We start from the raw sequence: 1,146,020 nt of genomic DNA on the forward strand, positions 1-1,146,020 counted from the left end.
AAATGATGGAAGTCAACAGTCACGGCAATTGGACACACAGGATATCTTTATTCTATGACTCTGAGTCAGTCTTCTCAGTGGATTACTAAACACATTCCAGAAATCTCATAAGTTACTACTGGTTTAAAAATGGATATAATTAAATATGAGTAAACCTACCGCAGAGCTTGATGTAATCCTTAGGCTAATTAACACAAACTATTTACAACAGACTTTTATTCCACTTTTTTAAAGATTGCTTATATGTTACTACAAGTTCATAGACCTTCCCATCACAAAAGTGACCACCTCCCCAACATATTCATACAAAGAGAGGAGATACCTGCATTGTAACCAGTCTAGGTGAGGTAGATCCAGTAACTATGGTTGTAAACTTTAACCAGAGTCAACCTAAGATCTGGGAATCTTTAATGAATTTCATTATTTTGAAGGTTTACCAGTAGATACCTCCGGGTTTAGAAGTACTGTGATTTAGAGCAATAACTTCCAATTCTTAAGATCTGATTGCCTCAACTAGGTTGTTTTTTAAAAATTGCGGTATTACCAGCTGTTCTCCATGGTGAGGGAAGAGATAATTCATTCCCCAAATTGTTTTTCATTTCAGGTCTGACAGAGTGTTACTAAATTCTTTAAAATAAGGCTCCTTTTCTTGCTGTCTCCAAACTTGCTCTTAACTCAGACACTAACTTTCTGTATTAAGACTTTCCCCCCGCCATGCTATGTGAACTACATAGAAGACCTATGAAAGAATAGGACATTTCTGGATAATTTGTTCTATCTTTGCATTCATATTCAGTACCAGGTACCGTACTGAGTGCTTTCATCTTCTCTCTTCAATTCTCATGACAATGGCATGTGTATGAGTAATTTCGTCTCTTTTAGGTTGAAGAGACTGAGATTGAATAATTATATAAATTCCCATGGTTCACAAGGCAAAGCTCATATTCAATTATTCTCCTGTCTTTTAGTTCAATATTAGAAGAATGGTTATTAATTACTAAGTTTTAGTTTATACAGTATGTTCATCTTTGATATGTACATTCATAGTATGTTACATAGTTCAAAACCTAAATTTTTCCTCCTCTATTGAGAGAGATATGAGAGTGCTCTAGGTTTAGAAAAGAAGAGCAAATGGTCAGATCTAAGTTTGGTTCACTGAGCCAAAACAAGAAAAGTGTATGAATTTATGTGCTGGTATAAACAAATGTTGCACCAAGCACTGAGGAATTACTTGACCAAATGAGAGGTTGGTTACGGAATTCAGATATTGAGGTGACCTGCTTTAGTCATCCTATACTTCTAGAGGTGCCCGCCGATGTTTGGTATTTTTAATGCTTCTTACTTGTCCATTCTGATCTTTGAAAAATAACACAGAATTTTTTCCCATAGTTACACCTAGAGTTATGCCTGGTGTACTTCCATATTAGGGATTAAAATCAACTTTGATGATTTTTTTTTTTTTCTTGGCATCAGAGATTCAGAAAACAAATTTCAGAAATCAGTTGTCAGTAAACCCAGGATCCAAATTCTGTCTTCGAGATACCTTAGGGTCATTATAATTTGAGCTGATAGTAGTTTAGGAGTGGTTGAGAATATTTCCCTTTTTCTTACCTGTCAAGATGCAGTTGATACATCACAGATCCCTAAGCTATGTAGGGAACTCTCCCCTTAATTCCATCCACTTCATTTCTAAGCATCTGTAATAGTCACAGCTGGGTTCAGTGAGAGTTCTGCTTGCTAGAAGTGTGAGATCATGCCCTAAGTAATTACAGTGAGCATGCAGTGAAAATATGTGGTGAATATAATGTCAGGAAATCATGCAAATTTTATTATCATCAGTGAAGTGGTGGCTGGTGGAGAACTTGTCAGTAGTTGCAACTTGAAGCCTCTAATTACCTTGATTTACTTGTAGTACCATTCATAACCTTGCTTCCGTGCTGTTCCTGACAGCACTTTTGCATTTTACAAGAAAGGAATAATGCCATGTAAATAATTTAAAAACAATAAATCATTTAGAGTGGCTTTAAACCAAAACCTAATGCAGTAGCTGGCTGAGTATTTGCTCCACTTGACAGGTAGCTGGCATGCAAGGATTCATCTGTGTCTAAGAGGTACTTACTTTTAAATTCAGAAATCCAAAACAGGCAGGCTGAAGAAAAATGAGACCTAAGCCTTCTCCATGCTGAATAGTCCATTTCACCTCACTGAGGCGAAATGGGAAACAGGGAAATTAAATTCTACATGGGATAATTCTACTTCAAACCCAGATTTGCTGAGTTATGCTAGGTAAATGACTAATTAAGGCTGATTCTAGAGCAGAGCTGGCTGAGTGTTGGAGGAATATACAAACATGCCGGAGGCACCACCCCCACCCACGCAAGAGCTGAGGGAGAGGCTGGAGAGGCTGGGAGCAGGATGAGAGAACAGGGCTAATATATTACCAGTTCAGGGAAGGCGACACTCATTTCTCTCTGGTCATTTCTAATCACACAAGACAAGGCAGATAATGAAAATGAAAAATCCTTTGAAAAACTCCTACTTAACAAAAAAAGGTAGGATGACTTCCTTTAGCCAGAGGGGGAACTGGGGCTGGCAGCTGCCTCCGGACAGTTGCGTTCCATGAGTGCCAAGCATGTTATTATCTCTTTTAATCCTCCCAACAATTCTCTGAGGTAGGCATGATTATTCCCTTTTATACATAAGGACAAAACCTGAGCTAGATTAAGTAATTTGCCTGAGATCACCAGCTAGGAAGTGACTATAAGGATTAAGTCTGAATCTGTCTGACTCAGGCAGCTAGCTCTCCCTGTCTATCCCCTGCTTTGCCCTCTCTTCCAACCCAATTTCTTTCTTAGCTCAATCTATAAATTCACCTACATCGGTGACATATTTTTAAGATAGTCCTGTGAACATTCAGAATGATGGCGTACCTGGGGTGAAAAGGGGTTCTAAAATCACCCAGTTGGGCTATGTCTGAAACATCCCCTCTTTACCTTCCAGAAAGGCTCTCCTAGTTTATTCTGCCTGAATACGCTCATGATAGGGCAGTAGGCACACAGGCAGCGTGTCTGACACAGGTAACAGCTCCATTTCTTCTTCAACATTGCTCCTACCCCCTAGGGTTCTTCTTCCCAAGTTCCCAGGCACCTTATTTCCCTTGGTATGTCTTTCTCTTTCAGGGGAAACCTTGCCAGGTCTGTTAAAACCCCAAAGTGTTTATTTCTTTCTTCCAAAATACCAACATTCACATATGTATGTCCCTGGAGCAGTGGTTCTCCAACTTTCGTCCGCATAAAAATCACCTGAAAGGCTTGTGAAAACACAGATTGCTGTCTTGTGAATTAAAAATTCACAATGTAATGCTTTGGTTCATAGTAGGCAGTCAGTGAATGTTAGTTCATTTTTTAATTGTAAATTTTTAATGATCCACGTATTTTCTTTTTTCTTTTTTTTTTTCCTTTTTTTGAGACAGAGTCTCGCTCTGTCACCCAGGCTGCAGTGCAGTGCCATAATCCTGACTCATTGCAGCCTCCGCCTCCTAGGTTCAATCATTTCTCCTGCCTTAGCCTCCCGAGTAGTTGGGACTACAGGCACATGCCACCATGCCTGGACAATTTTTGTGTTTTTAGTAGGGACACAGTTTCACCATTTTGGTCAGGCTGGTCTTGAACTCCTGGCCTCAAGTGATTTGTCTGCCTTGGCCTCCCAAAGTGCTGGGATTACAGGCGTGAGTCACCGCCCCTGGCCTGATTCACATATTTTCTTGATTTGAGTTTATGCTGGCACTCCCCAGACTTTAGGTTTCAGTTTTCATTTATCAGCAGGAGTTTCCTTGGATTAATGAATTTAGAAGGAGGAAAATTAGGGGAATATTTTATCCGTTTATTTATACTGTGTGAAGAGGCAAAATGTAACATACTTGCTACCCATGTCTACGTGGCATGGACAGGAGACATTGTAGTGTCACCACAGTGGTGCTACATTTATATCTTTAGAAGAGTACTCCTTTCAAACATTATTTGAAATGTTCTGAGGAAAAGAGGGTTATTCTGTAAGAACTAAAAGCAAATGGCAGAGTCTTGCTGGCAAAATCTGCTAGGAGGTTACTCATGCTATTGAGAGGTCAGTACATTTGCTAGCCGTGAGTCACTGATGAGAAAGGAAGTAGTCAGGGACTTGGTAGAGTGAGTTATCAAAGAATTTTGCCTTCCACAGAAAAAAATCATTATAGAGGAAGGAATCCAGTAGGGTTTTATCAACTGCTAAGGGTTCTCAAAGTGTGACCCCAGGACCAGTAGCAACAGCATTACCTGGGGTCTTTGAAATGCAAATTCTCTAGTCTCACCCCAGATCTTCTGAACTTCGGGCATGGGGCCCAGAAATCCGTTTCAGCAATTTCTCCAGTTGATTCTGATGAGCAGGAAAGTTTGAGAACACTTTTTGTTCTCTAACAAACTTTCTAATCTTTTTGTTACTTTCTAATCTTTTTGTTACTTTATTTAGAAAACTGAGAGTTTTCTAAATAAAGTAACAAAAAGATTAGAAAGTGCATTGACCTAACATTTGAGCTGTGAGTCTGGTCTACCATCTCTGGCAGAGTCTTTCATAAGGACAATTAAAACGAGCAGATGCTCAAGAAGAAAGGTCCCGTAGCTCTCCTCTGGAGTGTGGGGATTCTCAGCCCTGATTAGACGTTAAAATCACTTGGGGGCACTTAAAAAGAAATATTATTCTGTTTTTTACAATAATAGTAATAACAATAAAATACTGTTCCAGGCTACCTGCTGGCAATTCTTAGTCCATTGTTGTAAGGTGGTGCCCCTTGTTTCCGTATTTTTGAATTCTTCAGCTAACTCCAATGTGAAGGTCTGAGTTGTGAGTTACTGTGCTAGAGACTTGAGGCTGTGAACATGGCAAAACTTAATACTGTGAGAGAAAGTTAATAATATTTCCTTAAAGCACGATTTAATTAAATACTGGATAATAAACACCTACCATTTAGCTGAGTTATTAAAGCTCATGTCCCAATGAGGAAACTCTACAGAATGCAAACCACTGTCATTGCTTCTAGTATGAACAGGCTGTTCCTAGTATGAGAGGCTGTTATGCAGCCTTTCCAGGGCTCCTGGGCATTAGAAATGTCTACCCTTAAATCAAGCCCACTACCCCCTTTGCGACTATTTTCTGAGGGGAAAATAAAAAAGTTCATGGAAAGAACTTTGGTTTCAGAGTGTGACAATCTGCACTGTGGCACCTGTCTTGCCATTAACAAGCCCCATAATGGCCAGACGTGGTGGCTCGCACCCATCATCTCAGCACTTTGGGAGGCTGAGCAGGGAGGATTGCTTGAGCTAGGAATTTAAGACTAGCCTGGGCAACATGGCAAGACTCCATCTCTCTACAAAATAATAATAATAATAAATAATAAATAAATAAAAAAACACTGGGTATGGTGTTGCCCACCTGTAGTCCCAGCTATTCAGGAGGCTGAGGTGGGAGGATAACGTGAGCCCAGAAGGTTGAGGCTACAGTGAACCGTGTTTGTGCCACTGCACTACAGCCTACATGATGGAGTAAGACCTTGTCTCAAGAAAACCCAAAAAACAAACAAAAACAAACAAACAAACAAAAAAAACTTCACAATAAGGCAAATAACATAAATATTCTGCACCTGTTCCTTTATCTGTCTTGCTCAATAAGTTTCCTCCCAGCTCAGAAATCACAGCTTTGCTTGTAGTTTTGCTTCATAGAAAGTGGCTATTTGTATATTTATGTATTATTAAGAGACCACATAGTCCATTGCATCATAGATCTCAATCCCCAAGTCTTATTCCTTTGGCTTTTTCATTTATTAAAGTTAAACTTTTGCTTTTTGGTAAATAAGACAGATGGTCTAAAGGAAATGTAGAAATTGCCAGAATTATGTTCATACTGGGAACTAAGAGACTCCATGTTATCTCACCCAACTGTAAAATCACAAAAGCCACCAGGAGCAACCCATTAAGTTACCTGTGAAATCAAGTTTTCATGAAAGAAAGGGAGTTGCCCATAGAAAGTAAGAAGCATCTCAGGCTGCATTTTTTTTTTTTAATACACTACTGCTAGATGTGCTTCCGTTTGATTTTGTGATTCTTTCTTATTATGAAGCCAATTTATAAGCTAAGACTGAGAAGGGATTGGATGCAGCACATTCCTTTCCTCTCATAAATGATGGTCGAGGTAGTGTGTGATTCTGATACATATGAAGTGTATCACGCAATTATTATGCTCCATCCATCATGACTGGTTTCAGCTGCTGGGTTTGGCAACCATGCAAGGAACAGATTCTAAATGGAGTACTTAGGAAGGAGACAGATACAGCCTCTGTCTTTATTACCTTGTACTTTATCCCTCTTACATTTAATGTAAATATTCCTTCTGCTGTACCATAAAAGGTATTTTTCTTTTATCATCTCTCTCTCTCCTTCATTTCTTTCTTCCTTCTCTCTTACTCTAATGTATCTTCAACTATTAAACCAGAAAATGTCATTTGAAAGTTTCATGTAAACTTTTATTTTTGTTGAGGCACAGGTAAATCAATAAATGCCAATTTTGATTTACATGATTTTGACAAACTTTGATTCACATGCGTATACACACACACACACACACACACACACACACACATTTGCTGCCTCCTTAGCAAAACCATCTTCCGTTTAACCAAAACATGGCCTTGGAGGTAGTCCCATGACCCAGTGCTAGAGGATGAACCAAGAAGTATTGGACCAGCAGAAATAAGACTTCGTGAGATAAAGATGCACAATACCTTCTAATTAGCATGACAACTGATTGTTACCAGGGAATATGGAAATATATTTATTGGATTTCAAAAAAAATTCTTTATGTAATTAGCAAAGGAGACTTAAAATGGTATTTTAATTCAGTAAGTAAAGCCTACATTATAACTCTCTTATTTGGATCTCTGTAGTTTGTAAGGAATGATTTTTGGTTATAACACCCATTTAAAACAATATTTTGACACATACTGAATTTAGAAATAGCTTTCAATAGTTATACCACAAAGTGTTAGACCAAATCTTTTTAAAAAATAAAATGTTCAATCATATTGGTCTTAATAAAATGTTAATAACATTAGAGAGCAAAATTATTTCAACTATTGATAAGTAGCAATTATTTAAATATAGCAAATTGCATTTTACCCCATCTTTTTCAGTTTCCATCTCTTGTATTTATTACACACATGCTATATATAACATGTATTACATATATAATATATTGACATTTTATATTCATATGGAGGACCGCTTTTCTAGAGGACAATCTATGACAATTGGTAATGAAGAAAGATCCTAAGTAGATGAATGAAGGTAGTGTGACTTCACAAACAGGGAGCTGCAGTGCTTTTATGAAAACTAAACAACCAAACCAAAAACTAAGGAACAAAAACTCCTGTTGAGGGCTTAGTAAGAAGGATATGGCTTTAATTCAGCAAGAGAGATACAAACTATATATCAAGACATGTTCTCCAACTGTGAGTTGTGAGGTATTTCAAATACATAAAAGTTTGTCAAGAAGAGTTACTTTGGTGACATAATTTGTGTGGCAGCTAAGAAGCTTGGGGAATTGGATGCCGAAGAGACGTCTCACGATCTATTTTATGTTCACTAAATATTTTATGATGTTTAGTCATATCTCCTGTATTCTATCATATCTGGATGTAAACAACAAAAATTTGGGGTGAGAGAAGTTTCAAGCTAAAACAAAGATGGATGGATTAATAGTGAGATGGATGGGTAAGTAGATGGATGAGGGCTATTTTAGCATATACAACTCCAGTCCCAAGTCTCTGTATCCTTTTAAATCAACATTACTAGTAAAAAATTGTTTGAGCCCACAACCTGAATTTTTTATATTTATTCAAAAGTTATATATAAGTACCACTGTATCAATACATATTTATCAGCAATACATACAAAAACAATGTAAAATATTTTATACTAGTTTCTAGCATATCTAATGGGAAATTTTTCTTGCAATAGTCAACATTTTAATCTACTTTATCTTCTATCTTTCATCAGGAGATGTAATTCTTGTTCACTGACACTTTTTGAGCTCCTACTATGTTCTAAGTACTGTGTTAAGCTGTCTAGGTGATTGTCATATCTCGTCTACTGTGTGCTTAGTACCTCTGAAAAGGACGCAGCCTACACGTAATAGCAGCTATTAATGTGGATATATGGTTCAATGCGGACTATGGTTGTCATCTTTTTTTCTTCCATCCAGAGAGTACTGCCTTCTTGGAAGTAAAGGAGGCAATAAACTGAATGCTAAGGTAGAGAAGTTTAAAAATCATGTATACACAAATGTATGTGTATATTTTATATACTAAATCTAAAGTATTTCATTAATATCAATAGTAAACATTATAAATGAATGTTATAAATGAGGAATTTATAGTATATTCCTATTAGTCTCAATTATAATTAAAATTAATGTATGTAATGCATGTAAATTATTAGTGTATATTTTTAGGTAAGTAGCCTAAGGACAGGAACAAAATTCAAAGTCCGTTTGAGAACTTACTATGTTCCAAGCACTGTGACACATTTTTCTATGTGCATTTTCTCATTTAACTCTCTCAAACACCTGATAAGCTAGGTACATCTATTATTCCCAGTTTATAAATAAGAGAACAGGCTTAGGAGAGATTTTGTAATTTTCCCAGTATGATATAGCCACAGAAGGGCAGATATAAGATTAAAATCTACATCATCCTGGTGAATAGCTAAGGCTCTGGGATCAATTCTAGATTGATTTTCCTTCCTCTTTATTAATATGGTTGCTTCAGTGCTCCATTGAGATTAAAATCAACAGGATTTAAATACCATTTATAGGGGCATGTTCAGATAAGTCACTTGTAAATAAACATTCTTGTGGTTTTCTTTATTATGAATTAATGATAACTTAGGCTATCAACTCTGCCAGATTTTAATATACATTTGATAACTGTTTTTATAACAGTTAAAACTTGACTTGAAAAAAATGTAGGGGTAGATAATTGCTAAAAATATGAAATACAACCTGCCAGGCTAGGAGACTAATTGCTTCAAGCTTCCTTGTGAGTACATATATTTCCTTCATAGAAGCACGTAATGTAAAATATCTAAGAACAGAGCTGAAGCTGTATTACAGATTAATCTTCTCCTTCTGGTGAAAGAGTTTAACAGTACTCTAAGTGTAGCGTCTTTGTCTCTTTTTGTCTCTCAGTCTCTTTCTTTGTCAGTGTTTCTGTCTCCTGATATATTAAACCACTTAAAAGAGACAATATTTTTGTGGAAAAACTTCATGGTCATACTCGTCGTAACATGTCCTAAGTTCTGGAGGTCACAGCCTAGGATCAAGAGGTTGTCCCTAAACTCAGTCTCCTCTGTGGTAAAACACCAACCTGTCAGCTGAACTATTGAATGAGTGCCTCAGAAACATAATTCTAACGAATGCAACCATATGTGAATGATACATGGATTTTGGACAGAAACAGAGAGACATGCTAAAAGCTTCATAGTGTTCCCAGAACACTATAATTCTTGACTAATTTTTATTAGTTTGGTATCAGCTTTGTGCCAAATGTAGGCAGTTTTTATGTTTTAACCCAATCTGTAGCAAAGTGATTGCAGAAGCAGATTTCTACGTAGAAGGGAAAAAGTAGCCATACATGGTAAGTATTTACATTTTATGATGTGGGGGATACCTACATTAAGAATTTAATTTGTCTTTTGCAGACAGATGTTCTGTTGTATTATTTATATTGCTACAAACTTATTGCCACTTCCTCTCAGTGATGAGACTAATGGTGTTCTATACTTTTGCTATGAAAAATCATGTTATAGAGAAACTTGTCTCATTTTATGAAATCAAAGACGACTGGTCCTGTGATTGGTTAGGTAATGTAATCTTCTCAGAATAAATAGTAATAACATCTTTATTTTAGCAGGAAAGTAAGAGCTTTACTATGTAGAAGTATAGTAGTCAAAGGAAACAATTGTCCAAACAATTTATATTAAAGAAGAGAAAACAAAAAGAAGAAAAAAGAGAATGTTTTCTTAGAGATAATCATATACCTCATGCACTTTGTAACAACATTTCAGACAATGATGGATCACATATACAATGGTGGCCCCGTAAGATTATAATACCACATTTTTACTAAATTTTTTAATATTTAGATATGTTTAGATACAAAAATACTTACCATTGTGCTACAATTGCCTACAGTATTCAGTACAGTAACATGTACAGGTTTGTGGCCCAGGAGCAATAGGCTATACCATAGAGTCTAGGTGTGTAGGAGGCTGGACCATCTAGGTTTGTGGAAGTGCATTCTATGATGTTTGCTCAATGACAAAACCACCTAACAATGCATTTCTCAAAATCTATCCTTGTCGGTAAGCAACATATGACGGTATTAGTGAAAACTAGATTTTCACCAGATGACAAATCCAGATAGCTAAATTCTTATATCTGAATATAGTACCTGCAACTGCTTCATTTAAGGCCAAAACGTTTTAAATAATTATTTTAAAAAGGGATTATTAACAAATACAACTATCTCTATTTGAGATGACATAGTTTTTATATATATATAAAATTCTAAATAATCCGCTAAAAATCTGTGACTAACAGTCTCAACTAGATCGTGACATACGAATCAATATTTAAAAATCAATTACATTTTCGCACTTGCAATGAACAGTCCAAAAATGAAATAGAGTAAACAATTTCATTTACAATAACCTCAAAAGAAATACAATTCTTAGGAATAAATTTGACAAAAGAAGTGTGATACTAATACTCTGAAAACTACAAAACATTATTGAAAGAAATTAAAAATCTAAGTACACAGAAATATATCCTGTATTCATGGATTGGAAGACTTAATATTGCTAAGATGGCATTATTCCCCAAACTAATTTATAGATTCAACACAACCCCCATGGTAATGGAGCTGGCTTCTTTGTAGATCCTACAATGCATACAGAAACTCAAAGAACCTAAAATAGTCAAAGTAATTTTAAAAAAGAAGAACAAAGTGGGAGGAGTTGGACTTCCCAATTTCAAAATTTACTATGAAGCAGTAGTAATCAAGACAATATTGGCATAAGAATATGCATATAGATCCATGGAATAGCATCGAGAGTCCAGAAGGAAACCCATATGTCTGTGGTCAATTGATTTTCACTGAGAGTGCTAAGACCGTTCAATGAGGAGAGAAGAGTTTGTTCAATAAACAGTGCTGAGACAACTGGAAAGTCACAGGAAAAAGAATAAATTTGGGCTACTACCTCATACTCCATATGAAAATCAACTTGAAGTGCATCAATTAAATATGAATGCTGAAACTATAAAACTCTTAGAAGAAAACATAAGGATAAATTTTCATGACCTTGAATTTGGCAATGGTTTTCTAGATACATTACCAAAAGAATGAACATCAAAAGAAAAAATACATTAATTAGACTATCAAAATTGAAACCCTTTGTGCTTCAAAGGATATTATCAAAAAAGTGAAAAGACAACCCTCAGAATGACAGAAATTATTTGCAAAACATATCTGATAGGGAGATCATGTCAAGAATATGGAAATAACGTGTACAATTCAATAATAAAAAGACAACCCAGCTGAAAAATGGTTAAAGAATATGAAAGGACATTTTTTCAACAAAGATACACAAATGGCCAAAAGGCACATGAAGAGATGTTTAATATTTTTAGTCATCAGAAAAATCTAAATCAAAACCACAAATGAGATGCCACTTCACATTCACTTGGTTGGTTATAATCAAAAGTCAGAGAATAACAAGTGTTAACAAGATGTGAAAATTTTGGAACCCTTCTAAACTGCTGGTAGGAATATAAAATAGTGCAGCTAGTTTGGAAGGCAGTGTGGTGGTTCCTCAAAAATTTATACATGGAGTTATCATTTGACCCATCAATTATACTCCTAGGTATACACCCAAGAAAAATGAAAACATATGTCCATGCAAAAATGTGTACATCAATATTTATAATAGCATTATTCATAATAGCCAAGAGATGGAATCAGCCCAAATGATTATCAACTGATGAATGGATAAACAAAATGTGGTATATCTATATAATGGGACATTTTCAACCAGTAATAGATATGAAGTACTGATACATGCTACAAGTTGATAAAATATTATATTAAGAGAAAGAATTCGGTCCAAAAAAAAAACACGTTACATGATTCTATTTATATAAAATGTTCAGAATAGGCAAATCTGTAGAGATGGAATATAAATTTGTGGTTGCCTGGGGCTGGGGGTGGGAGTTTGGGTGTTTTGTGAGATGATAACTGGAGTACAGGGTTTCTTTGGGGGATGTTAAAATGTTCTAAAACTGATTATGTTAATTGAGTGCACAACTCTGTGAATATACTAAAAACTATTGAATTACAGAGTGTAAATTTGTGAATTGTGTGTAATGCGAGCTATATTTCAATGAAGCTTTTGCCAAAACAGTATTACCTCTGAGGCAACAGTTACACAATTTTGGTATTAAGTATTCAGCCCTCTCCACATGGGTTTTTCAGTTGTATGTGTGCAAAATAACCTTAAATTTTAGGCTTTCTTTTTTTTTTTGAAAAGGACTTTATTTGGTCTGGATAAGCAAATGTCCAATGCACTTTCAAAATACATTCATTTAAACTTGGTTTGTGACTTATCAGCATTTTGAAGTTAATGGTTGAAAAGGTCAAGAGATGTGAAATAGGAGAACAAATTCTTTAGACATTTTTCTTTTTAAAACAGGTGCACCCTATCCTGAGAAACAGTTGGTGTAACCCTTATATCCATTTTTGTTGTTGTTGACATCTCAGCAGAAAATACTATTTTCAGAAAGTATTGTTTTGCCAATGAGTTATACATTTACAACCTATCGTTCTTACCCAGCTATGAAAATTATCTTAGGGCCGTGCACCAGAATCCTGAATTGCTGGTGTAAGAGCCGATTCTGTTTGCTTCTTGTCTCTCTTTTTTGCCTGTGCACCTTTCTACTTAATAAATCTGAAAAATGTATTAGTCACAGCGGTTTTGGATTCTGCTTTCCTAAAGCTCTGTTCTAAGTGAGCTGTTGCACTTCTAAATGAAAATTTCCCTGTTCTTTGCCATCTTTCACCCTGTGCTTTTTCAGACCTAAAATGTCCAAGTATCAAGCAGATGAAATTACATTTGGAACATAGGTTTGGTAGGAAATGACTCCATGCTTTCAGCAGATCTGTAGTTTCTTTTTTAAAAAAAAAAACAAACAACAAAAAAAAAAAACACAAGGGACTGTTAATAAAAGATTCATTGAATCCAGTCCTTTTTCTCAAGTAACTCCTGTGTTTAGATAAAATACTTAATGCTGTAAAATAAAAGCAGTGCAGGCTATTTGCTGAGATACCTGAATGGTTATAGTAGACTATATTTTTGTTTAATTATTTAGAGGAGAGGGGTTTTAGGTACACTTGGATATACTTGAATATCTTTGTATGTGTGTGTGGCGGGGGTGGGGAAGGGCATTTGGACTAAAGTGGCTAAAACACTTCTTCTGATCCCGTTTGGCAGAAGGTAAAAACGACTTTCTGTTTGCAAGGATCTTGTGCCTATGGAGCATCAGGCAAGGACATTCTGTTATGCTTCTTAAAAGAACTGGCACTACAGATCCCTCAACTAGAAGTACACAGTCATATGTTTGTGATTGGCAGTATATTCTTTTTTGCCTTTATTTTTGTTTTCCCTCCTCTCTTCATGTATTGGATTGTGGACCTACATGACTCTGATTATGTCTTACTGTGTTGCTGAATATGGCTGGAGAAAATGTTAGAATGAGTGCTGAAAAAACGACTTACCAGAAATCAGGAGTCCTCCTGGCTTCCATCACTGATTCTGCCACACTCTGTGGACTTAGATAAAATTCCCTTCGCTCAACTGATATTTTAAAACACATACCATGTGCAGGGTACTGTCTATATGTCTAGCCTCATTGAATCTCAGTTTTCTCATCTGTAAAATAAAACATGAAATTTAAGCTGTAAACCTGATTGATTATTCTGCCACGATCCAGAGAGCAGAGGTTAACACATTGGACTGTTAGAGTACCTTCCCCACCCCCCCATCAGAATTTTTACTCGTATCTGCAAATTCCATAGTACAATTACTCACTGAGATGTCCCCTATATCCTTAAGTGGCACTAATAAATTCTAGTAAATGTGCTAAACTAAATTGAAAGTCATTTTAAGTGAAAATTGTGTTTGTATATACAGCCTTATAGCAAGGTCACCAGTTGAGCTGTGAAACTGAGCAGCTTATGATAGAGTGTCACAATTCTGAAATGGCTGGAAATTTCTTACAATCTGACTATAAGGGATGTAAGATATTTTCCTATTCTTGAAAGACTGCTAGATTTTATTCCATTAGCTCTTCTATTTTTCTTCTCTTCTTCAAGGAAAAAAAAAATGACCAAATGCACATAGAAAATAATGTGATTGTAGCCTAGTAGTTGTTGACTAAAGTTCTTAGTTTTGGAGACAAACAGAACATGGGCCATGAGCCATTTTAGAAACTGTCCTTTGGCCCTGGTTGTGGATGCTTCAGCCCTGCTCAGGGTCAATATGCTTCCTCATAGTGGGAGATGGAGAGAAGTAGTCCTGCCTGCCCCTCCCCCACAACTGTTTTTTTGAGATGGGTCTCACTCTGTCTTTCAGGCTAGAGTGCAGAGGCATAATCACCATTCTCTACAGCCTCAACCGTCCAGACTCAAGTGATCTTCCCACCTCAGCCTCCCAAGTAGCTGAGATTACAGTGTGTGCCACTACTCCTGGCTAATTTTAAAAATTTTCTTTAGAGTGGAGATTGTAGGGGTGGTCTCACTATGTTGCCCAGGCTGGTCTTGAACTCCTGGGCTCAACCAGTCCTCCAGTCTCAGCCTCCCAAAGTGCTGCATTACAAGCGTGAGCCACCACACACGGCCATCCTTCTATTCTTCTCATTTCTCCCTACCCCAGATCAACATGGATAGGTCTTCATTTGTTCTAAGAAGTGCTGTGCTGTTGTAAGTAGCTTAATTAATCAAACGTATCCTTGATGATCCATTTATTAATTCATGTGTTCTTTCTTCTAGACAGCAAAGGACTGAATTTTGTTAAAACCCACCCTTGCTCAGAAGGCATTTATGAAGAAAACCTCCACAGTGAAACAAAAATTCAGGGGAGATGCGGTGTGAGGTCCGCTCCAGGCCGTGGTGGGTGCTCTTTGGCTTCTCTTCTCTGCTGGGCCTGTGGCCACATGTCCCCCCACCAACCACCGCCACTGCCCCCATGCCCATGAAGGGCTGCTCCCCCATTGCTGCACCCTGCAGTTCCTGAGCCAGGGGGAGGTGGTGTTCAAAGACTTGGCGAAGGTCATGACGGTGAATTACAAAACACATGGGGAGCTGGGTGAGGGCACCAGGAAATCTGTGTTTTCAACATATCTCAGATTCAGTACAAAATCCCATGAATGCAGATCATGATGTTTAAGGACAGGATGCCATCACCCTTCCTGTCTCCACGTCCACCAATACTTACATTCTGGGGAGCAAGTCCTGTTGGATGTGGAGACCAAGAACAATAAGGAGGTTATTGAGTACATCAAAAAATCTTGGGGAAGAATGAGGAAACCCCCAATAAAGAGGAGAAGGAGAAAAGCAGCTGTCTCACCCAGCCCACTTTGGCCCTGGAAAGTACTGCCTGCAGGATTGTATCTGCAAAGTGGAAGGACAGATGCCCTGCCTAGGCCTGATACCCAAGGAGATGATGGGGAATTGCAGAGCCACTGCGAAAGTCAGTGCCCAAGACTAACACCTAAGGCCACTGTGCGCTGGGGCGATTGTGACTGACCAATAGGGAGATTGGTATGGGGTTACCTTGGCCCCAGGCAAGCCCTTGGTTCTGTCCTTGAAAACTCTGGAAATCCTTTTACAATAAAAAGGTTCCCATTTACACACCTGTGTAAAAGGGCATGGGGAGAGGAACATCGGCAGCCGGATATCCCTGCTCCTTGAGTAAACAAAAGACTTTCTAATCACTGCAACAAAACAGCAACAACAGCAACAACAACAACCACAGCAATTCACAACATCCCAGGTTTTAGGCAGCAGAATCATCTGGTGGGACTCAGTCTTGATACTTTCCCATATGTGTCTGCTTGGATTTTTCTCATTTTGGTTACAGTTGTCATCACTTCTATTACCATCCCCCTGTACTTGTACAATCCCTTGCCCTTAGTGAGAAGGCCAACTTCTTAAAATACTTTTTTCTCTTAAATACTAAAGTAGAGTCAAGGGGATATAAACAGATTACAAGAAATACAAAAATCCTGCTTACCAAGCACTGTTCTGCTATCACTGTTGTTGAAATCTTAAGAAACTTTGAGCTTTCAGTGATCATGTAAAAATAAACAATCATTTCAGCAGGAAAAGGTAGGAATAGGGGCTGAAAGTATTCAGATTCAAAATAACAAAGTTATTTTAAGAAGCAACACTAATGATCTTTGGCTGGAATTTCAGGTAGACTGCTAGGGGAGTTTTGGCTGGCAGGCCTGATGCCCTTCAAATCACACCACATTACAGCCTTCACCTGTGGGTGAAGTTGATCCTGCAGGGCACCATTGGCAGACAGAAGAGAAGCAGTGAATGGATCTTGCTGTCTGTCTGGGGAGACTCAGGCAGGAGTGCCACCCACAGGAGGTTGAGCTAAATGCATTACTTAGAGAAAGGTAAAGCAATATACACAGACGAAAAATACATCCTCAAGCCAGAAACAACAGTCAACAACATAGCTAAGAAAGTAGGGTAGAATATGGGGCAGAATAGCAAAATGTTAGACTGTAAATGGAGGAATGACAAACTTCACCAGTGACACAAATGTCAGAAGCTGGTTGGAATGAAGTATATAGATCAGGTGAATTGGTTCTAGACCAAACTCCGGAACAGTGATTGGAAGCTGGCAATTCTCTGATGTCTTAGGTCTAGACCTCATGGATTGAAGAGAGCAACATGACTTAGAAGAAAAAGCAGAAAACCTGGTCTTTGTTTAATGCGGTTCATTTCTCACAGTTAACTTCACTGTTTATGACTTGTAGAAAACTGTAATGTATTATCACTGTTCTTCAATAGAGAAAGTAAGACAAACAAATAAATGGAAGAATTAGAATTGAAACTTGATTTTCTAAAACCTAGATCAGCACTTGGGTATTTGTTGAATGTTGGTTTTTCAAAAATATTGCCTTACTTTTTTCTTGATCAAATCAAAGGATTTAGTACATTTTTATTTGTTAGTATCCACATACCTACACAAAAAGTACATTAGCCTTAAAAAACTACTAATTAGAATTGATTAACATATGGAGGAACAAATTAGTTATGTAACCATGTATATTATAAAGGTCAATAAATTATATAAACCTATAATAGTATGCAAATATTTTATAAACATAAAATTCTTCACTCTTGAATAATTATGCAAGTCAATCTTTTAGAAATCAGTGGGAGTTTTACTTTTATTTCTAATTACTTATATTTTTAGTCTATTTTAAAAGAACAACTAGATTTCCCTCTGTGTATCCATAATTAAATACACAAGTTTTAGGTTAATTAGGATGATTGCCAATAGTCACATTGTTTCTGATAGCTTCCATTGTAATAGTGCTTCATGGTGATTACTGGTTCTTTAACTTGTGTAAGAAACAATACTCCTTTTTGTAAATTTTACTTTAAGTTCCGGGATACTTGTGCAGAACATGCAGGTTTGTTACATAGGTATACATGTGCCATGATGGTTTGCTGCACCCATCAACCCGTCATCTAGGTTTTAGGCCCCACATGCATTAGGCATTTGTCCTAATGCTCTCCCTCCCCTTGCCCCCAATCCCCCAACAGGCCCCGGTGTGTGATGTTCCCCTCCCTGTGTCCACATGAAGAAACAATATTCGTGAACTACATTAAAAACTCAGGAATCAGTTTTATGCTACATGTATGCTTTTCCTGGAATACATAATCTACTGGGAAACATTATGAAAGAACATGGGAGTATAACTGTTTTGCTCTTCAGGGCAGTTATTATCAAGGGCTCTAAAAGTACTCTGCAATCAATTTTTATTGTCAGCCCTTTACAAAATCCTCAAAGTCCAATAATTGGCTCATAAAATTAAATAGTAAAAGGAAAGGGGAAAATTAAGTACGGTACATTATACATGATATCATAAGTGGAAACCTAATCTATTAATGCATTTAGTTATTGATAAGCACGCATCTAAAGTCACATTTTAAACCTTTGGTCCTAATGTTGTCACAGACTCATTGGCAGCCATTTCAGTGGTGTTGCTGCCATTGTCTCCTCTGTCTCGATATTCTGTCATGGAAATCAGGGATACTAACACTGATAAACTCTGAGAGAAAACCATTTACAAAGAAATTTGAAATTCTGAGAATAATCAACAATCTTTTTTAACAAATGTGCTGGCAGTTATATATTGGAGTATCTACATGACAGTAGATGTTCTGAATGGATATGGAACAGGGGAAGTTTTAGGAGGGTGAGGCAAAAAAAGAATCAGAGGCTGGGAGTGGTGGCTCATGACTGTAATCCCAGCACTTTGGGAGGCTGAGAGGGATGGATCACCTGAGGTCAAGAGTTTGAGACCAGCCTGGCCAACATGGCAAAACCCTGTCTCTACTAAAAATATAAAAATTAACTGGGCGTGGTGGCATGCACCTGTAGTCCCAGCTACTCAGGAGGCTGAGGCAGGAGAATTGCTTGAACCTGGGAGACGGAGGTTGCAGTGAGCCAAGATGATGGCACTGCACTCTAGCCTCTGTGACAGACAAGACTCTGTCTCAAAACAAACAAGTAAACAATCAGAAAAATAAAAACATTAATGAAATCCTGGCAAAAAAGGCAACAACTGGGCACCCTTTAATATGGTCACACAGTACATATTTGTGTTATGTCTATTAAATAAGTTTACTTTTAAAGTATTTACTGTTGAAACACAGTAGGTAGCTGGAATTATCTACTCTTGGTTATTGAAATCAATATATTTGTCAACCACATCATTTGGGCAAGTGATAATAGTATCTATTTATAACAACTTTTCATTTTTATTAATAAATACATTCTGAGATATAGGTATATTTACTGTTCAGATTATTTGGCTAGCATTACCCTTAGTTGTGTCTGAACTTTCCTAAAAATAATACCCATCTTATCCGTTTTTGCATTTGAAAATTAAACTGCTGCTGGTAAATAAATTTATTTTCTACAATGACAACAGTTAATGTCCTTCTAAGTTAATATAGGAAAGAGCTTTTCTATCAATAAGTAACATCTTTGGTTCCAAATTAGCCACTTTAATTCCACTGCCACATTGTTTCTTAGATGTCATACCATGTTTTCGGAAAATTTAATTTCACTTACTATGTGACTGGCTGGTCATCCGGGCATGTATTCTAGAGAAAGACTTTTAAAACAAAACCATTCTTAACAGCCAGAATGTAGAAAATAGTCTTATTTTCTAAGTATATATAGATGAAGGAAAGAGTATCTTCTTGTACTATGTTCTAGGGCCCTACACCTGAAGCTGAGTCTTTACAAGAAGATAAAGAAAGTCAGCTGCGGCCCTACTAGCTGAACTGAGTGCAGATACACATTGCTGTAATAACTGTCCAGAAGCTCCTACCCACAGGCTGAAATTTATCCAAGCAATTTTTATAAGATAATCTTATTCAAAAATTATCTTCCTATTTATGACTAGTATTTCCATTTCCCGTTTATTTCAATTAGCTGCATGTAAAGCAGTTCTTTTTGAAACTGTCAATATTAGATCCTGGAAGGTAATTAATTCCATCATCTAGTTGTCCATATCTTCCATCTGTAAGGTGTATATGTTGTGTTCTTGCATGTCTGAATGATGGTTTTGAACTGTATCCTTGCATTTATTTTTGCATCTCTATGGGATTGCGGTGTGTGTGCGCATTGCGCGTGTGTGTGTCTGTGTCCTGTAATACAGCAACCTGTGGTCTGTTCGTGTCAAATCCTTGAAAAGTTTGGAAAAAGAAAATGAAGAATACAGGTGGGAAAAAAAGTGTAATAGGTAAGAGCTGGGAAGTGTATACATATTCAGTATATCTCAGCTATGAATTCACAGATTACTTGGGACTTTATGTTCATTATGCCAGTGTGCTGCATTCTGAGGAGATGGGACATAGTTGCTATAGTGGTGTGATGCTGGGAGAGTGCTTGGGAGCAGAAATGGTGATAATAAGCCATTCATCAAGATTTTTATACTAGAATGGCCAATCACAATAGAAAACACTCTCAGACTATAGCTGGCCTGTGGTTTCTTCTGACTACTTTCTATAGTTTCCTTGAGGCACTAAGTGCTTTCTTATGGGTATCAGTGGACTCAGAGAAGCCTATTAGAAATAAATGTAGGTACAGTTGGTGTTCAGTTTCAACAACATTCTCTGATTTTAAATTCCTTTGGGTAGACTTTTAAAAAATATCAAATGATTAATTTTATAAAACTTTGTTGTCATAATTGTATCTATAATTATAAAATTATATTTTAAATTTTGTGTAGCCTTTTAAAGACTATCAAATGATTGTTATAAAAATTGTTTTCATAATTTCATATATTTGTATTATAAAACTTGCATTTTTTTCATCATTAAATCTTTACTGAGCACCTGGTAGGTTATTGATTCCAGCCATATAGTAGTGATCACCAGGCAGACGATATCTTTACCATATAGAGTGTGCATTCCAGTAAATGAATTTAACCAATATGTGACTAGTATGATGCAGTGGACCATATAATAAGATGTAATGAAGATTAACTTGGTTACTTTGGCCTGGGAGTTTAGTATACGCCGTAAGCTATTCAAACCTTTGGGCAGGGAAGGAAGGATGTCATTCTAGGCCAAGAAAATATGACCAAGCATAATATATTCTGGGAAGAGAAAGAAACCAGCATGACCATCAGGTAGAGTGGGATTGAGGTAGCATGAAGTAAGAGATAAGACCAGAAAACCAGCCAGGGTGAGAAGAAATGTAGGGCTTCATAAACCAAGGGAATGATTTTGGATTTTATTCTAACTGCAGTGGAAATCAATGAGGATTTAAACGGGAGAGCAACATAATCTGATATGCATTTTTAAATGAAATTCTCTGGCTACTGTGTGGAGTCTGGATTAAGGAAGGAAGCAAAAGGGAAAGTAAAGAAGCCATTTAGGAGGCTATTATAGTTGTCTAGGCAAAAAATGATGACTGAGTGCATTGAGATGAAATTAGCAAAATTGGAAAACAGCGAATGGAAAAAATATATATATATATATATATATATATATATATATATATGTTGAGAAAGCTAAACTAGCTAATGGATTAGATGTGTAGTGTGAGGCAAAGGGGAGAGTTTATAAATTAGAAGAGGTGGAATCGGACCAAGATGGCCGAATAGGAACAGCTCCAGTCTCCAACTCCCAGCGCGAGCGACACAGAAGACTGGTGATTTCTGCATTTTCAACTGAGGTGCTGGGTTCATCTCACTAGGGAGTGCTGGACAATCGGTGCTGGTCAGCTGCTGCAGCCCGACCAGCTAGAGCTGAAGCAGGGCGAGGCATCGCCTCACCTGGGAAGCGCAAGGGGAAAGGGAATCCCTTTTCCTAGCCAGGGGAACTGAGACACACAACACCTGGAAAATCGGGTAACTCTCACCCCAATACTGCGCTTTAAGCAAACAGGCACACCAGGAGATTATATCCCACACCTGGCCGGGAGGGTCCCATGCCCACGGAGCCTCCCTCATTGCTAGCACAGCAGTTTGCCATCTCCTGGCAAGGCAGCAGCGAGGCTGGGGGAGGGGCGCCCACCATTGCTGAGGCTTAAGTAGGCAAACAAACCCACTGGGAAGCTGGAACTGGGTGGAGCTCACAGCAGCTCAAGGAAACCTGCCTGTCTCTGTAGACTCCACCTCTGGGGACAGGGCACAGTAAACAAAAGCAGCAGAAACCTCTGCAGACGCAAACAACTCTGTCTGACAGCTTTGAAGAGAGCAGTGGATCTCCCAACACGGAGGTTGAGATCTGAGAAGGGACAGACTGCCTGCTCAAGTGGGTCCCTGACCCCTGAGTAGCCTAACTGGGAGACATCCACCACTAGGGGCAGACTGACACCCCACACCTCACACGGTGGAGTACACCCCTGAGAGGAAGCCTCCAAAGCAAGAATCAGACAGGTACACTTGTGGTTCAGCAATATTCTATCTTCTGCAGCCTCTGCTGCTGACACCCAGGCAAACAGGGTCTGGAGTGGACCTCAAGCAATCTCCAACAGACCTACAGCTGAGAGTCCTGACTGTTAGAAGGAAAACTATCAAACAGGAAGGACACCTACACCAAAACCCCATCAGTATGTCACCACCATCATCAAAGACCAGAGGCAGATAAAACCACAAAGATGGGGAAAAAGCAGGGCAGAAAAGCTGGAAATTCAAAAAATAAGAGCGCATATCCCCCGGTAAAGGAGCACAGCTCATCACCAGCAATGGATCAAAGCTTGACGGAGAATGACTTTGATGAGATGAGAGAATAAGGCTTCAGTCCATCAAACTTTTCAGAGCTAAAGGAGGAATTACGTACCCAGCACAAAGAAACTACAAATCTTGAAAAAAAAAAGTGGAAGAATTGATGGCTAGAGTAATTAATGCAGAGAAGGTCATAAATGAAATGAAAGAGATGAAAACCATGACACAAGAAATACGTGACAAATGCACAAGCTTCAGTAACCGACTCGATCAACTGGAAGAAAGAGTATCAGCGCTTGAGGATCAAATGAACGAAATGAAGCGAGAAGAGAAACCAAAAGAAAAAAGAAGAAAAAGAAATGAACAAAGCCTGCAAGAAGTATGGGATTATGTGAAAAGACCAAATCTACGTCTGATTGGGGTGCCTGAAAGTCAGGGGGAAAATGGAACCAAGTTGGAAAACACTCTTCAGGATATCATCCAGGAGAACTTCCCCAACCTAGTAGGGCAGGCCAACATTCAAATTCAGGAAATACAGAGAACGCCACAAAGATACTCCTCGAGAAGAGCAACTCCAAGACACATAATTGCCAGATTCACCAAAGTTGAAATGAAGGAAAAAATCTTAAGGGCAGCCAGAGAGAAAGGTCGGGTTACCCACAAAGGGAAGCCCATCAGACTTACAGCAGATCTCTCGGCAGAAACTCTACAAGCCAGAAGAGAGTGGGGGCCAATATTCAACATTCTTAAAGAAAAGAATTTTCAACCCAGAATTTCATATCCAGCCAAACTAAGTTTCATCAGTGAAGGAGAAATAAAATCCTTTACAGATAAGCAAATGCTTAGAGATTTTGTCACCACCAGGCCTGCCTTACAAGAGACCCTGAAGGAAGCACTAAACATGGAAAGGAACAACCGGTACCAGCCATTGCAAAAACATGCCAAAATGTAAAGACCATCGAGGCTAGGAAGAAACTGCATCAACTAACGAGCAAAATAACCAGTTAATATCATAATGGCAGGATCAAGTTCACACATAACAATATCAACCTTAAATGTAAATGGACTAAATGCTCCAATTAAAAGACACAGACTGACAAACTGGATAAAGAGTCAAGACCCATCAGTCTGCTGTATTCAGGAGACCCATCTCACACGCAGAGATATACATAGGCTCAAAATAAAGGGATGGAGGAAGATGTACCAAGCAAATGGAGAACAAAAAAAAAGCAGGGGTTGTAATACTAGTCTCTGATAAAACAGACTTTAAACCATCAAAGATCAAAAGAGACAGAGAAGGCCATTACATAATGGTAAAGGGATCAATTCAACAGGAAGAGCTAACTATCCTAAATATATATGCACCCAATACAGGAGCACCCAGATTCATAAAGCAAGTCCTTAGAGACTTACAAAGAGACTTAGACTCCCATGCAATAATAATGGGAGACTTCAACACTCCACTGTCAACATTAGACAGATCAATGAGACAGAAAGTTAACAAGGATATCCAGGAATTGAACTCATCTCTGCAGCAAGCAGACCTAATAGACATCTATAGAACTCTCCACCCCAAATCAACAGAATATACATTCTTCTCAGCACCACATAGCACTTATTCCAAAATTGACCACATAATTGGAAGTAAAGCACTCCTCAGCAAATGTACAAGAACAGAAATTGTAACAAACTGTCTCTCAGACCACAGTGCAATCAAACTAGAACTCAGTACTAAGAAACTCAATCAAAACCGCTCAACTACATGGAAACGGAACAACCTGCTCCTGAATGACTACTGGGTACATAATGAAACGAAGGCAGAAACAAAGATGTTCTTTGAAACCAATGAGAACAAAGATACAACATACCAGAGTCTCTGGGACATATTTAAAGCAGTGTGTAGAGGGAAATTTATAGCACTAAATGCCCACAAGAGAAAGCAGGAAAGATCTAAAATTGACACTCTAACATCACAATTAAAAGAACTAGAGAAGCAAGAGCAAACGCATTCAAAAGCTAGCAGAAGGCAAGAAATAACTAAGATCAGAGCAGAACTGAAGGAGATAGAGACACATAAAACCCTCCAAAAAATCAATGAATCCAGGAGTTGGTTTTTTGAAAAGATCAACAAAATTGACAGACCGCTAGCAAGACTAATAAAGAAGAAAATAGAGAAGAATCGAATAGACGCAATAAAAAATGAAAAAGGGGATATCACCACTGACCCCACAGAAATACAAACTACCATCAGAGAATACTATAAACACCTCTACGCAAATAAACTAGAAAATCTAGAAGAAATGGATAATTTCCTGGACACTTACACTCTCCCAAGACTAAACCAGGAAGAAGTTGAATCCCTGAATAGACCAATAGCAGGCTCTGAAATTGAGGCAATAATTAATAGCCTACCAACCAAAAAAAGTCCAGGACCAGATGGATTCATAGCTGAATTCTACCCGAGGTACAAGGAGGAGCTAGTATCATTTCTTCTGAAACTATTCCAATCAATAGAAAAAGAGGGAATCCTCCCTAACTCATTTTATGAGGCCAACATCATCCTGATACCAAAGCCTGGCAGAGACACAACAAAAAAAGAGAATTTTAGACCAATATCCCTGATGAACATCGATGCAAAAATCCTCAACAAAATACTGGCAAACCGGATTCAGCAGCACATCAAAAAGCTTATCCACCATGATCAAGTGGGCTTCATCCCTGGGATGCAAGGCTGCTTCACCATTCCCAAATCAATAAACATAATCCAGCATATAAACAGAACCAAAGACAAGAACCCCATGATTATCTCAATAGATGCAGAAAAGGCTTTTGACAAAATTCAACAGCCCTTCATGCTAAAAACGCTCAATAAATTCGGTATTGATGGAATGTACCTCAAAATCATAAGAGCTATTTATGACAAACCCACAGCCAATATCATACTGAATGGGCAAAAACTGGAAAAATTCCCTTTGAAAACTGGCACAAGACAGGGATGCCCTCTCTCACCACTCCTATTCAACATAGTGTTGCAAGTTCTGGTTAGGGCAATCAGGCAAGAGAAAGAAATCAAGGGGATTCAGTTAGGAAAAGAAGTAGTCAAATTGTCCCTCTTTGCAAATGACATGATTGTATATTTAGAAAATCCCATTGTCTCAGCCCAAAATCTCCTTAAGCTTATAAGCAACTTCAGCAAAGTCTCAGGATACAAAATTAATGTGCAAAAATCACAAGCATTCTTATACACCAGTAACAGACAAACAGAGAGCCAAATCATGAATGAACTTCCATTCACAATTGCTTCGAAGAGAATAAAATACCTAGGAATCCAACTTACAAGGGATGTAAAGGACCTCTTCAAGGAGAACTACAAACCACTGCTCAGTGAAATCAAAGAGGACACAAACAAATGGAAGAACATACCATGCTCATGGATAGGAAGAATCAATATCGTGAAAATGGCCATACTGCCCAAGGTTATTTATAGATTCAATGCCATCCCCATCAAGGTACCAACGAGTTTCTTCACAGAATTGGAAAAAACTGCTTTAAGGTTCATATGGAACCAAAAAAGAGCCCACATCTCCAAGACAATCCTAAGTCAAAAGAACAAAGCTGGAGGCATCACGCTACCTGACTTCAAACTATACTACAAGGCTACAGTAACCAAAACAGCATGGTACTGGTACCAAAACAGAGATATAGACCAATGAAACAGAACAGAGTCCTCAGAAATAATACCACACATCTACAGCCATCTGATCTTTGACAAACCTGAGAGAAACAAGAAACGGGGAAAGGATTCCCTATTTAATAAATGGTGCTGGGAAAATTGGCCAGCCATAAGTAGAAAACTGAAACTGGATCCTTTCTCTACTCCTTATACGAAAATTAATTCAATATGGATTAGAGACTTAAATGTTCGACCTAATACCATAAAAACCCTAGAGGAAAACCTAGGTAGTACCATTCAGGACATAGGCATGGGCAAAGACTTCATGTCTAAAACACCAAAAGCCAAAATTGACAAATGGGATCTTATTAAACTAAAGAGCTTCTGCACAGCAAAAGAAACTACCATCAGAGTGAACAGGCAACCTACAGAATGGGAAAAATTTTTTCAATCTACTCATCTGACAAAGGGCTAATATCCAGAACCTACAAAGAACTCAAACAAATTTACAAGAAAAAAACAAACAACCCCATCAAAAAGTGGGCAAAGGATATGAACAGACATTTCTCAAAAGAAGACATTCATACAGCCAACAGACACATGAAAAAATGCTCATCATCACTGGCCATCAGAGAAATGCAAATCAAAACCACAATGAGATACCATCTCACACCAGTTAGAATGGCGATCATTCAAAAGTCAGGAAACAACAGGTGCTGGAGAGGATGTGGAGAAATAGGAACACTTTTACACTGTTGGTGGGATTGTAAACTAGTTCAACCATTATGGAAAACAGTATGGCGATCCCTCAAGGATCTAGAACTAGATGTACCATATGACCCAGCCATCCCATTACTGGGTATATACCCAAAGGATTATAAATCATGCTGCTATAAAGACACATGCACACGTATGTTTATTGCGGCACTATTCACAATAGCAAAGACTTGGAATCAACCCAAATGTCCATCAGTGACAGACTGGATTAAGAAAATGTGGCACATATACACCATGGAATACTATGCAGCCATAAAAAAGGATGAGTTTGTGTCCTTTGTAGGGACATGGATGCAGCTGGAAACCATCATTCTTAGCAAACTATCACAAGAACAGAAAACCAAACACCGCATGTTCTCACTCATAGGTGGGAACTGAACAATGAGATCACTTGGACTCGGGAAGGGGAACATCACACACCGGGGCCTATCATGGGGAGGGGGGAGGGGGGAGGGATTGCATTGGGAGTTATACCTGATGTAAATGACGAGTTGATGGGTGCTGACGAGTTGATGGGTGCAGCACAGCAACATGGCACAAGTATACATATGTAACAACCCTGCACGTTATGCACATGTACCCTAGAACTTAAAGTATAATAATAATAATAAATAAATAAATAAAAAGAAAAGAAGAGGTGTGGGCCCAGGATTTAAGCTCTGGAACATCCAAATATGTAGAAGTTTAGCCAAGGTGGTGGAATTAACAAGTTATGCTAATAAGAACAGGTAGTATGAGTGCAGTATGAGTGTGGTATTATGGAAGCTAAGAGAAGAAGGTATTTTATGAATGACCAGCAAGCTGTGCTTAATGCCACGGAAAGGTCAAGTACATTAAAAGTAGAGGCACATCCCTATGATTTGAAAACTACAAAGTAATTGGCAACCTGGAGAAAAACAATCTTAGGTGGTGGGGAAAAATTTTGGTTGAAGAAAGCTTAGAAGAGAAGAGGGAGATGAGAAAGTGGCGATGATAAATACAGACTACTCTTTCAATAAGTTTTTTAATAAGGCAAAAATAAGAATGACAGTAATTGAAACAAAACATGGGGTCAAAGGAGTTCACTTCTTTTAAAGACATGAGATTCTAGGATGTGCTTGTATGCTGTTGCGGTGACCCAGAGTGGGAGAAGTGGATAAAGCTAGGGAGAACGTGACTGACAGCAGGATGAAATCCTTGAGAAGGTGAGAGAGAATGACATCCAGAGAATTGGATGACATAGGTTGCATTTGATAGGAATATTATATTCATCATAACAAAGGACTAGATTAATACCTAAGAAAAAGTGTAGATAGGGTTGTATTGGGTGGTTAGGTAGGGGTGGGGACGGAGTAATGCTGAAAGGAATGAGGAGTAAGAGAGAAGGAAGATGACCATTTTGAATAGGAAAAAAGATGTGAAATAGACTTGAAAAAAAAGAAATTAAACTAGTAAGACAGTATGTTACTATTGCAAAGTATGTTGAGACTTGTGGTCGTGAATTAATTTAGTAAAATTCTGTGCTTTCTTCCAGCAAAATGCATGATATGACAAAATTCCACTATCTTCCTCTCTTCTGAGTGATTTCCTGTAGGCTAAATCTGAACATTTGTTGAAAGTTTAAGTTAGAATATTATCACAGAATTTTGAAGCTAGCTGTGCCCTCAGAGGCCATCCAGTCCTAACTCATTGTTTTCCAGAATACAAAATTATTTCCTATTGATTTCTTAAAACACATCATTCTTGGATTCTATGGTATGTCCTTCACACATAGAATCAATTTTTTTCTCATCTATTTTCCACTCTGTACACCAAACTTGTCAAGCTCATAGCCCGTGTGCCACATGCAGCCCAGGACGGCTTTAAATGCAGTCCAATACACATTTATAAGCTTTCTTAAAACAGTAGTTTTTGCGATTTTTTTTTTTTTTAGCTCGTCAGCCATTGTTAGTGTTAGTATATTTTATGTGTGGCCCAAGATAATTCTTCCAATGTGGCCCAGGGAAGCCAAAAGATTGGATACTCCAGCTGTACACTGTATACATACATACATGTTACCATAGCTTTTGTACATTTTTGTTTTTCTCACTTGATACATTTCATCTCCTTCCCTTCCTTCATTCAGCCAACTACCAGCTCATGTTCTCTTTCTGTCTTCCCTAAATGATAATATCCTTGAAGATTTAAAGAATCAGGTGTTAGTTTTTGGTTGCACTCTCAAAGCCTAGCACAGTTCCTGACTCTCTGGTGACTTTACATTACTGAAGTAATTTACATTACTGGTTACTGAGGTAAATAAGTTTTACTTTTGTTTCAATAAGTGACAGTGAGTAGGAAAGATGGATCAAAACATTTTTATTGTGATTAATGAATCTCCAGCCAAAGAATATTTGATATCCCAGAGAAGTAGAGCTGAGCATGAGTTGAATTAGCTCTTAATGGAATTGGCACCACATCCTTTAATGCTTCTCTTAGAAAGTCTAGTGACTTTTTTTTTTCCTTTCTGTATCTGCTTAGTTGTGACTGGAGTTGTATTATTACCATGGCTGCAGAAATCCTTGAGTACCTGATGAGCTTTGATATTATACTCAGAAGCTAGAAAGGAGATGTTGGTTTAAAATAGATCATGCTCTTAGGAATTCTATAGAGATCATCACATATTTTAGAAGAACTGAATATATTCCTCAGAGAGGCAGCCTATTTCCACCTCGTCTCTGGGGTTTTAATGATGTCTCCTTTTATTTTCTCCAAAGATTTTATCTGAATTTCTTTTTTATCCTCAAGTCAGTGCCTCATTATTTGAGTTTATTATGTACCAGGAAGGCTTCATTAAAAACCAATCATGCCATTGTATTTCTTATTTTGAGCAGGTAAAACTTGATGTAAAATGAAAATCTTCTGACTTTTGCTTCAGGGTAAAAAATGTGCAGTAAACTTGAAATCAGTCTCTGGCTGTAAAATTCTTTCCCCAAAGGTTTCTTAAGTACGTCTCCCCTGCAGCTACTCCCAATTTCAACCTCCCCTTTTTTTCCGTCTCCTCACCTAAGACGTCTTCCTACCTCCCCTCCAGTCATTTATTGCTGTCAGAATAATCTTTAAAACTATAGTTCTGATGATCACTTCTTTGCAAACACTTCTTTTGGCTCTCTTTTGCTTGGAGAGTATGGTTAAAGCATCTTAAATAGACAGACCACAGCCTGGTCTACTTCTAACTTGCCCTTCTATTTTTCTGCCCTCTTGCATATATCCTGCACTCTAAATAAATTTCCCTCATCATCCTTCCCTGAACATACCTCTCATTTTTTCACCTTGAAACTTTAGCACATGAGATTCAGTCACATGGACAATTATTCAGAGCCCCAGCTCCCCATCTCAGTACTTCATATTCAGCACAAAGGCCATGTCATCAAATTTTGCATGACAGCTTCCAGTTGGAAGTAATTTTTCACTCATCTGAATTTGCATAGTGCTTCAAAATATCTCTTTATCAAAAAGAATTCTGACTTGTGCTATTATTACATTGGTGTTGCTAAGTGCCTTTCTAAAATGTAGGTGCTAAAATTTCGGTTGTTTATCTTGATAAATTCCTCATACGGATTGTAGTGCCTTTCACCTTGTTTCCAAAAGGAATGACTGAAATATATAGAAAAAGTGTTTTATTCAGCAGATACTTTTGAGGGATCATTATGTTCCAGGTACTATGTTAGATGCTGAAGATATAGTGGTGAAGAGGGTTAACATAGTCTTTGCCTTTATATGCATAGATTCTAATAAGCAGTGCAGACATTTGTCAAACACTTTACAATAATCAAGATATTGCAACAAATGATAAGGGCATTAGAAAGTGCTCTGGGAACATATAAGACTACTATCTCTCAATCTCTATACTTAGATCTATAATAGGGAGCTAATAGGTAAATGGAAAAAGTGTGTACTGTGAAAGAATGTCCTAGGCAGAGGGAACAGTATGTTTGAGACTCAGCAGCAAAAGAAGTGGAGGCTCCTTTCAAAATTGAAAAAAGTCTGGTGTGGCTGGAACATGTAACGCGTGCAGTAGAGGGTATCAGATGAAGGTCAGGATGTGGAATGTCTTGTAAGCCATGTCAAAAAGACAAAACAAAATTGTATTTTATCCTAAGGGTAATGGGGAGCCAATGAAGGTTTTTAAAAGAGGCCTAATGAGATCCGTGATTTTAAACAAACACTAACTACATTGTGAAGACTGGAATGGAAAGGGGCCAGAAGAGTATAGGAAAACCAGAAAAGATGATATTCTTGGAGTTTAGGTGCCAAACTTTGGCTTAGGCAAGGAAGCAATGTCAATTAGGTTGGAGAGAAATTTAAGCCTTCAAGAGAAGTACTTGAGAGATGGAAATAACAGGCCTTACATTTCTGGGGTGACGGAGAGGTAAGGTTCAAGACTGTCTTCCATGTTTCTCACATGAACAACTAAGAGGAGAGGAATCTGTGTGTTGAAGGAGGGAACACTGGAGTAGGAACAAGATTAGGAGGCACAAAAAGAGGAAAAATTTCATTTATACATGTTATACATCCAAATGGCATCTGCTAGGCAGTAAGATATGTGATTGGAAGAGTGACCTGGTTAATTATATAGATAGAGGAACCATATGCATGTAAGGCAGTAAGTGAAGCAATGAGTGTGGGTGAAAGTTCCAAGTAACAAAAGTGTAGAGTCAGCAAAGGGTCTAGGAGAGAAACCTGAGACTTGCCAACTTTTAAAAGTGAGGTAAGGAAAAAAGGAGCTAGCAAAGAGAACTGAGAAGAAACAGCTAATGGAAAACCAACCAACCAACTAACCAACCAACCAACCAACCAACCAACTAACCAACCAACCGACCGACCGACCAACCTCAGTGCAAAGTAATGTGACAAAAGCTAAGAGAAAGAATTTCGAAGAGAAGGGAGTGGTCACAGGGTGAAATGCTGCTAAATGTCAAGTAGTATGAGGACAAAAAAAATGTCTATTGAGCATAATGGCAAAGATGTCATAATTGACTTTGGTGAAAATAGTGGAGCAGTGAGTGAAAACAGACTAGAAAATGTTGGGCAGAAAGTGGAAGGTAAGGAAATGGAGATAGTGATTGTAGATAGCTCTTTCTAAGAGCTTTGCTGTAAAGGGCAGAAAAGCCTATAGCTAAAGTTGCCTGTGGAGGTGAGGGTGGGTTTTGGGATGATTTGCTTATTTTTAAAATCGGAAAGGAGCTGGGGTGGGGAGGGAGAGGAGAGAGAAATTAACAACAAGAAAGAGAGGGAATAATTAAAATGAGAAACCTTGAGAAGACAGAAGGAGATTGAACCTGTGAGGTGAAGGTACAGGAGGAGGTAAATCTCTTCCTTTATGCAATGGAAGCAGTAAAATATTGATATGAATGTGAATAAGCTTCTATACAGCATTTGACTGAGGGAAATCTATTGTGATAACTTCCTTCTTTTGGGTATAAGAGTTAAGTTTATCTCCTTTGAGAAAGGATGATATAAGATTAAGGAGAGAGGAGAAAGTGGAAAAAGCCATAGTGGAAAACAAGAGTGAATTGAAGAAAAAGATAACATGGTAGATTGTAGGGCAATGCTGGGCACCTGCTTGCGACTGGCAGCTGCACATTTATTGTAGCGGCCATTTATTCACATGTGCTATATTCTGATTGTTTGTCCATTCAGGGGGAGTGGAGTTTTAGGGTAGAGGCTGATTTCCATGTAGCCAAAAATCTTGAGGGAATTTTCAGTGAGGTTGTTGGTAATGCCTTAGAGAGCCACAGAGAGCCCAAGTTTTTCTCCGTTCCAAAATAGTAGTTGTGGTGATCATACCTATCAACTGTCCCATCGCACACTAGTAGTTTTCAATCTTTATCAGCTGCAGACATCTGTCAACCCCAGTCCTGGAAGGAATTCCATCTTATACTTGTATTTCTCTCTTGTGGAATTTTCCCTTCACACTGTCAGTGACAAGGCAGGAGCAAACTACTGGATTATGACACATGAACACATTGTGTCTCCAGGACAGAGAAGCAGTGGAACCAGAACTCCAGCATCCTAGAATAACTGAGACTGTGAGGAAGTCCAGTGATCTCATCACAAGAAATAGCTCAAGTAAATTTAGTGTCACTATTATTACTAAGTGCAAAAAAGCTCTCCTTGGCTGATGATTAAGCAATAGCCCTCATCTGCATTCATAGATACTTAACAAGCAGTTGGGCAACACCAGACACAAATCTCTTGTCCTAATAGAGTAAGTATATATATTTTTTCGTACAATTTGATAACATATTAATAGAACATCTTAACAGAACCTCAAGTTCTTATTAACATAATAAGCAAAACATTCCCTTCCTATCATGTCAACAAACCAAAGTATGTTTTCCTTTCATTTTCTCAACTATCATAGTATATTGCCAAACATTTTGGAATATAAAAGTGTAGAGCTTAATTTGAAACTCTTTTATATACTTCCACCAAGTAAGTACCTTAAATCTGGCATATATTTTGTTGTTCTTACATAACATATGTTTCTGCTCTCTTACATGTTGGAGTTTTATTATGAATACATAATCCTTCTTTGTCCTTTTGCAAAGAATGGAATTTCTGGGATTGGTGCTAAATTCCAGGTTTCAGTCTTTAAAAATGTTGGACTTGAAGTAGGAATGCATGTTATCCAAAATAAAGTATTTCTTGATCATAACAAAGGCCTTGCAATGAAAAGAGAAGCTTGCTGAAACTTACTGATTTCTTGGTTGCCACCCTTTCATGTAATTTCTCAGGCACAGGACTGGAAGTGGTTCTGAAGTTAAATTGAAAGTTTAGAAAAAGACAGTTGAGTTATGCTTACTAGTGATTGTAGCCTTACTGCGAGGAACAAGGATCAGTTTATGAATGTTCTCGATATTAATAGAGAAGCTGATTTGTTGAAAATCAGCCTCCGTGCTTTGAGTTAGAAGACATTTCTAGACTCATTGACTGAAAATAATGTCCTGATTGTTTAAATTTAAATGCTGTAGAGATTACTCCATCAAAGAGATGTTGACCAAATGGCAAATTTAATGAGGTTTCTCTAAAAAATGCACAATCACAATTGATCATAATAGAACAATATATAGCCAAACCATGACCTCACATTTTACTAACATATAGATCCTTTTCATTAAAGTGCTCTATTTTAATAAACCCAAACATTCTCTAGATGCTTTACTGTTTCTTAAAAGTGATGAAATCTTGATACAGGAGGATTCTTCTGCCTCAGCCTCCTGAGTAGCTGGGATTACAGGTGCCTGCCATCACATCTGGCTAATTTTTGTAATTTTAGTTGAGACGGAATTTCACCATGTTGGCCAGTCTCATCTTGAACTCTTGACCTCATGATCCACCCACCTCAGCCTCCCAAAGTGCTGGGATTACAGGCGTGAATCACTGCACCTGGCCTGTTATTACTTTTGATGGGTTACCAGTGTCCAAGGTGTCTCCTTTTAGTTTTCCCAAATTCAATAATTAAATTGCATTCAAAAATAAGGCCCCAAATATCTTTAAAAATATGTCAGAATACATCCATTAAACAAAAAAAAGTTAGTAGCACCCTAAAGATTGTGTATCACTTAAAATTCGCAATTCATGACATCCTAATTTTTAAGATGACCTTTTTAAATTAGGAAAGCTAACTGAAGTATCTTACCAGATGTTTTCATTAAAATTTTGTTAGCAAATCTGTGAAAATCTTCAAGATGAATTAGAAATGTACTTAGAGAGCAACAATTAAAGGCTTAGAATTGTATTATATGCTAATTCCCAAGGATGGTTTGTAAAATATTAAAATCCAAAGATTGGTTCTGAATATATTTTGCCAGCTGCTATGTTGGATTGCTTTAAATTCATATTTTAAGAACACAATACTGTTCTGAAGAAAACCAAAAATCTTCAGTAAAAGACTTTATTTAATAAGATTTCACAGACATTTTATTCTTTAAAAAGGGCAGCTTAAACACAGCACAATTTTTCACTGTGCTAAAATAGTACAATAAGTGAAAGCAAGAAATTGGTGCCAAAAAAAGGTCTCCAAAGATATTTTTTTGATTGAGTTTCTTTCCTTTGGGAATTTCATAAATTGCTTCTTGTACACAAACATTAGCAATAATTTACCTTTGTTATAACTTTAAAAGTAATTTAACAAAATCATTGTTTTATTATTGTCCTTGTGACAACACCATTTTGTTAGACTGGTTTTTGAGATAACTCTTTTTGCAAAATATCTCGGTATTTTTTGAATGCAATTGGGTGCTGATTCCTAATATTTTGTCTAAATATCTAGGCAGTGTCACACTTTTTAACTTTGGATTGCAGTTTTCACCTCTCTGGTTGCTCAACAGTTCAGCGAAGTCTGAGTCGGTGGATGGGTGTCTGACCTGAACTTGGAGTGGGTAATTCCAGAAAGTTTTCTGGAGTGTGGCAGAAGCCAGAAACTTTGCAACAAACCGCCGGGGGGTGGGATTAACGTCCGAAGCTCACACCGGCTTCAACTGATTGGCAGGAATGAAGTGGGTGGAACCTCCTGACCCTGCCCTCCTGCTTCCGTTGCTAGGGACGCCTCGGCCCAGGATACCACCATGGGTCAGGAAGAGGGTCTGAAGGCCTTGGACAATATTGTCACTCAGTTCAACACCTATGAAGATTTCCTGGACTCGCAGATCACTACTGTGGACTTGTACTACCTGGAGGTAAGGGCGGAGCGCGGCAGAGTAGCCGCCGCCCCGCGTCCCTCGGTCCCTCCTCCAGTCCCCGCTTCGTGGGCTGGTCGCCCCCTGGCGCTGGACAGCTCAGCTGTCAGGCTCCGCGGTTTCGGGACGGCGACACTAAAGCCGCTGGCGAGGTGAATTGCCAGGTCCTTACCACCCCGCGCTCCCCCGTCCGGACAGAACTTGGGCCCCTCGAGTCACCCAGCGCAGAAACACGTGCGGGCAACTCACTGGGGGAGCCATGAGTTTGTGCTTCTCGGCGTCCCCTGCCTCCTCCCAGCCCACTCCCCTTCCAAAGCCGCTCTCTGCGAGAAAGGAGGCCTGCTGAGAAGTCTCCGGCTGTGATCTAGGACGGACACCTGTTTCTCCCTGCTTTGCCAATTGGTATATTAAAGAACGGAAGATGGTATCTTTACACCAATTCGGTGTTATATTGGGCGTTTGGGTTCATGAACTTCCACCTCACGCTAATTGATTCTGAAAGTACAGACATATTCCTGGTTCCAGTTTATCGAGTTGATGATCACAACCAAATTTGATAGTAAAAATATACACACAAAAAAGGCGCGAAATTGGACCTAATGGGTTGCTTTCCTCTGCCCAATAGCCAATCTCCCCTCCCCAACTACCCCCGCTGCAGGGTGGTGGGGGACAGAGTGGAGTTCTAGTCCTCTGCCAGGTGAGAACCTGGATGCGCAGGAATTAACAAGCCACCGGTAGTGGGAAGCTGGGAAGTGGACGATGGCTCCCAAAGTCCCTGTATATTCCTAGCCAAACTCCCACCAGGCCCACTAAATGGACACTCACCTGGAGATTCGGCTGTGCTCGCCATAGGGCCCAGAATTGCCCTATCCTTATTTAGGCCAGAGAGAACAAGCGCCACTAAGTGGTGAAATGCCACATCAGTTTGGGAAGGATTTGCATCCTGTCACCAACTCCTCACACTTCTGAACTGTAACAAAGTAACTGCATTTTAATGGATTGACACTTTTGGATTTCAAAGATTGGTTACAGTGGTGTTTCACTTAAATATAGATTACAGGTTTCAAAAGTGTTATTCTTCAGTACACTTAAAATTAAATGTAGATGGTATTTCCAACACAGCTCCTGGCTTCTAAAGCAAAATTTTAAAATATTACACAGATAATATATTTAAAGTCATGAGAGTCAGTTTTGTGCCTTGCATCCAAGACACTGAAAAAGTGATGCTGCTAAACAATGTTTGCATCTAAATTTTAGAATGTTTAAATAAACAAAAAATGAAATATACACAATAAACATCTTGATAGACTAAAATCATCTTTGTAGCATATGTGGAAGATTGGCAAACTTAAACCTAGTATTATTAAGAAATGTTTTAATATTTTTTAAGGCACAATTTTTCATGTGAGTATGGACCTAAAACATTAATATTAATTACAGATGAGAAATTAATGATTTGTGTTTCAACAATCAGATTTTTTTTGTTTTTTTGAGATAGAGTTTCACTCTGTTGTCCAGGCTGGAGTGCAGTGGCCCCATCTTGGCTCACTGCAACCTCTGGTCCCTAGGTTCAAGCGATTCTCTTACCTCAGCCTCCCAAGTAGCTGGGATTACAGGTCTGCACCACCACACCTAGCTAATTTTTGTATTTTTAGCAGACACAGGATTTCACCATGTTGGCCAGGCTGGTCTCGAACTCCTGACCTCAAGTGATGCACCAGCCTCAGCCTCCCAAAGTGCTGGAATTACCAAGGTGTGAGTCACCACACCCAGCCCATCTATCAGAATTCATTAAAGTTTTCCAAAATGGAAGATGGTAATTACGTTTAGGGAAATGACAAAGAAATTTACTTTTACATTTGGCATTGGTTAAGCTTATTTTTGTTGTACTTTCATAAAAAAAAAGATGAAGATTTAGTTGAATAATGATAATTAGACAGGTATATACGTGTGTGTGTGTGTGTGTATATATATGGATTGATTAATGACAACTTTTAAAGTACTGTTATTTCTAGAGACCTACATTCTCAAATACTTTCTGTGGATGCAAGTTCATTGTGGACTTAGGTCACAGAGAAACAAGTAGACTCCTCAACATTGTTTCAGTAGTATAGAAAACATGTTTCATAAATCATAGATCATGCTAAGTGAGCTGATACTTGTGCTTTTCCTATCTCTCTCTCATCATCATCATCAGTAACTGACTTTGATTTGAATGGTACAATTTTTAAAACATTTTATTTTATTTTAACTAACAAAATTATCGATATTTATCATGTACAACATGGTGTTTTAAATTATATATATATATAGTGGAATGGCTAAATCAAGTTACCATATGTATTATCTCACATAATTATCATTTTTTGTGGTGATAACACTTAAAATTTATTTTCTTGACATTTTAAAAGAACACAATATATTGTTATTAACTATAGTCACAATGTTATACAAGAGATCTCTTGAATTTATTTGAGTGAAACAAATTGTAAACTATAAATTAGAGGTAGCATATTTAATTAGAAGAGGTTAGAGTCATGAGACTTTTTTGGTTCTAACTCTGCAATATTGTGTTTTTAATCAACTTGAAATTCCATTTTTTACCTGCAAAATGAAACAGTTGGACTAGTTTACATTCAAGTTTCCTAATGTATATAAAATGTTATGAGTTATCTATACTTTCATCTGATTATCTATGCACCCATGTATTTATCCAGCCACCTTTTTAGTTGATAATCCTTCACCAAGCGCCTGATGTAATAGATATTGCCTACACTGTTAAGAGTTTAAGTAAAAACCTGTTCTAGACTTGACCTCAGAAACCTAAGTATATAATGCTTATAGTCCAGTCTAAGTTTTATTTATTCAGCAAGCATTTTACAAACATTTACTATCTTCCACGTACTCTTGTATTGTGTAGGATATTATTCTGCTCCCAAAAGTTTTCAATTAATCTTCATAAAATGTTAGTACCAATGATTCACATACAAATAATCATATAATCTCTGCCAGATCCATTCTCTACACTTCTCTATCTTTATCTGTGCCCCTGGACAATGATCTTCATGGTCATTAATCAGGAGCTTTTGGCTTTGGGTTGGTTTCAGCCAATAGGAGGTACCAGCTGGAGTTCAAGGAGCTGGAAGGAAGTGGTTAAAGGATTTATTCCCTGTCATCATCCTACTGTCTGTGGTTTAAAAGCAGATACCTTCCTTAAGTTTGGTCATCTTCTCATTCCATTAGCTACAGCACTCTCTCCAGGGTCTGGCAGCACTCCCTGCTCTAGGAATTGCTTCCTTCCGTATCTTCTTTTGTGCCAAATTGTGTTAATGGCTTCCCACAGTTGCTAACCCAGGGATGCTTCACCATCCCATGTTGGTTTCCATTAATTTTGCCCATATCTTTGTAAATAGTGCTTTTATTCTTTTTGGTCATCTGAGTTTGCCAACAATTTGCTGCCATCACCCTGACCACTATATAATCATTTAACATCTCAGATCACAATAAGTACACAAATAGTGTATGAATCTAATAACCACACAACTTTTTGCATAGTCCTTGCTTAGGAAGAAAGGGAAATATGAAAAAAAAGGGAAACTAATGCCAGTTAATTATTTGATGAGCTAGAGAGGAGTAAGGTGGCTCAGAAGACTAAAAGAAGCACTTTATGCTGTGTACACTGTGCTTTGCTTCTTTTACTGAATAGCTTCAAAGCATCAAAAGAAATGCATCACAGGACCAGCAATTAGATTTTGCTCTGCTAATCCAAAGAACAATATTTGTTCTGGGAGTTAGTATTATCTAACCTAATTAACTTAATTCCCTAAATCAATATAGAAATAGTTGAAGAGTTTTGGTAAAATTATTACAATGTAATTTTCCAGGTTCTTTCTTAGTAATTCTTCTATTTAAATAAACACAGGCCCTTTATTTTAATAAAGGTGCCTATGACCACTGGAAAAATAAAAGTCCTAATTAAACTGCTTTTCTCAGGTAAAGGATCAAAGAGTGTTAGAATTATTTAAAATGTCTCTGACTAATGGATAGCAGTAATGGCTAAACTATTTGCAGCGATAAATAACATGGAGTTTCATTTAGGGCATTGTCTTCCCATTATTTATAAAATAGAAATGGGGAGGGGCCAGGATGGCTGATTAGAAGCAACTACATTCCATGGCTGTCATGGAGAGGAATGAAAATGGAGAGTGAATTTGGCATCTTCGACTGAAATGTCCAGGTTTTCACTTTGGGACTCATTAGGCAATCAACTCAACCCATGGAGAATGAAGAAAAGGAGGGTGGGGCGATGGTCCACCCCAGGGGTGGGACAGAGCCAGAGGATCCCTCATCCCCAGCCAAAGGAAGCTGTGAGTGATTGTGCAACCCTGCCTTGGAAACCACACTTCTCCCACAGATCGTTGCAACTCACAGATCAGGAGATCCCCTCGTGAGGTCAAGCTACCAGGGCTTTCTGTCCAATACACAGAACTGGGCAAAGTCTCAGCAGACTAGGCACTCAGGCTCACACAGGGACTCAGGAGTTTTTCAGTCTCCAGCCCTGGGAATCCTGACAAGGTGGGAGTTCCATCCTTACATTCCTCTAGGAGATTCAAGGAGCCAAGCAGTGTTATTCTGCAGGCCCCACTTCCCCTGCACCTCACAAGCTAAGACCCACTCACTTAGAATTCCAGTTGGCCAGTGCAGCAGACTGGAGACTACCTGAAATTCCCGGGGGAACAGGTGGCTGACGTTTTTGCAGATTGGGCAACTCAGTTCTAGCCTTCTGGCTCTGGGGAGTCTAGGTGGCCCTGACAGGAGGAGTCCTTCACCCCTCACAATGCAGCATAGCTGCTGTTCCAGAATGTAGCCATACTGCTCTTTTTTTTTTTTTTTTGGATGGAGTTTCACTCTTGTTGCCCAGGCTGGAGCGCAATGGTGCAATCTTGGCTCACAGCAACCTCCACCTCTCACGTTCGAGCAATTTTCCTGCCCTAGCCCCCAGAGTAACTGGAATTACAGATATGCACCACCATGCCTGGCTAATTTTTGTATTTTTAGTAGAGACAGGGTTTCACCGTGTTGGTCAGGCTGGTCTTGAACTCCTGACCTCAGATGATCCACCCACCTCAGTCTCCCAAAGTGCTGGGATGACAGGTGTGAGCCACTGTGGCTGACCCAGACTGCCTCTTTGAGTTAGACTCTAATCCATTCCTTCTCACTGTACAGGGGCCTCCCTGCAGGAATTTCAATAACTCCAGCCAGGGTTATACAGACAGAACTCTGATCTCTCCCTAGGAAAGAGCCTCTGAGAGGAGAAGCAGCCAATGTCTCTGCAGTTCAGTTGACTCAGCCTTTCTAGCCTGCTGGCTCTGGAGAGTCCAAGCAGTGTCGATGAGGAAGGGTCCCCCAACACAAGACACCTGCTCTACCAAAAAGCAACCGGACTGCTTCTTTCAGTGAGCCCTTTATCCATCCGTCCTGACTGAGGTCTCTCAACAGGGGTCTCCAGACACCTCCTACAGGGGGATCTGGGCCAGCAACAGGTCAGTACTCCACTGGGATGGAGCTCCCAGAGGAAGGTGAAGTCTGCCATCTTTGCTGTTTCATGGCCTTCACTGGTGATACCTTCAGGTAAGGGAAAAACCGAGGCACCTAGGGTCTGCAGTGATCCCCCAACAAGCAGCCCTATGGAAGAATGGCCTGATAGTTAAAAGAAACAGAAAGCAACAACAGCAACAAAGACCCTGTAAAAACTCCATTGAAAGTTCAGCATCTTCAAAAATTGAAGTTAGATAAGCCACAAAAGATGAGAAACAGTCAATGCAAAAATGCTGAAACTCGAAAAGCCAGAGTGCCTTCTTTCCTCAAAATAACTGCAACAGGTCTCCAGCAAGGGCACAGAATTGGGCTGAGACTGAGCTGCCTGAATTGGCAGAGGTAGGCTTCAGAAGTTGGGCAATAATGAGCTTTGCTGAACTAAAGGAGCATGTTGTAACCCAATGAAAAGAAGCTAGAATCATGATAAAACAATACAGGAGCTGATAACAAGAATAGCTGCGTTAGAGAGGAGTGTAACTGACCTGATGAAATGAAAAACAGAACACGAGATATTCACAATGCAATCACAAGTATCCATGGCAGAAGAGACCAACCAGAGGAAAGACTCTCAGAGATTGAAGACTATCTTTCTGAAAGAAGACAGGAGGCAAGAATAGAGAAAAAAGAATGAAGAACAAAAAAAGTCTGAGAAATACAGGACTATGTAAAAAGACTGAACCTACGACTGACTGGGATACCTGAAAGAAACTGGAAGAACAGAACCAAGTTTGAAAACATACTTCAGGATATCATCCAGGAGAACTTCCTGAGCCTAAGAAGATAGGCCAACATTCAGGTTCAGGAAATACAGAGAACTCTAGTAAGATACTCCACAAGAAGATCAACCTCAAGACACATAATTATCAGATTCTCCAAGGTTGAAATGAAAGAAAAAATGTTAAAGGGAGTCAGAGAGGAAGTCCATGTCACCTACAAAGGGAAACCCATTAGATGCACAGTGGACCTCTCAGTGGGAAACTCTACAAGCCAGAAGAGATTGCAAGTCAATGTTCAACATTCTTCAAGAAAAGAATTTCCAGCCCAGAATTTCATTTCCAGCCAAGCTAAGCTTCATAAGCACAGCAGAAATACTATCCTTATCAGACAAGCAAATGCTGAGGAAATTCATCACCACCAGGCCTGCCTTGCAAGAGCTCCTAAAGGAAGCACTAAATATGGATAGGAAAAACCATTTACCAGCCACTACAAAAACACACTGAAGTACACAGTACACCAACTAATGGCACTGTGAAGCAACCACATAAACAAGTCTGCAAAATAACCAGCTAGCATCATGATGATAGGATCCATTTCTCACATAACAATATTAAACTTAAATGTAAATGAGCTAAATGCCCCAATTAAAAGACATGGAATGGCAATCTGGATGAAGAGTCATGATCCATTGCTATGCTGTATTCAAGAGACCCATCTCATGTGCAGTGACACACATAGGCTCAAAATAAAGGGATGGAGAAAAAGTTACCAAGAAAAAAGCATGGGTTGCAATCCTAGTTTCTGACAAAACAGACTTTAAAACAACAAAGATTTAAAAAGACAAAGAAGGGCTGTACATAATGAGAAAGGGTTCAACTCAACAAGAAAAGCTAACTATCTTAAATATGTATGCACTTAATACAGGAGCACCCAGATTCATAAAGCAAGTTCTTAGAGACCTACAAAGAGATTTAGACCTTCACGCAATAATAGTGAGAGACATTAACACCCTATTGACAGTGTTAGACAGATCACTGAGACAGAAAGTTAACAAAGATATTCAGGACCTGAACTCATCTGTGGACCTAGTGGACCTCATAGACATCTACAGAACTCTCCACCCCAAACAACAGAATATACTTTCTTCTCATTGTCACATGGCACTTACCCTAATATTGATCACATATTTGGAAGTAAAACACTCTTCAGCAAATGCAAAAGAACTGAAATAATAGCAAACAGTCTCTCAGACCACAGTGCAATCAAATTGGAACTCAAGACTATGAAATTCACTCAACACCACACAACTAAATGGAAATTGAATAACTTGCGTTTGAATGACTCCTGGGTAAATAATTAAATTAAGACAGAAATCAAGAAGCTATTTGTAACTAATGAGAACAAGGAGACAATGTGCCAGAATCTCTGGGATGCTGCCAAAGCAGTGTGAAGACAGAAATTTATAGCACTAAATGCCTGCATCAAAAGGATAGAAAGATCTCAAGTTAACAATGTGACAACACAACTAAAAGAACCAGAGTACCAAGAGCAAACGAACCCCAAAGCTAGCAGAAGACAGGAAATAACCAAGATCAGAGCTGAACTGAAGGAGATGGAAACATGAACAACTCTTCAAAAAAATGAACAAATCCAGGAGCTAGTTTTTTGAAAAAATTAACAAAATAGATAGACCACTACCTAGACTAGTTAAAGAGAGAGAGAGAGAGAGAGAGAGAGAGAGAGAGAGAGAGAGAGAGAGAAGAATGAAATAGACACAGTCAGAAATGTTAAGGGAGATATTACCACTGACCCCACAAAAATACAACCATCAGATAATATTATGAACACCTCTTTGCACGGAAAATAGAAAACCTAGAAGAATGGATAAATTTCTGGACAAATACACCCTCCCAAGACTGAACCAGGAAGAAATTGAATCCCTGAGTAGAACAATAACAAGTTCTGAAATTGAAGCAATAATAAACAGCCTACCAATCAAAAAAAGCCCTGGACCAGATGAATTTACACCTGAATTCTACCAGAGGTATAAAGAAGAGCTGATATCATTTCTAATGAAACTATTTCAAAAAACTGAAAAAGGGAAACTCCCCCCTAACTCAGTTTATAAGGCCAGTATTATCCAGATACTATAACTTGGCAGATATACAACAAAAAAAGAAAACTTCAGTCCAATATCCCTGATGAATATCAATCCAAAAATCCTCAATAAAATACTGGCAAACTGAATCCAGCAGCACATAAGAAACTTTATCCATCACAGTCAAGCTTGCTTCATCCTTGGGATGCAAGGTTGGTTCAATATAGGCAAATTAATAGATGTAATTCATCACATAAACAGAACTAAAATAAAAAAAAACCCACATGATTATCTCAATAAATGGAGAAAAGACTTTCAATAAAATTCAACATCCCTTTATGTTTAAAACTCTCAGTAAACTAGGTATTGAAGAAACACACCTCAAAATAATAAGAGCAATATATGACAAACCCAGACAATATCATACTGAATGGGCAAAAGCTGGAAGTATTCCCCATGAAAACTGGCACAAGACAAGGATGTCCTCTCTCATCACTCCTATTCAACATAGTATTGAAAGTTCTGACCAGGGCAATCAGGCAAGAGAATAAATGAGGGTTTCCAAATCGTGAGAGAGGAAGACAAATTATGTTTGTTTGCAGATGACATGATCCTATACCTAGAAAATCTCATTGTCCCAGCCCAACAGTTTCTTTTTATTATTATTATTATACTTTAAGTTCTAGGGTACATGTGCACAATGTGCAGGTTTGTTACATAGATATACATGTGCCATATTGGTTTCCTGTACCCATTAACTCGTCATTTACGTGGGTATTTCTCCTAATGCTATCCCTCCCCCAGCTCCCCACCCCATGACAGGCCCCAGTGTGTGATGTTCCCCTCCCTATGTCCAAGTGTTCTCATTGTTAAATTCCCTCCTATGAGTGAGAACATGTAGTGATTGGTTTTCTGTCCTTGTGATCAGTTTGCTCAGAATGATGGTTTCCAGCTTCATCCATGTCCCTGGAAAAGGACATGAACTCATCCTTTTTTATGGCTGCATAGTATTCCATGGTGTATATGTGCCACATTTCCTTATTACAGTCTATCATTGATGGAAATTTGGGTTGGTTTCAAGTCTTTGCTATTGTGAATAGTGCCACAATAAACATACATGTGCATGTGTCTTTATAATAGCATGATTTATAATCCTTTGGGTATGTACCCAGTAATGGGATCATTAGGTCAAATGGTATTTCTAGTTCAGGATCCTTGAGGAATCACCACACTGTCTTCCACAATGGTTGAACTAGTTTACATTCCCACCAACAGTGTAAAGGCATTCCTAGTTCTCACATCCTCTCCAGCATCTGTTATTTCCTGACTTTTTAATGATTGCCACTCTAACTGGTGTGAGATGCTTTCTCATTGTGGTTTTGATTTACATTTTTCTGATGACCAGTGATGATGAGCATTTTTTCATGTGTCTGTTGGCTGCATAAATGTCTTCTTTTGAGAAGTGTCTGTTCATATCCTTTGCCCACTTTTTGATGGGGTTGTTTGATTTTTTCTTGAAAATTTTTCTAAGTTCTTTGTAGATTCTGGATGTTAGCCCTTTGTCAGATGGGTAGATTGCAAAAATTTTCTCACATTCTGTAGGTTGCCTGTTTATTCTGATGGTTGTTTCTTTTGCTTTGCAGAAGCTCTTTAGTTTAATTAGATCCCATTTGTCTATTTTGACTTTTGCTGCCATTGCTTTTGGTGTTTTCATCATGAAGTCCTTGCTCATGCCTATGTCTTGAGTGGTATTGCCTAGGTTTTCTTCTAGGGTTTTTATGGTTTCAGGTCTAACATTTAAGTCTTTAATCCATATTGAATTAGTTTTTGTATAAGGTGTAAGGAAGGGATCCAGTTTTAGCTTTCTACATATGGCTAGCCAGTTTTCCCAGCACCATTTATTAAATAGGGAATCCTTTCCCCATTTCTTGTTTTTGTCAGGTTTGTCGAAGATCAGATGGCTGCATATGTGTGGTGTTATTTCTGAGGCCCCTGTTCTGTTCCATTGGTCTATATATCTGTTTTGATACCAGTATCATGCGGTTTTGGTTACTGTAGCCTCATAGTATAGTTTGAAGTCAGGTAGCATGATGCCTCCAGCTTTGTTCTTTTTGCTTAGGATTGTCTTGGCAATGCGGGCTCTTTTTTGGTTCCATATGAACTTTAAAGTAGTTTTTTCCAATTCTGGGAAGAAAGTCATTGGTAGCTTGATGGGGATGGCATTGAATCTATAAATTACCTTGGGCAGTATGGCCATTTTCATGATATTGATTCTTCCTATCCATGAGCATGGAATGTTCTTCCATTTGTTTGTGTTTTCTTTTATTTCATTGAGCAGTGCTTTGTAGTTCTTCTTGAAGAAATACTTCACATCCCTTGTAAGTTGCATTCCTAGGTATTTTATACTGTTTGTAGCCATTGTGAATGGGAGTTCACTCTCTGTTTGTCTGTTATTGGTGTATAGGAATGCTTGTGATTTTTGCACATTGATTTTGCATCTTGAGACTTTGCTGAGGTTGCTTATCAGCTTAAAGAGATTTTGGGCTGAGACGATGGGATTTTCTAAATATATAGTCATGTCATCTGCAAACAGGGACAATTTGACTTCCTCTTTTCCTAATTGAATACCCCTTATTTCTTTCTCTTGCCTGATTGCCCTGGCCAGAACATCCAACACTATGTTGAACAGGATTGGTGAGAGAGGGCATCCCTGTCTTGTGCCGGTTTTTAAAGGGAATCTTTCCGGCTTTTGCCCGTTTACTACAGCCCAACAGTTTCTTAAGCTGATATGCAACTTCAGCAAAGTCTCAGGATATAAAATCAATGTGCACAATTGCTAACATTCCTATACATCAACAACAGGCAAGCAAAGAGCCAAATTGTGAATGAACTCCCATTTACAATTGCTATAAAAGGAATGAAATACCTAGGAATAGAGCTAATAAGGAAAGTGAAGGACCTCTTCAAGAAGAACTACAAACCTCTGCTCAAGGAAATCAGAGAGGATACAAGCAAATGGAAAAACATTCCATGCTCATGGATAGAAAGAATTAATATTGTAAAAACAGCCATGCTGCCCAAAGTAATTTATAGATACAAAGGTATTCCCATTAAACTATCATTGATATTATTCACAGAATTAGAAGAAACTATTTTAAAAAACATATAGAACCAAAAAAAGCTCACATAAGCTCACATAGAACCAAAAAAAGCCAAGACAATCCTAAGCATAAAGAACAAAGCTGGAGGCATTGTGGTACCTGCCTTCAAACTATAAGGCTACAGTAACCAAAACAGCATGATAATGGTACAAAACCAGACACATAGTGCAACAGAACAGAATAGAGAACTGAGCAATCAATCAGAATAGAGAAGACAGAATTAAGACCACCCACGTGCAACCATCTCATCTTTGACAAACCTGACAGTAGCAATGGGAAAAGGAGTCCCTATTTATAAATGGTGCTGGGAGAACTGGTTAGTTATATGCAGAAAATTGAAACTGGATTCCCTCTGTACACCATAGACAAAAATTAGCTCAAGATTAATTAAAGACTTAAATGTAAAACCCAAAACGATAACAACTCTAAAAGAAAATCTAGGCAATACTACTCAGGACATCAGCATGGGCAAAGATTTCATGATGAAAACGCCAAAAGCAATTGCAACAAAAGCAAAAATTAACAAATGGGATCTCATTAAAGAGCTTTTATATAGCAAAAGAAAATTAGGTGAATAGACAACATACAGAATTGTAGAAAATTTTTGCAATCTATTCATCTGACAAAGGTCTAATATCCAGAATCTATAAGAAACTTAAACAAATTTACAAGAATAAAACAATAAATCTCATTAAAAACTGGGTAAAGGACACTTCTCAAAAGTAGACATTCATGCAGTAAACAAACGTATTAAAAAAAAACTCAACATCACTGATCATTAGGGAAATGCAAATCAAACCACAATGAGATACCATCTCGTGCCGGTCAGAATGGCGTGAGTAAGAACTTGGCCATCTGCAGTTCAAGAAGAAAGTTCTCAGAAAAAGCCCAACCTGCCAATACCTTGCTGTTCGACCTTCAGAACTGTGAGAAAATGTATTTCTGTGATTTGAGCTACCCAATTTGTGGTATTTTCTTGTGGGAGCCCTGGCTCCCATAAGAAACGAACACACATAATTTATTTTATAGAGTTTTGTCCTTGCACAACATGAGAGCTGTTTACACTGTTGATGAAAGCTATGTCTTTGGTGTCTGGTCCTGGAGCCTGAAGTCACACTGAGACCTGCAAGGGTAAGCTGGAATCTGTGAGGACAGACTGAAACCTCTGTCAGGTGCTCATGACCCTGCCAGCCATACAATTGTGATGGTGGGGACATTCTTCAGGAGAAGCTGGCACCTGTAGTCACAAAGCTAACCATGCACTTGACACAGAAGTTGGAGAAGCTTAAGGAAGAGAGCCTCCAAAAGCTAAAATAATATTGCTGCTCCTTCACTTCTCCTTTCTAAATGTATTACAAATGTCTCTTGTGGCTCACCCTAGCATGTAACTATCCAAGGAAGTAAAATTATGGGAAATGAAGTTTCAGCTTAGATAATCTGATGCAATACAAATTTACTACATATGCCATGTTTTAATATTTCACAAGGAGAATATATTTATGTCTGACTTGTATAAATAAAAATTATCACAAATAAAGGATGAGAGTTTCTCAAATTTTATAGGACATGCATGGCCCTGACATAAATTTTTAAAAAGAAAAAAAAAAAAAAAGAAAACTGAAGACTAACTTTACTTATGAACTGAATGAAAGAAATTTTAAATGAATCCAAGAATATATGTCAGAGTGAAAATAGTATGATTTGTTATAGGACTGCAAGGATGAGCTCATGATATTAAATTTTTAAAAACGGTTATTTCTATAGATGAAGAAAAAGCATAGATAAAATTCTAAAGCCACTCTTACTATAACTTGGTAAGGAGTATTTTCAACACTTATAGAAAAATGTCATACTCAGTGTTTAAACACTTGAATGGTTAGCATTAGAATCAGAAACATGATAAAATGGTTGCTACTACTAGTAGTGTTTTATTGGCAGTCTAGCAGTGCAGTGCTGCAACTTAAGGAAAATGTCAAATATTTGAAAAGAGTTGAAATATAATTACATATAGGCAATATGATTATCTACAATGAAAATACAAGAAAAAATAGCTGAACTCTTATAACAAATAAATGAGTTTAGAAAGGAAATTAAAAATTGAGTGAAAACAACTCTGTTCACCAGCAATAAATAAGATAATAACAAAAGACATAAAGAAAAATGAACACAGCCTCAGTAACATGGGGCAATGTCAAACAGTCTAACATACATTTAAATGGAGTCCAAAAGGAACAAAGGGAAGGAAGGAATAAAATATATTTTAAATGGTAATGGCTAAACAGTTTCCAAATTTTATGAAAAGTGCAAACCCACGGAGCCAAAAAGTTCAATGAATTCCAAGCAAAATAAATGCAAAGAAAACTACAACAAGGAATATTTTAATAAAATCACTGAAAACGAGTGATAAAGGGAAAATCTTAAAAACAAAATTAAAAGAGCACATTATAAAGTATACCAAAGACAGCAATGATTGAATATTACTCAGCAATCCCATTACTGGGTATATACCCAAAAGATTATAAATAATTCTTCTATAAAGACACATGCACATATATGTTTATTGCAGCACTATTTACCATAGCAAAGACTTGGAACCGACCAAAATGCCCACCAATGATAGAATGAATAAAGAAAATGTGGCACATGGAATACTATGCAGCCATAAAAAAGAATGAGTTCATGTCCTTTGCAGGGTCATGGATGAAGCTGGAAACCATAATTCTCAGCAAACTAAGACAGGAACAAAAAACCAAACACCACATGTTCTCACTAATAAGTAGGAATTGAACAATGAGAACACATGGACACAGAGAGGGGAACATCACATACCAGGGCCTGATGGGGAATGGGGGGCCAAGGGAGGGAGAGCATTAAGACAAATAGCTAATGCATGTGGGGCTTAAAACCTAGATAATGGGTTGATAGATGCAGGAAACCACCATGGCACATATATACCTATGTAATAAACCTGCACTTTCTGCACATGTGTCCCAGAACTTAAAGTAAAAAATTAAATAAATAAATAAAAAAGAACCAATGCAAGCCATAGAAAAATGAATGGCATCTTTAAAGTGCCGAAAGATTTGAAAAAAGTCAAGCCAGAACACTATATCAGAAGAAAAGAGTAAGGTGAGATAATTTATTTTTTCAGCCAGAATAATTTGTTGTTAGCAGACATATATTATTAGAAATGTTAAGTGAAGTTCTTCAAGTTGAAGGAAAATTATATATCAGCAGGAAACTTGGATCAAAGTGAAAATGAATGAAAAGCACCAGACATGCTATATGTGACTACAAATTTTTTTTTCTCAGTTTTACATTTCTTTAAAGGTTATTGATTATTGAAAGAAAAATAATGACATTGCATTTTGTGGTTTATAACATGAATAGAAATACATATGAAACAGCAATAGCACAAAAGATAGGAGAGGATAATGTTGCAATGGGTTCTTATACTTGAAATGGTATAATATTATTTGAAAGTAGAATTAATAAGCTAGTAATTCTTGTAAATCACAGAGCACCTGCTGAAAAGTAAAGTAGACATGTAATTAAAAATGTAATAGTTGAGACAAAATGGAAATACAAAAGAAACAAAAAATAGAAATAAAAAATAATCAAATATCAAAGCAAATGGGACTAATATAAAAGAAATAACAAGGTAATATATTAAAACCCAACCATGCTGAAAATTACATTAAATGTAAATGATCTGAACACTTCAATTTAAAGGCAGAGATGGTCAGAATAGATAAAAGTTCAAGAGCCATATATGCCATCCCACTTTAAATATAAATAAAACAACTTAATGTAAATGTATTAACATTAATAGATTAATAATGTAAATTATTAAGATTAATATTAATAATGTTATATGTGTATTAACATATTAATAATGTTAAACTAACATTCTATTAATGTTAATACATTTATATTAAATTGTTTTATAATTAATGATTTATTAATCATAAATTATGATTTATAAATAATGTTAATATAATGTTAACTTAATATTATCATTAGTAGATAATTTTAATAGATTAAAAGGATGGAAAATATGTATCATACAAGCATAAAGAAAAGGAGACTTTTAATGTCTATATTAATATCAGGCAAAGTAGACCTCAGAGCAAGAAGTATTTCAGGGAAAAAGGAGGACTTTTTAATATATATAAATGAGTCAATCAATACATTTTAATAAACATTTAGCCTACATGCCTCATACCAGATCCTCAAAATGCATTATGCAAAACTGATAACAACTGAAAGAATAGACGAATTCACAATTATAACTAGAGACATAAACATTCATTTTTCAGTAACTGATAGAACCAGAAGTTAGAATAAGTGTAAGTATGTAAAAGATTTAAAGAGCAGTCAAAGGCCGGATGCAGTAACTCACACCTGTAATCTCAGCACTTTGGGAGGCTGAAGCTAGTGAATCATTTGAGGTCAGGAGTTTAAGACCAACCTGGCCAACATGGTGAAACCCAGTCTCTACTAAAAGTACAGAAATTAGGCGGGGATAGTGGTGCACGCCTATAATCCCAGCTACTTGGGAGGCTGAGGCAGGAGAATCACTTGAATCTGGGAGGCAGAGGTTGCATTGAACCAAGATTGTGCCCCTACACTCCAGGTTGGGAGTGTGAGACTTTGTCTCAAAAAAAAAAAAAAAAAAAAAAAAATTAAATAGAATAAGCTTAGTGCAGGAGCCGTCTCCCAAAAACAGACTTTGGGATGTGGATTTGTGTGCAGAAAATTTACTGCAGAGCACTCTCAGAATTTGCACTTCCAGTGGGGTGAAGAAAGCAGGACTGGGCAGTCAGCAGCTCTGGAGTTGGAATGGTCTCTTAGAGTTCACACGACAGTAGAATACCTATTCTTTTCAAATGCACATGGGACATTTATGAAGAGGGACCATATGCAGGGTCATAAAACAAGTCTCAATACATTTAAAATATTGAAATCATACAAAAGTATGTTCTGTGATCATAACAGAATTAAAACTAGAAATCAGCTACAGAAATATACTCCTCAAATTCCCAAATATTTGGATAATAAACAACATAGTTCTAAGTAACTCAAAGTCAAAAAAGAAATTAAAAGAAAAATTAGAAAAAAAATTTTTGATTTGAATAAAAAAGAAAACAAAACATATAAATGTTTGTTAGATATACATAAAGGAATCTATAGAGGGAACTTTACAGATTTAAAAGTTTATATGGGAAAAGGAGAAAGGTCTAGAAATTAATAATAGTAGCTTCAACTTCAGAAGCTTTAAAACAATACAGATTGAGTCCAAGCAAGTAGACAGAAGGAATAACAGAGAGCAGAAATCAGTGAAGTAGAAAATTGAAAAATAGTAGAGATCAATGCTATCAAAAGTTGCTTTTTTAAAATATCAATAACATTGGCAAACCCCTTACTATGCTGATTGTAGTCACCCTAAACACTCACGTCTTCCAAAGTCATACTCCTTTCTTGAGGTAGTTCTCTTTAAATTACTGCTTATTGTAGATTGTAAAGATGTGGCCACTTCAATCAATTTGGGTCAAATCTAAGAGATCATTCCACCTCCAGAGCTGCTGACTGCCCAGTCCTGCTTTCTTCATCCCACTGGAAGTGCAGATTCTGAGAGTACTCTCCAGTAAATTTTCTGCACACAAATCCACATCCCAAAGTCTGTTTTTGGGAGACGCCTTCTGCAATAAGCTTATTCCAACAATGTCATATTGTTTTAACATTTAAGAAATCTGGTATTATAAATTATCCAGATTGCCAAAATTAGTAAAAGATGGCATTCGAATATGCCATGCTTTCTGACACTCCCAACTCTGACCTTTCTTGAGTAAAGTTGCTGTTCCTGGAAGCAGTTAGCTTGACACAAATGAAGCATGAAATCTGTGGGGGTCAAACAAGTTTGTGGTAGGGCTTTCTCCCTGGGCAGGTTGAGAGGGCAGTATCCAAACTATCTGTGATATGGTTGAGAGGGCAGAGAAACTAATTAATAGTACAGAATGGAAATAGAGAAGTCACTTCTAATATATTTAAGAATTGAGTATACAAAAATGTTAAATTTCAAATCAGTAGAGAAAAGAAGCAATATTTAACAGTTAATGTTTCAACTGTGTCTTTTGGAATAAAAAAACTTTTTGAAAAAGTAAAGGTATTTCTCTTTCAACACCAGGCACCAAAATATATCCTAAATGCTTTGAACATTTTGGGGTAAAAACTATTAAGAGTTTCAGGAAAACAATGATCTGGAAACACTGTTTGTGGATATTTTGCAGACACTTATTTAATATATTTATTACACAAAGTTGTTACTAGTTAGTAATAAATGAACAAAGGGTTCATTTAATCATTTGAAACAATTCAAAAGGAAGAAATGCACATGACTGATAAATGTGTAAACAGATGGTGAATCTCACTAGTAATCAAAGCAATGCAAATCAAATTAGGATTTCATATCATTTTCATTGTCAGAGGAAAGCAGTGAACTGAAGACACAATAGTAAATTATTAATATGTACAATATCTGTCCTTACAAATTGTATGGAATATGTAATCACTAAAGTTTTATTGTATATATATTTAACGGAAAGGTGTTCAAGATGCACTGTTAACTGTTGGAGAAGTAGGTCATGAGAGATTTTACACAGCATGATCCACATATTTTGGTAAATGTTTAAATGATTAAATCTGCAAACTTTTCAATGACCTTTATTTGAACTTTATTAATTACAACATATTTTAATTTTTGAAGCATATATATGACTTTTCTCTTTTTTTCAAGTTTATTTCAAGTTCAGCGTTACATGTACAGGTTTGCTATATAGCTAAAAGTGTCATGGGGATTTGTTGTACAGACTATTTTTTCACCCAGGTATTAAGCTTAATACCCATAGTAATTTTTCCTGATCTTCCTTCTGTCATCCTCCTCCCTCTGATAGGTGCCAGCATGTGTTGCTTCCCTCTATATGTCCATGTGTTCTCACTGTTTAGCTCCTACTTGTAAGTGATAACATGTGATATTTGATTTTCTGTTCCTGTGTTAGTTTGTTAAGAATAATGGCCTCCAGCTCCATCCATTTCCCTGAAAAGGACATGATCTTATTCATTTTATAGCTGCATAGTGTTCTATGGTATATATGTACCACATTTTCTTTATCTAGTAAGTAATTGATGGGCATTTAGATTGATTCACTATTGTGAATAGTGCTGCAATGAACATAGGTGTGCATGTATCTTTGTAATAGAATGATTTACATCCCTTCAGGTATATGCCCACCTGTGATATTTCTGGGACAAATGGTATTTCTGTTTTTAGGTCTTTGAGGAATTGCTGCACTATCTTCTACAATGGTTGAACTAATTTACACTGCCACCAACAATGTGTAAGCATTCCTTTTCCTCCACAAGCTTGCCGGTGTCTGTTATTTTTTGACTTTTTAGTAATAGCCATTCTGACTGGCATGAGATGGTATCTCATTTTGGTTTTGATTTGCATTTGTCTAATAATCAGTGATGTTGAGCTTTTTAAAATGTGATTGTTGGCCATATGTATGTCTTCTTTTAAAAAGTGTTCATGTCCTTTGCTTTCTTTTTTTTTTTGAAACGGAGTCTTGCTCTGTCACCTAGGCTGCAGTGCAGTGGTGCCATCTCAGCTCACTGCAACCTTCGCCTCCCGGGTTCAAGTGATTCTCCTGCTTCAGCCTCCTGAGTAGCTGAGATTACAGGCGCACACCGCCACACCTGGCTAATGTTTTGTATTTTTAGTAAAGATGGGGTTTCACCATGTTGGACAGGCTGGTCTTGAACTTCTGACCTTGTGATCCGTCTGCCTCAGTCTCCCAATGTCCTTTGCTTTTTAATAGAGTTTTTTTTTTTCTTGTAAGTTTACATTCCTTTTAGATGCTGGTTATTATACCTCTCTTGGATACATAATTTGCAAAAATTTTCTCCTAGTCTGCTTAGGCTATCTGTTAGCACTCTGACGATAGTTTTTTCTCCCGTTCTATAGGTTGTCTATTCGCTCTGATGATAGTTTCTTTTGCTGTGCAGAAGCTCTTTTGTTTAATTAAATCCCATTTGTCAATTTTTGCTTTTGTTGCAATTGCTTTTGTGATTTCATCATAAAACCTTTGCTTATGCCTATGTCCTGAATGGTATTGCCTAGATTTTCTTCTAGGGTTGTTACAGTTTTGGGTTTTACATTTAAGTCTTTAATCCATCTTGAGTTAATTTTTGTATATGGTGTAAGCAACGGATCCAGTTTCAATTTTCTGCATATGGCTAGTCTGTTCTCCCAGCGCCATTTGTTAAATAGGGAATCTTTACCCCATTGCTTGTTTTTGTCAGGTTTGTCAAAGATTAGATGGTTGTAGATATGTGGCTTTGTTTCTGAGTTCTCTATTCTGTTCCATTGGTCTATGTACCTGTTTTTGTATCAGTACTATGCTATTTGGGTTACTGTAGCCTTGTAGTTTGAAGTCAGGTACCGTTATACCTCCAGCTTTGTTCTTTTTGCTTAGGATTATCCTGACTATATGAGCCCTTCTTCTTCTTCTTCTTTTTTTTTTTTTGTTCCATATGTATTTTAAAATAGTTTCTTTAATTCGGTGAAAAATTTCAGTGATAATTTAATGGGAATAGCATTGAATCTATAAATTGCTTTGGGCAGTATGGCCATTTTGACGACATTGATTCTTCCTATCCATGAGCATGGAATATTTTTCTGTCTGCTTGCGTCCTCTCTAATTTCCTTGAGTAGTGGTTTGTAGTTCTCCTTGAAGAGGTCCTTCATCTCCCTTGGTAGCTGTATTCCTAGGTGTTTTATTCTTTTTGTGGCAATAGTGAACGGGAATACATACATAATTTTTCTCTCTGCTTGTCTATTGTTGGTGTTTAGGAATGCTTGTGATTTCTGCACATTGATTCCATATCCTAAGACTTTGATGGAGTTGCTTATCAGCTTAAGAAGCTTTTGGGCTAAGTTGATAGGATTTGCTAGATATAAGATCATATAATCTGCAGACAAAGACAGTTTGACTTCCTCTCTTCCGATTTCAATACTCTATTTCTTTCTCTTGCTTGGTTGCCCTGGCCAGAACTTCCAATGCTATGTTAAATAGGAGTGGTCGGAGAGGACATCCTTGTCTTGTGCCAGTTTTCAAGGGGAATGCTTCCAGCTTTTGCCCATTCAGTATGATATTGGCTGTGGGTTTGTCATAAATGGCTCTTATTGTTTTAAGGTATGTTCCTTCAATACCTGGTTTATTGAGAATTTTTAACATGAAGGGATGTTGAATTTTATCAAAGGTCTTTTCTGCATCTATTGAAATAATCGTGTAGTTTTTGTCTTTAGTTCTGTTTATGCGATGAATTATGTTTATTGATTTACATATGTTGAACAAACCTTGTATCCCAAGGATGAAACCAACTTGTTGTGGTGGATAAACTTTTGATATGCTGCTGGATTCGGTTTGTCAGTATTTTATTGAGGATTTTTGCATCAATATGCATCAGGGATATTTGCCTGAAGTTTTCTCTTATTGTGGTATCTCTGCCTGGTTTTGGTATCAGGATGATGCTGGCCTTGTAGGATGAGTTAGGGAGAACTCCCCCTCTTCAATTTTTTTGGAATAGTTTCAGCATGAATGATACGAGCTCTTCTTTGTACATCTGGCAGAATTCAGCTGTGAATTAATCTGATCCTGGGCTTTTTTAGTTGGTAGGCTATTACTGACTCAATTTCAAAATTCATTATTGGTCTGTTCAAGGATTCAAGTTCTTTCTGGTTCAGTCTGGGGAGGGTTTATTTGTCCAATAATTTATCCATTTTGTCTAGATTTTCTAGTTTATGTGCATAGAGGTGTTCATAGTATTCTCTGATGGTTGTTTATATTTCTCTGGGGTTAGTGGTTATATCCCCCTGTTGTTTCTGATTGTGTTTATTTGAACCTTCTCTCTTTTCTTCTTCATTAGTCTAGCTAGTGGCTTATTTTATTATTTTTTTTCAAGAAACCCAGCTTCTGTATTCATTGATCTTTTGAATATTTTTGTGTGTGTCTCAGTCTCCTTCAGTTCAGCTCTAATTTTGGTTATTTCTCGTCTTCTGCTAGCTTGCTTTGGGATTTGTTTTCTCTTGATCCTCTTGTTCTTTTAATTGTAATGTTAGATTGTTAACTTTAGATTTTTCCAACTTTTTGATGTGGGCATTTAGTGCTATAAATTTCCCTCTTGACACTGCCTTAGTTGTGTCCCAGATATTCTAGCATATTGTACCTTTGTTGTCTTTAGTTTTAAAGAGCTTCTTGATGTCTGCCTTAATTTCATTATTTACTGAAAAGTCATTCAGGAGCCAGTTATTCAGTTTTCCTGTAATTTATGGTTTTGATTGAATTTTTAAGTTTTGATTTCTTAAATTTCTTAATTTGATTGTGCTTTGGTACAAGATATTGTTTATTATGATTTCAATTATTTTGCATTTGCTGAGGAGTGTTTTACTTCTGATTATGTGGTCGATTTCAGAATATGTGACAGGTGGCAATGAGGAGAACATACATTCTGTTATTTTGGAGTAGAGAGTAGATATTTATCTGTTCCATTTGATTCAATGCTTAGTTTAGGTCCTGAGTATCTTTGATAATTTTCTGTCTCAATGATCTGTCTAATATTGTCAGTGGGGTGTTAAAGTCTCCCACTATTATTGTGTGGGAGTCTAAGTCTCTTCGAAGGTCTCTGAGAACTTGCTTTGTGAATCTGGGTGCGCCTGTCTTGGGTGCACATATATTTTGGATAGTTAAGTCTTGTTGAATTGAACCCTTTCCCATTATGTAATGCCCTTCTTTGTCTTTTTTTATCTTTGTTGGTTTAAAGTCTGTTTTGTCAGAAACTAGGATTGCAACCCCTGCTTTTTTCTATTTTCCATTTCTTGGTAGATTCATCTCCATTCCTTTATTTTGAGCCTATGTGTGTAATTGCTTGTAAGACTGGTCTTTTGAAGACAGCAATGGGTTTTGGTTCTTTATCCTGCTTGCTACTCTGTGTCTTTTAATTGGGGCTTTTAGCCCATTTACATTCAAAGTTAGTATTGATTTGTGTGGATTTGATCCTGTCACTGTAGTTTTAGCTAGTTATTTTGCAGACTTGTTTATGTGGTTGCTTCTTAGTGTCATTAGTCTATGTACTTCAGTGTGTTTTTGTAGTGGCTGGTAATGGTCTTTCCATATTTAGTGCTTCCTTTAGGAGCTCTTGTAAGTCAGGTCTGGTTGTAACAAATTCCTTCAGCATCTGCTTGTCTGAAAAGGATCTTATTTCTCCTTTGTTTGTGAAGCTTGGTTTGGCCAAATATGAAATTCTGGTTTGGATTTTCTTTCCTTTAAGAATGTTGAGTATTGACCCCCAATCTTTTCTGGCTTGTAGAGTTTCTGCTGAAAGGTCTGCTGTTAGTCTGATAGATTTACTTTTATAGGTGATCTGACGCTTCTCTCTAGCTGCCCTTAACAGTTTTTCTTTCATTTTAATCTTGGAGAATCTGATGATTATGTATCTTGGAGATGATCTTCTTGTGAAGTAACTTTCTGGGGTTCTCTGCATTTTCTGAAATTGAAAATTGCCCCCTCTAGCTAGATTGGAGAAGTTCTTTTGATGATATCCTGAAATACATTTTCCAAGTTGCTTCCATTCTCCCCATCTCTTTCAGGGACACCAGTGAGTCATAGATTCCATCTCTTTACCTAATCCCATATTTCTCAGAGGTTTTGTTAATTCCTTCTCATTCTTTTTTCTCTATTCTTTTCTGACTGTCTTATTTCAGAAAGCCAGTCTTCAAGCTCCGAGATTCTTCCCTCCACTTGGTCTATTCTGCTACTAATACTTGTGATTACATAATGAAATTCTCATATTGTGTTTGTCAGCTCTCTCAGATTAGTTACATTCTTTTCTCTATTGTCTACTTTGTCTGTCAGCACCTGCATTGTTTTATCATGATTTTTAGCTTCTGTGCATTGGGTTTCAATGTACTCCTGTAACCCTATGATCTTTGTTCCTATTCATATTCTGAATTCTGCATCTGTTGTTTCAGCCATCTCAGTCCTGTTCAGAACCCTTGCTGGAGAAGTGATGTGGTCATTTAGAGGAAAGAAGACACCCTGGCTTTTTGAGTTTTCATCATTCTCGTGCTGATTCTTTCTCACCCTTGTGGGCTTATGTACTTTCAATTTTTGAGGTTTCTGACCTTGGGATGAGTTTTTTTTTTTTTTTTTTTTTTTTTCCTTTTATCCTATTTGATGACTTTGAGAGTTTGGTTGTGTTTTAAAATGGATTCAGCTGACTGGCTTTATTTCTGGGAGATTTTAGGGGGCCAGTGCTTAACTGCCAACTCCTGGACTGTGTGTTCTAAGTCTGGGGCACTTGTATTGGGCCCTGACTTTATTCTCTTGCTCTTCGAGGTTTGGAATCCACTGAACTGGGGGAGGAGGACGAGGTGTGGCAACCACAGCAGAGTGGTAGCAGGTGCTGAGGTGCCTGCCTCCCTGCAGGCACTCACTACAGTGACAGAGGCAATGCAGCTGGAGGGGGAGTGAGCCCCTACTGGAGACTGTGCTGGACGTGGTGCTGGTTTGAGGAAGGTGTGCTGGTGGGTACAGGTCTAGGTCCCTTCTCTCTGCCCTGCAAGCAGGAGTCATGATACTATTTTTGTTTAAAGAAATCCAACACACCCACACACGTGTCAGGAGCAAGGATTGACAGGCTGTACCCCAAGATGTCAGTGATTATCTCTGAGTGATAAGATCATAGTGATATATGATGTGGATGATATGTTTGTCCTATATCTCTAGGTTTTCCACAACAATAATGTATTACTATTGTAAATATAAATAGATAAAATGAATTTAGTAGCACTCATTTAGTTGATAGGTAAGTGGCCAGCCACTAGCCTTCTGATTGTTATAGATTTCACATTTCTGAATCCTAGGGCAGATAACGTAAAAAGGATATGCAATTTTTAAAAAACAAACTGTCCAGTGGACCTATAGATTTTATTTTCCAATTCAAGTCTATCTACCTCATATTTGGTGGAAAATTCTTCTGGATTCTGGCAATCTGAGACCTGCCGAGCCTTAGAGTTTGTCACTGAGACTTTGTCTTCTTTGTGTCCCTTAAAGACATTATTTTGGGGGTTGGGAAGAAGCTGTGTTCGAATATACAAGTCAAGATTCCATTTTAAGCCATATCCCCCAAGCAATGCTCAGATTCCTCGGATAACCTTGGGCATTGTACTTCCTTTGGGCTAGTAGCTTTGCTCTTAACTAGGATATTTTGAGACATGCAAGAAATACATTGTCATAATGGACAGATGACTCATGATTCCACCAGTTTAGGGTATGATAATGGTAAGTGAGGCAATCAGTATCGACTTTCAGCTTATTTTCTCAATAGATCATGCCATTTCTTGCAATATCCTTGCAATATAGTTTAGCATTGGTGAGTCCAGAATTATTCAAACGATTTTGTGTTATTCAAATGATTTTGTGTAACCCAGGTAAAGCACACAGGGATACAAAATTCACTCAGTATACAAAATAAATATAGCAAATTGTAAGTAATCTTTATCATACAAAATTCTATGTTTGACCGCAAGGAATTTATATTCCTACAGAAGAGTCCCACAACCTCACTGAGCTGAAAGTCCTTTCTACAAATTCACTTTTAGTAATGTATTTAAGAAAATACTTACTCAAATGATCTCACTTTTGTAAATTAATACCCACATCTGCATTGGTATTTCTATTAAAGATTAATTCCACTAGGTGGAGATATTTGCTCAGTTTTGTGGTTCACACTAAAGCATACAGGAGTAGAGAAATCTATTAAGCAAGGGAATGTCTCAGAAACAAGAATAATAGCCTGGGGCCTTCCAAGACCTGTTGCTTTGCATTGTAATCATTTGGCAAAATGTATACACTTTGCTACGTGGAGTTTAGTGTTTGCTTTTAATGATTATAAAAGAAAAGTGGCAGGTTTCTAGGCTTACAGTATACAATTTTTTATTTTGTTTGAATACTTATAACTTTTAACCACTATGATTTGAATAGACTGTTAACTAGACATCTTAAGTTTTCTCCTTTAACTGTTAGACAGTTCTTGCATTAACAGTGATATAGTAATTAAGTGTTCATAACAATAAAATAGGTTCTGTTTTCACCATGTTTTAGATATTTTATATTTAATTAAAACAATAATGGCCCTTATTAATATATAAATACTGTTGTTTAATACTTTAATATTTATACTAATAACTTTATGAAAAATGGTACCTTGTCAAGTCATAGGGAAGCAATTTTTTTAAGTATAACAAAGATGTATGCGATAATTCTTAAATTAAGAAAAGTGTAAGGCCTAAAATACTAGGAAGTTGTTTGTTCAATTTGAAGTTTTTCTGTGGTGATCTTGGGTTTCTACTTTTCTGTTTTTTATTGGTACCAACATAATATGGAAACAATCTTCATAGTTAAGTAAGAAATTCATCTGCTCCTCTTTATTTTGTATTTGAAGTTATAATATTCTGTGCCATCAGTTAATTGACTTCAAGGAAGTAAGGCTCTGAAACATTGAACTCTCTCAAAGCAGCCTGATTCTTTTTTTTTTTTTTGCCGTTGGTTTTCAAAATGTCTTTTGTGTGTGAGCACCATTGTCTCTAGTTTTGTTGTTTTAAAGATACTCTATTAATTACCTACAGCTGTTCTCATAAATTGATTAAAAACACAACAGACTTTTGTCCTCTAATTCCTTAGAGAAAAGTTAGCAATTGACGTTTTCTTTTTTTTCATCTTAAAGATATGAGAAAGGGAAGACCAAATCAGATGTGTAGAAATGTATTAGAAAAATTCTGGTTTTTAGTATCTAATAGATCATGTCTAGTTTTTGAATAAATTTAATTTTTCATTTAAAGCAATTGCTTGGTATACATTGCAGATGTAAGATGTAAGTAAGTAAGTAAAAGTAATATTTCTCATTTGCCCACTCGTCTAACAACTGATTTTCTCTCTAGGATGAAACCCTGGCCCGCCAGTTGGTGGAGCTAGGCTACCGAGGGACTGGAGAGAGAGTGAAAAGGGAAGACTTCGAAGCAAGGAAAGCAGCTATAGAGATTTCAAGGCTGGCTGAAAGAGCTCAGCAAAAGTGAGTGTCCATGTTCCAAATCCAGATTTTATGTTATATTCTAGACCTCTGGAGTAATTCAATTTCGTTTGCATTGTTTCATTTAGAAGCACTGGCTGGAGCAGGTAAAACTTGGAATATCCTAAGCATGTGTTCTGCAGATGAGGAACTGAAGGAACTGTTATATGCTTGCAATAAAGTCACATGCAATTTCAAGCTACTAATTTAAGAAATATAAATACCAAAATATGGTCATCATACCGATAAAGTCTTGTTAAAAAGTAACTTGATGTTATTGGTTTTATGCATTTATATACAAAAAATATGAGTGACTTTTGCCTTAGAGTTCTTTGTGCTTTGAGGTCTGTAAATCTTTAGTATCATTTGTGTTCTCATATTTTTCTAAGCATTAATTCATTCAACTTTATTAATAATCACTAACTTTTGTTTATGTGCCTAATTTATATGTTAATATATAATATGTGGTTATATTAAACATAAATCTAATGATATACGTTAAAACATATTATGAAAGAGATATATTCCTAAAGTGAACTGCATCAAACTTGTAAGGCAATTTTATAAAGACATAAGTAGTTAACAAAGTAATAATTTATTTCATTTTTAAAAGTGGATCATTAAAGTATAAATGCTGGGGAGAATACTTACTTAGAAATCAATATACTATTATTGGATAACATCTTTAAAATTACCCAGTAATTGTGAGCATAAATTTCCATGTATGCATTATAAACATAACATTTGGTAGTGTAATGTGCTTTGGTCCTGGGACTATTCAATTAGAAGTGACCATTTTAATGGTAATTGTGTTTCAGAACCATAGTATACTGAAGTTTAACATACTGATATTTGGGAATATATTAGTTTTCTATTGCTGCCATAACACATTATTACAAATTTGGTGACTTAAAATAACACATTTATGGCTGGGTGCGGTGGCTCACACCTGTAATCCCAGCACTTTGGGAGGCCAAGGCAGGCGGATCACGAGGTCAGGAGATCGAGACCATCCTGACTAACACGGTGAAACCCTGTCTCTACTGAAAATACAAAAAATTAGCCAGGCGTGGTGGCGGGCACCTGTAGTCCCAGCTGCTTGGGAGGCTGAGGCAGGAGAATGGCGTGAACCCAGGAGGCGGAGCTTGCAGTGAGCCGAGATCGCGCCACTTAACTCCAGCCTGGGCAACAGAGCGAGACTCCATCTCAAGAAAAAAAAAAAACAACAAAAAACAAAAAAACAAAACACACATTTCTTTATTCATTGTTCCGTCCATACAGTGTGGCTCGGCCGGGCCCTCTGCATAGTATATCACAAGGTTAAAATCCTGGCATTGGCTGGATGACATTCTTGTCTAGAGGTTCTGAGGATGAAACTGCCTCCATGTTCAGTTAGGTTGTTGGCCAAATTCAATTCCTTATGATTATAGGGCTGAGTTCCCCACTTCCTTGGTTGTCATTTGGGGGCTGATCTTTGCTCCTAGAGGCTGCTCATGTTTCTTTTTAAGCTTTCCCACTCCCTCCAGCAACAGTGGGTCAAGACCCTTTTACCCTTAAGATTTCTCCAACTTCCTCTTCAGAAGCTTCTTTCCTGACTCTGGTCCAAGAAATATCTCTCCTTTTAAGGACTTATGTGATTACACTGGGTCCATCTAACGATCCAGAATAATCTCCCTGTTTTAAAGTCAATAATATTTGTATCATCAGCAAAGGCCGTTCGTTTGTTATTTCTTCAGTTTTTAAGTTCAGGGTACATGTGCAGGATGTGCAGGTTTGTTATAGGTAAATATGTGCCATGGTGGTTTGTTGCACAGGTCATCCCATCACCTAGGTATTAAGCCCAGCATCTGTTAGCTATTCTTCCTGATGCTTTCACTTCAACCCAGCCCCACTCTGACAGGCCCAGTGTGTATCATTCCCCTCCATGTGTCCTTTCCATGTGTTCTCATCATTCAGCTCCCACTTAGAGGTGAGAACATGCAGTGCTTGGTTTTCTGTTCCTGTGTTAGTTTGCTGAGGAAAACGACTTCCAGCTCCATCCATGTCCCTGCAAAGGACATCATCTAATTCTTTTTATGGCTGCATAGTATTCCATGGTGTATATGTACCACATTTTGTTTATTCAGTCTATCACTGATGAGCATTTGGGTTGATTATGTCTTTGTTATTGTGAACAGTGCTGCAATAACATATACATGCATGTATCTTTATAATAGAATGATTTGTATTCCTTTGGGTATATACTCAGTTTTGGAATTAGTGGGTCAAATGCTATTTCTGTCTCTAGGTCTTTGAAGAATTAGCAAACAATAATTGAATAATTTACACTCCCACCAACAGTGTAAAAGTGTTCCTTTTTCTCCACAGCCTTGCCAATGTCTGGGTTTTTTTTTTTTTTGACTTTTTAATAATCACCATTCTGACTGGCATGAGATGTTATCTCATTGTGGTTTTGATTTGCATTTCTCTAATGATCAGTGATGATGAGCTTTTTCTTATATGTTTGCTGGCCACATGTATGTCTTCTTTTGAAAAGTGTCTGTTCATGTAGCAAAGGACCTTTTGGTATGTAATGCAACATATTCACAGTTCTTCGGATTAGAGAATGGATATCCTTAATCCTACTGATGTGAGAAAGGGGCATTCTGTTTATCACAGGTAATTTATATAAAATCTCAGGAATTTACTGAACATAGTTATTCACTATCAACTTCTATTCTTGGAAAATTGAAACGAGGCTAGTTTTCTGTGTACAATGTAATGTTTGTAATGTGTCTTATGTAAAACATCAGGGAGAGTCTTTTCTTTTTGTGAGAATCAATAAATGTCTATCAGTCAGGAGCAGAAGTGGAAATATTTTTGTGAGATTTTACAAGGAATTCATGTAAATTCACATGCGATTTTATGAGTGATACAAACTAATTCATATCAAGAGTGATTCACGTTTAAAGTCTAAGTTCTATCCACATCACATGTCCATTTTGTGTTTGAGGATCAAAGTAGGTATTTCCTCTATGCAATAGTCTCTTTAACTGGTTAGAGCTGGAAGTCATCAGGCTACTTATGAGCCAGTTTTGGGAGACTAATCCCCATTCAGAGCTGCTAGAATTTGAAGGCCCTTTCATCTGCAGGTCTTCTCTGGTCGCCTTTGGAATAGGATGGGTACCATATGCTGTCTTTTGCCCCATGTGGTAGTCCATTCCCTTCCAGGTTAATTTAGTGTCGTTGACAGCAGGGCCAGCAGATGGTGTCCTAGAGCCAAATATGTCCTGTGCCTGTATTTGTTGGAGGATCACTTTGAAAATATGCATGAACATCTGACTGCCTGCCAGCTGGCAACTTGGAAACACTTGGTTCCACTATCAGATCATCTTACATTAACTTCTTTAATATGCAGGTGAGCAACTCCAAGTAGATCACAATTCTTTGGTCTAGCAATCGTAGAGCACCTATTTCGAGAAGTGCTGGTGTCTAGGAGTATGTTAGTTACTCACAATAGCTTCATAGGGGAAAAAGTCTGGAGAGATGAAAGTTAAAGATATCAGGAAGGTTTATTTTGATTAGGGATGTTCTAGAAGAAGGCAAAAATGTTAAAAATTATTTTGGGCTTCTGTTTAGTCTTTCACAAATATAGACAACCATAGTGTATTAGGCGCTGTCCTGTAGGGTCTGGGAATACAATAGAACACAGACTTAGTTCTCACCCTCAAGAAGCTTGAAGACTAGAGAAATGAAAGGCATTACATTGTTGGTGGGAATGGAAAATGGAGAACAGTTTGGCAGGTCTTCAAAATGTTCAACGTAGAGTTACCATATGACCCAGCAATTCTACCAAACACATATTCAAGGGAATTGAAAACCTAAGTCCACTTAAAAACTCATATACAATTTTCAATAGCAGTATTATTCATAGTAGTTAAAAGGTAGAAATTGTCCAACCCATCAACTGGTTAGTGGATTAAAAGTTTCGTACCTAAGTATAATAAAATATTATTCAGTCATCAAAAGGTGTAAAGTAGTGTTACATGCAACAACATGAAAAACCTTGAACACATTAGGCTAAGCAAAAGATGCTAGAAAAAGGAAGACTACTTATTGCATGATACCATTTATATAAAATGTCCAGAATCAGTAAATCTATGGAGACAAGTAGATTCATGGTTTCCAAGGGTGGGATGGAAGGGAGATTGGATGATGACTACTAATGAATATGAGGTTTCTTCTTGGTGTGATAAAATGTGTAATTAGATATTGGTGATAATTGCATAACTTTGTAAATATACTAAAATCTATTGAATTGTGCACCTTAAAAGGGTGAATTTATAGTATGTGATTTAAATTTCAGTTCAAAAAGACAATTGCAATGGAAGATGGTAAATGCAATCGTAAGTACTGTGGCAACATTTTGAAGTAATACAAAGTTAAGATTTGTGAAGAATAAGAAAAGTTCTTCTTGATGTTTGACCACTAAATTGATTCTTAATGGCTCAATTAGAGTTAATTGGGCAAAGATGGGTGTGAGTGAACACATCCATTTTGCCTCAATCCTACGATAAACTCCCCTTATTCACAAATTATTTTCTTTACTTTTTTTTCTTAATTTGTACCTGTTCCTTCACTAAGCCCCTTTTTTCTGCAAAAACTGTATCAACTAGAGGCACCCATTTCAACTTTTATTGGGTTGATCTCCAAGGTGATGATGTAGGGCAGAGTTGGGGGATAGAGTAGATTCTTCATTCTCCTAGCCTTCTCATCCTTTGCTTCAAAATCATCTCTGCTCCACTATTATATAAACATTTCTGATTTATTCTCCACTGAGATTCATGCCACTGGTTATAGTAGCCATAAGACAGAAGCTATAGAGGTTGGAAGAAAGGATGGGAGTAATTTAGCTGATACCCGTTTGTCAGGACAGGGAATTCTCTCCCCCAGGGACTGGCCATGGTTTTCTTGCATAAGTGCCAGATAATTTCTATTTATAGTGAGAAGTTCAGCTGATTGCCATGTGGTGGAGACATGGAACTTCAATGTTTGTGACACATATTGACTATTGTGTTCCAGGAGCCTAGTTAGTAAGTAGTTATAACTGAGTCATTCCTCAGGCTAGATACTTTGCTGGATGAGCTTGTAAGATCATCAGTCTCTTCACTTTGGGTCACCTTATCTTATTGGGAAATGAATTCAACCCTCTTAAAACTGATTCTGAGATAATGACCTTATTTTGCTAGAGCACAGTACCTGAAATGTGGATGATCAGAGTAAGTGGTAGCCCTGATGGATTGTACAATTTTACTGGTTAGCTATTGCCATCTTCTTGGAAGACTATGAGATGAGTGTTTGGGAATTACTGTAAGGATTCACTTGATAGGAGTCTCAGATGCTGTACATACATGGATCCCTGTGATCTTTTTGTACTTGATGAAGAGGATTTCTATGGTGATTTAGAGTAAGGTTCTTGTGCCCTTTATTCTCAAGTATATCTGGAATAAAATGTAAAAGCTGAATATATCTCCAGCCTTTCTTATGCTATTCAATCTAGTTACTTTAGCATCTGTTAAATTCTACTTTCTGGTATAATTTATAGTTATCTGGAAATGTCTGTTAACTTATAAAATACTTTTAATTTTATGGAGATGAGCACTTTGGGAGGCTGAGATGGGAGAATTGCTTGAGCCCAAGAGTTCAAGACCAGCCTGGGCAACATAGTGAGACCCCAAATCTTAAAAAATAATTATGGCGATGAAGTCGGATAAAATTCCAGTTTGTTTTATATAAGAATGGCTTTATCCTGTCAACCTTGTTTTATTTTTGTATATCATTTTATGATAAAAACTGAATATCATATACTTGAGAATTAAATGAGAAAATTTATATATTTTAAGTGTTTGGTGAAATAATTTTAACTTTTTGCTTACTTTCAAGTATCATATTTTTGAATAGCTATTTTCATGGTTTGTTGCTTTCCAACCAAAACAATACAATTGTGACTTGTTGCAGATTAGCATCTCCAGGAAGCAGACAATGAGAATTAGGAGTGCACAAGGTTTGTTGAGAAAGCAACACCTGTGAAAGGAAAGGTGAGGAAGCAGGAATGAGCAGGATCAGAGCCCTAACCTCAAACTTCCAGAGACACTTTCAGTGCAGTAGAGAGCTGCACAGTACAAGTTATCCCACATGGGATGAAATAGCCACTGTACTCATTGGCTGGGGAACACTAAGAAAAGTTGAGGCTGATCTTGAAAGGGTTAAAAGCTGGAGGCTGTCCGCTCACCAAGCTCCTCACAGCTGGCAGAAATTCCTTTATACAAGGTATATCTGAGTGATGCATATTGTAATCTACAGATCTACTTCATGTGCACATGGAGCAGCTCCTCCAGAGCACAGAGGCCTCTCTTCATGAGAGGAAACTCACAATAAAGTCAATGGGGTGAGCTACAGCCCCTATCATTTTAAAATCTCCCTCTTCCACTATCCATTCTAAATCTCCTGCCTTTGGCTATCATCATTCCAGGATTTTGTGATGTGACCCAAAATCCTTATTCATAATTGGTCTGAGGCCCTTATCATCCTACTCTACTCTGGCCCATGTTGATACATTTGTCATTCTCATTTAAAATTTAGGAAGAGTGTATGAACAGATGCCTAGGTGGTTCACGTGAGTTTGCCATATATTCTTCCCTATCCCTATTCTGTAACTGCAGTCCTTCTTTTTGCTGATGAGCATCAGTTACTCTTTACAAGATCATGTCTCCTCTTCTTGCCTGCTGCTTCCTGGGCACAAGATGCCCAAGGTGCCTAAGTGGCAGCCATAGCTTGTAGTTCAGTGAGACACCTGCTGTTTTCCTTGGTGAGTACCCTAGTGCATGCACGTCAGATTTGAGTAGTATTGCTGCTGAGCTGGAGATTCAGTGGTGCCTTCAGTGACATTCCAGCACTTTTAGCTGACAACTTCTGGATAGTGCGTGCATAATATGACCAGAGGATCCCATGTTCATGAACACTCTCCTGTACCTTTTTGCTATACAATGGGTGTATCAGTTCATTCTTACACTGCTATAAAGAAATATCTGAGACTGGGTAGTTTATAAAGAAAAGAGGTTTAATTAATTCATGATTCTGCAGGCTGTACAGGAAGCATGGCGGCATCTGCTCAGTTTCTAGGGATACCTCAGGAAACTTACAATCATGGCAGAAGGTGAAGGGGAAGCTGGCAGTTCACATGGTCAGAACAGGAGGAATAGAAAGGTGGGGAGGTAGCACACACTTTTAAACAGCCAGATCTCGTGAGAATTCAGTATTGCAAGGAGAGTACCAAGGGGGAAATCTGACCCCATGATCCAATCACATCCCACCAGGCCCCACTTTCAGCACTGGGGATTACAATTCGACATGAGATTTGGTGGGAACACAGATTCAAACCATATTATTCTGTCCCTGGGCTCCCCAAATCTCATGTCCCTCTTACATTGCAAAATACAATCATGCCTTCCCAATAGTCCCCCAAAGTCTTAACTCATTCCACCATTAACCCAAAAGTCCACAGTCCAAAGTTTCATCTGAAACAAGGCTAGTCCCTTCTGCCTATGAGTCTGTAAAATCAAAAACAAGTTAGTCACTTCCAGGATACAATGGGGGATAGGCATTAGGTAAATACTCTTGTTCCAAAATGGAGAAATTGACCAAAAGAAAGGGGCTACAGGCCCCATGCAAGTCTGAAACCCAGCAGGGCAGTCATTAAACCCTAAAGCTCCAAAATAATCTCCCCTGACTCCAAGTTTATATCCAGGGCATGCTGATGCAAGGGGGGCTCCCAAGGCTTTGAGCAACTCCACCCCTGTGGCTTTGCAGATTCACTCTGGCAGCTGCTCTCACATGCTGGCGTTGAGTGCCTGTGGCTTTTCCAGGCGCAAGGTGCAACTTTGGGTGGCTCTACCATTCTGAGGTCTGGAGGATGGTAGCCCTCTTCATACAGCTCCACTAGGCAGAACCCCACTGGGGCCTCTGTGTGAGAGCTCTAACTCCACATTTCCCTTCCTTACTGCCCTAGAAAAGGTTGTCTGTGAGGGTTCCGCCCCTGCAGCAGGCTTTTGCCTGGATATCCAGGTTTTTTCATATATGCTCTGAAATCTGAGTAGAGGTTCCCGAGCCTCAATGTTTTCATTCTGTGCACTTGCAGGCCTAACACCACACTGAAGCTTCTCTTGCATCAAGGTACTATTATGCCCATTGTGCTTAGGTAGCCTAGGTATGCAACAGGGCTTTTCTGCATTCAGCCCTGGAATGCATTGGAGAGCCACCACTGAACTTCTTAATGATTCTGATGCTTCAGTAACCAGCACATTTTTTATTGCTGTTAATGACTGGCTATCTTCTGGGTTCCTCTATAGACCATAATCTTCTGGTGGGTTTTCTGATCTCACACAATATGTTTCTTCTAGGATTGCCATTTTCCTGAACCTTTTAATCTCTTCCTCAAAAGTCTCTCTCTGAAATTTAGGCCTTTGAACTGCACTCAGTGTAGGCCATTGCTTGTTCCAGGTTTCTTGGAGTCACGCTAGCAGAGTTTGCACCATCTTCTGGGGTCCTTACCAGAATACAATGCCCTGTGTTCTGAGAAAGTGTCCTGTCAATAAACTCTGACTTATTTTGTCTTATTTCTGCTTTCTCTGACCTAGAATCCCCAGAATCTAGCCCAATGAGTCCCTTTAGTCTTGTTGGTACAAGTCCTAGGTCTTGCCGTATATTTGGGATAATATTCCTTTTTTTCTTATCAGACCTACCATGTCCCTGTGACTTGACCATATTATCGGCCTGGTGGCCAGAAGTGTAACTCTGATAAGGAAACTGGGGATATCTCCTGAGGCACACACCTGCTTTTATGTGGGAGAAAGGCCTCTATTTTCTTCTTACATTGCTGCTGCTGGTGGTGGGGGTTTGCTAGCTCTTATTGAAGAGCAGTGGGCTCCTTCTTTAGGCTCAGAAGATTTAGAGACCTGAGAAGGTCAAATTTTTCAAAGACATCTACTCAATTGTCCCTATCTCATGTTTCAGGAGCTGAGATTTTCCTAATCAGAGCTCTGATTTTGGTGTAACATACTTGCCCCCGCTGAACATTTGACTGCCTTTGGAACTTAGTCACTGTGACTGTCAAATCCTGGTTTGATCTTCATCTTATTCTGCTTGCCCACTGAATGAAATGAGGGCTTCTTTGTAATCTGGCAAATAGTCTCTGTGCCTCTTGAGACTTTGAATGCCTGAAATATCCTATTGGCTAGGGAATTACCCTTCAGTGGCATGGCATCCCAGCTTAAAGCATATGAATCTTTTATATGTTTGCATATAACTTTGTCCTGGGCCTGTTTGCATATGACTTAACTGCGGGATGTGGCCAGGGATGTGGACCTCATTACATCTTATTTGGCTTGCCCACTTCATGAAATGAGGGCTTCCTTGTAAGCTAGTAAAGAGACTCTGGCAAATTCAGTGCTAGAGTGGCTCCAAGAAACCTGGAACAAGCAATGGCCCACACCAAGTGCAGTTCAAAGGCCTAAATTGCAGAGAGAGACTTTTGAGGAAGAGATTAAAAGACTCAGGAAAATGGCAATGCTGGAAGGTACATATTGTGTGAAACCAGAATACTCACCAGAGGATCATGGTCCATAGAAGAACTCAAAGGATACCCAGTAATTAAGGCCATTAACTTTTGCATTATTAACCTATAGGGCATCAATGCAATTAACAACTACTTCCATTGTTCATATATTCATTACTCTCACACACATTTTGAATGCCTGAAACATCCTATTGGCTAGGGCATTCCCCGTCAATGGAATGGCATCCTAGCTTACTACATCTGAATCTTTTAACAACTGGACCACACCTTGAGTTGGGCCTATCTGCACATGACTTCGCTCCAGGGATGTGGCTGGGGATGTGAACCTCATTACCAGAGAACTCATGGTGAGTGATACAATCCTCAAGCCTCATCTTGCTGTTTCAGGCTGATCCACATGCAATCTGTGACAGACTAGCCTCTCTGAAATAAAGGTAAGAATTCAAAATGTTAATTGAGAAGCATTAAACATAAAAGGAAAAATGTGGAGGCAAGGTTGAACAAGGGCAGCTTTTAGACCTTAATGCCCATGGGCAAAGTCTCTTTCAAACTAATGAAGGGAACGCAAAGCAAAGATTGCCTGCTAGAGGGGCTCCACATTTGGTGGAAATGGTTAGGTTCTTGAACCTCCAGTTTCCTCAGTGCTTTGTGTGAGCTACCCAGAAAACAATATGTCATGAGCTCAATTGCTGAGGCTGACAAAGAAAGAATTAAGAACCAGAAGGTGTCAGCTGACTCGACTACTCCTAGCTAGGTTGCACATCCGTTATTTTTTATAATTCATTTTTGAAAGTTAGATGTATTGATTTTTAAAGTGCTTAATTCAATGAGTTCTGACAAATGTATACAGTAGTGTATACAGTAATATCACTCTCACCACGATCAGGATAACATTTTCATTACCGCAAAAAGTTTCCTCATGCCTGTTTGCATTTACTGTATTCTTTGTAGCCCATGACAAACCAGCCATATGATTTCTGTCCCTATAGTTTTGCCTTTTTTTTAGAATGTCATATGAATGCAATCATAAATTATGTTGTCTTTTTCTCACTAATCATAAAGCTTTTGAGGCTTTTCTATATGGTTGCACGAATGATAAGTTTGCTTTTTTTATTGAGTAATATTGCATTTTCTAGTTGGATAGTAGTTTGTATACTTATCTGTTTTCCAGTTGATGGATAATTGGGTTATTTCTAGTTTTTTCCAAATAAACTTCCCATAAATATTTTACAAAGGTCTTTTTAAGGAAATATATTTTCATATATCTTAAGTATATACCCAGGAATATGATTACGGATTCATGTGGCAGCTGCATGTTTAATTTTATAAGATACTGTTAAATTGTTTGTAAAGTGTCTGTATCAGTTTACTCTCTCCTTAGCAAGGTATTAGAGTGCCAGTGGTCCGCTTCTTTAAGAACACATGGTATTGACAGTTAAAAAAAATTTAGCCAGTATAGCAGGTGTATTTCCCTAATGACTAATGATGCTAAACATCTTTTTTCTTCTTTTTTGTTGAGATGGAGTTTCACTGTTTTCACCCAGGTGACAATGCAATGGCATGATTTCGGCTCACTGCAACCTCTGCTTCCCAGGTTCAAATGATCCTCCTGCCTCAACCTCCTGAGTAGCTGGAATTACAGGTGCCCGCCACCACACCTGACTAATTTTTGTATTTTTAGTAGATACGGGGTTTAACCACGTTGGCCAGCCTGGTCTTGAACTCCTGACCTCAGGGGATACACCCGCCTCGGCCTCCCAAAGTGAGCATCTTTTTATGTGCTTATTTTCCACCCATATCTCTTCTTTGGTGAAATGTTTTATTGATTTTAAGTGTTCTTTATATATTCCAGTTACAACTTTTTCATCAGATATGAATCTTGCAAATATTTTTTCAACATCTGTACCTTGTCTTTTTATTTAATAGTGTCTTTTGTGTGGCACTATTCACAATAGCAAAGACTTGGAACCAACCCAAATGTCCATCAATGATAGACTGGATTAAGAAAATGTGGCACATATAAACTGTGGAATACTCTGCAGCCATAAAAAAGGATGAGTTCATGTCATTTATAGGGACATGGATGCAGCTGGAAGTCATCATTCTGAGCAAACTGTCACAAGGACTGGAAACCAAACACCACATATTCTCACTCATAGGTGGGAATTGAACAATGAGAACACTTGGACACAGGATGGGGAACTTCACATACCGGGGCCTGTCATGGGGTGGAGGGAGCGGGGGGTATAGCATTAGGAGATATACCTAATGTAAATGATGAGTTAATGGGTGGGGCACACCAACATGGCAGATGTATACATATGTAACAAACCTGCACATTGTGCACATGTGCCCTAGAACTTAAAGTTAATTTTAAAAAAGTGTGTTTTGAAGAGTGGATTTAAATTTTGATAAACCCCAGTTTATCAGTTTTTCTTTATGATTCATGCATGTGTGTATTTCTGCATGTCCTGTTTAAGAATTATTTGAATTTCTAGTTACAGGTATCTTTCCTATATTTTCTCTTAAAACTTTAGAGTTCTAGGTTTCACATTTAAGTTTACATTAATAATTTACTTTAAACTAATTTTGTAAATTTTGTTAGGTAAGGGTCAAGGCTTTTTATTTTCTAATTTAAATATCCAATTGTTTCAGCACTATTTATTGAAAAGATGACTCTTTTTCTATTGAATTTTTTAGGTACTTTTGTTGAAAATTCTTTGACTGTATATGTACCTGTCTATTTTTTGTGGATTTCTATTCTATTCCACTGATTTATATGTCTATCTTTATGCCAACATCACATTGCCTTTAAGTTTTAAAATCAGGTAACGTGAGTTCTCAAACTTTTTTTTATTAATTGCTTAAAATTCTGGTTCCTTTGCTTTTCCGTTTGAAGTTTAGAATCACCTAAATTTGTAGAAATCAACTGGTTGATTCCTACAACTAAGCCTGCTAGGATTTTGCTAAAACAGGTATCAATTTAGAGAGAATTACATCTTAACATATTGAGTCTTCTGATCTATGAATGCTATAAATCTCTTCATTTATTTTTGTTTTATTTATTGCTATCATCAATGTTTTGTAGCTGTATTGATCCGTTTTCATGCTGCTAACAAAGACATACTTGAGACTGGGAAGAAAAAGAGGTTTAATTGGACTTACAGTTTCACATGTCTGGGGAGGCCTCAGAATTATGTTGGGAGATGAAAGGCACTTCTCACATGGCAGTGGCAAGACAATACTGAGGAAGAAGCAAAAGTGGAAACCCGTGATAAACCCAACAGATCTCATGAGACTTACTCACTATCACAAGAATAGCATGATTCAATCACGTCCCGTGGGGTCCCTCCCACAACACCTGGGAATTCTGGGAGATACAATTCAAGTTGAGATTTGGGTGGGGGCACAGCCAAACCATATCAGTAGCTTTCAGTATCTTGTAAATATTTTGTTATATCTGTCTCTAGAAATTTCATTTTTTAATGCTCTTGTAAATAGAATTTTTAAAAGTCACTTTCTAATTGATTATTGATAGTATATAGAAATAAAATAGATTTTTCTCTGTTAACCTTGCATCATGCAACTTTCTTAAACTTATCAGTTCTACTAGCTACTTTTTGTGTGATTTTGTATGCAGAAGATCATAAATTAAAACTTTTATTTCTCTATATCTAATTTGTATACTTTTACTATTATTATTTATTTTTCATTCTTTAATGCACTGCATAAAACCTCCAAGATAATGTATAATAGAAGTAGAGAAGGGGATATTATTGTTTTTTTCTCAATTTTAAGAAGAAGAAGGCATTCCCATTATTAAATATGTTAGCTCTAGTGGGTTATTTTTTGTAGATACTCTTTATCAGTTTGAGGATGTCTCCTACTAGTCCTAGTTTACCAAGAGCATTTGACATAAATGGATGTTAAATTTTGTCAGATGATATTTTTCTGTTTATTGAAATAATCTTATGGTTTTTCAGGTTCTTTACTTTCAGTTTGTTGATAAAGTGATTTACATTGATTGATTTTTCAAAGGTTTAACCAATCTTGCATTCCTAGGAGAAACTCAGTTTGCTCATGTTGTGTATGTAATGTTGGATTAAGTTTGCTACTATTTTGTTGAGAATTTTTACATCCACTTAATTAAGTAATTAATATTTTGATGTTCTGGTTATTTTTTTCATTCATTTTATGTATTTGTCTTTAGTCTTTTTGTAAGGCCTTTTCTGATTTTGTTTCAGGGTAATTCTGACTTCAGAAATAATTTAGGATGTTTTACTTGCTCTTCTAACTTTTTGGTAATTTGTAGAGTTGATATTATTTCTTCCTTAATTGACTGGTAGAGTTCACTAGTGAAGCCTTCTACCACTGGAGTTTTCTTTGAGAGAAGGATGATAACTACAAACTCTATTTTTAAAATAGATAATAGGGAAAATCAGGTTCTTTCTTTCTTTCTAAATATGTTTGTAGTTTGTATTGTTCAAGGTATTTGTTCATTTCACCTAATCAATCTATAGGCATAAAGTCATTCTTAATCTCCTGTTATCATTTTAATATATGTAGTAAAATCTGTAGGGATATTCATTTTTTATCCCTGATATTACTAGGTCATTTTTAATCTAACTATCAGTTTTAATGATCTTTTTAAAGAACCAGCTTTTTAACATGAATTGTTTTCTCTACTATTTTGTTGTTTTCTATTTTATTGATTTCTGCTCTTATTTTTATTATTTCTTCCTAGTTGCATTGTGATTAATTTGTTTTTGTTTTCTAGTGCTTTAATGTAGAATATTAGTTTATTGATTTTAAACTATTATTCTGCTATATAAACTTGAAATTCTGTATGTTTTCCTCTATGCACTGATTTAGTTGGATTTCACAAATTTTGATGTTTGGTGTTTGTTTATATTTTCATTTGTATGTTTATTTTAATTTTCACTCAATTCAAAAGACTATAATTTCCTTTATAACTCTTGAAGTATGTTGTTTAACTTCTAAATGTTAGAAAATTTTTCAAAACGTCATTTTGATATTAATTTGTAGTTAAATTCTATTATGGAAGGAGAGTGTTTTATATTCCTTATGATTTAATTCTTTTTACATTTATTGACATTTACTTTATCTCCCAGTATATAGTCTATCTTAGTTGATGTTACAGGTTCACTTGAATGTGTATTCCGTCTTGTAGGTGTATTTTTAGAATTGCTGTTCTGTTTTCAGAATAGCAATTAAGCCAAGTTGCTTGATTGTGTTGTTCAGGCCTTCTGTATCCTTACTGATTTCCTGTCTACTTATTCTAGCTATTACTTAGAGATGAATGTCATTATGTCCAACTATAATTATAGGTTTATCTGTATCTTTTAAATTATTATCTTTTTGATTTGTGTATTTTGATATTCTGATGTTAGATACATATACTTAATGATTTTTTATTTCTTCTTGAAATAAAATTGAGCTATATCATTGTTCAATATCATCTTCACTGTTGGCAAGATTTTTCTGATATTTATGTAGACACTCAAGCTTTCTTTTAAACAGTATTTGCATGATATTTTTTCCATCCTAGCCTCTTTGAGCCTAAAATAAATTTACAAAGCTTAAAATAAATTTACAGAGAAAACTATATAGACAAAATCCAATATTGGTGACAGCTTGCTAGTGATTAAAGAGCAAATAAAATTACATTTAAAAAAATTTTGACCATTTTCTTCAGAATATTATTTAGATTCTCAATTTTTTTTTTTTTTTTGGTAATGGAGTCTCGCTCTGTTGCACAGACTGGAGTGCAGTGGCATGATCTTGGCTCACTGCAACCTCCACCTCCTGGGTTCAAATGATTCTTGTGCCTCAGCCTCCCGAATAGCTGGGGTTACAGAAGCATGCCATCACACCTGGCTAATTTTTTGTATTTTTAATAGAGACAAAGTTTCACCATGTTGGCCAGGCTGGTCTCAAATTGCTGACCTCAGGTGATCCACCCACCTTGGTCTCCCAAAGTGCTGGGATTACAGGTGTGAGCCACCATGCCTGGCCTCATTTTTGTTCTTACTTTAGCTATCTGCTCAAATTTTATTTATGCATTCAGTAATCATCTACAATCTCTTTGTAAGCAAAAAGTTCTCTTCTAAGATTTTGTTCCGCTTTACTTAGCCTCTGCTACTGCTTTTAATGAGAGTTTATGCATTTCTTAAAATGTTCCCTTTCTTTGACCTTTATTACTTCGTAGCCTCTTATTTGTCTTCTAGATGTTTTAATATCTAGTATAATTGTTTTACCATTTCCTTTTCTCTCACTAATTTGGATCTCTCCCAAATGACATTTCTCTCATTTACACCTCTTTTATATTCCACTACGTTAATATGTCACACACTTTTATGTCTTCTATTAACTTCGGTCAGATGTTCAAGCATGTCTGTTCTTCTGGGCTTTTAGCTCCATATCTACTTCTTATTGTTATTTTTTGTCAAACCAATACAAAATGCCTTTTAAAATAGCTCATTATTTTTCTTTCACTGAATTCTACTTCCCATGCCAAAATGCCATTTTTATTATGATAATACAATCTTTTGACCCTATAGATTTTATATTTTAGAGTATCTTCAAAATCTCCTTGATGAAAAATTCTAATTGGTAATGAAAAATGGACTCTTGCTGATTCTTTTATTTATAATCACTCTTAATATATACATTTTTAAAATTATTCTTATAAATTGCTAATCGAGTCAAACCAATTGACTTGTTTTGTTGCAATGCCTTACCTGGTTGTTCAGTCTAAACATTTCATAGTTCTTTATGATCTGCTGCCCGATTATGCTTCTGGGAAATCGTTTCAAAACATTTCCTTCCTCCTGTTCCTTTTTCCTTCTTCTGTCTTCCTTTCTTCTATCAGCTATCTATAGTCTGCATTCCTACAGAAGAATTTGAGGCAATTGACAAGGGAAATGTGTATATCTTATAACAAAAAGATTTTAAAAGATGGACAGAAAGAAAAGGTTGAAGAAATGGAGTGAAGCTGAGGTTGAGGCTAGTGTTCAAAATGTATGCCAGATTTAAAAGAGAAAAATAAGCTAGCCACATGGAACAGATTGAAACTGGACTGGTTCATCACCCCATATTCAAAAATCGCCTCAAGATGGATTAAAGGCTTAAATGTAAAACCAAAAACTATAAAAACTCTGGAAGACAACCTGGGAAACACCATTCTGGATATAGAAATGGGCAAATATTTCATGATGAAGAAAGCAATTGCAATGAAAGCAAAACTGCTTGTCAGTCAGAAACAATTGCAATGAGAGCAAAAACTGACAAATGAGACCTAATTAACTACAGTGTTTCTGCATAACAAAGAAACTATCAATAGAGTAAGCAGACGATCTACAGATTTGGAGAATATTTTTGAAAACTATGCATCTGACAAAGGTCTACTATCCAGTATCTATAAGGAACTTAAACAAATTTACAAGGAAGAAACAATCCCATTAAAAAGTGGGCAAAGGACATGAACAGACACTTTACAAAAGAAGACATACATGCAGCCAACAAGGATATGAAAAAATGCTTGTATCACTAATCCTTAGAGAAATGCAAATCAAAACCACAAATGAGAATATCTCACATAAGTCAGAATGGCTATTACTAAAACGACAAAAAATAACAGGGTGTGGAGAAAAGGGAACACTTATACACTGTTGGGGGGACTGCAAATTAGTTCAACCATTGTGGAAAGCCTCGTGGCAATTCCTCAACAAGCCAAAAACAGAACTACCATCTGACCCAGCAACCCCATTACTGGGTTTATATTTATATTCCCAAAGGAATATAAATCATTTTATCATAAAAGCACTTGCACATGTATGTTCACTGCAGCACTATTCACAATTGTGAAAATATAGAATCAACTTAAATGCCCATCAATGACAAACTAGATAAAGAAAATGTGGTACATATACATCACAGAATACTATGCAGCCATAAAAATAATTGGATTATATTCTTTGCAGGGACATAAATGGATATGGAGGGCATTATCATTAGCAAACTAATGCAGCAATAGAAAACCAAATATTGTATGTTCTCACTTATAAGTGGGAGCTAAATAATCAGAACACACAGACACAAAGAGGGGAATGACAGACACTAGGGCCTACTTGAGGGTAGAGGGTGGGAGGAGGAAGAGGAACAACAACAACAAAATAGCTATTGGATACTAAGCTTAGTACCTGGGTGACAGAATAATCTGTATATTAAAACCCCGTGATATAAGTTTACTTATGGAACAAACCTACCTGTGTACCCCAGAATATAAAATAAAAGTTTAAGAATAAAAAAAGAAAGAGAAATATTTATATCACATAATTCAGTATCCACCCAGAACAAGAAAGTCATTGAGCAGGTGAAGCACAGATATTTCTGACTGTAACATCTAAGATTAATTTTTCTTTCAAGGAATCGTATAGTGAGAACCTAGCATGACAGAGTGAATCATAATTCCCATCAACATTTTAATAGATAATAAAATACCAAGTTTTACGAAAAAAGAGCAACTCTATTTTGACCTGTAGAATCAATAATAAATTTTATAATGTTTGATTGTAATAGTCTTGACATTATCACAATAGTCTTGGATTACCTTCCTTGCTGTTTAAGAAAAAAGCAGCTTTCCTCTTAAAGACCCTATCAAATTTTCTAATTGTATTTATCAAAATGTATCTTTCATTATTATTTGTTAAGCAACTATATTAAACAATTGTCTTAAGTTGACATTAGCCATAAGAGACACTGCTGTTTGTGCTTTTGTTCATTCAAATGGTTTTATCTGTTTTTTATTTTCTTGTTGTTGTTGTTACCTTTCCCTCATTAGAATTTCAGAAGACACTGATTTTCAAGAATTAATATTGTCCTTGTGCTGTTTTCGATGTCCACTTGATTGGGCTCTGATGAGACATTCAATATAACATGGTAGAAGATCTTAGCAAGGTTTCTATAATATAATTAGTTACAAGGCTTAAGACACCATTGAATATGCTTGGCTTTTACTTTCATTCAAAATGTTTTACCTAGATAGGACTCATTCTTCCTCCCAGGATTGTTTTCATTTTTTACATCTTCCTTTAGCCATTCCTTACAATCTCCTGCTGTCCCTACAAATGCACACAAATACATCAAAGATGTGAATCTGTTCTACTACCGAATTGCTCATATTTTCTACTAACCAGAGGATCAGAACTTTTAACTGATATAATGTAAAGGATGATTGGTAGGCATAGGGACATATATTTTTATTTTTTCTGGTAAGGACTATGCTGAGAATTAAAAACAAAATTATTTAGTAGTTTCTATATTACTCATAAATATTTTGAATAATGTTGCTATTAGGAAGCCAATCTTGAGTTTATGAAGAGTCTGGCATTAAGTTAGTAATGTTTCACTTGTAATTTTTGAATGAAACTGTCAAGTTATATCATTGACGTAAAGAACTTATTTTGTCTACATTGTTAACTACTTGTGATCTCCTGGGAGCTGGGGTAAGCTAGAAAGAAATAGACTTGCTGTAGTATCTATTTCAGAGAATGAGAGGAAAAACACCTATCTAATGATCAAATAGGACAAAGAGTTTCATGCATGACTTAGGAGAGGTAAATTGAAGGAAGGAAGGAAATTGTTCAGAAAAATTAGTACATGAACCAAGAATTTTGAAGGATTCATTGTATTTGTTTCAGGAAGCAAAGTTGATATCTACTCCCCCTTCCCACTCCCTTTTTAGTTTAAGCACCTTAGAAACATAGAGTTGAGTAAATGTGCTCCTCATTCTATAGCATTATTACCCTGAGTCCCTGCTGGATTCTTTTTTAATTAAATTTTATTTTAAAATGTTTTCCCTCTTTATCCCCCTTTTATTTATTTATTTAAATCAACACATGAAAAATTATATATATATTTGTATGTATTTAATTTGCTTACATTCGTTTGAAAAATTATATATATTTAGGGTATAAAAAGTGATGTTTTGATATACGTATAGATTGTGGAATGATTAACTCAAGCTATTACATACCCATCATCTCACATCCCTATTATTGTTTATGATGAGAACAATTAATATCCACTCTTTCAGCAATTTTTGAGTATACTACACTTCATTATTAATGAAGCCGCCATGCTGTGCCATACATCTTGAGAACTTATTTCTTCTGTGTGACTGAAACTTTGTATCCTTGACCAATATCTCATTCCCCATCCCTCTCCAATCTCTGGCAACCACTTTCATCTCCATTTCCAATTACGTTTCTTTTTATCCACATATAACTACTCCAGAATATTTATTTTCTTTTGTTTTATTGTTTTCATACATTTATTTAAACATGTGCTTTTCTAGAAAAAAATTGTGATTACATTTATACAGAAATATGAATTACACTACATATTCTTTCTCTCTCTCTCTCTCTCTCTTTCGACAACAACATTTATTGAGTAAGACCCTGGCACATTTCATCAAACTGGATCCCAGGACAACCCTATGAGGTAGTAGTATTGTAAGTCCCATGGTACAGATAAGGAACACGGGGCTCAGAGAGGTGAAGTGACTTGCCCAAAGTCACACAGCAAGTGCTTGACAACTCTTGGATTTGAAGCCAGATCTGTCTCATAGCTAGCCGTGACACTTGAGTGCCTCCTAAAAACCTACATCACAGAGCTGTTGGAGGTCACAGAGCTGTTGGAGGACGCTGTGGAGAACTGTCTGAAAAGTTTCAACAGATAAACTCTGAAGAGTTTATGGCAGACCTTCTGAAGAGCAGCTGACTGGAGCCCACCCAGAGGCAGCGTGGGCAGGACTGCCCTGTCTTCTCTTCCAGGGGTCCAAATACCAGCCTAGACCAGCAGGATGCTGGGCTGCTGAGGCTTCAGCCATTTCTCTGTTGCCATGGCTCTGCCCAGGAACCCTGGGTGGCCCTGCCCCTGACACCAGAATGTTGCAGGACTTTCCAGCAGAAGAGGGGACACAGGAAGGCGGCCATGGGCCAAAGTTTATGAATGACATTCAGAAGGATTTCTGCCAGTGACTCGGTGGCTCGCTTCCACTGGGAAGGATCTCCAGTCTGCCCCCAGGGAACCTGGACCCAAACATGAGCATCAGGCCTGCCCCGGAAATGGACACCCCAGGTCCCTCACTCTGAGGCCTGGATGTAGACGGGCACAGCGAGCATGGCACATGGGCCCTTGGTCCTGGCCTGCAGCTCCACCAGAGCCAGGTTGGAGCCCAGCCCCTGAGCGTGTCCAGGTACCACCAGCTCAGGTTCAGCACCCACCACACCACCCACGACAATGGACAGCACTGCGTCCGGCTCTGCAAAGGGCGGCTTGCCTGGGACCCCCTCGGGCAGCAGGCCAGCCCCTGCGTCCTTCAGCTCCTCCAGTCCCAGCGGGTCAGGCAAGGGGGTCACCACCTTGCGCCCACCACTGCCGCCACTGCGCGGGGCTGCCCTCCTCTGGGGGGCGGGTGGGGCGCCGGGTTTGCAGGTCCTTGTCCTTTTGGTGGCTGAGACGACAGCGGCGATCTTTGAGGTATTTGTGGTGGAAAAAGCCCTTGGCGCAGCCAGCCCAGCGGAACTTGTAGTTGCCGGTGTGGGCGCGCTGGTGCTCGGCGAGGTGGGCACAGCGGCTGAAGGACTTGCTGCACAGGGCACATTTGTGGAGCTTCATGCCGGATTGGGAGAGGGTGTGGGCCTTCAGCTTGTCCGGCCAGTTGAACTCCTTACCGCAGCCTGTGTGCGTCGATAAAGGGTATTTGCATTTCTTGAAAGGCTGGTCCATCAACATGTGTCTCTTCAGTTTGTCCTTGCGGTTGAATGCAGACTCGCACACTGAGCATTTGTAGGGCTTCTCGCCTGAGTGGATGTGAGCGTACAGTCTGAGGTAATGCTCCTGCCGGGAGGACTTCTTGCACACCTGGCACTTGAACCTGCCCCTGCTGCCGTGGGTGGGCAGATGACGCCTCAGGTAGCGTTCACAAGGAAACACCTTCTAGCAGTGTAGGCAGGGGAAGTTGTGGGTGGCGATCTGCAGGTGATGCTCCAGGGCCTCTGTGGTGGGTATTTGATGATACATTTGACACACTTGTCGATGGCACTGTCCCTCTTGGGGCTGTGCTGTGGCAGGAGGCTGTGGGAGTACTGGTGCACGCCCAGGTGGTACAACGAGGAGAAGTCCTTGTCGCAGAGGTGTCAGGGGTAACTCAGCTCCTCCTGGTGGCTCTTGATGTGCTCCAGAAATGTATCGAACTTTGGGAAACAGCTTTTGACCACACATTTGTACACCTGCTTGTTCCTATGCTGGGTCATGTGAGACTTGAGCTGGAGATAGGTGCTGAACTTGCTGGGGCAGAACTGGCACAACATGCTTGGGTTGTGAACACTACATGCTTGGGTTCCGGCTTGGCCCCCTCGCCCTTGCCGGCTGTGGACAAGGCCTGGGGCTGTGGCGCGCTCGGCAGGGGCTGGCCCAACCCTGTGTTTTCCTCATCCTCCTGCCTACTGAGGTTCAGGGCCAAGACCTGTAGGGTCACAGAGTTTCCAGACATGGTGCCACCACTGTGTCCTGGAGGCCATACCTTGTGGGTCTGCATGTGTTTCCTAACATTAGACTTCTGGGCAAAGGCACGGCCACATGCAATTCATGGAAAGGGCGTCTCATGGGTGTGGCTTCAGATGTGCTGCTGCAGGTTGAAGTTTTTGATGAATGACTTGTCACAGTATGGGCACTTGAGTTTCTGAGCCTTTGGCTTCCCTGCAGCTTCCGGGAGTCCCCTGGCACCTTTAGCCCATGGGGTCTTCAGTATTGGTGGAGAGTCAAAGGTGACCACAGTGCCCCCGGTGGCACTGGTCATGGGGCAGCAGGGTTTGGTCCTTTGGGTTTGAATCCCTGTTTGCCAGGGCTGTACACTGCAGGGGTGTGGTATACTAGAGCCTCCACACACTGGTTTGGCACCTCCAGGGGTGGGTAGGTCTGCATCCCCAGCGCCTGGATCTCCACCGTTCCACTCCCAGCCAGGGGTGCAGTAGCACTGTACACCTTCACCGCACCATTCCTATCAGGATTGGGATGTGCAGGGGGGCCCAGGCCCTGGGGTAGAGGTAGCAAGGGCTGAGCTGGTGGCGGTGGGGGCAGTGGTGGAGGAGGCAGAGGAGGGGGTGGAGGCTGGGTGAGGTAGCTGGGCACAGAATGTATGTTCAGGCTGCTCTGCACAGGTCGGGGGCCCTAGGGCATAGGCTGGTCCAGGGATGTGAAGGTTGAAATGACAAACTTGTGTTTGTGTATGTTTAACATGGAAAGTTTCTTTTTATATGCTCTTTAATAAGACAGATGATCTTACCATTTCTTTCTTCTTTATCAAATGTTGAAAGATATTTAAGAAATTTCTAATATGAAATCCTCCTTTTATGCCTGGGACAAGCTCAACTGGATCATTTATTATCTTTATTATTCACTGCTGGCTTGGGTTAGATAATAATTTATCTGGATTCTCTTTTGGATTTTCTACCCAGTATTATCTGTTAATCATTCCTATCTAGTATTGCAATAATGAACAATTTTTCTCTTTAGAGCTTCACTTTCTGATCACCCTACAACCCAACTTATTCCATCTCCGGGTTTGAGTTAGTCTTTCATAAGTCCCATGTTAAGAGTCTAAGGATTTATTAAAACACACTCCAGTATCACAGTTCTGATCCTGCACCTGGGAAACTAAAAATTAAGGCAATTCCCAGCTGTTGAACATTGTAGTCCAAGCAAGAGCCCTGTGCTTAGAGTGGCCAAAGACCAGAGCAGAAATTGAATGGCATTTGAGGAGTGAATAACAAATTGAATATATTTTGTTTTAGTTGCATCAGGGCAACAGGGATAAGTAGAGTGATAACTCTTTAGCCGAAATGTTTATTTGAGGACAAAGGCTTGATTCTGTCACCGAGAAAACAAAATAACTGAATGACTCATATTCTGATACCACATTGGCTGAGTTCATTAGAGGTGTTACTTTGTGCCTTTATTGCTTAACTGATAATAAAAATAGCTAACCTTATTGAGCACATTCAAATATTCAGGCAGTACTAAAATCCTTTTATAAGCATTTACTTATTTAATTCTTTAAACACATTTCATGGATGTTGAATTTGAGGCACAGAAGGTTAAGAAAGTGCCTAAAGTCTTTCAATTAGCATGTAGTAGAGCTGGAATTGAAATTGAAGCATAGTGTCTCCAGAGCCTGTGGTGGTTTCCAGTTTAATAATTGACAACCAGAGTGATTTTTCCAGATTTATTAACAGATTTATTGAGGTATAATTGACAACAATTATACATATTTATGGTATGCAATGTGATGTTTTCAAATACATATACATTAGGAAATGATTATTATAATCAAGCTTATTAACATTTCCATCACAATACCTTTATTTTGTGATGAGAATATTTAAGGTCTTAGCAAATTTCAAGTATACAATATGGTGTTATTAACTCTAGTTGCTATTCCATACATTGTATCTCCAGAACTTACTCATTCTAGATTACTGAAACTGTATACCCTTTGACTGACATCTCCCAATTTCCCCTATCCCCCAACCCCCTGGCAACCATCTGTTCTCTGCTTTTATGAGTTTTACTTTTTATATTCTACATATAAGTGAGATCACACAGTATTTGTCTTTCTGTGCCTGGCTTATTTCTCTTGACATAATGTCCTCCAGGTTCATAGTGATGTTGCAGATCATAGGATTTTCTTCATTTTAAAGGCTGAGTAATTCCCTCCTCTCTCTCTCTCTCTCTCTCTCTCTCTCCCTCCCTCCCTCTCTATTATATATATATATTTAGAGAGAGAGAGAGAGAGAGTATGTGTGTGTATATATATAGAGTGTATATATATACACACACACAAAGAACACACATATATCCTGCATTTTCTTTATCCATTCATCTATTGATGGACACTTAGGCTGATTCTATATCTTGGTTCTTGTGAATAATGCTGCAGTGAATATGGGAGTGCAGATATCTTTTTAACATGCTAATTTCATTTCCTTGTATACTCAGAACTTGGATTGCTGGATTATGTGGTAGTTCTATTTTTAATTTTTTAAGAATCTACATAGTATTTTGCATAATGACTATACCAAGTTGTATTCCTACCAATAGTATGCAAGGATTCCCTTTTCTCCACATACTTGTCAAAGCTTGTTATCTTTTGTCTTTTTGATAATAGCCATTCTAACAGGTGTGAAGTGTTATCTCACTGTGGTTCTGATTTGCTTTCCCTGACGATTAGTGATGTTGAGCACTTTTTCATGACAATCACACACTGTGTAACAACATTTTGGTCAATGACAGACTGATGCAAGGTGGTCCCATATGATTATAATGAACCTGAAAAATTTTTATTTCCTAGTGATGTCATAATGCAATGCATTACTCATGTTTGTGGTGATGCTGGTATAAACAAACTACTGTGCTGCCAGTCATATAAAATTATGTCACAGATGCTGGGTGTGGTGGCTCATGCTTTTAATCCTAGCACTTTGGTAGGTTAAGATGGGTGTATTGCTTGATCCCAGGAATTTGAGACCAGCCTGGGCAATATAGTGAGTCCCCCATCGCTACAAAAATTACAAAATTAGCCAGGCATGGTGGGAATGCCACAGACAGACACTCAATGCCAGTCAGTGTAGAAAGCTGGGAGAGGGTGTGTACCCCAAAAAGTCACAGGGGTGGAGCTACCCAAGGCCATGGGAGCCCACCTGTTGCATCAGTGTGACATGGAGTCAAAGGAGATCATTTTGGACTCCGTGACCTGGATTTGAGACATGGAGTCAAAGGAGGTCATTTTGGAACTTTAAAATATGACTTCCTTATTGGATTTGACTTAGCCCTTTTCGACCTTATAGGCCTTTCTTTGGCCTGTTGCCCTTTCATTTTGGCCAATTTCTTCCATTTGGAATGGGTGTGTTTACTCAATGCCTTTACCTGCCTTGTATCTAAGAAGTAACTAACTTGCTATTGATTTTACAGGTAGGCTCATAGGTGGAAGGGACTTGCTTTGTCTCAGATAAGACTTTGGGCTTGGACTTTTGGGTTAATGCTAGAGTGAGTTAAGACTTTGGGGAACTGTTGGAAGGGCATGATTGTGTTTTGAAATGTGAGGACATGAGATTTGGGAGGGGCCAGGGGCAGAATAATATAGTTCGGCTGTGTCTACACCCAAACCTCAGCTTGAATTGTAATTTGAATTGTAATCCCCGTGTGTTGGGGTGAGATCTTGGGGTAGGTGATTAGATCAAGGGAGTGGTTCCTCCATGCTGTCCTTGTGATAGTGAGTGAGTTCTCACAAGATTTGATGGCTATATTAAGGGGCTTTCCCTGCCTTCACTTGACACTTCTCCTTGCTGCCATCATGTAAAGAAGGACGTGTTTGCTTCCCCTTTTGCCATGATTGTAAGTTACCTGAGGCCTTCCCAGCCATGCTGAACTATGAGTCCATTAAACTTCTTCCTTTTCTAAATTATCCAGTCTTGGGTATATCTTTATTAGCAGTGTGAGAATGGACTAATACAGTCCCTATCTCAAAAATGAAAAAAAGTGTAGCATGTATAATTGTGTATAGTACATACTACTTGATAATATTAACATGATTATTTTACTGGTTTATATATTTACTACACTATCATTATTTTAGAGTGCACTCCTTCTACTTATTTTTAAAAAAGTTAACTGTAAAACAGCCTCAGGCAGGTCCTTCAGGAAATATTCCAGAAGAAGGCATTGTTATCATAGGAGATGACAGCTCTATGGCTGTTACTACCCCTGAAGACGTTCCAGTGGGATAAGACTTGGAGAGGGAAGACAGTGATATTGATGATCCTGACCCCGTGTAGGCTTACGCTAATGTGTGTGTTTATGTCTTAGTTTTTTAACAAAAATGTTTTAACAGCAAAAAATAAAAAACAAATTTTAAAAATAGAAAAATGCTTATAGAATCAGGATATTAAAAAGAAAATATTTTATGCAATTGTACAATGTTTCTCTGTTTTAAGCTAAATGTATTACAAAAGAGACAAAAAAGTAAAAAATTTTAGAAGTTTATAAAGTAAAAAGTTACAGTAAACTAAGGTTAATTTATTATTTAAGAAAGAATAACAATTTTGTATAACTTTAGTGTAGCCTAGTGCCGTGTTTGTAAAGTATACAGTACAGTAATGCCTTAGGCCTTCACATTCACTCACTACTGACTCACTGACTCACTGAAAGCAACTTCCAGTCCTACAACTACCATTCATGATAAGTGCCCTATACATGTATATCATTTTTCTTTTTGTATATATTTTTACAGTACCTTTTATATGTTTGGATATGCAAATACTTATTATTGAGTTCAATTGTCTGCAGTATTCAGTACAGTAACATGCTGTACATGTTTTTAGCCTAGGGGCAATAGACTATACCATATAGTTTAAGCGTGTGGTGGGCTATACCATCTGGGTTTGTGTAAGTACACTCTATGATGTTCAAACAACTACAAAATCACCTAAAGACACATTTCTCAGAATGTATTCCTGTTATTAAGTAACGCATGACTATACCTGTTGACCATTTATACGTTGATATGGTTTGGCTCTGTGTCCCCACCCAAATCTCATCTCAAATTGTAATCCCCACAATCCTCACGTGTCGAGAGAGAGACTTGGTGGGAGGCAATTGGATCATGGGGGCGGCTTCCTCCATTCTGTTCTCCTGATAGTGAGTGAGTTCTCATGAGATCTGGTGGTTTCATAAATGTTTGACAGTTCCTCCTTGACACGCTGTCTTTCCTGTTGCCTTGTGAAGAAGGTTCTTGCTTCTTCTTCACCTTCCTCCATGATTGTAAGTTTCCTGAGGCCTCCCCAAGCATGTGGGACTATGAGACAATGAAACCTCTGCCCTTTATATATTACCCAGTCTCTGGTACTTCTTTATAGTAGTGTGAGAAGGGACTAATACACATGTCTTCTTTTGAAAAATATCCATTCAGATCCTTTGGCTATTTTCTAATAGTGTTGTTTGTTTCCTTGTGATTGAGTGAATTCCTTATACATTTTGGATCTTAACTCTTTTTCAGATGTATGGTTTGTATTTTTTTTTTCTCATTCTGTAGGTTGTTCCTTGGCTGTACAGAATTTTTTTTTTTTTTAATTTGATGAAGTCCCATTTGTCTATTTTTGTTTTTGTTGTCTGTGCTTTTGGGGACATGTCTAAGAATTTATTGTTTCCTTCAATATCAAGAAGCTTTTTACCTATGTTTTTCTCTAGTATTTTTGCAGTTTCAGTTTCTTATGTATAAGTTATTAATCTATTTTGAGTTGGTTTTTATATATATAGGGTGATATAAGGGTCTAATTTCATTCTTCCACACTCAAAGAATCAGTTTTCCAAACAACATTTTTTGAAGAGAATGTCTTTTCCCCAATATGTGTTCTTGGCACTTTCTGCAAGGATCAATTCACCATAAATACGTGCATTTATTTCTGGGCTTTCTGTTCTGGTTCATTGGTTTATATGTCTGTTTTTATGCTGGTATCATGATGTTTTGATGGCTATTGTTTTGTAGCATATTTTGAAATCAGGTGATGTGATACCTCCAGCTTTGTTCTTTTTGCTCAAGATTCCTTTGGCTATTTGGGGTCTTTTGTGATACCATAGAAACTTTGCGATTTTTTTTTTTTTCTATTTCTGTGAAAATTCCATTTGAATTTTGAGAAAGATTATATTGGATTTCTGGATCAAGTTGGAAAATATGCATATTTTTGACAATATTAATTCTTCCAATTCATAAACATGTGATATCTTTTTATTTGTTCCCAAATGTTTTCATCAGTTGTATAGTTTTTAATATATAGATACTAATATTTTATCTCATTGGTTATTTCTGTGTATTTTATTTTCATGCTATTGTAAATTGGATCATTTCCTTAATTTCATTTTTTAGATAGTTTGTTGTTAGAGTGCACAAACATAATTGATTTTTCTATGTGAATTTGGTATCCTGAAAATGTACTAAATTTATTAGTTCTAATATTTTTTGGTAGAGTTTTTAAGAAAATGTCACCTGCAAGGAGAGACAGCTCTACCTTTTATTTTCTGATTGAATGTCTTTTTATTATTATTATTATTATACTTTAAGTTCTAAGGTACATGTGCATAACGTGCAGGTTTGTTACATATGTATACTTGTGCCACGTTGGCGTGCTGCACCCATCAACTCGTCAGCACCCATCAACTCGTCATTTACATCAGGTATAACTCCCAATGCAATCCCTCCCCCCTCCCCCCTCCCCATGATAGGCCCTGGTGTATGATGTTCCCATTCCCGAGTCCAAGTGATCTCATTGTTCAGTTCCCACCTATGAGTGAGAACATGTGGTGTTTGGTTCTCTGTTCTTGCGATAGTTTGCTGAGAATGATGGTTTCCAGCTGCATCCATGTCCCCACAAAGGACACAAACTCATCCTTTTTTATGGCTGCATAGTATTCCATGGTATATATGTGCCACATTTTCTTAATCCAGTCTGTCACTGATGGACATTTGGGTTGATTCCAAGTCTTTGCTATTGTGAATAGTGCCGCAATAAACATATGTGTGCATGTGTCTTTACAGCAACATGATTTGTAGTCCTTTGGGTGTATACCCAGTAATGGGATGGCTGGATCATATGGTACTTCTAGTTCTAGATCCTTGAGGAATCGCCATACTGTTTTCCATAATGGTTGAACTAGTTTACAATCCCACCAACAGTGTAAAAGTGTTCCTATTTCTCCACATCCTCTCCAGCACCTGTTGTTTCCTGACTTTTTAATGATTGCCATTCTAACTGGTGTGAGATGGTATCTCATTGTGGTTTTGATTTGCATTTCTCTGATGGTGAGTGATGATGAGCATTTTTTCATGTGTCTGTTGGCTGTATGAATGTCCTCTTTTGAGAAATGTCTGTTCCTATCCTTTGCCCACTTTTTGATGGGGTAGTTTGTTTTTTTCTTGTAAATTTGTTTGAGTTCTTTGTAGGTTCTGGATATTAGCCCTTTGTCAGATGAGTAGATTGCAAAAATTTTCTCCCATTCTGTAGGTTGCCTGTTCACTCTGATGGTAGTTTCTTTGGCTGTGAAGAAGCTCTTTAGTTTAATTAGATCCCATTTATCAATTTTGGCTTTTGTTGCCGTTGCTTTGGTGTTTTAGACATGAAGTCCTTGCCCATGCCTATGTCCTGAATGGTATTACCTAGGTTTTCTTCTAGGGTTTTTATGGTATTAGGTCTAACATTTAAGTCTCTAATCCATCTTGAATTAATTTTTGTATAAGGATTAAAGAAAGGATCCAGTTTCAACTTTCTACTTATGGCTAGCCAATTTTCCCAGCACCATATATTAAATAGGGAATCCTTTCCCCATTTCTTGTTTTTCTCAGGTTTGTCAAAGATCAGATGGCTGTAGATGTGTGGTATTATTTCTGAGGACTCTGTTCTGTTCCATTGGTCTATATCTCTGTTTTGGTACCAGTACCATGCTGTTTTGGTTACTGTAGCCTTGTAGTTTAGTTTGAAGTCAGGTAGTGTGATGCCTCCAGCTTTGTTCTTTTGACTTAGGATTGTCTTGGCAATGAAGGCTCTTTTTTGGTTCCATATGAACTTTAAAGCAGTTTTTTCCAATTCTGTGAAGAAACTCATTGGTAGCTTGATGGGGATGGCATTGAATCTATAAATTACCTTGGGCAGTATGGCCGTTTTCATGATATTGATTCTTCCTATCCATGAGCATGGTATGTTCTTCCATTTGTTTGTGTCCTCTTTGATTTCACTGAGCAGTGGTTTGTAGTTCTCCTTGAAGAGGTGCTACACATCCCTTGTAAGTTGGATTCCTAGGTGTTTCATTCTCTTTGAAGCAATTGTGAACGGAAGTTCATTTATGAGATGGCTCTCCGTTAGTCTGTTACTGGTGTATAAGAATGCTTGTGATTTTTGCACATTAATTTTGTATCCTGAGATTTTGCTGAAGTTTCTTATCAGCTTAAGGAGATTTTGGGCTGAGACAATGGGGTTTTCTAAATATACAATCATGTCATCTGCAAACAGGGACAATTTGACTTCTTCTTTTCCTAAGTGAATACCCTTGATTTCTTTGTCTTGCCTGATTGCCCTAGCCAGAACTTCCAACACTATGTTGAATAGGAGTGGTGAGAGAGGGCATCCCTGTCTTGTGCCAGTTTTCAAAGGGAATTTTTCCAGTTTTTGCCCATTCAGTATGATATTGGCTGTGGGTTTGTCATAAATAGCTCTTATGATTTTGAGATACGTTCCATCAATACCGAATTTATTGAGCGTTTTTAGCATGAAGGGCTGTTGAATTTTGTCAAAGGCTTTTCTGCATCTATTGAGATAATCATATGGTTTTTGTCTTTGGTTCTGTTTATATGCTGGATTACGTTTATTGATTTGCGTATGTTGAACCAGCCTTGCATCCCAGGGATGAAGCCCACTTGATCATGGTGGATAAGCTTTTGGATGTGCTGCTGGATCCGGTTTGCCAGTATTTTACTGAGGATTTTTGCATCGATGTTCATCAGGGATATTAGTCTAAAATTCTCTTTTTTTGTTGTGTCTCTGCCAGGCTTTGGTATCAGGATGATGTTGGCCTCATAAAATGAGTTAGGGAGGATTCTCTCTTTTTCTATTGATTGGAATAGTTTCAGAAGGAATGGTACCAGCTCCTCCCTGTACCTCTGGTAGAATTCAGCTGTGAATCCATATGGTCCTGGACTTTTTTTGGTTGGTAGGCTATTAATTATTGCCTCAATTTCAGAGCCTGCTTTTGGTCTATTCAGGGATTCAACTTCTTCCTGGTTTAGTCTTGGGAGAGTGTAAGTGTCCAGGAAATTATCTATTTCTTCTAGGTTTTCTAGTTTATTTGCATAGAGGTGTTTATAGTATTCTCTGATGGTAGTTTGTATTTCTGTGGTGTTGGTCGTGATATCCCCTTTTTCATTTTTTATTGCATCTATTTGGTTCTTCTCTCTTTTCTTCTTTATTAGTCTTGCTAGAGGTCTACCCATTTTGTTGATATTTTCAAGAAACCAACTCCTGGATTTATTGATTTTGTGGAGGGTTTTTTGTGTCTCTGTCTCCTTCAGTTCTGCTCTGATCTTAGTTATTTCTTGCCTTCTGCTAGCTTTTAAATGTGTTTGCTCTTGCTTCTCTAGTTATTTTAATTGTGATGTTAGAGTGTCAATTTTAGATCTTTCCTGCTTTCTCTTGTGGGCATTTAGTGCTATAAATTTCCCTCTACACACTGCTTTAAATGTGTCCCAGAGATTCTGGTATGTTGTATCTTTGTTCTCATTGGTTTGAAAGAACATCTTTGTTTCTGCCTTTGTTTCGTTATGTACCCAGTAGTCATTCAGGAGCAGGTTATTCAGTTTCCATATAGTTGAGCGGTTTTGATTGAGTTTCTTAGTCCTGAGTTCTAGTTTGATTGCACTGTGGTCTGAGAGACAGTTTGTTATAATTTCTGTTCTTGTACATTTGCTGAGGAGTGCTTTACTTCCAATTATGTGGTCAATTTTGGAATAAGTGCTATGTGGTGCTGAGAAGAATGTATATTCTGTTGATTTGGGGTGGAGAGTTCTGTAGATGTCTATTAGGTCTGCTTGCTGCAGAGATGAGTTCAATTCCTGGATATCCTTGTTAACTTTCTGTCTCCTTGATCTGTCTAATGTTGACAGTGGAGTGTTGAAGTCTCCCATTATTATTGTATGGGAGTCTAAGTCTCTTTGTAAATCTGTAAGGACTTGCTTTATGAATCTGGGTGCTCCTGTATTGGGTGCATATATATTTAGGATAGTTAGCTCTTCCTGTTGAATTGATCCCTTTACCATTATGTAATGGCCTTCTTTGTCTCTTTTAATCTTTGATGGTTTAAAGTCTGTTTTATCAGAGACTAGTATTGCAACCCTTGCTTTTTTTTGTTCTCCATTTGCTTGGTAGATCTTCCTCCATCCCTTTATTTTGAGTCTATGTATGTCTCTGCATGTGAGATGGGTCTCCTGAATACAGCAGACTGATGGGTCTTGACTCTTTATCCAGTTTGCCAGTCTGTGTCTTTAATTGGAGCATTTAGTCCATTTACATGTAAGGTTAATATTGTTATGTGTGAACTTGATCCTGCCATTATGATATTAAGTGGTTATTTTGCTCGTTAGTTGATGCAGTTTCTTCCTAGCCTCGATGGTCTTTACATTTTGGCATGTTTTTGCAATGGCTGGTACCTGTTGTTCCTTTCCATGTTTAGGGCTTCCTTCAGGGTCTCTTGTAAGGCAGGCCTAGTGGTGACAAAATCTCTAAGCATTTGCTTATCTGTAAAGGATTTTATTTCTCCTTGACTGATGAAACTTAGTTTGGCTGGATATGAAATTCTGGGTTGAAAATTCTTTTCTTTAAGAATGTTGAATATTGGCCCCCACTCTCTTCTGGCTTGTAGAGTTTCTGCTGAGAGATCTGCTGTTAGTCTGATGGGCTTCCCTTTGTGGGTAACCCGACCTTTCTCTCTGGCTGCCCTTAAGATTTTTTCCTTCATTTCAACTTTGGTGAATCTGGCAATTATGTGTCTTGGAGTTGCTCTTCTTGAGGAGTATCTTTGTGGCGTTTCTGTATTTCCTGAATTTGAATGTTGGCGTGCCCTACTAGGTTGGGGAAGTTCTCCTGGAGGATATCCTGAAGAGTATTTTCCAACTTGGTTCCATTTTCCCCCTCACTTTCAGGCACCCCAATCAGACGTAGATTTGGTCTTTTTACATAATCCCATACTTCTGGCAGGCTTTGTTCATTTCTTTTTCTTCTTTTTTCTTTAGGTTTCTCTTCTTGCTTCATTTCATTCATTTGATCCTGAATCGCTGATACTCTTTCTTCCAGTTGATCGAGCCAGTTAGTGAAGCTTGTGCATTTGTCACGTATTTCTCATGTCATGGTTTTCATCTCTGTCAATTCGTTTATGGCCTTCTCTGCATTAATTTTTCTGGTTATCAATTCTTCCACTCTTTTTTCAAGATTTGTAGTTTCTTTGTGCTGCGTATGTAATTCCTGCTTTAGCTCTGAGAAATTTGATGGACTGGCGCCTTCTTCTCTCATCTCATCAAAGTCATTCTCCGTCCAGCTTTGATCCGTTGCTGGCGATGAGCTGCGTTCCTTTGGAGGGGGCAATGTGCTCTTATTTTTTGAATTTCCAGCTTTTCTGCCCTGCTTTTTCCCCATCTTTGTGGTTTTATCTGCCTCTGGTCTTTGATGATGGTGACGTACTGATGGGGTTTTGGTGTGGGCGTCCTTCCTGTTTGTTAGTTTTCCTTCTAACAGTCAGGACCCTCAGCTGTAGGTCTGTTGGAGATTGCTTGAGGTCCACTCCAGACCCTGTTTGCCTGGGTATCAGCAGCAGAGGCTGCAGAAGATAGAATATTGCTGAACAGCGAGTGTACCTGTCTGATTCTTGCTTTGGAAGCTTCCTCTCAGGGGTGTACTCCACCGTGTGAGGTGTGGGGTGTCGGTCTGCCCCTAGTGGGGGATGTCTCCCAGTTAGGCTACTCAGGGGTCAGGGACCCACTTCAGCAGGCAGTCTGTCCCTTCTCAGATCTCAACTTCCGTGTTGGGAGATCCACTGCTCTCTTCAAAGCTGTCAGAGAGAGTCATTTGCCTCTGCAGAGGTTTCAGCTGCTTTTGTTGTTGTTGTTGTTTAGCTGTGCCCTGTCCCAGAGGTGGAGTCGACAGAGACAGGCAGGACTCCTTGAGCTGCTGTGAACTCCACCCAGTTCCAACTTCCCAGCTGCTTTGTTTATCTACTTAAGCCTCAGCAATGGGGGGCTCCCCTCCCCCAGCCTTGGTGCTGCCTTGCCCGGAGATCACAGACTGCTGTGCTAGCAATGAGGGAGGCTCCCTGGGCATGGGACCCTTCTGGCCAGGTGTGGGATATAATCTCCTGTTGTGCCCCTTTGCTAAGATCCTTGGTAGAGCGCAGTATTGGGGTGGGAGTTACCCGATTTTCCAGGTGTTGTGTGTCTCAGTTCCCCTGGCTAGGAAAAGGGATTCCCTTCCCCCTTGCGCTTCCCAAGTGAGGCGATGCCTCGCCCTGCTTCAGCTCTGGCTGGTCGGGCTGCAGCAGCTGACCAGCACCGATTGTCCGGCACTCCCTAGTGAGATGAACCCAGTACCTCAGTTGAAAATGCAGAAATCACCTGTCTTCTGTGTCGCTGGTGCTGGGAGTTGTAGACTGGAGCTGTTCCTATTCGGCCATCTTGCTCTGCCCCCTGAATGTCTTTCTAAATTTTTGTTATTACTTGTTCTTGCCTAATTGCTGTGACTAAAGCTTCCAGAAATATATTGAATAGAAGTGGCAAGAGTGGTCATCCTTTTCTTATTCCTGATATTAGAGGAAAACTTTTTACCATTGGATGTGATGTAGCTGTATTTGAGGTACATTTCTTCTGTACTGAACTTGTTGAGAGATTTTATTATAAAAGTATTTTAAAACATTGTCTAAAGATCAGAGTTTAAGAAAGAAGCGTAAAGATTATGTTTAATGAGTCCTAACTTGATTATTACAAGTTATTAGATGAAATATCTGATTTAAAAATGGTATGATATAAATAAACCTCTGGCAGTTAGCTTCTTGCTATTTTTAACAATTTGTACTGAAGTATTAAAACTAAATTGAAGCCCATGAAACTGCTTGTTTTTAATAAATTCATTGAATCATTTACAAGTATAGTAGTAAGCATTCTTCACAGTGTAATTATCCTTCAGTTACTGTGACTGCATTAATTATAATTTAACAGAAAATAATTGACTAAGCCTAGAAAACCTAAAAAATGGTTTATTTTCTGCACACACACACAAACACACACACAATGTCTTTCTCTCCTTTCTTTTACTCTTCTCTGCCTTTTAATATATTTAGAGCCACTACTGAGGGAAAATAAGTAAACAGAGCAATAGGTGTCTTCCATTGCACTATGTATCACTGCCAAGTTTGTCAGCATTCTCAATTAATTTGCTTAGTTGGTAAATTATTTTTTGTGTTTGTTTTTATTTCTATTTAATGGGAAAATTATTTAAAATATAACTGTGTATTTGGTCTAAGGGAAGGGTGATAAAAACCCACTACAATGATCCTTTACCCCTTTTAGAGTTAGAGATGTTCATTTCCAGCACTCAATAAATAATAGGAAGAAATGTCCAGAGATGCATAAACAGAATTTCTTCCATTTTTTTTTTTTTATGAGCCGGCTCAGTACACCATAAGAGCAAACACCCATGTTTGCCTCAATCATATTTTTGTAAACAATCACTGAGATAATATGTGTAATATATACATTTTATATTTACAATATTCAGTTATTGAGTTCTAAACATTTGTACAGTGCCTTTTATTAGCATTGTTATTACTATTAAGGATGGAGAATATGCAATCAATTCTTTTTAGTGTACATTAACCTGCTAGTAGATTTATTCTAATCATGGTGATTATAAGTGAGCTACATAGTTTGATTTCTTTTTAAAATTTAAATGTTGAGACAGTTTTCAGATGTGGACTTATTTCTTGATTTGGCATAACTTACACATTCTAAACCAGAGGCGTTGTTTGGTGTAAGAGGTTAAAATGATATATATTACATCCTCAAAAGTAATTAATTATAGAAATAGTAGACTTTTCAAATTAAAATGTAATTCCTCTATTTGTTGGATTTTTGCCAACTTGCAATGTTATGACTTTTTAAATGTGTGTTTTATTTACTTTATATATTGTCTGTCTCTTTACGTCTATATGTTGATATAGATGCAATTAGATATATAAAGTTTCATGGAAGTGAATAATTTGACAGTTGACTTATCCGAGTGTATTTTGTATAAAACATAATAGTAGTAGTATTTTAACTATCATTTGCTGATGTGTGTCAGTCACTGGGAAGGAGTTTACATGTTTTAACTTGTTTAATGCTCACAACCATCTTGATAGACATGAAATTTTCTCCATGTCAGAAATGGGGAAACTGAGTTGATATGGCTTGGTTGTGTCCCCACCCAAATCTCAGCTTGACTTGTATCTCCCAGAATTCCCACTGTTGCGGGAGGGACCCAAGGGTAGGCAGTTGAATCATGGGGGCCTGTGTTTCCTTGCTATTCTTGTGATAGTGAATAAATGTCATGAGATCTGATGTGTTTATCAGGGGTTTCTGTTTTTGCTTCTTCCTCATTTTGTCTTGCTGCCACCATGTAAGACGTGCCTTTCACCTCCCACCATGATTCTGAGGCCTCCCCAGTGGAACTGTCAGTCCAATTAAACCTCTTTTTTCTTTCCAGTCGCAGGTATGTCTTCATCAACAGCATGAAAATAAACTAATACAGTAAATTGGTACCAGTCAAGTTGGGCATTGCTGAAAATATACCTGAAAATATAGAAGTGACTTTTGAACTGGGTAACAGGCAGAGGTTGGAACAGTTTGGGGGGCCCAGAAAAAGTCAGGAAAATGTGGAAAAGTTTGGAACTTCCTAGAGACTTGTTGAATGGCTTTGCCCAAAATGCTGACAGTGATATAGATAATAAGGTCCAGGCTGAGATGGTCTTAGACAGAGATGAGCAACTTGTTGACAACTGGAGTAAAGTGACTCTTGTTATGTTTTAGCAAAGAGACTGGTGGCATTTTGCCTCTGCCCTAGAGATTTGTGGAACTTTGAACTTGAGAGAGATGATTTAGGGTATCTTGTGGAAGAAATTTCTAAACATCAAAGCATTCAAGAGGTGACTTGGGTACTATAAAAGGCATTCAGTTTTATAAAGGAAGCAGAGCAGAAAAGTTTGAAACATTTGTAGCCTGACTATGCAATGCAAAAGAAAAACCCATTTTCTGGGGAGAAATTCAAGCCGGCTGCAGGAATTTGCATAAGTAGCAAGGAGCCTAATGTTTATTCCCAACACCATGGGGAAAATGTCTCCAGTCCATGCCAGAGACCCTCACAGCAGCCTCTCCAATCACAGGCCCAGAGGTCCAGGAGGTAAAAATGGTTTAGTGGGCTGGGCCCAAGGTTCTTGTGCTGTGTGCAGACGAGGGACTTGGTGTCCTGTGCCTCAGCTGCTCCAGCCATAGCTGAAAGGGGACAATGTACAGCTTGGACTGTGGCTTCAGAGGGTGGAAGCCCCAAGTCTTGGCAGCTTGCACATGGTGTTGAGTCTGTGAGTATACAGAAGTCAAGAACTGAGGTTTGGGGACCTCTGCCTGGATTTCAGAAGATGTATGAAAATGCCTGAATGCCCAGGCAAAAGTTTGCTGCAGGGGCAGGGCCTTCATGGAGAACCTCTGCTAGGGCAGTATGGAAGGGAAATGTGGGGTCAGAACCCCCACACGGAGTCCCTACTGGGTCACTGCCTAGCGGAGCTGTGAAAAGAGGGCCACCATCTCCAGATCCCAGAATGGTAGATCTGCAGATAGCTTGCACTGTGTACCTGAAAAAGCCATAGACACTCAATGCCAGCTCATGAAAACAGTCAGGAGGGTGGCTGTACCCTGCAAAGCCACAAGGGCAGAGCTGCCAAGACCATGAGAACCCATGTCTTGAATCATTGTGACCTGGATGTGAGAGTTGGAGTCAAAAGAGATCATTTTGGACCTTTAAAATTTGACTGCCCCGCTGGATTTTGGATTTTCATGGGCCCTGTAACCCCTTTGTTTTGGCGAATTTATCCCATTTGGAATGGCAATATTTACCCGATACCTGTACCCCCATTGTATCTAGGAAGTAACTAGCTTGCTTTTGATTTTACAGGCTCATAGGCAGAAAGGACTTGCCTTGTCTCAGATGAGACTTTAGGCTGTGGACTTTTGGATTGATGCTGAACTGAGTTAAGACTTTGGGGGACTGTTAGGAAGGCATGGTTTGTTTTGAAATGTGAGGACATGAGATTTGGAGGAGGCAGGGGTGGAATGATATGGTTTGGCTGTGTCCCCACCTGAATCTCAACTTGAATTGCATCTCGCAGAATTCCCATGTGTTGTGGGAAGGACCTAGTGGGGAGGTAATTCAATCATGGAGGCCGGTCTTTCTCTTGCTATTCTCATGATAGTGAGTAAGTATCATGAGATCTGATGGGTTTATCAGGGATTTCTGCTTTTGCGTCTCTCATTTTCTCTTGCCACCACTATGTAAGAAATGCCCTTCATCTCCCACCATGATTCTGAGGCCTCCCAAGCCATGTGGAAGTGTAAATCCAATTAAACCTCCTTTTCTTCCCAGTCTTGGGTATGTCTTTATCAGCAGCATGAAAACAAACTAATACGTGAGTGCACAGAGTTTATATCCAAGTTTGTACAACCAATAAAAGGTAGAAGCAGGATGAAGACTCTAGCTTTCCGGTATCAGAGCAGACTGCTCTGGATTTCTAACAATATTCTCTTGCCTCATATAACAAAATTGGGCGATATATAATCTATCTTCAGATTGTAGCCTCTTGCTTAGACATCATTCCATGTATTCTCAATCATAGAATTCATAAGACCAAACAATATTAAGGTAAAATTATAAGCACTGAGTGCCACCTGACAATATTAGGTTTGAAAAGGATGTCATGAAATGCAGGTTTGTCTTTATCAGAATTTAAGTAGCATGTTCACTTCACTCTAAATAGGAGATTAGGCAATGGAGCTTTTGGTGACTAAACATCCATGTCCTTAATATGTTTATTTAACACAATATTAAATAAGTTTTCAAAAGGTGCAGGTGTATTTGGGTAGCTTTTCTCTCTAAGTAGTGAATTTGCAATGTTAGCAAAAACGTTTTTACACTTGGATTTGGACAGTGATAACAAACTTTCTCAGCCTAAGAAAAAACTGGAACTCCAACTTAAGATTTTCCTCTGTGATTTCAAAGTGTTTTAACTCTAAGTAGCCTGGGAGAAGCTCACAACGGTAAATAAATCTGTTTATATAAGTGCTGAAAAACATTTCCTTTTAATAGAAATAGTTGCTCAGTAAATAATCTTAAAGCAAAGAAGCTACAGTATAGGAAATAACTTATTTGTGGATTCTGACTGTTATCCCTAAGTTTAAAATGATTTTGCTGTTTTGAATCTTGTTCATCCTTTTTTCCAATACAAACTATTAGCTCTGATTTCAATTCCTCTGTGAACATGAAGACTGTTCCTAACACAGGCTCTTTGTATTTGCTATTCTTTCTGCTTGAAAAGCTCTTCTGTCTGTTCCATCAGTGTATGGCTAGCTCCTTCTTCTCATTCTGATCTTAGTTCATATGTCACCTTTCAATCAGTTCTCCCAACTGTTCATCTAAACCAGTCACCCAGTCACATGCTACAACCTTGCTCTATTTTATTTTTCTCTGAGGTCTCATTACTTTATATATTTTTGTTTGCATTGATTGATTAATATATACAATGTTTTTCTCCTTAACTGCGTTTAAGCTCCATATGAGCAAGTATCTTTTCTCTTTGCTCACCTCTGTCTTATCAGAATCAGTCATAGCACCTGTTAAATATTAGGTTTTCAACTACTAGTAGATAAATCACTTTTTGATTTAAGACTTGAGAGTGCTAGTTTTTGTATGTAATATGAACAAGGTAGCAGTAAGATTATTTGTCATTTATTTTGCAACACTAATGTTTAGCCAGAATTGACAGTGGGGTCCTATGTATGATACCTGTGGCCTAGCCTAAGAAGTAAATGATTTAAATTACGCAGTTTGAACATATATGATTTAAAAAATTACATTACAAAAACCTACACCTACATATGTCCTTTAAAAACTTATTTCAATTGTATAACTATGTGATAAGGAAAATTGCTCCTAAGTGAAATTGCCGGGTCAATGGTGATATAGCAACTGTAGCAATATAAGTATATAATATTATATATACATATACACACACAATATAATTTCTATTTTTTATTTGTGATAAAGTACACATGTAACATTAAATTTACCATCTTAACCGTTTTTAGTGCAGAGTCCAGTGGTGTTCATTATATTCACCTTGTTGTGTGCCCTATCTCTGGAGCTTTTCACCTTGTAAAGCTAAAACTTCATACCCTCATAGGAGTTGTTGTTCCAACAACAACTCTTCATTTGCTTATTCTCCAGTTCCTGGCAACCTTATTCTACTTTCTGTTTCTATGAATCTGATTACTCTAGGTACCTCATCTAAGTGGAATCACACAATATTGCCTTGTTTTGTGACTGGCTTATTTTACTTAATGTCCTCAAGGATTGTCCATGTTGTAGCATCTACCAAAATTTCCTTCATTTTTGAGGCTGAATAATATTCCATTGTATGTACATTTTGTTTATCCATTCATTTATTAATAGACACTTGGGTTGCTTCTATCTTTTGGTCTTTGTGAATGATGCTACTATGGACATAGATGTACAAATATTTCTTTGAGAGCATGCTTTCAGTATTTTGGATATTTGCCTGTTAGTGGGATTGCTGTATCATAGTGTTTTTAGTTTTAGTTTCTTTTAGGAACCATCATACTTTTTTCATTGTAGCTGCACCATTTGACATTTCCACCAACAGCGCACAAGTGTTCCAGTTTCTCTGCATCCAAGTCAATGCTTCTTATTTTCTGATATTTTAATAGTAACGATTCTGATGGATGTGAGGAGTAGCAGTTACATACTGAAATATATCGTCAAACAAATGTCTCTTAGTAGAACCTGGAAATTATACTAGAGTTGTTGCAGGAGGTATGGACAATTGTGGGACATGAGGCTTTGAACATGGCCAGTTTCTATACCTGCTCAATATGCATCTCATTTCTTTGCACCTGAGCTGCAAGAACTTCTGCAGGAAAAAATACCAGACACTGGCCTGTTAGCAGTGTGGCTTCTGTTTTTCTAAGTAGACTGATGCCGTGTCTTGCCTGTAGTAGTGTCAAGAATCAGTGTTTAGATGAGCCTAAGAAGACTCTAGATGTGAATTACAAAACTCTAATACTGTGTGGTGCTAGATCATGACTAAATGCTTTGTTTTCTCTTGACATTTTAAATATAATTTGCAGGAATGTTGTATGCTTTTGATTTTCTCTTTATGAAATGGTAATAATGATACATTTCCCATTAAATCTTTAAATATTCATTAATAACTTTTAGGGTCTGAAATGTATAATTGACTTTATCTCAGAATGTATTTTGCGTGTATAATGCTTATGTTCTCTCATTTTGTAATTTTAAAAAAGGGAAAGAGCAAAAACACATTAAGTGCATATTTGCACAATTAGAATGGAGTATTTCTTACGGTTTTTATATTAGTACATATACTAATATATTTTTTGGTATTATTAGTGTATTAGTATTTAAGCATATCCTTCTGCAAATATCTAAATTAGTAGCAGTGCTTCAAATATCCCAACCAGCATACAATTTATACAAGGAATATGAGTATAAAACTGGAGTTGATTCTAAAACTCACTAGTTGAAATAGATTGTATAATTTTCTGAAGAGTACATGATTTTTCTTCATTTTAGAGTCCCTTTTCAGCTCCTGAAAAGTTAGCTGTTTCTGATATAGTTATTAGATACAGCCCTAACAGTAGTTATTAATGATATCAACTCACACAGTGTTATTATTAATGCATAGAAAATGATAGCATTATGGGTTATATTTTTACTGTACCTACTCCTCAGGATAGATCATGTCATGACTGAATAAAACTCCAAAACAGAACAACAACAAAAAAACCTAATGTCCCACACAAGACCAAAAAGGAATGATTTTTGATAGAAATAAGAATGTTAGTATATTGATTAGGGTATGGTCTGCAGGCAGATTATTTAATAAACCTTGTACAAATTTTGCTTCCAAAGTGTCAAACGAGTATGTAATGGACTTTATACATTTGCTTCAAAATGTCAAAGGCCTAGTTCAACAGAGCCTATGTGGTGTTGGTTGAAGTTTTACATTTCTTAGTGGGTGTCAGATTCATACTGTATCCATTCCTAAGACAAACCTTTTTTAAGTTTAATTTTTATTTTTTGAGGCAAGGCTCACTCTGTCACCCAAGCTAGAGCACAGTGATATAATCATGGTTCACTGCGGGCCCTAAGGAATCCTCCCACCTCAGCCACCAAAGTAGCTGGGACCATAGGCCCATGCCACCACACCCAGATCATTTTGTTTACTTTTTGTAGAGATGAGGTCTCACTCTGTTTCCCAGGCTGATCTCAAACATCTGGGCTTAAGAGATTGTCCCACCTTAGTTAGTCTCCCAAAGTGCTGCGATTATAGGTATGAACCACCGTGCCTGGCCCCTAGTGCAAACTTAATGTTAGATATCATTTACATCTATCAGGTCAAAAAAAATTTCAAAGTCCAATACTAGTGAAACCTTTCACAATATTAATATGCAACTTGTTGATTATCTATTGTGTCAAAGCTATGGATAAGCATCTTATTTGGCTCCCACAACAACCTTGAAAGTTAAGTATGCTCATCTCCATTACATAGGTGATAGTAATGAAGCACAGACAAGATAAGCAACAACTTACCTGAAATCAAACAGTTAGTGGCAGGGCTCTGTATGCTTCCAAAGTCTGGGCAATACCCTATCTACATGTTTTTCTAAACCAAAATAGCAAAATTTTATATTACTCTAGGTTAATATTCTTAAGATATGAGCAATAGTAGGGCAATGAGGTTAAATTAACTGCTGTTATCACTGAGATGGAATAAAACAAAATAAATAAAAATTTTCAAGCAATGTCAATGAATGAAAGTATAGGTTAAAAAAACAAAACAAAACAAAATAAAAAAAAAAAAACACCAGTAGAACACAAAATAATAAAAACAAGCAGAGTATAGCTCTGACTACTTCAACCCAAGGTTTATCAGTTATCTACATTCATGAAAATGCTGCATTAAAACCTACCTCAAAGCTCTGTGCCTTAAAACAACCACCGTTTATTCAGCTCACAAGTGTATGGGTTGGCTGGGCTCAGTACTGCTGCCGTAGAACTGGCTCAGATGATCTTGGCTGGGCTTATTCCGCAGTCTGTGATCAGTTTGTGAGTTGGCTGGGGCTGCCTGGTCTGGAATAGCTTTGGCTGGGATGACTCAAATCTGCTCCATATGACCTCCTAACTTCTTGCTGGCTAGCCTGACATGTTCTTCTGGCAGAGGCAGGGATCTAATGGAGAAAGGCCTGGGATTAGAACTGGAACCCTATTCTTTCTGTATGAGTCTGTTCACCAAAGCAAGTCACAAGGCTAGCCCTGATGCAAAGGGTGAAGAAATAGATTCCACTTCTTTTTAAGATAACTTGAAAATGTATATTGCGAAAGGTGTAGATACAGGGAAATGTGCATGAAAAATTGAGCACATTTTAAAAATAACTGGGGCCATTTTTACCTCCACAAATTAACCAACATTGTGAATTCTGTGTTCATTATCCTCTTACTTTCCTTTTTATAAAATTTATTGTATTTATAAGTGTTCCTAAAAAGTATATTTTAAATTTTAGTTGTTTTGACTTTAAAAGAAATGATAGTACTAGATGTAATCTTTTGTGACTTACTTTTTCATGTAACTTTTAATTACTAAGAATCATTCATATTATTGTGTGTTGCTATTGTTTGTTTGGCTATCTATATAAATTCTATTGAATGTATTACCATGGAGTCTTACATTTTCTTGTTGATGGATATTTGGATTTCTTATAGGTTTTTCCATGGTGAACAGTACTGCCATGTACATGTTCCCTAATGCACATACACAGTAGTTTCTACTGGGCATGTGCTGTACACTGGAATATATCAGTTGTAGAGTATTATATGAATATTTAACCTTATTTTCAAAGTAACTAAACCAATTTCCCCTCCTAACATCAATTAATAAAATATCTTTTGACTCTACATCCTAGTACTTGTCCTAATTTGGTTTATTTTTGCCATTCAACTATTTTAAAAGTACTTTCTCATTGTGCTCTTATTTATCACTAAATATGTTAGATTGAAGATTTCTCAGTCATTTGGTCATTTCTTGGATTATTGATCATTCGTGTTTCTCTTTTGTGAAAAGCATGTTCATGTCCTTTGCCCTTTTTAAAACTCTGTTATTTGTGCTTTTCCTTTTTATTTGGAGGAACATTTTATTTATACTTTTTTTTAACCTATATTTCAAGTAGTTTCTCCCAGTTGTTAATTTGTCTTTTTGTTTTATTTAAGGTGCTTTTGACAGTCAGAATGTGAAATTAACTTGGGCATGAGATTACTGGGAGTCACAGAGTAAGTCAGACATGTGCATACTGGCCTCTTCTCCACACATGCCCTAGGTTATGTACTGCCATTTGAGGAAATGGATGAGAATGGTGGACACCAAGAAGGGCTCTGGTATAAATGGGAGAAGTGGGCAAGAAAATTACTTGCTTTTTTAAAAATTGAATTTTTAGAACGAAAACATAACTTTTGCTGTCTTTTTTCCAAATCATTGTAACATTTCTATTTTTATATCTTTGAGTTTCTGCATTCCTAAGCAATAAAATGGTTAAGTGGTATCTTGAAAAGTTAACCAGGTATCGGTGGTGTATGCTTGTAGTCCCAGCTACTTGGGAGGCTGGGGTGGGAGAATAGCTTAAGTCCAGGAGACAGTAGGATTGTAGTGAGCTGAGATAGCACCACTGCACTCCAGCCTGAAACGAGACTCTTTCTAAAAAAAAAAAAAATGTGTGTGTGTGTGTGTGTGTGTGTATATATATATGTGTGTATGTACACATCTAATAAATATATTTGTTAGGAAACTATATAATTCTGACTTAACTGGTTTGTGAACTGATAATTTGTACATTGTTAGGTGTCTTCATGAAGGTAAACAGAAAAAGAAAAAAATGAGAAATTTTAGCTGGTTCCAAATATTATTATTTATAATAGGTCAAATTAAAATATTTGAGTTATTCGCAACCCTAAAACCCTCAGAAATGTATCACTAGATAAAAACATTCAAGTATTTAAACTAATGCAGGTGTCAGAAAATGTGTAATGTGTAGTATTATAGAGTACAAATTAAAATTATAGAATTCAAAATAGATTAAAATGTACTGGGACTCACCATTTTTACAAATGTATTGATAAAGTTTCCCATACATTTTAGCCTTTTATTTGTTGTTGCTTTTGTTTGGTCATAAAATACTCCTACAAAGTTTGTTAGATTATATCATTCTTGAATTAGACAAAAAATGAATTTCTACATACATATCATGAAGAAAACATGTTTTTAAAATATTGTCAAGATGTATTGGTGGTTATTTCATGGATTTCGTGGATTTTTATTTTGTTTTCACAGCTTTACTGTTTTAACTTCTACAGAAGGTAGAAAAATGCTCTGAAGCAGTGCACTTCCAAATTTGATTATTATTGACAGGAATTATTTGAAGCACCTGAAATCTGATATGAGCCTTGGGCAAAAGTATACCAGATGATAATATACATGAGTACAAAGCAAGACTTAGAAAGCACTATATTTTTGGAAAAAAAGGGAAAGCACACCACTTCACTTGGAATGTTTTATCAAGAGAGGGATACAGAAGTGAAAAGTAATCTCTGTGCTTTATTTGGCATTGTTTCTGTGTTCGATTTTGGTCTTTGAGTTTGGCAAGAGTATGGAGACTCTGGAGAGGGTCCAGCGAAGATCAGCAGAAGTGATGTAAGGAATGGGGACTAGCTCCTAAGGGAGGGCTCAGTGGGATCAGGACTGTTTAAATTGGAGAAGGGAAGACGAACGGGCGATTTAACTGTCTTCAAATATTTGAAAGGTTATTATAGGGAAGATGCAGAACAGATGTTCTTTACTTCCACAGGAGACCAAATAAAAGGAAATGCTTTTGAATTGTAGCAAGAGAAAAAGTTCGGTCGGCCATAAAGATGGACATAAGTATAAAGAAGGGATTAAACACTGAAACAGGTAACCAAGGAATATGGGGAAGTTTAATCCTTAGAGATTTTCAAAAGTAGGACTAGATAGCCATTGTCTCAGATGATTTACATGTCCTCCCACCTCAGTGCAGGGAACTACCCTATATCTCCTTCTGAAACTCTTCCAACTCTGAGATTCTATGCATGTTTTTTTCACCCTGGTGGGAATTACCTAGAAGATCGTCAATTAGTACCATATATCCAAGGATAGAAGCTAGAATTCAGCAGAAGCAGAGATCAAAGGGTTACCTGGTATTTTCATGGGTGTCTCTGATATCCTCCTAACTAAACAGGTATTGGTGACTGGATCAGGGAAGAGAAAATGTTTCTTACCCGTCCATGCGTAGAACTGTATTGCATGTGGCTTTTTTCTCTAAACTTTCTGAATCGGGAGTGATCATTCAAGAAATTATAACAGCTAATATTATATTGAAGATGAAGCATTGCATTAATTATCTCACTTATCACTGGGTGGTGGTGTTTCTTCTTTCACAGATAAAGAAATAGACTAAGACAAATTTAATCATTAGCTTAAGGTCCTTCAACAGGTGAATGCAGAATTCAAAGCTTGGCCTGCTTGCCTTTTTTTTTTTTTTCTAATCTAGGAAGAAGTTGAACATATTTAGAAACATCCTTCCTTAATACTGGCAGCTTTTGTTAATAAGAATTAAGTTGGCTCCAAAAAGTAATCATCTGCATTAGGAGAACATAAAGAAATGTGTGTTAAATGAATGAGGACCAAGACTTAGGATTCGGGTAAAATTCGGTAATACATATGTCATAATTAAGTTGCTCTTCTCCACTAAAGCAGCATTGTATGTAACCAGAGATATGTATTTCCTTTGGCTATTTGACCCATTATTGGGATAATTGAATGCTGGCCTCTTGAATCATAGAAGGTTTACATTTCAAATAAGCCATGGAGTTTGAGCATCTAGATTTTCAAAAGCCATGAGTGACATGGGATATTGAAAATTTCCATAGTGAACTTAAATTTTAGAGGAAATTTGAAGAAACAGCCCTTCATATGTATAAACTGGCACTTAATTCATTAATTCTTACTTGTCCTCAATCGTCCTCAATCATTACTTCATTTAGTTTTATCACTGCCTAAGGTTTCCTTAGAGTCAACTTATTCTGAGTCTTTATATTTCAAGTAAAATATATAGTACTTCTGGGAAAAATCTAGAAGGATGAAAGGAATGTAAACAATCTAAATTTTTTATCGAAAGATTAGACATTTACATGCTCTAGTATTTATTAAGTCTTTAGAAAAATTATATCTTATTTATTTATTTATTTAATAAACAAGTTTTGAGGACCCAAAGCTATATATTATGCACTATTGACTTTCTAGTAAAAACGTGAATTCTTTCACCATTTTTTTGTTACTGTTTTGTTGTTATGATATTTTCTGATTCCTGGAAACTTATGAGACAAATAGGTGTCAAGAGCCCTTGAATGTTGTTTTCTAGGATAAGATTTCTTTTTGCCCATATTCTCTTTTGCATTCAATAATTTAGACTTATTTTACTTCATAATAAAGAGGATGAGAGAACAGATATGTATTAATATAATAGTAATAATCAATAGCATTTATAGAACATTCACTCTCAGTGCCCACAGAGGTCATCATCTATGGTGTATTCTGTGCGGTGGCTTGCCTTCTCTAAGTACTACTCTGAAAGCTTTGCATGTGTTGTCTCTTCAAATCCTCAAGTCATCCAGTGAACTAGGGGCTTGTATTAGGTCCCTTTTATGGAATAAGAAAGTGATTCACAGAGAGGTTAAGTACCTTACGTAGGTCCCTCAGCTAGTAAATAGAGGGGTTAGGATTCATAACCAGGCAATCTAGTGACCATGCTTTTAGTCTTGTACTGTGCTTCCCTTCTATTGGAGACCACTTGCCTATGCAAAATTTCACGGTCATCATTTTAACTATTCCAAGCTTCTGCACTTCATTTCTGATCAATAGTCTGAATACACATATAGACCTTTTTTGGTTTTTGCTTATTAAACACTAAGCATAAAAGCATTATAATTCAAATATATGTGTGCATATTATAAGCTACTACTAAATGAATGTGGTTTCATGATACATTTTGGGGTAAAAAGATAAGCAAGGAAAAGCCCCTTTAATTAAGAAGCTTATGGCTCAGAGAGTAATATCTCATAAACTCAAGTAAATACATTGCTCGAAGTGGAATGTGCTGACATAAACAACATATTCCAGCAGCACAGAGGAGCAAGTGATTCATTCTTATTTGGTGAGTATGGTGCTGTGGACCTTGCCTCGGGGAGAGAAAGCTGAAGGATTTGTATTAAGTAAGATAACTAGGAGACATGGGCATAGACAATGTGCAGTATAGAAAATGAGGACATTTTACCAGCAGCTTTGCTCACTGAGGATGCTGAAGAATGCAGCAGCATGTAGCTACGTGTCTCAGTTATTTGTTGGATTGTTAATATCAAGAAATGATGCCTTGACACACACTTACCTATTCATTCACCTGTCTATTCATTTTTTCCACCAAATCCCTGGTTAAAGTAATCTCAGTTCATTGGGATGGCGAGTATCTTCCTTAATGGGTGTGCATCCTTCAGCCTCAAGAAGATTTAGAATGTAGTATAAAAGTGTTTAAGACTCAGAATTTTAGCATTGATATTTGTGTGTTAGGGAAGACTCTGCTTAGGTTTAGAATTTATTATATATGCATAAAATAAGTAAGAGATTTCAGTCTTTTTGAATGGTAGCCTCATAACTTTAAAATGTGCAATTGAGAAAGTGTTCTCAATTTGTGTGAGAAGAGAGTAGACTTTGTTTGTATCCCAAAGCCACCTGTGCAATAACATCAAAAGTGTGGGTGAAAGTTTAACAGAAGTGGGTTTAACAGAGAATGGAAAGAGTGAAATTGCACACCAAATACAGATCCAAATGTAGATCCAGACATTGCTGTCATTCCTTGAGCATTGACCATGGTGCTGGCTGTGGCTTTGAAGCCTTACCCTTAGGTGATTGTCAAGGCAGCAGGCATCCCAGAGAGGGATCAGAGTGGGAGAAGACAACAAGACTGTATGTGAGCTCACCTGTGACACCTTTCAGGGTGGGGACCCAGGAGCTGGAGATCTTTATAGCTAGGTAGACGGAAACTAACACCTGCAAATTTAGCTTATTATCTTTAATGAAGCCCTATTTGTACCTACAGACTTTAGAAATTAGACTTACTCTACTTGAGTAAAAACAAAAAGGAAAGAAAATCTGGGACAGTGAAGGGACCAAGAAACTGGAGGAACTATAGAGAGTGGATGTATTAGCAATTCCAGATTAAAGAAACAGAAATTCACTTTTCGTCTGTGTCTCACGAGGCACGGGAGTCCAAGACCTCAATGTCGGGAAATAAAGTTGACCCTTCTTCTCCAGAGCCTCATGGCCACTCATTTCTGCATTTGTCTATATGTTTCTGTCATTTTTTTTTTTTTTTTTTTTGCTTTTAACTGCAAACCTGCTTCTCTATTTCTCTGTGTTTATGCCATAAAATGACTGTTGCAGTGTTTTGTCTTTCTGTCCAAGCACTTAGAAATTGATAAAAGTTGTGAGTCATAATTGCAAATTTCTGGGAGAAAAAAATGTGATTGACCCAGTTCAGTCACTTCTGGTTAAGAGAGCAGAATCATCTGGCCCGTGTTTATCTTTATATGCATGAATATAATTTCTGAAAAGAAGACTCAGTTGTCTTCTTGGAGCCGGGTGTGAGAGGCATGCAAGAAATGAATGGGCATTTCTAAGGTAGTGAGACGTGTCTCGAAAACGCAACTAGAGAAAAGTATCATTTCCAATCCAATTTTTAAATAGAAGCCAGTTTAAAACTTTCATTCACTGAGAACATCAAAGGATTTGTACTAGTTGTAAAGTAGTTTCTCATCAAGTTTAAGGAATAAAATGAAGCACAATAATTAGGTCAGTGATTTTCAAAGCGTTTTGTTGTTGTTCCTTCAGCAGAATAGTTTTGCAAATGAAATCTCGCGTGCACCTCCACAAAGTAAAAGAGATTCAAGGGGGGTGCTATGGCTGAAGTATTGTCAAGGGTCATGGAATCCTCCCTGCCCATCCCCTGAAGGACATATATTCTAACAGGCTCCGTTTTGTAGTTCTATTACTAACCCCCTCTGTACCCACAACATCCACATGGAAGTACTCTAGAGTTACCTTAGGGAAATTTCATCTTTCTTGGCATATTTACTTACATACATGTACTCTTCATTTTGACACATGTATTTTATGTGAAAAGATTCATACACATTTGTGTTAAATACCACTAAGGGTGGGACTATTCCCTTTTGGTTCACCATGGTGACCCTACCTATCCAAACCACTACTTGAAACATAGAGGTGCTGAAGCAATAGTTGTACTGAATGAATATATATAAATCAATAAAATTACAAAGATAGGGACAACCTCATCCTTTTAAAAAGAGTCTCCTAACAAAAGTCTAGTGGTTTCGCAATAAATATTTGCTAAATTAATCAACCTAAAAATGAAAATATAACCTCTATCATTTATGTTAACTTGGTAATGTTACAATTGTGGCATGACAACATACCTGACACAATTTTGTCAGGCTTTCTGGGTGAGCTAATGTGTGGGTCAGGCCTAAGAAGTGACTTACAAAGTTAGAAGTTGCTACTAATTTTTTATGTTTCTGAGTATTCCCCCAAATAAGTCTATATTGCAAAGGAGGTCAAATAAAAAATACTCTTGTAAACATTTACCATTTACATGAAAATCATTGCCTCTTGTACAGTATAGTCAAGTACTAATTTGTATATCAATCTATGACAACATATTGAATCTGAATGAAATAAATCTTTGAATTCTGTTTTTCATCTACATTTTTAATCTGGTTGCTAAAATAGCCTAACTGGTAGTTTTATATAATTTTCATATAAAAATTATTAATATATACATGGGAAATACTGGTTTACTTTGAGACATATACATTGTAAAAAAGGTTAATGTATATATTTATGCTATAGACATTTGTTCCCATTATAATATCATCAACAGATATAAATTCAAACCTCAGAAATAGATATTTATAAATTAATTTTTAGTAAAAATAAACTAACATTCCACAGTCCAATTTTTGACTCTTCTGAGGATGTGTTATATTATAGGGACTATCTCTCTGCTGAGAGGATTTGTAGCCGTTGAAGTTGCTGCTTAAATCTCAGAAAAATATTGAAAAACTGTGTTTAAAATCTGACATACATACGTACATACATGGGGTGATTACTATAGGCTGAAATTGATTTGCTTTGTTTGATTTTCGCAAAGCTACAGAGGTATACAGAGCTATACAGAACTGAGCATTACAGCAGGTTAAGTATTAGATTCTATGGACAGGATTAAAGCGGTTATAATTTCTGCTGAAATAAACAGTAAGAAAGCAAATAGGAGAAATTACTCTAAAAGCTTTATGAAGAGCATCCTTTCCTGAAAAGCTGTTGAAAGCAAGCACAAATTGTTATTAGTATACATGCTAGAGGACCAGGTGACACCCATCCTACTGGAAATCTGGCACTGGGGTTGTTAAAATGTAGGCTTATATGGAAAATATCTTGATTGTGGGGTGTGTTTGTGATGGTCAACTTGACTTTGAAATTTAAAATTGTGCTTTTATTATGTAACAAACTTGTTATGAATTCATGTCCTCATCATAATTTACCCTATACATATTTTATATTATTTTTGTTTACATTATTTAATTTTGTTAGATTTTCACAAAAGACCTACTGTCCTTTCCTCAAAGGTTTATAATTTAGAACATGTAGCTGAAAATGCATTAAAAGCAGATAGAGCTAATGCACAATTTTACCATAAGTGTAAATAGCAGGGCTACTTGTCTGATATTGTAAATCTACATATTTTTGCCCATCAGAAATAAAAGAAATACAGCAAGTTTCTCTATGACATTTCAAGATATTTTCATATATTTATCTTATCAGTTATTGATTTGAGTAAAATGAGGGTAACTCTTTAAAAGATGCCATTATAATAAGCTAACCAGATAAAAGATACTTTATACATTGCATTATTGTATTATAACTATTTAGTTAAAGACTCATTTATAAAGATCTCCTTGCATATAAATGTAGCAGCTTGGGGATTTGGTAAGGTTCGTAACACTGACATTCTGAAAAAGGAGGTATGGGGCAGGAGTCTACCACAGCAGCTCACCAACAGTAAAGTGGTCTTATTGTTACTGGAAAAGAGTCCCTATCCAGACTCCAAGAGGGGGTTCTTGGATCTCGTGCAAGAAAGAATTCAGGGTGAGTCCATAGAGTAAAGTGAAAGCAAGTTTATTAAGAAAGTAAAGGAATAAGGAATGGCTACTCCATAGGCAGAGCAGCAGCCTGAGCTGCTGGTTTGCCATGTTAATGGTTATTTCTTGATTATGTGCTAAACAAGGGGTGTATTATTTATGAGGTTTCTGGGAAAGGGGTGGGCAATTTCTGGAACTGAGAGTTTCTCCCCCTTTTAGACCATAAGTAACTTCCTGACATTGCTATGGCATTTGTAAACTGTCATGGCGCTGGTGAGGGTGATTTCTAACATGCTAACGCATTGTAATGAGCAGTGAGGACAATCAGAGGTTACTCTTATCACCATCTTGGTTTTGGTGGGTTTTAGCGGACTTCTTTACCACAACCTGTTTTTTTTTTATTATTATTATTATTATACTTTGAGTTCTAGGGTACATGTGCATAACGTGCAGGTTTGTTACATATGTATACTTGTGCCATGTTGGTGTGCTGCACCCATCAACTCGTCAGCACCCATCAACTCGTCATTTACATCAGGTATATCTCCCAATGCAATCCCTCCCCTCTCCCCCCTCCCCATGATAGGCCCCGGTGTGTGATGTTCCCCTTCCCGAGTCCAAGTGATCTCATTGTTCAGTTCCCACCTACGAGTGAGAACATGCGGTGTTTGGTTTTCTGTTCTTGTGATAGTTTGCTAAGAATGATGGTTTCCAGCTGCAACCTGTTTTATTAGAAGGTCTTTATGATCTGTATCTTGTGCTAACCTCCTATCTCATTGTGTCACTTAGAATGCCTAAGCTCCTGAGAATGCAGCCCAGCAGGTCTCAGCCTTATTTTACCCAGCTCCTATTCAAGATGGAGTTGCCCTGATTCAAACACCTCTGACACTATCCCTGGATGTGAGGTTAAATATGAGTACTCAACGTGGTATTGGTAGCTCTTTCCTTGAAATGGTTACTCTGCGGTTTCCATTTTGATGATAACAAGCCGCTTTTACTGTAACAGATGGATTAGCCCTTTGTTTCACAATTGGGTGTCAATTTGAAATACAATCATATTTCCTGTTCTATTACACTTTATGTTGCATCCCACTCCAGATGAAGGATGATGCATTGCGATTTGGGTAGGTTTTGACAAGGAGTGATTGTAATGCTCCACTATTCTATGGCTTCCACAACTGTCTCTGCTCTTCTGTGGTTATATACATGTATATGTATATGTACATGTGTACATATATGTTTGCTATTTCACCATCCCAGGCCCTTTTTGCCCTTCTGTCTCTTTCACCAAGTGAGGACACAGCATTTCTCCCTTCCAGAGGATACAGTGACAAGGTACCATCCTAGAAGCAGACACAGCCTTCAGCAGACACTAGATCTGCTGGCACCTTGATCTTGAACATCCTAGCCTCCAGAACTGAGCAAATAAATTTCTGTTACTCGTAAATCACGCAGTCTGTGGTATTTTGTTATAGCAGCATAAGTGGACAAAGCCAGATATGTATATACATTTGCCAGGAATAATTTAGAAAACCACTTAGGAAGAGATTCTGGGCCACTGGACAGTCTGGGACAATATTCATGGAAATAACTAACTCTTGAATCACTGTAAATTTTGTGATTCTGGAAGATGTACAACAAGCGCCACCATTCTATGGCTTCCGCACCTGTCTCTGCTCTTCTGTGTATATATACATGTATATGTATATGTACATGTGTATATGTATGTTTGCTATTTCACCTAAAGAATTTCCTTTTTTTCTTTAAAAAAAGTATTATACATTGACAAATGACAGTTGTATATATTTGTAGGATACAAAATAGTGTTATGAACTTTGAGTACAATGTGGAAAGATTTAATTAAGCTAATTAACATATTCATCACCTCAAATGTTTAACATTTGTGAGATGAGAACATTAGAGATGTACTTTTAGTGATATTGAAATGTATAGAATGCGATTATTCTAGTCATCACACTGCAATTGATCTAAAAACAATCAAACTTATCCCTCCTGTCTGAGGTTTTGTATCCTTTGACTATCATTTTTCCATTCCCCCCAATTCCATGGTGGAAGAGCCTCTTGTAACCACCATTCTACTCTCTGCTACTATGAGTTCAATTGCTTTAGATATCCCACAGAAGAGAAAACATGCAATATTTGTCCTTATGTATTCAGCTTATTTTATTTAACATAATGTTCTCCATTTTCATCAATGTTGTCAGAAATGACAGAGTTCCTTCTCTTTTTAAGGCTGAATAGTACTCCATTGTGCATATATGCCACATTTTCTTCATTCATTCATCCCTTCATGGACATCTAGGTTGAGCCTATAACTTGGCCATTGTTAATAGCACTGTGATAAGCATGGGAGTGCAGATATCTCTTTGATATACTGATTTCCCTTCTTTTGGGTGTATATCTGTTATCAGCAGCAAATCTATATCTGTACAGGTCTACAGCAACCTCAATTCTTGCCTCCTCAGAAGAAAGAATTTGACGGAGCACCATAAGGCAGAAGGAGAGACCTAGGCATGTTTTAGAGCAAGAGTGAAAGTTTACTAAAAAGCTTTAGAGCAGAGGTGAAAAGATGTAAGGTACACCTGGAAGAGGGCCAAGGGGGCAACTTGAGAGTTTACGTGTGCTGTTTGAACTTTGACTTGGGGTTTTATATGTTGGCATGCTTCTACGGTCTTGCATTCCTTCTCCCCGATTCTTCCCTTGGGGTGGGCTGTTCACGTGCACAGTGGCCTGCTAGTGCTTGGGAAGGGAGGAATGCATGAGCATTGTGTTTACTGGAATCGTCCACATGCTCACTTGAGGTGTTCTTTCCTCACTAGTCTAGCATTCCTAGAAGAAGTTCATTTAGCAGTGAAACTCTGCCATTTTGCCTCTTAATGCACATGCTTGAGTCCACTCGCCCAACTCCTGAGATCGGGAAGCTTATGATCAACACTTTCAGGTTTTTTCTGTCTATTGGAAGCCTGCCTTTCTCTGATGCTGGCTGTGACCAATTATTATTTTACAGAGACCGTTAACAACTACCTGATCATCACCTGATAGTCTCCTGAGATTCCTGGTGCGGGGTGCCTCTCCTGCCCTGCTCATGCCTGACTACCTAACTACTGTAACATACCTAGTAGTGGGATTGTTGGATAATATGTTAGTACTATTTTAGTTTTAAGTAACCTCTATACTGTTTTCTGTATGATGTACTAATTTACACTCCTAGGAACGAGGGTTTCCTTTTTTCCACAACCTTTTCTTAGGAGGCATGATAAAACTTTACCTTTGCCTTCTGAAAGTTTGCTGGGAAATTAACTGACAACAGACAGATTAGTTGGAGAAATGGCATACAAATTTATTGACATGCACATGGGGGAGAAGCACAAAGTGATTATCACTTCCCATGGGGTTCAGAAGCTTATATACCATTTTGAGGTTGCAGAAAGAGTAGGGGCCTGATCATAGCCAAGCAGGTTATGGTGGCAGAATAGGTCATGGGAGGGGGAGAGGAGCAGGTCTGTCTAGCAAATGTGGTCTTGTGATGTAAATGAAACCTCACAGGTAGCAGCTGTCAGACGGAATAGATGGTAAATGTTTCTTTCAGACCTTTACAGGTGTCAGACTCTCAGTTAATCTTTCCTAGATCTAGACAATGAAAAGTCTCAGAGAAAACCTGTTTCTATCAATGCAGATTCTCTACAGATGCAAATCTCTCCTACAAAAGGCAAGTTTGCAGGGGTGCTTCTGTTTGCAGGCCTTCTGAACAGTCATCTCGAAATATGTCAAGGAAGTATATTTTGGGCGAGATATTTTGATTTTTTCATCACCAACACTTGTTATCTTTTGTCTTTTTGACAACAGTCATTCTAACAAATGTAAAGTGATATTTCTTTGTGTTTTAATTTGCATCTTCCTACATACTGATTAGTGATATTGAGTTTATTTTCATGTGTCTGTTACCCATTTGTATGTCTTCTTTTAAGAAATGTCTATTCAGGTGCTTTGCTCATTTCTGAATCAGATTATTTGTTTTCCTTTTATGGAGTTAAGTTCCTTATATGTTTTGAATATTTATCCCTTATCAGATGTATGGCTTGTCAATATTTTCTCCCAGTCTGAAGGTTGTCTGTTCACTTTGTTAATTGTTTCCTTTGATATGTGTCCTTTGATTCTTATATCTTGTTCTGTTCTCAGTAAAACACAGCTCTGGTTTTGCTACTCTCTATCTCCAATCCCTTTAATAGGGTTCCCTCAACTGTTGCTCCAGCCCAATTCGCACATCAATTTTGCTGCAGCTCCTTTCATATTTACTTTCACCAAAATTGCTCACTGTGCTGCACAAAAGGCCTTGGATTGCTCCCTTCTTGGCCTTTCAATGCTCCTTTGCTTGTTTATTTGTGGAATAACTATATATTGGGGCCTGCTTGGTGCCAGGGACTGGTTTGTTCTTTCCACCAAGAAGGAAATGACCTCTTTCCTTATCTCCTCATATATAATCCTATTCATTATTCATAGCCCAGCTGAAACACTTCATGCAGCCTTCCTTGATATATATGAACAGCCCTTCTCTTGTGGGATCTCATGACCTTTTATTATATGATCTGTATTTTTCTAATATGTCACATTCTGTTTTGCATTCTCATTACTTATGTAAGTGCCTCTATTCGATTACAGTATCCTTGAAGACACAGACTATGTTTTAGTTAGTCCTTCTGCTTCCCCTATCATCTCTAGCATGGGATTTTGTGACTTCTCTTAAGCACTTGTGGAACAAAGAACTAAGACTAGATTTTAAACCAGTTAAATACACACTGATTTCTACATGGAAAAATTAGAAAACCAATAGATTTACTTTACAATGACATCTGGTCTTGGTACAAAACTATTATTTAGAATTATTTAGAATAATTAGCACTTACTTATTACTTGTAGTCAAAACAATTTTTATTTCCCTCTGGCTCTTACTTATTTAAAATGTTTACATAAGAAGGGGAAGGAGGAGAAAAAAAACAACAAGATGAAATAACTTAACGTACACTAAATTAGTTTTTGAAGCTGGGTTTCTCAGACGCCTTAGAAGTAGGACTTCATGAATGAACTTGAGGAGGTCTTGGAACTCCATGAGGTTAGATGCAGATCTTCAGGGTGAGTCCAGTAGTTGTCATCTGATTCTCAAAGAGATCTTTTACGCAAAACCAAAACTAAATAAAACCCCAGTGTTATAATTCATTTTCTTTATCCATTTACTTCTGGCATTTCAAAGAATGTCACTATATATGAAAGGGTTTTTTTTTTTTTTTTCCTTTTTTTTTTATTATTATAATACTTGTAAGTTCTAGGGTACATGTGCATAATGTGCAGGTTTGTTACATATGTATACTTGTGCCATGTTGCTGTGCTGCACCCATCAACTCGTCAGCACCCATCAGCTCGTCATTTACATCAGGTATAACTCCCAATGCAATCCCTCCCCCCTCCCCCCCACCATGATAGGCCCTGGTGTGTGATGTTCCCCTTCCCGAGTCCAAGTGATCTCATTGTTCAGTTCCCACCTATGAGTGAGAACATGCGGTGTTTGGTTTTCTGTTCTTGTGATAGTTTGCTAAGAATGATGGTTTCCAGCCGCATCCATGTCCCTAAAAAGGACACAAACTCATCCTTTTTTATGGCTGCATAGAATTCCATGGTGTATATGTGCCACATTTTCTTAATGCAGTCTGTCACTGATGGACATTTGGGTTGATTCCAAGTCTTTGCTATTGTGAATAGTGCCACAAGAAACATACGTGTGCATGTGTCTTTATAGCAGCATGATTTATAATCCTTTGGGTATATACCCAGTAATGGGATGGCTGGGTCATATGGTACATCTAGTTCTAGATCCTTGAGGAATCGCCGTACTGTTTTCCATAATGGTTGAACTAGTTTACAATCCCACCAACAGTGTAAAAGTGTTCCTATTTCTCCACATCCTCTCCAGCACCTGTTGTTTCCTGACTTTTTAATGATTACCATTCTAACTGGTGTGAGATGGTATCTCATTGTGGTTTTGATTTGCATTTCTCTGATGGCCAGTGATGTTGAGCATTTTTTCATGTGTCTGTTGGCTGTATGAATATCTTCTTTTGAGAAATGTCTGTTCATATCCTTTGCCTACTTTTTGATGGGGTTGTTTGTTTTTTTCTTGTAAATTTGTTTGAGTTCTTTGTAGGTTCTGGATATTAGCCCTTTGTCAGATGAGTAGGTTGCAAAACTTTTCTCCCATTCTGTAGGTTGCCTGTTCACTCTGATGGTAGTTTCTTTTGCTGTGCAGAAGCTCTTTAGTTTAATGAGATCCCATTTGTCAATTTTGGCTTTTGCTGCCGTTGCTTTTGGTGTTTTAGACGTAAAGACTTTGCCCATGCCTATGTCCTGAATGGTACTACCTAGGTTTTCCTCTAGGATTTTTATGGTATTAGGTCTAACATTTAAGTCTCTAATCCATCTTGAATTAATTTGCATATAAGGAGTAAGGAAAGGATCCAGTTTCAGTTTTCTACTTATGGCTAGCCAATTTTCCCAGCACCATTTATTAAATAGGGAATCCTTTCCCCATTTCTTGTTTCTCTCAGGTTTGTCAAAGATCAGATGGCTGTAGATGTGTGGTATTATTTCTGAGGACTCTGTTCTGTTCCATTGGTCTATATCTCTGTTTTGGTACCAGTACCATGCTGTTTTGGTTACTGTAGCCTTGTAGTTTAGTTTGAAGTCAGGTAGTGTGATGCCTCCAGCTTTGTTCTTTTGACTTAGGATTGTCTTGCAGATGCAGGGTCTTTTTTGGTTCCATATGAACTTTAAAGCAGTTTTTTCCAATTCTGTGAAGAAACTCATTGGTAGCTTGATGGGGATGGCATTGAATCTATAAATTACCTTGGGCAGTATGGCCATTTTTACGATATTGATTCTTCCTATCCATGAGCATGGTATGTTCTTCCATTTGTTTGTGTCCTCTTTGATTTCACTGAGCAGTGGTTTGTAGTTCTCCTTGAAGAGGTCCTTTACATCCCTTGTAAGTTGGATTTCTAGATATTTTATTCTCTTTGAAGCAATTGTGAATGGAAGTTCATTCCTGATTTGGCTCTCTGTTTGTCTGTTAGTGGTGTATAAGAATGCTTGTGATTTTTGCACATTAATTTTGTATCCTGAGACTTTGCTGAAGTTGCTTATCAGCTTAAGGAGATTTTGGGCTGAGACAATGGGGTTTTCTAAATATACAATCATGTCATCTGCAAACAGGGACAATTTGACTTCTTCTTTTCCTAACTGAATCCCCTTGATTTCTTTCTCTTGCCTGATTGCCCTAGCCAGAACTTCCAACACTATGTTGAATAGGAGTGGTGAGAGAGGGCATCCCTGTCTTGTGCCAGTTTTCAAAGGGAATTTTTCCAGTTTTTGCCCATTCAGTATGATATTGGCTGTGGGTTTGTCATACATAGCTCTTATTATTTTGAGGTATGTTCCGTCAATACCGAATTTATTGAGCGTTTTTAGCATGAAGGGCTGTTGAATTTTGTCAAAAGCCTTTTCTGCATCTATTGAGATAATGATGTGGTTCTTGTCTTTGGTTCTGTTTATATGCTGGATTATGTTTATTGATTTGCGAATGTTGAACCAGCCTTGCATCCCAGGGATGAAGCCCACTTGATCATGGTGGATAAGCTTTTTGATGTGTTGCCGAATCCGGTTTGCCAGTATTTTATTGAGGATTTTTGCATCGATGTTCATCAGGGATATTGGTCTAAAATTCTCTTTTTTTGTTGTGTCTCTGCCAGGCTTTGGTATCAGGATGATATTGGCCTCATAAAATGAGTTAGGGAGGATTCCCTCTTTTTCTATTGTTTGGAATAGTTTCAGAAGGAATGGTACCAGCTCCTCCTTGTACCTCTGGTAGAATTCGGCTGTGAATCCATCTGGTCCTGGACTTTTTTTGGTTGGTAGGCTATTAATTATTGCCTCAATTTCAGAGCCTGCTATTGGATGAAAGGTTTTTTAATAACTAAGTTCTGTATGTAAATTAATTTTAGAGATTAATATGGTTGTCAGCAAAACTCCATGACAAAGAAACTACTAGGTAGTAAGACAAGTGAATGTCAATGGTAGTTTTGTTTTTTATTTTCCCCCCATCTTCATGGGATAAAGTACATGAATATGAAGTCAACAGACCTAAGGGCTGATGGATAATTATGAAAGACTGTGTGATTTGTTCTCTAAGTACTAAAAGAGATTAAAAAAAATACTATCTTGTTTAATGTCTGCAGACATGATGCTCTCATTCCACCAAGTCTCTACTTACAACTATACACCATTGTCCAGTGTCCTATAAAGTTGTTGCTATAACAAACCAGATGGGAAGCAGACCTCTATAGTTTATAATATAAGTAGCTTTCCCCCCACTAATCTCACAGCATTGGTTTTTCAGTGCTGCTAAAATTAAAAAAAAAAAAAAAAAATTCTTTAGCTCTCCACAAGCGAGTTACTTTTCTAACTGCTTCTGCTACTACGCCCATAGGCCGACCCTTAGTTCCTGACAGATGAGATTACTTGCAGGGTCTTGTACTTTTTCAAGTTTCTGCTTTTTCTCATCCTGTTCTTTATTTTTTACATGGAATTATTGAATTTCATTATTTATTCAATCAGTTGTTATCAAGTATGTTGGGCCAGGACCAAGCACTGTGAGTAAGTATATACTCATAGTGAGTATACTTAAATGCCCTGGCCATGTAAATAAAGTAAAATAAACTATTAGTATATGATCAATATGTTGGTTTGGCATGAAGGTACAGTACAAGAGTTTATGGGTGGCACTGAGGATGAGGCAGCTTCTCAAGGATTATTTAGGCAGAAAAAGTTTCTTTACATTAAAACCTATAGTCATGTCTTGCTTAATGATAAGGAAGCATTCTAAGAAAATCATGGGTAATTTTTGTTCTTGTGCAAACATCACAGAGTATACTTACGTAAACCTAGATGGCATGGAGTACTAGGCACACCTAGGCTATATGGTACAGCCTGTTGCCCCTACAAACCTACACAGCATGTTACTGTACTGAATACTGTAGGTAGTTATGTGACACAATAATGTTTGTGTATCTAAACATATCTAAACTTATAAAAGGCACATCAAACATAGGTATAAAAGATTAAATAGGTACATTTGCATAAGGCAGCTCCATTATAATCTTATGGGACTACCCTCATATATGTGGTCTGTGGTTGACAAGAACCTTGTTATGTGGTCTGTATGACTGCATAAGTTAGGCCTCATAGTCATTTCTACAAACCCAAACTGCCATCTGTATGTGAAGAACAATGGAAGTATAAACATATGCCAAAGTTTAGAAAGTATTATTTTAAGACGTATTTTAGATAACAAAAATTAAACAATTAATAATAGTCCATTTTGGACTACTGGGGGTCCCTGAAATAAGTAAAGTATAATATATCTAGTGTTGCCAGATTTAGCAAGCAAAAATATAAGATGTCCAGCTAAATTTGTTTCCAAAAGCCCTTTTCTCCAAATTTTCTAAGTCCTCATCTTGTTTCTGAACTAGAACCAACTGAGGCTGGTTTTGTTTTCTGGGGCAGCACTGGGCCAAGGTCTCAACTGTGTGGGCTGCAGACCCAGTGACTCCGGCTGGCAGAGCTCTCTGACCCCCCTATTCCATGCACGAAGCTAAACAGATGTCCTCTGTTTAGTTACTGGATACCTGTTTAGTTATTGGATCCTATGGGGTTGCCTCAGCCTGTGGCTGGGCCAGAGTTCCAGGAGGCAGTCTGGTGAGCAGATCTCTCCTCTGACTTGGTGAGTGTTTCTTTCTCTCACTGTGTACAAGATTGGGCTGCCAGAATGGTGCTGAAATATTCATTATGGGTGACTCACCCACTGTATGAAAATGGATAAATTCAAGGCTCTGGGGAGACTGGCTGAGCTTTGAGCTGGAACTGCATGTGGGGGCCCATGAGCTGTCTGTGTGTTCCAAGGGAGAAGGCCACCTTCAGACTACTGCACCTGAGGGACAGAGGATCTTTCACTACTGGCTCCCAAAGCAGTCACTCACCTCTCTGCAGGTGGTCCTTCAGGGTGGCCATGCCCCAGACTCTCCAAGAACTTTAGGGACCATTGCTCTGTAACTCGTAATGGGCCCTCCTCATGGATATCCTCTCTTGTTTCTTTTTTATGCGGATGTGTGTCCTCCTGATCAGTCGTAAGCCATTTCTGAAGAGAAAGGGTAATTTTTGCTTCAGTGGCACTCTTCCTTCTCTGCCTATGGCTCTTCCCTTAACCTTCCCAAGTGGTGGTATGTGGAAGGCAAGGTTGCAGTTTCAACATTAAAAGGGATCACATTCTAGAAATGCAGTGATTGTGACCTAAAAAGTTCAAGAAGAGGCAGGCTAAGTATAATATGACCAGAAAAGGAATTATTGTCTACATTTTTCTACACTGTCTGGGTAAAACTTGCTTTTGTGGTCATCATCAGTAAAATGCAGTGTCATCTTTTGAGGGTCACTGGCAGTCAGCATTTATGGGAGGCACTGAGGATGAGGCAGCTTCTCAAAGAGTATGTAATTAATATGAAATAACTGAAATTAGGGAACTGCAGAGACAAGAAGATCTATATTGTTTCAATACACACAAGTTCCAAAAAAGCATGGCATTATGAGTAATAACTGTGTTGCTACCTTTTTCTTGCTGAGAGAGATAGGAAATTAACCAAGAACAGCATATGACAATAAAGAACATGAAGAGATAGTTTCTGGACCTATTCAGGAAGAGATGATCATTACCTAGACATTAGGAGGAATCTTCACATTCACTGACTGGATGATTCAAAAAAAAAAAAAAAAAATTTAAGAACCTCTTCTCTACCCATTATATTAAACTGTCATCAATCACTAAACATCGCATAGGTTTGTGATTTCTTAATGGATTTAATCAAATTGTTTATGTGGAAGGGGCCCTGCATACTCTCAGGGAGCCCAGCCAGAACCAGCACACAGTCCACGGACAGTATAGAAGAAATGGTGTCCATTTCTTCTCGGAGACTCTTCAGTGCCCATCCACTTGTGGGAGGACATTATCGCTTTTAATGGTCCGAGAATTTACAAGCCCTCTAAGACACAGGGTATGTCTCTTGCTGTGGCTTGAAGGTATCCCCCAAAAAGCATGTGTTATACATTTAATCCCCAATGCAACAGTGTTGGAAGGTGGGACTTAATGAGAGGTGATTAGGCCATGAAGGTAGAGGAAGTAGATTAACTTAGTATTCCTATTTGTTAATATTTTTTTAACCTCTTGCAAGGCCTACCTCATACTCTTTCACATGGTATCTTTTTCTGCACTGTATACCCAGTCCAATGCCTTACATATGAGTAACTGCATAACAAGCCACATGGAACAAATTCTTAACTCTTGCTCCTAGTAACAATTTCTCCACTGGGGAGGATAAAAATTATTTTCCCCTTATCTAAGACATGTATTACTACACATAAATTTCTAAGAATGCAAGTAGCTTTGAGGATACCTTTGTTAGATCAAGAATCATCCTCACCCCTTCCTTTCCCTTGGTGAAGGACTAATTGAGGCTTCTGTGACGATAATGTTCAGTGTTATTTTCTCATTCCATTATCCATCCCTAGGTCTTTTCAGTTAGAATCTTTGTAAATGCAGGTGTATAAATAGCATTGTTTCCCATGAAAGGGAAACTTGCCTTTAGCAAGCCTCCGAACAGTTGTGCTCTGCACCTGCAGTAATAAAATTCGAGAGAGATAATGTACTGAATTTTAATCACATGTTGCCTTGTTACATATTCACTGTTTAAAAACATTTCCTTTTTGTGGAGTTGTTAGTAAAAGGGTGGTGTTGCCAATTAAGCCACCGAATAGCTTAGGGAGTGATTTTACACTGGGGAATGATTATAGTCTTGTGTAAAAATAGCAGACTCTTTGGTTAAAGTGAAAATGTCTAGTAAACAAGCTTGATGAAAGCCCATCTCACCAGAAATGCTTCAAATATGCATATGTATGTGTTTAAATTTATGGATGAAGTTGGGTTTTTGTCCAAGTACACAAAAGAAAGGGATCATTTAGTCAACAGCTATGTATATACAAATTTTGAGCACATCAGTATGTTTAATAAAATTGACCACCAAAGACAGCTTGATAGTTCTCAAAGCTTTTAGTTTTCTTTTTTTTTTAATTTGACTTTAAAAAACAGTCTGACATTTAACATGTTGACTATTTCTATATTTGTCTGAACATATTCATGCTTATTTAATAGACATATTCTCAGTTGTTTTTTGAAGGGAATTATGAAAGGAAAAAGATGTTATATTTAATAGCCATTTATATTTACTATGTATGCTAATATGATCATTACATTATGTTTTACTATGTTTTCTGGAAGGTTTTTGATATAGTTTTTATATTGGAATATGGAGTTTTCTAAGAATTTCTCAAAGGAATGGAAATGAAAGTGTTATCTGTTGTTCTTCATCCTCAAGAAAAAAGTAAATCTACAAGCTAGAATACAGTGAATTTAGGTTATACATACATTAGAATTTCAGAGATTCAGCATTGCCTGGTTTGAGGTCTTCCAAACTTGCCTGTTCATAAGAATCTTCTGCACAGATTTCTTACTAAAACTGATTCTTAGGTCGTCCAGCCCTACCAAACCAGAGTCTCCATGGAGAGGGGCCTAGGACTCTATATCTTCAGCAAGCTCTCCAGGTGATTCTTATGCTCAAATTTAAGAAACACTGGATCGTGGTTAAGAGCAAGTGTTTTGGATTAGAATGCCTGAGTTAGATTGTTTGTTTCACCATTTCTTAACAAGGTACTGTGGGGAAAGTATCAACAGCTTTAAGCCTCGGTTTTCTTCCTGTTACCCATTACTCTGTCCTGACCCTCTTAATCCTTGTAGTTAATTCAAAGAAAAAAGTTTTTGTATGTGAGTATAAAACAATTTTTTTTCTAAATAGTTTTTGAGCAATCTGTCCAGATATATTATTCATCTTTTATGTTGATATCTATGTTTCTTTCAAGAGTAATAAAATGTAGATCTATAGGCTTATGTCCATTCAAAATGAGTATTAGTTAAAGCAATTGATCTTATCAAACTTGTCATCAGTAAAATAATTTCCAACAACAGATGCTTTGAGGAAAAGGGGATATCACAAGCAAAAGAATTTGAGGAAATGCTACAGTAATCTCTCATTTTTCTATATTCATATAACAACAACTCTGAAAAGTTGTATAGTAAGGAAACACCTGCTTAATTTTCTTTAATCCGGCATTTCTCTAGCTTATTTAACCATATAATTCCTTTCCACCAACATATTTTATTTTATTTTATTTCACTTTGTATATCACCCATTAACTTTTTTAGCCTACTGTTATCTTTTAAGATCAATTTTAGGTTTGGAAATATAAATTTATTTAGTGCCTATATGTGTGAAATATTATTACTATGCAATTCTATAACTAATCTTTTATTACCTCTTAAAAGTAATAACAAATCTTTAACTTTACTGTTCTTTCCTATGTGAAGTCTTCTTAACCTGAATCTCACGGACCTTTTCAGGTTTCAATAAATGACATGAATAGTCCCAAAATTGTATGTGGCATTTGGTGTGTGATATGCACATTTCTGTAGAAAGGGCTCATTGTTTTAAAATTAGATCCTCAAAGAGTTATGTTTCCCGTGAAAGATTAATACTCACTCCTATGTAGGAAGTAATTGCCACTGTTAGGTTGTTTTTCCCTTCCCAAATCAAGGAGCTGCATTAAACAGCAATTTAAGTGTCGAAACAAGATAGAAAAATATATTATAATACATTGGTGAAGGCATCCAGGACATTTTATTTTAATTTCAACTGCCTATAATGCTTAGAATTTCTTTATTTTTAGGTATTTAATAGTGATTTAAACTTTATTTTTCATAAAAATGCTTCAGATTTTTGATGTTTATTAATTTTTTTCTATTAATTCACAAATGGTCATTAAATAACTACCATTTGCCACATATTAGATACAGTGAAAAACAAAGAACCATTGGGTGATTGTAAAGAATAGCTCTGAATTTCAACCTTTTTATTTCTCAGAAGACAATAAAGTTAATATGCTAGACAGCAAGCCACTGCAGAAACTAGTGGCTCAATAAAAACAGAACTCAAAGAAATCAGTTTTTGGCAAAGTTTCTGGGGGTGGTTCTACGCCTTACCCCTGTTTTTTTTTTTACCTCTTTTGGTATCTATTCTGATGCTATTATTCCTTGACCGTATATTATAACTCCTCTAATAAATGACTGTGCTTTTGTTTCTAGTTTAATCCTTAATTTGAGCCAAGTTCCTACATTCATTCTGCTACTGTCCCTATTCATTCAATATCTTTTTATAAAAAGCCTATTCTAAATTGGAAACAGGCAGGGAGTATTCTTTATCTGTAGTAATCTGCATGGGAAGGGGGAATGGCTGGGAGAGCGGGATTTGCACCTCCACCTTAGTAGCAACATGTTTTAACCAGCTAAATTACTTTGGGAAAATAATGCATAAACATAGTAACGTATGAAGAAAATGTTTCCTTAGGAGAAAAATGAACTAACTATGGTAAAAATATTTCAGCAGGAATAACATTTTTTGTTTGTTTGTTTTGTTTTTTTGAGACAGAGTCTCTCTCTGTCACCCGGACTGGAGTGCAGTGGTGCCATCTCGGCTCACTGTAACCTCTGCCTCCCAGGTTCAAATGATTCTCCTGCCACAGCCTCACGAGTAGCTGGGATTATAGGCGCCCACCACTATGCCCAGCTATTTTTTTTTTTTTTTTTTTTTAGTAGAGATGGGGGTTTCACCATGTTGGCCGGGCTGGTTTCAAACTCCTGACCTCGTGATTTGCCTGCCTCGGCTTCCCAAAGTGCTGGGATTACAGGTGTGAGCCACCGTGCCAGGCCAACATTGCATTCTTTTAAAACAAAATCATGAATAGAGGTGAACTATTATTTCCAGAATTATTGACACTCTATACACAATGTGTGTGTTTTTCTTGGCCTTCAACATTTTTTTCCAGTAAATCAGATTCATTCTATTTGGCAAGATTTTTAGCAAGAGCATGAGGTTATTTATGGGATGAGCATTTGACAAGTTCACACAATGTACAGTTCAGAGTTCAAAGTTGAAATTACAGTACTGTTTTTCTTGACGAGCTTTCTCTGGCTAATTGCCTATGAAAATTCTGGTAGGTTTCCATACATCCCACCCAGTATTCAACTAATATTATAAAATCACTCATCAGCTGGGACTAATTGCTCTAGAGTTATTTATATTAACTCTTTATTAGCCTTGTTGAAACAATAGTAAAACAATAAGGGCACATTTAATTGAATCAAGTAGTCTTTTGCCTATAAATTGGAGAGAAAATACATATTATACTTGTATCATAAGAAATATTTTAAACAATTATAAAATTGGTAAGATATACCTTATATATCTTAGTGTAAAATCTAACTAGGAACTTTCCAGAAATGTTTCTCCTTCAACTTCATTTAATGACAATTTCTGTTGCATTTCTACTGTGCCATCAACATTCCACACTTGTTAATTTATTTTGGTGGCTGTGGTGCTGAAATTTTATGTCATTTTTAACTGTGAACTCAATTTTATGGAAATTTTATACATCTTTGGATAATGTGGACTGAGCTTGGTTATTATAGCATTATACTGAAATTTGATATTAAGAATACGAGCATGCTATGAAGTGTTGAATAACTATATTATAGTCAATCATAATAACTATATAATAGTTATTCAGGATATTCATAGCTATGATTCTATGTGTTTCTAGTGCAGTTCTTTCGTGTCTTTTAAAAGAGTTAAATGTTGCTTTTTGAAATAAGTTGATTTGGGGTTAAGCACTGTAATTTGTAATATGTCATTGCAAAAACAAAAGAAAAGAAAAATGGCCATATTTGTAAAGGCACAAGGCTTAAGTAAAATAAATAATCTGGATGCTAAAGAGGGCATTAGGAGTAAACAGTTTTATGTTTTATTTCCAAGTTTTTTTTTCTATATACCTTCACTCACTCCGAATTTTGTATTTTCAATTGGTGCTATCTAGAACATGAAGCTTTATAGCAATCTTCTATATTTTTTAATCTAATAAGCATTTTATAACTATACAGTATTTTCCATTATATTTTATTTTGGGTTTTCATATTTTTATTCTTAAATGAGATTCATTATTTTTTACTAAACATGAATTATGTACCAGGTACTGTTCTAGTCCCTGAGAATTTATTAATGAAAAAGACAGGAAAAATTCCTGCCATAATGAAGTTTTCATCACAGTGAGATTGAGGACAATAAACAAAACAAACAAATCCATTGGTCAGTTCTCAGTCCTCATCTTATGTGACTTGTCCGCAGCATTTGACAGTGTTGATCTATTTCTCTGCCTTGCAACACTTTCTTCACTTGGCTTTGGAATTTTCCCAAGTTTTCATCTTTGACTGTTCGTTGTCAATTTCCTTTGCTGGTTCCTCTTTATCCTCTGAATTGCTTTTTATTGTTTTTTAATTTTTTTAATTTATTTTTTTATTATTATTGTATTTTAAGTTCTAGCATACATGTGCATAACGTGCAGGTTTGTTACATATGTATACTTGTGCCATGTTGCTGTGCTGCACCCATCAACTCGTCAGCACCCATCAACTCATCATTTACATCAGGTATAACTCCCAATGCAATCCCTCCCCGCTCCCCCCTCCCCATGATTGGCCCCGGTGTGTGATGTTCCCCTTCCCGAGTCCAAGTGATCTCATTGTTCAGTTCCCACCTATGAGTGAGAACATGCGGTGTTTGGTTTTCTGTTCTTGCGATAGTTTGCTTAGAATGATGGTTTCCAGCTGCATCCGTGTCCCTACTCTGGGGAATCAGTCCTTGAACTTCTCTAGCTTGCCTTCATTGCATATTTGACTTAGGTCACAAGGATGTGTGATTATGTATTCATTAGCAGGGCTTCAAATATACTCTCTTAACAACTTCCTACTTCTTAGTCTTCAATCAGATCTCTCCCCTAAACTCCATTCTCATTATCAGTTTACTCCACTCCTCCTCTTGACTATCTAGTACATAGAGACTCCTGAGCATGCCTTCCAAACCTGCTCATCCTTCAGGTTCCCATTTAGTACATGGCATCCCCACCCAAACATCTAGAAATTATCATTTACTTCTTTCTCTCCCAGCATATCTCTATCTAATCTGTCATCTTTTTACCTCATTAGCTCTAGCTTTCTCCACTCCAGCCATTCTAGCCTCTTTGCTGTTCCTTTGGTCCTCCACATGTTGTCTATCAGGGCCTTTTTTTTTTGTGGGAATCTTTTCTTCCAAATATCCTCATGGCTTAGTCCCTCACATCCTTCAGGTTTGTTTCCCACATTCAATTTTGTGAGACCTCCTCTGACCAGTCCATTTAAAAATTACTCCCTTCTTCCTTCACAGCAGCTGTCTCTTCCTTATCTATATTCCCTGTTAAGGTTTTCTTGGTGGCATTTACCCTGTCTAACAGACTACGTATTGTACTTACTTTGTGGTTATTTCTAGCTCCTTCCCCTACTAGAATGTGAACTCCTTGGGCAGGATGTTTTATCTGTTTTGTTCAGTCACTGGAATGGTATCTGGCATTCAGATACTCAATGCAATGTGGGCCTCTAGTAGCACAGGAACCAAATCTTTGCAGGGATTTTCTTCCTCCTTCCCTCTGTTCTTTTCCTCCCTTCTTTCTTTCCTTTTCCCTCCCTCCCTCTCTGCCCCCTTCCTTCTTTTCTTCCTCCCTCCCTTCCTTTCTTCCTTCCTCCCTCCCTTTTCCCTTCCTCTCTTCCTGTCTTTGCCTCCCTTTTTGCCTCCCTCACTCCTTCCCTTCTTCCCTTTTCCTCTTCCTCCTGTTTCTTCTCTTCTCTCTCCTCCTTCTCTTCTTTCCCTTCCTCTTCTCCTTTTTCTCCTTTTATTTTTCTTAAGAGACTCAGAGAAGCCACTGAGTTAAGGCCAATTTACTATATCTAGCCCTCTTTTGGATTGGCAGCCACTTGGTTATAGGGAAAAGCTGTGTCTAGTCTTCCTGAGGCATTGTCAAACTAGGACATCACAGATAAGCCTCTTCACCTTCTGGTCACTGCCCATTAACCTTATTGTTCAAACTTTGCAGCTGGCAGCTCAGTAGCCATTGAATGCCATTGATATGTAGCTAAAAAAATTATTCTGTTTTGGGAGTGGCTTGTTCTTATAGTGAGTGCTGGGGTTGCAGCATGCCAACATGGTCCTGGATGGCTTTCCCCTACTTCCTGTGATACTGTGCTACATTCACAGAAGAGTTTGTTGTTTTCTATGCCAATTCATTGTAAGCTCTACAAGGATAGGGACATTTTCTGAATAACAAGGACTACCTGGTTCACAAAAAGAGCACAGTAAGTATTTTTTGAATAAGTTAATGTAATAATCTCACTTATAGATAGGAAAATCTAAAAGAAAATCAAAATGGAAACTATTTTATGATTGCAAAATATTAGGAGTCAACACTTAGTTCTTTCTTTCTTTTTCTTTTTGTTTAAATGGAGTCTCGCTCTGTTGCCCAGGCTGGAGTGCAATGGCACCATCTCGGCTCACTGCAACCTCCCCCTCTCGGTTTCAAGTGATTCTCCTACCTCAGCCTCTTGAGTAGCTAAGATTACAGGAGTGTGCCACCATGCCCGGCTAAATTTTGTATTTTTTAGTAGAGATGGGGTTTCACCATGTTGGTCAGACTGGTCTCGAACTCCTGACCTCGTGATCCACTCACCTTGGCCTCCCAAAGTGCTGGGATTACAGGCATGAGCCACCACACCCAGCCCTTTCATTTGTTTTGTTTATGCTATTTTTAAGTCTTTTAGCACAAGTTTTTCAGTTCACATGTACAATTTACACCTTTTTTTTTTTTTTTTTTTTTTTTTTTGAGACACAGTCTTGCTCTGTTGCCCAGGATGGAGTGCAGTGGCACAATCTCGGCTCACTGCAAGCTCCGCCTCCCAGGTTCACTCCTTTCTCCTGCCTCAGTCTCCCAAGTAGCTGGGACTACAGGCTCCCGCCACCATGCCTGGCTAATTTTTTGTATTTTTAGTAGAGACGGGGTTTCACCATGTTAGCCAGGATGGTCTCGATCTCCTGACCTTGCAATCTGCCTTCCTCGACCTCCCAAAGTGCTGGGATTACAGATGTGAGTCACCGCACCCGGCCTACACTCTATTTTTTATATACTTCTGTGCATGGTAATAGGAATCTAGAGTTGGAGGGAAGGGAATAAGTATGCTTAGCTTCCCATCTTTCCCAGAATATTTTCATCAATGTTTATTTTTAATTGAAAATACCTCTCACCTTCTTTACTCATCTTATATTTCTGATAGAGCACTGATTGACTTTGTTCACTCTCAGAGAACAAAGATTTACTCTCATCAAGAAGACTTTAAAAGACACCTGTTCTTGGTGTGGCATTGCAGATATTGAAAAGTTATTTTTCTGAACTCATTATCCTTAATTTATTCTGTTCATCTGTTAGCTCCTACATATGAAAAACCATAGAGGAGAAAAAAAAGATTCATAAAAGGCTGAAGTTATATGATTTATCCTAAGGTGTTATATTTTGGAAACCATGGAGGTACCCTGTACTTGAGTGATTAAAACAAGCACTTTATGTGTATAAATGCTACATTTCTTTTAATTCATAAAACACCTTCTAAATATTTCAATGTGTACAGCTGTGTATTCCTGAACATGATCTGTGGTGATAGCTAAATTTTGCTCTTAAGAATGAAAAAATAAGAAAGAGAAACATCTGTGGGAAAATAGAAAGAATACTTTACCTTAAGAGAAGTAACACTTCAAGTTCTGCTTTTCTCAGTTTCTCAAAACAGTAATTGAATAATTTATTCTTCAAATAAAAGCACAAATGGCTTTAATGTTTGTAAATAAATAGTTCACTTGGTTGTCACTGATTTAAATTACTTAAAAAATCCAATTTTAAGCAAATAACTTTAGGTCACATGTAATTTTTTCACTAAAATCTTAGGTATGGAGTATTTGGCTACCAACTTTGTACAATATAAAATTTTATAAATAAGTAGTCATTAATTTATTTGCTCTCAGAGTAACTTTTTCTTTCAAGCAAGTTAAAAAGAGGATACCCAATTGAAAATTATTGGAAGTTATATTATATTAAGAAAACAATTTAATTTGGAAAAGCTTTATTTTCTCTACACTCATTGGGGATTTTGTAACCAGTATCATCAGGTAAAAATGCTGTCAACCTCTTCTGTTTGAGACCATACGTCATACTTTAAAAGTCTCTTCAATGTGTGACACATTTATAGTGTCACAGCAAGTACTGAATACAATGTTTTTAATTGGTCAGTTCATTATTTCATTCAACAGCTATTTACCAAATGCTTGTTATGTATCAGGCATTTAACACAAAAAATAAGCTGTAAATTTACATTTATTTATGTTAAAATTTATATTTTGGATGTTAAAAATATTCTATAAACATCATTAGAGCAGCAGGTGTTGTTAAAATAATGCTCTAGTCAACTTAATTCTTGTTGTTGTTACAAATATGGGTTCACAATACCCCAACATGTTAGATTAAAATAAGCAAGTCTCTTTCTTAAAATTGTAGAAAAAAAAATACTTTTTGCTGTCTGATATCCATTCTTCCCTTCTCCCTTAATGAAAGGTCTCTTGTTTTGTAGCAGGACCTGTGGCTATGGAGTAAGGACTACATTTCCCAAGCTCCTTTGGAGGTGATTTGGGCAGCTTCCAAACGTATCTTCAAAAAAGAGGAAATGTCTTTTGCTGCCCTTTTCTCATCCTGCTGCTTTAAAAAGTGTTTCTTAAACACTTTTAAACAGAGGTGTTTAAAAGTGGTGATGAGTCATGATACAGCATGTAGATAAGAGCAGTACATTAGAGATGACAAAATTATGTGATTATATAAAGAGCCTGCATCCCCTGTAAGAGCCCTGGACTACCATTTTCAGAATATAAAGAACAAGCACTAAACCTCTGTTTTCTTTATGAACTGTAATTGTGTCTCTGTTACACATTCCAAACCTACATCCTAAGACAGAATTTGGTGCCAGAAGTTGGGTGCATAAAGAGGTATAACCTAGATATGTGATGTATTATATTTAGCATTTGATAGGCGGGAGGAGGAGACATAGATATTGGAGTCAGAAAAGTTGATTGATCCTTGAGGATGCTGAGGCAAAGCACTGGTGTAATTGTTGATTTTAATATCTTAGAAGGCACTCCACAAGCTGAGACCAAACATTAGGGAAAATCATAGGAAAGCAGCAGAATCTCAATGTGTTGACTGCTTCTTGCTCTTTTAGTGAAATCTTCTTTTTGTTGTTGTTGTTGTTGTTGTGACGGAGTCTGGCTCTATCGCCCAGGCTGGAGTGCAGTGGCGCGATCTCGACTCACTGCACACTCTGCCTCCCAGGTTCACGCTATTCTCCTGCCTCAGCCTCCTGAGTAGCTGGGATTACAGGCACCCGCCACCACACCCTGCTAATTTTTCTATTTTTAGTGGAGACGGGGTTTCACCGTGTTAGCCAGAATGGTCTTGATCTCCTGACCTTGTGATCCACCTGCCTTGGCCTCCCAAATTGCTGGGATTACAGGCGTGAACCACCATGCCCGTCCAGTGAAATCTTTTTAGAGATGAAGTTAGTCTAGAGTTAGCTAGTTTGCAAGTAGAGGTGGAAAGGAATACAGTTCTGCTAAGAAAGGCATTTTGTGCTGAGTTAGCAAAATAATTTCACTGAGAGTACTATAATTTGAGGACTTTAAGGTTTGAAAAAAGTAACTTTTCCTGTACTTCAAACCAAAGGAATTATAATTGGTGGCTTCAAAGCCACTGCCTTAGTCGGAGATAAGTTCAATGCCCTGCCAGATTTGGCAGCCAGACCAGAGGCAAAATAAAGTTAAGGATATTGCTTTCCCACCCAAACGAAATGGCTCAGATAGCCTGAATGTGTCTTCCATCCAGAGAGGGGGTGAGCAAGCATACAGGGTAATAAGGAAAGACAAGCATCTTTAGGCTTGAACACTACATTCAAATTAGATCTTTGGCTATAGTTACATATGGAACTAATCCAAAACAAATTGCCTACAAGCTTACTAAGTTTTTGAGGGAATTGTATGGATAAAGAACAACAACATGGCCTGAAAAAGCCTGTAATTGTTCAACCTCTGAGGAAATCTCTGGGCTGCCAAACTTGGACCAGCAAGAACTAGGCTACAAAAACATTGCAATCTCCAAGAAGAATGCTTTCTATAATGTCTACTTGATTCATGGCAAGGGAGGACACATGATAGAAAAGCGCCTTGCAGAGGGTTGAGCAAAGGGCTTTGAATCAGACTTCCAGATGGGCCTAACCAAGGGACTTACTCCATGGTTGATCAGGGAATATTTGTAATTCCTACCTAGTGGGATGTGATTAATGCCACGGTCCAGGGACTGCCATGTGTCTATCAATTCCCCTTTTGCTCATGAGGGGCAGTTTAGATGGCTATATCCAATTTCTTTGTAAGCCTTGAGTATTGTGTATGCTGGGGAAATGTAAACTTTTATTTTAGTTTATAGGTGTCAAACCATGAGGCCCCGTATCTATTTTTAATGCAAAGAGCTACACATCACCAGATTAGAGTGACTTTCAGCTGGGTGCAGTAATCGATGGGACTTGGAAATTTCTTCTCTGTGGAGGTGATAAATATGTTCTATGTAAGTAAGAGAGACTGTGCATAGGTATTTGGGTTGCATCATGAACAGACTGTGGCAAAGAATGTTAAGTGCATTCAAATTTTCAAATTTCCATTCTCTCCTGCTTTCACAGTGATGTAGCTCCTGATTTTTAGCTAAGATTTCCAAAAATATGGTAAGTTGTCTTACTTCCCTTAAAGCAAGGTGTGGCCATGTGACTTACATCTGATAAATGGCTGTGAGGAAACTTGATGGGTACAAAATGTGGGGTGTCTTTTTTTTTTTTTTTGAGATGGAGTCTCGCTCTGCCGCCCAGGCTGGAGTGAAGTGGCATGATCTCGGCTCACTGCAAGCTCTGCCTCCTGGATTCATGCCACTCTCCTGCCTCAGCCTCCTGAGTAGCTGGGTCTATAGGCGCCTGTCACCATGCCCAGCTAATTTTTTTTTTTTTTTGTATTTTTTAGTAGAAACGGGGTTTCACCGTGTTAACCAGGATGGTCTCGATCTCCTGACCTCATGATCCACCCACCTTGGCCTCCCAAAGTGCTGGGATTACAGGTGTGAGCCACCGCGCCCGGCCAAAATGTGGGATGTCTTTAAAAGTAAAGTGTATGGCCTTTCTGCCTCCCTTTCTCCACACTAAATTTTTTGAAACATAGGTAAGGCATTAAGCTCTCTTGGAACAAGAGATAAAGATGATTTGGGGGAAAGAGAGAGAAAAATATAATATGGGTTTTTGTCCTTGGGTAAGTTTGTGCAGCAGAGCTGTCTTTTGTCCCCTGCATTGCCTCCCTCTAGCATCTGACATAAGGGAGAAATAAACTTTTATCACATTGAAGGTGTTGATATTTTGGGTCTTGTAACAGTCAGCTATTGCTTCTGTTTGATAACAATAATTTTAAAATCAAAGTGGCATAAAAAATAAGCATTTATTTTTTACTCATGATATGAAGGACTTGCTTGAACAACTGTTTTGTATTCATGTAGTCTGGTAAGTTCTGCTGCATGTATCCCTCATTTTTCTGCTGGGACATAGGGCTAGCCAGAGTATCGATGCTGCTTGTAGCTAAGAGTTAGATGATAACCAGATAAATGACTACAGTGAATTATCCTACATAAATGTTATGCAACTAAATATCATCTAGATGAAAGGGAATTTGAGGCAATGTTTCTAAGGTGTTATTTGATATTGTATTGAGTGGAGATGAATTACTATACCATTGCTAGTGCTGATGTATGTATACATACAAAGTCCTATTATTTTGCCATTTATTTCTCTAGAACTGGAAAAAGTCTGAGATTTTGACTACTTGTCCACTACTAATAAGCTAGTGTAATGAATGCTGGCAGGAGACCAAGACTCCTGAGTTAGGGATGAAGGTCAATTTATTGTTCACAGAAATAACAGCAGCCAGAGTCTCAACAGCTTTTGTGCCTATTCCCTGAGCCCCAGTTGGCATAAGGGAACCCAATGAGGGCGAGCTGATACCCTGTGCACGTACTGAGTCACATTGCAGGAGAGGAATCCTGAGAGACAGAAAGCCCAAAATTGTAATAAAGGGAAGTAAGCATGTCTGTTCTTTGCTCCAGAGGGGAGACACTGTCTCCATCTACCAAAGTTGTAAGTTACATCTTCCAAGGCTGTTCACTATACAGACATCCTTCAAAAGATAGTCTGGAACAAAAGACAGTATCTCTGCTACTACCCTGTGTAGAAATGCAAGAGACCCATGGAGAATTGCTTCCCAAACTGATCCTGCCAGAGTGATTAGTAATATTGTAATTTTTATTTTAATTGGCACTTTTGTCTACTTATCTAACTAGGCTTCTCTACAGCTTATAGCACTATTGTTGTCCTTTTTTTGGTTTCACACCATTTTCTTGAGGTTTCTTTGTTATTTCTTTGACGTTTTATTCTTTTCTTACTCATAAAATATATTTTGAGCATTTAGTATGTCTTAGGCAGTCTTGTAGGCATCGAGAAGCGAACAAAACAGAAAAAGCATCTTTGCTTTTATGAAGCTTGCTGTCTCGTGGGGGAAGTTAGATGATAAACAAGATAAATAAGTACAATAATATGGAATATATTAGATGGTTTCTAGTGCTAAAGTAGAAAAATTAATGCAAGGAAACAGAATAGAGGAGTGAGATTAGTGTGGGTTGCAATTTGAGACCACAGACCTCACTAAGATAACATTTGAATGAAAACCTGAAGGAAGTGGCAAGTCATGAGGCTGTTTAGTGCAGGGTTGATGAAAGAAGTCCAGGAAAAGCCTTCTGGAAACGTAAGGGCCTTGAGTTTCTAGAGGGCCTAATGTGTCTGAGGAATGGCAGGGAAGCTACTCTTGCTTATCTGTTTCATGTCCAGCTTCCAAATGTCATCCCAACTCTTATAATATAAATTTACTTTTCTTCTACCAATATATGTATACTTACATATTTCATCTATTTGTGAGGATAAGGTTGTCTGATTTTTCTAAGACAATTTGAGTAATCTTTTTCTTTCTCTACTAATTTGAAACATTACTTTTGCCATAAAATAAATTCCCATCTGAACTTGGTTTCATTTTTGACTCTCTCCTATTCTATTCTTCTGTTTGTCTGTTTTTAAAATCCATTTAATAAGCTGATTTAATTATTACAACTTTTATTCTTAGAAATGTCTAGGCTTTTTTCCTATTTTCCCAATTGGAATTTACAATCCTTCTGTATACTTTGAAGCTCTTCTAGGTATTTTAATTTATATTGTACTAGTAAGAGAGAGAAATAAAAATGTATTAAGTCATTCCATACAAGAAAGTGATTTGTCTACTCGTTTCCTTAAATGTTTTATGCTCCTCAGTCGACATTTAAAGCACAATAGTATGTCTTTTTGATTATTAGATTTATATGTAGGTCCTTTTTACAATGGTTATTTAAAATAGAATCATTTTTTAAAATAATTCAACAATGTTCTAAAAAGCTACCTATTTTTGTATATAAATTTTGTAATTTACTAGTATATAGGGTAGTTTTTCAGTCCATTCTTTCGTGTTATCTAGCAAAGAAACTATACTGTTTGCAATTATTTTAAATTTGTCTTCTCCCTTCCTATATTTATCACTTATTTCTATTATCTATTTTTGTTTCAATTAGTAGATTGAGAACAACATTAAGCTATAGTCATGATGGAGGGAATCTTTAGCTTGTTACTCTAAAAAAGCAATTAGGGTTTCAGGGCAGGATGGCCAAATAGGAAGAGCTCCAGTCTGCAGCTCCCAGGGACACCAATGCAGAAGGCCGGTGACTTCTGCATTTCCAACTGAGGTACACAGCTCATCTCATTGGGACTGGTTAGACAGTGGGTGCAGCCCACAGAGGGCTAGCAGAAGCAGGGTAGGGCATCACCTCACCCTGGAAGCTCAAGGGCTTGCGGATCTCCCTCCCCTTGTCAAGGGAAGCTGTGAGGGACTGTGACATGAGGGATGGTTCTATATGGCCCAGATACTATGCTTTTCCCATGGTTTTCCGAACCTACAGAGCAGGAGATTCCCTCGGGTGCCTACAATACCAGGGCCCTGGGTTTCAAGCACAAAACTGGGAGGCCGTTTGGGCAGACACCAAGCTAGCTGCAGGAGTTTTTTCATACCCTGGTGGTGCCTGGAATGCCAGTGAGACAGAACCCTTCATTCCCCTGGAAAGGGGGCTGAAGCCAGGAAGCCAAGTGGTCTTGCTCAGCAGATCCCACTTCCAGGGAGCCCAGCAAGCTAAGATCCACTGATGGGAAATTCTTGCTGCCATCACAGCAGTCTGAAGTCGACCTGGGACACTCGAGCTTGGTAGGCGGAAGGGCATCCACCACTACCGAGGCTTGAGTAACTGATTTTCCCTTCACAGTGTATACAAAGCTGCCGGGAAGTTTGAACTGGGCGGAACCCCCCACAGCTCTGCAAAGCCGCTGTAGTTAAACTGTCTCTAGATTCCTCCTCTCTGGGCAGGGCATCTCTGAAAGAAAGGCAGCAGCCCCCATCAGGGGCTTATAGATAAAACTCCCATCTCCCTGGGACAGAGCACCTGGGAGAAGGGGAGGCTGTGGGCACAGCTTCAGCAGATTAAACGTTCCTGCCTGCCAGCTCTGAAAAGAGCAGCAGATCTCCCAGCACAGCATCCGAGCTCTGCTAAGGGACAGACTGCCTCCTCAAGTAGGTCCCTGACCCCCATGCCTCCTGACAGGGAGACACCTCCCAGCAGGGGTTGACAGACACCTCATACAGGAGAGGTCCGGCTGGCATCTGGCGGGTGTCCCTTGTAGGCAGCAATCTTTGCTACTCTGCAGCCTCCTCTGGTGACACTCAGGTAAACAAGGTCTGGGGTGGACCTCCAGCAAATTCCAGCTCACTTGAAGCAGAGGGACCTGTTAGATGAGGAAAAACCAGAGCAAAAATGCTGAAAATTCCAAAACTCAGAATGTCTCTTATCCTCTAAAGGATCACAACTCCTTGCCAGCAAGGGAACAAAACTGGACAAAGAATGAATTTGACAAATTGACAGAAGTAGTCTTCAGAAGGTGGATAATAACAAACTCCTCCAAGCTAAAGGAGCATATTCTAACCTAGTGCAAGGAAGCTAAGAACGTTGATAAAGGGTTACAGGAATGGCTAACTGGAATAACCAATTCAGAGAAGAACATAATTCACCTGATGGAGCTGAAAAACACAGCACGAGAACTTCGTGAAGCATACGCAAGTATCAATAGCCAAATCAATCAAGCAGAAGAAAGGATATCAGAGATGTAAGATCAACTTAATGAAAATAAAGTGTGAAGACAAGATGAGAGAAAAAAGAATGAAAAGGAATGAACAAAGTCTCCACAAAATATGGGACTATGTTTGATTGGTGTACCAGAAAGTGATGGGGAGAATGGAACGAAGTTGGAAAATACACTTCAGGATATTATCCAGGATAACTTCCCCAACCTAGCAAGACAGGGCAACATTCAAATTTAGGAAATACAGAGAACACCATTAAGATACTCCTTGAGAAGAACAACTCCAAGACACATAATCGTCAGATTCTCCAAGGTTGAAATGAAGGGAAAAATGTTAAGGGTAGCCAGAGAGAAAGGTCAGGTTACCCACAACAAGAAGTCCATTGGACTGCCCGGGCGCAGTGGCTCATGCCTGTAATCCCAGTGGTTTGGGAGGCCGAGGCAGGTGGATCACGAGGTCAGGAGATTGAGACCATCCTGGCTAACATGGTGAAACCCCATCTCTACTAAAAATACAAAAACATTAGCCAGGTGTGGTGGTGGGCACCTGTAGTCCCAGATACTCAGGAGGCTGAGGCAGGAGAATAGTGTGAACCCAGGAGGCAGAGCTTGCAGTGAGCCAAGATCACGCCACTTCACTCCAGCCTGGGTGGCAGAGCAAGACTTTGTCTAAAAAAAAAAAAAAAAAAAAAAAAAAAAAAAAAAAAAAGAAGTCCATTGGACTTACAGCGGATCTTGCAGCAGAAACCCTACAAGCCAGAACAGAGTGGGGACCCATATTCAACATTCTTAAAAAAAAGAATTTTCAACCCAGAATGGCATATCCAGCCAAACTAAGCTTCATAATTGAAGGGGAAATAAAATCCTTTACAGACAAACAAATGCTAAGAGATTTTGTCACCACCAGGCCTGCCTTACCAGAGCTCCTGAAGGATGAACTAAATATGGAAAGGAAAAACCATTACCAGCTACTGCAACAACATACCAAAATGTAAAGACCATTGACTCTATGAAGAAACTACATCAACTAATGCGCAAAATAACCAGCTAGAATCATAATGACAGGGTCAAATTCACACATAATAATATTAACCTTAAATGTAAATGGGCTAAATGCCCCAATTAAAAGACACAGACTGGCAAATTGGATAAAGAGTCAATACCCATCAGTGTGCTGTATTCAGGAGAACCTACTGATGTGCAAAGACATACATAGGCTCAAAATAAAGGGATGGAGGAATATTTACCAAACAAATGGAAAGCAAAGTTGCAGGAGTTGCAATCCTAGTCTCTGATAAAACAGACTTTAAACCAACAGAGATCAAAAGAGACAAAGAAGGTCATTACATAATGGTAAAGGGATCAATGCAACAAGAAGAGCTGATTATCCTAAATATATGTGCACCCAATACAGGAGCACCCAGATTCATAAAGTGAGTTCTTAGAGGCCAACAAAGAGACTGAAACTCCCACACAATAATAGTGGGAGACTTTACCACCGCACTGTCAATATTAGACAGATATTTACAAGATGGAAAATTAACAAGCATATTCAGCACTTGAACTCAGCTCTGGACCAAGTGGACCTAATAGACATCTACAGAACTCTCCACCCCAAATCAACAGAATATGCATTCTTCTTAGCACCACGTAGCCCTTATTCTAAAACTGACCACGTAATTGGAAGTAAAACACTCCTCAGCAAATGCAAAAGAATGGAAATCATGAAAAACAGTCTCTCAGATCACAGTGCAATTAAATTAGAACTCAGGATTAAGAAACTCACTCAAAACTGCACAGCTACGTGGAAACTGAACAACCTACTCCTGAATGACTACTGGGTACATAATGAAATTAAAGCAGAAATAAATAAGTTATTTGAAACCAATGAGAAAAAAGACACAACATAACAGAATATCTGGGACACAGCTAAAGCAGTGTTTAGAGGGAAATTTATAGTACTAAATGTCCACATGAGAAAATCGACACCCTAACATCACAACTAAAAGTCAGCTAGAGAAACAAGAGCAAACAAATTCAAAGACTAGCAGAAGACAAGAAATAACTAAGATCAGAGCAAAACTGAAGGATAGAGACTCAAAAAACCTTTCAAAAAATCAATGAATCCAGGAGTTGGTTTTTTGAAAAGATGAACAAAATGGGTAGACCTCTAGCAAGACTAATAAAGAAGAAAAGAGAGAAGAATCAAATAGATGCAATAAAAAATGAAAAAGGGGATATCACCACCAACCCCACAGAAATACAAACTACCATCAGAGAATACTATAAACACCTCTATGCAAATAAACTAGAAAATCTAGAAGAAAGGATAATTTCCTGGACACTTACACTCTCCCAAGACTAAACCAGGAAGAAACTGAATCCCTAAATAGACCAATAGCAGGCTCTGAAATTGAGGCAATAATTAATAGCCTACCAACCAAAAAAAGTCCAGGACCAGATGGATTCATAGCTGAATTCTACCAGAGGTACAAGGAGGAACTGGTACCATTCCTTCTGAAACTATTCCAATCAAAAGAAAAAGAGAGAATCTTCCCTAACTCATTTTATGAGGCCAACATCATTCTGATACCAAAGCCTGGCAGAGACACAACAAAAAAAGAGAATTTTAGACCAATATCCCTGATGAACATTGATGCAAAAATCCTCAATAAAATACTGGCAAACCGGATCCAGCAGCACATCAAAAAGCTTATCCACCATGATCAAGTGTGAAATAACACCACACATCTACAACCATCTGATCTTTGACAAACCTGACAACAACAAGCAGTGGGGTGGGGGGGGGGGGGGGAAACGGATTTCCTATTTAATAAACCGTGTTGGAAAAACAGGCTAGCCATATGCAGAAAACTGAAACTGAACCCCTATCTTACCATTATACAAAAATTAACGTAAGAGTATTAAAGACTTAAATATAACACCTAAAACCATAAAAACCCTTGAAGAAAACCTAGGCAATACTCTTCAGGACGTAGGCATGGGCAAAGACTTCATGACTAAAACACCAAAAGTAATTGCAGTGAAAGCCAAAATTGACAAATGGGATCTAATTAAACTAAAAAGCTTCTGCACAGCAAAAGAAACTATCATCAGAGTGAACAGGCAACCTACAGATGGGAGAACATTTTTGCAATCTATTCATCTGACAGAGGGCTAATATCCAGAATCTACAAGGAACTTAAACAAATTTACAAGAAAAAAACAACCCCATCAAAACGTGGGTGAAGGATATAAACAGACACTTCTCAAAAGAAGACATTTATGCTGCCAGCAAACATGGAAAAAAGCTCACCATCAGTGGTTATTAGAGAAATGCAAATCAAAACCACAATGAGATACCATCTCATTCCAGTTAGAATGGCGATCCATTAAGAAGTCAGGAAGCAACGGATGCTGAAGAGGATGTGGAGAAATAGGAATGTTTTTACATTGTTGGTGGGAGTGTAAATTAGTTCAACCATTGTGGAAGACAGTGTGGCGATTCCTCAAAGATCTAGAACCAGAAATACCTTTTGACCCAGCAATCCCATTACTGGGTATATACCCAAAGGATTATAAATCATTCTAGAAAGATACATGCACATATATGTTTATTACAGCACTATTTACAATAGCAAAGACTCGGAACCAACCCAAATGCCCGACAATGATAGAGTGGATAAAGAAAATGTGGCACATATACACAATGGAATACTATGCAGCCATAAAAAAGAATTAGCTCATGTCCTTTGCAGGGACATGGATGAAGCTGGAAACCATCATTCTCAGCAAACTAACACAGTAACAGGAAACGGAACACTGCATATTCTCACTCATAAGTGGGAGCTTAACAATGAGAACACATGGACACAGGGAGGAGAACGTCATACACCGAGACTTGTCAGGGGTTTTGGGGAAAGGGGTGGGATAATGTTAGGAGAAATACCTAATGTAGATGACGGGTTGATGGGTGGAGCAAACCACCATGGCACATGTATACCTATGTAACAAACTTGCACATTCTGCACATGTATCCCAGAACTTAAAGTATATTTTTAAAAAGCATTTAAAGTATCATTATTAAGCATAATGTGCTTATTTGTTTTGAGTCATGTATTTTTAGCAGGTTAAGCAAATATGTACTTCTGTGCTACTAAGAGTTTAAACATTGAAGAATAGAAGATGAATTTTGTGATACATGATTTGTTGGCATCTCCTGAGATAATATGATTTTCTTTGACATGGTTAATAAGATTTATTACAGTAATAAACAACTGAGTTGGCATTGTATGCTAAAGATGTGTGTATGTGGTGTTGAGATGATCTCTTTAAAACTTTCAGGTCTTTTATTCTTTCACTCTGCCTGAAAGTTTGAAATGGTGTCTCTCCCTGATGTTTATGTTGCATGCTGGAGTGGCCAGGAGGAAGATTTTGAGATGGAGATTAGCATGCTTGACATGTATTAGGGAGTGCTTCATTTGAGAGCAATGAGGAAGAAGAGAGAGGAAGGATGCAGGACTGGGAAGAGGAAAAGGCATAGGTTTTGTGTCAATCAATGAAGGCCTCAGCCAACCACCTGTGGAACTCTGCAGTTTCCATATTTGTGTGTATAGAGGTTGTACAGGGGAGGGTCAGGGGAAAGTGGCAGCACTTTTTATTCCTGTATCAAGCAATCATTGGATATAGCCATTCAATGCAGGAAGCGGGCAAGAACTCGTACAAGACAGTGCTCTGCAACCAGAGGAAATTCCCAAGAGGCTGACAGTTGAGGACTATCTGTCAAGAGCAATCTCAGAAATGGTTGAAGTCAGTCTTCCATTTCTGTAAGCAAGATCTGGTTGGCACATGACAGCATCCACCACATCTAATTGACTGCTTCTATAATTCTATCCTCTACTTAAGTAATCTTATCCTTTTCACTGTCATTTATTATACTATTTGGGCCTTTAAGCCAATTTTTCCAGCTTAGACCCTTCTTTTGAGTTCTAGATCCAGAAATACAACTGTCTTCTCTCCATTACTTTCTGCATTAGGAACCTCAAACATCACATTATAAGACTGAACTGATTTTCTTCCAAATTTCTGCCATCAACTCTATTACATTTCTTACCTGGTAGCATTACAATCTATTTAGTCACTCAAGATAGAAATTTGAAAGAAAACTTCTATCAATGACTCTTAACCAAGAAATTTAATAATAGTTTCTCAGGAGATCAGTCAACTCATCAAAATGTGGTGTTTTATGTGTGCATTTTTATGGATCATGGCTTTTCAGATTTGCAAAGGGTTTTGCAATTCAATAAAAGATTAAGTAAGCATCATGGTTCAGGAATTTTTTTTACATAACTTCAATCAACAAAACTATTCACCAAGGTCTGTTGATTCTACCTGTAATATTTTTTTACCTACTCCTTCTGTAAGTAGGCATTTACCCTCTCTTATGTGATTAACAATTGTAGTGATTTTTTTTCGTTTTTGTTTTTTGTTTGTTTGTAAGACAGAGTCTTGCTCTGTCACCCAGGCTGGACTGCAATGGCGTGATCTCAGCTCACTGCAACCTCTGCCTCCTGGGTTCAAGCGGTTCCCCTGCCTCAGCCTCCCACATAGTTGGGATTACAGGCATGTGCCACCATGCCCAGGTAATTTTTGTATGTTTAGTAGAGATGAGGTTTCACTATTTTGGCCAGACTGGTCTCAAACTTCTGACCTCAGGTGATCCTCCTGTCTCGGCCTCCCAAAGTGCTAAGACTACAGGTGTGAACTACCATGACTGGTCAACAATTGCAGTTTTACTAAGAGTCTTCTTGCTTTCAATTTTAACATAATCCTCCCACCCTAACCTTTCCCCACTTTCTTAGTCAGTTTTCTATACTCTGGCCAGTTTAATCTTTTAATAGTGCAAATTGTACCAAGATATTTCTCTAATGCAATTGTACCACTGGCTTTTAGAGATAAATTCAAGCTCCTTAGCATGACGCACAAGGCTTTATATGATCTAGCATTTGTGGATCTGTGCAGTCTCACTCACTGGCACTCCCACCATCAGGTTTTAGGTACCAGCAATCTGCACTCTGTAGAATAGATCTGTATGTTGTACGCTGTCAATGTATTCTCTCTGCTCAGATGACCCCACTTTGTGGCAATATTGCAGACTTTATTTCTCCCCAGTCAAATAAAGTGAGTTTTCTTCTGTGCAACCTCTTTATTCACCTTTAGTGCACTCCGTGGTACATGTCAGCAGCTGGGTTGTGTCTGGGGGTGAAAGTGTCAGAAAATCTTAGGAGCTATGTTGTTGACTGCTGATTCAATATTAGCATTTAAGAATGCCTAGTTCCTGCTAGTATTCATCTGATCAGAAACTATAATCATCATTCTATTTATATAGTAGTAAGTTTGAGAAGTTTTCTGAAGGTGTTAAAAATTAATTATATGGTTATTTGAGTCATCTTTAGGATGCTATTTAATAGAATAGTATTTAGTGGTAAATATCCATTTGTATTTTCTTATAAATATGACATTGAAAATGCCACCAACTCTATTATGCCGCTAACTCTATTAAACCTTACATTTTCTTTTAACATAAATGCTTAGAAAAGTTCTGTTTTCTTCTCTTACTAAGAGATCTAGATCCTCTCTGAAAATTGGTACAATCACCAATACTTAAGGCCGAGAGCACAGTTTTCTGCTCTGTTTAGGTGTTAGTGACATTGAACATAATAAAAAAACACACATCTCTGAACTCAGTTGCAACAGGTATAATACTTTATTTTCAGCTTCAAGTAATTCTTAGAATTCAAATTGCAGGGTTTTAAAAACAGAATATCCTAATGAAATTATGACATATGCAGTATAGAAACTTACCAAACATTTTTCTGAATGAAAGTCCTTGGTGCTCCAGATGATGAGGTAGTAATAGATCTTGTGACAGAAACATATCCCAAGTGGCCATCTAATCTCCTACCTCCTCATGGGCAGAACCTAATTAAAAGCATCAGGCAAAGTAGTTAATGTACTTCTTGGAGATTAAGGTCAAGACAGGAGTTCTACATCTTCCTCTGCTGCACTTTACAAATTATACCAAATCCTTTTGCGGATGGTCTTGCATCCCAACAGGTCAAATGCATGTATTGCATGCATTTCTGTATCTCATTTTGGTTTTTAGGTAAAGTTTCAATAATGACATGGAGAGTTTTCCCTCACTTTTCTGCCTCAATGTGACTATTATTTGAATCACCATGTTTACCAAAGAAGTTCTTTGTTTTGTAGATAGAGGTGAAATATTATATCCGTAAGTATAACTAAAAATCTAAAGTTTTTCTTAAAAATTATTTTGCTCTGAATTTTCACATTGATATTATTTCATGTTAAACTTTACTATTAATCACTTATTATTTATAAATAACAGAACTATTTTCTTAATTATCTCAACCTTCATTCTGTCTTTTATTTCTTCATTAACTATTGATATTAACAATTAGTTAAGTCTGATTCTTGATGGAATTTCATATTTTTTTGACTTAAAGGTTTAGAGTGTTTATTTCTAAAACACATAATAGCTGGACATCACTTAACAATTTTGTCAAAGGGAATTATATGCCTTAATACATTCAAGAATTTTGTTTTTTAAAAATGTTTTAAATTATGATTATAAGTTACATTTATATTTTCTCAGTTTTCCAGAATTATAATGAATTGAATAATTTATTAATATTTTCTATTTTACTATCTATATACTTAATTTTTGAATTTTTTATGACTGTCTTATATCATTTCTAAGAATGTCAAAACCTAAAAAGAACATTTTAAGAAATTAATTTTCTGAAGCCAGAAAGGTCCATAATCTCCTTAAGTACTTTATGTTCAATTTTATTTAATATTTATAAATATTATTTTCTCACCAGAATGTACAACTTCTTTCTCAAAGCTGGAAAGTTATCTAATTCACAAGATTAAATTCATTGTCACTAATTGAACTACATAATGGGAAATAGCTCAAGTTGCTTATTTTGTACTCCAGTAATTTCTCTTTTCCTCTGCCTAATTGTCCTATCTTCTTGGAAAAATTTTGCAGTAAGGCAGTGGAGCGAAGTAATCTATCTTGGCACAACATTTTTCCAAACATTATTTTGAGATTGCTTTCAACAGTGTTAAATTGACTTAAAAAACTAAGTGGGGGATTAATGACTAAAGCGAGGGGTAAACCAAACAAAACAAGATACCTCATATTACTGCAAACTGTTAATTTTACCAGTCTATATATGTATTTGAGGCCAAAAAAGGAAAGAGAATTGAAAAGTTCTCCCTTTCAAAAAGTACCATTAATAAATGCATTGACATATGTGCCAAATATAATCGAGGCAACATGAATTCGGAAGATTAATACATCAAAACGTTTTCATTACAGATGGATGACTCCACAGAAGTAATAACTATGCTCACTTAATATCACTTTGTTTAGAATCCCTGAAGAGAAATGCTTGGAAGGATATTATTTGTTCCAAAGAAGGTCTAAATCAGAGTACTAGGAATAAAATATTTAAAGTGGTAAAGGAATACCTGAAACAAATGAAATACTAGGGAAATATTAAAAACACTAAATATCTTTGTGCACTGATGATGAGGTTAGGTTAGGCTGCGGGAAAGCATACAAGATTTACATGAAGAGTTCTTTTTAAACCCTGGAATTCAGAAATACAATATTTCTGAACATTTGAGATGTTCACATATGTCAAAGTTTGTCCATAGATCTATATTTCACATTAAAAGAGATTTTAAAAACTGATGAGTATAATAAAATTCCAGTTGTTAAAATACTATTTTCAACTTAATGAAATAAATATAATCGGAACATTATACTGAAGTACATTCGTTGCTCAAGCAGAGTTAGGCAATAATTTAAAAAACAATGAATTAATACCGTGTGTGTGTGTGTGTGTGTGTGTGAGAGAGAGAGAGAGAGAGAGCATGTGAGTGTGTGAGAGGAGCAGCCTCTCAACAATTCTGTACCCAGCCCAGCAGCTAGCACCCATCCAGCCTGTGATCACATTCAGATAATATCTGTTGAGTGAATAAGGGTGGTATTAGTTTGCTAGGGCTGCAAACAAAATCTCACAGATTGGGTGGCTTAAACAACAGAAATGTATTTTCTTACGGTTTTGGAGGCTGGAAGTCCAAGACCAACGTATCAGCAGGGTTGGTCCCTTTGAGGCCTCTCTCACTGGCTCTCAGATGGCTGACTGCCTCCTTGCTGTGTCCTCAGGTGGTCTTTCCTCTGTGCAGGCACATACTTGATATCTCTTTGTGTGTCCAAATTTTCTCTTGTTATGAGGATACCAGTCAGAGTGGATCAGGGCCCACCCTTATGACTTTATTTAATCTTAATTACTTCTTTGAATGTCCTATCTCCAAGTACAGTCACATTCTGGGGTTAGGACATCAACAAACACATGAATTTTGAGAGGACAGAATTCAGCTCAAAATATAGGGGTCTATCATTGCAATTGAGTACATTATAAGACCTTATTAAAAATTAATAGAGCTTATTTTCTCAATGTAGGAAAGATTTTTTATATTATTCAGTACTGGTAAATGAAACAGTTCTGTTTAATACCTAGTGTGATATTATCTACTGAAAATAACTGCATTCACTTAAGTTTCTTAATGCTTGATTTAAAGTTTCCTTTAAATCTTTTGACAACATAATAGATTGATTTCCTTTCCTCTTTTGGCTGTTTTACACGATTAAATGAAAGTTACAATGATAGATGGGTTAGATTAATTCAGTCTTCTCCTTACCTTCACACATTACTGTAAACAAACTATACTGTTGGCAAGATGGAGTTCAATTTAAAATTGACAACACTGAGCCGATAATTATTCAGTGAAAGCTTAGATTCCATTAAATCTAAAACCTGAGCCTAGTCTGTAGAAAATTGTTCCTGGGAAGCTGACTTTCACTAGGTCCTGTAGTAAACACTACCGTATGTGCTAGGATTGTTACTTTGTAACTTGTAGCTACTGGCGGGTAGGCACATTACTTGAGTTTGGAAGAGTTGATGGGAATGAAAGTATAAATCCACCAGTAGAAATACAAAGGTAATTTCCTGAAGGCTACAGTAGATCTTCACCCCAAAGAGACATTATCCTGATAGTGAATGTTTTATGGGGCCTGGAGGCAGGGAAGCCTGACCTCTGCCTCAGAGTGCTGCCACTTCACATTTGGTGTATGTAGTAAACTACATGTTGCAACCTGAATCTTTTACTTACATTAAAGGAACATGTAGCCTTTGCCTGGCTCTCTGGGTATCTTTCAATCAATTACATCATTCTGTTAAGACCAACAGGCCCTCAGGTATTCATTGCATTCCCTATTTGTTCATCTTGATAGCCACGCAACCAAATAAATTATAGGACATGTGAATCCAAATTAGACTTTTCTGGCTACTGCCATTTCTGAGAAAGAGAAGATTATTACTTTTAGAATCTCTTCTGAGAATTTATTGCTGTCTTAGGTTTGCAAAGGCCATGGGTATCCTGTATAGAACCAGTTAAGTTAGGTTAACATGCTGCTATTTGGGTAAAGACTGTTACAAAATAGTCTGATGGTTGGTTTATTTTAGATGATAGAAATTCAATGCCTTTTGGAGCTAAAGCCACTATTGTTAATAGAGTTAACATTAAAGGGGATGTCAAACCAAGCTGGATGAGAACAATGTGGTACAATAAGTTGAAAACATAATACAATTAAATTATTATATTTTACTCGATTACTTTGTTAAGCAGTAGAAATTGTGGGGGTAGATTATGGGATTTGTTTGAAGGGATATAACACATTTCCCCAAATGAAAACATCCGTCCACATTGATGTTTTCCATTAGTCATCTTCAGAGATGTGAATTTAACTTAAAACAATTCACACTACTCTGATGATGATTACTTTTAAAATGATGTTTGCATTAGTTAAGTCAGAGACATCATGAGAAATGGGAGTAAAAACAGATGGTCATGATGATGCATTTGTACTTTGAATATTTAAAGCAGCCGCTGGTGTTTGCATAGGGATTGAGAGCAGAGTAGAAACTAAAATTGTCACAGGTTATTAACATGCCTGACTTGGAGAGTCAACCTAAACCCTGAGTAAGTCTCATAGAAACTGCAGCATTATCACGTTTCCTATGATTGACATAATGTGCACTCACCTATTATTCTGCAGGGCTGTCGAGTTAGCGATGAGAAATCAATCCCTTTTCTTTATATTTAAGGAAAGGTTTTAGAATCATAAAAAATATTGGAAAATATCATGCTTTTGTTTATTGAGACTTGCATATCACGAGCATTTTGGTTTTTAATAGGCAACAGAGTTTTCTCTGAGTATTCAGGTAGAGATATTTAAAATCCCTTTACGAATACTCAAACTAAGATATGAGTTCTCATTTATCATTCTTTTATTTCTTCTTAAATTTTAGTGTGTATGTATCCTGTCTTGTAAACCCCAATTTAATTAGTAGTGTGGCATGGTAATTTAAATTTTAACAAGCTTCTCAAATGCTTTAAATAATTTAATTTTTTTTCATATACCCATTCTTCAAATTATCCCTCAAAAATAATCTTGTGGCCTGGCACAGTGGCTCACGCCTATAATCCCAGCACTTTGGGAGGCCGAGGTGGGTGGATCATTTGAGGTCAGGAGTTTGAGACCAGCCTGGCCAACATGGTGAAACCCTGTCTGCAGTAAAAATACAAAAATTAGCTAGGCTTATTGGCATGTGACTGTAATCCCAGCTACTCAGAAAGCCGACACAGGAGAATTGCTTGAATCTGGGAGGTGGAGGGTGTGGTGAGCCGAGATCTCACCACTGCACTCCAGTCTGGGTGACAGAATGAGACCCTGTATCAAATAATAATAATAATAATAATAATAATAATCTTGCAAGCATGATTCTCACATTTCCATTTAGTACTTTATTAACATTTTAGCTTTATAGTTGCTTTAAAGGTCTGAGAAGATTATTGGTTCAAGATAGCATGCTGATCACATGTTGTTATGTCCTTCACCATCTCAGACTCCTGAATTTCAAGGTTTAAAAAATATATAAACACTCTATAATGAAGATAATGTGAGGTGACCATTAGTGGTTGACAATTTTTGCAATTTTCTGGCAGGCGGAAAGCAGTTTTGAGAGAGATATTGGAAAGATGCAGGATAGAGTGGCCAGGGTCCGGGCGGAGGTGATCTTCCTTGCTGCCTGGAGAGGCTCAAGACTCAGGAATGCCAGGTATGATGAAAAGCATAAGTGAATCGTGAGTTGAAAAACAAGGACATTAGAAATCTATAGACAGAGGTCACAACAATCCTATGATTCACATGGTGAACAGGATATCTACCAGCGAACATCATTTAGGCAAAATATCGGAGGATTCATGTCTTCAGAAAAAGTGACTGCCTGGATTGAACATGGACAGCTGGTATTGAAGTTGGTTCCCAGGGCAAAGACCTCACATTCTGGAATATAGGAGTCTTTGGGCATGAGGACCAGTTCAACACCAAAAAATCCTACCAGCACTCCGGCACACATGCCCATATAATTAGGTTTTCATTGCCCTGTTCCTAAATATGTCAAGATAACTAAGGTTTGGCAGACATTTGAGGAAACTGAAACATAAGAAAACCTAATATAGACATTAAAAATGCCCATAAATGTACACACAGGTGTAACCACTCAACAGATTTTTCTTGCCTGCTGCCCAGACAGAGCCAGTTTATCAAGACAGGGGAATTGAAAGAGAGAAAGAATTTAAGTCACACAGAGCCGGCTGTATAGGAGACTAGAGTTTTATTGTTACTCAAATCAATCTTTCTGAAAATTGGGAGACTGGGGTTTTAAGAATAACATGGTGGGTAGGGGATTGGGAAGTGGGGAGTGTTGATTGGTCTGGTTGGAGATGAAATCATAGGGACTTGAAACCTCTTGCACTAAGTCAGTTCCTGTGTAGGGGCCACAAGACCAGATGAGCCAGTTTATTGATCTGGGTGGCACCAGCTGATCTGAGTACAGGGTCTGAAAAATATCTTAAGCACCAATTTTAGGTTTTACAATAGGATATTACCCCTAGGAGCAAATAGGGAAGTTTCAAATCTCGAGGGGTCTAGCTGTGCAACTCCTAAGCCATAATTTCTAATCTTGAGGGTAATTTTGTAGGCTTTCAAAGGCAGTCTGGTCCCCAGGCAAGAATGGTGTTTGTTTCATGAAAGGGCTGTTATCATTTTTGTTTCCAAGTTAAACTGTAAACTAAGTTCCTCCCAAAATTAGTTCCTCCTACACCCAGGAATGAACAAGGACAGCTTGGAGGTTAGAAGCAAGATGGAGTCAGTTAGATCAGGTCTCTTTCACTGTCATCATTTTCTCACTGTTATAATTTTAGTCAAGGCAGTTTCACAGGCACAAATGAAACAGAAACCGATACTTGTTCAAATTACATGGGAATTTTTAATACATATTCAAATTATTTAGGGATTTTAATAAACTCCCTCCACTCCACTCCACTCCTTACTTTTACATTTTATTTGATATTCTTAAAAACTAGGATAGAATACTATGCCAAAGCAATACTTTGAGAGCAAAAATGAGCACACGAGGATTTATAAAAAGATAGATGCAATGAACAGATTCAAAAGTAAGAACAGTGAAGTTGAAGATAATTTGTCAGAGTGAAAAAACCAACATATAGAGTGACCTATTTCATTTTGTAGCATGTAGCTTAAGAGACCATGTATCTTCTTAAAATACCTTTAAGGTTTTCAAGTTAATATTTTCAGATAAGAATTTTGGCAGTCACCAGTTTATAATATTCAATGACTCACATGTTAATAAATCATGCTCTTCCCGTTCATTATCTAGTATTGATTGAGCACCTACTATATATCTGTCATTAAGCACCAAGGAATACAGTAGTGATCAAAACATACAAGAAAATCCCTGTATCCACAGAGCTTATGTTTTAGTTGGGGAAAGTAGACAATAAAGAAATAACAAAAAGATATGCTATGATAGATGGTCATAAATTCTTTGACGAAAAATAAAGCAGGAAAAGGAGATAAGGTGATACTAGGGTGGGGTTGTAGTCTTAAAGAGAATGATCAAGAAAGGCCTTATTTAGAAGATGACATTTGAACAAAAAGCTTAATGAACTGAGGTAGCAAGTCATGAGAATAGTTAGGTAAAGCCAAATCCCATGCTTGGACACAGCAAGGAGGAGAGTGTGGCTGGAGTGGGATGATTTAAAGAAAATGAGGCCAGAGAAATAAAAGGAGTGGAGCAGCTTCATGGCAAGACATAATGTACCTTCCACTTTTGGGATACAAAGACATTGGAGGGCTTTGCTTGGAAGAGTGACCAGATATCTGAAATAAAGGGATCTCCCTCTGGCTATAATAAGAATAGTTTGTAGTGAGAATAAGAAGGCAAGCAAGGAGAGCAATGAGAAGCTTTGTAATAAGCCAAGCAAGGGGCAGTTTCGCTTGGGCTAGGTTGATAACAGTGGAGGTGCTGAGGAATGTCTAGGTCCTGGGTATATTTTGAAGATAGAACAGGAAGAATTTTCTGATGATTTGAATATGATTTATGAGGAAGAAGATGACTCAAGGATGACTTTGTTTTACCTGAGTACATAGAGGATGAAATAGACCAGGAAAGAAGGATACATGAAGGATTGGAAACTGGAGTTTGTATTTTAGATGTAGCAAGTTTGAGATACCATGAAGAAATCCAAGTGGAGATGCGGAGGGCAGTTGGATAACCATGTTGGAGTTCAGTGGAGAGGTCTGGGTTGAAGACATTAATCTGTGAGTCATACATGTAATCATGTGAATGAATAAAATAGAAAAGAGTTCCAGGGAATTAATCCTGCAACACTCCAATGCATAGACGTTTGATTGAAGAGGAAGAGCTAACTGGCAGAGCCAGAGATGGTTTAGCTGGGAAGACCAAAGGCTACGGTGTTGTGGATACCAAGAGAGGAAAGTATTTTGAGGAAGAGGAGATCAGTCATTCCAAATGCTTCTTTTTTAATACAGATGTTTTTGTCTGCAAATAGGTAGTAGTAATATTTATATTATTAAAGAGACTATTAGAACATGTAAAAATGGAAGGCTTTTATATCACAAATAGTTTGCATTATGCCAAAATGTAGCCACTTCAAATACAACTTTGAAGCAGGGTATAAATAAACTATTCCATTAACCACCAAATTGAAGAACAAGAATTACAATAATTGATGATCCACAGGCAGCATTTTCCACAACAAAAAATCATATGGGAAGTTGAATAAGTATCTTTGTTATTAGCCTACATCCTAATAGCATCAACCTGAAATTATTATTGAGCCATGTTGGAAAGTTGTTTTTGGTAATTTCCTTAAGTGGGGAAGAGAGTCAAATAGGTTATCATGTTATGGTGTTAAAATACATATTCTTTTGAGTTTTTTATGTAAAATTAAATGGAGTGACAGAAGTTTTACCCACCAAATCCTTTTGCTTGAATGGATTGGTGAAGTATCAGAAATATTCTTTTTTAATATAGTTTTTGTATAACTAGAATGCTATTAATACTTCATTTACTATAAATATATCAATATATGGTAAGTTAATTTGTTTCCTCTATATTCTGCTTGTACCCCAATGTCTCAAGCAGGTATTTAGGTCCCAATGTCTCAAGCAGGTATTTGGGTCCTTTGCCTTTCCTCCCCTCATTTATTTTCCCAGGAATTCTGCTTGGAGTCCTGTAGGAGACAGTTCAACCTTTGAAAGTAAAGAGAGATGTTCTAAGGATACCAATTAAACTGAATCTCCAGAAAGTATTTTCAAAATGGGAGGAAGAGAGTGAATAAAATGAATGCATAATCTCTGGCATGACGGGCATTTGTTATCTAAACAAATCCTTTCAAAATGCTGCAAGTATTCATTATTAACCTCATCTTTTAGAAAAAATAAGGAGAAATCTAGAACAGATTTTCCTCCTGAATCAGAATGAAAGTTGTCGGATCTTCTGAGTAGCAAGGGATCTATCTCTACCCCAGAGCAATATTCTGTGGAGTGGGCCTAGGGAGCCTGTGCCTAAGAATGGAGGGTGAGGCCATGCATCACAGATTCTGTGCTCCTGTGTGGCCCAAGCCTCCCCGATGAGTGCCGCCCCCTGCTCCCTGGCGCTGGGTCCCATCAATCCCCCAGGAGCTGAGGGGTACAGGTGCATGGCACAGGACTGGCAGACAGCTCCACCGGAGGCCCCAGTGCGGGATCCGCTAGGTGAAGCCACCTGGGCTCCTGAGTCTGGTGGGGACTTGGAGAACTTTTATGTCTAGCTAAGGGATTGCAAATACACCAATCAGCACTCTGTGTCTAGCTCAAGGTTTGTAAATACACCAATCAGCACTCTGTGTCTAGCTCAGGGTTTGTAAATACACCAATCAGTACTCTGTATCTAGCTAATCTAGTGGGGACTTGGACCAATTTTATGTCTAGGTAGAGGATTGTAAATGCACCAATTAGCACTCGTGCCTAGCTCAGGGATTGTAAACGCACCAATCAGCACTCTGTCAAAACGGACGAATCAGCTCTCTGTAAAATGGATCAATCAGCTCTGAAAAATGGACCAATCATCAGGATGTGGGTGGGGCCAGATAAGGGAATAAAAGTAGGTTGGTGCGGCCAGCCAGCAGTAACCTGCTACAGTCCCTTTCCACACTATGGAAGCTTTGTTCTTCCGCTTTTTACAATAAATCTTGTTGCTGCCCACTCTTTGGGTCCACGCCGCATTTGTGAGCTGTAACACTCACCGTGAGGGTTTGCAGCTTCACTCCTGAAGCCAGCGAGACCACGAACCCACTGGGAAGCACGAACAGTTCCAGACGCGCTACCTTTAAGAGCTGTAACACTCACCGCAAAAGTCTAGTCAGTGAGACCATGAACCCACTAGAAGGAAGAAACTGCAGACACATCTGAACATCTGAAGGAACAAACTCCGGACTACCATCTTTAGAACTGTAACACTCTACCGCGAGAGTCTGCAGCTTCATTCTTGAAGTCAGCGAGACCAAGAACACCAATTCCGGACACGTCCTGAGCCAACACTATTTTGCCTATTTCTTCTTGACCTTGGAGCATTTTAAGATGTTTTTCAGGACTTCTATAACCACATGCTACTATAGCACTAATTTTTCATGGGATGCTCCATGCATTTCCTTTGCCATAACTGAAACTAGCTCTTCCCCAACCCTCTCTGCCAAGGATACATTTTTTCTAGGAAACATCTACAATAGAGACTACTTATTTACCTATGTTTTGCAGGGCTTGTAGCTCCCTGTTGATTTTCTAAAACATTACTTCTGCATTTTTCTGTAGAAACCTGTATTCTACTTTGAGACTTAACTCCTGACGTCCATTTCCATCCTGTAGTATATAAATCCATCTCTTGTTTTTGTCAAGAACTTTGGCATCTGTAAGTTTTACTTGTCACTCCCAGTGCTGTCATCCTTCACCAGTTTTTTGATACTCACAGCTCTGAATGTGCAGTTTTTAGCCCTTTTATATTCCAGAAAAAACAAAAAAAAAAGAGACTCAGAGAAAAATGGAAAAACAATAGCTCTTCATGGAATGGAAAAGGATCAATAACAAATGGATGCCCCCAAAATTCAAGAGTCATATGAATGTACATTTAAAACAAATAATTCAAACTAATTTTTACAAACGTTTCTTTTTCCTCCTGAGTTAAAAGATTTATATCTCGAAGAGTCTAGTTCTGTGTCTGGGAATGGAACCCAGGCTGCGGTGCATGCCAAATCCTAGCTACTGGACTACAGGTTGGAGTACCTTTTTGCAAATCCTACAGGGGATCCAAGGCAGGTAGTTTGAGTGTACAAAGGTTTTTAAGTTAAAAAAAATTCTTATTTCTTAAAAAATCATTTTCCTGCCTTTTTAAAAAAAATCTCACCAAGGGAGCTTCTAAGGCTCTATTCTTTGTGTATTTTTTATACGTATAAGATAGTTGTTTAAGACAAAAGCTCTCTAAAACGTTTTCTTTTAAATATAACCAATTTATTTGTTTTATTATTAGTGATTCAAGCCAAATAAGACTTCTGCATGGAAAGTCCCAAAGGTAACTTCCCAGGTTTAGAATACTATGGACGTTTAAGTGACATTTTAAAAATGGGCACAGAAGATGTAGCTTTCCCCTCTAAGATATCCCCAAAAATTCAATCCCAGAAATTGGCTAAAATAGCAAGGTTTCAAATGCCACAGATCATTAAGGATGCAGTTTGTTTGTTCCGTGTCTTCAGTATCCCAATAACAGATCTGTTCATCCGTGGCACTGAATAGGCCCTCCTAGGATTGAACTTCCCCAGGACTAAAACCAGGCAGCAAGCCTGGTTGAGACAATGAAGGCTTCCTGTGGATGGGATTCTTTTTTTTTTTTTAATTTTTAAATTTTTAATTAATATATCTTACAGACGGGGTCTTGCTGTATCACTCCAGCTGGAGTGCAGTGGTACACTCACAGCTCGCTGTAACCTCAAACTCCTGGGTGTAATAGATCCTCCCACCTCAGCCTCCCTAGTAGTTAGGACTACAGGTGCATTATCACCATGCCCTGGCTAATTAAAACAATTTTTTTTTTTTTTTTTTTTTTTTTTTGTAGAGATAGGGTCTCCCTATGTTACCCAGGCTGATCTTGAACTCTTGGCCTCAAACAGTCCTCCCACTTAGGCCTCCCAAAGTGTTAGAATTACAGGCATGAGCCACTGCACCCAGCCAGACTTCTTATGAAGACAAACTCTCCCAAGAACTTGGCACATATGAGCAAAGTGTGCTGCTTAATATTTGATGTGTCTCAGTCCTGTCAGACTGGCCACCAGATGCGATCCAAAAATCATGCCCTCTGTATGGTGGAGACCAAGAAAGAGTGCTCCCATTATGTCTCAAGTGAAGCTCTTGAAGACATTAAACAAGATGAGAGAGACTCTATGACAAATAGACATGTCATATCTATTGTCATATCTATCTACATATTATATATATACTATACATCTATACTATCTATGACAGAAATACAGAGACAAAGAAGCAAAATACTATTTCTGAGAGGAAAGGGATTAGACAATCTGAATAATCTTACCAGAAAAAAAACCAGAGTTGCTATAACTAAGACTAGTCCGTATAAATGCCTTTCTCCCATTGATATTGTAATAATAGGTAGCTAGTCAGCCATGAGCAGCACAGGAGAGAGGCTCCTTGTTCACACATGCACCAGGAATGTCAGGCAACCATCTGATGATGGTCAGGCTGTTGTTAACAGTCTCCCTAAAATAATAATTGGTCATAGCCAGTGCCAGGGAAGGACAGCCTCCCAGCAAATAGAAAGCACCCGAAACCGGTTATCGGCAGCTTTTCATGATAAGATCTCAGGATTTGGGTGAGTAAGCTCAAGCATGCACATTAAGAAGCAAAATGGTGGACTTTAACTGGTATATGACCTTCTAGGAACATTTGACTGGTAAGGGAAGAACGCCTCAAGCGAGCGTGCATACAGCTCCAGTAAACACACTTGTATGGTCCCCTCCCCAGCACTACTGCTAGCGACTGCACATGCAGGCAGCCCACCCCAAGGGAAGAATCAGGGGAGAAGGGATGCAAGACCCCGGAAGTATGCCAACATGTAAAACCTCACATCAAAGGTAAAACAGTGCACTTGATGTCTCAAGTCACCCACTTGGCCTCTTCCGAGTGTACTTTACTTCCTTTCATTCCTTCTCTACACATTTTAAATAAACTTTCACTCCTGCTCTACAATTTGCCTTGGTCTCTCCTTCTGCCTTATGCCCCTCAGTCAAATTCTTTGTTCTGACGAGGCGAGGATTCAGGTTGCTGTAGACCTGTACAAATTAACTGCCACTAACAATATTAAACTTGGTAAAGAAGAATAAAACAGACAAACTGATTTTTACCAACAGCTCAACCAGATTCCATAACCAGACATCTGGAAATCCAACTGGTATGAAATTCTTACCCTTCTGCCAGCTTGTCAGGTCCAGAGTTCCCTTGACTGTGGCTTCCACAAGAGCAGGGTGGTTGTGATTGTGTTGCTCACAGCACCAAAACTGTAGAGGCCAAGGAAAAACTTGCCTTTTGCCCTCTAAAGTTGCACTGAAAATCACCTGACAAAAGGCAGGTTAATAGAAAAAGCCATAAAAAAGTTTATTAATATGCACAGGTGTGTACGGGAGTTATACAAAATAGAAAAATTTAAAGAACCAGATGGTTGATGTTTTTATACCATCTTGAGGTTATAGAAAGAATGGGGGCTTGAAGCATGGCAAGACAAGTGATGGGAGAGAGAGGAGAAGAGAGGCCTTAGCTGGCAAAGGCAGTTTTGTTTTGCAGATGAAACCTCACAGATAGCAGCGGTCAGAAAGCATAAGTTTCTGTCAGACCGCTGAAAGTGTCTGACTGTCATTCTCTCTATTCCACAAGCCAATCTTTCCTATATCTAGACACTGGAGTTTGGGGTAGGGGGAGCCGGTATGCCAGGGAAAGCTTGGCTATTTATTTCACCAGTGCAGATTTTTCTCTACAGATGCAAATCTTCACAAAAGGTAACCTTTTAGCTAATCTTGTTTTTAGACTCTGAATAGCTATCTTAAAGTATGTCAAACAAATATTACATATTTTGGGGTGACATTTTTAAAAAGTGATATGTGCTATCAAACTCTGGCCCGACCCTCCACCTTCGCCCCTCATCTGCTGAATGGCATCACTCAAAATGTTCATGAAAGTTGCATGTTGAAGATAGTTAAAGCAAAGCTTCTCTAACTTGGCTTCCTAACTGCCTTCATGGAATCAATCCCATTCCTAATTGATGACCTTTTTTTGAGTAAGAAATAATACTCTGTTTTGTTTAACTGCTGATGTTTCTAAGTTTGTTAGTGTAGCTAGTGTTATTGTAACCAAAGATAAATCCAATTTTTTGCCTTTTCTCTTTCATATTTGGTTTGCCATTGAATATACAGGAGAAATTCATACAATTATGTGGATTTGTCCCAAAATCTACCACCTTCAACTTGCTGAAGTAAAAAGTAAAACTCTGTAAAATATTTGATGAGATTTATTCTGAATCAAATATGAATGACCAATGGCTCATAACACAGCCCCAGGAAATCCTGAAAATGTGTGCCCGAGGTGGTCAGGCTACAGCTTGATTTTTTTTTACATTTTAGGGAGACATATGGCATCAATTAATGCCTGTAAGGTGTACGTTGGTTTGGTCTGGAAAGGTGGGAAGGGCTTCCAGGTCATAGGTAGATTCAAAGATTTTCCGATTCACAATTGGTTGAAAGAGTTATTATCTAAAGACCTGGAATCAATAGAAAGGAATGTCTAGATTAATATAAGGGGCTGTGGAGACCAATATTATCATCTTTTCATGCAGATGAAGCCTCTGGGTAGTAGGCTTTAGAGCTCTTAGTAGAGCTAAAATGATACCAGACTCTTAGTTAATTCTCTCTTGGATCAAAGAAGAGAGCTAGAAAAGGAAGGAGGTTCTCTATAGAATGTAGATTTTCCCCACAAGAGACAGCTTTGCAGGGCCATTTTCAAAATATGTCAAAGATATGTATATATTTTGGGGTAAAATACTTAGATTTCTTTCAGGGCCTGCTGTCTGTCGTGTTGGTATCTTATTGCTAAGGAGTGTTTGGTCAGCCTTAAGGTCTCTGTTTTAGTGTTAATTGCTGGTCATCTGCTCCTGAATTCCCAAGGGAGGAATGTATAATAAGGCATGTCTGAGCACCCATTCCCATTATGACCTGAACTAGTTTTTCAAGTTTACTTTAGAATGCCCTTGGCTAAGGTAGTGGTCCATTCAGTTGGTTGAGGTGTTTAGAATTTTATTTTTGGTTTATAAACTTTAACTGGTTTACCAGTTATATTCAGGGATCATCTTGTATTTCACAATGCTTCCTTTTCTAATTTTCTTCAATTATTATTTTACACTTCACTATGAACTTCCTCACTTGGACATATGGATTTGCATCCTATATCACAGAATTAGAAAAGACCTTGAAGTATGAACTTCCTCAAACTCCTGCCCACTTCCCTCCATCTACAAACATGTCTGTGTTCATCATGACCACTTTACCCCAGTTCCATGGAGGAACTGATTCTCCTCCTTCTTGAGGTTTATGACTCCACTTGGATTTTAATCTCATTTACCAATCTAAAACCTTTGACCATCCTGGGATTCCCACAGGTCAGTAACCATGCTAATGTAATCCAATCTTGGATCCCCAGCATGTAGTGCAGTACAAGACAAACGGGTGTTCAAAACCATTGTCTCAAATGAGAAGATAAATGCATTTTCTCTCTTGTATTTTCAAGATCTTCCTTTTCACTGATACTTAGTATATAGTCAGTCAATTCTCTTCTTATTAAAAAATAAATCAAGTAAATAAACCTCCCTCTACCTTTATACTCATCTAGCTCCTGCTGTATTTATCTTCCTTTCATGAGCAACCTATCTGGCAGAGTAGTCGATAGTACTCTACTTCTCTACCCACCACAGCTAGACTTATGTCCGCATTGCCCCACTAAGCTGTTCTTGCTAAGGTCAACAAAGACTTTGCAGTTAATAAAAAGCTAAACCAGCACTCCCCAGGTCTTTCTCTGACAAATACAATTTTGTTGTCACTCCCCACCTCTACCCCAATATGTTTCTCTGACATATAGTTTGGGTTTTACCTCCCTATCCCTTCCCCACCCCCATCTATTTACCTATTAATTGCCAGTCATACTCATTTGCTTTCATCTCTCTTCATACACTCTAAGTGATCTCATCCCACCCTTGCTTTTCCAGTTTACAACAGCTCAAACCTTTGCCCAGCTTCAGATCTGTTTACCAAACCACATGATCCAGAGATGGGTGATCTGGAGATGCTTCAAATTCAACATGTCCCAAAGGGCCTTCATCAGTCTATTACCCAGCAAAACTTCTTCCTCTTTCAAATTTTTTGTTTTTTCTCAATGAATGACGAAGTCCCAATAATAGCACATAGAGGAAATTTTAGGGGATTTAAAAGTATATCATATTACTTCAGTCTAGAATATTGGAGAATGAAATAGTAAAGGAAGGACAGGAGAAGTTGACCCCTCAGGACAACAGAGCAGGACTAGATGAATACCCAAATGAAACTGGAAGTAGAATGAGAACTGTGAACATCATCTTGTTTTGTAGTTGCAAATATTTGAAAAGAAATTGCCTGCTCCTCCAAAACAGTGAGTGGGACAGAAGAAAACTCTAAAACCTATTTCTTGGCAACATTCAATCTGAATAAAATGACTTTTTAAAAAGTTTAATGTCTTTTTAACACAACACTTATCAAAACTTTTATAAAACAAAGGAAACATCAGCCTAAACACTCAAGAAAAGAAATACTTTAAAAATCACCTATAGAAAATGGTTATTTTAAAAAATACTATCATGAGAATGAGTCAATTAAGAATGAATGCTGCAAAATTATATGAAGAAAGAACATATCACCAAAGGATCATCTGTGAATAATTTTATGAATAAAAAATGACATTAATGTGATTACATATAAATATTTAGTTGACATGATCCTAGGTCCTTCCAGTTCTTCATATATTATGGGTATTAGTCTGTCTGGGTTGCTGCAACAAAATACTACACAGTCTGGGTAACTTAAGTAACAGATTTATTTTTGTACAGTTCTGATGCATAGATGTCCAAGTTCAAGGTGCAGTTAGGGCTCGTTTTTGGTGAGACCTTCTTCTTGGCTTATAGATGGCTGTCTTCTTGCTGTGACTTCATATGGTCTTTTCTAAAATTGGCACTAGTCCTATCAGATTAGAGTCCCAACCTTATGACCTTATTTAAACATAATTTCCTCCCTAAAGGCCCTATCTCTAAATAAAGTCACACTGGTGGTTAGAGCTTCAACCTATGAATTTTGGGGCCCACAATTCAGTCCATAACATTATACTAGACAGAGGGGAAGTTCACTGAAGTCATGTTTTCCTATAAGTAAGAAATATTATTACTCCATGCATAACCTCACATGCGCAAACATGCAAGCTCTGCCAGCTGGACCCACTCTTCATTATCCACAAAAGTCTGCAACATTTCATTTTTAAAGTTAAAACTGATTTTAAATAGAGATGCATAAAAATATCCATATTCAGCCAAAATCATGTTATTTTTGGCTGTCTTTGACTAAATAACAAGAAAACTAATTTTGACTTTATTTTGTAAATTTTTTTTTTAAATGCACTCTCCAATCAAGAACTTCTATGCCAAGTTTAAGCTTGAAACAAATGTTAAGACCAAATTATAACTCCCTAAAAATGTGGAAGTTTGCTAGATCCTTAACATCACTGTACCACCAATTGCTTGCTGCAATATTTACTTACATTACTAGGACTGACGCTAAAGGAAATGGAACCTGGTTGCATAATTCAAGACACGTTAAACTGTATGCTATATTTTCTATGGATTTTACTCTTTTGTGCTTTTACTAAGAAAATGGATGTTTTTACCTGGAAGTAAGAAAAGATGACATTCATTGGCCATTCAAAACATTGAAATGCTAACTGTTATAGCCGTGAGTGTCTTTTAGTTTTCCAGTTTTTAAAACTTTGCTTCTAACATTTCAGAGCTTTGTAGATGGAGTATCTCATCCAGGATTCCAAACTTCAAAGGCTTAAAAAATAAACTGCAAACTAGAAAACTTCTCATTTTTGTTTTACTTCTGTTATTTTTCTAACCTTTCCTTTTAAACACACTCTTTCTTGCACTTGCCATTTGTAGATAAAGTTAGTAGTATTAAAATAATTCATTTTAATAAATTCTAAATGTGTTCAGTTTTCTGTGAGTTGGACAAATGACATACAACCTGTAAACTTCAAAAATTTTATAGCTTCTTGTACCTTGTCATAATATTTTGACATCTAGTGAACTTCATATTTAAAAAGTATCTGGAATATTAATTAATAGAAAAACAAGGATCCTGTGAATTTCAGTGAATATTTTTATGTCTTTTATTTTTAAGTTATTTAATATTCTACTCTGACAGGATTTTTATCCTCTTCTATAAGAATAATACTTTAAGAATGGCATTAAAGTTATACAGTATTTTATAATTCCAGTTAAAATTAACTTTCCATGGCTAACTTGTTTTAAGGAATTAGTCAAATTTTAGTTATAATTTATATAAGGATAAAAGTTATAATTCTTGGGCATGTGTAGAATATAATTCTTGTGTGTGGAAACTAAATAATCCCAATTTTTTTTTAAATTACTACCTTTTTCATTGTATGTATTCAACCTGCTTCCCAGTAGATGAAAGTCAAGAAAAAAGAAAAGTAGGATTTGACATTTCTACTTTATATGATACTGTAATTACTCAAATAAAAATGCTAGAAAACTCATAAGTAAACAAATCAAATAAAAACTTCTGAACAGAACTACAGACTAAGTTGGCAGGAGAGGAGGGTGATGTAAGTGAGGTTCCTTTTGTTCAGGAGTCTCGGTGCCCTGGGATGCCAGAGAAAAGAAGGGCAGGGTTTGTCACCTCACACAAGAGGGAGAAGGTTGCAGAGGGTTGCAGAGGCAGATGCCAAAATGCCCCAGAGATCCCAGGAGCAACCTGCAGTTATGTACTGTGGAGAGTGGTGAGGGACCCATGCATATGCTACAACTTCCTAAATTCTTCACTAGCCCACCATCTTGTGCACATTCTAAAAACTGTTGCTATATTATGAGAAATTAAAATAGGTCCTTGCCGCCCAAACCGTTATGTACCTCATGCCCTGGAAGAGTGAAAGAGAAAAAAACCAAAAGAGAAATAGAATGACATATAATAAAAAACTAAACCAAACAGACCAAACACACAGACATAAGGAATCACAAACTTCCAACACATTTTGGAGCTTGTCCTCAACATGTTAACGCTCTTTAAGCTGTTCTTTCATTGAACCTACGTGAGCTGGGTTTCTAAAGCAGACGGTCCTAAAGAAAACAATAAGAAAAGGAATGCCGAAGGAATAAACACTACATGTGATTAACATTCACAACCCAGAGGATTGCAGCTGGACAACCCCAAGCTGTATTTCACACGCGGAGAAATGTAAACTCTTCTTTCATTTGGTAGCCATAACTTCTGGGAAGAAAGAGATCTTCACAGAAGTCCGGAGAAGTGCAGCCATTTCTAGGTTTCCAGGCTCCTGGTTGAAGTTTTTACATTTAAATCAGGATACCTGAAAATAATTCAGGTACCCTTAGAAAACAAAATTATTTTCTGATTTTGCATATGAGTTAATAATCAAGGACAAAATAGCTTTGATGTGATGTCACCTTCGACCTGAATGGCATCTACTTAAATGTAAAAAATGGCATAAAGTACAAGTTAAATGCCCTTTTTGAGCCCAGATCTTTCTAGAACCTTTTTATAAAAAGGAAATATAAGTCATGGAAATAACGCTATAAGTATTCATTGTTACTTTTTTTTTTTTAATCAAAAGAACTGATTATTTTAAGGTTCTAAAAATTCTATTGGAATTACTTATAAATGTTTGATGAAAGGAAGAGTTATGAAGGTTTCCCTCAAAATTGTTTTTTTTAAAACAAATATCCTTGGCTATCTAAAATAAGTGCAAAGTATCTTGAGCCATATTTCAAAACATTTAACCTGAGGGCTTAGTTTTGAGGTGCAGTCCTTTTCTGGACTATTTACTAGCACTAAAACGACGGTAAAAATGGCCATGGAAGCCTTCCACACTTGGAGGAATTGTTTTGCTTCTAGTCTCATCGAAGCCAACTTTAGCCTACTCCAAACCACAGAGTCAGCAAAAGCATATTCTTCATCCCTCAGTCCCTGAATCCTGTTTTCCTTAATCTGCCCAGGGCATAGGCACTGCCCCTGACTTCAAGTAATCATTTCCACCATATCAATGCCCTCCCACCCCATGCTTTTGCAATCTTGCATCCTGTCAGGCCCTTGCACTGCCGTACATAGTGTCAGAGGAAGCAGAGATGTATGCCAGTACCAAAAGGTAGAAAACTGTGTGCCAAAGTTTTGTTGAGAAACTTGATGAAAGGTAATCTCATGCCTCTCTGTCAATTACAAGGGAGAGATGGCTCTCAATTTTACATAGTAGAATTTAAAATTCAACAGTTTAGCTGAAGGCTATGGAGCTATGGTCTTGAACCTGCGTTTAAATAGAAAGCCTGTTGTTTTTTGTTTTAGGTTGTATTTTCATTTAAGGTGGGTTTGGAGCAGTAGTGTGTTGGAGCCAGCATTCGCAAGCCTGAAAGTCAATTGAGCACGACACTTCTCAGATTTGTCATCTGCTGGCAGCCTGAAATTGGCCAAGGTGAAAGTATTTACACCACTGATATTGGCAAATGCTATCAATCATGACCTTCCCACTCCTGCCCTCTCTAGGTTTGGGCTGATTGATGGTGATTGAAGCAGAGCAGCCAAAGCTGTTCTAAGTCTATACCTTGATGTACCATTCTTATAACTTCCTAAAAGGCAAAGTTTGTCAATCATTATTTCCCTTTTTCACTCATCTTCATTTTGCTCTAGACTTTCTCTGCAGATGAATACTCCCTTCCTCTTTTGAATATTCCCCACTCTACCTTTATTGTAAACTCACCTGCATCTTCAATCTTTTCACAGAAAGAATTCTCTAATTCCTTGCCTTGCCCCAATCTGGCAGGCTTCTAAGGTCACAACTTCACCTGGGTCCCTCTTGTTCAATATGAAGAAGAATATTTTAATGTGCTCTTCAAGTCTGGAATATGTAATATAAATTAAATAATGTAGATATGAATGCTAAGTGCTATGATATAGGTGTGGATGTGTTAGTCCACTTTCACACTGCTATAAAGAAATACCTAAGGCTGGGTAATTTTTAAGGGAAAGAGGTTTAAATGACTCAGTTCCACATGGCTGGGGAGACCTCAGGAAACTTAAAATTATGGTGGAAGGCAAAGGGGAAACAAGGACATTCTTGATGACTGGAGAAGAGCAAATAGGGAAGAGGGCCTTATAAAGCCATCAGATCTCATGAGAACTCACTCATTATCACAAGAACATCATGGGGAAAACTGTCCCCATAATCCAATCAACTCTTACCAAGTCCCTATCTTGACATGTGGGGATTATGGGATTACAATTCAAGATGAGATTTGGGTGGGAACACAGAGCCAAACCATCCATATCAGTGGATGAAAGTAAATTTATAGAAAGTAAGTTTTGATACCTACATAGGTATAATCTTGCTTGTTTTGTTTTAGCCCTTAAATGTAATCTGGATTTTTTGCTTATAGAATAAGATTGAGCAAAGAAAATATTAAAATATGTCAAAGTTATATATATATATATTTTAAATTAAAAAAATTATATATATATATATATATATATATATATATATATATTTGAGACAGAGTCTTGCTCTGTCACCCAGGCTAGAGTGCACTGGCTGGCCTGATCTTGGCTCATTGCAACCTCTGCCTCCTGGGTTCAAGCGATTCTCCAGTCTCAGCCTCCCGAGTAGCTGGGATTACAGGTGCCCACCACCACACATGGCTAAGTTTTGTACTTTTAGTAGAGACGGGGTTTTCCCATGTTGCCCAGGCTGGTCTCAACTCCTGAGCTTAAAGTGTTCAACCCACCTTGGCCTCCCAAAGTGCTGGGAATCCAGGCATGAACCACTGCGCCCGGCCTATAATGTTGTTTTAGTAAAAGGCAGTGAGGCTGGGCATGGTGACTAACGCCTGTAATCCCAGCATTTTGGGGGGCCAAAGTGGGTGGATCACTTGAAGTCAGGAGTTCAAGACCAGCCTAACCAATAATGGTGAAACCCCATCTCTACTAAAAATACAAAAATTAGCCGGGCGTGCTGGCGTGTGCCTGTAATCCCAGCTACTAGAGAGGCTGAGGCAGAAGAATCACTTGAACCCAGGAGGCGGAGGTTGCAGTGAGCTGAGATCACACATTGCACTCCAGCCTGGGTGACAGAGCGAGACTTTGTCTCAAAAAACCAAAGTGAGAATTAGTTATTAGTTTTAGAAAACTCATTTGCAAATGTGATTTTAGAAGAGATAGTATTTCTAGGGGTCTCCTGGCTCCTCCTCTTTCATTATTATTTTTCTTAGTAACTGGACCTACGCTGAGACCTATATTGCCAAATAAATCTGAGAAAAAAAAGCAATCAGCAAAAATACTCTACTAAATGTGCTATATACTTAGAAGCTTTACTGTTCCAGGTCAGTGGTTCTTAATATGTGGTCCTTAATCAGCAGCATCAACATCATCTGGGAATTTGTTAAAAATGTAATTTCTTGGGGCACACCTTAGATTTACTGAAACAGAAACTCTGATGGAGGATCCCTGAGATATGTTTTCAGAGGTCCTCCAGGTGACTCTGATGTCTGCTTACATTTAACAACCATTGTTCTGGGCTTTGGCCATGGAGTTGACTGCCAGCACCGAGCAGTGTATTTATCTGAAAGTGAAAGTGGGTTTAGGAGTAACAAAGGATACATAGTTATTTAGTATTGACTATTTATGTGACCCTGGGCAAGCTACTAAATTTTCATATTTGTCTTAAGTTTTCTCATCTGTTAAGGGGGGATATTAACAGTATGTAATTCAAATGATACTTTGTGTGAAAACATAAAATTATGCATTAGTATGAATATAATATTAATTATTATAGTATTGACAAAACCTAACAATTTACAGAAGGATGTCAGGTTGGGATGCTAGGAAAGGGCATCATTTAATATTATCTGTGGGTATCCAATTGAAAAGACCAGGTGAGAAATTTCTTTAAGAGCGTAATGCCAGAATAAATGTCTTAGAGCTCAAGAAAAAGGTATCCTTGTTCATTTTTATTAATGAGAATTATAATTTATCATGTTGTTATTTTTGCTTTGGCTGCTAAGATTCTCGAGCCCGAATTTGACACTCATTCTTATTAATTTCGTAAGTCTTTTTGTATATTTACCTGCTCCTTTCCTTGGTTCTTTTCATCCTTTTTCTTAAAAAAAAATTACCTTATGAGTCCTTAAAAACAAGCTCCTCATACTTTTTTTGTCTTAGTAAAAAAATAAAATTGAGCAAGAAACAATCTAGACATATCATTTGATTGAGTAAAAGAACTCTGCTTAAGAATACTAGAAAAGTTTCCATTTGCACTGAAGGAATATCTTTGTGTCATCTCTGTGGTCATCAGCTTCTCATTCCCTACCTCTCTTTTGCCTAATGAAAAATGCTTCTCTAGTACCACAGAGTAGTGAAAAAAGGCACTAGACAGTATTCAGGAAAACCAAGAATCAGCCTCTGCCACCTTGGACGTGTTGCTAAATGTCTTATGTTCAGATCCCTCACGATGGATTGTGAAAGTGTATATAAAAATGCTTGGTAAACAACAAAGCACTAGGCAAGTTAAAGCTGATGTATACAAAATTTTGATTGCCTAGATGTCATTTGTTGAAAAAGTGCATAAATGAATTCTCAGTCTACCTTCTCGTTTTCTTTCTTATGTTGTATATGACTGTACTAGCTTTCAAAATACACTCTAGGGCAATATTTTAATAAATCAAATTCATGTTGTCATTACAAACACGGTGTCATTACAAACATGGTGTCATTTTTTGTAAGGATCACCTTGCCTGGAAATGTGTTACTTTTAAACACCTTATGCAAATGTAACTGTTTTATGTATCCATTACTGAGTCACTAGATGTCACTCAATGGCCCACATTTGTTTTTATTTTCTTCAATTGGGGATATGACAGTTTTGTCAATTTTATGAGATTGTGTTGACTTAAAATTTGTCACTTAGTTTTTGAATCAGGACTAATAGCATGGTATACTATTCATGAAATTCGAGGGTGCATTTCAGAAGGGTTTTTTTTTGTTTTACTCAAATGCCATCTTTCGTCCAGCAGAAAATTGCCTCAAGAAAATCTTCAAAACTGAGAAAATAGGATAGGGTAGGGTTGACATATGTATCAGCAGAAAAATTAATTACAAATATGTTTATTTTTGCATTTTATTGTCAATTATACAATCAAGTAGTTTGAAAACCATATCAAATAAAGTTTAAATGAAATAAGCTGATCCTAATTATAAAGAGATAAGGACAGTAATAATTATTTTGCACTATTACCAGGCACTGTATGAAATGCTTTTGTGTATTGAGTCATGTAATTATCCACAGAATAACCTCATACAGGTTATCCCTATTTGATAATTACTGTTATCCCTATTTTACAAAGGAAAATCTGAGACTTGAGGAGTTACATAAATTGCTCAAGCCTCATAGTAGTAGACTGTCAGCTAAATTATGAACCCAGATTCTCTGCCTTCAGAACCTGTGTTCATAACCATTGACTACCCTGAAGGTTATTGTATACTATTTTAACTGGTTGGATAACAACAGATGTATCAGAAAATGAAATTAACTCCCCTCAAAAGGATAACAACTACCAAAAAAGCAACATCCTAAAAATGAAAAATGTTCTCCAAACCCAAACCAATTAACAAACATTATTGCTATTGGTATATTTACTGATAATGTTTGTCATATTCATTATATATTATGCCTTAAAATGGTAATGCTACACCATTTAAAAGACTTTGGCAAGAAAAATCTGGTGGCATTAATTCTGTGCAACCATAAAAAGAATCTTTGCTAAATGCCAGCAAATGAGGTGGTAATAACTTCAGACTATTTTGCTCAGCAGGGAGAGACTCAGCCGGGCAGGGCGGGGTGCGGGGGGAGGGGGTTAAGGGGTTGGCTGGGGGTGGGAATGTACGAAGATCTACTTTCAAATCTCTTAATTTTGCAATTGAAAACAATAATATAAGGTTCAGGTGTGCCTTGTGAACCATTTAAATTGAGGATGTATTAACATGTGAAATAAGGTGTATCAATTTTACAAAAATGATATATTTTTGAAATGTAGCATTCAGACTCCACAGTGTGACTGCCAGGGTTTCTGGAACTGCGAGATGGGAGAGCGCCTGTACTCCTTCCCACACACCTGTGTTTACACTGAGGCCTTGGCAGCACTGACCCGCGGCCATCCTTCACTCGCAGCTTTCGGTTTGCTTTCAGCCATGGCAAGCCACACTGCCCCTGCGCTTTCACTAGCTTGCACTGTTAGAATATTGACTTAGGAGTCCTAAGCTTGGAATTTAATAGAAATCGGTTTGTTGAATCTCACTCATTTTAGAATGTTACACAGATATTTCCTTCAATCCTCAACTAGAATTGATTATGTCTTGTAAATACTGTTGAACTTTTAGAAAGGGGGCAGGAGAGGGAGTTGTTTTCATGTAACTTTTGCTTCTATACAGACTTAAGATATTCCCCCCCATTTGTGTCTCTTGGAAAGTAGGGATTACAGACTTAAAATGAGTAAGTTATTTAGCAAAGTAGATAGCGGGGAGGAGAGTAATGGTTTTTCAAGGTTTCTTAGGTTTCAGATACATATATTAGAGTGAAAGATCTCTATAATATAACACATTTGCAATGGCAGTTAATGTTTTGGGATGCTACCTTTTTAATAAAAACTTTGATGCATAATTAATCATTTCCCCCTGCCCCCCAAAAAGCCATGCTATTGCTGTCAGAACCCAATGGATGAAAGAGGGGACTGCATTGGCTTCTTGATTTCTATATTCTGGTATAGTGAGTGTGAATGAGGTGATGCCGTGTTGGGTCCCTATTGACTTCAATAGGGATAACACCATGTTTGTGAGGACCAAGAAGAGACCCAGAGCCAGTGAATGAGACATAGGATTTATTGAGGGAACTTACACAGTCCAGTGGCAGCAGCCTGGACAGGAGAACCATAACCACTTATTAAAAGCATGCAGTTTATATAGCATTTTCACTTAGTACCCTCCCTCTAGTAACCTCCACCTGGCAACCTGCATTTAACCCAAAAGAAAGGCGAGCCTCAATTCCCTGTATGGCCCATGTTCCACAGGATGGGGGTAATTCAGATGTTCCTCATAGATAATCATGAATCTCCAGGTTGGCTACTCCTGGATTCCTTAGCGCAGAACTCTGAACACACATTCTTCTTCTTAAGTTATAGCCTACAGATGGATCTGCCATACTGGTGATTAATTGGTACTCAATTAATCAAATCATGATGAAAATGATTACAGGCTCTGTAGTAGGGACTTTGTGACAGATGCATTGGTGAAGAAGATAATCAGCTTCTTCCCTCAAGGGGCTTAAGATTTCTTAGGGGTTATAGACAAGCAAGTAGATCATTACAATGTCAATATTACATAAACAGAAGAAAGCAAATTCAGAGTGCCCTGGGAACTCAGAGGAGGCAACCCAACTCAGGTGTTGTGGGGCCAGGAAAGCCTGCATAGAGGGAGATACAGCCAAGCTGAGACCTCACAGGTGAGTAGGGATCAGTCAGGCGAGCATCAGGGAAAAGAATATCCTAGGCACAAGAGTATGTGTGAATTCCCAAAGCCAATAACTTATTTCTTCAAGACAAACTAAGTAAAATAAGTTCAAGGGCAAGTATCGTTATTCCTTCCCAAGTGGTTCTGAAGTTTAATTTTAACTTTTATAGCTTTTTATCTGTTTAAATGGTCTCCTGCTTAAAAAAAATAATGTGTAAACGTTTTAGTGAGATGAGCTCTCCCTCATGAAGCATGTCTTTTATTTACAGATTTTGTGCCCTTTCTGTGTAAAATAGGAAGAGCCCAGCCTTATTAAAAAAATAGATTTTTTTTTGAGACAGGATCTCACCTTGTTGCCCAAGCTGGAGTACAGTGGTGCGATCACAGCTCACCACAGCCTCAACCTCCCAAGCTCAAGCCTTCCTCCCGCCTCAGCTTCTTGATTAGCTGTAACTACAGGTGTGCACCACCACACCTGGCTAATTGTTATTTATTTATTTATTTATTTATTTATTTATTTAACTTTTTGTAGAGACATGCTCTCACTATGTTTTCTAGGCTGGTCTCAAACTCCTGGGCTCAAGCAATCCTCCCACCTTGACCTCCCAAAATGTTGGGATTACAGGCATGAGCCACCATTGATTATAACTACATTAAAACAAATATCTTTTGGCTACCTAAAAATTTGTACTATTAAAAATGTTTACTGTCACATAATTCTTTTTGGTATTTAAAATATATTTTGACTACTTAAAAATGATGATTTTAAAATTGAAGTTTAAATCAGTTTAATTATTTCATGTTAGGTTTATGTCTCAAGGTCCTCCAATATTATATTAGCATCTTCATTAGGCAGAGGAATATGTTAAGTAATGAGAATAAGAAAAATAATGTTTGTATTTGGACACTTATGTTTGAACAAAATTTTATCTAATAAATGTGATTTTATATATACTTTTAGCCTATTTATGAATCTTTTTAAAGGACTAAGAAGTTGGATTACTGACATCACAAATAGTATTTCTTATTTTAAAAATGGAAATAAAGTAATTTATAATTGGATCTGGCTTTTCTGCCTGAAATTTTTCTGGATGGGGCAATATATTTAAAGATAGTTTCTGAACATTTAAACGTAAATAATGTATTAAATGACTGCCATGCTCATCTATCAAAAACAAACCATCTGAGATAAATTCATTTTTATTTGAAAATTTTAAAATGTCTAAAAATTCATTTGAACATTAGTATTCCCCATCCCACCCCACGTGGAACTTTAAGATGATTTTCCACATCTCACCATTCAGATACTATGATAAACAATTTAGGTAAGTATGGTTTTATATCATATAATAGAATGTGGGAGATGGGTAAGGTTAGAAATATTTTGGGCAAAGAAGAATACAATTGAGTTGTATAAATCCGAAGTTGAAATTCAGTGTTTTACAGTAATACAAATAATGAAAATGTAAAGAATGTATTTATGCATTGACTATCAATTTATTCAACAATATTTGTTGGTAGAAGTATTCTAGGTTCTGGGAATACGGTGGTGAGAAAGACATGGTACCTGTGTTCTTGGGGCTTATATTCTAGTGAGGAAGACAGATCATAAACAAGTAATGATATCAATTCAAAATGTAATCTCAAGTAATAATTGGTACTGTGAAGAAAATAAAGCCAGAAAAGGTGACTGGGTGACGTGAGGTGAAGGACATTATTTTATACAGTGTATTTAGGGAAAGCCCCAGCAGAGGTTTGCCAGCTGAGAGAGTGAGCCCTGCAAAGATTCAGGAATATCCAGACAGAGGAAATAATGACTTTGAAGGGGAGTAAGTGTGGCATGTTGGGGGGTAGTGAGAAGGCCATGTCGCTGGGGCAGAGGGAGAGAGGAGTGGAGGCCAGACCAGTAGGCAGGTTCCAGTGTGGTATGGAAGTTGAAGGCCATGTAAAGATTTAGCTTAAAATGTTTAAAACAGGGCAGTAGATATGGACACATTTGCATTTGAAAAGATCCCTCTGGCTGTAGTGCGATGTGCAGGTTATGGGGAGAAATAGAAGCAGGCAGACAAGTTAATGGATACTGTAGTGCCCAGGCAAGAAATGGTAGCGGCTTGGTCCAGCGAGGTGGTGGAGGAAGTGGTTTGTGACAGGATGAGGAATGATTTTTTTGGAAATAGAGTGGCAGGATATACTGATGGTTTAGTTATGCAGAGTGAAAGAAAGAGAAGGATTAACTGAGACATCCAAGTTATTTTTGGCCTGAGCAACTGGGTAAATTGTAGTGTCATTAACTGATGCTGGAAGATGAGGACAGCTGAGGGAGGAATGGGCTCTTCTGGGGACTTGGAGGGAGGGGATTAAGAATATCTTTTCTATATGTTAAAATTGAGATAGCTTATGTCATCTAAGTGAAGATGGTGGTCCGCTGTTGACATCTGAGTTTGAAACTCAAGATAAAGTCAGGGTTAGGGTTGTACGTTCAGAAATAGATGAGCATCACAAATATTTGGTTTTTGAAACTATTTAAGAACCCCTAAGGAGAGAGGTTGGATTAGAGGGCGAAGAACACAGTCCTAGAATGTTCCTAAATTTAGAGATCAGTTGAAGAGGATGACCTAGGGAAGGGACTGAGAAAAAGAGTCAATGAGGGTGAGTGAAAGCCAGGAGAATGTGACAGCCAGACGCCAGTAAAGAACGATGTTGCTCAACTCTTTGTAGTTTCCAGTGAGGCCAAGTAGTCTATCCTTTTAATAAGTTGTATAAAACACGATTCACATGGTGCTGTAATAATGCTGTCTCTCCTGCAACTCTACAGCGTCATTGGCAAGAGTTAAAAAGGAGTTCTTGAACTCTCCAAACTCAAGGAAAAATCTCGCTCACCCCTCACTCTATTCTCTTGACCCGCCTTAACACTCACAGCTTCACTATCACTCCCAGCCTTGACAGTGTTGGGAGGGAAACTTGTTCTCTTTCAACTTGGGTCCAGTATTTGGGACCTACAAATTAACTGACACTAGACAGATTAACAGGAGAAAAGACAAGGTTAATCTGTGTGTTCACAGTGTACACACGGGAATACTTAGTGATGAGTGAGGTTATATGCCAAATTCAACAGTGGCAGCAGTGGGGAGAGACTTCAGGCTTCAGTGGGAAGGTATGGAAGGTTCATTTGGACTTTTTGATACTAACAGAAACAGGCAGTCCATCTCGATGGCAGCAGAATTCCAGGGAAGCTTTCTGGGAGAGGAGTTAATGGCTGCTGCATTTTCTGGAGGGCTGTTTTGGAAAGGTTCAGATAAGATTTCTTTCTGCATCCTCTTTGGCTCAGATGTTTACACTTTATAATAATTTTTATACCAACTCTGGGGGTCTGAATGGGTCCCCGCGATTAATCTCATTGTGTTCTTCATCATTATTTGTGTCAGTAACACAGAAACTCAGCATTTCCAGGGTTTTTATCCCCTGGAATTTCATTCCATTCGTGCATCTCCTTTTGTGACTGTATCTCCAATCCAATTTCTGGATCCCCTCCACTGTGGTCTCTGGAGCTCTATTCTAGTTACCCCTTCACTGTCAGATGGCTCTTCCTTAAGGATACTGTCTCCCCAGTATGATGGTGGATTTTACACTTTCATATCCCTGGAGCCTGCTTTTCTCAGGCATTTTGTGTGCGTGTGTGTGTGTGTATGTGTGTGTGTGTGTGTGTGTGTGTCTTCCCCAACTTTCCTCCCAGCTTTGAAAAATCATGTCTTTAGATTATATCTTCTACCATCTCTGCTTCTTTTTGTTGTTGTTGTTGTTTTGTTTGTTTGTTTTTTTGTGAGAGAGAGCCTCATTCTGTTGCCTAGCAGGTTAGAGTGAGGAGGTGCAATCACAGCTTGCTGCAGCCTTGCAGCCTCCACCTCCTAAGCTCAAGCGATTCTCCCACCTCAGCCCCCAAGTAGCTGGGACTAAAGGCATGTGCCACTGTGCCCAGCTAACTTTTGTATTTTATTAGAGAGAGGGTTTCTGTATGTTGCCTAGGCTGGTCTTGAACTCCTGAGCTCAAACAATTTGCCCACCTCAGGCTCCCTAGTGTTGGGATTACCGGCATGAGCCACCACATCCAATCCCACCTCTGCTTCTTGATGTTATCTGTAGGCTCCTTTGCTTTCTGTCACTCTCTTTATCCCTATGCCTGTCACAACTCTTGGTGATTCAGTATTCTTGGATATAAGCTTTCCATTTTTGCCACTCAGCCTTTGGCCCTCCTTTCTTTCATTGAGCTTGTTCACCACCACGCACATCCATCTTATCCCATGATCACACCTTAGATCTTGAATTACTAATATCTGTAAGCCTTCCGTAATCTCAACTTCAAGCATTCTACTTTCTCACCATAATACTAAACTTTCCATAATTCTCCCCTTAGTTCTCTAGATTTATTTGTTGACTCCATGAGACCTAGCACCTACTGTTCCTACCACCTTTTAAAACTCTCTCATAGTCTCCATTCTCCCATTTGTCTCCCCTACTTAATTTAGATTCTATGGTCCATCATTATAATTGCTCCCTGGCAGATATTATCAACTCACGTGCTCCTATATTTTGCTTTATTATTGTTGCCTGGAAAACCCCAGCTCTTTTCTCCCTCCACACCTATGCTTACGGAGATGAAAATGGCTAGAGAAAAACCTGCAAATGGAACTGGTCTCACTTTGAATTCATGATCACTAACCAGTATGCACCTTCGTGATCCTGCAATCCTATTTCATTTCCCTGGAGCAGTTATTTACTCTCCCGCTGTCCTAAACTCAATCATTATTGCTCATTTACTCCCCACAAAAATTTTCAAAAACTATCTCCTTATATATTATTTAAATTTACATATAATATTTTTGCCATAATTTAAATTGTGATAAAGGATGTCATACCTGATGTATTGTATGTGAACTTTTAAAATGTATCCAGTGGAGGCTAAAATACCACAAATGATGTCCACTATTTTCCATATAGAAACACAGAAAAGCTCCTCTGTAACTGTTGAAGCTGTTCATCATGCATGTTTCTTCTTGACTCTATTTCCATTCCATTTACCCCATGGAATTTTCTTTTATAATATATTTTTTTTTTGTTTGATAGCCTTTTTTCATACTTATATATAACAAAAGACATATAAATTGAAATTTAAGAATTCTTTTTTGTTTTGTGAGCAAAGGCCTCTAGCAGTTAAAGCAGTTAATGAATTATCATTATAGTTATTTTTAATTAGCAATTTGTCAAATAAATGTCTGTTACACATTTTTAAAAACAATATTAATCCTAAATTAAAGAAAAAATTACAGAAAATTCAAAATCAAAAAGGGCCTGACATAATTTTTCAGTTTTAATAAATGTGTATACCCAGTGAAACCATTTTGTTTCTGCACATAAATGGTAGCTGGGTATGAGTTGATTCTATTTCCTTACATATTTCTTATGGGAAAGTTTGGCTCTTTGTCTTAATAAAAAAATAAAATTTAAAGTACTTTGCTTTGAAAGACATTGTTATAGTGGAGTTTTTTTTTTTTTTTTTTTTTTTAAAGTCATATTTGGAGTGGGGAGGGAGGTGGTGTTCAAATGACGGGTTGGCATAAATTTTAAATAATTTTATCTTAACAAAGGAATGTGAAGCAATCTCAGACAAGTCTAAATGTTTAAAGGAACTTCTGATAGATGGGGTGTAATACATTGATTAGACTGATAGGCCTAGTGTTGAGTATCACAATTCAAGATGATTATAGTTATTTTTTAAAAGATTAGTTCCATAAGAATTATCGCATAGGTATAAATTGTGATTTATATAAAAATAATAGTAGGGCTTTGGTCTATTTATTCTAGCAAAGTGAAACCTAAGAGATGACATAACTATTTTACAATGCCAAGCACAATATCTTAGTGAATATTTACTGCATTGCAGTTGGATTATATAAAAGTTGAAGTTAAGGTTGCTAGTTTACCATATCCTCTATTAAAAAAGAAAACAATAATAATGAGACATAGGGACTTAAAATACAAAAATATGGATTGAAGATTTTGAAAACAATTAAGAATTAGAAATGAAGTTTACAAAGAAAATTTGGAGGTATCTCTTTCATCCCAAGGCTTTTAAAGTATTTTCTCCTTGAGATTTATAGCTTTTATGGCATATAAGGATTCCATAGTCAAATAGCTTTGGGAAATGATTGGTTAAAGACAATCAAATTGATTTCTTTATTGAAACATGCCAATATGCATACAAAAAGTAGGTAAAATACTTTTTATATTATGTGAATACACTGGGGAAAAACACCAAATGTTTCTATTATTAATTTCAATTGTTAGGTAAAATGAGGACGTATTTCTGGTCAAAAGTGCAAACATTTGCAACAGACTGATAATTTGTAATGAAAACTGATCTGTTTCAAAGAAGAGAGAACACTGTGAAAAATCCATTAATTAGTTTCACACTAGATATTTAAATTTTAAGTAATTCTGTAAAATGCTTATTATAACATTATGCAGAGCTACATTACTTTTGTCCAATAAACTTATTTAGTTCAATAAAGTTAGCCTAAATCTTGGAATTTTAGATAGAAAAAAAATCTTTATATTGGTCCTGAATTCAGTGGACACCTGGAACATTAACACATTTTGGGAAGTCTTAAGAGACCAAGTGACAAAAAGCTCACAGCCTATTACCATAAAGCTAAAACATATGTTCTGATTTACACAAGCCAAGTGTCTGCTAATGGTTGTATTCAGGTTTAGTTTTTTTTTTTTTTTTTAATAGTTATATGCAGCTGTAGCAATTTAATGTGGGCCTGGGCAATACCTAGTTAATATATTCTTTTCCTTATGTACCAGTGCATTGAAAAAAACATAAAACAAATTGGTTTAAAAACCTTTTATTGTGTACTTTCTTCAAAAATTCTCCTTACGGATACTTTCTCATGGGTTACAGAGTACTCCAAAGATTTTACATAAAAATGTTAGGTGGAAAATGTGAAGACACTGCTGGTTATTGTTGATGGTGTTAAAAGGTAAACTGAGGCATAATAAAATTTTTAAAGAGTATATTTGAGCAAATAGTGATTCATGAATCAGGTAGCCCCAAACCAGAAGTGGTTCAGGAGCTCCACAGAGGGTACACAAAGAGGGGGGCTTTTATAGGATGAACAAGGAAGCAAAGCAAATAAAATATTTGCTTGGTTACAGTTATACAGTTATACAATTGTCTTATTTGGTCTATCCTGTTGGAAAGTCCCTAGTTATATAACTATGTTAGTTGACTACTTCTGATTGGTTGAGTTTAAATTCTGTTTTTCTCTAATTCAAGCATTTACAAGAAACGGTCCAAGTTAAGTTCCACTTAGGTTTGCAATTTAAGCAGGGTTAAGCTTATTTTCAAGGCCTAATTAGTTTTGTCTGTTCAGAGATTTTTTAGGCCTAGTCTCCATTTTAATTTACTCATAACAACTGGATAAACTGTTTCAAAAGATTATATACCCAGGATACTATCAAAATGAATTTTCAATGTTAGTATGTGTTGAAAAATTCCTGAAGTTCTGGTACTTGATTTTTTTCTGATCATTTGCAATTTCACCCAGTCTACAAACAGTTTGCTGTATAAAAACCTATTTGCTCATAAAATATTTAAAAAATTATTCTGTATTAATTTAGCTCATAAATTAGCTAAATAATTAAGTGCTACCCTTGAAGAGTAACTAATATCCAAAAAGGTGTTTATTATTCCTGAAAAACTGTCAAAGCTGGGTATTATTTTATATTCATATAATGTTTTATACCATTTATCGCTGTAAGCCATTTAAGCAGAAATCATATCACATGTGGCAACTGGTCAAGCATAGTCATAGACACTTCTAAGAAGAGACAATACTATGTTGAAAAAAACTTAGTAGAGGCAGCCAACAGACTTTCTATGGATTTTAGGTCTGAGCAGTCAAGGCCAATAGTTCAGACAAGGATGCTAATGCTCTATTGACAATGAGAATGCTGTTGTGAAGTTCATAGTTGGTCATTTCTGGGAATTTTTCATATGCCACAAAAACAAAATAATGTGCCAAAATTGTCAACCGCTACCAGTAAAATCTCCCTAAATGCATAGCAAATAATGCAGTATTTTAAAATCTATTTATATTAGTGAGCTATTGATTTTTAAAAGGAATAGAATTGAAACTCATTGCCATTTGTGGTACTCAGCCAAAGGCATACTTTTAAACTCTATGGAAAGAGTAAATTCATCTATTTTACTGGCTTTTTAAAGCACATATGAAGTAATTTTGATAATGTGAAATTCTTTTCTTGCGAGAATTTGGATTACTCACTGTAGCCACCAAATGCTGATAAAATTTTAAAACTAGAAGGGAACTTGGAGACCTAGTCTTTATTTCCTTATTTTACAGATTGAGGAAACCACGCATGACCCTGAGGGCCTAAAATTGACTAGTTTAAAAATTACATACTAATTAGAGGCAGAGCTGGGGCTAAAAGTCAGCTATCCCTACTTCTAATCCTGGAAATAGAACATACATTGGAGCTGTTATATGTATTAATTATTACTAGTTAATATATGATGATAGTAGTGCTACCATATTTTTTTTCCCATTTATTCTGTCTAAGAATTTTCCAATGTGAGCCTCGTTTAAATTTAGGACCTGGTACATGGCTAATATTCAATATCAAATATTTAAGAGCTTTTGTCAAGTGAAGAGAGAATATTTTTGTGTTTTTGTATATGTAGAAGATATGGAAATGCACATGATTTGCATGATTATATGAGAAACGATTACTATCTAAAACTGGAGAGTAATATTAAAAGTGGAAGAGTCAGAAAATCTTGTAAAGTGGCTCCATAACTGCACAGGTGGCAATTCTATCTGGGAATATAGAATATAAGGAAAGATTTTATTACGTTTGAAATTCTTTTACCAGAAATGTATACTAGATCAATAAGAAAGTGCACATTAAACTTTTTACATTGAAATCAGTACTGACTCTGACTGCCTTTTCTCTTTTCTGTGACCATGAACAGATATTAGAGGATGAGAAAAATTCAGAGTGAAATACTGTCACTTTTGTCTATCATTTATTTAATAACCTCACCCATAAAGTATTCTTTTTGGAAAGATTGAAATACCATTCAAGATTATAATTCTCCTAAGAAAGCTCTTAAGTTATCCAAGAAATGAGAACATTTTAGCACATAAACTTGATAAAATATCTTGGCACGCAGGCTATAATAACTTATGCATTTTAGAAATTGTTCAAGTTACAGCAATAAAAAACAAAGCAGTAGAGAATAGATGAAGGAAAACAGTCTTCTCTGGGCAGAAATTAGAGGAGGTAGCGTTACTATATTGTTTTCAGTGATCAAATAATATTAGCTGGCATTGGAAGACTTACTATACTAAGTCAGGCATGATGATTATGCTCTTACCCAATTTACCTTTGTCCTCACAACAATTCTGCAAAGCATTATTGTCCCCATTTCTTAGATAATTTCAAAAATATGCTCCATCCAATAGACATTAAATACCGAAGCTAAAATTAGAATCAGATCTCTTGCTGAATGCTAGGTCTCAGTGAATTGTAATGTTACCTCAACGTTTGTCTTTTCAATATATTTAGTAGTGTATATGTAAATTCCAAAGCAGGTGCTTTAAACAGAACTGAGATGTGGTAGACAGAACAATACCTTCCCTTCCCCAAGATGTTCATATCCTAATCCCTAGAACCTGTGATTATGTTACCTTACATATCAAAGAGGAACTAAGGTTGTAGATAGATTAAGCTTACTAGGCAGCTGGTCTTAAAGTAGGGATAGTAGCTTGGATTACACAGGTGCATTCAATGTAATCACAAAGTTCTTAAAGGTGGAGGAGGGAGGCAGAAGAAGAGGTCAGGGTGGTGTGATGTGAGAAGGATTCGACCTGCCATTGCTCGCTTTGAGGGCTGAAGGGAGCCACAGGCCACGGAATGCTGGTGACCTCTAGAAGGTAGAAAACGCAATTGATTTTCTCACAGGATCTTAACCTGTAGAACTACAAGAAATTTATGTTGCTTTACACCACTAAGTTTGTGGTAATTTATTATAATAGCAGGAGAAAACTGATAACACCAAATGTAATTTTATCATTCTCTTTCTTTCTAATTACATTTTATATGAATTGCATTGGTGATTTCTTATTTTTCATTCTTATCATTGGATTATGATTAAAATATAAATCATCTTGTCATCATTCTCAATTTTGTTTTCTTTATAACCAATATATCCATAATCTTATATAATGTGTGTTTAAAGCAAGAATAAAATATAAGTTATAACCAGAGGAAGTATGAGGTCTATATTTTTTTAATCTGAATGAAAATATTTAAGAAAAGCTCAGGACTTGATTGTAACAGCCAGTTCTAAAGAGTATACATCAAGTGTTGAAAATATTTTAAAAGTAATGTTCTTACAACTTTTTCCATGCCTTTTTCTTTTTATTCCAAATGCATACCCTTGAGAATCAGAGACTCAGACCTTTCAATTTTTGTTGTTTTTAATTATTTAAGGAAATGTTGAATCTCTTGTGAAAACATTTTCTTTTACACTTAATACTTAAAACATGTAAACTTTCGAATTGCTATTTTGTTCAGTGCCAATTGTAACATTTGAATTTTTAGCAGTAGTATTGAAAGCATTAATTTTTATAACTGTCTCAGAAGTTTATTTATAGTTACAAGGCATACTTGAATGAATTCTTAATGCAAAACATATAAAAAAAGTTTTATTTAAATACCGAAGAAGTATTAGTATAGCATAGTGATTATAAAAATAGTAGGTGATTTGCTTTTAGTTTGTGTTTGTTTATCTTATTATTTTCCTTTTTTCCCCTAAAGAGTTGGTGAAATAACCAGTGAGGCAATTATACCTTTTGGCAGTATTTACAGGAAGTTAGTATGGAATGATACTTGATTAACCAATAGTGTATTGCAAGTACTTTTAATATTATTTTTCTGGCCTTGAATTAGCATATAATTTTTGAAAATTATTTTATTTCATGAATAAAGATTTTCTGGAAGTTTTTTGGAACATTTTCCTGATGACAAAAAAAAATAAAATAAAATATTTTCCCCATATACTTGTATAACCTGTAGGTTAACAATTTAGAAGTGCTGACTTTACATTCCCTAATTAACTTCTATCAAAGAAAATGAAATGTTTAATGACCTATTGCTATATCTTATCGATCCTTTGCAGAGATTATTCCTTACTCCTTAACAAACTTTGTCTACTAAATATTGTTAACTTCAGTTTCTCTGTGACTGTAATGCCATAATACAATGAATAGTTGAATAGATCATATATAAGCATTGATTTCTTTGTACTAAAAACATCTAAATCATATTCAGTAAAGTTAACTGTTCCAGATGCATTGTTGTATTGAAAATATATTTTATAAATGTAAGCTAAGAATAGTACATTTATCTTATTGGCATAAATGAGTATTTATGGCAGAAATTGTTTCATTATAGAAAATTTTAAATAAGAACTTAGTACAGATGTCGGCATCTACAAACACAGCCACTTTTTAATTTTTATATAGCTGTGATAGAGGAAAAGAAATATTTTTCGTGTGTGTCCTATGTGAACTATGTGTTTCAGGGTAGAAATGGCCCTAGATGATGAGAGAACATCCCTTACAGAAAAACTGCAGCTATAAAATATGGAAGGAATGACAGCATTAGCAAATTGCATTTTGAAATTCTATTGAATAATTGAATGAGTCATTAGCATCAATGAATGTTAAGGCCATTAAGAGAAAGACTGGCAAGAAACTATATAATGGAAGGACCAGGCTTTCCTCAGCTAGGCTTAGCGTCACTACATGGAGACTAGTCATTATGTGTCTCCTGATATGATGCTTTATGTATTTCACAGCACCACCAATGAAGTATTTTTACTAAGAAGCTGAACTTGACCCTAGCAGAGCCTTTAGCTCTAACTACAATTTTCATTCTATATATGTATATATACATATATGTATAAATATAATAAAATACATATGAAATGTTTTATATGTTTATATATAAAACAAATTGAACTATAAAAGAAGAAATAATAAGAAAAATTCAGAATGTGAAGTATTCTCAGGACAACCAACCCAATTTTTCTGAGTCCATGGTTTGCATAAGTGACTGGGTGGATGGGAAAGGGGGTTCTTCTTGACTAAAAGAGAATTCTAGAAATGAAAATACATGTGTGGACTTTGTTATGATGCCATCTTTAATACATCAACCATAAAAAGCCATTTCTGAAGATAATTGGGAGAAATTTGAATAACATTTGATATTAAATAATACTAATGGAATGTTACTAATTTTTTTAGGTGTGTTAATTTTAATTATGTAACAAAATGTATTTTTGTCATACTATATAAATGTTTAAAGGAAAAATGGCATTATTTGTAGGATTTGCTTTAATAGAGAGCTAAAGAGAAAAAGGAAAGAAAAAAGGATAGATGAAGCAAATATGTCAATGCTAACTAAAAACATTGTCTTTATCCTAATATATTTTAATGCATCAAAATTATGCATTTTCACATATATAGTAAAGGCACTTTTAATTTCATTCTTTATAATGCATTTTTTGCTCTCTACTACAATGCCTTAGACACTAATACTCTAGATTTAATTTTCATTATGAAGCATTATAGCCCATGTAATTTAAACCTAGTCACTAAATTCCGTTTTACTTTTTACTATATATTTTTTTAGAGATGGGATTTGGCTGTGTTGCTCAGGCTGAACTCAAACTTGTGGGCTCAAGTGATTCTCCCTCCTTAGCCTCCCAAGTAGCTGGGTGTACAGGAACATGCCATCACACCCAGCTGAAATTGTAACCTAGTCACATTAATTACTATTAAGTTCTGCTTGCTTGGTCTTAAGTAATATTTGGTTACTTGGTGTCCATAAGTTTATTAGTGGAAATGGAGACAATGTGTGAAGCTGCATTTCTGGAAAGGCACTAAGTGCCTCTCACTACTCTTGTTTTCTAGAGAAAGCCTTCAAATGCCAGTGGTTTCTACACCCAGGGCTGCCTGCCTAGGGGTTAAATTCTAGCTGTGTTTTCTGAAACATGCTTCTGAGAGGCAAATTCCAAAGAGTGGGGGTTCTACTTAGCCCTTGCTCACCAAACCCAGGATATAGAGAAGTTCTTGTTCAGGTTTGGCTGCTAAAGGAAAAAGTCCTAGCCCTAATACTGAGTTTTAGGATTTTTAGGATCTCTAGGTGACTTGTCTTTGGTTGCCAGAAAAATAGCCCAAACATTCTTCTCTTGGGGAAAAAGACATTAATTTGATTGATCTGTGAGTATGCAATGCAGTAAGAAAACAAAATGTGCCTTTTCTCACTCCGTTAGGGTTCTTGTGCTTTCTAGAGACAAATATCCCAGGCCTCAGCACCGTGTATCTCTGTCAGCACACCCTACCTGACAGTTGACTACATTTTGACTACCAGAAGGCATATATATGACCAGTGCCTCTGCCTGGGTAGCCCTAAAAGTTTTTGAGTCTCAGTTTCTATAGCCTCTGTAGGCGGCAGCTTTGATTCACAGATCCATTAAAAAAACCCACCTGCATGTAGTCTACTGGCCAGCATTGTCTGGGGCCCTCATTAGTTGTGTTTGGGTTTCTACACAATGTCCCAGGGTAGCCGGGAGATTAAATGTCAGTAATGCACAGTGGTGTGACTCAAAGTGGGAGAAGACGTTTTGTGCTTGGAGCCAGCCAGCTTCTCTGAGAGTAGTGCTTGAGTTCACATTATCTGGGTTCACAACCTCTTCACCTCCTGGAGACCACTGTGAATTTAGTTAGAATCAAGGCCTACATGTTATATTTAAAATACCTTAACAATGAAGTAAAATTGATTCAACTCCTTTAACCTTTCCAGAAACTTGCATAAAATAACTCAACTCCCTTTAACAAGAATTTCTATGGGACAATTTTATATACACAGTTTCTAATGAGAACTCCCGTTAAGTCTTTGAAATTGCTTTTCTTAATTTACTGGTGAATGTAAAATGCAAAATGGTCTTACTCTCCAAGTATGTAACATTATATCACTTCTCAGGAGGTATTTTAATTCTTAAAAATAATGTTATCTGTGGGATTTTAATTTACAGAGGCTACCAGTTTTCACTACTAGGCAAGACTGAGGAGCAGATCATCAATCTCTTTCTAGTATATTGTGCCATAGTTTTTGTTAGACTCTCCACAAAGGCAACTTGGGGAGAAAGAGGAAAGGGATGGATGCCCATTCACAATGGTTAAGTTACTTCCTTGGAGTCTAGAAGGCAGAGAGGGGTCTGATTTAGCCCTCTTTAGCTAAGCATTTTGGTTATTAACATTAGCAAGGATGATTCAAGAGGTTTAGGGAGATCAAGCTGTGTGTGCACCACAGGGACGAAAAAAGAGGGTTAAGTATGGAAGCTCAGTGGATCGACTATGAATTTCTGTTTTGTTCATAGTCAATACTCACATGATTTTCCTGCATTGCAACTATTAAGACTCTAAGTTATTACATACTTAGGCCTAAAATGACTTACAGTAACAGAAGGGAGATGGCCAGCAAAGAGCCATATGTTCATGATTCAATATTTCTCTCACATTGTTCTGCTAATTAGTCATCTATAGGAATATGTGATAAATGGAAAAGTAATGATGATTCAGTACCCTGTCTGTTTTCTATATTTCTAATAGAAAATGGTATTAACATATAGCACCTCCAAATTCTTATGCATGCTAATTTTTAAAACATCATGACCACCAGTAGACTTGATACCAAAAGTTAATAATCTTGGACAAAATACTAATATAAATAAAATGTAGAATAATGATTTTGGGCAAAGTACGATTGCCTATTGGTATAAAAATTAATCTGTGAAGAGATCTCTAGGAATGTTAAAATACATTAAGCTTTCATATGTTTAAATAGTAAAATGGACACAAACACAACAGCCCCCCCAACAGAAGTAATGCAAGAAAATGGGGTATGGAGGAATTCTCAGAGTTTTTGGAAATACACAAAGATTCCAATTAAGAGTCCTGAAACATTGTCTCAGGTGAGACTGAACTGTGATTGCAACTGAGAAATTTTAGGCGTCATCAACTTAATTTATTCATTAGTGATTAGTGAATATTTCATACTATGTGTCAGCCTCTGTAATCGGTAAAGAAGAAAACAACAAAATAGCATAGTATCCACAGTTTTTTTTTTTTTTTTTTTTTGAGATGGAGTCTCGCTCTGTCACCGAGGCTGGAGTGCAGTGACATGATCTCAGCTCACTGCAAGCTTCCCCTCCCGGGTTCACGCCATTCTCCTGCCTTAGCCTCCCGAGTAGCTGGGACTACAGACACCCACCACCACACCTGGCAACTTTTTAAAAAATTTTTTTAATTTTTTTTATTTTTAGTAGAGACGGGGTTTCACCATGTTAGCCAGGGTGGTCTCAATCTCCTGACCTCGTGATCCAACCGCCTTGGCCTCCCAAAGTGCTGGGATTACAGGCGTGAGCCACCACACCCAGCCAGTAAGCACTCCTAACTGAATAGGTTGTATCTTCTCCAAAAGAAGAACTCTGTTGAAAGAATGATGGTTCAGCATGGAATCTGGAGTTGGATGGCACAAAAACGTTTCTGTGTCTCCCAGCAGTAATCAGAGGAGTGGGTACTATAACACGTGCTCTTTCTGGTGGCCTTCCTAGATGCTTCTGTATACAAGATCTTCTGCCTGGATCCTTTGTACTGATTCACCTTTAGGGTTGTCTGAAACAAAAGAAATTACTCCATATTCCTTTTCGTTAAAGAGAAATGAGATTTATTTAGACTTAATAGAAAGGGTCAGCTGGAACCAAGGTTGTTGTGTCCTCTCTGAATTTTTTTTTTTTCCTACTTCTTGTGTGTTCTTCCGAAGACACGTCTAGCAATGACTAGGTCTTTGCTAGTTGGACAATGTGGACCTTAATTTTCCAACAAGATGTCTCTGAAGGTATTTTTACTAATAGTAAAAATTTCAAACAATTTCATCTTGTGGTTTTGAATTGGAAGCTGCCGTTGAAATAGCTGCAGCTTCTCACTCATTGCCTGATCTTGGTAAGCCCTAAAGTTGGCAATTTTCTTTAATTGCCAACCAGGGAAGGAGGTGGTGGTGAATGTACCAGAAATTCCATTTACGGCAGCATGGAAATTCAGAGAGTTTGTTACTGAATGAAGTTTTAACTTTGGTTAGGATCGCAGAAGACAAGAGCTAATATTGAAAACAACAAATGCAAGTTTAGAAAACAAGCATAGCCCTTCCTCTATCTGGGCTACATCAAAGAGTGCCTAGGGAAAGAAGTGTGATGAGCCAAGGTTACATATAATGATCCACTTTAATTCAGACAGCTGACCACCTCATCTCTTGTGCAAAAATCAGAGTTCATTTCTCTGCTTCTGGTACTTACCTAACAGTGATAGGTTACTGCTTTTGTGTAATAAATTTTGAAATAAGTTTCTCTGACTATTGTACCATAGCACTTAAACTTACCAGTCTACCTGACACATACATATTGTTATGATCTAGCAGACTACTAATTGTAATTTTGTTTTTGTTGACCATTAAGATTATTCGTCTACTTCTGTTAGCACCATGGCCATTGAAGCAACTTTCTGATTTTAAATTTGCGTCCTTCATAGAATTTCCTGTTTTGAAGAAACAAGGTGATTATTAGCTGATGCAAATTTACTGGTTTACTTGACAGTTATAACTCCTGTGTCAAATTAGGTATCTGACTTACATTAGTCTCTTGGGGATTGGTTAGCAGAAATTAGTATCTCCTGAGCCTGATCACCTGTGACAACTCACCTAAGAGACCAGCCAACTGCTTCAGACATTAATTGTCCTCCTAATTGTAGCTTGACTTTATATTTATCAAAATCCATATTACCTCTTATATGTTATAAAATTCTAGTAAGAAAAACTTTCTTTTTATATACCAGTTCTCAAGTGGTTTTTAGACACTTTTGGCCTCTCTTCTCCATTTCTAGGTGCTGCTTTAGTGCAGTGATTTTTCAATTATGCAGAATACTTTGAAAAAAATGTATGTCACCAAAAAATGCAAAATAATCAATTTGGTAATTTCAAGCTATTCTTTAAATAATACCTGCCTATGCTTGCCTCTCTTATTGATCCTCCTAACTTCCACAAATTACCACACACTTTTGACTTGATGTTTTCAACATCCATCCCATAGAATATGAGATCTGTGAGTACAGAAAGCTCCTCTGTCTTGTTCACTGTGAATCTCTCATACCAGAAGAGGTCCCACATTATAATCTATCAGTGAATAAATGCTGAACCAATAGGGTTTACATCTTATTATTATTGTAGAAATAGTATAACTTACATATTCTTATAGAAATAGTATAACTTACATTCTTAACATTTACCAAGCTTTTATGAATATAATTTTTTTCACTTAAATTTTAAATCACTTTACAAAACACATGTATTTGACTTTTAAAAAAATCTCAGTTTGAGGCCGGGTGCGGTGGCTCAACTGAGACGAGCGGATCACGAGGTCAGGAGATCGAGACCATCCTGGCTAACGCGGTGAAACCCTGTCTCTACTAAAATACAAAAAAAACTAGCCAGGCATGGTGGTGGGCGCCTGTAATCCCAGCTGCTCAGGAGGCTGAGGCAGGAGAATGGCGTGAACCCGGGAGGCGGAGCTTGCAGTGAGCTGAGATTGCGCCACTGCACTCCAGCCTGGGCGACAGAGCGAGATTCCCTCTCAAAACAAACGAACAAACAAACAAAACCACTCAGTTTGAAATTCAATGCATTAAGTAGTGAATAAGTATGAGACTTAAGGTATTGTAACAATTCAATAACTCAGTAAAATTTTTCTGCAGAAGGGATTACTGTCTTTTCAAAGACATAATTCACCCATTACTTTTTATTATATAAATTTTGATTTCTATAGTATTTCTCAGGAGTGTGTGTGTGTGAGAGACAGAGAGAGATTAATCCATCTTATTTACCACTCCATTTTAGCAAAGACGAATAATTAGTTTCAACAGTGCTCAAGTCATTTGTCATTCTCCTTGAGAAAAAATTAACATTTTACAACGTTTGCCAAAAGTAAAAATATTCTAACACAAAATACTTTAATATGTTTAAAATATAGATATCATTCAGCTTGAATCAAAATTATTTAACTGTAATAAAAATAACTAATATGCTTTTTAGAAAAGACCCACATTTTATGTAATGATTATTTTACTAAGCAAGACTTAAAAAAAATTATAGGGATAGTTTTAGGGTTTAAAAATAGAATTAATAGAGATTAAACACCAGATTTTCTATAAGTTTTAAATGTTCATAAAATAAATGTAGTAAATTAAACTTAGAATTCTGAATCCCAGTTGATAAAAGCATTTCAGCAATAGTGAGTTTTGATCAGGCTTTAAAAAAATTCTTTTCTGGAAAACATGTTATGTAAGAGCAACATATATGCATATATATCCAAATACAATTGTCCACGTTCATAAATAGGACTTAAGGATAATATAGCCATTTTCTTTCTCTATTTAAAGGATTTTTTTTTTTTTTTTTTGTATTCAGATAAACACAGTATTACGCAGCTCATATATTTCTATAGTAACTTTGGGAAACTTTCTGTTCTCACCAAATTTTATAGGTTAATGTTGAAGACTAAATCCCGTTTTTTGGTTTTTTTTTCTTGCCCAAATTCCTGTCTAAGGGGTCTGGGGAGTTATGCCCTATAAATCATAAATTCTCATCAGATGGGTTTTATTTAACCCTATATATCATGCTTTACTTTCCAACCTGACTCTGGCCATAACATTATGAGACAAAAAGGAAAATCAAAATAGTTTACCCCAAAACATGTCTCTTTGCCATATTTGAAGTGACCCTGCAAAGCTGTTCTTTGTGAGAGAAAATCTGCATCTGTAAAGAATCTCTATTAACATAGCTAGATCTTTTTCTTCCAGTCCCTCCCCATCCTAAAGAGATTAACTAAGATCTGAATAGGAAACTTTTGTCACCTATTGTCTTTAAGCGCAGACACTATAAGACTTCAAAAGAACTTTGGTCTCCACAATCTTTATCTTAACCTGAACATTCCCTTTTTGTCTATCCCAGGTCTTTAGACAAACTCAACCAATTGTCAACCAGAAAATATTTAAATTCACCTATAACCTGGAAGCTTCCTGACTGAATTTTTCCACCTTTCTGGACCAAACCAATGCATTTCTTAAATGTATTTGATTGATGTCTCATGCCTCTCTAAAGTGTATAAAACCAAGCTGTGCCCCAACTACCTTGGGCACACATTCTCAGGACTGACTTCCTGACGGCTATGTCGTGGGCCTTGGTCACTTATAGTTGGCTCAGAATAAATGTCTTCAAATATTTTACAGATTTCGACTCTTTTCATCAACAGTGTCTGTCAATGCAGTGTCAGAAAGAATTAATGATAGGAATGTTTGTGAGAGTAAAACATAGGACGGCTCATCATGATAAGTTAGTGGTTTCGAGGATTCAGATAAAATAGATGGGACTATTCTACTTTTCAAAGCAGAGATTTTATGTAAGAGAAAATATAGGGACTTGGGAAGTATATGTATAGAGTCAGAGAAATACAACTTGGTATAGTATGATACCTAATTTTTTAATAACACTAGAATTTTCAAGAGACATTTTCATGCATCTAAAATGCGTTCCTAGGAGGAAGGATTTTCTCCTGGGCAAAGGCCTTTATTATGGTTTCTACAGGAAAGGCAAAGCAAGTCTGAGTAAGCAGGTTTAGGATTGGCTACTTTGAATAATTTCAGCAGGCCCTGGGGTGATGGAGACTGTGGGATGGTGGCCTGGAGTGCGAGCTCAGTGAGATCCTGGAAAAGGAGGCTGTTAGGAGGGTTGTGGCCTTTTAGTGGCTTGGTTTGCATATACAAGGTACACAGTCAGGTGAGTTATCTCCTATCTCCAGGAAGGGGTCAGCCCTAGGAGGGGCAGCCTCTGTAGAGTCAACAAGACTCCCAGACATTGAAGCATTGGAACAAAAAGACATGCTTGACACAGTCCTTTGCTAATCATTAAGGTGAATATAATATAGTTATCCTCTTTAACTGCACATATTATGCATTCCCATTGTTTATAAATAAAATTTCAGTGCTGCAAAAGAAATAGCACTCGAATATAGAAATTTTCTTTTTAATTATCAGCAAGGCAAGGTAATTCTATAGAAAGGTGTGCTCTCACCAATGGAGCAATGGTGGGTGCACATTTGGACAAGGGAGGGGAAGCGGTTCTTATCCTGATGTACGTGGTTCCTGCTGCTGTGTCGCTCCCCTATTGGCTAGGATTAGACTGCACAGGCTAAACTAATCCCAACTGGCTAATATAAAGAGGATGACAGGGGTGAATGCTTTGGTGGCAGTCAGGGCAGAGCAGGTAGCAGATAATCAGAATGAGTTATGGTGGAGCAGGTGATCAGAATGAATTAGGGTGGAGCAGGTGATCAGAATGAATTAGGGTGCAGCAGGTGATCAGAATGAATTAGGGTGGAGCAGGTGATCGGAGTGAGTCAGGGTGGAGCAGGTAATCGAAAAAGATTGCTTTACGAGGAAGTTAAGTTTAAAAGTAGAAGGCAAAGAATTGAACATACTGACATATTCTTTGAAGAGAAATTTAGAATTCATATTCAACACCATGGCTCCAGACTACTCATATGCTAGTGACTTAAATTTATATCCAACTCTTCTGGTATATCTGTCTCTTTTCTATCTCATATTCTTAAGCTAGCAGAGTGAGTCCCACCTCCATGCTCTTCTTCCTGTTCTTCCCATCTCGGCATTTCTGAATCAGCTGGTTCTTGTCCAAAAGAGACCCTAGATTCCTTTCTTTGTCACATACCTCATATTTAACGTATCAGCAAGTCCTATTGGTTCTACTTTCAAAATGTATCTCAAGCTCTTCCCATTATCCTCACCATTTTCCCACCAGCTCTTCCCACTGTCCTAGACCAACTCACTGTCAAAGTATGTTAACTATTCCCATTTTTTGCTCTCCTAGATTATTTCACATAATAGGCAGTATACTTTTTTTTTTAAACAACATATATCTGACAAGTTAACTTCCTTGCTTAAAATCTTTCTTGGCTTCCTGTTATATGTAGAGTAAAATCTAAACTCCTTGCACTGGTTATATTATACCCCAGATGATCTGACAGTTGCCTAACTTTCCATCTGTCTCACAGCATTCAATTCTTGCTCACAACCCTCTGGCTATCCTAGCCTCCTTTCAGTTCGTCATACCGAGAGTGTGTTCCGATTTTAACTACACTTTCTTTTCCCTCTGCTTAGATTGTTCTGTGACATATTCTACAGTTATGACTCCTCATCTTCCCCATCTCAGCTTAAAAATCATTTTATGTTAAGTAGTACATTTCAATTATGTTGGATACATTAATATATATCCATTTATTTTACAAATATTGAGTATTTATTCTGATTCAGGTTAGTTATTTCCAAGATACAATGAGGGTATAAACAGCGGGTAAACATTCCCATTCCAAAAGGGAGAAATCAGGCAAAAGAGAGGGCCACAGGCCCCACAAAAGTTCAAATTCTAGCAGATCAGTCATTACATCTTAAATCTCTGAAGTCAAAGTAATTATGGTAATGAAGGGTCTTGAAGAGTCTTACTTCCAGTATCTGAATTTAATTCCAGCACTTTCTCCAACATAGCCTAAGAAAGATGTATAACCATTTCACTACATATGTTTTAAAAGAAATCACAGTTCATATGTTAAGTTTTATTTCATTTTGTTAAGGCATATATAGACAGCCTAAATTTTGTGGATTTGGTGTTTCTCCACAATGCTAAAATGTAGTATTAACTTACATTTTATGATGAAGGTATCAAGAAGAAAGAGAAGGAGAAAAACTACTGAATTTGGTTGAAACTCTAATTTCCTTCCTGAAATGTATACTTATATAGCATACTTTCCTACCAAAAGAGGATATGTAGCAAGAACAAATTTTGCCTATATATTTAAAATAAAATTTTACGAAATCATATAAAGAAACATTCAGACATTTAGCAGCCAATTCTTGGTTTCTGTAAAATTATTAATGTAGGTAAAAAAAGAATGATATGTACCCATTTTCCTTCATTTAGGAAAAAGTTTTTAAAATTTTCTACTTAATTAATTTTACAATTCATATCAAATTTTTATTTTGATAAGTTTATCAGCAGGTGCAGTGGTTCACACCTATGATCTCACTGTGTTGGGACACTGAGGCAGGAAAATAGCTTGAGGCCAGGAGTTTGAGATCAGCCTGGACAACATAGACCCTATCTCTATAAAAATTTGTTTTAAAAATTTGCCAGGTGTATTAGGCTATTCTCACATTGGTATAAAGAAATACCTGAGATGGGACAATTTATAAAGCAAAGAGGCTTAATTGGCTTATGGTTCTGCAGGCTGTACAAAGAAGCATGATACTAGCACCTGCTCAGCTTCTGAGGAGGCCTCAGGAAACATAAAACCTACCATTGCTCATGACCCTCTGGCAACCCAAATAAGCAGTGGCCAAAGGTGTACCTGGGCCCTTTTGAGCCAGGGCTGGAGCTGGAACAGCAGCTGGAACAGTGTCCCAAGGATGTGCAGAGCAGTGGGCCCTGGGCCTGACCCAGGAAACCATGCTGTCCTCTTAGGCCTCAAGGCTTATGATGGGGGGCTGCCTCTTAGATCTCTGAAATGCCTTCAAGGCCTTGCCTTGCCTATTAGCACTTACCTTATTTTAGTTATGCAAATTTCTCTAGCAAGTGGTGGCTGCATATCCTGCTTGAATTCCTCTCCCCAGAAAGTTGTTTCTTCCTCTGCTGCATGGCCAGGCTGCAAATTTTTTAAACTTCTACACTCTGCTTCCCTTTTAAATGTAAGTTCCAACTTTAACTCATTTCTTTACTCCCGCAGGTGAGTAGAGTCTATTAGAAACACCCACGCCACATCTTAAGCACCTTGCTACTTAGAAATTTCCTCTACCAGATACTGTAGGTCATTGTTCTTAGGTTCAAACTTCCACAGATCCCTGGGGCATGAACACAATGCAGGCAAGTTCTTTGCTAAGGTATAACACACGTGACCTTTGCACCAATTCCCAATAAGTTCCTCATTTCCATGTGAGATCTCATCAGCCTGGCCTACATTGTCTATATCACTATGACTATTTTGGTCACAACCATTTAAGCCGTCTCTAAAAAGTTCCAAACTTTCCCTCATCTTCCTGTCTTCTTCTGAGCTCTCTGCACTTTTCCAGCCTCTGCCTGTTACACAGTTCCAAAGCTGCTTTCACATTTTCCGGTATCTTCATGGTAATGCCCCATTTCTTGGTACCAATTTTCTGCATTAGGCTATTCTCACATTCCTATAAAAAAATACCTGAGACTGGGCAATTTATAAAGAAAAGAGGTTTAATTGGCTCACGGTTCCACAGGCTGCACAGGTAGCATAATGCTGGCATCTACTTGGCTTCTGGGGAGGCCTCAGGAAACTTAGAATCCTAAAAGACCGAGGGGGAGTAGGCATATCACATGGTGAAGGCACATGCAAGAGAAATGGGGGGAGGTGCCATACTTTTAAATGATCTTGTCTCATGAGAACTTACTATCACAAAGACGGCACCAAAGGCTATGTTGCTAAACCATACATGAGGTATCTGCTCCCATAATCCAGCCACCTCCCACCAGGCCCCACCTTCAACATTTGCTATTATATTTCAACATGAGATTTGGGCAGGGACACACATGCAAACTATATCAACAGGCATAGTGGCACACACCTGAAATCCTACCTACTGGGGTGGCAGAGGCTGGAGGATTGCTTGAGCCCAGGAGTTCAAGGCTGCAGTGAACTATGATTGCACCACTGCAGTGCAGCCTGAGAGACAGACTATGACATTGTCTCTAAAAACAAACAAGCAAATAAATAAATAAAAGTTTCTCAAAGTGGCAGTGCAATTTTTGGTAACTAGCAAATGACTTTTGTTATTTCCTTGATGTAGATTTCCTTGCTTGGTGTTGATAAATGAGACACTTCCAATAAAATTAAAATATGCTGATTTTAAAGTAGGTTACAAAATAAGGTAAAGTAAGTTCTCACATTCTAAAGGTAGCTTTTTATTAAAAAACTTTTTATGAAAGTGATATATATATGCACACACACATATTATAGAAAAATGAGCAAGCATAGTAAAGATTGCCTGTGATTTTGTTACCATTTGGGTATTTTCGTATCTTTTTTTACCCTTCATTTTTGGCCCCATATATATGCATTTCCTATATTTTATACACTATTTAAGACTTAGATCATACCATTTTGAAGCATATTATACTGTATTAGAATAATGTACCCAGAAAAAAAGAAAAAATAGGTATTTGTTTGAGGGAAAAATGTCATTCAATATTTTTCTCAAACATTATTTTTTTCCATGTAATGATTTAGCTTTAAATATAATGTTTCTAATATTTCAGTGTTACAATACGTATTACTAACATTTGCCTTACATATCTTTTTCATTCCTTTATTTTTTACCTTTCTGTATTTTGATTTAGGCATGTCTCTTATTAACAGCATCTACTTAGATTTTTTTCATGCTCATCTAAGTGGAAAATCTCTGATAGTTAAGGGGAAAGATTTAATTCATTTTCAATATTTTTTGTTTCTATTAATTTTGGATGGGTGGGTGCATGCATATGGAGATTTAGGTACATGAGCTACTTCTGCCATTTTAGTTAGATTTCCTCTTGATATTTTTTTCCTAGGATAAGCACTGAGCATTAAAAACATTTCTTTGATTGAAATACTCACTCTAAAGTATGGTAGCAAAATGTATTTTATATGTCCTCACTAAATTTGCCATTTACATCTCATATTTTATTACATAAATTAGCCATTAATAGCTAGCCTAGCTCTGAGGAATTTAGAAACCTACTTATTTTATTGACTTCATTTTTTTTTTTTTTTTTTTTTTTTTTTTGGTTTGTTTGAATGCCGGACTTTAGCATTTTTGTTTTGAAATAAGTTTAAATTTTATTTTTTGGTGGAGGGACTCTTAGCTAAAATTCTATTTAGTCCACAACCCACAACAGTTTGGATTGAATCCCATCTCAACTAAAATTGCCCTGACTGGCATGAAAAGTGACTTCTAGTTAATTGATCCATTGATTATTTTATCCTGCTATTCTACCTAGTCTCTCTGATCCACTTGGCAACCATTAGAAGAAATTCCCAGAAGACGGTGGGATACCATTAGAGAAAGGCATTTTCATGGGCCTTTTTCTTTGGTGGCATCTGCCATGCCGTGGAAAGATGCTTCATTCAGTGTTCAGTCTTTGGGTCTGTTCTCTTCTGACTTACTAATTTCTCCTTGGGAGAGCTCATTTAAAAGTTGTTTCCCAGTTTTTCACATACAAGAGCCTGATGCATTTTATTAACGTCACATCCTTAAGTTTAAATCTGTGTAGGTTGTACTCTATTAATAAAATTAGGCTATACCAAACTATCAAATTTTAAATTGCAATAATCCTACTGGTTCAATATAATCTTTTCATTTGTTGGAATAACCTACTATTTTGTTGAAACTGCTGTCAAAGCAATAGTAAACTTATTCTAAAATGGTTTAATATTTGTGGTATTTGGCAGTGTATTCAGTCTTTAATTGTATCTGATAGAAATACAAGTTCCATCTGTCTCACACGTGCATCCTACTCAAAGCATGGCACCAGAGCAAGTCTGTTTCCGATGCTCATAAATAAGATACCAACAAACCCACAATATTGGTACAGGCTGTTCTGGGCTAGGTTCTAAAATGTTAACCACAGGAAGTGATTTTAGTTCTTTTTATAAAACCCTTTTTTCCCTTCATCAGCTGCCTACGTGCTCGGTGTGGCACTTTAGATTTCCTGGATCTTGAAAGTATTAAAAATTACTGGAATAACCTGCTGGAAGGTGATCTTATTTACTTAAAAGAAATGTGGACAAGTAACTGCTAAAATCATAGCTATCTAAGCCTGTCTAAAATTGTTCTGATTGTTTTATTGAAAGTGGGTGTTTTACTAAGGCCTACTAAAGTTTATAAAATGTGTGGTCATAGATAATACAGATCAAGGCATTAATAATCAGTATTTCCAGTAATTTACAAGGTAACTTGAGTACTTATAACTCTAGCTTACCTTATCCCTGTTTCTGGTCATTTGTCTTTATAATATAAGATTACTTAGTGAGTTTGAAATTATTTTAAATGATTGGAAACAAAAATAGAATTGGTATATATTATGCTTAATGGTGGACTTAATTTTTCTCAGTAGTTGCTTACTTCTGTAATTAAAGTATATTGTCTATTAACTGAAATTTATATAAATATATAATTATGTATATAAACATAAATATGTAATTTCATATAATTATATAAATTATATTCATATGTATAATTAAAAGTAATTATACATTTTTATTTTTAATGTTTATATAAATGTACATATAAATTCATAAATTTTCATATGGAAATATGTTAAATATAAATATATAATTTATACAGAATATATAAAAATTGCAATGAATTTATTAAAATTAGTTAAAAATTAGAAGATATTTATTCATGTAATTTTGGATAAGCTTCTAAGAATTTTCTGAACAGTTTGAATTTGTCTCCACATTTGTAAACATAGAAAAAAGTTTCTACAGTATTCAAAGATGTCACCATTTTTGATGGAAAATTTGTCACCTTTACTTTTTCTTATAAACAATATAATAGAGAAAACAAAGCATACAAAGTATAGTACTTTTGAAAAGGCTCTTTTTTTAAATTCTTCAGGATGAATTTTAGTCTGATCATTTTGCTAAGACTGTATTTACGTTTCTTGTTTCTGCTCAATTCTTCCCAACTGCCCAATATTTTAGCTCATGGTAAGTAATTGGAAATTCTTTCTTGTTTTGGGTTGTCTATTATTAATTATTCTTAATGATGACTTCTTTTATAAAATGTTGTAATGTAACTCCCCTCCTACTATTTTTATATTATGAAATGCTTAGTGCTGGATAAATGAGTCAAATTTGTGCAGTGTTGGCAAACCACAATTATATTCAAGACCACTGGGGATCAGAATCTAATTTTATTAGAATTTAAAAATTGTTTTGAGATTTTGCAGGTATCTACTTAGCAGATGATTTCTTAAATAAAGGGGAAAATCAAGTATTATGCTTTGTCCTTTGATGATATGAGATAAAAATCACCAATGTAAATGATTTTTATCTTGTATTGAAAATCAATCCAAGCTGTAGGCAGGGCCACTTTGCCCATCAGTTTACATTAATGCCTTGAAGAGCAAGTCAATTTTAAAGTTACTGACTTAAGTTTTGTACCACATACGAACTTATTTAGTGAGTTCAAGTTGCAGATTTCCTTTACTTAGGTGGTCCTTTTCTCTTTTCTAGATAGAAACAGGCAAATAAGAAATGGTAAGTAAGAGTGATTCTGGAAAAAAACGAATCTATTGCTGTTTTTTTCTTCCTCTTACCTGATTTCTGTATAGCATTTGTCACTTAAGACCAACAACATCTCCCTGACGTTATCACAGCTCCTGCCTACCATGTGAACACCTCTTTCCTGGTTTTCTGTCTGCTTCCATGGATTTGGGTTTTTTTTTTTTTTTTTTTTTTTTTTTGGCTATTTCCCTTGGATCTGCTTCTGCCTAAACTCACTGTGATGGTATTCTACTGGTATTTCTCATCCACTTCTTTGTCTTTCACTTGAAATGTTATTCTTGGTTTATCTCATTTATTCCTATGGCTTTCAACTACTGATAACTTCCCATTTTATGTGAAATCAAACTCTTATCTCAGGACTCTGGTTTACCCATGAACAGAATTGCAAGCTGTAATAGATTGCAAAACTCTAGGAGAACTATGAAAATAATGTAAGAAACTAAAAGAGTGAGCCTGAGTAAGTTGGTGAGACATGGTTAGAAAAGACTTCCCTAAGGAACTGATACTTGAAGTGGAAATTGAGGACAGTGGTGGAAATAATGTCATGGAGAGGCAGAAGAGCAAGGAAGGTTCTTGCAGTCTGCCTAAACTGAACTTGTCAAACATCATTCTAATAAAACCAATACTTGATTAAAATCTTTTGGCTCTATCTATCATCTAAAAACAAAACACTTTCACCTAGGATTCAAAACCTTTCACCTGGCCTTAATTTAATTTTTATCTGATTTTTAGCATTCCCTCTGATCTGCTGGTTGGTACCTATTTAGGTACATATATTATTAGTTTATATTTAAGACTTTGATTTATTGTCTTCTATTCTCTTTGCCTGGATTGTCTTCCTCCTTCTCTATTTTTTTTTTTTTAAACTGGTGAGTATCTCTTACCCAATATCCAAAGCCCAGTGAAATATTGTTTTGCTTTTGCAAGTTTCCCACACAGTCAATTTTCATACAACTTTTTATGTGGCTTTATAATGTTCTTATCATTCTCAGGAGAGGCAATGTTGTGTTGATGCTAAGAGGAATGGCTGTGAACACAGATCGACTGGAATCAGAATACTGATTCCTCCATATATAGCCTGTGTGATCCTGTACAAGTTAATGTTAGTGCCTCCATCATAGGGTTGCTGTAAGGGTCAAAGGGCCTAGAACAGTGGCTAACATATATTAAGCAGTCAGTTGTATTAATAGTTGTTGCAGTCACAGTTTAAATTATATATCGTCCACCATTTTCAGGCTACCAGCTCCTTGAGAGCAGAGGATACCTTACTCACCTTTGTGCTTGCCACCAAGTAAATGAAATAATTGATATTTGTAAGGTTGAGTTGAAAGGGATGTTAAAACATTAATGTTCAGTCTTTAGTTAGGTAACAGGGTGGCATTTCCTATTATGCATCAAAACCATTCATTTATCCAGCATGTAATTTATTGAGCATCTATTCTGTACCAGACACAATTGTAAGAGGTAGAGATGAATTTATGAGTGAAGAAACATGATTCATACGTTTGTGAATTTTATAGGATAGTACTTTAAATAATCATGCAAATAGATGTATAATTCAAACTGTGTCTAGTGCTACAATGGAGTGGTATATCACATGTCTCATGCTTATTATGGGGAGGAGATTGGCTTGGTTTGGGAGATTATGAATGGCTTTCCTGAGGGAGTGACCAATGTGCTGAGGGGAGATGTCTAAGAGGATATGAAGTTGGTGATAGAGAGAACCTGGTAATCATGAGGGAAAGATGCCGGTGTGGATATATTCTGTCACCATGAAAGGCTGATAGGTGCTTGCTGGAGCTCATACCCATGGAAAGCCTTAAAAGTACACAAAGTAGACAGCTGCCCATGTGGTGAAAAGGCTTTCTTGCCTGGGATTTTTCTTCAATTTTATTCTTTACTTCTTTTTAACATATGTACTTTACTTTTAATTTTCACTGAAATTTTACTTAAAATCTCACCATTTTATATATATATAAATATATATAAATATATGTATAACGTGTACTTTACTTATTTTCATATATAACATATAAAATATAAATATATATTTACTGAAATTTTGCTTAAAATCTCACCATTTTATATATAAAAATATAAAAAAAATTTATATATATATTTATATATATTTTTTTTCCTTTGAAAGAATGTAATGAATTCTTTTTAAAAATTTCCTCAGAAGACCAAAAATGAAGCTTCCCTTTTAAAATGTGTGCAGTATTGGAGCGGCAACAGATTATACTATTTTAGTTTGTTTATTAAGATCTTGGTTCTAGGATTTGGGGTTTTCTCAGGTTTCAAGAATGGGGAATTAAAAAAAAACACTGTAGAATTGAGCAATTATGTGGCATTTGTAGTGAGGTCAAGGGTACATGGGCTGAGAAGACAGTAGCTGTGGTTACCAAGGCCTAAGAGGAGTGAGAGTGAAATGGAAGATGAAGAAGGAAAATATGTTACATATATATTTTATATATTTAATAAAAACAAGTAGAGTATATGTTCATCCCCCTATTTTATATGTATCATATATATGATATATATATTAATTGATAAATGATATAAATTATAGAACAGATAGTATATGTTCATCCCCCTATTTTATATATATCATATATCAATATATAAAATCATTTTATATATCATTTATATATCAATAAATCATTTATATATCATTTATATATGTCGGTATATATCTATATATGACAGATATAATAGATATCTATATAAAAAGATGGCTGGATGTTGGAAATCTCATATATCGGTATATATATAAATGATATTTATAAAATGTGGATGAACATACACTTTACCTGTTTTACAAATTGTCTGGGGCAGCAATAGATTAGGTACTGATTTGATACTACTTAAGGAATATTGAACTGTACACTAAATTGTTTGTGTAGTGACCAAAACTAAATCCAGTTCTTTTCTGAAAAAGGAACTAACTTGGTACATTTTAAAGTACTGTTCTTTTTTTCCATTAATTTACTTTTTTAGGTGCCAATTGATATAGGAAATGGTGTCTTATTATTACAAGGCAATGACATAAAATTTTATCCCCTTCTCTCATGTCCAGTTGTATTTGTTTTGACAGAGACTAAGAATGACACAGTAAAGTTCCTAAAGTAACAACTGAATAAAGGACTATTGTAAAACATTATAGATGCTATTCTATAAAATGTAAACGTTGTTATGAATACCAATCAAAATAGGTTCAACCACCCTGTATTTTTTCAGGCAAGATACTTGTATACTAAGCAATGCTAGAAAGGTACCCACCAAAGAACTAGCCTGTATAGTTACATGTGTGAACTTAAAATAGCTTCTCTCTAATATGAAATTTTGGAAGAGTCTTTATCCAAAGGGTTGATGTATATAGTATATAATGAAGAATTTTTTAATTGCCTCATAACGAAATCCCATGAGCCCTCCCTTTGTGTTCTTAATAAAAAATGTCTGCCTAGCTAAACAGAGCAGAGTGGTGTGCACCTGTAGACCCCTACTTGGGTGGCTGAGGCAGGAGGATCGCTTGAGTTCAGGAGCTGGAGGCTGTGGTGCTCTATGATTATGGCTATAAATAGCAATTGCAATGTAGTCTGGGCAACACAGAGAAACTCTGTTTCTAATGTGTAAAAAAATATATATGTATACACATGTATACATACACATGTGTATACACATATATATATATATAAAATAACTGGCAATTTATATTCCCAGATTAATTTGAATGTGCTTATTTTGTCCCTTTTTTATGGATTAGTGTGGGAGATGACATTTTGATGTAAGTGATACAAATGATATTTTAATGACTTCCAACTTTAAATGTAAAACACAGTCACTCATAAATCTTCAGACTGAGTTATGTTAGGTATATTTTAGCATCAGTTCTCATTTTAAGAAGTTTTGGTTATAATAAATTCAGATGAAACTATTTGAAACAGATATCTATATAAAAAGATGGCTGGATGTGGGAAATCTTTTATTTTATATTCATATGGTTATCATTGGAAGCAGTGGGAGTTGTGTGCATGCAAAGATTATAATTAGTTGAGATAGTGCATTTGTCGGGGGAAATCTAAATGAAGTTAGACTAGCTACATGAAAGTCTGTGGTTTATTTCTAAGAAATGCTTTGAGCGAAATTTGTGTTACCAACCTTGCTTTAATTTCTACTCATGATTTTTCAGAAAAAGAAAATTTGGGAAATAAGCTTTAATTTTTCTGTCATTTTAATTAGTTGTCCATATGTTGACTGATATATTGATGTAAAGTATCCAGGAAGCCCTTAACTGAATTCTGAGGTAGAAAACATTTGCCTTTGTTCTCCTACTTTTCCATTATTATCCTTCAAAACATCTTCTCAACTCCTAATCTCAGATAGCTAATTCTTTATCCCAATCTCATAAACTTCAACTCTCAATTATCTGAAAAGCAAATTGATGGCAATGGGATAAGAGAATAACAGAGAGATAGGTGTGAATTGTTGTCAGTGTTCTAGTTGTAAGGTTAGTTAAGTTTATGGAGATTCAATATAATATGAATAAAGAAAACAAACAAAAAAGCTGATCATGCATGGTCCATGGTCATTAATTCAGTTCTACGAACTAAAGTCTATCTAACAGTATTTTAAATTTTTACATGTAAAGTATTGTACTTTCCAGGGTTGTTTGCATTTTAGTAGAGAAGTGAATTGACTTCAAGTTTAAAGGAAGCAATATCTTAATCATTTTAAACCCAATTTCAAATTGTTCTATTATTGACAGCCCTAGAAATGCTGATTCTCCTGTTTCTTATATCTGCTCATTCTCTCATGGAGACTTATTTCTTATAGTAAGCATGTAAGAGTTTGCAGGTGGGTGGTTGGGAAAGGGAGCTGTCCATAAAATCTCAATTCATCATATTGCCATAGATGCCTGAAGGCACTGGTAACAATGACATTTCAGAGTGACAAGCTCTGGACGGTAGTGATGAGAGGAACATTCTATGGGTGGCATCACATGGTCTTACTACTTCATCTGTTCCTAGTGTAGGTCCTGATAATACTTATTTTAAACTATTGTTAGTGTATTTGGGTGCCTTTATAAAGATATGAGAGAATATAATATGAAAGAATTGATGCAACTTTTCAAAGTAGTACATTTGGAGTGTCACATTAATTTTATAAGACTAGGTTAGAAGCATTGCTTTCTTGAATCTTTTATAAGTCTTTGGAAGATTCAATTTTAATTGAAATCTAATCTATCATCAAATCATGCTGCTTCCACCTCAAAAAATGATGCCATCTCCATTGACAGCCGCCTGTTTCACAGCCACTGCTGTGGTCTAATTACACCTCCTACCTAGAACACATGGATCTGAGTGCTCTCATTTCTGCTTTCCTTTTCCATAAGCCCCCAGTTTGATGTTCTTATAGCCTGAATACACTACGGCTGCCAGGTGGCAAGGCTCAGGAACCTTGAGGAGGGATGCTTGGATCCTAGAAGGTCCACTCATTGGGGATTTATGTTCTTTCCATCACTTAAAAATAATAAACTATAACTGATTTCTATGTAAAGACAGATGACACAATAACAGTTTTATCTTCATACTATACACTGTAATTAGTCAGACCCAAAATAACTTCAATTATACTAGCTTCATATATTTTTTAAATTGGTCTCAGCTGTTATACAAGAATAATCCATAATTGAGACCTTAAAAAGTATGTCATGTCTACTGTACTCTAGGAGAAAAGCAAAATAAAATAAAAACCTATATTTAGATTTTACTGAAAAGGTGTTATTTCTCTAGGGGAAAGCAGTTAGTATGGATTTAATTCTTTTTCACTCATTTCCTTATCTTCTGAAATCTGCTATGTTTTTGATTTTTAAATTTTAATGTCTAAATAAACTGACCACTCTGCAATAAATTGCTTCACGGAGAGGGTTTGTGAAATTATACTGTTCAATGACAAAATTGAGTTATACAGGATTATTTTCTATAATGTGGTGGAAACAGATAGTTTTCTCTCTCTCTCTCTCTCTTTTTTTTTTTTCCTAATTTACAACTAACTCTGTGGGATGGATTGATCCCATATAAATAATTTTTGTGTTTTGGTTTTCTCTCCAATGTATTAAAATAAGAAAGAAACTTGCTATAAGAAGCATTGAGTTGTATTATCCTCCTAATGCCCTTATCTCTCTTTTAAATTGTTATTATTTTCCTCCTAATGCCCTTATCTCTCTTTTAAATTGTTATTATTTTCAGATTCTCCTCACTTTTTCAACTATAATCAGCCGAACTGATCATCTAAGGTAAACTGAGACAGAGTCTTGATCTGTTGCCCAGGCTGGAGTGCAGTGGTGTGATCATGGCTCACAGTGCCCTTGGCCTTCCAGGCTTAAGTGATTCTCTCAACTTGGCCTCCCCAGTAGCTGGGACTCCAGGAGTGCAGCACTCCTATCTAAGTTTTAAAATTTCTTGCAGATACCAGGTCCCACCATAATGTCCAGACTGGTCTTGAAATCCTAGGCTGAAGCAATTCTCCTTACTTGGCTCCTCAAAGTGCTGGGATTGCAGGCATGAGCCCCACCACCTGGCCTGATCAATGGTTTTAGGTTTATTGTGGAACACAGCTCTCCAGACACCAGAATGGGCCAAATGACAGGCTGCCAACAGAGCAATATGAGATATGATGGAGAGCACTTTTTTGGCTCAGAACTATAGACATGTAGAGCTGAAGATCAGATTTAGAAGTTTAGCCTTTCCTAAATTGAAATCCTAGAGATAACTTCCTGACCCCAGATGTTTCCATGCTGGTCTTGGTTACTAATGAAGGGGCAGAGAGAAGTTTAAACCACAGGATATAGTGTGGTTGAACACAGATGCCTAACTATAACTATTATAAGTTAAATACAGAATTTGAACATACACTGTTAATATGCAAAATTATTTAATTTTAGTTTTAAATACCTTATAAAAATAATACCATGGCAGTCTTTTATTAGCTTACAGCATGCTAAAATATATTGTGAAATCTTTGATTCATGAGGCAATATTTTAGAGCAAACTCGAGTAGAGAAGGTGGAATTAAGTTGTACTCTGCTTACAGAGGAAACAAAATTTTAACATGTATTTTACTATTAAGTGATGTGGACCCAAAGTGAAAGCTAAGTAAATACCAGAATCTTTTGTTAGCTTCATGTGTGAATGTGGCATGTAGTCAAGAATATGTTGTCATATCCATTCATTGTAGTTTTCCTTACTCAGTTCTTGAATCTTGACCTCTGAGTGTGAATATTGAAACTCTATATTGTGCTCTTATAAAATTACTTATTTCTGAAACATAGTAACTAGAAACAGGATTTATCAGATCATAAATAATTTGAAGAAAACTATTCACTAGGGAAATATAATTATTATTTCTTCACTTGACTATTATGGATTTGAACAAATCTACAACAGAAAGTGGCCATACTTTTTGAAGATTGAACATTTTGCTTCATCGACATGAGTGATGAGACATCTAACTTGCCTAGAAAACACCATGGGTTTGTCACAAAACTGATTGCCTGGCCATCTTCTGCACTGCTGCCAGATGTTTTTTTTTTTTTTTTTCTGGCAGATGATTGCAGTTTTTAGTTTTTCTCCTCCAAGATCCTGTGGGTTCTTCACTGTTCACAGATTCTTCACCATCAGTGTCAGCTTCATGGACAAGCAACCTGTGCCATTGCATAGAGTCCTACCCTTGGAAGAGGGCTCCATGCTTGGTTTAATGCTCTGTCACCATCTTGAAATTCTTAATAATTTGAACATGGCACCTGACATTTCCATTTTGCACTGAATCCTCAAAATGACATGGGAATCCTTTTCCAATTGCCTCAGATAGGATTTGTTCTTTCCTCCTCTTTGTTATTATGCTTTTTTAAAATTTGTTTTGCTTGTCTGAATGATGATACCAAATTACACAAGTTAATTGTCATCTATCTATCTCCTTTACAAGAAGGATTTAGTGGATGCTGTTGGTACTTATCCAGATTTCTTTTACCAGTCAGTTTACCCATCTTCTAGCTGCTGTGAGTGCTGGCTGTTCCTGTCCTACAAGTGCTCTTCTCCAGAGAATTGTGGTGTTACAGAGGCACAAAGAGTTTATTCCTTGCCTAAAGATGGGGCAGCTCTGTGGTGCCATATGTCTTCCAACACATCTCATAGTCTTCTTTGAGATCAGACTGAAATGGACTATAACTGAGCTCACATCCCTTCTTGCGTCTTCCTCTGAACCTACCCTACCTCCATCACTGCTTTTCCCCTTCTGAGCATTCCCGCAACAGTACACAAGTACCTGAATCCCTGACCCAGCCTTTGCTTCTAGGCACTCCTGTGTAAGCCAGTCATGAGTTAGTACAGGGATCTTAAAATAACACCAATATATGCCCTTTCCAAATAAGAAGGTTATTCAAGAATCTGTAAATATGATTTGATAATAAACCTGAGGAATCAAAAGCCTTGCAAGTGAACATCACCCCGACTATTTATTCTTTGTAGTATGTACGATGTTAGATTCAAAATGCTGAACGAGCTGTCCTTGGCTACCAGCCTCCTGACATAGTTGGCACTGACTTAGGAAAATGGGTATTCAGTACTTTAGTCTGATGGATAACTGATGACTGTCCAATCTCTGGCTTCTTTTAGCCATCTTCTGAAAATAAATTTGGTGTTTCTCTGAGAGGAAAGTTATTCAGATCCAATAGGAGTTTTTGTTAATACTTTGGTCTAATTTTAATGTTCCTATTTATTGAAGGAACAATATAATGTGGTGATTAAGAGCATGAATGCTCAAGTTGTACATCTGAGTTCAAGTCCTGCTGCTTTCCTTTCTGTGTATGATCTTGAACAATCTTTTTAATTTCTTGTGCCTCTCCTTATCTATATTAAAAGTACCTACCTAGTTCATGCAGTAATTATAAAGATGAACTAAGTATATATGAAAAGATGAGAATGGGGACACACAGACAGCTTTATATAGATGTTGGTAACTGCTATTATTGACATGAAATACAGGAGATACAAATAGCATCTAACAATTTGTTTTTTAGTATAACCCAGTTATATTTAATGTTGATTTGTAAATGAAATTTACTGAAATATAGAAAATGACTACATACTCTAATTTGGCTACTCTTTTATATTAGGAAGTATAAATCACAGTTTAACATAACTATGACATATTGAAGTATTCAAAATGAGTTTTTCATATTTTTTCACTGAAGTGAATTTGAGTGACACTTTAATATTTATTTTTTGTAAGGCAGTAGTTACTAACAATGAAGGTAATGACCATGAATGTGATAATGAAGTTGACCATTATACACACTTAAGATGTGCTTCTTTTCCTTGAATGTTATTAAAGGCCAGAATCTTCAAACAAACCATATAGTGGCATTTTATAAAGCTACTGACCCCGGGGCCATCATATGACCTAAAGGTTGACTAGAGTGAATCTTTATATCTTTTAATGATACAGCCAATAACTATAGTCAAACCAAGCATAAAATAACAGACCCTCTTCTCTTTAAAGTTATATTAACTTAGATATTAACGTAATGCTAAATTATCTTAGGATCATTGTAGAAATTACCACACTAGGAGTGTGGTATTTCATATGAAATACTGAGAGATTCATAGAGACCCAAAAATTAATTTTTAAAAATTCTTGAGTTTTGGAAATTAATCAACTTTTATAAGTTTTTTTTTTCTTTTTTTTTTTTTTTTTTTAAAACAAGGGTCTCCTGGACCCTACCTTAAGTGCTTTCAGTAACTGGGAAAAATTAAATCAAGTCATTCAACTCTTTCACCACTTTTTAACACTTTTATGTGAGCAAAATCAGATTAAAATGCATATTAAGTTCAGTCTTGGAAGAGGAAATAGTGAAAAATCAATTTCACTCATTTTAGGTTGGTAGTGATGGCAGGCACACATATTACATTTTGTGTGTGTGTGTAAAAAACAGTCACATCTTTTCCCATTAACCGTCTCCTTGATTGATTACCTAGAATCCCACTAAGCCGAAGCAAGTAGGAGAAGGTGACAAAGCATCTGATGCTAAGAGTGTCTTGTAAAAGAAAAATTGCACCTAACTTTTACAAAATAACTCATGCTGCAACATGCTTATGAAGCACATATGGAAAACCACTCTAAATGGTAGTAGTCAGTATGAGGACTTATATTTTGGGTTCCACCAAGGATGTGGTCTTCAGGGTTTTTGGTGAATAAGCTATATAATAGGTGTGAGCTGCCTGATAGGACAACTAGAGCCACTTCATAGTGAGGCACTGAAGAAAGGAGTTACATATGAAGCTCAGGAACTCACACTGCCTGGGTTCCAATCGCAGCTCTATTACATACCAGCTGTGGGGCCTTATCTAGCTGAAGAGAAAGTATGTTAGAGCTGTGATGCAAAAAGCGTCTGTGGATGTCAAAAACAAGATGATTAAGGGATAATAATATTGAGGAAAACAGTACTTTGTACTTCCCTCTGCAAGATTAACTTCAATTATATATATTATATGTTGTCCCATATTTGGCATTTTTATAATATCTCTCTTTATATTTCTCTTTCCCTCTTTTTCTTCACATAAATGATTAATGATAATGATTAAAGTAAATTATGTAATAACATGTTTTTAAAGTAATTTAGTTGAAAGCATAGAATAAAATGCAGGTCAGGAATATTTCTAACTGTAACCTAAACTGAATTCACATTTTAACTTTGCAGAATTTCCATTTAAAGAAAAATTTATGGAAGAATTATATATGCTCAGGTCCCCTGATATTAACAAGACCATATGCCTGTGGCTGAGATAGTCCCAGTTTGTCAGTTACCCCAGTATAATAACTCATAACACTCTTTTATTCTCAGAAATATTGTGCTTTGATTGATAAAGCATATGCATATCCTACTTAATATAGGGAATTTACATATGAAGTGTTGTTATACTCAAACAATTCTGAAACAGTTTAGGCAGCAGCTGTGAGCCACAAGTAGTGGTAAAAATTGTGTCCAGTCAGAGCAAGCATCAGCAAACTTCTGGCTGGTCATTCTTACTTGTTTGCTGTATAACACAGTCCTTCAAGTATTTTGTAGCCCATATTCCTTAAAGTAAAAAGAATATTACTTCATGCTAGCGTATTTTATTCAAAGGACAGTCTAAAATGCAAGCCCACATTTTTTCTAATGTATTTCATTCCTGTCAATATTTGAATCTGTGCAATATGTCAGAGTTTTGGTTACTATTCAGTAGAGAAATGAACTTTTGGAAGCTATACATTTGTTAGATAATTTCATCTTCAAGTAAATTCTGGGCTTCAAAAGAGTCCCCTGAATGTAGCACAGTATCTGCTATTCAGTAGGCGCCTAATAGATATGTGTTAAATGAGTAAATGTGTAATGATGGTAAATGGTTTTCTTAACTTTAAAAAAAATGAATTTAAATTTTGTAAGTTAATAGTGCTTTTTTTCCCAATCATCCCAACTACCATGAGAATAAGATTTTTACTCAAGGAATGTCTCATAACTACTATTCATATTTATTAGGTAAAATATAATGTACATACACACTAAGGAAGAATTAATTAAATCATACCATTAAAATATTAAGTGAGAGACCTTAACCCATATATGTTTAAATATGAAGGAGGAAAACAGATAATATGGAGGGAAGAGAACCAAGAGATAATTGAACTTTTTGTCATGGTAAATGGTGTTCCAATGAACTTCAACTATAGAATTTACTGTTGAAAGCTTATCAGTGATCATTCTGGTGTCCCTCAAAAATGTTTTTTTTGTTTGTTTGTTTGTTTTTTTGTTTTTTTTTAAATGTTGTGTTACACATTCCTATCATGGTCAAAGAGATGGTTTATAATTTTAGACTAACATCAATTCAAAAAATAGACCATATTATTGAGGAGAAGAGATTGAAACAACAATTAGTAATGAACTTTTCAGATGGTAATTTGATACCAAAGTTTGAGCACTGCATCTTAAGGGATGGATGCTGCTCTTTGATCATGTTATTAATCTTTCAAGATTTTAATAACACTTAAGGCAATTTTATTATTTAACTAGGAGGTAGCCAATAATTGCAATAAACTTTAAATGTCCATAATAGCATGATGGGAAAAGAGAGGGCCAACAAAAGCGTAGATCTTAAAATAGTTTTAAAAGTTTTTGAACTCTTCCAATTCAATTGGAAAATTATGAGCATAAAAATGAGCTAATTCAGGTTAATTATGAACAGATGACTGGCAAGCCCTTACCAAATAAAAATGATTATTTAAAGCCCACTGGTCCCTTGATGCTGCAATTGTATGACATCAAAGACCAAAACTTCATAGCCTCTTGGTCATTACTAGCACAACTTTGTTTACCTGGTGATTATTTCTCTGCTGTTCTCCCTCTTTTCTCTTGGTTTTACCTGTCTCTTTGAATAGATTCTAGTTGATAAGAAAAAGTATAATTTAATCTCTTTTTTATAAAATATCTAATGGAGAGAAAAGCATGGCCACTTCAATGTTCAATAACTATGTGTTGAAATTGCTGGAATAAGTAAGATAAATAGTAATTTAGTAATCTCAAATTATTTTACAGAAGACTAATCTGTCTTATTTCTAAATTTGATGAAAACAGTTTTTTTAATACAAAGGGTACAAAATATTAATGAGTCACCTCAACCCACCCAGAACAGTGTCTATTCTAATAGAAAGAAACAAATTCCTGGCAATGCAAACTCCTTTGCTTTAATGTCTTTTGATGTAATGCACAAACATTAAAAAAAAAAACAAAAAACTGCATGCAGAAATTTTAGTATCTTAAATTTCTCTACGTTTGTTTAATTTTAACATCCAAAGAAACATTTTTAAACCAAGCATCAATTATTGCCATGTTCCCACCAAGTGATTTTCCATTGAACAAGATTTCTGGAATTATGCAAGCATCTGCTTGAGGAAGACATCTAGAAATACATTTGCACATAGAGGCTATTAAAATATGAAATTACACTAAAGGCTCAGGTTGTTGTTGAAATAAATGTTCTACCTCACTATGTTGTTACAGAAAATATCAACATTATTATACAAGCTGTCTTAAATGATCTGGTTCTCATGCTAAATTGCTATGCTCTCCATTTCATTTTGTCTCTATAGGCACAATCTTTCTTTAAAAATATTGGCAAAAATTTAGCAGCATTCAGAATATCCTAACTCTTTGAAATGTTTGCGTATTTCTATATTGCTTTTCTGATCAGAACATTTATATTTAGTTTACATGCCAACAGTTAAAACACAGATGTTTACATTTATCTCCAGTGAACTTTCCTCTTAGAGTTAAAAGAAAATATGATGTCTCAGGGAGTTAGGATAACAAGCTGTGATAACAATTAATACTTGATTCCAATGCATCATGGAATTATAGAACCCAATAAAACTGCCTTTGTTTTTTGGAGGGTAGCCATAGATTTAATGTAAACCACTTATTTCACATGCATTTATTTATCTGTTCACTTAACAATATTTTAGAAATCTCTTATGTGTAAGACTCTGGGATATAGTTAGACACAAATGGAGCTGATGGTTGTGTAAATAACAAATAATTTACATGTTAACACAAGAAAGAAGATAGAAAGTACATTGCATATGCATTAATTTAGCAGAACAAAATACAATATCTAATAGGATGTGTTAGTCTGTTTCTGTATTTCTTTTCTTTCTTTCTCTCTCTCTTTTTTTTTTTTTTTTTTTTTTTTTTTTTTTTTTTTTTGAGACAGAGTCTTACTCTTGTCGCCCAGGATAGAGTGCAGTGGCACGATCTAGGCTCACTGCAACCTTTGCCTCCCAGGTTCAAGTGATTCTCTTGCCTCAGCCTCCCAAGTAGCTGGGATTACAGGTGCCTGCTCTCATGCCCGGCTACTTTTTGTATTTTTAGTAGAGATATGGAGGGAGTAAGAGGGAAATTGGGGAGGTTTCAGACTCTTTCAAACAACATATCTTAGGTGGACTAATTGAATGAGAACTCATTTATCACCAAGAAGATGATGCTAAACCATTCATGAGAAATCTGACCCCATGATCTAATCACCTTCCACCAGACCCCACTTACAGCACTTGGGATCACATTTCAACATGAGATTTGGAGAGGACAAACATCCAAACCATGTCATAGGAAGACAGGAAATTTGGTTATATCTGACCCTCAAGAAAGTAGTTGCCATCTTAAAGCTTGTGAGGAGCCCTGGCTACAAGATTTAAAAGCCAATTGGGAATGAAGTATAATTATTTTCTTAAGTGTAGGCTACTTATTTAAGAAACACACTTCTCAGTGCATACTCAGCTTATTATCACTGTAACCCTGTAGAAATCATATCCCCAAGGGCAGCAATCTTTTGATTTTTATTTTTTCACAACTCTATCTTCAATGTCTAGTTCAGGGCTTTGATATAACAAAGGCTTAGTAAATATGTATTGAGTGAATGAGTGGATTAAGCTAAGGACAGATGAGCTTCCATTGGGTTTAGCAGCAAGGAGTTCATTAATAACCTTGGTGGGATCTGATTTTTCAGTGAAATGTCTAGTTTCACAGTTTGTTGAAGAGTAAATAGGAGATGTCTAAATATAAGCCAATGTGGAGCAGCACTTTCTAAATTGTAGGGTAGGAAGGAAAGAAATAGGAAATTGTTTAGAATGAATGGACACTGGTTTGAGTAAGAATTTCTGTTTTAGATCAGAAAGAACTGAGCATGTTCAAATGCTGGTCAGAAGCCTCCTAAAGAAAGAGAGGTAGATCCATGAGAAGTTCATATGTTCCAGACTATGGGAAGAGAAATTACCTTTACCTGGGACACTAGACCCTTTCCTGTTGTAACTGGAGAGAAGACTGAAGGCATGCAGGTGGATGCAGCTAAGTTTGTAGATCAAGGGTGGAAAATTGAGGGAATTCTATTGGCTTAATTTTTGTTGTATAATATTAAGGTTACTGTTTTATCTTGAGAAATGATGTGGCCAGAGATTTGAGATAATTATAGACATTTTGAAGTGGCCGCTGGGAAGAATGGAAAGAGATTTCACTAGTGAGACCTAGAAGTATTCCTAGACAGCCATGAGTGAACTGGTGATGTTGCAATCCACAAATCTATAGTTAGACACTGACACACATTACTTACTTCTCTAGCAAGGTTCAGTGGCCAAGGTATAGAAGGCAAACATTCAGTTTAAATCAGTGAGGGTGTAGTAGAGAGATGAGGGAGTTGAGGACATGGTGAGACAGTGATGAACTGCACTATGAATACAAAAGAACATAAAGTGGAGACACAGGTAGGCTCTTTGATAAGAAGAAAGTAGAAGCATTAAGAAATTGGGTGCCTTGCTGAGATCTAAGAACGGATCTAAAATCTGAGTGATAAAGCCAGGATAATGGGCAGCTGTGTTTGTTTGAGTTTGAGTTTTAGAGTGGACCAGTTTTAGGTGATGACAAGGTTGGGGGTATGAACATGTGAGTTGGTTGGTAAAGACGAGCAGAAGTAAGGTTCACTGAGGATGAGAAGGCAGAGAATCTGAGAGATTAACATTGTTCATATGGACTTTGAAGACATACAGGATGATATTAGCAGTTGGTGTACAGGAAATGATGCTTAGAATAAAAGCCTTCAATTAATGTAGTGAAATGACCAAGAGACTCATAGATAAACAACAAAGAGGGATAGAGTGGATAGCCAGAGCACTACATAAGCCATTAAAGATCAAGGGCTCCCAAATAATTCTATAGGCAAAAAGATCTGGGGGCATCATTAAGGATTTAGGACAATGATAGTAACTTGTCCTGACTCTAACATAAACAGAATATGAGAAAGTGAGTGGATTACACTTGTGAGTTCTGTACAGGAGAACCAAGCATGAATTAAGGCAAGAATACAAAGAAAATATACAGTAAAGATGCTCAGAATGCAAGTCAGTTTACTTTTCATGAAAAATGGATGTTTTGCTTTTTAGCACATAGTTTTAAGAGGGCAGAAAGCTCTAAAATGCTTGAGATGCAAGGAATTACAGAAGAGTATGGAAATACATATCTAAGGGAGAAAAATAACTGAACAACCTTCTATACTGGGTGGTAAGCAGGGAAAGATAATAGGATCTTGTCATGTGCTGGCTTTGCTTGGCCATCAGGTATCTCTTTCTGATGAATGGGAGTATGGGGCCCTCAAGTTGCTTAGAATTAGCAATTATTGCTTGCCTGGGTTGGCATTTGAGCTAGCACTTGAAGTAAGTGGAAGTATGGGTGGATATAGCAGGCAGAAGGAAGTACAAACACTGAAGACATACAAATACAAAAGTACTGGCAAGTGAAGTGAATGTTGGAAAGTTAAGTGTGGATAGAGCAACAAGATATGTGGGCTAGAGTAGTAGACCATAAGGATTGACTGTAGAAGAGTCAAAAATTTCATTAACATTGGTGATTAAATAAGAATTAATTTTGTCTGCTTCATCTTTTCAGTTCTATCTCTGCTGCCTACCATAGTTACTAGTACATAGAAAGCACTCTGTTAATATGTGTTTGTGTGTGTACTCTGTTAATGTGTGTATGTGTGTGTGTGTGCTTGTGCATATGTTTTGAGATAGAGTCTTGCTCTGTCGCCCAGGCTGGAGTGCAGTGGCGTGATCTTGGCTCACTGCAATCTCCGTCTCCTGGGTTCAAGTGATCCTTCCACCTCTGCCTCCCAAGTAGCTGGGATTACAAGCATGTGCCACCACACGTGGCTAATTTTGTGTTATTAGAATAGATGGAGTTTCACCATGTTGGCCAAGTTGGTCTGTAACTCCTGATCTCAAGTAATCCGCCCGCCTCAGCCTCCCAAAGTGCTGGGATTAGAGACCTGAGCTACCATGCCTGGCCTCAGTTAGTATTTGTTGAACAAATACAATTGCAGTGACTTAAAGCTTTGAAGAATAATTAATGTGTTTGAATTGAAACCCAAAAATATAATAACAGACTAGGATGAAATTAAGCAATGAGATACAGTTTAATATCAGGACCAATAAAAAATATTAGATCCATGTTCAATAAGTCAGCCACCTAAGTGCAGAAAGCAGGTCTGATGGTCTGATGGTGAGCCAGGCTTAAGAGCCATTCAAGGCTAAATAATGTAGAAATTTCAGTAGACTATGGTCAAATATGTCAACACTATCCTGTTACTGCCCCTAAATCTTGGGTACATAAATGTATGTTGCATACCACAAATAACAAAAGCAAAATGAGCAAGATCCCTGTAACCTATATAGTCAGTCTATACCTGAAGTCTCATTTGGAGCTCTGAACACATAACTTTATGTTTCAAATGGCATCAGAATTGCAGTTAGTGAAGGTCAGGATGGGCCAGGACAAAAAGAGCTATACAAGAGAGGCTTTCAACACCTTCCTTGCCTCCCCCATCTCCATTCTAGGCTAATATTAATTTGGAGTTTCACTTGGAGACAGAGTGAAAAACGCAGGTGATGACTTTTAAAGTTATTTAATTGTCCATTTGTTCTTTATTTATTTAAAAAACTCTGTTTTCAATACCTAATGGGCTAAATTATTATACTATAATATGTAGCACAACTGAACAGAAATAAGCCTGGCTTTCAAACAGTGTTCTGGGAGGGGCATTTCTGAACTCCTTTTATCTCCTCTAAGCATCAAAATATTGACTGTACTAGCTAGGTGGGGTATACCCGGTAGCAGTATCTTAGAGTTCACTGGGTCCTGTTCTCTATCAACATGCTTTCTGTGATAACCTTCTCTGACACAATAGGGAGAGTTATGCTTTATCTTCATTCTCAGAACAATCTACTTGTTTAAGATTCTTTTTTCCTTAAGTCCTCTCCCTCACCTTCAACATGGAAATGTCAAAGCGTTTCTAAGGTGCCATCATTAAACATTTGCCAGAGGCAGTAGCTCAGCTGCAATGCAGCTTCACCAAATCATGTCCCAATAGCACACAAGTTCCCAAGGTACTGAGGCTAGCCTTGCCTGTGAGATGAAACCTTGATTGTCTCTCTCTATTCACGCGTAGTGGGGAGGCAAGAATAAACTCTCAAAATTATACATACTTAAAAATGTGGCTTAAAAGATAGAACCGAGGACAAGTTTTAAAAAATTGAAACTATAGCTATATTTATGCACATTAAACAAGACTTTCTGTTGGCCTTTTAAAACTATAAGTTGTTATATTCTATCTTATTCCACAAATAATTTAAGACAATTTATGGTAAGCAAATGTAAATTAGATGTGAGAAATACAAAGGATTAAAAAATAGAGATCAAATGGGGCTAGGAACATGACCCCCATGAAAATGCACACTGACAGAGTACATGGTGGGGGCACAAATTTGTTTTTTGCAGTGAATGCAAATAGGAAATTACATAAGTAGAGAAAAGAAACAGAGGAAACTTTTGGCATTAGAACAATGACATCAAATACGTAGACAAAAGAAAATCCTAGGAGCACCTGAAAACCTACCATTAGCATAACTAAAATAAGTATTAGGAATTGGAATGATGGAGATTATAGGTCTTTTTTCCTGAGGAATTAAACTGACAAAAAAAATCATTTTTATATATTCTAAGTAAGGCATTTCCCCAAATGAGATCAAATTAGACACAATATTTCCCTAGGCACAATTAACAGGTAATTTTATTCTCATTCTTATATGGCTATCATAATATTGATGTTCACTTGAATATTTGATTGAAATGGCAGTGGTTTCTGTTTCTGTTATGTTAAACTAGTGTTTTTATACTTTATGACATAGTCTTGGCTATGACAAAAATAGGTAAACAGTTATTTTGTTTTAATCATGGAAAAAACTACGTACATGAAATCTATCTGCTTAACAAATTTTAAAGTGTACAGCACAATATTGTTAACTACATGTACACAGTTGTACAGCAGATCTCTAAAACTTTATCATCTTGTATGAATGAAACTATTCCCATTGACAACAGCTCACCACTTCCCCTTTCCTCTAGTCCCTGACAACCACCATTCTACGTTCTGCTTTGATGAATTTGACTGCTTTAGATACTTCAGAGAGTGGTATCATACAATATTGCCCTTCTGTGACTGGCATATTTTACTTAGCAAAAGATCCACAAGGTTAATCCATATTGTATCACGTGACAGGATTCCCTGTTTTTTTTTTTTTTTTTTTGTAAGTTCAAATAATATTCCAATGTATGTATATATCACTTTTCTTTATCCATTCAATCTAAGTATCCAATGGACACCTAGATTGTTTTCACCTCTTGGCTATTGTGAATGATGCTGCTACAAACACGAGGGTGCAAATATCTTTTCCAGATCCTGTTCTCAGTTGTCTTTTGAAAAATACAGTGAGATTGTTGCATCATATGATAGTTCTTTTTTAAATTTTTTGAGGAAACTCCATACTGTTTTCCATAGTGGCTGTACCGTTTTATATAATTCCCATCAAAAACGCATAAGGGTTCCAAGTATTCCACATCTTCACTAACACTTGTTACTTTCTGTTTTGGTTTTTATTTTATTTATTTTTCTTTATTTTAAATATAAGGGCCATTCTAACAGATGTAAGATGCTATTTAATTGTGGTTTTGATTTTCATTTACCTAATGATTAGGGATGTTGAACATCTTTTTATATACTTGTTAATCATTTACATGTCTTCTTTAGAGAAATGTTTCTTTACCCCTTTGCCCATTTTTAAACCAGTTATTTGTTTTTATGCTATTGAGTTGTAGGAGTGCCTTATATATTTTGGATACAAACGCTTATCAGTTAAAGGTTTGGAAATAATTTCTTCCATTTCTGTAGATTGCCCTTTGACTCTGTTGATGGTTCCCTTGGCTGCACAGAAGCTTTTTAATTTGATGTATTCTCACCTGTCTATTTTTTATTTCATTGCCTGTGTTTTGGTGTCATGCAAGAAATCATTGCCAATATCAGTATTTTGAAGTATTTCCCAAATCTTTTCTTCTAGGAGATTTATAGTTTTGGGTCTTATGTTTGTCTTTAATCTATCTTGATATATTTTTTGTGTGTATGATGTAAAATAGGGTTCAATTCATTCTTTTGCATGTGAATGTCCAGTTTTCCCAGCACTATTTGTTGAAGAAGCTATTCTTTCCCAACTGTGTAGCCTTTGCAATCTTGTGAAAGATCATTTGGCCATATATGTATGGGTTTATTTCTCAGCTCTCTATTTTGTTCCATTGGTTTATATGTCTGTCTTTATTCCAATACCATACTATTTTGATTACTGTTGCTATGTAATATTTTTAAAATCATGAAGTATGATACCTCCAGATTTGTTCTTCTTTCTCAAGGTTGTTTGAACTATTGGGAGTTCTTTGTGGTTCCACGTGAATTTTAGGATTGTATTTTTATTTCCACAAAAATGTCATTGGGATTTTGATAGGAATTGCACTTAATTTATACATCACTTTGGATAAAATGAAGATTTTAACAATATTAAGTCTTCCAATCATGAACACAGGATATCTTTATATCTTCTTTGATTTCTTTCAGCAATATCTGTAGTTTTCATTATACAGATCATTTGCCTCCTTGGTTAAGTTTATTCCCAAGTATTTTATTCTTTCTGATGCTATTATAAATGGGACTTTTTTCTTAGTTTCCCTTCTGGATTGTTTGTTGCTACTGTGTAGAACCACAACTGATTTTTGCATGCTGATTTTGTATCCTACAAACCATGGACAGTATTGTAAATTGATCCTAAACTTTTTTTTACTAATTATAAAATGACATAGTGTTTTATTGGGCGAATGATTTAATTGCCCAGTTGTGATGCTTAATTTTATATATCAACTTGATTGGGCTAAGGGATGTCTAGGTAACTGGGTGTGTCTGTGAGGGTGTTTCCAGAAGATCTTAGCATTTAAATCAGTAGACTGAGTAAGGAAGATTGTCCTCACCAATGTGGGTGAAACATCATTCAATCCGTTGAGTTCAAATAGAAAAAAATATGAAGGAAAGGTGAACTTGCTCTTTGTGCATAAGCTAGAACACCCATCTTATCCTGCCTTCAAACATTAACATCCGTATTCTCTGTCTTAGCATTTAGACTATGACTACATCATTGGCTTTCCTGGGCCTATAACTTGCAGATGGCAGATTGTGGGACTTTTCAGCCTCCATGATTGTGGGAAACAATCCCTCATAATAAAATTTTTTCTATATGTTCCATGTGTTCTGTTTCTAGAGAACCCTGACTCTAACACCAGGCATGCTAGTTATAGATTGACATCAACTTGATCTTTTCATAATAATCCAGATAACAAGAGAACATGTTAACAAGAATCAAATCATGCAACATTGAATTTTACAATAGCCAGGCCTTTGGGTTAACACAGGAACACTCACTTCTCTTGAAACAAATTAGTAAATGAGATAATCAAAGGAGAGTATAGCCTGGAAGGGGAAATACTTAGGAGAAACTCTGGAAGTACTCAAACTTTATATAATACAGAACTTTCTCTTCTCCCTTTCTTTAAACCTTATCTATGTTTTCTTTGCAGGTTAAATCTTTATCCAGCCACAAAATATTGACCTTCCTGAAGGATCAATTTTAAGTCATTTTGTGTTTTTATTTTAGGCTTTTTCCTGGATAGTCTAACCAGTGCCCATGGGCTTATACATCACCTACATACAAATTAAGGAGTTTACATAACTAGCCCGGAGTTTCTCAACCTCAGCACTACTGACATTTTGTTTCTAGTGGGAGGCATAGGGACCTGTGCTGCATATTATAGGATGTTTAGCAAAATCCTTGGTTTCTCCCTACTAGATACCAGTAGTAACTTCTGGTTGTAACAACTAAAAGTGTCTGTAGATGTTTTCAAATGATTCTTAAGGAGTAAAATCACCACTAATCTAGCCTATGGCTTCTTTTGAGCTTTAGGCCCATATGTATGACTGACTAATCGACATCTCCTCTTGGGTGTCTTAAGGAATTTCAAATTCAATATACTCAAAGCAAAACTCATGATGGAGCTCCTACCCCAAAACCTGGGTCTTTACCATTGCTTGCTCCCTCGCTGAGACACACCAGAAACGTAGGTATCATCTCCATTACTCTAGAGGTATTCATCGTCTCTTGATATGTAACAAATCACCAAATTTAGCGTCTTAAAATAACTCTCATTTATTTTGTCACGGTTTCTGTTGTCAGGATTCTGGGCACAACTTAGCTGGCTCTCCTGCTGGTTCTCACAAGGCTGCATTCAGGTGTTGGCAGGGCTGTATTCTCATCTGAGGGACTGAGTGGGAAAGAATCTACTTTAAGCTTTGGTTGTTAGTAATATTTATTACCATGTGTCTGTATGACAAGGCCCTGGCTTTTTGTTGGCTGTTAGATAGAGGTCGTCCTCAGATCCGAGAGGCTGCCCACGGTTCCCTGCCATACAGATCTCTCCATAAGCAGTTTACAACATGACGTTTGCTTCTTTAAGACCAGCAAAAGTATCTCTTTTTCTCTATTTTTCTAAGACAGAGTCTCATATCACATAATGTCATGAAGGGCGTGACATCCCATTACCTTTGCCATATTATATTGGTTAGAAGCAAAACACAGGCCTTACCTGCACTCAAGGGAAGAGGATTATACAAAGACATGAATCACTGGTTGTCATTTCAGGATGTATCTGCCACAGTGAAAAATTATTCCATCACCCAGCACCTGTGAATTTCATCTTATCATATTTATCCATATCCATCAGCTTCTGTCTGTTATCTCCTCAACCTTTATTATGAACTTACCCCAACCTATCATGATTTCTTACTTCAACAATTGAAGTATCTTCTTTAATGAGTTTGTTTGTACCTACTCTGGCCATTCTCCACCCTTCAGCCAGAGTTATTTCTTTGAAATGAAAAATATGTTTATTTCCCACTCTTGTTTAAATGTTTCTGAGGCTTTCAAAGCTCTTAGGAGTGGAATAAAACTCTTCAGCAAAGCTTACAACACCTTGCATAATCTGGCCATTTCCTCCCCAGTCTCGGCCCTTGACTATCTCAGCTCCACCCATCTCCGTTTCTTTCCGATCCTTGGCTTCCTTTTGCCACAGGGTCTCTTTATTAATGCTTTTTCTTTCTTACCCCTCAACTTCTTCCAGCTCACTTCTTCACATAACTGTTTTGATATCTCTGAATGTAATCTCTCATTATGCCAAATTCTTCCTCTTTGAATTTACAGTAGTTCCAATCTCTCTATCCTCCACTAGACAATAACCTGTGTGAACACAGGAACATGGAGATCTGGTTTAGACTTAGCATGAAGCAATTTAATTAATTAAGTGCTTTTAATTTTTTAAAAATCTCAGCAAATGAATGTTTTACAAGAGAGTTAATTCACAAAATTGTACTCATATAGGAGACATGGCTCTTTTCAGTTGGATTTTAAATATCAATTGAATCTAAGTGAAAACAGTACATACATGCACTATTTAGCAGTTATGTACCTCACAATTCCTTTCGGCCAGAAGTCTGGTCATAGCTTAGCTAAGTTCTTGCTCTGGTCTCTCAAGGCTGCAAAGAAATACTCAGAAAACTTCAACTGAGATGAATCTCCCTTTTGATCAAGAAGTTAAGAAATTATATTCATTTGGAAAGTAGCTTGAAAAGCTACATTTTGGCATGGAAAGCAGAAAATTCATTATGTAAGAAGGAACACTTCAAAGTGAAAATTAATTCTCTTCCTCAGGGCCTCAGATATTTCCACTACCCAGTTAAAAGAATCTTTCATGCAAATTTTACTAATACATACTAAATCAAAATTATAAACCTCTAGAGTCTAGTGACAGTTTCTACTATTTATGCTAATATATACATATTAAAGAGCAAATTAAATTAAAATATCTAAATAAGTCATCTTCAATATTATTTTTTTCTTAACAGTTAAGGAGTAAAACCTTTTAAATATCCTAATGATTTTTAATGAGTATAGATTTTTTATATCTGTGAAACCCTACATTTTCAAATTTATAACATTAAAATCAAATAAGGTATCTCCATTATTTAATTGGCACTTTTGTTACTGTGTTATTTCAGTGTGTAAGGTTACTGTTTGTAAGGCATATACTTTGATTCTAATTAAAATTAATAAATAAACATAAATTGACCTATATGCATAGCAGAACAGATTCACTTTAGCTCTCGTATTACATTTTATCTTACACACCTTTTAGATCCTGTTCTAACATTATACACATTGTAAGACCCTAATATCTAGTTCTTGAACAAATACATATGTAAGGTTTTATTTTAGGGTGTTACAACAAATTAGGCAACAAACATATTTTGAACTTAAACAGAAAAATCTCTTTCTAGGGCGTAGTGAATGAGAGCAAGACACCAACTGAGACCTTGGGCCAGTTACTTAAATTTTTCAATCTGTATTTTTCTCATCTAATACCTATGTAAGCCATTATTGAAAGGATAAAATTAGATCAGGCACACAAGTGCTTAATAGAATGCCTCCTTCATGCTGAGCATATTCAAGAAATGTTAACAATTGCTCTTTACTCTTCATAGAAACTCATCATCATTTTTCTGAAATGTCCTCCTCAGTACCACAACATGCTTTCTTGCTTGTCATGAAATTACTGGGGGCTTGCTGGCTAGTAGTCTGAATCTTAACAGAAACATTTGTTCTTGTAAAAACAAAACAAAACAAAACAAAAAACACCATAATGGAGGGTTTAAAAAAAAAATAAACTATGTTATGAAAGAACAGGAGGACATTGTAAGAATTTATCTGTGACCTCTTTCTGATAACTGCATTTTTCATCACAAGGTTAGTTTATGTAGGTATTGCCAATGAAGAAGCAAAAGAAGATGGGACCTTATTAATCTTTCTAGGATATCACTTTTATCACACAACTCCCCTTTTCCAAAAGCTCCTAGTAACTTTCTGTTGTTTAGAGGATGGTGAGTAAGCCAGAATTAGAAAGCGAAGGCCCTTCCATAATCAGGCTTCTTCCATTCCTTTCAACTAAATGTCTATTCCCCTCACACACACTGCCCGGCAGAACTGGTCTGCTCTCCATTTCACCAAAACTGCATGACTCTTCTCAGTTTTATACTTCTATTTATGTTTTTCTCCTTGCCTGGCATGACCCCTCTGTTTTCGAATTTATCAGGTCTTTATAGCTTCTTATAATTGCTTTTCTCAACATTGTATGATTGAAAACAAGGGATATTCTATGATGTTGTTATATAAAGAAAAGAATTGATTGAAAAAGGGTAGTTAAATGGGTCTAGTCTCCTCAGACCTTGAAGGGAATGACTGATATTCTCCTGGTTGACAAATGACATGATCTCCACTTTAGGCTTACAAGTGGCGGTAGGTGGATATCACCCCAACGTTTTCCCCTTTGGTCCTGTTTCCTGACTCAGAGCCCCATCCACAATTTGGATGAATGCACTTTGGATGAACAATTCTTGGGATCTGGCAGATCATTGATTAAGCTTATTGATTTCTAGTACAGTTGTAATTTTCCATTTTGTTGTATCTTATAAATTAATGGAATAGGGTAGATCAGAAGGTACTAGATAGATCGTTTTCATCTAACAAACACTGAAGGCTTTTCCATCTGTGTATTTAATTCTAATCCTCAGAATTCTTCTAACCATTTTTTGAGCCCATGAGACCCTCCTTCCTATATTTTCAACCTCGTTCTATTTGCCGAATATTTCCTACACATGCTCATGCCTCTTTGTTTGAAAAGAAAAAAAAGGCAAAGTTTTTTCCTGTGTCTTCCTCTAGCTCATACTTACGGTTCATGTAGCATTCTCTGTCTACTCTCTTAATGTTTCATAATGTGGTAGGTATCGTGGAAAGATGGCTAGATTCTCCTTTAGTTTGAGGCACTAATTCTCCAGCTAACAGGATGATATTGGCTGCTGTCGTCCCACTCCCTGTCCCTGAATTTGCTCTTTTTTTCTTATCTGAAATGCAATATCTGCCCACATTATATTGAAATGCTCATTACTTTCAATACTCTCAAATTGCTACCAATTTCTGTTTCCAAGTATGTGAATTTATACCATCTCTTGTACAACATAGTGTTTTTCTTTTTTAAATAAAATCACCGTGCACTGTAGTACACTGTAATTATCGATTTGCATTCTTGCCTTCTTCACTAGAGTGTGTGTTTGTGGATCTTGAGGGCTGTAATTTATCTTGGTATTCTCAGCTTTTAGAATAGTATGTGGCATGTAATAGATATCAAATGAATGTTCACTGAATGTGTGAATGAATGAATATAGGGGTAGAAGAGCCTGAGAGAAGGGAATAGAATCAGGAGATATTTAGGTATTAGATTTGATAAAGCTTCATAATTGAGGGAGAGAGAGGAGCTATCCAGTAGGAGCACTTGTGTGACAGTCAGGTAGAAATGCTTAGGAGAATCCCAGAAATATGAGACTAAAACTTGTAGAGGAAGAGTGGAACCCAAACACTCAGATTTAGGAGACTTCGATGTATTAGTGCCTTTCTCCTGTGATTGTCTGGCACTTAAATGCTGGAGTTTTTCCTCATTGGAAAATATTTGCTTCATGGCTTTAATTATTTCAGCTAAGATCTGTAATAATTTTTAAAAAATCTATTGGATATCTCCACTTGAACTCATTAAAAAATATATTTATTGAGTACCTATCATGTGCCAATAACTTTGTGAGCAAAGCAGACAATATTTTCATGAATTTTACTTTCCATTAGGAATGTAGGCAATCAACAAATAAATACAGCATAATACAATGTTAAGCAGTGATAAGTATTTCGAAGAATATAAAGGCGTTTGAGTGGTCAGAAAAGGACAGAGTAATAAACTAGATAGGTTCATCAGGGAAGATGTCCCTAATGAAATGACACTGAGCATGAGAGCACGCTCTACAGATAAGAGCGTCTGGTAGCAGGATGTTCCAGGCAGAAGGAGGAGTGTGTACAGAGCCCTGAGATGGGAATGTGCTTGGCTCGTTTGAGGAATGGCAAGGAGGACAGTGAGAGGGGCATAGTTAGAGATGTGATCAGAGAGTTTGAAGTGTAAGTGGAAAACAGAACCTTGGAGGCAATGCAAAAGACACTGGATTTTATTCTCTGTGAGATAGATGGTTATTGAAGGGTTTTGAGCCAATCAGTGACACAATCTGAATTAAGTTAAAAGGATCACTCTGGCTGCAACATTGGGAATCAACTGTAAAGGGACAAGGCAGAAAGCAAGAAGGCCAATTAAGAGACTGTTGCAATAATCCTGAAGAGAGGTGGGTGGTTCGGATTAGGAGAAAAGCAGAGGAAATGCTGAGCAGTGAGGTCAGGTCAGCTCATGGGAATATTTTGTGGTTTGAGTCAATATGGTTTGCTCATAGATTGGGTGAGAAGAGATAATGATCATTTCTGGGTTTTGGTCTTGAATATCCTACAGTAACCTTGAAATCATTATACCCTAAATTAACATCATGTCATTCTCTCCAGATTTCACTCTCCCTCCAATATTTAAATTTCAGTGTACGGCATCACCATCTGCTGCCCAGTGTCTCAAGAAAGAGGCTAATATCTCTACCTTCTTATTTGATCTCTTACCAATTTATTTCTCTTTCTGGGACTAACCAAACACTTCTTAAGGCCTGCTACCTTTACCACCTTGATGATTCCAAATGCATTCAGTTCTATTCATCCACTATTTTATTTCAGGCCATTGAACTATCTTGCCTGGATAAAAAATCCAGCTTCATTACTTGCCTTCAAAATGTCTCCATGTCAGTCCATTATCCGAAGCAATCTTCCCAAAACTCAATGAAGCAGTGCAATGACTTCTAGACCCTCTGTGGTGTGGTAGAAGCTTTCCTGTCTTCTCTCTTGCTAGATCCTTCAAGCCCCAGATAATCACTTGTATCTCTGCCAGCATCATGTTCTCTTACATCCAGTCCTTTCCCTGGGTTTTTTTTCTCTGCCTCATAGGTTCTCTTCCAGTCCTTTCCTGGCAATAAATGTGACTTATCTTTTTGGTGTCGGTTTAGTCATATAAACAGCTGGAAATGCCTTCCTTGGTTTATTTTTACAATATACTGCATCATATACAACAGACTATGTTCTTATTTTCTAAACATTGAGTATCATAGTATGGATTTCCAAAGAAAGTACTGAATGCTATTGTACATATATATTGGATTGTTTATTTTCTCTCAAATCTGTGCTGATAGTTTAGCTCATTTATGGTAAAGTTAGTTGACTGTTTAGATCCTGGTATTGTGGTTTAATCATTGCTGAAATACAGTCATCTGAGTGGCTACCGTAATACACATTTTTAATCCGGAACTTCAAGAGTTATTTTAGAAAGCTGTTGTGAAACTGATGTTTTAATTTCTATTTTATTTTCTATGTATGTAGGAAGAAGCTGAAGATCCCTTGCTCAACTCCACTTGCTAGCTCACTTTTTAGATACGATCCTTTTTTTTTTCTTGGCAAACAAGTGAGGTGCAAGGGAAAGGTAGTCAGAGAGAGGAATACAGCATGTTCTCTCCATACCTAGTAGGTAACACATCAAATCTGCGAGCTCAAGGAAGGAAATGGAATTACACACAAGCAAACTTAATTAAGAGAGAAGATTTTCCATTTTGTAATATGGTACACAATTTTGAAACATTAATCTCTTGTTTTAAAAACAGTATTTAAAGATAGTATGAGAAAAATATATGTAATGTGAGAGAAGAAATTGTGTAAATTAACAACTTGAATTATTTTTTCAGATGATAATTACTAATTTTTAAAATGCATGTGAGTTACCAAAGCTGGTCACTCATTCATTGAAAATATTTCTATGAAGTCCACAAGGGATCTGTACTTCCAGATGTTTGCTTTGGAATGGGATTACACTGACAGCACAAAAATATTGACAATATATCTGGAACTATGATCACAGTGCTTCAAAATTGGAAATGCCAAGTGTAGCAAATATATAGCATTATGTTGATATTTGATATTTCTTTCAAAAATATTATACATTTTATATGTAAGATACAGATATTTCCTGAAATTGTCAAGTGAAACAATTTTAAGTTACTTTAAAATAATATAGGTACTCTCCTGCTATGATGATATTTTCTGGACAGTATCATTTGTAGAGATCTTATGCAAAAAAAGTATGTAGTTGTGCCACAAGCCACTTTTACTTTTTTCTTAACTATAAGACTCTTCATCTAAATAGTAATGTCTATTAAGCCATTCAATAAATATTGAGTATCTCCTATGTAACTGACAATGGTCCAAGCACAAAGATTTACCCATTAACAAAATAAAGTATTTGCTTTTGTGGAGGTTACTCTGTAGAGGGGAAGGAGACAACAAGAGGGAATCAGTCAATGCATTTTGTGTTAGATGATAAATGCAATGGAGAAGAGGGGAGTATGCTATCATTATTTCATAATGCCATCAGGCAAAGCTAATTGATATGATGATAGTTAGAAAGAGATGAAAGGGAAGTGAAGAAGAAAGCAGAGCTGACCTGGCAGAGAACACACTCAAGGCAGAGTGAAAACATGTGCAAAGACTTTGAGGTTGATGTGCTTCAAGGAGTCCTAGCGTGGATAAGCAAGAAAGCTGGTAAGAAATGAGATCCAAGACTGAGCGTGGAAGTCAATGATGGTGCAGACTCTGTAGGGTCTCAAATGTTAATACACAAACTTTGGATTTTATTTAGTTTAAGACTGGAATTTTTAGATGGTTTTAAGCAGAGAAAAAATAATCTGTATTTTAAAAGTATGACTATGGCTGCTGAGTTGAGAGGCAGAGGAGGAAGTAGGAAGATCAATTAAAAGACTAGTTTTATAATCTAGTCCAGATGAGGATGACTTAGACCATGAGTGACAGGAGTGTAGAGATAGCAAGAAGTGGCCATATTGCAGACATATTTTGAAAATAGCATGAAATTTTCTAGTGTATTGGATTTTAAATGCTAGTAAAAGAAAGAAATCATGCATGCTTCAAAATTTTTGCCTTTATACTTCTGGCATTTATATATTTATACATAAATTTCTTTATACATTTTGTGTTAGTGTATAATGCATAATTTTAAGTGTTTCTTAAAGTGTGAAACAAAGTACGTGTTAACTTTGCTAGTTTTCAGTATTTTAGCTTGTGGTTCAAAAATTTGTTTTTCAATTTCACTCCAGGGCACTAGGCACTGATATAATTTTCAACTTACAATTATCTTTCTAAATTTAATTATCTTTTAAAACCTACAGAGGAAAACCCCAAAGATTATCCTAGACTGTAGCAACTGATCGTCAATTATTCAATATCCATTCTGCCCTTTTTTGAAAACAGATTTCTGATTTGGTCAAGGTGGCAATGTTCCTAGCTAAAACTACAAATTTTCCCACCAGCCTCCCTTGCATCTAGGTGTGGCTGTGTGACACATTTCTGACTGATAAGATAGAATTTGTTAATGGGGCTCTAGGAAAGATTTTTTAAGAGTCATGGATGACATGATGCTTCTCCTTATTCCCTTTGCCTCTTCTTGCTACTTAGACTTGAGCCATAGAGAAGCAAAATTCATCTTAACATCTCAAGTGAGTATTTTATGTATTGTAGATTTTGGCTCTTTTGGAAATGACTTATTACAGCTTAATACTTTTTCTATTTTTTAAATAAGACAAATTAGCATGTAGAAGGGTACAGCATTCTTCTAGGTTTTTTACTAAGTATTGGGAAAAAAACTGACTTTTTAAAAAATTTCTTTGCACCATTCTAGCATGTATAACTGGAAAGCCAAAAGTGTCTTGCATTGTTCACTTTCCTATAGTGTCAAGTAGAGTTAGGATTGCCTTCTGCTATTTTGTAATCATTATATGGCCTTGATCCAGTTGACTAATCAAGCTAAGCGTCAGTTTCCTCATTTGCAAAATAAGATTAATAGTTATTTTCTCATGAATTAGTGAGGAGTAAATGACATACTATAGGTAAATTATATAAATCCCATTAAATCCTAGAGTCTATGCCTAGCACATAGTAAGATTCAATTACATGTTAACTACTGTTATTGTGGTTATTATTTCTGTTGATATTTATGAATCTATGTGTTATTTATTAGAGCAGTGAAATGTCTGGGAAATTAAATTTGAGTTGCACACATTGTTCATAAAAACAGGAAGAAAACTCTGCAAAGCTAGTGGTGACTGTAGATCACCGGAGGTGACTGCCATGAAGGTACAAAGGACCTCCCACAAAGAAAAAGCTTGTGGCTAGCTAAGAACTTTCTCTGACCTTTTTGTTCTCATTACTTTAATGTCACCAGGCCACACATCTCAATACTAAAAACATCTTGATAATTTACTGTTTTTTTGTGTGTCTATTTCCCATCTAACAATATCTCAGCCTTACATATACTAAGCTTTATTGAATTCCTTCTAAGTATTGTCTCCATTTGAAAAGATTTTCACCTGCTCTACTGTAATCTGAGTTGAGCAATCTCACATGCATGTCTGCAGAGCGGGGATTTAAGAACTCGTTAGAAATATTAAATCCAGAGGAAAGCACAGGTGCAGGACTTCTGGCTTCAATTTCATTTGCATAATAGTAGCTGGGTAATTGAAGCTGTCAGTGGTTACCTGGCTAAATACAAAAGATAAAAACACTGTATTCAAGCATGTTTCCCTAAAAAGTTGAATGAATGTTGTTAACATTTACTAGTAAACACAGGTGTGGAATTCTAGGATTCCTTTTTATAAATTCTTTTACTGGAATGTTCCAATCTCTTCTTTAAACCTTATTTTTGACTCCTCTAGCTAGAAAAAAGTTTTTGCCACTAAATCCCTTTTTCTTTTCCAGGGTGGGTACCTTTTGCAATTTTAATTATAGAAGAGCCTTAGCTGTTGGCAAAACAAAACTATTTGGTTTCCTGCCTCAGGGAAAGTTTAAAAAAGGATTGCAGAAAATTGTATGCACTAAATATCTAAGATCCAGTTATTTCTCAAAGACATATAATGTTTGAAAAAAAATTACAAAGCCCTGTAACAATAATTTAGCAATACATATCAAAAGTCTTTTAATGCAAATTAATTTTACATCCCTTAGTATACATGCTCCAAGGATGTTCATCAGAGTTATTCATAACAAAAAATACCTGGGAAACCTTCTATCGTGAAATGTAGAATCCCACATATAGCTACATAGTAAGCTGTCCTTTAAAGTAGTGTTGTAAAATAATAAAAAAAAAAGTTTCATGGGAATATGTTCTGGATCTCTTAAGTAAGAAATAAAGACAACAAATACGATAGGTTTTTAATATTATGTACAAATAGTAGGAATATACATAAGCATTGATTGGATCCAGTACCATGCTCAGAGTTATCAGACAACTACTCTGATCATTAGAATAGAACACTGTGATTAATTAATGATATCTACCTCTGTAAAATAAACTAACATCTACAGTGCTACATACTTAAGATTCTTGTAAAAAAACCTGAAAAAGTGATTATTTCTGGGAGGTGGAACTAAAGCAGATTTTGTTTTTCTTATTTTTTGTTTATTTCTATCTTTGATAAAATCAATTTCTTATTTTTATAACATTGAAAAAGAACAACAAAATATTTTTAAAGAATCTTTCCTTAAAAACGTAAGTTATCTACAAACATAATAAACAGAACTCATTTTGTGAAAAAAAATCAACCGAAATTTTCCTATTATATTTTTAAGGTTTGGAAAGTTCAGATAACTTTTCCCACATATTTCTATACAGAGATATTCCATCTCATCTAGCTTTTGACAATTTATGCTGGAATATGCTTAGTTATATGTACTTAGGTACAATGCACAATTAAGCTTGATAACTGGAAACAAAATTCCTTCTTAACATTCTGGTAACTTTTTTAGAGCTGAACAAATTTACTTTTGTTTCATTTATCTACAGAAATGAGAAAATTTAGTGTAGCAGTCAATTGGATATAAAAATAAGATTTTGAATTTTCTACTATATGTTAAAAGTATAAAGACATATGTTTAAAGTATAAAGACATTTTCTTCTTGTTTCAGAAAGTAAATGATAAACCCATATGACACTAGAAATGTCACTAAAATTAATTTTCATTTATTAACACTTGTATAGGACAAATATATTTTATGAGTCACACTGAAATATTATAATGGCATCAGCCAATTTACAGAGTATAAATGAATTGTCTTGTCAGCATTTTTAATTGTACATACATTTTTCCCTTTTTGTAAAATGTAAGAATAATTGAAATGATTGAGCAATAGGAATAATTGAAGATGAATTTATATAATATGAAAGAATCTTCAAGCTTCTAAATTTGATAGAGTGTGTACTTGATTTCTGAATAATAATGGTAATAAAGATTAAGAGACAACAGTCATCCCACCCCTGTGCATGACAGAGAGGAGAGACTCAGAGTTTAGCAATTTGTGTGTGTGCCTACTCCATTAAGAATCATCATCTTCAATCTGGGTAGGACAAGGCACTCACCATAAAAATATAGTAAGATAAGTGGGAAACTAGTTCCCATTTCTCAGACCTAACAACTTACCTGATAGGAGGTTACACAGAATGATCATTTTCTTTTCAGAGTTCTTTAAGAATGGGAAAAATACCATGATACTGAAAGGAGACCCTTCCCTCTGTAGCAGGACTAGCCATAGACAAAACTCCTCAGACACTGAGTTAAAGAAGGAAGGGGTTTATTTGGCCGGGGGCATCAGCAAGACTCCTGTCTCAAGAGCTGAGCTCCCAGAGTGGGCAATTCCTGTCCCTTTTAAGGGCTAACAACTCTAGGGGTGCACGTGAGAGGGTCGTGATCAATTGAGCAAGCAGCGGGTATGTGACTGGAGGCTGCATGCACCGGTAATTAGATCGTAAAAAAACAGGATAGGGATTTTCACAGTGCTTTTCTATACAATGTCTGTAATCTATAGATAACATAACCAATTAGGTCAGGGGTCGATCTTTAGCTACTAGGCCCAGGATGTGGCGCTGGGCTGTCTGCTTGTAGATTTCATTTCTGCCTTTTAGTTTTAACTTCCTCTTTCTTTGGAGGCAGAAATTGGGCATAAGACAATGTGAAGGGTGGTCTCCTCCCTACCTCATTTTCCCAATGGGAAAAAGTATTTAATTTCACACTAGACTGAAGAGCTTCATGTCACTCTCTAGCCGTGTTTCTGGAGGGATAAATAAACAGCTGATTGGTGAACATTTAGTGAGAGAAGATGTTAACACTAAAAGAGAACCTAGATTCTCAGGTACAGAAATCTCAGAAAACTCTCTTCCTGTTTTTGATAAATTTACTAGCTTGGCAGTCACTCATTTGCTTTGTGCTTTAACTGGGTATGACTGAACCTTGCTCATGCCTTGGGCAATTAAGTAAAAATAGCTTTAGGGTTTGTTAAGATCAGTATATACCAATAGCATGGTGTAGTTATTTAGAAGTGTAAAGCGCAAATTATCTTTGTATCCTCAGTTGGCCATCTCTAGAGTATAGTGCTAGAATGTGAAAACTATATTTTGTAGAAAATACACACTAATTGTAGTGTATTCAAAGGAGGGTCATCAAGCTAGGGAGAGATCTAGAACCACTGTGTGTGTTGAAGATGTTAAGGAACTGACAATATTTAGCATAAAGAAGTGAAGACTAAGGAGTTCACATCATAGCTATCCACAAATAGTTGAAGATCTGTGTGATGGTTAACATAATATTGAGGCTTAAGAAAGTAGAAGCAGCACTGGGTGGTAGTTATAGGGTGGATATTTCAACTCAGTGGAGGAACCATTTTATAATAATTAGAACTGCTCAGTAATGGAAGAAAGTGCCTTTAAAACTTCCCTACCATTGAAAATATTTCAGTAGAATCTGAATTACTGCCTTTCAAGAATGTCACTAAGTGGATTCCAGTAGTGGATAGGAACCCTTATATGCTCTGATGTAATAAATCTGTTATTTATCTCTACATCTGTGTAATTACTCCACCGGTAACTCTAAATCAGAGTCTATACGTATTGTTTGAAAACAATCTTGAGCAAAAGGAACAAAGCTGGCAGCGTCACATTACCTGACTTCAAAATCTACTACAAAACTAATAGCCATGAAAGCATCATGACACTACCATAAAAACAGATATAAAAATCCATGGAACAAAATGGAGAGCCCAGAAATAAATCCACACATTTACAGTCAATTGATTTTCAACAAAGGTGCCAAGAACATGAAGTGAGGAAAGGGTAGGTCCCTTCAAAGAATGTTGGTGAGAAAACTGAATATCTACAGAAGAATGAAATTGGACTTTCATCTCACATCATGTAAAAAAAATCAACTCAAAATGAAATAAGACTTAAATTTGAGACCTGTAACTATAAAATGATTCAAAGGAAACATAGATAACAGGCTTCTTTACATTGGTCTGGGCAATGAATTTTTTGTATATGACCCTAAAACACAGGCAGCAACAGCAAAATAGACAAATGGGATTGCAGCTTCAGCACAGCAAAGAAAATCAACATAGTAAAGACACATCCTACAGAATGGGAGAATGGGAGAAAATGATTGCAAACCATACATCTGACAAACAATTAATATAAAAGGAACTCAAACACTTCAATTGCAAGGAAAGGAAATATATACTCTGGTTAAAAAATTAGCAATGGAGCTAAATATTTTTCGAAGGAAGATATATACAAAAGCCAACAGGAAAAAAATGCTCAACATCATTAATCATCAGGCAAATGCAAATTAAAAGGTCAATGCAGTATCACTTCACAAGTCTAGAATGACTGTTTTTGAAAAGACAAGTATTGATGAGGATGTAGAGAAAAAGGGACCCTCATTCACTGTTGATGAGAATATAAATGGGTACAGCCATTATTATCAAAAATAGTGTAGAGTTTCCTCAAAAAAATTAAAGATAGAACTACCATATAATCCAACAGTCCACTTGTGGGTGTACATCCAAAGGAAATGATATAAGTGTCAAAGAAGTGTCTCCATCCCCATGTCTACTGTAGCATTATTCATAATAGCCGAGCTGTGGAATCAACCTGTGTCTACTAGTGCATGAATAAAGTAAGTGTGGTGTGTATATACAACAGATTACTATTTAGCCTTAAAAAAAGAAAATTCTGTCATTTGCAACAGCATGGATGAAGCAGAAGGGCATTATGTTAAGTGAAATAAGCCAGACCCGGAAAGGCAAATACTCTGTCATCTCAGTCATATGTGGAATCTAAAAGAGTTGAGCTTGTAGAACAGAGAGTTGAATGGTGGTTGCCAGACACTGAGGTGGGAGGGATACGGAGATGTTAGTTAGAAGGTACAAAGGTTCAGTTAGGATGAATAAATTCTGGAGATGCATTGTATAACATGGTGACTGTAGTTAATAATGTATTGTAGACATAGACGTTGTTAAGAGATTAGATCTTAAATGTTCTCTCCAAAAAAAAAAAGTTTGTGATGTGATTAATATATTAATTAGATTGATTCAGCCATTTCCCTAAATGTGCATATATCAAAACATCACGTTGTACACTGAAAATGTATAAATTTTTTGTCAGAAATAAAATATTTTAACACTCTGAAATTTGTCATATGAAGACTGCAGTCATGTGCCACATAATCATCTTTCAGTCAATGATGGACTACATAAACCATGGCCCGTAAGATCATAATGGAGCTGAAAAATTTGTCTCCTAAGTGACATCGTAGCTATTGTAACATAGCTATTGCACCATTACTCAGGTGTCTGTAAGTAAGTCTGCAGATGTAACAAACCTGCAGTGCTAGTTATTTCAAAAGTAAAAAGAAAAATTAAATCTTAAAAATACATAAAGTCTTATAGAAAGAAAAATATTTTTATACTTTTGTACAGTGTTTGTCTTTTAAGCTCAGTGTTATTTAAAACGAGTTAAAAAGTTTTAAAAAATAGTTTACAAGTTAAAAAGTTACAGCAAACTAAGGTTAATTTATTATTGAAGAGATAAAATTTTAAAAATAAATCCATTATAGCTTAACTATACAGTATATGTAAGTCTATAGTATTATATAAGAATGTTTCTAGGCATTTACATTCACTTACCACTTACTCACTCACTGACTCACTGAGAGCAACTTCCAGTTCTATAAACTTCATTCATGGTGAGTGCGCTATGCAGGTGTACCATTTTTTATCTTTTATACTGTGTTTTTACCGTACCTTTTGTATGTTTAGATATGTTTAAATACATAGATACTTACCATTGTGTTAAAATTGCCTCCAGTATTTCAGTACAGTAACATGCTGTGGAGGTTTGTCGCCTAGGGGAAATAGGCTATACCCTGTAGTCTAGGTGTGTAGTAGGCTATACCATCTAGGTTTGTGTAAGTGCGTTCTATGATGTTTGCATGATGAACTTGCCTAACTATGCATTTCTAAGAATATATACCCATAAAGTGATGCAAGACTGTATTTCACTAACCAAAATTAGTAAAAGAGTGCTACATCTTCCCCAACTCTCAGATTAAGCTACTTTAAAACTTTATTATTATTATTATTATACTTTAAGTTCTAGGGTACATGTGCACAACGTGCAGGTTTGTTACATATGTATACATGTGCCATGTTGGTGTGCTGCACATTAACTCGTCATTTACATTAGGTATATCTCCTAATGCTATCCCTCCTCCCTGTCCCCTCCTGACAATAGGCTCCAGTGTGTGATATTCCCCTTCCTGTGTCCAAGTGATCTCATTGTTCAATTCCCACCTATGAGTGAGAATATGCGGTGTTTGGTTTTCTATTCTTGCGATAGTTTGCTGAGAATGATGGTTTCCAGCTGCATCCATGTCCCTACAAAGGACACAAACTCATCCTTTTTTATGGCTGCATAGTATTCCATGGTGTATATGTGCCACATTTTCTTAATCCAGTCTGTCACTGATGGACATTTGGGTTGATTCCAAGTCTTTGCTATTGTGAATAGTGCTGCAATAAACATACATGTGCATGTGTCTTTATAGCAGCATGACTTATAATCCTTTGGGTGTATCCCCAGTAATGGGATGGCTGGGTCAAATGGTCTTTCTAGTTCTAGATCCATGAGGAATCACCACACTGTTTTCCACAATGGTTTAACTAGTTTACAGTCCAACCAATAGTTTAAAAGTGTTCTTATTTCTCCACATCCTCTCCAGCACCTGTTCTTTCCTGATTTTTTGATGGTTGCCATTCTAACTGGTGTGAGATGGTATCTCATTGTGGTTTTGATTTGCATTTCTCTGATGGTGAGTGATGATGAGCATTTTTTCATGTGTCTGTTGGCTGCATGAATGTCTCCTTTTGAGAAGTGTCTGTTCATATGCTTTGCCCACTTTTTGATAGGGTTGTTTTTTTCTTCTAAATTTGATTGAGTTCTTTATAGGTTCTGGATATTAGCCCTTTGTCAGATAAGTAGATTGTAAAAGTTTTCTCCCATTTTGTAGGTTGCCTGTTCACTCTGATGGTAGTTTCTTTTGCTGTGCAGAAAGTCTTTAGTTTAATTAGATCCCATTTATCAATTTTGGCTTTTGTTGCCATTGCTTTTGGTGCTTTAGACATGAAGTCCTTGCCCATGCCTATGTCCTGAATGGTATTACCTAGGTTTTCTTCTAGGGTTTTTATGGTTTTAGGTCTAACATTTAAGTCTCTAATCCATCTTGAATTAATTTTCATATAAGGAGTAAGGAAAGGATCCAGTTTCAGCTTTCTACTTATGGCTAGCCAATTTTCCCAGCACCATTTATTAAATAGGGAATGCTGTCCCCATTTCTTGCTTTTGTCAGATTTGTCAAAGATCAGATGGCTGTAGATGTGTGGTATTATTTCTGAGGGCTCTGTTCTGTTCTATTGGTCTATATCTCTGTTTTGGTACCAGTACCATGCTGTTTTGATTACTGTAGCCTTGTAGGATAGTTTGAAGTCAGGTAGCGTGATGCCTCCAACTTTGTTCATTTTGCTTAGGATTGTCTTGTCAATGCGGGGTCTTTTTTGGTTCCATATGAACTTTAAAGCAGTTTTTTTCAATTCTGTGAAGAAACTCATTGGTAGCTTAATGAGGATGGCATCAAATCTATAAATTACCTTGGGCAGTATGGCCATTTTCACAATATTGATTCTTCCTATCCATGAGCATGGTATGTTCTTCCATTTGTTTGTGTCTTCTTTTATTTCACTGAGCAGTGGTTTGTAGTTCTCCTTGAAAAGGTGCTACACATCCCTTGTAAGTTGGATTCCTAGGTATTTTATTCTCTTTGAAGCTATTGTGAATGGAAGTTCATTCATGATTTGGCTCTGTTGGTCTGTTACTGGTGTATAAGAATGCTTGTGATTTTTGCACATTGATTTTGTATTCTGAGACTTTGCTGAAGTTGCTTATCAGCTTAAGGAGATTTTGGGCTGAGACAATGGGGTTTTCTAAATATACAATCATGTCATCTGCAAAGAGGGACAATTTGACTTCTTCTTTTCCTAACTGAATACCCTTTATTTCTTTCTCTTGCTTGATTGCCCTAGCCAGAACTTCCAACACTATGTTGAACAGTAGTGGTGAGAGAGGGCATCCCTGTCTTGTGCCAGTTTTCAAAGAGAATGCTTCCAGTTTTTGCCCATTCAGTATCATATTGGCTGTGGGTTTGTTATAAATAGCTCTTACTATTTTCAGATATGTTCCATCAATACCGAATTCATTGAGAGTTTTTATCATGAAGGGCTGTTGAATTTTGTCAAAGGCCTTTTCTGCATCTATTGAGATAATCATGTGGTTTTTGTCTTTGGTTCTGTTTATATGCTGGATTACATTCATTGATTTGCATATGTTGAACCAGCCTTGCATCCCAGGGATGAAGCCCACTTGATCATGGTGAATAAGCTTTTAGATGTGCTGCTGGATTTTATTGAGGATTTTTGCATCAATGTTCAACAGGGATATCAGTCTAAAATTCTCTTTTTTTGTTGTATCTCTGTCAGGTTTTGGTATCAGGGTGATGTTGGCCTTGTAAAATGAGTTAGGGAGGATTCCCTCTTTTTCTATTGATTGGAATAGTTTCAGAAGAAATGGTACCAAGTCCTCCTTGTACCTCTGGTAAAATTTGGCTCTGAATCCGTCTGGTCTGGACTTTTCTTGGTTGGTAAACTATTAATTATTGCCTCAATTTCAGAGCCTTCTATTGGTCTATTCAGGGATTCAACTTCTTCCTGGTTTAGTCTTGGGAGAGTGTAAGTGTCCAGGAAATTATCCATTTCTTCTAGGTTTTCTAGTTTATTTGCGTTGAGGTGTTTATAGTATTCTCTGTTGGTAGTTTGTATTTCTGTGGGGTCGGTGGTGATATCCCCTTTATCATTTTTTATTGCATCTATTTGATTCTTCTCTCTTTTCTTCTTTATTAGTCTTGCTAGTGGTCTATCAATTTTATTGATCTTTTCCAAAAACTAGCTTCTGGGTTCATTGGTTTTTTGAAGGGTTTTTTTTGTGTCTCTATCTCCTTCAGTTCTGCTCTGATCTTAGTTATTTCTTGCCTTCTGCTAGCTTTTGATTGTGTTTGCTCTTGCTTCTCTAGTTCTTTTAATTGCGATGTTAGGGTGTCAATTTTAGATCTTTCCTGCTTTCTCTTGTGGGCATTTAGTGCTATAAATTTCCCTCTACACACCACTTTAAATGTGTCCCAGAGATTCTGGTATGTTGTATCTTTGTTCTCATTGGTTTCAAAGAACTTCTTTATATCTGCCTTCATTTTGTTATGTATCTAGCAGTCATTCAGGAGCAGGTTATTCAGTTTCCATGTAGTTGAGTGGTTTTGATTGAGTTTCTTAGTCCTGAGTTTTAGTTTGATTGCACTGTGGTCTGAGAGACTGTTTGTTGTTTCTGTTATTTTACGTTTGCTGAGGGGTGCTTTACTTCCAACTATGTGGTCAATTTTGGAATAAGTGTGATGTGGTGCTGAGAAGAATGTATATTCTGTTGATTTGGGGTGGAGAATTCTGTAGATGTCTATTAGGTCCACTTGGTGCAGCGTATAGTTCAATTCCTGGATATCCTTGTTAACTTGCTGTCTCGTTGATCTTTCTAATGTTGACAGTGGGGTGTTAAAGTCTCCCATTATTATTGTATGGGAGTCTAAGTCTCTTTGTAAGTCTCTAAGGACTTGCTTTATGAATCTGGGTGCTCCTGTATTGGGTGCATATATATTTAGGAGAGTTAGCCCTTCCTGATGAATTGATCCTTTTACCATTATGTAATGGCCTTCTTTGTCTCTTTTGTTCTTTGATGGTTTAAAGTCTGTTTTATCAGAGACTAGGATTGCAACCCCTGCTTTTTTTTTGTTTTCCATTTGCTTGGTAGATCTTCCTCCATCCCTTTATTTTGAGCCTATGTGTGTCTCTGCATGTGAGATGGGTCTCCTGAATACAGCAAACTGATGGGTCTTGACTCTTTATCCAATTCGCCAGTCTGTATCTTTTAATTGGACCATCTAGTCCATTTACATTTAAGGTTAATATTGTTATGTGTGAACTTGGTCCTCTCATTATGATTATTAGCTGGTTATTTTGGTTGCTAGTTGATGCAGTTTCTTCCTAGCATTGATGGACTTTACGTTTTGACATGTTTTTGCAATGGCTGGTACCAGTTGTTCCTTTCCATGTTTAGTGCTTCCTTCAGGATCTCTTGTAGGGCAGGCCTGGTGTGACAAAATCTCTAAGCATTTGCTTGTCTGTAAAGGATTTTATTTGTCCTTCACTTATGAAACTTAGTTTGGCTGGATATGAAATTCTGGGTTGCGAATTCTTTTCCTTAAGAATATTGAGTATTGGCCCCCACTCTCTTCTGTCTTGGAGAGTTTCTACTGAGAGATCTGCTGTTAGTCTGATGAGATTCCCTTTGTGGGTAACCTGACCTTTCTCTCTGGCTGCCCTTAACATTTTTTCCTTCGTTTCAACTTTGGTGAATCTGACAATTATGTGTCTTGGAGTTGCTCTTCTCGAGGAGTATCTTTGTGGCGTTCTCTGTATTTCCTGAATTTGAATGTTGGCCTGCCTTACTAGGTTGGGGAATTTCTCCTAGATGACATTCTGCAGAGTGTTTTCCAACTTGGTTCCAGTTTCCCCCTCACTTTCAGGCACAGCAATCAGACGTAGTTTGGTCTTTTCACATAATCCCACATTTCTTGCAGGCTTTTTCATTTCTTTTTATTCTTTTTTCTCTACTCTTCTCTTCTTGCTTCATTTCATTCATCTGATCTTCAATCGCTGATACTCTTTCTTCCAATTGATCGAGTCGGTTACTGAAGCTTGTGCATTTGTCTCGTAGTTCTCGTGTTATGGTTTTCATCTCTATCAGTTCTTTTAAGGTCTTCTCTGCATTGATTATTCTAGTTATCCATTCATCCATTCTTTTTTCAAGGTTTTTAGTTTCTTTGTGCTGGGTACGTAGTTCCTCCTTTAGCTCTGAGAAGTTTGATGGACTGAAGCCTTCTCTCAACTCCTCAAAGTCATTCTCCTTCCAGCTTTGTTCCATTGCTGGTGATGAGCTGCATTCCTTTGAAGGGGGAGATGCACTCTGATTTTTTGAATTTCCAGCTTTTCTGCAGTGCTTTTTCCACATCTTTGTGGTTTTATCTGCCTTTGGTCTTTGATGCTGGTGATGTACTGATGGGGTTTTCGTGTGGGTGTCCTTTCTGTTTATTAGTTTTCCTTCTAACAGTTAGGACCTTCAGTCTGTTGGAGTTTGCTTGTGGTCCACTCAAGACCCTGTTTGCCTGCGTATCAGCAGCGGAGGCTGCAGAAGATACAATATTGCTGAACAGTGAGTGTTGCTGTCTGATTCTCACTCTGGAAGCTTTGTCTCAGGGGTGTACCCTGCCGTGTGAGGTGTGGGTCTGCACCTAGTGGGCGATGTCTCCCAGTTAGGCTACTCAGGTGTCAGGGACCCACCTGAGCAGGCAGTCTGTCTGTTCTTAGATATCACGCTCCATGCTGGGAGATCTGCTCTCTTCAAAAGTGTCAGACAGGGGCATTTACCTCTGCCAAGGTTTCTGCTGCTTTTTGTTTAGCTATGCCCTGTCCCCAGAGGAGGAGTCTACAGAGGCAGATCGGCCTCCTTGAACTGTGTTGGACTCCACCCAATTCGAACTTCCATGTAGCTTTGTTTACCTACTTAAGCCTCAGCAATGGCAGGTGCCTCTCCTCCAGCCTCCTCCAGCCTGGCTGCTGCCTTGCAGTTAGATCTCAGACTGTTGTGCTAGCAACGAGGAGGCTCCGTGGGCCTGGGACCCTCTGGGCCAGGTGTGGGATATAATCTCCTGGTGTGCCATTTGCTAAGACCCTTGGTAAAGTGCAGTATTAGGGTGGGAGTTACCCGATTTTCCAGGTGTTTTGTGTCTCAGTTTCCCTTGGCCAGGAAAAGGAATTCCCTTCCCCCTTGCACTTACCCAGTGAGGCAATGCCTCGCCCTGCTTCAGCTCTCGCTGGTCGGACTGCACTCCCGGAGCAGCGCCAACTGTCCGACATGCCCCAGTGAGATGAACCCGGTACCTCAGTTGAAAGTGCAGAAATCATCCGTCTTCTGTGTTGCTCATGCTGGGAGCTGGAGGCTGGAGCTGTTCCTGTTTGGCCATCTTGGGTGCGCCCCCCTAAAACTTGTTTTATTAACAGTAAAGTTAACATTTCTTGTGAATTTCTTAATAGGTTTTTAGTTGGCTTCCCGGCTTCAAGGTCATCTTCACACTCAAGAGTTAATTCTAAAGATTAATGATGGTTTCCTCAGGGAAGTCTGCTAAATCGGAATTTGTATACAATTTGTCCCACTAAATTAAATTAATTGAAACAGTTTCTACTAGTAAAAGTACCTCATTTACCTAGTAGATATATTAGTCATTTTTCACGTTTGTAGCTATACAACATTTGGAATACTCACCTTATATTTGGAGAGTTCCTCAGGTTATACATCTTGCCTTCCTGTTCTAAAATTTGTACCCTGTAGTTTGTTTTAATCAAGTATAAAACAGTGTCAAACATGGAGACAACTGCCTTTGAAAGAAAAATTAATTACTTACATTTCCCAGGAGAAGGGGACATGTCCTGCCACACAGAACCACATGGGGAAGCACCAGGTTGGTCAGGAGGCAGGAGCATGAGTGAAGGGACAGCATGGTCCAGAGTATTTATTGTGTTTTTCATGGGAAAGTCAAGGCAGGGGAAGAGAAATAGCTTAGGACTGGCTAGTTTGAATAATGCCAATGGGCTCTGGGTTGTAGGGCCTTTAGTTTTCTAGTGCTTGGCTCTGGGTGATTTAGGCTGATTGCGGGCAGAGGTGATATTGGCTTAGTGTGTAAGAGTTAAATACAGGAAGCAGGTTGGTGGTATGGAGTTGGAATTTGTTGGATAATTCGTAATATGATTTTCATATTACTGCTAAAACTGGATAATAGAACAGATGTAAACAACCTTAGCAGTTAGCTTGGCCCTGTAATTAATGTATGCCAAGTAGAAAACTATATAATCTAAGAAAACAGATTTTGAATACCTCCCCAAAGTAGTAAATAAAGGTTATTCTCTTAGCCTGTCTTGCTGCCAGGGCATAAATATATGACTGTAGCATGAATAATCAATGCATTTGCAGGAGATTTGGATTTAGAGTGTCCAAGGTGAGAGAAGCAAGTTGACTGAGAATGCTTCTTTCAGTTAGCAGAGCATTTAGTTCCTGGGGCCAGCAGCAGAGAATCTGAAATCTAGTTTTAGTATTTTGTGTAAAAACTGTGGCATCTGTAAAAGCTGCAGTGTCTCAGCAAAGTGCACAGGCAATTGTGTTTTTGCCAAAGGAATTAATTCAGTAGGCTGAGCATTTTCTAAATGCTGTAGCTTGTGAGTCTGGCTTTCTGGCCTTCTTGGAAGTTTTGTGAGCTCCTTAAGATGTTTCAATAAGTTTCCTTTATGCTTAACCTATTCAGAGTAGATTCTGTTGTTTGCAACTAAGAACACCGAGGTATACAGTGAATTTCTGGAGTCTAATTTTTCCTGAATTTCATTTTAATAAACAGGACACACAATAGGTGAAAATATTCTTTAACCATTTTAGGATTAATAAAATGTCCCCAGTTTGAGAAATCAGTAGCTATTCTATTGTTTGATGAAGTAAAGAAATTGTAAGCAGTTTAAGTAAATAGTGTTACAAGAGTACGTAAATTCAATACCCCAAACAAGGGTAGAAAACAACAGTAGGCAAATTAGCTTGTAAACTACAATGATAAATGTAGAGTTTCATGACTATTCTGATAACACAGAGATTTACAGGAAAATTATTCTTTATAATGAGCCCCTTTAGCTAGAAACCAAAACAAAGTCTATTTGCACATAAAGAGAGGAAAGGCAGAGTTGGTGATCATACGTCAGGATATCCAGTGTGTTTCTACACATGGATAGCAAGTTAAAAAACCTCTCATTCCAACCAGAAGGATGAAGTGTATATATTTTCCATATGTAGGTTTTATTTTCATGATCTAAAGTAAATATTGTATATTTTAAGATGTAGAAATAATAAAGAGCTCTTAATATGTCACAAATGGCACCAAGTATTTATTTCTTATATCTTATAACAAACCTTTGTAGTGATTAGCAGGAACTATCTAACAAACCCTTTCAACTTTTGTGAAACTCTCATCTGTTCCTTTGATGAGGATTTTTTATTCTTGATAATTATCAGAGCCTCTAACCACAAAGAAGGATCAGAGAAGCAGATGACTCAATTCTTACCCCTATCTCTGCGTCTTATTCAAATTAAAACCTTGCTACAAAAAGAGAAATTGCTTCCCCTAAGACAGTTAGTAATGTATTTTTCTTTTTACAAGAAATATAATGGAGATACTATTTTTTGTGATTTAGACATAACATGAACAGAAAATGAATGTTTCATATGACAGTGAAGATAATTGTGAGAAATACCATACATAAAGATTTTTTCTGACTTTCCTTAGACATTGCAGAAATATAATTTCTCTGTTTATGTGCACTCCATATAAACATGATTAAGTTTATTTCAACTCTTTGTTTCCATGTTGCTTCATTGTGGTTGGTAATTCTGATCATTGTATGAATTAAGCATTTCTTCAAAGAAACAGACGGGTTATTTCAATCAAAGTTGTAAGTGTGTTAAAGACCTATATATGCATATACGTAAAACAACCTTAGGATATTTTTGATGCAGTATTATATATCATTTTATATAGGATTATGTGGTACTCAGTGTATATCACAGATTTTACCAAATTCCTTTAATTATCTGTTTGCTGTTTTATCTTCCCCCACTGCATTTGTAGCTCTTTAAGGGGGAGAGCTACATAGTCTCATATTTCTATCTTTAGTCCTATCAGAGTAACTGATGCGGTAGGTACTTCGTCTATTAATCTATTGAGTTCACAGACATTCACTTTGCTACTCATTGGGTATACAGAGTTTAGCAAAATATTCTTGCTCTTAATTAGATTCGGCTTAGTGAGGAGAATAGACATTTAATAATTAAACACAAAGATAAATGTTATAAGCGCTATAAAGAAAAAGAAAAGGATCCTGTGAATTTATGGGAACCGTAAAATAATGTTGTAGCAGTTTCAAGTTGTTTACCTGTTACCATAGTACTAGGCCATTATTGAGCCATTACTGAGCATGAACAAAGGTATCAAGGACAGAAAGCATATTCATAAGAAAAATAAGAAAACCCAAAGTAGTTTGCTTGTTGAGTCTGCTCACTCTCTGTGGTGCCCTGGCACATGCTTGGCTTCTTCTTTTGCCCTTGGATATCAGATTTCAGGTTCTTCAGCCTTTGGACTCTGGGACTTGGACCAGCAGCTTCTCAGGGGCTCTCAGGCCTTCAATCTCTGACTGAGGGCTGTACTATTGGCTTTCCTGGTTTTGAGGTTTTTGGATTTGGACTGAGCCCTGCAACCAGCTTTTTCCTTTACTTAGCTTATATACAGCCTATCGTGGGACATCGCCTTGTAATCATCAGACTTGAGAAAATATGGCCATTTAAACGCAGCCAGGAAGAACTTCTCCCACTGAGACAGACCAGAATATCGAGTAAATTGACGTACTCTTAACAGACCATCTGAGAGAACACACTGAGAGTGGTTAGATAAATGATTCAGATGTTGGTACTGAAGAAGGAGGAAACCAAGAACCCTGCACGGGGTTGCGGAACACCAGAATGCATTCCAGGCCCTGAACAATTCCTAGGGAAAAGAGGTGGCTATGACCTATGTTAGCTGCCAAACCTGGAGAGAACAGGGCTGTCTTTCTCACGGGACCGGGGCAAGTCTGATCTGCACTCCGTGCTCTCTGCCAGTGCCTTCCAGAGTCTCTGCCTGGCTGTGCATTCACACAGTGTAGCCTCATCTACTCTGCCAGAGCACTTGTGCCAGTGGCCATTGGCATAGTTTTTTTTTTTTTTTGCCAGAGGCCACTACCATACCACTGGAGTACTTTTGCTGATAACCTCCTGTCAGAATGTTCGCCTGGTGCTGCCCCTGTGGAGCACATTTGCCCATGGTGCCCCTGATGCTCCACCAGGGTGCTTCTCACCTGCATGCCCTTGCTGCCCCTGCTGGAGCACTTACACCCACAATTAACCATCCCCCACCATCCCCTACAGAGTGCTGTTGCCAGTGGCCTGGGAGTACCTTGAATTCTCCAGCCCAGCCAGGGCTCAACCTCAAGGTACCAGAGGACAAAGTTACAGACCTGGTCCCAGCCACCTAGGGTTGGAGCACACAGTTCACCAGTGCAGAGCTTTGCTTGGAATCTCTGAAAGTATCTAGAAACAGTCATTCAACTATATGCAACTGGCACCGCAGTCAAATGCTCAAGGCAATAGTGATCACAAAAACAAAGCCCTATGGAAAGGACAGCAACTTCAAAGTGTAAAGGAACATCAGCCCTCATAGGTGAGAAAGAACTAGTGCAGGAACTCTGGCAACTCTGAAAGTCAGAATGTTTTCTTACCTCCTAATGATTACACCAGCTCTCCAGCAATGATTCTTAGCCAGATTGAAATGGCTAAACATCAGACATAGAATTCAGAATCTGGACAGCAAGGAAGCCCATTAAGATATGAGGAGGTTGAGACCCAATCCAGGGAAAACAGTAAAATAACCTAAAAGTCAAAAGATGACATAACCATTTTAAGAAAGAACCAAACTGAACTTAGGGAAATGAGAAATTTGACACAGGAATTTCAAAATACAATAGGAAGCATCAACAACAGAATAGAACAAACGGAGGAAAGAATCTCAGATTCTGAAGATCACTCCTTCAAAGCAACACAGGGAGACAACAATAATTTTTTTAAATGAAAAAGCCTTTTAAGAACAAAGGGATTATGTAAAGAGAGGACTCTTATTGTTCCACATTCCTGAAAGAGAAAAGGAGAGAGCAAGTAACTTGGAAATTATATTTGAGGATAAAGTCCATGAAAATTTTCCCAATCTCACTAGAGAGGTTGACATGCAAATTCAAGAAATTCAGAGAATCCATGTGAGATACTGTGCAAAACAACCATCCCCAAGACACATAGTCATCAGTTTTCCAAGGTCAGTGAAAAAGAAAAGAATCTTAAAAGTTCTTAAGACAGCTAGAGAGAAGGGGCAGGTCACATACAAAGGGAACCCCATGAGGCTAACTAACAGAAGATGTTTCAGTGGAAACATTACAAGCTAGAAAAGATTGGGGGCCTAGTTTCAACTCCTTAAAGCGAAGAAATTCCGACCAAGAATTTCATATTCTGCCAAACCAAGCTTCAAAAGCAAAGGAGAAATAAAATCCCTTTCAGACAAGAAAATGCCATAAAGCAACTATACAATCAAGTCTACATAACAACTGGCTAACAGCATGATAACAGAATCAAATCCTCACATATAAATGTCATGTAGCTCTTTACATTTGGAACAAAAACAGGTCAAACGCCCCACTTAAAAGACATTGAGTGGCAAGTTGGATAGAGAAACAATACCCAATTGCCTGCTGTCTTCAAGATAACTTATCTCACAAATATGACACCCTTAGGCTGAAAGTAAAGAAATGGAGAAAGTTCTGTCAGGCAAATGGAAAACAAAAAAGAACAGAGATTGCTATTCTTATGTCAGATAAAACAGAATTTAAACCAACAGTGATCAAAAAGGACAAAGAGCATTATATAACAATAATGGGTTCAATCCAATAGGAAGATATAACTATCCTAAATATATATGCACCCAACATTGGAGCACCCAGCTTCATAAAACAAGTTCTTAAGAGGACTATGAAGAAATGTAGACAACCACACAATAATGTTGGAGGACTTCAACACCTAATGACAGTGTTAGACATTATTGAGGCAGAAAAGTAAGAAAGATATTCTGGATTTACATTCAACAGTTGACCAATTGGACTTCCTAAACATCTATACAACACTCACCCAATAACAACAGAATATACGTTCTTCTTATCTGCACATGGCACATACTCGCCTAAGATCAATCATATGCTTGGCCATAAAGCAAGTCTCAACAAATTAAAAACAAATGAACTCATACCAACCACATTCTTAGACCACAATGCAATAAAAGTAGAAATCAATACCAAGAAGATCTACCAAAACTGTACAATAAACAAAAGTTTAAAAATCTGCTTCTAAATGACTTTTGAGTAAGAAACAAACTTAACACAGAAATCAAGAAATTCTTTGATACTAGTAAAAACCAACGCAACATAAAATAATCTTTAGGACTCAGCTAAAGCAGTGTTAAGAGGAAAGTTTCCAGCACTAAACACCTATGTTAAAAAGTTGGAAAGATCTCAAATTAACAACCTAAAGTTGCACAGAGAGAAACTAGAAAAACAAGAGCAAACCAACTCTAAGGCTAACAGAAGAAAATAAATAACCAAAATCAGAGCTGAATTGAATGAAATTGGGATGGAAAAATTCATACAAAAGATCAATGAAAATAAAGTTGATTTATTACAAACCATCCTACAGAAGAAAAAAAAAAATCCCTCAGAGACTATTACAAACATCTCTGTGCTTACAAATCAGAAAACCTAGAAGAAATTGAAGTCCTAGAAACACGAAGCCTCCCAACATTGAACCAGAAAGAAATTAAAATCCTGAACAGAGCAATAATTTGTTCTGAAATGGAATCAATAATGAAAACCTTATTAACCAAAAAATGTCCTGGACCAGATGGATTCAGTCAAATTCTACCAGACGTAAAAAGAAGAGATAGTACCATTTCTACTAAAAGCACTGCTAAAATTCAAGGAGGAGGGACTCCTCCCTAACTCATCCTCTGAAGCAAGCGTCATTCTGATACCAAAGCCTGACAGAGACACAATGAAAACGAGAAAACTTCTGATCAAAATCTCTAATAAACATAGATGCAAAGATACTCAACAAAATACGATTAATAATGAACTGAATCCAGCAGCACATCATAAAGCTAATCTACCACAGTCAAGCGAGCTTTATTCCTTGGATGCAAGATTGGTTCAGCATACACAAATCAATAAATGTGATTCATCACATAAACAAAATTAACAATATAGATTACATGATTATATCAATTAGACACAGAAAAGACCTTTGGTAAAATTAATCCCTCAGTGAGAAACCCTTAACAATTAGACATCGAAGGAATATACCTCAAATAATAACAGCTATCTCTGACAAGCCCACAGCTGGCATCATACTAAATGGGCAAAAGCTGTAAACATTAATCTTGAGAACTGGAGCATGACACGGATGCCCACTCTCACCACTCCTATTCAAAGTAGTACTGGAAGTCCCTGCATAGACGCTACCAGAAGGCTTCTAGGACTGATAAACAACTTCAGTGAAGTTTCAGGGTACAAAATCAGTGTACAAAAATCAGTAGCATTGCTACACACCAATGCTATTCAACCTCAGAGCCACATCAGCAATGCAATCTCATTTACAATAGCCACAAAAAAAGAATAAGATACCTAGTAATGCTGCTTACCAAGGAGGTGAAAACTCTCTGCAAGCAGAATTGCTAAACATTGTTGAAAGAAAGAAGAGATGACACAAACAAATAGAAAAACATTCCATGTTCATGTATAGTGATGTAGTTTGTGTAGTTTGAATATTTTCCACATCCAAATCTCATGTTGAAATGTAATCCCCAATGTTGAAGGTAGGACCTGGTGGGAGGTATTTGAGTCATGGGGCAAATCCATCATGGCTCAGTGCTGTCCTCATGATAGTGAGTTCTTGTGAGATCTGGTTGTTGTAATGTGTGGCACCTCCCTCCCACTCTCTCTTGCTCCTGCTTTTGCCATGTGAAGTGCTTGCTTCCACTTTGTCTTCCACCGTGAGTAAAAGTTCCCTGAGGCTCTCTCGGAAGCTGGACAGATGACAGCACCATGCTTGTACAGCCTGCAGAACCATGAATCAGTTATACCTCTTTTCTTTGTAAATTACTCAGCTTCATGTGTTTCTTTATAGCAATGCAAGAATGGTCTAATATAGATAGGAAGAACCAATATTGTTAAAATGGCCACATTGCCTGAAGCAATTTATGGATTAAATGCTATTCCAATCGAACTTAAAACTTCATTTTTCACAGAATAATAATAAAAAAAAACTATTCCAGAATTCATATGGAAGCAAAAAGCGCTCGAATCACCAAAGCAATTCTAAGCAAAAAGAACAAAGCCAGAGGCATAACACCACCTGATTTCAAACTGTAATATAAGGCTAACAACCAAAATAGCATGGTACTCATAGAAAAACAGACACATAGACCAATGGAAAAGGATAGGGAGCCAAGAAATAAAGTCACACACCTAGAACCAGCTGATATTTGACAGAGTCAACAATAACAAACAATGAGGAAAGGAATTCTAATTCAATTCGGGTGTTATTCAATAAATGGTAGCCATATGCAGAAGATTGAAACTGGACCCCTTACTTCCACCATATATAAAATTCAACTCAAGATAAATTAAAAATTTAAATGTAAGACCTAAAACAGTTTAAAAAAAGCCCTAGAAGAATACCTAGGAAATACCATTCTGGACATCAGCAAAGAATTTATGACTAAGTCCTCAAAAGCAATTGCAGCAAAAACAAAAATTGACAAGTGTGACCAAATTAAAGAGCTTCTGCATAGCAAAAGAAACATCAACAGAGTAAAAAGACAGCCTACAGAATGAGAGAAAATATTTGCAGATTGCAGTAGCCAGTAGAATCTGTAAGGAACTTAAACAAATCAGCAAGCAAAAAACAACCCCATCAAAAACAGGCAAAGGACATGAACAGACACATCTCAAAAAAAGACAAACAGCTAACAAATACATAAAAAAAAATGCTCAGCATCATTAATCATTAGAGAAATGCAAATTAAAACCACGTAAGATACTATTTCACACCAGTCAGAATACCTATTGTTAAAAAGTCAAAAAGCAAGATTTTGGCAAGGTTGTGAAGAAAAGGGAACACTTAGACTCTACTGGTAAGAATGTAAATTAGTTTAGCCACTGTGGAATACAATTTAGTGATTTCACCAAGAACTTAAGACCGAACTACCATTTGACCCAGCAATCCCAGTATTAGGTATATACCCAAAGGAAAATAAATTGTTCTATCAAAAAGGCACATACCCTTGTGTGTTCATTGCAGCACTACTCACAATGGCAAAGACGTGGAATCCACCAAGATACCTATCAATGGTGAACCGGATAAAGAAAATGTGGTAAATATACACTGTGGAATACTCAGCAGCCATAAAAGAGAATGAGATCATGTCCTTTGCAGCAACATGGATGTATTAATAGCTGGAGGCCATTATCCTAAGTGAACTAATGCAGGAACAGAAAATCAAATACCTCATGTTCTCAAGTATAAGCGGGAGCTAAACATTTTACAGACATGAACCCAAAGATGGAAACAATAGGCACTAGGGACAGCTTGAAGTTGGAGGATGTGAGGCAGGCATAAATTGAAAGTCTACATATCAGGTACTATCCTCACTACCTTGGCAATGGGATTATTCGTATGTCAAGCCTTAGTGACATGCAGTTTACCCATGTAATTGCACATGTACCACCTGAACCTAAAATAAAAGAGAACCCATTGTAAAACATGAAAACTAGGCTTTTAAAATATCTGCCTACATAACAGATATAAGAAGCTCAGGTTCTATGAATGCAGTATGTTTTGGTCTTATTCCAGTGAGGTTACTGAGGCTCCTCCATCCTCCTATCTCCCTGTATGTGTTTGATGTTTTAGGACTCTGATCAGGGTATGATGATTTGCTTAACTCATTTACCCTCTAACATTACTATCTTCTATAATAAAATTTAGTTTTTATATGCTGTATTGTCGGGTTCTATAATTGTCTTTCGTGGAAATTGTATAATGGTATACAGTGCATCCTGATTTAGAATGTAGGCCAGTAAGGGCTCTATGAGGTGTGACATTGAAAGAGAAATTACAGAGAAGCAGGAGTTAGGGAGATTAAAAAAAAATTCCAGGTAGCATTTTCAGCAAAGAAAACAACTTATAGGGAGACCTAAGGTAGGAAAAATCATCACATGTTTTAAGAACTATATGCATAGTCAGTGTGGGAGGAGAGTAGTGAGAGGAAGAAAGTGGCAAGAAACATCTAGCAAAATCTTTTAAGACAGGTTTGTGAGTTTTGTATTTGTTCTAAGCACTATGAGAAATAATTGAAGTGGTTTAATCAAGAAAGTAACACACACACATACACACAATTTTTAAACTATTCTGGCTTCAGTAAGGAAAATTGATTGCAGAGACAAAAAATTTGGAGACACTCGCTAAGATACTGTCACAATATTAAACATAAATGATGATGATGGTTTGGGTTGAGAATAGTGGGAAAAATGATAGAGGAAATCAAAGGGATTGTAGATATATTATAGACGGAAACTTAGCAGGACTTGGTGAAGAGTGAAAAAGTAGGCAGTATCAATTAAACTATTGGAATGTTTACCACAGCTTTTAAAAAGATATATTCTACAGTTTACTTGTTACACCTGTTAACAGATGTTCTCTGAAAAGACAAAAGTGATTCTATGGTTAAGTAAATTTTAGAAATACTGGGTTAAGACAGTTAAAGAGCATCTTCACTATAAAACATTTCGGTGCCTTAAATATGTGCTGTGCATTGTGGATTTTCAACAGGGTAACTATGGACACGTTTTTGATGAAGTTCTTATAGGCCCAGACTTTTACTGCACATACTTTGTGAGTTGCTGCTTAAAGGAGTAAATGATCGCTAATAAAAAAAAGTATTTAATTGTTCATATTAAATACTGTATTTGAATGAATTCTTTTTTTATTCGATTGACCATACTCATGTGTTTTATAAACTAAGAAGGGATTTTTTAAAAATCCAATGCAAAATACAATTTTTGATACCTACATTAAACACAAGAAGTTTATTTATATTTTATAAAATTCACTTTCTCATTGTTGCAAGGTAAAAGGAAAATATGAAAATTTTTCCACACAAATTACTTTGCCAAATTTTTTCTCTGTTCACTAAAAGTTCTTAAATGCTATCAGTTTATAAAATAACATATTAACTTTTATATTAGGTTATGTTATAAATTAAAGTATTAAACTATCCCCCAAATATCTTTATACTTTTAATATTTTAATATTTTATAATTGTGTATGATTATAGGGATGAAAAAATGCAGCCACCTAAATTTTCATACAATACACCTCTAATCTGTCCATTACTATAGATTTTATTTATCAATTCAACAATGATTTATTGAGCTCAAATGTGTACTAGGCATGTGTGGCATATAAAATCGTGAATAAGACATGTGAATTACTAAATACTAAATGGAGAGAAATTGAAAGCCTTTCCTCTGAGATCTGGAATGTGACAAGAATGCACACTGTCACCACTGTTATTCAACATAGTAGTGGAAGTCCTAGCTAGAGCAATCAGAAAAGAAAAAGAAATAAAGGCCATCCCAATTGGAAAGGAAGTCAAATTATACTTGTTTGTAGATGATATAATCTTATATTTGAAAAAACCTCAAGACTTCTCAAAAAAAAAAAAATTCAGTGAAGTTGCAGGATACAAAATCAACATACAAAAGTCAGCAGCCTTCCTATATGCAAACAATGAACAATCTGAAAAAAAATTTAAAAAGTAATCTCATCTACAATAACCACATATAAAATTAAATACCTAGGAATCGGCTTTACCAAAGAAGTGAAAAATCTCTGTTATGAAAACTATAAAACACTGATGAAAGAAATTGAAGAGGACACCAAAAAGTGGAACAATATGCCATGTTCATGGACTGGAAGAATCAATATTGTTAAAATGTTCATATTATTGAATGAAAGGAATCTACAGATTCAATGCAATCTCTGTCAAAATACCAAAGACATTTTTCACAGAAGTAGAAAAACAGTTTGAAAATTTATATGAAACTAGAAAAGACCAAAAATAGCCAAAACTATCTTAAGAAAAAATAACAGGCCAGGTGTGGTGGCTAATGCCTGTAATCCTAGCACATGGGAGGCAAAGGCGGGTGGATCACCTGAGGTAAGGAGTTCAAGACAAGCCTGGCCAACATGGCAAAACTTCGTCTCTACTAAATATACAAAAAATTAGCCTGGCATGGTGGCAGGCGCCAGTAATCCCAGAAACTTGGGAGGCTGAGGCAGGAGAATCACTTGAACCTAGGAGGCAGAAGTTGCAGTGAGCCGAGATCACGCCATTGCACTCCAGCCTGGGCAACAAGAGCAAAACTCAGTCTTAAAAAAAAAAAAAAAAAAAAAAAAAGAGAAAAGAACAAAACTGGAAGACAGTACTTCAAATAATACTACAGATCTATAGTAACTGAAACTTCATAGTACTGGCATAAAAACGGATACACAGACTGAAGGAACAGAATAGAGAACCCAGAAACAAATTCATACAACAACAGTGAACTCATTTTTTTTTTTTTTTTTTTTTTTTTTAATATAGGTGCCAAGAGTATACACTGGAAAAAAGACAGTCTCTTCAATTAATGGTGCTGGGAAAACTAGATTCAAAAGAATGAAACTAGGCCCCTATCTCTTGCTTTATACAAAAATCAAACCAAAATGAATTCAAGACTTAAATCTAAGATCTCAAACTATGAAACTACTAGAAGAAAACACTGGAGAAAATCTCTGGAACATTGATCTGGGCAAGGATTTCTTGAACAATACCCCACAAGCAAAGGCAACCAAAGCAAAAATGGAAAAATGTGATCACATGAAGTCAAAAAGCTTCTGCACAGCAAAGGAAACAATCAACAAAGTAAAGAGACAACCCACAGAATGGGAGAAAACCACCCTTCTGACAAGGGATTAATAACTAGAATATGTAAAGAGTTCAAACAACTCTATAGGCTAAAATCTAATAATCCAATCAAAAAATGGGCCAAAGATTTGAATAAACATATCTCAAAAGAAGTCATACAAATGATAAACAGGCTATGAAAAGGTGCCCAACATCATTGATCATCAGAGAAATGCAAATGAAAACTCCAGTGAGATATTATCTCATCCTAGTTAAAACTGCTTATATCCAAAAGACAGGCAATAACAAATGCTGATGAGGATATGGAGAAAAGGGAAAGCCTGTACACTGTTGGTGGGAATGTAAATTAGTGCAACCCATTATGGAGAACAGTTTGGGGTTTCCTCAAAAAACTAAAAAAATTAGCTACCATATGATCTAGGTATATACCAAAAAGAAAGAAAATCAGTATATCAAAGAGATATCTGCACTCCTATGTTTGTTGCAACCCTGTTTACAGTAGCTAAGATTTGGAAGCAATGTAAGTGTCCATCAACAGGTGAATGGATAAAGAAAATGTGGTACATATACACAATTGAGTACTATTCAGCTATAAAAAAGAATGAGATCCAGTTATTTGCAACAACATGGATGGAACTGGAGATCATTGTTACGTGAAATAAGCCAGTCAGAGACAAACATCACATGTTTCCACTAATTTGTTCAGTCTAAAAATTAAAACAATTGAACTAATGGACATGGGGAGTAGAAAGATGGTTACTAGACACTGGAAAGGGGAGTGGGGGGTTATTGGGGTGGTGGAGAGTGATGGGGATGGTTAATGGGTACAAAAAATAGAATGAATAAGACCTATTTCATAGCACAATAGGGTGACTATTGTCAATAATAACTTAATTGTACCTTGTAAAATAACTTAGAGTGTAATTGTATTATTTGTAATTCAAAGGAAAAATGCTTGAGGGGATGGATACCACATTGCACATGATGTAATTATTTCACATTGTATGCCTGTATCAAAATTTTCATGCACTCCATAAATATATATACCTACCCTATGTACCCACAAAAATTTTAAAAACAATATATGGGATAGAAGATATTTTTGTAGCCATCCTTAGAAACACAAATTATGACATTTATAAATTTAAAATAATACTGGTAAAATAGTCAGTTTTTAGGGTTTTGTATTTTGAAGCTAGACAGTTTAATTATAAAACTCATTTGGTAAAAGCAAAAACTCAAGAATATCCCTGAAAATGTGTTCTTCTTTGTTCACAGTAAGATAAAGATGAAAAGTATACTGAGATACAGTTTCTCACCTATCAGATCAGCAAGAATGTAAGAGCTTTATATTATTTGTTGATCAGGATGTAAAAGCTTGTACTCTTAAAATTGTAAGCAGGACTACAAAATGGCACAATTGCATTAAAGAGGAATTTTATAATATTGAACACAATAAAATATTTATGTAGTCTTTGACCAGAAATCTTACTCCTAGAATTTATTTCAAACATATGCAGGCAAAACCATGAAATGACCTACACACAAAGCAATATGCTCAAGCAGTATTTTTCATAGCAAATAAGAAAAAACATCCCAAATGACTATCAGCAGCTAAGTGACTAACCTATGGTATATTCCTACGATCAAGTACTATGTAACTAAAAATGGAGTGAAAATGTGTGTTACTGCTATGGCATAATCCTCTGAATATAGTGTTAAGTGAAAAAGCAAGGTCAAGGCAAACATGTATAGAATGTTTGCTTTTATTAAAAACAATATGAACAGTTGAAAAGCAATATGACTAATTCTTTTTATTTAAATGATGATCTATGTAGAAGGAAGGGAATAAAAGGGCAGAAAGGACTGTGGGAGATGCAAGCTAAACTTCTGTAAATCTTAAGTTGTAGATTTCTTTGTAGAATTCTGTGAATATTTTATATAATTGAAAAGAATAATTTAAAATATCTTAAACATTGAAAAATAAATGAACCTAAATGTGTATCTAGCTGGTATCATACCTATTTAAAAATGACCTTTTGCAACTGAAGTTACTTTAAAACATAGTAATTTTACCATACATCCATAATGAGATAAAGCCTAAGGAAAAAATAAAGATCCGCAAAAAGCCTTAAACTGTTTTGAATAAGCATGTTATTGATAATAATATTGGCAATTTTTATTTTGAAACTATATTTGTGATAAAGCAAATGAATTATGTTGGGGTTTTTGAACCTTGGGATTTTTGATTTGAATGAAAGGAGACTGTGGTAGAGATGTGAGTGTATCTCATACAGGGAGTGTAACTGACTCAGGGTCTTATCACTTTTTGAAATCCATGATGCATTTGCACCCTCATGACATCTACTATGTGCTGCTTTCCCCCAGTGACTAAGTGTGGCCAGGGTATTAAGGTGAACCCATTTCAGGGAGCCATAACCCTTTATTGGCTGACTTTGGCTCAAGAACTCCTGTATGGCTTTGTTGAACCTTCCATAGAAGTCTAGGATGCTTCCATCCAACTCTGTCACTTTCTCATTCTTTCTCTCTATCACTTGGAGTCAAACTTATGTCCCAGTACTTCAATTTTTATCAAAGGAGTGATATAGGGCATATACAGAGGGTATCATGCAACAAGCATTTCTAATAGTATTTTTTTAAGTATCTTTCTTCCCAAACTGCCCTATCCAAACGCTTCTTTTTTCCTTACAATCCATACCCTATTTGTACACTGCTCTGCTCTGAACACTAAAGAGCCTGCAATTCCTGAAGAATGACAGTCTCTACCACTGTGTACAGTTACTGAGAAATGCAGTACGGGCTTTGCTTTGACTGCTTTCCTCTGGTAAAGCATTGCCCCTATTTTACCAAAGTTTCCAGGTATTTATTTAGAATCTTTCAAAAATTAGAAAAACACAGAGACTAGACATATATAGCATAAGGACCTTCAGCTTTCTAAAGCCTCACTTGCTCATGACCTGCCTCAGCATTCTGCAGAGTAATGACTGCTTCCTACAGATGGAGAGGGACCTGGAGGCAGGTGTACCAAACAAGAGGTTATTTCCTTGCTTTCACTTTTTAAATTGGCTTTCCCTGTTTAAATATAAACAGAAGGTCAGGAAGTACATTCCAAATCAGGATAAAAGATGCAGCTGCCTCCCAGGAGAGAATGAAAGTAAAGTTTTAATGTGTTTTCAGAGTAAAATCAAACACATTCAGACACAAAGAACATCTATTTCCTCTCTAAGCACCTTTATCCTCTGAAAGTGTGAGACTATCTTGACCTACCATATTTAAGAATTAACTATAGAAACTTGCCAGATGTACAAAAATGAGGAGTACAGAGACAATTTCTTACACAGAAGCCAACCCATTTTGTCTCCTTAAAAAAAAAAAAAAAAAAAAAAAAGCAAACGTTTTCATTGAAGAAAGTAAAGTCTGACTGATGTAAGACTCTGCAGATCTGAAGACTCCCACTTGGATCTTCCTCAAAATAGAAAATGAGAAGAAACCACTGTCTAGTGTGCATGTTAACATTTCTGGACTTTCTTCTGTGTGCCTCTAACAATCGAAATCTTGCCCAGAGATGCTGATAGCTTTACTGTACACTTGATAAATTAAAAACTCTTTCACGTAAAAAAAGATGGGGAAAGTGATGTCATTTTCCTACTTAGTGGAAATTTGACCCTCATTTCTTCTCACCAATGAAAATTAATTTCATTTCTCAAGTAATTTTCTCCTTTTCTGAAAGTTATTAAAATATAAATTGATGACCTCTTGGAATTTCCATGGAAATCACTGTATTGTAAAAATTCTTAAACCAAAAATCTCTCCAAATGTAATCCTGACTGACCTGGGTCCTAAAGAATATTGTTTCAGTTAAATTAAAAGTGTAAAGGCAATTAAGAATACTTTACGAAAAAAGGGGAGGAGACTAAAAAAGCACGTATCAGATTTAGCTCTACTGTTCTTTCCCTTGGTCTTTAAAAAATAATCTCTCAGAGATTAAAGATGGGTTGTCCATTGAATTGATGCTCAAAGGAAAGGACCTGAAATTGTTCACTGGTTGCCATTTTCCTTCTATGCAATTTTAACTTAAAAATGCTATTCTAATGTATTTATATATATATCAGTACATATGATTTTGTTGTTTAAATAAAAATGAAAAGTTGTTTAAAGTCTAGGAAACCAAAACATAATTAGAATGATGCTTGAAATTTTCATTTATTTTTGCAACTGTGAAATGTAAGCAATATATATTATTTTAAAAGTTTATATTATATCCTAATACAATGTATATTTTAGTCAATTAAAATGTAATATGCATTATTATTCAATCAATGAAAACCTCTCTTTTAAATAATAATTATTTTTATTTTAATTATAGATTCATTTTCTGCTAATTCAACAAATAACTTCAACAATTTTGAGGAAAAGATGACTGGTGTATAATTTTTAAAAAATAATTATAAAAGTTTGTTTCTAAAATGTTAGAAAAAAATGAGTTAGAAAAACTTTAAGGAAAAAATGAGTGGGTGTTATTCTGATCAATTAATATTACACAAACATATTGAAACTATTTTATATATGTGTATACTTCTAATTGGTCTACATTTTTTATAATCCAATCACATGGAAGCTTCTACATAAAAATTTAAACTTAGAATTGAATAAGTTATGATTAGAATTTAATGATTTAGAAAATAGCAAAATTATGTATCATGTTTCCTTTGCTATTCTCTGAAATATGTGAATACTAGAGTAGTATAAAATTAACCCTAGAAAAATCACAAAGTTTTGTAAATTTAATCAGTTTTCTCTTTACTTTCCAGAAAACTAAAAGAAAAACGATGACAATATCAAAAATAAAAATTGTTGAAAGAGAGATGATAGTCAAGGCTTCCAAGCCTATGTTGTGGTGATCACATTACTTTTCTCTTAAAAGTAGTGAATATAGTAGATTACATTAATTTATGTTATATATTATAGTAACAATTAAAATAAAATTTATTGAGTCTTTACTGCGGACTAAGTTGAAATATAAGGTACTCAGTTTTCCTGGCTTCCTGCATGGAGAGGAGAAAGAGGAAAGGATGGTATGAAGGAAATGGTTTATGGAGCACATGATTTTTGGGCCTCGTATAGAGGTTTTTAGAGAAGAGGGGGAAGAAGGACCTTCTAGACTGAAGGTTGAGGGCTATGAAAGGCACAGGGAACTGTGCAGTGGCTGTAGTGTACCATGCAGTTAGGTTGATGGCAAATCAAAAGATAAGGTTCTGGCCCCAGAGGATAATATCTGTGTACTGTATCCTCAGTAAGTAAATTGTAAGGCAGGAGGAGATAGAGACTGGACCACAATTTTATTGGTGGCCATGTTCTCTACAGATGACCACACTGCCTCTCAGGTAGCCAGCCAGCCAAGCCTCTGTTAGCAACACTCCCTCTTTATCTCCTCAGGTTTTCAGGTAAGAGGATCTTCCTACGCTGTCACTGTGGCTAATTTTTGTGTGTTTCCATCACCCCTTGTGAACATTCTGAATCCCGTTGATATCTCTACTATACTCTCTTCCCTTAAGCCCTTTCAGTGTTTCATTTGTTTTCTGCTGGGACTCTGACTGATAAAGTGAGTACTGGATGTGGACACTGAGGAATAAAATCTCAGACGATTCCATATAGTTTTAGTTTGGCTTGGGTGTTCAGGCAAATGGTGTATAATTGATCATTTATATTGGAAGGGTGTATTAATATATTTCTTTAGAAATGTTCTATAATGTAAAGTTGTTTAAAAATATTCTAGTTAATTTTAACTAGCTTTTTTTCTTTTACTATTATAACATAAGACAGAAGGAGAAAAAGTTTTGGGAAATTTTAGCTTAGTGTCAGATTTGGTTTGTAATTCATAACAAAGATAAAGTGACTAATGAGGAAATTAAAATCTACATGTCAAATTAAAGAGAACTGATGGATGGGAATTAAAATTAGTAGGGAATAATAATGAGAGAGTTTAGCAAAATTGCATGATGCAAAGTAATATACAAATTATATTTTATTTTATATACAATCAACAAGCAGAAAGTGAAAGAAAAAGCTTTCCACATTAACATTAATATCCTGTTGTTAGACATAAATCTAACAAAAGATGTACAAGACTTATTAAGAACAAATACAATAAAACTTTATTGAAAAAGCTGTAAAAATCATAAATAAGTAGTGAGACACACACACTATTCTTAGCTTCATGATTGGAAGCTACAGTATCATAAAGATGTTCATTCTTTACAAATTGGAAATTCAAATAAAAATTCCAAGAGCTTTTTAAAAGTGGAAGTTGACAAATATATTTTTAAAATTTGATAGTGATACAAAGAAGGTCAAAGACATTTTGACAAAGAAAGGATAAGATTTCTTTTTTGGACATCAAAATTTGTCATAAATGCTCAGTCTTTGCTAGTGTGATATTGGCATGAAGGAAGATACATAAAAACTGGAATAAAATAGAGAAGCTAGAAACACATCTATATATATAAATATTTGATACATGACAAAAGAGGCATTGAAGGTTCTTTTCATTAAAGTTTTAAACATTGCATAGGCAATGTAGTGATTACTTCAGGGTAGAGAAAGATTTATTTAAAGTGGAAAAAAGTCTATAACAATGAATAATTTTGATATATTGGTATATATTCAAATTAGATCAATTACAGAAACTCCAATAAGAGCAAAAATACAGGCTATATATAGAATAATATATTTACAGAACATATAATAAAAATCTAAAATCTAGAATATATGAACACTTCTGCAAAACAATACAATGTAAATAACTCAATAAAGTGGACAAAGAACTGGAATGAGCATTTTGCATGAGAGGAAATTACTATGACAAAACATCAATAAAAATAGGAAAATGCAAATTAAAAGCACTCTGAGATTGCTTAACCTTACACTGGATTGCTTATATTAAAAAGTTCTAAATTACTACATGTTGGGAATGATGTGAAGCAAAACGAACTCACACACTCTCATAGTGAAGTGTAAATTTGATCAAGAATTTTGGAAACAAGTGGCTTTATTTTGTAAATTGGAAATTACAAATGTCCTATTACACAGCTCTTCTATTGCTAGCCATAGATATTTGAGAAATATATACTCAGAAATGTACACAAGTACAGGAAATTCTAGCAGCATATTTATAATAGACCCAAAGGAGAAACAACTCTGAGGTCTATACTAAGAGAAAAGACAAATATATGGTTGTATATTCATACATGAGAATACAATGAAAATGAAGTACAGCTGCACACATCAACATATGTGGAACATAGTAAAGAAATGTGAAAAATGCTAAAGAAACAATATATTACAAATATGTACTTTGTGGGTTCATTTATAAAAAGTTCAAAAACAAGTAAAATTACAACACATTGTTTAGGGGTACATACTTAAGTGAAGCAAAGAGGTGATGATTCTAAAATTTGGAGACTGAGATAGAGGAAATGTGAGAGTAAATATCATAAAAGTGAGAAAGTAGTTAGCCATGGTGTAGCAGGTGGGAAGATGGAGTAGTGAGCAAGACAGAGTGATCAGGGGCCTCTATCTAAAGTGTTGTGGTCATTGTTCTTATTTCAGAGTAATCTTATGAGTATATTATTTTAATATAAATTCATATTTAAGATAAGGAAGTTTTTCCATGCTTTTTGCAGCAAGTTCCCATCGTGCTTTTCATTTGGGCCTTTGTGGTTATCTGGCTTGAAATTGTTTCCACTTTGCTAAAGAGAACCGGAGAGAAACAAATAACTGACTTTGGTAACTAAATTCTGCATATTTCAGGAGGTGAAAATGCTCTAATTTAGCTCACATGATGAAAAAAACTTGAAGTAGTTTCAAGTTGTACAAAAGAAGTGATAAGCAAGAAAAAGTATATGTAGAAAAATAAATATATTATAGACAATTATTACATCTTGTTCCAAAATGAGAAACAGCATGTTATGGACTAAACTGTATCCCTCCTCAAAATTTATATGTTGAAATCCTAACCCCAACTATCATGGTATTTGGAGACTGAGAGTTTGGGAGGTCACTAGGTTTAGATGACATCATGAGGGTGGGGCCCTCATGATGGGGTTAGTGCTGTTATTAGAAGAAACTCCAGAGTTTGTTCTTGCTTCCTCTGCCATGTTTGATACGGTAGGGTAGCAATCTGAAAGCCAGAAAGAGGGCCTGTAGCAGAACACAACCATGCTGGCACACTGATCCCTCCCTTTCAGCCTCCAAAACTGTGATAAAATAAATTTCTGTTGTTTACACCACTCAGTGTATGCCATTTTGCTACGGCAGCCCAAACTGCCTAATACAGAGCAAATACACAATGATACATTGAGACAAGGAATGTAAAGATTCAATAGCATTACAGATGCATATGAAACATCTTTAATGTTCTTTTATTCTTTTTTCTTTTTAATTTTTGTGGGTATATAGGGTAGGTATACATATCTATGGGAGTACATGAGATATTTTAATACATGCAGAGTAAATGGGGCATCAACATTATCACCTCAAGCATTTATCCTTTATTTGTGTAATGAACATTACAGTTAAACTATTTTGGTTCTTTTAAATGTACAATAAAGTACTGTTGACTGTAGTCACCCTGTTGTGCTATCAAATACTACATCTCATTCATTCTGGTTTTTTGAACCTGTTAACCATTCCCATTTCCCCAGCCCAGCTATCCTTCCCAGCCTCGGGTAACCGTCATTCTACTATCATCATGAATTCAGTTGTTTTAATTTCTACCATCCACAAATAAGTGAGAACAAGCAAAGTTTGTCTTTCTGTGCCTGGCTTATTTTGCTTAACAAAATTACCTCCAGTTTCATATATGTTATTGCACATGACTGGATCCCAGTCTTTTTTTTTTTTTTTTTTTTTTTTGAGATGAGTCTCACCCTGTCTCCCAGGCTGGAATGTAATGGCGCTATCTCAACTCACTGCAACCTCCGCCTCCCAGGTTCAAGCAATTCTCTGCCTCAGCCTCCCGAGTAGCTGGGATTACAGGCACGCATCACCATGCCTGGCTAATTTTTTGTATGTTTAGCAGAGATGGGGTTTCACCATGTTGGCCAGGCTAGTCTCAAACTCCTGACCTTGTTATCTGCCCACCTGGGTCTCCCAAAGTGCTGGAATTACAGGCTTGAGCCACCATGCCTGGCCCAATCTCAGTTTTTTTATTCCATATGTGTATGTACTACATTTTCTTTATCTATTCATCTGTTGAAGGACACTTAAGTTGCTTACAAATCTTGGCTATTGTGAAAAAATGCTGCAGTAAACATGGGCGTGCAGACATGATATACTGATATACTTTATTTGGGGTATAGGCATAGCAGTGGGATTGCTGGTTCACATGATACCTCTATTTTTAGTTTTCTGAGGAACCTACAAACTGTTCTCCATAGTGGCTGTTCTAATTTACAATGCTATCAACAGTGTATCAGGGTTCTCTTTTCTCCACATCATCACCAGTATTTGTTATTGCCTATCTTTTAGATAAAAGCCATTTTAACTGGAATGAGATGATATCTCATTGTAGTTTTGATTTGCATTTTTCTAGTGATTAATGATGTTGAGTACCTTTGGTATGCCTATTTGTCATTTGTCTTTTCAAATCTTTGGCCCAGTTTTTGATTGGATTATTAGATTTCAGCCTATATAACTGTTTGAACTCTTTGTATATTCTGGTTATTAATCCCTTGTCAGAAAGGTAGTTTTCTCCCATTCTGTGGGTTGTCTCTTTACTCTGTTGATTGATTTCTTTGCTGTGCAGAAGCTTTTTGACTTGATATGATTCCGTATTTCCCCTTTTGCTTTGGTTGCCTGTGCTTATGGGGTATTGTTCAAGAAATCTTTGCCCAGATCAATGTCCCAGAGATTTTCTCCAGTGTTTTCTTGTAGTAGTTTCACAGTTTGAGGCCTTAGATTTAAGTCTTGAATTCACTTTCCTTTGATTTTTGTATATGGTGAGAGATAGGGACCTAGTTTCATTCTTCTGCATATGGATATTCAGTTTTTTTGGCTCCATTTATTGAAAACTCGTTTCCCTAATATATATTCTTTACACCTTTATAAAAATGAGTGCACTGGTGGTGTATGAATTTGTTTCTCAGTTCTCTATTCTGTTCCTTTATGTATCTGTTTTTATGCCAGTACCATGCTGTTTCAGTTACTGCAGCTCCATAGTATAATTTGAAGTCAGGTAATGTGATTCATCTAGTTGTGTTCTTTTTACTTAGGATAACTTTGGTTATTCTGGGTCTTTTGTGGTTCCAAATAAGTTTTAGGATTGTTTTTTCTATTTCTGTGAAAAATGTCACTGGTATTTTTATAGATATTGCATTGAATCCACAGATTTCTTGGGGTAATGTGGACATTTTAACAATATTGTTTCTTCCAATCCATGAACCTGGTATAGTATCTCATTTTTTGGTGTCCCCTTCCATTTATTTTATCATTATTTTATATTTTTTATTGTAGATATTCTTCACTTATTTGGTTAATTCCTAAGTATTTAATTTTATTTGTAGCTATTGTAAATGGGATTAATTTTTTATTTCTTTTTCAGATTATTCACTTTTGATATATGAAAATGCTACTGATTTATCTATATTAATTTTGTATCCTGCAACTTTACTCAATTTGTTTATCAGTGCTAATCGTTTTTCAGTGGAGTCTTTAGGTCTTTCCAAATGTAAGATCATCTCATCTGCAAACAAGGATAATTTGACTTCTTCCTTTGCACCTTTCTAATTGGATGGCCCTTATTTCTTTTTCTTTTCTGATTGCTCTAGCTAGGACTTCCAGTGCTATGTTGAATACAGTGAAGAAAGTGGGCATTCTTGTCTTATTGCAAATCTTAGAGAAAAGACCTTCAAGATTTCCCCATTAAGTATGATACTAGCTGTGGATCTGTCATATTTGGCTTTTATTGTTTGGGGATTATGTTCCTTCTTTCCACAGTTTTTGAGGGTTTTTATCATGAAAGGATGTTAAATTTTATTAAATAATTTCTCAGCATCAATTGCAATGATCATATAGTTTTGGTCCTTTGTTATGTTGATGTGATGTGTCACATTGATTGATTTTCATATGCTAAATGCTCCTTGACTCCCTGGGATAAGTTTCACTTGGTCATGATATATAATCTTTTAATATGTTTTTATTTTGCTGGGGATTTTTGCATCAATGTTCATCAGGGATATTGGCCTGTAGTTTTCTCTTTTTGATGTATCTTTGTGCAGTTTTGGTATCAAAGTAATACTGGCCTTGTAGAATGAGTTTGGAATTACTCTATCCATTTCTGTTTTTCAGAATGGTTTGAGTAGGATTGGTATTAGTTGTTCTTTAAATGTGTGATAAAACTTAGCAGTAAAGTCATTGGGTCTCAGACTTTCATTTCTTGGAAGACTTTTAATTTCAGCTTTAATTTTATTACTTATTATTGATCTGTTTATGTTTTGGTTTTCTTCATGGTTCAATTTTGGTAGATTATACATATCTATACATTTATTCATTTCTTGTGGGTTTTCCAATTTATTGGCATAGTTGCTCATAGTAGCCTCTAATTATCCTTTGAATTTCTGCAGTATCAGTTATAATGTCTCCTTTTTCACGTTTACTAAATTTTTTTTTGTTTGTTTTTTGAGAACATATCTCACTCTGTCTCTCAGGCTGGGGTGCAGTGGCACAATCACACCTCACTGCAGCCTCAACTTCTCAGGCTCATGTGATCTTCCCACCTCATCCTTCTAGGTAGCTGGGACTACAGGCAGGAGCCAGCATGCCCAGCTAATGTCTTCTTTTTCACTCTGATTTTATTTATTTGGGTCTTCTCTCTTTTTTTTTTCTTAGTCTGGATAGAGGTTTGCCAATTTTATCTTTTCAAAAAAACAAATCTTCCCTTTTGCTGAACATTTGTATTGTTTTCTTCATTTCAATTTCATTTATTTCTGATCTTTATTATTTCTTATACCGATTTTAGGTTTGTTTTGTCCTTGCTTTTATAGTGTTTAAAGATGCATCATTAGGTTGTTTATTTTAAATTTTTCTGTTCTTTTGATGTAGGTGCTTATAGCTATAAACCTTTTCAGTACTGCTTTTGCTGAATCCCATAGGCTTTGGTATGTTGTGTTTCCCTTGTCATTTGTTTGAAGATATTTTTAAATCTCTTTCTTTTCTTCATTGACTCACTAGTCATTCAAAAATTATAAATACTTTTATCTGTGAAAAGGTAGAATTATTTTCTCCTTATTTATGTAAAGGACAAAACAGAAAAATGTCATGGTTTCTGGGAAATGTACAAAAATATCATCTCTGATAGACCAATAGGTGCCCCATATCAAAATACAGTAAAATCATCTCTTCCATATTTAACTCTCAAATGAGCTTATATATTATGGTAAATAAAATTATATTTTCTCATCGAGTTTGCAAATAATTTTCCATTTTGGCCTCTAAAAATTAGAATTTAAATTATTTGGGATCATACAAATATAAATATATACAAATAGTTGTGTCAGTAAATTTATCCATGGGAAATAGAACTGTTTCTGTAAACTATGTTTTCATAGATATGTTTGTTTGTTTTTTAAGAATATAACATTATAGATTTTGTATAATACACTTTTACTCAACTACTGTTTTTCACTTTGCTCTTCATTAATTTTTTCCAAACTAAGTATACAACACATTGTAAGGAACTAAGGCACAGAGAGGTTGCATTATATATTCAAACAAGTGTGAAGGAGTTGAATGTAAATTATCTAAATGTGAAATATAGGCTAGATTGGAGTTCTCTGGCTTAAAATATTAAATCTACCTTTAAACAGAACAGTTGATGAGAACTTCAGTCTAGACTGGAGTGATGATAATAGCTGATTAACTTTCCTTGGAGACTGCAAGACCAGCCTACTCTGATTACTCCCAGGGGAAGCCCCAGATAAAGTCTGCATCCCTCACTCCTCCTACTCTCCTACACTCCTACTAATTTATGTTCCTTTTCCCCAGTGAATTCTCATTGGTTTCACAATGTAAAAATATTATGATGTAGTGTTTATGATATGCTGCTTTGATATATTGTGAGGTTTCATTATAGTGAAATAAAGCCTGAGAATTAGTGAATCTAGAGTAAAACTGAATACCAGCTGATTATAGTGAAGTTATAAATATAATTCCCATTAGAGTTTATTTAAAAATAATTAAAATTGTTTGCAAAATGTCTAGCATAGGGACTAGTACAAAGGCAGTGCCCAATAGCTAAAAAGTATTGCTGTTAGAATAGATTTAATCTCAGATTTGAATTAGGGATTTTTAAGAAACTGCTTATTAGAAAACATCATTTTTATTTTTTTTGAGATGGAGTCTTGCTCTGTTGCCAGGCTGGAGTGCAGTGGCATGATCTTGGTTCACTGCAACCTCTGCCTCCCAGGTTCAAGTGATTCTCCTGCCTCAGCCTCCAGAGTAGCTGGGACTATAGGTGTGCGCCACCATGCCCAGCTAATTTTTGTATTTTTAGTAGAGCAGGATTTCAGCATGTTGGCCAGGATGGTCTCCATCTCTTGACCTTGTGATCTGCACGCCTCAGCCTCCCAAAATGCTGGGAATACAGGCATGAGCCGCCATGCCTGGCCTAGAAAACATCTTAATGATTAATCAAACTTTGTTTCTTAGAACACTTCCAGTTATACATTAAAAATCAAAAAAATAATTGATATCACAAATATGTAGTGAAAGAACTTATTTAAAAAATCAACTCTTAAAAAGTAACTCTTGAAAATAAGTTTCTACTTTAATAGTTTTCCAATTTTTTCTTTGTTATTCATTCATTTTGAGTGTTATGCTAATACTGTCAGTTTATGTGATAATGATATACAAACAACACACTTAAATCATAAAACCAGTAACCTAATTGTTGAAGTTAATAATACATTTATAATCATTCAAGTAGGATTATATAAATAGCTTTAGCTATTGATTAAACATGGTTGGTAAAATTTAACTCATCCATGTAACTTTTACCACATTTTGAAAGTGCAGTGGAGTATGAACAATAAAGATGGAGTATTTGCCTTTGTAGAACTTATGACGCTAAGATTTTGAAACAGACCTACTTCAATTCTTGAGGAAGTTATTGCTTTTGTAATATTTATATAAGCAAGGTTTCTCAGGTCACTGGCTGTTAAATAAACCTAGTTAAAAAAGAGTAATGCATGTTAAAGATTTAAGAATTCCTTACCTCACACTCTGCATTAACTTTCATTCTTTTCCAATATTTCCTCTTGCTAAGAAGTTTCAGGTTCTCAACTGTAGCATAATATAAGAATGATTATTATATAATATTTTTTAATCTGCTTCAGATAGCTTTGGAGCCAAAGATCCTTATCTCCTCTGTTCCAAATTTATATAATACTTCTATCTTCCTCATTGAGATTATAAGAAATGATGTAAGTCTATGTATGTGAGACTTGCATAATAATAAAAGAAGAACAATATGAACTTAGGATATTGTCAGAATAATAGTCATTTGCTTGGATTAATTATATATTAATGATGTTTGGTGGTTAATGATACAGTATGATTGCTTTAGACCACAAGTTTTACCTCTGCTATTGAGCCTAGATATTATTTAGCACATCATGAAATCCAGGTTCAGAAAATGTGGTTGTTTGGACTAATCAGTTGATAAGTGAGTAGGAATTAAAGGTTGATATTCCATCTTATATTTTAGTTTAATTTTTATTATCTTGTGCTATTATTTGATAGACTTAACCTATGACTGTCTTAGAAAAATCATTTTAGTTATGTAAGTAATACAGTCTCCTGGGAAATTCTTAGAATATTTCACCTAAGGTTAAATTCCAATTTGATCACCAAGTCAATCACACAAGAGCATCTTTTTTCAGAAAGTGAACAAATTTCAAACAGTCGAGTATCTTTTTGGATTAGGTGGGTTAAAAAGTAACAGAAAAGCCCAGAATAACAGTGGCTGAAACCAAATATAAATTCTTTTCAGTCTCATATTCACACATTCCAGCTGGTGTTACTCACGGCTGTGTGGGTATTCTAAAACATCAGGGACCCTGCCCCTCTTTATTTCTCCATAATAGTGGCCTCCAACTTATGGCCAAGATGGCAGTTGGAGTTTCAGTCATTATATTGCATTCTAGCTACAAGAAAAAAAGTACTCCTCCCTACTTTAAGTATACTCTTAGAAGTCACAAGTCATTTTCACTTGACTCTTAATGTACAAAAGTTAGTGACATGAACATAATTAGCTGCAAAGAGACTAAGAAATGTGGTCTTTATTCCAGGCTGCTACATGCCCAAGTGAAAACTGGGGCTTTCATTGTTATGGAAGAAGGGGGAACAGTGTCTGCCATAGTAAGTGTCCAGGGACAGTAAGAATTCTATTGCCTATTACTTTATTTTCTTGTCCAGCCCAGATATCTGCTGAAAACCTCGGCCATTATCAAGAGAGTCATGCTTAGCAAAATATTAGGAGTCCCATCCTTACTAGTGAATGATGCCTAAAAATCTATTCTTCTGGCATTTTATATCTGATATATCAGGGATAATTTTGATTTTCCTTGGAACTTTCATAAACATCCACTTCAAGGAATAGTTATAACAATAGCAATAAAACAGTAAGTTGCAAAATATGTAATAAAATGAACAACTGACCACATACTATATATATTTTTATGCATATACAAATATATAGATATATTATAGACATATATCTATATATAATTTAAAAAACCTTGAAGGCTATAGGCAAAACTGATAGTGATCATTACCTTTTGTGCTGTGGGATCAGGGTTGATGATCAAATTGGACTTTATCTGTAAAGTTCTAAAAATTTGCAGCAAAATAAGGTATGTTTGGGAAGGTAGCAGGAGTAGAAAGTAGACATATTTTGTGGAAACTCTTAGGAATTCTCTAGTACCCTAACTGTATAGCCATTGTATCAATTACAGGTTTTTATTGTGAGCAATAGAAACCAATTCTAATGAACAAAATCAAAAAGGGAATTGGAAGAGCACTGATTATCATAGATTCAAAGACAAAGTTGAAGAAGACTATGTAGTAGGAAGTAAGGGTAGCCACTATAAATCCAGCTACCTTTCATTCTTGTGTCTCTGTTAAAGATTTACGTCCTCATGAGGTGAAATGACATTGGCAAACCTTGAGGTGTATTCATTAGCTGAGGTTTGGGAGGTTAGAGTTGTAAGTAAGTGGATACCTTGATTCTACAAAGACAAAGAGCATAGAAAAGACTGTTGCCCAAGTAAAAGTTAGGCTTGTGTTGACAGTAAAAAGGGAGAAACAATATTACGAGGCAAAAGCAATAGATGTCTACAACTATCACAGAAGACGAAATCTATTAATTTTTCCTTGCTTTAGCTGTAATTTTTAGGACGCTCTGTGGGTATGTAGGGGAAGGTTCGGTTTTGAAGCTAGAATTAGTGATTTTAATTCTCAAAAGAGCATTTACTCAGTTACACTACAGTGAATCAAGTTAACAAATCTTCTGTACTATCAAGATTTGCTCAGGAATTGTTTTCTTTACTGCTTTTATTTTCTGAGCAATCTAATCTCAACCTTTGTTGGTTATGCTATAGGAAGCCATGAGTGTCTGAGCTACTGTTCACAAATATTTACTACAAATCCCTAGAAAGGATTGTATTTTCTCACACCATTGATTTCAAGGTTGTGCATAGCACTTGCTTTGGCCAAGAAAATATGAGTAGAAGTTATATGTGTTACTTTAAAGCAGAAGCTTTAAGAGACATTGTGTGGCTATGTTCTCTCCTCTGCACAATAACCGAAGATGGTTCAGATAGAAGATGTTTCATCAGTGTCTCAGTCCCCCAAGATGAAGAGCCACAGTAAACCTGCTATTTATGCATATTATTATTGAGAAGTAATCTCTTGCAACTGTAAACCACTGAGATTTGGGCTATTGGTTACTATAGTATAACTTAACCACTGCTGATTTATGTACTTGTAAAATGAATTCTCTGTTCAAATTTCACAGAGAATTTCCAACAAACTGTGGTTTTTAAAACAGACCATAAGCAGGAAATTAGGTAGACACTGAATAAGTGAATATTAGTAGTAGTAGAAATAGCAGTAGTAGTAGAATAGCAGTAGAAAACATGTAGATTTTTCTAAACATTTCTGTTTGAGACATTTAATATTAAAGTAGTACATAGTATATATCATAACATGGAACACTCACTTTTGGACAGAACGGTGCACTAAAGAAATTCTCAAATATCTGATTATCTCCTTTCGTGCTAATTAGTAATTATTTTGCATGTAAATTTAGGTTTTTTATTATTAAGTGATATATATTTTATATCTATATTATATATGTAATATAGATATTTTATATATATATATATGACAAGCTGAGGAACATAAAGCTAGAAAAGCAAAAGCAGATAAGTTATGATCAATTTAAAGAGCTACATTTCTAGATCAATAACATAAACAGTAGGTTGCAATGATTTAACCTAGTAGTAATTGCTCCTTAACTCTTCGCAAAAAACAATCACTAGGTGTATTTTCTCTCTTAAATATTTCCCAAATCTATCCTTTCCTTCCTATCCTTACCATCACTTCTTTAAATCAGATATTCATCATCTCTTTCTAAAGGTTTGTGATAGTCCCTTAATTAATCCCTGCAGTGTTGCTCTCCTCCAGGTTACCTTTTTCAAAGTTCCTGAATACTGTTTCTAAAACACAGATTTGATTATCTGATTTCCTTGCATTAGACCGTTTTGGTTCAACACTTTCTGGTACAACGGCAAGGTCCAACCTCCTTAAGTAGCACACAAGCCTTCCCTGAAAGCGATTGTGAGAATGAGTTGTAAGACCAGACTCTACTATCTGGACTTACTAAATATTTATAACAATATGTTTATTAAAATATTAACCTCTATTAATATTAACTGGTTTCTCCCTCACTTCCTGTGTTTACTCTGTTTTGCCATTACCCGATTGCCTTGCGATTTTACATTTGTATTTCTTTATTCCTTTGTAGTTACTGATAACACTCTCCTTCCGCCCCACAAACTGGTTAATACTACGTCAAGTTTTAACATTAAGTTCAAGAGTAATTGGTTTTAATTTTGAGATTAAGTGAATTTTCATTGAGTAAGACACTTGTTTTATGAACTCCTCTGATACTTGGTCTGTATCTCTGTTATTCCAGTTATCACATGGTATGACATTATGTTTATGTATCTGTTTACCTCTATGAGACCATAGGCAACTTGAGAGCAGGAACTATGTCTTGTGCATGATTGTGCCCTGATACAGTTCCTGGTACATAGCAGACACATGATGAAAAAGTTTGTGTAATATGTAGGAAATTGCTGTATAAAGAAAAGATGATTATTTCACAAATCACTCTTGAACTCACTATTATGTGGTTCGGTTTTGTTTGATTGAGATCTTTGTGATACATTTCTTTTAAAATATATTTCCAGAGAATGTTATTTTTTGAATTCTTGATGCTTCCTTTCATCTAACAAAGATAAGTCAACCTAGTTTCCTTTCCTCCCTTGATTGTCTCTACTCATAGAGCTAAAATTAATGCTCTACTCCAGTAACTACATGAGCATAGGTGTCTAGTATTTTCATTTCCTCAAATTAATAAATAAACTGTACTAAAATTATAGGCAATTTAAAATTTGTATGGGAAGTGAGCAGTACAAGCATGTTGACTTTTCATGATGTATTAAAAAAAGAACAAAATGGGCATATAAATGAAATTATATCTGCCATGAATCTTGATATGGATATATTGTTTAAGGCTTGATTTCAACTATTTATAAATAAAGGCTCTATTACTGTATAAAATTAAATTGATGAATCTAGCAGATCATAATGATTTTACTTATATGGTTTTCATGTTGCAAAGAAGTTGTCACTTTGAATAAAGAAGCATTATTGTTGGCTCCAGAGTGTTGGAAACAGATTTGTTATCTAATATATTACAACTGAAGATCTGCTTTTTACAGGACACTAACAAGTGCTGGTAAAGACCTACAAGATAATTTTCTGATGGCCCTGGCAATGAGAGAAGAAGACAATCGCAATGGAAAACTGAATGTAAGTACATTTCACCTAATAGCTTAAAATGTATACACTAAAGGCACAATTAACATTAAAAATATAACATTAAATATCTTTCTTAAAGTAATTTGTAAGATGTAAAATATGGTTCCTCTTTATTAATTATATATTATAGGAATAAATATAAAAAGTCAAAAATTCTCGTTTACATCTCTAGAAGTAGCCAAATGGTTAAAAAGAAAAAGATTCTAAACATTCATTGCAAGGAAAATGCCTTTGCATGGCAGAATGGTTCTTAAACCTAGGTAAAGCCTCCACCTTCTTTTAAACTTAACCTTTTTACACTCTCTCAAGTTGCATCACCAACTGACCCCAAGTTTTGTCCCCTGATTTTACGTGACTCCTAGAATATAGTACCATAGTCTGCCTTCTAGTCCTACCTTGGAAGATGTGATAGAAATCATATAATAGAAGAATATGTGTTATCATTATTATTTTGAATGATCCAAGGAGAATATGCTTTTAGTTTATGAAAATGTGTGCTATATCAAATATGTAGAGTATGCAAATATTATTTGGAATAAAGATTTACTTTCATGCTTTGTTAATATGATATTTGTGATAACAGTCTGTGTAAGTCTTAACATATTCCAAATAAAATTTAATAGAAAAGGCAAATATTCATGCTAAAAGTGTAGTAAGTGACTGACTTACAGAAAAATAATCAGAAATACTGTGATAAAAAATATTTAGAGCAACAGAACAATACATATATAAGGACATCTATTCTACTAATACTTTCTCAAAAAAAAGTTGGAGTTTTTCTCACTATCAGATCCACTGAAAATATCACATGCAGGCAAAACCCTCAGTGTACTTCAGAGAGAGAAAAAAATCATACCATGTTTAGTTAATAGAATAGAATTAGCCCGGACTTAAAATAAGGGAACATTTCTTGTAGGAAGTAGGTTGACAGAGGTTTTAAAAGGGTGGGGATGGAAACATGGGCAGAGACTAGACTTTGGACAGTCTTAGTAATCACAACAGAAAAGTCTGGAATTTATCTGAGTGTTAGTACAGCAGCTAGAGAGGTTTGAGGAAAGGCAGGAAAAAGTGGTGTCAAAGAACCTGTTAAGGACGTCCAAGAAGGAGCAAATGATTATCAGTGGTCAAACAAGATAAGGACTGAAAAACCATCCATTGTGTTTGCCTGTAGATTATTATTTTCTTTTAATTTGTCAAGAACAAATTCCACCCACAGTAAAGGTAGAAAACAAATTCCGTAAGGTTGAAAAAAATGGTCCACGATTAAATAGTAGGACCAGCAAGCACAGACAGCTTTAGAGACCCAGAGTCTGTGATTTGAACCACAACGATATGCTTCTTTTCAAACACATCTTCATTATCTTGTTCTTCCATTGTTATCTCCTTTGATGATGAGTTACAGCACTAACCACCAACTTACTCAGACCATAAGCATGCCAGTTACAGACTCTTTCTCTCACCCATGTTGAATAAACTACCTACCACGTTCTCTTAAGTATAAGTCAAATCAATTTACTTTAATCATCCTAAGTATCGTTTACCTTGATTCAAGCCATTATTATATCTTAAAGAAATTAAAACAGGCTTCTAAATGATATACCTATATATGTTCTTGCTTAACGTCCATTCATTTTCCAGTCACCCAAAACATATTTCTTGTGCATTTGCACAAGGTTGGAATGGTTCTAGGCATTGGGAGCCTGAGGTGCTGCAGAGTTCATGACCTTAGCGGGTTTATATTTTACAGAGTGGAGATAGAAAGTAAGACAAGATAAAAGTAGAATAATTAAATTCAGCTCTAGATGAATACTATAGAAAATATAATATTAATATTTAAATTAATATGCTCTTCCGTCATCTGTTTAGACAAAACATTGAAATTTATGCGCAATTTATGTACAAAAATATTTTTAAAATATTTTTATTTGTTGTACAGTGCTTCAAATGACAGGGACAATGAATGTTTTTCCCTAGTAATGTAGCTATTTAGCTTTATTTTAAATATGAGCCGTTCATGTATGAAAATGTTTCTACCTCACGCCTCATGTATTTTAGGTTTAAAAATTCTTAAAAGACTAAAATGAATAATTTTATTCTTTCTTTCTCAATTGTATGCAGATCTATTGTTTCCTGAGCAAGTGTAGCTTTCTGATTGCTCATGCTGTGAAGTTTTTCACACTACTACTACTACAGTGAAGCATTTATAAAGTGTATGCTTATGACAAGTGCTTGGCACAGTACATTGTACTGGTCTGTTTTAGGATAGCCAACAACTCACATTAGAGGCAAATGACAGTAATCCAAACAGATGTAAAAAATTCAGAGACCTGAACTCATCGAATAAATATATGAGCTATTACAAATGCATTTTCTCAGAAATATCGTGGAAAATTAATAGAAATTAAATATTTAAATGAGGCTGAAACTAGGACATAATTTAATCTCCAGAATGTTGCAATAGAAATGGTAGAATTACACAGGATGCTTTAATGAAGATGTACATCTTGAGAGCATTTCATGTATATGTTAGAGACTAAGGAACATCTTAGAGGTCAAGATGTGGTAACTGAAAAGTCTAGTTAGAAATTAGAGAGGTAAAATGGATTATTTTGAGACAATAATTTCCAATTTCTTTCAAGACTACTCTGAGGTATTTGCATAGCAGATCAATCTGTTTTATTTCCTTTCTTGTTGTCTATGATATAGTTATCTTACAGTTTTTCTACTTTCTTCTGACTTTTTAACTCAATCTCTTTCTTGGGCTGATCACCTTATACCTCTGGTTGACCTGTATCACTTCTACTATACACATTTTCCCTTAGTGAACCATCGAAACCCATGAGTTCACTGACTATGCTTCTTGCTACAAAAAAACAGAAACCTAGATCTTTTTTGTCTATCTATTAATTATGTTTTTTCAGTTAGTCATTAAACAAATAGTGATAAATGGCTCTATATGAGGCATCGTACTAACTGCTTGGGATACAATAGGTGGCAAGTGCTTATGGAGCTTACAGTTGTTTGGGGCAGAAAATGAATAATCAAATAATCATTATTTGTGTAGAAATAAAAGCAAAAATGCAATGTGACAGGTGCTATGGAGGAAAAACACAAAAAGCTCTGATTGTGTGTAAGTGGATAGAGGATGATCTAATCAGATTTTCAGACAGAAAACATCAGTGTACCTTTAGTATAGGGAATAAATTACAGAAAGGATAAAGCAGATGCCAGCAGATGCATTGCAAAATCAGATGAAAAGAAGAGAAATGATTTGAGAGCTGTTTAGAAGGCAAACTTGGCAGGATGCTGTGATAAGATATAGTTAAGGAAGGGGTAGAAAGAAAGGGGGTGGCCTTTGGAGATAGATAGATGGTGCTGCCACTCTGAGATGTAGTGCACTAAAAGATCAGAAATGGGGGAAAGAGATCGTGTGATTGATTTTGAACATACTGAATTTGAGTTGTTTTTGACAAAAGAATATGTGCAGATGTTAAGAAGCTGGAGAAAAAGATCTGAATTCTACTCCAAAATTTACCTCCATATTGCTATCCCTCAAATGCTCAATATTTACTCTATTACTAAGTTATTTGTTGTTCCTTTTCCACTTATCAGATCTCACATCCATTTGGTCACCAACCCTGGTCAATTTTACTTGGTAAATAATTCTCAAATAAATGTGGGAGAGAAGGCAATGAAGCCAAAGAGATTGGTAACAGACAGGTCTAAGGGCTCTGTTACTGTGCTCAGTAGCAAGGACAGTGTTACTGAGATGAAGGTGATGAATGTCCTTAAAAGAATGTATACACATGGTTAATGTGATCAGACATGCAATTTAAGAGTACACCGGCAGCAGTATATGGGGATAAGTGTGTCTCCATAGAGATGGGGAATGAGATATAAGGCAGGGAGGTCGACTGAGAGGCCATTGTAACAGTTCAGGCAATACATAATAGAAGGCTGAGATAAATAAATGACAAAATGAATGGGAAGAGAAAGATAGATTGAGTGATTACTTAGGAGATAAAATCTGCAAACCATGTGCTTGTTTTTATGTAAGAAATGGTGATTTGTGAGATTCAGTGGAGAGTGAGCAGCTGATGATAATTTTAATAATGGAAAGAAGTATAATCCTGGCTTTAGAGGATTTAGTATAGTTCAGTGATTAAAAAACAGAATTTTGAGGTAGACAGTAAGTAGACTGAAGTTCCAGACTCACTGCCTACCAAGTATTATGGATTGCAAAGGACATTACTGTATTTTCTAAGCCACAATTTCCTTCTCTGTAATGTGGGAATTAAAAGAGTACCTTCATCTTAATATTGATTATTGAAAATATAGATTAAACATTTGTCACACTGTATGATACATGACAACTATTTAATATATAATAAATTTTATAATAAAGGAGTGTTATAACTGCTAAAGCTATAATTGTGAATAAAATAGATATAGAAAATATGCCATACTTTTGCTCATAGTCTTTAAGGAAAACATTGATTAGATTTGAATTTCTCTTTAGAAAAGATAGTTGAAACAGTTCTTGAGACAATCAAGTTGCTTATAGATTTTATTAGAGATGTAAAGATTGCTGGTCATTGTAAGATATTATAGCCATCAGAATATTTTTTAAAGAAACACTGTAGTTTTTTTAGTGTTGTAGGAACCACTCTCCATTTTAACTTATACTCTGTCCAAACCACTTTACTATTTGTCAAAAACAAAGATTTTTGGGAGATAGGTCCTCCCTATAATGCTTCTAATGTAATAGGATTATGTAACTCTTTCTAGTGAACAAGCAACTAGGGGAGGAGATAATTATTTTTCAGATGGTAGTAAACTAAGAATCCCTGATTTGTTGAATGAAAAAAGTAAAAATAAAACATTTCCTTTCTAATCAAAGGCTCTTGAAGATAATAATGAGAGGTCACATGTCACATGCTGTTCTGGGTGGGAAAAGTGAGACCCATTGACACTTATTTTCCCACTGAATGTTGACTGTGTAAACAGTCACATGGGTGACTAGTTTTGACTTTGAAATATGCATTATTGAAACTAGTAAAAAAACATTCCCTACAGCTTTTCCTTTAGAGTCATTCAAAGAAACCACTGTACCTGGGTCAGGAAAACTTATGAATTAGGTGGTTCCTAATATACCCATTTCCTGTGTTGAAATCTCTATGAAACATAAGATTGTGTTGTATATGACCAATAACATTGTGCTGACATGATCTTTTCCCTCCTTGCTATTTTCCAACTTTTATAAAATGTTCCCTTTCAAGAAAATGAAGGTATTATACAGATGTTTATTTATGTTTTTAAAAGAATTCATGCTTGTCTACTAATAAACCCTTATGGAAATTATATGACTCACACAATCTTACCCTCATTTTAAATAGATTACATCAACGTTTGGGGGAAAATGTATATCAACGTTTATTTCACTAGAAAAAGTAGAGCTGGATAGATCTTTAATTTCCTTATTTCCTGGATAAAAATTTGATACAGAGGCAGTGAGAAGTACAGGACAGAGTGAAGGTTATGGAGTCATCTTATCTGAGTTTGAATCTTGAATTTTCTACTTATCACAAACTAAAGACACATTTCTCAACTCAACACAGCCTGAGTTTCCCCACCCAAAGTATGGGGATAATAATTTTCACACTGCTGAGATATTTATAGAATAAAATTATATAATGTGTAAAGTACATCTAAGCCTAAAACTTGGTAGGTGTATTTTTTTTTTTTTTTTCCTTTTCTGAGACAGCGCTTTGCTCTGTTGCCCAGGTTGGAGTGCAGTGGTACCATCATGGCTCACTGCAGCCAAGATTTCCTGGGCTCAAGTACCCTCCCACCTCAGCGTCCTGAAAAGCTGAAACTACTGGCATGTGTTGCCACACCCAGCTATTTTTTAGAGTTATTTGTAGAGACAGGGTTTCCCTATGTTGCCCAGGCTAGTCGTGAACACCTGGGCTCAAGTTACTCTCTTGCTGGGCCTCCTAAAGTGCAAGCTACTGCATTATAGATGTTTAATAAAGCATAAATACCATGTGTTACGTTAGGTCAGATTCCCTAAAAACAGAGCCTAGGATGCCAATTTTAGTGCAAGCGATCTATTGAGAAAGTTCTTTCATCTGAAACCTGTTATGGCATGATGGAAGCACGATACTATAGAGGAAGAAGCTAGGCAGAGATGTGGTTTCAGTGGAAATCTAGTCTCAGTCTGATCTCACAGAAATAATATGTATGAGAGATTGTTCTGTCTGTGGCAAGGGGAATTTGCTTGTATATATTTCCTTCGCTTTTCCTCTCTCCATCAATTAATCATCAGCTGCCACAGAGGTGGGAGATGGAGAAGTATCTCCTGTCAGCTAAGGACAGTCCTTTCAAGGAGGGTGCAGGTGGGAACTATTGGCTTTTAACACCTGCAGCTCTGGAGATGGGTACATCTGTCTGAGAAATGAGATCTAAGAGGGATACTACCAACATCCACTGCAGTGCTCTATAACTACAGATGCTAAAGCTTAGTTCTAGCCATTTTAGAAAAAAGGAGTATGTAATTGTTTCAATAATGTCATCTTATGTAAGCAAAACATAATTTTGTTTAGGTATTTAAAGTTATCAATCATTTTATGTGAAAATTTAATGATATCTTTAGTGTTACATATCTGACATGAGACATAGTCATTTGAATTAAAATAAAAAGTATTTGGTCATTTGCAAATAACCAAAAGCCCAAGCATGATTTGGTGTCCAAAAATTTTACATATGTAAGAAACTTTCCCAGTTAAATCTTGTGTCTGCTAGTACACGTCCCATATATAATTGGTGCTGGGTTTTTCAAACTGACAGAATCAAGACGGCCAATTATACTTCATTAAGACAATTAGATAATAATAATAATGATTATAATTTCAGCAATAGCTAACATATATTAAAAGCTTACCAAGTACTGGGCATTTTTCATAAGTGCTTTATATCCCTGAACTCTTAATATTTACTACATATATGAAATAGGTATTATTTTTATATCTACTTTATAGATGAGAATTCTGAAGCACGAAGAGGTTGAACATCTTATCCAGGTTTACATAACTGATTAGTGAGTGACTTGAAATCAAATCTAAGCAGTCTGGCTCCAGAGTCTGATTTTAACCACTATGCAAATGAACAAAATTGCCCTTCACAGAGCAAGACTTATGAAAACATATTACTTATGACATTGGGTTATTAGCTCAGATGTAGCAGGTAAAACTGATGTTAATAACAACAGTAGATACATTAGTAGCTTGTATTGCATGACTGTCACTCCTCTAAGCACTTTATATGTTAACTCAATCACTCCTGATTTGTATCTTTATTTCTAGGTGACAAAATGAGTCACAGAGAGGTTAAATATTTTGCCCAAAGTTCATGGTAAAACACATGTTTAAACTCAAGCAATCTGGGTCCAGAATCGGGGCTCATTAACCATTGAGCCCCCAAAGAGAGACACTCATCCATGGAAACATGAATATTATTTCCATGTGATTTAATTAAATATGAAAATATGGGAAAAAAATCTCTTTATACCTCCTGGGAAGAATTTATTTAACAAAATGCTAAAATCACAAACCATTAAAATTTAGTAAAACTGATTTCATTAAAACTAAAATCCTTTATTGACAAAAGATAACTAGCAATGTTTAAAGACAAGCCACATATATATGTAATGCATAAAGCTGGCAAAGCATTTGTATCAATAACTTAAGAATTTTTACTAGTTAAAAAAATCCAATCAACAACTGTACAGATTATAAACAGGCAATTCAGGGATGAGGAAGCCAAATAGTTCAATAAATAGGAAAAGACACTCAACTGTACTAATCTGATTGCTAATCAAAGACAAGAGAATTAAAATGAGCTATATTTCACACCCACGAGATCGACAAAAGTTTTAAAAGACCAGTTATTCCAAATGCAGATGAGATGTGAAGTAAGAAACCATGTTCGGTGATGGCAGTAGAGTACATTGTTAGGCAACTTTAGAGAGCAGTTTGACAATATCTAGTAAAGAGAAAGATGTGTATAATCTTTATACTAGTAGATAAATAATTGAGAGAAACTCTCAATCATATAAGCAAGGGGATAATTGCAAGTCTGTAATTATCATGTAAGTGTAATTATAGCATTGCCCATAATAGCAGCATAACCTAAATGTTCATAAACATAAGAACAGGTTGTTGTCCATTCTTACAATGGGACATTATACAGAAATTAATGCAAAAATATAGGCATTCTTTATGTCAGCGTAAGATCATCTCAAAGACATCGAGCTTAGTTAAAAGGAAAAACGGCATGTTTCAGAATGATGTGTACAGAATAACTCTCAGTCACTGATGAGTTCGTTCCTTCTTGGGTTTCAGTTTCCTTATCTGTAAATTGGATTACAAACTGTATTAAATAGAAAGTGTATGAGGATTAAATCAATTTATACAGGTAAAAGTATTTAAAACACTATTTAGAAGACAGAATGAGCTGGACATGGTGGCTCACGCCTGTAATCCCAGCACTTTGGGAGGCTCAGATGGGCAGATCACAAGGTCAGGAGTTCGAGACTAGCCTGACCAACATGGTGAAACCCTGTCTCTACTAAAAATACAAAAAAAAAAAAAAAAAAAAAAAACAAGAAAAAGAAAATAGCCAGGTGTGGTGGCAGGTGCCTATAACTCAGCTACTTGGGAGGCTGAGGCAGGAGAACTGTTTGAACCCAGAAGGCGGAGGTTGCAGTGAGCTGAGATTGAGCCACTGCCCTTCAACCTGGGTGACAGGTGACAGAGTTGAGACTCTGTCTCAAAAAACAAACAAACAAACAAACAAAAAAACAAAAAAACAACCAAATAACCAAATAAAAACAAACAAAAAAAACCCCATACACATAGAATGCTTAATAACTTATTATTTTAAATGTTTATATAAAGTTCAAAAACTGACACAATAATCATTTGTATGGACATACTCATGTTGTAATCATATAAAAACTATATAGTACACACTGAGGAATAATATACCTTAAGTTAGGGAAAAGGGTTACATTGCGCTAGGTAGGAGGAAGTTGGAAAATAAAGGAGGGAGAAGAGTAGGATTAAAGAATAGGCTTTTATATAATGCTTTGTTTCTTTAACATTTATGATTCCAATATGTGAGAATGTTAAGATTTGAGCAAGTTGCTTAGCAGGATGTTGGCTACCTGAGTATTAGATATAATAGTTATGTTAATATTTGTTATATTAATCTTTCTTAACTTACTTTATGTTTGAAATATTTTATAGTCATACACAGAAGCAAGAAACATAGATTATAATACTTTAGGAAAATTTTAAAATGAACAATTATTGGTGAATTTATTATATCTAGTAACTTGTTTACAAAGAAACAAACAAAAAAACCATGCAGCGAAGAGGTAGAACCTTGGGTTGGCACCTCACAATTCTTTCTTCTCTGGAAATGGAATGCAGATCCAGGACAGGTGCCCTAGAGGCCATGGATGTCCTCCCTAATCCCTAACCCTGTCCACCTAGATGATCAATTACTGTTGAGCCAATAGGATTCCCTCTGTTGGAAAGTGACGTTAGAAATGGAGAGACACAGAACCATGGAGTCACTGAGGCTAATCTTTTAAAATGTGTGATCATAATCTCCTGCTGCTGAGGTCCCTAATCTACCCATGTACCTGTCCCTTTGTTTGGAAGGGCCTTCAATGGGATCTTTGAATTTGGGAGATACTGCAGGACCATTTCAGTAAATCCTCCATTTTGCTTAGAGTTCAATTTGTGGTTTACAGCAAAGAGAACACTAACTACGACCTTAAAATTAGTATAGTTTATTTTTAACAAAGAGAGAATAATCATTTAGTATAATCCTTTTGTGGGAACAGATTTCTACTAATTCCATCCAGAAGAAACTTTCAAAAACATTGGTATACTGGAGTCTATGGATTCACACTCTGTATGCAACTAAGAAAGCTATGACTTCTTTTAAACTCAATTTTATGTACTTTTTTCACATATTAAAATACTAATTAAGAGCTATTAAAATTGCTACAAATTTTGGAGAAATAGAATTCAAAATGGGGTGGGTGCAATAAAATGTAAAATTAGTGAATTTGCTGATTGCAGTGATGTACATAAGGGTTTTTACCTTTTAAAACATTTGTGTTACTGAAATTATAAAAGGTGCTATTGTACATAAGTGAGGAAGCATTTACAGATTGTTTTGGATTTGTATATGTGCAATAAAGGATGAATATATCCATGTGACTATTTGATCCTTGATGCAAAATGATAGTAGTCTTTATTTCTTCGGCTCTATAAATTGTTACAAAAAAATTCTAGCTGCCTAATGTTAACAAGTACAATGCCTTTCATATTACAAATGATACAAAACAAGAAGGGAAAAAAATAATTTGCTATGTGAAACATATCATTAGACATGGATAAATTAAATGGCTATTCTGTCAAACAAATAGTTTTACTTCTTAAAATTAAAAGATGGCCTCATAAGAAAGATTTTAATAAAATTCATTTGTCAGGAAAGATGTTGAGTGTGCTCTAATAAATAACAGAGCTAATCTTCAGAGCATTAAGAGGGATATAACCACGACTACTCTCTAAAATTTATGAAAATTACGGCTCAATCTAATTTGCAAAGCATGATGGTGAATTTGGCAGAAAACACTGAAGTAATATGTAACAGTTCTAATTTAGTGTTTTTGCTATTAGGAGTAAATTATGTTGCATAATATTTGAAACATTTTTCTTCTGATTTTCCAGTTGAATATAATTTAATACTTTAAGAGTTTGGTGTGTATAGCACAGTTTGGATCAGAAACAGAAATTTAGCAATCATGCTGACTTCTCTTTTTCTCCTTAACTCTAAGATGTGGTGAATTAATTCAATGCTCTTTACACCCTAACTTTTGAAACAGTATTATATTTATTTAGATGCCATAGCTAAAAAGGGAACACAATTGAGCCTTCCCATTCCTTATTCTCACTATTTTGTCTGGGAGAAGAATATATTTTACAGTTGGGTCTTCACAGGACTGTGGCTGTGCATATATTGGCAGGTGCTATTCTTTGGACCAACTGTAGGTGTCTGACTCCATTGTTGATCTCTATTTATTCATTCTTAGCAGAGGGGAAGATCTAAATCTGAACCAATGTCTTCACTGCAGTTAAGATAGCAAGAATACATGTTTGAATTGGCATGGTGGGTGACTTTTTATAAATATATACTCTGCTTCAGTTTTTGAGATATGGGAGGAAAGTCTCAGAAGAATCAATTTAGCTGTCATTCCTTGTCTAGAGATTGCTACTCCCCTTCCTATCTGACCAGTATATGGCTTTTGCAATGTTTACTATTACAATGATAATTAAGGTAGTTGTCTTTTATTGAATGCTAGCTTCATGTTGGCATTTGTAATTTGTCAAATCTTTTGGCACAAAGTTACTTATAGTATCCCCTTATCATTTTAGTGTCTGTGGGATCTATGGTGATATCCACACTCTCCAGATATTGGGTCTTCTCTTTCTTCCTGAGCAGGCTGGCTAGAGATTTTATCCATCTTCTCAAAGAGCCAGCTATTGGCTTCACTGGCTTTTGTCTATTGATTTTGTGTTGTTAATTTTGTGGATGTCTGATATTTATTATTTCTTTTGTTCTGCTTACTTTGGTTTTTGCTTTTCTTTTTCTAGTTTTTTAGATGAAAGTTTAGGTCATCGATTTGAGATTTTTCTTCTTTTCTAACATAGGTGTTTCAGTGCTATACATTTCCCTCTAAGCACCACTTTTGCACCATCAGATATTTTGATAGGTCGTATTTTCATTTTCATGCAGTCCAAATTTTCTAATCTCCTTTTTAGTTTATTTTTAACCATGAGTTATCCAAAAGTTGTTTTTTAGTTGCCAAATGTTTGGGTATTTTCTAGCTTCTTAAATTTCCCTAGCTTTTCTGAGATTGTTCAGTCTATTAATTTTAAATGCTCATTCCTTTTCTTCCTTTCCTGTTAAGATCTTATTATTTATACATGCTAGGTATATTAGTCCATTTTCACACTGCTGTAAAGAAATATCCAAGACTGGATAATAAGGAAATAAGCTTAATTGACTCAGAGTTCCACATGGCTCAGGTAGACTTCAGGAAACTCACAGTCATGGCAGAAGTGACAGCAGTCACCTTCTTCACAAGGTGGCAGGAAAGATGGAGATTGAAGGAGGAACTTTCCGATCACTTATAAAACCATCAGATCTCACGAGAACTCATTCACTATCATGAGAACAGAATGGGGGAAACTGCCCCCATGATTCAATTATGTTGTGCCAGGGTCCTTCCTCAACACCTGGGGATTATAATTCAAGATGAGACTTGGGTGGGGACACAAAGCCAAACCATATCAATAGGATTGGGCTGAATAGGCATATCACTAGTGTTTTTCATTTTTCTTTCCTCCTTACCCTTTCTAGAACATACCTCATGTTAAAAGCATGAATAATCTTGCTTTATATGTCATTTTCATTTTACAATATTGTATACCATTTTATGTTTTTAATCTTAGTGTTGCATTCTTATGTGATCCCTGAGAAAACTAGAATTGTTGCTTGTTTTGTTTTGCTTTGCTTGTTTTAAAATTTTATTCTATTTCCTGAATTATTTCTATGTCTACCAGGATGAATTTTTCTTTCTGTGTATATTTGTGTCTGTCACATAACAAGATTTTTCCCAAATATCTAGTGATTCTTGGTTATTCATTAACATTTAAGAATAACACGACACAAAAGCTGACTATTACCTCTTTGAATCTAGTTAGGGTCAACTAGTTAGTAATCACTAATAGGTTTTGCATCAACCTATGACTGGAGAGAGAACTTTCTGTTAGTCAATGGCCCTCTTAAATATGGAAGGCCTTGCTCTTTGGCACCAAGTCCCAGGCTATGTGCTCTAATTCTCCCCAGCGACTTGGTTGCATTTCTTCAGTTATTAGTCCTCAATCCTTTGCAAGGGTGTTTGAGAGGCATGACTATCTGGCTATGGATAATTCTTTTCATGTGGGTAGAGTGTATTTTCAATTGACCTCCTTGTTTTAGCCCCAGTTAACCCTTCTTACCTTCCATATTACTGGAATTCCTGAGTCCTGAACCTCTCCAGGGCTCTGCCAAGATTGGTTTCCTTCTTGCATGCAGCCCCCTCCCTTTTCCCCCCTCCCAAAAATAGCACAGATAGATTTCTATTTCAAATTCACAATTATATATTCTTATGTTATCTTCTAAAAGTTTTATTGTTTTAGTGTTGACATTTAGATGTGTATTTCACCTGCAATTACCATTCTTCCTTCTTTTTTCTTCCACAAAATAAGCCCAATTATGCTTGCTTCCCTTTTATTAGTGATACTCACACTGGCTTGTCCAAAATTTTGTATGTATCTGTTGCTTTGCAATAGATGCTACTTAATACGCTAGTTATACACTGACTTCTTGATATAAATGCTCTGTATCTTATTGGATTGGAGTAAAGAGTCACAAAATAAAATGACATCTCAATTGGTTGAGAATTAATATGCTGGAATGAATATATAGTTTAACAAGTTGCTGTTGTTTGAAGGTTTTCTGTGGACCTAAGAAATGAAAGTGTCTTTGACAGAATGCTGCATACCACTTTGACATCTGCACTCCAGTATGAAATATTTATTAAGTTATCAAGCTAGGGAAATTATGGACATATTTTCTGGTGTGTTTTCTGAGGTGGTGAAGTTATCCAAAATACTTGGAAAAATATTTGAGGAGGAGGAACATCCAGTTCCAAAATACTTTCTCCTTTGGGGAGAGTGGATTTGGCAGTGCATGCAATACATAGCAGTCTATATCTGACCCCTGGTGAGGGTTCCCATCATACCTGTCAGTCTTTGTGAGACTCTCTTGAATGAAACAGAATTGACCAAATGAAAGATCTTGTTTTCTATAATTATCTTTTTGGAGTCAGAAGAGGGAAAGAGGGATTGTAGAAGGAGGGAGAGAGGAAGGAAGGGAAGGAGGAAAGCCGAGAGGGACAGATACATGTTTGACACCAATTTCATTTTGAACCGTAGCCTCTTAGAAACGAATGGAGCAGAGTTTATCTTGTTCAGCCTCTGTCTCATTATGGGAATCCTCCTTTGAGCTTCTCTGACAGATGGCTATGCAGTCTTTGCTTAAATAGTTTAAATATTTTCATTGATGATAGGCAGCTCATTCCTTTGTAGGTTGTTATTTGCATTTCAGCAAGTTCTAATAATTAGACTGCAAGGGGCGAAACCTGCCTTCTTTTAGTTATTGGTCTTCTGGAGCAATATAGAATAATACTGCTGTCCCACTGTGATTTTTTAAGATAGCTTTCACATTTTCTGGTAAATATTTAGAGCCTTTTAAGGTTAAGATTTATATTTTCTTCAATCACTCTTTATTTAAGCTCTTGGCATTCTGATTTTTTTTTTTTTTCTGGATACTCCCTATACAGTGTCTCTTTAGAAACTTCTTTTCAAAATTGAGGTTTAGCAAACATATAAAAGCATGCAACTCTTAAATGTGCAGGTTCATAAATTACTACAAAATGAACAAACCATTTGCTGACTACCCAGAATAAGAAAAAGAACATTACTGATACAAAATAAGCCTTATATATGCCCATTTAGTCACAACTCTCCTGTTCTCAATGATAATCCTTATTCTGATTTCTAATGCCATAGAACAATTTTGTCATTTTTAAATGTTATATGAATAGAACCATAGTTTCTGACTTTTTAAACTAAATATTTTGTTTATGAGAACCATCCATGTTGTTATATGTAGTTGTGGTATATACTATTTTATCTCTGTAGTTTTCCATTTTATGATACACAGTTATTTTTCTTTTACTTTTTATGGGCAATGGATTGTCTACAATTTTTGACGGCTATAAATAATGGGGTTACGCTTATGCGTAACTTTGTGTGCATATATGTATATTGGTTTCTATTGGTTATATACCTACAAGTAAAATTGCTAGGTCATAAGACCTATGTATGTTCAGTTTTGTTTACTAGATAATGCCAAATACTTTCCAAAGTGATCAGGCCAATATAAATTCAGAGCTACTCTCTATGAGAGTCCCTGTTGCTTCATGGTCTTGCTAACATTTAGTATTTTAATTTCTGATTTTAAATATTCTAGTAAGTGTATAGCATTATATCATTGTAGTTTAAATTTGCATTTATATGATAATGAGGTCATCCATATGTTTACTGGTCATTTTAATATCCTTTTCTGAGAAGTGTCTGTTCACATTTCTTACCTATTTTTCTACAGTATCTTTTGTCTTTTTCTTATTTAGGCAATTTGTACATATTCTGGATAAAAATTACTTGTTTATATGTGTTGTGAATATATTCTCCTTCTCTATAGATTACTTTTGTGCTTTCTTAATGAAAGTTCCAAATTTTAATGTAGTCCAACTTATTAATCTTTTCCTTTATGGCTAGAGATGTTTCTATGATGTTTAAGGTATCTTTGTTAACTCAAAGTTACAATTATATATTCTTATGTTAAAGTCTAGAAGTTTTATTGTTTTAATGTTTACATTTATATGTATATTTTACCTACAATTACTTAAAACAAACAAACAAAAAAGATGGAGTACTGCTCTGTCACCCAGGCTGGAGTGCAGTGGTACAATCTCGGCTCACAACAACCTCCCGCTTCCAGGTTCAAACAATTCTCCTGCCTCAGCCTCTTGAGTAGCTGAGATTACGGGCATGTGCCACCACTCCTGGCTAATTTTTGTAGTTTTAGTAGATACTGGGTTTCACCATGTTGGCCATACTTATCTTGAACTCCTGACCTCAAGTGATCTGCATGCCTTGGCCTCCCAAAGCGCTTGGATTACAGGCATGAGCCACTGTACCTGTCCTGAAATTACTATTTTACATATAGTATGAAGTTACATCGAGATACCCATTGCACATCCTAGCAAAGATGTCAAGCAGGCATAAATATAAAAATCTGGATTTCAAAGTGCAGGTCTGGGTTGAAATTAAAAGTTTAGAAGTTTTCAGTATACAAATGCCACTATGAATTTAGTTATGCTAAAGAGTTTAGCATAAACAAGAAGCCTGAGGACAGAGCCTAGGAAACTCCAGTGTATCATCCCAAAATAGACTTAGTACTGTGCTACAGGCTAGTGTACAAAACAGTGTACTAGTATGGAACACAGTGTGCTATAGATTCCTACTACTTGGATACTACTTTTAGAAATGTACCTACAATTGTATTGATTTATTACATTGGCTTGTGCCAGTCATATCACAACATAAACTTCAATGTTACAGCAAACCAAAATGTGAGATATTTAAATATGAATTGTTAGCTATTAAGCCATGCCCTTCATTAACCACTACTAGAATTGATTAGTTTGAATATCAAAGCAGCAATTAACATGTTTTCTTGAGCATTTTATAGTGTTTTCATGTTATTCAGATTATTTGTTTAAGCCTATCAGGGTATTTTTGAATCCTAAATAATTAATCCAACATGTTAGCCCTTTCTGCTTTATTCAGGCATTCAACATTGGCAGATATGATAAGAAAGTGACTAAGAGCAAATACCAGATACTATAGGATTATACCCTAAAATCTCTGACTGGTATACTAGAGACCTTCCTCCTCTAGCTGACACTGCTCCTAACTGCAAATCGTGTTTAAACAAAGCTATTCGGTTGTACCTAACATACCGTTTCCTCAGATTTTCAAGCAAAGAAATCATAAGAGAACACACCTTTCTCTGAATCCCCACTTCCTGTGATTTTGAGGTAGGGCACCTAACGCTAGAAACTTGACCACATTCTTAGAGTAAATCACTTCCAGTATAGAGTTATTTCACCTCTGTGAAAAGGAATACCCACAAGATGGTATGATGCATGCCTAAATGTCATACTTTGGCCTCTAGCCACCTCCAACTATGTGAAAGTAAAAGCTTTATGCAAAATAGCTTTTATTTGGCCAAATCCAAGGAGAAAGTCTTTAAGTATGCATTTATTTCAGTTGCAACATTTGCATAGTGCCTGTTTTATGCAGTGCACTATTCTATATATTATTAAGGCATAAAGTGAATTATGGATCTCTGTCCTCCCACTTTATATCTAATCTCTACATCTGTCCTTTACACTGCTGTTGAATCCACAGCTCTATAATCGTCTTCATTTTCTGCATAATTTGTTTATGAAATTACATCCTGTGATAGCACTTTCTTAAGACATCTCCATACGTTGTTGCAAGGTGCTTTCCTAACTTCTTATTAGCAGTGGTGCTAGTTGATCTTTACAGTTATGTGCCTAACATTCATATCCTGTGAACCATCTTTAATTCTCCACTGTTTTATATAGGTTTGGCAATGACAGATAAGAATCCTCAGGCTTATAGAGGTAAAGTCATGTAGTTAGTGACCCGGTGGGTCTAGAAAATTGTTTCTAAAAACTTTTGTCCTATTATTTTTTTTTACTAGTCCACACAGTATAACTTCAAAATTGTAGAGGTATTGAATTTAAGGACCCATATTAACAATGAGTACAATTTCAAAACTCTCTTAGGTTACCTCATGATTGCATTGTTATAAATTTCACACAAAATGAGGACCTGCTTCTCCTGATCTTGCAGGATACTACTGTTACACCCACAGGAAATCTTTAAGGTCTAAAACTTGTGTTTAAGTTGTAAGGGATCATTTATTTTTGAAATATTTGCAGTAATGCTTTTGTAAATCATGTGACCAAATCATAATATGGGCCTTTAGCAATGATGCAATGAAGGTTGTTGATTATCAATGGGAAGCTTAGATGTTATGTACTGGAAATTGGGATACAAAAACAAAACCAAAAGCTGAAATTTATCAGATCTCAAAGGGAAAAATTAGTAATTCATGAATAATAAACAAATAATTTTTAAAGTCAGAGTGTCTGAATGCCTCTGAGATCAGTTTAACATATATGATCTACACTTATAAATAGCAGATCACCAAAATCCAAACTGACATTGGCTACTGTATGAGGGTGATATTTTTGAAAGAATGACTTGTGCTGAAACAGTTTCTGCAATATATTAGGCGCAAATATGCTTTCCTTCCATGTTAGGCACGCAGAACTTTTTCCCACCTGTTGACTTTTCCTTAAACAAACATATTATCTGATATAACTAGTCCAAAGAAAATTTCCTCTTCCTCTACGTGAATGAACTCCCCTTTTACCCTTTTGCTAAATCCTGGAGTTCTGATGTAGTTCAGGATCTTATATTACATCCATGTCACTTTTTGGAATCACTTCAATGGTATGGTGCCTTGAATGATTTTCAAGCATTTAATCAGCTTCTGTTTAGGTCTGTTTTCTCTTTTGACAGTGTATGTTTATTTTCCAAATACAAATATAATACAGATTAGACTCCCTGTGCTGTTGTGAGCTTTTAAATAAAAAACAAGCTTTGTCTTACAGTCTTTAATAGTTACAAAAAGCGGCAAAATTAAGAATGTTTCATCAGTTTGTACTGTAGCTATCATGACAATTATTGCATACTGTGGTTATTTCTTTCTTCTCACTATTGAAAAGGTCAGTTTTTTTGTTATTGTTTCATGGGAATAAACAACTCCTGAGGAATGGTTCTGTGTATCCAAAATACAAGGAAAGTTTCTGGGACATGGATTTAAACTTATTCTGTGGTGAAGATAGTAGGCTCTAGAGTTAGAATTTTAAATTCATAGTTGAATTCTGATACTTACTAGTTGAACCACTTTGGAAAAAGGCTTTGCCCTTTCTGTGACTTAGTTTCATCAGTTGTAGAAAGAGGGTGACTATCGTATCCACCCGATGGATTATAGAATGATTTAAATGAGATGGAACAAGTGATGTGCTTCATATGGTATCTGTATTTATTGAATGCTTAACAAATATTTGTTGTTATTAAGACTTATATATGAGAGTGTTATATAAAGCTGCAACCTTCCCAGATGGTTAGAGAGAAGAATCAATAGGACATAACTTTAAAAGTTTTATAGCTTATTAAATTGAGACTCAAAGAGATGATAACTTATTATATACACCTTAGTTATCTAAGATGGATTAGAGAAGTTTAGTTTTTAATCTCACTATTTTATCGTGTGACATTATTTAAAGTAGAATATTTGTGCTCCTATAACTTAGTTTTGTGCCTAAATTTTGAATGAATCTGACTTAGATACTTCTTAAACTTTTTTATGTGATAAATTTTCCTTGACTACCCATACCATATTTTGTGCATTTTGAGATGTAAGTCATATGAATACATAAATACTGTTAGGGCATTATTTACTATGCCTTCATTATGTCCCACCTACCTTTGCAATTAGTTGAGAGAAAATTCTAAAATGAGATACATAGAATGAAAAAATAATATTAACTCTTAAACAGATAAATCTATACTGGAATGATGGCTTAGAGTGAAAGCAAATGGGCTTGCCATCGTTGTATTTTTTCCCCTTTTTTAGACTTTGGAACAGTCAGACTGAAAGTTTGTTGTGTATAGTGGACAATACCTATGGTCACCACATCACCTCACACTCAGGGCTATTGCTTGATTATCTCCATCCAGGTGAGATAAGCATGGATCACTTTCTCATTCATTTCCACAGGGAAGAGTAAGGGATAGAACAATGTGATTAAAAATTGCAGCACTATCACAATAGCAAAGACATGTAATCAACCTAAATGTCAGTCAATGATAGACTGGATAAAGAAAATGTGGTACATATACACCGTGGAATACTATGCATCCACAAAAAGAATGAAATCATATCCTTTGTTGAAGGCCAATAATGGCAGTAGGCCATTATTATTAGAAAACTAATGCAGGAACAGAAAACCAAATACTGCATGTTCTCATTTTAAGTGAGAGCTAAATGATGAGAACACATGGAGCTTAGAGGGGAACAACACACACTGGGGTCTATCAGAGAGTAGAGAGTAAGAGGAGTGAGAGGATCAGGAAAAATTAACTAATGGGTACTAGGCTAAAATCCTGGGTGATGAAATGATCTGTATAACAAATGCCCATGACACAAATTTACCTACGTAATAAAACTGGACATGTTCCCTGAACTTAAAATAAAAGTAAATAAAATTCAGCAGGTTTCAAATAAATGTAAATGAGGAAAGGCAGTTAAGAGATGCTAGATATGTGCTTTTTAATGCCAGGCTACTTGTCAAGAATGCTTACAATAACTTCAGTTGTACAGGCTTATCCTAGTGGCTCTAACATAAGAAATAACATGATTAAATTAATTTAAAAAATGTATGAACATGGAAAGGAAGAGTCCAAAATATCCATAATGGAAAAGATGTAATTTTTTCCAAAGTTCCAGAGAACTAATTGAAAAATCATTAACACTACTAAGAAAATTCTGAAAGGAGATCAAATAATCGATCTCTGCCTTATACCAGAGAAGAATTCTAGCATAGAAATTAAATATGGAAATTAACCAACTATTAATATAGGTTGATGAGAAACAAGTCTGGTTGGTCCTGGTGGCTAATCTTTCTTTCCTTCCTTGGTTGCTTAGTAGAGAGCTGGCTCAACAAGTCTATTAGTTTAACAGAAGGGCAGCCTGTGGGACCCAGAGGCTCCCACTTTCTAACAAGGCCATCCTGTGAGAAAAAGTCTGCTGCCACTCCAGATCACAAAGCTTCTCCTGCCCTTTGGCCTTATAAATACATGAGGCATTACTGACTCAAGGCCCTTCTCTGCTGGAACATTGACCATGTGCACACAGACCTGGGCAGTGGGTGATGGAGGTGAAGAATGGGGATAGGGTGTGCTGTATTGTTTCTCTGCTTCTCAGTTTTCTCTTGATGCCCCCCATGCTATATTTGCACTATGAGGTGCTGGTGGCTTTTGCTCATGACCCCATACTCCCAAAAGTATAAGCAAATATTTAGATACTCTTAGGATAAAGAAGATCTCTAAGCATGACACCAAACCCAAAAATATCAAAAGCAAGGAATTATGAATTTGACTAAAGAAGACTTTGGCATGTCCCTGTAAGCAAAATGAGAATATGAAAGGTCAAATGTGAAAACTATGTTGGCATATTTTACATATTAATTTTAAAAAGATGTAACATATTTCTTAACAGAAAAATAAGCAGAAGGATGAATGGATATGAAAATGCCCAAATGCCTAGCAATCACTTTAGAAATACACGGTGCAAAATATCTAAATTAAATTAAAACATAGTTAGGTACAATTTTTGATTCTCAATATAATATATATACATATATATGTACATATATGCATACACATATATACATACACACACGCACAACCATACATGTATATTATAATAGCTATTATTGAGTGCTGAGAGTCTGAGGCGATCCCATGATCACATTATACTATTAGTAGGAACATTTTAGCAATATGTGACAATAGGTAGAATAATATGTATATCCTTTAGCCACTTATAAAAATTGTTTCAAAGAAAATATTTATGAATGTGTTTAAGGACTTAGGTATGAAAATATTTGTTTAGCACATTGTTTTTTAATTTAGAAAAGATTGATAGTGAACTCAATTCTAACAGCAATCAGTTGTTCAAGTAATGCATCGTTCATCTATATGATAGAATACTGTACAACTAGTAATAAGATTGAAAACGCATAATGGCTTTAAAATATTGTCAACATGTAATCCAAGAATAAAAAACTCCATCTCTCTTGATGTCTCCATTTAGGAAAGCAAGAAAAACAATCTCTCGAATTATTTCTGAGTGGTAGAATAATGGGAGATTATTTGTTTTTCTGCATGCTGTCTCTTTTAAAAAAATTAATACAACGTGTTAACTCTAGTGGTAACAAAGGCAAAGTGTTCACTTAAAAAATGCATGAATATAAAATTACACATTAGAATAAAATTAAGATTTTAAACCCAGAAGTTTTACTTGTTGAAACCATTATCCTCACCTTTAGGAGATTTAATTCCTTCAGTAGCTTGGCCTAGGGAAGGGAGGACCCAAATCAGAAGAAAAATTTAAAGTCTGATAACAGAAACACTATCTTAAAAGAACTCACCTTTCAAAAGTTGGGTTTTGGGGAGAGGAAATATCTTTTGACTGTCAAAAGCTAAATGTTTGAGGGACTCAGGGCATGTATAGAAAATAATAAAGTAAGGGAAAATGCAAGCTGGTGCACTTTTTTCCTGCCTAATCATCCAAAAAAGTTTGGCCAGCTGTCAGTAAGATAATTGGAAGTGTATGTGACTAAAAGTTAGGCAGTGGTGGGTCCCTGGGCATCAGTCCAGTACTCCACTCTCTAGATACATCTTGATGTCTTCACACAATTGACATCTTGACACAAGCTGACAATTGAAACTCAAGAGGGATCTTCACCTAGCTTTCAAAGTCTTACCTGGATTACAGGCCCCAGTGAAATGCTTCATGTCCAGAATGGTGCCTGGATATTGGCAGTGAATACATGAGGTGCCTCAGCAGGTGGCCTGATGACAGACCCTTAAAGTCAAGTGCATTTAGGCAAACATGAAAAGGTTTACAGTTTATTACTTGGAGGACACAATGAACTGGATAGGACTGGCAACTGGAAAGCAAAGTGAGATGCTTACATTTCAAGGTGAATGCAGGGACAATCAAAAAACAAAGTATGAATTGTACAAAAGTATGAATTGCACGTCACGTCAGAAAGTCAGAATGGATAGATATCAATGACTTTGTATCAGACACTTGTCCTCAGAGGCCAATATAATACCAGAAAAAAAAATATGTAATCCTAGGAAAATGGAAAGGATGATGGAGAGGAGAATTCTGAACTGCCCAAATATTTTCCTCAGAGCTTTTGAGTTTGAGCTAGAGAAAAAGTAACTTAGTTTATTTTACATTGGCAAGATGATATGTTTTGCTACCAGTGAAAATGGGGGCTCACAAGGTAAGGTCAGTTACAGAGAAACATTTTCAAAGCTATATTTTTCATGCCTGAGTCATATAAAATGCATACCTCAGAAGAGAAATGGTTATTTGTAATTCTACTTGAGGTCATGCTGAAATAATTTATTCATATTTTAGAAAGAGGTAGATGATTTTCATTGAAGAGATACTTCTGGTGCAGATACATTTTCTTTTGAACAACATTTAGTTTTCAGCCAAACGCTTATTGAACGTATCTATGATTTTACTTTCCAAAAGTAAAAAGTGGTGTGATGGGAGGGGAAGGAAAATACCAAAATGATTTTTCTAAAGTGTTTTCACTTTTTCTTAAACATAAAAAGACACTAATATATTTTACTCTAAATACAGACCGAAAAACTGAAAACAAGATTATATAGCCAAGAGGAAATGGCATTACAAAATGCTCTTACTGACTTTACTGCATCAGTTTCTAAATAAAAGAAATAGGAACAAATGTCAGGAATGTGTTTTCAAGAATGAGATTTTGCTTGTAGTATTTCACTCTGGCTCTGAATAACCAGCGAACAAAATTAAAAGAAGATATTTATTTGTTTTTATAAGAATAAAACATTTGTATGTCTCCTATTTAATAACACTGCCATGCTAGCTTTTGTTCTTTATTTTTCTTTAAATCTTCCTATTTGGAAATAATTTCAAACTATAGGAAAGATGCAAGAATAACACAAAGAATACCTGTATATGCTTTACTCAGATTTACCTAGTATTGCCTATTATTTTTATTAACACTTAAGATTTTTTTTTTTTTTTTAACATTCTGAGGTTTTTTTTTGAACAGAAGTTAGTCATTCTGCATTGTTTTCTGTTGGTTTATTGGCAGCATCTCTGTCTCCTACAGCTTTGGGGGTAGGATAGCTTCTGCCTGACCATGGAAGTCCTCTTAGGGCAATAGGGGCCAACTTGCCTTTCTTTTGCATTCCCATGAGAGGCCACAACACTTGCTGTGTGAAGAGTCAATGAAGCTCTTAACTATTGTAGCTGATGAATACATTTTTAAAATTAATAAAGGTGTGAGCAAACAAATAAATCAGTGGTGGTATGTATTGTAAAAGTGAAAACCCCATTCCCTAACCATGTGTCCCTTTCTACAGCTAAGAGTATCTTGTAAGTCTTTTCAGAAATACTCTGAGTATAGTACATACAAAGATATATAGCCATAGCTAGCCCAGGGGCAGTGGCTCATGCCTGTAATCCCAGTGCTTTGGAAGGCCAAGGTGGGTGGATCACAAGGTCAGGAGTTTGAGACCAGCCTGGCCAACATGGTGAAACCCCATCTCTACTAAAAATACAAAAGTTTAGCTGGGTGTGGTGGTGGGTGCCTGTAATCCCAGCTACTCTGGAGGCTGAGGCAGGAGAATCACTTGAACCTGGGAAGCAGAGGTTGCAGTGAGCCAAGACCCTGCCATTGCACTCCAGCCTGGGCAACGAAGCAAGACTTTGTTTAAAAAAAAAAAAAAAAGACCATAGCTACAGTAATAGGTATATAGATACAAACAGATGTACATTTGTTTCTTAAAGATATAAATACCGAACTCCTTTTCCATATTTGAAATAATAGTATTAGACTCTGCACGTACTCTTCTATGGTGTGCTCTTTTCTTATAATAATATACCTGGATTATTTTGTGATGTAAGTTCATATAAATGTGCTTCAGTCTTTTTAAAGGTTGAATAATATTTCATTATATGGGTATATCATAATTTTTAAATCTACACTCTAATTGATATGCTTTTTTAAAAAAAAGTTTCACTGATACAAAACTAAGATTTTATTTTTCTTTTGTGAGATATTAACTGTAAGATAAATTTCCAGCAGGTTCAGCTTTACATTTAAATTGGGATAATAACTTTAATAATCATCATTTGACTTTTCTTGTCTTTGGTGCATTCAGTAATGTTTGCAGAAGGAAGGAAGGGATAGAGGAAGGAAGAAGGAAAGAAGAAAGTCAGATAGGCTAGTTTTTTTGGGGATAGTGGTTCCTTACATGAGTGAAAGAGGACAGGGACCTTCTAGTCAAGATTATGATCAAATTTTATTACCAATTTTCTATTGTGAACTTTTTATGTCTTTCAGAGGGCAGCTGGAGGATTACTTTCTCAGGAAGAGTATAGTTAATAGAATATTAAATAATATTTTTATTGTATGGCCCTGTGGTTCCCTAAACTTCTTCATCATACCTGAAATTTTTCTCAGTATCTATCTCCTTAGATGGACAATCAACAAGAAGTACTATAGAGTTTTGTTGGTTCATGTATTCTCTACTTCATAAGGATGTCTAGATACTCTGTCTTTCTTAAGAGCAAAAAGTAGAGGATGGAGAAACAGAGAGGAAGTGGAAGAGAGACATCAGTGAGACAGAGAGAGACCATGAGGAAGAGAAAGTAAGAAAAAGAAAGAGGAATGGAGAAGGGAAGAAATGAGGGAGGCAAGAAGGTGACGATGCCATTAGTTAGAGCTGTCAACATCAGATAATTAGGGAAAAAATGAATAGTAAGTCAGAAGAAAAGAGAAAACACCAAGATATAAGAATTCAACATTTTCCTACTTCAGAAAGCAGAGAAACGTTGTGTTATTTTCCATAAAGTCAAAGAAGTCAACAATGATCGCTCAGCTTCTGACTGCAGACTGAAAGCTACGTGTGTTGGAAGGGCATGATTCAGAATAAAAAGGATTGTTTCGAGGGCTTGTATTATAATTTAAGTTGTGCAAGGAGAACTGGGAAATGTGTCACTGCAAAGGTGAAATACTTGCTTTCCATTTCTTAATGCTGTGGGAACGGAAATTTAATTATGGTCATGAATCTTTCATAGTGGGGTCAGCTTGGAAATTACATTGAACTGGGAGCCTATTGTAACAATGTGAAGGTTACGTGAAATAGTTTTGCTTAAGTTTATTTTAGATTAGAATGTAGTATAGTGAAGACATTTAGAAAGCATTTCATAGCCAAAGTTTCTTTTAAATTTTACTATATTACAATTTTATATACAATTATATGTGTGTATACATACACACATACTTATCTGTACAATTACAATATATGGAGATATTCATGTTAAAGATATGTGCTGTCTTAATTTTTATACCATTCACAAGTGTTGTCGAGCCTAAGTAATTAGGAAATAGATAACTGATTCCAACAGTACCAGAGGGTGGGGTTCAAGCTATACTTTAGGTAGGAGATTGTTAACATGTGGAATACACCTCACTTGGATTTCCCCTCTTAATTTATTTAAGCTAAATCAACAGGAGACTGATGCTGCTCATACCTTGAAGAAGCAACTGGCAGCAAGTACTGCTTACGGAAAAGTTTCCTTTACAAGTTAGAAAAACATTTTGGCTTCATCCTACGTATACACTCCACTCCAAAGTCTATTGCTACTGTTTTCCGAATTACTCACTAGCTTGATGAATGACAGTCACAAGTAGTGCTTTTATTGCAATGTACAGATGTTGATATTTTCCAGAATTTTCTTAGGGTAAATGGAAGACTTTCATTTTGAAAAAAACTCATTGTAGATTTAATGCAGGAACTTAGATTTTCACTTAAAAAATCCATACAACTCTTATATTTTAAAATCTTACTTTTAAAGAAAGTTTGCTTAAAGAACCTGTTGTCTTTGGCATTGATAGAAAGCAGATGTTACCAATGGGATGAAGCCAGGAGGTTTAGTGAGTAATAATAGAGTTAGAAACAGAATAATCATGTTAAGGGTCAGAAATGGGTTAGAATTCTTGTGTAAAACTGGGTAAAGCTTACAGGGCACATGCATATGTGTGTGTGTGCGCGCACAGAGAAGGAGGGGGATGATTAAAAGGAGAAGAAAAAAGAAAATGTTATATGAAAACCTTTCATGATAAAATACAGTTCTAAAAATAACTTGAGATTGGCCCACATTTAACTTTATTTTATTGGGTATTTTATATTCACATAGTGTTTGAGACTGTTAAGTCAGGGGTTATAACTCAATATAAAGGAACATATGAATGAAGTTTTTGGAAAAGTTTCCAAGGGCTATACATATATTTGCTACTTGAGTACTTTCCTGTGTACAGAAATGTAAAACGCTTAAGAAAATAAGTATATATTGGGTTAAATAACATGACTTTGTAAATAAATAGGAATATTGCCTTGTGTGTAATTACGCTAGCAAAACTTGACAGTGAAATCAAAATAATATTCCCAGTTATTAGGAGCTTCTTTCTGTGATATTATTTAGTTATGTTAAAGAATCTTGATAACTATGTCATGCTGCTCCTACAAATATTTCCAAGGTAGGAAACTATGCAGTGAGAGAAGGGAGCTATTTGATAGAAGAAGGATATCCTTTTAGAAATGTTTTAAGCTTGGTTTATAGGGTTTACTTATTAAAATGTAAAGGTTATTTAGATATGTCTCTTTATGTTGGATTTTTATCAACAGAATATTTATTTAATATCATATAATTTTAAGTAGTCCAGAGTAATCAATGTTAATGTTATTTTTTATTTCTTGTTTATATTTATAAAGGGCCAAAGTAATAATGGAACTTGATTTTTTTTCATGGCATAATTAATGTGTACCACTTCTCCTATTTTTTGTTTAACATTTGTGGAATTTCTTATAATTGCCATTTTATGTGTAACTATGTTTTGATAGTTCTCTAGTAATATGTGGTTTGTCTGTATTTGCATGTTTATATTCTATATTCTATAAGTTTTTGTGCTCATATCCCTGTGCTGACTAATGAATTTTGTCCAAGGAAGTAATAATTGTGTTTGAATAGTCTATAAATGACCCTCAAAGTGATTTAGTGAAAAGAAGTTAAAAATTCTAGACTATGTTTGAACAAACCAAATGCACTTTAGTAAGCCTATCCTTATCCAGATTATATCTGGGCATAATTTTACCCACAGGATGTTTTTAAAGACTTTTAAAAAGGCTGAATAATGCTTATTAGTGTCTATAGATTTGCAGAGAATTTGCCTACTTATTTTATTTTTATGCTTTATAAGGTAGGTCTAAGTAATTTATTAATTGAAGAGATTCTGGTTCCTTCTTGTATCTGTTCTTTCTGATCACTTTAACAGTCTTTTTAATTTGGTAGATGCTCTAAAAAAATGACATTAGTGAGGCGTGGACAGAAATAAGAGTCTGCTCTCTGTTGTTAGAAGACAGCACACTGATTTTACTGGAGTGAATATTACTGAACCCAGCAGCACTCTCAGTGTCCCCCAGCCCCTAACCTGGACTTAGTACTGAAGTGGCAAAAATATTCACATTTAAGAAAACAAGAGCAAAATCTAACACAATGGTATGCAAATTTAGTGCCTCCAGAGAAATAGCCACTTCTCGTTTTTGTCTCCCATTCTATCTTCTGTCTTTCCTAGGTCACTGTCACATTCTTTCTCAGGCTATAGTAATTCACACTTTATCTTCTCTCTTTTACAACCTTAATATTCTGAAACTCAGTTTCTTAGCTCAGCACCTTAAAAATAGTAGTACAGAATGTGTATTAGTTTAGTTAGTACCATTTAAAGAACTTTTAAAAAAAAGTTTTCATCAAAATGGACCTAAAGCTAAAACGTCCTTTGAGACGTTATTTCTGATACCATAAAATCTACAAAGTTCCTTTCTAGATGCAGACCTATCGGTTCTATTCAATGATAATAATAAAGGCTTTTCCCACATGGCTATCTCAAATCTTGTTATCAGCCCTCCAACTTAGTTGTAGGAGGGTTTCATCAGTCATGGTTATGTTGCTCTGGGAGGCTGATAACCATTATGCTATTATCAGTTGGGTGATGAGCTGGTCACCTTGTAAGTTTAAGTTGTTCTATCAGCTGTCCAAAAGTAAATGCAAATAAACGGGTTCCAAACCCCTTTAGAGCACACTGTAAATCTTTGTAACTTCATGGCCAAATGGTAAACCGCAGGACCACATGACTCAATTCCCTTGAGACAGTCATGTTATTCCTGTCAGACTTTTCTTCCCTCATTCATCAGCTGGAAGCTTTCATCTCCTTTTAAAGTCATGGCCTTTCAAGTAGGGGTGAAATTACACCTGTCAGTAATAAATGTTCTCAGTGCTCTCTATCATTCTGTCATTTCACAAAAGATATTAAAAGGAAGCATAGCTTATTCCGCATTCAGTTAACACCACTTTTTTTTCTTTCTCTACTTTTAGATACCTTCCTGTTATGTAATTGTTGAGCAAAGTTTTAAAATGTTCACTAAATCAGGGGACATGTGGGAATGCTGGGCAAATTAGCTTCCATGTGAACTATACATTATATTCAATAACTACATTAAACTTATTTGACAGAATGATTTAACTGTATACACAATCTACAACGGCAATCTAAATGTGCCCTTTAGCACACTTGTTCTGTTTATTTTTTTCTAAGTTACACTCTGATAACTTTGTGGTTGCCCATAATACCATGCAGCAGGTGCACCTGTGTAGCCACCATTTTATTTACATAGAGAACAAAGTTAATGTTTTATCAAATCCAGACCACACCTGGGTTGGGACACTTGTAGGAAGCAGGGTTCAAATCAATTGCAACTTGCTTTTAGCCTGATATTTGAACTCCACTGAGCAAACCCTTTTGAGTTCTCTTGGAAGTTTTCAGGATTCGGTCTCTTAACTCCCTGTTAACTGAAGGATGAAATGGGAGCTGGAAGACTGAATATTTTACCTGTAAACCCTGTCACTCACTGTGGTAGGTCTTGACTCAAGAAATAAGAATAACTGAATTGTGTCATTACAGCCCACACCATACACTGTCCCAAGCAGAGAATTCTTCAAGTACAAGTGTATTTGGCTTGATATACCTGAGTATGAGGGCCAATATTTTTGTCAATTTTCTAATGCTGAACCGGATTAATGAATAAATGCTGTGTGAAATTCACAAATCGTCAAAGGTGGTCATGCTCCAAAGCTTTGTAGTTTTGTTTTATTTTATCCCTCATAGGGAAAGTGTGTGCCAATTTTTTGTAAATTAGCGATACCGCAAAGAATCCATGCAAACACATAACCTCCCACAACTATTAGCAAACCATAGTATTTTATTTTTTCCAGAACACAAAAAAAGTGTATAATTTCTCTATTTCTCTACCCTACTTCTTACGTTCTGTCTTTTATTATCTCCTTCCTCTTCAGGAGAAAAACAAAATTGTAAACAGAAAAACAGACCCTAAAACTCAGTGAGAGGGATAGATTGACTCAATTTGTCACTAAACCACTAAAAAACTTATCTCAAAGCACAATGCTGATTTAATTTCTCTGGAAATGATTACACATTTATCATTAGAGTTTTTTTTCTATTAAATAGGTTCTGACATGTTATTAGAGTTTGATGAGACAAAACCTATAGTATCTATTTCAGGCCTAATCAACTAATAACCTCATTTGCAGAAACACCCCATCCATATAGGGGGCTGAAAATGAATTTCTGTTATTTAACATTATGTTTTGTGAAATCTCTGTAACTATATGAAATGATTTGAGAAGTTGAATTATCCCTATTTGTGTACCCAAATTATCCTTACATTAAATAATTTTCTGTGGTTTAAACTATTTCAATAATACTCCCACCTTAAATAGAGATTGAATTTAACACCCTCAACTCCGAATTAAGTACACTGTTTTAAATTAATTAAGTAGTTCAAAATACCTTTGAACTCTGAATTAAGTACATGATTTTAAATTAGTTAAGTAGTTCAAACCCTAATAGTGTGGCCTTGGGCACTCTCTTTCATTTAACATGTAGTTCTTAACAAGCTTGATTGTCTGTTTTAGTCACCTTCTAAAGATAAAAACATCAAACCAAATATAGCAGTAAGAACCAAATATAGCAGTAAGAATTGCAAGACTAACAGCTTAGGACAGAAAGGAAAAGTAACAATGAAGTGCTGGACATGTTATGAGGCTCTTTCACATACATTTACACGTTTGATTCCCCACAATCCTACATGAGATATGCAACTTATTTCACAAATAAGTAAGAAAGGCATGGGAAGCTATGCAATTTCCCCAAGGCTGGTACGTGGTAGATTTGAGATATTAACTCAGGATATTTTATCTTAACTCAGTGGTAAATGTCATAAGTCACCTATACCAGTTTAAATATTTTCTAGTATATTCAGTTTGTGCAGGAAGTAGAAAATTCATTTTAGGAAGAGTCCATAGAAATGCTAAAATATACAGAGCCTTTTTTTATTTTTTTGTTTCTTTTTTTAAATTTTTTTATTTTTTAAAATTTTATTTATTTATTATTATTATTATACTTTAAGTTCTAGGGTACATGTGCATAACGTGCAGGTTTGTTACATATGTATACTTGTGCCACGTTGGTGTGCTGCACCCATCAACTCGTCAGCACCTATCAACTCGTCATTTACATCAGGTATAACTCCCAATGCAATCCCTCCCCCCTCCCCCCTCCCCATGATAGGCCCCTGTGTGTGATGTCCCCCTTCCCGAGTCCAAGTGATCTCATTGTTCAGTTCCCACCTATGAGTGAGAACATGCGGTGTTTGGTTTTCTGTTCTTGTGATAGTTTGCTAAGAATGATGGTTTCCAGCTGCATCCATGTCCCTACAAAGGACACAAACTCATCCTTTTTTATGGCTGCATAGTATTCCATGGTGTATATGTGCCACATTTTCTTAATCCAATCTGTCACGGATGGACATTTGGGTTGATTCCAAGTCTTTGCTATTGTGAATAGTGCCGCAATAAACATACGTGTGCATGTGTCTTTATAGCAGCATAATTTATAATCCTTTGGGTATATACCCAGTAATGGGATGGCTGGGTCATATGGTACTTCTAGTTCTAGATCCTTGAGGAATCGCCATACTGTTTTCCATAATGGTTGAACTAGTTTACAATCCCAACAGTGTAAAAGTGTTCCTATTTCTCCACATCCTCTCCAGCACCTGTTGTTTCCTGACTTTTTAATGATCGCCATTCTAACTGGTGTGAGATGGTATCTCATTGTGGTTTTGATTTGCATTTCTCTGATGACCAGTGATGATGAGCATTTTTTCATGTGTCTGTTGGCTGTATGAATGTCCTCTTTTGAGAAATGTCTGTTCCTATCCTTTGCCCACTTTTTGATGGGGTTGTTTGTTTTTTTCTTGTAAATTTGTTTGAGTTCTTTGTAGGTTCTGGATATTAGCCCTTTGTCAGGAAAAGAAGAAGTCAAATTGTCCCTCTTTGCAGATGACATGATTGTATATTTAGAAAATCCCATTGTCTCAGCCCAAAATCTCCTTAAGCTGATAAGCAACTTCAGCAAAGTCTCAGGATACAAAATTAATGTGCAAAAATCACAAGCATTCTTATACACCAGTAACAGACAAACAGAGAGCCAAATCATAAATGAACTTCCATTCACAATTGCTTCAAAGAGAATAAAATACCTAGGAATCCAACTTACAAGGGATGTAAAGGACCTCTTCAAGGAGAACTACAAACTACTGCTCAGTGAAATAAAAGAGGACACAAACAAATGGAAGAACATACCATGCTCATGGATAAGAAGAATCAATATCGTGAAAATGGCCATACTGCCCAAGGTTATTTATAGATTCAATGCCATCCCCATCAAGCTACCAATGAGTTTCTTCACAGAATTGGAAAAAACTGCTTTAAAGTTCATATGGAACCAAAAAAGAGTCCATATTGCCAAGACAATCCTAAGTCAAAAGAACAAAGCTGGAGGCATCACGCTACCTGACTTCAAACTATACTACAAGGCTACAGTAACCAAAACAGCATGGTACTGGTACCAAAACAGAGATATAGACCAATGGAACAGAACAGAGTCCTCAGAAATAATACCACACATCTACAGCCATCTGATCTTTGACAAACCTGAGAGAAACAAGAAATGGGGAAAGGATTCCCTATTTAATAAATGGTGCTGGGAAAATTGGCTAGCCATAAGCAGGAAGCTGAAACTGGATCCTTTTCTTACTCCTTATACGAAAATTAATTCAAGATGGATTAGAGACTTAAATGTTAGACCTAATACCATAAAAACCCTAGAGGAAAACCTAGGTAGTACCATTCAGGACATAGGCATGGGCAAAGACTTCATGTCTAAAACACCAAAAGCAATGGCAGCAAAAGCCAAAATTGACAAATGGGATCTCATTAAACTAAAAAGCTTCTGCACAGCAAAAGAAACTACCATCAGAGTGAACAGGCAACCTACAGAATGGGAAAATTTTTTTTTTTTTTTTTTTTTTTTTTTTTTTAGATGGAATCTCGCTTTGTCACCCAGGCTAGAGTGCAGTGGCACGATCTCAGCTCACTGCAGCCTCTGCCTCCCAGGTTCAAGCGATTCTCCAGCCTCAGCCTCCCGAGTAGCTGGGAATACAGGCACATGCTACCGCGCCTAGCTAATTTTTGTATTTTTAGTAGAGACGGGGTTTCACTATCTTGGCCAGGCTGGTCTGGAACTCCTGACCTTGTGATCCACCCGCCTTGGCCTCCCAAAGTGCTTGGATTACAGGTTTGAGCCACCGCGCCCGGCCCAGAGCTTTGACACTTGAAGTTATTGGCGTCACATCTTGTGTAGAACCCCTCGTTTTCTAAGGATAATGAATACACTATTTTACTGAATGATTTAACTCTAAAACTGGTTAGCACATATGTTAATTCAAATAGATTTAAATAATTTAACTCAATTTATTATAAACAAAAATTATGTTATTTCTTTCATTAGCTCTTCAAATCTAGGTTACATGCATAATGCCAATTAAGACAAATAGAAACACTTTTTCCTTCCTGAACCTATCTCCTTCACCAACATTTTCAGCTGACTTTAATGCTTTATTGCTATGCATGCATACCACATAGCAGTGTTTTACAGAATGCAGTCCATCTGTCACTTGCATCAGAATCACCTATGTTGATTTTGTAGAAAGCTGACCACTGAATTAGGTCATCTGGTATTCAGGCTTAGGCTCATTAAAGTTTGAAACCCGCTGCCTTTCAGTTTAACATCATTTCTCTGTGCACTTTAAGATGGCCCTGCTCTACAACTGACTGCATTTCACAATTCATCTGTACTTGCGAAGACTTAAATGCTTGACTAAAACACTGTTAGCTGAGACAAAAATGATAGAGAAAACATACATCTCTCTTCAGTTTATAACTGATAACTCTTAACTATTCCTCATACCTTTGCTACAGAAAGGCAGGCAGGCACATGTTTGATTCATTTTCTCCAGTTTATTTAATGTATTATTACTATTTTCCAATTAGTGTAAAGTTGGGTTTTGTTATTTGAAACTGTAGTATGTGAGCATCTGCTTTGTCTGTTAAGGATACTTCTAATTTAGTATTCCACTTTTCATTTCTGTATATATAACAAATCATCTATTTTCAAGTGAAATTTACTCCAGCGGAATGTTGTCTGTTTGCACTGAAATAATGCTATTTTTTTCTATCTTAATGGAAAGAGTTTTGATTAAAATTAACGGCTACTTAGAATATTTTAAGTCTTCAAGGAATAATTCAAAACAAATAGAAAATACGTTCCTGAGAGAAAGTGTCCTAAGAGGTGCATTTGTGTGACTAATAATGACCTTGACCCCCATAGCTGTATGTTTAATGGAGATGATAAGCAGTCCATACTAGTGTTGAGGCACTAACTTTAAACTAAGGCACTTCTATTGAAAAGGAGCTCTTGATCTAATAGGCATCACAGGTACTGTCATTAGAGAAGATGATTTGGATTTGATTTGCAAGGTGGGAAAGCCCCAAAATCAGGCACTCTGGGGGGACAGCAAGTGCGGCGGGTGTAGACAGATGCCTGCCTGCCTCCTAAAAGGTTGGGAGCAAAGTTGATGTAGTTTGGGTGACAGAGAAATTAGAAGACTTGAGACAATGCTTTTTCATTCTTTTCTTTCTTTTGTTTTTTAAGTTGACAGATTAAGTACTAACAATTGCTAGCAATATGGCTCTTTCTGAATGTGGTTACAAGTCTTGTATTTCAATGAATTAATCTCATTTATTAAACATTTTGTAAAAACAATGCTTACACATGTTGTTTAAATGTTGTTTGAAGTTGAAATGTTTTGAAATGGTATCTGATCAGCAGAGAAAAACACAATTTTAATGTCAACATGCAAGGGACACTTTTGGTTGCATTTACACCAAAACATTGTAAATTAGTATAATTATAGCTCCCAGTTTCCCATTTTTTCATAGAAAAATTTAAATGTTTATCAGCTAATTATATGTTAAATACCATGTGATATTATGGATTTCCTTGGTGGTAACATGTTTTAAAACTTCATTCATATTTTAATGATACACTTTATTTGAAAATTTCTATATTTTTATTACATTAACTCTGGCCTTCTATTGCAGCCACTAACTTTTGACTAATATTGAGAACTAAAGCTGCTAATATTTACTAATGTGAGCAATTTAGTTTAGTAGACTTTAGGAACTCTGATTTGAGCTTAGAGAACTGCAAACAATCCAAGTGCAGAATTTAGAAATCACCAGCTATCTACTGGTCAAATATTGTTCATTGGCTAGGTAAACAGTGATATGGAAGCTAACTTGTACAAGTGCAAAGTAAATAACAATGTGTTTACTTTTTCTAATATTTGTGTCTATGTATAAGAAATGGGTTGCTGGAAGTCGTACTTATTTACAAAGTAAAGCTTTAAAAATATTTTAATGCCTTACTGTAGTGTGTCTACTTTGGATTAGAAAGTTTACATCATCGATTCACTCTAAAGTAGGCTTGCAGGCATCTTTCTTTCTTTCTTTCTTTCTTTTTTTTTTAGAAGCAAGGTCTTGCTTTGTCACCCAGGCTGGAGTTCAATGGCATGATCATAGCTCACTGCCGCCTCAAACTCCTCCTGGGTTCAAGTGATCTTCCTTGACTTGGCCTTCCAAGTAGCTGGGACCACAGGTGTGAACCACCATGCCCCGCTTAGGCATACATCTTGATACTTTTAGCAAGATAGTTAAGAAGTAATTTCTAAAATACTTCCAAATAGGATCCTTTGCTATTTAATTCAGCATCCTCTGCAAGCCCTTTCTGCGAAATTGAGGCACTTCTGTTAAAAGTAACCACATTATTGATTGTGGCCCAAGAGTAAAGTGGGCTTCTGGCCCTCAATCCCTCCTTCAAAGTATTGTACCTTGCAGGGGCAGTCACTCTCACCTCCATTTGTTCCTTCAGCTTTTGGGAATTGGTGATTAACACTGCTTTCCTACTATTAGTACTCAGTTACTAACTCACCCTAGGAAAAGAGAACTAGTTCCTCTCACTGGTCAATACAACCTCAGATGTCTGAGCATTAACTTCACCTAAAAATTTAACAAATATTAAATTTGTGCTTCTGTATCTTCCCAACTAAACTGTAAAGTTTCACCTGTGTGTTTATGGCGCCTAGGACTGGAACCAGGCCCATGTGACTCTTCTTTGTGACCCCTGGCCTTCTGTTAGCTCCAAAACACACAAAATAGATAAGTTTTGAAGCTAAATTTATTGGCTGTATATGTTAAAACTTCACATAAAAGACTTAAAAAGAACTATAACGTTTTATATATACATATAAACTTTTATATACATACATGTACTTTTATATATGTAATTTTTAAACATATAAGTATATATTGTGGATTATAAATATGCATATATACATAAATAATACTCCCGAGTGAAAGGGCTATAGAGATCATCTAGTCCCAACTTTATTTTACAGAGAAAAAAAACCAAATTGAGTGACAAAAAGTGACTTTCCCAAGTTCCCAATGCAAGTTAGTAGCTAAGTTGGGGCAGCCAGGACTCCTGATATTCAGACAATGCTCACCCCACTTCATCACATGCTTTCCTGGCGGCCCTAAGAATGTATATTTAGGTTAACCCTCATTATACTTCTCGGAGTTGTATGATGTACTGATGGTCGCAACATACTAGCCAGATAAAAAAATGCAAATATTTTACTGAACACGTATACACCATTCTAATGAGAAAATGAGCAGAAAATAGAACATTCATATAGGGGTATAATTAGACATACATATGTACATACACATATGTACATTTTATACATAATGTACTTATTTTAATAATTCTAAATATTGAATGTTTAATAAATTAACAATGCTAGCAAAGATGCTGAGATGGATTGCTAATGGAATAATACCTCAACATAACATTTTTGGGAAGTTATCTATCTCTATACAACTAAAATGAATGTAACTATAGATCCAGCAATTTCTACTCTTAAAACTATCTATAGAAACAGAATTTTAAAGATACATGAATGAGAGTGCTAGACCACTATTTATAGTGTAAAAAAAGAAAAAGAAAATGAAGAAAAGGCAGGTGATTCATCATTAAAGGAACGGCAATTTTAAAAAGTAATGAAATTGTGAATATTAATTAGACCTTTAGAGATGTAACCGGAGGTTAGTTCTGAATGGGAAAATTTGGGAGTGTTTCTATTTTAGTGGTCATGTTGTTGCTAAGAAACATGTCATATTTACCCAGAGTTGCTCAAAATTGCATTAGATGTTATCATTTATTGAAAAAGAGCCTGGTTTTCGTTGGGCTTGACCACCAGTCCCAGTTTCCTGACTGGCAGATGCCCCCATGCCCTGCCATCAACTTAGCTTTTTGTTCTTTGCAGAGCAAGCAAATGAATGACTTGCTGTGAACTCACCAAATGATCAGTCTGGTTCATGGTACAACCTTGTCCACTTCCCTAGGATCATTTCAGATGGCTCAAGAGGTCTGTAGTCTAGAGGGGACTGTTCTTTTCAAATCCTATTATTAACACTTTACAATAGAAAAAAATTACTTCAAATTACTTCCACTAAGGGTGGCAGATATACATTCCCACCTAATGTTAAAAGACATTCCTACATAAAAGTGCCTGTCATAATGATAACCAAAACTCTGGAAATGAATCCATTTAATAGGGAAGGGCATAGATCAAAGAACTAAGGGATAACAAGTATGCCTTAAAACATATTGAACCTATAGGGTAAGCACTTTGATATGTTTGTTCTTGTGTGGTCAGAACATTACAGAGGAAGGAGCCATTTGCAATTGTCTCACTGCATGTCTTGGCCCACGTGAGTAATTGCAATTTAAAGATCTGCCCAAAGCAATTAAAAATACATACAGTCATGTTTTCTTACTTTCAGAATGGAATACATAGTCATTAAATTAAGAAGGAAAAGAAACTAACCATCAAAATTGGAGGAATACAGGAAAAATTTGTGATATATGGTAGTCTGCATACTGCATAGGTTGTCCTATGCTTGTCGCAAAGAGGAAAGATTGAGATGAAGGGGTAATAATTAAACCCTGATAGCATGTGAAGTATCTTATGGTCATGGTTGTAAGTCAGGTCTGGAAGGAATAAACTTTACTCTTTCAGGTGTTCGAAGAAAAAAATTAAAGGTAGAGCAAAGTATACTTCTTAGAATTAAGAGGTAAGAGGTACAGTATACAGGCAAGCTGTTTTATAGAAAAAAAAATGTTATCTACAATGTGTAAAAATTTTCTCTCAGAGCATGTGAGTAAGGAGAGTAAACAGCTTTTCTCAAACAATGAATAGTACTGAAGGACAACCAGCCAAGTAAGTACTTTGATAATAATGTAATATAATCCTTTCAAGTTTGTTATCAGGTGTTCTTATAGTCAAGTGTCATAGATCCAAAAATTTGATGATGTCTACTGTGTTAGGAAAAAACCGAAGGGATATGCAGAAATAATTTGGAGATAATATGATATGAAGTAAACATCAATGGATTCTTAGAAGACAACATGGAAACATAAGTAAAAATCATATAAAAGATCATATAAAAGTTATGTACAAGTAGTTGAGGCAGAGGGAAGGGAGTTGTCTCTGAAGGATCTTGCAGCCTCATTAGCCACATGAACTCCAATTATTTCCATAACTTTTATTGCTATTAAACTAAATGATACATTAAATTAATTCCTTCCCAATCCAATTGAGGATACGTTGACTAATAATAAGTGGATTTTTACTTAGAATAATAAGGGTAAGTATAATATAATAATATTATAAATAAAATAGACTACTAGTTGTGGGAGCTGAAAAGAAACGCTTTCCAATAATAGAAATAAAATAAAAACTTTGTTTAAGGTACATATGAAAACAGTGCTAAAATTATTCATTAAAAAATAGAGGAGTATGACACCTGTATGTGTAATATTTATTACTTAAGTGAGCTTTGACTTTCCATCACTTTTTGAAGTCATTCAGAAATTAGAGACAATTTTAAGTAGTTGCATATTTTATTTTATTAGATGGTAATTGTTCTGTCTGAACATGTGAAAATACAAACAAAATATAAAAATATTACTTCCCACAGCATTAAAATACAGCTAGAAACAGTTTACTCCCAAAGAAAATATTCAGGAACGATGACCACTTTTAAATTCAAACTTTATTCTGATTTTTTAGGAATATGATGTATTAAAACTATTGAACCAAAATGCCACAAGGTGGCAGTGGTCTGTCCAAGGTGCAGTCAGAGCACTGAAGGACCTTCTCTTCAGCGTTGACATTCTGTTTCCTTCTTATGCTTTTTAAAATAATTAATCTTCCTGATTGAGCCACGTGAAATTTTCTGAATATACCTAGTGTTGAAAAACATTTAGTGACCCATTTCCACAACCTTTATTATTCTCTTCACTACTAAAAGCAGGAAAGAAGAAACCAATAAGAGAAGAAAACATAAATTTATTATATATTGTGTTCAACCACCTAACTAGATGGTTTACATATTATATATCTAGAATATAGTTAAATATTCTTTAGATATTCAATACTACTGAAGGGCTGAATACAGAATACAGTGTTTGCTGTCATCTCCAAACACAGTGCAGTCAATGACTAGGTATTTACTAAGCAGTTACAACCCTCTTTTGATTTCCAGGCACCTATACTGGCTGTGGCAGCTTATTTCATTTACCTATTTAAAATGTGCTTTCACACATATATTTTATTAATAGACATATAATATATTGTGCCTAATAAAGTGATTATGTATTATCTCTTCATTGTAATGGGATAAACTGGGATTGAGAGAATTTATCACAGTGGATTTTGACTGTTTATTTTCCCCTGTGAAAATGATGAAATAATCTTCAAAGTTATAATTTTCTAATTTCTATAGAAACATTTTAATGAAAAATACCATTGATAATCATAAGCATTGAGAGAATAAGATGATGTAGAATTGTGGAAACAATTTTTAAATATATTATATAAAACACAAGGCATTATTTTGCCATTGTTCTCGTTCTCAGACTGAATGCTAAATATTTTCATGAGTTATATGTATGGAAAGTGATGTAAAAATAATCCATCCATCAGCACACACTTGATTCAATACCTGCAAGCTGAACACAGTGGTCAAGGCTGTGAAGTGGATTTATAGACACAACAATCCTCAGGGTTTCAGGGTTGCATGTATGTCACTACCCTTGCTTGTTGGTATACTAAGATAAGTAATACCATTATACCATATATAACTTTTTATGTGTGGCAAATCAGTGAGTGAATCACTCCAGAGAAGAATGAAAAGAGCAATTTGTTGACAAGGGAATGACCATGGAGTTGCCAGAGATGGCATGGTGATGAAGAAGATGTTGCTCTACTTTTAGGGATAGCAGACATGTTCATATAACAGTTTTGAAAGGAATTTAACACATCTTACATTTATATTTTGGATTTTCTGTTTACTCTACAGTTGGGTGAACTTAAACTATGTTTCAGTTGTTTTAGGATGATGGCTTGATTCCTGATGCCATACTGATAAATCCAGGTTAGTCTCTGTATTCTTTTCATCATTCTCATCCCTTGATTTAATGAGTTCTTTGAAGCCATCTTCAATCAACATTACATTACTGATTATCTCTCCTGCCTCTTTTGTCTGCTTAAATCTGTTCCCTACAGAAAGTCAACAGAATACTGACTTTTGAATAAAGCAGACCTGGGTTCAAATTCTGGCATAATCTCTGTCTAGCCATGACATTTTTGGCAATTTAACATCTCTAGGATTGTTCTATACAGTGAGAGAAATAATGTGTGCCTTTTGAAGTTGGTTTATAATGAAAACTAAATAACATAAGTATATAGAGTGCCTCACAGAGAGTGATTATTAAAATAATTGAAGCTGCTATTTCTGTGGTTGCTACTTCCAGGTTCCACACTTACCTAACAGCCTATCTTTTTTTTTTTTTTTTTTTTATCATCAACCAAGTAACCTTTATTAAAGCACTGATACCTTATCACTAATAGATTCGCAGTGGATATTTTCAGTAGAATGTTTCCTTCCTTTAATTATTGCCTTAAGTATTTAGTATGTAACAAAAAATGAATTTTGGGGGGATTCAGTTATAGGCAAGGAGCCACATTCAACTTTAAGATGATTTGAATGTTGGCACCTGAAGATAACTTCTTTCCTTTTCCCAATGGGTAGGCTTGGACTGCTGAACATGTCAAGTAGTTCTATTAGGATAGTTTATGAGTGATTAAATATCAGATTTAAAGAAATTGTTTTGGGATATACCAAGTAAAACTCTCTACCAATAGTTACAGACAAACTTATTGTCTTCCTCAAATATTTTCCTACCTAAAATAAATATTTTGTTATTTTTCATTCTTTTTCATATGGCGGTTTCTAATCTCTCATCCCATTCTTTGCACATTCTTCTGACACAAGATCATTTATTGATTTAATGAATGAATTCTTACAACTAGTTTGGAAGAGGGATATTGTACTGGATTTGAAGCTGGATTATCACAAATATGGAGTGAGTATTTCCATATGCCAAGCACTATTCTAGACACTGAAAATCCTGGGATGAATGAGGCAAAGACTCTAGAAGGTCTTATAGTTATGTTAATTATTTGTTTATAAAAATAATTATAAAAGTAATATGATACAGTAAATGCTTCAACAGATAATTATTACAGCATGATTAAATGCTTCAGATGAGCTGTGAGTCAAATTCTGGGGCATTCAGAAAGAAAGATATTTGTCCTGGGTCTTAAGCAGTAAGAATTTTCCAGGTCTTCAAAGAAGTAGGAATTTGGGGGGTACTGGGGTGAGGACTGCTAAGGGGAGCATATGGAGAAGAAAACAAACTATTGTGGGTAGAGGAGCCAGTTAGAAGAAAAACCAGTAGTGATAGAGTGATGCACTGTGTTGGGAAAGTTTTGGCTGACAGAGAAGGCACTTAAGTGTCAGTTAAACAAGTTGAGATTGTAGTTGGGGTCAGATCATGAAGTGTCAATTCCATACATAGGAAGTTAGGCTCTTTCCTATAAGCACAGGGAAATATTGGACTCTTTAATGCAAAAATTAGCCATTATTTTATTGTTGAAAAATAATTTTTCTGATCATGAGAGAGGAAAAACATAATAGGAGACTACCTGGGAGAGCTTGCAATAGTCCAGGTGAAAGGATGTGAGATAAATGAAGTGAAGGGCGATTGCACTGAACATAAATACAACAGTCTAGAGTTGGTCTGACCTATGCAGAGACATTTTATTTTATTGTTTAAATCAACACAGAGTGATTTTAACTGCACTGCACTATAACCCTACTATCTGGACTGGGTCATCCCCAGCTGAGTTAGATCCACAGAATATTAATTTAGCATTCTGTTTCAAAACTTGATACACCAATATGTTCTTTCTTGACTAAATATATTTTTGTAGGCATCTTTTCTAAAACCATCTTGTTTCATATTACAATTTGACTGGCCTTTATAATTTTTTTATTGTCAATATGTTTCTAATAATAACTTTGCATTTCTGGCTCAGATAGCAAAATGATTTATATTTAAAGTACCATGTCTACACCAAATAATATCAGTGAAAGATAAAAAAATTAAGAAAACCTGTAAGATTTATCTGGGCTCAAAAGCAGCATCAACATTTTATAGGCCAGAAATGCCAAGTTGTGAGTGGATCTACAGCTGCAGTCCACTGGGATGCAACTGCTGACTCACATAGTCTAAAAAAGCTCCATGCAATACTTGAAACTAGAGATAATGAGTTTACTGCTTTATGTCTGGGATGGGAATGACTCTTGCTCAATCAATTTTCTCTCAAGAAAGGAGGTTAGCATTATATTTGTAACTAAGAGCTTGGGGCTATGGCTTTGTAGGATACTGCAGACCAAAGTAAACGAGAGGATCAACATGTCACTTTTTTTAAAAAGTGGAAATTAAATTAGTTTCCTAGTTTCCCACTGGGTTAGTGACTGACCGATCTCATCAGGAAGAAGGGAATATTTTATGTTTCTGGTCTACACTCAATTTATTAGGAGGGTAAGTAGAAACAACTCAACAAGAAATAAGGAAGGCTAATATTGGCAGGAGAGAGAAAGGAGGGGAAAGAGGTATTCCTTTTACTTGAATGAGTCTGCAAATCAAGATTCTAAAGTATATAAGTAAACTAATTGATGTTAAGAAAGACAAGCAACATGCCAGGCAAAATGCACAAGAATATGTCCAAGATAAAATTAATATTAGGGGATAGTCTAATATTAATACTCATGGCAACAAACAAAAATTATGAGACAAAAAAGGCAGAAATGAAACAAAAATAATTAGACATGAATAGGACCAAATGAAGAGATGGGTGAAACAAGATGGCAAAGTAGAACTCTTTGGCAATCATCACTTCACAGGAATATTGATTTGAACAACTCTCCATACACAAAAATATTCTTGTGAGAGCTAAGGAAACAAGTTAATATTAAGATTTCACAGTATCTGGCTGTAGCACAATGCTAAGAAAAGAGGTATTGATAAGGTAGAAAGGACAGTTTTGCATTACCCCGTCATTCCTCCACCAAACCTAGGCAACACAGTCCAGTTAGAGATACCATTTCCTTGGGGAAAAGAGAAGAAAATGAGTATAAAAATTTGCCTTGGACCCCAATACTGACACCAACACAGTGTAACCCAGCATAAGGCAGACCCCCACAGCTCCATACTCCAGATTAGAATCTGGAGACAGAGTCTCTAGAGTCATCCTTGTGGAAGACAGGACCACACAGCCCCAGGTCTCAGGCTTGTGTGGCAGACTTGATTTCTGGTAGCTCTAGACATCCCTTGTGGCAGATAGTTCTCAGTGTACCCCAGGCTTCAGGCAGCAACCCAGTGCCATGCCAGCAGCAGCTGCACTGAACATAACCCAATGCTGTGCCTATTGCAGGTTTTTTCAGAAAAAAGCCAGTCTGCTAAGACTGGAATAAGTACCTACTTCTGCACATATGCAGACATCGATGCATGACTACAAACATCAAGAACAATCAGGAAAACATAACATCACCAAATGGACAAAATAAAGGTACCATCGACTGATCCTAAAATTAGAGATATATGATATATATGACAAAATAACTGTTTTAAGGAAGCTCAGCACACTTCAAAAAAAATACAGAGAAACCATTCAACAAAATGAAGAAAACAATATTTGACCAGAATGATACATTTAATAGACTGAAAAAAATAAGTAAAAAGCAAACAAATCCTGGAGCTTAAAAATACAAGGAATAAAATGAAAAATTCAATAGACTACATCAACAGCAGAAATGATCAAGAAGAAAGGATCTGTGAAACTGAACAGAGATTATTTTTAAAAATACAGAGGAGAAAACAAGAAATATAAATAAATAAAAAAGCATATGGGATTTATGGGGCAGCAACAAAAGAGCAAGCATTTGAGTCATGGAATACAATAAAAAAATATAAAGGGGCAAGAAACTTGTTTAGAGAAATGCTAGCAGAACAATTTTCAAATCTGGAGAAAGACATCAATTTCCAGGTACAACAAGGTCAAATGTCTCTGATCAGATTTAATGCAGATAAGACTAGTTTAAAAATATTATAACCAAACTCAAAATATTATAAAATATTATAACCAAATAATATTATTAATATTATTTATATTATAAAATATTATAACCAAATAAAATCATTGAGGAGAGGATTTTTAAAAAACAGCAAGAGAAAAGAAGAAAATTACATATAAAAATATTTTTAAATGGCTAACAGAAGATTCCTCAGCAGAAACTCTATAGTCCAGGAGAGAAGAGGTTGATAAAATTTAAAGTGCTGAAAACAACGAATACTGTCAATCAAGAATACTGTGCTCAGCAAAGAGGATGTGGAGAAATAGGAACACTTTTACACTGTTGGTGGGATTGTAAACTAGTTCAACCATTATGGAAAACAGTATGGCGATTCCTCAAGGATCTAGAACTAGATGTACCATATGACCCAGCCATCCCATTACTGGGTATATACCCAAAGGATTATAAATCATGCTGCTATAAAGACACATGCACATGTATGTTTATTGCGGCACTATTCACAATAGCAAAGACTTGGAATCAACCCAAATGTCCATCAGTGACAGACTAGATTAAGAAAATCTGGCACATATACACCATGGAATACTATGCAGCCATAAAAAAGGATGAGTTTGTATCCTTTGTAGGGACATGGATGCAGCTGGAAACCATCATTCTTAGCAAACTATCACAAGAGCAGAAAACCAAGCACCGCATGTTCTGACTCATAGGTGGGAACTGAACAATGAGATCACTTGGACTCGGGAAGGGGAACATCACACACCGGGGCCTATCATGGGGAGGGGGGAGGGGGGAGGGATTGCATTGGGAGTTATACTTGATGTAAATGACGAATTGATGGGTGCTGACGAGTTGATGGGTGCAGCACACCAACATGGCACAAGTATACATATGTAACAAACCTGCACGCTATGTACATGTACCCTAGAACTTAAAGTATAATAATAAAAAAAGAAAGAAAACGTTTTGATGTATTAATCTTCCGAATTCATGTTGCCTCGATTCACTTGAGGTCAGGAGTTCAAGACCAGCCTTGCCAACATAGTGAAACCTGGTCTTTACTAAAAATACAACAATTAGCCAGGCATGATGGTGTGCACCTGTAGTCCCAGCTACTTGGGAGGCTGAGGCAGGGGAATTGTTGGAGCCAGGGAGGCAGAGGTTGCAGTGAGCCATGATTGTGCCATTGTGCTTTAGCCTGGAGACTCTAGCTCTGGGAAAAAAAAAAAAAAAAAAAAAAAAAAAAAAAAAAAAAAATATATATATATATATATATATATATATATATATATATATATATAAAATAAAGAATAGAACCAACTGAAAATTTTGTGAATACAGCTATTTTCACTGAAATTTTTAAAACATTTAGGTGGAATAAATTCTTGAGTGAAAATAGTTTAAGAGAAAATTAGTGAACTGATCATAGGACTGAGGATTTTACCCAGAATGCAGCAAAGAAAGGCAAAGAGATAGGAATTATGGAGGAAAAAAGAATCAGCCATGGGATAATGTAATTGAAAGGCTCCAACATACTTTGAACCGACCTTCCAGAAGAGAATAGAATTAATGATACAAAAGCAGTATTTTTGTGTATACTTTTCTTTTCTTGTGGCAGAGAGTAGAAAAGCCATAAACAGTAAATTAACAGTGAAGTAAAATCATTCCAAGGTGAGCTTCATCATTCTATATCTGTGAAAGTTGCATATGCATATTCTGATAACTTTTCTATTATCAGAAAAGTCTTGCCTTTAAAGATGTCTTAAAAGGAGAATTCACATCATGCTTTAAATTTATTCTCTACTTAATAATTAGGTGAATAGCATATACTTAAAAAGTTCTGGGTTATTAGAGTGATGACTACATTAAGAATGGTGTTTTAAAAATAAATTATAAAATGTTGATTTTATGAAACATTTTTAGAATATCTTAGAAAATACTTTCGTGGCAACTAATGCTAATTTTCTATGAACATGGGAATCATTTCAAAGAAAGACAAAGATATGAAGTGTGCAGTATATATGTTTAATTATCAAATACAAGGGATTAAAGTATTTTATTCATGAAATTAATGATCCACATATTATTGAGTAATATATTGACAATAGAAGCATACTATATTTATAAGTACTTAAATGAACTGATTTCATTAATAGCAGATTTTCCATGAAACAAATGCCAAGAATAGACAGACTTGTAAGTTATTTTTGTCTTACACATACATACTTGAGAGTTATGTTAACATATTACTTCAGCGCAAGATGTTTTAGAAATTAATTGGGCTTTAAATGAAAATAGACCCTCACCAATTTCCATTAATGACAGGAAGATGCCATTTAGACTGTTAAAATATTAAAATTAGCACACCAACATGGCACAAGTATACATATGTAACAAACCTGCACGTTATGCACATGTACCCTACAACTTAAAGTATAATAATAAATTTAAAAATAATAATAATAATAAAAAAAGAAAGCATAAAAGAGGTACAATCAATTGCAGGGCTATGCATAAAATATAGTTGTTTCCTTTATTAGAGTAGTATTGTTTAAATTAATTATAAAATAACATTATGTTCACATCAATTGGTCCAGTCTTTAGTATGTTAAGCAGTCATAGTCTCTAGTTGATTTTATAGTTATTATTTATGAAAGTTGCCATTATTCAGTATTTATAAAAGTTGCCAGGTGGTAAATAAGAAAAGTAGTCTTTATCATTATTTTATAGTTTACTTTTATAAGAACCATTTGTGTTGGTATAGCATTATATAATTTGTCATATTAATTTATTTAAATATGTATTTGGTTGATAAATCATATAAATTTAATGAGATTCAGTGCAAATACTTTGAACAGATACCTACATAAACATCAAGTACAAATTATAAAGTATAGAGTAAGTCTAGAAATTGGTAAATATTCAAACTAAATATTAAAAGAAAAAATATATTTTGGGATTCCTGATTGTTTGCCTTTCTTCCTCTTTAATAATTTGCCATTAATCTAGCATTTTTTTTCTTTATGCTTCTTGATAGATTATAATTTTAGCAGCCCCAATATTTAAGGCTGTGTCTTACATTTTGAAAAAGAGAAGGTACTTCATTTTATCTCTTACAGTATTCAAGTACTGTCATAAATTCATTTGTATAAACATATTATTTTCAAGTTAGTCAATTTACTTCAATTTTCTTTCGAATACTATCTCTTTTTAATCTGAGTCATCATGGTTTATGATTGCTTTAGTCACTTGAACAACAGTAAAAGCATTTTGGAAAATCTGATTATTTTCTCTATAGTTTCATGTTATAGTTCATTTTATAGGTTTAGGCTATCGGTCTGAATATTTGTGCCCCCCACAACCAAATTCATATGTTGACATTCTGACATCCAATGTGCTGGTATTAGGCAGTGAGGCATTTGGGGAGGTAACTGGGTCATTCATGAGGCAGATCCCTCGCGAACAAATTTGTGCCCTTATAAAAGAGGCCCCAGAGAGCTGTTTGGCCTCTTCCAACCGTGAAAAAGAGCCTCTCTAGAACCTGACAATGCTGGCACCCTGATCTTAGATTTCTCAACCTCCAGAATTGTGAGAAGCAAATTCCTGTTGGTTATAGTCATCTAGTTTATGGTATTTTTAATAGCAACTCAATTGGATTAGGACAACATTTTTTTCAACATGACATTAACATTTTGTGATACAAATAATTTTCTTGTATCAAAATTATTTTGAAGACAGTTTGGTTTTCCTTTAACAAAGAACAAGCATGGTTTAAACTATTCTTAAAAATTATAATTTCCCCTTGTCTTCATATAACTTAATTTGCTCATTCATTCAATAAATATACATTCAGCATTTATTAAAAATAGTAATTTCCTTTTTTCTTCATATTAGTTAATTTGATCATTCATTCAATGAATCTACATTTATTCAGTATCTATTATATGCCAGACAAGTGCTAGCTACAGGTAATAAAACTCTGGACAATATTGATAAGTCACTTGCCATCATGGAAATTACTACTGAGTGGGAGAAGTGGACCAATACTATGATCGAAATAAAGATAAATAATAATGGCGTGCAGAGGCAGTAACATCTGCCTAGATTAAACTCCTTCAAATTATAAATGATGATGCTCAGATATGTTAAGACATGCCCAAAGTGACACAGCTGGTAGAAAAGTGTTCTAAATCAACATATCTTGGTATCCTATATTTATGACTCGTACAATACCTCTTATAGACTGAGGTGGAGCAGGAGCTGGTAAACAATTGCTCATGGGCCACATCCAGCCTACCTAATGTTTTATTGGTAAACAGCTGTACTCATTCATTTACATATTTTCTATGGCAACTTTTGCACCAGATGGCAAAGTTGACTAATTGTAACAGAAACTGTATGGCCAACAAAACCTAAAATATTTACTTGTTCCTTGTAGAGAAAGTTTGTCCACAACCAGTACAGAAAATTAAGGTATAGGTATATATTAGAAAATAAAAAATTGAAGTTTTTAAAAAAGTATTGCTCGCAAAAATAATAATCATAATTAAAAACAGAAAAAAGTGTCGTTCAATGTGCCTATCAAATAATTGCTTGAAACTCCTCTCTGAATCAATAAATAAAACGAAGACTATGAAACAAAAAAGACTATGGTCATCTATGGATGCTACAAAGAATAGTTATATCATAAATTGCTTTTGTTCATTTTTTTGTAAAGATCAAGAACCTAAGACCCATTATATAATGTTTAATAAAGATAAAGTGTTGCTTTAGAAGGTCTTTAAAAGAAGTATGGATAATATGCCCTAAATTGTATTCCAACAAAATAGGGAAAATGAGAAAAATATGCCATTGTCAGCAAGGTATAATAGATATATAATGTACAGTAAAAGGAGAAGTGATAGACATGCAATTTTTTTTTCCTGTGAAATGCCCTTACTTTGGAAAGAAATGGTTGTCAATGCCTGTGCATTTCCTTGACAGATTATACCAGGCTGCACAATGGCAGCATTTGTCTTTGGTCTGTGGACCTAAGACAGTCGCTATCGGTGGAACCTTTTTCTGTACAGGTAATAACAAGGTGGTCAGTCATGCAACCAAAAGATCGAGTTTAAAGTTAAAATTAAAGAGGAATTCCCAGCACTATAGCATTTCATTTTATGTAAGCCTCTCCACCAGCCAAACTCGTTTACTTGTCATAGCTACCCAAATGAGAATACAAGGTTGACATGAAAGATGCAAACATGTAAGGTAGTCTCATTCCATAGAAAAGGACCTAACAGAAACAGTAGAACAAGCCTATTAGATGACTTAAAAGAATAATAAAAAGAGTAATTAACAAAAGCATATAACCTCTATCATGTCCTTCAAAAACTAACATGTGCAAACAATAGTTCAACTTGAGGTCATGTTGCCTTGCTTCCAAGTCTTCACTAGAGAAGGCTCATTTAAAGTCAGTACAATCTCTGTATTTCTTTTGTCACACAAAGTTAACTATCCTAAAATATTTAGTTTAAAATATCATTGATTTCTAGCAGTAAAGAAAATTATTTTTGATTAACTTTCTACATGAAATTAGCATTTTATGTGAGAAAAAATTTGATGGCTACAGGAAATCTTCAAGTGTTCGGAGTTCAAGGAGATCCAGCTCAGCAAATTCTTTTTTATTGACATGAGAAACTGAGGCTCAGAAAGCCTCATGCCAGAGTCACACAGAGAGTAGGAGCATGGCTGGTAGACCAGAAACAAATAACTTCAACTTCCTGCTGCAGGCACTTTGCACAGTGCCATCCTGATCTCCCTACTTGGAGAACTTTTATTCAGTTTTAGTAATGGAGTGTGGAAGGGAGTTAATTTATGCCAATGGGCTCCAATTTGAGAACATTTTCTTCAACATTTGAAGATTATGAGGCACTTTATCGATATGTGAATTTGTGATCATATAAGCTATGAAGCCTATTTAGCCATACTTCTTGGGTCTATTGATAGGTCTCCCTTGATGAGAATGCGAGGTTGACATGAAAAATACACAGAAGTAATGTAGCCCTATTTCAAAGAAAAGGAACTGGAGATCTCCCAAATCAGAAACACTGGAGCAGGCCTATTCAATGACTTAAAACATGGAGTCCAACACTTGAGCCATGCTTCCCTGAGAATAGAAGGACACAGTTACAGATCACTGTTTCACTGCCTGGATTGTGTCCCTGAGTAGAGTTTCTGGATTATCACAATGATCATATTTTCCAATGACGGAAAGTTCTGTTATTCTCCTTTAGTTTCTGTTAAATTCAAAGTCCAACAACAATGCCAGGCGTGATCCATCATGAGTGCATACAGTCACTCTCACATTCAGTGAATATTTTAGGGCACTCGATATGTATTAGGTTGTCTGCTCATGCTGCCATAACAAAATATGATGGATGGGGCAGCTTAAACAACAGAAATTTATTTTCTCACATTTCCAGAGGCTGAACGTTTGAGATGAGTGAGCGTGGTAGATTTCTGTTGAGAGTTCTTGTCCTAGCTTTCAGACTGCCACCTTCTTCCTGTGCCCTAATGGAGCAGAAAGAGAGAGCAAGAGCAAGCTCTTTGGTGTCTCTTCTTATAAGGGCACTACTCCTATTATGAGGGCCCTGCTCTCATGACCTCCCCTAAACCTAATTACCTCCCAAAGGCCTCATCTCCAAATACCATACATCAGGAGTTAGGGCTGCAACACATGGATTTTGAATTTATTCCATAACCCAGGTGCTGCACCGGGCACAAGTAAGACACAAATAATTCCTCCAGCAAGAAAGACATTTAAAAACAGAGTCACAATGCAATGGGAAGTGAGCCCTCAATGAGTAAAATATAAATACTCTAAGGGGTTTAGGGGCCTGCAGTGTCTGCTCTTCACTTCACAGAGGAGATGCAATTTAGGTGAGGCCAGAAGAACGTGGAGATGTTTTTTGGTATGGAGAAGATACAGGTAAGGGGTTATAAAAATTCACAGCAGGACTAGCTATTTAATTTGTGAGGAATCCCATGCAAAATGAAAATGGAAAGGCCCTTGTTCTGAAATTATTGACAGTTTTAAGACACTGACAAAAAATCATTAAACCACATTTGAGAAAAAGGACAAGTGTTGTGTGAATCCACTAATACAAAGTACCTAGAGTAGTTAAATTCATGGAGACAGAAAATGTAAAGGTGGTTACTGAGTACTAGGGGAGGGAAGAATGCGGAGTTATGTTTTTATTTATTTATTTGTTTTATTTTTGAGATGGAGTTTCGCTTTTGTTGCCCAGGCTGGAGTGCAATGGCACCATCTCGGTTCACTGCAACCTCCACCTCCCGGGTTCAAGGGATTTTCCTGCTTCAGCCACCTGAGTAGCTGGGATTACAGGCATGCACCACCACACCTGGGTAATTTTGTATTTTTAGTAGAGATGGGGTTTAACCATGTTGGTCAGGCTGGTTTCAAACTCTTGACCTCAGGTGAGCCACCGTGCCCAGTCAGGGAATTATGTTTTAATGGGCATGGAGTTTCAGTTCATGATGGTGAGAAAGTTCTGGAGATGAGTGGTGTTGATAGTTGCAATGTGAATTCACTTAATGTCACTGAATTTTACTCTTAAAAATGGTTCAAATGGTAAAGTGTATGTTATATGTATTTTACCACAATAAAAAATAAATAAACTAAGTGTGGGGCTCTTCTGAGTTCATGTTGCTGTGTGACTGCCCAGGAGTTATGGCTATGAAGCTGGCTCTGATTTACAGCATGCTGGGGGAAATGGTAAGTCGTTAGGCCTGGCTAGAATACTGGAGGCATGTATGTGGGTGTATCAGAGCTGGCAATAGGTGAAAACTGGAATAGTAGACTGAGACCAGGTTGTTTTAGCAGATAGCATTGCTTGCCTGCCCAACCAGGCTTACCCCTCTTTCCTCTTAATAAGCCACCTGTTTTGTTTAGGTATATATCCCTCAGGCAAAGTAATCCAATCTCAAGTTCCGAGATTAATGCTGCTTAGTCTATGAAAATAGTGCCATTCCCAGAGTATTCTCCTTGCCAGTGGTTAGATTAGTACCAGCCCCAAATTCCTCTTCATAGGTTTTCTCCATATAATGCTGAGAAATGCATATAATCTTGTTTCAGAATTAGTCCTGGGAATTTCATAATTCCCCCGAAGTGAACTCCAGAAGTCACACTAGATATCACCTATCATATTCATTGTATTTGCTTACATGTAGTCTGTTTTTTCTCTGTGTTTATTTTCTGGTGAATTATTATTTCCCTCCCATGTGCACATTGCTTATATTCTGTGTCTCAGAGGGTTATTCAAGATTAATTAGTGTTCCCCTGGGTATAGAAAGTGACAACTTCTGCAGTTTATCATTGGAGCACATTATCAATTACTTTGCTCTACAAAAATCCAGATGAAAATATTTTACATTTCAGTGAATGTGTTAAAATAATATGCAAACAAATATGCTGTATGCATTAATTAAAATTGGGTAATTGTGTCGCTATAGATACAAAGTTTTAGTGTCTGTTAAATATGACATCAGATGAATTACATGAATTTGAATAACTTCATCTTATGGGATAGCATATTGCAATGTTTATTTCATTGGATCATCAAAGCATATTTTTACAACTGAATATATATATGCAGATACAACATATATCTATATTTTAAAAGTCACTTATTTAAAATTAATATATTCATCATAACATATTTAGCTACATAAACTATTTTTCTTTTTCTTTTTCGAGACAGAGTCTTGCTGTGTCACCCAAGCTGGAGTGCAGTGGCGTGATCTCGGCTCACTGCAACCTCCGACTCCTGGGTTTAAGTGATTCTCCTGACTCAGTCTCCCAAGTAGCTGGGACTACAGGCACACACCACCATGCTGGGCTAAGTTTTGTATTTTTAGTAGAGACAGGGTTTCACTATGTTGGCCAGGCTGGTCTTGAACCCTGACTTGGTGATCCGCCTGCCTCAGCCTCCTAAAGTGCTGGGATTACAAGCATGAGCCATCATGCCCAACCCTATTTTTCTTTTAAATCCATGTTCAAAATGGTATTTAGCTGAAGATTGCAGTACATTTTGTCCTATTTTTCAACTTAGGTTAACAACTTTTAAAGTTAAGTATATATTATGCACAAAATATTAGGTGCTGTACAGAATTTAATCATCAATAAGGAATTGACATACAGCTTGTATTTCATATGGGAGTACAAAGGATAATTAGAAAGACTACACAGGACCTCACATGGATGTGATCTAAGTGAGCATTATTTGGCCACAAAGTGGGATCATTTAGATATCATTCAGCTAAATAGGGATGCTTTTTAAAAAAGTGGCATATGAGATAAACAGATGAGATATGGAAAATCTGTTTAAGGGAAAATCACATGAAGTACAATTTGACAAGTACTTAATGAATGGGTCATTCTGGGTAAAGATAAATCTGTTAAATCAGTGACACTGCTGCATGAATGCATGTACCTACTTCAGGAAAAATGAATGTTTCTGTTTCACAGATATTTAGGAGTCACCATATGAAGGTAATGGGGCAGAAAGGTTCTGCGTTTAGTATGGCCTTAAAGGCCAGTCTGAGGACTCTGTATTTCATCTGTTGCTTTTGGGGAGTTAATAACATTTATCAATTGCAAAATACCATGCTCAGTCTTCTAGTTCAGGGAGGTTAATCTGTTAACAGTGTAAAGCTATGGAAGGATACAGGCCAAGGCATCTGGTTGGAGGGGATATGGTGAACATAAAACCTCATAGGCATTGGCAACTGATTAAATTTGGATTTAAGTGTGCTTCTGAATATCCTAATTGTTTATGGAAATGAATAGTGTCTTATTAATTACACTAGGGAAGTCAGGGTAAATGGTTTGTGAGAGAATAAAATTAATTCTGTTTAGGCATTTCACAAATTAATAAGAACTTTTGTGATCCACAGTGCTAGAATTGCCAGTACCTATCTTGACAATTTAATTAAAAGTAAATAGTTGGCCGGGGGTGGTGGCTCACACTCATAATCCTAGCACTTTGGGAGGCTGAGGCGGGTGGATCAAGAGGTCAAGAGATTGAGACCATACTGGCCAACATGTTGAAACCCCAACTCTACTAAAAATACAAAAATTAGCTGGGTGTGGTGGCACGTGCCTGTAGTCCCAGCTACTCAGGTGACTGAGGCAGGAGAATCACTTGAATCCGGGAGGCACATGTTGCAGTGAACCGAGATCGCACCACTGCACTCCAGCCTGGTGACAGAGCCAGATTCCATCTAAAAAAAAAAAAAAAAAGTTTTTTTCAGCATAGTGTAGATTTGTTTATGGTCTCCTATATGCCACACCCTACTCTAAGTGCTGGAGTATTCAGCAGTTCACAAAACAGACACAAAGAAACAAACAGAAATCTTCTCTTCATAGAGTTTACATTTTAGTTTGAGAGTGGGGTGGGGACAGTAAAGGACACTGAGAAGTAGCCAGTGAAATAGGAGGAAAATCCTGAGAGATGTTAAATTAAAAGAGATGTAGGGCCGGGTGTGGTGGCTCACGCCTATAATGCCAACACTTAGGGAGGCCAAGAAAGGAGGATCACTGAGCCCAGGAGTTCGATACCAGCTTGGGCGACATAACAAGATCCTGTCTCTAAATAAAAAATATACATGAGAGAAGTAAAAGAAATTTTAAGAAAGGAGTGATTGACTAGGTCAAATGCTGCTGGTAGATTAAGAGGAAGACAAGCAAAGGGTGATTACATTTGGCTAGATGAAAGTCCTTGGTGACTTTCTAAAGAACTCTTTTGAGAGAGGGTGGTGATAATGACAGAAATCTGATTAGAGTGGGATCAAGAAATAAGAGAAGAACTGCTAAAAGAGAAGAAGGAATGAATATGGACAACTATGTTACTTATTAGAGGAGTTTGCTATAAAGGATTGTGGATAAATGGGCCAGTGGATCAAGAGGAAATGGGATGTTTGTTTTGAAGTAGATTAAATTGCAGGATATACTTGTATATTGATGGAAAATCAACTGGAGAAGAAAGAATGATGACGAAGTAGATGGTAGAATTTCTAGAGTAATGTCTTTGAGTAGGTGAGGGGCAATGGTATCTAGCACACAAGTTGGAGAGCTTGGCCTTGGATACGAAGATGGGTGACTCATCCTATATGATAAGGGGAAGCAGTATTTATGGGCACAGCTGCAGGGTTTGGTAGATTTGATCATGGGAACTTATGGAGTCTGTTTTTACTGCTTAGTTATCCCTTCACTACAGGGAAGTAAGAATGAAGGAAATTAGCTGCGAATGAGTTTTTTGTATAACTTCCATCAATAATCAGAAATATGTTATTTTATAATGAGCTTAAAAGAGAAAAATCTTTAGAATAAATCCATGTTATAATTTAATATGCTCTTTTCACAGATATTTACAACATGAGGCAGTACAGGATGCTTTAGTATTTATATGAGATATTGATTTCTACATTATGTGAATTCTAAGATGCAAGTTTCAGTACCTCTAATGTCTATCAATAGCAAAGTAGTTGAATGCATCATAGTGTTTCCACACTGGGGAATACTAGTGTAGTTATTAGAAAATAAATTTAAGTTAGATTTATATATGTTATACTTGAGGGATATTCAATATGCTTTTGTCAAATCAGAAAAGCCACTTACAGAGAAATGTGCTTATTGTGATCCGTGGTTTTTTTAAAACAAACAAAACATGTGCTTTGTGTGTGTTTTTGTGTGTCGTGTTATTACTATGAAAAACAATATAAAATGATACAAAGTGTTGGCATTGATGACTGGAAGGGGTGGAGTATGGAAGGGTTATGGAGGGATTAGCAGGTTTATTTTTATAGATCTTTTCATTGTTTTATTGTTTCATTTTCACTCAGGTTAATGAGTACACTTCTTAAAATTCAAGACTAAAAATCAAAAACATCTAGAGACTCTGTGAAACACTCAATATATATTTGGGTAACACACCGAACATTAGAACCTAGACCTAACAATTTCATTCAGTAGTTCTTTCCATTAAAATAATCTGTATTGACACTTAGCACATCTTGGACCTTTTTTTATTACTATCCTATTTGCCTCTTTCTGTGTCCCTGTGGCATTATGGATCAATTAGTAATTTGGGTGAAGACAATATAAGTATTTGTCTAAGTATTCTATGAAGTCTAATTCAGATGAGCAGAATGTTTAGAGAATTCCAACCCCTGTTCCTTGAGTAGATTTTTATGTACTCTTTAGAAGAATTTTATTCCAGGGAAGCTGCTGCCTCTGGAATGGTCCCATGTGTGACTCCAAGTCTACTGCCTGTCCTTACAAGGCAATAATCCTTAGGCTTCAATGTGAAATGAATTAAGTTTTTAAAATGCCCAATTCATACCAAAATATGAGCATTAAAAAAGAATATTAGATGCAAGTTATTTTTCACCTCTACACTTACCTATCTTTCAGTAGTATTAATCATACCCGTCTTCTTGTAAGATTTTATTAACCTACCTTCTATGATGCACTAGCCCCCATCAGAAATCTTACCCAACCCATATTTTTCAGTCCAGACTTCCTCCCTGAGTTTCAGAGTACCTTACTTTACAGGTCCTCTCTACTAGATCAAACATTTCAAACCCAAAGTTTCTCAGGCTAAACTCCTGGTCTTTCCCACCAGTATTTTCCAATGTTTACCCTCTTAATGAATAGTACTATCATCTACTTAGTAGATTACTAAGGTAATCTACTCTTAGTAACTCCCTCTTTCTCATCCCTCATTCTCAGTTTACCATCAGTTCCTGTTGATTTTACTTCCATTTCTGTGTCACTCCCATATCCTCCTAACTAGTCTACCAATCATTTTTTCTGTACCTATCCATTCCCCTCACATTCTTTGGAGTGTAGTTAAATGTTTTGATACTGCTTTGAATTCATGAATGATTTCTCAATGCTCTTAGGATAATATGTCCAATACAAGGCTCTAGGCTATATCTCTATAGTCCTTGCTCTCTTGCTACAGTGTTCTAGCTACATTGACCTTCATTAGTTCATGTTTTGGCAAAGCTCTCTGTTATCCCTGAGCTTTACCACATACAGTTTCTATTGCGGGGTGAGGGAGATGTTTCATTCCCATATTTTTTACCTGGTTACCTCCTATTCAACCTTAAGATATCAGTTCAAGCATTACTTTCTCAGAGGAGCTTACCTGGATTTTTTAGGCTAAGCAAATTTTCATTGTTTCAGTTCTCATTGCACCATATACCTCTCCTTCTTAGTCACTGTCATAATAAAAGTTGACATTTGTTTGTATGATTTGATTAACATCTCTGCATTCTAGCAGAATTTTCAACTGTTTTTTCCAGCATTGTATGTCTAGTATTTAAAACCAAGTATGTTACTGCATAAATATTTGTTCAATAAATAGATGAACTTTCATAAAAATTCAAAAGTTTATCAATATTTCTTAAAATTTATCATTTTTAGCATTGATATTATAAGCATAAGATAAATACACAAACATTGAGATATGTAGAAGGATTAGTGTAAAGATGAGTGCATAATTTGACCTTTACATTTAAGATGAAAAAACTGGTTATTTATTTGTACATATACTTGCCAACTTCCTCCTACTTCCTTGTCATGTCTTCTATTATCTAGACAAAGTAAATACTGGGAATCATCAAAGAATATTATTTTGAAATATTTGGGATCCTCTTTTTAATTTTTTCCTTTTTTTCAGGGTCTGATCTTGGGATACAGTGAAGGCTGGAGGAATTGCTATTAATTAAAAACAATTTTTGCTGACTTTAGGGACTGGAATGGTATAATAAACTCTATATATAATAAAGAGGAATAAAAGTCACGTGAAATACCAGCAGGTCATTTGACAAATTATCTAGATTCTGTGTGTATATCTGTATTTAAGTCAAAACTTGCATGGAGTATAGCGTTGCAGTTGAGAATCATAGGTTTTAGAGGTATACAGCACCAAGCTCTGTCTACCTACCTTCTTTTAGCCTTAGTTTTTTCTTTTTTAAATGGAAAATATTAACCTAATCTACCTCTTGATGTTGGGAGAATAAAAATGTATCTGTTAATACTCTACAATAAAATATCTATATTCACAGATTTAATACATAAATACACACACACATATATATGTGTGTGTATCCATTTGTATCTATGTCAAGTTATCCACACACACACGTACATACACATAAACACACAAATATTTACCTTAGGACAGTAACTAGCACATTCAGTGCTCAAGAAAAGTTGGCTATATTTATAATTTAAGATGCTTATGTTGCATACTATCTAACTTACAATGCAAAATAACTAGGAAAAAAAAGGAAGAACTGATAGAATTTCAGGCAGTTTAAATAGCTTCCTGTCTCTTGGAATATTTTTGAGGTTGGGAAGAAATGTTTGGCCCCTATCATGTGGTGTTCTTTCTCTTACATAGCATATTTTCCAACGTCTTTATGACTTATAAGGTCAAGTGCTTATCGTACCTCTTCTCACAAACAATATCAAGTAAAATTGGGAAAAGTGCTTGGTAGATGTATCTGCAATGAATTTTTGTTTAGAACTTGTGTTTTGCTGTGACTGAATTTCTCTCAGTTTCAAAAATTTGACATTTAGCATAATCTTGAAATATGTGGTTCTTTCCACTGTTAGTTTTTAAGACTTAGCTTTTAAGACACCAGTCACCAAAAAGGCAATATCCTTCCCTTCCCTAAATGTGATAGTATCTTTGAACCACAAGTTAATGGAAATGAACAATTTTAACTGCCAAGCCACAACAGTGTCTCCAGTGTCTGTCATCTTGCTTTGAGCTGGTACAAATGCATGTGTTCTACATCTGTACTAGAGAGTTTAGCCTTGACATTCCTTCATCCTGTGCAATATTTGTTAAATAAAAGAAAAAGAAAGGGGCAGGCATGCTTTGCCCAGATGTGATATTTTGTCAGCCTGGAAATTCTTTGTCTATGGCTTTACTGTCACTGAACAGTATCCACCAGTGCTGGCCTTCTGTATCCAATTTAAATTGATGATTGCTAGAGTCATATTACCCTAATTTCTAATCAGCTAATTACAATGGATCTACTGTGCAGAACAAGAGTACTACAATTAATTCCAATAGAAGCTTTATTCTCAGTTTCATGTTTATAAATTCTGTATTATCTTATATAAGCCAGTTTAATTTTTAAGTATCTTTAAAACGTTAGAATAAAAGCAATCCAAACATTTTTAAAAATTTATCAGAAAACAAGGTCATGTATCACATTCATTCCTAAAAAATGCACAATGATTCTTATTTATAAAATCCATTGTCTTCTCTCAATCCTAGACACGAGAAAACATAAGAAATCTTGAGAAAACATAACAAATCTTGATAGTTTGTTCTTTCCACCTTCCCTTATCTCCCTTCTCCTGTTGCTTCTCTTTCTCTCTACTTTTTTTACTTCTCCTCCCAAAAGATATACCATATTTAGTTATGCTAATAAAGTGATATAAATGTCAAATGGATTAATCAGTTTTAGAACATATTCTTCAATCTGGCAGTGTAGTTTTAAAATATATAAGTTAGAAAAATATGTTTGAAACTAGGTTTGGACTAGGTTTTCCAATTATTTGTGTGTGTGTGCGTGTGTGTGTGTGTGTGTGTGTGTTTTAAATAGATAAATGGATATAGATGTACATATAGATGTATATAGATATAGATATGGATTTAGATATAGATAATCCTCAAGTATTTTTACTAGTAGCAATATGTTTACAAACAGTTTGGAGACTGCCACTCCAAAACATCAGTTCTAGAAAGGAATGAATCTTTTTACCATTATACTCCCAGAACCTAGCACTGGTGGTTACATGTTTTGGGAGTCAATAAATATTTATTAAATTAATTAATGGAAGATTTCAGCATACTTCATGGAGCTCAATCAAACATCAGTCAAGTCTCAGACACATCTGTTTGGTGCATGCTCTTGTCATTGTAGTCATTTAAACAATATCAAGTAATGTTTTAATGGCAAGTAGTAAGGTGATATCCTAAATAGATTTCATAGGCATTCATTTTCTCTGCATTTTGTATTTAAGATGTGGAGTTCAAATATTGCTAAATAATTAGTATAATAGAAAGTCTTTGAATCTGTGCCTGGTGACTCACTAGACAACGAAATGACCCATTTTCACTGAAACCCACTGACTGATGCCTATACTTGAATAAATGCTCACACTTAGTGGGATACTGCTTGCTGCCTATGCACTCTGCCTTTTTAAATTGTGGTGTATGCTAATTAAGAGTCATTCACATTTGTTTCCAAACATGTTTATGCTAGTTGTTATTTTTATTTACTATTAAATTTAATATTTAATTATTCATGTAATTGAATCAAGTATCATAAAAGCTGATGAAATGTGAGAGCAAAAAGAAATATTTCTAGGCTGGGCACAGTGGCTCACGCCTGTAATCCCAGCACTTTGGGAGCCCAAGGTGGGTGGATCACCTGAGATCAGGAGTTTGAGACCAGCCTGCCCAACATGGTGAAACCCCATCTCTACTAAAAATTAGCTGGGCATGGCAGCACACACCTGCAGTTCCAGCTATATGGGAGGCTGAGGCAAGAGAATCACTTGAACCCAGGAGGTGGGGGTTGAAATAAGCTGAGATCGTGCAACTGCACTCTAACCTAGGTGACAGAGTGATACTCTGTCTCAAAAAAGAAAAAAAAAAAAAAACGTTTTCAAGAAAAGTTAATGTTTTGGAAAGTTTTGGCTAAAATTGTGGTTAAATTAGGTGTGGAAAAATAATTGCACATTATTGGAGCGAGAATCATAAACATCTAGATGATTTTCATGAGCAAGTCACTTAAAAAGTACCTTTAGGTCCCTGCTATGCTTTCCAGAAGTTGATACTGTAATTTATAAATGATGCGTTGAAGGTAATTTGTATAAGAAAGATTTTAAGAAACTCTGAGGAGCAGTCACTTGCCCAGAAAAGGCCTTATTTATGGTTTTAAAATGGTAACTACTTGGACATGTGTGTGTTTTACATTAAAAATTATGCTTTGTGTGCTTTGTGTGATCCTCTCTTTAACTGTTCCTTTAACAAACTCACTAATGACAGTCCAGCTGTGTCAGATTAAGAGGATTTCTACTGTAGTTCAACTTTGAGAGTTCATTTCACTCTTCTTTCATGGTTCTGGGACAATGTAATTGAAAAATCCTGATATAAAGGCAAGGTGTTAAAATCAATTACAATTTGCAATTTCCTTGTATGAAACATGATTTTCTTAATATTATACTACCCAAAGAAAATTGAGAAATAAGTAAAAATATACAGCTGATAGATGGGATAGCAAAAGTTACTCAGATTTTCTCATTTCGAATATCTTTCATAACAGCCTCATTATTTTAACTGATTAACAATAATTTAAGTTAGAATTATGACTGCAAGCCCAAACAAAAAATTCGAAAGCATATTTTAATATATTGGGGATCTATAAAAGTTTCCATATGAAAAGTGTTTATCAGAAGATGTTTCAAATTCTTCATTTTAGGATGTACAAAAATGGTTAAAACTCTGTGCAAGCTTTCAAGAAACAACAGTGGACAACATCAAATTGACACAAAGGAGATAGATGGATGATGAGTTTACTTCTCACTAAAAAGATAAGAGAGACTTCACCTAGAAAGTGTGGTTTAAACTGCAGCTTAAAATAAGCAGTTTCTGGTATACAGCTAGAGGGAAAGGTCATTTCAGAGGGAGGAAACTAGACTAACAAAGGGCGATAGGAGGAGCGCAGAAAGTATTACAGAGGGAAGAAACTGGGGGTCAGGATAAGAAGGGAGCTACCCGAAAGCCAAAGTGTTGGAACTTTTAAGTAAGTTGGTTATTTTAGGTACAGATGGTCCTTGAGTCTAGAAATGATAATTTATGGAACATCTGTTAAGATAGGTATAAAATGTTATGGGAGAACCTGTAAAATAATGACTGGTTCTGCTTATTGTGAAGCTTCTTCATAGATGAGATGACACTTCATTTCCATCTGAAGCATACACATGTTGGAGCTACTTAGAGGGCTTTGTTTGAAGTGAGAAGAGACTAGAAGCAGAGATAGCAATACTGAAAGGGTGTAATGCAAAATCACTCATGAACTTAATGAAACAATTTTATTTCATTTTTCTGGCAGTTCTTGTTGATTTTTATTTTTTATTTTTTATTTTTTATTTATTTATTTTTTTATTATACTTTAAGTTCTAGGGTACATGTACATAGCGTGCAGGTTTGTTACATATGTATACTTGTGCCATGTTGGTGTGCTGCACCCATCAACTCGTCAGCACCTATCAATTCGTCATTTACATCAGGTATAACTCCCAATGCAATCCCTCCCTGCTACCCCTTCCCCATGATAGGCCCCTGTGTGTGATGTTCCCCTTCCCGAGTCCAAGTGATCTCATTGTTCAGTTCCCACCTATGAGTCAGAACATGCGGTGCTTGGTTTTCTGTTCTTGTGATACTTTGCTAAGAATGATGGTTTCCAGCTGCATCCATGTCCCTACAAAGGACACAAACTCATCCTTTTTTATGGCTGCATAGTATTCCATGGTGTATATGTGCCACATTTTCTTAATCCAGTCTGTCACTGATGGACATTTGGGTTGATTCCAAGTCTTTGCTATTGTGAATAGTGCCGCAATAAACATACGTGTGCATGTGTCTTTATAGCAGCATGATTTATAATCCTTTGGGTATATACCCAGTAATGGGATGGCTGGGTCATATGGTACATCTAGTTCTAGATCCTTGAGGAATCGCCATACTGTTTTCCATAATGGTTGAACTAGTTTACAATCCCACCAACAGTGTAAAAGAGTAAATTCTAAATTAATAAAATTTAATAAGAAATATTTATTTCCTTTTATTTCATTAGGTGCATTTATTTTCAGAAATTGCATCATTATATTGGTATCTTGAAAGAACTTACCTAAAGTAAAAAAATTAATAAACTTTTAGATCAAACACTGTGTTATTGCTAAATAAAATGAAAGGCAAAATTAAAATTAACTTTTTTGTACATAAAAGAAAATGTTTGCTCAAATTGTTTGTTGTTAAAAGGAAACTAAAATTGGATTTTAAATAATTTTGAAGGATTCCAAATTGTTGTCATGTTTCAGTTTTATGTAACTTTAAGTGAAATGTCTTCTTTAGGTATTAGGGAGTTTTCTTCATAAATCATTAAAGAAAATGTTCTTAAAGTGGACGTTCATTTTTGTACATGATTAATAGGAAGGAGTACCGTTTTATTTTTATTTTTTTCAATGCTCTCCTGGCTTTCAGTTGAGAAGTTAACTTACTTTGTAAATATGCAAAATAGTGACAAAATAGTTTAATCATACAGAAGTGTTTTGTAAAATGCATATAGCCCTAGAAAATATGAATACTGTTTATATGTAGAATTATCTAAAATATGTTAGGAAAGTCAATATTTGTAAGAATTTGCAGAATTCAAACATCCATATTTTGGGAATTATAATTTTTGTGCATTGAGAAACACAATTTTTAAAATGAAATTTTTAAATTAATAAATGTAAAAACATCAATTAAAAATATTTTTTATCCTACTATCCAGAAAGTACTTTGTAGGATATAACTTTTATATGTACAAAAAGACTATGTAAACTACCTTTTACAAACCATAGTCTCATAAAATTATATTGATACATCATTTTTCTTCAGTTCTTTAGCATATCTCTTTAGCATCTTTTAATATTCAAAATTATTTTTCCAGAACACGATCTTAATGACTTACACAAAGGTTATCCTATTTGATGTGTCAGATTTTATTTGACCACAGATGACTGGCACTTAAACTTTTTAAAGAGTCTCTAATGTAACCATGGGGACGAACTACCTGAGACCTAAATGTCTCTACCCATCTCTTAAAAGTATAGTACAGGGCTAGGGTTAAGGTAAGTAAGCCTTATGCATCTTAAAGCTTTTGATTCATAGTATGAATTAGCTTTCCAATTTGTATGCTGCTTTCTCTAAACTTCCCCATCCTGAGTAGTATCTTTGTTTTCTTTTTTGTTATTTTTAAATTATTTGGAGCTAACCTATGAGGATGCAGATGCATAAGAATGACACAGTGGACTTTGGGAGTCGGGGGAAAGGATGGGAAGTCGATGAGGGATATAAGACTACAAACTGGGTGCAGTGTATTCTGCTTAGGTGATAGGTACACCAAAATTTCACAAATCACTACTAAAGAACTTACTCAAGTAACCAAATACCACCTGTTCTCCAATAACCTATGGAAACAAAAAAAATTTAAAAAATATTTTTTAAGGTTTAACATTGTTTACGATTATTAGTGATTTGTATATTTTTGTAAATTTTATATTAATGTATTTTTCTGTTAATTTATACAGGTGCCTTTTGCCATTTAGGTTGCAAATATTTTTCTCTTCCTTACTTGCTTTGATATTTTGTTTATGGGATTTTGAAATGCAGATACTTATACTTCAATGAGCTGAATCTAAGAATCTTTCTTTCTCTCTCTCTCTCTCTCTCTCTTCCTTCCTTCCTTCCTTCCTCTCTTTCTTTCTCTCTCCTTTTCTTTTCTTCTTCCTCTTCTTTTTTTTTTTTTTTTTTTTTTTTTTGAGGCAGAGTATCTCTGTGTCACACAGCCTGGAGTGCAGTGGCACGATTTCAGCTCACTGAAGCCTCGACCTCCTGGGTTTAAATGATCCTCCCATCTAGCCCCTCAAGTAGCTGGGACTAGAGTTGTGCGCCACCACACTTAGCTAATTTTTTGAATTTTGTAGATACAGGGTCTTGCCTTGTTGCCCAGTCTGGTCTTGAATTCCTGAGCACAAATAATCCTCCTGCCTGAGCCTCCCAAAGTGCTGGAATTACAAGAATGAGCCACTGTGCCCGGGCGAATCTCACTTTCTTTTTTCTAAGCTGTTAGGTATGCACATGTGTGTGTGTGTGTATGTGTGTGTGTGTGTGCACGCTCGCGTGTGAGTGCATGTGTGTGTATATATGTTTGTATGTTTGTGGTGGACTATAGTAAATGGCACAGAAGAGACAAAATCACACAAGTAAACTTTGAAATGTCAGTTTACCATATATCATTCTAATCATTTGGGGCAAAGTCAAAGAGCCTATGTGAAGAGTTCACATGTTTATGAATTACAGGAATCATTTGAGTTGCAAGGGTGAGTTGAAAATGTCTTGGGGTTAATTATTTTTTTTTCCAAATGAAGATATTACTTTGACAATCAGGAACCAGGACATACTCTCCTCAAAATGGTGAATTTGGTTGATTTTGAAAATACGAAGAAACAATTCTCAGGAAGATGAAAAGTTAGGCTGCAATTGTCACAACAAAACTTTTATCTGATGAGAACTTGAAGCTGACTACAGGGGTGACAATAAATGTTTCCCATTAGAAGTGACACTGCATATTTTAGATGATGAAATACTATTGTTAGTGGTTGTAGAACTTCAATGTTGCCAGAATATTTCATCAAGCAGAGTCTCTGCATGTGGTAAAATTTCATCAAGTGGCGTCGCTGCATGAGGTAAAATTTCACCAAGTTAAAAATGCTTATGAACACTATTTTATAAAATATGTATTTATATATTTGGCAAAATTATAGAGAAAAGTAAGAAATGAAAAACATAAATTTCAGGGTAGTAGTTACCTCTGGGAAAGAGGGAAGCGGGTGTAATCAGGGAGGGTAAATAGGGGACAACAACTGGACTGGGAATGTCTAAGTCGGTGCTGGTCACACAGGGTTGTTTTACAGTATTCCGTATCTCTTGTATATGCATTGTGAATAGGCTTTGTTTGAATAGGATGTTGAAATATTTTAATAACTAGCTTTAACAATCACAAAAATATTTACAGTGAATACAAGAATGGTCAAAACACATTGAATGCATCATACGAACCCTCAAGTCCTGGTTCCCTTCCTAGTCATTTTCTCACACTGTGTTGACTAATAACTTCTCATGTCTGTGTGCTGCCTCTAGTGCTCCCTCATTCCTCTCTGGTGCTTGGCCCTCCTTGTTTTGGTGTCCAGCGTTTTCTCTGAAGAGATATCCTAGGGAAGTTCTCCCCAGCAGCATACAAATAAACTTGAGTTCCCAAATCTGACTCGCCTCCAGTGCGGAGTTGACTTACCTATGCCCTATTGCCTTGGAATTGCATGTTCATGCTCCATGTTTTCCACGTGGGGAGTCGGGTAGTATAGTAAGCTAATCTATGAAAGTTGTTAATAAAAGAAGTAGAGTCTCTCCTCTTGTATTTCTCCTGTCAATTTAGAGACAATGTGCCCTGCCTTATGTTGTCTGCTTAAAACTGTGAAGTGATAGTTTCCATCCTACATCTCTTTTCTCAGGTCCAAACCTCTGTATTCAGCTGTATGCACACTTGTATATCAGATATACATAAAATTGAATGCATAGATTTTCATACTTATCCAAAACCACCTCTTTCTCTCCCACATTTTGACTAATGGCAGAGCTACTGTCTGCTGGTTCAGGTAAGGCACATAGGAGATATCCTAAAGCCATCTCCTCCTCACCTCTCCATTTTTAGTGATGTTTCCTTTGCCATCGGTCTCCTTTTCTGCATCCCTCTGTTGTAGTTAAGGGCTTCATTTTTACTCAGCTGGATTATGTATGCGGTAAAAAATTTTAAAAATTACAAATGGCCTCCCTACTGATCTATAATGTCGTCCAAGCAAATTTATTCTCTACCCACGGTGAACGCTATAGCACATTCATCTGTCAATGCCATTCTCCTGTTCAAAAATCACAATGTCTTCTCATTGTCCATATCAGTATTCCCCAAATACATACCTCAGAGGGACAGAAAGATGATTCAGTAAAGTGCATGAAAAAAAAAATTAGCACTTCTATTTATATTTGTTTTGAATGTAACACAAGGATACAATGCTTTGTATAATAAAAGGATAGTATCAAGAAAAACTTCATTTTACATTAAAATGTGTTTGAAGCATACAGTGCATTTTAAAAATGTTTTCACCAAAACCATTGTCTATCACTTGAAATACTAAATTCTTATATTGAAAAAAATTTCATAGTCTAAGATGTTATTATTGTTAAACAATAGTGTAGTAGTCTTTTCTTGCTGGACATTTCATATGAGTGTTCTATACAATTATTTACTGCCATCAAGTTTGTGTCCTATTTGTTCATACATCTGTAATGTGTGTTTATATATATGTGGGCATGCATGTGTGTATATATATGTGTATATATATGTATGTATATATGTATGTGTGTATATATGTATGTATATATAAGAGTGTGTGTGTATATATATATGTATACCACACACACAGTGGTGGGAAAGATCTAATGCATTGAGCTGATTTTATTTCAGATGCTTGCTCTGCAGTTATGACATTTGGGTTATACAATCTGCCCAAATTATGGCTAAGCTGTTAAAAAGCTCCATGGCATTGCAGTACTGGGGAATGATGGGCAATTTCTTAAAGCTTAAAGATTAATATGTTCAATAATAGCAATACATTATTGAATTCATGTTTTGAAAATCTTGATGTGTCTTTTTAATTGCCTGTGTTCAAGATAGTTAAAGTGCATTCAGTTATTTTTTTATGCCCTCAGGATAAAGGCACCTGGGATTTTTACTCAGTTAGAGCAGATATTTTGGTGGTATTTATTGGTCAATGAAGATTTCTCATGGAATTTTCTGTAAACTCTGTTGCTCTAATGTCTGGATAGTGTGTTTATGGTTCTTGGGCTTTCTTCCTTCTTCAGTCTTTAGGGTAACTGTGTTTTAGGTTTCATTAATCTACTGTAAAATTTTCTGCTCTAAATGAATGATTATTTGGAGGCAAAATGCAGTCAGAAATTAAGATAAACATATAACTCTAAGCATGTCCACAGATCCACCTTCTATATTGCACTGAGTTAATAATTTGTGCAATTCAATATTCATTATTCTAAGCTTTTTGAGACGAGGGAATGGGTCTGACTCAATTGCTTAGGCTGGAATGCACAGGCCTGATCATAGATCATAGCTTACTGCAATCTCCTGGGCTCAAGGAATCCTTCCACTTCAACCTCCTGAGTAGCTGGGACTATAGGCATGCATGCCATCATGCCTGGCTAATTTTTAACTTTTTTTTTTTTTTTCTTTTTTCTTTTTCTTGTAGAGACGAGATCTCTTTATATGGCTCAGGCACTCCTAGCCTCAAACGATCCTCTTGCCTTGGTCACCCAAAGTGTTGGAATTATAGGTAGGAACCATCAGACCTAGCTATTCTAACATATTATTTTAAAATTAAAATAGGTATTTTCATCTGTTGAAGTAACAAACATCCACACACTTTTATTTCCTAGTCCCTTTAGTCAGACCCACAAAATATAATATTTTAATAAAAGACATTAAGAGTGAATTCTAGGGTGATGCCAGTTAATTAATAATACTTAATCTATTACTTTTATTTATAAATAATTCCCTAGGAGTTTGTGTACTATACAGAATAAATGACAGTCAAAACTTTCAATGAGACTGATTGACTACAATAGGCGTTATCCATTTAATTATCTATAACATATCTCTTGTGCACTTACTATTTCCAGTAATCTAATTTCTGACTAAGCAATCTCTCTAATATTATGGAAAGAAAATATTTAAGATGAGGTAAAGGTAACACTGAAAAATACAAAGATAAGCTATCGTCTATTGGTGCCAGATACAATGTGACTGAAATACTGATTTTAAAATAAACATTCTGGAATCATGACAGGAAATGTATTTTATGTCTTAAACTTGAGTCTATAAAAGCTAGAATGAGTAGACAGAATTGGTATGGTAAGTGGGTTCTGCAGCTGTGTTGGCTCCACAGATGCTTTGCATGTGTTGTTCTTGAAGAGCAAATAAAAGAGAAACCCCCTCATTTTTCAAGAGCATGGGAATATGTCTTTTTTTTTTCATTTTAATAATGGTACCAGATATGATTCTCATTCTATTTTCTTAAAATATTTGAAACAGTGAGTAGACACTTCATCTTGAAGACACAGCTGTTCAGACGATCAGGCACAAAAGAAGCCCAACAATATTCTCAAAGTGAAATTGCAATTGTAATTATGTGAACGTTAGCTACTGGAATTATAAACATGGGGCCCCAAGAGGAAAACTGGGAAGCTGCCAACTTCATTTTCTGAAACTATTCACATATATCACAAAGAAACTTACACTTTTCACCCTTCTCCACTTATTGGCATGCAAACCATCTCCTTGCTCTCTGTTTGAAGAGCTGCTCTTGCTTCTCTTGCTGCTTCTAGTCAAAGGTGGAAGTCAGGTGGCTGCAAGTTGCTTAAATGATTTCCTCTCATCTGCTCATAATGAACAGCTGCAGTAAATTGTTCAACATCATTTTGAATATGCATAACCCAATGCACAGCTCAGATTTTTAAATGTAACTATATTCTTGGCTATTCCACTGTTTGCATTGTTCATTTTAAGGCATTTAAAAATTGATACAAATCAAATTATTGTTGCAGTTTGATACTAAAAAAAGGCTTATTATTACAGGACCATTGAGATATGTTTTTTAAAAATATTATTATACATTAAGTTCTGGGATACATGTGCACAACATGCAGGTTTGTTACATAGGTATACATACACGTGCCATGGTGGTTTGATGCACCCATCAACCCATCATCTACATTAGGTATTTCTCCTAATGCTATCCCTCCCCTAGCCCCACAACCACTGAAAGACCCCTGTGTGTAATGTTCCTCTCCTTGTGTCCATGTGTTCTCATTGTTCAACTCCCACTTATGAATGAGAACATGTGATGTTTAGTTTTCTGTTCCTGTGTTAGTTTGCTGAGAATGATGGTTTCCAGCTTGATTCATGTCCCTGCAAAGGACATGAACTCATCCTTTTTTATGGCTGCATAGTATTCCATGGTGTATATGTGCCACATTTTCTTTATCCAGTCTATCATTGATGGACATTTGGGTTGGTTCCAAGTCTTTGCTATTGTGAACAGTGCTGCAATAAACATACGTGTGCATGTGTCTTTCTAGTAGAATGATTTATAATGCTTTGGGTATATACCTAATAATGGGGTTGCTGGGTCAAATGGTATTTCTGGTTCTAGATCCTCGAGGAATCGCCACACTGTCTTCCACAATGGTTGAACTAATATACACTCCCACCAACAGTGTAAAACTATTCCTATTACTCTATATCCTCTCCAGTATCAGTTGTTTCCTGATTTTTAATGATCACCATTCTATCCGTCGTGAGATGGTATCTCACTGTGGTTTTGATTTGCATTTCTCTAATGACCAGTGATGATGAGCTTTTTTTCATGTTTGTTGGCCACATAAATATCTTCTTTTGGGAAGTGTCTGTTCATATCTTTTGCACACTTTTTGATAAGATTTTTTTTCTTGTAAATTTGTTTATGTTCCTTGTTGATTCTGGATATTAGCCCTTTGCCAGATGGATAGATGCAACAATTTACTCCCATTCTGTAGGTTGCCTGTTCACTCTCATGATAGTTTCTTTTGCTGTGCAGAAGTTCTTTAGTTTAATTAGATCCCATTTGTCAGTTTTGGCTTTTTTTGCAATTGCTTTTCATGTTTTAGTCATGAAGTCTTTGCCCATGCCTAGGTACTGAATGGTATTGCCTAGGTTTTCTTCTAGGGTTTTTATGGTTTTAGGTCTTATGTTTAAGTCTTCAATCCATCTTGAGTTATTTTTTGTATAAGGTGTAAGGAAGGGGTCCAGCTTCAGTTTTCTGCATATGGCTAGCCAGTTATCTCAACACCATTTGCTAAATAGGGAATCCTTTCTCCATTGCTTGTTGTCAGGTTTGTCAAAGATCAGATGGTTGTAGATGTGTGGCATTATTTCTAAGGCCTCTTTTCTGTTCCATTGGTTTATATATCTGTTTTGGTACCAGTACCATGCTGTTTTGATTACTGTAGCCTTGTAATATAGTTTGATGTCAGGTAAAATGATGCCTTCAGCTTTGTCATTTTTGCTTAGGATTGTCTTTGCTATATGGGCTCTTTTTTGGTTGGGCTCTTTTTTGATTCTATATAAAATTTAAAGCAGTTTTTTCTAACTCTGTGAAAAAAGTCAGTGGTAGCTTGATGAGGATATCATTGAATCTATAAATTACATTGGGCAATATAGCCATTTTCATGATATTGATTCTTCCTATCCATGAGCATAGAATGTTTTCCATTTGTTTGCGTCGTCTCAAACAATTTCTTTGAGCTCTGGTTTGTACTTCTCCTTGAAGAGGTCCTTCACATCCTTTGTAAGATGTATTCCTAGGTATTTTATTCTCTTTGCAGCAATTGTGAATGGGAGTTCACTCATGATTTGGCTCTCTGATTGTCTATTATTGGTGTATAGGAATGCTTGTGATTTTTTGCACATTGATTTTATATCCTGAGACTTTGCTGAAACTGCTTATCAGCTTAAGGAGATTTTGGACTGAGATGATGGGTTTCTCTAAATATACAATCATGTCATCTGCAAACAGAGACAATTTTACTTATTCTCTTCCTATTTGAATATGCTTTATTTCTTTCTCTTACCTGATTGCCCTGGCCAGAACTTCAATACTATGTTGAATAGGGGTGATGAGAGAGGACATCCTTGTCTTGCACCGGTTTTCAAAGGGAATGCTTCCAACTTTTGCCCATTTACTATGATACTGCCTGTGGGTTTGTCATAAACAGCTCTTATTATTTTGAGATACATTCCATCAATACCTAGTTTATTGAGAGTTTTTTAGCGTGAAGGGGTGTTGAATTTTATTGAAGGTCTTTTCTGCATCTATTGAGATAATTATCTAGTTTTTGCTATTGGTTCTGTTTATGTTATGGATTACATTTGTTGATTTGTGTGTGTTTTACCAGCCTTTGCATCCTTGGGACATAAATGCTTAAACCAGGAAAAGTGTTCTGGAGGTGAGCAGTGAATTAGAATACTGAAGAACTTGTCCTTTCTCATGACTGTTTTACTTGTGAACTTAGTAAGTGGTTTCCTCTCTATTTCATCCTCTCTCAGATGGTAAGAATAATGCTTGTCATAACCACATCAGTAGGGAATTGTGAAGGACCTTGAAACTGTAACCTACTATCCACTTACAGTTACTTACAAGTGTGTTGAAAATAAAGTACTGAATCTTAAAGACATAGTCAAGATGAAAACTGGTTCAAGACGGAAACTGAATTGAAAAGATCGTCAGTTGGGCAGGGCCCTTTCTATTGCTACATTTCATAATAGCAGCAGCTGTCTATTGACATTTACATTTTCCACAGTAAAAATGAAAGACAAGACTCTAATCATAGAAATAGTGTTTTTCTCTACACAGAATAAAAGACCATGCAAAAAGGTAAAGATATAGCGACTTTAAGAAATATTTAATTTCAAATTTTGGCTTTAGTTCTGAATCAAACCAAGTATGGAACTGCATATACCAAAAGGACTTTTTCCCTTAATAACAACTGCCTAACTACCATATGCTATATGAATACTGGGCAGTTAAAAATATAAGATCAAAAGCAAAAGTATAATATCCTATAAGACAGTATATTTATGACTTCCAAAAAAGATGAAATTTATTCAACAAAATACAAAAGTGCAAACTGCAAACTGCAGAGGTAAAGTTTAAAATACATTAAGATAACTGTCAGAAATTCTGATTTGTAACCATCAAAATCAATGAAAAAAAAGAACAAAAGAAGATCTACACACTGAGAGATGATGTTTTGTAATATGCATAAGAAGCAAAAGATTAATCAATATCCAAAAATAAATACAAAGAATCTTGTAATTTGCAAGAAAAAGAATAACTCGAAATAATAGGGAAAAATTTTAATAGGTACTTCACAGAAAGAAAATCTGAACAGCCAATAAAATATGCCCAGTCTAATAAATAATCAAGTAAATAAAAATTAAAACCACATTGAGAGATCATTTATAACTCACCATAGTGGGAAAAAAACAGTTTGTTAATGTATTGTGTTGTTGAGGTTGAGGGTTAACCAGATCACTTATACAAGACTTCTCATGGATACAAAATAATATAACTACTCTGAAAAATAAATTGGCATAATCTGTACACTCTTTTGTGTTTCTGTCTTTGTATTTCCTATAAATTAAGAAAAATATTTATTTTGTATTTCTGAATGAATTAATTTTAAGGTAACCAAATAAGTGATAAGGAAAAGTTTTGCTATATAGAGGAATTCAAGCTAATAAATTCAGGATAAATGATAGAATTACAGAGTCACCATTTTTCAACCCTTAGAAAAAATATTTAGGTAGCTTTCAATAATAGATGCTAATACCACTGGGTGAAATTTCATGGGAAATCTTGTAATGAAGTAATTAGACCGACACTATCTGAACCTACTGATTGAACTCAGGAGATCTAAAATTGGGGCAATAGGCAGTATAGAGCATCACATATTAAAATTTCTTACTCAGAAAAAAAATTATACTACATTTAGTCAGATCAGTTTACAGGGAATAGAGGAATATGGATAGTAGAACAAACAGCATGATTTTCCTGGATCGGTAAAATCCAGAATGTGAGACATTTCAGGATAATGTTTTTCAGGATCTGGTTTCTCCAACAAATCAGTAGCATAGAAGATAAAAAGAATAATGGGGATTGTTGTAAAGGAAAAAAGATGCAAGAGGTCATATAGTATGACAAAACATAATATCACTTGAATTTTGATTGGTCAAACCAACTATAAAAAATAGACAGTCAATTAAATGTTAATAAAGGTGAAAATAAAATGTGAACTAGGTATTAGATGACATTAAGGAAAGTATTTTGTTAGGTATAATAATGTCATAATGTTTTCTTTAAAAATGTTACAAGATAAGGATCTATGCTGAGTGTTTGCAGGTGAAATGAGATATCTTACATTTGCTTTAACAAAACAAAGCTGCTAAGATAATAGAATTCAGGGTTTTAAATAAATTATTAGTTATAAGGGTGGTGATGAAAAACAAGAGGTCTAGGATAACATCTGGATTTTGCCTTTGGTTTCAAGAGTGGTGCCATTTGCCAAGACAGGTGATACAGAAGCAACAGCAGGCTTCAGAAATTAAAATGACTTTAATTTTGAGCATAAGTTTTAAGATTCACAAAGGGCTTGATTGAGTTTGGAAACTATAAATTATCAGCAGCCTTCCACAGCTTTGTGAAATTTCCTAAAATTTCCTTCAGCAGTACCCAGGGGTGTCGCTACAAGTGCAGTGAAAAAAATGTCTGGATCAATCTGCTTTGGAATGTTAGTAGGTCAGATACAACCAAAGACCAAAGAGACATGAGCAATGGGGATTTTTTTTTTTTTTTAATTTATTTATTATTATTAAACTTCAAGTTGTAGGGTACATGTGCACAATGTGCAGGTTTGCTACATATGTATACTTGTGCCATGTTGGTGTGCTGCACCCATCAACCCATCATTTACATAAGGTATAACTCCCAGTGCAATCCCTCCCCCCTCCCCCCTCCCCATGATAGGCCCCGGTGTGTGATGTTCCCCTTCCCGAGTCCAAGTGATCTCATTGTTCAGTTCCCACCTATGAGTGAGAACATGCGGTGTTTGGTTTTCTGTTCTTGTGATAGTTTGCTAAGAATGATGGTTTCCAGCTGCATCCATGTCCCTACAAAGGACACGAACTCATCCTTTTTTATGGCTGCATAGTATTCCATGGTGTATATGTGCCACATTTTCTTAATCCAATCTGTCACTGATGGACATTTGGGTTGATTCCAAGTCTTTGCTATTGTGAATAGTGCTGCAATAAACATACGTGTGCATGTGTCTTTATAGCAGCATAATTTATAATCCTTTGGGTATATACCTAGTAATGGGATGGCTGGGTCATATGGTACATCTAGTTCTAGATCCTTGAGGAATCGCCATACTGTTTTCCATAATGGTTGAACTAGTTTACAATCCCACCAACAGTGTAAAAGTGTTCCTATTTCTCCACATCCTCTCCAGCACCTGTTGTTTCCTGACTTTTGAATGATCGCCATTCTAACTGGTGTGAGATGGTATCTCATTGTGGTTTTGATTAGGCCAACATTCAAATCCAGGAAATACAGAGAATGCCACAAAGATACTCCTCGAGAAGAGCAACTCCAAGACACATAATTGCCAGATTCACCAAAGTTGAAATGAAGGAAAAAATCTTAAGGGCAGCCAGAGAGAAAGGTCGGGTTACCCACAAAGGGAAGCCCATCAGACTAACAGCAGATCTCTCGGCAGAAACTCTTCAAGCCAGAAGAGAGTGGGGGCCAATATTCAACATTCTTAAAGAAAAGAATTTTAAACCCAGGATTTTATATCCAGCCAAACTAAGTTTCATAAGTGAAGGAGAAATAAAATCCTTTACAGATAAGCAGATGCTTAGGGATTTTGTCACCACTAGGCCTGCCTTACAAGAGACCCTGAAGGAAGCACTAAACATGGAAAGGAACAACCGGTACCAGCCATTGCAAAAACATGCCAAAATGTAAAGACCATCAAGGCTAGGAAGAAACTGCATCAACTAACGAGCAAAATATCCAGTTAATATCATAATGGCAGGATCAAGTTCACACATAACAATCTTAACCTTAAATGTAAATGGACTAAATGCTCCAATTAAAAGACACAGACTGGCAAACTGGATAAAGAGTCAAGACCCATCAGTCTGCTGTATTCAGGAGACCCATCTCACGCGCAGAGACATACATAGGCTCAAAATAAAGGGATGGAGGAAGATTTACCAAGCAAATGGAGAACACAAAAAAGCGGGGGTTGCAATACTAGTCTCTGATAAAACAGACTTTAAACCATCAAAGATCAAAAGAGACAAAGAAGGCCATTACATAATGGTAAAGGGATCAATTCAACAGGAAGAGCTAACTATCCTAAATATATATGCACCCAATACAGGAGCACCCAGATTCATAAAGCAATCCTTAGAGACTTACAAAGAGACTTAGACTCCCATACAATAATCATGGGAGACTTCAACACTCCACTGTCAACATTAGACAGATCAACGAGACAGAAAGTTAACAAGGATATCCAGGAATTGAACTCATCTCTGCAGCAAGCAGACCTAATAGACATCTATAGATCTCTCCACCCCAAATCAACAGAATATACATTCTTCTCAGCACCACATCGTACTTACTCCAAAATTGACCACGTAATTGGAAGTAAAGCACTCCTCAGCAAATGTACAAGAACAGAAATTATAACAAACTGTCTCTCAGACCACAGTGCAATCAAATTAGAACTCAGGACTAAGAAACTCAATCAAAACCACTCAACTACATGGAAACTGAACAACCTGCTCCTGAATGACTACTGGGTACATAACGAAATGAAGGGGATTGTTATAAGAGAGAAGTTAAATGATATGTTATCCTAGGTTGGATAGGAAAGTGCTAAGTCCGTCAAAGTGGTAATGGGAGCCGGGCACGGTGGCTCACACCTGTAATCCTAGTTTGAGACCAACCTGACCAATATGGTGAAACCCCATCTCTATTGAAAATACAAAAATTAATCGGATGTGGTTGTGTGCTCCTGTAGTCCCAGCTACTCAGGAGGCTATGACAGGTGAATTGCTTGAACCCGGGAGATGGAGGTTGCAGTGAGCCCAGATTGCTCCATTGCACTCTAGCCTGGGTGACAGAGCGAGACTCCATCTCAAAAAAAAAAAAAAAAAAAAAAAAAAAAAAGTGTTGATAGGTTAGCAAGTCTTCAGATAATATCAGTAAGGGTGGATAGAGGATAATAGGCATCTCAGAGGAGGTACGTATTGTTATAATCATCAAATAATGATCTGAATACAGCAGTGGAGGGTTAAAGCAAAATGCTGCTACTTGATTTTGGGGTTCTATAGTTAAGTAAGAGGGAATACAAAGTTTTAGCTTGCATGCTATTTAGAAGGGAGTAGAAGAACCCATCTGTGAATAGATTGGCAGTATAGAGTAGATGCTAGGTGATACATAAGTGCTCTAGAATAAAAGGCAAGCGTCAGTAGCAAAAAGAATGCTAGGTGTGAAAGAATGGGTGTCCCGGAATAGGACAGAGATTAGAGAAATGAGGGTGAGCTGGTCAGGGGCCAGCACTTTGGCTGGTGACCAAAGAAAAGTGGAGGAAAACATGTTAGATGAGTGGCTTTTGAGCCTTAGGGGCAGACCAAGTCCCAAGTGCTGCAAAGCCTCATGAGATTAGCAAATTTTAGGCGCTACTTATCATTGAAAAGGAATGTCACTGGGAATTTACTTATGTTGTCTCTGAAGAATCATTTTTCTTAGACTGTTATAGAAAAAAAAAATCAACACATCTATGCTTATTCCTTATTTTAAGATTTAGTTATTTTTACATTAATAATCAGTTGTATCACATTCCTATTATATATACTTTGCTATTTTTTAAATTTTTATTATTTTTAATTATAATTCAAGTTCCAGGATACATGTGCAAAACGTGTATGTTTATTACATAGGTATACATGTGCCATGGTTGTCTGATGCACCCATCAACCCATCATCTACATTACGTAATTCTCCTAAGATTATCCCTCCTTCCTAATCCCCCACCCCCTGACAGGCACAGTATTTGATGTTCCCCTCCCTGTGTCCATGTGTTCTCATTGTTCAACCCCTTATGAGTGAAAACATGCAGTGTTTGGTTTTCTGTTCCTGCGTTAGTTTGCTGAGAATGATGGTTTCCAGCTTCATGCATATCCCTGCAAAGGACATAAACTCATCATTTTTTATGGCTGCATAGTATTCCATGGTATATATGTGCCACATTTTCTTTATCCAGTCTATCACTGATGAACATTTGGGTTGGTTCCAAGTCTTTGATATTGTGAACAGTGCTGCAATAAACATATGTGTACAAGTGTCTTCCTAGTAGAATGATTTATAATCCTTTGGGCATATACCCAGTAATGGGATTGCTGGGCCAAATAGTATTTCTGGTTCTATGTCCTTGAGGAATCGTCACACTGTCTTCCACAATGGTTGAACTAATGTGCACTCCCACCAACAGTGTAAAACCTTTCCTGTTTCTCCACATTTTTTCCAGCATCTGTTATTTCCTGATGTTTTAATGATCACAATTCTATCTGTTGTGAGATGGTAACTCATTGTGGTTTTGATTTGCATTTCTCTAAGGACTTGTAATTATGATTTTTTTTTTCATATGTTCATTGGCCGCATAAATGTCTTGTTTTGAGAAGTGTCTGTTCATATCCTTTACCCACTTTCCGAAAAGTTGTTTGTTTTGTTCTCATAAATTTGTTTAAGTTCCTTGTAGATTCTGGATATTAGCCCTTTGTCAGATGGATAGATTGCACATTTTTTCTCCTATCTGTAGGTTACCTGTTCATGCTGATGACAGTTTCTTTTGCTGTGCAGAAGCTCTTTAGTTTAATTAGATCCCACCACCAGGACCCTGGGTTTCAAGCACAAAATCGGGTGGCCGTTTGGGCAGACACTGAGCTAGCTACAGGAGCTTTTTTTCATACCCACTTGAAGAGGCAGTCTGTCCCTTAGCAGAGCTCGAGCGCTATGCTGAGAGATCCGCTGCTCTCTTCTGAGCTGGCAGGCAGGAACGTTTGAGTCTGCTGAAGCTGCGCCCACAGATGCCCCTTCTCCCTGGTGCTCTGTCCCAGGGAGACGAGATCTTTATCTATAAGCACATGACTGGGGTTGCTGCCTTTCTTTCAGAGATGCCCTACCCAGAGAGGAGGAATCTAGAGAGGCAGTGGCTTTGCTGAGCTGTGGTGGGCTCCACCCAGTTTGAACTTCCTGGCAGCTGTTTTTACATTGTGTGTGTGTGGAAAACTGCCTACTCAAGCCTCAGTAATGGCAGACGCCCCTCTCCCCACCAAGCTCAAGCGTCCCACATCGACTTTAGACTGCTGTGCTGCCAGCAAGAGTTTCAAGCCAGTGGATCTTAACTTGCTGGGCTCCCTGGGGGTAGGATCGGCTGAGCTAGACCACTTGGTTACCTGGTTTCAGCCCCCTTTCCAGAGGAAGGAATGGTTCTGTCTCGCTGATATTCCAGGCAACACTGGGGTATGAAAAAAATTTCCTGCAGTTAGTTCAGTGTCTCCCTAAACGGCCGCCTGGTTTCGTGCTTGAACCCCAGAGCCCTGGTGGTGTAGGCACCCAAGGGAATCTCCTGGTCTGTGCATTGCAAAGACCTTGTGTAATTTCTGGGCCAGAACGCACTGTTCCTCATGGCGTGGTCCCTCACAGCTTCCCTTGGCTAGGGGAGGGAGTTCCCCGATCCCTTGCCCTTCCCTGGTGAGGCAACACTTCATCCTGCTTTGGCTCACCCTCTGTGGGCTGCACACACTGTCCAACCAGTCTCAATGAGATGAGCCAGGTACCTTAGTTGGAAATGTAGAAATCACCTGTCTTCTACATTTATCTTGGTGGAAACTGCAGACCGGAGCTGTTTCTATTTGGCCATCTTGCCAGTCACTGAGATATGTTTTAGTTTATTTTCTGCATATTTTGGAAATTCCTAGCAACCTTTGGCAAAGGCTAGAGAAAATTTTCCTTTCCCAAGTTCCAAAAACATTTTTTTACTCTCTTTTATGATTACTCCTCACAATAATTAATCCCATTTTGGGCTGTTGATGATACTCATTTGCTCTGTTGATGATACTCATTTGCTCTTGTCAAATAATATATTCCTTTTCACATTTTCTTCTCTATTGTTAGGACAGTATTAAACTTTGTAACTTTTGATTAGTTTTCACTTTTTTTACTCAGTTATTCTGTGTGTCCAGCCATACATTTGTGGTATCCTTTAATGTTCTCAAAACATTTTAATTTTTCAAAATTATTAACTCTCTAGGTGTGTCTTATTATTGTCTTAAATTTCCTCCTAAATTCTACTTTATTGCTTTTGGTCTCACTTGATATTTTTTTCATATAATATCTTCAAACAATAGGACAAAATATTGGTTATCATTTGCATTTAAGGTAATATTATTTGGATCTGTGTCCCCACCCAAATTACATGTTAAAATATAATCCCCAGTGTAGGAGGCAGGGCCTAGGATGAAGTGATTAGATTTTGGGGGTAGATTTCTCATGAATGGTTTAGTACCATCCCCTTGGTACTGTTCTCAGAATACTGAGTGAGTCCTTGTGAGATCTGGTGGTTTAAAAGTGTGTGGCACCTCTTGTCTCTCTCGCTTGGTCCTGCTCCTGCCATGTGAAATGCCTGCTCCCTCTTTGCCTCCTGCCATGATTGGAAGTTTCCTGAAGCCTCCACAGAAGCAGAAACCACTATGCTTCCTGTACAGCCTACATAACTCTAAGACAATTAAACTTCTTTTCTTTATAAAATTTCTAGTCTCATATGAGATATGTGAGGTTAGAATTGTCTGCTGTGGCTGAATGCATTGTTCTTTCCCAAAATTTACCTTAATTGGATTACTTCTATAGCATTTGACAGTATTCATCATTTATGTTTTTGCCTTTTTCAAACTCTCCCTCCTACCTTAGGCATACTACTTCTCCATAGAAGCTTCTGTTTCTCTCCTAGCCCCTTAACTATGTCTCAGAGTCTTATTCAGATTTGTGTATATTCCTATATCACTAAGCCTGCTCTACCTCTTCCTTTTTTCCATGTTTTCACCTCACGGTGAAGGCTCACAAGTCTCTATCATTTCTGCTCTCTCCCCTCAACTCCAGAACCATATAGTCAGATTCTACCGGAGATCTCCGCTGGGTTCAGATACCATAACATTAGCTTGTCCAAAACAGGACTTTTTTTTCATTTTCCTTTATCCCTCCCTGATCCCAGCCCATATATCCCCACTACTATTTGAAAAAAGAAAAGAGCCAAGGATGTCATCATTTGGATACCGTCTTCCTTCTCATCTTATGTCTTCCTTCTCATCTTATATCTCACAATACTCATCTAGGTTCATCAAATTTAGCTTTTCAATACCTATAGCAGATTGACTAATTCAACATCGTTTCCAACCCCCTTTCATCTTGCTTTCTTGTATGTTAGAAATTGGAAAATGATAAAACTATATATTTCTAGGCTTTCTTGTAACTAAGTCTCTTCATGTGACCTAGACCTACGTGCCACCAAATAGGGAAAAAAGCAGTAGTCACACTCACTGAATATCATATCTCTTGCCAAAACTTAATGGTGGAGCTGTATGACTTTTTGTGGACTGCTAATGCAAAGTTTCTAGTATCATAAGTCCAAAAGGATAAAGAATGATTAAATATTTCTCCTGAGTTTTCTCGTCCTTGATTTTCTTCAGGCTACATAGCATCCAAACTTGATGCTTTTGTTCACCTAAAGATCCTGTGAACAACTTTCATAATCTTTCTACACCTTTCAGGTTAAACTCACTAGAATAGGTTTTGCTGTTTTTAACTGAAAATCCTGATGAATACAATATATCGCGAATTTATTTGATTTTTCCCATCACAGAATTTCCTTTGTTCAACCATTCTTTATCCCCATAAGAAAAGTCATTGTGTCTGAATTATTTTTTATGTTTTCTTTTCAATTTTGTCTTTCATTGATCTATACTAGATGTACATATTTTAGGGTTTTTGTGATAATTTAATATATTCACATAATTTGTAAAGATCAAATCAGTATAATTGTGATATTCATCATCTTAAATATTTGTCTTTTCTTTATGCTAGAAACTTTTGAATTATTTTCTGCCAGCTACATTGAAATATACAACAGATTATTATAAACTATAGTCACAGTACTGATCTATGAAACTAGGTCTTATTTCTTCCATCAAACTGTGTGTTTCTATCCATTAATCAACCTCTCTTTATTACCCTCGCTTGCCCCTCAACATTTCCTGTCCTCTATTCACCAGCAATCTACTGTCTTCCTTCATGAGACCCACTTTTTTAGCTCCCATATATGAATATGCAATATTTGTCTTTTTGTACTTGGCTTGTATCATGACTTCCAGTTCTATCCATGCTGCTACAAATGACATGATTCATTCTTTTTTTTGAATCATGACAAAGGACATGATTCATTCATTTATTTGGCTGAATAATATTCTATTTGTATATATACATTTTCTTTATCCACTCATCCATTGATGGGCACTTAGGTTGATTCTATATTTTGGCTGTGGTGAATAGTGCTGCAATAAACATAGGAGTGTACATATCTCTTTGATATATTGATTTCCTTTATTTTTGATATATACTCAGTAGTGTAATTGCTGAATCATGTGGAAATTCTTTTTTTAATTTTTTTGAGGAACCTCCATATAGTTTTCCATATTGGCTACATTAATTCACACTCCCACCAACCATGTGCAAGGATTCCTTTTTTTCTGCATTCTTGTCAGCATTCATTGTTCCTGTCTTTTTGATAAAAGCCATTTTTAACTGGGGTGAAATGATATTTTGTTGTGGTTTCATTCTCATTTCTCTGATTATTAGTGACATTGGACTTTTTATCCATTGTCTATCTGTATGGCATCTTTTGAGAAATGTCGATTCAGTTCTTTTGTTTATTTTTAAATCAATTTCTTTTTGTTTTCTTTTTTTTTTTTTTTTTTTTTTTTTTTTTTGCTATTTAATTGTCTAAGCTCCTTGTATAGTCTGGTTATTAATTCCTTGTCAGATGGATAGGTTGTCAATATTTTCTTCCATTCTGTGGATTGTCTCTTCACTATGTCCATGTTTTCCCTGATGTGCAGAAGCTTTTTAGTTTGATATAATCCTATTTGTCTGTTGTTGCCAACTTTGCCTGTGCTTTTAATGTTTTGCACAAAAATTCATTTCCAAGACCAATATCCTGAAGCATTTCCCCAAAGTTTTTTGTTAGTACTTTTACAATTTGAGGTCTTAGACTTCAGTCTGTAATGTATTTTGATTTAATTTTTGTGTTAAAGGTGAAGATCTAGTTTTATTCTTCTGTGCTAATTATCCAGTTTCTCCAGCACCGTTTATTAAAGAGACTGTCCGTTCCCCATTGTTTGTTATTGGAAACTTTGTTGAAAATGAGTTGGCTATAAATATGTGGATTTATTTCTGGGTTATCTATTCTTCTCCTTTAGTATATATGTCTGTTTTTAATGCCAGTATTATGCTTATTTGGTTATTATAGCTTTATAGAATATTTTGAATTCAGATGATGTGATGCTTCCAGCTTTGTTCTTTTTGCTCAGGATTACTTTGCCTCTTTGAAATCTTCTAGGGTTCCATAGAAATTTTAGGATTTTTTTGTGCTTCTGTGAAGCATGACATTGGTTTTTTGATAAGGATTGCATTGAAGCTATAAATTGCTTTGGGTAGAATTGTCATTTTAACAATATTAATTCCTTCAATCCACAAGCATGGATGGAATATCTTTCCAATTTTTTTGTGTCTTCTTCAATTCCTTTCGTCAGTGTTTTGTAGTTCTTGTATAGATCTTCCAATTCTTTGACTAAATCGGTTCCTAGGTATTTTATATTCTTTGTAGCTCTTGTAAATAAAATTACTTACTTAATTTATTTTATTTATTTATTTATTTATTTATTTATTTATTTATTTTTGAGACTAAGTCTCACTCTGTTGGCCAGGCTGGAGTGCAATGGCGTGATCTCAATTCAATGCAACCTCCGCCTCCCAGGTTCAAGTGATTGTCCTATCTCAGCCTCCCAAGTAGCTGGTATGTGCCATGCCTGGCTAATCTTTTGTATTTTTAGTAGAGACAGGGTTTCATCATGTTGGCCAGGCTGGTCTCGAACTCCTGACCTCAAGTAATCCACCTGCTTAGGCCTCCCAAAGTGCTAGGATTAGAGGCATGAGCTACCATGCCCGGCCACTTACTTGATTTTTTCCAGATTGTTTACTATTGGCATATATAGACGTCACTGATTTTTGTTTGTTGATTTTGCGTCTTGAGACTTTACTGAATTCATTTATCAGTTCTAACAGTGTTTTGTTTTGTTTTGTTTTGTTTTTTCTGTTTTTTTTTTTTTTTTTTTTTTTTTTGTAGAGTCTTTAGGTTTTTCTAAGTATAAGATTATGTCATTTGCAAACAGGGCTAATTTGATTTTTTCCCTTTTCAATTAGAATATCCTTCATTTCTTTGTCTTACCTCATGGCTCTGGTGAGAACTTCTAGTATTATGCTGAATAAAAGTGGTGAAAGTGGGCAAACTTATCTTGTTGCTGATCTTAGAGGAAAGGCTTTCCATTTTTGCCTCTTCAGTACAATGTTAGCTGTGAGTTTGTTGCCTTTATTATTTTGAGGCTCATTCCCTCCATTCCCAACTCATTAAGGGTTTTTTTTTTTTTTTTATTATAAAGAATGGTGAATTTTATGGGATTTTTTTTCCTTCTGTTAAATTATACTTTAAGTTCCAGGGTACATGTACACAACATGCGGGTTTGTTACATATGTATACATGTGCCATGTTGATTTGCTGCACCCATTAACTCAGCATTTATATTAGGTATTTCTCCTAATGCTACCCCTCCTTCTGTCTCCCTCCCCATGATGGACTCCCGCAATATGTGATGTTTCCCGCCCTGTTTCCAAGTGTTCTCATTGTTTAATTCCCACCTATGTGTGAGAACATGCAGTGTGTGGTTTTCTATCCTTTTGATAGTGTGCTCAGAATGATGGTTTCCGGCTTCATCCATGTCCCTACAAAGGACATTAACTCATCCTTTTTTATGGCTGCATGATATTCCATGGTGTATATGTGCCACATTTTCTTTATCCAGTCTATCACTGATGGACATTTGGGTTGGTTCCAAGTTTTTGCTATTGTGAATAGTGCCAAAGTAAACATACATGTGCATGTGTCTTTATAGCAGCATGATTTATAATCCTTTGAGTATATACCCAGTAATGGGATGGCTGGGTCAAATGGTATTTCTAGTTCTTTTTTTTTTTTTTTTTAATTTATTTATTATTATTAAACTTCAAGTTGTAGGGTACATGTGCACAACGTGCAGGTTTGCTACATATGTATACTTGTGCCATGTTGGTGTGCTGCACCCATCAACTCGTCATTTACATCAGGTATAACTCCCAATGCAATCCCTCCCCCCTCCCCCCTCCCCATGATAGGCCCCGGTGTGTGATGTTCCCCTTCCCGAGTCCAAGTGATCTCATTGTTCAGTTCCCACCTACGAGTGAGAACATGCGGTGTTTGGTTTTCTGTTCTTGTGATAGTTTGCTAAGAATGATGGTTTCCAGCTGCATCCATGTCCCTACAAAGGACACAGACTCATCTTTTTTTATGGCTATCAGAGGTATTTCTAGTTCTAGATCCTTGAGGTATCATCACACTGTCTTCCACAATGGTTTAACTAGTTTACAGTCCCACCAATAGCGTAAAAGCAGTCCTATTTCTCCACATCCTCTCCAGCATCTATTGTTTCCTGACCTTTTAATGATTGCTATTCTAACTGGTGTGAGATGCTGTCTCATTGTGGTTTTGATGTTCATTTCTCTGATGACCAGTGATAATAAGCATTTTTTCATGTGTCTTTTGGCTGCATAAGTATCTTCTTTTGAGAAGTGTCTGATCCTATTCTTCACTCACATTTGATGGGGTTGGTATTTCTTTTTTTTTTTTTTGTAAATTTGTTTAAGTTCTTTGTGGATTCTGGATATTAGCCCTTTGTCAGATGGGTAGATTGCAGAAATTTTCTCCTATTCTACAGCTTAGCTGTACACTCTAATGGTAGTTTCTTTTGCTGTGCAGAAGCTCTTTAGTTTAATTAGATCCCATTTGTTAATTCTGGCTTTTGTTGCCATTGCTTTTGGTATTTTAGTCATGAAGTCTTTATCCATGCCTATGTCCTTAATGGTATTGCCTAGGTTTTCTTCTAGGGCTTTATGATTTTAGGTCTTACATTTAAGTCTTTAATCCATCTTGAGTTAATTTTTGTACAATGTATAAGATAGGGGTCCAGTATAAGTTTTCTGCATATGGCTTGCCCATTTTCCCAACACCATTTATTAAATAGGGACTCCTTTCCCCATTGCTTCCTTTTTTCAGGTTTGTCAAAGATCAGATGGTTGTAGATGTGTGGTCTTATTTTGGAGGCCTCTGTTCTGTTCCTTTGGTCTATATATCTGTTTTGGTACCAGTACCATGCTGTTTTGGTTAATGTAGCCTTGTAGTATAGTTTGAAGTCAGGGTCAGGTAGTGTGATGCCTCCAGCTTTGTTCTTTTTGCTTAGGATTGTTTTGGCTATATGGGCCCTTTTTGGCTCCATATGAAATTTAAAGTAGTTTTTTCTAATTATATGAAGAAAGTCAATGTATTTTTTAACATATTGAGTGGATATGTTGCCTAAACATTAGAAAAAAGTAGGAACTCTTGTCTGCTGATTTTGTTGATATGTGGATACTTCTATCTGTTTCAAACCCTTGAATTCATCAAAATCCATTTACATTATACTTTTACAATGAGCCAGGACTGATGGTCCTAGACAACAGTGATACATTTCTTCCCCCAAAGACACACTGCTTATTTAGTTTATCATTCTTTTAGTGTGTATGACCTGCTTTGAATTGTTCCTCAACTGCCTTGAATTGTTTATTGCCTTTTATATGAATTAAATATTTCCTTCCAAAATAATTGTGAACTGCTTGGTGGCAAATGATATACATTATGCTTTTTCATATTCCTTTTGTATTTATTATACTGTTCTTCTCATTGTAGGTATTTATGGTATATTTGTTAATTGATCAACAGTATCACATCCTCATCATTATTTTCAGCATCATCGCAAAGCATGTCCTGAGCAAATGACAAGTTGTCTAGAACATTGTCTAGAATGTCCTTAAAAATGCTTATTATGTATTATTCTCCTGTCATACATGGAGAAGGAAATATTGTCTCTTGTTCTGGTGAATTCACGGAACAATTGGAAGCATAAAAAGGCCGTGTGAACAAATATAAATTTCAAGAGACTGAAAGATTTGGCAGGTTTGCTTCCCTCTCTCTCAAGCCTTTAATGGTAGCCTAACTTGAGGCAGGCCATGTCATCTCTGGCCATAACTGTTTTCTCATCTGTAAAACGACCACTATAGCAATTTCTTTCCTGCATACCCTATTGCTAGAATAAGCAAATAGAAGATAATTCACTTTAAAAAGGTAAATTCCTCATAAAAATCAAATTATTATTCATGGTTATCTCAAAGCCACATTCACTGATGAGAATTGTCAAGAGGACCAACTTCTTTGAAAGTCCTGCACTACAAGAGCTCCTGAAGGAAGCACTAAACATGGAAATGAACAACCGGTACCAGCCACTGCAAAAACATGCCAAATTGTAAAGTCCATCAATGCTAGGAAGAAATTGCATCAACTAACTAGCAAAATAATCAACTAACATCATAATGACAGGATTGAATTCATAACAATATTAACCTTAAATGTAAATTGGCTAAATGGTCCAATTAAAAGACACAGACTGGCAAATTGGATAAAGAGTCAAGACCCATCAGTGTGCTGTATTCAGGAGACACATCTCATGTGCAGATACACACATAGCCTCAAAAAAGAGGAATGGAGGAAGATCTACCAAGCAAATGGAAAACTAAAAAAGGCAGTGGTTGCAATCCTAGTCTCTGATAAAACAGACTTTAAACCAACAAAGATCAAAAGAGACAAAGAAGGTCATTACATAATGGTAAAGGGATCAACTCAACAAGAAGAGCTAACTATCCTAAATATATATGCACCAAATACAGGAGCACCCAGGTTCATAAAACAAGTCCTTAGAGACCTACAAAGAGACTTAGACTCCCACACAATAATAATGGGAGATTTTAACACCCCACTGTCAATATTAGACAGATCAACAAGACAGAAAGTTGAGAAGGATATCCAGGAATTGAACTCAGCTCTGCACCAAGTGGATCTAATAGACATCTACAGAACTCTCCACCCCAAATCAACAGAATATACATTCTTCTCAGTAGCACATCACACCTATTGAAAAATTGACCACATCGTTGCAAGTAAAGCACTCCTCAGCAAATGTAAAATAATAGAAATTATAACCAACTGTCTCTCAGACCACAGTGCTATCAAACTAGAACTCAGGATTAAGAAGTTCACTCAAAACCACTCAACTACATGGAAACTGAACAACCTGCTCCTGAATGACTACTGGGTACATAATGAAACGAAGGCAGAAATAAAGATGTTCTTTGAAACCAATGAGAACAAAGACACAACATACCAGAATCTCTGGGACACATTTAAGGCAGTGTGTAGCGGGAAACTTATAGCACTAAATGCCCAAAAGAGAAAGCAGGAAATATCTAAAATTGACACCCTAACATCACAACTAAAAGAACTAGAGAAGCAAGAGCAAACACACTCAAAAGCTAGCAGAAGGCAAGAAATAACTAAGATCAGAGCAGAACTGAAGGGGATAGAGACACAAGAAACCCTTCAAAGAATCCAGTTTTTTTGAAAAGATCAACAAAATTGATAGACCGCTAACAAGACTAATAAAGAAGAAAAGAGAAAAATCAAATAGATGCAATAAAAAATGATAAAGGGGATATCACCACTGATCCCACAGAAACACAAACTACCATCAGAGAATACTCTAAGCACCTCTATGCAAATAAACTAGAAAATCTAGAAGAAATGGATAAATTCCTGGACACACACACTCTCCTAAGACTAAACCAGGAAGAATTTGAATCTCTGAATAGACCAATAACAGGCCCTGCATTTGAGGCAATAATTAATAGCTTACCAACCAAAAAAAGTCCAGGACCAGATGGATTCACAGCTGAATTCTACCAGAGGTACAAGGAGGAACTGGTACCATTCCTTCTGAAATGATTCCAATCAATAGAAAAAGAGGCCAACTCATTTTATGAGGCCAATATCATCCTGATACCAAAGCCTGGCAGGGACACAACAAAAAAAGAGAATTTTAGACCAATATCCCTGATGAACATTGATGCAAAAATCCTCAATAAAATATTGGCAAACTGAATCCAGCAACACATCAAAAAGCCTATCCACCATGATCAAGTGGGCTTCATCCCTGGGATGCAAGTTTGATTCAACATATGCAAATCAATAAACATAATCCAGCGTATAAAGAGAACCAAAGACAAAAACCACATGATTATCTCAATAGATGCAGAAAAGGCCTTTGACAAAATTCAACAGCCTTTCATGCTAAAAATTCTCAATAAATTTGGTATTGATGGGATGTATCTCAAAATAATAAGAACTATTTATGACAGACCCACAGCCAGTATCATACTGAATGGGCAAAAACTGGAAAGATTCCCTTTGAAAACTGGCACAAGACAGGGATGCCCTCTGTCACCACTCCTATTCAACATAGTGTTGGAATTTCTGGCCAGGGCAACCAGGCAGGAGAAAGAAATCAAGGGTATTCAGTTAGGAAAAGAGGAAGTCAAATTGTCCCTGTTTGCTGATGACATGATTGTATATCTAGAAAACCCCATCGTCTCAACCCAAAATCTCCTTAAGCTGATAAGACACTTCAGCAAAGTCTCAGAATACAAAATCAATGTGCAAAAATCACAAGCATTCTTATACACCAGTAACAGACAAACAGAGAGCCAAATCATGAGTGAACTCCCATTCAAAATTGCTACAAAGAGAATAAAATACTTAGGAATCCAACTTACAAGGGATGTGAAGGACCTCTTCAAGGAGAACTACAAACCACTGCTCAACAAAATAAAAGAGGACACAAACAAATGGAAGAACATTCCATGCTCATGGATAGGAATAATCAATATCATGACAATGGCCATACTGCCCAAAGTAATTTATAGATTCAATGCCATCCCCATCAACCTACCAATGACTTTCTTCACAGAAATGGAAAAAAACTGCTTTAAAGTTCATATGGAACCAAAAAAGAGCCCACATTGCCAAGTCAATCCTAATTCAAAAGAACAAAGCTGGAGGCATTACACTACCTGATTTCAAACTATACTACAAGGCTACAGTAACCAAAACAGTATGGTACTGGTACCAAGACAGATATATAGACCAATGGAACAGAACAGAGCCCTCAGAAATAATATCACACATCCATAACCATCTGATCTTTGACAAACCTCACAAAAACAAGAAATGGGGAAAGGATTCCATATTTAATAAATTGTGCTGGGAAAACTGGCTAGCCATATGTAGAAAGCTGAAACTGGATTCCTTCCTTACACCTTATACAAAAATTAATTCAAGATCAATTAAAGGCTTAAATGTTAGAACTAAAATCATAAAAACCCTAGAAGAAAACCCAGGCAATATCATTTAGGACATAGGCATGGGCAAGGACCTCATGTCTAAAACAGCAACAGCAGTGGCAACAAAGCCAAAATTGACAAATGGGATCTAATTAAACTAAAGAACTTCTGCACAACAAAAGAAACTACCATCAGAGTGAACAGGCAAAAATGAGAAACATTTTTTGCAGTCTACTCATCTGACAAAGGGCTAATATCCAGAACCTACAAATAACTCAAACAAATTTACAAGATAAAAACAACCCCATCAAAAAGTGAGTGAAGGATATGAACAGACATTTCTCAAAAGAAGACATTTATGCAGCCAACAGACACATGAAAAAATGCTCATCATCACTGGCCATCAGAGAAATGCAAATCAAAACCACAATGAGATAGCATCTCACACCAGTTAGAATGGCAATCATTAAAAAGTCAGGAAACAATAGATGCTGGAGAGGATGTGGAGAAACAGGAACACTTTTACACTGTTGGTGGGACTGTAAACTAGTTCAACCATTGTGGAAAACAGTGTGGCAATTCCTTAAGGATCTAGAACTAGAAATACCATTTGACCCAGTCATCCCATTACTGGGTATATACCCAAAGGATTATAAATCATGCTGCTATAAAGACACATGCACATGTATTTTTCCTGCGGCACTATTCACAATAACAAAGACTTGGAACCAACCCAAATGTCCATCAATGATAGACTGGATTAACAAAATGTGACACATACACACCATGGAATACTATGCAGCCATAAAAAAGGATGAGTTAATGTCCTTAGTAGGGATATGGATGAAGCTGGAAACCATCATTCTCAGCAAATTATCGCAAGGTAAAAAACCCAAACACCACATGTTCTCACTCATAGGTGGGAATTGAACAATGAGAACACTCGGACACAGAAGGGGGAACATCACACACCAGGGCCTGTTGTGGAGTTGGGGGAGTGGGGAGGGATAGCATCAGGAGAAATACATAATGTAAATGATGAGTTAATGGGTGCAGCACACCACCATGGCACATGTATACCTTTTAACAAACCTACATGTTGTGCACATATACCCTAGAACTTAAAGTTTAATTAAAAAAAAAAAATAGCTATTAAAAAAAAAGCCATCAGACAAATTTTTAAAAGATGCTCTAATCATTTAGAAGTGAGTTTTAAATACACTGTTATGAAAGATTCAGAAACTCGTAGATTTAATTTTAATTTATGAAATAGTACTTTAAAAGTGAAACAAGTTGTCTGTTTGAAAAATGTAATTTTAAAAATTTTTAATATTTTTTCTTCAAACATATGATGGATAGTTTGGGCTATTAAATATGTCCCATCTATTGATCAGATTTCTCAAATTTCTCAGCTACTCTTTTACTTTATTTTATTTTACCTTGATTTATGAACTTAATTAGTGAATATCACAACTTGTCGTTCAAAATGTAGTGGTTTTGACTCCCTTATAGTAACCCTTTTTCATGTGTTTGATGGATAAACCATGTAGATAGAATTGCAATGACTGTATGGTGGAATTATTTTTGGAGAACTGGACAAATAACACAGGTTTGATAGGTTCAGCTTTCTGCTTTGTGTTTTCAGGTTTTATTTTTCTGAAACTTTAGTTTCTGGTAAAAGCAAATATGCTTGAGACAATCAAAGAATCAGCCTTATATTAACAATTTAACAGGCACAACTTTTTATTTCAAATAAAAATGAGAAGACAAGGGAGATCATTGGGATATAGAAGGGTTTAGCAGAAAGTGAAGTATCAGGAAAGCTTAATTATGTAGAATTGACATTTTCTTTCGTTTACCCAAGACTGACTCTGACTTGAAGTTAGCATTTAATGAATTTCTAATGAAGGTCTCAAGTACAAGATTTTGCATAAAATAATTTCTTAATAGTAGGTATTATTAATATCAAGATCATCAAAATGTGGAAATGCTTCAATCTCTTGTCAATAAAATGTTTAATATGAGCTTGAGGCGTTGAAATAAGTCATTCCAATTTCCTATCTTACAGATAATGAAAATTTAACTTCACTAAATTGCTTTATAAATACATGTTCTTTCATTTATTTCTTGTTTTGGGGGGGTTAAAACCCAGACTTAATGCTGAGTTCATGTTTCCACTCTCAAAATTGTGTTTTTTCCTGAAAGGATCCAAAATATTACCAACATTCTATATTCTTAATAGTAATACAATTTTAATGATTGGAAGAGAAACAGTGTGTCCTATTGAACAGCACATTGTACTTGTGATTTTGTTTTACTTTGATAATTTGTCATGTAGTTATAATGATATTTGTTAGGTTCCAATTATCCTCCATAAGATATATTACTAATATACAGCAGCTAAAATTTTTCCAGCCCCTGCTAAGTGCTAAGCAGTGTACATTCTACATGCATACCACATTTTTTTTTTTTTGTAACAACCTTACTCTTACTTCCATCACATAGATAAGGGAACAAATACTTAGAAAGTTAAGTCTCTTTCACCGAAGTCACATTTTTACTGCTTTAGTAGGCTAGATCTTACACCCTTTATTATAAGACCAAAGACAGCTTTAATGCCTATTCCTCTTATATTTCATTTTTCAAGTTTCAGTCTATCATTCTTACCCATTGGCCTCCTAGTCTTGTTTCTGTCATCCCACATATTAAAACTTCTTCCTAGCTCTTGAGACCTGCCATTCGATAATACCTCCGGTGGCATCATCCTGATTATAGATAAAATAGTGAACAGGTTGGTACCCAGCACGGAGCCCTGAGGTCTTTTTCTAGGAAGCTTGCAATTTGCTATATCAATTCATCTTTCAACATTCTATAAGGGACATTGATTAATAGGTCATGTACTACCTCTCATTAATCCCATTTTTCTTCATCTGGTCCACGGATTTTGTTAAGTTCTTTCTGCTTTTCTTCTATAACACCTCTATCTCCAATATAAGAATGAATTTACTATTCCATGGACTGATGTGATGATGATGGTGGGAAGGGGAAAATAATTCTGCAGAATACAATGTAAATGTTAATTCTCTATAAATAATTATTGATTCACAAAGCTTTAAAATGTCTCTGAATGCCTCCCAATATGTTCTCCTCTATACAGGTGAGTTAATTAATTTATTCAGATCTTAAATCTCTAAAGGTTCTTATGCTTCTTGGTAACAAAATCTAGTGCCAGATATGTAAGTTTTCATAATGTCAAAAGTTCTGCATAAGTTCCTTTTGGTTATTTAATCTAATATTTTCTTATTCTGTCGTTTCCAAGGGATGTTTAACAGGGGAGTCTGATATTTATTTTATAACATAAAACTTACAGGTGTACCTGGAAAATCTCTATCTTCTTTCATTAACCTATTATGGATCCATTGATGCCGAATTTAATAAAATATCTCTTGTACATATTTATAATTTTAATTTAACTCTTTAAGTTAATGTGTTCCATATGTTTACTACTTAACTGCTCAAAGTCAGTCTCTGGTAACCCTTTGATAATACTAGTTTTTGAAAATAGGAATAGCACATATCTTGGAAATAAGTAAACTTACACATGTTTTAATGGTGTATGCTTTTTGTGTTTCTGGAGATATAATTGGATTTGAGATATAACAACACTTATGAAATATTTATCAAGTATGTACTATTTACACAGTACCTTATACACAGCAGATGCTTTAAAAATATTTGTTTAAAAATGCTCATGTATTATCAAAGCAATCTAGTGCATTTCATTTTCTCTATTATGAACCTTTGTTGAGTTTGAGTGTACATTTCTTCTAATATCTTATTATTTGGCAGATAATTCCATTTCTAAAACTTTCAGGATTGTATAGATTTCAATTCTGTATATTTAAAGTTGTACTTTCTAAACTGAAGTTCGTGTTGACTCAAGTATAGTTTTACATAAGAGATAAGCCTATTCTTCCCTATTACAGTTGTCCATATCTAAATTTTTGCCAAAGCGTTTATGTTCTTTCTGTTCTATAATAATTAATTGGGATGTAAACTTTCAGGTGTATGTGACCATTGCTCTTTGTTTAAGAACATCTTAAGACTTTTTGTGTTTGTTTTTATTTCTATTATTAACTCTGAGATGACAATTTTTTGTTTGTTTGTTTGTTTTGTTTTGAGACGGAGCCTCACTCTGTCGCCCAGGCTGGAGTGCAGTGGTGCGATCTTGGCTCACTGCAAGCTCTGCCTCCCGGGTTCACGCCATTCTCCTGCCTCAGCCTCCCAAGTAAGTGGGACTACAGGCGCCTGTCGGGACTACAAGCTCACACTACCATTCCCGGCTAATTTTTTGTATTTTTTTTTTTTAGTAGAGACACGGTTTCACCGTGTTAGCCAGGATGGTCTTCATCTCCTGATCTCGTGATCCACCCACCTCGGCCTCCCCAAGTGCTGGGATTACAGGCCTGAGCCGCCGCGCCCGGCCTGAGATGATTGTTTTAAGAAATATTTCTACCTATTAAATACAGGTTTAATGCATTAGACTCAGAAAGTCATTATAGTATCTAAACTAGACCTCATCTGTTCTAAAATCTATTTGTTGTTGTTCATTAGTGAATGGATACAGTTTAACCACTATTTGCCAGGAATACTAATCAATTACATCATTAAAAACTCACACTACAGTCACTGTCATGCTTTTTTTTCCCCAGTAAATTAATGTACATCTTTCTGTATATTCTCAAGCCTACTTACACAGTCTCAAAATGATGTATCTGTTTGTTAAGCCCAGGCACTTCAGTCATGTGTGTATATTATGTTTGTCCCCAATTTAGAGGCTAACAAATTTTTAAAACTTAAGAATGGAAAAATAGTAAACTTCCTATAAATAGTACAATAATGTTGATGTGTATTATTTTGTGTAATTACATATAATTTAAATATATTAGAAAATTGAAAAATTTGGATGTGGATGCTGCTTTATCAAGACAACGAACAGGAAACTTGTTCTTAAAATCAGAATTAAATATGCTATCATCCTTTAACAATTTTCACATAAAAGAGACTCTTGGGCTGGCCCCACACATTCACCTAACATTTCTCTGGAGTTTTCATTACTTATTCTAAGAAGCTCTTGTTCAGTGAATATATTTTTTGGCTGTTACTAAATTTGGGTTACTAGTTTCTCATATTTGGTTTGAGATCTCTGAGGGAAAAATCCAGGGCTTCAACATTAGCTACCCAATGCAGAATGTCTGGTTTCAAAACAATGCACAGGGAAATGTGACCCTGCGCTTGGGAACTGAAACCTTGCCAATTGCACTGAAGTGTTACATTCATTATGTCATACCACACACATCTGATAAGGGAAGACATAATGCTGTTGGATAGGTTCTTGTATACAAAAAATCTATAGGTCAAGTAAAGAGCTGTTTTTCATTTAATAACTGAACTATGCAGGTGCTAATTTAGACCATATGCAGGACAATGCAGAAATATGTTACTCCACAGTGGAATGGTTGTGTGTGGGGTGGGGGGGGCGGGTGAGAAGAGAGCAAATTGGTATTAAGGGGAATTTTTTGATTAATTAAGGTACCTGTGCTCTGGTTAGTTTAAACCAGGGAGTTCAACTGACATAACTTTGTAAAAAAAAAAACTTGCAGAAAACTGTCATAATGCTGAATTTTTTTTTTTCCTGTTCCTTCTCTTCACACACCCTGACTTTTTGAAGCTCCCCATGGACCAGTTCATTTGAGAGAAACATATTGGACACTGGGAAAGGCCAAATTAGGGCTGAGGCAGAAATTGATTCCCTCATTAAATATGCCTGCCATGGGATCTACATAGTGTATCTGGCACAAGTAATACAGAATGATTCAGGTTCTTAATATATTTCATCTTCTTGTGGGAACTAAGTTAGAAAAAGAACCCCAGATGTAAGATGCTAACAACCATTTTCACAGTTTAATTGAAAATTTACACTGACAAAGCAAGTATAGCATACATGTTGAAGATTAAATAAATCCATGGGAACTTTAATGAAAAAAAAATTAATGCTATTAGAATCAAACCCTAAAAGAACTCCTTAGATTTTTGCCCTATTTAGTGAAATATACATTTCATAACCTTCTGCTTATGAGTGGCAATTGCTCATGAGTTCAGTCTGGCCATTCCCACACCAACAAGATGCTATTATTTCTTGACTTATGTCTATGATGAAAAGAGGGCTTTGAGAGCAGAAGAAGGGAGGAGCCTTTGGCTCAGAGTGTCAGGCCCCTTGGTGGATTATGCTTCTCTAGATTTCTGTGCTTTCTTTTACCTCTTTTTTGAGGTTGTTATAAAAATGCTTTCATATGTGTTGCAAGTATTACCATCTGACTTACTCAAAACATCAGGAGAACTAAGCAAACCTTCCATTTATTATATTCATACAGATCCTACTGAATATAGAAATGCTGCCCGAATTCTCATAATTTCATGTGTTTTACTACTATTAATCAACTATGGGGTTCACAGTATAGTGGCAGCACATGAATACAGCACCAAATTCCAAGGAGCCAGATTTTGGTAGAATGTAATTATTAATCTTTCTTTGGTGCCTAACCAGGAGGATGGCCTTTCTTGAGCATAGATTTCTCTTGTGATGTGAAGCAGCTATCTTGCAGAATGAAAATATGGACACATTCCTGCCAAAGATGCGTATGAAAACTACAGCACAGTGATTTGGTGGCATGTGCATGGTATAACATTTCTGTTCCTTCCTTTACACTTCCAACTGAAACCTCCTGATTGATGTTTCTTATATACCTGTTCCTATATTCTTATAGCTTTCAAATTAAATGTATTCCCTCTAATATACCCATATATGCCAGTCTTATAAATTCCAATGATAAATACTTTGCAAATGTTACTATTCTTCCTTAGAAAACACTTTTACCTCTTAAACAAAACCTGAGCCCCAGCTAGACATTCAAGTCATTCCACCATCTGGCCCAACTTACCAGCCAACTTTCTCTCCTACTGATCTCCAATGTGGTACTCCACTCAAGCCAGTCCTTCCCATCACAAGACTTCTTGCCTCTAACCTAAGCTCAGTCAATTCAACTTCCCTGGAATGTGCTTCTCCCTTCTTTCTGTTTATTAAATCCCCATATTTCACACTCCCGTGTCAAACCCCAGCTCTACCACTCATGATCTCCTCAGCCTCAGAACTCTTGAAGTTATTTTTTTATAGTATCTCAGAATTTCATACCTAATAGGAGCTTTGTAAATGATCTATCTTAATGTCCTCATTTTATAAATAAAAAAATTGAGACCTATGGAAGATAAAATTACTAGCTAAAATTGCAATTATAGAAAATTTTAAAGATAAACAGAGGGAGAATTTCAACTGAGGTGAGCCATTGCAGTTGTAAATTCTTTGAGATCAGGGTTTGAGTCTTATATCCAACACAGAGAAAGCAGGTACATGCTTTGTAAATAATTTGTTGATGACATCCTGATCAGATTGACATGATAGAATTTAGTGACCATTTTTATTCATCTGAAGGCTGTCTAAAACATAGAGCATTAGCTTCCATCATTAGAAATTTTGTAATAAAAAGTTGTAAAATATATTCATTAAACTCAGTGGTTATTGCCCTTACGACTTTCATAAAAAGCCAAATTTAGTCATGGAGGAAATCATTCCTATGATTTCCCTATTGTTTATATACAAAGATTGTGAAAGTCTCCTCTTTGAAAAATTATTATGTGTAAAATTGCCACTACCCTAAAACCTTTGGTGTTTCTGGCTTACAATTTAATATTGGAAATACAACAGTTGATTTCTGAAAGTCACACATGCAGTACATTCTTTGGAATCTTCTTTGTTTGATCACCACTGAACAACACACGAAGCTTTGTATTTTTTCACCTGAATAAATAGTACCCTGCATCTCACCCTTTGAGGTCAGTACATACGTCTCACAAGACAGACGTTCATCAGCTCTTTTCCTGCCAATTCTAAAGAAAAGCAAAATCTCAACACCCATGCCACCTGACTGAGAGTAGAGTCTATGTTTTATGTTCTTATTTTGAAAGGCCAAATGCTGGTCATCACTAGTTTATATATGGTAATGTTTCCTCAGTAAGAAAGAACAATGTATATCTATATTATGCTCTTGACTTTGATTACTAACATAGTTTCAAAGAAGATGACTTAACAGATGCTCTGAATATTTAAGCTTCATGATATTATGCAGTAACAGGTATGCAGAAGATTTGCCAATGTCTGTGTGGTGTTTATGAATTCAGTTGTTATTTGCCAGAATAAAATGGTATTTAATTGATATCTTGAATTCTAACTCGGTAATAGCTCTCTTTCAAACGTTTCAGCTGTCAATAGGAATAATTGCATTTAATTATCTTTAAATGTCAATTGTGGGTAGAAGCATATGTTCAATTCTTAGGATGTTTCAAGTTATTTACAGAATGAATTAAGGTGAAATTGGCAGTTTGTTTTGGATGTGTCTTAAATTTTGTGCTTTGAAAAAATTACTGTGATTGAATTGTGCAGAATGAATGCATTATAAATTTGAGAGTTTAAAGCAGAAATAAAAGCCTCATTTACACAGCTTAGATGATTCTCCATAACCTGAACTTTTGTTAGATGCAGGAGCCAGATTTTTTGGGGTAAAGTTGTGCTAGCAGTGACCGAATCATTAGGGTTTTGTAACAAACCCTTTACACTCTGTAGTATTTTGGCATGCCTCATGGTAGCATCGTTTTAAAAAATGAAGTTGGTATGAAAGCCAAGATAATACAGATATATGGATGGTTTCCATATTTGGGGACAGGATAGTATTTATAGTATTTCTATATTAAGTCCACATCTCATCCTTCATTTGGATAAAGATTTGATATGTTGTTAAATGATAGCTAGCATGGACTATTTTGGATGCTTCTAGATATATTAGAAAATCAATTTCATTATCATTATCATGTCTTCCAAGTAAAGCCTGGTGATTATTTATGGACTGCTAAAGCCTTATTGTTTAATTTTGTTTTTGACCACCTAGCTTCTTTCTACTAATCTTATTCCAGAAATAACTTTCTCACATATAGTTCAGTGTAAAGTCTGATTGCCATTCTCAATAGATACCTTCACTACCCAGATGGAACAAAGCTGTGTCCTACTCATCTCCATAGAGAGTAAGACCTGAGTGGATGTGGGCATTTGTGTAAATATTGTTTGTATTGTTTCCCACCATCACATCCTTAAATAAGCCTCTCATTTTGTGTAGCTGTAGTTGACTGTATCAGAAATCAACCAGTGTAGATCACATATGCTCTACTACAGTAGAAAATACTGAGGATCTTATGATCTTATCCTTATAATCTTTTTCTTTTCTTTTTTTTTTTTTTTTTTTTTTTTTTTTTTTGAGACCGGATCTTGCTCTGTTGCCCAGGCTGGAGTGCAGTGGCATGATCATGGCTTACTGCAGACTCAACTTTCTGGGCTCAGATGATCCTCCCACCTCAGCCTACTGGCATACACCAAGACACCAGGCTAATTTTTGTATTTTTTTAAATAGAGATAAGGTTTCACTATGTTGCCCAGGCTTGTCTCAAAACTCCTGGGCTCAATCAGTCTGCTTATCTTGGCCTCCCAAAGTGCTAGGATTATAAGCATGAGCCACAGTGCCCAGCTATTTTCTTAAATACTATAAAATCTTGGGGATAAAGCCTATCATATATAAAAATTTTTTAAAGAGAAGTAGAGGCTGGGTACAGTGGCTCACATCTGTAATCCCAGCACTTTGGGAGGCCGAGGTGGGTGGATCATGAGGTCAGGAGTTTGAGACAAGCCTAGCTAACATGGTGAAATCCCATCTCACTGAAAATACAAAAAATTAGCCTGGTGTGGTGGCACGCATCTGTAATCCCAGCTACTCGGGAGGCTGAGGCAGGAGAATTGCTTGAACCTGGGAGGTGGTGTTTGCAGTGAGCCAGTCACACCACTGCACTCCAACCTGGATGACAGAGCAAGATTCCATCTCAAAAAAAAAAAAAAAAAAGGTAGAATTTGATCTACCATGCCTTAAATATACTAACTTTAAATGAGTCATTTGTTCAGAGAATATACAGGAAAAGAATTTACGTTTATGAAGAATAAGTAGTCTTTCTTCAGCATGGGAGAGGTTAATATCCTTTTAAAAGTTATAGATGGCAATCAAATACCAATAAGAGACAGAAAAATAAACAAATAAAAATAATAAATAAATAAAACAAAAATAAATAGGGTAGCACAACAGTAAAAATACTCTTTTTTACCTAATGTATATTCTTCTAAATGAGACAGACAATAAATACATAAATTTTTTAAAAAGTTAATAATTTCATGTGATCCTTGTAAAAGGAAATAAAAACAGGGTGTGTGATAAAGAGTCAGAGGCAACATTCAAAGGATGGTTATGAAAGGCTTCTCTGAGACAGTGACATTGAGGTGAAGTCTGAGTGGCTAAAGAACAATGGAAAGTACAAAGACCTGGAGGCATAAATGAACTTAAGGTGTGTAAGTCCAGTGTGCTTGGACAGTGATGCATGCTGGGAAAAATAGGATGAAATGAAGTTGGGAAAGTAGCCAGAAGCAAAACATATGTGATCTTTGTGCATAGACAAGCAATTAGCATCATATTCTCTTGTCCATGAAAAAGATGCTCAGTGCACTTGAGACATATAAAGGTCTAATATTATTGTAAAGATTTTAATCAAAGCAGTTAAATCTTTAAAAAGGAATTGTCGTTTCTTAAGAGTTACTTCTGCTGGGAGCAGTGGCTCATGCCTGTAATCCCAGCACTTTGGGAGGCCAAGGCAGGAGGATTGCTTGAACCTAGGAGTACGAGACCAGCCTGGGAAACATAGTGAGACACTGTCTCTACAAAACTTTGAAAAAAAATTCTACCTATCAGAAAACCAATCTGTGTGAAATAACAGAATTAGAGATTCCTGTTAAATAAGGCCTTAAAGGGATTGAATTCCTTTATAGGATAGTGTGAGGTTTAAAGATAATTTTAGAATCAAGTATGTTTGTACAATCCTTGTTTTCGTTGTTTTTTAAATCCCTGCTACTCTTATAACCCTATTGCCTCACCTTTTCTAGTCTATCCATACTGGAGCCACTAATATCCTGATTCCTAAACAAAGAAACAAACTAAACAAACAACAATAACAAAAGACAGAATTAAATGAGAATCAGTTATTCTTAATCTTTTGGACTTGGTGTTCTGGACCTATAAACTTTAGGCTAAGCCTCAGCAGGAGATGGTAGTGGGGAATATTCCCTGGGATGGATAATGGCCATCTCTTAGTTTTTTGAATAGTGGCTTTGGACCATGGTGAAATGTAAGAGTGATCGAGGTTGAGATCTGAGAATGGACAGACTGCCTGCTCAAGTGGGTCCCTGACTCCTGGGTAGCCTAACTGGGGGACATCCGCCACTAGGTGCAGACCCACACCTCACACCTCGCACGGTGGGGTACACCCCTGAGACAAAGCTTCCAAAGCAAGAAGCAGATAGCAGCACTCGCTGTTCAGCAGTATTCTATCTTCTGCAGCCTCCGCTACTGATACCCAGCAAATAGCGTCTGGAGTGGACCTCAAGCAATCTCCAACAGACCTACAGCTGAGGGTCCTGACTGTTAGAAGGAAAACTAACAAACAGAAAGGACACCCACACCAAAACCCCATCAGTACATCACCAGTATCAAAGACCAAAGGCAGATAAAACCACAAATATGGGGAAAAAGCAGGGCAGAAAAACTGGAAATTCAAAAAATCAGAGCACATCTCCCCCTCCAAAGGAATGCAGCTCATCGCCAGCAACAGATCAAAGCTGGATGGAGAATAACTTTGATGAGTTGAGAGAAGAAGGCTTCAGTCGATCAAACTTCTCAGAGCTAAAGGAGGAACAATGTACCCAGTGCAAAGAAATTAAAAATCTTGAAAAAAGAATGGAAGAATGGATAAGTAGAATAATCAATGCAGAGAAGGCCATAAATGAACTGATAGAGATAAAAACCATGACACAAGAAATACGTGACAAATGCACAAGTTTCAGTAACCGACTCAATCAACTGGAAGAAAGAGTATCAATGATTGAAGATCAAATGAATGAAATGAAGCAAGAAGAGAAGTCTAGAGAAAAAAAAAGAAAAAAGAAATGAACAAAGAAACCTCCAAGAAATATGGGATTATGTGAAAAGACCAAATCTACGTCTGATTGGTGTGCCTGAAAGTGAGGGGGAAAATGGAACCAAGTTGGAAAACACTCTTCAGGATATCATCCAGGAGAAATTCCCCAACCTGGTAAGGCAGGCCAACATTCAAATTCAGGAAATACAAAGAATACCACAAAGATAATCCTTGAGAAAAACAACTCCAAGACACATTATTGTCAGATTCACCAGAGTTGAAATGAAGGAAAAAATGTTAAGGGCAGCCAGAAAGAAAGGTCGAATTACCCACAAAGGGAAGCATATCAGACTAACAGCAGATCTCTCGGCAAAACTCTACAAGACAGAAGAGAGTGGGGGCCAATATTCAACATTCTTAAAGAAAAGAATTTTAAACCCAGAATTTCATATCCAGCCAAACTAAGTTTCATAAGTGAAGGAGAAATAAAATCCTTTACAGACAAGCAAATGCTTACAGATTTTGTCACCACCAGGCCTGCCCTACAAGAGATCCTGAAGGAAGCATTAACCATGGAAAGGAACAACCAGTAACAGCCATTGCAAAAACATGCCAAAATGTAAAGACCATTGATGCTAGGAAGAAACTGCATCAACTAATGAGCAAAATAATCAGCTAATATCACAATGACAGGATCAAGTTCACACATAACAATATTAACCTTAAATATAAATGGACTAAATGGTCCAATTAAAAGACACAGACTGGCAAACTGGATAAAGAGTCAAGACCCATCAGTTTGCTGTATTCAGGAGACACATCTCATGTGCAGACACACACATAGCCTCAAAACAAAGGTATAGAGGAAGATCTACCAAGCAAATGGAGAACAAAAAAAAGCAGGGGTTGCAATCCTAGTCTCTGATAAAACAGACTTTAAACCATCAAAGATCAAAGGAGACAAAGAAGGCCATTACATAATGGTAAAGGGATCAATTCAACAGGAAGAGCTAACTATCCTAAATATATATGCACCCAATACAGGAGCACCCAGATTCATAAAGCAAGTCCTTAGAGACTTACAAAGAGACTTAGACTCCCATACAATAATAATGGGAGACTTCAACACTCCACTGTCAACATTAGACAGATCAATGAGACAGAAAGTTAACAAGGATATCCAGGAATTGAACTCAACGCTACACCAAGCAGACCTAATAGATATCTACAGAATTATCCACCCCAAATCAACAGAATATACATTATTCTCAGCAGCACATCACACCTATTGCAAAATTGACCACATAGTTGGAAGTAAAGCACTTCTTACCAAATGTAAAAGAACAGAAATTATAACCAACTGTCTCTCAGACCACAGTGCAATCAAAGTAGAACTCAGGACTAAGAAACTCAATCAAAACCACTCAACTACATGGAAACTGAACAACCTGCTCCTGAATGACTACTGGGTACATAATGAAACGAAGGCAGAAATAAAGATGTTTTTTGAAACCAATGAGAACCAAGATACAACATACCAGAATCTCTGGGACACATTTAAAGCAATGTGTAGAGGGAAATTTATAGCACTAAATGCCCACAGGAGAAAGCTGGAATGATCTAAAATTGACACCCTAATATCACAATTAAAAGAACTAGAGAAGCAAGAGCAAACACATTCAAAAGCTAGCAGAAGGCAAGAAATAACTAAGATCAGAGCAGAACTGAAGGAGATAGAGACACAAAAAACCTTCCAAAAAATCAATGAATCCTGGAACTGGTTTTTTGAAAAGATCAACAAAATTGGTAGACCACTAGCAAGACTAATAAAGAAGAAAAGAGAGAAGAATCAAATAGACGCAATAAAAAATGATAAAGGGACTATCACCACCGACCCCACAGAAATACAAACTACCATCAGAGAATACTATAAACACCTCTATGCAAATAAACTAGAAAATCTAGAAGAAATGGATAATTTCCTGGACACTTACACTCTCCCAAGATTAAACCAGGAAGAAGTTGAATTCCTGAATAGACCAATAGCAGGCTCTGAAATTGAGGCAATAAATAATAGCTTACCAACCAAAAAAAGTCCAGGACCAGATGGATTCACAGCTGAATTCTACCAAAGGTACAAGGAGGAGCTGGTACCACTCCTTCTGAAACTATTGCAATCAATAGAAAAAGAGAGAATCCTCCCTAACTCATTTTATGAGGCCAACATCATCCTGATACCAAAGCCTGGCAGAGACACAACAAAAAAAGAGAATTTTAGACCAATATCCCCGATGAACATCGATGCAAAAATACTCAATAAAATATTTGCAAGCCGGATCCAGAAGCACATCAAAAAGCTTATCCACCATGATCAAGTGGGCTTCATCCCTGGGATGCAAGGCTGGTTCAACATATGCAAATCAATAAATGTAATCCAGCATATAAGCAGAATCAAAGACAAAAACCACATGATTATCTCAATAGATGCAGAAAAGGCCTTTGACAAAATTCAACAGCCCTTCATGCTAAAAATGCTCAATAAATTCGGTATTGGTGGAATGTATCTCAAAATAATAAGAGCTATTTATGACAAACCCACAGCCAATATCATACTGAATGGGCAAAAACTGGAACAATTCCCTTTGAAAACTGGCACAAGACAGGGATGTCCTGTCTCACCACTCCTATTCAACATAGTGTTGGAAGTTCTGACTAGGGCAATCAGGCAAGAGAAAGAAATCAAGGGTATTCAGTTAGGAAAAGGAGAAGTCAAGTTGTCCCTGTTTGCCTATGACATGATTGTATATTTAGAAATCCCCATCATCTCAGCCCAAAATCTCCTTAAGCTGATAAGCAACTTCAGCAAAGTCTCAGGATACAAAATCAATGTGCAAAAATCACAAGCATTCTTATACACCAGTAACAGACAAACAGAGAGCCAAATCATGAATGAACTTCCATTCACAATTGCTTCAAAAAGAATAAAATACCCAGGAATCCAACTTACAAGGGATGTAAAGGATCTCTTCAGGGAGAACTACAAACCACTGCTCAGTGAAATAAAAGAGGACACAAACAAATGGAAGAACATACCATGCTCATGGATAGGAAGAATTGATATCGTGAAAATGGCCATACTGCCCAAGATAATTTATAGATTCAATGTCATTCCCATCAAGCTACCAATGACTTTCTTCACAGAATTGGAAAAACTGCTTTAAAGTTCATATGGAACCAAAAAAGAACCCACATTGCCAAGACAATCCTAAGTCAAAAGTACAAAGCTGGAGGTATCACGCTACCTGACTTCAAACTATACTACAAGGCTACAGTAACCAAAACAGCATGGTACTGGTACCAAACCAGAGATATAGATCAATGGAACAGAACAGAGTCCTCAGAAATAATACCACACATCTACAGCCATCTGATCTTTCACAAACCTGACAAAAACAAGAAATGGGGAAAGGATTCCGTATTTAATAAATGGTACTGGGAAAATTGGCTAGCCATAAGTAGAAAGCTGAAAATGGATTCCTAGGTAATACCATTCAGGACATAGGCATGGGCAAGGACTTCATGTCTAAAACACCAAAAGCATCGGCAACAAAAGCCAAAATTGACAAATGGGATCTCATTAAACTAAAGAGCTTCTGCACAGCAAAAGAAACCACCATCAGAGTGAACAGGAAACCTACAGAATGGGAGAAAATTTTTGCAATCTACTCATCTTACAAAGAGCTAATATCCAGAACCTACAAAGAACTCAAACAAATTTACAAGAAAAAAACAACCCTATCAAAAAGTGGACAAAGGATATGAACAGACATTTCTCAAAAGAAGACATGCATGCAGCCAACAGATACATGAAAAAATGCTCATCATCACTGGCCATCAGAGAAATGCAAATCAAAACCACAATGATATACCATCTCACACCAGTTACAATGGTAATCATTAAAAAGTAAGGAAACAACAGGTGCTGGAGAGGATGTAGAGAAATACGAACACTTTTACACTGTTGGTGGGATTGTAAACTGGTTCAACCATTGTGAAAAACAGTATGGTTATTCCTCAAGGATCTAGAACTAGAAATACTATATGACCCAGCCATCCCATTACTGGGTATATACCCAAAGGATTATAAATCATGCTGCTATAAAGACACATGCACACGTATATTAATTGCGGCACTATTCACAATAGCAAAGACTTGGAATCAACCCAAATATCCATCAGCAACAGACTGGATTAAGAAAATGTGGCACATATACACCATGAAATACTATGCAGCCATAAAAAAGATGAGTTCGTGTCCTTTGTGGGGACATGGATGCAGCTGGAAACCATCATTCTCAGCAAACTATCGCAAGAACAGAAAACCAAACACCACATGTTCTCACTCATAGGTGGGAATCGAACAGTGAGATCACTTGAACTCTGGAAGGGGAGCATCACACACCGGGGCCTATTATGAGGAGGGGAGACGGGGGAGGGATTGCATTGGGAGTTATACCTGATGTAAATGACGAGTTGATGGGTGCTGATGAGTTGATGGTGCAGCACACCAACATGGCACAAGTATACTTATGTAACAAATCTGCACTTTGTGCACATGTGCCTTAGAACTTAAAGTATAATAAAAAGAAAAATAAAGAGTGATCATAACAATTAGATTTAGCATAATCTAACAGTCAAGGGTAAGATTTGTGGCTGCTGTCATCCAGCTTTCAATGTGGTCCTCTAATTTCGTGTGAGCTAACATGGGATAGTATATCCCAAGATGTCTCTAAACAAAGTGACACCCAAGATAATTTGGGGTGGCATGAGGAAAACCTTTTAATTTTAGGTACATGTTTTAATTTTAATGCTTATTATGAAGAAAATAATTTATTAGTCAAACCAAGCATTAATCAGTCAAACCAAGGATATTCATGTTTATGAAAAGCCCAAGCCAATCTGTTTAAACTGAAATAATATCAAACATGACAACAAATTGTCAGTGTCATAGCTGAATGATGGAAAGTTGAGAAATGATAGCATTGACCTAACACAGACGTCAAATTGAAATTTTGGCTTGTAACTTCCTAGATGTATGACTCTGGAAAATCACTTTAATCTCTGAGGGGCTACGTTTTATAAAATGGGGTAAATAATATAAATGAAATAATTCATTTAAAGACACAAGAGTTCCTGTTCCATGGGTAAGTACCCCCAAAGTAGTAGTTGTTATCACTATTTTCTATCACAGTGGGCTCTTTAAGGGCAATAATTGTGCTTTGTACCACTACATTCCCAGAATCAAGCCCAATGCCTAGTAGTCAGTAAATGTTTTTGAATGAATAAAAGACTGGATGAATATATGAATGAGACTACTCTATTTGAACTTATTCATAAGTCAAGTTAATTTGACTTTTTCTCCATTTTTATTAAGTTTAGTCTAGTAAATATTTGAGGTGCCTACTATTTACTAAGTACTGTTGTAGGTTGATGATTGTTGCCTTCAAAGACTTCAGAATATATTCTGCAAAATATTTCCAACACAGACAAAATATATTAGTCTATTCTCACACCACAATTAAGAAATACCCAAAACTGGGTAATTTATAAAGGAAAGAGGTTTAATTGACTCACAGTTCTACATGGCTGGAGAAGCCTCAGGAAACTTACAATCATGGTGGAAGGGAAGGCAGGCACATCTTACATGGCAGCAGGTCAAGAGAGCATGTGAAGGAAGCGAAGCAGGAAGAGCCCCTTATAAAACCATCAGATTTTGTGAGAACTCACTCACTATCATGAGAAAAGCATGGGGAAAACCACCCCCATGATCTAATCACCTCCCACCAGGTCCCCCTTCAACATGTGAGGATTATGGGGATCACAATTCAAGATGAGATTTGGGTGGGGACACAGCAAAACTATATCACAAGGGTTAAAAAAACAGCAAGAAGGTCACGTAAATTTGAAAAATTAGCAAGTGGTTAATATTTCTGGCATAATTTAAATTTCTGTAGTCCCTATAAGCTTGTTGGTACTGAAGAAGTTACTTAAAGTAATATTCTAATTCTGATGCTGCTTCATACCTTATGGTAAGTACCTTAGACCCCCAGACTCTCTAATTGATATGCCCCTTGGCAACCTAGGTATGTCTGAGATTAATCAAGTATTGTCTCAGATGTGCTTATAAGAAACTCTGTTTCAATGGTTCTGCACTTGCTTTATTGGGTGTAGCAGACTCCTCTGATAGACCGTAGGTGGCTTGTCAACATCTCACTGGATGCTATGCCACTGCTGCTTCAACAAATACCATGTTATCTATTGCTGCTTCTCCAAACTCTATAACTCCCAATCAGCTGTCACATTTCTTCCAGCTGCAGAAAGCACAATTACTGTTGCACCAGGCAGTACCAGAAACACCATGAATCCTCATAGAATCCTCATAGTGTTCCAAGTGGAACACATTCTGTGCCAAAATGGGCAATAAAGGTGATTTTCTCTCCTCTGATAAAGAAATATTGTTAGCTAAAGTTTCACAGTTTCTTCAAGTTCAAGAGAACAGTTGAAGAGATGGTGAATGTGTTATATTTGAAATAACTTAGCTCCTATAACTAGGGCATTTTTACTAGATCAAGTCATTTGTGAGCTCACTAGCCCTCTAAATCTTCTGCTCAAGAGACCTTGCTAGGTTATCACACATGCCTGAACTTCTGCCCTGGACACAACCTAGACTTAATTTGGAATTGCTGTTTTCCTGCAACATTATATATGGTAAGAAAAGTGACAAGAGTTGGCTTTGAAGAAGTAGGCAATGGCTGTATCATTCAGCTGATGCTTCTATTGTGAATATCACTGAAGCAGGGAAGTAACTCATCAGGATTCAATATTAGGTACCTCTTTTTGGAAGGATTATGAAAGAGATTTGAAATAACTAGAAGCAAAGAGTATAACCATCATATAAGTGAGAAAATTATAATTTGAAGAGATCTACTTGATAGGTAAATAGTACTTAAAAAAAACAGAATTTGGTACTAACCCAATAAAGGACGTGAAGAAAAATGAGGAGTTAAAGGTGACTGCCATCTTTCTGATCACCATGCTGAAGTCAATGCAGTAAGTTAGTTAAATGTGTAGTTTCCAAAGGTAGAATACTTGCCTTTACTACTTACTAGATGTGTGACCTTGGGTAAGTTACTTACCCTTGTTCTTTATCAAACAGTATTAATAGTAATTACTTCATAGGATTTTTGTGAACATTGAGTTAATATTTGTAACTACTTAGAGCAATTAATGGCACTTAATAAACATTTAGTAAGTTTTAGTTACTGCTGTTGTACTTTGTAATTAATATAATAATACTTATTGTTTCAGTATTATCAGTGGAATGGTGGTGGCACCACTAACTAGAATAGGTAATTGAAGAGGAAAAGAAAGTTGGAAAGCTAAGGTAGTAGTACTTTAATTTTAGATTTAATGAGTCTGAGGGCCACTCATATATCTAAGTAGCGGTGTACAGCAAGCTATATCTGGAGCTCTAGTGTGACACTGGCTAGAAGAAAGTGAGAATGTAAGGCTGCCTTCTAAAAGGGCTGGGGTACCAAGCAGAAGCAAGTGTATTCAGGAATACAGGAAGTGAAACTATGGGGTTAGGATGTTTAGCTTATTCTTTCAAGAAATTGTAGAATGAGATGGCATATAGGTATGACAATAGCCAGAGAAAATGAGATAATTTTAAAATAATTTTTAAAAATTTAAATAAAATGAGATAGATTTAATATCTACAGACAGAATTTATACAAAGCCAGAAGAGGGGTAGGAGAGGAATAAACAAAAAATCACAATGAAAACGAATAAATACTAATGATTTACTAATAGAAAAACATGTTTATTTTGTGCCTGACACTGTTCTGAGCACTTACATGCATTATCTTTATAGATCCTCAGAACCAAGCAAGACTGGTACTAGAAAGCATGAGGTGTAAGAGGCTTAGCTGGAGTGGGTGGCCTTGTACCAAGTACTTTCTGGTACCCAAGCTCATACTTTTAAGCACTGTACTATTTTGCCTTCCATACTTTGAATAAAAAGGTTAATGGATAAGGATCTTAAAAACATTAGTAGGGGTTAGAATTGAGGACATGAATGGAAAAATCAAGACCATGAAATATTGAGTATATGGTTTAAGAATCATTGGGTTGGGTTAGAAAGGAAGACATTGAGTAAGAGGATATAGAAAACAGATTTCTCGTAGCTCTTCTCTTGTGGAAATAAAAAAGACATTATCTGTATTAAAAATATCTGAATTCAAACATTCAATTGCCAAACACCAATCATCAAACAAGTTTAATTACTTACTTTTTCAAAAATAGCTAAACATGTTGGTTTTCTTGAGAAAGTGCTAAGACTTTTGGCAAGGAGTGATATTTAAAAGTAATAATCCTTTGAAAGTGATATTTAAAAGTAATAATCCTTTTTTTTCTTATTCAGAGCCTACTCAGATGTGAGTCCATTTATCTACACTGGTTTTAGGCAGGAAATCCAGTGAGATTTACTGGTGTCTCTATTATTTTTCCCACAAAAGTCTGAGTGTGGTTAATGGTGTAATTGTTAGCAGAAATTTTCTTCTTACAGCGGTGTTGGTGGGCTTTAAAATCTCTTGCACTTATCTTGTTTCCTTCTTGCTTTTAGCTCTGCAGTATTTTCTTGAGGGGAAAAAATCCCTATTGATTCATACCAGGCTTATAAAACGGAATGTGTACTTCTACTTTTTACAGGCAAATGAAATAGAATGATTATAAACAATGAACTTGCCAATGTGATACTGCTAATCAGCTTGTTTAAATAAAACCCAAATCATGTGCCAGATACCTGCCATCTTATGAAGGAACAGTTTATGTTCTTTGTATGTGGCCAGGTTTTATTCCCCAGAGACTTGATGCTATGAGGCTGGAATTCAATTTGTATGTGGTTAGGAATGATATTAAGTCCTAGACACTCTGCCAGAACATATCTTTCCAAACAGGTGGGAAAATGAGGTGAGGTGGAAAGAACTCTACAGTGATGCAGAAGAGATGCATAAATAGATTGATTTTTTAATAATATCCTTTCAAAAATCTCAGCTTTTTTACAATTACTCAACTAGATCTCAAGGTTAGGAAGTTCTCGTTACCTGCTTTAACACAATAGAGAGGACACAGATCAATATTTGTAAACATTAATTTTTATAAACTCTTTTGACATGCATTTCATGAATCTACACAGTTTATTCATTTTGTTTTGTCTCTGTTAAAAAGACATTTATCCTTTAAAGAAACCTATGGCACAGAAATTTCTCTTGGAAAAGCAAGGAAATATATTATCTCTCTGCTTTTACACATGACACTGAGCTGATTCTTAAGTGGAATGGAGATAAATACTTTACCAAATGTCTGAAATGTTGACATCAGTGCAGATCAATCTGCATGTCTGCGGTGAAGATTAGGTCATTCTACAACACTGTGCTTAGATAAGACCATACAACTATTTATATTCATCCCTTTTAAAATTATTACTATTTGGGTAAATTCTGAAATTTTATTGAATACTTTTTTCCTGGCCCTTTTGCCTCACAATATCTGCTAAGTAAAATAATGTCTCTGTAAATATTTCACATTTTGTATTTTTTAAAGTAAGCATATGGGTTCTCAATAAAGTTAGCTTATATTAAGCATTTCATTCTAGTTAATTGCTAGCAAGGTTTAAAACCTTGTATTATGTAACAAATGTCAGAAAAACTCAAAACAATTCCAATCGAATCTGTGTTCTGATTCATGGCGTATTTCTGTAGTACTTGGAAAAGGTGACATAGTGGAAGAAAAAATGCTTAACTTTCTGGAAAGAAATCATGGAAATAAACTGTGCTAATGCCATCCTTCATAGAGATCAACCTCCAACACTTCATATACGCAGCTGTCTCTTTCTTACTTGAGTCTATTTCAACTTCCATGACCCTATCTTGACTTAGTGAGACTGGAGGGGAATTTCCACTTGCCCCTTAACATATACATAGCATATGTCTATTTAACAAATAAGTTAGTGACATCTTGCTTGCTAAATTTTAGCCTCAGGTAACATCTATAGTTTCCTTGTTCACTAAACTGAAATCTCTCTTCATTTGAACCTGGATCTGCTGACCCAACTAGTCTCTGTAACTAAGAATCTGTTACCTCAGCTGAAATGTTGGTGTCTGAAAGGCTGATGAAAAGAATAATATAGCTTGCCTTATATATCTTCTTAAAGACAATTATGTGCTAGTATGGCCCCTAGATTATTGAAATGACACTGATAATAAGCATGTCTTTAGTCCTTTTGTGAAGAATACTAGCATCTTTCTTGTGACCAAGAATCCAAATATTAAGAAATAAGGCTGACCTTATATTAAACTCTGGGAAGGCAAGACCTATATATAACATTGAAATATCTATTGTAACTTATGGAAATATCCATGTCGATGTCTATGAAATTATTTTTTACTTCTGCCTGTCTCTTTGCCCTTCTTTCTTCCACCTAAGATCTCTGACATTTGTTGTTTTTTTGTTTTTTTGTTTGTTTGTTTGTTTTTGAGACAGTCTTGCTGTTGTCGCCCAGACAGGAGTGCAATGGAGCAATCTCAGCTCACTGCAACCCTTGCCTCCCAGGTTCAAGCGATTCTCCTGCCTCAGCCTCCCAAGTAGCTGGGATTACAGGCGCTCACCACCACGCCTGGCTAATTCTTTTGTATTTTTAGTAGAGACATGGTTTCACCACATTGGCCATGTTGGTCTCGAACTCCTGAGCTCCCACCTCAGCCTCCCAAAGTCCTGGGATTACACGTGTGAGGCAGCATACCTGGCCAGTCTCTGACATTTGTGGGGGAAATTTTAGTTTCCTTCTATACCCCATTTGTCCCTCTGGAGTCCCCAGTCCATAATTAATCTTGGCCCTTCTCTACCGTACAGGAAAAAAAAAAAAAAAAAAAAAAAAATGTAGTGTCTGTTTGGTTAATACAGAGCAATGTTGTCTGATTTCTAATCTGACACCAGGTAAACTAACCCAAGTACGTTCGTTATTGGGGAAAAGTATAATATCTCTTTTCTCTGGTCACTTTACCTTAAAGGCTGGCATTTTTGTGAAAGTACTCCTTGCCTTTCCTGACTGCATGAAATATTTTTACTGGATTTAAAATTTAAAACAGTTTGTGTGTAAATGTATATATATGCTTTTGGTGCCTTAAGAATGGCCCAAATGATGCCGTGATAAGAGAATGGACCTGATACCTACATTTTACACTTACTACTTACATGGCCTTTGTTCAAACTCTTGACTTCTCTAGGCCACCTTTTTTTTTTTGTTTTACAAATTTAAAAAGTTAATAAATATAAAGCCTATATAAAAATGTCTGGAACATAGTAAACAATCAATGGGTCAGCTTTTCATTTCCTGCAAGTAGTCATGTACATATTAGATCAGCTATTACATTGCTTCAGCAGGCATCTGAAATGCCATTACACATCATGACTCCAAAAATATCATTATATATCAAAAGCTTGAAAGTGTCAGTGACAATAATATATATTTACCTCCTAAAAGAGCATATCTGTTTGTAAGAGTGAATTAGCATCTCAGGAAGCTCCCTATTATAATCACAGCAACCTTGAGAGAGAATAATATCTCAAAAATCCCACAGGAAATCTTAGAAGTGTTGGTGAGCAGTTATCTCTCATGCTTTTAACCAGAATTTCTTTTATTAATGACTTATTCACACATTCAGATTTGTCTTCACTGTCTGTCATATGTTATGTCAAATACAATATATGTAAATCTTCATTCTGATTATGGCCAATAAAGCTGTGAAGCATATCATAGTGTAATAAGGACATTGATCACTGGATTTGCTTTAAAGGCAGAAGTGTACAGTAACAAGAAGAGACAAGATAAAGCTGATGACTAGCAGGTGGGACTGAGAAAAGTAACTGGGGTCTCTCTCTTACCCATTTTCCTGAATTTAAATTGTTTCTGCTTATAGTTTGGTGGTTTTAAAGATTGTGAAGTATTTTTTTTTTGCTTAAAAATAACTACAATGAAAGCACTGAGTATGCTTTGTAGTTCTTGATATTCAGAGCTCTCTATACAATATCATATTCTACTTTTCCAGCCCTTTCTCCCATTCTTGCCCTGAGAGTACACAATTTTACCATCCAACATAAATATTTTCCTCCAAGCATGTTATCCTTTTACACCATCCTGCCTTTGCTCTTCTATTTCTATGTCTTAGCTCGTCTTCAGCTGACAATTTCCAGTCTACTTCTTTTCAGATTAAGAATAAGAATAATTAAGAAACTAGTGTCTGGGGAAGGGAAGGAAGTAGAAAGTACAGATTTTCTTTTTAAATGTTTGTGAAAAGGAGGAGGAAGATGAGATGACATTGAGAAGCCTTAGGGATGATTTTCTTTCCTTTTTTGTCTTTATGGATATGTAGAATTTAACTTTAGACTAAGAAAAAGAAATTAATAGAAGAGAAGAGAAGATTGTATGTTCTGGGAAAAGGAGGAGGTTTGATAGAAAAAACCTGGAGGAGGCAGCAATACATGGAATCCAGAGTAAGAATGGGTATGTATTTAGAATCCAGGTGGCATATGACAAGGCTGGAAAGATATGATTGAAAGTTTTTCGTATGCTATGGGAAGTATGAGGAATAAATATTTAAATGAAGATAAAGATGGAAGAAAGTCAAAGAATTTGAGCAAACTCATGTATGATGGCCTGCATCATCTCTATAATATCAACTGCTGAGAATGAGAAATGCAGGGTTAGAGGTGGTCACTTAAGAAGAGTAGAAAAGGCCTGGAAGAGCTATCATAGGAAATAAGATAGGTTGTCAGCTGAATTTAAGGAATGCAGAGTTAAACTGAAGACCTACTTAAGATTAGATACATATAGAGATGATGCAAGTTGCATTTAAGAAATCTCATATTTTGTTCATGCCTAAAGATACTATGTGATACATTTTACAGTAACTTTATGGTTAAGTTTATAATAGATATAGCAGATGATGGGCATAATTATAATTATATGTCAGTGTTATCATTGGCAAAAGATCAAACATTCCTGAAATTTGCAGAAACAACATTCCTTTCTTGACATTTAATTATAATAAAATGAATAAATATTGGTTGCCAAAACAATCTAATATAATACCAGCCCTCACTGTTCTAGATAGAACTGTGTCTGCAAATGTAGCAAGCACTTTCAGAGGTTTCAGACAATTCTAATGTATTCTGTTTCATAAATGTTGATATATATGATTTTTGTATTATGTAAGTTGTCAATTTAGAACTAGGCCTCCAGTGTTAAATGGTCAATTTTACCATTTCAGATATGATAATAGAAATTGGATAAGGCTCAGCCACATTTTCTATGGAAAGGATAGCATAGAGATGTTACCCTTAGGCCTTTACAATAGGCTAAAGTAGAAACTGCTGATAACAATAAAGTCAGGAGTAGTGCAGGCATTGGAGAAACAAAAGTGCTAGCAGTTTTTGTCTTGGAAAGGAGAGAAAAACACGACCTTCTCTTTGTCTATATCTCCAATTACATTAAATAATATAATAGTAACTGCTGAAATAAATTCACCCCCAACATTTCTAATTGCTTAAACCACTAGAAATTTATTGTTCACAAAATGCCCCTGAGCAATTCCAGAGTATTGAAAAGTAGGTGATACTATGTTTCACTTAGTCATTTAGGGACCTAGGTTAATGGAATCTGTGCCAACTTTATCACATGGCTGTCAAGGTGGTATAGTTGTTTCCTTCCAATGAAAGAATGAGAAAGATCATGGATGTTGGTGTATGGATATGATTAAATATACGTATAAGCTAGCCTAACAATGTTGCACCCTGCTTAAGCTAACATTCCATTATCCAGAACCCTGTCACGTGGCCAAATCTGATTGTAAGAGAAACTTTAATCTTGTCCTGTGTCCAAGAAAAGAGGAAAAGGAGTTTGGAACAATTCTGTTCCATTATCAGTGCCAGACTAACTGCTGAGTAAGAGGTGTGGTAACAGAACTGGTCTATTGATCTAACAGGGAAAGCCAACTTCTATCTAACCCCATTCTCCACCTAATGGTTGGGAACACTGGACTGCTTTCCTTCTAGTTAGTTGTTGCTTGAATGCAATTTTTAAATTAAAAAATCAGCAATTAACCTAATTACCTAACAATTGGAGACTGATGAATATCTTTAGAATTTACCTACTCAATGGTATTACTATAAATAACCTTTATGATGATAAGGAGGTGACATGGAACATTGTTATGATTAACACAGGACACAAAGTTTTATCTCCACTATGATTGTTAACAGTAAAAATAATGAGTGTGTTTTAACGAGGGAGCATATGATTATTCATTTAATTTAGTGAAATCTTTAATTTTTTTGAATTGTAAAAAATTTATGCTTCTGCTGCAATATTGATTATGCAATAAATCTTGCTTTTTAAATGAGTACAAGCTTCTCAAATGTGTTGAAGTTCATATGTTAAGGTATGGTAATATATCATTAACTAGCTGCTATGGAATGCTCTAAATTCAGATTATACTTCCTTTATTATGGCAATTTGACTTCAAGTGTAGGCTCTTATAAGCAAGTATACCTAGATGCACTCTTGAAAAACTTGACATCATTTTTGGCCTTTGCTACTCTGTGGTTTCTGCTATGTATTAAGCAATGGTTATTTTGCTTAATATTTTGCTAAATATTTTCTTATATTTGAGAGTTGGGTTTATGCAAACATACCCTAAACATTGAAAGTTTTAATTAAAATAAATGAGGATGTTCCAGAACCCCCCTGTATTGTCTAAGTATTAAATGAAAAAAAAAAAAACCCCACTTATATTAAATCTTGGCCTATCCAGCTAGAATAAATTCCAAAGTTTCAAAGAAACCAAAGGAAAGGTTTTTGGGGGGTAAAATATGAATTTAAATCAGATTTAAAATTATTATCCTCTTTACTCCTAATACTTTCCCAACATAAACACATACAAACTCCTGATAATCATAGACATTGATACATGAAATTGTAGCCAGAGTAATTATAAGGAGAAAATTATTAAAATTTTGTAGATACATTAAACTGCTTCCTACTGAGAGACAAAAAGTTATATAGATGTGTGAATATATATGTATATATTTGTATATGTGTGATGTATGTTTTAACATACATATAAAACTGAGTTTTCTAGTTTCACTTTGCCTTGGCGCCAGTTTGTTACACTGATATTTATTGAGTGGGCTTATGGCCATCGGTTTTGACATTTCTATATCTGATTAGATATACATATGGGCTCTTAAGACAGCTGCTCTTGAACTTTAGTATGCAGAAGAATTAACTGGGTCATTTATTAAAAGTTTAGGTTCCTAATGAAATAAAATTGCAGGTAGGCATGAATATACATTTATAAGTACCGTCCGTCTCCCCACAAAGTGCTTGATTCATGGATCACACAATAGGGAACACTGCCTCAAGTTGCTAATAAAGGCTTTGTAGGACTGTTGGGCTCTTGTATCCTCTTACGTCGAGGCTTAAGCAAAGTGCTTTTTCTGAAAATAAGATTTTGTACCTTTCCAGATTTATGTTTAATCTGAATTCTATAGTAACACATGGGGACCCTGACCAGTAACCCAGAACTGTTTTGCCTTTAAGTGCGAAACATCTAAGTTTTAGAACAGAGGCTGGAATATTATGATGACCTGTGGGCCAAATCTGCTTTCTTCTGCTGCCTATTTTTGTAGGGCCCATGAGATGAGACTGGTTTTTAAATTTTGAAATGGTTAAGAAATAATCAAAAGAAGAAAATTTTATGACACATGAAAATTATATTCAAATTTCAGTGTCCATAAATAAAGTTATATTAAAATACAGCCATACTCATCTGTTTATGTATCATCTACGGCTGTTTATGTACTGTAATGACAAAGTTAAGAAACCACCACAGAGACCATATCTGGTGCTTTCATTGCTTCTCAATATTGATAAGTGCCCTATCCATCAAGTGACACAATTATAATTCCACAGTGTTTAAAGTGCCACACATAGTCATAACACAACATAAGCAAAACATATTTATTATTCAGTGACATTTTCATCATGCTAAAATAAAACAGCATATGTCCTCACCACCTAAGCACCTAATATCACTACCTAAGCACTCACCACAGCATTCCAACTTATAAGAAAACAATAATCAGAAAATATTTAAAAATTACAAATGGAGTATCTTATTATAGCAGAATTTCTTCACAAGATTCAAAAATGAAAATGAGTATGTAACCAAAGTTTCTGAATCACTCATTTGTTAGTCAAGCAAAGAAAGACATTTGTCGATGTTGAGTTAATTGACTCATGAGTTTGATTGCAGCAGCTGAAGAAATTGTTCAGATAAAATAATTTTTTTAGACTATTAGTCTTTTTGTGAAAAAATGTTGTCCAAAGAATTGAGAATGTTGACAGCAACAGCAATAGTCAATTGAGGGAACATCACACACCGGGGCCTATCATGGGGAGGGGAGAGAGGGGAGGGATTGCATTGGGAGTTATACCTGATGTACATGACGAGCTGATGGGTGCTGACGAGTTAATGGGTGCAGCACAGCAACATGGCACAAGTATACATATGTAACAAACCTGCACGTTATGCACATGTACCCTAGAACTCAAAGTATAATAAAAAAAAAAAAAAGAAAAACAAGGCAAGTGCTATATAGTGGTTTCTGTGACTCTTGATAAGCCAACAGATGTTACCAGTACCGCTCAGTTGTTTGAAAGGTCAATCCTGAGTGTAAACTGACTAAAGCATTAGTGCCTATAAATAGTCTACATTGAACAATTATAGGCAAGAAAGTTTTAAAGTTGAGGAAGCAGTAATTTGGTACAACCTGAAGTGGAATCAGCCAAGGTGTTACAATGAATAGTGTTGAAAATATGTATACAGCAGAGAAATGATTAGTTTTACAAATTTATAAAACTTATGAAAATGAAAAGATGTTTATTGTTTTTCTCTAGGAATTTTGTAGAAAATATTTGAGTCTGATGGTCCACAAGTGTCAATAGTAAACATTATTCATTCTTGTGCCTTAATCCTCCATAAATTTTTGTCAGAAATAGAATATCATGGATTGCCCTATCATATAGCCATTCTATAGATTAGCAGTGGTCAAGATTTATTATAATTTTTTACACTCATGGATGAGATTGAAATTTTTCTCTACAGGAAGAACAGTCCTCAATTTTTTTAAAAAATACCGAATTATTTTAGAAATCAGCTTTGCTTCAGACTTGATAATGTGTCTTAATGGATTCAACATAAACTCACAAACTAAATAAATAGTGCTTGTATATGAAACTTTTACTGTAGTCAATTCATGTTAACAATTTACAAAATTGTTTAAACCAAATACATCGATCTTTTATTGCTGTGTTTCAAATTACCATAAATATGGCAGCTTAAAATAATACCCATTTATTAGCTCACAGTTCCATATGCTGAAATAAAGGTGTCAGCCAGGCTGAGTTCTCTTTTGGAGGCTCTGAGGAAAAACCCACCCCCAAGTTCATTCTTGTTGGCAGGATTCATTCTTTTTAGTTGTAGGACAGAAAACCAAGTTTCCTTGCTGGCTGTTAGCCAGAAGCCACTCTCAGCATCTAAAAATTGTCCACATTTCTTCCACATGGTCCTCTCCATCTTCAACAAGTCAAATCCTTTTCATGATGAGAATCTCTGATTTTCACCGTCTCTGACCTCTAGACCAAATGTAACATGCTCATGGGGCAAGCTCTAAGCATGGCAGTAAAAGCTATCCTATTTACAGTCTTAGGGACTATATAAAGTGTACATCCTGGGGGTGGAGATCTTGGGAGTCATCTTAGAATTCCACCTGTTACACATAAGTAGGTGAAGGTACTTTATATACTTTCTGTGCAGTAAAAGGTAAAATGAAAGACAAAACATTCATTTCCATTCAAATTCGCCATGGCTACATTTTCAAAATCAAAACTACAGATCCAGGTGGTGCTTTTCAAGCCTCAGTGAAGGAACAAAGGAAATTTCTATACTTAAAAACTTATTTAGCTGTGCATTTGAGAAGGCCCCTCATAACCTTCCATTGGAAATAATTACTCTGCAATGTAATGACAAGCTAAAAGGAAAACATTAAGAGAAGAAGGTAATAGAATTCAATAAGTTCCTTCCAAGAAAAGAAAATGCTCCATTAAAATTATATTCTCATAAATTGATGTATTTGACAATACCTGTGTGAAAAATATTGTCAAATATGAGATATGTAAAATCGCATTTCAGATCAGAATGAGCAGATAAAAATTTGTTATTTATTTTGATGATAGAGGACAATATATTTGAACCCTAATTAAGCAAAATATTATTTTGAAAAAACAATTCCATTCTTGTTATTAGTAGACCTGTATTAGAAAAAATTGAACTCTATAATTATCATTTGAATTTCTTCAATATGAATTTTTATTTCTTCTCTTGTTATATAATTACCTACATAATATCCACAATTTTTGCCTCTTAATCCACTGAACCTAAAATATTTACTATCTGTCCCTTTAAAAGAAAATTTTGCCATCCCCACCACGCTCACTTACTCCTCACTTTAGAATCATGCAATTTTCTATCGGACCGTGATAGTGATAGTCTGTATATTTTGGTACTTGTTTTAGTGTGATGTCATATATAGAACTGGTTACATAGCACCCTCACTATAAATGAATGTCTATATGATTTTCCTGTCTTTGTTATTCTCTTTTAGCCACTGCTTGTCTATATATCTTTAGCCCTTATGTTAGTTAAGTTCAATTATAAATTTTATGCTCCTGAAATTTCAGCACACATAGAATTTTCTATTAATTTCAATTAAAAATTATTTGGTAGTAGATTTAGAAACTATGTAATTTTAAATGTATTTACATATATAGGCCAAAAGTGGGCCTTATAGGAGTGGAATAGGGAATTTGTTGATGAGGGTCCATCAATAAACTATTTTTCTCCTATTTGCAAAATGTTAGGATTGAAAATAAAAGTGGTAGACTATGTGTATTGTAGTTCTGCATTATTATTAAAATTAAACTCTCCTAAGAAAAATTTAACATGACAATATCAAGATATAGCTAGGTATCCTTCAATAAAATAAACCAAAGTACGTGTTGTCTATTCTTCTGATCTCCATTTTGAGAAAGTCAGATAATATAATTCACTCACAGGATTTCAATTTACAAACACTGAAAACTCATATCTACTCTTAAGGAATTTTGAACTCTCTCAAGTGTCACATTCCAAACTTATATGGACTGTCAAGCTTAACATGTCCAAACTGAACTCATTTCTTATTATCTCTAAATAGCTAACAAAACCAACCAAATAGCCCTACTCTTCTCCATGAATTTCCTATTTTAATTTGGCTTCTTCTTCCTTCCTACATCCTCGATTCTCCATTTATTTCCATTCTTTATTTAAATAAATATGTAGCACCTGTTATATGCCAAGCACTGTGTTAGTCACTGTGGGAAGACAGAGGGTGAACAAGAAAGGCTGAGTTCCTGCTTTGATGAGCTCACATTCTGGTTTGGAAGGCAAATAATACAATTAAGTAAATAAAAATAAATGCAAAATACTTATAATTTGTGGTTAATGCTATTCATTCATTCAAAATACTTATTGAATTCCTTTCTCTGGACCACATACTGGACTAGATATTGTAGATATAACAGCGAACAAAATAGGCAAACATTCTTTCCTTATGGAACTTGCAATCTAGTGGGAAGATATATGCAATGAATTGAAAAAGATTATGTGATCAGGGTCTCCATTATATCAAATGCATAGGGAATTCTTTCCTATGGTGAACACAGATGCTGAGATCTAAATGATAAGAAGAGGTATTCATGCAATGAATGGAAGGATGAGTGCTTCAATTAAGGGGAGCAATGTATACAAAGATTCTGAGGCAGGGCAGATTTCATTTACTGCTGTATTCCCAGCATATTTGTTACATTTGTTCAGTAAATATTAGTTAAATTTGTGACATGTAGTATTGTGTATGAGAAAAGAAAATGTTGCAAGATGAGGAGGTAAATAAAGGCTCTCCAGGGCATTGCACAACTTCAAAAGGAAGTCAGATTTACTCTAAGTGTAAGGATAAGCAATTAAAGAGTTTTAGGTAAGGGATGATATCATAGATTTATGTTTGAGAAGGTCATTGACCATATCATTACCACCTACCACCAACCAAGATGGTCCATCTCTTCTACCAGTGGTTTACCCAAACTATACTTTGCTTCACTCTGTAAACATTCAGTGGCCCATCAGCATTCCATTACTGTACATACATGTCCCTGTCCTTGCTACCTAAAAGATTCTTATATTTCCTTTCTCTCTGAAATCTTCCACCCATATTATTTAATACTCACCTTTATTATCAACTATTCTATAAAACTTTTCCTGACTTTCCTAACAGATTTAGTTGCTCCTTCTATAGAAGTTTCCTTATAACTTTGATATTTCTGTACTCCAGCCTATTCCACATTACATGTTTGAATTTGTCTCCAGTGATGTGAACATGAACTTTCAAAATACAGACTTCAAATGTTATTCATGTTAGTATCTCCTACATCTTTCACTGTGCCTGGCACATAGTATTTAAAAAATGTGGACTGAATAAAGAAAACTATAAAATATTTTATTCCCTGATATCAGATTTAGTTGTTATTACTGTTTAATAGAAACCATGATTTCCAGGAGACTCTCTGGTAGATTCGCAAAAATTAATTGCTTTCTCTGTTAGAAGCAATATAGTTTGAATTAGTACATTTGGCTAGAAAAGGAAAATATATTGAGTTTGGATTCTGATTACTAATTCCAATTCAAAAATTATAGATAAGTCCTGCAATTCTTCTGTAAATGAGGAGACGTTTCATAAAGGTCAATGTCTGATGATGGTAAATATGCAATCCATTTTAAAATAAAAACATTATAAAAATGGGTAATATTATTCAATTAAATTCCATATGAAACTGAGAGTTATGAGAAGTAAGTTTGAGTTTCTTTTGATATCTATGTTATTCACATGTCAATGTGGTCTCCATCTTTATTTATTTTATTTTCTATTTTATTTTATTTTGTTTACACAGGTTTGTGGGGAACAGGTGGTACTTGGTTACATAAGTAAGTTCTTTAGCGGTGATTTGTGAGATTTTGGTGGACCCATCGCCTGAGCAGTATGTATTGTACCCAGTTCATAGTCTTTTATCCATCACACCCCTCCCACCCTTTCCTCCAAGTCCTCAAAGTTCATTGTATCCTTCTTATGTCTTTACATCCTCATAGCTTAGCTCCTACTAATGAGTGAGAACATACAGTGTTTGGTTTTCCATTCCTGAGTTACTCCACTTAGACTAATGGTCTCCAATTCCATCCAGGTTGCTGTGAATGCCATTATTTTGTTCCTTTTTTATGGCTGCACTGCATAGTATTCCATGTGTATAAGTGTGTGTATGTATATATATATAATCTCACAATTTCTTTATTTCTAAGACACTTGCCTATTTCTAGCAGGTGATTTAGTGTAATTGAAAAGTAGAAGGGACTCAACATATGTTAAATGGTTAAAGGAAAAGGCAAACGAATGTACATATCTTCCCCAAGAATTTTAATAGCAAACTCATGCATTCTTCTCTTCAACTATTGTTATATTTACTTTAAGTACCTCAACATTATACTAATGACAATCTTAATGTTATCTCACAATGTCTTGTTCTACTTGGCTCTTGTAAGTTTCCCTGTCACACTGTGGCAGTTACTCACTTGCAATGCTGTGCCATGTGTCATTCAGAACTCCTTCAAATTTGTAAAAAAAAGATCAAATTTATATAAAAAAATAAGCTTCTGTATTTTCAACCTCCTCACATTGATAATCATTAATTATGGTTGCTCTTGCTATAGGCAACCTCTGTTTTTTTCTCCCAACTATTTCATTTCTTCATCCTCATTTGTATCTAACTTGTTTTCTTCTCTTAGCCACAATGATTGGTCAGCCATTTTAGCAGTGCTCTCAACTAGCACACCAGGTGCCCTTCATCATATATTTCTATTTTGGCAGTCTTTGTAATTACTGATAATTCACTTTCTTCATCGCTTTGACATTTAGATGGCCTCTACTTTACACCATGCCCTAATTACCATTGGCTTTGACTTTTAATATTGTTTATCATTAGGAAATACACAAACTCATTATTACTGTGGCTCAATACCTCACCTTGCTGAGTATTTTATTATTTCATAATGCTTCTTACTTCTCATTCTTCTGGTCTCAGGTATATAAAATCAATTCTAGTGTACCAAATGTTTCATTCAACTTTATTGAATTTATGCCTCTTCTGTGGGCAGTAATCCCGTTATTTTCAACTTTGAATATTTTAAAACTTCAACGAGTGATTTATACATGTGGCTACATTATAATTATCTGTGTAGCAAACAAAAAATTGGGGTAAATGAGTATTCCATTGTAGTTCAAGAAAGTAGACTTACATATATAACCATTTGTCAAATCAGCTCTAGCTGTGATGAATCAGTAATTCTTTGGAAGCAGGAAAACTCAAGAATCTGATGACGGACTTTCTCAAGGTGCAAGCAACACAAATCAGGAACTTTCCATTCTCAACGATGAGGAACAATTAGTGCAAGCTTGATAGTGAGTTCTAAATCAGAAAATCAGGAGCCAGTATCAATAGAAATCAGGAATCTAGTAACTTCACTAGAATATCCAGGCTGCATCAGTTCAACAGCAAGCTCAACTCTTGGCATGTTTTCAAGTTAAGTTCCTTCATTTGTTTTGATTTTTATAGTTTGACAAGTAGATGGATACATAATGCTTCCCTGATAGACTTCAATCAGTTCTCCCTTTTGGGATGGCTAGTAAAGGACTGATCAATCTATGCTTTACATTCTTACATCTTTGTTTCTTTGCAGACCACCTAGATAAGAGTTTAATCCCAGTAAGAAACAGAGGCATTATTTGTACTTTTGCTCTTTATATAAATGTATTCTAGATTCATTCTGCTTTACTGAATGTAAGTAAAACTGAGTCCAACATTCCATGTGATGCCTGGCATTTTCTTTCTTTGCTTCAATGTATGATTTGCAGTTGAATTATACTCTTCACATACAAATTCAATTGGAAAAGGCTCTTGGTTGGTATTTTTCCTAGAAGGCATGCTAAGATTATATTTTAAGTTAGTGTTAAAATATTTATGAAAAAGTGCCTTTCATGTTAATATTTTTAACATACTGAAAGTGAGTACATATGCATCTGTTCAAACAGCTTTCGATGGAAAGTCACCTGGACAATTTTCAGAGTTGTTATACTATGAGCTCTCTCTGCTTATGATCACTCATACACAAAAGCAATGCAAATAATAATGTAGTTAAGAGGAAATAAAATATAAAGCTGATGCATTATGAAACAAAATGCTCTCAAATGCAAACTTTTAGTTACCAATAAGCAAAAGTACAACATGAAATATTAAAATTGATGACTATAAGCATTGTTTACAAATGTAGAGAACATATTTAAAGATTAATATAGAAAACAAGAGTATGTTTAGTTTGTCATCTGTAGAATATCATCTTAAAAACTGCAAAAGTCACACAAAATAAATATCAGCTGAGTTTTTACTATTACAAATACTGTGGCTATTAACATTTTAACTTTTCTCAATAGTCGGAAAAAGCATGCTAAATCAAAATGAGCTGAATAAATGTTAAAACTAAGACAAATATATTTCTACAGTGAAAACCCTTTTACAATAAGGTATTAGTCAGTAGCTGGAGAAACTCATTTTTCTTTTCAGAGTTTAGCTGTTTTATTCATCCACATGTTTTACATTTGTAAAGGATGTGGCTTCTTTGAAAGACATTTTGGCTGACATCCTTGCTGTTGTATGAATAAATGAAAGCAAATCATGCTGTTGTAAAGTATAAAGACAAAAAAAATTGCCAAGTTTGCAAACAAGTATAAGCCTGTAATACATATAAATAATCTGCATTGAATATCAGGGTTGTCAGAAGCGCAGTTACGAAGTGCTGCTCCCTGCTTGATATAAGTCTTTACTGCTATGTTTAAGGACCTTTATTGAGCACATTTCTTCCTAAGTTTGAGCTGCTTTATCAACCTGAATGAGCCAATGCTTCATCTATTCCCTAGTAGTTCAGATGCTGGACAATCTGATTCAGCAAAGGCTCACACTGTTCTGTCATCCATAGACTAGATAAAATGTAACACCAACACAGATCAGGTCCTTGAGGTCACTAGGCACAGTGTGAAACAGACTGGTTGAACCAGAAGTTTGTTTTGTTAAGTCAACATCTTGCACAGTAATCTTGATTTCACTGATGTTGGCTGCAATGTGCAAACCTGAGGACGTTACTTCAACATTGTGGGAGCACAAAGCATATCTGAGGAAAGAAAGAAGACGGTAAGGGCATTTCAGCCAATGAATAATGGGAACTCTCATTTTCTTTAAAATTCTTTTAACATAATACTTTTTAAAAGGTAATATGAATTTCAAGAGACAGAAGAATGTAATAGCTAAGAGCATTGACTCTAGAGCCAGTTCTAAGTCTTAAAGCTGTGTGATCTTGGGCAAGCTGTTTAATATCTGTATACCTCAATTTATTCATCCATAAAGTGGGAATAATAGTAGCAAATGTAGCTGAAAGAAAAGATGTAGAATTAGGAATTGAGGTCCGAAGGAGGAAGAAAGTTCTGTAACCAGTTGTCTCCAGGATGGAAAGATCAGAAATGTGAACTAGGAAAGGATTTCTTCTGAGCCTTAGTATTTAAAGACCCAGAGTGAAAGCAGGTGAACACATTTGTTTTCTCATTGGCCAGGATGGCAGAGGATAATAGGATCAACTTGGTCCAAGGAAAGCAACATGCAGAAACCAGAAAAGGAAATTAGATTTCTTCCCTAAGAATTCCAGAAAGGATGCCAGAAAAGACAAGTTTGTAATTGAAAGAAGAAAGCTCAAGTAAACATACTAAGAGGGAGATTTGATTTCAACTCTGCCACTAAATGGCTGGGTGATTAGGACAAGTAATAACAGTCTCTCATAACATGCGCTTTATTTTATTTTATTTTATTTTATTATTTTAAAAAGGTAAGTTGGAATATCAAGCATTACAGATTGATGGCCTGGGACAAATTCACATACCAGAAATAAGACTTTTTTTTTTTGTTTTTTTTGTTTGTTTGTTTTTTTCAGTCCATGGTGTTTAAAAGATTTTGAATCAAAAATCCTTAAGAGGAAGTGTGCATTCCCTGATTCCACCAGGGTTCCAACTACATCATCCCTCATCCCCTTTACTGACTTACTTCAGCCCTGACAGCATTTGAGCTTGAATCTCTACAATTCCATCAGACTGTACACATAATGATACAATGAACAGCAATACTGGCTAATTATTGGGCTTCTTTTTTGTGTCTGGCACTTCACCAACAAATCTCTAACCCTCAAAACAACCTTAAAGAGTAGTTTAAGGAACATGGCTGTGCTTTGGTCAAGGATAGGCCCAGGTAAACATCCAGAGTGACTCAGCGAGTTTAGAGGACAGACATATAACTCTACTTGTTATCACAGCCATGTAGCCATAACATGGGAAGGCTCATCATGTGGCGCTAAGCCTCTGTTGTCTGTAAAAGGTATAATTGCCCTGCTGACACTATACAGGTGCACCTGTGCCCAGAAAGAGAGAGAACCGTCAGCAAAGATGGAGAGTGGGGAGCCAGGACACAGCAATGCTCAGCTCATGCCCAGAGAAAGAGTTAAGCTGCTGACCCTGAAAGCAGGGGAGAGCCGGCTGTGCAGCTGTGTGTGGGAGCTGCTGGACTAAACAGCCTAGACAAGGTGAACAGTGTGAGAGAGTTAGTGTGGGTGAGCTTCTCAGAGGAGCCACAGAGCTGGAGCAGACAGCTGAGACAAGGTGGACAGTGTGAGAGAGCTAGTGTAAGTAAGCTGTTGATGAGAGCTGCTGCTGAATAAATTCACCTTTCACCTACCTATAGCCCCCCCGAGTGTTCTTTCAGCTATCTGCTTATCCACCCACTCCCCTCGGACCTCAGTATGGGCTGGAACCTGTACCTAGGCGTGACAACTGGTATAGTCATGGACCCAACAGGTAGATAACATTATATTTATTTTATGGATGAGGAAACGGGTTGAGGGATGTGGAGTGACTTGTCTTAGGGTACATAGCTTGTGAGTACAAGGGCCAGGGTCCTAACTCCCACCTAACTGGAACCAAGACTGACATTCCTTCCACTACACCATGCTTTGTTATGTTATTTTTTACTACTACTATTTTAAAAAATATTTTGCTATCTGGGAGATGTTCTCATCCAGAGTGTCATATTTTCTAATTATGCTGGAGAAATGAGTTGCTTCCTTTCATCAAATGAGGCAACTTCAAGATTAGGCCCTCCAAGTATGCTTAAGAGACAGTTCACCCAAACATTGTGGAATACAAGTTCTGTGAATTGATTCTGCTCTTTTACAACAGATCGAAATGTGCAGCTGGAGTTATCTCAGTGTTTAGAATTGCATCCTTTGCTCGCATTTCTAAAATGGAGTCTCCTGCCTGGTTAATTTCTAATGTTAGCTGCTAGGAGGTAATACTTACCTATCTCATGATGTACTGCCAAGTGCACGTATCTCAAAAGCGTAATTAAGCTAAGCATCTGGTGGGTTTACACATGCTGAGGCCATGGTTATGAGGTAAACTTCTTGAAGGCTAATGGTGCGAGTCACTAACAACATGCTGCATTATGTATTTAAGGCATTTGGTTACTGTCCAACAGCCATCCTCTCCTCAGAACCATTCCTTCTCAGCATCTGCTCCTTAAGTACCATCTGAATTACAATTGGTTAGCACATGGAGAAAAAGAAGTGTTACTATTAATATTACTAAGCCAGTACAGCTGGGATAAAACAGATTAGCTTCATTTTACCTCAAGTTTCAACAAAAACTTCAGATACGTACTAATTTCAGAATCCAAGTTTTATGTGATAACATAAAGCAAGATAAAGACTAACAATGGCAAATTGGCTTAATTTCTTAGCTACTAGCTTGAGCTTGTAGTGCTGGCTGAATGAAAAATCTTGTTTTGACTTGAGCAAATTAAATGTGTAGGTCAACAATGGTGACTAATTGTATAATCCATAATTAAGAATTTTTAATTATTCTTTGCTAAGATGAGTAAACTCTTACAACTCAATATATGATAATGTGTCTAAAGCTTTTGGGAAAAAAACACGTGCAGAAATGAATTCGTATGCTCTTCCCTTCCATAATAACTGGATTAATTCAACTAATCAGTGCATGATATGCCATAAAACGATCTGTTGACTTTTAAATTTCACAAAAATTGTACCATAAGTTCCCATATTTATATATCTGAAGACTGTTTTTCATAATCTGACCAATATTTTGCTTCAAACCTGCAAATGGAGACTTCTTTGTGTCTCCATTTCCTCATCTCTCTTAGTGGAGTGCCCTATTAGTACCCTGTCAAAGAGCTGTCCTTTCGTTCATTCGTTTTTTGAGAGCATGCAGTATGCCAAGCAGTGTGCTGGGTGCTGGGAACAGTGGTGAGCCGATCTTTGAGTTAAGAGGCCAAGAGATGGTGTAAGAACTAACCATTCAAGGGTATGTAGGAGTTAACCTAGTAGACTGGAAATGAGAGGGCATTCCAACAGAGTAGAGAAGCAGAAGCAAAAGTATCTAGGAGAGAGAGAGCACAGGAATCCCTCTCAGGAGGTTAGTGTTAGTGGATCATAAAGTAAAAAGAGGAAAGGGAAAGAGAGTAAGCTGTAGAGTTGGCCAAAGTTGGACTCTATTAACCCAATCGAACCCCTGTAGGAGGCCATTGAAGATCTGCAGTCCAGAGAATTGCACATCCAGCTGTGCAAGAGGCTACTGTGTGCAGTTTTGAGAACTATCAAATTTTACAGTAAGAGGCCAGGCAGTAGACAACAATGGTCTGACCTAAACTGTTCTTATTCCATTATATTCCATAGAAAATAAATTGCTTTCTATAGTGTGGGAGGCTATTAGAAGAATCCCACAGAGGCGTCACCAATAGCAACAACAGTAATATCAGTGGCAACATCAGTAGCCACTAGAATTTATGGAGCACTTATTACACGGCAGGCATTCTGCCAAGCACTTTACATGCTCCAGTGCAACCCTTACTACAACATTGTGAGTTAGGTGCTTTTATTATCCCCATGTTTAGAGAAAGTCACACAACTAAGCAGTGGGTGAGGTAAGACTCAAAGCCAGATCTTCTTTAGAGCTATGGCCTTATTCACCATGCTATGCAACCAAACTTATTTAATTTGTAACTTTAAATTTACATAAAATAATAAAGTCATGGCCTTCAGAATAATGACTGAAAAAAGTCCCTTCTAAAAGAATCAAAGTAGATGCACTTTGTGGCTGCTTTTGCATTTGGTTCATAGAGACATTTAACTTTCTAGTTTATAGTCATTTTAATGAATATTCAAACTCCAGGAAGGAGATTGCTGATACCCAAGTAGAAGCAGGCTACAGAGCAGCCCCTATTAAACTTATGAGATAGTAGAAAAAATATATATATATATCCTCAGCACTTCTTGCTTCTTCACCTTTATTCCTTGTTGAATTTTATCCTTCTGACCATCTGTGACTAAATGCTGTCTTGCTCCTTGAGGGAAGAGTTATTTGAGAAACTGATTTGGAAAGCAATGTTTGTTAGTGACTCTATAGATACTCCTCCTAGAGGATATTTTTATATGAAGTGTGAGCTATAGAGAGTACAGAGGAAAAGAGAGAGAAGCTTCCATAATACCTGGAAAGGGATGCTTTGTGAAAGGACTAACGCTAATTTTTAAACAGTCATATGAGATGATGAATTTAAACATTGAAATCATACAATAAATAGTCCTATTCAACTTCTGATTATACTTTGACTTGCATTGTTGTTAGATTGCCTGGAGAAAACGCTCTGGGTAAAGGACGAAGTACCCAAATGCATGAACAGTTACAGTTCTCAGTGCTAATCCTTAAAATATTATCTGTTTTTATCCATTATAGCTCCATGAACTTTGGTTAATATGAGTCAGTTCCTGAGACAAAAATCCACTTCCAGAATGCCAACAAATCAAATTTCTAAGTCTTGAAACTTTGAGAATAGACCTGGAGTCATGTTGAATTCATCAAGGGAAACGTTCTCCTTTAACATTGACAGTAATTGAGGTTTTTTGTTTTTTTGTTTTTTTCATTATATCCATACCTTGCTATGTGCTCTTTCCCTTTAGAAACTACAGAAGTTGTTCAGAAAGAAAAATTGTAAGCATCCCAGAACTTGGAAAAGAGATGGAGTTTTGAGAAAGCAGAAAGCAGAATTTCTCATTACTTCCAGACCATACCATGCAGGAAAATTGAGCCAGTTTTGGAAATCTACTAATCATACTTCCGACATTGACTATTTTGTATGTTATTCCAGGAAAAAAAATATCAATTCTGACACATGACAATTTCTTATAATTGCATTTAATCAAAGAGTTTATGTTAAAGCTACCTATAGTTCTTACTGCATTCCACAGGGCTGACTGTTGGCAAGTTTAGGAGTACCGATAGTCTTACTAAAACCTCATAATTTTCCAGGTAGTTCCCTGTCTTACCCAATAAATCTTTGTTTCTCTTCTCAAAAGTTATTAGACTTCCTGGGCAGAGTACCAAGTTGGGCAGATATTTTGAAGATGTTCTGATCAATCCAAATTAGGAAATAGGTGTTTGAAGTTCACTATATAAACACAATGATTCTGAAACTTGGCTATGTGATTTGGGTGGAACATAGTAAAGAAACACAAAGCCTTTTGCTGCTTCCATATAACCCAACCTTGTTTAAGAGAGGGGGAAAAAGGACAAGTTGGCTTACCTCAGACATGTTGACTTCCCTATAAATTCTGGCAATGCTTAGGTCTATTTGCTGCTGATAATAACAGATCAAGCAATACTTTCCACAAAAAAGTTTGTTTTGTTTTGTGATGGCAGAAATTTTTTTCTTGTTTCTGATGTGGTAATAGCAAACCTTTTAATTTCCTGAGGGTTGTCATAAATTTTGCACTTCTAAAAGACCAAAATCGGTCTATACTTTGTGTTATCAAAGAAATATATTCAGTTTCTCATCAATTTAGTTAACATTATGGTATGTGCTTTTTAAAAATAAAAAATTATATTCAAAAAACAAAATCTGATTTAAATATATAAAATGTACATTTTTCTATTAAATGCATTTCCTTTTAAATATTGACTATATGAGCAAAGCACAAAGTCTTTTGTGCTATTGGCCATTTGATGGAATTTGCTGATTTTTAAGATAGCTCGCAATTATCACCACCATTTTATAGATGAAAGTTTCAAATTAAGGACTGCAATCCTGATAAATGTAGGGCAGCGTTCAAAAGTCAAGTCCAATATTGTTTTCATCAAACCTTCTTGAATTTGCCTTCATTTTAATGGTAACCATGGAAAAGCAAACTTTCAGTGTAAGCAAGTGTTATTTTTCTGGGAATCCAATTTGATTTTCAATATGCCTAAATCTGAAAAAAAATCCTTAAAACTTACTAGGATAAGGTTGATAGAATTGAAAGAATTCAGGAGTAGTTACCTAAAAGCTATAAACACACAAATAAAGAAGAAAGCAAAACTTGCTCAGTAAAATAAGTACAGGGTAAGAAAATAGGGATAACTGTGTTAACAATCTTTTTAAAATTTTCAAGTGTTATATTATTGCAGTGTGACTTCCATGTGGATATCTTGCTTGCTTTTCCCATGACCCCATGAGAGAAACAAGGCATGTAGTATTTTCACTTTGCAGATGAGAAAAATGAGATGTACATAATCTATTGCCTGACAGTAAGTGAATGTCAATAAGGATAACATTGATATATTCTATATATATGATAGTATATTCTATAAGATATATCCTAATATATTCTATAAGATGGATCAATTTGGGCTTCAATTGAGTTGATTGATGACACATGATACACCCATGGAAAAACACACACAATCAAATTGTGCCTTGCCTCAAAACATTCACTCCCAGTGTGCAAGCTTACATTACATTTGTATGCATCCTTGTTCTTCCATTAACAAGCAAGATGATTTGGCTCTAGCTGTGATATATTTTGTAGCCTACTTCTTTATTTATAATGCAGATGAGCATCCTGCTCCATTAAAGTTTGTACCACTGAGTGAAATTACATCTAAAGCACCTGGCTTTTATCATGGTACATAGGTACTTCTTTACAAACCAGTTTAGTTGAATCTGAATGTGCACATACATAATGTATAGCTATGGATTAGGGAGTCCTAGCTGGTTCCAAAGCAATGCCAATTCAGATGATCTCTGATGGTCTCTGGTGATTGTCAGTGATAGAGAAGTTGCCCAGGAACTGCAACCTATTGAAAACCTTTGAAGCAATGTGTTTTCTAATTTTCTGGTGTCTACTTCAGACACAAGTTCTAGAGCTGTCTCTGGCCCTAAATTTAAACCTGCACAGCTATTGGGAAATGTATTCATTTACCCATTCATTTATTTAATATTTATGAAATAACCAGTATTGCATAAAACAATCTGCTCAGTGCTGGAGCTAGACCAATGAATATGACAGATATGTTTTTCCTTTTTTATGAAGTTCAATATGTCAGGAAGAAATATAACCACACGATAACTATGAAAAAAATGTGATGAATACTGTGATAGGGTAAACTGCGGTGGTGGCATAGGATCACTTAGAGGAGTATCTGGCCTACCCTAAAAGGGATGGTCTCCCTTTGTAAGTGAGCATGTGTAAGCAGAAAACTGAAGGATGAGTTGAGTTTGGCTGTTTTCAAATAAGAGAAGAGAACCAGAACGTCTGGCAATGATTTTCTCTTGTATAGTTCCAGCTTCTCCCATGACATTTGAGATATACAAAGTCATATTTGAAAGCTTTGTTGTGACCGCTGTTACTGGAAATAACAGAGGTCAGCAGAAATCACATATGACTACTAGTCTTTTTTCCAACTACTGGTAGAAAAAACAGCTCAAGTCCTGAATTCTCCCAAAATGTATGCCAGACAGACCTTTAAGTTATTTCTGTCTCAGGATCATTGTTTCAAAAAATTACAAATGTCTTTTTATATAAGAACGAATTAATAATTATGAAAACAAGAACAACTGTATATCCAATACCTGCTATGTGTCAAGAATGTTTTGCGTTCATTAGTTCTAATTTTATCAACAACTGAACAAGGTTGACATTTTTATCACCATTTTGTATAAGTAAAAAAGGCAGGAAAATTAGTCTAATTCTCATTTTATCATCTTAATTGTCAAGTTACACTTTTATAAAATATTAAATATACAGACGTGTGCTCGTTGAAACATTTGACAATCCCCATTTCACAAAGATGTTTTCATTATTAGTGACTGTAATTTTACAATCATTTTTAGTTTTATAATTATAATGTATGTTAACTTTCTGGTATCTATTATTTTTCTCTCACTTCTCCTGTAGTTTTGTAATTAGTAATAGTAATGTCCTACTAACTGTTTGAAGCCAGAGTCTTTGTGGCTCAGAGAAAGGTAGGAAAGGACAGGGGAAGATGAAGATGATACACATTCTTGTTATTAGGGATCATCAGTATAGTTTTCTGAGTAGGCTGTACAGAAATTTTGAGTAATACAATATGGCAACAGTAAGTCTTTAGAACACTGTACTTAAAAAAAATGTGTATACAAAATCATGGAAGATTCTAGCAAAACTCAGTGAAGGAAAAGCATGGGGAGTACCAAGTTCCTTCTGAGTCAAAGACCAGGTCTTTGACCTGGTATCTTTGGTATCTAATTATATTCAATATATTTTTGGCGAACTGAAGAGACTACAGAAATAGAGGAAAGGATCTCTTTGATAAGAAATGTGCTTATCACTATTATTTTCATCAATGCAAACATATGGGAATTGTGTCTCTGTATACTATTTTGGAACAATTGTCAAGAGTAGATAATAGTAGTGGAAGTTTAGAGAGTTTAATAAAAGTAGAGAGAAGATATTTAAAACCTTGGAAGTGAAGACAAACATAAAAATAAAACCTAAAAATATATTACTATTTAAAAGGCTGATAATACATTAGGTCACAAATAAAGCATCAGTAAGTTTCATAAAGTGTTATGACAAGTCTTCAATCACAAAACAATACAATTGGAAATTACTGATCAAATTTTTAAAAAGTCCTTTCACCTGTAAATTAAAAATTAAAAAAAAAAACTTGTTAACTCTCAGGTGAAAAGGGAAAAACAAACTAAAATTAGAAGATTAAAAGACAAATGATAATAAAAATGCTACATTTTAGGACCAATGACATATATTTAAACACTAATTTAAGGAAAGTTCAAAGCACTAATGTGCTTTGAATGTCCACTGATGACATATTGGGTTAAGAAAATGTGGTACATATACACCATGGAATACCATGCAGCCCTAAAAAAGAATAAGATCACGTGCTTTGCAGGAACATGAATGGAGCTTGGGGGCCATTATTCTTAGTAAACTAATGCAGGAACAGAAAACCAAATATCACACGTTCTTACTTATAAGTAGGAGCTAAATGATGAGAACACATGGACAAATAGGAGGAAACAACAGACATTGGGACCCACTTGAGGGTGGAGGGTGGAAGGGAAAGGATCAGAAAAAATACTATCAGATATTAAGCTTAGTACCTGGGTGATGAAATAATCTGTACAAAAAACCCCCATGACATGAGTTAACCTATATAGCAAACTTGTACATGTACCCCTGAACCTACAATAATAGTTTAAGTAAAATAATCTCAGTGACAACATTTTTCTTTTTTTTTATTATTATTATTATACTTTAAGTTCTAGGGTACATGTGCATAACGTGCAGGTTTGTTACATATGTATACTTGTGCCATGTTGCTGTGCTGCACCCATCAACTCGTCAGCACCCATCAACTCGTCATTTACATCAGGTATAACTCCCAATGCAATCCCTCCCCCCTCCCCCCTCCCCATGATAGGCCCCGGTGTGTGATGTTCCCCTTCCCGAGCAAAGTGCATTATTCTATGTTGACATTTTTGTTTCTCTTAATGGTAATTCTATGCTTAACTTTATAGGAAACTACCAAACTGCTTTCCAAAGTGACTGTGACATTTGTATTCTCATTTGCAATGTATGTGAGTTCCACATCCTTGACATTTCTGCATTACCTATAGCCCATAAATTCTGACATGTTGTTTTAATTTTATTAAATTAAAAATATTTTCCATTTTTGAAAAAGAAAGAAAATGCTATATAAACTGCATGCTCTTTGTAAGCAGTTGCAGTTTTCCTGCCTAGGCTGCCATCACTCAGCCATGTGGTTTTGTCCAGCACACCACCACTGCAGTGTAGGTAAGGCCAGTATGTTGTCCACTCTGCCATCGCTGGACTGTTTGTGAGATGTCTTGTCCAGCCCACCATCACTATACCATTTCTCTATGTAAGGCACTTCTGTCCGGCCCACAGCCACTGAACTATCTCCTCTGTTATGTAAGCCCCTAGTAAAACTCCATGTCTTCATAAAAAATAATGAACTGGGTAAAATAACTGTTGTGACATTCCGTGTCAGAAAACAAAGGACACTGGTCCCTGAGAGATGGGAAACAAATAAAATAAGCCCTGTGATTGGCCCAGATTATTGCCTGGATAATGTCTCTAGGATGCAGTCAGGATGGAGGAAACCAGGGAGAGCCCTGAAGTCTCCTTGCATTGAGAAGGTGGAACTTTCAGTATAGGGAAGTCAAGGCATCTATGGTCACTGAGAAGTACACTTGAAAATAGGGAACGTCACAGAGAAAAAGCAGCAGAGATCTGAAGAGGAATCCCCCGCTCAAGAATTGAACTGTCAGTGATACATGTGAACAACTTACCTGGAGCAGGGGAGAATGAATTATCTGAAAGAAGGAGACAGAATAATTGTTAAAGTCAACACAGGGTCACCTACTAGAGTGGAAAATCTCGTAGTTCACAGAACATTACAGTACTCAGAGAGGTTTTGCCTCAGTAGTGGAGAAAATTAACTCTAGACTAACTAAATATTGCTTTAACCCCACCTAAAAAACCTTAAAAGTAAGACCTGAATGGTCTAAGTGGCCTTGCTTTTAAGGTAGGATTAATTATAAGTAATCTTAACCATATCCTTTTAAGGTAGGATTAATTATAATTAATCTTACCATGTTCAAGAATAAAGCTCTCAGGGATATTTAAAGGAATACAAAATTAAGTGCCAGAAATACAAAATTCACAACTATTAGAAGTTGTTGGGAATACAGAGAAATAGGAAAATGCTACCCATAATAAATTCTATTGAATGAGGAAAAAAATCAACCAAATGGAACCTACAGAAAATTGATAAAGATGGGAGAATTAATGGTTCATGATATTAAAATAGTTTTTATACCTATATTCCATATTCAAAAACTTAGATGAAAGTCTAAATGTGGCAAGTAAAGAATTGGAAGGTATTTTTTAAATGACCCAAACTGAAATTCTAGAGATAGAAACTACAATCTTAGAGATGAAAAATATACTGGATATGGCTAATAGTCAGGTAAACATTAAAGAAAAATGATTATTCAAGAATTAGCAGTTAAATCTTCAAAAATTAAACATAGAGATAAAAGAATAAAGAAAATATATACAATATCAGTAAGCTAGGAGATAACTTCAAGCAACCTAATATACATACCATTTGAATCCAGAAAGGAAAGGCAGGAGACAGAATAAAAGAAGAAATAATGACTGAAAATTTTCAAATTTGATTGAAATCCAAGAGGCTCAATAAATGCCAAATGTTAGAAACACAAAGAAAATTATATCAAGGAATATTGTATTCATTTTCAAATGGTGTCATAACAAAATGCCACAGACTACATGGCTTAAAAAAAGAAATTTATTTTCTCATGATTTTGGAAAGCTACATGTCTGAGATTAAGCTGGTAGCTGGTTGATTTTGAGGCTTCTCTCTTTGCCTTGTATCCCGTGTCTTAATATCATCTTCCCTCTGTAGCTTTGTGTGTCCTCATTTCCTCATCTTATAAGGGCACCAGTTATGTTAGATCAGGGCCCATCCTAATGACCTCATTTTAATCTAATTACCTCATTAAGTACTCTATCTCCAAATACAGTCATATTTTTGAGGTACCAAAAGTTAGGACTTCAACATATGAATTTTTGGGGGAACTCAATTCAGCCAATACCTCACATAAATATGAAATTACTTAAAACTAGTGATAAATAGAAAATTTTAGGAGAAATAGGAAAGGGAAGGGAAAATACATTATATATAGAGAAACAAGATTAAGGCAAATTTTGTTAGGAAATTATGCCAGTTAGAAAACTGGAGTTAGAAAACTGGAGCAGCATCTTTAAAGACCAAAAGGAAAAAAAAAAACTGTCAACCTAGAATTCTTTACCCAATAAAATTATCTTTCAAGAAAAAAGATAAAGATTTTATCGATCATACGAAAGTTAAAATACTTCAGCATACCTGCACTACAAAACCTGTTAAAGGTGTCACTCAAGCAAAAGGTAAATTATACCAGATAGAATCCAAATCTAAACAAAGGAATGAAGAATATCAGAAATGGTAACCTCTTTGGTAAACAGAAAGAATTTTAAAAATTATTGAAATATCTGTAATGTATAATGTCCTGTTTGAAGCAAAAATAATTTTACCATACCTAGAAAATAATCCAGCCAGATGCCGTGGCTCATGCCTGTAATCCCAGCACTTTGGGAGGGTGAGGTGGGCAGATTACCTGAGGTCAGGAGTTCAAGACCAGCCTGACCAACATGGTGAAACACCATCTGTACTAAAAATACAAAATTAGTTGAACGTGGTGGTGCATGACTGCAATCCCAGCTACTTGGAAGGCTGAGGCAAGAGAATCGCTTGAACCCAGGAGGCGGAGGTTGCAGTGAGCCGAGATCACGCCATTGCACTCTAGCCTGGGCAACAAGAGTGAAACTCCATCTCAAAAAAAAAAAAAAAAAAAAAAAAAAAAAAAAAAAAAGAAAGAAAGAAAAGAAAAAAAAAAAAAAGAAAAGAAAGAAAATGAGAAAATAATCCATAAAAGAAAACCTGATAAATTGGACTTTATTAAAATTAAGGATGGCTATTCTTCAAAAGATACTCTTAGTAGAATGAAAAGGCAAGCCACAGGCTAGGAAAAAAATACTTTCAAAGCATATATCTTTTAAAATACTTTTAAAACTCTCAAAACTTAATGATTAGAAAACAAAAAAATTCAATAGTAAAAGTAGAACAGATTTGAACAGACACTTTACCAAGGAAGATAGATGGATGGCAAATGAACACTTGAAAAGATACTCAACATGAGTAGTCTTTAAAGAAGTGCAAATTAAAACCACAATGCAATGCTACTACATTTCTATTAAAATGTCTAAAATAAACAAACCTGGCCATACCAACTGTTGGCAAGGATGTGGAAGACCTGGAACTCTTATATACTGCAAATGGGAATGTAAAATGGTACTATCACTGAGGTGAACTTTTTGATAGTTTCTTAAAAGGTTAAACATCAAAAAGTGGGCAAAGGATATGAACAGACATTTCTCAAAAGAAGACATTCATACAGCCAACAGACACATGAAAAAATACTCATCATCACTGGCCATCAGAGAAATGCAAATCAAAACCACAATGAGATACCATCTCACACCAGTTAGAATGGCGATCATTAAAAAGTCAGGAAACAACAGGTACTGGAGAGGATGTGGAGAAATAGGAACACTTTTACACTGTTGGTGGGATTGTAAACTAGTTCAACCATTATGGAAAACAGTATGGCAATTCCTCAAGGATCTAGAACTAGATGTACCATATGACCCAGCCATCCCGTTACTGGGTATATACCCAAAGGATTATAAATTATGCTGCTATAAAGACACATGCACACGTATGTTTATTGCGGCACTATTCACAAAAGCAAAGACTTGGAATCAACCCAAATGTCCATCAGTGACAGATTGGATTAAGAAAATGTGGCACATATACACCATGGAATACTATGCAGCCATAAAAAAGGATGAGTTTGTGTCCTTTGTAGGGACATGGATGCAGCTGGAACCCATCATTCTTAGCAAACTATCACAAGAACAGAAAACCAAACACCGCATGTTCTCACTCATAGGTGGGAACTGAACAATGAGATCACTTGGACTCGGGAAGGGGAACATCACACACCGGGGCCTATCATGGGGAGGCCGGAGGGGGAAGGAATTGCATTGGGAGTTATACCTGATGTAAATGACGAGTTGATGGGTGCTGACGAGTTGATGGGTGCAGCACAGCAACATGGCACAAGTATACATATGTAACAAACCTGCACGTTATGCACATGTACCCTAGAATTTAAAGTATATAAAAAAAAAAAGTACACCTACCATATTACCTAGACATTCTTTCCCTAGTTACACACAAGAAATAAAAATATATGCTCATGCAATGATTTGTACATAAACAGTTATTGGAGCATTATTTGCAATAGCCCCAAACTGGAAACAATACAAATGTACATCAATAGGCTAAAGGATAAAAAAGCAGTAAAATACTATGTAGCAAATAAGAAATGAACTGCTGATACATGTTACAACATGGATGAATCGCGAATGCTGAGTAAAAGAAACCAGATAAATGAGTTCACAGATTATTTCAATAATATAAAATTCTAAAACATGCAAACTAATCTATAAAGAGACTAGATCTGTAGTTGTCTCAGGATACGGGGTTGTGAAGAGGTGGGGAGAAGATATATTACATAGAGAGAAATGAGAACAAGGTAATTCTTAGGGTAATTGATATATTTATTATCTTTATTGTGATAATTTTATGGGTAGAATTTAAGCTATACACTTTAAATATGTGTGAATTTTATTGAATGTCAGTTGCACCTGCTACATTATAAAAATAAAATGAATAAATGAATTAAATATCTATACCAAAATAAAACTAGATAAAAAAGAGAGGAAGTATAAAATGTAAAAGTAAAGATTAGTGAGGTAGACAATAGAAACATAGTCCGCCTAATTAATAATTCAAAATCATTTTGTTATAAAACATTTAATCAAATAAACAGTCAATTTAACCAGCAATAATGGAGACAGGAAGAAAAATTATGCAAGATAAACGATAAGGGAAATATTTAAAACATGAAAGTTGTACTTCACAATAAATTCCAGAAAATATACTGTCCTTGTCTTTGTTTCCTTGGATCCAACTCTGTAGCCTTCTAATGTTTCTATTTTGAATATGACAGTTAGAAATGTCAGTAAAATATATTCATTACAAGTTTCACTATAAATTTGTATTATATTTGGTAAAACTTTCAAAATATTTCTGGATTTAATTATGAATTTGGGGTGAGGGAAATAACGTTAAAAGAAAAAGCAGAACTTGAGTTTATACTTAAAATGAATGAATGTAGCAGAGTGACATGTGTCAGCAGCAAACTGGGCAACTGGGATTTCTTCCAATTAACTTCCATATAAAATTCAGTGTTTATTAGGAGTCATAAAAAATGAATAATTTTTTTAAATGCACGAATTTGGAGCTTGTGTATACATTATTAAAACTCAAAGCAACTGTAGCCTCTGTTTAGAGTTACATGAACTAAAGTTTTTATAGGGAAGACTGTCACTGACATGTCTTTGGAATTGATGGCTCACAATAACAATAAAAAGCAGGCTTTTTAGTTGATTTTATAATTATTTAATTCTCTACCCACAATGTATATCCCCTTATTTCCTGCACCCTCAGAAAGTCACTTCCATTGCCCACCCTTGATACACTACCACCTCCAATAACTTTCTGAATATTTCCTATTGAATATTTCTTCTATTATTTTTAGTAAGTTTCTCCTTGTTCTCTGAATGTTGCTTGCTTGCTGCTTCTTCTTTTTTTTTTTTTTTTTTTTTTTGACAGAGTCTCGCTCGGTTGCCCAGGTTGGAGAGTGGTGTGATCTCAGCTCACTGGAACCTCTGCCTCCCAGGTTCAAGCGATTGTCCTGCCTCAGCCTCCCGAGTAGCTGAGACTACAGGCATGCACCACCATGCCTGGCCAATTTTTTATTTTTAGTGTTTTGTATTTTTAGGAGGGATGGGGTTTCACCATGTTGGCCAGGCCGGTCTCAAACTCCTGACCTCAAGTAATTCACCCACCTCGGCCTCCCAAACTGCTGGGATTATAGGCAAGAGGCACCACACCCGGCCTGCTTTCTTATATTCTAGATGAATGACTTTCTCTTAATACTTTGAGGATATTAATTTTACATATATATGGAGAGATATGTAAAATTTCTATTTTTTTCTTCATTGATTACATTTCCTATGAATTACTTTCTCTTCTTGGCTTTTTTATCATCTTCGTTTCATGTTAGATACTTCCTTCAAATGTCTGGAGATACTTGATTGATTTTAAGAGAAAGTTCTGAGAAGCTAATTGGAGGTCTCTAACCCTGTGGCTGACTTTTTCCAAAGGTGGATCTCACCATGGGGGAATTGAATGGAGAAGCATGTAATTAGTTAGGCAACTACCACTGGAAAAGTCAGATTCTTTCTCTTCACAGGTCAGTTTCGCCAACAAGGACTACTCTATTCTATCCATATTAGGTATAAAAATGGCGCAGGTACAAATCTCATTGCTAGTCTGGAAGCTAGTAGAAAAAGGCGCTGGGGTCTTCTAATTCAGACCTTCCGGTTTGTAGATTTTCCCTTTATGGTCGTGTTTTTAATATGGCGGCTGGTCCTCATGCTTGACTGATATTTGAGTTCCAGGGACTGTGTGCTTTGACTTCATTACACTTTTGTAGTGGTAGAGGACACTTTCTTGTGTACCAAAGCTGAAGAGGGGATGAAAGCCAGTTCTAACTGTTCCTCCTACAGATTTTCAAATAACTTTGATGTCAGCCCCCACTCACTGGCAACTACATGCACCTGGTGCTTCTAATTTTCCTTCACCTCTGTAGAGGACATTTGGACTTCATTTTTTTTTTTCTGCTCTATTAATTAGTGGTCATGGTCAACAATCTGTTTTCTATCTTCCGCAGTTTTGTGGATTTCTTTCCTCTTCACTCACTTCTTCCCTTGTTCCCATTGCCCTTATGAGTTTATACCATCTTTATTCCTTTACTGGTATTTTGTTAGACTTTCCAGAAAGAGTAGAGGTAAATGAATGTGTTCAAGCCGTCATATTTTACCAGAAGCTTAAACTTTTTCTCTATGACACAATTAGAATAATAACATTACAATTTATGTATTAAAGATGCCTATAATTTTCAAGTATGTGAGTTTTGTGGGTTTTGCCTTTTTTTAAAAAAAATACCCTATTAAGTGGTCATTGATATTTGTTAAATTTAATCAGTTAAAAGAAAGAAAAAGATATCTCTTTAAAAGCCTCCAAGTAAATTCATTTTATACTTATTTAAATTTACTTGAATTAAAAGTAAAACAAATATATTTTTACAACCTGTGTTCAAATTTGAATGAATAACCATCAAATAATGGTTAATAATGGAAAGGAAAAGAAAACAAACTGTATCAAGAAGAGATGAACTTTTTTTTTTCCGTACTTCACTGGTGCTGAAATGTGTTATGAGCTATCTGTCTTTGTAATGCTTTTGGCATTTCACATGCAGAGCAAATCGACACTAACGTATGTTCTTTCCCTCATTTTCCATTTCTTCACTAACTTAAACATTGTGGGGACTGACTGTTTTACTCACCAGTGGTGGAATAAAGTAGTTGGCTTGAAATTGATTTAAATTACATCTGATATTTCAAAGATACAAATCATGTTTTTACAGTATTACCACAACACCCATGAGATATTATATAATCAGTTGGATACAGGTATGTGTTTATCAATTGGTATTTTCTCATCTAGGAATACTTTCCATGATTAATGTTTTTCTTTTAGTTCACTAATTTAGTTCAGAAAAAAATCTTCTTAAGATTTCCTCTTTCCACACCCTACTCCACCCCCAGCATTCCAGCAAAAATAAAGTGAAAAATAAATAAAAGAAAATAGATCAGCGGGAGTCAGGGCAATGTCCTATATGTTCCAAGATAACATTTAAATGTTTTAGGAAAAATATTTCCATTCAACGTGAAAGAACGTCTATGTATATTTTCTAGAAAAAATATTTTATTTCAGCTCACTAATGAAATATGACATAGCCCAGAATTCCAGGTCATTTAGTGAAGATATCTATATGTTCCTCATTTCCTTCTGGAATATTTTACTTACTACTTTACTTTACTATTTGTATAATAGCAATATTGCAATATTACTATTATAATACTTTTAAAAAGCTAGAATACCTTCATAAAGTTATTTAACTAGTTTGTACCTCGCTTTACTCTTTCAAAAATGTAGAGTATAGATATAAATTGTATTGATTTACATGCTAAAATCATGTTTTATTGGCTTTAAGGCAGCAAATGTGTGAAAACCATACAAGGGTGGTCAAGAGAAATTAACTCTTGAGCCAGACTAGCTGAATTCAAATCATGATTCCACCACTAACTGTCTTGTGGAGCCATGGCCCTTAGGTTCCTTATTTTTAAAAGAAGGCTGATAATTATACTACCTAGGAATGTTAAGAAGTAATGTAACGCACATTTAAAGCATAAAATACTGTCATTTACTTGTAAGAATTAAATAAATGATATCTATTAACTTTTGTTTTCATAGCTAATTATTATTATTATTATTATTAAGGTTCTCATTTCAGGATGTTGCTCAAATATATTCCGTCATTACATTTGGGACAGAGATTTCTGTCCAGTGACAAGCAAAATATTTTCCAGGAAAGAGTCTAGAGAACAAATATGAACTATTTGGTAATATATATTAGGAAATTATTCATACTATTATGAAGTAATAGTAATATCAATATCTTAAAGTAGGATGTTGACAAATATATTAATGTATAAATTAAAATTGAGATTCCAAATTATTTGTTTTGCAAAGAATATCTCATTTCAGCTATGCATTAAATGAATAACAAAAACATAATTTCTATAGATGTCAGGGTTTTTCCTCTGAAACACTGAAATTTCAAAATTAATAACAAAATGTTTTCCAACAGGGTTGGAAAAGAAATGATCCTCAGTATTTCCATTGTCAAAGCTCAGTAAGTTATCAACTAATATGATTTGTTGCACAATATCCTTTTTCTATTCCTTTATGTTTCAAAATTTATAGAATATTATTTTTAAAAAAATAATTTTAGATCTGTTTTCTTAACTTCCATATCCATAAAACTTTGGTTTAACACTTCTCATATTTTCTAAAGACAAAGAAATAATACACTACAAACTACTGTGGAACAACAACAAAAAAACAGTAGACTGGAGAATGTTATTGTGAATTATATTTTCTTTTTTTTAAAAAAAATACTTTTTCCTGTAGCATAATTTTTATTTAATTCTTTTTTGGTTTTGTTTGTTTGTTTGTTTTTTGTTTTTGACGGTATGAAACTATTCAGGACCACAATTTCTATTTGTTTATTTCTAAGATCCTTTATTTAGAGCTTATGTTTTCTTCTATATTCCCAAAATAATCTTAATATCTAATCCAGAAGCCTGGAAACTAACCTCACCCATCTTTCCTTCCACACACTTTATGTTTAATCAATCACCATGTCCCATGCATTTTCCTTTTAAAAAATCTTTGAATTATATTTTCTCACTGTCTTTCCTGCCTCTGTCTTAGTTCCTGCATTAGTCCCGAAATTGAGGACTTGGTAAGACAGTTATCCTAACCACCACACTCTATCCAACCCAGTCTCTTTCTCCATTGCTGTCAGTGTAGTCTCTATGTCATGGCCTCTTCAGAACTCAGTGTGAGAGAGGAAGCCTATCTTCACTAGTTCGTGCCTATCTCTCTAATATCTTGCTTTACCCTTTGCACCAGTGATATCATCAGTTTTTACAAGATGCAATACATAAAAGCTCCCCACAACCTGCAAACAACAAAAAGAGATCCACTTCTTTCTTTTTTCTTTTTTCCTTTTCCCCTGTGAAGTTGAGTTTACAAAAAAATAAAATGTAGATGCATCTTGCATTTCTACTCTAAGTATGTATCTGTCACTCTGGGTATGTTCAAGAAAGCTTTATAGATTTTCTAGTTATCCACACAATTGAAGCCACCAGTTTGCTCTTTTAGGCAGAGCAGTAGTTAAGGTTCTGTGTGCAAGCTTTGACTTACACAATTGCCAGCTCCACACTCTTTTGGTTGCTAATTCCACAACCTCAACAGTGCTACCTTAACCCATGCCTGAAAATAAATTCACAGGTGTTTGTGATAGGCAGCCTCTAAGATGGCTCTCAATGATCCACACCTCCTACTATTCATGCACTTAGGTCATCCTGTTCCCTTGAGCAGGCTGGACTTTGTGACTCACTTCTAACAAATAAATTACGGGAGAAATAATGGTATGTCACTCTTGAGATTGCATTATAAAAAGACTGTGGCTTCCTTCTTGGGCACTCTTAAGTCACTCACCCTGAGAGAAGTATACTGCCATATTATGAGCAGCCTTTGGAACAGGTTGTGGTCAGTGCTTACAATTTTATGATGCTTCAGCATCTTTTTTTTTTTTTTTTTTTTTTTTTTTTTTTTTTTTTTTTTTTTTTGAGACAAAGTCTTGCTCTGTCGCCCAGGCTGGAGAGCAGTGGCACAATCTTGGCTCACTACAAGCTCCGTCTCCCGGGTTCACGCCATTCTCCTGCCTCAGCCTCCCAAGTAGCTGTGACTACAGGTACCTGCCACCATGCCTGGCTAATTTTTTGTATTTTTGGTAGAGACAGGGTTTCACCATGTTAGCCAGGATGGTCTCGATCTCCTGATCTTGTGATCCACCCGCCTAGGCCTCCCAAAGTGCTGGGATTACAGGCATGAGCCACCGTGCTCAGCCCAGCATCTATTTTTAAATTTAAGTTTGCCTTGACACAGTTTCCAAAACTATACCCCACCTGGATGTCTCCAGCTGGTGGTCAGAAATAAAAACTTAGAGGTGTCTCTCTAAACAGGCTGGACTCTGCTTTTTTGCTGCTTCCTTCAAAGAGACCATTCAGACATTTGCCTGAAAACTTACAGTGACCAGCTCTCAGTCACATTATGACCTCCTGGAATGAGTGCCTGCTTGCTTTAAACCCATAATGCCCTGGACTCAATGGAGGCATTGCTCCACAGCTTTCTCCTCTTTTTTCTCTGCCTGTGCACTCTGGAGGTCTCTCTCTCTCTCTCTCTCTCTCTCTCTCTCTCTCTCTGTCTCTCTCTCTCTCTCTCTGTGTGTGTGTGTGTGTGTGTGTGTGTGTGTGACCTGACCTCCGGGCAGGCAGTGTATCCCCCAGGGTCTGTAAGCACAGAACACTCTTACACTTCCACATTGTGGTTGTGGCATTGAGGCCATGCTTGAAACCCCTACCCTTGAAGGCAAGGCTTCCCCAAAGAGACCTATGCAGGTGAATCCCTTGGTGGAGCTCTTTTGTTAGGGCCTTTAGGGGCTGCTGGGCACAGTGACTACCAGCTAAGTTGATAAGAAAAGAAAGTTTCATTCAAAACAAAGTCCCACTTCAGTGAGCTGTAAAGTGGATTCTTCACTCCCAGTCAAGCCTTAAGATGCCTACAGCCTTTGCCAATGGCTTGACTACAATCTCATTAGAGACCTTGAGACAAAGGTAACCTAAGTAGGGTCCTGACTCACAGAAACTGTCAGATGATAGATGTTTGCTGTTTTAAACTGCTAAATTTTGAGGTAATTTGGGGCAATAAATAACTAATATGTTGTTCTTCACAACCACTGTGCCTCTTTGCAATGCATTGACTACCATTAGCTTAATTATACTGCTAAAATATTGAACTATTTGGAAATTCCCACAGATACCGTTATTTCATTTTATCCCGTCTTTGCACATGCCTTTCTTCTTCCTCTTTAGTCCACCCTCTGAGAAGAATTCCTGAGGTGGTAACTAGCACCTCCTCTGCATTAATGTACTATCTACTATTTTTGCAATATCTTATTATTATACATATTAATTATTCGAGAGACACACTGACTCACAAAATTGATACCTAATTCTATGTGCCTGTTTTCCCTGAGTATATTTTTAAAGATGGAACCTACTTTCCATTTTGGAAAATATAAAGAGAAATCTTTTGAGAGCAGTGGGTGCCTATTTTATTTATTTTATTTTAACTTCTGATGAAAATTTTAAAATGCCATATCAACTCACATACTGAAACTGGTACGAGGGGATTCCATGTTGCTAAAATAAATGTTAACTTAGAATATGTGAGTAAACAAAAACAGGCACAGTAAAATCACCAAATCTTCTGCATTTAAAAAATGCCTCTTGGCAATTTTTCCTTGAAACCTCCACTGACAATAAAAACAGAGGCATGCATGCGGAAATGCCCAAAAATGCCTTGTAAAATAAATTTCAATTTAGAAGGAGTCAAGCATCGGGCCCACTGGCCATTTCAAGCTTTAATGGGTGCAGATGCAGTTGTTTCTTAACATGTTTTTGTTTTCACTTAATCCCCTTATCACTGGCTGTTACCAGTGCAACTCCATCTGCTCACCTCTTCCCCTCTTCTCTCTCTCATTTAGCATGCCATGACAAGCTCAATTTGCCAATGGCAAGAAAAAAAATTTCCTGATTTCACCACAATCAAATAGTATGTGACCTTACATTTTTAAGTTAATTGGCCTAAAACTATGGAAGTCTTTGGCTGGGTTGATTTTTATCAGCTATTCATGCTTTTTCTCAAAATGTCATGATTATTACCTGTTCATTTTCTAGGTACAGAATTCTAGAAAATCCCTGATTTAAAAAAACTCATCAACCCTCAACATGGCCCTTTCCTGATTTGTTTTTATAATTCATAATTTTAAATTTATCACTGTATCATGTGTTTGTTATAAGATACAACTCTTAATTGCCCTGTTACTAAAAGTATCCATAACGTTTTGTCCTTATTATAGACTATTTCTCCTTAAAAGTGCAATGCAAAGGTTTCCCTGCATTCATACACACACATACACACACACACACACACACACACACACACACACAGAGTGTTGTGTGTTTTGAGTGTAGACAATCGAAGCAGGAAAACGACCAATCTGATTGGAAATGTTCCAGAAAGGGTAGAGTATTTGAAGGAAGTGATTCGGTTTCATGGTTTTCCCTCATAAATCTTGCTGTTTATTTGGAGAAAAGCCATAGATACTCTGGAAGTTTGTTTTAAGAATCACACACTTTAAACTACGGGTTCCTGCTTACTCCTTCCGGATGCATAGCATGACTATTGTTCCATTACACATTAACCTTGATTCCTTTCATTTTTAATAATTAGAAATTATCTTAATTTTTGACTGAAAACACAAAAGATACTGCTGTCACATACACGGGTTAGGTAGAAAATGTATCTGAGTTTCCATCTACTTAGAAAAAAGCAGCAACTGGAGAGAAATTCTTTTGAATAGTATAATCTTTAATTCTAATTTTTCTCAATTTGGCTTTTAGAAACTGAAAAGCAATTGTCTCTAATGTTCCTTATCTTTCTCTTCTTTCCATCATAAACTCTTCTCTCTTCAAGATTAGTTATTTCTTCCAGGAACGTCTTGCTTGACACTCTTTCCTGGGTCCTCCACACTAAGTATTAATCACATGGCATTTTTATTTCCTACATTCCTTTCTGTATTTCTCTAAATGTTGGGCTCATCCCCCTATATGTTCCTTATACTAGAAAAAATTCTGTTACATAATAGATCTTCAACCACATTATTTAGGAAAGGAAGCAAAAAGGAAGAACTTCAATATAAATTTTCATTTTCTGCTGAGAATCATGAAAATAAATTTAGCAGTGTTTTCTAACTCTTGATGATATAAGCCTTATTAATGTGCTTGGCATAGATTAGCATCACAACTATCAGGAATATACATGTGGATTACTAAATCAGTATAAATTGTGCTCACACTGATATTGTAACAACTGTTGCTTATCATCTGCATGTGACTATAATTTTGAGATAACAATATAATAAATTCTACTTATAATAATTTTGAGGTCTACATGTACCTACCAGCTTGAATTAAAACTGAAAGCCTATGAATGGATATTGGGTGTAACTTAAAACTGGCAAAAGCATGCAAATAAACTTTTAATGAACTACTAAGTTACTCTTTTACTGTATGCCAATTTTAATGAAAACCTAATATTGTCTCAGCTTAACATAGGACATTAAACAGGAAATAAAGTAAGAGTTATCTAAATAGCATTCTTTGTAATTTTTAATTTTTATGCATTAATAGTTGGTGTATATATTTATGGGATACATGAGATATTTTGGTACAGGTGTGCAATGCATAATAATCACATCATGGAAAATTGGCTATCCATCCCCTCAAGCATTTATCCTTTGGGTTTTAAACAATCCAGTTCTACTTCTTTAGTTTTAAAATGTGCAGTTAAATTATTGACTATAGTCACCTGTTGTGCTGCCAAATACTAGGTCTTACTCATTATTTCTAACTTTTTTTGTATTAAGCTTCCCTACTTTACCCCACTCCCTGCCTCCCACTTCTCTTCCCAGCCTCTGTAACCATCCCTCTAATCTCAATCTCCATGACTTCAATTCTTTTGATTTTTGGATCCCACAAATACATGACACTGAGTGATGTTTGCCTTTCTGTGGCTGGCTTATTTTACTTAATATAATGACCTCCAGTTCCATTTATGTTGTTGCAAATGATAGACTCTTATTACTTTTTATGACTGAATAGTACTCCATTGTGTATAAGCACTACATTTTCTTTATCCATTCATCTGTTGATGGACACTTAGGTTGCTTCCAAATCTTAGCTACTGTGAATAGTGCTGTAACAAACGTAGCAGTACAGGTATCTCTTTGATGTACCAATGTCCTTTCTTTTGGATATATACCAAAGAGTGGGATTGGTAGGTAGTACAATAGTTCTATTTTTAGTTTTTTAAGGAACCTCCATACTGTTCTTCATAGTGGTTGTACTAATTTATATTCCCACCAACAGTGGATGAGGGTTTCCTTTTCTCCACATCCTCACCAGCATTTGCTATTGCCTGACTTTTAGATAAAAGCTATTTTAACTGGGGTAAGATAATATCTCACTGTAGTTTTGATTTGCATTTCTCTGATGATCAGTGATGTTGAACACCTTTTCGTGTGCCTGCTTGCCATTTGTATGACTTCTTTTGAGAAATGCCTATTCAAATATTTTGCTCATTTCTTAATTACATTATTAGATTTTTTTCCTATAAAGTTGTTTGAGCACCTTCTATATTCGCTTATTAATCACTTGTCAGATGGGTAGTTTGCAAATGGGTTCTCTCATTCTGTGTGTTGTCTCTTCACTTTGTTGATTGTTTCCTTTGCTATGCAGAAGGTTTTTAACTTGATTTGATCCCATTTGCCCATTTTTGCTTTGGTTGCCTGTGTTTGTGGAATATTATTCAAGAAATTTTTGCCCAGACCAATATCCTGGAGAGTGTCCCCAGTGTTTTACGTAGTAGTTTCATAGTTTGAGGTCTTAGATTTAAGCCTTTTATCAGTTTTGATTTGATTTTTGTATATGACAAGAGATAGGGATCAAGTTTTAGTATTCTGAATATGGATATCCATTTTTCCCAGCACTGTGCATTGAAGAGACTGTCATTCCCCCATTGTATGTTTTTGGCACTGTTGGTGAAAAGGAGTTCATTGTAGTGTGTGGATTCCTTTCTGGGTTCTCTATTCTGTCCACTGGTCTATGTGTCTGTGTGCCAATACCATGCTGCTTTGGTTACTGTAGCTCTGTAGTATAATTTTAAGCCAGATAATGTGACTTTGTTCTTTGTGCTCAGGATAGCTTTGGCTATTCTGGGTTATTTGTGATTCCATAGAAAGTTTATGATTGCTTTTTCTATTTCTGTGAAAAATGACATTGGTATTTTGATACAAATTGCATTGAATCTATAGATTGCTTTAGGTAGTATGAACACTTTAACAATATTGATTCTTCCAATCCATGAACTGGAATATCTTTTCTTTTTTTGTGTGTCTTCAATTTCTTTCATCAGTGTTTTATAATTTTCATTGTATAGATGCTTCACTTATTTGGTTAATTCCTAAGTATTTAATTTTACTTGTGGCCATTGTAAATGAGATTACTTTATTTCTTTTTCAGATTGTTCACTGTTAGCATTTAGAAAAGCTATTTAATTTCTATGTTGAATTTGTATACTGCAGCATTACTGAGTTTATTAGTTCTAATAGTTTTTTTGGTGGGGTCTTTAGGTTTTTCCAAATGTGAGATCATATCATGAGTAAACAAGGATAATTTGACTTCTTCTTTTCCAATTTGGGTGCTCTTTATTCCTTTCTTTCATCTGATTGCTCTAGCTAGACCTTCCAGTACTGTGTTGAATAACAGTGGTGAAAGTGGGCATCCTTATCTTCTTCCAGATATAAAAGGAAAGGCTCTTAATTTTTGTCTATTCAAAACAATACCAGCTGTGGGTCTATTATATATGGCTTTTATTATACTGTAATATGTTCCTTCTATATCCAGATTTTTTAGGGTTTCTTTCATGAAGGGATGTTGAACTTTATCAAATGCTTTTTCAGCACCAATTGAAATGATCATATGGTTTTTGTCCTTCATTCTGTTGATATGATGTATCACATTGATAGATTTGCATATATTAAAGTATTGTTGCATTCCTGGGATAAATCTCACTTGGTCATCATGAATAGTTCTTTTAATGTATTATTGAATTCAGTTTGCTAGTATTTTGTTGAGGTTTTTTACATAAATATCCATCAGAGATAATGGTCTTTGGTTTTCCTTTTTTGATGTGTCTTTTTCTTTTTTAGGTATCAGGGTAATACCGGCCTCTCAGAATTACCTTGGGAGTATTCCCTTCTCTATTTTTTAGAAGTTTGAGTAAGAATGGTATTATTTCTTCTTTAAATGTGTGGTAGAATTCAGCAGTGAATCCGTTAGGTCTCAGGCTTTTGTTTACTGGGAGACATTTTATTATGGTTTTGATCTCGTTACTTGTTGTTAGTCAGTTCAGGTTTTAGATTTCTTCATGGTTCACTCTTTGTAGGTTTATGTGTCTAGGAATTTATACATTTCTTCTAGATTTTCCACTTACTGGCATTGAGTTGCTCATAGTAGCCACTAATGATAATTTGAATTTCTGTGATATCAGTTGTAATGTCTCCTTTTTCATTTCTAATTTTATTAGTATCCTCTCTCTTTTTTTCTTAGTCTGGCTGAAGGTTTATCAACTTTATCTTTTCAGAAAACCACTTTTTAATCAAACGAAAACGAAAAAAGTTAAAAGGAAGAAAAAATAATAAATTTTAAAACCCAGTTTTTTATTTCAGAGGTCAACAACTTCAGGTTGTTGAAGGTTTATTCTTTTTAAGATTAGACACTTATAGCTATAAACCATCCTCTTAGTAGTGCTTTCACTGTATCCCATAGATTTTGGCATGCTGTGTTTTAATTATCACTTGTTTCCAAAAATTTGTTGATGTCCATTTTAATTTCTTTATTGACTCTTTAGTCATTCAGGAGCATATTGTTTAATTCCAATGTATTCGTATAGTTTTCAAAATTCCGCTTGTTACTCATTTCCAGTTTTATTCTATTGTTTTTAGAGAGGATGCTTGCTATTATTTCAATTTTTTGAATGTTTTAAGACTTATTTTGTGACCTAACATATGGTCTGTCCTGGAGAACAATCCACGTGCTAAGGAGAAGAATGTGTAGAATACACAATGCAGCCATTGGATGAAATGTTCTGTAAATATCTAATAGGTACATTTGTTCTCTAGTAAAGATAGTAAAGTTCAATGTTTCTTTGTTGATTTTCTGTCTGGGAGATCTGTCCAATGCTGAGAGTGGGGTGTTGAAGTCTTCAGATATGATTTATTTGAGTCTGTCTCTCTCTTTAGCTCTAATAATGCTTCCTTTATATATCAGCTTGGACCAATGTTGGGTGTTTATGAATTTAGGATCACTATATCCTCTGGATGAACTGAACCCTTTAACATTCTATAATGACCTTCTTTGTCTCCTCTTACAGTTTTTTTCTTGAAATCTGTTTTGTCTGGTATAAGGATAGCTGCTCCTGCTCTTCTCTGGTTTCCTATGACATAGAATATTTTTTTAGATCCCTTGTTTTCATTCTGTGAACCTTTATAGGTGAATTTTGTTTTTTGTAGGCAGCAAGTCATTGGGTCTTTTTGTTTGTTTGTTTTAAACCCTTTCAACCACTCTATGTCTTTGCTGGAAGAGCTTAGTACATTTATGTAAATTCAATGCTATTTTTGACAAGTAGGAACTTATTCTTGCCATTTTGTTATCTGTTTTCTGGTTGTTTTGGAGTCTTCTCTTCCTTATTTCCTTTCTTCCTGGTATTCCTTTTAGTGAAGGTGATTTTCTCGGGTGTTATACTTTAATTTCTTGGTTTTTAAAATTTGTGTGTGTGTGTATCCATTGTATGTTTTTGGTTTGAGGTTACCATGAGGCTTGCAGGTACTATCTTATAACCCATTATTTTGAACTGATGGCAATTTAACACTAATTGCATAAACAAACAAACAAACATGCAAAAAGAAAGCTGATAAAACTCTATACTTCAGTTTCATCCCCCTGCTTTTTAACTTTTTGTTCTTTCTCTTTATATATTATTGTACTGTCCATGTCTTGAAAAGTTGTTTTAGTTATTTTGATTGCTTTATCCTTTAATCTTTTTACTTAATAATCAAGAGTAGTTTACACACCACAATTACAGTGTTATACTATTCTGTGTTTTCCTATGTGCTTACTATTACCCGTGCATTTTGAATCTTCAGATAATTTCTTCTTGCTCATTAGCATTATTTTCTTTCTGATTTATGAACTCTCTTTAGCCTTTCTTGCACCTCAGGTCTGGTATTGATGAAATCCCTCAGCTATTGTTTATCTTGGATTATTTGTTGATGTTTGATGGATATTTTCACTGGATATACTATTCCAGGGTATAAGTGGTTTTTATTTTTTGTCTGTCTGTTTATGTTTGTTTGTTTGTTTCCTTCAGCATTTTAAATATATCATGCCACTTTCTCTTGGCTTGTAAGATTTCCACTGAAGAGTGTGATGCAAGATAATATTAGAGTTCCATTATACATTATTTGTGTTTTTCTCTTGCTAATTTTAGGATCTTTATTTATCCTAGATCTTTGAAGTTTGATTAAGTTCCTTGAGGTAGTCTTCTTTGGGTTAAATCTGTGTGGTGTTCTATAACCTTCTTGTCCTTGAATGTTGATATCTTTCTCTAGGTTAGGGAAGTTCTGTTATCCTTTTGAAAAAATCTTCCTACCCCATCTCTTTCTCTCCTCATTAAGGACAAGAACTCTTAGATTTGCACTTTTAGATCTTGTAGGCGTGCTTCATTGTTTTTTTATTCTTTTTTATTTTGTCTCCTCTGACTGTGTATTTTTAAATATCCTTTATTCAAGCTATTTCTCTCTTCTGCTTATTCAATTCTGCTATTAAAATACTGACGCATTCTTCATCATGTCAATTGAATTTTTAAACTCTAACATTTCTGCTTTATTCTCTTTATTTAATCTCTTTGTTACATTTATCTAATAGCATTCTTAATCCTTTCTCTGTGTTATCTTGAATTTCTTTAAGTTTCTTCAAGACAGCTATTTTGAATTCTCTGTCTGAAAAGTCTTATAACTCCATTTCTCCAAGATTGTTCCCTGATAGCTTATTTAGTTCATTTGGTGAGGCCATGTGTTTCTGTGTGGTGTTGATACTTGTAAGTGTTTGTTGGTGTCCAGGAATTGAAAAGCCAGGTATTTGTTTTAGTCTTTACTGTCTGAGCTTGTTTGTGTCTGTCCTTCTTAGGAAGGCTTTTCAGGTATTTAAAGGTACTTGGGCTCCAAGCCCAGTAACACTATGGGTTTTGCAGACTCGCAGAGATACAGCTTTGGTGGTCTTGGATAAGATCTGGAAGAATTCTCTGGATTACCAGGCAGAGACTCTTGTTCTTTTCCCTTACTTTTTCCCAAAGGAACAGAATCTCTCTGTGTGTGCTGATTCATCTGGAACTGGGGATGTGATGATGCAAGTACCCTGTGGCCATCACCGCTGGGACTGCACTGGGTCAGACATGAAGTAAGATGAGCACTGGACCTTGCCAAGACCTTGCACTTCAGGATAGTGAGTTCCCACAGGCCCTGGACATGTCCAGAGATGCTCTTTGGGAGCCAGGAATCGAAGTTAAAAATCTTAGCCATTTACCTGCTGTTCTATTCTGCTGTGGCTAGGCTGGCACACAAATGACAATACAAAATCCCTTCTATTCTTTCCTCCCCTTTCCAAAGATAGAGGAGCCTCTCCTGGTGGCCATTACCACCACCAGTCCATGGAGGGTTCTACCAGGCCACCACCGATGTTTACTTAAAGCCAAGAGCTCTTCCATCAGCTTGTGGTGAATGCTGCCAGGCCTGGGACCTACCCTTCAGGGCTGTGAGGTCCCCTCTGGCCTAGTACAGGTCCAAAAATGCTCTGCAAGAGCCTAGACCTGGATTTGGTGACCCCAAGAGCTTGCTTGTTGCTCTACCCGACTATGGCTCAGCTGACATCCAAGGTTCAAGACAAAATCCCCTTTCCTTTTCCCTCTGCTTTTTTCAAACAGAAAAAAGGTTAACATATTTCACTTTCACTGCAGCCACCACACTTTCAAATGTGCTGTTTCACTCCTGAACAGAGCACGTCTCAGGGCCCATGGTCCACAGCATATTCCCTGGGTATCACTGCTGGTTATTCAGGGACAAGGATTTTGTTTTTGTTTTTTGTTTTGTTTTGTTTTTGAGATGGAGTCTTGCTCTGTCACCCAGGCTGGAGTGCAATGGCACAATCTCAGCTCACTGCAACCTCCACCTCCCTGGTTCAAGCGATTCTACTGCCTCAGCCTGCCAGACAAGGGTTCTTTGGTCAGCAGATGATGAATCCTGCAAGGACTGAGTCCCTCTCTTCAAGGTAGTGGGTTCTCATTTGGTCCAAGGTGTATCTTCAAATGCTATCTAGGAGCTAGGGCCTGGAATGGGGGCCTCATGACTCTGCCTGGTGCTGTATCCTACAGTGGCTGAGCTGGTATCCAGGATGCAAGACAAAGTCCTCTTTACTCTTTGCTCTCCTCTTCCTAATCAGAGGAAGGAGTCACTTTAATTGCGTGAGCTATACTGCCCTGGGGTTGCCGGGAGGGATGGTGCAAGTATTCCCTTAGTCATGCCAGCTAATGTCTCCCTGGGTCACGTGCTACCCTAGTCCACTGATTTTCAGCCAGTGTAGCACAAGGAAATGCCTCGAAGTTGTAGTCCTTGTGTCCTAGACTGCCTTTCAAGTTTACCTAAGAGACCAGAGCAATTCAGCCTGTGGCGGTGAGGCTTGCTGAGAAATTCAAGTTCCAACCACTGGGATGGATGATTCCTGTCTGGCCAGGGCTGATCCAAATGCTCCCTCCTTGTACGGGCACTGCCTGAGCCCAGAACAGCTTTTTTCTCTAGTGTGGCAGGGCAGCACTGAGTTCAATGTAAAGCCCCCCATTTGCTGTGCTCTCCATCCCGAAAGTACAGTGATATCTCTCTGCCCTGCATGATTGCTGTGGGAAAGATAGGGGAAGGGTCACTGCAAGGATTCACGACACTCTCTCCTGCCCTCCTCAATGACTCTTTCAGTGATATGCAGTTAAAATCAGGTACTGTTATTGCTCGTGTGATTTTTTTATTCTAGTGATGGTGTTTTTCTGTGTGCAGGTACTTGTTAAAATTTGATATTCCAGCAGGGAATATAAACAGTATAGCCTTCTCTTCCACCATCTTGGTTTATGCTAAGATGTTAAATTTTGATATTCCAGCAGGGAATATAAACAGTATAGCCTTCTATTCCACTGTCTTGGTTTATGCCCCTGTCTCTCACCCCCCACTAAATAGCATTCTTATAGAAAAAATAAGACATTACCTAATAAAAGGCATTACATTTATTGATAGATTTGCTTATTTATTGCACAAATTTTTTTTTAGTTTCTAGTAAGTGTCAGGTACCATGCTAGTATTAGCTATAGCAGAGTATAAAATAAATTCCTTGCCCTCACAGAGGTTACATTCCAATAGTGAAAATAGGCCATAAAAATCTATCATAAATTGATTTAAGGGTGGAGAGATTGATGATAGTGAGGCAGAGAGACAGAATAATGTTAACCTTTAGTAAGTGATGTGAAGAAAGCTGAGGGGTCAAATAATGGATGGGCTAATATGCTAGGTGATAAATGGAGAACTCTTTATGATAATGATAATCAAAAACTGATGTTTTTAAAATAAAAATGAGATAGTTTTAAATATTATGTATGTCTTTAGATGAAAGTGAGATGTGAAAGATCCACTTTGGATGTCCAGGAAAGCCATAAAAGCTCAAAAGTGGAAAGTTGGTCTTAATTCAATAGACATGTAAACACCCCCAGTGTCCTGTTTTTGAAAGCTCAAAAAAAAAAAAAAAAAAAAAAAAACACAAATTTATCTCAGAAGTAGAGGCAATGTTAGATCTTACAGCATATACAACTCACTTCGGCAATCCATTTGTGTCAATACTTCATGTAAGAAAAGGTATTTCAGATATATATGTGGACAGTACCGTGTATGTAAAAAAAATTTATCCTAGAAAGTACCGTATCAGTTACCATGGTTTCTCTAACTACTTTTGCAGTTAACTTGATTGTGCAGCTAATTATTAAGTTGAATATTTATCTTATATGTGATAATATGTAATCAAAAGTTGTACAAGTAAACCGGGTTCAGTAACTCATGCCTGTAATCCCAGTACTTTGGGAGGTCAAGGCAGGTGGATCACCTGAGGTCAGGAGTTTGCGACCAGCATGGCCAACATGGTGAAACCCTGTCTCTACTAAAAATAAACAAAATAAAACAAAACAAAACAAAACACAACTTGTTATTGCTATACAACAAAAATGTAGGAGGAAGAAAAATTTTAAACATCATAGTAAATAAATTTATATTTGCATATATTGTTTTCCATAGATACATATATAGACGTACACATATCAAACAGATAGGTCATATGATTTGTGGTTAGCTTTTGACATCTGATAAAGTAGGAAATACATTTGACGGTGGTGATTAATTATGTGGATAAATGACTATAAAAGTATTACATTGAATCTTAAATGCACAATATAGAATGACTTGGTTTTCACACACTAGTTTCTTGCTTTCTCAGTAGGGCTCTTGAAAAGAGACTGCCATTCAGCTGTTCAGTGGTATTTGAGAATGAGTAGAATTGAAATCTATAAAATACGACTTCATTTGCCACATGTCAGAAGCCATAAAACAATGCATTTATTAGGACAAATACCTAATGCATGTGGGGCTTTAAACCTAGATGACAGGTTGATAGGTGCAGCAAACCACCATGGCACATGTATACGCATGTAACAAACCTGCACATTCTGCACATGTATCCTGTACTTAAAGTAAAATTTAAAAAAAGAAAGAAAATGCATCTGAAGGTCTTTTCTGCCTACATGTATAACACAAGTGGTCTTTTTCATCATTTGTAGTAAATATCATTGTTGCCAGATTATAAATATGGACCCAGGCTGTTCCTTGGGAGATTTACTTTAATGTGTTTGGAACTCTTTACAGATGTGAGTTTTCCACAGATAGTATCTGTGTGCTTTGTTGTAAACTATAGATTAGATTATTTCATTTGTCTTTTAAAGGTATATGATAATATTACTTATGCAATTCATATTAGATGAATGTTCATGATTTTCTATTTTTAAAAAGATAAAAGAGAAAAGGGTAGGAAAATGCTATGGCAGTTTCTTCATAATAGAAACTTGTCTCATTTTCAAGAAAGCAATATAATGAACTTAACAGATGTGCCGCCACTGCCTTTCCATTTCCTGGATGTCTTAGGAAGACTCCAAGGACAGTGTGACTTCATCTCAAATCCTGATCAAGAGACCTGCTGTGCTCTGTACCTTAATTTGCAGCTCTCCTCCAAACCTGATCAGCCAGCCCAGAAGTGTTTTTATGACTCAAAAAAAGAGCTGGGGGTGGGAGGGAGGGAAATGATGGAAAATAAATGGATAGACACTCATCTTCACTTCTGAAAATTTCATGTACACTTTTTATTAATGTAGGTCAGCCCCAAAATTTGCATGTGGAGGGGTGCCTTATTCTCTGTGGGTGAACACCTCCTCTCCCTTACCTTTTATGATTTTCATCTTTTTTTAAAAAACGGCTGATAACTGTGTTAATCCCTACTAATACACAAGCTCTACCCAGCATACAAATTATTATTTAGCAATCATTTAAATAGTTGATAACAAGTACGTTGGTTTGTTAAGAATTTGACCACCTATTATAATAATGACAAGCCTCAATTATTCCTCAGCTTAAGGAAAAGAGTTCTATGACTTAAAAGAACCCAAATCACCTAGATGCACATCACTTTATTTTAAAAGTGTCATGCAAAATGATACTTAACTGGGTGAAGAGGGAGAGTCGGCCACCTTATATATATAACAGCAGATCTTCACACATGGTGGCTGCACATCGCTTTTGTTGTACGAGGTCCATACTCATGTTCTGTGATCCATCCAGATACTATGTGCCTTAGCCCATGTTGCAGTGAAATCTCAAAAAAAATTTCTAACCTACACTGTACGCCCTCTGAAAGTCTTCAGATTTGTTACACATAGAGTAAAAAAGAAAATGGATGTTTCACATGCAAAAAAAAATGATGATGTCTGAACGAGAAAGCAACATATTTTGAGAGCTTACATATGTGAAGATCTTTCTTCACTAGACTTAATACCATTATCTCATTTCATCCTAATCTCAGTCGTGCGAGTTACATATTGTCGTCTCCAGTTTACACATGAGGAAACCAACTGAAACTAGTTAGGGAACTTGTGAAAAGCTATGTCTTGATGAAAGTATGAAACTGATGCCTTAGATTGTGTAAAAATAATGTTACTAAAATGACCAGCAGACCAAATGGGATATGAACCAAACTTAATTAATTTAAGTTGCAGCTTGGAATATTGCACATGGATATGATGCTTCAAATAAAATTGCATAGATTTCAACTAAGTCTTCACCAGAAACATTATATTTAGTTTGAGAATTATGTTTAAAGGTCTTAGTAAAAGGAAATTTCAGAGTAGTATGTTTTTATATTTAAATAAACTTTTTATTTTAGAAAAGGTTTAGATTTGCAGAAAATGTGTGAAGATAGTACAGTTTCCCTATACCACAAATTCAGTTTATATTATTATTAATCTTATGTTAGTATGATACATTTGCCAGAATAATTGAACCAATATGGACTCACTAACTAAAGTGCATACATTATTTAGATTTCTGAATTTTTTACCTGAGGCTGTTTTTCTCTTCCCAGATCCCATCCAGGATACATCATTAAATTTAGTCATCATGTTGCCTTAGACACTCTTCTTGGCTCTCATAGTTTCTCCGACTTTCCTTGCTTTTGAAAACCTTGACAGTTTTAAAGAGTGCTCAAGCCTGTAATCCCAGCACTTTGGGAGGCCGAGACGGGCGGATCACGAGGTCAGGAGATCGAGACCATCCTGGTTAACATGGTGAAACCCCGTCTCTACTAAAAAATACAAAAAACTAGCCGGGCGAGGTGGCGGGTGCCTGTAGTCCCAGCTACTCGGGAGGCTGAGGCAGGAGAATGGCGTGAACCCGGGAGGCGGAGCTTGCAGTGAGCTGAGATCCGGCCACTGCACTCCAGCCTGGGTGACAGAGCGAGACTCCGTCTCAAAAAAAAAAAAAAAAAAAAAAAAAAAAAAAGAGTACAATGAGGAAAGCTGGTCAGAACATCATGCAGTTGGGATTTGATGTTTTCATTTGTCTGATGTGTTTCTTGAGATAAGAAATTCAATTCCTAATTCATTTGTTTCCTATGGTCTTCTGGCTATCAATCCCTTCTGGGTTCGGGTGATCAGGTGTAAAGTCTCCAAGGTACAAACAATATAGGACCTAGGGCTTTTCTGTAGATAAAGAATTGGGAATATCATGAGAGGCAAAAGGGACCTATATTTGAGTCTTGTTTCAACCACGTATTAAATTTCTGGTCATGGGCAAATAAATTAACTACCTAGACCCAGTTTACTCATAAGCCAAGGGCCACCTTCTACTTTAGAGACTGTTGAAAGGATTTAAAGAAATGGAGCATGCAGTACCTTTCCTTGACATAGTAAGCTATTAATCAGTAGTAGCTTTTTAAAACTATTATTAGATACCATACGTAAAGAATTGGGCACAAAATAGACCTTAATACATATCTATTATTAAAAGTCAGTGATTTGAGAAGTAAGCCTACTTAGGTTGTGGAATATTTAATTTTGGAATGTGTGTTATCCGAAGGGAAGTAACATTTTGCATATGGTTTCCCTAGAATGACATGATGACTCTTTCTCTGAGTAAACAGTCTATTCGGTGTTTAGAGCAGTCTCTCCCAGTTTGTTCATCAGATTTAAAGGTTGGTATCAATCAGGCTGACATAACTTTTTTCGGGAGTAGAGATGGGTATTTCCCTTAGTGTCCTAGTTGCACCCTTGAGCAACTGATGATAAAAATGGCATTCACAGTCAAATAATAGTTAATTCCATAGTGAAAATACTTGCGTACAGAAGAAGACAGCTGTTTCCATATATTTCTATTTAAAAGGATAGTGAAAATAGTAAGAGATATTATATAATCTTATTTATAATGTGTTTTTCAGTTAACTTATGAAGAGCAACCTAATCAAGCTCATTCAAAGCTTGTGTGCACAGACTTGTCCATTAGAATAACTAACTAGAAACTAGAAAATGGTCTTCAGAATATGACAAGCTAAATCAGATTGGGCAATCATGATACTAAGGATTGGCCTTTGTATCCATAACTTAAAGTAACCAGAATAGGTTCAATGGAAATTAGGCTCTGAACTCAAGAAGAATTAGGCAAGGAGCCTAAAGGAAATTCAATGTTCTCTGTTCTCCCGTCTGCTTTCTATTTAATTTGGTTTTGTGAGAAGTCTCCATTTATGAGACATTTTAAAATTTATTCTGTATGTGGTCTGTTGTTGACTAAAATGTCATTATGTGACACATGATGGTATAATAAATACATAAACCAGTGGCATAGTACTTTATTATCATTATGAAGTATTATGTACTGTACATAATTGTATGTACTATACTTTTATATGACTGGCAGCACAATAGGTTTGTTTACACCAGTATCACCACAAACGTGAGCAATACAGTACACTACTATGGACATGCTATCACTAGGCAGTAGCAGTATTTTAGCTTCATTATAATCTTGCAAGACCAACATTGTGTATGCAGTTCAATATTGATTGAAATATGTTATGTGGTGCATCAGTGTATAAGAGTGTTATATAGTAGGATTCTGAGAACAATTTTGACTTTCTCTTCCCTGAAGACCTTGTGGTCAGCAATAGACTTTGGTGAGAACAAAGGTCCTGGTTTCCTTATTGTTATTATTTGCATTGTTTACGTTGTGATTCTCCATAATGTCTTGGTAGTACTCCACACACTCGACTACGTAGTAGTTCATTAGTATTGCCCTGATCTTCCCTGACATAGCTAGTGTTTACCTGATTTTCCTGATACTTCTCAGGCTCTTTTTCCAAATGCTATGATATCTGACTTGAAATGGCAAATTTTATAGAGCTGTCTCCCCTAGACTTTTTCTTCTCACTGTTACTTCCTCTCAGGTGTTCTTATCAATATTTATAGCTTTACCTATCATTTATATGCTGATGACTTACCTGTTTGTACTTCCAGATCAAACATCTTTCTGAATTCCTGATTTACTGTTTGTACTTTCAGGTCAAACATCTTTCTGAATTCCTGATTTATAGACCCAATTGGCTAAGTAATATCTCTATTTAGATGTCTTACAAGTACCTGAAATCAAACATGTCAAAAATGAACTCATGAACAACTCTCCAGTGTTCTCTAGCCAGGTACATCACACCACCATATAGCCTCTAGTTTGAGTTAGAGCTAATCATCCTTTATGCCCACCTTTTCTTTAGTATCCTTTATTTATTGTCAGATTTCTCAGAATTTATTCCTGTCATTAAGTAACACATGACTATATTTGTCTTGTTCAAGACTCTAAGTTATAGACAGATTGCATAAATATTCCTCTAATTAGTCCTCTTACTCTTATTCTTCAGCTTTAATTCACATTTAATAGTTATCTATCGAGAATGGAAATATTAGCTTATCATTCCCTTGCTTAAACCCTGAAATAATTTCTCATGTGTTTAGGGTAATAAAAAAATTCCTAATCTCTTAAAGTGGCTTAAATAATCAAACATGACTTAGTCCTTGCAGATTTCTCTAGCTTAATTCTTATCACTTTCCTAGATAAACTTCTATGTTCCCTACTAGATTGCAAACATCATGAGAACATGCTATTTTTATGTTTTTGACACATAATACTAGTTAAAAACATTTTTATTGAATTGATATAATATATCATGGTATTCTTTTTCACTTCTCCATTTACACTGGAATATCACTTTTTTAGTTAGATGAATATCTCCACTAATTGTTTAGGAACTCACTCACATTCATAAAGTCTAGTCTTTATTTATTATTTCTCTAAGGAGATTTCTCCTCATCAATATTATCTCTAAAATTCTGCCACTATTTGCTTATAGGTCTGGGACTGGCTTTGCCCTGACATAAAGATTATTTGTTCTGATCATTTGCCCACGTGTTCAGCCTGTGTATTATTTGCCACACTGTGACAATCGACAGGGTTTATATTTTCTTGGCAAAAAGTTTAGAGTTCGATATTAAAAGTAATCATCTGTCCACACATAATACAACAGTATGAATACCATAGTGCTCTCTATTTAACTACTCTCTGAGCATCGTTTTTTTCTCTGTACAGTGTGATAGGTGTTTTTCTCTTTATCTATTTCACCTTCACTATCATATAGGCAGCATTTCTAGTATATCAGCATATCCTGAGATCTACTGTATGCATCATTAAAGAGAAAGAGAATATTCACCTATATATTTTTAAACTTTTATTGAAGCATTTGAGAATCATGAATGGTAATGCTGCATGCTGTTTGCTATCTGGGAGGCAGTACTGAGTATTAGGCATAAAGCTTTGAAATCGACAGCCTGGATTTGAATCTTCATTATACCACCTAATAGCTATTCCAGCTCCTTGACTTATTTTTGTCTTGGTTTCCTGTGTATAACATAGAATTTTAAAAAATCATCTTATAGGACTATTATGAGGATTAAAAAAGAAAATACTTGTATTAGTCTGGGTTTTCTAGAGGGACAGAACTCATAGGATATATGTACATATGAAAGGAGTTTATTAAGGAGAATTGACTCACATATCACAAGATGAAGTCCCACAATAGGCCGTCTGCAAGTTGAGGAGCAAGGAAGCCAGTAATTGGTCATTCCAAGTCCCAAAACCTCAAAACTAAGGAAGCTGACAGTGCAGCCTTCAGTCTGTGGCCAAAGTGCTAAGAGCCACTGGAAAACCACTAATGTTAAGTCCAAGAGTCCTGAAGCCGAAGAACTGAGAGTCTGATGTTTAAGGGCAGGAAGCATCCAGCACGGGAGAAAGATGAAGGCTGGAAGACTCAGCGAGTCTACTCTCTCCATCTTCTTCTGCCTGCTTTATTCCAGCCACACTGGCAGCTGATTAGATGGTGCCTACACAGATTGAGGGTGGGTCTGCCTCTCCCAATCCACTGACTCAAATGTTAATCTCCTTTGGCAACACCTCACAGACACACCCAAGAACAATACTTTGCATCCTTCAGTCCAGTCAAGTTGACAGTTTTAACCATCACAGTACTTATCATAGTACCTGACACGTGGTAAGTGAATTATAAATCTTAGCAATTATTAAAGTGAAGCTTGGGAAAATAAATCTTTCATTTGAAATTATTACTTGTACTTTAAATATATTCCAAACTATGACACAAGCCAATAATTTATTTTTCTTAATCTATGATTTTTAATATAGTATAGTTTACCCAAATGTATGATAAATCATTCAAACTTTATAAAATGATATTATAATGAAAAGACCACCCCTATAGAATTATCTTTGAAAATAACATGAAAAAATAAAAAATAGCATTTAAAAAAATTTTAACTAATTTGATATATCTACATTATAAATTGCTAAGTGTTTTCTATGCTTAAATAAGAAAATTCTACTTTTAATATTTGTGTCATTGTTAGATCTTGTAACATTCTGATATATCTTATTATATATAATTACCGGGTTTACAGATGAAGTAATGCCATTATTAAGCTCATGACATGCATGGTAACACTGAAATCTATGAATAAGAATCTTATATAATAGGAATCCACCTGTGGCTTTACAGTCTTGGAATCTAGCCATAATGTTTCATTCAACACCATTAAAGGTGCACCTGTCTATCAGATAAGAAAACATAGTGGTCATTAATTATATAATTTATTTCATTATCAACTTGGCTTGAAACCAATCATTTTATTTACAGGACAGGCTTTGGGTTTGATTTAAATCATGTTGAATGCTGCAGCCCAGGTGTGAACTACTCTGTTAATATCCTAGTTTGATCATGTGGTGAAGATATCGGATAAAAAATGTGCTTTGGATTTTGTGAGACTCTACTTAAATTATTCTTCAAGAAAGACAAAATCATAAAGCATGTTGCAAGTTAATATCATGTTTAGAGTTTCAGGAGTTGTGAACTTTTTATTTGTCAACTTGTAACAGAGACCTGAGAAATGAGAGAGGAAAAGGAACATGAGGATTTCCAGGCAACAAGATATACAGTCTATTCAGTAGCATGCTTCAGTTTAGTAAAAGTTGAAGTAAAGAACTTTGTTCAAAATAGAGAGAAATGTCATTCCAACTTTCTATTTTAAAATGTATTCCTTAAAAAATTAGCTTTCACTGAACTTTTACTTTCACTTTTCTTAAAGTATGTCCATTATTCTTCCATTCTGCTTTCTTTAAATATCAGACTTCTTATTTAAACATTTTTATTCACTATTATTTTTGTTTATTAAACTTTATTGAGAGTGAAAGAGGAACCGTGAGATACCAAGAAGAAAAGGAAGAGGAGGATGGACTAGACAAAAAGAAAGAGGAAGAGGTAGGACAAGAGGAAGAAGTGACCTCTGCCCTCCAATACCTCTAGTATCCATAATTTCTCAAGTCCAACTATGACTAGCTCAAGACAGTATGGTGTGTACTGTGTTAGTTTACAAAAGCTGCTATAACAAAGTATCACAGTCTGTGTGGCTTTAAACACAGAAATTTATTTTCTCACAATTCTGGAGGTTACAATCTGAGATTAAGATGTCAGCAGCATTTGTTTCTTCTAAGGCCTGTCTCTGTAGCTTGTATATGACTGTCTTCCTCTGGCATCTTCACATCTTCCTTCCTCTGTGCAAGCCTGTGTTATATTCTGCTCTTTATTACCTCTTTAAAGGCCTCATCTCCATATACTGCCACATTATGTCATCCTGAGAGTTAGGACTTCAGCATAAGAATTTGGGTGGTGAGGACACAATTCAGCACATAACATGTACACTAGCAGAAATTTGAGCAAATCAGAATACAAAAAGAATGGATTCCAGCCAGAGAAATTTGAGAGAGATCCATGGTAAGGGGAGTATATACTCTTAAGTTTACATGTGTTATCACATGATGATAGGCTGTATTTTAGGGCTCTGGACAATTTAAATCACTGATTATGAGTAGAATTAATTTTTCAGGAAGTAAGCTAAGTATAATGTCTTAGCTGCTATTTATGCAGGAGTAACATTAAAATATGCCAAGCTCTCTGCATTGACATTCAATTAAAAATATTTTATACTAAATATTGTTTTACTTATAAACATATACATAAGCTGTTTCACAAAATTATTTCCAAATGTGTATGCCCTAATATATTTTCCTGTGGTTTTACTTATTTGTTATCATTCTGGAATAAGAACTTGAAATAGAAAAGAATTATATAGGTTTAATTTAAAACAAAAAAAAAACCATTTTATTGTATTGTTTTAAAAATTAAATTATAAACTGGGACATGAAAAATTATAAAGATATACAGATATTCTGATTTAAATTTTCTCATTTCTGTTAACTATTAAAACTTTTTTTAAAATAAGAGAATGCTGTTATATTCTTATAAGGTATAATCACACAGGTTTAAGTTCAGCCTACATTTCCATTGCCTGCAACTATTTCTACATGGGCAAATAAAGCATTTTATTTGCCATATAATTACTGTTATGTTTTTGCATTACTCTGTCCTTGCATTGCTGTAAAGAAATACTTGAGATTGGGTAATTTATAAAGAAAGAGGTTTAACTGGCTCATGGTTCTGCGGCCCTTACAGAAAACAGAGTGACATTCGTTTCTGGGGAGGCCTTAGGAAGCTTACAATCATGGTGAAAAGTGAAGGGGAAGCAGATATGTCACATGATGAAAGCAAGAGAAAGACAGAGGGCAGGGAGGTGTTACACACTTTTTAACAACCAGATCTCATAAGAAGGCACTCACTATTGCAAGGACAGCATCAAGTGGATGGTACCAAGACACTCATGAGAAATCTGCCCTCATGATTCAATCACCCCCTACCAGGCCCCACCTTCAAACTTGGGGATTACAATTCAACATGAAATTTGAGCAGGGACACATATCCAAACTATATCATTTTGCCCCTGGCCCCTCCCAAATCTTATGTCCTCACATTTCAAAATATAATCATCCCTTCCCAATGGTACCCCCAAAGTCTTAACTCATTCCAGCATTTACTCAAAAGTTTAAAGTCCAAATCCTCATCTAAGACAAGGCAAGTTTCTGCCACTTGTGAGTTTGTAAAATAAATAAAACAAGTTAGTTACTGCCAAGATACAATGGAGTTATAGGAATTTATAAACATTCTCATTGCAAAAGAGGGAAATCAGCCAAAAGAACAAGGAGCTAAAGACTCCATGCATGTGTGAAACCCAGAAGAAAAAGTCATTAAATCTTAAAACTCCAAAATAATCTCCTTTGACTCCATGTCCCACATCCAGAGTAATATGGTGCAAGAGGTGGGCTCCCAAGATGGTGAGCAACTCTGCCCCTGTGGCTTTGAAGTTTTCAGTCTTGACATCTGCTCTCACAGGCTGGCATTGAGCGCTTGTGGCTTTTCCAGATGCAGCATAAAAACTGTTGGTGGATCTACCATTCTGATGTCTAGAGGATGATGGCTCCTTTCTAACAGCTCCAGTAGGCAGTGTGCCAGTGAGGACTCTGTGTAGGGGCTACACATTTTCCCTCTGTAGTGCCCTAGTAGGGGTTCTCCCTGCAGCTTGCTTCTTTTTGCCTGGACATCCAGGCTTTTTCGCATGTCCTCTGAAATATAGGCAGAGGCTCCCAAGCCTCAACTCTTGCATTCTGTGCACCCACAGACTTAACACCATGTGGAAGCCACCAAGGCTTACAACTTGCAACCCGTCATCTATACCTGGGGGGCCCCTTTGAGCAATGGCTGGAGTAGCTGGGATACCAGAAACAGTGTCCCACAGCTGCACAGGGCAGCAGGGCTCTGAGCATGGTCCAAGAGGTCATTCTGTCCTTCTAGGCCTCTGAGCCTGCAATGGCAGGAGCTGCCTCTTAGATCTCTGAAATACCTTCAAGCTTTTTTCCCATTGTCTGGCCTATCAGCTCTTGGCTTCTTCTTTGTTATGCAAATAACTTTCTAATAAGTGGTATCTCCATACCTTGCTATAATTCCTTTCCCAAAAACAGTCTTTTTTGTCACATGGCTAGGCTGTACATTTTTCAAGTTTTTACAGTCTACTTCCCTTTTAAATATAAGATCCAACTTATTTCTTAGCTCCTGCATCTGAGGATAGGTTGTTAGAAGCAGCTATGCCACAACTTGAACACTTTGCTGCTTAGAAATTTCTTCCACCAGATACCCTAAATCATCACTCTCAATCTCAAACGTTCACATATCCCTAGGACAGGGACACAATCCAGCCAAGTTTTTTGATAAGGCATAACATGTGTGACTTTTTTTCCAGTTACCAGTAAGTTCTTGATTTCCATCTGAGACCTTGTCAGCCTAGACTTCACAGTATGTCACTATCAGCATTTTGGTCACAATCATTTAACCAGTTTCTGAAAAGTTTGAAACTTTCCCTTATCTTCCTGTCTTCTGAGCCCACTACACTCTTCCAATCTGTGCCTGTTACCCAATTCCAAAGCTGCTTCTATATTTCCAGGTATCTTTATAGCAATACCCCAGTCCTGTTACCAATTTTCTGAATCAGTTAATTCTTACATTGCTATAAAGAAATACTTGAGACTGGGTAATTTATTAAGAAAAAGGTTTAACTGGCCCATGGTTTTCCAGGTGGTACAGAAACATAGTGGTATCTGCTTCTAGGGAGGCCTCAGGAAATTTATAATCGTGGCAGAAGGGGAAGGGGAAACAGGCACATCACATGGTGAAAGCAGGAGGAAGACAGAGGGAGAGGGAGGTGCAAGACACTTTTAAATGACCAGATCTCCTGAGAAGTCACCCACTATCATGAAGATGGCACCAAGGGCATGGAACTAAAGCATTTGTGTAAAATTTGCATTCATGAGCCAATCAATCACCTCCTACCTGGCCCCACCTCCAACATTGGGGATTTTAATTCAACATGAGATTTGGATGGAGACACAAAACCAAACTATATCAATTTTCTAGATATTGTTTCAACATGTAAAATTGGATAACAAGAACAATTTCAAAAAGTCTGTAACCAGGAGGGAATAAAAGCCATTTTTTTTATTATTATTACTATACTTTTAGTTCTAGGGTACATGTGCATAACGTGCAGGTTTGTTACATATGTATACTTGTGCCATGTTGCTGTGCTGCATCCATCAACTCGTCAGCACCCATCAACTCGTCATTTACATCAGGTATATCTCCCAATGCAATCCCTCCCCTCTCCCCCCTCCCCATGATAGGCCCCGGTGTGTGATGTTCCCCTTCTCGAGTCCAAGTGATCTCATTGTTCAGTTCCCACCTATGAGTGAGAACATGCGGTGTTTGGTTTTCTGTTCTTGTGATAGTTCGCTAAGAATGATGGTCTCCAGCCACATCCATGTCCCTACAAAGGACACAAACTCATCCTTTTTTATGGCTGCATAGTATTCCATGGTGTATATGTGCCACATTTTCTTAATCCAGTCTGTCACTGATGGACATTTGGGTTGATTCCAAGTCTTTGCTTTTGTGAATAGTGCCGCAATAAACATACGTGTGCATGTGTCTTTATAAGAGCATGATTTATAATCCTTTGGGTATATACCCAGTAATGGGATGGCTGGGTCATATGGTGCTTCTAGTTCTAGATCCTTGAGGAATCGCCATACTGTTTTCCATAATGGTTGAACTAGTTTACAATCCCACCAACAGTGTAAAAGTGTTCCTATTTCTCCACATCCTCTCCAGCACCTGTTGTTTCCTGACTTTTTAATTATTGCCATTCTAACTGGTGTGAGATGGTATCTCATTGTGGTTTTGATTTGCATTTCTCTGATGGCCAGTGATGATGAGCATTTTTTCATGTGTCTGTTGGCTGTATCAATGTCTTCTTTTGAGAAATGTCTGTTCATATCCTTTGCCCACTTTTTGATGGGGTGGTTTGTTTTTTTCTTGTAAATTTGTTTGAGTTCTTTGTAGGTTCTGGATATTAGCCCTTTGTCAGATGAGTAGATTGCAAAAATTTTCTCCCATTCTGTAGGTTGCCTGTTCACTCTGATGGTGCTAGTTTCTTTTGCTGTGCAGAAGCTCTTTAGTTTAATGAGATCCCACTTGTCAATTTTGTCTTTTGTTGCTGTTGCTTTTTGTAAATACAAACTACCATCAGAGAATACTATAAACACCTCTATGCAAATAAACTAGAAAATCTAGAAGAAATTGATAATTTCCTGGATACTTACACTCTCCCAAGACTAAACCAGGAAGAAGTTGAATTCCTGAATAGACCAATAGCAGGCTCTGAAATTGAGGCAATAATTAATAGCCTACCAACCAAAAAACGTCCAGGACCAGATGGATTCACAGCTGAATTCTACCAGAGGTACAAGGAGGAGCTGGTACCATTCCTTCTGAAACTATTCCAATCAATAGAAAAAGAGGGAATCCTCCCTAACTCATTTTATGAGGCCAACATCATCCTGATACCAAAGCCTGGCAGAGACACAACACCAAAAGAGAATTTTAGACCAATATCCCTGATGAACATCGATGCAAAAATCCTCAATAAAATACTGGCAAACCGGAGCCAGCAGCACATCAAAAAGCTTATCCACCATGATCAAGTGGGCTTCATCCCTGGGATGCAAGGCTGGTTCAACATACGCAAATCAATAAACATAATCCAGCATATAAACAGAACCAAAGACAAAAACCACAGGATTATCTCAATAGACGCAGAAAAGGCCTTTGACAAAATTAAATTGCCCTTCATGCTAAAAATGCTCAATAAATTCGGTATTGATGGAACGTATCTCAAAATAAGAAGAGCTATTTATGACAAACCCACAGCCAATATCATACTGAATGGGCAAAAACTGGAAAAATTCCCTTTGAAAACTGGCACAAGACAGGGATGCCCTCTCTCACCACTCCTATTCAATATAGTGTTGCAAGTTCTGGCTAGGGCAATCAGGCATGAGAAAAAAATCAAGGGTATTCAGTTAGGAAAAGAAGAAGTCAAATTGTCCCTGTTTGCAGATGACATGATTGTATATTTAGAAAACCCCATTGTCTCAGCCCAAAATCTCCTTAAGCTGATAAGCAACTTCAGCAAAGTCTCAGGATACAAAATTAATGTGCAAAAATCACAAGCATTCGTATACACCAGTAACAGACAAACAGAGAGCCAAATCATGAATGAACTTCCATTCACAATTGCTTCAAAGAGAATAAAATACGTAGGAATCCAACTTACAAGGGATATAAAGGACCTCTTTAAGGAGAACTACAAACCACTGCTCAGTGAAATAGAAGAGGACACAAACAAATGAAAGAACATACCATGCTCATGGATAGGAAGAATCGATATCGTGAAAATGGCCATACTGCCCAAGGTTATTTATAGATTCAATGCCATCCCCATCAAACTACCAATGAGTTTCTTCACAGAATTGGAAAAAACTGCTTTAAAGTTCATATGAAACCAAAAAAGAGCCCGCATTGTCAAGACAATCCTAAGTCAAAAGAACAAAGCTGGAGGCATCACACTACCTGACTTCAAACTATACTACAAGGCTACAGTAACTAAAACAGCATGGTACTGGTACCAAAACAGAGATATAGACCAATGGAACAGAACAGAGTCCTCAGAAATAATACCACACATCTACAGCCATCTGATCTTTGACAAACCTGAGAAAAACAAGAAATGGGGAAAGGATTCCCTATTTAATAAATGGTGCTGAGAAAATTGGCTAGCCATAAGTAGAAAGCTGAAACTAGATCCTTTCCTTACTCCTTATACGAAAATTAATTCAAGATGGATTAGAGACTTAAATGTTAGACCTAATAACATAAAAACCCTAGAAGAAAACCTAGGTAATACCATTCAGGACATAGGCATGGGCAAGGACTTCATGTCTAAAAGCCATTTCAAACATTGTAAATTGAAAAAATATTGAGAGATAAAACCTAATGCGCTTTTAAAATAACAAGACTGAAATTTCATATAGAGCATTTCATTAAAGACATGATATATTTACTGGTTTATATTGATAATGACAAAGTTCAAGATTGAAACAAGAATGACAATAATAATAATAAAGTTGTAATTTCATTAATCAAAACAATTGAGTAGTTCAAAATTGTCTTTAGTGCCTCTTTATCCCTTCTGGTCCAGAGGAACTAGGCAGCTCTAAGAGTTGGTAAAAACCTAATCTCTAGTACCTGGCTCTATTTTCTTTTACCTTTAAATGTGTTCTCTTTTACTTCTGTTACACTCAACAATAAGAATTCATAGCCCAATTGAAATTGGCATATAATGAAGAAGAAATTTCTAAGAGTGGTACTAATATTAATTTTAGACAAAATGGAAGGCTAACAAGGTGTATATGTAGATCACTAAAATTGATCTTTTATCTCACACAGTTTATATGTACATCAAGCTTGTTATTTTGACTTAATTACTTCTTATTGAAGTATGATCAAACCACTTGGTCATCTAATAGATGATTATTTATAAATCATTTTAGAATGTATATATATATAAAATAATCTGTATTACAACAGACATAAGATTTCAAAATATGTACTTACATACATATAATTTGAAGATTTTGTATATATAATTTGAATATTTTATATATATATAAAATTTGAAATATTATGTCTGTTTTGATACAGATTATAAAATAGATAATCCATGGATGACTTCAAGTATGCTATAGCTTTTATGGTAGGTAAATATGTAGCTGGTAATTTTAAAAATCTTTGTTTAAAACAGAGCTCTTTAGTTTAATTAGATCTCATTTGTCAATTTTGGCTTTTGTTTCAGTTGCTTTGACGTTTTTGTCATGAAGTCTTTGCCCCATGCCTATGTCCTAAATGGTATTGCCTAGGTTTTCTTTAGAGTTTTATGGTTTGGGGTTTTACATTTAAGTCTTTAATCCATCTTGAATTAATTTTTGTATAATGTGTAAGACAGGGTTCCAGTTTCAGTTTTCTGCATATGCCTAGCCAGTTTTCCCAGCACCATTTACTGAATAGGAGATCCTTCCGCATTGTTTGTTTTTGTCAGGTTTGTCAAAATCAGATGGTTGTAGATGTGTGGTGTTATTTCTGAGGTCTCTGTTCTGCTCCATTGGTATACATGTCTGTTTTGGTGCCACTATCATGCTGTTTTTGTTACTGTAGCCTTGTAGTGCAGTTTGAAGTCAGATAGCATGATGCCTCCAGCTTTATTCTTTATGCTTTGGATTATCTTGGCTATACGGGGTTATCTTTGATTCCATATGAAATTTAAAATAGTTTTTTTTTATATTTCTGTGAAAAGTGTCACTGGTCTTTTGATGGAAATAACATTGAATCGATAAATTACTTTGGGCAATATGGCCATTTTCATGATATTGATTCTTCCTATCCATGAGCATGAAATGTTTTTCCATTTATTTGTGTCCTCTCTGATTTCCTTGAGCAGTGGTTTGTAGTTCTCCTTGAAGAAGTCCTTCACATTCCTTGTTAGCTTTATTCTTAAGTATTTTATTCTCTTTGTAGCAGTTGTGAATGGGAGTTCATTCATGATTTGGCTTTCTGCTTGCCTATTGTTGGTGTATAGGAATGCTTGTGATTTTTGCACATTTTGTATCCTGAGATTTTGCTGAAGTTGATTACCAGTTCAGGGAGTTTTGGGGCTGAGATGATGGGGTTTTCTAAATATAAAATCATGTCATCTACAAACAGACAATTTGACTTCTTCTCTTCCTGTTTAAATAAACTTTATTTCTCTTCCCTGATTGCCCTGTCCAGAACTTCCAATACTATGTTGAACAGGAGCGGTGAGAGGGGGCATCCTTGTCTTGTGCCTGTTTTCAAAGAGAAAACAGGCAAAATGCTTCCAGCTTTTGCCCATTTAATATGATATTGCCTGTGGGTTTGTCATAAATATCTCTTATTATTTTGAGATATGTTCCATGAATACCTAGTTTATTGAGAGTTTTTAATATAAAGGGATGTTGAATTTTATCAAAGGCCTTTTCCTCATCTATTGAGATGATCATGTGGCTTCTGTCTTTAGTTCTGTTTATGCGATGAATCATATTTATTGATTTGCATGTGTTTAACCAACCTTACATCCTGGGGATGAAGCAAACTTGATTGTGGCAGATAAGCCTTTTGATGTGCTACTGGATTCAGTTTACCAGTATTTTATTGAGGATTTTTACTTTGATGTTCATGAAGGATATTGGCCTGAAGTTTTCTTTTTTCATTGTCTCTCTGCCAGGTTTTAATGTCAGGATGATGCTGGCCTCATAGAATTAGTTAGGGAGGAGTCTCTCCTTTTTAATTTTTTGGAATAGTTTTAGTAGAAATGGTACCAGGTCTTCTTTGTACCTCTGGTAGAATTCAGCTGTGATTTCATATGGCCCTGGGCTTTGTTTGTTTGTTTGTTTTTGGTTGGTAGGTTATTTATTATTTCCTCAGTTTCAGAACTTGTAATTTCTACTCAGGGATTCAATTTCATCCTGGTTCAGTCTTGGGATAATGTATATGTCCAGAAATTTATCCATTTCTTCTAGATTTTCTAGTTTATGTGCATGGAGGTGTTTGCAGTGTTCACTGATGGTTGTTTGTATTTCTGTGGGGTCAGTGGTGCTATTCCCCTTATCACTTTTAGTTGTGTTTGAGTCTTCCCTCTTTTCTTCTTTATTAGTCTAGTTAACAGTCTATCTATTTCATTAATGTTTTCAAAAAAAAAAAAAAAAAAAAACGCCTCCTGGATTTGTTGATTTTTTGAAGGGTTTTTCATGTCTCTATCTCTTTCAGTTCAGCTCCAATCTTATTCCTTGTCTTATGCTAGCTTTGGGGTTTGTTTGCTCTTGGTTCTATAGTTCTTCTAGTTGAGACATTAGTTTGTTAATTTGAGCTTTTTCTAGCTCTTTGATATGGGCATTTAGTGCTATAACTTTCCCTTTTAACAGTGCTTTAGCTCCATCTTAGAGAGTCTGGTATGCTTTCTTCTTGTTCTCCTTAGTTTCAAAGAACTTCTTGATTTCTATCTTAATATAATTATTTATCCATGAGTCATTCAGGAGAAGGTTGTTGAATTTTCAGTTGTGTGGTTTTGAGGGAATTTCTTAATCTTGAGTTCTAATTTGACTGTGCCATGGTCTGAGAGACTATTTCTCATGATTTCAGTTCTTCTGCATTTGCTAAGGAGTGATTTACTTCCAATTGTGTGATCAATTTTAGAGTAAGTGCCATGTGGTGGCAAGAGGAATGTATATTCTATTGTTTGGGGGTGGAGAGTTCTCTAGATATCTATCAGGTCTACTTGATTCAGAGCTGAATTCAGATCCTGAATATCTTTGCCAATTTTCTGTCTTGATGATCTGTCTAATATTGTTAGTTGGGTGTTAAAATCTCCCACTATTATTGTGAGAGAGTCTAAGTCTCTTTGTAGGTCTCTGAGAACTTGCTTTATGAAACATTTGCTACTGTACTGGGTGAATATACAGTTAGGATTGTTAAGTCTTCTTGTTGAATTCAACCCTTTACCATTATGTAATGCCCTTCTTTGTCTTTTTTGATTTTTTTTGGTTTAGAATCTGTTTTGTCAGAAACTAGGATTGCAACCCCTAATTTTTTTTGTTTTCCATTTGCTCGGTAATTTTCTTCCATCCTTTATTTTGAGCCTATGTCTGTCTTTTCACATGAGATGAGTCACTTGAAGAGAGTATACCAATGAGTCTTGGCTCTTTATCCAGCTTGCCATTCTGCATCTTTTAATTGGGGCACTTAGCCCATTTATATTTAAGGCTAGTATTGTTATGTGTGAATCTGATCCTGTCATCATGATACTAGCTGGTCATTTTGCAGACTTGTTTATGTAGTGGCTTCATAGTGTCACTGGTCTCTGTACTTCAAGGTGTTTTTGTAGTGACTGGTAATGGTTTTTCCTTTCCATATTTAGTGCTCCCTTCAAGAGCTCTTGCAAGGCAGGCCTGGTGATGATGATTTCCCTAAACATTTGCTTATCTGAAAATTATCTTATTTCTTCTTTGCTTATGAAGCTTGGTTTGGCCGGATATAAAATTCTGGGTTGGAAATTCTTTTTAGAATGTTGAATATTGGCCCCTAATCTCTTCTGGGTTTCCACTGAGGGGTCTGCTGTTAGTCCGATGAGATTTTCTTTGTAGGTGACCTGGCCTTTCTCTCTCACCACCCTTAACATTTTTACTTTTATTTTGACCTTGGAGAATCTGATGATTATGTATCTTGGGGTGGGTTTTCTCATGCAGTATCTTCCTGGGGTTCTGTGCATGTCCTGAATTTGAATGTTGACTTGTCTCGCTAGATTGGGAAGGTTCTCCTGGATGATATCCTAAAGTATGTTTTCCAGCTTGGTTCCATTCTCCCCATGTCTTTGAGGTACCCCAGTTAGTCATAGGTTTGGTCTCTACACAATCCCATATTTCTCAGAGGTTTTGTCCATTCCTCTTTATTCTTTTTTCTCTATTCTTGTCTGGCTATCTTGTTTCAGAAAGTCAGTCTTCAAGTTCTGAGATTCTTTCCTCCACTTGGTCTATTCTGCTATATATACATATGATTGCATTGTAGAGCTCTTGTGTTGGGTATTTTAGTTCCATCAAGTCAGTTATGTTTCTCTCTAAACTGGCTATTCTGTCTATCAGCTCCTGGATTGTTTTATCATGATTCTTAGCTTCTTTGTATTGAGTTACAACATGCTCTTTTAGCTCAGTGAATTTCGTTATTACCCACCTTCTGAAACCTACGTCTGTCAATTCAGCCACCTCAGCCTCAGCCCAGTTCTGTGCCCTTGCTGGAGGGGTGTCCTGGTCATCTGGAGGAGACACACTCTGGCTTTCTGAGTTTCCAGCATTTTTGCATTGATTATTAACTTTGTGGGCTTATCTAGCTTTGATCTTTGAGGTTGCTGACCTTTGAATGAGGTTTTCTGGGGTCCTTATTTGTTGATGTGGTTATTGTTCTTGTTTTCTGTTTGTTTGCTTTTCTTGTAACAGTCAGGCCAATTCTACCACAGTGCTGCTGCAGTTTGCTGGGCATTTACTCCAGACCCAGTTGCCTTGTTTTTTCTCCTGTACCTAGAGGTATCACCAGTGAAGGCTGTGAAACAGCAAAGATAGCAGCCAGCAGCTTCTTCTGGAAGCTCTCTCCCAGGGTCTACTGACCTGTTGCCAGTCTGAACACACCTGTAGGAGGAGGCTGGGGACCCCTATTGGGAGGTCTTACTAAGTCAGGAGGAATGGGTTGAGGGACCTGCGTAAAGAAGCAGTCTGGCTAATTTTGGTAGAACAGGTGTGCTATGTTGGGAGGGACCTTTCCTCATGCAGATCCTTTGTATTCTCCAAAGCTGGCAGGCTAGAATGGCTGAGTCAACCCAACTGCAGAGGTGACAACTGCCCCTCCCCCTGGGAGCTCCGTCCCAGGCTAGGGCTCTAATTAGAGTCCTAGCCATAGAACCATAGCGGGAGTGGCTGAAGCCCCCATATCAAGGCTCACTCAGTGAGGAGGAATGGATCCAGATCCCACTTAAAGAAGCAGTCTTGCCAAAATCCAACAAGGCAGCTGTGCTGTTGTGGGGGACTGTTTCTCATCAGGATCATTTGTATTTGCCAAAGCCGGCAGGCTGGAATAACTGAGTCTACTGAACTGAAGAGACTGTGGCCCCCTCCCTGACTCACTGCTCTGGGAACTTAAACCCTGCCTCAGGCAGATTCCAGCCTGTCGTCATTGTCCGGCTGGAATTCCGAGCCAGTGGTTTTTAACTTGTGAGGTGCATTAGAAGTGGGGCCCACAGAATGATGCTACTTGGCTCTCTGGATTCAACCCCTTTCCTAGGGATATAGACAGATGTATTTCCTGCCTTGCAGGGATCCTGGGGCCAGAGTATGTAGAACTCCTGAGTTTCTGTGGGTGCCTGAGCTGCTGCTCTGCTGAGACTCCACACAGCTCTGTGTGTCAGACCCAAGGCCCTGGTGGTGCGGGCTCACAGGGGGATCTCCTGATGCACAGGTTGCAAAGATCTTTGAGAGAAGTGTGGTTTCAATCACTCACTGCTTCCCTTGGCTTTGGGGGTGAGGCTACTTTGGCTCTGTGCCACTCCCCAGTAGGCCATCTCCTGCACCGCCCTCACTTTTCTTCCTTCTCCATGGGTTGAGTTGTTTGGTTAATCAGTCCCAATGCGAGAACCTAGATATTTCCGTGGAAGGTGCTGAATTCACTTGCCCCTTTTCATTCCTCTTCCTGAGTGCCACAGACCACAGTTGCTTCTGACTAGCCATTGTGGAGCCTCCCAGTTTTCTTTTATTGTGTTTCATTGTGCCATATATGTATATATAATACAATATATATATTTCATTAAGTTTTCATGATATGGCCGGGCGCGGTGGCTCAAGCCTGTAATCCCAGCACTTTGGGAGGCCGAGACGGGCGGATCACGAGGTCAGGATATCGAGACCATCCTGGCGAACACGGTGAAACCCCGTCTCTACTAAAAATACAAAAAACTAGCCGGGCGAGGTGGCGGGCGCCTGTAGTCGGAGCTACTTGGGAGGCTGAGGCAGGAGAATGGCGTAAACCCGGGAGGTGGAGCTTGCAGTGAGCTGAGATCCGGCCGCTGCAGTCCAGCCCGGGCTACAGAGCAAGACTCCATCTCAAAAAAAAAAAAAAAAAAAAAAAGGTTTTCATGATATATATTTTTTCTTCCTTTTCCTTTTAATGTATTTATGTCTTTATACTTAAGGTGTGCTTTTTTGTAAACAGCATAGAGTTGGGTTTTGCTTTTTTTATCTGTTTGACAATCTCAGTCTTATAGTGTGATTATATAATTTACACTAATATTATTACTCAGTCTTATAGTGTGATTATATAATTTACACAATATTATTACTCATTTAAATGTGACAAATCTGTGACCTTACTAATTGCTTTTTGTTGTTTCTTTGTACCTCTTCTCTGCCTCCTTTTGTATGAATTAAGTATTTTGTATAATTTTATTTTATCTCTACTATTGGCTTTATATTTAAATGACCCCTTTAAATCTATTCTGTTGATTACACTAGATTTTAAAATATAATATATATTATTAATAAGTTAATGCCTATTTTTAAATAATATGCAACTTTGTCTATAGTGTAAAACCTTACAACAGATTATTTCAAATTCATCCTTATCATTGTGCTATTATTGTCATACATTTTGATTTTACATATGCAATAACATATAATACACTGATACTCTCCTTTAGCACATTTGTATTTTAAAGCAAATGCAAATATAAAAAAATTAATTTTATATATGACTTCCGTTACTCCATTTTCTGTTTTCTTTGTTAATTTGTGTAGGTCTAAGTTTTTGTCTTGGAAAATATTCCTTATGCTTTAAGAACTTTTAAAAATATTTTGTATAGTGAAAGTCTGCTGGCAATGAAATGTTTCTGTTTATTTTTGTCTACAAAAGTATTTATTTTTCCTTAATTTTTATAAATATTTTGGGTGATTTTATAATTCTAGATTGACAGGTTTTTTTTCTATGAGGATTTTAGAGATATTACTTCATCATCTTATGGTTTATATAATTTGTCTTATATAATTCTTCTGTAATTATTATTTCTGCTCCTCTGTATGTAATGTGGCCTTTTTCTCTGGTTGTCATCAAGACTGTCTCTGTTTTTGGCTTTAGTAGTTTGTATATGATATTGGTTTTCTGTTTGTTTGTTTTGTTTTAATCTATCATGCTTGGTGTGCTCTGAGTTTCTTTGTGATTTAGTGTCTGACATTAATTTTGGGAAATTCTCAGCCATTTATTTCTTCAAATATTTCTACTGATTTATTTTCTTCCTCTTCTCCTTTTGCAATTCCTGTTACACATATGTTGGATTCTTTGATAATGCCTGCATGTTTTGGATGCTATGTTTTGTTGTTTATTTTTTCCCTCCTCTTTGCTCTTCAGTTTGGGACATTTCAATTGAATTTTCTTCAAGTTCACTGATTCTTTTTTCTGCTATGTTCAGTCCAACAAGGAACCATTTGAAGGCACTTCTCATCTCCTTTCCCATGTTTATTTGTTTGTTCGTTTTAATTTTAGCATTTCCATTTGATTATTTCTTATGGTTTCCTTCTTCCTGCTAAAATTACTCCCCTAAATCTTCATGCTCTCTACATTTTCCACTAGAATCTTTAACACATTAATCATAGAAATTTTAAATCCACTGTTAGATATTTCAAACAATACTGTTATATCTGAATCTGTTTCTGTTGATTGCTTTGTCTCCAGTCCATGAGTCTTTTTTCTTATTTTTTTGTATGCCTTGCAATCTTGTGGATGTTGTTGTTGTTGTGAACTGAACATACTGTGTGGGATGATAGAGACAAGAGTAAATAAATTTTATGCCTAGAACTGGGCATGCCTTTCCTTCTTCTAGCCCTTTAGTATGGAGAGTTATTAGTGCACCATGTGCTTCAAATTTTTGTAGTATTACCTTGTATTTAGGGTAGGAGCTTGTTTCCTAAAGGGTTTGTTTCAATATCTGCTCCACCTTCATCTTTAGGTCTTTCCTTTGTCCTATGTCTTAGAGTGTTTTCCAACAAGCTTTTATTCCTCTACCTTGAGTAAGACCACTGTTCATTGATGCTTGCTATCTTGCTGTGGGTAGGAGTTAGAAGCATTCTTGATTGTACTGATTAAGCCTTTGTCTTAGGCAGCATTTTGTCAATGAGTATTGAAGTAGAGTCATCTCAGTGTTTTGTACTTCCATTCTTCCCATTGTAGTAGGTTTTCAAGGGGAAAATGAGAAGATGGATCTGCACAGGGTTTTGTGCCTTTTTTTTACAGTGGTTGCTCTTAAACTCCAATAGGTCTGCACATTTTTGGAGGCTTTCTCATGACTTTTATTGGTGTTTTTTGCAAGAACAGCTTGAGAGCTAGTATAAATTATGGCATTTTTTCTTGTGTCTGTGGCTTCCAAGTGTTCTACATTCTCTTGCTATCTCACACCTAGTCTTCAGCAATTTGTTAAAAATGCTCTTCTTCCAAGGATTCATTGCTATCTGCTCCAGGTATGCACGTGCTTGCATTCTGTCTTTAGAGATGCCTCTCTTTTCTTATATTTCATGTTAGTTACTTGGTTTGTGATTTTAACTCTCTAATGAGTTCAGAAAAAGTGTTATGTTTGCATACTGTTCAAGGTTTTGTTGTTGTAAGGGAGGAAACAATGTTCTTTCCTACTTCCTATGTGAGAATAGGTATTAATTTTTAAGTCTTTAATTGTCAAGACACAACAAGAGATCTTGTCCCAGAGATCTGGAGTTAATAAAAGTTCAGTCTGAGGTTTTTCTAGGTGAATATTAATCAAATGAGATAAAATCTATGATACTACAAAGAGGGAACTGGTGGATATAAGGCAGTGATATTATTTCCCTATTATTTTTGTCTGACTATGTTATAGAAATAATCTGAATGTAACAGTATTTGGCCTGCTGCTTGAGAGACATGAGTAGAACCAAGACACATTAGGTTGCACATAAAATTGGCTCCTATGGAGTCAGTTCTAACAATAGCAACAACAAAAAAAGACAAATAAAAAATTATGAGTGAGAAATGTTAAGCTCTTTGTAAGACAGTAAAATTTAGTACTTCCTCTCATTTTATTTGATTGACTTGGGAACTAGTCTTAATGTGCTTTCAATTACAAATTATGACTAAGTAATTTTGGAAAGAAATTAGAGAACCATAAGTCATGTAGAACAAATGCATGGAAGACTTCTTAGAGGATTCTACCATTTGACTATTAAATTCACCCTTTACCCTTCAGGGTAATAAGTGGATAATAAAAGTGATCATTGAACTTGATGGGGAGTAGAAATTCAACATAATCCAATTAATGGTAAATCTCAGATAAATCTTCGTCACTGCTTAAGAAACTCAAATGTTCCCTTTTCTAAGTTGTAATTCCTGTGCAAGGAGCAGTGCAGTTTCATTAGGATTCTGTGGCCAGCAGAAACATCCACCTAATTCATTTTACTAGCAAGTATTTTTACACTTCTTATGAATAAATAAAAGTGATTCTGGCAAAAACAGCACTGTTTCTTTCCTATGGTGCTTTCGGGAACAAAATGCTAGTCTCAGTTAGGGCCATCCTACTATCCTGCCCGGAGTTTTGATCATAAGAAATACTTCAGAGCTATAATATGTGGACTCTGCTTTTTCCATAGTCAAGAAAACATCAGTTACACAGTTCCTTGGACATGAAGGGAATAGTGTGTATACCCTGTTGGACCCCCTCATTTTCCATCAAGATTTAATCTTTTCAATGTCCATCAATATTCCTTTGCTTTACATTTTAGGTAGTTTTAATATAGAAAATAGTGGTGCCCATCTTGAGTCACACAATTCTCCATCAGAAAAACTAATTAGTATAATACTTTACTCTCTTTTTTGCTGATTTTATTTTTAATTTTCTGCACCCTACGTCTTTTCAATTGTTATTTTTTGTGAACTATGTATGGTTTAGATATTTGACTGGTTACCTTTGCACAGTGTCATTGGATTCATTTATCTTTATAAAAACTTACTGTGGTTTTTCTTTCCCTAAGCATGAAAATATATTTAAGCAAATTATTTTTCTATGACTAGGCACCGTCAATGAACTTGAAACTGTCATTCAACAAATGAAATCAGTTGACAGAGTCTTCAATACCCCATATCAGGGGTTGGCAAACTATGGCCCACAAGCCAAATGTGGTCTGCAAGCTAAGAATATTGTTTACATTATTAAGTTTTTGTAGAGACTACAAGCTAACAATGTTTCTTATACTTTTTAGTGTTAAAAAAACACAAAAGAATAATAATATTTTGTGGCACATACAAAATGACATTTAAATTTCAATGTCCATACATAAAGTAGAACAAAGCCACACACTCATTTGTTTATGAGTTATTTATGGATGCTTTCATGCTATAATGACTGAGTTGAGTAGTTGGTTGCCACAGCGCTATATGGCCCACAAAGCCTGAAATATTTATTATCCATTTACAGAAAAAATAATGCTGACCTCTGTCATATATGAAGTATCTAGCTAGATCAAGATTAGAAATATTTTAAGGATGAAATATTGTACTAAAGAGTATGTGATGCAAAGAGGTAAATATTGTAATCATTGTCATAGAATTAATGGCCTCCTAAAATATATTGGGTATTTACAAAATAATGTATTTGACATTCATGATTACATTAAGCTAACATTGATACCTCCCCAAGAATGTGAACACCATGGTTTGGATTTTAACCATTTCATATGAAGAACAGTTTTAGAATAATCAATAAATAAGTGAAAGTTTAGAATAATAAATAAGATCACTCAAGCTTCACATTAGTTAATACTATTTTTATATAATCACAATCTATCAAAGTTTGATTTTTCTTTTGTTCCAGTAAGTCAATTTTTAGGCTATCTTCATTAATTCACATAAGAGAAATTAGATTTCTTTAAAAAAAAACACCAAAATTGTAATTGGAAATAAAATGTAAGATATTTGATAACTACTGAAAGTTCAATTGTTTAAAATTTCTTATTAACAAAAAAATTGTTTAATATTCAAAGTTCAATTAAAAGTAATTTTAAAATTGTTTTTCTCATGATTATGAACAATTAAATTTATAAGAAATTAGGGGACAAATGTTTCAAAGAGGTTATGGTAGGGAATTTCTATTATTTTTACTTATATTTATTTATCCAAAATATTTTCTGATCACTAACATGTTTATACCAAACTTATATTCTTTTATAGTCTTACTAATGTTGAGACAATCTTTCTATCCTGAAGCCTTCTATAGTTTCTTACCAGAGCTAGGATTCCATTATTCGGTCTGTTCATCTAGTGGTATTAGATATTAGCAAGTTAATATTGACATTATTTCATTGTGAAACATTACTGTTTTTAACAAAGTCAGGGGTTTTGTTTGTTTGTTTGTTTGTTTTCATTTAAGCAGTCTCATTTGAACTAAATGGGTACTTCTGAAGTAGGGTATTTCCCTGACCCCTTTGTGGGTGGGAACTGGAATACATGGACTCTGGACCTAGCTGGGTGCTTCAGAGCCACTTGGGGAAAACTCCACTTACTGGAACCCACTGTGTTCTAACCCTCATGGGAGGGGGAGCACAGGTGAGCAGGTGAAGGAACTGGAGCAAGCACCTTTGGAAACCGGCAGGAGCATAACTTTGTGCAGGCCCTGTGGCAGCGACTGGAGCAGGCATGCCTGTGACCCCTGAAGCCCCAGAAGGAATACAGTGCCCGTTTAGCATTGCCTTCTACGGATGGCTTAAGTGTTAACAGCTCAGTGGAAGGTCAGTGTGACAGCCTTTTGCACCCGGACCTGAGTTCTTGTCCAACATCCAGGAGGAATGAGGTCTCATGAATGAATCAAAGGTGGTAAATGTGGGTAATTTTATTGCTGATGAAAGTGGCTTTCAGTGGGCAGGGGAGCTGAAAAGGGGACAGAGAGGGAAGGTAATCTTCTCCTGGAGTCTGGCTGTCCCTGGCCAGATGCCTCTTGAAAGCTATGCCTTCAAGCTGTCCCTCTGAAGTCAAGCTGCTTCTCTCCAATGGTCAGTCATAGGCTCCGACGTACAGCCGCTTCTCCTCTCTCTGCCAGCTGAGTCTGGGTTTTTATGGGCATAGGATGGGGAGAAGGGAGGGCCCTAGGTAGTTTGGGAAAAGGCAACTTTTGAGTGGGAAAACAGCAATATACATTGTCACTTTGGGCCATGGTTCCAGGCTTGAGAGTGGGCTCTCGCCAGGGACCCACTCTCTTCTGCCCAGAATTTCCCTGCCTCCTGTTTCTATCACTTCCTCATAGACCTATGTTCCATAACATATTTATAATAAGAACCATAGAGGACAATAAGGAATGTCTAAATGACAGCATTTTGGACTTAAATGATACTAATACAGATATATCAGCATTTCCCTTCCTAAAATGTTTGTTCATTCGATGGCAAAAAATGCACAGCTGTCATGTAAAGGCATGTTTTCTAAGGCTAGCCAAACAGAGTATTATATGTCAAAGATGACCATAAAGCAGAGGTAAACTTTCTTAAATATGGGTAAAATCAGGACAAATTGTATTGGTAAAAATAAATCCTCTAAATATTAAAATGGCCCAAAAATATTATTGATGTTTCCATACTCATAGATGCTTATTCTTAAGATTAATCCTGGAGAAGAAATACTGAACTTCAAATGATTTCAAAAAATATACACATATTTAAAACATTTCAATATATACATTTAAAAAATAAGTGATGGCCACAAAAAGACATAAAACTTGATTTGTGTAATATTCGTGCCTAAAACTTCTTTTTCCAGCATGGTTCAAATCACTTATTTCACATCTGTTATTCATTTATTTATATGATGAATATCTCTTATGTACTGACACTGTCTATAGACTCTAAAGAGGATACAAAGCTGACCAATATATAGACCTGGTCTTCAAGGCACTCATGGTCCACCAGGGGATATAGAATGTGTATAGAGGCTACATGGCAAAATGTATATTAGGTAAGGTTATAGGAAATAAGACTGAAAGTGATAGTTTGAGGTCTGATTAAAGGGAAAACCTTAAATGCCCTGGTTGTAGTTTGAACTTTATTCTCTAGCCATTACAAACTTTTGAGTGGTGGGCAATTGTCATCATGGTTGTGCTTAAAATCCATGAAAGAAAAATGTGAGCAGTTTTTATTTGTTTTATTTGTTTTATTGTTGTGTTTTTCTCCTTCTGATTACCACTCTCACCTAAGTTAAGAAATGAAGAAAAGATCAAATTAATAATATTGACTATTGTATATCCATGGCAGGTTTGACGCCACCATTATTTTATTTCTTTATAAAATTATTTTGTTGTTCGATTATACAACCTGGAATTACTTGATGCCAGTTTTACAGAGACTTAATAAAAATAAAAATAATTATGACTTTACATAACTTCTATACTGAATTTATTTAGTAGTCTAATAAATTCCAAGACAAATTTCCCTTAACTTTATTCACCTAATAATGACCTATGTCTCCTTAGGCTTTTTTGTAAACCTGTAGATCTCATCATAGCAATTTTGTCTTTAGGATTATGTCATACAGATGTTTGTCCACAGCTGCAAGCAGCCTCATTACAAGTCTTTTTTTCTCTGGCCTTGGAAATGTATCCAGGGCGAGAGAAAAAATGTTACTTAGCTTACCTTGATTTAGCCAATTTTATGCTTTTCATTAACTCTTTATAAAGATAGGCTATCTTTTTAAATTTCTAAATTAATTCAATATTTTTCTGCAATAAAATCAAATAGGAAATCACTAACCTTAATTTTGAATATTTGCATTTTTAACTTCATTTAAAATTTATGAAATAATATGAAAGAGAAAGAAATACTTTAGTGATTATTATTATTTGTGTCAGACAGGATTTGATCAGAAAAGCAAAACTATTATGAAAATAATGGAATAATGGAATTAGACATAATTGTGGAAGAAGCTGAGGTATTGGTGCCTGGAAGGAAGAAGAGCTGGGCACAGAGCAAGAGAGAATAAAGACAAACTGGGAGCCACCACTACCTCTGCATCTTTCCCACCATATGTAACCACAATGACATTGAAAGTGTCATGGCCTTGTGCAAATTTTTCTCATACCTAACTTTAACCAAGAGCTATACAGGGAATGAGATCCTGAGAAACATGGTTTCAGCTTGGCTAAGATGACATAGTACAGAACTACCACACTGCTATTTTTAAAGATCATATGTATATTAATTCATTTATCCTGCAATTATTTAAGAAGAAGTTACTACTTGCAGGCTCTTTGCTAGTTGTTGAAGATACAATTCTAAGCAAGATTGTCTCTTTTCCTCAAAGTTCAAGATTTTTTCAAGAACACAAATATAAGAAACACATAAAGTAAAATTTAGAGAGAATTAAAGGTAAAATTAAGAGAGTAGACGAAGCCCTTGCAATAGAGTCACTAGGGAAGTCTTCCTGAGCAATGGGACATTTGAACTGATAGCTGATGGATGGGTGCAGGCGATGAATGGGGAGGGAAACCAGGGAAAGAAATTCACGTGTGAAATGGCACAGAGTGAGAGACAGCATGTGCTGGGACAAGGGAAAAGCATCAGTATACCTGGAATGCCGAGTCCCGGGAGGAATAGCTAATCATTGATGAACAAATTCCTCTTTATTTTGTAAATTGTTATAAATGGATTTAAATGTTTCCTGCTCCAGGACTCATTTTGATAGCAATTCAGTCATTCAAAAAGGCATGCCGTTTTAAAATTTCCCTGATCCTAAAGTGTGCTTTAATTGGTATTATTGCCTCAAAGCAGATGTTTTAAAAATAATTAAATGTGATGAAAATTTCATTTTATTGTAAATCTCTATTTAAATTTGTCTAAAAGTATAACATAAACAAGAGCATGTGTTTACCAAAACTTTCTTTCCTCCTAGTAACAAGTTCTTTGCTTCTGGGTGGTCACCATTGTTGTATGTGTTTTCAAAGAGAAATATAGGAAGACTCACTTATAAACTAAAAGATAATGGAATTTTGCTTAGAATTACAATGCCAAAGAAACCACAATTATGCATTACTTCATATAGTTATTAATAGCATGGTTGAGCTTTATCTACAATGATATACTGTACTTTTGAAGCTGAAATATTAATATATGTGTATGGAAGGAAGAAATACTTCACCTTAGATTAAAATACACAGGCTATAAAAACTAGAATGTGTATTCAATAAAGTACATGACCGCAAAATATACATAGGAAAAAAGCTAAAGCTTTCACCTACAACTATAATTAACTTTATTTAAAAACTTGTATTATTGCATTAATAAGAACAAATAATTAGACAAGTGACTAATAACCAGACAAAGTCAACAAGAATATGTAGACCTTGAATAATGTAATAAACTCCAATCAAATTTCTCATGGGAGCTTTGTACAATTGAAATGGGATTTTAATATTTGTTTTAAGTAATAACTTGTTATCCTAAGAAAATATTAGGAGAGCATATGAGCACCTTTTATAGTAAAATAAATTATGAATCTACAAACACCAAGTCAATATAATTTTAGTATGGAAATAGACAAGCAGTTAATGGAGACAAATAAAAAAATACAAAAACAGATTTCAGTGTTTAAGTATTTGTGTACATGTTTATACATGTTTGGGATTCAAATATAATGAAAACATAAGTTTAAATCGGTAGGTAACGGATAATTTTATTGCTGAAGCATTTACTCGTGGAGCTAAATTTTATTTTGGTATAAAATAAATGAGAAAAATATATATATATTTTACATCTTATACAATACTGATAACCTCAGGTTATGTTTAAAAAACTGAAAACATATCTTTCCTTTTCTGCACGCTGATGTACTAAAATAACGTGAAAAACTTTCCTATTTCCATAGAAATTCTGACAGAAGGAAATATAAAAACCAAAAATTTGACCTTGTGGATAAAATTACAAGAAAGAAAGGTACCAGAAATAAATAGTATATTTCACATTTTGCCTCAGACAGTCCTATTGTCTGAGTATCATACTTCCAAAAACATCTTGGTTTGGTTGACTCCAATAATTGTAAAGTGGAGCTAGAAGCTCATGAATTATCAGTGTACCTGGTCCTGGTATAGGGAGTGAAGTGTGATGGAAATAAAGTTAGTAATTTTAATTTCAGTAAGTTAGAACATGACTTTAATTCTCATCTGGGAACAGATGAGTTCTAGAGCCGATAGAAGCAGAGGAATTGAGATCCTTGTACTGTGTCTGTTCTGTAGGATTGATATACTGCTATATCCCCTTCCAGGAATAAAAGACTTACTACAGTTATTGGGGGTATGACTGGTGAACAATCTTTTGCTGTCAGCTCCCTGTGGGAACTGTTTCAGCCAAAGAGAATTGTGTCACCAAAACTACGCTATTTTCCCAGGGCAGCCAGCATCCAGTGATGGACTGACAGAGGGGTAAAAAAAGTCCTGACCTTTCCGCAATAGGAAACAGCTATAGAGCCCATACCAACTCCAAAGCTGTACATAGGGTCAGCTGAGGCAGCTGATGTAACTGGATCGCAGCTCAACTTCTTTCTCTTTCAAATCTTATTTTCTTTCTTTTCCTTCCACAGGTGTTAATCCCAAGAACATTCCCTAACAAATGGCTTGAACACTAAACTCTTTATCTGTTTTCCAGCAAACTCAGTCTATGATATGCACCTTCTGTAAAACAGTGAGTTAGAAATAATCTGCCTCGAGCAATCAGGCAAGAGAAAGAAATAAAGTGTATTCAAATAGGAAGAGAGAAAGTCAAATTGTCTCAGTTTGCAGGTGACATGATTGTATATTTAGAAAACCCTCATAAAATGAGTTAGGGAGGATTCCCTCTTTTTCTATTGATTGGAATAGTTTCAGAAGGAATGGTACCAGCTCCTCCTTGTACCTCTGGTAGAATTCAGCTGTGAATCCATCTGGTCCCGGACTCTTTTTGTTTGGTAGGCTATTAATTATTGCCTCAATTTCAGAGCCTGCTATTGGTCTATTCAGGGATTCAACTTCTTCCTGGTTTAGTCTTGGAAGAGTGTAAGTGTCCAGGAAATTATCCATTTCTTCTAGATTTTCTAATTTATTTGCGAAGAAGTGTTTATAGTATTCTCTGATGGTAGTTTGTATTTCTGTGGGGTCGGTGGTGGTGATATCCCCTTTTTCATTTTTTATTGCGTCTATTTGATTCTTCTCTCTTTTCTTCTTTATTAGTCTTGCTAGTGGTCTGTCAATTTTGCTGATCTTTTCAAAAAACCAACTGCTGGATTCATTGATTTTTTGGAGGGTTTTTTGTGTCTCTATCTCCTTCAGTTCTGCTCTGATCTTAGTTACTTCTTGCCTTCTGCTAGCTTTTGAATGTGTTTGCTCTTGCTTCTCTAGTTCTTTTAATTGTGATGTTAGAGTGTCAATTTTAGATCTTTCCTGCTTTCTCTTGTGGGCATTTAGTGCTATAAATTTCCCTCTACACACTGCTTTAAATGTGTCCCAGAGATTCTGGTATGTTGTATCTTTGTTCTCATTGGTTTCAAAGAACATCTTTATTTCTGCCTTCATTTCCTTATGTACCCAGTAGTCATTCAGGAGCAGGTTGTTCAGTTTCCATGTAGTTGAGTGGTTTTGATTGAGTTTCTTAGTCCTGAGTTCTAGTTTGATTGCACTGTTTTCTGACAGATAGTTTGTTATAATTTCTGTTCTTGTACATTTGCTGAGGAGTGCTTTACTTCCAATTATGTGGTCAATTTTGGAATAAGTGCTATGTGGTGCTGAGAAGAATGTATATTCTGTTGATTTGGGGTGGAGAGTTCTATAGATGTCTATTAGGTCTGCTTGCTGCAGAGATGAGTTCAATTCCTGGATATTCTTGTTAACTTTCTGTCTCGTTGATCTGTCTAATGTTGACAGTGGAGTGTTGAAGTCTCCCATTATTATTGTATGGGAGTCTAAGTCTCTTTGTAAGTCTCTAAGGACTTGCTTTATGAATCTGGGTGCTCCTGTATTGGGTGCATATATATTTAGGAGAGTTAGCTCTTCCTGATGAATTGATCCTTTTACCATTATGTAATGGCCTTCTTTGTCTCTTTTGATCTTTGATGGTTTAAAGTCTGTTTTATCAGAGACTAGTATGGCAACCCCTGCTTTTTTTTGTTCTCCATTTGCTTGGTAAATCTTCCTCCATCCCTTTATTTTGAGCCAATGTATGTCTCTGCATGTGAGATGGGTCTCCTGAATACAGCAGACTGATGGGTCTTGACTCTATCCAGTTTGCCAGTCTGTGTCTTTTAATTGGAGCATTTAGTCCATTTACATTTAAGGTTAATATTGTTATGTGTGAACTTGATCCTGCCATAATGATATTAACTGGTTATTTTGCTCGTTAGTTGATGCAGTTTCTTCCTAGCCTAAATGGTCTTTACATTTTGGCATGTTTTTGCAATGGCTAGTCCAGTTGTTCCTTTCCATGTTCATCCTGATACCAAAGCCTGGCAGAGACACAACAAAAAAAGAGAATTTTAGACCAATATCCCTGATGAACATCGATGCAAAAATCCTCAATAAAATACTGGCAAACCGGATTCAGCAGCACATCAAAAAGCTTATCCACCATGATCAAGTGGGCTTCATCCATGGGATGCAAGGCTGGTTCAACATTCGCAAATCAATAAACATAATCCAGCATATTAACAGAACCAAAGACAAGAACCACATGATTATCTCAATAGATGCAGAAAAGGCTTTTGACAAAATTCAACAGCTCTTCATGCTAAAAACGCTCAATAAATTCGTTATTGATGGAACGTACCTCAAAATAATAAGAGCTATTTATGACAAACCCACAGCCAATATCATACTGAATGGGCAAAAACTGGAAAAATTCCCTTTGAAAACTGGTACAAGACAGGGATGCCCTCTCTCACCACTCCTATTCAACATAGTGTTGCAAGTTCTGGCTAGGGCAATCAGGCAAGAGAAAGAAATCAAGGGGATTCAGTTAGGAAAAGAAGAAGTCAAATTGTCCTTCTTTGCAGATAACATGATTGTATATTTAGAAAATCCCATTGTCTCAGCCCAAAATCTCCTTAAGCTGATAAGCAACTTCAGCAAAGTCTCAGGATACAAAATTAATGTGCAAAAATCACAAGCATTCTTATACACCAGTAACAGACAAACAGAGAGCCAAATCATGAATGAACTTCCATTCACAATTGCTTCAAAGAGAATAAAATACCTAGGAATCCAACTTACAAGGGATGTAAAGGACCTCTTCAAGGAGAACTACAAACCACGGCTCAGTGAAATAAAAGAGGACACAAACAAATGGAAGAACATACCATGCTCATGGATAGGAAGAATCAATATCATGAAAATGGCCATACTGCCCAAGGTTATTTATAGATTCAATGCCATCCCCATCAAGCTACCAACGAGTTTCTTCACAGAATTGGAAAAAACTGCTTTAAAGTTCATATGGAACCAAAAAAGAGCCCGCATCTCCAAGACAATCCTAAGTCAAAAGAACAAAGCTGGAGGCATCACGCTACCTGACTTCAAACTATACTACAAGGCTACAGTAACCAAAACAGCATGGTACTGGTACCAAAACAGAGATATAGACCAATGGAACAGAACAGAGTCCTCAGAAATAATACCACACATCTACAGCCATCTGATCTTTGACAAACCTGAGAGAAACAAGAAATGGGGAAAGGATTCCCTATTTAATAAATGGTGCTGGGAAAATTGGCTAGCCATAAGTAGAAAGCTGAAACTGGATCCTTTCCTTACTCCTTATATGAAAATTAATTCAAGATGGATTAGAGACTTAAATGTTAGACCTAATACCATAAAAACCCTAGAGGAAAACCTAGGTAGTACCATTCAGGACATAGGCATGGGCAAAGACTTCATGTCTAAAACACCAAAAGCAACGGCAGCAAAAGCCAAAATTGACAAATGGGATCTCATTAAACTAAAGAGCTTCTGCACAGCAAAGGAAACTACCATCAGAGTGAACAGGCAACCTACAGAATGGGAGAAAATTTTTGCAATCTACTCATCTGACAAAGGGCTAATATCCAGAACCTACAAAGAACTCAAACAAATTTACAAGAAAAAAACAAACAACCCCATCAAAAAGTGGGCAAAGGATATGAACAGACATTTCTCAAAAGAAGACATTCATACAGCCAACAGACACATGAAAAAATGCTCATCATCACTGGCCATCAGAGAAATGCAAATCAAAACCACAATGAGATACCATCTCACACTAGTTAGAATGGCAATCATTAAAATGTCAGGAAACAACAGGTGCTGGAGAGGATGTGGAGAAATAGGAACACTTTTACACTGTTGGTGGGATTGTAAACTAGTTCAACCATTATGGAAAACAGTATGGTGATTCCTCAAGTATCTAGAACTAGAAATACCATATGACCCAGCCATCCCATTACTGGGTATATACCCAAAGGATTATAAATCATGCTGCTATAAAGACACATGCACACGTATGTTTCTTGTGGCACTATTCACAATAGCAAAGACTTGGAATCAACCCAAATGTCCATCAGTGACAGACTGGATTAAGAAAATGTGGCACATATACACCATGGAATACTATGCAGCCATAAAAAAGGATGAGTTTGTGTCCTTTGTAGGGACATGGATGCAGCTGGAGACCATCATTCTTAGCAAACTATCACAAGAACAGAAAACCAAACACCGCATGTTCTCACTCATAGGTGGGAACTGAACAATGAGATCACTTGGACTCGGGAAGGGGAACATCACACACCGGGGCCTATCATGGGGAGGGGGAAGGAGGGAGGGATTGCATTGGGAGTTATACCTGATGTAAATGACGAGTTGATGGGTGCTGACGAGTTGATGGGTGCAGCACACCAACATGGCACAATTATACATATGTAACAAACCTGCATGTTATGCACATGTACCCTAGAACTTAAAGTATAATAATATTAAAAAATAAATAAATAAATAAATACATAAATAAATAAAAAAAAAAAAAAGAAAGAAAACCCGATCGTCTCAGCCCAAAATCTCCTTAAGCTGATTAGCAACTTCAGCAAAGTCTCAGGATGCAAAATCAATGTGCAAAAATCACAAGTATTCCTATATATCAACAACAGACAAACAGAGAGTCAAATCATGAGTGAACTCCCATTCACAATTGCTACAAAGAAAATAAAATATCTAGAAACACAACTTAAAAGGGATGAGAAGGTCCTCTTCAAGGAGAACTACAAACCACTGCCCAAGGAACTAAGAGAGGACACAAACAAATGGAAAAACATTCCATGCTCATGTATAGGAAGAATCAATATGGTGAAAATGGGCATACTGCCCAAAGCAACTTATAGATTCATTGCTATTCCCATCAAGAACACCATTGACTTTCTTCACAGAACTAGAAAAAACTACTTTAAATTTCATATGGAACCAAAAAAGGGCTCATATAGCCAAGACAATCCTAGGCAAAAAGAACAAATCTGGAGGCATCACGCTACCTGACTTCAAACTATAATATAAGGCTGTAGTAACCAAAACAGCATGGTACTAGCACCAAAACAGATACATAGACCAATGAAACAGAACAGAGGCCTCAGAAATAACACCACACATCTGCAACCATCGGATCTTCAACAAACCTGACAAAAACAAGCAATGGGGAAAGGATCCCCTATTTAATAAATGGTGCTGGGAAAACTAGCTAGTCATATGCAGTAAACTGAAACTGGACCCCTTCCTTACACCTTATACAAAAATTAAGTCAAGAAGGATTAAAGACTTAAATATAATACCTAAAACCACAAAAATCCTAGAAAAAAACCTAAGCAATACTATTCAGGACATAGACATGGGTAAATACTTCATGACTAAAACACCAAAAGCAGTTGCAACAAAAGCCAAAATAGACAAATGGGATCTAATTAAACTAAAGAACTTCTGCACAGCAAAAGAAACTATCATCAGAGTGAATAGGCAACCTACAGAATGGGAGAAAAATTTTACAATCTATTCATCTGACAGAGGGCTAATATCCAGAGTCTACAAGGAACTTAAACAAATTTACAAGAAAAAAACAACCGCATCAAAAAGTGGGCAAAGGATATGAACAGACACTTCTCAAACGAATACATTTACGCAGCCAACAAATATGAAAAAAGCTCATCATCACTGGCCATTAGAGAAATGCAAATCAAAACCACAACGAGATACTATCTCATGCCAATTAGAATGGCAGTCATTAAAAAGTCTGGAAACACAGATGCTAGCGAGGATGCAGAGAAACAGGAATGCTTTTACACTGTTCGTGGGAGTACAAATTAATTTAACCATTGTGGAAGACAGTATAGTGATTCCTCAAGAATCTAGAACCAGAAATACCATTTGACCCAGCGATCCCATTACTGGGTATATACCCAAAGTATTATAAATCATGCTACTATAAAGACACATGCACATGTATGTTTATTGCGGCACTGTTCACAATAGCAAAGACTTGGAACCAACCCAAATGCCCATCAATGATAAACAGGATAAAGAAAATGTGGCACATATACACCATGGAATACTATGAAGCCATAAAAAAGTATGAGTTCATGTCCTTTGCAGGGACATGGATGAAGCTGGAAACCATCATTCTCAGCAAAGTAACACAGGAACAGAAAACCAAACACTGAATGTTCTCACTCATAAGTGGGAGTTGAACAATGAGCACGTATGGACACAGGGAGGGGAACAACACACACCAGGGCCTGTGGAGGGGTTGGGGGGGCCAAAGGGAGGGATAGCATAAGGACAAATACCTAATGCATTAAAACCTAGATGACGGGTTAATGGGTGCAGCAAACCACTATGTCACATGTGTACCTATGTAATAAACCTGCACATTCTGCACACATATCCCATAAATTCAAGTATAATAGTAATAAGAAAGAAAAGAAATAATCTGCCTCATGGCACAGGATTAAATTAAGAAAAGCTGTTCATCTGTCTTTTTCAAGGTCCTGCATATGAGGGAAAATAAAAAGACTATCTGAAAAATCAAAACTCTGGACATGGTCCTTGCCCATATTGGGATCTAAAAGGTACTGTAGTCATGTGGTCCAGGAAGCCTCATGCTGAAACATTCTCATGAAGTTGGTCTTTATTCAGAGAAGATATCTGACTTTGCTGGCATGAAAGGTATACTAAGCCTCTTTCAAAAGGTAATTCCACATCCAGGCTGAATGTGATTCCCATAGAAAAAACAGAAACAATGCTACTAAAGATAAGCTCACAATAAAAATGTACAAAACACACCAAGAAATACTGAAGTATCATAGTTTCAAACAGTTAACAAAATTTGATTGAGAATCTAAAAATAATATTTTTAAATGAATAGGTATGAAAACAAAAAGAATTGGACCCTTAGAAATAATAAGATGCTATAAAAATAAATTTAAACAAAAACTAAATGAATTTCTAAAATGAAATAAAAATATTGTATAACAATTAAAGAGGATTTAGTATTTTTTATGTTATTTATCCTATCTCAGTGTGCAAGGTAAATAATATTAAACTAAAAAGATAAATTGTGAATTGAGACTATAGAATTCAATAAATTACCTAGAATGCAATACAGAGAAAAAACTTGGAAATCAGGAAAGAGGTTTTGACATAGAGACAATAAAACCAAAATGTACAACACACATCTCCTATGATTTCACAGAAGAATAGCATACAGAGAATGGCAGTGAGTCATTACTTGAAAAAAATGATAGCTAAATATTTTCTGAATAGATGAAACTCATGAATCTTAAGACTTGAGAAGCACAGTAAGTTAACTGCAGGATAAATGAAAATAAGCCATCACCTAGACACATCTTAGTGAAAATGTTTAACACCAAAGACAAAAAGAAAATCTTTAAAACAACTGGATGAAAAAACTCCAATAACCTATGAAGTTAAAATGTTTGCAGCAGTATAAAGTGTTAACAACAATAGAGATCAAATACTATGAGAAAATAGCTCTAAATTTCATACAGACAATACATTTTACGATAGAATACCGGAGTAAGCCAAACTGTTATTCAGGACTAAGATTGTACTTATACAGATGAAAATAATTTGCTGTTTTTTAACAATTATCTTGTGTTTAGGATAATTAAATTTTATCTGCTTTACACAGCTACAATAAGAAATCATTCATGATGACCAAAGACTAGTGTTGTTTCATTTATGAGATAACTGTGAATAATACAACACTTTAACAACATTTTTATATAGTCTTCAGACACACATACAGACACACAGACTGGAGAGGAATATTATTCCTCTTTTACAGAGAATAACATTGAAGTTCTGAAAAACTTTATGGCTTCTCCAGGCCTTTTGACTCCACTTCCTTTGTTCTCTTTACTATATACCATAGTAGTTCAAAATAACCAGCCAACCAAAACAAACAAAACAAACAAATTAGCATGAATGTTAGGATTTTGTGAGTGCCAGAAAACACTATTTGACTAAAATTTTGTCTGATCTCATCAAATTTGACCTTGCAAATTGCTATGAAACCATTGTCTCATTCTTATTTAACTCCTAAATTTAAGAATCTTAAGTAGAGAGTCAATTTGTTAAACTATATATGTGTATGTGTACATGTATGTATTAAAAGAGTAAATTTCAGTTCTAAGGAGATATGAACTATGTTGCATTTCTGTAAACCCAGGGTAATATAATAAGATCAATACAGCTGTCCTCCCTTATCCAAATGATATATTCCAAGACCCTCGTGAATGCCCGAAGCAGAGAATAGTACTGAACCCTATATGTACTATGTTTTTCCTATACGTACATATGCAAATACATACATATATTTTCCTCTATGTACAATATACAATATACACATGTATCTTCCTATATATATAATAAAGTTTAATTTATAAATTAGACAAAGAGGTAAATAATGGTGACTATTAATAAATAGAACAAGTATAACAATATGCTGTAATAAAAGTTATATGAATACAATCTCTCTTTCTCCTCAAAATTCCTTGTACTATACTCACCGATTTTCAGACCTCAGTTGACCATGGGTAACAGAAATTGCTTAAAGGAAATCACAGATAGTGGGAGACTCTTGTAGCTCATTTAGCAGTGTTTTCAGTATTCAACTCTACCTTTCTTCTAACTTTCATCACCTTACTTATTTATCTATTATTGGATGACTATCTATTATTGGATGACTTCATTCTTTTGAGGAATTTAGGTTGACTCGCTCACTTATTTATCAAACACAACTCTCCTTTATCAAAATAGACTATTTTTTGTTTCACTAGTTATATCCTTTTAATTGCCCAATATACATCTTTTTTAAGAAAATTAATATTAGTGTTGACATTTTAAAAACCAAAGCTGGAATTCCTAGTAAAACACATTATTCCTGGTTGTACACAATTTGTTTGCCTTGGATATAAAAATATATTTGTGCTTCAGTTTTGCAAGTGAGAACATTTTAACAAGTGCAGTCCAGAGTACCGTCAACATTATTGGCATCCATTTGCTTCTCTTCTGGGAGGATGAATCATCAGTAACCAAACATCAGTAATAACACCTAAGATTCTAAAAACAGCTTTTGCAAAGCACATAGGATTTCACAGATGTTCCCAAGCAGTCGCATGTTACACCTCAGAATTAGGATGGTGACAATTACTAGTAAAATGTATCTGTTTATTAATTTGAGTTTAAAGTGGTTACCCTAAAGTCAAAGAGAGATTGTTCAATAACACCAGGAAAAAATCAGTGGGAATATGAAACATCTAATCCATCAAACACATAACGTATTTTTAGATACTTTACAAAACATTTTATTTTTAACTGAACTTTATAAACTATCTGGTTGCTCCATACTGTTAAGTATATACACAGTAGAGTCAAACTGGCAGCAATGTTAAAAATAGATTCATATTTAAAGCATGAAAATAAATGTATTATTAACCATACCTGTTCTTGTTGATTTGCCAAAGAAGGTCTAATATTTAACCATCTAAAAAATATAGAAAAATATTTTTTTTGCCATGGAAAATTGAAAGTGTTGCATGAACTGAATACATTATGCAGAATTCCCTTTTGATGATCTATTTCAATTCAATATATATTGCTTAAGTTTCTACTCTGTAATAGGCGATTGGCAAATTTGAGTGTCAAGGGTCCAAGGCATAGATACAAAAATGAGTACAACTGAGTTAAGATGACAGTCTTCAATTTCAAGACAATTTATACATACAACCAACCAGATACAAGGTAGAATGAAGTGTACCTTAATGATAATGAATAGCATATTCTATGATAGCTCAGAGGATGGACTAACTGATGCTGAGAAGATTCAAGTAAAGCTTTGCGTAAAAAGAAACCTTTGAATTTGCCATGTGAGGTGTAGCAATGCTTTCTAAAAGTAGAGACAAGGCAGGGGAGCGAAGCAGATTAGATTACTTTAGGTTAAATCTTTGAGAGATGCAAATACTGCCATTTGAAAGACAAAAAAAGGCTTTATACTTTTCTTGGAAATAATGATAAATACATTTTGTTTAGTGCTTAGTAGGTGCCTGACATTTTGCTTAGAGCTTAGTAAGAATTATTTTATTCAACATACTCTGGGATGACTTGAGTATTACCCTATTTTACTGATGCAGAAGTTGAGGCTTAGCAAGTGTATTATAAAGCTTTTACTAAAGGTGACATGGCTCATTGGATATATTCATTTTATGTTACTATACAATAAAATACTACAAACTTAATGGCTTATATAATTCCTATTTATTTGTCTTTTTGAGACAGGGTCTCACTCTATTGCCCAGACTACAGTGTATTGGTGTGATCTTGATTCACTGCAGCCTCCACCTCCTGGCTCAGGTGATCCTCCTACCTCAGCCTCCTGAGTAGCTGAGACTACAAGTCATAAGCTACCATGTGTAGCTAATTTTTAATTTTTTTGTAGAAATGAGGTCACACTATGTTGCCTAGGCTGGTATGGAACCTCTGGGCACAAGCAATCCTCCCATCTTGGCCTCCCAAAGTGCTGGGATTACAGGCATGAGCCACCATGTCCAGTCAATTCCTATGTATTATCTCACAGTTCTATATGTCAGAAGTCCATGAATGGGCTAGCTCAGTCCCCTCCTCTGGCCTCAACAAACCGAAATCAAGGTGTTGACCAAGGCTGCAATTCTTATCTGAGGATTGGGGTCCTCTTTCAAGCTTATTTACTGTTGGCATAATTCATTTTCTTGTAGCTGTCACAAAGACCCCTGTCTTCTTGCTCATTATCAGTTATTGATTAGTTTGTCAGGCCTGGGAATTAATCTCTGTGGCTCTCTGTTCTACCATCTAGTCTCTTAGTTCCACCCTCTGAGTCATCCTTTCTTTTTATGAAAAAGTAGCAAACTTTCGGAGCTGAGTAGTTTATTAGGTTGTTTCCTGTCAGAATAATTTTGGGGGTCCAACAAACTTCTTTCTTTGTACTTTCTTGGTCCCTTTCAAGTCAAGTGTGCAGCATTTCAGCTGATATAATGTTCTCAAGGACTTTGTGAGCCTTACATATAGATTTCCATCTATAGATTTTCACTCGATTAGACAAAAGTCATATCTATAAATCTTTTAATCATAACCTCTTCTTTATTTTTTGTTCCTCTTCCTAGAGGCCCTCTGGCTTGATTGAGATGATATGCGGAGCAACTCTTAATCTCTTGAAATAACCTGAATACTCTGGCAATTTACTATAGGCTGCTAGCATCTTTAGCACTTTGCTTGACGGTCTCCTCAACTATATATATATATATATATATATATAAGTTTATGGATTGAAAGCTGTGTTTTCTCCATAACTGCAGGAAACAATTTTGCTAAGCATTCTGCCATTACATAACAGAGATCATCCTTCCTATTTTTAAGTACAAACAAGGTACATTAAAAACCAATTAATATTTCTGCTCTTCCAAACATCCCCTCTAGAGATGTGTGTCCTTTCACAGTGTTTAAAATCTGCTAATATAAATTGATAAAAAATGTGTATACATATTTAAATTTTACTTTCCCTTTCCTTTAAAAACCTGTTTCTTTGAAATCAAGGTGTCAGCCAGCTGCCTCCTCATTTGGAATCCTAACTAAGGAAATATTTGTTCCCAACCTACCTCAGGTAGTTTGCCAAACTCAGTTCTTTTGGTTGTGGGAGTAAGTCCCTGTTGTCTTGTTATTTGTCAGATGGGGCCACTCTCAGCTTCGGGGGGCTGCTTTCAAGTCCTTGCCAGATGGCTCCCTCCGTAGATTCTCCAGCATTTTCAATCTTTCTGACCACAAGCATTCCCATGATTTCTTAAGGGCTCAGCTAATTAGGTCAGACCCACCTAGACTTTTTTTTTTTTTTTTTTTTTTTTTTTACTGAACTTAAACTTTATTGATTAATAACCAATTACGGGATTCTTATTCCATCCTATTCTCAGGATCTGTCTACACTCAAGGGGAGGGTTATCCTAGGCATGCAGAGCAGGGAGTGGGAGTCATGCGGGCCATTTGAGAATTCTGCCTACCACAGTAGCACAGCCACAATCCATTCCAGATCTCCTTTACTCCAAAGCCTCTTCCACTAATATTACTCTATACCCCCATCTCCTAGGGTTATTGTGAAGCATATTCCTTAATATGCTAAAACCAGCATAGATGTTTATACTTTTTCAAAATATCAGGCACAGACCAAATTTATTTACCTCCCACCAGTGCAAAGATAAATCCGTATTTGCTCAGAAACATAGATATTTGGTACAGACAAATTTACATATCAGGATATTAATTACAATGCTCGATGGTACAATTAATGTAGCTAAATATTTTCTCATAATCAATTCAGTTGAATAAAATCATAATATGTTCTCAAATAATGAAAACTCATTAGGCATATTACTGAGTATCTTCTCAGGTTATGTTGTTATTTGGAGTTCCATTCAACTCATAATAAATGGTAAAGTTCCACTGGTTTAAACAAGATAGGCTTTTCTCTCCCTTTTAAGTAACAGGCTGATTATAAGCATCTAGGACTGATATGATGGCCCCTAGGTATTGGGGACCCATAATCCTTTTATGTTATTGCTCAGGCATCTTAAATACATGTCTTCCATCATGTGCTTTAAGGTGGCCCCTCCAGCCCCCTCCATAATTCCAGGTAACATGGACAAGTGGAAGGACAGAGAAGGCATGGTCATTTAAATTAAGATGAATGACTAGAAGTTGCAAGCACTTACATCCCATTTTTATAGAGCTAGTCAAATGTCTACTCCCAGCCACAAAGGAGTCTGTGAATGTTATTCTTTGCTGAACGATGACAGACCCAGCTTAGAATTTTTATTGTTATAGAGAAAATGAAAAATGGATATCAAAGGATGACTAGCCATGACTGCCACGTGTTTTCCAATTGCAGTTCCAAGCTTTGTTGGTCAGTTGAACAGCTCTGACCTATTATTTCTGGCTGAGCAGAGGCAAGAGAATAATAATACAGGATTAAAAAATCTAAATTCTTACTGGCTTGTGGCAGGAAAACACCTTTAAGGTATCAGCCAAGTAAACAGATGATAAAGATTAGTGGTCAATAAGAGATTAGTGAATATCCTTTGCTTTACAAAACGTGATAAACATCAATGTAGCTTGGAGAAAATTGACAAAAAATATGTTGAGAGTTGCCAGACAGAAGTGTGGTGCAGGTCTCTTATCACTTTATGGGCTATAAAGAAAAGGAGACGTGACTGACCATAGAGGACACAGGAACATAATTGCATGGGTACTGAGTAGTATTAATTTCATTTAGGTCTGATTCAGGTGGTAGTTTCATTTCTGGAAACTCACTCTAATCAGCTAAGTTGAATGGAATCTCACATGTAATAAGATTATATATCTATAACCAATTGAGAAAGTATACTTTCCCAATAGGCACTATTTTTTTAAATTTTACTTTAAGTTCTGGGATACGTGTGCATCACGTGCAGATTTGTCACATAGGTATACATGTGCCATGGTGGTTTGCTGCACCTGTCAACCCATCATCTAGGTCTTAAGCGCCACACGCATTAGGTATTTGTCTTAATGCTCTCCCTCCTCTTCTCCCCCACCTCCCGACAGGCCCCGGAGTGTGTTATTCCCCTCCCTGTGTCCATGTATTCTCATTATGCAATTCCCATTTATGAGTGAGAACATCCAGTGTTTGGGAACCAAAAATACCATTTGACCCAGCAATCCCATTATTGGGTATATAGCCAAAGGATTATAAATCATTCTGCTATAAAGACACATGCACACATATGTTTATTATGGCACTATTTACAATAGCAAAGACATGGAACCAACCCAAATGTCCATCAAAGATAAACTGGATAAAGAAAATGTAGTACATAGACACCATGGAATACTATGCAGCCATAAGAAAGAATGAGATCATGTCCTTTGCAGGGACATGGATGAAGCTGGAAACCATCATCCTCAGCAAACACAGGAATACAAATAGGCACTATTTTATCTATTAATGTTATTAGTATGACTAATGATGTAACCACAGAATTGGTAAAATTCTGGGAGATATAAGTAATGTAATCAGATATCATTTAAATATCCATAAGAATTGTGGCCTGACCACACTGTAAGAATATGAAACAATTCATAATAGCATAAAACAGGGACTAGATTAGTTGAATCCTAGTAGGTAGTAAATTCTATAGGGTGTGATGCTATTGACTGAAAATGCCAGAAAATGATCTCTGCTAACGTTTCTTGAGCAGACTAGTCCTAATAGCCTATCCTATTTGGAGGGTATGGATTTGAATAAATGGTTGACATAGTAACTAAAACAAGTGTACCGGCATTTTTTACTTAGTGACAAGGGAAAAACCCATCTGATGTCTGCAGTCCATTTTTAATTTTTCATTCTGCAGAGATGATAACCCCACTTTTCTTTTTTCCATAGTGGATGATTTTCCTTTAAATCCTGGCAGTATTAGAATTGTAAATATAAATGATAGAGTATCAAATATTATCATAGCCTTATTATGTTTTTGTTAAATCTAGAAATGAAATTTTTTGTAATAATTTGGTCAATCCTTTTCATTTGATGTTTGGTTTTAGAGTATTCGGCCAGGTTGTGCTTGATTGCAATTAAATGTACATTTGAGTGATCTTTTAGAAATTGTAATTTCTTAGGTCAAAAGTTATAAATTTTTTTATAATATTAAAGAGTCTTAAGTTACATTTATAGTTTAAAGTTTAATATTAGAGTTACTAAAGTTACTTCAGTACTCTAGCAAATTGCTAACTGGAGTAAATTGAAATACTTCAAAAGAAAGTTACTGGGTTTATACATGAGATGTAGTTGAAAATGTTTGAAATAATTTAATTAAGTTTAATGGTAGAAATTGTTACAAAATTTTAGTTTATGTTCGGCTGATCACATATTAATCAAAAGCTTCCTTGTGAGAGACTTTTAAAATTTTCCCAATTTATGAAAAGAAATAATGAAGAAAATGTCAGATAACTTAAAATTTGAACTTAAAACCTTAAGTAAAATAGGCCTGTGAATTTGTGAAGTTGTTAAATTAATATTAATTTGAAAACTTCAAATAGCTATAACTAAGTTTTTTCAGGCACATAAGTTACCCTGAAGTCACCAAAACTTTGCATACACAAATACTTTTTTTAGGGGAAACATGCTGATACTTCATTTTAAAAAATAATAATAATATTAACTTAAAACAAAGTCACATATAAAAACTAAATAATCTGCACTTTCAAACTCCTTCTTCCCGTGTAGTGTATCAATTTGTATTTTTTACTTGCTGCTAATATAAAAAATGCATATTTATGTATATGTAGTTAAAATTTATTTTCTCTTTTCCTTTAAACCATATTTCTTTGGACAAAGACCTTAAACAATTCACAGAAGAATTAGAAGTGGTCAATAAATATGTAAAAATGCTCAAATTCCCCTTTAATTAATAAGTACATTAAGATAACCACATAATAATATAAATATATATTGTGATAACTACCTATGTCGATTTGGCAATCATTTAATACACACTGTTGGCAAAATTAGTAATGTGAAATCAGCATTCACATACATGGATGATGCCATTGCAGAAAACTCTCATGCAGATAGTTGGCAATATGTCTTTAATAGCTTATTATATCCACAATCTTTGATCTAGTGATTCTGCTTCTAAATATATATGGACACAGATATTCATCACAGTCCCACTTATGAAATTAAAAAATTAGGGCCGGGCACGGTGGCTCACACCTGCAATTCCAGCACTTTGGGAGGCTGAGGCGGGCGGATCATGAGGTCAGGAGATCGAGACCATCCTGGCTAACATGGTGAAACCCCATCTCTACTTTAAAAAAAAAACAAAAAAACAAAAAAATATAGCCAGGCATGGTGGCGGATGCCTGTAGTCCCAGCTACTTGGGAGGCTGAGGCAGGAGAATAGTGTGAACTCGGGAGGTGGAGCTTGCAGTGAACTGAGATCACGCTACTGCACTCCAGACTGGGCAACAGAGGAAGACTCTGTCTCAAAAAAAAAAAAAAAAAAAAAAAAAAAAAAAAAAAAATGTGGATGAATCCAATGTCAAAAGAAAGTACTCATTAAAAAATAGTGTTTACCTTTGGTGAATACTGCTATTAAAAACTATTTTCAAAGAGTAATGGCATAGGGATGGGATATGCTTATTGCAAAACTAAGACATAAACCTATATATAAATCTCTATATATGTAACCCATATATAAACCTAAATAAACATGTTTCTAATTAAATGTCTAACATAGGGATATATTTGTAAGGTATAAAAGAAAACAAGAAAGTATTACAACATAATTGCAATATCTCAGTATGGTGGAATTACTGGCAAAGGTTATTTTTTCTTAAGCTTCTCTTATATCTATGTTTTCTTCAATGAGCATGAATTACTTTCACATATGGATATTTAATTAATTTATTTATACATTGCATTTACTAATTTATGACTAGGTCTCTTTTATCTGTAATGCGCCATATTTATTTTCTTGCTGTTTGGTTGATGTGTTTTTAAATTATATAGTTAATCAGTTTGGGGAGTAAAATAAGAACACACTTTTCAGGTTTCAACAAAGTAGCCTTGCACTAGACTACACTGCAAAGTAGAAATAATTTGAAAGTTTACTAAAAAAAGAATGAGAACACTAAAAGTATGAAAAAAAAATCAATCCAAATATGTTTGTAAAAAGACTTAAAATCTTGGACTTGTGAGAATTTTGGAGAATATTTTTTAAAAACTGACCATCCAAATAAAACATGTTTGTCTGGGATGCAAATTCATAAACAGAATGGTTGTAAGAAGTGAGAAAGACATGAGTCTTTGTTTGCTTTGATATTATTTTTAACACATTGAAATATTCCAGTAAGTGATTTGAATTGCAATTTAGGAACCGAGTCAACAAAATAAATATGACAATTTGATGCCATTTGAGGATATTGGCATTTTATAAAAGAAATTGTCTTGTAGAGCAGATGATGGTTCTGGCTCAGGTTGCATCTCTTTTTCTTCTTTTTCTCCCCCTGGATGTAGATTGTTGCTGCTAGGTTCAAAGCACTCTTGCCAACTCTAACACCATGGCAATAATTAAAAGGTGGAATTAATGAAATACTGCAAGGTAATAGAGGCTTTCAAAACTGTTTAGGACACAAGAAAATGCTTGTACAGGTGATTAGGAGCAGGAACATACAAATATATCATGCTAATTTGGCAATTTTCAGAATTATTTTAGAACCTTGCCAGAAGCTCATCAACCTGTGTTCCCATTTCACTACAGTGTCAGGCCACAGTGGTTGCTCCACTTCTACTTGGGCATTTCTAGCACCAGAGAACTTTCAAACTCGTGGTGGTTCTTAACTTGGGGTCACGAACTCCATAGTAGTACATAAATGAGTGTCAGGAATTAACACCGTGAAACTATATGCAAATATATTTATATGTAGGTTAAGGTCCATGCCTTAATCAGATTCTCAAAAGTGTCTGTGACTTCAAAATAATTAAGATGTTCTCACTCATAAGTGGGAGTTGAACAATGGAACTCGTGAACACACGGAGGGGAACATCACACACCAGGGCCTGTTGGGAGATGAGGGCAAGGGGAGGGAGAGCATTAGGACAAATACCTAATACGTGCGGGGCTTAAAACCTAAATGACGGGTTGATGGGTGCAGCAAACCACCATGGCACATGTATACCTATGTAACAAACCTGCATGTTCTGCACATGTATCCCGAAACTTAAAGTAAAATAAAAAATAAGTAAAATAAAAAAGAATCATTACAGAGCTAGCGAATTATATTTTCAAACAGCTCAAATGATTGAAAAATCAGATAAAATGGTATTACAATAATAATTTCTACCTCTCTATCCTAAAAAAAAAAACCTCTCAACAACACAGTCTTATTATTCAACCTGATTATAACCCTATAAATAAAATAGGTTATATACTCTTGAAATCTCTTCCACTCTAAACACCCCCATTTTCTTAATCGTTTCCTTTTTTGATGACTGGTTGCTCTACTATTATGTCTACTCTTTTTATACATGCTCAAATTTATTGCTTCCTGAAGGATGGCTCCCCAGATTGCAATTTTCAGGTGTGATCTAAACCATGCACACCAAAAAGGACTAAATTTCCCCTATTCTGCACGTTACTCTTATAGAGAAACATTTATGTTTTGGAGGGAGCCATAACAAATGTTTGTTTGTTTGTTTGTTTTTTTTTTTTTTTGAGAAACAGCAGTCTGTTTTAATGAAAATTTCATATTCTCCATCAATAAATCATAAACTAAAGAGAACTCAACATAAGCCACAATATTCCTTGCCTGTCTGTGTAAGGGGTTACTTGGCAGAGGGTTCCACTTGGGAACTGGGAAGATTCTGGAATTCTGCAGGGTCCAAGAGTTCAGGCTGGTGAGGACCAAAGGGGTCCGGCCCCAATGGGAATGCCTCAGCCTCCCGAGTAGCTGGGAATACAGGCTCCCGCCACCACACCCGGCTAATTTTTTGTATTTTTAATAGAGGCGGAGTTTCACCGTGTTAGCCAGGATGGTCTTGATCTCCTGACCTCGTGATCCACCCACCTCGGCCTCCCAAAGTGCTGGGATTACAGGCTTGAGCCACCGCACCCGGCCGGGGTGCTTTTGCTTGATCACCACGCTGTTCTGGTTTCTGAAAGCTGCCTCGCAGGGTGGTGGATCCCTTAGAGGTAAAGTTCATATGGGGCCTCTGTGTTACAAATGTTTATCCTCTTTGAAAGTCAAATGATTTTTGCATGTGTTCAGATACAATATTTGCTACATTCCATAAAGTATACTAAAATTTTGCATCCCCCATTCCTATGCCTGCATCCCACACCTCCTGAATCTACTCATTTCTATGACTGAGACATTGGATTGTTTGACACTCACCCTCTGTTGAAGTAGTCCTGTGCTTGCTTTTGACTTTTCATTCAGGCTAGGCTAGGTTCCCTGTTTAAGTCCTTCAGTGCTAATATAACTAACTCTCCCAAATTTCTCAGTCTGGCATAGAGAGAAATATAAGTCATACAGACGTAAAACACTGATGTTAAAATCTTAGATCTATCACTTCTTACTTCTATGATCTTGGACCATTTAGTCAAGATCTTAAAGGAGGAAGATGAATTATCTTGAAAAGCGTATTAATCAAATGCAATTTTGCAATCTTGCTTGTGTCCTGATTTCAATGAACTAACTCAAAGAAGACATTTATAAAACAATTGGGAAATTTTAGGTGTGACAATCCTATTTTGGATATTTTTAAAGGGCCCTTAACTCTTAGAGATGTATACTAAACTATATGCAGATAATACAACATTTATGATTTCCTTTAATATAATTCAGTGGAACTGTGGCTACATGAGTAGACGAGACAGGATTTACCATGTTGATAAGTTTTGAAGCTGGTCAATAGGTAAGGGAAATTCATTATACTATTTTATCCACATTTGTATTTTAAGACATTTCTACGATAGTAAAGTCCAAATTTTAAAAAGAGAAAAAAATTACTTTTAGCTCTTTGAGTTGAACAAAATTAGCTTACACTTCAATAAAAAAGTCACTAGAATTACTTTATTATTCCTAAATCCCTGGCATTTCCTCAGAGACATGAAAAGTCAGAAAAACAATTCCAGCTTCTAAAGTTTCAATTTCCTTATTGGGTCTCAGGATTTTTTTTAAAGTATCTTCTTTCTTTCAATTTGTGCTATAGACTGGTTCAAGGCTTTCTAGCTGAAGTACAACAGATATTTAGATACTGCCTATGCAGAATATGCTTGTTATACCAACTTGGAGAAGAGCAAGTCTTATTTTATACCTGTTTCAACCCTTAGAGTCCCCTTGTACAAATTAGAAAAAAAGTGGTCTTTCCTCTGATGGAGGCAATTTGTTTGGGCTGCACCGTTTGTTGATCCCTCAACTAGATGTTATTGTGCAGTGAATAAATTAGGTTTTTGTGATAGCCTTGGAATTGTAGAATCATTCCTTTATCTTCCAAATTCTACTGGCAGTTAAACTGAGTTTGTTTTGTTTTGTTTTGTAGAAAATTACTGGTTTACTACACCCTCCTTCTTCACAGATACTGCTGATACAAATTACTTTTAAGCTCTTACTAGATGACTCTTCTATCCATATCACATGCAGTCTTCCTCTTCACGTAAACTAGTGCACTGCAACGTAGCCATTTCTTCCACACATTTGTAAAGGGATAGAGAACAATCTACATCTTTTAAAAACAAAACTTTTTATTTTGAAATAGTTTCACTTACATTTTTTTCCAATGCCAACATCTTACAAAGCTATAGAACAATATTACAACCAGTATATTGACATTGACACAATACACCAAGCTTACTGAGATTGCCCCAGTTTTCCTTGTACTCATTTGTGTATGTGTACTTAGTTCTATGCAATTTTATCACATGTAAATTAACCTACAAATTTTCATCTGTATTATCTTGTAGATACTGTCTTAAACTATTGTAAAATAATAGCTAACATGTATTTACTATTTATTATACACCCAACAGTTTTCTAAGCATTTCACATATATTAACTAACTCAACACTCAGAACAAGCTTAGAAGGCAGACACCATTATCTCTATTTTATAGATAAAAACACCTGATGTACGGAGTTAAGTAGCTCACCCCTGTATCACGTAGCAAACTATGGGCAAATCTAAAGCCTGCATTAAGCAGTCTGATCCATTGTCTGCACTCTTAATCTCTATGTTGTACTCTCTGACAAATAAGTTCATTTTCAGCTCTTCCATGTCTTCAAAATGGACAGTAAGTGAGCATTTTTTGAGTCAATACCTCTACTCAGTACATTATCTAATTCTACCACAGAAAAGCTACTTTTTTCTGTCTCTGACTTCAGGTCATAACCTGGCCGCCCCACCTAGTAATGTATCCTAGTTTGCTAGTGTGGCATGAAAATTAAACGCAAGCAGGCATGTCACCTGTCTAGCACAGTGCTGGAGAGAGAATGAGTTATTTGCCTTCTTTTCCCCTTGCATCTATTATTTTTTCTTCATTTTACCACAGGTAGGTTCTGCCCATGTCACCATATGCCTGAACTCCTATTAGATATTAAATTCAGACATTCAGACACTGTTCATATCCATACTGCAACAGGCTGTGGTCTTCTTAACCTTCCTCCAGCCTCTTCCAGCCCTGTCTCCACTGTCAGTCTCCCATTGGCAGGTATTCTCCTCAAGCACTGGCATACTATTTCCTAAATCTGCACTTTACCACCCCGCAATTGGCACTGTAGTGTCTTCTCAATCGTTGACTATCTACTTTTATTTATTTCCTCACTTACTTATTTGTACATAAAATGGTAGGACCTTTCTTTGTAAAAAGCATAGGAAAAATTCATTATGTAAGAGAGACTGGAAAAAATATATGTTCTCCGGAATCTCATTGGCTCAAAGCCTCTGTACTGTGGAGCAAGCTTGGAAACACCTCTGCTTGTATTTACTGTACTTTTCCAGCATGATTTTCTACAGCTTGTTTCACTGATTTAGACACTCCCATTTTTTTTTTTCATATTCCTACTCTTATTGCCACAATTGTTCATTTTATGCTTTGATTCATACTTTTAATCCTTGTCTGGAATGGTCTCCTTCCCTCTCTCCATATTTGCAAATCTTACTTATTCTTTAAACAAACTCTACGAGGTTTTCTAAGAAACTGCCTCCATTCTTCACTCCATCACCATCCCTTATTCTCTTCACCGGCATGTCTTTAGCTGCTATTGCCTCACCACTCATTTGGGATTTAATAATAGTATGTTGCTTCATTGGAATTTATTGCTGCTGATGGTCTCTCTGTGCCATTGTAAGCTTTTGAAAGGCATTGCCACTTTCTCAGAGTCCCATCTTCACCACTAAGAAATCTTAGACAAAGTACTTCTTTGTATTCCCATAGCAGTTAGCACAGCATACTAAAAGTCTACTCAGATGTTTTGCTGACTGAATTACTGAAATGTGTACAGCATCACAGCAGAAGGTATAAAAATTATATGATGTACTCAATATTTAAGAAGAACAACTTTTGGGTTGCCTTAGAAGCAAGCAAATTATTCTTATCAGTCTCATAGTTCTTTTATCATCAATAAACCTATTTATATCTACTGCTTTAGATGGAAACTTTAGTTAATAATTTTTTTTTTGTCTTTGACTACATACATAGGACTATTGCAAATGACATGTAAGTAGAAATTAAATAGATGAACCTATATATACACACAAACACACAAACAACTAAATTTGGAAAAAAATATACAAAATATGTAATCCTGTGAGACACTATATATTGACTGGGTAGACAGAGTCTATATTTATAGTAGAACTAGAATAGGTGGTAAACAAAACTCCATAGAAGGATGGATAAGTTGATTTTTTTCTAAGTATTGTATGCCTATAAATTAGACCCAAAACTAATGAATGTTTATGCTTATGCTGATTCTTTGTGACAACCTTCTTCCATAAGAAATCTATAGAAAAATGTATATTACATACTTATTATATACATAATTATATGCTTTCTATATTTAGATAATATTACACCTCATTTTTATATATAAACAGGGTCAAGAGACCATAGCGTATTAGGTAAAGAAAGAAAACTTCGGGCCGGGTGCGGTGACTCAAGCCTGTAATCCCAGCACTTTGGGAGGCCGAGACGGGTGGATCACGAGGTCAGGAGATCGAGACCATCCTGGCTAACACGGTGAAACCCCGTCTCTATTAAAAAATACAAAAAACTAGCTGGGCGAGGTGGCGGGCGCCTGTAGTCCCAGCTACTGGGGAGGCTGAGGCAGGAGAATGGCGTGAACCCGGGAGGCGGAGCTTGCAGTGAGCTGAGATCCGGCCACTGCGCTCCAGCCTGGGCGACAGAGCGAGACTCCGTCTCAAAAAAAAAAAAAAAAAAAAAAAAAAAAGAAAGAAAGAAAAATTCAGTTGCCTTCTATTCAAATATCTTCTATTGTTGGTGAATCATTTTTAAAATCCTGTTTTGAGGTACAAATTCACACCATTTTTCTTCAGAAAAAGTAATTTCGTGGAAAATTTTGTCTTTATCATCAGAAGTGTTTTATTAATACTGTTGGTCTTTAAGACCTTAAAGTTATAGTTAAAGGTGTAGTTATAATAATCAGTCACAATTTTAAAGTGACACTTCAAAAAGCCTGAGGTTAAGAGTGGATTTCAAATAAAAGAGGTGTATGTGATATTGATATATAGATGAGGAGGATAGGTAAACACCTATATTTTGTATAATATTCTAGAAGAATAAATTATTTTTGTGACTTTATCTTAAAGGAATGAATTCCATAAAGAGCAGAAGGGATAGCCAACAAAACTTGCCTATCACACCCTTTTTCTAGTCTAGGAATTAGACCAAGACTATTTGGAAGGGCTGGGTGGTAAATGAGTAAATGCCATTGTTCTTGCAATAAATATAAGGGAAGGTTTCACTAACAAGGTTGTGCACTGATTTTCTATGGTCAGGTCTACTTGAGGTATTTGATATGAATCAACGTTTAGTAAGTTTCCTAGTTTAAGTGGATTGGATAATTGGAGAAAATGACCAGATTACATAAGACAGGGGTATAATTTAGGATAAAGGAAGTGGAACAAATGTAGCATCTGAATAACTCAAATTGCTAAGCTACAATAGAATAAAAAAAATAAAGTCCCTTAGAGAGGAAATATAATAATGTGGTCCAGCACATGGGCTCTGGGATCTGACTGGCTGTTCTACTTACAGCTGTGCAATTCCAGGCACACTACTCAAGCCTTGAGCTTTATTGTCCTCCTTTGTGAAATGTGATAATAATATGTCTATTTCACATAATTGTTATCAGATATCTACTAGTTTTGCCCAGAATCATTCACCCTATTATAGGCATCCCCGCTTTCCCTTTTAGCCTATGTGTTCATAAGCAGTATGTGATTTTATCTGGACAATTATGAAATTTCATTTTTTTGGAGGGGGTGTGTGATTGGTTCAAAGACATTGACATTCTTCAGTCAAAGCAAAAGCGAGACATCTTCTTTTCCACCAGACTGGAACCTAAAAGACGTAGCAGTGAAGCTTCCAGAATCCCTCTTGCTGGAAAAAATATGAGAACAAAAATGGAGGAGAGCAAAGCCCATGGATAGAAAGAGATAGGATATTGTTTTAACTCCTCAATTTAGCAGTTTGTGAAACAAGCCCTATCATACTTTTAGTTATTTTTAAACAACAAATTTTTCTTTTTCTTCAGCTTAAGAAAACTTGAGTTGGGTCTTCTGACACCTGAAACAGAATGCTGACTATATGGGGTTTAAATTATATATATGTATAATATATTAATATATACATATTTATTATATGTGTGTGTGTGCACATGAGTGTGTAATTACATATATATTTCATGTGGATATATAAATTCCATGTAGATATCTATATATATCAATGTATCCATATCCCAGTTCCTAAAATCTACTGGTGCTCAGAAATATAATGAACACTTGTGTATTCATTACATTCTAGATATTTTTCAAATGGCTTCAGATAAGTATGTAATTCTTCTGACCTTATCAGGCAGAGTATATGAGTTATCTATTGCTGCATAAAATATTACACCAAAACTTGTATTTATTATTTCATAATTCTGTAAGTGAGAAATTAGGGAGAGCAGCTTATTTGAGTAATTCTGACTCATGGTCTCTCATGCTTCATTTCAGCCAAAATGTTATTTAAGGCAGCAAATCTCTGAAGGGTTGACTGAGACTCTAGTATCGACTTCTAAGATGAAATAGTGGTTGAAAAATAAAGACAGACAGAAGCTTCAATGTCTTTTATGCTCAGAAACACTATGCCATTTACACAATATTCTTTTGGTTACTCAAGTCAGTCTATTCAGTGTAGGAGGGAACTAGATGAGAACCTGAATACTAGAAGGCAGGGACCATTGGGGGTCATTCTGGAGGCTGGCTACCATATGAGGTACCTCCATTTTATAAATGAGAAAATTAAGGCTTAGAATATTTAAGCAATTCATCCAAGGTTGCATAGCTATTAAGTGGTGCCATTATTACATAATTATAATGTATTCAGCAACTCATCTTCCTTCATGAATAGATGTAAAATTATAGAATGTAAAACTTCTTTAATGTTTCTATCACTTGAATTCTGAAATAGGTTTTTGTTTTAAAACTATAACAAATATTAATTAGGCTAAAAGCAATATGTCATCGCAAAAGACTTCTTCAAAGCGCTTATACATATATTACGGCATTTTGAACAACAGCACTGGGTTCTAAAATAGAATGCATTTTTGTTTTTAGGAATCTTTCAAAATTTGTTTTAATTCAACAAAATATACTAAGTGGTAATATTGCAACCTTGCTCCTTCTTTCATTTTGCTGTAAGTTTCCATTTTAATGCTTTCATATTAATTTACTTTGATAAACAGTGAAGTTAGAAGTCTTAACCCAGTTCATAAACTTTCTTCTTCTCTCCACCTCCACCCCTGGTAATGACAGTTTTATTCTCTATCTCTGTATATTCAACTTTTTTTATGATTCTACATATAAATGAGATAATGCAATATTTTTGTCTGTGGCTTGTTTCACTTTGCATAATGTCCTTCAGGTTCGTCCATTTTTTAGCAAATGGCAGGATCTCTTTTTAGAGGCTAAATAATATTCCATTTGTGTGTATTATATATAGTTGATTCTGTATCTTCATTATTGTGAATACAGCTGCAATGAACATGGAAATGCAGGCATTCTTACAAAGTGGTGTAAATATGCTCCTTTAGTGTAAAAATATAGTCCTTTGTGTATATACCCAGAGGAAGGATTGCTAGATCATACAGTAGTTCTATTTTTAATTTCTTTAGAACCCAATCTACCTTCCCACTAACAGTGTATGGAGGTTCCTTTTTCATCACACCCTCACCAACACTTGTGATCTCTTGTCTTTTTGAGGATGCCCATCCTAACACATGTGAGGTGATATCTCATAGTGGTTTTAATTTGCATTTCCCAGATGACTAGTGATGTTGAATGCCTTTTCATGTACCTGTTGGCCTATTTATTTACTTATTTATTTATTTATTTATTTATTTATTTATTGAGATGGAGTTTCACTCTTGTTGCCCAGGCTGGAGTGCAATGGTGCAATCTCGGCTCACCACAACCTTGGCCTCCCAGGTTCAAGTGATTCTCCTGCCTCAGCCTCCCAAGTAGCTGGGATTACAGGCATGTGCCACCACGCCCAGCTAATTTTGTATTTCTAGTAGAGATGGGGTTTCTCCATTTTGGTCAGGCTGGTCTCCAACTCCTGACCTCAGGTGATCCATGCGCCTCGGCCTCCCAAAGTGTTGGGATTATAGGCATAAGCCACCACTCCTGGCCTTGTTGGCCATTTTTATTTCTTATTTGGAGAAATGTCTACTTATGTCCTTTGCCCATTATTTAATCAGGTTATTTGTTTTTTTCCTAAGGAGTTGTATGAGTTCTTTACAAATTTTGGATATTGATCCTTTATCAGATATGTAGTTTGCAAATATTTTTTCCAGTCCATAGGCTGCCTTTTCATTTTGTTGATTGTTTTCTTTGCTGTGCAGAATGTAGTCTCATTTATTTTTGTTTTCTTTTATAACCTGAGCTTTTATTGTATGATATTCAAAAAAATCATCGCCAAGGTCAATGCCAAGGGGCATTTCCTCTATGTTTTCTTTTAGGAGTTTTATGGTTTTAGGTTTTACATTTAGGCATTTTATTCATCTGAGTTCATTTTTGTATATGGTGTAAGGCAGTTCAATTTCATTATTTTGCATGTGGAAAACCAGTTTTCCCAGCATCATATATTGAAGAGACTATGATTATACTTTCATGGATAACTATATATGGTATATGGTATCCTATTTTCCTGCCCTTACCAATGGTATTTCATTCACCACTGTCCTTGAGCTAAAATGTTCTCTTAACCATCAAGTCTATAATTCTTCCTCCAGAGTATCTGTAGGGTTTACTGTTTCCTTTCTATTTTCATGGCCAGAATTTCAATAGACACTCTAATAACTTCGGCAATTTTCTGCTGGATGTTTGCATTAAATGCCCCAAACATTTATTTAGTAGGAATTGTGAAAATTTGGAATTATGGGATCTTGCACAGACAAGTTTTGTTAACAATTAAATAATCACTTATTGGCCTTTTGGCTAAGATCAGGTTTAACAATGAAATTGCAATGTGTTTTAGTAAAAATCATTAGGCTACATGGAGAGCAAAAGGTTAGTATAGATGTTCTCATCTATGAGGCATAATTAAAAGTTGTTTATTGAAGCCATATGAATGGATATTTTTTCCCAATGGTTACTGAACTTAATGTTTTCCACAGAATGTAACTTTTTTAATTGAAAGAGTCTATAATTGGTTTCATCAATTTAGGAAAGCGCCTTGCTTAAAACACAGTTAATGTAACTCAGTGCAGTAAAATAATTAATATTTTTTGAGATACACTTCTTAACTCTAGTAATAAAATTTAATGTTTAGGGCAAAGCAGAACAGAATAATTTTTTAAAATCCTTATAAGATTATTTTTCTTTTGATGTCCAAAATGACCTCCACATATTTTCTAGAAATCTTGCAATTTGAAATTGCTATTATCTTTGGCTCTAATTTAACCAGTAAACTAGTTACCCTGAATTCTAAGATACTTATGATAGACATGTGGCTTGTGAAGTATATCCTCTGTTTTGAGGGTTATAGTTTTTGTGGAAAGAACTAGTATTCCGGGATATTTTCTTGCCTTGGTTTAAGAAGATAACCTTAGAGTAATTAAGTCATAGTTTGGGGTGGAGAGGAGGTAGAAGGGAGACATTAAAACCAATGAAAACACAGCTGACCAAATTACTTTGGCTATTTGATGTAGCAGATACAACAAATTAAAAAGTGATGATTTACAACACTATACACTTTACAGTCCAAGAGGGTTTGATATTCAGATTAATGAAGCTGTAAAGATAAATTGCTACCTACATGCTTCTCCACTTTTCAAATATGAAATACTTTAAAAACTGAAGTATAATTGTGGACTATAGTCTTTCTGTGAACATTAATAAAAGTTTGGCCAAACCTAAATTATGCTTTCCACAACCTTTTTAAAGTCAAATGAAAACAAAACAAACCTCAACCAATTATAGTAACTGTGTGTGTAGCAGGTTTACAAATATATGATACATTTTGACAGCTGTTTTTTACTGGAATCCTGTCAAGACAATCACTAAATATTTTGGAATGCTTAACATGGGAGAATGCTAAATTTGTTAACTGCTTCAGCCACTGGAGGCCCCAGAGTTGGAAAGTGCCTCTTGGTTGTCACAGTGCTACCTACCGATGCTTGAAGGATTGCTATATTGCTACCAATGCTTAAATCCGGGTGACACTTTCTGTAACTTGGATTCTCCAGTAATTAATGCAAAATAATTACTTTAAATGTAATCACACCCTGTTCAAAATACTTAAACCATTTGTGCAAACAAATGTATCCTTCTGATACACTTGGTCAATAAGATGGAAAAAGATGATATTCAGAGATTTGTCCCAATAAAATGGGTTGAATGATTAGAAAATCATACTCCCAAACTTATTAATAACAGAATGTTCTCAAGATACAGGAGGAAATAAATGAAAGTATACTGTGCTGATCCTTGACTTTGGTACTCTCAAAAGTAGCTTAGATAATGCAATAAAGTCTTATCTCCTGGGCTGTGCATGGAATTTGTGTGTGTGTGTGTGTGTGTATATATATATATAAAATAATATATGTATAATATAATATATATAGTAAATATGCAATATCCACATATATCCATGTGGTTAATCTCAATTTCCCTTTCGTTGTTGTTAATGTTGTGTGTGTTTTACTTAGAATTAAGTTAATCTGAATCTTAGTAAAAATCACCTTTTCCTATCCTTCTACCCCTTTTCTTCCCCCTTTTTACTCTAATTCAGTCACCATTCTTTTTTTTTCTTTTTTTTTTTTTAATTATTATTATACTTTAAGTTCTAGGGTACATGTGCATAACGTGCAGGTTTGTTACATATGTATACTTGTGCCATCTTGCTATGCTGCACCCATCAACTCGTCAGCACCCATCAACTCGTCATTTACATCAGGTATAACTCCCAATGCAATCCTTCCCCCCTCCCCCCCGCCCCCCTCCCCATGATAGGCCCCAGTGTGTGATGTTCCCCTTCCCGAGTCCAAGTGATCTCATTGTTCAGTTCCCACCTATGAGTGAGAACATGTGGTGTTTGGTTCTCTGTTCTTGTGATAGTTTGCTAAGAATGATGGTTTCCAGCTGCATCCATGTCCCTACAAAGGACACAAACTCATCCTTTTTTATGGCTGCATAGTATTCCATGGTGTATATGTGCCACATTTTCTTAATCCAATCTGTCACTGATGGACATTTGGGTTGATTCCAAGTCTTTGCTATTGTGAATAGTGCCAAAATAAACATACGTGTGCATGTGTCTTTATAGCAGCATGATTTATAATCCTTTGGGTATATACCCAGTAATGGGATGGCTGGGTCATATGGTACATCTAGTTCTAGATCCTTGAGGAATCGCCATACTGTTTTCCATAATGGTTGAACTAGTTTACAATCCCACCAACAGTGTAAAAGTGTTCCTATTTCTCCACATCCTCTCCAGCACCTGTTGTTTCCTGACTTTTTAATGATTGCCATTCTAACTGGTGTGAGATGGTATCTCATTGTGGTTTTGATTTGCATTTCTCTGATGGCCAGTGATGTTGAGCATTTTTTCATGTGTCTGTTGACTGTATGAATGTCTTCTTTTGAGAAATGTCTGTTCATATCCTTTGCCCACTTTTTAATGGGGTTGTTTGTTTTTTTCTTGTAAATTTGTTTGAGTTCTTTGTAGGTTCTGGATATTAGCCCTTTGTCAGATGAGTAGATTGCAAAAATTTTCTCCCATTCTGTAGGTTGCCTGTTCAGTCTGATGGTAGTTTCTTTTGCTGTGCAGAAGCTCTTTAGTTTAATGAGATCCCATTTGTCAATTTTGGCTTTTGCTGCCGTTGCTTTTGGTGTTTTAGACATGAAGTCTTTGCCCATGCCTATGTCCTGAATGGTACTACCTAGGTTTTCCTCTAGGGTTTTTATGGTATTAGGTCTAACATTTAAGTCTCTAATCCATCTTGAATTAATTTTCGTATAAGGAGTAAGGAAAGGATCCAGTTTCAGCTTTCTACTTAAGGCTAGCCAATTTTCCCAGCACCATTTATTAAATAGGGAATCCTTTCCCCATTTCTTGTTTCTCTCAGGTTTGTCAAAGATCAGATGGCTGTAGATGTGTGGTATTATTTCTGAGGACTCTGTTCTGTTCCATTGGTCTATATCTCTGTTTTGGTACCAGTACCATGCTGTTTTGGTTACTGTAGCCTTGTAGTATAGTTTGAAGTCAGGTAGCGTGATGCCTCCAGCTTTGTTCTTTTGACTTAGGATTGTCTTGGAGATGCGGGCTCTTTTTTGGTTCCATATGAACTTTAAAGCAGTTTTTTCCAATTCTGTGAAGAAACTCATTGGTACCTTGATGGGGATGGCATTGAATCTATAAATAACCTTGGACAGTATGGCCATTTTCGCGATATTGATTCTTCCTATCCATGAGCATGGTATGTTCTTCCATTTGTTTGTGTCCTCTTTTATTTCACTGAGCAGTGGTTTGTAGTTCTCCTTGAAGAGGTCCTTTACATCCCTTGTAAGTTGGATTCCTAGGTATTTTATTCTCTTTGAAGCAATTGTGAATGGAAGTTCATTCATGATTTGGCTCTCTGTTTGTCTGTTACTGGTGTATATGAATGCTTGTGATTTTTGCACATTAATTTTGTATCCTGAGACTTTGCTGAAGTTGCTTATCAGCTTAAGGAGATTTTGGGCTCAGACAATGGGATTTTCAAATATACAATCATGTCATCGGCAAACAGGGACAATTTGACTTATTCTTTTCCTAACTGAATCCCCTTGATTTCTTTGTCTTGCCTGATTGCCTTAGCCAGAACTTCCAACACTATGTTGAAAAGGAGTGGTGAGAGAGTGCATCCCTGTCTTGTGCCAGTTTTCAAAGGGAATTTTTCCAGTTTTTGCCCATTCAGTATGATATTGGCTGTGGGTTTGTCATAAATAGCTCTTATTATTTTGAGGTACATTCCATCAATACCAAATTTATTGAGCGTTTTTAGCATGAAGAGCTGTTGAATTTTGTCAAAAGCCTTTTCTGCATCTGTTGAGATAATCATGTGGTTCTTGTCTTTGGTTCTGTTTATATGCTGGATTATGTTTATTGATTTGCAAATGTTGAACCAGCCTTGCATCCCAGGGATGAAGCCCACTTGATCATGGTGGATTAGCTTTTTGATGTGCTGCTGGATCCGGTTTGCCAGTATTTTATTGAGGATATTTGCATCGATGTTCATCAGGGATATTGATCTAAAATTCTCTTTTTTTTGTTGTGTCTCTGCCAGGCTTTGGTATCAGGATGATGTTGGCCTCATAAAATGAGTTAGGGAGGATTCCCTCTTTTTCTATTGATTGGAATAGTTTCAGAAGGAATGGTACCAGCTCCTCCTTGTACCTCTGGTAGAATTCAGCTGTGAATCCATCTGGTCCTGGACTTTTTTTGGTTGGTAGGCTATTAATTATTGCCTCAATTTCAGAGCCTGCTATTGGTCTACTCAGGGATTCAACTTCTTCCTGGTTTAGTCTTGGAAGAGTGTAAGTGTCCAGGAAATTATCCCTTTCTTCTAGATTTTCTAGTTTATTTGCGTAGAGGTGTTTATAGTATTCTCTGATGGTAGTTTGTATTTCTGTGGGGTCGGTGGTGATATCCCCTTCATCATTTTTAATTGCGTCGATTTGATTCTTCTCTATTTTCTTCTTTATTAGTCTTGCTAGTGGTCTGTCAATTTTGTTGATCTTTTCAAAAAACCAACTCCTGGATTCAATGATTTTTTGGAAGGTTTTTTGTGTCTCTATTTCCTTCAGTTCTGCTCTGAACTTGGTTATTTCTTGCCTTCTGCTTGCTTTTGAATGCGTTTGCTCTTGCGTCTCTAGTTCTTTTAATTGTGATGTTAGAGTGTCAATTTTAGATCTTTCCTGCTTTCTCTTGTGGGCATTTAGTGCTATAAATTTCCCTCTACACACTGCTTTAAATGTGTCCCAGAGATTCTGGTATGTTGTATCTTTGTTCTCATTGGTTTCAAAGAACATCTTTATTTCTGCCTTCGTTTCATTATGTACCCAGTAGTCATTCAGGAGCAGGTTATTCAGTTTCCATGTAGTTGAGTGGTTTTGATTGAGTTTCTTAGTCCTGAGTTCTAGTTTGATTGCACTGTGGTCTGAGAGACAGTTTGTTATAATTTCTGTTCTTGTACATTTGCTGAGGAGTGCTTTACTTCCAATTATGTGGTCAATTTTGGAGTAAGTGCTATGTGGTGCTGAGAAGAATGTATATTCTGTTGATTTGGGGTGGAGAGTTCTATAGATGTCTATTAGGTCTGCTTGCTGCAGAGATGAGTTCAATTCCTGGATATCCTTGTTAACTTTCTGTCTCGTTGATGTGTCTAATGTTGACAGTGGAGTGTTGAAGTCTCCCATTATTATTGTATGGGAGTCTAAGTCTCTTTGTAAATCTCTAAGGACTTGCTTTATGAATCTGGGTGCTCCTGTATTGGGTGCATATATATTTAGGAGAGTTAGCTCTTCCTGTTGAATTGATCCTTTTACCATTATGTAATGGCCTTCTTTGTCTCTTTTGATCTTTGATGGTTTAAAGTCTGTTTTATCAGAGACTAGGATTGCAACCCTGCTTTTTTTTGTTGTCCATTTGCTTGGTAAATCTTCCTCCATCCCTTTATTTTGAGCCTATGTATGTCTCTGCATGTGAGATGGGTCTCCTGAATACAGCAGACTGATGGGTCTTGACTCTTTATCCAGTTTGCCAGTCTGTGTCTTTTAATTGGAGCATTTAGTCCATTTACATTTAAGGTTAATATTGTTATGTGTGAACTTGTTCCTGCCATTATGATATTAACTGGTTATTTTGCTCGTTATTTGATGCAGTTTATTCCTAGCCTAAATGGTCTTTACATTTTGGCATGTTTTTGCAATGGCTGTTACCGGTTGTTCCTTTCCATGTTTAGTGCTTCCTTCAGGGTCTCTTGTAAGGCAGGCCTGGTGGTAACAAAATCTCTAATCATTTGCTTATCTGTAAAGGACTTTATTTCTCCTTCACTTATGAGACTTAGTTTGGCTGGATATGAAATTCTGGGTTGAAAATTCTTTTCTTTTCTTTTTTTTATTATACTTTAAGTTCTAGGGTACATGTGCATAACGTGCAGGTTTGTTACATATGTATACTTGTGCCATGTTGCTGTGCTGCACCCATCAAGAATGTTGAATATTGGTCCCCACTCTCTTCTGGCTTGTAGAGTTTCTGCCGAGAGATCTGCTGTTAGTCTGATGGGCTTTCCTTTGTGGGTAACCCGACCTTTCTCTCTGGCTGCCCTTAAGATTTTTTCCTTCATTTCAACTTTGGTGAATCTGGCAATTATGTGTCTTGGAGTTGCTCTTCTCGAGGAGTATCTTTGTGGCGTTCTCTGTATTTCCTGGATTTGAATGTTGGCCTGCCCTACTAGGTTGGGGAAGTTCTCCTAGATGATATCCTGAAGAATGTTTTCCAACTTGGTTCCATTTTCCCCCTCACTTTCAGGCACCCCAATGAGACGTAGACTTGGTCTTTTTACATAATCCCATACTTCTTGCAGGCTTTGTTCATTTCTTTTTCTTCTTTTTTCTTTTGGTTTCTCTTCTCGCTTCATTTTGTTCATTTGATCCTCAAGCACTGATACTCTTTCTTCCAGTTGATCGAGTCGGTTACTGAAGCTTGTGCATTTGTCACGTATTTCTCGTGTCATGGTTTTCATCTCTTTCATTTCGTTTATGACCTTCTCTGCATTAATTACTCTAGCCATCAATTCTTCCACTTTTTTTTCAAGATTTGTAGTTTCTTTGTGCTGGGTATGTAGTTCCTCCTTTAGCTCTGAGAAGTCTGATGGACTGAAGCCTTCTTCTCTCATCTCGTCAAAGTCATTCCCCGTCAAGCTTTGATCCGTTGCTGGCGATGAGCTGCGCTCCTTTGCTGGGGGAGATGCGCTCTTATTTTTTGAATTTCCAGCTTTTCTGCCCTGCTTTTTCCCCATCTTTGTGGTTTTATCTGCCGCTGGTCTTTGATGATGATGGTGACGTACTGATGGGGTTTTGGTGTAGGTGTCCTTCCTGTTTGATAGTTTTCCTTCTAACAGTCAGGACTCTCAGCTGTAGGTCTGTTGGAGATTGCTTGAGGTCCACTCCAGACCCTGTTTGCCTGGGTGTCAGCAGCAGAGGCTGCAGAAGATAGAATATTTCTGAACAGTGAGTGTACCTGTCTGATTCTTGCTTTGGAGTCTTCCTCTCAGGGGTGTACTCCACCCTGTGAGGTGTGGGGTGTCAGACTGCCCCTAGTGGGGGATGTCTCCCAGTTAGGCTACTCAGGGGTCAGGGACCCACTTGAGCAGGCAGTCTGTCCCTTCTCAGATCTCAACCTCCGTGTTGGGAGATCCACTGCACTCTTCAAAGCTGTCAGACAGAGTTGTTTGCATCTGCAGAGGTTTCTGCTGCTTTTGTTGTTTACTGTGCTCTGTCCCGAGAGGTGGAGTCTACAGAGACAGGCAGGTTTCCTTGAGCTGCTGTGAGCTCCACCCAGTTTGAGCTTCTCAGCAGCTTTATTTACCTACTTAAGCCTCAGCAATGGCGGGCGCTCCTCCCCCAGCCTCGCTGCTGTCTTGCTGGGAGATCGCAGACTGCTGTGCTAGCAATGATGGAGGCTCTGTGGGCATGGGACCCTCCCGGCCAGGTCTGGGATATAATCTCCTGGTGTTCCTGTTTGCTTAAAGCGCAGTATTGGGGTGGGAGTTACCCGATTTTCCAGGTGTTGTGTGTCTCAGTTCCCCTGGCTAGGAAAAGGGATTCCCTTTCCCCTTGCGCTTCCCAGGTGAGGCGATGCCTCGCCCTGCTTCAGCTCTCGCTGGTAGGGCTGCAGCAGCTGACCAGCACTGATTGTCTGGCACTCCCTAGTGAGATGAACCCAGTACCTCAGTTGAAAATGCAGAAATCACCGGTTTTCTGTCGCTCGCGCTGGGAGTTGGAGACTGGAGCTGTTCCTATTCGGCCATCTTGCTCCACCCCTCAGTCACCATTCTTTAAGTGTGTTAAGCCATTCTTTAAGCCCACAGAGCTTCAGAGTTTCTAAGAAGCAACTGAGTCAATTCCTTCTTCTCATTTCCTTGTAGTACTTCCTTCTTGGACAGCAAAGTATCTTCCTCACACTACCTAAGAGCGTCCTGAGGAAGCTCAAGGTAACCACGGTTAGTAACAGTTATGTGACCAACAGGAAACACAAGTTTTGCAGAAACATCAATTCCAAGTGCTTTTTATAGTAGGTCCTTTAAGTTACTAGAGCCCCTATGTCAGCACTACATTAAATAAGGCCTAAAATATTTAAGGCATACTGGTAGACTGCAGCCCACCTAATTCTAATTTATCTATTGCCATGCCCTACCTCTGACTTTCACTTTCTAGGAATATCAAACATATGGAGTTTTCCCCTATCTGTTTTTGGTCATGCTATCCGTTCTGCCTGAAAAAAAAATTTATAAATCCTCCCTGACACAGCTGAAGTGTCAGTTTCTCCAGAAATCCCTCTTTCATATCTGTGAGAGAAGTTGCGCATTCCCCTCAAATCCATGTCTGTCTAAGCTACTGGTTCTCAAACTTCAGTGTGCACCAGAACAACCTGGAGGGCTTACTAAAATACAGATTCCTGGGACTCACTCCCTGAGTTTCTGATTCAGTAGGTCTGCAATGGGGCTTGAGATTTTGCATTTCTAGCAAGTCCCTAGGGGATATCGCTGCTGCTAATCTGGGAATTACACTTTGAGAATCATTTTTATTACATTTTTACTAAATGCAGAAAATAAGACTATGTAGACTTCCCCCAACTCCAATGTGAACTCACTGAAGGCAAAGAACCTGGTCTTACCTGTCTTTATTTGTACTTTTAGTCCCTGAGCACAGTGCCTGACTCTGAGTAAGCCATCAATGCTGAAAACTAAAAGTTCATAGGCTTGGGAGTCAGGCAGAAGTAGACCTGTAGCCTTATTTTACCAATATCTAACTGAACTAACTGTTGGATAACTTGGGTAACTAATTTTACCTGTCATGCTTTCAGTTTTGTCATGTCCATTTGAGGATTAAAATGTAGTTTACCCATTGTATCTTGTTATTTTGAGATTAAATTAAATATATTGACATATATATGTATATATGTGTATATATATTGTGTGTGTGTGTGTGTGTGTGTGTGTGAGATAAATCCTCTCTATGGGGTGTGTGTGCATAGTGATAAGCTCATTTGCTAGAACATCCTAAATATTTTTAAATGGTACCTTACTAGAGCTATGAATAAATTTGTTTGAAAAGTTCTTTTCTTCTGTTTGCTAACCATTCTAAGTGCACAGTTTATACTGGCCAGCTTCTCTTGGGGTGAGGGGAAGGGAAGTGAGAGGAAGAGAAAAGCCATTATCCATAAAGGGCAAGAGGACACATAATTGGCCTCCGAAACATAATTTTGTGTGGTAACTGGAAAGTCCTTGTTTATTAAAAGTGGTTTAGGGTTAGACAATATGTTCTTGGGTTTTCAAAGCTTTGCTTGTCATTGGAATGAGTAAGCCTTTAAATTAAGTGTGGTTGACTTAACATAAACATCTGATACTTTCCTCATCTCCCGTATCTGCTCTCTTTGGCACATTGCCAAGTCACTTGAGGGTTGCTGAAATACAGTTCTTGAATAATGTTAACATAAAAGGATGAAGTTATTTTTCCATACATAGGTTATACATATGTGCAAACTAAAATACTAAGGGATTGTGGTTATGAAAAGTCTTTAGTTCTAGGAAATAGAGGTGAATAGCTGTTATCTCCATAAAAATATCTAAGCAGCTCTGTTCTGACCAGTGTTGCTTCAGTCTGCCAGATGTGTAAGATGTTATTGAAGCTGTCCTGACCAGTGCAGTCCTGAAAACTGGGCGTGCCTTTGTAAACATCTTACTCTTAGGTTGCAGTGACTGAAGCACAAAGAAGAAACTGACTTATTAGTATATTTGGGTCAAGGTTGAGGAGGAGAGCAGCATGAAATTGAGAAAGGACTGTTAATTTCAATTAGAACCTATTCTACCTACATTAGATAGCCTCATGAATTTGGGCAAAAGTTAATACTGATACAAAGTTACCCGATATCAAATTACTAAACGATTTTGTTGATATGTTAATAATTATTCTGTTCTAAAGATTTATATAGATAAGTGTTTAATTACCTTTCACATCTATGAGTGAATAAGCAAACTTTATTAGCATGGACTATGTTTAAGTATTTTGACACATATTTATTCTTCACATGGCTTATTTTTATTACTACTTTAGAGATGAGCAAACAGAAGTATAAAATAACAGATTTGCCCAGAAAATAAGTCTTAGGAAGCTGTTTTGAAGACCAACTCTTGACCTCAATTCCAGTATTGAGAACATTTTAATACCTTCTCATCAAACATAAAACTTTATTAATCTGCTCAGATATTTTAAAGCTGTGCTCTTTCCTTAGGTTAGCAATCTAATTTGCTGTCATAGGCCACTCACCTTACATAAATGAAATATGTCTTTATATTCAACCACTAGTAGGCAGACAAATATAAGTGTTAATATATCTACTAGTATTTTCTTACCTTAGTAGGAATCAGTAGGGGACTTGCTCAAGAATATCTAACAAATAAGTCAGAGTTTATTTCACCTTATTTTCACCCCCAAAATCAAAGCAATTCTTGCCCTTCCATGATAATTTCTATTACGGTTCTTTAGTGTGTAAACTGAGATTTAGCACTACTATCATTATTGAAGCATCCCCAAAATTTGCTATTTAAGGGTTTGAAAACCACCCAGTCTACTTTAAATGCATAATTTATTGATATATGAATTGACCTGTGGCAAAATTATGTGCAGTTTCTCCATGTATCCTAGCTCACAGTACCACTTTGAAGTTTCATAGTCAAAAGATAACACAAACAAATTTTACAAACCCTCAAAGGTCTGAAAGTCCCTGTCTTAGTAGTCAGAGCAATTTTCTTTTTTGCAGATACTGGAACCCATCTTGAATCATGCTATGGGCTGAAAGTCTGTGACCTTCCCACCTAAATTCATACGTTGAAATCTTTACTCCCTAAGTGATAGTATTAGGAGGTGAGGTCCTTTGAAAGACAATTACGTCATGACAGTGGAACTGCCATGAATGAGTTTAGTGCCTTTATAAGGAGAGTGCAGAGAGCTAGCTAACTCTCTCTTTTCGTCAGGTAAGGATACAGTAAGTCTGCAGTTTGTAACCCAGAAAAGGGCCACCACCAGGTCCCTACTGTGCTGGCATCCTGATCTTGGAATTTCAGCCCCTAGAACGTGAAAAATAAATGTGTTGTTTATAAGCCATCCAATCTATGGTGCTCTGTTACAGCAGCCCAAACTAATGCAAACCACAATCAGCAGGATATTCATAATGTACTGGGAAAAATTATTTGCTGAAGTTACCATGACTGTTACATGTGAACAAAGAACATTCATTTAATAATTAGAATATAGTATTTTACCCCAATCCTAAATAACAAAAATGATTACCATATTAGAATTCTAATGGGGATATTTATCAATTTATTTTTGAATATATGTTAAACTCTAGACTACATAACTGAGGCTTTGAAAATTTCCAATTATATAATGCCAATCATACATTTTCTTCCCCTAACATCCCCACCAGAAACAAAACAAAGCAAAATAACCTTGTAAGTTTTCAATGACTAGATCTTAACCATCTTCAAAGAAACATGAACACAGTATTAGGGTGAATGCTCTGATTGCAGATTTTATTACTATTCTAGAGAAATAAAATGTTACTTAACAAGTCTCCTTTTGTTCCATGAAAACAAAATTCCCTATTACAGATGGGAAGTTCAGGAAAAATATATAAATCTGTGGTCTTTAAAGTCATGTAGAGTGGATATGAATCTAGCTCTTTTATTTCTTAGCTGGGTAAACTTGGGCAAATATTTAACCTCCTTGACTCTCAGTCAAGAGGTATCATTGGAGATAATGGTGCCTATTCTTACGAGTAGTAGTGAAGATTAAATGAGATAATATGTATAACATATTTAGTACCATTCTTATACATAGGAGGCCCTTAAGAAGATATATTAGCAATTATAGCAATTGTTGAGATACAGCACATTTCAAGAAATTAATTATTTCGATAAGATAGAAGTAAACTTTCCAGGCGTATTGAAGACTTAACACTGAAATCTGAGAATGAGCATCTCATTGATGCAGAGGGAGTAAAATTCATACCGCTTTAACATGCCTTTGCCAACCCCTAAATATGTGCAAGCTGAGTTAGAAAAGAATACAGATCTAGGAATAAAGGTCAATGAGTGAAGATTTCAGAGAGTTAACCTGTATTTTCACTTGCAGAAATGATCAATATAAAATGTAGAATCTCATTGAAAAGGGAAGTTGAGATCATATTCCCTCACAGAATGACATATTGACAGATACACTGAGGAGCAGGAATCAGGGTTATCAAAAATACAAACAACTTCAGCAAATGGGTACTAAATAAAATACACACAAAACCAATTGAAGTGAATAATTCAATGTTATAATAAAATTTATCTGAAAATTTATATAATGTTATCACACCCTATATATGATTTTGTGTACGTAGCTTGAAATTACCAGATAAATTTCTATATATAATAGCCACTGTGTGTAAATATTGAAATAAAAATTTAACCAAAATAAAATGTAATTAAAAATTTAGCTCCTTGGTAGCACTGAGGTGTGCCTTTAATAATATTTAACAGAGACAATAATCTCTACTTCACATTATTGGTTAGTGAAGTATTTGTAGGGGTCAGGCAGACTTTTGAAGTAAATTATGTCTGGGTTGATTTGGTCTCGTATTTTGAACTTTCTGAGTTGCAGTAGGATTTATTATACTTTTGGATTAAACTCCTAAACTGTAAGTGATAGACTACATAAATGAGTACAAAAACATCCCTCCCAGAGATAGTGAAAAACATTAAATTAAACCACCTTTGGAAAAGGAAGAAATACATTAGAACTCAAAATACTGAATGAAATCATAGTGTTGATCTTTGAAGCTGTCATTACAGTAACTGTATATTTTAAGCTTGCTTCATTTAAATGTTATGTTTTAGAGTGGTTGTGGGTTTGAGATAGTATTAATAAGGCAAATAGTCAAAGTTGTTAAGTAAATCATACCTGGAATTTATTTTCTTTATATTCTTACATCAACAAAGTCTGTGCTGAGAAATATTTGTTGAGATAGGTTTTCTGCATTTATCCCTTTCACAGCCCGGTTTGTGTAGGCAAATTTAAATTTTGCAGAATCAACACATATTCACATACAGGTCTTAAATCTAAATAAAAACTTGGTTATCTAAAGTTTTGTGTATATTTTTAGCTGTAGGACGAAGGAAGATTTTTAGCTTGGTCTTTCCATAATGTTTATGTAAATGTAGAAGTCTAATAATATCCAATTTGTTTATGTTCTGACTATGTAATTGAGGGACATCTATTTCTTGTGGAACAATGGAAACAATGAATTTTGAGCTTCAAAAACTCATTTTCATATGCTAAATAAATGAATTTTTAAACTATGTGTATTAGGGTTCTCTAGTAGACAGCATAGGGTATTTATATATTTATAAATAGGATATTTATATCCTATTAGTTCTGTGTGTGTGTGTGTGTGTGTGTGTGTGGTAGTTTATTAAGTATTAACTCATGTGATCACAGGGTCCCAACATAGGCTGTCTGCAAGCTGAGGAGCAAGGAGAGCCAGTCTGAGTTCCAAAACTGAAGAACTTGCTTCAAGGGTGGGAAGCATCCAGGATGAGAGAAAGATGTAGGCTGGGAGGCTAGGCCAGTCTAGCCTTTTCACGTTTGTCTGCCTGCTTTATATCCTGGCTATGCTGGCAGCTGATTAGATGGTGACCACCCAGATTAAGGGTGGATCTGCCTTTCCCAATCCACTGACTAAAATGTTAATCTCCTTTGGCAACATCCTCACAGACACACCCAGGATCAATAATTTGCATCCTTCAATCCAATCAAGGTGACACTCAGTATTAACCATCACAAGTCCACCCCTTGTCAATTTACCCCATACACATCACCTGAGATCATACATAATCTTCAAATAAAGACAATAATAAGGTCACAATTACACCTAACATAGTACAACTATCCTTCATACAACCAGAAACACACCAATCCCCAACACAAATGCTATTACATAAAGTTAACAACACTTAAATGCTGATATGAAGTCAATAAATCTTATATAACGGGATAAGGGAAAAAGGAAATAAAATGAGTTTTTTTTTAGTACAAGTGTATACATGAACAAACATGTTTTTAACAAAAGATGGAGGAAATACTCATGACTCATTTCTGCAACTGGTCATGTGGTCGTAGCTGGTATTAATGGCTACCTCTTATAGTACCCATTTTGTATTTCCTTTGCCCTCAGCAAGTACCTCAGAAGGTTGTGTTATTTTTTCCTGGTGGAATGACCCAAACTTTCATTCCTGAAGGGTCTGGGCCATTTGTAGTCCTGCCTGGATTGGGCTGTTGTAGTTTCCCATTGACATTAACCACAGGGCATAGTAATACTAAGAGACTTCCTAATGGATCCATGAATACTCTCCCTTACTTCCATTGTGGAGTAGTAAACTGGTTTCATCTTGATAGTCTGGGTCAATCACCCCAGCCAACACTGTAACTTGCTTCTTACCTGTTGACTTAAAGATAGGAGGAGCCCAAAATGTCCAGGTGGCAATCTTAATTTCCAGTTTACTGGAATCATTGTTGTGTCTCCTGATGGCAGCATTCCTCCTTCTGAAACTAAGACCTCTAGGCCAGCTGAATGTAATGTTGTGAGAAAATAAAGCAAAAATTTTGCTAGTGGATCATTAGGGGTGATGGCAAGTGTTGCCACTTCCACTTCCACCCCTTGATTCCTGGACCTGTGAATCCTGACTATGGGAGTAACAGTATCATATATTGGACTCTAATTCAACTTTACCCTAGCCCTGCAAAGCACTGTCACCTAGTTGGCATTGTAATTGTTACTTCAAAAGACCATTCCACTGTTCTCTCAATCTAGCTGCTTCAGAATGATGGGGAACATAGTAAGACCAGTGAATTCTATGAGCATGAGCCCACTGCCACACTTCTTTAGCTGTAAAGTGAGGGTGTTGGTTAGAGGCAATGCTGTGTGGAATACCATGATGGTGGATAAGGCATTTCTTAAGTCCACATATGGAAGTCTTGGCAGAAGCACTGTGTGCAAGATAGGCAAACCTATATCCAAAGTAAGTGTATAGTACAGTGAAGATAATACTCTACCTTTTCCAAAATGGAAGAGGTTCAGAATAATCAACCTGCCACCAGGTAGTTGGCTGATCATCCCAAGGAATGGTGCCATATTGAGGGCTCAGTGTTGGTATCTGCTGCTGGCAAATTGCACACTCAACAGTGGCTGTAGCCAGGTCAGCCTTGGTGAGTGGAAGCCCATGTTCCTGAGTCCATGCATAACATCCATCCCTGACACCATGGCCACTTTGTTCATGGGCCCATTGGGAGATAACAGGATGGCTGGAGAAAGAAGCTGAGTGGTATCCAAAGAATGGTGCATGCTATTCACTTGATTATTAAAATCCTCCTCTGCTGAGGTCACCCGTTGGTGAGCACCCACATGGGATACAAATATCTTCACAGTTTTTGACCACTCAGAGAGCCCCATCCACATACCTGTTCCCCACATTTCTTTGTCATCAATTTTCCAGACATGCTTTTTCCAAGTCCCTGACCATTCAGCCAAACCATTGGCCAGAGCCCATGAATCAATATACAATTGCACAACTGGCCATTTCTCCTTTCATACCAAGTGCACAACCAGGTGCACTGCTTGAAGTTCTGCCTACTGGAAATATTTCCTTTCACTGCTGTCCTTTGGGATGTCTTAGAAAGGGGGCTCTAGTGCTGCAGCTGTCCACTTTCAGGTGGTGCCTGCATACCATGCAGAACCATCTGTGAACCAGGCCCTAGTCTTCTCTTCCTCTGTCAACTGATCATAGGGAACTCCCCATGAGGCCACTGGTGCAGGCTAGGGGAGAGAAGGCAGGGTGGCAGGAGTGGAGACCATGGGCATTTGAGTTACTTACTCATGTAACTTACTTGTGCCTTTAGGACCTGCTCGAGCCCAATCACATATATACCACTTCTATTTGATGATGGAATGCTGCTGTGCATGACCCACTTTATGGCTAGTTGAGTCAGAGAGCACCTAGTTCATAATAGACAGTTCAGGTCACATGGTGATTTGATGACCCATAGTCATCATTTCGTTTCCACCAAAGCCCAGTAACAGACCAAGATCTATCTCTCAAAAGATGAGTAGCTATCTGCAGAAAATGGCAGGGCCTTGCTCCAAAATTCTAGAGGCTTCTACTGTGATTCATGTATGGGGACTTGCCAATGGCTCCAAATAGTATTCCTATCTGCCACTGACACCTCAAGCACCACTGGATTTGCTGCGTCATATAGACCAAGTGGCAGAGCAGCTTACATAGTAGCCTGGACCTATTGCAGAGCCTTCTCCTGTTCTGGACTCAAAACTGGCAGCCTTTCTGGTCACTTGATAAATGGGCTAGAGTAACATACCCAAATGAGGAATGTGTTGCCTCCAAAATCCAAATAGGCCCACTAGACATTGTGCTTCTTTCTTGCTTGTAGGAGGGGCCAAATGCAGCAATTTATTCTTCACCTTAGAAGGGATATCTCAACAGGGCCCACACCACTGGGCCCCTAGAAATTTTACTGAGGTAGAAGATCTCTGAATTTTAGTTGAATTTATTTCCCATCCTGTGGCATGCAAACGTCTCACCAATAAGTCAAATGTGTTTGCTACTTCTTGCTCACTGGATCCAGTCAGCATAATTTCATCAATGTAATTGACCAGTGTGATATCTTGCAGAAGTGAAAAGTGATCAAGCTCTCTCTGAATAAGATTATGACAGGAAGCTGGAACATTGATATACCACCGAGGTAGGACAGTAAATGTATATTGCTGACCTTGTCAACTGAAGGTAAATTGCTTCTGGTGGGCCTTATGGACAGGAATGGAGAAAAAGGCAATGAAATCATACCTGGTCCAGCAGCTGCAATTGGAGTCACCACTTGGTTAAGCTTACAATAATCTACTGTCATTCACCAAGATCCAGCTGTCTTCTATACAGGCCAAATGGGAGAGTGAATGGGGATGTGGCCAGAATCAACACCCCTGCATTTTTCAAGTCCTTGATGGTGGCACTAATCTCTGCAATCCTTCCAGGGATGTGATACTGTTTTTGATTTACTACTTTTCTAAGTAGAGTTAACTCTAATCACTTCCATTTGCCCTTTCCCACCACAGTAGTCCTCACCCTACCAGTTAGGGAATGCTCAATGTGAGCATTCTGTCATCAGATAATTATGTCTATGCCAATTATGCATTCTGGCACTGGGGAAATTACCACAGGATGAGTCCAGGGACCCACTGGACCCACTGTAAGTTGGACCTGAACTAAAACTCCATTACTTACCTGACTTCCATAAGCCCCTATTTTAACTAGAGAACCACAGTGACATTTTGTGTACCCTGGGATCAGTGTCAGCTCAGAGTCAGTGTCCAGTAGTCCTCAAAATGTCTGATCATTTCCCTTTCACCAATGCACTTACCCTGGCAAAAGGCTGGAGGTCTCCTTGGGGAAGGATGGAAGAAAGATTAACAGCGTAATTTGTTGCTAGCATAGTTTGGTCCTTCCTCAAGGGGACCTGGCTTCCGCCTCATTGAAGGTTTTCTGGGTCTGTAAATTGACTTAAGTCTGGAAATTGACTGAGGGGCCATGATTCTGTTTTTATAATTCAAATTATTCTTTTGTCCATTTGACCTAGAAGTCTTCTGCCTATACAAATTAAACAGGAATTCAATAGGTTTCCTATCAGTTTCACTTGTAGGAATACCATGATCGATTAGCCAATGCCAGAGTTCTGCACAAGTCAGACTATTCTGATTGCTGCTTTACCTCTGCTGTCCATTATGGTAGCTATGCTCACCTTGCCTTTGATTGTTGAGTGCCACCACTTGGCCCCTGCCACCTCGAGATCCAATTATTACCATTGTATTTAAATTTTGTAGTTGGGTGACTGTGGTTCCCACTGTTAGGTCTGACACACAGAGAAGAGCAATTACAGGGCTCTTCAAAGATGCAGGTTCTGCCCTCACAATCTATTTCAGAAGGTATTGGTCAAGGATGTATCTTCTAGACCCTCCCAGCTGGGATGAGTAGGTCTAAAGTGACTAATCCACTCCACCATCTTAATCTCCCCAAGCCTCTGGATCCCTTCCTCTAAATTAAACTAAGGGAGATCAGGCATTTCTAGCTCACTCACAGTGGGGGCAAGCTTTTAGTCTATATTTGAACTAACCAAGCAAGTAAACTATTAGAACCTTTTTTAACTGCTTGAGCTGCAACATTAAATGCAGGGTACCTACTTAGTGGGCCCAAATCAATAAATTCAGCCTGATCCAACTCTACATTCCTTCCACCATTATCCCACACCCTTAATATCCATTCCCATGCCTGCTCTCCAGCTTTCTGCTTATATAAATTAGAAAACTCAAGCAGTTCGTATCAAATGCAGCACACCTCCTCATGGGGCCTCTGGGGCCCACCAGGACTTTAGTTATAGGTCTAGAAGCAAACAGGGGTGTTGGGGGTGGCTCCTGATAAGAATCAACATTATCTTGCCTGGCAGCTGCCTCAGGGGAGGCCATCACTGTTTTGGCCTCAGGCAGCACAGGGTTTATCTCCTCAGACAAAAGTGGAAAGACTGACGGCAGCAGGAGTCAAGAAGCGGATGTTGCCACTACTAGGGATAGCAACAGGAGTCAAGAAGGGGATGTTGCCACTACTAGGGATAGCAAAGCTGTTTCTTCTGGCAAAAATGTTCACCAAGTTTACAAACTCAGTACCCCCAGATTCATCGGTGTCCTCCCACACATCCCCATTCCAAGTTGCAGGATCATTCTTTTCCAATCAATGCCCTCACTTTAACAGTAGACACCTGGTGAAGATGTGCATGCACCTTTCATTGCAGGTCAGCCACTTGCATGATTAGAGCTTGTATCTGTTTGTCCACAATTTCAGCTCTTTCTCTACAGGAGATAAGATTTTCATTCAGGACAATCTCCACAGATTTGAGGCTCAGTATCTGCCTCTGAAGCCAGAAGTTAGAATCCCTGAGTTCATCATTTTCTTTCATCACTTTGTCCACTGAACTTAGGAGCAACCAACCAGCTTCATTATGTTGCTTGATTCTTCACATATAATCAAAGGTTTTATGTATAGAGTCACTAAACTCCTTGCCTCTCACGAGTAGTGAATCAGAAATGTCAAATGCATTTATTTTGCATAACTCTCTCAACAGTTAACAGCAAGGATTATCAGTGTTCTCCATACTATTGGAAGTAGAGTTCTAAGCATTTTTGGGTCTAATCATATTAAGCAGCCAACTCCAGAAACCCCCAAACCAATAAAAGAATTCATCCGTAATATTCTGTTTCTCTAGAACCACTCCTGGTACCACAATCTGTATTAGTCAGGGTTCTGTAGAGGGACAGAACTAATAGTATATATATATATGAGTTTAGTAAGTAGTTGCTCACATGATCATAAGGTCCCACAATAGACCATCTGCAAGCTGAGAGCTGAGGAGCAAGGAGAACCAGTCTGAGTCCCAAAACTGAAGAACTTGGAGTCTGATGTTCGAGGGCAGGAAGCATCCAGCATGGGAGAAAGATGTAGGTCAGTCTAGCCTTTTCATGTTTTTCTGCATGCTTTATGTACTGGCTGCTCTGACAGCTGATTAGATTGTACCCACCCAGATTAAGGGTGGATCTGCCTTTCCCAGCCCACTGACTCAAATGTTAGTCTCCTTTGGCAGTACCCTCACAGACACACCCAGAATCAATACTTTGCATCCTTCAATCAAATCAAGTTGACACTCAGTACTAACCATCACTCTATGATTTTGATAACTTTCTACCTGCCAGGGGTTATCCACATCCCAAAGAAAGCATTATGGAATGGAATCTATGAGTGACACAAATATAATAATGTATTAATTTTTATCAATAAAATGGGTATCTTTTGCTATCATCTTACTCTGAAAATTTTAGTGAAATACCCTAGGAAGAACAACTTCAAAAAAGGGAAAAATTCATTGCCAATCATTACTAGGAAAATTGTTGATAAGGTTGTTGATAAGCTATTTCTTAAATTCACATATATAAGAGAAAATAAAGGCTGTATCTTAAAGTATTTGATCAAATAAGTTTTATGAATTATTAAATCAGAATATTTTGTTTTTTCTGACTTGGTTAGTAGAAGAAATCATAACAGGTGAGTCAATCATGTTCTACTTATTATCTATGGTGTTTGCAGATTCTCCTCAAATTCTGTACAGTTAAGGGCATTAATTGTAAAGAAAGATTAAGAAAAGCAAAATAAGCTGTTGATCACTTTGAAATAGGCAAATCTCCATGCAAAAAGAGGCACCTCTAGCTTTCACAAGGAAGGATTAAGTAAAATTTAAAACCTATTTTCCCCAATGCACTCTGCTTTCTCACATTCAAGCTCCTGTAAAGTTCAGTAGAAATGCAATCCTTATGTTTTTTATTTATTTTCAGCTAATTCAGCACAACAGCGTTTTGCAAGCACTTTTTGATGTCAGAGAAACATGTTGTTTTGTCTCTATAAAGCCAGTCTCTGTTGAAGCAGGAAGTCACCAATTAGCATAAAGAACAAAACACTCTACTTTTCAAAACATGATTTAAACTTTCAAAATGAATTAGTTTAAAATTGTCTAAATAAAATTGTTTTGCCTATCATTTTAATTAAAATATTTGAAAACGTTCTTATCTCAAACACCTGATTTATTTTACAAAAGAAAGACTATTTGCAAGGATTGCAAGGATGGATAGAAAGAGTAAACAACTAGTTTTAAATATATTTTGAATGCAATAGGATAGAGGTTTTAGAATACTTAGTCTTATCCATTTTGAGGCCTGGCTTTACTCAAAATACATTGTTTTAGAAGTGGGTGGGTGCTTTGAGTTGTATTTATCTTACTGCTTTTCACTTCATATTCTCGTTCTATCATATTTCTTGTTAAAAGAATCATAGAATTATGGGTTCTCTAGTACAGGCCTTTAACATGCTTTCATTATTAGCTACTATGATGTCAGTTCATAAGTTGTCATCTATGAGCACTTCAGATATTGCCTCCACTAACTTAGAAGTTCCCAAATACACTCCATTCTTTTTGCCATCAAAAAGTCTTTGATATTTTAAACCTATAGTATATAGAAGAAATTCTGGGAAAATTATCAATATTTGAAATAGGTCTCACTGTGCCTCGTTTTCATTGCATTCTATCTCCTTCACTAAGTATAATTTGAAAAAGAGTATTTGTGTTTCTCTTTGATTTTTCTGAAGTATAAACAAGTAGTGCCCATTTAATTTTGGTACATTTCATACTTTTTAAAAATTGCACCATCAATAATACAATATGTAAAAAATTGTGTTCCATATTGTGACACTTGCATTACTAACTTGTATAAATTTTAATAACTCCTTTATAGCGAAATCTCTCATTAACATTAAACTAGAACCTGGAAACAGCTGTACTTTACTGACAAAAAGTTAAAAGTCAAGGAAGCTGATATAAACGATGTACTTTCAAAAGTAGGGTTAAACAGCATGCAATAGAATAAATAAGGATTTGGCTCAACATTTTTCATCAACTGTATATTAGAGTTTAAATAAATTTTTCAAATTCACATATCACATCAGTGATGGGAAGATAATTCAAGTTTGTTTGACTCCAAATTCCATTTATGTTTTTTTTTTTTATTCTACAAACATTTAAGTGGATCTAGGCTTGTGAGAGAATTCAAAGCCTCTTATAGGAATTAGATGTGTACCAATAATTACAATACAGCTCAATAAGGGAAATTATTAACATACATACAGGTATGGAAACATCATCAACAAAGTGGCCGATGCTGCCTGGATAAATCAAAGAAGATCTCACAAAAAAAGCTATTGAAATGTATTTTGAAACATTATTAGGATTTTGTTGAGGAAATTAATAATTGAAAGAATTATTATCAAAGAGATTAAAATATTTCAAAATCTGTGTACAAAATCTTCACAGCCTGGATCATAGGGTGTATACCAAACCGGATCATAAGCTAGATCAGAGACATATCTAAAGCCCAGCTAAGAGGTTGAAGAGGAAAGTGAAAGTTAGAGCAAGGGGAATTTATATTTATCTTATAGACCAGCTTCCTCCAATAGAAACATGACAACAGTTACATATGCAGCATTAAACTTTCTAGTAGCCATATTCAAAAAGAAGAATAAAAGCTAGTAAAATTAATTTTTATATTTAATATACAGAATATACTACATTATATTTTAATATAATATTATATTTTCTGCAATTTTTTATTGTGGTAAGGTACACATAATATACAATTTGCCATCTTAATTATTTTTCAGAGTGTAGTTCAGTGGTGTCTTAGTCTGTTTGTGCTGTTATAACAAAATACCAAGACTGGTAATTTATAAAGAACAGAAATGTATACCTTAAGGTTCTGGGGGATGTCCAAGATCATTCAGTATCTGGTAAGGACCTTCTTGTGTCCTCACATGGTGGAAAAAAGAAGAGCAGAAGGACTAACTTTGTGTAAAGCCTCTTTTATAAAAGTTGTAATCCCATTCAAGAAGGAGGTGGAGACGCTCTCATGACCTAAGCACCTCCTAAAGGCTCCATCTCTTAATACTATTGGGTTAGAGATTGTTTCAAGGTGAGTTTTGGGGGATACATTCAGAAAATAGCAAGTGGTATTAAATATAGTCATAATGTTGTACAACCATTACCATCCATCTTCATAACTCACTTAATTTTGTAAAATTGAAATATTATACCCATTAAACAATATTTCCCTGTTCCCCTTATCCCCTGAAAACCACCATTCTACTTTCTGTCTCTGTTATTTCACCATTCTAAATACCTTATATAAGTGGAATCATCTGGTATATTTGTCATTTTGTGACTGACTTGTTTCACGTAGTGTGATGTCCTCAAGGTGCATTAATGTTGTAACATATGTCAGAATTTCCTTTCTTTTTAAGGTTGAATAATATTCCACTGCATGTTTATACCACATTTTGCTTATCCATCCATCCTTTAATGGACACTTGAGTTTCTTCTACATTGTATCTATTGTGAATAATGCTGCTATAAATAGGGGTATACAAATATTTCTTTGAGATCCTGTTTTCAATATATAATAACTTTATCTCTTATAAACTTTTTAATCTAAAATCTGTTTTGTGTGATATTTGTATAGCTACCCTCCTTTCTTTTGGTTATAATTTGAATTAAATGTCTCTTTCCATCTTATCACTTTTAATCTATTTGTGTCTTTGGATCTAAAATGAGTTTTACAGATAGGATTAATTACATCATGGGTTTTTGTCTGTTCAGCTAATTTCTGTCTTTTTGACTGGAGAGTTTAATCAATTTACATTTAAAGTAATTACTGATGAGAGACTGGTGTCGTTTTGTATGCCTTTTAGTTTTTATGTTCCTCATTTTTTGCATTACTGTCTTTTATGTGTAGTTGACTTCTTGGGGTGAATCATTTAATTTCCTTTGGGATTTCCTTTTGTGTACATTCTATAGCTATTTTCTTTGTGGTTATCATGGGCATTAAATGCATTATTATCTTTCCATTTTATAAATATAAAATTGATGCAAAATAAACTAAACTGTCCATTATCTTTACTGAAATTTTTATTTTGAGAACACAAGCATAAATCAGGAAGAAATATTTAGGTTTTATATTTAAAAGAAAATTTGAGAATGAAATCTATTATAATATTGAGAGAGATAAAAATCACTTCTACAAATTTTTACTATATTCTTTGTAACTCTCTTATCAGAGTAAGCTTTTTGTCATCACACATATTTTAAAAGAAAGGAACCACAAAACTTCAGAGGAAAGTGAAATAAATAGGTATTTTTTTCCACTGAATTAAATGCTTTATCAAAGCAGGAACTGTATTGCTTTCATTCATAAAATAAATAATTTTAAATTGAAGCAAATATAGTTAACAAATGAAGTAGCAATTAATTTGAACACCTACTCAAAACATAGTAGTACACTAAAACTCTTGGAGTACAAATAAATATAACAATCTTGGGCCGGGTGCTGTGGCTCATGCTTGTAATCCTAGCACTTTGGGAGGCCAACGCAGGAGGATCGCTTGAGCCCAGGAGTTCAAGACTAGCGTGGGCAACATAGGGAGACCCTCATCTCTACAAAAAGTAAAAAATAAAAATAAATAACTGGGCTTGGTGGTACATACCTGTAGCCCCAGCAGCTCAGGAGGGTGAGGCAGGAGGCTCGCTTGAGCCTGGGAGGTTGAGGCTGCAGTGAGCCAACATCGTGCCACTGCACTCCAGCCTGGCTGAGAGAGCAAGAGACCTTGTCTCAAAAAAATATTTAAAAAATTAAAATAAAATAAAAAAGACACTGTCTTAAAACAATGAAGAAATAATATCTCTTGTCTCAGAGATTTCATAATATACTGTGGCAGGATTATAGTAATTAATAACGTGTAAAATAATAATGACTTAGCTATAAGAAAGATATCTTAAATGACAGAACAATAATGTACTCAATAGCAACTAAGAGAGATTGTGAGCTCACTTCTTTCTATGTATTCTTAAAAATAAGGTAAATAAATATTCATGCTGATTAATCTCATGACTAAAAATGGAGAATTATGTGCTACTTATGGATAAGCAGAATATATATGTTATCATTTGACATGGAGTACTATTGAAGGGATTAATCCATAATTCTCTGTATTCTACCTCTGTGTACAATTTCAGACAAAGATACTTTGCTTGCTTTTTAAATTCATGTTACCAAACATCGAGCCATTAGATAATTAATGAAAACTTGCTGTGTGGCAGTCTCTGAGCTAGGATCTGGAGTTGTGAAGGTGTACTTGGAGAGCTTGACAGTGAAATACAGAACCAAAATATAATGTGAAATACTCTATAATTAAGAAATCTGCAATGAGAGATTCATTCAGCAAATATTTATTGACCTTCTACCATGAGTGAGTTATTGTTCTAGAGATAAATCACTAGAAGTACATTACAAACAAACCAGCAAACATCCCTGCTCTATGGAATTCAATTTACAATGTCATTGCAATTTCAATGAAAAGTTCGTTCCTATTATTGCAAAATGTCAACACAAACAACAGAAAGTGGAATAATTAGGGTAGTACTTAAAAAATTAATTGGAATTTGCTGGGTCAGCAAGGATTGCTAGACATTGCTGGTGAAAGTGGCAGCCTTCTCAAAGGCATTGAAGTAGACGGAGGTGCCGCAGTATCTGTTTACTCACAATACCCCTTTTTTCTTAGATGTCAAGAAATTAAGAAAATCTCAATCCTGTTAGATAGTAGAAAATCCCAGGACATCTCTAGTATGCATCTTGTAAATTTTTAACCATTTAAAGATGTTAGTTTTTCTGTTAATAATTGAAAAAGTATAGACCTGATTATATTAAGAATGCTTTGAAAATGAGAAAGAATTACCTTTGGACTTATTCATGAAGTGTCAAGAATGTCAGCTGAAGCATGGTGGTTTACAGATATAAAGTTTCACCAAGCACTGCTTCTCTTGAAATCAAATTATCTACCTGAATCAACAGAAATCTGCATGTTAAAGAAATGATTTTTTTTCTTTGAATATAGAAACTTATTAAGGAAAGAAATTCAAATGTAAAAACTTATTCAGGAAATGTATAATAAGAGTGACAAATACAGTACACTTTGGCACATCATTTTGCCTACAGATAAAGCCAAATATTTTAAATAAAAATATTTTTAAATGAAACATATATGTTGTAAATGTACAGCCATTTCATGAATCACAATGTCGGAATGCATTGTGATAAAAATTAATCTACTCATCTGCCAGCAGTGAAGGAATTAACAGATATTTCACTATGCCATACCTAATATGTTTTAGATTATATTCCTTTATCACAAAGAGGTACCAGAGAAAGGTCAGAAACTATTCAGAGACATTTATTTAATGCTTTAGAAAACTCAAGGACTCAAATGCAAATATGTAAAATGTATCAACTTTTAATAAATATACTCTAGTAGAAAAATATATTCTTAAAAGCTGATCTTTAATAAAGGTTTCTGGTACCTTTCAACCCTAGGTCATGGCCCACTATCCTGAAAAGATGCTGTCGTTTTGCTCTAACTGGTTTAAAAAGTGCTTTCACATTGAATAAATATAATAAAATGCATTTATACAAAAAATCTGATAGTGGTTTACTATATTTCTCCAACTGATGACATTTTTCAGACATTTCAAAATTTACATGCTAAAGTATTTCTGTTAATAATGTGTGATATAAAGTAAAATCATCATAACCCATTTCAAGGTGTGTCATAATTAAAGGGCAGGGAGGAGGTAAGGGGACATCATTGGTTGCACTGTTTTATTTCTAAAATTCTTAAAGTAACTCTACATGCAGTTGCTACAAACAGAGAAAACCAAGAAAAGAAACTGTCCATATCATGTGAGCAATTTAAACACTATTAGTGAAGAGGTTTTTTTGTTTTTGTTTTTTTTTAAAGGGGGAAATTAAGCATTTTATTTTATGGTACAGAAGCTTAAAAAGTTAAACATAGTTAAAAATTATATTTGTAAATATTCAAAAGTTCATATAGTTACATTTCAATTTTTCATTCTGATACTGAAACAGTGAACTATCAAGTTAAACCAATTAATTTGACTGCTAATTTCTAAAATGAATATGTTGACCACTTTGACAAAACCATGTTTATTCAGTTATTTCGGTTACTAATCAGAATTCCATTTGAAGAAAGAATCTGCCCTTATAACATGCTGCTACCCTAGACAAACTTTTTGAGAAGATTTACATGCAAAATGGTAGAAATATTAGCTTAGCCTGAAATACTAAACACAGTGCTGTGATGTTGATTTGTATATTATTTCTCTACCAATTAGCACCATAATTTCACAAAGAAATGTTGAACTTAATTTTAATTCAAATATAGGTTCCAAAATGCCCCCAAATACATTCTTAATTCTGACCTAAGGGGAATGTATTGAATTTTGTGAAGTGGAGGTCTTTGATTTCAGTTACATGGTGAGTCATAGTGCCTTTGTATTGAGTATATAGTGATCTTTTCTATCTTTTCATAAAATAAGCATTTCGAAAACTACTAACCTGTTATTCCATGTGCTGCACATGTAATGCATTAACTAGTGTGATTTTTCAAGCACCTCTTAATATGTGACACATTCAGGACTACATTCTTTTGAGGGTCTTGATTCTGAGAGCCACAATTATAGGTTAGAACCCATTCTCCCTTTTTATTTGTGGTTCAGTTTTAATGTGGTCATGGTACATAGTCCCAGGATTTACGATCAGATGGATTAACCACTGACTTATGCCTCACATAAGCATTATAAATTTATATGCATATCTTCCAGATGCAGAGAAAATGCAGAGAGATTTTCGTAATGGATTATTCAGACCATCTTAAGCAGGGAGAAGCCAATCCAAAGCAAAAACAGCTTTTGCATATGGCATTCATAGCTGCAAGGTTATTTTGCAGAAAGTGCTCAGATGAAGCAAAGATGTCCTTGATAAAGGCAAAAAATAAAAAAAGCCAACAAACTATTTATAGCTGGGGCTGTCAAATTTAGAGTAAACCTTTTGCCTCTAACCACATTTGCTGCAGAATTCTTCTGGCTAATTGCAGGCTACTCCTACTTTACACGGAGACATCTGCACTATGGCACACCCTATAATTATATGGGAAGGGATCACTCATGATTTTGTTGATAGTGTATTATAGCTAAATCCTTTGGGTGGGAACAGGAGAATTGCATTGTTTCAACCTAGAGGACAAAAGGTGAAACTTTTAAGGAAGTAAAGTTTTCTACAGAATAAACCATGCAAGTGTTTGGTGATGATGTTTTAAACTTTTTCTTAATTGCTTAGGGAGACCCTTTGCATTCTATGAAAGGCAGAAAGAGGGAGAGAAAGGTGTCTACACAGCCAAGATTAATCCCTCTAGCACATGTTGAAAATGCGTCATAACTGCCACCACCCTAGTGCAGGCCCTTATCACCCCTTGACTATTTGTTGCAAAGGCTTTTTACCGAAGAAGCGTCAAATCCACATTCTTCAATATTTTCTGGACACTAGCCAATGGCGCAATTTTACAAACTCTGTGTTTTCACGATGTTATACATCTCAAAAACTTCAGTGACTCCCATCCCTTACAGGACAGAGACCAGGTTTCCTTACCTGGCTGTCCTCAACTTCCAAAGGTTTCCCCACTTTTTCTTCCAGCTGTATCCCTTCCTAAAAGTGTGATATCAATATAGTTTGAAATTGCCCGTGACCTCCTCAAAACAATTTTTTGGGGTTTGAAGTCCAGCCACATCACTTACCAGATACATCAGTGGGAATAAGTGGTTTCACAACTCTGAGGCTCAGTATTTTTACCCATAAACTGAATGTGATAATACCCTCATTTTTGGGTTTTGGTGAAATTTTAACATATAATATATGTAAAACACTTAAAACAGTGCCTGGAACATGAGTAAACACTAAAAATTTAATAGCTGTTTTTAGTGTTCTTGTCGTTTATTGGAAGATATACACTGGGACTCTTCTGGATGAGTTTTTCTTACAAAGATGTATTGTCTGGCAAGCTATGGTTTAATTATTTTTTGAATTTCTATATTTTTTAGGATGATCTTGCTAACAACATACTATTCATATTAACATTCCCTACCTAGCCCTTGAAGGAATTTAATCAGAGTCCTCTGCTTAAATGTGCATTAACAGACCCATTTGCAATGGGTTGAATAATGTACCCCCCAACCCCTGGACACACACACACACACACACACCCCTCATGTCTATGCCGAACCTCAGAATGTGACCTTATTTGAAAATATGGTCTTTGCATATATAATTAGTTAAGAATCTTGAGATGAAATTGTCCTAGATTTACAGTAGCCCTACATCAATTCACTTCTAAGAAGAGGAGAAGATGCAGAGAGACACAGTGAAGAAGGCAACATGAAGATGGAGGCAGAGACTGGAGGGATGCATCTATAAACCAAGGAACACCAAGGATATCCAGCAACCAAGCTAGGATAAAAGCATGGAACAGTTTTTCACTTAGATCCTCCAGAAGGGACCAATCATGCCCACATATTTTTTCAGACTACTGGCCTCAGGAACTATGAGATGATAAATTTCCATTGTTCTAAACTACACAGTTTGTGGTAATTTGTTATAGCAGCCTCAGGAAGCAAATATGTGAGCATCATCGTATGCATCTTATAAAACTCAGTTCAGTTCCCACATACATGGTGAAAACTTCACTGATGAAATCACTCCAGCCTGATACAACATCCCCTGTTCTGAACCTTCACTGAAACATGCCAGCTGCCCCACTCATGTGGTTCTTACCTTCTTGACTTGTCTCTGTACCTGCATATGTCTGTCTCCACAGCAAAAATATAAACTTTGTGAGAATGAAGACTTGACCCTACACAGTTTATACCCTTTACAATAACTTCAGTAGTGTAAGTTATTATAAATGCTAATTGATTTATCCAAACCACCCTTGAACATTATGAATAATTCATTTAAATTGCAATAACCTTTTACCAAGATATGTTTAATATTCAATTTCTATATTTGAAATAATAACAACTTTTCAGTGATATGTAACATTGATACCAAGAAGCATATGTACCCAATAGTCATTGCAAAAATATACTATACTTCTAAAAGAAATACACCTAATCTATTTACTTTGTGGTCATCATAGTGTAGGTATTCTTTTAAACATGGTTTAGTTCTATAATTGTGATTAGCTATGGTAATAATTTGCCTCTCACATTAATTCATTAGATGAAAGTGTTATATAACTAAAAAATGTATCCTGAATTTGTCATCTAGTTAATATGATGGGCATATTGGTGACTGTCTCACTGAGTTGTTAATAATTAGTGCTTTAACAAACATGGCCAAGGCCATAAGTTTGATCTCCTTTTATGGCTGGTTCGTTTCACTCTGTTTTGCAGCTACAGACTGTCCCTTTTACCACAGCTGACTGACTCACAAATTTGCGGCCACTCAGGGAAGTATCCTACCACTACCTGGTCAGTTGTGTCTGCTTTGTGTTCAAAGGGCAGTGAGTTGAGAAGCTGCATTGCTGGAGAGTCAGTTGTAAAGGACTTCAAAGATTGAAGATAAGGCATCTGACACTTGAGACGTGGGGAGGTTAATCTTAGTGTAAAACTGAAGGCCAAGAGACGTAGCTGGACAAAAAGGAGAACAGATAGAAAAGCACAATGAAACACACAGAGGGAAAATTTTGGAGAGACAAGGAACTAAACAAATCTGGAATAAAACGAGAATATGAGAAGAGGTAATAAATACATAAAATGCAATATATAAAGAGATATAAGCTTGAGGAAGGATTTTAAAGAAAAGGAAGCTAAAAACCAAAACGGTCACATGAAACAGAACTACAATAGCAGACACATAGTTTCAACAGTGGGAAATGAAGTGATTTTAGAATATATGAATACAAAGAGTGATGTATTCATATATTCTAAAATTCCAAAAAGTTAGTTTGTAAAAATGGTGAACAATATGTGTCTATGATCTGTACCCAGGAAGATAGGTTGACCAATGAATCACAGCTAGAATTAACTGCCTTCCAATCTTCTTGAATTTTTATCAACTCTTATGTGCCATAGCATCTCTGGCAGACACAGTCCCTGCCTCCCATGAGGCTACAGGTGTGGGCGCACACACTGACACTGAAACTACAGGGTGACAAGTGTTTTGATAGAGGTTTGTATGCCAAGGGCTAACATTACACATAAGAGAGTCCCCTCCTTTATCCTAGCATTGAATAAGGAAAATTTATCAGATGAGATGACACTTAAAATGAAGAAGGAGGCTCTAAAAAGTGCTAAAAGCACGAAACTGTGTTATGAAAAGCTGCTTTCATTTATTTCATTTATTTACTTACTAACTAATAATTGAACCACTTACTATTTCCAAGGTACTACATAGGGCTTGAAAACCTTTAAAGCTTTATGAACTAATGTAGAACTTGCAGTCTAGCACAGAAAACCAAGGTGGTCAAATTAGCATCAATAGAGTTACATTGGTTTCAAACTGATAAAAACTTTCACTTAGGAAACACAGAGCATTCATATTAAAAACAGAAAGTCTACAGAGGAAATGCTTTAGTTGATCAATTTACATAAATAGTTTTCATATTACTTTATCCCAAAGCTTGGCTAAAATATGTTTGAGATTTCTATATTACTTATTACAAGGCATGTTATATTTTACATTTGGGTCTAACATCACTAAAGGATTTATAGGCACATTCATTGATGTCTATGGATATTTCTATAAGAGATTATTGAAATTTCACATGAAGTGTTATTTTTTCATTACAGCATTCTATTATTCAACCTGCAAAAATGTTAAATCAGAAGAAAAAAGCGCATTGCTTTAAAACTTGAAAATATTTTAGCTAAACACTTTTTAATAGAACAATTTGAAACTATTTTCACATATTAAGATAGTGTCCAGTAGACATATAAAATGCTTTTTCTGCCTGTAGGCACAAATGTTGATATGCACATGAACATCTGTATACTTAATGAAAAGACACATATTTGCACAGAGAAAAAAGTTTATATTATCAAAGTTTAGAATGTCATTAAATGTATAAGAAAAATTATCTCGGGCCTTTGGCACAGTAAATTTAGAAGCAATATTCTAGCACTCAATAGCTACATTTTTGAAAGGAAAATTTTCACAAACAAAGAAAAAAGGAATTTTTCTGAAGTTTAGAAGTGAATTCTTAAAACTATATTAGATTATTCAAAATATTTTTGTAAAAATCAGGAGAATTGTATATTAAACTATGGGGCAAAGTAATTCTTCATATGTATTTACAGAAAGGGCATCCTTTTCTGTTGATCCTAATATAATTATTGAAAGCAGGTATCTTGTCCAAATAGTAAGTTCAGGGCTTGTGAATGGAAACAATGGCTCCTTGACTATATGTGTACCAAATGAGACAGAACATGAAGACTGATTCAGTTCACACAGAATTCAGAAGTTTAAGAAACCAGAGTTCATTTAAAAATAAATTTTGGATGAGGAAATTATATATATGACTAGCTATAACAAGAATTATAAAACAAACAAAAATAACACCATCAAATCATTGCCAAATGTATAAGTAAAGATTTAAGGGCAAATCCTGATGCAGTAAAAAGTTTAATATAATTTATTACCCAGAAAAGAAAAAAACAAAAGACAGTATTTTGAAGGAATAATTGAAAAATCTTTATATTATTGTGAAATTTGTTTCATCAATTTTCTGTATTTATTATTATTGGTAAATAAAGAACATCTGAGTTTTTTCTTTTCTAACTAATAAATTATGTTTTTTTAAATTATTATACTTTAAGTTCTAGGGTACATGTGCATAACGTGCAGGTTTGTTACATATGTATACTTATGCCACGTTGGTGTGCTGCACCCATTAACTCATCAGCACCCATCAACTCGTCATTTACATCAGGTATAACTCCCAATGCAATCCCTCCCACCTCCCCACTCCCCATAATAGGCCCCGGTGTGTGCTCCCCTTCCAGAGTCCAAGTAATCTCACTGTTCAATTCCCACCCATGAGTGAGAACATGTGGTGTTTGTTTTTTTGTTCTTGGGATAGTTTGCTGAGAATGATGGTTTCCAGCTGCATCCACGTCCCTACAAAGGACACAAACTCATCCATTTTTATGGCTGCATAGTATTCCATGGTGTATATGTGCCACATTTTCTTAATTCAGTCTGTCACTGATGGACATTTGGGTTGATTAAAAGTCTTTGTTATTGTGAATAGTGCTGCAATAAATATACGTGTGCATGTGTCTTTATAGCAGCATGATTTATAATCCTTTGGGTATATACACAGTAATGGGATGGCTGGGTCAAATGGTATTTCTAGTTCTAGATCCTTGATGAATCGCCATACTGTTTTCCACAATGGTTGAACTAGTTTACAATCCCACCAACAGTGTGAAAGTGTTCCTATTTCTCCACATCCTCTCCAGCACCTGTTGTTTCCTGACTTTTTAATGATCACCATTCTAACTGGTGTAAGATGGTATCACATTGTGGTTTTGATTTGCATTTCTCTGATGACCAGTGATGATGAGCATTTTTTCATGTGTCTGTTGGCTGTATGAATGTCTTCTTTTGAAAAGTGTCTTTTCATATCCTTTGCCCACGTTTTGATGGGGTTGTTTGTTTTTTTCTTGTAAATTTGTTTGAGTTCTTTGTAGGTTCTGGATATTAGCCCTTTGTCAGATGAGTAGATTGCAAAAATTTTCTCCCATTCTGTAGGTTGCCTGTTCACTCTGATGGTAGTTTCTTTTGCTGTGCAGAAGCTCTTTAGTTTAATGAGATCCCATTTGTCAATTTTGCTTTTGTTGCCATTGCTTTTGGTGTTTTAGAGATGAAGTCCTTGCCCATCCCTATGTGCTGAATGGTACTACCTAGTTTTTCTTCTAGGGTTTTTATGGTTTTAGGACTAACATTTAAGTCTCTAATCCATCTTGAATTAATTTTCGTATAAGGAGTAAGGAAAGGATCCAGTTTCCGGTTCCTATTTATGGCTAGCCAATTTTCCCAGCACCATTTATTAAATAGGGAATCCTTTCCCCATTTCTTGTTTTTGTCAGGTTTGTCAAAGATCAGATGTAGATGTGTGGTATTATTTCTGAGGACTCTGTTCTGTTCCATTGGTCTATATCTCTGTTTTGGTACCAGTACCGTGCTGTTTTGGTTACTGTAGCCTTGTAGTATAGTTTGAAATCAGGTAGTGTGATGCCTCCAGCTTTGTTCTTTTGGCTTAGGATTGTCTTGGCAATGTGGGCTCTTTTTTGGTTCCATATGAACTTTAAAGCAGTTTTTCCAATTCTGTGAAGAAACTCATTGGTAGCTTGATGGGGATGGCATTGAATCTATCAATTACCTTGGGCAGTATGGCCATTTTCACAATATTGATTCTTCCTATCCATGAGCATGGTATGTTTTTCCATTTGTTTGTGTCCTCTTTTATTTCACTGAGCAGTGGTTTGTAGTTCTTCTTGAAGAGCTCCTTTACATCCCTCTAAGTTGGATTCCTAGGTGTTTTATTCTCTTTGAAGCTGTTGTGAATGGGAGTTCATTCATGATTTGGCTCTCTGTTTGTCTGTTACTGTTGTATAAGAATGCTAGTGACTTTTGCACATTGATTTTGTATCCTGAGACTTTGCTGAAGTTTTTCAGCTTAAGGAGATTTTGGGCTGAGATGATGTGGTTTTCTAAGTATACAATCATGTTGTCTACAAACAGGGACAATTTGACTTCTTCTTTTCCTAACTGAATACCCTTGATTTCTTTCTCTTGCCTGATTGCCCTAGCCAGAACTTCCAACACTATGTTGAATAGGAGTGGTGAGAGAGGGCATCCCTGTCTTGTGCCAGTTTTCAAAGGGAATGCTTCCAGTTTTTGCTCATTCAGTATGATATTGGCTGTGGGTTTGTCATAAATAGCTCTTCTTATTTTCAGATATGTTCCATCAATACCGAATTTATTGAGAGTTTTTATCATGAAGGGCTGTTGAATTTTGTCAAAGGCCTTTTCTGCATCTATTGAGATAATCATGTGGTTTTTGTCTTTGGTTCTGTTTATATGCTGGATTGCATTTATTGATTTGCATATGTTGAACCAGCCTTGCATCCCAGGGATGAAGTCCACTTGATCATGATGTATAAGCTTTTTGATGTGCTGCTGGATTCAGTTTGCCAGTATTTTATTGAGGAATTTTTGCATCGATATTCATCAGGGATATTGGTCTAAAATTCTCTTTTCTTGCTGTATCTCTGCCAGGCTTTGGTATCAGGATGATGTTGGCCTCGTAAAATGAGTTAGGGAGGATTCTCTCTTTTTCTATTGATTGGATTAGTTTCAGAAGGAATGGTACCAGCTCCTCCTTGTACCTCTGGTAGAATTCAGCTGTGAATCCATCTGGTCCTGGTCTTTTTTTTTTGGTAGGCTATTAATTATTGCCTCAATTTCAGAGCCTGCTATTGGTCTATTGAGGGATTCAACTTCTTCCTGGTTTAGTCTTGGGAGAGTGTAAGTGTCCAGGAAAGTATCCACTTTTTCTAGGTTTTCTAGTTTATTTGCATTGAGGTGTTTATAGTATTCTCTGATGGTAGTTTGTATTTCTGTGGGGTTGGTAGTGATATCCCCTTTAACATTTTTTATTGCATCTATTTGTTTCTTCTCTCTTTTCTTCTTTATTAGTCTTGCTAGAGGTCTACCAATTTTGTTGATCTTTTCAAAAAATCAGCTCCTGGATTCATTGATTTTTTGGAGGGTTTTTTGTGTCTCTATCTTCTTCAGTTCTGCTCTGATCTTAGTTATTTCTTGCCTTCTGCTAGCTTTTGAATGTGTTTGCTCTTGCTTCTCTGGTTCTTTGAATTGTGATATCAGGGTGTCAGTTTTCGATCTTTCCTGCTTTCTCTTGTGGGCATTTAGTGCTATAAATTTCCCTCTATACACTGTTTTAAATGTTTCCCAGAGATTCTGGTATATTGTATCTTTGTTCTCATTGGTTTGAAAGAACATCTTTATTTCTGCCTTCATTTCGTTATGTACCCAGTAGTCATTCAGGAGCAGGTTGTTCAGTTTCCATGTAGTTCAGCAGTTTTGATTGAGTTTCTTAGTCCTGAGTTCTAGTTTGATTGCACTGTGGTCTGAGAGACAGTTTGTTATAATTTTTGTTCTTTTACATTTGCTGAGGAGTGCTTTATTTCCAACTATGTGGTCAATTTTGGAATAAGTGTGATGTGGTGCTGAGAAGAATGTACATTCTGTTGATTTGAGGTGGAGAGTTTTGTAGATGTCTATTACGTCCGCTTGGTGCAGAGTTGAGTTCACTTCCTGGATGTCCTTGTTAACTTTCATGTCTTTTATCAACCTTGAGATGCTTTTGGCTATTGTTTTTTCAAATAAGTTGTTTCTCTTTCTAGTGTCCTTCTGATCCTTCCATAATGCATTTGTTGGTTTGCTTGAAGATATCCCACCAGTCTTTTAGGTGCTGTTTACTTTTCTTCAGTTATTGTTTTCCCTCAGATGTAATAATTTCCAATGTCTTATCTTCAAGTTCAATGATTCACTCTTCTGCTTGTCAAAATTTGCATTTTAGGCTCTCTAGTAATTTTTTATTTCAGTTATTGTATTTTTTAGCTCCAGTACATCTTGTTGGTTTCTGTAGGTTTACATCCCTTTGTTTATATATTTTGTACATACATTCTTTTCTTGACATTATCCATGTCTTTATTTAGTTCTTTGAGTATCTTTAAGATATCAAGAACTTTTAGGAAAGTCTTTGTCTGGTAGGTCTGACATCTGGTCATTCTTTCTGGAGAATTTTTTTTCCTTTGAATGGGCTATACTTTGTTTCTTTGTATGCCCTGTGAGTCTGTTGTTAAAAACTGGATATTTGAAACTAATGATGTGTTAAAACTGGAAATAAAATTTTCCCTCTTTCCCAGGGGTTTTGTTTTTGTTTTTTTCTTTATTGTGTTTCATTTTTTATTAGCTTTAATATGTCTTCATCTTCATGTCGTGCCTGACATGTAAACTTAAGGTCTTTTCACATCTTTTCCGATTCTATACCTTTCCCTGACCATGTGCAGTGACTTTCCAATTTCCCTCATACATATAGTTGCTTTTAAATATCTGAATGTCTGGCTCTAAAAGGGGGATAGATAAAAATGAAGGGAGAGTACAAGGCACTGGCCCTTTAAATCCCTTAGTTGTTTTAGTCAGAGGGGGAGGAACTTACAATCATGCATAGAGGGTGAGTGCAACAATAGCTGCCTACCTATGTGTCTGTACTTCTGTGATCAGAAGCAGCAGTCTGTGATCAGAGCACAAATTCCTAATACCTGTAGAACAGGTTTCTTTTTGCCCACTCTAGCTCCTGAAAACCATGTATAAACTGCTCCATAAACATGCACAGCTATCTGCAATTTGGTTGGAGGTAGAAGATAGGTAGCCACTGTTGAGCTAAAAGCTAAAATTTACTAAAATTATCTACAAATTACTGGCAAGACATCTCCTGAAAGTTTAAAGCCTTCAATAGACTTAAAAGTTACAAAGTATTCATACAAAACCAATTTGCCAGTGTGATTGTTGTCTAGGTGGGAAGACAGATTCCTGGTACTTCCTATTCCATCAACCTATAAGAATCTTCTTAGTACCTATATTTTGCATTGATGCTTATAATGTCATTCCAAATAAATATCAAATGAGGCACAATACATTGTATCAATAAAAGTTTCATGGGAATGAAAATAAAAGTGGTTTGCCTTCTGACATTTTATCGAGACTCCACCTCAAAAAAAAATTTACAAATATGAAACTTTAAAAAAATTATAGCAAACCCTCACACAGTTAGTTCATAGAGTCTATCATTAACATTTTTACAGAAGGTTTTACTCAAATACTAATTCTATAAATTAGTGCTAGGTAAACTTGTGCTAGTAACTTAACCTCCCTGAACTTTAGTATCTTTATCTAGAAAAGGGAGATAAGGATAGTACTTACTTCATGCATTGCTGTAACAGTTACATGATATCTGTGCAGAGTACTTAACCTAGTACCAGGCATAAGGTAGATAGTCAGCATAAGTTACAGTAATTAGCATTTGCTGAATTAATGTATGAAAACATAATGAGGTTCCTGAAGATGCTCCTTTAAGAATTTTAATAACTTTAATATCATTTCAGCTGCTGGATAAATGACAGCAGTGTCTGTATTTAAGGTCTAGTATACTGAAGAGTATGAAAATGAAAATTTTTCCTTAATTAGCTGAGCCAAGGTACCTACATAAGAATTGCAGCCCAGTTATTGACTGTCCTGTTTATGTGCAATGAAATATGGTCTCTGAGTCTCCTTGGATTTATTTCATAAAAACAATTTAAAAATGGGGGAAATGCTATACTTTCTGATTTATCAATATACAGTGTAATTACTGGCCCTGAGTTTTAGTTGTCTGTTGGAGCAAAAAGGGAGGCAGGTGAAGGCCTAAACTAGGGTGAGACAGGAAATAGAAAAGCCCTGGAATGATCTTGCCAACACAGAGTCCTAAGCCTCTTTCTCTCCCCAGGTTCCATTCCTGTCCCTGAGGAGACCAAGGGCATGTGTTTAGGTTAGGGCAAGATAGGAGGTGCTAAGTAGGTCCAGGTGGAATTCTTTAAGACAGACTGGCTTTTTTCCAGCTTCAGGTCATGCTCACATACTTTATACAGCTGCATTGCTGCTTAAAATGCAGCTGGTGTGTTCTCCCTTGTCCAAGAATGGTTTGGACTATTCCTAAAACTTTATGTAAGTGGTTTTAAAAAACATCAGAAAGATGCACTTTGGTAACAAGAAAAAAAAAAAGAGACAAAAACAAAATATTTCAATATGCTAGAATCACTCAACCGTAATTTTAGAGATAGTATGCAGTGTGGGCCAATTCCTCATTTTTCTTACAGAAGATTACTGTATCATTGATAAATCAGGCTGCACAATTTCCTAGAATGAGCACATTGTATTATAATATTGGAATCCAATTTTTATGGTAACTCTGTTCCTCTTATGGGGTCCTTGGTTACATCATGATACAACTTTGGGTTCAATATTTTTCTGTGCTTATGCTCTCATAGATCTTATCCAATTCAAAAATATTATGATAAGTGAATTGAATCTTAGGTATTTGAAGCTGCACAGTTACAAAATCAACTTTTCTTTATTTCTCCTATGATGAGTAAACATTAGTGAAAAACATTGAATGTACTGAATATTTTAAATACTGAGCAGGCTCCTTAAAGATGTTAATCATTATATTTAAATAGATTTGAAACAAACTACTTTCATCATAGAGTGAATGTTATTGTATATATTCCCCGTGATCTATCATTAACTTAAATCATATTTTCTGAATTATTTATAAAAACATTTCAAATGTGAATTCATGGAATTTTAAAAAAGACTTCTCTTGTCAATTCCAAGAAATCCAGTTCTGAAAAGTTTTCAAATGTTAGTGAAGGCTTTTCAGGCTACTTGAATGCACCTGCTTGATCAGACCTTCAACAAAGTATTTTCATTGGCAAATATGTAATTTATGAATAAATAAGGAGTTGGATCCCAAGAAACTGGAATAATAAGCTCAGTGCATTAAAGTCTTTGTGCAAAGGCTTGCATGAAGTCTCTACCAAACTTTTGAAAAATTAATTTCACCAAGTCCAAGTGCTTGGGATACAAGGGGATGACTACCTACAGAGGCCTTTTCACACATTGCTACCACCGTCAGCAGTTCTTTTTTATTAGCTCTCTTGGCAGCTCAGCAGGCCCTCAGGAGAGTCCACGGTAGACTTCTTTCAGGTATGTATGTGTGTGTGTGTGTGTGTGTGTGTGTGTGTGTCTGTGTGTTGCGTACTGAGCCAGGGGATGGCTATGCATCCACCCCACCCCCACATCAAAATGTTTCCCCTTGGATGAACAATCCTGCACTGTGAGTACTCTGCAGGTGTCTCTGGGTGTCAGCTGGCCTCTGTTTATTATTCGTGTGCTGTGTACAGGGAGGCCCAGCTGGCCATCACTAACAAGTCTCTGCAAATGGGTCAAGGAAATGAAAATAAAGCCTGTACAGCAGGAACTTTTAGGGTCTGGGGTTTTGCTGGCAAATCCTGCCCAAGTTCCTCTTTAGGTGCTACTTTAAAATTGCTACTTGTTTGACTTGGACAAGACTTCACATGGAGAGGCCGTGTGAGATTTGCGAAGGGGGGCCCAGCTGGAAGCAGGTGTGCCACTTTTCATTTTCTCTTTTACCAGGAGAACACATCTTCTGCCCAGTTCTGAAGCATTTCTTTTCTTTAGAAGCTTGTTTGTATAATTTGTTTTCCCAAAATGAGGGAGGTGGGGGTTACTATTAAAGGAGTGAAGAATCATTCCCATGATTTTGAACTATTTTGTTTTTCAAACCTATTAATCAAAGTTGAATAAGAAGAAATAAACACCTATTAAAATTTAAAACCTTTTTCTCTTCAACTTACATTTTTAGTTACCCAAGAACAAGAATGGATCTTTCTTATCAAGATTGTTCTGTGATGAATTTCTAAATTATAATGCACAGGAAGGATGGTGGTTTACTTAGTAGGATTACTCATGGTAAAGTGTGTGTCAAATTTAATAACAATTACAATAGTCAACAACAATTTCTACTGAAGGAATCACTACTTTATTGAAGTCACTTAGTGCAACTCTTTTATGATCAATCAGGTCTGTGATCATCTTGGACACTTTTCCTGATAACTACTCTAATAATATTCTAGACCTGGTTCACTACACTTAAAAGGATCTGGTAAAGTTATCAGTGGTTCAGGATTACTAGTCTGGGAATCCTTTAACTGGTGCTCAGTGCTTACACAATTTCTCTCTCAATAATGATCTGTGTTACCCCAAATCACAGCTTATTATTTAAGAAGTTTCTATGTATTATATTCTTAAAGCCTATCATCAGCCATAAAATGTTATTCATTCGTTTATTCACTCACCCAGTGAGCATTAATTGAAACACTAATGTGTGCTAGGCAATATGGCAGGCAAGGAAATGCAGACACAAAGAGAATGATTCTGTCCTTCCAGCCCCTGTCTGCCCACCCACCACACTGACTTGCAGCAACCATAGGGATCCTTTTAAAACACGAGTCAGACCACGTGGCTTTTCTAATTAAAACTGCTACAGTCCCCTCTGAGGCCTTAATGACCCATCTGGCTCCTCTGTCCCTCCCCACCCTTGGATCCTACCCATCCCCTGCCCCACTATGCTCCAGCAATACTGGCTTTCTTGCTGCTCCTTAAACACACTGAGCATTCTCCCCACTCGCCTGCTCCACAAATTGTAGTTGCATATTTCTCTATTACACCCATCTCTCCTTTACTCCTGATCTGATTCTGTTCTCAGTAATCTCTAGCTTTTGTCTCATCTCTTAAGTTTCCTAAGGAAAGAGCTTTTGTATTTCATTTTCTCTCTTGTATCCTTGTGCCTGGAACAGGCTTCATATGGTAGAAATTCAATAAATATTTATTAAAGGAATGAATGAATGCATAAAGACCTGACCTTTAGTCTAATTAGAAGAAGGAATGTGAATAATCATAATATCATCATGAAAGATTATAGTGTTACAGGATGTTGAAATACTTACATACCTGTCTATATTTCTTAAATGTATATCAATATACAAATCTACATGGTATTAAAGGTGTGTTCAGAAGCGAAGGAAAGCAGTATTTGTTTCAAGCTTTCTTACTATTTATTTTGACGCTGTGATATAATTCTCTTACTGCTTTTCAGACCCTCTGGAGATTGAAAACAAAAACAACAACAACAACGTAAGAAGGGGGAAAAAAGTCTTAGCTTTCCAAGAATATGTAGCTGCTTCTCAAGAACTTTGGCTTGGCATTTATAATTAATCTTATGAAAATTGCTCCTGAGGCTTTGATTAGTTGCAAGAATGGAGCCCTTTTTAGAGTCTAAACTTAATATAAGACCCTAAACTTAATATAAGGCTCTAAATCTAATATAAGACTTTTTCAGTCTTATATTACGGATCTCATAGCACTTACTGAGGCAAAAAGTGGTTTTGGATTTTATGAATTGGGGTGTTCCCCTATAGATCTTTTCAGTTTAGGAAACTAGAAAAAAAAATTAAAATCAGTTTACATAGAGATCATTGTTTTAGCCTAAGTGAATAAATCTATTGCTTCCCTACTTACTGTTTTCATGAGTTATTCAGTTTATTCCTCCACATCAGTTAACGTTGTTCTCCCCTTTTACTTGTCTAGAAATCAAGTTAATTTTGACCACTTACCTGGCTTATTTCACTTGAAAACTTACTTATGTCTTGTGGATATCACTAGCTCATTAGTATCATTTTTATCTGATTCCATTCTCTCAACTGTTTCCAAAACCTACCAGTTGGTTTAATTCCTCTTTCAGTCAACATTCTTAACGCTCCTAACCAGAAGCCCTAGGTCATCTGCATTCACAGAACTAGGCTTGGCCTTTAGTTCCAAATACTTTTATATAAATGTTGTTCTAAAGCTCTCCTGTGACTCTTTTGTAGCCCCCAGATAATCACTCTTTTGACTCTCTAAATTTGTTATTGCTCTGACAGAGTATATTGTCTCTGCTTGAAGCTTTCATAAATCCTACATAGCTCCTTCTGAGGATTCATCACTTAAATGTTATCACTTCCGGCGTTCTCTTGCTTCACATTAGATCAATTTCATACACAGTGACGTCCTAATTTACTTAAAGAAAATCACATCTCTCCAGTTCTCCTTACATTGCATATGCCCATCAATCCTTTTTTTTTAACAACAAAAAACCCAAAATATTTTAATTGAAGTATTATTGACATTCAAAAAGGTGCACATATTCACTTTATACAGACAATATAATCATGCCATAAACATGTATCATTTCTAAAAATTTACTTCCTCCCTTTTTTCTTTTTATTAAGTTATTATTACTATACAAAAAGGTACACAAGTTATTATTGCTATATCCTTTTAAGTGATCATGTCTCATTCTGAGTTACATGTACACACTATTCAAACCCCACTTATAACACTGAGAAGTTATTTTCTGTTCCAAGATACTTTCAACTTATCTCCCTTCAATGTGCTTCAGTATATTAGGTGTTTCTGATTCTACTTACACTTATTCTGTTTAGAAGACTCTAAAATTATTTTGAGATAAGTAGTACATTTCCATGGCCCTAGATGACATTTTCATGTGACAACTCACTATTACTAATGTCTTATGGCAAACTGTTATAAATTCCAAATCTGTTTTGGTAGCTCTCTTTGATCTGTTTTTTTTCAATTTCGGAAAATTATTATACATTCAAATTCCTTTTGGTGAGAGAGGTGAAGGGGGTTTGATGACTTTTTCTATGTCCTTGAAATAATGTAAGACTATCCAATGATGCATTAGAAAGAAGAATGAATGAGTGATTAATATAAAGAAGATTGTAAAACTTCAATAACTTCACTATTCATGTAATTGCAAAGGCATTGTCAGATAGAGCAGCAGAGCCAAATACAATATAAGAGTCCCAAGCACATATAAAATAATTTAGTATACAAGGAGGTAGTATTTCAAAGAAAGGGTGAAAGGACATTTTATTTAATAAAAAGCTCTTGGAAAAAAGATGACAAACTATTTGGAACCAAACAAAACAAAATTTAAACAAAATAATTACTTTCTAAGATTGAGACAGATTAAAGATGACTAAAATATGAATCAACCTAAATGTCCATCAACGATAGACTGGATTAAAAACATATGGAATCCATACACTACAGAATACTATGCAGTTATAAAATGGAATGAGATCATGTCCTTCGCAGGGACATGGATGGACTTGGAAGCCATCATCTTCAGCAAACTAAGGCAGGAACAGAAAACCAAATACCGCATGGTCTCACTTATAAGTGGGAGCTGAGTAATAAGAACACATGGACACATAGTGAGGAACAACCACACTCACACTGGGGCCTGTCAGAGGCAGGAGGGTGGGGAAGAGAGAGCAGCAGGAAAAATAGCTAATGGATACTGGGCTTAATACCTAGGCATTGGGATGATCTGTGCAGCAAACCACCATGGCACACGTTTACCTATGTAACAAACTTGTACATCCTGCACATGTACCTCTGAACTTAAAATAAAAGTTGAAGAAAACAAAGAAAACTATAAGAGCATTAGGAGAAAATAATGCCACAAGGAGAAAGTTAAAAAGAAACATAGATACAATTAAGAGGCAAAGAGAAAATTGGAAAAAAATAGTTGTTTATACTTACATACAAAAATGCTTTTGAACAAGAAATAATTATAATTGCAAGCTATGTGCCAAATTTGTCCTAAATGTGAATCACTGATGATGGTACCTGCTCTCATGAAGCTTCCAGTCTAATGGAATTAAACAAATTTTTATTTTATTAAATATGTATCCACATAAATGAATATCCAGTTAGAATCCATGAAGAAAGATTGTATGATGACATAAGGGACCAGGGGAATCTAATGTGTATTTTGGGGTCTAGAAGACCACATTAAGGTACTTGAATTTGTAATGTAACTTTAATGTATTCATATTAATCTTATAAAATCAATTATTTTTAATTTATTCACATGTCAATATTAATAAAACGTAAAATACAAACTTTTAATAGCAAATATAGTATTATTTATCAGTTTTCATATTAACAATATACTATGTAATATATTCTTAATATATAGAGAACTCTTCAATTTCATAAAGAAAACTATACATTTAACCTAACAGAAAAAAATGGACGAGCAAATGAATATGCAGGTCATCATAGAAAATTCACAAATACTCAGTAAACACATGGAAAATATTCAACCTTACTTGTTACGAAAAATGAATTTAAAACAACATATATTTTTATGGCTTTAATTGGCATAATGAAAGATGACTTTCAAACACTCTCAAACACGTGTGGTCAGCAAATGAATGTAATTTTTCTGTAGGAAAATTGAGAAATCACAACCTTAAATTTCTGCATGCCCTTTGCTCCAGGAATTCTACATAGAGAAATGTGTCTTAAGGAAATTTTCGTGAATCTGCACTAACAGGTATACACAAGGATATTTTCTGCGGAAGCATTTTAATAGCTGAATTTTTCAAGCAACCAGAAGTCCATTAAGTAAATATGTAGTTCATTCTTCCATTGAAATATTGTGTAGCAGTTCAGAAGGATATGAACATACATAATGGGATTAAAACCATTCATATTTTACTAAGCTAAAATATAGATTATTATGCATTTCATTAAATGATTTTATTTTTATAATAAAATTATTATATATAGAAAATGTTAATTGTAGCCATATTTCTGTAACTACCTAAAAAAGGATCTCTTCATGTTCTGCTATAATTTTGCATTTTGTTATAAACATTTACTACTTTAGTAAAAAAATAAAAGCAATGTTTATATAAAGGAAGAAAACTAAAAAAATTTAAGCTGAACATTGTTGAACTTAAGATGGTTTAGAAAGACTCTTTGTGTTACACAGCATTCCCTGTAAGCAGATTTTTGATGAACATTTGCATGGAGAATGTTATAAACAGTTTTTATATGAGTATTTACATGGTGGAGCTTTTCTGGGCTGTGCTCAATGAACCAACACTTATGGAGGGTAGGGGAACAGGACTAGGCAGAGGGAGAAGTTGATTTATAATGCAGTTGCAATAAATGGCTCAACTAATCCTCTAGGGGCCTGTGCAGCTGGGATGGCCTTCAGAGATGTCCTAATTAGGGCAAACGGGATAGGCCCTTTTCTTTTAAATTTTGTTTTTTACTTTTTTTATTGTTATTATACTTTAAGTTCTAGGGTACATGTGCACAATGTGCAGGTTTGTTACATAGGTATACATGTGCCATGTTGGTGTGCTGCACCCATTAACTCGTCATTTACATTAGGTATATCTCCTAATGCTATCCTTCCCTCCTTCCCCCTCCCCACAATAGGACCCAGTGTGTGATGTTCCCCTGTGTCCAAGTGTTCTCATTGTTCAGTTCCCACCTATGAGTGAGAACATGTAGTATTTGGTTTTCTGTTCTTGCAATAGTTTGGTGAGAATGATGGTTTCCAGCTGCATCCATGTCCCTACAAAGGACACGAACTCATCCTTTTTTATGGCTGCATAGCATTCCATGGTGTATATGTGCCACATTTTCTTAATCCAGTCTCTTTTAATGCTTTCTCCCAACCTCACCATCACTGCATACAGGTTGCCTCCAGGGACAGAGCCTAACGTGGGACAAAGCAGCTTATTTTGCAGAAAGTAATTCTTGGAAGGCAATCAACTTCTTGTAGCAGAGAGTGGCTCTGATCTTAAGGGCAATCCTGGGAAGTGCAATAGCATGCACTGTATCAAACTTGCCCAACCCATGGCCCCCGGGCTGCATGTGGCCCAGGACAGCTTTGAATGCAGCCCAACACAAATTCATCAACTTTCTTGAAACATCATAAGGTTTTTTTGCATTTTTTTAAAGCTCATCTGCTATCGTTAGTGGTAGTGTATTTTATGTGTGGCCTAAGACAATTCTTCCACTGTGACCCGGGGAAGCCAAAAGATTGGACACCCCTGCACTCTCCTGACGGTTTCCAGTTGAGAAGTACATGGTTTATGTGAATGGGCCATCAAGGGTCCAGAGTCTGAATCTCTTCTTGAATTTATCAATCTTTCCCTTAATGCTGAGAAAAAGGGATGCCCTCATAATAATACAATTTATAAACCAGTGACATGCAAACCAAACTCCAATATATGTATTTTCACTGAGAAATATAGCTGACATGAGGACTAAAATGTGTTTTGACTGACCAGTACATTCTCTGCTAAATTAGAAACAAAATTGACACCCAGGAGGTTTCTTGGTTTGTTTGACATCAGGGAAAAAGTCATTTTCAAATTGAAAGAGTACCACTATATCATTTTCTATATTAAAGGGATTTATTTTCCTTTACTGTTGAAGAAATAATAATAAATCCTTTCTTCTCAAAGTTTTCCAGACTTAACATAGATTTTACATTTTATTTTATCTTTGTTACAATTCACATACTGGTTCTAGATTTGGAAGAATTTCATCCATAACCATTTACAAATTACCTGCCAGAGTAAGTTGCTCTTGTGAAATATTTGCACATATTTTATATGAATTTTTATTCCAAAGAGGGTATCTGTTTTTTAAATCTTATTCTCATATTTTGATGTACTCTATGAATTTATTGACTTTACAAGTTTCTTTGTAGAAATTGTTTCTCAAATAGTAGTTTTATGAATACATATGTAATAGTTTTATTTTTCTATGTTCAAAATATTTTTATCAATGGACCCATAAATCTTTGGAAAGTAGCAAAACCTCTCTTATTTTTAATATTACAAGTATTGTAAAAATATTTTATTTGAATAAATTATTTACAGTTTTCTATATCAACCCTAGTTAAATTCCTATCCTAGAGAGAAACATCATTAAAAATGTGGGGTATACATTTCTAGCCCTTTACTTATGCATTCAAATTTATACATATGTGCATATACATATCATTTAAACATAATTGTGATCATAATTTATATATCATTCTGCTGCTTGCTTTAATTCATTTTTATGTTTGATTTGGAGATCATTTCAGGGCTCCACAATATGCTTATAACAAATTGATGAATACAGCATGTATTTTATGGATAAATTTAATTAATTCATATTTATTGTGATTGGTAATATGTTTACTACCTTGTATTTCCTGACATTTTGTTAACTTTTAAACTAATACCTCATTATTCTGTGCCGCTTCATTACAAGCACAAGTACTTCCTATTTTTAACACTGTTTACTGTGTTTGATGTCATATTCTGTCTTAAATGTATTTCATATTGATGATATACAATTTTTTATTACAGTAAATATAAGCAATTATAATAGGAAGGGTCTTAGTAATTTTCTGAGACTTTACTCTGAAAATTGTCTCTTTTGTTTCACACTTGATTGCACACACACACACACACACATATATTAGCTGAATATATATATATAAGCTTTTAATTTGGAAATTTATTTTCTTCTTCTTTTTGCTTATTTCTTTCACTGAATTTTTCTCAGTCATGTCATCTACAACTCCTATTGGACAAACAGTAGTACATGTAAATTCATCTTTTATATTTTGGCTTTTCTTTCATATTTTCCATCTCCACGTCTTCTTTGTGCTACATTTTAGGGATTAGTTTGTTCTTCCAGCTCTGTTTGTTAAGTTTGAGACTTTTCTTTGGCTATCGGTTTTCACCAAATGTTTGACAGGTTTGGTTTATTTGTTCTTATTCATACTTGATAAATGGCTTTGGTGAATGTAGGAGATGATTGCATTGGTCAATTTCTTGTGATGGCTGTGTGTGTATGTGTTTTGGGTTTTATATTCGTTTAGGTACTTCCTTGATATCTAGGTCAGAATTTTCAATGCAGACTTTATCAGGAGAGCAAATTTTGTTTCTTAATCCTTTTTTTCCCCTTGTTTGTCCTTATGGAAGTAAGAGGTTACATCAGGCTTTACTATGCTCTTTTTTTCTGGTACCAATATTCAGTTGAGAGTTCTTCTCAGCCAAACTTTTTTTTTAAGACATAAAGATTTTTATACCTTTATTTTAAATTAATGGCTGAAAGCAAGTAAAAATAACTAATTTTGCTAAATACTCCAACAAAGTATTTTGAATCACATACTCAGAGTACAAATTAGTCAGAGACATTAAAATTATTCCCAAATTACGGAGCCTTAGAAAAAAAGAATTATATGAACACAAAACCCACTAGGGAGTTGATTTCTTACATATTTTTCTATGGAATGTGTGCTTTGGCTCAAGTATTCTCCTTTCACTGAAACTATCTAACGGACTTCAAAACCCACTATAAACATGGAAAAAAAATGTCTTTAAATGGCTTTAGTAGTGACATGATGATACTCATGTCCATCTGTGTTTGATAGCAAATGCCAGCATCAAGTACATTTTCAGAACATGAAAACAGGCACGTGCTTTTAAAAAAAGTTTGTGGGATTGCTGAGCAACACGTGTGAACATCTCAATAAACATTTTAAAGGAAAGAACATAATTAGCTCATTTGTTTTACGGAAGTGATGAAGTGTAATAGAGTTCAACCTGTTCAAACACACTTGCCAAAATTTTAAGAAGTAGTTTTCTACTTAGAGCTTTGGGAAAGAGCAATGATGGAGGACATAAAAAGAAAAATTATTGCACTAAATAAAACTCTCCAGTACTTTTGAGAATTAGCTAACATATAAGCAATCCTAGCAGGTTGGAAAATGTAGAATAATATGCATTACTTTTTAAAAACATAATTTATGGTATTAGGTCTAACATTTAAGTCTCTAATCCATCTTGAATTAATTGTCATATAAGGAGTAAGGAAAGGATCCAGTTTCAGCTTTCTACTTATGGCTAGCCAATTTTCCCAGCACCATTTATTAAATAGGGAATCCTTTCCCCATTTCTTGTTTTTTTCAGGTTTGTCAAAGATCAGATGGCTGTAGATGTGTAGTACTATTTCTGAGGACTCTGTTCTGTTCCATTGGTCTATATCTCTGTTTTGGTACCAGTACCATGCTGTTTTGGTTACTGTAGCCTTGTAGTATAGTTTGAAGTCAGGTAGCGTGATGCCTCCAGCTTTGTTCTTTTGACTTAGGATTGTCTTGGAGATGCGGGCTCTTTTTTGGTTCCATACGAACTTTAAAGCAGTTTTTTCCAATTCTGTGAAGAAACTCATTGGCAGCTTGATGGGGATGGCATTGAATCTATCAATTACCTTGGGCAGTATGGCCATTTTCACAATATTGATTCTTCCTACCCATGTGCATGGTATGTTCTTCCATTTGTTTGTGTCCTCTTTTATTTCACTGAGTAGTGGTTTGTAGTTCTCCTTGAAGAGGTCCTTTACATCCCTTGTAAGTTGAATTCCTAGGTATTTTATTCTCTTTGAAGAAATTGTGAATGGAAGCTCATTCATGATTTGTCTCTCTGTTTGTCTGTTGCTGGTGTATAAGAATGCTTGTGATTTTTGCACATTAATTTTGTATCCTGAGACTTTGCTGAAGTTGCTTATCAGCTTAAGGAGATTTTGGGCTGAGATGATGGGGTTTTCTAAATATACAATTATGTCATCTGCAAACAGGGAAAATTTGACTTCTTTTCCTAACTGAATACCCTAGGTAATACCATTCAGAACATAGGCATGGGCAAAGACTTCATGTCTAAAACACCAAAGAGGACACAAACAAATGGAAAAACATACCATGCTCATGGATAGGAAGAATCAATATTGTGAAAATGGCCATACTGCCCAAGGTAATTGATAGATTCAATGCCATCCCCATTAAGCTACCAATGACTTTCTTCACAGAATTGGAAAAACTGCTTTAAAGTTCATATGGAACCAAAAAAGAGCCCACATTGCCAAGACAATCCTAAGCCAAAAGAACAAAGCTGGAGGCATCACGCTACCTGATTTCAAACTATACTACAAGGCTACAGTAACCAAAACAGCACGGTACTGGTACCAAAACAGAGATATAGACCAATGGAACAGAACAGAGTCCTCAGAAATAATACCACACATCTACATCTGATCTTTGACAAACCTGACAAAAACAAGAAATGGGGAAAGGATTCCCTATTTAATAAATGGTGCTGGGAAACTTGGCTAGCCATAAGTAGAAAGCTGAAACTGGATCCTTTCCTTACTCCTTATACGAAAATTAATTCAAGATGGATTAGAGACTTAAATTTAGACCTAATACCATAAAAGCCCTAGAGGAAAACCTAGGTAGTACCATTCAGCACATAGGGATGGGCAAGGACTTCATCTCTAAAACACGAAAAGCAATGGCAACAAAAGCAAAATTGACAAATGGGATCTCATTAAACTAAAGAACTTCTGCACAGCAAAAGAAACTACCATCAGAGTGAACAGGCAACCTACAGAATGGGAGAAAATTTTTGCAATCTACTCATCTGACAAAGGGCTAATATCCAGAACCTACAAAGAACTCAAACAAATTTACAAGAAAAAAACAAACAACCCCATCAAAACGTGGGCAAAGGATATGAAAAGACACTTTTCAAAAGAAGACATTCATACAGCCAACAGACACATGAAAAAATGCTCATCATCACTGGTCATCAGAGAAATGCAAATCAAAACCACAATGAGATACCATCTCACACCAGTTAGAATGGTGATCATTAAAAAGTCAGGAAACAACAGGTGCTGGAGAGGATGTGGAGAAATAGGAACACTTTTACACTGTTGGTGGGACTGTAAACTAGTTCAACCATTGTGGAAAACAGTATGGCGATTCATCAAGGATCTAGAACTAGAAATACCATTTGACCCAGCCATCCCATTACTGTGTATGTACCCAAAGGATTATAAATCATGCTGCTATAAAGACACATGCACACGTATATTTATTGCAGCACTATTCACAATAACAAAGACTTTTAATCAACCCAAATGTCCATCAGTGACAGACTGAATTATGAAAATGTGGCACATATACACCATGGAATACTATGCAGCCATAAAAATGGATGACTTCATGTCCTCTGTAGGGACGTGGATGCAGCTGGAAACCATCATTCTCAGCAAACTATTGCAAGAACAGAAAACCAATCACCACACGTTCTCACTCATAGGTGGGAATTGAACAATGAGATCACTTGGACACAGGAATGGGAGCATCACATACTGGGGCCTATTATGGGGAGGGGGGAGGGAGAAGGGATAGCATTGGGATATAAATCTAATGTAAATGACAAATTAATGGGTGCAGCACACCAACATGGCACATGTATGCATATGTAACAAGCCTGCATGTTGTGCACATGTACCCTAGAACTTAAAGTATAATAATAAAAAATGCAGTGAAAGAAAGATAAAATAAACATATAAGTAACTTAAGAAATAATATAGACCCTTCCTGAGACACATTGTAATCAAACTGTTGCCAGCCAAAGACAATTATAAAATCCTTAAAACAACAAGAGAGAAGCAAAAATTCACATACATGAGATTTTCAGCAAAAGTATCAGCATATTTTTCATCAGAATCTTTTGAGGTCAGAAGTCAGTGAACTAATTTTAATGGTGCTTAAAGGTAAACAAAAGTCAACCAAGAATTCTATATCCAGCAAAATAGTCTTCAAAAGTAAGAGAGAAATTAGGACATTCCCAGATAAGCAAAAGCAGAGGCAGTTTATTACTACTAGAGCCATTGTGCAATAAATTATTAAGGGAGTCCTGGAGGGTGAAATGGAAGGACAATAGATAGTAACTTGAAGTCATATGAAGAAATAAATATCTCAGGACAGGTAAACATATGAGCATTTATAAAAACTAGTATTGTTATAAAAATGGATTGTAACTCCACTTTTTGTCTACATTAAAGACACTAATAATTGTTTCAAAAATAACTATTAGTCCAAAAACTAGTATTATTGGAACTTTGGTTTGTAATTTTACATTTTGTTTTCTACTTAATTTAAGAGAAAAATGAACCATACAAAAACAATTATTAGTTTATACTTTTGAGCAGACATGTATAAAGGTGTAATGTTGTGATATTGATAATGAAAGGAGTGAGGATGAAACTGTATAAAAGCAGAGTTTTTGTGTGTTATTGAAGTTCAGCTGATATAAATTCAAATTAGAGTGTAATAACTTTAATATATCAAATGTAATCAATCCCCATCATAAGCACAAATCAAGTAGTTATGGAATATACACAAGAGAACATGAAATGATAGTTAAAATATTTCACTACAAAAAAAAAAAACAGGTAAGACAATATTGCGCAAAATGAGGGACAAAAAAACTTAAAAGGCTTATAGACAACAATTATCAAAATGAGCCACAAACCAAGTAGGTATGGAATATACACAAGAGAACATGAAATGATAGTTAAAATATTTCACTACAAGAAAACAGAAAAGACAATAATGCACAAAATGAGGGACAAAAACTCTTAAATCTTAAAAGGCTTACAGACAACAGTTACCAAAAGGACAGAAATTTCTTCTTAGCAGTAACTATTTTAAATGTAAATAGACTAAACATTCCAATCAAGGATTAAAATAATGAAAAAAAGAGACTTTAAATCAAAAAAGGTTATGATGATCAGGAAAAACATTATTCATTAATAAAAGATATAATATAGCAAGAAAATACAATAGTTATAAATATTTACATACCTAATAATAGAACATCGAAAATGTATGAAGCAAAAATTGACAGGATTGAAGGGAGATATAGACAGTTCCACAGTAACAGTTCAATGCCCCACACTCTGTAATGAATAGGACATCCAGAAAGAAGATAAGTAAGATAATAGAGCACTTGACACAATAAAATAGCTAATCTAATAGACATATGCAAGAACATTATAACCACCAACAACATAATACACAATTTTCCTAAGTGCATGTGGGACATTGTCCATGATAGTCTATATATTTGGTCACAAATTAAGTCTCAATAGATTTTAAAAGATAGAGATCATACAAAATATTTTCTCCAACAATGGTTGGAAGAAGTTAGACATGAATAATTGAAGGAAGACTGGAAAATACCCTGCAAATTTGTGGAAATAAAACAACACATTCTTAAACCACCAATGGATCAAAAAATAAATAACAAGGGAAATCAGAAAATACTTGGAGACAAATGGAAATGAAAACAGCATACCAAAACTTACGTGATACACTGATAAATGCTTACTTTAAAACAAAGATCTCAAATTAACAACCTAACATTATAACTTGTTGAATTGGAAAAAGAAAACAAACTAAAGAAGAGTTAATGTAAATTTATCTGACACTTAAAAAATATATGTAATAGCAAGGAATTTCTTTAAATGCCCTCATTTTATGAGTCTATTATTAATCTGATACCAAAGTCAAAGACACCGCAAGAAAACTATAGACCACTACCCCTTATAAATGTTGATACAAATATCCTTAACAAAATGCTAGCAAACTGATTTTAACAGCACATTACAATGTGCTCTAATCGAAAATAAACTACTCAAATGAACCTGCCCTTGTAGTATGAACCAATACACCAGTCTTGTAAACCGGGAATGGAGACCTTCTCCCCAGGACAACACAGAGAGAAAGTACTTGACTTCACCATCAGCACCCAAGGCTAAAACTCTAATTTAAACTACTCTCTGTGTTCTGATGAGGCACCTATTTTGGGTATAACCCAAGTATTGACCTGCCCCATAATAATGTTATGTATATCGTGCATTACTGCTAGCCGACATGAATATTGTATAGTACTATAAGTGTTTAACTGTACATAGTACATACGAAGGTACCCCCGTACAATCACTGCTTGCTCGCAGTATATGCTTACAAGCCAGAACTATAAACGCTTAACCAACTGTAACACATTAAACTCACACCTCCAAAAGCCCATGCCCTTCCCCAGGAATATCGACCACACTTTTAACCGTACATAGTACATTCAGTCGTTCACTGGACATAGCACATTCAAATCGAATAAATCCTCGTCACTACAGCTATCCCCCTCAGATAGTGGTTTCTCGCTCACCATCCTCCGTGAAATCAATATCCCGCAAAAGCGTGCTACTCTCCTCGCTCCGGGCCCATAACACTTGGGGGTAGCTATCCTGAACTGTATCTGGCATCTGGTTCTTACCTCACGGCCATGGAACTCAGATCGCCCACATGTTATCCTTAAATAAGACATCACAATGGATCACAGGTCTATCACCCTATTAACCAGTCATGGGTGCTCTCCATGCATTTGGTATTTTAACTTTGGGGTATGCACGCGATTGCATCGCAGAAGGCTGGTCTGCGGCGCACCTTATGTTGCAGGATCTGTCTTTAATTCCTAGTACACTCTCATTAATCGCACCTACGTTCAATATTCCAGCCGCGCGTAACTACCACAAGGTGTTAATTAATTCATGCTTGTAGGACATAACTAAACTTACAGTGGCTTCTCACACTAAACCCTACGATAAAATTCCGCAACCCGCCTCCCTCCAACTCTTGCCTCATTAAACCAGGAAAGACACCTTTTCCAAACCCCCAAAACAAAAAGCCTCAATCTAATTCAGCCAGAGCCCAAATTTTTATCTTTAGGCTGTATGCATTTTCAACAGTTACCCCTCAACGAACGCACCTTTTTTTCTTTTAATTTCACTCCGCTGCTCCCCCAAATTTAATTCTCCTCTTACAGTCACTTCATTCAGTACATGTATCCCTCCGCTGCTGAGCCCATACCCTAAACCAACACAATCCCAAAGGCGGCCCCTCTCTTTATTTTTCTTACCCCCACAATCGCACATGCGCGTATCTTCTGGACCCCCATTTATACCACGCATTCGTGCAGTTTATATAGCTTAACTATCTAAAGCAAGACACTGAAAATATCTAGACGGACCTACACTGCCCCATAAACAAATAGGTTTGGTCCTAGCCTTTCTATTAACTCTTAGTAAGATTACACATGCAAGTATCCCTGCCCCGGTGAAATCACCCTCTAAATCACTACGATCAAAAGGAGTAAGTATCAAGCACGTATTAATGCAGCTCAAAACACTTTGCTCAGCCACACCCCCGGGGGAGACAGCAGTGATAAGCCTTTAGCAATAAAGTTTAAGCTATACTGACACCCAGGGTTGGTTAATTTCGTGCCAGCCACTGGGGCCATACGATTAACCTAAGCTAATAGAGACCGGTGTAAAGAGTGTTTTAGGTTTGCCCTCAATAAAGCTAAGTTTCATCTAAGTTGTAAAAAACCCTAGCTAATATAAAATAAACTACGAAAGTGGCTTTGATACTTCTGAATACAAAATAGCTAAGACCCAAACTGGGATTAGATATCCCACTATGCTTAGCCCTAAACTTCAACAATTAAATTAACAAAACTGCTCTCCAGAACACTGCAAGCACTAGCTTAAAACTCAGAGGACTTGGCGGTGCTTCACATCCCTCTAGAGGAGCCTTTTCTATAATCGATAAACCCCGATTCACCTCACCACCTCTTGCTCAGCCTATATACCGCCATCTTCAGCAAACCCTAGTAAAGACCACAAAGTAAGCACAAGTATCTACATAAAAATGTTAGGTCAAGATGTAGCCTATGAGGTGGTAAGAAATGGGCTACATTTTCTACCCCAGAAAATTCCACGATAACACTTATGAAACCTAAGGGCCCAAGGAAGATTTAGCAGTAAATTAAGAACAGAGTGCTTAATTGAATAAGGCCATAAAGCACGCACACACTGCCCGTCACCCTCCTCAAGTATATTTTAAGGACTAACTTAACTAAATCCCCTGTACATTTATATAGAGGAGAGAAGTCGTAACATGGTAAGTGTAACGGCGGATATTGAAGGTTTTGAGGATTCTTTGGTGAAAAGAATCTGCTATAGTAGAGGCTGGCGCTGGGACCGGCTGAACAGTTTATCCCCACTTAGCAGGAAATCTATCTCATCCAGGGGCCTCTGTAGACTTGACTATCTTCTCACTTCACCTGGCAGGTGTCTCTTCTATTTTAGGAGCTATCAATTTCGTCACCACAATTATCAATATAATACCCCCTGCTATGACTCAGTACCAAATACCCGTTTTTGTCTGATCTGTCCTAATCACAGCAGTTCTGCTCCTCTCTCTTCCAGTCCTAGCCGCTGGCATTACTATACTATTAACAGACAACAACCTTAACACCACCTTCTTCGACCCAGCTGGAGGGGGCGATCCTATCCTATACCAGCACCTATTCTGGTTCTTCGGTCACCCCAAAATCTATATCCTCATTCCACTAGGCTTCTGAATAATCTCCCACATCGTAACATATTATTCCGGAAAAAAGGAACCATTTGGGTATATGGGCGTAGTCTGGGCTATAATATCAATTGGCTTCCTAGGGTTTATTGTGTGAGCTCATCATATATTTACAGTAGGAATAGACGTAGGTACACGAGCTTACTTCACCTCTGCCACTATAATCATCACTATTCCCACTGGTGTTAAAGTTTTTAGCTGACTTGCTATGCTTCACGGTAGTAACACCAAATGATCCCCCGCAACACTCGGAGCCCTGTGATTTCTTTTCCTTTTCACAGTGGGTGGCTTAACCGGCATTGTATTAGCGAACTCATCATTAGACATTGTGCTATAGGACACATACTATGTTGTAGCCTACTTTCACTATGTTCTATCAATAGGAGCCGTATTCCTTTTCATGGGAGGCTTTATTCACTGATTCCCCTTATTTTCAGGTTATACACTCGACCAAACCTATGCCAAAGCCCATTTTGCTTTATATTCACAGGCGTAAACTTAACCTTTTTCCCACAGCATTTTCTCGGTCTGTCTGGAATACCTCGGCGTTACTCTGACTGCCCCGATGCGTATACCGCATGAAATATCCTATCATCTGTAGGCTCATTTATGTCCCTGTCAGCAGTAATACTAATAATTTTCATAACCTGAGAAGCTTTCGCTTCAAAACGAAAAGTTTTAATAATTGAACAGTCTTCCACTAATTTAGAATGGTTATATGGCTGCCCTCCACCCTACCATGCGTTTGAAGAACCAGCCTACATAAAACCTAGAAGAAAAAGGAAGGAGTCGAACCCCCTAAAACTGGTTTCAAGCCAATCTCATAACCTCTATGACTTTTTCAATAAGATATTAGAAAAATTATTTCATAACTTTGTCAAAGTTAGGTTACAGGTTAAGCCCTGTATATCTTAATGGCTCACCCAGCTCAACTAGGTCTTCAAGACGCCACATCCTCTATTATAGAAGAATTTATCGCCTTCCACGACCACACCTTTATAATTATTTTTCTAATCAGCTTCTTAGTTCTATATATTCTCTTTCTAATACTCACAACAAAACTGACTAATACTAGCATCATAGACGCCCAAGAGATAGAAACAGTCTGAACCATCTTGCCTGCCATCATCCTAGTCTTAATTGCCTTCCCATCTCTAGGCATCCTATACATAACAGATGAAGTCAATAACCCTTCTTTCACCATCAAATCAACTGGACATCAATGATACTGAACTTATGAATATACAGATTATGGAGGATTAATTTTTAATTCTTACATGCTTCCGCCATTATTTTTAAACTCAAGAGACCTTCGACTTCTCGAAGTCGATAACCAGGTAGTCCCTCCAACTGAAGCCCCTGTCCATATAATAATCACATCCCAGGACGTCCTGCACTCATGAACTGTACCCACATTAGGTTTAAAAACAGATGCAGTCCCTGGTCGCTTAAACCAAACTACATTCACTGCTATACGACCAGGCTTCTATTACGGACAGTGCTCAGAAATCTTCAGAGCCAATCACAGTTTTGTGCCTATTGTCCTAGAGCTAATCCCACTAAAAATCTTCGAGATAGGACCTGTATTCACTTTATAAACCTGCTGTCTACTCACTTAACATATCCACTGTATAGCTGCCCCAGCATTAACCTTTTAAGTTAAAGACTGAGAGAAGTGCTGTCTCTCTACAGTGAGATGCCTCAACTAGATACTTCCACATTACCTGTCATTATTATATCAGTAATCTTTACACTATTCTTTCATCATTCAGCTAAAAGTACTAAATACAAATTATCACCGACTGGCTACATCAAAAATAATTGGTGTACAAAACCATAACCACCCTTGGGATCAAAATGAATGAAAATCTGTTAACTTCATTTATTGCCCCAACAATTTTAGGTCTACCTGCTGTAGTGCCAATCATCTTATTTCCCTCCATACTAATTCCAATGTCCAAGCACCTTATCGACAATTGGCTAATTGCTATTCAGCAATGATTAGTTCAACTTACCCTAAAACAAATAATAATAATGCATAGTGTTAAAGGACGAACCTGATCCCTTATACTAATATCCCTAATTATCTTTATTACCACAACGAATCTCCTCAGATTCTTGCCTCACTCATTTACACCAACCACTCAGTTATCTATAAATCTAGCCACAGCAATCCCCCTATGGGCAGGAACAGTAATTACAGGCTTTCGCTTTAAAACCAAAAACTCCTTGGCTCACTTTTTACCACAAGGCACGCCCACACCCCTTATCCCCATACTAGTAGTCATTGAAACCATTAGCCTATTTATTCAACCAATAGCCCTGGCTGTATGCCTAACGCTAATATCACAGCAGGCTACCTACTTGTGCACCTGATTGGAAGTGCCACACTAGCACTATGAACCATTAGTCTCCCCACAACTTCGATTGTCTTTATAATTTTAATCCTATTGACTATCCTCGAGATCGCTGTTGCCCTAATCCAAACCTATGTTTTTACACTCTTAATAAGCCTCTACTTACATGACAACACTTAATGACCCACCAATCACATGCCTACCACATAGTTAAACCCAGTCCCTGACCTCTAACAGGGGCCCTTTCAGCCCTCCTAATAACGTCTGACTTGGCCATATGATTTCACTTCTACTCTGCCACCCTGCTAACACTAGGCCTACTAACCAACACACTAATCCATATATCAATGATGGCATGACATGGTCCGAGAGACCACATACCAAGGCCATCACACAGTACCTGTCCAAGAAGGCCTCCAATACAGAATAGTTTTATTCATTATTTCAGAAGTCTCCTTCTTTGCTGAGTTCTTCTGAGCATTTTATCACTCTAGGCTAGCCCCTACTCCGCAGTTAGGAGGACACTGACCCCTAACAGGCATTACTCCTCTAAAACCCCTAGAAGTACCACTCCTGAATACATCCGTGTTGCTCGCATCAGGAGTTTCAATTATTTGAGCCCACCATAGTCTGATCGAAAACAAATAATCCAAGCACTACTTATCACTCTTTTTAGTGTCTACTCACCCTTCTACAACTCTCAGAATACTTTGAGGCCTCCTTTACTGTCTCCGATGGGGTCTATGGCTCAACATTTTTTATAGCCACAGGCTTTCACGGACTTCACATCATCATCGGATCAACATTCCTTACTACCTGCCTTATCCGCCATTTGCTATACCATTTTACATCCAAACACCACTTTGGCTTTGAAGCCGCTGCTTGATACTGGCACTTTGTAGATGTAGTGTGAATATTCCTGTACGTTTCTATTTACTGATGAGGATCTTACTCTTTTAGTATAAACAGTACCGTTGACTTCCAATCAACCAGTTTCGACCATATTTGAAAAAGAGTAATTAACCTAACACTAGCCCTAATAATCAACACCCTACTAGCTCTATTACTAATAACTATCACATTTTGACTACCACAACTTAATACTTACATAGAAAAATCTAACCCTTATGAGTGTGGGTTTGATCCACTGTTCTCAGCCTGCATTCCTTTCTCTATAAAATTTTTCCTAATTGCCATCACCTTTTTATTATTTGACTTAGAAATTGCTCTATTATTACCCTTACCACGAGCCCTTCAAACAACCAACCTTTAATTTTCATGGCCCAACTCATACCCGCACTATGCCAGTAATAATTCATCCCTCATGCTAGTTATTCTTTTAATCCTAAATCTGACTTATGTGTGAACTCAAAAGGGGCTGGTCTGAGCTGAATTAGTAGGTAGTTTAAACAAAAATAAATGATTTCAACTCATTAGATTATGGCAATCATACTCATCAAATGCCCTCTGTCTACATAAACGTTGCATTGGCCTTTATTATCTCGCTTTTGGGGGTACTAATCTACTGCTCACACCTAATATCCTCCCTACTATGCCTGGAGGGGATAATATTATCATTATTTATTATAAATACCCTTACAACTTTAAATATACACTCCCCCTAAATTAATATTATGCCTATTGCTGTGTTAGTTTTCACTGCCCGTGAAGCAGCAGTGGACCTTGCTCTACTAGTCTCAATCTCCAACACATATGGCTTAGACTACGTGCACAATCTAAACTTGCTTCAATGCTAAAAATAATTATTCCCACAGTTATATTACTACCAGTAACATGACTCTCTAAGAGCCACATAATCTGAGTTAATGCAACTATGCACAGCCTAATTATCAGCTTTATTCCACTGCTAGTCTTTAATCAAACCAATGACGACCTGTTCAACTATTCAGTGTCTTTCTCCTCTGACCCACTAGCAACGCCCCTTCTAATACTAACAGGCTGACTCCTGCCTCTCATAATTATAGCAAGCCAGTACCACCTATCCAGTGAACCCCCCTTACAGAAAAAACTCTACCTCTCCATACTGATCTCCCTACAAGTCTCCCTGATCATAACATTCACAGCCACAGAGCTAATTATATTCTACATCCTCTTCAAAACTACACTTATTCCTACCTTAGTCATTATCACCCGGTGGGGTAATCAACCAGAACACCTTAATGCAGGCACATACTTCCTATTTTATACACTAGTAGGCTCCCTCCCTTTACTTATTATACTCATTTATACTCATAATGCCCTGGGCTCACTAAACATAAAATTACTAACACTCATCACTCAAGAGCTGTTGACCTCCTGATCCAGCAACCTCATGTGGCTAGCATGCATAATGGCCTTCAGAGTAAAAATACCCTTATATGGCCTTCATCTATGCCTCCCCAAAGCCCATGTTGAAGCCCCTATCACCTACTCAACAGTACTTGCTGCAGTACTCCTAAAAGTAGGCGGTTATGGCATAATATGACTTACCTTTGTTCTCAATCCTTTAATGGAATATATAGCCTACTCTTTCCTTGTTCTATCCCTATGGGGCATAACTATAACAAGCTCCATTTGCTTACAACAAACAAAACTAAAGTCATTCACTGCATACTCCTCCGTAAGTCACATAGCTCTTGTTATCATAGTCATCCTTATCCAAAACCCTGAAGCTTCACTGGTGCAATTGTCCTTATAATTGCCCATGGACTTACTTTATCCTTACTATTTTGCCTAGCAAATTCAAACTACATACGAACCCACAGCCGTGTTACAATACTTTCCCGAGGACTTGAAACCCTACTCCCACTGATAGCCTTCTGATAACTTGCAGCAAACCTCGCTAACCTTGCCCTATCCCCCATTGTTAACCTAGTGGGAGAACTCCTTTTACTAATGGCCTCATTTTCTTGATCAAATATTACTATCGTATTCATAGGACTCAACATGCTAATTACAGCCCTATACTCCCTCTACATATTTATCACAACACAGTGAGGAATACTTATATACTATATCAATAATATGAAACCCTCCCTTACATGAGAGAATACACTAATATTCATATACATCTTCCCCATTCTCCTCCTATCCCTTAACCCTAAGATTATTTTGGGGTTTACCTCCCGTAAATATAGTTTAATCGAAACATTAGATTGTGAATCTAATCATACAGGTCCACAACTTCTTATTTACTGAGAAAGCTCCCAAGAACTGCTAACTCATGCCCCATGTCTAATAACATGGCTTTCTCAACTTTTAAAGGATAGCAGTTATCAATTGGTCTTAGGAACCAAAAATATTGGTGCAACTCCAAATAAAGGTAACAATCATGTATACTTCCATCATCATAATAACTCTAATCTCTCTAACCTCCCCGATCATCATCACTCTCATCAACCCTGGCAAAAAGAACTCACACACACACTATGTAAAGACAATTATCGCATCCACTTTTATCACCAGCCTCCTCCCTACAACAACATTTACATGTCTAGACCAATAAGCCATTATCTCAAATTGATACTGAACAGCAATTCAAACACTAGAACTCTCACTAAGCTTCAAACTAGATTATTTTTCCATAATATTTATTCCAGTTTCACTATTTGTCACTTGGTCTATTATAGAATTCTCACTATGGTATATAGGCTCAGACCCAAACATCAACCAATTTTTTAAGTATCTACTTATTTGCCTCACCACAATACTAACCCTAGTTACTGCCAATAATCTCTCCCAACTTTTCATTGACTGAGAGGGCGTAGGAATCCTGTCTTTCCTGCCAATCGGCAGATGGCACACCCAAGCAGACACTAACACAGCAACCATCCAGGCAATCTTATATAACTGCATCGGTGCTAACGGCTTCATCCTAGCCTTAGCATGATTCCTTTTATACTCTAACTCATGAGAACCACAACAGATTCTCTCCCTAAGCCCCAACTCAAGTCTTCTCCCGTTAATTGCCTTCCTTGTAGCAGCAGCGGGAAAATCAGCCCAACTTGGCCTCCATCCCTGACTCCCCTCCGCTATATACATAATGACTAAGTGGGATATATTCTTTGAATAAAAGATGGTTCAAGCATGATCAAAAAAATTGATTAACATAATACATCACATTAACAGAACGAAGGCAAAAAATCATATGACCATCTCAATTGTTGAAGAAAAAGCATTCAACAAAACTTAACTCTCTTTCATGACAAATCAATCAGCAAACTAGGAATAAAAGTAAACCACTAACAACTAAAAACCATATATAAAAAACTCACAGCAAATATCATGAAAGACTGAAAGGTTTTTTGTTTGTCTGTTTGTTTTTGTTTTGTTTGTTTGTTTTGAGATGGAGTCTCACTCTGTTGTGCAGGCTGGAGTCCAGGGGCATGATCTCAGCTCACTGAAAGCTCTGCCTCCCTGTTTCAAGCCATTCTCCTGCCTCAACCTCCCGAGTAGCTGGGGCTACAGGCACCTGCTACCACGCCCGGCTAATGTTTTTGTTTTTTTAGTAGAGATGGGGTTTCACCGTGTCAACAACGTGTTAGCCTCGATCTCCTGACCTCGTGATCCACCCGCCTTGGCCTCCCAAAGTGCTGGGATTACTGGCGTGAGTCACCGTGCCCGGCCTGAAAGTTTTTTCTCTAAGATCAGGAATAAATTATAGAAGCCCACATTCACCACTTCTATTTAACATACTACTAGAAGTCCTGGCCAAAGCAATTAAACAAAACAAATAAATAAAAAGCATCCAACTTGGAAAGGAGGAAGGAAAATTATCTTTGCTTATAGGTGATAAGATATTATATGTGGAAAGCACTACAGGTTCCACTAATATCTCTTAAAACTAATAAATAAATTCTACAAAATAGCAAGATACGAAGTCAACGGACAAATATCTGTTGCATTTCTGTACATGAACACTGAGCAATCTGCAAAGGAAATTAAGATAATAGTTTTGTTTATAATAATATGAAATAGAATAATATACTTAGGAATTAACCATGGCAGTTAACAACTTATACAGTGAAAACTACAAAGCATTTATGAATGAAATTAAAGAATATATAAATAAATAAGAAGGCATCCCATGTTCATGGAGTGAAAGACAATATTGATAAAATGTTAGTATTATCAAAGACAATGTGCAGATTCAATACAATCCTTATCATATTTGCAATGACATTTTTTTTTCAACAACAGAAGAGTCCCTTCTGAAATTCATATGGAATCTCAAGGGACCTGGAAGAGCCAAAACAATTTTGAAAAAATAAGAACAAATTTGGAGGACTCTTTGATTTCAAAACTTACTAAAAAGCTATGGAAATCAAAACACTGTGATGCTGGCACAGAAGCAGACATATAGACCGATGGAATACAAAAGTTGAAAAATAAAGCCTTACCTATATGATCAAATGATTTTTCACAAGAGTACTAAAACCACAGATATAGTTTGGATATTCATCCCCACCTAAATCTTACGCTGAATTTTAATCCCCAATGCTGGAGGCAGGGCTTGGTAGGGGGTGTTTGGATCATGAAACTGGATCCCTCATGGCTTATTGCTGTCTTCATGATAGTGAGTCCTCATGACATCTGGTCATTTAAAAGTTTGTGACCCAACCCCCTAACCTGATTCTTTCTCATTTTCTCCTGCTTACTCCCCCTTCACCTTCCACCATGATTATAAGCTTCCTGAGGCCTCCCTAGGAATTGAGCAGATGGCAGCACCTGTTCCTCCCAAACCTGAACAACCATGAGCCACTTAAACATCTTTCCTTTATAAATTACCCAGTCTCAGATATTTCTTTATAGCACTGCAAGGATGACCTAACACAACCATTCAATGGGGAATAAACAATGTTTTTAGTTAATGGTGTTGGGAAAACTCAGTATACCCATGCAAAAAAATGAAGTTGGACTCTTATCTAACAACACATACAAAAATTAACAAAATTGATCAAAAACCTAAATGTAAGAGCTAAAATTATAAAATTCCTCGAAGAAAACATAGGCAAAATCTTCATAACATTGGATTTGTGATGGAGAAAATACAATACCAAAGGCACAGGTGAAAAAAGAAAAAATGGACAAATTGGGCCATGAAAATTAAAAACTTTTGTACATTAGAGGACACTATCAAGAGTAAAGAGGCAACCTACAGAATGGGAGAAAATATTTGCAAATCACGTATCTGATAAGGAATTAATATCCAGAATACATAGTGAATTTCTAAAACTCAATAACAAAAAACAACCCAATTCAAAAGTATAAAAGGACTTGATTAGAAATTTCTCCAAAGAAGATACAGGAATAGATAATGATCACATGAAAAGACTCTCAATATCACTAATCATTAGAGAAATGCAAATAAAAACCACAATGAGATAATAATTTTCCCCCATTACGATGGATACTATCAAGCAAAACAGATAATAAGTATTGGTGAGGATGTGGAGAAATTGGAACTCTTGTGCATTGCTAGTCCAAATGTAAACTGGTACAGAGGCTGTGGAAACCAGTATGGCATTTCCTCAAAAATATTAAAAATATAATTATCATATGATCCAGCAATTTGATTTCTGAGTATGTAAGTAATATAATTGAAGTCAACATGTTGAAGGGATATTTTAATGCAGCATTAAAATTGTAATAGCTACAATATGGAAACAACCCAAGTGTCCATTCATTGACAAATAAATGGATAAACAAAATACAGTATATACATACAATGGAATATTATTTAGCATTAACAATAAGGAAATCCTGACAAATGCTACAACATGGATGATCTTTGAGGACATTATGCTAAGTGAAATAAGCTAGTGACAAAAAGACAAAAATATTGTATGATTCCACTTATATGAAGTAGCTTGAGTAGTAAAACTCTTACGACAGAAAGTAGAGTGGTGGCCACCAGAGGCTAGGGGAAGGCAGGGGATGGGAGTTTATTACTTAAAGGGTATAGAATTTCAGTTTTGTAAGATGAAAATAACTGTAGAGACAGATGGGGGTAATGATTGTACAGCAACATGAATGTGTCCAATACCCATACCCTTAAAAATGGTTACGATGGTAAATTTTAGGTTATGTGTATTTCACAGTGAAAAAATAAAAATAAAACTGCAGGCACTAAAATGCAAAGTCATCTAGCTATTCCAGAGTATGTTTTTCTTTTCACAGATTGTCAGAAAACTAAAAAAAGTTATAGAATGCCCAGTTGTCAAATAATAAGTGTGAAAATAATCCAGATCCCCATACCCCAGCGTGAAATGCAATGCACTAAAATGGATAAATAATTACAATAAAATATGATGTGTATTATGATAGGGAACAGTTCCCTTTACAAGTCCATAGAAAAATATTTAAGGCTACTCGAGGGAAAGAATAATCTTCCAGAGGAATTACAGAATGAGTATATATTAGTTATATTCTCTGAGGAGAGGTAGGTTTAGGCAGAAGGAAATCATATACGTAATCCTGGTCCAAGATGGAGTCTGGCACATTCTAAGAATGAATGGCTAGAGCTTAAAGTATGGAGCAGAAGTGTAGAAAGAGACAAGATTCTAGGCTTCAGCAGGGACCAAAATGAGGGTATCTTGTAAGCCATGTTAGGAAGGTCACACTATCTCAAGTGTAGGAGTTGGACATTAAAGAAGTTGAGCAGGACTCAACTTGGAATGTTAGATCACTCTGGCAGCAGGTAGAACAAGTGAGCCAGCAAATGAGTAACTTGACTAATTGTGTTAATGCAGGCACGCAAGAGTTGATATTGGCTAAGTCATTGGCAACAAGAATGGATGTGAATGGACAAAACTCAAGATAATTAACAAAGTGGCAGGGTCAAAAAGTGATGACTACTTATGAGAAGAGCAAGGAATTAGGAATGATAATAATAGTTGACTTATAAAAAGGCTGATCAAGGTCCAGAGATTTCATTAAGTACTTTACATACATCATCTAATTTAATTTTCCCAATACTCTACAAGATATTTACTATTTTAGAAATATTGGCTAACATGTCCAGTGTTGCACAAACAGAAAATGGCAGAAGTAAGGCAATAAAAGACTGTTCACTCCCAAGCCCATGCTCAGTGGTTATATTACCTAGACAGTCTCTTCTCAAATAGGGTAGATGGTATCACCACTGATGGAAGAAAATAGGAGAGGATGTGTTGGGAAACAAGCTGAGTGTAATTAAAATAGTTTTCAAACATTTTACTGGAAATGGATGTTATATATAAGTTATCAGTTTTATGACCTAAATATTAAAAATTTTACTATCAAGTTAAATGGATCAGTGAATTAAAGCATATAATAATATGCACAAATGGAAGTTAATTCTATTATCAGTGTTTGTCAGCCTAGCTGCAAATCAGAATCACCTGTAGCATTTTTAAAACGTGTGCATGTCCATACTTCACCCCCATGTAGTAGATATGTAGAGAGGTATCTATATTTTTCTTAAACTTCCCAATGAGGCCAGTCCTATAAGCAACCATTGTATTCAGTTTATGGCAGTGTTTCTCACAATGGGAGGGCAGAACTAACTGCTGGCATGAGGAATGTGGGAGTGCTTATTAAAATACATCTTCCAGACCTACTCCCATTCTTCTAAATCAGAATCTCTGGGAGTGATGCCCAGAAACTGCATTTTAAGTCTCAAATGAGTTACATACAATGAATTTTGACAACTATTAGTATATGGTATTTATCTGCACTCATATTAAAGGATATTTTAGTGAAATCTATACCATTAGTATTCCAAACTTATACAACTGATACTATCCATTGGGGACATACCATTTTAGCATCTAATAATTTCCTGTTTCTTCTTGTTAACTGTTTAAAAATGTAGTACTTCATTGCTCATCATTCTTGAGTTAGTTACTATTGTGTGACAGAAAGAACATGAATCATCAGAAACTGGTACTTGTTAATGATGTTCCAAACAATTTTGCATGTCAGAACTACACTATGCTATTCATAATAAATCTAGGCCATAGCATGTTTACAGGAGCTCTTTCCAAATAAGGCTTCCACAGAAAATATGTGTCAGATTTGTTTTCCTGTGTCAGAACAACAAGCACAATATGAATGGATTTTTACTCCTTTGATGCTCCAAACTATTTCTTGTGTAATGCCCAGGAACTTTGACTCCCCTGGGGCTAACCTCCCAAGTGTCTATTAGTTAGGTCTTTCTGTCATTTTCAGCAATACAGGATATGCACTACATAACTCCAAGGGGTAACATCCATACTGTGGTCTGTGATGTGCATCACGGTGCCATTGATCAGAGGTATTAATTATAACCCAAGGGAGTTTTTAAACTCTAAATTAAGCTTGTCTTTAACTATTTCCTTTTCATCAAATTGGAAAATATGTCTACTACTTGAAATGCTGCATGTAAATTTGTTGACTAAAATGACCTAAAAGTACATTAGTAAATAAAAGAAAAGCAAGACATGTATTAGCCATAGATAATACCATTAATTTAGTTCAGGAAAAATGTGATGAAAGACTGGAGCAGCTGGTTTCAAAAAAAGCTTACATAATTGTTTAAACATTAAATTTTCATATAAACATAAACATTCTGATTTTCCCTTAATTTGGCTTTAATTTAAAATGCAAATATTTAAGATTGGTTATTTTAGTTTTGACAGTTTAAGTGGATGTTAAGTAGACGATTTTTAATTCATTTTCAGAGTTATAGAGTTTATTATCACAAAAGTTGAGGTCCCGCTTAGGAAATGGGTTTTCTATTACATACACATAAGTTGTGATCAAGGAATCATTGGTTAAGCACAAATTTTTATCAAACAGAGATTTCAATATAAAATTACCACTTTACATTTACATTGGAAGCAAGAAGGTAGTATTTCTAAAACGTTCCAAGAAATTTGCAATAATTGTTACCATTTAGAGATATCTAAATTTTAAAATTGCTAGTTATGTTTTAAAAGCCACCTGCTTCGATTTTATTTTTGACTTGTTTTGCTTTTCTAAGTCCACATATTTAAAAAGAGTCTAAAGAGTCTAAATGTGAAATATTAATAACTGAAAGAATTACATTTTATGATTTTTTAGTAATTATATTTTCTTAAATATATATTTTAGCAATATTTTACATTACTCAGCATGTGATTATACAAAACAGATTTTGCAGTATTTGCTGAACATAGTAACTAATGTGGATCAAATATTTCAAATACTTAAAGACACAATTTGCAAACCCACAAACTTGTTTTATGTAATATTATAATTTTAATTTCAGAATGAAGACAATTATATTAATGTTTCTGAGCCCAGGAATATATTAAATACTGATAGGTCAAATGAACAGTTGTTTATATGGGAACTGAGAGCTCGTGAGACCCACTCACACTCATCTTTCCCTTTCCATTTCCCTGTCTCATTGATACTTTATAGAGCCATCAATAATTCTATGGTGTGGGGAAAAATAACATGTACTGGGCCCACTATGTGCACACAATAGGTGAGGTAAGTACTCTTGAAGGAAGTGAGGAGGGAAGAAGAAGAGGCAAAACATAAATGAGAAAATTTTCTACTGCTTAGTAGCTCTAAAAAGCTTAATAAAGAAATACATGACGTTACTGATTAAAATTATAACTGGGAATTTTCTCTCCATTTCATGCATTCATTGTGATTCTACCCACAATAGGTGTGCTTGATTACTGGACATATTTTAAATAAAACAGAATTTCAACTGTAAGTAAACAGTGGTATTTACCTCTGCGTAGAAAGCTGTCTACCAAAGTATGCCTATTCTATCAAAGGAAAAAGCTTCCTCTGTAGATGTGAAATAGCGGTGGATCTCTTTAGAACTGACATTACTCCTACTATAATATACAAAACAACTTCATCTGAAGCTTCTCAATTAAATCCAGGAGGGAATTTTTGACCCAGAGTAAGAAATGGAAGCTAGAGACCATTCCAAATCACCGGCATATGACAGTAGATGGAAGCGTTCACTGGTGAGGTTTACAAGGAGAGAGGAGTAAAAAGGTGAATTCCTTAAATCATTTCAGAAAAAAAATACTTGCAGTTTGCTAATTGCATGTGTACCATATTAACATATGAATATGAGGTTTACAAGGAGAGAAGAGTAAAAAGCTGAAGTTCCTTAAATCATTTCAGACAGAAAATACTTGCAGTTTGCTAAATTTATGTGTATCGTATTCACATATGAAGAAGCAGAGAGTTCAATGGAGGAGGGGATGGGTTTTGTGTTTGTTTTTTTTCAAAGTGGATGTGTATTTCCAGTTCATTCACATTGGGTAACACTCAATAAATACGTACTGAGTAGATGAACTGGTAAATATTTCTAAGACTCATTTGTGATTAAAGGGACTGTCTGAAAGATTCCAAGTGAGACAGAGGAGTCTTTAGGAAGCAGTGATGTGGTCCCCAAGGCGGTAGTCTCCTCATCTGTTAAGTGACTCCCTACTTCTTGGGTCCTTGTGAGGATGGCTTGAATCCATAAAGCTCTTGAGAAAGTGGCTGGAACATAATAAACCCTTGATAATTCCTGGTATCATTAGGCTACTGTCAACATCACAATATCTATTACTTAATGTGTGGTCATAGTGTTATGAAAGCTCTGAATTTTAGGTCTGAAAGCTCTCAATTTTGTGACTAAAGGAATTTTGACTAAAAATGTCCAATCTGTTTCTGACACTTTCCCACCAACCAATTCTGTGGCTCCCCTAGACTAGTTTCTACTTAGAATTGCTATGATGGAAAAGGGGTACACAGATTTAGAATGTAAGTGTAATTTCATGCCCATTATATTGGACTAATAAATTATCACTAATCCTGGTAGTTGGCGGACAGGGCAGTTCTTACCACATTTCATATGTAGCAGGATCCAAACCTCTTGGAACATTTTGGTTGAGCTGGGTGCTTGTCATCAGTACCTGGATGAAGGAGAGACTTGTACCTCTGGACAATGGCCAGCCACCTACGAAGAATCAATGGCATACTAACTCCAGATATCTCTGTTGTTGTCTTGTTCTCCATGTTTTTTACATTAGAACTGAAAATATTTGTTCCTTTCACTTAAAATCTTTATTTCTTAAAGAAATAGGAACTTGTATTAAAGTCTAATATTCTGCCTTCCCACTTACTCTTTACTTTCCTTCACTGCCAGTCACCCCATCCAGTCACTCACCAAGTTCAGAGAATGTCACTTTCAAATATTTCTTGAATAGTGCTTCTTGAATTTTAATCTGCATGTGCATCACCTGGAGATCTTGTTAAAATGCAGAGTTTGATTCAGTGGATCTGGAGTCAGACACATTTTGTAAAGTAAACACAACTGAATATAGCACCCATATTAAAAAAAAAAAAAAAAAAAAAAAAAAGATTATTATGAGCACTCCAGAAGTCAGCTGTAATTGGTTGAATGGTGGTTCCCAACAATATCAGGTTCTAATCCCTGGAAACCTATGAGTGTCCTCTTATATTGTAAAGTTTTTGTACATATAATTATACAAAGAATCTGGAAATGAAGAAATTGTCCTGGATTATCCAGGTGGGCCCCAAATACCATCACAGGTGTCCTTATAAGAGCAGGAGAGGCAAATTAAACACATGTGTGGACCTGCCAACACCTTGATAGGGGACTTCCATCCTTCAGAACTGTGAGAGAAGGACTTTCTGTTGCTTTAAGCCACCAAGTCTGGCATATTTTTATACCAGCATTAGAAAACAAGTGCACTAGCATTAATGCCTTTCAAAACGAACTACCCCTCATCCTTTTATGTGATTAAGACTTACATTCTTTTGTGATAACACTTTTTAGGAAGTCTGAAAGAGATGAGTGCAAAGTCCTTTCTATTATACCTTTATATTACTACACGATATCTCTTGCTCATTTTCTCCTCTTACTTTCTCGTTGAAGATACCCTTGCATATTGAGCATTGAGAAATCTCTCTATTTCTGTATCTCAATTACTGGGCCTACTTGCGTGATTCATTAACTATTGCAATTATTAAATTTGTTCAGCACTTTTGCAGTAAGCCTATGTATCATTAATTATAGAATTTGATTCTTCTAAAAAATCCCTGGCTGTAACTAATATTTGAATAACACTTTCTAATAATGTACGTGAAAAGTTATTGAAATTTTATACTGTATTGCTTTCTATGCTGATTATAACAAATTACCACAAAGTTAGCAGCTTAAAAAACCATAGTTTATTATCTTACAGTTTTGTAGGTCAGATATCTGGCATGGGTCTTAGCAAGCTAAAACCAAACTCTCAGCATAGCTGAGTTCCTTTCTACAGGCTTCTGAAATGAATCATGTTTGTTGCCTTATCTAGCTTCTAGAGGTTGCCCACATTCCTTGGCTCATGGCCCCTTTCCTCTACATTCAAAGCCAACATGTTGAAGTTTACCTGACCATCTTCAGTAGTCACATTGCCCTCTCTAATCACAACTGGGAAAGGTTGTTCCTCTTATAAGGACCCTTGTGATTAGATTGGGCTGACCCAGATAATTCAGTATAATCTCTCCACCTCAAGGTCCTTAACTTTAAGCACATTTTCAAAATCCCTTATGTCAAGGAAAGTGATATATTTAGAGGTCCTGGAGATTAGGATGCATACATCTTTGAGGGGGCATGATTCTGCCTGCTACATAGTTTCCAGTTATATAACCTAATTTTGATGATCTAGGAGATTTTAAGGTTTCATATTATTCTTAGAAAACAAAAGACTTTTTGATTATTTTTATATTAACTGCCTTTATTTTGTAAAGTCACTCAATTACAAAAGTTTTCACTGAAAGCATTACTCCTCCAAACATTTTGTCTTTCTGAAATGCTATTTAATATAATTCCAGGTTTTCAACTAGTAGTTTTTATAATGAAATTGTTGTTTTCCCTAAACTAGGGATGCATAATAATTTTAAATAGTATTATTAACAAATGTATTACTTAGTTGCTTCTGAGATTATGTCTTTTGAAGTGAATGATAAAATTGGTCTTATTTTTATAAATTAGAAAACTGAGATGAAAAGATTAGCTTTTATCAGTGCCTATTAAGAGAAAAGAAAAGCTAAAATTAGAGTTCACAGATATTTTACCTGTAATTCTTCTTATAGTTCATTAAATTCCACTGTACCAACTTAGTGATTCATTGTATTTTTTAAACTTCTCTCTTTTTAATTATACTTTAAGTTCTGGGATACATGTACAGAACGTGCAGGTTTGTTACAAAGGTATACATTTGCCATGGTGGTTTGCTGCACCCATCAGCCTGTCATCTACATTAGTTATTCCTCCTAATACTATCTTTCTCCTAGCCCCCCAACCCCTGACAGGCCCTAGCGTGTTATGTTCCCCTCCCTGTGTCCATGTGTTCCCATTGTTCACCTCCGACTTATCAGAGAGAACATATGGTGTTTGGTTTTCTATTCTTTTGTTAGTTTGCTGAGAATAATGATTTCCAGCTTCATCCATGTCCCTGCAAAGGACATGAACTCATTCATTTTTATGGCTGCATAGTGTTCCATGGTGTATATATGCCACATTTTCTTTATACAGTCTATCATTGATGCACATTAGGGTTGGCTCCAAGTCTTTGCTATTGTGAATAGTGCTGCAATAAACATACGTTTGCATGCATCTTTATAGTAGAATGATTTATAATCCTTTGGGTAAATACCCAGTAATGGGATTGCTGGGTCAAATGGTATTTCTGGTTCTGAAACCTTGAGGAATCACCCTCCTGTCTTCCACAATGTAAATTAGTTCCAACTAATTTACACTCCCAGCAACCATGTAAAAGCTTTCCTATTTCTCCATATCCTCTCCAGCATCTGTTGTTTCCTTTTTAATGATCGCCATTCTAACTGGCATGAAATGGTATCTCATTGTGGTTTTAATTTTCATTTATCTAATGACCAGTGATGATGAACTTTTTTTCATATGTTTGCTGGCCACATAAATGTCTTCTCTTGAGAAGTGTCCTTCACCCACTTTTTGATGGGGTTGTTTGTTTTTTCTTGTAAATTTGTTTAAGTTCCTTGTAGATTCTGGATATTAGCCCTTTGTCAGATGGATAGATTGCAAAATTTTCTCCCATTCTGTAGGTTGCTTGTTCACTCTGATGATAGTTTTTTTTTTTTTTTTTTTTTTTTTGCTGTGCAGAAACTCTTTAGTTTAATTACATCCCATTTATCAATTCTGGCTTTTGTTGCCATTGCTTTTGGTGTTTTAGTCATGAAGTCTTTGTCCATGCCTATGTCCTTAATGGTATTGCCTAGGTTTTCTTCTAGGGTTTTATGGTTTTAGGTCTTATGTTTAAGTCTTTAATCCATCTGGAGTTAATTTTTGTATAATGTATGAGATAGGGGTCCAGTTTAAGTTTTCTGCATATGGCTTGCCCATTTTCCCAACACCATTTATGAAATAGGGACTCCTTTGCTCATTGCTTGCTTTTTGTCAGGTCTGTCAAAGATCAGATGGTTGTAGATGTGAGGTCTTATGTCGGAGGCCTCTGTTCTGTTCCTTTGGTCTATATATCTGTTTTGGTACCAGTACCATGCTGTTTTGGTTAATGCAGGCTTGTAGTATAGTTTAAAGTCAGGTAGTCTGATGCCTCCAGCTTTGTTCTTCTTGCTTAGGATTGTTTTGGCTATATGGGCCCTTTTTGGCTTCATATGAAATTTAAAGTAGTTTTTTCTAATTATGTGAAGAAAACCAATGTATTTTTTAACATATTGAGTGGATGTGTTGCCTAAACATTAGAAAAAAGTAGGAACTCTTATCTGCTGATTTTGTTGATATGTGGATACTTCTATCTGTTTCAAACCCTTGAATTCATCAAAATCCATTTGCATTATACTTTTACAATGAGCCTAGACTGATCGTCCTAGACAACAGTGATACATTTCTTCTCCCAAAGACACACTGCTTATTTAGTTTATGGTTCTTTTAGTGCATATGAGCTGCTTTGAATTGTTCCTCAACTGCCTTGAATTGTTTATTGCCTTTTATATGAATTAAATATTTCCTTCCAAAAGAATTGTGAACTGCTTGGTGGCAAATGATATACACTATGCTTTTTCCATATTCCTTTTGTACTTATTATACTGTTTTTCCCATTGTAGGTATTTATGGTATATTTGTTAATTGATCAACAGTATCACATCCTCATCATTATTTTCAGCATCATCGCAAAGCATGTCCTGAGCAAATGACAAGTTGTCTAGAACATTGTCTAGGATGTCCTTAAAAATGCTTACTATGTATTATACTCCTGTCATACATGGGGAAAGAAATACTGTCTCTTGTTCTGGTGAATTCATGGACCAATTCGAAGCACAAAAAGGTTGTATGAACAAATATAAATTTCAAGAGACTGAAAGATTTGGCAGGTTTGCTTCCCTCTCCCTCAAGCCTTTAATGGCAGCCTAACTTGAGGCAGGCCATGTCATCTCTGGCCATAACTGTTTTCTCATCTGTAAAATGACCACTACAGCAATTTCTTTCCTGCATACCCTATTGCTAGAATAAGCAAATAGAAGATAATTCACTTTAAAAAGGTAAATTCCTCATAAAAATCAAATTATTATTCATGGTTATCTCAAAGCCACATTCAGTGATGAGAATTTGCAAGGGGACAAACTTTGTTGAAAAAAAAAAAGGGAGGATACTCTCTGTGGAATTCCCATTTTAACAATCCCCCTGAATGTCTTTTAAGGTAATAAAAGCCCCTGATTGGCTTTGCATAGCCCATACGCCTTTCTTGTGTCTGAGACCTTGAAGTCCCTAGGAAACATCCAAGAAATGACCAAGGTTCTAGCAAGGAAAAAGAGGCCCACTCTGAAGCCTAATATGTCTTAATTTATTTTTGTGTCTACTCTACAGATAATGAAACTGCTTTATAGGATTTTGTTGTGAGTTGCAAATGAGATAATTCTTGTGAAAACCCATATGCAAAAACATTGTTTTTAGCAGCTTAACTTAGAAAAATCTGAAACAGTTCATGTCAGAAATTTGCTTTGTTGTTGTTAATAAGAAGTATCTTTTTATGAAAAATGTATGAATTTTACACTTTAGATTTGAGTGATCCACATTCAAATTAAGTTACCCATATTCAGAATATGTAACTCGAACTAGATGGTATATGTTGTGTTCTCATCTTTAATAATTAAGTACAGCGTCAGCTACTTCTAAGGGTACATCTATCAGAAGTGTTTACCATGTTGATAGGTGTGACTCAAATGGTAAACAAAAGGCAGAAAGAACTTAGATGACATAAGATTTAAACTGACATCAATGAAAGTAGGTAAGTTGGAGTTTTGTCTTACAGGTAAATGTTACCAGGTTACTTTGGCTTAGTTATCATGGTTAAGAACAAAATTATTTCACATGGGCAGATAAGAAAGATAAACACACATTCTTTTTTATCTTCAGATGACAATTTTATATGTGCACAATGCCCTTAAACCACATCCTGCATGTTTTGGATTTCAGAGACTTTAAGATTAAGGGCAGTTCTTTTTATCTGATGCTTATTCTCATGGTTTGTTTTGATTTTTTTTTTTTTTTTCCCCTAGCATGATACATAAGAGTTTTGAATTGTTTAAAGATCCTTCTGGACTTATGAGCAAAGGAAGGAGAGGATTAAGATGATCTTATTTTTATTTCATATTTATTAAGCACCTTAAGTTATTCCAGGATTTTTAGAAAATGCCAAACTAAAATAGCCTCCAAATAATTGGTTTTGCCTCTTAGATTTTTAGAAGAATCATTCAAATGTCTCTTTGGCCCCACCTCCTTTCTTTTACGTATGAGGAAATTTAGTCACAAAGAGCTTAAGTGAGTTATCTCTAGTCAGAGAGCTGGCTCACGACAAAACTGGAAGTAGATGTTTTCACTTTCATCCAGTTGAGAGTCCCTCCACTACACCAAACTGCCACTCATGACAACTAAATATTTCCAGTAAAGAAAGATGTATAATTACATACTAGAATGTAAGAACATTAAAGGTAGAAATAATTTTATTCATCCATGTGCCCAGCACACAGTAACAATAAGCACTTTATAAATATATGTTGAATAATTGAAATGTTAACCAGCACTCATTTAACTGTATCACATGGCATAAGGAATCAGTGCATCATCTTTCACTGAGGTAAGCATCTTAATTGAAGACCTAGCTATTCATTTAGCCTAAACTCTGTGGTCTCACTGGTAATAAGGGCACTAAACTCCACCTATCTAGGAGAGAACAACACTCTCTACAGCACTAGTCTTGAAAATCCTAATTTCAAAGTGACCATACAAAAGTCCCTGTACAAATATCATTCTATAACTCTTCACTGTCATGTTCCAACATAATCCCTGACTGTGATGTTATACTGCCCAGATGAGCAGTTAAGTCTACATAGGCTCAGCAATTTCTATCACAATAGGATCTTTTGATAATATTTTTAGAAACCAAATAAATAATTTAAACATTACAAAACTACTATTAGTAATATGAGTTATATAAAAGGTGGTATTAAGATTATATATGATCCAAAACTAGGATCCCCAGATAACTAAAACCTGTGTGATAACAACCCCCCACCCCGCCCACCCCGCTGCCCAACAGGTTCCTAAGACAGTAACCCAGGCAAGTGGGTACCCTCTTCTGAAATGAAGCTTTTGTCCCAAAACCCAAGTAGGCCCACGGCAGAGCTAAGCTCAACCACATGAAAGATTTTGCCTGTGTTAAATATTGTCTTATGTGACCAAAGACACTCAAAATCGATTGAGAGGCCTTCTTACCTCTTTTTAACCCAAGCCCTTTTATAAATTTTTGTTTACTAGTCTAATGAAAAAGTCTTGGCAAGAAAACAACCCAGGATATCTTTGTAAGGCTGAGAGGAAACAGCCTAATCCACTCACCCCAGTATTTCTCAGTGTGTGAGCATGGAAAAGAGACTGAATGTCCTTTGCATATCTGCTCAGTACATATCCTGAAACCTTACTCACAGCTTCTCCTCCTTGAGTGTAGAATGAACGGGGTGGCTAGTGAGGGTGGGAGAGATGGAGGACTTTGGGTCATCAGCTAGATATAAAAAGCAAATTACATGCAGATGAGAAGAGGCTCTTCTTCTCTATTGTTGAGCAATATTCATGGGTTCCTGAGTTCTAACCCTGATTTTTTACCGTCTTCTTCACAGCTGAACTCAGCCAAATCATCTAATAGTTCTAGCATAGACATTGGGTCATAGTTGATACTTCTTTATTTTTTCATGTCACTGGCTGATCCCTCCAGCTTTTCCTTACTATCAGAGTAGGAGAATGGCACTAGAGAACAATAGTGAAGAAAACAGGCTTAGAAATTCGGCACAGTTGGCTTCTAATTCCAGCTCTGTCATATATAACCTGAAAAAATTACTTAACACCTCTTAAATCACAGTTTTCTGTGATCAATAAAATGGGGATAAGTATGCTTACTTGGTAAGTTTTATTGTGAATGTTAAGTGTAATAATGCACAGAAAGTGTTTAGCACAGTGCATGACCCAGTTTGATCACTAGTAGATACTATATTCTAGTAACAATAGTGAAGGCTTGTGAACTTAAGTGGAATACGGAAAGATACTTTTCAGTCAGCTGAAATCTTAGGCTCAGGATTACCTTGGGCACCTAAGTAACAGTTGCCCCGTCACATGGTTAGGCTATGACACTAGATATTGCCAACAAAGCATCAGGGTAGGGAATATTTACTAGCCTGAAATGTTCATTTCCTTCTAACTCTTTGCAGCAGTGCATAGTGGATGGTAGTGGATAAAGTTTGAAGGGGTATTCTTGCTAAATCCAATCTTACTACTATCCCTTTAATCATAAAATAGGTTAAATGCCAACATACTGCCTGAAACAAGAACAAATAGAATTTATGTTTATCTTGCTCATTTTGGTTGCAACACTTCGAATCGTGAAGGATTGGGGCAACATCTTTTCACTATTTCCTATGTATCAACAATATCTTCTGTTTTATCATCTATCCTTATTCATAGCACCATCTGCTCAATACCCACACTATTTTTTTTTCAAAAGACCTTTCTATTTTTTCAGTGATGTTTTTTAAAAATCTGATCATTTACATTCTGTTGCATAAAACTGTTCAATGACTTTTATTGCAGTTAAGTTAAATTGAAAGCCATTATTAGAACCCACATGGCCTACCTAATCTCAAGTTTTATTTCACATCATGCCTTCTCCACCCTCTTCTCTACTCTCACTACTGCTCAGCCACATTGACTTTCTTTCTATTTCTTGAACAGGCAAGGCTATTTCCTGCCTTAGGGCCAAAGTACTTGCTATTCCCTTTGCCTCGAATGTTCTTCACTCACATCTTCCCCTGGATTTTTATTATTCAAGTTTCAAGTAAAACAATTTCTTCTCAGGAAGACCCTATTCAACTACCCTATCTGCTAGATTTCTTCCAATTAATCTCAACTTTATTGTTTTCACAGCACAGTATCTCTGCCTGTAATGTTGGTTTGGGGCAAAATATTTAATTATTATGTGATTATTAAATAGAAATAGAAATATCTAATATATCAGAAATGCAAATAAAGCCCCTATCAAATAAAGGATTAGTAATTGTGACTGATTTATTATTAAGAAATTATTTTTTCTTTCTATCAAGCATGCAAATGATTCATGCTCATTTTGAGGTTAAATATGAAAAGTGGTAGAAGAAATACATTTTTATCTTCTCTTTTCTATTGTTCACTTATGCATTTTGTCAATAAACATTATTGCATGTTTTCCCTTTGCTGGGTGTGATGCTTGATTGTGGAGATACCTCGGTAAATGATAGCATCCCTAATCACAAGCAACTCGAGCTCTAATAGGGAGACTTTATTAGAGGCACACTGCATCTCATTCATCTCCTGAGGCAGTGTGATAGGAATGAGGTAAGAAATGAGTTCTGTAGGGACACTGCATAGGGATGGAGGAATTGGTCCACAAAATCCTCCAATGAGATGAGTTTCAAAGGGATAAGAAGATGGTCATATGGTAAAGGAGAGGAAGCTCATTCCATATTTTCAGGTGATAAATTGTGTGTGTTTTTCACTAGACTGTGAACTCCATGAGGTCAGGGTCTTACTTTGTTCAATACTGTATCTCCAGCACCTAGGATAGCACTTGGTGCACAGTAGTCTCTCATTAGGTATCCTTGAATGAGCCCCTCTAAGGCATAGTATGATTTACTCTGGTGCCTATACAAGATACAGATGGGTTTTTAAACTCAAAATTTGATAGAGAAAATGAGGTTTTTTAGGTTGACAATTATAATGAGAATTGTAAATAATTTACTACACATTCATATTCAGTGAATTAAAAAGCCTATCTAGTGGTTTCAGATACTGATTTGTAGTTTCTCTTTACTGAGGAAGTGGTTTTAACCCATAATTAGTATTGTTAATTGATGAGATTCTGCTCAGGCTTGTTCATATCCTCTGTTGTTTGTCTCAGGATGCTCTTATCCCATTGATATGACCACATTCTTTTTGACTCGTTTATCTCTGATTTTTTAGTCTTTGCTTTCTCCTGAAGCCCTCTAATACCAACCAGCACACTGTAAAGTGCGGAGTGCCTATCTGCCTGCTACTGAGAATGCCTCTGTAATGTTGCTGTCATTTTCGGTTAGGTTCCAAGATTGTGCCCTATCCTCCTGAGCAATTGCATTCTTCTGCAAGAACAATGTCCTTTAGTGATGATAGTGAAAATTAACAAAATATCCCTTTGCTCAGAAGAATCATTTTGTTCTTGGAGTCTGAACTGAAAACAGAACCTAGTTTCCTGCCTGCCACCCCACAAGCATAGTATAGTAGTAAGATCATAGGCTTCATGTCCAGATGCTGGGGTACAGATCCCAGCATCACGACTGACAATTCCTGCTGCTTTAGATTCATTTCTTCCTTCTCCACCCTACTCTACCCAGGAAGGCTGCTTCTATTAAAGTACATGCATATCAGGCTCTGGCCCCAGTGGGATATGGCCAGTATGAAACTCTAGCAAGAAGGTACTTATTCCCTCGACCCTTCATAGACATACAGCTGTCTATGTCCCTTGACATAATCTCTCTGCAATTCTGTAGAATACTCACATACAACTCTTCCTCCCTCTCCTTTTTGGGTTCTGATAAACTCTCCATCTTGGGAATAGTGTTGGGGAAAGTCCAGTGGCTGAGATGGTGTCAGTTTTATTACTAATAGCTCCAGGTTCATGCAACATCCCTTGTGGTGACCCTACATGCCATCCATTAGTCCCTGTGTAAACAAACAAATGTTGCCATTGTTTCCTGTTAGAAATCCGACTGATGCACTAACTATGTGACCCTAGGCCAGGTACTTAACCTTCTCGTGCTTCAGTTTTCTCATCTGTGAAACAGAATTAACAATGGTACCTACGTTATGGGGCTTTGGTTAAGATTAAATGAGAAAATTTCTGGCATATAGTAAACACTCAATAAACAATAGCTTTTAGGGCTACTATTTGTTGCATGGTGACACTTTCTGTGAAGCATAATTAGATAAATAGTTCGCTGAAGATTATTTTTGTTGGCCTTTGCTTAATTATCTCAATCCCAAATCCCTGTCAGTTATACACCTACTGTGAGTCAGGCCAGGAAACACATTAAGGATACAAAGTTAAGGCTGGACGTGGTGGCTCATGCCTGCAATCCCAGCGCTTTGGGAGGCTGAGGCGAGTGATCACTTGAACTCAGGAGTTCAAGACCAGCCTGGGCAACATGGCAGAACCCCGTCTCTACAAAAAAATACAAAAATTAACAGGTTGTGGTAGTGTGCACCTGTAGTGCCAGCTACTCGGGAGGCTGAGGTAGAAGGTTGGCTTGTACCTGGGAGGTCAAGCCTGCAGCGAGCTGAGATCATGCCACTGCACTCCAGTCTGGGCAACAGAGTGAGACCCTGTCTCAAAAAAAAAAAAAATATGGGATACAAAGTTTGATAAACATATACTCTCCAGACTACAAGGACCTCAAAAACCACAATATAAAGTGATGAGTACTAAAATAGAAACATAGTTATGCCTCAGGGATATGTTCTGAGAAATGTGATGTTAGGCAATTTCATCTTTTTGTAAACATAGAGTTTACTCACACAAACCTAGATGCCTATTGTTTCTAGGCTAAAAACCTGTTCAATATTACTGCCTGAATATTGTAGGCAATTGTAACACAGTGGTAAGTATTTGTGTATCTAAACATAGAAAAGGCACAGTAAAAATACAGTACGTTGGGCAACTGTGGTGGGAGGGATTGCTTGAGCCCAGGAGTTTGATACTAGCTTGGGTACTATAGTGAGACCCTTACTCTCCAAATACTAAAACTAAACACAAATTAGCTGAGTATGGTGGCACTTGTCTATAATCCTAGCTACTTGAGAGGCTGAGATGGAGGCCCACTTGAGCCCAGGAGGTCAAGGCTGCTGTGAGCCATGATCACACCAATTCTCTCCAGCCTAAGTGACAGAGCAATACCCTGTCTCGAAAAAACAGAAACAAAACAAAACAAAAACAGTATAAAAGATAAAAAATGGTACACCTGTATAAGGCATTTACCGTGAATGGAGCTTGTAGAACTGGAAGTTGTGCTGGGTGAGTCAGTGAGTAGTGAGTGAATATGAAGGCCTAGGACATTACCATACACTATGGTAGACTTTATAAACACTGTACACTTAACTGACACTAAATTTATAAAACAACATTTTTCTTTCTTCTGTAATAAATTCACCTTAACTTACTATAACATTTTTACTTTATCAAATTTCAAATTATGAAAACTTTTTGACTCTCTTGTAATAACACAATATAAAACACAAACACACTGTATAGCTACATAAAATATTTGTCTTTATATCATTATTCTATAAGCTTTTTATATTTAAAATGTTTTTATTATTTTTTTCTTTACTTTTTAAACTTTGTTATTAAAAACGAACACAAAACTAGCCTACACTGGGTCAGGCTTATCAAGATGTCACTAGGCGATATGAAATTTTCAGCTCCATTAGAGTTGTATGGGACCCCCATGGTGCATGAGGTTCATTGTTAACCAAAATGTTGTTATGGGGTACACGTGTATTTTTAAAACTGTTATGGGAGCTCAGATGGGAAGCAGAGGAAATTCCCAAGACGATGGTAAAAAGAATTCCCCAAAATGACAGTTCATTCTCTTTGAAACCTAGAAAAAAATCAAGTACAGGTAAAAGAAAGCAGTGAGCTTCTGAGGGCACATCCCCAGGAAAATAAAAACAGACAGACTATGAATACATTGAGAAGATAGTTACAGTTTTGCTGGAAATTGTGAGGGGATGAGTGATAGGTACATAGAAAATCAAGGGAGTAAGTGTGATCTCACCTATATGTGGAATCTAAAAAAGTTGATCTCATAAAAGTAGAGAGGAGAATTGTGGTTACTAGAGGCTAGGGAGGATAGAGGGAGGGAGAAATGGTGAGAGGTTGGTCAATAGGTATATTGTTGCAATTAGATGGGTGGAATAAATTCTGAAGTTCTATTGCACAGTAGGGGGACTATTGTTAAAACAATGTATTGTATATTTTAAAATAGCTAGAAGAGAAGATTCTGAATAATCTCACCGCAGAGAAATGTTTGAGGTGATGGATATGCTAATTACCCTCATTTGATAATTACACAATGTATACATATATTGAAATATCACAATGTACCCCATAAATATGTACAATTATTATGTGTCAATTAAACAGTTTAAAAGCTTATAAACTGAGGGGGTATAACGTCAAAACAACCCAATAGAAAATAAAAAGTTTGAAGAAAGAAAATTTAATCATAGCTAGGGAATAAATACTTTAACCTTTCTGATTCTATAACTCAGCTGTGGCTAATGTTTATAAGGTCAAAAATTGAAAACACTGACTAACTTTTTAACCTAAAATTATGGCATAGCTTTATGGGGGGGGGAATAAAAGGAGAAAAAATGTAGGAATGGTTTGAGAGTGGAAAAGAGACACATTAGAAATCATCATCTTCCATATAATTAGAAGTAGAAACAAAAAGAAAAACATTAAGAAATATCAGTATTAATATGTTATTTAGAAATAACTCAGAGTTAAAGGAGGTTCATTTGAGGAACAGATGCCAAGATGAGGAAGGAGAAAAAGATAGTACTATATTTTTTGGAAAAGTTTGAGGTTAGTATTTGAGTTTTAGAAAGTATATGAATGCATTATTGAATAAAATAAATATAAATATGAAATTAAATACCTTAAACAAAAGGAAATATATGTAAGGGAGAGGTGAGGGTAGTCCTAGAATAGTAGTTTGGTAGGAAATTATGAGCAATCTGTAATACTAAAGAGATTGCACTTCAGAACTCCAAGTAGCTAATAAAAACAGGAGAATCATATGCAGATTTCCATTTTAGAGAAGAATTTCTCAACTAATTTTGAAGATGGATAGAGTGAGGAATGAACGGTATCCAGGAAAGTAGTTATGATAGTTCAACAGGGAAACAATGAGGTTTGAAATAAGATGTTGGCAATCATCACACAAAGCAAAGACAAGCTTATTTCTTGAAGCTAAAATCAGCAGAATTTATAGAATCTGATCACTTAGATGTCAAAGTAAAAGAAATCAAAGTTAATACAGAAGCTTCTACTTTTTGGTTGATGGTGCAGATATTTGTTCTTATGACAAACATAAGAACAAATTTATGGAATGACATGATTTTAAAAATCTAGATGCCTGGATTACATCCAGTTAGAATTATGTAGTAGACAGTAACACACACAATTTTTAAAATCAAGGAAAACCTCAAAACTGGAGATAAACGATTTAAAAGCTTCTGGTGTATAAGTGGTAGTTGAAGTCACTGTCCAAGAAAAGAGTGTCTGGCCAAACTAAGGAGCACCTATATTTAAAGAGGATCCAGTAATGAAGCCTAAGAAATGTATTAATTCCTTATTAATTTAATCATTCTTTCAACAAATATTTTTAAGCATCTACTATGAGCTAGGCACTGAAAAGTTCTTTGTAAAACTTGCATCAAAGGTTTCCTGTGGTTCTCAGTAAATTCTTTCTTTTAAACCTCTTAACATTCTGTGAAAATAGATGAAAATAAGAGAGGCATTATGCATTTCATTATTTCACAATTATGTCATTTTACACTTATAAAAATGTAGGGAAAATACATAGTTGGAATGAAAGGAAAATAAAAAGAAGGAATGATTGCCTATGCAGGATCTGAAAGGTATAGGAGAAGGTGTGGGTATTTGGGCAACCCTGACCCATGAAGTAGAAGAAAAATAGCTTGTGAAAGACCCAGTCAAAGCATCAAAACAACTGGAAAAATCAAGTAAGCTACAGGATCATGTAGAAATAATAATTTCAGTATGAAAATACGGGATGGGAAGGGATGAGGTGGGCCCATTTTCAGGGATATTCAAATCAGCCTGCATCTTCTACTATAGTTGATCTATTATTTTGGTATTGGAATGACATCACAGATCTTGGCTCTCTGGCACATTGTTATGTTAGTTACAGTAACCTCAGTGTGGAACTACAGTTGAATTTCTATCATTAAAACCCTGGCAATATGATTTGTCAGGAAGCTTCAGCTGGTGTTTATTATAGGCCTGCGATTGTGCTACTAAATGTATGTTAGCTTCTACAAGGATAGATCTGGGCTTCTTTCGGCAATTACTGGAATATAAGAGGAGAATATAAGAAGGCAGCCAGATATTTTTATATTCTGATCTACCTATATAGCTGACTCTTATTAAACTTTTTTTTATTGTATCTTTATACTTCCTTCCTGCCTTCTCTTCCCTTTTCTGTTTCTTCTCTTTATTCTTTCCTGCCCTGTTCTAAGTCAGCTCTAAAACACAAACACATTAAAATAAAACCATGGTTCTCAAAGCGCAATTCCCTTGATCAGCAGAATCAGCATCATCTGAGAGCTTGTTAAAAATGCAAATTCTTGGACATCATCCAAGACCTACTGAATCTGAAACTCTGGGGATGGGACTCAGCAATCTGTGCTTTGCAAGCCTTTCAGGTGATTCTTATGTGTGATAAACTTAGAGAAATACCCAATAAAATGAAGAAATTGGAGACACACACACAGAGAGAGACAGAGGGACAGAATAATAAAATAATAAGATAAATCAAAAAGAGAAGTTTGAACATAAAATTGTTTTTATGGCAAACAAAAAGTTTGATTCTATGCTTTCCAAACAGATAAAAGCAAAGAAAGAAGCATTATCAGTTTATGTGATTCCTTTGACACTGGATTCTATTTAAGAAAGAACCAACTTCCTTTCTCTGTTGCTCTTAGAGAAAGATTTCTAAAGGGTTATCTAAGATATGTTTATTTCTTATTTCTCTATTCTCTCTTTAATTCATCATAGTTGGCCTCATCATCTATTGAAAATGCTCTTGATGACATCATCAGTGTAAAGTTCTCTTTCTAATATTCAGCAACATGAAACCCAGCTAGTTATTCTATTCTATTCCTTTTGATAGATGCACATTAGGAATACCATCAATTCATTCACTTAGCAAATAGTTATTGAACGGCCAGTATGTACCAGGCACTGTGATAGCATGTAGAACAAAATAAAGTCTCTACCTTTATGGCGCCTGCAAACTAAGGAGAAAGACAATTTATTTTCTTTTTTAAAAATTTATTTATTTATTCGTTTGTTTGTTTGTTTATTTATTTTTTGAGACGGAGTCTCGCTCTATCGCCCAGGCTGGAGTGCAGTGGCATGATCTCGGCTCACTGCAACCTCTGCCTCCCGGGTTTGATTAATTCTCCTGTCTCAGCCTTCCAAGTAGCTGGGATTACAGGCACCCGTCACCACACCCAGCTGATTTTTGTATTTGTAGTAGAGATGAGGTTTCCCTATATTGGTCAGGCTGGTCTTGAACCCCTGACCTCAGGTGATTCACCTGCCTCGCCCTCCCAAAGTGCTGGGATTATAGGCATGAGCCACCATGCCCAGCCAAAAGGCAATTTTAAAATGAGGTAAAACATAAAGAAATAAATATCAGATAGATACAGCTGCTATGAACAAAAATAAAACAAGTCAAAGCCATAGCACCTGTAAAGTACATGCTACTTTTGTTAGAGAGACCAAGGAAGACTTCCAGAGGAGTGAAATTTTAGCAGAAATCTATATGAAGTGAGAGACCAAGATTTTTAGATAGCTGAGGAAAGGGCATTTTTGGCAGAAAACATATCATACAAAAGGGCCCTAGGCAGAAACATTTTTATCAGAAGACCAATATGGCTGGAGTAGAATAAGGTATGGGGAAAATAGTGGGAATTAGGTTGGAAAAATATGCAAGAAACAGACTATATATGTTGAAGGTAGAGGCAACAAGACTTGTGAATGGATTGAAATGAATGTGAAGTGTCATGAAAAGTAGGCATCAAGAAGAACCCCTAGGTTTTTGGCCTGAGCAATTAGGTAAATAGTGTTGCATATTACATGGAAAGAAGATTTGGTTGAGGTGGTGAGACAGGATATTAAAAGAAGTTGTGTGATAGACATGTTCAGTTTTAATTGTCTATGAGACCTTAGGGAAGAGAGAAAAGAATATACACACTAGTCTGAAATTCATGAAAGAGTAAAAAGTGATAATTAAATAAATTCATGGAACTGGATAAGATCAACTGGTGAGTGAATGCAGACAGAGAAAGGATGAGGACTAAGCCTGGGAGAATTCCAAAATTTAGAGGTCAGGAAGAAGAGAAGGAGCCAATTAAGAAGAGATTGGTGAAGCAGAAGAAAATCTTGAGAATACACAGTGTCACTGATGCAGACGAAGAAAACATTTCACAAAAAAGGTGGTGAACGATTATGTCAAATGCCACTTGGAGTTCAAGTAAAATTTTTTATAAATGAAAATTGACCTTTGGATTTAGAAAGATAAAACAGTTGGTGTAAGAAACAAAGCTATTTCAGCAGAGTGCTGCAGGAAAATGACTGTCATAGCTAAAGAAATACTGAGGATTCTGCTATAAGGGGAAGCAGACATGCGGGACTGTGATGAGCCTCTTTCTTTTTCAAATAGTAGATATTGAAGAATGGTTAAATGTTAATAGTAATGAACTTACACAAAGTAAATAAGAAATCAATTATGTGAAAGTAACAGGAGATGAAATGAGATCAAATGCACAAAAAGAGAGACATCTTGGATAGAAGCATGGATATCCAAGCCCTTATAACACGATGAAAGGAAGAACGCAGATCTAGGTGCAGATGGATCTGCACATCTGATGGGAGGAAGACACAGTGGCTCTGTTCTGATTGTTGGTATTTCCAGAGAGAAAATAATTGCATGTGAGAAAGGGTATTCGTGAAAGTTTGATGAGAGAGAAGATATGTAAAGAAATTGGGAGTGTGGGAGTTTATGCTCATTAATTTTTACTGAGACCAGTCATCATAGTTTCCTTTTCTAGCCAAACTCAGCTGTTGCTACGAAAAAAAAAAAAAAAGAAAAAAAAAAACAGAAAAGGAAAATTGGGTTGAAAGGGTATCAGAATTTTCTAAACTAGTACAATAGAAGGATGTGTGCAAGAAATTTGAAGTGCTACACAACTGAACAATTTTGATGCTGCACCATGGAATCTAAATTTAATAAACAGAAAAAATGAGCAAATAAAGAAGACAAACATACTAAAATGTGATAGTTTAACGGATAAGTGGATCCAAAGAGCTGAAAGGATTATTGGATTGAATATGTTAGCTAGAAAGATAAGTGATGGAGGTCAGAAAACAGTGGATAAAGACAAGATTTTGGAATTGTGCAGTCAAAGAAAGAGTAGATATTTGTTTTAGAAATTTAGAAAATATAAACAAAATCAACTTATGGAAATCATATATATTATATGCACACATATTTGTGTACATGGGTGTGTTTCAGAAGTATTTTTCATTGATCTATATCCATCACTGTACCAGTGATAAGTGTTCTAATTATTGTAGCTATTTTGTCTCATAGTGCAAGTTCTACTGTTTATTTCTCCTTTATAAATCAGCTTATTCTTAACTATTTGTTCTTCAAGCTAAAATTTTAAGTAGTGAAAGATACCCACTTGTGTTTTGCTTAGAATTTCAGCACAGTTATTTCATAACTTTTGTTCAACAATGTATTCTTTTCATTTCATGTTTATGTTATTCTAGAAATTCATTTTACAAAAGTGTTTTGCAAAATGTTATAATGCTAATAAAAAATAATGCAAGTGAAGATTGCATGCACAATAGCTAATGGGTTATTACTAGCATAAAATCCATCTATTTTTTGTATAAATATTTTGTACTGGATCAACTTATTGAACTGTCTTAGAAGTTTTTCAGTTCACTCTTTTGGATTTTCTAAGTAAATTACCAGTTCAAACATAAATATAATAATTTTATTTTCTTCTTCCAAGTGGTTAAAGCTTGATTTTTAAAAATTTTCAATCCCTGGACATTCTAGAACATTTTGGATACTAATGGTGAGACAAGATATTCTTAAATTATTCCTAATTTCACTGGTAATTCAAAATAAAGTCATTTAGCCAGGCGCAGTGGTTCACACCTGTAATCCCAGCACTTTGGAAGGCCACGGTGGGTGGATCATTTGAGGTCAGGAGTTCGAGACCAGCCTGGTTAACATGGTGAAACACCATCTCTACTAAAAATACAAAAATTAGCTCGGAGCAGTGGCGTTCCCGTGGTCCCAGCTACTCGGGAGGTTGAGGCAGGAGGATCACTTGAAACTGGGAAGCAGAGGTTGCAGTGAGCCGAAATTGTGCCACTGCACTCCAGTTTGGGCAGCAAAGCCAGACTCCATCTCGAAAAATATAATAAATAAATAAATAAATAAATAAATAAATAAAGCCATTTAAAATATAGATATGTCTTATAATCTAGGAGAGAAAAAAAATCAATGATTCCCCCTGAGAAATCAATCTGCAACTATTGCAAAATGAACAAGCCAGCTATATGCAAAATTCTTAGTTTCTTATGGTAAATAACTACAGATTGCAAAGTGGCTACAGTTATCCACTTTGTCCTTTATCCATGAGCCCTTGCAATGACACTTGGTAGCTCCTCCCATCAAGAGAAGAAGTCACTCTGCCCTGCCTCTTCAATCTGGACTGGCCTGCAACCTGCTTTGGCCAACAATGTGGAAATAAAAGTGTGCTTGTTCTGAGCCCAAGCCTCCAATAAGAAAGACAAAGAACTGTGCTAAATAGAACCCTGTGAATTGCATGAATAGTGAAAATTATATATGTTTTACATATATGTAAAACTGCAATTGACCGAGAGAATATAGAATTTAAAAATAGTTATCAGCACAAAACATTCCAAAAATAATTTGTTGCAGTGAGATTTAAAATGATGGGCATTTTTAAATGTTAGAAAACAATTGTCGATTCCTAGAGAACTTAGGCTCCATTTGCAAAAATCACTTACGTTCTGAAACCAAAAGAAGAGTCCCTAAAATTAATGATTCATTAGAACATTCCAGAGTTTTAAATTTCTAGCACATAACGATTCCTTCATTTATCTCTATCAGAGAGCACACTGACAGTCTGGTCTCTGGGTAACACAACAACTTAGCTTTGTTTGACAGCTCTCATTCCCTGGAAAAGGCTGTTTCAGTTTTAGTACAGCAACATACTGCTTAGTATGCTTTTTTTTTTTTTTTTTAAGTGACTTTGGCTTCACTGTCAATAAAGTCCCATTTCGATGTATCAGGTTTATGTCCCCTCATTAGTATTTGGCAAGAAAAATCAGGCAACACATGTACTCAGCTTATAACAAGTTTATGAATTTGTATTTTAATCCACTTCTGGGAAAAGACAAGCAGCCAAAGATCCAAATGATATATTAATGGTCTGAATTTTACTTTAATTCATCTTTTTCCAATATATGAGAGGTAATGAGGACCTAACTAAGTATCACATAAGTCTTTTCAACTAACATTGGTTCAACTTTTGAGGTCACAGGCTACCTCAATAAAATATCAGATTCTACACGCTCCTTGGTGTCTTATTCGCCACTTCAATATCAGAAGCAATGTGTCTTGATATTCCTTCATTGCTTGTTCTTGTGGGGTTTTATTACATGGTTAAACAAAAACTAGTATTTTCTGCTTAGGTTGCTAATAAATAGATCAGTATTTGTGGCTTCAAACGAATAGCATTTGATTTTTTTTATGCTTTTGTTGGTTGTAGCTTGACTTGTTCTAGATAGTATTAAAGGGTTTTATCTAAGGAAAATATGAATTTTGGAAGTTTTTCCTTTATAAACATAACATCATCATTTTTAAAAGCCCTTTAATATATAAAGTATCATTTTCATGTGTCTTTTGGGAAATTAACTGTGATTAAAAATGTTATTAGAGTGAAAAAGACCATATATTGTATGATTCCACTTTTATGAAAAATCTAGAAAAGGGAATCTATAGAGATAGAAAGTAGATTAGTGATTGCCTGGGGCTGGGGATGGAGACAGGGATGGCTACAAATGTCATAAGGGATCTCTTGGGAGTGATGAGAATATTTTAAATCTGAGTTGTGTTGTGCAACTCCATAAATTCACTAAAAATCATTGAATTGTACACTTAAACTTCAGGGTGAATTTTTATGTTATGTAAACTATACTTCAATAAAGCTATTACTTAAAAATGTTATTAGGTAAGCCTAAGCAATTAAAATTATTCTTAAGTCTGTAGAGGGCTCTGAATAATAAAGCTTTCAGTTACTGAAATACACCACACTCAGGCTGAAATAAACCTAATTCTTCAAGGGGCTCTTTTGATCTGTGCACCCCATTCTGGATGCCAGAATAGTGGTTTTATGATCAATTGGGTGTGTCTTGTGTGTGTATATATATACACACACATATATATATGTGTGTATATATACATACACATGTGTGTGTGTATATATACACATATATACACACACATATATATAATAACTAAAAAGCTTGTTTCAATTTTAGCTTCAATTTATATCAAAAGTTTTAACTGTGAATAACTAAACTTAAGAAAGAAACTGAACCATGTAGGGCAACCCTGACATAACTATATACACCAGGCAATGGAATTCTGATACGATTATTCCATTTCCATATCCCCTAAGTAATTTATAAAACTCTTAACATGCTACAAATACAGTAGCAACATTAATGACAAAACTTTTCAAAAGCAATAGATACTATTTATTGAGTGCTTGCCATGTACCAGGCATTACCAAGTGCTTAGCAAAATAGTGTTATTTAATTCACACACCAATTTAGGTATTATTATGACCATTTTAGTATAGAGGAAACTAAATCTTAAAACATATTACTAACTTATCAGTGTCACACAGTAAGTAGGTGACAGAGCCAGCATTTGAATCCAAGTTATCCATCATGCAGTAGTTAAGAACCTGAGTATCATGGGAAGCCAACCTGGGTGTGAGTTTGGGTGCTCCCCTCTCTAGCTACATGTCCTTGGGAGTTACCAAAACTCTTAATGCTTTCATTTCCCACCTTTATAAAATGAGGATAATAATGCTATCTAGCCATTATAAAATGTTAAAATGTTTATAACATTTTAAAATTATAAAATTATAACATTTTAAAATTATAAAATGTTAAAATGTTTATAACATTATAAAATTATAAAATGTTTGACACAATTAAATGAGATAATGAATGTGAAGCTCTTAAAACTTCACTCAGAATATACTGGCTTCTTAATAAACAATAACAAGTATTCATAGAAGAAATAATTACTATTAACTCTGGAGAAAAATATACATTTTGAAATGAATACACAATTAACTGAGACTATTAGTTTAACTTCATTCAAATTCTTAGGCAATCCACAAAATATAAATAAGGCAGTGAACTTTCAACCAGCCCTGAAGTTCTTGACAATAATTAATATCTGCCACCACATCTGTCTGATTATCAGTGTTATCACCTCTTCTGCCTCTATAATCCCAAACCGTGCTATTTAAAAGATGTATTTCTAAAATTAAATTTTGAGTTGTAATTTCCTGACAATTTGTCAGCAATTACCACATACTAACAGTTCCAATCAAATTTTAAAAATAATTTAATAAAGCATTGTGTTCATTGGATAAATATTTTAGCAAACTTTTTAAAAATTTTACTAAAAAGTCTTCTTAAAAATCTTCTCACATCTTCTTATACTTTTGCACATACGTAACCACACTTGGAAAGACATATTGAAAGAATTCACATTTGTTCTATACAGAGTTGTGTAAAAACAGCCCCAGATGAGTATCTTTTTTGCGGTGAGAAGTTTAGGTTTAAAAATTTTAATTGGGCATGTTTTTGGTTGAAAATTTAAAAATCATAGATACAATAATTAATAACCAGAATTCTAACTGAGAAAATAAATAACAGTATTTGCATGATGTTTACGAATTGGGTGCTCAGGGCAGATGACCCCGACAGTACATAAATGTAAGCTGAGCAGTTCCAGGCAGTCAGGGAGTGTTCCGTTGCTCTACAGAGTTGAAGGAGAATCATGAAGAAAGAGGCTGCTCAGTGGCTAAACTAGCTAATTGCTCAGGTCTAAACAGGATTCTGTTGTTTTGTTTGTTTTTGTTTTGTTTGGTTTTTGGTAGAAACTTGCTGGATGTTTTTCGGAAGTTGCTTAAGAGCACAGGACTAATGAATCTAAGTGAGACATTGAGAGAGTTTGAGTGACTTGCCCAGGGCTATATATGATGGTTCTAGAGGGACTCACATTTATACTCCATTTGACCTCACTTAAAGTCCTCCATCATCAGAAAACTAGGAATTCACAAAAATCAGAGAAGACATTTAACTCTCACAGAGCTGGAGAAGAGAGTTTTGAAATAAATTTAATCAAGTTTCCGGGGAAAAGGGGATATAACTGACACAAAAAGGCTATATATCGTAACATAAAATAGTGAAATTATGGCCAAATGTATATAATTTTAGATTCTCAGTCATTTTACTTACAAGAACATGGAAGTGTAAAGAAATTTTGGTACTAGCCTATATAAACATCAAGCCTTCATGTTTGTTTTTAAGTCCTTTAAATCAATATTAATTTTTTAATTTTTATGTATTCATTTTCTGCTTCATCTAGAAATAATGGAGATGAATTCACCAAAGGGATAATGAATCGTCTATATATCCTTCTAGTTCTATCAATTTGTGCTTTAAATATCTTGAAACTTTGTTTTTAAAGATTCATTCAAATTTTGAATTGTTATATTTTTCTATGACATTAACCTTGTATCATTATGTAGTGAAGCTCCATCCCTAGTAATGGTTTTTATGTTAAAAACCATTTTGTCTAATATTAGTAAACTAATAACTGCTCTTTTTGGATGAAAACTCTCCCGTATATAAGTTTTTTGATTATCTAACTTTCAACCTTTAAGTGTAATTATGTTTCATGTTATTTCTATATATATATGCCAATAAGCTTGTTTTTAACATATATATGCTAATAAGCTTGTTTTTAACTTAAACATTTAGTCATTTATACTTATTGCAATTACTTAATTATTTTAACTTATTATAATCTGTATGAGTTTGCTAAGGCTGCCACTACAAAATACCCCAGACAATGCCTTAAGCAAAGCAATTTTATTTTCTCACAGTTCTGGAAGTTGGAAGTCCAAGATAATTGAAGGTGTTGGCAGATTTGGTTTCTTATGAGGGTTCTTTTCCCTTTCCTTGCAGATGGTCATCTTCTTGCTGTGTCCTCACATAGTCTTGACTCTGTGCACGTGCACCCTCGCGTCTCTCTGTGTGTCCACATTTACACAATCAGCTTGAATTAGAACCCACCCTAAAATGCTCATTGTAATGTATTCTCATTTCAAAAGGCTGTCTTCAAATACAGTCAATTCTGTGGTACTAGAGTTCAGGGTGTCAACATATGAACTTGGGGAGGACACAATTGAACCCATGGCACTACCTTTACATTTTGTGTATTTTATTTTTCCTGACTCTTCTATAATTTTCCTTTTCATTATTGCCTTCTATTTAATTGGTTGATTAACTTTATATGTCCCACTATAATTTAAAAGTCATATATACTATTTCTTATTTCTTAATAATCATACTAGATTTATACACACATATTTATCAAATTCTAAAATGGATCAATACATCTGCCCTCATTCTGAAAAATTCCAGAACATCACAACACTTTAATCACTTCCTCCAAACATATGTCTATTTCAAACATTTTAAACACATTATTCTTTTTATTTAAGAAGCCGTTATTGCTGTTTTATACAGTCAATATTTGTTTCTACTTACCTCTATATTTCCAACTTTCTTTGATCATTGTTTTTTCTTTATCTTTGACTCGACAGCTAGAATCACTTCCTTTTGCCTGAAATATATACTGCAGAATTTCTTTGAGCAATGATCTTGTTAGTCAATTCCCTCATTATTTCTTTTGGTCTGAAGATGTTTATATTTTGCTCACTGGAAAGAATTTTCCCTGGTGTACTGTTCTTGGATAATTCTTATATTTTCTGGATTCATTGAAGATAGTACTTCATGCATTTTTGATTTCTCAGCTTTCTGTTGAGGCAGTAAGTTCTATGAGTCTTTGTCTCTCAAAGGTAGAATTTGTTTCCTGCATCCTCACCCTACAAGGTCATGGAAACCTTGCTCCAATTCCCTGAGGTTGGGCAGATGCTTTCGGAACAAAGATTATTTTAAGGCCCTGCTCTCCTCTCTGGGTTCCTGCTTTCACTTAGTTTTTGGACTCTGAATATTTCTTTTCCTTGCCAGGGCATCAATGCGTTTTACAAGTTATTGTTTTAGATTTTATTCAGAATTTTTATTTGTTTTTAGTAGGAAGGTCAGTCACAATATCTAGTCTGCCATTCTGCTGGAGAAATAAGTTTGGTTCATCTCTCATTTAAAGACAGTGGGGAGGACATTTGGGATACTTTTCTTTTTCTGTTAATATAATTCCATGGGGAGGGGGCTTTCTCTCTCTGTCTTTGTCTTTGTCTCTGTGTGCGTGTGTGTGTATTTGTGTGTCCCAATATGACATAACTGACATTGGGAGAAACTATGATAGTGAAAAGATGTCAAGTACCTTTAGGAATACATATGAAATATTGAAAATTATGGCTCATGTCCTTGTTTAAGGAGGTGCAGCCTTTCTAGACATTAGTCTGTAGTGTGAGTCTCAAGAAGTCTCTGAGTTATTATTTGTTTCTAATTTGTGCTGCGTAAATTAAGAAATAAGTGGCTTAAAAGCATGGAGAAATTGATACTAATTTACATGGAGTTATGTGGGCAAAATGAAAAGGGCTGATGATTGAAGTCTGTATAAGAATGCACACAGAAATAACAAAGAATGCTAGTTCCTCCTGCCATTATCTGTGGGATATATAACTAAACCATCACAACACTTTCTCCCCTTAGCCAAGAACTTGCCTGAGAATCCTTTTCAGCACAATATTCTCAGCATTCAATACTAAACAGAGTAGGCAATCAAGATAAAACTATCAGCATAATAACAATTAATTGTTAATTTGTTAATTTTATCTCTGTTCTTTTCGTTTTTCAAATGGAATATTGTAATATTGTGAGTCCTTTTTCTTTCTTTCTTTCTTTCTTTTTTTTTTTTTTTTTTTTTTTTTTTTTTGAGATGGAGTGTTGCTCTGTCACCAGGCTGGAGTGCAGTGGCGCATTCTTGGCTCACTGCAACATCTGCCTCCCGGGTTCGAGCGATTCCCCTGCTTCAGCCTCCCGAGTAGCTGGGATTATAGGTGCACACCACCTTGCCTGGCTAATTTTTTGTATTTTAGTAAAGATGGGATTTCACCTGTTGGCCAGGATGGTCTCGATCTCCTCATCTCGTGATCTGCCCACTTCGGCCTCCCAAAGTGCTGGCCTTACAGGCGTGAGCCACTGCGCCAGGCCAGTAACGTGTGTTTTTAGGTGCAGTGGGGGAAAAGAATCTGTTCAATGTTATAACCACTCTTTCAGAAGCCCTGCTTCCTAAGGTCACTCATATTAATGTTTTAAATCATTCTATCCTATGGCATTCTATAATAAATCAGCTTTTTAATGTTTTTTTCTTATTCCCTATTCTGTGCTACCAGTCCGTGATCTTTATTCGTGACAGAAATTCTTATGGGCAAGAGATATCAGGATACATCGACTATGCCCACAGGCTAAAGACAGAAGATTTCGAAGTCTACTTTAGTGGAAAAAAAAGACTTCTTCCAAGGACTACAGATATAAGGTGAATTTATATAATTCTTGCACCCTTAGAGGCAGGAACAAAGACTTTTTATTTTATGGTCTACATTGTGCCTAAAATGCTAATGTATACATAATAGGAATGTGATACAACTGATTATTAATATGAAAATAACTAATTCTTAAAATAAGGAATAAGCATAGATGCATTGTTTTTCCTTTAATAGCCTGAGAAAAAAAGGTTTTTCAGAGACAAGATAAGTAAATTCCCAGTGACATTCCTTTTCAATGATAAGTAGCGCCTAAAATTTGTTCATCTCATGAGGTTTTTGCAGCACTTGGGACTTGGTCTGCCCCTAAGGCTCAAGAGCCGCTCATCTAACATGTTTTCCTCCACTTTTCTTTGGTCACCAGCCAAACTACTGACCCCTGATCAGCTCACCCTCCTTTCTCTCATCTCTGTCCTATTCTGGGACACCCATTCCTTCACATCCATCATTCTTTTTACTACCAACCAGTGCCTTTTATTCTAGAACCCTTGTCTATCATCTAGCATCTACTCTACACCGCCAGTCTATTCACAGATGGGTTCTTCTGCTCCCTTCTAAATAGCATGCAAGCTAAAACATTTTATTCTCTCTTATTTAACTATATAACCCCAAAATTAGTAGCAGCATTATGCTTTAACTCTCCACTGCTATATTCAGATTTGAAGATCATAACAATACCTACCTCTTCCGAGATGCCTGTTATCCTCTATCCACCCTTACTGATATTATCTGAAGACTTCCTTACCCATCACCCTTTTGTGGTTTGTTTGTTTTTGAGACAGAGTCTCTCTCTGTCGCCCAGGCTGGAGTGCCATGGCGCAATCTTGGATCGCTGCAACTTCCACCTCCTGGGTTCAAGCAATTCTCTTGTCTCTGCCTCCCATGTAGCTGGGACTACAGGCACACACCACCACGTCTGGATACTTTTCGTATTTTTAGTAGAGACAGGGTTCCACCATATTGGTCATGCTGGTCTCGAACTCCTGACCTCAGGTGATCCACCGGCCTCAGCCTCCCAAAGTGCTGGGATTACAGGCATCAGTCACCGAGCCTGACTCCCATCACCACTTTAATGGACTTAGCTCTTTCTTATCCTACCTAGGATAACGTTTCATTTAACTTCTCTCTTGCAATAATCCCCACTGCCCATGTCTTTTCGGTCTTTGGTTGTATCTGACCTACTAACCTTCCAAAGTAGATCGATCCAGACATTTTTTTCACTGTACTTGTAGCGACACCCCTGGGTACTGCTGAAGGAAATTTTAGGAAATTTCACAAAGCTGTGGATGGCTACTGATAATTTACAGTTTCCAAACACAATTGAGCCCTTTGTGACTCTTAAAACTTATGCTCAAAATTAACGTCATTTTAATTTCTGAAGCCTGCTGTTGCTTCTGTATCACCTGTCTTGGTAAATGGCACCACCCTTGAAACCAAAGGCAAAATCCAGATGTTATCCTAGACCTCTTGTTTTTCATCACCACCCTTATAACTAATAATTTATTAAAAACCCTGAATTCTATTATCTTAGCAGCTTTGTTTTGTTAAAGCAAATGTAAGATATGTCATTTCACCTGCAAACACTTCAGCATGGATCTTTATCTGATGACATTTTTAAGGAAAACATCTTGACATTATGATACCTAACAAAATACTTTCCTTAATATCATCTAATACCTAGTTCACATTTCATTTTCACCCTTAATAAAATTTAACTGTCTAATTTATTTTTTGTAGTTTATTTGACCAATCAAAATTTAAGTGATATTGTATTTCATCTTACTATATCTTGACCTCTTGCATGTTTTAATTAATTATTTATTTTTTACAATGATCCCCCTCATTTTCTTTATCTTCTACATTATTGATTTGTTGGAGAAACCAGGTCCTAAAAAAACATTGTCCTCAAATATCTCACATTCTGGATTTTACTGATCCAGTAAAATCATGCTGTTTGTTCTACTCTCTATATTCCTCTATTCTCTATAAACTGATTTGATAAAATGGAATATAATTTTTTTCTAAGTAAGAAATTTTAATGTGTGATGCTCTATACTGAGTATTGCCCCAATTTTAGATCTCCTGAGCTCAATCAGTAGGTTCAGGTGATGCCAGTCTAATTACTTCATTACAAGATTTTTCCATAAAATTTCACCCAATGGTGTTAGCATCTATTATTGAAAGCTACCTAAATATTTTTACTAAGGGTTGAATAATGGTGAATCTATAATTCTATTATTTATCCTGAGTTTTTTAGCTTGAATTCTTCTATGGAGAAAAACTTTTCCTTATCACTTATTTGGTTACCGTGAAAGAAATTCATGCAGAAATAAAATTCAAAGCCAGAAACACAAAAGAGTGTACAGATTATGCCAAACTGTTTTTCAGAGTAGTTGTATCATTTTGTATCCATGAGAAGTCTTGTATAAGTGATCTGGTTAACCCTCATCCTCACCAACACAAGATATTAATAAACTGTTCTTTCCCACTGTAGTGAGTTATAAATGATCTCTCAGTGTGGTTTTAATTTTTATTTACTTGATTATTTATTAGATTGGGCATCTGTTATTGGCTGTTCAGATTTTCTTTCTGTAAAGTATCTGTTAAGATTTTTCCCTGTTCTTTCAAGTGAGTTATTCTTTTTCTTGTAAATTATACGATTCTTTTTATTTATTTTTGGATACTGATTAATCCTTTGCCTCTTATGTGTATTGCAAAATATCATCTCTCTGTGTGTAGTTCTTCTTTTATTTTTTTTCATTGATTTTGATGGTCAGAAATCAAAAGTTCTGATAGTCATCTTAATGCATTTTAAACGTTACCTCTACAGTTTGCACTTTTGTATTTTGTTTAATAAGTCCCATCCTTTTTGGAAGTCATAAATATACTGTCCTATAGGATATTATAGTTTTGCTTTTGATTTTATATCTTTAACTTCCCAGTATTAATATGGAATATGGTAGTTAGGCAGTTGTTATTAGGGAAAAAAGTCCCTTTGATATATGAAGTTCCATACTTAGTTTGATTCAGAACTGAAGCCAAAATTTAAAATTAAATATTTCATAAAGTCTCTATATCCTTACCTTTTGGTATGGCCTTTTATTCTATGTAGAGACAAACATCTTGTGTCTATGATTAGAATCTAGTCTTGCATTTTTACTGTGGAAAACACAAATGTCGATAGACAGCTGCTACTATTATGAAATGCAGCAGTAGAAAGGGCCCTGACCACTTGGCAATCTTTTCAATTCAGCTTCCATCTTAACTATGTCTTTAAGATTAAGTACTTTCTTTTCGACACACTTGTGAGTAATTATAAGTGGATAGTAGGTTACAGTTTCAAGTTCCTTCACACTTCCCTATTGATATGGGCATGACAAGCATTATTCTTACCATCGGAGAGAGAATAAAATAAATAGTAAACCACTTACTAAAGTTCATAAGTGAAACAGTGATGAGAGAGGATAAGTTCTTCAGCATTCTAATTCACTGCTCACCTCTAGAACACTATTCCTGGTTTAAGCTTTTATATCCCAAGGACAACCGTACCATGTAGAATCATTTATATTTGGCTCCACATATATTTGCATACATTTCCATGTTTATGCATTTGTTGAACAAAGATCTAAAGCTTGCCTATAGAGCTCTACCCATCCCTCAGATAGGATAATCAAGAGGAAATGAAAAATTTTTCTTTGTGTTTCTTTTTAGAGCTTCCATGAAATATTCATACCCTTGACCAGAAAATGACCTTAAATACTAAAGCTTTGAAAGGTATTATTGTTAAATTTCCCTTGAAGTCCCATTGTCTGTTTTATTAAAATGTTTAACGTTCCAAGCCCCTGAAGTTAGAATTATACGCACTTATCCTGTGCTTAAGTGCATTCTTATGAAAGCATTCTGGTAACATATTGGCTGATTCTCAAGTTTAAAAAGGAAAAAAAAAAAAAAAAGCGGTGAATGAACCCAGGGCTTCTACAAATAGTATTAAAATATTGCCTATTTTTAAAGTTATTAATGCTTTTCCAAATTCAAATATGGCAATTGTTCATTAGAATATTAGTTTAGTCTCTTTAGCAGAGGTTCACTGAATTTGAAAGAGGGGGAAATACTTTGAGCGAAAACCTGCTAGCTAAAGGAGACTTACCACAACTACCTAGCTCCTTGATACACAAAGTATAGTCCATGAACCCGTAGTGAAGCATCTCAGGCTCTCTTTCAACCACTGAGTTAGAATCAGTATATTAACATGATGCTCAATATTTCCATATGCTTATTTGTCTTAGTTTGTACTGCTATTAACAAAATACCACAGACTTGTAATTTATAAACAATAGAAATTTATTTCTCATGGTTTTGGAGGCTGGAAAGTCCAAGACCAAGGTGCTGGCAGAATTGCCAATTGCCAATTGTCTTTCTGCTTCCAAGATGGTACCAGAAAAGGGCTTAAACTAGTTCCCTCCAGTTTCTTTATAAGACACTAATCCATTTCTGAGGCAGAGCTATCATGACTTATCACTTTCCAAAAGCCCTACCACTTAATACACCAGTTTTAACATAAATTTAGGGGACACATTCAAACCATAGCGATATTAAATTTTGAGAAGCATGCTCTAGACTGGTGCTCTCTAGTACGGTAGCTACTACCCGCATATGGCCACCGAGTACTTGACGTGTGGCTAATCTTAAATTAAGATGTACTGTGAGTGTAAAATGCACACTTGATTCTGCAGACTTCTCATAAAAATACAAAATATCTTATTAGTAATTAATATTACGTGTTAAAATAATAATGTGATAGATACGTTGAGTTAAAATACATTATTAAAATAATTTTATCTATTTCTTTTTATTTGTTTTTAATGTGACTACTAGAAAATTCAAAAATACATCCGTGGTTCACATTGCTGACTCATATCATACTATATTTCCATCAAGCAACACTATTCTGGTCTACTTGTCCCCAACACAGAGGCTCAATCTCACCCCAATCTTTAGAACCAGTACTAATCTTAGATAGGAATGATGTAAGAAGCCAGAAACCAGAGATCACCAATTAGTCATTGGACCAGATCTGCCTGCAGAATTTTTTATTTGGCCTGCACAAGTGTATGTAAAATTGTGTCAATGTTTCAGAAACAAAAAAATTCCCCACAAAATATCTTGGATTTGAAATTTTCTTTAAACTTATAAGATCCGTTTATACGGAGCCTGCATTCTCTCATCTCAACCATCATCTAGAATTAAACTGCAGCTGCTTCCTCAGATGGGGCATATTTTTACTAGATTAACCCAGACTTGACTAATCACCTATATTGACATATGCACCATCACCCTTGAGTTACTCATGCTAGCTTCTTTTAGGCATTTTGGTTTGTGACTTCTGGTTTAAACTGCTATCTTAGATTCTAGAGGTCATATTTTCTGTTATCCTAGTCATGATATTCTTTGCTAACCCACTATGAGTGAGTTAATTTCAGCCCTTGGTCTCCCTCAGGTTGTTCCATACCACTGTGGTTACAAGGTTGAACTGTGTCAGAGTCTGAGATGATTATAATGATGACTTAAAAATGATGATGATGTTAACTGAGCACTTACTGTGCATAGTACTAAATAATAACTAAAGCACTGTACTAAATTTATATATATATTACATATTATATATAAATATTATATATTACACTTACAAATATATATGTGTGTGTGTGTGTATATATATATAATATTTCACTTTCTCTTTACAAAAACCTTATAGGTTAGGGGCCTGATACGGTTTGGCTGTGTCGCCACCCAAATCTCATCTTGAATTGTAATCCATATAATCCTCACATGTCATGGGAGAGATCTGATGGGAGGTAATTGAATCATGGGCGCAGTTTTCTCCATACTGTTCTCATGATAGTGAGTGAGTTCTCACAAGATCTGATGTTTTATAAGCATCTGACATTTCCCCTCCTGGCACTCATTCTCTCTCCTGTTTCCCTGGGAAGAGGTGCCTTCTGCCATGACTGTAACTTTCCTGAGGCCTCCCCAGCCATGCGGAACTATAAGTCAATTAAACCTCTTTTCTTTATAAATTTCCCAGTCTTGTGTGTTTCCTTATAGCAATATAATAATGGACTAATACAAGACCTTTTTCACATTTTAACACTTAAAGAACCTGTATGATAAAAGTATTATCTGGCTTAACCAAAGTTATATACAGACACATACACATGTACAACCAGAAATCTAGGACCAAACAGAGATCACTGCCATTATTTATTATTATTATTATTCAGTACATTATTCCATTTAAGACTTTGACATGTAAAAATGTCACTTTTGACCTCATATCCACATCCCAATCCTTGTCATATATTTTTTTGGCAGGAATGTGTCTTATGTGACAAGACCTAATTTGGGAATATTTTTTAGAACTTTAAGCAATCCTGCTGTCCACAGTTAAGACTAGGAAATTTTGGCCATCCTGTACCCACCCTTGCCACTTCCTTCTTTCATTGAGCTTGGCAGAAAATCCCCCTTTGTACTTAACCAGGCTTTCATTTTCAGTCACTGTGAGTAGGAATTACAGTGTCCCCACAGCTTTGTGTGTGGAAGAGTTCTGAACAGAATTAAAAGTGACCTGTAATTGTGGTTTCAGCCTAAAAGTCTTTAGGGAAACATTGGCCCTGACTTGTTGAACCTCAGTCATGTCCCAGGATACTTTTAGAATCTATTCATATCCTCTGAACTGTGGTTCAAAAAATTTTTGTAATATCTACTTGGAATTCTTTTACAGATAAATTTAATTTTCTAACACTTAACTCATTTTAGCTTCTCTTTATTCCAAGCTAAATATTAAGTACTGTCTCTCATGGAAAATTCAGAAATGGAGCAGAGATCCCAAAAGCCATATACTGTGCATATAACCCATAAACTAGGACTAACAGTTCCTACTGAATCATTACTGAAGTATCTGTCTGTGTCATCTAACGATAGAAATTATTCATGCAGTTTGGTCCATTGCTTTAAAACAAAAAGTCAGAATCCCAGAGCAATCACTTGGTAGTTTCTTTAGTTGTCTAGAATGTGTTTCCTTGAAGATTGTGTCTCTGGATAAACCTTAAGTGAATAATTAGAGATCTCACAAAACCTCTAGTTTATTGACACTGACTGTGGTTAAGACAGGATTACTCTTTACATGAGATTTTTTCCAACTTTTAAAAATTTTTGGTTAAAAATACACAACATAAAATTTAACAGTTTAACCATTTCAAGTGTACAGTTCAGTGACGTTAAATACATTCAATTTTTTATGCAACTTTTCCAACTCTTTATTAATAATTCTTTTTAAGTTTTGGAAAAGTTCAAAGAATAGTACAATGAAGGCCAATATACTCACAACCTAGACAAAACAATTGTTAACATTTTTCCAAATTTGCTTTAATTATCATTTGGTATTTTGGTGTGTTTGTCTATGTTTGTACCATTTGAAAGTAGCTTACAGATTTCACTCTAAAATATTTCATCTTGCATCTCGTCAGTATAAGGACATCCTTCTACATAACATCACATTATTCTAGATAAAAAAATTCATAATTATTTTCTACAATCATCTAATGTTTAGCTCATATTTAAATTTTCTTAATGATGTCCAAAATGTATTGTAGCTACTTATGTGAATCATCGTTCAATCAATGTATAAAAATTACATTGCTTGTGTCTCTTGACTGTCTTTTTCTTTAAAAGAACACCTCTCTCCATACTTCCCAGCCAAATATCCTTTTCTTTGTGATGACATTGACTTTTTAAAAACACAGGACCCTTGTCTTTTAGATTGTTCCACATTCTGAACTTGTCTGGTTGTTTCCTTGTGGTAATATCTGACTCATTTCTCTTATCTCTGTATTTTCTTTATACTGGGAGATATCTGTAAACGCTTCATTTTGTTCAGTATAAATATTTCTTTTAGACAAGAACTTATCCATTACATATTACATCATATCAGGAAGCACCTAATGTCAAGTTGTCCCATTATCAGTGATGCTCAGTTTGACCTGTTGGTTAAAGAAGACTTGCTATACTATTCCTCTAAAAAGATATATTTTCCTTTTTTAACAAAATTGTGTAGTACCTAAACTAGTATGAACTAACTTTTGTGTATTTATATAAACCTACTTATTTTTCTATTTTTTCTTTAAAATTTACATTTTACAAGAAAGTATATTAGTAGCAAATTAGCCTTGCTTTCCAGAGTTATTTTCATTAAATTTTCTAAATTAGAAGAAAGGATAGTACTTGTGGTAACAGAATTTAAGTAGAGTTAAAGCTGTAAGTGGAGCTTGCTGGAATTGTACACAACTTTCAATGTAGAAATAAGTTATGCACCAAAATTAAATTGTTTATTGCTTAGAACTCAGAATCTTTTTCCTTGAGATATTGTCTTATCAGAGATAGTTTGTCAGGTCATGTCACAAATTTTCAAACCCATTATTTCCATGGAAAACTTAATTTTATTTTATGTGGTAAAAAGAAACTTGAGGACATTAATTAATATCTCTACTGTCCTACAACTTCCCTGTCTCAGGTCTTATGATGACCATATCATTTGGGTTAATAAAAGAAATAAGGATGCACCATGATCATTGTTCTTTAGATAACATTTCCATGGACACCACACAATAAAATCGCTGAGGTAAATGATGCTTCAGGGGACACATTTCGCTCTCTGGGGTATCAGGAAATATCAGTTCCTATTCTTGGAGTATATGCAAATCAGGATATTTCAGGAAGAATTTGTGCAGTGGTCCAACATTAGCAACTTGGGTAGCCCTAGAAATCTCGTGATAATTGGATATCTAAAATCTAGAGATGCTTAAGTGTAAACCCCACAAATGAAGAAATAATTAGCTTGCTTATGGACAAAAGGGTAGATGTAACAAAAATGGGACTAGATCTTAGGTCTCCTAATCCATAGTCCAATTTTTGTTTAACATTTCAGCATGCTGTATATTTATCTATTTTTTGATTGCCTGACCATTACACATTAGAAGAATTACATGTAAATTTAGCTGTAGAAGTGGCTGTATAATGTTAACTTGTTGATTACGTGGCTCTAAAAAATCTCATCTTAATATTTTCATTTGTTTTAACACTCAGCATTTTTACTTTCAATTGAAATTTATGTTTAATTTTTATTTATTTTTTACATATTATTTTTAAAGAGTGTGAGTGAAGCAGATAAGCCCTCAAGATGTGTAATTTTAATTAATGAACATACCTTACAATCTGGTAACATGTGTATGCACCACTGTGCCAAAATTTAATGAAATGGGTTAATGGCACTTATTAAAGTTGTTCAGCTTCTCTAGTCATAACACAGAATTCAACCATTCCTCCATTTCTTATATTCAAATAAATAAAGTAATAAATGAGTCCAAACATGAAAAGTCAAGTCATTCAGAATGCCGACATACCTTCTTATTAGTTCCTGTAATCTCTCTTCACTATCATTCATGCAATTGGGGGTCTACAAAGTCAGACCCTTGGGATTCTATTGTTTAAATTCCAGGATAAACTGAGTACCAAAGTCCTTCGGCTGTGATGCACCATCAAGAAAGTTCAGAAGGCCGGGCGCGGTGGCTCAAGCCTGTAATCCCAGCACTTTGGGAGGCCGAGACGGGCGGATCACGAGGTCAGGAGATCGAGACCATCCTGGTTAACATGGTGAAACCCCGTCTCTACTAAAAAATACAAAAAACTAGCTGGGCGAGGTGGCGGGCGCCTGTAGTCCCAGCTACTCGGGAGGCTGAGGTAGGAGAATGGCGTGAACCCGGGAGGCGGAGCTTGCAGTGAGCTGAGATCCGGCCACTGCACTCCAGCCTGGGCCACAGAGCAAGACTCCGTCTCAAAAAAAAAAAAAAAAAGAAAGTTCAGAAAATGAACATAAAAAATGAAGGATGGGAAAAATGAAAGAGGAAAGAAAAGAGAAACAGAAGGAGGGAAGGGGGGAGAAAGGGGGAAAATAATCTATTCAACAAGAAAGGAAGGAGGGATGAGAGGATGGAAATGGCTTGAAGTTCATGAAAATACCTCCAAATTAGGAAGTCTTCCTGAATGTCTTTTGCATAAATACATGAAATGAGTTCATTTAAATAAGAATTATTGCTTTGGGAGAAGATGGGGGAATGTCAACAAGACAGCAAAGTAGAAAGTCATAGCTCTTGTTTCTCCAGAAAAAAAAAGAAAAAAAAAATGTCAATATAACAACAGTATTAGTGCCAAAATATTTTGAGGAGAAATTCAGAATGCAGTTAAGAAATACAATCATCCAGGCGCAGTGGCTCACGCCTGTAATCCCAGCACTTTGGGAGGCCGAGGCAAGCAGAACACAAGGTCAGGAGTTTGAGAACAGCCTGGCCAATATGGTGAAATCCCGTCTCTACTGAAAATAAAAAATTAGCCGAACATGGTGGCGGGCGCCTGTAGTCCCAGCTACTCAGGAGGCTGAGGCAGGAGAATCGCTTGAACCCAGGAGGCGGAGGTTGCAGTGGGCCAAGATTGCATCATTGCACTCCAGGCTGGGTGACACAGTGAGACTCCATCTCAAAAAAAAAAAAAAAAAAAAAAAAAAAAGAAGAGGAAATTTTACTTTATCTATGTGGGTTCCTCCTGAAAACAACCTTAGTTTAGCACTGAGAAGCTTGCCTTAGAACATGATATCTCCCATAGTGGGAAAAGTGAGATTGCAGTGTGTGCCTGGCCGCCTAGCCTCCTGCCTTTTCAGGGTGCCCTTCTTGGAGCTGGATTCTTTTTGGCCTCATGCTGAGCACTGAACAACCTGTAGATCCCAGTCCTCTAAACAACTAGAAATAAAGAAAAGAGAAGAGAATTCCCTCGCAGCCAGCATTGCTATTCAAGATAAGGAAAAGGCACAGAACTGAGGTTGTATCTCTAGGAGAAAAGGAAGAAAGTGAAGGGAATTTTATTAGGCATTTCAGAACCCTCTATGGACTGAGGTTCTTTCTCATCTCATACTGAGTGTTGAAGGACTGGCAGAGCCCAGTTCCAAGAAAAGGAGGGCAGCCCCTAACAGCTCTGTAAGATTGGGAAAAAGGTGCATAACAGAGGTTCTTCCTCCAGAAAAGACAGAAGGAAGTGAAGCTCCCTCCACGGAGGGAGCCAGTTTCTATCTTGCATCATACATGCACTGAATAACCAGCAGAGCTCAATCTTCTGGAAAGATGTGCAACAAAGAAAGGAGACAAACATCATCTTATAGCTGGTACTGCTCTATAAAATTGGAAAAAGCACAGAACTGAGGCTTTTCCTCCAGAAGGGAGGAAAGTTTCCAGTAAGTTCCCAGTCTTACAGTGTGCTCCTTGTTGAGTTGGCCTCTATCTTGCCTCATATTAAGCACTATTGACCAGTGTACACCTCTCTGAGTCTGGACTAGTACATAAAGTTTGGAAGAAGTATCTGCTTCTTTAAAGATAAAGACAACAAAGTAAACCTACAAGGAGTACAAAGAATTAAGAAAACATAACAAAATCTAAGTAAGAAAACATTTATTTAGTAACCAACCCAAAATAAATGGAGATCTGTGAATTGCAAAAGAATTCAAAATAATCATCTTAAAGGTGCTCAGTGAGTTACAAGAGAACGTGGATAGACAGCTAAACATAATCTGGAAAACAATAGATGAAATATATGAGAAATTCAATAAGGAGATAGAAATGATGAAAAAGAATTAACGAGAAATTTTGAGGCAGAGGAACACCATAACCAAAATGAAAAATTTACTAGAGGTCTCAACAGCAGATTTTGTCTGGCAGAATAAAAAATCAGTAGATTTAAAGACAGGTTATTTTAAATTGTTCCATCAGAAGAGCAAGAAAAAAGAATGAGAAAGGCTGAAGAAAACCTAAGAAACTTATGCAACTCTGCCAAGATAATCAGTATACGTGTTACGAAAGTTATAGAAGGAGAATAGAGAAAAAAATTGGTAGAAAGTGATCTAAAGCAATAATGATGGAAAACATCCTCAGTCTCAAAAAAAGAAATGGAAAGCTGGATTCATGAAGCCCAAAGGAACCCAAGTAGGTTGAATTTAAATAGGTCTACATGAAGATACATTGTAATCAAATTATAAAAGTCGAAGGAAAAGGGAAGTTCAAAGTGGTAAGTAAAAAATGTCTCATTACATACAAGATAATCACCTTAAGACTGTAAGTATACCTCTCAGCAGAAACTTTGTAGCACAGAAGAAAATAAGATAATATATTCAAAATATCAAAAGAGAAAAAGCTGCCAACCAAAAATAATATATCAGCAAAGCTATCCTTCAGAAATGAAGGAGAGAGAAAAACTCCCAAACAAAAATTGAGAGAGCTCATTACAAGACCTGCCTTATTAGAAATGCTAAAGGGAATTCTTCAAGATGAAGAGGACACAAATAGATGCTAATTAGAAGCATGAAAATAAAAAAAATTATAAACCTCTTTGTTTAAGATAAGGAGATAGAAACAGAAATAATATAATAATGATAATAATGGTGATGCATAAATCATGTTCAATTCATATAAAAGTTAAAAGACAAATGCATAACAATATCTGTAACTACAATAATTTGCTAATAAATATACAATATTAAAAGTTAAAAATTTTGACCCTAATAACATTAAGTATATGAGAGGAATGAAGAAGAAAAATTGAGAGTTTTTGTATGTGATTGAACTTAAGTTTTATCATGTGGAAATGGACTGTTATAACTAAAGATGGCGTATATTAGCCTCATGGTAAACACAAATTAAAACCTGTGCAAGATACAGAAAATATAAAGACAGGGAATCAAAGCATACCACTATAAAAATCATAAAATCATAAAGAAAAACAGCAAGAGAAGAAGAAAGGAACAAAGAAACTATAAAATGTTCAGAAAACAACAAAATGACAATTAAAAGTCCTCTCGATCAATAATTACTATATAAGTAAATAGTAAAATTTCCCAATCAAAAAAGTGGCTGAAAGGATAAGAAAACATTATCCACCCATATGCTGCCTACAAAAGACTCAGTTTACCTCTAAGGACACAAACAGGATGAAAATGAATACATTTTCATGAAAAAAATGTTACATGAAAATAATAATTAAAAGAGAGCAGGAGTGCCTAATCTTATATTAGATAAAATAGACTTTATATAGAAAATTTTCACAAGGGATAAAGAAGTTCATAATAGAATGATACAGAAGCCAATTAAGAGGATATAATTTTTAAAAATATGCACTAAGAGCTCTTAAATATATGAACCAAGTATCAACAGATTTGAAGGGAGAGATAGCAATACAATAATAATAGAGGACTTCAATAGTCCACTTTTTTGTTTGTTTGGTTTTTCATTTGTTTGTTTGTTTTTACTTTTAAGTTCAGGGGTGGGTACGTGTGCAGGATGTGCAGGGTTGTTACATAAGTAAACATGTGTCATGGAGGTTTGTTGTGCCAATTATTTCATCACCCAGGTATTAGGTCTGGTACTCAACAGTTATTTTTTTCTGATCCTCTCCCTTTTCCCACCCTTCACCCTCCAGTATGTACTGTTGTGTGGTGGTCCCTTCTATGTGTCTATGTGGTCTCGTCATTTAGCTCCCACATATAAGTAAGAACATGAGGCAGTTCTCCACTTTAAGCAATGTATAGATAAAACAAAAAGTCAGTAAGAAAACAGCAGACTTGAACAACACTATAGGTCAACTTTTCAACAGTAGCAGAATACACATTCGTCTCAAGTGCACAAGAAATAATCTCCAGGATAGATCATGTCAGGCCACAGAAATGTCTCAATAAATTTTTAAAAATTGGATCAAGTTTCTTTTTCATGCACAATATTATGAAGCTAGATATAAATAGGAAGAACTTTGGAAAATCCACAAATATGTGGAAAATTAACAACACACTCCTGAAAACCAACAAGTAAAAGAACAAACCAAAAGGGAAATTTAAAAATGCCTTTAGACACATTTAAATGGTAATACACCATGCCCAAATTTATGGGATGCAGCAAAAGCAGTTCCAAGAGAAGTGTGTAGCAATAAACACCTACATTCAGAAAAAAAACAAAATATTTCAAATAAACAACCTAACTTTATACCTAGCAGAGGAAGAAAATAATAAAATAATAAAAATAATAAATTATATAAGAAATACCAAAAAAATAGAAAAGAGCAATGAAACTAAGGGCTAATTTTTTGTAAAAAATAAAATAAACAAAATTGACATTCCTTCAGCTAGACTAAGAATAAAAGGAGAGAGGGTAGAGCAAGATAGCAGAATAGAACCCTGCATCATTCATCCCCCTACCTCCCATTCACTGGAACACCACATTTTAACAAGTATCTTCACACATAAAAGCACAATCACAATTGTTAACAATTGTCACAAGAACCAAAACTCCAGTAAGCAATCACAGTATGTGGTTTTAACTTCTTATCACCAGAGAGACAGTCTTAAATCGCCACCAGCATCCCTCCCCCATACCCTAGCAGCAGTAACACCACTCAGAGAATCTGTGAGCTTTGGGGAGGGAGAGTTTAGTGAATGGGTGACTTTACATTGAACTCATTGCTTCCCTATCACACGCAGCAGAGAATAGGGACCTTCTGGGCTCAGCCAGTGCCCACACATGGAGGGAATATTTAGACCGGTCCTAGCCAGATGGCAATTGCCCATCCCAGCAATTGGAACCTGACTTTCTCATCAGGCTCCACTACTACAAGCTGAAGTGCTCTGGGATTCTAGATAAACTTGAAAGGCAGTCTAGGACACAAGGACTGCAATTCCTAGGCAATTCCTAGTGCTAGATTAGGCTTAGAGCCAGTGAACTAGGGTGGAATATGACCTAGGGAGATACAAGATGGTGCAGCTATGGGAGTGCTTGCACCATCCATCTCCTAATCCCGGGCAGTGCAGCTTACAGCAACAAAAGTGACTCTTTCCTTCTGCCCAAGGACAGGAGAGAGAAAAGAGGACTTTGTTTTGCAACTTGGATACCAGCTCAGTCACAGCGGGATAGGGAACCAGGCAGAGTCCTGAGGCCTCCATTCTAGGTTCTGCCTCCTAGATGACATTTCAAGACACACCCTGGACCAGAAGGGAACCGGATACCTTGAAGGGAAGGACCCGGTCCTTGAAGGATTCGTCACCTGCTGATTAAACAGTCCTTGGGCCATGAATAACCAACAGTGATACTCAGGGAGTACGCTATGGGCCTTAGGCACTGAGAAGTTCTGACTTCAGGGGTGACCCAACACATTCCCAGCTGTGATGGCTACTGTGAAAGACTCCTTCAGATGGAAAAGTAAAGGGATTTTGCCATGCACCATAGGTACCAGCTCAGCCACAGTGAGGCAGAGCAACAAGCAGGGTCTTGGTGTCCCTGAGTCTGGACCTAGCCTCTTAGACAGCATTTCTGGACCTGCCCTGGACCAGAGGGGAGCCCACTGCCTTGAAGGATGAGTCCCAGGCCTAGTAGCATTCACCACAAGCTGACAAAAGAGCCCTTGAGCCTTAAGTGAGCATCAGTGGTGGCCTGGCAGAACACCCCATGGACTGGTGGTGGTAATAGGCACAGGGAGTGGCTCCTCTGCCTGTGGAAATGGGAAGGAAGAGCAGGAAGCACTTTTTATTGTGGTTTGAGTACTAGCTTAGCCACAGCAGAATAGAATATTGGGTAAATTGCTAAGATTTTTGACTCCAGTCCCTGGCTCCCAGACAGCATCTCTGAATGTTCCCAGGGCCTGGGGGAACTCTTTACTTTCAAGTGAAGGGCTTTGGGCAAAGCCCAGTGCTGTTCTTGCTTCAGATTTAACCCAGCACAGTTCCAATGATGGTGGCCACAGAGGTGCTTGCATCACCACACCCGCAGTTCCACATAGTGCAACACAGAGACTTCATTTGTTTGAAAGAAAGTTAGGGAAAAACACAAGAGTCTCTGCCTGGTAATCCAGAGAATGTTTCCAGATTTTATCCAAGACCACCAACACAGTACCTCTATGAGCCTGTAAAAATCACAGCATGATTGGGCTTAGGGCCCAAGTCTCTTTAAATATCTGGAAAGCCTTCCCAAAGAGGACAAGCACAAACAAGCCCAGACTATGAAGACAACAATAAATACTTAACTCATTAATGCCCAGGCACTGATGAGCATCTATAAGCATCAAACTATCCAGAAACACATAACTTCACCAGTATAAATAAGGCATCAGGGACCAATCCTGGAGAAACAGGGACATATGACCTTTCTACAGAGAGTTCAAAATGGCTGTTTGGAGAAAACTCAAAGAAATTCAAGATAACCCAGAGAAGTTTTGAATCATATCAGATAAATTTGACAAAGAGATTGAAGTAATTACAAAGAATCAAGCAGAAATTCTAGAGTTTAAAAATGCAACTGACATACTGAAGAATGCATCAGAGTCTCTTAATACCAGAATTGATCAAGCAGAAGAAAGTATTAGTGAGCTTGAAAATAGCCTATTCGAAAATATACAGTCAGAGGAGACAAAAGAAAAAAAATAATAAACAATGAAGCACACCCATATAATCTAGAAAATAGTCCCGAAAGGGTAAATCTAAGAATTATTGGCCTTAAAGAGGAGGAAGATAAAGAGATAGGAGGCAGATAAAGAGATATTCAAATGGATAATATCAGAGAACATCCCAGACGTAGAGAAACATATCAACATTCAAGTACAAGAAGATTATAGAACACTATGCAGCTTTAACGCAAAGAAGACTACCTAAAGACATTTAATAATCAGACTCCCAAAGGTCAAGGATGAAGAAAGAATCCTAAAAGCAGCAAGAGAAAAGAAACAAACAACATACAATTGAGCTGTAATACCTCTGGGAGCAGACTTCTCAGTGGAAACATTAGGGGCCAGGATAGAGTGGTATGACATATTTAAAGTACTGAAAGGAAACAAAAATATCCTTGAATAGTATACCTGGTGAAAACATCCTGCAAGCATGAAGGAGAAATAAATACCTTCCCAGAAAAACAAAAGCTGAGGGATTGCATCAACACAAGACCTGTCCTAGAAGAAATGCTAAAGGGAGTTCTTTAATCTGAGAGAAAAGGATGTGAATGAGTAAGAAGAAATCACCTGAAGGTTAATAACTCACTGGTAATAGTGGGCACATAGAAAAATACAGAATAGTGTAACACTGTAATTGTGGTATAAATTACTCTTAAGTAGAAGGACTAAATTATGAACTAATTAACCATAAAATCTACAACAACTTTTCAAGACATAGTACAATAAGACATAAGGAGAAACAGAAAAAGTTAAAAACTGGGAGGATGAAGTTAAGGTGTAGAGTTCTGATTAGTTTCCTTTTTGCCTGTTTGTTTCTGTATATAATCAGTATTAAGTTACCATCAGCTTAAAATAATGGGTTATGAGACAGTATATGCTAGCCTTATGGTAACCTCAACCAAAAAATCATAAAAGGCATATAAAAATAATTTTTAAAATAAGAAAGTAAAGCCTATCACCAGAGAAAAATCACCTTCACCAAAAGGAAGACAAGAAGGAAGCAATGAAAGAAGAAAGAGAAGACCGCAAAGCAGCTAGAAAACAAATAACATAATGGCAAAAGTAAGTCCTTATTTATCAATAATATCATTGAATGTGAATGGACTAAATTTGGCCATCAAAAGGCATAGAGTGGCTGCAGGGGTGAAAAAACAAGGGTCAGTGATCTGCTGCCTACAAGAAACACACTTCACCTACAAAGATACAGATAGACTGAAAATAAAGGGATGAAAAAAGATATTCCATGCTAATGGAAACCAAAAAAGATCAGGAGTAGTTATATTTATGTTGAACAAAATAGATTTCAAGACAAAAACTGTAAGAAGAGACAAAGAAGATCATTATTTAATGATAAAGTGATCAATTCAACAAAATAATTTAATGATTGGTAATATATGTGCACCCATCACCAGATATATAAAGCAAATGTTATTAGAGGTAATGAGATAAACCGCAATGTAATAATAGCTGGAGACTTCAACATCCCACTTTCAGCATTGGACAGGTCTCCCAGACAGAAATTCAACAAGGAAATATCGGACTTAACCTCTACTATAGAAAAAAAATGTGCCTAATAGATATTTACAAAATATTTCATTCTATGGCTACAGAATATGCATTCTTCTCCTCACATGGATCATTCTCAAGAATAGACCATATGTTAGGTCACAAAACAAGTATTTAAATTTTCAAAAATATTGAAACATTATCAAGCATGTTCTCAAACCACAATGGAATAAAACTAGAAATCAGTAACAAGAGGAAATTTTAGAAACTATACAAACACATTGAACATTAACAATATGTTCCTGAATGACCAATGGATCAGTGAAAAAATTAAGAAGGAAGTTGAAAATTTTCTTCAAACAAATAATAATGGAAACACGACATGTCAAAACCTGTGGGATATAGCAAAAGCAGTATTCAGAGGCAAGTTTATAGCTATAAGTGCCTAAGCAAAAAAAAAAAAAAAAAAAAAAAGGAGAAAACTTCAAATAAACAATCTAACAATGCATCTTAAAGAACTAGAAAATCAAGAACAAACAAAACCCAAAATTAGTAGGGGAAGAAATAACAAAGATCAAAGCAAAAATAAATGAATTTGAAATGAACAAAACAAGACAAGACATCAACAAAATAAAAGTTAGTTTTTTTGAAAAGATTAACAAAATTGACAAACCTTTAGCCAGACTAAGAAAAAACAAGAGAAAATTCAAATAAATAAAATCATAGATGAAAAAGACGACATTTCAACTGATACTGCAGAAATTCAAAGGAACATTAGTGGCTACTATGAGCAAATACATGCCAACATTGAAAAACCTACAGGAAATGAATACATTTCTAGACACATATGACCTACCAAGATTGAATTGGGAAGAAATCCAAAATCTGGATAGACGAATAGTAAGTAACAAGATTGAAGGTGAAATAAAAATTTCCCAAAGAAAAGCCTGGGACCCAGTGACTTTACTGATGAATTTTACCAGAAATTTAATAGAGAACTACTACCAACCATGTTCAAACTATCGTGAAAAATAGAGGAAGAGAGAATACTTCCAAACTCATTCTACAAAGCCAGTATTACCCTGATACCAAAACCAGACAAAAACATATCTGAAATGGAAAACTGCAGGCTAATATCTCTGATGAATATAAATGCAAAAATTCTCAACAAAATACTGGCAAACCAAATTCAAAAATACATTAAAAAGATCATTCATCATGACCAAGCAGGACTCATCCAAGGGATGCAAGAGTGGTTCAACTTATGCAAATCAGTCAATGTAATACCTGTTATCAACAGAATGAAGGACAAAAAACATAATCATTTCAATTGATGCTGAAAAAGCATTTGATAAACTTCACCACCTCTTAATGATAAAAACCCTCAAAGAATTAGGAATACAATGAACATACCTCAACGTAATAAAAACCATATATGACAGATCTACAGCTAATATACTGAATGGGATAAAACTGAAATCCTTCCCTTCCCTCTTATATCAGGAATATGACAATGATGTTATTTTCCCCACTGCTATTCAAAACGGTACTGGAAGTCCTAGTCATAATAATTAGGAGGAAGAAATAAAGGGCATCCAAATTGGAATGGAAGAAGTCAAATTATCTTTGTTGGCAGTTGATATGATTTCATACTTGGAAAAACCTAAAGACTCCACAAAAAATTATTAGAACCAATAAACAAGTTTAATAAAGTTGCGGCCTGGCACAGTGGCTCATGCCTGTAATCCCAGCACTTTGGGAGGCCGAGGTGGGTGGATCACAATGTCAGGAGATCGAGACCATCCTGATAACATGGTGAAACCCCGTCTGTACTAAAAAAAAAAAAAAAAAAAAAAAAAAAAAAAAAAAAAAAAAAAAAAAAAAATTAGCCGGGCGTGGTGGAAGACGCCTGTAGTCCCAGCTACTTGGGAGGCTGAGGCAGGAGAATGGTGTGAACCCGGGAGGCAGAGCTTGCAGTGAGCCGAGATCATGCCACTGCACTCCAGACTGGGCAACAGAGCAAGAGACTCCATCTCAAAAAAAAAAAAAAAAAAAAAAAGAGAAAAAAAGAAAAAGAAAAAAAGAAAAATTCAATAAAGTTGCAGGATACAAATTCAACATATAAAAATCAGGAGCATTTTTATATACCAACAGTGAACGTGGTGGTGGGCACCTGTAGTCCCAGCATACTCGGGAGGCTGAGGCAGGAGAATGGCGTGAAACTGGAAGGCGGAGCTTGCAGTGAGCAGAGATCGCGCGCCACTGCACTCCAGCCTCGGCAACAGAGGAGACTCCATCTCAAACAAAAACAAAACAAAACAAAAAAGAACACAATGGGGAAAGGATAACCTCTTCAATAAGTGATACTAGAAAAACTAAATACATGCAACAAAAAAAGAAAGAAAGAAAGAAATTGGACCCTTATCTTGCAATGTATATAAAAATAAACAAAATAGATTAAAGACATAGACATAAAACCTGAAAATGTAGAACTAGTAGGAGATGACATAGGGAAAAAGCTTCTGTACATTGGTCTGGGCAATGATATTTTAGATATGAACCAACAAGCACAGGCAACAAAAGCAAAAATGACAAATGGAATTGCATCCAACAAAAGCTTCTGCATAGCAAAGGAAACAATCAACAGAATAAAGACACAATCTATGAAACAGGAGAAAACATTTGCAAACCACACATCTGATAAGGGATTAATATCCAAAATATATAAAAAACACAAGTACAATTCAGCAGCAAGAAAACAAGTAATCCAATTTAAAAATGGTTGAAAGACCAAACATTTCTCAAAAGAAGACATACATATGACCTACAGATATATGAAAAGGTGCCCAACCTCACTAATCGTCAAAAATATGCAAATAAAAATCACAATAAAATATCACCTCACACTTGTTAGAATGGCTATTATCAAAAAGACAAAAGATTTTTCCTTGCAGGGATATTAAAAAAAAAAAAAAACAAGAATCTTTGTACATTATGAAAGCTAAACCTAGAGTCAGTTTCTTTGTTCTTCCCAGAGATGTTGTGAATTATTTATATGCTTATTAAATACCTCTGTGCTTAAACCAACTTCAGTAGACCATGTTGTCTACAATTAAGGACCCTAACCAGTACATCTAATAATTTGTGTGTTTATTTTATATACCAGAATATAAGCATTCCAAGAGAAGTTAACCATTACTGTCAATTGCTCAAGTCCCAATGAGAGATACGGCTTAGCCCAGAGTAGGTAGATACTAATATATAGTTACCGAATTTCATAACATAAAGTTTTAGACAGGTTTACTCTTTTGTGAAATATTGGTGGGAATGTGAATTGGTACAGATATTATAAAAAGTATTGTGGAGGTTCCTTAAAAATTTTTAAAAATCTAACCACTATGTGATCCAACAATTCAACTTCTGGGTATATATTTAAAAAAATGTAACCAGTATCTCAAATATTTGAACTCCTATGTTCATTGCAGAATTATTCACAGTTTCTAAGGTAAATATATGTGTGTGAGTGTGTGTGTGTGTGTGTGGGAGAGAGATAGATAATGGAATATTATTCAGACTTGAAAAATAAGAAAATACTATTATTTTTATGGATGACGTGGGGGACATAATGCTAAGTGAAATAAGCTAGATACAGGAAGAAAAATACAGTATGGTCCCACTTTATATGTGGAATCTAAAAAAAATCTCACTCACAGAACCAGGAAGTGGAAGAGTGGTTGACATTCAGGGAGTTCGTGGGCAATGGAAATGGGGAAATACTGGCCAGATTGTGCAAAGTTTCAGTTATGCAGGATGAATAAATTCTGGAAATTAAATGAACAGCAAAGTGAGTTAACTATATGCTATTATATAATTGAAATTTGCTAAGACAAATTAAATGTTCTATTAAATGTTCTCACAACACACACACACTAGTAACTAAGTGAAATGATGGCTATGTTAATTAGTCTGATTGTGGCAATCATTTCATGTGTATAAATATATCAAAATATCACTCTGTAAACCTTAAATATATGCAATTTTTGTCATTTATGCCTCAATAAAACTAAAATGAAAGTGTTATTGCTTTGTTTCTTCAACTCATATTAATTTGAACCACTTTAAAGGCATTTGGGTGAAATACTCTGTAGAATTTGGTTAACCAACCTTTAGTAAATAAGCACAAAATTAGAAATGTTGTCAATAGGCTTGAAAATTTAGGATATTTGTTTTCTGAATATATGCCTTTACGTTTTTTCACAAATATATGTTTTGTCTTCATGAGTTTGCAAAGTATGTATATATAATTTGAAGGATGCAGAGCTGGATAATGTTTGATGTTTTTCAATATTCAAATTCCCTTGACTACTCCCTCAATTAAAATATGTACCAATGATAACTGTCCCAAAGAGATTTTAATCCCTCCTTCTGTCAAAGCTGTATAGGATCAGCCCATTCATCTAAAGATGAAAATGTGCTATTTAGCTCATCTGGGAAGCAGCTGTGCAGAACTGTGGAAGGCAGTGGTAAGGAAAAACCACTATTAGGTAAACAAAGCAACAGAAAGATGGTGAAAAGGCTACAGGAATAAGAAATTAGAATTAATTCAAACAAAACTCACTCGGATGAATGAGGAAGAAGGTTTTTTCCTGCCAACTCAGTAAATGTTTAATCTGGAAAAGCATGGTCCCACATCTGGCTTATGTTTAATATTGTAAATATAAATTCTTTCATTTTTAATTTTATTTTTGATGTGAATTTTAGTTTACGAACAAAAGTAAAATAAAAATCAGTGGAGAGACATTGTATTTAATATTACAAATATTACAAATTTCAAATAAAATGTTCAAAATAGTACATGCTCTCCGACATGTGCTTACCACAGTCTCTAATGAAAACTGAAAACATTAGAATTTTTAGATATTTATACTGTTTGAATTTGAATCACCTAATATATAAAATAATATCTTTAAAATCCCAAAATAACCAGAATGGTTATTACACATGTAATACACATAATTTTCAAAGTGGATACGATTTATTAAAAAGGAAATTAAAAGGAAAAAAATGTAAATGGATTCGTTTACATTTATTTGTTTGAGGGCAGTATTGTAATGTTTTATTGGCAGCATTGAACCAGTTCCAAAGTGAATTAGTCCTCTATTTTCTGAGGAACTACTCTGAAAGAGCTTTCTACTCTTCACATCAGACACTCAGATTAACATGTGGCTTCTGTGGGCTTACCGGCCCTTCTTTTCAAGGCTTGAAAAAGGCAACTCATATGTAACACAAGTAAATCCACAAAAAGAAGATAAATGGAGTGAATCGGAAATCTAATTACCTGGAAGGAGAAATAGGTGAAATTGAGTGATAATTTTTCTCTGCTTCCATATGTAATAATAAAGGCAATGACTTACATTTTGTAGTTTATAACACATTTACACAAGCAAGCATTATGTCAATTTAATATATTCCTTCACTGACAGATTTTATTTCACCTAGTGATCATAGCACAATGACTCAAAATATTATCTGTTATTCTAGAAGTGCTATGATAATGTATCTGCATTAAGGTATGTTAATCAATCATAACTTGCTACTATAATAATGTATTATAAGTGCTATATTAATGTATCTGATTAAGGTGTGATTAATCAATCATTTGAGGGAAGTACAGGAAAGACTGCTGTAAGAAAATAATTCAGTTTCTCTTTGAAAAATGGGTAGGAATTCACCCAAGAGAAAGGTGAAGGGCACGGCATTACAAATATCAGCAGAAAGATGAAAAAGACATGGCAAATTTTAGAAACAGTGACAAACTGGTACCTCTTCAGTAACCTTAACCTTCTGGATATATTCTAGAACCTAGCTGAAATGGAATGTAAGACACACAGAAAAACAGCAAGGTGTACTACTGGAAGTTCTTTATAGGGTATTCCAGAGCAGTTTTCATCATTATACAAGAGATTAAACATTTCTAAAACTTTTATGTTATGAAATTCAGTAATTATATATTAGTTGAGCTGTTCCTGGCACTGGGAATTCAGCAATTGACAGGAATGGTTAACTTCTCTTGGAATGCTTATATGCTGATAGATAAAATAAACACACATATTATTAGATGTACTTGTCAGTATCCTTTAATTGCAGACAACAGAGTCTATTGAAGCTGGTTTAAGCATGAAGGAATTTAATAAGCATATAAATAGTTCACAACATCACTGGGAGGACCGAAGAAACAGGCTCTATGTTTAGCTTTCATAATAACTCTTAAAGTCATGCTGAAGAACTGAGGTGGCAAAAAAGCTGCAGCCTCTATCACAATCAGAAAACTGCATAATCAGGAAACTCCTACCACTGTGGACAACTCCAGAAACATGTTTCTGCAAGTCAGGAACCACATTATCAAGAATCTTCTGCCATACCTGACATCTCTAGAGCTGTGCTTTTTCTACCATAATCTATTTGAGCACAGTTTCCTTATGTCCAGTGTCTTTCCCTGCATAACTTAGTTTCACATTGATTTCCCCTGTGAGAGCTTCTGATTAGGGAAAGCTAAATTGAAACAGGATATTCCCCTGACCTCCTCACAGGTCTCACAACAGGCGTGCCTCACTTACTCAGCCCACAGCACTCAACCCCTTGCAGGAGGGAGCATGCAGGTGAATCAGTGCAGGGGCCAGGACAAGTGCTTTTGGGCACCGGCAGGAGCGAACTCCATATGGGACCCCATGACAGCTTCCAGTGGGGTGCCCAGAACCCCTAAGTCCCAGTAAGGGCTCTTTTAGCTCTGCCATCTGCAGATGGTTTAAGTGTTAACAGCTCAGTGGGCACTCATATCCACATTATTGCTCAAGCTCTTGACCAATGACCAAGAAAAATGAGGTCACATGAACAAATTCAAGGTGGTAAATGTGGGGGATTTTATTGCCAATGAAAGTGGGTCTCAGCAGGATGGGGAGTTGAAAAGGGGATGGGGCAGGAAGGCAATCGTCCTTTGAAATCTGGCTATCCCCAGCCAGACTCCTCTCCAAAGCTACACCTTCAAGCTGTTTCTCAGAACTCAAGCTGCTTCTCTCTAACATCTAACCATAGTCACTAATGTCCAGTTGCTCTCCTTCCTCTGCCAGCTGAATCTGGGGTTTTTATGAGCACAGGATGTGGGGAGTGGGATGGGCTATGGGTGGTTTTGGAAAAGGCAACATTTGAGTAGGAAAACAGGGATGTAAGTTCTCTTTTTGGGCTATGGTATCAGGCTTTTCGGCTTGAGGGTGGGACCTTAGCTGGGCACCCACTCTCTTCTGCCCAGAATTTTCCTGTCTCCTGTTGCTATTAACATTGCATGGGAAAACCCAGCTGTAAGATAATCTGAGAAAATTAGATTTTATCCTTCTACCTCTGTAATCCGGGAGGCATACCATAAAGGAATTTGAGTGGGTATGGAGCAAAATAATCCATGGACTATGACAATAGTGATGAGTAAATTAAATGACTTAAACAATTTTTTAAGTAATTTCCAGGAAACAAAAGGAAGCCAATACTGAGAGTAAGCATGTAGGAGCTACTTTAGACAAGACAATCAAGAACAGCTTCTCTGAAGAGGCAAAATTTAGGCTGATTCCCAAAATATAAGGGCTTGCTAACTTCCCATGCAAAGAATAAGGAAAAGATTATTTTAGGTAAAGATATCTATCATACAGCTAAAGAGCAAGATCTCTGGAGCCAAACTAGATTTAACAGTCTCTGCCCCTTGCTTGATGATCTTGGGCAAATTACTCAAATTCTCTCACACTTGTGTATAACATGAGCTTAAAGATAACACCTACATGGAAGGCTACTGTGAAGATTTTATGAGATAATATACAGAGAGCACTTAGAACAGTCACTGGCACATAGCATGTGCAGTTAAAACTTTTTCTATTATCATGAACATTTCCAACTGTTAAATTTGAATTATTTATGAGATATGGCTAGATGTGAGAGGTCTGTAGATACAAACCTAAAAGTGTTCAATGTAAAGTTAATGCTTAAATCTCTGGGAAAGAATGCAACTAACTAGAGTAGAGAAGAGATGAGATGTAATGTGAAAACAGCCAATTTTATATGTTGGGAAGAGAAAAAGAACCCAGAAAACTAATCAGAGAAGGAAGATACAGCAGCATAAAAGGAAAAGCAGACCACAATCATATCATGGGACTCGAGAGAGAAAAGTCTTTCAACAACATTTTCAGCCATTATCTCTTCAGGTATTGCTGTACTCTTTCTTTCTCTTTCTTTCTTTCCTTCTTTCCTTCTTTCCTTCTCTCTTTCTCTCTTTCTCTCTTTCTCTTTCTTTCTCTTTCTTTTTCTTTTTTTTTTTTTCTTGGATACAGGATCTTGCTCTGTCACCCAGGCTAGAGTGCAGTGACAAGATCAGGGCTCACTGCAGTCTCGGCCTCCTGGGCTCGGGCGATCCTCTCACCTCAGCATTCCGAGTGGCTGGGACTACAGGCTTGTGACACCGGGCCTGGCTAATTTTTGTATTTTTTTGTGGAGATGGGGTTTTGCCATGTTGCCCAGGCTGGTCTCGGACTCCTGGGCTCAAGTGATCTGCTCGCCTTGACACCTCAGAGTGCTGGGATTACAGGTGTGAGCTTTTTATTCTTTTTGAAGGTGTAAAATTCAGTGGCTGATAGTACATTCACAGAGTTGTACAACCCATCACCACTAATTTTAGAGCATTTTTATTGCCCCATAACACAAGCTTCATAACCATCAGCTATTGTTTAAAAGTTATTTCTAATTGTAGTAAGATATACAGAACATAAAATTCACCATGCCACTAGTTTTGTGTACAATTCAGTGGCATTAAGTGCATTTGAATTGTGCAACCATCACCAACATCTATCTCCAGAATGTTTTTCTCTTGTAAAACTGAAACGCTGAAGCCATTAAATAATAACTTCCATTTCTCCCTTCCACAACCCCTGGCAGCCACCAGTCAGTCCACTTTCTGAATCAGTGAATTTGACTACTCTAGGTGCTTCATGTAAGTGGAACCAGACAATATTTGTCTTTGTGACTGGCCTACTTTACTCCACATAATACCTTCAAGGTTCATCCATGTTGTAGTGTTTCAGAAAAGGCCTAAAGTTCCATTGTATGGGCAGACTGGTAGACTTCATTTTGCATATCCATTCATCTGTCAGTCAACACATGAGTCATTTCCACCTTTTTACTGTTGTAGGTAATGATGCTGTGAACCTGGGTTTACAACTGTCTTTGGAAACTCTGCTTTTACTTATTTTGGGTATAGGCCCAGAAGTAGAATTGCTGGAATCATATGGTAATACTATGTTTAATCTTTTTTGAGGAACTGCTGTAACCATTTTCCACAACAACTCTACCATTTTATACTTCACCAGCAGTGTACAAGAGTTTCAGTTTCTCTACATCTTCACCGACACTATTTATTTATTATTTTTTTAAATACCATGCTGGGCTGGGGTGACCTGTAGTCCCAGCACTCTGGGACACCAACACAGGCAGATTGCTTGAGTCCAGAGGTTCAGGACCAGCCTGGGCAACATGGCAAAGCCCCTCCTCTGCAAAAATACAAAGAATTGGCTGGGTGTGGTGGCACGCGCCTGTAGTCCCAGCTACTGGGGAGGGTCGGGGTGCTGAGGCAGGAGGATCCCTTGGGACTGGGAGGTGGAGACTGCCATGAGCCAAAATCACACAACTGTACTCCAGTCTGGGTGACAGAGTATGATCCTATCTCACTAAATAAATAAATAAATAAATAAATAAATAAATAAATAAATAAAAAGAAGTGGCCATCTGTTGACTAAAGTGAGCATGAAAGGCAAGGACAGGCCAAGTGAGCTTGAGAGAGGTGCTTTTAGACTAGGAATGTGAGAGATTTCAGTTCTGCCAGGGAATAAAAGAGAATGTAGAAGTTTGACAAGAACAGCCACAGACTGTACAGAAATACACAGTGGTGAAAAATACAAGCTCTGGCATCAGTCAGCCCAGGTTCAAATCCTGGCTCTGCTTCAGCAACACTGGGCAAGTTACCTGGCTTACTCTCTCTGCCCCATTTGTCCCACCAGTAAAATGGAGTTAATAATACCTGCCTCAAAGGGTTATTCTGAGAACAGAATGAGTTCATAAACGCAAATTCATTGGAAATGTTTAAGAAGAGATGAACATTAAGAAATGTCCATTGTGTCTGGAAAGAGGTAAAACATTGGTGACTTTATAAGAACAGTTTCAGTCAAGTGGTGGTGGTAATGGGTCAGAAAAAATCCCTATTGTAGTGGATTGAAAAGTGACTTGAAGGTGGAGGAAAAAGAGCATGAGTAGAAAACTAAAAGTTTGACAAGAAAATAAATGACCTAAAAGTGGAAGAAAGTGTGTGTGTGTGTGTGTGTGTGTCTGTGTGTGTGTGTGTGTGTGTGTCTGAGAGAGTGGAAGGGAACAGTATCCTATAACAGAAGTGTGGCATGAGAACTAAGAAAGAGGTTTATAGGATACGATGTATAGGAGCACAAGGAAACTAGAAGACATTTACATAATTCTATAGAATTCCAAATCAACTCTTTTATGTTTCTCTCTTATTCTTTTATATGTTTTGTAACTATACAATGAATGTAACAGAAATAATATTAACATAGCAATATTCTTGTCTGATTGTATACCTTATGTTTAAAGAACCTGGGAAAAATATCAGACATGCTAGCGTGTGTTAAAGCCAAGAATTTGTCAAGACTGAGATCTGATTTATCAGCTTAGTTTCTCAGTAACTGGATTAATATGTATCATCTAAAAAAATATATTGCTAGGATTACTGTATTCTAATCTGTTGTAGGTAAAATATGTTCAAAGAAAATAAGAAAGGGTTACTTCTTTCAAATAAAAGAGTGGAAAAACCCTAGAAGAAAAGGCTAAAAGTAATAAGAAGCAAAGTTTGATAATTCAACTTTGTATGGCGGTATTCTCTGGAAGAAAATATAATTTAGTAGGATTCAATAAATAGTTCTTTTAAATAATAATAATAAACAAGGCTTGGATTTGAAATGAATCAAAATTTTTTTCTAATTAGACAAGTTTGTTGACCCCTATATCCCTTTGGTTTCTGCATTTTATAAAAATAAATAATAATATATACCTTAATATGTTATTGTGAGGATCAATATGGTATTGCATAAAAACTAACCCACAATAGATGCTTAATATTTTAAAGCACTGCTAATCATTTTACTAAGTGACTACCATTTAGTCATGAAGTCAATTAAAAAAGGGTGTGCAATAAAAAAAATTAGGAAGATGAGTAAAAAAGGAATTTTTACAGCATAACTCATCACCATCGTAAACAACGGTATACTGAGAGCAATGAGAGCAAGGTTGCCTGTTGAAGCTGGACTCTCCCTGGGGGCATGAAGCAAGGTGGACAGGGGTTATGGAGGGCAAACAAAATATACCCATCACAATCTAAAATGTAATTTTGGTTACAGAATCTATTCCTGTAGCATATGACTAGAACATGCATGTGCACATACACCTATTACATATTAAGCTATTTAAATTTTCAAAATCCATTACTATATCAACAGGTTTGTTTTTCTAGCAGCTCCCAGGATCTGCTAGAAACATCTTCTTTGGACAGATCATCCAAGAAGCAGTGTAGTTATGCAATGGGTGTCTTTTGAAACATTCTGGCTCCTTCTGTGGGTAAAACTGAGCATTAAGTTATTTTTTCCCATGTCATCAAAAGTAGAAAACATTATTTTAAAAATATATTTGCTGTTACTTTATCACTTTTAAGATGCTTCGTGACCCTTAGGAATTGCCACAGGTATATAAGAGCCTGTTTTATTCACTTGTAATTTTAAAACAAACCACAATTGGGTCACCATGCCAGTATTTCTTCTTATTCCACTGTCTAGAATAACAGATTTCCAGACTACATATTTAATCATTATTGATGCTTTATCCTTTGGCCCTAGTCACTGCCAGCAATTGGTTCAATTCCTTCATTTCTTTCATATATGGATACCTACTTTAGTTTTGAATATGACTAGAGACTTACTAAGCCTAAAATTTCCAAACAGAACTGTAAATTAAATCTCTTAAAGTTTTAGAATAGTTGTCATTTTTCCTTCTCAAGGATTACCAACTGAGTTTTACCCCATCCTCCTAAGTCAGCCAACTAAATCTTGGCTTAGGCTAAATTTGTTTCTCTCTCAATCCTCTGATGTTGCCATTTCTAAAATTATACACTTTTGTATGTATGTCTTTATATGGCACTGTGAAAAATAGTTCAGCCTTCAAGAGTGACACTTTCAAATACCAAAACTGTGATATTTTACAGCTGGGTCAGGTGCCTTCCTCCTTCTCACTGGAGGATGTTCTGAGGTTACATTTCTTCTGTGAGAAAAGTTTGAACATTTTTCTTAAAGTAGAAGTGGCAGAAAGTATAATTAAGAGCCTTTCCTTCTCTGGGTCCAGGATAAAAATAAAGTCTCCCCTGAACATCTGTATGTTAACAGCAAATTTGTGGCACAGAATGGCTACTGTTTCTTTATGTCATTATTTTATCCATATATATATGGATCATTATTTTATCCACATATGTAGACATATATGAATAAAAGCATATGTTATATAAATATATAACATATATTTTACTTATATATTGAATATATTTAATTTATGTATAAAATTTAATATATATGAAATATTATTAAATATTACATATTTTATAATATATAAAATACACAATATATAAATATATGTTATATATTTTATCCATATATATTTTATCTATATATCTGGATTATTATTTTATCCATATGTATGGATGCAAATATATATTTTATCCATATATATCTGGATTATTATTTTATCCATATATATGGAATATATATATATTTATATACACACACACACACTTTGGTGACTCCCTAGTTGGGGCTGTAGTATATCTTCAATCTTTGGTAAAGAAGGAATAGTTGGTTTGCTAACCACATAAGAAATTGTTTCAAGACAACATCATTTTTTATAAATGCAGACTTCTTGAGGCAACTTTTAAACACTTTGATAAACTACTTTTTACCTCCAATTGGTTTTATAACTGTTCCAATCAGAGAATAAATTATCTGTACAGAGTAAAATATATAGGACATTATGTTAGTGTTTTATTGAGTTTTATACATATATATACACAAACAAAGCATAAGTATATTTCAATTACTATTCTGCTGCAAAGAAATTGAGACTATTGACATATGTTAGTATAATTTATCATAAAATGTTACTATATAACCAATAAATTATAATTTGCTAGATTCTTAGAAATCTTCAATCAAAGTAAGCCTTGTAAATGGATTTACTGGCAAAGACCTACATCTTTGGTGAGATAATATTGAAAACTTTCATAGCTTTTTGGATAGGGAGACTATGGAGTGTTACAAAGCATCTTTCATTTTGATGACTGTTGCTGCACTGGGCCACTCTGACCTCAGAAGTTGAATCACATGTTTGCCTGCAGATGAGCCAAGGATAAGAAGCCCTTGCTGTTGTTCCTACCTACATCATTAGTTGGTCTCAGGAGAGATTTTTCCTATTGGCTCAAAAAGAGCCTAAAATTACAGGTAAACTGAGGAAGGAAAAAGGGAAAGCTTTACTTATTATCAAGAAAAACAAATTTCTAGTTCTTTCTCAGTAACATAAAAGAAAATTGAAATCTGAAGAAAATTTTAACGTGATTTTTGTTATAATATTATTTTGTTCTAATTATAAAGACAACCTCTACTGAAGACAATCCAGAAAGGGAACAAAACTATAAAACCATTAAAGTTACCCATAATTTTACCACCCTAAGATGTTACTATTATTATTTGGATTTTTGTTCTGCTAGTATTCCTTTATTTATGGGGATATTAGCAATGTCAAAATTCATATCAATATAAGTACAAATACAAATATAGATAAATACATAGATGATAATTTTTTTTCAAAACTTGAATTACTCTTTAAGCTGCTATAAAAAATGTCCCTCAAAGTCATATCTGAGAAGTAGCTAGGTCTCAGTCTAGTCAATGAAACACATTAATTAATATTGATTAGCTCCAACATATGCAGTAATGTAACACGTAGTCTCAAGAGAGTTTTATTATTTCCCTCATTTAAACAGGGATTCATGAAAAATAAATTTAAAGTCATACTTGGTCAGGAGCATAGAGAAAAGTTTTCTAAACTTCCTCAAGACATATGCACTTAATAGAAAATACACAATTTTTTTGGGGGGGACACACTTTAATGGCATAAAGTCATTTTGAAATAATTCTTATAATATTCCTGTGTGTGTTAAACCCTATATAGAGCAATAAATATGAGGTGCAATTAGCTGATTATCTAAGGATTTCAATAGAAAATTTCCAGTTGTGAGTGTGTTATTTTTGGAAATGTTACATGCATAGCCCTCTGCCAGGTGTGATGTTCAGTGTTAATGGGATTAGTCCTCACATTAACCCTATTGGAGGGATTAACATTTTTGGTCTGGAGAACACTGGATTAAAGCAATGCTTCCTAAAAATGGTTCCAGAGTCAAATCAGATTGGGAATAGTTTCAATTCTTCTTAGAAACTGGGAGTGCATATGAGCAAGTCAATGAGTGAGGCTTCCTGCAGTAGAAATACCCACCTCTCTCTGCCCCAGGTCCTAGTCAGATTGGCAGTTGGGAACCTTTTGCTTGGGTACTATGGGGAACCATCTTTAAGGAGGCCTAAATTAGATAATTTCAACTTTTTTTCATATCCTAGTAAAAGGAATGTTCTTTTCCTCTTTATTTATGTATTTTTTTTTTGGAAGAACATTTCCTTGGGACTTGACTTTTTCATAATTAATGTGGTAACATCTGGAGGGACTGACATTAGAGTTAGGGCCTAAAAAAGGAGACAAGGAAGATGTTCAGCATGTTTCTTATATGCTGTAGGTCAACCAGCTTCAAGGAAGACCATCCTTGGTGTTTCCTCATGGTTCAGCCTAGCTTTGAAGAGAATACAATGGGATTTGGAACAAAAGCCTAATAATTTTAAATGATGTATATTTACACATTAGTGAGAAGAGTGGAACCTTCCAATGTTTGGTCAAACTTGTATTTCTTCCCCAGGAAACCCTGAGATATATGTCATAAGCAGCAAACATGTGTCCTACATCTTTGTCACAGGCAATAAAATGCCCATGCTTAATATGAGAGAAAAAAATTATAATTTAGAATATGAATAAAAAGTGATTTTATATACTATGATAAGTTTATGTGCAAATATGCAACCTTATGATACTTAAAAGTATGTGTGAAATATAGATGAAATTTTATGTGAGAAAATTTTGTAATAAAAGCATAATTCAAATTCTTATAGGTTAAAATAGAATAATTTTTAAGATGTAACACTTCTACTCCCTATCCTTTTTAGGTTGAAGGGCCTCCATTTATTGAATTTGGAAAAAACTGGAAAAGTTTAGTTAAATTAATAAAATGAATACTCTTCTGTTGTGATGAAAAATCTGTGCTTTACTTTACAGTCAAGTATTATCATTTCAATCATTTGAACATTCCAGTTCATCAAGTTAATGGTCAGTATGTTTGAATCTGGTCCACTTAATGATAGAAGACCCAAAACACATCCAGCTATTAGACTATACTTACTAGTGAGTTTGACAGTAAACATGGACTGTCTTCTAATTCCTTTTCCTCAACTGATACTACAGGGCTGATTTCCATTGTGCCTTCTAATCATTAAAATATATTGTAATCAGGAAATAGATTAAAAAAAAAAGACTAGAATTCTCAAGATTTGCATATGCAGAGAAGTCATATTCTTAGTGCTTGTATTAGTTCTTTCTCACAGTGATATGAAGAGCTGCCCAAGACAGGGTAATTTATAAAGGAAGGATGTTTAATTGACTCACAGTTCCACAGGGTTGGGGAGGCCTCAGGAAACTTACAAACTTGGTGGAAGGGGAAGCAAACATGTCCTTCTTAACATGGCAGCATGAAAAAGAAGTGCAGAGCAATGGGGAAAAGCCACTTATAAAACCATCAGATCTCATGAGAACTCATTATCACGAGAACAGCATAGGGGCAACTGCCCCCATGATTTAATTACCTCCCACTGGGCTCCTCCCATGACATGTGGGGACTATAGGAAGTACAATTCAAGATGAGATTTGGGTGGGGACACAGCCAAATCATATCATTCCACCCTTTGCCCCTTCCAAATCTCATGTCCTCACATTTCAAAACACAATCATGCCTTTCCAAGAGTCCTTGAAAGTCTTAGCACATTCTAGCATTAAACCAAATGTCCAAGTCCAAAGTCACATCTGAGATAAGGCAAGTCCCTTCCACCTATGAGCTTGTAAAATCAAAAGCAAGTTAGTTACTTCCTAGATACAATGGGGATACAGGCATTGGTTAAATATACCTGTTCCATATGGAAAAAATTAGCCAAAATGAAGGGGCTACAGGCCCCATGCAAGTCTAAAATCCAATAGGGCAGTCATTAAAACTAAAAGTTCCAAAATGATCTCCTTTGACTCCGTGTCTCACACCCATGTCATGCTGATAGAAGAGGTAGGCTCTCACAGCCTTAGGCAGCTCCACCCCTGTAACTTTGCAGGGTACAGCCCCGCTTCTGACTGCTTTCATGGGTTAGCATTGAGTGTCTGAAGTTTTCCAGGTGCATGGTGCAAACTGCCAGTGAATCCATCATTCTGGGGCCTGGAGGAAGGTGGCCCTCTTCTCACAGCTCCACTAGGCAGTGCCCCTATGTGTGAGAACTCCAGCCACACATGTGTCTTCCACATTGTCCTAGCAGATGTTCCCCTGGAGGGATGTGCCCTGCAGTAGTCTTCTGCCTGGACATCCAGGTATTTCAATACATCCTCTAAAGTCTATGTGGATGTTCCCAAACCTCAATTTGTGTCTTCTGCACACCTGCAGGACCATCACTGTGTGGAAGCCACCAAGGGTTGGGGCTTGCACCTTCTGCAGCAATGGCCCAGGCTATATTTTAGCCATGGCTGGAACTGAATCAGCTGGGACACAGGGCACCATGTCTCAAGGCTGCAAAGAGCAGGGGACCCTGGGCCTTTCTACAAACTCATTTTTCCCTCCTAGTCTTCCAGGCCTGTGGTGGGAAGGGGTGCTGTGAAGGTCTCTGACATGACTTGGAGACATTTTCTCCATTGTCTTGGTAATTAACATTTGGCTCTTCATTACTTATGCAAATTTCTGCAACTGGCTTGAATTTCTCTCAAAAAAATGGGTTTTTCTTTACTATCATATTGTCAGGCTACAAATTTTTCAAACTGTCATGGTCTGCTTCATCTTGAACGCTTTGCTGCTTAGCAATTTCTTCCACCAGATACCCTAAATCATTTCTCTCAAGTTCAAAGTCCCACAGACCTCTAGGGCAGGGTCGAAATGCCACCAGTCTCTTTGCTAAAGCATAACAAGAGTCACCTTTGCTTCAGTTCCCAAAAAGTTTCCCATCTTCATCTGCATCTGAGACCACCTCAGTCTGGACTTCATTGTCCATATCACTATCAGCATTTTGGTCAAAACCATTCAACAAGTCTCTAGGAAGTTCCAAACTCTCCGTCTTTTCCTGTCTTCTTCTGAGCCCTCCAAACTATTCCAACTTCTGCATGTCACACAGTTCCAAGGTCACATCCACATTTTTGGGTATTTTTTATAGCAGCACCCCACTCCCTAAAGAACTTCCTGAGATTGGGTGATTTATAAAGGAAAGGGGTTTAATTGGTTCACAGTTCTGCAGGGCTGAGGAGGCCTCAGGAAACTTACAATCATGGCAGAAGAAGAAGAACGCACATCCTTCTTCATGTGGCAGCAGGAAGGAGAATTGCAGAGCAAAGGAGGAAAAGCCCTTTATAAAACCATTAAGTCTTTAGACATGAAGTCTTTGCCCATGCCTATGTCCTGAATGGTACTACCTAGGTTTTCCTCTAGGATTTTTATGGTATTAGGTCTAACATTTAAGTCTCTAATCCATCTTGAATTAATTTTCGTATAAGGAGTAAGGAAAGGATCCAGTTTCAGCTTTCTACTTATGGCTAGCCAGTTTTCCCAGCACCATTTATTAAATAGGGAATCCTTTCCCCATTTCTTGTTTCTCTCAGGTTTGTCAAAGATCAGATGGCTGTAGATGTGTGGTATTATTTCTGAGGACTCTGTTCTGTTCCATTGGTCTATATCTCTGTTTTGGTACCAGTACCATGCTGTTTTGGTTACTGTAGCCTTGTAGTATAGTTTGAAGTCAGGTAGCGTGATGCCTCCAGCTTTGTTCTTTTGACTTAGGATTGTCTTGGAGATGCGGGCTCTTTTTTGGTTCCATATGAACTTTAAAGCAGTTTTTTCCAATTCTGTGAAGAAGCTCATTGGTAGCTTGATGGGGATGGCATTGAATCTATAAATTACCTTGGGCAGTATGGCCATTTTCACGATATTGATTCTTCCTATCCATGAGCATGGTATGTTCTTCCATTTGTTTGTGTCCTCTTTGATTTCACTGAGCAGTGGTTTGTAGTTCTCCTTGAAGAGGTCCTTTACATCCCTTGTAAGTTGGATTCCTAGGTATTTTATTCTCTTTGAAGCAATTGTGAATGGAAGTTCATTCCTGATTTGGCTCTCTGTTTGACTGTCACTGGTGTATAAGAATGCTTGTGATTTTTGCACATTAATTTTGTATCCTGAGACTTTGCTGAAGTTGCTGATCAGCTTAAGGAGATTTTGGGCTGAGACAATGGGGTTTTCTAAATATACAATCATGTCGTCTGCAAACAGGGACAATTTGACTTCTTCTTTTCCTAACTGAATCCCCTTGATTTCTTTCTCTTGCCTGATTGCCCTAACCAGAACTTCCAACACTATGTTGAATAGGAGTGGTGAGAGAGGGCATCCCTGTCTTGTGCCAGTTTTCAAAGGGAATTTTTCCAGTTTTTGCCCATTCAGTATGATATTGGCTGTGGGTTTGTCATAAATAGCTCTTATTATTTTGAGGTACGTTCCATCAATACCGAATTTATTGAGCGTTTTTAGCATGAAGGGCTGTTGAATTTTGTCAAAAGCCTTTTCTGCATCTATTGAGATAATGATGTGGTTCTTGTCTTTGGTTCTGTTTATATGCTGGATTATGTTTATTGATTTGCGAATGTTGAACCAGCCTTGCATCCCAGGGATGAAGCCCACTTGATCATGGTGGATAAGCTTTTTGATGTGCTGCTGAATCCGGTTTGCCAGTATTTTATTGAGGATTTTTGCATCGATGTTCATCAGGGATATTGGTCTAAAATTCTCTTTTTTTGTTGTGTCTCTGCCAGGCTTTGGTATCAGGATGATGTTGGCCTCATAAAATGAGTTAGGGAGGATTCCCTCTTTTTCTATTGTTTGGAATAGTTTCAGAAGGAATGGTACCAGCTCCTCCTTGTACCTCTGGTAGAATTCAGCTGTGAATCCATCTGGTCCTGGACATTTTTTTGGTTGGTAGGCTATTAATTATTGCCTCAATTTCAGAGCCTACTATTGGTCACCAAAAGCAACGGCAACAAAAGCCAAAATTGACAAATGGGATCTCATCAAACTAAAGAGCTTCTGCACAGCAAAAGAAACTACCATCAGAGTGAGCAGGCAACCTACAGAATGGGAGAAAATTTTTGCAATCTACTCATCTGAAAAAGGGCTAATATCCAGAACCTACAAAGAACTCAAACAAATTTACAAGAAAAAACAAACAACCCCATCCAAAAGTGGGCAAAGGATATGAACAGACATTTCTCCAAAGAAGACATTCATACAGCCAACAGACACATGAAAAAATGCTCATCATCACTGGCCATCAGAGAAATGCAAATCAAAACCACAATGAGATACCATCTCACACCAGTTAGAATGGCGATCATTAAAAAGTCAGGAAACAACAGGTGCTGGAGAGGATGTGGAGAAATAGGAACACTTTTACACTGTTGGTGGGATTGTAAACTAGTTCAACCATTATGGAAAACAGTATGGCGATTCCTCAAGGATCTAGAACTAGATGTACCATATGACCCAGCCATCCCATTACTGGGTATATACCCAAAGGATTCTAAATTATGCTGCTATAAGGACACATGCACACGTATGTTTATTGCGGCACTATTCACAATAGCAAAGACTTGGAATCAACCCAAATGTCCATCAGTGACAGACTGGATTAAGAAAATGTGGCACATATACACCATGGAATACTATGCAGCCATAAAAAAGGATGAGTTTGTGTCCTTTGTAGGGACATGGATGCAGCTGGAAGCCATCATTCTTAGCAAACTATCACAAGAACAGAAAACCAAACACCGCATGTTCTCACTCATAGGTGGGAACTGAACAATGAGATCACTTGGACTCGGGAAGGGGAACATCACACACCGGGGCCTATCATGGGGAGGGGGGAGCGGGGAGGGATTGCATTGGGAGTTATACCTGATGTAAATGACGAGTTGATGGGTGCAGCACACCAACATGGCACAAGTATACATATGTAGCAAACCTGCACGTTGTGCACATGTACCCTACAACTTGAAGTTTAATAATAATAAATAAATTAAAAAAAAAAAAAAAACCATTAAGTCTTGTGAGAACTCACTATCGTAAGAACAGCATGGGGGTAACTGTCCCATGATGCAATTACCTCCCATCGGGTCCCTCTCAGAACACATGGGGATTATGGGAACTACAATTCAAGGTGAGATTTGGGTTGGGATACAGCCAAACTATCAGTTCTTGAAAGAAATTTCCTGACAGTGTTTTTATTATGGATCTCCCTTACCCAGAATGGTATGGAAAAAAACATTGAGTTCACCAAGAGCAACCTGCCAGAAAGCTTAAGGTCCTCTATCACATTCCCTTCCTTGGATGGAAGAACAGTTCTATTAGTTTCACATTGGCTTTGCATGCAGAGTTTCACTGTGGCAAAGGGCTTGTCCATAAAATTTTTCATCATTCTTTTCAACCTGAGATTAACAAGCAAGTGCAAAGTGATTTCAGACTTTCCTCAGGGAACCTAAAGTGTCTTGTTCATAGGCATCTGAATTTTCAAGTCTCATAAATTCTTCTACTGATATCCCAATGGTCCAAAACATTTAGTAAGTTAGAGCATGTGTAATGCACTGTGGTGTCGGAGTTGACACTGCATCTGTATATGATAACAACTTGACTTCAGGTAGTGCATAAATCCTGTGGGTTACATTTATCAGAGCTGTAAAAATAGCCACAGAATACAAAGTCCATAACACTTAATTTATTTTGCTGATTGGATGTCCCATAGAGTTTAAATTTTAAACATATTTTTTTCTTACTTTGTTTTGTTCTCCCACATTCTTTGTTTAACAGTTTGAGAATATTGATTTAGCATGACATTCCTACCTCCTTAAGTAACAAAGTTTGGAAAAAATTAGTGGAGAAGTGTTCTAAAATAGGATTGCTCACATGCCAGAATTTTACTCTTACATACTCTGATTTGGTGATGTACATGCCTGTACACATTAGTGTCACCAGAAAGCCTTTCCTTCACTCTGTTTCTCGTTATATCTCCAGACCAAACGTTCTTTAGACATAAATGTGCAAACCAAACTTCCTTATTGGTATTGGTGAACCACACCTCAGGTAATACTGCTAAGTTCATTCAATTGTTAATAAATATAAATATTTGCTAAAGCAGATTACAAGATTGTTAATGTTAAAGTGAGTGCAAATGCTCATTTCTCTCATCGCCACTTTGCTGTTGTGCTTGATCTATACCTAAAACACAACTCTGGATTTAATCCAAATGTTTGAAAATACATGTTGAACATACACACATACACACACACACACATTCTGCCTTAGTTATAGCTGTTTTGAACTCTCAGATAATGAGACACATGTTTACCTTAAATGCTAAGATTATACCTCCAAACCTCTGGAAAGTATCTAGCATAGGTAAAGCTTCGTACTATACATACACAGGTTTGTTAATTCTCACAATTTTCCCCAAGTTTACAAATGCAAAACCTGTAATCACTTAAACATCCATAGTTGTGGTTGTGAATTTGAATTCAGATCTGTATTACCAGTTGCCTTTATTTTTTCTTCTATTACTTAACTACTAATAATTAACTAAATTTGGTTCAATGGTCGCCGAACTTCAATGACTCTCTGGGGTGGTTCATTACTGTAGTAAAAGGGAGTTTAGTCTTTTCCAGAAAAGTTTATTTTTTGAAAACTAGTTATTGTCAACAGAGCTGGTGAGGTTGCAGAGAAAAGGGAACATTTATACTCTGTTGGTGGAAGTTTAAATTCGTTCAACCATTGTGGAAAGGAGTGTGGTGATCCCTCAAAATGCTGAAAACAGAATTACCATTTGACCCAGCAGCCTCATTACTGCATATACGTGTAAAGGAATATAAATTGTTCTGTCATAAAGACACATGCATGCATATGTTCATTGTTCACAATAGCAAACACATGGAATTGACCTAAATACCTATCAACCACAGACTGAATAAAGAAATTGTGAACATATACACCATGGAATACTATGTAGCCATAAAAAAGAAAACAATCTTGTCTTTAGAAGGAGCATGGATAGAGCTTGAAGCTGTCATTCCTAGCAAACTAATGCAGGAACAGAAAAGCAAATACTGTTTATTCTAACTTATAAATGGGAGCTAAATGATGAGAACACAGGGACCCAAAGAGGACAACAATAGGCACTAGGGGCTCCCTTAGGGTAGAAAGTGGGCACAGAAAAAAATGACTATTTAGTACTAAGCTTAGTACCTGAGTGACAATCTGTACAACAAACTCCCATGACATGTACCTGTATACCAAACCTGCACATGTACCCTGAACTTAAAATAAAAGTTAAAAATAAAAACAAGTTATTGTCATCATTGACTACTGTAAAAACAGAATAGTCTTAGAAGTATGAACTCAGGGTTCTCTACAAGGTGTTTGCTTTCCTCTCCAGTTCTCAGTATACACTATTGGTAATGCTTTCAAATAAGAAAAAGCAATTTTGATAATTTAATAAACATTGAATAACATATTATCTTACTAAATTTTTTCTAATCTTTGTCAGTCTCAACTCATCCAAACTTACCATTTTATTCTTAAAATAAGTACTTATATTTTAATGTATGCAAAGCCTTTGCAATTGTGCACTTCAAAGTATATAAATAAAATAAAACATAAGTTGTTTGTTCCTTTCTATGTTCCTATGTCCCTGGGTTCTTCAAAATTTTACTTGTTTTTGCTTAGTTTTTTTTTTTTTTTTTGGACCATCTTATCTTCTTTTCTATATTGTAATCATTATTTTTTTCTACCCATTTTTACCTTTTTTCACTCATGCACTCTTCCCATACTATTCAACCAAACTCACATTTGAAGACATTATTCTGACATAAATACAAAATAGCTTACAAGAATTTTGTATTTACAAGTAAATGTGTTTATTTTAAAAAGAACAAGAATAAAAATCTTTTCTGCTTCAGCTTTATTATTAACATAGAATTTTGATAGACTTGGAACCAGGTATCCACTCCAAATGAGATTTTTTATGCCATTATTTGTCTGTATGCCAAAAGAAAATTCAAATTGAGTGCATTCATCATTCAAATTGATGTCAGGCTTAGATTGTTAAGAAAAAATCTGGCTGGAATAAGATTCTAGTCAATTCCATAAATCTCATTATGACTTTCATGTCACACTAAAGTACATCACATCGACCTCAAAAGCCATACCACACATCAGAGAAAGGAAATCAGAATCACTTCTGTCAGGATCAACACAATGCCATAAGAAGCACTTCTTGAAGGGAAAATGATTCACAAAAAAAGGAAAAGGCACTTGTTTTACATTCAAGAAATCTGTGTTAATTTACTTAATATTTTTTCATACCATGCAAAAAAATGGTTTAGTCTTTGATACTATAACTGACTTAGAACTGAGTTTCAAAGGCAAAATTTGTCTGAAATTGCCTCCAAATAAAAAAAAATACATAAATGTACTGTATTCTACTTTACTTGAGGAAAGCTGACCTCTGGGCACTAAGCCACTATTAATTTAATACCTTCTTTCTTTTAGAGACAAAATATTAAGCATTTGATCCTCTAAATAAAATGTTCTACTTATTGAGAAAGTTGACTATTTTTGTGGGCCTTTCAAGCAATCTATCAGAGAAAAACAAACAAAATAATAATTACATGCTAGTGCCTAATAGAAAGCTAGGTGTAATGAAAAATGAAAAAGAAATGTAAGATATAGTCCTCTTCAATATCTTAAATTACCTCCACTGGGAAAATTAACATTTTGGCTGCACTTATGGAATAGTTAGCCATCAACTTATTATTACATCCCTGCCTTCCACTCATTACAGCAGGAGAATAGACAAGGAGTCCGGGGGTAGAATGAGCGAGAAAGGTTAGTCCCTATTCTGCATGGCCTAAGAGAGACCTTGGAGAACACCTCACCATATCAATGAGTCATCCGTTGAAAGAGTCACTTAGTGCAGCTGGGCAACAGTGCCCTTGGAGGACATAGGCTTGGCCACCCCTGGGCTCCTGTCTCCGTCATTGTGTGAGGACTGCAAAAAGGGTAGAGTGTTAACAGACTGAGCACAGCTGCTGTCGGACCACAGACAAGGGAGAGGTGACACATTGACCCACACATATGGCTCAAGCCCAAGGGTCAGTGGTGACCCAGAGCCCTGAACCCAGAGTTCTGAGTCTGATATGTCAGAATCACCCCAAATCAACTTTCAGCCCCATTCTGGCAGCACTAACTCACATGATCCCATAAAAGAAATACTGTACCAGTCAATAGGAGTGATCCACTGGCCAGGCTACCCTCCTGAAATGTGAGCACACTCCCAAGAACCAGGAAGAACCCAGAGGCCTGAGTCTGGAGCTCCTAGAGTCTTGTTGTGGACCCCACAAATAAGAGTGAGGAATAGAGGAGAAGCCAACACTCTAAAGAGAAGAAAGAGGGACCAGCCATAACAGAGGTCTTGTTCCACTCCGATTCCCCACCCAAACAGCACTGCCTACCCTAGCTCCCTCCACCACTATATACCACTGTAAGAATAATGAGAATTTTTTATAAAGGCACCTCCAAAACATGGGGCCCCCTGAAATGTAAATTTTTCCTCCCTGGATCTAAGGACATTACTGTCAGAAAGAAGGAAATGGAGCAAGAATTTAAAAGATAGTAAGGTTCCAGATAAAAGAACATTTGACAGTATTTGACAGTGAGTGAGAGAGAAAAGTTGGGAGGCAGCAAGGGAGTCATCCCAACTGAGAATGAAGAAAATAAATATATTATATGTGAGAAGGAGGAAAAATACTAGCACTTCAAGTCACTACATGAAGCTGGGCTGAAAAATTGTGAATATTCTAGAATGGCTTATGCATTTTTGATTCCAACTTCTGTTTAACATACCTTAATGTACAATCCTATGAAACCTGAATTGCTAAGGAACACATTGCTCACACTTGATTGCAGCTAGGATTCTGGCTGAGATGTAGGTTTCCCTGCTTTAGTTTGGAAGAGTGTTTAAGGAGAGAGAGGCAGGCGCTAAGCATCCAGTTTGGTGGTGTGAATTATGGCATTGCAGAGGCAGCTTCCTAGCTAGGCAAGAGGCGTCCCGATTTTGCCAGAGACTGAGTGATTTTGAAACTATAGGTACAGAAGGGATTTCCCTAATTTGGCATGCAGTTTCTTTTTTCTTCAGTCAGTACATTTTGAAGTATAATCTACATACAATGAAATTTCTTTATTTTAAAGTGTACAACTCCTGAGCTTTGGCAAATGTGTACAGTCATCTACATACCGCCACAATTAAGATATAGAATGTTCTCATCACCCCCTAAAGTATGCCTTTTGGCCCTTTGTATTTGATACTCAACACCCACACTGGCCCCATTGATCTACTTTTTTAGTACTATAGAGTGACTTTTTCTTGAATTTCACTTAACTGGAACTGAACAGTCTGTAGTCTTTTTACTATGGCTTCTTTCCCATAGACTAATGCTTTTGAGAGTCATCCATGCTGTTCTATTTATCAGTAGTTTATTCCTTTTGATTGCTGAGTACTATTCCACTATAAAGATATGTCACAATCTGTTCATTCATTCACCAGTTTATGGACATTTGAATTCTTCATAGTCTGTGTGTCTAATATTAATAAAGTGTGTATGAACACACAAGTCTGTGTAGACAAAGGTTTTTATTTTTCTTGGTTCAATGTCTATGAGTAGGATTATTGGATATAATAAGCACATGTTTAACGTTATTAGAAACTTCCAAAGATTTTGTTAACACTTTTCATTCTTACTAGTAATATATGAGTTCCTTTTATTCCACATCCTAGCCAACACTGGTGTTGTAGGTCGCTTTAATTTTAGCTATTCTGGTGTGTGTGTAGTATCAGATTTCTTAACCTCAGTACCGTAGACATTTTGGGCCAGATAATTTTTGTCCTGTGCGTTGTAGGATATTTAGCAATATCCCTGTCCTCTACCCTCTAGATATCAGTTAGCATCCCTCCAGTTGTAACAACCCAAACTGTATTCAGACTTTGAAAAAAGGTTCCTGGAAGAAAACGCCTCCCCATATTGAGAACCACTAACATAGCGCTACATCACTGTGGATTTAATTTACATTTCTTTAATGCTGAATGACAGTAAACATCCTTGCACGAGCTTATGTATAGGACTCTGTAGGTTATTTATTTCCTCAGTCAAGCTTTGATAGTTTGTATCTTTCGAGAAAATCATCCGTTTTATCTGAACTGTCAAATTTATTAACATAAAGTTGTTCATAATATTCCCTTATTATGCCTTTACTATCTGTAGTTAATGTAGTACTGTGTCCCCTTTTGATGCCTGATATGAATAATTTATTTCTTTTTCTTGATCAACCTAGCTGGATGTTTATTAGTTTAATTGATGTGTTCAAAGAACAAGCTTTTGGTTTCACAGATGTTCACTGTTTTTCTGTCCTTCATTTTATTTATTTCTTCCTTTATGTTTATTATTGTCTTTTTCCTCATATCAGATTATTGATTTGTGGCCTTTTTTTTTCTAATATGAGCATATTTTTGCTACAGTTTTCCCCTGAGCATGGCTTTGGTTCATTTTAAAATTTGTTATATATTTGTTTTTATTTTATTTTATTGCAAATATTTTCTAAATGTTCTTATGATTTTTGCTTTGACCCATGGGTTATATAAAAGTTTTTAAGTTTTTTTCTCAAATTATTTTATTTGTAAATGTTTTTATTTCAGCTTGATTTTGAAAGATACTTTCAGTGGGTATAAAATTCTAGTTTGACAGGGTTTTTTTTAAAGCATTTTAAAGATGCCACTGAATTGTCTCTAACATACATAGTTTCTGATGGATACCTTCTGCAATTCTTACCCTTTTTTCTCTGCATGTGAATGTCTTTTTCTTTTTTTTTTTTACTTCTTTTATTTATTTATTAATTTATTTTTTATTATTATTATACTTTAAGTTCTAGGGTACATGTGCATAACGTGCAGGTTTTTTACATATGTATACTTGTGCCATGTTGCTGTGCTGCACCCATCAACTCGTCAGCACCCCCCAACAACTCGTCATTTACATCAGGTATAACTCCCAATGCAATCCCTCCCCCCTCCCCATGATAGGCCCCAGTGCGTGATATTCCCCTTCCCAAGTCCAAGTGATCTCATTGTTCAGTTCCCACCTATGAGTGAGAACATGTGGTATTTGGTTTTCTGTTCTTGCGATAGTTTGCTGAGAATGATGATTTGCAGCTGCATCCATGTCCCTACAAAGGACACAAACTCATCCTTTTTTATGGCTGCATAGTATTCCATGGTGTATATGTGCCACATTTTCTTAATCCATTATGTCACTGATGGGCATTTGGGTTGATTCCAAGTCTTTGCTATTGTGAGTAGTGCCACAATAAACAAACGTGTGCATGTGTCTTTATAGCAGCATGATTTATAATCCTTTGGGTATATACCCAGTAATGGGATGGCTGGGTCATATGGTACTTCTAGTTCTAGATCCTTGAGGAATCGCCATACTGTTTTCCATAATGGTTGAACTAGTTTACAATCCCACCAACAGTGTTAAAAGGGTTCCTATTTCTCCACATCCTCTCCAGCACCTGTTGTTTCCTGACTTTTTAATGATCGCCATTCTAACTGGTGTGAGATGGTATCTCATTGTGGTTTTGACTTGCATTTCTCTGATGACCAGTGATGATGAGCATTTTTTCATGTGTCTGTTGGCTGTATGAATGTCTTCTTTTGAGAACTGTTTGTTCATATCCTTTGTCCACTTTTTGATGGGGTTGTTTGTTTTTTTCTTGTAAATTTGTTTGAGTTCTTTGTAGGTTCTGGATATTAGCCCTTTGTCAGATGAGTAGATTGCAAAAATTTCACAATTAAAAGAACTAGAGAAACAAGAGCAAACACATTCAAAAGCTAGCAGAAGGCAAGAAATAACTAAGATCAGAGCAGAACTGAAGGAGATAGAGACACAAAAAACCCTCCAAAAAATCAATGAATCCAGGAGTTGGTTTTTTGAAAAGATCAACAAAATTGACAGACCGCTAGCAAGACTAATAAAGAAGAAAAGAGAGAAGAATCAAATAGACGCAATAAAAAATGACAAAGGGGATATCACCACCAACCCCACAGAAATACAAACTACCATCAGAGAATACTATAAACACCTCTACGCAAATAAACTAGAACATCTAGAAGAAATGGATAATTTCCTGGACACTTACACTCTTCCAAGACTAAACCAGGAAGAAGTTGAATCCCTGAATAGACCAATAGCAGGTTCTGAAATTGAGGCAATAATTAATAGCCTACCAACCAAAAAAAGTCCAGGACCAGATGGATTCACAGCTGAATTCTACCAGAGGTACAAGGAGGAGCTGGTATCATTCCTTCTGAAACTATTCCAATCAATAGAAAAAGAGGGAATCCTCCCTAACTCATTTTATGAGGCCAACATCATCCTGATACCAAAGCCTGGCAGAGACACAACACAAAAAGAGAATTTTAGACCAATATCCCTGATGAACATCGATGCAAAAATCCTCAATAAAATAATGGCAAACCGGATCCAGCAGCACATCCAAAAGCTTATCCACCATGATCAAGTGGGCTTCATCCCTGGGATGCAAGGCTGGTTCAACATTCGCAAATCAATAAACATAATCCAGCATATAAACAGAACCAAAGACAAGAACCACATCATTATCTCAATAGATGCAGAAAAGGCTTTTGACAAAATTCAACAGCCCTTCATGCTAAAAATGCTCAATAAATTCGGTATTGATGGAACGTACCTCAAAATAATAAGAGCTATTTATGACAAACCCACAGCCAATATCATACTGAATGGGCAAAAACTGGAAAAATTCCCTTTGAAAACTGGCACAAGACAGGGATGCCCTCTCTCACCACTCCTATTCAACATAGTGTTGGAAGTTCTGGCTAGGGCAATCAGACAAGAGAAAGAAATCAAGGGTATTCATTTAGGAAAAGAAGAAGTCAAATTGTCCCTGTTTGCAGATGACATGATTGTATATTTAGAAAACCCCACTGTCTCAGCCCAAAATCTCCTTAAGCTGATAAGCAACTTCAGCAAAGTCTCAGGATACAAAATTAATGTGCAAAAATCACAAGCATTCTTATACACCAGTAACAGACGAACAGAGAGCCAAATCATGAATGAACTTCCATTCACAATTGCTTCAAAGAGAATAAAATACCTAGGAATCCAACTTACAAGGGATGTAAAGGACCTCTTCAAGGAGAACTACAAACCACTGCTCAGTGAAATAAAAGAGGACACAAACAAATGGAAGAACATACCATGCTCGTGGATAGGAAGAATCAATATCGTGAAAATGGCCATACTGCCCAAGGTTATTTATAGATTCAATGCCATCGCCATGAAGCTACCAATGAGTTTCTTCACAGAATTGGAAAAAACTGCTTTAAAGTTCATATGGAACGAAACAAGAGCCCGCATCTCCAAGACAATCCTAAGTCAAAAGAACAAAGCTGGAGGCATCACGCTACCTGACTTCAAACTATACTACAAGGCCACAGTAACCAAAACAGCATGGTACTGGTACCAAAACAGAGATATAGACCAATGGAATAGAACAGAGTCCTCAGAAATAATACCACACATCTACAGCCATCTGATCTTTGACAAACCTGAGAAAAACAAGAAATGGGGAAAGGATTCCCTATTTAATAAATGGTGCTGGGAAAATTGGCTAGCCATAAGTAGAAAGCTGAAACTGGATCCTTTCCTTACTCCTTATACGAAAATTAATTCAAGATGGATTAGAGACTTAAATGTTAGACCTAATACCATAAAAGCCCTAGAGGAAAACCTAGGTAGTACCATTCAGGACATAGGCATGGGCAAAGACTTCATGTCTAAAACACCAAAAGCAACAGCAGCAAAAGCCAAAATTGACAAATGGGATCTCATTAAACTAAAAAGCTTCTGCACAGCAAAAGAAACTACCATCAGAGTGAACAGGCAACCTACAGAATGGGAGAAAATTTTTTCTTTGTTTTTTAAGATTTTTCTTTTTGTCATGGATCTTTTACACTTTGATATATTTTTCACAATTTTTGATGTACTGGTTCCTTGGTGTAATTTTATTTTTTTAAAGTTTGTTCTACTTGATTTTTATTGAGCTTCTAACAGCAGTGAGTTTACAGTTTTTATTAAATTTGAAAAATTTTAAGACTTTATTTCTTCAAGCATTTTTTTTCTAAGCTCCCTCTCTACCACACTCCCAGATCCTCCTGTTATCAGTCTCCTGTCCAACTCCAGTTACACATGTTACCCTACTGAGCCACTGTTAATTTTTTATTGTTTCTATCATTACAGCTTTGAAAGTTTACTGATTTTTTTTCCTTCAGCAGTGTCTCTAATCTATTAATTCCATCAAACATATTATTTATTTCAGGTATTATATATTTTCTCTTTAAAATTTAATTTGGGTTATTTTCATGTCTTCCATATTCTCTTCTTACCATATAAATTTTTTAGCATATTTATCAAATATATATTAGATGTTTTACATTTGGTGACCACTCATTTCTACTTTGTCATTTCTGAGTATATTTCCATTAGTTAATATTTTATTTCAGGGCCAGGTGCAGTGGCTCACACCTGTAATCCCAGCACTTTGGGAAACTGAGGTGGGTGGATCACATGAGGTCAGGAGTTCAAGACCAGCCTGGCTGACATGGTGAAATCCCATCTCTAATAAAAATACAAAAATTAGCTGGGCGTGTTGGTGGGTGCCTGTAATCCCAGCTACTCAGGAGGCTGAGGCAGGAGAATCACTGAAACCCAGGAGGCGGAGGTTGCAGTGAGCTAAGATTGCACCATTGTACTCTAGCCTGGGCAACTGGAGTGAAACTCTGTCTAAAACAAACAAAACAAAACAAAACAAAAAACACAAAAAGAAACATATATATATATATATATATATATATATATATATATATAATTTATTTCAGTACAGATCATCTGTTCCTCCATCTTTGTATGTAGAGTATATTCATTGCATGCTGGGCATTGTGGATTTTACATTATTGGGTGCTAGATACTTCTGTATTCCTTTGAAGAATTGTGCCCTTTGTCTTGAACTTCAGACAAGTTATTGAGAATCAGTTATACATTTCTGACACTTGTTTTAAAAGTATGTTTGGGGATGTCTAGAGTTGCCTCAAGCATAGGTCTAAGTTGCCCCTATGACTTTGCCCAATCACCTATATATTATAAGGTTTCTGTACTCTGGCTGATAGGAAACTTGAACCTTGAATTCCAATCTTATATGAATTCTGGTAATTCTTCCTTTCTTGTTTCAAATAAATCTCCTATTTTTCCCATTTAGCCACAGCAGGTTCCATAACATTGGAAAAAAGAGAACAATTGTTGCAGGGATTATGTAAGTAAGAGAACATGAATTATAAAAGACATTGAAAGTCAAGCCAAACTGCCAAATACAATTTGATTTAAGAGTAAAAATAGAATTATTGATTTTGAAATGGTGATATACACAGGGAATAAATTCTGAGGTGAAGTAATAGGTTCCATGTCTTCAAAAAAAGAAAATCTAGAAATAGGGAGTCCGGCAAGGTATTTGATTAAGTAATCTAGGAGTTACTCAATAGAGGTAAGCACAGAGCAGTTGAAAGAGAAAAAAGAAAGGGTCAATATCAGCAACATTTGGAAGGAAGAAATTATTTGGAAGAAAAAGTACAGTGGTAAACGGGATAGAATGATGTTAGGAAAAGGAAGGTAGAAGTCAGAGATTACTCCAAAATTTCCAACCAGGGTGATACTAAAAGCAAGGAGCAAAGAAAAACAGTTTCAAATGGGAGAGATGAGTAAGTTTTGGACTTTTTTTTAATGATGAAGGCAACACATCCAAACAACAATATCTTCGAAGCCATTGAGATATAATGTACTATTTTGCAGATAACAGATCTGGGCAAGGAACATTAAGTCTAAAGAAAAGATACGGGCAGTATGGATGGGTTCCGTTGTTTTACAAATGTATTACTGTTCAAAATTCTATTGTCATGTCAATCTTACATTGCTAAAAGAAAAACTAATAATTACATTTATTTTAGATTTTGAATGCCTTTTGGCTTCTACGTTTGAAAAGAAATTACTAAGATTGTAACAATGGTACAGGAAGTTGGTCTTCTGCACAATTACTTACTTACACAAGTATTGAAAGCCCCACATAAAATGTTGTGTTTGAGGGAACTCCAGGCCATATTCTTTACCAGAATTTTGGCTAACCTTTAGATAAACAAGCCTCCAAATAGTTCAGTAGTCACCACCAGCAGTTGCCAGATTAATGCATTCATTTCCTTTCCATGGCACATTTCCCAAAGAATATGAACCTTTTGTGTTTTGAGGAAAGACTTCATACAGCAGAAATAGGCTCTAAAAACACAACAAATTATTATTGTGTTCACTTCATGAAAAAGACAGTGAGCAGAATACATCTCACAACTGTCTATTCTCTATAAACAATTTCCTAGGGTAGCAAACAATTCAATGTTGCTACTCTAATTATTAAGCGAAGACATAAATTATGGTATTCTAGGGAATCTTAGAAATTACCTACTCCAAATGCTTTATATGTAGATACAGAAACCATTGGTATGAAAGGATATTATAACCTGTCCAGATTAGTGGCATATTTAGAACAAAAATTAAATTTCTTGTTCAACTCAGTGCTACTTGCTGTACCATTAGCTCTGCTCTTTTGAAAACATTTCCAAAATTCTTTTAAGATAGGAAGATGCCAGTCAAGCATGATTTCTTTGATTTATTCACCTTAAATGTCAGTATCTTATGTTGTCCTGGTTTCCTTTTACACTCATCTCCAACCAGCCTACAATGATTCAGTGGATTTCACAACACATCTGAAATAAGCATTTTGCTTATATCTCTTTTGTTACTACATGCCTTGAATCTGATTACGAGATAAACTTCTAGTTCACATGACTATGAATAATAACAAAGTGAATTTTCCTCCACTGCAAATTGGTGGGAAAAGTTAGCAATCTGATTTGTGACTAATCATATTTAACTTATCCTTGTTGATCCCAACCTACAAATTACATTTATTCTAAAATTTTGCAAGCTGGCTGTAGAAATGTTTATTGTGCTTTCCCAAGAATGTTCATGTGGCAGTTAGGTAGATTTTATAATACTATTATTTCTACAGAGAGAGAGAAGAGAGAGTATGTGTATGTGTGCGCTAATTTTAAGGGCAAACTGACAACCAAAATTTATTTATAGAACTGGTTTTATGTAAAAAATTTTATAAATTCTAATATTTGTTGCCAATCATATCTCTTCCCCAACTCTAATGGTGAGAGGGACACTTTGCTGCCCCTGTCCAGGCACAGGTTGCACAGTAGCGGCTCCAATAGAGGAAGGCATGGGAGGGAGGGAACAGAGGCTGATGAAATGTGACAGCAGTGTTTGGGCTGCTTCAATGGCAGCGGCTGCATCAGAAGTTCTGGGTTCAGGAAGTGGGTGTTGAGGGCATATGTTCTATCTATAAGGTTCATCGCTGAGGATGTTAAGTGGCATTGAAAGATCTGTAGACTGTGATGGTGGCTGAGATGTCCAGCAGAAGCAAGAGTCCCTTTATCAATGAGAAGGGTGAAAGGAAAGCCCCCCAGAACAGCAAGTATAACTTGCTGGACTTGTAAGTTATATGGACAAAATCCAGGAACTGTCTGTAGTTTCCACAATTTGACACTGAACCCACAACCCTAAGGACCTGAATTTATTTTCTTCTTACTATTTTAATAAATGCTAATTTAGTTCTAAATACTAGTTCCAAAGCATGCTACAAGTTTAGCAAATTACCAAACAGAATATTCCTAATTAGAAAGATTTCCAGATCCCACAATTCATGTTATAATCCAATGTATTATATCAGTATTTTAGCCTTCGTATGTTTTAATAACCATGATGAATTACCACACAGCCCTCTAATTCAACTCATTGAACAAATGTGGTACAACAAATTCAAGGATTTAGCCTCTGGTCATAATCATGTCTAAGGCAGAAATGCAGTCATCTGCACATTATAATTCAAGTGTGTAGAATTTTCTATTATAGTTTCAGGCTATTGCAATGTTTTTCATTTTGAACTCTTAGAATGAGATCCTCAGGTAAAGTTGAATTATCCATTACTTATACTGTTTCTTTTTTTTTTTTTTTTTTTTTTTCCAAAACTGCATAAGAAACTGTTTTTCTTTTGAATCCATGACTCACAAATTCAATGTTTGGATCATTTTATTATGAAGTGAACATTACTTTCTGTCATTATAATTCAGATTTATCTGGTACACATAGAATCAGGACATCACATTTATTCAAATGAAATATATTAAGTGTCAATTATTCCAGGCCATGTTAGATACTACTATGTATAGATCATCACCCAGATAGAATCAAAGAAAGCACTAATATTTTTTTACATAGACCCAAGTCCCTCACGTGTCAAAAGTCAGATACACACCTCACATCATTTGCACAAGCAGGGCTTTGCCCCCAGGATACATGGGTTTGCTTGGATGCCCTACCCAGCTCCACAATATAGGCTACAGACATTAATTCTTACAATTCTCTAAGAACTATCGGACCCGTATTAAAACTTCTTAGTGAAAACCTAGAGTTGCGACCTCCTCCATGCAAAGTACTACCCCTGTATGGTGCATTCCTCCCACCTCCACTAAAGGATCTCCCATTGAAGTTGTGTCTACCCTTGTATGCCCCTTTTCAAAGGTACAGGGAAAGACAAATAATTCTGATGAGAACACTTTCCTGACAAACAGTCACAGTGAGGTTTAGTCAATATCTATTAGACTAATATGGAATTAGACCACCAGCTCCTCACTTAGAATGTGACTCACCTATCTTCCCTTCATTGAATACGTGCTATATCCTATTCAAGATGGAAACATTTCCTCACTGAACCAAATGGAACATTGAACCAAAGTTAAGCAAAGCAATGGGAATGGGGTCAGGTAGGGCCAGATTGTAGTGTCAGCATACCTGACCTGCTTCATTGTACTTCATTGTACAAGGGGCAGAAGCTCATGACTGAAGTCTTTATAAGACGTCCACCTCTAATTCTCCTTAGGTCTTCAGAGGATAAGGTACATGGATGCTCTTTCATCTTCTAATTCTAGCTCCTTTTCCTACTTTGCATCTTTTCATGTATACTGTTTTTAGCTCTTTTACATGTGCTGTCCCTGAGCCAGCCTATCCTTAGACATGCTGCCCTTTACCATAATATATTAATGTGTCAACCTCCAAATTATTTTAGTTGCTTACATGTAATGTTCAGAATTTCCCTGAATCTCAGTAATTACTTCCTGCAACTGGAAGGGGTGAGCTCTGGTCTCTTTTTCTACCTTCTGGGGTGCATGTGGAGTATTTGGAAAGGGAGGGTTCAAATGTGGATAAAGTAAGGGTGAGGATTTTTATTCTGGACTATGTCTTATTTTCTAAAAACAACTAAAATTAAGCCAAATTTGCCACTAAAAATATTATTCTCTTATTCAGGGTTACTCAACACAGTACTTGTGAAAAGCACACATTCCTTCTATTAACCTGCCTTTTATTCTAGTCTTTGTAAACTAAGAATCATTTTCTTATTTGCTAAATGCATGTTTGTTGCCTTCTAGTCTGTTTTTGTAGCATTTCCTGCACATTAATTAACAAAACCAACCACCAAGCCCAATTCTCATATTCTTAATCCCCAATAGGTTTGGGGAAAACACATCATTTATTACTTTATTTTCAAAATTGATATCACGATCCTACTATGTCTTGGGCATAGTATTAAGTGATTTCATAAAGATAAATAAGACACAATTCCTTCCCTCACGGAACACATTGTTTTGAAGAAAGCCAGACTAGACAATTGTAAAATGATTTGGAAATGCAATGAGATAGATATGCTCATTGTGTTTTTCAAGCACAGAGGAGAACATAGGAGGAATTGGTGTGGGGAGAGAGGTAAGAATTCCTAGAGGAAGTGCCGATAGAGCTAATTTTTAAAGAACGTATAGACATTTCCAGCCTTGAAAGACAGGGGAATGGTATTTAGGCAGAGAGGAGAGCATGAACAAGGGTATAAAACTGAAAAACAGCAGGTATATGAAAGGGAAACTATCAGTAGTTCAGGGTTGCTTTAGCATAGATCTGAGTAGGAGCAGTAAGACATGAAGGGCCATGTGAAAGCAATAAGACAAGAAGTTTAGAATTTATGCTATAGGTGATTGTGACTCATTCGAAGAAATTTGCCCTGGGAAATAACATGGTTAAATCTGTGTGTGCAAAACACCCCGGAGGCTGTGCAGAAGTCAGAGTGAGTAAATATGAGATGGAGACAAAGAGACAAATAAACAAGCTGCTGCGGAGGGCCCGAACTAGAGCAGTGGTGGAAGCAAGATGATAAAGGGCTAATATATGAGAAATATTTATGGAGGGAATCTGGTGGTGAATACATGGAAATGAGATATGATGAGAGGAAAGAGTCAAGCAGAATTCTGAGTCTAAAACATGATGTCCCAAAACACAGGAGTACCAAAAAATGTAAGATAGAAAATTCAGGGTTCAGGGGGAAAATCAGTGACTCAATTCTGTATATGTTGAGTTTAAAGTGCCTGTGGAACATCTAGGCTACAGTAGATAGATGTATACATCTGAATCTACGAGATGTCTGGACGAGGAAAAAGGACATGGAAATTATATGAATAAAAATAATAACTAAAACAATGACAGAAGATGAAGTTATCAAAGGAGGTTGTTCTTTCTACCATTAGCCCTAATATATTGTTCTTTTTATAGGAGTGGTGACTCTGTTCACTGTTTTTGTGAAATTGCTATTATTATTATTATTATTATTATTATTTTGTATGTATGTGGATTGCACACTTGTTTAGATATACGGTTGGGAGATAAGCTTTTACTTGCAAACTAAAATATACAAAGATAAGAAAACAGGTAAAATCTTTTCATGATTTTATGACTAAAACCTTGAAGAATGATTTTAAATATTGTTCTTCAAAGTAAAACAATAGCTTACAGTTTGCAGACTCATTCTATGTCAATTCTTGCTGTCCTAGATAAAAACCTCAAGGACAGTCTGTTTTTCAAAATAATTTCTGGTTTATATTCCAACATTTTTATGTAACCTTACAAAGTATATCATGTTCAGACAGACACTTAGAGCCAAAAGAAAACTAAATATTTAATTTATCTACATGATATACATGTTATATTAAAGGGTTTTCTATTTCCCCTAATTAAAAAGAAGCACTCTTTCTCTTTTTGGATTTAAAAGTAATGCATACTCATTGTGGAAAATATGTTGACTAGAGAAGAATGTGAAGTACAAACGAGAAAATTGAAATCACTTTGAATGCTCCCAACTAAAAATCTTAAAGTGTTATAAATGTTAAAATGTTTTAAATATAAAATATACATATAAAGTATTAGTATAAATATTTTAAATGTTATAAATATAATCTATACATGCATATATAATATCTACTAATACTGTATCTATAATATATACATTTTACAAATATTTGAAAGAGAATGATAAGAGATCAGCTATTGGGCAAAATTGTGTTCCCTATAGGTCAATGTGTACTATGTAATCAGCTGTACATGCTGGCTATTTGCTAAACAAAGGCAAGAACTGCAAAATGTTTACATTTAGATAATCTGCTCCAAGGGGGAACATTTGCTAGCTCAAGGAGGTATTCGTTCATGGTTGTTATGGGCTTTGCCTTCAAACGGCTTCTGCTAACACAACAGTTCACCCACAGCCAGGAAGAGGAGGAGGTTGCTGATACTCTCACACCTCACCCCAGTTTGTGGAGTTGGAGTTGAATCCACCCGACTTCCAAAAATGTTGTGCAATTCACATACACACCCTGTGAACCTCTCCCTACGCTTTCCATTATTCCTTCCACTGCATTCTTTCACTTTCGTCTTTCATTGTCATCTCTCAGTGTATATATGAAAAGGCATTTTGAGCATATATGTGACAGTAGGCCAAGATGAAGAACTTATTTGTCCATTTTCACTGTGTTGTTACTACAAGGAAAAGTTTTCTCAAACATGATAATGACAAGTAGCCAACTGTACGTGTGTGTCCATGAATATGTTTATTTGCTGTCCTACTGTGTATCCATAATTCTACATCCTATTATATTATGAGCACATTATCTTCTCTCTTAAAAGTCTTCATGAATTTCAGTTACAGTAGCTGCCACTATGGTGCTAGTATTTAATTAACAAATTTTCATTAATTGAACATCATTTCAAAATCATTTTGTTGCCCTCTAGGGCTCTTTGTCTTTCCTGGGTTGAAGTATCAGGACTCCTAGAAATCATGGACCTCATTTGAATTCTGAGTTGTGAAAACCATCCATTTTAAAAATTATGAGACAATTGGGGAAATTTGAACACTAACTGGGTATTTGAGGCTGTTGAGGAATTATTATAATTTTAAGGTATTATATTAAAACTATAGTTAAATATTTTTTAAAGAGCCATCATTTAGAGATCCATAATGAAATCTTTTTCAGATGAAATGATTTGATATCTGAGATTTGTAAGCTTTGAAATGATCTCGTTGATGAGAGTGAGTTTGCAGGAAGGGACTGATGAAACTGATGGGCATTTGTGAATAAACAGTTGGTTCTGGATGATAGGGACATGGGGTATCATTTTGCTCTCTGCTTTCGAGTGTTTGAAATGTTCCAAGAAACATTTTTTAAAGGAGAAGAAAGGGTGGGTGACCTGGATCTCTAAATAAATACACTAGGCAAACATTTTGTGAAACTTTTGTTCACGTTTATCCAGAGAGGTCCCCTTTACTATTATCTATTCCTTTCTATTCCATATTTTACTTTTGGCTATGGCCCACTGAATTGATCTTACAGTTCAAAAAAAGACCACAGTGTCTGCTGTTTTAAAATTACTATTCTCTCTAGGTTCTACCTCTTGTTCACCCTATTTTGCTACTAACCCTTCATTGATGTTACTTGTGGCAGACCCAGTTGAAGTCAGAATTTGGCCTCCTGATTATTTACAATGGGAATTTGGACCACTTTAGGCTAATTCCAAACCATTGCTATAATACACAATCGTGTGACAATTCATTATGTGTATCTATATCTATATATCTGTGCATATAATTTCTAGAATTGGAATTGCTCAATCATTTATGTTACAATTATAATAATTTATAATATTTACGAGTACTTATAAAGCTTGTTATGCACACTGCCAAATTGCTTTCCAAGGTGTACGATAGCTTGTATTTTCACAAGCTATAGATGAGAATGCTTATCTCACTGCACTCTAGCTCTATCAGCTAGAGGGTTATAAGTATTAAACTCTTTCTTCTTATTATCATTTTAAAAGACAAAATTGTTTTATTTTACTCACATTTCTTTTATTATTAGCAATGCTTATGCTTATTACAATTCTTTTTTTTTGTCTATTATTTTATTTTCTGTAGTCTATCTAATCCTGTCTTCCCTCAGTGTTTAAAGTTGGGATCATTGAAACGTTTTAAATTACTTCATAGAAGAGCTTTACATTTCAAGGACATTTATGGAACACATTTTCCCTATTTGTTGTTTGACTTTATTTTTATTTATGACTTCTCTTGACATAAAGTTTTATTTTTTAATTGTTATGAAGGTAAACAGATCTTTTTTCCTTTAAGGTTTCTCTCATCGCTCTTAAGCTTACTACGTACCTCAATATGTGCCAATCAAATAAACAGTAACTTACCTATTCTCCCTTTCATTGCTTGTTGAGGCTTTCCAATTTTCATAATGCTTTCACTCTTAGTCTTCCTCTGTCTTTCCTGAACAAAATATTCTTGCTTTACCTTTGTGGGGTTCATCATCATTATTAATTTCCAATGTGTGTCAAAACCATATCTTACCGGCTTCTGAAGAGTGAAACAATGTGTTTTTAAATGCCACATGATTTACCCCACTACAATGATCTCTGCTATTCAATTTCTAGTGGGGTATCTGATGCTTTTGTCACATTGACCAAGAGAGTTATGCTTTGTAGGAGCACAAAAAGGTTGCTGAGTATATGATGTGACTGAAAGACAGTAAGGAAACTTTTTCACTTCACACTCAAAATATTAATATTTCCTCTTAAAAGTGACAACCCATACACCTGCAATTATAGAGATATATGATATTGACAAATGAAAGAGGAGGCAGATTATTTGGTACTAGTGTATAAGTGTCTAAAAATGTCCTGACCTCAATCTCTTAGTGAAACAAAAGACTAAAGATTAAAGAAGGTAAAAGTAGACAAAAGAGCAAAAGAGAAGCTGATGCTGAAGATGAATGTCAAGTCACAAGACTCATGCCAGTCTCATGGTAGTGAAGGAATAATTTATTATAATTAGAATAATAGTGGTGAACATTTATTGGAACTGGCCAAGTGCCAAGGTGCTGCAGTAAGTTCTAGAAATAGTCCAATAAGGTGTTGTTCTTACCTTTATGGGGCTCTCAGCCTAGTTGAAATGACAGAATGTAAATCAGTTATTGCAGAACAGAACTTTAGTTTCTACAGTAGATTATCCATTTGTTCCAGAAATTGGAATATAAATTAGTCTGGTTGTAGGTTCCCATGGGAAGTATTGCATGATATGATATTTGAAGGATGTGCAGAACTTAGCTAGATGAAAAACAATGTGGAGATAGTAGTCCAGGCGAAGAAAACAGTATGCTCCCAGGTAGGAGGCACTAGCAGAGCCTGGAATGGCATGTTTAGAGAAATGCACATAGTAGAAAAAGCTCAAGAGAAATACGAAGTTTGGAGTGCATGATGTGACTAGAGAGATGGCTTCCAGGTTTGGAGAAGTTTGTGTGCTAAGCTACAGAGTATGTCAGGAAAGCCATCGATGTTAGGAAAGTATTGTAAGCAGGGATATAATATCTTATGTGATATGTTTTGAGATAATTGTGATTGCAAGGGGATGATGGATGAGAAAGGATGCAGACCAAAGGTGACAGGGGTGGGAGAGACTGATTGTGAAGCTATTGTATTAATTCAGGCAAGAATTGATGTACAATGAAATCTTTGGGGAGAAGTAGATAGACATGAGAGAGATTAAAGAGATAGAATCTGTAAGACTTGATGAAAGACAGGATGCATGGTGAAGGAGAGGGAACAACCTAGGATAATCCACATTTCTAGCTTGGGTGCCTGGGGGCAGATGGCAGTATTACTTACTGATGACTCATATTCATCAAATTATGACTCACAAACATGATAAGACATTGCTTCTTTCTGTTTCACTATAAAAAATGGCAATAGAGGGAGGAAAAGAATCAGTTGCAAAAGAAAAGTTTGAGAGTACAATGGAAAGAGTTCTGATGTAGGAATTTATGGAGCAATTATAAGGTAATGGTCTCATTTGCAAATATAAAACATTGAGCATTTTATTATTTGAATTAAGAAGACCTTCAAAAGGAGATATGTCAGATGGCAAAGACTAGCTGGGCAAACAGCTGTAATTATTTCACCTGAATGTTTCCTCTTCTTGATTCTTACTACCATCACCATAATGTGCTGCAACAAAAAACTGCCCTCATTTTAGTTCTGGCCCAGGATAAACCAGCACATATTTCCTTGGTTTAGCTCTTTACAGTTCAGATAGACATACATATTTTCCATATCATGTACAGAAATTAAAAAATTGCTTAGTGAAAAGTCAAAGACTATGAAGCTTTTAGTTTCCCTTTTTGCCTAAGGCTGTTTTTCTATGTGGATTCAACACTAATTTAGTTTGTGCTGTTTCAGTGTTATTTTTATTATTTCTCCATGATTACATTATAATTATAACTTATATTCCTGATTCCCCAACCTTAAGTACAAAATGAGGTCAAATTCCTTTCAACATTCAAAATAAATTCTGAGCCTCTGGTCCATCCCGACATCCCAAGTATCCTAAAATGTTTATTTCCTCTTCAACACACTCCCTTAAGGTAAAACCAAGACCCCTCCAAGGTCTAATATATTGGTTTTCTACTGCTAAGTCACAAATTACCACAAATTTAGTGGCTTAAAATGACACCCATTTATCACGTCACAGTTCTGTGTGTCAGAAATCCAGAATTGTGTGGCTGGATTCTCAGTTCAGGGTCTCACAAGGCTGAAATCAAGGTGTTGGCAGAGCTGCATTTCTTTCCGGATGCTCTGGGGAGGAATCTGCTCCTAAATTCATTTAGATTCTTGGCAAAATCTAGTTCCTTCTGGCTATTGGACTGAGTCCCGTGGCCCCTGTATCTGAAAGCCAGCAACAGTGTGTTAAATCCTTCTCATGCTTTGAATTTCTCCTGCTGCTTCTGCCTTCCTCTGCTGCTTTTAAGAGTTCAAGTCATTACATTGTTCCTACCTGAATAATCGTCCTATTTTAAGGTCAAATGACTAATAAACTGACAAAGTCAGCAAAGTCCTTTTTACTAAAGCATATAACTTACTTGTGAATGCAATGCCAGAAGGGATAGATCACAGGTGATATTTTCAATTCTAGCTACCACATCTATCAGCACTACCACTTAAACTTGATAACGTATCCACCTAAGTACATTCCTGTGCACTTAAGAAAGTAACTTTAGTGACCTGGTGCTCCACTGCTGACTTGATGATCTCTCTGCAGATACAGCAATAGAGAAGGAAGTCTCTCTCCCCCAGCGTTCTGTTCTGTTTCTTCATCATAGTTCCAAGCTGCTTAAACCTAGGTGCACTGTGCTCATTTATAATATTATGCTGTTTAACTGCACATCTCTTTTTAGTTTTCACACATTCAGAGCCATTCCACCACAGGCACAGCCACAGTGTCTGAGCCTGAAAGAGTGGCCAGTATCTCTCACAACAAACCTGTACTCCTGAATTTTCTAGCTGATACCTAGGACCCAAGCCCAACTATGGTTTTCTCTCCCATTATACTCATTGCTTTTAATGAAAATTCTTATTTTGTCATGTCCAGTCATAACTGGAAAATTACTATTCTAGCAAAGCCTAGACATTTATCCACAGATATGAAGGAAAAGTTTGGTGATTATAACACAGAATTTCTGACTACTCACAAAAAAGATCAATAAAGCTAAAGAGCATCTCAATATTCATAACATAAAGGTGAGGGATGAAGTTGCAATGGCTCAAAGTATTTTCATAGTCATAAAATTTGAGTTGCCAAAACCTGCAGGAAGGAGAGACTATATTAAGCCAAAGAATGTTTGTTATTTTTAAAGAACAGAATTTTAATCTTATAATTCCAGTAGTAACAGCAAAGATTACTTATCCATAAAATCTCTTTAGTCTAAGATAAATATACACTGGTCCCTAAGAGGACAGTTACCAACAACAGCTACCAAATTTTGATGTTCATTTTACCATTCCTTTCCTGCATTTGATGATGGGTATCTCCCCAGTATTTTTTCGTACCTCATATTCCCTTCTGTCCTCATAGTATTATTCTATCATAACTCTCCTTGTATGTTTGTGTGCAAATTTCTGTTATCTTCTCAGGACCTTACACATTTCCTAAATGTTGATGTTCCATAAAGTCTCTTCATAGTGCACTATTTTTCTATTTCCCATCAAATCAGTAGAACAAAAGGTCAGACATGCTTGGGAAAAATTTCCCTTCATAGAAAGTGCAGGCATTGACAAGGTTTTTCCTTCTAACATTCCTAAGTGATAGTACCACTACCCATCCAGTCTCTATGGCAATACTACCCATCCAGTCTCTATGGCAACACTACCCATCCAGTCTCTATGGCACCACTATCCATCCAGTCTCTATGGCACCACTACCCATCCAGTCTCTATAGCACCACTATCTATCCAATTTCTATGGCACCACTACTCATCCAGTCTCTATGGCACCACTATCCCTCCAGTCTCTGTGGCACCACTACCTGTCCAGTCTGTATGGCACCACCATCCCTCCAGTCTCTATGGCACCACTACTCGTCCAGTCTCTATGACACCACTATCCCTCCAGTCTCTATGGCACCACTAGTCGTCCAGTCTCTATGACACCACTATCCCTCCAGTCTCTATGGCGCCATTACACATCCAGTCTCTATAGCACCACTATCCAATCTCTATGGCACCACTACTCATCCAGTCTCTATGGCACCACTATCCCTCCAGTCTCTGTGGCACCACTACCTGTCCAGTCTGTATGGCACCACAATCCCTCCAGTCTCTATGGCACCACTACTCGTCCAGTCTCTATGACACCACTATCCCTCCAGTCTCTATGGCACCACTAGTCGTCCAGTCTCTATGACACCACTATCCCTCCAGTCTCTATGGCGCCATTACACATCCAGTCTCTATGGCACCACTATCCATCCAGTCTCTATGGCACCACTACCCATCCAGTCTCTATAGCACCACTATCCAATCTCTATGGCACCACTACTCATCCAGTCTCTATGGCACCACTATCCCTCCAGTCTCTGTGGCACCACTACCGGTCCAGTCTGTATGGCACCACAATCCCTCCAGTCTCTATGGCACCACTACTCGTCCAGTCTCTATGACACCACTATCCCTCCAGTCTCTATGGCACCACTAGTCCAGTCTCTATGACACCACTATCCCTCCAGTCTCTATGGCGCCATTACACATCCAGTCTCTATGACACCACTATCCATCCAGTCTCTATGGCACCACTACCCATCCAGTCTCTATAGCACCACTATCTATCCAATCTCTATGGCACCACTACTCATCCAGTCTCTATGGCACCACAATCCCTCCAGTCTCTATGGCACCACTACTTGTCCAGTCTCTATGACACCACTATCCCTCCAGTCTCTATGGCGCCATTACACATCCAGTCTCTATGACACCACTATCCCTCCAGTCTCTGTGGCACCACTATCCATCCCGTCTCTATAGCACCACTATCCATCCAGTCTCTGAGGCACCACTATCCCTGTGGCACCACTATCTATCCAGTCTCTATGGTACCACTACCCATCCAGTCTCTGAAGCTAGGAACCTAAGGGTCATCTATAATACTGCTCAATAATGACTTCTATAATTGCTATCTTCTATATATTTCCTAAAAGTATCTCATTTTCTCCAACTCCATAATATACAATCATTTTTCCATTCTAGCCTGGGTTAATGAGACAGATTCTAAACTGGTCTCCTGATTTCCGGCTCTCTCTGCCTCCAGTCCCTTCAATCCATTCATTACCCATTGCCGGGATGGACCAGGAACTGCATATCTCGGCATCTCTCTTTTCTGCTTACACCCTCAAAATGCCCTTATTACCTGCAGAATAAAGTTCATATTGTTTGATGTCGTAAACAAGGCCTTCTGAGATTTGTTCTGTGGGTATGTCTCCAATCTCATTTCTTATACACTGTAATATTATGAAATACACATTTGGTCTTCATACCCATCTCCTGGCATACAACTCCTAAAATTCTTGGACTCTTCAAAGTGATGTCTTTCTGTATGCTAATGAGATGACTGGTGTTTGGGTGCCCTAGGTAACTGCAGAATGGGTGCATTACGAGAAAGAACAAAGCTTGATTAGATGGTTGTGATTTTCAGTCCCATCCCCACCCCTTACAACAACCTGTAGAAGCGGGAGAGGGGCTGAAGGTTAAGTACATCACCAGTGACCATTGGCTTTATAAATTATGCCAATTTAATTAGGCCTCTATAAAAACCCAAAGGGACAGGGTTCAAAGGGCTTCTGGATAGCTGAACATGTAGAAGTTCCCAGTAAGGGTGTGGAAGCCTTTGCCATACCTCTCCCTATGCATCTCTTCATCTGTATCCTTTGTAATATCCTTATAATAAGCCAGTGAATGTGAGTGTTTCTCTGAGTTATGTGAGCTGCTGTAGCAAGTTAGTAGAAGCCAAGGAGGGAGTCATGGGATTTCTAATTAATAGCTAATCCGTTGGAAGCACAGATAAAAAAAACTTAAAGCTTGTGATTGACATCTGAAGTGGATGATGTGGGTGGAGCGGTCTTGAGGACTGAACCTTCAACCGGTGGTATCTCACACTATCTCCAGGTAGATAGTGTCAGAATTAAACTGAAATAAGACACCCACCTACAAAATTGCTTGCTTGCTGGTGTTTGGGGAAAACCTCCCACACATTGGGTCACAGAAATCTTCTATGTTGATTGTTGTGGGTGAGAGTGGAGGGAAAAAAATTGTGTTTTCTCACTCACACACACCTGCTTACACTTTCTGTTCCACTGATATTGACTTGCTAGCCACTCCATTTCCAGCATTCTCCATTCAGTTTCTCAAAAGCATGCATTCCCCATGCCATCTTTCTTAGTTGGAAGGCCATTTTTCCATCCCCAATCCCACCCCTTTTTCTGGAATAAGTCCTGTTGCTGATTTAGGGTTCAACTGTAGCATTACTCCCTCCAGAGAGCTATTATTCTGTCCTTCTTTTTCCCTCTCGGTCTGGACAAGGTTTCTCTCCTGTGTCTTTTCATAGCATTCCAGGCATACTTGTATTGTTAGGATTATCTGGGTTTTCCCTATGAAGCAGTGGACTCATAAGGCAGGGACTGTATCTTTTTTCTCATTCTGTCCCAAATACCTAAAAGTGTGCCCATCCCATAGAATATCCTCTCCATTGATTTTAAATGAGAAAAGACATAATAATGAGTGAGTGAGTGAGTGAGTGAGTGAGTGAGTGAGTGAGTGAGCGAATTAGCATGGCTTCACAGGCACTTTGCTTGGCTCCTTGCCTCACCCTAAGCTGCGTGACTTCTAAGCAACAATTTTCCTGTAGATCTGCAGGAAAAAATTGGACAGAACTACTTTGAAGTCAGAAAACCTCCAAAGATCCTTATTTACCTAAATGTTTCCCTTAGAACTTCTAAGATGGACCAGTTAAGTGGGAGGCATGACGATGATTGTTTCTGAGGTGGGGAGCACCCCATTCAAACAAGACAATTGGCAAAATTGACATGAACCATGTCAAGTATTTAGAGATGTTCTGGACCAGATTACCAGTTCCATCAAACTTGAAGCAGGCCATGTCTCACTCAGGTGTTAACCCTGGTACTTGCACAAGCAATTACTCCTACAAGAATCAACTCATTCCATAGCTATAGCATGCCAATGATCAGTGCAAGGCAAGAGGGGGCTCAGGAACACAAAAAGACTGCACAGGGAGGTTTTATTTCAATCACCATCCTGGTTTTAGCTAACTGGTTTAGCTAATTTTAACATGCACGCACACACACACACACACATACACACACACACACACAAACATCCCTGGCCTAGTGAACCCAAGCCAAGCTCGAAGGTTTTCAATCCTACTCTTAGCACACATAGTGAAGTAAGCCAAGTTTTCAACAGAAGTCACCCTGTACCTTCCCTGAGAGGAAACAACTGTTTCTTTGTGGCTGCTGTTTCAACTGTAAGGAGACAATTGGCTTCAAAAGTCCCACCTGGGAGTTTATTCCTTGCCTTCCCTCTCCCTGTGGTTTGCTCTTAGAGGGGAATCTTTACTGATTCCATAGGCTAGCAGGACTTTTGGCCTAGCCTGAGAAATCTGACATATGGTAGTAATTAGCAAAGTCCAGCCATGAGAAAAATCATCTTAAAATGTAGACTGAATGCCCATTCTGCTATATAATACCTAGCACATTCTGTAGCTTCAATTTTCTCTCCTGTAAAATACTAATAATAATACATAACTAAATGGCCCAATGAACTAAATGAACCTTCTGACTGAACCTTCTGTCTGTTGCCATAACTCTTAATTTTCTTAATTATTTTTATAAAGATTGTAGTAGATTTTTCAACCATTATCTGTATTTTCCCAAATGGCATATCCATTTATTAAATTTCAGATTGAGGTTAGAGATACAATATATAGTCATAAATAGGAGCCAAGTTAACTGACTTATAGCAACACTGAACTTTAGATTTCATATTCTTATCAACCCAAATAACTGATCAAACATATATTTTTACATGGAATGTAACATTTCAAAAAATTAGTCTATTACAGAATGTATTATTGCCTTGATATTATTTGAAAATAGAAAAAAGAACGTGAATATTTATTATTCTAGATTAAATTTCATCTCTCTGTACCATAAATGCAATTCCATGTAATATAATTTTTCCACAGCAATAAAATAAAATAAAAAGGATCAACCATAAGAAAACATGTTTTGCATTGTTTAAACATCTCTATCGTATTTTTGGCAAATCTATGGAAAAACTTTGGAAGCATTTCACAGAAACATTGAATATATCAACTCTAATTCAGCAGTGTTTAAATGATTTATAGGTGTGGAGACCACACATCTGATTGCCCAGGATAGTCCAGGCTTACTCTTGTCTTGGCACAAGTATTAGTAACAGGCCCTGTCTTTCGCAATAGCGTCCTAGTTTGGAAAATAAAGTTATAGAGTCATCTGTTTTACTGGCTGGCTACACAAAGATTAAAAAAAAAAATTAATACTTAAATGTCACCATGATTAATATAAAATCTTCTATATTCCATTTTATTTAAAAATTATATATATTTAAGGTTTACAACTGTGAAATATATGTATACATTGTGAATAATCACCACAATCAAGCTAGCTAATATATCCATCACCTCACATTATTACCGTTTTCTTTCCTTCCTTCTTTCCTCCCTCCCTTCCTTCCTTCCTTCCTTCCTTCCTTCCTTCCTTCCTTCCTTCCTTCCTTCCTTCCTTTCTTTCTTTCTTTCTTTCTTTCTTTCTTTCTTTCTTTCTTTCTTTCTTTCTTTCTTTCTTTCTTTCTTCTTTCTTTCTTTCTTCTTTTGAGCAAACTTAGGACCTACAGTACTATACTATTACTCATAAGCCATCATATTACACATTAGATCACCAATCACGTACTCAACCCTTTGACCAACATATCCTCATATCACCCTCCGGGCACCCCCTAGCAACCATCAGTCTACTCTCTGCATCTATGATTTTGGCTATTTTAGGTTCCACATATATGTGAGATCAAACAGTATTTGCCTTTCTGTCTGGCTTTTTTCACTTAGCATAGTGCCCAACAGGTCCATCCATGATGTCACAAATGGCAGATTTCCTTCTCTTTTAAGGCAAAATTTCCATTGAATCTGTAGATGGCTTGATGTCATATGGACATTTTAAAATATTAATTCTTCAAATACATACACATAAGATATATTTCTATTTTTTATGTCATCAATTTATTTCATCATTGTTTTCTAGTTTTAGTGTATATATCTTTCACCTCCTTGGTTAATTTTATTTTTAAGTTTGTTTTTGAGGCTACTATAAATGTTACTATTTTCTTAATTTCATTTTTAGAGAGTTTATTGTTAATGTATATAAATGCAACTGAACTTTTATTGTTGATTTTTATCCTGTAACTTTACTGAATTCTTTTATTAATTATAACAATATTTTGGTCAAGTCAATAAGGGTTTCTGTATATAAGATCATATCATTTGCAAACAGAGGCAATTTTATTTTTTCTTTCAAATTTGAAGGTCTTTTATTTATTTTTGTTTCTTATTTGCTCTGGCTATGTCTTACAGTACTACATTTAATATAAATGGTGAGAGTAGGCATCCTTGTCTTGTTCCTAATCTTGAAGAAAAAGCTTTCGGCTTTTCACCATTTAATATGATGTTAGCTGTAGCTGTTATATATAGCCTTTATTGTGCTGAAGTACATTCCTTCTGTATTAATTTATTGAGAGTTTTTACCATGAAAGGATGTCAACTTTCGTCAAATGCTTTTTTTTAATCTACGGAGATTATGTGATTTTTATCATATGGTGATATATCACATTTATTTATTTGCATATGTTGAGCCATCCCTGTATCCCAAGGATAAATCCTATTTGTAAATAGTGTATAATTTTTAGATATACCATTCAATTTTGTTTGCTATTATTTTGTTGAAGAATTTTCATCTATGTTTATCAGGGTTATTGGTCTATAATTGTCTTTTTAGGTGAATTCTTTGTCTGGCTTTTGTATCAGGATAAAGTAGGCCCCATAAGAAGAATTTTGAAATATTCCCTCCTGTTCAATCTTTTCTAAGAGTTTAGCAGGATTGGTGTTAATTTTTCTTTAAATGTTTGGAAGCATTCACAAGTGAAGATATCTGTTTCTAAGCTTTTTTTTTTTTTCATTGCTGAGTCAACTTTCTTACTCATTATTTGTCTGTTTAGATTTTCTCTTTTTTCAAGATTCAGTTTTGTTAGGTTGGATGGTTCCAGGAATGTATCCATTTCTTCTGGGTTATCCAATTTGTTGGTAAGTGTTCATAATAGTCTCTTAAGATCCTTGTATTTCTGTGGTATCAAACAAAAGGTCTTCTTTTTCATTTCTAACTTTATTTGAGCATTCTCTCTTTTTTAAATTAGTCTACTTAAGATATGTCCATTTTATTTATCTTTTCTAAAAGCCAGCTTTTAGTTTTATTTGTCTTTTCTAATGTTTGTCTAGTATCTATTTCATTTATTTCTTCTTTGATCATTAGTGTTTCCTTCCCTCTGCTTAACTCTGAGCTTAGCTTTTTGTTTTTCTAGCTTCTTGCATTTAAATTTAGATTATTTATTTGAGATTTTCTTTTGAATATAGGTATTTATCACTGTGAAGTCCCTTCTTAAAAGTGCTTTTACTGGATCTCATAAGTTTTGGTATATCATGTTTCCATTTTAATGTATCTCAATGTATTTTTTATTTAGCTTTTGGTTTCTTCCTTGACTTATTTGTTGGTTAGGAATGTGGTATTTGATTTCCACGAAGTTCTGAATTTTCCAACTTTCCTCACATTATTTATTTCTAGTCTTATATCATTGTGTCAGAAATTGTACTTGGTATAACTGCATCTGCTTAAATTTCTAAGCAAAAAGAACAAAGCTGGAGGCATCACATTACCTAACTTCAAACTATACTACAAGGCTGAAGTAACCAAAACTACATGCTACTGCCACAAAAACAGACACATAGACCAATGGAACAGAATAGAGAGCTCATAAAAAGCGCCACACACCTATGACTATCTTGTCTTTGACAAATATGATTTTTTTTAAAAAAGCAAGCAATTGGGGAAAGGATTCCCTATTCAATAAATGATGCTGGGATAACTGGTTAGCCATAAGCAGAAGGTTGAAATTGAACCCCTTCCTTATATCATATACTAAAATCGACTCTAATTGATTAGCAACTAAACTGTAATGCTTAAAACTTTATAAAATCCTAGAAGACAAGCTAGGCAATACCATTCTAGATATAGAAACAGGCAAAGATTTCATGACGAAGATGCCAAAAGCAATTGTAACAAAAGCAAAAATTGACAAATGGGATCTAATTAAACTTAAGAACTTCTGCATGGCATAATGAATTATCAACAGAGTAAACAGGCAACCTACAGAATGACAGAAAATATTTGCAAACTATGCATCTGACAAAGGGTCTATCTATTATCTAGAACGAACTTAAATTTACAAGAAAAAAAACAAACAACCCCCTTAAAAAGTGAGTAAACTACATGAACAGAGACACTTTACAAAAGTAGACATACATGCAGCCAACAAGCATATGAAGAAAAGCTCAACATCACTGATCATTAGAGAAATGCAAATCAAAACCACAATGAGATGCCATCTCAAACCAGTCAGAATGTCTATTATTAAAAAGTCAAAACAAAATTAGGTTGGTGCAAAATTGTAGTTTTTACCATTACTTTTGATGGCAAAAACATAATTACTTATGCACCAATCTATAAAAGATAATGATGAACTTGTGGAGAAACGGGAATACATATACACTATTAGTAGGAGTATAAATTAGTTCAACCATTGTGGAAAATAGTGTGGTGATTCCTCAATGACCCAAAAACAGAAATACCATTTGACTCAGGAATCCCATGACTGGATATATACCCAAAGGAATGTAAATCATTATATGATATAAATGCATGTGTATGTTCATTGCAGCACTATTCACAATAGCAAAGACATGGAATTACCTAAATGCCCATCAATGGTAAACAAGATAAAGAAAACATAGTACATATACACCACACCATGGAACACTGTGCAGCCATAAAAAAGAACAAGATTATGTCTTTTGTGAGAACATATAGCTGGAGGCCATCACCCTAGCAAACTAATGCAGGAACAGAAAACCAAATATCATATGTTTTCCCTTATAATTGGGAGCTAAATGATGAGAACTCATGGACAGAAAGAAGGTAACAATAGATACTGAGGCCTACCTGATGGTGGAGGGTGGAAAGAGGGAGAGGATCAGAAAAAATAACTATTGGGTGCTGGGCTTAGTACATGCCTGACTAAATCATTTGTACAACAAACACTCATAACACGAGTTTGCCTACATAACAAATCTGCACATGTGCTCCTGTACCTAAAATAAAAATTAAAAAAATAAAAATAAAAAATAAAACATAAGATGAAAAAAATAAAACTTGTTATATGACCTAAGATATGATCTATTCTGGAGAATGTTCTATGTGTCCTTGAGATGAATGTATATTCTGCTGCTGTTGGATGAAATGTTCTACATCTTTAATGTCCTATATCTGTTATTTCCCTTTGTTCTTCAAATCCTCTGTTTTTTGTTGATTTTCTGTCTGGGTGATCTATCCAATGCTATAAGTGGGGTTAGATGTTTTCTACTGTTATTGTATTGCTGTTGGTTTCTTCCTTCAGTTCTATTAATATTTGCTGTATACATTTAGGTGCTCCAGCATTGAGTGATACATCTCTATTAATTCATCTTGATGAATTAATCTCATTGTCATTATACAATAACTTCCTATTTCATTTGACATTTTTTTTTAAGTCTATTTTGTCTAAGAATAACTATTTTTTCTTTTTCGGTTATCGTTGCATAGAATATCTCTTTTTTCTTTTCTTTTCTTTCTTTCTTTCCTTTATTTATTTATTTATTTATTTTTGGACAGAGTCTTACTCTGTTGCCTAAACTGGAGTGCAGTTGTGTGATCACAGCTCACTGTAGCATTAATATCCCAGGCTCAATTGATCCTCCCGCCTTAACCTCCTGAGTTGCTGGAGATACAGTTCTGCACCACCATGCCTGGCTAATGTTCTTGCATTTTTTATAGAGACATGGTTTCACCATGTTGCCCAGGGTGGTCTCTCAAATACCTGGGCTCAAGTGACCTGCCCACCTTGGCCACAGGAATATTTTCTATTCCTTAATTTTGTCTTATATGTGTCTTCAAACCTAAAGTGAATGTCTTGCAGGTGGCATATAGTTGGATCTTTTTTAGAAAAAAATTGATTTAGTCACTCTCTATTTTGACTGGAAAATTTAATTCATCAAAATTTGCAGTATGTATTGATAGGTGAGGACTTTTATTGCCATTTCATTGTTTTCAAAATGTTTTGTAGTTCTTGTTCTCCTTTTTATCTTTTGCTATTTTCCTTTGAGATTTGTTAATATTTGGCGGTATTGTATTTTGATTGTGCATTTTTTAATATTTGTTTATCTGCTACTGGTGTTTTGTTTTTTGTATGACTACAATGAAGCTTACATAAAACATCTTATAGTTATGACAGGCTATTTTGAACTTATAAAACTTAACTTTGATCACAAACAAAAATTCTACACTTTTACTCCTCCCTCCATTTTATGTCATTGATATCATGTCCCTGTTTACACCTGTTTATAATGTATGTTCATTAACAAGTTATTCTATAGTTATTTTTAATACTTTTTTATGTAGATTACACTAGCATTAAAAATTACCCTTACATAATCATTATAGTATTAGAGGATTCTGTGTTGGAAATAGGCCCCCCAAAATCTGGCCATAAACTGGCCCCAAAACTGACCGTAAACAAAATCTCTGCATCACTGTGACATGTTCGTGATGGCCATGACCCCCACGCTGGAAGGTTGTGGTTTTACTGGAATGAGCGCAAACAACATCTGACCTACCCAGGGTGGAAAACCACTTAAAGGTGTTCTTAAACCACAAACAATAGCATGAGTGATCTGTGCCTTAAGGACATTCTCCTGCTGCAGATAACTAGCCAGACCCATCCCTTTATTTCAGCCCATCCCTTCATTTCCCATAAGGAATACTTTTAGTTAATCTATAATCTGTGGAAACAATGCTTATCACTGACTTGCTGTCAATAAATATGTGGGTGAATCTCTGTTGGAGGCTCTCAGCTCTGGAGGCTGTGAGACCCCTGATTTCCCACTCCACACCTCTATATTTCTGTGTGTGTGTCTTTAATTCCTCTAGTGCCATTAGGTTAGGGTTTCCCCGACTGAGCTGGTCTCGGCAATTCTGAATTAGAGTATGTACTTGTCTTTACCAGTAAGTTTTATACTTTTATGTTTTCATGTTTTTACTGAGTGTCCTTTTGTTTTATCTTAAAGAACATCCTGTAGCATTTCTTGTAAGGCAGGTATAGTGGTAATAAACTTACTTGATTTTTGTTCATCAGAGAAAGTCTTTATCTCCTACATTTTTTATGGATAGCTTTGCCAAGTAAATTATTCTTTGTTGTCAGGTTTTTGTTGTTGTTGTTGTTTCTTTCAGCACTTTAAATACATTGTTTTACTCTCTCTTGACCTATGAAAATTCTACTCAGATTTCGGCTAATGGTTTTATTATTTGGGGAGAGGGGAATGTTCCCTTTGTAGATGATGAGTCATTTCTCTTGCTGCTTACAAAATTCCCTCTATCTTTGACTTTTGACAATTTGATTAGAATGTGCCTCAGTGAAGATCAATTGATGTTTAGTCTATTTGGGAATCTTTGTGCATCATGGATTTGGATGTTCAATTTTTCCCAAGATTTACAGTTTTATCTCATTATTTCTTTAAGTAAACTTTATTTTCCTTTCTTTTTCTCTGATCCTTCTGGAACTCCCATATTACATATACCATCTCAATTGATGGCATCCTATAAATAATGCTGGCTTTCTTCAGTCTTTTTCATTCTTTGTCTTTTTAGTCCTCTGACTGGGTAATTTCAAATGATCTGCCTTTGAGTTTGCTGATTCTTTCTTCTGTTTGACCAAATGAGCTGTTGTAGCTCTCTGTTGATTTTTTTTTCAATCATTGTAGTCTTCAGCTTTATGATTTCCATTTCTTTGTTGAATTTCTCACTTTGTTTATGTACTGCTTTTCTGATTTAATTTAGTTGTAAAACTATATTCTTTTACAGCTCATTGAGCTCATATAAGATGACTATTTTAAATAGTTTGTCGCACAACTCGTAAATCTTCAATTCTTTTAGGTCAGACACATTAAATTTATTTTGTTCCTTTGGTCGTCTCGTGTTTCCTTGATTCTTCATCTTTTTAAAGTTTTGTGTTGAAAGAAGCAGTCACATTTTCAAGTTGTTACTATCTGTCTTCAAAGAAGGCCTTCACAAGTCAGCTTAACTAGAGATTTTGAGGGTCTCTCAGGCCTTTTTTATGGGTATGCCCACCCCACTGCTCCTTTTTCCTCCTATGAGGAAGTCCTGGGATTGTATGTCTTCTCTTGATCCTGTTAAGTCAGGCCAGGTGTTGAGAGCCTCCTCTTTATCTTTCACATGGCAATGCCCTGAAGTATTTAATCTTGTGTACCTTTTCCCAGTCCTGCAGAGTTGAGCTGGCTGCTGATATACGTGCACTCTCTGTGAGTATTTGCTCGCACCATCTCAGCAGTGCACATAGAATGAAGAGGGTGCAAATTAGCCTGTAGGGGACAGCGCAGATGAGGTTTCCCATAGAGCTCACAGGTGGGCCTCTTGGTGGAGTCCCTAAACCACTTAGTAGGATATATGGCCATATTTTGAGATCTTCACAGTGGTTGTTTCGAAGCCTCATCCCTTCTTACCTGCTCCTAGTTCCCCTCAAGACTATTTAGTCATGCCAGTCACCTCAGTAATCTGGGAGTGGGAAGACCAATGTAAGCTTCTTGGGTACCATTCCATAAGACTGGGGAAGCTAGACCCTTACTCAGCTCTCACTTCTCCCTGTGGGAGAAATCATGGGCCTGTGAGATCTCCCTTGGCCCTAGGCTATGCTGCCTTAGAAGAGAGTGATGTGGGTAAAGTGTAACTGTTGCTACCCACCTCAATGTGTTTATCCTCAAACTTTTTTTCCATGAACAGGGTTCTAGAATCTCTCCACTGGACTTCCGGTTTCCCACAGATGCATACAATTCCTAGATCATTGTTAAAATTGCTGTTGCTGTGGGGGTGTGAGGGCTGGAGACTCTTATTCCATTATCTTGCTGATGTCCCTCTGGCCTTTTTACTTTTCAATAAAATATTTTCATGTCACAAAAAGTTACCTTTTTGAGTGTTTTATTTTGTTTTTGTTTGTACAAATTCCCTTAAGTACTAATATCTCTCTGTCCTAAAAAATTATACCTTGTAAATATATATATAAATTACTCAGCTTCATACTACTGTGCCGTAATCCATTGAAGGCCTAATTCAATTATTTTAATTTGGCGTGAAGACAATGGTAAATATAAGCACACAGATAGGTACTGAGATGATATAGTTCTGTAATGAGTAATAAAATGATAATCAAAATAATTCAGAATATACAGTTTTCCCTTTGTATCTGTGGGGGATTGGTTCCAGGGCCTCCCATAGGTAGCAAAATCCATGAATACCCAAGTCCCTGATATGAAATTGTGTAATATTTACATATAATCTATGAACATCCTCCTCTATGCTTTTAGTCATCTCTGGATCACTTATAATACCTAATACAATGTAAATGTTGTATAAATAGTTGTTACACTGTATTGTTTAGGTAATAATGACAAAAAAAAAACCTGTACATATTCAGTAAAGACACATTTTTTCCCAAATATTTTTAATCTAGGGTTTTTATTCCATAGCTGTGGAATACAAAGGGCTGACTATATTTATATTTTACATATATTAAACTGCTCAGAGAGAATTCACACTGCCAGAAATTTGCCATGGATCTCAGTTTAAGAAATATTGTGCTAGACCACTGTTTCCCAGGAACATGTTTTATTTCGTAGAAACCGTAATTACAGGACCTAACTGGAATATACTTGGTACTAGTTAAATGCTTGTTTGATTGAAAATTTCATGGATTTAAAGCAACCTAGATGTCATAGGAAATCATTAAATAGAGATTTTTCTCAACTAGCTCAACTCTTTTGTCCTTACGTTTCTCCAAAGTCCAAATATCTTTCACGTACAGCTGTATTCTTCTGTTCTCGCACTGCTATAAAGAAACATCTGAGACTGGGTCGTTTATCAAAAAAAAAAAAAAAAAAAAGGTTTAATTGGCTCATGGTTCTGCAAGCTGTACAGGAAGCATGGTGGCACATGCTTTTGGGGAGGTCTCAGGGAGCTTTCAATCATAGCGGAAGGCAAAGTGGGAACAGGCACTTTACATGGCTGGAGCAGGAAGAAGAAAGAGACGAGGGAGGTGTACACACTTTTAAATAACCAGATCTCACAAGAACTCACTCACTATCGTAAGGACAGTACCAAGAAGGAAATGTGCCTCCATGATCTAATCACCTCCTGCCAGGCCCCACCTCTGACACTGGGGATTACAATTCAACATGAGATTTGGGGAGGGACACAGATCCAAACCATGTCAATGGCTTTCAAATTTATCATCTTCATTTCAGCTAGCTGGATGGGAAAAAGAGCATGAAAGGTTTTGATGGGCCCAGGCTAGTAGTGGCAAATAGCACTTTTGCCCTTTTTTCCATTGACTAAATTTCTATTACATGACTACACTGCAAGAGAGACTATAGTTGTAGTCTGGAGGTCTACCAAGCAAAATTTGAAAATTTGTATTTTGATCAGCAGTCATATATGCTACAGAGCTTTAGGTAATGAAGTCACAACCAGTAGTGTGTGAGACAAAGAGTACATGTATTAGTCAGTGCAGGCTCTGGAGTCAGTCATTAATATTGGAATCCAAGTGATGTCATTTTCCTGTCAGTTCTACATGAATAAAATGGATATTTTATACCTACTCCATGGATTTGGTGAAAAGATTAAATGAGATAATAGATTCATTAGACTTATAACAGTACCTAGCACATGACCATTATTAGGTAATTATTAATTTTTCTTAAATACTAATAAACATCAGCTACTATAATTGGCATGTGAAATAAAGCCTGTTTTCTATCTCTGCTTAGGAGAACAAAAGTATTAATGAAACAACCAAAATGTGTTCATCAAAAGAATGACGTGCTATACAAATTTACTTTTGTTGTGTAAAAAACATTTATATAAAATCTTCCTGGACTTTAATAAGACTTTTAATTTGGGGTCTGAGCAACAAGATAGGAATGTGTGATATAAACCACGCCACTCTAAGCACATCTCTGACTCAACTATTTTGGTAGAATTATCTATATCTATATATCTCATAAATAATTATTGAGATAGAAATATATGTAAAGTTAAAAATCACACCCATGTCCCCCACTCCGATTTGGCAATATCCTAACTGAATAGTCAGTATGATGGATATCAAATTATCTTTTTCATTATGAATTAAACTGAATTGGAAAATCCAGCTTGGGTGCATAGTCAAATTGGCTCCTAATGCTACAGACTCATCCATTGAATTGACTGCCAATGCTACAGACTCATCCCCTGCTATCACTCCACTGGGGGCTGAGCCTGCCATCTTAAACTTCGCTTGTGAAGGCTTATTAAGTTGAGGGCCTAAAAGGCCCTGAATGGACACTTCTTCTCAATTCACTAATTACATAGTCATTTCTGTTTTCTTAGGGAGAATTGACTAAACAGACAAAGATGTTTGGAAAATTACTTTTTCTTACTCTGTGCCTCAGTAGGGCAGACATTCTATGTCCTGGCCATAGAAAAGGTAGTAGGGGAATAAAATTTTCTCACTGATATGCCCCCCTCCCAGTGATATAAACATGTGATCTATATAATCAATCTTTTCTAAGTATTGAAAATTTTGAGGGTAAACGTTGCACTTTTAGGTAATGATATGAAAGTGGTAATAATGGTGCCTCAGAATACAATAGAATTCAGTGAGTTTAAACAATGAAATTTACTCTTTTCAAAAAAGAAAGGGAGTAATAGGGGCAAAACAACCTAGAAACAGGATCAGAAGAATATCATTAAAAATCAACATTACAGAAGGCTAGCGGGGGCGGAGCAAGATGGCCGAATAGGAAGAGCTCCAGTCTCCAACTCCCAGCGCGAGCGACACAGAAGACCGGTGATTTCTGCATTTTCAACTGAGGTACTGGGTTCATCTCACTAGGGAGTGCCGGACAATCGGTGCTGGTCAGCTGCTGCAGCCTGACCAGCGAGAGCTGAAGCAGGGCAAGGCATCGCCTCACCTGGGAAGCGCAAGGGGGAAGGGAATCCCTTTTCCTAGCCAGGGGAACTGAGACACACAACACCTGGAAAATCGGGTAACTCCCACCCCAATACTGCGCTTTAGGAAACGGGCACACCAGGAGATTATATCCCACACCTGGCCGGGAGGGTCCCACGCCCACAGAGCGTCCCTTACTGCTAGCACAGCAGTCTGTGATCTACCGGCAAGGCAGCAGTGAGGCTGGGGGAGGGGCGCCCGCCATTGCTGAGGCTTAAGTAGGTAAACAAAGCTGCTGGGAGGCTCGAACTGGGTGGAGCTCACAGCAGCTCAAGGAAACCTGCCTGTCTCTGTAGACTCCACCTCTGGAGACAGGGCACAGTAAACAATAACAAACGCAGCACAAACCTCTGCAGACGCAAACGACTCTGTCTGACAGCTTTGAAGAGAGCAGTGGATCTCCCAACACAGAGGTTGAGATCTGAGAAGGGACAGACTGCCTGCTCAAGTGGGTCCCTGACCCCTGAGTAGCCTAACTGGGAGACATCTCCCACTAGGGGCAGTCTGACACCCCACACCCACAGGGTGGAGTACACCCCTGAGAGGAAGCTTCCAAAGCAAGAATCAGACAGGTACACTCGCTGTTCAGCAATATTCTATCTTCTGCAGCCTCTGCTGCTGATACCCAGGCAAACAGGGTCTGGAGTGGACCTCAGGCAATCTCCAACAGACCTACAGCTGAGGGTCCTGACTGTTAGAAGGAAAACTATCAAACAGGAAGGACACCTACACCAAAACCCCATCACTACGTCACCATCATCAAAGACCAGAGGCAGATAAAACCACAAAGATGGGGAAAAAGCAGGGCAGAAAAGCTGGAAATTCAAAAAATAAGAGCGCATCTCCCCCGGCAAAGGAGCGCAGCTCGTCGCCAGCAACGGATCAAAGCTGGACGGAGAATGACTTTGACGAGATGAGAGAAGAAGGCTTCAGTCCATCAAACTTCTCAGAGCTAAAGGAGGAATTACATACCCAGCGCAAAGAAACTAAAAATCTTGAAAAAAAAGTGGAAGAATTGATGGCTAGAGTAATTAATTCAGAGCAGGTCATAAACGAAATGAAAGAGATGAAAACCATGACACGAGAAATACGTGACAAATGCACAAGCTTCAGTAACCGACTCGATCAACTGGAAGAAAGAGTATCAGCGATTGAGGATCAAATGAATGAAATGAAGCAAGAAGAGAAACCAAAAGAAAAAAGAAGAAAAAGAAATGAACAAAGCCTGCAAGAAGTATGGGATTATGTAAAAAGACCAAATCTACGTCTGATTGGGGTGCCTGAAAGTGAGGGGGAAAATGGAACCAAGTTGGAAACCACTCTTCAGGATATCATCCAGGAGAACTTCCCCAACCTAGTAGGGCAGGCCAACATTCAAATCCAGGAAATATACAGAATGCCACAAAGATACTCCTTGAGAAGAGCAACTCCAAGACACATAATTGCCAGATTCACCAAAGTTGAAATGAAGGAAAAAATCTTAAGGGCAGCCAGAGAGAAAGGTCGGGTTACCCACAAAGGGAAGCCCATCAGACTAACAGCAGATCTCTCCGCAGAAACCCTACAAGCCAGAAGAGAGTGGGGGCCAATATTCAACATTCTTAAACAAAAGAATTTTCAACCCAGAATTTCATATCCAGCCAAACTAAGTTTCATAAGTGAAGGAGAAATAAAATCCTTTATAGATAAGCAAATGCTTAGAGATTTTGTCACCACTAGGACTGCCTTACAAGAGATCCTGAAGGAAGCACTAAACATGGAAAGGAACAACTGGTACCAGCCATTGCAAAAACATGCCAAAATGTAAAGACCATCAAGGCTAGGAAGAAACTGCATCACCTAATGAGAAAAATAACCAGTTAATATCATAATGGCAGGATCAAGTTCACACATAACAATATTAACCTTAAATGTAAATGGATCAAAGGCTCCAATTAAAAGACACAGACTGGAAAACTGGATAAAGAGTCAAGACCCATCAGTCTGCTGTATTCAGGAGACCCATCTCACATGCAGAGACATACATAGGCTCAAAATAAAGGGATCGAGGAAGATTTACCAAGCAAATGGAGAACAAAAAAAAGCAGGGGTTGCAATACTAGTCTCTGATAAAACAGACTTTAAACCATCAAAGATCAAAAGAGACAAAGAAGGCCATTACATAATGGTAAAGGGATCAATTCAACAGGAAGAGCTAACTATCCTAAATATATATGTACCCAATACAGGAGCACCCAGATTCATAAAGCAAGTCCTTAGAGACTTACAAAGAGACTTAGACTCCCGTACAATAATAATGGGAGACTTCAACACTCCACTGTCAACATTAGACAGATCAACGAGATAGAAAGTTAACAAGGATATCCAGGAATTGAACTCATCTCTGCAGCAAGCAGACCTAATAGACATCTATAGAACTCTCCACCCCAAATCAACAGAATATACATTCTTCTCAGCACCACATCGCACTTACTCCAAAATTGACCATGTAATTGGAAGTAAAGCACTCCTCAGCAAATGTACAAGAACAGAAATTATAACAAACTGTCTCTCAGACCACAGTGCAATCAAACTAGAACTCAGGACTAAGAAACTCAATCAAAACCACTCAACTACATGGAAACTGAACAACCTGCTCCTGAATGACTACTGAGTACATAACGAAATGAAGGCAGAAATCAAGATGTTCTTTGAAAGCAATGAGAACAAAGATAAAACATACCAGAATCTCTGGGACACATTTAAAGCAGTGTGTAGAGGGAAATTTATAGCACTAAATGCCCACAAGAGAAAGCAGGAAAGATCTAAAATTGACACTCTAACATTGCAGTTAAAAGAACTAGAGAAGTAAGAGCAAACACATTCGAAAGCTAGCAGAAGGCAAGAAATAACTAAGATCAGAGCAGAACTGAAGGAGATAGAATCACAAAAAACCCTCCAAAGAATCAATGAATCCAGGAGTTGGTTTTTTGAAAAGATCAACAAAATTGACAGACCGCTAGCAAGAATAATGAAGAAGAAAAGAGAGAAGAATGAAATTGATGCAATAATAAATGATAAAGGGGAAATCACCACTGACCCCACAGAAATACAAACTACCATCAGAGAATACTATAAACACCTCTATGCAAATAAACTAGAAAATCTAGAAGAAATGGATAATTTCCTGGACACTTATACTCTTCCAAGACTAAACCAGGAAGAAGTTGAATCCCTGAATAGACCAATAGCAGGCTCTGAAATTGAGGCAATAATTAAGAGCCTACCAACCAACAAAAGTCCAGGACCAGATGGATTCACAGCCGAATTGTACCAGAGGTACAAGGAGGAGCTGGTACCATTCCTTCTGAAACTATTCCAAACAATAGAAAAAGAGGGAATCCTCCCTAACTCATTTTATGAGGCCAACATCATCCTGATACCAAAGCCTGGCAGAGATACAGCAAGAAAAGAGAATTTTAGACCAATATCCCTGATGAACATCGATGCAAAAATCCTCAATAAAATACTGGCAAACCGGATTCAGCAGCACATCAAAAAGCTTATCCACCATGATCAAGTGGGCTTCATCCCTGGGATGCAAGGCTGGTTCAACATTCGCAAATCAATAAACATAATCCAGCATATAAACAGAACCAAAGACAAGAACCACATCATTATCTCAATAGATGCAGAAAAGGCTTTTGACAAAATTCAACAGCCCTTCATGCTAAAAACACTCAATAAATTCGGTATTGATGGAACGTACCTCAAAATAATAAGAGCTATTTATGACAAACCCACAGCCAATATCATACTGAATGGGCAAAAACTGGAAAAATTCCCTTTGAAAACTGGCACAAGACAGGGATGCCCTCTCTCACCACTCCTATTCAACATAGTGTTGGAAGTTCTGGCTAGGGCAATCAGGCAAGAGAAAGAAATCAAGGGTATTCATTTAGGAAAAGAAGGAGTCAAATTGTCCCTCTTTGCAGATGACATGATTGTATATTTAGAAAACCCCATTGTGTCAGCCCAAAATCTCCTTAAGCTGATAAGCAACTTCAGCAAAGTCTCAGGATACAAAATTAATGTGCAAAAATCACAAGCATTCTTATACACCAGTAACAGACAAACAGAGAGCCAAATCATGAATGAACTTCCATTCACAATTGCTTCAAAGAGAATAAAATACCTAGGAATCCAACTTACAAGGGATGTAAAGGACCTCTTCAAGGAGAACTACAAACCACTGCTCAGTGAAATCAAAGAGGACACAAACAAATGGAAGAAAATACCATGCTCATGGATAGGAAGAATCAATATCGTCAAAATGGCCATACTGCCCAAGGTTATTTATAGATTCAATGCCATCCCCATCAAGCTGCCAATGAGTTTCTTCACAGAATTGGAAAAAACTGCTTTAAAGTTCATATGGAACCAAAAAAGAGCCCACATCTCCAAGACAATCCTAAGTCAAAAGAACAAAGCTGGAGGCATCACGCTACCTGACTTCAAACTATACTACAAGGCTACAGTAACCAAAACAGCATGGTACTGGTACTAAAACAGAGATATAGACCAATGGAACAGAACAGAGTCCTCAGAAATAATACCACACATCTACAGCCATCTGATCTTTGACAAACCTGAGAGAAACAAGAAATGGGGAAAGGATTCCCTATTTAATAAATGGTGCTGGGAAGATTGGCTAGCCATAAGTAGAAAGCTGAAACTGGATCCTTTCCTTACTCCTTATACGAAAATTAATTCAAGATGGATTAGAGACTTAAATGTTAGACCTAATACCATAAAAGCCCTAGAGGAAAACCTAGGTAGTACCATTCAGGACATAGGCATGGGCAAAGACTTCATGTCTGAAACACCAAAAGCAACGGCAGCAAATGCCAAAATTGACAAATGGGAAACTAAAGCGCTTCTGCACAGCAAAAGAAACTACCATCAGAGTGAACAGGCAACCTACAGAATGGGAGAAAATTTTTGCAATCTACTCATCTGAATAAGGGCTAATATCCAGAACCTACAAAGAACTCAAACAAATTTACAAGAAAAAACAAACAACCCCATCAAAAAGTGGGCAAAGGATAGGAACAGACATTTCTCAAAAGAAGACATTCATACAGCCAACAGACACATGAAAAAATGCTCATCATCACTGGCCATCAGAGAAATGCAAATCAAAACCACAATGAGATACCATCTCACACCAGTTAGAATGGTGATCATTAAAAAGTCAGGAAACAACAGGTGCTGGAGAGGATGTGGAGAAATAGGAACACTTTTACACTGTTGGTGGGATTGTAAACTAGTTCAACCATTATGGAAAACAGTATGGCGATTCCTCAAGGATCTAGAACTAGAACTACCATATGACCCAGCCATCCCTTTACTGGGTATATACCCAAAGGATTCTAAATCATGCTGCTATAAAGACACATGCACACGTATGTTTCTTGCGGCACTATTCACAATAGCAAAGACTTGGAATCAACCGAAATGTCCATCAGTGACAGACTGGATTAAGAAAATGTGGCACATATACACCATGGAATACTATGCAGCCATCAAAAAGAATGAGTTTGTGTCCTTTGTAGGGACATGGATGCAGCTGGAAACCATTATTCTTAGCAAACTATCACAAGAACAGAAAACCAAACACTGCATGTTCTCACTCATAGGTGGGAACTGAACAATGAGATCACTTGGACTCGGGAAGGGGAGCATCACACACCGGGGCCTATAATGGGGAGGGGGGAGGGGGGAGGGATTGCACTGGGAGTTATACCTGATGTAAATGACGAGTTGTTGGGGGGTGCTGACGAGTTGATGGGTGCAGCACAGCAACATGGCACAAGTATACATATGTAACAAACCTGCACATTATGCACATGTACCCTAGAACTCAAAGTATAATAATAAAAAATAAAAATAAAATAAAAAATAAAAAAAATAAACATTACAAACATTTGAGAGGCACCCTGGTTTATGTTATTTCTGTGACCATCATTTTAAAAGCAAATATATATTAGAAATGTGTCAGTAGGAATAAGATAAAACAGAATGTAGAACAAATGGGAAGTTTCCATACAAAATATAAAAATAAAATGAGCAGGGCGTGGTGGCTCACACCTGTAATCCCAACACTTTGGGAGGTTGAGGTGGGCAGATCATGAGGTCAAGAGATCAAGACCATCCTGTCCAACATGGTGAAACCCATCTCTACTAAAAATGCAAAAATTAGCTGGGCGTGGTGGCGCACACCTGTAGTCCCAGCTACTCGGGAGGCTGAGGCGGGAGAATCGCATGAACCCAGGAGGTGGAGGTTGCAGTGAGCCGAGATCATGCCACTGCACTCCAGCCTGGATACAGAGCAAGACTCCATCTCAATAAATAAATAAATAGCAAATGCTTGAAGGCAATATTGAAAAATAGAAAGTGCATATGTGTGCTTTGAAACAGACAAATTTGGGTTGAAATATTAGCCCTGTGGCATATTAGTTTCAAGACTTTAATGATGCTATCTGACCTCCCCTAGTCTTTTTGCTTTGTCCATAAAATGAGAGCAGCTTCATATGGGGGTTGTGATAGCATAGATTACCTCATGTGTGGCCCACGATAACCACTCAAACATAAATAGTTTCCTCACTCCCTGAGAAACATATTATTGAGGAAAAAAAAATGGAGCCCAAAAGAAATGAATTTATTTGGAATTGTTTTGAATGAAAGAGGTGATTTAGTGTGCCCTCCCTTCCAGTAAAGAGTCTCTTAATACCCCAAAGAACCTGCACTAGAACAAATAGCCTTAAATTGCATCAATTTTCATCTTGACTTCCTAGGAATCTAATAGTACTGTAATAGGCCCTAGGTCTTCTGTGTCTAGAAAATCATGCACAACCATCATATATATGTGTCTAAATGATTTGAGAATAACCCAATGTAATCTCTTGTGCAAGAATTTTCATCTCAAATGTGTTCTACATGGTTGTATGGCAGGTTTGTTCCCCACTTATCTTATGACTGAACTTCCCCAAATAGTTCTTAAACTATATGTGTCAATTTAATGCATTATACATCTTAATTCCTAATACATGTTTATTTTTATAGCTTTTACAACTGGGACGCTGATATTGCTGTTTGTAATTCAAGTCCCAACTATCAAGTGATTGCCGATCATCCAGAAAGCTTACTTTTCAGATACAAAAGAGACAGAAAAATTCTCAATGTGGACCCAAAGGTAATTCTTCTTTTACACTTAGGTATCTCTTCACCTGTTATTGTATTTCTGCCACTATTCAAAAAATCTGTTAAGTATTTGACACTCTTAAGTTGTTAAATTTAGAAAGGTAATAGCACTTTGAAACTTAGAGCATGTACTACCTTTTAAAAACCACTCCATAGCTTCATAAATTATTAGAAATTAATAAGAAAGAGTTTAGGGGGAATTTAAATAGAACTCACAAGTGGAAACACTTCTCCATGCCTAGCAGAGAATTGCACCAGGGAGCCAGTAGGCCGCGCAGGTGCTTCCCCTGATCCTGGAGATGTCCAGTCACTTGTTGCTGTTAGTGGGGAGGAGGGTCATTTAGAGAAGGGAGACTCTCACCTTACATTTGTACTCAGAATTCTAATACCCCTCTGTGTATGTGACCAACACTAAAAATGGTTTGGTTCTTAATGTACTTCTAAGTGTTAATTTGGAAAACACTTTTATTTAAATATTTTAAGACACGTCTCATGATATTTTGAATTTGTTCAAAGATAAATATTTACATCTTGCATATTTTCAAAGACTGCATTTGAATCATGACTTTTTATTATGATTTGTCATATGTCTAGGGATGGAAGTTGAAACTTTGCTTGAAGTCATTATATGTTTGACTTGTATCGGTGGGTTTCATTTTGTTGTTGTTTTTAAATTTTGAAAACTATGATTCACATGAAAGCATCAGTATAAATTCCAAAAGCAAGAAAATATTCTTTCATAGTAAAATAAATAAATATTGTGTGATACACATGGAATATGGACAAGGATGGGCCAAAGGAAAGGGGAGTCAGGTTATAAAAACTTTTCCAAAAATTTTTAGAAAACCAAAGTCAAAAATCCAATCTGTATTTCATATCCACTTAGTACAGTTCCTTGCACATAAAAAATGCTAAATGGGCCAGGCACAGTGGCTCACGCCTGTAATTCCAACACTTTGGGAGGCTGAGGCAGGCAGAGCACCTGAGGTTGGGAGTTCGAGACCAGCCTGGCAAACATGGAGAAACCCCTTCTCTACCAAAAATACAAAATTTTCCAGGCGTGCTGGTGCATGCCTGTAATCCCAGGTATTCAGAAGGCTGAGGCAGGAGAATGGCTTGAACCTGGGAGGTGGAACTCTGTCTCAAAAAAAAAAAAAAAAAAAAAAAAAAAAGCTAAATAACCATGTGTTTACAGAATTCATGACCAAAATTCTGTAGCAAGAAATAGATGACTACCTGAAATGAGATTCAGCTACAAATATCAGAAATGCCTAGGTAGTAATTTAAACAGGATAGAAGCTGCTTTCTCTTCCACATGTAAGTGTAGATAGTGACAGTCCAAGGTTTAAATGACAGCTCCACAGTCATCTGGGCCAGAGTAATCCTCATGTTCTTGGGCCAAAATAGGTCTCCAGCCAAAACAACCACATTCAAAACATAATGCATGGATGGGGTTGAGAGGGTACAAAGAACATTCCCCTGATGCCTTTAAAGGGAATTTCCAAAAAGCTACCGCACAAACGTTCACTTATGTTCCATTGTAAGAAGTTAGTCTTACGGAGATGATTAGCTACATGCAAAGCTGGGAAATACAATCTTAATTCAAATGACCATGCACCCAGCTAAAAACAGGTATTCTGAGAAAGAGAGAAGAGAGGTTTAAGTAGACAACTAGCAGGTTCTAACACAATGCTATCTCCTTCAAAATAACAACACTCTTTTTAGTCTCAGGTTTCTCATTAGTGAAATGAAGTACTGGATCAGAGAGTTTTTAGGGCTGTATTTATTATGAATCTATACCAGAGTAGTTTATCAACATACCTTCTCTCTAGTGGTTCTTCTTTACTTATGGGTGTCAAAATGAGATCAGTTGGGACAAAGTACAGAAAACTTAATAAATAGCATTTCCAGAGTCATTTCCTTAGAAGTCTAAACTATATAAATAAGAAAAGATTTTAAATTATGAACACTCTTGTTAAGATGTGCGAAACAAATATTTGAATCAATTTTGAATGACATCATATTTAAACTATTTTAGGGCTGTATTTTAACTAATGGCATATTTCAAGAATGCATGTCATGATTTGTAGTTTTTACAGTCTTTGGGGAATCATTATTGAATGCGAACTGTTGCTTAAACATGGTTGAAATAATTTTAACTAAAACTCAAACTTCCAAAGTAGTCAACCATGAGATTTCAACATGACATATAACATTTGCCTCTTTTTTTCTGAAAGATTTTGATTAGATTTTATGATATATTTGAAGAAATTTTTTTCCACCTCTTGAATAAAGAGCAAGCATTTGGTTAATGAGTGGTAAGAGTAAGAATTATTAGGCAAGACATACAACAACATTTGGATACGTATATTTCTTTAAATTTTAATTTTATCTTACGGAAAGTAAAAATTAATAGTAGACTTACGAAAAGAAATGTTGGTCTTAGCATTAGTAAACAGACTCCTAGGCTTTACTATTAACTGGCTGCATGACCTTGATAAATTCGGTCAACTTCCCTGGGTTTTAGTGGTCACAACTAGAAGATAGAGGGGTTTTGTAGTAGTAGTTGTTGTTTGTTTTGTTTCTTTCTGATCTCCAGAGTTCCTTTAAAGTACCAGGCCCAATTTGTAGAAATTCTGCCTCAACTGGGACCAGAAGTACATATTTTAATAAGCAGCCAGTGTGATTCTGCTACAGGTTGTTCATAAACTGCAATTTGAGGGAAATCTCCATAAAAAGTCAATAGTCTAAAAACATCTGACATTCTATTCTCAAAAAAAAGTAGAAAAACACTTATATATTTTAATTATTGTGGACAAGATGTATCGTACATGGCTACAAAATTTCTTAATTTATTCTCTCTTCAAAGATCCAAGATCTTTTGTGTTTCATGCATCCAACATAGAATTTCTTATAGACCTGAGGAAGAACCAAGAAATAACCAAAATAAGTATCTCTAGTTACTTTAATAACTACTAATACATATTGATAGAAATTACATTTTTATACTCAATATTTTTCTTAGCAATTTTTATTGAAATCCTTCCTAAGGTGAACATCTCATAAATCCAGTAGTTAAAGAGCTGTAAAATACTGTAAGAGCAACACAGCTCTCCTTTTCTTCTCCTTCATGTACCCTCTTTGAAATACTTTACACTTAAAATTAAAGAGGTCAAGATCAATTAAAGGTGGAAACAGTGATAAACAGGATGTGTTTACTTTGTCCAACACAGATGTGGACTCGTTAATTCTGAAGTATGTTTCCCACGAAAGGCAGTTGTTTGGGAATGGTAACAGTGGAAAAAGAAACTTGTACAGGTCTTACAACAAGTAATATGAGTTCATTGGTTAAGAAATTCCAAATGCAATAAGAGTTTGGTTGCATTGAAAACAGGACCACTGGCTTTAACTTCCCTGCAGCTGTATAACATCTGGAACAAATAAGCCAAGTTTCTATTTTTGAGTGAAGAATGCTTGTTTGAGTGATTCACACCCACCAAAATGTTTCCAGTGTATTATCTTTAGAAGAATTAAATGGAAGCACTTTGCACTCTGTCCAATATATTATCTGGACAAATTTTTTAAATAGGCTTTTTTTTTTTTTGCTTTTAAAAAACACCAACCATGGGATAGTTTGCTTTGACCCTTACCGTAGCATAAGTGGTCTAAAACTGGCATGAACCACTAATAAGGCAAGAAAGAGAAAGAGAACAATTGTATATAATAGTTACAACAAAAAGTATATATATTTCTTGGTTACACCAGCTTTTCTCACTTCACATTTCTGAGAGGCTATCACCTGGAAAAATGCCTTGCTAATGAATATTCGATAAATGCTCATTAAATTGATGATTGAATAGATCCTTCCCTCCAAAGGCAATAATAACAACCATAATAATAGTAATAGTGCTGCACTAATTAAAAGTTAACGAGTAAATTATGTTAGTTATTTGATACAGCAGTGATAGCAGATATGGGTATAGTCATTTTCCTCTATACTAACACAAATAAGTCACAAAAATGCAAGAATTTATTGCTGAAATCAGATTTTGTAGCAACTATGCGGAAATATCTATTTTGGTCTATGCTTTTATACCTTCTTGTGCAGTCCCAGGAGTATATAATTTAAACTATCTCAAATTAAGACTATTGAATTAGAACATGATTTTGATTTATGAACAGACTTCAACAGATTAAATGACTCACTCACAGTCAACAGTTAATTATTAGTAGAAACCATCAATGAAGCTTAAAATTATGAAACACATGGGGAGGTGAAGATAAGGAAAACTTCAGTATTTGCCCTTTAAGTGCTCTTAGTGTTTTCAGGAAAATAAGTCAAAATATCACTGCAGTATAAGGCAAAAAGTGGTACATTGCACAGGAGAGAAATACTTTTGGAATTCAGTGGAAGAAGAGATGATTTTTGATCTGGGGACAGGAGCTAGTGGAAAGGAATGGTGAAGGGAGAGCATTGGAGATAATATTTAGTGATAATAGAGGAAGTAAACTTTTAGTGGGGACTTAAAGGATGATTAGAAATTGAGCTAGATGGGGGAGAATTGAACACATAAGGAGGGAAAGGCAGTCAATATCAGGAATTAAACCTATTACCCAAGATAAGATTCACAAGTGTAAAACAGACAAGGGAAAACCCAAATAGTTCAGTCTGGCTTCTGCATTGGCTTGAAGGAGTGAAGTGGGAATTAAGCCTGGAGAGGTCATCAGAAACTGACTGCAGGACTGAGGCAGATCTTGGCCTGGACTTAATAGGAAATGGGGAAATATGCCAAACATCTTGTGCAGATAAATAACAGGATGAAAGTTAGGCTTTAATGTTAGAAGGTGTACAGTAGTACCGATGAGGGAAGAAAAACTGGAGAAGACAAGCAGAATAACAGTAATCCAGGTGAAAAGTAAAAAGGACTGGAAGTAGCGGTCCTGCTGTAGTTGGCAAATTTCGAGTTAATGCTTTCAATATTGCAACTACCAGATCATTCAGGTACAGATAGAACTTAGATTATGTATATCTATCTAGAAAACTTTTTGAGAGACCTCACTCTCCCCCAGTACTCAGAAAAGAGAGGGAGAGAGAATGTGTGTGTGAGACAGAGGAGAAAGACAGTATTGCTGGATGGGTATAGAGCACAAAGGTGAGCTGGATGGATGTCTTCCACTTCTGTGTTCTTCCCTTCACCCCTCTCTTCCTCATTTGATGTTTCTTTGACAACTGTTGAGAACTATGAAGTATAAAGGTGAATCTGAAAGGTAGATTTCTTTTCCTAAAAAGCTTACAGGTTAACTGGTGAGTGGGTGGGAAAATACACACATAGAAATGGCAAGCTAGAAAGCAACCTGAGAGGATAGAAAAAGTTCTGTAAGAATTCAGGGAAGGCAGAATGTACTTTGGACCATGGATGTTCAAAACCAAGTTAATGAAAGAGATAGCATCTGAACTGGGTCTGGAAGGGTGGGTATGGTGAGAACGTGAGGACTGGAGAGGAAAGGTGTTCTGATAGGAAGGAAAATCATGCACAAAGGCATGGGAGCACAAAACATGAGCCTGTGAGGGAAGGCAGAGGACCTCCTTGTGGCTACAGACAGGCTGTCAGCACAAATCAGATATCAGAATCACCCAGGAAGCTTTAGAATATATGATGCCTGGCCTCATCCCAAGAAGGCTGGATAACTGATCTGGGTGGAAGGCTTAGCCATTGGTACTTTTCAAAAATGCCCTGGGCGATTCTAGTGGTTCACAAGGGTTGAGACAAAGGTGTAGGAAGGAGAGTCATGGCAGAAAAGTCTCAAGAGAATAACTAAACTACACAAGTGGAAGCAAAATCTAATTAGTTTTTGCCATTCTATAGACCTCAAGGAGATTCAGTACTACTTGTGTCACAGTGACTTAGAATCAAAATTTCTAAGTATGAAAATGCATAATCCATTTTGAAAGGATGTGATGTGACTGTTCTGTTGGATAAGCTTCATTGGTGTGCTTTTAGAGTTCAAAAGAAAATCAATTATATTAAAAATATGAAAATTTATAGGGCAAGATCTCTTTTTGTTATCTTATTTACTGTCTAGTAGAGTATATCTTGAATATAGTTGCTTGGTAAATCACTGATAACTAAACTAGCAAACTAAAAGACATATGAAAAGATCTCAGAGAGGCATAGTTTCTATTGAATGTAGGACATCAGTGAAACAAAAAACAATGTTATAGAATAAAACTTTCTGGATCCATGCTGAGTGTCACAAAGTTTGGAAGGCATGTGCAGTGTGGATTGTGCGTGGACTTAGTAGGATTTATTTCTTTGGTTTTTTTTTTGTATCAATACTCCTGACTATTAATCCCAGACTCCTCTATGTGAAAATTGTTCACAATTGTTCAAACGTAACAACGAGCTACTTTGGCATGTAGTCTATTGACACAAGAACTCTTTATCAGTACCCAGCTTGCCCTGGCTTGATTAGAAGCAATTCCTATTAATTCAGGAAAGCATTTTCTCTTCCTCTCTCTTTCTCAAATTCACCAATCAGAGAACTCCAGGCTCTTCCCTTAGATATCAAATTGAATCCATCTACGGTGAGGGCCAGCAAATTCTATTTTTAAAAGCGTCTTCCGGTAGCCCTAAAGATTAGCTAGATTTTATATCCACTGCTTTACACAGTACTATTGTCTTAGCTGTTGCTTCACCTTAATGTATGTGCATAAAGCAATCACTTCATTCATTTAAAATATGTTGTAATGCAACAGTGTTAACTTTAAGTCATTGAAATTACACATTCCCAGGACTGCGCACAGACTAGAAAGCACAGACCATATACCAAAGAGTGCTGTGTAATGAGATACAATGCTTCTGCTAATAAATGCTTCTGCTAATAAATCACCATCACTGCTATTTTTGCTTCTTATTTGGATCATTATGAGGACCAGAGAGTGGGCAAGGGGTTGGGGGGTTTTACGTATTCTTGCTATTACTGCCTCATGGAACTTCATTTTGTGAAGTGAGTTTGCCTAGAGGCTCAAATGAAACAATACACATGACAGAAACTTGTAAAACATAAACTGTCAAATGTAGGGCAGGAACCCTTTCTGGACATTTTGCCATTGTATCACCAGGGCTAGCACCATGCCCGCACATGGTAGGTGTTTAGTAAACATCTGTGGGATGAATAAATTGAAATATTAAATATTTGCTAAAGAAAACGAATGGTAGGGCCAAAAATAATTCTTAAAAAAAAAAGAGGTTAACTTAAAATATTTTAGGGTCTTAGGCACTGAAAACATATGTAGAGCTAAACCTATTTTTAGCTAAAAACTACCAGAGTAATTGACTCTGGTACTTTTCTGCCTAGGTAGGTGGATAAATGAATTATCACTCAGGGTTCTTTGAGGAACTTTTGAGGGTAAATGGTAATTTGTACAGGGTAATGGCAATGTGCTAGGTGCGTGGGTAAATGAGAGTGGCAATTACTTTATTATTTTTTTAAAAAAATGTGTAGTCACTGTTATCTATTATTGTGCAGATGCTAAAAGCAAATATGTCAAATTCTTTCTTTTTCTCTGAGCAAAAGGCTAGCACATAAAGTTTAAAATTAAAAATCAATTCAACTAATAAAATGACCCATTTTTGTTTCTGCATTTTTTTTTTTAGTTTAGAGGAAGATTCTAGCAACAGCTTCTCAGAGCTCCTCTCTCCTCTATTCTGCCCTCTCAGGCAACCCCCACCCAATCACTTGCTACTATTAATAGGAAAGGTGTTCATTACCTGCTTAATGCCACCTCTGCTTCCGAGGTTGTTGACTGCTCTTCGTTTCCCTTGCCTCCCAGATCCTAAAATCCTAACCTATCACAGCCTTGAAATTGATCTTCTCAAAATGGAGGCCCATAACATTTCTACATCCTATCTGCAGATGTTCCAATTTAATCTCTTGGAACCTCGCCCTTCAGTGAAGGTCCTCAGTTTTAAAATCTGCCTTTTAACAGGAGGAGCTACATATAATCCCTTTTGAAAAACAAACAAACAAAAAGCTGAGTAGAATAAGTTTTAAACAAGGTTATGGCTTCCTCAGCGTCTCAAATGTTTCTGCAAACTGTACTGCAAAACTAAATTAATATTGGGCCAGTGGAGCAGGGAATATCTACTGAATCACCAACACCACTTTTTTGGCCCCTGGATTTCCCTTGGGGGCCTCCTATAAATGCTGCTTTTTAACTGTGGCACAGTCACAGTTATTAAGTAAAGCTGAGGCCTTGCCAACTTTCTGGTTTTGCTACCCAAATTTCTGAATGTTTGGTTGATTATAGCCCTAAAACACCCACATACTAAGTAGCTTTTAAACATTTTCTCCTCTGGGTAATCACCTGGTATATCTGAACTGAAAGCCCACCACATATAAATTAAGTATTTACTCAACTAACTACTGCTAAAATCAATGGCCTTGAGGAATACATTAAAATTATATAACAGAGCTTGGCTTTTATGAATTAAAACTCCTAAAGCTTAAATGTCATGTCCTCCACTTGACCTGAAAAACTGACTTTAATTTTATATGCAGTATTTAAGGAACAACCCCCAGAGATAAGTACATTGTTCATAAATGTCCAGTGCATGAACTCATATATGAACTGTAACACAAGAAACGTAAGCTATGCGAAAGAAAAAAAATACATACATATATTTTTAATTTTTAATTTTATACATATACATAAATAGATACATGTCAATGTTTAGTAATAAGAGAGTATAAATGATAAACCTCCATCATCTGAGCTGAATATATGCAATGAAAAGAAAGGTACATATCCCAATAAAGCATACATGACAAAGAAAAAATATTGTTTTAAGCTTTTAATTCCAAGAGCAGCCTAATCAAACATGATGCCAAAAGTAAAAGGGACCCATATGGCCTAAGAATACAAGGATGGAGAGATTTGAGGAAGAGATCTTTATACACAGTTCATGCTCACTTTCTCACAAAATGTATTACCGCAAATCAAGAAGTACGGAAGAGAATAGAAGTTAATTTCCTGGCAAGATGAAATGATTGAATAAGAACAAAATAATTGTTTCCTCTATGATCTTAAAATCCTGATAACTAATAACACAGAAGCAGGCATCAGAAAACACATGAGTCAGGCATGGTGTCATTGCAGGTGCAAGACCACAGTTGAGGGATTATTTCTAGTTCAAAGAAAAAGCATGTTTTTTTCCTGGGCCTCAACAGTTGAACAAGTAGTTAACTCCCATGACTCTTTCTCAGCCATTCACCACTCCCAGCAAATACTCATAATTTCTCAAAAATTGAAATCCCAAAGCAGAATGAGAGTTGAAGTTTATTAGAATATGGAATACAATAGCATGAATAGTGACCAAGACCATTAGTAAGAAAGAAAAATCTCATGTTGATAACTTTTAAGTGGTTATTGCTGGCTGAGATATCTTTGGCATGTACATTAGTGGCCCTGAGTGAAAAAGAAAAACACAGTTAAATGAACAAAAATGTCAGCCCCAACTTGGTAGGTCAGAAAACTACCTCGTAAGTATATGAGGTTGCTCCAGGGGAATAGGTTCTTAATTTGGGGAGAAAAACAACTTATTTTAAAAATCTGTTAAGTTTCAGCCGGGCACGGTGGCTCACATCTGTAATCCCAGCACTTCGGGAGGCAGAGGCGGGCGGATCACGAGGTCAGCAGATCGAGACCATCCTGGCTAACACGGTGAAACCCCATCTCTACTAAAAACTACAAAAAATTAGCTAGGTGTGGTGGTGGGCGCCTATAGTCCCAGCGAGTTGGGAGACTGAGGCAGGAGAATGCCGTGAACCCGGGAGGCGGAGGTTGCAGTGAGCCGAGATGGCGCCACTGCACTCCAGCCTGGGCGACAGAGCAAGGCTCCATCTCAAAAAAAAAAAAAAAAAAGCACACATGGCCATATACAGAGTAATATAATCGTATTCGTATTTTAGGTTATTCAAAGACCTGCCTGAGTGCCTTAATAAATCCCACTTGACAATTCTTCAAGACCTGAGGATTTTCTAAAATACTTTGGAGCAGTTGAAAGCAGAAACAAGCAGAACAAGTTGGAAGGGACTGAGAAGTGGCCATCAGGGCTCAGGCAGGGCAAAGCTCTTAAGAGGAACAATACTTAGAATGAGTCGAAGGTACAGAGATCTTATCAGCTTTGTGATTAGGGAAAATTACTTCACCCCTTTGAGCACTTCACCTCTATCTTCTTGTCTGTAAAAATCTAAAATTTTACAGTCATTTACAAACAGTTGTGAAGATTAAATGAGAGAACTTGTTTAAAATGCCTGCCAAGGAGTAGGTACACAATGACTGAAAATTGCTTCCTAGTAGTGTATTACCTTAGATACCATGAAAACGCTAAAAGAATAATCATTTTGCATCGCAAGAGTTAAAAATTGGAAATAATCTGAACGTTCATGATCAGGCAATGGTTAAATAAATTATGATACATGCGTACAAAGAGTATGTAGCAGTTTAAAAAGTTAAAGCCATTTTTAGTGATGTTGATGGATTAGTGTAGATGTTCAAGATACACTATTAACTGAAAAAAGCAAATTGAAAATAATGTAGATTGGCCAGGTGCGGAGGCTCACTCTTGTAATCTCAGCACTTTGGGAGGCTGAGGCAGAGTTAGATGTCAAGAGTTAGAGACCAGCCTGGCCAACATGATGAAACCCCATCTCTACTAAAAAAAACACAAAAATTATCTGGGCATGGTGGCATGCACCTGTAATCCCAGCCACCTGGGAGGCTGAGGCAGAAGAATCACTTGAACCTGGGAGGCAGAGATTGCAGTGAGCTGAGATAGATCATGGCACTACACTCCAGCCTGGGTGAAAGAATGAGACTTTATCTCAAAAAAAAAAAAAAAAAAAAAAAAAAAAAATTAGATAATATTCTATCCTTTGATTTTTTCACAATTGATAAGAATTTCCTACTTGTGGAAATTTAGTTTGGTTTCTGCTTTCCCTCCAGTTTAATTAACAACTCTCTACAACCAAGTTTCTGATTTTACCCCTGCTTAGGACAGATTTCTAAAATGGAAATTGCTTAATCAAAATATACATATTTTGTAAAGCTTTAGATACATATTGTCAAATTGCTTTGCAGTTAGACCATGTCAATTTACAGTTATATCTGAGCTGTTTAAGTGTCCCGTTTTCCATGCCCTATTTATTTTGCATACTTTTTTAACTTTGTTAATTTCACAGTCCAGATTTGTTTGGAGTCATTTAGATTTGCATTTTTACTACTATTGCAAATGAACATTTCTTTTATATGTATGCTAGCATATAATATTTCTTATTTACATATTTATTTTAGAGACACCATCTTGCTCTGTCACAGGTTGCAGTCCAGTGGCACAATCATAACTCACTGTAGCCTAGAACTCCTGGGCTCAAATGATCCCACTTCCACCAGGCACACCCCCCTCCCAAGCCTCTGGCGTAGCTGGGACCATAAGCGCTCATCATCATGCCTAAGTTGTTTTTTGTTGTTTGCTGTTGTTGTTGTTGTTGTTGTTGTTGTTGTTGTTGTTTGTAGAGACAGTATGTTGCCCGGGCTGGTCTCTAACTCCTGACCTCAAGTGATCCTCCTGCCTTGGCCACCAAAATTAGTGGGATTATGGGCTTGAGCCACCATGCCGAGTCTCCTTTTTTTCTACAATTATTATTGCCGTCTACCTACTTTCCTGTAGGGTTTTAGTGGGAATTTTAAAATAAATTTTTAAAGTATTCTATATGTAGAGGGTAGAAAACTTTTGGCTATCATATTTTTAGTGGCATGCCACAGCTTATATATCTTTTAAAGTTCACAATTGTTTTGGCATGCAAAATTTTTAAATTTTTCCATGGTCCTAACTACTGATTTCTCCTTCTGATTGCTTTCATTGCTTCTATATTTAAAAAGATTTCCTATACTACAATCAGGATAATAGTTACATATATTTTCTTCTAAATTTGTTTATGGTTCTTTTGATACATTTAAATCTGTAATTCTTCTGGGATTTGGGTAGAATAAGGTTAGAATCTTCTTATTTTGTTCCATCAATTATTATTTTTTAGTAACTTTTTACTGTTGCTCTTATTCCAATGTCTTGTTTTACCCATATTTTATTCTTGGCTTGGAGTCCCGTCTCTCCTGGGACCCACTAATGGTTTCAGATAGTAATCTTTTCACAGCTCCTTACAGTGCCATAAATTTGAAGGAAGAGGTTTCTAAGTGCTGAATTTTCTCAGCCAGTTACATCGTTTGCTCTTGCTGTTGTGTATGTGTGACTGTTTTTAGCATCCTTTTTATACATTATTAAGAAACAATTTTTAAAAGAAGATAGAATCGTCATTCTCATACAGCTATACAGTGAGCACGTGGCAAATATTTTTAACTCATTCATTAATGAGGGACCAGTAAGGTATTACAACTGATTCCAGAGAATTCAAAGAGCAGAGACATAAAAAGGGAATAAACAGATTTTTAAATAAATTTCAAATAAATAAAAAAAGGGTCAATGCAAAAATCCATTGTATTCCACTGAGCACAACTACTTTGCATTACTACAGACAATAATTATTTGAATTATTATCGAATTTCTAAAATTTGCAGAATTGTCATAAAGATCATAAATGAGAAAACCTAAATGAGTGAGTAGTCAAGATACCCATTGTTTGACTTTTTGCCCATTTCAAAGTTTCTCACAAGTTTCCCTGGCAGTCTGTCTCCTTCCTTCTTTTTATCATAATAATTTTGGAAAGATTATTCTTGATCATAAAATGCAGCTAGTCTTATTAGGTTTGCCTTACTGTTTATATAGGTGTCGCAAAAGTGTTATTTTACCATATAGATCACCTTAAGTTTGTGTTGTAAATTCTAAGGCTATACAATTTTGAACAAATACTAAATTAAATTCTGTCTGGAAGTATTCGTAAGGAATCTCAAATTGGACCTTTAAGTCCCTCTATTATTTGTCATCCTGCTGCTAGAAAACTAAATCCAAGAAACTCTGTCCACAATATTTCACCTATAAAACCTATAACTTTGGGTAAATTATTCTCTTCTAAAAGTCCCAAAATATCTCAAGATAACTTATACATAGTATACAATATTCTTGACCATTAAAGCCAATAATAAATAGACCAGTTTGTCCGGAAGATCTTTGTAAATACTACCTCCATACGTCAAGTCGAGCTTAATTCCTTAAAAGTAGCTGTTTCTGTGTGATTCAATTAACATTGTTTTCAAACATGACATTACAGGGAAGGCTTTGGTTTTATAATTTGTACAATTACATCCTGGTAAAAAGGATGACAACTTCTTACTGAACTGATGCGGATTACTAAATGGCTATGGAAAGTAAAAAGACTCAATAAGAATTTCTGAGTCCTAGAGGAATAAATGAAAATCACATGTCATTTTCAAATGTTTCATTTCATTTTATAAAGTAGATTCTACTAAATTTCTATGGGTTACAGATTTCTTAAGAAGAAGAAAGGGTGTTCTTATATATCTGAAAAATGAAACATTAAGATAACATCAACAATATCCCAAATGAATAACCATAAGAAAATTCTCTGATTACTGCACTTAGTCTTATTACAATTTTAATTCCTAGTCCGCTGAATCTTGTGCATCATATGCAGCCCTCTGCTTTGGCCTAAAATGGGTCCTGGAAATCCTGACTCAGTCCACTCGTGGTGCAATCTGAAAGCTGTCTAACCAATGTCAGCTCAGCTTTGAAGTGTCAATAATTAAAGTACCTGGTAGTTATCTTCCATGAGGTTCTAAGACAGTTCTTTGTTAAAGACATAAATTCTGGACTATAACCTGGAAGAGAAACTTCAGGGAAGCAGCAGAGTAAAACAGTACTATCAATAAACTGTAGGGACCTAAAATGACTGTTGTGGACTTATTACTAATAATTTTCAAATGTGAGCAGTCTGATGAGAGCTTATAGTAAGAATAATGCAACAGACAAGGAAATTTAGTTCTTTTTGTGGTATGCAAAACAATGATAATAAAGCCACTGCAAAAGACAATTAGACAAACATCTCTAAGGATGGTGATTAAATCTATTTTCAAAGAAGTCTGTGAAAGATATATCAGATTCAAAAAATGAATGAAAATAATTTTACAGAGGAAGAAGTCTTGAGATAGAGATAAGACATAGATAATACTAAAACATAATTGTTAATACAAGAAACCAAGTAAAGAAATTTAGGTAAGTGTATGTAACGCCCAAACATTTGTATTGTATGTTTAAACAGTAACTGAAATTATGACTGATGGCATTATACTATTGTTGTCTAATGTCATTAGGCAGAACACTGCTACAACTCTGATAAATATAGAAAAACCTGATGGAAATATTTCCAACAGTTATAATCAGTACTTTCCCTTAGGTTAAAAACAAGTAAAGTAGAAAGGGCAATGAAAAAAAATTCAGGAACTTCGCATAAAGCATATAAAATTTCTGAAATATTGTTGTTAATAACATTATGCCTATTCAACTTACATAAGTAAGGCTGAGCAGCTCTTCTGATTTGAAAATTCTTCCCAAGGAATTCCACAAACAAAACTAATTATTTTTAGCACCTCTTTGCAAAGGTGAAGGAATAACTCTTTGTGATATTTTTGAAGGGCCATCTGGGAAATCTCAGAGATAGTTTTAAGTGTAAAAGATATCCTGACTGTTTTATTAATTTTTTCTGTACTTGAGATCCGATTATGAATGGCAAAAATCAGAAAAAATGATAGAGGACATTTGGACATTTGATTAAATTAAGATCAGGGTACCAGAGAAATAACAATGAGTTAACAGTTTAAATACATACTTAAAACAATAAAATATTTAAAAATAAACATATACATTAACATGGTTATAAAGAACCTTAGCTCTTTATATGTGAGGAAACTGTTCTTTGCATTCTTTTCCTTAAATAATCAGGTATGTAACAAATTCAATATAAAGCACAGAAAATTATTTTTATTAGACATAATTTTTGCTATCTATCTAGGCAGATTACATAGGAAGCTAAAAAAAAAACAAACAAACAAACAAACAAAAAAAAAAAAACCTTTCACGTAGTAGGCAAATAGTAAGCTAGGAAAGCAAGCCCATCAAGATTGGGCAAATTTTACTAAAATTGTAGCACATCTCATAGCTTCTTTTCAGACTCAGGTATTATGAATTAAGGCAAGTAAAATATATTTCCAAAATTTGCTCTTCATTTTGCTTTTTCATATAACTGCAATTTTCAGGGGATCCATTTTTATATTAATCCTCAAATGTTATTTCTGTTAAAATTTCAATATGCTTGTCATTACTATGATCAAATGAAGCAGTAACTATTTTTAAAGTTCTCAATTTCAACTTTTAATATGGAAAATATTAACAATTATCAACTACATAAATGAAAGATTTTAGGGTCCTCAGTAAGTCCCAAGATTGTACAGAGGTTCTGAGATGGGGCAAATCAGGGGAGGGAAGCCTGAAAACCACTACTCTATATATCCCCACTATTATATACTACTACAAAACAACTACAATAGGTCAAAACTATTTTCTCTTTGAAACACAAAAGAACATAGACAGTGGTGTCAGTCTGTCCCTATTCTCACAGTGTAGTCTTAAGTATTCATATTAAAAGGACTTTTACCAAAGTAACTTCTATTTCAAGAAGAAAACTAGAGGTTGATAATTAAGAATTGTCTGTCTTCCACAAGCATTTTAAAAGATGAGCAAAATTTATATGGCAACTTTCAATAGCCACACACATACCTTTTTAAAGAGACAAAATGAATCATTCATTAAAGGACCCAAAGGCAAACACATTCTGTAGGATATAAGCAAAAGTATATAAACTTAAAATTATGCCTAATAATTAGGCATCAAATTTGCGGTTTCCTATCTTAGTTAGAAGTCAACTACATATCAAGTGAGTATTCATTGTATAATTCAACTTAATATCAGTCTAAGGTTATGTGTCTTAGACCAATATCTACGTCTGAGGGTCTTGGGACCTATATTCAAGCTGATTTGTTAAAAGAGCAACAACAACAACAACAACAAAAACATGATTACTGTTGAAATAAAGTTGTCTGAATAATGATTCAATGTAGTTGAATATAAATTTATACTTTTCATTATCTAAAATATTGTGTAGGCATATTGTTAGTTAGTAGACCTAAGTAAGTTTAAGACAAACAAACCCAAGTAGAACAAAATGTTGTTTATATTAAACCCAACACTGATAAATCAGAGAACATAGCTGCTTATTTTGAACCAAAATTATTACACTAGTCTTGTTTTCCAAAGATTTACTGTGATTATGTGAACTTAAATTTTAAAAACATTTCTGAGTTTCTGTAAAAATAAGTTATTAAGTATAGTGCAATTTAAAATACTATAACTTTTAATTTCCTAATTTTTGGAATTTTATGAATATTTGATTTATATAAGAATGTATTTACATAAGAACTCTATAGGCCAATCAGAACAGAGATTCTTTAATTTAGAAGACATTTTAACCTAATTCATTACCCTCCAGAGACAGGAAAATATTATGCACTCATCCAAAAAGAGAGAAAGGTCTTTCTAAATTATAAGCATCTAGACACACAGACACAAGACTGCTTATAACTTCAGATCTAAGTATTAGCCACATATCAAAAGTAAACACAGAAAAATCACCAGTTCATATATCAAAGCATTGTAGCCTTTCGTGATGGGTGCAAGAGTCATAATTTGAGCTCAAAATAGACAAATAACAACCAATAAAAATAAAATACTTTAAAAAAGGTTATTGTCTGTCACACAAGGAGAATAAATCTCTCTAATCCATCCATTTACAGAAATCACAATGGCTAGCCCACAATGTTCTGAATCACTGCTGTCACCAGCAGGAAATAATATATCAATTGTAAAAGCTGCAAAGACAAAAACAAAACACAAAAATAGCCAAAAAGGAAAATATAGAAAGAAATAGAAGGTCCACAAAGTTAAATTTCTCACTGGGGATTTGCCTTTGGGAGTCTGGGTTTAAGCCCCCAGAGGCACAACCTCCTCCAGCATGTAGATTATTCATCTATCAGAGGAATCCACTGACTATTGGCAGAAGAACCTCCAAAATATTTACAAGACAATTTTTTAAAGGGGTATAAATAACTATCACGCGGCTATAGCATAAATGTTCAAAAGATTTCATTTAATTCATTAATTATAGAAGGAACCAGTAAGATATTATAACCAATTCAAAGGAGAACATATCTGTATAGGGAATAAGGAAAATTGAAATAAAATAACTGCAAAATAGGTCTCTACACAGGGCAATGATTAATTGAATTCCACTGGGCAGAATTATTTTGCATCTTTGTGGGCAAGATATTTTCTATTATTATCAATTTTATACAACTTAAAGAGTTATAAAATAGCACAAAAACAATAAAAAGCAAAACTAACTTAGATGGGGGCACAGTCAGGACACCCACTTTTTTGTTGAACACAAGAAATTAAGTACCATATGGAAAAGGCAATACCAAAGCTTCTCTTTATCTTCAATTCTAAATTTCTAATTATTTATTCTTAGAAGAGAGAGCAAATAATGTAATTCTTTCCTGCATCAAATATGCAAAAGGTCTAGTAACTAAAATTTTCTAATTGTACATATTGTGCAACTCTTTTAGAATCATTTTTTCTCCTCTGAGCATCAGCTTTACCCAAATTTCTTTCTTCTCTCTTATCAATACCACATTAGCAAATACTTATTTCCATAGAGGCTTTCTAGAAGCCTATCAGTATGATAAACTATCCAATTTTTTTTTAAAAAGGTGAAATCCTTTTAAAAGGTTATAATTTGAAGGAAGAAAAAAAAGCAGATCAAATAGTTTTTAAAGTGATAAGAAAGATGCTTTATGTAAAACCCACCATGGACAGGCACTTCCACTGGTCTAAACCAATCCCAAACTTGAGACATTTTATTTGACAAACTTGAAATCAAGATAGGATTCTTTTTGAATTATTACCCTGAAGTCACACATGTTTGTAAAGGCCTTCGCTAAGAATTCTGAAGTTAGTGACTCATGCGGTTCAGTAGAGTCTAGACAAGCATGAGCCTGTGACACTGCTTTGATCCTGGGCATTTTCAATATCACAACCCAGGGCCTCAAAGCTCCTAATTAGAATTATCATCACTCCTGAGAAAAAGACTAGGGGGGAAACATGTATATATCTCCATGGAAACAACCTTGTTAGTTTTGTTTTCTACAATATAAAGAGGAAAAAAAAAAAAAAGTAAGGCAAGTATTTCCATAGACTTGACTAACAATGTAATTTATGTATTTTAGGTGCAGCCAGGTGACAACTCTACTAGAATCCCAATCCCAACAGAACTCTACATACAAGCTGTCATTTTTGACCACATTTCCAGAAGGAAGACTTAAGTACCAACATGTTAATTTGCTAATAATTTGCTAAATTTAAATAAATTCCATAGACAGAGCAAATTAGAATAATAAATGAGCCCTGTAGCTGGAAGGCAAATTAGAACAATAAGGTTAATAAAGAAATTAGGAAGAAAACTGTAATATTGACTGTCTTTTTATTATACAGATAGGCTCTAAGCTGATTGCAACATTTCATGGAAGAGAATTTTGGTGCTACTTCAAAGATACGAAAATTGGTGATATATTATGTAGCTCAGAATTAAAAAAAAAAAAAAAATTTCCAGATTCCCCTATTGCTAAATCGAATGGATCAAGCTTTTGCCATATGGCAGTGCTAGCTGCTAAAATCATTGAATATTGACCGTTAAGGGACCTCAAATTGGCATACAAGGTTTTAAATAGTACTAAACAAGTAAGTAAAATCTGTGATATCCCATGAAATGATGTATAAAATGAATGAAAGTGTTTAATATGCATATATGCTTGGATAACATGAATCCTAAAACAGCGAAGCTGAGGAAATGAAATCTAAAGGAAATTAGAAGATTTTAGAAAACTCAAGACTCGATGATAGAAATAAGCACTTTTTCCTAATGTGCCCTGCAGGTGGCTTTTGTGAAGAAAAGATATTAATATTTGAAGGCCACTTTTTATTAAAAATTAATATTTGGTTCTTCCTCTTTATTTCCCATTCAATTTAATTCCCTTTTTTAGTGTTTCAAAATATCTTTTTATTTTTTATTTTATATTTTAATTATTTTTAATGTATTTTCTTTTTAAAATTATTATACTTCAAGTTCTAGGGTACATGTGCAAAACGTACAGTTTTGTTTCATAGGTATAGGTGCCGTGGTGGTTTGCTGCACCCAACAACCCATCATCTACATTAGGTATTTCTTCTAATGCTATTCCTCCCCTAGACCCCCACCTCCCAACAGGCCCCAGTGTTTGATGCTCCCCTCCCTGCATCGATGTGTTCTCATTGTTCAACTCCCACTTATGAGTGGTAACATGCGGTATAGTTTGAATTCAGGTATCGTGATGCCTCTAGCTTTGTTCTTTTTGCTTAGGATTGTCGTGGCTATGCAGGCCTTTTTTTGGTTCCATATGAAATTTAAAGTAGTTTTTTCCAATTCTGTGAAGAAAGTCAATAGGAGCTTGATGGGGATAGCATTGACTCTATAAATTACTTTGGGCAGTATGGCCATTTTCACGATATTGATTCCTCCTATCCATGAACATGGAATGTTCTTTCATTTATTTGTGTCCTCTCTTATTTCCTTGAGCAGTGGTTTGTAGTTGCCCTTGAAGAGGTCCTTCACATCCCTTGTAAGTTGTATTCCTAGGTATTTTATTCTCTTTGTAGCAATTGTGAATGGGAGTTCACTCATGATTTGGCTGTCTGTTTGTCTGTTATTGGTGTATAGCAATGCTTGTGATTTTTTCACATTGATTTTGTATCCTGAGACTTTGCTGAAGTTGCTTATCAGCTTAAGAGATTTGAGACTGAGACAATGAGATTTTCTAAATATACAATCATGTCATCTGCAAACAGAGACAATTTCCTCTCTTTCTGTTTGAATACCCTTTATTTCTTTCTCTTGCCTGATTGCCCTGGCCAGAACTTCCAATATTTTGTTGAATAGGAGTGGTGAGAGGGGGCATCCTTGTCTTGTGCCTGTTTTCAAAAGGAGTGCTTCCAGCTTTTGCCCATTCAGTATGATATTGGTGGTGGATTTGTCATAAGTAGCTCTTATTATTTTGAGATACGTTTAAACAACCTTGAACTGAGGCAATTAGGTGGGGACAAGCGGTGAAAATCTGCTCAGGTGTGGGGTTGGTAGACCCCAAGGCAGGAAGTCACAGTTCAAATGCAAGGGTATACTCATGGGGAAGGCAATGGCCTGGCACGATATGTCAGATGCCAAGCAGGGTGAGTGGAGTGGTGTTACATTGGAATTGGGTATATCAGGGTGATCTCATAATTTTCAGTATATACAATATATAGAACAGATATGGAATATATATATGTGCATGTATAGTCCCTCACGCTGTTAACTGAAAGAGCCCAGGAGCAGCCACCCACCAATATCAGTGAGCATACCTCGTGCCAGGACCTTAGATTCCTAACACCATTTTCCACCAAAACAAGCAGGAATGGGGATCCTTGGGAAAACAACTAATTTGGGGGGTGAAGCAGGGAAGATACAAGAGTCTGGAATACCTTTTTGTGCCAGAAAGTAAAAAAGTTCTCCAAAAACAAATGGGATTTATCAAAAGGATCACAGAACTCAATGTGAAGGTTACCCACTGGCCAAATACAGGACCACTGGGGCATCAAAATGATGATAATTAAGAGATAAAGTAGGAAACAGTGAGTCCATACTGATCTACAGACAGGAATAAATTGAAAGTTAAATAAGAAAAAGGGTATTTACATAGTATCCACAAAATATTTATTAATTACAGAGAAAACAATGGAGATAGGTGGAAGACACCAGTTTCAGCAAATGATCAAAGAGAATATCATCAGTAATGAAGCAAAATGAATTTGTGCCCTAGCAAATAAGATTCATGTCTGAATCAATTTGTCAAATATGACATTTTAAATTGGAAGAGCAAGACTTATCTGATGCAACAGGTGACCATAGCATCCCCTTTGTAATAGAACTTCCAAAGTTGCATAACCTGAATCTAATCAAAAGAAAACTCAGGCAAACCCAAATCCAAGGATGTTATTCAAAATAACTGGCCTGTAATCTTTAAAAGTGTCAAGATCATGACAGTGAAGGTTAAAAGGAGGAACTGTCCCAGACTGCAGAAGGATAGAAAGACATGACAACCAAATACAATACATGATTCTGAAGTAGATCCTTATTCTATAAAGGTAATTTGGGGGCAACTGGTGAAAATTTAATTTTTCCAACTGGTGAAAATTTGAAGTTCTGAAGATTAAATGGTAATAATATAAGAATATTTATTTTCCAATTTTGATGATTGTATTGTGGTTAGATTTATTTCCTGATTTTGATTATTATATTGTGGTTATGTAGTAGAATGTTCTTAAATGTAGGAAATTACACTGAAGGATTTGAGAGTCCAAAGGGGATCATGTCAGTAGATTATTTGTAAATAATTCATGGGAAAAGGTCTTGATGGTGTACTTACAACTTTTTTGTTAGTCCAAGATGTTTGGTGATAAAATACATGTTTGACTTATTAAATTTATAAATGAAAAACCCTAGTTTCATATACTTTATAATGTATAAATTTTATTATTCTATCTATAGGTTTGACCAAATTTTAACAGTCACTTCTATGGGTCCTTCTATGGTTTAACTAAATTCCTTTGAACATTTTAAATTTGAATTATAAACTTTATTATATTTAATTTTCTAAGAATTTTAAATTTTTACCTAAAAATAAGCCTTCCCATGCATTTAAATGACTATTTTAAATCTAATAAAATAAATATAATGACTCTTATGTTTGCCTAATGTATTCCAGTATGGCTTATAAATACATAAAATGTAAACTTAAAATCATGTCTTAATCAATTATTCAATTATCACACTTTAAATGGGAATAGCAAGGCTTATGTGTTAGATATTCTATATTCTAATATGCCAGCTTCTCTAAAATGTAACTACTTATTTTTAAATGAGGTTTTTAAAATTTTTCAAATATCAAACATATTTACAATTTATTCCTATATTTAAAGCTAAGTTTTAAAGCACTAAAAAGTCAATTATATTATCACAAATAATTTTCATGTTAGCCTCTGAATTGAATTTACTGATAGCAAATACTAATTGGAGATTTAAGTTGGATTATGAAATGTATTAGTTTGCAAGGTCTGCTCTAACAAACTTCCACAGACTGGGTGGCTTAAACACAGAAATGTCTTTTCTCACAGTTCTGGAGTTTGGGGGTCTAAAATCAAGTGTCAGTAGGTCTGGTTTCTTCTAAGGCCTGTCTTCTTCGCTCACTGATGGCAGCCTTCTCTGGCTGATCCAATAGGGGAGTGTAGCATCCAGATGTCCTCACATGCTCTTTTCTCTCTGAGCACATCCCCAGTATCTTTCTGTGTACCCAAATTTGCTCTTCTTTTAAGGACACCAGCCAGATTGGATTAGGGTCCACCGTTATAACTTCATTTTAACTTAATTACCTATTTAGAAGCTGTATCTCTAACAGATGAATATATAGTTTTCAACATATGAACTTTGGACAGACAATTCAGACCTTAGCATGACAGGTGGACTACGAACATCCAGGACACTTCCCCCTGATTAGACTCTCATGGCTAATGCTAAGCCAAGTCTAAACCTCTGAGGATTCCAACATCATGCTTTTCAAATTAAGGCTGTCTTGTTGTCTAAGTGCCCTGGATTCAAATTTCTTATTATCTAATACTCTTGTCTGATTTGAGTTTTTATCACCCACTGAGGTTGACTGATAGTCAATGAGTCTATGCATGATGTCATTCTATTTCTAAATTGTTTTCATATTCTCTCTATTGCCCACGCCAACACTCCTATAAAAGACTTCAATGGCACCTGATTGTACAGAGCATATCTCTCAAGTTTTACCTTGTCCTGTTGTTACAGTTCTAACGTCACACTAATGCAACTATTGGTACTTGGAAAGTCCTTTTGTGGAAACGTATTGAGGAGATTTCCACCCAGTAAAGAAAAGAGAGCAATTAGGCAACCGTTATGAATGAGTTCAGGTCCACTAAGAAAGTAATGTTAACCTGAAGCTTATGGTTGAATGCAGAACCAAGGAAAGGGGACATGTGAAATGAACGTGATAATCTGCAAAAAGGACAGTGGGCCAAAGAGACAGGAACTAAGAATCAGCTAACCAACTGAAGGGAAATGAAACAAGAATGGAACAATGCAATAAAGAATAAAGCACATTAAGAACCAAACTATTTGTTAAGCTGAGTTGGAAATTGACCACAATACCTTGTCTCTCCATACTTTGGCTCCTAAAGGTCCCTTCATATTCAAAACATCTATGATTCCTCCTTGCTGTTTCTTTAATATATCTATAGACTCCCCCAGCTGAAGAGACTAGCCTAGTAAGTTAGGTGTGAAAGGGCTATGTTTGTTTTTCAGGAATAATAATAATCAAAGACTTGAACACTCAGAACTCCATATCTATCTCAGTACTGAGTTCTTTTCTATGCATAATTTCCTTTTTCTGGAAAACAGCCTCTGTGTTTCTCTAGACCTTCTGTTGTCATAGAAAATATTTTCTGAACAATTCTAGAGTCTCATACTCTTTCCCTCTCCCTCTCCCTCTCCCTCTGCCTATTTCCCTGCCACTGTCCCTCCCTCTTCTCTCCTTCTCCCAACCCCAACCACTTTTTCCAAAGTCCAGAATCCCAGAGAAGGGACATTTGACTCAGCTTTGCATTATTTGAGATTTTGTTTGTTTGCTTGCAAGCCACAAAAAAAAAAAAAAAAAAAAAAAAAAAAATCGCCACACATTGAAACAGAGATAAGGTACAGGAATCCAGAATTAAAAACCAAGACTTGAGAAAGAAAGAATACAGAGGAATTGAGGAAGCCTCTCTGTCAAGCACTGCCAGTAATAATGCTGAGCTCCAACTACTCCCCAGTCCCTGTATGTAAATCCCACATTTTGAATTTCCAAGAGAGGAAACCTGATTGGCCACACTAGTGTCAGGTTTTCCTTCTTGGATAAATCAGCAATGGTCAGGGTCAGATGATTAGACATAATACCTAGACGTTCATCCCTGTGAACAGTCAAGGGCTGTTTCCAGAGAGAGGGAAATTTTCATGAGTTGAAAAGACATAGCAAGAAATATCTACTATAAAATCACTTGAAACTTGTACTTTGAAACAAACTTTGCTAAAATTTAGTAAGTGTAATGTTGACTCAATTTAATGTTAAAATTTTTACTGGTAAGGATACTTCTTTCCTAAGTTATTTTGGATTATTTTAGATATTTCACCAGGAATGAGTGTCAATGTTTTCTTTCAAATGTAATTTTGTTAATCAGTTAAAACTATTTTTTTATAAATAAAATTAAGTTATATGATATGCTTCATATATAAATTTTAAGATGTATTTCAGTTAAAGTGCATCTTGAATGATTTATTCAATAAATTTCTCAAATTGTTATGCTTGTATATTATTTGGAAGTTTTGCAACTCTACTTATGGGAACACTTTCTACATGTATACTTTTTTTCTTTCCCTCCTGGCCAGTAACACTTGATTTATGGACACTGAATACTGAATTTCATGTAATTTTAAAAATTTACACTTTTTTTTTTTAATCAGTTTTAGGTTTCCAGATTAATTGAGCACAAAGTACAGATAGTTTCCATATGCCTTTTCTCCATTACATATTCACACAGATTCCCCTAATGTTAGCAACTTGCATGAGTGTGGTATACTTGTTACAACTGATGAACCAGTATTGAAAAATGTTAACTAAAGTCTGTAGTTTACATTAGGGATCACTCTTTGGGTTGTTCAGTCTATAGGTTTTATCATTTTATTCTTTTTTATCTTTTTTTTCAGAGACAGGATTTACTCTGTTGCCCAGGTTGGAGTCCAGTGGCACAATCAGAGCTCACTGTAACCTTGAACTCCTGGGCTCAAGCAATCCTCCTGCCTCATTCTCCCAAGTAGCTACTACTACAGACATGTGCCAGCACACCTGGCCCAGTTCTGTCGATTTTAACAAATACACGCTGTTTTGTATCCACTATTACAGTATCACATAAAACAGTTTCACTGCCCTAAAAATCACTTTTGCTCCACCTACTCATTCTTCCCTCCTTACCTTCTTAAACCTCTAGGAACCTCTAATGTTTTTACCGCCTTTATAGTTTTTCCTTTTCTAGAATGTCGTACAGATGGAATCATATATGGCATCTTTCACTTAGCAATATGCATTTAAGTTTCCTCTGTAATTTTTCATGGCTTGATAGCTCATTTCTTTTTTTAATCACTGAATCATAATCCCATGTATGGATGTATGACAGTCTGTTTATTCATTCACCAATGGAAGGAAATCTTGGTTGTTTCCAGGTTTTGACAATTATCAATAAAATTGCTATAAACATTTGTGTCCAGAGTTTTTATGGACATAAATTTTCAGTTTATTTGGGTAAATATCTAGGAGCATAATTGCTGGATCATATGGGTTAGCTTTGTAAGAAACTGACAAATTGTCTCACAAAGTAACTATACTATTTTTCACTCCCACCATTAATGAATGAGAGTTCCTGTTGCCCCACATTCTAATCAGCACTTAGTATTGTCAATGTTTTTCAATTTTAGCCATTCTCATAGTTGTGTAGTAGTATCTTGTTGTTGTTTTAATTTGCAACTTCCTGAAAACATATGGGTTGAGCATGTTTTCATATACTTATTTGCCATCTCTATGTCTCCCTTGGTGAGGTATCTGTTCATGTCTTTGCCCACTTTTTAATTGGGTTGTTTGTTATTGTTAAGTTTTAAGAGTCTGTGCATACTTTGGATATGAGTCCTTCATCAAATGTGTTTTACAAATGTTTTTTCCCAGTTTGTACCTTGTCACTTCATATATAGTTTTTTAATGCTATAGTTAACAGATTTATTTAAAGATCAATATTAAATTGGCTTTTTCCATGTTATAGAAAAGTATTTATGCAGAATTTGCATTATCTGTTTTTTTTAAGTTTGACATATGTAAAGCCATATGGATTCAAAACTTTTCAGAAAAAAATATTTTTATTGGTAGAAATTTATATTTTCTATTTCTTGAGCCAATTTTGAATATTAATTTTTCTCAAAAATAACCTACTTATTTGAAATTTTCTAATATATTTTTATAGAATTGTAAAAAAAAAATTTTATAATATAGTCCCTCTGTACTTTTTGTGATATCAAATTTCTAGTCCCTATTTTGAAAATATGTATTTTATCTCTAAGAAATACCATTCTGGATATAGGCCTTGGGAAAGATTTCATGATGAAGGTGCCAAAAGCGAGTGCAATAAAAACAAAAATTGCAAATAAGATTATCAACAGAGAAAAACAGATAACCTACAGAATGGAAGAAAATATTTGCAACCTGTGCATCCAACAAAGGTCTAATATCCAGACTCTATAAGGAATTTATATTAATAAGTAAAAAAAAAAAAAAGAAAGAAAGAAAAATTAAAAAGTAGGCAAGGAACATGAACAGAAACTTTTAAAAAGAAAACATACATGCAGCCAACATCATATGAAAAAAAAAATGCTCAGCATCCCTAGCCATTAGAGAAATGCAAATCAAACTATAATGAGATACCATCCCACACCAGTCAGAGTGGCTATCATTACAAGGTCAAAAAATAACAGATGCTGGTGAGGTTGCAGAGAAAAGAGGACATTTATACATGGCCAGTGGGATTGTAAATTAGTTCAGCCATTGTGGAAATCAGTGTAGTAATTTCTCAAAGAACTTAAAACAGAAGTACCATTCAACCAAGCAATCTCATTATTGGGTATATACCTGAATGAATACAAATCTTTCAACTTTAAAGACACATGCATGTGTATGTTTATTTCAGCACTATTCACAATAGCAGACATGGAATCAACCTTAATTCCCCCTCAACCACAGATAAGATAAAGAAAATGTGGTACATATACACCATGGAATACTATGCAGCCATAAAAAAAAAAATGAGATCATGTCCCTTGCAGGAACATGGATGGAACTGCAGGCCATTACTCTAAGCAAATTAATGCAGGAAAACAGAAAACCAAATACTTTATGTTCTCACTTACAAGTAGGAACTAAACAATGAGTGCACATGAACACACGGGTACTTGAGGATGGAAGGTAGAAAGAGGGAGAGAATAAAAAAACTGCTTATTGGGTACTATTCTTATAACCTAAGCAACGAAATAATCTGTACACCAAACCCCTATGACGCACAATTTACCTATATAAAAAACCTGCACATGTACCCCAAACCTAAAACAAAATCTTAATAAGTAAATAAAATAACATTTGTATTGTATCCTTTGTTATAATTTGTTTATGTAAGATTTGATTTTAAAGAACTTGGTAAGTTTAAATCAATTTAAACTTTATTTTAATTGATACTGATTCTGTTTTTCTATTCTTTTCATTACTTCCTTCATACTTTTCTTAGGTATATTTTTATTGTTTTTCCCAACTTCTTAAATTATTATTAGCGATTTATTTATATCTCTCTGTTGAAAAATAATAAGACCATTTAACACAAAATATTTCTTTTTGAGTAAAGCTTTGGCCAAAATCCACAAATTTTGATAATTAATGTTCTCATTTTTCTCATTTTATAAATACTTCATACCTGTAGATTTGTATCCGAGATTTTTGTTGGATTTTTTTTTTAATTTCAAAGTAATTCCCAATACTTTTATCTAAGCTTGTGAACATGATTTCTAGTTTTATTGTATGTGTGGTAAAAGAATCTAGCCTTTACACTTTGTACTTTTAAGATTTTATTGATATTTACTTTGTACCTTAATTTTAGTTTTGGTTTTCAAATTAATCTTCCACAGATGGTTGAAAAAACGTGCATATTTTCTGTTTTAATATGTACCTAAACTTCATTAACATATCATCTCAATAACTAGGTCTCTTATGTATATATGTGTATATATGTACATATGTACATATGTATTTACTTTGGCTCATCAAAATTTACTAGAGACACGGCCAAGTTTTCTATCAAAAAAAAGTATTGATTACTCTTTTCAAATCCAACAATCTTTGCTTGATTTTGAGGCCCTTTCTTTTTCTAATCTTCATGGGCATTGTCAGCGTGAGTTGTAACATTACTTTAAAAAAAAAAAAACCTTAAATTTTCCATTTGTCACTTCAATCCTGTTTTTTTCTGAACCTTTAAATACCACAATTGCCTTATCTCTGTGTTTATTCATCTGATAAATGAGGCCCGTCTTATTCATATAATTTGGAGGGGTTGTTTTTATTTTTACTACATCTCTTCTTTCAATAATATTTATTGAATTTAAAATCAGTTTTGTAGTGATATTTACAGTAGTTTTGCTTGATTCCCTGTTCTTAAATTCTAATTTTATCAAGTGATTTCTTCTCTTCTTAATTCCAAAACAACATTTACATTTTCATGGCAAATGATTCAAATAGAATTGCAGAATATAAAAATGAAAGTAAAGTCTTCTCCCTCACAGTCCAGGAGTAGAGTGAAGCACGTGAGGTGCTTAGGGCACAAAATTTAAAGAGACAATCTCAGAGCGTTTCCTCAAATTTGTACCTTGGTGCCCTGCTCACCTCATCCTAGGTCTGCCCCTGATTCCTCATGCACGTTCCACTCCAGGTAAGACACCACTCCTAACAGTTTCTTGTCTCTCTTTCCAAAACACTGTGAATGCACTTGTAAGTATGTGAGTAGTTATTTTATGTTCTTGTTTTAAATACCTGAGATTATCGCTAACTGCTGTTTCTCATTGCTGCACGCTCAGAATGAGGATTATGTGCTCACCTTAGCAAATGTTTATTTAGTCTTGACTCAGTGAACATGGACATATTTCACTCTTCCTAAGAACTGCATGCCATTTCAATGTATGAAACTACCATAACGTTTTAAGGCAGTCAGGTATTGATGATGTTTAAGCATTTGTGTCACAAGCTATACTTTTGTTAACATTCTTTTCTCAAGTAGTTTTCCACAATGAACTGAGTATATGTGTGAGAGAAATTAGTAAAGAGGAAACTACTGGGTCAAAAGGCAAGTGTGTTTAAATGTTGACAAATATCAAACTGCTGTCCCAAAAGTTCCATCAATTCATAATTCTACAGTGTATATATATATTTTTTTGGCTCACTGCAACCTCCACCTCCTGGGTTCAAGTAATTCTTCTGCCTCAGCCTCCCTAGTAGCTGGCATTACAGGAACCTGCCACCATGCCTGGCTAATTTTTGTATTTTATAGAGACAGTACATTTAGGTATACCTTTCCCCTCACTAATAATGGGTCCCCGTGATCTTTTCATTGTTTGCTTCTCTACTAGATATAAGTATTTGTATTCCATTGTAGTTTTCGGTTGTATTTCTTTAATTATGAGTTTGAGCATATTTTCATGTTTATTGATCATCTTTATACTTTTTTGCATTTTTATCTTTGTCTTATTTTGTGTTCTTCATTTTTTAATTCACTTGGAAAAGTTTGAGATTTATGAAAATATTTTTTTCTGAAACATAAAATCCAAATATCTTTCTTGGTTGATTTATTGGTTTCTAATATTCTATGGTAACTTCTATTGTGCAAAATAATTTATTTGTAAGTAGTTAAGTTCAATTATAGTTTTATTTATAGCTTTTGTATTTCATGGTAGAAAGACTTCCCCACTCAAAAATGATAACTTTTAAAGTTTTTTCTGATAATTTTGTTGTCATATTTAGATGTATATTTTTGTTTACTTATGATTTATTTTTGATGAAAGATGCAGAAATTTAATATTTTTTCTCAAATAACTATTAATTCATTCCAATATTATTTTTCAAAAGAATCCATTTTTACTCCATTTTTCGAAATCCCATATTTGTCTTAGTAAATCCTCTCCCTCTTTTTTTCAGTTTATTTCTAATGTCCCTAGATTGTGTCTTGCTGGGTCATCACCAAATGTTTTAATTTCTTTTTTCTTTCAATGTATTTTAATATCTTTTAGAGCAAGTTCATGTCCATTAATTTTTTCATAGTTCACACAATAATTTTTTGTATTATCTTTAATATCATTTTTTAAATTCCAAAAGAGTATATAAGGATAACATAGACAACCAAGGTAAGCATTTAAAATAATACCTTCGACATAGTAAATATTCAATAAATTTTAGCTTCTGAAATAAAACAGTTTTCAAATGAAGTAAAATGTATCTAGACATCATGTATTGCACCTGCTACCAGAGAAGATGGTGAAATTTCTATTCTCGTCTGCTCTCAGATGTTGCTTAAATTCTCTACTCATATCTATTTCATAACTACAGAAAAATGCATGCAACTGTCCTTAGAAATCATTTATATAGTGCAGCTCTCTTGGGCTGAGGTAGGAACTCTCTTCTATGCTCATCATACCAAATACCAATGGATATAATGAAAATTTTTATTTCTACCATGCACTTTTGTCAGGATCTCTCTGACCAAGGGTTTAGTACCTCCCAGCACATGCATAGCACTTCAAGGACCCCTTCCTCTTCCTGTCTAGTTAATTTAAGAGGAATGGTAGAATAGTGGTACCCATGTTAGAGAGCAGTACATTTTAAATTGTATTCTTCAGAGCTCCAAGGTCATGTTTAAGAGCCTCAAGGGACTCCTCAAAGGGTGATGGGATGCAGAGCTTTGAACTTCAAAACTCCTGAGCGATTTCAGCCAGAACAGCTCTCCTTTATGTTTCAAGAAATGCTTCATTTGGACAAATGATAACATTATTCTAAAAATAAAAGTGAGGGGAAGAGAGGACAAGGAAGTAGAGAAATTCCTGTCCAGCTCTCTTGTTAGTATAAATCAGCGTTTCCCAAATGAGCACTATTGGCATTTTGGGCTGGTAATTCTTTGTTGTAAGCTCGGGGAGGGAGGACGTCTTGTACATTGCAGGATGTTCAGCGACATCTCTGGCCTCTAGCTAGTAGCAACCACATCACAACTGTGACAGTGTGACAGCCAAAAATGTCTGCAAACTATTTTGGGGTATCCACTGTTATACTCACTGCCGAAAGGGTATATTAGTGGATGTATGAAGCACCTCATTTCTTTCTTCAGTTCGGCAAGTTTGCTCTTGATAACAAAACAAATCACAATTCTCAATCCACTTAATTAGTCCTTAATTAGTAGAGGTTTCCTCCCCAGTCTGATCTAGTTCTTTAGTGTTTGTAGGGTTAAGAAAAGCTGTATCAAGGCACCCTATTGTGATAGCATTTATTAACAGCCTCCTTAAAGATTTTAAGTCATAAGTTATATAAATAGTAATAAGGAATTTAGTTTTTAATTAATGATAACCAGCAAATGAACATAAAATTATTGAGCAATTTCTCTTTGGTGGATTTCAGCCTCCAGCAGCCTATCAAAACTTGCATAAATGGACACCTGATGCTACTCTTGAATTAGCCTTTGCTTTACTTTCACTTATTCCTACATGGTCAACTTTCTGTTCACTGACAATATGATCTTCTACTTACAAAACTCGCAAGATTCCTGCAAAAACCTCTTAGATTTGATTGTGAAGTTTCAGGATACAAAATCAACATACAAAAATCAGTAACATTTCTATACACCAATAGCGATCAAGTGGGGAAGCAAATCAGGAAGGCAATCGCAATCCCATTTGCAATAGTTGCCAGAGAAAAATACCTAGGAATATATTTAGCCAAGGAGGTGATTTCTCTAGCATTTCATTTGCTCTATTAATTTTTTTTTTTTTTTTTTTTTTTTTTTTTTTTTTTTTTTGAGATGGAGTCTCACTCTGTCACCCAGGCTGGAGTGCAGTGGCACAATCTCAGTTCACTGCAACCTCCACCTCTCCGGTTTAAGCGATTCTTCTGCCTCAGCCTCCCAAGTAGCTGGGACTACTGGCATGCACCAGCACGCCCGGCTAATTTTTGTATTTTCAATGGAAACAGGGATCCACCATATTGGTCTCGAACTCCTGACCTCATGGTCCGTCCACCTCAGCCTCCCAAAGTGCTGGGATTACAGGCGTGAGCCACCGCCCCCAGCCTGCTCTATTCTTACACTTTGGAAAATAGATCAAGGCATACTACCAGCTTTTACATTTTTCTTTGGCTCTTCCAGTTTTTATCACTGTTGATTCTTATTTTAATAGTATTTGTTTTTAAGGAAGAGAATTTTGTTTAATTTAAAATGGCTCATAACCAAAAAGAGATCAATATAAGGAATACAGGCAAGCTCTGAATTCCGGCAAGGAAAAGACAAGAAAACAGATTTTCTTCTACAGCCTGCAGAAAGGAATACAGCCCTGCTGACACCTTGATTTTAGTCAAGTGAGACCTGCATCAGACTTCTGACCTACTGACCTATAAGCTAATTAACTTGTGTTATTTTAAGTTTGCGGGTAATTTGTTACAGTAGCAATAGAAAATTAAGACTCATGTGCTGCTAGGTTAATCAATTTAAGAACATATCTAATCAACCCTACTCCAACTCAAAATTCTTCACAGCAATGCTTGCCTACCAAATATAGTTCAAATGACTCAAGTTTACATACAAAGGATTTTACAGTTTTATTGCAGACATCTTCCACTATTTTCCTTCACTACTACACACCTAAGAAATGTCTTTAAGTCATTCTCCAGATTGGTCCTTAACTTTTTCACCACTCTGTGTTTTCATGCCTTTTGTCTGAAATGTGCTTCTCTTCATCTTCATTTGCTGAAATTCTAGTTGTCCTTCAAGTTCAAAATTCATTACCACCTCCTCCACGTGGTCCTCTCTAATTTCTCTAGTTGGTTATCAGTCACTTGTCTCTTATGTGCTTTCTTGACCGTTGTTTATATCTCTTAATTTGGTTTTATCTCATTCTACCTTCTTTGCAGAAATATTGCTTTGTCCTCATTAAATAAATAAGTTTTACAAGAACAAGAATCTTGACTTTCATCTTTGAATTCCTAAAGCACTGACTTCAGGTCGTGGCACTGAGTAAATACTCAAGAAAATTCTAAATTTTATTTATGATATTTCCTGTTGACCAGTTTAAAGAAGACCTGGTATTTCTGATCTGCTTTAAATAAAACACTTTTGATTTTTAGTTATTAGTTTTTTATTGAATTACCTTAATGGTACTGAATATTATATGATGGTCCTAGAAGGTAGTCATAATAAACTCATCTGATACAACAATACCATCTGGGTCACTCTATAGCATACAATGCAATAAACACTATAGGCAGTCAATTAGACCATGAACATTCTTGTAGTCTGAACATTTCCCTAAGTTGATATGGTGGTTTAATGGTATGCCAGTGTTTGTTTCTTTATTCTCTGATTTAGTTATTTTTTCATATTTTGAAAATAACAATTCTGTTTTCTCTCAACAATGTCATCTCAGAGCTCTAGGCAGAGGACAGAGTGAAACAAATGCGCCAAACATATGGATGACAAGAGAATGATTTTTCCAGAAATGATAACCACATGAAAGTTCTCAGAATGTCCTCTTGGGTTTGGGACATTTTAGGCAAATAAAATGTGAACTAAATGAGCTAAAGTGGGAGTCATTTACAAAGAAAAGAGATAAGGAAACTGGCTGAATAGTTTTAGAAAAGACAATCTCCTTCATGACTTGCAAAATACCTTCATTATTCCAACAGAATACTGACACCACTTCTAAAATGGCACTGTTGAAAAATAGCACTTTTTTGAAAAACAAAATCACTGCTACTGGGACTAACAAAATCTGGGGACATAAAAGGAGCAATAATTAAGTTTTATTTAGGAGATCATTTATTGAATGTCTAGTTGGTTGGGCACTAGACTAAAAATTGGGGATGTCAAAATAAAATAAGAAACTTAAGCACTAAGACAATTCATAGTTGGTTAATTCACAAAGGGTTTACATAGATTTCAATGATTCATTTTCAATTATTTAACTTTTGGTAAATTCACCTGTCCCTGGGAACATCTAAGAATTTCTGAGAAGTGAGAATATGGTGGTAGGAATAGATAATTGTTATTTTAATTAAGTAGGGAAAATAATAAGACAGAATTTTCACAAGATTATTTGAGAACCTAAAGAAGCAGCATTCAGAAAAATTTTTGGATGTGGTATTCCCTGAGGTGGGTCCTGAAGAAGGAGAATGAAATAGCTACGCAAAGATGGGACAGGTATAATAAAAGAAGAATCATGGAGAGAACAGGACATGGCTAAGGATCTCTAAGTAGATTAGACCTGCTGGAGCAAGATGTCTTTGGTAGGATGTGAATGGTGAGACATCAAGAAGGAGAGGGGCACAAAGACTAGATCATGAAAGGCCTTGTGCACCCTCCCCATGCATTTGTATTTTGTTTTGACAAACCAAGAAAACAAAAATTGTTGAAGTATCAATAGGATTTAGATCAGACAAAATGGAAGAAAGAGCATTTTTGTTTTAGATTAGATTAAATGAGGGCATAGTGAACAAGAGAGGCTTGGTGAGTTTTTGAGCAGTTCAGTAATATGATTAGATTGCTCAGTGTAATGAATAAATTGGACTGAAGAGATGAAAGACTGGGAGGGTCACTTAGGAGGCAAAGCAATAATTCATGCAAAAAAATTGCAAAGCAGTGAGAGAGGTCTAAAAAATAGGAAACAAATGTGAGGAATATTTCGGAAGTACAATTAATGTGATTTAGAGACCTATTCATTATGCGGAAAGAAGAGATAGCAAATGACATGGTGATCTTTAGCCTGGGAAACCAGGGAAGTGATGATGGCATTAAACAATATTGAACCTATTGACAGTGGAACAACAGTTAATTGTGGAGGAAGTAGGGGGAAAGCGTGGTTTTTATTATGTTGACTTATACCTATTAGCCCAGCATCTAGCAGCTTCATGGAATCCATTGAATTTATCCAAGACCTAAAAACGTATAACTTAGTATGATTTTGCACTAAAAATGTTTTCTCCGTTTGTCCAAACATGCAATTAACACATAACAAGGTTCATGAAAGTAGCTTTTGTATCCCCTTTGAGAGTAGCTTCTATATATTTTTAGTGAACAAAAGGAAAAGACAGTAATATTTGTTAAATACCTACTATATTCAGTTATTCTTTTGAGTATGTTTGCATATTCCATCCTCTAATACTCATAAAATTAGAAAAAAAAATGATACCCAGGAAAGTATCATTTGACTCAATTCATTTGACTCAAGTATCAATTGACTCAGGTAACTTAGAGGCTGAGTCAATTCTGACTGCATCCATAACCTAAATCTTAATTTTGTAAATTACTGCTTCTGAGTGGTCAAGGCCACAGACTGGCAAATGTTCTTTTTTTTTTCAGCACAAAGGTAGACCATATACAGAATAATATTTTGTGTTTTGAGGGCACCCAGTTTTGTACATCTTTGGTAAAGTGGTAATCCATTTGGTCTTTTGGTGTGTGATAGGTGGACCTGAAATACATCGTTTGGACACTGGATGGCAATATTCTAAATGGGCTACGGTCTACTTCCCTATCTCAGGGGGAATCTTACATAGGGTTTACAAAACAAAGCTTCATTCCTGAAATTCCATTTGGTAGCTGGCTTTCTAAGCCTTTTTGGTGTTTGTGCCAATAGAAAAGGCAGTTTGGCTGAACCTGCCAGTCAACCTAGCCAAACACTTGCAAGAGGTCAATCATATTATCTTTAATGATAGAGACAGTACACATAGTAAATTAACTCCAGAAGATCAAGGGTTAGGTTAAGTTTTCTTATAGTGAGATTGAAAATCTGAACACATTCAAGTAATTTCTGTTCCCTTAGAAAGTGTGAATAGCAATATTTCTGCCACAGCTATATCTGATTAACATATTCTGAACTGAATTTGGTCTGGGTGTAAATATGTTTTACTGTCCCCCAAATTGGGGAACTTGTGGAATCTTCATTGCAGAGATCTCTTTGGGGTAAGCTAACACCAGGTTAAGCATTTGAGAGGAAATAGATGAGCTTAACAGAGTCAGCTGGCTGGAATTTGGTATTAGGACAGAAAGGGAAGATGATGTGTGGAAATAATGAAGAAGGACATTATTATATGATTTATCTCTACATATGAAAAAAATTCAACTTTTTTATCCAAAAGAATGAATATATAGTTGTATTGGGCTGGTTTTTGTTTCATTGTTCCTTTATTTTGTTTTGAGATATTCAAGGATGTGACTTGAAGCCAGACTTACATAATTCCAGAAAGCAATATGGCAGGTCCCTCAGAGGTTACATGGGCTAAACTCTAGGAAAAGTGCCTCACTTTCTCAAACTTTTTGGAGATAGATGGCCCTTTATAATACATTGGAAATCAAAGCTACTGAATGAATCACTCAAGCCAGTCATGTGCCATCAAAGTACAGACCTTGGCCATCTCCCTGGGCAGTGTCTCAAAATGGCAATAAGGAAAAGTAATCTCAAGAACTGTATTCAACGAAAAGACCCTAGTGAAGTTCAGCTCTTGGGATAGCTGTCAAAGCTGAACTGGCTTCATGTGCAGATGTGTGCTCAAACCAGAAGGGACTTAAGCTCATCTACAACAGCTTGCTCTGCTGCACCATGCTATCATTCTCTTTATATTAGAAGTGATATTTTGAAATGCAAAGGAAAAATTATGCTCCAAAATAAATATAAGGCACCAGCAACAAAAACGTGTTCCCATGAGAAAAGTATATAATATGTGTACACCATTCAAGTGTTATCTTCTGTTTTACAATGTGATTTCTATGTGAGTTTAACTGAGATTGCTGAAGATTCTGAAATAACTAGATCAAAATAATCTTACATATTAAAAAGAAAATATCAGCAATCAAATATATTTTATCGAATTTCAATTCCTCTAATTTCTAAAATGCAGTGGAATTGAGGACTCATATGTTTTGTGAGTATCTGATTGTCAGTTTCTGGGTATATGTCAGTGTAATAGCATAATGCTAAAAATTTTATATTTGAAAGAAATAAAATGTGCACATTATGAGCAGCAAGGAAAATAAATCTTTTCTACAATTGAAAGTATATTCTATTTGCATTTTCTGTATTCAGTTTCCAAAAAGCTTATATAGTTTACTATTTCCAAATTGTTTGTTATATTTGTAGAGAGGCAGTGATGGGAATACTGAGGTAGGTGATTGTGGAAAGATGTTTATATTGTCATCTAAGATTCAAGTGCGTCCTAAACTTTTGGTGTAATATTGCACATAATTGGGAAATTCATTTAAAACTACACATACTCAACTTCAACTAGCTCTACTGAGAATCTCTAGACAGTGGCACATTCATACATTTCTGTTAGATATGATGAGATAGCCAACAAAGGACTAATATTCAGAGTCTACAAGAAACTCAAACAAATCAGCAAGAAAAAAACAAACCAACAATCCCATCAAAAAGTGGGCTTAGGATGTGAATAGACAATTCTCAAAAGAAGATATACAAATGACCAACAAACATGAAAAAAACGCTCATCATCGCTAAGATCAGGGAAATCCAAATAAAAACCGCAATGCAATACCACCTTGCTCCAGCAAGAATGGCCATAATCAAAAAATCAAAAAATAATACATGTTAGCATGGTTACAGTGAAAAGGGAACACTTCTACACTGCTGGTGGGAATGTAAACTAGTACAACCACTATGGAAAACAATGTGGAGATCCCTTAAAGAACTAAAAGTAGAACTACCATTTGATCCAGCAATTCCACTACTTAGTAGCTACCCAGAGGAAAAGAAGTAATATACGGAAAAGATATTTGCACAACCATGTTTCCTGTATTCTAAACAGAATTACCCAATTTATGTCCTCATTCTCCTCATGCAAATCGGCACAATTTGCGATGGCAAAAGTATGGAACCAGCCCAAATGTCCATCAATGAACGAATGGATAAAGAAACTGTGATATATATATATATATATATATATATATATATATATATATATATATATCATGGAATACTACACAGTCATAAAAAAGAAAGAAATAATGGCAGTCGTAGCAACCTGGATGGAATTGGAGACCATTCTTCTAAGTGAAGTAACTCAGGAATGGAAAACCAAACATTGTATGTTCTCACTCATAAGTGAGAATTAAGCTATGAGGATGCAAAGGAATAAGAATGATACAGTGCACTTCGGGGCTCAGGAAAGGGTGGGAGTGGGGTGAGGGATAAAAGACCACACATTGGGTGCAGTGTACACTGCTCGAGTGATGGATGTACCAAAATCTCAGAAATCACCACTAAAGAACTTATACGTGTAACAAAACAACACCTGTTCTCCAAAAACCTATTGAAATAAAATAAATACAGCACCAAACCAGGGAAAAAAAGAAAAGAAATAAGGAGATAGCCCTTTTCATTTGAGGTGTCGTGGCCTGTCAGGCAGCCCTCTGTTGTGGGCTCCTTTCAAGATGTCTCAGGCCAATCCCCTGTTCTAAATACAGTTTACTCTTCAGGAAATGACATATTTTATTTTCCTGCCAATGAAAGGAAGGACACTTTACCCAACTGCAACCTTGTTTCTTAGATCTGCTAACTTCCCTCTTGCAGAATTCTCCAGGTGGGAAGAAATCACTGATTTTCAGTACCGCACTTCCATTACCGCATGGCTGACCATGTTTGGTCGCCATGTAGAATGAGGAGATAAACTGGGTAATTCTGTTTAGAATACAGGAATATTTATCTCTTATTGTTTTTAACTTTCAGCTTTCACTAACATTTAGGAAAACTCCCTTTTAACATCACATTCTGTAAATATCTGACCTCAGTGAGCTGAGTGCAATAATACAAATACATAATTCTTTCTCACCACTCACTGCTAAATTGATTCAGTGGGCCTGTTCTCTCCCCAGCACCAACTCCCACCTAAGAATTCAGGGGGAGAAAATCATCCCATAGCTTTCATGTTCTTTGCTTAGTCAAAAACAAACTCAATTAGCTTACACCATCTCAGTTAAATTTTAAACTTGTTTACTGTTCAGGGATTCTTCAAGGTAGTTGTTAAAACTTTGGTAGCTTGATATGGACTATGGTGGGAGTATTTACACCACGAAAATTGGCAAACACTAAAAACCTGAGTTTGGAGGGAAAAATTCAGTTTACCAACACTAGTCAAGGGTAATAATAAAAAAATTTAAAACTACCCCTCCCTAATATTTATACACCATATTGTAAGTATGACTATTATATAAATAAGATGTTGGTGAAAAACTTTTAATAACTGCCACTTCCCCTAGCCCCAAGATCATGGCTAGTTTCAAGCTTGGAAACCTAGAATAAGGGAGAATATAGTTTCTTGCATATTCTTTCTTGCTCTTATAGTAATCCTCTCCCACTTGATAGTTGCTGTTTCTTATCTTTCTAGGGTTTGGCTGCAAGGAGAGGAGATTAGGGAGAAAGGACATAGCCTCAGGTGACTGATGAAGTTGTAACCTAGCGTTGTTTTCCCAACTGTGATGAATGCACACTCATTGTGTTCTTTCTCCTACTCCTCTGGCTGACTGCTTAAGTAATTCCTCCAGTCATGGGACTCAGAGGGTGAAAGCTTCAGTTGGGTTTATATGTGCCTCCTGACTGTCCTGTTAGGTGAGATTTCTTTTAACATGATCCCCTACAGCCTGCCTCCTCTCTCACCTGCATTTACCCTCTGCCGCAGTCTTTGTTCTCAGAAAATAGGCACTTGCAACCTTCTATGTGCTCTGTCCCTAAAGACTCTCTTGCCCTTGATTTTGCAGACAGGAGTCAGCTACTGATCCTTGTGTCCTCCAAACTCCAGACAATGTAATTGTAATTCTGTTGAAAAGCAATTCTCTTGAAGTATCTTTTCTCACTTGGGCTAATACGTAGAAGAACAATTCCCCAAGTTTCCCTCAATGGGGAAAGAAATCCATAAAGCAGAAATATATCTCTTGAAAAATGTTATTCTCCCTAAATTTCTTTTTTGTAGCCCTTGATGGGTAAAGGGCCAATGGAGCCAAAAGACTTTATGGCTTTTATACACACTGCATAGAAAATCGAATACCTTCCTTTACGATGTGGGGCATAGTTTGCACCTATTGTATTGTTCTAGGCTTTTGGCACCTTGGCAGAAATTCTGAGCTAACAAGAGAAAGTCGTATTTCATTTATATATATATATATATAATGTCATATTTCATTTATATATATATATGTATGTATGTGTGTGTGTGTGTGTATACACACACATACACATACACAAACATACATTTGAATTTCTTTATAAAATATCTTAAGCAATACATATTCATACAACCTCCGGAGAAAAGCATTTGGGCGATATATGTTCTTTTTACTCCACAATTTTCCATAGTATGTAGTTTATAATTGTAGTGTGAGTGTACAATCATATATATATATTTTTTTTTTAAGTGATGGCACTGGTGCTGATTCAGATTTGGGAGCTACTGACCTCTCAGAGTCCATTATTCTGTTCAAGGAAGTTATTGTAATTTGTTATAATTTCATTATTTGTGTGCCTCTTTATTAACTGTCTCACACTGTAATGCCCAAGATCTGTTTGTATTTGTAATCAGTGTAGCCCTGCCATTAAGACGTTAGTAGATGATTTTTGCTAGAACAAGAAACCAAGAAAACAGGAGCCAATAGAAATGGCTACCTATAGCATGTGAGTATGATGTAGATGAAAGTTAGAACAATGCTTTTGAGTGTGCATTTGTTTATATTATTTAGGTTTTTGAACAATGTAAATGTATTTTTTCAAAAACAAGAGTTTTTGGAAAAAGAAGGCTGAAACAAATATAGGGGGAAAATTAACATTTTTTTTTTACTTTGTAGTAGCATGTATATATATAAATATATAATTTTCTGAACTTTGTGTATATTTAAATATTTCATAAATTGGAAATTTTAAGGAAAAGATAAAAAGAAAAACATGACATGATACAATAGTTTAAAGAACATTTTCTGTGATGTCAGAACAAAACAACAACAAACTTCTTCTACCTCTATTACCCAGGCTGTTACCAGGACAAAAGATGTCTTCATTTGTAAAATTCAGATAGTAATCATGTAATCCATACAAAATTATGTGGTAAAGCACCTTGTAAATTATAACATAATGCAAATATTCATATTTTTTCTTATTTCAAATTCCTTAAATTTGGGTACCATACTTTGTTCTTCTTTATATATGCTCCAACTGTTAGCTCGGTACCTGGCTGTGGGACTACTGTCTCTATTTCCTAAATATAAACTAAAATTTTTCAAGGTTGAAGATACAAAAAGACTCATTCCAGGGAAAGCAGTGACTAGGAATTGTAGCCTTGATTTTTATTCCCCTGAGATTAACCCTTCATACGGGAAAATGGTTGTCAATTATGGCTGCTTGAGTTCAGCAGTCTCAAGGGATACTGCTCTCTCCTTATCCATGTCAACTCAGTGTGCATTCATGACTTCCCTTGGTTGCTCTTAGCCTGGTTGGGAATAAGCCAACTCATTAAACAGACTTGACTAAATACGTGTAGACAGGAGAAAAATTGCAGTATTAAAATACTTTACTAAATACTTGGAGATAGCAAAAAGAAGAAGGAAGGGTGGGAAGTGGAGGAGGAGAAGAGAAAAGAAAAGAAATAACATAAGACCAAATTTGAATCACCATATAAAAGAAAATACACCAAACCAAATCATCTTATTTATAAAATGTTGCTTTCTCTTTAGAAATCCCAGACTCTATCCCAGCCTAGCAATCGCCGTGCTTCCATGTAGAGAGAGCCATGTTAATACACGCAATCAGAAGATGACCATTGAAGAACATTCTAGTCATTCAAAATGCATTGTCAAAGAATAAGACACATAAACACACATGGACAAATATATCCAGCTTTTATCAATTCAAACTTCATCTAATTTAAAAACTTATTCATTAGCTAGAAACATTTCAGGACTATTCAGCAGATAAAGTAGAATTAGTGTCTCAGAAACTTAGGAATGTTAAAGATATCCTAAGCTTTAGAAAAACAAAACAGCTACATGTTTGAGTTTGATGTTCATAACATGATCCATGTTATATGTTTAATCAAAAATATTAGCATATAGCATTAGTTGAATAGTTGCATTTTACGTTTTTTCTTTGGTCTAAAAACACGCACCTGTTTTACAGCTTAAGTAAGATTCAATTTGTAGGAAGAAGAAGAAGCCCTTAAAGAATTGTTCTAGGGTTCTATAAAGTTCACGTATTTATTTTTAAAAACCCAATTAAGGAAATTATTTTTCTTCCCAGGGAGATACCTTTTTCCTTGCTTTTCTTATTTAATTACATAATATCTTAGTAAATATGGTCCTAAAACTCTGGAAGTGAAAAATTAGAAAATATGCATAAAGTCTCTTGCAGTATCAATGACCTCAGGCACAGATCAAAAACATTAGAGCCGTTATTATTATAGGAGAATAATCAGGGGCTTCCTAATCAAATTAATAAAGAAGAAATAAGCTTTCCACTGCCAAACAGATTCAGTATTATGAAATAAACTCACTTTCTAATATGAGTACTTCATGAGTCATGTTCAATTATGTAATATTAAAACTCTACCATAAAGAAACAGAGTACAATCAGTGAACATTCACAAAATTCCAAAATTCAATAACGAGGAACTTATCCTCTCTGTTCATTAAAGGAGTCTAATGTACACCACATTTTTAATGATGCAATGTCCCAATGGCAACTCTTTAACATTTTAAATTCACTTTCAAGTCATCCTTCCAGCTTCAAGATTTCATTTTTGTTGTGTTGTCCCTATTATTTATTTATTTTTATTTCACTAGCTTTAGCAATACAAGTGGCTTTTGGTTACATAGATGAATTGTATAGTGGTGAAGTCTAAGGTTTTAGTGTACCTGTCACCCAAATAGTGTATATTGTACCCAGTAGATAGTCTTATATTTCATCCACTCTGCCTCTTCCACCCTCTCCTCTCTGAGTCTCCAATGTCTTACCACTCTGTGTGCCCCTGCTTCCTCATAACTTAGCTCCCACTTATAAGTGAGAACATTAAATATTTGGTTTTTCCATTCCTGAGTTACTTCAGGAATAATGGCTTCTAGTTACATCCAAGTTGCTGCAAAAGACATTATTTCATTCTTGCTCATAGTCGAGTAGTACTCCATGGTATACTTATACCACATTTTCTTATCCATTCATTGATTGATAGGCACTTAGATTGATTCCATATCTCTGAAATTGTGAATTGTCCAGCTTCAAGATTTCTTGCCCATAAAATAGGTGTGGGCAAAACTTAGTAATATCTAAGCAGTCTGAGATATCATGCTATTCCCTATTTATTAATTATTGTGGTCAAGACATATCTAGTGAGCACATACTATGTAACAGCCTCAAAGGTATGAAAAGATAACACAACTTCCATGAGGCTTACTAAATAACAGGGAAATGACTAAATAAGTAGTTATAACATGATAAGTGCAGTAATTGGAGAGATACAGTATTCTCTGGAAGCTCAGGGCAGAAACAATAAATGTATTATGTGATCTATGGGTGTGAAAGAGGGTGAGGTGGATACCAGGGTAGTGATCTGAAAATTCATATATGGCTCTTTCATCTCCCTATAGCCTTCCATTTTTTCTTCTATTTTCCCTGTTTCATATCTTATTCCAAATATCTATCTTTTTTTTTTCTTGTCCCAACCTGCCAAGTATCTGTCGTTATTTTTTCGGTTTGTTAGTTTGTTTTGTGTTTTTATTATCTGCATTTAGATTAAGCATAGGACTTGAGCAACAGTTCTCTTTATAGCTAAAACTCATTTAGTGCATAACCCTATCCAGTTTCCTAGACCCACACAGATGTTGTGGTGTGAGTACTAAACTTGTCGTCAGCAAACTCAGATCAAAATCCTGATATCGCTGAGTAATAATAGCTATGTGGCTGAAGACAAAATGGCCTCTCAGAGCCTCAACATCTTCATCTTCACGACAAACCCACTTTACAAGGATGGTGCATAGAGAATTGTAGATAAGGTGGTATATAAATGCAGTTAGTTAAACAAAGGAAAATATCATCAAAGAAACAAACCAAAATATGTCTACCTGGACTCACTTGAGAGGTATTTTATGAGATTGCTTTGAAATACATGAAAAGTGATACTGCAATGGCACCATCTCCATAATGAATGCAATTGCAGAGTGAAGATATATGGCGCAATATTGTACAGAATTTTATTTTGTTTTTAATGGATTTTCTTAGTGAAATGTAAGTATTTGAACACAACTGAGTTTGGAAAATGTGTTTTTAAAGAATGTATGTGCTGTTTCCATTTATGTAGCCTTTCTTATGATAGAATGAAAGCCTCTTACCATGTGAATCCTGGAAGCTGGTTGGCTGGCATTTGCATGTGGCCTGGGAAAGCTATCTTAAGCATGGAAAATACTTATTTAGTAGTTCAAAATACTCAGACATGGATTTACTCTACTTCCAATTATCCATAGTTTTATTTTTATGTAACAGCTAAACACTACTGAGCATTCTATGCTTCATTTTTCACAATCTGCAACCATAGTGTTCTGGAAAAAAAAAAAAAAAAATGTAAGAGCAGATTACCACAGCACCTTGCATTTACAATAGACCTTTGTCAAAGACCTGGAGAGATAACGTACCCTTTTCTAGTAGTATTCCCAGACAGCGAGTTACCTTTTAGCAGAAACTTTTTGGAGAGTATATTTTAAACAATAAATATTTTTGTATTTTATAAAAGGATCTTGTATACTTTATTTTCTTATCAGCACATTTAAAATTTCCCTTTCTTTAGGCAAGGTAATCTTCAATTAAAGGCATTTTAGGGAAGCCTTTATTTGCTTCTATTTTGTTTGTTGACTGATCCAGTCAGTCTTTGAACAAATATTTAACAAATATTTATTGAGGAACTGCTATGAACCAGTAACCCTTCAAGGGCTATTTTATTTTACCCTAATGGAAATACTATGAAGTGCATATTATTCCCCATTTTTACAGTAAAAATAGTTGGAGAGAAGACAAGCTAAGTAAAATTATAAGTAAAGCATGTATAAGTCTGTCATTTATGTCTTCATGGAATTAGTTTGTTCATCTAAGCACACTGGGCAATATATGTCAAACCTGATTAGAACAGTGTTTCAATGACATCCCCTTCACTGTGGATAGGTACTTTGAGTCACTGTGTCATGGCTGAGGATGCTCAATCACATTTCTACATTGTAGGACCGCCAATGCTGTTAGAATCAGGAAGAAAGAACAGTAATCAGCTTTTTTACGTCCAGACAGTTTGCCACCTAGTGGTCAGGTTTAGCAAAAATTTCTGGAGTCTATTGTTTGTTAAGATAACTTAACTCTCCTTAGATTGTATTTTTCTTAGCTCTAAATAGGGGACCCAGCTTTGCTCAGCTACTTCCAATGATTAGGGCAGGGTGGATTTTCATGATAAGTTACTAGACAGAGTTTCTACGGATGGCAAGTAACGTCTTTGGCTTTCTCTTGAGGAAAGGACAAAAGTGCATGCCTCAATCAAATGTTGCTGCCTTTGGGGCAAGGCATAATGCTCTGTATGCAACAAAACCATGCAGGTACAAACTGCAGAGAGACAATATAAATAGAAGTAGACAGAATAAGAATTTGAAAGCTTGTGGAGCCATGAATTATCTCCCTTATGTTTCTCTGGCTTTTAAAAAGGATATTGGATAATATTTTACTTCTTGGCACCCTATATTTTCAAGTTTTAAAATGCAAATTTCAGCATTTCTCACCAAGTGACAAATGGAAAGTGTTTTAGAATTTTCAGAGAAATATTGTTTTCCTAGACACTGAGTGCAATTTATCAAAAATTCTGAAATTGAAATCTGAAGAAGTAGGAGACTTTAATTAAACGACGAAGCAAGGAGGATACCATTTCTAAGTCTTGTGTAGGTACATGATGTTTTCATTTTCTGCTACAACCAGATTCCGCCACTGAAATATTTATAATATTGAGATTTTGGACCAGGGTGAGATTTTGTCTTAGAGTAGGAATGAACTGAGCCACTCATTCTCAGACAAAATACATGCAGTCAAGAACTCCATGACTATCTGTGAGACAGATGGGAACTCCTGATGCACACCAGGCGACTGTTCTTCAGCAAAGAAAACAAAAACCCAGGTGCAGAATGTATTGCAACAGTGCAGATGGGTCTTCAAGGGTGTTCACTGTTTACAAGAAAAAGGAACAGAGCTCTCATCATCGAGTGACCACTCTTCCTGGGGATCCATTTCCCCCAGCTGGCCTCAAGCAGAATATTCCCCCAAAGACCCAAGCACCAGCTGTCAATGACCTCTGCCCCTTCAAAGAGAAAGACTGGGTGGCCGCTTTCACCCTGTCAAGATGTACTAATTACTGGAATGCTGAGAATCAGAGCCTACATCCTACAATGGTATTTCTATAGCTTGTCCACCTCCTACACATCTTTCTCCTCTTGTTCTTAAATCTTTTAAATATACAACAGCTTACATCAATTTCTGTGTAGATTGTTGGCATTTTTTTCTATGCTGTTATATGTTCTCAGCTCCCATATTTTATATTTTATAAAAGGATCTTGTATACTTTATTTTTTGTCAAATCATTTAAAATTTCCCTTTCTTTAGGCAAGGCAATCTTCCGTGAAAAATTCCTTCATATAAAAGCGATTTGGAAAGAGAGAAAAGCCCTCTTGATATCTACTGTATGCCAGAGGCATGTCCATCTGTAGACATGGTTTCATCTAATTATCATCATAAACCTAGAAGAGAACATTATTATTCACAGTTGCCCAGCATGGAAACTGAGGCTAAGGGAGGCTGATCTTTATATAAGCCTCTCCAATCCTTCCTCTCCCAATTCATAGTTTACACTGCCTAATTATTCTTCCTAAAATGTACTTCTGATTATTTCATACTCTAGCATTCTTTTCTTGTCTGGTAAAGGAAGTACCAACTCCTCTGTTGGCCTTTCAAGGTGTAGTCTTAGTTTGATCTTCCAACTGTGCCTCAAACTTCTCACTGACACAAAGCTCTTCCGCTGTATCCCAGGTTTCTGCCCTTTCTCTAGCAATTCGGTCCTCTCTGACTTATCTGTCTTACCCTTTATTCTTGCCCTTCTCACAGGGATATCTTAGCATATTCCACAGATCAGTGCATAGATCATCTTCCTCAGGAAGCCTTTCTTCCACCTTTAATATGTATGAAAGCCATTATAATTCTTACATTAAACTTTTAACTCAACACTGTTCATTAAAGATAATATCGAACAATCTAGGTTCACACTGAAAATCATCATCAAAATGCAATATAATAATTATTTTCATGGCACACTGTACTAGACATTATGTAAGAAAAATTTAAGAAAAGTGACAAAACTTCTGATTTCTTCAGAGTAGTGTCAAAAGATAGAGAGTAAAAAAGAGAACTGAGCCAGATAAAATATAATAAAGTACAGAGATTGTAATATGAAATTGAGTTTCTAAGTACAATTTTGTTGTCATTTGTTTTATTATTTAAAAGCATAAAAATCAAAGACTTTTAGATGCAAATATTCTATAGGAATGGCTGAAGTAAGGAAAATATATATTGCACTCCTACAATTGACAAAATCCTATTTATTTTCTCATTTCATACGTAAGCAAAGAGGTAATAACAAATGTTTAATAACAATCTCTGAAAAGAAAAAAACTCTAAAGTATTTGCCAATTTCTGTAGTGTAAGTATTTTCACTACTAATATTTCTATTTAAAGCTACGAATGTGGCATCTCTGATCATGGAGTTCGAGGACATGTTCACACCCGCCTCTCACACTCTGGTACAATGTCCCTCAAGCACACTTCTATAAAAGCCAATTATTTTCTCTATTAAGCAGCTGAAGAAAGTGAGAATTAGAGATGTTTTATAACTTGCACAAAATCACACAGTCAATATACAGAAAAGGGGTTGTTTTAGGCTGCTGTGTAAGATTACAAATTCCACTCTTTGGCTAGAGCACACACCTGACCTCTATCAGCAAGTTACTGAATTAAGCAAATTGAACATAGATATACCTCAATACTGTCTTGTTTCTACCAGGAGTAGAGAAACAGAACAGCAAGGAGTAATCACATAGTGGACAGGGCCTCAATAAAAGACTTCAATGGGGAAGAAATCTCTAGTAGCATAGAGTGATGATTCTCAAGAACATAAAACGAAACATGACTATAAATTGAGCTTTTGCCTTTCTCATGAGCTTCCTCTATTTACCTAAACCTCTTACTTTCATAGAAACCCACTACTTTCTGTTGGCTCTTAGCCACAGAATGAATTTCCCCTTATAGTCAGTATTTTTCCTCCCTCTCTCCCTATTTCCTTTCCTTCCTTTTTTCTACATTCGTTTTTTCATTCTTCCCTTTCTTTTTTTCTTGTTTCTTTCTGCTGATACCATTTTATTGTTGTTCTTTAATTATCAAGGGTCAGAAATACATATACTATTTCCCAATGTTACATACCCAACATAACTCATCTGGAATTGTCAGGAAGGTAGTTAGCTGAAATAGAATATTAAAAAGTGGTCACAGGTCAGGCATGGTGGCTCATGCCTGTAATCCCAGTGCTTTAGGAGCCCAACACAGGAAGACTGCTTGGGGCCAAGAGTTTGAGACCAGCCTGGGCAACATAACAAGACACTATCTTGACCAAAAAAAAAAAAAAGTAATCACAGAGTCAGAGTCTATTAATTAAGTACATAGATATGTATTGTGAGGGTCAAATAGATTTACCCAGAGGAATATGAAACACTCCTATTAAAAGTTTGGAATACAAAATTACCTTCTGGGATAAAAAGCTGAATGTTGGTTTTCTCAGCGTGTACAAACCAAGGTTAAAGTGTAAAGGTTTCTGCACATAACTCAGATTCCAATATCATATAGAGGAAGAAGAATAAGTATTATAAAGAGTGGACAAAGTACACTTCCTCTTATTCCCATAATAAGCTTGCTCAATACATGGTTAAAAATGAAATTAATTTCTAACTTAGCCTTTAATAAAGAAAGACCAAGACCAATTCTATAGTAGTTGACATTGCATATTAAGTAAAACATAAAACAACTCGTGATGAAAAGAGCCCTTCCAGTTAAAATAAATGAGGGTTTTAAAAAGTCACATACTCAAGAGTCACTTTGTAGCCCTTAGCTTTTTTGTCTAAAGTAGTCCCAAGAGCAGATCTGCCCTTCTTCCACCCACCAGCACCCTCTCTTATCCTCCATTTTTCAAATCATTTGCCAGCACACAGTGGTATCCAAGGTGCCTGGACTCTGTCAGGTTTTCATCTGGAAAGCAAAGCAAAGCTATCTGAAGCCACTCACACATTGATCTCCTGGCAATGAACAGAATCCAACTTACATGAAACCTGCCACTCCTGAACCATGCTTACAATAGAGCACTCTGAGCAGCTGTGACCCCTCTATCTAGAGCACCATGTCAAAAATGCGTAAAAGGAGTAACAGAAGAGACAAGAAACAGAAATGGAGACCAGTCCATGAGCACCTCCAGGACTCAATTTCTTCATCTTTTCATTAGACAAGATCTGGGTCAGATGATTTTTAGGATCATTTTCAGCTCAAAATCTCTGTAACATAAATAAGCATCACAAGGCTGTGGTTTTCATTTTTAAAAACTACATAAGATTCAGGGATTTGATAAGGAAATGTATTTTAACTTTTCAGTCATTTGCCCCAGCCAGAAAAGAAATGTGATGTACCAGTGTGTGCTTTGGAACTTTGCTTGGGCACCTTAGAAATTTTCTGAAACAAATAATACATGAAAAAGATCTCAAAAAGAAATGCTACCAGTTTATGCAGCAGAAAAGGGACTTGCTATCTATTTAGCACCCACTGTGAGTTACAGGCTTTGAAGAAATTCCCAGAAAAGCTTCTGTAGCCTGCAGTCTCTTGGTGGAGTAGTTTCTTCTATGGTCCAGTCCTGAGTATTCATAGTTGTGAGCATTTTAATAAGTGTTTCATTTCTCTTTTAAATGAATAGGCTCAGAGAGCCTACCACACCTTGATTAAATAATAACAATAACTGTCACACAAAAACTGTGTTCGGCACTTTCCTTACAATATGTCTTTCGATACTCACCACAGCATCATATTCCCATCTTACAAGGTGAGAAAAGTAAAGTTCAGAAACATTGAGTCATTCACCCAAAATCATCCAGACTTTAGAAAGAAGCAGAGTTTGGTTTCAAAGGTAACTGATAATAATCCCAAAAGATACAATCCCAAATGCTATAAACCTGAATGCTGAGATCCCGAATATGAAAATTTTGGTCTAAAGTCTATAATCCCTAAAATATAATTCTAGAAAAAATAATTTAAAAATCATTTTAAAGACATTCATTTACATTTTTAATGAGGATATATTTGAGAAACATATAAAAACACAACAGGGCATTTCATAGTTCAATTTACGCAATAAAATATGCAATACATATTTTGCAAACATAAACACTCATGTACACTAATGACACTCACACAAGCAGAACAGTTATGAGCAGAGGAGCCATACTCATAATGAAATAATTAGTCAAAAAGCTAAATATATAAACACATACCACTATGGTTAATAATCGTGTGACCCCAGCTTCAACTGCAGTCACCTGAAATACCTCCATGGACAACTTGTCTTTCGACAAGATTGGTCAAAAACTATAATGGATCACCACTGCATATGCAGTTCCCCAAAGAGCTGAGAGCTCAAGAAATTTTATCTTTCATAAATGCAGATGTATAAAAAGAACATTTCTTTATTTATTGAGAAAGTTGCAACATTTTAATTCTGAGAACCAGAGAAACCGATGGTTTAGCTCTTAGTCCAAAGCTGAAAGTCCAAGGACCCACCCAGGGTCAGGGGGTCAGGAGTCCAAAGGCCAGTGAGCCTGGGGTTCTGGTGTTCAAGACAGCAGAAGAAATTATGGTCCAGCTCTCAGAGAAAGACGAATTTGCCTTCTGTATTCATTCTCTCTGGGACCCTGGCTGATTGGATGGTGCCAATATTGAGGGCAGATCTTTCCCACCCAGTCCACTCAGACTTATGTACTAACTTCCTCTGGACACATTGATATAATCTGGCTCTGTGTCCCTACCCAAATCTCATCTTGAATTTTAATCCCCATAATCTCCACATGTCTAGGGAGAGAAATGGTTGGAGATGATTGAATCATGGGGGCACTTTCCCCCATGCTGTTCTCGTGATAGTGAGTGAGTTCTCCTGAGATCTAATGATTTTATAAGGGGCTCTTCACCCTTTGCTCCTCACACTCTCTCTCCTGCCACCATGTGAAAGGGTCCAAGTTTGCTTCCCCTTCACCTTCTGCCATGATTGTAAGTTTCCTGAGGCCTCCCCAGCCATGCAAAACTGTGAGTCAATTAAACCTCTTTTTTTTTTTAATAAATTACCCAGTCCTCAGTACATCTTTATTAGCAGCGTGAGAACAGAGTAATAGACACACCCTCACAGACACATCTAAAATAATGCTTTATTGGGCCTCTAGTTACTCCTTTATCCAGTCAAGTTGACACCTACAATTAAGTTCACAGTCTACCCCTTTTTAAGTTTGTACCCATATGTATCTCCTTAAACCATACTTAATTTCCAGATGAAGACAATAAGGAAATAACATGGTGTAACGATCCTGTGATTGTGATGTTCAGGATTTTAGATGTTAGAGATTTTATATTTTAGAGACTTAGACTTTAGGAATTTTGATATTTTGGGATTTCAACATTTGGGGTTATGGTGCCCAGGATCGTCTACCGAGATTATGATCCAAACCTGTTGCAAATCCTGTTCTCTCTAATTATAAAGCTAATCTTCCTCAATATCTAAGTGCAAAGTGTGATCTGAAGACCACCTACATCAGACTCACTTAAGGTGCCTGTGGATAACGTTGACTTCTGGACCCTAGGTCAGACCTAAATCAGCACCTTTGTGTGCATGTGTGGTAGGGAGAACTGGGAGTAGGAATTTAGATTAAAAAAAAATTCTGCTGGGCACGGTGGCTCACGCCTGTAATCCCAGCACTTTGGGAGACTGAGGCAGGTGGATCACGAGGTCAGGAGTTCAAGACCAGCCTGGCCAATATGGTGAAACCCCATCTCTGCTAAAAATGCAAAACTTAGCTGGACGTGATGATACACACCTGTAGTCCCAGCTACTCGGGAGGCTGAGGCAGAAGAATTGCTTGAACCTGGGAGGCTGAGGTTGCAGTGAGCCAAGATCATGCCACTGCACTCCAGCCTGGGTGACAGAGTGAGACTCAAAAAAAAAAATTCTCACGTGATTGTTTTACACGTTCAAATTTGAGAACTTCTGCACAATACATTATATTGCCTTTCTAAATAAAACTTTTAAGAACCTGATATAAACCCAAAATGCAGATAGAAAGAATTACAACAAGAAATATAGAAACCAAGAACATTGTAATACTCAGGTTGGTTGGCCAGTCTATTCTCTCCCTAGCACATGAGAAACTAAACTGGGCCTGGAGAACAAGTGTGGAGGAGGTGCAAAAAGGTTTGGACTAGTTCAAGAGTCATGTCATCATGTTTGTCTCTACTCCACAATGGGCTTGAATCTGACAAGGGAACCAGTTTGCCCAGCACCCTCAATGTAGGCCACCTCTAAGTCGGCCCTGATAAAGTCTCACTCTTTGTCTCCCCTGGCCTTCCTCAGTCTCCCATTGACACATTTTTAATCAGTCAGGGTCCAATAACATCAACTAGATTATGGTTCTTTTTTCAGCTTCTGAAGAAACAGCTTAGATACCTCAATTAGAGTGGGACCCTTTCCTGATTGCCTCCATTCATTGCATACCTGCAAACTATTTGCTCAACAGGGAACAGTTTTGTAGAAAATATAAATAGCTGGCACTTACATATACCATGTTCTAGATAGTGTTCTAATAACTTTATTTGTGTTATCTTAATTAATCTTCACCACACACCTATGAAGAAAATACTGTACATTGTCTTCATTTTACAAACAGAAATTGAGGCACAAAATGGTTAAGTAAGTTTCTGAGGTCCAAACAGATATAAGCAGCAGAGCCTGAATCTGAACACATGCAACGGAACCCCAGTCTATGCTCTTATCTCCCCGGCTACTTTGCTTCTTAGAATATCTTATATGCTTATTTTTGCTAGTTTTATTCTTTGATGGTGACAAACTTATCTCCACATTCAGGTGGCATTTAAAAGAAAGACTGTAAATCTAACAATTAAATATACAACTGACTCAGCATTACATTTGTCACACACATAGGAGAGTGATCTGAAAAAAGAAAATTATCTTTACAATACCAGCTTGTCGTGTCTCCATAATCCTAGTACTCACCTTCATTCAGAACTTATTTTAAAATTACATAATGCAAATTCTAAACATAAATGTCACTTGGAATATTGAATAAACTGGGTAAAACAGTGGGATATACGTATATCACTCCTCTCCTCTGGGTCACCTCACCCATCCTAATGTTTGTATGGATATTTTTACTCACAAATTGTTAGAGACTTCCTATTTTATACTACTACTCTTATTCCTGCTGTTGCTGAAGATGACGTCTCAGTAAGTTAAGCTATGTGATACATTTTTTATTGTTTCACTGTCTTTATTCATTTTGAAATTGACAAATAAAAACTTTATGTATTTATGGTGTACAACATGATGCTAAGCTAATTTATACTTTATAATTTGTTTTTAAAATACTCCCTTAAGATTCATGACATCAGGAGGTGAGAGTCTACAGGAATAACAGGCCAGACACAAGTTTTGTTTCTACTGTCTTTCTCCTCTTCTGTGTGAAGCCCTGACTTCTACAAAAGCCTAAAATTTCCACACTGCAAACTCAGCAATATTGATGCTGGGCCTCTCTCAAATAGAGACAAGACTATTTTAATTTTCCAAACAAGTGATTTAGGAAGATGTAACTTCTGTGGGAGTTTGGAACTGGACAATGTTTCTTCTTGAAATGTTTGGCTTATTTTTATAAACAAATTAAAGGTGAAAGAATTTCTCTACCCCCAACATTCCCATTGCTTTGATTATGTGTTTGGTTGCTAAATAGCAACCCCAGTCTACAGTATTTCACTTAAAGAAAAACTTCAGCAACTTATCCCAGCTGAACAATCAAAATATACCACACTGTTCCATCAAGCCTAGATTAAAGATAATTATGAATAATACAAAGACTATTTTACACTTCCTCCTCTACCACAAAGTTAAGCATTCAATCAGTTCATAAATTACCAGATCAAATATTACAACTAAGTCAAAAAAAGATTAAATCATTAAGTTGTAGATGAATGACTAGCTAAATGCCAATACCCTTTGAAAAAGAATTTTAAAACATCTTTCATTCTAGAGGAGCATCTTAGTTTGTTCAGGTCTCTATAGCAAAATATTTTATATTGGGTAATTTATAAATAATAGAAATTTAGTTCTTATGGTTCTGGAGGCTGGGAATTCCAAGATCAATGCATCAGTAGGTTTTGCATCTGGTAAAGACTCTCTCTCTGCTCCACAGATCATGCCCTATTGCCATGTCCTTACATGGCAGAAGAGGCCAAGGATCTCCCTTTAACCTCTTTCATAGCAATACTAATCCCATTTATGAGGGTGGAGGTCATATGACTTAGTCCCTTCCCAAAAAGCCTCACCTCTTAATACTATCACCTTGAGGATTAAGTTTCAATAAATGAATTTTGGAAGGCCACAAATATTCAGGTCATAGCAAGGAGGATTATCAAATATGCATCTTATGCATAAGTTCTATGGTTAACACCTTGAAGGGCATGTATACAATACCTTTCAAGATTTGCCAGGAAAACTCTGATTTCAAACATCCTTCCCTGATGACCCAGTGAAATTACTGAGTGACTGCTATATGTTTTACAGAGCACATTGCTGTTGGTCAAACTATGTGTCCTAAGTTTTCCTTTGAAAACTATGGTCAGAATAGACTTTTAATTCTTCCACCACCAATGAACTTTCTGAGAATGGCCTTTCAAAATGTATCTCATAGAACATGGGCTTGAAGGAGTTAATTTCAAGAGTTCATGTTTCTGAAACCAGGTTGTTTCAATTTTATTAGCTGTGTGATCTAGGAAACATTATTTAACCCCACTGAGTCTTAGTTTCCCCATCTGCAAAATGAATAATAATAGTGCCTACTACACTGGGTTGTAAAGATAAATTAATATGATAATAAATCTAAAGTTCTTGGAATAGTCCTTAACACGTACTAAATTTTCAATAAAAGTTAACTCATTATTTTATCTAAACTATTTATCAATTTAACCAATGACTAGATGAGGCCTATACAGAAATATTGCCACATTACCACAAAAAAATGGCTCTGTAAAATAAAAAGAATATTGACTTTTTATGAAAATTATGGATTTGTTGCTATAATTTAACCCATTCCTGGGAAACTGTTTTCCTTTTTACCTTGTTTTTAATTTATGATGTAACTATTGTTTTGTATAATAAGTACCTTTACAATGTGAGAAAATATTTTTGTCTGTGTCTTAGTTAGCCAATATTGTATTGCCTTAATAATTCACTTGAGAAAAACCTTGAGGATGGCAACATCACATCTCCCTTGTTATCTGTCTCATACATATTCAAATGAGTGGAACTGCCTATTACACCAGGACCAAATTATTTCAAATATCACATCAAAGACATATTTGTTGTTATGCTCTTTTCTGATTTGTCTATTGTGAAAAATTGATATATTATATCAAAAATAAGATATATTGTTGATATCTAATAAAAGGTTGAAGAATGAATATGTGGCTTTTCTCAAATTGAGATGGAAAATACTTACATATGACTTCTTTTTTCATCATTATACAACCTAAATAGAAAAGATGATATGAAAAAGCATACAAGCAGGAAAATATGAGACCAATAAATAAGAATTCATTAATTCTTGAAAAAGTAAACGTGACTATAAGTAGTTATGAAGGCCCTGGCTGATTCTTGCAGAAAATCTGTTCTCATCGGTCCACTATAGGAAGGATAGATGAGATCACATTTGAGAATCAGCTGTGTAGTGTTAAAGTAGAGTGAATGCATTAAGGGGTTTGGGAAAAGAAAGGTTAATTAAGACATCTGTAGAACAACTTTAAACCACACCTCTAACATAAGCACAACCCAGACATGCAGTTAACACTAAGCCTCACTCATGGTAGGAGTTCAAGAAATATTAGAGGATGAATGAATAAATGAATGAGCTTAATCCTAGACTACAAGAAGATAGAAAATACGAAATAATTTATGATGTGTGTAGTGTGTGTTTTTCAGTTCATTGGTGGAAAAACAATCAGTTAACCTCCTTGAACCCTAATTTCTTCCTTCAGTTCATTGGTGGAAAAATAATCAGTTAACCTCCTTGAACCTTGATTTCTTCCTTAGGAAACTGGATTTAATAACGTTATAATATAACAGTCCTTTCTACTTCCAAAGTATTATTGTGGCTTGCAAATTGGAAAGCTCTGAAATTTACAAATGATATACAAAATTAAATTGTTTTTATTTTACTTTCTTTAAAAAAAAGTGAAAAGTCTTTGGTATGTCTTCACTGATTTTCTTACTCTCAATCTACTTGGAGGTGTGGGGATGAGGTTGAGGATAGAGTGCAAAAGAGAAACATGAGAATTTGGTATACAAATTACAGTCTTCATCTTGTGACAGTTCAGAGGGATTGTCTGGAGGTGTGAAGTGAGAGAAAGGAGTCATCATTATTTCTTTCTGTAAGTCAAGTACTGGATAGTTTATATGAAACAAGGTGTGGTGAGTCCCTGAGGAAAAAGGTGAGAGATAGCAGCCACAATCATAAGTTGAACAACAGTCATCACAGGTTCAAAGTGTGAAAAGCACAAGCAGTCCGGCCTGGCTATTTTAAGCTTCACTTGCACTCACAGCTGGCAATGTGTGAGAAATGCAGCCCCCTTCTGAAAGCAGTGGGTGATGGAGGAGGGAGGGAGGAGAGAGAACAGAAAGAGAGAGAACCAGAATTTCCTATGTTAAATATTAATTATATGTGGGTGGTATTTTTTAAAACATACCCAGGAGTTGCTATTGAAATGCAAATGTGTGTTTATTGCCATGAGGGAGATGTTGTAAAAGAGAAAAAAAAAAATAGACAATACCCAGAGCTGGAAATTGCCCCCTGGGCCAAGGGCAGATGTTGGGTAAGAACACAAACATGCAGGGAGGACAGGAAGAAGGGAGTAGGAACAAGGGGGAAAAAAAGGACCAGAAAGAAGTAGAAAAGACCACCATGGACATCCCAGGAGAACTGATTAAAAAGTCACAGCTGAGCCAAGCCTTTGTTACAAACCAAGAAAGAATTCTCAGGATTTAATGCATAGAGTGGTCAACTAGTGAGAATTTAAAGACTTCTCAACTGAAGTAAAAATGGCAAAAATTGATCTATGCCTCCTTAACAATTGGCAGCGTAATGGTAAATGGTAGCAAATGGTAATAATTGATCTATGTTTCCTTAAGTCTTCTCAAGAAAAGCAAAAATAGTAAAAATTGGTGTATGCTGCTTTAGCAATATAACATAACACTGCACCTGATGAGATAAGAACCAGATATTCCCTCTCCTTGTAGTGAAAAGTTGGATTAGACATAAAACAGGCTTAGAAAACTCAAGTATAGAGCAGAAAAGTGGTATCACTGGAAATGCAATAGAAAAGAGAAATCGCTGAATTGAGGTAATGTTTACTGAAGAGATTTCCCATTAACCTTTCCTACTCACTGAATAATGGCAGAGAAGAAAACTGAAGATGTGCTAGCAATGGGTCTGGAGGAAATGGGGAAAAGCCAAATAATCACATGTGCCATTGTTTTATCACTTCCCCACTTTAAGACATCCTGAAATATGAATAAAAACAACATCTAGATATGCTTATAGACTTAGACAAAATCAATAATCAACAAACCATTGCTATTTCTGGGCAGCTTAACATATAAAGGCAAAGTGCTAAGGAAACTTAAATATGTATAGACTGGATGGAAAGCAGAGCTAGAACTAAATTCATAACTTCGTGTCTCCTACAGACACATAGTGCCTTTGTATGTGACTCCATGTATGTTTGTATGAAGTATTGTCGAACTATGTATTTCATTTAGAGATAAAATCCAAGTCAAAGGGAATTTAAAATCAGTTTTCTTAATTGATGTGTTCAACCAAAACTTACGTGTAAGTGCTTACTAATGTGCCACATGCAATTTTGGGTCCTGAAGATAAAGCAGTGAGCAAAGATGGACATAGAGCATGAACTTTTTGGCCAGATCACAGAAATGCAAGAGTGTTTGGGAGTCTCCCTGGAAGATCACTACCTGAGTTGCCCAGGCCTTTTATTCTTAATGAGATGGACAATAAGGAATCATTAAAAGTGTTTTTCTCAGAGGAAAGGCAGAAGCAATTTATACTACACAAAGACGAATGCATTAGCTATGTGCAAAATAGATGGGAGGGAGAATCGAGAATTTGAAAGATTGGAAACCTATTTCTTGAGGTTGATGCATTAACATAGTTATGAGGACAAAGAAAAATTAATTACAGTGGTGTCAATGAGAGTATAAAACAAGCGATCAGATCTTTGTCAGAACTGGCAGAAGTTGGGAACAATTGCAGATGATAAGAGAGAGAAGGGAGCACAAAAAATTAAAAGTGTTTAATTAAGAAAGACCACATGATAGAGGTCAATTTACTAATAAAAGTGACCTAAATTATTCTAAGAATCACATAACACCAAGAAATCAGTAAGTTCATTAAGTTTTCCTTAAATTGGTGGTAACTGATAAGACATGTCAGAATGCTAACAGCTCTCTAGGCACTGGGGTCAAGAGTGGGGCTTAGACTTCAATGTTACTTATCTTAAATTCATCAGTAAGATCCATAATGTTAACACACACTGCATTAGAGCTAACAGTTTGTTTTACAATTGATGGAGATGCCCTTCATCACTCCTAAAAGAAAGATAAGTGTTGGAGGAAAAATACACATTTGAGAATGAGCTCTTTTTTAATCAATAAGGACATGAAGTCACCTCCTTTCACAGAAGAGAAAATCCTCATAATTTTTCCTCTAATGCCGACGTGCCACATACTAGTTATGTGGCTTGGATAAGAAAGGCAACACGCTATGGTTAAACACACACTAAAACTGAAAACTCAAGTAACATTCATTCATTCATTCAACAAGACTTCCTTGAACATCCTCTTCTTGCTAGGAACCATTCATGAACCCGTAGAGAGGACAGAGAAAATAGCATCAGATGATAATAGTGAAGCATAAGACAACACGGTATATTAAGAATGCTACTGGGGAACACAGGAAAGCTACTCTTGGCTATGGAAATTTCATGAAGGGAGTAAAATCTGAACCTCTTCTCAAGGGCTGAGCAGGAGTTCGCCATATGTATCCACCAAGGATGACGTTCCCAGTAGAAAGAACTGAGCCGTCATCAGTTCACTAAATCCCATTGGGTTGTCATTTAAATGCTGTCTTTTGAAACCAAGCTTGTAAATCTTAAATGCAAAAGTATTTCTGTTTCTTTTAATTTATTTATTATTATTATTATACTTTAAGTTCTAGGGTACATGTGCATAACGCGCAGGTTTGTTACATATGTATACTTGTGCCATGTTGCTGTGCTGCACCCATCAACTCGTCAGCACCCATCAACTCGTCATTTACATCAGGTATAACTCCCATTGCAATCCCTCCCCGCTCCCCACTCCCCATGATAGGCCCCAGTGTGTGATGTTCCCCTTCTCGAGTCCAAGTGATCTCATTGTTCAGTTCCCACCTATGAGTGAGAACATGCAGTGTTTGGTTTTCTGTTCTTGTGATACTTTGCTAAGAATGATGGTTTCCAGCTGCATCCATGTCCCTACAAAGGACACAAACTCATCCTTTTTTATGGCTGCATAGTATTCCATGGTGTATATGTGCCACATTTTCTTAATCCAGTCTGTCACTGATGGACATTTGGGTTGATTCCAAGTCTTTGCTATTGTGAATAGTGCCGCAATAAACACACGTGTGCATGTGTCTTTATAGCAGCATGATTTATAATCCTTTGGGTATATACCCAGTAATGGGATGGCTGGGTCGTATGGGACTTCTAGTTCTAGATCTTTGAGGAATCGCCATACTGTTTTCCATAATGGTTGAACTAGTTTACAATCCCACCAACAGTGTAAAAGTGTTCCTATTTCTCCACATCCTCTCCAGCACCTGTTGTTTCCTGACTTTTTAATGATCACCATTTTAACTGGTGTGAGATGGTATCTCATTGTGGTTTTGATTTGCATTTCTCTGATGGCCAGTGATGATGAGCATTTTTTCATGTGTCTGTTGGCTGTATGAATGTCTTCTTTTGAGAAATGTCTGTTCATATCCTTTGCCCACATTTTGATGGGGTTGTTTGTTTTTTTCTTGTAAATTTGTTTGAGTTCTTTGTAGGTTCTGGATATTAGCCCTTTGTCAGATGAGTAGATTGCAAAAATTTTCTCCCATTCTGTAGGTTGCCTGTTCACTCTGATGGTAGTTTCTTTTGCTGTGCAGAAGCTCTTTAGTTTAATTAGATCTCATTTGTCAATGTTGGCTTTTGCTGCCGTTGCTTTTGGTGTTTTAGACGTGAAGCCTTTGCCCATGCCTATGTCCTGAATGGTACTACCTAGGTTTTCTTCTAGGATTTTTATGGTATTAGGTCTAACATTTAAGTCTCTAATCCATCTTGAATTAATTTTCGTATAAGGAGTAAGGAAAGGATCCAGTTTCAGCTTTCTACTTATGGCTAGCCAATTTTCCCAGCACCATTTATTAAATAGGGAATCCTTTCCCCATTTCTTGTTTCTCTCAGGTTTGTCAAAGATCAGATGGCTGTAGATGTGTGGTATTATTTCTGAGGACTCTGTTCTGTTCCATTGGTCTATATCTCTGTTTTGGTACCAGTACCATGCTGTTTTGGTTACTGTAGCCTTGCAGTATAGTTTGAAGTCAGGTAGCGTGATGCCTCCAGCTTTGTTCTTTTGACTTAGGATTGTCTTGGAGATGCGGGCTCTTTTTTGGTTCCATATGAACTTTAAAGCAGTTTTTTCCAATTCTGTGAAGAAACTCATTGGTAGCTTGATGGGGATGGCATTGAATCTATAAATAACCTTGGGCAGTATGGCCATTTTCACGATATTGATTCTTCCTATCCATGAGCATGGTATGTTCTTCCATTTGTTTGTGTCCTCTTTTATTTCACTGAGCAGTGGTTTGTAGTTCTCCTTGAAGAGGTCCTTTTCATCCCTTGTAAGTTGGATTCCTAGGTATTTTATTCTCTTTGAAGCGATTGTGAATGGAAGTTCATTCATGATTTGGCTCTCTGTTTGTCTGTTACTGGTGTATAAGAATGCTTGTGATTTTTGCATATTAATTTTGTATCCTGGGACTTTGCTGAAGTTGCTTATCAGCTTAAGGAGATTTTGGGCTGAGACAATGGGGTGTTCTAAATATACAATCATGTCATCTGCGAAGAGGGACAATTTGACTTCTTCTTTTCCTAACTGAATCCCCTTGATTTCTTTCTCTTGCCTGATTGCCCTAGCCAGAACTTCCAACACTATGTTGAATAGGAGTGGTGAGAGAGGGCATCCCTGTCTTGTACCAGTTTTCAAAGGGAATTTTTCCAGTTTTTGCCCATTCAGTATGATATTGGCTGTGGGTTTAAGTATTTCTTTCCAAAGAATAAAATACATCACTTTGAGAAGAGATTAAAAGAGTTGAGAATGGTAGAAATTACTGTCTTTGGGATAAATTAATTAGAAATTTTATGAAAGCATAAAAGAGTTGAGCAAGAATCACATTTTCCACATTGATATCTGAGTAATGTGGACAGATAAAGTATGTGTTTAGATAGCAGCCTATAAATTCAGTATTTTTACAATGTACATGAGTTTTTACAGGATTCTTCAATGTTTAATTCTTGTTTATTTTACTGAAAAGCCCTTAATAGTCTTAATTTTTTAAGTACACAATTGAAGAATTCTGTTCAACTGTATTGTCATTTAGAAACTTACTGATCTATCAATGTGTCAATCAATTATTAGAAGTGGAGCAGTAAGAGTTTGTCTTTTGAAATGGTAATTACTTGATTCTATACCATAATTCACAGTAAATGTAATAAGAAATAGTTTTTATTACATGTCCTTCAACAATAAAATTCTTAAAATACTGTAATTTATTTGAGATAGAGGTTATACCATGTATTTTAAGGATACCTTCTAGAAATGATGTATTGAAACAACATGGTTAGATTTGCACTAACTGATCTCTAAATTAGAATGATACAGCAGTCTTGAAAGAGAAAAAACAATCAAACTGCAATTTTCTGATCTTCTTTAATCCATTTAATGCTCTTATAAAACAGAGGCAATTCTTATTATTCAAAATAGTTACATTCTATAAAGTCACCATGAACACTGAATTAGCAAATACTAAATCATTGCTCCTGAGGGAGATATAGAAATAGGTTCCTGGGAGCCTCTGGCCACAATAATTTTATCGACCAATCAATGTAAAACCTTGCTTTATGTGTGTTTTTTTTTTAAAGACACCTTACCTAATCTATATTGTTGATTCATTTACACTGAACTAATGGCCAACATTACTGTAATGGCTGAATGAAGTTTATATGACATACGTACTTTCTCCATATGGCACATCACATCTTTCTTGTGCTTAAGAACACTAGACAGTACTTCAGCATCATGCTTGGGGACCATTGTAAACAGTGAAATTACCAACAAAAGTACACAAAATGTGAAAAACATGTCACTCAGTAGACTGTGAAAAGGACAGGTCTTTATAGTATGACAGCTGAAATAAGAAGGCAGTGTTGCCTTGTTTATCCTCAGCTGGGAATGTGCAGAGTAGATGACTCACATTTTTTCACTCCATGCATGTTCAAGAATAACTGCAAAGTGCCCCAGTATTGATTTGGAGGACACAAATAAATTTTAGCAAGTAGGTGAATCTACAAACATGGAGTCTTCAAAGAATGGAAATTTTGACGACAGTTATTATTAATAATATTTAATAAGGAAACAGAGACTCAGAAAGCATACATAATTCACACAAAGATATCCAGCTAGGAAATAACTAGTTGAATAATTATTCAAACCTAGCCTCACGTAAGGACACTAGCCTTAACTCGTTTTTCCAAATAGTGTGATAGAAGGATTAGGAACACAGGTTCTGGAACCTGAGTGTCTGGGTTCCAGTGTTAATGGTACCATTTATTAGCTGTTTGATCTTGAAATATAAGATAACTCTTCTGATATGATTTGGCTGTGTCTCCACCCAAATTTCATCTTGAATTGTAGTTCCCATAATCCCCACACATCATGGGAAGGACCAGATGGAGATAATTGAATCATAGAGGTGGTTTCCCTCATCCTGTTCTCCTGATAGTTTTCATGGGATCTGATGGTTTTTATAAAGGACTTCTCCCATACCTGGACACTCATTTCTCTCTCCTGCTGCCATGTGAAGAAGGACATGTTTGCTTCCCTTTCTGCCATGATTGTAAGTTTCCTGAGGCCTCCCCAGCCATGTGGAACTGTGAGTCAATTAAACTTCTTTTCTTTATAAATTATCCAGTCTCAGGCAGTTCTTTATAGTAGAGCGAGACCAGACTAATAAAGTAAATTTGTACCAGGTATATTGGGGCACTGCTGTAAAGACACGAAATTGTGGATGTGACTTTGGAACTGGGTAACAGGAAGAGATTGGAATAGGTTGGAGGGCTCAGAAGAAGACAGGAAAATTTGAAACTTCCTAGACATGGAGGGCTCAGAAGACAGGAAGATATGGGAAAGTTTGGAACTTCCTAGAAACCTGTTGAAAGACTTTGACCAAAATGCTGATACTGATATGAACAATAAAGTGTGGGTTGAGGTGATCTCAGATGGAGATAAGAAACTTATTGGGAACTGGAGTAAAGGTCATTCTTGCTATGCAAAGAGACTGGTGGCATTTTGTCCCTGTCTTAGAGATCTATGGAACTTTGAACTTGAGAGAGACAATTTAGAGTATCTGGTGGAAGAAATGTCTAAGCAGCAAAGCGTTCAAGAAGAAGCAGAGCAAAAATGTTTGGAAAATTTGCAGCTTGGTGATGTGATAGAAAAGAAAAACCATTTTTCTGGGGAGAAATTCAACCCCCTGCAGAAATTTGCATAAGTAACAAGGACAAGACAATGGGAAAATGTCTCCAGGGCAGGTCAGAGACCTTGATGGGAGCCCCTCTCATCACAGGCCCAGAGGCCTAAGAGAGAAAAAAAATGGTATCCTGGGCCAGGGCCAACCCCTCCGCCCCCCGCCACCATGTGGACCTTGGGACTTAGTACCCTGCATCCCAGCTGCCCCATCCATGGCTAAAAGTGGCCAAGGTACAGCTCAGGTCATTGTTTCAGAGAGTGCAAGCCACAAGCCTTGGCAGCTTCCACATGCTATTGGATCAGCAGGTGTGCAGAAGGCAAGAATTGAGGTTTGGGAATTTCTGCTTAGGTTTCAGAGGATGTATGGAAATGCCTGGATGTCCAGGCAGAATTCTGCTGCAGGGGAAGAGCCCTCAAGGAGAATCTTTACTAGGGCGATGCAGAAGGTAATATGGGGAGGGAGCCCCCACACAGAGTTCCCACTGGGGCACTGCCTAGTGTAACTGTGAGATGAGGACCACCATCCTCCAGACCCCAGAATGGTAGATCCACCTACAATTTGCACTGTGTATCTGGAAAAGCCATAGACACTCAATGCCAGCCATGAAAGCAGCCAGGAGTGGGGCTGTACCCTGCAAAGCTACAGGGTGGAACTGCCCAAGGTCATGGAATCCCACCTCTTGTATCAGTGTGACCTGGATGTGAGACATGGAGTCAAAAGAGATAATTTGGAAACTTTAACAGTTAATGACTGTGCTTTTGGATTTCAACCTTGTACAGGGCCTGTAGCCCCTTTGTTTTGGCCAATTTCTCTCATTTGGAATGAGTATATGTATCTAATACCTGTACCCCCATTGTATCTAGGAAGTAACTAACTTGCTTTTGATTTTACAGGCTAATAGGCAGATGAACTTGCCTTGTCTCACATGAGACTTTGGACTTGGACTTTTGGGTTAATGCTGGAATGAGTTAAGACTTTGGGGAACTGTTGGAAGGGCATAATTGTGTTTTGAATTCTGAGGACATGAGATTTAGGGAGGGGTCAGGGCGGAATGATATGATTTGACTGTTTCCCCACCTAAATCTCATCCTAAATTGTAATTCCCATAATCCCCATGTGTTAGGGGAAGGACTAAATGAAGACAATGCAATCATGAAGCAATTTCCCTTGTCCTGTTCTCATGATAGTGAGTTAGTTCTCACGAGATCTGACGGTTTTATAAGGGATTTCCCTCTTCGCTGGGCACTCATTTCTCTCTTCTGCTGCCATGTGAAAAAGAACATGTTTGCTTCCTTTTCTGCCATGATTGTAAGTTTCCTAAGGCTTCCCTGATTCCACCTCTTCTCTATAAAATGTTTTTACCCTTGTGAAACTGTGGAACTGTGAGTCCTGTGGAACTGTGAGTCAATTAAACCTATTTCCTTTATAAATTACCCAGTCTTGGGAAGTTCTTTTTAGCAGTGTGAGAATGAACTAATATACCCTAAAAGACTAATTATGTACACGGGTTAAATGGAGACAAGAACAATCACTACATAATTGGAAGATTATGAGGATTAAATAAATAATGCCTGTAAAGTGACTAGCACAGTGCTTAGCACACAAAAGTGCCCAGTGAATGTTAACTACCTAAACTGTCTATTATTCTGTCTGTAGCTACTATATGTTGAATACCAACTGAATCAAACACTGAACCGGGAAAGTGATATTTTACATACTCTTTCCCAACAATCTATGACAAGAGTAAAAACATATTATAGATAAGAGGGGGAATCAGGGAGTTGTTAATCAAAGATTACATAGTTCCACTTATGCAAGATGAATAAATCCAAGCAATCTACTGTATAGCACAGTGCATACAATTAACAATATGGTATTGTTTACTTAAATATTGTTAAGAAAGCTTTAGGACATTCGTCTAAGCAAAGATTTTATGTCTAAGACTTCAAAACTGCAGGTAACCGAAACAAAAATAGACAAATTGAACTATACTAAACTTACAAGCATCAGCACAGCAAAGGAAACAATCGACAGAGTGAAGAGGCAATCTGTAAAATGGGAGAAAATATTTACAAACTATTCATCCAACCAGGGATTAATGTCCAAAATAAACAAGGAATTTAACAGCAAAAATAAAAAATAAAAATAAAAAAAATAAAAAAATAGAAATTAAAACGGAAACAAAAACAAAAACAAATAGTCAGATTAAAAAGTGGGCCAAGACTCTGAATAGACGTTTAAAGAAGACATATAAATGGGTAAGAAGTTTATGAAAAAAAGCCCAACATTGCTAATCATCAGGGTAATACAAATCAAAACCACAACAAGAGATAACCTCATTCCAGTTAGAATGGCTGTGATATGGTTTGGCTATGTGTCCCCACGCAAATCTCATCTTGAATTGTACTGCCATAATTCCCACATGTTGTGAGAGGGACTTGGTGGGAGATAATTCAATGCTGGGGGTGGTTTCCCCCATGTTGTTCTTATGATAGTGAGTAAGTCTCACGAGATGTGATAGTTCTATCATGGGTTTCTGCTTTTGCATCTTCCTCATTCTCTCCTTGCCTGATGCCATCCATGTAAGACATGATTTGCTCCTCCTTGCCTTCCACCATGATTGTGAGGGCTCCCCAGCCATGTGGAACTGTAAGTTCAATGAAGCTCTTTCTTGTATAAATTGCCCAGTCTTGGTTATGTCTTTATCAGCAGCATGAAAGCAGAATAATACAGTAAATTGGTACCAGCAGAGTGGAGCATTGATGAAAAGACACCCAAAAATGTGGAAGCGACTTTGGAACTCCGTAACAGGCAGAGGTTAAAACAGTTTGGAAGACTCAGTAGAAGACAGGAAAATATGAGAAAGTTTGGAACTTCCTAGTGACTTGTTGAATGGCTTTGCCCAAAGTATTGATAGCGATATGAACTAGTAAGGCCCAGGTTGAGGTGTTCTCAGATGGACATGAGGAACTTGCTAGGACCTGGAACAAAGATGACTCTTACTATGTTTTAGCAAAGAGACTGGCAGCATTTTGCCTTACCCTAGAGATTTGTGGGACTTTGAACTTGAGAGAGATATTTAGGGTATCTGGTGGAAGAAATTTCTAAGCAGCAAAGCATTCAAAAGGTGACTTGGGGACTGTTAAAAGCATTCAGTTTTATAAGGGAAACTAAGCATAAAAGCTTGAAAAACTTGCAGCCTGATGATGTGATAGAAAATAAAATCCCATTTTCTAAGGAGAAATTCCAGCTGGCTGCAGAAATTTGCATAAGTAACAAGGAGCCAAATGTCAATCCCTAAGACAATGGGGACAATGTCTCTAGTGGATGTCAGAGGTCTTCATGGCAGCCCCTCCTATCACAGGCCTGGAGACTAAGGAGGAAAAAGGAAAAAGTGGTTTTGTGAATCGGGCCCAGGGACCCAAACTATGTGCAGCCTAGGGACTTGGTGCCCTGTGTCCTAGCTGCTTCAACTGTGGCTGAAAGGGGCCAACATAGAGGTAAGGCCGTGGCTTCAGAGGGTGCAAGCCCCATGCCTTGGCAGCTTCCATGTGGTGTTGAGCCTATGGGGGCACAAAAGTCAAGAATTGAGGTTTGGGACCCTCTGCCTAGATTTCAGAAGATGTATGAAAATGCCTGGATGTCCAGGCAGAAGTTTGCTGCAGGGGCAGGGCTTTCATGGAGAACCTCTGCTAGGGCATTGCAGAAGAGAAATGTGGGGTCAGAGGCCCCACACAAAGTCTCTACTGGATACTGCCTAGTAGAACTGTGAGAAGAGGGCCACCATCTTCTAGACCCCAGAATGGTAGATCCATAGCTTGCTCCATGCACCTGGAACAGCCACAGGCACTGAATGTCAGACTGTGAAAGCAGCCAGGAGGGAGGCTGTACCCTGCAAAGCCACAGAGGCAGAGCTGCCCAAGATCATTGGAACATACCTCTTGCATCAGCATGAACTGGATATGAGACATGGAATAAAAGGAGTTAATTTTGGAGCTTTAAGATTTGACTGCTCCACTGGACTTTGAACTAGAATGGGGCCTGTAGCCCCTTTGTTGTGGCCAATTTCTCCCATTTGAAATGGTTGTATTTACCCAATGCCTGGACCCCATTGTATCTAGGACATAACTAGCTTCTTCTGATTTTACAGGCTCATAAGCAGAAGCGACTTTCCTTGTCTCAGATGAGACTTTGTACTGTGGACTTTTGAGTTAATGCTGAAATGAGCTAAGACTTTAGGTGACTGTTGGGAAGGCATGGTTAGTTTTGAAATGTGAGGACATGAGATTTGTCAGGGGCCAGGGGCTGCATCATATGGTTTGGCAATGTGACCCCACTGAAATCATATCTTGAATTATACTCTCATAATTACCAAGTGTTGTGAGAGGGACCTGGTGGGAAATAATTGAATCATGGGGGCGGTTCCCCCAAACTGTGTTTGCGGCAGTAAATAAGTCTCATGATATCTGATGATTTTATCAGGGTTTCTGCTTTGCGTCTTCCTCATTCTTTCTTTGCCTGCTGCCATCCATGTAAAATGAGACTTGCTTCTCCTTGCCTTCTGCCATGATTGTGGGGCTTCCTTAGCCATATGGAACTCTAAGTCCAATTAAACCTCTTTCTTTTGTAAATCGCCCAATCTTGAGTATCTCTTTATCAGCAGCATGAAAATTAACTAATACAGGCTGCTGTCAGAAAGACAGAAAATAAATTCAAGTGAAGACACAGAGAAAAGAGAACTCTTATACACTGTTGGTGAGAATTTAAATTAATTAGTATAAACATGGAAAAGTGTGGAGGTTTCTCAAAAATCTAAAAAGTGGAACTACCATGCAATCCAGCAATCCTACTCCTGGATGCTTATCCAAAGGGGAAAAAAAAAGCCAGTATATTGAAGAGACACGTATACTCCCAGATTTATAGCAGCACTATTCATACACAATAGCCAAAGTATGGAATCTACCTAAATGTTCACCAATAAACTGATGGATAAAGAAAATGTAGTGTATATACACAACAAAATTCTACTCTACCAGGAATCTTCTATAATGTGAACAGACATTGTCTAATCAGCTAAAGGTCTTAAAAGTAAAGACTGAGGCCTCCTGAGGAAGAAGAAATTCTGTCTGAAGACTGCAACATACAAATGTTTACTGTTTCCATCCTGCAAACCTGCCCTACAGATCCCAGATGTGCCTGTTCCCATAGCCGCATGATCCACGTTATTAAAATAAATCTCTTTAGATAGGTAGGTAGATTAGATAGACAGATGACAGACAGATGATAGATAGATGATAGAAGATAGACAGACAGATAGATAGATAGATAGATAGATAGATAGATAGATAGATAGATGAAATAGATATCTCTGTGTGTTTGTGTATGTGGCCTATTTGTTCTATTTCTCTGGAAAATCTTGACAAATACAGTGACCAACCATCCTGGTTTGCCCAAGAAAGAGCGGCTGTGTGGGACAGGAACATTTCAGTGATAAGACCAGGATAGTCATGAACAAACTAAGACAAGTTGCTCACACTAAAGTGGTTCTTTTCTGCAGCAAATTGCCTGGTGTAAAGGAACATTATACACATAGGTTTTCAGGATTATTCCAATTATTTCTGGAACAAGTGATCCAACCAATCACAAGTCAAATGATATTAACTTAGCGCTACACTAGGTTGTGTGTGTGTGTGTACCAATGATGTGAAAGCAAGGTAGTTCCAGAACCTTCACAACACCGCAAATGGAAAAACTGTCCCCATTAAACAATTACTCTCTCCAACTCCAGGATTTGCCTCTTCTGAATATTTTATATAAGTTAAATTTTTTAAAATATGGCCTTTGTGATCAAGGAAAAACTGACACAGATGTTCATAGCAGTTCTATTTGTAATAGCCAAAACAAGGAAACATGCCAAATGTCCATCAACGTTTGAGTATTGATGAAGAATAAACAAAATGTGGTATATCCATACAAGGAAGCATATTTGACAATGAAAGGAATAAGTGCTGATACAGGCTACAACATGCATGAACCTTGAAAACATCATAATAAACATACAAGGTTTTACAAAGGAGTACAGAGAACATTTTTTTAAAAAACCTTTTAAAAAAATGTTCATTCTGGACCACATGGTAAATTTTGCCAAAGTTCTTTCCCAACTATGTAGTTTCCCTATATTAGCAGTACTCTCCATGTACTAGTCTTTTCAGAAACCACTTAAGAACCCTATTCCACTTCCAAAGGAAGCTTAGAAATTTAGGAGAATGGCTTTATTAATTTTATCTTCCAAATATCCAAATAATATTATATACAAATATGCAAACTTGTGGAGTCTTAATTAGGACAAAGAAGTCAGGTTGGCGGGACCAAGGTAAAGCAAAAGAGAAAGCAGATAAGCTACAATTCTACCTTCCTTTATGTTTCAGGACACATAGCCCTGCTGTGCAAATAACTCACAATCTTCCTGCACCTGAAGATCAACAGACCCCAGGCTGACAGAAAAATGCAAGTTAACTCACTGCACCCTTGGCATTATCAGTGCTTCACAAAGCCCTCTTCAGCACACAGCACAAGCGCCATTCTATAAAATCCCCAGAAAGACTTTGTTTCCTGGCAGTTAGCTCCTTTCTTGTTGATGTGCCCATTGCACTCTTGCAACGTATTTTCACACTTTCTCTAATAAATCTGCCTGTCTCTACCTACAGCTGAGACTTGGCAACTTACAAAAGGAAGAGTGGTTTAATGGACACAGTTCCATGTGGCTGCTGAGGCCTCACAATTAAGGTGGAAGGCAAGGAGTAGTAAGTCACATCTTACATGGATGGAAGCAGGCAAAGGGAGAGCTTGTGCAGGGAAACTCCCTCTTATAAAATCATCAGATCTTGTGAGACTTATTCACTATCACGAGAACAGCAGGGGAAAGACCTGCCCCCATGATTCAGTTCATTCTCACCAGGTCCATCCCACAACACATGGGAATTCAAAATGAGTTTTGGGTGGGGACATAGCCAAACTATATCATTCAACCTCTGGCCCCTCCCAAGTCTCATGTACTCACATTTCAAACCCAATCATGCCTTCCCAACAGTCCCCCAAAGTCTCACCTTATTTCAGCACTAACTCAAAAGTCCAAGTCCAAAGTCTCATCTCAGAAAAGGGGTCTTTTTTGCCTATGAGCCTGTAAAATCAAAAGTTAATTACTTCCTAGATACAACGGCAGTACAGACACTGGGTAAATATACCCATTCCAAATGGGAGAAATTGGCCAAAATAAAGGGGCTACAGGCCCCATTTTAGTTCAAAATTCAGTGGAGCAGTCAAATCTTAAAGCTCCAAAATTATCTCCTTTTATTCCATGTCTCACATCCAGTTCATTCTGATGCAAGAGGTATGTTCCCATGATCTTGGGCAGCTCTGCCTCTGTGGCCTTTGTAGGGTACAGCCTCCTTCCTGGCTGCTTTCACAGTCTGACATTGAGTGTCTGTGGCTGTTCCAGGTGCATGGAGCAAGCTATGGATCTACCATTCTGGGGTCTAGAAGATGGTGGCCCTCTTCTCACAGCTCCACTATGCGGTGTCCAGTAGGGACTTTGTGTGGGGCCTCTGACCCCACATTTCTCTTCTGCAATGCCCTAGCAGAGGTTCTCCATGAAAGCCCTGCCCCTGCAGCAAACTTCTGCCTGGATATCCAGGCATTTCCATACATCTTCTGAAATCTAGGCAGAGGGTCCCAAACCTCAATTCTTGACTTTTGTGCCCCCACAGGCTCAACACCACATGGAAGCTGCCAAGGTATGGGGCTCACACCCTCTGAAGCCACAGCCTGAGGTGTACCTTGGCCCATTTTAGTCATAATCAGAGTGACTGAGACACAGACCACCAAGTCCTTAGACTGCACTCATCATGGGGACCCTAGGTCCGGCCCACAAAACCACTTTTCCTTCTTGACCTCTCAGCCTGTAATGGGAGGAACTGCCATAAAGACCTACGACATGTCCTGGAGACATTTTCCCCATTGTCTTGGGGATTAACTTTCAGCTCCTTATTACTTATGCAAATTTCTGCAGCCACTTGAATTTCTCCTTAGAAAATGGGATTTTCTTTTCTATCCCATTGTCAGGCTGCAAATTTTTCAAACTTTTATGCTCTGCTTCCCTTATAAAACTGAATGCCTTTAATAGCCCCCAAGTCACCTCTTGAATGTTTTGCTGTTTAGAATTTTTCCACCAGAAACCCTAAATCATTTCTCTCAAGTTCGAAGTTTCACAAATATCTAGGGCAGGGGCAAAATGCCACCACTCTCTTTGCTAAAATCTAACAGGAGTCACCTCTACTCCACTTCCCAACAAGTTCCTCATCTCCATCTGAGACCACCTCAGCCTGGACTTTGTTGTCCATATCACTTTCAGTATTTTGGTCAAAGCCATTCAGCAAGTCTCTAGGAAGTTCCAAACATTCCCATAGTTTTCTGTATTCTTCTGAGCCCTCCAAACTGTTTCAACCTCTTCCTGTTACCCAGTTCCAAAGTTTCTTCCACATTTTTTGGTATCTTTTCAGTAGCATCCCACTCTACTGGTACCAATTTACTGTATTAGGCTGTTTTCATGCTGCTAATAAAGACACACCTGAGACTGGGAAGAAAAAGATGTTTATGGACTTATAGTTCCACATGGCTAGGGAGGCCTCACAGTCATGGCAGAAGGCAAACAGGAGAAAGTCATGTCTTTCATGGATGATGGCAGGCAAAGAGAGAGTTTTTGCTGGGGAACTCTTCTTTTTCAGATCATCATATCTCATGAGACTTCTTCACTATTGTGAAAACAGCACGTGAAAGACCTGCCCCCATGATTCAAATACCCCTCACTGGGTCCCTCCCACAACATGTAGGAACTGTGGGAGTTACAATTCTTGATGAGATTTGGGTGGGGGCACAGTCAAACCACATTACCACCCATGCCAGTGGTCCATATAGTCTTTGATCACCTATGACACTTATGGGGTGTGTGTGTGTGTGTGTGTGTGTGTGTGTGTGTGTGTGTGAGAGAGAGAGACAGAGAGAGAGGGAGAGAGAAAGTGAGACGAAGGGAGAGAGAGACAGATACATAGAGAAACTAAGTCTTAGGGAAAATCAGTAAATTACCCAAGATCATAATTTAGATACAGGCAAAGCCAGGGCTCTGCTCTGATATCTAAGCCCATTCTGTTATGTGTATGACATGTACAAAACCATTAACACTCATTTTATTAAGCGGCAAATCAGCGGAGTGAAATTCAAATTTAAGTATGAAGTCTAATAGAAGGATGAGTACAATCAAGTGGGCTCAGTCAAGGAGATCATAATGTCATGTCAAGCATGTACTGTATTTCCAGTGATGTGGCACATTGAATTAAAAGCTTGCCTGAAGGAATTGAGTTTTAGGCAAAACTTTATAGAACCAAGGAACACATTAGGAGAGAGAATGAGGGAAAGGGTTTCAGGGTTTAAATCATTTATTCATGCATTCAACAACTATTTATTGAACAGTTACTATGTGCCAGATGCTTTTCATAGTATTGAGGCAAAAACTGTCCTCAGAGTCATGGAGTTTGCAGTACAGAGTAGGTAGGTTACTAGCAGCAAATAAAATAGATGTATTGAGTTTCTGGAAAAAAAATGAAAATGGAAATAAATTTGATGGAGGGGATTCACGGAAACCCTTGAATTCTGGACTAGGAAGTTCAAATGTTAAATGCATTAGGCCCTGGAGAGTCAACATAGATTTCTGAACAAGTATGAAGTGAAAGGTCATCCTTGGCTCTTCCAGTCCTGTCTCTATTTGGAAAGAGACAAGGGATACAAACAAATACCATCCTGAAACCAGCATGAATATGAGTACGTCCTGCCAGTGAAGAGCAGGGTAACAGTGGTATCTATGGAAGTGTAAAAGAAAGGCTTCCCACCTTTTCACAAGATTTTTTAAAAATCCCTACCCAGACTGACTTTAAGCCAGGCTTAGCTATAACATTCGGATATTACTCTCAGATAAAACACCTGTGTTAGGTAATAAAAGTCAACAACATTTCCTTTGTATCAAGAATTAATCTATATTTATCAATATTTTGTAGGACTTCCATCATAGCTGGGTAAATAGATGCAGATAGGTCCACCTCTCTGCACACAACTGGAGATAACTACTTCCACAAAATAACTCCAGTATGATGCTACTTAGATTCCATTTACAACCCTGCAATAAAACCAATAATAATACTTTGTACTTATGAACTGCCTCACACTGAAAATATCAAATGTTTTATAGACCATAAATTCTCCCAACACCCTTCACGAGAAAAAGAATTACTCTCTCCAATTAACAGGTAAACTAGAAACTAGCATAGCACAAGAACTCGCCCAAGGCCACTGAGGTAAGAGAGAGAGTCCACTTGTTCTGGAGGCTCAAGCAGGGCTGCTCCTCAGTAAAGTGGTGTGGTAGGCAACACTTTATATTGCATGCTGTTTCTGCTTCCCTTTTTCTGCTTTCCTTTTTTTGTTCTCTACCAACTTTTGGCAATTGTCCTAAGTTCCTCTTAAGGTGTTAACTGATACCAGTTGATAATGCTCAAGGTGTTAGCCTTCCCAGGGATATCTACATTTTATTAGGGGACTCTTGAAGTCTGGCTGAATGTCAAGAACCAAAGAAAGGACCTGTTGAATCACTGATGGAAAGACTGTTCCCGTCTCATAACTCACAAAGTGTCCTGCCCCAGAGGACGTTAACTCCTGTACCCTGCCACCGTAGAGACCATCCCCAGAAAGAAACCTCCTCTCCTCCTACATCAGTCAGTATCTTGAGGTTTTGCTTTGTTTCAAGGGCTAAAGTGGAAACAAAAGGAATTTCCTTTATGCCCAGAACTACCTGACATCAAGATTGGCCTGGTTCTGTCTGAACCATCTCTGTATTAGGAGGAGGCAGGATCCCTGAAAACATTTTGTAGCTCCATTCTTTGTGCCTAAATATTGTTAGTAAGTGAATTGTTTCCTGGCATTTCCTGGGACTACAAACACTGGCACCAGGTGGGATTTCTTTCACCTAACAGGAGAGACATTTACCATGGCATTTCCAAGGAGATCAACATTTGAAATCTCTTCCTACCTGAGGGCTGGAGGGAAATGGAACAATCTGAAACCACCGGGAAAAGGCCTGGTTGCCCCACTGCTTTTTGTTAGGACTTGTATCTGATTTCCTGAATTAATTTAAATAGCTAGTCTACTACTTATGTTTCAAGAGAAAAGTGGGAACTAGGAACTCAGGAACGGAGGTTTGCTGTAGGATTACCTGCATGTCTATTATGGCATCCATCATTTAAACGATTTGGAGAAAGTGGTCACACATTATGAGCAAGTGCTGAATGTAGAGAGAAAAAAAATTGTAGATGTTGCTTTTTTTTCTTTTTTAACCAATCATCACTGAAAGAAAAATGTGCTGCCTTTCTTCTAAGAAGAAAGCAAATTTCTGCTATCAACATGTAGTTCCTCTGTATAGCTCCTGTTGAGGCTATTGAGGTCTAGAGTAAGGCCAACTTAAAATTTTTTTAAAAAATGAAGCCTCTTCTTTTCATTTCTCTGCCATCTTAGATGACAGAATGAGGATATCACGAATTGTTCTTCAATATTCTTCTTTCAACTGCTTTCCTAAAGGGTATTTACTGAATACCTAGTGTAGGTAAAAAGCTCTCCACGTGCTATGCATGATTCTTGTCCTTAGAAAGCTGCATTCTAGCTGGATATGGTGGCGTACACCGATAGTCTCAGCTACTTGGGAGGCTGAAATGGAAGGAACCCCAGGAGTCAGAGGCTGCAGAAAGCTATGATGGAGCCACTGCACTTCAGCCTGAGTGACAGAGAGCCCATCTCTAAAAATAAAAGTTTTTAAAAGCTGCAATCTAAATAGAGATACAAACATACTCAAATGCCCATTTAATATTGTTATTTAACTTCTCATATGTCTATGTATCAAATCATAATAAGGAATGAAATCTGAAAGTCACTGATTTGGAGTGGATTAACATTTTGGTTTTGGTTGTGTGTCACATCACCAGGAAATTTGCTCTAGAATGTTTTAAAGCAAGAACAACTGTCACAAGACAGCAAAAGATTCCTTGGGGATATTCCTTGTCAGTGCCTGGGAATCCAAAAATACATCATGAACTAGCTACAAAGATAATCACGAATCTCTATTTGATTATTTGCATTTCCTTGAAAACATGTAATTCAATAAAATGTATTGCATACTTAGTATAGATGTGGGATTACAAAAATAGAAAAGCAGCAGCCCTCGCTCTTGCTTAGGATCTGTCAGCTCCCATTCTATTTTCATTCCTGTCCAGTCAAATCCTTCTCGGTTCACCCAGCACTACCCAGACACTCCTGCTCTGTTTACAGCTCAGCAATAGTTACCAGGATTGACAACGTAGATACTTGAAATATTTATATAGCATTTATGCAATCACTTTTCATTGCCCAGTAAAAGAACTGGTTTGCAGAACTTGGCTCATAGCCAGAGTCATCTTGATCTTAATTTTATAAGGCAAGAATTTACTCCAGAGTTCAAAAATTGAAAAACAGGGTGGAGGAGTTGTTGGTAGGTGATCATTTGTGGTCAAAGAAAGCTGTTTGCTTTTTCGTGGGCAGATATCCAGGGGCAGTTTTAAACTACTTCCTTCAAGGAAGAAACGCCAGAAAAACACCTGGAAACCCCGAAGCACATGTAAAGAGTAAAATTAGTCCCCAGTGGTGATATTTATCATTTCTACACCCCCATCTGTCCACATTTTTAAAGCATTCATCACCATACCTAAGCAACTTTAATTGATCCTGTTAAGGTTTTACATGGGTCATCTGAGCAGCTACACCTGGAAATTTTCGGGGTGAAAAGGCAGATGCCAGCAACCATGCTAATGAATGAATCTCTGAGTTGCTCAGGTGACAAATGAGATCACCTCCTTTAAGTGCCTTTCAGCTCCAGATACTGGAGGGTCAGTAACCTCTTCAACCCACAATCCCATTGCCAAGATCTCCTGGACTGCATTTAAGGGTAGGATTGGTGGGAAAGAAGAGGGACGAGAGGAGGAAGACTTAAGAAAGTGGAAGATGGTAAAGACAGGATAGTGAACCCAAGAGCCAGACAGGGGAGAAGGAAAGAGGTTGCTGCACATATTTCAGCACTGGCAGCTAATCCTTACCTATGGGGGCTTGGAGACATGACCACCTGGGAGAAAATGACTATAGAAAAATGAATGGAAATATTCAATGCATTGTGTAGGACACAAATGCCAGGGCAAGCAATAAATTTGTTATATTCTTAGAAACTCAATTCACAAAACAATCACAAAAGGAATTAAGTGATAAAAGAGAGATATGTTTTAAGAAGAAAACCATTTTTAAAGTAACAACTTCTCCCAAAAGACAAAAATCAGACTGGTAAACCGCTATATACAGAGATGGCTGATAAGACCAAGAGAGAGAAAACTGCTGGTATAAATAAGACCTTTCTGAAGCCATAAGAATTTAAACACAAATCACAGAGGAAGGATGCCAGCTGAACTGCCTGCAGAAAGAAACAGATTAGGACAGTGGGTCACGTTCCACAGAGCAGAGCCTGTAGGCTACACGTGGGAAACAGTACGAAGGGCACCTGAGCAGACTCTCCAAATATCAGATCACAAGGAATAAATCAACAGCCTGTGCAAGGAAAACCTTTAAGGTGGGCTCGCAAAATTTGTCATGCTGTGACTCAAAATAGTCTGCCTCTTTTTTTTTTTTTTGGTGTGGGGAGGCATAGTGATAAACTCTCATAGCATCATTATCAGCAGAAATTTTGAGTAAAAGTGGAATTGAATAATACAAAGGAAAATGTGACTATGTAAATTACTTATAAAACCTTAGTGTGGGCCGGGCATGGTGACTCATGCCTGTAATCCCAGCACTTTGGGAGGCTGAGACGGGTGGATCACATGAGGTCAGGAGTTCGAGACCAGCCTGACCAATGTGGTGAAACTCTGTCTCTACTAAAAATACCAAAAAAGTTAGCTGGGTGTGGTGATGCGTGCCTTTAATTTCAACTACTCAGGAGGCTGAGGCAGGAGAATTGCTTGAACCCAGGAGGCAGATTGCAGTGAGCTGAGATCACGCCATTGCACTCTTGCCTGGGTAACAAGAGCAAAACTCTATCTCAAACAAACAAACAAACAAACAAACAAAAAAAAACCTTAGTGTGCCTGTTGTTCTGATATGTTAATATGAACGAGGATGTAAGGCAGGCAGCATAAAAAGGGATTCCTGCTCTCATAATACAATTTCTTTATTTTTAATTAAATAGAAAAAATCAAAATGCTTTATATGATTATACAGATATAATCACACAGAAATATTCTATGCTCTTGGCATAGAAAACAGGACACTGGGAAGGTATATCTCAAAATGTTAATTTTGGCTTTGTTTGGGTTCTGTGACTATGAGTGATGCAAAAATACATAAAACACAGTTTCTGCCTTAAGAAGCTGACTAGTTCTTATTCTTTATTATATTTGTTTAGTCATCTTCACTTTTCATATCATTACAATTTTTTTTTTTTTTTTTTTTTTTTTGAGACGGAGTCTCGCTCTGTCGCCCAGGCTGGAGTGCAGTGGCCGATCTCAGCTCACTGCAAGCTCCACCTCCCGGGTTTACGCCATTCTCCTGCCTCAGCCTCCCGAGTAGCTGGGACTACAGGCACCCGCCACCCCGCCCGGCTAGTTTTTTGTATTTTTTAGTAGAGACGGGGTTTCACCATGTTAGCCAGGATGGTCTCGATCTCCTGACCTCGTGATCCGCCCGTCTCGGCCTCCCAAAGTGCTAGGATTACAGGCTTGAGCCACCGCGCCCGGCCCATATCATTACAATTTTATGGAATGTCTTAGTTTAGGGCAGTTGAAATGAAGTTCAAAAAGGAGGAAATAAGTAAAGGCTAAAATCAAATTATTTTGGGCTTTAGGAATATGATTATATATTTTTTATTCTGTATATTATATAAGAAAACAAATGTGTTTGGCAGGAGATATTTGATATGACACCCCTTTAGCTTATCACTATTCAATTTGATTCAGTTCAGCAAATATCTATTAAGCAGGTAATGGTATATAAGGAAATCAGGGGAAAGCAGGAGGAGTAAAAGTTGAATAACAATTCTGCCTTCGAGGTTCCTGCATCTAAAAAGAAGTAAATTCATGTAATTCTTCTTCCACTTCCTCCCAACCCCAATTGTATCCCCTGGATTCTTGTCTGATGTCCCTATTTAGGCAGAGGACAGGACCAAACCTTTGGGTAAAGTCCCCTGAATGACTGATTATTCTCAGTGTAAATCATTAAGAAAATGGGAGATCGTTAGTCACTGAACAGTCCCCCACAGGCAACCCTCCTTTCCAAGTGCTTTTCCTGTTGTCTGTGATATGTTTCCTCCAGACTTTATTATGGTTGTCTTTCAAATCATATAGGTCTCAGTTCAAATGCCATGTCCTCAGAGAGTCCCTTCCTAACCACCTCACCACCCTAGAATACCACCACTCCGCCCATTCTCAGCCAGAGAATCAGCCCACTTACCACACCCACATACACACCGTTCTTGATCTACTACTTTGTTTTACTGTTTTCATGGTACTTCTAGAAAAATCTTTTTTTTTTTTTTTGGTTTGAGTTTATGTCTATTTTTTTTTTTAATATAAACCCCATAAGGGTAGGGATTTCACAAGTCTCTTGTATGGCTATATCCTCAGCTTCCAGAATAGTGTCTGGTTCATAATGTACATTTGATGAATGTGTATGAACAAATGAGAGAGGGAACATCTGTTTCTGCCTCACTTGATCTTATTGTCTTGACCCTAGACTTTAAAAAAAAGAGACAAACTTTCACTTCATTCCCAATTGCATCTCCAGCACCTAGAAGAATGTCTGATTCATAGTGGATATTCAGTAAAATATTGTTAGCAAAAGTGATAGTAGGACAGGAGCCAGGAAGAAAAAGACCCAAAGAGCAGAAAATCAAGAGCAAAAATTTTTGCAAGACATATTAGTTTGGTGCAAAAGTACTTGCAGTTTTTGGCATTAAAAGTAATGGCAAAAACTGCAATTATTTTTGCACGAACCTAACATGTTGGTGTGCATTGATCTCTATGTTTATTCCCATGAGCCTGTAGTCAATTATTGTCAGCAAGTTTCAGGCTTGTCTCAAATCTGAGACAAAAATTAAGGATGATCTGTGTATTCAAGCTTAGGGCACAATAAGTGAGAAGAGAGTAGCATAATCCCTCAGTGCAGTGCAGTAGAAATAGGAATCAGTCAGAGAAGGATTGGTAGACGGAAAATTTCTGGAGAAGGAGTCAGACAAGAGGTCCAGCCACTCCCTCTCCAGGTGGATGTTCTCCCAGTACTGCCAAGTCTGGAGGAGCTGGGTTTTCTTTTATTAGAGAAACAGTCATTTCTTTATAAAAGTAAACAAAGGAAGCATATAACAGAATCTCTTAATGCTGTAAGTACTAAATACCATGAAAAGATAAAGGATTAAGAGCTCACAACACATCAGACTAATTAGGAATCACATCATGAGAAAGGTAGCATTTTCAGATGCATCTGAAAGAGGACAAATCAGGCAATGGAATATGCCAAGTGAAGGAAAGTGGAGAAGAAGCACATAGTAGGGTTGGTGCATAGGAGATAACATGAGAAAGGAGAGAGAGACAGAAAACTAGGTTGAGGACAAATTGGGCAAGGCTATGAGTACCAAACTGAGGTGTCTGGTGTTTTTTGTTTTTTGTTTTTTTAATTTAGTTGGCAATGAGCAGGTACTTATTGTTTTCTGAGAAAGTTTATAACATTTGTGAACTAAGTTTTAGGAACATAAATCTAGTGGCAGTGTTTACATGGTTACTATGGTAGGCAGGATTCTAAAATGACTCCCAGTGACCCATGATCTTGTATGATCCTCTCCATTTTGAATGTAGAAGGAAACTATGAATATGATGGTATATTACATGGTTCACTTGTGTTCAATGGCAAAGTCAACTTTAAGAATGGGATGTTATGCTTGGCAGGCCTCACTTCAGGCATGCTCTTTACAAAGATGGGGTTTCTTTCTGGAGAAAGAAATTAGAAGTACTGTATTCAACATGCAAAAAAGTATTTATTATTGGTTTTAATATGGAGGGGGAACACACAGAAAAAATGGCAAGTGACTTCTAGTAGCTGATAACAAGTCCTGGCTAAAAGTCACTAAGAATATGGAACCATGGTCCTACAATTACATATAAGGAATTGGATTCTGCAAAAATCTGAATGAGCTTAGAGGAGGATTTATACCCACAGCCTTCAGATAAGAATACCACCTGGCCAACACATTGAATGTGAGACCCTAAGCAGAGAACCCGGCTGAGTCACACTGAACTTCTAACTTACAGAATGATGAGATAATAAATGGGTGTTGTTTTAAGTCTCTAAGTTTGTAGTAATTTGTTATGCAGCAATAGAAATCAGATTTATCTGGAGTGGGGAAGAGCTGGAAGCTATTTAGGAGACTAACAACGTAGCCTAGATTAAAATAAATTAATAACTAAATGAAAGGGGTTGCAATAGAAAAAAGGAGAATAAATGAAAGAAATAGCAGAGCTAGCCTCTATGTGACTTAGTAATTAATTTATGATGCTCAGTGAGAAGGAGAAGGCGAATAGAAGTCTATGACTTGGAACCTGGATGGCTAAAATGGTAAGAGTGCCAACAGAAAGGTTCGGAAACCAAGAAATTAAGATGGATGACCAATTTCATTTTAGATGCACTGAATTTATGATACCAATAGGATAAACACAGTTTGTAAAAACTGGGTGGGGGAGCTGAAATACTGTAGACACTCAAGGTTGGAAATACTTGTGGAGTTATTGGTAATCAATACAAGCATATAACTCAAGTGAGTTAACTGGAGAAATAATGGAGAGAAAGATCGGTTTGAAGTTGGAAGAAGATCCCAGAAGAAAGACTTCGCCCACCTAAGTGTAGATTATATTCTTCCTCTATCTGAAATAACCCATCTAAAATGCCCTTGGAAAATCACCTACTTTGCTTTTAAATCTCAGTTCAACTACTGTCTCTTCCATGTAGCACTCTCTGCCTTACTCAGCCAGAAAAAAAAAAAAAAAAAAAAAAAAAAACACCTTAAGGTTTTTCAAGTGGTTATTCCTATCTCTCAAGTAGACTAAGTTTTCAGAGGACAGGAACCATTTCATTTTATCTTTGTATTTTCAACCCTAAATTGTCAAGAACACAATAGGTACTAAACATGTATTGAGCGAATGAATCAAAGATGGTAGTAATAAAAAGAGGAAGAAACCAAAACTTCACAACTGCTAATATAGTCTTACATAAGTATTCAATAATAATGGTTGATGGGAAGTTTTTAGAAAATAATTTTGTATTACTCAAGAATATCAATAAAGACAAGCATAATACACATGTATTCATACATATACACATGGGGTTTTTATAGTCAAAAGTAGAGTTTAATGCAACAGAATCCGCTAATCCACCAATCTGCTGTTGTTTTCTGTTTTAGAAATGCCTTCCTTTAACTCTCCTTATGTTTAGGAAAAAAGACTGATAAGAATCCTCTGATTCAGTAGTTGGCTACAACAGTCACAACCTCTAACATAAAATAGGAAAGACCTATTATTTAAAAATGAAAACAAATCTTAATTAATGCAACGCAACAGAGAAATCAAATACAAGGCACATGTACTACCAATACGTTTAACTCAGTTCCTCCTGAAAAGCTGCAAACCCTCCATACATCAAGGAAATCAGATGCTAAGCCAGAAATATGAATCCTATGATTTAAACCATTTGAGCAGAGGCATCTCAAGATGCCAGCATTCTGAAACAATTTAATCCATCCAAGGCTGGGATTCTGTCGCCTTTGATAAAAGAAACACTGTGCTACTGTCTTGAATATCACAAGGTGGCATCTCCAGGTGTGCTGATGAGGGAATTGTTTCTTTCCCATTTAATTTGCTTCCAATTCAATTTCCCAAGAAATCATTCCAAGAGTCTGGCAAGGGTGCCATTTATTTGTCATTGCTGGATATGCTGCTGCTGGCTTCATCCATTTCATCCATTGCTCCCTCTTCTTGGGTGTATGTTGGTTGCAAATGAGTTACTATAAGTCCAAAATTTGGTTGCTGCTAGTGTTCTCTGGTTTGCTGGCTCCCATATCCAGATTCTATTCTAGTCTGGAATTACAGCTGGAAATCTCTGTTAGGGATTATTCTACTTGCTCATCACCCCCTGTTACTTTGATTATTCTAAATGTAACGGTTGGTCATTAAAATATAAAGATGGGTATGCCTTGATCTGTGCCTTAGACAAAAACAGACAAGCGATTCTCTTAGGTCTCAGTCGACTCTTTTTAAGCATTTGCTATGTGCTAGGCACTATGCTAATCTCTTGACATGGACTATCCAATTATTCTTTACAACAACCCTGTGAGATGGCACTATTATTTTATGGTTATGGCTTAAATAACCAATTGGAGGCACAGCAAAGGGAAGGTAGCCATTGAAGGCATGCTGTCAGTCTTCAGTATCTATGAATGAAGAATCATGTGGAGTACAGAGTGGCAAATGTTGTCACAGAAATATGCACTGTAGCTAAAGGGAGGGAAGTCACAAAGATGGTTTCAAAGGGGAAGAGGATGAACTTTTAGCAATGAGGACTGGAGCTTGGGGGGACCCAGAGCTATATATTTAAAGGCCAGAGGTGACCACCAAGGCAGAAGAACTGAAAAAGAATTTTCTTCTGGATTTGGCATTCTCCCAGGGCAGAGTAAAGATGTCAGGAACGTTTGAGGCAGGCCTAGAAAGAGGAGGCAGATCACGGAACTGAGAGAGAGCAGAAAGGAATGGAAAAACAACCAATAGTTCACAGGGAAAAAATCAAAGACAGAGAGTTTCCAGGGCCTATTGAATTTTGCAATTAGATCTTCATTATTAATCACAAAAGCTATTATGTTCTTTATGCCAAGCAAAGATCAAACACATGATTTCATTTAATCCTCACAGCTACTCTTGAAGTACGTGTTATTATCTGCAGAACAGTTCCCGGGGTGGCTAAGGGCAAAATCCAAACCGCAGTGGGTTAAGAAGTGACTGAGTGGGGAGAATGTAGTCTAGATTTGGGATAAATTTAGGATAGAAAGGGATTGAGCCCCTACTAAAGGCTAGTGAGTGCGCCAGTCACTTTAGCACTGCTTTCTAATGTCATCCAAACAAAACTCTAAATGGAATGTGTTGTTTTTCACCATCAAAGAAGAAACTCAGATTTGGAGACATGGTGTGACTCCAGGAGACTATCTTCGTTTCAATCAACTCCATTGCCCCACAGAGGGGAAGAGGGATAAATGCAACAGACATTGACTGAGGATTTTACTGCATCTGGCCAAGAACTGCACTAAGAACATTTACATGGATTGCACACTGAAACTTCAGTTTAAATGCTAATTTCATTATTAATAGTCTGGTGATCTGGACTGAGGCCAGAAACCACACTCCCTGAGTTTGGATCTCAGTTCATTCACTTACTATGTATCCTTTTGCCTCAGTTTCCTCATCTGTAAAATGGGTTTTGTTGTGAAAATTATTTGGTAATATACATGAAATATAAATAACAAGGCATGTCTAGAGTATAAGTGTGGAGAAAAATGTTAGCTCGTAGTTGTTTTCTTGTTTGTTTGTTTTTTGTTTTGAGACGGAGTTTGCTGTGTCACCCAGTCTGGAGTGCAGTGGCACACTCTTGGCTCACTGCAACCTCCATCTCCTGGATTCAAGCCATTCTCCTGCCACAGCCTCCCCAGTAGCTGGGATTACATGTGCGCACCACAACGCCCAGTTAATTTTTGTATTTTTAGTAGAGATGAGGTTTCACCATGTTGCCCAGGCTGGTCTCGAACTCCTGACCTCGTGATCCACCCGCCTCAGCCTTCCAAAATGCTGGGATTACAGGCCTGAGCCACAGCGCCAGGCTGCTCCTGGTTTAATCTCCATTGTACAGTCATGACAAGAAAGGATTAGGAAGACAAAGCCAGCAACTCTCATATTCTGTTCCGGACTCAGGGATCTTCCAGACACCCTTGTTTTAACCACCACTGCACCATCCTGCTGGGAAACCTTTTGGGGACCTGTAGGAAGGAAACTTTTGGGGAAAGCTGTAGGTGAGGTTGTGGTGTGTTTGTTTGTTTTCTTATTTGTTTTTAACATGATGTTGACTCGCACATATTTCTCACCTCGAGAGAAGATGATGCGGGAGAGAGGGGCATTATGATGGGTATGTGCTCAGAAAGACAGGTAGCTACGATGACGGGGTACAGGTGCAGGGGTCGCAGTGTGGGTCAGAAAAGGCTCAGGAAAGTAAGCGAGAATGGTGTTCACGTTGTGACTTTGTTTGGAATCAGAAGAGCGAAAACCCAGAAAGAAGATCTGTTTTTCTCTGCCCTCCTGCTAGCCATCATACAGCCACCGTTCTTGGAGAATTACAAAAAAAAAAAAAATTTAAAAAAAGGCCGTCCCTCCGACCATTTCTTTAGTCCTAAGTCTCCCTTTCCCTTCCTCTCCCCAGCCATCCCCACCCCTACTTCCTCTTCTCTCCCTCCCGCTACCAGTTCTCTGGTTACTCCCCGCCTTGCTTCTATCCCAGCCTGGTGCAAGCTAAGAGGGCGAGGACGAGGGAGTGGGAGAGATTGGCTGAGGACTCTACAGATCAGCTAGAGAGCGAAAGAACTAAGTTCTCTCTCTCTCTCTCTCTCTCTCTCTCTCTCTCACACACACACACACACACACACACACACACACACACACACACACACACGTACACTAAAAAACTCGGACCAGCGGCGCCGCAGCTGCTCCAATCCCTGGAAAAGGCCATCGAGCGCCCTCCCGACCGCTGCGCACAGCCCCGGCTCCGACCTGGCGCCCAAAGCAGAGCTAGTCCTAGTCCCTAGCGCGGCCCGTTTGGCCGGGTGTTCCCAAAAATAAAGCGAGGAGGGAAGGTACAGACAGATCTTGAAAACACCCGGGCCACACACGCCGCGACCTACAGCTCTTTCTCAGCGTTGGAGTGGAGACGGCGCCCGCAGCGCCCTGCGCCGGTGAGGTCCGCGCGGCTGCTGGGGAAGAGCCCACCTGTCAGGCTGCGCTGGGTCCGCGCAGCAAGTGGGACTGGCAGCTGTCTCGCTGCACCCGGTCGTGTCCCGGGCTCCGTGCGCCCTCGCCCTAGCTGGTTTGGAGTTCAACCCTCGGATCCGCCGCTGGCTCCTTGCGCCTTCGGAGTGTCCCGCAGCGACGCCGGGAGCCGAAGCGCCGCGCGGGTATCTCGCCATGGCCATGGCTGGGGCGAGCAGGATGCTCTTTCTGTGGCTGGGCTTCTTCTGCGTGAGCCTAGCGCAGGGAGAGAGACCGAAGCTACCTTTGCCGGAGCTCCGCAAAGCTGTGCCAGGTGACCGCACGGCAGGTGGTGGCCCAGACTCCAAGCTGCAGCCGCAAGACAAGGTCTCTGAACACATGCTGCGGCTCTATGACAGGTACAGCACTGTCCAGGCGGCGCAGACACCAGGCTCCCTGGAGGGAGGCTCGAAGTCCTGGCGCCCTCAGTCCCTGCGTGAAGGCAACACGGTTCGCAGCTTTCGGGCGGCGGCAGCAGGTGAGTGCGCGAGGTGAGACCCCTTCCCGCGGTTCCGCCCCAGCTTTCTCCCAGGACCCCCCACAGCTTCCTTGTCTGCCTCTTGCTTGGTGGCGCTGCCCAGGGACCTTTCTCCACCCTCCGCAGCTGCCTTCTGGATTCCTCCTTCCAGTCACACCCCGCGTGTCACCAGCTGCATCTCCTGTAAGCCCAGTTTTCAAATCCAAAGTGAGGGGGGAAATAGAGAGAATGAAGGGCGCGAAGCAGTGGAGGGGGTAGGCTGGAGGAACTTCGTGGAAAAAGGGAAGGGGTGACACCCCATGCCTGTGAGGCCTCCTGCCTGAGTGACTGGAGCACCTCTAGGGTAACTTATTCTGTTGATTCCTAAATCGGCCAGCGGAAATTCCTTTGGACTGGGCTTTAGCCATGTTTACTAAGAGGCAGATGCCATTTTATGCCAATGCCAGGGCCCAAGAGAGAAATTACACTTGAATAAGACGCCTTCCCCTCTCTTTTTAAATAGTCGCTTCTCCAGATCTTGCACCCGCTGTAAATTCGCGCCGTTTGTGTTACTGTACTATATTTGACACTGTACTTGATAGTTCCTTAGTGGCAAAGAAAGAAACAAAAGAAAAGAAAGAAAGGAAAGAAAGAAAGAGAGGAAGGAAGAAAGGAGGGAGGGAGGGAGGGAAGGAAGGAAGGAAGGAAGGAAGGAAGGAAGGAAGGAAGGAAGGAAGGAAGGAAGGAAACAGGTGCTTGGGTGTTTCGATTATTTAAAACGCATCTGGGTAAATAGGGATTGTACCATCCATCCTGGGAGGAGCTGGGAGACAAGGGGAGGGAGCAACCCTGGATGTAAACACCTCTTGGAATCTGCCCAAGAAAATCTGCTCATCCCATTTTTCAGCACAGATCACTTTGGACTGAAATTCATGGCTTAACAAGGTTTCTCCTAGCCCCTGTGGTGAAGGGAATAACTTATGCTAACAGCCTCCCTCCCTTGTGCTAACAGCTTGAGGGAAAGCTTCCTGGACAGTAACTCTGTTTTTACGCTTTGAGGATTCACCAGGCTTTTTTGTTCACTACATTCATGATAAGGGGAAATGTAACTGCAAAGCCTATCTTCAGTGAACTGTTGAATAATAGCCAAGAATCTTCAAGAAAATGAGGCCATGTCTGAATCAATACTGTCAGAATCACTAGAAAGAAATCTCCCAAAAGTCTGTTTGTAGGACTCCTGAAAAAAGGGAAAACTAAAGCATTCATCAAGGAAAGCTCTGCATTGTCTGTGTAAATATATTCTAGAGCTTATAGGCATGATGACATTTACAATAGATGTGAATTATGCTTCCTAATGCAGAAGTATTTAGCTAGAGACTGAACTGAACCAGATTTTACTTTCTTAAAATCATGAGCATGATTTGTGAGGAGATGGCCACCAGTAAGGAAAAAGAGACTTTCTCTGTGTTATCTACAGTATCCCAGCCATTGGAGGAGGCTGTCCTGACAGCTGACTACACCAGTGAATACTCTGTTTACTTTAGTGCAACTCTAGGGGCATAACTCAGTGAAGAACTCATGTGAGAATTGCAAAGATTGAAAGGAAGTTGGGTGAGCTAGGCAGATGGCAAAAATGAAGGTACTCAAATCACTCTCATCTTGATACTTGTTTTCTTGGTTATATTGCTAGGGAATAACTGAGGCCACTAAGATTTAAAAAAAAAAAAAAACTTTTTTTTTTTTGTATTAACAAGTTTCATTTATAGTATGAACCACATGGTTTGGAGGTAGAATTCGAGTTTGTTTCATTCACATATTGTACAGCTTTTATTTGTTTTAGGCTAAGTTAACCATGGATAAAGATTTTAATAACTCAGGCACCATATTCTTTTTGGCTTCAACTCATTCCTTGCAATATAATTCCAGAGTGTCCCTTATCAGCCTCACTGTAGTCTCATAGCATCAAATAATAAACTCTGATATGGAGGCCAGACATTCCCTTGAAATGATGAGTTGCAACTTGATGCATATATACAAGACTGTGTGCCCTGATAAGAAAAGTAATCCCTTTAGCATCCTAGAGACTGTCTTAATGACTTATTCATCAAATGTAGACACTGGTTTTTGTGGAAGCTTAAGTGTCATGTTACCTCATTGAGACTCCTGGAGAGGTGGTTCGTGTTGGACCCCTTCCAAGAGTGTTTAGTTACTAACACACTAAAAAGACTATTATAAGGCAGTTCTGGCTCTAATAAGGCAGGACTGTAGGAAGGTGCTAAGGTTTTCATGTGTGTCCCTCTCTCTTCATCCATATCAGCATTTCCATAACACCCTTTCACCTCGTGGCATATGTTCCCTTGTAGGTGAAAGATGCTGTCTAAATTAATATAGTAGATATGTTTTCCAGTCCAGAGAGTTTAAGTTTTACAACATACGGGTTTCTCTGTACTGAAGACGTTAGAAATTTTAATGGAAGATCAGGTGGTGTGTTGCGTATGGGGTAGCTGCTGATCCAGCAGCCTCTGAGTGCTTATTCAGGCTGAGTTACAGCTTTAGAGTCCTATTTGTTCCTTGGAACATACCTGATTAAAATTGTTTATTGTTCTAAACCTAGAATATCTTTGGTTGAAATTGAGCTGCTGTGGTCTCCCTCTGATTACTTTCTACTTAAACCATTACTTGATGGTGGGTGGCATCCATCCTAAACACACTTTCTGCTAACCCCTTTTCTCCTCCCTGAATGCTATGTAGTTGGTGTGCCAAAACCGTAAGTTTGGAGTGCTTGTAAGTTTTTTTGTGATGTGGAAGGGTTTACATAAAGATAGGTTTTATCTTTCCCTTTGCAAAACGTAATTTACAAAACGTATTAATGACGGAGAAGTTCAGCTTTGTAAAAACACGCCATGTGAAGGAAGACAGAAGGATAGGAAATTAGCATTTATTTTGATTTTGGTTTAAGTTGTCTCTAGCTGCTATATGATAAAGAAGAGTATTTTACATGAAGTTTTCTTCTGTCTTGAACTTTTAAGATACTTTAGTATCATCACTTTCTCGTGATTTCCATAGTCACTTAATCTTACTTTTCTTAATGGCAAATGTAATCTCTTTAGGAAAAACAATTAAAGCACACGTGTTATTTGGAAACTATCACTATTTATGACATGCATGTACAAAAATAGCACATTATAGTGAGTATTTGTCACCTTTAAAAAAAATCTCACATACTTCATAGATTTAAGAAAATAACTGAGGCAATCCAGCCCCACAAGTGAATATTTTCCTGCAATGAGGAAGAGGAGATTCTTTCCTCCTATGACCAAAGTACTTTTAATATAAGTAATTATAATATTGAAATGTTTCTGAAGTATAAGGTTAAAATACAAGGCTTTGGCAAAGATAGTATATAATTAAGTGTTGAACTATGATTCCAGTGCGAGCCATTCCTTCAAAATATATGGAACCAGAGGGAAAACATCATTTGTGATGGGTTTGATGCTAAGGGACTATAAAACCATTAAAACATAGTTACCTTGAAGTGCCTGGCCCCTAGAAACTAGACTTGGAATTTAAAAGTACTTAGATAATCTGATGTTTTCATTTAAAGGACAATAGTACATCTAGGGAAGAGGAGCTGGGTGTGCAGCTGCTTTGAATTATACACTACTCTGAATACATGATAGCCTTTAATGAAGTTTTTGCTGTAAAGCAAGACAGCTTTATAATCTCTGACATTTAAAAAAATCATAATGCCATGAATTCTTGATTATTCATGCTAATGGAAAGGAGAAAGGGAATGAATTACATTAAAAAATTTAAATTTAACTTTGTTGTTTAGCTAGAAACACTTGAAGAGACCAAGAGACCATGAGGGTCAATGAAGAAAACATCTCCTAAGCAAATAATTCACTCAAGGAATATTTGCACACTAGAAATATATACATAATTCAGAACGAATTAGAAGGGGTACATACATTTTACCTAAGTAGTTGAAGTTCGTAAGCACATGATTGAATGAGTTTGGATTTTTCTAAAAATTAAATAGGGATATGAATATCAAATCTGCTTTTAAGCATTTTTGTATCATTTACTTTTATATTTGGAAGAAGCATTCGAGATAACAATTCCTTCCTTTAATGGAAGCAGAAACAAGCACCATGATGTATTTGCCAGACAATTTTTCAAACATACTGAGCTCATCTCAAAACCTATTATTTTTAATGGTCAAATCTAATTTTCTAGGAGAAAATTTCACAAAAACAGGTCTTTGCAAGATGTTAACAGGTATTATATAAAATTGGGCTCCACAGTCAAACTTGGGAAATGTGATCAATTTTCTTTGCTGTGGGGCCTTTCAAGGCCTTTAAATGCTAATGAGTCCCCATAAAAGGGGAATACTTTCTCCTGGAGAAAGCATTTTACAGAAATGTCTTTCTAAGATGTCTAGTTGGGAAAACAGTGGTTCAACTGAACACTGTCTCATTTCTCATTTCCCATGCAGTACCTATCGCAGTATGTTTACTTATATTCTTGCTTTCTGGACTTGGGTTCAATTGGCATTGTACCATCTTCCTGCTTTTATGTTATAAACACCTCTGAATGTAATTTTAGAATTCTTCTCTCATTAAATTTTATTTTTTCCTGTATCTTTGTGAATTTTCCTTCATTGTTCTCATCTATAAGAGTAATATTCGTTGTTTCACACAGGTATTATGCTTTAAAAAGAAATGCTAGCTTATTTGTGGAAAAATTCACTAACGATCCTATGTATCACTTTATTAATGTTTTATCACCATTACTACCTTGATGAAAGACACGTTTACTCAAGATGTCAATCAAATTCCTTACATTATAAATCCCCAGTATTTGTTTAATAGGCATAATAAAAGAAATCACACCTATCAAAAAATCTTATAAAAATGCTTGAGCAACTTGTTATATATTTTATATTGGCTAGTCAGGATTTTTGTGCTTCAATAACAGAACATGTCTCCCCATATTTTCATGATTCTCCCTTATGCTAAATTTGTATATACTAATAATCAGTTAGTGTCTTAATGCCTTTATTTTGGGGGTAGTAGTGGAAAAACATTTGGTATCACAAATAATCTTAACTCAGACTTCTCTATGGCATGATTCAGTTGAGTAAAGTTTTATGATTATGTTATGAATCCATGAAAATAGAATTTCTAATAGAAATATTGACTTTATATTAATCAAGTAACACAAGTATACCAGGATCATATCTACTTTTGACAGTAGTAAAAGATGAAATGTAACCAAAAAGCATTCATATATGGAATATATGTAACAGTCAATAAAATTACTAGTCTATCTACATGTTAGCAGTGGTTGTGTCTTAGCATAATGGCATATACAGTAGTACTCCTGGATAACACATATTTTAAGGGATAATACTTTAAAGGCATGAATTTCTCTTTGTTCATCTAAAACATCAGCATGTAGATCATAGAATCAAATGACCACAGTGGTTTTATTGACTCTTTCAATGATCTGTATTTCTTTAAAAGCCATCTTTTCATGGCGGTAGAACCATGGTAAATGCAGTACCTTGATTGTATTTGGGCATACCATGAATGTGAGTGTGTGTGCAAAATGATCTCACTTTATTACTGGCTTCAGTTAGTTTAACTTTACTAAGGTACTGTTAAATATCTCTTTTATAAAATAATTACATTCAATAAATTTAGAAGTATAAGGTTCTTTGTTTAGCCCCCTCATTTTACAGTTAAAGCAACTGTCCAACATACTTTTATTTTCTTTTCCTTTAAAAACTTTTTTCTTTAATTGCATGAAATTAATCTAAAGACTGAATTAAGGGTAACTGCTATACTTGGTGTTAAGTGAAATGGTTTTCAAGTAAAGAAAAGATTATTAGTGTTTTGTTTTTTCTATTACCTAAAGCTAAGAGTTAGGAGATCCAATTTCCATTGTTGGCTAAACTGATAATAAGTAAAGTCACCTAATATTGTTATTCTCAGTTTCTTCATCTATCAAATGAGTTAAATTGTACCTCCTGTGCCTGTCTCACAGAAAGATGGTGAAACTCAATTGACAACGTGAATGTAAAGATGATTTAAAAGTTTAGAAGTTCTATATAAATTAGGTATTCTAATATTCTTAATATTTTGAGATTGTTTCCCTCTGGCTTTCCACAAAGGGTTAAACATATCTCAAATGTTGATAATATGCACTTGTCTGTAGCACAGAAAACACTTGGGTGATGATGTAAAAATGGTTGGTAATCATCTGTGCAATCTATGATATCCCAAACCTATATTCAACAAATGTACTTTTTTCTGTCCTGACCGTGGTGGCTGAGGGGCGCAGGGTTATCCTTTTTTAGAGAGATTTCTTGAAGTTAGTTGTTCTCAAAGTATCGTTCATGGACTAGCCGCATCAGTATTACTTAGAACCTTGATAGAAATTCTCCAGCCCGTACTAGACCCACTGAATCAAACCCTGGTGGTGGAGCTCAGAAATACGTGTTTTAAAAAGCCATCCACAAGATTCTGATCCATATTTGAGAAACACTGCTCTAAGCTTCTGTCCCTAGAGTTTTGAGTATTTTATATCAAAACCAGCCTTTTGAAATCTAGAATTGATTATCATGTTATTCCTGATCTCATCTGGCCCTTTTAGTGGGCCTATCCATAATGGTTTATTGACTTATATAATGGTAAGCTTTTTAAAATATATACCTTAGAAATATATACCTTAGAAAGTATATATTTAAAAATAAATATAAACATTTAAAAACATATTACAATGGTTTTGCCATAAAGAAGTCTTCGAAATAAGTTAATCAAGACTGCTTACCCTTCACTAATGACTGCAGAGAGTTTATGATCTAATAAATTTGCTAGAAGAAAAATATGATATGAGCAGGGGCCTACAAAGCAAGTCCCTGGAGGACATAGAGTCTCTCATTTCATCTGTGTGTTCTGAGGACTTAGCACAGTTTGCCATGTAGTTGACACTCACTAAATACTTCAGTTGAGTTGAATTAGATATTCAGGAGAAAAGATGAGACAGTTCAAAAACTATCAGCCAGGCAAATATCCTTTAAAAATAAACTTACTTTGAAGGAATTTCTTATGGGGCATTTTATCATTTATATATTAAATGGCAATACTATTCTACTTCATGTACAATGATTATAATAATTCTTATTTTCTAATGAACTGAAAGGAAATATCATATGGTATTTATACCCAAGAAGGGCTCTTGCTGACTTTGGGAACTTGAAATTACTTGAAAGTTTTTACTCTTTGGTGTTAAGTAGGAAACACTTTTAAATCTGTTAAGTTTACAGAGTTGTTCATTTAACACACTGAACAAATACCTTTTGGGATTTAAGTGCTCTAGGCTGTGTGAAATACTAGGAATTCAAATATCTGTAGAACATAGGTCTGCCCTCTGAGCGCTCACAGTCTAGGAATGCCTTTGGGCATAGCTAGGAGTAGATAAACTGATTAGTGAACATTTTACTATTCTAGAAAAACATACATCATATCATCTTTAATGCTTTTACTTTGGACATAGAGAATGGTTGTTTTGAGATCCCATAAAGCACAGTCGTTTGACTGAGACTGTGCAGGAGAAACACAATTCCATGACTCTGTGTTCTCTGTAGAAATTCTTCCTTTCACCCGTGCCTGAAAGTTAAAGGCAGCACAGGGACGCTTCAATCTTGACTAAGTAATCTGCAGCAAATATTCAGCCAGCGACTGAGGGTGGATGTGTCCCTGTCCTAGGCACCCCTGGCATTTCTAGCAGCTGTACTTTGTTTGAAGAAAGAAGTTGGGGCAGGGGGAGGTTGGGGAGGTGGTTGTTCTTAGTTACATATTTTCTGTATGACTAAAATGTTTTCCCTGCTTCCTGGGGATTTAGCTAATCATCAAGATTTCATTTAGTCTATTTGTTTTAAAATCAGACTTTACATAGAAAGCTTTCCATTGTGTGTTCTAATTCCCTTTGAAAACGTTCTGTGTGGGCCAGCACAAAGGTGAACTTCCCCTTACCACTCCCTGGACACAGGCTCAGCTACTCCTGGAGAGGCATTGAATTGTTGCAATAGCATGGCTGGCCTTAAGTCCCAAAGTCAGAACTCAACTTCCCAAAATGAGTCCTTGGTTTCCTCAGGTGCAAGTGCTTTGTTTTTAGATAAAAACAGAAATAAATCTTCTACCTTTATTTAATAATCAAACTCCTTTTAAAAAGCCTATCTGGCTTCCTCTCCAAAGTCAATTGCTAGCTAGCTGGGTAATTCCTAGGGTCTTTCATGTTTGCATTTCTCTAATGAGTAGGTTGAACTAAATTTGCTCATTCATATAAAAAAAGCTTTAGAGTTAAGCCCTGTGTTGGAGGCTGAAGAGTCTGATATAATTTAGAGCCTTGTCTTTAAGAAACTTATGGCCTTAAGAAGGAGCAAAGTTGTAATGAAAATGGTAATAGAGGCAGGGTCCTAGCCAAGGAAATGGGTTGTCATGACAAGTTTGCATCCAGGAATAGTATCTCTGCCTTGTCTTAAAAAACAAATCTGGATTATCAAGGAGAAAAACAGTGGGTAGAGACATTGCAGAGAGAAGGAGCAACAGGTGAAAAGTCCCAACAAGTGTGTGAAAGAGAATATGGCTTGTTCAGAAACTCGTCTGACTTCCAACCTCCTTTTCAATACTCAGGTGTTAAAACTCTAGAAAATCCAAAATATAAGATTATAATGCTAATGGTAAACCCTAACTAGACTGCAGTAAGTATATTCCCATGTGCCAGTGCCAGCAAACAGTAAGAAAATAGCACCACCTATTGGTAGTCACATTTTGGCATCAAAATATTTATTTGGGGAAAGTAGAAAACAAAGCCGGTTATAGTTACTTGCAAGGGATGAGAGGTTCTCTCGTTCACCTTTCACACTCTACCCTACCATAAAAACATCCTCCTGTAATAGTCTTGACTTATCTCCAGTTGTCCCAGTCCCACAGAGGAGTCTCACTAAGTAAAACAGTTTGAAAGTCATGACTTACATTGGCTTGGATTTGGCCTCCATTTGACTATCACTGTTAGACTTCATTCTCATCTTTGACACTGGAAAGAAAAACCCTGATGTCTCCACACTCCCTCAAATATTGGAAAATAATTCTCATGTCATTGCTAAACATTTTTTTCTCCCTCCAGGTCATGTTTTCTTATTGATTCAACTAAAACTTATGAGATAGTTTCCAGACCCCTCATCATCTGGGTTTCTTTCCATGTTGTTCTCTCCTGAATTAATAAACTGGTTAGAATGAGAGCACCCAAAATTAGGCATGCAATTCCAGATACATTTAGATGATCAGTGTAGCATACAATTAATATTTTCTAGTACCGAATACTATTCACAGCCTAAAAATGCATAAGTATTTTTTGTAGCCTGAAAAAATCCACCCTTATTTTTGTATCATTATTATATCAGTTTGCTCTTATTAATCAGGAAGTACACTTCAGGTTTTTGATTCAATCATTCCCAATAGATAAGTATCTGAATATTTCAGGAGAATAGAAAAGGTGAATATTAAGATTTTTTTATTTACTGATATTCAAACATAGATATATGTGTGCATAGATAAAGCTGTGCTACAACTCATGAGGAAGAGAGAAGCAATGCAAATCTTCTGTTCATAAGTACGGAAAGTTACTCACCTTAAAATTTAATATAAAATCTAAAAAGTAAAAAAGCATGAAAGTAATTGAGTAGATATTATCATGCACTGATATTTGCAGGAAGGCATTTACCTCATTCTTATTTACTTCTCTATATTCATTCACTTGACCCCATGCTGCTCGCTTATCACTATTTTTTTTTTGTCCATTGTAAATGTTCAGTAACTATTTGTCGAGTTGGTTTGGAGAGAAGATAATTAACTTACACAAAACTAAAATGTTTTAGAATCAGAGAAGGCAAAAATAAAGTATGGGTTAGAAAAGTCAAAGTCTTTTCTATGAATGCTTTGTGAAATGGCTGACAATTCTAGCTTATTGTTTTGCTTCTTGGTTTTCTTTTTTAGCCCAGAAGGGAGAGAATCTAGAACAGACAGAGATCCCTAGCCTAGGTGGAAATGACAAGAGCAAACACATCAAGTGTTGGGCATAACATAACACCTTTGGTTAGGCCTCAAATTGGCCATTCCTTGCTCAACTTGGATGGCTTAGACATTTGCTAGAACTTCAGTTCTATAGAACTACTAGAACTTCAATAACTAGGTTAGTTGTAAGTATTTTTATTTTCTATTTAAAACATTGGCAACATTTCTTTTGCAAAAACTTCCAGATATACAGCATTGCATACTGCTAGAATGTGTTCCTTCCATCCCCTCGCCAAAATTTCCTTCTTCCTTCATGTTTAAAAGTCTGATCCAAAGCTTACTTCTTACCTGTGTGTTTCTTTGCCTCTACCTGGGTAAAGTTAATGGCTCCCAATTCTGCTCCAAGCATAGTTAACACCTTCAGCAACTTGTATTATCATTATGGCATAGCTACTTATATTATCATCATGGCACAGTCTTTTTTTTTTTTCCTTTTCATTTTGACTACAAAACTAGTGATTATCCTAGACCATGACCATCCAATAGAGATTTAATGGGAGCCACAAATGTTAGTCACATATATAATTTAAAAATTTTAGTAGCCACAATTCAAAGTGTGAAAAGCAACAGGTGAGATTAATTTTAGTAATATATTTAATGCAATATGGTTAAATAAAGTCACTTTAACACAGGCTGACTTAATATAAAATGTATTGCTATGATATCTTATGTTCATTTTCTTACTAAGTCTTCAAAGTTCAGTGTGTATTTTACACTTACAGCACATCTCAATTTGAATGTAAGTGGCTACATACTATCATACTGGACACCACAGCTCTAGTTAGCTAATATTTTTTGAATATTTTCTATGTGTTTTATGTGCCTTCTCTCAGTTAATCCTCACAACAACTCTATAGTTGTTACTACTAGACCCACTTTATAGATAGCACACCAAAACTTAAAGAGCTTAGGTTATTTGCCTGAGGGCCGCTATTGGGTGTAGTGAAATTGCAACTGGGCCAATGGGCTTTGATTTCATAATAAAGCACTGGTTTAAAATGAGAGCCATTGGAAGAGGCAGTATGACAGATTCTGAGACTTTTACAAGATGATGTTGTACATTAGACACAGAGGTAGAAGCTGATTAACAGCAGGTCACAAGGTGACTAGAAGGAAGCACGTTTGAAAGAAGAAAATATTTTGAAGCAAAATGTGGGACAAGGGGCAGGATTGGTTTACCCATTAAGGTACTGCCGCCCATATCCCTTGGAGATCATTTATTCCCTGGCAGCATGTTTGTTTGGCAACCATTGGATTGCCACATACCTGGAACAGAGTGGCTTCTCTTCCTTCCACTTTAAACTTCTATCTGCTACACGAAATTTGGGTAAAAGTATATGCTCCAGTGACTGGTATGAATTAAGGCTCAAGTCTCTGAAAAGTCGTGATGCCATGGCTTTGTTATAAAGGTCTGTAAAATATTATCCTGGTGTCATGGATTATACAAATGTGCACCAATGGCAGTTCCCTCCTTTTCCTTCACACAATGTTAAAGATGAATAAAATATGTTTCCCATTGCACCTCCCTTGTGCTTGGGGACTCAATGAACTCATTTTAAGTTTCCACATCTTTATAAAAACGTTTTGTTTTTACTGAAACATGTTTTTGATCAAGAACATAATTTCACGATTGCGTGTGTGTTTCTGAAACAAATATGTATATGGAACAAGTGCATGGAGAAGGGCTTAGGCTCTGGTGACTGATCCCAGGATGGGAGATTCCTGAGTTCTAACCTCAGTCTTGTGGATCTAGTTTTATGAGCTAAAGGGAAGGAATCAAATTATGCCCTTATTAATAAAGCTCTCATTCTCTTCTTCTCTCTCATTTCTGGATTTGAAGAATTGGAAGTATGGGTGAACAATTTTAATCATTTTTGTTGCACTATATAGAAAGTTAACTCTGAAATTTATGGAATGTCATAAACTTCAAGCAAGCTCCACAACAGCATTCTTTTTTTTTTTTTTTTTTTTCTTTTTAGACCTTTTTGCAGTATCCCTTTTTTTCTGAGACAGCGTCTCACTCTGTTGCCCAGGCTGGTGTGCAGTGGCACGATCTCAGCTCACCACAACCTCCACCTCCCAGACTCAAGCAATTCTCCTGCTTCAGCCTCAGAGTAGCTGGGGTTACAGGTGTGTGCCACTACCACCCTGCTAATTTTTTTATTTCTAGTAGAGACAGGGTTTCACCATGTTGACCAGGCTGGTCTCAAACTCCTGACCTCAAATGATCCACCTGACTCAGTCTCCGAAAGTGCTGGCATCACAGGTGTGAGCCACCGCACCTGACCTCATCCTACATTTTTTGAAGTAGGTAGAAGATTTAATCCCTGTAAGACTGTTAATATCAGAACTAATAACAATAATAATTGATATTTAAGAAACACTTCCACAGACACTTTATAGACTGCTTTATACATGTCTCGTTTAATTCTCATGACATGGGAGGTAGCTATTGTCTCATTTTGCGAATGAGAACATTAACTTGTGTAATGTTGTGAAGTTATTAACTTCACTCAGTGTTATTAACTTCACTCAGTGTTATTAACTTCACTCAGTGGCTGAGTGAGTACTCGAATCAAGGTGAGTGTAATTCCAAACCCTGTGTTTGCCGGGCGCGGTGGCTCACGCCTGTAATCCCAGCACTTTGGGAGGCCGAGGCGGGCGGATCACAAGGTCAGGAGATCGAGACCATGGTGAAACCCCGTCTCTACTAAAAAATAGAAAAAAAATTAGCCGGGGGCAGTGGCGGGCGCCTGTAGTCCCAGCTACTGGGGAGGCTGAGGTAGGAGAATGGCGTGAACCCGGGAGGCGGAGCTTGCAGTGAGCCGAGATTGCGCCACTGCACTCCAGCCTGGGCAACAGAGCGAGACTCCGTCTCAAAAAAATAAAAAATAAAAAAATTTAAAAAAAAAAAAAAAACCAAACCCTGTGTTTGTAGCCCGTAGGCTATACATGCCTCAGATAAAAAGCTATTACAATACTTTGCCAAATTTGTAGGAATAAGTCTTGGTAGTCTTCCATAACTCTGAGCTTTCACCCCTTTAAGTTTACTTCTGTGTTAAAATTTTCACACGTTTATGGTGCTTCAGTAAAGGAAAGAGCAAATTAGTTAAAATGGCTGATTCTTGCTAACCTTTTTCTGTCTTTTAAAATTATTCCTGTTTATTACTCTCTTTTTATTCCACTTCCAGGAACTCTCAAAAACAAGAGATTACATAATTGTTTTGTTTTTTTTTAATTGAGGTGAAATTCACACAGTATAAATTTAACTAATTTTAAGTAAACAATATAATGAGAGTTAATACCCTCATGTTGTGCTATCACCAAGTCTATATAATTCCAAAATATTTCCACAATTTTAAAGTAAAACCCTGTAACCGTTAAGGAGTTTCTTCTCATTAGCCCCTCCCTTTAGCTTCTGGCAAACACCAATCTGATTCTGTCTCTATGGATTTTACTATTCTGGATATTCCATATAAATAGAATCAAACAATATGTGATCTTCCATATCTTGCTTCCATTTAGCATAATTTTTTCAAGGTTCATCCACATTGTAGCATGTGTCAGTACTTCATTCTTTTTCATGGCAGAATAATATTTGATTGTATGGATATACCACAATTTCTTTATCCATTCATCCATTGGTAGTCATTTGAGTCGTTCTAACTTTTGGCTATTGTGACTAGTGCTGCTATAACCGTGTAGCTATTTGAGTGCTTGTTTCAATTCTTTGGGGTGTATACATAGGACAGCAATTGTGCAATCATAATAATTATGTGTTTAACTTTTTGAGGAACTGCCAAAGAATATTCCACAGCCGGTGAACCATTTTGCATTCCCACCAGCAATTTGAGAGTGTTCCAATTTCTCCACCTTTTCAGTAACCTTTTGGGTTTTTTTGTTTATTTGTTATAGTCATCCTAGTGTGTGTCAAGTAGTACTTCACTGTGATTTTGATTGTGTTTCCCTGATGACTAATGCTGTTGAGTATCTTTTCCTGTGCTTCTTGGCCATTTATATATCTTCTTTGAAGAAATGTCTATTCAAGAAATTTTCCCATTTTTATTTGGTTTCTGGTTCTGTTTGTTGTTGAGTTGTAACTGTTATTTATATGTTCTGGATACCAAACTTATCAAATGTGTGATTTGCAATTATTTTCTCTTATTATGGAAGTTGTCTTTTCACTTTCCTGATAATGTCTTTTGATACACAGAAGTTTTTAATTTTAATGAAGTCCAGTTTATTTTATAAATGTACCTATTTTATTGATGTATCTACTTTTTCTTTTATTGCTTACACTTTTGATGTCATATCTAAGAAACCATTGCCAAATTCAGAGTCATGAAGATTTACCCCTAGGTTTCTTTCCAACAATTTCATGGGTTTAGTTCTTATATTTAGGTTTCTGATTCATTTTGAGTTAATTGTCATATAGTAAAGTAATGGTCTTGTTTACTCCCGTTTACTCTCTTTCTTTTTCCTTCCTAGAAACTCTTGAAAGAAAAGGACTGTATATCTTCAATCTGACATCGCTAACCAAGTCTGAAAACATTTTGTCTGCCACACTATATTTCTATATTGGAGAGCTAGGAAACAGCAGCCTGAGTTGTCCAGTGTCTGGAGGATGCTCCCATCATGCTCCGAGGAAACACATTCAGATTGATCTTTCTGCATGGATCCTCAAATTCAACAGAAACCAAAGTCAACTCCTTGGCCATCTGTCAGTGGATATGGCCAAATCTCATCGAGATATCATGTCCTGGCTGTCTAAAGATATCACTCAATTCTTGAGGAAGGCCAAAGAAAATGAAGAGTTCCTCATAGGATTTAACATTACCTCCAAGGGACACCAGCTGCCAAAGAGGATGTTACCTTTTCCGGAGCCTTATATCTTGATATATGCCAATGATGCTGCCATTTCTGAGCCAGAAAGTGTGGTATCAAGCTTACAGGGACACCAGAATTTTCCCACTGGAACTGTTCCCAAATGGGATAGCCACATCAGAGCTGCCCTTTCCATTGAACGGAGGAAGAAGCGCTCTACTGGGGTCTTGCTGCCTCTGCAGAACAACGAGCTTCCTGGGGCAGAATACCAGTATAAAAAGGATGAGGTGTGGGAAGAGAGAAAGCCTTACAAGACCCTTCAGACTCAGCCCCCTGAAAAGAGTAAGAATAAAAAGAAACAGAGAAAGGGACCTCACCAGAAAAGCCAGACACTCCAGTTTGATGAGCAGACCCTGAAAAAGGCAAGGAGAAAGCAATGGATTGAACCTCGGAATTGCGCCAGGAGATACCTTAAAGTAGACTTTGCAGATATTGGCTGGAGTGAATGGATTATCTCCCCCAAGTCCTTCGATGCCTATTATTGCTCTGGAGCATGCCAGTTCCCCATGCCAAAGGTAGCCATTGTTCTCTGTCCCGTACTTACTTCCTATTTCCATTGATAGAAAGGCACATTGACTAAGTGGAGTGTGCATACAGGGGGCTTGTGTAAGTGTTTGTGTTTCCATTTGCAAAATCCATCAGGACCCTTATTTACTACGTTCTAAAGTATAATAGGTAATATGGTTATTCTTGGTTTTTCTTTAATAGTTGTTAAAGTAATATGAAGTCAATATTGGTATAAAGAAGGATATGAGAAAAAAAAGTATGTGTAAAACATACTTTCTGTGTTGCTTTTCAACATGGTGCATATTCAGCCACATGGTTACGTGTGAACCTGCACTTGTTCATGTAAGCAAGCCCCAAATGGTAGAAGGCTGATCTTGGAAGAGTATTCAAGGAATAAGTGAATATCATGGGAGCACAGAGAAGAGCTGATGGAATTGATGCACTAAGGCAGAACATGTTTTAATAAATACCCTCTTGTGAGCTAAGTTGTCCCAACAGAGGTCAGGATCAGGACTGACTCAGGTAAACTGGCCTCATGAAATCCACCACATGCTTATTTCATTTGCTTTACTGCTAAACATCAGAAAAGGAAAGCAAAATAGGATATGATGACTCTGTAAACTTTTGCCAAGACTAATTTCAACCTGTCAGAGCTTACCTGTGTCTCTTCGAAAATCCATAAGGTCTGTACTTTATCATATCAGTTCTCAGTCTCCTGACAAATATATTTGCAGAACTCTCTCCACCCCCCACCTCCAACTTGCACAGCAAGTTCAAGTGACTCTTCTCTTTGAATTTAAAGTTTAAGTAGTACCCTCTATAGTAAAATATAGTGGCACTCTTTAGCCTTCAGTTAAGCTTATTTGTGCACTTCCATTCTCAGCCTGTAGCAGTTTATATTCTGTTATACTAACAAAAAGTAGCTGAAGGAACAGAATTTAGAGGAAGAATACAGTTTTTTTTTTTTTTCAAAATTTGAAATGAGTCAATTTTTGCTATTGTGTGATAATGAAGAAAAACATCCTTTGTCTCAACACATGACCAACTTCTGCTTATGCATCTCTAAAATAGCATTTTCATGTTCTATTGGGATCCCATGTTCATCACTGGGATGCCAAGCATAACAAACACATAAAACCAAAGGGCTTTAGTCCAGCACAGTGGCATGCCGCTGTAGTTCCAGATACTCTGGAGGCTGAGGCAGGAGGATCACTTGAGTCCAAGAGTTGGAGTAGGCTCTGATTGCACTACTGCACTCCAGCCTGGGTGACAGAGTGAGACAACCAGACCCTGACTCTGAAGAGAAAAAAAAAAGCAAAGGGCTGACAGCACAAGCCTGGGTTAGCCTTTTCAGGGCCATAAACTTGACTGAAATTTTGTTTTCTTGTTATAATACTTCTCTAAGACCCTTTCTTTCCCAAGGATTTTTGATCATTTTATGTTTCATAAACCCAAAGTATGAATTCTATACACTTGCAATTATATGAAGAGCCATATCTCGTCTAAATATTCATAAAGGATATTTTGCTGATCAAACAAAACTTGTTCAACTGAGATAACGTTTAAAAACACACACAACAAAGATGACAAATGTAACAAGCAGTGATGAGCCTTTATGTTATAGTGTGGCTTGCCTTGTGGCATTGAGAGGCAAGAATGGTTTTAAAATCTGTCTTTAAACCCAGGATGACTGACTTTAGTTGGGTATTGAAGTTTTCCAAATAATCCCTCTCACTTATAAAGAGTAATATCTTCTGAGTAGCCTGGGGAAGGAGTTTTTCCCTTTTCTCCTGACTATAATCTTCAGGACTCAGGAAGCCATGATAATGCAGAGATGCTCTGTTGGTTTGCTTTTGAACCCCTAGCTCTAGAGAATTGATTTGGTATCCACCCCACCACAATTACTTCCAATTTGTCCCTCTCATTTGTTGGTTCTACTTGCTTTTACTGTTCAGAAACCTGCTGTTACTTCAGAAGAGCTCCATCGTGGTTCTCAGTGATCTAAAGAATAATAATTTAAGAACTGATGAGGAATAAGATAAAAATAGCAGAAATAAATTTAAGGAGAGAAGTATGTTAGTGCAGGAGAATAATTAAATGTACATGCTTGGTCATAGCAGGGCGTCTTAAAGCTTAATGTCCTGGTAAATTGCCGTGGATTTAGTTAATATGTAGGTTCTGCTCTAGTGGGTATAGGAATAGAGCCTAAGATTCTGCATATCTAACAAGTTCCTAGGTGATGCAGATGCTGCTGATCCACAAATTACACTTTGAGTAGCAAAAATGAGAGTCAAATCCTTTTAGCTTCAATCTTGATTCTACCACTTACCTGCTATAACTCTTTGGAGAAGTTACTCAGACTCTCTACAAGTTATTTTTACAGTCTGAAATGGGTCAAATAGTAAATAATAAAAATAATCATTTCTATATAGCAAAAACAGTGGAAAAATGAGACAGTGGAGCACCTTGCACATAGTAGGTTCTCAATAAATACCTGTTACTGGCATTATTATTCACGGCCATTTCTGAGACTGAGGAGAAAGAAAGGCAAATGTAGGACTCTCAAGAAAGACTACATAGGAAACGAGATCAAGAGAATAAAAGTTGTAAGGCAGGAAAATGTTTTCTAAATGTTTCTAGTCCCATTTCAAACATCACAAAGCTGAAAATAGTTTCTCCCTGTGGGTTCAACTGCCCGTGAGCTCTTCCAGGGAGGTTTCTTTGGAGAGTAAGAGAATCAGGAGAGCATCAGTCGCAGCAACTGAACTCATCATAATATTTGTCAAAACTTGGAATGGCATCAGAACTCCAGGGAGACATAACAGGGATAAGTGTGGAGCTTTCTCTCTGAGCTTCAGATTTCCTTTTGCCAAGTTGAGAGTGGAAGTTTGGCTGTTACATAGAGTTCTCAATCTCTCATCACCTTGTGTGGATCTGTTTAACTTTTAAAGCTTTCTAGTGGTTCCCTTTAAGCCTTCCAGATTTGTGTCTTTCAAGTGGTACAGTGACCAAAAAGATGAGAAACATGAAGCCAAATAAAGCTGCTGCATTAGGGGTAATTAATAAGCACCCCTGTTATCAGCACAGTGTCCAATACTGCAACCAGAGTGAGCTTTGTAAATAAAATTATAGTCTAAGGAACAGAGGAGAATCAAGGCCACTGGTCAGATCAGTACAAAATATGTGGAATAACTGAGGTGCCAAAGACATTTCAGACTTTAGATATAGTTTTTGCCCCAGAGAAAGTTCCCCTAGGCTAGACTGTTTTGTTGGCCCTCCTTTCTTTTGGCCTCCTGAACCAAAGACTGTTCTATATGGTGGGGCTTTTTGTCTGCAAAAATTGACAACCTGTTCTCTAATTCAGAACAGCTGTGTTCTTTCTGCCTTTCCCAAATTCCAGGCTTTGCCCTTTCACTGATTCCAATTAGATAGTTTCTGGGCTATCACACCCATGTGGGCTGGACTGGAAGAATTGTGGAGTAAAACTCCATGGCCCAGGTCAGGAATGAAGGCTCTTAGCTGATGACATGCTCTCCCCTGCTAATGCATTTGTAATCAAATTCAACTCGAGGACATCATACACAGCTTGGCAGGTGCAGGCCTGACCATTGTAGATTTCATTCACAGACACGGCAGTTTGGATTTTTCTGATTTCTAGTCCTTACAGCCAATCTGTTCCCCCAGAGAGAGATTCTTGGAATTCTGCCATGAGATGAAAAATACCCATACAGTTAGCGCCAAGTTCTGTACCCTTGCCGCTCCTCATCACCTTAGAAGAGATGGAAAACAGAAATTTCAAATGAAAGTGATTGAGCTGTTGTCAATGACAAAGATCCAAGAGAAATTGGTTTTGCTTTTTTTGTTTTCAAGGAATTGTGCAAAAGCTAGAAATAGCAAACACATAGAATTAGGCAGCGAAGAATCTAAACACTTTGAACCGAGTATTCCATACAAACAAGAAATTCACATTTAATGAGTTCAAAATGATACAACCTCAATTAATTTCCTGAATCTTCCAATTATAATCTCTGGTCATAAAAATGAACTCCAAAAACATTAAATCTTGATGTGCTGAGTTACTTAAGCAAAAAATTACCTAACTGCTATTGAAGTCGTGCTTCACCCTCATTAGAAAGAGATGGTAAGGGAAATAGCACAGATATGCATTAGTAATTGATATATTTCTTAATTTTTTAACTTGTTTAGTAAAGAGTCATGAGAAACATGACCTGAACTCAGAAACAAAAAGAAATTCCAAACTGGCAATATGCTTTACACCAGCAAATTACCACATGGATCTTTTGTGCACGATATAATTATTTCTGGTAATGGCAGGTTGATCAGAGGATTTCATAGTGAGAAAAAAAAAGCAGGGGAAACTCCCTAGTAATCTGAGAAGTTTCTGATAAGATACACCAATGCAGAATCAGGGGCATCTGTCCAAATTCCAGTGAGCCCACTAGAGACTACTCATATACTCATAGTTTCTGAATCTACCGTTTGTTAGTTGAAGCTTTAAAAAAAAAAAAAAAAAAGACAGGAATTTTCCTAGGAAACACCCATGAATATTTTCCATATCTACACCAGGTCATTTGCACAGAAACTTGTATTTTTGTTGATAGGAATTATTTCCACAGAAATGGATAAAATGGAGGGTATGCTGTTTCTTTTAAGTATTTCATCCATTTAACAAGCATTTATTCCATACCTAGATTATACTAGGCTCTCAGGAACAGCAATGCACAGCAGAATTTAGCACCCAAGGTCTCATCTAATTAAGTTGATCCACTTTGTATAAAATTCAAATATTATAGGAGTCATTAAACATTAAAATAGCAGAATAATTTTGGAAAATCTGGTTTAAAAATTATTTTTGCTTTAAGACAAGCTGTTTAGATGATTTAGTCATAAAAATAACTTTAAATCAGTAGAGAAAAGTGGATGACTACAAAAGCTTTCTTTAGAAATTACCAATAGCAATAACAAGCAATGGCTACTGGCATTTGTTGTACAATACTGATTGCAGTTTATGTAAGTTACACAGATATTATTGGTGATGCAGGGCATACAATGTGCAAAATAAAACAGCGTGGACTTCTTTTCCTCAAGGGAGGAATAACTTCCTTTGCAATGAATTAAAGCTAATTAATTCAAAGTTAACCAGTCTTTTTAACATATACTGAAAATGTCTAGTTAAAAAAAAGTAAGAACGGTTGCCCATCATTAAGTCTAATTATTTAGTTACTTATGCCTAATCACAATAAAGTTGAAGTCTGATGTATGGATTTTATTTCATTGATATTAAAAGATCGGATGAGATTTAACCTTTCTCTGCCAAAAAGAATCCTTTTTTTCTTTTCTTTCTTTCTTTTTTTTAAGAGTATGCCTGCTTTCTATATTATTTGCTTCTCCCTTGGTTTGTATATACCCTTAAAGTTTTAACTTGTTCCAGTTTCCCATGCTGGGAGTTTTAGGAGTTTGAAATTAAAATACCAATTCACTGGGGCAGGGGTTCCTCTGAGCCATGAGAAACATGGCTCAAAGTCCTGAAATTAAAAAGCGAAAGTTTTGGTCGAATTAGTCTCTGGCGAGTTACCAAATTTCTTTTTCTCAATGTGTTTAAAACAAAACTACTTTCACCTGCCTAAAAGAGGCATCGCGAAAAACAGGTGTCGCACAGTGGGGCATCTCTTAGGAAGTTCTTCTTACCATTCCGGCAATACCTAACATTCTGGACTTGCAAAAACGACTGTTCTTTAGTACTTTTAGCTAGAGCAGAGCTGTATGGGGTTCTCTAAATGAAACCACATGCTTCACATGGATTTAGTGGTACCATTTGACATTTTCTCAAGGAAAAGATTCTTACTCAGGCTTCTTTGGTGAAAATTCTGGTATCCATGGGATAACTTTAGGCCCTCATAATTACCAGAGGGAATTCCCAGAGGACGTGGCCCACTCCTGGAACACAACTCCACCATGCTAAACCAGTGGAGCAACAGTGACCCCCAGTGGCCAATGGTGTGGTCTTCTTACCCCCCAGTTTGTGCTTCTGAGGAGAGCTGAATAATTACATAGTGGAATAGTCACCGTCCAATCCATCTTGGCAACTCTTAAATAAAGTAGATAAATCAATACACCTCTCACCTGCTTGATTTTATTTTAACAACAGTGCCTAAATATCACTATAGCAGTGGCAATAATGTACCTCTGTTAAATAGAGTGCTTGTTAGGATTTTGATTAATATAAAGTCAATAACAAATCACTTTTTGTTGCAATCTTGTTATTGAAAACATCGTAGAATGTATTAATTCCATGTTTGGCGACTAAGTTGTTTGTAATTAAATGATTCTTGCTGAGATAACTGGGTTTAAATCCTCTACCATTTACAAGTTATTTGACCTTAGCTATGTCGTTTAAGCTTTTTGAGCCTTTGTAAGATGTAAGAAATGTTAGCTTTGTTGTAAGAATTAGAGATACTACATAAAACAAGCCTGGAATGCAGCAGGCACTTAATAAATAATAACCATTTTGGTAGTGGTGGGATAGGAGAGTGGGCTTAATGTGTAATTATGCCAGAGGTTTTATTAAATTGTTGAAACAAATTCTTTAGATAAGCATTTTGTGTAATGAGGACTGAGGACTGGAAAGGCAGTTCCACCTAACATATGTGTTCTTCTTTCATTTCTTTTTCTAGTCTTTGAAGCCATCAAATCATGCTACCATCCAGAGTATAGTGAGAGCTGTGGGAGTCGTTCCTGGGATTCCTGAGCCTTGCTGTGTACCAGAAAAGATGTCCTCGCTCAGTATTTTATTCTTTGATGAAAATAAGAATGTAGTGCTTAAAGTATATCCTAACATGACAGTAGAGTCTTGCGCTTGCAGATAACCTGGCAAAGAACTCATTTGAATGCTTAATTCAATCATTAGTTTATTTTTATGGACCTCTTCCTTTTTTTTTTTTTTTTTTTTTTTTTTTTTTGCACTTCCAATGCATTTTGTTTCAAAAGATTATTTCTATAGTCAGAGGGGAATGAGCAAATAGATTGAAGATTTCCACCAAGGAAAAGGACTGTATTTGTTTCTGAATGTAACTTAAAGCGAGATTTTAATAAATATGGACATCTATTTCTCTTTTTGTAATCAAACACAACAACTTGTCAAACTGTTTTTAGAACTGTTAGAGAACACACTGGTTTATTTTTGTAATGTTCTTTGAAAACAGAATGGAGAAGCAGCAATAGCTTGTCATTTATCTCATTTAATGACTAATGGGAAATAGAGAACAATTTCATGTTTCAAATTAGGCTTATTGCCTTAGATTCCTGAGAAAGTGCTGAATAATCAACTCTGATGTTTTCCTTACGTTGTTGAGCCTCTTGTTTACCCTTGTTTTTCCTTCACAAGTCATTGTGGAAGTGTAATGGAAAGTTGTGCTGAGCATTAGTATCTATGTATGTGCGTACATGTACCAGGTGCCTGTGCCCTCTGTAGGATGGTTTGCTTAATATGGTTTTACAATTTAGTTTACACAGGATTCTGTATTTTTAAATTTTATATTTTGGCAAACACAATTCAGTTATGAGAACTTTGCCAAATATGATAGACTAATTCCAGAGCATATACAGAGAGTTACCACTTGACCCAGCTACTTAATTGCAAATACAGTTGTTTTCATTTCATTTCCTACCAGAAAAGGGAATCAGCAACCCAGTTTTTGAAAACACAAGTATAATTCCTCTTTTTTACTTCTTTTTCACAAATGCTTTTATTTATTCTAAATTGAATTTAAAAATCCTTCCTAAAGCCTTTAACTTTTTAATTCTCCTGATATGCCTTTACTTACTATGAAGTTATTGATAGATGTTGAGGCCCAAAAACTGATGGAATATTGAAGATTTTCTTAAATGATCAATTTAACCATAACCAAATATTGAATATCATTCTTCAGTCACTTCTAAGTCAGGCACTTTTTCACATAGATCAGGGCGTTTGGCTCAGCCATGAAATTCTACAATTTAGCAAAGCTTACTAAACATTATTCACCAGGTATGAGAATCAAATATAGACACTTGTTTGACTTTGTTTTCCATTTCTATTGTCACATACATATATGTGTCCTCTTATACCTTTACTCTTGAAAATTATTTCAAAATCCTTCTTCTCACTGTATTTATTTGTGTGACGGAAATATATTCAGGCCATAGATCATTGTTGGTGTTAATCTGTGGTTAATCTTCATTTTAGTTCAGTCTTCCCTGATAGTTAGAAATATCTCAGCCATTTTGGAGGCTGTGCAGTATCAGAAGACATAGAGTTTGTTCTGTCTCTGCCTGTAGCTAATTATAATAAATAATGTTTTGAGCATCTATTTTGTGAAAGGCACTGTGTTACCTGTGTGTCTTTAGTGTCCTCACTGGTGAAATGAAGAGGCTGGTCATGAGCTGGAAGGGTTAAGTTTATAATTCCAGCTATTTCATACCCGTCTTCCTTGAAGGAAATGATAGTGATATATATAAAAACACTGTAAGTCCCTCTTTCAATAGACTAAATGCAAGAACATCCTATACTTCGCTGTTAGTAAATTAGTATGGGATTTTCTTTGGTTTAAGTGGTATTTTGTTGAAAACCCATTAAAAGAAGAACTCATGAAAAGAAGCTCTTTGACACCTTGGGGTATACAAATGTTGGTGTGGGTGTGTGTTAATTCTGTGAGTGAGACACACCAGTTCTAAAAAAAAAATGAGTGAAGTTTTGGTGCCTAAGTTACCATGCTTGCTTCTAGTTCATTTTTTCTTACAGTAGCATAACATTGAAGACTCAAAGTGAGATGGAGGATAAAATTACTTTTTAATACATGTTCTCAAACATTTGAAAATAAAAGTATATGATAGAAGTGGGCCAGAGTGTGGCCACCATCCTGATCACACTGTTTTTCAATAAAGAAAACGTTTTCATTGGTAGATTTGGTGAAATTCTAAATTTAGGTTTTTTTCTAGAGATGTAACAACCAAAACTTCTGGCAATTCCCAGTATCACTTCTTAGTCTTTTTATAACCAGATGCCTGTTTGTTACCTTTCTTAATTTGAATCAATGCCTACTTATTGCATATTGCACCCCACAATGGCCAAAAACCCACTACATAATAAAATTTACAGGTACCAACTAGTTAAGATTATATTTTAAGTAGCAATTGATATAAAATTACAACACAATGAAAGAACTTGGGTAATCTCTTAGCAATGAAAGTAGGTTGTAACCAGTAGTTTTTCCAGGTGCTTTGTAACTATCATTTTACCACTAGAATTGAGGATGTATTGTGGCATAAATTGGAAGAGTTTTATGCCCAAAGAATAAAGCAAGATTATCTTTCAGTAGTAGAGACTGAAGTAAATGTATTACTATTTTAATTAATACAGATTTACTAATAATAGTTAGAAAATTGAATACGTGCCTGTTTTACAATGTGTTAGGTACTAGTTTCTGTATAATTCCTACATAGAAGTTTAGAAATCTCCTGATATTAAATTATTAAACTGGCACTCATGAGAAGAGAAGCTACAATTATAAACGCCATTTGCTAAATCATGCATAATACTCTCTCTCTCTCCTCCCACAAGTAATCTCTCTACCCCTATTTCCAGATGCAGCGTGCACACACACACACACACACACACACACACACACACACACAGAGTCAGTTACTGAAAAAAAGAATTCTTTTGTTTTTTTTTAATGGAGTTTCGCTCTTATCACCCAGGCTGGAGTGCAGTGGCACGATCTCAGCCCATTGCAACCTCCGCCTCCCAGGTTCAAGCGGTTCTCCCGCCTCAGCCTCCCGAGTAGCTGGGATTACAGGTGCCTGCCACCATGCCCGGCTATTTTTTTTATTTGATAAAAAGAATTCTTTTTTTCAATAACTGTTCTCTTGAATTCAAATTAAGGGACTGCCAATGTCAATAGAATATTTTTAAAATATTTTATTGTAACCTGTGTAAATAATACACAATTTATAGGATTTGGGGTTGTAGAATTTAAACTGGAAGGTTGGATTCCTCAGATCTCAGGACTACAATATTCCAGATAAATTTTTACATTCCCTTTGCTATATATTAACTGATGAACGATTTATATGTTAAGATTTTTTACCTTAATATTTCTGAATAAAACACTTGTTGCCCATTTAATATTTTCATAGGCAATCAAATGTGAGTAATACTGCTAAGAGTCTGATTTATTAAAAATGTTTGTATAATTCATTCAGTTTAGCCTTTCTGCTTTCACTTTTCTCTATGCTAACAAGTAACTAATGTCTGGGCATTGACTTCTTATTGAATCAAAGTTGGGTTAGGAAATAGCTATGCACACCTGATATGTAAGACTAAAGAACAGATTAAATAAGAAATCTTGGGTAAGCTGGACTTTTCCGTATAGCTCTTTTTTCCCCTGAGTTGTATTTTAAAGTAGTTTATAAGTGATAAAATGATCCTTGCTTTCTAAAAACCAGTCCTTCCCTTCAGCTTTCCACAGTTGCTGTAAATGTTTAATACTTGTACAGTCAATGGCAATTTTAAATATATATTATATATGTATATGGAAAAAGTTCAAATATGATTTTAATTTATTTAATGAATATTGCCTTCCTATAATGATAATAATTTTCATCCTTAATTATGGTAATAATTTTAGCAAGAAAAATTCCTTTTTACTACAGTTTTTAGATGCAAAATGCAGTTTGGTTCTTTAGTCAGATCCACTTAGAGGGTATATTGCAGTGAAACTGTGAAGGATACTTCACTACAAATGTATAAGCTTTGTTGAATTTGTATCATTTTCTTTCAGTAATGAAAGCTATTCTTTATACAGTATGGAAATAAAAATTGCTTCATTGACCATTCATTTTTACTTACTGGGAAAGACTATATTTCCAGACATTTTCAAGTGTGCTGCATTTGAAAAGAGGTAATAAAGCTTAATTTAAGCATAGAGTTGAATATTTTCAAATGGTATTCTAAATGGAGCATCGTAACTTCCTCTTAACAGAACATGATTAACATTGTAAAATGATATTGAAAAATACCCATCAGGAAAAATATATCTTTCAAACTTGAGAAACTCAACTTAAATTGTTTCATATTTTCTTTTCCTTTTTAACCAAAAACTCCACATTTAATAGTTGGAGACTTTTTTTTTCTTTCTGGATATCTGACTCACTATTTTGGCAATAACTTTATTTCATCTATCATTCTTATCATGTTCTATTCTTTTAGAATGGTAACTATCTAAATTTAATTAATCTTATCATTGAGATATATTCTAGCCATTTTTGTTTAGACCATAGTTTTTTCTTTAAGGAAAAAAAAAGACCTGAAATTAATAAATAAAATATGCTTTTATATTATTTTTATTATTTTTATCCATCTTTGTAACCCTGTGCGTGATGTTTGCATTTTGGAACTACAAGGAAATTTTAAAGATCATCTTGAACAAGTTCCTTAACTTCTCAGTTCTTCATTTATCTCACTTATAAAATGGGACAATAAACTTTTTGCTTCATAGGGTTGTTACAAGGTTTAATGAGATAATACATATAAATGACTTAGCCAAGTGTCTAAAATGGAATAAAGATTTAGTAAATATCAATTGTTATTATTTTTACTATTATCTAATCTAGTCTTCCCATTTTCCAGTGAGGAACTGTAGACATGCTATACTGTAAGTTTGGATGTCTACCCATCATGCCTCCCTTTGGAACTGGCCCCCACCAACAAGAATGGGTTCCTTGACATATGACAAAAGTGGACATCAGTCAGAAATTGGACCAGTGCTGGTAAAGCTGAGAGGTTAGTTAGCAGCATGACTGGCAATGGAGGCTGCCACTGATTTTTAGCAGGCATGTGGAAAAGTTGTAAAAACTAGTCGTGGAGAGAGAAGAATAAATTGGCCACGGATAGAGAGAGCATTGGGCCTTGCAGAGTAAAAAGAGTGACTGCTCTGTTTCCTGATATTTTAGTTCCTGTACCTTTTTCTCATTAATTGAACTTTCTGTCCTTGGATTGCATAGGCCATCCCTGAAAACTCAACAAATTACCCACTTGTACTTATGCTGGTTTAAGCCAATATTTGTAACTTGCAACCAAAACAGTATTGACTATGATATACTGAACTAAGTATCCCAGTTCCATAAGACTAACTACTGGAAAAACTGGTATTAGAATCCTTTGTAACATTATGGAGAAAGCATCTTCCTTGAGATTCTACCATCTTGGGTTTGAATTCTGGTTCTATCAGTTACTAGCAGAGTGATGTATGCCTCTGAGGAATATTGATGGAATCATCATATTTTCAGGGTAGCCAGTTTTGTGACTAATGAATACTTACAAAAGAGTTGCCCCAGTTCTCATGCCAGAGGACTGTCTTGAAAAACCTCTTAGAATTGGTCTTTGTAGCTATTAGAAGATATGGTGGGCATGAAGGTTGAGAATAAGAAAGTTGAGCACACATCCACTTAGTATTACCAAGGATTATTCACATTGTACAAAACTCTATTTTAATGGGTAGAGATGTGCTTGATGATATAAAGCATTAATGCCTACATTGTCTGCAGTCTCAGAACTTGAAGTTAGCTATACGTAACTATTAACAAGTGAATATCAACCAGTAAAATGAAAATATATTCACATAGGAAAAGCACAATGTTAGAGAGTTATATATTTACACCCACAACACACAAAACGTAAGAACTCATGAGCCTTCCCTTCACACTCTTTTGTTCACAAAAAGTGGATGTTCTCATAACATGATACTTAAATTTTAATTTGGGTAATATTTGTTTTTTCAATTGCATTTGAAGCAACATCAGAATCCATGGCAATGCTAAGCTCTGGGCTTGAGCACTTTCCTAAGTTCCTTCACCTCCTGGACATCCTAATTTTCTCCAGGTGGTCCTTAAAATTCCTTTTTGCTCTAGAATACCAGAATCCATGAGTCAAACATCCATATTAAATCACAACTTATCAACATTTTTCTCCTGATCACGTCTTGGGAAAAAAACAACAACAAAAGTCATGATGGAAGGGAAAGAAAAGAATGCAAGAAAGGACCAGGGGAATAGATCATCTGTCCCTCAACTTAGGAGATTGCTGATTCTGTCTTACCTCTATCATATGATGGGGTTTGTGAGACTCTTCTACTTTTCACACCTACATTTTACTTAGAGTATTCTTCCTCTTACTTTAATAGTAAAAAGTAGATGTTATTATTTGTCTTACTATATTTTAACAAATAATTAAGGCATCTAATACCTTAACAAAAAACAAAGCTGAAGGAATTGTAAAAAATAGACTAAAATATATGTGTTCTTCTGGTATATGAATGTTCGTTTTTAAGCATATTGTATTTTATAGATATAGGCTTAGAGTCAGACAATTTACATTAGAATCTCAACTCTGTCACTTACTGTGGGACCTTAGACAAGTTATTAAGCCTTTCTGTTTCCATGTCCTCATGTGTAAAATAAGAACAAAACACAGAGTGTTTTACACTTACAGTGCTGTGAAAATTACTTGAGCCATTATACATGAAACACTTATAAATGTTCATAGCACAAAGTTAATATTCTTCAAAATTAGCTTTGTGATTTTTCAAAATGCAGTTTATACACTTCCATGATTGAGTCCTCATTTGACCCTGAGAAGTAGTGGTGAGTATTATCCTCATTTTACTGACCCAGGAGAATAACTGATGAACCTTAGGTCAGGACCATGCTACCAGCGTCAGGGCTGGGGTTCCAGCGTGATAATCTCACCCCAATTGTCCTATTCTTTTGCACTTCATCTCAGATGCCTCTATTTAAAGAAAGCTGCCAGAGTAAGTTTATCCATCTTTCCTTGGAGTTCTGAGAAATTTGAGGAAAATAGACTGGCATCATAAAGAAAGCAAAAAAAAAAGTTTTAATAATGGTAATGTTTGATTAGTGTTTGGATCTGAGAACTTTCCCCTGAGTTGAACTTCCCTGCCCAATTTCAGGTCAACCTGGGTGGTACAGAGATGGTCTCAGTGAGCTAAATTCTTGGAAGATGGAAAAGTGTGTGTTTTGAGTAAAAAAATTCTGAAAAAGGGAAAGTCAAAGTGGGGCTGAACTGTGTGCTCTCAGTTCCCATTTCTTATCATCATCAATCAGATATGTTTCTCCCCTTAAAGAGAAAGGATGGGGACAAGAGCAGAAAATATTACTTCCACACTTTTTCCACCCAGAGAGTACAAAGGAATTCCTGTTCTTGTCTAAGGAGAATAGAGGTAGTGTATTAGTAAGAGCCTCCCCCTCATCTCCACAATGCCACTAAATAGGAAATTCTGGCCTTCCCTACATCCCACTAAGTTTGAAAAGCCCAAAAGAACAACAGCACAGGTGACTGAAACTTTAAATCTTAACATGGCCCCCCTAAAAATATGAACCAATGGTCAAATCGCCAGCTTTTACCCTGTTATCCGTAGGATCATTGCTCCTCCTCCCATGGGAAAAGCCATGAGAGGAGGAAGAAAAAAACGAGAAGTATCTCCCAGCACTATTTTCTCTTAGCCATTGGGGTGGAAGTTGAGCTCCCTTTAGAGAAAAATGAGAAGTGGGGTAAAAGTGACTTTCCTAACATATCTTATATGAACTGTCTCTTATCTCTTTTTAAATTAAAATAAACATAAATTATGAAATTTAAGCAAACACTATATACAGTAATCATTTTATGTAGTTAGGATTTATTTTATTTTCATTTTTTTGGGTATGAATTTCCCTGCCTTGTGTACTATGCCTATTTTCTCTAGGTCCATCAGAGGATGTGAAAAGAAAATCCATGACTGGTTTGCTTCAAGTCCAAGGCCATAGTTGTCTGAGTATTTGAGATACCTCTCATGGAGAAAGAGAACTCTAATTTGCAAGACAATTGGAGGCTACTCTGTTGATAATTAACCAGGTCAGAATATCTGAGAAGCATTATTTTTACCCTCCCAGCTCAATGTTGTCATTTTAGTTGGTGGCAACTTGGTTTCAGTTTGTTCCTCATTTCTTTTTGGTTCATCAAAACACTGCCTTAAGGGCAATAAAAAAATCCAGTCCCAGAAAAAGTTAAATCAGAGAGTAGCAAGTGTTTTCTTCCCCTTATTCCCTTGATCCCAGCCCCATACTCAGACACACACACACACACACACACACACACACACACACACACACACGTCCTAGAAAAAGCTAAATTAGCAGGTAGCAGGTGTTTCTTCATCATATTCCCTTCATTCCAACCTGCTCACAACTGGGAACTGGGGATGGGGGAAGGAGGAAGGGAGAGAGGGAAAGAAACAGAGAGAGATGCATAGTTCTATCAGAACATCACAGAAGCAGAGAGAGAGATATGGTCATGATCCAACCCTTTGTTCAAAATATTAGCCAACTACATTTTCAGATTCATCACATAGGCAAACTGCCATCAAGCTGCAATGAAAATCAGCCCCCACTTCATGGGGGCTCAGGCCAGATGTGAATGCAGCAGTCCAGAGGTGAGGCAATTATGTGCAAGAATCATGTGAAAGAGCATTCCCCAAAATGAACTCACTTAAGGAGAACATTTGGTGTTTACAGGACTTCAGCCCTGTTTTCTGGAGATTTTCCATCACTATAAACACTGACATATACACACATGAACATACATGGATTTTTAAAAATGGGCCTAGCATATGTGATTTCACTAAGTTATCTCACTTATTAGAAATGAAAAAAAATTAATGGTACAATATCAAAAATTTGGCAGGTGAAACAGTCACATAGACAAATGCTGAATGGAAGCCAGTGCCCATAGGCTGGTGATAATACATGGAAGCTTGGAACTGTTAGTAATCTTCAGATGATTTTGTAATGCAGAGGTAGATGACCTGCCTAGCTAGGGAGTATGTGTCAAAACCAGCCCCTTGGGGCTCTGCTTTCTACTTTATTTGATTTGAAATCCACCTTCTAACACATCCAAGGGATAGCAACACATGATAAAGAGATGCTTCAGGTGTGATAGGATAGTCTGAGGGCATTTCAAAGTTCATTTGCTTCTATTGTCATCAGCAGTCCCATTTCTTCTTTCACAGTGTAATGGGGTTGACTTTAAATTCTATCTCACTCTAACTAGTTACAGAACTGAGATCTGTAATTTATCATTACGTGAATGGGATCTCTGTCTTGTAGCAGGCAGACTCCTCTACAACATTTTTTTGAACTGCCTGTGAGAAAATAACCTCAAGCTTTGAGAACAAGGAAGAAATCGTCTAAACATGAGTATATTGATTTACATTAAAATGTCATATTTTACTTACATGAAAAATCTTAGAGAATCTTGGACTTTGTTAGTATTATTTCTTTTGCAGCTTTCTGGAATAAAATTTGAATTTGAGAGAAGGCTCAGTAGCCTCTAGAATGGTTGTCAGGCACATATAGATGCTGGCTTACAAATCTGAATTAGTATAAAAAGTAAAACTAAAGTAAGTTTTAAAAATGGAATGATTAAAGCTACTTATCGATCAAGTATTTTTTGAATTTTTTGTTTACTGAATTTATGGTAAAATGACAAAGCTAAATCCTAGACTTTTGTAATTGATGAAAAGTAATTATTTGGACTGTAAAACCTTTTACTCAAAAAATAGTGTTTGTTTTGAACCACTGGGAATTTGAAGAGTATTATAACGACCATCCTCAGAGACAAGAGGTCCTGAATAGTAATTTATCTATTAATTGACATAAATGGCAGTGGCTGACAGTGGAAAGACTCTAAATAAAAGTAATTGTTTAGTAGTTTGAATGACAGGCAGACTGGAATTTCATTTTGGCCTAAGGTTTAAAGATCTAGCAAAAATAATGTTAAACCACTCAGAAAAATTCCCTTAGTAGACGAAGGAGTTGAGAGAACGTGAATCCGAGGCTGTGCTAAACCACAGCCACTAGCCATATGTGGCTATTTAACTTTAAATTAATTAAAATTGAACAAAATTTTAAAATTCGGTTTCTCAGTCCAACTAACCACATTTTAAGTGCTCAATAGCTGTGTGCAACTAATGGTTACCTTTATTGGATCAGCTAGATATCAAACATTTGCATTACCACAGACAGTTCTCTTGGATGGCATGAATCTAAGGGATAAATAGGAAACAGATAGATTTTGACCCTTCAGAAAAAAATGTTGCCTGTTGTGTGTCCCTCAACTGAATAAGACACACTGTGAAATAGGGAGATACTTGGCCAGAAAAGCAGTAAAGGACTCAGTGTCCTCATGGATGACTAAAAATTGAAAAATAATTACAAATTTATAACCCATATTTCTTTGAGACTATATACTAATCACTCCCTGACATATAAGTTCCCTCAGGTAATTTCTTCTGGTATTAGGTCCAGTATTTACTCAACTGAGATTTACATTATAGATACTAATTACCATTCAAACACAGCTGTGCTACTTATGCCAGCATTACACTATGAAGAAAGCTTTCCTAACACATCTTTCCTTTCATTCTAAACAACTTATTTTGATGGCATTAAATCTGCCCACAGTTATTTCTAATTCAGTCATTCACGTCCACTTTTGCAAGAAACTGATCTTTTGCTCTTTCTGAACATTTAGAATCTAGATAGATAGGTAGGTAGATAGATAGATAGATAGATACACAGATGATAGATAGATAGATAGATAGATAGATAGATAGATAGACAGACAGACGAGGTCAAACAATGTTAAACTGTTTTAACCTTCCTATTCAATTGAACCAACTATTCAATTGAAATAGTTGATGAAACAATTGAAATATTTCAATTGTTTGACAGTAATTCAGTTTAGAAATTCTTCTATACAGGCAAATCACTTCACAAATCAAAATCATTTACAACCATGTACAATGTTGTAGAAGAACATCACAATTACTTTATAGAGATTTGCTTTAAATTGCATCATATATTTATGTATTCTAAAATGTAAAATTTTCCCCCAAATTTCTTATCAGTCTACCTTCCTTTGAGATAAGTAGATTGTTATTAAAATAAATAATAAACATTTAAAAATGATTAAGTCAGAAAAGTCACCATTTTCAAGGCGAACATAGGAAGTTGTGGGTATAAACTGAACAAAAGCTGTCAGTTTTAGCCTCTCCAGCTTCTTCTCTGTTTGATGAATGTTTGTCTGGAAAAGCTTCAGTTTTAGAGGGGAAATATTTAGTCTCTGTAGCTCACAGAACGTACTTGCTTTCTGTATTCTGAAGAACTTGTGTTCCTCTAAAACATTAAAAACAAATTTTTTTAGCTTTTCAAGGTACAGAAGTTTCTGCCAACTGACCAGAAGTGTTAATGTACCTGGCACTTAGAATGGAACTCACAGATCATGTGCATGAAATATATCTTAGTTATGTTTTTCAAAACGTGTAGGATGTTTTAGAATTTTCTTCTCAATATCTTATCTACAGAAAGAAATGGATAAAGAAAATGAGTACTGAATTATTCATTCTTGCTTCCAACCTAGTTTTAAGTAGAAACTTAATAACTGAAATATGATGTTTGAAATGGAAACTGTGAGCAATAAGTAATCAAGAAGATGATACACAAAGTGTTAGAGTTGACAAGTGTTCAGAAATTCTGTTTGAGAAACCAGTAAATAAATAAATGAGAGACTTCTAAAGATGGGAGAGTAAAGAGTTGTAGCACTTGCTTTGAAATTCTTCCATGGCTCAGAATGAGTCATTATAATTTTTTTTCTCCACTGTCTCTCTCATTGAATGCAGAAAGAGCATGCACACACATACACACACACAGTTACAGAAATTTTCTCTCCAAATATTCCCCCCTACACCTGACAAATCTACATTAAACTTTCTTCAGTCTCTCTGATGCACCTGCATTCTGATTTCCTGGCTAGGGAGGAGAGTGGAAACTTTTGGAAGCTATCAAATTCCTCTTAAGTCAGCCAGGTAAATGAGTTACACATGGCTTCTAGTGTTCATGGGAGCTCCCTAATAATGTGATGAGGAACAAATGCAATCCATGGTCATGCACACAAACATACCAACACCAGATAGTTTATTCCTGTGTTGTGAACCTTGTGGTTGTGAAAATATTTTGTGCACCATAAAATACAATACAACTTTCAGTTACTGTTCGTTTCTATGCATCATATCTATCAATTCACTCTCAATTCCCAATAATCCAAACTTAATAAATCTTCCCGGATTTCTCATTGTGAATGTTAATGGTACTCTTTTATTTTACAGATGTTATCTAAATAATAGAAACAAAAATATGAAATTCTAAGACCTTAAAACAAGTTTAGATATGAACAACAATATTGATGTCTTCCACTTATTGAGCAATAGATAATACTAATTTTTTCACAACATCTAGTTTAATCTTTACAGAAGCAGAAACTGAGACTTAGAAAAGCTAAGTAACTTTCAAGATCTAACAGTTAATAAAAGTTATAGTCAAACTCCAGTCTTCTGAATCCAAAACTAATAGCATAGCCACTATTAAGAGTGCTAACGACTCATGGTGATGAGCATGCATTATGTTTTACTGTGAGCTTATTTTTCCCATTTTATAGATAAGAAAATGAGGCCTAAAGATAAGTGAATTTATAGGAAAAATTACAATGCTCTGCCCATTTATTTTTTGATTTTTTATTTCATAATTATTTCATGATTACCATTTTTATTTATTTTTTTCCACAAATATTTATTAAGTTCTGTGTTCAGTATGCTATCTGGGCCGGGAACACAAGCATAAACAAAACAATTTTGGTGCTTGCTCTCAAAGAATTCACAGCCCAGTACCCACAACGTGATTCAACAAGCAGAGCAGAGTGACACCACAGGATGTCAAGGAAGCCAGGTGATCTCCCAGTCCCTTCGGAAATCCCCAGAACATCTTATGAAAAGCAGCAATCAGCAACCTCCATTCTTCACGCAAGAGACAGCCACGATGATTGTTGCTGCCTTAGCCTGATCATAAGAGTACAATTATCCAGCCACCAGAAAGCTGGGCTCACTGCTACAAACCACCCGGAAAGTGCTGGGGCCATTTCCTGGCATCTGAGCCTAATATTTCCAGGGCATCTGGTCATGAACTCACTAAACATTTATTTAGCATGTACAGTATGCTAGGCACTAGAGACACAAAGTCAAATAACATACCATGAAAACACTGCTGTGTTTGCAAATAATAGTAAAGCAATAAAGTGCACTGTGGATATGTACTCAGGGAATTCTCACGTTCTCACAACCTCTGTCCCCTAGAGAAGTCACGTAGATTCAGTGCTGATAATAAAGCTCCGACTGCTGTAAACATTGTACAATTTCAGAAAATCAAATGAAGAACCTTATAACTAGAATGACCATCCATCTCAATTCGCCCATGCCAGCTTCAGATTACACTTTGCCTCAGCATAACCAAAGCACACCTTTTCACTGTCACAGGTGATCTCATTTGTTTAATAAATTATTTGGTCACTCAACTTATGACTAATGGAAGTTAATAACAACTTTGCTTTAATATACAGGAAATGGTTTAATTTTCATTTCTGGAACACTGTGCGCTAGGCACTATGCTTTGTGTCCCCTCATCTTCACAAGAAGTAAATGCAATGGGATTATCTCTGCTCTATAGGTGAGGAAACTGAGGTTTTAGAGAGTTCAGTTTCTTGCCCAAGGATCACATAATGGTAATGCTAGGATTCGAGCACAAGGCTGTCTGGCTCCTCCACTGTGGCAGCAGATAGAGTAAGTTTGACAACAACATTCAAGAGTAGAGAAGGGCATCCTTAAAGGGGCTGTGGATAATGTGCTACCTGCCTAGTGGAGAGACATCAGGATGTGAGCTTTAAGATAAGCGGTCATGACCGTCATTGAGCCCATGAAACGCCTGCACAGTCACCAGTCATACCCAGTTCCCCTAGGCTTAACTCTCACTGGCCATTTCTTTAGCTGTCACACCTTGATGCTGACGACAGCACACACACTAGGCTCATAGGGGGCTGAATATTGGCAGAGGGTGATGTGTCCTGACGAGGTAAGCTCTCTGTCATTATACTTCCTTCAGGGAGGGTCTTTGTGTGTTTGCAAGTGTCCTTTTTACCTTCATCCATATGGAGGCTTAATATAGTGCCTAAGGGACGTGAAAAGAGAATTTTTCACCAATGAAATGGAACTTTTATGGTCTGTGAAAAGATGCATCTCTTTTGTTAGTCCCTTTATTTACCTCTGCAGTGCTATAAACTGAAGCAGGAAATTGTACTTTCAGATTAGGAAACATTGCACTGTGGAAGATGTAGTTCGGGATTTTCATGGGAATTTGCCCCAGTTGCTCAGGCTTTCTCATCCTCAATAAAACTTGCTTAATTGGTTTGCCTAGTAATAAAAGTAATTTTTCATAATTATAGATAATACAGACAAGAGAGAAAGGTGTAAAAAGAAAGTAAAAATTGCCTGTAATCTCAGCACTGAGTGAGCAACGTAATAATGTTTTTTAAAGTGTATTTTTCTGGATGTTTTTCCATGCTAATTCACATGTACATACAGTTTACTATTTTAATAAAATAGTGGCATATTATACATATCTTTTATAAGCTATTTTCTCCATAACATATTTAAGTATTTTCATGTTATAAAGATAGATCTACAGAAATTGTCTTTATAGTGAAATGCTCTATCATGTGGCTCTTCCTCAATTACTTAACCACTCCCAAAGAGCAAGTTATTTAGGGTTGGTTGGTTGTTTTCTGTTTCTGTTGCTATTATACAAACTGCTAAAATGAAGATGATTACACAGACAGTTCTGTGTAGTTGTTCATTCAGATTTGTTTGTTTGTTTGTTTTAGATATACCCTTAAAAATCAAATCTTTTACATTTTGACTCATCACCAGCCTTTTCTCCAGATGAAGTACCAATATATACTCCCTTCCTCAGTGTCTAAAACCCTGTTTACTCCATGGCCTTGCCAATACTAGTGACCATCAAACTTTTCAAATATTACTGCTGTAATCAGAATTTTTAATTTTATTGTTAGTTACAATTAAATCTATTCAACTGAATAATAAATAATATTTTAAAATAATTTAACCAAAATTTAATTTAAATCGTCTATTTCCTAGTATGCTTAGATGTATTTGCAACATATTTTTGGGAATCTGTAGTTCTTTTTTGAGAAGGGCATGTTTATATCCATTTCCCATTTTGTCACCAAAACATTTGAACTTTTTTATTCATTTGTAAGAGTTCCTTATACATTAACAATATAGAAGTTTTATCTGCTGTTCATGTTGCTAAACCTCTTCCCCCAAAGTGGTCATCTATCTTTTTATCGATTATGGGTTTCATTTTATTGACTATACAGGCATATATTATATATGCATCCATTAATATAATTATATATTGTGTTTAAACATGTATACACAAACAGAGAATAGACAGAGAGACAATATTCACATAGATACAGATCAATATTCATGACACCTCCTCAGGCCTACCACCTTCAGGTACTTATCATACCCTTATGTGACCTTCTGGTATGAAGTTTAGTACTTCCTATGATGTATTTTAGATATTTACATTAAAATTTTATCTTTTCCCTTAAGCTTGAAACCCTTTGAGCCCCACAAAGTGCTCAGCCAGCTTTGCATTTCACCCTGGAGTCTTAGACATGAAAAAAACTCACACAGAGGTTGAGTCTCATGGACCTGCCCGAGGTCACAAAGCAGAGGCAATATTCCTGACACTCCATTCAGTACACTTTCCACTATCTTCTCTTGTTTTAAATAATATTAATAACAAAATGCACCATACGGCAGATGTCAGTGTGAGACTGGCTTCAACTGAGCAAAAGCACTCCTGGCCTACAAAGACCTCAGCCACAACAGACTCCTGCTTGACAAAACGGGAGGTATCAAAGTATCTGATATAGAGAGGCCCAGAGGCTCTGTGTTTAGTCACTCTCAGATGCTCTGCCAGAAGCAGCAGCCACATCTAGAGAACAGTGCCAGTCTATCTACCTTGGTTTAAAGTATTCAAGCCTCTAGAGCTCAGTTCATTATTATGACCACTAGAGGGAGTGCAGCCATTAGCCTGAAGAGACAAGACTGCTTGCTTATTGCATCCTAGCTTCTGCGTGGACCCAGGGACCCCTCCCAGGTTAACCAGAATGTGACCTTGCTACTGTGCAGAAATAGTTTCTAGGCAGCCCTCTCTTCCAATGATTCCAGACAAGGTTGAAGATTAAAGAGTTTTGTCTTTCTCTTTACTGTGAACTATCCATTAGTGAGGCTCTTCAGTGGAATTTTGAAGTTACATTTAGATGTTCATATAATATCTCTCTCTCTCTCTCTCTCTCTCTCTCTCTCTCTCTCTCTCTCTCTCCCCCCTTCTTTTTTATTGTTTTCTGAGAGAAAATAATCTGCACATCCCTGTTCTCAGCGTCATTTATTTCTGCCCAGAAAGAATTCTGAACGATTGCATTTGTCTGGTGATGGCTGTTGCTACACTGAAATAGGAAACACCAAGAAATAGCTTTACTCTTTAATCTAATCTAAAGTATTAAATGCCAAGTGGATCTAGAGTGGAGTTCCTTTTGATCTTATGTTCGATTAAAACTTTTTCAGGAAATAGATTCAGGGGTACCTTTTGCCACATTATTTGTTGTTCAGTCACAGAGGACATAGGAAATTTAGCATTTGTCATCTTTTTCTATGCTTTGAATACTTCTTGAATTTACACAGCTTGTAACAAACCCATCAAACTCATCGAACCCGGAAATATTTGACTGAGGACAGGAATGTTTAGAACACTTTCTCTTTAAAAGCAATAAAGATAAAGAAGAAAGAGACAGAGAGAGAGAGAGTCTATCATCATCTAAGTGCAGCTTCAAAATTCCACTGAAGAGCCTCACAAACAGATAATTCATTCATAGCAAAGAGAAAGACAAACCCATGCAAATTCATCAAATATAAACATGAGTGAGACATGGTTGAAAGTAAGAGAGAACAAGGAACAGCATTTTATAATTTAAAAATTGCTGAGCACTCACTTTTTAAAATTAAATTCATTCCTTATCACTTGCACAAAAAATGAATTGCCAAGCTTCACCAGGATGCTCACTGTCAGTCAAGTAAACCTAATTCTCATTTTGAAACAGAAAAAATACCTTATAGATATATACTAATATGTCTAAATATTGTCTCCTTTAAACAGCTCAAGTTTGTAACAAATGTTACAGGGCTCCCCTGAATCAATAGTCACATTGGTTCATCAGTTCACTTGAGAATGATTGAGATATTTAAAACACAGATTTGGGGAAATAGCCCATCATTTAACTAATTAGTCATAGGGTCCCATAAATTTGACCTGCAAAACAGTAAGCTCTCAGGTTAAGTCACCTTGTATATTTTTGATACTTGTAAAATTATATAATATTGCCTACCCATATAGGTTTCATCTTGACATACACAGTTCAGGTAGGAAAATAGTCTAACACTTGATTTTCTCTCTCCCTAATACCTTGATAAACACTAAAATTCTCATGCAAAATTGTATGAGGACAAGTTGGACCTTGCAGCTTGAAGTGAAAGTCAGAATGTTAGATAATGTTAATGGTCTCATTGAAAATTTTCATCAAACATTCCCTAAATTTGCTGTAAATTGGACATTTACATTAAATACATGAAAGTGAAGTTCTGTATATGTGTGCACAATTTGGTCTGATGTGCTCTTCTGCTTAACATGCTAATTTGAAATTTTTAGGGCCTATGTTAGGTTCTAGTATTGATTTATTTAAAAAAAGAAAACAGCCCAGTGCAGTGGCTCACACCTGTAATCCCAGCACTTTGGGAGGCTGAGGTGGGTAGATCATTTGAGGTCAGGAGTTCAAGACCAGCCTGGCCAATGTGGTGAAACCCTGTATCTATTAAAAATACAAAATTTACCCGGGTGTGGTGGCATACACCTGTAGTCCCAGCTACTCGGGAGGCCGAGGCAGGAGAATTGCATGAACCCGGGAGGTGGAGGTTGCAGTGAGCCGAAATCATGCCATTGCATTCCATTCCAGCCTGGGCGACAGAGCGAGACTCCATCTCAAAAAAAAAACAAAAAAACAGAAAACAGTCAAATCCTACAAAGGGATTATTGGAGAAATCAACAAGTCAAAGCCATGCTCTAAATTCTGTGGTCTTTGTATAAGAAAACAAATCTATTCATTTGTAAGCATTTATAAGTAGCAGATAACCACAAAAAATTCATATTTAATTTAGTATGTAGATATTGTAAGAGTAAAACTGTATGCTGAAAGATATATTGGACAATAGAATCAGAAGATGGAGGCTGTAATGAAGTTTGCCAACACTGGGTGAAGTTGTTTAACTCTTCTAGGTTCAGTTACCTCACCTAAAATTCATTCATTCATCCAAGAACGTTTGCTAATTGCCCATAATATGTGAAGCATTTTTCTACACACCAGGGATACAGCACCCTGTCCTTATCAAAGTTACACTCTACTGGAGGGAGACAGAAAATAAAAAAAAATATGTAGATAAATATATAAAATGTATATTATGTGATATTAGAGAGTCATACATGCTATGGAAAAAGTAACAAGGAGAAGAAGGATAAAGAGTACTAGAGGGGTTGCAATTTTAAATAGGTCATCAAGAAAAAAACACACTAAGACGGTTAGACTTGAGTCAAAATTTAGCGGTAAATACCTGGAGGTAAATACTTAAATTCCTGGAAGAGAAAGAAGTGCATGGAAAATGAAAGTATACCTGCCATGTTTGAGGAAGAGCAAGGGGACCAATGTGATTGGAATGGAGTGAGAGAGAAAAGTAAGACATCAAGTCAGACAGGTAACAGAGATGGAAGTGGAATGGGCTAGGCTATTGGATACGAATTATTTTGGCTTTTCCTCTTGAGTGAGAAGGGAAGTCATCACAGGATTTTGTAGAGAGAAGTGATATGATTGTCTGGCTTATATTTAACAGGATTTTCCTGGTAGTCTGATTTCTCAGAATGGCTTATATGGACTTCTAATTTGTTTCCATATATCCAATTTTATTATTTTCAATGTGGATATCCAGTTTTCTCAACATCATTTGTTGAAGAAACTATTCTTCCCCATTGTTCATGCTTGGTACCCTTGTCAAGCATGTCAGAAATCAATTAATCTTTTAAGTATGGTTTTATTTCTGGGCTCTTTGTTCTGTTCCATTGGTCAATATGTCTGTTTTATGTTAATATTGTACTGTTTTAATCACTGTAGCATTGTAATAGATCTTGAAATCAGAAAGTGTGATGCCTCTAGGTTTGCTCTTTCTTAAGATTACTTTGGCTATTCAAGATCTTTTGTACTTCCATATACATTTTATAAGTGTTTTTTTCTATTTCTGCAAATAATGCCATTGGATTTTGATAGGGACTGCATTGAATCTGTATATTGTTTTGGCTAGTATGGGCATTTTAAATCTTTTAACCCATTTATATGGAATTTCTTTCTATTCATTTATGTCTTCTTCCATTTCTTTCATCAATGTTTTATATTTTTTCAGTGTACAAATCTTTCATCTCCTTGGTGAAATGTATTCCTAAATATTTTTGTCTTTTTGATGCTTTTATAAATAAGATTGTTTTCTTAATTGCCTTTGCAGAGAGTTTGTTATTAGTGTATAAACACACAACTGATTTTTATATCTTGATTTTGTATATTACAATTATACTTACTTTTTAAATTACTTCTAACAGGTTTTTTTTTTGTTTTTCTGTTTCGTTTTGTTTGTTTTGTAGAATCTTTAAGCTTTTCTATATGAGATCAAATCATGTACAGAGACAATTTTACTTCTTCTATTTCAATTTAGGTGCCTTTCATTTATTTTTCTTGCCTAAATGATCTGGCTAGTATGTCCAATACTATATAGAATAGAAATGGTGAGGGTGAGAATCTTCATCTTTTTCCTAATCTTAGAGGAAAACTTTCAGTTTTTTGTCATCTACTATAATGTGAGCTGTGAGTCTATCATATGTGACCTTTATTATGTAGAGGTAAATTCCTTCTACGTCTAGTTTTTTCAGTTTTTATAGTGAAAGATTATTAAGTTTTGTCAAACCCTTTTTCTGCATCATGAAAATGATCATGTGATTTTTATTCTTCATTATGTTAATGTAGTGTTTCACATTAATTGATTTGCATATCATACCATCCTTGCACCCCAAAGATGAACCCCATGATGTGTGGTACATGATGTATGGTCCTAGTCATGGTGTACTGTCCTTTTAAAGTACTGTCAAATTTGATTTGCCCATAGTCTGTTGAGGATTTTTGTTAATCAAGGACATTTGGGCCTGTGATGATCTTTTCTCGTGAGGTTTCTGTCTGGATTTGGTATCAGAGTAATGACGGACTCAAAATACATTTGTAAATGTTCCCTTTTCTTCAATTATTTTGGAGTCATTGGAAAAGATTGGTGTTTGCTCTTCTAGTTTACCAGTTTGTTGGTGCATAGTTGTTTATAGTAGTTTTTGTGGTCCTTTTTATTTCTGTGTCATGAATCGTAATGTCCACTTTTTTATTTCCGATTTTATTTATTTGAGTCCTACAACTCAATAGGAAAAAAGCAAATAACCCAAAGAAAAGTGGGCAAGACTGGGAATCGATATTTCTCTAAGGAAGACATCCAAATGGCTAACAGGTATATGAAAAGATACTCAACATCACTAATCATCAGATAAATGCAAGTCAAATCCACAATGAGAAATCACCTCACACCTTTTAGGATGGCTATTATCAAAAAATAATAATAACCATTGTAGAGAATGTAAAATGGTGCCGTTGCTATGAAAAACAACATAGAGATTTCTCAAAAAAAAAAAAAAATAGAATTACTACATGATCCAGCAATCCCCTTCCAGATATGTATCCAAAAGAATTAAAATCTTTTGATTTTATCTCCATTTCCATGGAGATATCTCCATTTCCATGCTCCTTTCAGCATTATTCACAATAGCCAGGATAGGGAAACAACCTAAATGTCCATTGAGGAATGGATGGATAAAGAAAATGTGGTATGTACATATAATGGAAAATCATTCAGCCTTATGGAAGAAGAAACGTTTGCTACACGTGACAACACTGATAAATCTGGAAGACATTATGGTAAATTAAATAAGACAGTCACAGATGGACAAAAACTGCATGGTTCCACTCATAGGAATTATCTAAAATAGTTGAACTCAAAGAAACAGTAGAATGGTGGTTACGTGGGCTGGGGCAAGGAGGAAATGAGTAGTTGCTATTCAACAAATGTAAAGTCTCAGTTTTGCAAGATGAATACCTTCTAGAGATCTGCTGTACAACAAGGTGCCTATAGTTAATATTGCTGTATTATGCACTTAACAACTTGAGAGGGTAGATCTCAGTTTAAGTGTTCTTACCGCACAAAAAAATCTTTTCCATGACCAAAGTTTTTATTGCATATGTTTTCAATAATTTAGAAAAATATTGAGAAGGTAGGAAGCATGGAAAATAATCTATTTATCTGCAACTCAGAAGTCAACATTTTTTTTTGTTATTTTCTTGTGGTCTTTTCTCTCTTTTTGTATGCAAATATATTTAACATTTGTAGCAACCGTAAAGTTTAAATTTGATTATATTCCCCTTAATATTAAACAATGATTCTTTTTATATGATATCCAATATTCCCCTGTAATATAAAAAGTGTACTGAATCAAGGCCAAGTCATTAATATGTAATATGAAATCACAACCATAACCAAGAAATTCTTTGTGGTATTTGATTTCAGTTGCTCTATGGATTATTGTATGTATGATAGGTGCTCAAACATGTTTATTGAGTGAATGTTGAATTTCAATGTAAGAAAAAATTAAATAAAAATAAGCTAAAGGATAAAAAGAAAGAGCTAGTATTCCCAACTCTGTTAAACTTGAAACGTAGCAGAAGTTGAATTTTGAATAAAGAGAGATAAAAAGCTAAGTTCAAAACTCTCCCACTCTGATCACATTCCATCATCTAAAACCTTAACAGCACTGCTTGTACATAATACAGATATTTTGACTGACACCCCAGTATGATGCATACTTGAGAATATTTTTGACCATAGCTATTACATATTATAGTTCAATGCATGAAATGCAAGGTCTTTTGTTTTAAGCAATTTTGACTCCAAAAATATACCACACAACAATGAGAATTTAAAACTCTTTTATTCCCCATAAATGGTCATAGTGATAGAAATGATGCTACCCATTCTGAGTAACAACAATAAATATCATGCACACAGTAGGTCCTTTAAAAATGTTAGTTGAATAAGTCCTTGAAGTGTGCTAATTTTTTTCCAACTTGGGTCAAGTTTCCACATCTATTATTAAGTAGGTGCAAAAGTAACTGCGGATTTTGCCATTGAAATTAACGACAAAAAACCGCAATTAGTTTTGCACCAACTTAACATATGGTAATAATAACAACTACATAAAATGGAGGCAAAAATGTCAAGTGAGATAACGTATATAAAGTACTCAGTGCACTGCTGTCACAGAAGTACTTAAAATGTGATTCTTCTTTCTTTTTGTTTTACCTCATAAAATTGTAATCACCGATATCTGCAACTCTACTTGAAAAATAACTGAGACCACAGTCCGCAAACGTTACTAGAAGAAAGGATATTTTACACACACATACACAGACACACACACACATACATATGTACATACATACATATTTGTGTACATTCGAATACCACCTTAAGACTTTGAAAACCCCAAGGATCGTCCTTGCTTATTTCCTCTCTCTCCATCACTCTCACATCCAATCTTGTCACCTCTCTCTCCAAACACAGTTCCAGTCTACCCAGTATTCTTTGTCCATGACCCACCTGACACTCTAGTCTGAGCCAGCCCTCATCAGTTTTCCCCCGATTAAGTAATTCAACTGCCTGCTTCCTTCATTCTTCGATCTATGTTTCATCCTAGCATGGCTACCAGAGTGATCATTCAAAACCATAAATCAGATCCCTCCGCTGCACCAAAAGAAAAAAAAAAAGATCAAATGGCTTCATATTTCATTTGGGATAAAACCAAACTCTTTACTGTGGCCTATGAGACTCACAATCTGGGCCTGTCTACCTCTCTGAGCTCTCACAATTCTGGAAACTTACAGGACTGCTTTCTGTTTCTGAAACATGCCAAATTCATTAATACCCCACAGCTTTTGCATTTGATTTCTCTGCCTGGAACACTTTATCCTAGACTGTCTCAAGCCTGTTTCTTTTTCATCATTCAGGTTTCAGCTCAAATGTCACTGACTCAGGAAGGCATTTCTTTACCACTTATTCAAAGCCGTTCTCACCTCTTCTCAGCAGCATTCTATCCCACGATCCTGTTTAATTGTATTAATAGCATTTATCACAGCGATGAAAGTTTCTGCTTTATTTATTTTTGCAAAGGGGAAATAATTCTCTTTTTAAATTATTAATGTGATCTTGCCTTTGCTTACAAGAATAAATCTTGGCTCTTTTCTGGAATCATCCACCTGCCGACAGGATTAGTTCCAGTAGGATTGCTCTGAGAAAGTCCTAGGAAACATTTAGCTTTTAAAATTCAAAGGACAAGCTTTGGTCCTCAGAAAGGGTTATCTAAATTCCTATATCTCCTCCTTCAGCTTATAAAGGATCTGGCTTTGTGGAAGAGACAAGAGAGTTTTATGTATGTAAGTTATGTATGTAAGTTTTATGTATGTAAGGGAAGTCCAGACATAGCAGAAAGAGGAGAAAGCCTGCACTTTTCTACCCTCGGGAAACTATGGAAAGGGAAAGGAAAAAAAATCCCCACTTCCCTGTGTTTGTGGCTCCTCACAGGCTTCCCTGGGGCGACTGTAGCACAGTAATATTGAGGGTACAGCATAGCTGAGCAGCAGGAGGCCCTGAGCTATAATTATCATGAATCCTTTTGGCTTTTACATTGTGAAAACAGAATCTATAACTCTGAATGTCCAGCTAGGGAGCTGATCAGAGGGGATTCCCTTGGTAGTGAGGAGGTAGGTTTGTAGTGAATTATCCAGAACAAATCTTGCCTAGAATTGCAAGACACCAGAGTCAAACCCTGAAGGTCTCTAGTGCTAGCATAACCAGTCAGAATCTGAGTCAATGAAGGAGGTTTTGGGCCCTGTCCCTGCCCAGAGAGACAAATGATGAGCTTCCCTAGCCATAGACTTTGACCATGAGTATCAGCCAAACAGCAACCAAGTAGATATCCTGCCTTAGATCACTGACACTGGCTTCATCTTGGTAAGGAACATATTTAGAAGAGATGCTAAATGATAATCTGAGCATTTTTGTTTAAGAGGGACTCAAGTTTTCATAAAGCAAAGATTCACATACTTTGCTGCTTGTTAAATCCACCTGGGTTGTTAAGAAAGCTCAGAGAGAACCAGGCTCCTTAAAGGGTGTGGCCTGAGTCTTAAGGCATGTATCAAGTTCCACACCAAAATCTGAAAACCACTGCCCTAGAGGGACTGCTTAAAGTATTCGATTAGATCAACTTTAAACTGAATGAGACTTTTCATTTCCCCTCCCTACCGGCTAACTAGTAGGTGAAAGCTCAAAAGAGATGAGATAAGCTACAGATACTACTTTTAAAGTTTTTATGCACAAGTTGTATGTTGAGATAAATTTTGTAATACCTTCTGTTTTTCATTATTTACTGTCATTGTCATGCAATTAGATTGTGTGTTTTATGATAAATGTGTATATTGTTTATTGCTGAACACCAGTGCTGGAATTGTGCCTGGCACACAGTAGTCGCAAAAATGTTAGTTGAGGGACTCTATCAGTCAAGTAATTAATTAATTAATGTGTATCCATTTGGCACAGAGAATTTATTGTCAGGAGATACTCTGCCTGGTGGTGAGGGAAAAGGTGAGGGAACAAGGCATACGAAGTCTGGTAGAAGTAGGACTAAACATTTTTTTGAAACAGTCAAAAATTTAACTAAAGAGCTTCTGCACAGAGAAATAAACTAGCAAAAAAGTAAACAGCCTACACAATAGGAGAAGATATCTGTAAACTATGCAACCGACAAAGGTCTAATATCCAGAATCTATAAGAAACTTAAACAAATTAACAAGTGAAAAACAAACAACCCCATTAAAAAATGGGCAGGCTGGGCACAGTGGTTCACACCTGTAATCCCAACACTTTGGGAGGCCAAGGAGGGTGGATCACTTGAGGTCAGGAGTTTGAGACCAGCCTGGCCAACATAGTGAAACCCCATCTCTACTAAAAATACAAAAATTAGCCAGGTGTAGTGGCATATGCCTGTAGTCTCAGCTACTCAGGAGGCTAAGGTGGGAGAATCATTTGATCCCAGCAGGCCAAGTTTGCAATGAGTTGAGGTTGCATCATTGCCCTCCAGCCTGGGTGACAGAGTGAGACCCTATGTCCAGAAGAAAAAAGATTTTTTTTAAATGGGCAAAGACCATAAACACACAATTCTCAAAAGAAGACATACAAACAGCCAAAAAGCATATGAAAAAATGCTCAACATCACTAATCATTAGACAAACACAAATCAAAACCACAGTGAGATACCATCTCACACCAGCCAGAATAGCTATTATTAAAAAGGCAAAAAATAACAGATACTGGTGAGGTTGAGGAGAAACGGGAACACTTATACACTGTTGGTGGGAACATAAATTAGTTCAGCCACTATGGAAAGCAATTTAGAGATTTCTCAAAAAACTTAAAACAGAGTTACTATTTGATATAGCAATCTCATTATATGGTATATACCCAAAGGAATACAAATCATTCTACCATAAAGATACATGCAGGCATACATTCATCACTGCATTATTTACAACAGCAAAGACATGGAATCACCCTAAATTCTCAGCAATGGTGGACTAGATAAAGGAAATGTGATACCTATATGTAATGGAATACTATGCAGCCATAAGAAAGAGCAGGATCATGTCCATTCGTATTTGCAGTAACATGGATGGAAACGGAGGCCATTATCCTAAGTAAATTAAGGTGGGAACAGAAAAACAAATACTGGAGAATTCCCACCTGTTGTCGGAGGGACTCAGTGGGAGGCAATTGAATCATGGGGGCAGGTCTTTCTTATGCTGTTCTCATGATAGTGAATAAGGCTCAGTAGATCTGATGTCTTTATAGGCAGAGTTTCCCTGCACAAGCTTTCTCTTGCTGCCACCCATATAAGATGTGACTTGCTCCTCCTTGTCTTCTGCCATGATTGTGAGACCTCCTCAGTCACATGGAATTGTAAGTCCATTAAATGCTTTTTCCTGTATCCATTACCCAGTCTTGGCCATGTCTTTATCAGCAGCATGAAAACAGACTAAATACATTAAATTGGTAATAGTAGAGTGTGGCACTGCTGAAAAGATACCCAAAAAGTTACTTTGGAATTGTTGAATGGCTTTGCCCAAAATGCTAACAGCAATATGGACAATAAAGTCCTGGCTGAGGTGGTTTCAGATGGAAATGAGGAACTTGTTGGGAACTGGAGCAAAGGTGACTCTTGCTATGTTTTAGCAGAGACTGGCAGCATTTTGACCCTGCTCTAGAGATTTGTGGAAGTTTGAACTCGAGAGAGATAATTTAGAGTATCTTGTGAAAAAAATTTCAAAGCAGCAAAGCATTCAAGAGGAGACTTGGGCGCTGTTAAAGGCATTCAGTTTTAAAAGGGAAACAGCACAAAACTTTGGAAAATTTGCAGCCTGACAAAGTGATAGAAAAGAAAATTATATTTTCTGAGAAAAAAATTCAAGTGGCCGTAGAAATTTACATAATTAATGAGGAACTGAACGTTAATCCCCAAGACAATGGGGAAAATGTCTCCAGGGCACATCAGAGGTCTTCACAGCAGGCCCTCCCATCACAGGCTAGAGACCTAGGAATAAAAGATGGTTTCATGGGCTTGGTGCAGGCTTCCCATGCTGTGTGCAGCCTAGGAACTTGGCACCTTGTGTCCCAGCCACTCCAGCAGTGACTAATAGGGGCCAAGGTATAGCTCAGGCCGTGGCTTAAGAGAGTGCAAGACCCAAACCTTGGCAGTTTCCACATGGTGTTGAGCCTGCAAGTGCACAGAAGTCAAGGATTGAGGTTTGGGAACCTCCACATAGATTTCCGAGGATATATAGGAACGCCTGGATGTCCAGGCAGAAGTTTGCTGCAGGGGCGGGGCTCTCATGGAGAACCTCTGCTAGGGCAGTCCAGAAGGAAATGTGGGGTTGGAGCCCCCACACAGAGTCCCTACTGGGGCACCACCTAGTGCAGCTATGAGAAGAGGGCCACCATCCTCCAGACCTCAGAATGGTAGATCCACTGACAGCTTGCACCATGTGCCTGGAAAAGCTGAAGACACTCAACACCAGTCCATGAAGACAGCTGGGAGGGAGGCTGTACCTTGCAAAGTCACAGGGGTAGAGCTACCAAAGACCATGGGAACCCACCTCTTGCATTGGCATGACTTGGATGTGAGACATGGAATCAAAGGAGATCATTTTGGAGCTTTAAGATTTGATTGCCCTGCTGGATTTCAGACTTGCATGGGGCCTATAGCCCCTTCATTTTGGTTAATTTCTCCCATTTGAAATGGCTGTATTTACCCAATGCTTGTACCCCCATTGTATCTGGGAAGTAACTAATTTGCTTTTGATTTTACAAGCTCACAGGCAGAAGGGACTTGCCTTGTCTCAGATGAGACATTGGACTGTGGATTATTGAGTTAATGTTGAAATGAGTTCAGACTTTGGGAGACTGTTGGGAAGGCATTATTGGTTTTGAAATATGAGGACATGAGACTTTGGAGGGGCCAGGGGTGGAATTATATGGTTTGGCTCTGTCCCCACCCAAATCTCATCTTGACTCCTACATGTGGGAGGGACCTGGTGGGAGGCAGTTGAATCAAGGGGGCAGGTCTTTTCCATGATGATCTCATGATAGTGAGTAAGTCTCATGAGATCTGACAGCTTTAAAAGGTGGAGTTTCCCTGCACAAGCTCTCTCTTTGCCTGCTGCCATCCATGTAAGAGATGACTTGCTCCTCCTTGCCTTCTGCCATGATTGTGAGGCCTCCCCAGCCATGTGGAACTATAGGTTCATTAAATGCTTTTCCCTGTATAAATTACCCAGTTTTGGGTATGTCGTTGTCAGCAGCATGAAAACGGACTAATACAGAGCATGACCAGGAAGTCTGTAAAAGTTTAACTCAAAGATTCAAGTGAATAAAGGTGCTGAATGCTCTTGAGGCCTGGGAAAGACTATGCCAGTCTGCTGCCAATAAACTGATATGATGTAGTAAAATTTATAGATGTTCAACAGTCTCCCCTTTTTAAAAATAATATATTTGATATCTAGCCTACATTTCTGATTTGAATTTCTTTTTTTAATGAAGTTTTTTTGTATTATAAAATTTCAATGTATGGAACAAAGAAAATATAGATAATAGAAAAAGTATGCATGATTATACCACCTGGAGATCATTACTGTTAACCTAGTTATATAATAAATATAAGCATTTATAGAACTACAATTTTATCCTGCTGTGTTCTCAATACCTAGAACAATGCCTGGAACATAAGTGCTCAAATTCATAATTGTTGAGTGAATCAGTTAAGACATGTATGTAATAATTTTCTTTGCATTCAGCACTCATTAGAATAAGAGGTCTCCCTTACTCTCAATCCTTATGAGCCCTCAAAGAGAAAAGGCACACTTTAATATTTTGACCATCTTTCCCAAAAGCAAAACTGAGCACAAGACCTTCCGAGAAGCTAAGGCCAGGTGCAGTGGCTCATGCCTGTAGTCCCAACACTTTGGGAGGCCGAGGTCGGTGCATTGCTTGAGCCTAGGATTTCAAGACCAGCCTGAACAATGTGGTGAAACTCAATCTCTACAAAAAGTACAAAATAAAGTTGTGTTTTGGGGGTTTTGTTTTGTTGTTGTTGTTTTGGTTTGGTTTTTTTTTTTTTTTTTGGGGGGGGGTCCTGGTGTACACACTTATAGTTCCAGCTACAAGTAGGGAGACTGAGGTGGGAGGATTGCTGGAGCCAGGGAGGTCAAGGCTGCAGTGAGCTGTGATTGTGCCACTGCACCCCAGCCTGGAACACAGAGCAAGGCCCTGTATCAAAGGAAAAGAGGCTGAACAGGCAGAATTCAGAAGAGCGCAATGTTAGAGCTTTTGCATGTTATGATCCACTTAGCAATCTGAGGATCCTCCTGAATTTTAAGCAGCAGAATTGGATGGTTGGCTCATATCAGCTTGTGTTCCTATGTGACTCCTAGCTTGCTTTCATCTGCCTGAAGAGTAAGTCCTGTTTGTTCTATTATCACATCATCTTCTGCTTCTTCCCCCAGAATGCATGTCTATTTGTGTTTCCCTTACTGAGGAAGTTTATACTTATCAAAACAAATTTCATGTTACTTTTCATTGTACCACTTTTAATTTAGCAACCAACAATTAAATAAACAAAAATATCTTGGTTTTATGTCTTTCAGAATTGAAAATGCTCCAGCTCTAATTCAGTTTATAGCTTGCTTGTAAATCACTTGAGACAAATTGTTATCACTGATTTTGATTGAGTCATGTGTCCCATGCCCTAAATATATTTCAAAGATTATTGGGTAGAAAGAGGGAAAGCAAATCTCATTACCAAATCAAACTGAATAAATTACATAATAATAATAATATATAATATGTTTTACTAGTTTTAAAACTGAGTGACTTTGTACTGTGTCAATTTAGCTAAGCCAGAAATATATTTCCCAGAATTCCCTTCTCAGTATGATTCTGAGTTAGGCCTTTTCACAAGAGAAATTTACATAAGATCTGAAAGACAGACATGAGAAGCAGCTATATTTGCACTCCAGGGGACAATATAAGACCAAGTACTGCTGCAGCTCATACACATTGTCTCATCTGTTGACTCACCTTGTTGATATAGAGCACTGCCAGCTCCAGCTAGATTGTTCCTTCAGCATCTTCAAATCCTAAAGCAGGAATATTTTACAGGTGCCAGTTTATCCTGTAGGTCACCTATATGACCAAGGCTGGCAACCAGGAAAAACAGATGCAGGTTCAGTTGTGTCCTCATGTGTTCCAGTTTGTCACTACAAATTTGTTTTTCCCTCAAGGATTCAACTTTTTTCTCTTCTGTCCATTTTATCCTTCTTCCTCCATTTTATGTCAATCTTCCCTTCCCAAATTAGTAGTTTAAAACAATGAACAATTATTATTTCACACAATCTGTGGGCCAGGAACTCCAGAATCATTTGTCTGAGTCCTCTGGTACATGGGCTCTCACTAGGCTGCAATCGAAGTATTGGCTGGGGCAGCAGTTGCATCTAAAGGCTCAACTCAGTGGAGGATCTGCTCTAAATCCAGGCATGTGATTGTTGACAGGAGTTGGCTCATCACAGGTTGCTTGACTGAGGGCCTCATTTTCTGGCTGTTAGCCAGAGGCTCCCTCAGTTATTTGCCATATTTACTCAAATTGCAGCAGCTGGCTTCCATCGGAGCAAGCAAATGAGAGGGAGAGAGGCTCAGGTGAACATACGCGGAGTCACCTTGTAATCCGATCTCAGAAGTGACATCCCTTCACTGTGTTTATATTCTGTTTGCTAGAAGGAAGTCACTAGGTTCAGCCAAGACTCGAGAGGAGGGGATTATAAAAGGCCGTGACTACCATAAGCAGAGATTACTGGAAGCTCTCTTTGAAGGTGCCCACCCCACCCCGTCAAACAATCTTTTGAGGCATCTTGCATGTGCTGTACAGAACTTCTCTCATAAAAAGTAAAACTTCTAAGAATCTTAAGTGCATTTTATCAGAGCATCTTTAGAGAAAAGATTTGTGACTGGCTATTGTCTAGTGGACTGGATTATGAATTTGTATATGAAAAAGTCATGAAGTTTTCAAAACAAATGTATCAGTTGAAATAAAGAGGAAAAAACAAGCTGAAAAGAGGCATTTCTACCATCAAATTTTCACATGCCTCAAAGTGGCTGTCTACTCAGTTGAAAAATCAGCTATATCTTATGGAAGAGGCAGGATGGCTCAGAAAGCAGAACCAAGATTCTAAATGGTGGCACCATGAGCTATAAACAATGACTCACAGGGAGTAGGAGTGAGTCCTTAGCTGAGAAAAGCTCACATGTGTCTGGCCAAATTTCAGGATTACCATAGGCTAGTTATTGCTTTGGGCCTTCCATTCTCTCCTCCCAATCCAAGTATCTGGTGTGGTCATCCTTTGCTTTTTACCGCTAGATGTGTGTGTGTCCAGGCAGATTACTTATTTACTTATTTCACAGGATTTTAGACCTAAAATAATGTATGGAAGGAATTACACCTGAAGAGTATCATCTCCACTTGTATTGGATTTAGATGACATGATCCAGGGCCATGAGCCAGAGCCTGATGACATTTTTAGGGAGGCTCTTGGGAGGGAATAAATTTGTTTTTCATATGGGAGTAATATAAGTAATGTGTGGCCAGAAAGTGAATTGTGGCAGTTTTAAAACTTGTTCACAAATTATTTAAAATTCTCTTCATTAGGAAGTTAAGTCTATGTTCTCTCCCCTCAAATCTGGGTGGGTTTTTGTTTCTACCAGCAGAGTGTGGGAGAAGTGATGTCATTTGACTTCCAAAGCTAACTCATAAAGGATAGTAAAACTTCTGCTTTGTTAGCTAGAATGCTCACCCTAGGAGCCCTGTGCTGCCACAGAAGACATCTGACTAGTTTAAGGATGCCATTATGTGAGGAATCCAAGCTATGGAAAAGGGAAGTGTAGGCAACCTGGTCCTAAGTCCTGTCTTTAAAAAGTCCCAGCCAGGTAGCAGATATGTGAGTGAACAAGGCTTCAGGTAATTCTAGCTCCTAGCCACTGAGTCACCTTTAGTCTTTGAGTCTTTCCACCTGGTTCCCCAGATACTGTGGTGCAGAGACAAGCCATCCTTGTCATGTGTTGTCTGAATTCCTGGCCCATGAAATCTAGGAGAGTAACAAAATGGTTGTTCTAAGCAACTAAGTTTTGGGGTAATTTGTTACACAGTTATAACAACTGGGACTAAGCCATGCAAAACCATCAGAGCTAAATCATGAATAAAATATATATTTAAATTTGGGTGACGGGTACATTGAAAACCAAATCACCACCATTATGCAATATACCCAAGTAACAAACATGCATGTGCACCCTGAATGCAGAATTTTTTAAATGAGAGAAAGATATAAATAACAATAATCATCATCATCATCATACTGGAGCCCTCAGGTAATTTAAAAATAAAATAAAATGAGCATCTGTTTTTTTTTTAAAAAAAATGCATGTTTAAGGCCAATAAATAAAAAATTTTGAATAAAATCAACTATCTGTGTATTTATAATTATTTTAGAATCTTGTGTGAACGATTATTTATATCTATTAAGATATAAATACTGCTAGTACAATGTTTAGCAATAAAGAACAAGGATTTGTTATTGTGCCCAAAAAAATACATATATATTTATTTTCAAATGTTTATTATGAATGACCTACTAGTAATAATATTCTGGTGCAAGGTTTCAAAGCTTTAAATGTATATCTCCAAGTTCCAGAAGAATAAAGCTGTGGTTTAATGTTCAAGGTTACATAAATCTGGGCAGAGCTGGAATTCAAGCCCAAGTCTTTTTTTTTCTTCTCTAAATCTCTTACTTTTCACTACTACATTCTCTTTTCTTCAGATGTGTTTCTATTTGAAGAAAACATTAAGAACCTATAATTATGAAAAGTTGGTCCCACTTGGAAGAAGCTCAAGGATGAAAAATTAAGTTTATATCCTAACAAGAGAGATTGGGAATGATTTAATGATTAGGAAAATGATGGGTTTGCATATATGAGGGTAATTTTCTGTATTTCCTTATACGTGTGTATCTTTAATTCATAAAAAATAAAATTTAGGTTAACTTAATGAAGCACTTCATTTTAGTGAGGGTTAACCCTTCATCTCATACACCGAAGTTTTTCATCAATCATTTTTACTTCATGATTTAAAAGGAAAAAAAAGACAGATACTGGATTTGATCAGTACAATTCTGCATACAGATACCAATGATACATAAGATTCAGGACTAAATGGTTATTAAGGCCCCTTTAATTTTAATAGAGACAGTAACAGTAGCTCCCGTCTATGCAGCAATGGTTATTTCACAGATACCGGGCAAAAGACTCTCTACATAACTTAATTAATCCCTGAAACAAGCCTCTAAAGTAAATATTACTTTATTCTGCCTTTTTCTATGAATGAGAAAGCTAGTACTCAAAAAAGCTAAATCACTTTCCCAAAGTCACTCAGTTAGTAAATAGTGGAGTTGGGATTATTTAATGGTTCAATCTCTCATTTCTTCATCTTTTAAGTACTCTAAGGAAACAATAAAAATCACATGGGAGGATAACACATTGGCATGGTCAATCACAGGAAAAATAAACCTGTAGTACTCTAACTTGGTTTTTATTTCTATATATGTAGGGTTTTAAAAATTACAACTATTGATCTGCTTTGAGAATATCATTCCTATTATAACTGTACAGTCCTAATATCCACCCAATACATAAATTTTCTATCTTTATATGTTGGTAATTTAAAAATATATACATGGAAAAACATACAGTACAAACAAACCAAATTCAAATAAAAATCTTTAAAAACTCTTAGAAATTCTTTAAGCAGGTTATGTCAATCCTCTTAAAAATGATTATTCTATGTACAATACATAATCTTTAAAAATACAGCTCCAGGAACAAAAACTCTTTGGTTCAGCAAAAGGATTATAAATGTGGAAATCTAATTTGTTAAGGATGCACCTCTCTGGATTGGGCTTCACTTATCTAGCTTAACTCGTTAAGGAAGCATATAGCTGGCTTTTTTCTGAATGATGAAATTATGAGTGGGGACTGAGTAGAGGTTGCTTTTGACATAGAACATTATCATATGAAAATATAACCAGAAGCTCGAATAATCCCGGAAGTTATACAGCATTTTTACTCTGCTAGATTTAAAAAATACAGAAAAGTCTCTGCTTCCCATTCATTTTGGAAGAAGGGTAAGGGAATGATCATGGTCAATACATACAACCATTCATCAGTAAAGTTCTTAGGTACTAGGATCCCATGCTATTGAAACTATCCTATTTATTATTTGGATGATTGCAAGAAAGGAATAGGAGGAATGCTGTTGTCCCTTTTACTTCTGAAATCCCATCACTTTTCCGGTGGCTTGCCTGTCTTAACAATCTAAATTTATAAACCCATCCATGACTCAGATGTCTTTAAAAAGAACTATTAACTCAGCAGTGATTACAGTGCATCAACATTTGTCAATGGGATTTAGATTAAAAATTAACGATGATTCTATACAATTTTGGTTTATTAATAACAACAATCACAGAATTTTTCAAAATACCTCAGATTTTCAGAGTTAGCAGTCTTACCTATTAGAATATATTCTCCTTTCTATTTACTGGAAGGCAAAAGCCTTCACAATTTTGCTCCAGTATATTTTCTACTTTGGTTGTGAAAATATTTTAGCATCATTTAACCACACATTTGTAACTATCTTGAACAAGGGCTTTTGAAAAGTCTCTAAGGTATCACAGCTGATTGTAAAGGAAAGAAAATAGTTCTTGCTTTACTTTTTTTTCTATTGCCCAACAGAAAATAATTATCTGACTGGATTGATTGATTCAATTACTTTGGGGAAAGGTACCACTGACTATTGCTCAATCTTGCCTCTCCCTGGACTCATGTCAGAGGCATATTAGTATATTCTCAGGTTAAAAGCAGGTGAAAGTCAGGAGGTTCTGCTGGCTACCATGCTTTCTGCAAACCACCATTTTAAGATACCATCATGCTTATATGAAGTTGCTGAGAGCTAGGGAGCTCTCCAAAATTCACCATTGTTTTTCCTTCTATTTGTATGACTTAGTTATTCAAGGACAAGACCCTTTTTAAACATTAGTAGTACTCAAACTAGAAGGATATGATTAGAATGGAACAATACATTGCAGAAAAACCTGCCACTGTAACAAAAATGGCTCTGATTGTGGAAAGGAAAATGGGGTAGCCTCTAGCAGTTGAGAAAAGCAAAGAATGTAATACATCAAAATTCACAGCATCTAAATGAGACATTATAACTCAGAATCACATCCATACCATTCTCCTCTTCCCCTTGTGCAGGGATTTCTTTTCCCTAATGGTCTTCCAAAGATATTATAATACTCTGAAAAGAAAATAATGTGTTGGATTATTGATCGTTGAGGTCCTCTTCTGTAGTGTACAGGAGTAATCAACTTTTCTTCTGTCAGAAGTCTTTATCCCAGCCTGATAGCTCATCTGGAGGCATTCCCTTTTCAGGAGGGTATTTGTCAAAGTAGCTGTGATCTATGGGTCCATTGAGCTAATATAGCGATAATTAAAACAAAAGGAAGAATAATGTTGACCAAGCATGCTATCACATATGGGTAATGCTTTTTATATCAGAACACTGATTTCATACTGCAACCACTTGGAAGTTACATACTAGAACAAAATGACCAATTATCATTCTTGAGTCCTAGTCTCAGCCTCATGAGATCTTCTCTTTACAACCAAATACATTTGGTCAGCAGATAACATTCAATAGTAACTACATGGCATGAGGAGTTTTCCTAAAGAAAACATTCAGAAATAGGCCAGGTGCTTTGGGAGGCCGAGACGGGCGGATCACGAGGTCAGGAGATCGAGACCATCCTGGCTAACACGGTGAAACCCCGTCTCTACTAAAAAATACAAAAAAAACTAGCCGGGCGAGGTGGCGGGCGCCTGTAGTCCCAGCTACTCCGGAGGCTGAGGCAGGAGAATGGCGTAAACCCGGGAGGCGAAGCTTGCAGTGAGCTGAGATCTGGCCACTGCACTCCCGCCTGGGCGACAGAGCGAGACTCTGCCTCAAAAAAAAAAAAAAAAAAAAAAAAGAAATAGGCCAGGTGCTGTGGCTCATGCCTGTAATCCCAGCACTTTGGGAGGCCGAGACAGGTGGATCACCTGAAGTCAGGAGTTCGAGACCAACCTGGCCAATGTGGTGAAACTCCGTCTCTACTAAAAATATAAAAATTAGTTGGGCATGGTGGTACACACCTGTGATCCCAGCTACTTTGGAGGCTGAGGCAGGAGAATCACTTGAACCTGAGAGGTGAAGGCTGCAGTGAGCTGAGATCACACCACTGCACTCCAGCCTGGGTAACAGAGTAAGACTTCGTCTCAAAAAAAAAAAAAAAAAAAAAAAAAAAGTGACAGAAATTATGTCTATTTATTTTTTTAATTGAAAACTCTTTTAAAATCAAAATCTGCCAGCATTCTTCTTCCATTGTATAAGTTTTTCACCAGTCCTGAAATTTTTACGGTTAATTGATCCATATAAAGTATTCAGAATGCCAAAAAAGGAACAATTGAAAATATTAGTGACCCTGTTGAAAGACTAAAATTATGCTGGTATTAAATTATTTCACAAATAAAATGATTTCTAACTCTGCTTTCAAACAAATGTAAGTAGTGCCTGATTGAATGATCAGTTGAAAAATAATTTAAAATATTATTTATGATAGATGATAATGTGGTGGAGGAACAGAGCTAGAGATCATTCAGGAGCTCAAAGTGATATCGCTGTAATAAAACCCTCCATTCCCACTTATATATGTGAGAACACAACTCTTAGAACTTGTATCTATATAACAATAATTTTTAAAAGAAATAGAATTGATGCTGAATCTGATCCCATTCTTCTAATAAACAATATCTATCCATAGGTACCATGAAATAATTTCTTCTCAAAAAATGTTTATTTAATAATGACCTTTAGAAATTCATAATGTATTCATGCCATTTGACACTGCATGCCATAAAAATGTAATTATAACAGAATTGAGAAGAAATATTGATGTTATTACAAATTTTAAATCTAAAATTTAAAGGCATTTAAAGAATTATCATGAAAGATTGTCAAGCATAGAAACATTTTACATTAGGATGAAATCTTATAGGGAACATAGAATGAAAATATGATGATATGATGAAAAGGAGTGATACAATATTTCTGCCCATACTTTATAAGTGGCTGATATGTATTAAATATCAATGGTATTTAGATTATAGTAGACACATTTAAAGGAATGAAGTAACAGTAGTGTTTTATTTTAAAATGTCAATATTTATAACATACTAGAAATCATATTCTCCACAACTATACTTTGAGGAAAAAAAATCAGATATCAATCTACAAATGTATAAGAGGAAACACAGATCTTTGCATTCTTTTGGAAAAAACACTAACATAAACTTAGTAGTATGTCGACCTAGATCATTCCTGAGATATTCTTACTCCCATGTTAGCTGAAGTTCTGCTTCCTCTAGAGCTGCACTATCCAATAATATAACCATCAGCAACACAAAGTGACTGAGCACTTGAAATGTCCCTCATCTGAACTGAGATGTGCTGTAACAGTAAAATTCACTTGGGATTTAGAAAATTCAGTGTGAAAAATAAACATAACCTATCTTACTATTATTTTGTATTGATTACATATTGAAATAATATTTTGGAGGTATTATGATAAAAAATTAAAATTATTTTCACCTTTTTTTTTTTTTTTCACCTTTTTAACATGACTGTTAGAAAATTTTAAGTTACATACATTGTTCACATCAAATTTCTACAGTCATTTGTCAGCCTGAACAACACTGACTACTTTGGGACTTAAGTGGCACTGACATGTATTAGGTTCCTGATAGGTAAGTTAATGTCCATCAACTAAACTAGGCAGTACTATTTAGTCCCTATAATCACAATTACTAAGATAAATTCACCCTATAATCACAATTCCTAAGATAAATTCACTTAATTTTTAAAAACCTGTTTTTCAAAAAAAAAACACCTAAAATCTGTTATGGGCATATACATTCACATACATCTAAAATCTGTGTACAAAAACAAGTCCCTGGGAAAAAAAGTAATATAATAAATACAATACCTCTCTTTGTAAAGGCGATGGAAGGCTCCGTGCTTTCAGTCCCTCCCAATTAAAACCATTTAACCACCTGAAAAATGAGAAAGAAAGAAAGAAAGAAAGAAAGAAAGAAAGAAAGAAAGAAAGAAAGAAAGAAAGAAAGAAAGAAAGAAAGAAAGAAAGAAAGAAAGAGGGAAGGAGGGAAGGAGGGAAGGAGGGAAGGAGGGAAGGAGGGAAGGAAGGAAGGAAGGAAGGAAGGAAGGAAGGAAGGAAGGAAGGAAGGAAGGAAGGAAGGAAGGAAGGAAAGAAGGAAGGAAGGAAGGAAGGAAGGAAGGAAGGAAGGAAGGAAGGAAGGAAGGAAGGAAGGAAGGAAGGAAGGAAGGAAGGAGAGAAAGAAAGAGAGAAAGAGAGGACAAAAAGGAATATTACTTGGATGATAAAGTATTCGCATGTCAAGTTATCTGCTACAGCTTTAAATAGCACTTACATAATAATTATTCCCAGATTTCTATTTCCAACCAAGACCCCTCCATCAGCTTACAGGCTAAGGTCTACAATTGTTATTCATCTTCTCACAATTAGATGTCTAATAGGCATCTGGCATGTATCAGGTCCGAACAGAAGCTTAAAATTTTCTCCACCAACCTTATCTTAATTCTTCCAGTTGCTCAAACCAAAACTCTTGTAGTTGTTCTTTGTCTTATATCCTACCTGAGTCTATGAGCAAATCTTGTCAGTGCTAGCTTCTAATTCTATCTATATTCAATATCTGGCCATTCTTCAACACCTTTACTCTACTAGCAAGGAACCAGCCCTACTTTTGTGCTGGAGATAACTCAGCAGCAAGATTGGTCATTTATAGCAAAGTCAGGTCACAACATGCTTTGGTTCAATATTCCCCCACCTTTTCCATCTTACTCAGTGTTAAAGGAAAAGTCTATTCCATGTATTTGCTGTAACCTACAAGGCCTAAAATCATTGTTTCTACCACAATCCTTCCATTACCTTACCACTGTTTTACTTTTCTCTTTCTTTCTCTCTTAACTCATTTGTCTTCTCACTATTCTCCTAACCAGCCAGGGATGTTCCCACTTTAAGGCCTTTGTACTCAAGGCTGGATTGTTCTTTCTCTAGATTTCCATGTCTTATTCTTTCACCACCTTCATGTCTTTTCTCAAAGGTCATCTTCTCAGTGAGATCTTCTTTGGTCATCCAATCTAAAATTGCAACTTTCCCCCACAAATACACACACACACACACACACACATATACACAAACACACACTTCTTATCCTCCTTCCCTACTTTATTTTACCCCCTTAGCATCTATAGCTATCTAATATACTACTTGGCTTAGTTATCGTGTTTACTTTCTATCTCCCCAGTAGAAAGCAAGCTCCATGAGGGCAGGGATTTTTATCTAGTTCCTTTTCTCTGTGCCCCAACACTTGGAGTAGTGCTTGATATGGGATAGGGGCTCAATAAATTTTTGTTGAGTGACTGAATGACTCTGCAAAGGAACACACTTACACAGAAAAAGTATTTTACAGTAATCTGTGAAAATATGGGATTAAGCAGAAGTTCTTTCATCATTGCTTACACATCATTAATCTAAAAGGGCTGATCTGATCTTCATGTATTTCAAGCATATATTTCCAGCTTGATGGTCTAGAAATACCTAACACCAGGAGTCAGGAGGCCTCATTTCTCTGGAATAGAAACAATCTACCCTGTCTCTCAGGATTTTATATCAAGAACATGAAATCATGCTGTTCTATAGCCACTGATCTTTTCTACTGGCACATTGAGGTCAACTCAGCCAGCCAAACAATATTTATGGAAAGTCAACTTGGTCTCAGGCATCAAAAAATGGCCCTGATAGACTTGCTTGATGCAGGGTTATCACAAACTTTCAATTTGTAAAATATAAAATATCTGCAAGGTGCAATAAGTAAAACAAAGTGCAATAAAACAAGGTATGCTTGTACCCGAAACAAATGTTTCCTCTTCCTTTCAGGAAAGATTTAGTTGCACCCTACAAGTATATCAGCCTCCTTTTAAGATAGGTGTTGAGAGACATGACTGGTGCCTAGTTTTAAATTAGCTCTTAGATATAAGACAGTAGAGTTCTGTAACTATTTTTGGGGAAGATTATTTAACATAGAATGGACAGATACATACAACTATACTGTTTTAAAATACAAAATTAAAGTAACTGGTTCTCAAAGAAAAAAAGTTTTACTTTAGAAGAGACTGAGAAAATCTGACGCCAAACTTTAGAAAGAATTTTGTTTGTTTGTTTGTTTTTTAATTCTAAGAATATGCTGAGTAGAGAAGCTACACAGCTTAAAGACTTGTGGAAGGTTTTAAGATGTTTTTGTTTTGCTGGGAGGTGATGAAAAAAGTCAAGTAAACAATATAAATTATTAAATTAATTTCAGATAGTAGTAAGTACAAGGAAGATAAAAGAGAATAAAGTGGTAGATGATGTCAGGAATAGAAACAGGTTGGGAGGGGCTGCTAATAGCTAGGGTGGTATTTGAAAAAGTGATATTTGAAAGAGCCTGAATGAAGAGAAGGGGGAACCATGGGAAGATCTGTGGCAAAGCCCTTCCAGATAGAAGGAATGAGCTGAAGTGTAGTGAATGCAGAGGAAACTAGAAAAAAAAAAATGAGTCTGAGAAAGACCCAGAGGCTAGATCACATAGAGCTTTGCAGGCACAGTAAGGAATCAAGATTTCTTTTTTTTTTTTTTTTTTTTTTTGAGACGGAGTCTCGCTCTGTCGCCCAGGCTGGAGTGCAGTGGCCGGATCTCAGCTCACTGCAAGCTCCGCCTCCCGGGTTTACGCCATTCTCCTGCCTCAGCCTCCCGAGTAGCTGGGACTACAGGCGCCTGCCACCTCGCCCGGCTAGTTTTTTGTATTTTTTAGTAGAGACGGGGTTTCACCGTGTTAGCCAGGATGGTCTCGATCTCCTGACCTCGTGATCCGCCCGTCTCGGCCTCCCAAAGTGCTGGGATTACAAGGAATCAAGATTTCTACATGTACTGAAAGAATCAGAAAGCTCTAAGTAAATGACACAAGCTAGTTTTCAAAAGCTACTTCTGGCTGCTTTAGAAATAATGACCACAGGAGCCAGAATGGGATGGTGATGTGTCCCTGTGATTAAAGGCAGGGAGACTTTCAGGAGGCTGTCACATTACTCTGTCTGTTGGCCATATCAGAAGTTAGGCTCTTCCACCTTTCTCAATCTCTTCTCATCCCCAGATTTGGGTTTGGTTCAGTGCTTGACTGGATTTCCCATTACAAGTCTAAGCTTAGCAATAGAAAAGGAATGAAAAACAGAGAGAGCAGACTCTAGTGCATTCCATTTCAGATGCTATTCTAAACCAAAATATCATTTTGCCATAAGCTGCTGAAACTCCAGTCAAAGAGTGAGAGTCAGACAGCAACCCAGCTGTTTTATATTCCTCCTCTGCCCTTGCTGTAAAACCACAGAAGTCCTCTCTTTGTTCTACCCATTGCTTTTTTGCAGAGACTGAGCCTCCACTTTTAAGGATTTCTAGGTACACAGTTCTACGGATTCTTTTCTTTCGTCACCATATATGGCAACAATTTCTTTTAACATATTTTACAATGCTCTACTCAGAGGTGCTTCATAAATATTAATAAAAATCATTACCATCAATCTACTGAATCAAACAGCCCATGTGTTGCTTATAGAGTACTTGTTACAATGTGATTTATCACAATATTTACTTAACATGCGTGGCTATTCACTTAACACATGGCCTTTTGACACTAACCACATTTTAAGTAATGCAAACGCCAGTATGCACTGGTGTCTAAAAAATATTCACCGGAGAAATATTAGCAGCAACAGCACATAAACTCCTTCTTCATTTCAGAAGACTCATAGAGCCTATTCTTGAAAGTAATTTCAAAGACTAGAAATATCAAAAACAATGTTAAAATACAGGCATACCTTGGAGATATTGAAGGCTCAGATCCAAACCACTGTAATAAGGCAAGTCACACTAATTTTGGAGTTCCCAGTGCATATAAAAGTTATGTTTAAACTAAACTGCAACGTATTAAGTGTACAACAGCATTATGTCTAAAAATGTACATAATTTAAAAATACTTTATTGCTAAAAATGCTAACAATCATCTGATCCTTCAATGAATCATAATCTTTTTGCTGGTGGAAGGTCATGCCTTGGTGTTGATGGCTGCTGACTGACAAGGGTAGGGGTTGGTGAAGGTTGCAGTGGCTGTGGTATCTTCTTAAAATAAGACAATGATAAAGTTTGCTGCATTGATTAACTTTTCATTTCATAAAAGTTCTCTACAGCATGTGATACTGTTTGACAGCATTTTATGCAGAGTAGAACTTCTTTTAACACTGAGGTCAGGCTAGGCATAGTGGCTCATGCCTATAATCTTAGCACTTTGGGAGGCTAATGTGGGAGGATCTCTTGAGGTCAGGAGTTTGGGTAGCATGGCAAGACACTCATCTTTACAAAAAAAAATTGTTAAAAAATTATCCAGTCATAGTGGCATTCACCCATAGTCCCAGCTACTCAGGAGGCTAAGGCAGGAAGATCACTCGAGCCCAGGAATTCAAGGCTGCAGTGAGCCCTGCTCACACCACTGCACTCCAGCCTGGGTGACAGGGAGACTCTGTCTAAAATAAATAAATAAACAAATAAATAAATTGAGGTCAATTCTTTCAAACTCTGCTACTACATTATCAACTAAGTAAGTTTATGTAATATTTAAATCCTTTGTTGTCATTTCAACATGTTCACAGCATTTTTGTAAGAAGTAGATTGTATTTCAAGAAACCACTTTCTTTTCTCATCAATAAGCAACTCCTGATCTGTTCAAGTCTCATCATTAGATTGCAACATTCAGTCGTATGTTCAGGCTTCACTTCAAATTCTAGTTTTATTGCTATTCCTAGAACATCTGCATTTGCTTTCTCCAATTAAGTCTTCAGCTTCTCAAAGCCATTTATGAGGGTTAGGATCAACTTTTTCCAGACTCCTATTGATGTTGCTATTTTAGTCTCCTCTGAGAAATCACAAATGCTTTTAATGACATTTAGAATGGTGAATCCTTTCCAGAAGGTTTTCAATTCACTTTGCCCAGAGCCATCAAAGGAATCACTATGGAAGCTATAGCCTTACAAAATGTATTTCTTAAAAACAAGACTTTAAATTCATCAAAATTATTCCTTGAGGTTTAGGCTGCAGTGAGCCTTGATTGTGCCACTGCGTTCCAGTCTGGATAACAGAATGAGACCCTCAAAACATTAAAATTAAAAAATAAATACTCTTTGGTTCATGGGCTGCAGAATGGATGTTAACAGCCATGATAATACATTAATCTCCTTCCACATTTCCATCAGAGCTCTTTGGTGACTAGGTGCATTGTCAATGAACAGTAATATTTGAACAAAATAATTTATTCTGAGCAGTAGGTCTCAAGAGTAGACTTAAAACATTTAGTAAACCATCCTGTAAACAGATATGGTGTCATACAGGCTTTGTTCAATTTATAAAGTACAGGCAGAGTAGATTAAGCATCATTCTTAAGGGCCTTAGGATTTTTAGAATGGCAAATAAGCATTGACATCAAGTCACCAGTTGCATTCCTAATAAGAGAGTAAATCTGTTCTTTGAAGCTTTGAAGCTAGATATTATCTTCTCCTCTCTAGCTAGGCAAATCCTACACAGCATCTTCTTTCAATGTAAGCAATTTATTCTTCATTAAAAAACTGTTGTTTATGTAAACACTTTCATCAATGATCTCAGCTGTATCTTCCGGATAACTTGCTGCGGCTTCTAAATCAGCACTTGCTGCTTCACCTTGTCCTTTTAAAGTTATGGAGACGGCTTTTTTCCTTAAACTTCATGAACCAATTTCTGACAGCTTCTGACTTTTCTTCTTCAGCTACCTCACCTCTGTCAGCCTTCATAGAGTTGACAAGAGTTTGAATTTTGCTCTGGATTAGACTTTGGTTTAAGGAAATGTTGTGTCTGGTCTCCTCTACACAGACTACTAAAATTTGTTCCATATCAGCAATAAGGCAGTTTTGCTTTCTTACAATGTGTGTTGTGATGGTTAATAATGAGTGTCAAGTTGATTGGATTGAAGGATACAAAGTATTGATTCTGGGTGTGTCTATGAGGGTGTTGCCAAAAGAGATTAACATTTGAGTCAGTGGGTTGGGAAAGGCAGATCCGCCCTTAATCTCCATGAGCACCATCTAATTAGCTGCCAGTGTAGCTAGAATATAAGCAGGCAGAAAAATGTGAAAAGAGAGACTGGCCTAGCCTCCCAGTCTACATCTTTCTCCCATACTGGATGCTTCTTGCCCTCAAATATGGGACTCCAAGTTCTTCAGTTTTTGAACTCGGATTGCTCTCCTTGTTCCTCAGCCTGCAGACAGCCTATTGTGGGACCTTGTGATCGCGTGAGTTAATACTTAATAAACTCCCCTTTATATATCTATTCCATTAGTTCTATACCTCTAGAGAACTCTGACTAATGCATGTGTGTTCACTGGAGTAACACCTTTAATTTCCTTCAAGAAATTTTCCTTTGGATTCGAACCTTGTCTAATTGGCACAGGAGGCCTAGCTTTCAGTCTGTCTCAGCTTTTGATATGCCTTCTTCACTAAGCTTAATAATTTCTAGCTTTTTATTTAAAGTGAGAGACATGAGACTGTTTCTTTTACTCGAATACTTAGAGGCCACGGTAGGGTTATTAACTGGCCTGATTTCAATTCTATTGTGTCTCAGGAAATAGGGAGGTCTGGGTAGAGAGAGAGATGGGAAAATGGGCCATTGATAAACTCATCAGAACACACAACATCTATCGATGAAGTCTGGCATCTCAGATGGCTGCGGTTTGTGGTACCCTCAAAATTACAACACTAACATCAAAGAACACTGATCACAGATCACTATAATACATATAAAAATATTGAAAGGTGTAAAATATTGTCAGAATTACCAAAATGTATCACAGACACAGAAAGTGAGCAAACGCTGTTGGAAAAAATGGCCCTGATAGACTTGCTTGATGCAGGGTTATCACAAACCTTCAATTTGTAAAAAATAAAATATCTACAAGGTATAGTAAGTAAAGCAAAGTGTGATAAAACAAGGTATGCCTGTACCTGAAACAAATGTTTCCTCTTCCTGTCAGGAAAGATTTAGTTGTACCCCATAAGTACATCAGCCTTCTTTTAAGATAGGTGTTGGGAGACATGATTGATGCCTAGTTTTAAATTAGCTCTTAGGTACAAGACAGTACAGCTCTGTAACTATTTTTGGGGAAGATTATTTAATATAGAATGGACAGATACATACAACTGTATTGCTTTAAAATACAAAATTAAAGTGACTGGTTCTCTAAGAAAAAAAGTTTCACTTTAGAAGAGACTGAGAAAAATCTGATGCCAAACTTTAGAAAGAAGTTTTTTTGTTTGTTTGCTTGTTGTTTGTTTTTAATCCTAAGAATATACTGAGTAGAGAAGCTACACAGCTTAAAGACTTGTGGAAGGTTTTTAAACACTCCCATTTGGAGAGAGAGATCAAGTGTTCTGATGTTCCCCACCTTCAGCTTTATAGCTTAAAAAGCACTATGAAAATAGAATGAAAAATGCTTCTGAGCATTTACACAACCAAAGACACTGTGTAAATTTGGTATATATCTTATTAATCACCTCTATACTCTGCCCTCAGACTCTATATTACATATAGCAAAGACAATGTTGCCTATTAAGAAGGAATAGACAAATTAATCCCTACAGGGAAGGAAATTCAAAATTCTTTATTACTATGCTGAGGTGGGAAAATCTTTAGCATCAATTTGCACATGCATCTAATTACAATTTGACAGCTCCATTTAAATGAGCCTCAGGTAAAGAAGAATTAAAAGCTAAAGCTGGAGCCTGTTGACAAATATATTGTTTCTATCTCCCAGCTATACCAGAGTAAAACATGAAGACCCTTCTATAATGAGAGAAAGGAAGAATGTATATTGGAAGAAAGGCTTTAATTGACAGAGCACTTGTTTCCTCAATATGAATAGTGTGTTTCTGTGTCATTTTACGATGAGAAAAGAAATTGTGATAACAGCATGGAGTGCTGGAAGAAAATAAATTAGAATCTAAGACAAATAATGAGTTTTACAGCTGAAGGCAATCCAAAAGATAGTAAAGAACATTAGAATACTACAAGCATTTTGATTCTATAAAATCTACACGTGTCTTTATCTTTCTTTCCTTCCTATGTTTCCTCCCTCCCTTTCTTCCTAAAAACACCCTTAAGGCAGACCTCAATATGAATTTACAATATTGAATACATGGCTTTATTTCAAGTAAGTTCATTAACACATACAGTAGAGTTGGCAGGTTGATTTTTTGTTTTTGTTTTGAAGCTGTACTGCTACTGTTAAGAAACACGAATAGCATTTCTATTCAGCAACAGCCCTTCTCCCTTTATTTTCATACCATGTTGATGTGCCCCTAATTCCTCAGTGAAAAGATCCATAAAGGAATGAGGTGTTTTCATTTCTAAAAGTGAACATCAGTGTAGTCAAAGGATTTCAATTAACAATATTCTCAAATGTATTTTGCACTATCTACATATTCTCAGAATTTTTTGTATCTGTGAATCATGAACAAAATGAAAATATCTTAAAGATGGCAGCAGTTATCCAAGCACTGATTTAACAAGCCAAAACTTGAAGGTTTGAACTGTCACATTTGAATATTTAATAAATCAGAGAGGATGTCTTATGAAGGTTATCAATGGTTCTGAAGGCCAGCTTTAAAAATTCACAGAACTGAAAATGTACATGTCAGGTTACTGCACAAGAATAAAGCATGGTTTGAGGTTCTGTAGAAACCAGTGAAATCAGTGTCCATTACGCAAAAAGTAAAATATACCACAGGGTTCAGAATTTGAGGATATTCAAAGGAAAATTATATTTAAAATAAATATATATTATTAATTAAACCTGAAATATAATACTTTTTCACAGTTGATTTAGGTGAGCCATCCTCTTGAATACTGACAACAACAATGGTATCCTCCTTTACTTGCAAATTAAATGCCCAGATTAGAATGTAATTCCTTCACAGATTCCAAGTTGATATTTCAAAGTATAATAAATACGTACAACTAGCATAGATCAATAAAAATACATACTAGGATCAGGCGTGGTGACTCACGCCTGTAATCCCAGCACTTTGGGAGGCCAAAGCAGGTGGATCACGAGGTCAGCAGTTTGAGACTAGCCTGGCCAACATGGTGAAACCCTGCCTCTCCTAAAATACAAAAATCAGCTGAGTGTGCTGGTGGCTGCCTGTAATCCCAGCTCCTTGGGAGGCTGAGGCAGGAGGGTCATTTGAACTCAAGAGGTGGAGGTTGCAGTGAGCCAAGATCGTGGCATTGCACTCCAGCCTGGGCAACAGGGCGAGATTCTGTCAACACACACACACACACACACACACACACACACACACACACGAATAATAAAGACAGAAGCGGATAAAAAGGGGAATTTGCTATGACTTGAAGACATGATTTTGTAACTTCTTTTGTAACTTCAGTCATTCTTGATATGAATTTCCAACATGAGACAAATCACTTTGAGTTTGATCATTATAACTACATCTACTAAAACACAGATAAAAAGCAAAGCACCATAAAGAAAAAATTGAAACTCTGGAAAGGGACCCCTGTGCCCCCTGAGAGAAGTTTTTGCAAGTACTACATTATTCTCTAAATTTCTATATTTTTCTGGGCAAAGAAATAATTATGTACCTGTGTTTCTTAATGTCATTTATTCCATTCTTCAGATTTCCCAGCCTTTCTGTTGGATTTTGCCTAAAATAATAATTTGTGAAAGGCGATTTATAATAATAACAACTGAGAAAATTTTAAATTAAAACTTAACATCTATTTGTTCATTCATTCATTCATTCATTAAAAAACATGCATGAAGTTGCTACTGTAGACCAGACATCTGAGTTTAGTGAGGTGAAAAGACATGACTTCCTCCCTGGAGGAGCCACAGTTAAATTAGACTTTGGAGTGTATACATATGTGTGTATAAAGTACGAATAAATACTCTAAGGAACAAGCAGGCACTATCTTGCCAACTGTGCTGAGAAAACCAGGGCAAGCTTTAGAGAATCATTTATATCTAAGGTGAAATCTTAGACGCATGCAGGAATTCATACTGGCAACCCATAGCTAGGTTTTTAGTTCTAAATTTACTAAATTTTAATGCTTTTTTAAAAGTTCAAATAGGAAAAAATCAGCAAAATGAATTTTAAACAAAAAAATCCAGAAGTCTCCTATTCTCTGACAAATTATTTTTAATGGTATGTAGAAATTGGGGTAATTTAAAATAAGAACAGAGGAGCACTTTTTACAAAATGAAGCTGGAAAGAGGTCGTATAATAACACTTCATTATCGCGACTACTTTTCTTTCAAAATAACAAGATTATAAATAAATTACTCCTTTTTTATATTGTGAAAATGTATGTGGCACATGAAAAACTTTGTAATGTGTATATAATGCCTAGTGATCAACTCAGGGTATTAAGGATGTCCATTGCCTGAGTACAATACATTTTTGTTAAGTATTCAATTGTTCTCTTTGAACTTTGATTTTATTCCTTTTATCTTACTTTTAAATTACATATTTAACCCACTTCCCTTCAGCCTCCCCCCTCCCTTCCGAGTCCCTGATATCTACATTTCCATTCTCTATCTCCATGTGTTCAAATTTTTTAGCTCTTACATGGAAACAAGAACATTGAATATTTGTCTTTCTGTGTCTGGCTTATTTCACTTAAGATAATGACATTCAGTTCCTTCTATGTTGCTGAAAATGACATGACTTCATTCTTTTTTATTGCTGAAATAGTAAATTGCTCCTTTTTTTGCCTAAGGTTTGTGGTTTATTTTGCTCTATTACAGATAAAGATGATACCCAAAGGTTGTCTGAAAAATTTAGATCTCTTTTTAAACTACTTTATAAGTAGGTACTGTGATTCTGTAACTTGAGGTCAACTAAAACTCCCTACACTGCAAAGCAGAGATGACTTTCTTTAAATATAATTGGCCTATATAAAAAAAGCACAAAAAGTAAATATGCGCCTAATTTTAAAATGTGTAGAAACAGAAACTTTCTTCAAGACAAGGGGTTACCAACTGTCATTCTCACCTGCAAAGCCTTCGAATCAAATCCTCAGGTCGTCGTGTTATCTTCCTGGGAAAATCCATTTTTTCAATTCCTTTGAGAATCAAATTGTAGGTCATCATTTGGTCAATCCCAGAAAAGGGTGGGCTAGAGAAAATCCAAAACAGGACACATTAATAACAGGGTCTGAGATCACATTTGGAATGAATTTTCTTTCTTCCTTCTTTCCTTCCCTCCCTTCTTTCATTTCTTCCTCTCTCTCTCTCAGTTGTTTTACAACAAATTTGGATATATCCTAGAAAACCATCTCACTCATTTAATATCACTTACCACATGAGACACACACACACACACGCACGCACACTCACACATATGTAATTGGTCATGCGTGGATGATCACTAAAAAGAAAATGAAGAAAGGAACAGAGAAGGTGTGATTTTTTGAGATAGAGTAAATAAGAAAAGCCTCTCATAAGCTGACAATTGAGCCGACGTATGAATAAAGAGAGAGAAGGAAGTGAATGCGCCACACCAGTACCTGTGGCAGACCGTTCTAAGACAGGAAGCACAGAGGCAATTGAGTCAGGAGTGGGCCTGGGTGGTCCTGCATAGTGAAGTGGGCAGTGGGGCTGGTGGAGTGAGGAAGTAAGAGGGGAGCACACAGATGAGGACAACATCACATAGATGAAGTGGGCTATCGGAAGGACGTGGGGGTACATTCTGAGCGGGATGATCTAAATTACAGCAGCCAGAATAAGGTTTTCCTAATGTGTGGAGGATAAACTATGATGGTGATAGTAGTGAGAAAGTCAGGGGGAAGGAGCCCCAGTAACCTTGCCTAGGATAGTAATGTTGAAAGCAGTGAGATATGGCTGGATTCTAGATCTGCTTAGACTGTGCAACAGGCTGAATGTCTGTGTTCCTCCAAATTCATTTGTTGAAACTTTAATCCCAATGTGATGGTATTTGGAGGTGAGGACTGTGGGAGGTAATTAAATCAGAAGGGTGAAGCCCTGATGAATGGGACTGGTGCCATTCTAAGGAAAGGCTAGGGAGCTAGCTGCCTGGCTTTTGGCCATGTGAGGATACAAGGAGAAGTCAGCAGTAACTTAGATTACGATGCTCACCATAACCCGACTATCCTGGTAACCTGATCTGGGACTTTCAACCTCCAGAACTGTGAAAAATAAATGTTTGCTGCTTAAGTCACCCAGTTTATAGTATTTTGCTATAGCAGCCCAAGCTGACTAAGACACATAGTAAAGCCATCAGGATTTGCCAATGGGGTGAATATGGCATGTGGGAGAAACAAAGAATTCAAGGATGATGCTAAAGTGTTTTGGCCTTGTTGGAGTTATTTCCTAAGAGAAGAAAGATGGAGTTGGGGTGGTGTGCAGAGCAGGTTATGGGGAAGGGAATCAAGAGTTATGTTTTAAACATCCAAACAGAAATTCTAAGCAGGAAGGTAGATTTATGACATAGGCATTTAAGAAAGCGGTTAAGGCTGAAAGTATGACTTGGGGAGTCATCAGACAGTATTTATGGCCATGAGAATTGATAGTATCATCAAGAGAGTGAGTGGGTAGAAAAGAGAGAATAGAGGTCAAGAACTGAATTGGTCCAATATTGAGAGGTAGGAAGATGAGAAGAATCTAGGGATGGAGACTGAGAAGAAGCCACCAATGTGGGAAAAGGATAGAGAAGAAAATTCTAGAAGCCAAGCGAAGAGAGTATTTTACTATTATATATTTATTTATTCATTTTAGAGGAAGCCTCACTCTGTCGTCAGGCTGGAGTGCACTGACGCGATCTCTGCTCACTGCAACCTCCGCCTCGTGGGTTCAAGCGATTCTCCTGCCTCAGTCTCCCAAGTAGCTGGGACTACAGGTGCATGCCACCATGTCCAGCTAATTTTTGTATTTTTAGTAGAGATGGAATTTCACCATGTTGGCCAGGATGGTCTCGATTTCTTGACCTTGTGATCCACCCACCTCAGCCTCCCAAAGTGCTGGGATTACAGGCGTGTGTCACTACACCTGCCCAAGAGTATTTTTTTTAAATACTGGATATACCCTAGAAAATCATCTCACTAGCTTAATATTGCTAATACTGCTAAGAGTGGTAAACAAAGACTGAGAATTGGCCACTGAATTTGGATAACATTTTAACTCATATACTTTGCTTTTAAAAACACTTTCAAGGCTGGGCACGGTGGCTCACGCCTGTAATCCTAGCACTTTGGGAGGACGAGGCCGGAGGATCACCTGAGGTTAGAAGTTCGAGACCAGCCTGACCAACATGACAAAACCCTGTCTCTACCAAAAATACAAAAATTAGCCGGGCATGGTGGTGGGCACCTATAATCCCAGCTACTCAGGAGGCTGAGGCAGGAGAATCACTTGAACTCGGGAGGCAGAGGCTGCAGTGAGCTGAGATTGCCTCACTGCACTCCAGCCTGGGCAACAAAGCGAGACTCCATTTCAAAAATAAATAAATAATAAAAACACTTTTGTATTTATTCTATTATGCCATTTAATTTTTGAAAATTAAAGATGCCTTTCATGAACTACTTTGCTATATATTAGTCATGCTGGAGACCTTGTGTTGCTGAGCTTTCCCACTCTAGGTAATAAACGAGAGTCAGTGTACCAAATTTTACTAAACTATATTTCGCTTGTAAAGAGAATGAGGCAGGAAACCAAAAACATTGTATGATCTATTCAACTTATTTACATATTTACACTATTGGTTTTGTTTTTTTGTTTTGTTTTTTATTTTCATTTCCCTCCTATGCTCTGGAGTTCAGGGCATTTAAAGTTAAACTTTCTCATGCCCTACCCAGAAAATCATTTACAGGTCAAATAAAACAATCGTTACAAAAACAATTTCTTAGCCTAGTGTGATGGCTCACACTTGTAATCTCAGTACTTTTGAAAGTTGAGGTGAGTGGACTGCTTGAGCCCAGGAGCTTGAGATCAGCCTGGGTAACATAGTAAGATCCCATTTCTGCAAAAATTTTAAAAATTATCTGGGCATGGTGGCATGTGCCTGTAGTGCCATCTACTCTGGAGGCTGAAGCAGGAGGATTGCTTGAGCCCAGAAGGTAGAGGCTGCAGTGACCAGTGATCACACCACTGCATTGCAGCCTGGGTGATAAAGTGACACCGTGTCTCAACAAATGAAACAAAACAATTTCTCAACTTCTTTTGACCTACTCCTTCTAACATGTTATTCCAGCTGGTGAAAACTGAGATATATATCTGATTACCTACAGAAGCCATCATGTATCTCTTACAAATGCAGCTGACAAATTTTCCAGAGAAACAAATTTTTGAAATAGAATTCGTTGTGCCCAAGCCCTTAAACAACTTTTCTCTGGATGACTGAATATTTTCTCTTCCTTCCTTCAAAATCGTAAGTGCTGAATATTTGAAAATGATTACAGACAATGTAAAATGATCTTTCATATTTGTTTGCTCAATGCATGTGGACAAAGGTGTAAAATGTAGCCACAGATAGTCTAACACTGAAATTTTAGTCTAAACAGTTCAAGAAGATTCTATGAAACTCTTTTGGTAAATGTGTTAAAACTTGTATCTTCACCAATAGACTCGTTCTAGTATTTCTTAAACCATCCCAGATGCAAATCCTCTCTGAAATTAAGACTGAGAATATTTTGTTATAAAGGGTTATAAGGATGATCAAATCAGTTAACCAGAAATGGAGCTAGAAAATCAGAAAGAAAATTGATTTGAATTGTGTGTGTATGCCCATGCATTATATAATAAACACATACAGAAGGAAAGTGTGTCACATTTAGTCAGAAGATCTAGTATTATGTTACTGATCTTGGACAGGTAGCTCTCTCACCTGGTTTTCTAATCTATAAACTGTAAATTATAAAATAATCATAATAAAAATGTAAATCATAAAATAATCATAATAAAAATTCCTGACTTATCTTCCACCCAAGTCTGTGAAAACTAAACTATATAATACACATGTAAGTGCTTTGCTAAATGTAAAGTACTTTACAAATGTGAGGTAATATCACATATAGCCTGTGTATGTGTGTTTGCATAGGTGCATAATGTGTGTATGTGCATTAAATATTTGAGATCCTGGATTCATTAATACAGTTCTTTAATCTCTTTGGGAATGACAATCCAATTTTCACTGTTAAAACCCCTGCAGTGTCCTGTCTCTGTTCATTAGCACCTCTAGAAAGCAGCTGACAAGAGGATTAAAATTTAAATCCAGAAATGGGGCTTTGTTCTAGCATTTCTGGTTAATGATATGTTGGGAAGATGGATAAATTTAGTTTAATTGATCAATGGATTTAACTGAACTAAAATTGTTATTTTCTCCATTACACAAAAAAGACGAAATAATAATACAGCCACAACTTCTCATTCCTTCTCTTATTCGTATGCTGAATTATTAAAACCTTCATACTTAACTTGTTATCTACAGTAATAGGTCTTGCCATATTAGGTAGACCACAGCAATTCTATATTCCTTTCCTTTGCCTTTCTGAATATTTTCTTTATGTTATAAACCAGCAAGTTCACTGTATATGAAAAAATGTCATAAGAAAAAGGTATCATACTTAATCAAAAACATTTTCAAAATGTTATGCTCTTAAAGTATATACACTTTATCACAGTTAGGTTATTTTTGCATTTCTCTGAAGAGGTGGCTGCATAAAACTTGAAGGTACATACTTGCCCGTTAGAAGCTCATACACTAGAATTCCCAGTGACCAGAAATCCACACTGAAGTCATGTCCTTTGTTGAGAATGACTTCAGGAGCTACATATTCTGGAGTCCCACAGAATGTCCATGTTTTCTGTCCAGACCCTATTTTCTTCGCAAATCCAAAGTCAACCTGGTAAAGAACAGCAAAGAAACTGTGTAGAAACCACAAAACTCATGCTCCTCTTTAAGTCTCCCTCTTACGTCTGAAATCTGCTTTCTACACCCCGCCCTTCCTTTTATACCATACATGCACATATATATACACACACACACACACACACACACACACACAGAGAGAGAGAGAGAGAGAGAGAGAGAGAGAGAGCGCTACCACCTCGTGTATTCCTTTGCAGAGTCAGATGTGTATCTAGTTGAACTGGGGAAAGTTCCATGCACATACCTCTCTGCCCACGACCCCTAAAGGATAAGATGAATGGCTTAGCAAAGGGGAGCCATAACAACAACTTTGAAGCTCAGGGCAAGCAGGTCTAAACACTTGTTTAATTGAAAGGTGGTATTCTTTGGGAAGAAGAGACAAGGAAGAAGTGATGAACACCTGTGCAAGTAAAGCTCCATCGTGAATGTAAAAATAATAACAAAATTGAGAGTTTGGGAAATGGACTACTGCTGAGAAGGGGGGCTTAAAAGTCTGGACAGTCTTTAAAAATCATTATACACAATGCCTGCACCCTACACATTTTGGCAGTCCAAAGCAAAGTCAGGGTAATCTCATGCCAACTTTGTCTGGGCTCTATACACTTTTTGTCTCTCTCAGGAAGGCGAGTGGTGGGTAGCATCTACATTAACTTATTTATTCTGAAAACATACATTCAGCACTCAGTCAAGGTCAGCTTTGTGCTAGGCCTATAGATTCACAGTTAACTTTGAGACGTTCAGTGCATTAGCAAAATGTACACATACATGATTAATATTATATCATGTTATACATGATATAATTGAACAAAGTATAAACTCAGAGGGCAAAAAGCATATATATCGAGAACATTAGGGAGATGATGGTTGGGGAAGATGTTATTAGGAGGTGACATCTGAGCTTGGCCCTGACTGAGGATCAGGAACTCTCCCAGGGTAATCAATCAGTGCTATCATCCTCTGTTTTCGCAAAACAGACCTTTCCTCTTCTCTGAGGCCCTATTCAAAGAACTCCGTGCACAGAATAGACAGAAAAAAAAGCTGGAGCTACAGAAGGGCTCCTCATTGAATCGAGGCAGTGTACATGATGAAATCCTTCCCTTCAAAACACAGTTGGTTTTCTTTCCCAGGCGTATTTAGCAAATACTTTTCATCTCCAATATATACAGATATTCTTCTAATGAAACTATCCTCCACCTTCCTCAAATAAACAGTCACACAAATTGTTCCTGGGCTTCAACATGCACATTTCACATAGCCTCTCTCAATAACACAGCAACAATCTTGGCTAAAAAATAAACAAGGTTCACATATCAAAATAAGCCCTCATCTAAAAAAGTATGAGTCATTGAACTATAAAATCCAGCCCCTATTTATTTATTCAAATATTGGTATTTAAAATCTTAATTTACCTTAAATAAAGCCCTTAGAAATTTACCATTTTAATGATTCCTTTTAGTGTTTATCACACAACAGCAAGGATTTTCCTATTGGAAAAAAGGAATTTAAACAATCTAATTTGAAATGGGCTTGTGCTGATTTTTTCATCCACACAGAATGACTCACAGTGATTATATCTACTGTGTGGTTGGGGATATCACAAAATTAAAATTTGTAACCAGCTGAGACTAGCACTTCAACGTATTCCTCAGAGAAAGAACCAATATGAAAATCCTAGCTAATTTTCTAAAGAATGAAATTTAAAAGGCAAGAAAGTAATGTTTGTAACAGCATTTGTATGCACACATACATGAAAATATTCTAATCTGTTGCTTTATAACAGCCTTTCAACTCATTTCTTTTTTAATTGCATTTAAGTTTTCCTTGTAAGGATCACTGGAAACTCACTAGCTATTCAGGAGAATTTCTCTAGCTCTGAAAGTGGTATATTTCCATTTGAATTTCTGGTTTAGTTTTTGAAATATTTTCATATTGGCCTAAAGAGATGGCAATACTTACATTAAAATTTTAAGATTGATGTAAACGTATCACTTTCTTTATCTCCTTTGATCATATCAACTTTGGTCTAATCCGTTTTGTCAGTGGGAACTGGACACTCAGACCTATCTAAAACATGTGCCTAATATAGAAGGCCCCAAATTTTCTACATCAAGTTTTGTGTATTTTCTATAATAATCACGCTATGTCTGTCTTGTACCACCATGGATACCACCAGAAAGCCTGTCTTTTTTTTCATCCCAGCCCTTCTAGACAACAGAAAGGTTAATAAATAACCCAATAAATATTTATTGAGTACCACTATATACCAAAAAGACTCACTGGGGAGGTAGCATTTGAGCAGATTTGAGTAGAAATCTCCATGAGATAAGAAAGAAAGCACTGTATTAAGTATCTGAGCAGCAGCCATGCTGCCAAAAGGAAGAGCCAGTGAAAAGGCCTGAGATGGAATTACGAATGGTAGGATCAAGAACTACCAAGAAGGCCAGCATGGCTGGGCAAAAATGGATAAGGGGAAGAGAGGCAAGAAGTGATAGCACTGTGGGTTTGTAAACCACAGAAACAACTTCAGAGTTTTTTCTTTTCTAGGAAACCACAGTAAGATTAACAGAAGGGGTATGGCATGACCTGACATGTTTTAAAAGGATCAATCTAGGAGACAAGAGAATAGACAACACTCCCCCTTGTTTTTTTCAAATTCTACTAACAAAGCTGAGGTTTCAAGAAGAGCACCCCATTTTTTTCAAATTCTACTAGCAAAACTGAGGTTTCAAGAAGAGAACCTGAGGAAGTTGTACACAGGTTTGCCCTTGTCTCTATTAAATTCTCATTACTAACGATGGCTTACATCATGCTGAAAACATCATCTCCGAAGATTTTAATAAACTAGAAGGTTTTTAAATGATTCTAAATCTGCACTGATGATTGCATCATTCAGAAATAGAAAAATTTGCATTGTGGCTTGCTGGAGCTGGTATCCAGTAAGTATGAACTCTTTCCCAGAAGTTTCTCTCTGGGTCAGTAAATTTGTCAGATATTGGTTCTCTTGGTCACATAAAAATGGACACAAAATGACTAGTCTAATTAAACCAGATGATTCATGGTGACATGCCATTCCAAAAAAATATTTATGTGGCATTTTTAGTGTACTTCCTTTACCCAAGTCTAGACAAGGTTAAAATGGAATCTGTTTATTCTGTCCACCAACAACCAAAGTTGATTTAATGTCTTTCTGCTACTGACGTCCATCCACTAAAAGAGGCAACAATGGATGGGTTCGACTGAGAGGAAGTGAAAATGAAAGAGGCTAAGATCTGGGATGAATGAGTCTTTCCAAGTAATGACCCACTCTTCATGTTTGGTGAACAGATTCAGCTGAAATATCTAAGAGTATTTAGTAGAAGGTGGGTGAGATGAAGGGAAGACTTGCACACCCCAGGACAAACTGGAAATATTTTTTGAGGCTCATCTCATATGCCACCACTTCTTTGAAGTCTCACTTGAATTTACAGAACCAATTCCTTTCTCCTGTGAGGTTCTGTAACACTTTTTATATTCCAGAATTACATCCCCGATGCCAGTGCTGTCTAGTTGTGAATAAATCTAGCTCCTTCGAAAAGGCAATTTATCCTATACATTTTGTACCCCTACAGCCTTTGCAACACAAATGTTCAACCTGTGTTTGGTGGAAAAAAAAAATTGAATGAAGAAATAATCATTAACGTCAGTTTTATTAAGACATAATGAGGTTTAGGAAGGTCATGGATACTTGTCTGTAGTAAAATTTGAACCAGGTTCAAAGGAAACCTTCTTACTATATAAATTGATGAGGAAGTAGAAGGCGTTTAAGTGAGAAGCAACAGTATGTGTTAGGCACATTGGTGAGAAAACTTAACTGTCAAGTACAGCTAATAATGGTCTGGCTAATAATGATCTGGCAATAAAAATATGGTTCCAGTTGGTGATTATTTTTAATTTTCAATTTAAAAAATAATTGATACATATAAAATAATGTGACATATAAACAAGTTATAAAGCATGAGACTAAAACACCCCTGCACCTACCAACAGCTTAATAACTAAACAGAAGCAACACCGAAACCTTCTGTCTTCCTCCCACAGTGTCCTCTTGTTCATTGCCCAAAGGTCCCATTACCCTGACTTTTGTGTTCATCATTTGCTTGCATTGATTTCTAATTTAACCACAAATCTAATATCCTTAAATACTTTATAGTTTTTTAAAATTTTAGATAAATCTTAACGTATTTGATCTCGGGCAAATGGTCTCTTTTACTGAAAATTTATATTTGTCAATTTAATCTATACCCTATATAGTCCAGTTATATTCACTGCTGTATTATAACACCGTTGGATTAACATAGCATGATTTTTGTCCATTTTGCTGTTGATGGACATGTGTGTTATTTCCAATCGTGTATTATTGCAAAAATGCTTCTATTAACATGATTTTCTAGGTTACGTAGTAGAAATGTATACAAGAGTAAAAATGCTGGGTCAAAGACATGGTTTCTTCAACTTTACTAGATATTGCCAAATTATTTTCCAAAGGGATTGTGTGATATTGCCACCCCTTTGTATAAGAGTTCTGACTGCTCTACATCTTCACCACCATTTAGTAACATAAACTTTTTATTTTTTGCCACCTGTGAGTATAAAATCACTGTGGTCTTAACTTGCCTCTCCTCCACTAATAGTTTGAGCTATAGCCTTATAACCAGTTCTCATATCTGAGGGAGCAATTTATTTCCACACTGTTCTCCTTGTTTATCTTCAGAAATATCTTGGCTATTTTTGGCCCTTGGTTACTCTACATAAGTTTTAGAATCAGTTTGCCAAGCTTCACAAAAAGTTCTGCTGCAATTTCCATTGGAAGTGTATTTAATCTGTAGCTGAGGAGTGATTCAGAAATGCAGGTTTCTTCCAAAGGGCTCTGTCAACTTCCAATCGGCTATGTTCATTAACAAGCCAGAAAGAGTGCATAAAGATCAGCTGTAAACAATTTTTACACTTCAGGTCTGATAGTGGTAAACATCACTTTTGCTCACATTTCACTATTTAGAACTATGCCACAGGGTCACAACTAACCAGAAAGAAGTCTGAGATATGCTGTCTAGCTCTGTACCCAGAAGAGAGAAAAATCCACATTACCTATTAATTTAGGTCTTTTAAACATCTTTCCATAAATTTTTATGTTTCTCAATAAAGCTCTTACACACTTTTGTTAGAGTTAGCTCTAGATACATATTTCCATGCTTTTTGTAAATGGTATTTTTATGCCTACGTATCAACTATGTTTCTGGCATTTAAAAATACACTAAGTTGTTGTATTATTAACCTTACACCCACAACTATACTAAACTCTCTACCTGATTCTTTTTTTTAACTTTTATTTTAGGTCCATGGGTACATGTGCAGGTTTGTTATAGAAGTAAATTGTATGTCACAAGGTTTGGTGTACAGATTATCTCATCATCCAGGTAATAAGCATAGTCCTGATAGGTAGTTTTTTTATCCTCTCCCTCCTGTTATCCTCCACCCTCAAGTAGGTCCTGGTGTCTATTATTCCCTTCTTTGTGTCCATATGTACTCAATGTTTAGCTCCTACTTCTAAGAGAGAACATGCAGTATTTGGTTTTCTGTTCCTGTGTTAGTTCTCTTAGAATAATGACCTCCAGTTCCAACCATGTTACTGCAAAGTACATGATTTCATTATTTTCTATAGTTGTGTAGTATTCCATGTTATATATGTACAACATTTTCTTTACTGTTGATGGGGATTTAGGTTGATTCCATGTTTTTACTACTGCGAATAGTGCTGTAATGAACATATGTGTGCATGGGTCTTTACAGTAGAATGATTTATATACCTTTGGGTATATATCCAATAATGAGACTGTTGGGTTGCATGGTGATTTTAAGTTCTTTGAGAAATCGCCACACTGCTTTCCACAATAGCTGAACTAATTTACAATCCCCTCAGCAGTGTAAGTGTTCCCTTTTCTCTGAAACCTTGCCAGTATCTGCTATTTTTTGATTTTGTAATGTTAGCCATTACGACTGGTTTGAGATAGTATCCCATTGTGGTTTTTATTTGCACTTCTCCCATGATTAGTGATGTTCAGCATTTTTTCATATGCTTGTTTGCCACATGTATGTCTTCTTTTGAGAAGCATTTGTTCATGTCCCTTGCCAACTTTTAAATGGGATGTCTTTTTCTTGTCAATTTGTTTAAGTTTCTTATAGATTCTGGATGTTAGACTTTTGTCAGATGCCTAGTTTGCAAAAATTTTCTCCCATCCTGTAGGCTATCTATTTACCATGTTATTATTTATTTATTTATTTATTTATTTATTTATTTATTTATTTTGAGACAGGGTCTCACTCAGTCACCCAGGCTGGAGTGCAGTGGCATGATCGTGGCTCACTGCAGCCTCAACCTCCTGGGCTCAAGCAATCCTTGCACCTCAGCCTCCCGAGTAAGCGAAGCTACGGGAGTGCACAACCACACCCAGCTGATTTTTATATTTTTTGTAGAGATGGGGTTTCACCATGTTGTCCAGGCTGGTCTTGAACTCCTGAACTTAAGCAATCCTCCCTCCTCAGGTGTCCCAAAGTGCTGGGATTACAGGCACTGTGCCTGGCCTCTTGTTACATTTTGGATTTCCATAGATTTAATTGTATCACCTGGAAGGTTTTATTGTTCACTTTTCAATCCATCTTTTAATTTTATTCATAGTTTGCTGCATTGGGACCTCCTATAAAATACCAAATAGAAGTGCTTATACCACCGACTCAAAAGTCAGTGGTATACTTCTAATGTTTCATAATTATGTACAATGTTTGCCCTAAATTTTGTAAGGTTTCATTAGGTTAATACAATTATTTTTCTTCACAGTTTGCTAAGATATTTTATCATAACTGGATGTAGAAATATGTAAAAATTTTCTCAGCATCTATTAAGGTAGTTATATAATGTTTTTCTCATTTAATCTAGTAAAGTGGTGATTTAGTAAAATTTTTAAGACTTCACTTTTTTAGAGCAATCAGTGAAATGGAAAGGAACGACACAGAGATTTCCTGTATAATTCCTGCTCCCATATATAATTAGCTTTCCCCATTATCAACACCCCTCACCAGAGTGAAACACTTGATACAACTGATGGATTTATATTGATACATCATGAACACCCAAAGTCACATAAAGATTCACTCTTGGTGTTGCATATTTTATGGATTTGGACAAATGTATAATGGCAGGTATCCACTGTTACTGTACCATGCAGAGTATTTTCACTCTCCTAAAAATCCTGTGTCCTGCCTATTCATTTATTCTCCCCTGCCCCAAACCCCACCAACCACTAATCTTTTTGCTGTCTCCAATATTTTTGCCTTTTACAAAATGTCATTTAGTTGGAATAATGAAGTATGTAACCTTTTTAGATTGGCTTCTTCCACTTAATAATATATATTTTGTTTTTCCATGTCTTTTCATGACTTGATAAGTCATTTCCTTTTAGCACTGAAAAATGCTCCGTTGTCTGGATTTAGCACTGTTTACCCATTCACCTTCTGAAGGATACTGTGGCTGCTTCCAAGTTTTGGCAGTTACGATTAAAGCTGCTATATAAACTTCTGTGTATAGTTTTTTTGTGTAAACAGAAGTTTTCAACTACTTTCCATGAATATCAAAAAACATGATTGTTGGATCATATGGTAAAGGTATGAGTACTTACGCAAGAAACCTCCAAACTGCCTGTTAAAGTGGCTGTACCATTTGCATTCCTATCAGCGTTTGGTGTTGCCAGTGTTCTAGAATTTAACCACTTTAATAGGTGTGTAGTGGTATCTCATTCCTTTGATTTGCAATCCCCTAAAGACTTATGATTTTGAACACCTTTCATATGCTTATTTGAGATGTGTACATCTTCTGTGGTGAGGTGTCTCTTCAGGTCTTTTGCCGATTATTTAATCAAGTTGTTTGTTTTCTTATGGTTTAAAGCATTTTATAAATTTTTATAACAATCCTTTATCAAGTATGCTTTTTGCAAATATTTTCTCCCAGTCAGTAGCTTGTCTTCCAATTCTCTTAACAGTCTTTCACAGAGCAGAAGTTTTTGTTCGGTTTGTTTGTTTGTTTGTTTGTTTGTTTTGAGACAGGGTCTCACTCTTTCACCCAGGCTGGAGTGCGGCGGCATGATCTCTGCTCAATGCAGCCACAACCTCCTGGTCTCAGGCAATCCTCCTACCTTAGCCTCCCAAGTAGCTGGTATGAGCCACCACACCCAGCTAATTTTTTGTGTTTTTTGTAGACATGGGGTTTCACCATGTTGCTCAGGCTGCTCTCAAACTCCTGAGCTCCAGTGATCCATCCACCTTGGCTTCTCAAAGTGCTAAGATTACAGGTATGTGCCACTGGGCGCAGCCAAGAAGCTTTTAATTTTAATGAAGTCCAGTTTATCAATTATTTCTCTCGTGGATCATGCCTTTGGTGTTGTATCTAAAAAGTCATTGCCATATTCAAAGTCTTCTTCCTATGCTATCTTCTAGGAGTTTTATTGTTTTGCATTATATAGTTAGGTCTTTGATCCATTTTGAGTTAATTTTCATGAAGGGTACATGGTCTGTATCTAGATTTACTTTTTAGCATCTGGATGTCTCATTGTTCCAGCAGTATTTGCTGAAAAGACTATCTTTGCTCTATGTATTGCTTTGCTTATTTGTCAAACATCAATTGACTATGTTTACATGGATCTACTTTTGAGTTCTGTATTTTGTTCCATGGATCTATTTGTCTTTCCTTTTGTCAATTCCACACTGTCTTCAGTACGGTAGCTTTATAGTATGTCTTGACATTGGGAAGTGTCAGTCCTCCAACTCTGTTTTCCTTCAATGTTACATTGGCTATTCTGGGTCTCTTGCCTCCACCTATAAACTTTAGAATGAGTTTCTTACTGTACACAAAATAACCTGATGAGATTTTGATTGAAATTGAATTGAATTTATAGATCAAATTGGGAAGAACTGACATCTTAAGGATATTGTCAAAGGGAACTAAATGTGGCCTGAGAAGGACTCCATATTTCTATATTTGAGTCCTTGTGGACAAACTGCAACCTAACCTAGTAGGTAGACAAGATTGAAAACCTAACTTAGGAGCATGCCCCTGTAACCATAGCTGAGTCTTAGCCAATCCCAGAAGCCATACTTCAACTACTCATACACTGCTGAATGTTCAAACTGTGTTCAAATAAGGAAAATACCAACCTGTAACCAATCCAGCTGTTTCTGTACCTTCCGATTTCTGTATGTCACTTCCCTTTTTTTGTCTGTACATTTGTTCTGACCATGAGGCACCCCTGGAGTCTCCCTGAATCTGCTGTGATTCTGGGGCCACCCAATTCATGAATCACCCATTGATCAATTAAATTCCTTTACATTTAATTTGGCTGAAGATTTTATTTTAGCAATACTGAGTCTTTCAATTCATGAACATGGAATACTCTCCATTTATTTTAGTTTTTTTTCATATCTTTCATCAAAATTTTGTAGTTTTCCTCATAGATCTTACATATATTTTGTTATATTTAAACCTATTTCATTTTGTGCATACTAATGTAAATGGCCTAGTGTTTTTAACTGCAAATTCTAGTTGTTCATTGCCAGTATATAGGAAAGTGATTGATTTTTGCATGTTAGCCTTGTATCCTGCAACTTTGCTGTAAGTGCTTTTTAGTTCCATGAGATTTGTTGTTGTTGTTGATTCTTTAAGATTTTCTACATAGATAATCATATCATCTGTGAGCAAAGACTTTTATTTATTTCTTCCAAATCCATATACCCTGTATTTCCTTGTCTTGCTGCATTAACTAGGACTTCCAGTGTGATACTGAAAAAGAGTGGTAAGAGAAGACATCCTTGCCTTGTCCCTGATCTTAGTGGAAACGTTTCTGGTTTCTCACCATTAGGTATGACATGAGCTGTAGACTTTTTGTAGGTATTCTTTATCATGTTGAGAAAGTTCTCCTCTGTTCCTAGTTTACCAAGAGTTTTTATCATGGATGAGTATTCGACTTTGTCAAATGGCTTTTCTGCATTTATGGATATGATAATATAATGCTTTTCTTTTCAGTCTGCGGGTGTAATGGATTACATTCATTGACTTTCAAATATTGAACCAGTCTTGAATACCTGGAATAGATTTTACTTGGTTGTGGTATATAACCCTTTGTATACATTGTTGGATTCTATTTGTCAATATTTTGCTGGGAGCTTCTGCATCTATGTTCGTGGGAGATATTGGTGTGTAGTTTTGTTGTTTTGTTTTTTTTTCCTGGAATGTCTATGTCTGCTTCTGGTATTAGGGTAATAATGGCCTCATAAAATCAGTTATGGAGTATTCCTTCTGCTTTATCTTCTGAAAGACATGGTAGAGAATCAGTATAATTTCTTAGATGAATGTTTGCTGGAATTCACCAGTAAACCCATCTAAGCCTGGTTCTTTTTGTTCTAGAAGGTTATTAATTATTGATTCAACTTCTTCAATAGATAAAGGCCTATTCAGATTGCCTGTTCCTCTTGTGTGACTTTTGACAGATTGTGTCTTTCAAGGAATTAGTCCATTTCATCTAGGTTATCAAATTTGTAGACAGAGTTGTTCATAGCATCCTTTTATTATCATTTTAATATCCATGGAATATGTAGAATCCATACCCATGAAATCTGTGGAATCCATGTGCCCTTTTTCATTTCTGATATTAGTAATTTATATCTTGACTCTTTCATGCTTTTTTTCTTAATCTGGATAGAGACTTATTGATTTTATTGATCTTTTCAAATAACTTTTCGTTTCATTCATTCTTATATGCTAAGTAACATGCTAAGTTCAGCAGTAAACACCCTAGCATAGTTTGCCATTATAGGGCTATCAGTATAAAGAGGCAGATAGATGATAGTCAGGCAATAATATCAACATTTAATATGTCTTGTATTGTATTTTCTTATACTCAATATAAGTAAGATTAAGTTGCTCTGTTAACACATCCTGTGCAAAAGCATGTGGGCAGGCTCTGAATTTTAGCCGAGATGCATTACTCACATGAGTTAACAATACATTCATCTAGGACATTTATTGATGAGCAGCAGCTGAGATTTATTGGATTATTACTTGTTAGAGTAAAACCAAGTTTTCTCCTGAAGAATCGCAAAAAAAGGCTAGCTATTATATAAATGCTGCATAGGTTGAGAATAAAGTGGGCTTTCTTTTAAATCCTTTAAGTATTGTCCTAATCTTAACATTGTTGTGGATTCATTCACTACAACCAGAAGAAAGGTTCTTAACCTTCATCAGCTCTTCTTGGCCTGAAAAGTGGAGTAAGATATAGGAAATTCTCTGATGGGCAGGTAAGATATAATAATGGTCCTTTAGTTATTTAATCTCCACTCAGTGTGATTTCTGATTAAAAACAGCTTGAACCCAGGTGAGATTCATTTTGGAAAAAAATCAGGCTGACAATCTCAATCATGACTAAGGAATAAGAGTAGAATGAGGTCTTAACCCCTCACCACAAACTCATCATCTATAATTATTAAGAAAGGACACACCACTACAGACTCCAAAGACACACTTCCAAACCCACACTTTTCTCCTCTTATTTAGGCCTTTTATTCTGGGCTTTCCCTGGTTTTCCTCTGCTGAAAAAACACACAGACAAGCAAACTTTCCCTTACTTGCCTCCCTTAGGTATCTGACCCCTCATAGATATTGCCAAGAATTGATGGAGGAGGATGAAAATGCCACTTATCAGAATTTGTAGAATGAGACCAAAGTCATTCTTATAAGACACTGTATTTAAAACTGGACTGCTCACAGTGTCCATCACCCAGATGGAAGTCCTGTTGTACTGCCACAGGGCACACCCCACCCTAGGCCACCCTTTCCAGACTCCATCCCACTGCAGTCTGCTCAGGAGCCTCAGCAAAAACAGCTCTGGCTAGGCTGCCAGCCCAATCAATTCCCATTTTTGCTACTTCATGAAACTTGCTTAATGTCCCAGTATATGATCAAATTTTGTTCATGTGTATTCTCCACCTATTGGGAACAATATTCTACAAGTCCATTAGATGAAGTGTATTATTTGTGTTTTATACATCTTCTAAAGCTTTAGTGATTTTGGATCTAAATGTTCTACCAATTTCTGAGGAACATATATTAAAATTTCTGCAATTGCTCATGTGTCCTTATCTGCCAAATTCCTTTTATTTTTATTTTTGAAGCATTTTATTATGTAAATAGAATATTAGGATTTTTATATCACTTTGGTGAAATCGGCCTTTCATGATCATGTGGTAACCCCATTTATCTCTAGGAATTCCACCCTTTTAATTCCAAGCTTTGTGCATCCTCATATTTTAAGCATATCTCTTGTAAACATCACATAGGTGATTTTTTAAATTTTTTTAAATTTTTTTAATTTTTTTTTTTTAGACAGAGTCTTGCTCTGTCTCCCAGGCTGGAGTGCAGTGGGGAGATCTCGGCCCACTGCAAGCTCCGCCTCCCGGGTTCAAGTCATTCTCCTGCCTCAGCCTCCCGAGGAGCTGGGACTACAGGCGCCCGCCGCCACACCTGGCTAGTTTTTTGTATTTCTAGTGGAGATGGGGTTTCACTGTGTTAGCCAGGATGGTCTCGATCTCCTGACCTCGTGATCCGCCCGCCTCGACCTCCCAAATTGCTGGGATTACAGGCGTGAGCCATCGTGCCTGGCCAGTTTTTAGTTTTTAAATGTATTTGACAATAGTTTTTCACCTGGAGAATTAAGTCCATTTACATATACTGGATTTCTTTTCTATTTCCTTAGTTTATGCTTTCTCTTTGATTATTTTTGGATTTTCTGTTTCTCTTTTGCAGCCCTCTTTTAAAATAACATTTTCTCAAAAAAAGAATTTTATCCTTCTATTTTAATTCCAATTATACCCACTCTCAGTTTGCATGCTACTGTTGTTCAGTTATTTCACATTTTTAAAATTTTAATACTATCTATTGGAATAATTATTACTTTATGCCATAACTTTTTAACAAGGTAACATGTTTACCGTTTCTTTATGGTCACCACTCCTTATAGCATATCAGATCCTTCATCAGGGATCATTTTTCTTCTCTCTTAAGCATATCCTTTGTATGTAGAAATAAACACCCTTTATCTTTGTCTGAAAATGTCTTTATTTCATCCTTTCTGAAAGACAGTTTTCCTGGACATGTAACTCAAGTCTTTCATTTACTTTTTTTCAGAACTTTAAATTCTGCATTCTAGCTTCTATTGTTGCTGTTGAGATGTCAACGGTAAGTTTAATTTTTATTCCTTTACATATAAACTATCTTTTCTCCTTGGGATAGCTCTTAAGACTTTATGTTTGTTTTTGTTTTGTACTTTCACTACTACAATAGCAAACATCTGTGATATCCTTTTGCTATTCTGAAGCGTCTCATCCCACAGTGAATAAGAGCAGACCCTGTTTAGCCAACAGAACACACTGGAAGTGCTAGTGTGTGACTTTCAAGAGCAGGTCTTCCAAAAGCTTTGTAGCTTTTTCATTGTCTCTTGGATGACTCACCCTGAGGGAAGCCAGCTGCCATGAGTTATTCAATTGGTCCCAGGAAGAGGCCCACCTGGAGAAGAATTAAGGCACCCAACTAACAGCCAGCATCAGCTTGCAGCACATGAGGGAGTCACCTTGCATTCGGTTCCTCTAATCTAATGGGTCTCTGAGCCTCCAGGTGACTGCAGCCCCCGAAACCATCTGACTATAACTTCCTGAGAGACCTCAAGCAAAATCACTTCCAAATTCCTGACCCACAGAAACCTGAGATCATAAATGATTATTGTTGTTTTAAGCTATTATATTTTGGAGTGGTTTGTTAGGTAAAATAGGAATTTGTTTATCCCAGTTTAGAATTGTTGGGGTCCCTTTACTTGATGAATGGTGTCATTTTTAATTTCTAGAAATTTTTTAGTTACTATTTCTTAAATACTGCTTTTCCCTCATTCTCTCCATGATTTTTGTCTAGGACTCCACTCTATTCTCCAACTCTTTTCATTTCTCCAACTCTTTATGATACAGTTTTTAAAATTGATTTATAAGCAATAAAATCTATAGATTTTTAGTGTACAGTTCATTGAATTTTAATGCATATTATACTGATGTAGCTGCAACCACTGTACTGTCAAGATATAGGCATTCCCGTTATTTCAAAAAATTCCCTCAAGCTCCTTTCCAGTCAAATGTTTTTCCCATAGATAACCATTGTATTTTTGTCTGCCACCTGTTCTAGAACTTTGATGCATGGAATCATGTAGAAGGTACTCTTCTGTGTGTGGCTTCCTTTGATTGTCAGTTTAAAAACTGCATTCATGTTCCTCTTTATTGGTGAGCACCATTCTATTGCTGAGTACACTACTACATGTTTATACATTCAGTTGATGATGGGTATTTTGGCTTTTTCCAATTTGGGGGCTATTAGGAATAAAGTTGTTATAAAGTTTGTGGCCAAGATATTTGAAGACATTTCAATTTACCTAGATAAATACCAAAAAAGTGGAATTTCATGTCACAGAATAGGTATACGTTTGACTCTATGAAAAACTGCCTAGCTACTCTTTGAAATGGTTTACAATTTTCTTTTCCTAATAGAAATGTAGGGGAACAGCCTCACCAACACTTGGTATTATAAATCTTTTTAAGTAGGTATGAAATGGCAACTCTGTGGTTTTAATTTGCATTTCCTTGATGACTACTGACATGACTTACTGACCATTTCTATATTTTCTTTTGTGAACTGTCTTTTTAAATATATATACTTTAAGTTCTGGGATACACGTGCAGAACGTGCAGGTTTGTTACATACATTTACACATGCCATGGTGGTTTGCTGCACCCATCAACCCATCATCTACATGAGGTATTTCTCCTAATGCTATTCCTTCCCTAGACCCCCCAACCCCCAACAGGCCCTGGTGTGTGATGTTCCCCTCCCTGTGTCCATGTGTTCTCCATCATTCATCTTGCACTTATGAGGGAGAACATGCAGTGTCTGGTTTTTTATTCCTGTGTTAATTTTCTGAGGATGGTTTCCAGCTTCATCCATGTCCCTGCAAAATACATGAACTCATCCATTTTTATGCATAGTATTCCATGGTGTATATGTGTCACATTTCCTTTATCTAGTCTATAATTGATGGGCATTCGAGTTGGTTCCAAGTCTTACTATTGTGAATAGTGCTGAAATAAACATACATGTGCATGTATCTTTATAGTAGAACGATTTATAAACATTTGGGTATATACCGAGTAATGGAATTGCTCAGTCAAATGGTATTTCTGGTTCTAGATCCTTGAGGAATCAGCATACTGTCTTCCACAATGGTTGAACTAATTTACACTCCCATCAACAGTGTAAAAGCATTTCTATTTCTACACATCTTCTCCAACATCTGTTGTTTCCAGACTTCTTAATGATTGCCCTTCTAACTGGCGTGAGACGATATCTCATTGTGGTTTTGATTTGCATTTCTCTAATGACCAGTGATGATGAGCATTTTTTCATGTCTGTTGGCTGCATAAATGTCTTCTTTTGAGAAGTGTCTGTTCATATTCTTTGCCCACTTTTTGATGGGGATGTTTGTTTTTTTTCTTGTAAATTTGTTTAAGTACTTTGTAGATTCTGGATATTAGCCCTTTGTCAGATGGATAGATTGCAAAAATTTTCTCCCATTCTGTACATTGCCTGTTCACTCTGATGATAGTTTCTTTTGTTGTACAGAAGCTCTTTAGTTTAATTAGATCTTATTTGTCAATTTTGGCTTTTGTTGCCATTGCTTTTGGTGTTTTAGACGTGAAGTCTTTGTCCATGCCTATGTCCCGAATGGTATTGCCCAGGTTTTCTTCCAGGATTTTTATGGTCCTAGGTCTTATGTTTAAGTCTTTGATCCATCTTGAGTTGATTTTTGTATAAGGTGTAAGGAAGGGGTCCAGTTTAAGTTTTCTGCATATGACTAGGCAGTTTTCTCAACACCATTTATTAAATAGGAAATCTTTTCCCCATTGCTTGTTTGTGTCACATTTGTCAAAGATCAGACGGTGGTAGAGGTATAGGGTTATTTCTGAGGCCTCTGTTTTGTTCCATTGGTCTACATATCTGTTTTGGGACCAGTACCATGCTGTTTTGGTTACTGTAGTCTTGTAGTATAGTTTGAAGTCAGGTATTATGATACCTCCAGCTTTGTTCTTTTTGCTTAGAATTGTCTTGGCTATACAGGCTCTTTTTTGGTTCCATATGAAATTTAAAGTAGTTTTTTTTTTCTAATTCTGTGAAGAAAGTCAGTGGTAGCTTGATGGGGATAGCATTGAATCTATAAATGATTCTTCTTATCCATGAGCATGGAATATTTTTCTATTTGTGTTCTCTCTTATTTCCTCAAGCAGTGGTTTGTAGTTCTCCCTGAAAAGGTCCTTCACATCCCTTGTAAGTTGTATTCCTAGGTATTTTATTTTCTTTGCAGCAGTTGTGAAAAGGAGTTCACTCATGATTCGGCTCTCTGTGTGTTATTGGTGTATAAGAATGCTTGTAATTTTGACACATAGATTTTGTATCCTGAGACTTTGCTGAAGTTGCTTATCAGCTTTAGGAGATTTAGGGCTGAGATGATGGGGTTTTCTAAATATATAATCATGTCATCTGCAAACAAAGACAATTTGACTTCCTCTCTTCCTATTTGAATACGCTTTATTTCTTTTTCTTCCCTGATTGCCCTGGCCAGAACTTCCAATACTATGTTGAATAGGAGTGGTGAGTGAGGGCATCCTTGTCTTCTGCCAGTTTTCAAAGGGAATGCTTCCAGCTTTTGTCCATTCAGTAGGATATAGGCTGTGGGTCAGTTATAAATAGCTGTTATTATTTTGAGATATGTTCCATCAATGCCTAGTTTACTGAGAGTTTTTAGCATACAGGGGTGTTGAATTTTATCGAAGGCCTCTTCTGCATCTATTGAGATAATCATGTGGTTTTTGTCATTGGTTCTCTTTATCTAATGAATTACATTTTTTGTTTTGCATATGTCAAACCAGCCTTGCATCCCAGTGATGAAGCTGACTTGATCATGGTGGATAAGGTTTTTTATGTGCTGCTGGATTTGGTTTGCCAGCACCTTATTGAAGATTTTCACAACGATGTTCACCAGGGATATAGCCTGAAATTTTCCTTTTTTGTTGTGTCTCTGCCAGATTTTGGTATCAGGATGATGCTGGCCTCATAAAATGAATTAGGGAGGAGTTCCTCTTTTTCTATTGTTTGGAATAGTTTCAGAAGGAGTGGTACCAGCTCGTATTTGTACCTCTGTTATAATTCGGCTGTGAATCCATCTGGTCTTGGGCTTTTTTTGGTTGGTAGGCTATTAATTACTGCCTCAGTTTCTGAACTTGTTATTCATCTATTCAGGGATTCAACTTCTTCCTGGTTTAGTCTTGGGAGGGTGTATGTGTTCAGGAATTTATCCGCTGCTAGATTTTCTAGTTTATTTGCATAGAGGTATTTACAGTATTCTCTGATGGTAGTTTGTATTTCTGTGGGATCAGTGGTGATATCCCCTTTATCATTTTTTATTGTGTCTATTGGATTCTTCTCTCTTTTCTTCTTTATTAGTCTGGCTAGTGGTCTATTTTGTAAATCATTTCAAGAAACCAGCTCCTAGATTCATTGATTTTTTGAAGGTTTTTCATGCCTCTACCTTCTTCAGTTCTGCTCTAATCTTAATTATTTCTTGTTTTCTGTTAGCTTTTGAATTTGTTTGCTCTTGCTTCTCTAGTTCTTTTAATTGTGATGTTAGGGTGTCGATTTTAGATCTTTCCCACTTTCTCCTGTGGGCATTTAGTGCTATAAATTCCCCTCTAAACACTGCTGTAGCTGTGTCCCAGAAATTCTAGTACGTTGTGTCTTTGTTCTCATTGGTTTCAAATAGCTTATTTATTGCTGCCTTAATTTTGTTATTTACCTGGTAGTCATTCAGGAGCAGATTGTTCAGTTTCCATGTAGTTGTGCAGTTGTGCAGTTTTGAGTGAGTTTCTTAATCCTGAGTTCTAATTTGATTGCACTGTGCTCTGAGAGACTGTGAGGATTTCCCTTCTTTTGCATTTACTGAGGAGTGTTTTATTTCCAATTATGTGGTCAATTTTGGAATAAGTGTGATGTGGTGCTGAGAAGAATGTATATTCTGTTGATTTGCAGTGGAGAGTTCTGTAGATATCTATTAGGTCCGCTTGGTCCAGAGCTGACATCAAATCCTGAATATCCTTGTTAATTTTCTGCCTCGTTGATCTGTCTAATGTTGACGGTGGAGTGTTAAAGTCTCCCACTACTATTGTGTAGGAGTCTATGTGTAGGAGTCTTTGTAGGTCTCTAAGAACTTGCTTTATGAATCTGGGCTCTCCTGTACTGAGTGCATATATATTTAGGATAGTTAGCTCTTCTGGTTGCATTGATACCTTTACCATTATGTAATAGCCTTCTTTGTCTTTTTTGACTTTTGTTGGTTTAAAGTCTGTTTTATCAGAGACTAAGATTGCAACCTCTGCATTCTTTTGCTTTCCATTTGCTTGGTAAATATTCCTCCACCCCTATATTTCGAGCCTACGTGTGTCTCTGCATGTGAGATGGGTCTCCTGAAAACAGCACACCAATGCATCTTGAGTCTCTCCTAATTGCCAGTCTGTGTCTTTTAACTGCGTCATTTAGCATGTTTACATTTAAGGTTAAATGTAATGTGTGAATTTGATCCTGTCATTATGATGATAGCTGCTTATTTTGCTCAATAGTTGATGTGGTTTCTTCAGAGTGTCGATGTTCTCTACAATTTGGAATGCTTTTGCAGTGGCTGGTACCTGTTTGTCCTTTCCATATTTAATGCTTCCTTCAGGAGCTCTTGTAAGGCAGGCCTGGTAGTGACAAAATCTTTCAGCATTTGCTTCTCTGTAAAGGATTTTATTTCTCCTTAGCTTCTGAAGCTTAATTTGGCTGGATATGAAATTCTGGGTTGAAAATTCTTTTCTTTAAGAATGTTGAATTTTCGCCCCCACTCTCTTCTGACTTGTAGGGTTTCTGTAGAGAGATACACTGTTAGTCTGATGGGCTTCCCTTTGTTGGTAACCTGACCTTTCTCTCTGGCTGCCCTTAACATTTTTTCCTTCATTTCAACCTTGGTGAATCTGCTGATTATGTGTCTTGTGGTTGCTCTCCTCAAGGAGTATCTTTGTGGTGTTCTGTGTTTTTCTTGAATTTGATTGTTGTAAGTTGGAGAAGTTCTCCTACATAATACCCTGAAGAGTTTTTTCCAACTTGGTTCCATTCTCTCCATCACTTTCAGGTATAGTGACACTTTCAGCTATATACTTTCAGGTATAGATACTTTCAGGTTTGGTCTTTTCACATAGTCCCATATTTTTTGGAGTCTTTGTTCATTCTTTTTTCTTTAATCTTGTCTTCATGCTTTATTTCATTAAGTTGATCTTCAATCTGTGATATCCTTTCTTCTGCTTGATCGATTCAGCTATTGATATTTGTGTATGCTTCACAAAGTTCTTGTGCTGTTTTTCAGCTCCAAAAGGTCATATATGCTCTTCTCTAAGCTGGTTACTCCAGTTAGCAATTCCTCTAATCTTTTTTCAATGTTCTTATAGTCTTTGCATTGGGTTAAAACATGCTCCTTTAGTTCAGAGGAGTTTGTTATTATCCACCTTCTGAAGCCTACTTCTGTCAATTCGTCAAAATCATTCCCCCACCAATTTGTTCCCTTGGTGGTGAGGAATTGTGATCTTTTGGAGGAGTAGAGGCATTCTGGTTTTTGGAATTTTCAGCCTTTTTGTGCTGTTTTTTCCTCATCTTCATGGATGTATCTACCTTTGGTATTAGATGTTTGTGACCTTTGGATGGGGTTTTTGTGTGGAAGTCCTTTTTGTTGATGTTGATGCTATTCCTTTCTGTTTGTTTTGTTAGTTTTCCTTCTAACAGGCCCCTCTATTTCAGGTCTGCCAGAGTTTGCTGGAGGTTCACTCCAGACCCTGTTTGCCTTTGTATCACCAGGTGAGGCTACAGAACAGCAAAGATTGCTGCCTGTTCTTTCCTCTGGAAGCTTCATCCCATAGGAGCACCTGCCAGATGCCAGCTGGAGCTCTCCTGTATGAGATATCTGCTGGGAGGTGTCTCTCAGTCAGGAGGAGAAAGGGTCAGGGACCCACTTGAGGAGGCAGTCTGTCCCTTAACAGAGCTCGAGCTCTCTGCTGGGAGATCCACTCCTCTCTTCAGAGCCGGCAGGCAGGAATGTTTAAGTCCGCTGAAGCTGCACCCACAGCTACCCCTTACCCCAGGTGCTCTGTTCCAGGGAGATGGGAGTTTTATCTATGAACCCCTCACTGGGACTGCTGCCTTTCTTTCACAGATGCCCTGCCCAGAAAGGGGAAATCTAGAGAGGCAGTCTGGCTATAGTGGTTTTGCTGAGCTGCGGCAGGCTCCACCAAGTTTGAACTTCCCAGAGGCTTCGTTTACACCGTGAGGGTAAAACTGCCTACTCAAGCCTCAGTAATAGTGGATGTCCCTTTCCCCACCAAGCTCGAGCATCCCAGGTTGACTTCAGACTGCTGTGCTGGCAGAGAGAATTTCAAACCAGTGAATCTTAGGTTGCTTGTCTCTGTGGGGGTGGGATCCACTGAGCTAGACCACTTGGCTCCCTTTCCAGGGGAGTGCATAGTTCTGTCTCACTTGCATTCTAAGTGCCACTGGTGTATGAGAAAAAAAAACTCCCACAGCTAGCTCAGTGTCTGCCCAAATGGCCACCCAGTTTTGTGCTTGAAACTCGGGGCCCTGATGATGTAGGGACCCAAGGGAATCTCCTGGTCTGTGGATTGTGAAGACCATGGGAAAAGCTTAGTGTCTGGGGCCGCAATTCATCATTCCTCACAGCACAGTCCCTCATGGCTTCCCCTGGATAGGGGAGGGACTTCCCCAACCCCTTGTGGTTCCCAGGTGAGGTGACGCTCCGCCCTGCTTCAGCTTACCCACTGTCCAACCAGTACCAGTGAGATGAGCTAGGTATCTCAGTTGAAAATGCAGAAATCACCTGCCTTCTGCATTGAGCTGCAGACCACAGCTGTTCCTATTTGGCCACCTTGCCAGCTACTGTGAAGTAGTTAAGATGTTGACCATTTTAAAAAATTGATTTGTCTTTTTATTAGTGATTTGTAGGAGTTCTTTACATATTCTACATACAAGACTTTTGTCATGTAAATATATATTGCAAATATTTGTATTCTAAGAAGTATTAGCCTGCCTCAAATTGTGAAAATATTACCCTATGTTTATGTCTAAGTGATTTACAGGTCTAAGATTCATCTAGAATTAATTTTTGTATACGGTTTGTGGTGGGATTTAGGTTAATTTTTTTCCACATATGGATATCCAGTTGTTTCAGCAATGCTTTTTGAAACAATTCTTTTGCTGACTGTACGTGTTTATTTCTGGACTTTATTCTATTAGATTGAGTTATTTGTCTTTTCCTATACCCATATCATACTGCCTTGATTACTCTAGCTTCATAGTCTTGATATTTATAGTATCCATTCTTTAATTTTGTTCTTTTTCAAAGTTTCTTCTAATCATTTCACATTTCTATGTAAATTTTAGAATAAATGTCTCCATTTCTTTAAAAATGGCTGCTCAAATTTTTAATGCAGTAATACTGAATCTTAGATCAATTTGAGGAGAATAGCTTATCAAATATTGAATTATCTGATCCATGAACATAGTATATCTTGCCATTTAGTTTTTTTCAGTGATATTTTGTTGGTTTTAATGTAGAGGTCTCATACTTTTTACATATTAAATTTACTCAAAATTATTTTATAATTTTTAGTGTTATGAAGGTTATTTTATTTCACTTATAAATTTTTATTGCTGGTATATAAAGCAGAATTTATATTTGTATATTACTTTGTACCTATAATCATACTTAACTTACCTCTTGTTTCTAGTACCTCTTTGGTAGAATCTTCACACTTTTCTAAATAAAAATTCACATTGCAAATAAAAACAGGTAACTTCTTCCTTTATAATCTTTGGGGATTTCATTTATCTTTCTTAGTTTACTTAATTTGCTAAGACCTCTATTACAAAGTTAAATACAAGTGATACGAGGAGATATTCTTGTCCTGTTCACAACCTGATAAAAAATGCTCACTAATTTACCATGAGGTACAATTTTAACTAAAGGTTTATTCCCCATTCCTTATACACTGAAGAATGTCCTGAAGTGAACAGCTGTATAACAGCTGTTTTAATATGGATCTCACCCAGCATGGTTTCCTTTTTACAAAGCTTGAATATCTACTCTTTGTTTATTTTCAATGCCTTCAGTTATGATTAATCTTATCAAGAGGGTAGTCCAATGCAAGCTACTCCACCATTAATGAAAGCTTTCATTGCATATATAATTTCAATCATTACACTCTTAATTTCTTGTTAGATGCTTTGTTAGTTTCCTTCCATACCTGTTAGATCTTTTTCAAGTTTCTGATCCTTGCTCATTTTTTATCCCTCTCTTAGTTTTAAAACATATTAGATGTATTTACTGTATAGTCTATATCTGATTACTCCAATAAATGAGGCATTTATGTGTCTGCTTCTGCTCTTTTTGTTTCTGAAAACTAATGCCTATAGTAGCTTTTTTCCTCATACATTTGTGTTTTTTAATGTTGGCTTATGTTCCCCAGAACTGTAGATCCAGTAGTTCTTTGTGTACCCGAGTTAAGAGTATATTCTTCCAGAAAGAATATACATTGATTCTTGGGAACTTGGGCATGCCACTAACATAGATCCATTTCATTTAAATTCTTGCTTAGATTTTTCCATCCTTGAAGACTGGGCACCCAACCTCCACTAAGACCAGCCTGTGGCCAAGAACTCTTAGGGATAGGTTTCTATTCCTCTACCAAGAGCCAATAATGAGAAAAGCATGTTTCTTTGCATGTAAGCTGTCATGACAAATTTGATATTTATTTCTTGTTTCCTATTTCTCCAAGAGTTTAATCTATGTGATTCCTGGTTTCATGCAATGTTCTCTGATTCACCTACCCACACTACATAGGTCCAAAGCTTGGTCTCCTGTTCCCAGAGGGCACGGCTACTAAAATCAAACCTCTAGACCACCTAGGATTGCTAGGTGCACGTAAGATGGCAGCTTCAATGTGTGATTTCCACCAGATATTGCTACTCAAGTTTGGTTTCAAACCCCAGAGGAATTCTCATGTTGTCTTATAAACTCAGCCATATATTTAATGCTGCTTTTTATGTTTCATCCAGTAGACATTTTGTAGTGAGAGGATTTCAAGACATATAGTTTAATGCATAGCTAGAAATTGAAATATTTAATATTCACTTTTTAATCACTGAAGGCTATAGTTCTCACTCTTTGTTTAGCTGATTGGTAAGTGAATTAGTAAAATGCATAACAGCAGTTATTTATTGAGCTCTATGCCTATACATCTGAAATATGTTTTTTAAAAAACAGCTTTTTAAGAAAAATCAGTAATGAGAAAAAAGAGATGGAGCTACTGAATTGTCTGCATTCCTCATGTTGGCTTTACTTTTACAATACTCCAAAGAGTTTCTGTAAAGAGATGTAGGAGGCATAACCAATGAAGGAATTGTGAAGAACAGAAGCGATTGGGGTCTTGTGTTAGTACCTCACCAGTTCTCAAAGCTATCTTTCATGGATAAAATAAAGCTTGAATGATTAAAAGTGTTTCTTGGAAGTTAGCCAGATTTCACATGAAAGGGCTTTTATTTTACTCTTTACCACCGAGAAAAAATATCTTAGCATTTACACATAATAAATTTAATTCATAAGGCTGAATTCTACAACTATAACATGTGGGTGATGAAACCTATCTAACCTATCTTATAGATTGTTAAATAGATTAATCGTAAAATGTTTAGCATAGTAGCTTTAAATATAGTAACTGCCCATTAAATTGTAGCTATCTTTATTTCCTTTTATGGAAGTTCTGAAGTGAGAAACTTTAATCTTTGTAAATGTTAAGTTCAGAGATGGTGTAACGTCCTTGAAGTAAAAATGGACTCAGGTAAAAGCCTGGGTTCCCTATTCTAATGGGGTTCCTTCCCAAGGTCCAAAGTGCCTTGCTTTCTCCTCAGTTATGACTGTCCAATCTATTACAGTTTCTCACTGAAAGCAGTTTATGTGACTGGTAGTAATTTTTTCTTTAGTGTGACATGCAAAGGAGTTCATATTAGGGATCAGAAGATTACAAAGATGGACAGCCAGGAAAGTCTCTGCCCTCAAGAAGCCTGTACTCCAGGGTTGTGATGTTAAACCCTGGGGCCCCATTATAATCATCTCGAAAGATTTCAAGGAAACTACTAACGTCTCTATGTTTATCTTATCTTTATATATACACAGTGGATATCTTGGGGTGGAAATCATATCATCTTCTTTTCTTACTCCTTATATCACTCTCTATTTATAGCAAGGATCCATTTAAAAAATAGTTAAAATTATTAAAAATTAAACAAAAATAGTGACAAAATCCAATTTTAAAGGCATTCTATTATGTGAACCTTCTGTAGGAGTCGTGAATATGGTTAAACACTAAATCCTTAGGTCAAAAATAATGTACTCATAACACTGCTCCCTGTATTGTCAGGAAATGTCAAAGGCCATACCCCCAAAGAGACAATAACAGCTGCACCAAAATTAAAAAGAAAATTGCAACTATAACACAACTGTTGCCAGGGGAAATATCTCATATGAGACTGTAAGTGAGAAAAGTTGTCTTACCAATTTAAGGTAACCCTCAGCATCTAGAATTAAGTTTTCTGGTTTTAAGTCTCTGTAGATAATACCTAGTCGATGCAGGTAATCAAATGCTTCTGTCACACAAGCAACGCAGAATTTGGAGGTGGGTTCATCAAAGCTGCCTCTGCAACGAAATCATTTTCCCTCTTAATACTCTGGATGCACATCTTTGGTGCTATTCTAAGTGTCAAATCAATTACTGGATTGGCAGGTTTATGCAATATAAATATTTTGCAGGGTATCAACAATAAAATGTATTTTATTCTACCCATGAATTAAGCTGTTTGTAGATCATAAGGCAATTCAGGGAGATATGTGATACAAACAAGAACTACTTCACTAAAATTAAAATATCAACAACTGTTTTTGGTAATCATACATCAACATGTAAAAGAGAAAAATCCAAAAACTAAGACTTTCTTTAAACACCCAACACGAGATCTGAAGAAACTGCAACTATAGTGGAGAGTTTGAACCAGACTTTTGCAACTTATTACTTGACTTTAAAATGACTCAAGTGATTATTTTCATTTCCTGTTTGCATAGCACGTCAGAGTAACCCTGGCAGAAATGGGACCATAAGTCTTTTCTGTTTGGGGCCCCTTGATCTTTTATTAGAGTCCCCTCTGTCAGCACTGTGTGTAGTTTTACAGACTGAATTATTTTTAATGCAGTAGTGACTTGCCACATGATCTCACAGACGAACATGGCTTTGGAGTGACAGAAACTGGGTTTGACTCCTGTTTCTTTCACTCACTATATCCTTGAGAAAATTGTTTAACTGTTCTGAGGCTCAGAATCCTTATCAGTAAAAAAGGTTTGATACTTAAAAGCATTTTCAGGATTAAGCACAGTGCCTAACAGGTAGCAGTAACTCCCTTTCCTAAAATGATTTAGATTTTCTCAACAAATTTGCCTACTGAAGCAAAGATAGAAGAGGCGAATGCATTTGCAGATATCATGAAAGAACGCTTCCAGGTTCTCCCCATTCAAATCTGTCCAAAAAAAGTTCCTGACACAACACGTTCATCTTCTACTCAGATGCTCAATGTTCTTTCCTTGCCTAAGTCAGTGATTCTCAACCATAAATGCACATTAAAATTGTCTGAGAAGCATTTAAAAAATCATTTATTGGACCCCATCCCAGATTAAATGAATCATAACCTCTGGCATTAGGGCCCGGCATTTTTACTTTGTAAAAGCTTTCCAGTGAATGCAATGTATGACCAACTTTGAAAAACACTGGCACAGGTCTGACTGTAACCTTGCATCAACCTCCACAATCTAATGCCAACCTACGTTCTCATGTCTTCTGTTGTCCTTATCTTCTACCCAAATTCTTCTGTTCACCATCTACAAAGAGACACAATACTACCCCAACTTCCCTGCTTTGTCTTAAAGCAGTTGCCCTGCCTCTCTGCCTTTCCAAATTTGGGTCATGTTTAGAGTTTAATTCAAATCCTTCCTCTATCATCACATTCTCTCTCTCCCCTCCTCGGAGCTCACCATCTACAACACTATTTGGCATTTAACTGCAAATTTCCAACTTCTTTGTCACCACTTAGTTTTCTCACTAAGAAAGGAAATGTTTTAGAACTGTATACATATCTCCCAAGGAAACGCTAAACTCGTTGGAGGTAAAGTTTCTACCTTTTACTCTTTTGGTTACAATAATCCACACTGTCTAGAGCGTCTCCTCCTGACCCCCACCATGCACTATGGAGCTTTTAACATAGGTGGTGCTTAGTAAATATCTGTGACTTTAATTGTGTGAAAATCACCTGCTTGTGTTAAACTGAATTTTTGCAGGCATCTTGCTCTGCCCTTAGTGAGGGCTTACCCACTCCCCACTCCGCACCCCCCCTTTTGTTTATCACACTGCTTCTGCTAGGAGATTTGGAATCAGAAATATCTGGGTTTTTACCCTGACTCTGCTTTATACTAGTCATGTAACCTGGGATAGTTCACCTCCTCTCTAGTCTGGGATTCTTTAATTCCTAAAACAGAGATGACAACAATTACCTTCTGTGGTGTTACAGCACTATTGTAGCGTTAGCTAAAAAAATATCACTATTACTACTTTATCAAGAGATATTTTCTTATAATAATTTCCTAATGATTTCCTCTATGCCTTTTTTAATGATTATAAATATAGCATCCCTTAGACCAGATGTGAGTACACAAAGTTTTTCATTACCTGTCCCTTAATATACTCCATAGCTCCCCACCTAAGCAGGCCTCCAGAAGCATGTATACATACTTATTGTCCTTGAAAGTACGATATAATCTGTGAAGACAGATAAAAACGTGGTTATTATTAGAAATCTAGTTTAAAAACCTGTTTAAAGTTGCTTAGAACTGTCATCATAACATTATGAACAATGATCTTCATCTCCATATAAATACCCCACAAGTACACTGGGCTTCTTGCCAAATCCTCTTTGATTTCCCTACTGCCTTGCTTCTGCTCCTGTGGATCTCTTTACTTAGATTGGCCTTTCTCTAACCACAGACTGAACTTCTTAATCTCAATTTCACTGTAAAAATTTTATCCATTCTTCAGGGCCAACCTTCAAGGCCATCTTTTAAACAAAACAGCTCATTATCCCACCTACCAAATATGTCCTCTCCTTTTTCCAAAAACCCAGAGACCCCTGCATATGTCACCTTTAAGATTTGCCCTGCATAGTAGTAATTCATGTCAATGTCTTAACTCCCCTAGTTGGTTAATTGACGTTGGATTCCCCTGGAAATAGACTCTGAGACTGAGATTTGCAAGCAGTCAGATTAGTGGGGAGTGCAATTGGAAACAACACCTGTAGGGGAGGAAGGAAGTAGAATTGGGCTATGTTTTAGTGTCGACAAAAGCCTCAGCTTCAAGGGGGCTCTGCAGTTGTTGGATGCATGTCCCCGAAGAGAGAATATGATCTTAGGCAAGGTGGTTCTCTTCACCAAATAAAAACATAAACCAAGGCCCAGAGAGGAACTGAGCTAGAGTCCTCAGCTGACAACCACACTCCTAGAAGCTGGGGGAATGGGAGCCTCAGTTCCAAAGCGGAACCTAGGCAGGGCGTCATATTTCAACATTGTGTAAAAGCAGTTTTGGGGTCTTAATCATCAAGAGACACCCTTTTCTCCCTAGCACCACACCGAGACCAAAGTAGACAGTACAGCAGCCATATCATATACAGATAGAAGCAGCAATCAGGTAAAATGGTTCAAAGGGTGGGCTCTGAACCAAACTGCCAAGCCTTAAATCCAGATCAGACATTTATTAGCTCTGCAACCTGTTTTCTCATTGATTCTCAATGAACATATATATTCATTTTACTCTATATGGATTACATACTATTATGTATATTATTGATATGTATTCATTGAAAAATATATATATCCATTTTATTCTAATTGACCAGTGAGATAAATGTGTTGATTATCTATACATACAGATATAGCTTAGAACAGCACCTGGTATATGTTAATTTCTCAGTAAATGTTGTCATTAATATTTATTCTTCATTTTATTGCCTGACTACACGCCAGGCACTTTCAAAAGAGCTGAAAATAAGACAATGAGTGCAATCTAGTCCATGCCCTGAAGCTGCTCATCATAGTTTGTTAATAAAATATTAATTTTAAAAGGACATCCATTCTGGGAACATAATTAATATAAAAGTAATTGAATGACTTTCTATTGGCAGCACCACCTGGGTTCAAACTTCTTTGTTGATCTTCGGGAAAAAAAAATGAGTCTGGAAAGATGGATAGGCAGAAAGAGTCTTTTAAAGTATTTGATCAAAAATCATAAATTTTAGTCATTACAGGGACACTACCCAGAAATCACTAAAACTACACTCTGGGGCATTATGACATACATGAAAGCATAAACTGGCTTACACCACTACCCCTGAATTCACAAGGATAGAGAGCTGTGGCCTATAATAATTAACATTTCTTCTGCAAACTCTTGTGACAGCTACAGAAAGAATAACTATTAGGAGATGACTGTTTCGGTACCTAGGTACTACTAGGACCAGGGCACATTCCCTCTTGGCTTCCCACATGTGCCCAAATGCTGCCTCCTGCAGAAATTCAAGATCAGGATGCTATCTGAGGAGTTTCATACATATCCTTGCTTCCCTAGTCCCCAGTTCTGCATTAAATCTGAATAAAATAACCAGTTCAAACAATTCCTCAATAATTTTATGTTCATATATATACATACTCAAACACATGTATATACACACACACTTTCGTGATGTTTACTTAAGAATAAAAACAACTGGAAAACATCTGACCCCAGATTTCAAACTTCTAACATTTTTAGTACTGTTGCTGTGACTTGGATGAAGAATCCAGAGTGGGGCCTCCTCCTCCTCTTCTTTCTGTCCTCTTGCATGGAAAGTTTAAAAGAAGAGCCAAGTACTACTCAACCATACAAAAAAAATGAGATTCTGTCATTTGCAACAACATGGATGGCACTGCAGGTAGTTATGTTAAGTGAAATAACCCAGACATAAAAAGACAAGCATCACATGTTCTCACTTATTTGTGGGATCTGAAAATCAAAGCAATTGAATTCATGGAGATAGAGAATAGAGCGGTGGTTACCAGAGCCTGGAAAATGTAGTGGGGAAGGGAAGATGGTTAATGGGGACAAAATAAAATAGAAAAAAAGAATAAGATCTAGCAACTGATAGCACAACAGGGAGATCACAGTCAATAACAGTTTAATTGGACATTGTAAAATAACTAAAATAGTATAAGCAGATTGTTTATAACACAAAGGATAAATGCTCAAGGGGATGGATACCCAATTTTCCATGCTGTAATTACTATGCATTGCATGCCTGTATCAAAACATTTCATGCATCCCATAAATATATATGCCTATTATGTACCCACAAAAATTAAAAATAAAAATAAAAATAACTTAAATAAATAAATAAAGAGCCTGAAAACCCTAAGTCCTTGGAAGCCAAGTGCTCACTTACTTCACAATGAATGGAGAGCACAGCTCCTCTAAGATCCTCTTCTCTGAGTAGACATGCTCCTGCTGCTTGGTGTCAACTATGTGCTTCTTCCTTATACACTTCATAGCAAAAGCGACATTCTCATTTTTTACTTTAACCTATGTAAGAAATGGAAAGATACCTCAAAATTAACTTGTATCTATCTAAAACATGCTAATTGATGAGAGTTAAAACTGTTTCATGTTTAATTAATATGGAAGCCGTTAACCACTTATCCCTTTGAGAACTTTCATTCAAGTGTACACACTTCCCTTTCATCATAATTTCTAGAATAGTTCATCTATCTGGGATGTGGCTCTAAAATTTTTGTATTAAAGCAAAATAAAATTCTGTTAGACTTAACATTTAGATAGCCATTCTATTTTTAATTGCGTGACATAAAAAACTTTGACCAGAATTGCCATTTTTTTCTTATTATTCACTTTGCTTTCAAAGCAAGACATATTATTATTATTATTATTTTAAGACAGGGTCTCACTCTGTTGCCCAGAGTGCAGTGGTGCAATCAGGGCTCATTGCAGCCTTGACCTCCTGAGCTCAATCTATCCTCCCATCTCAGCCTCCTGAGTAGCTGGGACTACAAGTGTAAACCACCACACCCAGCTAATTTTTGTATTTTTTATAAAGGTGGTGCCTCACTATGTTGCTCAGGCTAGTCTCAAACTCTTGAGCCCAAGCAATCCTTCCACCTTGGCTTCCCAAAGTGCTGGGATTATAAGCATGAGCCACTGCACCCAGCCTAAAGCAAGATATATGAAATCAAGCTCTATATCTGTACCATCCAATATGATAACTGCAAATCACATGTGGTTATTTAAATTTAAATCAAATAAAACTAAAAATTCAGTTCCTGAGTTATACTAGCCACATCTCAAAAGCTCAACAGTCACATCTAATTAGTGGCTACCCTATTGAATAGCACAGATATAGGACTTCCCTCAGCACAGTTCTATTAAACAGTACTACTCTAGATGCACAAACAAGTATTTCCTTAAAAGGAAATAAACATTTTAAAATAACTTTTTGATAGATTTAAAACTCCATAAGCAAGCCACGCTAGACAAGTAACTAGACTGTGCAGAAATGGCTGCACTCCATATTTTGCTCATGTTTGCCATTAGTGCTGCCCATGACTTTCAAATCAATGGTGAATTTACTGCTTCAATTATTATTAGAAAACAGATCTCAGCTTTGTTAATGGAATCCTTTTGTCACAAACTTTGATGAAAAATACCACTGCAGACAGGTATTATCTTTGTCTCTCCATAAGGCAAAAGAGACATTACATACATTATGTATCCTAAAGAACCATTTGTCCCCACCCCCATCAGAGATGAAGTAAGCACTGGGTGTGAAGTGTACTGTCCAGACTTTCCTGACAACATTTCAAATCTGCTCATGCCCAAGGCCAGCCAGCAGACCAGCGAGTCAGCAGAGTTCCCAGAAGATAAGTTATGGTGAATCCTTAAAAATCTGATGGGCAAAGAAGGACTTGGTAATTGACAAGGCCTCAGAGCCATCTGTACCCAGTAAGGCCACAGATCTCTATTCCACAGTTTCCTTAGAAAACTTGTTCTGACAGTACCACTTTTGCTACTCCTTGGAAGCTGATAGCTCAGAGAGGGGGTGATGTGGAAGGCACAACTGAAATCAGGCTGTAAGTTCCAAGATATCCTGATCAACACTACAGAAGGCTGCTCTTCAAATATTCCCTTGCATTCATCTTCTTGTCTTTTCTCACAATATGAAATTTTGAGCAACCCAAAAATAAGATAATGAAAGTGAAATACAGACATGGTACTGGAGTTGTTTAAAGAATGTAACTATAACATTGAATATTTCATTTCTATGGCATTTTCACTTGACACATTCTTCTTTTTTTTAGTGTATAGAGACTAAAAGTGTCATGAATGTATATAGACACACATTTGCTGTTAGAAAATACATTATTTTATGTTTCCTTTTGGAAGTGCTTACTTGGTACATTGATAATTATTGAGAAGAAAATTCACAAAAGATGTGATGTAAGCTTGAAATAGCAGTTGATTATTACAAGTTACTTACTAGCACAGACCTGCTACTATACAATTTACAGAGTGAAAAGTTTACTTTCTCAATTTTGGTTCAAAGCAACATTTAAGATAGCAGTAACAATTCATATATTCCTCCAAGATATGCTGGAATATAAAACAAAAAAAAAAAGTCAAAAGGCTTCTCTCAGATGCTTGAAACGTAAACCCCTTACAAGCTCAACTCTTCCGAACCCACCAACGCCCAGTGTTGCAATAATCTCAAGGTTCTGGAATGGGGATGATGAGGAAAATCTGGCCACCTTCTCCTTCAGCTGAATCATTTCCAGAGAGAGTGCTTTGGACAGCTTCCAGTTAGACATGGACCGCCTGTACAAGAGAAGTGAAACTTTACACACACACACACCCATAATCAAAAGGTGTCATGCCATACATAAATTTCACTCCTACGACAGTCTGATTTCTGCTGTAACTATGATTTATAGTTGCCACAAAGGCTATCTCAACTTCTATGGATCAGATTCAGTCCCATGCAGGGAGAAAACAATAGAATATATAAACATAAAACTCACACATACATACACATACACATACACATACACATACACATACACACACACCAGGGAACAGACAAATGCCAAATTGAATCAATGAGAGGTAAAATGGGTATAGTTTGTGGTATTTAAAATGTACCTCTTAAGTTCCTTCTCAGTGTGGAAATTTTTTTAAATTAAAAATACATATACCTCAAAAAAGCTGTTAAAAAACCACCATGAAAAGCAGTCAATGAAAGGGAATAAAACAAGGCGGCCACTTCCTTTGCTGCATGTACAGGAGAATGCCACACTGACAATCTTTCCCACATTTTGCTAGTTTTATCAGATCTTGAAGCTTTGCATGGCTGAACCAAAATAACTGCTTTGTGAAATATGAAAAGTACATTTCTTACTTTATGTCTAAGTATGGTTGTTTGGAAATACCCATTTTTTTCTCTTTTAATAAGGTTTACTGCTCTGGGTTACATATTCATAAATTATTACCACAAAAGGCCTTCAGCATAAAAATTGCAAAAACATATGTGAAGTACTGATTTAATCTTCTAATTTAATTCAAATTTAAGTTTTCTAAGAATTTTGACTATATGGCTTTGATAGCATTATCTAGTGAACATATGCTTAAGCATTCACTCTAAAAAAATGTTTCAGCAAACAATTTTCAAATAATTTTCATTTAACAAAGTAGAGTTTTCTAGTACATAAAAAAAATGAATCACTATCACTACATTTAGAGACCTACCCAACCCCCTCCTCCACATATCCCTGGGCAATACTTTCTTTATATTTTGAAAAAATTCTAAGTATAACCCTGCTCTTTACCTCTAATCAAATATTAATGTCTTTTTGAGCTAAGTCACCAGGCAACATAAAATATCCCTTTTGTAAGTCCCTGGATTAGAACATTTCTCCCTAACGTTCCTACTCATTACCCAAAATAAAGGAGCAGACTATTTATAATAGACTTAGATAATATCCATTCTAGTGGAAGTGGTGTTGTCTTTGTGGAAGAACAATTAAAAAGAACCCTCCAGAATTTTCTAGTGAAGGCACATTAAAAGTTACCACACAGCAAGTCACACCCTCTGTCCCCTTCTTTATTTATCGGCTGCCATAAGTCAGTTCCAGCTCAGGAAAACATTCCTCCACTTACTTTGCATGTCTTTTTTCATCATCACGGTTCAGGTTTGCCACATATCCTTCAAGGTATTTTTGCAGCTCTTCAAATGTACCAACAGTTTGGTTGAATGTTCTAAATAGATAGAATAAAATAAAATGCTCCGTGCTGATAGTTACCAAGGCAACTTGACATTCTTCTAAGCTCATAAAACACTAGCTGGTTATTTATGACTTTATAAATCATTTTAAAATAATTTACGAGATATTAAAGTTGATATAATATGTAGAATGGCTATTAAAAGCCATATAAATTGATCCTTTGAGTTTATAAAAGCAAAGCAGCTATTAATGAGAACAGAAAACATTTTTTATAGTTTTCTGCCTTGTATTTAAGGTTTAACAACAATTTTTTTAAGAAGATAGTGGGAAGGGAACAGCCTTACATGATGTGTTTACTGTATCAACAGGTTACAGGGGTTGCAGATTCTTTTAACTTTGCTTAATTAAGTTAAGCTATATATCTTTTAAATCGAGAATAAAATGTATCTCTTGTCTCGAGATAACTCTCTCCATTTCACATTCCTTCATAATTAAATCTAAATCGTTTTACCTTACTTTAGTAGTTCTCTGAGGATTAGCCAACATCTCATTACCTTTCTCACCCTTCCTGGATCACAGGTTCCTCATGGGCCTGATCTAATCTCTCTGTCTCCAGTCCGTGATCATTGGGAATTCTAACACAGTCCTATGCCCTTGAAAAAAAATAATCCCTTTCCCCACCAGTGAAAGGCCAACTTTCTTGATTACTTCCAATGCTTCCCTGCTTCTATCTCCAACAATCTAGCTTGACTTGTAATTATTAGGGTACTTCTTTTCCCTACTACAAAATAGTATCCTTCTTAAAAGTAAAGACCATGCTTTAATCATCTTTGTAACATTTTAAGTACCTGGTACACAGTAGAATGGAGTGAGTTTACCTCAAAATACCTAAAACTAGTAAGGCAGAGCCACCTCAGTATTGTGCTGTCTCAACTTACTGCCTCTACCCATTTACTTGACAACCAATCTATATTTACTTTATTAAGCACATATTATCTACTGTGCAGAGTATTTTTCCTTTTCCCCTCCAGATCTATTCTCTACTCTTTTCTAGCCTGTTCTATGGGCTGACCTTTGTCAACTGAAGAGTAGTGAGACATAAAACAGGATGGTTATGAATTTTCTAATTTCCAGTAGTTGAAATTTTTTGTTAAAAAGGAAACACTCTTACTTTGTTTTACTTTTATTTATTCTATACTTCAGCATTATTTTGCTGGCTATTAAACTAACTGCAGTATTGCTGTAAACAAATCTTATTTTTTAAATAGAGGTGAGACAGGTGCTATAGGTCTCTAGAAATTCTCCACTAACTAATCCTAAAGTCAAGTTTAAACAGCTACAACATTGTTGCTGTGATATTCAAACAGCTTACATTAATTCAGATGCTATAGTCTGAGCAATAACTAATGAGCTTTTTTTTGAAATTTGTACCAATGGTCAATGATAGAGATGTGACAAATAGCATTTCCCATTTGTTTAGAGCTCTTGCCATACAACAGGGTTATTTCATATTTTATCACTTTTAAAAATAGGAAATATAACTCAAACTTTAACTCTCCTTCTTGCACTGTATTCAATCTAAGCATTTGTTAAAATCATGAATTAAGAAAGAAGAAATAAAAAGCCATTGGCTTTCAGGCACTATATTTCATTGCAAGGATGGTGCCCTGTATTCAGCCACCATCTGGTGAGCACTTCCCATATGCCAAGGACTATGTCAAAGGCTGGCACTGCAACCGCAGTGAACAAGTTACACGTTTCTATATTCATGAAGCTTACAGAAGCGTGGGGAGACAGATGTTAAATAAAGCAATCAAAGTGTTATAATGATATGACAAGCGTATAAAGGCTACTATGAGCGCATTATTGTGGGATCTTATTCTAGTCTGTAAGTCATAGCTAGGATGATCATATAATTTATCATCCAAGCTGGAATATATTTCAGAGTGAAATGATGTGTCAATATTAAATATGCTGGTGTAATCTGAACTGTCTCAGTAAATCCAAGATGTAAGTTAACCTAGTTATAGCTGATAATCAGTTTGTCTCACCCACAGAAAAAATTCACATAATTTTTATGTCTCATTGTGCCTAATGCAATATTTTGTATATTGCAGACTCTAAATTACACACATGTGAACTAAACATTTTAAAATTATAAACTGGCAAGTAAATTTTAAGCCATGTAAAATTATTATATCCTCTTTATGGATTATGAATACATGAGATATTGTATAAACATGTGGTGTATGTGATTACAGTGAAGGAAAAGGAAATGAGTTCCTCCTTTCCGTCCTATTTTTAGTCCTAGCATTTTGCATCCATTTATAATATTTTACCACACAGCTAATGCCACTCAGTGCTTGCACATATTTTAAGGAACATATATACAAGACAATGCATTATTGATACAATACTGTACCAATATATTTTCCATTTGAGAGTTGGCATTCAAAGATTACCTTTATCTGAACACAATTGGCACTTTTCTAGTCCTATGCTTTTGCTTGAGGGTTTTATTTCACCTAGGGGGACCTTGACATTTCCTCTTTGCTAGAAAAGTCCTGTTAATACTTTAAATCCCTTTTCCACACCGAAAAATTAAAATAAAACCTTAACCACTTTACTGCATACTGATTGCTCTTCTTTTTGAACACATGCTTGGGAGCCAACTGGCATGGTGGAAAGCATGGGGAAATGAGTTAGGAAGCCCAGACAGGGATGGCTCCAACACAGGGAGCACTGTTGGGGAAATTATTTAACCTACCTGGGACTCATTTTGTATCTGTAGAGGAGAGAATTAAAACAACTCTAAGTGATATTAAGAATTAGTATTAACATTTCAGGCATGTTAGCATTATTGTGGTCATGCATTACATATAATACTTAGTTTTTAGAAATGCAACTAAAATGTATAGATAAAATAATTTTATGCTGGGAATTTGCTTAAAAATAGTGTGGAGATAGCAGGAAGTGGTAAAGGGGTATAGATAAGGCATCAATTGATCATTGTTTAACTTGCATTATGGGTTCATGATACCATTCTGTCTATTTTTTGGTATGTTTACATTTTTCCATAATAAAAATATATTTTTAAATGCTCTAAAATTTTTTTCCAGCTCTATATCTCTAGAATCTATGTTCAATAAATGTTGTATTTATTTAGCAGTCAACTATATACTACCTTGTGACATCTGTTGTCATTTTATAATTTTTGTTAATATTTCCTATGAGTATGCTCTATTTCTTTGACTACACTATGACCTTTCTGACAGTGGCCTGCCTTTCATATCACTGAATTTCTTTCATTTTGTCAAGTAGATAACCAATAAATATTGAATTGATTAATGAGAAACCGAAGGGGGCAGATTCAAACATGATTTAAAATGAGTGATGGATATAAAATGAGACTTATTTTGAAGAATAACTTAAGACAGTTAGAGATTAGCATTGACACACATCACTTATAAATTACCACAAACGTTCAATTAAAGTGACTCTGGAAAAATATGTAGCTAATAAATATTTTATGCTTTGAGAGAGGTTTTGTTCAGAAAATTTTTGACTACTAAAGGCATTTTAGAAATAAATTTTGTAATTGTTCACTGTATTGTATGGAAGAAATCCATAAGCAAACTAATAAACTTACTTTCCTAGAAGATACAGAATTTAAAATCAGTCTATTGCTGATATTTATGTACAAACTCTGCACACAAAATATTTAGCCTGCCAGCATCTGCCCCTGCCACAGACCGATTCAGATCAGAAGGCCCTGTTCCTTCCCATGAATTTTAATAGAATGTACTTGCAGCTGAGATTGGCCAGTATTTCCAAGTGGTGATGAATGAGAAAACAGATCGGCCTTGGAGTAACAGAAGGCCAAGTCTTCAAGGGCGGCAGTGGCCTGCCTCCTCCAACATCAGTATACTCACTCTCGATCTATAACCAGGCATGCAACATCATTTTCTTCAGCAATAATGTTAGCTGACCTGACATCATCACTGCAAACAAAAATAGGAAATTCAATTTTCACTATAATTAGAAATTAAACATCCACTTTTATTAGGGAATGTACTAACTTTGTATGAAAACACAACCATCACTTAAACCTCCCAAAAACTGCTTTTATACATCATAATTTATATCTCCCAAAAAAGATTTGAAATATGCCCCAACAGAGGTTATGTACATAAGGAATTCAGAGGAGAAGAAGATAATTGCACTGGGAACAGAGAAGAATAAGTGATAACAAATGTTTATGGAATCTCATTCCGAGCTTTGTGAAAGTCCAAATAAAATACCTCTCCTCTGACCAAAGGAGAAGTATTCATTAACAAGAAGGCAAAACTGAAATTAACTGATCAGAGAAATGTATTGGAAAAACAGTCAAGTAATTAGCATAAGATAAACCAATCATTAATAAAATAAAAAAGTAATTTCAGTGCCATATCACCCAATTAATTAAATACTAAAATACTTTCATTTCAAAGTGTAAAGTGTATATTTTTCCATTAAAATCTCTGAAATCAGAGCATGTCTTAAAATTGGTAAAATATAATGTAATTAGCAGCATTTTCTTTTTCTTAGGAGTATATAATAGAGCAGTGCATCTTATAACTGATATCTTGCAATTGTATATTATCTAATGGTTGCAAATTTAATTACCTAATGAATGCCAATGGGTATCAGGTAAAGTACTTCTTTAGAGACCTTTACTTATATTAGCTTCCTCCCTCTATTAGTTATAAACTAAAAGACACACACACAAATGGTACATCCACAAGGCACCCCACGCTCTGAGATTCATTTAAGGTAACTTGGGAGTACCAAGCATACCCTGGAGTACACTTTGGGACTCTTCTAGACAACTTCATCAAAAATGTTATCACACAAAGTATATTTCCTTTACCTTCTCTTAGTAATGGGACAGGAAAAACACTGGCAGCCCACCTCTACTATTTCAAAGAAGACCCCTATCTACCTAGCTCACATTCTGAGACCTTCTGACATAACTCGCTGTCCCTCCCAAGTTTACAGGGTCCTTGTTAGAAGGTATCAGTGAAAGCACTTCAGTTTCATGGACCTTTGAGACAGGAGCAGGTAGTTTGTACTTGTATATGTAAAGGTAGAGATAGAGATAGAGATGGTGGATGTAGAGCCAGACAGATCTAGAAATAGATATAAACATAGACACAGACACAGACATGATCTTGACTGTGGGCCAACCATTTGATTTGTGAGCTTAGAGAAAGGAAAGGCATATGGTATTCCTTTTGCATGTCAGTATCATGATTCTGACTGAGAATATTCTCTGCAAACATTTTACAAGTATTAGATGTATGTAAATACACTTATGTTTCTTTCATAGTAACTGTGTAAGTGCCATAGATTTATTTTTGCACATAAAATTCTGAAAGAACTCCAGGGACTATTTAATGTCAAGTCATGGAAATATACAGAATATAAGGAATACTGAATCACGGTCAGTGGCCCTAAAACGTGATAGCATTAAAAGGCACAAAAATATAAAAATATTTATCTCCAACTTTCCTTCTCGTTGATTTTAGCTTAATGCTTTCAAACACCTTTAGGAACTGAGTGTCTATATTAAACATAAATTCCCCTGCTTTTTTATGGGAAAACACTATAATTGGCTAGCTACAACATATAGCATAAATTACTTCAGGCTCAGCAAAACTGAATAACATCTTTTCTTTCAAGAGCTATTTTGACTCTATACTGCATTTACAAAGTTCTGTGCACTTACAAGCTTCAGCTGTTTTGCTTGAAAGTATGAGAAAACCTCTAAGTGTTAAGAACAAAGACATTGAAGTCCTGGATAATGATATTACGTTATTATATTGCATGAATGTATATTCTGTTACAAAGAAACAAAAAGAAGAATAATTTTCCTAATATTGAAACAAGTTCATTACTAGCTATAAAGTGGTAAAGAAGAATTCAGCTTGTCTTTAAATCCCACTTTTAAATTATTTACATAATAGCTAAAACTTTATTTTTAGTAGTTGGTTTTCTTTAAAAACTAAGAGATTTATGATTTTTAAAGACGCAAATTTGTCTTCAGGTAATATCTGAACACTTTTTCTTTGTTCTGTACTTATGTAAACCTGATCTACAAATCAGCAGAATTGGGGTTTCATGAGCAAAGGTTAAGAAGATAAATGAACAGGAAGACTATTCCTTTTCCAAAATCATACAGTTGAAACAAATGCATTTAGTCATATGCAAATTTTAACTTATTTCTTAAGTAATTCCAAGTATTAATTTGAAAACATAAATAATTCCAATAAAGTGTGTTGCTCTAACTTTAACTTAATATTTTATAAAGTTATTTATATTTAGGAAAATGCTTTTGATCAGACTTGAGGTTTTTATGAGTTCCAGGAAATGCAAAGTGTGCCTCAAGCCATTTAATTAACTTTTTAAAATATTTCTTCCACAAATTAGATCAACAGTAAATAAACTCATACATCAAGACTGAAGATTGTGCTAAAAATTTCAAATGTACTATTTGAAGTTGTTTTTAAAACTTGCAAAATGAGTTGATAAAAATTCTTAAGAAAATACTACTTTTGACCTGATGATTTAAAAGCACACAAAATATATACAATTATTTCATAATTTTTTAAAAGGTCAAAACTCTGAAGTAGGCAATATTTCAAACTTTGGAAATATAAAAATCTGTTTATAAGGGTAATTTTTCTATTTTTAATCTTTTCTCAGACACTTTTTTGAAACTAAAAAGTTTAATAGAACACCAATTTCATTTTCACTAGCAAACTTAAGATTTTCCAATTATTTCCTCTGCAAATTAGTATACTTATTTCCCACATAAAAAGCGTTCTAAGAAATCACTTCAAAATATGTAATATTAGGATATTTGTTGCCATTAACTTGGCAGCTCAATTTAACAACTCTAAATGATTTTATATAAAAAATAGTCAAAGCATTTTATCTAAACTATGGCATATAAATTCATGAATTCACCTGATAAGAGCTTTTTCTCCAAAGTATTCTCCTTTCTGCAGTGTTTTTATCAGCTGTGGTTGATCATGGCCTTCTGTACTCTGTGTTACTTTTACCTAAACAATGTTAAACAATACAAAGAAAAAGAGACTGAAGGAAAAGGAAAGTCTGAACACACATTCATTCAACCAAACCCTCCAGACCTAGATAAACTTGGACAAGGAAAAAGACAATACTTTGTTTTAATTTTGAGTATCAGTAGCAATTAGGACAATTACCTACATTCAACCCATTTTGATAGATGTGGGAAATCTTATGGTCCAATATTATCAAATAACTACCCACTGTAAGAGGAAAATTCACCATCTAAACTCCACCTCCTAAAGTTAAATTTTAAATGTGAATCCAGTGATTCCTTCTGAGAGATCCACAAAGCAAATAATAATGGTCTTGTGGGAACTTTTTCTATTTTAAAAAGCGTAATAGAGTTTACAAATTAATCAAAAATAAGGTTGAGTATCAGTAGTTCTGAGTCTGGTATCAATAGATTGACTGGCTGAATCCTGTGCACCTCCTAAAACTGAATGCAGAATGTTGATTGAAAAAGGGTCTACAACTTTCATGGGCATCTCAAAGCAATCTGTTGCCCAGACAGGCTTAAGAACCCCCCACCCAGCAGGGCCAAACAGCAAAAGCCCTGTTTGTGGTTAGAGTTATTCCAATTCAACATGGTAACAAGTGCTGCTTTAGGCTGAATAGAAATTCTGTTTGGCATTTATGTACGTCACAATGAAATAAAATTTTAAAAATAATAAATGCAATTTTTTATTAGCAAGAATTCTTTCAAAGTATGGGGTCTAGGTTGGGAAAAAATGACAGGAAGTAGTTCTGAGTGTTGAAGAGTTTCAGAGGTTTGAAACTATTTTGTTCATGTTTTTCCTTCACTTGGGGCCAAATTCAAAGTTCATCCACAATCCAGTTTACAAATGGCAGTGCCTGACTCCCTGATGATAAACTCTTCCAGAGAAGAGATAACATACATAAAAATCTGCCAGTTTATACACACAGGTACTCAAGAATTGACCCCTCCCTTCAATATTTCACAGATGTTTTTCATCTCTGAGTAACACTGTTGAGTCAACACTGGAACAACTGGCAACATGTTATCCATTCAATATCTAGGTTAAGAAAAAGACTTATTGTACATGTTAATATAAATTTTGCATCAGCATCTAAGTTCACTTGAGTTGTTTCGTATCAGTTGAAATTCTGAGCCATATTGGTTCTATAAGCTTGATACCTAATTGTTACTGTCTTCAATTGCTGAATTCATTCTCCACCTGCTACTCGTCATATCTGTTGGATTAGAAAATATTCTAGTACTGATCTTGGAATCTGGGGATGATTGAGAATCACATATTCATAGCCAGAAGGGACCTTATAAATAATCCAGCCATCTCATATACAGTTAAGCTAGGTCTACCCCAAAAAAATCAAGTGACCTACATAACATTACTAAGAAGTGATTATTTCTTAGGGGGTCCTGTGGCCTCCGCTCCAAACCCAGTGTTCAAACAGAATTGCATGGGACTCTACCGGTAGAAGCTCCTTTATCTGTCCAAAATGGAGGACCTATGTTACAATGCAAAGCATAGTTGAGTTTATGGCAAACTGATTTAAAATAATCTTTTTGATTTAGTAAGCTTTAATTAATAGTTACCTTTCCTTTTGCCAAAATGAAAAAGGTACTTCCTTCCTCGCCCTCTCTAATGATGTAATCTCCTTTATCATAGTATTCCTGTTGGGATGAGAGAGAAAGAAAATGTTACATCAAGTGGAGACATACAATTGAAGACATAAAGGAAGCAGAACTCCTTTCGTCTTTGAAATGAGTATTTCACACCTGTTTTGGGGTTTGTTCAGTTGTTGTTTTTGCCTATTGTAACTGTAAGCTTTTCTTACATTGCAGTCATAAACTGTAGAAAAGTAAGGAGACTTTTGCTTTATTATCTGCACTTACGTTTTCTTCTTTCACAGAGTAAATTCACCTGGAATACTGAATTTCAGGCATGGGGTCCAAAGATATAAAGAGAAACGAGAGCCAGGCAACATCACCAGCTTTCACCTGCATAATCTAAATATAAATTGTTTGGTGATCAGCAACATTCTAAAAATTGAGTCTGGGGTCTAGAAAAGGAACAAGTGATTATATAATATCCCCAATGGATATTAGGAAAATTACCCTTAATTTCTAAGTCCTTGAAAAGCAACTTCTCGGAAGATTCTACATTCACAGTAGGTAATGCTGTCATAATACTATATCCAAAGATTTCTCATAATAAAACATTGACATTGGAAATTTTTACATGTAAATTCTATTATTTAATTTAGATTTATCCTCATGAAATCTCAAATTATTGCATATTTCTTTTTATTTGTTAACATCTGTTTCTCTTGTAAATGTTTATGTGATTAGAAAATTCTTGAGGAGGGAAAAGTAATCTATCCACCTGTCAGACCAAAAGAGCAACTAAAGACCTCAGAAAACAAAGGATAGATTAAACTGTCCACCTCGACTTTGCTTTAATTTGATTTTGTCTTAAAGTCACAGAACTAAGATGGCTCTCTTAATTATTTATACAAACAAAAGTAGCTTCTTTAATTTTTAAAAAGGCATAACTAACCACATAATTGCTCTCTCTTGTTTTTCTTTTAGACTTGAAAATAAATTCCAAACTAAACTACTTTTGTGTCTGTTGTTTTTCAGTACTTTCTTGATCATTTATTCTTAAAACCTATTTACATTTCTGGAATAAATGTCACTCCTAATACTAATAAATATGCCTTTTATTTTCATAACACTATGTACACTTCATAAGACATGTCAACATCTCATGGAAGGAAGTATAATATTTTTGGAGTAAAAAGTACTTTGAAGCCAAACACATCTATATTCAAATCCCAGTTTACAATCAATTTTACTTTCCTCAACCGATAAAATTAAAGTAACAACACTTATCTTCAAAGATTTAGGAAAGCGCATTAGTTTTCTATTGCTGCTATAACAACCATAAACTTGGTGGCTTAGAGTCACACCCTTTTAATATTTATAGTTTCTGTGAGTCAGAAAGTCTAGGCACAATGTTGCTCAATTAGGTTTCTCAGGGTCTCTCAGGATGGAGCTCAAGGTATCAATAGGGCTTATGTCATTCCGGAAGCTCAGGGGAAAATTCACTTTCAAGGTCATTCAGGTTGCTGGAAGGATTCACCTGCAGGATAAGATCCCATTTCCTTACTGACTGACAGTGGGAACTGCCCATCAGGTCTCTCCCATTCCTGCAGAGAGCCTCTGGATTCTACTTCTGCTGCATCTCTCTGACCCCAACCAGAGATAATTCTATGCTCATGTAACTATACTCAATAGTCATTCACCTAGCCAATTCATGGTAATCTATTTTAAAGTCCCTTTTGCCATGTAATATAATATATTCATACATTCCAAGGATTAGAATCTGGATATCTGGAAGGGGAGGTGGGGCAGGGAACCATTCTGCCTATCACAATAAGTCAATGAAAGGCAATGTTGTCTGAAATATTAGGAACATCTGAAATACAGTAAATGCACATTTAATAATTGCCATGCTAAGAAGGAGAATGGTAATGATTTGCTCAGCTGTTTCCTACATTTTCTGGACCTCTATTTCCTTTTCTGTAAAGTTAAGATTGTGTTTACTACTACACCTAATGCTGTTTGAGGACCAGTTAAGATGGTGTATCTAAAGTACCTGATGGAATGTTCAGTACACACTAGCTACCAGGTGACTGTTCATCTTCTGAAAGAGGCTGTGAGCTGGTCTTGAAAGTCTTCCAGAGGAATACATGACTGTCTAGGTAACTTACACTTGCCAGCCTTCCTGCATTACCTATGGCCATGTGATCAACTTTCATCTAAAAGAATCTGTGTGGAAGTGATCTGTGACACTTCCACACCAAGCCCATGCATGCTTCCATGCATGTATCTTTATACTTTTTCCCCAATTATAATGGCATGGCCCGCACAAACCTAGAAAACCACGTGTTGAAAATGGCAGAGTAGATATCAGCTTGGGTTCCCGAATGACTATGTGAGCCAATTGGGACTATCTTCCCTGGACAGTTATGTTAATGAGAGACAAACTTCTGTTTTATTTAAGCAATGATATTTGGCATTTCTTTGCCTCATAGTTTGTTTACTCAAACCCTTCATCCCTTCCCAATTTTAGCTTTATCACAAACCTTGACTATATGCAGTGTGATTTTGCAGTGGAGATGACTATGACCCTTACAGGATGATCCTGATCCCCCACACAGTCCAGCTGTCTTCACCATGTAGCTAACATTCAATGTTCTTTGCTATAGCTGCTGGGATTGTGTTCCATGTTCCTATTTCAGACAGTCTGCTCTTCAAGCTCCCCTGTTCCCATCACAATTTTAGTCCTCATTACCCACATGGAGCAGAAGAAACACGGAGAATTTCTGAAGTGCTCTTAGGCTGTTCTTCAGTTATTATAAAGCCTTTGATGTGTGCAGAGGTGTGGCTTTAATTCCTGACAACCGAATAACTTCAAAGGGGGGAAAGCTTGAAAGGGGACACTGAGGAAGAACTTTGTTATTTTTTAAGGGACAACCTTACTAGTGGTATTTTTTTTCCACGGATGATTCTTTGTCACCCAAAACCATGGGAGGAAGATAAATAATACCTCCCAGTGTGTTGACAGTAACTTCATAGATCAGAAAAGGCTGTGGAAATAGGTCAGACCAAAAATATATAGTGGTAAGTACTGACTGTGATGCTAGACTGCCCAGTGTTTGTCAACTGCGGAGTGCAACCAGTCCAGCCAGGGTGGTCACTGAGACCAAAAAGAGAAATGCAAATAATGTTGTTATTGTCCTTGTGGTTACATTGCAAAGGTGTCCCTTAGAGGACCAAGAAGCCATAGACCCCATCCTGCAGAGCAATGGTTTTCAAGCATTTTTTACCCTCACCAACAGTAAGAAATACATTCTGCATGTACTCCCAATACATACACAAGAGCATGTACACATATTTACACAAAATTGAAACATTTTTCAAAATAATACTTATACTTACTATTCTGATTTTTTAAATGTTCCTTTAAATTGGTTTCATAACCTAGTAATGAGTTTTAACCCATTTTTACCATAAACAAAATGTTCATTCTGTGACAATCTAGCAAAATGCTAGAGCCTGAGTACCTGTAAATACAATATATAAAACCAAAAGGAAATTCCAAGGTGACGGAGGACAAAGACAAACGAGGAAGTCAACGACTTCCCTAGAGTCTTTAATTTGCAGCTAGAAATCTTCTTTACAGGTATCTTGCAAAAAGCAAATGAAATCTTCATCAAAAAGAAGTATTGGAAGTACTGATGATATACAACCAGATGTGTAGTACACACACACATGCACATACCTCTGTGCATTACGTGACTATGTACTCAAGTGTGTTGGTTAAAAAATTGTTTACAGTTAGTTATCTATGTTGTTACTAGTTAATCTTTGTTTTCCAAGTACAAGAGTTTAGAACACCTCAGAAATTTTAAAGCAAGCACACCTGGATCAGGTGGACCCAGTCAGCCATTCGGGCATGTAGCACCTGATTGGTTATTTTCAAAGAACCAGACACTACAAAATGAAAAACAACAGAAGTTATTCCTATTTGGGTGAGCCAATCATATAGAATTCTATGATTTAAATGTTGAAAGGGCTCATAGAGATATGGCCCACCACTCCATTATTTTGTAGATGAGGAGATGATATGCTAACGTCCACCACAATTCATTGACAGCTGGTAGAGTGACAGAGGCAGAACCACAAGCCCTAATCTCCAGACTTTGGACTACGGAACTTTCTACAACACCTGGCTGCCCCACCTTTAGCTCAATGGTTCATAAACTGTAGCAAAATCTACAATTATTTCAACTTTCTTATGACTCTGAATTTAACCATTAAGATGACAGGAAAAAAAAAAAATCCTGGTTTATGCAAGTGTTGGTAAGGACTACAAGAAAGACTAGACTTTAAAAAAGTGATTCAAATGTAAAATTCCCAAAGAAAGAGGCAGATGGTTGCAAAGTCTAAACATTCATAACTAAACCAGTGCCTCTTAGACTTTAATAAGCATAAAAATCCCATCATTGGAGTGTTAGGTGTGGATTTGGGGGCCCCAACTTGAGTTTCTGATTCAGTAAGTGTGGGGTGGTGCCTGGGAATATGCCTTCTCATCAGCACCATGGGCAATCTGACTAAGGGCAAGGGTGCTCCATGCTACACCCTCATCCCCGCCTCATACACCTCAGCTTTGTGAAAGACGGCAGGTTATAGTCACAGTGCAAAAGGCCAAAGGGTCAAATACCAAAGCACTGTGACTAACAGGTGACTTTATGATGACTCACAATGTTTGTAGTTCAGAAGGATGTCACAGTCAAATCTCATGCTTAGTGGATTCATCACCATATGTGGGAGCAGAAACTACTTCCACTCTTATCTTCCATACTGCACAACTGCCTGGTACATAAGTCACACTGTTATTTTCATTGTCGTTAATCTTTACACTCTGTTCTGAATCTATATCGTGCTTTTACAGTTCTCATGAGTTAACTCTTAACAAACTCTAGTGTGTTGGTGTTATTCCCACCCTCGTTTTCTTATCAGAACACAAGAAGAGGCTTAACAGCAATGGCTGCCTCTATAACTAAACGTTCTGAGTGATTTAAGCTAAAGCAAGAAATGCTATTGAAACATTGCACAATCAGGGCCATTTGTTCTAGGAGTTCAACCGTCTAAGTTTCAACAAACACATCAGATCAACTACTTGGTGATGGGAAATTCTGATTCTCCCTTCCCTACCCCCTGCTACACGCAAAACTCCCAAATCAACTCCTAAACTTCATGACAGATTTAGCTTGTGTTTTTCAAAGATTATGGGGACAGTTTATGGGACAGCTGGTCCTAGAACTCTGGACACTGTCAAAACTGATGCAGTAGTGATTGGCTGTTGTCAGGACCAAGTTGATAGGTCATTAGTCCAAGCTACGCTGGTAAATACCAGGCTTTTCTTAGCGCTAAATAGATCCCATTACTCCCTTGTTAATCACTTTCACATTTGAGAATTTTCACACATCACAGAGACACATTTGTTTGCCAGGTATGAATAAAGAGCCCTTTATAAACTGTGCTGCTGTCTGCAAATGCTGGGATACAGTGAATCCTTTCCAGGGTGTTTGAAAAGATGAGTTTTTCAAATTTGAATTGTGTGTTAATTATTACTGGATTTGAGCCCCCATCTATATATTCTGTAGCAATTGCCTGTGGCTGCTATAAATATGTCTAATTTACCATTTATTTTTAATGATACTAAATTTTCGTATTTGCTGTCAACATAGAAATCCCCTCTGGTGAATCTACTCTATTAGTATTATATTAAAAACAGATTTCCTTGGTTAACAAAAAAAAAAAAACTAGGGCCTCTCCAGCTTTAAATAATAAAAAAAAGAAAACACCCTTAGAAATTAGGATGAATTATTAATTTGTAACATCTGTGATTGGGTTATGTTACAATGGGAGACTCTCAAGAGACCCAGGGTAAGCAATCTTCTTGAAAATGACTTCATATCTGAACCCCCTGGGGGCACAAGGCCAGGCACTGTGTCATCATGGTCTGTCCTTGATAAACTGCTGGATGAGTTCCATGAATTGTAAATGGAAACACTGCTGGTGTCACTTACACTTAAGGATAAAATGGTCCCTACTCCCTGCTTGACAGATATTAGTTACATTGTATATTGTGATTGACAGAGGCATGAATCTGTCAACAATCAGCCTTGCAGGGTTTTTTGGGTTTTTTTTTCCCTCCCACTGAGAACAGCTTTATAAAAGCTTGAATTCTATATGTGACTCCTTTACTATTCCTTACCTCCTTTAAATTCCATAAAAGCCATCTGGGTTTCAATAAAACTGACCCCCCAAAAAGTTAAAGAACGTATTTGCTTTGAATTTTAATCTCTGAAATCTGAAGACGTTTTCACAAAATGCATATCATTAGAATCCAAGGTACATGTCGTAAAAGCATTATTCATGAAAAGACTTGACTAGTCTTGGACTAGAACCAACCATCTGGGTGATGCCTAAAATGACTTTTTGAACACATTCCAATATGCCGTTTCCCCCTAGATGTTAAAATAGATAAAGTGCTTCTTAAGTAGAGTTTTTAAAATGTGTTTTTGTGGCCTAGAGTGTTCAAGTAGAAAGTGTTTCACAGCCTGACTCAGAGGCTTGCCACCAAAAGGACCAACATACCCTTTCTCTGCTCCAGTTCTTAATTATGCATCAGTGACTCCTTTATACTATGAAAACTCTGTAAGGGATTGTGATGTTAATTGTAGAAAATCAAATGCTTCTTGAGTAAGGCAGGTTTGTTTTATAAGATATACTAAAAAGATTAAAATATGTAAATCAAATTTCACTTTACACATGCAAATCCAATTTCCTTTTATACATCTAAAGAGTTTAAACCTTTCTCCACCCCTTAAGGCAGCATGAGTTAACTTAAGGTTTTTCATCATAGAAAAAGGCTCTTGGTCTCTGTAGACTGGTGCTCTGACATCTTTTTCTTATTTATTTATGGTGTTAATAATATAACTACATTCTAATATCTTCTACTGAAATTTATTTTTTACTTCAAAATTTCTTACCACTTCCAAGCAGTCAATGATCTTGGTTAATTTATCTTCAGGTAAATTCTTCAGCAAGGATACACTTCAAAATTAAAAAGAAACCTTTAATTACCTTCCTGAATTAAGCTATAAATATACACATATGCAGGTTCTAAAATCTTTACAAACATTTTTAAAAATATAATGCACTTTGATTCTTCCAAAGTAAATGTCCAAATAACTGAAAACACATCAATAACTAAATCTCATATACACTGGAAATTATAGATACATAATCACAGACATGTGCCATAGGCAAATACATGAAAATAGTAAGATACCAGATGGGGGGAAAAAAATCACATTTTGTCTATTTGGTAAAAATAAATTTATATTTGTTGTTGGTTTTCAAAATGAATCGCATTTTGCAATTTGTTCCTCTCCACATCTCAGTATCTCTTTTATTAGTTTGTGCGAGGAGCTCTGCTTCCAGTGGAGAATCAGATTTTTGTCTAAATCCTTATAATTAAGTAAGGACTGAATCTGGGGTTGGGAGGGAACATGGCAATTGACACTGAAATGATCTCTGATTATTAGTCATACTGTACTGTCTTTTAAAATTAATGACAGCCAGAGGCACGGATGAACTTCAAAAATAGGCTAAATCAAGCTACAGGCAAAATTATAAACAACACCAAGGGAATGATCGCTAAACTTCAGAATGCAGATACCCTCAAGGAGAGGAGGAGAAAGAAGCTGGAAATAACATGGGGAGGTACATAAGAACTTCAACAACTGCTTTCTCTTCCTTAGGTTGGGCAGTAGCTTCATGGGGCGTTCATTTTGTTATGATGTCTTATAACTTACACATGTACTATATATCACATAGAATATCACATACTTCAAATAAAAATGTAAATGGAAAAAAACATACTGTATATTATGAAACAAAGAGGAATGTATTCCCCTAATATATCTCACTATAGATGAAATGGTGGTAAAAAGGTCATCAGAACTTATTATTAACACAGGCTATCATGAAATTTTACTTCTGGTCCAAACAGGGATCTATAACATTAGTGAAAATTAACTATTATAAAGCTAGCACATTTGGAGGTTGGTGGGAAAAGAGATACAAGAAAAAATATTTTCTCTGTCTCCCCTCTATGAAGGCAAGAATCAGGTTTATCTTGTTCACCACTAAATCTACAATATTTAGTGCCTGCTAGTAAGTATTAGTTGAATGAAGGAAATAACAAAAGGAGGGAAGGAAGGAAGGAATATTCACTAGCAGATCATCTGAGCTTTTTCCACTAAGAACATACTAGACTCCAAGGGAATTAACTGCTATGCCTAGTTCACGTTTTATCTCAGACATTCAAACACAACCCAGGCACACTGGTTTTTTAGGTACCTCTTTTTGGCCCTTGCATAAGTGTGGCTTATCAGCTTTAAATGCTAATCTGTGTTGCTCAGTTGTGGATTTTGAGATTACCTAGATTCAAGTGGACCCCACAATATGATAGCTAACTCATTGGCTGGCATATAGGTAGAGAACCTGCTTGTCATTATTGCAGCTCTCTGCTAGGAGACATTATTGTCTCTGGGAGGAGCACAAATCAGTAACATTCTATATGAGAAATCTTATTCAGGGTTTATTGAGTCTACACTATAAGCTAAGCACTATATGGCCCTAAAATCATTAGCTTTGAAGGATTCTTATGCTAGAAAAAATCACCATAAGAAGAACTTATAATTTATTTTTAGAAATCATGTGATACACTATTATCATTATTATTATTATTACATATCATAGATGACATTTCATTATAGAATGTATTGCAGCTTCAGAAACTTGCAAAACTCCCACTAAAGATACAGAAATTGTTTACATAACTTATACTTCCAAATAAAGTTTTAATGTGGAATAGTTTTTTTCACTTACATAGACCATTTTTTCCTTATAAATTGATTCATCCAAGTTGTGGAGGTACAGAACAGTTCACAAAATGAGTATGTTCCAAGTCATCACGACAAGTATAGCAACATTTTTAGCAAGTCAATTTGCTACAAATAATAGGAATTTGGAAGATGGTGTGACTAGGCAAATACAACGTCTCAGGTAAAGCAAATAAGGGTAGTACACTTAATTAATTTTAATACCATTCTAAGCAAAGTACTTTTAGAAAGCTTGTCTTTTGGCTAACCACTTTCAAATTTCAAATGCCTTTCAAAGCCAACGAGCAACCCAAATAATAGTTTAGGTTTTTTGCACATTTTTCTATGCTGTACATTATCACTCCATCAATGCAAGGGCAAAAACTAGCAGGAGAAGTAAATGAGTATACAAGGATAATGGAAATTAAATATGGTTTTTTGGTATGCACTAGCATTTACTGCAAGTAATGTTCCTTTGGTTTAGTCATGTGGAAAATGCTTAAATGGAAGTAGCTATAGGAAAATAATTATTCTGATAAAACCAACATATTAACAATATGGCGACTCCATTGTCTTCACTGTCTCCCAATGTATTATTCTTACCTTCTGAGGAAGTTTCTGTATTGTTCATCTCTAGCTTGGGCTGTTCTCCTCATTATATTCTGGAATACTTCTCGATCTAGTGCCCATGTTTTAACATTGGTAATAGCTTTAGAAAAATCAAGAAAACAATAAAACATTTAGTACCACATTGTGAAAACATTCCATAATATAAATCGATGGATTTGTTATATGTTCTTATAAAATGGTATTTCTTGGAAAATGCATTATTTAAACATACAAATGAAGGAGACAGCAAAATAAATAGCGAGCAATTTTATAAATCATTTTGGCACTGAAATACACCATTATTTGGAAATGACTAGCGAAAAATTTCCTTTCTAATTATGTTATAGTTAGGATGACATTCAAATTAGTTTGCAATTCCCAATTATGCACTAGATCATCAGGATGTGCTCTAGATTCGTGCTGTGATACAAGAGAAAGGCAGTCAATTCATAGCTAATCTGGAGAGGAGAGTGAAGTCACAAACAGATAATTGGAAGTTAAAGATATCTGTGTGTATGTGTGTGTCTTTTTATGTTGTTCTGACACTGTTGCTAAAGAAGCTACATATTAAGAATATCTACAGTTAGTTTTGTGTAAAATGCCTACAAATTATTTGAAACACACTATGAAAGAAAGTTTTTGAGATAATTTTTTTACGGGAAAGACTTAAGGGCAAGTATAAAATTTAAAAAGAAAGTGGGGCAGAAGTGGTGGCTCTAAAAAATCTAGATGAAATCATGGCTGTACAATTTTTTAAAAAACAGTAAACAAAGCCTCTAAAATTGATCAAAACCCAGAGCTCTGGATTACCAAACTTTAAATTGGAATCATCTTGATATTCTTGTTAGAAATACAAGCTCCCTGGGCTCCACTGCCAGAGACTCTGATTCAGGTTGGGAGTAGAGACCCAGAATCTGCAATTTTATCAAATACCTCAGCAAGGCTACCGCGTATAACCCAGTCCCAAACGCCGAAAAACATCATTATCTATGTAATTCAGAAGGAAACCCAAGTTTGCCGTAAAGTCAATAAAACATAAATCTAAAGAAAAGCAAATAAAGTAATCCCAAAAGTCATTGATGAAAACTCTAATTACTCTAATTCATATTCCTTTTGACATAGATACATTTTTGTTGGTTTAATCAATTTCTCTGGCTTATAATATGGTCAGAATCTCGTTGAGACCAGATAGAAAGCAAACATTCTGGATGAACCAAAGGCATGTATCTATGTAGTAAAACGTAAAGTGGCAATTAAAGCAAATATTGGACTCAGTCACCTTAAAGCCATTGTTTTTGGCAAAACAAACCTTTTTATTTTTATTTTTAATTTAATTTAATTTTAATTTCCAGGATACATGTGCAGGACATGCAGGTATGTTCCATAGATAAACGTGTACTGTGGTGGTTTGCTGTAACTATCAACCTAACACTTAGGTATTTAGCCCCGCATACATTAGCTGTTTATCCTGATGCTCTCCCTTCCCAACCCCTCCCCGTTGGGCTCCAGTGTGTGTTGTTCCCCTCCCTGTGTCCATGTGTTCTCATTGTTCAACTCCCACTTATAAGTGAGAGCGTTCAGTGTTTGGTTTTCTGTTCCTGTGTTAGTTTGCTGAGGATAACGGCTTCCAGTTCCATCTATGTCTGTGCAAAGGACATAATCTTGTTCCTTTTTATGGCTATGTAGCATTCCATAATGTATACATATTACATTTTCTTTACCCAGTCTATCACTGATGGTCATTTGGCTTGATTCCATGTCTTTACCATTGTGAACAGTTAAAAGCCATTTTACATTTTATACACAGGTATCCAGAAAAGTTCTTTTTAGCTTAAATTATATAGGTAAGTGCTTCAATATGAATCCCTTAATAGGCATAGCATTTCTATTTTAAGAACATGTAGGGTAAAATGGGAAACAAAAAGACTCTGGATCAGGGTGCAAATGTGACTGAACTGGATTATCTTTCACATGCCACAACAATCCAAAAATGGCGCATTTCCTCTTTTATTACCTTTCACAGAGGCAGTCCTTGTACAGTTGTATAAAATGGCAAGCTCCCCAAATGTGGTCCACATAGGGATGGAGGACAGCAATTTCTCCCCTTGGAACACCTCTAGTCGACCCTCTATCAAGTAGAATTTTTAAAAAACACACACAAATAATCAAAATCCGTGCAGATACTATAAATTAGAAAAATAAAACAATCATAAAGCACACAAAGTATACAGGTAAGATATTTTATGATTCTCATAATAATATACTGGTTAAAAGTGCAGACCGAAATCACCTCTTCCAAGTAGGTATTAGCTGGGTTGCCTTGAGAAACTTTATCTGTCTGAAGTTCCTCACTGACAATGAGGATAATAATAATTATTATTATTATTATTTTACAGTGGTGCGAATGAAGTAAGTTAATCTAGGTAAAGAGTTTAGAACAATGGCTAGTGCATAGTAAATACTGTGTTAGCTATTATTAATATTATTATTTTTACAATGTTCTTTTCCTGAAGCAGGGGATGGCAAGTGTTTTGTTTAAAATTCATTATAACCTATGAAAAATGTAATACATGAAACTATTTTTCTTTTATGAGGAGCTCAACAATCACTGTATGTCTTAAAAACACAGAGCAGTTGTTCACACTGATGGAATGACAACCCGTCATAACCAGTAAGTAGATTGGCCCTGGGATCAGACTGCCTGGTTGTGTCCTGATTCAACTCGTTTTTGCCTATGTGACCTTGGGCAAGTTACTTCATGGTGCCTCAACTGTTATCTAACTTCTCATTTATTTAAATGTAATACATATTAGTTACAAATGAAAATTACTAAGAAGAGTGTTTGGCACTTATCATTACCTAGGCAAAGACTGGAGGAAGCTAGAGGCAGAACTTTGTATCCCCTTCACTTTTTTTTTTTTTTTTTTTTTTTCCTTGCCTTGGTAGCTTTACTCTTCTTTTGCTTTGAACAAATACAAACAAAACCTTAACCAACTAAAAGCATAAGCAAAAAAGATCTAAGTTCTTAGAGGAAAAACAAAATGGTTGGGCCAATGCCTCCTTTCCTTAATGAATTAGTCTTTCCTTTTCCTAATTCACTGCTAAGGAGCTCTGGATCATCTCTGTTCATCCATCCATTCAGCAAAACTGATCTGAGTACCTGTGTTGTGCTGGGAACTGTTCCAAGTGCCAGAGCCATAGAGGGGACAAAAGAGAAAATATACTTAGTCTGATAGAATTTATATCAGTAAGAAAAAAAAAAAACACTCAGTTTTGGCTCCAAATCCTACACGTTAGACGTGCAATTTAAAATTTCTCATTAGCTATTCTTTCAAAGCCACTTAGTGGTAGTGTCCAATTGATATCATGAATCTTAATGCATTTCAAGTTTTTATCTTGAAATTGATTAAGGCTCATGGTACCTAAGCAATGCTGAAGAATTATATGGAATATCAAAAGTTTAAGCTAAATATGCTTTTACTATTTGCTATTCATGCTATGTTTCATAAAGGGAATATTTTTAATTATCAAATTAATTTGCCCAACCAGATAATTAAACCAGGCAATTCAATCCTTGGGTGACACTGTAATTAATTCAAATAAGAAACCATCCAATTTTAATTTCCATGTGTGCCATAACCCTGATCTCAATAGCTGTTTTGATACTGACTGCTGTTCAACCTCTTCTCTCCCTGAGCCTTTCATTAGAACTACTTGGGAAGGAATGAGTTAGGCTAACATCAGTTTCTCATCCTCTCCTAGGAGGTTTCATAAATATTTGTTGACTTAATGACCCATCTTCTCTTGCTGCAATACTCTAGTGTTGCTAAAGCAGAAGTTAAAATGGCTAAGAGAAAAGTTGCAAGAGGGAAAAGTTGTCCCTAAAAAATTCAAGGCTAGCTAAATTAAGACTATAGCTCATTAATTAAGTAGAATGATTACTTAGGAATGACTGTATAATTTTAAAGCTGCCTATAAAGATATACATGGCAAATAATAATCATAAAATTGGCACGTTCAAATAATCAAAGTACATAAAAACAATCTTTTATATACCATAAATAGAATAATACATGTTTATTAATTTGTTTAGATAGACAACTTCTGCCTCAGACTTAAGGCCCCAAAGGAACAAGAATAAAAGCATTAGTTAGATTATCAGGAACTACAATGCTAAGTAGAAAGCATACCTCCATTCATCATTCCTTCTGGGTAAGCCAGTTTTAAGTTTTTTCCCTAAAACTCAAAAAGTTGTGCCAGAATGTGACAAAATGTTCTATAACTTTAATCCCTGTTCACATAATTTTTTGCTGCTATATATAAGAGAAAAAAATTGAGTAGTCATTATAAGATCTATACATTACAAAAATAAAACATTTGCCTATCTAACCATTATAATCTTCCTGACATGTAAGCATGTTCAAATTACCACAGACGAAGGACATCATTTAAATGATTCTAAAAACACCAGTTTTAATTGTAAGATGTGTCATTTGATTTGTGTGTTGGTCAAAGGTACCTAAATTACCTTTTAAAATCATTGGTATAAAACCAAAACATTTTCCAGAGCCACAATAATAATTGTTTTCTTTTTTCCTGGTGCATTATCTTAAAATGTTAACTTCAGCAGCAGTATTTTGAATAAAAACACTTTTGAGTGAGTGGTATTGAGATTAGACGTGCGGATTCTTAAGTCAAATTGCCTAAGTGTGCATTTTACCTCCACTGCTTATGAGCTGTTTGGTGTTACCCTCTCTAAGACACAGTCCGCATTAGTAACATGGAGAAAATAGAACTTGCCTTACAGGGTTGGTGAGAAGATAAAATGAGATCTCTCTATCAACTGCTCGATAGGATGTCTGATATATAGAAATCTTTCAGCACATATTAAGTATTACCATCATTATGATCAGATCAACAATCCTGCTATTTCATGAATTCAATATGTTATGTTTTCTACAAATACAGCAACTAGTTTTACGTTTTTATAAATGCCTGCAAAAAATCACAACAGGCAAAATATTTATTATATAATAACCAGAAAAATCTGTGACACCCACCTGCCAGCACAAAGATATGGTTTCCTGGTTCTCCTTGCTTAATAATGTAACTCCCTTGCTGATAGTTTCTCCCATACATGCATTCCACCATGTCTTTGATCTGCTGAGGATCCAGTCTTTTCAGAAACTGATTTTTATTAAGGGCATCTGTAATGAGCTTCTTCTCACTGTTATAATGGAAAAGAGATGTTAGTTACAATTAATGAAAATCATGTTTTGCTATGTAGATTTACTTTATTCTGATTCTTGATAATATTATCTACAAACTTACAACTTTCTATCAAGAACAATTTTTTCTAATGCCACCAAACATTTCATAACTACCACAGCTTACATGAAAAACCTATGAAAATATTTTTGAATATTATTCTGATAGTCATTATGACACCAATATTATTATTGTTCCTAATTGCCATCAACACAAATGTAGCATTTCTCAAGATCCATGGATGCACCACTGATGGACACATGATTTTTTAGACGGAAAGCAAATCTCATCGATATAAAGGAGTTGCATTTAAGGGAATACAACACAGTCTTCACTCATTGATGTATCCATGTATGCATAGTTCCTATAGTACTAGTTATTTTATATTTTATTTAATCCTCATTACCATATTATGAGATAATTACTATTCCTATTTTAGGAAGAAGTAGACTAATAGGTAAGAAGCAACTAATTCTTCATGGGATTTAAAACTAAGTAGATGAATCTGAAGTCTGGGCTGCTTCCATTCCACCCCATTGTCTCTTCTGAGGGAGAAAGCTTCTAAGGGAGAAAGCCCTTGGGCCTTGGTAGGGTTGATCAGACATCAGTGGTGACAGTGACAGTCTAGGTTTGACTAGGTTTTACTCTAGATATGTGTGGACTAGACAGAACTGACATTTCCAATCTCACAGTCCATTCACTCCTCAAATCCAAGGTCTACTTGTTGATAATCCTATAATGCTCTGCTTTATTTTGGAAAAGATGTAGCTCAAAATAGTTACCCAATCTTCATTAAGATAAATTTAAAATGTTTTAGTTAAAATTCTTTATATGTATATTTCATAAAATTATGTGCTGAAAGAAAAGATGCTCTATGGGCTAAGTCAGAATCTATACAATATATTTACTCTTGATCATAAAACTCAGCATGATTTTTTAAATACTTTTCTGTATTTTTCATTCAAACTCTCTCCCAATTACTGTTTGAAAACTGGTGATCTTTTTCTACACAAAAAGTTTTCAAACAAAAGGCAAGACTTCATGAAATTAAATAATTCTTTCATGACCCTTTAGGCTACATGAAGATCTTTAGGCTACCCAAAGAAAACTGAATGAAGTCTTGTACAAAGAAATTTCTTCTTCCCTACAGTGACTCAAAGCTATTCAAATTCTTTGAGTGCCTTGAGAAGTTTCATCTAATCTATTACCAAATCTTATCAATTCGTTTTTAAAAATATCACTGTTATCCATTTTATTTCCCATTTTCAAGGATGTCACCACAGTCCAAGAACAAATCTTAGGTCTGGACAACTTTAAAAGTTTATTTTCTTGGACTTAAGCTTCTAGCCTATTTTCCCTAAAATTCATCTGAACTATATCATCAGATTATTCTTACTAAAAAAAATTAAAAATGGATTTCATGCTTATCCAATTTATTTTCATCCACTAAAGCCAACTCACTTAATATATATGAGAACATATCTTTGCTAGGTAATCCTCCTAGTACAACTGGTAGAACTGTGAACAGTATCAAGAAGCTCCAGCTTTCACAGACTTTATATGTTAGTATAATATTCTAGTCAGTGTTTCCTCAATGCCCACATATACCAATTTTCCAAAGTATGTTCCAAGAACACTGTTTCTTTATAAGCAAAAGTGTGCTACATTGAAGCAACTTTGGAAATATACAATGCACACTTTAAAGATTCAAAGAAGTTTTGCTGTAAACAAATCTCTTTAAACCAGTATTTCTCAAGCTTCAATGTCCTTTTTATTTCTTTCTTTTTTGGTTTAACTTCATTCATTCAACATCCAACATTCCATGGAAGTATTCAAAAAGACTCTTTTGCCCATAGAAAAAAATCAATATCCTACAATCCAGTATTTATCATTTTCTACAACATGGCTCCAATCTATCCATTTAGTACTTACTCCCTAAACAAATTTTTTATTATAGATAAGCTGGTATCCTTATCATCCCCTATATCTTTGAACTTTGCCTTAAGAGATGGAACATGTTTTCTTTTGTGACTTAATTTATTTTTTACTCCTCAACCTTTCCAAACCTTATATATCCACCAAGAAATCCCTCATGATTTTAAATTGGATGATTTTAAATGGATGCTGTAATTTACACAATCCTTTCTTTCTCCTCTGAATTCCTGGAGTACTTATATTCACATCTGTTCTGCTTTTAAAATGACATTAAGCACTTACTTAGGACATAAAAATTAATTCAACATGACCCATGGTCTCAAAAAGTTTCCAGACTTTTATAACTTAGTGTATAAACATACTGTAATAGTCTCTAACTAGTAAAATTATCGCTATGAATTTTTCTCAAAAGTACATTATAAATTTAAAATGACTTATTTTAAAAATCTGGTAAGTTTCGGCTAGGCATGGTGACTCACACCTGTAATCCCAGCACTTTGGGAAGCCGAGGCGGGCGGATCACAAGGTCAGGAGATGGAGCCATCCTAGCTAACATGGTGAAACTCCGTCTCTACTAAAAATACAAAAAAAATTAGCCGGGCATGGTGGTGGGCGCCTTGTAGTCCCAGCTACTTGGGAGGCTGAGGCAGAAGAATGGCGTGAACCTAGGAGGTGGGGGTGGCAGTGAGCCAAGATCACGCCACTGCACTCCAACCTGAGCGATAGAGACTCTGTCTCAAAAAAAAAAAAAAAAAAAAAAAAGAGCATGTAAACTTTGCAACTCCTTCTACAACTATGATAGACCAGCTATCATCAGCATAACTCTTCCTGCTCCCACAAAACAACTATGAAAGCTGATTAGATAGATAGATAATCTCTTGGAAGTATTAAAGATCTATCAACATAGCAACAACTTAGAGTCATGATCTACAAAAGAACATGAGGCTGACAGTCTCCTCTGTATTTCCTTCAAGGCATTTCCTGCTTTTCAGGCAGCTACTGAGCACAGTCTTGGCTATCTCAAAGACAAAAGTTCGTGTTCAAAGCACACCATGAAGTGGAATGATAGGATGCTTCATTCTTACTCCTAGGCTGCAGTCCTTCAGATGTCCCATCTGAAATCCTGGGTGTCTACCTGGGATTCTGGTAAACACCCAGGATTTCAGATGGGACATCTGAAGGACTGCAGCCTAAGAGTAAGAACTAAGCTAAATAGGCTAGCTCTCAAAAACAGTGAAAAGCAGCCACCAAACAAACAAAACACTATTTTGGTTACAACTATCAGCCACTATATTAACTGCCTGCCAGAAGCAAAAGTAAATATTCTCCACAGAAGTTCACAAAATCTGGACACTCAAATTTTCTCCAGTTTTTTAAATAGCAAATATTTGTCATGACATCAGAAGTTACCAGGCATACTAAGAGAAAAGGCCAAATGACTGAGGACAGAGAGAAAAAAGACAATAGAAACAGAACCGTAGTAGATCAATATATTGCAGCTATCAGGTGCAACTTTAACTATAAGCAATATGCTTTCAGGACAAACGGAGATGTCAGTAGAAAATGTGAATCTTTAAAGAAATCAAATGGAAATTCTAAAACTGAAAAACACAATATCTGAGGCTTGAAACTAAAAAGATCAGCTGGGACCCTGAAGAAAGAGAAATAATTAAGCTGAAACAATATATGAAGGAATCATATTTAAGAGTTAGCTTAAATCAGGCAGGGTGCAGTGTCTCACGCCTGTAATCTCAACACTCTGGGAGGCTGAGGTCGGTAGATTACGAGATCAAGAAATCGAGACCATCCTGGCCAATATGGTGAAACCCCGTCTCTACTAAAAATACAAAAATTAGCTGGGCTTGGTGGTGCACGCCTGTAGTCCCAGCTACTCTGGAGGCTGAGGCAGGAGAATTGCTTGAACCCGGGAGGCAGAGGTTGCATTGAGCCAAGATTGCGCCACAGCACTCTAGCCTGGCAACAGAGCAACACTCTGTCTCAAGAAAAGAAAAGAAAAGAAGAGTTGGCAGAGTTAGCTTAAATCAATTATAAGATGTCAAGCACAGACAAGATGCCTTATAAACTCTGCATAAAATAAATACAAAGAAAACCATATCTAGGCCTACCATAGTCAAATTGCTGAAAAACCAAATACAATGAGAAAACTCTAAAAAGCAGCTTAAAAAAAAAGGCATTACTTTCAAATAACTAACTTACTCTTCAACAGAAATAACAGAAACCAGAACACAGTAGCATATCTTCAAAGCGTTTCAAGGAGCCTATTTCAATACCTTTACCCAGTGAAAATCACCTTCAAAAATGAAGGCAAAAGGAAGGTATTTTCAAAATGTTTTTCCGTTGGCAACAGACTTGTAACAGTGAAGAGCTCCAGACAGAAGAAATATGATCTCAGATGGAAACTGGCAGATGTTAGAAGGAAGAAAGAGCAATGGAAAATATAAATCTGTGGGTGATTAAAGAAAGCTTGTGTTTCTCAAAGAGCAATAATAATGCCTTGTGCAGTGTAAAATATATAATAAATAAATGTAGAAAACAGCCAAAACTGCAGGAGAGGGAACAATAAATGGAGTTCACATAATTTAAGGTCCAGCAATTGATAAAAGTACTAATCTATGTTAAAAGTTTAGTAAGTTAAGGATGCATGCCGTAATTTATAGTGAGGCCTACAAGATTAGTCAAAGAATGTTTAACTAGAAAGCTAACAAGGATAGACCGGGCATGGTAGCTCATGCTTGTAATCCCAGCACTTTAGGAGGCCGAAGGCAGATGGATCACCTGAGGTCAGGAGTCTGAGACCAGCCTAGCCAACCCCATCTCTACTAAAAACACAAAAATTAGCCAGGCATGGTAGCGGCCACCTGTAATCCCAGCTACTTGGGAGGTTGAAGCAGGAGAATCACTTGAACCTGGGAGTCAGAGGTTGCAGTCAGCTGAGATCACACCATTGCACTCCAGCCTGGGCAACAAGAGTGAAACTCCGTCTCAAAAAAATAAAATTAAATAAATTAATTAATTAAAGAAAGCTAACAAGGATAAAATATAATTAAAATATATACTTAATTAATCCTCAAAACATGGCAAACAGAAAGAGAAATTGAATAATATTAGATATTAGATTTAAACCCAAATTTCTTTTTTACATTGGAGATAAATATACCAAACACCCCAATTAAAAGACAAGCTTGTCAGACCAATAAAATAAAATTTAAAAGGAAATACCAAGTATATATCGCTAATAAGATACATGCCTTAAAGACAATGTATGGAAAGGCCAAAAATAAAAAAGTTGAAAAAGACATACTATGTAAATATCAATTAAAAATGAATTTTTCTCTGATATAGGAAAGTAAGCCTTAATAAAAAACATATTTCTAGAAATAGAGAGGAATATTTCATATTTATATCATCAAGAATATCTAAATATTCTAAATATGTATCCACTTAATATGATAGCATCAAAATATATGGAACAAAACTGGCAAAATTAAAAGAAGAAATAGACAAGTGTCCCACATTAATTCTGGGAGATTTTACCACATCTCTCTAATTAATAGAATAAGCCAACGAAAATTAGTAAGTAGATCTGAATATTTGATTATTGAACTTTATTTAATCTCTCGACCTCATTGATATTTTAAATGTCTCTATTCAATAAATTCAGAATACACATTCATTTCCAGTGCACATTAAACCATCATAAAAACTGACCACATGGCAAACCACAAATCATTTCAAGACATTTCATAAGACTGAAGTAATATAGAGTATATTCTTTAAATATAGTATTAATAGAATAAAGTTAGAAGTCAATAACAGAAAAATCATAAAATCCTCAAATGTTTGAGAATTGAGCAATACATTTCTAAACAACCCATTGGTCAAAACTTAAGTTATAAGAAAATCCAAATCATATTTTGAAATAAATAATAATAAAATATGATATAAAACTTGCAAGATGCAGTTAAAATGATGCATAGAAGAAAATTTATGCTGTCAAATTATATAATAAAATAAATATTATAAATGAGCATCCTAAGCATTCATCTCAAAAGACTAGAAGAAAAGTAAGTTGATCTCAAAAAAGGAAGGAAGAAAATAACACAATGACAGCAGAAAATAATAAAACAGGAAAAAAGAAGTATAGAAGTATAATGAAGAGAATCAACATAGCCCAAAATGATTTCTTTCAAAAGAATAATAAAATGATAATTCACAACAAGACAGGACTTGGGGAGTAAGAGAGGAAGGAGGTATAATTACTATTATTAGAAATAAGAAGGAGATATCACTATGGATATTACAGATATAAAAAGAGAAATGAGTAGTAGTATGAACAACTTTACAGTTAAAAATTAAACTGCATTCTTGCCAAAACAGTTGTTCATACTATATAATACAGCATCAAGCAATTAAAAATAAAATTTTTAAAACGACATCATTTAAAATAGTTTCAAAAACATCGAGTATGGAAAACTGTGATAAAATGAAAAAAATTTCTAGAAAAATAAACCACCAAATCTGAGACAATAAATAGAAAATCTGATTAGCAATAAAGAAACTAAATCAAATATAAAAACTATCCCACCCAAAAAAGTCTAAGCCCAGATGACATTATTAAGCCTTATAGATATTCAAAGAAAAATTAATATTTATAGAATATTTTCCAGAAAACAGGAATGACGAATTTTTCCCAATTCATGTTATAGTGCCAGAATAGCCTGATAAGGAGTTATACTACAAAAAAGAAACATGAAATCTAATATCCCTAATGAACAGAGGGACAAAAGTAAAAAACAAAACAAACAAGCAAAGTATAAAAAATAAATATTCTAGATTAGATTGAACATTAATTAACATAATTATCAACATGAAAAGAATAAAGGAGAAAAATGTAGAAATATAGTAGGATGCAGAAAGAGTATTTGGTAAAATTAAACACCTGTAATACTTTTTGAATTAAGTAATATTTTTGGCAAATTAAATATAGAGGAAAATCTCCTTAATCTGATAAAATACATATATAAAACAAAACAAAAACACATCATATTACATCATGAAACATTGAAAGCTTTCCTACAGACATCAGAAATGAGACACTTCAATCCTGAATCAAAAGTCTGAGCAAATTTAATAAAAGGAGAAAGAAAAGAAACAAAAAGAAAGAAAATAAAATATGTAAATGTAGAAAAAGAAAAAAATAAACTGCATTCTTTCCAAAAGATATGATTGCATATGTGAAAAATTCAAAAGAAAATACAGGTAAACCACCAATATCAACAGGTGATTTCAACAATCTCACTTGATACAAAGTCACTATACAAATTTAATTGTATTTCTATATTCTAGTATTAAGCAATTAATAATAAAACTTTTAAATAATTTAAAATAGTATCAACTATGAAAGATTATATCTAACAAAGATAAGTAAGATGTCGACACAGAATACAAAATACTATTAAAAGAGTGAGAGAAAACCTAACTAAATGGAAGAATATACCATGGTCATAGATTAGAACACTACATTTTTAATTATGTTTATTACATTCAGGTTGATCAGGTTCAATGAAATCCCAATCATTGCTCTAAATTTAAAAATTTATGAAAATTGAGAAGCTGATACTAAAATTCTTTTTTTTTCTTTTTTTTTTTTTTTTTTTTTTTGAGACGAAGTCTCGGCTCTGTGCCCCAGGCTGGAGTGCAGTGGCGCTCTCTCGGCTCACTGCAAGCTCCGCCTCCCGGGTTCCCGCCATTCTCCTGCCTCAGCCTCCCGAGTAGCTGGGACTACAGGCGCCCGCCACCGTGCCCGGCTAGTTTTTTGTATTTTTTAGTAGAGATGGGGTTTCACCGTGTTAGTCAGGATGGTCTCGATCTCCTGACCTCATGATCCGCCCGTCTCGGCCTCCCAAAGTGCTGGGATTACAGGCTTGAGCCACCGCGCCCGGCCACTAAAATTCTTATGGTCATAAAAAGGCCCAAGACTAGCTTCACAACATTGAAGAATAACAAAATTGCAACACTTAAAGTAATGGATATCAAAAATTACTATGAAAGAAAATAATTAAGAGAATATATACTACTGGCACAAAAATAGATAAAAAGACTTTTGGGGAGTGACTGGCAAGAAGGCCAAATAGGAAGAGCTCCAGTCTGCAGCTTCCAGCAAGATCAATGCAGAAGGTGAGTGATTTCTGCATTTCCAACTGAGGTACCCAGCTCATCTCACTGGGACTGGTTAGAGAGTGGGTACAGCCCATGGAGGGCAAGCTGAGCAGGGTAAGGCATCGCCTCACCCAGGAAGGACAAGGGGTCAAGGAACTTCTGCCCCTAGCCAAGGGAAGCTATGAGGGACTGCACCATGAGGAATTGTGCACTCAGGCCCAGATACTACACTTTTCTCATGGTCTTCTCAACCTGCAGACCAGGAGATTCCCTTGGGTGCATATGCTACCAGGGCCCTTTGTTTCAAGCACAAAACTGGGTGGTCATTTGGACAGACACCGAGCTAGCTGCAAGAGTTTTTTTATTTTTATTTTCATACCCCCATGGTGCCTGGAATGACAGCGAGACAGAATCGTTCACAGGGTTGAAGCCAGGGAGCCGAGCGGTCTAGCTCAGTGGATCCCAACCCCATGGAGCTCAGCAAGCTAAGATCCACTGGTTTGAAATTCTCACTACTAGCACAGCAGTATGAAGTCAATCGGGAACACTGGAGCTTGGTGGGGGAAGGCGTGTCCGCCATTACTGAGGCTTGAGTAGGTGGTTTTCCCCTCATAGTGAAAACAAAGCTGCAGGGAAGTTCAAACTGGGTGGAGCCCACCACAGCTCTGCAAAGATGCTGTGGCCAGACAGCCTCTCTAGATTCCCCTTCTCTGGGCAGGCCATCTCTGAGTGAAAGGCAGCAGCCCCAGGCATGAGTTAATAGATAAAACTCCCATCTCCCTGGAACAGAGCACCTGGGGGAAGGGGCAGCAGTAAGCGCAGCTTCGGGCAGATTTAAATGATCCTGCCTGCTGGCTCTGAAGACAGCAGCAAATCTCCCAGCTCAGAGCTCGAGCTCTGCTAAGGGACAGACTGCCTCCTCAAGTGGGTCCCTGAACTCCCATGTGTCCTGACTGGGAGACACCTCCCAGCAGGGGTCAACAGACACCTCATACAGGAGAGCTCCAGCTGGCATCTGGCAGGTGCCCCTCTGGGACGAAGCTTCCAGAAGAAAAACAGGCAGCAATCTTTGCTGTTCTGCATCCTCCACTGGTGATACCCATGCAAACAGGGTCTGGAGTGGACCTCCAGCAAACTCCAGCAGACATGCAGCAGAGGGGCCTATTAGAAGGAAAACTAACAAATGGAAAGGAATAGCATCAACATCAACAAAAAGGATGCCCACACAGAAGCCCCATCTGAAGGTCACCAACATCAAAGACCAAAGTATACAAATGTATGAAGTTGAGAAAAAACAGTACAAAAAGGCTGAAAATTCCAAAAACCAGAATGTCTCTTCTCCTCCAAAGGATCACAACTCCTCGCCAGCAAGGGAAGAAAACTGGACAGAGAATGAGTTTGATGAATTGACAGAAGTAGGTTTAAGAAGGTGGGTAATAACAAACTCCTCTGAGATAAAGGAGCATGTTCTAACCCAATGCAAGGAAACTAAGAATGTTTCAAAAGGGTTAGAGAAATTGCTAACTAGAATAATCAGTTTAGAGAAGAACATAAATGACCTGATGGAGCTTAAAAACACAGCAAGAGAACTTCGAGAGGTATACACAAGTATCAATAGTCGAATCAATCAAGTGGAAGAAAGGATATCAGAGACTGAAGATCAACTTAATGAAATAAAGAGTGAAGACAAGATAAGAGAAAAAAGAATGAAAAGGAACAAACAAAGCCTCCAAGAAATATGGGACCATGTGAAAAGACCAAATCTACGTTTCAGTGGTGTACATGAAAGTCATGGGGAGAATGGAACCGAGTTGGAAAACACTCTTCAGGATATTATCCAGGAGAACTTCCCCAACCTAGCAAGACAGGGCAACAATCAAATTCAGGAAATACACAGACCACCACAAAGATACTTCTCAAGAAGAGTAACCTCAAGAAACATAATCATCAGATTCACCAAAGTTGAAATGAAGAAAAAATGTTAAGGGCAGCCAAAGAGAAAGGTTGGGTTACCCACAAAGATAAGCCCATCAGACTAAGTGGGGCATTTAGCCCATTTACATCTAAGCCAGAAGAGAGTGGGGGCCAATATTCAACATTCTTAAAGAAAAGAATTTTCCACCCAGAATTTCATATCCAGCCAAACTAAGCTTCATAAGCAAAGGAGGAATAAAATCCTTTACAAACAAGCAAATGGTGAGAGATTTTGTCACCACCAGGCCTGCCTTACAAGAGCTCCTGAAGGAAGCACTAAATATGGAAAGGAGAAACCAGTACCAGCCACTGCAAAAACATACCAAATTGTAAAGACCATCAACACTATGAAGAAACCACATCAACTAATGGGCAAAATAACCCGCTAGCATCATAATGACAGGATCAAATTTACACATAATAATATTAACCTTAAATGTAAATGGGCTAAATGCCCCACTTAAAAGACACAGACTGGTGAATTGGATAAAGAGTCAAGACCCACTGGGGTGCTATGTTCAGGAGATCCATCTCACATGCAAACACAAACACAGGCTCAAAAACAGGGATGGTGGAATATTTAACAAGCAAATGGAAAGCCACAAAAAACAAGAGTCGCAATCCTAGTCTCTGATAAAACAGACTTTAAATCTACGAAGATCAAAAAAGACAAAGAAGGGCATTACATAATGGTAAAGGGATCAATGCAACAAAAAGAGCTAATTATCCTCAATATACATGCACCCAATACAGGAGCACGCAGATCCATAAAGCAAGTTATTAGAGACCTGCAAAAAGACTTAGCCTCCCATACAATAATAGTGGGAGACTTCAACACCCCACTGTCAATATTAGACAGATCAACAAGACAGAAAAATAACAAGGATATTCAGGACTTGATTCAGCTCTGGACCAAGTAGACCTAAGAGACCTCTAGAGAACTCCACCCCAAACCAACAGAATATACATTCTTCCCAGCACCACATCACACTTATTCTATGAGACTGACGCGCTACCTACTGCGCTAACGAGGCACCTATATCACACTTATTCTAAAATCAACCACATAATTGGAAATAAAACACTCCTCAGCAAATGCAAAAGAAAGGAAATCATAAAAAATAAATAAAAATAAAAAATAAAAAATAAAAAAACCCACCAGACTCTCAGACCACAGTGCAAACAAATTAGAACTCAGGATTAGGAAACTCATTCAAAACTGCACAACTATATGGAAACTGAACAACCTGCTCCTGAATGACTACTGGGTAAATAACGAAATTAACGCAGAAATAAATAACTTCTTGGGAACCAATGAGAACAAAGACACAATGTACCAGAATTTCTTGGACACCGCTAAAGCAGTGTTTAGAGGGAAATTTATAGCACTAAATGCCCACGGAGAAAGTGGGAAAGATCTAAAATCAACACCCTAACATCACAATTAAAAGAACTAGAGAAGCAAGAACAAACAAACTCAAAAGCTAGCAGAACAAAAGAAATTACTGAGATCAGAACAGAACTGAAGGAGACAGAGACATGAAAAACCCTTAAACACAAATCAATGAATCCAGAAGCTGGTTTTTTGGAAAGATTAACAAAATAGATAGACCCCTAGCCAGACTAATAAATAAGAAAAGAAAGAAGAATGCAACAGACGAAATAAAAAAATGATAAAGAGGATATCGTCACTGATCCCACATAAATACAAACTACTATCAGAGAATACTGTAAACGCCTCTACTCAAATAAACCAGAAAATCTAGAAGAAATGGATAAATTCCTGGACACATAAACTCTCCCAAGATTAGACCAGGAACAATTCAAATGCCTGAATAGACCAACAACAAGTTCAGAAATTGAGGCAGTAATTAATAGCCTACCGACCAAAAAAAGCCCAGAACCAGACAGATTCACAGTCAAATTCTACCAGAGGTACAAAGATGAGTTGATACCATTCCTTCTGAAACTATTCCAAACAATAGAAAAAGAGGGACTCCTCCCTATCTCATTTTATGAGGTCAGCATCATCCTGATACCAAAACCTAGCAGAGACACAACAAAAAAAGAAAATTTCAGGCCAATATCCCTAATGAACATCGATGCAAAAATCCTCAATAAAATACTGGGAAACCGAATCCAGCAGCACATCAAAAAGCTTATCCACTAGGATCAAGTCAGCTTCATCCCTGGGATGCAAGGTTGGTTCAACATACACAAATAAAAAAAACGTAATCCATCACATAAACAGAACCAATGACAAAAACCACACGATTATCTCAATAGATGCAGAAAAGGACTTCAACAAAATTTAACACCCCTACATGCTAAAAACTCTCAATAAACTAGGTGTTGATGGAATGTATCTCAAAATAATAAGGGCTATTTATGACAGATCCACAGCCAATATCATACTGAATGGGCAAAATCTGGAATCATTCCCTTTAAAATCTGGCGCAAGTCAAGGCTGTGTTCTCTCACCACTCCTATTCAATATAGTATTGGAAGTTGTGGCCAGGGCAATCAGACAAGAGAAAATAAACAAAGGGTATTCAAATAGGAAAAGAGGACGTCAAATTGTCCCTGTTTGCAGATGACATGATTGTATATTTAGAAAACCCCATCATCTCAGCCCAAAATCGCCTTAAGCTGATAAGCACCTTCAGCAAATCTCAGGACATAAAATCAACGTGCAAAAATCACAAGCATTCTTATACACCAGTAACAGACAAACAGAGAGCCAAATCATGAGTGAACTCCCATTCACAATTGCTACAAAGAGAATAAAATACCAAGGAATACAACTTACAAGGGATGTCAAGGACCTCTTCATGGAGAACTACAAACCACTCTGCAAGGAAATAAGAGAGGACACAAACAAATGGAAAAACATTCCATGCTCATGGATAGGAAGAATCAATATTGTGAAAATGGCCATACTGCCCAAAGTAAGTTATAGATTCAATGCTATTGCCATCAAGCTACCATTGACTTCCATCACAGAATTAGAAAACCCTACTTTAAATTTCATATGGAACCAAAAAAGAGCCAGTATAGCCAAGACAATCCTAAGCAAAAAGAACAAAACTGGAGGCATCATGCTACCTGACTTCAAACTATTCTACATGGCTACATTAACCAAAATAGCATGGTACTGGTACCAAAACAGATATACAGACCAATGGAACAGAACAGAGGCCACAGAAATAACACCACACATCTACAATCATCTGATCTTTGACAAACCTGACACAAACAAGCAATCAAGAAAGGATTGCCTATTTAATAAATGGTGTTGGGAAAACTGGCTAGTCATATGCTGAAAACTGAAACTGGACCCCTTCCTTACAACTTACACAAAAATTAACTCAAGATGGATTAAAGACCTAAACATAAGACCTAAAACCATAAAAACCCTAGAAGAAAACCTAGGCAATACCCCATTCAGGACATAGGCACGAGCAAAGACTTCATGACTAAAACACCAAAAGCAATGGCAACAGAAGCCAAAATTGACAAATTTGGATCTGATTAAACTAAAGAGCTTCGGCACAGCAAAAGCAAATATCATCAGAATGAACAGGCAACCTACAGAATGGGATAAAATTTTTGCAATCTTTCTATTTGACAAAGGGCTAATATCCAGAATCCCCAAAGAACTGAAACAAATTTATAAGAAATAAAAACTCCATCAAAAAGTGGGCAAAGGATATGAATAGACACTTCTAAAAACAAGACATTTATGCAGCCAACAGACATGAAAAAAAAAAAGCTTATTATCACTGGTCATCAGAAAAATGCAAATCAAAACCACAATGAGATACCATCTCATGCCAGTTAGAATGGTAATCATTAAAAAGTCAGGAAACAACAGATGCTGGAGAGGATGTGGAGAAATAGGAACACTTTTACACTGTCGGTGGGAGTGTAAATTAATTCAACCACTGTGGAAGACAGTGTGGCGATTCCTCAAGGATCTAGAACCAGAGATATCATTTGACCCAGCCACCCCATTACTGGGTGTATACCCAAAGGATTCTAAATCATTCTACTGTAAAGACACATACACACCTATGTTTATTGCAGCACTGTTCGCAATAGCAAAGACTTTGAACCAACCCAAATGCCCATCAATGATAAACTGGATAAAGAAAATGTGGCACATATATACCATGGAATACTGTGCAACCATAAAAAAAGATGAGTTCATGTCCCTTGCAGGGACATGGATGAAGCTGGAAACCATTGTTCTCAGCAAACTAACACAGGAACAGAAAAACAAAACACCACATGTTCTCACTCATAAGTGGGAGTTGAACAATGAGAACACATGGACATAGGGAGGGGAACATCACACACCGGGGCCTGTCAGGGGGTCGGGGCTGGGGAAGGGATAGCAATAGGAGAAATACCTAATGTAGATGACGGGTTGATGGGTGCAGCAAAACCACCATGGCACGTGTATACCTATGTAACAAACCTGCACCTTCTGCACATGTATCCCAGAACTTAAAGCACAATAATAAAAATTTAAAAAGACTTGTGGGACAGAAAAGAAAATTCAAAAATTGACCTACACACACATAGATTCCTGATTTATGACCACAGTTGTACTACAGAGCTATGGGAGATAAACAGACCTCAACAGAAAATAAATACATCAAAATGTGCTCACCATTGTTAGTTATCAAGGAAAAGAAAACTAAAAGGACATTGAGATAACACAAAATATACAGTAGAATGGCCAAAATGAAAAAGATTGACTGACTGCTGTTGAATATGTGAAGTAATTTAATACACATATGTGCTGGTGGGAGTATATATTTGTTTAATCACTTTGGAAAATTATTTGACCATCTATATTAAAATTGGATATAATGTATTACCCAGTAACTTCACTCCTAGGTTTATACCCATCATAATTCATATACATTACAAGACATGTACAGAAATGTTCATGGCAGCATTATTCATAACTGCTAAATACCAGAATTAACCAAATGCCTATAAATCATAGAATGAATAAATTGTATATAGTTATACAATAAATACTATATAGTAATGACAATTAGTGAACCTCTGTTACATACAGTAATATAAATGAATCTCACTATAGGAACAAAAGAAGCCAGAGTCTTTAGAGTACACACTCCATACTTCCATTAAATAAATTTCAACAACAGGTAAAAAGTATTATCTCTGATAAGAGTAGTGCAAATAGTAGCTCCCTTTAAGGAAGATAATGAGTAGAAATTGAAAGAGGGTACGAGGGGCTTCCAAGGTGCTAGTAATGTTCTATTTTCTGATCATTTCGGTGGTCACATGGGTATGTCCACTTTACGTTTTGTGTACTTCGATTAAAAATTCAGTTTAAAAAATGTGTATGACTTTGGAATCAGAAAATCTTAGGTTGAAATATCAGCTCTGGCACTTCCTAGCTTCAATTTTAGCATACGTGCTGCCAGCACCTTCCTTGCTTCATTATCCTGAACAAGTAACTTAGCCTCTCTGAATCTCAGATCTCTCATCTATGAATAGGCGTAGTAATTATGCTTACTTCATAGGAATATTATGCACATTAACTTAAATAACGTGCCAGTAACTTAATAAATGGTAGTCATAATAGATAGAAATGGTAGAAGTTTTTCTGGGGGAAAGAGTAGAATGAGAAAAGTTATGAAAACCATAGAACAACGAGGCACTGACAAGACCCTCTACTCAGTTCAAAGTTCCTCCAATGGGACTGGATGTTGAATTTATGCCCATTTGAGGTGGCAGCAGTAATCCTTTTGTAATCATTTTATAACCCCAACTTACATTTGAAGCAATACATTTTCATCCTCTAAGTTGCTTCAGAAAGTTTAACTTGGCAAAGTTCACCTACAGTTGTATTAGGCTCTCAATCTTTCTTCTCTGGACTCATATATTAGAGGCCCATGTTCTCACTGTTTTTGTTTTGTTTTGTTTTTCAGGTCAAAGCATGTATCTTGCAACCTCCTTTGAATAAGGCTCAGTGCAAAGCTGGGGTCAGTGGCCTTTACCTTCATTCTTATCTATCAAGGATGTTTTGTGAGCATAAGAGGCAGCAACTTTACTTGTATTTCATTTCATAGCTTAATTATATCTACATACAATTAGAAACATATGGTAAGGCATATTTGTGAAGGTCACAAAATCTACTAGAGTTAGAATGCCAGGATTTGATTCCAACTTCTGCCACTTATTAACTGCGGAACCTTAGGCAAGTCACTTAACCTCTAAGTTTCCTCAGCTGTAAAACAACAATAAACACAGTCTACAGGTCATAAGATTTCTATGAGAATTAAATTAGTTAACAAAATAAAGCACTAAGAACTGTGCCTGGTACATAAAATATACTGCATGAGGGTTAGCTATCACCATAATAAGTAGGCAAGTTACCAACACCTTAAACGCTGAGTTAGAACAGATCTAAAAACTCTATGCTGGCCTGGCACGGTGGCTCATGCCTGTAATCCCAGAACTTCGGGAGGCCAAGGTGGGCAGATCACCTGAGGTCAGGAGTTCTAGACCAGCCTGACCAACATGGTGAAACCTTGTCTCTACCAAAAATACAAAAATTAGCAGGGCATGGCAGTGGGCACCTGTAATCCCAGTTACTCAGGAGGCTGAGGCAAGAGAATCGCTTGAGCTCAGGAGGCAGAGGTTGCAGTGAGCTGAGATCATGCTACTGCACTCCACCCCGGGCAACAGAGCAAAACTCCATCTCAAAAATAAATTAACAAACAAACAAACAAAAAGTCTATGTTTAAGACCTAACTTTAATTGAAGAAGGCCACTTCAAAATGGTAATACCCCCTCTGCTTGTCCAAGTTCCCCATATTTAGGGTACCCCAGACCCACCAAACCACACAGTGCCAGACCTCTTTGTCTCATATAATCTATTCCTCCTTAAAAACCCAGCTAGAGATTTTCTCTTCTACCCTACCAAGTAAAGAATGTGCTCACCTTCCTTTGTATGCCTAGCTCTTAGAATATTAATCCCATAAATTATAATTTCCCCAAAGAGACTCTGATCTTTAAGGGTATGACTATGCTTTTCCTATTACTTAACATCTAGGACTGTATTTTGCACGTATTAGAAATTTGACAAAATTAAGAAACACAAAGGACAAATTCTTTCTCCCAATTTAAAAATTATGGGGACAAGAATGGAGTTGGAAAACGTCAGTCACCCTAATAAACAAGGCACATTTAATAAACAGGATACACATCTCTATTTTCTTCCCCATCCCCAGGTAATTGTTTTTGAGTGATGAACCAAAAAAACATAATAAATGCACAAGTTTATAATTTGAGAAACTAGTGTGACAAAAATGAGGTCATCCCATGGAAGTCATAAAATAAGCATGACTTTCCTCTCTCAATTATTTTACTTATTGCCCATAAAATTAAATACAGTTGTAATTTAATTCTGTTGGCTGTTATTTCATGCTCACAACAAAACATTTCTCTCTCTCTCTCTCTCTCTCTCTCCCCCTTAAGTTTGTGTAGATTATTCTATTCCCATGAGTATCAAAGAACAGGGTTTAATAATGAAATGTTGAAAACAATCAAAACTTATGAAGAAGTTTATCTGACATACTCAATGACAGGCATAGTCATCATTGTGTGGCATGGTAATTAGGTATAAAGGACAAACAGTTCCTTTAAATGTCTGTAATTAGTACTGCTCTTAAATCTTCAAACCACGTATTTGAGGAGTCAGCAGCAGGGAAATCTGCTCCTATAACACAACGCTCCTCAATGGTGGCTTCATATGAGAATCAGCAGGGGAGCTTTTTATATATATGTACACCTATAATCCATAAGCCCAGGGCTTTCACCTCAAATCAATTTAGTTAGAATACCTGGAGGTCAGACCCAGGCATCAGTACTTCCTATTACAGGTGATTACAATGTGAACTGAAGATTAAGGATGACAGCTGTAAACAAGAAGATGGAAGGGAGTTGAGCTGTCCCTTTCCTCTATATTTCCACAGCACTGGGAATATGCTCTACCGAAGGCTCATCAAGTAATCAGTCAATTAGGTAATTAACAAGTATTGATTAACAACGATCAATTAATGTTTGTCACAAGACTTTGACATAGCTTGTTCTTTTCTGCAATATAATACACAAATGAGAAGATCCCTACTCTCCTCTCCCTCTTCCCAGCATTCTGTCTGGAACCTGAAACGTGGCCTGGCACCTAGAAACATGCTGTCAAGTCAGCCTCAGGGTCTGAATATTTTTTTTAATTGTAGTAAAATATACATAACATAAAATGTATCATTTTAACCATTTAAAAGTGTACAGTTTAGTAACAATAAGTATATTCCCATTGTTTTACAACCATCACCACCATCTATTTCCAGAATCGTCCCAAACTGGAACTCTGTACCTGTTATATATTCCCTGGGTCTCCTCATCCCTCCTGCTCCTGGCAATCTCCATTCTACTTTCTGTCTCGATGAATTGGACTATTCTAGGTACCTCGTATAAACGGAATCCTGCAGCATCTGTCTTTTTAAGTCTGGCTAACATCTGCAAGCATCATTCCTGTTGTAGTATGTGTCAGAGTTCCTTTGTAAGGCTGAATAATAACCCATCGCATGTATATACTACATTCTGTTTCTCCATTCATCTGTTGATGGACATGGGGTTGTTTCTACTTTTTGGCTACTATGAATAACACTGCTATAAGCATGGATGTACAAGACTTTTTATGCATAGTTTTACCTACCTGGCATAGCCAATATTCCTAAACAGGAATCTCACACCAGAGAAGCAAAAGGGCTTGGTGAGTGAGGATGGGGGACCTGTGACTTGCTCCTCATCAACAAAATACAGCAATGATGATGGAAGGTCACTCCTGTGTAGGTTATATAAGACTTCATCTTAGTCACTGTAAAGGGCTTATCCAGCTGGATCTGAAGAAGTAAGCTGCCGTGCTGTGAGAGGGCCTGTGAGAGGGACGCAAGGCAGGAACTCTAGGCAGCCTCTAGGAGCTGAGAGCAGCCCCTGTTGACAGCCAGCAAGAAAATGGGGACCTCAGCCCTACAACCACAAGGAATTAAATTTGGCCAACAATCACGTAAGCCTGGAAGAGGACCTCTTCCTGTAGAAAGCTCTAGAAATGAACACGGCCAATTGACCCTTTGACTGCAGCCTTGGGGTTGATGTCAGAGAAGATGACTTAAATAAGTCACATCTGGACATTTGGCCCACTGCAAACTGAGATAGCAAATTATGTGTTGTTTAAGCTACTAAGTTTGTGGTAATTTATTACACAGCGATAGAAAACCAATATGCTTGCACTTCCTGAGTTTCTGTTTCCAAGACATTTCAAGTTGTATCTTGTTCTTCTCACTTATACTTCCTCTTTCCTTATCTCACCTGGAAAGGGAACTGGAAGCTCTAGGTCTTTCTTTCTCTCGTATTTCCCAGAGCTTAATCTGTAAGCCCCAAAAAGACCATTTAAACACCTGCTTGAAATTTACCAATTAAAATTGATTTGGCATCACAAATAACCCAAGAAGGATTAAACAGATGTTGGGGGACCCTGATCACTCACACCTTATTATAAAATATATATAAAATATAAAATATTCTCTGGCCATTCCTGGCTATAGATTTCAAAAAAAAAAAGGAAAAGGAAAAAAAGAAACCTGTCCCACATAACTGCACTGAAAAATCTACAACTAACAAATACCTCTAAGGAGAATCAGCAAAAAGAGAAGACAAATCATTTTAAAGTGAGACTTTGACGAAAAGAAATAGTTTTAGTTAAAGGATAGATATAAGAAATGTATCTTTCACAAAGAAGGGACTTCCAAAGAGTCTGAAAATTGAAACGTTTCATCCTTGTCTTCAGATCTGTTCCCCTTTTTGAGAACTGTATTGCGATTTAAACTCTAGAAAGAGGTGACAGGAGCTGAGCTGCTCAGGCTTACAGAAAGAAAAGGGAGGTTCTGTGGAAACTGAGTGCTGCTTATTAGGAGGCAAAGGCCAGTGGTGATGTTTCTCTCTTATCCAGCAAGCAAGGAAAAGAAAGACCACTGTCTTCTCAATGATGCTATTTCTACTACAATCCTTCCTGGGTATCTAGCAAGGAATGGGAAGTGTCCAGAATGTTTTTGAGAAAAGAAAAAAAAAGGGGGGGTCAAAAGGAGCCACCTGTTTCAGAGGACATTTAGAAAATGTAAGGGAGAAGAGGTAGAGGCTCCTGCCCAGGCAACCAGGACCCTTGTTAAAAGCCAGCACTGCTCAGACTCACCTGGAATAACCTATTTGGAACCAAGCAGATCCAGAAACTGCTATAAATATCCTACATAAATTAAAACAACAGCAAGCGAAATAAAATGAGAACAGATTTCAGAGTTGTTGTGATTAAGAGGCAGATGTTTTAACATCTAGGTGAGTTTATAGAAGCCCTAGCCACTACTAGTGATAACCATGGACTAGTTACTTATCCTTAATAAGCCTCATATAATAATACTTACCTGATAGGTTAACTGTGAAAATAACTGAGATAACTATGGATAGGTCATAGCAGAGTGTACCCAATAATAGATACTCAAAATTAGTAGTGTTGGCCATTGACTAGTCAGAATGAGAGAAGATGAGGAAGAAACCAAATTGAAGAATTAGTGAAAAAAATGAAGGAGGGAAGACAACAAGAAATAAGGAAAAGGGAAGTAAATGTGGAAGAAAATATTAAAGAATTGGATTCATTGATTCAATATGCAATAAATATTTGTTGCATTGAATGTATTAATCTGAAGGAGTAAAGGGAACCTTGGGCATTAAAGTTGCTAAGCCAAGGCTAGGTACTGGGTCCAAAAGTGCCATGGTTTTTGTGTAGTGTAAAAATAGCATGGTGCATCCCCTTAGAAATGTAGCCCACAAGGCGAGGGTAGGCTCCTGGCAGTCAGCATAGTGCTTACAATGAGCACTTAGACCTTTGACTACTCAAAACAATTAGCCTTCAAACCCTCAGTGTTTTCCAAGGCTTCATTCAATATTTTTCCTAATGCCTAGCAACTAACAGACTAGAAGTTTTAAGGATAAAGTGAGAAGGACTAAAGAGCAGATATCAACTAAGCAGAAGACCATCTGAGAGGCTGAGAGGGCTGAGGTGGGGAAGCAGAGTGAGCAGAGCCCAGAGCTCATTGGCTCCTAGAGAAAGACAGAGGCACAAAGGGAGACTGACTGGGTGCCAGGACTCAGACCTGCTGCCAAAGCTTATTTAACTTCATCTAGATGTCAAGGCAGCTGCCACTTAATCCCAGTCAGGCTCCTAAATTCCTCCATGCTTTTCTGTTCTTTTCTTTTCTTTTCTTTTCTTTTTTTGAGACGGAGTCTCACTCTGTTGCCCAGGCTGGAGTGCAGTGGCGCGATCTCGGCTCACTGCAAGCTCCACCTCCCGGGTTCACGCCATTCTCCTGCCTCAGCCTCCCGAGTAGGTGAGACTACAGGCGCCTGCCACCACATCCGGCTAATTTTTTGCATTTTTAGTAGAGATGGGGTTTCACCGTGTTAGCCAAGATGGTCTCGATCTCCTGACCTCATGATCCGCCCACCTCGGCCTCCCAAAGTGCTGGGATTACTGGCGTGAGCCACCGCGCCTGGCCTCCTCCATGCTTTTTACCTCTTCTTTTTTTGGAGCTTAACGGTACCACCCACCCTACCTCACCCCCACAAAGAAAGCCCCCAGCCTGGTTATACAACCCCAAGAGAAGCCACTCACACTGCAAGCTGCACAGGCTATAAATGTTGTGCACATTGTGGTAGAGAATACACATTTGACATCAGGCAGACTCAAATTGGAAAACTGTTTCCAAAAAATATGTAAACATTACAACCTGGAGCAAATGGAATGACCCTGAGCTTTAATTTCACCTTCAGTAAAACAAAAACCTGATGCCTCATTAGGCAAGTCTAAGGCCTCCATGAGTTAATTATGCAGAATGACAGACATGTAATAGCCAACCAATAACTTAGTTTTTTCATCCCATCGCCGAGTAGCTAGTTTTGATCTGAGTGTCTACATGCACATTATCTATCACTATGAAATATAACCTTTGTTTTCAAGCATACTGACAACTTTCACCAGATACATCACCCAGCTACCTTCACCCATAGATTCTGGGTATCAGATCACCACACAACTGGATATTTTTCTTCTTCCATGCTTTATCCTATATAGACAGCTTCAATTTTTGCTTTTCTGAAGACCCGGGTTAAGCATTTATGAGAATATAAACTAATTTTTAACTGTCCAACTGCTAAGAGCCTGTATATACACTCTTAAAAATCTTCAATTATCCATGTAAAATCTAGATATAGAGCCTCTCATATGGCAACATGTAAGTCACTATTTCATGGAAGGGAAAAAAGGGGTGTTTCCTTCCCAGCAAAAGTTCCCACTACTGCAAACTGCTAATAGAGAAGCACTTTCTGGAAGAATCGTTTTCAGAGAAAAATAACAATAGCAGGGAGATTTTTCTAATCATTGCATTTAAAAAAATTATTCCTGATTATATATTTAATTTTTAAATAAGACTTTCCAATAAAAAGGTCAAGAGTCCACCTCTGATTGTTATCTTGAAAAAATCATCTATAGGAATGATTAGAGCAGATTCTAGATAGTGGGTTTTCTGATTTTGAATTCTGTTTCCTGTATTAAACTCTGCACAACCTTTGGCAGGTTATATAATTCTGTATGCCTCAGTTTTCTCATACACAAAATGGGGGTGACAAATAATATCTATCTCATAGGTTTATTGTGAGGATTAAATGATTCAGTATTTGTGAGGCATTCAAAGTGGTGACTGGCACATAATTAGTGGTATATAAATATTATTTTCCATGGAAACATTCCTCTCCAATAAAGAGGAACACAACATGTTCTGTAGTGTACATCCTCAAATGCTCAGTACTGCTTTGTAAAGGAAGCAAATAAAAACAAACATATTCTTCCACAGTCCTTTTCCACATCTTATTTAAATGTATGACTCACTAGCATTTTCTTCTTTTACCTATTCTGCTCCTGTGGTTGGAGTGACAGATAAAACTAACTGTCCTTCCTAAAACTGGAGTTCATATCTGAAGTCAGATGGCAAGTCTTTGTTTTATCTTTCCTTTTCATGAAAGAACAATAGTTTCAAATGATAGTTTAAGCATCCCTAGCAAAATGCAGTCATACCAGCAACTTGCCAGATGTCTCTGATTAATTTGCCTGTGTTCCACCAGACATTCAGCATGAGCTCCTAATTTTGCTCTGATGAAGTTTTCTAAACAATATCTACATAAACAGAAAAGAAAAACTTAATCTCAGTAAAAGGTGTGATATCTGAACGCACGGTTGTCTTGGTGCTCAAGGCAGACCAGACATGGGCAGAAATGCTATGTGAGCTCTTCTCTGCCTTCTCTGCCAGTGATATTCAGTTCTCAGCCTTGAGAAGCACTGTACTTATTCAAGAACCCATATGTGGACCTCCATATATGCCACAGTTGGTGCCATCAGGTGGATCAAACCCATTCTCAATGTCCTTTTCTCACAGACCTCAGCTCTAAGGATCCAGAACTTAGTAGGCATCAATACAATGGACCGCCTCTGCTCAACTCCACATGGATGAAGCTAGGGAGCTCCAGGAAGCACCACCACTCTTAATATCAATCAATAGGGCATATTACAATAAGACAGACCGGTGCCCAGGCTGGTCTAATCAAGGTCTTTCACATTTGTGCATAGTTCTTGGAACACCAGAGTAGGACTGAAGAGGAAAAGAACTGATCTTGATTTAAAGAGTCTTGGATTCTATCTTAGCTCTGCCACCAACCATGGTACGTTCCGTAACTCCCCAGCACCTGTGTCCTTACTTCTCTAGTAAGGGGGGTAGCATCAAACAATCTCTAAGGTTCCTATGACTCTAAGGTCTTCTGATATTCAACATATTAAATTTAAATCACAGATCAGAGTATTTGACACACGGTAGTACCCTGACTCATCATGACATTTATACTTCAATAAAGCTGAGTGCCTGTTATATAAACAGGCCACATGCCCACTGCATGCTGTATGCTTTTGAGGATCTAAAATGGTCAGTAGGCACAAAGCCAGGTCCCTACAAAGAGCTATGATATACTGTAGTTTGGGTGCAGCTGACCAGTGATTTCACATTGTGCCCACCTCAATCTGACAGGCATAGACTCATTTTCTGTGGCGTTGTCCTAAAACTGAACGTAGGTCTCACTTTGTCTATAAAGGGTTCCCAAACTAAGTTATAATTCCCATCTTAGGCAATAGCAGTTACAGTCAAAACCATATTATCTAGAACTGCAGTATTCAGTAGAGTAGGCAATAGACATGTGACTATTCAGTTTTTAAATTAATTAAAATTAAAAATCCATCAGATTCAATCATCTCTGTAAGAAAATAAATTAAAAATCCAGTTTCTTAGTGGCACTAGCTGCATTTCAAGTGCTCAATAGCCATATTTGGCTATTGGCTACCATATTGTAAAGCATGGATTATATAATATTTCCATTGCTGAAGAAAGTTCTACTGGACAGCACTGAATCTAGAACCTGATATTAAAATGCAGATCCTTGAAATGAGAAAGAAACAAATTTCCAGAATTTCCTAATGCCAGTAGAGTGTCATTATTAGTTCCTCCATATAAAGTAGGGAGGTACAATTAGACAATGTAAGTTACACCTTCCGACCATAAAAGTACATTTGATGGGTACAGGACAATAAAGTTGGCATGAGCTGGAGCTGCCCGGCAACTGAAGAGGCTCACTCACCACTTATGAAATATCTGAGTACAGGTACCTTAGCGAAATCATAGAATACTGTGACATGAATTATAGAAACTGATTATTCAAATTCAGAATCTATCATTCCATCAAATTTTATTCTCTGGCTTCTATGGGTGCTTCATATCTCCCTAATATTGTTGATTGAAGGAGAGCTAGCACTCTCCCTTCAGTTTCCTACTCACTGTTAAGTGTTCATCAGAGATAGTCCCTTTGACAAAAAGACTGAAAAGCCATTCAATGGCTTTCTGGCCCAGTATGGAAGGGTGAACTTTATCCAAAATGTAGTTGACGTGTATATTAATAGAAACAGATTTAGCCATAAATTCAGCCAGGATACTTTATAAAAGTCCAACAAATAAATTAGGAGAACCAGAAATTAAACAGAGAGGCATTTTGACTGATGATCTTAAAATCTCTGATATCTAGCAGGAATTGCTTGGAAAAGTAGACATACTAATGTATACTGTACATCATCCTTTCGTCAGTGAAGGACACGTCTACCCTGTTAATGCTCTAACTTCTGGAAAATTGTTTCTTACAAATTTTTGATATATTTTGTATAATATAAAAGAGATATGAAAATATCCAAGGTTTACTTTTGGCTTTTATCCAATACTGAAACGATTTGGAAATGGAAAATGAATTGTAATATTGAGCACTTTTGAAAAATTGAACAATTTTAAATTTCTGAATTGATGAAGTTAACTATGTGTGTTTAGCTAGCTATTTCAGACTTAAGGAGGTATCTGTACTTTTTGCAAGGGAAACTGAGGTACAAACCAGTCTACTAAAAATGAATGTTTCCATTTTTTATTTAATTATTCAATTTAGAACCACAAGGCTCTGTGAAAGCAGATGAGGATTGTTAGGGCATAGATGATACAGTGTTTGTCTCTTTGGGACTTAATCATTAAGAAATCTATTAGCCCATTTCTTTATCCTGACCACAACACAGACTTATACCCACTTGGCTTGCCTTTATGGTGAGGAGAATAATCAATAATCCTTAGTCAGGAGATACAGTATCCTTCCTGCGTCCCATTCACTATAGACAGAAAGAAGTCTGGTTTGGCACAGAAATTGTATATAACTATAATTTTTTTTTTTGCCTGGTTATAGCAGAGCTAATAATTTATCCTTAAATAAATTCAAGGAAATATGCTTATCTCAGATTTTTCAGCACCAGGAGAATGATGTTTTGCCTCAAGATGAGCATATGTCTTTGAACAAAGTAATTGAACATAATCTTGGTTGAAGAGAATACATCTGGTGTCATATATAGGGAGAAGGTCAAAGAAGATGAATTGCTACTAAATTCTCTTACACGTCATTCTTCATAAAAAAGCACATTGATATTTGTAATTTTTGTGAGTAAATAATAGATTAATTTATGTGTACATATATAGTAATGCAGTGCACATTCTATAATATTATTATATATGTGTATATGTATACATATACTATGTAGAGTTCATATATCTCTGATATAACAAAACAGAACACTGGATGATGCTCAGTTTTTTTAAAACAAATATAAGTTTGTGCCATCTATAATTTCAGAATTCATACCATTAAAAATAATTATTACTTTTGAAAGGAAATAGATGAGAAATTTTTAGACTAATAAAAATTTTGACTTAATAAAACTCTGCTGAAATCCAATATTAATCAAATTTATTTCAGTCACAGGATATTACAATTAATGATCTGGCATCGCTAACTTCCTTCACAAATATTTATTGATCATTCATTATCCTTCAAATACTGTCAACAAATTGATTAATTAAACCTCCCTTTATAATTCTGTGGTTAAAATTAATCATTTGTTTGTCTAGGTCAGATGTTTTATCTTCATTTATAATACTTATGTTAGTGAATAAGTTACAATTTGTTTCAGTTTCACAGATTGCATTTTGCAATAGAGATTCAGGCTCGACCAAGGCGTTATTGAGGCAAAAAAATTAATTTCAGTTAATAAATACTCAGTTAAAAATAGTGAAGGAAAGGAACCCCAACTCATGATGTTTCTAATGAGTCTTTCCTGATCCAGAAAATCGAACTTTCACCCATAAAGAAATGTACATGCACACACACACACACACACACACACACACCCCTATACATGAATGCAGTGGCAAATATTTATATGTTCTTTTAACAACTCAAATTTTTAAAAGTAATTCTAGCTTTTAATTGTTCCCTCTGCCTGAAATCCTCTTTCTGCCTGGTTCATGCTCCTTGAAGTCTGTGAAAGGTCACTTCCTCGGCCAGGCCTTCATGACAAGCCTGCTTCTGTTGTCTCCCTGACCTCCTTTCCCCTCACTCCAGATACCACCTGCTATAGTATTGGTTTGTATCATATTATTGATTCCAATTAATAATTACACATTGCTGACTTGTTTCTGTGTATTCTGCTTACCGCCCCTGCTAGAAAGGCTCTGTTTCTATTCACTGAGGCATACCTAGAATCTAACACAGTGGCTGGCAGAGAGTAGAGACCAACATAAACTGGAATGAATGAATGAATGAATTCATCTTTCTTTAAGGCTACAGCATGTTCCTTTTTCATGACACTTGAAGAATACTAAAATGTGACTTTTTTTTTTGCTAACATAGTCACAATTCACTGTGATGTGTGTACATTTTTAAGTTCACTCCTCTAGAAAGACAAGTGTACACTTCCTAATACTATTTCACACCCCTAGGGTTTTCAAGGTAATAAAAATAACTGTGAGTAAACTGAGCTCCTCACAGAGTGAGATACATAGTGCAATTTCTACTTTAAACTTCTGCCCAATGGGAGATTCGTTTGCAAAACAAAATCATTTAAAAACTCCCTCTACCCCCAAATCTGAAAGGGTTAATATGTTCTTTATCATTAAGGAGGCTTAATAAATATCACTCTCATATTTCACAATATTAAGGCCATCTGAGTTTAAAGGTTGCGGAAACTTCTTACCTGGAGTCTTTTCTGACTCTTGCTTTCTCAAAGGAAAATTCAGGGGGTTTGTTGAGGTCATAGGTCCGGGTTGTTGGTTCGGCAGACACGCCAGCCTTTGCTCCCCTCCTGCTATGGAGAGAGACCAATCCAGAGGTCTTCCGGTGGACCTCAAGAGGCACTTTATCTGGAGAAGCCTGAAGCGGGCTTCCTCCCTGCATATGCACCACATCCTGCAGCTTGTTCAGCTGGATGCACTTGTTCTGGAGCTCTTCTGTGAGTTCAGCAATGGCCACGGTCTGCTTCGACAGCTGCTCCCGCAGCTCCTTCAAATTGTATTCCCGCTCCTGGATCTCAGCATCCTTCCTCCTCAACTCTCTCTCCAGCTCTGTCACCTTGTTCCGCAGAGCGTCAGTGGTGAGGTTCCCAGAGTGTCCATCTGGGTGCTTGGAATGTTTAGGTTTCACTGAACCATTTCCCATTTTGCTCAGGGACCTGAGAGGGCACAGAATTGGGAAGTATCAAGTAGAGTTTCACTTCCCAACAGTCCCCACCATTCCTCTCATTCCTATCTTGTTTCATAAATAGGAACACAGCAATCATCATTGTTTAAAAAGTAATAAATTTCCCCATGTTTCCAGGAAAAAAAAAAAAAAAGCTATCTATTGATTTCTTTTTTCACTCCATGAAGAGGAGTTGGCATTTGGGTTCATTCTTACCTGTCCCTTTGAGAGCACAAGTATCACACCTAAACATTTTGCACAAATGGTCTGAGTTACCCGCTGTTTTCTCTGGACAGTCTCTCTGAACAGCTGTCAAAATCATCACAACGAAACTGTGATTTGGATGTTAACATGGCAAAGATAAAATGCAAATGAGCAGCTACAACAACAGAGGTATGGAAATGTCACAACTTTCACAGCTCCCCATGTGGCAACAGTAAGAAACCTTCCCCAGATTTAGAAAATTACACATCTGCATTTCTCAGAAGACGGAAGCAGAGTTGGTGATGCTTGATTAGCACTTTCCTCCTGCTGTATGTATCTATTAAGTTTTGCATTTCTGATAACACTCACTGCTAAAACACTTCTGAACTGTGGTCACCAATAGGAAGAAGAGTTTTAAAATTGTTTTACATCCTTTATGTCCAAAGTCGAGGATCTCCAACATGTACGACCCATGCCTGCAAGGCTGTATTCTTTTCCTATTAAGAATGTCCTCCTATATTGGTGTAGTGTGGGAAGTTATGAAAATTTCAAAAATTAAAAAAATGAATATCCTCATTTCAGGCCCCAAAATAATCATGAATCTAGTGAGTCTCAGGATGTGGTATGCAGATCAGGGGTTATGAGGGATGATTTAGTTTATTCGGAACTTGTTTTAGTCTAATAGTTATGTATTTATTTTAACACGTATTTGAAATATAAATAACTATCACCACAAAGTTGTGATCCCATTGTTATTATTGCTTCAGTGAAGACTAAACTAGATATTTAGGCTTACTGAGTCAATTTGATGAAAATAAAAATAAATCATCTGCAGATAATAAGCACATATGAGCAGAATCATAAAAGTAGAACTTGAATGTGTGGAGGTTGGGAAATACTGCTCTGACTAATTATTATAATGTTTAAAAGCTCTTTAGACTACCTATTTAAACTTCATACTTTTACACATGCAGTTTTTGACAGCTGATATCATTTGGCTGTGTCCCCACCCAAATCTCATCTTGAATTTTAGCTCCCATAAATCCCCATGTCGTGGGAAGTACCCAATGGGAGGTAATTGAATCATGGGGGCGGGTCTTTCCCATGCTGTCCTCGTGATAGTGAATAGCTCTCATGAGATCTGATGGTTTTATAAAGGGGAGTTTCCCCTGAACATGCTTTCTTGCCTGCCGCCATGTAAGACATGCCGTTGCTCTTCCTTCGCCTTCTGCCACGATTATGAGGCCTCCCCAGTCATGTGGAACTGCAAGTCCATTAAACCTCTTTCCTTTATAAATTACCCAGTCTCAGGTGTGTCTTTATTATAATAGCAACATGAGAACAGACGAATACAACAGCCATAACCCAAAAAGCATTATAACACTTATAAACTAAGCTTGAATTACTTCTGATTATCTCAAATCAGAAGAAATGAAACTTCGCAGTTTTATAACCCACACATCTGCCCCTCTCTCCCTCCAAACTTCACACTTAAATAGAAGTGAAATACTTAGTTTTTTCACTAGTTCTACCAGAACAATAGTGACCTCTACAACAACAAAGGCACAGATGCAAAGATGTAACACAGCGTCTAGGTTTCAAACAGATGTGACCAAATATGTGTCCAAATAGTCAATACAGATTGCCTACAATGGATGGTATAAACAGAAAATAAATGCATTTATAAAAGCAATCTTGAAACACCTAGATATTTCTCATATAATTCAGGTTCAAAGTGGTCATTAATAAACATTAGCCTTCGGAGAATTGCCTTAATATTTTGCAGAGATGTGGCAGGTTTAACCTTTAAGTTTCTGTTGACTTGGCAGCATTTACTGATCTTATATATTATGAATACATAAGAAGGATGAAGAGACTAGAATGCAAAGAATTCGCCCTGGACATACTTGTATCCTGAATAAGCAATTCATAATACGTTATTTGGAAATCTGAGAATAAGCCTGAATGAGATTATAAATTGCAAGCATAAGAAAGGTACTCCAAAAATATTTTAAATTAATGTGTACACACATTTTTAACAAGCATCAGTGAGCCATTTTCTAGACAGCCTTCTCAGTTCATGGACAAGTATTCTTAGGTCAATAGAGAAAGAAGGGAGATGTGATGGTAGGAGGAAAAGGATTTGCCTTATAAAGAAAAGAGCACATACAAAATCTTTCAAATTTAATATTAAACTAACAACTAACTCATTTTTGTTCATAGAAAAATTGTTTACTAAGACCAAAGTATCATATACTGTATCAGGGGCATATCCCATCATGGATTTGCAGTCAAATTTGACACAGAAAACAGTTTTAGCATTACAAATATGAAAAGGCTTAGAATCATTTTTGTTCTATGGATGGTATTCGAAAAATTCTGTGCCAATCCAATAATTTTACAAACTTGAAGCACAGTAGGTAGAGGACGTTAAATTCTCCCAAAACACTAATTATCCTCTGGTTTAGTTGGAAGCTATGTAAATCTTTCAAGCTATTTAGAATTTCAAAGATGGGAAAATGAGAGTAACTCATCTTTCAAGTCACTAATTTAAGATACATAAGTAAGTTACTAAATGGCTCAATACTAGTCTGATTTCTTACTTAGTTCATCCATTTAAATATTGTTGTCCCTGAAGCCAAGGTTTCAAGACTCTGGCTTCATAAAACCTAATTAGATTCACTCTGTTTCCTGTATCAGTCACTAAGATAAGCTATTCCTCAAATACGTATTGCTAGCCACAAGGAGAAATGAACCATAGAATGTTGCTCCATCAATCTGGCAACTGCAGGTTATTAAAATCATTCTTACAGTCAGAGGGCAGCACATGATGTAATAAGAAATGAGTTTGGAGATAAAGATCAGAATTTAAAATGAGCAATAGAGTCAGGCCAATTAGGGTTATAAAATAATCTGCTCTTTGTCAACCTTCTATATATTCCTAAAAATCTTTGAGTCTTACTTTCTTAACTACGAAAGGGAATATATTTATATCCATCTCATAGGGTTACTATGATTATTACGTTTGTAAAGTATCCCATACAATGCCTGGCAGGTCACACACATGAAGTAGGTAAGCAGCTCTTATTATAGCATGTAACTAGAAACAGGCAATTAACGTCTTGGTGTGAAGAAAACCCAGAGAGGACCATTTCTGGGTAGGACAGAAGTCTAGTAAACTGAATGTCTTCCAACAAGAGTCTTTTGTGGGTTGTTTGTTTGTTTGTTTGTTTGTGGTGACAGGGTCTCCCTCTGAGGCCATGAGATGCAGTGGCCAATGGTGCAGTCACTGTAACCTGAAACTCCTGGACTCAAGTGACCCTCTTGCCTCAGCTTTCAGAGTAGCTAGGACTACAGAGGCACACCACAATGCCTGACTGATTTTTTTTTATTATTTTGTTGTTGAGATGGGGTCTTGCACTATGTTGCTCAAACTGGTCTCGAAATCCTGGGCTCAAGCCATCCTTCTACCTCAGCCTCTCAAGTGACAAAACTCTTTAAAGAAGCACATTATTCCTTTGGGAGGATGTGGCCAGGAGTAAAGGACTCTTACTTTTCCTGGATTCTATCTTCCATTGAGAAAACAAGTCATTTGGAAACAAACAGCCTGCAAAACAAGTTCCCCACCAAAAGATGGAGACAAAAAAAAGATTATGAATGACACAGAGCCAGTTCATGACTACAAGGACTTAACAATTGAAACTCTGTAATTCCCTCATGCTCATGTAGCCCCTATTTATTTTCGCACATTGCAATGAAATGCTTAAAACACAGAGGTCCACCTAAATATCTTTGAAGGCAACCAAAAACCATAGTTCACTGTGGGGGCAATACTCTTCTGCAGTTAGGTATAGGAGACAGCAATCGAATGAGTCGTGGCATTTCGCTAGAAGAGAGAAAAGCTATATAAGACTATAAATTATTATATTAATGTAATCACCATTTAGAAAATGCTGTCCACCAAGAGGTAATTAGAAGAGACATAAGAAAAGCAAAAGTGACTGTGAAGGCGCCTGCAGGCGGATTAACACCTGGCAGTTAATGTGGGAGGAATTAAGCTTTGTTTTCTGTTTTTCCTCCAGCCCTATAGCAGTTTGAAACCAGAATCTTGGCTCTGGTCTAGATAATATCTATTTCTTTCTCTACCCATCTGGAGTCTGTTATAAATATACACAGACAAACACACACACACATATATAGATGTGTGTGTATAGCTACGTGTATATCTGTCAATATGGGAGATGGTATGGTGCTGGCTAAGGTTACCGATCCAGAGTCCCAGTCAAAGCACTTTCATTTAGTGGTCTATATGCCCTCAGGCAAGATACTTGAGTGTCAGTAATGGAAGAAAAAGATAGAAACATAAAGAGGTAGACAAAATAATGCTGCCTGTCATTTAGAGTTTTTAGAGGATTAAATGAGATAAATCATGATGAAAATTTAGCACAGGTATTAGCATATAGTATTTGTTTAAGAAATATTAAATGTTACTATTATTATTACAGTTAACATTATTTATCCAACAATTTATCTTAGAAGAAAAACTTATTGATCAGAAAACATGTACTAAACCAACACAATATCGAAGAAGAACTGATACTATCCAACTTTAAGGCTTACTAATAAAGTAATGGTAATCAATATAGTGTTGCATTGGTGAAAAAATAAACAAGTAGATCAATGGAACAGAACAGAGATCCCAGAGGTAGACCTAAACAACACAGTCAACTGATCCAAAGATCAAAGAATACAAAAGACAGCAAAGACAAATCAATGGAGAAAGGATAGTCTTTTTAACAAATTGTACTGGAACAACTAGGCATTAAGTTTAAAAAAAAAAAAAGAATCTAGATACAGACTTTATAGCTTTCACAAAAATTAGCTTAAAATGGATCACAGACCTAGATGTAAGACACAAAATTACAAAACCCCCCAAAGGCAACATAGGAGAAATTCTATGTGATCTTGGGTTTTGTGATGACTTTTTGGATAAAAGACCAAAAAGCCTGATTGATAGACAGAAAAAAATTGATAAATTTGACTTGATTAAAATTTAAAACTTCTGCTTTGGAAAAAGAGAATGAAAAAACAAGCCATAGACTGAGAGAATGTACTTCTAAAACATATGTCTAATAAAGGAGGAATTCTGAACACTCAATAATAGGAAAACAAACAACCCAACTGAAGAATGGGCAAAAGATCTGAGCAGACACCTCACCAAAGAAGACACACAGTTGGTAAATAAGCATATAAAAAGATACTCAACATCATAGGTTATTAGGGAATCTCAAATTTAAACAATAATGGGATAACACTACACACCTATTAGAATGACTACAATCCAAAACACTGACAACACCAAATGCTGGTGTGAATAGGGAGCAACAGGAATGCTCATTCATTGCTAGTGGGAATACAAAATGATACAGTTACATTAGGGGACAATTTGGCAGCTTCTTACAAAACTAAATCTACTCTCACTCTACAAGCCAGCAATCATGCTTCTTGGTATCTACTCAACTAATACGAGACATATGTTTTCACTAAAACCTGAACATGAATGTTTATGGCAGCTTTGTTTATAATTCCCAAAACCTGGAAGTAACCAAGATATCCTTCAGTAGGTAAATGGATAAACAAACTGTGGCACATCCATATAATAGTATATTATTCAATAATAAAAGCAATATCAGCCAATGAGAAGACATGAAGGAACTTTAAATGCATATTGTTGGGTGAAAGAAGTCAATCTGAAAAACCTATCCATTGTATGATTTCCATTGTATAGCATTCTAGAAAAGACAAAACTTGGAGACCATAAAAAGATCAGTGGTTGCCAGGAGCTTGGGGAAAGACAGAAAGGAATAGGTGGGAAAGAATATTTACAGGGCAGTAAAACTATTCAATATGAGACTGTATTGGCATATACATTCCATATATACTTGTCAAAACCCATGGAATATATAAACGGAATGAACCCCAATGCAAACTATGGACTTTAATAATAATGCATCAATATTGGTTCCATCACTTGTAACACACGTACCATACTGCTGAAAGATGTTAAGAGCAGGGGAAAGTGCTGAGAGGTGGGTATATAGGAACTCTGTGGTTTTTACTCTATTTTTCTATAAACCTAAAATTTCTATAAAATAGAAATTCTATTAGTTTAAGAAAAGAATTATGTATTAAGAAATGAATGCAAGAAAGCTCATAGCACAGTCAAGGGACAGGCTGAAATGTGTGATGGATGAAAGGAGAGTAATGAATAATGAAACTGAAAAAGTAAGATACTGAAAAATTTCCTATGCCACATAATGGTATCTGAATCTTAAGATACACTAAGATTTCTAGTTATGTGGTCAGATTTGTCCTTTAGGAAAATAATATTCTCATAAATAAGGAATGGAGTAAAAAGAGCTTAGAGGAAGTAAGACAAGGGAAGATACTATTGCACCAATCCAAATAGGAGGTGATAGTTTCAGGATTAAAGCTCAGAGTCCCAACACTACTTAATGACTTGAACTTCTTGAACTCGAGAAAAAAATTGACCATCTCCATGGTAGCCAGAGAGAAAAACATTGTCATATGAGATTCAATAAAAGTTACAGCTATATGTAACACTGCAATGTCCTTCCTTTCAATACATCATGGAAAGCAGAATTGATTTTTTAATGATAATGGGCAGTTCGGCTGGAAATCAGAGAGGTAAATTATACAGACGTTTACAGATAATATTCTAGGTGGATAGGAAACTGATACATTTGATGTTACCATTAGCTTGTCTCTCTAAAGTTCCTTTAGAAAATAATTGAATATATAAATCCCTGATTCTTCTCCCTGAAGCAAAACCACACAGAGTTGTCCTTGTGAGAAACAGCTCACTTTCACATCAATGCCACAATTAAAAGCATCTGTCCATCTGACCTTGTGACTGTTGACCTGGGGCTCCGTTTGGAATCTACTGCTTGTTTTCTCTGTCCACAGCATCCCGGCTGGAGAAAAACTTTCTCTTGACAGGAAATCATATGACCTTATTGTACCAAAGTTGCAGCTACTCTGGAGGTTATTTCTTTAAAGTGCCTCCCCTCCCCACCCTCCACCCCAGCAGAATGTTTGTGGCGAATTTTATGAATGTCACATAGCCTATATTTGACTACCAAATTCAGCTATTTTGGGGGCTACATTAACAGATAAACAAGCAAACACACAGAAATGTGGGTCTGTAAGTCCAGGTCAGAAGATTATCGCTAACAGAATTTTTGAGTGGTGGCAAGAAGAAAGAGGATGAGGATTTGAAAGTTTACATCGTGGCGACTGGGTAAAAGGTAATGTCATTGACCAAAATTAGGAGCAGATTTGAGGGATAGGACGGTAAGTTTAATTTTGGATATACTCAGTTTGAAGCGCCAGTGGAAACTTTAAGGTAGAGAAGTTTAGTAAGCAGTAAGAAATGAGGGACAAGAAAAGCTAAAGAAAGAGGAAAGCTGAAAATATTAAGCAGTTATTGATACATAAATAGAGGCTGAAGTTGATGAATTGGATGCAAATGCCCAGGATATTGGTGATGAGGAGAGGAAGAGTGTCTAGGTCTATATGAGGTTGGAAAGAAAACTGTAAGATATGGTAAGAAGGTACTGCTTTGGTTAAAGTGAGAGAGGATGTGAAGAGATTAATATTAAAAGAAGAGGATGAGTAGGAGGAACACTGCAGGATAGCATCTCTAATGTAGTAATTAAATGGATGTGCACGGGAGGGTAATCAAAATGATTTCAATGTTTTGATCTTAGGAGGCTTGAAGGAAAGTAGTACTATCTACTCTTCATTCATTCAGTCATTCCAAAAGAACACATAGTGCACCGTGTATGGGCTAGGCACTGTGGCACTGACAGAAGTCAGGAGAATGAGGATGCTTTGAAAAGACAGTAATGAGTCTGGATTTATACATATTGATTTTGAGATGCTTTTGGGTCATCATGATGCAAATGTCTAGCAGTTAGAAGCAAAAAAGAAAAGTCAAGGGAAGAAATTGCTCCACAGAAGAAATGAAGTCCCATTTGTAGATGAGATCACTAAGGGAGATAAGAAAGGAATGTGTCTATTGTTAACTATGAACATATAGGTAATATCTGTGGATATTATTTGTGGGAGAGGAGGAGGAGGAGGAGAAGCAAATAACAAAGACGGAGAAGGAACACGTGTACCAATAAGAGATTTAGGAGAAGCATCAGAAAGACCATGCAGATAAGATCCTTAAGAGGTGAGCAGGCTGTACTCACATCTCACAGGCCTGTCACAGGAAATGAGATCAGAGGGAAAAGTACTGAATCTGATTTGTCAAAGAAGAATGGGGATAGACACTCAACTACAAAGAACCATGAAAAGAGCTGACACTAAGAGTAGAGTCTGCAAGATGGCATCACGGTTCATGTAAGGGATTTTTAAAATAATGAAAACTTGAAAATGTCTGCAGCTCCAGGATAATGAAGCACAGGAGATCGGAAAAATGAAAACATGGAAGAAGAGAGAATTGATAGGAAAAATAGTCTAGAGGAAGCAAGACAATAAGGGATCACAGGACTGGGCAACAGCCAGGCAACATATACCTTCACTGTGATGTGAATTCTCATTAGCCTCACTTGTAATGACTTCATAGAACTGGAGTTAAGGATTTCACGTAAAAGAGAAAGATGTCTGGGCATCATCTTTTCAGGTCGTTTATTCTTAGTCACACAGTGTTCCAATGGAGAGGATGCGCTCTAATTCTCCAAAGAGAATTCTCTACCATATTAGCTCATACCCTCCTGTGCAAAACTAAACAGGAGTACTGAAAACAGCTAGTGTATGTTATGTGGGATGATCGCCTTCTTCAAGAGTTAAATAGAAACTTGCAAAGAAAAGAGACAATTTCTAAGAAACTGTAAGTATGAGGGTGTGGGGGGGTGGAGGCAGGTGTATGTTGCTCTCTTCCTTAAAAAAAAAAAAAAAAAAAAAAAAAAAAAAAAAATTAAAAGCCCCTGGGAACTTGGGGAACAAGATGAAGATCAGGAAATCAAGGCATTTGTCCCAGCGTCACCCTTTCTACCTAATTCTGCATGCATTGTTTTTATTGTCAGCTCTGGCCTCAGCTACTTTGTACTTGCACCGTAGTTCTTCTCAAAACCGAACCTATTTCTTTTTCTCTCATCCCCAAAGTGGCTGGTTTCTGGGCTTTGTTTGCTCTTGTTTCTTCATCACCAAGAAATACAGAAATATGAAAGCGCCTCACGGTGCCAAGAGTGACAAAAGGACACCCACACAAGTTTACCAGGACTCCTAAAAGTCCTTGCCTGAGGACTGTCCCCTAGCAACTACTCAGAGCTGGACGAAGCAAAGCCGGGAGCGCAAGCCCTGACAGCACCGCCAAGCCCTAGCTCCAAGCAACAGCCTCCACCGCCACTCCTCCCTAAACCTAGAGAACCCTGAGGACTCCCCACTGGGGCTGAGCCCCTCCCGCCCTCAACTGAGCCTCTAAACACAAGTAGCCTTTCCCTGCCTCCAGGAGCTCAGGAAACGCTGCCACACCTAGAGAATGCAACGCGTGCACACGTCCACACTCGAACAGCACAATCAAGAGACCGGCTGGGTGTGGAATAGAGGCGCACATCGCACAACGCACGCACAGCATGCACACGCGCGCCCCCCGACCCTGTCCCTCCCCGCACGCCCTCACACCCCGGTGCCCAAGCCACCCAGCCCACGAACCTCACCAGACAGCCGGGTAACTTTCCAGGTGCGCAGTTTGTCACCTCGGCGCGGCCGCCCCTGCGTCTCAGCGTCCTCTCCCACGCCGCCCTCCCCAGCTGCCTGCGGCGCCGGAGCCCAGCGCAGGTCAGCTCAGCCAGCCCCGCCGTGCGCACGGTGCGCAGCGCGGGCCCGGGGCTGCTGGCTCAGTCGCTCCGGCTACGTGTGAGCCGGAGGCGCGGGTTAGCGCGATGCGGGCAGGAGCTGCGGCGGCGTCGGTGCTGCCGCCTGGCTCCGCGGCGGGGGCCGGTGCAGAGGAGACACGCAGGGAGGGAGGGAAAAGAGGAGGGAAGGAGGAGGGAGGGGGTCAGCCGGGGCTACTGCCTGGAGAGTAGGGCGCCGGCTTCCCTAAAGGTAGGGTCACCCGCGCGCACTCACACCAGCCCGAACCTTTACTCCCGACACAACCGCAGTGTGCACTTTATACCCCATACCCTCCAGAGTGAGGCAACTTAAGTAGGGCGATAACATCGTGGTTGTAAGCATTTTTGTTCATGTTATTATTTCTATTTCAAGTGTCTGGGACGAAGGGAGAGGAAAGTTCACGGAGGTGTTCATTTTTTCCTTCCCCTCCCTTTCCTCCATCCTTCCAATCTGTTTTCACTGCAGGCTCTCTCCACTTCGCCTTGCCTCCCAGAGCTCAAACAGGCGCACGTACCCTGGACATGCCTTCCTCTGTCACACCAATGCCCTTCTACGAAGATATGTGACCCCGAAGCAGCTCGTCGACGCGCCCCTCCCAGATTCTGGGGCCATAACTTACATCTAGTTTGCCAATTCACGTGACGCTGGGGGCAGGGGTTGAATCGAGTTTCGAGGGACAGAGAGTATTCCTTCCGAATCTGCAGGTCTTTGGGCAGGGAGCTTTCTTGATCACCCAAGTAGATAATGCTCTCTCTTCGCCTTTTGAGTACATTTTTTTTTTTTCTTGAAGGGTGCAATATGGTTTTTTAAATATATATGTACACCCCACCGCATTATTTGCTGTGTTCTGGAGTTGTGAGATCTCCGTGTGGCTTTTTCCCTTTCCTCCTGCCCCTAGAGGAATTTCACCAGCAAATTCACAGAGGACAAGGGCAGTTTCTGTGTTGAGAGATGGAAAGTACAGTGAGGGTCTATTCCTCACTGTGCATCTAGAGAATGTTACAACCAACTCTCCTGGGTTTTTAAACCACATGGTGGCAGTGGGGCTCATGTAACATTTGTATACACTGTTACATACATAAACTTATATAAAAAATGAGGCCCGTGAAAAATATGTTGAATGAAGCCATTAAGTTTCAGAGGAGGAGGAATATAGTCCTGTTTGTTTTTGTACTAACTGGAGGAAAATAGCAAAAGTATACAAAGTACTTTTTCATGAAGTTATCCCAGAATCGGTACATTTTATACAGACCTCAAAAAAAAAAAAAAAAAAAAAAAAAAAGACAGGAATGAGGAAGAATTCCACAGGAAAAGAGAAAATAAGTAATTGTATATCGCTGTAATAATGGACTTTTAAGTTGGGCTGAATTTTTATAAACGATTTAATGACAAAAAGGAGAAAAACAGATTTTCAGTCTTTAGTTCAAAAAAAATTTAGATTCAGGGGTGCAAGTGCAGTCGCATTACACGGACATGACACCTAGTGGTGAGGTCTGGGCTTTTAGCGCACCTATCACCCTAATAATGTGCACTATACCCAATAAGTTATATTTCCTACCTCACCCACCTCCCACCCTCCCACCTATTGGAGTCCCCAATGTCTATTATTCCATTCTGGATGTTCATGCCTACCCATTGTTTAGCTACCAGTTACAAGAGATTATGCAGTTTTTGACTTCGTTTCTGAATCGTTTCACTTAGGATAATGGCCTCTAGTTCCATCCATGTTGTGGCAAAAGATATAATTTCATTGTTTTTGTGGCTGGGTAGTATTCCATTGTGTGTGTGTGTGTGTGTGTGTGTGTGTGTGTGTGTGTGTAATACCCCTGAATCTAAAAAAATTTTTGAATTTTTCAGGTGATAGGTACACAGCGTGTGTGTGTATACCACCATAGTGTGTGTGTATATATTTTATATATGTGTGTATATGTAATATAAAACCACATTTATAAATCCAATCACTCCTTAATGGACACGTACGTTGACTCCATGACTTTGCTGTTGTGAATAGTGCTGCAAAGGTCTCACATTTCATTGAGTCCTGGGTTTTTTTAAACAATGGGTTGCTAATTAATGGATTGTAAAATTGATGTATTGAGTCAAAGCCAGCATTTTTAAAATGATACCAAATAGAATAAAATATAGCAGAGTATGCACACACACTGGGTCCAGTGGGTCATACGTACTTTCTTACTGTTCATTGAGGTAAAAGCTTGAAAGCTGTGGATGCGGTGCAGGCTGCTGCCCAGGGTCACCCAGCTAGGAAGAGTTTGAGGGGGGACCTAAGTTCCCTCCCAGCAGTCGTGTGCTCTGTCAACTGTACCATGCTGAACAAGGAAAAGGAGGAAGAGAAGGAAAGTGACCATTTTTTGAGCCTTTTATTCAGTCTTTCAACAAATGTGCTTTCAGCAGCTCCTGCATCTCAGGCCCAGTGCCAAATACTTAGAATTCAATGGTGAACAAAATTAACTTGTGATCTCTGCCAACTTAGAGTGTACAATCCAGTGAGAGAAACAGACATTAAACAAGTAAACACAAAAGCAAGCGTATATGGGGGAAATACTGTGAAGGAAAATGAGAGAAAAAAATATGGGGTTATAATTTAGATGTGGGAGGCTGCAATTAATAATTCACCCAATTTAGAATGTCTTACATTATAAGAAAACTTACTGTTTCACAAGGGAAGAAGTTCCAAGGTCAGGAGGCTCTAGTTGGTGAATTCAGGAACAGAATTGTGTCTGGGAAGGCCCTGACCTGTTCCCGTTATTCCCCCTGCCATCCCCAGTATGGCAGCTTCATCCCTGGGGCTGCTTCACCCATGACCCCAGGATGACTGGAACAACTGCATTTATTGTGGGCAATCCCAACAGCGCCCAAACGTCGCAGAGAGTCTCTTTTCCAGAGTCGGGAAATCGTCCTTGGAAGCTTCCAGGAGACTTCTCACCTGCCATTAATCCAAACTGAGCATGTGCTCACACCTAAATGCTGGAGATGGAGGGGGGAACCACCATTCCCAGGCTCTTAGGCTCTGTAGGACAGGTTCCTAACTCTTTCGGATTGCATTGTTTGAGAAGTGCATACCCGAATAAAAAGTAGAGGATGGGAACAGATGCTGGGTAGACAATCTAGAGTCTGCTACAGGGGCTCAGGGATTTAAAAAAAAAAAAAAAAAAAAGGACAGCATTTAAACTTACGGTGGGTAAGAGTGAGACAGGGAGTGAGGAGGAAGCACCTTCAGGCTGAAGGAATCTAGCCTGTGATGTTGGACTCTGTGTCATGAGTTAAAGGCTTCCATGTAATTTCTCATTTACTCCTTTGACCTGAGGAGGTAAGCGCACCTGAGGAAGGAAACTCAGGGAGTTAAGTAACTTTAATCAAATTCACAGAGCTAATAAGTTGCAGAACCAATCTATATAATTCCAGACCCTAAAATCTCGACTTCTTCTACCTCTACAAAGACAACGAGAAATCAAAATCCACTGGCCTTTCTCTGCCATTGACTGAGGAACACAGCCCTGTCAAAGGCCCGTCTGCAATGTTAATCTGAGCACATGGGCAATGTGGGACATGTTCACGACTAATCCTCCTCCCACTAGGTAAGCCTCTGCTCCACCAGGTCTCCTGGTCTCTGCTAAGCACTGTTACCAGAGCACTAGAATTCTCACGATGTCAAAGTTCAGAGGTAGCCTATGAAGATGGGGATGATAAAAGGCCTGTCTTCCCTTGTTTTATACACAGAAAAGTCCCCAAGCAGCCCAAGTGTTTTACAGAAATCTCCCAGTTTTGCCCACTTTCTGTTTCTTTCAGGGACCTGCATCCAAGAGGCTGAGCTAGGAAGAGATCTAGTCATGTTTCCATACTTAATTCAGACTCCCAAGCCCCTGGATGACTAAATTATGGTTTAGGATCATCCCATGACAATCTTATTTTCTTGGAATAAATTTCTACACAGGAAACTCTGTAGTTACCTTTGCACACAGACTCCTGTCAGGGCACCCTATCAGATCAGCCTTGTGCTCCTAACCTTTAAATTCCGGCTTGGTGCCCTCCAAGGCCCAACTGAGGTCCCTTCTGTGTATCAGCAGAAAAATCTCCTGGGGACATAAGAGGGACAAAACTTCCATGTTGGTGGTTCACACTCCATTTTCTCACCATTTCTTTGGCTTTGTTTCCTTCCCTCTTTTATTCTTTCATTTATCTTCAGGCTTCCTTATCCTACCAGACTAACTCCATGAGCAGCCATTTCAGTTGCTAAGGCTAGAACCTCAGGTCAAAGGGCTCTTCTTTCTGATTGGATTTGCCAAACCCTAACCTAGAGAAAATCCCATTTGCCTTTGATGCTTTTGCTGTCCAGGTTCCAGCATCACTCGATATGGTTATAAAACTAGGCCAATTGAATCCACCCAAATTTTCATGTTATCTAAGCTCCCCTGCAGCCCACAATCCCTTCATTTACCTCAATGCCATTTCTCTCTTCCATGGAGTCCTGCTGGCCATGCAGGTTAGTGTTTCTCTCCCATGAGCCCACAGCAACATGGTGCTCCAAGTTACAAATCCTTGTTACCTTGCCAATCTCCCTTATTAGACTTCAGAGCCAGGACTTTGTTGTATCAATGCGTATATCTCCAGAACATACCCAGCTCAAGTCTCTTCATTATTTAAAAACTAATTTAAAAATGTCACTCTTTAATCTACTATCTTCTTTTAAAAACAAAAACTGTCTATTAAGATACTAGAGACTTGGCCGGGCACGGTGGCTCAAGCCTGTAATCCCAGCACTTTGGGAGGCCGAGATGGGCGGATCACGAGGTCAGGAGATCGAGACCATCCTGGCTAACACGGTGAAACCCCGTCTCTACTAAAAATACAAAAAACTAGCCGGGCGAGGTGGCGGGCGCCTGTAGTCCCAGCTACTCGGGAGGCTGAGGCAGGAGAATGGCGTAAACCCGGGAGGCGGAGCTTGCAGTGAGCTGAGATCCGGCCACTGCAGTCCAGCCCGGGCTACAGAGCAAGACTCCGTCTCAAAAAAAAAAAAAAAAAAAAAAAAAAAGATACTAGAGACTTGAAAGTGAACCCCATATGTGGTGCCTCTGTGGAAGCTCATCAATAATGTCATACAATCTTCCAGGCCTAGCATTGGAAGCATTAGTCTCCTTTCTACTCTGCTTTCCAAAGGGCACAGTAGCCTGTCATTTACCAGTGCCTTCCCAGTGATCCCGGATGGGGATGAGAGTGTTATGGGCATTAGCTCCTGGTACATCCGGGCTATTTCCAAGCTCCTCCAAGCAGCAGCCGAGCCTTCATGTGATCCCAATCTAGAACAGAATTGAACAGTCTCTTGCCCATGCTCTCTCTGAATGTCCCCGCTCGTCTATTCCCACTTCCACCCAGTCCACATTTTCCCAGGATTCTGGCTTTAGCCCTTTCCTCTCTCTCTCTCTCTCATCTCATAGCTACACTGATTATTTCTAGGTGTCCGCCCCTTTTCCCGAACTTGCCAGCACTGTACTTTGTCTCAACCCTACTTGTGGTATTTATCACTTTCTACTTTGTATTATTGGTGCCTAACTATATTTATCTCTCCTACAGAACTGTAAATACCCGCAGGGCATGGTTCACATTTGATTATCTTTGCTGTATATATCCCAGTACCACATACAGCAGGTCCAGTCCTAGAGTTGATAGAAAGTCATGATTTGTTATCCAGAAGAATTTTGCTTATGTTTCTGAAGTTCTATAGAAAGAATTTGGAACATGTTCTTGATTTTCCTTCTGGAATAGACAATTGTTTAGAATAATGGTATGAATTAGAAATTAATAGTCTGTCCAATTGGCAATCAGGTAATAGTAAATTTTACTTTAAAAGTACAAAATATAAAATAAATTTGGTTTTCTGGTTTTATCTATACATAATAAGTTTCAGCCCAGGGTGCATTAACTTTCCTAAATAGTGATTTTTTTCTAGGTATAGGTAGTCATCAAATAATATAGCCAGTGTACACTAACCATGCACTAGGTTCACAGTATTTAGCATCCCACCACCCTGTGCTATTTCAGAGTCAACCTGGACTACCCATCCAACACTTTCCTCTCAACTCCTTAGTCTTCCCATATCTAATAGCTCTGTCCCAGCTTCAGCCATCACTCCCATAGTCACACCTGGAAATCCCTCTAAAATCCCCAATTCTGCTAGTGCATATGCACCCCAGATCTGCACAGCCCTGCCTGCCTCCAGGGCTTCAGCCATTTGCCTTGCTTCTCAGCCAGAATGGCCCAAGCAATGGCTGGTGGTGTCCCCATGGTTGTAAAGCCCAGGCTAATGCTGTCACTGACCTCTGCCTCCCTTAGATCCAAGGCCAGACCAGCATGACCTTCATAACACCCACTGTAGAGGGAACATCAGCAGCTCCAGGCCCCTGGGCTGACCTGACTGAACCCACAGAAGCTCTGGATTTCTGGATTCCCTCACTGCTGCCTGGAGGGGCCCAAAACACAACCCAGAAATAAGTGGAATTAATGCCCTGTGGAGCCGACTTTGACCACTGAGAGACAGGAGCCAGGAAGAAGACAACAAATAAATTGTTCACCCTTTCTGCCCACCCAGGAGCTGTTCAAAGATGCAATGGTTCTGTATTTCTGGCTACTCTGGCATGACTCAGCAACCAGCTTTGTTTTCTAGAGAAGCTGTAGACAAATCAGTAACGCACAACTTCAAATCTGCTTTTTCTCCTTCTCTCTTTTATTTCTGTTTTCTGCTCATTCTTGCTTCCCTAGGATAATATTCTAAATAGAATATCACATGTGAGCTTTACCTTAGGTTCTATTTCTAGAGAAACCAAACTAAAATAAGACATTATACTCTATGACAACAACTTTCCATCCTTCAAGCTTAATTGCTCTATTAACGTTCTCTTCATGTGTTTCTGGCCCTATAGTGACTTCTAGTTCCTTCTAGTTCCTTGATCCTCTATTTAGTTCCTCACTGTCTTTACTATACTCCTTACACAGTTTGGTATGGAATGCATTATCTCATACTACTGGTACCTTGCCCCAGCCTTATGTCTTACAATAGCCAGGAGAAGCCCCCATTAGGAAGGAATTCCACTTCTTCTTCTTGTACTTAAACAATAAGAACTAGTGAAACAAGGTAGAGAGAGGTTCTGTTCTCATAAACTTAAATTCTGGGTCACCAGTAGGAGACTGGTGGGAAAGCCATTCTAAAGAACCATCTGGCAGGATTTACTCAAATTAAGAATATGTACAGCCCATTGGCGATTCCACTTCTGAGTATACCATATATCCTAGAGAATTCCCATATGAGTCCATAAGGGAACATGTACTAGGATGTTTATTGCAACTTCTTTTTTATTGTTATGATTAGAGGCTAGAAGGCACCTGGGTATGCATCCCTGGGAGGGTAAATATGTAAGTTCCTAAGGCTATATGCCATAGAATATTAAACAATACTTAGAAACAAGTTAGATGTTCACAAACAAAATGATATACCTTAAAAATAACAGTATCTAGTAGAAAGCAGAAGTACAATGAGATATGTATATATATATATAAAACACAATATTCTTTGCATAAATTAAAGATAATATACACAAAATACATTATTCATTTTGCATAAACACATTAAAAAGATACAAAAAACACAGTAGAATGTTAGGGAGTACAGTATTTTAATAAAAGAAATAACAGGAGAGAAAAGGAAAAACAAAAAAAGAAAATGGAGAGCTACTTCTGAGAAGTGGTATTCAGAAGACCTCTTTTAAGGGGGAGCATTTGCGTGAAGCCTAAATGATGAAACAAGGCCTACCACAAGACGATCTAGGAAGGAATATGCCAGGCAGAGGGAAAAGCAAGTGCAATAGCCAACAGGCCTGTATTGGTCAGTTCTCACACTGCTATAAAGAACTTCCTTGAGACTGGGTAATTTATAAATAAGAGTTTTAATTGACTCACAGTTCCATATGGCTAGGAAGGCCTCAGGAAACTTATAATCATGTCAGAAGGTGAAGGGGAAGCAAACTTGGACCTTTTCACATGGCGGCAGGAGAGAGATTGGGAGGAGCAACGTGGGAAGAGCCCCTTATAAAATCATCAGATCTCCTGAGAACTCACTCACTGTCATGACAACGGCATGGAGGAAACCGCCCTCATGATCCTATCACCTCCAACCAGGTCTCTCCCTAGACATGTAGAGATTACCGGGATTATAATTCAAGATGAGATTTGGGTGGGGACACAGCCAAACTATATCAAGGCCAAAAGAACTTGGTAAGTTTCAGGGGTAAAAAGAAAGCTATTGTGGCTGGAACCTAAGAACATGGAGGAGCATGATCAGGGTAGTCAGAGAGGGTACAGCGAGGCCCAATTACATAGGGCCCTGTAGGCAATGGTAAGGATTTGGGGTTTTACACCACTCTGAATTCTTGATATCAATCTCCTCTGGGCACTGAATACTCCCTGGTAATCTTCCTGAATTTACCTGGTGGCCTATATTTCTCTCTACTACAATGAATGTGGTAAATCTTTTCCTCTTTCTTCAAACCTTCATCTAACCATTCTTACTCATGGTCATTGGCCTCACTGACTCTTCAAAGCAAATAATTGTTATGGATTGAATCATGTCCCTCCTAAAATTCATATGTCAAAATCACAACTCCCTGTACCTCAGAATGTGACCTTATTTGGATATAGGATTATTACAGATTTAATTAATTAAGATGAGGACATTAGAGCAGCATTAATCTGATATGATTGGTGCCTTTATTAAAAAGGAGAAATTTGGACACGGAGACAGTCATATGGGATGGATAACATGAAGACAACCATCTACAAGCTGAGAAAGGTTTGGAACAAATTCTTTCCTCACAGCCCTTGGAAGGAACCAATGCTGTCAACACTTTGATTGTGAACATCTAGCCTCTAGAACTGTGAGACAATAAATTTGTCATTAAAACACTTGGTCTATGAAACTTTGTTACAGCAGCCCTAGCCAACTCATACAATAACAATAATATGTGTTGAGCCCTTACAATGCATGTGAGCACTGCACTTGAAATGCATTAATGTAGTTAATCCTCAGGAAGACCCTATGAGATACTATTATTTTAGCCATTTATTAAATAAGGAAACTGAGGCACAAAGAGATTAAGTACAACTCATCAATAAGAACTACCTCAGTGTCCCTACATAAAATCTAGAAGCCTGTCTGCACCAAGATACACCCTTTTCTCCCTCATTTTCCCTTAGGATGATGCGTCCATTACTCTGTCTAAATTCAGTGCTTCTACCTGTGCTCTTGATCACCTGCCTGTTCTTAAAGAACTTTGGTTTCTTAATTTTCTCCCACATTAAGCAGAGCTTCTTCATTATATCTTGTAATATACCGCTCCTTCACAAATTTCCCAACATGCACACTCACTGTCTTCATTTCCTCTGTCATTCCATTCCAAACGGAAATGGTATATCTGTTTCCTAATGCTGCTATAACAAATTATCACAAATTTGGTGTCTCAAAGCAACACAAATTTATGTTCTTACAGTTCATAAAGTCAGAACTCTGAAATGGGTCTCACTGAGCTAAAATCAACATGGTATCAGAGGCCGGGGAGTGGCGGCTAACACCTGTAATCCCAGCACTTTAGGTGGTCAAGGTGGGTGGATCACTTGAGGTCAGAAGTTTGAGACCAGCCTGTTCAACATGTTGAAACCCCGTCTCTACTAAAAATACAAAAATGAGCCAGGCATGGTGGTACACACCTGCAATCCCAGCTATTCAGAGGCTGAGATGAGAGAATTGCTTGAACCCAGGAGGTGGAGGTTACAGTGAGCCCAAATCGTACCACTGCACTCCAGCCTGGATGACAGAGTGAGACTCTGTCTCAAAAAAAAAAAATGTGTCAATTGTGTCAGGGCTGTTTTCCTTCTGGGGGCTCTAGAGAAGAATCCATTGTCTTGCTTTTTCCAACTTCTAGATGCCATCCACTTTCCCTAGGTTGTGGCCCCTTCCTCCATCTTCAAAGCCAACAGCTTAGCATCTTCGAAGCTCTTTGACTCTGTCTGTCTTGCCTCCCTCTTTCACACCTAAGGACTGCTGTGATTACATTTGACACACCCAGATAATCCAGTATGATCTCCCCATTTCAAGGTCCTTAATCATATCTGCAGAGTTCTCTGCCGTGCAAGGTCATATCTTCATAGGTTCTGAGGATTAGAACCTGGGCATCTTAGGGGAGCTATTATTTTGTCTACTAGACTCAGTGATTTGGCTTCCCACCATCCTACCAAAAACACTTTCCCTAAGGTGACTAATGTCCTCCATCTTTCTAGTTTCATGAGAAATATCTGTCTTATTTGGCCACTCAGTGGCATTGAGTCCAGTTACGTCGCTTCTTCTCATAGAAGTAGTTGCAGTGACTGCATAATCTCCAGTTTCTCTTTCTTCACTGGCTGCTCCTTCTCAGGCTCCCTTGCAAATGACTTTGCCTCGAGCCATAAACATTAAGAATCCTTGCAGTGTTGAGCAAGGTTGTCTTTCCTCTCTGTGGGAGCCATCCTCTTCAAAGTAGTACCCTTTTTCAGTTGTTCTAAAGAAAGAGAAGCCTAGAAACATCCTTGTTTTAATTACCATCTATATTCATGATTCCCAAATCTGCATTTCCATTTCTGACTTCTGTGATCAAGAACAGATTATTTGACTGCCTTTTCATTATTTCCACTCTAGAATTAAAATGCTTACCCCCTCAATATCAACATGTCCAAAAGTAAAGGAACATCTTTTCCCTAAGAACTAATTCTTCCTCCGGTGTCATACAAATAAGCCATCCTCCAATTAGATTTTTTAATTTTAAATTTAGAAAAGTTGTCTTTGTCTCCTTCTCTTCCTCACCCTTCATAAAGAATCCATCACAAAGTCCTGGCAATTCTGCCCCAAATATATCTCTAATATTCCTAAGTGTCTCTTCAAAATCAACATCAGCAGCATTTCTTGCTGGGATGCCAGGAGAGTCTCTTCACCATCTCCCTGTAGCCACTCCTATGCCCACTCCAACACTGCTGTCAAAGTGATCTCTTAGAACTCAAAGCTGCCTTTGTTACTCCCCTGCTGCAAGTCTCTTAATCTAGCAGACATATAGCCACAGTGCTTAGGGCGATAGGTTATCAAGAACCTGTAGGATTGCATGGGGCTTCCATGCTACAAAAAAGAACATTACAAAATTGAAATGATAAAATGTTTAATTATCTACAAAACAGTATTATGCCAACTAGCAATTCCAGTGTGTGTGTAATTACATATATGTGTGTGTGTACACACTATTTCTCCAATGTTAGAACCTGGTGGCGCCTTTGTTGGTATCACCGCTTTTATCAAGCAGTTTTATAATTATATGTTCATGTGCCTTTTTAGAATTAAACTGTAATCTCCGGTGCAGCCAAAACAATGTCTTCTTCATGGTAATCACTTAGTGAAGATCAATGAATAAAAGAATGATGTTAAAAGCCTACTTAAGTATAACTTCCAGCCAGAATGCAATATGGCTCTGATATGCTGGGAAATAGTTCCATCTGACAGCACAACCTCACATAGAGTAACCAGAGATGGGTTAGCCATTTTGGTATGCAGATGCCGTGTGTCCCCACACATAGAAATAGCACATAGCAACAGGTCTATAAATGGCAAATCTATCTATAATTGTTTTTTTAAAAATCCATGCCTAGCTAGCAACAACTAGGGTAGCATAAGCTGCTTTTTACTAGTGGCTTATTTTTGCTCCTTGGTTTGTGATATTTGTTGTTCACATTGTTATTATATACTAATTTGTATTAGCAACAGTGACACCTTTACCTTCAAAGTAATGGAAGATAAATGAAAATAACTTAGGTGTTATTGTTTTCACTAGGCTTTTTTTAGATTCAAGTATTATACCATGAAGATATGGGTTATTATCTTCCCATCCTGGCATTTAAATAGCAGAAACCTGACTTGAGCTATGTTATATTTATCTTTTCACATAACCATTCAAGAGGAGTTAAATCTATTAGGACCTCGTTGGAGATAGCGTCACATTTCCCAAACCCAGATTGTCTATAACTGATCCTTCCTCCCAGAAAGTCCTCCAGACACCAAAGGTTTCATTTAATCAGTTGGCAATAATATTTCCCTGAAATAAAGGTAATTGAGAATACTGTTTAGTTTCAGTTCTTCATTGGGTCAAATTGTTTTTTGGATTTTGTTTGGTTTGTGTAAACAGTGTACCACTAAATGAGCTCCAATCAGAACCAACTGCTCAAAGACAGCAAATAATAAATCATCTCTGGACCTGTATTTAGCCAGCATGTTGCATGAGGAAGCCTCTGACACAACTACATAGTCTTCTATCTTAGCACATTGTCACATGCCACTATTTGTTTCCACGTTACGATCTTGCCAATGGGAATAACTACAGATTAGCCTGAGCTACATGAGGCTCTCTTCTATTTTATTTGTTATTGACTTCTCAATTTACACATCTCACTTCCCTTAAGAGGCCCTAATTGGCAATAAACTACCAATTTACTTGTCCAGTGTGATTATTTAAAACAGGCTCCCATGTTAATGAAGTATAATAAAAATTTTATGCATAGTTTGTCTGGGTCTTTAGTTATTTCATTTTATAAACGGCAAGGTTCAATGACTATTTATCAGAGGCCAGTCACAGGCTACACACCAGCTTCTAGGCTGGGTATTTATATATATTCTCAAAGTGTACCTAATACATCATGGGTAGTCAATAAACATTTCTTAAATGGATGTAGGCATGTGCTAGGCTACTTAGCTATAAGACCAGAGGTAAATATCTTAATTTTTTTGGCAATTTAATAAAAGTGAAAATGTTTGTGGATCAATTTTTCAAATTATGAATTCTTATTAAAAATTCTATTGCTGTGATTAAGGGTTATTTTATTTTTCTCCATTAGTGAATGGCTACTTTATTGAGAGAACATTTCAGAAACTACATAATTAGCACACCTTCCAGTAGCTGATTATAATGACTTGCCCTTGAACGATTCTGTGAAGGAGCTGAGGCTTCATGGTACTGGGAGAAAAACACTGAGAGATTTGCGTTAGGAAGAATGGACACTAGAGTTTGGCCTCAGGCCAGAATTTAAATATTCAATTGTAGGCTGGGCATGGTGCCTCACACTTACAATCTCAGCACTTTGGGAAGCTTAGATGGGAGAATTGCTTGAGCCCAGGAGTTTGAGACCAGCCTAAGCAACATAGTGAGAACTTGTCTCTACAGAAAAATTTAAAATTAGCCAGGCATGGTGCCATGCACCTGTAGTCCCAGCTACTCAGGAGGCTGAGGTGGGAGGATCACTTGAGCCTAGAAGGTCGAGACTGCAGTGAGCTGTGATTGTGCCACTGCACTCCAGCCGGGGTGACAGAGTGACAGGTCTCCCCTGTCTTGAAAATAAATAAGTATACATTCAATTCTAGTTGCAGATTCCCAGGATAACAGTACAGTTACTCTTATACAGGGAGTAGGTTAAGAGCAATAAAGCAGAGAAAAAAGGTGGACATCCTAAACTATGTAAATGATTCATCTCCTGCATTTATGCCCAACCTACACACCAGCAAGAAAGAAACATTCTCTAGGTGATACTTTCTGAAAGGACAGTGTGTTTTGAAACTTCTCATGAGTCCATATTTATCTAATTTAGTGGTTCTCACATTTTTGGTCTCAGAAGAGTTTTATAGTCATAAAATTATTGAGGACCTCAACATACTTTTGTTTATGTGGGTTATATCTATCAATATTTATCATTTTCTAAATTAAAACTGAGAAATTTTTATAAACATTTATTCATTCTAAAATAACTATTATAAAACCATTACATATTAGCACAAATGACATCATTTTATAAAAATAACTGTTTCCCCAGTTATTTTTTATATCTTTACTATAAAGTACACACACTTTTTATATCTTTACTATAAAAAATAGCGAAGAGAAGCATTGTTTCACATTTTTTCCAAATTTCTTTAATATTTGGGTTAATAGATGAGAGCTGGATTTGCACACTGATGTCTGCATTCAATCTGTGGTTACATCTGTAGTGTCTGGGAAACTCTACTTAATGAAAACCAAAAAGGTGAATAAGGTCTTGGTACTATCATAATAATTACTCTGAACTGCGACTCTCTGAAAATGTTTTGGGCACTCCCATGTGTCCCTGGACCACATTTTGTGAACCATGACTCTAATTTATGAGTCATGTAGTATTTCATATGTCATGGATGGTTCCAAAGGCAGTTACTATGCTGGCTGTCTCTGAGATTCAGCCAATGGTCCAATTAGCTTCCCCCAGATCAGACTTCCAATAATTTTAAAAAAATGTAAAAAGTGGAGTCATTACTCAGCTGTGAGATGCTTTCTCAATTCATAAGTGTGAGAAAGTGAATGAATGAATAAATAAATGATACAATAAAATTGTTCCTAGATTTTAATATTTTCATTTCCTCGATCTTATAATTAGATTAGCTCCATTCAATCTGCAGTTAACAGAGACGAGACAAACTTTTGGGCCCTTGTATGATTTTTTATCACTTGCTCCCAACCCTTGTAAAAGACAGAAGGAAAACTCCCACATGCAGGGCTTCTAGTCTGCTGTAATCCTTCATTTAAGTATTCACTCACTAACCAAATTATTCATTCAACCAGTAGACTTTTATTCAACACTTTGGAGTAGAAATTGAAAAAGGCAAGATCTCCCAGAAGTTCACAATGTAATACAAAATGCTATTTTCATTCTATAATCCATGCATGCATTTATTTAGCATACACTAATCCTTTCAACACATATTTATTAGGCACCTATTTGTGCCATTACTAAAGCAAATGCAAGAAAAGAAATATTTCATGAGTAACTTAACCTAGTAGAGACTTGAAAGAGTATAGCGTATCCAGGAAACAAATGAAATAAAGTAAACTTGATAAAGTGTATATAGTAAAATACCACAAAATCCTTATTGAGGTAAAATCAGAATTTCCTTTCTTTTGTTTAAATGTCACACTCTGAAACACCTACAGAGAAAAAAGCAACCAGGATAGAAAGACTTTAATAGGGTATATCACCATGCTGTGGGAAAAAGACAAAGAGGACTGAGTTTCTGCATTTAAAACTAGGTGATATGGTTTGGCTCTGTATCCTCACCCAAATCTCATCTCGAATTGTAAACCCCATGTGTTGAGGGAGGGAACTGGTAGGAGGTGACTGGATCGTCGGGGCCATTCCCCCGTGTTGTTCTCCTGATAATGAGGGAGTTCCTATGAGATCTGATGGTTTTAAAAGTGGCAGTTTCCCCTGTACTCTCTCTCCTGCTGCCTTGTGAAGAAGGTGCTGGCTTCTCCTTCACCTCCGGCCATGATTGTAAGTCTCCTGGGGCCTACCCAGCCATGAGGGACTATGAATCAATTAAACCTCTTTCCTTTATAAATTACCCAGTCTCAGGTAGTATCTTCATAGCAGTGTGAAAATTGACTAATAAAGAGAATTGGTACTGGGGGTGGGGCACTGCTAAAATGATAACCGGAAAATGTGGATATGTCTTTAGAACTGGGTAACAGGCAGAGGTTGGAATAGTTTGGAGAGCTCAGAAGAAGAAAGGAAGATATGGGAAAGTTTGCAACCTCCTAGAGACTTGTTGAATGGTTGTAACCAAAATTCTGATAGTGATATGGACAATGAAGTCCAGCTGAGGTGGTCTCAGATGGAGATGAGGAACTTATCCGGAACTAGAGTAAAGGTCACTCATGCTATGCTTTAGCAAAGAGACTAATGGCATTTTGTCCCTGCCCTAGAGATCTGTGGAACTTTGAACTTGAGAGAGATGATTTAGGGTATTGGTGGAAGAAATTTCTAAGCAACAAAGCATTAAAGATGTGACGTGCCTTATTCTGAAAGTATTCAGTTATATGCATTCACAAAGAGATGGTTTGAAATTGAAAGCTATGTTTAAAAGGGAAGCAGAGCATGAAAGTTTGGAAATTTTGCAGCCTGACCATGTGGTAGAAAAGCAAAATTCATTTTCAGAGGAGGAATTCAAGCTGGCTGCAGAAATTTGCATAAGTAATGAGGAGCTGAATGTTAATAGCCAAGACAATTGGGAAAATGTCTCCCGTGTATGTCAGAGACCCTCATGGTAGCCCTTCCCATCACAGGCCCAGAGGCCTGGGAGAGAAAAATGGCTACATGAGCTGGACCCAGGGCTGCACTGTTCTGTGCAGCTTCAGGACTTGGTGCTTTGTGTCCCCACCACGCCAGCTTCAGCAATGGCTAAAAGGGGCCAAAGTACAGTTTGGGCCATTGCTTCAGAGAATGCAAGCCCCAAGCCTTGGCAGCATCCACATGATCTTGTCCCTAAGGGTGCACAGAAGAGAAGAGATGAGATTTAGGAACCTCTGCCTAGATTTCAGAGCATGTATGGAAATGCCTGGATGTCCAGGCAGAAGTCTGCTGCAGGGGCAGAGCCCTCATGGAGAACCTCTGCTAGGGTAGTGTGGAAGGGAAATGTGGGGTTGGAACTCCACACAAAGTCCCCATTGGGGCATTGCCTAATGGAGCTGTAAGAAGAGGGCCACCATCCTCCAGACCTCAGAAAGGTAGGTCCACTGACATCTTGTGCCATGCACCCAAAGAAGCTGCAGGCACCCAATGCCAGCTTGTAAAAGCAGTCACAGGATCTGTACCCCACAGAGCCACAAGGGTGGAGCTGCCCAAGGTCATGGGAGCCCACCCCTTGCATCAGCATACCCTAGGTGTGAGACACGGAGTCAAAGGAGATTTTGGAGAATTAAGGTTTAATAACTACTCAGTTCAGTTCAAGACTTGGATGGGGCCAGTTAGTTTTTGCCAGTTTCTCCCATTTAGAACAGGAACATTTACCCAATGCCTGTACCCCATTGTATCTTGGAAGTAAGTAACTTGCTTTTGATTTAACAGGCTCATAGGTGGAAGGGACTTACTTGCTTCAGATGAGACTTTGAACTTGGACTCATGAGCTAATGCTGAAATGAGTTAAGACTTTGGGGGATGGTTGGGAAGGCATGATTGGTTTTGATATGTGTAAAGGACATGAGATTTAGGAGGGGCCTGGGGCAGAATGATATGGTTTGGCTCTGTGTACCCACCCAAGTCTCAACCGTAATTGTAATCCCTAGGTGTTGAGCAAGGGACCTGGTGGGAAGTGACTGGATCATGGGGGTGTTCTCCTGATAGTGAGGGAATTCTCATGAGATCTGATGTTTTTAAAAGTGGCAGTTTCCCCTGTGTTTGTTCTCTCTCCTGCCACTTTGTGAAGAAGGTGCTGGCTTCTTCATCTTCCTCCATTATTGTAAGTTTCCTGAGTGACCCCACCCCCATCCATGCAGAACTGTGAGTCAATTAAACCTCTTTCCTTTATAAATTACCCAGTCTCAGGTAGTATCTTATTAGCATTGTGAATACGGACTATTACTCTAGGTAACACTGTACCGCTTTTATCCAAAAGTGAGTCTGCATGGAAATGGGCTTTCCAGTGAGCTAGAGGCACAGATATAATTTGGAGACACCTGAGCACTCACTGTAGTTTCTCTCCATGGTTGGTTTTGCCAACATTGAATTTGAATCAAGAATTAGAAAAGTACATTTGTATACATTCTGTTGAACAGAATCCCACAGATTATACATTCTTCAGGAATGGTGATGTAAGCTTCACACAGAAGTACAATGGTGGCACTTTTTCTAAATTCGAGGCATCATTGCTATGTAGTGACAGTGCTGCAAGCAGCTGCCCCCACTAGAAAGTTTGGAGACTGAGAGAAGATAGGTTATGTGGTTATTTTGCGTCCCGTGGAATATGGTATCTGTATTAGTTTCTGAGGGCTGCTATAACAAAGTACTTTTGCTTTAAAAAATAGAAATATACTGTCTCACAGTTCTGGAAGCCAGAAGTCTGAAATCAAGATGTCAGCAGTTCCCTGTTTCCTCTAAAACCTGTAGGGAAGAATCCTTTTGCCTCTTCCTAGCTTCTGGTTGTGGCTGTCAATCCTTGGCATTCCTTTGCTTGTAGCTATAGCACTTCAGTCTCTGCCATTGTCATTACATGGCATTCTATATGTGACAATGTCCAAATTTCCCCTTTTCATAGGGTTACCAGCCATGTTAGATTAGGTCCCACCCTAATGGACTCATCTGGATTACATCTGCAAAGATCCATTTCTAAATAAGGTCACATTCACAAGCACTGACAATTAGGACTCCAACACACCTTTTAGGAGAAAACAAATCAATCCTTAGCAATCCTTAATTAATTGTGGAACTGAATCTAACAGTGTGTGTGGTGATGGTGGTGGTGGTGGGATTCAGATAGATGGGCTCTTTTCATCTGTCCAAAACCTACCTGAAATGATACAGAGTCATAAAACCAACCCATCAGAGTGCCTTAGAATATTTAAAGTCAATTGAGTTATCATTATTGAAATGAGGAGTAATTTGCTGTGTCAAAAAAATAGGTTTTGTACACATGATGTAAAACCAAGGTTTTTGTTCATGACCATTTAGGCATTGAGGAGCAATTGATTTTCTAAGTACCAAAACAATGTGATCAAGCATGTTATAGAAAAATTGTTCCAGCAATAGTGTGAATAACACATAGTTCAGGGGAAAGATTACAGGTAGAAATAGCAATTAGGAAAACTCTACAAGGTCATGGAGAAATAAATTAGTAGGAGAGGGCTAAGATATGTGTGTGTATAGCAGTGGGCGGGTATGTTGGTTCAAACAATGACCATAAAGAGAAGGGAAGGAGAATGGTTAGAGAACATTCTGAGTGACCTATCAGATATGACTTTTAAGAAAGGCAGAGGAATTGATATTGACTCCGAATTGATGGGCTTGGGTAAGTGGATGGTATGTGTCATTACCTGGGATGACTGGGACAGAAGGCACAGGACAAGATGCAGATTTTCTATGGGACAGAGAGAATAATAATATACAAGATGTTAAACAGGGATCACAAAGGCATGAGTTTTATTAAAAACATTTATGAAAAACTACCTTTGCCTGGGGAAGTCATACAAGGACACTGCACTGCAGTGTTCTCTAATCAAAAGGCCTGCAGTTATTCCATACTCAAAATGTCCCAAAGGGCTCATTTTCTGTTTTTGCTCTCAACTTTCTCCACTCCCCTACAACCAGTCCTATATTTTCTACCCTGGTGGGTAGTGCCACCATTTACTTATCTCTAAAGCTATAAAACTGGAAACTTCCTCAAGGCTTCCCTATTATTTGAACCCTCATATCTAACTATCAAATCTTATCCATTTCATCTTATGAATCTCTTAAACCTACCCCGTCTCTCCATTTCCATTGCCCCTGCTTTACTTCAGGTCATAGTCTTCTCTACCCTGCTCTATTGCCACAGCACCTTACCGAGTCAATCTGCCACTGCACTTGTCCTCATTTTAACATTGCAGCCAAAGTGCTTTTTGCAGAAGGCAAGTCTGATCATATTGCTTCCACACCAAGACCTTTCACTTCCCCTGCCTGACTGCCTGTCAGGAAAAGTTCAAACTGCATAACCTGGCCTGCAAACCCTATGTGTTTTTGCATCTGCTTATTTCTAAGCTGATTCTGCTTCTATAGCACTACTTTCCCAGTACACTCCAGTACATTTAAGGATTGTGGTCCCTACTTCTTCATTGCATGGTGTTTCCTCCACCTGAGTTGTCCTTTCCTACCTGCTCCTCTGGAATAACCTCTGCTTTAATGCTCTCCCTGATGCTGCTGTGCACAATTAACCCTCTAATTTTCTCTCTTAATTCTATATTGACATAATTCCCCTGTTACACTTATGACATTGTGTGTCATTTTTAATATAGCTGATTCCCTAAGTCATCTGCAAGCTCCTTGAGGGCAGGGATTGTCTAAATTCCATTCTGCAGCAAACTGAGCAGCTATTTTGTTTCATGCACTATGTTTTTGCTCAAGATATGAAGATGAATGTGTTACTTGTCTCAAGTTTATATAACCTGTCAACTAAAAATTAGATAATTCAAATATCAACAATGAATTTAGCCTAATAGGAAAGTCAAGGAAAATGAAAATATTAAAAGAAAAAAAAATACATAGGTACAGTCAAAACTGAATGATAATAGGTAAGGTCAGAATATTAAAAGCCACTGTAAGACATATACACCAGAGTAGCTACAGTATATTCTTTAAAGCAAACCATATGATCAAAATAGAACAAAGTGAGAGTTCATTTCCAAATACAAAATGACATTTTTTACTTTTTTCGAGGAAGAAATCAGTAGACCAATACATTGCCTTTGACGTTTTCTTTGTACCAATTAAAGTAACTCTCGGCTCTGCTTTTCTCCAGTCAAAATGGAGACATGGTATGCAAATAAATATATTTTCTAAAAACTAGAGTAGGTAAGCTCTTTATTTTCTGCTGAGAACTGACCTCCAGAAACTTCTGACCTGGCTTCTGAGGGGAACTTTCCTCCACGGCCACTAACACCTGTGTTAGAAAAGCACACTCTTTTCCCTCCTGAGTTACTGCAGTCATGTCCTCCCAGAACTTCCCTGATCTCTCTTGCTCTTGAACATTCTATCACACCTCCTTCTTTGTTCTTAAGGTCCAGTCCCCTATCTAATTTGCAGATCCCTGTATAGTCTGCCTATGCCTATGTCTGCGATGCAGACTACTTTTGAAATGGGAAAAGTTCCCTTGTCCCCCTCACAGGGCATGCGATGGAGGGTGTGTCTTGCTTCTTCAGTTCCCCGCTGCTCACACATCTAGGGAAGCACACAGAGGGGCAGGCTGTGGGACTCTGACCCCACGGCAGTGTCTAGGGATGAATCTTTACAGCTTCTGAAGAACCCATGGGCATGTGTTACAGTGTGATCTTTTGGTTTAGCCCTCTGTGGGAGGCTTGTGTTCGCTCAATTAAATCCCCTTCCTTATCACAAGGACAGAGGGCTTCCTGTATTCCAGGCTTTCTTGCCTTAGTGTACCAGAAGAACTGGATCACACATGGGTTTGGAGATTGAGTGCAAGATTTTACTGAGTAGAAGTAGTTCTCAGCAGATGGCGGATCTAGAAGGGAGATGGCTTTCCCTTGGAGTCAGGTGGCTCAATCGCCCGGCTCTCCTCAGACTGCCCTGGCCAAACTCTGCCTTGTTCTGCGGGTCAATGGCCTGCCAGCGTGCTGGCATCTGTTGGTGTGCTCCTGTTCCACCGACGTGCTTCCCTCAACATCCTCTAGATGATGTTCAGCCGCTTGTTTTCTTCCGCCGATGTGTTCCTCTTGCTGCCCAGCAGCTTCTGTCTCTGCCTTGCTAGGGTCTCAGATTTTTATAGGCCCAGAATTGGGGGCGTGGCGGGCCAGGGTGGTCTGGAAAATACAACATTTGGGAGCAAAGGCAGAAGTGCCTGTCCTCACCTAGGTCTGTGTGGGTAGAGCCCTAGCCTGGGACCACAGGCCTTTCTTTAGCCAGCACTTCCCTGTCCCCACTCCCATATCATTTAAAGGGACCACGCTCTTCCCTTCCCAGCACTCCCATGTTGCTTTCAGCTTCAAACACTTCAAACACTTTCCCTTTTCAGGGACTTTGTAAAACGCCACATTTAAACAAACACTCAGCAGATGTGAGGATTTCATAACAAAACTATCTTGAGATAATTTGATATGTGACATTTTAAAAGTGAAAGTATGAACATGGTTGTGGTGGGAAAAATCTTCTGGAACCTGCTTACACCTACTTTGTGGTTTAGCACAGTTTTAATTTTGAATTACCTAAGGATGTGTATGTTTCTGGGGAAAAGGAAGAGCAACATCTTTCCAGAACTTCAGGCTTCTTTCCATCTTAATTCAGTCCTGCTGTTACAATGTGAATGAAGGCTTCTATCTTATCCCTCCATTAACTGTTCTCGCCTTAAATAAAATTTATTTAGAGACGCCTCCCCTTACCTTTCTATTCCTCATCATGCCTTATTATAAGCCTGCACTAGTCCGTCTATTCCTCCATCCCACGACCCTAGGCTAGGCCACCGTCCTTCTTTACATCAACTACTGCAGCAACTTTTAAAGGAGTCTCGCTACTCCTATTCCTAATTTTCTCAGTCTAGTCTCCACACAGCAGCACATTGTTCTTATAATGGGTCATGTCAATTTCTGCTTAAAATCCTACAGTTGGCCGGGCGCGGTGGCTCAGGCCTGTAATCTCAGCACTTTGGGAGGCCGAGGCAGATGGATCACGAGGTCAGGAGATCGAGACCATCCTGGCCAACATGGTGAAAGCCCGTCTCTACTAAAAATACAAAAATTAGCTGGGTGTGGTGGCGCATGCCTCTAGTCCCAGCTACTTGGGAGTCTGAGGCAGGAGAATCGCTTGAACCCAGGAGGTGGAGGTTGCAGTGAGACGAGATTGCCACTACACTCCAGCCTGGCAACAGAGCAAGACTCTGTCTAAAAAAAAAATCTTCATTTGAATAAAATCCAAATGTGATCTGGCTCCTGCCCCACCTGGCTCACTACCCTCCAACCATGGTGATCACTGGTCTTCAGTTAAGATTCCTGCTGCATCATATCAAAATCATTCACCTCTCCAGGCTTTGCCTTTCCTGTTTCTTCTGCCTGGGAATTGCCTACCCTTCATCTGTAGATTTCAGCTTAGATATCACCTTCTCTGCAGGTTCTCATCCGATCACAGCCTCTAAAGACAGCCCCATTTTGTCCTTTGTTTGTTTTCTCATAGTTTTATCACGAGTTATAATAACGATAAGTGTTTGTTTATTTTTAATTAGTTAACTAATTGGTTTTTCATCTGTCTCTCATCCTAAAATAAAGGGATGGGTCTGACTCATTCAATACCTTGGCATTCCCAGTGCGTAGCACATTAACTACCTCATAATAAGCTATTCAATATGTGCTTATTGAATTAACGAGATTTTTATTGCATACTTTATGTAATAGTCAGAACTTTTTACAATTTTAATTATATTTTTATGTGTGCTCTTATTGACTTAATATTTTGTTTGCTAAAGTTCTATGAGAGTAGTGATCAGGTCCATTTTATTCACTGCTATGTTACTAGGACCTTGCAAGTAATAAGTCCCTCACCATAATATTTATTCAATAAGTGAATTAAATAATTATCAACCAAAGGGAGATACTTTAAAAGGTAATATTGGTGATTCTAGACAGTCTTTTGTGTTCAAAGTAGGTGAACTCTGCTTTTAGTGATCTGAACTTGGGAAAGGCAGTTTCAACAAGTAATAATTTACTATTTTTATAATAATAAATTTACTATGCCTTTGTTTAATTTATAAATAAATTAATGGATAGAATAAATAATGTAAATAATTTATGGACAGAAACAATTAAAGGCATAGTAAAATTATAATAATAGTTACAGTAAATAATGACTTACCACTAAGTAAATAGTTATTATAATTTACTATGCCCTTAATTCTGTCCATAAAACTTGTATCTAATAAGCCTGTCAAGTACAGATTTTTCCTTTTCTTTTTTTAATATAATGATTCAGTCTTTTTATGTTAGTATCTGCTTGAAATACTAGTTGTTTATGGAAATGGAATACACTTAAAATCACCTATGATGTTCAACAACCTGGTCTGTGTTACTTAGATACTGGCCTCAGTGTGTGTGTGTGTGTGTGTGTGTGTGTGTATATATATATTTTTTTTATTTTTTTAGAAAGAAGGGGGGGGTCTCACTATGTTGTCTGAACTGACCTCGAACACTTGGGCTTGAGGGATCCTCCTCCCTCCTCAGCCTCCAGAGTAGCTGGAACTACAGGAATACATCCCCACGCCCAGCTTAGCCTCAGTATAATTTTGACAGAAGGTTCGCTTTAAGAGGTTTCCAGAATTGATATTGGAGCATAATGTATCCCATATTTCTGATCTCTGGAAAAGGTTCGGTGCTATAACATTAAATGGCCGTTGTGGTAAATGGCAAAAATCTCCACAACACCCTGTGTCTTCCAATAAGAGGTGGAGTCTATTTTCCCAGCCATTGCTGTACGGGCCCTGGGACTTGCTTTGATCAACTAATTATGGCAAGAGTGATGTTGTGCCAGTTCTAAAACTTAAGAGGCCTTACACCTTTTGCTCTTACTTTCTTAGATATTTGGAAATGCCAAGCCGAATCCAGCAGCACATCAAAAAGCTTATCCACCATGATCAAGTCGGCTTCATACCTGGGATGCAAGGTTGGTTCAACATATGCAAATCAATAAACATAATCCATCACATAAACAGAACCAGTGACAAAAAACAAATGATTATCTCAATAGATGCAGAAAAGGCCTTTGATAAAATTTTCATGCTAAAAACTCTCAATAAACTAGTTATCGATGGAGTGTATCTCAAAATAAGAGCCATTTATGACAAACCCACAGCCAATATCATACTGAATGGGCAACATCTGGAAGCATTCCCTTTGAAAAAAGGCACAAGACAAGGATGCCCTCTCTCAGCGCTCCTATTCAACAAAGTATTGGAAGTTCTGGCTAGGGCAATCAGGCAAGAGAAAGTAATAAAGGGTATTCAAATAGGAAGAGAGGAAGTCAAATTCTTTCTGTTTGCAGATGACATGATTGCATATTTAGAAAACCCCATTGTCTCAGTTCAAAATCTCCTTAAGCTGATAAGCAACTTCAGCAAAGTCTCAGGATACAAAATCAACGTGCAAAAATCACAAGCATTCCTATATATGAATAACAGACAGAGAGCCAAATCATGAGTGAACTCCCATTCACAATTGCTACTAAGAGAATAAAATACTTAGGAATACAACTTACAAGGGATGTGAAGGACCTCTTCAAGGAGAACTACAAACCACTGCTCAAGTAAATAAGAGAGGACACAAACTAATGGAAAAACATTCCATGCTCATGGATAGGAAGGATCAATATCATGAAAATGGACTTACTGCCCAAAGTAATTTATAGATTCAATACTATTCCCATCAAGCTACCACAGACTTTCTTTACAGAATTGGAAAAAAAAGTACTTTAAACTTCATATGGAACCAAAAAGAGCCCGCATAGCCAAGACAATTCTGGACAAGAAGAACAAAGCTGGAGGCATCACGCTACCTGACTTCAAACTTTACTACAAGGCTACAGTAACCAAAACAGCATGGTACTGGTACCAAACAGATATATAGACCAATAGAAGAGAACGGAGGCCTCACAAATAACACCACACATCTACCATCATCTGATCTTTGACAAACCTGACACACACAAGCAATGGGGAAAAGATTCCTTATTTAATAAATGGTGTTGGGAAAACTGGCTACTGGACTGTTAGTTGCCAGAAAACTGAAACTGGACCCCTTCCATACACCTTACAAAAATCAACTCAAGATGGATCAAAGACTTAAATGTTAGACCTAAAACCATAAAAATCCTAGAAGAAAACCAAGGCAATACCATTCAGGACACAGGCACGGGCAAAGACTTTATGTCTAAAACACCAAAAGCAATGGCAACAAAAGCCAAAACTGACAAATGGGATCTAATTAAACTAAAGAGCTTCTTCACAGCAAAAGAAACTATAATCACAGCAAAAGAAACTATAATCAGAGTGAACAGGCAACCTACTGAATGGGAGAAAATTTTTGCAATTCATCCATCTGACAAAGGGCCAATATCCAGAATCTACAAAGAACTTAAACAAATTTACAAGAAAAAAAGCAAACAATCCCATCAAAAAGTGGGCAAAGCATATGAACAGACACTTCTCAAATAAAGACATTTATACAGCCAACAGACATATGAAAAAATGCTCATCATCACTGGTCATTACAGAAATGCAAATCAAAACCACAATGAGATACCATCTCATGCCAATTAGACTGGCGATCATTAAAAAGTCAAGAAACAACAGATGCTGGAGAAGTTGTGGAAAATTACGAATGCTTTTACACTGTTGGTGGGGGTGTAAATTGGTTCAACCATTGTGGAAGACAGTGTGGTGATTCCTCAAGGATCTGGAATCAGAAATACCACTTGACCCAGCAATCCTTATATCCTTATATCCTTTGGGCATATACCCAAAGGATTAGAAATCATTCTACTATAAAGACACATGCACACGTATGTTTATTGCATCACTATTCACAATAGCAAAAACTTGGAACCAACCCAAATGTCCATCAATGATAGACTGGATTAAGAAAACGTGGCACATATACACCATGGAATACAATGCAGCCATCAAAAAAAGGGTGAGTTCATGTCCTTTGCAGGGACATGGATGAAGCTGGAAACCATAATTCTCAGTAAACTATCACAAGGACAGAAAACCAAACACCACATGTTCTCACTCATAAGTGGGAGGTGAACAATGAGAACACATGGACACAGGGAGAGGAACATCATACACTGGGGCTTGTGGGGGGTGGGGACTAGGGGAGGGATAACATTAGGAGAAATATCTAATGTAGGTGACGGGTTGATGGGTGCAGCAAACCACCATGGCACTTCTATAGCTATGTAACAAACCTGCACGTTCTCCACATGTAACCCAGAACTTAAAGTATAATTTTAAAAAAAGAAATTTAAAAATGCAATATGAATGAGGCTGGCTAGCCTGCTGAAGGATTAGAGACTACATGGAGAGAGGCCCCAGTTCTTTCAGATATCCCAGCTGATGCCATCACAATCAGCCAGGCTGGTCAACCCACCAGCGCCTGCAGATGCATGAGAGAGCCCCGCTGTATTTGTTTGAGAGAGCTGCTGTAACAAAGCCTGTAACACCACACACTGGGGAGTTCAACCAACATAAACTCACTTTCTCACAGTTCTGGAAGTTAGAAGTCTGAAATCAAGATTAGGCAGTATTGTGTTTTGTGTGTCTTTTTGGGTTTTCTTGTTTGTTTTTGAGGGCTATGAAATAAGCATCTGTTCCAGTTCTCTCTCCTGGACTTGTAGACACCTGTCTTCATGTTCAAATGGCATTTTCCCCATATATTCACATTATCTTCCTCTGCACAAGTCAGTGCTCAAATTTCCTCTTTTTAGAAGAACATTAGTCATATTGGATTAGGGTTCACCCTAATGACTTTATTTTCACTTACTTTCTTCTGTAGAGACCCTATCTCAAATACCACAGTATCAATCTGAGATACAGGGGATTAGGACTCCAGCACATATATATTTTTGAAGGGGAAGAGATGTGATTCAGCCCATAACACTAGCAAAGACCAGCAAGATGAGAACTGCCCAGCAGAGCCTAGCCCAAAAGAGCAGCCCATGAAGAAAGCCCAGTAAATGACTGTTTTTTAAGTTGCTAAGTTTTAAGGTAGCTTGTTACACAGCAAAGGTTAACTGATTACGGCTACATTTAATTGAATTTTGGTATATTTTTTATTTGGTTTTAAAACTGTAAGACTTTCTGGATATTACTGAGTTGCCAGAGCTGTGCTGGTTACATGGGAAATGCTGAGATCAACATTCCCTGACAATATAGTCTCTCTCACACTCCAAGGATGAGCTAGCTGTAATTTCACATAAATATTTCATTTCTCCTTTCAGGTTGTCCCTTGGGAAGTCCAACAGCACTGATCACCCTATCACCTGAAACCTAAAGTTGATATATTTCACTCAACACCTCTGCCAAAAATATGTTCGTCAAAGTATGTTCTTCTCCAAGTTTAACATGACCTATTTTCTAAAAAAAAATCAAATCAAGTGCACCTCACAGCACCCTCACTCAGATAGAAACCACGGTTTATTTATTTTTATGTATAACGCTGCATCTCTAAATACCAATATTTTCACCAAAATAAACTTAGTCCTGTGAAGTTAAATTTCATGCATGTCAGAAGTATTTCCTCAACTGAGTAAATATTGAGAGGAGCAATTCTACTTTTTGACAGAAAGTGTGCAATGTGTTTGGTCATCAAATTCAACTTAGTATTCCAAATAGTATCCAAATATTTTTGGCAATCTCAAAGCTCTTATGAATCTCCCAGCCAACCATTGCTTTGATGGGCAATTTCTTCACCTGGCAGGAAGTTTTTCTAGTTAATTCACCTTTACTTCAAGTTCTATATTTTCCCTTTTCAATTTTTCCTATATACTTAAACACAGTTAGACTTGTGACCAACAGATGCATTGCAAAATCCTACCTATTTAAGTGGCCTTATGGTTCCCTTATTGGGAAACTGACAATTCACAATTCCAATTCTAACTGGATTAGTCTCATTCAAAATCCTATCCTGCATATTACACATCTTATTACCTATGTTAGTCTGTTATGTATTGCTGTAAAGGAAAACCTGAGACTGGGTAAATTATAGAGAAAAGAGGTGTATTTGGCTCATTGTTCTGCAGGTAATATAGAAAGCATGGCACCAGCATTTGCTTCTGGTGAGACCTCAGGAAGCTTTCAATCATGATGGAAGGCAAAGAGGGCGCAGGCATGCCACATGGCAAGAGAGGGAGCAAGAGAGAGGTGAGGAAGTGTAACACTCTTTTAAACAACCAGCTACTGTGTGAACCAATAGAGCAAGAACTCATAACCACAAGGATGGCACCAACTCATTTACAAGGGATCCACCCTCTATGAACCAAACACCTCCCACTAGGCCCACCTTCAACACCGGGGATCACATTGTAACATGATATTTGGAGGGGACAAATTTTCAAACTATGTCATCACCCAACTTCATGAAGAATTTAGTAACTATTTAAAATGCTGTGAATTAAGATGTTTTCTGCTTTTAAAGGATGACTACTCATACCCCAGAGCAATATTTAGATGTAAGCTAATGGTTTATGTAGTTACATTTTTCTTTTAAAGACATTTTTGTAAAAATTTAGTTTATTGGGAACAATCGACCAAAAATCATGGACAATTCTACTCTCAAAAATGTCACTGTACCCATACCATCCACCACCACCACCACCACCACCACAGTTTCTCACTGTACTAAGGGCCTGTTACTGTCTTGCTTCCAAGTGTCAACATTTTCCCCTTGTGGTTGTCTGGGGATTGGACAGGGCTTTCCACTGCTTGATTTTCACACTGCTTTCCTTTTTGCATTAGCTTTAACTGGGTTTCTGCCATTTCCTATGTTTTCAGGAAGCCTGATGCTTTGGCTTGGCTCTAAGTCAGTTTGTTAATATGTAAAGTCTATCTTGTTTATAGAAATAGGTTGATTCGTGGATAATTTCTTCTATGTTTGCAAATTGCCCCCTTCAGATAACAGCCTTAACCTCCATATGAGGTTGTCCAGAAAGCGTTTGTGCTTTGAGCTTTTATTTTAGTAGTCTGTAGCTGGGCAAAGTTGGTTTGGCATATAATCATCACTTCTTTAGCTGGGGGGCTTTTTCTTTCTTTCCTCTCTGGTAATGCAGTAAGATCGCTGTAGTTTTCTTTCTTTTTAAATCATTATTTAATCTTTGAATGTCGAAAAGCATTCTCCAATTTTTCTTTGTTTTTTTCTCTTCTCTCTGGAGATGCTCTAACTTCCTCAGGGGTCACTTTCATAATCTAATTTCTTTGATTTTGCCAGATCCAACAAGGAAGTACTTTTCATTATAGTCTCTCTTGAGCAGAGAGTCTGTGTGTCAGACCATATTAGAAAATTTTCCCAAAAAACCTTTTAAAATTGAAGACACATTGATGTCTATATTCTTGCGAAAATAACCTTTAGAATCCCCTTTCTTAAGGTGTCCAGGAGGCTCTCCTGTTTGGGAAGTACTCTTCCTTATTCAACAAATTTTTTATAATCTTTCTCTGTTCAGGAATATCAGTTCCTAACACACAAAACCAAATTAAATATACAGCCAGTTACAGCAGCCAGAATTGTTCCTTAACATTCCCTGCTTCTCTATTTGAAAAATAGCCTCTGAACTTGTGATCACTATGACTGTAAGGGCCAGGACATAGAATATTATTCCAAACAAATTATTTTAATGGTTTTCATGATAAACGTAACTCATATCAGCTAAAGTAATCAGCCATTGAGATGGCTAGAATATTCTTCAGATAGATTTTATCATGAGGCTACCCTTTAGGGCATCAATATCCCCTGTGACTGTCTGTATTGCTAGGTATATGAAAATCACTAATTTTTTGAATGTCCTTAAAAACTTTTTTAGATATCAGATAGTCTGAGAAATTCAGATGAATTGGTGGTTTTAAGAGTTTTAAAAGCAGAATGTTAAAGTGCTTAGACAACAAGTGAATTCTGGTAGAAGCAAAAAAAGGTAGGAATCAATATTTATTAGGTTTCTACTGTAAAGAGACACTTGACATAATGGTCTCTCTATTCTTCACAAAAATCCTTTAAGTATGCTATCTCTATTTTATGAACCAAAAAAACTAAGACTTGGAGACATTAAGTATCCTGTGTGAGGTCACACTCCTCTCTGGCTAGTAGGCTAGAGCCAGGATTATAAAGACTATACTTATTGTCCTCTAATCATATGTCTTCCTAAGAAGCAGAATTAAAGAGAAAAGACAAGGCAATAGGATTTATTAATCTTAGTCACATTTTCTAAATGATTTATTTTCCCCATATACAAGAAGCTTAGGGAAATAATGTAAATGTGTGAAACAGCATCTCATAAATGCGGACATAATGAATATATATGTTTTCTGCATATGTAACTGATGACTGAAAAGACTGACATCAACATTACAGTCTTATTTAGGATCAAATAAAATGAATCAGGTACTCTATGGATATGTCTTCATATTCACAGATGATCAGGGACTTAGTGTAGTAGTTTAAAACATGGGCTTTTGGAGGTGGAGAGGAGGAGGGCAGGATAGGGAGAGCTTGATTAATGGATACAAAATTACAGCTAGAGAGCAGCAATAAATTCTAGAGTTCTATACCACTGTTGGGTGAATATAGATGACAACAATTTCTTGTATATTTTCAAAAAGCTGGAAGAGAGAATTTTGAATGTTCCCAACACAAAGAAGGATTAATGTTTGAGATGATAGATACACTAATTACCCTGATTTGATCATCACACATTGTATACATGTATTGAAATATCACTCTGTCTCCCATAAATATGTACAATTATTATGTGACAAGTAAAAATAAAAGGCAACAAAAAGAACATGGGCCTCTAGAGCCAGGCTGGACATGTCAAGTCCTTGTTCTTCCTCTTACTGACTGTATAACTCTGAGCAAATTAGCCTCTTTGCGCAATAGTTTCCTCATCTGTAAAATGATCTGTAAAATGAGTGTGGTTTTAAAGAACAGCTTATCTTGCTGGGCCAGAAGGATTAAATGTGCAATATGTAAATGTTATTTCTGTCTGGCTTACAGTAAGCACTTAAAACATGCTTCCTCTTATTATCTTATGTGCTAAATCTCAAAAATGTTATAAGCCTCTGTCACAAACATTAGTCATCAGAACTAATGGTAGTATCATTATATTGTCTTTGACGTTCCCAAGATATGTCACAGAGTTCATGGGAGCATAATCTGTGTTATATAATTATCTGTTAGTAGCAGAGAACAAGTATAGAATAGTGGTTAAAATTGCAGACCATCAAGTCATTTGTTCCTACTAGAACTATAAACAGGGTTGCCCAGCTTACTGTTTTTCACATCTGTAAAATAGAAGAATAGTAACTACCTCACAGAATTATAGTTAAGATTAATAAAATCATTCCTTGAAGAGTATCTAGAGATTCTTGATCAATTATTTATTAATATATTCATCATATCATTATTATTTTAATCCTATCATATTATTTTAATCCCAGAATAGGAAATTATTTGTTTAGTGTCTTTTGAGTTTACCAATCCTAAATCTTATATGGATAATATCATCTTTATTTATTTTTTTTTTTGAAATGGGGTCTCACTTTGCCACCCAGGCTGGTTTCAAACTGCTGGTCTCAAGCCATCTTCTAGTTTCAGCCTCCCAAAGGGCTGGGATTGTAGATGTGAGCCACCATGCCCAACCTTGATAATGTCTTAGACCTGTGTGGTTTGTTACAACTACCTCAGTGTTTCACATCCATCATATCATTTAATCCATAAAATAACTTTTGAGACAGGTATCATTACTCTTAGGTTGCAGAGAAAGGTAGAAAATTCAGCCAAAATCACAAAGTTGATAAGTCATAGTTAGAACTTGAATCCAGATCTTCTGAATTAAGACTTCTATAATCATTTTTCATGTTTTCCTACCTTGTGAATGTTCTCAGGAAAAAGAAAGATTTGAGGATATGTAGGAAAGGAATCATACATGCACCTATCATAGGTTACAGTGGCCAAACTGAAGCAAAAAAAAAAAAAAAAAAAAAAAAAAAGAGCAAGTATCCAGTTTTAAAGTAGATAAAAGGAGAAAGAAACACGATGATATGCCTCATCTTTTGCAAATATCTTTCATTTGCAGTTCTCAAGTCAGTAAGAATCACGTGACAAGTTTACAGAGTTCCCATTGAGATTAGTGAACCCAAAAAAGGTAGGCAGGAAAATAAACTAACTAGGCAGACAACCAAATGGTTTATATTTTATGTTTTCACTTTTTAAAATATTCTATTTCCATGCACACTCAAATATAAACATTGATAAACTGTTCTAAAGCCTAACAGTGATATTATTAAGTTATTAAACAAACATAGTTGATAGGGATATGGAGATAATTACTATAATTTTTTTCACCCTAATCCACCATCAATAACTTATTCCAGTAGTATAAACTGACATTTACTTTCTTACCTTTTTTAAACTTCTGGGTTTCGGCTGAAGTTCGGTTTCCAGGAAATCTCTCCCCATTTGGGGTCACCGTGTACCACAGCCTCAAATTCCTCCCAAGTCCCTTGCCCATGTACACAATCATACAACTCACTGTCTGTTCTGGTGGGTTTAGTGGACAGTGTCCATGTGACAAAATTATATCCCTCTGAAAGGAACTGGAATGAGAGAGAACAGATACTACCCACTCGTGGATGGGATTTAATGTAGGAAACCATGGCCATGACACAAGCTTTGCCTGCAGGCTCAGATATTTGTGTCTTGGTCTCCTGTATCTTCACAGTCCCTTTTCAAGGCTGCTGAGATACAGAAAATATAAAAGCAAGTACTTTTATCCACGAAGCTAGCCCTGCTGATTTTCACATTGAGAAGTTTAAACAGGCATAAGGTCAGGATATTATAATAATCACTCCTTGAAGGAGAGTAGTTACAGGTCAAATATAAATACCTTGACAAGGCTAAAAGGACTGAAGAAATAAAATTGCGAATCGAGCTATACTGAGATCCACTTTGAGTTAATAAAACGAACAGGTTTGACTGTATTTTTTTTAAAACACTTTTTCCCAGAACGATACATTTAAAAGCCTGAATATTTGCTATTTCGCCCAGTATCACACATTCCTTCTCCCACACTGAAGAGACCACTGAACTTAGAAAATCAGGAATTTTTGTTGTTCACTGTAACTGTTTTGTGAGCTTGTTTATCAGCTGCACAGACACACTGCAAGGCCTTCAGTGGGCTTGGGACCACAAGTGAGTGTGTGGTGAAAAAAGACCTCACCGTGTAATTTAGCAGATTCCAAAAAAAGGAACAAAAATCTTAAGAGAAGGCATTCATGACAGTAAAAATTATGGTTGGTGAAAGTTGGCTGAATTGGCTGAGAAAATCATCTTTCTAAAAAGATTTGCTTCATGTATTGGGGTTAAGTTCAGCTCTGAAAGGACCTATTTGAAGTCATGTTGTTCTTGCATCTGGTTGAGGACAAACTACCCCAAATGAACTACACACAAATGTCATTTTTAGCCTTTCAACATGCGATTAAATCAAGGGTTTGCATCCTTTGAAGCACAATTCTTTATAGTTTTAATATGGTCAATAAGCATTGGAAGGCTTATTATGTCCTGAAGAAGAGAATTTTCTGGTTAGACAAAATGTTACTCATAATCAATTTTTCCTTCAATGTTTATTGAAAGTTATGCTATTATGTGTTAGACTAGTTTTCTGCTTTAGAAAGTATAGTGTGCAGAATGTAATTTAATACTTCTTAAATAATGGTAGCCTGACAGCACAGAAAGATAATATCTTAAAAATAGTCTTCTTTTTTTATTATACTTTAAGTTCTAGGGTACATGTGCACAACGTGCAGGTTTGCTACATTAAAAAAAAAAAAAAATAGTCTTCTGAACTGTGATCACTATGACTCTATGGCCCAGGACAAAGAACACAAATAATGAAATATCTGAACAAGAAATTGTGCCTTCAAACAAATATTTTCAATGGCTTAGAATATCTTGGTGTGCTTTCAGGTTACCATTATGATTATTAAACCTAAGTGATGTTAACAAAATATGTTGACTTACCAACTAAAGATCTATTCTCAAAGATTATGTGTAAAAATTACATGATTTGTATTCATAGCAGCATTATTCACAATAGCTAAAAGATGGAACCAACCCAGGTGTCCATTGATTAATGAATGGATAAACGAAATGTGTATATACACATGAGGAAATATTATTCAGCCTTTAAAATGAAGGAAATTATTACCTATACTACAACATGGATGAATCATGAGGAGATTATGTTAAGTGAAATAAGTCAGTCACAAAAAAAGAGAAATACTGTATGATTCTAAAGACAAGGTACTTAGAGTAATTGAATTCATAGAAAGAGAAAATAGAACAATGGTTGCCAGGGACTGGGGATCATACCAAATTGTCATTTAATGGGTATAGAGTTTCAGTTTTGCAAGATGAAAAGCTTCCAGAGATTGGTTGTACAACAGTGTAAACATTCTTAACACTAAAGTCTATGTACACCTAAAAATGGTCAAGATGTTAATTTTGATGTTATATGTATTTTACTATGATTTTTTAAAATTTGTATAAATTTAAGAGTACAAGTGTAATTTTGTTACATGGATATATTGAGCAGTGTCTAAGTCTGGGCTTTTAGTGTATTCATCACCGGAATAATTTATATCATACCCATTAAGAAATTTCTCATTATCTCCCTTGTCTCACCCCCCCCACCTTCCCAAGTCTTCAATGCCTATTTTTCCATACTCTGTGTCCATATGTACACAAAATTTCACTCTCACTTATGGGAGAAAATGCGTTTTTTGACTTTCTGTTTCTGAGTTGTTTCACTTACAATGATGGCTTCCATTTCCATCCATATTGCTGCAAAAGACATGATTTATTTCTTTTAGTGGCTGAATAGTATTCCATTATGTATATATGCTACATTTTCTTTATCCAATCATCTGTTGATAGACACTTAGATTGATTCCATATCTTTGCAATTGTGAACAGTGCTGCGATAAACATGCAAGGGCAGGTATCTTTTTAATATGATAATTTCTTTTCCTTTGCATAGATACACAGTAGTAGGATTGCTGGATCAAATGGTAGATCTATTTTTAGTTCTTCGAGAACTCTCCTTACTGTTTTCCATAGAGGCTGTATTAATTTACATTCCCACTAACAGTGTATAAGAGTTCCCTTTTCTCCACATCCTTGCCAGCATCTGTTATTTTTTATCTTTTTATAATAACCATTCTGATTGGTGTAAGATGATATCTCATTGTGGTTTAATATGCATTTATCTGATGATTAGTGAGGTTGAACATTTTTGCATGTACTAAATGGCCATTTATATGTCTTCTTTTCAAAAATATCTATTCATGTACCCCACCCACTTTTTAATGGGGTTATTTGTGTTTCTGTTGTTGTAGTTGGGCTGAGTTCCTAATACGTTCTGGATATTAGTCCTTGTATAGTTTGTAAATAGTTTCTCCCATTCTGCAGGCAGTCTGTTCACTCTGCTGATTATTTATTTGACTGTGATAAAGATTTTTAGTTTAATTAAGTCCCATTTGTCTATTTTCATTTTTATTGCTTGTGCTTTTGAGGTCTTAGTCATGAATTCATTGCCTACACCAATGTCTAGAAGAGTTTTCTCTAGGTTGTCTTCTAGTATTTTTAGTTTCAAGTCTTAATTTTAAGGCTTTAATTCATCTTGAGTTGATTTTTAAAGAAGTTTTTACTTTTATGGATACATGGGTGTATATATTTATGGGATACTTGAGATATTTTGATACAGGCATACAATGTGTAATAATCCCATTAGGGTAAATGGGGTATCCATCACCTCAAGCATTTATTATTTCTTTGTGTTACAAACATTCCAATTATATTCTTTTAGTTATTTTTAAATGTACAATAAATTATTGTTGACTATAGTCACCTTGTGCTATCACATACTAGATTTTATTTATTATTTTATTTATTTCTAACTTTTTTTTATACTCATTAACCACCTCCACTTCTCCCCACAAAGCCCCTTATCCTTTCCAGCCTCTGGTGACCACCATTCTACTCTCTATCTCCAATAGTTCAATTTTTTTTTTCATTTTCAGCTCCCACAAATGAGTTAGAACATGCAAAGTTTGTCTTTCTGTGCCTGGCTTATTTCACTTAACATAATGTCCTTCAGTTCCATCCACTTTGTTGCAAATGACAGGATCTCATTGTTTTCTAAGACTGAATAGTACTCCATTGTGTATATGTGCCATATTTTCTTTATCCATTTGGCTGCTGATGGACACTATAGTTGCTTCCAAATCTTGACTGTTGGGAACAGTGCTTCTGTATATATAGGAGTGTGGATATCTCTTTGATATACTGATTTCATTTCTTTTGGATATATACCTAGCAATGGAATTGCTGGATCATATGGTAGTTCTATTTTTGGTTTTTGAAGGAACCTCCATACCATTCTCCATAGTGGCTGTACTAATTTACATTCCCACAAACAGTGTACAAGCTTTCCCTTTTTTTCATATCCTCACCAGCATTCATTATTGCCTGTCTTTCGAATGAAAGTGTTTTAAACTGGGATGAGATGATATCTCATTATAGTTTTGATTTGCATGTCTTTGGTGATCAATGATATTGAACACCTTTTCTTTTTTTTATTATACTTTAAGTTCTAGGGTATGTGTGCACAATGTGCAGGTTTGTTACATATGTATACATGTGCCATGTTGATGTGCTGCACCCATCAACTCATCAGCACCCATCAACTCATCATTTACGTCAGGTATAACTCCCAATGCCATCGCTCCCCGGCCCCCCTCCCCACAATAAGCCCCAGTGTGTGATGTTCCCCTTCCCATGTCCAAGTGATCTCATTGTTCAATTCCCACCTATGAGTGAGAACATGCGGTGTTTGATTTTCTGTTCTTGCAATAGTTTGCTGAGAATGATGGTTTCCAGCTGCATCCATGTCCCTACAAAGGACACAAACTCATCCTTTTTTATGGCTGCATAGTATTCCATGGTGTATATGTGCCACTTAATCCAGTCTGTCACTGATGGACATTTGGGTTGATTCCAAGTCTTTGCTATTGTGAATAGTGCCGCAATAAACATACATGTGCATGTGTCTTTATAGCAGCATGATTTATAATCCTTTGGGTATATACCCAGTAATGGGATGGCTGGGTCATATGGTACATCTAGTTCTAGATCCTTGAGGAATCGCCATACTGTTTTCCACAATGGTTGAACTAGTTTACAATCCCACCAACAGTGTAAAAGTGTTCCTGTTTCTCCACATCCTCTCCAGCACCTGTTGTTTCCTGACTTTTTAATGATCGCCATTCTAACTGGTGTGAGATGGTATCTCATTGTGGTTTTGATTTGCATTTCTCTGATGGCCAGTGATAATGAGCATTTTTTCATGTGTCTGTTGGCTGTATGAATGTCTTCTTTTGAGAAATGTCTGATCTTATCCTTTGCCCACTTTTTGATGGGGTTGTTTGTTTTTTCCTTGTAAATTGGTTTGAATTCTTTGTAGGTTCTGGATATTAGCGCTTCGTCAGATGACTAGATTGCAAAAAATTTTCTCCCATTCTGTAGGTTGCCTGTTCACTCTGATGGTAGTTTCTTTTGCTGTGCAGAAGCTCTTTAATTTAATTAGATCCCATTTGTCAATTTTGGCTTTTGTTGCCATTGCTTTTGGTGTTTTAGACATGAAGTCTTTGCCCATGCCTATGTCCTGAATGGTATTACCTAGGTTTTCTTCTAGGGGTTTTATGGTATTAGGTCTAACTAACATTTAAGTCTCTAATCCATCTTGAATTAATTTTCATATAAGGAGTAAGGAAAGGATCCAGTTTCAGCTTTCTGCTTATGGCTAATCTATTTTCCCAGCACCATTTATTAAACGGGGAATCTTTTCCCCATTTCTTGTTTTTGTCAGGTTTGTCAAAGATCAGATGGCTGTAGATGTGTGGTATTATTTCTGAGGGCTCTGTTCTGTTCCATTGGTCTATATCTCTGTTTTGGTACCAGTACCATGCTGTTCTGGTTACTGTAGCCTTGTTGTAGAGTTTGAAGTCAGGTAGCATGATGCCTCCAGCTTTGTTCTTTTGACTTAGGATTGTCTGGGCAATGCAGGCTCTTTTTTGGTTCCATATGAACTTTAAAGCAGTTTTTTCCAATTCTCTGAAGAAAGTCATTGGTAGCTTGATGGGGATGGCATTGAATCTATAAATTACCTCGGGCAGTATGGCCATTTTCACAATATTGATTCTTCCTATCCATGAGCATGGAATGTTCTTCCATTTGTGTTCTCTTTTATTTCACTGAGCAGTGGTTTGTAGTTCTCCTTGAAGAGGTCCTTTACATCCCTTGTAAGTTGGATTCCTAGGTATTTTATTCTCTTTGAAGCTATTGTGAATGGGAGTTCATTCATGATTTGGCTCTCTGTTTGTCTGTTACTGGTGTATAAGAAGGCTTGTGATTTTTGCACATTGATTTTGTATCCTGAGACTTTGCTGAAGTTGCTTGTCACCTTAAGGAGATTTTAGGCTGAGATGATGGGGTTTTCTAAATATACAATCATGTCATCTGCAAACAGGGACAATTTGACTTCTTCTTTTCCTAACTGAATACCCTTTCTTTCTTTCTCTTGCCTGATTGCCCTAGCCAGAGCTTCCAACACTATGTTGAATAGGAGTGGTGAGAGAGGGCATCCCTGTCTTGTACCAGTTTTCAAAGGGAATGCTTCCTGGTTTTGCCCAGTCAGTATGATATTGGCTGTGGGTTTGTCATAAATAGCTCTTATTATTTTGAGATACATTCCATCAATACCAAATTTGTTGAGAGTTTTTATCATGAAGGGCTGTTGAATTTTGTCAAAGGCCTTTTCTGCATCTATTGAGATAATCATGTGGCTTTTGTCTTTGGTTCTGTTTATGTGATGGATTACGTTTATTGATTTGCGTATGTTGAACCAGCCTTGCATCCCAGGGATGAAACCCACTTGATCATGGTGTATAAGCTTCTTGATGTGCTGCTGGATTCGGTTTGCCAGTATTTTATTGAGGATTTTTGCATTGATGTTCATCAGGGATATTGTTCTAAAATTCTCTGTTTTTGTTGTGTCTCTGCCAGGCTTTGGTATCAGGATGATGTTGGTCTCATAAAATGAGTTAGGGGAGGATTCCCTGTTTTTCTATTGATTGGGATAGTTCCAGAAGGAATGGTACCAGCTCTTGTACCTCTGGTAGAATTCGGCTGGGAATCCGTCTGGTCCTGGACTTTTTTGGATGGGAGGCTATTAATTATTGCCTCAATTTCAGAGCCTGCTATTGGCCTATTCAGGGATTCAACTTCTTCCTGGTTTAGTCTTGGAAGAGTGTAAGTGTCCAGGAAATTATCCATTTCTTCTAGGTTTTCTAGTTTATTTGCATAGAGGTGTTTATAGTATTCTCTGATGGTAGTTTGTATTTCTGTGGGGTCGGTGGTGATATCCCCTTTATCATTTTTTATTACATCTATTTGATTCTTCTCTCTTTTCTTTATTAGTCTTGCTAGTGGTCTGTTAATTTTGTTGATCTTTTCAAAAAACCAGCTCCTGGATTCATTGATTATTTGGAGGGTTTTTTGTGTCTCTATCTCCTTCAGTTCTGCTCTGATCTTAGTTATTTCTTGCCTTCTGGTAGCTTTTGAATATGTTTGCTCTTGCTTCTCTAGTCCTTTTAATTGTGATGTTAGGGTGTCAATTTTAGATCTTTCCTGCTTTCTATTGTGGGCATTTAGTGCTATAAATTTCCCTCTACACATTGCTTTAAATGTGTCCCAGAGATTCTGGTATGTTGTATCTTTTTTCTCGTTGGTTTCAACGAACATCTTTATTTCTGCCTTCATTTCGTTATGTACCCAGTAGTCATTCAGGAGCAGGTTGTTCAGTTTCCACGTAGTTGAGCGTTTTTGATTGACTTTCTTAGTCCTGAGTTCTAGTTTGATTGCACTGTGGTCTGAGAGACCGTTTGTTATAATTTCTGTTCTTTTACATTTGCTGAGGAGTGCTTTACTTCCAGCTATGTGGTCAATTTTGGAATAAGTGCAATGTGGTGCTGAGAAGAATGTATATTCTGTTGATTTGGGGTGGATAGTTCTGTAGATGTCTATTAGGTCCGCGTGGTGCAGAGTTGAGTTCAATTCCTGGATATCGTTGTCAACTTTCTGTCTCATTGATCTATCTAATATTGACAGTGGGGTGTTGAAGTCTGCCATTATTTTTGTGTGGGAGTCTAAGTCTCTTTGTAAGTCTCTAAGGACTTGCTTTATGAATCTGGGTGCTCCTGTATTTGGGTGCATATATATTTAGGATAGTTAGCTCTTCCTGTTGAATTGATCCCTTTACCATTATGTAATGGCCTTCTTTGTCCCTTTTGATCTTTGATGGTTTGAAGTCTGTTTCATCAGAGACTAGGATTGCAACCCCTGCTTTTTTTTGTTTTCCATTTGCTTGGTAGATCTTCCTCCATCCCTTTATTTTGAGCCTATGTGTGTCTCTGCATGTGAGATGGGTCTCCTGAATACAGCAAACTGGTATTCTCCTGAATACAGCAAACTTGGTCATATAGTCCTAGTAAACTACTTCCTCCTTCACCTTTCTGTAATTTTATTCATACTATCCTTGGTCTAGATAGAGTGTTGTCTAATAGAACATTTTCTGTTGATGGACATGTTCTATATCTACATGGTCCAGCACAGAACCCACTAGTCATATATGACTAGAGACTAATATATTGGACAGCACAGGTCTAGAATCTTCTTTCCTATTTTCAAATCTGTTGAAATTCTACTCTTTCCTTTCAATGCTCATCACTGTAGGGAACATAGTCAATGTTTCACCCATACCCTCTCAGATCTCTTTTACCACTGCTGTTTGTATTTCCCTGGCCTCTCAGCTTGTTCTTCTAATAGCTTGTACCTATAAGTCACTTCACAGGATTGTCCTGAAACTACTGGAGCCATGGTGCACACAGAAGCAGAGCTCAGAGGGCCTGGGAGTTTATGTCCTGCCCCCTCTCCCCAACCTCACTCCAGGGCAGCCCTTAGCCCCTGACTGACTGGTACAGGAGTATGAAAATCAAGCTCACTTCCTTTTGATTCAGGCCAACCCTGAGGTAAAACTCAAACTCTAGGGTCCTCCTGCAATATCAGGCTAAAACTGCCTCTCCAGGACTTTGCCTGAAATCTCACCCTTATGCTTGGCTTCTTTCCTTCCCCGTTCTGCTTCACCCTTTTCCTTACTAGTTCTTCTGCGAGCACTTCATCACTCGCACATGAATCTTCATATCAGGGTCTGTGTCTAAAACAAACTAAAATGCTAATTCCTCTGTGAAACTTTGACTGGGGACCGCAGTCCCCAATCAAAATTAAATATAGCACTTCATTTATATCTTCATATGGCACAATTTAAAAGTTAGATAATTATATTCATGACTGGTTCCCTGTGAACTGTGTCCCCCTAAAATTCATATGCCGTCCCAACCCCCAATGATTATATTTGGATATAAGACTTTTAAGGAAGTACTTAAGATTAAATGAGGTCATAAACATGGGGCCCTAACCTGATATGACTAGTGTTCTTAAAAGAAGAGACACCAGAGATCTCTGTCTCTTTCTCTCTCTTTCCCGCCTCCCTCTCCCTTCCTGTCCATGTATAGCCAGAGAAAATGTCATATGAGGACACAGCAAGAAGGAGGCCATCTACCAGCCAGAAAGAGAGGCCACACCAGAAACTGAATCCACCAAGACCTTGATCTAGGACTTCTAGCCTCTAGAATTGTGAGTAATGAATTTCTGTTCTTTAAGCCACTTGGTCTGTGGTGTTCTGTTATGATAGTCTGGGCAGACTAATATAGTCCCCAACTAGAATGTAAGCTCTCAATGATTAAGAATCATGTATTCTTCTACTCAGTGTCTTGTATGTTAAAGGTTCTTTAAAATATTTGTTGAATGTATTGACTATAAAGGAAAAAGTGGACATAATGGTTTTTCCGATCATTTTTTATAAAACTATTGTATGATTTAAAAGTATTAAAGTTGTAGAAAAGAGAATTTGTTGCCATGAGGTATTTATCTATTATACTACAGATTCTTTACATACTAAATAGTGATGGCTAGTCATTCTTTAAGTGGAAAAAAATTAATATAAAAGTGACTCACATACTCACTGACAAAAACTATGATCTTATCTACTGATTTTTATGAGTTCTTCAAATTTAAGAGTCTTTAGAAACCCAATTAGGGATAATTCAGATGTATTATTGAGCTGAAGCAGTGACACACATACAAAAGAAACAAAAAAGCTATATCCCTCCCATCCTTTGCTGATCACAAGTTAGTAAAACACGGACCATGTTGACTATCTTGTAATGACTTAGAAATGTAGAGTTGAAAGCACTCAATAAATACTTATCAGATGAACAAATATGCTTAAAGACAAGCAATAAAATGGGTCACATAATAGTACTTTTTTAAATAAAAGAAGTATATATTTATATAGTAAATAAAAGAAAAAATAAACAAGAATCTTACAAATGAATGACTCTGAATGGTGAGATTTTTGGATCTTTCTATTAACTTCATCATAATTTGTTAGCTTTTCCCATGTTTTCTACAGTGAATATATATAATATTTGAAACCAAAAAAACATAATATTTTTTAATCCTTTAGCCACATCCACATCTTCCAGCTCTGCCTACACCAAAAATCAGCAACAGTAATCAAACAAAAAAATTAGGTTTGGATATGGGGAAATAAAAATGAAAATAACAGTTATTTTACTCATTGAGATTCCATTTACAATTCAATCCATTACAGAGTAATCAGCTTCTGAAAGCTTGAGCTTATGAGTCAGGCAAACCCAAGCACTAAGCTGTTATGATAAAGATGTAACCAAATACAAACGATGTGGAGTCAAGATGATTGCACAACTTGATTCTTTCCTTAGCACTCTCATAAAGCCCATGACCTGATGACAAAGGGCACTGATGATCAGAAATAAATAATTCAGAGAATCTTTGCTGACCCAATTGCTCAGATTTCTCAAGGAAATGTCCTAACTTTTCTCCCTTGGAAATCACCTTTGGTAATAAAATAATTAGAAAACAATAAACCCTACCTCAACCTCACCATAGGGAGAGAGAGATGATCTATAAGGCACAACATTTTTAGGGAAGCTTAATATTAGCCTCCGTCTAAAATTATTTGAAATGCTTAGCAATATTTCTTTTTAAAATATATTTGTCTTTATATCCATATATTATACACATAATAGCACTGAGAAATTGGTAGGGCAGATATTATTATCCTTAATTTACTAAGATAGAATCTGAAGCCACATTCAGTCCCCTTGAAGCCTAGCTGCATTTTGAGCACAGTTCTTTTGACTTTGTATTCCAAGTACATTCCAGTAGGTGTGGGCTTAAACACCTGAGGGATGGTCTGTGCACATTGCAAGCTGAGAGGAAATAATATTGTTCTACCACCTCGGAAAACTGCTGAATGCCCTGATCTCCTGAGAAATTCTCCCAAGTTTTTAGCAGAAATGTCCCACCCCCAAGTGCAGAATGGAGCCACGTGACCCCCATTCACACTGTGGCCCTGCTTGCTCTTGCACCATCCATCCATCTGGGTGGTCTTCAGGGGAAGCCCTCAGAGGAAGACTGATTGAAACCAGAGTTGCTGTGCCAACCACACCAATTCTAGTGTCTGAACGCAGCCAGCTAAAGCATATTCGCTATCCTAAAATAATAAAAACAAATTAATGGAATTGACTCAAGGGAAATCAAGTTTCACTTATAGGCCTAGTGGCAGAAACAGCTGTTAAAATTCATTAAATTGGAAGTTCCTGTAGTAGCTTCTTAAGCATGTTTTTCAAAGTCTTTGGACCGCTACTATAAAATACCAACTTAAACATTATTCATCAGGAAGTGTTTTTGTGGAAGGACATGGAATGCATTTGGAAATCTGCATAGCATGTAAGATTGTGGCTGGATCATTGGCAAAGTTTGTATTTCATTAAGCTTTGATAGATAAGCCTGTTGTAGTTTGAAAAATTAAGAAGAGATCAATCGCTGCATTAAAAGTCCACAAAGCATTTCCACTGAGTATGAATTTCCTTATCATAGAAATTTCTATAAGATGTTTACAGATTTTTACAAGTCTGGCTATGAATTCTACAATAAAACTCTAAGGTAATAATGGCAACGATTTAAAACCTATGTTATTTTTTAAAAGTTTTTCAAGAGTTGTTTATATACCTTTTCTTCCTTCAAAGGTATTTCTATGCTGTTAAAATAATTGTACTTTTTATCTACATGAACTATCTTAAGAATTTCTATAATGTTAATAATAAAGGAATGTGTCTGATAACCAAAATATAAAAAGTACAGTTTGGATTGGATAACATCCAAGGACTTCTTTTTTGATTCTAGAAACTAGAATTCCAAGGGTGCTATTCACATCGGTAGCAGCCAGCTCTCTAGATGCAGAGTTAAGGCCAACCAAAATCATTTTGCAAGAATTGAGGATGCTAACACTGGACAACTGAGTTCCCAAATGTACCCATTGAGGTGGTTTGATTACAAATGTCAAAACTCAAATCTGACTAACTACAGGTAAAAGGGAAATAATTATAAGGTCCTGGTGGGAGCTCCCAGACCCAAAGGGAAATCTACAAAAGCAGAAACCTAAAAGGACAGGAATCAGGGCATTTGGAGGATCTAGGTAGCTAGTCTTCAGGATACTGCAAGAGGATCCACTGGCTCCAACCATTTTTCTTCTGCTCTTTAACCACTGGGCTCAAGAGCCTGGGGAGAGAGTCCATTGTTTATATGGTGGACTGATATTCAATATCTATTCTGCCCTTATTCTAGAGTTCCTTCAGTCATCGTTAAGGCCACAAAGCAAAACACTATATTCCATAGTCTAGTTTGCAGACAGTGTTCCAGAAGGTACTTAATAATATCCAGCTAGTCACATGTGTTCATGTGAGATCAGAAAGGCAGAAGTGAGGTGGAGGCCACATTTGTGCTGCTTCTGCAATTTCTGGTGCAGAACATAGATGGTGAGGTGGTTGATTTTTCTGCAACAGCTTTAGCTGAAATCCCAGTCGCTAACCACTTATTAGATATTTAGAGGATCGCATGGCTCATCCGTTTTGTTGGCGCAGTCCCAGTAGGCATGTCATGGCTCTGGAGGCAACGATTGTGGCCATGGTTTCTAATCTGTCAGTCACAGCTAACGTGTGTATTTCTGGTATCAATGATTACAGCGACAGTCAGAAGTTGGCATCATAGTTCCCACTTCCTCGGCTTCCTGATGTTAACAGTTCTCTGTGCAGACTGTTATTTGTTATATAATAATTATTTTTTTCTGCAAATAATTACTGGAGACTCCATTCTCTGTAATAAATCCCCTTCTGCTTAAACAGGTAAATAGTCCCAATTTAGTCCAATTGGCCATTGAAGTTCATATGCCTACACCTTGGTGGGACTGATTGGCAGTCCCACCAAGATTGGCAGCCCCATCAAGATTGGCAGCCCCACCAAGTATACACAATGGAAGAGGGATAATTTCCCAGAATAAAATAGATGCCCTTATCAAAAAAAAAAAGGACAATTGATTGTGGGTGGCAGAAAATAACAACCAACCATCCTGTAAATAAATACAAAGATAATTAATCAACATCATTGTCAGGGTGTCTTGTAGGCCCATTACACAAAGCAAAGTTTTCTGAAGTCCTGAAATATTACAACACATTATGAAAGCTTAACTACCCCAAGGGAAGGAGTCAGGGAATGCTTCAGAAAGAGACATCTGATATCAGCCTTAAGGCTCAAAGATATATGAAGGTCTTTTTAGGTAGTGGAAAATTAATGACTTAATTGGTACTCTGTGCCTGTGTGTGTGCACACATACTCACTCACATGTGTGTTGAGTATCTAAATAAAGATTGAAGAGTTGATTAATTAGTAAAGAGGAAAGTTTCATTTTGAGCATTTCTCTCACTAGTAGTTGTACATTTCAGTCGGAAGGCACCATAAAAAGGCATGGTAAACAATCAAGACACTGTAGATTCAGGTTAGCTAGCCAGAAAGTCCAAGAGTCCATACCCAGAGGACACACAGAAGCAGACAGCTGCCTATCGCTACCCTTTTAATTGCCCTATGCATTCTGACCTCCTTAGACAGAAATTGTATTTAACACCTGAACATGTTCCAAATGCCAAGGTTCATTATCCATGGACTTCCACATCATATGACTTTTTTTTGTGACTTCCCAGCATTCTTCCCTGGGCTTAGGTTTCCTCTCATAGTCTGGGTCACTAGCTCATGGATTGGTCCCTGGGGATGCTAGGTTTGCACTTCCATTTACTCCTACTTTCCCAAGAGAAGCTAGACCCCTATTATTTCATTCTCAATGCTAGGTAAGGGTATAGCTGTATTTATATCCTGATCTGTGACTTTGCTATTTTTCTCACTCAGCCATTTCACACACTGAATTGAATTCAACTTTTACCTGTACTGAAAGTGCTACTAAGACAATATTGTCACAGTGATGCTTTGACCCAAACTCACACAATCTGTTTTATGTGCCACCTGGTAGCACCATCAAGAGCAGGAAAGGAAGGAAAACCAACACTAATTGAATTTCCATTATATGTTACATATGTGTCTAAGACCTTTCCCATGTGGTATTCATTTCATATAATTTATACAGTGGTTTGTGTCCCAGAGCCAATCATCCTTCAGTCTATGTCAGCATTTCCCAGGAACTTGCTACAGCAGAATTCAGCTTAATTAAGTATCTTCCTTTCAGCAATGTCCTCTCTCCCACTCAACCTGCCTTTTAATCCAGGTGACTCTCAAATACCATCTCCTCTGCCCTTGTTTTCACCACAGCCGTCCTCAGAAACCACTTCAATCCTACCTCCCTGCTTTCCTATTCTTTTCTTTCCAATCTTTCTATAGTGAAGGTTGGACACCAGCCCCAGTATTAAGCCAGCTCTAAGTAAACTGCATCTCTCCCCTCAGATACCAGTACTGACCTCACAGAGAGGAAGAACTTATGATAGGAACCAAATTTCAAACATTCCTACCATTTTTCTGAAACAACGTCCACCTGTTTTGAATCAATGTCATATATTACGTGAATGTGATTCTTCTTCCAACAGGATAAAAATGAGTAGATGTTACCTATCACACAATTTTTCAAAGCTTTTCTTCTCTTCTTGACCTTTCACATTTTCTTTCCCTGTATCAAGAGGAGTACTAAAAGATAAGATTTCAAAATAGGATAAACTATTCCTCAAAAGATTAGGGAGTAAAGATAAAACATGAATAGTGATGAGGCAGCGCTGAGGAGACCTCTGTGCGCTGCTGAAAAAAGAGAAGAGTCGTGATTTCCCTATGTATAAGCTTCTGCAGGCACAAACCCACCCACAAATTTACCATTTACTCTTCTCATGCAGCATTTAAAAGTCTAATGTGTTGCATTGCCTCCATTTTTCACACACTGGATTCCTAAGCATAAAAGCTGTAAAAAAAAAAAAAAAAATCTATTTTTGCAATAAAATTTCTGATATTAGGTGCTGGATCAGGCTCTGCCTTGTAAAACAACTATGGTGATAGCCAAGGGGGAAAAGAGTGCTAAGTTCCTGAAAGAACCATGAGAAGTGGAGTCCAGACACCTTTCCAGGGTTTGAGGTGTTAATACAAGGCATTCCTACTTCTCTCCTCCCATCCGGCAACACTTAAGAGGAGAAATGGGAGCCAGATAGAGTTCCCTTTTGGGGAAGTACAGTGGGTTTTTTAATAAAAAGAAACTATTTCCTCCCTGCAGCTCCCCCTACTGGAAAAGAGGGATTTTTCCTCCCTGAATGTTGTGGGTAGCCCCACCAGATTTCTGGTAGGATTTAGGGTGACGGCAGGAAGTGGAGATTGATGTTTCATTCCCTGGTTACAGTTCTGCGGAGGAACTGGGCTAGTTTGTCTGCCCAATGCTACTCAAGTCCAAACATGGGACACTGGGGAAGGTGGTGTGGTGGGGAGGCCTAGTGGAGGGAGCCAGTCCTAGTATCTGTCCTCATTCACCAGAACCTTGCCCCTGAGATGTCATAGGGGATAGGTCCCAGAGGTGGGACCTGCAGAGGGTACACAGGGTAAGCAGTCTTGCTGGAACCACAGCAACATAGGGTCAAAGATAACTTCTTAGAGAAATACTAGGTAATACCATCAAGTACATAGTAGAATGTGGTAAGAATGAAGATATTTTAGCTTTTATGTATCATTACATATCAGACTGAAGTCGTAAAACATGTGTGTGCTTCACGAATATTTCTCTGAAACTATTTTCAAGAAGAGGCTTCAAAAAGGATTTGAGTAATGACAATTAAGTGGAATGGGTGCATCATTTTTCATCGTGGTAATTTTGAAAGAAAATCCATTTAGATGTACCTGTTTTCTGGCATCTGTTAAAAATAATTTCTCGGCCGGGCGCGGTGGCTCAAGCCTGTAATGCCAGCACTTTGGGAGGCCGAGACGGGCGGATCACGAGGTCAGAAGATCGAGACCATCCTGGCTAACACGGTGAAACCCCGTCTCTACTAAAAAATACAAAAAACTAGCCGGGCGAGGTGGTGGGCGCCTGTAGTCCCAGCTACTCCGGAGGCTGAGGCAGGAGAATGGCGTAAACCCAGGAGGCGGAGCTTGCAGTGAGCTGAGATCCGGCCACTGCACTCCAGCCCGGGTGACAGAGCGAGACTCCGTCTCAAAAAAAATAAATAAATAAATAATAATAATAATAATAATAATAATTTATCTCCGTACTTTATAGTTTCAGTTTACGTGGATGGTTACAAAACTGAAGTAGCTCTACTATTCTCGCCAATCAGGAACGCTTCTAAAGGTGGATTCCCTTGATTAACTTTTGCCCTCCTACTCTCCGTTCATTGACCACAGGCAGTGACATATTGAGAAATGTTTAAAACAGGGTCTTTTGGGAGAAAAAACACACCAGATGTCTAAAGATTGCCAGTTTCTGTGGTGGAATTACTCCCACCACAGCTAACTTCAAACTACCACTGTAACCCCACTAAATGTGAAGTTAGGAAGTGGTGTGCACAATCCATTCTCAAGAGCCAGGGCAAACCATCTCTAGCACACCAGTGACCTGAAATGTGATCATAAGATCCACTCCATCTTCACCATCACTTCACTTAAAACCATTGTTGAATATTACTTTTTATTTTGTGCTATCTGCCCTTCCTCAAACAATTCCAAATGGCACTGAAAGAACAAATATGGAAACCAAATATAAACAAGAAGAAGGAAAAGAGAATAGAGAAAATGAAAAATGTCATTTTTCAGAGAGGTCTTGATAGATGAAGTAGCTAATTGTTCACAACATGGCAGATAAAAATTGTGTTTTTAATAAGACAAAATAATAGTGCCCCAGTTTTAGATTCATGCCATATTGACCCCTACTGTAGCATATCTTAAAACATAGGGCTTTTGGGTGGGTTTGCTGACTGCGGCTTATAAAGTACCTAGACAATACAGGGTATTCATGGGACTTGCTCTTCCTTTGTATGGGAAGTAAGCTTATCAGCCACACAAGGAAGCACAGTCCTTTATACCTCTACAAAGGAGAGAAGACCAGAGTAAAACGCTGGTAGAGGTTTTCTCTAAAGAAGAAGGTGTTGTCCTAACCTGATGGAAGGGTATACCAGTGGCATGCCAAAGAAGCCCAGAGATTGTTTAGGGCTGGTAATTTCTGAAATAAGGTTTCCACCCAGGCCTCTGAAGTTATTCTGCATACATTCACATCCTCAGCTAGAGCCAAGTGGAGATAAAAATGGTCATTAAGGTGCCCTCTCAGAAAATGAAATAAAAAGATTATGACTACTAGTAGTGCCCTTTCTTAGAGGAAAACACCAAAAAGTTATACTGTTTTCAAACGAAAACAAAAAGTGCTTAACAGCATGGCCTCAATTTCACATCTGCGTTAACAATTCAAGAAGAGCAATTTTGCAATCATCTGTGAGTAGAAGATTCTATCACTGGCCCAATTCAATTACATGTTGAACTAAGGCCAGGTTCATAAAAAAAAAAAAAAAAAAAGGCATAGCAAAGAGTTTCTGAATTATCACACAGAACTATTATAGAAGGCTCACTTTGATTTTGATGTGCTACATTTACACACTCCAATTATGCCTTTATAAAGCTCAGTGAGCAGCATGAAATCAACCCAATTAAATGGCAGCAGAGGCAGCAGGAAGACCTTCTTTCACTCCCAGGTCCATTCCTGTCCAGCCCCAATCATCTCATTTTATAATAACTAAACCCTTGATATAAAGCTGAAATTTAGAGGTCTTTCTATTTCTCTAATATATTAAATAGATGAGGAGGCTGGTATAATGGTTTTATTTTAAACCCATTCTATGTATATGTAATATAATATAGTTCCTCATCGCCAAATGGATAGGCCAAAGTTACAGTACCATATGTACTCATATTTTTCACTTGTCATAATCCATTCTCATTTTTGTCATGACAGAAAAAGAGAGAGAAAAAAAAGACAGAGAGTGAGAGAGAGAGAGAAAGAGATGAAGGTGTGCTATACTGCTTCAGGGGAATCTTCCCATATGTGAAGAGTTTCTTCAGTCATGCAAAGGGAGAAGTAGTCCTTGCAATGTGTCAGAAAATTATCGATCCAATATTGCACAGATAGACAAAGAAGAAAACCTAACCAAGAAGGCTAACATCTTTGAGATGATAGCAGGCAGAATGTGATTTCAGAGCTTAAAGCCCAAGTCTGAACATGGTGAGAGTGATACCTACCTCAGAAGTCACTTCTTGCTTGAGCATTTCCAACAGCATTCTCAATGAACCTATTGAACAGGAAATGGCCAGCCAGTGACTCCAGCAGTAAAGTGACATTCATCTTGGCATGGCTTTAACGAACTGGCCCCATTTGGAAAACAGATGACCACCAAACACTCAAGGAACTTTCGTAATTGTGAGCTAAGTAGGGCAGCCACAAGCAGGATGGGACAGAAGGACTATTTTAAGGATTCCCTGAAGCACAACTTCAAATGATGAGGCCCAGCTTTGTCATATTGGCATGATGAGGCTATGCTTTTGAAGACCTTAGACTGACTCAGGAAACTCAGAGCAAGCAAAAGGCTCTGATTCTGCAAATAGCAGCTGCAACCACACTTCCAAGAACAGAATGAATTCTTTCTGCCATGCTTATTCAAACTATCTGTCTCTGTCACTGTCTTCTTGGGATTGAAAAGTCTACATGCAAGTGATGTGATCTAGATAGAGAAATTCATTCAGAATAATTCGTCCCAGTAATATACATAGCATGCAATGAGTCAATATATAAAGAACTGTTATAGGTTTCTTAAAGTAAATCTACAGTAGCCAGTGAATATATGAAAAGGAAGATCAATCTAAATATTGAACAGACATAAAATTACACCATTAACAAGATATCAATTTTTACCTATTTGAAGACTTTTTAAATGATAATAGCCAATGCTAGGGAGATGATAGGAAAACAGAGATTCATATACATTTATTTATTTAATATTTATTGAGCATATACCCTATGCCAGGCACTATTCCAGATGCTAGAAATATAGTAAAGATTAAATCAAGCAAAATCTTTGTCTTTGTGGACCTTACATTCTATAGCTATGAATAAATTATTAAACTAAGTTCAGACAGTGATAATCCTATAAAAAGTAAAATAAGGTAATTGGATAAACAGTGACAGAAGAGGGGTCTATCTTATACATGTTGGGGAAGGCCACTCAGAGGAGTTAGCATTTCATTCACTATGGCAGTATAAAGCAATTTTACCTCTAAAAACATTTGTTAAGGAAATAATGTCTAAAACTATTACATTGTGAAGATCTTTAATTGCACTCTGTATTTTTTTAGTTGACACATAATAACTATGTGTATTTATAGGGTACAGTGTGAAATTTTGATAAATGTATATATGTGTAATGATCCAATCAGCTCAAACATGTATCATTTCTTTGTGTTGAGAACATTCGAAACTCATTCTTCTAGCTATTTGAAAATACACACAAAAAAGTATTGTTAATTATATTCACCCTATAGTGCTGTAAAACACTAGAACTTCTCCCTCCTATCGAACTCTACTTTTCTAGGTGTTAACCAGCCTTTGGCTAGTCCCCCTCCCCCTACCTTTTCTTGCCTCTAGTAACCATTATTCTACTCTCCGCTTCTATGAATAGATTGTTTAGCTTCTACATATGAGTAGGAACTTGCAGTATTTATCTTTCTGTGCTTGGCTTATTTCATTTAACATAATGTTCTTCAAGATTATCCATGTTGCTGCAAATGACAGAATTTAGTTCTTTTATGGCTAAATAGTATTGCATTGTGTATGTATACCACATTTTCTTTATCCAGTCATCTGTTGATGGACACTTAGGTTGATACCATGTCTGGGCCATTATGAATAGTGCTGCAATAAATATGGGAATGCAGGTATCTCTTTGATATACTGCTTTCCTTTCCTTTGACTGTATACCCAGTAGTGGGATTGCAGGATCATGTGGTAGTTGTATTTTTAGTTTTTTGAGGAAACTTCATATTGTTTTCCATAATGGTTGTACTAATTTATATTCCCACAAACAGCATGTAAAATTTCCTTTTTTTCCACATTCTCACCAGCATTTATTTTTTGTCTTCTTGATAACAGCCATTTCAAATGGCAAGAGATTATATCTCATTGTAGTTTTAATTTGCTTTTCCCTGATTATTAGTGATGTTGAGAATTTTTTTATACCAGCTGGCCATTTGTATGTCTTATTTTTAAAAATGTCTATTTAGCTCATTGGCCTGTCTTTTGATCCCATTATTTGTTTTTCTGTTGTTCAGTTATTTGAGTACTTTGTATATTCTGGACATTAATTCCTTGTCAAATAAGTAGTTTGCAAAGATTTCCCCCCATTCTTCAGGTTTTCTCTTTATTCTGTTGTTTATTTCTCCTGCTGTGAAGAAGCTTTTTAGTTTGGTATAATCCTATTTGTCTATTTTTACATTATGAAGATGTTAATTGCACTCTATATTTTGCCTACACTTTTCAGATTTTCTGCATAAAGTCTTTGCCCAGACCAATGTCCTTAAGGGTTTCCTAACTGTTTTCTTCTAGTAGTTTCATAGTTTCTGGTCTTACACTTAAGTCTTTAATCCACTTTAAGTTGGCTTTTGTATGGTGAGAGATAGAGACCTAGTTTCATTTTTCTGTGTACGAATATTTGGTTTTCCCAACACTATTTATTAAAGAGACTGTCCCTTCCCCAGTTAATGTTCTGGAATCGTTGCTGAAAATCAGTTGACTGTAAATTCATGGATTTATTTATAGATTCTCTACTCTGTTCAATTGGTCTATGTGTCTCTTCTTATCCTAGTGCCATACTGCTTTGGTTAATATCACTTTATAATATATTTTGAGATAAGGTAGTTTGATGCCTTCAGTTTTATTCTTTTTGCTGGGAATTTCTTTAACTATTCCAGGTCATTTGTGGTTCCGCACAAATTTTAGAATTTTCTTTCTATTTCTATGAAGAATGTCATTGGTATTTTCATAAGAATTGTATTAAATCTGTAGATCACTTCTGATAGTGTGGTTATTTTCACAATGTTACTTCTTCCAATCCACGGTCATGGGATGTCTTTTCATTTTTTGTACGTCATCTTCAATTTTTTTCATTAACGTTTCAAAGTTTTCCTTGTAAAATTCTTTCACCTCCTTGGTTAAATTTATTCCTAGGTACTTTTTTAATAGATATTGTAGATGAAACTGCTTTTTTGATTACTTTTTTGTATGCTAATTTTGTAACATGAAACTTTACTGAATTTGTTTGTCAGTCCTAAGAGTTTTTGGCAGGGTTTTTAGGGTTTTCTATAAATAAGATTATGTTGTGTGCAAGCAGAGCCAATTTGACTTCCTTCCTTCCAATTTGGATTGGATGCTCTTTACTTCTTTCTCTTGCCAATTGCTCTAGCTAGGACTTTCAGTACTATGTAAAATAAAAGTGGTGAAGGTAGACATTTTGTCATTCCAGATCTTAGAAGAAAAGCTTTCAACTTTTCCCCATTTAGTGTGATGTTGACTTTGAGTTTGTCATATATAGCCTTTATCGTGTTGAGGTACATTACTTCTACACCTAACTTGTTGAGACTTTTTCTCATGAAGAATTGTTTAAAATATCAATTTTCTGCATGTGTATATTGAGGTGATAATATGCTTTTAATCCTTCATTCTGTTGATGTGATATGTAATGTTTATTGGTTTTCATATGTGGAAACATCTTTGCATTCTTGGGATAAACCCAACTTGTTCATGGTAAATGATCTTTTTAATATGCTGCTAGAATCAGGTGGCTAGTATTTTGTTGAGGATTTCTGCATTTTATGTTCATCAGGGATACTGGTCTATAGTTTTATTGTTGTTGTCGTGTCCTTATCTGCTTTTGGCATCAGGGTAATGCTGGCCTCATAGAATCTGTTTGGAAGAATTTCCTTTTCTTCAATTTTTTGTAAGAGTTTGAGCAGAATTAGTATTAGTTCTTTAAATATTTGGTAGAATTCAGCATTGAAGTCATCAGGTCCTGGACCTTTCTATGATGGGATACTTTTTATTATGGTGTTGATCTCATTTCTCATTATTGGTTTGTTGAGATTTTCTATTTCTTCATGGCCCCATTTTGGTAGGTTTTATGTGTTCAGGAATTTATTCATTTCTTCTAGGTTTTCTAATTTCTTGGTATATAGCTTTTCATAATAGTCTCTAACGATTCTGTTTCTGTTGCCTCAATTGTTAGGGCTCTTTTTTTCATTTCTGATTTTACTTATTTGGGTTTTTCTCTGTTTTTTCTCAGCCTATTTAAAAGTTTGTCAATCTTTCATGTTTTCAAAAATCCAACTTGTTTGTTGATCTTCTCTATATTTTTAGTGTCAATGTCATTTACTTCTGCTTTGATCTTTATTTTTTTAAAAATAATTAATTTAATTTAAGTTCTGGGATATATGTGCAGGATGTGCAGGTAGTTACATAGATAAACTATTATTTCTTTTATTCTACGAATTTTGCATTTGGTTTGTTTCTGCATTGATAGTTCCTTGAGATGCATCATTAGTTTTTTATCTGAAATCTTTCTGTTTCTTTTGATATAGGTGTTTATGGCTATAATTGTCCATTTTAGTACTGGTCTTGCTGTATCTCATAGTTTTTGTTATGTTGTGGTTCTATTTTAATTTAAGAAAGTTAAAATTTTTTTCTTCTCAATTTCTTCATTGATGTATTCATTCAGGAGCATGTTTTTAAATTTCCATATATTTACACAATTTCAAAAATTCTTCTTGTTACCATTTTCTAGTTTTATTTTATCATGATCAGATAAGATACTTGATTTGATTTCAATTCTTTTAAATTTGTTAAGATTCGTTTTGTGGTTTAATACGTGATCTATCCTAGAGAATTTTCAATGAGCTGATGAAAAGAATGTTTTCTGAAGGCATTGTATAAAATGTTTTCTAAACATTTGTTAGGTTTATCTGAAGTGCAGTTTAAATCTAACGTTTATTTGTTGATTTTCTGTCCAGATGAGCTATTCAATGTTGAGTGTGGGCTGCTGAACTAATATTGCATTGGATCCACCTCTCCTTTCAGAACTAAAAATATTTGCTTTGTTCATCTGAGTGTTCTCATATTGAGTGGATATATATTTACAATTATTTTTCTGCTTTCTGAATTGACCCCTTTTTCATTATATAGTGACCTTCTTTTTCTTTTTTTTAAATTTTTAACTTAAAGTCAATTTTATCTGATATAAGGATAGCTACTCCTGCACACTTTCGATAGGCATTTGCATGGAATATCTTTTTCCGTACCTTCACTTTCAGTCTATACGTATCTGTACAGATAAAGTGAGTTTTTGTAGGCAGCATATATTATTTTTTTCGATCCATTCAGTCGGTCTTTATCTTTTAAATCAGTAATTGAATCTGTTCACGTTCAAGGTTATTATTGAAAAGTAAGGACTTCTACCATTTTGTTAATTGTTTTCTAAGTTTTTGTGTATACTTTGTTCTTTCCTTCTTCTCTTACTGTTTATCATTGAGACTTGGTGGTTTTCTATAGTAATAAGGCTTGATATTTTCTCTTTCTCCTTTGTGTGTCTTCCCTACCAGTGAGTTTCATATTTTGGCATGTTTCCATGATAGTAATTTCTATCTTTTCACTTCCAGATGTAGGACTTACTTGAACATGTCTTGTAAGGCCAGTCTAAGTGGTGATAAATTCCCTCAGTTTTTGTTTATCTGGAAAAAACATTATCTCTCCCTCATTTGTGAAGGATAGCTTTGCTGGGTATTGTATTCTTGGCTGCATATTAATTTCTTTCAGCACTTTGAATATGTCATCCCATTCTCTCCTGGCCTGTAAGTTTTCTGTGGATAAATCTGCTATTAGTTTGATGGGAATTCCCTTATATGTAACTTGACACTTTTCCCCTGCTGTTTTAAAAATTCTTTTTGTCTTTTATTTTTGACAATTTGACTATAATGTGCCTTATGAAGGACATTTTGGGTTGAAACTACTTGAAAATCTTTGAGCTCTATGAATCTTGGGGTCCATAGCTCTCTCTAGACTTGGAAAGTTTTCAGTTATTATTTCATGTAATAGGTTTTTCCATGCTTTTCCCCTTCTCTTCTTCTTCTGGAATTCCCATACCCAAGCATTTATTTGCTTAATTGTGTCCCATAAGTTTTACAGGATTTCTTCACTCTTTTTCATTCTTATTTTTTTTTTTCTCTTATTGGGTAATTTCAAATGACCTATCTTCAAGTTCAAAGATTATTTCATATGTTTAATCAGGGCTGCTACTGAAGCTCCCCATTGTATTTTTTATTTCATTCATTGAATTATTCAGCTGCAGGATTGCCTTTTGATTCCTTTCTTCTGATTTCTATCTTTTTGTTAAATTTCTTGCTCATATCATAAATTGTTTTCCTGATTTTGCCGAGTTGTCAATATTTTCTTTTATTTCATTGAGTTTCCTTAAGATCATTACTTTGCTTTTCTTTTCTGGAAATGCATTGATTTTCTTTTCATTTGGGATCTGTTCCTAAAGAGTTATTATGTTCCTTTGGTGGCATTATATTCCCTTGCTTTTTCATATTTCTTGTATCCCTGCATTGATGTCTATACATCTGGTGAGACAATCACCTCTTCCAAACTTTCTAAAGTGGATTTCATAGAGAATGACTTTCACCAACATTTGGATTTTAGTTTGCTGATTGGTGACTCTGTTTCCAGACTTCTTTAGCTGCATTACGCATCAGTAATAACTGTGCACACTTCAGTGGCCTAGTCAATTACCCTTTATTTCCTTTTTAATTTTTATTCATTATTGAATAATAACTACTCTCATAGTATGGGAGACTTCAAGAATGTCAATTAATAAAGCTGCCAAAATTGTGAGATTTGCAACATCATCTATGTTGGACTAACAGAGAGATGAATTGGAGTATTGGTTCTTTTGTAAATTTAAGTTATTAGCTACAGCCCTGCCTAGCCTAGGGTCTTAGAAGTTTGCCCTTCCTGCTTTCTTATTATAATACATTTCCAAACAAGGGTGTATAGGGGAGTCATTTTTCAAGCATTAAATTGCTACTTTTCCCAGACCAAACTGAGTATCGGACTGCTATTTCTCATGGCCCAACAACAAGATGCAGATGAACTGGGAAGGAAGAGAGTTTTTATTTTTATAACAAGTTACAGGGTGAAGGCCTGGAAACTATCACCAGACTAACTCAAAATTACAAAGTTTTCCAGAGCTTATATACCTTCTAAACTATATGTCTATGTGTAAGTGTGCATTCATCTAAAGACATAAGTGATTAACTTATTTTAAAGTATAACTAAGGTCTGAGTCTTGAAGACCTTCCTCTGGAGCCTCAGTAAATTTACTTCATCTAAATGGGTCCAGGTGCTGAGGTAATTACCCTTATTTTGTCCGCTGCTAAATCATGGAGGTTTAGGGAGTTCCTTCAGACCCCCATTAAACTTATTTGTGGAGGCCTTGGGAGTTTCTTCAGACCCCCAATAAAACTTGTTTAATCCTAAATGTGCCCTGCTAAGAATTCCTTTGTTATCTTGTCGTGCTTGGGCAAAACTCTTGGTGGGCTTTTGTTACATTCCAGCCTTTGTATAAGGACCCTGGCCCTTTCAGCTTTTAATACTTAGCTTAACAATTCAGTCAGTACTGAACCAGTCGTTATGGAGGCCTGCATTAGTGATACCTGGCCTGCCACACTACCGTATTTTTAATCCTTGCCTAGCTTCTCTCTACTATCCAGCTGACACCTAAATCCAGGATGCATGACTATTTAGATGTTAGCTTTAAGAAAACAAACAAAAAGGCCAGGCACAGTAACTCATGCCTGTAATACCAGCACTTTTACAGGCCAAGGTGGGTGGATCACCTGAGGTCAGGAGTTCAAGACCAGCCTAGGCAACATGGTGAAACCCCATCTCTACTAAAAATACAAAAATTAGCCAGGCATGGTGGCACACACCTGTAATCCCAGCTACTTGAGGGGCTGAGGCATGAGAATTGCTTGAACCCAGGAGGTGGAGGCTACAGTGGGCTGAGATCATGCCATGGCACTCCAGCTTGCGCAATACAATGAGACTCCATCTCACAAAAAGAAAAGATCAAAATCAAAACAGGAATAAAAATCAAAACAGGAATAAGTGATGTAAACCTAACATTGTGCTTATTGACTACTTGATTATTGGTAATGTACTGCTTCCCCATGGAAAACTTAACTATAGTTTCTTCAAACCTTTTATCCTGTGGAAATTTCTATTAGTTACTACAAGGCCTTAAAATAAACTCCAATAAACATGAACCCTTCTACTTATTTTAAATCTATCCCACCTACAAGAACAGGAGAACATATTGGTCACAATTCAAAGCCATGTTACAGTGGAAAGACATTCTTGCACAAGGGTTGACAGCAATAAAACAGATAGACTTGGAGGAAGAAGGGCCTGAAAAGCCCACTAGTTCATTTGGGCTAGCAATTTTAAATCTCGTGATGCATTCTAGTGAGGCAGCAAGAGTTCATTATTCCAAGAGTACCACAACCTACAATCTACGAGAAGACATCCAGTCTACCAGCTGATACTCAAAACAATACAGCTTAGTGTCCTACTGCTCAAAGTGTCACCCCTGGTCTGGTAGCATCAGCATCTCCTGGCAGCTTGTTAAAAATGCAGGATTTCAAGCCTTTTGTAGACATGATTTGTTAGCTGGCCTATAAAACATATAATAATAATAATTCATAAAGATGCATCAAACTGAAAATTATTTAAAGACACACTTACACACAGGCACATACACACAAAAATAGAGCTTCCTAATGGTAATTGCAAAAGGTTTTATCCCACAAATGATAACCAATTTTTTTTCAAAATGAGAAAGTAGGATTTCAGTTACCCATTTCTGTGTAACAAAATTCAATGGCTTAAAACCGTTATTTAACATGATATAATCTCTGCAGGTTAAAATTATGAAAAGAGTTTGGCTAGGTGGTTCTGGATGCAGTCAAATAGTGTCCAGGACTGAAATCATCTGCAGTCTCACTCACTCACATGTCTGAACGGGGCCCCTGCAGCCTCTCTCTCTATCCGTGTGTGGTCTCTCTATATGGGCTTTCCAGCATGGAGTCCTCAGGGTAGCCAGACTTCTAATATGGCAGGGAAGGTGGCCATCTAATTCTATCAGAAACAAAAGTGATATTGTTGGCCTTTCTCATTTCTTTTTTATTTTTCAACTTGTTTAGGACCCGGGGAGGAAATAGAGCTGCTATTGGCTAGGGTGACTTGTAGTCTCAACACTTCAAAATAACTTTCCTCTCATTCCTGAAGAGTCTTCCAGCTTGGGGCCCTGCCTTGCTTGGTGCCCTACTGCACCCATATCCTTATCTCCCCAGCCCCTGCAGGGCCTCAGTCTGCCAACTTTACTCCATCCACCCCCCATTCCCCTATAGGACCCTAAAGCAACGCTGTGGCTTGTCATGCCCTTGGCTATCTGCTCATCTCCTGCTAACACTCAAAATCCTGAGTATTAGGCAGGGCTAGGAGATGGCTTCCTTGCCTAGAACTCCAAAAGGGGAAGTCTGTATGATGTGGAGCAGTCTATAAAGTTTCCTGGGGGATGTGAGGTAAAAGAGTACAACAAGGAGTGGCTGTAACTTAACTATAATGGGGAGAGAAGAGCATACCCCTCCTGATTCCCACCCACCCATAGTTCCAAAGAAGAAAAAAAATTTTTCTCTACTTGAAAGACAAAATTGTTAAATTAAATGACACCAAGTATATAATAGTGAAATATCATAGTTCTCTCTGTGCTATAACAGTATCAATAACTAGTGAAGCCATACGTCAACCACCATCACATGAAACCATCAGTGCCATTCAAACAATGTTTTTATGCCATGCTCGAGGTCAAAGAGCTGGAACCTCAGGGACAGGGAGAAGGAGTGAAATTTATACAGGCCTGTAACGATACTACAGCCAGCCTCAACCTCAAAACACCCAGGTGATACTCTGCCTGATATATACCAGGTTTCTCAGAGCTGTGAGAAAAGGAGAGGACTGTGAGACCCTTGACTATTTGATTTGGGAGCAGAGGAAGACATCTCTAGTTTCCGCAGCATCAGCAACAATTTCCTGAGCAGTGGTGAACCTGACTACAGAGAATGGGAGCCACACAGCCTCATGCCCATGTGACAGCACACAACAATCTGCCTGAAGTGGATGTATGCAGCAACCTGTTCTCCTGGCCACACAAACCGGTGAGGGTACTGCTGATGCCGAGCTGTCATTCAAGGCAATAGACACAGTAGCAGGGACAGAGGCCGCAAAATGAGTTTCCTAGATGATGCCGGGCAGGCAGCCTGAAGCATACCCTAACCAACTAGACACAGGAGGAAAAAGTTGAATGACTCTATCAGGACTTTTCTTCCAAAGGGAGAGAATTAGAAGGGTTACAGCCCAAAATAAATCCCATTTACAATTATGAATATATTTAACCAAGTAACTAAAAGGACTGTACACTGAAAACTATAAAATATTAATTTTTAAAAACTGAAGAAGACAAGTGGAAAGATATACTGTGTTCATGACAAAATCATGACCTTTACAGCAATGTGGGTGAAGTTGGAGGGCATTATCCTATGTGAATTAATGCAGAAACAGAAAACCAAATACCGCACATTCTCACTTATAAGTGGAAGCTAAATATGAAAACAATAGACAATGAGGACTCCAAAAGGGTTAAGGGAGGGGGATCACGGGTTGAAAAACTACCTATTGGGTACTATATTCACTATTTGTGTGACAGGATACAAAGCCCAAACTTCAACATTATTCAATATATTTAAGTAACAAACCTGCACCTGTACCCCCTGAATATAAGCAAGCAAACAAAAACAAAACCAATAAATGGTTTAAACAGTAAAAAAAAAAATTCTGAGATACAAAAAAAAAAAGACAGATATAATCTGTTCATGAATTGGAAGAATTAATATTATGAAAATGTTCCTATTACCCAAAGTGATCTACAGCCAGGGAAGGGAAGGGAAGGGAAGGGAAGGGAAGGGAAGGGAAGGGAAGGGAAGGGAAGGGAGGGAAGGGGAAGGGAGGGAAGGGGAAGGGGAAGGGGAAGGGGAAGGGGAAGGGGAAGAAAAGGAAAGGATTTCTGTCTTTTTAGGTGACTCACTCTTTCAAAAATGCAAAGGCCCATCTCCTATTTCCTATGTGCAGCTCACTAGTCAACTTGATCTTTCAGGTAAACCTACCTGCACTATTCCTTGGGCCTGGCCAGTCCCTCTACAGTCCTTTCCTACCCCCATTGGACTTCCCAGGGAATTATCAATCAATGAAAACAAGACCTGTCCACCAGGCAAAGAAATTATTTATGTCTTTTTTAATATTATAAAGGCACAACTATCTACTGTTTGAGTCTGACAAATTAAGGAGAGAGAGGGATAAAAACAAAAAACACAAACAACAAACAACTCCAGCATCTTTGAAGGAGAAAAGAATTTCCAGTTTAGTGACGCAGCCCCAAAGACCTAAACACAAACATTACTGGTAGTATTTATCTGGAAATCATTGAAAGGATTTTGTTGTTGTTTTTGTTATATTTTTTCAAAGTACTCTCTAGATAAATCTTGAAAGGAAAGCTCTCTCAGATGTCTAATTTACGACTTAAAAAGGATGGAATTTTTACATAATTCTTATGACAGTTATTTACAAAGTACCACAGTTTAAAAAAAAAAACAAACCTCTTTGTGTTTTGCTGTAATAACCTAAATGCTGCTTCTGAAAGTAACGACCAGCCCAGGAAACAATTTGTACACTCAGAAATCGCAACGAACTTAAGAAGGAACATTGCTGTCCTCAGATAGGGGCTGGGATGAATCGGGGAGAGAGTAACACAACATGAAGGCAGGGTGTTTTCTTTTTTCTGACCCAAATATCAGGAAGTGGAAAAGTCTACAAAACACTGTTAACTCATCTGTTCCTCATAATTTGATTTGGAAAAATGGTTAAATTATTATTAACTACACTAAGCACACAGGGAGCCTCTGTGAAACAACTATTACGAGATTCATTGAGTTCACATTTCCTTGGACTTTTAAATTTTGAAGTTGTAAGCTTGATGTTTAACCAAGTTAGTATTTCTTACTTTATTTTTTTATAGACGTTAAAGCTGGAAAATATACTGTCCTTAGGGATAGCAAGAAAAAGCACTTCCTTTCCCTCTCCTCACACCAAATTATCCCCTCCCCTGTATTAAGGCCTAGGCCGACCTTCTGAGTTGTGTCACTTCCACGCTTCAGAGTAGTTGACGTATATTTATCCACTTAGTCCACACGACAACCCTGTTAAATATGCACTGCCATCAACTTCATTGTGTAAATAAAGAAACCAGCAGAGTGAAGTGAAGGACTTTTTTCTGTTCTCATAGGTAGTAAGAGTAGAGCAGGAATTTGATTTCAGGCAGCGCTGTTCTATAGTTTGTGATCAGGACTGCTAGGAATTGTCCAGGAGGCGCAGTGGATTTTGGTTTGCTTTGGTTTGTTTGGAGGATTTGTTTGTCGTTTGACAACATTGATCTTTATGTCTCCTTACCCTTTCCAGAACTTCCTTACTATCATCTAAAGTCTCCTGGCCTCTTGTCACAGGCTGGAACTTTTTGTTGTTGTTGTTGTTGTTGTTTAAAATTTTACTTTAAGTTCCGGGATACATTTGCAGAATATGTAGGTTTGTTACATAGGTATACATGTGTCGCTGGTCTGTACCCACCAACCCAAAATCTAGGTTTTAAGCCCTACCTGCATTAGGTATTTGTCCTAATGCTCTCCCTCCCTTTGACCCCCACCCCTTGACAGGTCCCAGTGCGTGATGTTCCCCTCCCTGTGTCCATGTGTTCTCATTGTTCACCTCCCACTTATGAGTGAGAACAAACAGTGTTTGGTTTTCTGTTCCCATGTTAGTTTGTCGATAATGATGTTTTCCAGCTTCATCCATGTCCCTGAAAAGGACATGAACTCATTCTTTTTATGGCTGCATAGTATTCCATGGTGTATATATGACACATTTTCTTTTTCCAGTCTATCATTGATGGGCATTTGGGTTGGTTCCAAGTCTTTGCTACCGTGAATAGTGCTGCAATAAACACACATGTGCACGTGTCTTTATAGCAGAATGATTTATAATCCTTTGGATATATACCCAGTAATGGGATTGCTGGGTCGAATGGTATTTCTGGTTGTAAATTCTTGAGGAACTGCCACACTGTCTTCCATAATAGCTGAACTCATTTACACTCCCACCAAAAGTGTAAAAGCGTTCCTATTTATCTACATCCTATCTAGCATCTGTAGTTTCCTGACTTTTTAATGATCACATTCTAACTGGTGTGAGATGGCATTACATTGTGGTTTTGATTTGCATTTCTCTAGTGACCAATGATGATGAGCATTTTTTCAAATGTTTGTTGGCCGCATATATGTTTTCTTTAGAGAAGTGTCTATTCATATCCTTTGCCCACATTTTGATGGGGTTGTTTTTCTCTTGTAAATTTGGTCAAGTTCTTTGTAGATTCTGGATATTAAATCTTTGTCAGATGAATAGATTGCAAAAATTTTCTTCCATTCTGTAGGTTGCCTGTTCACTCTGATGATAGTTTCTTTGGCTGTGCAGAAGCTCTTTAGTTTTTTTTTTTTTTTTTAATTTATTTATTATTATTAAACTTTAAGTTGTAGGGTACATGTGCACAACGTGCAGGTTTGCTACATATGTATACTTGTGCCATGTTGGTGTGCTGCACCCATCAACTCATCATTTACATCAGGTATAACTCCCAATGCAATCCCTCCCACCTCAGCCCTCCCCATGATAGGCCCCGGTGTGTGATGTTCCCCTTCCCGAGTCCAAGTGATCTCATTGTTCAGTTCCCGCCTATGAGTGAGAACATGCGGTGTTTGGTTTTCTGTTCTTGTGATAGTTTGCTAAGAATGATGGTTTCCAGCTGCATCCATGTCCCTACAAAGGACACAAACTCATCCTTTTTTATGGCTGCATAGTATTCCATGGTGTATATGTGCCACATTTTCTTAATCCAATCTGTCACTGATGGACATTTGGGTTGATTCCAAGTCTTTGCTATTGTGAATAGTGCCGCAAGAAACATACGTGTGCATGTGTCTTTATAGCAGCATGATTTATAATCCTTTGGGTATATACCCAGTAATGGGATGGCTGGGTCATATGGTACATCTAGTTCTAGATCCTTGAGGAATCGCCATACTGTTTTCCATAATGGTTGAACTAGTTTACAATCCCACCAACAGTGTAAAAGTGTTCCTATTTCTCCACATCCTCTCCAGCACCTGTTGTTTCCTGACTTTTGAATGATCGCCATTCTAACTGGTGTGAGATGGTATCTCATTGTGGTTTTGATTTGCATTTCTCTGATGGCCAGTGATGATGAGCATTTTTTCATGTGTCTGTTGGCTGTATGAATGTCTTCTTTTGAGAAATGTCTGTTCATATCCTTTGCCCACTTTTTGATGGGGTTGTTTGTTTTTTTCTTGTAAATTTGTTTGAGTTCTTTGTAGGTTCTGGATATTAGCCCTTTGTCAGATGAGTAGATTGCAAAAATTTTCTCCCATTCTGTAGGTTGCCTGTTCACTCTGATGGTAGTTTCTTTTGCTGTGCAGAAGTTCTTTAGTTTAATGAGATCCCATTTGTCAATTTTGGCTTTTGTTGCCGTTGCTTTTGGTGTTTTAGACATGAAGTCTTTGCCCATGCCTATGTCCTGAATGGTACTACCTAGGTTTTCCTCTAGGATTTTTATGGTATTAGGTCTAACATTTAAGTCTCTAATCCATCTTGAATTAATTTTCGTATAAGGAGTAAGGAAAGGATCCAGTTTCAGCTTTCTACTTATGGCTAGCCAATTTTCCCAGCACCATTTATTAAATAGGGAATCCTTTCCCCATTTCTTGTTTCTCTCAGGTTTGTCAAAGATCAGATGGCTGTAGATGTGTGGTATTATTTCTGAGGACTCTATTCTGTTCCATTGGTCTATATCTCTGTTTTGGTACCAGTACCATGCTGTTTTGGTTACTGTAGCCTTGTAGTATAGTTTGAAGTCTTAGCTTAATTAGATTCCATTTGTCAATTTTGACTTTTGTTGCAATTGCTTTTGGTGTTTTAGTCATGAAGTCTTGCCCATGCCTATGTCCTCAATGTTATTGGCTAGGTTTTCTTCTAGGATTTTTATGATTTTAGGTTTTACATTTAAGTCTTTAATCCATCTTGAGTTAATTTTTGTATAGAGTGTAAGGAAGGGATCCAGTTTCAGTTTTCTGCATATGCCTAGCCAGTTTTCCCAATACCATTTATTAAATAAGGAATCCTTTCCCCATTGTTTGTTTTGGCCTCAGAAATAACACCACACATCTGCATCTGTCTGATCTTCAACAAACCTAACCAAGGCCTGAACATTTTCTAACCAATGTTATTTAAATATTTACATCCCATGTTCCCCAGGACACTACTTCATTCTTCTTTGTAGCTCTCACAGAATTTAGTATTCTTGTTTATGCATAGTAGGTTATATATATTTATATGTGCATGTGGGCTTTTTATATGTATATGTACAGTTGTGTGCATGTATATATGTATATGTGTATATATATACATACATTTACTATATACCATATCTTAATTTTAATTCTTCAATAACACAATGTTTTGACTCTACCACTCTGTATGAGAAAACCAAGCCATTTCTCATGCTCAAATTTGACAATGCAACCACATAAATATGACAGCACTCTTGGCATACCACAGATTAGTAAACATTCTGACTTTCCCAAGGTCTCATGCTATTTATCAAACTCAATACAAAATTTAAGCATTTCATGTACATGTGTTTTCTAATATATCTGCCCCATTTTTGAAACACTTCAGCTGTTTCACATCACATGCTACTTAACAAGTAGAAAATGGTCACAGTATGATTTTTTTTTAAATAGTTATATAAATTTAATTTAATCATATTAAAATTCAAATAATCATTTTAAACATTGGGTCACAGTATGATTTTAAAAATATAATACGCAGGTGTATTCTTGTAGTATTTCTACAGACTTCAAAAGACAATGCTGACAATTCACCAATTCCTTGCTGAAGGCATTCCTTGCAAAGGCACACATGGATTTCTTACCCGCACTAATCATGGTACCTGGTTAGCCAGAGTAAACTCTTTATGGCTAGTGAGAGAAGGAAGGGAAATTTCACAAATTCAAGAAAGAAATGCAAAGCAAAATAGTTAAGATGGAGGAACTGACCTAGTAAATAAAACATAAGATACTCTTTCCAGAAAATTCTTTAAACTTAAAAATTATAACTTTTTGTAACTATAATTTTCTAAAAAAAAAACTAATATAGGCCAGGCGTGGTGGCTCACGCCTGTAATTCCAGCACTTTCGGAGGCCGAGGCGGGTGGATCACGAGGTCAGGAGATCGAGACCATCGTGGCTAACACGGTGAAACCTCATCTCTACGAAAACTACAAAAAATTAGCCGGGTATAGTGGCAGGTGCCCATTGTCCCAGCTACACAGGAGGCTGAGGCAGGAGAATGGCGTGAACCTGGGAAGCGGAGCTTGCAGTGAGCCGAGATCGTGCCACTGTACTCCAGCCTGGACGACATAGCGAGACTCTGTCTCAAAAAAAAAAAAAAAAGAAAAAAATTAATATAGCAATTTTTGGCATTGTGCCTACACAATTTTTAGGACAACAAAGAAAGGCTAGTTCTCATATTCTTTGAAGAAGACTTCCATGAATATTTAGACCTTTTTAGTCAAGAAATATCTCAGGTAACCCTTGTTTAGCAATGTTTCATTAGGTAGAGAACATTGCAGTACATTTTGGATATAATCCAAATCTACAATGGGGTGATATAGGTGAGAAGCTTAATATAACTTGAAAAGACCTAGATTCAGATTCTAGTCCAGATTCTGCTAGGCATGAGCTCCCATATTCCTACTGTCCCTCTGGAGTAATGGCCATAATCACCAAAAAAGGGTTGAACCTGAAGATTCTACAGTTCCTTCCTTTTCCAGGACTCTATCAAAAGCCTCAGATTTTGGCAGCTCAAATTCCAAATGTGCCTTTAAAATTATAATTTATGTATCTGACTCAAGTAGAATAATAAATAGTACAGTCATTACCACATGTATTTAATCAAAAAACTATTTACTCTTATTTTTCCTCTCTTGTACCAGCCAGCTACTTCCTTAAATTGACTAAAACCAATCTGTTGTTTAGAAAGTCATATAGACATAGAATAGATGAGGTGAAGATGGTTTTAGTAAGTTAAAGTCTAAACAGGGATCAACAATACTCTTTTTCCTCCTAACATTGCTGGCTTAGTAACATAACTTTATTTTGACTATATTATAAATCAAGGAATATGGTAATTTGATTAAATTGTTATTATAAGCTAGTTTGGAATATTTGTATTATATAATGTGTGTTCAATAAAGGAAATTAGTATACTTGCAAACAATTACCTCTATTCTAGAGCTTATAGTAGAATAGATTTAACTTATTATTTTAAGCACCTCCTAAATTGTTAATAAGATTTGCTGATGACACCCTGAACAGAAGCAGTCAGTCTCTCAAGGCTAATTTTAAACATCTGCTTTCATCATTAAAGTTATTATTTATTTCATCTTAAATGGGAGTAATACAGCACTCAGATATTCCAGAAATGGACTTATCATTCCTAAATAATTACTAGTCGGAGCATTTTATTACAGATAAAGAAAATTTATATTCAATAATTCAATAAATAGATATATCCCAGTTTTAAGATAAACCACAAAAATAGGCCCTGCCATAGACTAAATTCTGCCTGTTCTCCCTGACCCCTCACCACCACAAAATTCATAAATTGAAGCCCTGACTCCCAGTGTGACTTCATTAAAACAAGGACCATTACTGATGTAATTAGTGATAAATGAGGTCATAGGGTGAAGCCCTAAACAGACAGGTTTTGTGTCTTTGTAAGAAGAGAAAGTGAGACCAGAGCTTTCTCCTTCTCTCTCCACTCCAACAGACCAAGGAATGACCACATGAGAACAAAGCGAGAAGACAGCTATCTGCAAACCAGGAAGAGAGCCCTCACCTGCAACTGAATTGGCCCGCCCCTTGATCTTGGACTTCAGCCTCCGGAACAGTAAGAAATACATTTTGTTCTTTAAAGCATACAGCCTGTGGTATTTTGTTTTGGCAGCCACGTGGGCTAATACAAATGCTATGATGGGAGAAGGAAACCAATATTAAGATAGGAAAAGGGAAGAAGAATAATCCATTAAGTAAAAGATGAATGTACTTTTTATTGTCCTCTTGCAGTTATTATTTGCTTGTTTCTTTGTTTTGCAGGAGTGGAGATTCCCAATATGGTCCATGAATAAGGAAAATATTCAAAAAAGGGCAAGAATCTAGTGTGTACATGCCTTATAATTCTTCACAAGCTCTTTCTATGCTCTTCAGGAACCCAACCTGAGCCTCTGACTCCCCAGTTAGCAGATAGGTTTATGCCTCTTCTATCAGCCATGACACCTGTCCATGTTTTTTTGACCTGGCTAGAATTACTATCTAGTTCTCACTGACTCCCCTTCCACTGTTGAAGGGGTTAAGAATACTATAAATGTACAGATCTCATGAGACTGGCAAAAGTAAGTCCATGTGAACACTGCTGTTGTTTGAGGTCTGATGTCAGATTCATTTGTATCGTCCCAACTGGGAGTCCAATAAAAATGTTCTATTAAAAAATAGTGCTGGTTTCTTCTCATAAGAGACATAGCAGACAAACTAGCTGGGTGAGAGCTGAAAGAGTCATTGTAGAATCACAGAGATAGATTAAGTAACAAACATATGCTGTGAATAACATTTCTGGAACATAAACTACGCAATGTGTACTCTGGGGAACCCAAAGAGGTAGAATCTGACCCTGCATATGGTGTAAGGTGATCTCATGAAAAAACACAGCACAAAATCAATCAACCCATATTTACTCAACCCTAACTATACTCAAAGCATCATACTTGGTGCTATGGTGTATATTCAATTTTTCTAGATTCAGGGAACTAATAATCCAATTGGAGAGAGTCTGCACACAAATACAAATAGATGATTTGCAGTAGAAAATAACAATAATTTACCAGACAGTTATTTAACTTACATGAAGACAATAATTCTTAAGCTCACAGCATTTTGGGTAATCAGGAATGAGGATTAAATGAAAAGCAAAATACTTAAGGGCTCCAGATAAACTTAAGTTTGATTCCCTGCTTTTCCGCTTATGAGATAATCTTAGGCAGCTGATTTACCTTTTGTTAAGCCTCAGTATCTTCATCTGTAAGAACAGGTAATAGTAGCTTCACATGATTGTTGAAAAGATTAAAGAACATGATTTGTATAAACGTATTTAACACAGAACCTGACATGTAGTAAGTACTTAATAAATACTAGTTAATCCATTATATGCATTTAAATACTCAGTCCAGGAACTGGTTTGTATAATTGTAACAAATGCTATTTTTCATTCTTTTTTCCCTAAGTGTCAAAATAAGAAGATCATTAACAAGAAATAACATATACAACAAATATGTAATTAGAAATAAATGAACAAAAAAGTGAAGGAATTGGGACTATAGGCTTATCTAATCTGAACTACAAACAGACAAAACCAAAGGCAAAAAATATTAGAGGATTACTGCCCAAAGGGCGTGGCTCTGAGCCCTGCAGGGTCTATGTAATCAAATCCATTAGGAAATCCTCTGGGCAGAAACTTTGGAAGAGCTCTTGTTACCACTACTGTTATTGCCAGGTCCAGGCTACATCATCTGGTAGCTGGGTTACTGAAGTCATCTCTTGACTACTTTCAGCCTCTCCCCTTCCCACTTTGTGCTCTATTCTTACATAGGTAGAGTGATTCTTGTTAACTGTGAGATTGCCTTAGTCTGTTCACGCTGCTATTAAAAAAATCTTAAATGGTACATTTATAAACAATCAAAACAATAGAAATTTGTTTCTCACAGTTCTGAAGGCTGGGAAGTCTAAGATTAAGGTCCCAACAGATTGGGTGTCTGGTGAGGGCTTTTCCTCACCAACGGCACCTTCTCTGTGTCCTCACACAGCAGGAGAAGGCAGCCTCCTTCAACTTCTTTTATAAGGATACTAATTCTACTCATGAGGCAGAGCCTTTCTTAAAAGACCCCATATCTTAATACCACCAAACTGGGGATTCAATTTCAACATGAATTTTGGAGGCACACATTCAGATGACAACACAAATCATGCCATTCTCCTGATTAAAACCCATCCATAGCTCCCAATTTTCACTTACAGTAAGAGCCCCTATCCTTACTATGTCCTACCAGGCACTCATGATCAGCTGCCCGCATCTTGCACCTCTTCTTTTCTAGTTCTTGACCTCATCTTTCATGAGTCTCCTGTAGCTCCCTCTGCTCCAGCCGCAGAGCATCCTTGCTGTTTGTTGAACATGCCAAATAGCTCTTTGCCTTAAGATCTTTTTATGGGCTGTTCCCTCTACTTGGATCTTTCATCATCCGGGTAACTCCCTTATCTTCTTCAAGCCTTTGCTCAAAACTCAACTTCTCAATAATGATTACCTTATTTTATTTTATTTATTTTGAGACGGAGTCTCACTCTGTCACTCGGGCTGGAGTGCAGTGGCATGATCTCAGCTAACTGCAACCTCAGTTTCCTGGGTTCAAGCGATTCTCCTGCCTAGGCCTCCCGAGTAGGTGGGACTACAGGTGTGCACCACCACACCTGGCTCATTTTTTGTGTTTTTAGTAGAAACAGTGCTTCACCGTGTTAGCCAGGATGGTCTTGACCTCCTGACTTCGTGATCCAACCACCTCAGCCTCCCAAAAGTGCTGGGATTACAGGCGTGAGCCACCGTGCCTGGTCGATTGCCTTATTTTAAACTGTCACCTACCTCCTATAACCACCCCCTCCAGCACTACTGATTTACTTGTCCTGTTCTCCTTTTTTGGCTCATAGCACTTAGCATCTAGTTAACTTATTTATTATAGTTATGGTTTATTTTGTTTTCCCCCAGTAGAATATAACCTTCTACATTCACAAAGATTTGTGTCTGTTTTGTTCATGGTATTGTTCATAGGACTAAAAGAGTGTCTGGCAAATAGTAAGTATTCAAATATTGCTGAATGAATAATCTAATATACTATGAAGATAATTAGTATACTACTAATAATCCTAATATACTAAAAATTACTTATAATTTTAATCTTCTAATATAGTACTAATCTAATATAAACAGGTAAGCATTTGAAGTGTCACAGGTTTCCATGGAAGACACACATCACTTTGAGTTTGTTGACTGAGCATCACTGCCAGAGGCAGGCTTCTTATGGGCATGGTTGGAACAGGCAGAGGTATTGCTAGACAGGAAAGCAATAAAAGGGAAAGAATCTTACTGGCCTTCACTATGGAGATGACCAGCAAACCCATTTGGGGATGCCGTGGTTATAGCTTAATAATCAAACTGAGGCTGTGAATTGGACTTTTAAGTGGATGACTTAAATCAGAATCATCTAGCAAGTCTTTCAAAAATAAATCCATTGGCCTGATAAATTATGTGATGGATCATTAATCTCTGGATGTAAAATTTCCAGAAACTGAGGGATGAATACACAGAGAAATACTGCATTTGTCATGCTCCCCGAAAAGCAGAGTTGATAAAGTCAACATATTCATCATCATGTGTGTCTTTAGAGGAAGACCTTGGTTCTGACCCTGGTTGCTGTCATGCCTCTGATACTACATGAATTTCTTTCCTTCTGTGCCTCCCGCAAGGCCCCCAATCTGTATGGCATGGACATGCAGTCCCTTCATATGGAAGCAACAAAATTTCTCCCACTTCTTCCCTAGTTACATTGTTTATCATTTTCAACTTATACCTAAAGTGTGGAATATATATTTTCCTCTTACCAAGACAAGGTTCTGTTCTCAACAATTTGTTTCAGTGGTCCACAGGGGAGAATAGGTGTTTCTTCACATAACCAGATGTGAAATGTGGATTTTTCTTTCAGCAATTTACTGACATATATTTTCTCTCTCTCCTCTTTTCTTTGCTTTTATGTCTTTTAAATCTCTTATGGTGACACAAAATTTTGTGAGCAAAATAAAATGTCTAGAACTTTGCAATGAAACTTACTTGAGGATAAACTTTTTCTAAACTTTAATGTATATTTTCATTTCAATAAAAAAGTGAATTCCCTTTAGTTTTCTTCTTTTAGAGAAATGAAGACATTTTTATTAAAATACAGGTAAGTTCTACATTTTTTACTATATGCTGTAGAAAGTACTACATGAATGCAAATTGGAGAAAGCTATTTTCTTAATAGTAGAAACCATGTCTAAGAAAAAAAGCTTAAAAGAAATTTCCAAATTCCAAACAATAACAAAGCATATATTAATAAATTCTCTGTTAAAAGTTTTGTGTTAATGTAAGGGGTACCTTGTTGAAAAGGACTCTCTATTAGTTTTAGTTGCTAATGACTACTAGCATTATCACCTTATTTTGTTATTTCAGAATGATTTTGCATCATGTTCCCTTATATTAACAAAAATCTCTGGCCTTTTTTCTGAGTCAGGGTCAAGATTTAAAAGGAAAAGTGTTACTGCCTCCTCCTTTAAGCAAAAACCATCTTTATAAGGACCTAAAGAGTCTCAAAACCATCTCAAAATTTTTCCAAGTGATGGGATATAAATAATAAATAAACACTGTAATCAAAAACATCAGGCAAGGTGGCCTAGCTCTCTAACGGAACAACAGGCTCTGCACTCAGAGCTAGTGACAAGGAAGAGCCAAGTAGGCATTGATGGTACCTCTCTGCATCATTCAGGCTGGGCTGTGTGCCATGCTTCCATAGTGTCTTGAAATGATATCAGCCTCTATAGGACATGGCTAAGTCACACAAGAAGGACACACAGTTTTAGTTGCTGATAGACACATAGCTTCACATGGTGTCAGGGAGACCTACACATGACTCCAGCTGACATTATGTTTTGGTTCACTGGCTTTTATCACTGAGCTCTGAGATATAGACAGGCATGCCAAGAGGAATTAACTTTCCACAACTTAAAAAATAAGTTTTTGTGTCTTGCTTTGTTAAAGGGTAGCAACTCTCTAAGACCTACAGGTGTTAGAGGCACCGAATCTTGAATTTGTTGAGATACTATTGTGCTCTATAGATTTTTTTAACTTCCAACAATCTCTGAAAAGGTCTTCTTTTACTGACTCTAGAGTCAAGGAAACTGAAGCATTTCTACCAGATTTGGTCCAGAGCAACTTCTTTTAATAAGAGGTGAGGTCAGTGAGGTTTCTATTTGACTTTCAGAGTAATTCAGGTTATTTTTAAAAAGCACACATTTTATTGCCATGTAGGGATTTGCACATTTGCCGTTAGGCATAGGATGAAAGAAAATGAGAATCAGTTTTGTTATCTCACGCTGGTATCTCCCAGAATGCTTGCTTTCATGAGTTACATTCAGAGTTATTCACTGCATCCTATTAGTAGTATTCAGCAGAGAAACAAAGTCACTGTACCATTCAGTTCATCATTGAAACAAACTTGGTTTTAGTTACAGAGAAAAAGATTCCCACTTAGGTGTATGAAGGGACTGTGTCAGTCTCCTAAGAGACTCAAAACTGTTAAGCACAGCTTGAGGAAAACCTCCACCATGGCACTTAGGATCTACAAGTCCTTAGAGGTGTTGCTACGCCAAGTTCAAGTCCATAAAACTCACATCACTTTCCAGCTGTTTGAGTCCATTCACCTTTAGTTTTCAGCCATGCCCGAAGGCCTACAGGAAGAGGCATTTTAACTCCACTTACACCAAGAGACTGATCTGGCTGGTTGGCATCCATTCCTAGAACTCTTTCTGCCTCCACGATTTCTCTGGCAGGAAATTCTCTAACGCTGCCTTGCTTTACCGTGTAATTGTGTCCTATTCATGTGTGACCCTCCTCAGGGAGTCTGAGGGCTGGTGAAGTGTGAAGTCAGACCTCAGTTTATGTTGCTGGTTTTCCCTTCCCTTCCCTTCCCTTCACCTCTCCCTCAGTGCTCTACCTTGTATACATTTTGAGTAAATTGCTTTACTGAATAGGACTATCATCCTTTATAGGAAAAAAATGCCTTAAGACAAATTGGTTCTGTGACTCTTTGTAAGTGTATATTTTAGCCCCATAGGCAAGTTTTTCAAAAAAAATCCCAACTGTAATAAACCTTTCTCCCAAGGAGTGATTAAAAACCAAATCTGAATGGACAATACTGTCTTATTAATGGACTGTGGAAAGTACAGTAGTGACACTTGTGAAATTAGCAGATTCAGGAATAATGTATTGTTTTAGAATTGTGCTAATTCATTTCCCACTTCTAATCATTTAGTGTGAAAAGGTTTAATGAAATGTTTAATAAATAAAGATTAATTTTAAAAGAGCTTTGCTGGCTCGATTCTATGTAAAAAGAGCATGTAAGAAAAGGGAATAATACAATATTTTATGACATACCCTTTGAGACTCTTTTTTGTCAAAGAAACAATTTGTAAATTGTCCTCACGTAATAAACTCTTTGTCTTCTTAGTCTGACATGTGAGTGCCAAGCTTAGTGATTTGTAGCATGGAAAGGCAAGTGTTGTAGCTGGATAGTCACGGTCACACAAAGGTTCTGCTGGTTTGGAGGGCGAACGTTTCATATATTTGTCCCACAATTAAGCCAATGTTCTGCCCCAGGAACAAGTAAATTTCCTCAATTATGAGAAGGAGCAAGACAGTATGTCCGTCTCATGTTCTTTTTTTTTTTTTTTTGGAGATGGAGTCTCACTCTGTTGTCCAGACTGGAGTGCAGTGGCGTGATCTCGGCTCACTGCAACCTCTGCCTCCTGGATTCAAGTGATTCTCTTGCCTCAGCCTCCTGAGTAGCTGGGACTACAGGCACATGCCACCATGCCCGGCTAATTTCTTGTACTTTAGTAGAGACAGGGTTTCACCGTTGTTGCCCAGGCTGATCTCGAACTCCTGAGCTCAGGCAATCCACCCGCCTTAGCCTCCCAAAGTGCAAGGATTACAGGCATAAGTCACCTTGCCTGGCCCATCCCATGTTCTTGAGAGGTCCTGGCTCGAGCCAATAAGGCTCATCTTTGTCTGCAAGGACAGAGATCAATTTCAGTCTGCTGTCACACAGACTCTGGCAGCCAGAGACCAACAGGATCTCATAACAATAAACCTGCTGCTGTCCAGGACAGAGCCCCAAGTTGCTAACAGCCTCTCAGGCTTAAAAAAGTAAGTTCACATAGAACAATTGTGTTCTCACAGTTAGCCTTGTGATCTTTGTAAGTTTATACTTAAAAAGTATAATTTTGTTATACTTTGGTTCTTCACATGGTCAATAAACCTTTAAAACCAAAATCCTGAGAAATGTTCCATCCCTTCCCACACACACACATCAGCCTCTTCTGCTACCTACCCATACACACTGATCAGTATTTTCTTTTATCTTAGGAATTAACAGAATGAAAAATACAGTCTTGATGTTATCTTTTGAAGCAGATCTTCACTTTATGAAGAAAATTATTAAAATGTATTGATACTCTCTTGAGGTATATTGCTCCAGGGGTCTTGGGATTTTGTTGGTATAATTATATGCAGCAAATACAGTATCCAAAGTTCCCAGAAAGTGTAAAATTTCTACCAAAATCATTGATGATAAATTCTCTCATATGAAAATCCTGCTACAGTCATAGAAATCTTCACCAACTGAGTAATGGACACTGATCCTTGGATGAAGCATAACACCATGTCATACCATATTATATGAACTAACATCCCTTGAGTATGTTACATGTACTAGATACTGTGCCAGAGGATTTTGCATGTTGTTTCATTTGATTCTACCAACAGTCCCTGGACTTATGTATCACTCCAGTTTTTGCCAATGAAAAATGGAGAGCCAGAAAGGCTATACAAGTAATCAATAATTCAAATTCAGGAACCCAACTTAAGAACTTTTTTCCACTATGTCAAGATGCTTCTCACTTATTTATTTAGCTTCTCAACATCTATAACAAAATACCAGCAATTTCAAAGTTAAGAGATCATTCAAAAAGGACCAGGCTCTCTAGAGGAAAAAGAGAATATATCTGTTTCATCAGTTTAAAACCCAGGATGCCCTTTTGCTTGGAGCCAAAGTTAAATTGGAGTGTGTTCAACTTATATGCTTAAAATATAAAAACAGTGTTGGTCCATAGTAATTTTTTAAAAGAGTAAATTAATAATCTACTCTTACTAGAAAATTAATGGGAAATGTCCTATTTATTTCCTGACTTCATTTCAATCCTGTTTCCCATGGCTCCCATAGAGGTCAGCAGAAAAAGCATTTTCTTATGTCCCCGAACAAACATCTAGCTCATGGGAGGACTACAGAATCCACTAAGACAGAAACTCGAGGTTGCTAAGAGAAGCTAAAAGGAAAAATTTGTGCTTCCATTGCTATTTCCTAAAGCCCCAATCATTCTGCCTCTGAAGAGCAGGGGTTACTTATTAAGTCATTTGCTTTATATCTTAGTTTTTAATCTTTCACTGGTAAGACCACTGGACAAAGTTCATCAAGATTTATTGCCACGTCCAAAAGTTTATTCAACTGGTTGTATGATGTTAGAGCCATGCAGAGTAGCCTGTTTCCACAGATAAAGATAATAAAAATTTATAACTCTGCATGTCTTTTAGCAAAAGGAAATTGAATTGCATCCTGATGTCAAACGAAAGCACTCCTGTGTAATTCAATAAAGTAATATGACAGTTAATTATTTTGTTATAACTCATTGTTTAAGTATCTTCTCTGATTTATTTTACTGAAACAAACCAGTGTGTCTTTCCTACAGACTGAGATTTCTGGCATTCTTGACTTCCCCATCTCCTCTGAAAAGCACCCTTCAGCTATCAGCATGGGAGCCATGGAAATGAGCATGTGGATTCTAAGAAGCCTTCAATATATGTTCAAAGGAAACTCAAATAGAGAAAACCAGCCTCAATGAACAAAAAAAAAAAAAATGAAGCTTTTGGAGAAGAATGCTCTTTCTCTACTTCTTAGATGCAGTGCAGCACAAAGAAGTTTATTTAGATCAGTAATTCTCAAACTTTGGAAGGTATCATAATCCTTTGGGGGACTTGTTTGTAATTTAGATACCTACTCCGCACATCCTTGGATGTTCCGATTCAGTACGTTTGGATAAAACCTGTGGTCTCACTCCCTGTTTCCAGCATTCTCTATGCCCTTCTCAGCTTTACTTTCCTTCACAGTACCTATTACTTTCTAAGATATTAGACATATAAATTATCTAATGTGTATGCTGTCTCTGTTAGTATCCTCCTATCTGTTTTGTTCATGAGAATGGTGTCTGGTACACAGTGATGTTCGCAGGGAAGAAAGGAAAGCAGACAGGGTGATTGGCAATGTGATCGTCTTAAAGCCCTTATAGTCTAGTGTTAGAACCAGATGGCAATCCCAAGATGATAATGTCCATTTAAATCCATAACAAACAGTAGGCCAGGCGTGGCACAGGCTATCGATGATTCTTTTGAGGACTGGCATACATGCAACCCACTCACCTTATTCTTACCTCCTTGCCAACTTTCCTATCTTGCCTTATTACTCAATCAAACTACACCCAGTCTCAGGAAAACCAGGAAAAGTGATGGAAACTTTGTCAATGACTGAGTTAGTGGTTAATTTGTCTCTTCTCATTTAAACATGAAGGAAGAAGATGTGAAAGAAGAAAATAAGAGATAGACAAGTGAAAGAATTCTCTAGATCAATCCTGGAGATAATTGTGTAGAACTTTGCCAAGTATCTGCCTAGTTACAAGTGCTAATCACTTTCACATAAAAAGCCTTAATAAACTCTACACAGCATATTATTTTGGATCCACTAAATTCTAAATCTGAACAGTCTTAGATCTCTTCCTTCTAAAAAGCTCAACATATAGACCTGTATTACATTTAAAGAACATTATGAGAAATTTGGAAAGACTGAGAGACATTGATGAGCTGGGAACTTGGCTCAGACTCCTATGAGACTTATGATCTCAAACTCACTTTATCAGGCTAATTAAAGGGAGCCTGAAAAAAAAAAAAAAAAAAAGCAAAATAGGACTAAATTAAGCTGTGTTATTTAACCATCTCTTGTTTAAAAGAAATGTAATAAGAAGAATGAAAATTGTGTAATGGATATTTTTGTTATCATCTTTTTGTAGGCAACTTGTTTTTATTGAACAGATGGGCTCTATTGATTTTGATCATAAAATAAATTTCTATGAAAGAAATACTATTTTTCCCCACTGACCTCATTATAAATTGGAGAAATATTCCCAGAGAAAAATAATAGTACGGTGGTAAGCAAGAATAACATCTCCTTTCAAAAAAGAAATAACTAAGGAAGTGCTTACAACTACCTTTCTCCTAGATCATGTTACAGCCTAAGAGGCAAGGCTTTCTAATGTGTTTCCACCATCTACTGCACAAGTAAAAATTAATTTGGAGCAGTAAGTTATTTTTTAAAGCTATTCTCTTGATGAGCTAATCCTGCCACTGACTCATTCAGTAAATATTTTTATAATAACACCATGTACTGGAGGAAATTAAATAAATTAGATTCCTGACAGTCTCTATATAGCAAACACACAGTAGAATGTCTAATAAACAATATTTACTAAACCTACAATATAAATTCAGTATTATTCTAAGACTGTAGGGTTGGTGGAAGAAGTATGCAGAAATGAAAGATGATTGAGTCCTTAGATTATGAAATTAACAAACTTAAATACAATGCTGTATTTTTTAGAGGCATCATGTGCAGATTGAATAATCCCATCAAGTGCTTAGCAAAATGAATGAAAAGTAAAGAGCATAATATAAAATTTAAAAAGTAAATTTAATTATCCATATATGTTATAGTAACAAATAAATGGTATAGAAATCACCTATTATAACACAAAGACTCTAAGAGTGTACACAGAGTAAAATATAAATAAATGTAGCATATGAGACATTTAAAATAAAGTGATTTGTAAAGACCTTTTAGACCATTTAAAAATATGGTGACTGAAATTTAAAAAATAACAATAATAATTAATAACATAGTTGGAAGATAAAGTCAAGGAACTCTTCCATGGTAAAACTAGAGGAAAATGAAAATGCTCAATAAATGCCCAGTTCATTGAATTATAATACACACACTCACACAAACACACAAGAATATTATTTTAAAATGTTAGAATATCAGGAAAAATCAGAAAATCCACAAAGTTTCCAGAGACTAAAAGAAGGTCCAATACAAACATACTGCACAATAGATATCCCAGTAGCAACATGGGCTACTAGAATACAAAGAAGTGCCTTCAACATTCCAAGAGAAAATAATTCCGATTTCTAGAATCAAATGTGGTAGAATGAAGTATTTTGATGTGTCATAAAATCTATCTACTATATACCCTTTCTTAGAAAGCTACTGGTAGGTGTAATACAATAAAGAAATGGCTTAAACTAAGAAACAGGAAGACATGTTTTCCCAACAATAGCTCCAACCACAAAGCCTAACTACGTCCTAGGATGACACCTATGCAGCAAGCCTAGAGATAAATCGGTACAAATTGGAGAAGGGTGGAAGACTTCAGGAGAGACAACTTCAAGAATTGTTAAAATAGATGATGTGATAAAACATTTTAATATAAGTAAGTATATATGGAGAACAAAAAGAGAATCAAAAACAATGATAATGGTTAATATACAGTGAACTACATTTTATGGGGGTAAAGAAAATTATGCAACTAAAAAAAACAAGTACTCAATTATTAAATTTAGGGGAAAATGCTTTATAAACATGGAAAAAAAATCGGCATACCGTTGTATCTACAGTTACCAAGATACATATAGTAATAATAAGATAAGCAATGACAGATTTAATTAAAAACGATCACTGACTTAGGAAGATTGTATGGAGAAAATAAGGGAGTTTGAAAGAGCAATGTTGGCCGGGTGTGGTGGCTCACACCTGTAATCCCAGCACTTTGGGTGGCCGAGGCGGGTGGATCACGAGGTCAGGAGATGGAGACCATCCTGACTAACACTGTGAAACCCTGTCTCTACTAAAAATACAAAAAAATTAGCCGGGCGTGATGGCGGGCGCCTGTAGTCCCAGCTACTCGGGAGGCCTAGGCAGGAGAATGGCGTGAACCCGGGAGGCGGAGCTTGCCATGAGCCGAGATTGCGCCACTGCACTCCAGGCTGGGTGACAGAGCCAGACTCCCGTCCCCCCGCCCCCCAAAAAAAAGGAAGAAAAAAAGAAACAAAGAGCTATTTTCATCTATCATAATAGAAAGTTAATATATAATGTCCGTAATTGGTAATTCAGATAAAAGCAATGTAGAAATATTCTTTCTAAACACCAAAACAACTACCAGAAGAAGTTGAGTTAAGGGGGTTGCCACACAGAGTATGACTGTGTATCAGACTAGATTTTTTTAAATTATAAAGCCTCCAAAAATAATTAACTTTTTAAAATTATCAAATGTACTTGGTTTACACAAAATGTTTAGTAAAGTAAATATAATGCATTACAAAATAAGGAACAAAGTGGTACTTTCAAAGATCTCCATTACTTAAAACACTCATTCCAGCCATTTTTACTCCATGACATATACCAAAGTGTGTTAGTGCTAATTCCCAAGGTGTAAATATTCCCACTGCAGTTGATTTCAAGCTGTTAACATAACATCACTGAATATGGAGTTGAGAAGAGATGCAAAGTAACATACTATTATGTAGTATCTTCATCATACAGATACAGTAAATGCAAATAACCTTAAGAGCACAGATAACACTAAAACGTAGTAAAATAATTAGGAACTGATGAGTTTTGAGTATCAACTTTATTTTTTAATATAATATATTTAATTTTAAGTTTATAAAAGTTGATTGTTTCATGGTTGCATGGAAAGCATGCAAAATTTTTAGAAATTTAACAATCATCACTCACAAGCCTGTATGAGTCAGCTTCAGTACACAGCTGACAGCTAACATTAATATGTCCATTATACTCCTGTGGAGTGGGATGGATATTAGATGGATAGGATGGATGGATGGATGGATGAATGGATGGATGGATGGATGGATGGATGGATGGATGGATGGACAGATGGATGGATGATGGGTTAGCAACTAACAGAAATGATTAACCATCCAACAGGCCATTCTCAGGGCTGAATTTCCTCTTCTGTGATTAATACTTCAAAATTAAAAACCATGTACCCACAATGACAGTCGCTCTGTGTAGTGGCAACAACAAGTGTTGTTAGTAATTCTTTTATAAAAAGCACTATTGGTTATTTTATGACAATTTTGGTCACATTCACATAAAAGAAAATTTGAATGTTTCATCAAGTAGTACCATCTTCAAATCTAAAGAAATTATCAATAATTATCAGTCACCATAAATCTGGGCATAGAGTAGCTATTTATCTAAATTACCTGATGAAACAGTGTAAGAATTAAGTTCTTGAAGTAAATTACAAGTATTTGCAGATAGATTTTGTGTCTGGTTTGTTTTTCTAACTTGCTTTTAGCACCAATACAATGTTTAAAATTATTTTGGAATTTACCACCCAATATTACAGTTATTTATGTGTTTTTCTCTTCTAATTAACTGTGTGTTTTTCTGGAAGGTGAAATTTTCATCTTGTCAAATTTATATACCAGTGCCTAGTTTATATTACCCTCTCACTAAATATTAGTTTGGTTAGATTGAAGAGCTGTCCAATACATATTTATTGAATTAAATTAATTAGAATGGATCAGAATTTAATCTGATGCCATGTTAGCATAATCCTAAAAAGGCTGTCAAACAAAGTTTTGTATCATTAGGCAGTATAATGTATTCAAAGTGGATTCAAATTCCAGCTCTATTTCTTATAAGCTTCCAGATCTTTATCAAGTACATAATCTCTGTAAACCTCAGTTTCCCCATTCTAACAAGTAGATAATAATACGGTTGTTAAGGGTTAAATCCATATAAAGTGCTTAGTATAATACCTGGCACATAGTAAGCTCTTAATAAATGTTTGCTATTACATTGTCATCCTTTATGTTATAGATAAACCTGAAATGTGGTCATAATATATGATTTGCCTGAAGAATGACGTAGGTCTTTAAAACAGTGACACATTTGCAATTGCACATCACAGGGCTTCTCACAAAATTGAACTTCACAATGCCATCAGATTGTCAGAGTTTCCCTTCTAGAAAGGAAACCATTAATCATTAAGCTAAATCAAGACTGAGTATCAAGTGACTATTGACTTTTGATTTTTTCTTGCCTTAGGTTTGCCTTGATGATCCAGAGTGTTAATAGAAGCTGGTATATTGGTCTTCATGTTATCTCACTGGATTTCATGCCAACCGTGAAGATTGATGGGTTTTTATTAGTCCTCACAGAAAAACTGATTCTCAAAGTCAAAAGTCTCAAGCAGAGAATACAGGATATTGACCCATCAATTTCCACTACGCAGTCTTTTCTAGGACAGAATACTGACATTCAAAGATTGCATATCTCATCTCACTTTTCTTACCAAGATTTCTCCCTTGAGATGTGCCATCCAGGGAAATCAATTATATGTGTTCGTTCCTGATCCTCAGTTGTTAACATAAAGATGTATACTGAGGCAAGTTTAAAACATAGCTGAAAATCCTTTGACATTGATATGGTTTGGCTCTGTGTCCCCACCCAAATCTCACCTCAAATTTTAAATCCCATAATCCCATGTGTCAAGGGTTGGACAAGGTGGAGGTAATTGGGTCATGGGCATGGTATCCCCCATGCTGTTGTCATGATAAGTGAGTTCTCACCAGATCTGATGGTTTTATGAGCATCTGGCATTTCCCCTGCTTACACTCACTCACTGTGTCCTGCTGACATGTGAAGAAGGTGCCTTGCTTCCCCTTTGCCTTCCACCGTAATTGAAAGTTTCCTGAGACCTCCCCAGCCATGCTGAACTGTGAATCAATTAAGCCTCTTTCTTTTATAAATTACCCATCTCAGGTATTTCCTTATAGCAACATAAGAACAGACTAATATAGTAAATTGACACCAATGTAGTGGGGTCTTGCTATAAGATACCTGAGAATGTGGAAGTGACTTTGGAACTGGGTAACAGGTAGAGGTTGGAACCATTTAGAGGGCTCAGAAGAAGACAGGAAGACATGGGAAAGTTTGGAACTTCCTTGAGACTTCTTGAATGATTTTAACCAAAATGCTAATAGTGATATAGACAATGAAGTCCAGGCTGAGGTGGTCTCAGATGGAGATGAGGAAGTTGTTAGGAACTAGAATAAAGACAATTCATGCTATGCTTTAGCAAAGAGCCTGGCAGCATTTTGCCCCTACTCTAGAGATTTGTAGAACTTTGAACTTGAGATAAATGATTTAGTGTGTCAGGCAGAAGAAATTTCTATGCAGCGAAGCCTTAAAGATGTGACTTGGGTGCTCTTAAAAGCATTTGATTTTATACATTCACAAAGATATGACTTGGAATTGGAACTTACGTTTAAAAGGGAAGCAGAGCATAAAGTTTGGAGAAATTGCAGCCTGACAATGCAATAGAAAAGAAAAACCCATTTTCTGAAGAGAAATTCAAGCCAGCTGCAGAAATTTGCATAAGTAGCAAGGAGGCAAATGTTGATTACCAAGACAATGGGGAAAATGTCTCCAGGGCACATCAGAGGTCTTCATGGCAGCCCCTCCCATCACAGACCCAGCAGGTCTAGAAGGAAAAAAATGGTTTCCTGTGTTGGCCCCAGGGTCTTGCTGCTTTGTGCAGTCTCAGGACTTGGTGTCCTGCATCTCAGCCATGGCTAAAAGTGCCTAATATACAGCTCAGATTGTTGCTTCAGAAGGTGGAAGCCCCAAGCTTTGGCAGCTTATACATGGCGATAGGCCTGCAGATATCAAGAATTGAAGTTTGGGAACCTCTGCCTAGATTTCAGAGGATGTATGGAAATGCCTGGATGTCCAGGGGTACAGGGGTGGAGCCCTCATAGAGAACCTCTGCTAGGGCAATGTGGAAGGGAAATTTGAGGTTGGAGCCCCCACACAGGGTCCCCACTGGGGCACTCCCTAGTGGAACTGTGAGAAGAGAGCCACCATCCTCCAGACTCCAGAATGGTAGATCCACCAACAGCTTTCACCGTGCACCTGGAAAAATCAAAAGCACTCAACACCAGCCCATGAAAGCAACTGGGAACAGGGGGATCTATACCTTGCAAAGCTACAGGAGCAGAGCTGCCCAAGGGCTTGGGAGCCCACCTTTTGCATCAGCATTATGTGGATGTGGGATATGGAGTCAAAGATTATTTTGGAACTTTAAGATTTAATGACTGACCTGTTGAATTTCAGACTTGCATGGGGCCTATAGCTCCTCTGTTATAGCCAATTTCTCCCATTTGAAATGGGAGCATTTATCCAATGCCTATACCCCTATTTTAACTATGAAGTAACTAGCTTGCTTTTGATTTTACAGGCTCTTAGGCAGAGGGGACTTGCCTTATCTCAGATGAGACTTTGGACTGTGGACTTTTGAATTAATGCTGAAATGAGTTAAGACTTTGGGGGACTGTTGGGAAGGCATGATTGGTTTTGAAATGTGAAAAGACATGAGATTTGGGAGGAGCCAGGGGCAGAATGATATGGTTTGGCTCTGTGTCCCCACCCAAATCTCACCTCAAATTGTAATCCCCACAATCCCATGTGTCAAGGGCGGGACCAGGTGGAGGTAATTGGATCATAGGGGTGGTATCCCCCATGCTGTTCCTGTGATAATAACTGAGTTCTCACCAGATCTGATGGTTTTATGGGCATCTGGCATTTCCCCTGTTTGCACTCACTCACTCCATCCTGCTTCCCTGTGAAGAAGGTGCCTTGCTTCTCCTTTGCCTTCCACCATGATTGTAAGTTTCCTGAAGCTTCCCCAGCAATGTGGTACTGTGACTCAGTTAACTCAACCTCTTTCCTTTATAAATTACCCAGTCTCAGGTATTTCTTCAAAGCATTGTGAGAACGAACTAATAGAGGCATCTCTTAAATTGAGAAGTGAGATCTATGCTCCCTTTCTGGAATCTGTATAAACTTGTAATTGCTTCAATCAGTAGAGTATGACAGAAGTGTCACTGTTACTTCTGAGACTGTGTCATAAAAGGCCATGCATCTTCTACCTTGTTCACTACAGCACTTGCTCTTGAAGTACTCAACTGCTATGGGCATGCCATATTAAGAGGAAGCCCAAACCATATGACCACAAGTAGACCATCTGGTCTATAGTTCCAAGGGAAGCCAAATTTGAGTCATTCCAGTCCAGAAGTCAGATATGCGAATAGAGAAACCTCCAGATGACTCCAGCCTTCAGCCATTCAAGTCACCATCCACTAGCTGTTCCATTATTGCCGGCTAAGTCCCCAGACATGAAGCAGAGAAAACGAGTCCCTAATGTGCTCTGTCAAAATTTCTGCCCCCAGAATATGTGGTCATAATAAAATGGTGGTTGTTCTTTACCACTAAATTAGAAATAGTTTGTTATGCACCACAGGTAATGGGAACATTTAACATGAACCACAAGGAAAGTCATTGAGATGGAAATTCACAGAAAACAGGAAACACTGAGATGTGCATGAAAGGACATTGTTGCCAGGAAACTAGACTCGAGTGTTCACTGTACATGTATATATAGCATCTCCTATCTTTTTTTTTTAGTATCAGTGAATGCTGTCATTTTCTTACTAATTCCCAGCCTCTATCCTGTTGTCTGATCTCTGAAGCTATGCCAAGTACCACCAAAATATAGGCTTTAAGGCAATTTCCCTGATTAACTCTATGTGAAATGTAGCTATGCAAGGGAAGAAAATTTTCAAATATGAGTAAAGGAGAAATGTCCCCTGCTGAGGTAAGAAAGTAAAAGAGCACGAGTTTGGGAAAGACTTTTTCTAAAGGTTATTATCTGTCCCTATTCTTTGGGGATAAATAATAAGGTATTAAATAATAAGAAATACCATAGACTTTCTTAAAAATCTGTAGAAAAGAGAGACACTTTATTAATTCATCTTACCAAATGATGCTCAAAAATCTTATGATGTCTAGAAGGTATTGGACATTTATTAGTGCCTGCTATTGCTTCTTTGACCTGATGTGCTTTCACATTATAAATGTGTCAAAATCATTAAGATATAGCTATATGAGGTATTTCTTTTTTATAATCCTCAAGCTAAAATGTCAAAATACCATCAATTACAAAACCAAAAGACAGTATAATTTTCATGGCTGTGAAATAAGTGAATATCACACAAATGAATGTACAAAAATAATAATACATTTTAATGAAAAGCAATACTTTTTTTTTGAAATGGAGTCTCACTCAGCCACCCAGGCTGGAGTGCAGTGGCACAATCTCGGCTCACTGCAACCAGTGTCTCCCGGGTTCAAGCGATTCTCCCATCTGCTGAGCAGCTGGGATTACAGGCGCCTGCCATCATGCCCAGCTAATTTTTGTATTTTAGTAGAGACAGGGGTTCACCATGTTGGCCAGGCTGGTCTTGAACTCCTGGCCTCAGGTGATCCACCCGCCTCAGCCTCCCAAAGTGCTAGGATTACAGTCATGAGCCACCATGCCCAGCCAATAAGTTAATTTTTAAAAAGTCCCTGTAACTCCCTCTAGTTCTTCAAAGGTATTATTTGACACCAGTCTTAGTAATGACTAACAGTCATAATTCACTAATATTAAGACACATCACCCATTTAATGCTTACAGCAATCTTATAAGTTGGAAATCTTTCCCTTTTTAAAGGTGAGGAAATGAATAGGCCCAGAGATATATTACTCATAAGGTGGAACAGGAATAAAACAGAGGTAGCCTATTTTCAATGCGTATGTGCCAAGGTGACCATCTAAATAGCACCCGATAATTCAAAACATACTTCCACATGCATCCTTTATCCTCTTTGAATCCCAAAAGTGTCCCTGTGAGCCAGCCTGTCCTTTCTATTTTATAGATAAAGACTTATCAGCTCTGGGAGGCTGAGCAAATTTCCCCAAGGAAAACCATAGGTATGAAACACGTGTGTATATCACAGCTTCTCAATAAATAAGACTTGAAATGTGTTCATCTGTGAGAAAGACAAAGAATGTATTACTTGAAAATATGGTGCCTCATGAAAAAACACATTTTGGTTTTTTGGTGGACCATTTATGGAAAAGAATACAAAATTACAATTACAAAATTTGTTCAGAATGAGAAAATGAGTCATCATAAATTACAAATTTTAAAAAGCTGAAAATATCTCTAACACTGCATAAGTCTTGAAAATAGCAAAAGGAGTTTTATGAAATAACTGCTAACATGGTTTGGCAACAGATTTTCCCTACATTTTTGGTTGCATACTCCCATATGACCTCTTCCTATGACAATGATTTTTAATATATTATGAAAAGAGAACAAAAACCTAATTCATTCTTTCATCTAATATGATTAAAGTCTTTTATTATTGGCAGTTGAGAAGACTTAAGCCCATGACCTCACACATAGACCTCGCTGTTCGTCAATTGCTACAAGTTTGTCCTACAAACACAGGAACTCAGATGTTCTGTTTTGCCTGTTCCTGTCCAGTGTATGGGGGTTGATAATTGTATATGTTGCATTGTTGATTATATTCCCGACGTGACAGAATGTCCGTTTTGACTAGGAATCAACAAGAACCAAGTCCTCTACAGTGCTTACAATTGTATGCATCCAACGACTGGAATATTTTTTCACCAATTGGCTTTTGAATCTCTGCACTTCAAGCCTTGTTTCTCTTCCACTACCCACATGCTTCCAGTATTAGGCACTGGTGTATCACCAGCCACCACTGGCCCTGTACCTTCTGTAGCATGCCATCACCCGAAAACCACTCTCACAAAGAAAATATTGGCAACAATTTAACTGACTGTAAACCATAAATACATACATTATTTGGTAAAAAGATTCCCCAAAATTTTCACAGCCCCTCAAAGGCCACCTGACTGAAGAGTAAATATGACTGAGAGGAAATCAAAGAGTAACAAAACTAAGGCCCAAAGAGGTTGCAGTTAGATACTATAGTGTTGCAAATTTTACAAAAACCCATGTCCATAGGAAAACATTGCTTGACCCATGCTCCAGGGCACTGGCAGGAGCCTGTCCCAGGGAGGGACCTTGAAGTTTCAGCTTCACTGGTGTCACAATGAACCATCTCTGTCTTCCTGAAAAAGAGTGATAGAGAAGAGTCTTGCAGAAAGATCTAAAATGTATTAGGAGCTCAAAAGCTTCCATTGCTTTTTTGACTTTGACTTTCATTAATTAGCCAAGAGAGAGTCAAATCCTAATTGTCTAAGGATTTTCCTACAGTGTCTTTTCTTTGCCAGGGAAATGCTAAGACAACTACTGAGCTATAAAGGGGCAAAATGAGGCACCTAGAGTTTCCAAATAATTTAAGATGCAAAACCACTTCATTTAGATCAATTAAAAATGTTCTTGACTAACTTCATTTGCATGTTTATATTAGTTCTCCACTTCACTTGGATTATGTAATTTTAAAGCTGCATTTAATTATAGCACAAACCTTTATTTATCAACCATCACTGATGTTACCGGTAAATAAGCGTTATCTTTCTATTCAGTATAAAAAGTACATCATAATAAACAAAGAGGAGCAATCTTCAAGCTGGAAAGGTTTGAATGAACATGATGGCAAGGGAACGGAAACCCAGGATTAAGTGGAAAGCAGTTGGGGAGAAAAAAAGCTCTTCGTTACTTTAAATAAACTAAAATCTCCAGACAGACATGATTTCCCTCTCAAAGTACTGAAAGAATCTGCAAATGTGAACATTGCTCACTTTCATAACTTTTGCATAATTACAGAAAACAGAGGAGATGTTGAGAATATCAAAATGGAATAGTTGCCCATTCCAAAGAAGAGGAGAGAAATGTATTTGAAAAAACACAAGACCAAAAATCTTGGAGTCAATTTCTGACAAAATGTTAAAATATATTATGATTTTCTCAGTTAGGAATTCCACAATCAACAACTCATTATAGTCAAATCTGATTTCTGGCTCCCAGCCCCAATTTTATCTGACAAAAAATAATCTAAATTCTATTAAACTCCACCACTGTCTCAATTATTCAAGTTTGTAAATCAGAAAGGGGTTAAAACCCTCTCTGAGGGATTTTTCCTCTCCCTTTCCTCCATGAGGTTGATTCTAAGCTTTAGGGGAGGGGCATATATTATAAGAAATGCCCACATTGTCTCTCCTCCTGGTACAGAAGGAGCTGATTTCATTTTGAGTTTGCTCTTTCTGCCTATATCCTGTGTGAGCCTCCTGCTCCGCATCCACAGAAAGTCCTTTAGGGGACAATGGACACAGCCCCCTCCAATAGCAGCCTTGTGGGTCTACATGGAGTGAGTAGGCTGCCACTGGTGTCTAGGAAATCAACTTCAGCCTGATATGAACCAAAGGCTCTCTTTTCCGAGAGGCCACACCAGTTGCAAACACAATTGCTTCAGGACAGCCTGCTCCAGTTCAGTTGGTGTTTGTAAACAGCCCTCACAGCAGATTTATGCTGCTCCTATGAATTTGCAGTGATCTGCCATATGCAGAGGTGAAAATTACAAGGCACAAATTTTGGTGTTCCAACATGAGTACAAATGGCCTGAATTGCCTGAGAAACAGCAGAATGCGCAATGGTTTTCTTTGATTTTGGAAGATTACACTGTCCACTAGGCAACAGAATGAAGGTTCAAGAATAAAGTGAAGCTTAATTTTTAAAAAGCCCTATTTTTGCACAACTAAGCTTGTAGCCTATACAATTCACACCTGATCAATATAACACTGTCTTTTAAGCACTAAGTAAAGGAGGCATTTATCACTAACAGCCCACATGTGCTTACAAACAGTAAGGCTCACTAAACCACTGCTTTTTCGGGTACTTATATTTGTACATATTTTTGGGGTACATGTGACATTTTGTTACATGCATAGAATAATGATCAAGTAAGGGTATTTAGGGCATCTATCATCTGAGTATTTATCATTTCTATGTGTTGGGTACATTTCAAGTCCTCTCTTCTAACTATTTTAAAAGTATAAATCATTGTTAACTACAGCCATCTTACTCTTCTAAAATTAGAACTTACTTATTCTATCCAACTGTATGTTATGTTGTACTCATTAACTAACCTCTCATGCCTTTATTTTAAATTTGAGAAATCAGAGAAAACTATAAACCCGTATCTTGACTGAAGAAAAATAATGATTTTTTTTTTTTTTTTTTGAGACGAAGTCTCACTCTATCACCCAGGCTGGAGTGCAGTGGCGCAATCTTGGCTCATTGCAATGTCTGCCTCCCAGGTTCAAGCAATTCTGCTGCCTTGGCCTCCCAAGTAGCTAGGATTACAGGCACCTGCCACCACACCTTGCTAATTTTTGTATTTTCAGTAGAAATGGGGATTCACCATCTTGGCCAGGCTGGTCTTGAACTCCTGATCTTGTGATCCACCCGCCTCTGCCTCCCAAAGTGCTGGGTTTACAGACGTGAGCCACCACGCCCGGCCAAATAATACATTTTTTATAGCATCTCAGAGGCAAATGACATAGGAGAAGAACTACTTCAAACTCCAATAATTCTAATGAGAAACATGAGGCTCAGAGAGGTTAAGTGACATCTTCAAGGTGAAACTGTCACATGGTAATGAAGAGCAAACTTGAAATCTGGGATCTTGTCTCTCAAACCATTTGCAAGCATGCTCTGTGTCGCAACCTGTGCTAGAAGTTGTGGATATAAAGATGGATAGTAACAATTCTAGCTTTGCACAGCGCAAAGCTGAGTCAGGGACATTAAATAAACCCCAGTTGGCTTCAGTCTCTAGGCCCAAGGGAAATCCTGTCAATTTTCTTCGAAGGTGTGTCCTGGAGCTGGCCTTCAACCAGCTCACAAAAGGCACTTGCGTCATCTCTTCCCAATTCCGTGTTCAGTGACATTATGTTGGTATACTGAAACTGGCAGTGGTGTGAATATTTACACTAAGGAAACCAGCAACACTACGAATCAGAGCTTTCCCCCACCCCAGGACCATTTTTTAAGCATTTACCGGTACACCATTCAGGGACTCTCCTGCGTTTCACTCTTGCTGCTGGCACTAATCTTCTCCAGCCTGTTGCTCTGTTTTCCCTAAAAGCAGGATTTGGAGTAAACGGAGGGCTTCCTACATTTTCCTGTGACTCTTAAAACGACGATCCTACCATTTTAAGGAAATTGAAGCTATTACAGAGGTAAAAAGAATTAAACAAGCACATGAGGAAGTTATAAAGATTCCTATAGTTTACATTGTACCATCTTGACCTCAAGTCTCTTTCCTAGTTCTCCACTGAGTCCGTGAATAACTAAGATAACGTACCTAAAGCTCCTAGTATAGTGCTTGGCACATAAGATGATACTCAGTAAAGATAGTCATTATGATTACAGTATTAATAAACAGAAATATCTTTGGGACCTGGTCCTTGGTCTTCGTTGGGCTGAGGTTGGAAAAACAACAGCCCTCCTAATCAGCCCTCTTTCCTCAGGTGAATAGCTGCCCTCCCAGAAGTTTTCCTGGGAGAAAAAGGAAGCCTGAAGATGCAATTAATGTGGAACAATATATACCTTGATTTTCTGATGCCCTTTTTTTTTTTTTTTAACATCCCTAACTATATATATATAGACTGGATGCTGGTCTTGCACTGGGACTCTGATCCCCATAAAGATGCCCCCTCCTGCACACACACTGTTCCACAGAATTTTCTTGTCAAGAAATATAGTTGAAAATAAGTCAAAAAGTTCTGAGAACACTGGATATCCAAAAGCAAAAGAATAAAATTGGACCCTTAGTTTACACCATACCCAAAAAAATCAACTCAGAATGAATTAAAGGCTTAAACTAAGTAAGACCTGAAACTAAAACTCCTAGAAGAAAACAGGGGAAAAGTTGCTTGACATTGGTCTTGGAAATGACATTTTTGGATATCACACCAAAAGCTCAGGCAACAAAGCAGAAATAAACAAGTGGGACTACACCAAACTAAAAAGTTTCTGCATAGCAAAGAAGATAATTTTTAAAAAGCCAGTCTATGAATTGGGAGAAAATATTTGCAAACTATATATTTGATAAGGGATTATTAATAGGCAAACTATGTAAGGAACTCATACAACTGAATCTCAATAAGACAAATAACCTGATTTTTATTTTTGTTGGTTTTTTTTTATTATACTTTAAGTTCTGGGACACATGTGCAGAACGTGCAGGTTTGTTACATAGATATACACATGCCATGGTGGTTTGCTGCACCCATCAACCCATCATCTACATTAGGTATTTGTCCTGATGTTCTCCCTCCCCTAACCCCCTGCGCCCGACAGGCCCTGGTGTGTGATGTTCCCCTCCCTGTGACCATGTGTTCTCATTGTTCAGCTCCCACTTATGAGTGAGAACATGTGATAACCTGATTTTTAAATGGGCAAAGGACCGAATAGATATTCTTCTAAAGAAGACATAAAAATGGCCAATGGGTACATGAAAAAGCGCTCAACATCACAAACCATAAGAGAAATACAAATCAAAACCACAATGACATATGATCTTACACTTGTTAGGATAGCCATGATTAAGAAGATGAATGATAACATATGTTGGCAAGGATGTGAAGGAAAGGGAACACTTGTACAATGTTGGAGAAAATATAAATTGGTACAGACCGTTATGGAAAACAATATGTAGGTTTCTCAAAACATTAAAAATAGAACTACCATACAATCCAGCAATCCCACTGCTGGGAATACACACAATGGAAATGAAATCATTATGTCAAAGAGATATCTGCATGCCCGTGTTTATTGTAGCACTATTCACAATAGCTAAAACATGGAAACAATCTAAGTGTCCATCGACAGCTGAAAGGATAAAGAAGATGTGGTATATGTATGTCACACATAATGGAATATTATTGATCCTTTAAAAAGAAGGGGATCCTGCCATTTGCAAACACACGGATGAATCTCAGGGACATTATGCTACATAAATAAGCCAGACACAGAAATAAAAATAATGCATGATTTCCCTAACATGTGAAATCTTAAAAAGCCAAATACATGGAAACAGAGTGTGAAATAAGGGTTGACAAGGGTACAGATAGGGAGAAATGGGGAGATGTTGGTTAAAGGGTATAAAGTAGCAGATATATAGGATGAACAAGTCTAGGGTTCTGGCCAGGCACAGAGGCAGCTCACACCTATAATCCCAGCACTTTGGAAGGCCAAGACAGGAGGATCGTTTGAGCCCAGGAATTTGAGACCAGCCTGCTTGGATAACGTGGTGAAACCCTGTCTCTAAAAAAAATCCAAAAATATTAGCCAGATGTGATGGTGCGCATTTATAGTCCCAGCTACTCAGGAGACTGAGGTAGGAGGGTTGCTTGAGCCCAGGAGTTCGAGGCTGCAGTGAGCTGAGATTGTGCCCCTGCACTACAGCAAGAGTGAGACCCTATCTCAAAAAAAAAAGAAAAAGAAAAAGAAGAAGAAAAAGAAAAGTGAGTCTAGAGAGCTAATGTACAACATGACTACAGTTAATAATATTGTATTGCATTCTGAAAATTTGCTTAGAGAGTGGATTTCAGGTGTTCTTACTATGAAATGAAGGCAACTATGTGAGGAGATGAACATGTTTATTTGCTTGATTATAGTAATCATTTTACTATGAATATGTGTATCAAAATATCATGTTGTATCCCACAAAATCATATAATAAAAAGGAAATGAAATGAAAATAAAGTGGCAAATATCACAGTAAAGCACAAATGCAATGTATGTTAGCAGTTTAGGCTGGGATAGGGGCAATGTGGAATATGAGAAGACCTCATAGATTCTTTCCAGGCAAGATGTGTCTGTGAAGCAGATGAAGAAATGTGAACATAAGGACAGTACATTAAGGAGGATTTATTACTAAGGGGAAAAGGTGCCAGGAATCTGTGATAAAAAAGGTCTCAGTCAATCCAGATGGAGGTCCCTAGTGCCAGGCATATGTCTTTCTGCTTGGCCTTCGGCTGCTTAGCCATCTGACATAAGAGAAGATGCAAGACATTTGCTTATCACATTTTTGGATGGCACAAAGTTGGGAGTGAAAAATAACACAGCCAAAAGAAGAACAGAAGACCACTTAGGATGATAAGATGAGCTCCTCCCAAAAGCAAGGTGAAGTTTAGACATCATATAAGCAGACTCTGACTCTTGGGTGTGCACATAAACAATGAACATAGGGAACATTCCATCCTTCAAATATAATCTGGTTAACACAGGCCTGTGCCAAAGAGCTTGGAGCCTACCTTTCTCACATGTTATCTCTTTCAGATCCTGTGAGATTCAGGATGTGATCTGTGGCTGTGGCACTAAACATTTCTTTCCAGATGGTTATCTGACCATTGAAGTGAATGAACTTGATTTTTAATGTTAAATGAAATGTATTCTAACCAAATCAGCTAACCAGAATTTAATATTTGGATTGGGAGGAAAATTTGTATTGAATTATTGGGGCAATTTCTTGATTCTTTATTTAACATTGCTTAACTTAATAGTAGCAGAGAGAATATCAAGGACCCTTTCATCCCTTTCACTAGTTAGTGAACATTCCATTAGTGGTACAAGACAGGATCCAAATATGGCATGTAAGAGATGTCATCTAGAAGAAAAATTGCTCTTAATTTTGACTGTCCATAAAGATGACTTCATGACCACTTCAAGAAAATGCTTCAGCAAATAACTTCATAATATACTAGGTATCATTTCTGATGAATGCATTAATACATTTTAAATATCCTAAAAATACATTCTTCAGTGAATGCGAAAGAGTTTTTATATTACAATCATTGACATTATCTGCTTCCCTCAAACATGTAAATAAAATTTATTATCTTATTAATGAAATTTTTCCCATAAAGGTATATTATTACACCATATATAATTAAAAGCAGCACAGGCTGTAAATCATACTAATTTTTTTTCTGAAATGTACCTACTCTAGATAATGCTAACAATTGTTCCTTCCATACTGCCCAAAGCAATTTACAGATTAAATGTTATTCCTTTTTTTTTTTTTTTTTTTTTTTTTTTTTTGAGACGGAGTCTCGCTCTGTCGCCCAGGCTGGAGTACAGTGGCCAGATCTCAGCTCACTGCAAGCTCTGCCTCCCAGGTTTACGCCATTCTCCTGCCTCAGCCTCCCGAGTAACTGGGACTGCAGGCGCCCACTACCTCGCCCGGCTAGCTTTTTGTATTTTTTTAGTAGAGACGGGGTTTCACTGTGTTAGCCAGGATGGTCTCAATCTCCTGACCTCATGATCCGCCCGTCTCAGACTCCCAAAGTGCTGGCATTACAGGCTTGAGCCACCGCGCCCGGCCTAAATGTTATTCCTATCAAAATATCAATGACATTTTTCACAGAACTAGAAATAACTATTCTAAATTCCATTTGAAACAAAAAATAAAAAAATAAAAGCCTGAATAGTGAAAGCAATCCTAAGCAAAAAGAACAAAACTGAAGGCATCACACTACCCAACTTGAAACTATACTACAAGGCCACAGCAATTAAAACAGCATTAAACTAGTACAAAAACAGACACATAGACCAATAGAATAAGTTAGAGAACCCAGAAAAAAAGTTGCACACCTACAACCATCTGTTCTTTGACAAAGTTGACAATAACAAGCAATGGGGAAAGGATTCCCTATTAAATACATGGTGCTGGAATAGCTGGCTAGCCATATGCAGAAGATTGAAACTGGACCCCTTCCTTATGCCATATACAAAAATCAACTCAAGATGAATTAAAGACTTTAATATAAAATCCATAACTATAAAAAGTATGGAAGAAAATCTAGGAAATACCATTCTGGATATCAGTCCTGGCAAAGACTTCCTTATGAAGACTCCAAAAGTAATTATAATGAAAATAAAAATTAAAGGTGAGACCTAATTAAACTACAGAGCTCTTGTACAGCAAAAGAAACTACCAACAGAGTAAACAGACAATCAACAGAAGGAGAGAAAATATTTGCAAACTATGCATCTGACAAAGGTCTAATATCCCGACTCTATAAGAAATTTATACAAATCAACAAGCAAAAAACAAATGACCCCATTTAAAAATGGGCAAAGGACATGAATAGACACTTCTCAAAAGAAGACATGCACGCAGCCAACAAGCATATGAAAAAAATGCTCAATATGACTAATTATTAGGGAAATGCAAATGAAAACTACAATGAGATACCATTTCACACCAGTCAGAATGGCTATTATTAAAAAGTCAGAAAATAACAGATGCTAGTTAGATTGCAGAGAAAAGGGAATGTTTTGACACTACTGGTGGCAATGTATGTTAGTTCAGCCATTGCAGAAAGTAGTCTGGAGATTCCTCAAAAAACTTAAAATAGAACTACCATTCAACCTAGTAGTCCCCTTACTGGGCATATACCCCAAAGGGATATAAATCCTTCTGCCATAAAGACACATGCACACATATGTTCACTGCAGCACTAATGACAATGACAAAACAGGGAATCAACCTAGATGCTCATCAATGGTGGACTGTATAAAGAATGTGTGGTACATATACACCATGGAATACTATGCAGCTACAAAAAAAAAAAAAAAAGAATAAAATCATGTCCTTTGCAGAAACATAGATAGAATTGGAGGCCGTTAGCTTAAGCAAAATAATTCAGGAACAGAAAACACAACATGACACGTTTTCACCTTTAAGCTACACATTGGGTACACATGGACACAAAGAAGGGAATGACAGACCATGAAGCTTTTCTGAGGGTGAAGGAGGGAAGATCAAAAAACTACATATTGGATACTATATTGATTATGGGGTGATAAAATTATCTGTACAGCAAACCCCCATGACATGCAATTTACCCATGTAACAAACCTGCATATGTACCCCTTGAACCTAAAATAAAAGTTGGAAAGAAAAAAAATTGTTGCTTTTATACAAAGAAGATACTAGAAACCCCTCATGGTTTTTGTGACATAATTTTTATCCAAAAATATTTAAAATTTAACATTTTAAAGATGTATTAGAAAATGTATCCACTCAATAGAATTTAAAAAAAACTTTTTTGATAAATCAGGGGAAATATTAGAATAAATACATGCTTACTGTGAGGTTCTGTTCATTTAATTCTGAATTTTTCAGCCAAGAAGAAATCAATCAAATGTTACATTCACAGTGTTTGTAAGATAAACAACACCCAGTTAAGAAAAAGTACAGTTTTTAGTAAATATAAATATTTGAGAGACGGTCTTCTCATGGATGTTCAGTTCATCATAAGACAATCTGCAGTTCAATCATTTTATAGGCTTCTCTAGTAATTACAATAGCGTGGGTTAGTCTACCCTTAGGTTCTATCACCATTCATCTTGTGACCAATGATACTGGTGATAAAATCTGTGTTAATGAAAATCTGTGTTAAAGATACTGGTGATAAAATCTGTGCTAATGAAAATCTGATGATCCTCCCTGTGGGTAATGAACAATTGTTACAGGGATATAGAGAAAGAGATAGAGTGAGATAGAGATGCAGATAAACATAGCGATATGGAGACAGAAACAGGGAGGAACATAGAGCACTGGAGCTGACCTTCTCATTGTATAATACTCACTGCTGCAGGTGAAGGGAGAGAGACATGTTCTTCCTCAGAATATTCTGAAAAGCAGTGATTTCTGACGAAAAGAGGATTTATTTGTATAGGAACCTAAGGATTTGGAGGCAAGAAGGTAGACATAATCCCTAGTTCTCTGAGACTGTAAGTTAGAGAATCCAGTGGGCCAAGTGGCTTTGACAAGACAGGAAAGATCATCAAAAACTCCACATTGTTCAAAGGAAGTCAGTTTTGATGACCCTCATTCTACACAAGGTCTTAAGAATTGGTGGAAGGGCTGTTTCCAGCAGAGAGGGTAACTGAAGCCAGAATCACCATGTATCTTAGCTCTGTGGCTGTCCTTTCAGAAAAGCCTCTGACCATATGGGTGTGAAATGAAGAGTTTCAGCCTAGGATTCTAAGAGGGCACCAGTGAGTCCTGGACAGACAGCAGGCCATTCACCAACCATCTGACAACTGACTGCAGCAGCAAGAAGCAAGGGCAGCAGTGGACTCATCCACTATTCTGGTTTGCTTTGTGCTTGACATTTGGAAGCAGTGCTAATCCCAGTCCCCCTTCCCAAAATAATCAAACCCTCAAGGTTGTGGAAAATTAGTTGTGGAAAAAAAATTAAGGGAGTGATTCTGGATTTTCTGTTAGTAAGAAAAGTGTTCTTCTCAAACATTTATTTGGAAAAATGCATATTTATTCCCCAGGTGTATGAAGCAAGTAGAAACAATTCCATGGGGCTCAGGCATCACATTGAGACAAACAGGTTGAGCTGATCAGCCACAGTTAGTCCTAAACTTGCCAAGTGACTTCTGTTAAGCTGTATAATTGAAGGGAGAGGATCCAGAAAGCACATGTATACCATATCTATGCCAGGAAAATAAATGCAGCCCTTGAAGCATCTTCAATATGAATTTTGGCATCCTTAATACACAAAGTAGCTTTCCATAATTGAATGTTTATTAAGTATCCTGGAGAAGTCATTGCTTTCCTTAATAACATCTGGTAGCCTATGGCCATCCAAAGTACTTAATTAGTAATTGTTAAAACTGTAAATATATTGTGTACTTGTTATTTCCCTCCTACACATCTTGTAAAACTGCCACCAAAGACAATGTCCACTATAATATTCAACATTCCTGGGTGAAAAATTCTCTTCTAGTTAATGCTAAAAAGAAAAAAAAACGGAAAGGAAACATACTTTTCTTTATATTCTGGTATCCATTCATTCATTCATTCATTCATTCATCCTATCTATTATTTCAATTATTCACTTAAAGTACGAACTATGTGACATTTATTTGCTATGTGATGGAGATACAAAGACGTGTGGAATGCCTCTCTAAACTCTAGAGACGCCCAAGTAAAGTGGAAGAGGAAAATATGCACATAATATGTTAACAGGATGCAATCGAGGAAGTATTTAACCTGGAGGTAAAGGAAGACTTGTAAAGGAGGCAGTGTATGAGATGAATCTTGAAGAGTGAGGGAGAAGCAGGCATCAAGATGGGTCCCAGGTTTCAGACTTGGCACGCATGAATCCTGGTGCCAGTAACTAAGATAAAGAAAGAACAAAGGAAGACTCATTTCTGGGAGACCATAGTTGTTTTAGAATTGCACCTTGATATTGCTGCCTTGGTTTTGATCACAGTGTGGCATAGTTGATTGGCACCTGCTTTCAGTTCAGCTGAACCGGGTTCATAACCTGGCTCTACCACTTACTAATGATATTACCATGGGCAAAGGTCTTAAATTCTCAGAGCCATGATTTTCTCACCTATAAAACAGAATTAATGATGCATACTTCTTAGGTTGCAAGGAAAGGTACAATACTAGCTAAATTGATAATCCTTTTAATAATCCTTTAAAATAACCTCTTGGTCAGGTGCAGTGGCTCACACCTGTAATTCCAGCATTTTGGGTGGCTGAGGCAGGGAGATCACTTGAGGTCAGGAGTTCTAGATCAGCCTGGCCAACATGGAGAAACACCATCTCTACTAAAAATACAAAAATTAGCCAGGCATGGTGGCACATGCCTGTAATCCCAGCTACTCATGAGGCTGAGGCAGGAGGCAGGAGAATCGCTAAAACCCGGAGGCAGAGATTGCAGTGAGCTAAGATGGTGACATTGCACTCCAGCCTGCGCAACAAGAGTGAAACTCCATCTCAAAAACAAAAACAAACGAACAAAAAAACCCTCTTGAGTCCAGTGTGGACCCAAACTGAATCTATTTTGCTTCTCTTCTTGGTCTCGGTCTTTGCTAATGAGTGGTGCACTTCTTTCTGTTGACTACTCTGACCTTTATGCCGTGCTGACTGGTTTCCTGGTGCCCCACCTTTTTTCTGTCTAGAGTTGAATCCCCTCATTCCCAGCATGTTTCATAGCCAGCGTGGAGAAGTGTATGCTATCTCACTGTTGTCTTTAAGCCTTGAGAGAGTGAATAAATAAAAATAAAAGTACACGTTATCTCTGCTGTTCAAATATCTGTCACCTGTTAGAACTACACCTTGCTGATGGATGGGGTGTTTACAGCTATGAACTTTGTCCTAACTTCCTTCATTCATCAATCCTCCATCATCCGAGGGGAGTAATGTCACCCCCCAGTCTTGGAGTGAAGCCAGGGTACACAGGAATGTCGTTCTGCTGGACTGCTCACGTGCATTGGAGGGTGACAGCTGGATCCCAGACAGCTGTTGTGTGACTAGCTGAAGTGGGATAATCATGAGCTGTGAGGAAAGAGGAAATGCTTTCAGGATTCACTGAAGCGCAACTTTAAGAAATACAGAAAAACTGGAGCCAATTAGGAAACTCAGGCTGACAAGCAGCTATCAGGAACCAACTTTTTAAACAAAAGCATCAGGCTAACTAAGAAACAGTCACAAACAGCAAAATATCTTTCAGATGGACGTGGCCAGTGGTAATTAAAGCACATTTCCTGCATGCTCAGTTTAGCAAGGACTGCCGAACCATTGAGGATATTTTTGGTTACATGCTCATCCAGATTTCAATGCCTTCTATTTGAAGAGGGATGATCAGATGTCTTTCCCCTAATCTATCTGTTTTGCAGGGCATACAGAAGTAGGGCCTTCCAGCCATTCTTTATGCAGATAAAAAGACTTTAGCAGCTAGAAGAGAAGGAAACATAACACATGAGGTTAGTAAGCCAGATAGTTGGGTCAAACAGTGAATGATCTGACAGACTGACACTGAGAGGTTCAGTATGTTGTGGCAATGAGTCAGAGTTGGATTCAAATCCCAACTCTGCAACAATGTGAGGATTTGCCCCCTGGTAAAATGGAGGGAAAGTACCTCTCATGGCTATCTAAACATTACAAGAAATAATACATAGTGTGCTTATAATAGATACTTTAAAAACAATTAGTTCCCTATTTTCTTTTTCCTGTGCTAAGGGAAAACAGTCAGATACAGAAGTGGGACTTCAGTTATGCCCTTAGCTATGCCATCTATGACTTTCTCATGTTCAGTTTCCTTTCTGATTAAAGAAATGAACATGATGTTTTCACAACCTAATTTTGGTATTTCATTTATAAGTTAACTAGTAAATAAGGCAATTATTTTACCATCTATTTCCCTCTGTAAGGACATAAACTTGCATAATGCTCTCACTTATGGTATACAGTTTTTTTTTTTTTTAAAGTAAGCGCCAAGTCGAATTTTTCAGCTTGATGTCAGAAAGGGGGAAGGACAATGAACAGGTAAGGTGCTGAGGGTTTCCCCAACCAGAGCAGCCTTACTTTGAAATATTTCATGTATTGGCCTTCCCATAAGGTTTTTCTACACATAAAGGATCCCATCGCTGAATAATTAAGTTCGAAGTCATTCTTCTATAATATTTCTGTTCAGGAGAAGACTTGGATAAAAAATCATTAATTTTACACCTTGGGTCAATTAACATGGCCACCCCTCTCATTTAGTCTATGCAGGGCCAGAAATTGATACATAGTGTGGAAACAGTTCTCTGTCCCTACCAGAAACATTTATGCAGTGAACTAGCCCCTGAAATGACTCAGGGGATAGGGAACATTTCAAGGATGCTGAGTTAGGGGTTCCCAAGACAACCCTCAGGTGTGATGATTCCCTACAAGGACTCACAGGACTCAACCTATAGTGATCCTCGTAGTCATGACTTATTACAGCTAAAAGATACTAAGCATAATCGACACAGGAAAAAGATTCAAGTGGCAAAGTCTGGAGGAAACCAGGAGCAGGCTTTCAAGAGTCTTCTTCCAGAGGAGTCACATAGGATGGGCTTAATTCTCCCAGTTGCGACAGCATGTGGGAAATGTTAGCCCAGAACAAATACCCGTTCCCAACTCTGTGTTAATTGGATTTGTGCTATCACAGGGTATGTTCTCAGGGAATTTTCCCCACACATATTCAAGTAAGCTTTGACTTTATGTGTTCAATATTCATATAACTTGTACTTTTACAGATTCTATACTGATTTTCACAAATTTCCTTTCCTTGGTGGATTTCAGTGTTTCATCCATGATTGGACTGAATTAAGCCATCATGTGATGTCTCTAACCTTCTACTAGAAGAGAAGACTCAGGTTCTAAAGAGGCAGAGGGGTGTGTGAAGAAGGAACTGGCTGGCATTAGGGTCTGAGTTGAGGAAGATCTTCCTTCAACTCTTCCTGTGTTCTCTCTCCACCCCCTTGTTTTAGCAAATGGAGCTGCCTTTCAGGGTGAGTATGACAGGCTATTGCCCAAACTCATCCTCCACGCTACCTCTCAGAAGTCCTCACTCCCCCTAAGGGGGAGGGGTTGGAATGGCATGGCAGGCAGAGCAGTGCCTCCCTAGACACCTTTATATAAGATGCTAAGAGCTATTAAAATGTCATTTAAACTCTGAAGAAGGAACAAGAACAAGAAAAGCATATACTTAGTTTTGGGGAATGGATAATATAAAGAATAAACTACCAAATGTCCATTCCACTCAAGTTTCTCTATCAATGCAAGTGGTATTAATGGTGCAAAGTCCAATTTTGAGAGGAAAATAACTAAAGTTCAAAAATAGAGAAGGGAATTGTAAATTGTATGCAACTCTCCTTGGTCCTCATGAATTATATTCTTCTGCTTGCAAACAGCATGGAGTACCCACAGGAGAGCTGGGTTTTTGTTTTCTGGTTTTTAGAGACAGACAAAGAGGACAGATATGAAAAGTCTTTACAGATGGTCAAATGTTGTTTTCATTTTCAAAAAGGAGAGAATGTAGTTACAGCAGACAAAAGACTTCTTGAGATTCATTCTGAGCAAGATCCTATAGAAGACAACAATAGAAAATTGCAATATTCTACTGCACGCCAAGCATTGTTCCCCGTGCTTTACAGATCTTAGCATTTCACACCCACAATGGCCTTCTGAGGTAGATATGTCTGAGGTTCTCACTGTGCAATTTCCTTACTTAGGGTCTCACCTTCTCCAAATGGGCTAAAGATTTCCCCTCAAAAATCACATCCCTCTGCTAGAAAATAATTCTGATCATTACAACTCTTTTCCACCATATATCATAAAGAATAGGGGTGGGGTGGAGGGAAATGGGCTTCTTCTCTATTAAAAATTATTATTAAAATCCTATTCTGTGTTCTGAATGTGCTTCCTTTCTCTGGTCCAGACAGCATGAAATTTGTAGGAGAATCACCAAAGGACCAAATCAAGGTTTCCTGAGTGCAGTTATTGAGTCAGCTGGTCTCTCTGCTGCCCCTATCATCCATGAGACTGGAAAAGTGAGCCTGGCCTCTTCCATTTCCAAAAATCGATAGACAGCCTTTCTCCAAACTTCATCCAGGGTTGAGAAGGGTGTCCTCATCTTTGAAAATGTTGAGTGTGTAAGGTGCTTGAGCTGGGATTAGGGAGAGACTGTATAAACCTTTGTTTATTCTGAATATCAGCCTATTTCATACCATTCATCCACGTCCATGTAATTCCTGGTTCAAGTATGTATTCTTTCACGTAATTTGCCTGTTCTTATGTAAACCAAGATGGATGGAGAGAGCTACATCTGTTTCTCAGATACAGTCCTCTTATTCTCATGATCATTTGCAGTTCTGAGATCCTAATTCTATTCTCTTAGCTTTATGTTATTTCCTGGAACTCGGGGGTTACATCTGACTAGGGACAATACAGTCCTGTCCTGCTTTACTAAGAACTTCTTCCTTGCTGATCAAATTTTCTCTAGAACAGTAATTCTCTTCATGGTTTCCTTCACCATCTGGAACTTGATACAGGCAACAGACTAGGTTAAAACATTTTTTCTTTCTTTTGTTTTTCCAGCTGAATGGGATTTTCAAAAACTATACATATGCTCAAATTTTAACTTTATTGTAATCAGTTTGAGTGCATTGTTTGTTGTTTGTTTTACGGTTTTTATGTATAAATATGAAAGAGCAAGAGAATAGGGGAAAGGAAGTGAGAAAGGTATTTCATTGCTTTTGTTTGGTTGAAAATGATGCTAATTTTAGTGGTTATTATATATGAGTATTACAAAAAAGACTGCCTAAAAAGGCATGCTGAAAAATCTGAACTCAGTTTTTTAGCTCCTTTAAGGACAGAATAAGGTGATGGTTGAGAGCATAAGCTCCAGAGTTTGATAAGCCTGGTTTTCAGTGCTGGCTTCTATACTCACCCACGCTATGACTTAGTGACTTTAGTCTTTCTCACACACAACTTATTAAAATATCTCATTGTGAGGTGGAAATTATATAATTCATAAAACATAGTAAACACCTTAAAAACGGTAGTTGTTATTTTAGTAGGAACTAGATAAATCCTTGCATTATTTTGGGGCTAGCCTCATGAATAACAAGAGTAGGCTTTGTGGTCTAATTTGAGTTACGCCCTCATGATCCGCTTGCTCATCCTCCCACTGGCCTTCAGGAAGTAAGGCTCTTGAATCTAGTCTATTAAATAAGCTGGATTCAATAGGGTGCAAGCAAAAAATCAACTTTTTTCCTCTTGCCACTGTCTCTTCAAACCTACACCCTCAACTTGTTCTTTCTCTACCTCTGAGTGAATATTGGACAGAACTCATAGTTCATATGATTACTACTAAGTAATAAGGCACGAATAAATAAGTAAAAACTTAATGCTATCCAAAACTCACAGAAGTCTAAACTTATTCAATTTAAATCTCCCTCACACTAGCTCAGGTCTCCTTTAGGTTTCAAAGCTGTGGAGGTGGAGAATGGCCGCTGGCTGCTGCTTTATTTCCTTTCTTTGTTCTTCATTAAAGCCTGTCTGCAAGAAGGAAAGATTGAACCAGTGTTAGCTCCCAACATCTCAATTCAAATGTTACTAAATTAGCTCTCAACTCCTGACTTCCCCATGGCAGCCTCAGTGGGCATCACTGATTCCCTCTAGCTATGGGTACAGTTGTGCCCATTTTGGCAAGGAGAGAAAGAGTAGGGACCTCAGCCTCATCAGTCTGACTCACCTCTGCCCAGGGACTTAGCCAGGCTGGTATTTGAGGGTAGCCATGGCAATGGGCTAAGTTGGCTTGTTGTGGCTAGGTGTCACAGACAGGACAGGTTACATAAATTGTGGAGTCATTTGCAAAATGAAAATGCAGGATCCTTTTTCAAATATTATTAGCAATATTAAGACAGCAACAGGAGAGCATTAAGCCAAGCTCCAGACAGGTCACCTGCCTCTGAACTGTACCCATAGTTAGAGAGAATCATCTCTAATCATTAAACAAATCCAGGAGAACGTGTGACAGGAAATCAAGTGAAGAATTAGGGTTCTGTTTCCAGGGAGGAGTGGAGACTAAGAACAAAGTCCAGAGCTGGAACAATAAAAGGAGGTGACTCAAGAAGAGGCTGAAGGATTCCCAGAAAGAGACCTGAGGGCGTTGGCTAGTTCATAAAGCCACTAACTTGTGATGTTATCTACACCAGTGTGCAGGATGCCTGGGTGAGGCACCTGCACAAAGCTCTGAAAGCTCCCAGTGCACAGAGTGAGGGACAGATTTCCTCTAGACCTGGCCCAGGAGCCCTGCCTCTATTTCCCTGTGAGCACAGGGTCTCCGATCAGGGTCCCTCATCAAAGCCCCAGCAAATTTTCTTGTGGGAGAAGACAATGTTCAATGGTGAAAGACTGATGAAGCAGTACAGAAAGAAAGGTGCCAGATGTACCTACTCCTTAAGAATAGTCAGCAGATCATAATGCATTGAACTTCAGACTTTCAAAGCAAGTCTGCATCTGTTGTTTCACAGACATAATATCTGTGCCCATAGAATCACAAGGCTGAGTTTCATTGAAAACACATCTGGTAGATGAGCACATCAGAGCCCTCTTTCTGAGAGACAAAATGTGAGAAGACTGGCCATTGGCCACCACAACCTCCTTGAGCCTTGAATCAGCTCTGGACCCCACTCTGCCCTGTGGGCACCTGGCTGTTGTCTCACCACTGACATTCAGCTTCACCACAGCTTGGTTTTCCTCTCCTTGATGTTATTTCTCAGCCAGGAAAAGAAAGTGCAAGGAAGGGGATGGACATCAATCTGCAAGATTAGTGAGAATCTTCTCTCAAAAGTGGATGTTAGCTATTTCATAGAAGTGAAAATGCCTTCCTAAATACTAAAATGCTGTATGTGAGTTGCTTTGATCTGCAATGTCCTGCCATGTCACTGTGGCTCCGATTACTTCAAAAGGGTCAACTGATGTGAAAAAAATCATTGGCTTCTCTACAATGTAATCCAAATACTTGTCACTTATAACAATTTTTTTTTTTTTTCTAAGACAGAGTCTCACTCTGTCACCCAGGCTGGAGGGCAGTGGTGCGATCTCAGCTCACTGCAACCTCCACCTCCTGGGTTTTCAAGCAATTCTCTCACCTTAGCCTCCTGAGTAGATGGAATTACAGGGTGCACCACCACACCCCGCTAATTTTTGTATTTTTTGTAGAGACAGGGTTTCACCATATTGGCCAGGCTGGTCTCGAACTCCTGACCTCAAGTGATTCACCCACCTCAGCCTCCCAAAGTGCTGGGATTACAGGTGTAAGCCACTGCACCTGGCCTGTAACTCCTTTTTCTGTTTTTTGTTTTGTTTTGTTTTTTAATTTCTCCTAGGGAGCAGCCAAGATGGCCAAACAGAAATAGCTCCACTCTGTGGCTCCCACCAAGAAGGATGAAAAGGGTGAGTGAATTCTGCATCTTCAGTTGAGGTACCAAGGTTCTCTCATTGGGACTGATTGGGCAGATGGCATGATTCACAGAGAGTGAGGAAAAGCAGGGCGAAGCAAGGGCCCACCCAGGAGCTGCATGGGGCAAAGGGAGCTCCCTCCCCCAGCCAAGGGATGCGGTGAGGGATTGTGCCACCCCTCCCTGAAAACCATGATTTCCCATGGATCCTTGCAACCCACAGATTAGGATGTCTCCTCATGAGCCCACACCACCAGGGCCTTGATTCCCAAGCACAGAGCTATGCAGACTCACAGTAGCTGCTTGGGTAGGCAAAAGCTCAGTAGGCACTGAGACAGGAGTTTTTGCGTACTCAGGCTCTGGGATTTCTGGTGACACAGGAGATCCGTCCACTCCTGTGGGAAGGGGACTGAAGCCAGGGAGGCAAGTTGCCTCGCTGAGCGGGCCCCACTGCCAAAGAACCCCATAAGCTGAACCCACTGACTTGGAATCTCCTCTAGCCAGCGCAGCAGGCTGGAGACTGTCTAATAAGACCGAGTTTGGGGGGAGGGCCGGCTGCCATCATTGAACTCTACACCCAAAAAAAATAGAATATACATTCTTTTCAGTGTCACATGGTACTTGCTCTATAATTGATCACATAATTGGAAATAAATCACTCCTCACCAAATGCAGAAGAACTGAAATCATAACAATCTCTCAGACCACAGCACAATCAAATTAGAACTCAAGATTAAGAAACGCACTCAAAGCCACACAGCTACATGGAAATTGAACAATCTGCTCCTGAATGACTCATGGGTAAATAAAAAAAGATGTTGGCAGAAACCAAGTTCTTTGAAACCAATGAGAACAAAAAGACCATGTACCAGAATCTCTGGGGCACAGCTATAGCAGTGTTAAGAGGGAAATTTATAGCGCTAAATGCCCACATCAAAAAGCTAGAAAAATCTCAAGCTAACAACCTAACATCTCAATTAAAAGAACTAGAGAACCAAGAGCAAACAAACCACAAACCTAGCAGAAGACAAGAAATAACCAAGCTCAGGGCAGAACTGAAGGAGACAGAGACATGAAAAACCCTTCAAAAACAATCAATGAATCCAGGAGTGGAGTTTTTGAAAACATTAATAAAACAGACTACAAGCTAGACTAATAAAAAGGAAAAGAAAAAGGAATCAAATAGACACAATAAAAAATGATAAAAAGGATATCACCACTGACCCCATAAAAATACAGACAACCAGCAGAGAATACTATAAACAGCTCTATACAAATAAAGTAGAAAGTCTAGAAGAAATTGATCAATTCCTGGACACATATACCCTCCCAAGACAGAACCTCAAAGAAGCTGAATCCCTGAAGAGACAAATAACACGTTCTAAAATTGAGGCACTAATAAATAGCCTACCAACCAATAAAAGCCCAGGACCAGATGAATTTATAGCTGAATTCTACCAGAAGTACAAAGAGGAGCTGATATCCTTTCTTCTGAAACTATTCTAAACAATTGAAAAGAAGGGACTCTTCCTTAACTCATTATATGAGGCCAGCACCATCCTGATACCAAAACCTGGCAGAGCTACAACAAAAAAAGAAAACTTCAAGCCAATATCCCTGATCAACATCAATGCAAAAATTCCCCACAAAATACTGGCAAACTGAATATAGCAGCATGTCAAAAAGCTTATCTGCCACAATCCAGTTGGCTTCATCCCTGGGATGCAAGGCTACTTCAACATATGCAAATCAATAAACATAATTCATTACATAAACAAATCTAAAGACAAAAACCACATGATTATCTCAACAGATGCAAAAAAAAAAAAAGATCTTCAATAAAATTCAACAACCCTTCATGTTAAAAACTCTCAACAAACCAGGCATTGAAGGAACATACCTCAAAATAATAAGAGTCATTTATGACAAACCCACAGCCAATATTATACTGAATGGGCAAAAGCTGAAAACATTCTCATTGGAAACCTGTAAATGACAAGGATGCCCTCTCTTACCACTCCTATTCAACACAGTATTGGAAGTTCTGGCCAGGGCAATCAGGCAAGAGAAAGAAATAAAGCGTATTCGAATAGGAAGAGAGGAAATCAAATTATCTTTGTTTGCAGATGACATGATCCTATATCTAGAAAACCCCATCGTCTCAGCCCAAAAGCTTCTTATGCTGATAAGCAACTTCACCAAAGTCTCAGGATACAAAATCAACGTGCAAAAGTCACAAGCATTCCTATACACCAACAACAGGCAGGCAGAGAGCCAAATCATGAATAAACTCCCATTCACAATTGCTACAAATAGAATAAAATACCTAGGATACAGCTAACAAGTGAAGTGAAGTTACTCTTCAAGAAGAACTAAAAACCACTGCTCAAATAAATCAGAAAGGACACAAACAAATGGAAATACATTCCATGCTCATGGATAGGAAGAATCAATATCATGGAAATGGCCATACTGCCCAAATTAATTTATAGATCCGATGATATTCCTATTAAACTAGCATTGACATTCTTCACAGAATTAGAAGAAATTATTTAAAATTCATATGGAATCAATAAAGAACTTGTGTAGCCAAGACCTTCCTAAGCATAAAGAACATAAGCATAAAGAACAAAGCTGGAGGCATCATGATACTGGACTTCAAACTATGCTACAAGGCTTCAGTAACCAAAACAGCATGGTACTGGTACAAATACAGACACATAGACCAATGGAACAGAATAGAGAACTCACAAATAAGACTACACATCTACAACCATCTGATCTTTGACAAACCTGACAAAAGCAAGCAATGGGGAAAGGATTCCCTATTTAATAAATGGTGCTGGGAAAACTGGCTAGCCATATGCAGAAAATTAAAACCGGACCCCTTCCTTACACAAAAATTAGCTCAAAATGAATTAAGACTTAAATTTAAAGCCCAAAATGATTTTTAAAAAATCCTAGAAGAAAATCTAGACAATACCATTCAGGACATAAGCACTGGCAAAGATTTCATGACGAAATCCCCAAAAGCAATTGCAACAAAAGCAAAAATTGACAAATGGGATCCAATTAAACTAAAGAGTTTCTGCACAGTAAAAGAAACTATCATCAGAGCAAACAGGTAACCTACAGAGAGGGAGAAAATTTTTGCAATCTATCCATCTGACGAAGGTCTAATATCCAGAATCTACAAGGAACTTAAACAAATTTACAAGAAAAAAACAAATGACCCCATTAAAAAGTGGGCAAAGGACATGAACAGACACTTCTCAAAAGAAGACATTCATGTGGCCAACAAACATTTGAAAAAAAAAAGCTCAGCATCACTGATAATTAGAGAAATGCAAATCAAAACCACAATGAGATACCATCTCACATCTGTCAGAATGGTGTTTATTAAAAAGTCAAGAAATGACAGATGCTGGCAAAGTTGTGGAGAAATAGGAATGCTTTTACACTGTTGGCGGGAATATAAACTAGTTCAACCATTGTGGAAGATAGCATGGTGAGTACTGAAAGATTTAGAACCAGAAATACCATTTGACTCAGCAATTCTATTACTGGGTATATACCCAAAGGAATATAAATCATTCTATTACAAAGATACGTATGTTCATTGCAGCACTATTCACAATAGCAAGGACATGGAATCAACTAAAATGCTCATCAGTGATAGACTGAATGAAGAAAATGTGATACATATATACCATGGAATACTATGCAGCCATCAAAAGGAACAAGATCATGTTTTTTGCAGGGACATGGATGGTGCTGGAAGCTATTATCCTCAGAAAACTAATGCAGAAACAGAAAACCAAACATCACATGTTCTCACTTACAAGTGGAAGCTGAACAATGAGAACATATGGACATAGACAGGGGAACAATACACACTGTGACCTGTCAGGAGGTGGGGTAGGGGGAGGAAGAGCATGAGGAAAGATAGTTAATGCATGCTGGGCTTAGGCAATGGCTTGATAGGTGCAGCAAACCACCATGGCACATATTTACGTATGTAACAAAGCTGCACATCCTGTACATGTACCCGAAACTTAAAATTAAAATTAAAATTAAAAAGAAATTTCTCCTGGGCTGACACCTTTAAGTCTAATATTGTTTATTTATGTAATTGTTCTCAATATAGATATTTAATAATTTAAAAATTGTGCTTAAATGCTATGTTGTCATTAATACGTTTTAAAATCTATTAAAGGGAGACAAAACTATGCCAATATTGTAAAAAGAAAATGCTTTGTGTATGAGTACTTATAATGTATATTATTATATAATTTTAGTGTTAAATAATATAATACAATAAAAATGATATAATTTATATAGCATGTTACACACACATGCACACACACACACACATAAACACATATATAATGTTTAAAGAACAAGAAAAAGAAGATTGAGAGAAAATCCACCAAAAAAATTATAGTAATTCTCTGGGTAGTCGAATTGGATATGGTTTTTATTTTCTTCCTTACATTTTTCTCCATTTTTCAAATGTTTTATATTGATAAAACATTGCATATCATCAGAGGAGACAAATCATTATTTTTAAATGTCCCTTGGGAGCCAATAACACATGTTTGTTTAAACATTTCCAGGCTTTAAAAAACCCTCCTTTAATATAGCCATGACATTTTCTTGCAATATGCATGTTCACACAACTTCTTTCCCCTCTAGACTTTATTATCTTAACATCTGTGATTTACTTTTTTTTATATTCCTACCTACTCAGCTATTTATTATACATAGTAAATGCTCAGTAAATGTTTGTAGGATAAGATAATACACATTTATGAGTAAATGCAACTAGGCCATTTTTAAATGCAGACTTAGTTAAATAGCTCTACTTTTGTTGCCTTTTCTCAAACTTATTGGTTCATTTTCCATACTAATATGAAGTAAAATTTAAACTCTTTCCAAAACACTTAATTTTATTTTTATAAAAACAAAACCCTTTTCTTTTTGTAATCATTTCTTCTTTGGTTTCCCCGGTATTCTATTAAATTACATAGTTATAATAATGAGTTCTAATGGCATGAACAGGCTAAGTTTCAAAACAGTAGACTATTGGGGAGCATACGCCTCAATGGTGGAAGAAGTGAGGGAGTGAACTAGAAAGTGGCACAAGGGCAGTAATCGTCCAACATCCAAGGGACATTTCTGTGGGTTTTTTTTTTGTTTGTTTGTTTGTTTTTAACTGGAGCAAGTAAGCAAAGCGGAGTTCAGTTAAGAGAGCTCTGACTTGCTTGCATCAGGCCACCTGCTTTGCCTCCAGGATTCTTTTGAGAGCATGAGCACCCTGTGCATTATGAGCATTTGCTCCTGCTTTTCGGAAGCAAAATGAAATGGCTGAAAAACAAGAAACAGAAGAAACTAAACTAAACAGAAGAAATAAGAGCTCAAATTGTGTGTGTGTGTGTGTGTGTGTGTGTGTGTGTGTGTGTTTCTGGCAACTGAAAGAGTTAAATTTTAGAAAAACAAATCAATTAGATGTAAGAGGGAAAAAAACTTCTAGTCACTTTGTTACAAAAATATCCCACATTCTGGGAAACTGGCCCAAAACCTAGGAAGATTTGGATTTCATATTAGACAAGCAGCATCAGCCACAGAAGAACTTTCTAGTAAAAAAGTGTGCATAGAAAAAAGGTTGGAATTAGTTGAAAGAAAAAAATTGAAAATAAACAGGGAGGGCTGGGCATGGTGGCTCAATGCCTGTAATCCCAGTACTTTGGTAGGCCAAGGCAGGTGGATCACCTGAGGTCAGGGATTCGAGATCAGCCTGAACAACATAATGAAACCCCACCTCTTCTAAAAATACAAAAATTGGCTGGACATGGTGGTGTGTGTCTGTAATCCCAGTTACTCAGGAGGCTGAGGCAGGAGAATCACTTGAACCCAGGAGGCGGAGCTTGCAGTGACCCAAGATTGCGCCATTGAACTCCAGCCTAGGTGACAGAGCAAGACTCTGTCTCAAAAAAGAAAAGAAACAGGGAGGTCAGAAATCATAACTCCAGTTTGGTTTATGCCTATATTGCCATCTTAAATATAGTGTTTGCATGCTTAGGTTTAAATGGTTTGATAGATATTTCCCCAAAAAAATAACAGTTTAGTTACAACTTTGATTAAGAGCTTGAGCCTTGTCGTTTGAATTCTGTAACCATCCTAGTACTCCTAGAATATGTGCCCCATCAACACTTCAGAATTTAATTTTGATGAGTAAATAAAACTAAACCTAGGTATAAACCTAGGTACAGAGCAACCATAAACATCACAATTACACACACATATACATACAAAAATTCATGGATTAAAATTGTTTATCCATTCCTTCACTTGAGTTGAGGATAATCTCAGGGAAAGTGCCTTCTTCATTTAACATCGAGCTGAATTTGTTTATTTTTCCTTTGCTGTACCTAGCATTTTCCTTGATTATATATTATTAAGTTATATTATTAGAAATTGTTTAGAGTATTGAAGAAGTGTTTTGAAAGACAAATTATTTTCTAATGAAATCAGCACTATTTCTTGCAGCAAATTACTGGATATTACAGATGTGACTCATGAAATACCTGTCAACAGATGAGGAAAGAAATCTAATTGTGTAAAGGGTGGAAGGTACATATATCTTGTTTTGTAAAAAGAGACTACATAATGTTCAGAAGAAGTTTTAAGACCTCTACATAAACCAAGGTGCTATTTTAGTAATGATATATACATAAAATAATTTCAAATCAATCACTAAATCATATACAAACATATTTGGACAACTCATCTGACCTATACTTGTTTTAAAGAAAAATGTACAATATAGTCATAGTTGTTTCCATGCCTAGAAAAATGTGGAAAAATCCAACTGTAAATATTTGATAGATTTACTTTGCTGATGCGATGTTTGTTCTACAAAGAAATGGGACAATAATAAACATTGCTAGTAGTAAGGTATGGTTGAAATTTGTTTTAATATTTACTCTTAACCCTTTTTCTGTCCTTTCCTTATTGTGCTCTACCTTTTTTTCTTTCTTTACTTTCTCTTTCATCACAATGCAAATTCTATAAAAGCAGACACTTATCCTCAGAAACTGTGCTTTCTTTTATACTCTACCTTGAAGCAATAATGCCATTTAAACATGTAATCAACTTTTTTCCTTATCCAAAAATATCCCTCCTTACACCAAAAGCACAATAATAAAAGAAAAATATAGATACATTGGTGGTTATCATCAAAATTAAAAACTATTGTAAAACAAAGGACACAGTCAAGAGAGTGAAAGACAACCTATAAAATGAGACTAAGGTTTTTTCAAATTATGTATTTGATAAGGGACTCATATCCAGAATATACAAAGAACTGGTACAACTCAATAATAAAAAGACAAACAACCCCCTTTGAAAATGGACAAAGGATTTGGATACACATTTCCCCAAAGAAGATATACAAAGGACCAGTAAGCATATAAAAAGATGTTCAGCATCATTAGCCATCAGGGAAATATAAATCAAAATCATAATGAGATACCACTTCATACCCACTAGGATAGCTATAATCAAAAAGTCAGATAATAACATGTATTGGTAAGCCTATGGAAAATTGGAGCTCTCATATACTGTTGGTAGGAATACAATATGAATAGCCACTTTGGAAAACAACATGGCAGTTCTCAAATGGTTAAATATATGGAGTTATACAATCCAGCAATTCCACTCTATATAACTAATATACAGCAATAACTATATATTAGTTATATACCCCAAATAAATGAAAACACAGGTTCACAAGACAACTTGTACATGAAGGTTTATAGCACTACTATTCACAATAGTCAAAAAGTGGAAACAACCAAAGTGCCCACCAGTTGATGACTGGATAACCAACTGTGGTAGATCCACACAATGGAATATTATTTGACAATAAAAAAGGATTAAAACACTGATACATGCTGCAACTTGGATGAACCTTGAAAACATTATACTAAGTGAAAGAAGCCAGACACAAAGGACCACACATTGTACGATTCCATTTATGTGGAATGTCAAAAATAGGCAAATCTATAGAGTCAGAAAGTAGGTTTCTGGTTAGTGGGTTTCCTATGGCTGGATGGAGAATGGGGAAATTGGAGGTGACAGTTAAATAAGCTTAAAAAAATACCTCCTTTTTCTAGAAACAGATAAAGGATATTGCTACAATATCTCTTGTAGCAAGATATTGGTAAGCCTGCAATTTGTTGCAAACTCAATGTCATGAGTTCTTACACATTTGTGTACTCACCTGTCCCTGGTAGTGCAGAAGCTCTGAATGTAGCCTCAGAAGCACTAGGTTTTGTGTCTTGTATTCCTCTTACTAGATGACCTTGAGAAATTCACTTAACTTTTTCAAGTCTTATTAGACAGAGATCATAATAACTAACTCACAGACACATTGTGACTAACTGATAATGCATCGGTCAGAAGGCTTATCAACTATAAACTACTATACAAATGTAAGTGGTTGCTATTGTCAGTTCTACAGACTCAAGGCCTTGAGAAGTCAGGCCCAAAGAGACCCGACTCAAATCACTCAATTATACCAAATACAGGAGCCAAAATATTTTTTTCCATAAGTTATTGGGGTACAGGTGATATTTGCTTACACAATTAAATTCTTTTTTTTTTTTTTTTTTTTTTTTTTTTTTTTTTTTTTTGAGACGGAGTCTTGCTCTGTCGCCCAGGCTGTAGTGCAGTGGCGGGATCTCAGCTCACTGCAAGCTCCGCCTCCCGGGTTTACGCCATTCTCCTGCCTCAGCCTCCCGAGTAGCTGGGACTACAGGCGCCCGCCACCATGCCCAGCTAGTTTTTTGTATTTTTTTAGTCGAGACGGGGTTTCACTGGGTTAGCCAGGATGGACTCCATCTCCTGACTTCGTGATCCGCCCGTCTCGGCCTCCCAAAGCATGATTAAATCCTTTAGTGGTGATTTGTGGGATTTTGGTGCACCCATCACCCGAGCCAAAATCTTAATCTACAGTGAGAGATCACACTGCCAAGCAGATCGAATCATGCCAGTCTGTCTACTCATTTCCTTCCAAGGAAAGAAATCTATTTGGGAAACCCAGTTACCATCAGAAGGTTGCTTAGAGAGTGTAAAAACAGGCCCAAGGAGTCGGATTATCCTGGGAGCATTATGAAGATAAAGCAAACTAATGGACCACTTTCCTCGCCTGTGGCGATAGATCTGTCAAACAGACCAAACGCCCTTCTTTCTTTAATGCAGTAGACTGCTCACAAATCCACCCTTATACCTCTATTTCTCCAGGTGATACTCCTCCCACTCTGATTATTTTTAACTACCTCCACTTCAGCACTCTTCATTTCACACATTGTTATAACAAACCAATTCCCAATTTCCAACTCCTTTTGTATTTATTGCATTTTGCGGTAGACTGCTTTCCTGGTGGCAATTTGTAACATAGAATTCCTCACAGTCTCTATAGAAACTTTGATCCAGGCATTTCCCAGAGAAAGCTAATCTCACTATATGGTGTGGCTTCTTTTCTGATTCAGTTGTCTTCTTCCAAACAACTTATCTCCAACCTGAAAAGTACTCTATAAGTGTGCATTATTATGATCACTATTAGTTATGCAGGTCAGTACCTTAATGTTTGGTTACCATGGCATGATTAGAACCTTCTGGTAAAACACAGTCCTCAATGTCTCTAGCTGTTCTGTCTTCCTGGCAACCATGTACTACCATTTTAAAAAATCAGCTTTGCTTAGAAAAAAAAAAAAATGTCTATGGTTATAAAAAACATTCAAGTCATTGGATCATTCTTAGTCTCACTGAAAGTTCTCTACTATTCTAAAATTAAAATGTAGTTATTAACAGATTTACTGAGTGTGTCCAGAAATATAGGTATTATTATGCATCTCACATGGCATAGTGGAGAAGGTGGATTTCAGAGTCAGAGAGTTAGTTTTATATTCTGACACAGCCTCTTAATGAGTAATGTGTCTTGGTCCAGTTACTTAACCACTCTGAACTTCACTTTATGTATCCATTACAAATATCTCATTAAGGGTATTCTGCAACAGTGAAAAATAAAGTAAGATAGCAAGTAAAGTAATTGGTATGTTATAGGTACAACATGAAAGATAGCTGTTATTATTGGGGACTTTGCATTCTTTAAAGAGGCCTCTATCTTTGTGACTTTAAAATCAGTGTTGGTCTTGGCTTGCTAGGTAACCTTCAGAAAGCCTGGGTCTTTCTGTTCATTATTTGAAAAGTAAAGGGAAAATGACATTTTTCATGTTTAAAAGTAATAACAGTGTGGTTACATAAGTTTTCCTCAGCCCACTGAATTTTTTTCTTATATATTTCAAAAAAGTGTCTCAGTGCATTATAGAACCCAAGTAAGGTTTATAGGGCAGACGCTTAAGAAATGACCTTCTATGTCGAGAAACACAAACAGTATCTGTATGAATTTTCTCATCTGATCTCACCTACTATTTCAGGAGAGAGAGCAGGAGAAAGAGAGTAGCTCACAGCGTTACAGGCCTCTGACTTCAAAGCTTCTTAGTTTTAAAACTGCTGTTTGACTTGGAAAAACCATGGTCGGATGCTTAGGCTTTTAAAAAATCAAACACCATTTAAAAGTCCTGCTAACTGCATTCCCTGGGTTTTATAACCTGATTCTTTTCCAGAAAGGAAAGAATGGTCTGTGAAAGGAATACTATGTAATGAAGCATTTTTAGTGAGTCAAATTTTTTACTTTCTAAAAGTGCTCTGAGTGTTGATGACACTAGTGCAACTCTTCCACTGAATAAAACAGATGCAGAAAACAGAAAAATCTAAGAGGAGAGGCCTGGTGCAGAATACCAAATATAAGACAGTCCTAAATGAAGCAAAGGGAGTTTTTCAAATTTCTTCTTTTTAAGATGATGTTCTCTGGGTTCTTTATGTTCCTGGGCTGGCCTTTCAGGTCTATTGAGCCTGTCCTACCCCTGCCATAGCATCTCAGTCACTCAAAGGAAAATTGCCTCCTTATTTTCCATTGACCCCTTGGATTAGTCTGCTAAGGCTGCCATAACAAAATATTATAGCCTGGGTGGCTTAAACCACAGAAATTTATTTTCTCATAGTTGTTGAAGCTAGAAACCCACGATCAGGGTGTCAGTATGGTCAAGTTCTAGTGAGGGCGTTATAGATGTCCTTGCTTATCTATATCAACCGTCTCACTGTGTGGTCTCGTGACCTCTTTGTGCACACATAGAGAATGGAAGCAAGCTCTCTCTGACGTCTCTTCTTATAAGGGCACTAATGTCATCAAGAGGACCCCACCCTCATGATTTCTTCATAACCTATTACCTCCCAAAAGGTTCCACCTCCAAATATCATCATGTTGGAGGTTAGAGCTTTTTGTTGTTGTTGTTGTTTTTAGTTTTTTTGAGACGGAGTCTCGCTCTGTCGCCCAGGCTGGAGTGCAGTGACACCATCTCGGCTCACTGCAAGCTCCGCCTCCCGGGTTCACGCCATTCTTCTGCCTCAGCTTCCCCAGTAGCTGAGACTACAGGCGCCTGCCACCACGCCCAGCTAATTTTTTGTATTTTTAGTAGAGATGGGGTTTCACCATGTTAGCCAGGATGATCTCAATCTCCTGACCTCGTGATCCGCCCAACTCTGCCTTCCAAAGTGCTGGGATTACAGGCGTGAGCCACCGTGCCCAGCCGAGGTTAGAGCTTTAACATGGGAATTTGGGGTGGAAAACAATTCAGTCTACAGCACTCCTCTGAACCTCTCCCTACCTATCACTTTACTGAAATTTAATGACTTCATGGTTTATTCTGCCTTATAGTGTGACAGTCACCAGATAAAGTGAACTGATACACTTACGGGAGTTAAGTAGAAAAGCTAAACCCCACGCCAGATTTAAATTCTGAATACAAAAGGGTCAGTGGCTTATTGTTCAAAAGGTTTTACATAATAACTTTACTTTAATGAATTTGCCAATGTTCAGAGACCAGTCTTCAGACTTCTAGACTCAGAAATCAGATTTTTGTAGATCCAGCTTTCAAAATCCAACCTCTAATGAGAAAATTCACATTTACATAGCTCACAAAACTTTTGTGCAAATAAGAATGCCAATATATTTGTAGACAATGATAAATAAAAGCTCTCACACACACCAGAATATTCACATTGACACAGACTCCAAATTCTAATGTGTTTTTCTTGGAAAGTCAATTTATAATCAGAAAGCTGCTTGCTAAACAAGAATTCAGAGGACAAGAGATTATCTGCATAATTAAAATGTCTAGTATCATGAGGCTAACAAAGCCTGATCTATCCACGCTCCCTGTAGAAATATCCTTAACCCTAAAGGATCATGAGAAATGTTGATTGGCAGGACCTTCTCTTCCTGAAATATGCCCAGATTGGGCCTCCCAAGTCACTCTGATTGGCCACACTTCTGTTGCTAAATTATATCATGGATGATGAAATTCTCCAGTCTTGCTCAGGCCTGGGAGCCACTGCACCTTCTTTGTAAGGATATTATAATGTGAGAGTTCAGAACAAGGGCTTGAGAGCTAGACGATCTCAGTTCTGCCACTTTCTGGCCATGTGACCCTGAGGACTTCATTGAAAGTGTCCAAAAATCAGTTTCCTCCATTGCAATATTAAGAAAATAACCTCATTTAATTTGCAAAATTGTTGTAAGGATTATGTATGTAATAATTTTCACAAATTAGCCTTAGCAAATACTAAAAGAATCTTACCTATTATTTAGCAGGAATTTACAAATCTGTTTAAATTCATTATCTGATTTTATAGTGTGACTCCCAGGGCACAATCTCATTTGTCTTATTTCCAGCTTCCTTGCAGCTATGGTTTATCTCATATTTGCTCCTGGAACCTATCAATCATACTGATTATAGAGACATGTGAATAACTCTTTCTAGAGTACACACTGACTTTTCTGTCCAGTGACAGAGGGCTGCAGGAGAAACCATTACTTACCACTTGTCTAGGACAGGAGTGGAGAGTTCAGGCCACAAAGAGAGAGCATCACTGTGGAAAGTTTGTGATAGTGTTGAAAGGAGGCAGCAGAAGATACTATAGAGGTAAAAGGCAGAAGTAAACTGCTTATGTTCTCATGGTTTTGCCAAAACCCATGATTACCTCTTTCCTTTATTGTATGCTTTCTTTATTGCAAAATATACTGTATCTATCCAAAAGTATATATGCTGGCTTTGTTCATGTTTCCTTGCTTTTATTTATATTTTTGCTACCTTAATATAGGTCCCTAGCTATTTTAGTCTGTTTCTGAGCTTTGCATAAATGTAATCACACATTATTTTGTGATTCCACTTCACTCACTTGGAGCCCGAAGAAGACAGCATGATGCAGAGTAGAAACAGCTGCAAAGTATGACCACTGGGCCTTGGGAAGCCCATGGACTGCCCTGCACCAGCATGTTGTCCTGTTGTCCTGACCAGGAACAGAAGCAGCTCAGAATGCTGGACTTCAAAGAGCCTTGTTCTTGCAGTCAGGGATTAGAAATCCTAAGCAATGACCCGTTAGTGGACATAGGACCAAGAAAATGTCAGCAGTTGTCACAGGGTGAATAACTTGCCTGCTTTGTCTTAAGTTTTTAACTTTCATCCATGATATTGGATGTAGTTATAGTTCATTCATTTTCATTACGATGTGGTATCTCATTCTATGAATATAACAGATAATTTATCTATTCTACTTTTTATAGAAATTATTTTGATTTTCCAGTTTCTTTACAGATCATATAAATGTTTCTCCTTTTACTAATGATTTTCATGGAGAGGAACAATTCTAAGTCTTAAATCCATTTTTGAGGCCTTATTTTGGCAAGGGTCTCTATATATTATTTTATATATATAAGAATAATTAAGATTATTAACATAATTTTTAAAAAGTATTTAGGTTCTAGTTTTATCTATTTTGAAGAATGCTTCTTTAAACATGCTCGTACATGTCTGGGGTGGATCTATAACAAAAGAATCAAATGGACATTCTAAAATTTTAAAATGTAATATATGAAAGTAAGAATGCAACAGATTGGTTTAAACAGTCAATAGGACACAATTTCCATTAACTGAAAGATAGATCAATGCAAAGGACTCAAACTAAAGTATAAAGAGAAAAAGAACTGGTGGGACTTAAAAAAAAAAAAATGCAGAATCTCCAATGTTGAATTATTTGGCCTGACCTAGTCCCAGCCAGTCAAAGTGCTAATATTCCCTTAGTCAAAGGATTGAATCAAGTGTTGGCATGCAGTTTGTTTTGGTGCAATCAGAGTTAATTTTGGAGCTTAGTTTTGAACCACTGGGATGTGATGCTCTCTTTTCCATTGAACTTGAACCTGAAACTTCAGTGTTAACCTGGAACTTCTGGGCAAGTGTCTAGTTAGGGTCAAGAGAGAAGAGTAACTAAGTCCTGATAAGATCATTTGAGACCCTGGAGAGAGCTACAACAATCCTATCCTTGACTGTTCTATTATGTGAGCAAATGTTTCTACTCTTGTTTTAGATCTGTTAGAGTTGGTTTTGGGCTTTGTTTTGTTTTTCTCGCCTTCAACAAGAGCTTTAACTATAAATACTTCTTTACTCTTGTGCATTCCCCAAATGCCCTCTTGCATGCCATCCAAAAGGAAAGGTAGATCTCATCGTATGCAGAACTTTAGACCAGCTCCCTGGCCTATCTCCTAAAGTATATATGATCTTGAATCTGGCCCTTTCCCAGTAAAGCTATGGCATTGCTCTAGAAGGCTGACTGACAGCACAAGGGACAGCTGTGTAGAAATCTTCTTCCTCATTGGCTCCCCAGTGACCTACATTCATCTAGCAAGCCTTGCATTCCTCTGTCCCTTGCTCATTTTTTAGACCCTAAGTTTAACATATTGTTTTAATTAACATTTTAGGAGCTAAACTCAGAGAACGGTGATTATGTCTGAGTGGGAGGGTTCGTGATTACTCTCTGAATGGTATCATATTCAAAGTAAGTAAAGAAATGCTTGTGAATTTCAATTGCTTTTCCTTTTCAGTCGGAAGATAAACCTAACATTCAAAATTGTCATCAGAGAAGAAAGCCTGCTTGCTTACATCTCTGTAGACTGACTTCTTGGAGTCTCACAGCCCTCTCCTATTGAGTTCTCTTTCCATTCCTATCTCCTTTTCAGTTGTAATACCCTAGGTCGTCCCAGACTCTGGGCTCTGAACTCTAGGCAAGGCACTATTTATTGACTGGATGATTATTTGACACATAGAAACTGCCCTCATTTGAAACTAGATTGAAAAATGTCTTTTTCTTTAAGTTTTATATTATCCTTTATTCCCTCTTTTTCACGGGGATAATATTTTTAAAAAACTCCTGGATCAAGCTTTGGTTCCAATATTTCTTTTTATTCTTTGTTCTGCTTTGCTCTTTATATCCCCTCCCCCTCAACCCACACACACATAAAATTAACTAAGTCAGAGCTTACAAACTGGCAGGCTGTAAAGCTGGCCGACAGATATGTTTCATTTCACCTTAATATACTTTTAAAATTTGTCTTTGTTATATGCAGTTAATACCAGGAGATACCACATAACAATGATCACTTCAGGATTTTCTTTAAACATCAGACTATCTGGCACCCTGAGCCCAAATTCCTTTATGGCAACAATTAGATGGAGCTAAATAGTGACAGCACCTTTTATCTTACAACTGGTACACTTCACTCATTTACCCACTTCACTCTTCCATTTGGGGCACGAAGAAGACAGCATGATGCAGAGTAGAAACAGCTGCAAAGTGTGACCACTGGGCCTTGGGCAACCCATGGACTGCCCTGCACCAGCATGTTGTCCTGTTGTGCTGACCAGGGACAGAAGCAGCTCAGAAAGCTGGACTTCAAAGAGCCTTGTTCTTGTAGTCAGGGACTAGAAACCCTAAGCAGTGATCACAGTGGACATAGGACCAGGGAAATGTCTGTAGTTACCACAGGGTGAATAAATGGTAGCCAAGATCAGAAACTCCCAGTGCCTCAGCATTGCAGAAAAATGGAATAAGGGGAAAAAAAATTATGTTACCTTACCAAAATTTAAAAAGTTATTTCTTCTATATATCTGAATGTGTAGACTGAGGTTCATGCTCTCCATATTATTGATTGAGACCTCATATTAAAATACTTTCTTCCCTGCACATAACCATTGATCACATCATTTTCTCTTTTTCTTATTTTTTTTTAAATTATAGGTTCAGGGGATACATGCGCATGTTTGTTACACGAGTATATTGCATAATGATGGGGTTTGGACTTCGAGTGAACCTATTACCCAAGTAGTGAACATAGCACCCAAAAGGTAGACTTTTAACCTCGCCCCCTTCTTAATCTCCCACTTTTAGAGTCCTCAGTGTCTATTGTTGCCATCTTAATGTCCAAGAGTACCCATTGTTTAGCTCCCACTTTTAAGGCAGAACGCGTGATATTTTATTTTCTGTTTCTGAGTTATTTCACTTAAAATAATGGTCTCCACCTACATCCATGTTACTGCAAAAGACATGATTTCATTCTTTTTTATGGTTGTGTGGTAGTCCATGGTATATATTAATACCACATTTTCTTTTAAACATTAAACATCACGTTTTTTAAAAAACTAAACACCACATTTTCTTTACCCAGTCTACTCTTGATTGACGCTTAGGTTGATTCCATGACTTTGCTATTGTGAATAGGGCTGCAATAAACATAAAAGTGCAAGCTGTCTTTTTGATTAAATGGGTCCTTTTCCTTCGGGTAGATATCCAATAGAGGGATTGCTGGGCTGAATGGTAGTTCTGCTTTTAGTTCTTTGAGAAATCTCCAGACTGTTTACCACACGGAACTAATTTACATTCCTACCAACAGTGTATAAGCTTTCCCTTTTCTCTGCAACCTTGCCATCATCTGTTGTTGTTTTTTTTTACTTTTTAATAATAGCCATTCTGATTGGTGTGAGATAATATCTCACTGTGGTTTTAATTTGCATTTCTCTGATGATTAGTGACATTGAGTATTTTTTCATATGTTTGTTGGCTGCATGTATCTCCTCTTTGTTTTTAATTTAACCTTTAAGTTCCAGGGTACATGTGCAGGTTTGTTGTATAGGTAAACTTGTGTCATGGAGGTTTGTTGTACAGATTATTTTGTCGCGAAGTATTAAGCCTAGTCCAATTAGTTAGTTTTTCTGATACTCTTACTACTCCAACCCTCCACCCTCCTATAGGCCCCAGTGTGTGTTGTTCCCCTTTATGCGTCCACATGTTCTCATCATTTAGCTCCCACTTATAAGTGAAAACATACGTGATATGGTTTGGCTCTGTGTCCCAACCCAAATCTCACTTTGAATTGTAATAATCCCCACATGCCAAGGGCATGTAATTGGATCACGGGGGCAGTTTCCCCCCTTAGGCTGTTCTCATGATAATGAATGAGTCTCATGAGATCTGATGGCTTTATAAGCATCTGGCATTCCCGCTGCTTGCACTCATTCTCTCTCTTGCTGCCCTTTGAAGAGGTGCCTTCTGCCATGATTGTAAGTTTCCTGAGCCCTCCCAAACCACGCAGAACTATGAGTCAATTAAACGTCTTTTCTTTATAAATTACCCAGTCTCGGGTATTTCTTTATAGCAGCATGAGAATGGACTAATACAATGCGATATTTGGTTTTCTGTTCCTGCATTAGTTTGCTAAGGATAATGGCCTCCAGCTCCATCCCTGTTCCTACAAAGGACATGATCTTAATCTTGTTCTTTTTTATGGTACCATATTATTCCATTTTGTATACGTACCACATTTTCCTTTTCTAGTCTACCATTGATGGGCATTAAGATTGATACCATATCTTTGCTATTGTGAATAGTGCTGCAGTGAACATATATGTGCATGCATCTTTATAACAGAACAATTTATATTCCTTTGGGTATATTCCCAGTGATGGGATTGCTGGGTCAAATGGCAGTTCTGTTTTAGGTCTTTGAGGAATTGCCACTGTCTTCCACAATGGTCGAACTGATTTACACTCCCAACAACAATGTATAAGCAAGCATTCCTTTTTCTCTGCAACCTCGCCAGCATGTGTTTGTTGTTGTTGTTGTTGTTTGCTTTTACATAGTAACCATTCTGACTGTTGTGTGATGGTAACTCATTGTGATTTTGATTTGCATTTCTCTAACAATCAGCGATGTTGAGCATTTTGTCATATGCTTGTGGCCATCTGTATGTCTTCTTCTGAAAAGTATCTGTTCATGTCCTTTGCCCACTTTCTAATTGGGTTGTGTTTTTCTCGTAAATTGAAGTTCTTTAAATGCTTAAATTTAAATGCTGGATAGTAGACCTTTGTCAGGTGGGTAGATTGCAAAAATTTTCTGCAGTTCTATAGATTGTTTATGATAGTTCTTTGACTGTGTGGAAGCTTTATAATTAATTAAGTCATATTTGTCTGTTTTTGTTTTTGTTGCATTTGCTTTTAAGATCTTAAGTCATAAATTCTTTGTGGAGGCCAATGTCCAGAAGAGTTTTTCCTCTGCTTTTTCTAGGATTTTTATAGTTTCAGTCTTCCATTTAAGTCTTAAGCTATCTTGAGCTAATTCTTGTACATGCTAAGAGATAGGGTCCAGTTTCATTCTTCTGCATATGGTTAGCCAGTATTCCCAGCACCATTTACTGAATAGGATGTTCTTTGCCCATAGTTTATTTTTGTTGACTTCGTCAAAGATCAGTTGTTTGTAGATGTGTGGCTTTATTTCTGAGTTCTCCATTCTGTTTCATTGATCTATGTGTCTGTTTTTATACCAGCACCATGCTGTTTCGGTTACTATAGACTTGTAGTATAGTTTGAAGTTGGATAATGTAATGCCTTTGGCTTTGTGCTTTTTGCTTAAGATTTCATTGACTAGTTGGGCTCCTTTTAGGTTCATATGAATTTTAAATGTTTTTTCTTATTCTGTAAAACATTATGTTGGTAATTTGATAGGAATAGCATTGAATCTATAGATGGCTTAGCAGAGTATGGTCATTTTAATGATATTGATTCTTTCGATCCATGACCACAGAATGTTTCTCCATTAGTTTGTTCATCTATTATTTCTTTCATCAGTGTTTTGTAGATCTCCTTATAGAGATCTTTCACCTTCTTGGTTAAATGTATTGCTTGGTATTTTGTGTGTGTGTGTGTGGCTATTGTAAATAGGATTAGTTCCTGATTTGTTTCTCAGCTTGACCATTATTGGTATATAGAAATGTTACTGATTTTTGTGTGTTGACTTTGTATCCTGAAACTTTCCTGAAGTCATTTATCAGGTCTGGGAGTCTTTTGGAGGAATATTTATAGTTTTCTAGGTAGAGGATTATATCATCAGTGAAGACAGATAATTTGATTTCGTCTTTTCCTATTTGGATGTCTTTTATTTCTTTCTTGTGCCTGATTGCTCTGGCTAGCACTTTCAGTACTATGTTGAATAGAAGTGGTAACGGTGGACATCCCTGTCTTTTTCCAGTTCTTAGGGGGATGCTTTCAACTTTTGCTCATTCAGGATGATGTTGCCTATGAGTCTGTCATACATAGCTCTTATTATTTTGAGGTTTGTTCCTTCAAGGCCTGGTTTGCTGAAGCTTTTTTTCAACTTTTATTGTAAATTCAGGGGGTACATATGCAGGTTTGTTACCTGGGTGTATTGTATGATGCTGAGGTTTGGGATACGAATGATCCTGTCACCCAGGGACTGAGCATAATACAACAACAGTTAGTTTTTCGACTGTTGCCCCCTCCCCACTTCCCCCCCGCCACCAAGTAGTCCCCAGTGTCTATGGCTGCCATCTTTATGTCCATGAGTACCCAATATTTAGGTCTTACTTATAAGTGAGAAAAAGTGGTATTTGGTTTTCTGTTTCTGCATTAATTTGCTTAAGATAATGGCCTCCAGCTGCATTCATGTTGCTGCAGAGGATATGATTTCATTTTGTTGAAAATTTTTATCATGAAGGGATGTTGGATTTTAACAAGTGCTTTTTCTGCCTCTATTGAGATGATCATACGGTTTTTGTTTTTAATTCTGTTTATATGGTGAATCACATTTATTGATTTGCATTTGTTCAACCATCCTTGCATCTCAGGAATAAAACCCACTTGATCGTGATGAATTATCCCTTTGATGTGCTGCTGAATTTGTTTTGCTAGTATTTTGTTGAGGATTTTTGCATCTATATTCATCAGGAATATTGGCCTGTAGTTTTCTTTTGTTGTTGTGTCCTTGCCAGATTTTGGTATCAGTATGATACTGGTTTTGTAGAATGAGTTAGAAAGGAAGCCCTCCTCTTTGCTTTTTTTGGAATGGCTTCTGTAAGACTGGTACCAGCTCTTTTTTGTACATCTGGTGGAATGTGGCTGCAAATCCATCTGATGCAGGGCTTTTTGTAGTTTTTTCGGTGGGCAGATTTTTTCATTACTGATTCAATTCCATAACTTGTTATTGATCTGCTCTAGGTTTCAATTTCTTTCTACTTCAATCTTGGGAGGTTGTGTATTTCCAGGAACTTATCCATTTTCTCTAGATTTTCTAATTTGTATGCATAGAGATGTTCATAACAGTCTCTGAGGATTTTTTGTATTTCTGTGGTATCAGTCCTAATGTCACCTCATTATACTTTGTCATTTCTGATTATGCTTATTTGAATCTTCTCTCTTTTTTCTGATTAATCTAGCTGGTGATCTACTCATTTTGTTTATTCTTTCAAAAACCAACTTTTCATTTTGTGTGGGTTTTTCGGTCTCAATTTCATTTGGTTCTGCTCTGGCCTTTTTTATTTCTTTTCTTCTGCTAGCTTTGGGTTTGGATTGTTCTTATTTTTCTAGTTCCTTTAGGTGTGACATTAGGTTGTTAATTTGAGATTTTTCTATCTTTTTTAGATAGGCTTTAGCATTATAAACTTCCTTTTTAGTATGGCTTTTGCTGTATCCCAGTGGTTTTGGTATGTTGCGTCTCTATTCACATTAGTTTCATTTTTGTTGACTTCTGCCTTAATTTTGTTGTTTATCCAAAAGTCACTCAGGAGCAATTCCAAGTACTTGTGTAGTTTTGAGAGTTCTCTTTCTATTGATTTCTAATTGTATTCTACTGTGGTCTGAGAAAATGCTTGATATGATTTTGATTTTTTAAATTTATTGAGACTTGCTTTATGACTGAGCATGTAGTTAATTTTAGAGAATGTCCCATACACAGATGAGAAAAAAAATGTATAAGCTGTGGTTGTTGGGTGGTGTGTTCTGTATATGTCTATTAGGCTATTCGTTCAAGAGTTCAATTTAAGTACAGAGTTTCTTTGTTAGTTTTCTGCCTTGATGATCTAGCTAGTGCTATCAGTGGGGTGTTGACATCTCCCACTGTTATTGTATGTCTGTCTATCTCTTTTCTGAAGTCTAGCAGTGTTTGTTTTATGAATCTGGGTGCTCCAATGTTGGGTGCATATATATTGAGGATAGTAAAATCCCATTGAATTGAACCCTTTGTCATTATATAATGGCCTTGTTCTTTTTACCATTGTTGCTTTAGAGTATGTTTTATCTGATACAAGAATAGCAACCTCTGCTCTTTTTTGTCTTTGTTTGCATGATAGATATTTCTCCATCCCTTTATTTTGAGACCATGGGTGTTATTACACATGGAGATGTGTCTCTTGAAGGCAACAAAAGGTTGGACCTTGTTGTTGTTGTTGTTGTTGTTGTTGTTGTTTTATCCCACTTGCCACTCTATGTCTTTTAAGCATTTAGGCCACTTATGTTCAAGGTTAATATTGATATGTGAGGTTTTGTTCCTGTCATATTTTTGTTACCTAGTTTCTTCATAGTCTGAATTGTATAATTGCTTTATAGGATCTGTAAGCTTTTAACTTATGTGTGCTTTTATGATACCAAGTATAGTTCTTTTGTTTCCATGTTTTGAACTTCTTTGAGCATCTCTTGTAGGTCCAGTATGGTGGTGATTAATTCCCTTAGCATTTGTTTGCCGGAGAAGGACTTTATTTCTCCTTCATTTATAAAGCTTAGTGTGGCAGGATATGAAATTCTTGGCTGGCATTTTTTTTCTTTAAAAAGGCTAAAATTAGGCCCCCAATCTCTTCTGGTTTGTAAAGTTTCTGCTGAGAATTCTATTGTCAGTCTGATGGAATTTCCTTTACAGGTAATATGATCCTTTTCTTTATCAGCCTTTAAGATTTTTTCTTTTGCATTGATCTTGGACAGTCAGAGGACTATAACTTGGAAATGGTTGTCTTTTATAGTATCTTGCAGGTATTTTCTGAATTTCTCGTATCTAAATGTTGATCAGTCTAGCAAGATCAGGGACGTTTTCCTGAAGTATTCCTTTGATTATGTAATCTAAGTTTCTTACATTTTCATCTTCTCTCTCAAAAATGCCGATAATGTGTAGGTTTGGTCACTTTACATAATCCCCTATTTCTTGAGAGCTTTGTTCATTTTTTCAATCTTTTTGTTTTTGTTTTTGTCTGATGGGGTTAATACAAAAGACTGGTCTTCAAGCTCTTAAATTCTTTCTTCTAGTCTTTATCTAGTCTATTGTTTAAAGCCTTCAATTGTATTTTGAAATTCCTGTAGTGAATTTTTCAATTCTAGATGGTCTATTTCATTTTTTCTTAATACAACTATCTCATCTTTCATATCCTGAGTCATTTTTCTGTTTCTTTTGTGTGTGTTGAATTTCAACTTTCTCTTGGATCTCATTCCGTTACTTTGAAATCCATATTTTGAATTCTTTGTCATTCTAGACTTTTCAATTTAATTAACATCCATTGCTAGAGAGATAGTGCAATCCTAGGTGTCGAAATACTCTGGCTTTTTGTATTGTCAGAGTTCTTGCACTGATTCTTTCTCATCTGAGGGAGCTGCTCCTTCTTATTTTTGAATTTGCAATCTTTTGGATGAGACTTCTAAATTTTTTTATTCTTTTTTTTCCTTGAGGGTATGACTGTGGAGTGTGTTGTGTATGATTATTTGGCTTTGTTTCTGGGTGCTTTCAGAGGCCTAAGGCTCTGTTTGGGTTCCTTGGTTGTGGATAGCTTCTGTGTGCTTTCTCAGATGCTGTTTGTTGAAGTTACATATTGTATGAGCTTACACACTATCTCCCGCACGGCTGAGGGTGTAGAGGACTCAAGAAGCTTATCTCTGGACTAGCACTAAGCCCTGCTGACAGCAGGATCTTTGGTAGTGCAGTTCAGGCTTACTAAACTGAAGCAATATCCATGGCCCGCAGCCACACTGGTGGTGCTTAAGAGTAAAAACCAGCTTATCCTCAGGGGGGCTGATGAAGATTGAAAACAGCTTCGCTGATCCATCTTGAATTAATTTTTGTATCAGGTGTAAGGAAAGGATCCAGTTTCAGCTTTCTACATGTGGCTATCCAGTTTTCCCAACACCATTTATTAAATAGGAAATCCTTTCCCCATTTCTTGTTTTTGTCAGGTTTGTCAAAGATCAGATGGTTGTAGATGTGTGGTATTATTTCTGAGGGCTCTGTTCTGTTCCATTGGTCTATATCTCTGTTTTGGTACCAGTACCATGCTGTTTTGGTTACTGTAGCCTTGTAGTATAGTTTGAAATCAGGTAGCATGAACACTTAAATGTTAGACCGAACACCACAAAACCCTAGAAGAAAATCTAGGCAATACCATTCAGGACATAGACATGGGCAAGGACTTCATGACTAAAACACCAAAAGCAATGGCAACAAAAGCCAAAATTGGCAAATGGGATCTATTAAACTAAAGAGCTTCTGCACAGCAAAAGAAACTACCATCAGAGTGAACAGACAACCTACAGAATGGGAGAAAATTTTTACAATCTACCCATCTGACAAAGGGCTAATATCCAGAATCTACAAAGAACTTAAACAAATTTACAAGAAAAAAATCAAACAACCCATCAAAAAGTGGGCAAAGGGTATGAACACACACTTCTCAAAAGAAGACATTTCTGCAGCCAACAGACACATGAAAAAATGCTCATCATCACCAGCCATCAGAGAAATGCAAATCAAAACCACAATGAGATACCATCTCATACCAGTTAGAATGGCGATCATTAAAGAGTCAGGAAACAACAGGTGTTGCAGAGGATGTGGAGAAATAGGAACACTTTTACACTGTTGGTGGGACTGTAAACTAGTTCAACCATTGTGGAAAACAGTGTGATAATTCCTCAAGGATCTAGAACTGGAAATACCATTTGACCCAGCCATCTCATTACTGGGTAGATATCCAAAGGATTATAAATCATGCTGCTGTAATGACACATGAACACGTATGTTTATTGAGGCAGTATTCGTAATAGTGAAGACTTGGAATCAACCCAAATGTCCATTAATGATAGACTGGATTAAGAAAATGTGGCACAGATACACTATGGAATACTATGCAGCCGTAAAAAAAGATGAGTTCATGTCCTTTGTAGGGACATGGATGCAGCTGGAAACCATCATTCTGAGCAAACTATTGCAAGGACAGAAAACCAAACACCGCATATTCTCACTCATAGGTGGGAACTGAACAATGAGAACACTTGGACACAGGGTGGGGAACACCACACACTGGGGTCTGTCGTGGGGTGGGGGGAAGGGGGAGGAATAGGATTAGGAGAAATACCTAATGTAAATGATGAGTTAATGGGTGCAGCACACCAACATGGCACATGTATACATATGTAACAAACCTGCACGTTGTGCACGTGCACCCTAGAACTTAAAGTGTAATAAAAAGTAAATTAATAAATAAAAAAGAAAACACCTTCTCTGATGCAGGGTAGTGGGGTAGGAAAAGACTGTGTTGAGGTGTACTAAGGTCTTGGAGAAAGGAGCAGGAGGGATTCACCAACTCCTCATCCAGAGCAGGCAGGAGTGCAACCCACTTCCCTATCATACCCCTGTTGCAGGACTTTTGAACTTGAATTCATAAAGACTGTGACCTTTGATTCCTGACCACAGTGTGGCTGTAGGAAACAGATATGCCCCTCTGATGGCTACCACCAAAATGAACTGAAGAGGCTTTGCCCCTTCCCCCAGTCCAGAGTAGGCAGCTCCGTAATTTTTCTGTCCTTCTTTGCCAAGACATTGCCACTCTGCATAGGGAGGAGTAGCTGGGTCCAGTCCTTTGGCATCCAAGTGGCATAGGGTCAATTTCAGTGAGGTGTGGAGCTGGCATGAAAAGCACAAAAAATACTTTCTCCACATGTCCACACACTCACCCCCAGTGAGAAGAGCCACTGCTGTGTCTGCAACAGAGGATGGGACTGGGGCGGTAGATAGGAGATGACCTTCTCTCCACTTCCATTTCCGGACATCAGTGCTGTGCCCTTCAGTGATTACCATCACACCCCTGTCTCCTTTTTCCCAAGGGAGGCCCTGGTGGGCTGCACTCCCCCCTCCCTTAGGGGGGCCCATGCGGACCATTAGATTTCCAGGAATTCTGCAGCTTCCTGGGGACCCACTGTCCCCTGTGCTTGCCGAAGTCCAAGCAGGTTGTTAGGTATGGTGGTGTGGTGACTCAATGGCAGAGAATCCCTGGCCAGGGCAGTGGCCCACTATGGGTGCACAACCAGTATGGCACCTGCTGTCTCAGTTCAGGTATGAGAGAGTGTGGGCACACCTGCACAAACTGGCCACCCAGGTCTCTGTCCCTGGAAAGTTCCCAAATTGCCACTAACAGCATTGCTGAGGGTCACCAGGGGAGAGGGGCTCCCCAACAGTTGGTGGTCAGCAGATGGTCAGAGAAGTGAGGGGAGCAGAGCAGCACTCCCACCTACTCTTTCCGCAGGACTCCAGGTTCCGCAGGGGCTGATCTCTGCCATATTCTTGCTGCTTTCCTTTTCTGCAGTCCAGCTTCTTCCTTTGCGCTCTCTGACAGGTTCTGGCTCTCTTCCCTCAGTTTTCTATCTGAAACTTGTCCATTCACCAGTAACTTTGATCTTCTTTCCGAGTAGAACTGGCATCTGATGTCGCTAAGTCAGCCATCTTGAAAAAAACACATTATTTGCTTTGATAGTTTTTACCCCATACATTTTGTATAATCTCCTGACATTTGATTATCAGAAAGAGTATTTTTCAAAGTACATGGTCCATAAACTTAAGAGTTACCTGAATAAATTGTTATTCTGGTTATCATTACTGTTTAACAAACCAGACCAAAACTCAGTGGCTTAAAACAAGAGTCATTCATTCATCAATTTGGGAAGGGATTGGGAAGCTTGGCTTATCTCTGCTCCACAGATTCAGCAGGTGCTGCTTGAAGGTGATTAATATCCAGGGGCTGGAATCCTCAGAAGGCCCACTCTCTCACTCATGTGTCTTGGGCTTGTTGCTGGGTTTGAGCTGGCTGGTTGGCTGGAACCTACATAGGGCCTCACCATATGGCTGCTTGGCTTCCTTATAGCACTGTGGCTTGGTTCCAACAATAAGTATCCCAAGAGGCAAGAGGTGGAAGCTACTGTTCAAATTCTAGGCCCAGAAACCTGCACAGCATCCCTTCTACTGTATGCTCTTGGTTAAGCAGTGACTTTATCCAGAGTCAAGGAGAGGAGACAGAATCCAGCTCTCCATACAAGGAGCATCAACAAATTTGGGGACCAGGTTTTAAAACTGATACACTTATTTAAAATGCAAATACTTGGGTTTTACCTTAGACCTATTAATCTCTTTTTCTGAGGCTTGAGGCTGGAAATGTAGTTTTCATAAATAATCTCAAATTTTTCTTAGACCAAAATTTGATTTACATATCATCTTAGAACCTCCTATTTAACCTAAAAGTTTCATCTTCCCTACATTACTTTAGCAAAGAGTGTTTTGTGATAGCCCACAATCACCATGTTCCGTTTGAGGGGAGGAGATAGTGCCAAGTAGTTCATTCTGAACTTGAATTCCTCCCACACTACATACAGAGCAGAGCACAGGAGAATGTGGACGGCACTCAGCAAGTGAAGGGTTAATAATTCTGAAGTCATCATGATATGCATCCAGTAAGCAGCTGCATTCTGATTTAAAAAGAAAAAGCTTCAGCTGATGTTAATCTGCAGTACCCCTTACTTTTGAGATGTGTTTCCTTTCCATATAAACGTTACAGAGGGGGAATTATTTCAGTAGGGGTGTATGTTAGTGGGGTTCCCTTGAGAAGCAGACCCTGAAATAAGAACTGAATACACATAGTTTATTTGGGAGATCAAGGGATAGATGAGATGGAGAAAATAAGGCAGTCAATACAGGCACATTATTAAGCCAGCTATCTTCAGTGGGCAACTGGAGTTTAATCCAACTGGGAAGTTCTAGGAAAAGGAATAAAACACACATATCTAAGTTATCCTGCTAAGGGGAAGCAGAGCTGGGATATTCATATTCCTACCCTCTTAAGTTATCTGTAATGATGCTCCTAGGGGGTAGGTAATTCCTAGGTATTTCAATAGGCAAAGTGGATTCCAGCAGCCCAAGAGCAGTATTGGCCATAGGAAACCCAGCTGGTGTGCATGGAAATGGTTAGAGATCTAAGAGGATATAAGCAGAACACACCCATAAAATGTCAGAGGATCTCACATCAGCATTCTGGCTTCACTGAAACAAGTCAGACCAAGGACTCTGACGTATCAGATGTTCTAACTGGTTCTTTAACCTGCTCAACATCACAAAGCTGAGTAAATGCTAGAACTGGCATATAAACCTAGGCCAGTCTGCTTCTAAATGCTTTTAACTGTCATTACCCTCAAAAGAGTAAAGCTCTGCTTTGATTGCTCTCTGTTGTGTTATTTTAGATTATACATGGAACTCCTTACTTTTCTTGGAGGTAAATAATGTGCCTAACTGAGAAACTTATGCTATTTCATTTTTCCTAAAGAAGCAACTACTTATCAATGAAAGAATTAGCTTTTGGAGCATTTGTGACACTGTTTCCAGATGTGTACTTTCCAATATGAGCTGGCCAGATCCAGAGGAGCTCATGCCATGGTACAGCAGAAAATGCACAAAAGCTGTATGGATATCTTTCACTCCGTTAAGACCCTGGACTACTTTAATGTCATCTCTCCCAATTTATTGTGTGGTATTTTCTTTTACAAGCAGAGGAAAACATCTGGGCTATTTCTCTCAGCTGCTTTTGCTCTTTTAGGCAGTGTTTGGGATTATTGTTTGGAAGGCTATGTTCTAAATTGCCAGTGATAACACATGTGCTGGCTTTGTGTTTCCTAATGTTCTTTCCCATTGTTCCACCGTGTATCTAAGCCAGCCCCTGTGCTGCCCAGATGACCCTTCAGGTACTATTTTCACATAAATTCTCTTCAGAAGGCAAGCAAATTGCAAGACAACTAATGAGTTTTAATGATAATGCTTCTGCCTAGAGTGAAAAACAATTATGTAGTCATTATTCACTCAGTAGGTGGCATGGGAGGAGGTCCCAATTATTTCAGTTACATTTCTTTGGTTCATAAATTTATCCAGCTTACTAAGTATGTATCATTTTCTTCCCCAACAAGAACCTGTTTTCTTCCTAGACCATTTCTGTTTAAGGAAGGTAAAGCCGTGGTATTAAGATTCATATTTGTGAAGAGCCCACAGACAAAATAACACCTAACGAGGTGGAATTGTATTTCTCCTTATGGCATATTTTACACTAGAGACACTTCACACAGGCTTCTTATGAATGTGTCTGTTTATCTATTCTTCCCTTGCTCTGCCACAGTTTGCTTTGGCCTTTGGATTTAAGCCCGTTAAGTTGATACAAGCTGTCAATAAGTCAAAGATAGACTATGTTTTCATGAAAGTAGATAATGATATTAAATTTTATTACTCTGAATAGAGAATGCTAGCTAGAAGCTTACTGGCCAAATTTACTGTATAGATATAGATATCTGATATAGACAGATTTAAAGATACATAAAATCAAAATTTCTAGAAATCTTTATACCTGTCCATATGTATATGTGTACACCATAATCAGAGTGCAATATATAGATATGTTTGGTGTTATTCTAACAAAAATCTGAGTTATCTATATAAATATACCTAAGAAATCTATATTATGTAATATATTGTTAATATAGGCATTTAATTAAAATAATTGCACTTTGTCCCTCACAAAAATTTAAATGAGTACATTTTTTAAATAGTATATTTTATATAACAGTGTAGATTTCCTATTTCTTTCAAAAGCTAAAGATTAAGCAACACTGGGCCCTCATTCCTACATAGCAATGATATGCTAGAGTTACTACCATCGGCTCCTTTAGATTGGGAGAGTACTCCCTAGATTGCCATTGACCTCATTACTCTCTGTTGTCTACCCTAACACTAAGGCCCAATGTTAGTTACCACCGTGCTTGCAATAGGACTCAACTACATTCATGTGTTTGCATGAGTGGCCTAGCCTCTGAATGATTGGAAATTCTGGTTCTATATATACTGAAAGTTACAGGACAGAATATATGTTTGTCTATCCTTGTTCATCCAGTACCAATCATACGTAAGTGGTTAATGAATAAGAGTTAAATGAAGGGAAGGATAACTTGAGTCTTTAGCAAGAACAGATACTTGGTTATAAAAATTATATTTCTTCCACCATGGTAGAATTTTATGTACCAATTGCCAGTAATTTTGCTTACTCTTCAACCACTGCCTTGGCTCTGGACCAAAGTTACCAGCAGCAGGCTGAGGGGTTACAGGATGGAGTGAACAAAGTGGCAGCGGACTGAGTTTATTGAGAGAGACTCCCAGAACTGTCCCCCCTTCCACATCACACATTACATTATTAATGAGGGAAAAGTGACCTTCTGTACCTTATTTAAAAACTGCAACCACTTGAGATTTGAGCAAGTGATTGGTGAGGCTCCAGATGCCAGGAAGCCCAGATTTCTCCCCCAGTCTCTCTCATGCAACCCTTATGCTATTAGCACTGCTCAACTAATAAAGAATATTGGATTTAATTTAATTTTTGGAAAGAAATCTCACTAAAAGAGATTTGTTCACTTGTTTACTGTCTGTTTTCTGCACTAGAAAATGTTTCCTTACAGCAGAACCCTGGTCTCAGTTTGTCAGTGTGTTCCCAGTATGTGGCATCCAGGAAGTTCTCAATAAATACCTGTTAGAAGGGATGAATAAAGAAAAAATGCTTGAAAGCAGAAAAGAACAAAGAGTCTGATCATTTTAGAAGCAAGACTAAAAGAAGCAAGAAAGGAAGGAGCTAAGAAGAAGAGTCCAAAATAGTAGAAAGAACAAAAACAGGGGTCAGGGGCTGTCCTTCTCCACCAGACAGTCCTGCTCAACCAACCCCACTCTGTTATCTCTCCGCCAATGCAGCAGAGCATTTTAAAGGTAAAAGGATGAGGGACAGGAATCAACCACTATTGCCCACTTCAGCCCACCTTTATGCTGGGTTCCCAGCCTGCTTGTTCTCTGTGAGAAGTCTGGAGGATGCAGCCACCTGGCCAGCCACAGTGTCCTGCCTGGAACATGTCAGGTTGCATAAGCCCCTGAGAGGACCAGCATGTTAGCCACAATGTTTGCACTGGCACCTCTTCCTCCTTCTGCCAGGGCCACATATTCCTGGCCTTTGTCTCCCACTCAGGAGCCTGAGTCTCAGGCTTAAAAGGCTATGGAAGGGCAACATGTATTCCCAACAATGAACTGTGAGGTCACCTTACCCATAGTCCTGGCCTGTATTTACTGAGGGCTAACAAGCTGAGTTCTTCACATGCCTTACTCGACTTAAGCCTCACCACCCCTCCAGGAGGTAGCGACTATGGTTATCCACGTTTCTCAGATTAGCAAACTGAAGCTGAGAGAATTAAATACTCTGCTCAACATCACAAAGTCGAGTAAATGCTAGAACTGGCATATAAACCTAGGCCAGTCGGCTTCTAAATGCTTTTAAGTGCCATTACCTTCAAAAGAGTAAAACTCTACTTTGACCTTTCTTCTTGTCTTTGGTTCCTTGCTCTCAGGTTAGCCGAGTAGCTGATTTCCTTTTCTTCCATTATTGGTGTGGGGGATAGATATCTAAGTACTGTATATTCATCTAATTTTCTCTGCTTAGTCATCATGATTTCTAAAGAAATGTAGCGATCTTTGCATATCTGTTTAACTTTTTCCATGGGGGTAATTGTAAGGGTTATTTTTTAGTTGTCTGCTTTTTTCAGGGCTCCCTCCTCACCTGCTTTAGCCCCAGAAACCATTCACGCACCCTTTAAAGCAGAGAAGTGGCAGCTACCTACCCACACTTTCTGGGCCGTGCTGCCCTCTAGTGGCTAAAGTAAATACGACTTCAGCTCAAGCCTCGTTTACATCTTCTTAAGGGCCCGGAAGCTACACGTTCTTAAAAGGCTCCCCGATATCCACATTTAAGGCCAGGCCAAATCAACATTCAGTCACAGTGGATTCTTTAAAATATTTTGCTTGCCTTTATTGAATGGCACAGGAACAACCATGGTCTATCAGTCCCCAGTAATCCAGGACCGGGATATAGATTCAAAATTACTGTACGAGACATTTCCAAATGAAACATGCTTCATTTCCTGGGCCTCAGGTTCCAAATCATTTCTTATTGTTTCTTTTTCCTTTGATCAGAAACTAAGAGAAAACCCTAATGTGCATAGAGAAGACAGCAGTGGTAATTAATGTGTGCTCTACGAGCAGTGCCTTCCTTTTACATGTCACAGAGGGAGCATAAATCAGATGGCACTGCTGTTTTTACAATGAAATGGAATGTGGAATGCAGTCTCCTTCTTAGGAATTCTGACATTTTCTTCTAAATTTAAGGAAGAAGTAGGGATTTTGCAGGAAGATTGGAGAAGCTGGTAATAACTCTCTAAATTGCCAAATGTTATAAGTAGGTACAGGTGAAAGTTGTAAGTCTAGCTAAGATCTGTTTGTTTGTTTGTTTGTTGTGGCTGTTTTTAGAGCTTGTGTATCAGAAAACAAAAACTTGGAAGCTCTGTCTACATAAAGCTACAAGATTGACCATACTGACTAAATTAACCAATGATTCCGTTGTTCTTCATTGAGTCCACCAGTTGTTTTGATGATTTGTAGACATGGCACAACTAGCCCAATGAATCAGGCCAGACCACAAAGTTTGCAGAATCTAAGCTTGCAAGAATTCGGACTTGGACTTGGTTCCAAGTCTTAGTTGCTTTCACTTCAGTTTTATTACCAAAGCAGCAAACAATAGTGCACAAGTTACAGAGAACATGAAGGATACAAACGCTAGATGTTGTTTGCTGATGCCTCACATATTCACCCCCAAGTCACATCCAAATCAGCCCACGTGGGTGATCTATCTCCCAGGAGAATGGAGCCACACTCAGATCTCATGGGGAGATCTACATGTCAGCCAGAAATCCTGGACTTCAAGTAGAAAGCAGTAGCTGGGAATTTGGGGTTGTTTCTCTCGAAGAGGGTATAAATGCATTCCATATCAAGAATATTTATGCAAAGGAAGATGTGAATGGATGGGGGATGGTCCAAGAGGTACAAGGTTTCTGATATCTTTTCTCTACTAAAAGATCCCTGAACCTATAGATGGATGCAGTTTTTGTTTTTTTATTTGTTAGTTTGTTTGCAGCTCAAATTGGTCGTCTGACATAGTTCTAGCCAATGAGAGACAGAAATCTCTAGTGAAGGCAACCTTTCCCAAGTAAGAAGACAAGGTTTTTTTGGTAAAACTGGAGAGACTTCAACTTCTTGCACACACTTGGAACACAGACGGGAGGTGTGGAAGTGCTGCCGCCATTCTGTGACTATAAAGCAAGAGGCATGGAAATAATGGCCTGAGTGTTAAAGATGGCGGAGTGGGTCACAATGGCCCTGCTGAGCCACCACACATGTTTTACACTGGCCACTCAGCCCTGAATATTTTTGTGAGACAAGCGATAGGGTTTGGTTCTGTGTCCCCACCCAAATCTCATCTTGAATTGTAACCCCTGTGACATGGGAGGGGCTTGAATCATGGGGTGGGAGGTGATTGAATTATGGGGACGGACTTTCCCCTTGATATTCTTGTGATAGTGAATTCTCATGAGATCTGGCTGTTTGAAAGTGTGTGGTACTTCCCCCCTTTGCTCGCTCTCTCTTGCTCTGCCATGACAAGATGTACTTGCTTCCCCTTTGCCTTCTGCTGCAAATGTAAGTTTCCTGAGGCCTCCTAGCCATGCTTCCTGTACAGCTCACAGAACTGTACAGTCAATTAAACCTCTTTTCTTCATAAATTACCCAGTCTTGGGCAGTTCTTTATAACAGTGTGAGAACGAACTAATACAACAAGTAAATCCTAATGTTGAATCTACTGTTGTAGAGTTTTCTGTTATTTATAACTGAATATATTCCTAACAGATTGTCTGAGCTCAGGCTGCTATAACAAAATACCAGATTGGGTGGCTTAAACAACAGAAATGTATTTCTCACATTTCTGCAGGCTGGAAGTCCAAGATCAAGGTACGAGCATATTCTGTTCCTGGTGAGGGCTCTCTTCCTGGCTTGAAGACAGCTGCTTCCTCACTGTGTGCTCATATGGCCTTTCCTCAGTGTGGGCTTGTGGAGAAGGAGCTCTCCCCCTTTTCCTCTTCTTCTTAGGTCACTAATCCCATCATGAAGATCCCACCCTAATGATATCATCTAAACCTAATTCCCTCCAAAAAGCCCCATCTCGTAATAACATCACAGTGGGAGCAACATAGGGATTTGGGGGAATACAAACTTTCAGTTGATGATGCAGATACATCTACGAATCAACATGTAAGTTTTATAAGTTTACCAATATTCTCCTAACTTCCCTGTGTTTCTACTTAACATATGCAAAGCTACCTAATCCTTCCCAATATGCAGAGCAAACACATTGGTAAAGCTATTCTTGGGGCCAAGAATCAAAGGTTAGCATTTGACGCATTTGAAAATTTTGTAAAATTTCTCTTCCTAGTCTAGGCCCACTTAAAGAGATAGAAAAGAGTTTGATAAAAAGCTTCATTTCATTATTGGATTTATAAAATTTAACTTTGTATACGTGTTGGATTCAGATTGTGAATAATCAAAAACTATATTTAGCAATTTTAGAGATGTTATCAGTTTTAAAAGGATACACATGACATAGACATTTAAATGCACCACATTCATTTTAGTGTCCAGACTATTTCTAGCTCCACTTGTTCCTAAAGACATAGACTCATCTGAGGAATCATGAGGAGGAACAGCGCAGGTTGTGAATAGTCATAAAATCATGAGTCTGCGGCTGGCCTTTAGGAACCCACCTACAACTGTGAATTAATATACATTTTTAAAAGAATGCATTGGGTTAGTACACTTTAAAAAGAAATTTGGCAACAAAAATACAAGATGTCTTTGTGTTAATTCAGCAGAAAAGTATCTGGATATCATTGAAAAAGAGCCATTAGCTGCATATGGGACACATAAATGTATACATAATAGTGATTCATAATTGCAATTATAAGTCATAACTATGACTTACATTATTATGTGTTTTTATTCTGTTGCATAAGTACTTCCATTAAGAAATCAAAGCAAAGAAACCAGTGAGAACATTTTAAAACATTTCACTGGGCGCCTGAATTTTTTTCATTGGTAACAGTTACGAGGAGCACTAACGATGGAATACATTTTAAAATTTCCCCTTCGTATCCACAAATCACTCAGCATTATATAAGAATCCTCTAGGTTTGAAACCTATGGCTTTATGTCCCACAGAAGGTTATTTTTTTCCCCTTAGTCAGTAAGCTAATCCCTTTCTGTTGCACCAGCTGGGGTCCTGGTGGGGATTAGAACACAGTGTAAGGTAATGATTGGTTGGTGAAGGGGGAATAGGTCTAGCTTCAGTGTCAGAAATTATGTCCAGGCAGGGAGATGACTGTTTTGAGATGAACAACACGTAGACATCTTTTCTCTTTTTTTTTTTTTTTTTTTTAAAGAAAAGAGAGAGAAAACAATTTTTATCATAACATGTTTGGGAAGTAGTTAAACAGAAATATGCCACATATAGGTGTCCCAAGTCCCACCCCCTTACAGCCAATAAACAATGCAAAGTTTTGGACAATAACAGTGAGTCACTGGGGTTTATAGTCAGAGTTAAGCAACCTGAGAATTCATGTCCTCTCCTATGTAGATTCCTACACCTGTCTTTTGCCCCAGCACCAACTCTGAAGCATTACAGAGATTGTGTGGATTTCCTGTTGATGTCTGAAGGCTATCCTTGGAATCTAGATCAAATCAGGTCCTCTAAGATTACTCTGGATATATGTAGAGCTCAGTGCCGAAAGGAATAAAAACTTTGGGAACCCTTAGGACAGGTAAATAAGCTAGCTCTGAGTAGACATCATAAGATGATTAAAAACGCCTGGCCTCATCCTTTTCCCAAGTTCCCTCTCTCCTGTAACCCCTCTCACTCTCACACGTATCCCTGAGGGGCCAGAAATAATGTAGGCTCTAAAAAGACTTCTCTGATAGGATTTCAGGATTAAATAGTGGCTTACTTTGCTTATCTAGACTATAGTGTCTCCCTTGTAAGTGGTTTAAGGCTGTTCACATGGAAATTAATAATCTGAGCTGGAAAAAAAAGGGAAGGAAGGGGTGGAGGAGAGAGGAAAGAAGAGGGGAGAGAAAAACAGGAAAGGAAAGAAAGATGGAAAGAAGGGCGAAGGGAATGGGAGGAAAGGAAAGGAGGGGGGCACAGCCAACTATTCAACTCCAAGTGACTTGCTGCATTTCATGATGGAAGGTTTCAATTTTGCTGACTTATTTCTTGTTGAGAAGACATGTTTGTTAATCCCACAGTTTACATATGCCATGAGTCTTTGAGTCTCTACTTTTATTTAAGAAAACTTTGGCATGGGTCACCCTGGATTTCTGTCTTAGAGTCACAGATCTCATTCTAAGGCTTAGCTTTGAGGTAGAGGAGCTGTTGCAGGCCTATTCATCACTTGGAAGTTGGAAAGCTGTGGGCTCTTCCTGACTTTTGCTCTGAGAAGTTTATCACTTCAAACCCTCGAAATTGTGACCTCCTTCATTGACAGTTTGCCTGATTGTTCTCTGAGCTTTATCAGATAGTAAAATGCCAAATAACGTGTTCTACCTTTCTAGAAAATATCAGTAAATGGCATGACTAGTGGCCAATAGACATGAAAAAACGCTCAACATCACTAATCATCAGAGAAATGCAAATCAAAACCACAATGAGATACCATGTCATACCAGTCATGATGGCTATTATTAAAAAGTCAAAAATAACAGGTGTTAGTAAGGTTGTGGAGAAAAGGGAATGCTTATACCCTGCTGGGGGGTTGCAAATTAGATCAGCCTCTGGGAAACACAGTCTGAAGATTTCTCAAAGAACTAAAAATAGAATTACTCTTTGACTCAGCAATCCCATTACTGCATATACGCCCAAGGAAAATAAATCATTCTACCAAAAAGATACCTGCTGTCACATTTTATTGCAGTACTATCACAGTGGCAAAGACGTGGAATCAACCCAGGTGCCCATTCGTAGTGGATTGGATAAAGAAAATGTGGTACATATACACAACGGAATACTATGCAGCTGTAAAAATAGAATGAAATTCTGTCCCCTGTTTCCCTGTTTTTGCAGCAACATGGATGTAGCAGGGGGCCATTATCCTAAGCAAATTAATGCAGAAACAGAAAACCAAATACCACATGTTCTTCATTGTAAGTGGGAGTTAAACACTGGGCACATACAGACATAAAGATGGGAACAGTAGACACTGTGGACCCCACAACAGGAGAAGCAGGGAGGGAGGCACGGGGTGGAAAAATATAACACCTATTGGGTACTGTATTCACTATTTGGATGATGAGTTCAACTGAAGCTCAAACCTCAGCATCATGCAATACATCCATATAACAAACCTGTACATGTACCCCCTGAATCTAAAATTTAAAAAAAAGAAAATGGCATGATCTACAAAATACAACCTGATCTGGTAAGATCAACCTCTATAACTGTTTATTACATGGTCATATTGAAACTTCATTACAAATAAGAAATATATTTTAAAGTATTCTATGTTTCTAAAAGAACTTCAGTTATACAACTGAGAGTAAACACAAATATGTGAAATGCATTTTTCTATGTATATGTTTATTTCAATTAAAAGATTTTAAAGAAATATATGAAATAAAGTTGTGTCTATTTGAGTTCATTTCTGTTAAAAATATTATCCTTGTCTATTCAAATCTTTACTAATTAAATCAAGTTCTATGGGTTCACATACCCCGGTACATAGTTTAAAAGTATTTTCTTCATTTGCAATGAGGATGACCATTATGGGGAAGTATTGGGATTACAATTTGTATTCTGTGCTTGTAAAACACATTGTACTGAAAACTCTAGAGAATCAAATCCATAATTTATTCTCACAACAGGTAGCACCTGCTAAATGGAAGCACCACAGTTCCCATTGTCGGCTCCTTCCTGGGTTTTGCCACAGACAATGACCTAGGAAACTAAGGAATCTTGATTTGTAGCATATAAACATATGATTTAATCATAATAAAGAAAGGAACTTTTACCTACATATAAAAGTCAGAAATGGTTATAGGGTTTTCCAAAGACATTTTCCATGAAGCTATATATTCATGAGTCCCAAAGCATTGATTCAACTATGAATCCTGTGCCTTATTTCCTCTTCACTCTTATCTAAATGGCATGTGTGTGTTTGTACCTGAGTAAGTCTGTTGATATTTATTTATATGCAGGCGAAACAGAACTGCTGAAAAAATGCATTTGAAATGTGTATTTAAGCAATCATTAACCAGCAGTTACTCAATCATACCAAGTTAATCTGTCTATGGACTAGGTAATATTTCTCAAAGCATATTCCACCCCTCCCCATATCTACTAACTGAGAATATCTGTCATTGAAGTCTGGGCAACTGTATTTAAAAACAAGTTCCCCGAGTAATTCTTATCCATGCTACAGTTTAAAGAATGAATAGGTTAGCTCATTCATTCATTTATTTGTTCATTCAACAAATATTCACTGCGCTCCTGTTCAGAACTGAAGGAAACAAAAATTAACAAGACAATTACAGTTCCTGTTTTCATGAAACTTCCAATCCAGCATTTGCTGAACTGGCTTGCACAGAAATCCGCACCCTGCAAGACCTTAACAGTTGTTACAACATGTTGAGCAGAATTTTCTGCTAACTAGATCCAAACCAGGAACAATCTGCATTCTGAAGAGTAAAGAGAATTGTTGCAACTGGAGACCAGATGCTCACTATCTCTCGGGCTTAGTAAGTGGCAGCTAAACTAACTGCAATAACTGCCATCATCACACAAGCCTAACCCCATCTTTTATGCATAAAGAATAAGGGCAGAGATGGGGGAAGACAAAAAATAATAATAATAAGTTCAAGAGTAGAGGGCCGGGCGCGGTGGCTCACGCCTAATCCCAGCACTTTGGGAGGCCGAGGTGGGCGGATCACAAGGTCAGGAGATCGAGACCACGGTGAAATCGAGACCCCGTCTCACTAAAAATACAAAAAAATTAGCCGGCCGCGGTGGCGGGCGCCTGTAATCCCAGCTACTCAGGAGGCTGAGGCGAGAGAATGGCGTGAACCCGGGAGGCGGAGCTTGCAGTGAGCCGAGATCCCACTGCACTCCAGCCTGGGCGACAGAGCCAGACTCCGTCTCAAAAAAAAAAAAAAAAAAAAGAGTTTGGGGCCTGAAGTGGATAGGGCCATGGCTCTACCTTCTCCCTGTGAAGAGAGAAGTTGCTTCCTCACTCCAAAATATCAAGTAAAGAAAGTGCTAGTAGAGATTCCCTTAGAAATTGGCAGCGCCTTTAAGAAAGGGCAGTGGATATCTAATTCCCTAGTTTAATGCTTACTCATGCAGTAGACTTGCTAGTCTACCATCTGTGGCTATCTAGGTTGAGTTGAAGAGAATCAGAAAGATAAGGCAAGGTGGCAAGACTTGGCAGTGGAACAACATAGGCTCCCATGGAAGACTGCTGGATTTGAGCCATGATACCCGTACTACACCTAAGAGGGCAGCCAGCTAGTGAGGGGTCCTCAAAAGCAAGAGGACCATGCCAGTGGGAACTGAGAGACGTTGGAAGAGGCCAGTCCAGGAGATTATCAGGACATTATGTAGTGAAGATCCACCTCCCATGGAATGTAAGCAAGGGTCCTCTGAGAGAGTTGGCATTTCGATGTCGGTCATGTCAAATCACACATAGGGCTCCACAGCTAACTAGTTTTCCAAAAACAGTCATGACGTAGAATAGTATATTAACATTCATGCCCATCTATTTTTTAAAAAGGACATCTACTCTTTCTAACCATTAATTCTTTCCTATCCCAACACAAATAAAAGAGAACCCAGAAGAAGGAGGAGAGAAAAGGTGAAGGATCAGACCAAGACCAAGTTCCCTCCCGACTGTGGATGCCTGTGCTGGGGAAGAGAATAGCCTACAGTACTACATAGGAATGGAGACTGATGCTGTTAACTGGACTATTTCACTGCAATGACCAGAAAGCTATGAGATCCAGTCATATCATTATGACACCAAGTGTGCAGTTGAAAGCAATAACGGGAAAAAAATAAGTATTTCATGTTTATACCACATCAAGTCCAGACCATTAAATAAACCACATATATAGGTGTTCTGGGCGGTGCAGTGGAGTGTTCTGTCATAAAATAAGATTAGGAGGCCGGGCATTGTGGCTCACGCCTGTAATCCCAGCACTTTGGGAGACTGAGGTGGGCGGATCACGAGGTCAGGAGATCGAGAGTATCCTGGCTAACACGGTGAAACCCCGTCACTACTAAAAATACAAAAAATTAGCCAGGCATGGTGGCGGGAGCCTGTAGTCCCAGCTACCCCGGAGGCTAAGGCAGGAGAATGGCGTGAACCCGGGAGGCGGAGCTTGCAGTGAGCCGAGATCGTGCCACTGTACTCCAGCCTGGGCGACAGAGTGAGACTCCTCCGTCTCTAAATAAATAAGTAAATAAACAAACAAATAATACAATTAAGAAACAATGTAACCTATAGTCCCTGCTACCACTACCACCATCATGTTGAAAATGGCAATGACAATCAGTATACTAAACACGCTGGGAAGTTCTGCAGGAAAGACTAACTGTATTCAACCCATGATTCTTCTATCTTCTTTATCCACTCTGTGTGTGTGTGTGTGTGTGTGTGTGTGTGTGTGTGTGTGTCCTGTTATATCTTTTGGAATGCTAATGTTCTGTGAAGGACAGTCTGGTAAATAAATGCAGGGATAAACACAAACAATAGTTTGTGTTGTGTAGTATAGGATGCAATATTTTGAGGTGATAGATCAAAGAGACTACCTGTTGTATTCTAATCTTAATATCTTGTTATTATGATTAATATTTATCATCATGGTTAATAAAAGTAACTTTGAATGTATTATTTATTTTAAAAAATAATCTTTATTGGTGCTACATTCCTTCTGGAGATCTTCCAAAGCATTTTACGTGCATTATTATATTTAATCTTCCCAAGAATCCTATGCAGTAGATACTATTTATATTCTTAGGTTACAGTTGAAAAAAATAGAAGCCAAGGCATAGCTAGTAGAAAGCCTTAAACTTACATCTGTCAGATCCAAGCCTTCTATGGACCACTAGGATATACTGCTCTATATGCATATCTTTCTCTGCACTCTTATGGAAAATTATTCACACTATGATTCTAATATTACTCACAACCACAGTGAATAACCAGTCATAGCTGTGAATCTTATGGCAATTAAAATGATCCTGACTCTTCTAACCAGCGTTTTCAGATTAAACAACAATGTAAGGATCTAGGTAGTGAGGGTAACAATGATTTGAAATCGATATGAACTACAAGAGAAAGGCCAAAAGAAGGCTGAGCAGCTGTATGCTTTGGAAATGTTAAAGTTCCTCTGGGTGGCATATTATATGAGTCTCTGAGTGTACTGAGCGGGTGGGTGGGTACAGGGAGAATATTTATCTTCAGTATACCCTGAGTATGAGAAAATTGGTTGCAGATGGCTCACAGCTGTAAGGAATACCTTTGTTTCATTTGAAACCTGTTATAAATCTATTCCTTAAACTACCTGCTCCAATGACTTTTAATTTAGAGGATGTTGGGTAAGTCCCTGTATATGACCCTCATATATCATCATAAAAGTGGTGGGGTGGTTTGGGCTGGAAACCCCTGCGAGAGTCCCTAGATTTATCGAAGGGCTGGGTTACCACGGGCACTTTGGGGAGTTTGAGTAAAGGCTTTTATTGATTATCAACATTATAAAGAAGAAATCAATTTTTACAAAGAGTGTGTTTGAAGAAGAAAATCCCCTTTGGCTAGAATTTTTTATGTTAGAATTATTCTTTTCCTTTCTGAGAGCATTTTGAAAAGTGGCAATATTATTCCATAAGTTAAAGAAGTTCGGGCTGCAATGGAAAAGATACAGGTTTTGTGAGTAAGCAGTGAAACTTGCTTTCCTCCAGAAGGGCAACTAAGGTTGAATCAATGTCCAGTGGTACAATTTTATTGGTTCATAGTCAAATGAGTTATTTGGTTTCATAGAGTCCAAATTAATGAATCTTATCTTTGGAAACTAAAAACATTTTTTGTTTCATACAGCAAGTTTTCATTAAATTCTGTAATTTTAAAAAAATAACTTTTTTTGAATGTTAGGAGTTACTATAATTTTCATATTACTAGCGTTTCCTTTTTTCTTCCTGAAATTTCAAGGGTCTTTTTATGCTAACTCTTTGAAAGGCTAGAGTTTTGTATGTGGCGTATTTTTCTGATTCCTTGAAAGTCATGAAAAGACCTCAGTCCATGGATGTGTGCTGTCTACAGCAGCTCCCACTCCCTCCATCACAGCCAACAGATCAGTTTTCTCAGAGAACTTTCTTTGAAGTCAATGGGCATTGTACCTCCCTGAGAGGTGGGTCAAAATATAGACCTGGATCTATAAAAACCCCACGAACCATTTACAACTTTTCCTATCACACGTAATCCTTTCAAAGGAAAGGCAAAACTCAGCTGTAGTCACCAAGGAGTAGAATGAAGGAGGCTACACAAGTAAACCAAGAATACCACGGCTTCCCTAAATCTTCGCATACACCCTGTGACGATTTTATCCAACATTCATATGCATCAAATTGGTAACAACATTTTAAGGAGAGAGGATAGAGTTTGGAATAAAATGTAGAAGTGGGGAGCAACAACAAATACCTTCATTTGCAATACAAAGCTTTGCCAGAAGAAAAAAATCTATGTTTATTCCTGACTCCACTGGATGTGTGTTTTATGAAGGATCCTTCAATTTAGTCCCTAGAGAAATATCCTCTAAAGACAATAAAAAATGCTGGCTTTGCCAAATAATTATTTTTCCTAATAGTTCAAATTTTATTTCCATTTTACAGCATGATCTTTCAATTTATGATCATAATTGGCTATTTTTGTGACAAAAATGGGTTTCCAGGCATAAAACCTTTTATTATTGTACTATAAGAAATAAGAGTCTTACTTAATATGGCCTAACTTGTAATTAATATATAGAAACTATTTGGTCATATTTTGGGGAAACATATTATCATTCATCAATTCAAGGTATTAATGTATGTCTTTATTTTTTCTATTACCATTACTTGTTTTTTAATTGGCTACCATGTTGCAGGAAAGACGACCCACCAAAATGTGTTAGAACTATACTTTTCAAATTTTAATGTGTCTATAAACCACCTAGGGATCATATTAACATGCAGATTCTGACTCAGTAGGTTTGAATAGAGTTGAGATTCTATATTTCTAACACACAAAAGATGACGCTGATGTTGCCAGGTATTAGAATTCCTGGTACTTGAATTGGGAAGAAAAAAAAACAAAGAAAGGTCCTAAATAAATGAAAAGGTACAGCATAAAACCCTAAACACTCTGGCGTCTAAGTAGCCATCTAGAAATGTCTTAAAAGAAAATGGATTTTAAAGTATAGATAGAGCGATAATGATAATACACATAGTTAAGGAGTACGCAAGAAATTATAACAAAAGAGCACCAGATTGGAAGTCAAGATAGCCTGGTTCTAACTTTAGCTCTATCACTAATTATGTGAACAGAGGCAATTCAACTACATGGTCTGAATTTTGGTTTCCTTATCTCTCTAATGATGTAGACATGTCCCCAGCTAATTATAACACCAGAAACAATATGATTAGTGTGTTCATGAAAGTATAAAGTGCTACAGTCAAGAAAGACAAATTGCCATTCTCATACGCCACCATGGGGGATATTTTCTGGAAAGCAGATTAACAATCCCTATCATTCAACAATAATTCACCTTTAAACATTAATCCTAAAATATAATCAGAAATGCACACAAAGAGAGGGCATCATAGCTTCATTTGTCATAATAAAAATTCAGAAAGAAATCTAAATTTCCAAAAGTATAATGAAACTATTACATTCATTATGGTTCATCCACATGATGAAATGCTATACTGCCAGTTTTTTTGTGATAAAACTTTATGTAATAGATATGTGGGAAAATTCTGGGAAAAATAGAACAGATCAAAATGAGATTTTGTCTATCTTCATCAAATTTTTTAGTAAATAATAAGTTTTATCATCATAAATGAGTTTTTTAAAAAATTAATTCTAATTGGAAAATTTGAAAAAGCTTTGTAGATGATTTGTCATTTGCTCTAGTCCTTGCAAAGTTGGATGAAATAATTTCTAAGGTCTTTCTAGCTCCAGAATGCAATTATTCTATAAATAGGACACTTTTCACTAACAAAGCAAACCAAAGAATTGAAACTACTATCCTGATAATTATTTAAAAATTGCATAGAGTTTTTCTTTGTATTAAGTCTTCAGTGAGTGAACAACGTCCTTATGAGGCTTATGTAATACTCACTGTTTTCACTCACTGAACATTCTATATATTGATCCTTTGGGATTTAAATTTTACAATCTTGTGTGTTTTCCAGAAGTGTGTCAGTTTTTATCGTTTCTCGATCCTGTAATCATATAAGTGATTAGTAAAACTAATACGAATTTAAATATTGTCAAAAAGCAGAAAAAATCTCCACTGTTAAAATTTCTATCTCACCACAAAATGCTGGCAGTGGGGTACAGGATAAAAACTAGCCTTACAGACTGACAGTGATATGCATATCAGGCTTTATTTATGTAGTAATCTATGAAGGCATGTTTTGGTGAAATGTTTGACTGACAATGTAGCTGGAACTGCAATTAATGGAATTGTTATAAACCAATAAATATTTTCTCAAAAAACAATTTCTCAAATATTTTCTCAAAAATAAATCAAATTCCTTATATTTAGAACAAAATCCTAAGACTTCTTCTGACTTAAAATATATATGAATCTATGTTAACTCTCTTTCTTTGACCTGAAACTGTCAGTGAACAGTATAAGGTCTTCAGTAACCATTAGTTTTGGGATGAATGAAATTACAGTTGTCCACTACCCCCAAAGTTAGGCATGCACTCAACATCTGCTTGGACCACACTGGTAAGGCTTCCAGGACCTCTAGAATGTGGGTGAGTAAATGGAGAAATCCCAAATAAAGTGATGTGGCTAAAAAGTGTTTTAAATGTGCTTGTTTAATGTTTGGCTATTTCTTATTTTTTCTCTTTGATAGAAAAAGGTTAGCTAAGTGGAAAGTTGTTGGGTGTGTAAACAGGACCTGTTTTTAAAAAGTTAGAAAATTCATATGACAATTGATACCTGCTTGACTTCCATGATGTTAAAAAATTAGACTTCAGTTTTCACTTTTCAGCCATTTCGGTCCTTACAAAGAATTCAATGGGAAGACTTTTTTCTACTCTTACCACATCACTGTGGGTAATGAAAGGGTGCACCGCCTGTCTGTGATCTGCCCTCTATGTGGCAATATGACTTAGAACATCATTTTGCAACTTCCTTCCAAATGACCTCATATTTATGATTTTTTTACAGTGATGACTTCACTGTTTTCATAAAAATGGTACACATTCAATATTTTTAAAAGTTAAGCAATAGGCCGGGTGTGGTGGTTCACGTCTGTAATGCCAGCATTTTGGAGGCCAAGGTGGGAAGATCACCTGAGGTCAGGAGTTCGAGATCAGCCTGGCCAACATGGTGAAATCCCATCTCTATTAAAAATACCAAAAAAAAAAAAAAAAATTAGCCGGGCATGGTGGCACATGCCTGTAATCCCACCTACTTGGGAGGCTAAGGCAGGAGAATTACTTGAACCTGGAAGATGGAGGTTGCTGTGAGCTGAGACCACACCATCGCACTCCAGCCTGGGAAACAAAAATGAAACTCCATCTCAAAAAAAAAAAAGTTAAGCAATAAAGAAAAATACAAAAAAGAAAACCACACATGATCCCAAATGTTACCACCTAAAAATAGTTGATTAGATATGTCTATTTTGATATATCTATTTTGTTATATCTATATTTGATATATCTATATATATCTAATATTTGATGAGATACATATCTAATATTTGATTAGAAATATATTAGAAAATATTTCAATATTAAATATTAAGGTAAATATTATAAAGAAATTTCTAATATTTTCCAGATCTCATTCTCTAGATGTATAAAATAAGTGGAGAGAGAAGGAGAATGAAAGGTCATACTATAAATTTGAATGAATTTAAATTTAGGGTTGCCTTTAGGATAAATCTTGATTTTATTCTTTTAATCTAAGTCCTATTTCCAAATTGCCCCGAATACTGTTGTAGCCTTACCTCCCACTAGCCTCTCCCAAATCCCTCCATCTTAGACAAAGCATTTAGCATGTTGCATTAAACAACGCCCAAGATTTTCTTATCTTTACTCTTACTGATTCTTTCCCCGGCTGGCTGGCACAGCCCATCCAAAACAGACACGCTCTCCTCCTCTGGGCTCAAAAAGCGCCTCATGACCCACACTTTCTTTTGGAATTTGCTCTGTCTTCTTTTAGTGTTTGTTGTCTTCTTGTGACATAGTGCCGTTATTAGATTATAATTTTTTTCCAGAACAAGAATTGTGTTTTCTTCTCTTATGGGGGGTGAGGGACATTTGGGACTGTCCACACAGTGCTGAGGACAGTGTAGATAAGTGCTTAATCAATAATTCCCAGATAAGGACTCATTGGTAATTCCCAGATCCCACAGATTAAAAAAAAAAAGAAAAATCTGCATTTTGCAATAATTGAGTAGTTTTGATTTGCTGCCTACTTGCTTTGCAAAAGACAGATGAGGTGTCTGGAAGTGTCACAGTAATGGTGGGGCTTCATTGGAGGATTTATTAATGTCAACTTGGGGACATATGTTAAAAAAACACCTCAGGAGAAAGGCTAGGAGCTTAGTGGGAGGAACAACAGAACCGTGCCTGACAACAACGCCGCCAAAGCACATCCCGGAATCGTTGCGTACAAACTCAGATTAAATGAGGGTAAATAAATATGTGTGACATTTACAGGGAAGCTAATGCATTTGTACCCCTTGAATTAAGAAAGGATGAAGAACAAAACATTGAAAAGATGAGAAACAGACTGAGGAGAAAACTGCCTATTGAGAGAAAAAAATAATTAGAAGTTCCTCAGGGCGAAATACAGGAAAGGTGAGAGAACTGAGTGCGAGCTGCAGTCAGGCAAGGCAGTGTAGTTCTTTGTTTAATTGACTGTCATAAACCCACTAAAAAATCCTGCTTATGTGAAAAAGAGCAAAACCTTGGAATGAGTGAAATCCATAATTGAGACCATATGCTTCCCTGTTTTTCAGGCTTTTCAGGGACTGAATAGTGAATATACCACACAGACAATCTTAGGATCTCGTTTGCATTGGTCAATAATATAAAGCAGTTCTACTTTCTCTACATATGAAGAAATTTCTGTTAAAAGTGGAAAAGAAAAAAATCAGGATGATTTCTGAACCTTGACTTCTAGCTAATGCCTTTTTAAATTTACACACACACACACACACACACACACACACACACGATTAAGCCGATCTCTCAGAGGTGCAAGTAGATTCTGAAATGAGAAGATGTGTGGATACCTCAGAAGTATTACCCAAGTCCATGCCACTTTGAACCAAGGGCTGTGCCACCTCTCTTTAAGACAACTCCCACGAAAATGTTTTCCTCTGGTTATACTTTGGGTAGAGAATGGCGATCCTACTATCACAACTCCTACAATCTCAGGGAAGTAGTTGATCTACTTTGTCCACATATGCCATCATCTCCCCTCTGCAGCAAATCCGTTTCCTAGGCAGAAACTGAGAAGAAATAGATAAGAAGAACAAGTCACAGGCTTTGGAGTTGGACAGTCTCAATTTGGGGTCTTAACTTTATGATCTACAGGATTTATTTCCCTCTGAACCTCAGTTGCCTGGTGAAAAAAATGGAAACACTAATTCCTGCCTACCAAAATTGCTGTTACACTAAATGGCACAAACATAAGAGTTAAGTTTAGTGCTTCTCTGACAATTCCACTGACACAGAGGAGCAAAGAAAATCAAAGTAGCAATGTCTATACTGTGTGACGTTCTCCCATATCCATTAATGAATAGAAAGCAAGTGATTCAAACAAATCTTTCCACAATCTTGACCTAGAACTAAGAAACACCAGGCAAGCTAGGTTGGCAACTTGATGAGATAGAAATGTGAGTGGTGGTATTTAGTCATGTGATTGCCAAAGCCAGAAATGCTGCCTGAAAAAGAAAAGAGGGAAAGACTGAAGAAGAAAGTATTTAGTCCATTTTTGCACTGCTATAAAGAACTGCCCAAGACGGGATAATTTACAAAGGAAAGAGGTTTAATTGACTCATGGTGCCGCATAGCTGGGGAGGCTTACAATCATGGTGGAAGGGGAAGCAGGCACATCTTACATGGCAGCAGGTGGGAGCGAGAGGGAGCAAGAGGGAGCAAGAGAGAGAGTGCGCGCGAGAGAGAGCGAGAGAGAACGAGAGAGCGCGAGTATGTGAAGGAGGAACTGTTAAACACTTAAAAAACCATCAGATCTCATGAGAACTCACTATCACGAGAACAGCATGGGGGAAACTGCCCCCATGACCCAATCGCCTCCCTCCCTCGACACATGGGTACTACAGGACCGCCCCCACCCCGCCCCCCGCTTGATATGTGAGCATTACGATTCAAGATGAGATTTGGCTGGAGACACAGTCAACCAATATCAAAGAAAGGAGAGAACTCCTTACCTGGGTTGCTGATAGCTGGCCAGTACCTAGGTCCTGTTCATGATATTTACCTAACTTCTTGGGTTTGTATCCATGAGTTAATTCAATGGACTTACACTAAATTTCTTTGATGCATGAAATGGTTGGAAATGGATTTTTGTCACTTGACAATCATAAGAGATTTAACTAAAATCATATCTTAATGCCTGTAGGCCAGCAGCTAACACAGTAATATACTCTTTTGGTAGCCACTTTATATGCTTCAAGTATGAAGTCCTTGGACACCTTGAAGGAGATTCTTAGGAAGTCCCAAAAAAGAACTAAAACCTCCATTTTACTACATCTAATAATCTGATTTTAAAATGGGTATTTTTAAATGCCTAATTTTTACTGGTATAAGCTGGGTCTCCCAAAGCAATTGATGGAGATATATTTTTCAAGTGGTAAATAAATACAATAAAATCAGGCCAGGCATAGTGGCTCATGCATGTAATCCCAGAACTTTGGGAGGCCAATGTAGGCAGATCGCTCGAGCCCAGAAGCTCAAGACCAGTCTGGGCAACATGGTGAAACCCCATTTCTACAAAAAGAAAAAAAACACACAAAAATTAACGGGGCATGGTGGTGCAAGCCTATACTTACAGCTACTCAGGAGGCTAACATGGGTGGATTGAATGAGCCTGGGAGGTTGAGGCTGCAGTGAACCATGATGGCACCACTACACTCCAGCCTGGATGATAGAGCAAGATGCTGTGTCTACATAAATAAATAAATCCTTTTTTTTTTTTAATTTTTCATGGGTACACAGTAGATATACATATTTATGGAGTACATGAGATGTTTCGATACAAGCATGCAATGCACAATAATCACATGAGGGTACATGGAGTATCCATCACCTCAAGCACTTATCCTTTGTGTTACAAACAATCCAGTTATACTCTTTCCATAATGTTTAAATTTACAATTACATTATTATTGACTATAGTCACCCTGTTGTGCTATCAAATATTAGTTTTTATTTATTCTTTCTAATTATTTTTTGTACTCATTAACCATCTCCACTTCCTCCCAACCTCCCAATGAACCTTCCTAGCCTCTGGTAACCATCCTTTTACTCTCTATCTCCACGCGTTCAATTGTTTAAAATTTTTGCGCCCACAAATAAGTGAAAACATGCAAAGTTTGTCTTTCTGTGCCTGGCTTATTTCACTGAACACAATGATCTCCAGTTCCATACATGTTGTTGCACGTGACAAGATCTCATCCCTTTTATGGTTGAATGGTATTCCATTGTGTGTATGTACTACATTATGTTTATCTGTTTGTCTGTTGGTGAACACTTGAGTTGGTTCCAAATCTTGGATATTGTGAATAGTACTGCAATAAATATGGGAGTGCAGATACCACTTTGGTACACTGATTTCCTTTATTTGGGGTATCTACCTGGAAGTGGGATTGCTGAATAGTATGATAGCTCTATTTTTCATTTTTTGAGGAACCTCCAAACTGATCTCCATAGTGGTTGTACTAATTTACATTCCCACCAACAGTGTGCAAGGGTTCCCTTTTCTCCATATCCTCACCAGCATTTTTTATTGACTGCCTTTTAGATAAAAGCCATTCTAACTGGAGTGAGATAATATCTCATGGTAGTTTTGAATTTGCATTTCTCTGATGATCAGTAATGTTGAGCTCCTTTTCATATACCTGTTGGCCATTTGTATATCTTCTTTTGGAAAATATCTATTCATATCTTTTGCCCATTTTAAAATCAGATTACTAAATATCTGTCTATATAGTTGTTCGAGCTCTTTATATATTCTGGTTATTAATCCCTTGTGAGATGGGTAGTTTGCAAATATTTTCTCCCATTCGGTGGGTCATCTCTTCCTTTTGTTGATTGTCTCCTTTGCTGTGCAGAAGCTTTTTAATTTGATGTGATACCACTTGTCTATTTTTGCTTTGGTCACCTGTGCTTGTGAAGTATTCAAGAAATCTTTGCCCAGTCCAATGTCCTGTAGTTTCCTCAGTGTTTCCTTAATATAGTTTCATAGTTTGAGGTCTTCAATTTTTAAGCCCTTAATCCATTTTGATCTGATTTTTGTACATGGCGAAAGATAGGGGTCTAGTTTCATTCTTCTGCGTATGGATATCTAGTTTTCCCAGCACCATTTGTTGAAGAGACTATGTTTTCTCCAGTGTATGTTCTTGGCACCTTTGTCAAAAATGATTTCACTCTAGATGTATGGATTTATCTCTGGGATCTCCATTCTGTTCCACTGATCTATGTGTCTGTCTTTATGCTGGTACCATGCTGTTTTGGTTACAATAGCTCTGTATTGTAATTTAAAGTCAGGTAATGTGGGCCGGGCATGGTGGCTCATGCCTGTAATACCAGCACTTTGGGAGGCTGAAGTGGGTGGATCACGAGATCAGGAGTTCGAGACTAGCCTGGCCAACATGGTGAAACCCTATCTCTACTAAAATTACAAAAATTAGCCAGGCATGGTAGTGGGCGCCTGTAATCCCAGCTACTTGGGAGGCTGAGGCAGGAGAATTGCTTGAACCTGGGAGGTGGAGGTTGCAGTGAGCTGAGACCATGTCATTGCACTCCAGCCTGGGTGACAAAGAGAGACTCTGTCTCAAAAAAAAAAGAAAAGAAAAAAAAAGAAAAAGAAAAAGAAAAAGTCAAGTAGTGTGATTTCTCCATTTCTCCTGTTTGTTCTTTATGCTCAGGATAGCTCTGACTATTCTAGGTCTTTTGTGGTTCCATATAAATTTTAAGTTGTTTTTTTTTGTTTTTTTGTTTTTTTTTTTTTTTTCTATTTCTGTGAAGAATGTCATTAGTATTTTGACAGGGATTCCACTGAATCTGTACATTGCTTTGGGTAGTATGAACATTTTCACAATATTGATTTTCCATTCTGTAAACACAAAATATCTTTCCATATTTTTGGTGTCCTTTTCATTTCTTTCACCAATGTTTCACAGTTTTCATTGCAGAAATCTTTCACTTCTTTGGTTAATTCCTAGGTATTTAATTTTATTTGTAGTTATTGTAAATGGAATTACTTTCTTGATTTTTTTTTTTCAAATGGTTTGCTGTTACCACACAAGAATGCTACTGATTTTAGTATGTTGATTTTGTATCCTAGAACTTTACTGAATTTATCAGTTCTAATAGTTTTATTGGTAGTGTCTTTAGGTTTTTCCAAATATAAAATCATATCATCTGCAAACAAGGATAATTTGACTTCTTCCTTCCAGTTTGGATGCCCGTTGTTTCTTTCTTCTATATGATTTCTCTAGCTAGGATTTCCAGTATTGTGTTAAAAAAATACAGTACTGATGAAAGCAAGCATCCTTGTTATGTTCCAGATTTTAGAGGAAAGCTTTCAGATTTCCCACATTCAGTATGATACCAGCTATGGGTCTATCATATATGGTTTTTATTATGTTGAGGTATATTCCTTCTATATGCAATTTTTTTGAGAATTTTTATCATGAAAGAATGTTGAATTTTATCAAATGCCTTTTCAGCATCAACTAAAATGATCATATGGTTTATGTCATTCATTCTGTTGACATGCTGTATCACATTAATTGATTAGCATATGTTGAACCATCCCTGCACCCCTGGGATTAATCCCACTTCATTATGATGAATGATCTTTTTAATGTGTTACCAAATTTGGTTTGCTAGTACTTCATTGAGTATTTTTGCGTTAATATTCTTCAGGGATATTGGCCTGTAGTTTTCTTTTACTGAAGTTTCTTTTTTTTTTTTTTTTTTTTTTTTTTTTGTATCAGGGTAATACTACCCTCATAGGATGAGTTTTGAAGTATTACCCCCTCCTCTATTTTTTTAATAGTTTCAGTATAATTGGTATTAATTCTTCTTTAAATGTATGGCAGAATTCAGCAGTGACGCCATCAGATCCTTGGCTTTCCTTAGCTGCTAGACTTTTTAATACAGCTTCCATTTCATTACCTGTTATTGGTCTGTTCAGGTATTGGATTGCATCATGGTTCAACATTGGTCGGTTATACGTATCTAGGAATTCATCTATTTCTTCTAGATTTTCCAATTTATTGGCATATAGTTGCTTATAGTAGCCACTAATGATCCTTTGAATTTCTGTGGTATCAGTTGTAATGTCTCCTTTTTCATCTCTAATTTTATTTGTTTGGGTTTTCTCTCTTTTTCTCTTTGTTAGTCTAGCTAAAGGCTTGTCAATTTTGTTTACCTTTTTAAGAAACCTTTTCATTTTGTTGATTTTTGTACTGTTTTCTTCATTTCAAATTCATTTATTTCTACTCTAATCTTTATTATTTCTTTTAATCTACTAATTTTTGTTTTGGTTTGCACTTGCTTTTCCAGTTCTTTAAGACACATTGATAAGCTATTTATTCAAATTTTTTATTCTTTTTTGATGTAGGTGCTTATAGCTATAAACTTCTTAGTATTGCCTTCATTGTTTGGGTATGTTATGTTTCCGTTATCATTTGTTTCAAGAAATTTTTCAATTTCCTTTATAGTTTCTTCATTGACCTAGTGATCATTCAGGTGCACATTGTTTAATTTCCATGTGTTTGTATAGTTTCCAAAATTCCTCTGTTATTGATTTCTAGTTTTGTTCCACTGTGGTCAGAGAAGATGTTTGATATTATTTTAACTTTTTTGAATGTTTTAAAATTGTTTTGTGACCTAAAATATGGTGTATCCTTGAGAATGCTTCACGTGCTGAGAAAAAGAATGTGTTTTCTGCAGCCATTGGATGAAATGTTCTGTAACATTTATGAGGTCAACAGTACAGATTAAGTCTGATTTTTTTTTGTTGATTTTCTATCTGAAAGATATTTTCAGTGCTAAAAGTGGGGTCTTGAAGTCTTCAGCTATTATTGTATTGGGACTTATCTGTAAATCCCTTATACATCCTAGCGTGCCAGTATTGGGTGCATATATATTTACAATTGTTCTGTCATCTTTCCAAATTGACCCCTTTATCATCATACAATAACCTCTTTGTCTCTTCTGGTAGTTGTTATCTTGAAATCTCTTTTGTCTAATGTGAGTATAGTGACTCCTATTCTTTTTTGGTTTCCATTGACATAGAGTATCTTTTTCCATCCCTTTATTTTCATTCTATGCATGTCTTTGTAGGTGAAGTGTGTTTCTTATAGGCAACAGATCACTGGGTCTTGTTTGTTTATCCATTTAATCACTTTATTGTAATTTTATTAGAGAATTTAGTCAATTTACATTCAATGTTATTATTGATAAGTACAGACTTACTCCTGCCATTTTGTTTTTTGTTTTCTGGTTATTCTGTGGTATTCTTTTCCTTCCCTTCTATCTTTCTTTTAGTGAAGGTGATTTTCTCTGGTGGTATGATTTAATTTCTTGCTTTTTACTTTTTGTGTATTTGTTGTATGCTTTCTGATTTGAGGTTACTATGAGGCTTGCAAATATTATAGCTCATTATTTGAAACCAAAGAAAACACCGAATAAACAAGCAAAGAGAAAACTAATAAAAACTGTACATGTTAACCTCATCCCCCTACTTTTGTACTTTTTGTTGTTTCTATTTATTTCTTAATGTATTGACTATGTCTTGAAAAGTTGTACTTATTATTTCTGATTGGTTCATTGTTTAGTTGTTTAGTCTATTTAAGATAAGGGTAGTTTATACATACAGCACAGTTACAGTGTTATAATATTCTGTGTTTTTGTGGGCGCATACTATTACCAGTGAGTTTTGCACTTCCAGATGCTTTCTTGTTGTTCATTAACATCCTTTTCTTTTTGATTGAAGTACTCACTTTAGAATATATTGCAAGATAGGCCTGGCATTGATGAAATCCCTCAACTTTTGTTTGTTTGGAAAGTCTTTATTTCTCCTTCAGGCTTGAAGGATATTTTTCACTAGATTTTTCACTAGATATACTGCTCCAGGGTAAGTTTTTTTTCTTCAGCACTTTAAATATGTCATGCCACTCTCTTCTAGCCTGTAGGGTTTCCAGTAAAAAGTCTCCTGCCTTTTGTATTGGAGCTCCATTGTATGTTATTTATTTATTTTCTCTTGCTACTTTTAGGTTCCTTTCTTTACCTTTGACCTTTGGGAGTTTGATTATTAAATGACTTGAAATAGTCTTCTTTGGGTTAAATCCGCTTGGTGTTCTATAACCTTCTTGTACTTCAATATTGATATCTTTCTCTAGGTTTGGGAAGTTCTCTGTTATTATCAATTGAATAAACTTTCTACCCCTATATCTTTCTCTACCTCCTCTTTAAGGCTAGTAACTCTTAGACTTGCCCTTTTGAGGCTGTTTTCTAGATCTTGTAGGCATGCTTCATTCTTTTCTATTCTTTTTTTTTTTTTTTTTTTTTTTTTTTTTTTTTTGGTCTCCTCTGACCATGTATTTTCGAATAGTTTATCTTCAATCTCACTAATCCTTTCTTCTGCTTTTCAATCCTACTATTAGGAGACTCTGATGCATTCTTCAGTATGTTCACTCCATTTTTCAAATCCAGAATTTCTGCCTGATTCTTTTTAATTATTTCAATCTCCTTGTTAAATTTACCTGATAGAATTCTGAATTCCTTCTCTATGTTATCTTGAATTTTTTTTAGTTTCCTCAAAGCAGGTGTTTTGAATTCTCTGTCTGAAATCTCATATATCTCTGTTTCTCCTGTATTGATCTCTTGTGCCTTATTTAGTTCATTTGGTGAGGTCATGTTTTCCTGGATATTATTAAATGCTTGTAGATGTTCCCCAGTGTCTGGACATTGCAAAGTTAGGAATTTATTGCAGTCTTCACAGTCTGGGCTTGTTTGTACCCATCTTTCTTGGGAAGGCTTTCCAGGTATTCAAAGAGTTGTGGGTGTTGTGATCTAACCTGTATCTGCATTAGAGGAACTCCAAGCCTAGTAATGCTGTGGTTCCTGCAGACTTATATAGGTGACATCTTGGTAGTCTTGGATAAGATAAAAGAAAATTCTTCGGTTTACCAGGCAGAGACTCTTGTTCTCTTCCCTTAATTTCTTGCAAACAAGCAGAGTCTCTCTGTGCTGAGTCACCCGGAGCTGGGACTAGGGGGACACAAGCACTCCTGTGTCCACCACCACTGGGACTGCAATGAGTCAGACCCGAAGCCAGCACAGCACCAGGTCTCACCCAAGGCCCAGTGTAACCACTAATTGGCTACCACCTACATTCGCTTAAACCCTTGGGTTCTATAATCAGTAGGTGGCTAAGCCAGCCAGGCCGTGTTCTTCCCTTCAGAATGGCAAGATTCCCCAAGCCCTGGGCAGGTCCAAAGATGCCATGCAGGAGCCAGAGACTGGAGTTAAAAACCCTAGGAATCTACCTGGTGCTCTATTCTATTGCAGTGAAACTGATACTGAAGCCATGAGACAAGGTCCTTCCCACTCTTCCCTCCCTTTTTCATAGGCAGAGGAGTCCCCCATCATGGCTATAACCACCACCGCAGACCCAGAGCGGGTACTGCCAGGCTACTGCTGATGTTCCCTTATGGCCCAGGGGCTCTTTAGTCAGCTTGTGGTGAATGCTGCCAGGCCTGGGACTCATCCTTCAGGATAGCGGGCATTCTTTGGGCCCAGGGAAGGTCCAGAAATGCTGTCCAATATCCAAGGCCTGGAATCAGGGACCCCAAGAGCCCATTTGGTGCCCTACCCCATTGTGGCTGAGCTGGTACCTGGAGCCAGCACATCTCAGAGTGCCAACCAAGGCCCATTGCATATTACCTTGGGATTGGTGATGTTTTTTTCAGGGCCTGGGGGCTCTTCAGTCAGCAGGTGATGAACACCACCAGGACTGGAGCCCTTCTTTCAAGGCAGCAGGTTCTTTTCTGGCCCAGGGTGTTCTAGATATGTTACTTCAGAGCTAGGACCTGGGGTGGGGTCCTCAAAACTCTTCCTAGTGCCCTATCCTGCTGCGGCTGATCTTGTATCCAAGAAGCAAGACAAAGTCCTCTTTCCTCTTCCCTCTCCTCTCCTCAAACAGAAGGAAGGAATTACTTTTGTTACTGTGAGCTGCACTGCCCATGGTTGAGGGAAGGTGACACAAGCACTTCCTTAGCCACTCCAGTTGCTGTCCACATCCACTGTCTTTGAGCCCAGTACAGCACTAGGGCTTGCCTAGGAATTGCAGTCCTTGTAGCCATTTAGGACTGGGTTTATTTAGGACCCCAGAGCATGTTAGCCCACTCTGGAAAGGCTTGCTGGAACTCAAGTTCTGACCAATGGGATGGGCAACTTCCCTCTGGCTAGGGCTGGTCTAAGTGCTCCCTCTGTGGATGGGTGTTGGTTGAGTTTACTGCAGTTTTGTTTTCCACTGTGACAGGGTAGCACTGAGTTCAATGCAGGGTCCTAAAGTCACTGTGCCCTCGCTTCCTCAAGCACACAGATTCACCATGACATGCAGCCACTGCCAGGGGATGGGAAAGGAATGGCACTGGTGATTAAAGACTGCTTTTCCCACCCTCTTCACTGCCTCTTTCAGTGATATGAAGTTAAAATTAGGTACTGTGATTGCTCACTTGGTTTTTTGGTTCTTATGAAGGTGTGTCTTTTTGTGCTGGTAGTTATTCAATTAGTATTCCTGTTGTGAGGGACTAGCGATGATGGCTTCTATTCAGCTGTCTTCCTATTCTGTTTCTCTGGAGAACCTAAATAATACAAACATATACTTTTCTCAACTTAATTTTACAAATTCATTTTAAGCTTATATAATGGACAAGGTGAATGTATAAAAAGATGATCAAGACTCTTCCCTCAACAAAGTCATAGTGTCTCTAATAGAAGAGGTAAGACAAGTATACAAACATAATAATCTGAGCTGAGTTCTGAGATAGGAATTTAAGAGGAAAAAACATGAGAAGCAAAGCTGAAGTCAGAATACCCTGTTCCCTCTATCAGAAACTCTCTCTTCCATTCCCCTTCCTATCCTAACAAGCTCATACTTTCAGAGTTGGCTCACATGTCTCCTCTTCCAAAAAATATTTCATGGTTAATTTGCCCTGCCCAAGTACAGTTGAGGTGCTCAGCCCTGTGCTTCTCCCCATCATAGCATTTATCCATCAAATTACCATGACTATTTATTTGAGTCCCCCATTAAACCAACACTTCTTAACATATTAATATGGATCAAATACTTCTCAAATGCATCACAAATTTGTTACTAATAGTCATTGAAATACCAACCTTTTCTCTTATTTATTGCCTTTTAGAGAATATTCAAGGTATACCTGATATCTTCACTAGTCACTTGCATTAAGCTATATTTACTCAGCTGGGAGAGATAAGGTGCTGATGTAAGAATTTAGGCCATTGCTCTAAACTTCTAATTCCCCATTTGCACTTGTACAATAGTCCTGATGCTTCTAAACTTGTTGTGCCACAAAATCTGTTTGGCTTCAGTGATGCTGTGGCATCTATATCATTACAGGCAAGACACTTACAGTGGGCTAGAAAATAGATGCACTCATCCTAGAATTTGGAGAGTTTTATCCAAAATATTTAAAAACCTGTAGGGTATGAGCAGTGACCAGACAGGACACATGCTCTGGTAGTGCTGGAGCATAGTCCTGAACCTCCTCCTCACATCTCCACACCCCTGCCAAGTGATAACCTTTATTAGAATGTGCAGAGGTCTGGAAGATCTCAGCAGAGAAACCAGGCTAGCCAGGGATATAGGGTGCATTTAAGGGTTCAGAGAAGTTATTGTTTGCCAACTGGTACAGAAGTATTTCAAGACATTTAACAACTGGACAGGCTGTACTGTTGTGTACCCAGCAAATATCAACATTGCCAGCTGGAAAGAAAACTGGAGCAATTAATATCGAAAAAAGGAAACAGATTTCAGGTGTGCTGAGACCCTGGCGAGCCATGACAAGATGTAGCCCATAAGATATTTCTAGATGATCCAAAAGAATATGTTTCTATGGTTAAGTAAGATTGAGAAATACTGTAACATGCACATTATACTCCTCTTATGTTCCACATTAGTAATTATAATTATATATCAGTGGATAATTATAATTATACATTAGTGAATAATAAGACTTAGAGTGAAGAAAACTCTCCAACTTCGCTTAGCCCAAGCATATAATAAATGTATTTCCCCTAGGTAATCACCCATTTCATGAAATTATTAATCTTTTATATGGCACTAATGTTCTTAGCAATGATGTTTAGAAAATTTCACCAAAATTATCCTCTCCACATTTAGATACAGTTGAACCTTGAAAATCTCTGGGGTTAGGGACACTGACCACATGCACAATAAAAAATCTGTGTATATCGCTTGAACCCGGGAGGCAGAGGCTGCAGTGAGCTGAGATCGCGCCACTGCACTCCAGCCTGGATGACAGACCGAGACTGCGTCTCAAAAAAAAGAAAAACAATACTGTATCTTTTGGCTCTCCAAAAACTTAACTACTAATAGCCTACTGCTGACAAAAAGCCTTACCGTAACATACACAACCAATTTACATATATTTCGCATGTTATATTTTATAACACCATATTATGCATTGTATTCTTAAAGTAAGCTAGGGAAAATAAAGTGTTATTTAAAAAGTCATAAAGAAGAGAAAATACCCTTATGATACTGTACTGTGTCTATTGATATGGAAAGTTTAAGTCATGTCTGAAAGTTTAATCATGTCTGAAATGGCAGGCAACCGCAGCTGCACTCCTCAATCTACAGTACATATCAAGCAATTCAACTTTTTCTTGTAATGCTATGACTTTTCTCTGCTTCTTGGGAGCACTTCCAGCATCACTAGCGGCAGATCGTATGGGTCTCATGGTGTTATTCAATGTTTATGGTATTGCATTAAACACAGTGAAAAATACGCAAGAACCTTCAGAAATCATTTTTTACTGTGATATGCAATTTACTGAAGAGTTGTGCTGCTGAGAGATAATTAGCATCACATGATGTTGTAAGCAGATACTCATAACACTTAAGCTCACTGCAATAGCAACAGGAGGTGGCTAGGAAATTATTACAGTGGTACAGTGTATACTACAGTAACTTCTTTGCAGTTATGATTTCATAGTGCATTTTAACTTTTGTTTGCATTTCTCTCAACTGAAAATGGTTCCATGTATGGTTCATGTTTGTGTGCATACGTTTTGATAAATTTTAACTTTTTATAACAGATTCATGTGTATTTTATGGTAGTAAATCACAAAAGAAGACTAGTAGCTATATATATATTTCACGCATTCATAACATACCTTTTTCTTAATGTTTTCAATATTTCCATATTACGTGGTTTGCAAGTTTTTTCAAATTCTCACAAATCTCCAAAAATTTTCTCAATATATTTCTTGAAAAAATTCATATATAGATAGACCCGTGCAGTTCAAACCGGTGTCGTTCAAGGGTCAGTTGTACATCCAGGTTTGTGAGTTCTGACAGACAGCTCACCACTGATGCGTGCAAAGGCCAAATTTGTCCTGCTGTCATCATTTCCAGGAGTTTTGTTTAATGCTTCATTCCACAGGCTCAGGGTCTTGGCCACTTACTTGCTTGATAGCAAAACCCAGGAAAGTCCTTAAACACTAACCTCTAGTGGTCAGGGGTTGGCACTTTGTATTGTGGCCCAGAAGGCAAATATCTTTGGTTTCGTGAACTGCGTTAGCTCTGTCGCGATTTCTCAACTCTGCTCTTACAGTGTTGTAGTGTGAAACCAGCTATAGGCACTATCTTACTAAATGAGCACAGCTGTCTTCCAATAAAACTTTATTTAGAAAAGTAGGCAAAGGATAGGATTTGTCCTGCGGCTGTAGTCCACCAAGCCCTCCCTGATCTAAGCTAAAAATAATCAGCAGCCTCTTCCTTTCCTTTTTTTTTTTTTTTTTTTTTTTGTCACTTACTCTGTTGCAGTGGCGTGATCTCAGCTCACTGCAACCTCAGTCTCCCGGGTTCAAGTGATTCTCCTGCCTCAGCCTCCCAAGTAGTTGGGATTACAGGTGCCCACCACCACACCCAGCTAATTTTTTTATGTGTGTATTTTTAGTAGAGCCAGGCTGGTCTCAAACTCCTGACCTCAGGTGATCTGCCCACCTCAGCTTCCAAAAGTGCTAGCATTACAGGCATGAGCCACCATGCCAGGCCCCTCAGCCTCCTTTCTTTTAGCCTCAGAATGATCTTTGCTCTCCTTATTTGTGTCCTGTGAAAGAAACTTGACCTCAGAGGTAAATTAACTGAGACTGATAAATTAACAGTGATACATTAACCAAACAGGGCTTTGTCACTGTTGAATCTATTTTAACAAACGGAGGTGGGGTCTAGAGGGCAAGAAAATGTCAAATGGCCATATAAAGCATGCACCAGGGAGTACAAGTAGGAAAGACCTTTCACTGAGCTCCCTGAGATATTTAAAATTAGCCTCACTTCAGCTATTTCCACGAATCATTTGGGGACTAAAAGCCTAATGACAATTCTTTGGCTGAGAATCAAGTAGCTGTCACTTCAGTGATTCTGCTGTTTGCTACTATTTTTGTTTGATAAGCAGAACCTTATACTTGGGCCTAGATTTGAGGCAAGACCATCAATGATTCATGGTTTGGAGACCGGAAGGCCGCCATCTCCAGGTTGGCCTGCGTTCGGGGTTCTTTGGCAGGAGTATTGTAGATGTTTTCAATTAGGTGAAAAACAAAACCTCTAGAGAGTATGGCTTTAACCCAAATAAAACCACCCCTTGAATATAATTTCTCTCTTCCTCCCTTTCTCTTTCTTTCTGCGTATGTGTGTGTGGGTGTGTATGTGTGCACAAAATGGTTGAGACAGCTGCATTACACAGGTGGTATCCTAGGCAGTAAATAATACAACTTTTATAGATGGCTTGAGACACACAGTCTCAAAACAATTAATTTTACCACTACACATTTGACCTAAGAGCACTTTTTATCACAGCAGGAATTCCTTATCAAATTCTCAGGTGCAGGTGCCCCATAAACACTTTGAAGGCATATGGACCTTGTGGCTGAGATGGCTATTAACTACAGAAAACAGTAAGAGGTGGCCTGGGAAGAAAGAAAAATATAAAATACCAACCCCGGCTCAAAAAAGTAAACCCAAATATTCAACTTTGCCCTTTCTGTGAAGTTTGGGTATTTCTCACCCACCGTAGTGCCAGGAAACCCTGGGAATTTAAAAGTCAGCCAGCATGTGGAAGGTTTTGCTTCACTGTCATAAAGCATGCATATTCATATAGTTACAAATAACTTATTTAAATTTAGGGGAAAAATGGCAAAAAATAGCAAATGGAGAACAAGGAAGTCATACTGTTTGTAAATCAAGGCTATGGAATGCTTGCTAAAAACTAATCAATGAGAATATTTCTTAGAAAAATACTCATATGACTGGAAATATACATGTGTACAAATATATTTAAATTTATCCTTAGAGGATATATTTAGAGAAAGATATCCATCTGTCTCTGATACTATCAGTGTTATTTATTTATAAACTATCTTCAGTTATAATTCTAGTCCAATTTTCTGCACTTGATTAGCTAAGCAAAGATTTGCTCTACTAAGATATGCAACCTGCAAATTAGAAATGCTTCCAGAATTTATATTTCAGGTGCCAAATCTGGGATTTGTTTGCTTTTGTTTGTTTATTTTTCCTTTAAATAGCTGTAGGGGCATGAGATTTTTGTTTAAAAAACAAAAAACAAGGGGGTAGGGGAAGCTATTACAATTATTTTTGAGACCCATCGAAAATCTTGACATTGTTCCAAGTTCAACAAAGATTTTATAGGCTACAATCCCCAAATGAGAGTTCCATAAACAGATCCATAGAGTTAAAGCAAAAGTTCAGAAGAGCATTCATTTACTGGCCATCCATGAGCCTCTCCTGAGACGGAGGTCCTTATGGTCTGGGAAAGAGGAGGAGAGTAAGTAAGATGGGGAAAAGTATTAAGTGAGAAAAACCTGACAATTACGCTTCTGAATCTGAGCCCATATGTGAGTTTCCTGTAGAATAATAAATTTGTAGATTGAAAAATTCCTTTTTTGCTTAAAAATGGTAAGGAGATTATATTATACTTCTCTACATCTCCTACTTAAGATTTCTATTTCATTACATCTTTTATATCCACCATATCATTATAAACAAAATTGTTTGAATTTCTTCCTGAGCAAAGCATCCTGATTTTTGATGACTGAGGTCTTGATCTCAGGGGAAAAGTTAAGTAATTAACGTGAGACACATAACATCAACACATAACTAATTAGGAGGGAAAAAATTCCCAAAGGAAGCCTTTAACCTACGTCTCTTTCTAGGAAAAGTTTATTATTTCTTTAAAGTCTAAAATGCCTATTTCAAGTACTATTTCATTATTTTTCTCAAAACTGTGAAATGTTTAGAACCACACAATGCTCCCAATGATTCCTTTTCAGAGAGCATAGCATGATAGATTTTCTCTTTTAAAGAATAACCAATAATAAAATTAAAATGACAAAATATTTTTCTTTGCATGTAATTTTAATTGGGCTTCTTCCTTTTATCCACAGATAATGGGGAATATATGTGTGTGTGTGTGTGTGTGTGTGTACAAACATATCCAAGAAGACCATAAATATGAGAATCTTCTAATTTATTAAATCAAAAGCCAAAAATGTGTATGTCTTCCATGTGCGTAGAGTTAGCTGAACATCCAAGATACACAGATTTCAGCTTGATTCTACAGATGTTAGTGGGAGAAATAAACTACTCTTGAATGAACTATAAAGTCATAAAATCACCCCATAAATTTTTAATTAAAAAAATTAAAAAGAGTGTAACTACAATTCTGTTTCATTATACTTGAAAAACTGGGAAATACGAGTAGATTGAGGATCCATCCTGAATCAGGAGGTACATCCTTTTAACATTGCTACCCTCCATATACCTGAGGAAGCCACAGAGTCTTTTCTTCTCTCATCTGCCCCCTACTATCTTTATTTGTTCAAAGAATTTACCCAGGTTTTCCTTTGTTTCTGCTCTCAACTTCTCAACTTCACATTCAGTAACAGGAGGTTGGTAGTTAGAAATTAGTAATGGTGGAGATATTTACACCATGGAAATTGGCAAGTGCTACACATCAGGGCTTTTTCCTTCCTGAAGTCTAGCCCATTGTTAATCACATACCAACATACCACTGCCTTGGACATATCTCTCTACTCTTTCTTCTTTTTCCTTCTGTATCAAATACTATCCTCATATAACCACACACTTAAAATGCTGTGATAAACTAATTTACTAAATTATTAGCGGGGAAAGAGGTGTTTAATGTACTACCTCTATCAGGCATGTATTGAATAATATCCAACGATAATAACCCAAAACAAAAAAAAAATTTCTATCAATTAAAGTCTAGGCATTGATGAAAGATAGTGTGTTTGTCCAGGAAGAGCTTCTTAGCACCCTTCATGTCATACCATAAAGGCAGCTAATGACTCTGCTTAAAATCAGTATTGACAATGGATGTTAAAAGCAGGACTGGAAAAAACAACTACCTGACTAGATGGCTCAATATTGATTGGAGTGCATTGATAACTTTGTCATGAGAGAAGGAAGAAGCTAATTTTCTAAAAACTAAGTATCTAGTTATCAAAGGGAGAAAGGTGAGGAAAAGTAAGGATGTGTTGTCATTGTTGCCCATTTATAATCAATAGTGGTTTCTTTCTTTTAAAAATGCATTTATTGTAACACTAGATGATTATTACCATATTTCATCAAATCTAAGATACCACTGAATACACTGTATGCCACAAAGAAAGGAGGCAAAATTGTTACCAATTCAACTATCACTCAAAGTTTTCTTCTCACTAAGAATTATTTATATTTTTTGAAGATTCTTCTAGATTTATTTAGACAGATTTTCTCATATGTTACTCCTGTGCATACCTATGTATGGTAAGTGAGAGTGACGCTGCATTTCTTAAAGGAGAAAATCACTAGCCCCAGCAATTTCCTCCAACCTGCTGTCACTCTGGCTGCAGGTGATGATGCACCTGTTCAGGCTATCTGAGAGTCTGCTTCGGCTGACCATGTCCCAGTTTCAGAGACACATTTGGCAGAGGTGAGCAGAAGCTAGAGAACACATCTTAGAATCATGAAATATGATCATTAGTCTCAGATTTAGACTGGAGCTCTGGGGTCCAGGCCTAGAGTGGATGATCCCTCGGTAGGGTTTTTGGCCTGTCTTTAGATTCAACTAAAGCTGACTGTACACTAGAATCACTTGAGGAGTTTTTTAAAAATCACCCCCACCCCAATTAAAATAGAATTTCTGAATTTAACAAAAACTTTCCAGGTAGTTATAATAGACAGTTGTATTTCAGAAGTACTGAACTACGTCTTCCAAACATCCATCCTTTACATTTTCTCCTTCCAAACTTTATAACACACAGTATACAAAAAAGGTAATGCTCTTGGCATTATCTAAATTATCTAAAGTTAACCTGTCAAGAAGTTGTTAGCACAGAAATAAATTACAGTTGTTTTTTAAACAGTTTTTTCCTTACATTAAAAATCCCATGCTATAGTTCATATAGTTTTGGTTCTTACTGATTGTTTTTTCCTTCATTATTGCAGATCTACTTCTGTAATTTTCTGAAACAAATTAATGTCATTATCATTTAAGTGCTATTCTCTTCAAGTTTATTTTAAATCTTTGAAAAATATGTAAATATCACATATTGATGGAAATTTGTAATTTTTCTATGAAGATAACCTTGGATTTAAAGTTAATGGAATATAAATATCATACAAATGTTCCATCCTGAGACCAAATTTCATCCTAGTGTACAAACAATTGACACAGTTAATTAGAGACAGCGGCTTTAGTCAGAATTTCTTTCTCCCTAGCAGGGACATAGGTCTTATTAGCCCCATAAAGAACATGGTGTCTAACAGACTGGCAAATTGGATAAAGAGTCAAGACCCATCAGTGTGCTGTATTCAGGAGACCCATCTCACATGCAGAGACACATAGGCTCAAAATAAAGGGATGGAAGAAGATATACCAAGCAAATGGAAAGGGAAAAAAAAAAAAAAAAACCAGGGTTGCAATCCTAATCTCTGACAAAACAGACTTTAAACCAACAAAGATCAAAAGAGACAAAGAACGCCATTACATAATGGTAAAGGGACCAATTCAACAAGAAGAGCTAACTATACTAAATATGTATGCACCCAATACAGGAGCACCCAAATTCATAAAGCAAGTTCTTAGAGACCTACAAAGAGACTTAGACTCCCACACAATAATAATGGAAGACTTTAACACCCAACTGTCAATATTAGACAGATCAACGAGACAGAGGTTAACAAGGATATTCAGGACTTGAACTCAGCTCTGCACCAAGCAGACCTAATAGACATCTACAGAACTCTCCACCCCAAATCAACAGAATATACATTCTTCTCAGCACCACATCACACTTATTCCAAAACTGACCACATAGTTGGAAGTAAAGCACTCCTCACCAAATGTGAAAGAACAGAAAATCACAACAAACTGTCTCTCAGACCACAGTGCAATCAAATTAGAACTCAGGATTAAGAAACTCACTCAAAACCATACAACTACATGGAAACTGAACAACCTGCTTCTGAATGATTACTGGGTAAATAACAAAACGAAGGCCGAAATAAAGATGTTCTTTGAAACCAGTGAGAACAAAGAAACAACATACCAGAATCTCTGGGACACATTTAAAGCAGTGTGTAGAGGGAAATTTATAGCACTAAATGCCTACAATAGAAAGCAGGAAAGATCTAAAATTGACACCCTAATATCACAATTAAAAGAATTAGAGAAGCAAGAGCAAACAAATTCAAAAGCTAGCAGAAGGCAAGAAATAACTAAGATCAGAGCAGAACTGAAGAAGATAGAGACATAAAAACCCTTCAAAAAATCAATGAATCCAGGAGTTTGTTTTTTGAAAAGATCAACAAAATTGATAGACCACTAGCAAGACTAATAAAGAAGATATAATAATCAAATAGATGCAATAAATTGATAAAGGGGATAATACCACTGATCCCACAGAAATACAGACTACCATCAGAGAATACTATAAACACCTATAAGCAAATAAACTAGAAAATCTAGAAGAAATGGATAAATTCCTGGACATGTACATCCTCTGAAGAATAAACCAGGAAGAAGATGAATCTCTGAATAGACCAATAACAGGCTCTGAAATTGAGGCAATAATTAATAGCCTACCAACGAAAAAACGTCTCGGACTGGATGGATTCACAGGTGAATTCTACCGGAGGTACAAAGAGGAGCTGATATCATTCCTTCTGAAACTATTCCAATTAATAGAAAAAGAGGGAATCCTCCCTAACTCATTTTATGAGGCCAGCATCATCCTGACACCAAAGCCTGGCAGAGACACAAAAAAAGAGAATTTTAGACCAATATCCCTGATGAACGTCGACGCAAAAATCCTCAATAAAATACTGGCAAAACGGATCCAGCAGCACATCAAAAAGCTTATCCACCATGATCAAGTGGGCTTCATCCCTGGGATGAACATACACATACACAAATCATATACAAATACACAAATCAATAAACGTAATCCATCACATAAACACAACCAAAGACAAAAACCACATGATTATCTCAATATATGCAGAAAAGGCCTTCGACAAAATTCAACAGCCCTTCATGCTAAAAACGCTCAATAAATTCGGTATTGATGGAACATATCTCAAAATAATAAGAGCTATTTATGACAAACCCACAGCCAATATCATACTGAATGGGCAAAAACTGGAACTATTTCCTTTGAAAACTGGCACAAGACAGGGATGCTCTCTCTCACCACTCCTATTCAACATAGTGTTGGAAGTTGGCCAGGGCAATCAGGCAAGAGAAAGAAATAAAGGGTATTCAATTAGGAAAAGAGGAAGTCAAATTGTCCCTGTTTGCAGATTACAATGATTGTATATTTAGAAAACTCCATTGTCTCAGCCCAAAAACTCCTTAAGCTGATAAGCAACTTCAGCAAAGTCTCAGAATACAAAATCAATGTGCAAAAATCACAAGCATTCCTATACACCAATAACAGACAAACAGAGAGCCAAATCATAGGTGAACTCCCATTCACAGTTGCTACAAAGAGAATAAAACACCTAGGAATCCAACTTACAAGGGAAGTGAAGGACCTCTTCAAAGAGAACTACAAACCACTGCTCAATGAAATAAAAGAGGACACAAACAAATGGAAGAACATTCCATGCTCATGGATAGGAAGAATCAGTATTGTGAAAATGGCCATACTGCCCAAGGTAATTTATAGATTCAATGCCATCCCAATCAAGCTACCAGAATTGGAGAAAATTACTTTAAAGTTCATATGGAACCAAAAAAGGACCCACATTGCCAAAACAATCCTAAGCAAAAAGAACAAAGCTGGAGGCATCATGCTACCCGACTTCAAACGATACTACAAGGCAGCAGTAACCAAAACAGCATGGTACTGGTACCAAAACAGAGACACAGACCAATGGAACAGAACAGGGGCCTCAGAAATAACACCACTCATCTACAACCATCTGATCTTTGATAAACCTGACAAAAACAAGAAATGGGGAAAGGATTCCCTGTTTAATAAATGGTGCTGGGAAAACTGACTAGCCATATGTAGAAAGCTGAAACTGGATCCCTTCCTTACACTTTGCACAAAAATTAAATCAAGATGGATTAAAGACTTAAATGTTAGACCTAAAACCATAAATACCCTAGAAGAAAACCTAGGCAATACCATTCAGGACATAAGCATGGGCAAGGACTTCATGACTAAAACACCAAAAGCAATGGCAACAAAAGCCAAAATTGACAAATGGGATCTAATTAAACTAAAGAGCTTCTGCACAGCAAAAGAAACTACCATCAGAGTGAACAGGCAACCTACAGAATGGGAGAAAATTTTTGCAATCTACCCATCTGACAACGGGCTAATATCCAGAATCTACAAAGAACTTAAATTTACAAGAAAAAATCAAACAACTCCATCAAAAAGTGGGCAAAGGATATGAACAGACACTTTTCAAAAGAAGACATTTCTGCAGCCAAGAGACACATGAAAAAATGCTCATCCTCACTGGTCATCAGAGAAATGCAAATCAAAACCATAATGAGATACCATCTCATGCCAGTTAGAATGGTGATCACTAAAAAGTCAGGAAACAACAGATGCTGGAGAGGATGTGGAGAAATAGGAACGCTTTTACACTGTTGGTGGGAGTGTATACTAGTTCAACCATTGTGGAAGACAGTGTGGCAATTCCTCAAGGATCTAGAGCTAGAAATACCATTTGACCCAGTGATCCCATTACTGGGTATATACCCAAAGGGTTATAAATCATGCTACTATAAAGACACATATAGCACACATATGTTTATTGTGGCACTATTCACAATAGCAAAGACTTGGAACCAACCCAAATGTCCATCCAACCCAAATGACAGACTGGATTAAGAAAATGTGGCACATATACACCATAGAATACTATGCAGCCATAAAAAGGATGAGTTCATGTCCTTTGCAGGGACATGGATGAAGCTGGAAACCGTCATTCTGAGCAAACTATCACAAGGACAGAAAACCAAACGCTACATGTTCTCACTCAGGTGGGAACTGAACACTTGGACACAGGGCAGGGAACATCACACATGGGGACCTGTCGTGGGGTCGGGGGCAAGGGGAGGGATAGCATTAGGAGAAATATGAGTTAGTGGATGCAGCAAACCAACATGGCACATGTATACCTATGTAACAAATCTGCACATTGTGTACATGTACCCTAGACCTTAAAGTATAATAAAAATAAAATTAAGAAGAAAAAAGATATGGTATCTAAATTAGCCCCCGTAAAGACCGTGAACCAGTTTTCCCAAAAATTGATTTTCCTCTTCATTTCCCTGCTCCTTTCTAACAAAATCCTAACTGATGTTCAAGTATCCACCCCACTTCTAGTCCCGGAAGGAGACTCTGATTATTCCCAGCCAATTAATGTATGTGGTTCTCCTGGCTACAATTAGTATTCTAGAGATGGAGGTGGGGGCCTAGACTAAAGGAAAAAACACTTATATGCCATCTGGTGTTCGTTTGTTTGTTTGTTGTTTTTGAGACAAGGTGTTGTTCTGTCACCCAGGTTGGAGTGCAGTGGTGCAATCACGGCTCACTGCAGCCTCAGTCTCCTGGGCTCAAGCATTCCTCCCACCTCAGCCTCCGAGTAGCTAGGAGACCACAGAAGCACGTCACCATGCCCGACTAATTTTGTTTTTGTTTGTTTTGTAGAGATGGGGTTTTGCCATGTTGCCCAGGCTGTTCTTGAGCTCCTGGGCTCAAGCGATCCATCTGCCTCAGTCTCCCAAAGTGCTGGAATTTCAAGTGTGAGCCACTGCACCTGAATAATATGCCATTTTTGAAAGTATGGTTTCTCTTCCTTCTCTCCCGCTGGGTGTGACAAGAATGCATGTAGCCCTTTGGCCACCATCTGAGATCAGGAGGGGAACTAATATAAAAAAGTGAAATCAACACTAAGCAGACACAACAAAGAGACAGAATGAACATGGGACTTTGACAGCATGGTTGGCTTCAGGTTAAGACAGTTAATAAATTCCTGTTCAAGCTAGTTTGAGTCTGATTTGCTGTCACTTACAGCTAAAGTATCAGATTACACCTCCTTCTCTGTGCATCATTCAAGTATCTGAGTTCTAGCTTTGTTGGGATGCTAGTGGGCCAGGGTAGGGATAGAATAAAACTTTTGCTGACAAGTGCCTACTTGATATTTAGGAAGCTGAATGGCTTAGTGGGAGGGCAACAAGATTGGGGAAGGAGCAGAGACAGTATCTACAGAAGGAAGGCTTGGTGGGCCCTGCTTCCTCCACTTACTGACTGTGTGATCTTAGGCAAATCAATTTAGCAGTCAGAGCCCTTGGTTCCTCATTTGGAGTATAAGGCTGTCATGACATGTATACACAAAACCAGGAATTAACAAATAGTTTTTGTAAAGGACAAGATAAATATTTTAGGCTTGGCAGACTATACCATCTCTGTAGCAACTACTCATCTTTGCCATTATTATAGACTTCATGCATGTGGCTGTGTTCCCCTAACACCTTATTTACAAAAACAAGCAGCAGGCTGGACTTGGTGTGTGAGCTATAGTTTGTATGACCTTGTCTTAAACCACCAGGTAGGTGGAACAACCAGATATCACATACCTCCTGATGTGATGCAATAGAAACCACACAGTACCACCTATGAAGTATTTGTGCACTCATCCACCCTCCAAGAAGGTTGAACTTAATGTAATTAAAACTGAGGTCCAGTTTATAGGAGATAGAAAAACACACATCACATGATGCAATGAGAAAATACACAAATCCAGAATGTAGGACATTCAAGATGGTCTAGGAACTGCTCTAGATTTAAAGTGACTTTTTGTTTTTTCAAGAGATTCTCACTTTGTCACTCATGCTGGAGTGCACTGGCATGATCATAGCTCACTGCAGCCTTGATTCTGGGCTCAGGTGATTCTCCTATCTCATCATCCATAGTAGCTGGGAGTATAGACTCACCACCACACCCAGCTAATTTTTCTTTGTTTTCTTTAATAGGTATGGGGTCTCCCTGTGTTGCCCAGGCTGGTCTTGAGCTCCTGGCCTCAAGCAATCCACTGGCTTCAGCCTCCCTTCCGAGCAGCTAGGATTACAGGTGTGAGCTACTGCATCCAGCTGAAGTGATTCAAATGTGATTCAAACACAATGTGTGGACTTTGAACGCTAAGTCAACTAAGTATTAAAAAAAAAAAATCTTTAGATAATGAGAAAAATTTTAAAATGCTCTTGGTATTAGATTGATACCAAGGTATTATTAACTGTGTTAGGTATAATTCATTGGAATGATGTAAGAAAATATCTAAATTTTTTAGGGCACATCCCTAATTATGTATGAGTGAAATGACATGAGGTTTAATTTTTTTAAAACACTTCACCAAAAAAAAAAAATTTAAGACAATGAAGCATGTATGGCATAGTATTATTTTCCACATCTGAGAAAATCTATCTCTGCAGTTCCTTTCCTTGAGCCAGCTTTTTCTTAAGAGAGAGCTAAAGTTATTTTGACACACAGTTAAAATACAGTACAGTTAAAATGCAAATAACCACAGTTGATTGGGGAAATTAGAACGAGGTTTTGATCGGATGATTTCTTGGAAACTGGCCTTAAAATGTTACCTGTTTTTATTTTAAGGAGTTGTTTTTACTTTGCATCCATGTAGATATTCATAACTAAACAGAAGATCACCCAAGTAGAAATAAGCCCATCAATGGTTTCATGATGGCCAAGTAGGCTGTAACAAAATAATTTGACGAGTAATTTATTTCTTAATTCAAGGAATCATATGTGTTTGACCTGGACACATTAGACTTTTCCCAAATCTACTCAACACGAAACCAAAGTCAGAGACTCATGGAAACAGAAAGGCGTCAATTAGAGGATAGATACGTTAGTGAGGCAAAAAAAAAAAAAAAAGGTTCTCAAAAGAAATATATTAGCATGAATGTGCTCTTCTTCCCTTAGCCCTCCTCCTTTTCTTCTGTCTAGTGAGCTTTCTTCGTGTCTTAACTCCCATATGATAAGCCTGGCAAGATGAAACCTAAGGACATCTTATGATCAGGGTTTCCCCAAACACAGAAGGCAAGAAGAAGACTAACATAGATCCCAAAAGAAAGCAGGCATGAGGAAGATAGTGCAAATTTCTCTCATGCCCCTTTCATAAGAATAGCAGCATCTGGTGGACATAGCAAACATAAGCAAAAGAAATTAGGGAGTCCCCAACTTACAACTACCTTGGCTGACACCTAAAGACAGACAGGAAAAACATGTCCTTATGAGTCTCAAACAAGTCAACGCCCTTCTCTACACCAAATTGCCAGATTTTAGTAAAGAGACTGCATCAGTCTTGAGTATTCTAAATCTATGCTATGGCCAAGTATTCAGTGACTGGCAGTTCCAAGCCACTCCCCATCCATGAAACAATTGATGCAAACTTGAGGGAGAATTGAGATCCAGTTTCTCTTCCCCATAGTTCCCCTTACACAGGGTAGTATTTAGAAGGTTAGATAGCTCTCACATTCCTCAGTAAGAAGTCTGCTCCTCCTTGAAATATTTGCTATATGTTATCATCCACATTTGACTTTGTATATAACTATCTCATTGGTAAAACTCTCCCAATCCAAGCAGCCACTCTCCTCACTCCAAAATATACTCACATACCTTTGGTTCCAGCCTCTTACAGGCTGTAGTGCAAAACTGATCATTCTGGAGGAGTTGCCTTATAAATCTTATCAAATTGTGAATTAATAGGTAAATCTTCAGACTTCATACTAGTTCAGTAGACATTTATAAATGACATATGTTTATAAAATTTCAGGCATTGTAGAAGCTCTCACTACTCAAGTCACTCACAGAAAAAAGTCCCAATCACACAGTGCCATCATGGGAGAGGAACGCTGTTATTGGGGCAGCAGAGGAGAAAATGACTGATTCTACCTCCAAACCAGAGGAAGTGAGGCTGGAGGAAAGCTTCACAGACGCTAGCCAGAAAAGAAAAAAGGCATTTCCTATCAAAGAACATTATAATAGGTCAGTGCAAACATAATTGTGGTTTTTGCCATTGAAAGTAATGGCAGAAACAGCAATTATGTTTGCACCAACCTAAGAAGTAAGCAGGGTCATAATAGTACCCAAGACCTGTCTGGGGAATGTTAATCTCAAGTGTCAGAGGAGAAACAGGCAAAGCAAGATTAAGCCAAAAATGTGAAAGACTCTTAATTCTCTATTAAGAAATTTGGACTTTATTCTCTAGACAATGAGCAGTCTTCAAAGGTTTTAAAGCAAGAATGAGAGAAGCAGATGCCCATATTTCAAGGACCTTCCCTATATTTATTGTTAATTCCCTTAACAATAAAACTCATTCATGCAGTGTTCTGGGAAGGTATCTTTTATTGCCCCACTTTTCCAATTTTGGATACTTTCATCATTTCCCCTAGGTAGAATAACTCTCCCCACCTTCCCACTTTTCCAAAATCCACCCATCCATCAAAACCCATGTCAGGTCTTCTTTATCCAAAGAGCCTGTGCAAAGCTTCTCCATCTCACCCCAGAGGGACAGAGGAGACATCCAGGACTACAAGCTCTGAACTAGGAGTCAGCAGTTCTTTCACTCACTGGCTGTGACTTGGAGGTGTCCCCTAGCCATCCTGGCCCTCTGGGCCAAAGTTTGTGAATTGATTGGGGTGTAGGAGGCAGGGATACAGGAAAACTTAGGTAATTCTGTGAGTTCACATCATGTGCTACCAATCTTCCCTTCCTCTAAATTCATAGAACATGTTGCCTACTTCAGCCATTTTTCTCTTAACCTTGGGTCCTATGATTTACATATTCATCATTTTCAGCACACAGAAGACAATAACTGTCACTGATTGGGTGACTGATCTATCTCTGTCTCCTAGGAAAACCCCTTTCAAGTGATTTCTTGTATTAATTCTTCTTTTTATTGGCAGCTTATTGTGTCATTTCAAATTGTGGAGCTTTCCTCAGAAGAAATCATTTCACTAAACAGCTTATTTGACTATTTTAAAGTCAAAGGAAGGAATATTTTTAAGAGAACAGAGAATTGCAGGGTTGGGGAACTGAGCCACGTGTGGACCTAGCCTGGCTATGGTCTTTAGCCTTTGGTAGCTAAGCCTGGAGCTGCAGTCCACTTTTTAGTGAACTATAGGGACGTGCATAAAAATGGGAGCACAAGCAGCAACTGATCCTGGCCAGAGTGCCCTGGGGCTACTTTTGCTTTCAGTTCAGAGGTCCATGTATCTGCGTAAAAACAAACATATTAAAACCTAAAGACTTGGCTGGGTGCAGTGGCTCATGCTTGTAATCCCAGCACTTCGGGAGGCTGAGGTAGGCGGCTCACAAGGTCAGGAGTTCAAGACCAGCCTGGCCAACGTGGTGAAACACTGTCTCTACTAAAGATACAAAAAATTAGCCAGACGTGGTGGCACACACCTGTAATCCCAGCTACTCGGGAGGCTGAGACAGGAGAATCATTTGACCCAGGAGGCAGAGGTTGCAGTGAGCCGAGCCAAGTGTACTCCAGCCTGGGCAACAGGGCAAGACTCCATCTCAAAGAAAAAAAAAAAAAAAAAAACACCCAAAGACTCATGGGTCATTAGTGAGCTTGTTTAACAGATCAAGTGACAGCTCCTCATGACTCTTGATTCATCCTGAAAATGTCTAGAACTTTGTATTAAATTCCTACCACATCACTATGCTTACTGAATATGTCCACAAAAAAAAAAATTCAATTTTATCCAATGAATGATTATTATATGACTCCAATATGCCCAAAACTATTAGGTACAAGATACATTTAAAATATTTTCATTTATGAGCTTTTATTGTACTATGCACTAGGGTTTATACTAAGCATTTTACCTATACTATATAATTGTTATAATGTTTCTCTAGTGACTGATTATCTTCATTTGTCAGGGAAAAAAACAAGGCAAGGGAAAGGGACTTTTTCAGGGCCACATAGATATTAAAGAGCAGGATTCTTACCTAGATCTGACTCTAAGTGTGTACTCCTAACTTCTTTGTCATCCTCTCTCCACTCCTCAGGATACTCGTGTCTAGTAAACTGTTAAGGAATCTGAAATTTGGATTCAGGGTCCTGAAGGCTGAGTTTAGATGTAGGCAACTACAACAGTGGAAGAACAACCAAAGAAAAGAAAGAAGAACACAAAAGCAGGGACACGGATGAATTCATGGAGCATGGGTTCTATGCTAATGAAGCCCGAAGTGGTGAGCTCACCAGATTCTAGTTCCTTCTTATGAGCCTCGTCAGAACCAGGGATGGGTCCCGCTGCTCAGCCACAGTGGTTTGCATTTGGCACCAGTGTCAAACAGGGTCTAGGCAGGTTCTCAGACTATTTGCAAAGCTGCTTTTTCTGGGTTGGCTCCAGGCATCAGAATTGAGGCCGAGTTTGGGGATACGGGGTAGCACATTGTCCAAAGTGAGGCCCTTCTCCACACGTCTTTTTGAGGAAATGTGTTGACATGTTATATTCTTAAGTCAACAATGAAAAGGCATTACAGAAGGAAAAGTAAGACCTGTGAGCAAAGGGACTCAAAGGGTGGTACCGTTTTACCTACATTCTCTCTCTAACCAACAGGCTCACTCTTCCTCACAATAGCCCTCAAGGCATCTGGGGCTCTGGGCTCTGCCAAGCTTGGCTCCCACATGTTCTGCCTGCCAGCTTCCTGGCATGTTCCCCCTTTATCTCCTGACTGAGAAAAATATGTTTGGATCTAGCCCACAGCCACAGTCCTGACTTGCCTTTGAAACTGCCTTCTTCGCTGTTTGTAACGCAGCTCTGACTCTGGCCTGCTATCTCTGCCCATGAATGAATCCTTCTCTCTCAGTCCTGCTTATTTGCTCGAAAGTGTCTGCAATAGCTTTTCCAGGAAAGCTCAGGTTCTTCACCTATTCTAAGTAAGCATTTACTTCTAATTTAGCTAAGAACTGGGTTGACCTCAGGAAAAGCAATGTGGGTGCAGCATATACAGTGAAGGCAAGATGACCTATTGGATGACACCACAGAGCTCCAGGAGAGAAATGGTGAGGGCTGAACTAGCATAGGGCCCAGGGCACGGAAGACAATAAGAAATATCACGGAGGACAAATTAACCTTAGCCACTCTCCTACCCCATACGATTGAATGTGGATTAATTGAGCTAATACAGGCAACACAACTAGAATAGTGCCTGTTACATAAAAGGGAGATAATAAATGTTAGGTATTATTTTCATTCATCATATGTACTGGAGTTTGCCTTTGTGGCTGAATAATGCTCTCTATTATTGGCATTCATTATTCAGTTGGGGAATTATGTCTTCATCTCCATAAGAAGCATAAAGTAATTTGCTGTAAAATGTTACCACCCCAGTTACTGCCCCTACTTAACATTGTACCTACCGTGGACCACAAAATTAATTTATATTCAGGTACAGATTAGAGAGACAATTTGCTATATTGCAGTAGAATTTGTAAAATCAAATTTGTTCAGAGTGAGTACAGGGTGGTTCATTTTGGAACTAACTTCCCACATTCTTGGCTTAAAGAAGTTACTCTAACCCGTATCTCTAGTCACCTCTGGCCAATTATTCAGCACTAGTTCCATGTTGTAACACATCACTTAATCACTGCAGCCCACTCCAGATTGATCTCTCTCTCTCCATCTTCAGGAGTTTTTGTCATTTCCTCAGGCAGGTGCCAGGATTTTCTACACTTCCTAAAGAGGTAAAAAGGAGCTCTATGTGGCTCTGCCATGCAATGCCTGACTTCCAATAACCTTTTGTTATCATTAAGAAAAACGAAAACTGTGACCTTGGTCCAGGAATAGGGCAAGGATTTTTTTCCTGCATGTCTTGAGGCCCTCAGGTCTGTTTCAGTCAATATTTACTTGTCAGCTCAAAACATGATGATGTTGAGCTCAGAGGAATTAAATCGATCTATTTTTCTTCTACCTTGTTGGACCTTTTGTTAGCTATAGCTTTTTGTGAGCTGAATACTTTTAAATGGCATGCACAGCAGAAACCCTTTATACTACAGGACAAAGGGACTGGATTCACACCTTAGGAGCTCAACAATTGTGATTCATTAGGCTACTATAATGCAACTATAGATTATAATATCTAGTTGCAGAGACTCTGGAAACATTATTAGACTTACAGGGTATTGAACCCAAATAATCAACAGCTGTTATGAGAAGATTCTTTAGTATCTTAGAAAATAATGTTTTAAAAGGCATTTAGCCAACCATAATACTATGTAACCAAACCATTTTTATTGATTTTGCTGCTGGGATTTCTTCTCCTTTCTTTATTGGCATGCCATATGTTTGATGGCAGTTTGTTCCCTCAGTAATGTATTACATCTTATAGGCATGAATAGGATTCTTTTTTGAATGTATACGGTAACTTCAGTTGTGTTGGGGCTTTCTCTTCACTTGTCCTCTCTTCCTTGGGGTTCTGCATGAATTTTCCAGCTCACACTTGTTTTCTACCCATTTTCCCTCTGCTTCTTACTACACTCACATAGTGGCTAGTGGAGGAACAGAACAAAACAAAATTCACTCCTTCCAGATTCTCCCCCCTTAATGTTCTAATGAGAAGAAGATCCCATCCTACCAGTAAACAAAGCTACATGAAACCAGAAACAGACTTTCCTGTAAAATCTCAGCAGAAATATTCAGGGACATTAGTATAGTGAAAAATCATTTCTAATAAGTACATATGTAACAAAAACAACACAGACCTTTCTGGGGTGGGGGGGGGGGTGGCGAAGACTATCAACTACATCAATGGTAGTAGCCCTTTCTAATTGTAAAAGTGGTCTACTTTTATAAAACAGAATCATACACATAAAACATATTCCACTTTCATCTTCTTAAGACAATCAGCAAAAATAATTCACAGTAGGTTTTCCTACTATGAAATGGTTTCCTACTATGAATTCAAAATGGTTTTCCCTTGGTGTATTTTAAATGATTATTTTACAAGAATGTAAGTTACAAGTTACACACAATTTGAGAAACACATACCATTTGCTAAGATAAGGCCCACCCTATTGCAGTATAAGATAAAAGATGAACCCAATCTGGAACAAAGAAACCTGTACAACTACTAAAGCAGCAGAGACAAGTCAGGCAGTCAGCAGGTAAGTGCTGAGTGCCTGCTCTGTGCCGGACACCTCTGTGTTATGGATACAGAATAAATACAAGAAGAAGAAGACAATGTTACCGACCTCGAGTTTAGCTCGGTGGCTACTTTACCAACAGAACATTTAATTTCTCAGTTTTGGGTTGTTTTACAGTGTTTAATTTTTCTTCCAAGAACCAATGGTAGATATTTTTGTTTAATTAAATGGGTCTACCATTAAAATTTTGTTTTGTCTTAGTTTTGAATAAAACTAGAATAGAATAAAACCAGAATAAAAAGAATAGCCAGGCATGGTGGCATGGACCTGTAATCCCAGCTACTTGAGAGGCTGAGGTAGGAAGATTGCTTGAGCCCAGTGTTTGAGACTAGCCTGGACAACATAGTGAGACCCTACCTCATAAAAATTTTTCAAAAATTAATAAGATAATATATCCTAAAAGTAAACTCAACCCTCCATTTCCATTAAGGCAAGAAATACTTATAATTTTTTAAATGACATTCTTCTTGGTTTCTCTTCAGAGTTTTATTTAAAAAAAAAAAAAAAAAAAAAAAAAAAAAACCTCTCAGCTCCAAGTCTTTTCCAGAATACGCTATTATTTTATCTCTGAAGAAAGAAACAGGACATAAGACATTAAAGTGAGGCAAGTTAAGTGGCAAGAAGGCCCTTGTTAGAAATAATATTATGGTGTTAGTGTCAGGAAACTACTAAACAAACACTAGATGAAAAGTCCTCCGCCAGGGGTTTGGCTGAGACAGACAAGAAAGTATAAGTATCTTAGACCACAATCAGGGCTCCAGCTCTCCTGGAACTAATCGGAGCACTAACTCTGCCATGCTTTGTGAAGTCAGCTCCAAGGTGCCTTTCTCGGTTCCTGCTCCCAGGAATAATGGTATGGAAGGATACATTAAAAAGGCTATGTGTCTGCCTATGCGTTCAGGCCACACTTAGACAAGGTATAGTCTCCTAAACAGAAGTCCCAGAACCACTTGTTCTGTATTATTGCACCACATACAGAACTTATCTGTTCAGCTAAATAAAGGAAACAATTTAAAGATACATGTTAACTAAACTGTCATTGCCATTTAAAACTTCATCTTTTTTCTAAGTGTACATTAGATTATTCTTTTTCCTATTGAAAAACTCTTGTTCCAAACATCATGCCCTCAGGGAAGCACTACATAGCTCTCTAGGGGAACACGGTGTAGAGTCATTATTGTTAAGGCTGCCATAGAGCAATGTTAGATTATGTTGTATACTCAGTTGGCTAAGAGGGGCTAGAAGGCTGTTTCCACTTTGGTTGTTGAGTAGATTAAACCTAGAAGAATGTGATACAAGCTGGGGGCCCCCTGCACTCCATGCAGGCCAGATCTCATTTCTGTGGTGCGGAGACATTTGGCAAGGCTTACAGCTGGAACAAGTGCTTCTTAATCCCCAGTGTGGGGGCTACAGGTGTTCCAACCTGAGCAGCCTTCTGGGTAGCCAGAGCTTGGTGGGTCTGATCCCAAGAAGGTCATATCTGAAAATCAAATGAATCTTTGCTTTGGGTCTGGCAGCTACAATGGTCCTGGGGCTGCACATCTAGCATGTAATGCCTCTTAATGGAGTTACAAGTGGAATGTGTCTGTAACACAGTTATAAATTGGTGTGTTTTTATTGAGCCAGATCCATAGTCTCCGAAGGCAGTAACAGTTCTCTCATAGACCTTCGGAGGATAAGAATCTGGAATCTGGCCTGGGATTTAACCTTTGCAGAGCATGAGTGTTTGGTTCCTTACAGAATGTTGCAGTGGGACTTCTAAAATCCTTCATTCCCCCATTTGGGGAATGGTGTTAACTTGCCCTTAGGTAGCAGCAGCAGGACAAGCTCAGATCACACTGATTCCTTGAGGAGCTAACTATGTCAATGAACCATGGAGAGGGCTCAGTTGCAAACGATAGATGGAGAGGATGGTGTAGAGTCAGGGAATTGCACCAAGGCCTGTTGCTCACAGCTATTGGAAAGTTTAAAGTTCCCTGAATATCTCTAACACAGGCATTTGCTGTCATCTGTGGCATGACTGTGTCCATGAATTTCAGTGTTATCTGCATATATATCTGTGCAGCTTTTAATTCAGAACTATAAAAGAGGCTCAAGCTGTAGCCATAGAAACAACATACCCAACAACAAAGAACCACACATAACTTTAAATAATGTTCACATTTATCATTCTCCCATCACCCTGTGTTTTTGTCTATTATGCAGAATTTACAGAATACTCTTTGAATTATAGTTATTGTATATGTACCCTCATCTGTTCTGGGCTTAAAGCCCCTTGGAGAAAGAAGCCATATTCCAATCATCTTTGTAGCAAACATGAACAATGAGAAGGACATGGCCTTTGGAATCAAACTGACTTGGATTTGAATGCCAGCTCTTCCTAGGTTGGCTACCTTGTGCAATGTAATTAGCTTCACTAAGCCTCAGTTTACTTATGTATAAAATAAGAATAACATCATCATCATAATGTTCTTAGTTTTTTCTTTACATTCTGCCCCAAAGTGTCTACTATAGTGCTTCACATGCATGTGGGAGACATTGGGAATGTTTTAATTGAATTCTTGAAAAATAAGTAATAACATTTTCAAAGAAATGGAAAATGCCTTACTTAATAATCCTATACATGAATGAGTGAGAGGGAGAGAGAACTAGAGGAACTCAATGAACGGAAGAGCACATCGGTGTCAGATTCCAGGATAAAATCAAGTCTCCTGAATCTTAGTGAGCTCTTCAAAGTCATCTGAGGCCTGCAAATGTTTAATTTCACAGTGAGCAGTGGTCCATCAGGAAAACAGAACAGAACTAGCAGGCGGCAGGTCTTCTGGGAATCCTATCAGAGAGAATGCACTTCCTGGATGCTCCACACATCAGCTTTGCAGCCTCAGTCAAAGGCATTAGGAGAACAGAGACAGACCCAGGAATGCCTAAAAGGAACATTTTATTAGCTAAGGGGACAATATCCACATACTCGCTTTGCCACCGCAGGCAAAGGGAAGTGGGTTAAGATGAGCAAGAAGAAATTATAGTACAGATAATTTTCCATCTGTACCTGGTCCTCCACTCATTGGTCTTCCATTTCCATACCACACTGGAAAACCAATAGAACAACAAATGCTTTCAGACTAACACCACAAATGATATTACTACAGAACTACTGAGAGGGCTACAGCCAAGGGGTTCACTAACAGGGACTTCTGGTTCAGGCAACAGATTATAACAGGAGGAGCTCCAGCCCAGGAGCAATGAGCCCCACTGCTCCCTTGCTGTCTTCCTGTCCAACTAGATTAGCCCATCTGGGAGCTCCCATATGTGACGAAGTGTCTTTCCCAGTGGTTCTCAGCCCGTTTGAAATCTAATATATAACACTTTCAGTAGCCAGTGTACAGGCAGTAGAGTCTGTGGATACACTGATTCAGACAGTGCTAGCATTCTGGCCTTGTGTATTACCTTCACTGCCCTCGGTGGCCTCTGGTCCTAAAGTTTCAAATTACTGGACTAGCTGATTTCTTTACATGTATTAAAATATATCCATTATGGAAAATGTAATGAAGAAATTTGTCTAGATAAATAAACATACAGATGAGAACCACTATCAACTAAAGATCAAACAGTCTGATTAAACATCTCTGAAGTGAGACATTTGTTTTCAATGAGAAAATATGTTTTCATTCACCAAATTCACTGGCATGACATACAATTTAGGACACATCTGTTAAACAAAGAGTGGGACTGTGAAGACCACATGTGTGTAAAGTTGAACATGCAGGGTTGGTGGCCACTTTCAGGGTTTTGCAGATTTCTTTTCGGATATGTGCCACCTTCTCCCTTGCTAAGCTTAACCTTCTTCTTTTAACACCACTGCAATGAGTGGGCACATTAATCCTGGAGAAGCTGGCAAATGCACTTTTGGAGTCAAGTACAGGAACCCTTAATATCGCTGTATCTCTCTAAGGACATCTTGTCCTCTCATTGCCTGCTTCTCCAGATTGGTAAAAGAGAAAAGACGACATGTTGGAAGTTTACCATAATTTATGTTAAATAAATTACTTGTAAAACAAATGGAACATCCAATCAATTTAGGCTCAAAAAACTTAACTCAGAGAGCGGAGACTTTGGAAATCAAAGAATCAGATGCCCTGTGTCACAGGAAAAGCCTGCTACAGCAGAAGCACCGCAATGTCCATGTGTCGTATAGTGTCGAGAAGATGGGAGTAGCACAGATAAACCAGGGTCCCAGGGCTGCGTTTTCACCTCCTCCATCTTAACTGTTTTGCTATTTATTTATTTATTTATTTATTTATTTATTTATTTATAGATGCAATACAGTTGAGATAAAACTAGCAACACACTTATGTGTGTCAGGTTGTTCTTTTTCTTTTTAAGGGAAGCACAAGGAAGGAAATACTAACAGACAAGTGAGGCCCAGGCTGGGTTTGCCCTACTTAGTACCTTTGCCTCACAGCTTTCAGACACATAAGAGACAGCACAGTCTCCAATTGTCTGTCTTTGTCTTTAGTTCTATACAGGAGAGAGGAGGAAGAGAGCAGAAATTAGCCTGAGAGAGAAGGCAAATAAATGAAGGAGAAATAAAAGGTGTTTATTCTAGGGAGGAAGAGCCCACAGTTGAGTGAATATGCAAAGCAGAAGGAGGGGAGAGAGGGCACAAAGAGAAAGGAGATGCCAGGAGTTAAAATTCAGATGCCAAAGGCCCCCAGCAGATGACACAGGATAGCGATGCAGGGGTCAGAGAGGAAGTGGTAAGGACTGCAGGAAACTGGAGAACACATGCCCCATCAATTCAGCCCAATGTCCATTTATCAAGAGAGATTGTGGGCTTGGGGTTGCTAGATCTTCTGATTTTTCTTAAAATTAGTTTGAAATCCAAACTTTTATGTGAATCTTTCCAGTTTGTAAATATTAGCAAAACATTGTTCATCATAAAAAAAAAAAAAAAAAAAAAAAAAATCTGCAGGGCAGAGTTGGCCCAGGGGCCACCAGTGTGTAACTCTGTGGTAAGCCAAGAAAGGGTGAAGGAAGGGGAAGACACCTGTCAGATGGGAATGGATTGATTTGAATTTCACAAAGCAGAAAGGTGGCTTAAGAACAAGAATAAAGAGAGACAGTTGATTAAAGAAAAAGAAAAAAAAAAAAAAAAGAAAGAGAGGCCAAGCAGGACAAAAGATACTCAGAGTGCTGTGGTGGTGGCTGGGACATGAGTGTTGGAGCCTGTGGGGCTTCCACTTTCTGGTCTGAGAGCAGGGGAACGATGCTTCCTTGCATGGCTGGTTGGATGATTAGACGAGATATGCTATGTGGGCATGTCTGGCACATACTCGATGCTGCATAGACGTTGGGCTACGTTTCATTTTTTCCCTTGGTAGATGGGATAGCTGCGTCCCAAGAGGAGCAAATTCTTACACTCTGGAAAGCCATTTAGTAGACCTCAAACATTTTGAGGGATTACAAATCTCTTTACGATCTCTATGAAACATGTGGACTTTCTCCTCAGAAGTATAGACATAGCAAAACACATACACAGGCACACACACATACACACAGAGTTTACATACCATTTCAGAAGGCCACAGGTCCTCTGAAACCCAGCCGTGAACTCCAGGTCAGGATCGCTGGTTTACAGGAATTCCGCTCCAGCACACTAGAAAAGAGTAAGCACGCGGCAATTGATCTCTCGTGTTCATGTCAACAGATCCTGACCCAGATTATGGGATTAAAATCTGAGGCATGTGTGAGCGTATGTGTTATATGTGCCTTGCTCTTGCAGGCTGACTTGTCCCAGCGCCCGCATCCTAGGAAGGAAATTGTGCATACCTCCTGCTTAAATGATCCCCATCTGATTGAAATGTTTCTAGAAGACAGAAGACCATAGGCTGCAGAGATGGAATTGAGTGGGAGGCAAACTGCATTTGTCACTAAGTGACAGCGATCTGAGGAGTGCTTCCCTACGTGACTTGTGAGTGATGGAGACAAGAGGGGTTACTGGGCCCATGGGTGGGCATGCTATGATATTTGGAATATCGTTCAGGAAGAAACCAGGAAACTGAGGCAGTAATGGACACCAGGTTTCCCTGAGGAGGAGACCACCTCTCCCTGAGGGCCATGCCCTCTATGTACTAACAAAACACTACCAGGTAACAGGTGAGAAAGCAGGACCACGACATCCACTCGCCTTGCCCAGAGAATGATTTAACCTTTGTGAAGTAATTTTCTGAGACTTCAGATATCCCACCTAAACACATTCCTTACCTCACAGAAATTGCTACACTTAATACAGAAATGGTTTTAACATATAATTGCTTTTTCGTCTGTATTTACCCAAAACTCAACACTAAGTCTTTCTACTTTCTACATGTTCCATATACATATGAAAAGTCTACGATTGTATAGTTCTTAGATGTTGTCAGTTGAAGAGAAGCAAGGCCGAGAATCACAAGGAGGAAAGATACTGTGAAAATGGAAGTGGGGGTGGGTCTAGGGAGATCCCAGGCTGACGGAAGGACTGGCCTCCTCTGCTGGATGTTTGGGTGAGGTGGAGAGGGGACATCTCCCCAGAACCTCCAGAGCCCTTCAGTACCCTCCGGACAGGGCTGATGTGGGGAACTGTGTTTCTACTTAACTGCCTAACGATGAAAGAAGGCAGCACTTGAGACCTGTGGGAAATGAGGGCAACCTTTTGGGAAAGTTCAGTCCTGGAGGGATTTCTAGGTTTTCAGTTCAGGGGTTATCATCTTTAGAGGTATCAACTTTAGAAAATTGAAATCAGTGGCCCTGTTTCTTATTCATTGTCAAAAACTAAAATTTCATGTGAGATATTTTTCTGGTATGACAATCTATGGCTCCCTTTACCACTGTAAAGAAAGAGGAGGAAAAGTAATATGTGTAAGCAGGGGTTCCATATTCTTCTTAAGTAGATCAGATTTGGACTGCATCCTTGGCCTCTTTATGGGAAATCTGTGTTTTGTAGATCTCGTGGCCTCACCTGCATTCGGGATCTGCCTTGTGTGTATGAGGAGCACCAAAGGAAGTGGCAACCTACAAAACGCAGCCGGCAGGGAGGAAGTAGAAGTGGAGGCTTTAAACGGGAGCTGAGTTAGACGAATCTTCAATTTGACCGAACTTCTTAATTGGGCTCAAAAAACTAGAAATTGTCAGAGAGAGGGATGAGGAGGATTCAAGGTCTAAAAAACTATGTTCCTTTACAAAAAGAAAAATGTAAAATTTTTGCTGCTCTGCATTTTATGGACTGCCATGACTATGAAACAGCACAAGTCCAGGCACGGTGGGTCACACCTATAATCCTAGCACTTGGGAGGCCAAGGTGGGCAGTTTGTCTGAGCCCAGGAGTTTGAGACCAACCTGGGTAACATGGCAAAAACCTGTCTTTATGAAAAATACAAAAAAATTAGCTGTACGTGGTGGCGTGCACCTGTAGTCCCAGCTGCTCTGGAGGCTGAGGTGGGAGGATCGCTTGTGCCTGAGGAGGTTGAGGCTGCAGTGAGCTGAGATCACACCACTGCACTCCAGCCTGGGTGATAGAGCGAGACCCCTTCCTAAAAAAAAAAAAAAGAAAGAAAGAAAAAGAAAAGAAAGAGAAAGAGAAAAAGAAAGAAAGAAGGAAACAAAGGAAAGAAAAAGAAGAGAAAAAGAAAAAGAAAAACAGTACAGCAGTCACACACACTTTAGTGTAAAAAAAAGAGGCAAATAATAAAGGAAAATAATACTTCTTTTGTTCTATACGTGTTATTATACTGATTTGCACATTTTCCAGAGAAGGAAACTGAGACTAACAAATTACCCAAAGTCACACAGAAGTGAACAAAGAACAATTGAAAAGTAACGTATGCCCTTCGCCTACAAAAAAAGAGGACAGAAATAATAAAGAGTAATTCTGCTGGCTTGGCAATTTTGCTCAGGGATAAATTCCTACTTTACAGAGTCCAAGTTTCTTTTCACGAAGTTAATACATGATTTCTCACTTGCTCTCGGGACTTCTTTTCACATCTCCCACAAGGTGGCAGCATTTCTCCAATGATATAGATGATCAACTAAGGCTACAGGGACTGAACAATAGAGCCAGGAGCAGAAATCAGGAGAGTAATTAATATAGAACTTATAAATACAGAAAAGGTTACAAAATTGTGATAGTACCCTAATTAAATAAAGGCTTTTAAACCCTGTAATTACTTTGAAGTTTAGTATCTTCCAGTCTCCCTATCGTTTAGAAAAAAATTTATATTAAATTCTTTTAGAGCTATCCTTGTTTCCACCACTTGATGGCAATAAAGACCCTATAAATATCGAATGTTCATTTTCTTTTTGGGAAGTTGGAAGATCTGTTTGAAAAATTCAGCAGTCTAGTCCTTTATCCATACTTTCCAGTTTCATCCTGTTCAAGACGCTGTGTGTTCTTCTGGAAGCAGAATGCCCCAACCATTCCCTGGGTCCATCGCCTTTGCAGGAATTCACAGAATGATACTTTCTCCTTGGTTGTTATAAGAAATTCAGTAATTTTCTACCTCCAATCCCCACCCCTCCACAATAAACTAAACCTTCTTGGATTTTTTCTTAAAATAACTCTGAACTACCCACTCATTGGTGTTTGGCCCTATCCCATCCACACAAGTAACTCTTATGATCTATCTCTATAGTCCACCGCAGGGCTTGAGACACTGATACTTTGTAAAATACAGCGCCAGCTGGGCGCGGTGGCTCATGCCTGTAATCCCAGCACTTCAGGAGGCCAAGGCGGGCAGATCACCTAAGGTCAAGAGTTCCAGACCTAACCTACATGGCGAGACCCCGTATCTACTAAAAATTCAAAAATTAGCCGGGCATGGTGGTAGACACCTGTAATCCCAACTACCTGGGAGGCTGAGGCAGAAAAATCACTTGAACCCGGAAGGCGAAGGTTGCAGTGAGCTGAGATCACGCCATTGCTCTCCAGCCTGGGCAACAGAGCAGGACTCTGTCTCAAAAATAAATAAATAAAATACAACTCCAAACTGATTGTCTCTAGGGGTGCAAGCAGCACCCAAACGATTCCTTGAAGATGAGACTCTGTCTTGGCATTCTGCATGACACCAGCTTTTAGACTGCAGCTAAGAACCTAGCATGATGCCATAACTAGATGTGAGTTTATTGAATAAATGTGTGATTGTGAAATTATTATTTAATCCTTAGCATCAGTGATGTTGATGGTAAATTTCCTGAGAAATTTCAGTACCTCTGCTTAGAAATGGGCTTACCACTGCCCTGGTGATCTGTGAAGATGATGACAGGAGGGGTGAGTCAGTATCATACTGGAGAAAGGAAGAATTTGTAAGGGATAGCGAGTCAATGACACAACCCTTGGTGTGCTTTTAGAGTAGTGGTGATGGACTGCACCGAACCATGCTTACTCTCTAGGCTGGTATACCTCCTCCAGGATCAACAGTAGCCTTGAATGCAATGTCAAGGCTGCTGTGGATTTTTTTTTCCTGAGTTAACTTATACATCAAGATGCTATTGTTTTGACCTTTTTAGCAATAATTTTTTGGCTATTGTTGGAAAGCAACAATAAAGATGATTCAGGAAGTCCACTCAGGCAGTGAAGGAAAGGAAAGGATAGAGGCTGGGGCCCCTGAGGTGTGAACGGGGAAAGCTGAAGAGCTGGTTCCTTTATAGCTGCTTAAGTACTTAAAGTTTACTGAAGAAAGGGATGGAGGATGGATGGATGGATGGATGGATGGATGGATGGATGGATGGATGGGAGTTGTCCTAAAAATTGAAGTAGTCTTCATTAAATCATTTCGATATCTACTTATTTGGGGGGATTTTCTGTGACAGTAATTCAGGATGCTCTATTTATTTTGTCTGCTGGGTTACTGTGCAGATTGTATCTTTGTGCCGAGTGAAGCAATTTGACTTTTTGGCATTCACATCATACGCGCTTGGTGTTTGTAGACAGTTATCATATCATTAGTCATTGCCTAGTTAATTCTGCTTTCCTGTTTCCACATAAATGAATCCCTCCCACTCCCTCAGTCATGTCTGTCCTTACTCTCTGATCTTCTTCCAGTATTTCTATCTCCTACAGGCCCCTAAGCATCTCACTGACAACTTAGTGTTTCAGGTAAAATGCCAGAGTTACCCAGAAGAAAAAAAATATGTGCTGTGTGGATTCAAGGAAGAGTTAACACTTTTCATATAGTTCCAAAATCAGAATCAGAAACCAAGAAATTTCATAACTGGCTCCCGTATTTGTATAAGATGTTCAAACTGTTTTCTAAGTACTTGACTATTTGCTAGTTACATCCATAACAGAAATTTTGGAAGTATGCCTCTACAATATATTACAGTACATTTAATGCCTTTGTCCCCTGTAATACTGAAACAGGGACCATAACTTTTTGTAAAAGGAGTTGGAGCAAGATCCAAGGAGACAGGAGGAAATGAGATGGCGATCACAGGAAGAGGCCTTAAGCTTGGACAGGAAGAGACTGCCCTCTGAGAGCCCTGGAAAATAGTCACAGTGGGGGCGGACAGAGATAAGGTGGAAAGAAGGGCAGGGAGTAAATGGAGGCAGATGGAAGATGAGTTGATTTACCATCGTTGACGTCAATTTTCTTCATGAATAAGGAAGCGAGATTGTTGGTTGAGAGTGAGTAGCAATGAGGTTGGGAAGAGTTGAAGAAAGTGAATGCTGGAACAGCCATGGGCAGAGGGAATAATTTAAGACCTAACTGAAACTGGAAGCCCTCCCTTTGGAGTGGATTAAATCTGAAATTCTAGTGGTTTTTTGGTTTTTTTTCCAGCATGCCGACTATATTATCAATATGTATTCATTCTGTTAAATATTCTTGGTCATCCTCTCTTCTCCATCCTATTACTCTCTTGTTATAGATTTCATTATTTTTTGTCTGCACCTGATTTGTCATTACCTCCAGTCTCACCTTGTCAGTCTTTCTTCCTCTAGCTACTGGAGTGACAATTTTCACGACCAAATATTGCAGCCAACGCCATCATCCACCAGTTAAACCCAGCTGAGCACAGACACATGAACAAGCCTAGTATAGACCAGGAGATGAGGCTGGAGAAGCCGCAGAGTTAGTTTACAGGGCCTTAGATTTCACTGGGAGTGAGAAGAACTGACCAGGTGAGTTCATCCCAAAGTACTAACTCACAGGTCCATGAGCTAAACTATTAAGTTTTGAGGCTGAGACTATATTGAGGGAGGTGAAAGCACCTAGGGTGCAAAATTCAAGGAGGCCTCATTTGCACTTCCACGGCATAAGAGTAAATGTCTCTTTAAATTGTATGCCCCTGTTGCCACACTCACCTCACTGGTCTCACCCTACTCACTTACCACTTGCATGGCCCTGTGAAGTTGGTTCCACAGCCATGGATGACTGATACAAGGATTTTTTTGACCTGGCTCCAGAAAAGCTTATTCTGGTCAATCATGGCGTATGGACTATGGCCACTACTCCCTTTCTCCTTTCAATGTCCCTGTTATATCCAATAACATATTAATCTGTATTCCCAGTAACAGCTGATGGCCCACAGCCCCATAGTTTTCCAGCAAATTAAGAAATGTGCTGATACAAAATATTCTGCTCAGACTAGGTCAGTGATGGTTTGCTAGGTCAACCTCAGATTTTGAATCAGAAAAGGTAGGAAAAAAATCTTCCAGAGAACTAAAATGATAACCCATTGGTCCTTTCATGAGATACCTACAGCACCTAGACCCTGAATCACCATCCAGAAAAGCCTCCATGAAGTATCAGTGTACCACAGATTTTTTCCATAAGATTTCCATGGGATTCCGGTCTCTCTTGAGACAGCCTGTTGAAGGAGTTTTTCCTGGGTACCACAAAAGTTGATCACTTTAGCTCTTTAGCCTTTTTCTTCCTATTCACCGTATTGTTCCAGTAAAATTGCACCTATCCCTCTAAGCACACATCATATTCCACACCCTTGCTTGGCTGGTTCTTTTGCTAGAAAACCTGTCTCTTTCTTTCTCTTCTTTCTCTTCCTTTCTTTTTCTTTCTCTTTCTCTTCTTTCTTTTTCTTTCTCTCTTCCTTCATTCCTTTTTCTTTCCTTTCTTTTATTTCTTCTTTTCTTTTCTCTTTTCTTTTCTTTTCCTTTCTTTTCTTTTTCTTTCAAGACAGGGTTTTGCTTTGCCACCCAGGCTGGAGTACAGTGGTGTAATCATAGCTTACTTCCTCCTGGGCTGAAGAGATTCCCCTGCTCCCTCAGATTCCCGAGTAGCTGGGACCACAGTTGCATGCCCCTACACCTGCCTAATTTTTGTATTTTTTTTTTAAGAGACAGAGTCTTGTCATATTGCCCAGGCTAGTCTTCAGCTCCTGGCTCAATCAATCCTCCCACCTTAGCCTCTCAAAGTGCTGAGATTACAGGCATGCACCACCACACCCAGCTAAGGCTCTCTTTTTCATGTCCCCAGTAAAGGATATTGATATGGTGCTTTCACCAGATCTCTTTAAACATATCATGTATTCATCCTCCACCTTCTTCATGCCTTGCTGCTAATGCCTCCTCACATCCTACACCTAAGACCTTCAGAGCATTGCTTTGGAGATGCCCTGCCCCTCATATACCTGGGCGTTTTGTATTCCAGTCCTCCTCCATCAGGGTAGCTCATAACCATGAACAGACTGGTGTGGGAGTACAAAAGTTCAGCTCCTTTGCTTCAAGGGGAACAAACTCTGAGGTGTAAATTATGCTACAAATTTCCCCAGGGGATCAGGCTGAGTCTGGGACTTCATCTGAAATTGTACCCTGATAGAGTTTGGGTCTGTGTCCCCATCGAAATCTCATGTCAAATTGTAATCCCCAGTGTTGGAGGTGGGGCCTGGTGAGAAGTGATTGGCTCATGGGGGTGGATTTCCCTTGGGTGATGTTCTTGTGATAGTGAGTGAGTTATCATGAGATCTGGTTGTTTAAAAGTGTCTAGCAATTCCGCGCACTCTCTCTCTCTTCCTCGTGCTCTAGCCATGTAAGACGTGCCTGCTTCCCCTTTGCATTCTGCCACAATTGAAAGTTTCCTGAGGCCTCCCTAGCCATGCTTCCTGTGCAGCCTGCAAAACTGTGAGCGAATTAAACCTTTTTTCTTTATAAATTACCCAATTCCAGGTATTTCTTTATAGCAGTGTGAAAACAGACTAACACACCCTTACTTGGCTTCTTCACATCCTTATAAGATATCCTTAACTATTTTACTAGTTTCTCCAGGGAGCATTTTTCTACCACTTATCCCCCTTAAAAACTCTTACCTATGCTTCTAAGTTATGCTTAATTATCACTTTTGTGAAATATCCCTGACCACCTAGGGAGAGAGAATTAATCACTCCTTCCTCTGTGCAACTACAGACTCTTACAGCTACTTCAATGATTGCATTTAAGCAGATCGACATTTATAATTGAGCTGTCTCTCTCACTGGTCAGAGAGTACTTTGAAAGTAGGGGCATGGTTACGCAACTATTCACTGGAATATCTTCTGTAATCATTAGGGATGCAGGACATAATTGCTGATTAGAAAATATTTACATTGACTTGAAATCTGCTTCCTTGTAATTTTCACATATTGGCCTCAATTATTCCATTTTACACAGTAGAGTAAGCCTAAATAAGACAATGATTAATTTTCCAACATCCTTCCTTCAGACTTAACAACTCTGGAGCCAGGAAGAAGCTTTCATATGGCTTTAGTTCCTCCAATTCACCACCCTTATCACTGTCTTCTTTGTGCTCTTGAGTTTGTCAATGTTCCCTTTAAAGCTTGTTATTCATAACTGAAAACAATAGGATGACAAAACAATGGGATTAAATAAAAGAGATACGGTTTAGCAGCCCAGTTCACCTCTATTCTTCCTCAATCTGGATAAGGAGTTTTTCTTGATAAGACTAAGATCGTTCCTAAAAACACCTGTGTGGTGTCACACTCTGGGTCCACATGAAGAGAAGGGTCAGTTAAAATCACTAGGTTTCTTTACGTGAACTTTTGTAAGAAATATTTTTTTCCTGGCCAGGTACGGTGGCTCATGCCTGTAATCCCAGCACTTTGGGAAGCCAAGACTGACCAATCACCTGACATCAGGAGTTCGAGACCAGCCTGGACAACGTAGCGAAACCCCATCCTTATGAAAAAATGCAAAAATTAGCCAGGCGTGGTGGTGCACACCTGTAGTCCCAGCTACTCCAGAGGTTGAGGTGGGAGGATCACTTGAACCTGGAAGGCAGAGGCTGCAGTGAGCTGAGATCGCGCCACTGCACTCCAGCCTGGGTGACAGAGTGAGACTCTGTCTCAAAAAAAAAAAAAAAAAAGAAAGAAATGTTTTCTCCCCACTGAATTTACAAGATTGAGTTTTGAACCTAAATGCAAAGTTTAACTTCAGTCTGCCAAGCTTTATCTGGTTTGATTTAATTCATTATTGCATCAGAATATTTTTTGAATATTGATGCCACATCAGTTTTTTGGCCTCGCCAGTCTTCATTCTGGTCAATAACAGGAGTGAGAGCAAGACCAGGCCAGAGCCAAAACACTGCCACACCATTACAGACCTGTATGGAACTGAGTACTGACTCTGTGGGAGCTGTTGCTCAGCAAGCTCTGAATTCTCCTAACTGTGCTCTCATACAGTCCGAATTTGTCAATAGGATGATACAAATAATTATTATTAAAAATTGTGAAAATCAAGTTTTACTATGTCTTTGGAATATTCCTAATCTATGGAGCAGACTTACATAGCAATTAAGAGGATAGCTTAAGAGTCTGGCAGACGGATTCATCTGAGTTCTGCCGCTTACCAGCTTTGTGAACTTAAGCTGATTTTAATATCCCTAAGCTACAGTTACTGTACTCTTTAAATAAGAATAATAGTTCCCATTTCACGGGATAGTTGTAAGTAAATAAGGTTATTTATTATATATCAAGAGTTCAACAGAGAACCTAACATGTAATAGTAACATTTTCTCTTATTATTCCAAACTAATAGGAATGTTGGACAGAGAGTAGTTGATTTAGAGGAGACCAGAGGCCTCATAAAGAAGGAAACATACAAGCAGAGAGATGAAGAAGAGGGAATGAGCCACAGAGCTGCCTTGGACAGATGTTCTAGGCCAAGGTAATGGCAAGGGCAACATCGAGCATGTGCATGATCTAGCAAGGGAAGTGTGGCTACATCTGAATTATCACAAAGCAGGATTGCAGGGGATGAGGCTGGAGAGGCAGCAGGGTTGGATCTTACAGAGCCTTGGGTTTTACTTGGAGAAACCATTATAGAAATATGAGTAATGGGATGAGTGACACAAGTGGACTTGTGTTCTGAACAGCTGTCCTAGCTGACATGTGACAACTAGACCATAAGGAAGGCAAGGCTTTAGAAGAGTGTTGCGATAATCCAGCAGAAGATGACAGTGTCTTGACATGGAAGTGGTGAGAAGTAGTCAGTTTCTAGATACATTTGAAGGTCTCTAGGACTATTGATAAGCAGTGAAAGAAAAAAAAACCAAGGATGAGACCATGTAATTTGTCCTAAGCAACCAGAAGACTGAATTTGTGTGTACTGAGATAGAAAGCCAGGAAGAGGCACAGCTTTGGGAGGTGTATCAATCAGGATAAGAGGATACACTAGGTTATGCTGTGGTAACAAACAACTCCTAAGTCTCAATGGCTTAACCCCCCAAAATCTCCTTCTTGCTCATAGGACATTTCCATTGCCAGTTGGCTGGGGCCTCCACTCAGAGGATTCACTTAGGAACCTATGAGGTCTGAGACTTCACTTTGACACTGGTTGCTTCACCACCACAGCAGCGAGAAGGAGCATAGAGAATTGCACTCTGGTTCCCAAAGTGCCTGATGGGGAGTGAAGTTCCTTCCACTCACATTTCATCAAACAAAGCAATCACCGAGCACTGCCTAACTTCAAAGGGGATGAAAGGAAGCACAACCTACTGCATACCTGGACATAAGAAAGTTGGAACTATTTGATGAATAGTACCAGTGACTGCCACCGATTAGAAAACCAGGAGTTTTCTTTCTGTGTTTTGGATGTGGCCATTCCTGTGGGGGTGTAGTGTACTAATCTGAAGTTCAGGGGAGGACAAGGAGTGCATCCAGGCTTGTGGAAACTGGAGTGTATATATTCTGGGGGGAAACTCCTTTAAGATAAGGAATGCCAGACCCTATAAAAACTAAATACAGAGTCTTAGAAGAGCACATGCAAATGAAAAATAAAATACTAAGAAACATACCTAACCAAGGAGGTAAAAGACCTACACAAAGAAAACTACAAAACACTGCTGAAGGAAATCATAGATGACACAAATGAATGGAAAACATCCCACGCTCATTGATGGCTAGAATCAATATTGTGAAAATGACCATATTGCCAAAAGCAATCTACAAATCAATGCAATTCCCATCAAAATACCATCATCATTCTCCACAGAACTAGAAAAAAAAAAATCCTAAAATTCATCTGGAACCAAAAAAGAGGCCTCATAGCCAAAGCAAGACTAAACAAAAAGAAGAAATCTGGAGGCATCACATTACTGAACTTCAAACTATACTATAAGGCCATAGTCACAAAAACAGCATAGTACTGGCATAAAAACGGGCACATAGACCAATGGGTTCCATTGGCCAAATACTTACAAATACTTACAGCCAACTGGTCTTTGACAAAACAAACAAAAACATAAAGTGGAGAAAAGACACCCTATTCAACAAATAGTGCTGGGATAATTGGCAAGCCACATGTAGAAGAATAAAACTGGATCCTCATCTCTCACCTTATAAAAAAATCAACTCAAGGTGGATCAAAAACTTAAATCTAAGACCTGAAACCATAAAAATTCTAGAAGATAACTTCAAAAAAACCCTTCTAGACATTGGCTTAGGCAAAGACTTCATGACCAAGAACCCAAAAGCAAGTGCAACAAAAACAAAGATAAATAGATGGGACTAAATTAAACTAAAAAGCTTCACACAGCAAAAGAAATAACCAGCGAACTCAACCAAATCAACAAGGAAAAAAAAAAAAAAGCAAATAATCCCATCATGCAGTGAACAAAGGGCATGA

General features: G+C 36.8%; 3 protein-coding genes, 1 non-coding gene and 2 pseudogenes across 8 annotated transcripts; 4 read left to right on the forward strand and 2 right to left on the reverse strand.

Moving 5' to 3' along the window:
* The first annotated feature begins 15,380 nt into the window (after positions 1–15,380).
* Positions 15,381–15,921, forward strand: LOC140712080 (small ribosomal subunit protein mS25 pseudogene; annotated as a pseudogene).
* Positions 15,922–35,464: 19,543 nt separating this feature from the next.
* On the forward strand, positions 35,465–701,546 carry CFAP299 (cilia and flagella associated protein 299). Of its 2 annotated transcripts, XM_073017817.1 has the most exons (7): positions 35,465–35,775; positions 62,408–62,538; positions 279,682–279,772; positions 306,051–306,101; positions 597,320–597,462; positions 682,802–682,931; positions 701,313–701,546. In XM_073017817.1, the coding sequence occupies exons 1-7, from the start codon at positions 35,665–35,667 to the stop codon at positions 701,406–701,408; spliced, it is 753 nt and encodes a 250-aa protein (XP_072873918.1). In that variant the 5' UTR covers positions 35,465–35,664; the 3' UTR covers positions 701,409–701,546. The 2 variants fall into 2 exon arrangements, with proteins under 2 accessions (XP_072873918.1, XP_007997208.3); XM_007999017.3 differs by lacking the exon at positions 306,051–306,101.
* LOC119620976 (zinc finger protein 341 pseudogene) lies at positions 83,188–85,474 on the reverse strand (annotated as a pseudogene).
* Positions 701,547–768,433: 66,887 nt separating the features above from the next.
* Positions 768,434–796,648, forward strand: BMP3 (bone morphogenetic protein 3). Its single transcript, XM_007999018.3, has 3 exons — positions 768,434–770,151; positions 784,761–785,671; positions 792,359–796,648. Exons 1-3 carry the CDS (start codon positions 769,830–769,832, stop codon positions 792,548–792,550), a joined length of 1,425 nt encoding a protein of 474 aa, XP_007997209.3. The 5' UTR covers positions 768,434–769,829; the 3' UTR covers positions 792,551–796,648.
* A 29,199-nt stretch (positions 796,649–825,847) lies between these two features.
* On the reverse strand, positions 825,848–942,925 carry PRKG2 (protein kinase cGMP-dependent 2). 4 transcript variants are annotated; one of them, XM_007999023.3, is made up of 19 exons: positions 942,464–942,925; positions 932,029–932,502; positions 903,926–904,092; positions 900,880–900,993; positions 898,860–898,965; positions 896,358–896,421; positions 889,324–889,401; positions 887,625–887,719; positions 884,549–884,617; positions 880,552–880,650; positions 879,147–879,213; positions 876,776–876,912; positions 873,979–874,068; positions 871,764–871,905; positions 846,708–846,871; positions 842,008–842,130; positions 840,596–840,658; positions 830,776–830,842; positions 825,848–828,170 (listed from the first exon to the last, which is right to left on the reverse strand). In XM_007999023.3, exons 2-19 carry the CDS (start codon positions 932,487–932,489, stop codon positions 828,075–828,077), a joined length of 2,202 nt encoding a protein of 733 aa, XP_007997214.1. In that variant the 5' UTR covers positions 932,490–932,502; positions 942,464–942,925; the 3' UTR covers positions 825,848–828,074. The 4 variants fall into 4 exon arrangements, with proteins under 4 accessions (XP_007997214.1, XP_007997210.1, XP_007997211.1 ...); XM_007999019.3 differs by having other exon boundaries at positions 879,060–879,213; positions 942,464–942,923; XM_007999020.3 differs by having other exon boundaries at positions 879,060–879,213; positions 942,459–942,923.
* A 121,614-nt stretch (positions 942,926–1,064,539) lies between these two features.
* Positions 1,064,540–1,064,655, forward strand: LOC119623916 (U5 spliceosomal RNA). Its single transcript, XR_005240018.2, has one exon. It is a non-coding gene; the product is annotated as a U5 spliceosomal RNA (small nuclear RNA).
* Positions 1,064,656–1,146,020: the final 81,365 nt, after the last annotated feature.

This window comes from Chlorocebus sabaeus, chromosome 7, assembly GCF_047675955.1.
Source record: "Chlorocebus sabaeus isolate Y175 chromosome 7, mChlSab1.0.hap1, whole genome shotgun sequence".
Lineage (NCBI taxonomy): Eukaryota > Metazoa > Chordata > Mammalia > Primates > Cercopithecidae > Chlorocebus > Chlorocebus sabaeus.

Excerpts from the sequence above, each read along its gene's own strand:
- CFAP299 (XM_073017817.1), top strand. The coding sequence starts at position 35,665 with ATGGGTCAGGAAGAGGGTCTGAAGGCCTTGGACAATATTGTCACTCAG. Across the intron at positions 279,773-306,050 it reads ATCGCAATGGAAAACTGAAT|CTAAATCAACAGGAGACTGA; the intron begins GTAAGTACATTT and ends AATTTATTTAAG. Across the intron at positions 306,102-597,319 it reads CCTTGAAGAAGCAACTGGCA|TCCGTGATCTTTATTCGTGA; the intron begins GCAAGTACTGCT and ends CTGTGCTACCAG.
- BMP3 (XM_007999018.3), top strand. The coding sequence starts at position 769,830 with ATGGCCATGGCTGGGGCGAGCAGGATGCTCTTTCTGTGGCTGGGCTTC. Across the intron at positions 770,152-784,760 it reads CTTTCGGGCGGCGGCAGCAG|AAACTCTTGAAAGAAAAGGA; the intron begins GTGAGTGCGCGA and ends TTTCCTTCCTAG. Across the intron at positions 785,672-792,358 it reads GCCAGTTCCCCATGCCAAAG|TCTTTGAAGCCATCAAATCA; the intron begins GTAGCCATTGTT and ends TTCTTTTTCTAG.
- PRKG2 (XM_007999019.3), bottom strand. The coding sequence starts at position 932,489 with ATGGGAAATGGTTCAGTGAAACCTAAACATTCCAAGCACCCAGATGGA. Across the intron at positions 896,422-898,859 it reads TACAGAAACTTCCTCAGAAG|TGTATCCTTGCTGAAGAATT; the intron begins GTAAGAATAATA and ends TTAATTTTGAAG. Across the intron at positions 879,214-880,551 it reads GATGAAAAAAGACATGCAAA|GCGGTCCATGTCTAACTGGA; the intron begins GTAAGTGGAGGA and ends TCTCTTGTACAG.